General features: G+C 42.9%; 9 protein-coding genes, 2 long non-coding RNA genes and 1 other non-coding gene across 45 annotated transcripts in view; 5 read left to right on the top strand and 7 right to left on the bottom strand.

Moving 5' to 3' along the window:
* Positions 1–83,064, bottom strand: part of SOCS5 (suppressor of cytokine signaling 5) — a 126,788-nt gene extending 43,724 nt beyond the window's left edge. For 2 of the 4 annotated variants that reach the window (XM_074378803.1, XM_074378802.1), the window contains exon 1: positions 12,205–12,450. The gene's annotated coding sequence lies outside the window, so the exon portion shown is untranslated. Of the gene's footprint in view, positions 1–12,204; positions 12,451–12,542; positions 12,727–58,706; positions 58,831–82,206; positions 82,262–82,998 lie in introns of those variants that run through there. The other 2 variants (XM_045504782.2, XM_074378804.1) reach the window with 2 other exon arrangements.
* Positions 73,988–85,174, bottom strand: CRIPT (CXXC repeat containing interactor of PDZ3 domain). The gene is made up of 5 exons (XM_010967737.3): positions 85,028–85,174; positions 82,999–83,064; positions 82,207–82,261; positions 77,207–77,310; positions 73,988–76,939 (listed from the first exon to the last, which is right to left on the bottom strand). Exons 1-5 carry the CDS (start codon positions 85,041–85,043, stop codon positions 76,875–76,877), a joined length of 306 nt encoding a protein of 101 aa, XP_010966039.1. The 5' UTR covers positions 85,044–85,174; the 3' UTR covers positions 73,988–76,874.
* Positions 85,175–85,215: 41 nt separating this feature from the next.
* Positions 85,216–111,400, top strand: PIGF (phosphatidylinositol glycan anchor biosynthesis class F). Its single transcript, XM_010967735.3, has 6 exons — positions 85,216–85,366; positions 87,192–87,440; positions 88,586–88,677; positions 89,935–90,051; positions 99,553–99,661; positions 111,089–111,400. Exons 2-6 carry the CDS (start codon positions 87,213–87,215, stop codon positions 111,200–111,202), a joined length of 660 nt encoding a protein of 219 aa, XP_010966037.1. The 5' UTR covers positions 85,216–85,366; positions 87,192–87,212; the 3' UTR covers positions 111,203–111,400.
* Positions 108,458–143,892, bottom strand: RHOQ (ras homolog family member Q). The gene is made up of 5 exons (XM_074341096.1): positions 143,385–143,892; positions 142,775–142,833; positions 115,609–115,773; positions 115,200–115,295; positions 108,458–111,772 (listed from the first exon to the last, which is right to left on the bottom strand). Exons 1-5 carry the CDS (start codon positions 143,524–143,526, stop codon positions 111,617–111,619), a joined length of 618 nt encoding a protein of 205 aa, XP_074197197.1. The 5' UTR covers positions 143,527–143,892; the 3' UTR covers positions 108,458–111,616.
* Positions 142,762–269,714, top strand: ATP6V1E2 (ATPase H+ transporting V1 subunit E2). Of its 26 annotated transcripts, none has more exons than XR_012498947.1 (6): positions 143,916–144,139; positions 145,003–145,074; positions 156,852–158,124; positions 180,194–180,479; positions 199,832–200,363; positions 268,367–269,714. XR_012498947.1 is itself a non-coding variant. In XM_074378805.1 (4 exons), exon 4 carries the CDS (start codon positions 162,813–162,815, stop codon positions 163,488–163,490), a length of 678 nt encoding a protein of 225 aa, XP_074234906.1. In that variant the 5' UTR covers positions 142,839–142,889; positions 145,003–145,074; positions 156,852–158,124; positions 162,710–162,812; the 3' UTR covers positions 163,491–175,998. The 26 variants fall into 26 exon arrangements, 12 of the variants coding, with proteins under 12 accessions (XP_074234906.1, XP_074197195.1, XP_045360808.1 ...); XR_012498945.1 differs by having other exon boundaries at positions 268,148–269,714; XR_012498953.1 differs by lacking the exons at positions 143,916–144,139; positions 156,852–158,124 and adding an exon at positions 142,762–142,889 and having other exon boundaries at positions 268,148–269,576.
* Positions 186,041–191,703, bottom strand: TMEM247 (transmembrane protein 247). The gene is made up of 3 exons (XM_074341097.1): positions 191,543–191,703; positions 190,512–190,835; positions 186,041–187,776 (listed from the first exon to the last, which is right to left on the bottom strand). Exons 1-3 carry the CDS (start codon positions 191,657–191,659, stop codon positions 187,513–187,515), a joined length of 705 nt encoding a protein of 234 aa, XP_074197198.1. The 5' UTR covers positions 191,660–191,703; the 3' UTR covers positions 186,041–187,512.
* EPAS1 (endothelial PAS domain protein 1) lies at positions 269,714–353,292 on the bottom strand. Its single transcript, XM_010967733.3, has 16 exons — positions 352,719–353,292; positions 306,729–306,919; positions 298,282–298,433; positions 297,779–297,863; positions 294,201–294,319; positions 293,896–294,101; positions 284,740–284,846; positions 280,910–281,057; positions 280,054–280,268; positions 278,830–279,017; positions 278,205–278,315; positions 276,421–276,911; positions 275,340–275,475; positions 275,076–275,193; positions 274,675–274,848; positions 269,714–271,931 (listed from the first exon to the last, which is right to left on the bottom strand). Exons 1-16 carry the CDS (start codon positions 352,742–352,744, stop codon positions 271,780–271,782), a joined length of 2,619 nt encoding a protein of 872 aa, XP_010966035.2. The 5' UTR covers positions 352,745–353,292; the 3' UTR covers positions 269,714–271,779.
* Positions 353,293–430,631: 77,339 nt separating this feature from the next.
* PRKCE (protein kinase C epsilon) lies at positions 430,632–900,735 on the bottom strand. 2 transcript variants are annotated; one of them, XM_010967731.3, is made up of 15 exons: positions 899,990–900,728; positions 725,417–725,480; positions 607,037–607,196; positions 604,893–604,927; positions 603,501–603,586; positions 599,334–599,463; positions 584,623–584,765; positions 582,154–582,250; positions 579,035–579,234; positions 576,254–576,427; positions 509,912–510,066; positions 463,739–463,877; positions 458,871–459,059; positions 454,617–454,763; positions 430,632–433,927 (listed from the first exon to the last, which is right to left on the bottom strand). In XM_010967731.3, exons 1-15 carry the CDS (start codon positions 900,335–900,337, stop codon positions 433,781–433,783), a joined length of 2,214 nt encoding a protein of 737 aa, XP_010966033.2. In that variant the 5' UTR covers positions 900,338–900,728; the 3' UTR covers positions 430,632–433,780. The 2 variants fall into 2 exon arrangements, with proteins under 2 accessions (XP_010966033.2, XP_074234901.1); XM_074378800.1 differs by lacking the exon at positions 430,632–433,927 and adding an exon at positions 435,373–435,802 and having other exon boundaries at positions 899,990–900,735.
* On the top strand, positions 751,164–751,236 carry TRNAA-GGC (transfer RNA alanine (anticodon GGC)). Its single transcript has one exon. It is a non-coding gene; the product is annotated as a tRNA-Ala (tRNA).
* Positions 900,736–902,396: 1,661 nt separating the features above from the next.
* Positions 902,397–930,464, top strand: LOC105079020 (uncharacterized). Of its 3 annotated transcripts, XR_012511945.1 has the most exons (5): positions 902,397–902,532; positions 907,346–907,409; positions 907,817–911,683; positions 913,515–913,600; positions 918,030–930,464. It is a non-coding gene; the product is annotated as an uncharacterized LOC105079020 (long non-coding RNA). The 3 variants fall into 3 exon arrangements; XR_012511944.1 differs by having other exon boundaries at positions 907,817–913,600; XR_836222.3 differs by lacking the exon at positions 918,030–930,464 and having other exon boundaries at positions 907,817–916,899.
* On the bottom strand, positions 917,043–937,278 carry LOC141579864 (uncharacterized). The gene is made up of 2 exons (XR_012511946.1): positions 937,134–937,278; positions 917,043–918,290 (listed from the first exon to the last, which is right to left on the bottom strand). It is a non-coding gene; the product is annotated as an uncharacterized LOC141579864 (long non-coding RNA).
* A 34-nt stretch (positions 937,279–937,312) lies between these two features.
* SRBD1 (S1 RNA binding domain 1) lies at positions 937,313–1,116,293 on the top strand. 3 transcript variants are annotated; one of them, XM_010967730.2, is made up of 21 exons: positions 937,313–937,389; positions 940,227–940,306; positions 941,204–941,381; positions 946,880–947,266; positions 953,062–953,228; positions 955,964–956,081; positions 957,105–957,243; positions 961,348–961,444; positions 962,737–962,872; positions 974,353–974,456; positions 978,530–978,637; positions 982,014–982,171; positions 985,172–985,262; positions 985,971–986,078; positions 1,034,355–1,034,446; positions 1,043,884–1,043,966; positions 1,090,669–1,090,775; positions 1,092,034–1,092,210; positions 1,092,926–1,093,105; positions 1,111,933–1,112,117; positions 1,115,420–1,116,293. In XM_010967730.2, the coding sequence occupies exons 2-21, from the start codon at positions 940,227–940,229 to the stop codon at positions 1,115,707–1,115,709; spliced, it is 2,985 nt and encodes a 994-aa protein (XP_010966032.1). In that variant the 5' UTR covers positions 937,313–937,389; the 3' UTR covers positions 1,115,710–1,116,293. The 3 variants fall into 3 exon arrangements, with proteins under 3 accessions (XP_010966032.1, XP_045360847.1, XP_045360848.1); XM_045504891.1 differs by having other exon boundaries at positions 1,092,923–1,093,105; XM_045504892.2 differs by lacking the exon at positions 1,115,420–1,116,293 and adding an exon at positions 1,102,293–1,102,431 and having other exon boundaries at positions 1,092,923–1,093,105; positions 1,111,933–1,112,069.
* Positions 1,116,294–1,153,433: the final 37,140 nt, after the last annotated feature.

The raw sequence follows: 1,153,433 nt of genomic DNA, 5'->3' as shown, positions 1-1,153,433 counted from the left end.
AAAAAGAAAAATCTTAACAGAGAAGAAGAAATCATTTTTAAATAATCAATGGTAATTCTAGAACTGAAAAAAAGACTATCTGATATAAAAATTTAACTGGATGGGCACAACAGCATATTAGACAAAGGAGAATTTTTATAAATCAGTGTGCTTGAAGACTAGACAACACAAACTTTACTAACTGAAAGAAAAGAAAAAGGGATTGGAAGAAAAATGGAGAGCTTCAATGACCTGTGAATTAATACTAAGTGGCTGAATGAACACATGTAGGTTTGGAGTCTGAGGAGAAACGAAATAACTTGGGAATTAAAAAATCTGAAGTTAGATGGCTAAAAATTTTACAAATATGATGAGAACAATATACCCACTGATACGAGAAGCTCAATAAATCCCAAGAATAAACACAGTAAAACCACACCAAGGAGCATCATAATAAAGTTGCTGAAAACCAGTGAGAAAGAGAAAAATCTCAAAAGCAACCAAAGGGAAAACACATATTACTTATAGGGAAATAAATATAAAAATCACCCGAGTTCTTGTCAGAAATCATGCAAATGAGAAGACAGTGGAATAACATTTTTCAGGTGCTGAAAGGAGGGAAAACTCCGAAAATCTGGAATTCTGTAACAATAATTTTCAAAACTGAAAGCAAAATGAGAGAGAGAGGAAAGAGGGAAAGAGAGGGAATGCTGCACTAAAAGAAATGTAAAATAAAGTTTTTCAAACAAAAGCAATATGATATTAGATACAAACTTGAATGTACACAAAGAAATGAAATTCTAAAGAAATGATTAAAATGAGATAAATATGAAAGACATTCTTCTCATTTTTAATTGTTCTAAAAGGTAACTGACTAACAAAATCAAAAAGATCAGCAACAGGGTTAAAGCACACATAAAATTAAAATGTATGACAAATAATGCACAGAAGATGGGAGGGAGAAATTGGGAGTGTATCATTATGTAAGACTCTTGCATTACTCATAAAGTGGTATAACAGTACGTGATGGCAGACTGTTACTAATTGATTAGAAGGACCACCACAAAAAAAAGTTAAGAGAAATGTTATAAACCAATAGAAGAAATAAAATGGGATCATAAAAAATAACCATCCAAAAGTAGATATAAAACCAAGGAAAAAAGAACAAATAGTAAATAAATACTAAACTGATACATTTTAATCTATCCATATCAATAATTATATTAAGTATGCACGGTCTAAACTAGCGGTTGACAGACTTTTTCTATCAACAACCAGAAAACATTTTAGGCTTTGATTTCTGTTCCAACTACTTAACCTTGCCACCTGTAGCACAAAAGCAACCATAGACAACATGTAAATGATGGACATAACTATGTCCCAACAAAACTTTATTTACATAAACAGGTGGTAGACTGTTTAGTCTGCCAGCCACAGTTTGTCAACCCGTGCCTAAAAACACCAAGTTAGAAGAGATCTTGTCAGACTGGATAAAAAAGTAAGATGCAATTATACAATTTTTACAAGAAACTCACTTTAAATATAATGATATAGATAGATTAAAAGAGAAAGAATGGAAGAAGATACGCCATGCAAATATTAATCAAAAGGATACAGAGACTGCAGAACAAGGGAAATTACTAGAAATAAAAAGAGACATTTCGTTATGACAGAAGGGTCAATTCATCAACAAGACTTAACAATCGTAAATGTGCATGCACCTAACAGCGCTGTCACAGTGCTTGAAACATGAAACAAAATCTGACAGAACTGAAAGGAGAAACAAAGAAATCCGAAATTGTAGGTGGAAACTTCAACCCTGTTCTCTCAGTAATTGGTAGAACAAGTGGACAGAAAATTAGAAAAACTGTAAGAAGATATACAAAAACCAATCTAACTTAATTGACAGTTACAGAACACCACCCAGCAACAGGAGAATATACATTCTTCTCAAGTACACATTGAACATTCAGCGAAGAAATACCATGTGTTGGGCCATAAAACAGTCAAAAAGCTTAAATGGACTGACATTATTAAGACTGTGTTCTCTGACCACAATGGCATTAAATGAAAACACAGTAACAAATACCTGGAAAATCCCTAATATATGGAAATTATTTGGCATACTCTTTGAAACAACCCATGGGTCAAAGAAAAATTGTAAGAGAAACTGGAGACTATTTTGAATGGAATGATAATGAAAATTTATAGCTTTAAATACTGATACTTAAAAAAAAATTTTAAATCAATGATCTAAGCTTTCACCTTAAAAACTAGAAAAAAATAGAGCAAGTTAAAACCAAAGTAAGGAGGAGAGAAGGAATTAGTAAATGATAAGAGCTCAAATCATGAAATAGAAAGATAAACTACAGAGAAAATCAACAAAACCGAAAGCTGATTATTCGAAAGAACTGATAAAATTGATAACCCCTAGTTAGACTAATCAAGGAGAGAAAAGGAGAAAATGAATCCAATATCCAGGAATGAAAGAGGGAAACTCAGTACAGATCCTACCTACATTAAAAGGAAATACTCTTTTATAAAATATATAATTTATTTCCAAGCTAAAAAATTTGACAAGTTAGATGAAATGGACAAATTCCTTGAAAGACACAAATTACCAAAACAAGTACAAAAAGAAATAGAAAATCTGAAGTCTTAGATTCATTCTTTTAAAAACTGAATCCTTAATTAAGAACCTTTCCACAAAGAAAACTCCATGCCCAGATGAGCACATTGGTGAATTCTATCAAACATTTAACAAAGAACACCAGTTGTACCCAAACTCTTCTCTAAAAGAAAGGAAGAGGAAACACTGCTGGTAGGAGTTTAAAATGGTAAACCCACCTTGGATATTGTTCTGCTGGTTTCTCATGTTAAACATACACCTATCCCATGACCCAGCAATCTACTTCTAGGTATTCACCCACAAGTAAAGAGTGCATGTGTCACAAAAAGCTTGTTCAAGAATGTTCATAGCAGCTTTAGTCATAACAGTTGAAAACTAGAAACAACCCTTTCCACAGTAACAATAAAGAAACTACAGTATATCCATACAATGAAACACTACCCAGCAACTGAAAGGACCTAACTACTGTTACAATCAACGGTGGATAAACCTATATTTTAAACAATAGCTTCATGTAATTTTTATGCCAGGAAGGTTTGAGAACTACAGGTAGAAAAATGCGTAATAAAACAAAAAGAGAAAATATAGGGTTTGGGTAGTACATACATTAATATCATAAACTATATATAACAGTTGTCATCTTCCATAATTGCTTAATTGCTACTTAAATAATATGGCAATACTCCTCTGTTCGTGTTCAGTTTTGTACTTATGTGCTTCAAGGGGTACTGACTCCAAGTTTTAGTCTTCATTTAACTACCCTAATTTCTCACTAACCTCAACTCAAACTATGCATTTTAGATAAGGAATCCTGTTCATCCGTTCCTTTGCTTTTTTCTTAATGTTCTACTTCCTTAGTACATACTGTTGCCCCTGCCTCTTTAACAGTGTTATTCTTACTTTTTGCTGCACAGCCTTGTCTTTCTACCGCCTTTAAAACTGAACCCAAAACTCATCTTTTCCACTAAGTGCTAAACCACCTCAGATTCTTTCCAAATTCCCTCAGCACTTGAAGACCTTACTCCCAATAGATATATTTATTTTACTGAATTTGGACAACTCTTCTTAATGACTCATCAACTCCATGCCCTGGCTTAGAGACTAGAACCTTTGGGGGGAGAACTGAAAAGATTACAGTCCTCTTCAAGGTTGTTCTCTTGTACTGTTTCTACTTTTCTTTCTTGGAGTACCATCCTATTTGCCAAAGCCTTGAGCTGAAGGAATAGGAGAGAAAGAGAGGCAAAGAGGTGGTTGACTAGGGCTGCTCTGGCCTAGATTTTAAAGGAGGTGAAAAAGACTTCAGGACTTGTTCAGACTACATGACTAGCCCAAGGATGGAAGCAGGATTCCAAAAGGGGGCTTTAAGTGAGGAATAAGGAAGTGCATCTGACTACGAATTCCCCATATTATGCTGGATGGCCAAAAAGGATGCAGTATATTGTTTCAAGGACAGTAAAATACTTCTGGCTTTCTGGCAACAAATATTTCTATATAATCTTTGTAAGGCGGGGGGGTTGACTGGAGGTGGGTGAAATTTAAAATAAATATTAAAAAATGTCTACATTCTTGAACTTCGTGGCAGTACTAGCAGTTACTTTTTGTTCTGCTTGCATTATTATTTAGGAATTATGGCCATTACTTGTCTAATTTCAAAACTTTCAACTATAAACTTTATGCCTCCCAAATCATATCTATAAACCTGACCATGTTCCTGAGCTAGACCCATATTTCCAACTGATATCTTGTTATTACTCATCTAAAAAGCGTAATTCCTTATCTGAAAGCAAATTCAGTAGTCCCCTTCTCTCAAACTTGTGCATATTACTCTAACCTTAGACTCATCTTCAACTTCTATCACCTCCAAATACCAACCAAGTCTAGAGGACTTAAACTCCTAGATATCTCTGAAATCAGTGTCCTTGTTTCTATCCCTACTCCAAATTCCCTCATTCAGACCATCATAATCTCTTTCCTGAACTAGGGCAGAGCCTTAAATAGCATCCTTGACCATGATCTACCTACCAGAAGCCAGAAAGAATGCCTCACTCACTCACCCTGCCGTATGTAATACTTGGTGAATAAATGTCTCCAGATTGTTCTCTCTACTGTGACTATAATCACTTTCTAAAGCATTAAATTATCTGTATCACTTCCTCACCTATAAAATAAAACTCCAAACTCCTAGTATGGCATTTTGTTCCCATTCTACCTTGATTCTAGTCTGATTTCCTAGTTTTCTTTTGCACTCATTTTGACAGATCAAAACTTAGCCTTCTCCTTAAACACATTATGCCCTTTCATTTTTAATAATCTACAATAAACAATAACTCAGTCCAGCTTATTTTATTTTGATGAGCACCCTTATACAATTTAAAGCCATTAACCAAACCCATACAGAAGTAATGAGTGAGGAAACAATCAGACAATCAGCCAACTCTCACTTAAGCTTATTTTCATAGCCATATTAACATGGTCAGTTAAATGGAAAAGTGAATAAAATGTTTCATCTACCTGCTGAGCTTCTTCCTTACCACAAGTTAATGTTAAAGGTCTTCAGTTACAGACTTATTACCCTCCTTTTGATTGACAGACACAACGAGAACTAGAACTCAGTTCTTCACATCTATTCTCCTTTCTTTCATCAACACCTCCCTTCTCCATTTCTGCTGTTTCTCCCTCTTGTACTTTTCTCCTCCTGCTGCCTAAGCTTTCCCAGCATCCACTTTGTCTACCCTTCACAAGAACATCAGGATTCCTCTATCACTCTTATTGGTAGAACACTTAAAAATTTACAGAACACCTTCACATTTATTTACTCACCTGGTTCTTACAGCCTCATTTTTGGGTATTCCACAATGAACAAATATAAAATACATGTGTAACAGTTTATATACAATAGATGCTACCCTTTTAAGTAAAATATAAGAATTTTCTTATATTTTAACTCAAATTGGAAGAAATTTCAGTTCAAAAAGTTTCAGTGGTTCAATCTTACTGGTATTCCCTCTGCTTACAACTCTACCACCTCTCTTCACCTGCCCCTCTCTTAAGACACAGCTCAAGCCTTCCCCTCCTCCCAGAGAAAGAATGTTATACCTGTTGCAATGCTATCCTAATGTTTTCACACCACTATCTCATACCACTAGAAGGATCCAGGTCTCTGGACTCCTACTCTGGTGTCTTTTCTACCAAAAACTATTTTCTTTGTTAATGTTACCTTTATTAACACCCATTAATGATCTAGCATTTTATAAAGTCAACAGGAGAAACATTCTATTGGCAGCCAGCACTGACGGCAGGACTGTAAAAACATCTCTAGCTTTCCTTAAAAATCAGGAATTTAAGGAATGTTTCTAAATCCTCTAAAAAAATCTAGATACTAGCTTTTGTGGTGATGACATCCAAAGCTGCCACTGCAAAAGAATAAAACAACATTTCATAAATCCTAAATTAAACTATTACAAGTTTTAAGAGATACCTCCTAATATCCTGGGAAGTGTTTAGGGTTAACAATCAAAAGAGCAGGGCCTTCGTTCCAATTCTACCACATACTGGCCAACTTGGGAAAGTCACTTAACCACCCTGAATCAAATTTCCTCTTTGATAAAATTTAATAATGCCACCCACCTTTCAGAACTATTAAGAGAAGTAAATGAAAGAATAAATGCAAATCACTTGGCCTGGAACATAATAGTTAAAAAGTAGTAACCCCTCTTAAAATTATTTTCATCATTTTTGTTTTCAGAACCATGCCCCATAACCTTCAACATGTTCTTCCTTGGACTTTGTGCAAGTAGTAACTACAATAAATGCCTTCAAGGAAGTTATCTTCATGACTTCTGGATCCCCTTCCTGGGTCACAACTCAGCCTATAAATATAATTTGGAATATCTCCTCCTAAATGCATTATCTTGTTCTCTGCCACACAAAAACTCATCAAAGGATGTTCCTGTAGCTTCTCTTTTTTGGCTTGGCTTTTAACTGCCTGGAACAGCACACAAAGTCAGCTGCAAAGCTGGCAACTTTCAATGCCAGTCTTTCTTTAAATCATTTATAAAAATGTTAAATAAAATTAGTCTCAGCACTGATCACCCGAAGGGTAATAAAGATGTTCTGTTGTCTCATGTTAATAACCAAAGACCTAATAATTAGATAAATCAGCTCCCCTTTGGCTACATGCATATTTTAACCCTTAAGAAAGTGCCTGGACTTCTCCCAACAGATTATATTTAATCTTTATTAAGTTTGTTTCTTCGCTTTACAGTATACTTCAGTTTCCCTGCTACAAAGACACACTAATCTTTAGAACTCAGCATCTATGCTAGAGCTAAACACCTACCAAATCCTGGTTTTCCTCAACATTCTTCTCTATCCAACTTCCAGTTCTTTACTCTCTTCCTCTATCAACCACATACGCAGGCCTGAAGTTCAGTTCCCAAATCATTTTCATTCCATCTTTCTCTCACATTCCGTTTTAAGTGGGTGTGGGTGTGTGGATGTGATGTGTAGGTAGGTGGGTGTGTGTATATGTACATATACACACATAAAACTTAAATAAGCTTCTGTCCTTTTCAACTGCTTGAAATACAGCATATGAATACTTGATTACCACCTCTAACTAAAGAATCTTGCTCAGAATAGAAAGACTGGATATGATTCCTGTACAGTAGTCTTCAAATAAAATAAGGAAGTTATAATTTGAAGACAATCCCAGAGCAGAGAAGCCCATTTCAAAAATAATTGTTCCAAAATTATCTTCATCACTGTTTTCTCTTACTAGCTTTGATAAAGACTACTGCATGACATCTCATCAAAGGAAAGGTAAATTTAGTTTTGGTGTTAAAGAGCATACAAGTAAAATGCCTATGGACAATTAGAGAACCTGTGGAAATATATTCTCACTCTACTCTATTTGGCAACACCGTCATTATGATCTCCCTCAAGTCATTCCTCAGAATTTTTCACCTGCATGTAGAGTAAAGGCAAGCAACTAATCATTCTGATTTAAACAATTCAGGTGTAAATTTACCCAACACTAACACGAATCAACTGTCCAGCCCAGCCACTTTGACCCTTCAAGATGACTTCTGCTCTAACCAGATTCAAAAGCCCCTTTCCCCCTTTAAAAGTAGGATAGTTGACTAACTCTGATGAAAAGTTTATTAAGTTGGGCAAGGCAAATGAGTCATATTTTCCCTCTGTCATTCTGTAGCATCCACAATGAAGCTAAGATTTGCATGGTCTGTATCTACTCCATCCATGTACCCATGAATTTTAAATATGAATAACAGGCGATTTGCAATGCCATAATCATTTTTAAATATATAAAGAAAATTCAACTTAATGAAAAATTGAGCAATGGCTGTTTTCATTTTTCATTATAGCATGGTATTTCTGATATCTTCTGGAACCATATTTAGCTAAACATTTAATTCACATAATTAGATTACATAACAGATCTGAAGATCTGCATGTCTAAGTTCTACAAAATTCCTAAAAGCATGTCATGAATCCAAAAGTGGCCAATAAATTGTAATAGTTTCATAATCTTTATCACAATAATTAGCCAGAAGAAGATTAGGAGCTGGTCACTCTCAAACATTAAAATTCTGTATCAAGGAAAGAAAAATATGACCTTGGAAACTTTTGATGGTTCCATGTAACTCTCTTAGCCCTGCTGGCTAGCATTATTTCAGAATAAAGGGATTACCCATGCATGTATTTATCATCTGAAGTACCACCAACAGAATGCCCACCTGAGATCTAAAACAAAATAGCAAAAATCGACCACTAGCATAATAAAAGTGCTTCTGAACTAAAACTTGTTTCTGATTTTAATCTCTAACTGTAAATGGGCTCAATTAAATGAAACTCTAAGAATAAGGGCAATTTAAAAATATTATGTGATATCCATTGAAAAATAATTTAATGTTTAAAAAGAGGTATAAAAAATGTAAGCTCATGTGTGACAGCTATTAAGTAGCTTCATGGAGGTACAGGTGGCAAAGATTTTGTGAGAAGGAAAGATCACAAAGATGCAGGAGAATCAAAGTTAAGGGGACTATAAACGGAAGACGAGATGCTATTAAACAAAAAAACCACAAAAGGTGAAGAACCTGATAAGGAAGAACTCCAGAATATCCAGAAGACATCCACCATCGTCACCATAAAAAACATTTGCTAACACACACACACACACACATTTGCTAAACCACATGTTCATGACACTAATTAGACCTGGGCTATAGTAAATCAAAAAGGACAAAATGTTACAAAATTGGAGTTACACAAATTTTATCAGGAAAACCTAACAGTTTAATGAATGAAGTCAGAAAAATATTCACTTAATAGAAAACAAGGTTCAATGGTTTTTCTCACGGTTCCATTGGCAGAAGTGGGTTACAGTTAATAATACACCTTATAAAGTCCTGGTTTCCTCATCTAAGCTTAACCTGAAGGCCTCAAGAACTCACTGTATTTCCAGCAGAATATCTACAAATCAATCATTAAAAATTTAATTCTAGAATATGAAACTGCAACAAAGGTCTCCCAATGACATTAGGAAAACGAGCCACATTCATCCTCGTTTGATATGCACACCTAATTCAAAGTCCAAGGTGAGCAGAAGAAGGACGGAAAAAATAAATACTAAGGGCATCATTTGCACTAAGTCCCCCTAGGGCAGACTCTTATTTGATCATGTATTTATCTAGGAATTTTCTGTAGCCACAAAGTGACTTCGTTAACAACAAGGAAATAAATGAGCATAAAAGTGCCTCTATATACCTAATGAACCTTGAGAATAATGCCTAATATTTTTGCACCCATATTCTGTGCTAAAGAAACACTTTTAATACTCACTAATACCCTATAAGGTGGGTACTTTTATTGATCTCACTTTACAGATGAGAAAACCTAGGTACATAATGGTTAAATCACTTGCCAGGGATCATAATGCTATTATACAAACCAGTCTTTCTCTTTTACAGCTACAATCAAAATCATGTTTTTAAAATTGTCATGTAATTCTACTACAGCTCTTTTTAAAGGTACTAAAATCCATTTTAACATAACAAAACCCACACACTTACTTAAAATAATTTTCATATAATCTACTTTGAAAATATGAGAGCCTTTTGAATTCTGAGAATTTTTAAGCAATTAACTTTTAGCATGAAAGTTATGGTACACTAGCCTACTCTAAGAAGTTCATGTTGTATTTCATCTAGATGATGGTTTGTCTCTTTCCAATGAAAGGGAAATATCAGCACTTCCGCTAACAATACAGCATATTGTTTCAAACTTTTCAATAAAGACTCATCTAGTTTTATCTTATTTCACATATAAAAGTAGTCAATTCAAACTTCCCATCCTTAGAAAGGAACAACATCACAGATAATCCAAAAACCATTTACAGCTGGCACTAGAATGCTTTAGAAATAAACAATGTGAATGTGATCAAGTAGAAAAACCCCGGCCAAGAGTCCAGAGACCTGCCCACCAATCCTGGCTCAGTGACTAACTAGAATTTTGGTTCCTTCCACTGGTCTGGACCTCAGTCTCCTGATCTGTAAAATAATCATCTCTATGGCCTACTCGTCCGGCTCTAAAAGAAATGTGACTCATACGCATACATCTTTTTTCCAAGCTTCCCATCCTCATTCTGCTTAGTTCTTACCAATACTCTGCAGGTATTGAGAATTATTTTTCCTTAGTTCTACAATAGGAGAAAACAGCCCATTCTAAACAAAGGTGATAGGGGAAGGCCTTCCAGACCACTGGTTTGCCATGGATTACTTTCAAGGTGAATAATGTAGAAGCTATTATAATGTTAAAAGGTGTTGGGTTTCAATATTTTAGGCTACTGTTTTGTGTGCCAGTACATTCTCCGAGGACGAATAGTAAAATTCAAGGACAATGGGGAGAAAAAAAAATGTAATTATCCGTTATTTATTCAAGAACTAAGAAGGTGCCAACTGAAAAGACTAATACCTTTCTGCAGAAATGTTTTCTCTGACTGCTGAATTACATTTTACATTAAAGGGGAAATATGATCTACAAGACTTTCTCAAATATGTTTAAATACCCCCTAAAAAAGAAAAAGCTTTTGTTTTGTAAATTGTGAGTAATTAGTAAGATAACATACATGATTAAGAAAACATTAAAAAGATTAAAGATCTAGCTGTTCAAATTTTAGCTTCCTCTTCTCAGTGATATGAAGAACCTCAGTGGGCAGCCACAGAGGTGGATTCTGTGGACTGCCACTGCTTAACCCTGGTATGCATTTTTTGTGTTCTTAACCTATTCTCAAGAGTGTTATGCAAATACAAGATTATTAAAATTAAACTAAGGATCTGACATTAAGATTCCCAGTTGTTAGAAAACTCAACCTGATTTTCCTATGCTTTCTAGAGCTCCTAGCTTACCAGCATCTTCCCAGTTCAACACTTAAAGGTAAAATATTTTAAACTTCTTCAGAATTTCTGGTTCAATTTTGCATGACCTTGTAAAGAAACAATTAAAAGCAAGGGAAAGTATGGGAATTACTTATTAATCTTGTAGAATAAAAGTCAGTAGCAAACTCTAATAGTACAGTCCAGTCTAAACACTAAATTGGGAGAAGTAAGCCACTGCTATGGATGGAGAGACCCAAAGAAAGGCTCTTCAGGAGATGGAGAAGCTGCTACAAGAATTTCAAGGTGCAGTCTGAAAATTTCCAGCAAAACTAATAATTGGTAAAACACCATCGAACACACACATACATTTTAAAATAAAAGATAATTGCTAAGGTCCACCTTTTGGTTGGAATGCCGAAAAAAAAGTCAAAAATCACCTCGTGACCCCAATCCCCCAGCCTCTCAAAGTTCAGAAGCAAGCCAAGACGTGTACTTAAACTGTTTCTGAGCATCCTTTTTTAAATGCAACTCCCTCTCCAGAAAGTCACTACGCTTCACCTACTTGAATGCCCAAATCCTAGCACCGAAGAATCTTCGGACGCCAAGTAGTTGCAGAGGGGTTTTACAGAGCCGACCTGCGCATCCTTTTCCATCTCGGGTTAAACTCCGGAGGTGCTCCTGTCACTTCCCTATCCAAGCTCTCCAGTTCTTTCTCTCATCTCTCTATGGACCTCTCTTCTCATCGACCTTGAGGGCCCCGGATCGCAGTATTAGAGCCCCAAGTGACTTGGCCGGTGCCCCCTTTCCTGCAGCGCACGCAAACGCCCCACAATCTCCAGTGGCCTCCCTCCGATCCACCACGACCCGGATCATGAACGCCCTCCTGCTAGCCCGGAGCGACCCCCTTCCCCTTAGGCGCCCCACGTTCCTCCAACCAGAAAAGCAATTCCATGAAATGCATCGAGAGCCCACTAAGCGCAAGCACCCACTATGCGCCGCACGGTCTGCACGGTGCTAGCGGCCCGGGCTCGCCACCCCCCGCCCGCCGACCTCTTCCCGGCCAGAGGACCGGAGCTGCCTCCGCCCGGGCGGAGGCGGACTGCGCCGGGCGCAAGCACCGGGGGCCGGAGAGGAGGCAGCTACCGGTGGCGCGGGGACCCGGGAGCGCGCACTGGCCGAGCCGGCCGCGGGGACACTCACCAGTCGGGGCGCGCGGGGCGGCCTCATCCAGGGGCACCTGCGGCCAGGCAGGACGGGCCCGGACGGTGCAGTCACCGAGAGGGCGAGTCCGCCCGCCTGCCCACCGGCCCCGTCCTGTTCCCTCGACTGTCCGAGCGAGCGCAGTCTCGCTTCCTCCGGACGGAGTCCGGGGACCCCCAGCTCCGCCGGATGCCCCCGCCAGGCCCCCACCCCCTTCCCCGGCCGCCTCCCCCTCTTCACCCTTTTCCCCTCCCCCCTCCCCCCAACCCCCACCGGAATGGAAAATACCTCCCGGGGCGGGGGGCGGTGGGGGCACGCCTCTCTGAAGGGCAGCCTACCGTGACCAATAGCAGGCGGGACCCTGGAGGGGCGGGATTCCTAGCGGCCAATCCGGAGGCGTGTAGGTGAAGGCCGAAGGAGGGAGGCAGGGAGCGAGAGGGGGGCGGCCCGGGAGTCAGGGAGGTCCGGCCGCTCGGCTGCGCGCTTTGCGCGGCTGCCATTTTGGAGTCGGGCAGCTGCCGACGGCGGCAGGGTCCGGCCCGGGGGAAAGGGAGGAGCCAGTCAGGTGGTAGAGAGGTGGTCACGTGGGCTTTAGGGGCGGGGTGAAGCGGGCTGCGGCCCGAGGGGAGGGGTCGGCGGTGGCGAGTCACGGGGACTGAGGAGGGTCACGTGGTTGGAGAAGGGGCATCGGTGGGCTTGGGGGCGGGAGGTCAACGTCGAGGTAGGAGAAAGAGGAAAGCTTTGTCCCTGGTTTCAACTCCGTTAGAGAAAAGGAAAGGAAAAATGATGAATGGAGGGCGTGAGTGGCGGGTCGGAAAATGTGAATGAGCCTCCCTGTTAACTAAATTCCAAGATCCACCGGAACCTGGGCACTTCGTTTAGTTCAGGTATTCCCATCCCCACTCCCAGCTGTCACAAACGTGACTCACATGTGGGTCGGATGGAGAGGTGTTTGTTTTCCACTTTTTGCCTGCACTTTATATGGAAGGGCCCCCGCCCTAGATATGGCTGAAAGGGTAAAAGCGTAGATGAGGCACTGTGGCGCCGCCAGGACAGGCCATCTGGCCTTTTAGAAGCCTTGCCGTCATTCACAAACTTACCGGCCACTTCTGTGTTAGACATGCCCATGATCGTATTCCAACGCCCCCAAACTTGAAACAGCAGGCAAACCACACCAAAACAAAACCTTGACTATGAGGTCCTGTCCAGCTCCCATCCTTATTTCAATTCATGCTTCGAGTACAGGCTAAATTATACTCCTTACTAGTCTACTGAAAATGCTCCTCTTAAGGCCCCAGTAACATCCATATGATCAAGCTCAAAGGTCACTTTTTAGTTCTTACATAATCTCTTTTGTGGTAAGTAGATTCTATGGACTACATCCTTCTTGAAGCTTTTTCTTTCCCCTTACACACGCTTCACCCCAGTTACCCTGAAACCATAAACCTCAGGTTGTTTTTCTCTCCAGTTAACTTTTCTAAATCTGTTCTCTATTGGCCGTTTAAGAGAGTCCCAGGATCTGATCCTCAGTCCTCTCCTCAATAGGTACTTAGTCATTCTACTGCCCACCGCACTCTGTACTCCTACCCTAACTAATACATCCTCAGGACACATTGGGGAATGATGTTTATAAACCTGGCAGGTCAAGGATAAAGGTGAAAAGGATTTACATAACTATTTTGATGGCCAAGTGTACCTTTAATGAGGTCCCAGTCTGCAAAAATAAGTGCTTTTAGACATCTCACACTTCCACCTAATCATGACATATCCAAATGAGAACTCAAATGCCCTAAGAAGTCCCCAAAACCTGCTCCTTCCCATCTGCTCTTTATCTTCTTTGATAACATCACCATACATTCACTTAGCCAAAGCAGAACCTGCAAGTAATCCTCCGGGCTGTTCCTCCACTGCTGTAACACTTGCCTACTCCTTGGAAATTTGTCCTGCTGATTATATTTGCTAAATGCCCTTTCGTAGTAGTTTCTATAGCCACTACCTCACCTGGGCCATTTATTCATTAGCCCAGTATTTACTAAGCATTTTACAACAGGCCAGGCATTGTTTGAGGTGCTCAGGATTTAGTGGTGAACAAAACTGACAAGGTTCCCGAATAGGGTGAGACAAAGCGTATATGAGTAAAGTAGCAAATCAGTAAGATAATTCAGCGGCTGATGTGTGCTATGAAGATCTCCTTCCACCAAAAAAAGAGAAACTTGCCTCTGGCAGTTGCCCAGCTCTGCACCTCAGTCTCCACCAACCCCTTCCCGCCCACCTCCCCATGCCCACCCAATACCTTCTCATCCTTTCTTCTTACTCTGAAAGAGAATATGGCCCTGATCCTTTCATCTGGAGTGATTTTATTTCCTTTCACCCGCTAGGACTTTCCTCTATCTTTATGTTACAGCTGCCTCAATACAGATTCCCCCAAGTAGAAGATAAGCTACTTTGAGGGCAGGGATCACATCTCGTACATCATGGCACCTCCATGGTGGCTTGGCTCAGAATAGGTGCTCATAAAATGAGTGTTAAAATGAACTGGTGAATCCCCTGACCCCTAAATCAGGCTGCCACAAAAGCATCTCCAGCCCAAATCAGAATAGAAGGTCAGTGAGCTCATCTATTAGAGTGCAGTCACATTGATGCCGCATGGCAGGGGGGCAGGGTAATAATGAATGAGATTACCTATGTTGGTCCCTTCCAGGTCTGGGATTCCTTGATGCTGTGCCCCATGCGGGGCAGTCGTTGCTTCCCAAACACTACTTTACTTGACAGTGCCAAGTACATGTGGGCAATTGAAAAGTACTCTTTGTTTTTGATGACGAGCTTCAAACCCAGAGCACTCTGGGTGAGTTGCCAGCAGAGGCTCTGCAGGAGAAGGACGCAGTTACCACTTCACCCTGTATTTCCAGGCCCTTGGGTATTGCGTCCTAACAGGGAACAAGATGTTGCCAGTTCCGTCATAGTCATTGTAATTAAACCCGAGTTCTGGCAAAGGGCAGTGCGTAATTATGAGGTATTATTATGGTTTTTATCATTATTAGGCACCCAGCTGCCCAGCCCAGGAAACCACAGTAGTAAAACACCAAGAAGCCAAGCTCCTCTCCCAGCTGGCATGAATCAATACCAGGTGTATTGGCACACGGTCCCACAGCTCCACTCATCAAGATGAAACTTCTGTCCCTTCTTTTTGGCAAGATAAAATTTTAAATTAATGAAAAGAGGGAATGTAATGAAAGACCTTTGCCACCAACTCTAAATGGAGTTCCTTCTCCCCCATCCCTTCGTGTTCCCAGAACAATCTCTTCTCTTCTACATATTTATTGTGTAAATCTTTTTCAGCTTTATCCTTGACCTGCCAGGTTTATAAACATCATTCCCCAATGTGTCCTGAGGATGTATTAGTTAGGGTGGGAGTACACAGTGCAGGAAAGATTGCTTTTACTTTCAAGAATCTTATAATACAAACTAAATAATTCAGAAAGCAATGTCAGGCTTAACAAGGCATCTGCCTTTTATTGAGCACCTACTCAATGCCATACTTGGCATTTTCACGTGTGCTGACTGACTTAATCCCCTCCACCCTGCAAGGTCGTTTTATTATCCTCATTTTCCTCAAGGTCTCAAAGACTTAGTGACAGAACTGAGCTTCCAACATAAATATACAAATCCTGGTGATTGTATACTCATGGTAGGTGTGTCCACACTGGAAGATGAAGTTAGGTATCAGACTCCACCTCCTTCTATCAAATTAAAAATGGTTTTTTGGGGCAAAGTAGATTTTAAGCTGAGCCTTGTCAGGCAATTCAGAAGTGATGCTGAGGGAATGGAGCCAAACAAGGAGGCCAAATTGGCCACAAGCCTGAAATCAATCAATAAGGAAAGATTTCTTGTTCAGCGATGAGTCATATATTCTTCAAGTACCTTTATTATCTCAGCTCTTCCAAATGCAGAAGTCAACCCAGGTGGTACAAGGGTAGGCTGAGGGTAGAGGATGGTGGTTTGGGGAGGGAATATGTTTTTGGATGGAGAACTCCCAAATGGCCCATAAACTGGCACCTTGAGTACTGGCTTCTGGAACAGCTGAAGCTATGGCAGCTGTCCCTGCAGCCTAGCAGTTGTTTTTAACTGATTTGTACAACAATTTCTCATTCTCTTCCTTTTTTCTAAAACAATTGATTAACAATTAAAAAAAAACAATTTGTTTAGCACTATGTCGTACAAGATAGTTGACTTCTAGTATTTTTAGTAGGTTTTTTAAAAGGAATTTAAGATTCAATAAAATGCATTTAAAGTGTACAGTTTGATCTGTTTTGAGACATGTATACCTTGTAACCACTATCATAATCGTGAAATAGAACACTTATATCACCAAAAAATTTCCCTTGTGCCCTTTTTTGCAGTAGGAACTTTAATACGACATGTATTTTGATTACTCCAAAATCTAGATTTCCAGCTTCAGTCTTGCTTTCAAATTCTAGGCCCATATTTTTACTTACCTACTGGACATATCTACCTGAATATTACAAACAGACACCTCAAATCAAACAGGACTGAAAAGTAAAGCAAGCCCTTTCTTTATCTTAGCTACAAGAAAACCCCCCCTCCCACCTCCAATCCCCTCTAAAACCAGTTTTTTGTTCTTCACTTTGATTGATGTAATCATCATCTACCAAGTCACATGAGCTAGAAAAAAATTTTTAATAATCCTTATACCTCCCTCTCTTTGACCTCCCCCAAAAGTGATTCTCCTCACACAAACATTTTGTAATCAGTCCTTTCCATTTCCACTATCCTCATTCAGGCACGTATCTCACTTGCACAATCACAAAAAGCTCCTAGCTTGTTTCTTCATGATCCAATTCATCTACCCATCTGCCAATCTCATTTTCTTTTGAAAATCCAGATCTGGCAGTTTCAAAACCTCTGCATCCAGAGACTGCCCAACTGCATACAAAGTGGCACTGAAAATCTTTCACAGTATGGCCCCAATCGTCTCTCTGGACTCCTCTGCTCCTCACCATGTAAAGCATGCTATACATTTTCATCTTTCTGTGCTTTTCATCAGATCTCTGTCTGAAAATGTGACTCCTCCTCCACCAGGAAACTCCTCTCACCTTTCACAGCCCCATTTATTTGACTTTCCTCGGTAAAGCCTTTTCAGACCTCTCCAGATAAAAATAGTCTCTCTGTTACACTTGACCTCCCGTAGCATGCTGCACATACATTTATCACACTGGACAGAGTGGTGAAACAGAACAGGAGAGCTGAGTCAGAAGATCTGGGTCTAACTTTAAAATCTCATTCATCACTTGCTGTGCCATCCAAGGCAAGTCACATAACCTCTCCGAGCCTCATTTATTTAATCTATAAAATTGTGATGAGAACAGTTACAATAATACTCTATGTCATAGGACCCTTCTTGTGATTAAATGAATTAATTAAAAATGTGAATGTGATTTGCACTCTGCAGATATTTGAGATTATAACTACAAAGCTGTATCTTCTGATAGATTTTGAGCTGCTTGAGTACAAAACCAACACTGGGTCATCTTTATACCTAACATAGTGCCTGGACCTGCCTGTTGCCTAGACTGGTTTATGACATAAAGTTCCCATGTCTTGTAGAATCGTATTTTCTCCATTTACTCTCTTAACCTACTTTCTACAGTGTTTTTTCAAAAGCCAATCATGACATCCTCATGTCTTTTTATAATTGTTTATTGCCTTTATAATTAAATAGTTTCATCCAAAGGGTTCTGAGGAAATGAATGTATAGTCTATCCATGATTGATTTTCAGTGCCTTTATTTTATTCAACAGAAACTTCCTAAAGCCATTAAATGCCCAGCCTTGTTCTAGGTACTGGTCACACAGAGGTGAACAAGAGACTTCATAGAACTTACATGATAGTGGGGACAATAAGCACAAACCAACAAATGAAGATGGCATTCTGTATAGTTAAAGGTGCTACAAAGAGAACAACGTGGAGGGCAGGGCTGATTTAACTGGAGTGGTCAGAGGGAGCCACCCTGAGAAAGTGGCCCTTCCGCATCAATAAGGAGACAACCCTACAAGAAAAGGGGAAATCGTCTTCCAGGCAGAGGGAAGAGCACAGACAGAGGCCCTGTGACAGGAGGAGACAGAGTAGACGTGAGGAACTGAAAGAAGGCCTAGATGGTCTGGAGGGAGTGAGGGGCAGTGGTAGGAGGTGAAATCAAAGAAGCAGACGCGGGCCAGATCACTCGTGGAGCTTGGAAGTTCCAGGTAGAGTTTAAATTGTATTCTAATTGTAAGAGAAACCACTAGAGGATTTTAAGCAGGAGTATGATATGATTTGGTTTGTTTTTAAAAAGATTGCCCTAACTATATGTGGAGAATGCATTCTAGGGGTGGTGGCAGAGAGGATCAGAAGGCAGCCTAGTGGTTTTGGTCCAGACTAGAGATGTCAGTGGTCTGGATTAGCAGGGTAGCATTGAAGAAAGTGAAGAGTGGTGGGTTTGGGGGTATGTTTGGCAGAGAGAACTGATGGATTTAATGACAGTGAGTGAGAGAAAGACATCAAAGATGACTCTTAGGATTATGATCTAAGCAATGAAGTGGGTAAAGGTTCCGTTTACTGAGTTTACAGTGCCTTCCTTGGAGGTGCTGTGCTAGGCTCTGAGAATACAAAGCTCAGTGACCACAGGACTCCTGAATGACTTCTCTCAAGCTTTTCTCTTTCTAGTATTTTCTTAATTATTTACATTTGACCAGCTGATACATTCACATGTTTCGAAAATCAAAACACAATAAAAAGGGGTATCGTGAAAAGTCTCCCTCCCACTCTGGGTCTTCCACCCCGTTCTCCACACCCACCCACCCTCACAGGTAGAAATAACTATTTATATTGGTCTTTCTATGTGTCTTGTAATGTTTCTTCATGCAAATACAAGCATTCTTCTATTTCTTGATCTCTTCCCCTCTTCTTACACAACAGGTGGCATATTATATCTCCTGATTTGCATCTTGCTTTCCCCTCTGACAATATATCTCGGAGGTTTTTTATATCAGTACTAAGAGAGCTTCCTCATTCTTTTAAACAGCTGCATAGCACTACACTGCAGGGTATGCCACAGTTTATTTAACCATTCCCCTATTAATGAACACTTGGACGGTTTCCAGTCTTTGCTACTTACTACAAACAATGCTGTAATGGATAACGTGACACATATGTCTGCAGGTATATCCTTAGGATAAAGCCCCAGAAGTCTCCCAAGCACTTTAATAAAATCTTCCAAAGGAATATTCTAAGATGGTGTGACTGGGTTTCCAAATAGAACCTCAGCTTTCCAAGAATTGACTCTTACATTCCATTAATAATAGTTCCTCATTTTGGGCCTGTAAATTATATCTGTATTTTTTCCAATAAGGAAATTTTAAAATATTTAATCTGCCTCTCCTGCAACCAATAATAGTTGATATAATGTTTTAAAACAGAAGAAAAAAGAGAGTAAAATTCAGTTTGATTATGCCCCGGTTAACAAATTGCAAGCTCTAGACTTGGACTCTATGCTTAGAACATAGCCAGAATTCCTTCTAAATGAGAAAGAATACTTGATAAAATTATTTGTGCATCTGGTCCCTGAGTATTTGTAGAGAACATCAGTTCTACTGACCACACTCTCCTCTCGTTCTGGGTACTCTGGTCCTCCCTTCCTCTCAGGGCTTGAAGAGAAAAGTGATATCTCTACCCCTCTGCCTCAGGGGTGAAACATGTGACCTTGGTCTAGGTCACCTAGAATATCCTATTCCCCTGGCCACAGTGATCTGTTCTATACCTACTAGAAAAGTTGGCTCTAGATTTGAACCAAGGTAAGTGGTTCTTTGAGCAGCTTGCATCTATATTGCCTATTCAAGCAGAGAGCTTGCCCAAGATTGGAGCAGAGATGCTGAATTGAGAAATGGACAGAGAGATACCAAGTCCTAGCTCATACTGTTTGAGCCCTGGATCAAGCTTCACCTGAACCAGATACTCCAAATTTTTCAGTTACATGAGCCAATAAATTTACCTTTTTGATTAAGCTAATTTGGGTTGTGTTTTTCACCTCTGGGGAGCAAAGAATTTTTAGCTGATGCAATATCTTCAAATAAAATTAGGGAAATTAAACTCATGTTGTCCCCATGGTTTGTCTAATTACATGATTTCGCCAGTTAATTCCCAGATTCCTTTCTTCTTGCACTTGGAGTGACTCTCCCCTTGCAGTGTACCTGTCTAAACACCAAGCCAGAGTTCTCTTCCCCTTCCTCCAAAGACTCCTCTAGTTCTATGCTTAAGCCCAGCCCACTGGTGAAGTTAAAGAAGGAAGGGAACAGATGGCAACCTGATTCATATTCTTCTTACAGGGAATTAAGCCAATTTACTTTGGGGGTCAGTTCCAGTTCAGTTTCAGCAGTGAATGAGAGTTGTTTGAATCCATTTCTGGTTCAAGCCTGAACTCATCTGCAGTAATCCAAAGTCCTTCACAGGGGAAAAATATTTGGGGGAGTTAAAGTTTGGTTCTAGTTTGAGAGAACTCTGTAACATGGAATCAAGTTGCACCTGTCTTATTATTAGGCCTTTTATGCCAAAAGAGGTAGCATATGGGCAGGATAGGGGGGTGATTAATGATATACTTAATACTAAAATAATCAGCCTAGACTGCATTCCTAATAAGCAGTGTCATAAAATCTACTCTTTGGATTTGTTTTTTAATATTTCTAATCCACATGAGAGCACACTTTGAAACATCATATCATAGAGTGTTCACTGAATTACTAAAAGATATGATCAAAACATATTTTGAAAATTTTGCCTCTTATAGAGAAAGAAGTGCCTTATATGTGAAACATTTATGGCCTCTGTTTAAAAATTATTTCTAATTAAAGTGATAGTCTGTCAATATCTTAAGGCACTAAGACTTAGCAATTTTAGGACATGATTATTCTCTAAAATAAAAAATAAAAATCTACGTTTGGAATATCAATTGGACCTTTTAAAAATATGTATATCATATTATATATATCATATTATATAAATAATTTCAAGACACAGAATGCTTAGCTTGTTCCAGGATATTTTTTGTTAGTGAGTGGTTACACAAAGAAGAGAGAGAATGACAGATGCCATCTATATATTTTTACAAAAACATCCCTTGCTTGTGCAGGTGTGAGCAGGCAGTCAGATTTGATAAAATGCAGAGATGCCTTACAGATGGCCCACGTGAGCAGGACAAGGTCTTCCCAGACTGATGTGGCTGTAAAAGCAGTTGTCATTTAGTCTGAGCATATTTGTCACACCTGTTCTACAAGGAAACTCCCACTTTTAAATATGAATTTTTAGAATCAGAGCCCAAGGCTAGCTGAGTTTAGCTCCATTTTCTACCAGTTCAAGAGACTATGACCACCAAAATGGATTGCATCTCTTTTTGTGACTCTTCTGAGACTTACATTTCCCCTATCTGTGTGTTATTTGAAGTTAAAGGTTAAAATCCTCTTTCTTGATCCTCAAATAATCACAATTAATCTCATAGCATTACATTCATTGGCGATGTGCTTTGAGGGGAATAAATTACTGCAAAAATAAACTGCGAAAGGACTTGGCTATACAGAATCACAATGCTTCAGATGATGTAATTTTCTATAATATTTTGCCTGCCATTTTTAGTTGGGTATTTGTATAATAGGAGATTTCGAAGAAAAAAACTATAGAGAGGCTAATTTGCTTGGTAGCGCTTCTGTTCTTTTGTTCTTTTAGAGTCTAAAATTAACGAACATCTGCAGTGTCAACAGGGACTCCATATGGCATTCAAGTTCGTACTTTTCCTAAATAATGCATTGGAGGCAATGTAATCCGAGAGGAATTCTGAGATGATAATGAGTAGAATGCCTCATATTGTATAGCACTTCATAGTTTCAGAGTGGTTTAACAACTAGGACCTGATTTGATTCCCACAACAACATTCAGTGGCAACAAGATTAGGTATTTCTTATTCCTACCGAACAGATGAGATGACAGATCTAAAGTATGGAAGAGAGATGACAGCGGTCACCAACCTGGTAAGTAGCAGAGTGAGAATGAAGCCCAGGCCAAATGGTTCCTAATCTAATGCCCTTTCTAACATACTACTAGGATCAAGTTATTGACAATTCAAGTTAAAATAGAATGTTTTCAAAATAATAGATCCCACAAACAACTCTGCAGGGAAATGGAAAGGGCTTAATACCAGAAACTAAATAATTAACATGCATGTTTGGCTTTCCAGAGTTCAGTGGATTTCATTTGTTCAGTTAAGTTCACAGATGATTTCCATGAAGTTTATCTAGTTTCTATTGTGATTTCCCATTATACCTACAAAAAAAGTTATCACTGAAATGCCCTTTCTCCTGTGAAATCACACCTCATGAATCTTTATTTGTCATATCTAGAAAATTCAAAAACTTTCCAGTAAGAGATGTTGCAACTGAGAGTGTTTTCCTTGCAGTAATAAATTATAATTTACATCTACCTGAATTTGGAAACATTTTGTTTCTAGTCAAACTTCTGTAAATTTCTGCATCTCAGCAACCATTTGGGATTTCTGGGGCAAGAAAGAAAGTTTAGAGTCAAAGAATATGTTAGCTTATGACTGATACCTAGGCATAAATTTAGAAGAATCCTGTTTTTGAAAGCATAAGCAACATTATTGCCAATCCACACTTTATAGAAATGTCCAGCCATGTAATATTACCATTTCTACTTTAAAATGCAGAGAAATTCAGTTACTTTCATTTCTTGAAAGTTTGAGGCTTCAAAATTATGAATGCTGGCATTCTTGAAGAGGAACACTGTGGGTTTGTACTATCAAAAAGGTACTGGCGTTTGCAAACATCGACAGGCAGATATATTCCCCAAAAGTGGAAACACAGAACTATACTGGTGAAAGGAACAGCCAGCAAGCATTTTAATCGTAATTTGGCTCAGTCTATTCTGGTTTTGACTTCACAGAAGTGCATCTTTAGGAAGCACCTTCTACCAAGTGGAAAGCTGGCAAGAAGTGACACTTGAGATTGCTGACACCAAAGCAACCAGAGCTTATTTAAAACTGAAAAAACAAAACAAAACAAAACAAAACAAAACCCTCCATTAGTTGTTTGGATATATCTCAAGGAACCCCAAACAGAAAAGCAATATTTAAATTTGATATTGTCCAAAATATTTTTGCAACTCTGATAGCCTACCTAGTCTGTGTCCAGAATTGGTAGAAATACGCTAAGCATTTTTGCAAAGTTCATCTAACCCAAGTAGAGGAATGCTATCTTTCCACAGGAGCATTCTAGGATACAGGAGTGATTAAAAAGAAGAGAGAGAGAGAGAGAAATTAAAAGAGAAAAAGGGAATGGCATAAAATGTACTATGCTAGAAGCAAGTTATTGGGAAACAGTAGGGGGTGTTGGAGAATTTGAGTAGAAAACTTTGAGAGAGAGGAGGTTTAAATCATTTGAGTAGGCAATAACTCCATTTGGCTAGACAAGGGAGTCTGTAAGGAGGGAGCCAAGGGTGAGAGAAGGGAGTGACTACGGTGGTACCATTCAGAGGTAATCTGACTACAGAGATGGTGAATGTGCAGACAGGACAAGGGAAGGTGTGAGGGAGGGAAATGTTCAAGGCATCAAGAGAACCCAGACTGCAGCTGTTTTCTCTTTGCTTATTCAGCCAAATCTAGTTCTTCTCTCCCTCTTCCCACCATCTTTACACCTCTGCACCCCATTGCAAGAAAAATCTGTGTTCACAAGCCCAAGTTTGTTTAACTTAGCCCTTATTCACCCACTGAATGATTTGTGGACCCTGGGACTGGTAATCATTATTTAGCAAGGACTTCAGTATTCATCAATCAGAATTAGAATGATACAACTTTGTTCCTGGTCAACCCATTCACAACCACAGACCTCTTTGAGCTACAGCGCAGTAATGTGTTCTCTTGGCAATTCTGCTGCTGATTAATGGGCTGAAAAGAAAAGTGTTGGAAGGGCCCATGCAATCCCCACAATAGTCCAGTGCTTTTCTGCCAGACTGGCTTAAAGCAGCTGATCGTGTCAAACCATGTTAGCCAATACCTGTATTGTTTGCCTGGATTATAAAGCACAAGTACACCCTGTTCTCTCGCAATTCATTGTTAGAAGAAAGAATATGAAGAAGAATTAGACCATTCCTATAAGATACAAGATAGCCAGACAATCCTGTGCACTCCTATACTGCCCATTGGAATATGTCATTTCCACACTGATACAGTAACGATTACTCTCAAATTTAGCTGCAATATCACTCCCTCTTCCTCTCCCTGCCTAGATGCAGTGGCTCTGAGAGGCAGAGGGAGAAGGACATGGTCTTGTCAGCTGATGCTAAGAAGGACCGAAGACTTAACTATATACATACAGCTCATTAACCTGCCTCTCCCACCCAGTCCACCTACATCATTGCCACAGGAGGAATCCATTCCCCAAGGTCGTCCTAAGGATGATTGTGAAGGGTAACTGGACCCAGGGAACTTGGCCTTCTTTTCTCCACAGACATCCTTAGGATGGCTTTTGGGGGCCTGTGCACCCTCAGGAACCTGATCTCTCCTATGAAATATGGAGAGCCTGGAAGAAGGGAACACATTGTGATTGGTTCCTGAATCCCTCACCCTGCCGGATACGCCCCAGGATGGAGTTATTCTTCCTGTCACGAAGAATTCAGCCCTAAGTGAATCAACGTGTTTAAAAGAAATTTCCAAATGTGTCTAAACCTCTAGGTGCAGAAACTAAAGTGCCAATGAACAAGGGCAATTTAGAATAGGACAGAGTTTGGAAATTAGAAAAGTGAAGAGGCACTGTGATATAGTAAAAAAAAAAAAGCCAGCTCTGACAGTAACTAGTTGTATACCTTTAGTCATTATGTCCGCACCTCAGTTTCCTCAATTCTAAAATGAAAGGAATTTGGTGAGAAAAACTTTTTGAGAAATACTGATTTCTCTTCTCTCTCTGTATTTTCCCCTTGGGTTGAGTTCACCAAAGGTTTTCTTTTGTCAGCTATCCTTGTCAGACTTTTCCCTCACCAGCCCTTTCTGGCCACCAGGTTTTATCATTTGGGATACGTTACTGAGAAAGACTGGTGGCATCTTGCAAAAACATCATATGCTCTTTCCCAAATCACTAAATATTTTCTTTCATGTTGGGAAGGAGTATCTTTCATCTCCAAGTACACACATCTGATGTCTGTGTTGCCTTAAGCACCAATTTAGAGTAATCCCACATAGCTAGGGTATGGGGTCTTTGCTTAGCTTCTCTGGGGTCATGTGCTAATAAAACAAACAAAACAAGATAACACTTAGAAAATCTTTTATGCAATTGTCGTTGTTGTTGTTGCCACTGTGGTTTGATTGGTGTAATTATTTTAGGACTGTGACACTTAGAAAGGGGTAAAATACTTAGTGCAAGTCAAAAACCATCCAGAATAGGATGCCAGCTTTTTTTATTTTGGAAAGCACTTATTTGATAGGATCTCATGTGTGTTTTCATGATAGAAGACATATACTGCCATGCTCTTCTAAGGCCATTTTCCTCATATAGCATACTTCCCTCTAAATATTTTGGAAGGAAAAGTGATGTAATTTTTTGTTTTATTATTATTATTATTATAATTTAGAGGGCCTATAACCTTTCTTTTAAACTTTTTTTATTGCGTTATAGTCATTTTACAATGTTGTGTCAAATTCCAAAGTAAAGCACAATTTTTCAGTTATACATGAACATACATATATTGTCTCATTTTTTCTTGTATATATTTCCTTGTGCTATACAGTATAATCTTGTTTATCTATTCTTTATATGCCTGTCAGTATCTACAAATTTTGAAATCCCAGTCTGTCCCTTCCCACCCCTCACCCCCTTGGCAACCACAAGTTTGTATTCTATGTCTATCAGTCTGTTTCTGTTTTGTATTTATGTTCTATTTTTTTTTATTTCCACATATGAGCGATCTCATATGGTATTTTTCTTTCTCTTTCTGGCCTACTTCACTTAGAATGACATTCTCCAAGAACATCCATGTTGCTGCAAATGGCATTATGTTGTCAGTTTTTATGGCTGAGTAGTATTCCATTGTATAAATATACCATCTCTTCTTTATCCAGTTATCTGTTGATGGACATTTAGGCTGTTTCCATATCTTGGCTATTGTAAATAGTGCTGCTATGAACATTGGGGTGCAGGTGTCTTTCTGAAGTAGGGTTCCTTCTAGATATATGCCCAGGAGCAGGATTACTGGGTCATATGGTAAATCTATTCCTAGTCTTTTGAGGAATCTCTATACTGTTTTCCACAGTGGCTGCACTGAACTGCATTCCCACCAGCAGTGTAGGAGGGTTCCCTTTTGTCCACAGCCTCTCCAGCATTTGTCATTTGTGGACTTCTGAATGATGGCCTTTCTGGCTGGTGTGAGGTGATACCTCATTGTAGTTTTGATTTGCATTTCTCTGATAATTAGTGATATTGAGCATTTTTCCATGTGCCTATTGATCATTTGTATGTCTTCCTTGGAGAATTGCTTGTTTAGGTCTTCTGCCCATTTTTGGATTGGGTTGTTTGTTTCTTTCTTATTAAGTTGTATGAGCTGCTTATATATTCTGGAGATCAAGCCTTTGTCGGTTTCATCATTGGCAAAAATTTTCTCCCATTCTGTAGGTTGTCATTTTGTTTTACTTATGGTTTCCTTTGCTGTGCAGAAGCTTGTAAGTTTAATTAGGTCCCATTTGTTTATTCTTGCTTTTATTTCTATTGCTTGTATAGACTGTCGTAGGAGAATATTTTTGAGATGTATGTGAGATAATGTTTTGCTTATATTTTCCTCTAGGAGGTTTATTGTATCTTGTCTTATGTTTAAGTCTTTGATCCATTTTGAGTTTATTTTTGTGTATGGTGTAAGGGAGTGTTCTAGTTTCATTGATTTACATGCTGCAGTCCAGTTTTTCCAACACCATTTGCTGAAGAGACTGTCTTTATTCCATTGTATATTCTTGCCTCCTTTGTCGAAGATTAGTTGACCAAAAGTTTGTGGGTTCATTTCTGGGCTCTCTATTCTGTTGCATTGGTCTATATGTCTGTTTTTGTACCAATATCATGCTGTCTTGATGACTGTAGCTCTAAAGTATTGGCTGAAGTCTGGGAGAGTTATTCCTCCAGCCTCTTTCTTTTTCTTCAGTAATGCTTTGGCAATTCTAGGTCTTTTGTGGTTCCATATAAATTTTATTCTGATTTGTTCTAGTTCTGTGAAATATGTCCTGGGTAATTTGATAGGGATTGCATTAAATCTGTAGATTTCCTTGGGCAGTATGACCATTTTAACAATATTGATTCTTCCAATCCAGGAGCATGGAATATTTTTCCATTTTTTAAAGTCTTCTTTAATTTCCTTCATCAGTGGTTTATAGTTTTCTGTGTGTAAGTCTTTCACCTCCTTGGTTAGATTTATTCCTAGGTATTTTATTACTTTGGATGCTATTTTAAAGGGGATTGTTTCTTTACTTTCTTTTTCTGTTGATTCATCGTTAGTGTAAAGAAATGCAACTGAGTTTTGAACATTAATCTTGTAACCTGCTACCTTGCTGAATTCTTCGATTAGCTCTAGTAGTTTTTGTGTGGACCTTTTAGGGTTTTCTATATATAGTATCATGTCATTGGCATATAGTGACACTTTTACCTCTTCTTTCCCAGTTTGGATCCCTTTTATTTCTGTCTCTTGCCTGATTGCTGTGGCTAGGACTTCCAAGATTATGTTGAATAGGAGTGGTGACAAGCCTTGTCTTGTCCCAGATTTTAGTGGGAAGCTTTTGAGTTTTTCATCATTGAGTACTATGCTGGCTGTAGGTTTGTCATATATAGCTTTTATTATGTTGAGATATGTTCCCTCTATGTATGTTCCCACTTTGATGAGAGTTTTTATCATAAATGGGTGTTGAATTTTATCAAATGCTTTTTCTGCATCTATTGAGATGATCATGTGGTTTTTGTCCTTTCTTTTGATGTAATGTATTACATTGATTGATTTGCATATGTTGAACCACCCTGTGTCCCTGGGATGAACCCCACTTGATCATGATGTATAATCTTTTTTATGTGCTGTTGGATTCTATTTGCTATTTTGGTGAGGATTTTGACATCTATGTTCATCAGTGATATTGGCCTATAATTTTCTTTTTTGGTAGTGTCTTTGCCTGGTTTTGGTATCAAGGTGATGGTGGCTTCATAGAATGAGTTTGGGGGTATTCCCTCCTTTTCAATCTTCTGGAAGAGTTTGAGAAGGACTGGTATGAGTTCTTTGTATGTTTGGTAGAATTCCCCGGTGAAGCTGTCCAGTCCTGGACTTTTATTTGTAGGGAGATTTTTCATTGCTAATTCAATTTCATTTCTAGTAATTGGTTTGTTTAAGTGATCAGTTTCTTTTTGATTCAGTCTTGGTGTACTGTATGTTTCTAGAAACTTGTCCATCTCCTCTAGGTTATCCATTTTGGTTCCATATAGTTTTTCATAATATTCTCATATGATATTTTGTATTTCTATGTTATTTGTTGTAATTTCTCCATTTTCCTTTCTTATTTTGCTTATTTGTGTTCTCTCTTTTTTCTTCTTTGTGAGTTTGGCCAGAGTTTTTCAATTTTATTTACTTTTTCAAAAAAATAGCTTTGGTTTGATTGATTTTTTCTATTATTTTTTAAATCTCTATTTTATATATTTCCTCCCTGATCTTTATTATTTCCTTCCTTCTGCTGCCTTTTGGGGTTTTTTGCTCTTCTTTTCCTATTGCTTTTAGCTGGTGGGTTAGATTGTTTATTTGAGATTGTTCTACTTTTTTGAGGAAGGCCTGTATTGCTATAAACTTTCCTCTTAGCACTGCCTTTGCTGCATCCCATAAATTTTGTGTAGTTGTGCTTTCATTTGTCTTAAGGTATTTTTTAATTTCAGCTTTGATTTCCTCATTGACCCACTGGTTTTTTTAATAGCATATTGTTTAATCTCCATGCTTTCCTTTTTTTCTCCATTGTTCATGTCTAGTTTCATGGCATTGTTGTTAGTAAAGATGCTTGAGATAATTTCTATCTTCTTAAAATTGTTGAGGCTTCTTTTGTGCCCAAGTACATGATCAATCCTAGAAAATGTTCCATGTGCCCTTGAAAAGAATGTATATCCTATTTTGGGGGGGTGTAATGCTCTGAAAATATCCACCAAATCTAATTTTTCTATTGTATTATTTAATTTCTCTGTAGCCTTATTTATTTTCTGTCTGGAAGATTTGTTAATGCAGTGTTGAAATCTCTGACAATGATTGTATTCCCATCAATATCCCCCTTTATCTCTGTTAGTAATTGTTTTATGTACTTAGGTGCTCCTATATTGGGTGCATATATATTGATGATTGTAATATCCTCATCTTGTATTACTCCTTTAATCATTATAAAATGTCCTTCTTTATCTTTCTTTATGGCCTTTGTTTTAAAGTCTATTTTGTCTGAAATCAGTACTGCTACACCTGCTTTTTTGGCTTTTCCATTTGCATGGAATATCCTTTTCCATCCTTTCACCCTCAATCTATATGTGTCCTCCCTTAAGTGGGTCTCTTGTATGCAGCATATTGAAGATTCTTGCTTTATTATCCAGCCTGTAGAGGGCCTATAATCCTGATTCAATCAAAATAATCCTCGGGTCCCTTCACATTTCACACCGAATAGGCTTTCTCAGAACTTGGTAAACAAAGTAAAATGGTATTCAGAAATCTTCCCTTTCCTCTTATCCTTCTAAATTCTCCCACATCGCTGAGGAATTGCCATTCTGAGAGGAAGGGAGGGAGGGAAAGAGAGGAGCCTCCCTCTAATTTTAAGCCTCCTAAATCTGAGTTACTTACATTGTTCAAAGAACAAAGTATTCTGGAAAATCTTCAAAAAATAATGTAAATATTCTTTTCCTGATAGAAACTACTAAAAGTGGTTATTGGGCTACCTTTAAAGTAGAATTTATTCCTTCCTTCCTAATTAAGGGAGAAATAAAGGGAAGTAATGTACAAGCTTTCAGAGCAATGACTATAATATAAAAAATGTAGTTCCAGCCAAAAAAAAGAAAAGAAAAAAATGTTAAAATGTGGAAACAATATGAGGTCTTATTCAAGTAAATCTTATGCTCCATCCAAGAGCCAAAAGAATTAAGAAAAGCTCTAAAGAAAGGTGGAAGAATGCAGACAATGGAGAAAGACAGTAAAGGACAGAAAACAATTAATAAGTGTATAAAGTAATAAACCAGAGTCTGGGATGATTCTTGACTAAATAACTTTCAAATTGAAGTTTTCAAATAAAAGAGGAGATTGAAAAAACTCATTTCCAGAAAAGAAAACAATATGAATTTGTAAAGAAAGCCCATTTTGGACCTAATTAAACGTATAAGTTTTGCACAGCAAAGGAAACCATAGACAAAATGAAAAGACAACCTAAAAACTGGGAGAAAATATGTGCAAACAATGAGACTTACAAGAGCTTAACTTCTGGAATATACAAACAGCTCATACAACTCAATACCAAAAAAACAAACAACTCAATGAAAAAAATGGGCAGAAGACCTAAACAGACAGACCTTCATTTCTCCAGTGAAGACATGCAGATGGCCAATAGGCACATGAAAAGATGCTCAATATCGCTAATTATCAGAGAAATGCAAATCAAAACTACAGTGAGGTAGTACCTCACACCAGCCAGAATGGCCATCATTAAAAAGTCCACAAATATTAAATGTGGAGAAAAGGGAACCCTCTCACGCTGTTGGTGGGAATGTAATTTGGTGCAGCCACTATGGAAAACAGTATGGAGATTCCTTAAAAAATTAAAAATAAAGTTACCATATGATCCAGCAATCCCACTCCTGGGCATATATCCAGAGAAAACTCTAATTTGAAAAGATATATGCACCCCAATGTTCATAGCAGCACTATTTATAATAGCCAAGACATGGAAGCAACCTAAATATCCATTGACAGATGACTGGATGAAGAAGATGTATACACACACACAGTGGAATACTACTCAGCTATAAACAGAATAAAATAATACTATTTGCAGCGACATGGATGGACCTAGAGATTATCATACTAAGTGAAGTAAGTCAGACAGAGAAAGACAAATATCATATGATATACTTAAATGTGGAATCTTAAAAAATGACACAAATGAACTTATTTACAAAACAGAAAAAGACTCACAGACACAGAAAACAAATTTATGGTTACCAAAGGGGAAAGTGGAGGTGAGGAGGAGGGATAAATTAGGAGTTTGGGATTAGCAGATACAAACTACTATATACAAAATAGATAAACACTTAGGTCCTATTGTATAGTAGAGGGAATTATATTTAATATCTTGTAGTAACCTAAAATGAAAAAGAATATATATGTATAACTGAATCACTATGCTGTACACCAGAAACTAATACAACATTGTAAAGCAACTATACTTCAGTTTTTAAAAAAGCAAGCCTATTTTGAATTAAGCCTTCAGAGATAAGGTCACCTCACTGAAAAGGAGCTGAAATACAACAAAGTGGCGCTGATGAGGACATTTTCTATAAAACAAGCCATCCACCCAAAGTGCCAGATTTACTCTCAAAGGCGTGTGTCTTGCTTTACATGGCCTACTTCCAAAAGGAATGGGATTTAGTTAATTGTTTTAATTCTGTATCGTTGTGTAAAAAATATCCCCAAACTTAGAACTTACAACAGCAACACTTATTATCTTATAGTTTCCTTCTGTCAGGAATCCAGGTACAGCTTAGCTGGTTTCTCATCCCCACACCCCCGCCCAAAGGATCCAAGCACCTCCAGGACCTCTGAACGCAGCTTCTCCGTGGGTGACAAGTGCCATGGGCATCACGCCAGAGTAGCCACAAAGTATGTTACCAACCTAGGTCCTTGGACTCTTTAATCAATAGAAATTGATAAAGAGGCCAGACGAGAAACTCAGGCAAAGCTTTATTGGGACTGTGCCACAGCACAAGGGAGCAAGAACAAGAAACAGGTGCCCTTGCTGGCTCCATTTCTATTTTTTAAAAGTAATTTTTACTCTATCTACACTGTCAGAGTATAGAGCCATTGTATGCAATACATACACCCTTTATCTTCACTTTATCTTGAGTCTACAAGTAGCTATATATTTAATGCTGACAAGTCTTCGCATTGATATGATGCTAGTCACTCTGAAGCTTGTTTTCTAGAGGATACACAGGAAGGGTTCACAGGAACCCTAGTCCCGGAGTTCTCACATGTTGATAACACTCGGTGTCCTTTGTACCTAAAAGTCAGTTTTTCTGAATATAAAATCCTCAGCTCATATTTAATTATGAATCAATTACTCCATTTTCTTCAGACAGAAGTGTTATTGTTGAAACATCTGGTGCTAACCTCATTTCCTTTTCCTTATAGTTACTGTCTTTTTAAAACTACATGCCCAAAGGACTTTTTCTATTTCTTTAAAAATCAGTAATTTATTAGACTATGTCTTGGTTCATCATTCTGAATCAATATTCTCAGGTACGTGGTGTGCTTTTCCTATATGCAGTTCTACATGTATCTTTTCTGTTTTCTAATTTCAGGAAATTGTCTTGATTATTTTAAAAGAAATATTTGTTCTGGTCCTTTGCTTTGGGTTTCCAATACTGGGACTCCCATTACTGTATGTTAGATCTTTCTTGCATGCTATTGATATTGGTCACTGTCTCTTAAATCTTTTAATTTCTTTCTTAATTCAATATAGACTTTTAAGATTTCCTCTCCTTTTAATATTCATTTATTTTAAAGTATTAATTGTTGTATTTATTTGCTTTTGTGGTCCTTGTAATTTAGTTTTTAGTTCTGAAATAAATTTTTCTTTTATTTCTAACTGTTTCTGAGTTCTGTCTCCTCATTTCTGATTTTTTTCCCCCAGTTTTGATGTATGTTATCTTTTCAAGTGTTGTATAACTTTCCTAATGTCTTTCACTTCATTTTGAAAAGGTGAGTTACCATATTGACTCTGTTTAAGGGTTTGCTTTTCTGGAGTGATTTTATTGTCTGTAGGAATGCTATTCTGCTCCTTATTCTTTTTTTCCTAATAATGTTTGTACAGGATTTGACCTGCATCCTTTTCTGTTGTTCATTCTGATGTAAAAGCCATTTTCCTGAACTTTTAGGAGGCATGGTTTAGTTAAAAGGCATGGTTCAGAAGTTAGAAATGCTAACTTCACCGAGGTCCCTCTTGCGCTGTTTTTAGGAAGCGTACAAAAACAAGTGACTGGCTTCCTGGGATTTCCTGGCTCTGTGCTTTCCCCCATTTTTATCTGAAATTCCTCTTCCTTTGACTTTATTGTCCTAGTCCAGCTAGATCTTGGTTCTACTCCCAGAAGTTTCTTTTCTCCTCAGTGTGGACCCTGTCCTGGAAAGAGGCCCTGGCTTGTCTGTCTCAAGCATTCAAAGGCTTTAGACGGCTTCAGCCCCTTCAGTTCTCCTCACTTTGGGCTCCATGCTCTCACCCACTGCAGAGGACAGAATCCCTCCAGATTTAGCTGTTACCAGGAGCCCACTATGCTTTCCAGTGAACACCTGCTGGCTCTAGTTGAGCTTTCCCGTCTCCAGATCGTTGGGACACATTGTTTCTCTTGGATTTTTCTGCTTCCTCCTGCATAGATGCCGATAACATGCCGGTCTTCTGGCTACCCTCTCCTGCTTGTATTTTGATGTTCACGGAGACACTTTGTCACCTAGATTTACTGTAAATATTTTCAAGGGTTTTGAGTTTTGCTGTCTAGTTACTTTGTTCTTGTGAAGGGATCTGGGAAGATTCAACGCTCTGCTACCACCTCCTCCGTCTTCCCAGAGTTCCCTCTTCACTTTAAAATTTGGTAGATATGACCAAAGTACCTGGAGAATGATGTGGTTCCTGTGGATATGCACTTTAGGTTAATAGACTTCCTGTTCCTAAATAGCAAAAGGGAAATAGGGAACATTCTAGGAAGAGGCTGTACATCCTGTGCATTTTCATTCTGAACCAGAAGTCTGTAAATAGGTATCAAAGCACTTTGTAAATAAGAGCTGGTGGGATCTTCAATTCTGTAGAATCCTTACAGAATTTTTATGGACTTCTCTGAGATGACTAATGCAGCTGGAGGACAGGGGAACATATTGCATTTCAGAGGCCCAATCAGGAGGAAGGTGCACATAGATCCTTCCATAAGCCAGAACATCTTTGAAGCAAAAACTGAAGATCTCTGTGGGGTCAAGTTTGAATATAAATACGTTGGAGGAGTTTATTTGGGCATCTCTCAAACCACAGGTCATATGCCTATGTTTCTTCAGCTTTCTTCAAAAATTGAGTCAGTTGGGAAGGACATTTGGTTTTTATATTTTTCTATTTCTACAGGCTTCTCATTAACAACATGTAGCTTCTGACAGGAACTCTATTTATATTCTTTAAAAACTTAGCTTTTTTCAACCTCACATTTAGTTTATGTCTATACTGTAAAAACGAGTCCAAGGCCTCTAAAATTAGCAACTGACATAGTATTATCAAGTCAATTAGTGCAAATACCTAAGGTAGAAAAAGAAAACATTCTGCATGTGACTGTCTTTCCAGACCGATGTGTGGCAGAGTGCCTAGTCATTGACTAATTACATATTTTAGACTATTAAACTCAGTGATCTTCTCCCTTATGCTTGGGTCAATGTTTGTCCCTGTGAACTTTGTGTTCACTCCCAGTTCACTGAAATATGATGCCACCTACTCAGTGGCCTAAAGGTGAAGTTCCCACACACATGTCCATGCAGCCCTGCCGGCACTGAACTTGTCACTAGAAAACGCAGGACAAAAACTCAGTAGAGGTTTCCTTTGAGAAGTTTTGAGGCCAATAATGATTCCTTAGACTAAAAGTTCTTAGACTGGACAGTTCAGTGAAAGGTTGAAGAAACCCTGGCGCACCTATACTACCAATTTTCCAATTTAATCTGCTTAAAAAAGAAAAAAAGCTTTCCTCTAACACCACATACAAAAATAAACTCACAACGGATTAAAGACCTAAATGTAAGACTGGATACTATAAAACTCCTAGAGGAAAACATAGGCAGAACACTCTTCGACATAAATTGCAACAATATTTTTTTCGAACCAGCTCATAGAGTAACGGAAATAAAAGCAAAAATAAACAAATGAAACCTAACTAAACTTAAACGCTTTGCACAGCTAAGAATACCAACAACAGAACGAAAAGAAAACCTACAGAATGGGAGAAAATATTTGCAAATGATGCAAACGACAAGGGACTAATTTCCAAAATGTACAAACAACTCATACAGCTTAGTATCAAAAAACAAACAACACAATCAAAAATGGGCAGAAGACCCAAATAGACATCTCCTCAAAGACATCCAGATGGCCAACAGGCACGTGAAAAGATGCTCATGCAAATCAAAACTTCAGTGAGGTATCACTTCACACCAGTCAGAATTGCCATCATTAAAAAGTCTACAAATAATAAATGCTGGAGAAGGTGTGGAGATAAAGGAACCCTCCTATGTTGTTGGTGGGAATGTAAATTGATGCAGCCACTATGGAGGACAGTATGGAGATTCCTTAAAAAACTAAAAATAGACTTACCATATGATCCAACAATCCCACTCTTGGGCATATATCCAGATAAAAAAGATCATTTGAAAAGACACATGCACCCCAATGTTCACAGTAGCAATATTTACAATAGCCAAGACATGGAAGCAACCTAATGTCCATCGACAGATGACTGGATGAAGAAGTTGTGGTATATTTATGCAATGGAATACTACTCAGTTATAAAAAGAACAAGATCATGCCATTTGCAGCAATATGGATGGACCTGAAGAGCATCATTTCAAGTGAAGTAAGCCAGAAAGAGAAAGAAAAATACCATATGGTATCACTTATATGTGAAATCTTAAAAAAAATGACACAAATGGACTTATTTATGAAATAGAAAGAGACTCACAGACATAGAGAACAAACTTATGGTTATCAGGGGGTAAAAGGGGTGGGAAGGGATAAATTGGGAGTTTGAAATTAGCATATAGTAACTACTGTATATAAAATAGATAAACAACCAGTTTTTACTATATAGCACAGGGAACTATATTCAATATCTTGTAGTAATCTATAATGAAAAAGAATATGAAAAGGAATACATGTATGTATATGTATGACTGAAACATTATAGTGTACACCAGAAACTTACAAGCTTTTCCTGAGGGAACAGGTATAATGCTGACTTTTAAAGATACACAAATGAAACATTAAAAAGCATGAGTTTCTAGAACTAATTAATTTACTTAAATGTATATTGCTGTCATATTTGTGTTAATTCTACCCAGTACTAGCCCACAAAGTATCCAGACGGTCCCAACGGGTATATTACCTCCTAAAAACTTAAAAACCATATACTCCATCCATTCCTCATCAATCCACCACATGATTTCTATCCATCCATCAAAAACACTCATAGAGCTAAGTAAACTGAAACCAGACATCTGCATTAAGAAGTATAACTTCCAGGATAGTGAGGCACTTCTCATGTAGTTATCAGAGTAAAGCCTCATCAATTATTTACCATACAGCTCTTATACACAAGGCGCCATGCTAAATCATCCTCAACATTGCGGAGTATAGTTTTAAAGTTGTTAATTATTACCTAAACACAAGTTTCACAGCTGACATATGTGAAGTATGAAATGTCAAAAGCTGAATTTTTAAGTAGCACGCACAGAAGATACTGTTAATTGCTAAAATTTATTTGGCATAAGAGACCTATTTTCTCCTCGCTGCCTTGGCTACACATTAGCTGGAGAATGAGAAGTCTTTACTTTTTGTAGTGTTTTCAACACAAACTCTGCAGGAAAAAAAAGAAAAAAAAGGTGACAAAGAACCCCTACGGGCCAGAAGAGAAGATGGAGTTTAGTGAGGCAGTAGAAATAGGTTTAAGAGAAAAATGGGGATGTGTAGGGAACAAGAGAGAGTTTGTTGTTTGATGTTTTGCAGGAGGAAATGAGGGCTGTGTTGGATATTTTTGTTGTTTGTTTTGTGTATGTGTTTATTTTAAGCACACAGGTGAGTGTTTAAGTATACACAGGAAACCAAAATCAGGGAAGGGAATGCAGCAGCAGACAAGGAATTTTGAAGGAATATTCTAGACAGGTGCTTGTTGCAGTAGAGCTGTTCTGTTTCTTTTTGTGGTAAGGAAGTTTATACAGCAAGGAAATGTCTGGGTAAGAAACACGGTTTGATGACAAATGGTGTGAAATACTAACCTGTTTACTATTAAAGAACCACGTAGACATCAGCTGGGATATAAGCAAAGTCACAGTAGTCTACACTTCAAGTACTTATTGCCATCTCTCTTGGAAACAATACACATCCGTACACGCATGAAGAACTAGGAAAGTTCCAGAAAGTTCTCAGAAATGACGTGAGGACTGATGACTCACTGAGTGGGGTAAAGCACTTTGGAAAGAAGACCAAACAGGAACATGATTCGATTTTGTGAAAATACAAAGTTTACATACTGTGTAATCAGGAATGATTCACCAGATTTTTCAAAGCTAAAACTCAAAGGAAGAAAGAGACTTTGAATTTTGAAAGAAGTAATTTTAGAACATGTAAGAGGAAATTCTGCTTTTTACTCTTTGAGTTATAAATTTGTCATACCAAGAAGTGGTAACTACATGAACAAAATAAATGGTAAACTGCATGGATGAAGAACTCCTGAGGAGTTTTTAAAGGAAGCCAGAGCTACTTCGGTTATGTCTATAATTTTGTAAATATGGTGTGCTGAAGATTATTTTTATCCTTCCACAAAAGCATCCCTCTGTTTGTCTATCAGAGTAGTTTTCTGAATAAACCATCCTAGATCTCACCTACTGTGAATCCAGTGCCTAGCACAGTGCCTGGTAGGAAGTAGGCTGTTGGTCTTTGCTTGATTCGTTGAACCTCTTCTGTATTTCAGAGAGATGTGGCTTTCAGAAAACTGACGTTGTTGACCTAATATCCTAATATTTAATTTGCATGAGGAAGTCATTTGAGCAATCCAGATCACTGTCATTAATAAATAAACAAATGGAATGAATTACTGTTAGCAACGGGATGTTAATGCAAAGGATGCAAGACTCCTGAGTTCCACTGTGGTTTCTGTGACTATGCAAGGAGTGGTCCACTCCCTCTGATGAGTAAAATGACAGTGATAAACAAGCCTAGACCAAGACAGACAGTTGCCTTCATGGGTCAATTTGGTATTGCTTCTTTAAACATGTATTTAATATTTATTTAAAGACAGCCTGACAGACACAGGGGAAAGAGGATAGAATCAGTCTCTTCTCTATTGGCTTGAACAATTCAGTTCTGACCTAAACTTGTACCCTCTGCTCAGTAGAAGAAGAGCTCTACTTTTAGCCACATCCTACCTCTCTCTGAAGGCAAGTGAGTAAACTTTTGTTGTCACTTGAGGAACTCCTTTGGGAGTTTCCCACCCAAAGCAACTTTCTGAGACATTCCGAGTAAGCATGATGATCTCTCTTTTATTCCATTTCAGTATATAGATTGATTCAGTATACAGACTGAGTATACATTTCACTTCCAGAATGATGGCTGGAGCCCCACCCTTAATTCAACTCTTAAGATAAACAAAAGGAAGAGTATGAAAAATTATCCAGTAAATGTATGATTTTTTTCTTCAACTATTTGTAGTAGCTATAGATGGTCACTAGACTGGCGTTCCATGAGGGATTTTGTATTATTTCTGGGTCCACATTATCTTGTCCACTGTGGGCAGACAGAGCATGCTTAGTCAATACTGATGGAAATAGTGCATGGATGATCAAAAGAAGATAACACTGGGTTACTCTCTCATTCTCCTCTCTGTCTGGCCCATGAAGTCACCTTAATGAGCACAATACTTTCTTCCCACATTGACTCATGGTAAGAATCAATTCGTTTATGAAAGGAAGAGGCATCTTTGGGACAGGACTACTCATTTCATTCTAGCCAACAGTCCAGGAAGTTCAGTTTTTCAAGCCCAATCATTTGAACTCTTCTCTTCTTCCAGAATAGCTCAATATGCATTGCCTTAGGTTGAGCTATATGAAGTAGCCTATTTTCAACCATTCAGACCTGCAAGGAGGCTAATCAGAGTGAAAACTGCATTGTTCTCAGCATGTCTTGGTGGAAAGAACATGGAGATCTGATGCTGGAATTCTAAATTCAAGTCTCAGTATTGTGAAACTTTGGAGGAGGCACTTAACCTCCCCCATGTCTCATTCGCTCATTAGATAAAATATTGAGCTTACAGTCTATGGAAGACTCTATAGGGAACAGTAAGGTGTGTGAAGCACAGTTTCTGCCTTTTTTTGACCTCACAGTTTATTTGGGGAGATAAAATTTGCCTGCAAAACAGCCATACTCCAAGGCAGTATATGATGGTATCAAAGTTGCCCCCTTTTTATTAACTGCATACCAAGGAAGAAAAATTACTTCCTGCTGCTATAATCAGGAGAGAACATAGAAGAGAGGACAGCTGTGCCTGGGCTTAAAGGGTGGCTAGGTTTCATTAAGCAGAGAATTGGGGGAGGACAGTTCGAGCAAATGAAATGCAGGAGCAAAGGTGCAAAGGCTGAAACACAAAGCTGTTTTGGTGCGGTGGACAGATGGTTTATGTGGGAGGGCTGTGGGAGGTAAGACTAGAAACCTGTTTCTTCCATGACATGTAGTAGGGATGTTTTATTTTATTTGCTACATTTAATAAATAAAATAAGGAAGATTGGTAAAAAGAACCCCAGAATGGAAATCAAGAGACCAGGCATCAGTTTTGTCACCAATTCTCTGGACTTCCTCAAACAAGTCACAATAGAGCAGCACTGTCCTCAGCGGTCAAGTGGAAGTAATTTGACTAGTCCCTATATGGTTCTAAGACTTACAAGTATGCCATGAACAATCAGATGGAAAACTCTTGGAAAAGGAAGACTACTGTGCCCTACCTCCAAACATGAATTGCTATGGATGAAAGTAGATTTAGATATTCTTGGTAACAGCAAATATGTGTACCTTCATCCTAGAGTACTTACTGCATGGTAATCTCATCTCTCAGTTACAAGTGGAAGAAACCAGGGGAAGAAAACCCAGGTTGTGATCACCTCAGTCAGCCAAGAATATAACGAAGTCTCTCAGATGGAGACATGGATAGAGGCGGTATGGAAATAGCTGCTCAGTATTAAATGAAAGGCCACTCTATATAAAATAGATAAACAGCAAGGTCCTACTGTCTGGCACAGGGAACTATATTTAATACTTTGTAATAGCCTATGGTGAAAAAGAATATGAAAAGAAATATATATATATATATATATATATATATATATATATATATATATATATATATATATAAAACTGAATCACTATGCTATACACCAGAAATCAACACAACATTGTAAAGAGACTATACTTCAATTAAAAGTCAATCAATAAATGGAAGGTCCATCATGGCACCTGGAGAGAAGGGAGGAGAGGAGCCTTCCTAGAAGTAGGAAGTTGGATGGAAGAATTCACTGAGCCCCAGGAATATCATCAGATTGTAAAAGCTTCCGGGTGTCCTTCCAAATCTCCACTGTGCCCTTGCTCCAGCAGCCTATGATCCATGCACGGGTTGCTGATGCAGAGCAGGAAGAAGTATTTTTTTCTTTGCCCATGACTTACCTGGAGCCAATCTACTTTGGCAGCCAGCCACCAGGGCAGGATGGGTGCAGCTCCATCACTGCTTCTTGGATGATTCTTGCTCTTTTCAGCCAACTTTCCTCAGCCCTTACATTCCAGGATGGACTCTATCAGGTCAGAATCTAAAAACAGCCCCACATTTCCCAAATGAGATTTCGTTTGACAGATCCTCCTCTGCTGACTCAAATCAGGTCAGAGACACACTGAGGCATTCCCCAATGCAGATCCCAGGGAATGTGGCTTCTTTTGGTGTTTACACTCTGTGGGTATGAGAAGGCTACCAGGCAGAAAGACCCATCCATGTGGCACTGCCACTGAAGCCACAGGGAGGAGCAGCAATCTTCTGGGGAGTTTTTCTTGGCACTCTTGACCAAAGTCATTGCCATCTGTCAGGTCACTGACCAGATGAGCTCATTTCCCTCAGTGGGGTGAGTTATCCTAGAAAATCTAGACCAAACTTCTACGGAGCAGAGCCTCAAGGACTCCAGTTTTCATCATGGAGTAGTTCCCTAGGCATCTTCTTTCTTAGCAAGCATTGAAGCATCTATCTCAAGTAGACCTAATGGCAGGTCCAGGAAAAGTAATGAGGACTGGCTGGCTGTGGAATTGGGGCTGGGTAGGGATGCCCTGAACCTAATGCTTCTATTCCCTAGGCAACCACTCATAGGTTTCTCTGATTGGAAGAATCCTGGGCCCATTCATCAACCTATCATGGAGAAGCAGGAGTCACAAGGGGAGAGGTCCAACCATAGTGGGAAAGTACATAACCTCGTGCAGAAGAGCAATGTTGCCGGTTACCAGGTATGAACAAGACAAGAGCTACTGTTGCTCTGTGGAAAGAATTAGAGCAACACTTGTCTGGACCTCTTGAGAAAGTTTCTCTGAAAACTCAAGTGAGCAAGAGACATTCAGTTGAGGGAAGTTCTTCATTGTATAAGTCTCCTGGTCTGGAAAACAATATCAAAACACTCCCATTTAAATCTGGAGGTAAACATACCTATCATTTCCTTCCATGCCTGTCACTTACATCAGTATTATTTCAGAAGGATTGGCTGGTGCCCACGACAATGTTTCAGCTACCACAAAGCAGATGAGTTTCAGAAAATTATTGTTTATGGCATTTTAGAGTCTGTCAATGCTCGAGTATCATAAAAGAAGATAAAGGTTAGTCCTGAGGTATAACTCCTAGAAGACAAACGCAGAGCCTGATGGCGAGCTCTTGACAGCACTGGCATTTCACAGCAGAGCTGCCATGAGCGAGATCAACATTAATTAATAACGCCTTGGCATACAGCAGGGAGTTATTTGGCAGCCTAGAAAAGCCCTGTCAAGACAGGCGAGGGTCTGAGCCTCAGGGCTGAAGATTTGCACGCTGAGGAATCCGGGAGGACCAGAGTCAAGTGAGGTCTTGGAATAATGGGGATGACAATACTTTTGACAAATTCCTAAGGACAAAGTGTGAGTAAGAGTTCGGGGGCATGTGGATACGTCGTGTAGGGGACATCACCACAACTTTGCAGTTTATAGATCTGAGTATTTGATTATTCATGGCTTATTTTTGTATAATGATGTATATTTACAGGAGACATTTATGTATTGAATGTCATTACTTTCTCCAACGTGGACTAGGCTGAAAATTTTAGAAAAACTGTTTTTACCATCAGAGGTAGTTCACAGAGTCGGGAGATATATATATAGAAGACGTTTCCATTCCTCAAACAAGGTGACTTTTGGTGATTAATTGGATGTGTAAGATTGTAATTCTCTGACACCTCCCCTCTGGAAATGTGTCCAAAATAGTTTCACTAAAGCTCAGATGCAAAAGCAACAGAATAGACATTGGGATGGTTGGGAAGGATCAGTCCCTGGGCTTCCTCTGTGTAAGGTTATCAGACTGGAAAGAGTTTTCCTTGTGAGCAACTCTTCTCCTTCTGAACTGTTCTGTTCACCCCTTCCCTGTGTCAATATTTATGGACTCCCTTCCCTTACAACTGTTTATCCCACGCTGCTCTGTGATTACTCTTTTCTAGGAACCCAGAAGCTCCCCAGAGCTGGGACCTGCAGCCTCACTAGCCAGGATGTCCTCAGAGCAGGGACCGGTTCTCTGCCAACCAGCCTGGGAGGCTCCTGGGTAGACGCTTACTCCTCACCTCCTGTCTCTTTCCCAGGACCCTTGGGGAGGGGACTTCTCTTAGCTGCCTGTCCTCAGGTTGCCATCCAACCACGTGGTTGCAACAGAACCACGGGCAAATAGGCCTCCTTTCCTCAGTAAAAAAAACTCAGACACGGCTAGAGCTGATTCACAGACCAGGGAGACCACGGGGAATTTCCGGGTGGTTGCTCGAGTCTGCTCCCTCTCTCCATGCTCTCGCATGCTCGCCCGTCCCTGCCCTTCTACCTGTCTCATCCTTATTCTCAGTAACCTAGTCACGAAGCCTTGAGCATGAAAGAAAATCTTCCACATCTGCCTTGTACATTTTGCACAAGCTAAAATAAAACCCCCAAAGTAAAATATACTGCAAAGGCCTGGCATTGTCCCGAGTCTTGGCAGTTGGTGGTGTCATTGCCCGTGAACTGGTGAAGTTGGGAGGTGGGAGTGGGGGTGGTGGCTGGATGCCTATTAGGGGGTTTTGGAGCCCCTTCTCGGAGCTTCGTCATCTCCCCCCAAATTATTTGGATCCATTTTGGGGCAACTGCCTGGCCTGGAATTGTCCACCAAATGCTTTTTAAAAAAAAAAAGAATTGGCTGCATTTAGCAGAGTAGAGTTAGTGTTTTTAATAGCCTGAAAAATGATATCCAGATGCTCACCATAAAGGAGGGGGCCCTTCCCTCTAATTTCGAACCTGCCACAGTGATTCTGAGCCTGGTCCCTCCCATCTGGACAGTTGCCTTGTGCTCTCTGGGGGTCTACCTTGGGAGACCGCCCGGGAGCTCCAACTGGCCCCAAACCCAAGGAAGGAAGGCAAACCATCTGGAATGCATCGTCCAGATTGGCTCCACACTGCCCAGGCACCCTGACAGCTTTTTGGGACTGTTAGAGGCTTGGATTTAATCCATCAGGCTCTCCAGTCAGAGGCCTCCAGACCTCTCTTTGTCTCCTTCCAGAATTTAGATTCCACAGAGGCACAATTAGACCTGCTAGTCACTTCCAAGTTTGGCTTTCTCAAGAAAATGACCAAGGTGTGCTCTGAGAGACACTTTCCAGCAGCTCTTGGACTAGGAACAGATGAAGGGAAGGGAACGGTTTCAGCAAGAACCTTTTCCTTTCCTTCCTTTTTATTCCCACTGCCACATCCTGACCATCACTCCAGCCCTGATGATTGACACTTACTTGGAGGGGAGAAAGAAAATTTGTCCCATTCCAGGATGCTTCAGGGAGCCTTTAAAAATGGCAACCTGGCTTTTCATAGCATCTTATTACCGTGCAAGGTCTGCTTGGGAGAAATAAAGGAATAAACTCCAGAGGGGAGGGAGTGGCTAGGAACTATCCTCAAATCAATTTGTAAAAAAAGGATTGAGGGTTTTAAAAAATTTTTCCTAAAACCATAAACCCTCATTAACTATCAATGCATTTATTGCAGTTTTTCCCCTAGGGTGATAAACATTTTGCTAGATTGCAAAAATTATTAAATTTACAAAGGCTAAACATATTTCCTACCATCTTGTCTGTAATTCTGATTTGTTTCTTTATAAAGAAGAAAAAGATAAATTTCACCCAAACCCTTGACCATGGGAACACAGATTCCAAGTTAATTGGATCCAAATTAAGAATCTCTAGTGTGTCTCATATCAGGCTAGTTCTCTCAAATGGTTACAGTGTCATGACAATGAATCCCAGAATAACCCAGCACAGTCATCTAAGAGTTGCCTTCAAAGCCTCCAGTATGTTTGGCAAACAGGGGGGAAATTTCACGTCCCTGCCTGAATCCACCTGGCCGTTGTTTCCATGTCAAGGACTCCTCCCTGCTTTTTCCAGCCCCACTTTTAGCTTCTCCTCACCCCTCTGGTGTTGACCACCTGGAACTAGCAGATTCCAGCCTAGAACTGAGATACAATGCTGCTAGCTAACATGAGTCTCAGCTGGGGTGACTGGAACAGGCCACGTTTCTGTATATTATCCTGCTTTCTCACTCCTCCCATGCCTGCCACAAAAGCTGTACAGGTATATCCAGATTTGGAACAGGGAGGAGGTCATACTGTCCCATAGCAGACAAATTAAAATTGAACAGCAAAAGCCGTCTGGCCATGCCAGTAGGGAATCTCTTTTTTTTAACAATGTTAGTTTCAGGTGTACAGCAAAACGATTCAGCTCTACATATACAGACATGTATACGTACATATGTACAGACATGTACATGTACATACGTACATACAAACATACATGTACATATATTTTTAGATTCTTTTCCATTATAGCTTATTACAAGAAATTGAATATATTTCCTTGTGCTATGCGGTAGGTCCTTGTTGTTTATTTTGTATCTGTCAATCCCGAACTCCTAATTTCACATAGGGGATCTTACTGGCTACTTTCCCCCTAGGTCCCAGCATCCTGCTGTATCATTCAAACTAATCCAATCTTCTCCAGGATCCTCCTCTCTTTTGTATTCTCTCCTTCACCTCCAGTATCTACCAATTCCTTATGCAGAATAATCTAGCCTTTGTCTCCTTTCAGACCATGCCTTTGAAGCGTCACTTCCAAATGAAAACAGGCCTCTAAGGTGCCATTGTGGGTGGGTCAGTGTATCCCTTCCCCATGCTGGGGAAACCCACTGGAAGCACTTGCCCTGTTTAGGACCTCTTTGTGCTGTATCTCACTGGGCAAACCAAGGAATGTGTCAAGGGTGAGATGGGGCTGGGGAACTGATCCAACAGAGAAGCTGGCATGTGACAGGTAGACAAACATCCCAAGGCTGGATGAAAACCTCAGCTTTGACTTAAATCACATCAAGCCTGGAGTTTCCAATCTGGCAGGCAGAATGTAGCCCCAGGAAATTCAAGAGACAGTCAGTGCTCAGAAGACCTCTGGGTGGGCAAATACCATGTAGGAGGTTTATTCATGGGCTATAGGACCCAGCTACCAGGTTTTGGTACAGGCCAACACTCCAACCCAGGAAGGGGACCATCAGAAACACAGTCCCCCAACATTGGATGGTCATTCAGAGTGGAGGTCAAGCCTCAGAAGGAGACTTAGTTGCTAAGCATGATAAAGGACTGAAATGTCAGAGACCAAGGTTCAAGCTCTAGTGGATATGGAGGATGTAGGAAGAGCTATAACTCAGGGCCAATATGCATGAATAGTGGCCACTGCAAAGGCCTCAGATCTCCAGCTCATTTACCAGTGAGGACAGGAGGGAAGTGGGCACTGGGCTGTGGGAACAGGACCTGATTCTCAGTCCCACTGGATGGTGGAGTGCGTGGGCTGGGCTGGGCTGGGCTATTTATGTACTGAGCCAGCAGGGCCAGTGACATTGGGCTGGGGAAGGCAGCAGAAGGGGGAAACAACGTGAAGACTGGTAATCTTCAGCCATAAAGGATAACAGGTTTATTGTTAGAATAGCACCTCCCTGACACTCTGGCCAGGCACCAGCCTGAAGCGGTGGGGCAAGCGCCAGATTAGGAGTCAGGAGTCTGTTCTCATCCAGCTTTAGCTAGCAACCAGTTGTGGGCCCTTAAACATGTACTTTTATTAATAGTTGGGCTTTGGCTTCCTCATCTGTAACCAGGAGGTTGGGCTAAATCAGTGATTCTCAAAGTGTGACCCTCAGTCTGGTAGCATCGGCGTCACCTGGTCCTTATGAGAAATGCAAATTATCAGGACCCACCCAGAATTACTGTATCAGAAACCCTGGGGGTGGGACCTAGCAATCTGTGCTTTAACAAACCTCCAGGTGATTGTGACGCACAGCAAAGTTTGAGACGCCTTGGGCTAAATAATTTCTAAGTCCCTGCATGCTCAAATGCTTTCAGATCTGGTAGGAGAGATTAAGTCAATCTCTCTTGTCTGTTTCTCTCTCTCTCTCTCTCTCTCTCACACCACAAACCACATACAACTTGGCCAGTAAAATACCAGTTTTTGGATCTTATAGTTAAAAGCTCCGTGAGCAGGTCTTCACTACATGTCCCAGAAACCCAGCCTACATCCTTTTTCTCCTCAGTCTGTCTCCAAAATCAGAGCCTGCCTCTGAAATGGATACATTCATTTTCTAGTCAGCAGGTAGCAAATTGTACAATAAATTCTTGTCTCCTTCACCTCCTGCCCAATTAGCCAGAGATAAGATAGGAAGATTTACTCTTTTCCACAGGCAGGGTCACAGCCTAGAGTTGTAATAGAAGCCAGTTTCCATCCTGGCTCTGCTGAGGCTGCTGCAGCGGATTGGCTAAGAGGCAGGTGGATCTGCCTGGTAGCAGGGATTTAATAGGCAAAGCGGTGCAGGGAGGAGAACCAGAAGGGAAGAATAGCTGTGCTAAGCCTGTTGCCTTCTAGTTGAAAAAAAAAAAACAATTATAGCTCTATTTATAACCCGTCTTGCTCTACAAAGGATCTGAGGTGCTGCCTTCTTGTTATAAAGCCCTTGACGCCAATACTTGGCATGTGATACCGCGGACTTCCTGGCCCAGAGCACAGGGCCAAGTCTTATTCACACAGCCTCTGCGGAGGGTAATGGCTGCTCCGGTAGTCTGTTCTAAAATCCCCTCTTCCTGCTCATCCCCTTCCTTCTGTCTGCCTCCACAGAGAGAGTGCGGTCGCCGGGATCCTGTTTCTGTTCTGTTTTTTTCTCAACTGCACCACCTGATACCTGGTTTTACATCTTCCCATCTGAGTCAAACAGACAAAATCCACTAGGAAATGTTCAAAAGCCTGGTTTAAGGAGTGGCTGTGGAAGGTCTATACATAGAATTTTTTTACCTTTCTCCTCAGTGACCTATTCCTTGTGGGAACTTACCAACAGATCAGTCATCAGTTGGATTGTACGGTGAGTTGATTTGGGCTGGGGTAGGTGGGATTTAAATAAATTAATACATGGTAGGTACCTGGAAGAGAGCCAGGCCCATAGTAAATGCTCAGTAAGTATTGCCTAAACAAAAAAATACAAACAAAAATACTAGTAAATGGACATGAATTTGTACCAGAACCATCTATATCCTCTTTAGGAGAAAACAGGCTGGTGCTGTGGGCTTAGCTAGGTTTGTCTCCATGTTATTGATTGATTCCTGTGAGTCTGATCCCAACTCTGGCCTCTTTCCCCATTTTCACATTATCTCCTAAGCCTAGAATAGTACTTAACAATTAAGTCGTTCCTAGTTTTTCTCTCTTTTTTTTTAGAATAAATAATTCCAATTTCTTAATAAACCTCTCCAAAGGAGGCTTATGATAGAGGGTCAGTACCTTTATGATGTCCCTGGGCAACTGGGTTAATAAAAATAAGCAAAGAGAGCCTCATAACACCTTTTGGCTGGGCTTACCCATACCAGGTGGTCCTGTTCTGGCCCCCAGAGGCCTTGGCTTCTGGACTTTAGATATGCTCTGGTCACTGTCACCACCTTTCCTCACCTAATCTGCCTCAAGTGGCCCTCTTTGTTCTGCATGTAGATGTTTCTCCCTGCTCCTGCTTTTACCCATGACAAGTCCTTTTAGAAACTTGACAAAGCATTTAAAAATTTTTACAAGAAGAGCCAAGAGCAAACAATAGATAGGACATTTCGAAAAAAGAAAAGAGACTCACCCTACTAGAAATTGACTTATTATTAAGCCTATAGAAATCAGAATGGTGTTATTGTACAGGGAAATATTAATAGACCAATGGAATAGAAGAGTCCAGAAACAAACCCACACACATATAAGTATATGACTGAGAAGGCACTAAAGATAGGCAAGGGAGATGAGGGTCCATTCAATAAGTGGGACTGGAAAATTCGTTTCTATTAATAGAAGGCAAAAAAGAAACTGGATCCCTACTATATACAAAAATCAATTTCTGATAGAATAAAAATTAAATGAAAAATGCACTATTTTAAAAAATCTTAAAAAAAAACTCTAGAATGATTTTAGGAACTCAGGATAGGAAAGAGTATCTCAAATAAGTCACAAAAGGCATAAATCATTAAGGAAATGATAAAGAGATTTTCCTACATTAAAATTTTAAACTTCTATTCGTCAGAATCCATCTTAAAGGGAGCAAGAAGACAAGCCACAGCCTGGGGAAATATTTGCAATATGTGTAACTGGTAATGGATTAGTGTCCAGAATATATGAAGGACGCCAATGAATCAACAAGAAAGAGATACACCCCAATGGAAAAAGGGACAAAAGACATAAACAGGCATTCACAGAAAAGGAAACACAAATGGCTAATGAACAAGTGAAAAGATGCTACAATGAGACACCCATTTCACACCCACCAGATGGGAAAAATTTTGAAGTCTAACAACAAATGCTGGAAAGAATGTGGAGCAACCAGAACTCCTTATTAGTGTGAGTGAACACTGGCACAGGTACAGGAAAACAACCCGGCTTTTCCTGGTCAGGGGCAAGATAGGCACACCCTACCTCTCAGCAGTTCTACACCCAGGAATGAATCCTAGGGACGCTCTCTCTACATTTATATCTATACCTGTACGTATCTCCGTATCCGTATCTAAACCCAGAGGCATGTATAAGAATGTTTCATGCCACATGTTCAGAATAACCAACCCAAATATCCATCAACACTAAATGAACATAAAAATTTTGATGTGTTCCATTCAATGCAATACTATACAGCAGTGAAAATGAACAACACACATCAGTACGGATGAATCAGTATCTCACAAACGATACGGAATGAAAATAGCAAGACTGAGAAAAATACACTGTGTTGTTTCATTTATGTAAAGGTGGAAAACCAGCAAAGCTAAAAATACACTGTTTGGATACCCAGGTATGTATTTGTCAGTGCTCTGGCAAGAAAGAGATGGGACAGACAAACCGGGTGGCTAGGAAAGCTTAGTAATGGGACTCTTTATAAGAAAACATGAGTTGGGTTAGGGAATGCATTCTCAGTGAGGCAATATTACTCCTAAAGGGGTGAGAGTTCATTCTCCAGGGCAAAAAATTATTTTTCTTTTCTTGTATAAAGCACAGAGATATGTACAGTACATAAACAGACACATAGTATGTCTGTGGTATAAAAATTTCATGGTGGGGAAGATGATTAGGAAAAAATCTGAAAAGGCTACTTGTTGGTGGGGGTGATAATGAAAGGGAAAAAAAAAACCCCAATAAGAAACACTAGGTTTGGGTAACTAGCAAAGAAGGGTGTAGTGCCCTAGGGCTAGCAAAGCAGTCAGGAGTTCTCACCGTCCCTTGACCTGGAGGAGCAAGGGGAGGGCAGGGAAGGAATAGTTGAACGGACGGCTGCCTGCCTTTGGTAGGGGAATGCAACTGACTTACTCTGGGTTACAGGGTTGCGGGGGTGGGGGGAGAAGGGGGTGAGGGCAGGGGAGGGAGGGCAGGGGAGCAAACACTTCTACCTCATTCTCCTCATCTCTGATCTCTTGAAAGTGCTTCACTTTGGCCAAACCCATCAGGAAACCAGGGATCAAGGGAGGCTCCTAGTGCAGTCCACACAGGGCAGCCTTGGGGGGGGGGGATAGAGAAGATTGGTCCCTGGATCTGGAGGGGCAAATGGAAACGACACAGCAAATCCATGTGGTAAAATGATAAGGGACAAGGGAATCGCTGGCACGTATTTCAGGATCATGGTTACCTCTGGGGCTGGGAAGGGAGGGGTATATGGAGCTTCGATAATATTGATAATATTCTATGACTTCAGTTGAGTGGTGGGTCCATCAGCACTTATTTTAGTTTTTTTCAACAATACATGTGTATTATTTACATTCATGTGCACATATAATCTATTTCATACAACATTTTTAGAAAATTAACACGGTAGTAACTACGTAAGTGAGGTAAAATGAAAACAAGCAACCATTGGACCTGGAGACAGAAATGGAGGATTAGTAATGGCCTAAAGTGAAAAAGAATTTGAAAAGGAATATATATATATAATATATAATATATTTTATATGTATAAAAATCTCTATGCTGTACACCAGAAATTAACATAACATTGTATATCAACTATATGTCAATTTTTAAAAATTAAAAAAAAAAGAAATGGAGGATTAAAATCTAGGTTTTACCACTAACTAGCTGTTTGAGATTTAGCAAATAAGTTAGTTTCTCTGATGAACCCTGTTAGAGGCTGAGGAACCATCATCCGCAGCCCCACCTACTCCCTCAAATGTTAGGATTAAATGAAATTATATATAGTATGTGAAATCATGCGCTACACTAATTGGTGTATAATAAACATTTTTTCCTCTTCCCGTTCTACCTGTCCAGTTCTATTGTTTCTCTCTTACTAGTTCCTGTGCTCCAGCCAACCCCATTGCCTCTCTGACCCCCAGCACTGGCCTTGCCTCCAGCAAGGTCCATGCCCTGTGTTCTTCCCCAGCCTGGTCCTTCCTCCTGTCAATCAGCCTGACTCAAGCCCCGCCCCTCCAGCCCTTCCTCACAGTCCTTACAAATTGTAGGCGTTAATAAAAAGAAGAATTAAGGTATTATTGCAGATGCTCTCATCAAATGCAATTGAGACTCCTGCTGATCAGTTACTTGAAATAATTGGTTATGGCAAATGAAACCATGGAACGCACTAGCCTTAACCATCTCACTTTAACTTAAAACACAGATGTGGGTTTGTTTGCCAGTCTTTTGATGAGAAGTCTAGGCTTTTCATTTGAGCACGAGTCCCTCATCATCGTTCTTGCATCATGCCAGTTCTCTAAGGTGGAACAAGAACTCAGTCACTTAAAAAGCCCAAGGTCACAGAGCTTGCAACAGACCCGGTACCGGAATGGCTTTGGATTCCTCAGCACAGTGCCAAGTGGAGGAGTGTCCTATAAATTTAGTTGAACTGCACAGAGCAGCTTGGATGGGTGCCTGAGGAGGGCTGTGAGGGGAACAAAGAGGCTAAACTGTGAGATGCAGGCGAGTGCCAATGACAACTCGACTTAAATGATGACACTGCCTCTGGTGGTCATCCCTGGGTCACGTACTGGGCACAGCTACACCCATGCTCACATGCAAAGCTTCAACCAGTGTCTGTCTCTCTTATAATCAGTTGCTGATTCTGGAATTTAATGCTTTTTTGGTGTGTGTGTTGGGGAGTGGGTTTGGGCAGCTGGGGAGGAGAGACGGAAATGGATGGTGAGAAAGGCAGGCTTTGTCTTCCCTCCTGAACTCAGCTTCTCTGGCATCTCTTGGCCCTTCTCTGTCCAGTCTATGCTCTGAGGTCAGGATCTAGTCCACAGCTTTTTAAAAGTCTTGACTTGGCCTCGGAATGCTGGCAAGCTCCAGTGGAATTAGAGTTCATAAATACGATTTCCTGGGGCTGTTGATGCTTCATATGAGAGGCTTAGCAAATCCTAAGGATACAGTCGGTAGGCACACATGCATATATATATGAACACACGTGTGTGTGTGTGACCCTTTCCCCTACCTAGGGCAGACGAGTACACATTACACAGGGGGTCAGGGAGAGCCCTTCCAGTTCATGGCTCCTAGAATTTCAAGGTGCACGTGCTGCTGTAGATTTTATTGTTTCTCATAAATATTATCTTGTTTCCCTTACCTGGGTGGTGCTCTCCCAGGGTGCAGGGGAGGCCACGCAAGTCTGGCCTGTTTGCCTTGGCAGGGCCTGCCCTGGGATAAACCATGGTGGGCACTGGCCCTTCCCATGGTGCAGGTGGCCAGCTATGGGGGAGCCCCCAGGCTGTACAGGGAACAACGGCAGGCTGGAGGCACACTGGCTGCAGTGGCTGTGGCGGGGCGGTGAGGCAGAAACCCAGGTGATGTAGAAACCCTTCAGCATTGTGTTCTTTTCACCCTCCTACCTACTCATAGGTCCTGATTTAGGGGAGTTATGTACAACTGCCATCCAGCCAGAAAGGAGGTGAATTCCTGATGCACTCCTGATGAGTACTAATCTTTATTTCCTGTTAGTGTGATGTAGATTCTTGAGAGATTTGGGCTGGGCAGGAGGAAGTCCTTCTTTGAGAACAAGGGTAATTCAAGACTGGTCAGAAGCTCTTAGATGGTAGATCCCTCTGGGGTAGCCTCCTGGTTTTACAGATATTCAAACCATAGCCCAGAGAGATTCACTGATTTGCCGCAGGTCACACAGCTCATTGGATGCTTCATAAAGCCTTTTTTTTTTAAGGACAGAATTATTCAGAAATATTTCATTAATTTTTACACTAAAAAAAGAGCAAATTAGCAACTGGCTTCTCTGTTTACTAGCTGTGGTACTCTGTGCCACAAAGTACCTTCTGTTTCCTCCTCTGTAAAATAGAATAAATAACACCTCCCAAGATCAGTGTGAGGAAGAATAGGTAATGTGTGCGAGACGTCTATCTCAAGCACTCTATGGGCTCGATAAATGCTAGTTACCTGTTCCTTCTCTTAGTCTTCATTTTCTCCTCCCTGCCTTTCAAAAATCACAAAAAAACAAAAATAAAATAAGTTCCCACTTTATTTCACAGACAGGCTCACCTCAAACCCATATGGTAATGAAATATAAATAGAAATATCCCAGCCAGCCCAGATGAGTCAACGGCATTGTGGAAGGGATGGTGGGAAGGACACTGGGCACAAGGCTGTAGCTGGGGTGGGCTATGGTTTTTGTTTGTTTGTTTGTTTTGATTTATTGAAAAGGCTTCCCTATGTAAGGTCAGAAGAGACTCTCTTCCCAGGTTAAAAAAAAAAAAAAGAAATGTGCTAAAGTGGGAAGGGGAGGTGACAGGGATCCCGAGAGAAGAGCAACGATGCTCCCTTCCCCGTGAGTACTCAGAACGCCATCCGCAGGAGATGGATTAAGCAAGGAGGCCAGTGATGACTAAGCAGCCCACAGATGCCAGGAGGGCAACAGGCAGGGCACTCACCCCAGTCCCCAGGGCAGGAATAGGAGCATCAGAAAGGTGGGGGCTGCCTGGGGATGAGGTCCCAGGAGAGACACACTCCACCTCGACAGCCTTATGAGCAAAGGAACAACATGCTCCACCTGGCTAGTCTTTGGCTGCATGGGCAGAGAGGGTCCTGCCAGCTTCGTAGATCAAGTCAGTAATTCTATAAACTGTTTCCTGTTCATTACACCTCTTCTGACAGCTCCTGGGCCAGAGATGCTTGGCAGTGGATAGCAGACTACTTGATTTGTGTAATAGGTATTTTCACATACAGCAAACTTAAAAAACAGAAACAAAAGTGTCAAAAATTTTGACCTAGTCTTTTTGTAGCGGCAATGAGAAGTGAAAAGGTGTCACTATCAGGCTGTCTCCTATGGGATATGAAGAACAAAACAGAACATCTGTGGGAAAGAGTGTGTTACTGTTACGCAAAATTGGTCTGGGGGACCACTTGGAGCAGAGATGCAGACCTGAATTTGCCATGTGGGTGGACCACCCTGCAAGCCCAGTTGAAGCCCAATTCCAGTCTCTTCTTGGAATCTTTCCTAGAGGAACCCTAGAGGCATGTGATGACTTTAGCTATGTCTCCCCAGGTGACATAAGTTTGTGGAAGATAATTCAATTGCCTTTGACCAACTGGGTTCCCAGGTGCTTCTTTCCTCCTACAAAAAAATCATTGGAAGGGATTCTCTTCATTGCTGTGGTCCCCTCTGCCATGTGGTGGCTCCTCTCTGCAACTTCCTACCCACAACCCAAGGCCACAGAAACCACGGTTGAAGTGCCAGGCACCGAGGTTGCAACAGTCATCACCCAAATCCTCCACACAGACAAGGGGCCTCCAGGCCCTGGCCTTGGGCAGGGCATAGCAACCACACAAGGGGGAGAAAGGAAATTTGCCAATCCTGGATGCCCATGATTTAAGGAGGGCAGCATCCTGGGGAGAAACAGAAATGCAAACTGGGTCTTGTAAAATCTAGCCATCTATACAAAAGGGCTTAGGAGAGATGGAGAATCCCTTTGGAGGCGAAGCAGTACAGCCAGGAAGAATTCTCTGAGCCTGAGAGCACAGCTTCAGCCACTTTTTAAGAGAAGAAGAAAGGGACGGTGGCTTGGCTGGACAAGAAACGTCCATTCAATGCTCGCTGCTGTTGTTACTCACCCCGGAGAAGGGTTCTTGTTCTCTCCCTGCTGCTAATTACAATTCTTACCAGGTTTCCAAAATGAAGTTTAACACCCCCTCTAATGGAGAACTTGGGTGAGTTCCTAGGGCTTTGCCAGGAGCCTAGAGCTATTTGTGAGTCACACTGCCACATCTCTCATCAGAGGTATTCCTCTCGCCTCACTCATCCCTGGCCAGTCCCCTCTGCCTTCAAGTTCCCCCTGCTTGGGGCAGATGGACATGTGTCTTCCCTGGAATCAGGGAGGCAAATCAAAATTAGAGCAGGTAAAGAGGAGAGGGCTGAGTTCCATGAGCCAAAGATGAGAGTCTAAATGGATAAAGCCAGGGAGATAATGCCAAGACAACAGTGGTTTCACACCAGCAAGCAGGTCACAGTAGAAACTTGGAACCATGACCCTGCCCAGGCTTTCCACAGCAGGAGGCAAGAGAAGGCTGCGTGTCCAGGTCTCCTTGGCCATCCCAGTCCCTGGCCCTGGGAGTGGGCCCCTCCGGGTACCTCAGCTCTCCTCTCTTGGGCTTTTGAGGACTTCTTCCCAGGGGTGAGGACTTGTTTATTGTCCCCCTTAGTTCAGGAAAATAAGGCCTGGATTTTGGGGGCCAATTGTCAATCCTTAAAGTCCCCTCTGCCATTTCTCCCCAAAGAAATGGGAGAATTGTCTCTCGTGCAAATAAGATCCTTAGGCCTGGACTCCTGTTCCTAAGTTCAGGGTATATTGTGTACCTGCCCTGTCCCAGACTTTATCTACTTTACTCATCTGGCCATTTTCTCAAACTACCAGTTATATTTTTGATAAATATAGCATATAATATGTGTATTGTCACTCCTCACTCCAGTTAAGTAGTAATGTACTTTAAGTATCAAGAACTTACTATGTTCTAGACTGTTTGCTAAGTACTTTACATAGATTAACTCATCTAATCCGCATAACAACTCAATGATGTAGGTATCATAATTTATGATTCTCCCTTTTCTGGGGGAACTAGGGGAGCAGAGATGTCAACAAACCTGCCCAAGGTTCTGGCTCCTTGTGTGAGTTGAACAAGTTATGACCACTCCATGCCTCAGTCTCCTCATCGGTAAAATGGGATGAATAATGGAACCTACCTGAGAAGATTGCTATGAGAATTAAATGAACTGATAAGTGTAAGGTGCTCAGAACAGTGCCTGGCCCATTCGTGTTTGTGCAATTACAAATGAACGTCTAAGCGGCAGAGCTGGATGTAACCCAGGCAGAGCACACATTCCTAACCACTATTCATTTCCTTGTTGATTGTGGCCTGTTCCATTTCTTCTAAAAGCTTTGGTGGACTTTTGATTTCCACTTTACACAGCTGGGGAAACTGAGCTACAGAAGTGATCAGTGCAGGGTGACACAAAAGTTTCTCTTCCTGAGAATCCCATAGTGATGAGTCATGTATTCTTACGGACCAGGCACTGCCCTGAGCATTTTACACATAGTAACTCACATAGTTCACATCAGTCTTAAGAGGTAGGTACTGCTGTTCCTCTCATTTTACAGATAAGGAAACTAAGGCACAGACTAGCCTGACTCTGCTGTCATATCTGTCCTCTACCTGTGCCCTCCCTCAGGCCTGAGGCCAACCAGTTCTGCTCTCAGGCCCTAAAGGAGGCGCTCAGGGCCAGTAACCCAGGGACTCAGCATGAAGGCATCTTCCTGAGGGATCTGCAGCACCCTTTGTCCCACCTTTTCTGCCTGGTCTATGACCGAGCCCTGCACTGGACCCCAGGTTTCAATAACTGCCCCAATCTAACTTTCATGGGTATATCAGACCCTCCTGGTCTGGTCCATTTCTAGGTTAACCAACCAACAAGGTTTGCCCAGGAATGTCCCAGTTTTAAAGCTGAAAGTCCTGTGTTACAGGAAACCTCTCAGTCTTGGGCAAACCAGAACAGTTGGTCACCCTACACACCGCACAAGCCTGTGGCTATTTTCTGACCCAGTGAAGTTCTGCTTCTTCCTGTAGATCTCCAGAGAGTAACCTCTCCTCTCCAAAGAATCCCGCAAACCATTTAAATTTAGCAGCAGCTGCATCCCATTTTAAGTCACAAGAGCATAAGGAACATTAGTGAGGAGGCTTGCTTTCATGATGGAGGAGACCACTCAGGCTTACTTTTCTAAATCACACTGACTAGCCAGGCCAGCAGTTTCCTCTCTGCTCTTCACACATGACCCACCAAGCAAGTATTTTGTTTCCCCTTCACATTTTCATTCTTCCCAAACACTTCTCCTAGTGGTTCCTTTTAGCCGAAGGCTAAATAAAGAGTAGAAGGAAGAACGTGGACTTTGGCGGCAGACAGACCAGGATGTGAGTCCTGCCTCTGACATGTCATTTTACTTCTTTGTGCAAGTGACTTCACCTCTCTGAATAGTGCCTATAAAAGGATAATATGAAAAGATTAGTGATGATGCATGCAAAGTGGGTTTTGACAGATGATGAATGACTGATGAAAGAGGCCATACTCAAGGTTGGACCTCCCAGTGGACTGGCAGGATGCTGATCCTAAATGGAGTTGAGGTATCCCGAGAGATGCTGCTGGGGAACCAATACATGCCTGATGTGGTCTCTCGGCCAACTTCTCACCTTCACTGTCACTTCCCTGGGGAAGCTTTACTACAAACTCACAGGATCCTGTCCTCTTTCTTCACACTGTTTCACAACTTGAATTCAAAATATCATTGACAATAATTTACTTTCTGTCCTCCACATCTGACCACAAACTCTCTTAAGGCAGGGGCCATGTCCATCTTGTTCACTGTTGTAGATTCAGCAGCCAAATCAATGCCTGACACAATGAATGCTGCTGAATGAGATGAATGAGTGAGGGAAATGACCACCAAAAGTCCTAGGGGAAGACATAGTTCTGTAAGGAAGCTTAGGCGGCAGGGAGCCACTAGATGGAGCTAATACCCTGCACGTAACCACCAGCGGCTTTTCTCAAACTCTAGTATGGATGGCCAAGATTTGATTTCCAGGTTGAATTGGAAGCTATCCTGCCGAGATGATAACATCTTTTATGGAAAGCCACAGCAAGCAATTTATGATGCATTATCTATAGTCCTTACAACAACCACAGGAGAAAGAGATCTATTTTGCCGATGAAGAAGTAAATTCCCAGTAATGTTAGGTAACTTTTCTAAAGACACACAACCCGCAGGTGACATAATGAGGCTCTGAACCCAGCATTGTCGGCCTCTAAACCTATGTTCTTTCCAGTGCTTTTACTTTAGTAGTTTAACGCAACCAATGAACATGCTTCCTGCTGTGACAGTTCCCATCCCCAGCCCTCCCGTCCATCTGTGCCCACCCCCAGCCCCACCTCTTTTTTCCCCTCACAGCTGGTTGCTGTTTTATGACACACCCAACCAGAACTCTTCACACAGCCATTGGTTTCTAAAAAGCCAACTTAGAGGGAGGGGAAACCAGAGGCAGAATAGACTCAGTGTCTCTTAGGCCAGACGTTTAAGTCTTGAACTCACCAATGAGCTGGCTGTAGCATTCTGAGGAAGAAGGAAATGATCTTCGATTTACTAGTCACCAGTAGTTCTTCATTCAGCATCTGTGCTGCACACACAGGGCTGAGCCAACAGATAGGCTTACAGTCTAGTAGGGGATAGAAGACACACATATACAGGACACATCACACTGTAACTGAGCAGGCTCCCATGGGGCCTTCCCAGGACAGACCCCTCCACCCATCTTCTGCTGGAGCTCCTCTCTGAAATACCTAGATAACAGTATCTGATGCACAGTTGTTTGACAGAGTCCAAAACCACCACCAAATGGAAGAAATTAACTACTTGATGACCATGAGCTCCCACATCTATGGGCGTCTAAGGATTGATAATATTAACCGTGCTGTTACCTCACCATCAACCAGTCAGAGAATTGTGCACGAGTTGATCATGTACCCTGTGACCCCTCTCCCTCACCTGGTCTTTAAAAATGCTTTGCTGAAACCCTTAGGGGAGTTTAGGGGTTTAGATCACAAGCCACCTATCTGCCTTCTATTGGCACCTTTACAATAAATGCTGCATTTTCCTTCACCACAACCTGGTGTCAGTGACTGGCTCTACCACACGTGGGCGAGTGGGCCAAGTTTGTTTTGGTAACTCAGTACTGCAGTACCTCGTGGATGGTGTATATAAGAGCCTTAGGATTCAGAGGCCAGAAAGATTCCTGTAACTGAGGTGGTCACAGATCTGAAAGTCAGGGTTGATCTTCATGGAAAATGCATTTAAGGAGATGGGCAACAAGTAAACTCATCCCTTTCTTCTAAAGGTGTGGACCAAGGACCAGCTGGTTTGATACTACCTTAAGCTTGTTAGAAGTGCAGAATCTCAGGTCTCATCTCAGACCTCCTGAACCAGAATCTGCATTTTAACAAGATCTCCAGATGATTCTCACGTTAAAGACTTTTGGGCGCTATTTGTATTGATGTGTCCCTTTAAAATAAAATCATACTCTAACTAAAACCCTTTTAATTTCACTGTTTAGTTTTAACTTTGGATTTTGATTTGCTTCTAGAAGAATGGTACTAAGTACTCCAAACTTCTGCCATTTCTCTCTACAAGAACTTAATGAAAATTCTTAACACCTAAATTTTCCGTGGCCTGGTAATCCATTAACTGGAACAAAAGCTCTTATCCAAAGCACCTTTGCATGTATTTATGCAACGGAAATTGTTATTCAGGAAACGTGGCCTTGAAAAATCCCAAAGGATGTTTTTTGAATCAGTAAAGGGAATTTCCCTTATGTTCAAGATAATTTGTGTACATTCTAATTTTTTGCTAACCTACGTGTGGTATATGATAGAACCATAACACTGAATCAGGTCTCCTCAGGTCACTCTCTACCTCCCAACACTGTCCTTCGTTCCATCATTCTGGCTAAAGGAAAATTGTTGGAAGGTGAAATCTGTGATAACTCTGATGGAGAAAGTTATATACTTAGACACCAGCTATATGCTAGACACCAGCATACTGATAAGACTTGATTTGATATCTCAGTAAGAAGTGATGGTGGCCCTACGTCTAATTGTGGTCCCGTTTCTCTTATCCATTCACAGAAGTTGGGTGAGTGCATTCAGAAAGGCAGCATGGCATAAAGAAACGAGCACTAGAAAATTAACGGAGGAAACATGGGTTCAGGTCTGACACATGTTAGCTGTGTAGAGTCACTTCTCTAAGTATCAGTTCCCTATCTATGGACCTGGGATGTGAACTAGATAATTGCTAAGGTCCCTTCCAGGGGGGCCTAGTTAACTAGGAGTTAGAGCATGGTAGTTATTCATTAAACCTGGATTATACACTCCCAAACAGAAATGGCCCACATTGTCCTTAATTACAGATATAAAAGTTGAGAAGGTTGGTTACCATAGCAATTCACCTTCATGGAGTCATTTGTAAATTTGATTCTGTGAAGTGACAGTATTATGTACTGGCACCCGCACAACTCCCTAATGTTTCCTTTGCTTCCATTCTTGCCCCAGGCTATGGTGCCAAGAGTTGTCCTTATCTGGAGAAGCAATCGGAGTTCTCAAGCTGCCTTTCGGTCTGCTGGAACAGAAGGTGCTGACAGGGGTGGGAGTGAAGGCAGGCTTCCTTTCAGCTTACTAATTCTGTAGCCGCCCTTCACAAATTCCAGCAAATATTTTGCGATGTTGCAAGGTGTTGCGAGAAGTGAAAAGCAAGCTGTGATTCAGCTGGTATGAAGACTTTGCAAACAAAAAAGAGTGATCTGTTTTGCAACAAACTATTATTTCTGCCAGAGTCGACAGACTGGAATACTAAAAGAGATATTTCAGCGAGAAATTGCTATCATACATAGTAGGTTTTTCAAATAAGGTCAATTTCAAATTAGTTGACCTGGCAGGTCCCAACTTGTGGACCTCAGACCCCTGGGAGCAATGGAGTTACCTCCAGTGCTCTGCAAACCCACGTGCATGTTCTGTCTGTAGACTGAATGAAAATGTGCTCATCCATATGGACTACTTCTCAAATATACATAAATGTTTTTACAATGAATGAAAGAAATTATCTTACAATGTTCCTGAATATATCTTAGCTTTTTGTTATTATTTTCTTAATACACTGATACTAAAAGTAGAGTTAATATCATGCTTAAATTTAAGCAAAAAAAATTTTTTTTCAGTACTGAAATGCAGTCTTCACACTCATCAGATCATCTGACTCCATTAGTGGGTCAGAGAATATGGACACCTTACTACTAAAAGAGAACTTTCCCGCAGTTCATGGCATATGTTGGACCTATACTCATCACTGGGTTTCTAGAACCTTAAAACCTGTGAAGAAGACATTTTAGTGGCTAGTTGAGCCCTGCTCCTCTATGAAAAATGTCATCCCTGAAAATAAGATAGGAGCAGTGGGTATGTGTCTTAGTCTAAAAATTTACAGAAGAAATATATCCTAATTTTTATTTCAAGCTTCCATTTCTTTTCATTGTCAGTAACTTAAAATCAGTGGATTTGTAGGTTTCAACCTCCCCTTCCCCCCCAATAGTGTCTGGGAGGAGTTTATGATGTGCAAGGTATGCAGTGGCGGAAGGGGAGTGGAGGGAGTGAGGAATCTGGTCCTCAAGGTCATTCCACCAAATATACTGGTATTTACTGAGACATCCTTTACCCTTTTTGCATGACCCCTTCATGTTCAGGAGCACCCTCCATTTCCCTCGCATCCTCTTGGGCACAAGGCAACATGGAGACATACTTCATGTCTCATCAGGGCATTGAAAATTCTGCAAGCCTGACTAAGACCCCTTCAGCAGGATGCACCATGCACCCATTTCTTCTCTAAGGTCCTACAACCTTCCTGGGGCTGTACTGAGGATGCAAGGAACACATTTTCTCTATTCCTAGACCCCATACAAACTTCTAGGATTGTGCCACCTTCCCAGGGTGAGCCTGGAGAGTAGCACATGGGACCTAGCAATATCTCTGCCCTTGGTATTTTCCTGTGAATTCAGCCCCCCAGGGATAGGGAGCTCTTTTCTACTCTTATTATCTTCTCTCCTTATATTTTGTCTATGCTGCTAGTTTTCTTCTTCTTTCTCCTAACGGCAGCTTCTGAAACCAAAAGCCAAGAAGACATTCATTTCTCTGCCTCGTGCCATCACATCCCTCCTCTGTGATAAGAAGCACAAACCAGGCTAACTGTGAGTGAGGGGAAAAAAAGGAGGGTAAATACAGGGAAAGGGATTGGCTGATAATATTTTGCCACATATACAAATTAATACAGATTTCATGGCTCCAGGGCCTGCAAGAGAGGAAGCCAGCCCCACATGAAATCAGACACTGAGCAAAAAGTGAACTTTCCTAGAATAATTAAAATAAGACCCCCAGCAGTGGTGCAGGTTTTTACAGGCTCTTCCTGTTTTCTGTAGTGTTGGCATCTGGAGCTAAATAACTTTTAGACACAATGCTCAACAAAGGGGTCTTTCCTAGGGGTTGGGTGAAGGATGAAATGTCCCTTTCTGGTACATGGAGGCTCTTCGGCCAGTCAGACTGTGTGTTGGGAGAGGAAGTGGGGATGGGAAGAGAGGGGAGGCCACCGTGCACTGCCAGGGTACCACCTAGAGGTTCTCATTCGCAGGTTCTCTTTGGAACTTCCCTGCCCCTGAGGCTGTTGGAAAGACAACTGCCTCTAACCCTGATGTTTCTGCCCTAGGCAGATCTGAAGTTTCTTTGGGTCATTTTCATTCATTCATTGATAACTACTGAATTCCTATGCTGGGCCCTGTACTGGGGAACAAGCAACATTATTTTGGTCGTGGCGAATTTATTTAAGAGTCTTGTTGAACAGAAAAGACATGGTCTCTGGATTTCAAGATCTTATAATTTAGTTGGGAGAGGGTGGAGCCCATGGAAAGACAGGTGAAGGAGTGATGCCAATATTATGATGGGGAAGATCCAGGTGGCAGTGGAACACTGAGGCAGGACACCTAGCCAAGCCTTGAGGTGTCAGAGGAGGCTTCCTGGGTAGGACAAGACGAACAGGTGGAACTTGAGAGAAGAAGCCCCAGGGCTCTGGGGCCAGGGCAAACTCCGACAGGCCAGGCCACAGGCTGTGGGAGAGGGCTCAGGGATCAGCTGATCTGGCTCTGAAGCAGCCCAAATTTCTGGTAGGCATACATTTCAAACTTGGTGGTATTTTTCTCATTTAAAAGAGCTAACTGCTGCATGCCTGAGCAAGAATGTTCCATTTCCTTGTTTCTCAGCCTAGGGGAGGAACAGGTTGGGGGTTGGGGTAGGCTGGGTGGAGTGGGCTGAGTCTTTCACAGTGGAAAAGCCACAAACTCTCTCCGCCTTGCCTCCTGGAGAGAGAATGGTAGTTGACTTAAAAAGATCCTTATATTTCATGTGAAGAATTTGCTGGTAAAATCATGCTGGAGGCACCAGAGCGCTAAATTAGAGCTTTTGTAAGCAACGTCTTTTTAATCATTCTCTTGGACAAAGCTCATTTGTTCCAAATGGGCTGCCTTAGCTGAGTATGCTCACCTGAGTACAGGGTGAGCTCCTTGAAAATACAGGTTTGTTGCAAATGATCCACAAAGAAACCAAATTAACATTTATTTTATAAAAGAAGGATAGTGTAAGACGGTAGGAGGGTCTATGGCCCACTAAATCATGAAAGAGTAAGATTATGTCTCTCCATCAGTGAAGAAAATGAACATCCTGTTTGGGGAACCTCAACCACATCACCTAAATGCCAACTCCATGTCGTGGACACAAATCAAAGGACTGCCTTTGGAGAGAGGCCCCAACATTCCAGATCACACAGGAAATAATTACATACTATTACCCTTGAGTGAATGTAGCAAGAAAGTAAAATCCTTGGCTAATTAATCAAAACAGAATAAAGATATTTGTGTTAAACTGTAAACAATCATCTAGATCAAATTACTTAATAGTTTAATCCATGAATGTCGAATAACATGAGTTTTAACTTAGGCCAATAAGACAATCCTGAGAGATGTCTGAGTGGCCTCTGGCCCTAAATGTGGTCCACAAAATGACTGAGGAAGTGAGAAACCATAAAAGTAGCCTAGGCAAACACTGTACTACTACTGTGTAGCCACTGATCTTTTACATCTACCCAAGGTTTTTCCAAAAATGCTGATCACTTTTAGAGCTATCTAGAACAGGGGTCAGCAAACTTTTTTTAAAGGGTCAGGCAGTAAATATTTTAGGCTTGCAACTCTGCCATTGCTTATGAAAGCAACCATAGACAATTTATAAATGAGTGGCCACAAACGTATGCCAGTAATACTTTATATACAAAAATAGGCAACTGGCCTGTGGATCTTAGTTTGCTCATCCTTGATCTTGAACAACTGCATAGATGTAGAAAAATTATAAGCTCATGTGGAAAAATCATGAGTTCCTTGGAGCTCCACAGCAGATCAATTTCTGTGGGGCTGTGGTGAGGGTGTACTAGTCCACTGGTCAGGAAAACGTGCCCTTTATCTATTAACATTACATAAAGAAGCCTGGATGAGGGGTGTCTGGTGCTGTCAAAGAGGCCAGATGGCAGCAGGCCTGGTGCTGGATACATAGAGAGTTGTTAGTTTGAGATACAGACTACTTACATGGAAGGAATAAACACACTACGCCAATCCTACAGTCTTTTCACACTTTCATCACTCATAGTGGCTTTGTGAGGTAGCATGGGGATTCTATAGCTGACACCAACTTCAAAGGGTGAGACTGTACACTGAAAAGTCCCAGTTTCCTTTCTAATACTGATTCATCAAAACAGCTCTTTCATTCGGGCAGGTCATTATGTCTGTCATATTCATGGCTGCAGTGGAATGGACATTACCGTGTAAGCACTCCCTCCCCAACCCATCCTCTGCCACAGCTGGCCGCTCAGGTGTGTGTAATGTGTGCCCTGACTTGAAAGATGGAGCTGGGCCCTAATTCTCTTTCAGTAATTTGAACTGAAAGACTAGAGGGAAGAAGCAGTCGGTGGCAGATGTAGCCAGAGATGTCAAGTGGCCTCAGGGATTGGAATAGTGCTTTGTGGGCCTTGTACAAGATGTGCTCACTGAAAAAGCGGAAGTAAAACAGAAGACATTTCTGCTTCTCTCCAGTTCCCGAAGGCTGGTTGTTCTTCAGGAATCTTTACATTCCAATGAGACCACTCTATGGGTTTATAACAGCCTCCCTTCCCCTTTTCTTGAGTTGTCTTGATTGGGCCTTTTCTCAGTAACTAAAGCATGTGGGCTCTACCAGGCATATTTCTTGCCACAACCACCATTTTGGTTAATGCGTTTTAGATCTGAAGTCCATGAATATGATTCTATACATTAACTTCTATACCTGCTGGAGGTAACAAATGCAATCCAATTTTCCTTGTCAATGACTTTTAAATCTGTCCTCTCCATTCCCACCCCTCCCACTATGGCCTAGTTTATCACGTCTATCTGGATTTCAGCCACAGTCTCCTGGAAAGCTCTGCTGCCTCTACTCATTCCCTATACTTGTCTATCTGTTGTTGGAACCGTTAGATTAGTATTCATAAAACCTACTTTCACCACATCACTTCTCAGAGGAAAAGTCCATCATGCTTCCTTACTGCCGCCTAGATCCATTATAATCTCTTCAAATGAGTATTTTAGGCTTCAAAACCTGGTCCCACCTTATCTATTTATTGTATTCATATTTTCCATAACCCTTCAACATGAACTTAAATTTCAACCAGTTAATCTTCCATATCCTTTGCTAACATCTTACTCTTCATTCCCACTTCCATGTCCTTGCTTATTTGTGTCCCCACTTCTCCTATTAATCAGAATAGCTCCTCCCTGAGTCAAAATCTAATTATAATATTATCTATAAGTATAGAAATCTAATATTATCTATAAGAAAGAGAAAGGGTAGGAAGGAAATAAAGGCTGTATCTGTCTCCCTCCACCTGACGGCGCACATTCCAAAGGGTCAATGTCTGGTGACAATTAGAAACAGGACAACTATCAAAAGTATATGAAAGTGAAGCTTCTGGATAAAGACTGTGGAGTGAAACACATATCTAATTTTTATCCTTCTCAACCTCCCCACATAGAAATGCAATAAAGGTATTTATGGGGGTGGCATAAACCTTAAAGGTAAAGAGAGTGAAAGAGGATACCAAAGGAAGCAAATTTTGGAGGGTAGAAAGCAGACAGACAAATGGTAATGGACTCGGCAAACTTGAAAGACCAAATTGTAAACTGACATTAAAAATAAAACCAAATTCAATATGCACTCCAGAATCCTCAAAAGACTCAATGATTACGGTGCCTCTAGAAGTAGGTGAAATAGGGTGTTGAATTAAGGAAGACTGGTTAAATGAAGGCCGTTTGAGGATCAGGTAGATACCTGGATTTCTCCCTTCCCCGCACTCCACATCACTGGTTGACTGCCTTTCCCCCATTCTGGCCAAAGCCTACAAGTTTAGGCTCGAGAAATGAGAAAACAGATGGTTTCCGGATGGAGGAACACCAGGCATGGCAGAGGGTGGGTGTGAAGTACTTAAAATAGGAAAAATAAGAGAATGCATGTATATTGAATACTAAGGCTTCCTGCTTTCTTCCTCCGCTTTATCCTTCATACAAGAGAAATTGGAGGACTATTCTCTGGAGAATATGACCATCTAAAAAGAAATACCTAAAGATACTGACTTCAAACGTCCCTTCACAAACAGCCCAGATAAATCATCCTACATCAGTGATTCTCAACTTAAGGCATATGGACATTTAGGTTGTTTCCATGTCTTAGCTAGTGTAAACAGTGCTGCTATGAACATTGGGGTGCATGTATCTTTTCAAATTAGAGTTTCCTTCAGATATATGCCCAGGAGTGGGATTGGAACCTAAATGTGCATTGACAGATGACTGGATAAAGAAGATGTGGTATATATACACAGTGGAATACTACTCAGCCATAAAAAGAATGAAATTATGCCATTTGTAGCAACATGGATGGACCTAGAGATTATCACAGTAAGTAAAGTAAGTCAGACAGAGAAAGACAAATATCAAATGATATCACTTATATGTGAAATCTAAAAAAAATGACACAAGTGAACTTATTTACAAAACAGAAACAGACTGACAGAAAAAGAAAACAAACGTATGGTTACCAAAGGGGTAAGGTGGGGGGGAGGGATAAATTAGGAGTTTGGGAAGCAGATACAAACTGCTATATATAAAATAGATAAATAACAAGGTCCTACTACATAGCACACAGAACTATATTCACTATCTTGTAACAAACTATAATGAAAAAGAACATGAAAAAGCGTATATATATAAATGCAAAACTGAATCATTATGCTATATACCAGAAACTAACACAACATTATAAATCAACTATACCTTAATTAAAAAAAAAAAGAAGAAGAAAAACTAAAACAAACAAAAAAGAGGCTCATGGGAATGTCTGGAGACATTTCTGATTGTCACAAATCTTCGTGGAGTGGGGGGTTCTGACATCTAGTGGGTAGAGGCTAGAAATGCTCTTAAATATCCTACAATGCACAAGAAAACCCTCCCACAACAAAGGATTATCCAATCCAAAACGTCAGTAGTATCACTGTCGGAAAACTCTGCCTTAAGTGAAACTCATGGTCAACTTGTCCACCAACACAAGCAGCATTTCTAATAGTCTCCCCACATGATTAAGAATAAGTGGGGGGAAAAAAAAAGAAAGAAAGAAAAATGACCAGACATTTGAGGAAAACTAACAAGGTAGACAGAGACCTAAAAAACAGATAAAAGCAACTTGGACGAAACAGAGACTGTGGGAAGAGCAAAACTCTATAAAACTATACTTGACTTCCACTTACTACCATGATGGACTACCAGGAACCAGATTTACCTTACTGTTCTAAACAACTAGGAAACTGAACAAAATCTAGAAAATTGTTGTCTAATATTAAACAGGACTGCCTTTCACATCTAAGTTCTGGATCTGACTTTTGTGCACAGAAATCCAGTTTAAATTTACTGAAGAATTTCCCTACGGACTTACAATGCCACTTTTATCATGTATCACCTTTCCACATATGTATTCATCTACTCCTGGTCTGTTTCTGTCTTTGTGCTGAAACAATACTGTCTTAATACCTCAGTTTTATAATAAACTTTGATACTTGGTACATCAAATCCCTCCAACTTGTTATTCAAGTGTCTTTTGGCCACTTGCTCTTCCATATAAATTTTATGATCAGCTTGTTCAGTTCTATCCTATTCAACAAATTTTACAACTTTCCCCAAAGGGACTTGGACATCTTCTTTTATGTTTATTCTTATATTCTTGGTTTCCCTTATATAAGATATATATTTAAATTACATTTTCTGTTTTTGCTGATATGCTTAAGTGCATTCTAGTTTTGTGTACTGATCACCTTTGCAGTAAATTCTATAAACTGTTTATTCATCCTAATAATTTGCTGTGGATTCTTTTGGAATCCATGAAGTACTGGAATACTGCAAATAATGACACTTTTGTTCCTTCTTTCTGATCTCTATACTTTTTTTCTTGTTTGTCTTGTTCTTGACCATCCTTTCTTATATTTCATTATCTTAATTTTCAAGCTCATTCTTTCTTCCTGAAGTATGTCTTCTGGAATGTCCTCCAAGTGAGGATTGGTTGGTTGTAAACTCACTTACTTGCCTAAAAATGTCTATATTTCTTTTTTTTCTCATTCAATAATTTTTTAATTGAAGTAATAGTTAGTTTACAATGTTGTGTCAATTTCTGTTGTACAGCATGTTTCAGTCATACATATACATATATATTTGTTTTCATACCCTTTTTCATTATAGGTTACTACAAGATATTGAATATGGTTGCCTGTGCTGTACAGTATAAACTTATTGTTTATCTATTTTATATATAGTAGTTTGTATCTGCAAATCTCGAACTTCCCCAAAATGTCTATTTCATTCTTGTTCTTAAAAAACTATTTATTAAGAAAAAAAATTAAATATATCTGTTCTGAAACTTTGGATGTATGTTAGATCTTTTTCCTCTACCTTTCATGTCTCCGTTTCTTTTTTATATTTTCTATCTCTGGATCTTTGTGCTAAAGTCTCTGGAGAGATTGTAACTTTCTCCCCTGGTCCAGATAACATACCTCCAACTGCCTTTTTGTGTATATGTGGGTTATTATAGTAAATCCACTGAAACTGTTGCAGAGCTCCATGCTTTATGTATATGTCTTTGATCTAAACTTCACACCTCGCTCAAGTCCAGGGCTTTGTCTTCCATACACGTGACACCCTTTAAAACGTACGCTTTAGATACTGACGGATTGGAAGTTATAAAGCAAGCACTGGCTTTGGTGCTAGTTTACCTTTCAAGCCTATACTTTCCCTCCCTTTCTGGCCTCTGAGTATCATCATTGCTTTCTTGCCACTTAAATCAAATCTATATTTTAAAATCACATACATACATATAAATTTGATATACTTAATATGTATATGAACTTGTGTAAATGAATACTTTCCAGGATTTTTATTGTATGGTTAAGTTTCTCTATCTTGTTGACAATGCTGTTGGAAACTTAAGTCCATTTATTTGATCTTTAAGTTGCTAAAACTGCAAATCTTTTAGCATGATGGAAAACTGAAAACCAAGAAAGAACACCATTGCCCTCTGGTGGAGAAACCTACTATTACCACATCTAAATGAGACCCACGATGACTCACTTTCTCATTTCCCCATTTAGTCAACAAGTCAAAAGTTTTATCAGGTCTTTCAAATCCGTCGCTTCATTTCCATTCTCCTAGAATAACTTTAGTCTAGTTCTTCTTCTTCTTCTTCCTTTTTTGCTAGAATTGTTGCTTTTGAACCAATCTCTTTCTTTAGTCTCTATTCTTTTAATGTATTTTCTTTGTGTCTATTGTCACCCCTTACTTTTACAATTTTACATTAATTTGATGGGTTATCAAGTTCTTGTTATAAGCAAAAACCTTGGAACCAATAACAGTCGTCTGATTAGGGATGAGAACAAAGTATAGATCCAATAAACGTTAGCCGAATTGAAACAGTTTTAGAGGAGGCACTGGGGATTGAACCCAGGACTTTATGCATGCTAAGCACACACTCTACCACTTGAGCTATACCTTTCCCCTGAAATAGATTTTAGTACCACTTACTAAACGAGTATTTTAGTATCATTTGCCAAACTTATCTTGGAGGCAGCATAAGCACAGAAATTCCCAAGCTTTGTGTGTGTGTGTGTGTGTGTGTGTCTGTGATAACAGACTAATGAAAGATATTCATATGTATAATTCTTCTGTTGGCTTAGTTTTTTTTTAACTTAAAATTATTTTTAATTACAAAACACATGAACACTATTAAAAATTCAGAGTTCTGTAAATGATTATGTTGGGGGCCAGGATTCTCACTGTAGAAAAAACACACAAATACAAATACGGAACAAGGAAGGGTAAAGAACTTTGGGGTTACACTGAAATTGGAGATATTAGTAAAACTTGTGATTTCTTTTTTTATTGAATATAGTCAATTTACAATGTTGTTACTTTCTTGTGTACATCATAGTGATTCAGTTACACATTTCTTTTTGTATTCTTATTCATTATGTTATTACAAGGTATTGAATATAGTTCTATATGCTATAAAATATCTATTATATATATAGTACTTAGTATCTGCAAACCCCTCCCAATTTATCCCTCCGCTACCCCCGCCCTAGTAACCATAGGTATGTTTTCTATATCTGTGAGTCTGTCTCTGTTTTGTAAATAAGTTCATTTGTGTACTTTTTTGTTAGAGTCCACATATAAGTGATATGATATGGTATTTTTCTTTCTCTTTCTGGCTTACTTCACTTAGTATGATGATCTCTAGGTCCATTCACATTGCTGCAAATGCCATTATTTTATTATTTTTTTATGGCTGAGTAGTATCCATTGTATGTATATAAACAACATCTTTATCCAGTCATCTGTTGATAGACATTCATGTTGCTTCCATGTCTTGGCTATTGTAAATAGTGCTATCAACACTGGGGTGCATGTATCTTTTTGAACTAGAGTTTTCTCCAGATATATGCCCAGGAGTGGAATTGCTGGATCATGTAGTAACTTCATTTTCAGTTTTTAAAGGGATCTCCGTACTGTTTTCTATAGCAGCCGCACCAGATTACATTCCCACCAACAGTGTAGGAGAATTCCCTTTTCTCCACACCCTCTCCAGCATTTATTGTGGACTTTTTAATGATGGCAATTCTGACTGGTGTGAGCTGGTACCTCATTGTAGTTTTGATTTGCTTTCCTCTGATAATTAGCAATACTGAGCATCTTTTAATATGCCTATTGGACATCTGTATGTCTTCACTGGAGAAATGTCTGTTTAGGTCTTCTGCCCATTTTTTGGATTGGGTTTTTTGTTGTTGTCGTTGTTATTGTTACTGAGTTGTATGAACTGTTTGTATATTCTGGAAATTAAGCCCTTGTCAGTCGCATTGTTTGCAAATATCTTCTTCCAGTCAGTAATTTGTCTTCCTGTTTTGCTTATGGTTCCCTTTGCTGTGCAAAAGCTTGTAAGTTTAATTCCGTCCCATTTGTTTATTTTTGTTTTTATTTCTATTGCCGTGGTAGACTGACCTAGAACATTGCTGAGATTTATGTCAGAGAAATGTTTTGCCTGTGTTCTCTTCTAGGAGGTTTATGGTGTCTTATCTTGTGCTTAAGTCTTTAAGCCATTTTGAGTTTATTTTTGTGTATGGTGTAAGGGAGTGTTCTAATGTCATTGATTTACATGCAGCTGTCCAGCTTTCCCAACACCACTTATCAAAGACAATGTCTTTTCTCCATGGTATGCTCTTGCTTTCTTTGTCAAAGATTAATTGACTGTAGGTGTGTGGGCTTATTTCTGGTCTCTCTATTCTGTTCCATTGATTCATGTTTGTTTTTGTGTCAATACCATTCTGTTTTGATTATAGCAGCTTTGTAGTATTGTTTGAAGTCTGGGAGGGTTGTGCCTCCAGCTTTGTTTTTCCTTCAGTATTGCTCTGGCAATTCTGGATCTTTTGTGATTCCATATAAATTTTAGGAATTCTAGTTCTGTGAAAAATGTCATGGGTAATTTGGTAGGGATTGCATTAAATCTGTAGATTGCTGTGGGTAGTATGGCCGTTTTAATATCAATTCTTTCAATCCAAGAGCGTGGGATATCTTTCCATTTCTTTAAATCATCTTTTCTTTCCTTAATCAATGCTTTATTGTTCTCTACATATAAGACTTTCATCTCCTTGATCAGGTTTATTCCTAAGTATTTTATTTGATTTTTTGATGTGATTTTAAAAAGGATTTTGTTTTTCACTTTCCTTTTCTGATATTTCATTGTTAGTGTAAAGAAATGCAACAGATTTCTGTATGTTAATCTTGTATCCTGCTAGCTTGCTGAAAATGTTGATCAGCCCTAGTAGTTTTTGTGTGGAGTCTTTAGGGTTTTCTATATATATCATATCATGTCATCTATATATAGTGACAATTTACCTCTTCCCTTCCAATTTGGATCCTTTTTATTTCTTTTCCTTGTCTGACTGGCATGGCTAGGACTGCCAATACTATGTTGAATAGAAGTGGTAAGAGTGGGAAAACTTGTGATTTCTAATATACGTTTCCTAGTTCTTTCTGTTAAAGGGGCCTAGAGGCAATGACAATCTGGCAGGCCCACACTTTAGTTTCTAACTACCATTATCCACTAAAAAAAAACTAAGGATCTTTGGAGAAATGGCTTATTCCAGGAATGGGGTGGAGGTTAAAAAAAAAAAAACCCCACCAAGATAAACTTGGAACATTTTGTGTCGGAAAGTAAGGAATTCCTCAAAGAATGATAAGAACATATCAAAAAGACCCAAGAGCCAGCCTAAAAGGTCTCCCCACTGGCCAAATATGGGACAATTTGACATCAAAACAAATGAGAGTAACAGTCTGAATAAAATAGGTATTCATGAGTTCATACTAATAAAAGTGAGAAAAAGAGAAAGCTTTTCCTTACAGTAGAATGCCTACTAATCAATGTAGAAAGTATGACAGAAGTGGAAAAGCACCATTTGGCAGCCATTAGAGTAACAATTAATCTAGCCAAGAAACATTGCTGAATGCTAGAATTAGTGTGTGAAAGTTTGCTGAGAAAAAGAATATTTAGTCTCAAAGTATCTCCCCCCAAAATGCCTATTAATTTAGAAGGAAAAAGAGAATCTTTACAGTGAGAAATCCAGCAGATACCATCTAAAACCAGTGATCAAAATTAACACCTTGTGATGGGACAACCGACACCTTGATACGGTTCACTGAAAAGGACACAGCATCACTTCTACGACATTCCTGCCAAAATGCATAAGCTCAATCTAATTGTAAAGAAACATCAGAAAATCTCAAATTAAGGGACACTCTATAAAGCAACTGGCCTATGTTTTTCATGACCCTGACATTTTTGAAAGACAGATTGAAGAACTGTTTCAGACAGAAAGAGACTAGAGACTTGACAACTAAATATAATGTGTTATCCTTGATGGGATCCTGGACTAGTTTTTCCCCCTACAAAGGCGATTACTGGAACAACTAGTGAAATATGGAAAACATTAGATAATGTATTATGTTAATGTTAATTTCCTGATTTTGATAACTGTGCTATGGTTATGTAAGAAAATATCCTTGTTCTTAGGAAATGCACACTTAAATATTTGGGGTAGAGAGGAATAATTTGTAATGAACAATTAAGTGGTCAGAAAAAAAAGCATTTATTCTATAATCATGATAAACAGACAGATAAAGGGAAACTTTTTCCTAAGAGTAGAATGACAAACTAAATACAGAAAGAATAATGTAGTTAGAAAATCAAAATTTTGTAAGCATTATAGAAAAAATTTATTCAGATAAGAATTCTCAAAGGATGCTAAATCTAAGAGGGGAAGGCTTGAAGAGGAATAGAATATCAATCAAAATTGTCTCAAGGTTTCTCCTCACAAATTATTTACATATTGCAAAAGGAAAAATAGTAACTATACAGTGGAGAAACCAGACAACATCTTACCCAACTGATCAAATTAATATCACCAACAAGACATTCTGTGAGTCTGGATGTGACACTGGGAGGACAGTATTATAGCCCACACTGTGTAACCTGAATCTATCCTATAAGGAAAAACCAGAAAAACCCAAACTGAAGGATATTCTATACTTTATCTGTCCTGTATTCTTCAAGCAAATCAATACTACAAAGGACAAAGACTGAAGAACTGGTCCAGATTAGAGTCATGATAATCTAACATATGATCCTGGACTAGATCCTGTAGCTGAAAATAAAATTACCAATGGAACAACAAATGAAATTGGAAAAGGGACTACGTATCAGATGAAATTCAGATTCCTGAATTTGATAACTATACTTAGCATGCTTGTTCTTATGAAGCACATATGTCGTATTAAAGGGTATGTCTGCAACGTATTCATCACATCGTAGTCAAGAAAAAAATGTATAACAAGAGATAGAGAGAAAATGGTAAAGCAAATAGGAGAAACATTGAGAAAGAATTGAAGTGCAGAGCAATGTATATATTTCTTCTACCTGAAAGTCTCAAAAATGTATATACATATATGCGCATGTAAATACACATTTCTAAAATTATTAGTACTCTCCTGCTCCCCTAGGTAAGGAAGTAGAAGCTAAAGAGTATTAGGTAGTTGGCATGAGGCTGTAAAGGGTTAAGGCTCTCTTTTCTTAACCCTTAGTTCCACTCCACAGAGAAAAACAGTACTACGAGCTTTCAGAAGTTTTCTATCTGTACACACAAACTTCTGCACAGATATGTAATTCTTGTATCATTCTTATGGTTGCATATTCTAATGAATGAGTGTACTAAAGAAGTGTTCTGTTGGTATTTGTTTGACATTTATTAAATATAATCTGAGATTTAAAAAACCATGTTATTTCAATATTTTTACATTTACTCTGATAAAAGCTATGTTTGGTCTTAATTCTCTCATCTTAATGTTACAGTTTCTGTTTTTATGTCTTCTTTTGAAAAAAATACTTTATGTTCACATTTTGTTTTGGGACTTTCCTTCTCATTTAATAACTTCTGTTCAATTTTGGCAGTCATATTATTTCAACAATATAAAGATTTATAATATTTATACTATTCTGAGGTATAATACTAATAAATATCTTCATAGAATAACCGAGTCTGGCCACTGGATCATTTATGGAAGGCTAGTCAAGGCATGAGTACGAAATATGAGCTGTGGAAGTCCAGATCCCAGCTGATACCTGAGAAAAGTGCTTTTCCCAAAGCTGATCCACCCAACTTTTAATGACTCTGGGCGACTATCTTAACCAGGTCCCATTATGGGTCACTTGTGTTGATTTTAGTTTAAAATGCCAAATTAAAGGATAAGAAGACACTTTTTGCCCTAAAAGCTATTGTTATTTGATATATTTTATGTTATCCTTGTGCTTTTTCTGGGTAAGAATAAGAATGTATCCTATAAATACTTTCCATAGTAATTAAAAAGAATTAAAATGTGATATCTATACCATGTATATCACCACGTTATCTATTCTACACATTTTATAGTGATGTGTATTTATACTGCATGCTGCACTTGGTAGTGGGGAGTACTTTTCTGGTCTCCCACAGTAAGCTGCAGGTTTCAAAAGCAGAAGTCCAATATCTCTGAAGGCAGCGTAAGAAAAATCTTTATTTGAAATCTCAAAGTAGTCTTTCAGCAGTCTATGCTATTAAAAAAAAGTCAAAATGTCTGCTTACTCTATTTATTTTTGGAGAAGGAGGGAGAAGGAAAAGAGGTAAAAAACAGTTTGGTTTCTGCTTCAACGCACTTTCCCAAAGAGTGGTGATTCATTCATTACACATCATCATGGATGCACATGGTTCTCCTGGCTTTCATGATGGCCTGAATTCAAGGTAATGTGTGTAATCTGTGTTTTTCTGAAAGCCAGTGTATTCATTTGGATATATATGGGGTGGCCCTTGTGTTCCAATTTTTGTATGAAAGGTACTGGCACTTTGGTTTCAAGAATAAATAAAAAGTATCACAAATATATCTTGTGTTTGATTTGGGTCTGGGCTAATTACTTAAGGAACTATTTAGCAATAATGGTCTCAGATATTTAAATGCCCTATGAAAATGCAATTAATTAAGGGACTGCTGATTCTAAGAACTATGCAACCAACAGGGAATGAGGGAAGAATTGCATATCTGGATGCCAAGTTCAGAACCAAATATCAGTAATCACTTTCTTACTTTTGTAATATCTATAAATAAAGTAGAGGGAAAGGATAATAAAAATTATACGAGTAATGATAAATAAAAAGTGCATACAGAACTGGGAAGATATTTTTCTGTTAAATTTGTCACTTATTCCAGTTCAATAAGTTGTTTGTAAGGAAAATAAAACTTAAGGCAGAAAACTAGTTACACTGTTGCTGTTCAGAACTTCTTGAGAGCAAAAGAATGAATGCTAATCAACTTCTCTGCTTTAAACTTGTCTCGAGACATGTTATTTTGTAATTTGAACGTCTATGTTATGCCTTGAAAATTCAAAGCAAAAAGTAAAATCATACGGAAAGCCAGAAACTTCAATACACTTAGACAGACGTTTGCTTGTAGTTTTTGGTATCCAAAACCTTTTTTCCACACATAGCACAGATGCCTAAAACAAACAAAAAAAGCATGTAAGCAATCAAATGATAATAACACTAATAATACCAATCAAATATCTAACTAATATCAACAGTTTGGTTTAAGTCGCTCCTGAAGCTTAAAACATAATTTGAAACAACTAAATGTTATTTTGCCTTAGAAATAAGAGCATTTGACTAATAAGATTTATCAAAGGCTATCCCTTTACTATGCTATCCAAATCAGCACCAAAAATAGGTTTGATATGAATACAAAAACAGTATTAAAGAAAACTTACCCTTCTTGTAGGCGCAGCCCTGGCAGTAATGAGAACCCGGTTGGTGCACAGAACTTTTACAAATTCTGCAAGTGGAGAACTTATTCTTTCCATATGGATCAAATCTAGAGTTTTTTTTTTTTTAAAGAAAGAAAAATGTATAATACAATAGAAATACTCTAAAAATAATCTCACTTAAGCAACAAGTGGGATTAATGAATGCTCTCTGTTCCCTCTGTCAAGCTCTACAATTGATAGGCACAACACTCTTCTGGCCAGCTACTCTCTCTTTTTTTTTTGGAGGGGGGAGGTAATTAGGTTTATCCATTTATTTATTTATTTTTATAGGAGGTACTGGGGATTGAACCCAGGACCTTGTTCATGCTAAGCATGCACTCTACTGCATGAGCTACACCCACCCACTCCCGCCCCAGCTACTCTCTTAATATGCCTGCACACCTCTGTCCCTTCCGTGTAAGCTGTATGCTTATAGTCAGTTGTACTTAATTTCAAACCTTTCTGTATCAGTTGTATTTGTTAAACTGTGTGATATAATTAAATATTATGGAAACTGATGAAATGAGGGAACAAAAAGAGTGACTGAGTCTATTAAAAAGTAAGTGAATGCTTTAGGATGACCAGATAAGTGTGAATCATTAAAACTGCTACAGAATTAGGTATAGGCAAGCCAATTTAAAAATTGAGAAAAAATCCTAAGTGGAGAGCCTTGGCATTTTGCAAGTGTCAGTTCTTGTTGTGCTTTAAAGATATGGGAAATATATATTCTGGTTATGATTTATGCAAGGAAAATGATAAAGAACTGTTATTAGTAGATTTCTATTCAAAAAGGCTTGTCTCAATTCCAAATGATTGATGAATGGAGGTACAGTTATGTGCTCTGACTTAAGATATGTATATCTTTTAATGATTGCCCACTTTCACTGACATTTTCAATTAACTGGTGCAATCCCTTTGAATAAGTTTCTACTAAATAAAAATGTCATCTTACAGTGACTGGAATGCAAAATAACTTTAGAGGAAATACTTCCTGTTAAATTGGCAATAATGTTTTGTAACTGCACTCATATACTGAATACCAACAACGTCCTAGACCTGGTTTCTTTTCTTGGGTACAAACCAACAGCTCATTTTCAAAGGTTAATTTTTCCCCACACATCTAGGGTCAATTAATCTTTGACAAAGAAGGCAAGAGCATACAATGGAGAAAAGCCACTCTCTTCGACAAGCGGTATTGGGAAAGCTGGACAGCCGCATGTTAATCAGTAACGTTAGAACACTTTCTCACACCACACACAAAAATAAACTCAACATGGCTTAAAGACTTAAGCACAAGATAAGACACCATAAACCTCCCAGAAGAGAACACAGGCAAAACATCCTCTGACATAAATCAAAGCAATGTTTTCCTAGGTCAGTCTACCACGGCAATAGAAATAAAAGCAAATATAAACAAATGGGACCTAATTAAACTTACAAGCTTTTGCACAGCAAAGGAAACCATAAATAAAATGAAAAGACAACCTATGGAATGCGAGGAAATATTTGCAAATGACGCGACTGACAAGGGCTTAATTTCCAGAATATACAAACAGCTCATACAACTCAATACCAAAAAAACACACAATCCAATCCAAAAATGGGCAGAAGACCTAAACAGACATTTCTCCAAGGAAGACATACAGATGTCCAATAGACACATTAAAAGATGCTCAGAATTGCTAATTATCAGAGAAAAGCAAATCAAAACTACAATGAAGTACCACCTCACACCAGTCAGAATGGCCATCATTAAAAAATCCACAATAAATGCTGGAGAGGGTGTGGAGAAAAGGCAACCTTCCTACACTGTTGGTGGGAATGTAATCTGGTGCAGCCACCAGATTACATTGGAGATTGCTTGAAAATTGAAAATAGACTTACCCTACGATCCAGCAATCCCACTCCTGGGCATATATCTGAGAAAACTCTAATTTGGAAAGATACATTCACCCCAATGTTCATAGCAGCACTATTTACAATAGCCAAGACATGGAAGCAAACTAAATGTCCATTGACAGACAACTGGATAAAGAAGATGTACTATATTTATACAATGTAATACTACTCAGCCATAAAAATGAATGAAATAATGGCATTTACAGCAACATGGATGGACGAAGAGATTATCATACTAAATGAGTAAGTCAGACAGAGAAAACCAAATATTATGGTATCAATTACATGCGGAGCCTAAAAAATGACACAAATGCACTTATTTACAACAGAAAGAGACTCATAGACGTAGAAAACAAACTTACGATTACCAAAGGGGAAAGAGGTGGGGAGGAATAAATTAGGAGTTTGAGATTTGCAGATACTAATTATTATATACAAAATAGATAACTAGTTCCTACTGTATAGCACATGGAACTATATTCAATAGCTTCTAATAACCTAGAATGAAAAACTGTATGAAAAAGAAAATATATATGTATAACTGAATCACTATGATATATACCAGAAATTAATACACTGTAAATCAACTATACTTCAATAAAAACAAAAGAAAACAAGACAAAACAAAAAGGTTAATTTTCTCAAATCCAAAAGAATGCCACTTTACTCTCCACAGAAGAGTGGACACTATGCTTCCTTTTAATAATAAGCTCAATTTGTTTGGGCCTATATGTACAGAGATTACTTTTTCTTAAAAACTAAATTCTAAGATGTACATTTTAGTATCTCAGAAATCACAATTAATTGGCAGGGAGTTTTCTTCTTTAAAGTAATGATGCACCTTGTAAATGTTGGTCTCTTGGACTCAATGCAATACAGTAGTACACTTTCCAAAGTGAGATGTTTAAAATAACCAAAAGTAACAGCTACTTATTAATGATATTGAAGAAAGTTTGGGAGCATAAAGGAACTGAAGGTACCTAAAACTGTATAATCTAAAAAATGACAACTTAGTCAATAATAACTGAATGGTCTTAGAAGACATCAATAAATCAGACAATAATATATAGTATGACACAACACTGAAGATTAAGTCTATTATGCTATTTTATACCTGTTATTTAATAAGCACCTTTAAGTGTTAGGCACTTTATAGTAACAGGTTTATTATTATTATTATTTCTAATCTTTGGGACAATGTCATGAAATAGGTATGTACTCATTCAGCAAATATATACTGAGTGTCTACTCTGTGCCTATTACTGTTCTAAATGTTCTAAATGAATCTACTGTTCAAGGATGAACATGACAAAGCCTCTGCCCTCATCAAGCTGACATTCTAGTGAGAGGAGACACAATAAGTGAATAAGTGAGACACGCTTTTAAGATAGTAATACCCACTATAGAGAAAATTCAAAGAGGATACTGTGGCAGACATGAGGGGAAGAAAGAAAGACATTAGTTTTTATGTTGGTTAGGGACCCTCTCTGAGGAGATGACAATTCAGCTGAACCCAAGTAACAAGGAGGAGCCAGCTATGAGAGCTCTTAGGGATGAGTTCTAGGAAGAGGGACCAGAAAGCACAAACCTCTGCCAATGTGAGTGCGCTTGGCATATCTGACACAGGAGTTTGTGCAACAGTCAGAGAGGCAGAAGGGGCCAGATCACGGAGGACCTTGTAAAGGGGGCCTGGATTTTATTCAATGTAAAAAGAAAACCAATCAAGGGTTTTGAGCAAAGGAGTTACATGCCCTTTAAAGGACCGCTCTGGTTATTATGAGGGTGAAGTACAGGAATCACAAAGGAAGCAGGGACATAAAAAGTTATTACAGTATCCAAGTAAGAAAGAATAGTGGTTTAGAAGAGAGTAATAGCAGTAGATGGACAGAAGCAGATGGATTCAGGTTATATTTTAGTAGCAGAGCCAGAGAACTCACTGATGGATATGGGAAGTGAGGGAAATGAAGAAATCAGTGAGGAATTCCAGTTTTTAGGTTTGTACAGCTAGACTGGACCAGAGAGCAATGATGAGAAAACTATGATTGGACTGAAGGAAAAGGAGATTGCCTGTTAGACATCAAATTGGAAAATTCAAGTAGGCAACTGGATATTTGTTTGGAGTTCAGAAAAGTCGGGACTGAAGCTATACATCTGGAAGTCATTAACATACAGTTTGACTTTAAAGCCTTTGGATTAAGTCACTTGAGGAGAGATTACAGAAAAAAAGTCTAGGATTGAGTCCAGAGGCACTCAATTGAGAAGGAACAGCCAATGGGTTGGGAAGAAAGGAGAGTGAGGGATCTAAAGCCAAGAGAACAAAGGGTTGCAAAAAAGAGAGAGATTGTTGAAAGGTTAAGTTAGGTAAGAACAGAGAAGTTGCCATCAGTTTTTAAGGTCACATGTGATCTTGGCAAGAGCAGGCTTAGGAGTGTGGTAGAGATGAAGGCCTGACTGGAGTGGCTGAAGGAGTGAACGGAACTTAAGGACATGGAGAAATTACTATATAGATAAGGTTTTTGAAAACTTCTGCTGTAAAAGAAAGCAAGGGAATGAGATGGCAGCTGGAAGGGTTCACAAAATTTTTAAGACTGGATATAATAAAGCATGGTGTCAAAAGCTGTTTTTAAGGTGGGAGACATCTTTACCCTCATTCCTCAATGAAAAAGTAATGTTTAGAAAAGTTAAGGAACTGGTTTAACTTGGTTAAGACCACAGAACTAGACAGTAACAAAGTCTAGATTCAAATTTAGGTATGACTCCAGAATTTATGATCTGTCCACATTTCGCTGTTGACTCTGATTGGCAGGAAAATTAAGAACTAGAAAAAAATAAGTCATGTTTTCTGGTGAAACTATAAAAAGTACTAATATCTTCATATACTGATACAGTGAAAAGGAACAGGGTGAAACCAGCAGGTTGTAACAGTTTGGTTATGCATGCTAGGAACTACCTAACTCTATTTTTTTATCACAAGAGAATAATGCAAAACAAGTTCATTCTAATACACTTAATATTAAAAAGAGTGGAAATTTATATGACTGCTCTATAGATGCTCTTACACCTACCTTGCTTTTTTTGAGGTCAAAGCTTTATTTTCATTCAGCTTTCTTCCACCACTTTCTGCATTAAAATATACATTATTTTAGCAAGTTATTTCTACACATTTCATATGTAACATATACATGTAAATTTAATGATTAGTTAGAAAGTTCATTTTTGACCTCCTATCAATACACTAGCCTATATCAAAATTTTAAAAAATCCTTATATAATAGCCATGTTTTAAAGATACTACTTAAAAAGAAAACAATTATTTATTAGGAAAACAATAAAAATCTGGATAAAAGGTAATCATTTTATTTCTCAGACTCAAAGTAGGACTTTAGGAATGGGTCTATACTTAATCTATCTAATGTAAAATCTAGATACTACCACTTTGGTGCCATTGAAAATGCATACATACAGTGAAAATGTTCCTTTTTCTTCCCTTTGCAAACATCTTCACTGTATTTAATGATTATGAAGGTGAAACATTTAAATGATTTGTTCAAGAATATAAAAATCAGGTGAGGAGAGGGGGACTTAAATCCTAACTCTAATTAAGCTGAATCAAATAAATTACTATGAAATACTCATTGCTTAAAAGTCATTTAATTATTTCACTCTCTCCTACCAAATTAGGAACCAGTGAGAAAACTAGAAGATTTTAAATTGTTGGAGGATCTAGTATTCTTCAACGTTTAATAGATGAAATAGGTTGTACACATAACATTTCATTTTACAAATAATATAAAAGCTAAAAACATTATTTACAGGAAGTATCTGATTCAATTTCTATGTTCTAAAAGGAAAAATACCTGTAGTATTCCTTGCACCATCTTTCCATGTATCTGGAGTGATGACAGTACCAAGTTTCTTTTCACCTGTTATAACAAAACAGTAAAGGTAAGGGGGGTTAATGTTTACTATTTAAGAAATACATTGCCTTGTGCCTAAAGTTCACAACGGTCACTACAGTCATATTACTGTTAATGCTGCAGTTGGGGCCAGTGAACTGAGACTTAAGATACTAACTGTGGGCAATGGATAACTGACTCTCAGTAAAATCTGTAGATAATGGTAATGGTTTATAATAGGCTTCCTCTGTACATGTATACTTTAAACAAATCTGATAAATCTGTTTGTTCCATAAATATTTACTAAGCATCCTTGATATATTAGCCATTATACAAAGTACAAAGAAAACAATGAATTAGATAAAGCTCTGGATTTCAAGGATTTTATAGCACTCTGATTTCTCTAACAGTAGTCCTTAACCTGAGTTTCACGGGTGGACCTTAGGAGAAATGTGAACAAGATGAACCCGTACACAAACCTTTTGTATACCCATTTTTTTAAAAAAATAGACTTTGTTAAGTCTACAGCTTTCATCACATTCTCAGAGGGCTCAGAGAACCAAAAAAAAAAAAAAGTTACAAATTATTCAACTAACATATAAGATGGAAAGAAAATAGTATGACAACTGAGAGCTGGAGTACTAGGAGAAATTCCATGGAGGAAGAAATAACCTTGGCTTAGGGAAATCCAGGAAAGCTCTGTGGGGAAGGCAACAGAGAGGGTTTGTGGCAATTGGACTGTGAAGAAAGAGGAGAAAAAAGGATCAAGGTAAACTAGATAAAGGACACATCCTGGGGAAACGCATGGAAACTGAGGATACCCACTGGCAGGCAAAATACTTTGGTTTGGCTGAAGTGTAATGAAGGTAGGGTTAGTGAAAATGAAGTTAAAAAAATAAGCTGAGGCCTCATCGTGGAGGGTAGTCTTGAATGCCAGGTTCCAAATATAGAAATCCCAAATTATTATCTGCATCCTGAGAATTTATTAAAATAACCATCCATGGTCATTCTTTCACTTAATATAAAAACTGTGACTCAAACTCATGAGTGTCTGTGTTCAAAGTTTTATATTACGGGGATATAAACAAAATGGACCATGTTAATTAGACAATAGTCAGGATAAGAGGAATGGAAACTTTGTCACAGAAGGGCCAGACATGTTTAGCATTTGGAAAAGGGATTTGAGGGATATGACAGCGCTTTTAAAACATACAACCAGTGTTGTTAGGTCAAAACAATCATAAGATATTTTCCGGAAATATCAAGGGTTGGCATCAGAATCACTGGATGGCAACCATAAAGAGGAAAGACTTTTCGAAGAGCCAGTGAAATCTACAAAGACAGCTTCTCAGGTGGTGAGATTCTTCTACCCCTCTGCCTCAATACTCTAGGTATTTATGCAAAGAGCTTTTAAGCCATTGGATGGGATACTGACTTAGGTTTGTTGGATAAAATAGGACACTAGACAAATTTAAATTTCATTAAATTTGAATGAATTTTTTTAGTAAAAAATGTCCTAAAAGTGCGTGCTTTGGGACAAAGTACTTACAGTAGTAAGGGGCAGCAAACAGGGTCAAGTCTCAAATACTGGGTGGGACATACTTAAACTAAAAATCACTCGCTGTTTACCTGACATTCAAATTTAACTGGGCGTCCCACTTTTATTTGCTAAATCAAGCAACTCCAGACGCTGTGGAAGTGACTTTCCAACCCTGAGGGTCTGTGACGCGAGGGTGCCAGGCAAGTTGTATGGCACGAGACCCGGGGTTGAGAGGAAGCAACAGAAATAAGCGGTGCAAAACTGAGACCACCCTGAATGCAGTAAAAGGCTATACGGTCGCTGGGGAGAGGCGGGGACGGTCAAAGGGCAGACCGGGTAGAATCAGAGACCTGTGTCGGAAGGAAAAACAAAGAAAGGGCAAAGTTCCAGCAGAACTCCAGTTAGGTTCTCCCAGCCTCCTTCTCCCACAGAAGAGTCTCCTTAACTCACATTTTTCGCACACCATCCTTCCAAGGCGATTCCCTCAGCGGCAGGAGGAGAGGCAGTGGTAAAACATCAACGCCGCAGCCAGGGAAGAACTCCCCTTCCGGGTTAAGAAAAATCCACTTCCGGCCTCTACGCCCCATGCCCCGCCCACCCTACACCTGGTAAGCGGCGGGAGGAATAAACGCGAGCGGGAAGGCGGGGCTGCCTTCTTGGCCCGCCTCACCTTCTGCAATTGGCTATGAGGCCTTGGGTCCTGCGCCTGCGCGAGAGTCAGGGCGGCGAGTAGCACCTGATGGTAGGAGGTGGTAACCGTTCCTTCCCTTCCGCGGGCGGGAGCTTTAGGTAAGCCCAGCCGGACGTTCCCGGCACGCGAGCCTCCCGGGGCTGCAAGCCACCCCCCTCAACTGCCCAACTTGCTGGGAATCTCTGTCCCGGTCCTTCCACTCCCGCCGGCCCCTCGAGCGCCACCCTTCGGGCGAGACCCAGGGACTGCCCTGATACCTGGCACTCTTTTGGATCCGACTTTATGTGTCTGTCCCTCCGTTTCTATTGATCTCCACGCCTGTGCTCTTTGATTATGCTTCTCAACTCGTCCCTCGTTGTTCACATCCCGGCCGACTGAGGCTTGGGAAGAGTCCCTAGCGACCCAGTTTGGGATGCCTCGGCAGATTAAGGTCCCGCGACTCCTGCGAAGGCTCCTCCAGGAGCCGCCCAGAAGGGCCTTCTCTGCCGCTGCAAGTCATGAGGACCCAGGCCAGGTCAGACTGCGGACACCGGGGTCCTGGCCCTCCTCGGGGGCACCTGCCGGGAGTCCTGGGCTCGCCAGGGCCTAACACAGGGCTAATTTCTCAGGAAAGGCAACGCGGGACCCAGTCTTCGTTCGTTTGTTCGTTCATTCATTCATTCAGCAAGCATTTGAGTTTGGGTACCACTCACTGTCTTGGGTCCAAATCTGCTCCTGTCAGTTGGGATTCTGAGGGTGGCCCAGAAAAATATCTAAAGGAGTGTCTATTGAGAGAATGTATTCTGGATTCCCCGCCCCGCCCCTCAGCTGAAGTTGGGACCATTTCCTTTTTCCTTTCTTGCCACTCATTCTCTTCTGGACCCCCTAGTGTGCATCTTTATATCAAAGAGGCTAGACTTTGAAATGGCTTTAGCATTTGGGAGCTTGGGACCTTGAAGTGTTTCCTAATCTGCCCTAGCTTGTTTCCTTATCGGTAAAGTATTTGCCTTTGAAAAGGATAGAGTGAATTAAACGAGAGTGTTAAGATAAGGCTTGGATTCGCCCTTTTGCCCTAGTAGGAGCCCTGTGTGTGGCTATAAAATATTTACCTTTTTTTTCTGGAATATTCACCACAGTATAACATGTGGACTATTACTTTAATAAGGTCCTTACTTAACAGTCAATACTATGTATAAGCTCTCTGTTAGGTAATTTATAAATACATACATACATAAAATACGTGTTTTGGACAGAAAGAGACAGTAAATATTTTTCCTCCTTTTATTCATGCTCTACTTTTGGACTCTAGCTAGCATCTGTAACCTTGTCATTTTGGTGTTTTTTGTGGTTGTTGTTGTTGTTGTTTTAAGCACTGGGCTCCCTTAGTTTAGCATAATGTTCTTTAAATGATCTTGATAACACTGGCCACCATTTGAGTATTCCAGTGTGCGCCTGGCATCACTTGGTGTATGCTAGAAGACGTGAACTACTGTGATGTTAGACAAGGGACCACCATGATAAAAAGTGCCAACAATTCAGCCAAAGTGTATTCATGGGGTTTCTAGAATACATAGCTTATAGTACCAACAGGACAAATCATTAACCCATGTGGTTTTTTTTTTTTTTTCACCTCTGATTTTGGAAAAAAAAGAAAAAAAATGAATTACTTAATTAGACCTAGCACATGACCGTTTTGCAGAAACTAGTCACAAATATTTAAGAAATTAGTAGATTTGTCCTTTTTTTAGGCTCTGAGAGCTGTTTGTACCATGTTAGTCTACATGTGTATTTACACATATGCATCTTCCTGTATTCCAAACTAAGACATTATTGCCCATAGAAAATTGACTTTGGTTCATGGCTTCTTTTTAGACACTGGAGCATTTAGGACAATGGAAAAAGTCATTATTGCCTATCGTCTTTTCTTAATTTGTTTTTCATTAGAAAGCCACTCAAGAAAACACCATGAAAGACACTGACATCAAGAGACTACTGTATGCCCATCTTTTATGCATATTTTCAATTATCCTAAGCATCTTCATTCCATCATTCTTCTTGGAGAACTTCTCAATATTGGAAACACACTTAACATGGTTGTGCATCTGTTCTGTTTTTGTAACTGCCGTCAATTTAGTATTATATTTAGTAGGGAAACCAAACACATCTTCTAAAAGAAGTTCATTATCGTACAAGGTAAGGCTAATTTCTTGATAACTGATTTTTATATGTACGTGATGTTTCTTTTACTGGAAGAATAAAGTCTTAGTCAAGTACTTATTGGGTTATTTACAGTGAATAAAGGACCTGATTTTTTTCCTCCCAAAGCAGTAGCCTATTGCTTGCTGGAAGACTGCCTACAATGTATGATAAAGTCTTGCCATGCGTTAATTGGATGGATATCATAGCATTGTGAAAGTATATAGTCATGTTTTTTGTTATTGTTGAAGATAAATGTAACAATCACATCTTTAAATCTTATTTTATAAGACTTTTCAGTTTATTTTCATTTATCTTTTGCATTTCTGAAAGACACAGTGGGTTTTTCAGAAATTACGAAATAAGCCTCCTTGGTAGCTTTTGTTTCAAACGTGGCCTTCCTTGACTAAGCAGTAAAGTTTTCAGAAATTGGAATCTATTTTCTGGAATATTCACTCCAGGGTAACACTTGACTTTTACTTTAAATTAATAAAGTCCCCACTTAACATTATTCAGTACTCTTGTATTCTATTAGGTAATTTAAAACACTTTTGCTACCCTGTGATTTAAAAAGCTCAACGTGTATTTTATAATTAGATCTTATTGAGCTCCAAATCAAGTCCCACGTAATGATTTGCAGACATGCAGGTCTTTTTTCTTATGGATCATATAGTAACATGAATATGATTTGGGAGATAATTTAACATTGTGCTTTTTTTTTGGTCCAATTTTCCTAGAAGTTTTGTTTTAAAATAAAAAAATTACTATAGTCATTATTTTCTGTAAGTATTTCATGTATTATTACAAAATAAGAACTGTTGGGGTGGGTTTGTAGCCTAGCACTCTGTTATTGGTAAATATTTCATAAATACTGGTTAACAACATAGTTCAGTATATAGTATAGAAACAGAAACGTTTTCTGACTCTACTGTTGGTTGGATGTGTGAGATATGGGGGTTATACTTGTAGGCCTTTTTACAGGGCTGTGCAAAGAATATATGATCTGACTTCAGGAGCAAATCCCAAGAGTATTCATCTATGTTATGCATTATGGGAATAACTTTTATTTGTAGACAAAATCAAAGCATTTGCTGTTCATTAGATATTCTCTTAACTCTTTAAATTATTCATTTCTTTTTTAGGTAACTAGACTTTTGAAATGCTGTATCTACTTTCTTATGTCTTGTTTCTCCTTTCATGTAATTTTTGTTCTATATGGAGCACCACTAACAGAGTAAGTCTGAAACTTTTACCTTAAGGCAATTGTATTTTAAAACAGTCATTTATTAAACCAAATGCTAATTCTGTTGGTGATTAGAGAAAGAAACACTGTGTGTTTAATTAATGGATCATGGAAGGATACTGACATCATTGCCCTTCCTTGGCAGTGTTATTCTTTTAAGAGACAGTGGAATAACTTAATTCATTAAATGCTCCTAATACCTAGCCTTCTATTACTCAATTACATAAAGGAGGGAGGTAGATGAGAAACTACTATGCCAATAAGTGTGTGGCCCTTAGAACCTCTAAGGAAATTTACTATAAATTAGTTATAAGTAGCATATCAGTTCCTAATAAATGAGATTCTGAAGTGCTTGAAAAAAGTATGTTTTCTTAAGGAAAGGGAGTTGATTCTTGTATTTAATTATGTAATGAGCTAATGTTTCTAGTTTAAAGGTAAAATTTAAGTGAACACCTTTTCAAAACTGAACAATTTTAAATCAATGAAAGCTAAATTCATGAATATGTCTTATACGATATTCATTATAGTTTGGGAAACTTTAAGTGGTTAATAATCATGGTAAAATGAGTGATGTGATACACAGCCATGTATATAGTTTTATATATATATATATACACACATATATATATATTTATACATGGTTACATACACACACACTAAATTAACAGGTAATTATTTTCTAGAGAGGGGGAGGACAAGACCTTTGTAATGGGAAGTGGCAGTTTCTGTCCAGTCCATTTTAAAGTAGAATGAATGTCTGGAGCAGTGATTCTCAAAGTGGGTTCTAAAACTGGCAGCATCAGTGTTTTATCAAAGTGCAGATTCTTAGGACTTAGAAACTCCAGGAGTAGGGTTCCTCCAACCTTCAGTTTATCCAGCTCTCCAACTGGTTCTGATGTAACCTAAATTTGAACCACTGGTTGCAGAGAAAGTTCCAGAGAATATTGAGGAAAAAGTTAGTGATCGAGAAATGGCGTTTCTTGCAATGGACAGTCTCAGTGTAAATCATAGGGCAGTTAACACTTTTGAACTCTATTGTTAAAGCCAGATATTTGCTAGGTCATTTTTTATAGCTTGCATTTCAGTAGTAACATTTTTTATAGTTATCATTTCGATAGAACTCATATTACCTTTCAAAGTATAAGAAAATATTTTTATATTAAATCTAGTTAAATAAAAAGGATGATACATGCATGTGTACATGCACCTTTAACACTTAAAAAGTTAATACAGTGTCTTTTTCCCTAGGTTGGTGTTGGAAACATTTTCACTTGCAGTTCTTTTATCTACTTTTACTACTGTACCTTGTTTATGTTTGTTAGGACCAAACTTCAAAGCATGGCTAAGAGTTTTCAGTAGAAATGGGTAAGTTTTAATTTTCTATCCTAGTAATGTTTGAAATTTTTAAAAACTAGTGATGTACTTTTCTACTCATGACAGCTTGCTGATTGTTCCTTGAGTGTTTCTCAGCACTGTATGGTTCTCAGAGATGCCTAAAGGGCCCGCTGCAGCTGGGGACCAGGGCCAGGAAAGGGTGGTATGCACTTGAGGGGACCCAAGCAGGCGGAATATAGGCCCCTCCCTCCACTTCAGCAAGATCAACTTTGCTTTTTTTCTGTATGATAGAATTCCGCTTAGCCTTTTGCTTGAAAAGGGTTTCTGCTACCAAAAGAAAGCTTTGAAAACCACACCTCAGGGATAATTTATCACTGTGATAAAATTGCTACAGATAAAATTGCTCCCATACATCTTAAAATGTAGAATTGGGGTTCACCATCCAAAAATGTTTACTGTAACAACCATAATTTCTTGTTTGGCGTCTTTCATGGAGAGATATCCGAGTACAAATTTTTACAGGATTTTATTCCCTTAGCAGCTGTATATATTTTCAGCGTGGCTAAGTAAAAATTCAGCATCTTGAAAGGCATTGAAATTACTTGTATCAGAAATAGTTGAGGCATAACTCAGAAAACTAGAAAGTTACTTGGTGCACATGATTTTGTCCTATTTATCACCCAGCAGCAGAAACATCTTGAGCCCTTACCTCTGTGCTTTATGTTGTGCAAGCTCCGGGTAGAGTCTGAAGTACTAGCCGTGATTCTCTCCCTGAGGAGCTTGGACATTCAAGGGACAAGGATGAAATGAGCAAACAACCTAAGACTAAAATTGTGTAAATCAGACAGTAAATGTTTCAGGAACTCAGTAGGGTCCACTGAAGAGGAGACCACTGAAGAATGAGCTGAAGGAGGGGATGACCTATGAAGGATCAGGAGTAAGAGATTTGGTGAGACTTAAGGGGAAAGAGGAGACACCTGTTCTAGGGGAATGAATGAAACCTTAGAAACGGAAATGAATGTAGTATTCTTGTGTGATTTGGAAGAGAACGGCCCAAGAGAGCAGAGGATGCTTGCCAGGTAGCTAGGCTCCATAAATTACTGTCTTTTCCCTTTTGAAATGCATACTGTTTGTTCCCCTTCAGAACCATCTTCTGGTGTTCATCAGGTCTCTTGAAAACAAAAGTATCATCGTCACTTTTTCCCACGTTGTTACGATGGCATCCCAAATGGCATTAATTTCTTTTAGAATTTAGTTTGAAAATTTTAAACAGTGAAAATCAGTTGAAACCTTATTGGTTTGGATTGGTGATTTATCCAGCTTTGAATTCTGTTTCTGATGATAGCATTAATGGTGTATTTGGGGGAGATACTGTCATCTGATTCTATTGTCAGTTCTGCTGTAAGATGGTGTGTGCATTCCTAAAAATCCCTGCATTGTGCAAAATCAGGCAATAGAAAACACAGAGCTTATGGGAAAGATGGGATTAGGCCATGACACTCAAAACCTTCATCAGTAACACATTTAAAAAGGTAGGAACTTAATAAAAAATAGTAGGACAGCTTAATACATGTTAAATGGTTAAGAAATACATAAATATTATAATAAATATGATACTTTTCCTTGGAAAAAACCTGAAATTTGCTTTTGGAAGTAGATGTGAGAAGGGTTGCCTCTTGCAAGTTATCATGAAGTGGCAAATGAGAGTTGTTGGAAAGTTAAGACAGAAGTGGAGGGTGTGGCTCATACACACCAAGGAAACTGAGATAGCTGGGAGATGGGTTTTTTAAATAGTCTTGAGATATAATTCAAATACCGTGCACGTCACCTTTGTAACATGCAATTCAGTGTGGATATGTACCACATTTTGTTTATCCATTCATCAGTCGATGGACATCAGGGTTGTTTTCACTTTTTACTGTTTTGAATAAGTTGCCATAAGCATTTGTGTTCGGGTTTTTATGCGGACATATTTTTTTTCTCACTTGAATCTATGCCAGGGAGTGAAATTGTTGGGTCATATGGTAACTCCATGTTTACTCATTTGAAGAACTGCCAAGACTTTTCCAGTGTGACTGCACCATTTTACATGTCCACAGCAGTGTGTGAGGGCTCCAATTCCCCTACATCCTCACCAACAGTTGTTATTATCTGACTATTTGATTATTGCCATCCTAATGGGTGTAAAGTGTTCCCTCTTTGTGTTTTTATTTGCATTTCCCTGCTGACTAATGAGGTCAAGCACTTTTTCATGTTCCTATTGAGCACTGTAATGTATACATACAGATATCAAATTATAATACTGTATACCTGAAACTTAGAACTTTTTCAAGCTAAGCCTGTAGCAGGAAGCTGTTAGATTTCTCTGATGCCACCTAAACTTCAGTAGACTGCAAAAATATCCTTCTCAAATTTCTAATAACAGATTATTCCAGATTTTTTTTTAAAAGAGGGTTATTTTAAAGAAACTTGAAGGTATAAAAGTCATATAGTTTTCTAAAAAATTCTGCCAACTTCTTTTTGGTGTACTTTATTACTGAATATACTCAATTTGTACTAGTTTACTTCAATTTGTTGCTTTGATGTTATAATTATCGTGGGGTTTCTTTCTCCCATTTGTTGACTTTCTTATGAATGCAGATGATAATCTGACTACCTTAGTCCTACAGTTTTCATTGAAGTTTGCTTTTTTATTTATCAGTTATTTTATGCTATTGTTTGATGTTTAAGTGAGAACCTGATCACTTTTAGTGACATGAAAAAAACTGAATTTCTCAATAGTTTTCTGAATCTATAGCTATCTTGCCAAAGTGAAGACAGCCTGTATGACCTATTTGTGTAGCAAAGATAGCAGGCCGCTTTTTGCCATCTTTGTATTGAAATGGATTTTATATTGAAAAAAGCACTGCGGACGTTAAGAGTAGAAGGATGGTGAATGACCAAAAATTTATACGTATAAAAATTAGGTAATTTAGCCTTAATGAGAGCACAAAAATTTAGTGGCCAAGAGGCATTCATTTTAATATTTATTCAGTGGGTAAAGGGAAAAGTTTATATAAGAATTCTGCAAAATATCTTTAGCCACTAGGAGGAGTTATTTGGTGTCTCTTTTTTAGATGAAGAGATCAACAGCTAAAAAGATCAGCTCCATCTAAATAAGCACTGCCTACCTGAGCCATAATGTTTACTGAAAACTGTCTCAGGTACCTGATACAGTGTCTGACACAGAGATAGTAGGCATTCAAAATGGTCTATTTATTTCAATTAAGATTTGACATAATGAATTTCAGTGGAGTCAAATAGTGTAGATAGTTACTTAGAACTCATTGTCATGAAGATTATCTGTAATGTTGCTTTGGTCACTTTTAAGTTTGTTCACAGAATAGTGAACTGTTTACTCTATTTTCAATCCTCTTGATTATGTGTACATTCCTTAACTATGAAGAAATTAGCCATTAACTATAGAATTCAGATGGTTTTACTATGGTAATTTATAAAATGAGAATATGTCAGTCAGTGCTGCTATAAATCAGTGAATAAAAAGGAATTTTTTTGTTTATTCCAAAAGAATATGTATTATAAAACTTCAAGTAATAGAAAAATATTGAAGAGCAGCCATTACCATCAGATTTTATATATTCTAATTTTATCTGTGCAAAAACATATGTAGTTTAAAAACAAAAATGGTTATGCTGGTCACTCCTTTATCACTTGCTTTTTTTTTTCACTTATTGGGAATGTATTTCATTGTATGTGTGTATAATCTACCTTTCCTTGCATAGTATCCTTATTATATCTTCATCTATAAATAATGGAAGACTTCAGCTTATACTGGGTTGAGCAATAAGGAAATTGATGATCTCACACAATAGAGGTTGTGTGGTTCTAGATACAGACAGTCAAGTTGTGGCTGTACTTCTTACTGGTTCTCCTGGTTCTTATCCTCAGGCTGGTACCGAGATGGCAGCAGCTTCTCTTCCTTCAGTCTTCCTAAACTAGTCACTGGGAGAGAGAATGGGATCAGCATGATTTAATTAGTCTAATCATCAGAGATGAGATGAATGTTGGGCAGTTAGCCATCATTATAAGTATTCTGTGTACCATGATTTATTAACTAATTTCCTATTGAGGGTTATTATCAGATCTTCATGATTATAAATAATGTTATGAACATCTTTGTACCTTATAATTTTGTATGCTTGTGCAGGGATTTCTGTATACCAGATTTCTGGAGTAGAATTCCTAAGTCAAAAAAAGTTGATAAACATTGCCAAACTAAAGTTCTAATTTGAAATATATGTATATTGTATGTATATAATATATATATATCACACACACACACACTCAACACAGTGCCAGTTTTCCCAAATCCCCATCAGTGCTGTTTATACTTTTTATCAGCCTACCAGGGCTGCTGCCTACTGGACTCTGCCAAGGAGGCAGACTGTGCTACAGTAGTTTAATCTGATTTCTAATGGGATGCATAAGCTCTAGTCAGAAGTTTTTTTAAAGTTTAATTTATGGAACCACCATTTATTAAATTTCAGCTGAATATTACTGATTAAATCACAAAGATAGCATTTCCCTTACCCTAGCTATCTGCCTCTATTCTCTCCTGCCTCATGTCACAGGAAATTTGATAGAAAATAACATCCAGTCCTCAAAATGCAGCTTCCAGACAGGAAAAATTGGTGTTGGTTAAGATGGGAAGACAGCTCCAAAGGTAATTCACTTATTTTATCTGAGCAAACAGGTAGTTTGGACAGCCTTACCATGTGAAGTGTGGGCAAGATGAAAAGAAATGGCATGGCAACCCCTAAAAACACACTATTGAAGAAGAAAAAGTCATAGAAGATAAGGAATCCAGCCTGAAAGAAAATGCTACCCAAGGAACAAAAACAAACAAAAAAGCTCCATGCAATTTATCACAGAAAAGATGTTATTAAGGAGATGAATTCAATAAGATACAAACTCAAAGATGAGATAATGAAAGAAAATGAGGTGGAGAAGGAAATTGCAGAATTAATGAAATAAATTGAGAATCCAGATCACACTATTACAGATCATAAATTAGAAACATAGATAAATTAGAAAATCAAGTTGTAGCATGGAGAAGAGTTTTCAGCTAATCAAAATGAATGAAGGCTAAGGGGGGTTGGGAAGAGTAAAGCAATTGGAAAAGAAATGATAAATATAGAGAACAGATAAAGGAGATCAACTTAAGACGAGTTAGTACCCCTAAAATACAAAACAAAAAATAATTCAAAGATATGACAGAAGACACTTTCTCCAGATGAAGGAATTATTCAGTTTGTATACAAGGGGGCTCACTGTATCAAAAAATAACTGAATGAATTGGATTCAGAACAGAATATAAATGCTATAAAAATATTATAGTAATGGAAGTTATAGTGGGGGAAGGGAAGATGGAGAAAGGGAAGATGTTCCCCCAACCACTCTGGCTACCCCCAGATCCTGAGCCTATTTGCTACAACCTCTTCAGGAAATAAGGCTTAAATGAAATTCTGCATATTGAACAATGAGTCTTCACCTTGTACCTGGTCCTTTTCACCCACTGGGCCCAGTGCACTGACAGCCAGGCTTATACCATCCAGGCAGAATATTGAAATGATTTCTTTCTGGGGAAAATGGTACAAGAATACCCTCAGATAATGACTTTCGAGATTTCTCTAAAAGGCTGGGTTCCTGCGAAATTCCTGGTACAGTTGAATCATGCTACTTGTGTGCAGTGAACACTAAACAGTCAAAATAAAAAGACCCCAACATATCTTCTATGCAGAAATAAAGTTAGATTAAAAAAAAAAAAAAAAAAAGAACTGGGAGCCAGAATGGCTCTGAACTTCTCAGGTGGGAATCAGAAAACAATAGAGCAATGCCTTCAACATTCTGAGACAAATTGGTTTCCAACAATTATAGTAAAGTCATCTTCACACTTTAAACATCTCTGAAATCTATTTTCCATGTACCCTTTCTCAGGAATCTATTAAAGGAGGTGCTTTAAAAAAAGAAAAAAAAAAAAAAAAAGGAAAGGGAAAACAGAAGGAGGAAGTCTTAGAATTCAGGGAACAGGAGTTCCCAAAGCACTGAGAGAGGCAAAGGGAATTCACAAGATGGTGTAGGGAACTCACAGGACAGCAGCTGTGCCTCAGGCTTAGAGAACAAGCAGTTCAGTTTGGAGCAGGTGAGGTGTCTCCACAAAAGAAAGAGAACAGAGAGAGGCGGGGAGCACAAACAAGTATTTAGAGGTGATGTGTGTTTTCTTTGGAATATTTGAGGATGACTTAGTGACAGGAACGTAAGCAAATGGTGGGTGAAAAAGAGGCATTCTTAACATCCAAAGGAAATTTAAAATTTACTCTAAGAAAGGAATGTAATTATGGTTTGCAGTGTGCTTTCAGCTGTGATGAATATTTCCATAATCATCATAATGTAGACACTGTGCTATTGATCCAGCTGAGAAGAGGAGATATTACCGTCAAAGAGGAAGATGAGTCACAGAGAAATGTGTGTGTGGGGATGGAAGGCTTGTGGGTAAAGAGTTCTAAATCCTCTTCTTCCATGGTAGAAAGCAGAAAGTAACTAAATCTTGAAAATCTATGCATAATGTATGTTCTTTTAAATTTCAAGTACATAGAAGACACAGGAAGAGTTGAAAGTGCCTGCCTCTGGAGCCGATATCAGGAGTAGAGAGGGGTGCAGGGAGGGTTTATTATTATTAGTCTAATCATGATCTTCGACTTTAAAGGCACTTGTATATATTATTTTAATAAATATAAATTTTTAATTTTAAAAAGACAGGCTACAGAATTTTTCTAATTTTAAACTAGATCTTGGCTCCATTTGTTTCTGCACTTATTATATGTAAGATCATAAACGCTCTTAATGTACCAAACAAACAAAATAGAGGACAACCTCTTGGATATTTGCACTTACTTTAACAAATATAAGATGGCCACAAGTGTGGTATAATGATGAAAGATGTGAAGACATGGATCTTGCTCCTTAGCCCAAGGAACTTGGAGCTTAGAACTTAGACAATACATACATAAATCTTATTGAAACTAAGCTCTGATCATATTGCTGCCTTGATTTGAAATCTTCAGGGACTTGTTTAAGTTTGACCTTCAAGGCTTTTCTGAAATCCTAACACTAAATCTGCCACAATGAGATACCACTTCACTACCCACTAAGATGGCTATAATCATTAATAAGTGTTAGCAGGGATGTGGAAATTGGAACCCTCGTATACTGCTGATGGGAAAATAAAATAGCTCAGCTGCCTTGGAGAACAGTGTGGCAGTTACTCAAAACTCAGAAGATTAAGCATAGAATTACTAGCAAGTCCATTCCTTAGTATATCTCCAAGAAAAATGAGAACATATGTTCACACAAAACTTGTACATGGATGTTTATAGTAGCATTATGTGTAATAGCCAAAAAGTCAAAACAAGCCAAGTGTCCATCAACTGATGTTTGGAAAAAATAAAATGTGATATATCCATATAACAAAATATTATTCGGCAATAAAAAAGAATGAAATGTTTTTACATGCTACAAAATGGATGAACCTTGGAAACATGGTAAGTGGAAGAAATGAGTCACAGAAGGCCATACATTGATTCATTTATTTGAAATGTTCAGAATAGGCAAATCCATAGAGACAGAAGGAAGACTGGTGGTTGCCTAGGTCTAGAGGGAAGGGGAAATTGGGAGTGACTACTAATGGGTAAAGGGTTTTATTGTGGGGTGATGGTTGCATAACTGTAAATACACTAAAAACATTGAGTTGTGCACTTTAAGTGAATTGTATGGCTGAAAAGGGTTTTCTGTGGCAAGTTTTTACTGTCTTCGATAAAGTTATTTTTAAAAATTCTAACTCTAGCCTATTTTTCCAGTCTTATTTTCCATTCTTCCACTTGGCCTCAACCAATTTTAATTAAGTTCTTTCTACCAACAATGCAGCTCTTTCTCCAGTTCTTTGAGACCAAATACTACCCATTCTTCCAAATCCAGCTGAACTTCCTCCTCTTTCATAAAATGGAAAAAGTTAACTCTTCCTAGCAGAAAGTAAACTCTGCTCTCAGCTTCTACCAGACCTTATGTCTCCAGGCACATAACTTTATGTATTGCAACATAGACAAGTTGTGTAAGTGAAAGGCAGTCAACATTTGTCAGCCATATAAAGTCAAAAATTACCCTAGAAAATCCTTTAAGTTGCCTGAGCAGTACAGTTCTTTCTTTACATTCAACTCACCAGTTTTTTCCCTCCAAGATTAGAACAGATAAATCTCTGTTCTGTTGAACGCTAGTTGAGAAATTGATTTGCATTTTTAAGTGTTACACAAAATGAAGAACAATAAAGCCCAGCGAATAACACAAATGTGGATGTATGGTGATTGCCTCCAACTTTCTTCCAGTCCCAGTTTTCAACAGAAACAGGCTAAAGCTCTTAACTTGTGTAGGTTGTGGATGAGAAGTAATAAGATGGACAGGTCATTGGGGATTGGTTTGGGCACTGACTTGCCGTTCGGGATTGCTTTAATTCAGTGTACATTTTATGTGATTGACCTATTTCTAATGAAAGAAACTAACAAAGCAAATATTTTCCCCTTTTCCACACCAGCAGGAAGAAACTGCTTTTCATAAACTTTGTAATAACTAAATAACTAACTAAACCACTAAATATTTGGACTCCAGTTATTGCATCGTGGTGGGATTTTACTCTGCTATAACTAGACTCATGGTCCACGCGGTTAAATGATCACACTATTGGGGGCAGGCTGAAACCAAGACTTACTAAGAGACTGGCAGAATTATGTCTTTCCACCCTTATACTATAAAATGTGTACTTAACAAATAAGAATGGTAGGTAGAATCACTAAATATTTTGAAATACTTTGTTCTCATTCTCTGCTCCTTCCCCACCAAATAGAGTTGATTTGCTTAAATGAAGTGTGCCATAAGGGGCTAGTTGAATAAGCGATGCTTCCTTCATACAATGGAATCCTAGTAAAACTGTTAACAAGGGAAAACAGCTAAACTGGGTTTATAAGATGGTGCATTTGAGTTTTGTTTTGAAGAATATATAATATATGTATGCATATATGCAGATGTGTATATATCATTCTAAACAAAATTGTGTTTATTTGTGTATGCATAAAATATTTCTGGAAGGATATGTAATAAGTTGGTAATAGCAGTTGCTTTTGGGGAAAGGAACCAGAGTTGATGATTAAGATGGGAGGAGGACTTAGTTTTCACTGCAAACCCTCTTTCGTATTGTTTGACTTTCACTATGTGCACATACTACCTTTCCAGGTGAAAAACAGTTATATCTTCTTACCAATTAATCGTTGATAATTCATGGCAAATATTGGTATGTCAATTTGAGACACTTATTTTAAATGAACAGAACATATATGTATGAATAGTGTTAATTTGTGCTGTTTGTTTGATTCCCTAGCAGCTAAGATATATACCACCAATGGTTTACATATTTGTGTTTTACAGGGCTACATCCATCTGGGAGAATAGTCTCCAGATCACTACAATTTCTAGTTTTGTAGGAACATGGCTTGGAGCCTTTCCTATTCCACTCGATTGGGGAAGACCATGGCAGGTTGGTTTGAGCTCCTTAAAGCAACAAAATAGATGTTTGTACAATGATGGTTAAACTGATGAAGCTAACTAGTATGTATATATAAATTGTTTTGTTGTTCAGTTTATCAGGGATGCCAATTCCCTCTGTCACTATAATCTGGGTGACTCATTGGGGCCTGTCTAATGCCACAGGTATCAAGATCAGCCTGTTTCTATCTTCCAGCACTATTTTTTCTATATGTATAGGTGAATAAACAAGCTTAGTTTGAGGATATGTATAGAATTTTTTAAAAAATAGGCTAGAAGTTACAGGAATTCCCTATTTTCAACTTTGATATTCATTGCCTTTATGGCCTTAGATTCATATTTTCTTAGCGTGATTGATAGCCAAATTGAATGTTGATATTGAGGGATTTTTTAAAAATCATATAACAAAGTAGGTTTTGAAATAGGGGTTTGTGGTATCAGAGGAAGCTCATAAGCATCAGGTTTTTCATTTCTTGTCACAATAGGATGTAGCTAATAAGCTAAGTGAAGCACTATGAGATAAGTGTTCTTTTTATCCCCATTTTACAGATGAGGAAACATACCTAGAAGATATGTACTGTTTGTAAGGTCACTAAGCTAGTAATGTTTACATCTTTCTCATAATTTTTAATGGCTTTGTAGTAAACCATTATGTAGTTATTCTAAAATTTATTTAACATATTAACTATGGATCATTTAGGTTATTGCTAATATTTTACTGTTTTTACTATTTTACTATTATAAACAGTGCTGTTATAAACATCTTTGAATCTATCTCAATGGATTTTTCCAATGATTTTCTTAAGATAATTTCTCCCAAATGGAACTGTAGTATTAAAAAATATATTTTCTTTTTCCAACATGAAGAGAATTTTCCCTGATTACAAAGACAGTATACATTTATTTAGAAAATTTAGGTAATACTAATAACTATAAAAAGTAAGTAAAAATTATCAAACATCCAGCCCAGAGGCAACTCCCATTTGTATTTTGGTGATAAGTTTTGCAGCTCTCTGTTTATGTATTCATAATATACATGTTTATTTTAAATCTGTGTTTTTTTCCTTCAACAATATATTATGGAGCACACTCTATGTCAGTGAAAATTTACATATGTGTAATACTTTGTTATTTTGGTAAAATCATATGCCAATTTCTTACAAATGGACACTTAGATTATTTACAGTTCTTACCATTGTTAATTAATTATTATGAATTATGGCGATTATCATAAAACATACATCTTTGCAGATTTGTCCAATTTTCTCTTTAGTGTAAATGCCTACATAATGAATGGCTGGGTTAAATCTTTGTTATGTGTCTCAATTTCCAAAGGCTCTTGAGGAATTGCATGCTTTGCACTTAACTTCTTACTTTTTAAGCCCATTCTTTGTGCTTTCTATTAGATGTTATGTCTCCCAGAAAGATGAATTGTTCTTTTACATTCAGTAAGTTTGGTAGATTTGCCCTTCCCTCTGATGAGTCTTCATCTACTATGTGTTATAGAAACCCCTGGAGGTTTGGAGTGTATGGTGTCTCTGATACCCTTCCCGAGGTTATAGTATTAATAAAGGTTTCCTTTATATTTCCTTGGCCATCTCAGTGATCACTGGGAAATAAGGATTCATTTGTACCCAAGTTACCGTCTTACGGAACTTAATTTCGTTCAGTAGTGTCAGTGATTTTTAAATTGGAGGACAATCAAAGTCACTGAAAAGTATACATAGGAAATTGTGTTTTAATTCATTACTTTCAGATATATGCAATTAAATCTAAATACAGAGTATCAATATATGAAGCAGTATGGGCCATCAGCTTCTGAGGTGGTAAGGCAATGTGTAATTAACATGTCAGTTTGCATATAGATGGAATATTTTGGAATGTAAAAGATTGATATCTTACACTTGTATAAGTCTTTTGTTTATAAGACTATGTAGAAGTAGATACTGAATTATGGGGAATAGATGTGCCTTTGTAAAGTCTGGGTTTAGATTTGTGAAGAAAATATACATTTTAGTTATTTATAATCCAGTTACCCATTTTTGATTGTTTAGGCTTTTAGCCACTGACTCTCAGTTTTCTACTTCAGTACTTGTTTATAATAAGGGGTGAACTGGATCCAAACTAATGGTATCAGACTTTTTAAATTAATGTAAAGTTTCTATTTGAATTACTGAGTTTAAAAATATTTTCTATCTAGCTAATTAATAAATAACAAATGTTGGTCTTCATTAAGAATGTTTCACTTGACTGGAATATTACTGGTTGTTTAATAATCTTTACTGTTGGGTTGTTTTTAGAGTGTTCCAAGTTAATGACCCACTTATTCACTATAATCTTTTAAAATTATGATAGATACTGTTGGTGAAATGATAAAATTGACGTATAATTAGTCATCTTTTATTCACATAATAATCACCTGCTCCTGTCCCTTTTAGTAATTGTTTACTGGTGTACTGGAGAAATGATAAGGGTTCTTTTTTTTTCTTTCTTTCACTTTTTATTCTCAGCAAACAAGGTTTTTTGTTCTGTTTTGTTTTTTCCTTCATAAATCTAACTACCCAGAGTAAGTACTTAGTGTGGCTCATGGTGCTGACAGAATCTGCCAGAGGAACAATAAATCAGATACAAGATTGTGGCATTACCTCAGAATGGAGATTTTTCTAGAGTAAAATTTCATGAGAATTCTACACATTATTATCGAAATTGTAACATGTATTAGGAACAGATTTTAGTGCTCTATTCCTTGTGGTCCAGTACAGATTTGACATGTTTGTGGTAAAGCAAGCTTTTCTGGATTGTGATCTGGTTTTACTTGTATTCTAATTAGAAAAACAAGAGTATCTGGTTAAGCAATTATACTTTCTTTAAAAACACACACACACAGACCACCTTACAAAAACTTTAACATGTTTTAACTCCACTTTTAAGACTTTGAACTCAAATCTGACTTTGTATAAAATTTCTAGAGGCCAGACATAAGATTATAATGATGCAAGTTTCTGTATTGAGCAGTTTCAGGAATACTTATATTTTTTAAATTGTTTCATCATTAAATGACTAGAAAGTCCCACTGAAATATATAGCCTCAATGAAAGAAAGTTTTTTCATGTACCAATAGAAATTTTAAATAATTTTACATAATGACAGATGACGAAAGATACCAGACACCTTTTTAGTTGGAGGAAGCCTTCCCTTTGTAGGAGGCAGCAAGAGAATTTGCAGAAAGAGAGTATGGTCGGGTGGCTACCCACTGTGTTGTTGGGCATCTTTGCTGTTTTCTTTCCAAATAACTGAAAGTCATCTTGCTTCTCTTCTGGGCCTTAACTATTGCATTGCAAACATTTGAATTGTCCATAACCCAGACAGACTTCTTCACTCCAAGAGAAAGCTTATAGCTGTGGTTACTGACAAAATGAATATTTTGACAATGGAAAACCTTTGTACATTATAATTTGATGCTTTATCTGCTGTAAAAATAGCTAATCAGTAAATATTTGTTGAGTTCTTACTGTGTACAAAGTATATATTCTATGTAAGTATAACAGATACTCAAATGTTATCAAGACTGGAATTTGTTTGATAACAATAATTTAGATTCATATTGTGATTCAGATTTAATATGGTCTAAATATTTTGTATAATAGGTGATTATGAGCCTTTCATCTAGAAAATGTCTTAATTCTTTATCAAAATGGGCTAGTATTTCATGTTGCTAAGAAAATTAATGGGAGGTTAAGAATTGTTGGTTATTCTGAGCAAAGGAAATTTACCATGAAGTTTTTAAACCCACATGTTTTAGTAATAGGTAGACAGATACCAGGATGGTCAGGGCTCTGGCATCAGATTATTGGGTTCAAATCCTGGCTCTGCCAATTGCTAGTGAAGATTAAATAATATAATCCTTCTAAAGGACTTAGTTCAGAACCTAACATGTAGTTACTGCTTAATTAATGTTACAGGCATTTGTGACCTATAAAAGGAGTAGGTTAATAACTATTTTTTTTAGCATTACCCAATAAACTGCTAATTCCATTATTTGAGTTCTCAGAGTGTTAGAGAGTATGTTAATTGTCTCAGTTTATTTTATTCATTCTGCCCAGCGGTTCTTCAGTTGGCAGAATGGATTGTTAACTCACCCTTTTGTTTCTCTAGTATTTATGTATTCAAGGTATTTGGATTTCACATACTTTTCAATCCCGTCTGACGTTTCAGAATGTGATAGAAAGAAAACGTAATTATCTGTAGATCCCTCTGTGTGTGCATCAGGCATGGGACTTGGCACTGTCACCCAAGGAACTTAATCCTGACAGCCACAGTGCAAGGCAGGTTTCATTCCCATTTCTACACATAAGAAAGCAAAGTGTGGCGAGGGGAGTACACATCTTGCTCAGTATTACTTGGCTGGTAAGAGAAAGACTCAGGATCCAGAGCCCCAGGACACCATGATTCTCTTTGTCCCTGGAGACTCTGAAACATAACTTTTGTTTTTAGAAAATGGCCATAGCTTAGCTCTCTTTGGAAAAGGTTGAGTAGTTGACTATATTGCATTTCTTTCCCCTCATGAGGATTTCATTTAAATGCCATGACTACTCTGGTAATGTATGTATTTTAGACCATAAAATTTAATATATTTGTAGGAGAGTATATAAAACTAGTATGTGAAGCTTTTGTACCTAGAAAACCAACAAATGCCTTTAAACTCTGGACTTTATTGCTACTGTCTCCAAAATGGAATTGAACCAGATTTGAACCAAATCTCTTCTAAGCCCACTTACTTCTTATAAAGTAAAAAGGCAAAATGGATTGAAATTGTCTTTAAAACAATTTAAAATTGTTTAAAAATGTTTGTATTTACTCCTATCAGATACTAGATAAGTGAGACATTGTTATATTTAAAAATCCTTTTTTGTTTTCTCTGGTTTTATCAGGTTAAAAATTTAGTATCTGTGAAACATTTATATAAAGTCACAGATGCCACAGATAATACTTTCATAAATTGAAGCTAGAGAGCATAAGGATAATTAGATGAAATACTACAAATAATGCTAGAGTGAGGGATAAAACTAGGATTATGGATTCAATTATTGAAGGGTTGCATATTTTTAGGTTAATTGGTGTTTCTGTTACTAAAGGTATTATATAGTGTTTTAGACAGGCCAAAATAAAATATTAGTTTATATGAATGTGATTTATATATTTGAAGAATGGAAAAAACCTGTAATATTTAACTGATAGAAAATGGTTCTGGATTTAAAAGGTGGGTTCCTTGTAGGGTAATGATATTGAAAATGATCTGCTAGCAGGACTTTTATGTGAGAGAGAAGAGTGCTGGCTAAAGTAACCCTTTTGCATGGTCCTGGCAAGGACCATTTATTGTCACTTTGACAAGAAGGTCCGGCCCAGCGACTACGCACCTCTCCACAAATAGCTCTTCCTAAATCTGTGTTCTTAGTCATAGGAGAGTGGTACAGTATACGTGAAACAGGACAGATTTACAACTAGAGAAATATATCCAGCTGAACAGATTCATCTACACATGTATTTCTACATCCGACAATAGCATTTGCTTTAAGAACATCTGGAAAAACGTACCACCTAAAGCCAAATTCAGAGGAAAATAGAAATGACCATTTAAAACCACTAGAAAAAGATGAATTCTTTCAATCATGTAAATGTAAATTATTGTAAGCATAATAAACAAAACATATTAAAAAGTAGTTCTTGAGAAATTTAGAACTGCCTGGGTTTTATCTTCTTCTTCTTTTTTTTTTAATCTGAAAGAGCCAGTAATCCTAATGGTTGTGAGTTCTATGTTTCTAGGTTTTCTGATCTTCAGGTAGGTCAGTGTCCCCATGATATCTGTGATAGCACATACCTCTCCAAAAATAATACTGTAGCACATTTTAAAAAAAATTTTGTTGTTAAAATTTATCTAAAATTAAATAATCTTAGTTTGCCCCTTACCTTCTTGGTTTAGGAGTGGCTCTCAGTAGTTTTGAATGAATGGAGCCATTTAAATGGAGACTTAAAAATGACAGAAATGTCTACCAGTGGTTGGTATATAACCAGTTTCTGTGCTTATACTTCTTAAAAGTTATGAAAAACGACAGCTAGGAGCAGGAATTGCCCTTCTATTTCAGAGGTGGGGCTACATATGGTTAACATAATGCCATGTGCTGTATCCCTCTTGAGAGTTCCCTCCTGTAAGCTTTATGCATCCCATACGTATCATGTGAAGAACTGCATATGCTAAAGATGCTTATGTTACAAGGGCAAAGGAATAAATAGTTCCTATAGCACAATATAACATTGCTTATGAACTATTTTATTTGTCCCAAACTGCTGGCTCTAATTATTAACCTACTAGAATACCTAAGAGGTACTTCCACTAGTGATAATGTAAGTTTAATTTTTTCCAAGTTAAAACATGTAATATACAGAATGATACTGATGCACGGTACTTTACAGCTTTCATGATAGTTTTTTAAAATATTACTTCATTTAATACAATAGCCCCATGTTTTAAGTGCAAGAGGTGTTGTTATTCCTGTTTTGCAATTGGGAAACTGAGGCTCAATTGTTAAGTGACCTGGCGAAGGTCGTATGGCCAGTAAGGGGCTGTACACTAAGTAGTGCTGCTCTGAACACTGAGGTGCATTTATCTTTTCAAATTAGAGTTTTCTCCAGATATTTGCCCAGGAGTAGGATTGCTGGATCATATGTTAATTTTATTTTTAATTTTTTAAGGAATCTCCATACTGTTTACCATAATGGCTGCTCCAATTTATATTCTCACCAACAGTGTAGGAGGGTTCCCTTTTCTCTACACCCTCTTCAGCATTTATTTGTAGACTTTTTTGTGATGTGATACCTCATTGTAGTTTTGATTTGCATTTCTCTGATAATTAACGCTATTGAGCATCTTTTCACATACTTGTTGGTCGTCTGTATGTTGTCTTTGGACAAATGTCTGTTTAGGTTTTTTGCCCATTTGTTGACTGGGCTGTTTGGTTTTTTGATATTAAGCTGTATAAGTTCTTTGTATCTTTGGGAAATTAATCCAAGGGTCACATATTTAACAAATGGCAGAGCTGAGACTCAAATCAAGTCAAATACAAAAATCAGTGTTCTTAATCACTATTCTGTACTACTTAGAACATGTTTTGAAACATATCAAACTCTATATACCAGTACATTTTCCTTTCCTAAAATGTAAGCACTGTTTTAGAAAGCACTGATCAGAAAGCAGTGTGGTTTTCAGGTGGAAATAAGCTTGTGTAATTTTGAAATGTCTTTCAACCAGCAATAATATCGATTTTAACAAAAAAACAGTTATATATATATATATATTATTTAAGAATTTTTTTAGCTTATTAGGGTGAAATTGTTTAATTTCTGAGAGAAAAATTACTTATGGTTGGTAGCATGTACCAAGATCCTATAATATCAGGCCTTTGTTAATGCTGATTATTTCAAGAGAATACTGACCTTTTTGGTTTAAGTACTGAAACATACAATAGAAAACAGTCATCTGATTTTGAGGAAGGATAACAGTGGTACTCTCAGCAAGATATTTTTTTCACATGGTGCCGCTACTCATTTTTTAAGCTTTTCTTTTTGACAGTAATCATAATAATTTTACCCACTTGCATTATATTATCTTTTGTTATGCAGCGGAAATTCTTATTTAGTGATTAAAAACACTTAAATTTATTTTAAAAACTGGATAAAACGAAGATAGTCATTTTGGTGGTAAAACACTTGTGACTTCCTTTACACGAGTGAGTTTTCTATTTTCCTTAAACAAAACAATTATATATAGCCATCTCAGATTACTATAATTTGGAGAAATGTTTATAGCAACACAGTTGAAGTGTCTGTTCAATAGATACTACGTGTGTGTGTGTGTGTGTGTGTGTTTTAAATCCTATTGGTGGCATGAGGAACGTTAAATAGAAACATCTTCATAGGCAGTAATTTTAAATGGAAAACTTCAAGATCTAATTAAGAAAATATGTGATTAAGCTAGGGTTATTTGACAAGTCAATATGAATTGTTGCCATAGGATAGTTTTAATTTTTTTTAAAGCAATTATAAGAAGGTTAGTAGGAAATTACTTGAGGAAAGGTTGTATGTCGGCAACCTCCCCCAACTCCCTTCAGCAGCTCCTTTCGCCATTCCCTGTCTGGTCTACCAAGATCAGGAGGGTTGCCCTTATATAAAGAAATTCTCTTAAAAAAAAAAAGTGACTGTTATAATTAATAACTACTTATTTCAGAAAAGTCAAGCAGGAAAGCCTGACCTATCACTAGCATACAGTCTTCAAAGCCATTCCAACATTTTAATTTGCTGATGGCATAGATTTCTTGAGATGTTGAACAGCAAGTGTTCCAAGCTTTAAGCCCTCATTAGACAGAACTTTCTAACTAACATTGACTTCATTTTTGGCATTCCACTAGAGGTGAATGAAGTATGGCAGCTGCTTAAAGAATGTGTGTGTATGTGTATGTATGTGTCTGGAAACAAAGAGCCACACTGAAATTACAAAGTGATTAAAATAGAATTTAGTAACCCAAATTGGAATTTGGCTGGCATTCACGAGGCATGATTATTCTGCCTACACTTTGACGACGTGCTCTTTACCAAAATGCAGTTGCTCACAATAGGCCGATGAAGCACAGATTCACAGCATGAGAAGTAGAGGAAAGAGTATTATCCTGAATGTTTACATAGAGTGTTAAATAAAAACTACTAAGGTAAGAAGTTCAGTACTTTACATAGATAGTAAACTATGCATATTATTTTATTTGTAACCCCAAGTGTTAAGGTGGGACGCTATTAAAGTAACAATCACTTAAAAAGCAACAACACCAACAAACCAGTATTTAATTTGGTACTTAAAATTAATAATTAAAAATCAAATGGAAGCAATGCCTAAAGTAACTATGATAATTCACAATAAAAACCATTAGTTCAGGCTCTACTGATTGGAAATATGATAATTCAACATAGGCTAACCTAGAATGTACCTTTAGAGATAGAGTAAGGATATAAGCAAAGTATTAAGTAAGGTTTCAGGAAGCTCCTAAAATTATTTTTAAGAACTTCAGAATTGATTATCTCTATGCAAAAAATATTAACTGTAAGTTTAAGTTCATTCATATATGACCCTATTTGAAGCAGTGTATTTTCATTCACTAGGAAAATTCATGTCAGTAAGATACTTTGAAGCATTTCATTTTCCAGATGTCACTACTTTGAACCAGGTGTTCCAGTGATTAGCCTGAATTTCTGGTGAAACCTAAGCCTTAAATGAAGACATGCTTTTGAAAATAAGGCAACTTTTCTACAATCTGTTTATGAACAGAAAACAAATCTTTGGTTTTAGATAAAGTGGCAGGAAAGATTCTGCAGAAAAGAAATACTAAAGGACCAAAGCAGTGAAAAGGCTCCTAATAAGCAGTGGGAAACTCCAAACCCTTCAAGGTCAATAGAGCACTTAAGGCACCTCAGGTTCAGATGAGACAATCGTCTTTGCTTAGAGTTCTAACAATCTATGTACAGGATTCTTACCATCTAAGAACATGATGCCGAAAAGTTCATGTCCAACAGTGATTACTGTGAGTGAGGAAGAAGAACATCAGAAGAGTAGACAAATGGGAGAGATTTTAGAGATCATCTCTTCTACCTCCCGTATTTAAAAGATAAGGAAACTGAGGCCCAGTCAAGAAACAGAGGTGACACCAAAGTTTGTGTTTCCAGATTCCTAGTCCATTTCTCTTAGGGCAGGATAAATTCTAGATTTTAACTTTATTGGCTAGGAAACCAAGTGTTTCAGAGATGTGAATTTGAGGAAGAAAAAAAAAAAAATCCCCATCAAATCCTCAAAGGCAAGTTAGAAATAAATGTATAATACTTTACTGTCTTAATTCCTTTATACCATGTGTTGGACAACTTAGCTAATATACTAATTAATGTATACAATTCTTTTCAGTTCTATCTAAAAATAGCAGACCAAAATTAAATGAGAAAGTTACATCAGATTCCATTTGAGCATACATAAGGCCATGGTACTTAACGTGAACCACCACTTCTTGGGAGAAAGAAGACATCCACTGTTCAGTTCAAAGAGAAAGCTCTGGACTAGTTATCCAGTAGATTCTGCTCTTCAATGGGGAAGAAGATGCTTATATTTTTAAAAATCTCTACAAAGCTCACACACACGACAGTACATCCTAGATTTGTGACTGATATGAGCAGTTAAGGCTGTCATTTTCAAGTATAAAAGTTTAGTGTTCCATTACCCAATCTGTGCAATAGATGTAGCTATAAGCTCAAGTCATGGAAGTCAACAGAAGTTCACCAGAGACATAAATCATAATTTAGGCAACAGCAAGTTTAAATGTAGGAAAGGCTGGGGAAAAAATGTATGGATTAGATTATGATTCTCTGAACTGCATTAGTTTGTTCACACTGAAACTTTATCTAACACTCTTGCCTGGTGCATGGCATTTGGAATAAGGTAGACTGACAGCAGACCAAACAAGGACGCTTAATTAGGTAACAGAACTAGTAATTAAGATGGTTCACCTCTGACACAGTTCTACTGCCTGTTTCCCTAGAGAAAGATTAGAAATGGCTCCAGTATACCAAACAAGCTTTACAGATGAACATGAAAAACATTTTTTTAAACTAGGGCCTTTCACCTAGGGACCAACACGCACTGCTCGTGCATGAAATAAATCAACGTTACTTACTTCTGGCTTGATATAATATTGTGAAATGTAATATGGCTGGAGAAAATGGGTATCTGGAAGCCAGGATGTCATTTAACTAACACTCTAAGTGTGTACATAAATTGTACTTCTGTAACGTCTACTATGGTTCCAATATCTGTATCTGGAAGGTGACATCAGTTTTATTATGAAAGCAGTTGCTTTGTTATAAAGTCCATGTAACATGCTTGAATTCTAGGTCTTTTCTCTTTAACACAGTTTAAAGTTTCTTGTGGTTTGGTCAGCATATACACTTTTCTTTTCATTTGATGTACGAGCCAATGTGGAAATTAAAAAACAAAATCACCAACTAGTTCAGAGAGCTAAATTGAGTCCAGGGTTATGGCAAAGTCTGACCCAAAATTTTAATTTGTAATTTTAGCATTTATCTCATGCAGTCTGGGGCACATCGAACTAAATCTGCAGTCACCAGAAGCCTTGTTACAGTTGAAAGCACGTTAACTAAAATGTCTACATTTTTAGTGTTCATGATAAATGCAGTTATGACCTTATTATACTTTTGGCATTCTTTTAAGAAAGCACATTAAGCTTTAATATAGAAATATTTAGGTTACACTTAAGTTGTGCTCAAGTAATAATAAAACATTTGTTCTTTTTGACCTCATACATTCTCTCCTCAGGAATGGCCCATCTCCTGCACGCTTGGAGCGACCTTTGGCTACATGGCTGGCCTTGTCATTTCGCCACTCTGGATATACTGGAATAGAAAGGAACTTACATACAAGAACAATTAATTGGAGCAAAGGGAGAAGATATTTCTTTGTGCAGATTCCATAAAGACTGTGCAGAAATGTACATGGTCTAAGCCAGGCAGTTCCACTTAACAGCACTGTTTTTTTATGTCATTACAACATGATGTGATTGTAGCTTTTGAAACTATGAAACCCCTGAGAGATTGTACCATCTAGTCGAAATAAAGTATTTATAATAGATTGTGGCTTCAGATGCTGTTTGCTGCTTCTTGGACCTTTAAGAAACATTCTTAATGAACTTTATAGAATTCTGAGGACAGGGTTTTTTTGTTTTTTTGTTTTTTCTTTTCAACTTTTAAACTGCTTCATTATTCAGAAGAGGTCTGGGTGTAGCTGTAGCATTTCATATGCTTTCTGAGAGAAGTGGACAGTTTCCTTGGCCACTGAAGATGTTTCTCACGTAATCAAACAACAGTTTATACATCTTGATCCTATTCTTTTTTTTACTGTGTGTTTCTTTGGAGTTAAAATGGCTATGATAGCCTCATCAAAAACAGTCTTCAATCCCTTCTGGGTTAAAGCTGAACATTCCACGTAGCAGCACGCACCTATCTGGGAGGGAGAAAAAAAAATCACAAATATATAAAATCTTTTTTACACAACTGGTGCCACACAAACACACCATTATAAGGAAAATTATAAAATACAGCTATGCAGAAGGAATGAAATCAGCCATATATTCATGATACCCAGAGATAGCTAACTGTTAAAATGTTAGTGTATATCCTTCCAGACTTTCTCTATGAAAAATTCTTTCATTCATCAAATATTTACTAGGTACTTACTATATGCCAGGCACTGTTTTTTGATGCTGGGGATCTTGTCAAAGAACTGAATAAAAGAGCAAAGTCCCTGCTGTGAAATGCTTACATTTGCTTAAGTTCTGCCAGGGAAGGAAGACACAAAGGAAGGAATACAGAGCAGATGGTGGCACATGCTATGGAGAAAAATGCAGAGTGAGGAGGGTGGAGGGTGCAGAGGATAGCGGTGGTGGTGGTCAGGGAAAGCTGCTCAACAAGGTGACGTTACCTAGTGAGGGACACCTAGGGGAAGCGTATCCAGGCAGATGGAGCCACAGATGTAAAGACTCTGATGCAGGAGGATGCGTGGAGCATTCAGGGGCAGGAAAGATGCTAGAGTGGCAGGAGAGAGTGAGCGGAAGGATAGCAAGAGATGAGGTCAGTGAGGTCAGTGACTGGAGTTCACTGTAAGGACTTTGGCTTCTACTCTAAGGGGACGCATCCATCCATCCATCAATTTGATTCATTTGTTCATTGAAAATTTACGGAGCACTCTGATTTGCCAAATGTGAGAATATAGCAAGGGACAAAATTAAGTCCTACCCGACTCTCATGAAGCTTACATTTTAGAGGGAGGGGACTACAGACTAATAAATACAGAGGTAGAATGTCAGAAGTAACATGTGGTCTGGAGGAAAATGGGGAAGGAGATAGGAAGTGGGGACAGGTCAGGCAAGGTCTCATTGAGAGAGTAACATTTCAGCAGGGACCTGAAAGTCAAAGAATGTATAATGTCTCCATAGGGAAGAATATCCCAGGCAGAGGGAGCAGCAAAAGGACAAAGGGCCTGAGGTCAAAGACTGGGGAGACAGCAAGGAGGCCACGCGCCTGGAGCATGAGTGAGGCAGAGGGGTGGCTGGGCCTGCTGGCCATGGAGAGGACCTGGGCCTTTATTCACTCGGAGTCAGCTGGGGAGCCACTGGAGGATTCTGAGCAGAGCAATGAGTTGATGGAGCTTCTATTTTTAAAGACACTCTGGCTGCTGTGTTGAGAACAGGTTAACACGCAGCTCAGACAGTAATTCAGGCCAGAGAGGGAGGGGGCCTGAACCAGGCTGACAGAGGAGGGGACAGTGAGGAGCCTTTGGATTCTGGATATATTCTGAAGATGCAACAATACGTTTTGCTGAAGGGTTGGCTGTATGATATGCGAGAAAGAGCAAGGTCAAGTGTGACATCAATATTTTTGATCTGAGTAGCTGGGAAGACAGGCCTGGAGGATAAAATTAGGAATTCTGTTTCAGATATATTAATTTTGCGATGCTTACTACCCAGATGGACTTGTCACATGAACAGCTGGATAACCGAATCTAGAGTTTAGGGAAGAGGGCCAGGCTGCAGAGAGAAATTTGGGGGTCTCAATAGAAGACCGTTCAAATCACAAGACTGATAGAAGCTCACCAGGCCTAGAGAGTGAGTGTGGGTATAGAACGGAAGACATCCAAGAAGCTGAGTGCTGATCCCTGGGCCCTACAACATTCAGAGCCAGGAGATGAGGAGATGGAGGAGAAGCCAATGAGAGGGTTTCGAGAAAGCCCAAGAGAGGGCATTCAAGGAAGCCAAGTAAAAGTGTTTCAAGAAGGAACCAACTGTGCCAAATGCCGCCGACAGGTCTAGAAATGGGATCATATTGTTTTTTTGCAACCACTTTTTTTCTTACACTACATAATAAACATGAACATCTCAACAGGTATCTTGGTATAAACTTTTAATAGATGCAGAGTTTCTGTTTTCCTATTATAAACAATGCAGCAACTTTCTAGCCTTGTCTTTAAGCACATGTTGTATAAGTTTCTTAGGATAATCTCCTAGCTATGGAATTGTTTGATCAAAAGTGTACATGACTTCAAGGCTTTTGCATATTGTCAAGACTGCTTTTGCTCAACGACCAACAGGACAACAAGTGCCCATTTCCTTGCGCCCTTGGAACAGTGGGTATTATAATTAATGTCTTTTTTTTTTTTTTTTTGCTAATTTTATAGATGGAAATTGAACTTACATTCGACTACGAATGAGTAAGAACATATTTCTTATCTCCAGTGGCAATCTGCAATTTTTGGAGACTCCCATTGATGTTCTTAGCCATTTTCTATTGGAATATATATGTCTTTTTTTGATTTATCCATATGCAAGGGGTTCCTGTACACTAAGGATATTAGCCCATTTTTCTGCCATAAATGTCAAGTTTGTTAAATGAGTTTTAATTTTATTTCTGGCATTTGATGTGGTATTACATTTTTCTGTAGTTAAATCATCACTATTTTCATTTATGACTTTTACCTTTATGACATTTAGAAATTCCTTCTCTCCACAGAATTTAACACCTGGAATTTCTAAAGAGACTTGTTCATGAAGCTATTTATCTTTTGCTTTAGGAAAAACAGTCCTCCAAAAAGTTTTCTTGTTTTCCTCTGCCTCCTGAGAGGATTTTTTAAAAATTTTATTAGATTCCGTTTTCACAAAAGTCCTATTAAAGTCATAACATTGAAAAAAATAGAATCCAATAATGTTAGGGCCAAAAGGAGAAAAAAAGGAAGCCTTGCTTTGGGGAAAGGAAGAATGTAAGTTAAAAGGTATTACGTGCATCATAGTTATATGTATTTTAGAATGCTAATATTTTCTATCTTTCATAAAAAGATTGGAAGAAAATTCAAAACATTTCTTTTCCAACCTAGCCATAATTTTTTGTTTTAAACTGCAGATTTAAATGTCCACCTCTTCCACTCCACTACCTGCTCCATAAGTCCTCACTAAGGACGGGGCCTGATTTGGCACAAATGTTTATACGGTTTAGAAGCTCCTTTTTCTGATGCCTCTTTCTACACATGACTTTGTGGGAAGATGTTAGCAGCGCAGCCAGGGTGCTGGAGTCAACCCTGGACTGAAGCCCGGTTCTGCCACCTATTACCTGAGGGACCTTACAAGTTATCTGACAAGTTACCTGACATTGCCACGCCTCCGTTTTCTCTTCCATAAAACAGCAGAACTAGGCAGACCGACCTCACTGAGTCGATGCAGGGATTATATGATCTAATACATGTAATACATGTAATTACATCTAATACATGTAAAATACTGCACAGTGCCCGGCATACAGTAAATGCACAATAAATGTTAGCTTCTGTTATTATCTTGGCTTCATTCACATTTTTTTTTTTAACTCTGTAAAGGTTGTATTACCTCTTTTGCTAGTTTCTGTCCTTGTTCCACACATATAGGTTTTTCTTTCATGTCATTCAGTCGTGCTAAAGTTTTGGGGTCATCTCGGAGATCAATCTAGTTAAGAAAGGTGAATAATGTCTCATAATATCATTAGTCTTTAAAGGTAAAGCACATAGTCCTATTTAATCCCCACATATTAGAAAAAGATTACAAAAGAACTTACTAATTTTTTAAAACCAGCTAATACAGTAATTGCTTTCTTTTGATATTACTTCTTCCAAAAATGTGACAGAATTTATTATAACTAACAGCTGAGATTGAACATGTATCTCATTTGCTAAACCTTAGGACCATTTGTCTGAGAGCAACACCACAAGGCAGGCCAGAGAGAGTATTTCATAAATGGGTAAAATCAAAGCAGGCATACCTGGGTTCCTATTAATAAAAAGGGTACATTTGGTGCGTATTCCTTAAGTTCTGGTACCCACTCCTCTTTCACATTTTGAAATGAGGCTGGATTTACCACAGAGAAGCATATAAGGAAGACATCAGTCATTGGATAAGATAAAGGCCTCAGACGATCATAGTCTTCCTAAGGGAGAAAGAAAAACTTCATTATTTCCATTTCTATAGTTTACTAATAATACGTACGTTAGCTTAGATGGTCAAAGAAGCAAAGTCAGGACTATCCCACATGTGGAACGCATGGCATTCTGCATAAAACAAGATAATCCCGCCCGTTTTTGTTGCTTTTCCCTTGCAAGTTCTGAACACCAGTGGGGTAAACATATGACAATATCATTAACAGCTACAATGAAACCTTGAGAAAATAGACTGTGATTATGAGCGTTGTCCCTGGAAGCATTTTTAACTGGAAAGTTTAAACACAGAATTGACTGTAGCTAGATGTCTAAGTACTGTCGTTTATAATAAATAATACTGTCTTCCGAATGTTTGCCAGGTTAAATAACCTGTGTGAGGAAGTATATATAGCAAGTCAAGGAGATGGGATACAAACCCGGGCATGGTGCTGCAGAACCTACGCCTTAAACCCCATATGTCTCCACTGAGACCTTAAATTTCTGCTTTCCTTGTTTGTATAGTTGTGTGTATGCGCATGCATATGTGTGAAAACTTAAAGACAGAAACATGAAGTAAATCCACAAAACCCCCCTCCTCCACAATGTCCATTCCTGTCCTGAAATGTAGATTCTTCATATGTGTCTGTCCAGTTACTTTCTGTGCATGTGTATGCCTACAACTGTATATATTTAAACATCTGTACCTAGAAGAGATCATGCACTCCACATTGCTCTGTACCCTTCAGCACATCTTGGAGATGGTTCCAGACCAGAATATGTTAGACTTCCAAGTAATTTTAAACTGCTGCTTCATATTCTGCAGAAGGGCTGTGCTATCGATGGCTGTGTTAGCATCTATCACAAAAGGCAGTGAAGCTCCTGTTTTGCTTAGACTCTTACCTATGACACAAAATTCTGCTTATTTACATTCTAGCGCACGAACAGTCAGGATTCCATTTCTGTCAGGGGTTGCCTCTCATCTGGTTTCAAGGAAACTCTATTTTTGGCCTTAAGCCGCCATCCGCTTCGCTGCTACAACTGCAGGACTGTGGAGCTGAAGGCACATTAAAAACGCCCTGCACCCGGAGTTTCAGCCGTAGTATTTCTCTCCTGGAACGGTCTTCCTTTCATGTCATATTCTGACGTTTTTCTTACTATAAATTCAACTCAAGCATATTATTATCTCAAACCCTTGACTCTGGCATTAACCCTTTGGTTTTTCTGCGATGCTTCCAAAGCGCACACCTACAGTCTGTAGCCAAGGGCACTGAAAGATTTCTCAGGTGTTGGCTTGTACAGGACAAAAAGGGACATGCCATCCCCAATCTTCTGGACCGGTTATTTTTAAAAGGGTAGGCCTCTAAATGGTTTGGAATGAAGAAGTGCTAATGAAGAAATTATTAATGAAGACATCGAGTGGGCAAGAAACATGTTGAAACTCCAGTCAGTTACTACAAGAGGACTACTATCAAAAATATAGCATGTTTCAAAAATCAGTTTATGTGTTAAACAGCACAATTCGGTGCAGTAAGTATATTTTCTGTACGCCACTGCCTGTTTCACAAGCTGCCTGCTGAGAAGGGGAACGAAAAGGACTGCACTTAATCGTGGCCTTCCACTTGGCAACTACCTAGCAGTTTGCTCCTGAGCAAACTTAGGCGCAGCAAGGTTAGGGGATGGGGTGCTCTTGCCACAAATCTCTCCTCATCCACATTTCCAGATCCAATTTTCATAGAATTAGAAATGAGGATACTGTCTCACAGGATTATGAGGAATAAATGGAATAATGCAGCAACTAAGGCACTCAGCACAGTGCCAGGAGGAACTCCTTCAACGCTTTAACATAAATTCCTCATCCGACCGGAAGCTGGTTCTCCCAGTCTCTGCAAATCCACGCAGGGTCCCATCAGTCCCTCCCCAGTCCTGACTTTGCATCTCTCTCCAACCACAGAGGAGAAACTCCTTTAGCAAGAAGTTAAATTTTCTATACTGGCATCAGAACACACAAATCAAACTGGGGTCTCTTGAGGATGGTATAATTTTCAGATTAATAAAAGAGAATGTTATATTATTACTGTACTAATTAGTCATTTGGGGACTCAAGAGCCTTAAGACTATTTAAAATGTAACCAAAAAAAAGAGAATTATATATTTTTTAAGAAAATCAAATTAGATTTTTTAATGAAAATTTTATCTCATCAGGGAAAAAGAACGTGCACTCTTTCTCTAGGAAGGTATTACAAGAAATAAAAAGTATGTAAATGCAAAGTTCTCTAGGAATGCTTAATAATATTAATCCAAATATCCTATAGAACATAAGCCTATTATACGGATTCCTTTCATAACCATAGTGAATACTGACTTCAACCAGAGATGTGGCCACAAAGGAGGGAAACTAATCATTTCTAGATATTTGTTAAATTGTAGGTTTTTGTTGGAATAGTTAAAATGTGAAGAACTAGGGTTTAAAAAAAAATAAAGACAAGTATGTTTAGAACTCCTTGGAAAGAAATGTTACTCCTTAAATCTGAACTATCTAAAATGAACTCCTTCTGCCTGTAATCTCCAGCTAAATAATTGTCAGTTATTATCAGAATGAGATCTCTCTGCTTCCATCCAGCCTGAGTAATTAGAAGTCTAATAATAGATACCAAATTAAAAAAATAAATCATCCCCTGTGCATATGTACCCTGCATCATATAAAATTGTTTATATCTACTATGTAGTATCTTGAGTACATTTAATGTGAAATTTTAGGTTTAGGGATAAATAAACTGAAGCATGCAAATCTTTCATTTCCAGCTATATATTTAAAATTTGACAATACAAAGAAAGGTAAATGTGGAACTGCCCTTACTCTTAAACAGCCACTTACCAAAGTCAGAACTTCTCAAAGCCAATTCTCTACTGTCCTCCTAATTCACAAATCAATTTTATTTTAGCTCAAAAATTTTTTTAAAAGGTAGGTATTTAAACATTTCAGCTTGGTAACTGGAATGCTGCAGTGTATTAGATGCATTAAAGTGTATTAAAGACAACTGTCTTACATCAGAACCAGGAAAAACAATGAGGAATTTGGTCAACAGGACTGTTGAACTGCTTAGTAAAATCTTTAGCTTCTTAGCAACTGGCTAAGGACCAGAGGTATCTTTTTTTTTTTTTTTTTTTTTAACAGTGTGTTCTGGTAGCTTAGTGATGAGGCTCTCTCCATTCTCCTCAAGAGTGCTTAACCTGTGATGATGACAAGCTTCACCCTAAACACTGACAATCAGACAAGAATCCACAGACAATAAGAGACCAACGAAATGTGCTGAGAGGAAACAAAACACCTTCCGGTGTGACAGAGAACTAGAGTAAATGGCCATCAGTCGGGAGACCCCTTTCTATGTCCAGCTTAGCCAGCAGTGCCCAGGGGCGTCCCCACTTCTGCACCACCTTTGTCCCCTTCATGTGAACTTCGGTGCTCTCTCCCACTTAGTGAGTTCTGTTTAACATACATGTTTTTAGCATGTGTATGCCTATTTAAATATGTATTTTCAGTGGAACCACTCACACAGGACAGTGTCGGCCTTGCCATGCTTTCTGTGCTATACTGTCACACACTGGTCACTGAACATCAGTTAGTGAAGTTGTATTGAGATCATACTGCATGAAAGATGTTCTCAGGACAGGTGCACACAAATAAAAGCAATAATCATCCCTCTGGAGCTTAGAGTTCAACTGGGAATTCATGATGTGTACATATCAAAAGTCAAATACGACAACGGGAGAAAGGAAAGTGTAAGCTGGAGCAGGTAAATATATAAGTAATTAATCCAAGAAACATTAATAATCACCTACTATGTGCCCAGAATGTGCAACCATCAGGGAAATGAAGGAAGAGCAAGATACAGATCATTTCTGATGTGTAAAGCACTTCAGAAACATTTGCAAAGCTCTCACAAGATATCTGTAGGTTAGAAATATGGCCACAAACCCGAATGAGCAACAGTACCCACAATGTACCTGGAGGCCTCCCTAGAACTATGCAGACCTCCAAGCCACAGCCTAGAGGAGAAGAAACTGCGGTGCTAACGTTGGAACGTGCTTAAAGTTAGCACCGAGGAGGACAACTTGATAGCTGGGAAGAGACACAAACATTTATAACAGTCTGCTCTTAGGGAGTTCACAGCAAGGGAGACACGTGTATGGAAACACTACATTACAAGTCAGAACGTGGTGCATACCAAGGGCAGTAATTAGGGGATGCTAAGAAAAGACTTCTTAGAAGAGCTGACATTTGAGTTGGGCCTTACAGAATGGAGAGGGTTGGAACATATATGACCTACTAGCATGTGACCTTGGTCAAGTCACTTATTTCTTAGAGCCTTTGTTTATCAGTCTGTAAAATGGGACATTATCAGTGACAAATGCTTTGAAGACTATAAAATGCTATAAGCATGTATTATACTTCTGAATAATCCAGCATGTCATTTTGATTCAGAAAATAGCCATCTATCCATACCTATAAAAGTATGAATCTAGAATGATAAAAAGTGGGACCACAATGGAATAATTCTTTAACAGACAAGCCCAAGACTTCTAAAGTCTAAAACAGCTTCTGATTATTTTAAGAGATACATAAAATGTAAGGCAACAAAGTAAGACTGTCCCTGACAACTGGTGGCTTGTGGTGACTGGAGAAGCAGTAATCTCCATCTGAAACATCTGTTTTTGGTGAGAATCCCAAAATAGGTATCAGGCATGGCTCTTGAATCACTCCAACCCCAAAAGGATGCTATACTAAAGCCAACAGGACACATGGACTGGAGGTAGCTTCTGAAGATGAAAAGTGTTTTGTCATAATCTTATAAATTATCAACATTTCTATAATAATTCTTGGTAACAGTAGTCTATGAAACCTCATTTCCTCTGTGTAGCCCTTTTGTGGCTTTCATGTTCATTTTGTATCTAATTTTGTATAGTGAAAATATAACTTTTCACCCCCTTAAAAATAACTGTTTTTCTAGGAAGCTGGTTTGGATTCTTTTGGAGAGTATTTTGGTAACTTTGGTTCAAAATGCATCAATGATGAGTTTATTGAATTTGCCCACCACCTCCTACTACAGTTGGGCTAAAGAAAATTTGAGGAGAATTTTTTTAAGTGATACAAATTTCTAAGAGGCTACTATTTTTCAAAAACTTAAAAAATGTTTGGCTTTTTTTTTTCTCTTTCTTTCCTTTTTTTTTTTTTAACCTTCTGTTTAGTCGTGAAGTGGTATTTACATATCACTGGTCTGATTAGCTCTTGGTAAAAGAATTTCTGAAATGGAGGTTTTGCTTTTAACTTTCAGCAACTGTCATCTTTATATACTTCGATTATAATGTCTGTCTCCCAATTAATTTACTAATTATTTAGGAGCTAGTGAGCCAGATCTTTGGTTTCTTTTCTATTAGCATCTTCCTTTTGGCTGCCTAACTCCTGTTTAGGTTAGCTGGAGAAAAAAAAAAAAAAAGGAGAAAAATTGAAATTTGTGGGAGCAGAAAGACAGACAGCTGAACAGGCTCTGCCATTAGCTAACTGTGTCGCATGGACCTGCCTGACTTCCTCATCTCTAAAAGGAGGGGACTGAACTAGACTGCCACATCGCATGGTTAAAAATACTCCAAATAACACTTTTTACCCTTGCGAGCGGCCCTAGTAACAGATTTAATGTGGGTGGAAGTTTAAACTACTGCATAAAAATTGAGTTTTAGGATTCTGTTTTATCGAAGCTGACCCCACAAGGCAGAGGATCAAGCCTAGCTAAATATGGCCTTTAGGCAAGCTTCATTTCCCCATTTGCGAGGGGAAGATAAATATAGCATACACATGTGAAGATACAGGAGCGAGCTGGTCAAGTGCTTTTGAGCTCCTCAACAGACAAGCCTGACTTTCCAAAAAAAGACAAACCACAACTTCAAAGCCAATGCAATTTCTTTTGTACACGGTGAGACGACTTCCTTCATTGTAAAGGACTTAGAGCTGAAATTCTACATTGTCTGGAGCTATAATTACAAGTCTCTTTCACTAAAACAGAGGTCAGCATGCAGAAAGAAGGGCAATGTCAGGTCACACGTCTGTGTGGCATATTCCTTTTGTAACTTTTTTGGTATGAGTTTCATGTTGATGGAATAGCGATGCATTCATCTTTTCCAACAAATAGCTGGCCACTGGGTGCTTAACACTGTGTGTGCTCCAGTGAGAAACAGACACGGACCCCACCGCATGGAGTTCACAGTACAGCAGAGGAGAGACCAGAGCCTCTTAACCAGAGCAGGATGACTCTATGTCCTGGGGACACTGTGGAAATGTGGGAGGGGTTTTTGATTGTCCACATGAATGGGGGAACTCTACCAGCATTTAGGGGTGGGAGCCAGGTAAAGAGACACAGTCCCCGGTCCTGCATGACTGATGCGTATACTGCTAGGCACTGATGAATATGAGAAACCCTTTTATAACAACCTGAATCTAGGACCTAACCCTCCTGTATATTAAGAGAAAAGGACATTTACTTTACTTTGTTTAAAACATGACAGGAGTTCCTTACCACTGTAGAAAGCTGCACACCACTGGCAATACTGCTCTCAGTACTCAAGTTACCACAAAAACACAACCACATTAGTTAACTTTTGGAGCTGGGGCATTTGTGGTCATTCTGCCTATAGATGTAGGCATGTGACTACTTCATTATGATTTCTGGAGTACTCAGCCCTGGGAATATAGGAATTTAATACTGAAATAAATATTTTTATTATGAATTACTTTCCTTTTATTTCTCCATATTACTGCTAGGAAGTTATACTGACTTAAAATGACGTGTACAGAGAGGTCCTTCTGTTGCACCTGGGCTTCTCCTGTCATCCCGTTTTTTACATTGTAGTATCACTGCCTCCTTTCTTGTCTGTTTCCTCCACAGGACTCCCTGAGGGCAGAGGCCTATTCTCCAAAGCCTGGCTTATAGTAGCTGGTTATTAAATTCTTGCTGAATGAATGAGGGTAACAGTGGGAGGTGCAGTCAGAAGAATGGTCTGCACCTCCTTCACCAGCTACCAAGCCGGAGACCGCAGATAAAGCGTCTGAATTTTTTTAGGTTGTAAGAGGCAGTAAGAGGCAGATTTTTTTAAGGTTGCTGTCACCACTTTCAGACAAGAATCCAACTGCCTCCTGAGATCAGGGCCATTTTTCTGTAGGGCACCAATGGGTCCAACCCACCTTCCTGAATTGTAACACAAGCCCTAAGGAGCAGAGTCTCAGACTGAGCGATTCTTCCGCAGCATTTTACGTCCTCTACTGTTTTTCACCACTGCCTTTTTTCCATCGTCTTGACCTTTATTTTACCTAGGCAGGCTGTCTGCTCCGCATCCTTCTCCTACTTGCTCCTTCTAACCCAAACTGATTTAGTTCAGGACCCACCTCTCCTCTACCCAGACACATGCCCCCGGGGACTCTGACCCCATATTTAGCTAAAAGAAATCCTGGTTGGATTTAAGCCAATCATGGAGTTTCATTCCCCACCCCCTGGCCGAAGTCACTGGTTCCAGGGTGAGCCTATGGCCCAAGCAGTCCAATCAGAATGAAGCCATCCCTGGGTTATCTAAGGGAATCAATCTCTTCCTCCCCAGACAAAGCAAAGGCAGACCTCATTTTACTGCACTTCACTTTATTGCACTTTGCAGATACTGCATTTTTTATAAATTGAGGGTTTGTGGCAACCCTGCACCCAGCAAGTCTATCAGCACCAGTTTTCCAACAGCACTTGTTCACCTCACGTCTGTGTGCCACCCTTTGGTCATTCTTGTAATATTTCAGACTTTTAAAATCATTATTACATTTGCTACAGTGATCTGTGATTAGTGATCTTTGATGTTAGAACTAAGAATTTGCTGAAGGCTCAGATGACGGTGAGCATTTTTAGTAATTATTTTTTAACTTAAGGTATCTACATTTTTTTAGGCATAATACTATTGCTACTTAATAGAATCTAGTGAAAACATTACTTTTCTGTGTACTGGGAAAGCAAAAAATTCATATGTTCAATTTATTGCGACATTCACTTCAATGCTTGGCCTGGAACCGAACCCACGGTATCTCCCAGGTGTGCCAGGGGTTGCTTCCTGGGTGGGCATGTGACCTAAATAGTCCACCAGAGTGAAGTATTCCCTAGATTACTGAAGATAGCTCCTTTCTCATCCTTTCTCCTTCTGCTGCTCCTCTTCTCTCTCTCCCTCCCTTCCCCCTCCCCCTCCTTCAGTACAGAAGGATTTGCCACTCACTGGCCCTCTTTGCAACTCACAGAGACTGTTCAAGGACCTCCTCTCCCCTGGCCAGAGCTGTGGTCCCTGTATCACAAGGGAGTAGATGCTACCCAGAATTAACTATTTAGAGGGAGGCATGCAGAAGTACCAGGCCTGATATGTCCAGAGGAGCAGCCCTCAAACCCCTTCAACACCTGAGCTACAGAGGACCCTGGGCGCTATGGAGGCAGGTCACCTGGGCTTCCCATGGGGCGAGGGCACCCACAGAACTGGGAGTTAAGGATGGGCCACATCCAGAGGAAATACCATTTTCCTTGACTATAGACTAACACCTACCTCCTTTGCCTTTAATGCCAAGGAAGAGGCTTACAAAGACTGAAGTCTCTCATTGGCAGCCACCGTTACACACGGACTTAAAATATACTAAGAACAAGCAGTCAAGAAGCAAGACAAGACCGGGTAACAAAGACCCTCTGATAAAGCCTGAAACGCTGTTTTTCTTCGTGCTCGTATAAGGCAGCCACGCTGCACGGAGGAGTGAGACCATGACTAACAAGCCCATTTGGAATCTGAGTACTCGCACCACACTCCTTGGGCAAACACATGGTACCAGCAGACGAGGGAGGAAGGCTTTGGGCAGGTAGGCGAAATAGGGATGATCTAACTCAGTTCTCAAATATGCTTTCACAAGAGAGACCTTTTAAAAAGTACACACCATTTCTGCTGGGGGGATGGAAGTCTTCTGGAACTCAAGAGAGATGGAGGGTGTGCAACATCGAGAATGTACTAAATGCCACCAAACTGTACATTTTTAAAATGATTAATTTTATGCTGTGTGAATTTCACCTTAATTCAAGGAAAATACACAGAGGTCCACAAGGGTGCAGAGCTGGGACCTGTGGGTACCCACACACATGCGTATGCACACACAGAGATTTCTTTGAAATTCAGCGAGGTGCTGCACATGGCAGAAATACCCTTCCCCTTCAGGGAGTCCTTGGCAGAAATACCCAAGCCATCAACTCCTCAGGACCTACAGTAATCACTGTGACACGCTTCCGTGTTGTGGAGCACAGCGTACCCTCCTCCGTGCACGTTTCATACCCCTCACTCTGCCTGTTCTGCATCACCCTCTTCATCTCCTCCCCTCCGGCTCCGGCTTGGCTCCGGCATTCTTGTACTACAGCAGGCTCCACAGAGCTCTCTTCCAGGCTTATTATTGAGTCCCCACGTCACGTGACCCTAGCCTTATTTCACTTCGCAGCACAGAGCCTCTTGCTCCTGCTTTCACATCAGCCCAACCATCCCACTGAATCTTCACCTTAGCCCATGAGATAGAGCAGCTCCTGCTGATGAGGAAACAGGCTCAGAGAAACTCATCACTTGTCCAAAGTCATAGGAGAGTCAGGCAGAAAGGCAGTTCTCCTAACATCTAGTTTAGGACCCTCCTGGCCCCTCTGTTTTAAGCAAGCAGTAGATCATAGGTTTTGGACACAGATCTGTTACCTCTTTGAATCACAGGCTTACTGGCTATGTAGCCTCAGACAAGTTTCTGTTCCCTTCATCTATAAAATGGACTAAACTGTTGGAAGATGAACTGAGCTAAGGTATGACAGGCACATAGCAGGTGTGGTGGCTGCGCGCTTATCACCACGCCCAGCAGTGCTCCTTCTCCATTCAGTTTCGGCAGACTCGGCACAGAGGGATAAATCGGTGGAAAATAAGGGTGGAGGGTAAAATCGACTTTGTGAAAAACATGCTGAGACGTTTGGCTGCTTCACTAAGTGCATATATTTTACATGGCAGGCAAGAACTGAAGTCAGAGATTTTATTAAAATAACTGAAAATAGCTAAACCAATATACCTCCAATATATATTTTTACAACAATGGTTAACGAGACCCGAGAAGCGAAAAAGAGTCAGGATGCACATGGACTTTGATGTGGCCACCTAGCCCTCGCCGGCTGCTGCACACATGCAGGCGCTTTTCAGTGGCTGCCTGTAAAATGTTCATTGGACCCACGTTTGCACCAGCATCCTTGTGCTCCCAGAAGCTTAGCCAATCCAGGAGCTGGATGGCCTACTAGAGAGAACCTGGCTAGGAAGACGTGACATTGACCAAAGTGAACCAAGCCAGTGGAACAAAACCAAAGAGAAGCAACACTACAGGCAGACAAGGAAACAAAAACACTTTACAAGAAAAACACCAGTCGTTTCAGTGTTTTGAATGTCCATTCTCTTTTGTGATCCTCATAAAACCCTTGGAGGCCGCGTTGGGACAGGAGCTGTCATCCCCACATCTGGGGTAGAGGGCAGCAGCTGAGCCCTGGGCAGTGGGTGAAGTGCTGGTGAGACTGTGGCTGGAGCAGTTGGGGGGCGGGGGGTGGTGGTTAACAACCCTAGAGGTGTGGACCCTACAGTCTCATCAAACTACACAGGAACCGGCGGGGTTCCTGCTCTTAGCCCTGCCCTGTGTAACCCACTAAGCTGAGTCCTGCCCAGCCTGCAGTCCATCACGTCAGCTCCTTTACAGAGTCTGGGTTGTGTGCTTCCTGGAAAATCAGACAGCATACATCTCCCTTCAGAGAGCCACTAGCTTAGTGAAGCAACCCAGTAAGGGCTGGCAGCAGAGGGAAGTCACTAACTAGAATAATGAATTACAGATCTGGAGCCAGAGGGCCTCGTCTAAGGTCTGGCGTTGCCTCTCGTGGGCCATACCTGTGGCCCATACAAGTCATTTCAGTGTCTCTGTTTTCTGAGCCACTAAAGCAAAGGCAGGGGGAGGGGTAGATAATATCATCTACCTCAGAAGGTTGTTGTTATGATTAAATGGGATAAACAGGTCCAAAGAAAGCCTCCACTGTAGGCACAAGATTAGTGACAAGAGACACACGTGCTAAATGCTGCAGAAATTCACAGGAGGGAGGATGTCCACCCCTGAGGACTGGAAAAGGCTGCACAGAATACGCTGTCCTACCTGTGCCTCTCCCCACCCCAAATCCATACAACACTCAAGCCACTTTCTCACCTAGAAAAACTGTCCCACCACCCCCTCCACAATCTCCAGAGCTGGAAGTGCCCCTTCCTGCCTCCCAATGTCATTAATACCTATAGGTGTAGTTAACAGAGGGGAACTATCGTAGGACACCCTAATAACGTGACATAAGGCTACAGGTTGAGAAGTTAATGAAAATTAAACCATAATCATTATTAGTCATCTGCAATATGGGTCATTACTAAGAGATGACCGAGATGCTTGAAAACACCCAAATCTAATCAAGGTGACTAAAACGTAACCAAAGGATGTTGTAACCTAATAAAGGATGTTTTGGCCTGCCTGAAAAAATGTTAACTGAAAGGTCACTGACTACGCAGACTCTACACAGAGTCTGGCAAAGGAGACACTGCAGAGTTAGAATATTCCTGTCCATCCAGATTTGCCCAATGGTAAGCTGCTGGACATGGTGCACACACAGATCCTGGACACTAGAAAGCCGAGCTCTCTTGTGGAAGGGATAGCTCATCACGTGGTTCCAGGATCCAGAAGAAATTCAAATCTCCTCTAAGACCTTTTGCTCCAAAGCCTGAATCCCAAGAAAGCTTCTTATGAATTCATTTTTCCACATATCTCTGCTGCTAAGGAAAGGTACACGGGATAACAGGCACTGAAAAGATATCTATCACTAGAACTCTGCTCTTCATATTTATGTTTCCTAATTATTAAAAAAAAAAACAAAACTAGAGAAGAATTCAGTTAAATCCCAGCCAATTGAACACATGCATTTATCTCTGATCTCTTCAGAATCCTCTGACATGTATAGCAATTAAAAAAAAGGGGCGGGGGGCACAAAGCCACAGGACAAAGCAAACAGGAAAGGAGACAAGAGCCATACAATTTTAGAAGCTGGAAGGCAAAAGAACAAGTAGGAACTGATTTAGCAAACCCTGGGCGCCAAATTCTGGGCCAGCAGTGAGGGGAAAGTTAAGAAGCACCTCGTTCTGCACAACAGAACCCCCTACAGGTGTGGGAACTGGAGCGGTGCGTTCTGAAAGTGGCTTGAAGGTGGAGCCACAAACAGGGGGGCAGATCGACAGTGGCTTATGAAGCAGTTAAGCCCCAGACCCTGTTCTCTAGCATGATAAACACTCTGCCCAACCCTGACGAAAGGCAGAGGATATTTATTGCTTGGAAAGGGTAGAGCAGAGAGTTCCCTGGGTAGGAGGACACCAGGCTCAGTTTAACACGCTGAACACACAGGCCAGGGTACAACTGAAAACTGAGACCCCTACCCTGCTTCCTCCACTCATCCCCCCAACCCCAGAACCACCAGGCAGCCCAGCAGCAACCACTCAGACAGAAGAGTGGGAGATTCTCTTCTGGGGAATATGACCAGCCCAAGTGGAAGGACCAAAATGTGACATTACTGGTTCTCCAAGGAAAAGGTCCAGACAGATCACCCTATAGCAGCGGTTCTCAAACTGGAGTAAGGGGAACAAGGGGTGATGTTGCCCCAAGGTAACATCTGGAAATGTCTGGGGACATTTTTGATCATCACAACTGGGGTAGGGTGCTACTGGAATCTAATGGGAAGACAATAAGGGTGCTGCTAGGCATCCTACAACACGTAGGACAGCACCCACAACAAATTATCCAGCCCAAAATATCAATGGTGCTGAGGCTAAGAAACCGAGACCATCAGTCAAGGCCAGAGTCATCCAGACCCATGGATACACAGAGCTTCCCACGTTCCCCAGGGCCACTCTCACAAACAGGAGCAGATACCTGAGGAACTGCCACAAAAGACAAAGATCAAAATGAGCCTCTACAGGGAGACAAAAAACTTCAAAAACCTATCATTAATATCCTCAGAGAAATTACAGAAGATATTCAAACCAAAAGCAAGCCAAACCAAACTTAGAAGATGCTAAAGGGAAAAAAAAAAAAAAAAAGAACATCCAAGAACAGGAAAAGATTCTTGAAAATTAAAAACAGAATCACATTTAAAGAAAAAAATAATAGAAGGGGGATGGATGATAAAATTGAAGAGCTTTCCCCAAAATAAAGCAAAAAGACACAGAAAGGGCAAATGTAAGACAATCAGAGAACCACCTCAAGAGCTCCAACAGCCAAATACTGAGAGTTCTAGTGTAACAGAAGAGATTAACTGGAAGTGAAGCAATCAAAGAAATGAGCCAAGAGAAGTTCTCAGAACTGAAGGACCCGAGTTTCCAGAGTGAAAGAGCCTACAATAGCCAGCTAGATTCTACCCCGAAGACCATGAGTGTGCAATTCCAGGGAGGAAGACCAGGTTCCTGACAACATTTCCAGGGTCACACTGGCATCAGACTTTTTAACAGCATAAATTGAAGCTAGATGGCAATGGAGCAATGCCTTCAAAATTCTGAAGGAAAAATGATTTCCAATCTATTTTCAAACTGTCAATCAGGTATGAAGGAAATCCAAACATACAAGGTATCCAAAGTTCTCCCTACAATGCCTTTTCTCAAGAAACTAATAAGATACCTGCTCCACCAAAATGAGCAAATAAACCACGAAGACATGAAAAATAAAAATAGGGATCTAATACAAGAGATAGAGCCAGAGGGAATCCCCAAAATGATGAAGGAAAATCCCAGGATGACAGCTGTGCAGCAGGCTAGAGGCAATTAGCCCAGCCCGGAGCAGGTCAGCATGCTCATAAGGGACATCTCCAAGAAGAAACTGGCAGCATACCTGATTATGTTGGAATGCATGGAAAGGCGAGTTTGGGATAAAACAGACATGCAGTGAAGACTAAGCAAGGGAAGAAACAAGATACTTAGTAACTCCAGCAAAACCAATAGTCACACAAAGGGGTAAAAGTAATTATAGTACACTACATGGGTCAACTGTGCTAACAGCGATAAAAATAAAACCATGAACCAGTAATTAAACAGAAATTACAATATAGCTACTGGGAATGGGTGGATGGGAAGTGGAAGGTATGTCCGAAAGAGAACTAGAGCTTCATCATTCATGATGCAAAGTCAAAAGAGGACTTTTTTTTTTTTTACCGAAATAAACAGCTAAAAATTGAGAGCGGGAAAAGACTTTTCTGTAGGGAAGTGGAAAGGGATCTTTGGTTTCTCCTTAACAGGCTCTTATAGAACTGTTGACTCTTTAAATCATCTGCATATATAATTTTAATAAAAAATAAAGTGACTTTTTTAAAAAATTGGAGTAAAACAGAATAAAGTATAAAGAAGTAAATTTCTAAAAGTATTCAGTATCACTACTAGAGCCAACCACTTTAACATTTTGACAATTTTGTTCTAATTTTTCCTTACACATTATACATATGCATATTTTTCAAAGTTGTAGTCATGCCATATATAGTTTTGATTCCTGTTTTTTCACACTTAACACACCATCAGCCTTTTCATACATCTTTAAATATTTGTTGAAAGCAGTTTTTAATGACTATGATTATTCTAATACATACAATCATTTAACAAATCTCTTTTTACTATGCATTAACATGTTTACAACTTATCACTATTATAAACGTCTCTGGGAAGAATGTCGTTTTAGAAAAATCTTTGTGTACACTGAATGAATGTTTCCTTGGCATAAATTCATAGGAATGGATCATCGAAAATTTAAGTGTCTTTGCCAAATTAATCTCCAAATGGATCATGTCAGTTTTTACTGATCGGCACATGAAGCATTCACTTCCCTGACTCTTGAATATCAATTTTTCCAATGTTGTCCAATTTGATAAGTGAAAAAAAGGTTTTATTCGCATATCTTTGCATATTGTGTGTTCACTGGCTATTAGTTTTTCTTCTTTGTGAGCTCCTGGTTTATGGCTTGTGTCCATTTTTCCACCGAGATCACATGGTAAATTAATCCTTCCACAACCTTACTTATATCTGGATCTCTCACAAGTTAACACAAATCAGACCTGTGAATCTGATGCTGCATGAGTGCCTCCCTAAAATCAAGTTCCTGAGTCATGATGGCCCCACTGAGGCCCTGGCTCTCTGGGAAGCTCCAGGCAAGCAGCCTGGCACCTTTATGACACTCCTCACACTTTACCTGTTCTTTGCATGTCCCATTTCCTGCTTGCATTTTGGTCAACTGTATACATCTCTTGCCAATGGACACTAAGCTCCTACAGAGGAAGAACCCTAAATGATGGATCTTTATGTTCCTCACCTCACTTGGATTTAACACTCATATATATGATGAATAAAAGATACAAGGGTGTGAATGGGGGGGTGCTATGAAGAGAGGCAGAGAGAGAACTAGAACACTGAAAGGGCAGAGAGACCAGAACCCACCCCTACCAGAGGTCGTGGCAAAGACAGCACTAGAAGTGCGTGACCAGCAGAACTTCACTTTCTGCCTCGCAACCCAGACAATGGTTCCCAGGGCCTCAGGCAGGATGTCCATGAAAGGACGACTGACAAAAAGGAAGAAAAAGGACAGACAAGGATTATTCAGCCACAAAAAGAAATGAAGTAGTGGTATCATCTACAACATGGATGAACCTTGAAAACATGATGCTGAATGAAAGAAACCAGACCCAAAGACCATATGTTGTATGATTCCATGCATATGAAATGTCCAGAATAGTCAAATCCAGAGACAGAAAGTAGATTAGTGGTTGCTAAGAGCTGGGGGGAGGGGAGAATGGAGAGTGACTGTTAATGGATGCTGGGTTTCTTTTGGGGATGATGAGAATCTTCTGGAATTAAATAGTGGTGATGATTGCACAACGTTGTGAATGTATAAAATCCACTGAATATGAATTACAGATCAATTATTAAAAAGGAAAGAGGAGTAAATATATCAAGCAGTCTGGCCCACCAGGGATTTCTGAAGAATTGCTGTGTTTGTAACACTAACTTACCTAGACTCCAGTGCTTCCATCGCTGCCCTGTTAGGTCCAGCAGCAGGAGGTCATGGTCCCCCCAGGGCAGCAGGCAGCAGGCAGCAGGCAGCATCCACTCACAATGAGCAAGTCAGCCCATTCACTGCTCCCTCTCAGCCCCTGCTTTTCTTTTTTTTCCTAAACAACTTTATTGTGGTATAATTTCTGTAAACTACACATATTTCAGATGTACAACTTGATTAATTTTGATAGATGTAAACACCTATGAAACCACCTCCAAAATCGAGATACCTAACATTTCCATCGCTCCTCAAGAAGTGCAAATTTCAAACTCCTAATTTATCCTTTCCCATCCCCTTTGTCCCCTGATAACCATAGTTTGTTCTCACCCCCTACTTTTAACAGAGGGTCAGAGGACACTCCAGAGGGACACCTGACATAAAACACACTGAAGGAATCCTATAGATCCAGGCTTGCTGGAGAACCACACACATCCTGGCCAATATTTTATCCAAGTAGACCTGGCAGCCTTCCTGCTAATGGGCTCCATGAGTGAAGACATGAGTTCTACTGTGCTCAGATGGGCAATATATTACAGCGACTACCTATAACCTTAAAGATCTTCAATAATGTCCAGATGGATCAGAACTCCCTTTAAAATGAGCTGATAAGAAAGCCAATATGGCAGTGTTATAAAGTCATGGGAAAGTTTCTTTCCAGGATCATCTTTCTGCCAGATTCCCCTAAATTCAGCACACATGTTGTGTGAGTTGTGTTACGTGCTATGTGCCACATGCAGTCCCCTCTCGGGGAGCTTACAATCTGGGGGCTGAGTAAAGATTTACCCATGAATAAAACAAAATGCTAGCCTGTAGCCTCTAGACAATTTTCTCCGTTGAAATTCAAAGAAGGGGTTCAACCTTAAGAGGGCTGGAGTCACAGAGGAGGCGTTCATGGGATGCCTCAGCCTCAGAAGGACCTTCTCACTTTCTGCAGGCTGAATGAAGACCAGAAGTGCCCTCCTGCTGGACAAAGCCCCTGTCTGAAGAAAGCAGGGACCCCTCTCCCATCCAGCCCCTTCCCTGTCCCTCCAGAGCCCAGGACGCCACGAGAAACACCTTTATTGTGAGCCCTGAACCAGCTCGCTGGGAAGGACAGCCCTTTGAAAATTAAGCTGGGGTAAACAGAATCTTAATTGGTCTGGACAACAAGAATGAAATGTTCTCCCTCAGTGGCAGCTCTTAGAGGGGGTGTGCTTTGAGCCAACTCATTTATAATCCCAACCATTAGGCCATTTGAAAGAGGATGGTTTTTCTCCTCTAGCATAAGTTTTGAAAAAAAAAGAAGAGAGAGAAAGAAAGAAAGAAGGAAGGAAGGAAGGAGGACTTTAAGAGTGAGGGGGAGGGCAGGAGAATGGAGGACAGGACGCGTACAAGGAAAGCTGTGGTCAGCCAGAGAAGTAATCACTGCCCAGAGGGTGTCTGAGTAACAGCCCTTCCTCCAACAGTCCCAGTGACCTGCCTGGGGAGTTTGAATGCAAAAGGATGTCACTGCCCATCTGTTGCTTTGGAATTAATTTAGCACAAACCAAACCAGCATCGTCTTCAGGGGTAGGCCTGTCACCTTTCAGAGTGTTAACCTCAGCTATGGGGAACAGAGCAGCCTGCATCTCAAATCTGTCTGGCTGCTTAATTTATGGGGGAGAGTATGGCTTGGCACTTAGGCCTCATCAAGGAATAAATACCCATGGAACCTACTGTGTGCACAGCCCTGGGCATACCTGTGGAGCCAAGGGCAGATTAAGAAGTTCTGCTTCCATTTTCTCCTGGTAGTGCCTTGGCCCCATGTCCACCAGGCAAGCCAAGAAGGCAGCACCAGTGGCTGAATGATTCAAATCATTCCAGCAACTATGATGTGTTCCAACTGTGTGTAAAGAATTAGAGATAAGGGTATGTGGAGGCATGTTTGATTGGGCGGGAGTTAACAGATGAATAAGTTGCACTCTGGAGACAGTGTATGAGTAGAGCATGTATATATAAGTGTGGGGGGGGGAGTGTGTGTGTGTATACACGTGTGTTGGGGGAGGGGAGGAGGGAAGGTGGCTTGCTAAGAGGAGATACATTAAGTTCACAATTACTCATTAACTTGGTGGCTCTGACATTTAAGCCAGTATCAGAAGCACCTGTAGGGCTTCTGCTTCAGGAGGTCTAGGGTGAAGCCTAAGAGTTAGGATTTCTAACAAGTTCCCAGGAGATGCGTGTTGGTTCGAGGACTACATCTGAGAACCAGTGCAGTAATTCAAACCCTTGCTGAGCATCTAGTACACGTGAGAATCCAATCTGAGCACTTTTTCCACCTAAAATCGACCCAGAGAAACTTAGGCAGCTTAGCTCTTAGGAACAGTTCATCTCCTGGGAAGGACAGAATCCAGTCTCCTCTGAGCTCCCCATGAACAGGCACCCGCTCCCCTCCTCACTTCACCCAATTGTGAGTTCCCTGGGGGCAGGGCCTGTGCCCGACCTGACTTGTAAGCTCTGTCCCTGGCATAGGTCCCAGCCCAGATCTGGTGCTTGGGGAATGTTTGCTGACTGACTGAATGAATGTTTTCATCTAGTCCTGACAGCCAGGGCAGACGCCCGTGCAGAGGTGGTGTCAACGGGATGCTCAGGAAAGCAGACAACACTAGGAGCTGGTGGCAGAGGAAGTCTTTGGGTACATATCCAGGGCATCCAATGGAAGAGGGATAAACAGGTTGAAAATGGCAGTTTTTACTTAAACAAGAAAACTCGTCAAGAGAGAAAAGAAAAGCCTGGAGCAGCCTCTATGGGATGGAAAAGATACCAATCATTTGCAAGCTGCAGCAGCCCTGCCCAGCAGCCCCCCAGCACAACAAGCTCATGTCAAGTCAAGGCTGGCAGCAGGAACAGGGGTGAGAAACTCGAGGGGGTAGAGAGGGAGTCCTGCCTCTGCCTCCTGAGAACAGTCAGCAAACATCCACCGGGCACATCTGGGTCCTCCTTCCCGGGAAGAGGCGACACCTGCATGAGCACCAAGCCCCTTCCGCAGCCTCGCCGGCAGGGCAGCCACCTGTGCCACCCAGGGGAGCCCTCTTTTTCAGCAAGAGTGGAGGTGAATGAACAAGTGGACAAAACACCCTTAACTTCCCAGGGTAGGGGTGGGGTGGCAGGTTATTTTTTAGGAGCCATTTCAGCAGCAGCCCCTAGTGTCCCATTTAGAGACACCATTCCACCAACTCTTCTGTCTAGAAGAGTGATGTGCCCAGAATGCACTTTTTACATGAAATAGGCAACAACAGAAGATATGTGAGGTAAAGGAGACACAACACCGTCAAGCTGATTCACATGAGTAATTTAACATAAAGAACCCAGGCCTTGGGGATGGGTGGTGTGGCCTTCAGTCTTGGTGTTGCCTTTTACCAGCCGTGTGGTCTCACAAGTCGAAGTGATGCAACCACCACCTGCTTCCTTTACTCACGGGGCAGGTGAGAGGCCTCACAGCAACACCAAATGCAACACGATTGGCACCCTGCAATAATGCCACTCAGTGACGAGAGTGTCATGATGAAACCCCAGATTCTACCCTGAGTCTGGGCAGGGCTGGCAAGCTTGGGGATCAGGAGGGGGCGGCTGCTCTACCGCCCCCATCAGTCACTTGAAAAGAAACAGCAACCATAATAAAGGCCCCTTCCCCCACAGTCTGTTCTTTCTATTAAAATCAACAAGCAACACAGCACCAGATTAGTATCTCTCTAATTACTAAGCTGTCAGTTTCTGGGTGAAAAACTCCGTAATGTAGTTATCATCCTCACTCCACATGCTGACACTGAAAGCAGCGATCCAAGGTACCCCAAAGAGACACATTTGGGACAGTCCATACGTGCAAGCCCCATGCTGTTCCTCTCCACCCAGAATATCTGCTCTCCATGACCCTCTGCCTGCGTGACTTCATTTAGTCCAATGCATCCCAAGCTTTCACTTCATGGTTCAGAGAGAAGAGCACAGTGGAAGGGGTAGAAGGGCCACAGGGTAAATGACTGAGGTTAGACTGCTCAAGCTGAAAGGGACAACCTGAGCCCAGGGCTGTCCATCCCAGGCCCCAACCAGCTGCCTGGAGGTCAAGAAAATTCCTTATCTGGGAACTGGGAAGCTCTGACTTGATTTTATAATCCCCATTTTACAGATAAGGAAACAGAGGTTTTGAGAGGTCAAGCTCCTTGCTGGGAAGTGGACCCCAGCAGTCAGTCCAGTGTGGGAGCCCACACTGGTAACTAGTCTACTGTACCACCTCCCATCTCTCCCTGCAAGCCGAAATCTTCCCAAAGCTTGTCCCTACCACCTCCTCTCAACGGGACTCAGTTTCACAGGAGGAGCATTCCCCGCTGCATAGGTGGACTTTTCTGCCATCTGATACCCACATGCTTCCCCCACAGAAGATGGGAACACAGAGCAGACACTGAATCAGCACCAGCTGAACTGAACTGGTGTGGAGCCCCCAAAGACGGCCTGGGCCATACCACCAACCAGGTGCCAGGCCACAGAGGACGACAGCACACATCATCTTTAACGCTCACAGCAACCCTGCCAGGTGGCTGTTATCTCCCCAGTTCACAGGGAGGGAAGAAGCCGGTTGGCTGATGGGCTTAACAGCAGAGAGAAGGAGCTGGGATTCAAAGTTGGTCTGGAGAATCCAAAACCGACACTTTTGCTGCCAAGCTGCCTCCTCCTCAAGGGATCTGAGAGTGAGAGGTCTCAAGAAAGACACAGAGGTCTGCGCCTGAGAGAGTACTGGGGGATGGCCCACTGGTGACCACTAAAAAAGGTTCCGGGTGGGGATAAAACCAGTGGCCTGCTACGTACCCCCATGCCTGTTACTCCTTTGAAACTTGGAGACTTCTACTAAATTAACAAAGCTTTTTTCCGAGAAAGGGTTTGTGCCAGAAGCTATTATTTAACAGCTATAACCTGAGTCTTTGGTTAACCTTTTAGCAGAAATGTGCTGACAGCCAAATGGGAATCAACTCAATTTAAGAAATATTCATTGTAGGCCTACCATGCACCAGGCACTGGGCTACGTGCTGGAAATGTGCTGGAGAAAAAAGACACCGCTCTCTGTGCTCAGAGAGAACAGGGCCAGGCCAGCAGGCAGTGATCTGGAGAACGGTGCTCAGGGAGCCAAAGGGCTCTGACGACCTGCGTGGCCATCCTGCCGCCCCGAGCAGCCTCCCTGGCTGGGTCTCCCCTCGCTTCCTCGTGCAAAGCAGCTGCCTGCCAGAAACTAAAAGAGGAACAGCAAACTGCTGAGGGCAAGGAAAGCTGCTCCTTGACCCAAGCATGCCAAATTAGGGCAAAACCAAGCCCTCTGAGTGAAAGGAAATTCAGCTGAGGCGCACAAATTTTAAAAACATGTGTGGTCTTGGTCTTTGTCTCTTTGTAACGGCTTCTTTCTACTCCTCCTGGCAGTATAGCCATTCTGTATCTGAAGCCTCTCTGTAGTAGCAGCTGCTACCAACACATGTGTCATTGCTAGAAACCGATAGCCCCATGGAGAGCTGCTATGTTTTGTTTTGCTTTAATACCATTATTAAGACTCATCTCCCGAAACCCCAAATTCCACAACAAAACCACAAACACCCAGCTCTCCCTAAGGCCTCTGACCCATGAGCTTTAAAGCGATGCTTCCCACCTTTTCCACATCCCGCCACACATAGAGGTGACAACATATGCCCCCCACCCTGCCCTCAAGCTGAGAGGATGGTATCCGAACACACCTGTGACATGGTTCCTGCTACACCTGCTGGGATATTTTAGTTCCCAGAGTTTAAATGTCACCAAACCTCAGAAGAATCATGACAGAAGTGGAGAAGCCAGATGGATCAGAGGGCCACATCCCAAACCCACATCAGAGTGCTGAGAGTGGGCACACAAGGCACTCGGTCACCACAAAGGCTTTGGAGACAACAAAGGACGGCCACATTCCCCACGCAGAGGAGGAAGCCAGTATTCCGTATGACGTGGTGCAGGCTGGAGATATAAATAGCTTCTAAAAAGGTTAGCAAAATGCACACATGACAAATCTACAGTAGGTTACTAAGGGAAACCAGGATGCTCAGTGCCAGCATTTCACCTGTTACGGCTGACGTCTGGAAGGAACCCTGCGGCTCCTCCCAAACTCTGTTCCCTGGGCCTCTCAGGGATGGGGCAGTAGGGACCTGGAGCCTGGGTCATGTGAGCAGGCACTTCCTAAGCCCTACTGATGTTCCCTGCAGGCCCTTCCAAAGTAAGGAAAACCTTTTTGCCTCATCACATCTAGGTCTGGTTTCCATAAGCCCACTGACTGTCAATTTCCTTATCTGGAAAAAAGTCTACTTTGGAGGGTTTTGTGAGGAGTCTGCCTGAAGGTGGGAGGCATCTGTGAGTGGCCAAACCCTGGGCTTTCCCCTCCCCCTTTCTGTTATCCTGGGCCCTTGGGTGCTGCCCAAGGAAACACTGAAGGCGGGGCATTCCAGAAGCCCGGGCGTTCCCAGACTGCCCCCCGGGGAGATTCCCTTCGGGAGGAGAAGTGCTTGCCTGGGCACCCAAAGGGCTCGCGAGGCAGTCCCAGCTGCTGGGCTGTGTCAAGTAATAGAACAGACCTCACTTGTCACTGAACCAGCCCCAGGGGACACCTGAGTTAAGGATATTTTTAGCTTTCCTGTACGCATCCTTGAACTTGTGTGTGTTTAAGTTAACAGATATAGCAACAGCACACCCAAAAGCACACATATGGACTTCCACACACAGGCAGTGGCTAAATCTGGAACTCTAGGGAACCCAAACTCACCCCCGACACACACCCTCCTGAGTGCGGGCATTACGGGACCTGGGATAAACTGGGCATCAGTCCTTCCCTTTTCAGGGTATCAAGTTCTGCCTTCCTGCCAAGGATGAACAGAGCAGCCTGGAGCCCGTAGCTTGAGAGCAGTTTGCCAGCCAGCTCCCCTTGGCTCATCCGCCAGAGCCAGAGCTCTTCCCACTTCCCCAGAGCTCCATGCAGTGCAGAGGATGGAGGGGAAATCTCACCTCTTCCGCCCCTCTCTTGAGCAGATGACCGCTGCAGAGCCTACCCTGGAGCCCTGAAAGCTGAGCCAAAAAGGAGAAGCGCCAAAAGGCCAGAGAGGCCCTGGGCGGAAGCCAGACCCTCCACCAGGCCTGCGGAGGAGGAAGGCAGCACCCTCAATTTCCACTCTGAAATGCTTGGCAGCAAAATGTAGGGGATGCTCCTGGGCCACCCAGGGGCTTGGCCAGAGAGGGGGCTTCCCTTTGGCCTAATGCTAGTGTGTTGCGGGTGTTGACGGACGTGCCCCAGGCAGAGCACGTGATGGGGACTAACACTGCCCAGCACACTCACATTCATATATCTTCCCCTTGTGTCTCTGCCAATAGCAGCAGAGGTTAAGGGGGAAGTAGCCTGCTCTGGAAGGCAAAATGTCATCTACTACAGTCATCTCTTGAAGTTCCCCAATATGTTCTTTTATCTCTGAGTTTGGCCATTGTTATCTATGGCTTTGAACTTGACTGGAGTCCAAGAGGGGACCCAAGAAAAGAGCACAGGCTAGACGTTCCAATCTGGGGGAGGTAGTGCTGTTGCTGTGAGCACCAAGTGAACGTTTTAAAGAGAAAGCAACCACCCTCCAGTGCTGTGAGCTTCCCCCTCACCCCATTTTACCTCCCAAGGTAGAAGCAGCTGAAAGCTGCATACCCTACATGGTTCTCAAATGGTACACTGAACTCTTTTATTTTTCTAGGAGTTTCTCGTACATCACTGGGGATTCACGTTCTGGTCAAGAAAGGAAACCATCTGACAAAACAGAGCATTTAGAGCAGGAAACACTCGACTGTGTCCATGGGTCCACTGATGGGGACCATAGGAATTAAGAAGTACAAACCTGGCTCCACACCTCCGCTGAAAAGGTTCTAGGATCTGGCATCTTACTGGAATTTTTATCAACTTCAGGTATAATGCACTGTCCTCTTCCACCTGTGACACCTTCCCCCACAAAACTGCCCACAATGGAGCACAATAATTTCTCATAATATTTCTTACACATCTACTGTGAATGAAGAATGGTATCAGCTCCTTTTACATACATTAAACACTTTGAGCCAACCTACAACATCACAGTATAAATTCTAATTATCCACATTTTTACCTGACCACAAAGGTGACTAGCTTAGCTAGAGTCTATGACTGGTACAGCAAAGTGGAGATCCGGGCCCAAGCTTGTTTGGTTTCAAAGCCCAGGCCTTCCTCTGCTGCCCAGCAGGCTTAAAATTTTCTCTCTGATACGGAAATGCATGTGTATGTGTTTCTTTATCATTATTATTACTGTAAGATTAATCTGCTACCATTTAATAGAAGCATGAGGTCTTAATGACCAAGTACAACACAGGAATCTCCTATATAACACACGAGAAGGCATCTAATTCAGCCACTTCCACCTATGCCATCATCAGCTATGGCAGATCCCTACCTTAAATTTATTCTTTTGTCTCCCCCAGGTATTTAACACAGTGCTAGGTACAAAGTGGGTACTCATTTAATCTCATTGGTGATAATGTTGCTAAGATTGCCTGTTAGTAATAAAACTTAAATGCTGAAAGATGTATTATCACTAACTTTGATCCAAAAGTAGAAATCTTAAGACACTGGAGAAACACCAAGGGGACCTAACACATCTCTTAGCCAACAGAGTAGGTGTCTTAAGCATTGGGTTAAAAACAGTAATATTTGAACCTTACTGGTAGGTTGATCCTACTTGGTATATAGCTTACACTCTCCACTGGAAACAGTAGCTGACTCTTTGGACCTGTGTTCTCTCCTTTCTAGGGGTGGCAGGTAACTGCCACTCAGAGAATGGCTGTGAGGATTCCACGTACCATGTCTACAAACAACCCAATCAACCGAGGTAGCATCTCAGCACCTCCTATGACTTCCTGTGTATATAACCACCTCAAACTGAGGGCAGATTCAGACCCATGTCCTAATCCCAGCAACAACCCTCAATAGCTGTGTGACTTTAGATCAGCAACCTAGCTTCTGTGAGTGTCAGTTTCATCATCTGCAAAGATGGAGTATCACCTATCTCACGGGGTTGTTTAGTGAAGAAAATGATATTTGCATGTGGCTACCCCAGGCCTGATATGGATAAGGAACTCAGTAAATATTAGTCAGATGTGAGGATGCACAGAACAGCTCTGACATACACACATCCTGTTGAATAGGGCCCATGGTCAAAAAATGGTCATGGTGACAAGAAAAGGGAAGAGGCAGTAGCAAGAGAAGTTAAAATTAGAGACAACTCTTAAAAAACCTCTCTTCTTTCAACCAGTAATTTCAACCTGGTGTTTATCAACTGTACTGCTTAAAAGTTGGTTTTATTTGATTGAATGAGTTCTGCCTCTTGCCCTCCATACTTTCTGGTAATGACAGAAGGAGGAACAACTACAAGGCAGGCAATGAAAAGGAAAGCTAGGAACTGGATGTACTGACCTGGGTCAGTTTGGTGAAAGGGGGCATCCTCAGGCACCTCGCACGGCTGACAGTTTCTCTACCCTCCAACTCCTCTAATTCACGGTACAGAAACCAGAGGCCACATCAAGGCACCCCCACAACAAGATATATTTCAGACTCTAACTTGGTTCTACAATTCTGAAACCCAAATCTAGAAGAGCTACAAAGAAACCTCCTCTTTAGTGACCTACCTAGTGTGTGCCAGGCTCAGTGCTAAGCATCTAGCATATAATATGTGCACAGGGGAATGGTCTGAATTTTTTCAGCCTCATTTTATAGATAAGGAAACTGAACTACTGGACATCCCCTGAAGACACTCTCTAAGGCCCTGAGCTGCTCCCGTGTCCTCAAGGACTCAAGTCTGGATGACACATGGAAACTTCTGCCCGAATTTTCAGGTCTAATCACAGGGCTGGATTCTGCAAAACTTCATCACACACATCATCTTAGGCCCACCGCAAAAGTGGGTCTGGGAAGAGGGTGCAACTGTGACAGAGACAGAGAGGAGATCTTCATCCTTTAGAAGCCACCTGTAATTTGCAAATAACGGTCAGAGACCGAAAGGACGAGGGTGCATTTTCTTTCTGAACAATAATCTCTACCAAAGAAAACCCAGACAAAGTCACCTGGCCTTCCTAGGGGACAACAACAACAAAAGCTCTTCCTCCAAGATTCACACTGAACTCCTAACCCTTCCTTCCCCTCCCTGCCCCAGGGAGTGGCTGGATGGTTGTTGTTTCTTTTCTCTTTTCCCTGTGGTCCTCTGGTAACACCACAAATTACGTTTTCAGGGACTCAAGTCCCAGAGTGCAATGATGTTGTAATAAACATAACCAGGACCAAATGCCTTCCCATCATATTAGATGATGCCATTTCCCACCAATCAGGCTCCTCGGGCAGGCAGACCACTCACCAATGAGAGACCAGACAAAGGCTGTGAGGGGAGACCTGGTCATCTGCAACTAAAAATAAGGGCGCTTCAGGATTGGCCGCTGCCACTTTGCAACAGGAGTTGGGACCCACACACCAGGCACCAGACCAAAAGCACATACAGGCAAAAACTTTCAGCCCAGGGGTTCACATGCGGTGGGCTGGTCTGGGTTTGTTGCTGAGGTTTTTTCCTCCCTTTCCCTAATTTACTGACTTGAAAAAATAACTACTTGATCCAGAGGGGCCCCTCGCAGACACACCCACCCTCCTAGACACCTCAGTTTTCAAAGGCCCTTCGCAGTCACCCTAAATTGGGGAAAGGAAGGGGGGGGTGTCGGTCAGGGGCCAAGACACTCACCTGTCCGGCTGTGTCATAGAGTCCCAGGAGGTACTGCTTGCCCCCTACGGTGACGCTGACTGCAAGGGCAGAAGTGGGGGCGGGAAAAGAAGCTCACAATTATCCAGGCTCTGAGGTAATTTCAGTCCCCACCAGGACCCTCCTCTCCCAACCCAGCTGGAGGCAGGCGGGCGCTCCCCAGGAGATGCCACCCCTTCTCCCTTGTGCCTGGCTCACTGTGAAGTGGCGTGAGGCCTGGGTGCGACGTGGCCCCCAGCTGCCCATTCCCTTTTCCCAAATCCCGTAGCCACGTCTTACCCCCCGGGGCTTGGGGGAGTAGGGAAGGTGGCTGTAAGAAGGTCAAGGAGGTCGGCCCCGGGCGCCGAGGGGGTTGGGAAGAGCGGGGCGCGGGACCCGGCAGCCGGGTAGGGGCTGGTAAGAGGGGTCGGTGGGGCTGGCGAAGGGGCTGCCAGAGCCGAAGCCTGGGGGTGGGGCCGGGCGCCCGGCGGAGGGCGCGGCGGGGGAGGGGTGGGGAGCGCGCGTAGGGAAGGCGGCGAGGGGGCTCAGCCAAAGTTCCTCCAAAGTTCCCGGCCCGGGGAGCAGCCCCTTAGTCAGCACTTCCGAGGCTTACCTGCGTAGTGGTCGAAGACGGTGGGCACGTACTCCTCCGGGAAGGCGTCGTTGGCATAGCTCATGAGTAGGCACGTCTTGCCCACCGCCCCGTCGCCGACCACCACGCACTTGAGCATCAGCGCGCCGGGCCCGTGAGCCATGCTGCGGCCGGCCGGCCTCCGGGCATGGTCCCCCCGGAGCCCCCGCCCCGGCCCCGGGCTCAGCCCCAGCCCGCCTGGGGGGTCCGACGCCGCCGCCGCTCCGCGCAGCAGGGCCGCCCCCCCGGCCCCATGCAGCGGCTCCCCCCGCCCGAGGGGAGGGGGCGGCGGGCGCGGGGAGCTGCCGCCGCCTCTGTCGCTGCCCGGATCCCCGCCCGGGCCCCGGTCGCCTCGCCTGCCCGCTGCCCCCGCCGCTCGGCGCCCGCGCCCTCTCCCCAGCCGGGCCTCCCCAGGAGGATCCGCTGGATCATAAGACTGGCCGGCCCCGGGGGAGACGGCAACTTTGGGGAGGGCGGCGGAGGGGAGGGGCCAGACGGCTCTCTCCGCCCCGCGCGGGCCCGGGCCCCCTCCCGGCTCGGCCCCGGAGGAGGGCGGGCCGAGGCACCTCCCCCGAATGCGGGCTGCCCGCCCCGCGCCTCCGTTCGTGCGCCGGCTCCCGCGCCCCGCGCCCCGCCCGCGGCCGCCGCTCGGCCCTGCCTGCTCACCCTAGCTTGACTCCCGGCTAGGGCTGCGGGAAGGGGGCGAAGAGGAGGAGTCGAGGAAGAGGGAGGGGGAGGTAGGTGAGTCTGGGGGAGGGGGCCGAGAGCCGAGCGCTCGGCAGGAGCCAAGGGCTCCTCGCGAAAGTACCCGCAGCACCCAGAAACGTCCAAAGGCCCCGATGATGGGAGAAGACGTGGAGGCCTCTTGGGGAACCACGACGACTCCAGCGATGACGCAATAGTCATGCAAAATTATACATATATATTTAAACTCCACCCGGAAGGCAGGATCCATCCTATCGGCCTCTAAGTGCGCAATATAACTAGAGATAGGGAAGGAAGAAAGGCCCAGAGAGTTCAAAAAAAATTTTTTTTGAGGCGCGCCGGGTGATGGGGGAGGAGTGGTGATGGGTCCCTGAGCTGGAAAGTAGGGGCTCCTGGCTTATTGCTTGGTCTCCCCTCCCACCACCACCAACCCATACCGTTCACAGCAGAGCTTGACTCATTTACTGTGAAACTGGTGACTAAGGGAGTTAGTTACAGCTTCATGAACTACTGCCGCACCCCCCAACCAGCCAGAAAAGGGAGACTGTCTCTTCTGGATGCGGCAGGTGTACCTATGCTCCCCCTAGAGGCGACATTCCCTGAGGCCCCCTTGCAGTCCCAGTGTCCCTCGAAGGTGTTAGGTTGTGATCTCTGAGGAGTGACTGGCCTGAAATCCAGGCGACAACCCCTGCCCTCCTGCCTGGGCAAAGCTTGGAAACACCCGTCTGGCCAGGTCCCAATCACTGGCCAACAGTGCTGCTTCTAAGGTTAGGCACTGGGGAAGGGGGCGCGAGGGAGGGGCGTAAGATATCTACGACGCACTCTCCATGTTGACACCACACCTTCCCTCCCCTTGCTGACAGGAGATAAATTGCTTCCTTTCATCGATTCACAGGAGCAGAAGATGCTGTGTTGAGAGGCACCACAGAGGTCAACCGGACCATCTCCCTGAGATATCCCTGAGGTTGTAAGTAAGCAAAATAAGACCCAGAGATGTGAAATGGTTATTTCAAAGGCTTCCAGCAATCCCGGCATTCAAAGACTTGGAACAGACTTTGGAAAATGCTCAGTTATGTCTTCATGCCACACTTTCCAGGCCTCAGCTCTCAACCCCCAAATTTGATTTCTATTGTCCTGGAAGACTTCCTGGATTCTTGGAAGTTCCTTGTACAGTCCCACTGAATGTCTCAGCAGACACGTCCATTTGCATCTGAGCCTGGGTATTTACACTGTTGGCTGCTTTAGATTGGGCAATGAATCGGGAGGGTACTGAATGACAGGTTAAGGAAGGCAGTTCAGTGCCTGAAGTCAGATCTTGGTTCAAGGCCAGTCTCTGCCACTTCCTTCTAGAGAGGAAGAAAGGAGGACTTGCCCCCTTTGCCTACATGAGCACTTCTTCAGGCAGCATTTGTTGGGACTCGAATTCTTGAAGGAGGGCCTGTCAGGAGAGGTTAAGGAGCTTCTGGAGTGCACTCAGCCAGAAGACACTAGTTAGCAGTGTGAACTTGAGCATGCCACCTCTCTTCTCCCGGCCTCAGCTTTCTTATCTATAAAGGTGAATTCATCCACAAGGGTGAGATTAGGGCTCACCCTTGAGAACTCTAGGACCCTTCAGAATGTGTCCTGAGAGATCCTGGTAAAAGCTTTGGAACAGGAGAGAAGCAGTAGCTGGAGATATGGGGAAGGCCTCTATGGGGGATCACAAGGTCTTTCCAGGGACTGGAGGATGGGGGCTTCCCCCATTCAGGACTCTGGCCTCCCCGTTTGTATGCTACTTTTCAGAGGAGCGAACATTTACTAGGGATCCAGGGAAGCTAGAGAATCAGCTCCAGAACCTTGAAATACAGAAGGGACTCCAGATTCTGCATGCTTTGGGAGAAGCTCTGGGAATATCAGAACACTCCAAGTGGGGAACTGATGTCAGATGAATCATGCCATGGTGACTTCACTGGTGATGGTGACCTCATCCTTTTGGCCCACAGAAAAGCCAAAACTGACTGCCTGGAGCGCTTCAAGCTCTGAGCTGATTCAGTCAGTTATATGTGGAGTAGGAGGGAGGAGGGGGGTTATCCTGGATGTCCAGGTTAGCCCACTGATGGGTTAGCCAGAAAGACCAAAGAGATCTCAACAGAAACATAACTTTCCAATGAGCAAAAGAGATAATGCCTCAAGTGGTAAAAAGCAATTCTCAACTTTCAGGGATTTGAAAGACAGAAAGCAACTTTCTTTCTAAGCAAACCATAGGCTCTGGGCTTGCTCTCCTACTTTTGTGTCACCTGCAAATGCCCAAACGCACACAGGTCTGTGGGAGGACAGTGGAGTCTCTACTCAGCCTTCTCCTCTACTTCCTCATCTTCCTTGATTCATCCTGTATTTCATTTAACAAGCATTTATAGAGCTTTATTCCTGGGCAGGGGACCAGGAGCTGGGGAACCACAAACACTGGCAGGACAGACAGAAAGGAACTGACAAGCAAACAGATAATTACCATAGAACGTGATCAGTGGCGTGATAGAGGATAAAGAACAGTCTTCTGGAAGAGCAGGAAGGCTGTAAGTACCGAGCTCTGGGTGTGCCGAGGAAGAAAGGATTTGCAGAAGGGTGTCATTGGTCTGGGGTTTAAGAGGCTAATAGGAGTAAGATAAGACTGCCTGGGAAAGACAGCCCTTGCCCCCCCAGTAAGAAGTAACAGCGCACAATCTCTTGGGAATAATGAGCCATGTAGGGCAGACAGAGTGCAGGATTAGTGGTGCTGGGGAACTAATGCGTATTTAATTGGGAACCATGGAATGCAGCCAGTCCAAGGCCCCTGAAAGCCATGTCAAGGGGCCTGCAGGGCCCCCCGTGGGCTGGGCAATCTGTGTACTGCACAACGGCAAAGGGAGAAATATGGCCCATGTGATACCCATAAAGCCATGACCCTGGCCCAAGGTTGTATTCTTTGAAAGAAGGGGCAATTTTTTCTTATCACAGATTCGATTTCTGCTTGTCAGACCTGTGCCATGGGGCTGCATCTACCCACAGAGGGGCATCTTTTTCTACTTAGCAAAAGACAAAGGCGCTAGCTAGGGAAAGAGTGGCTCTGGGAGTGAGGATGTGATGGAGGGAGGAAAGGAGGATTTGCAGAGCATCTGCTGTGCTTTGCCCGACACTGTCCTGGGTACTTGATGTTCATGTATGTAGATTATCCTATTTCACTCCCAAAACACCAAGCAAGATAAAATTTATAGAGTATTTATAGCCTTGTCTATTCAGAACAGCACCCTTTGCTTCTGCTAAATGTTCTTTCTGATTTAATCTCTGTGATCATCTGATTAAAACGGAAGCTACCTTCTTCTTATGTGTCCTGCCCCTGCCCCCATGGATTAGTCCTGGTGGGGCACCTGATCCCAGATGGGATGATCAGAACCCTTCCTGAGAGGTCTGAATTCTGGATTTGAAACAGGAGTCTCCCCTCTTTTACTAACTAAACTGGAAGATGTGAGCCTGGAGGCTGTGGATCATTCACGTTTCATGTTTCAGACCTTCACAAAATAGCCAATTCCAGGAAATGAAGCAAAAATGCAGAGAGAAACAAAAATGGAGAGGTAACCCCCTTCCCCAGCCCTGCAAAAAAGGCAGAGACCACACAGGGTATTGGTGAGTTCCTGCTTTTGGTTGTCCCTGAGACCCTGTTGTACTGCTCTTCTTCAGTTGGTCAATAAGTCCCCCTCCCTTTTTGCCTAGTGACTATGGGTTGGTTTTCCAGCCCTGGTAACCAAAGGAGTCCTGACTGTGATAGTATCATCACTATAGTTGAGATAGGTGATGTGTGGAGAAATTCAGAAGTTTGCCCAAAGTCACACAGCTGCTAAGCAGCATAGCTAGCTTTCCAGGTGACCTGTCTTTGGAGCTCATGCTGTTTCTTTCCCATGTTCCCCATGAAGGAGGCATCAAAATTTTTTCAGTAGGAAAACGACAAGTTTTGAGGCGCCTTTTGAGAAGATCACTCTGGGAGTGGTGCAGAAAATGGATTTAGAGGGGATGAGAGTGAAGGCAGAGAAAGTGAGAAAGAGAGAGGTCATGAAGTTCTGAACCAGACATGGTAGTAAAAATGAAGAGAAGGCCATGAGTAGCAGGGATGTGTTGATGACAAACTCCATAGGGCTTCGTAACTCAACATGGGGAAGGGCTAGGCTAACCCTGGGCCTCTACATTATGATCCCATTGACATACTCCTTCTCTCTTTTCCTTTTTAATCATCTCTGTTTTTAGCCTCCCTACTTCTTTGGTTTGCTTCCTCACTTTTAAAAACTTTCCCATCTCCTGTTCGTGCTTAACCATATGACCAACTGCCTGAATAACACCAAGAGTAGAACCCCAGAAAGACAGTAGTTTTCTAAAATGTGCTTCCTTTCTGTCATTTTGTTTGTGGCCCCTCATATCTACCCCAGAAATGAAAAAATGTATTCCAATAGATCATTTGATTTCGTGGACGGGATTCTTTGGGTTGCAAGTAATAGGAAATGCAACCCAAACTGGCTTCATTAGCAATGGAAGTATGTAGATTTCTTTAATTGAAACATGCAGTAGTAGCTCAAGCTTTAGGCATGGCCTGATCAAAACTCTGGTTCTATTTCTTCTGTACTTCTCTCAATTTCCCCCTTCTCTTTGGGTCAACTTCCTACATAGATGTCCTTCTCTCCTGAAAGCAAAATGTACCAAGTCCAGGCATTACCACCCCTAACCACACTACCCAGGAGGAGGGAGAGCTTGCACAAAAGTCTTGGCCTTCCTCTGATCAGATCAGCTGAGATCATCCATGAACCAGTGTCAGATGCTTGTTGCCTTAGGCCTGGGCTGCTTGCTGCCCATCCCTGAAACCACTGTGACAAGGGGTTGGGACTGTCCTGATTGGGCCCATCAGGGCCCACCCTGAGGCCAGGATTTTACTCCCACTCAGATTCTATGGTTCCTGCACAGTGGGTGGCAGGGATGGGGAGGAATGTATACTGGGGAGGCAACCAGCAACATCTATTACATCTGGGTTGTTGCTCACCAGTCAAAATTCCTAGGCCTCCCCCAGGCTATCCTAGAAATAAAGAACTTGAGGAAAAGCAACTTTCAAAGGAAGATGGAGGTGAGAAGGATCCAAGTCAAACCTATGATTTGCTCCAAATACCAGTCAACTGGTTTGTCAATACATGAGTCCAGGCTTTCTCTGAATCCCTAATTCTTGACCCGTTGGTAGGTACTCTTCTCACACTCCCAAGTTCCTTCTTGGAGTTACTGGTAAGGAGGCAAGATGGTTACCATCCTTTTACCTTGTCCACTCTGCTTGTCTGTGATGCTTCTTTCCCCCACACATGCCCAGTATCTTCAGGCTACAGCCTCTTCACTCCCCAGGGCTCTCCTGCTTCGCAGACGCCACCTGACCGACCTTCATAGCATCAAGCCTCATGCCCCACCAGTCCCTCTTTTCCTTCCCATCATTAAACTTCCCACCTGTTTTCTTTTCTCTTAGGGCTCAGAGGTAATATACACTACACATTTTTTTTTAACCTAAGATGTTAATGGCTTAAACACTGCAGGAATTTCTTAAAGGTCAATGGTCCTTAATGAGCAGAATGATAAATATATCCAATAAATCTGGCTCACATGCTTTTCATTTCTGGTTATGTTTCTAGACTGCATTTAGATGGCTTTTTCCACTTCATTACATCTCCAAAACTCAGAAGTAAGCCTCAGCCTCTGAGAATTTTGGCTTGAGCACCCTTAATAATGTTTTCCCGTCTTCATTTCTAACTATCTTCTGTCGCCACCTAGGTCAGGAGACCAATCACTATAACTGATGGCTTTACCACCATTGCTGAACCATAGAGCACTTCCTTGGAGGTTGCTGATAAGGAATACTTATGTGATCTAGAGGTGACCCCCTCTCATGAGCTCCAAAGGAGGCTAGATCACACATCCCTCCGCCAGAAGTGAAATTAATGATTTTATTCCCTGCTTCAGTACTAAGAGTGCCAGAAAACCAACCAAGACTCACTTATGATTGTTCTTCCATAGTGGTTGTTTTGGTCACTGAGTGTCACAACCACATTTTGAATTTGGGGAATCTTCCCCTTTGTGAGTCTTGGTGGGAAAAAAAAAAAAGATCATCTCTTGTAGAAGCTGAAAATGACAGATTCTAGCTCTCCTTGTCAGATTCAAGATCTAGAATGACTAGAGTTAAATACAGGGCACACTTTCTCTGGAGGCTGCAGCTTTAGCATTGGGTACACAATTCAGGACTGAACACAGGAAGTGGCACATAAGGATGGGCGGTGGTGTTAGTTGTGGTGTAACTGAGTTCCTGGTGCAGAAGTGACTGCTGTACACACTGATTGTCTAGAGTGTGCTGTCGGCAATGATACCAGCAGTGGTTTTCTCATCAGAGCAGGTCCTGAGGCCTGTATTGGGCATGGTTCTTTTTAAGACAGTCTTGAGCAGCTTCTCTAGCCCACCTGTGATTCTGTGAGCTATGCATGATTCTTGGAGGTTCCGCCTCTGTTCAGTCGGCCGCCGATATCTTCTCCTGCTTGCAGCTTAGCCTTGTGAGAAGAGGTTGGAAGGATGCATTGCTATATTGAATGTGCTGCATGCAGAGGGAATAGTGATTCCCACTGCTGCCGTACCCAAGTAACTGATACTAGACTGGCCTCTAAATTAGTCCATTCAGGCTGCTGTAACAAAATGCCATACACTGGCTGGCTTATAAACACCAGAAATTATTTTTCATAGTTCTGGGTGATGGAAGTCCAGGATCAGGGTACCAGCACGGTTGGGTAAGGGCCCTCTTCTGGGTTGCAGACATCTTGTAGGGATGGGCAGAAGGGATGAAGGGGCTATGTTGGGCCTCTTTTATAAGGGCACTAATCCCACTCTTGAGGGCTCTGCCCTCATGACCTAATCACCTTCCAGACCATCACATGGGGAATTAGGTTTCAACGTAGGAATCTGGGGGGACACATTCAACCTATAAACCTTTCTAATGTAAGCAACTAAAAAAACTGCGCAAAATATAGGAAACCACTGTTTTTAGATATTGAACATAGCAAACGGCTGGGATTCCTGAAAGAAAGGAACAAACGAGTCCAGCTCTACTGTCACTCTAACTTTCTGCTGGAAGTACCTTCTGAATTGCAGAACAGTGTGGGGGAACTGAAGCTGACCACAGTGGTCTTGCCTAGTGAAGAAGGAGATGGTTGAGAAGATTTTTCAAGGTTGAGTACCAGAGAGGAGGAAGTATCACAGTAGAAAAGGCTCCAGCACCATCCTCTTGATTCTATTGCTAATACCAAGTTGCACATGCATAGAGTGAAACTCCACAATGTTAGGCAAAGAACTGCCAAAGAGCAGAGTTGATTGGTTTGGAGGGCTCACACAGGGCTGGGAGAAGTTTGAATTTCAACCAGCCAATGTGAAGAGACCTTGTTGAATTTCCAGAGAAGTCAGTAGAGACTCCAGAAGGGTTTGCATTCATAGAAGGGCTAAATTAGCTCTTGAGTGAAAGCAACTCTAGAACCCCAGCCTCATATAGAACAAGTTCACCCACTATTACAATCACTGGTAGCCAAAACAAATTTCATCATTTTTTTTAAAGGACAATAACAAAATATAGACATGCAGCACTATAAAATTCAGAATGTCAAGAATTACTAGATATGCATAAGAATACGGAAATGTAATCAGGACAAAAATCAGGCAATAGAAACAAACCCAGAAATGAGGGAGATAATGAAATTAGCAGGTGAGGACTTGAAAAGGAATTATAAATATACCCAAGGATTTAAAGGAAAATGTGAACATGGGGAGGAAGGAAATGGAAGATATTTAAAAAAAAAAAAAAAAGAACCAAGTCAAACTTCTCGAGTTTAAGAATACAATACCTGAAATGAAAAACTCAGTGCTAAGCTTAACAGACAATTAAACATTATAGAAGAAAATATCTGTGACAGCGAAGATATAGCAATAGAAACTGTCCAAACTAAAGCAGCATTTGGCATCTGAATGCATCCCCCAAGCTGAGCACTGGTAGCAAACATTACTCCTGGTGTCCCTGAGCAAGCAGAGCATCTGAGATCTCTCGGGGCTGTCCCTGACCATGGCTCTCAGGCTGGTAGCTTGGCCAACTGGCCCCCTGGGGGATTTCTGGGGCTCTGACTCCTGACCTGCTCCTACCTCCCCACAGGCAGCTTGAGGAATGTTGTTCTAGGAAGGGCAGGGTGACTGGCATGGTGTTTTGTAAATGACGACACCTGATGTTCACCTAGCACTTTGCAAAGCCTTTTCACACCTCACGTCATGAGGCTTTGTGTCTTTATCCAGATGGAATTCAGGCAGATTTTGAGCCTTTATCCAGATCACTCAGCCTGTAAGTGAGAGACATCAGGACGGAAACCTTTACCATTGAGGCTCTGTCTCTAGCGCATTTCTCATGACACCGGGCTATGGCTTGTGCAGACATCGGAGGCAGAGATGCCTCCTGGTTCCTACTCTCAGTTACCATCCTGTGACGTTCTGTGACCACCCGGCATGTGGGGCACACTCAATAAATGTTAGCTATGTAAACTGCTCATTCATCATGTAGCCAGAATCTCAAACCACTCCCACCCCCCCCCACCTTAGAAGAGGCCTGTTTGAGGGGTGAATACTTTGATAAATGGATTGAGGAAGACCTTCTGAGGGTCTGCTCAAGTAACAATTGATGGGTGCTTAACTGCTTTCTAAGGTGGGTGGATTCAGTTGGAGGTCAGTGGGGTTGAGCGTTCAGGACCACAATGTGATTAGAACTTCTAAGCTAAACCACAAAAAAAAAACCCTAATTTTAAAAACGGACAAAGGGCCTGAATAGACAGTTATCCAAAGAAGATATGCAAATGACCAGTAGGCACATGAAAAGATGTTCAACGTCCTGATCACTAGGAAAATGCAAATCAAAACTATAATGATATCACCTCACACCCATTAAGGAGGCTATGATTAAAACAAACAAACAAACCCAGAAAATAAAAAATTTTGGTGAGGATGTGGAGAAATTGTAGCCCTTGTTGCGTTCCTGGTGGGATTATAAAATGGTGCAGCCACTGTGGAAAATAGTCTAGCAGTTTCCTCACAAAAGTAAACAGCATTGCCACATTATCCAGGAATTCCACGTCTAGGTATATACCCAGAAGAATTGAAAGCCGGGACTTGAACAGATATTTGTATACCCACATTCATAGCAAAACTGTTCACATTAACCAAAATGTGGAAGCAGTCCAAGTGTCACTTGATAGCGGAACAAAATGTGATATATCCATACAATGGAATGTTATTCAGCCTCAGAAAGGAAGGAAATTCTACTCCATGCTACAACATGGATGAACCTTGAAGACATTCTGCTAAGTGAGACAAGTCAGTCACAAAAGACAAATATTAAATGATCCCTCATACATGAGGTTCCTAGAATAGTCAAATTCATAGGGACACAAAGTAGAATGGTGGTTGCCGGGGACTGCGGGGAAGAGGAAATGGGGAGTTAGTGTTTAATGGGTACAGAGTTCTGGAGATGGATGGCGTGTCCGTTGCACAGTGTGAAGGTATTTAATGCTACTGAGCATTACTTAGTGGTTAAAATGATAAAATTTATGTTATGCATATTTTACCACAATAAAAGAAAAAGGACAAATGGGATTTTACTTTTAAAATGGGATTTCCAGCTTCTCTAAAATATCAGGTCTTACGCTCCCAAGTCCCCATTTCCTAAGGCAGCAGATGCCTGGACCCTTTAAACAGGGATGAAATGGAAGGGCTTTTTTGTGGGGGTAAGGGGAAACCACCACTGAAAACCTTTGGCTATGCAACTTTGTGGCAAATTGCTCTTGGGGAGAACTTGACTTCTTTGAAATAAGTAACCTTGCTGCAGATGTTTGAAAAGGAGAAATTAAGTTGTGAGTTCACATAAATTATTTTGGGAGAAATGTTTCTGACCCTGCCTGGTTCTCTTGTTTATATTACCTGTGGGTATTAGCTTTCTCCAGCCCCTACTAAAGGCCGCTTTGCCACTGGGATGGAGTTCTTAGATTAAAACTGGACGTGGCCCATTAGTCATCACGAATTGAGGCAGAGATACAGCTTTGTGGGCACTTTTGATTTCTGCTCTGGGTGTCTTCTTTTACTTCCAGGCCAGATGAACTCTCTGGCTGTTGCCTTCTCTCCCCACAGCTTGCTCTGTCAGGAGCAGGGTGCACTGGCCTCCTTTCCCACACCTTCACCCTGAGCAGAGCTGCTCCGCCGCCGTATGAGGAGGGCGCTGCAGCAGGGGTGTTGCCAGGTGCCCTGAGTCATCAAACCTGCCGGCTCTTGTACCACATTTCCTTGTACCACATCCCAGGCCTCTGTTCTCGCATTCTTGTCCAAGTCCTCATCCATGCAGCCTGGACCTGGCATTCGCTTATGCCAGACTCTCCTGCCTACACCAGCATCAGGCTAATGTTCCTAAACCCAGGTTTGGCCAAGTTACATCCCTGCTGAGTAGACTTTGACGGATCTCCTTAGCCTAATGCCTCAGCTTTCAGTCTGATATTTCAAACTTTCCCCAGTTGAACTCCAACCGTCTTTCTAGACATCGCTCACTCCCACTGCCCCTGCAGGCCTGTCTGCTGCTGCCAAACCAATCTGTTCTCTGCACTCAGACCTCCTACACATTCCCACAGCATTCTCCCCATCTAGATGGTCTCACTCCTCCTGCTTCTCAGAGTTGTCCATCCCTCAATGCCCGTCTGTACTTCTCCCTCCCAGGGTTGGTTGACACCTTGCCCATAGGACCACTCTTTCAGCTCAAGCTGGCAGCTGCTCAGCCTGTGTCCTCTCCTGGCTCTAATCCTGTCCCATGTTGGGTGCCAGGTACCTTTCCACATTTTTGAACCAAGGAAACCCCAAGGCCTTGCTTCGAGTCAGGTAATCTGTAACAACTTGATCGATTCTTATCTATTTGGATAAATCCTCCTCAGTGAATGCTGCCAACTTGCTACTTGTTGTCGGTGACCTGCCTCCAATGAAAGCATCTATTGTCACTGATGGTGTGTCTCAAACCACCCCCTACAGGCTTTACCTGGCAGCAGAGCAATACATTATGAAAGAGCCTACGGTGAGCTTGGGAGGGGGTTTCAGGGACTGGATTCCTTCATTCACGTAGTTTTCTTGAAATGGCTGATTTCTAACAGACCACACTATGGTGTGATTACCTGTTTACCTGTTCATCTCCCCCTTGACATTGTGGTTGTGGGAGGCAGGGCTGGTATCTGCCTTGTTCTCTGCTCTATCTCCAGTGCCTATGCAGTGCCTGGCGTATAGTAGATGTTCAACAAATATTTGTTGAAGGACAGAAAAGGGGCTGCCCCCTTCCCACGTGTTTAGTATTTAAAATCCCCCAAAGGAGTCATAGTTCTTCTAAACTTCCTCACCCACTTCCTGGGCCCTCCAGGCTCTGGAAAGCCCCTTCCCTCCCTTACCCTGCAACCTCAAAGTGTCCAGTGGCCCAAGTTTGGTGCTGCTTCTCTTTTGGCTACGGGTAGGGAGCCCCCACCCAGACACGCCTGCCCTCAGACTCAGTTACAAATCCCAGCTGGAAGGAAGAACAGTTGTTTCAGGGTCTGGGCAGGGCTCCGGGCTGACAGACACATTTTGCCCACCAAGCACGTCTGCCTCCCCCTCCTCCCTCTCATGGTGATGTGGATCCCCCAGGGTGCACACAGGGTCACATAGGCGAGGACCCTGGAAGAGAGATCTCCAAGCTCACACTTCCTCTAAGGACCCCTCCTATGCCCACGGATATAAAATCATCAGTTTTGAAATTTCTTCTTCCCCAAGATCATAAGCAGGGGCTTCTAGGGATGTTAGCAGTGTCCAGTGTCCTATTGCTTGACCTGGGTGCTGATTACAGGATATTTGCCTCATCATAATCCATTCAGCCATTCACTTTCCTCAATGAGTATTATATTTCACGATAAAAAAAAAAAAAAAGCCCCCTCTGCGGTTCCCACCCTGTACCCAGGACAAGCCCTTAATTCAATCAATTCATGTTTAACTTGCGCCTGTCTGCATCTAACCCCTGCTGAAAAAGGAGATTCTTGTCCTCAAGGAATTTCCTGGAGGGAGCAAAGTAATGGGAGCATCAAAAGACACAGAATCCAGCTCTGAATTATATCTGGAAAATAGGCCACACTGTCATTATGTTGAGGGGAAGTCCAGAGGTCAAGGAGGTGGTTGGGCTCCAAGTGGGCTGAAGACGCAGGTGGGCTTTAGATTGGCAGAGAGACACAGAGGAAGGCATCATAGCGGGGAGAACTGTAGGATCAAGGGCTGTTAGGGGTGCTGAGCCTGATGTGTCAATGTAGGGGGATTGTGTTGCAATGAAGAGACCCTGGTAGTGAATAGTTTATGGGAGTGAGACTGTCTTGGAGAGTTTTAGATACTGCCCCCAGCCCCAAACATTGGCAAGGTGGATGCCACTCCCAGGGCAACCCTGCCTCATTGGAATGGAGGGTCCTGGGCCCTCAGGCAAGAGCAGATGCATGTGTGTTTCACATTTCTTTGTTTTGTTGTTTTGTTCAAGCCACAGGCCCATGTGGGCTCCTAATCCCCATCCCAGACAGACAGGAAGTTACATCTGCCAGACACATTACGTGGGCACCCGCATTCCTACAGGGACAATTGCTTAATCCCTGACTTTTATCCCAGCCCCACCCTGCAGCTGCCTTCCAGCCTCAGCACCGATAAACTGATTGGAAGTGGAAGTGCACCAAAGAAGCAGGAGAACTCAGGACTGCAGATTCGGGGACGGTGTGCCAGGCTGCGAGATGACTCCATCCCACTCCCCAGCTCAAGAGCCCTGGAATCCCCAGACTTCACCCACCATCACCAAGGATGTGGCTGGCCACCTGAGACCATGGGTGAATGCGCCAGGAAGTGTTGGGAGGTTCCCAAACTCCATGCAGGGCCACTAAGTTTAACACGAGGCAGCAAGACTAGGATGTGTTTCTACTTACTTTAGGGAGTGGAAATCAAATCAGTCGAAGTACTCTGTACACACAAAGAGTGACTGTGATGAAGAATGAGGCTTAAAGCGGAGGAGAGGAGCTGTAATAGGAGGAAGAGGAGGAGGAGGAGGAATGCTGCTGCTGCTGATAACTACCAAGCATGAAGACTGACTTTGTGCTTAGCATTATGCTAACCATTCACTTCTGTCATTTAAGCCTCACAATAATCCTATGATGTGGATGCTATTGTTTCCATTATACAGATGAAGAAACTGAGGCCTTGAGGAGTGAACTGCTTTCCTAACATTATACAAATGCTAAGTGCAGAACTGGGATCTGAATTCCAGCAGTCTTACTCTAGAACCGAGACTGTGGAAGCTGGAGAGGCCTACCTAAGCCTTATCTGGGCTTGGAGAGGATGTCCTCCGTCACCGACTGGAGCACGCCAGCCCAGGTGGCCGATGTCACACTCATAAAGACCACCTGGCAAATTTTCCTTGCTCTGGTTTCTCATGAAACAACCTTTGGATTTGGCTTCCCATGTGATTCACATACAAGGAAAGAAGGCCGTGACCTGCCAACATGACAGCTGTATTTTTCATCAGTAAGTTAATAAACTGGCTGCCTGGGTTCACACACGTATTTGTGTCTGATGGCTTGGTTAATGTGAGCCCACCCCAGAGCTGAAGCCCACTGTGTGCCAACTGAATTGAGATTCTGGACATGCAAGAGTAGCCCCCAGCCGAGGCCTGTGTGCCAAGGAAATTCCTCTTGGCCTCCTCTGGGTCAGCTTGGCTTGCCTTCCTCAGTGACAGCCTGGCTCTTTGGATTCAAGCTGCCTGGTCAGACTGCGAGGGTCGTCTGCAGAAAGAAGGAAGCCACAGTGCCAGGTTCCAGTGTGCGTTCCAAGTTCCACATTCTGTGTACAGACGCCTGGCGCCAGAGCAGAGAGGCTGGCTCTTGGCAGGGGACTGGTAAGGATTCGTCTGGTACATTTTTTTCCTCTACACACTTAACCTGGGGCTTCCTGGATCTCCCAGTCTCTCGGCTTTCATTCACAGTGGCTCCCAACTGCTGACCAGCAGGGTTACTCAGGGAGCCCTTTTTTAAAAAAAGATACTTAATGGACTTGTGTTATTTAGGAGCAGAGCATGTTTTGCTCTGTTTACAAAAGTGCAGTTTAAGAAAAACTACATCCTAAAATGATGGGGAAGGGGTGGGCAAAATCATTTTCTTTTTAACTTATGGTGTAAGATTTGTAAGGTTGAACACAAAGTCTTGGTCTTTGTCACAAACACTGAGTTGTTTTTCCGTCAAGCTTGGTGAGTGGTGCATCTTTTGGGGAGAGCATTCTATCTCTGCCCCCTCCCTTAACGAGGTACTGGGGATTGAACCCAGGACCTCATGCACACCAAGCACGTGCTCCAGCACTGAGCTGTACCCCCTACCCTTCCTTTATTCTTTAATTGTAAAAAATATGTAGCATGAAATCTATCCTCTTAAGCTTTTAAGTCTACAGTACAGTATTAGCTCTGTGTACACTGTTGTACAACAAATCTCTAGGACTTTTTCATCTTGCGTGATTGAAACTCTATACCCATTAAGCAGCAACTTCCTAGTTTCCCTCCACCTAGCCCTTGGCAACCATCATTCTACTTTATGCTCCTATGAATTTGACTACTTTAGGTACCTCGTTTAAGTATAATCATGCAATATTTGTGCTGTGACTAGCTTATTTCACGTAGCATAATGTCCTCAGAGTTCATCCAGGATGTAGCACATGACAGAATTTCCATGTTGTATTTAAGGCAAAATATTTCGTTGTATGTATATGCAACACTTTCTTTATCCATTCAATCGTCAGTAGGCCCTTAGATTGTTTACACCTCTTGGCTATTGTGAATAGTGCTGCAATACATATGAGAATGCAAATATACTGAGATCCTGTTTTCAGTTCTTTTGGATAAATATGTAGAAGTGGACTGTTGGATCATATGATAGTGTTTAATCCATTTTGAGTTGATTTCTGTGTACGATGCAAGATAAGGGTCCAATTTTATTTTTTTGCATGTGGATATTTAGTTTTCCTAGTACCATTTGTTGAAGAGACTATCCTTTCTCTATTGTGTAGTCTTGGCACCTTTGTTGAAGATCATTTTACTGCATTTGTGTGGGTTTATTTCTAGGCTCTCTAGTCTGTTACGTTGATTATCTGTCTGCCAGTACCACACTGTTCTGATTTCTGTAGGTTTGTAATATATTTTGAAGGTAGGAGTGTGAGGCCTACAGTTTTTTTTTTTTAACATTTTTTATTGATTTATAATCATTTTACAATGTTGTGTCAAATTCCAATGTAGAGCACAATTTTTCAGTTATGCATGAACATATATATATTCATTGCCACATTTTTCCTCTGTGAGCTACCATAAGATCTTGTGTATATCTCCCTGTGCTGTGAAGTATAATCTTGTTTGTCTGTTCTACAATTCTGAAATCCCATCTATCCCTTCCCACCCTCCGCCCCCTTGGCAACCACAAGTTTGTATTCTCTGTCTATGAGTCTGTTTCTGTTTTGTATTTATGCTTTGTTTGTTTGTTTGTTTGTTTGTTTGTTTGTTTAGATTCCATGTATGAGCGATCTCATATGGTATTTTTCTTTCTCTTTCTGGCTTACTTCACTTAGAATGACATGCTCCAGGAGCATCCATGTTGCTGCAAATGGCATTATTTTGTCGGTTTTTATGGCTGAGTGGTATTCCATTGTATAAATATACCACATCTTCTTTATCCAGTCATCCATTGATGGACATTTAGGCTGTCTCCATGTCTTGGCTATTGTAAATAGTGCTGCTATGAACATTGGGGTGCAGGTGTCATCCTGAAGTAGGGTTCCTTCTTGCTATATGCCCAGGAATGGGATTCCTGGGTCATACAGTAAGTCTATTCCTAGTCTTTTGAGGAATCTCCATACTGTTTTCCACAGTGGCTGCACCAAACTGCATTCCCACCAGCTGTAGAGGAGGGTTCCCCTTTCTCCACAGCCTCTCCAGCATTTGTCATTTGTGGATTTTTGAATAATGGCCATTCTGACTGGTGTGAGGTGAAACTTCATTGTAGTTTTGATTTGCATTTCTCTGATAATTGGTGATATTGAGCATTTTTTCATGTGCCTATTGGTCATTTGTATGTCTTCCTTGGAGAATTGCTTGTTTAGGTCTTTTGCCCATTTTTGGATTGGGTTGTTTGGTTGTTTCTTATTAAGTCGTATGAGCTGCTTATATATTCTGGAGATCAAGCCTTTGTCAGTTTCATTTGCAAAAATTTTCTCCCATTCCGTAGGTTGTCTTTTCATTTTACTTATGGTTTCCTTTGCTGTGTGGAAGCTTGTAAGTTTCATTAGGTCCCATTTGTTTATTCTTGCTTTTATTTCTATTGCTTGGGTAGACCGCCCTAGGAGAGCATTTTTGAGATGTATGTGAGATAATGTTTTGCCTGTATTTTCTTCTAGGAGGTTTATTGTATCTTGTCTTATGTTTACGTCTTTGATCCATTTTGAGTTGATTTTTGTGTATGGTGTAAGGGAGTGTTCTAGCTTCATTGATTTACATGCTGCTGTCCAGTTTTCCCAACACCATTTGCTGAAGAGACTGTCTTGTGAGGCCTCCAGTTTTGTTCTCTCTCAGAATTGTTTTGACTATTCGGGGTCCTTTGTGGTTCTGTATGAATTTTAGGATTGTTTTTTCTGTTTCTTCAAAAATGCCATTGGGACATTGAGAGAGATAGCATTCTATTTGTAGATCACTTTGGGTAGTATGAACAGTATTTATTTTTGTAATCCATGAACACAGGATATCTTTCTATTTGTTTGCATCTTTAATTTCTTTCAGGAGTGATTTGTAGTTTTTAGTGTACAATTGTTTAGCTTCCATGGTTAAATTTATTCCTAGTATTTGTTCTTTTTGATGATATTGTAAATGAATTGTCTTCTTAATTTTCTTTTTGGATTATTTATTTTTTAGTGTATAGAAACACAACTAGTTTACAGAAACCATTGTTAGTTTTGTATCTTGCAACTTTGCTGAATTTAAGTTCTAACATTTTTTTTGTGTGTGTGGAATTGTTAGGGTTTTCTAGATATAAGATCATGTCACTTGGGAATAAGGATAATTTTATTTCTTTCCAATTTTGATATCTTTTATGTTTTTCTCTTGTCTAATTGCTATAGCGAGGACTTCCAATACTCTCTTGAATAGAAGTGGGAGGAGTAAGTATCCTTGCCTTATTCCTGGTGTTAGAAGAAAAACCTTCAGATTTTCACTGTTGACTATGAATGATTTTAGCTGTGGGCTTTTCATATGTGACCTCCATTATATTGAGGTAATTTCCTTCTATTCCTAATTTGTTGAGTGTTTTTATCCTGAAAGGATATTTTGTCAAATGCTTTTTCTGCATTATTGAGATGATCATGTGATCTTATCTTTCATTCTGTTAATGTGGTGTATTGCATTGATTGATTTTTGTATGTTTGACCATCCTTGTATCCCAGGGATAAATCCCACTTGGTCACAGTGTATGATTCTTTTAATGTGCTATTGAGTTCAGTTTGCTAGTATTTTGTTGAGGATTTCTGTATCTATGATCATTAGGGATATTGGCCTCCAGTTTTCTTTTCCCGCAGTGTCTTTTTCTGGCTTTGGTATCTGAATAATGCTGACCTCTTAAGATGAGCTTGGAAGTGTTTTTCTCCTCTTTAATTTTTTGGAAGCATTTGTGAGGAGCTGGCATTAATTTAAGCTTTTTGTTTTTGTTTTTAGAATTGTCCAGTGAAGCTATCTGGTCCTGGGCTTTTTTGTTGTCGTTGTTGGGAGGTTTTGATTACTGATTCAGTCTCCTTGCTAGTTACAGATATGTTCATATTTTCTGTTTCTTTATGAGTTGGTCTTGGTAGGTTGTATGTTTCTAGGAATTTATCCATTTTTTAGGATTTCAAATTTGTCGGTGTCTGATTGTTCATAGCCTTAGAATCCTTTTTATTTCTGTGGCATCAGTAATAATGTCTCCTCTTTCATTTCTGATTTTATCTATTTGAATCTTCTCTTTTTTTCTTAGTTTAGCTAAAAGTTGTCAGTTTTGTTTATCTTTTCAAAAACCAACTCTTAGTTTTATTATTTCTTTGCATTTCTCTATTTCATTTATTTCTCCTCTAGTCTTTATTATTTCCTGCCTTCTCCTAATTTGGGGCCTAGTTCTTCTCTTCCTAGTTCCATTCTCTCAGCGTGCTGTCTGTGTACTGAGCCATCGCTGACTAGATATCTTCTGGAGGTATGCCCTAATTGTCTCATTATTATTGATGACAAAGTGGTGGTGAGTGTAGTAGAGATGGATCTCTGGAAACACAGGTTTGAGTCTCTGTTCTTTTACGGTTGGACCTTGGACAGGTTGCTTTTCCTCTCTGGGCATCAGTTTCCTTTTCTGTGAAATGAGTCATGAATAGATGGTCTCTATAATCCTTCCCTTTGGATTCTGACTGTCTCCTTCCTCCTCTCATGCACGCCACAGCTCAGAAAGTGGAACTGTGGAGACACTCCTGAAACTCTGCCCTAAGTCAAAGGAACCAGAGGGTCCACCAGTTCTCCCCCCGCCTCCCTTTCCAAGGGCAGCCATGGCCCTGAGTGATGTCGATGTGCAGAAGCAGATTAAGCACATGATGGCTTTCATTGAGCAGGAAGCCAATGAGAAGGCAGAAGAAATAGATGCCAAGGCTGAGGAAGAATTCAACATCGAGAAAGGACGCCTTGTGCAAACCCAGCGACTCAAGATTATGGAGTATTATGAGAAGAAAGAGAAGCAGATAGAGCAGCAGAAGAAAATCCAGATGTCTACCATGAGGAACCAGGCAAGGCTGAAAGTCCTAAGAGCCCGAGATGACCTTATCTCAGAGTTGCTGAATGATGCAAAGCTGAGACTCAGCAGGATTGTGGCAGATCCAAAAGTCTACCAGGGGCTGCTGGATAAACTGGTGCTCCAAGGTCTGCTCCGACTGCTGGAGCCCGTGGTGATTGTGCGCTGCAGGCCACAGGACCTCCTCTTGGTGGAGGCTGCAGTGCAAAAAGCCATCCCCCAATACACAGCAGTTTCCCACAAATGTGTGGAAGTCCAAGTTGACCAAGTGCAACTGGCCACAAATGCAGCTGGAGGTGTGGAGATCTACAGTGGCGATCAGAGAATAAAGGTCTCTAATACTCTAGAAAGTCGCCTGGATCTTTTATCCCAACAAAAGATGCCAGAAATACGAAAGGCCTTGTTTGGAGCCAATGCTAACAGGAAGTTTTTTATATAAAGCTCTGAGAAATGACGTTTATGTTGAACTGCTAAACCATAAAAGCATAAGTTATTAAGGCAAAGGAAACTAGTAATATTTCCAACTCTTTTTTGCTCTGGTATTAGTGTGTCCTCATGAAATACCCTTTGACTAGCTAAAGGCACTATACTTTGGAATAAAGCCTGGCTTATTACTTAGAAACCTAATTCCAGTTTATCTATACCTACCAGCACTTCTGGTCAGATCTGCGGTCTGGGTTGAAGGCAGTAGAGACATCAGCTCTTTAGCTCGTCCTCCGGGTGAGATGTGAATGGTATTCTTGACCTGAGTCTGAATGTTCTGAATTTTGTTAATATGTATGTGAAGTGTTTTTTATTCTTTTTTCTCAGCTTCTTGTACTTATGTGATTTAGTGAGGTTTAGCATTCTTCTTTGTGTGTACAGGGCCAACTTCATGGGCATATGATGATCACAGTCATACAGGGCTCCATGATCGGAAGAGCCTGGCACTTGGGATTAACACTCTGTAGCCACTGCCTTAAAGTTCTTAATTTTAGTTTTGAATGTGTGCTCTGTAATTGAAGCTCAGTGGGACTTTGGAGCCTGTGCCAGGGACTTGGGCCTTGGCTCATGTGTAGAACCAACTCCTGAAGCCTACACATCTCCCTGGGATGGGTTCTTGGCCACCCATTTCCCAGCTCCCTGGTGCCCCAAGACCCAGCCTTTCCCTCCCTCACCCAGTGAACATTGCTGCCCTCTGCCCGTGGTGAGGGCCTGATGTGCATGCTGGGAGGGTCAGGGTGGGGCGTGTGTGCTCTGCAGGGTCTTAGGGCTGGGCATGATGGTGGCCGTCTCTGCCTCACATGGGCAGCTCCATGGCACTTTCAGCTGGTTATTCGGTGAGGGCGGGTCTCTCACCCACCAGACACTGAGCACTTCTCTGGAGGTTTAAAGACCCTGCGATTCACCTGTCTTGCTGTGGGTTGGGTCAGCCAGCCTACTGGAGTGGGAGATATCCGGCTTGACTTCCCTGACCCCAGCCTGGGCACGGCATACAGATCTGGGGGCGGGTGGGACAGAAGGCCCAGCAGTAGTCAAGGTTGCTGGGCCTGAGTCTCAGGGCAGGACCTTCAGGAGCTTATGAGGGTCTGCACTTGCCATGTAAAGTATCCCGTGCCCGATGGAGTTCTCCACTAGGCAACTCAGTGCCCGGGTGGGGGGCTCAGGCTCATCTCGTGTGGCCTGCTTGATGCATCTTCCAGGAGAAGCCAAGAAATACAGGCATTTTTACAGTCTCCATGTGGGCAGTGCACAAAAGAGAAATAAATGATAAAATTCATGCTAAGGATTTTAAATTATAATTTTTGTCTACTTAGACATTAAATAGTGAAAAAATACCATGACAAGCCAGAAGAGAGACTGCCAAAGAAAAGAGAAAGCTTTCAAAGTATTTTAGTACCTTTACCTGTACTTTTTGAACAGAAGATTCCACATTTTCATTTTACATTGGGTGCCATAAATTATATAGCTGGTTCTGCGTGTGTATGGTAATTTGAGGTCTAATTTATGTCTGAGTGTGATTTATGTATTAAAATAGAAGTTTTTTTTTTTTTTGAAGAAAAGAGCCCCCAAGCAACTCTCCCAAGGCAGAGGTTGTCTTACGTGCTCAGGACTGTATAAGGAACAGAAATCCCATGAAGATCAAACACAGAGTAGGAGGCAGGTTATAGTAAACAGAAGCTCAGGACCAGAATCTGTCACAGTCTCAGGGATGGGCTGAAACTGGGAATCAGAAAGCTGTCTGAAATCCTCTAGATGGCTACTTCATTTTCTTTTTTAAGAAGTAACTTTCTCTATTGTCCAGTTTAAATGGTGGAGTTTGTATACCCCATAAACTTTACATCCCAGTTTACATGTTGTAGTACCAGAAACAAATTTGCTTTTCTTAGAGTCAATTCCTCTTCTCTGAGAGGGAATCCATGTGGCCCAGCTCAGATCAGATGTCCACCTATAGTCCTGCTGGTGTCTGGGGGCAGTTCAAGGAGCAAAGGGGATCTTTGTCAGTAGGACAGAATCCTCAAAGGGTGTCTTCTATATGGACCCCTTTTGAGTTGTGAATTCAGTCATTCATCGAACATTTTCTGAATGCCAGCAATGAGCTAAGCCCTGTGCTAGCTGCTGGGCTGCAAAGAATACCATTTGATCCTGTCCTTTCACTAAGGTCATGAACAGATGATAGCATGGTGGTGATACAATGTGGAAGTGCCATCCTAGTGCTGGATACAAGTTATGGTGGGAATACAGTGACAGGTAGAGAGAGAGAGAGACACAGAGGCTTCTGGGGGTGTTGGCAATTGAGCTGGGGAAAGAACTTCAGGCAAAGTGTTGTGGGGGGAGCGGAGAGCATATGCAAAGGTCCTGAGGTGTGAACAAGCAAGTTGTGTTAGAGGACCCGTGTGTAGTTCAGTGTGATGGTGTGTGATGGGCGAGGGGAAGTGATGCAGATGGGGCTGGAAAGATAGACAGAACCTGATAACATGGTGCTGTGTGCCCTGCTCAGGAATTAGACTATTTCTGCTGGTGGTGGGAGGAGGGGAGGTGATAAGGGCTCATTGAAAGACTTTAAATACAAGTGAAACCAGAAGAGCAAGGTTTTTAAAACATTATTCTAGTGCCACTGTCTGGAGGACACACTGGAGGCAAGGAGACTGGAGGTAGGAGCCCACTTGGGGAACTGTTCATCAGCCCCAGTGGGAGATGGCAAATAATCTACCCAGCTCTTTGGTGAGGCAGGTCAAATTCATTGATGCACAGGCTGAGATGAGAACCAGTGACCTCTATCCTATCCACTCCTGCCTCCACTCCTTCCACCCCAGTAAATCCTCTCACTCATCCAGGGCTTGAGGCCATCCACTGCAGTTTCACACCATCTTACAAGTCCCCCTGGACTCCCCCTAAGAGCCCCTTGGACTCCCCCTTCTCCCCTAGCCATCATTCTAGGCTCAGCCAAGCATTCCCTGCCCAGCTGCCCAAGCCCCCACCTCCCCCAGCTTCCCCTTCTAGGAACTTGAACCCCACTTCCAGCTGTAACCAGGAGTATCTGTTCACCCTGGATGACCCCCAGCTCTGGCCCTCTGAGCTGGGCTCAATCTGTTATTGGGCCCCCCAACATTAATTCATGCCCCCCAAACTTGACATTAATTCCTCTCCCCCTCAAAGTAGTTTTAGTGAAAGGTTTTGTGGGAGATTGAGGAGAGCTTTGTACAGTACCTGTGGGGCAAAATTTCCCCCAGTCCCACTTAAACATCTGTTTTCCCAACCTTTTCTGTCTCCCAGAGCTGCTGGATACTGTCTCTTTCTCTCCAACCTCCTTCTCCTTGGTCTCTTAACACATGGGTTCCAGTTTCCACCCCCATAATGTCCCCTCAGCAAAACAAAAACTGGTGGCGAACCCAGCCTGCCCTCCCAGCCCTGCTGCCAGGAGCGCAGCCCCATGGGTGAGGATTTGCCATGCGTTGCCTTTATTTCCCATCAGCTGCTTTGCCCATCTTTCAGACACAGCGCCTTGCAGGCAGGGACTGAGTCTTTATCCTCTGCAGTCCCTGCTGCCTTGTTCTTTTAGTACTGACACTGGGTGTGCACGTAATAGGATCTGAATAGACATTTATGTTCGTTATGTTCTTCTTTCCCAGACTGGCTCTGGTTTCTGGACAGGCTTTCAGAGTCTCTCTCCTCTTCGCCCATAGATTGTGCGGTAGGAAGAGGCAGTTATGTGAGCTGGGGCCCCGGGGAAGGGTGTCCGGACTGTAACCCAGGGATGGTGCTTGATGAGAAAATCTTTCTCTACGGTTTCTGGGGAGAGGGTAGGGGGAAGGCCGCAGTGATTGGAGCCTGAACTCAAGCAGGACTCACTTCAGTCAGTGTTTGCTTACCTCCTGGACAAACCTAGGGTGTATTGCATCCCTTCCCTCCCTGGGAAACAAATGGGAAGGGCTCTACTTTGGGCCTGGGTGCAAAGGTAGGAGGCTGTGGACAGGCCAGGTACTCCCTAGGGGCCTCAGCAATGGAGAGGGAAATCTTAGCCCTCACCTTTCTGTAGCCCCCAGTGCTACTCTTGACCTGTCCGGTAGGCTGCTGGTCGCCATCCTCACCCTTCTGACGGCTGCACTCCTGTCGGGATCTTTGCTTTAGAAATGTCTGCACTGGGCACTTGGTGTTAGTTGCCTGGTGCAAACTCGCACACATTCTTTTTATTAGCGTTAACCGTCCTATCCTCAAGAAGGCAGGTTCCTTGTGTAAGCTCCTCAGTCCCCGTGAGCCAAAAGGAGCAAACTGTTACAACCGCAGGCAGGCACAGCCCTTCCCCACCGCTCTCCTCATTAACACTTCCTCCCGAGGTGCAAGGGAAGCTGTTTGCTGCTGACGCAGACTCAGGCTGTGCTGATAGTGAGGCTGCTTCTATAGGCTCACTCCCTGCTCAGGGAGGGCTGGGGGAATTCGAACATGGTGCAGGAATCCTGTTGGCTGGGGTCTCCTGATGGAGGGAGAGTATAGATTTAGTTCTGATCCTGAGCTGCCTAGAGAGCCAGAAATGGAGAAGATGCTTTGAGCATGTCGTAGAATTTCAGAGAAGGCAGGGAATAGACCAGCCGAACAGGAAATCCTGCAGGGCTTCCTCTCTGTCCTGGGGTCCCAACATCCCCGAAAGGGGGTCAACAGATCTACACTGAGCCAACCCCAAACCCCATGCCTCTGGGGAGCTAGTGCGGCCCCTCGCTGAACTCCACCTGGAGATGGCTCAAGTGTCAGCCCCCGTCCTCTGCTTCTGCATCCTTTCCTGCACCCTCCCGGTTTATTACCTCATCTCTGATATCATGCCTGCTTTTGACAACACTGAGGAAAAAATTTAGTCTCTCCTCTCACCCCTGCCTTCCTAAGCGCTCTTCTAAGGCGTGATAAACCCTGGCTCTCTCACAGCACCCAGCTCTCCCACACAGCCTCACAGCTCACCCAAGGCCTCTTCCTGCAGGACAGCATCCCTTCCACCAGGAGGCAGGCTACTTCATTCTCTCGTGCAGATGCAGCAAAAGGTCTCCCCGGCTCTGAGAGACAGTCTTGGCAGACCCTTGGCCCGGCTCACTACCTCCCTCCTGCTTACGCATAGAGTGATGGAGTTGAGCACTTTTTTTCCCTTTTGTCCCTGGGAGATGAGTCCATAGAGGGTAATGTTTGACTCATCCTGGCTGCTACCAAGCCTGAGCGGATTCACATCCTGAAGATCCCACAAGGTTAAGAACTTGAAGGGATCTTGAAAGCCAAATGCTCATTTGAATCTGAGGCTCAGAGGAGGCAAGGAAGCAGTCCTGGGTTATAGTCAGCTACTAAGACACTTGGGACTGCAAACAAAAAAACCTGAAGAGACCAGGTTGTTGTCATTCATTTACGAAAAACTTACTGTATAGAAGCTCCAAAACTTTGGCTCCCGGTGGGACAAATATGTTAGCAAATCCATGGCCGGAGCTGGCTCCTTGGAGAATCCTTCCTTTCTCTTTCCCAGAGTGTTCTGGCCTCAGGCTCAGTCACAATGGAAGTCTACAGAGAAGAGGTACCAGTGGGTGACTGCATAAGGGATGTGACTTGAGGGGGCCCAGGGATAGACTGTGGTCCTGGATGAGGTCAGGGCACAGGGGCATGTTGGGGAGCAGAGAGGGTGCCAAGGTGGCCCATCACACAGCACTGAGCTAGAACACGTGCTCATGGACCTCTGTGAAAGCAAGAAGAGAGTGAGGGAGGGAGGGAGGAGGGGAGGCAAGTCACCCTGGAGCTCAGTTGGAGGAAAGGAAGCAGTAGGGAGTGTGTGAAGATTCTTTTCTTGTTTTGGAATTTGAGCTCTGGGATTTCACTCAGTTACAGTCAAATCAGCAGGCCTCTTATTCATTCATTCATTCATTCATTCATCCCACATATATATTTTTTTTAATTTCAAAAATCTTTTATTAGCATAAAAATGAGAATGTTGTAAATAAATCGGCACCAAATAGTTCATGTAAGTGTATATTGCAGTACTATCCCTCTTTGCTGTTTCTCCCTCTTCTGCCCACTTTCCTGGGTGTTGGGGGAGCTCGCTGACAACAGTCACAAATCCAGCCACCTCATGGAATAGCACCAAGGCCCACACAAAAATTATGATAATCTCTGTCACACACATTACAGAACATCATTTCATCCCACATATATTTCTTGAATGATTACCAAATGTCAGACACTCTGCCAGGCACCCCATCCCTTTCAATTACCAGGACAGTTAAGACCCCAGCTTTCACAAAGGAATCTGCTGATGTGGATGGTGGGGTGCTGGGCAGGGCACAAGTGGGAGGGCTCAGGGCTCAGGAGGGGACACTTGCTACACTAAGCAAGTGGACGACTGGTGACTTGGGTTGATCTATGTGCCATGGAGAAGTAAAGGGTTATGGGCAGTGAGTCGTTTTGTGACCCTTGCTCAGGTGGGGCCCATGCACCTAAAGCCGGAGAAGTAGCCAGCTGTGCAGACAGCAGGGTAGGGGGAGCGGGGCAGATGGGAAGGCTGTTCTGAGCAGAGGGAACCACAGTGTGAGGCACCAGGCAGAGAAAGCTCCACTGGGCTGAAGAGCAGAGAAGTCAGTGGGGCTTGAATAAGTGAGTGAAGGTGAGAGAGAAGGGACTGAGCCAGATCTTGTGAGGCTTGTGGGCAGCATTTAAGGAATCTGAATTTATTCTGCCTACAGTGGGAAGCCATTGAGGGCTTGTTAGCATGGAAGGGATGTGACCTCATTTTACCATGTCCTTACTTCTCTGTTAGGTCCCCAGCACAGCACTTGTCCCTCTCCTTTGCTCAAAAGAAACCACACAGACCCCATGGAAATAGGAAAGCAAACACCCAGCCTTCATTAGCTCAGACCAATGGACAGGTCCCTTTAGAGGCAAGACTCATTTTTTCCTGAAAAGCCCCTTGTAAATAGCATTTGGGGCCACTGGCATCCCCTTTCCTTACAGAAAGTACCATTAACTCCACCTTTGTCTTCAGTATCGGAACTGCTAACATTCAGTTATTCCACTTTCCACCCTAAGCTGGGGACAAACACACACACACTGTTTATGGAAATCACCAGATCTAAGCACTCCCACTGGCCGGTCTCCTTACCAGAGACCCTCCCCTGCCATCAGAATTGGTAAACCTGGGCTTACCTCCCCCTCCCAACTTTTTGTGCCATTACCATATGTACAGAATCTTTTGGTTTTCTCTTAGCTTCTTAGAGCACGCCCATTTTTCTGGACCACTCAAGTCACACCTCTTCCTGACTCCTGCCTTCTGGAAGCTTTCCCTACTGGGCTGTAGAATCCTTGGACTTGTCACACCCCTGGACTCAGCCCATTGGTTTGTTTTCCATGCTTTGGAGTTTGGATTTGCATCTCTGGAGGGGTAGCTGCCCCCTTGCCTGTGACTTCCCAGACTTTTCTCACCTTGCGTCATGGGGGTTACCTGATTCCCAAAGGGCAGAAGGACTGGGGACAGGGTACTGGCTCTGGACCCATAACCCTGGGAAGATCTGGTAAGCAGGAATGGCACTGGGTTTATCTTGAATGAATGAATGAATCCTGGCTCTGTGGAGTTGTGGTCTGGCCTTTGTCTGATTCCTTTGGCTGTTGTGAGACCCTGCAAGTCACCTCTCCTTCTGTTGTATGCCCGGGAGTACCTTGATTTTTCACGTAATGGTATCACTTGGTCTTTGTAACCTTCATTTTTAATGCCTGCAAATTATTGCACCCCATATGTTTTATAATGTATTTAACTATTCAAACAGTAATTAGCAGAACATCTGGTGCATAGTAAGTGTTAAGCAAAATACTCCCCGTGGTCATTTTTTCATACATTTTCCATGTCACAAAAAATTCTTGGAAGTCACCATTTTAAACAACTGGACAGTATGATATTGCTCTTTTATACCCTAATCTATTCAACTTCATTATATATTTCATTAGTTTCAATAACAAGACAGCAAATTGTGTACCTCAACCTTTGCCCAGTTTGGATTACTCCCCTAGGCAAGCATTCTAGAACTGGAATTAATGGGTTAAAGAGTATGTGGATTTTTAAAAGACTCTTTAATACACATGTCAGATTGCTTTGACAGAAAAGATTTAAAGGAAGCTTAAACATAGTTTTCAGACTGCAGTGAGGCTGTGCAATCTTGGACTGTTTTTTCATTCTCCCTTCCTTTCTTTCTTTACCAAGCCCTTAAATTGTAGCATTTGGAGTCATACCCTTTAGGGTTCTAGACTTTTGAGACGGTCCCTTGGTGTGAAAGGGACCAGCTCCGGGAGAAGGAGGAGAGAGAGAGAACTGGTTTGAATGTCGCACGCCCTGACTGTCTTAGTAATTGTACCACGGTTGGCAGATGCGGCAGCGGTCACGTGACCTGAGTATGACCTCATAGCTCCGGGCTCCCACTCCCATCCCCACCCCCTTAGCCTGGGCTCGGGCGCCTGGAGCGGATTTGGCGGCGGTGGCAGGACGGGAAGGGCATTTCCATCACCTCTACTTGACAAGCTACTTAAAGGAGACCTAGGGATTTAGGAAATTTCCTTGGCTCCGTGGGCAAAGAAGGGACACGCTAGGAAGCCCAGACTTCTGTAATCACCGGCCAGCGAGAAAATTTAACTGCGCGACCAGCTAGTATTTGCTGAATGCAGCTGGGTGCCCAGTTCTGGCTGCAGGCCAGGCTCGGTGCCAGACGCTGTACAAATTTAATCTTGCTTAATTCTTTTTACCCATCTCTTACTGCTGAGGAAAGAGATTTGGAGACACAGATGAGAAAACTTATGGCTTCGCTGGGGAGTGAAGACTAGCCCAAAGCAACAGAAAAGTGGAGGAAGCAGTGGGCACCCCGCGTGTACACGGGGTATTAGATCGCGGCCTGCCAGGCTGGGGCTGGGTGGGCAGGGGCACTGCCGGCCTAAAAGCTTCTAGAAAGTAATAGTTGAGGTGGGATGCAAAAAAAAAAAAAAAAAAAGCAGAACATTTCTCATACGGGCCTGACAGGGCATGTGTAGTGGAGAGAATGGGGTTTTGGAGGAAAGCTGAAAATAAGACAAGCAAGAAAAGAAAAAAGATGAGAAAAGTATTGATAGGATGAAGGGGGAGCTCCCTGGCCCAGTTTCCCACCAATCCAGCAGCAGTGAGAGTTAACCGCCCCCACCCTCCTTCCCAGGCTTTGAGGATGCCCTTAGGACCCTCCAGACTTCGGGAATCTTCAAAGCTGCTGATTTTGCATTCATTCTAGGCCTCTCCCCTTGCAGGCAAGAGCCAGTCTCCATGACCCTGGTGCTCTAAATGTTTTTCTTGTAGACTCCAAAAATGTTTTTTGAAAGTCTGTGTACCCCTTTGCACATTTTTAGGAGCAAATATTCAAAAATTTTCCATAGCTTAAATAGTTCCATAGGGTGTACTTTCTGATGTATGCAAATATTGACATTTAAAGATAAAACTGTTAGAACACTCTGAAAAATGTTTCTAAATGAAATACTATAGTGATTGGATACCCACTGTCATCCTTTTTAAAAATACATGGAGTTCTCCCTGAACAGTTGGAAAAATTTTGTTTCTTTTTTTTCTCCTTGAATTTATATTTCCTTCTATTTCCCCTACAGAATTTTATCCTAATACATTATTATGATTGAATATCTTATATGCATTACCCTATCATAATTCCCTCCAACAAAGTTATGTGTATAAAATGAATTTATTTTTAAGATTTCTTGTGACCATAGATTCTAAATGTTAGAGAATATTTTGTCTGGATTTGTACCATGACAACGAATACACAATCAATCAAAACAAATACTGTTAGAAAATTTAATAGCTACTAAGGAAGCATAAAAACTAAAGCTTAATTGGAAATGCATCTCTTAATGAGATAAAGCTTTTTTTCCACTCCAATTAGTTTATATATCCATGGATGAATATTACACATTGCTAGAAGGGGTCAGGGTTCAGAATTAATTCTATCTGTTTTTCTTTTTTTTTTAATAGATGCAAGAGCTGAGCTCAGAAACCTTTTCACATACTTAAGTACAAAGGAATGTAAGGAGTTTTGATAGAGCAATATCACTCAGTTTTATAAACTCCTTTTGAGTTATATGCCAAGGGTCATATGGGTAGATTATTAAAAAATCTATCAGCTGACAACTAGAATAGATTCTCCTTCACTTTGAATGAAAGCGGAGAATTGGAAGTTAGTTGATTTGCCCAGTCATTACTCACTCCTTTTCCCAACATGGATACTGGGATTTAGACTATCCCTTCATTACATCATTCCTTTTCCCCCAAGCCAATGTACCATGGGAAGATTTGGGATGGGTAAGAAGTGTGTTTTTCTTTTGGAAAGTGGGAGATGGGTGATCATGCAAGGGAAGCAGGAGGGAGAACCAGCAACATCCTTTGTCCGTGTGCTCAGATAGGACACCTGTATGACGGAGAGCTTGTGGAAGTCGAGGACTTGCCCTGTGAGGCTCTTAAAATGATGCATGCCAAAATATGTACCCTTTGGAGGGTCTTCTTGTATCGTCACGAGCACCTGTACCTTAGTTTGTGCTGGTCTGTTCCTGGATGGATGAACAAACAATGGGAAGGTGATGGGGCGAGGCAGTCCTGTCCCTGCAGGTTCTGATGTGCTCTTTGTAGGGGGAGAGGTACACTGAGCAGAAGTAACCTCCCCAAGGAGTGACCACCTCTCTGTAGGGTCTTTCCATGGAGTGGGGCGGAAGTAACAGTGACCTGAGTCCCAGCACACTGGCTGCTGCCTGTCTCAGATCCAGACTCTTCTCTCAGAGTTTTCCTTCTCCTTTTGGTTCCACCTACTTTGAGCTCTTGAAAGACCTCCCTTGTCATTCTTCCATGGGGCCCCTGCAGAGCAGGGGGTGCCCCCCACAGACAAGTCAGAGCAGAGAGGAGCAGAGTCTGGCCCGAGAAAGCTGGAGTCCCCATCAGACCCTGATAGAGGGTCAGCTACTTCCCAGGGGTGCTCATTCGTGGGGTCTTGGCTGGCCCAGGTGGCCCCTTTGTCATTAGCAAAAAGCCCCCTTTGGGCAGATACAGCACCATGAGCCCATGAGGCGTGGAGCAGAGGATCCCTTTGTACTTAGAGAAATTCTCCCCTTCCTTCAGGCTGACACAGCATCCCAGAGCTAAGGGGTGTGGCTTGGCCAGGGGAGGGTGGGCTGCATTTCAGCCCCTACTTGTTCCCTGGGCTGGGCACTTTTGGCATTGCACAAGCGCACAACCACGTGGGGCAAGCTGCTTTTTCTAGCCTCTGTCTCTGAGCACACTGTCTCCCCTATCTGGAATGCTGTCCTTCTAGCTAGGTCAGCCAAACCCTACCCATCCTTTGAGGCCCAGTACAGGTGCCACCTTCTCCTCCAGAACTGGGTCCACGATCATCTCCCCCTCATCGGGCTTCCTGCAGTCTATAGATATTAATTACACTGGAAATGATGAGGGAAGGACGTATTTATACTAGAGCAGCGGTTTTCAACTGGGGGCAATTTTGACCCCCACGGGACATTTGGCGATGTTTGGAGATTTTGTTGTTGTTGTCACAAGTGGGACAGGAAGCCTGTTACTGGCATCTAAGTGGGCAGAGGCCAGTGATGCTGTTAAATATCCTACGATGCACAGGACAGTTTCCCCTCCACCCACCCAAGCAAAGAATAATGTGGCCCAAAGTGTCAAGGGTGCCAAGGAGAAACTCCGGACGAGATGATCTCTAGTCTTGAAAATGCTTTGTGTCACACACCAAGTTATATTGTGGAGTTTTTATATTGTGCTTTAATGACTTCAGTGTCAGTGTTATTTTGCAACCAGATGGTGATTTCCTAGAAGACAGAGACCATGTGTCTTGCAGGTCTCTACCCCAAGGGCGCTAGCACAGGACTCCCAGAGTTTTTGGCCATCAGGAATATAACAACGAAGGATGAAGAGATACTCTCTGGCCTGCCCCAGCCCTGCTCACAGACATTTCTCATGAGCTTCTGCTAGAATTCCTTGCCAATTGAACTCTATTACATTATATCCAAAATCAATAATAACAACAAAACTAGAAGACAAGAGAGCCAGACACGGACTTCCTTAGGATGGCTCAGAGAAGCACTCAGTCTCCAGCCTGCACCCCACTGCATGCCTAAGCCGTGGGCTCAGCTGAGATGTTGAGAGAAATCATTAAACTTCAAGGTTGTGGGCAGCCATGTTTCTCTTTAGCCTGGAGCGAGGAATCTAGGAACTGTGTTTTGCAAATCCCCAAATGCAGCCTGGGCAAACGCCACACCAGCACTCATTAGAAAGAAAACCTCTGATTGATTTTTCTCTTAAAAGCATCTCCCAGCAGGTCACATCTTTGTATCTGTGGGGCTCCAGAGCAAGAGGACACATGGAGGTCCACAAACCACATGTTTACATATCTTACAACAATAAAGCAAGCTAACAAATTGTTAAATGTTCTAGCTTCCTATCTTGAAAAAAATATCTTCATGATGACCTAGAAGGTCAAGTTTGAATTGAGAATTCTCAGATTACTTGGGTCACCATGCTGGGACATGGTGGTTGTGGGGAGAGCTGGTCCCAGGCCCCCCTTGACCCTGCACTCACCACCCATGACCTATCCCCTTCTCCATCACTTCTAGCTCTGCCTCACCCTTTGAGGGGCCTGATGTGGGCATCGAGCCAAGTTCCAGTTGCACCTCTGTGTGCTCCCCTCCAATGTAGTCTACTGTGCAGAGGATGGACCTGGGGATGAGGCCTGCAGGCTCTAGAAACAGTTTTGGGACTTTCTGGGCAAGGAGTTCCTGGGCCTGGGTATCCCTGGGGTTATGGTCTGGGAAGGCGGCGTGAGTGTGGTGGGCACGTCCACTTGACCCAAGAGACTTCCTCCTCCTTGTGGGGAGGGGTGAGACCAAATGAGAAAGTAGACCCTCTCAAAGTGCTGGCCCAGAGCGAGGTCCCTCTTGTTGGGTCTAAGGGCGGACTGCCTCCCAGAGTCACAGCAGCTACACCGTGTGCCCTGGGCCTCCTGGTGGTCAGCCCCTGTGCTTGTCTCTGCCATATGCAGTCTAGGCAGGAACCTCAAGAGACATTGTTTTTGGTAACAGCTTTATTGAGATATAATCCATATACCATTACCCATTTACCCAATTAGATGGCTTTTAGTATTTTCAGGTTGTGCAACCATCACCACAGTTAATTTTAGAACATTTCATCACCCGAAAGAAAACTACACCCTTAGCTGTCACCCCCAATCCTTCTGTTCCTCCAGCCCTAAGCAACCACTTATCTACTTTTTGTCTTTATAGATTTGCATATTCTGGGCAGTTCAAACAAATGGAATTATAAAAGATGTTATCCTTTGTGATTGGCTTCTTTCACTGAGCAGGTTTTCGAGGTTCATCCACGTGGTAGCATGTATGAGTACTTCATTTCTTTTTATTGCCAAATAATATTCCATTGTATGGCTATCCTGTGTGGTAGTCATCCACCCACCAGTGGGACACTTGGGTTGCTTCCAGACCTTTCCTGGTCTTTTCATGGAGCCTCTTGTGGGTCCAGCGCTCTGTATGTTGGTGGTGCACAGACCAGGCTTCCCACTGGGCATCCCCTCTCAGCGCAGCCCCGCCACCATTTCCCTTGGCACTGACATCAGTATCGCAACCCCTCACGATACCAGAGCAGGGCTGTTTTCCCTCAGAAAGTGGAGAAATGGCTCCCTTTCCACATGTGTGCCCCTAATAGCGCCACTCGCCCTCATGTCTCCAACCTCCCTTGTCTAGGTTTACCCCCATGGCTTCTCCACAGGACAGGCAGGCAACAGATGCCAAACCTCCTCCATTAGCTATTGTTGAGTCCACGTTCCAATTCATACAGTCCTCTTCTCCTTAGCCAAATGGGAAAGCCCTTGCATGATTCAAAACTCTTGGTTCCAAGTGACAGGAACCCAATTTAAATCAAGGTTAATAGCAGCTAAAAAGCTTAGGGATGTCTCTTATTTCAGGTGGATCCAGAGGCTCCAATCACACCAACAAGGACTCTCTCTCGCCTTCTCCTCCCTCCCTCTCCTTCCCTATTTGTCTCTTCTCATCTTTTCTTGGTTCTGCTTTTCTCCATATCAACTTTATTCTCAGGTTGGCCTTACCCTAGTGAAAAAAGATGGCAACCAGCAGCTCTGGACCCTATTCTGTCTGCTTAGTACCCAGTAGAAAGAGAGTTCATCTTTCCCAGGAGTTCCAGCAGAAGTCCTAGGTCTGAGACACACTGGTCAGGCTTGGGTCATGGGTCCACACAAGAACCAATCACTTTGGCCAGGAGATGGAATGCTCTGATTGGCTAGGTCTGGGTCTTGGGCCCACCCTTGATTGGAAGTCAGCCCTCTTGAACCACCCGGACAAAAACTAATGAAGAGGGACTTCCCCCAAAGAAAACCAAGGGGAAACGAATGCTGGACACACAGAGCAGATGTCCCTGGAATCATCCTATGAACTGGCCTGTTTGGGGTCTGCCCTACACATTCAGTTATGCCTGAATCCTAGTAGTGGACATTCCTGAAGCATAGATCCCTGCTACATGTGATCAATTAATTTCTTATGAGATTCTAGAAGTTCATATCCAAGATATTACTGTTTCTAGGGAGGGTTTATAACTGAACATAAACAAATCCTTAGTCCAAGTAATTTTGCCCTAACAGTAGTAGTATAGGCTTTATAGCAGGACAGTGAAGAAAATATTTTTTGAACTCAGGAGGCCTTTTGGAGAACCAGATGCACAGTAAGCAGGTGCCCATCCAGACCACCCACGTATAGATCCTTGGTGTAATTTCATACTATTTTATCCACACTAGGGATGAGTGGGGACAGGAGGGCAGGTGTCAGAGGGCCCAAGGAGTCATAGACAAAGTGCCTGGGTGGAGAGGAGAGAGCTGGTTGTAGGCAGCAGCACAACACAGCTCTTCTCCGAGATCCCCCCTCACTCTTTCTCCCCCTTTGCTTATTCCTTTGTCGCCATGGCAACTGATGATGCTTCCTCATCCTCTCCCCCTCTCTAGTTGGCTCTGGTCCCTAGGCCCCATCACTCTGTCTGACCAACTTCACAGAGCTATTGTCAGACTCTCTTCTCATCACTCAGTGGGGGCACCCAGCTTTAACCCCACCCTCAACACATTCTCTTGCCTCACTTCCCCTACTTCTAGTCCCCGACCTCGTCCCTTCTTTAGTCCTAATCAAGCTCAAGCCAAATTCCCATCTTCCTTCAAGAAGTTGTATGGAAATTAGATTTTTACCACTCTAACATGATTTGAAATGCATTAAAAGATCTGTCTTGAAACACCTCAAGGTGAGGCAATTTGTGAAGGGAAGAAGCATCCTTTACTGCTGCTTCTGTGCTTAAATGCGGTGCTAGAGTGAATCACCTTCTATTTTTGTAACTAGCAGTGTTTTCTGTTTAAAGATATCCCCCAGCATGTCACTGAGTGAAACGGAGACTTAATCATAAGGGAAAATCACATCTCAAGTTCAAAGATTGTGAGCTAGTAGGTCCACAGACTTTTGTTAGGTCCACAGACCTAACTGTAACCAACAGTCACAGATCAGCAGGTATCACATAAAAAGACTGGACTCCTGGCTGCCCTTGAACAACTAGACATGGGGCCTCACATGGTGAAAATGGGAGGGAGGGAGGGAGTGGGGGCTGCCTCTTTCACACTGGCTCTTCCTTTCCTGTTAGCTACGGTTGACTGAAGAAAAATGCACAACCTAAAAGTTGAGAATTATGTTTTATTGGGTGGATTTTTCTCAGGACTTCAAGCCCAGGAGACAGCCTCTCAGATACCTCTAAGAGACTGCTCCAAAGAGGTAAGGGAGGAGCCAAGATATATAGGAAATTTTGCAAGAAAAACCAGGTAGTCGAAACATCCAAAGATTGCTGTTAATTAAAGTAAACCAGGTATTGCAAGTGAAGGAATTTAGTGCTTTTCTAAGTATCGGAAGATGCAAGAGTCTGGGCTCATTGAAATCATTCCTTTGATGTGCGCCTAGCTATCTAGGGCCGGTATTCTGTTCTGTCCCATCCTGAGTCCCCTCCAGGTGCACTGTTGGGGGTGGCTGCAGCGGCTGAGGGCCTGGCAGCAGCAGCTTTTGTCTTTATCCCGAGTTCCCTTAGGGCTCGTCGTCGTTGGGGTGGGGGCTGTAGCGGTTTGATGGCTGCAACATCCTTTGTTTACTGATACAGCAGGCAACATTTTTCATTCACACTACCCCTAGCCAGCTCTCCTCTTTTACCTGCCCCACCTGGGTCCTCCCAGCATCCCAGTTTTCGACTCCCACCCTAGCTGATCTGTTCCGAGACTCAGGATGGTCCAGTAGTGTGTGGTTTGCTTAGGGAAGCCATCTGGAGTTCCACCGCAGTTAACCTGACATCTGCGAGCACGTAGGTTCTCTACCCTTCTCTGTGCTTCCAGAGCCTTCCACTCAAAACCCATTGTTTTCTAGGATCCCATTCCAGCTTGGATACCAGGGGGGCTTTGTGTATGTGAGGATACAGAAGTTGTCCAGAAGTGAAAGTCAGTGAGAGTGAACTGTAAGATTTCTCCCTGGGTCCCACCACCTCCCTCTTCTTTCATAGACTTGCCATGGTATCCTTTTCTTCAGGGCGAAAGCCAAGCATGGCTGATTCAAGAGGGAAGACTCCCCACCGCAACTCCAGGCAAGTTGCAGACCCACTCACATGACTTGATGGACCCTGTAGAAGATGCTGGGTATGGTCCAGAAGAAGCTCTCCAGGGCTTTGAGTATGGATCTCCCGCTTGCCAAGAAAATGGCCGATGTGTGGATTGTCTGGGCCAGTGAGTGAGGACTTACATCCTTGTCCACCTCAGAGACATTTCTGTCCACAGCCTTTGGTGGGAGGAAATGAGAGAACGTGTGGAATATAAAGGTAGGTTTTTAAATCGAACCCCTTTGAACCTGCTACCCCTAGGTGTACACCTGCAGACACAGCGGGCCACACAGTACTATTTGAAATAGAGTTAACACTTCTCTTCACATTTATCAGAGCAGCTCTGAATCTTCATTCACAAATCCAAATAAATGAGACGTATATTTCTTTGCTTTCCTTAAATCTACTTTCAGCTCCATGCTACAGCTGGTCTCAGCCACCTTCTAGATGAGTAAGCTCAGACAACTCCTGAACCTCTGAGTCTCTTTTTTCTCATCTGCAAAGTGAGGGTGGTTAGAGCAGTCCCCCAGGTGGCCCTGGGACGAGGGGATGACGTGCAGTGTGTTGGACAGGGGCAGAAAGTACCGCAGGTACTGGGTCAGTGTGCACTATCTTCTCCCCTCGCCAGGAAGCCAAGAAGGCTTGAGAGCAGAAACCTTTCTCCAGTCTGTCTGCTGCGTCCTTTTGTTCATTGGCTTGTTCATTCATTTGTTCCTCAAGTACTGATTAAACGCCATTGGTAGGTGGTCCCTGCAGCTGCCCAATAGCTGCTCCGACATCTCGGGGCTAAAGCCAGAGCTGGGTACTGGGAGGAGAGCGGCTCATTGGTAGAGAATGGCTGGCACCAGCCCTGCCTGGGGAGGAGAGAAGCTCCCCCCCTACGTTGGCCCCTAACCAAGGGTTGCCTTGCTCAGCGCTTCCGCCCCCGTGGCTGTCTTCCAAGGCCCACTTTCTGCCCCAGGACCCTACAAAGACTCCTTTGATGAAAAGTTTGAGGCAAAGTGACTGTGTCATTTGATACAAATGAGGCTCATGGGGGTAAAAAGTGTAGCTTTATTCTCCTATTTGGGGATTTTCTGGCACAAAGGAAAATGATCAGCTGAATGGGGCTAGGGGCGGAAGCCAGGAGGGTGGGGAAAGGCCAAGAGTTGGAGAACTTGAGACTTCTGTTAGCTCTGGGATGAGCGGCTGCAAGTCCGGGGCGTGACCCGCACACTAAAAGGTGCTTCCCACCCAGCCCGACTCTGCTCCCAGAGCAGGTGGGTGTGCGAGGGGCCCTGTCCTGCCACGGAGGGGGCCTTCCTTCCTGCCAGACCGCCAGACACATGGTGGGCCTGCTTCCATGGTCCCCACCCCCTTTCAACATGCACAGCACCTGCTCCCCTTCTCCCACTGATGGGGTGCCAAGGACCTCCAGGGAGAGATTTGAGAGGACCCACAAAAGCCCCTCACCCCAGAGGGTCTCCTGAATCCACCTCTAGGGCTGGCTCCATGGGTGCACCGCTGCGGGACTGGCACTGGGCCCCACGCTCCGGGGACCCTGCACTCAGAGGGACCCCGCACTTTGTTTCAGGCTCTGCCATCACCACCTTAAAATTCTCAATAGTTCTTGGGCAAGGGACCCTTGCATTGTCCTTTTGCACTAAGCCCCATGTTCTCCAGCGGACCCTCTCCCCTCCCCCCAGGTTCTTCAGGTCAGGCCTGCGATCTGTGCACATTCTTTGCTCCTCTCTTACTAACACCTCTCATTTGTAGGGCCCTGTGTTTCCCGTGGGCCTGCATATCACACTCACCTGTCTCCACGGGCCCCCAACTCATTGACTTGTGGGGGATTTGTGTGGGGATTTGTCTCATGACCCCAGGTCCTTTGATGCCACCCCTTTGTTCTTTTTAAGAAAATTTTTTGTTTATTTTTTATTGAAGTGTAGTTGATTTACAATGTTAGTTTCAGGTGTACAGCAAAGCAATTCAGTTATACATATACAGACATATGCCACCCTTTGTTCTTAGGAACAAAAATGCCCACCTCCTGACACCACCTGGGATCCCCTCCTTAAGTGTAGGCAATTTGCAAGTCCAAAGCGGATCCTCTGTTTTGCTCTTAAGAGCCGGCCAAGCCCTCTGAGGGTGCTTAATAAATACTGAGTAATGAACCTGCAGCTGCTGCTCCTTTGGCTAATTAAATCTAAATAACTTACAGACTTTAAATTATGCAACAAGGCTTGGCCAAAACGGCTTAAAAATGCGGGATCCCTAGCTTTTCTGCTGTGCCCTGTGGAAAAAAAATCCTATCTTTTAATCATGCTTAACCTTCCTGAAAGAACAGTGGCAACCTTTGAATAATGAATGAATGTATATTAGCAAGATTTTTGCCCCAAGCTACACACATTGGAGCCAGATTATAAAAGGGACAGAGGCAGAGCCTGGCCTGGGGGGATTCCGGAAGTTTCTGGTGAGTCACAGAGCGCTGGGAGAAATCATTTGGTAGCTCAGAAGCCCAGAGCAAGGACTACTGAAGAGCACAGAGGGAGGGGGGCAGCCGGATGCGCTGTCTCCCGGCCACATCAGCTGTGATGGCGGCTCCCACAGCACGGGTAGGGGGCACACGCTCAGTTATCCTTTCTCCGCTCCTTCCTCTCTCCCCTCCAAGTACCCTCCCCCACCTCCACGACTGCCCAGGCCGAGAGCCCTGTCTTCACAGAAGGTAGGTAAGATGGAGTCATGAAGCCTAGAACAGCACTTCGCATACTCACAGGTGCACTCAAGTCACTGGGGTTACTGTCAAAAGTGCATCTAATGGGTGGGTCTTGGGTGGGGCCTGGGATGCTGCGCTTCTAAGATGCCTGGTGCTGCTGGTTTTCAGATCACATGTAGAGAAGCAAGGAGTTAGGTTTTGTATTAAAGCTGAACATTTCAATCAACTGGGACACTTTTCAGGCTCCCAAACTTCCCTGGACACCATCTCAGATCAATTAAATTGAAATTTCTGAAATCAGGCCCTAGTCTTTGGTTTCATTCCCCACTCACTTTTTTTTTTTTTCTCTGTTAGTTTAGATAATTTGCAGGTCACCCAAGCAAAGCTTAGAAAGCTTAACTGACTTGCTTGCAATCACCTGCTAAAGTGGGATTAGAAACACCTGGCAGGGAAGTGGCATTTAGCACCAAGATTGCTCCCTGTCCCTCTTGCAGATTTTAGCATCTCTGGGGCTCTAGCCATGTCCCTGGGCTCAGGGTTGCAACCTATGTGATTCCATTTGAGGAGCAGGAAGGATTCGTCTATCTTTCTCTTCCTAAGTCTGCCTGAAATTTCACTCTTAGTGCATGTTTGGGCTACAGCTGAGTGTAATGTGGAGGCTCTGTTACCCTCCCTGTCTTCAGCATCATGGTGTGAGTGGGCTGACAGGAGAGACTTCCAGGGACACTGGGCTGTGTTCTGTCGGATCTGGGACTCAGGAGGGGAAGGGACTCTCGAGGCAGGCTTGCCTCCTCTCGCAGCTCTGCAGAGGGTGCCCAGCACAGATGGGTGTGCCCTTCTAAGTCCCCAGACAGGGCTGCTGCCCAAGTTGTGCAAGATCTTGGGGCCTCAGGGAGAGGCCAGGAGGAGGAAGGCCGAGCTGTTTCAGTCGTGTGTCCGGAGAAAACCATGCCCTTCCTGCTATGGTACGTGAGTGAGGCCTTCAGGCAGAGGTGCAGCCAGGGGCCAGACCCAGATTGGCCACAGCTGTGCTCCACCCAGTTGTCTCAAGCCGGACCATGATCCTGGCTCAGTGCTGGGGCAGGCTGTGGGAGCTGGGCCTAAGAAAGCAGGGTAGGACAGACACAGTTATTTGCTTATTCAATATCCATCATTCCCTCTCCCCACACCCATATTATCAGAATTTTAATTTTGTTCACCCAGGCAAAAAACTTGCCACACCTCAGATGTCCTGAATCTAGGAGCAGCAACATGACCAATGAGATTTAAGCAGAAATCTTAAAGTGGGTCTTTCTGGAAAGCTTTTTAAAGATGGCCCCTTCCTTTCTCCCCCTCTGCTGACTTGGAGTTGATACCTGGAGCTGCAGCAGCCATCTTGAGATTATGAAGCTAGAAGCCATGGGGTGAGGAGGATAAATGCCATATGCTAAGGATGGTAGAACAGAAAGAAGCCTGGGTCCTCTATGGCTTCCTAGAGAAGTTTCACCAGTCATGGACTGCCTTACCTGGGGCGTCTCAGTATGTGCGAAACAGAAACCCCTGTTTGGTTAAGTCACTGTGGCTACATTTCTTTTATAGCTAAATGCAGTCTTCACACTAGGACCTCAGAGTGTTCCTGAATTGGACATGGGAAGATGAGGTCAAGGCAAGAATATGGTCCCCAGGAGGGGGTTGGGGGAAGGTCACTATCTCATTCTACAGTCTTCAGGGATTCCTTATTTCCCAAGGGTTGAAGTTCATATTCCTCAGACCAACATTCAAGACTATAAAATTTGGTCCCAAATCAGTTTTCCAGGCCTGTTACCATTCACTGGAGCACTGATGAGCCTGCTCCTTCTGAATACAGATTATACACTACCACCTTGAGCTTAACTCAGGTGCATTCTCCCTCCTCCTTTCTACCTGTCCCAGGCTCACCTGCCCTTGTGGACTGCTCTTTGAAAAAGACTTCCTATCATCCTGGGCTCCAAGGACCTCTCCTTCTTTGATCTCAGTCATCACTGAGGTCTGTGTGCCTGATGGCTTCTTTATATTGTAATGCATATTAACCTCATCTCCCTAGCAGGCCTGTGAGAACCTCCAAGGCAGGATTTGGAAGCATAGAGAATTTGGGAGTGTAGAAGAATCGTGTGCTTTGGAGTCAGGCTTGAGATCTCACATGGTCTTGAATACGTCACTTAACCTCTCTGAGCCTCAGTATCCTTGTCTGTGAAATGGGAGTGATGCCCATGTCTACCTCCCGGGCCTCCATAAAGCATGTAGCACAGTGCCTGGCCCACTGGAGGTTCTCTAGAAGCGCTTGCATGTCGCCTTGCTGCCCTCCTGGTAACACTGGACTGTGCCTTTTCACTATCCTTTGCATCTCTATCCACTTTTGTTTCTCCTTTCCATCTGATTTTCTGCTTAGTATTTGAACCAGGAGACCTGTACCAAGTTTGGGGAGTGATCAGGAATCTTTCTCATTTTTGCCAAGGGCAGATCTTAGGCTACTGATTTCAGTCTTCCATCAGAGTAGGTAGGAGGGCTAGAGGGGAGATACCATGTCCACTGCTAAGGAGGCGAGATGAGATGCTAACTTAACTTCTCAAGGGAGTTTACTAGGTGTTTCTCTGAAGACATGTAAGGAAAATGGGTGTATTTAAGTTCAGTTGTACCTGGCAACAGACAATGAAGTAAATGGCCTTATAGTACCTTTTTTTTTTTTTTTTAAACAAACCCACAATTCTGCTTGCTCTAACAAATTAAACGTCTGGGCCTTGATCTTTTTGATATCTTGATTGCCTCCGTCTTTGGCTTCAATCCCCACCTCAGACAGACCCAGATCCAGTAAGATGATTGTGAGAAGTGACCTATAGCAAAAAAAAAAAAAAATTCTACCCTTGAAAGTTTAATGAGAAATGACAGTTTTATTACTTTCAAGTAAATACCTGTCACACAGCTCTAAATGCGGATGGATGCATTGAACTGGGTGGCGAATGAGAAGCCACCATGGACTGAAATGGCATAATAACATGCACTGACGCAGAGTCCCAGGGCGGTCCTTTCATGTGTTCCTCTTAGCATCACTCAGCCGGCCCAACAAGACAGAAACGTACTCTTTTGTCCTTCTTAAAGCAGAGACTTATGTCTGGGAAGAGGAGGGGGCCATAAAGACTTGACTGATTGCACAGCTGTGTCCAGCCTCATTCAGTTTGCTGCTTAATCACTAAAGTCTCCCGCGCCAGCCATCATTCCTGGGCGGGGCTGGCGGGGTCAGGGCAGCCCGCCACCTGCTGGGGGTGGGGGCGCAGTGTGAGAGAAACCGTCAAGGGTAGCTGGCCCTGGGGGAGTTGAACCCCTTTCCCTGGTTACACACACTGGGCAGCTTCATTTTGTGCCTCCTGTGAGCCCTCTAGTGGCCAAAGGCTGTTCCTTTTGGTTGTTGCCTGTTTACCTGGAGGGTTGTGTATATTTCTACTGTAGACAACTGTTTATTTGCCGTGTGTGTGTGTGTGTGTGTGTGTGTGAGTGATCTGAGGGTTGGGCTGTGTGGTCTGTTGGGGTTTTTCTTCCCTCTTCCTACTTTTCCATTAGAACAGCAGGCCCAGATTTTGCCCTGCCCCGCCTCAACCAAGCATGCACTGCTCAGTGTTAAGGCTATCTGACAGGCCTGTCCCAGGCTCCTTGAAACTTCAGCATCTCTCTCCTTGAATTGCTGAGGGCAGGCTCAAAGTCTGCATGGTAGACTGTGTACAGTCCTCAGACCCAGGGCTAAATGGGCCCCTGCCAAGGGCCTGGGGATGCCATCCTGACACGTCTGCAGAGCTGGAAAGAGCTCGAGGAGTCTTGGCTCCTGTATTAATTCCTTGTTACTGTTGCTGCTGTAATAAATTATTACAAACATAGTGGCTTAAAGCAACTCAAATTTATTCTTTTACAGTTCTGGAGGTCAGAAGTTTAAAATGGGTTTGGCAGGGCTGCATTCTTCCTGGTGGCTCTGGAGAAGAACCCCCTTTCTTGGCTTTTCTAGTTTCTACAGGCTGCCTGCCTCCCTTGGCTCATGGCCCTGGACCTCTCCACCCTCTGCTTCCACGGCCGCATATCTCCTCCCCTGCCTCTCACCCTCCTGCCTCCATCTTAGAAGACCCTTGTGATTACACCGTGCTCATCTGGATAAACCAGGATTCTCTCTTCATGTCAAGGCCCTTAGTTTAATCACACCTCAAAGTCTCTTTCACCATGGAAGATAACATATTCACAGGCTCTGGGGACTGGGACGTGGACATCTGTGGGGGGCCTTCCCCCAAGCCTACCACAGCTCCCTACATCTCAGAAAGATCTATGCAAGTGAGTAGATGTGGTGTATCCCAAGCCAGCCCAGTCATGGTGTGACTTCCATGATTCTGGAAGCGCTTTCTAAATCCCTTCTCCCCACAGATACCTCCCTAACTTGCTACCATCTAAAGCCCTCCTCTCGGGGAGTAGAGCATCTTGATCCATAGAAAGAACTCAGGCTCAGTTCAAGGCTTGAACATGTTTCTTCACACTGAGGTGTAAGTGGTTGACATCAAAACTTTCCTAACAGCAAGCCCTGATGGGAAGGATGCACATGTGGGGGGAGGAGGGTCCCAGTGACAGAGAGAGCAGAGGCACTTGGAAGTATGACCATAAAGTTTTAATCAAACAGAGCAAAATGGCCGCGATGCAGAACAGGTAGTGCTTGGAGAAGAGGAAGAAGACCATCTCCTTGGTGACGTAGATGATGTGTATGAAGATGAAGCAGTACAGGAACATGGCGAACTGGTTCTTGGGGAGCAGGAGGTCCTGGAAGCCTCCCGAGAACTGTGGGGGAGAGAAAAGAGTGCAAATGGCGAAACCGGGGCTTGGGTGCTAGGCTGGCCTGGGCTTCCATCCTGCTCCTGTCCCTTCCTGAATGTGACCTTGGACAGGCTGTCTTCCCCACCTAAGGAGAGGGTAATTGTGCCCCCTCACAAGATGACCAGGAGGAAGTGCCAGACAGGAAAGGAAAAATTCCCAAGCAGGGTCACTGGCACATAGCGGGAACTCATGAGTTTCACTTCTTGAGCCAGGTCCCATCCCTCCTGAGTCAGGCTGGCAGCGTCTTCTCTGTACACTCCATGCAGCCTCTGAGTCCCGCATGGGGGCAGCCTCCCTCTGACTCTGAGATCCCCAGATCTGGGTGCCGGCTCTTAGGAGTGTTCTCTGGACAGTCTCCCCTAACACTCGATCTTGTTTTCTGGATGGTGGCACAATGAGTGAGGGCGATTCCTTGGGCATAAATGACTGTGTCTGTCTGTCTCTCTGTGTCCTTCCTGGCACACGTCAAACAGGGTCAGGCTGTGGTCTTTCAGCCCAGGGTTTGGTGTCTCCTGCGGGCAAGTAGTCAGAGACTGGTGATGGGGCCTCCCTAAACCCTCAGGGTCTTGGGCTTGGGGGAAGGCAGTTTGAACTGTCCGGCCAATTCTGTCTGTGTGTGGCTCTTTACCAGAATCTCTATAAAGCAGGTCGAACAGACCTCCATTTTAACTGTAGAAAGCATCATCCCTAAGCCAGGGAAAAGCTGATAGCACTATTCTAACCTGTAGTTAAGAAGGCATTACCCCACGGTTCATTTTTTAAAATATCTTTAAAACTCATGCCACATTTTTGCAAGCAGGCAGATGGCAGGGACTGCGATGCCCTAACCTGGCTAGAAACTCACAGTGGTGTTTTTCAGTACAATGCCAGCTCTCTTCCCACCCGCCCAGAAAACAGAGGGTGGCGGGGAGCTTAAAATTCAAGTCAACTCTCCACTTTTCAGTAAATGCACAGGAAGTAAAACACTTCTGTAAACTATTTTTAAAGGCTGAGATTGGGAAACACTGTTGTTGAACCAAATATATAAAATGTGAGGACAACTAAATAAAGCTGAGTGGGGCAGAAAATGACTCCAGTGATGCCACCTCTGAAATGAAGAGCAAGGAATGTTGAAGACCAGAGGGAAGAAACCCAGTGTCCTGGTCCGAGAGGAGGGCTGGACAGATCTTGTGTTTCTCCGCACACCTGCTCTGGCTCTAGATCCCCTGACTTCCTGCCACCATTTGCGGTCTGCTTGCTAATGGATATTTATGGTTTTGATAACAAAATGTGCATTTGTGAAAACTTTTAGACTTTTCGAAACACTTTCGATGGTCTATTTTTTAACTTAATCAGAAGACAGAGAGCAGATAGGACTATATACCAAGGATTTCCATCTCCTCCAGCAAGGAGAAGGATTTTCAAACTAAAAAGCAGATATTTTGTGAGCAAGAAAAAAAAATTGTTGAGAAGCCAGCTTGTGTTCATTGAGAACATACCATGCAAAACTAACCTGATTTTCTTTAGGAAAAAAAATGGCCCAGTCAGTTGGGGAAATGCTATAGTGCAATATCTTAATTCTGGGAAACCATCTGACAGTGTGTCTCAGGACATTTTTCTGGACAAGGTAGAGAAATGTGAGCTGGAGAAAATGTAACTCAAGGGTGCTGATTAATGGAACATTGCTAACCTGTGGGGAGATCTTTTAGTGGTATTTACTTTAGGTCATATCCTCCTCAACAATTATAGCAATGACTTGGATAAAGACAGAAGGCAAGTTTCTCAGAACTGAGGATGACTCAGAGCTGGGAAGCATAGCTAATACATTACATCCTGATAAAACTGAAAAGTGATGAACGTAAGTTGTTGCATTTGGGTCAAGAAGTGAATTGCATGAGTACATAAAAATGGGAATATTTACTGAGTGCTTACCTAATGTGCCAGGCTCACTGCAAAGTGCCTTACGTGCATTCTTTCATTTAATCCTCACAACAACCCTATGAGGTAGGTACAGCCTTCTAGATGAGCAAACCGAGGCTCAGAGGATCAGTAATTTGCCCAACGTCACACAGTTTATACATGGTAGAGGCAGGATTTCAACCTAGGACTGTCTGATTTTAAAGCCCGGACAGTGCTGCTTTAAACAATAACATCTTTCATTATTTAGTACTTCTGATGGCCCAGCCACAGTGCTAAGCACTTCACATCCCATTTAATCACAAGCAGGCTTTCTTATGTCCATTTAGATCAGGGGAGAGTGGTCCATTTCTTGCCAAAAGAGGTCTGTTTTAGTTGACGGCAAGGCAGTGCGAGCCAACAGAGCAAATGCAGCCCTGATGAGGGGAGGAGGTGATGGGTCTATCAAAATCCCCAGCCAGACTGCCATGGGGGTTCTGGGGCTAGCCCTCAGTGTCCCAGTTTAAGAGATGCAGATGGAGTGTGGTGGAAATCGAGTTAAAGAGGAAACGTTAAAAGAGTTTTCCCTGAGAAGGAAAGTCATGGGCAGGTGAGTGGACAAAGTAGTCTGGGACCCCTCCTGGCGTCAACTCTCCTTAAAGAGTCAGATCTCAGCTTCACATGGAAGCTCTAAAGCAGTGAGCAGACCCTCCCACCGAGTCTCTGGACGTAGGGTGGGATGCAGCCGCGAAGCAGGTAAGGTCGGCTCCCCATGCAGGTCAGGGGTGGGCCCCTTCACCTCCAGGGCGGGACCTGCCACCTACCAGGCGGGGCGCCCCCTGCTGCTGCAGCTGCTCCATCACCTCCTCGTGCTGCCGCTGGCGCTCGTTCTCCTCGTGCACGTACTTGAGCCGCGTGAGCTCGAACTCCATGCGCATCTTCTCCAGCTCCATTTCAGCGTTGCTCTCGGGCCCTGGGGCCGGGAGCAGCTCCGCGAGTTCAGGTCCATCTCCTGCCTGTCCCTTGGTGGTGGCGGGGCCGGCCTTGGAGGACAGTGACTTAGGCGGCCCTGGGCAGCCTCCGTCCTCACAAGTTTCTAGCTCCTCCAGGTAGTCGTAGGAGGAGTCGGGCTTCGGGGACTCTGCCTCCTGAGGGAAGAGGGTGGGAGGATGGGGGAAGTCAGCCATGGGCTGCCTGTACCCCACCCCACCGCGCTCTGGTGGCTCCGGACACCACACATTGGGGTACTTGAAAGAGTGTTGTGAATTGTGAGCATTGGGACTTGAGTTCTTGTTAGAAATGCACTTATGTGGAGTGATCAGGACCTGAGAATTAAGAAGGAGAGGGCGAAGGACACAGAGGAATGGTGCCCTAAAGATGCAGGGGGATGTGTTGGGGAGTTGAGTAGAAGTCATCTTCCTGGTGATTTTCAAATCATCACTGGAGGTAACTTCCTACCCCCCATTCTACTTTGAGACCAGAGACACCTAGTCCTCTGGGGCATACAGAGGGAGGATGAAACCCAGGGTCTGCACTGAGAGGCCTAAATACCTGGGGACCAACATTAGGGCCATGGGGGGGCCCAGGCCCATCTGCAGGAGGAGGAAAGGGCCCCACATGGAGAGGTAGATGGGCGAGACCAAAGCCACCTTTAAGTGACTTTACAATCTTACAGAGGGCTACCTGGTCACTGGTTATAGCTGGGTGCCAGGTTGGGGATGGGGTGCATGTCACCTGCTCTTCTTAGCAGCTCTCTAGAATCTCAGAGCACTCAGCTCCTATCCTGTGTCCCCAGAGTCCTCTTCCTCCCCCTGCTGGGACAGGCTAGGGCAGTGAGATGAGGCATCCTCCTTACCAAAGAGACCCTTGCCTTCCCTTCCGACATGGGATCATCAGGCACCATCTTGGGGAAGTTTGGGCAGCTTTCTCCTGCCCCCCGACCTTCCATCATCTCCCTGTCCTCCGACGCCATCCAGAAAACCACAGTGTTGCCAGTTGGGGCCAAAGGATATCTTTTGAGGCACTAACATTTGGCCTCATCAGATTCCACAGCCCAGCCACCATCACAATCCCCTGTCCTCATAATAACCCACATTCTACCAGTTGCTAGGGCCCCTCTGGCAGAGGGTGTGACACCTCTCAGGTGCCATTATTCAGAACTACAGGATGGGCCTTTGCACCCACCCCTTCCCCACCAAGGACTGCTTTGAAAACTAGAATTCCACCACTTGAAATCTACTCTCTTGGATTCCTCTTTTAAATGCATCCTGGCTTGAGATGAGTCATAATTAGCTCCAAAAACCCTGTTATGGGCTGAATTATGTGCCCCCCAAATTTGTATCTTAGAATGTGACTTTTATTTAGAGATAGGTTCTTACAGAGATGACATGAGGTAGCATAAGATGTTCCCATGGCCAAACTCAAAGCCAAAGTATGGGGAAATGTACTCCATCCCTTTAGTGGGAAGAACTGCAAAGACACAGGGTAAAAAGTGTGGATATGGGGCAATATAAACAGGGCCCATAAAGCAAATCATTGTCAAGAGTGTTGGTGTTGCTGCGGTCGGAGCCACTGGGGAAGGTTCTGTGGAAGAGGTAACATGAAGGGTGGCTGGGATCTGGGCAAGAGGGAAGGATCAGCATAAGCGAAGTCGACTAAAAATTATTGTCCATTTGTCTCTCCATTTGTGCTCTCTGTCCTTCTCCACCCCTGCCCTTTCCCTAGGAGCTGACCACAACAAAGCTGCATTATTTCATTAAGCAAAGCAGTATATTCCAAAGCAAAATATAGTCTAGGACTCTCATTTCCCCTGTCCCAAGGGAAGATCCTCACGCACCTGTCCTGACTCTGCAGGAGGCTGGGGAGATAGCTCTCATGAGCCTGGGGTTGGTTTGGCACTCCTGGCAACACAAAGAGTCACTCCCTCCACTGCTCCACTGAGCCCAGGGAAAGGAGGTTACAGTAAGGCCATCTGAGGGAGCGAGGGTACCAGGATCACGTGGGAGCCCAATGGGGATTTGGGTGACTGGGCCCCGTGGAGACTGTGCTGCGTTCAGACCTGGTGTACCTTCACACGCTTTGCCATTCTTGTAACTTGGCTGGTTCTGGGGTTTCTGCTGCTCTGTGTCCTCTCACTTTTAGCCAACATCCTTTCTCACCTGTGATTTTCCCTATCTCATAGCTTTAGCCTGTGCAAAGTTTCTGCTTCCTCCCAGTTTCAGCTTATTCATGTCTTGAGCTTCTAACAGCCCTTCACAGCCCTGACTGCACTGCCCGTCTGTGTGCATTCAGTCTGTGTTCGTCCTAACTGTCTTAGTCACTCGTGATGTCCTAGTTGACTTTTCCAAGGATGGGAATCAGAATGACCTACTTTGTCTCTATTTGGGCAGAGCTTTTCATTCTAGCCACTGGGCAGCCCATGGACTGGGAAGGTGCCCAGCCCAGCTCAGTCGACAGTGGAGAAATGGAAGGATGGGGAGGTAGGGACATACAGGACAGTGGACAGCAGCCTTGGGCTGTTCCTAGGCAGAAGCTGTTGGGGGAGGGCCGTGGGGGTGGTCAGTTCCCTTTAGAAGGGGCATTGAGCACAAAGGGCACTGTATATTCATAGAGCAACATGTCAAGCGTCAGTTTGGCAAATAACTGGAGACACTTGCGTATTAGTACAGCACTCACAGACTTTCATTTACATGATCTCATTTGATTCTCAGAATACCCTATGAGGCAATTTAAAGCAGGTATAATTGTTGCTTCCTGACAAGCAGGGACCTGAGTCATACAGAGAGATGAAGTGGTTGGTATCTAAGGGCAAAAGACATTAGTGGTTGAGCTAGGACTCCCATCCCATCCTTGAGATTTCCCACCTCCTTCCCTGACATTTCTACATTAGACCATCAAGATGGTCTTTGGGGCTCCAAATCTCAGATGCAAGATGATATTTTTTTAGCTATCTTGTTAGCATTTTCTTAGCTTTTTAAACAATTATTTATTTATTTATTTATTTATTTATTTATTTTTATTGGAGTATAGTCAGTTTACAATGTTGCATCAATTTCTGCTGTACAGCATACTGTTTCGGTCATATATATATATATGACATAAAATGATTTTTCCACCTCAAAAAAAAAAAGAAAGAAGTATGTACTTAGATGTTTATTACAACATTGTTTATAATAGCAAAAGACTGGGAAAAAGTTAAATTTCCACCAGAAGGGAGCTGGATAGTGCCATATTTATGTCAAGAATACTATGCAAATTTTTGAAAGAATAAGAGTAAAGGAAAACCAAGTAAGGTAGATGTGTCAGCACAAGTATGGAATGCCTTCCAAGCTATATTCAGTGGGAAAGCAAAAGCAGTGCTCTCATCTGTATTAAAATATGAAAGTATCTTTATTATCCTGGTGTATGCCTAGAGTTTGCCTGGAAGGACACATAAGAAACTGGTTTGTGATGGTTGCCTTTGAATTGGGAGAGTGGGGGGATTGGGGATTTGGGGGTAGGAGGGAGACATTCTTAACTGTATTGCATTTTTACACTTCGACTTTTCAAAAAACAATGTGCATATATTACATTTTCAATTAAATTTTTGGAAGAGAGGGTTTGCGCTGCATAGCTGAAGGAAGTTTAGGCTGTGTGACTTGTTCTGGTTGAGGACAGGCAGGCATCTTTAAGGCCCTGGGTCATACCCAACCTCCACATCGCCCCCCACCTCTGTGACCCCTCTCCAGTCTGCGGTTGTCTTTACGTCAACTAGGGACGGATATCTTACTGCTGAAATGCCCTCCTACCTTTCTGGCTGCCTCAGTGACAGACTGTTGTGACTCTGAGACACTTCAGCCTAGGTGTGCTGGAGCAGTTAGAGGATTATAATAGTAACAACAATGATAGCTTACAATTATTGGGCGCTAACCATGTACTGGTTATTAGGAATTTTTCAAGCATGATTTTATGTAATTTTTGAGAGCAATCATATGAGTTATTATTATCTTTGTCTTCATAGAAGTGGTAACTGAGTCTCCAAAAGGCTGTCACCTGTCCATAGTGACAAAGTTAGGATCAAGTGAAGCCAGGACTTAAGCACCAAAGCCCCTGTATGAAATCACTTCCTGCTGGGAACATTAAGAGCAGTTTCTGTTTTCCCGATGGAACTCTGGCGGAGATGGGGTATTCAGGAGGAAGAGGTGACACAAATGCTCAGAGGATTTTTCCAGACCAATCTGACTGAGGAGGGAGCAAGGGGCCGCTTGAGGACAGCCCCTCCAGGTCGTATGCAGGTCCGTGAAGGCATGTAAATGAGCCTCGTATCAGTCAGGGCCTAATCAGGAGACAGAAACCACACAGAGATTCCAACAGGGAAGATAGACTATAAAGAATTACTAACTAGTGACAGGGGATTGGCTACTTAGGGATAAAGAGAACTATAAATAATACAGGAATGCATTGGTTTTCTATATATAGCATCTTGTCATCTGCATCACAGTTTTACCTCTTCCCTTCCAATTTGTGTCCCTTTTATTTCTTTTCCTTGTCTCATTGCTGTGGCCAGGACTTCCAATACTATGTTGAACAGAAGTGGTGAGAATAGGCATCCTTGTTCCTAATTTTAGCAGCAAGTACAGTAATGCGTTTGAGAGAGGAGCCCCTTAGAGGCTGAGATTCATATTCCATTGGAGGGGGTGTGGCTGGAGCCACTGAACCATGTAAAAGTTCACTGAAGTCAAGGTCAAGCAGGTCAAGGCTGGCAAGCAGGAAACTGTCTCCTTGAGTGCCAAAAAAACCCACTGGGAAGCTGCCTAGAATTTGATGTTGAACTTGTCAGGAAGTCACTAGAGAAAACCTCAGCTGGAAAATGTGTTGGGACAAGCTGTGCCCCAAAGTGCCCCTGAAACCCTCTGGAGGTGAGGACCACTACATGTGCCAGCCTAGCATTGTGGGTGGAAGGAAAAAGGAAAGTGCACCAGAACCAGGAAGAAAACCCCCTTCTTACCTGGATGTCTCTCTATCATCATGAGCTGGGCAGAGAAATGCTTACAGAGCTTTGCTTCAGCATCAGGAGCCAGGCAGCTAAGGGTGGATTTGCAGCTAAGAGGCAATATACATTGATAACAACACAGAACGTTCGTTCCTACTAGGAATTCAGTTCCCTTTCAACACACCTGCCTCAGTGCCCTGGAGGTAGGTCTTGCCTTTTGAGGAGTTCACCCAAAACAACATTTCACAAGCCCCTTCCAGATTCATGACCATGTGCTGGATACTGAGGGGAATACCAGGGATCATCGTGCAGGTCTCACCTCCACGGAGTATATCGTCGAGCTGGAGAGAGGATGCTTCTTGATGTTCCCTCGGTACATCTGAGCTCTCCTGCCTTCCTGACTTTTTGCTGATAGTTTTCTCAGCCTACAAAACCCTCTCTCCTTTATCTCCACTCCGAAAGCCCCTCCAGCCTTCAGGGCCCATCCCAGCTACTACAATCTGTGAAACTGTGTGCTTTGTGCCTCTCTGGCTGCTTTGTGTTAAATGATCTGGTGCTTACTTCATCCTCCTGGATCAGCAGCTGCACGAGGGCGGGGCACACGGCCTTGCTCACAGCGGGCGCCAGTGAAGGTCAGGTTAGCCGATGGCTCTGGTCAAACTGTGGCTCCCTTCTGGCTAGTGAGTGTGACATAGGCAGGCAGACCAGAGGGTCAAGGAGCTACACCTTCTGCTTTTTGTCCTGACCCCCTCCAAGCAGAAGCAGAGGCCTCACTTCCTAACCACTTTCCTGTTGGATCCTCTACTTTGGTGCAGGTGAATTAGCAGCAAATGAATTCCCACAGAGTTGGGTGTAAATCAAAGTCTTGTAAGTTTAAATCTATTTTAAATGGTTGGGAAGTCAGGTGATGGGTATGGGAACCTTGCTATTGAAAGGAATTTTGTGCATAATTTCATAAAGCTGCTTTCTCCCAATCTGTAAATCCAATGGCCATTCATACACTGGGCTTGTTAAAGCAAAGCCTGCCTGGGATGAAGCCTGAATACTGGTGCTGGTACACCCTAGCCGGTCGGAGCTCCTGATGGGAGGAATACTCCAATGAAGAGCTGGCTTAAGGATGAAATTCTGGACTGTCATCGGTGGGAGCTGGAAGGGGGCGTGGAGACCCTCCCGCCTGGGCCTCAGGGGCTCTCAGTAACAACTTCTGATTAACTCCTTTTGGGCCACCCAGCAGAGTGCAGTGGAAAATGTTCTGCACCAAGTATAGGGGTCCTGGGGTCCTGGCCCAGGCTTTGCCATTAGCTAAGCCAAGACCTTGGCAAGTCATTGGAACCCTTTAGGGGTGCAGACTCTGCATGTAAAAACGGAGGGGGGCAGTGAAGCCCTGCTTCATACAGACGTGTTGCCTTTGCTCCCACCTTACAACAGGTGGGTGTGGAGCCAGGTGGTGCACCTGCTATTAGAGCTGCCTCCAGCTGGCCTTCTAGAATATTCTAAATGAAGTAATGGGACAGTGCTGAAATCGCCCTCAAAAAAGCCTCCTTGAACGTCTCATCCGACGCTTTTTTCATTTCATGTAAGTTAACATAAAAGAAACTTATTCCCATAAAGAACTTTACTCTCCATCGTCCCCTCCACAGATATAAAGGGGAGGGTGAAGCAGTTTTGGTGGACACTGCCCCCTTGTGGTCCAGCTTGTCCTCACCGGGAGGCTGTCAGCCTAGGGATTTTTCCTGAGGTTCCTGCCCCTGATCATTGGCAAAATAATCAAGTCACCCCGGAAAAGCTAAATCCATAAGACCTCTGGGAAGAGTTCCAGCTCCAGAGCATGCCTAGTGGCATCCCAAATCTGCAGAGCTGGCTTTGTGGAGTCTTGTGTGCCAGCAAGAGGTTAAGGTGGGGAGGAATGTCATAAACAGAAATACCCAGCAGCTGAGCCCAGACAGACCCACAGGAATGAGACCAGCAGTGGAAGGAGCGATAAGGGCCCTAGCCTTCGGGACCTCCAGTGGGAAGCCATCCATCGGCAGCCGACCCAGCAGGCAGAGGGAGGGGGGCCCCTGGAGGTTCCTCTGGCAGGAGAACTGTGACAGCAAGCATCTGGCTTTGTCCTGGGCCCTGGGGTACAGCGTCCAGTCCTTGAAGGTGTGAAGGCTACAGGGCTGCGGGCTCCGAAGTGGAATGACAGAATTCTAAGTCGGTAGGAAGGGCATATCCGCCAGGGAATTAACTTTGGGCTTAGAGATTCAGGTGATGGGGAAGGGCTAAGCACTCCGGTCTTGGAACTGGCTTAGTTTCCAGAACGGGGGGCTGGGTTAGAGCAGGCCTGGGCATGAGTCTGACCTGTGCCTGCAAATGCTATGTAATCCCACAGTGATTAGAGGCTGCCAGGTAGATGGAAGTCTCTGGAGGGAGACGAACCAATGGGAAAGCATGAAGGGCATCTAGCTCTCATGAGGGGCTGTTGCTTCAGGCCAATGTTCAGATTTTCACAGGATTCCAGGAAAGACCTGGGCTTGGCAGATTCTGAGTGAGCTGACCTGGTATTTCTTCTCTGTTGGTCCCGACAGGGCCCCTGCCTCCCACGTCAGTCAGCTCATGCACCTGCTCCAAGCCTCAGAGTAACTTCCCAGCCAAGAAAACGAAGGTGCTACCAGAACTGCCACCTGAGAGGGGTCCCATCTACTGACCCCCACAATGTGGTAGTGGCTGACTTTGCATCTAAATATACAGGAGGACCAGCTAAATACGTGTTCAGATAAACAATAAATCATGTTTTAGTATCAGTATGTCTCATGAGGTATGCCAGCCCTCTTGGGAAGATGCCTGAGAGGTGTGGGGTGCCTCTAGGAACAGGCGAACACAGAACTCTACCGAAGAACTACCCTAGGGCCTTGGCATCATGCCCCGAGGCCAACACAGCCAGTTACCTGGGCCAGGGCTCCACCGGCACTGCCCTATTTAACTCCCCTCAGCAGGGATTGTTATTATCATCCCTGTTCATGTGTGAAGAACCTGTGGCTCAGAGAAGTTAAGCCATTTGCCCACGTCACACAGCTGTTAAGTAGCAAAGTTGAGATTCAAACCCAGGTTTCTTTTATTCTGAAATCTGGTGTTTTCCTTCCTTTTGGCCATTCTTACTGTCAGTCCCACACCTGTGGGCTGAACCAATGGCCCTGCAGCACCCTATAAGTCGTCTTCAAAAAGAACCAATAACCCTTCACCCCTCCCCCTTCTCTAGACTCTCCAAGGTTCCCACCAGGTTCAACACCCTCCAAGGTTCCCAGTGACCCGTGTTCTGCTAACAATGTTGCTGGCCACTACGGAAAGGGAAGGAAGTGGTGGGAGTTTTTGATTGGACAAGATTTATCTGACCCTTCCCTGCCTCCCTTTTTGCTGCTCACCAGCAGTCAAATGTCACCTTCTCTGTTCCCCTTGGACCATTTCCCCTTTTTGCCCCAAGCAGAATTCCTCTTTTGGGGCCTTATGACACATGGTATACCCTCTCATGGCACTGTGACATGGAAATGTTACCACTGGCTCACATGTTTCGGGACATCTGGACTTACCAGACTTTTAACTTAATTTTTTAGAGAAATTTTAGATTCATACAAAAAGGCTTTCTTTTAGATCAGGACTGTGTGATTCATCTGTCCCCCAATACCTAGCATGGCATCCAGTTCATATCTGGTGCCCAACTACATACTTGTGGAAGACACACTGGAAATGATTGAGAAACAACAACTACAAAGAAATATATCATTAAATGCATCTTTGCTGTAGAAGATGAAACCAATGACTGGTCTCTTGGCATTCAAGAGCAGTGTTTTTTAGAATATGAAAATAAATATATGTATGTATATGCATGAGTGGGACATTGTGCTGTACAGCAGAAATCGACACATTGTAACTGACTATACTTCAATAAAAAGAGTAGTTTTTTTTTTATGGCTCTCTCCTTGTTGATTTTCTTTTTCTTTCTTTCTTTTTTAACCTTTACTTTTTTTTTAAACTGAAGTTTAGTTGGTTTACAATATTGTATTAATTCCTTGTGTTAAAAAAACATAATGCCATTTTCAGCAACATGGATGAACCTGGAGATTGTCATACTAAGTGAAGTAAGCCAGAAAGAGAAAGAAAAATACCGTATGATATCCCCTGGTTTATTTTCAGGTTTGCCCCAGAATCCTCTGCCCAAGGAGAATCCTCTCCCGGCAGCAGTACCACCTCCGTCCAGAAGATGGCGGGCGAGGCCAGCAGGAGAGCGTCGCGCAGCCGGAGCCAGGCCTGCGCAGGTGACCCCTTGGTGCGAAAGATGAGGGCACCTGAAGCCTATTTGCAGACCCTATAAATGCGCATGGGCGATAAGAACTGGTTTTCCGGTAGGTTCTCGGGTTGATTCCTGTGGAAAGGAGCCTCTTAGAGAGAATGTTTTTGGGGGAGACGTGGCAGCAGGTGGTGCAGGGGCTGCTCCTCAACTCCCCACCTCTTTGAGTAGTGTGTCTAGAAAGCACTGTGGAAAATGAACTTCATATAAAGCAGACACAACCCTCAAACTCTCCATGACTCGGGCCGGCATCCTTTTTGCCTCTTGAAACTCGTTTGCTGTGGAAATCGCCCCCAGCTCCGTGGCCACCGCCCCAGCTGAGTGGAAGCGTCTCTGGGGTCACATCCCCCTTCTCACAGGTCTGCACACTCCGGACAGGTAAGGAAAGAGCTCCTGACTTGAGCTGACTGGAAAGTGGTGAGGGCTGAACAAAACGGCCTGGGGAATTTCCAGCACAATGGGAACTTGCCAGATAGCTCTTTTGCAGGGGTAATGAGAGCTGCCCACATTTTCTCCTCAGAGTCAGCCATGATGGCTAAAGTAAGGCCAGCCACCCCTGGCCCTGGCCCTGCCCCAGGGGGCACAGGTGTGACTGTGGGAAGAAGGGAAACCTCTCCCTAATCGTGGGCTAGAACAGATTTTAAGGCTGCGGTCACCCCCACCCCCATTTTCCTTCTGACCTAAATCTTCCCCGAAGCTGAGCCGGGCTGCGGGCCAGGGTGTCAGCTGTGGACAAAAGCGCCCTGTTCGAAAGGCCTGGCTACTGTGTTTTCCTCCACAGTCCAACAAACCGTGTGTCGAACCCCCACCAAGTCAATGTGATAACACAGAAATATGCCGAAGTGGCAGTTGCCTCAGGCCTGCCTCTCAGGAAACCAGAAACGCTGCCCTCTCGTGTTTTCACCCCAAGGCAGCGGGGTTGTTAATGTGAAGTGTCCGCACCTCTGAGCCCAGGCCTGGCCCATCACGTGTGCTGGAAGCTTCCCCAAGCCAAGCTTGCCCTATTTTTTTCTGGCAAAAAAATAGGGGGGGGGGCGACCATTAGTCCCTGCTTCTCCCCTACCCCCACCCCCTACAACCCTGGCTGTTTCTTCTCCCCTCCCCCACCGCGCCTCCTCCTTCCAGCCCCCTGGCTCCTCTGCCTCTGGGGCTGCAGGGATCAAGGGAGAGGGCTGGGCTGGGCTGGGCTGGAGACCAAGGCGAGCTCTGCTGAAACTCCCCATTGCTGTGCAAGCTGGGGAAAATGGAGATCTGCTCCTGCAAAACAGGGGTAATGCCGCATGCCCTGTCTCCCTTGCCATGGGTCTGCAGGCTGTGTTCACGTAATGGTGCAGATGACCAACTGGATGCTCCGTCAAGCTGGGCAGGGCTCTCAGGGGCCTTGGGAGGTGGAAGGAGGAGAGTTGAAAGGATGAGAGGGATTTAGACGTGTTCACATTATGGGGGAGGGAGTGCCAGGTTGGGGAAGTGCTGGGAACAATGGCACAATGACAGGAACCCATGGAACATTTCCTAGGAACAGGGGGGACGTCATTCTGGCTCAATCAAAAGCCGTGTGTGTGTGTGTATGTGTATGTGTGTGTATGTGTGTGTGTGTGTACACATACATGCGAATGTGCCCACAGTGGGGAAACAATTCTGGAAACTTGGTGTGCAGCCCCATTATGTGCAGCCTTGGAGTCCCCGCTCACTGCTTTGGGGAGCGTTGCAAGTTGATGAGCGAGGATCACGTGCAGAGGAGCCTGAGGAAGGTGCATGCGGTTTGGGTGTGAGAGGGGTTGGAGAGACCAAGGTGGGGGGCCATTTAGGAGAGCCCTGTGAATTCTGGGCCAGAGAGGATGGTATGGGAGATCCAGGTGGCCTCTGGGGAGGTGGGGGAAGATGCAAAAGCCATGATGCAGGAAGGAGCGACAGGGCTTGACCGAGTTCGGGCCTCAGAGATGGGGAGGATGGCGGGACCGTGGGGGAAATGGGCAAGGCCATAGAGGAAAGCCAGGTGATGGGCGAGCACGCAGCTTTGAAGGTGTTCCACCTGATTTCACTTGACTGACTAATTTAGTTTGGCCAAATACCAGCAGTCGCAGCTGAGAAGGAAGGAGACCGCCCACAGTGGACGGGGCTCCTCCTTACTCTGGGTCTTTCAGAATACACTCTCCCCCTGGACCCTGAATCCTGACTCAGCCTCTAGCCCCCGTCAGTGTAAGGAACAGGGCCTGTGGGCCTGGCTCTCTGCCTCCATCAGACCTCAGCCTGGGTAGAAAGACCCCTGGGCTTCACTTCACCAGAGTCCGGTGTCCCTCTCCCTGCAGAACCAGGATTCGGCTGTTTTTGCTGCATAGGTAGACAGCTTTGCCACATTTGGCGGGCTCTCTTTTGGGAGCAGAGACCAGGACTTCTGCTTAAGAAACGGGGAAAGAAACCACAAAAGAGGTCACTCCCTTTCTGGAAGGGCAAAAGGCAGCAGGAGGCATTTTGTTCTCAGCTCAGGCCCTTTCAGACAGCTGCTCGTACGTACGATGGATGGAGACGTTTATTTGCCACAGTTTTCTTGGAATCACTAATCTCTAGTAAGTGCTCAGCACCCTGCGGGAGAACACTGCTAGCATTGTGAGGTGTGCATTTTAATTCTAAGGGAGTTGCAGATGCAGGCAAGACATTGATTGAATATAGACCTGGCAGGAGAAGTCAGGTATAAGAACCCACACGAAGGAGCTGGGTGGGGGAGGGAGGGCCCAGCTCTGCAGCTAATGAGTCCTTTCCTTCCTCCAAACCTCAGTCTTCTCACCTGTCAAGTGAAGGTGCTGGCCTGGAGGACCTCCAAATTCCTTTTGTACCCTGACATTCTGCTATTTATTTTGTGTCATGGTCCCAGCCTGGACCTGGGTTCTGTGGGCAGTGGTGGAGAAAAATGCACAGACTTTGCCATCTGGAAAAGGCCACCTCAAAATTGGCCAGCCCAGGCCTCTCAATAGCTCTTGAATCCGTCTTGATCAGCCAAACACAATTCTGGTCTTGTGGGCCAGTGTCAGACTTCACTTTGTCCACAGTTTGGCTCCTCCCAAAAGCCAGTTATAAGAAGATCTTTTATGACAGATGGTCAAAGACTACTTTTCAAACATTTTTAAAAGAATTAAACCCTCTTCTTCAAAGTGAATTTTATGTGGACTTGAGATAAGACAGATGAAACTCTGGTTGTTCTGGTAGAGGGGACTGAGAGTCCCCAGGCTCCTCCTGGGACCCAAAGGCTCCAAGGAACACAGGTTTTTGTTGTTGTTTTTGTATGTTTGTTTGTTTTTATATATTTTTATTGAAGTATTATTGAAGTCAGTTTACAATGTGCCAATTTCTGGTGTATAGCACAATGCTTTGGTCATATTGGAAGGTGCATATATTTGCTTTCATATTCTTTTTCACCATAAGTTACTACAAGATATTGAATATAGTTCCCTGTGCTATACAGTATAAACTTGTTTATCTATTTTATGTATATTAATATCTGCAAATCTCGAACTCTGAATTTATCCCTTCCCAGCCCCTTCCCCCACACCCTGTAACCATAAGTTTGTTTTCTATGTCTGTGAGTTTATTTCTGTTTTGTAAAAAAGTTCATTTGTCTTTTTTATATTCCACACATAAGTGGTATCATATGGTATTTTTTTCTCTTTCTGGTTTACTTCACTTAGAATGATGATCTCTGGGTCCATCCATGTTGCTGCAAATGACATTATTTTAGTCTTTTTTATGGCGGAGTAGTATTCCATTGTGTAAATATACCACAGCTTCTTTATCCAGTTGTCTGTTGATGGGTGTTTAGGTTGCTTCCATGTCTTGGCTATTGTAAATTGTGCTGCTATGAAGGTGCAGGTATCTTTCTGAATTAACATTCCCTCCAGGTATATGCCCAGGAGTGGGATGGCTGGATCATATGGTGAGTCTATTTTTAGTCTTTTGAGGAATGTCCATACTGTTTTCCATAATGGCTGCACCAAACTACATTCCCACCAGCAGTGTAGGGGGGCTCCCTTTTCTCCACACCCCTTCCAGCATTTATTGTTTGTGGACTTTTGAATGATGGCCATCCTGACCGGTGTTAGGTGATACCTCATTGTAGTTTTGATCTGTATTTCTTTGCTAATTAGTGATACTGAGCATTTTTTCATGTACTTATTGGCCATTTGTATGTCTTCACTGGAGAATTGCTTGTTTAGGTCCTCTGCCCATTTTTGGATTGGGTTGTTTGCTTTTTTCTTATTAAGTTGTATGAGCTGTTTGTATATTCTGGAAAATAAGCCTTTGTCAGTTGCATCATTTGCAAATATTTTCTCCCATTCTGTAGATTGTCTTTTTGTTTTGCTTATGGTTTCCTTTGCTGTGCAAAACCTTGTAAGTTTAATTAGATCCCATTTGTTTATTTTTGCTTTTATTTCTATTGCCTTGGTAGACTGCCCTAGGAGAACATTGCTGAGATTTATGTCAGAGAATGTTTTGCCTATGTTTTCTTCTAGGAGATTTGTAGTGTCTTGTTTTATGTTTAAGTCTTTAAAACATTTTAAGTTTATTTTTGTGTATGGTGTGAAAGAGTATTCCAACTTCATCGATTTACATGCAACTGTCCAGTTTTCCCAACACCATTTGCTGAAAAGACTGTCTTTACTCCATTGTATGTTTTTACCTCCTTTGTCAAAGATTAATTGACCAACAAGGAGCACAGTTTGAAAGTGACCAACCTAAGGGTCAGACAGTCTAATGACAGCTCTGGGGACAAGTGAGTTCCCTGCTTCCATGTCCATATTTTGCCTTTGCGTTTTAGCAAAAGTGACTTAAGAATCAGTGCATGAATGCCTCTTGTGTATCTGCTGTGAAACGTTCGTTAAAGACACTGTACGTCACATCACAGCATCCTCAATGGAATGCCCCCATGTAAGAAATTTATTTCAGCAGTTCATTTTAGGAAAAACTTTCCCTAGGAACCAAGATGTCCTTCAGCTTTTGTTCTAAAACAAGCAACCAACCAACAAGCAAACACTGTGTCTCCCTGAGAGGAACTTTTCCATAATAAGATGTGTGTGTCCCTCAGTGCAACCCCTCCTTGTGTGGGGTGTGGGGTGCCATGGGTTGGCACATGGTATCCGTTTCAGACTCCTATGTGTTTTCCTGTGCCTCACAGTCTGGAAAGCTAAAAGCATCATTTCCCAGAGTCCCTTGTTCCTTGGATTCTGGATTTAAATTAACTTCCACCACTAGATGCACTAACACAGTATCTGGAGGTGGAAGTGAGGGAGATCATCTTCATGCTGTACTAGGTCTTGAGACCAGCACGATTCTGGGTGTGGATGTTTCTGCAGTGTTGACTCCATGTCTAGTTGCTAGCTCCTTGGGTGTCGTGGCACAGCGGTGGGGTGGCAGTGCCTCCCACATTTTGAATCTGGAGTCGTGGCAGTGTGCTCTTGATTTCAGTGATTCTGTGTGTTGAGATTTCTTCTCTGCTGTCCTGATGATGGCAGAAGTGGTAACTCCCCTGGTGAGCAAGTTAGGTGGCAGGTTCTGATTGCCATTTTTGATGGCCCAACCTAGGGCCGCCTTCTCCTACTCTTTCCACAACCCATTCTGTAAGCACTGAATTCCATTTGTTATAGCACTTTTGCTTAATAAGCAACAGTGGATTCTATTTCTCGTACTTGAACCCTGACTAATGCTCCGCAGTTACCAGGATGCTTAGATCCAAGTCATGTTGCTTTTTGTTATAGCATGAAGAATCTTTGAGCCTCAATTTCCATATCTGTAGCTCCCTGGTAGTAGTAATCTCATTATATTGTATTGTAATCATTGCCTTGTATCTCTCACTGTTGGTTCCTGTCTCCCTCTATGGCTAACATCTGTCTGAGGTTTTACAGGGAGGTCAACAGGGAGCATTTAGTATAATTACAAGACCACAGGGTCATTGCTATGGTTGAGGCATGTACAAAATGTGGCCAGAGAATAGGGGGAGTGCTCTGGGTTGCTTGGGGAATTGGACAAGGCTTTAGAAGAATGTGGCACCTAAACTTTGAAGAACAAGATATCTAAAGGGAGAGAGGCAGGGGCAGGACTTCACCAGCAGAGGGAAACACATGTGCAAAGGCTTGGAGGCATGAGCAGGCATGCACGTTCAGGGCAGACTGCAAGTGTGAGTTCAGGACAGAGTGGCCCGTGGGAGGGCAGGGCAGTAGCTGGAGAGGAGGCAGACATGTTAGGACCCAGGATCCCTACCTGTAGGGAGTTGAGATTTTCCCACATAGATGGCTGAGGGGCAGGGAAGCAACCTGAGTAACCACACTGACCACCTGGAGGAAGGGCTGGGGAGACTGGAAGGCGAGATTAGACATAGATGGTGAGCAGCCTGTGATGGCAGTTCAAATAAGATGATTAGAGGTGGGGTTGGAAACAAGGGTACTGGAGATTGAGCAGATGTGGAAGGTGAGAGAGAGTTGGAGTGATTTAGGATGGCCCCCAGGTTTCTGGTTTGGACAATTGGATGAGTGGTATTCACAGAGGAAGGGAACTTGGGAAAAGGTTTGGACACATTGAATTTCATGTTATTTGCTAACCAGCCAATTACACTGGCCAGAAGCATGAGAGAGGTCTGTCTGAAGGTGTATATTTTATATCAGTCAGTGTTCAGGTGGCCATTGAAACCTTGAGTGGATACCTTGCTTAGGGACTACATGAAGACTAGGGAGGAGGGAAGACTGAGGATAGAGCTGGGAGGACCATAGCTATTTAAAGGAAGAGAAACCTGTAAACAGGCTGGTAGGAGCAGCAAGAGATGCAGAAGAAAAATTAGAGGAGAGAGGTTCAAGGGAGAGGCACTGGTCCACGGTGTCAGAATTGCAGGAATGTCCAAAAGGCTGAGGACTGGAAAGTTTCCTTTGGGTCACTGGTGACCTTGGTAATTTGATTCACTTTCAACAAATATATATTTAATGCTACTATATGCCAGGCACTGTAATTAGAATTTGGAATATATCAGTAGATAATTCCATCTTAGTGAGGAGAGACAGCTAATAAAGAACAAACATAACAAGTGTAGTTACAGCATGCTAGAAGGTGCTAAGTGCTATAAATAAAACAGTCAAACGTATTAAGCGGAAAATCAGAAATGCTGGGCAGGGGTTGCAATTTTAAATATGGTGGTCAGAAAGTTACATGTGAGAAGGGACTTGAATGTGGTGAGAAGCTGACCCTGTGACTATCTGGGGAAAAGCATTTCAGGCAAAAGGGATGGCCAGTGAAAGGGCCTCAAGGTGGAATGTGCCAGGCATGTTCCAGGAATAGCAAGGAAGCCAGTGTGGCTAGAGGCAAGGGAGGGAAGGAGAATAGTAGGGGATAACATCAAGGAGGTAAGGAGGGGAGTGGAAGCACTGGAAGGGCTTTAACTTTGGGTAGCAACTCGACTGTTTTGAGCCAAGGAATGGCATGATATAACGTATGCTTTAAAAAGATTATTCTGGCTACTGCATTGGTGGTAGACTGTAGGAGGGGAGGGGAGCAGTAGAGACACCTGCTTAGTAGTAATCCAGGCAAGAGGTGATGATATTTTGAGTCAGGATGGTGGTGCTGGAGGTGGTCAAACAACAGAATTCCTGATGGATTGGGCTATGGAGTATGAGAGAAAGAAAAGGATTGTTTTGAATTTCCATCCATTCCGTGGAATTCATGGATTCCATGAATCTAGTTGCACGAGAAACTGGAAGGATGGCATTACCTTCAACTAAGTTGGTCAGGATTGTGGGTGAAGAAGGTTTGGGTTCAGAGATCAGAAGTTTAGTTTTGGACACACTGAGTTTGAGCTGTCTGTGAGACATCTGAATGTAGAGGTTGATTAGGCATTTTCAGTGGCATGCCAGATTGTCCATTTTGGGGAGTGGACTGGAGGTAGACTAAACTATAGATACATGTCCTAGAAGCTTGGCTTTAGAGGAAAGCTTGTACTATATGGTGGAAGTGAGGGGATGGATGGGTTGAAAGAGAATATTTTTAAAAAGAAGAAGCATAAGCTTGTTTACAGGAAGAAGTAAAGAATCCAGTAGGAATCCTTAGTTGATGATTGACAGAAGAGGAGAAACTGTTACTGATGGAGCTAAGTCCTTTAGGAAGCCAGTGGCAATGGATACAGCTGAACATCCAGAATGTCTTTTCTTCTGAGGAAGGGTAATGCTAAAGGCAGATGTAGGTAGATTTCTAGGTAGTGGCGATGGAGGGGCAGGAAGTTGAGAGATTTTAATTTGCATTTCTCTAAAATAAGAGTTAGGGTCAACTAAGAGAAGAAGGAGTTGCGCTGGGAACTTGAGGAAAAACATGGAAGTTAGAAACTTGAGAGGAGTGGGAGAGCCGTGGAGGACCTACTGAAAGTGATGAGGCTGTAGTGGATGCTGCGAATTTGTGGGGTGCCGTTCTTCATCGTAGTGAGATTTTTTCTCCAGCAGTCCTAAAAGTAACCCTGGTACAGAAGGTGGATATTTCAATTAATCCAGGTTTAGGAGTGTATGGGGGGATGTGATAGAAAGACAAGCAGAGCTGAGGTGGTTGACAAGAGAACAATGGAAGTGAAACTCTGTAGGGTCTTGGCTAGATGGGGAAGGAAGTGACGTTGGGAGATGCTGACAGATACGGAGAACCAGGTAGAGTCAGGATGAGGTCAGAGTAGGTGTACTGGGAGGACTGAGTGAGAGCTGGAGGGATCGGAGGTTGTGATCTGAGAGTGGGGTATTAAGACTGTAAGGATGAAGCGGTTCTGGGTGGTTGTAGTATAGGAGATGGGACCAAGGGGATGTGCAGCTCAATAGGGAAAGGAGGTGAAGGTCCCTGAAGCTCAAAAGGTTAAGGACCTGGAGACTGGGATGTTAGATATCATTTACGTGGATGCGAAATTCCCCTGAGGTGATGCGGGGAGTTGGGGTAAAAAGGAAGTCTGCATCTGGGTGATAAACTCCTCAATCTAAGCTGGGGAGAATTCACGCAGTTTCTAATGAATCATGATAATGAGGAGTCAGGGACAATGTGATGGTTGGTTTAGCCACCAAGGAGGGAGGAGATTTTGCCCAAAAGCTGAAGAGGAATGGCCTGATAAGTTCCTTCCTCATTCTGAGATTCCTCTGCATATTTTTTGCACCTCTGTGACTACCTGTACTTCATTTGGCTTCCTTCTATGACTGACCTTTTTCAGTTTCTTTCTTTTAAAATAGTGTTAGGTTGTTGAGGACAGGGATCATGTATTCTCATATTGGAGGTACTTAGTAAATGTTGATTTAAAAATGGAAAATTGGCCAGATTGTGACTTGGGTGGGGTATGTTACCTGAAACAAAATGTGTGAGAGCTTCATCTTTCCTCCATCAATGTGTGTTTTCAACATGAACATCCCACCCTCTAAATTCAAGGTCAGGGTGGCTGGCCTGAATGAAAGATAAAAGACATGTGAGATTCCCATATGTGTCACCTCCCAGGACCTCAGGTCTGGAAGTGTCTCTGAAACCTGAGTGTGCCCAGGCTCCTGGTGTCCTGACAACTGATGGGGAAACACAAGGAACTGGAAAATATGCCAAGCCCAGAAGTGGCTGCTGGAAACCAAAGACTCTTCCAGAAGATCAGTTGTACAATGAACAGCAAACTGTACTCAAAGGCAAATATTTAATTTGAGGTGGAGTTTTATTTTCCTTATATCAGAATAATACAGACTTTGGATCAAAACCTCTGGGACTAATGACAAAAAAATTAAATTAAGTGTAATTATATGCCACTCAAAGACTCCTGGGAAACCATTCAAATATGCAAGTGTCCTTTGTGAAAGGTGGTGTGAGTTCTTCCTGATTGAGAAAGGCAAGCAGAAGAGGGGGTGGGTTGAGTGGAGGTAATCTCATTTGATAAACTCAATTACCACTTCTCGGCAACTGTAATGGGTTCTGCTCAAACAATGGAAAAATGATTATGTGTTCTTCCCCTTTGATCCAAGTGAATAAAAGAAGAAATAACAAAGTTTTTAGAACCTGGCAACTTCAAGGTAAGACCAGATCCTAAATTATGAAAGATACTTTGAGATGCATTAATACACATGGTACTGACCCATTTAGCTCACTGGTGGTTAGCAGATATTTGAATGCCATGGACAGAGGGAAGTTGGTAGACACCTGAAGGCAGGTACCATGTTTAACACTCTTTAATACTCTTCTGCACACAGCACACAGCACAGGCATTGGCCATAGTCCATTTAGGGAATGCTCTGTCTTGCTGATTTTTTATGATGCAGTTGGCTACCTCGTTTTCTCTTCGGGGTGAATGTAAAAGGTAGCTTTATTTAACACCATGATTCTGTGTTAGCCCTTAGAGACTTTGATCTGTAAGAATTAGCAAACAAAACCATAGTTTTAGCCAAAAACTAGTTGTGAGTTGAATTGGATTAACAATATTCTTCACATAGCACTCTGTCTGCTAACAAATGCTTTGCCTCCCCAGTTTTTCACCCCTATCTTTGTCCTAACCTTCAGACCTACATGGCCAGCAGTTTACTGACTGTTCATTCCACTTCAGGCTCAGTCCTTCCCTTCTCTCCATCTTGGCCCTCTGTCATCCTCCCCAGTTCCCCTGCCCAAATCTTTGCAGTAACCTAGGGTCACCTCTCTTTCTCATCTAGTGCAATGGTTACCTCCCAAGTATCCCTCTCCCAGCTTTCCTCTAAATCTCTCCTCTTTACTCCAACTCCAGCAATACAGTTCTAGCTCATGTACGTGTTACCCATCACTTGGATGGGGGCAGCCATTTCCCCTCTGGTCTGCCTGACTCTGTCTTCTCGCTGACCCATCCTCTGTGTTGTTGCTGGAATACCCTTTGAAACAAAGGCAAACAAAAAACCTAAGGGATCATATTGCACATGGCATAGTGGTTGAAGGCACAGACTCTGGATTAAGGGGCCTGAATTTTAACCCCAGCTCTACTGAATCCTGGCTGTGGACCTTAGTTGCTTCACTGGTGAAATTAGAACTAAAAATAAGCCATGCATCAGAGGGTTATTGTGACAATTCAGTGAGCAAATCAGTAAAGAACAGTGCCTGGTACAAAGTTAGCTTTCGATAAGGGTTAGCTATCTTTAGCCTTATGAAAACCCTTCAGTGACTGCCCACAGCTCACAGCAGTAGTTTTCACATTGTGCTTTAGGAGGGCTAGGGTTTATGGTATCAGTGTGAGTTTTTTGGTATTCTGGGGGAAGAAGGGAGCATTGAAACACACAACATTATTCAGGGTCTACTTTTGTTTTACAATTTATATTTACATTTTAGATAGAAAGCTTTAGTTTTCCTTTGGGCTTTTAAGTTTAAGCTGTAAATTTCATAATTATATTTGTCAGTCTAGTAAATACTTAGAATCATGTAGAAGGGGGCCCATTATAATTTCTTCTAATATATTCAAACTGACTTTAAAATACAAATTCTGTTTTTAAGTGCTACAACTGTCCAATTAATCAACACTATCTTCTGAAGTCATTATGTAATTTTTATTTATTTTTTATGTATATATATTTATTGAAATACAGTCAGTTTACAATGTTGTGTCAATTTCTGGTATACAGCATAATGCTTCAGTCATACATGAACATACATATGAACATACATATATTCATTTTCATATTCTTTTTCACCATAAGTTACTGTAAGATATTGAATATAGTTCCCTGTGCTATACAGTATAAACTCATTGTTTATTTTATATATATTAGTATCTGCAAACCTAGAACTCCCAGTTTATCCCTTCCCAATCCTCCCCTCTGCCCCTATAATCATAAGTTTGTTTTCTATGTCTGTGAGCCTATTTCTGTTATGTAAATTAGTTCATTTGTCTTTTTTTTTTCTTTTTAGATTCCACATATAAGTGATATCACATGGTATTTTTCTTTCTCTTTCTGGCTTCACTTAGAATGACATTCTCCAAGTCCATCCATGTTGCTGCAAATGGCATTATTTTATTCTTTTTTATGGCTGAGTAGTATTCCATTGTATAAATATACCACAGCTTCTTTATCCAGTCATCTGTTGATGGATATTTAGGTTGTTTCCATGTCTTGGCTATTGTAAATAGTGCTGCTGTGAACATTGGGGTGCATGTATCTTTTTGAATTAAGATTCCCTTTGGATATATACCCAGGAGTGGGACTGCTAGATTATATGGTAAATCTATTTTTAGTCTTTTGAGGAATCTCCATACTGTTTTCCATAATGACTGCACCAAACTACATTCCCACCAGCAGTGTAGGAGGGTTCCCTTTTCTCCACACTCTCTCCAGCATTTATCATTTGTGGACTTTTGATAATCCCTGGAATTCTTTATAAACCTAATGCATCTTAGGATTTTCAACTTAAAATCATAAGTCTAAAAGTGATACACATTATCAATTAGAATCATAAGTCTACTTTGTTAGATACTCTAACATGTAAATTCTCTTAAACATCATATGGACTTGAACACTCGACTTACCCAGATTGTTCCTAAATTTAACATCTTTTAGTGTAGAGTTGACCTATCTAATCATTTCTGTACTTAATTTTAAATCTCCTACTCTTAGAAAGTCACTTATCCAGTAGGATAACAACTGTGTTATTTCAGTTTGAGTGACTTGGTGCTGCTGACACAAGTTTCTCATTGATCAGAGAAAGCCCTGGCAAGGCTACAGGGCTTGATTCTTGCTCATGACACTGGACTGGGGCTCCGGTCCCTGACCTTCAAATAGGCACTGCAAGTCCATCGCTCTATATTCAGTATCAAGTTACACGTTGCCTAATTTTTGTGACAGTTTATTACTTTGCCAAGATTACAACTGACTCTGCCACTACTTCAGTTAAAGTTTGCATTTCTTTGAGTTAAGGTGTTTGGATGTATTTTTCTTCTGGCTCTTTACATCCTTACAAAATAATTTTATCATTTCTTTGAATTTTACCATCTGATTTAGGAGCGGATAAACCTCCTTATCCCCTATATTTTTCACTCTGGAGTGTACCGCTGTAGCAGATATTAAAATGGCATCCACAGTCCTGGCTTCCACTTCTGCCCAAAGTAGGAAAACAGGAGCTAGATTGACCCCCTGCCTGAAACACCTGAAACACCTGAAACACACACACACACACACACACACACACACACACACACACACACACACACACCCCTCAAAACCCAGACAAAACACATGAAACTGTAGCTTTCAAAACTTTGGATATCAAGCAACAAAGAACAGTAACTCCTAAAAAGACAAAAAATAAGTGAGCCCTACAATTTCCCCAGCTTACTGCCTGGAGGAAAACATTTCAGGCTGTGCATTAGGGAAGGGGAACCCGGAAACTGTCCACCAGGCTTCTTGAGTTAAGGAAATGGAACTGGAGTCTGGGGGAAACCAAGATGGCTAGACTTCGCAAAGTTAAAAATAGGAGAGGCGATAACTACATACAGAGTGAATTCTGGAGCTCTACAGAGGGCCCTCCTCAAGTGTTCTGTTGAGTACTGATCAGTGCATGCATGTGAGGAAACTACCAGAGGCCTGGGCAAGAAACACCCAGAAGGATTAGAGGGCACAGTCACCAGAGATCACAAGTAGTTGAGAATGGTGCTTAGGCCCACCCAATAGCCAGACGAGAAACCTCACAACTTCCAGTGTAGTGCTTACGGTAATTAAGAAGGGTTTTTCCTTGGTCATAGGGAAAATGAACCCTAGACAAAATGCTGTTCTAGTGCATGAAAGAAAGGCCTGAATGAATCATTGTTTCCAGATAACTGCATCTCAGAACAAAGCTTGAAAATATTCATAGGAATACAAAAGTATTCACCCAACAAGATAAAAATCACAGTATCTGTCATCCAAACAAAAATTCCCCAGCATGGAAAGAAACAAAGATATAACTCAGGAGAAAGAGCAATCAATTGAAACTGACCAAAAAATGACATAGATGATAGAATTAGTAAACAAAAATTAAGACAATTATTGTAACTACATCCCATACATTAAAAAGCTAGAGAAAAGACTGAACATATTAAGTGGAGATATGGAAGATGTATTAAAAAGACATAGAACTACTAGAGGTAAAAACTATGTCTAAGATGAAAAATATACTAGACGGAATTAAAGCAGGTTATAAATTGCAGAAGAAAAGAGTAATGAACTTGAGACAATAATGGAAACTATTCAAAATGAAACAAAGGGTAAGAAGACTGGGGAAAAAAGGGTAGCATCAGTGAACTGTGGGACAACTTCCAAGTTGTCAATTGTACATGCATTTGGTATCCCAAAGGAGAGAAGAAAAAAATCTTTAAAGAAATTATGGCTTAAAAATTTCCTAATTTGATAACTGCATCTACAGAAACCCAATGAACACAAGTGCAAGAAATGTAAAGAAAAAAAAGCTAAACCAATGAACATCATAATCAAATTGCTTAATACCTACGACAAAGAGAAAACCAACTGGGCAACCAGGGGAAAAGGACAAAGGAACAAAGGTAAGAATGAGAATAGAATTTTCATTGGAAACAATGTAAGAAAGAAGACAGTGGAGTAACATTTTTAAAGTACTGAACTTTTTTAAAATGTTGACAGCAAATTCTTTACCCAGTGACAGTACGCTTCACTGTGATATGAGGACTTGATCAGACCTGAAAAAGCTGAAAAAATTCATCACCAGCAGACCTGCACTACAAAAAGTGTTAAAGGAAATTCTTCAAGTAGAATGAAAATGATATCAGATGTAATTCTGGATCAACGCAAGAAATAAAGAACATCAAAAATAGTGACTATCTAGGTAAATGTATATAGGCTTTTTCCCCTTATTATTTAAATATCTTTAAAAGATAGCCGAATTTTAAAGCAAAAATAATAATGTAGGAGTTTTATAACATGTAGAAGTAAAGTGTATGACAACAATAACACAGCAGGAGGGGAGAAATGAAAGTGCAATCGCAGGGCTCTCATACTCTGTGTAAAGGAGTAAATACTCTAAAGGAAAGATGCTTGGTGGAAACTCTAAAGCGACCACTATGAAATCTCGTGAATGAACCATCAAAGGAGATAACATGAATCATAAGGAATACTAAATCCAAAAGTAGGCAGGAAAAAATGAAAGAGAACAAAAACAGATGGGACAAATAGAAAACAAATATCAAGATGGGAAGTTGAAACTCCACTTTATCAGTCATCACATTAAATGGAAGTGGTATAAGCACCCAAATTAAATTGTCAGAGTGGATGAAAAAGCAAGGTCCAATTATGTACTGCCAATAAGAAGCTCATTTTAAATACAATGATTTAACAGGGAGAGGTTGATAAAAAGCTGTAAGATGAATAAGGTCTGAACATCTAATGTAAAACACAGTGACTGTAGTTGACATTATACTATATAATGAAAATTTGCTAGGAGAATGGAACTTGGGTGTTCTCATTAAAAAAAAATTATGTGAGGTGATGGATGTGTTAATTAACTAGATGGTAAGAAACTTTTCACAATAAATAATATAAAGATACAAATAGGTTTATAATAAAAAAAATGAAATAGATATACTAACTATAGTAGCTACATTAATGCCAGAGTTTCAGAACAATAAATATTACCAGGAATTAGAGAGTCATTTCATAATGACTTCAATTCATCAAGAAGACAGCAATCCTAAACATTTATGTATCTGAAAACAGAGCTTCAAAATATATGGAGGGAAAATTGATAGGACTTCAAGGAGCAATAGAAAAATTCACAATTATAGGTGATGACTTCAACACTCACCTCCCTCAACAACTGATAGAACAAAGCAGACAGAAATCAGTTAAGGATATAGAAGACCTGAACAACATTTTCTTTGTGTGTGTGTATATATATATATATATATTTTTTTAAATAGTTCACAATGTGTCAATTTCTGGTGTACAGCATAATGCTCAGTCATACATGAACATACATATATTTATTTTCATATTCCTTTTCACCATAAGTAACTACAAGATATTGAATACAGTTCCCTGTGCTATACAGTATGTATTTGTTGTTTATCTATTTTATATATATATTAATATCTGCAAATTTCAAACTCCCAAATTTAGCCCTTCCCACTTCCTTATACTACAGTAACCATAAAGTTGTTTTCTATGTCCGTTAGTCTGTTTCTGTTTTGTAAATAAGTTTGTTTGCCTTTTTTTTTTTCTTTGAAGATTCCACATATAAGTGATATCATATGGTATGTTTCTTTCTCTTTCTGGCTTACTTAGAATGACATTCTCCAGGCCCATCCAAGTTGCTGCAAATGGCATTATTTATTCTTTTTTATGGGTGAGTAGTATTCCATTGTATAAATATACTACAACTTCTTTTTTTAAATTGAAGTACAGACAATTACAATGTGTCAATTTCTGGTGTACAGCACAATGTTCCAGTCATACATATACATACATATATTTGTTTTCATATTCTTTTTCTTTTTTTTTAAATTATGTTCCGTATACTTTTTATTTTAACATTTTTTATTGATTTATAATCATTTTACAATGTTGTGTCAAATTCTAGTGTTCAGCACAATGTTTCAGGCATTCATGGACATATACACACTCATTGTCACATTTTTTTCTCTGTGAGTTATCATAACATTTTGTGTATATTTCCCTGTGCTATACAGTGTAATCTTGTTTATCTATTCTACAATTTTGAAATCCCAGTATATCCCTTCCCACCCCATATTCTTTTTCATTAAAGGTTATTACAAGATATTGAACATAGTTCCCTGTGCTATATTGAAGAAACTTTTTTTTAAATCTATTTTTACATATAGTGGCTAACATTTGTAAATCTCAAACTCCCAAATTTATCCCTTCCCACCCCTTTTCCCCGTAACCATAAGATTGTTTACTATGTCTGTGAGTCTGTTTCTGTTTTGTAGATGAGCTCATAGTGTCCTTTTTTTTTTTTTTTTTTTTTTTGATTCCACATATGAGTGCTATCATGTGGTATTTTTCTCTTTCTGGCTTACTTCACTTACAATGACAATCTCCACATCCGTCCATGTTGCTGCAAATGGTATTATTTTGTTATTTTTCATGGCTGAGTTGTATTCCACTGTGTGTGTGTGTGTGTGTGTGTGTGTGTGTGTGTGTGTGTGTGTGTGTGTGTGTGTGTATACCACAACTTCTTTATCCAGTCATGTGTCAGTGGACATTTAGGTGTTTCCATGTCTTGGCCATTGCATATAGTGCTGTTACGAACATTGGGGTGCATGTGTCTTTTTGAATTAGAGTTCCCTCTGGATATATACCCAGAAGTGGGATTGCTGCATCATATAGGTCTATTTTCAGTTTTTTGAGGAATCTCCATACTGTTTTCCACAATGGCTGCACCAAACTACATTTCCACCAGCAGTGTAGGAGGGTTCCCTTTTCTCCACACCCTCTGCAGCATTTATTGTTTGTGGACTTTTGAATGATGGCCATTCTGACTGGTGTGAGGTGATACCTCATTGTAGTTTTGATTTGCATTTCTTTGATAATTAGCTATACTTAGCATCTTTTTTAATGTGTCTATTGGCCATTTGTATGTCTTCACTGGAGAATTGTTTGTTTAGGTCCTCTGCTCATTTTTTGACTGGGTTGTTTGCTTTTTTCTTATTAAGTTGTGTGAGCTGTTTATATATTCTGGAAAATAAGCCTTTGTCAGTTGCATAATTTGCAAATATTTTCTCCCATTCCATAGCTTGTCTTTTTGTTTTGCTTATTGTTTCCTTTACTGTGCAAAAGCTTATAAGTTTAATTAGGTCCCACTTGTTTATTTTTGTTTTTATTTCTATTGCTTGGGTGGATTGCCCTGGGAGAACATTGCTGAGACTTATGTCAGAGAATGTTCTGCCTATGTTTACTTCAAGGAGATTTATTGTGTCTTGCCCTATATTCAAGTCTTTAAGCCATTTTGAATTTATTTTTGTATATGGAGTGAGGGAGTGTTCTAACTTCATCGATTCACATGCTGCTATTCAGGTTTCCCAATACCACTTGCTGAAGAGATTGTCTTTTCTCCATTGTATATTCCCATTTTATATTCTTGCCTCCTTTGTCAAGGATTAATTGATCAAAATTTGTGGGTTTATTTTTGGGCTCGCTATTCTTTTCCACTGATCTATATATCTGTTTTTGTACCAGTACCATGCTGTTTCGATTACTGTGGTTCTGTAGTATTGTCTGAAGTCTGGGAGGGTTATTCCTCCAGCTCCATTCTTTTTCTTCATTATAGTTTTGGCAATTCTGAGTCTTTTGTGATTCTATATAATTTTTAGGATTATTTGTTCTAGTTCTATGAAAAATGTCATGGGTAATTTGATATGGATCTCATTAAATCTGTAAATTGCTTTGGGTAGTATGGCCATTTTAACAATAAAAATTCTTCCAATGCTAGAACATGGGATATCTTTCCATGTCTTTAAGTCATCTTTAATTTCCTTAGTCAATGTTTTGTATTTCTTTACGTATAAGTCTTTCACTTCCTTGGTCAGATTTATTCCTAAGTATTTTATTTTTTGGATGCAATTTTAAAAGGGATTGTTTCCTTACTTTCCTTTTCAGATGTTTCATTGTTAATGTAAAGAAATGGCAGCTGATTTCTGTATGTTAATCTTGTATCCTGCTGCCTTGCCAAATTCTTTTATCAGCTCTAGTAGTTTTTGTGTGGAGTCTTTAGGGTTTTCATATATAGTGTCATGTCATACACATATTGTGATAGTTTTCCCTTTTATCTCCCAATTTGGGTCCCTTTTATATCTTTTTCTCATCTGATTGGTATGGCTAAGACTTCCAATACTGTGTTGAATAGAAGTGGTGAGAGTGGGCATCCTTGTCTTGTTCCAGATTTCAGCGGGAAGGCTTTCAACTTTTCACTGTTGAGTGTTATGCTGGATGTAGGTTTGTCATAAATAGCTTTCATTATGTTGAAATATGTTCCCTTCATACTCACTGTGGTTAGAGTTTTTATCATAAATTGATGCTGAATTTTACTGAATGCTTTTTCTGCATCTATTGAGATGATCATGTGATTTTTGTCTTTTCTCTTGTTGATGTGGTGTATCGTGTTGATTGATTTGCATGTGTTGAGCCATCCTTGTCTCCCTGGGATGAACCCAACTTGGTCATGGTGTATAATCTTTTTTATGTGTTGTTGGATTCTGTTCGCTAGTATTTTGTTGAGGATTTTTACATCTATGTTCATCAACGATATTGGCCTATAGTTTTCTTTTTTGGTAGTGTCTTTGTCTGGCTTTGGTATCAGGGTGATAGTGGCTTCATAGAATGAGTTTGGGAGTATTCCCCCCTCTTCAATCTTTTGGAAGAGTTTGAGAAGGATTGGTATGAGCTCTTTTTATGTTTGATAGAATTTCCCAGTGAAGCCATCTGGTCCTGGACTTTTGTTTGCAGGGAGGTTTTTTTATTGCTGATACTATTTCACTTCTAGTGATCGGTTCAGATTACCTCTTTCTTCTTGATTAAGTTTTGGTGGACTATATGTTTCTAGAAACTTGTCGATTTCTTCTAAGTTGTCTGATTTATTGCCATATTATATTGAATGACATTTTCAATCAACACAACCATTGATACTTTATAGAATACCCAGTAACTGCAGAATACACATTTTTGTCAAATGTACACAGAAAATATACCAAGATAGAACAAATTCTGGGCTATAGAGCAAGTCTCAATACATTTAAAAGGAATTAAGTCATATAAAATATGTTCTCTGACCACAGTGGAATTAGACTAGAGATAAATAAATGAATGATACCTGGAAAATTCCCAAATGTTTAGAAACTCTGTAACACACTTCTAAATAACACATGGGTTGAAGAAATAGACATTAGAAAGTATTTTAAACTGAATGAAAATGAAAACACAGAATTTCAAAACTTGTGCAATACAACTGAAGCAGTACCTGTGGGGGAAATCATAGCACTGAAATGCCTACATTAGGGAAGAAGAAGGTCTCCAAATAATGACCTCAGCTTTCACCTTAAGAAAGAATAAGAAGAACAAATAAAACCCAAAATGTAAGCAGAAAAGGGAAATTACAGAGACCAGAGAGGAAATCAGTGAAAAAGTAAGTATATTCAAACATAGAGAAAAATAAAAAGCTGGTTTTGTGAGAAGATCAAGAAAAATGACAAGCCCCCTTGTCAGACTTACCAGGAAAAACAGAAAGCACAGATGACCTGTGTCAGGAAGGAGAAGTCATGTCACTTTGAAGAGGGTAATAAGGAAATATTGTGAACAACTTTGTCAGTAAGTTTGACAACTTAGATGAAATGGAAAAATTCCTTAAAAGACACACACTTTTCTTTTTTCACTCAAAAGAAATGAGTAGTTTGAATGTTAAATAAATTGAATTTGAATGTGCCTGGACTACAGGAGAATTATATTTTTGACAATATGCTGATTTTCACTAATCTGGCTTTCTTTCAAGCAAGAGTGCATACTTCTGTGTTCATGTGCATTCACATGTGCACCTGAGAGATTTTGCACATCTTTTCTGTAATTAAAATAATTTTCAAGTTTTATGAAATGAAAATGAGTGCCAAGTGGTTGAGGGAAAATCTCTGTCCTTCTGAGCTGAGCTGCAGACAGAAAATTTCCAAGGACTGAATACATGGAGATACAAGAAACTCCATGCTTCTCAGCGTTTGCAGGGATTAAGAACGTGTGCTGTCAGGAGCTGTCAGCCGTGGAAAACCACGAGTGCTTATGTTGTGAGGGATCCTCCAAGACATGGGAGAGGGGCAGGGACAGCACTCCAAGTCAGCTCAGTGCCTGGGAGCTGCCGTTTTTCCCGGGCTCTGCTTCTGCTCTGAGAAAGGGCTTTCCAAGCTGAGGATGAGGTGCCAGTGTAAGACACGTGGGGCCGTTTTCCCCAGAATCTTGGACAATCTTGATGTCCTTGAATTTAGGACATCGCCATCTGTCCCACTTTTGTTTGTGGGTACTAAGCTTCTGGCCCTCATCTCTGGAGGGTCACCGGCCGGAAGCTGGGAGACTGGGAAGAATTCTCACCCCTATTCCCTGAGAAATGTGTAAACAGGAAAATAGGGCCATGTTGAAGGGAGACTCAAAAAGGACACTGGCAGTGAGAGAAGCGGGAGAACTGGGGACACTGGAGTGAGATGGGGAGACAGCATGGGCTTCAGGAGGCTGTGCCTCTGGGATTGTGTGCGGTCAGGTGACAGCAGGTGTCTGGGGGCCATGTGCCCAGGAGGCAGGGAGGGAAGAGGCGGGGCCAGCAGTGCTTTAGTGCTTTCAGATACACCTGCTCTATAATGTTCTGTTACTTAAACTTTTAAAATTCCTCTGAGGTTAGAAGGCTTGTTCTGTATTTCAGATATTTGTAGATGATCTGGCGAAGGGGACCGCGGCTGCCAGCCACATTCCAGAAGCTAATACCTGGGAGGATTTGTATGACAGATTACTCGATTCGTGTGTTACAGATAAGCGTATGGATGGCATTCCTGTGGATTATTAAGGGCTACTTAGGGCACTTGGGAATGCCTCTGTTTCGAGTTTAATTCCACAAATCCCTAGTGAGTACACACTCTGGGCCCCCAGCCTGGGCTGGATTTTCTGGGCCTGGGTTCCGGGCACTGCCAGCAGGAGCTTTCAGGCCAGTGAAGGAAATGGGGCAAATTAGACAAGAATCAGAGAGAGATTGACGTTCAGAGTAGGAGGGACAGAGGAGGCACCTGGGCAAGTGCAGAGGCAGGGCCACTGTGGACTAGAGTTTGGGAAAGGACTGGTCTTAAGCTGAGAGGACTTAGGACAGGTATCAGATGGCCAACGTAGGGTGACTTTTCCAACGTTATGAAATGTTCAACAGCTCGAGTACAACGCATCAATCAGGTGACTAAAAATTAGTCTAGAGGTTTAGGATTTAAGGGACTAGCAATGGCTGTGTGGCTCCATCTAGAAAGATCCCTTAGGATCACTGTATGGAGGAGACACCAGGCCCTGGGAAGGATGTGAGCAGCCCAGGGCCCCTGCACATGTTTGTAGGCACCGTTTCCTCCAGGGAGATGGGAGAGAAGGTGCACTGGCTTCAGTCTGCAGCACTGAGGTTATCAGAGTTCTTTAGCTTTCCTCACAGGCGGGAGGGATTCCTCCCGCTGTCCGATTGTGGGGAATGTTGGTGAGGCCATAACCCAGGAGCACTGTGGGGAGAGGGTCCTATGTTGAAGTCCTTGTCTGCCTGTGTCCTCTTTTGTTAGAATCAGGGACACCAGAAGACAGGGATGGGGTCTAGGAATCTTGACTGTCCAGCACACATTGTTTTGTGGATTTTAAGTAATTCTTGTTCAGGACTTTATAATGTTGCACTGCATGAGCAGTTCAAAGTTTAACAAGCTAGTACTCTTTCAGAGGAGAGCCAGGTTGCTTCTGTCTACAAACAAGTATCGCCATGTCAAATTCTATGATTTCTTGAAGAGGAAAGTCTTGGGTGTGAACTAGAAAACAACTGAAGAAAGGAAATCTGAGCCAAGGACTACAAAGTGGGCAAAGAAACTTGAAAGCAGCGTATGAGCGGCCGTAGTCAGTGCTCTTTCTGCCTGATGACACGTGAGGCTGTGTGTTCTCAATACCTGCCACTGCCCTGCATGAGGTCCACTTGGGTGCTGTGTGAAAGTAGCTGAATTTTAATTTTCTCTACACAGCACGGGAAGTGTGGGCCCCTCTCTAGAACAGTCTGAACAGGGAAATTCAAAATTGCAATGACATTTTTCCACTTTGTCAGGGGATAACTGGCTTTACAAAACCTTTAACTGATAATCACTATGCATCTGAAATGTTTTATTCCTGATCCCACTGGTGGGACTTCTGATTGGGAGAGGAGATGGAAATTAGGGGGACTTGAAACCAAAAGGCTGGGAGTCCCTGTCTCCTTGATGGGAAAAACAGTAAGTACAGTCAAAGCACAGGATTCAATTTACAGGAGTTCAGGCAAGTCACAGACAAACAAACAAACAAACAAACCCAGGAAGAAGCGTATAGCTCAGTGGTAGAGCACATGCTTAGCATGCACGAGGTCCTGGGTTCAATCCCTTGTACCTCCATTAAAAAACAAAACAAAACAAAACTACAGCTAGAAAGTAAGGCAAACATTTACTGAGCTTCAGAGTCAGCTCTATGGTCGAGTTGCAGAACCTCAGCATTGGAAAGAACTCTTGACCCTGCCCTGCTGAGTGTATGTGGTCTCCTGGGAGCCTTTGGCACAAGGCATTTCCTGAGGCAGGGAGGTCACTACTGCCATGAGATACCTGTGGATGCTTTTATTGTGGGCAAGCTCCTCCTCCAGTGGCGATGTCATCTGCCTCCCTTGGAGGCCATCAGTTCCACCCTGTGGAGCGACACCAAGCAGGCCTGTCCACCTTCCAGCTGCCTGTGGCCATCATCGTGCTTCTCTCGAGTCTGCTCCTGTCCAGCCTAAGTGCCCTCATTCCTGCTTGTTCCTCATCAGACAAGGTTCCCAGACCCTTGCCATCCTGGTCTGTACCCTTCAGGCAAAGGCCAGTCTGTCAATGTCTAGAAACACTGTGGTACCTGTCATGACGTTTTGGTGACTAGGACTTGATGAGCAATCCTACTGAAAGCCTCGGGGGGTAGAGGAAACCTCCTTGCAGTGGAGGATTTTCTGTTTTGTGGGACAGTGAGAGTAACAAACAGAAAAATCAGACCTACTGATTCCGCCTGACTTTAGTTGTTTATTGGCTCACTAATGATGGGGCTCGTTATTTCTCAGGGTCATCAGGGGGATAAAGGAGCATCAGAAAAGAACAGCTGGGCTTGACCTGCCTCTTCCCAGCACAGAAAATAGGATCTGTTCCATTTTTAGTCCTAGAATGTAAGAGCTGCAAAATTCTTAGAGGTCACTTCCATTAACCTCCTGATGGTCATACGGAAAGACAAACGCCCAGAGAGGTTAAGTGACCTGCCCAGGATTACAGAAAGATTTAATGACAGGCCCTAAGCCAGAGCCCAAATCTCTAGGGTTCTTTCCGTTAATTTCTGCCACCTCTACCTCTCTCCTCTGATGCTCTCAGACTCAACCTCTGTACCTCCCCCAGACCACAAAACTCTTTGTCTCTCTGACCATTATTCTTACCTGAAAGCTTCATTAAAAATACACAAACACCAAAGTCAGAAGATGCCTTGGCACCTATTTTTTTTCTCATGAGAATATTTTGTACTGTGGTTTGTGGAGGAAGCTGACTTTAGCAATCTAGGTGATGTGGTGGTTATCATGAGAGAACAGTGGCCGTTGAGTCATGTGTGTGTCTAAATATGTCAGCAGGTGCAAGAGCTGTCTTGTCCCACTGGGGCTACAGGAGATGTATTCACCCGAATGTGCAAGTCACAGATAGGTCAGAGAGCACAGTACCGGGGGTCAATCTAACTACAGTGTGGTTTCCATAGACATGTGGCTTCTCTGGGGTCAGGGAAACAGAAATGCCCGTGTCTAGAAAATGCCTGAGTGTTCATGTGGACACCTGTAGGGAGAAAACTCATCTAACCAACATTTTTGCAGAGTCAAGGGCCATCTGTCATTTGAGCCTCTGGACTACTCACTGTCTGTAGAATATATCGTGGACATTCCAATTTGTTCTTTTGTTTCTCTATGCTTTCCATTCATCCACTCATTCAGTAACTATTTTTGAGCTCCTCTTTTATGCCAGCAACTCTCCCATCTTCCCTGCCTATCTGAATTCTACTCTGAATCCTTTAGGATTCACTGGACTCCCAGGTCCTTTGGGATGCCTTTGTTGTCCACCGCAGCCCACAGAATTCTCCCTCTGCTCTTCGTACTGCCTTTCTCCCATCTGCTTTGTACACTTAACGCTCTCACGGGTAGGCTTTGTCTTACCAACTGGATAAACTGCACATTCATTTAGCCATTTGCAGTTAATCAAGTTCGTGTGTATTTTCACATTTCATTCTCATAACATTAGGTTGGTATTATCCTCATTACAAAAGTGGGAAAGCTGAGGGCTCAGAGGGTTGAAGAAACTTGCTTGTCACATGGCTGGAGGTAACAGTGCAAAACTCAAAACTCTGGTTTATCCATCTGACTCAATCTACTTTTTCTCTTTCACCACTCTGTACTCATCTTAAATTTCTTTTTACTCTCTATTGAATCTTACACATTGTTGATACTCAACTGCATCCTCCCTGATTGCATTGTTCTGAGGTTTTCTATCTAGTTTAACAGTTACATATTTACTTGGAAACCACCACAGAAAGAAATATGGAAATGTTAGATTGTACTGTTTCTAGTGTTACTCTGACTGCTTGGGTTGACCCTGGCAGAAGATGAAATAAATACATTACCATTATAAGGAAGCTTATTAATACACAGTCATCACATCGCGCCCTACCGGCCAGAACAGAAGTTCATTTCTGGGGAGCGGGAGGAGGGGGAGGAGGAGAGGGAGGGTGCTACCAAGTTGGCCTAAACAGATGACTTGATAACTAACATCTAGTGAAATTCCTCACTTCTCATCTAAGTGCCTTAGCCTCCACATCAATGCAGTTCAAGTTTGCCATTTAAGTAGGGAATTTGGCCTTGTTTGCATGTTTATTTTTTTATGTGGGCTCCGGCAGGTTTCTACTCTAGCATGCTTAAATTATTTCCACTCTCTTGATTCAAAATTATGCCACCAAGTTAGTAAGGTTCCTTCCTTTGCTGAGTACCAGATTGATCTATTTATATAGGTAATCATGTCATCTGTGAGTAAAGAGTTTCATTTCTTCCTTTACATTTTATTTACTTATCTTATTGCAGTAGCTAGGACTTACAGTATGATTGTGAAGAGGAATAGTGAGAGTGGACATTTTGGCCTTGTTCCTGATCATAGGGGAAAAGCCACCTATTTCTTACTGTAGTAAGAATATTGATATTAATATATTAGTGTAGTTATTTGTAGATGTTCTTTATCAAATTGATGAAGTTCCCTTCTTTTCCTAATTTGCTGAGGGGGTTCTTACCATGAATGGGTGTTAGATTTTGTCAAAGGCCTTTTATGAATAAATTAATATAATCATATTTTTTTTTCTTTTTTAGCTTATTGATGTTTTGGGTTACACTGATTTGTTTTTAATACATTAGATTCTATTAACATTTTGTTGAGGATTCAGTTGCTCTATTTAAGCCACAGCTGTTAATAATTACTCCCTTGTTTAAAAGCCCCAGTGACTCTCAAATGCAATCAACAAAAATCCATATTCCTTAGTCATTCAAAGCCCTCCATAATCTGGCCTCGTATTACCCTTCTGTTCTTCTTTCCCACTATTACCTTGATATCCGCTCTGTTTCCCTAAATATGCTCTATACTTTCTTGCTATTCTGTGTTTATTTGAATATTCTGTTCCCTTCATTTGGGACTAGGCATAACATTCAACTTTTTTCTACTCCAATTTTCTGAAATCTTATTTTTCTTCAATACCCAGCTCAATTTATAACCCCTTTTTCATACTGGGAGTTAAGTCTTTTTCATCTTTATCTTCTGAATCAGAGTGTCTCATATGTAAGGTGCTTATGAAAGGACCTGAAATTCAACTTTGGCCTCATTTCGCAGAATCTTTCAGTCTTTGTTTTCTCATTCCGGATGGTTAAATCATCTAGTTCAGCTTTCGAGCAGAGTAGCAATCCCCTATATATTATCTCAGAAAGTTGTTCCCGTGATAAAACATTCACTTTCTCATGGACTATTCTGTTGCTGGACCTTGTAAGTGTTACAAGGTATATGCGATACTGAGCTAAGCTTTGCTCACCTTTGACTTCCATTATTGGTTCAACAGTCAGTGGAGGAGCTTGTGTCTTTCATAATGTGCTTTTAGGCAGACAGCACAGTGGAGTGGGAAGAACTTAGGCTTTAGCACTGAGCAGTCTTGCGATCAAAATCAGCTCTGCTACTTAGTACCTATACTGTCTTGGATGAGTCAGTGGATCTGCCAGAGCCTCTGTTTCCCCATCTGTAAAATAGGGATAATATCTTTCTAGGAGAATTTTTAGAATGAATGACAAAGTATATGCCTGAAATAAATTATGTAAAGTTTCAAGTGCAGCACCTGGAATAAGGTAAGTATTCATCAATAAAGTAAGTAAGTATTCATCAATAAAGCAATTATTGAGCTCCCACAGTGTACACAATACTGGGTGCCATGGGGAATCAAGAATGTATAAACTAATCCCTCCCACTTAAGGCTAATTTGAGTTGTGTCCCAGATTTATTGTTCCAGGTGAAGTGAAGTGAAAATTTTGTCCCTTCACTTGCCGAGGGGATAAGTCTAGCTTGGAAGATGAGAGTTGTGGTTTCTGATGGGGACTGTGTCATAGTTTCTTGGTATCAGAACTCGCCTCCTAGAATTGATATAAGATCAGTTCAGTTGAAGTTGCCAGTGGTGGTTTGAAAAGGCCAGACTGTCAGCATGATGCTTGTGTGGGAAGGAAAAAGTGAAACAGGCCCTCAGTGTGTACTGGGTGAGCAGAACAAGCTGTGGACAGTGGGCAAGAGGGGGAAAAACAAATGAGAATTCCTTAGAACTTTCTTTTCACGTCATCAGAAGACTTTGTGGGGACAAGTATCTATTTTCAAAGGCAATAATTCATAGTGATATCCAAGCGTTTTCTTTTTTAACATCGGTATGTGCTTCCTCCCCCCCTTTCTCATGCTGCTGCTCTCATTTGGTGACTTGTAAAGATGACTCTACATAGCTCATTTTGGTTAGGCCAATGCAGTGGGGTTTTTGTTTGTTTGTTTGTTTTGTTTTGTTTTAATCCATGAACCGGTATTAAGGGTCTAAGTGCCTTGGGCAGTTTATTGAATGTTTTGTGGCATTAAATGTTTTTCTTGGTGGGCAATCAGTGATGGCTGCCTTGAACAGTGGCTAGGCTGACATGCCAGTGGCTGATTTCTATGATGTACAGCTTTTGGGACTTTGCCACAGGTCGGAATACATGCAAACTAATTCCTGTGGGAAACTTTGCTGCTCTTCTTGGCCCCCTTCCGAGTGGAGTTCAGTGGATTTTCGTGCTGGCTCCAATCCTGATTAGGCTCCTGAACTTGGCAAAAGAGGACATTGGCCCCACCTTCCACTTGGCCTATGGCCAAAACATATTCAGTCTTCCTTTAATAGGAACAATAGATTCTCTGAACCTCAGGCTTTTGCCTGATAAGTTCAAACTCTGCAGCTATTCTTATCAGAAGCTCATTTTAAAGAAATAATGTTCAAGGAGGATTACGTGAAGGATAAGCCATCCATCTGTTTCTCGATATTCTAAATATTATTCTTGGGTCAAAGGGTATCATCAGATGGCTGCAGACTTGGACTGCATTGTCTTGGTCTTTCAAATAATCTATTTTGATGAATTGAACTTTGACCTGTGCCATTAGTCTAGATTGAAGAATAGCCCGTTGAAACCTGCTGTTGCAGTCATTGTGGGTCATTATTAAAGGAAGGACTCATTCCAACCCGCTACATAGGAGCAGGGAGAAAATACTCCTTGGTTTCAATACCAGTATGAGCTATGCGTCATGTGGACACTTTTTTTCACCTTTTAGAAACCAGGAGACTTGTCACCAATGTTACCCTCTGTGTATTTGCCTTGGGAAACATACTGTCAAATTTGTGTTCCTTTTTCTACCTTGCATGCTGTCTTACTCCTTGCTTTTGTCTCTCAATCCAGTCTTTTTATCGAAACAAAACTAGTTGTATGGATATCTGTAACTGGCACAAATCCCTTTCTGAGCAGATCAGGACAAGTCTAAATTTGTAAAAGCCTGCTCTCCCTTGATGAAGGTCAGCATGGTATGTGGGAAATTCCAGAGGAAAGAGCGAAGGGGAGGGCATTCTCCTTAGAGAACAAAGATCGGCATCTGTTTGCATCTCAGTTCTGCAGAACTCTCCTCTAACTCTCACTGGTTGCATGCACTCAGGTCGTGGACTTTAGTTTTCTTAGGAAATCATGGGAAATGTTCCAGAAGTGGAAGTCTGGGCCCATTGACCAAAAATGCAGTCATAGTGGGTAGATGATTGGGGTCACAACCAAAACCAAACACATCTTTTGTCAAGACCCCCCAGTCCAGTCTGCCTCACTTCTGGGAGGACCAGTGGATGCTCTGAGTACTCACCTACCCACTGTATTGCAGAGCCTCCAGAGTTCCATGCGTCTCTGGGGCTCTGCTTGTATCTATAGGTCTCTATCTTTACTTCACTGCCAAAGAGACAGGAGGGCCAGGGAGCTCTATACAGCCGCAGAGCCTCCAGAGTTCCATGCGTCTCTGGGGCTCTGCTTGTATCTATAGGTCTCTATCTTTACTTCACTGCCAAAGAGACAGGAGGGCCAGGGAGCTCTATACAGCCCTGAGGATGAAGCAGAGATACTTGGGATGACCCCTAGGAGAAGTCACAGGCTCTTCAAGCTGAGAATGGCCTCTCCCCTTGAAGTGCCCTCACTCCTCATGCTCTGTGCCCTTTTCTCAGCCAATAGCAGTCTCCTGAGTGCCATGCATCCTTCAGGGCTCATTCACATCCTTGGAGTTCTTTCCACACCACTAATAGTTATCCCTTCACACCTGGAATTTGAGCAACCTTAGGTCTAGAGCATGCTTGGCCTCTAAATTCTGCTGTCCCTGTGGCTAGGCCATGTCATTTGTCCATGGCTCTACTCCAACTAGATTGTAACTTCTTGAGGGCAGCATGTATATTCTAACCTTGGTCTTATATCTCTCACAGACATTAATGTGATTCTGAGCACCAGTAGGTACTCAAAAATGTCTCCTCTTCCCCCCCTGTTTTTCTGCACTGTCCTCCTGCTATTCTTCCTCCTCCTCCTTCAGTTTGTGGGACTCTTTATTAATCAGTTTTGCTGCAGTACTGAGTAACCCCCAAACCTCAGTGGCTTAGAAAACAGATTTGTTTCTCTGTCATGAACACTCCGGGTCAGCTGGGGCCCTGCTCCCCGTGTCTTCTCATCTGGGACCCCAGCTGAAGGGGAAGCCCTGATTTGAGATGAGCCATGGCTGAAAGAAAGAGCAAGGGAACTGGGAGAAACTCTCGTTGTCCATGGGGTTTTCTCTCTGTCATTTCCATTCACATCCCCTTGGCTCGAGGAAGTTACATAGCCAACCTGACGTAGGCAAGGATGCGAACCCCACCTGTAGGAATGCTCTTAGGTCACATGGCAATGGTGGGATGTATGATCATCTTTTAAGGAAGGGAGCCAAGAGCTGGGAACAGTGAAATGTTTTACCACCAATTCCCACCAGGTGCCTGGCCCTGCTGGGACCATCACATAAGGCAACGTATGTCCATCTGCAGGTAGAGTAGTTTTATGACATGTAATAATTTTGGCTTTATTTTATAATAAGGAAACAGAAACTCAAATAATTTAAGCAGTTTTCGAGTGAATGAATGCGTCAGACTGCTGGTGTCGAGGCCCCAGAGGCATTCTCCTTCTCCAGGTAGTGCTGCTGGTACCACTCCTACAGCTTCCTATGTGACCTATAGGAGAGCATTCAGTGGGTCTTAAAGGTTATTGTTATCTCTCCGGATTAAGGTATTTACATTTTAAAGGGGACTTCTGGAGATGCCTCAATTCCTAATGGTGAGTCTGACGGTGGAAACTTCAAGCACCATCCACATGTAGGGCTGAGGGAGCCTTGTTAATAATACACGTGCAGGCTCCCTTAGTAAATGTTCCAAATTGCTGATCTCAAACCATTAGTGGGTTTTGACCTGAAATCAACTTAATGGGTCATTAAAATGTTTTTTTTTAATTATATAAAATGGAATGAGGTAAAACGTATCAACCAGTGTCCCGTATATTAGGGATAAGTATTGTTTCCTCAAATTTATGCCTCAGTTATGTGTGTGTATGTGTTATATGTATACAGAATTGTAATGTGAAATGTGTTTTTTATTGAGTTGCCATCAAAAGAGTTTTGAAAGCCCTTGCTTTAAATAATAACTCCTTTAGTTCCTTCACTGGGTCCATTCTTAGATCCAGTTCAATGAATGGCTTTGAAGGTCAAAGTCCATCTTTGTGTCCCCCTTCTGCCTTGGAGGGCTGACCTGCGTGACAAGGATGGGCTCTTCCAGGTATGCAGGACCTAGCTTAGGAGCAGGCATGCTGTAGGCTTCCAAAGTAGATGTGTTTGTTATGTTACCTTAGGTCTGCAAAAACAAGGTGGTTTTCTGAAGACCATGAAAACACTAATTTGAAAAGACATGTGCACCCCTCTGTTCACAGCAGCATTATTTAAAATATCCAAGATATAGAAACAACCTAGGTGTCTGTCAAGGGATAAAGATGTGATACACACACAATGGAATATTACTCAAACATAGAAAAGAATGAAATGCTGACATTTGTGGCAGTAAGAATGGACCTTGAGGATTTTATGCTAAGTGATTTCATTCACATGTGGAATATGACAAAAGCAAAACCAACAAACAAGATAAAATAAAACAAAAACTTACAGATACAGTGAACTTACAGATTGGTGGTTACCAGAGCGGGAGGGCATTGAGGGTTAGGTGAAATGGATAAAAAGGTCGACTGCAAGGTGATGGCTGGTAACCAGTCTTGTGGTGGTGATCATGCTGTAGTATATTCAGATGTTGAGTTGTAATGCTGTGGACTTGAAACTTCTTTTTTAAAAAAAGATAGTTGATCAAGATCTCTTAAATGCCCCTTTCAGCTACATGATTCCATGATCTTACTTCATTTATTGCAGGGAGAAAAAAAAAACAGTCCCCAAAAAATCTTGTTCTTTGATAACATGAAAACCCAAACCTTTTGCATCTTTTGGGTTCTGTTCTCATATCTCACTCCTATATCTGTGTCAGTAGACATTTCAAATGGTCACATTTTCACCCATTCAGGAGGATAGTGGACACTTGCTGTTTTTGTCTCCTCTGCCCTCTTTCCTGCCAGTTCTGCTCCTACTTTCTTTTAACAGCATTCAACCATCTCAGTCAGACCAATGGTAGATGTCGGCCCAAACGTAGCCAATGAGAAAACTTCCTTGAGACTTTTCTCTGAGGAAGCTGAGCTGGAGCTTTCTCCTTCTCTGGACTCACAGCTGAATACTTGAAATGACGTTAAGTCTGGAGCCATTTGTGCCACTTCTGTTGCCCATCTGTGCAAGGAGGCCGTGTGGGGTGAGGAATGAGGCTCACATTCAGAGGATGGGTGTGGTACCAGGTGGAAGGTAGCACTGTTTGAGCTCTTGGATCCATCTGACCTAACGCTTGATCCACCCTTTTGTTTTTTCCCCTCAGTCACATGAACCAATCTATTTGTTTTCTTGTGTGAGCCAGTTTCAGTTTGATTTCTGTCCTTTGCTTCAGAAGAAGTCCTGATTCATACAATGGGTATGACATTTGGATGGTTTTCTAAGAATGCTACTTTGGATCCAGATCTGTTAACAGAACTCTTGTTTAAAAAAAAAAAAAGCAATTGTGTTCCTTTCTTCTTTCCAAAAGTATTTATTGGGCACAAAAAATGTGACATGTACAATGTTAGATCTGGAAATAACAATTGCAACTCATATCTGTAACAAGTTGTCCTTCAAGTTTTTCCAATTTTTGTTTAGTGTAAAAAATAGAACATTGGGTTCCTCTTTGAAAAGTTCTGTTTAACAATGTATTTTTAGGTGGGAGGGTATAGCTCAGTGGCAGAGCACATGCTTAGCATGCATGAGGTCCAGGGTTCAATCCTCAGTACCTCCATTAAAAAATAAAGAAAAACAAAAGTTAAAGAATAAGAGAAATTTTTTTTTAAAAACTATGTAGTTTTTAGTTTTCTATGTTTTCATTTAGTGTTCCTTAATATGCAAGGTAGTAAGGTAGTTTTCCATGGTTATAATCATTGTATACTCCAAATTTAGAATTCCACTTTTTCTCTTAACATGAAATAAGATCTTCATATTAATAACATTTCATTTGTTTCTCAGCACTGTTGACATTTTGGGGCCCGTCTTGTACATCATAGACTGTTTAGCAGGATCTCTGGCCTCTCCTCATTAGACAACAATAGATTTCAGCCTCCAACTTCTAGGGATCACAACTGAAAATGTCTTCACTCACTGCCAAATGTCCTTTGTGGGGACAGAATGGTCCCCAGTAGAGAACCATTGCTGTATAATATTCTTTTGATTTGCCACTGTAATTTTCTTAACCAGTCTCCTATATTTGGACACTTAGATTACTCCCAATTTATTGATGTTACAAATAATGCAGAAATAAATATTTTATTCATATTCTTTTTATATTATAAAATTGGCTTCCTGAGAATAAATCCATCAAGGTCAAGTGGTAGGAACACTTTTAGGGGTTTGATACTTATTGCTAAGTTGCTTTTCAAAAGAACCCCACCAGTCTCCCCAGTAAGTTACAACTGATGAATGTAATCTTTTCCCTGCCATCTTGCTAGTATATGGTCTATCTTGTTGTAATTTCAGTGCAACATCAGCTTCCTGTGGTGAAAGGAATCTAGAATTTGAAGTCAAACTGGTCTGGATCAAAACTCAGCATTAGCACTGATAGCAGGTTGACCTCAGGTAGTTTCTCAATCTCTCAGCCCTGATGTCCTCACTGTAAAATTGGTATAACAATCCCTTCCTTGCAGGGTCGTTACGTTCAAAAACAGCTATTAACTGTCCTTGTCCATTATCGCCTTGGATGCTCAGAATACCTCTGTCCATGAGGTAGGCACTGGAAAATACCATTCTGGTTTTATGAAGGCTGGAGCGGGGAGGAATGTGCTGCAATCACACGAGAGATCTGTACTCCCCACAGAGGCGGAGGCCTGTTGCATCAGAGACGTTGTTGCTTCATTTTGACCATCTGTATGTGCTTACCCAGCGCCTGCACTGCTGGAGGCTGTGGGGGCTGTCAGAGAAAGGGGTGACAGAGATGACTGACACTTGAAATAATAGGAATGGTAGGCAGAAATGACAAAACTGATGGCTGAACTGAGTGGAAACCTGTAATAAAGGCTGTGGGTGTGCCCAGGGGGACGGGAGTCCCAGGGGCCCATAGAATCAGGAGCAGAGGGCTTTATGATGACTTAGGATATGCTGCAGGTAAGCACTATGTGGACAGAGGAGAAGACAAGGAGGTTTGTGGCTAATGAGTGTGTCACTTAATGGGGACAGAGAGCAGCCAAGAGGGATGAGGAGCCCACGCCAGCACTGAGCGGAGCAGGAGGGTGCTTCAGGAGCACAGTGAGGGGCAAAGGAGGGCAGGGAGGGGGGAGCACAGGTAGAGTCAGGACAAGGCGACAGGACTGGCCCTGCATACTGTCCTGCTGCTGCTCTTGCGGTGTTTGGGACCAGGGATTTGTAAACGAACAGATGGGTTGCTGAATGGACCAGAATGCTGATTTGTGCCATAACAGCAATACTCCTCTTGATGAAAATGACAGAAATACAATGTGTACAGATTTAAGCAAAAAGAAAACACTACTATTGGTGGGTCCTCAAAAAGTTGGAAAGAATTACCACGTGACCCAGCAATTCCAATCCCAGGTACACAGCCCCCCAAACTGAAAATGGAGGCTCCAGCAAAATCTTGTGCACGCATGTTCATAGCAACACTACTCAATAGGCACAAGGTGGAAACAACACAAATGGGCATTAATGGAAGAGTAGATAAACCAAATGTGGCATATGCATATAGTGGAATATGATTCAGCCACAAGAGGGAAAGAAATTCTGACACACACTACAACATGAATAAACCTTGAAGACCTTACGTCAAGTGACAGATGCCAGAGACAGAAGGCACATGTTATATAATTCCATTTATATGAAATGTCCAGAATAGGTAATTCCATAGACACAGAAAGTAGATTAGTGGTTAATTACTGCAGGGAGCAGGAGGGGGAGTGCCTGCCTAATGGGTACGGGGTTTTCTTTTGGGACGATGAAAGTGTTCTGGAATTGAAGGTGGTGGCTGCACAACGTTGTGAACGTGCTAAATGCCGTTGAAGCATGCACTTGAAAGTGGTTAATTCTGTGTTGCATGAATCTCACCTTATTGAGGGTCACTCCCACAGTCTCAGGAAGGACAGGCATGCAGCTAGTCCTCTAGGAGGCTTCCCTCTGCTGCTCTCTGTGCATCTGCGTCATGTGTTCTTACTCCTCACGGAGGAAACGTGGCAGCTGACGGTGCCAGGGAGCACTGAGCATGGCGGCCCCCCAGTCTCTCTGTCTCTGTGACAGTGCTCCCTTCTTGGCCCAGCATGGATCAACCACTCACTCCTGGATCATTCAAATGCGGCAGGGAACGGGTCATCAAAGCCTCCAGGGGATGGGGGAACAGATGGGGACAACAGTGCTGGGGTAAGGCCAACTCTGGGGCCCATACACAGATTGGATTTCCAAGAGAGAATAAAAAGATCTTGCCAAAGAAGTCTGCAAATGTAATACGAATGTTCAAAGTAAGGGCCACCTTTCTGAGGAGCACCTCCTCTAGCTCCTGCCTCCCTGCTAAGTTATTATGACAAGTGGTTCTCCTCCAGAGAGTCCACAGCAGATTTGTGGAGATGGCTTTGCTGCTGCTGTGGCCCCATAGGGTCAGCTCTGTGCACAGTAGGTCCTCAGTACGTACCTGGTGCTATTAATGATTCCCAGAACCCAGGGATCCATCTCCGTCCCTCATTCCCAACACCTCCTCGGTCACAAGTCTGGGCAGCCCTGTGCCCTGTATGCATCCTGCCGCCCTGTGCCCTCACTCTCCAGTGGGCTCCCTGTGAGTGCCCTTGCTTCTGCTCTCATCCTTCCACAAAGCTTTGGTCCTAAAAGGCAAATCAGATCACGTCACACCTTATCCTAGACCCTTCAATACCTTCCCCCTGCATTGAAGTAAGTCCCAGCTCTCTACTGGGATCTGCAAGTCAGTACCTTAGTGGCTCTCAACCCTGCCCAAACTTTTGAATCACTTGGATGCTTTTCAAACATACTGATGACTGGGCTTCCCACAGACCAATTGAATCATAGTCTCAGAGTGAGAATGTGTGGGCCTGGGCATGAGCATTTTCTAGGTATTGTAGAGCTGAGTGGTTTTTTGCAGCCAGAATTGAGAGCTACTGCCCTATGTGGTCTGCTAGCCGCCTGCCTTTCTGAATTCTCCTTTGTCACTGTCCCTTCATTCCCACACTTCTACCACATTGGCCTTCTTTCTGCTCTTCAAGCCCAGACAAGCTCATCCTAACCCCAGGGCATTTGCACTGACTCTTCATTTAACCTGGAATGCCTCACCTTTAAGTCTTCTCTTGACTGGCTGCTTCTTGCTTTTCAGCTCACTGCTCAAATTTCACCTTCTCAGAGAGTCCTTCTAACCCTCTGATCACTTTATCTAGAGTTGTTTCCATCACTTTCTCCCTTGTTTTCTATCAAGTTACCATGTTTTCACTTTTTCAGAGCACTTGTCACCATCTGAAACTTAAAAAATCTATTCATGTTCTATGTCTCATAAGAATGTTAAGTCTATGAGAAAAAGGACCTTTCAGAACGATGTCTGGCACTTAAAATACAACTGAACCCTTGGTTCCCAGAGTCCACATCATTTAGACCTGGGCCGTCCATATGGCTATTGAGCACTTGATAAAGGGCTAATCCAAATTGAGATGTGTTGTAAGTGTAAAAATATGTGCTGAATTTTAAAGACTTAGTATAAAAAAATGAATGTAAAATACCTCATTAATAGTTTTAAAATTTTTACTACACGTTGACATGAAAATACTTTTGATATACTGGGTGAATGAAGCATTAAAATTAATTTCACTTCTTTTTTACTTTTTGTAATGTGGTTATTTAGAAAATTTAAAATTGTGTGAGTCATATTCAGCTTCTGTTGGACAGCTGAAGGGCAGTTCACTTTGCAGTGGTGCATCCGTACTCACCCTCACAGTTTCTAGCCCTGCACTCGGAGTGTCAGTTCTAGGGATGTTTGGTGACCCTCGGTGGTTTCCTGTTTCTGCAACATCTCACGGAGTTGCCAGGCTAAGGACCCTCATTACTTTGGTTTGAGTGCTCTCCCTGCTTCTGTTTTTTTCCCTCCTTTCCCCACCCTAAGTTCCTCTTATTTCTCTCCTTGAGTTTTTGCTGTAATCTGCTCCATCAACCATTGAAACTATGCTGTTTGGCAATCATGCTTTCTGTTTTTCATTATGTCTTTTCTAAGAGGCACAGAAATCATTCAAAAAGAACCAGAGAATTGTGAGAGCTAGATAGGGTCTTAGAGAACATTCTATAAATTAGGAGACTTGACCCTCAGTATGTACAATGGATTTGCTCAAGGTCACCCACCAGGGAGATAATTATTGAGTCCAGACTCAAACACAGAGGTTAATAAGATGTGTAAAATACGAAGTGATGCACAAGTCATGACCCCTGTGCTCGGGAGACCTACATTGCAGGTGGGTAGATGAGGCATATGAGCAGATGAGGACATGCCAAGCAATATGTGTGCTCCAGGACATGAGGGGAGGGGCAGACCCCAGGAGCCCAGGGCTGGGGCTGGTGCCCAGAGTGGACTTAGAACTTGTAGACGGCTTGAGCTTAGAAGGCTTGGAGGACATCTACTTAAAGCAACTAATTTGGCATCCTCCCAAGCCCCACTGTGACCCAGGACTACAGGATGGTGGTGTGTCCCGATTTAGACAGGTCTCAGAGTTGGTCATCTTAGCATCCACGGATTCCCCAGGATATGAGCCAAGTCTGGTATTAAAATTCTTACTTTATCAGGCTGATTGGACTTCTAAGTCTATGAAAAACCAAGAAATAAATCCATTCATTCTGCAAGGACACTTGGAGAACTTACTATGTGTCAGGCACTGTAAATATAAAGTTGACCAAGATATATGGTCACTTGGTGTCTCAAGGAGAAATCATCTGAGAATAAAATAGCAGAGAGATGGAAAGGACCTGGGTCCTCAGTGGCACTGCTGGGTCTCTGAATACATCAATCCTGCAGTTCAGTCTATGTTTGGATGTTCTTATTTTAAGGCCTTATTAGTCAAGTTTTCCTGTTGCTTGAAGCTGAAGATATCCTAATGGATAGGACCAGTGTTCTTGAGGTTACGTTTCTACTCCTGGTTGTGTCCCTGGGACAGTTCATCACATCACTTCAAGGTCCCCACTGTCTCTGAGTGAGGCGAGCTAGAGAAAGGTTCAGAGTTAGAGGAGAAAGATGAAGATAAGGTTTTCTTTGGGACATCCACTTTCCATTGATGCCTTTCCTATCTCCCTGCTCATCAGCACCCCCATTTTTCATACCCTTTCTTATCCAGCTTAGATAATGTCTTATCATTAAAGACAAAGGAAAATCCTCTCCAGCATTTATTGTTTGTGGAATTTTGAGTGATGGCCATTCTGACTGGTGTGAGGTGATACCTCATTGTAGTTTTGATCTGCATTTCTCTGATAATTAGCGATATTGAGCATTTTTTTCATGTACCTATTGGCCTTTTGTATGTCTTTGTTGGAGAATTGCTTGTTTAGGTCTTCTGCCCATTTTTGGATTTTTTTTTTAATTAAGTTGTATGAGCTGTTTATATATTCTGGGAATTAATCCCTTGTCAGTCTCATTTTTTGCAAATATTTTCTCCCATATAGGTTGTCTTTTTGTTTTGCTTATAGTTTCCTTTGCTGTACTTATAAGTTTAATTAAGTCCCATTTATTTCTGTCATCTGCATATAGTGACAATTTTACCTCTTTTATTCCAGTTTGGGTCCCTTTTATTTCTTTTTCTCATCTGATTGATATGGCTAAGACTTCCAAGATTATGCTGAAGAGAAGTAGTAAGAGTGGGCATCTTTGTCTTGTTCCAGATTTTAGCGGGAAGGCTTTCAACTTTTCACAATTGAGTATTGTGCTGGCTGTGGGTTTGTCATAAATAGCTTTTATTATGTTGAGATATGTTCCCTCTATGTATGTTCCCACTTTGGTTTGAGTTTTTATTATAAATGGGTACTGAATTTATCAAATGCTTTTTCTGCATCTATTGAGATGATCATGTGATTTTAGTCCTTTCTTTTGTTGATGTGGTGTATCGTGTTGATTGATTTGCCTGTGTTTAACATCCTAGTGTCCCTGGGATGAACCCAACTTGATCATAGTGTATGATCTTTTTTATGTGTTGTTGGATTCTGTTTGCTATTTTTTTGAGGACTTTTGCATCTATGTTAATCAATGATATTGGCCTGTAATTTTCTTTTTTGGTAGTGTCTTTGTCTGGTTTTGGTATCTTCAAATGATGATGGTGGCCTTATAGAATGAATTTGGGAGTAGTCCCTCCTCTTCAATCTTTTGGAAGAGTTTGAGATCAGTATGAGTTCTTCTATGTGTATTTGGTAGAACTTCCCAGTGAAGCCATCTGGTCCTGGACTTTTGTTTGCAGGGAGGTGTTTTTATTTATTTATTTTTTTAATTGTTGATTCTGTTTCACTTCTAGTGATTCATCTGTTCAGATTATCTTTTCTTCTTAATTCAATTTTGGTGGACTATATGTTTCTAGAAACTTGTCCCTTTCTTCTAGGTTGTCCAATTTGTTGCCTAGAAATTTTCTTTAGTTTACTGTTTGTTCAGCTTTTTTTGTCTTTGCAATTACATGTGTGTTTTTTGTGTGCAAATAATGTTTTATTTTCTATTAACCAAGAACCTAAGTCTTCCCAGTCACAGGTACTTTTACAGTCAAGTCTAATCTTGAATATTGATTATAAAACATATATAATGGTAGTTGCATAATTTTTTGTCCACACTTTCTCCGTTTGAAATAATATTGGTGTTAAGTGAAGAGCTGAATCTTCTTTCATGTTTGCCTAATGGAAAACTGTAACATCAGTTAACATCAGACTGGGTTTTGTGAGAAGTATTCTCTTGCTTTGAAAAGGATGAATGCTGTCTCTTACGAGTGTTGTCCAATAAGTACGGTAAAGCTAGGGAGGTTTTCTTCTTTTACAGCTAATATTCCAATTTTATAAGTGCAATTTTCTTTTAATGGAAAGGCCAGAGTTTAATTTATTGCTTCTGAGTTGTGAATTGGATCAGATCTTTTCATTGTCATTGTTTTGAGCAGCAATAAAATCTTTGTTTGCTATGAAGTTGCAAGAGTTTCATCTGATGTTCAGATTGTAGATTTGACAAGGATAATTTTCTTGCTTGTTTTTATTGTTTTGATCAAAAAGTAAGGCTTCATTAAGTAAAGATATTCTGATATCTTTTTCTCAAATTCTGTTTTGGGTCATGCTTGACAGAAATCCGTTTAGTTTCATCGCTTCCACTATTTAGAAACTTAAGCGGACCATCACTTTCAATATTTTTCTATGACTTTTTTCTTTTTAATTTTTTTTCTTTCCTGAGTTCTAGCTTTCTGTTTTTTTAATTTTTAGCATGATCTCCACTTCTACACATGCTTAAAGATTTAAAGTATTAAAAATTTAAATGTAATCAAATGAAATACAAGTGTTCAAATATATAAATATAAAATTTGAATATATTTTAACCAAAAAATTATAGTTAATATTAAAAATTAAAATTATCTTTCATATATATGTTTGAAAAGGTTATTTATTTCTTCTAAACTATGCTAAATTATTTACTAAAAATAAAAGGGAAATACAAACTAATTGAACTGTCAAAATTTTAAATAAAAATTGTTCTATCTGAAACATTTAAATATTTTACTATTTATTTAAAACATTAAATTTATTAAAAATTATTCACAGTTCTAACATTTAATGAGTATCTAGTTGCTCAGATAAAGAATCAGAATTACATTTTGTGCATATTACATCTAGCCCCACATATATACAAATTTAAGAATAGTATGAAGGGCTTAGTATTATAAAAATGTTCCTCAGCCAGCATGGACACTTGCTATAAAATCTGTAGTAATTTGAGAGTACCTCCAGAACCACTAATTAGAATATAAAAGAAGCAAGAAAATGCACACTCAGCACTACTGGAAAATAATAAATTTAATGCAAGAATCCATTGAATTCACTCTGAGAGAGCGCCGAATCCTAACCACTAGACCACCAGGGAGAATTCACTCTGAGTTAGGATTTGACAAGTTAATTAATTAGTGTTTTCTTTTACGTAAGTGCTTTGTTACTTAACTCCTCCCTACACTCTAAAGAAGTGTCCATCTCTGGTGTTGGCAGTGGCAAAACTATAGATCTTCCTGGCCATCTGATGGGTGGAAGAGAGTCTCTGAGATTCTCAGGGAGCCTAAATGGTGTTAGTCATGACAGTAGGTATTTAGATTATGTATTGTTTTGGCACTGATCACCAGATCCTAAGTGACAGAGGTGACCGTGCATTCTTTAATAAATTGTGTGTGTGTGTGTGTGTGTGTGTTGCAGTGTATGGATGGAGATTCACTTTTTCTGCATTTGGATAGCCAATTGTTCCAGCCCCATTTGTTGAAAAGGTTATCCTTTCTCTACTAAATTACGTTGGCATTTTTGTCAAAAATCAACTGACCTTATCTGTATGGATCTATCTATGGACTTTACTTTGTTCCATTGACATATTTTTCTCTCTTTACACTGTCTTTATTATTGGTATTTTTTTCAACTTCTTTATTGCTGTAGCTTAATGATATCTTGAAATCGGGTCATGTATATCTCCCAGATTTCTTCCTAGTTTTCAAGGTCATTTGTGTTACCATTTGAATTTTAGAATCGACATAATTTCTATGAGAAAGCAAGCCGGAATTTTAATTGAAATTTCATTGAATCTATAAATAAATTTGGGAGCATTGACATCTAACCAATATTGAGTCTTTGGTTTATGAAAATGATATATCTCTTTATTTAGGTTTTCTTTAATTTTTTTTTCAGCATGTCAGCACATTATTTCGTCTTCAGGGCATAGGTAATAAACATCTTTTGTCAAATATCTTTCTAGATATTTCAGATTTTTGATGTATTAAAATATTTAAAATTTTTATAATTGTTTTTGGCTAGTACATGAAAGTACAACTGATTGTTTTTAACTGCTATCCTATAATCTTGCTAAGTTCATTTATTAGAAGCTTTCTTTGTTGACTCTGTAGGATTTTCTGTATAGATAATTATGTTATCTGTGAATGAAGATAGTTTTACTTCCTCCTGCAGTCTGGAATTCTTCTGCTTTTTGTTGATGCCTTAGTACAGTGGCTAAAACCTCTACTTCAGTGTTGATTAGAAGCGGTGAGAGCACTCATCTTTGCATTATTTATAATGTTAGAGGGAAAGTATTCAGTCTTTTACCATTAAGTAAGATGTTAGCTGTGGGCCTTTTATAGATGCCCTGATTAAAGAAGGTCTTTTCACTACTGGTTTGCTCAAAGTTTTAAAATCAGGAATGGATATTTAATTTTATCAAATGCTTTTTCTACATCTATTGATGTGGTTTTCTTTTTCAGCGTGTTAAAATAATGAATTACATTGATTGATTTTTCAAATGTTAAACCAGCCTTACATTCTTGGGATAAACATCTTTACTCATCATGTGCTAACCTTTATAGGTACCCTTGGATTCAATTTGCTGAAAATTTTTAAAAGAAAAAAAATGTTTGTACCTATGTTTATCAGGGATACTGATCTATGATTTTGTTTACTTGAGTGTCTGGTTTTGTGTAAGATTAATGCTGGATTCAAATAATGGTTTGGGAAGTAGTCCCTTGTCTGCAGTTTTTGAGAGGAGTCTGTATAGAATTGACATTATTTATTCTTTCAATGTTTGGTTGAATTCATCAATAAAACCATTGGAGCCTGGAGCTCTCTTTGAAAGATAAGAAGCTATTCAGGTTATTCATTTCTTCTTGAGTGAGCTCTAGTATTTTGTGTTTTTCAAGGAATTTGTCCATTTCATCTAAGTTTTTGAACTTATTGACATAAAATTATTCATATATTCTCTTATTTTATCCTCTTGATATCTGTAGAATCTGTAGTGATATCACTTCTCTCGTTCCTGATACTGGCAATCCCATCTTCTCCGTTTTATTCCTGATTCATTTGACTAAGAGTTTATCAATTTTATTGACTTTCTCTAAGAACCTGCTTTTAGTTTCATTATTTTTCTCTATTCTCCTTTTTAAAATTTCGCTGGTTTCTGCTCTTATCTTTCTTATTTATTTTATTCTACTTTCTTTGTTTTACTTTTCCTAATTTTTAAGATGGATGCTGAGATCACTAGATTCAGACATGTCCTCTTTTTTAATAAAAGCATTTCAGTTCTATGAATTTTCCTTAAAATACTACTTTAACTAAATCTCACAAACTTTGGTATATTCCAGTTAGCAGTTTGATATTTTGTGTTTTCATTTCCCATCAGCTAAAAATACTTTCTAATCTCCTTTTTAACTTCTTTGACTTATGTTTCTGAATATTTGGGGATTTTCTAAATATTTTTCTATTACTATTTTCTAACATAATTCCACTGTTGTCAGAGAACATGCTTTACATGGCTTGAAGCCTCTTAATGTTCAGATGGGTCTTATAGCCCAGAATTGTTCTATCTTAGTAAATATTCTATGTGAACATTAGAGTAATGTATATTCTTCCATTGTTGGATGGACTGTCCTATAAATATCAATTATAGTTGATATTTTGTAAAGTTGGTTGAAAGTGTTTTCCAAATATTTTGTTTCCCTGTTCTTTTTATTCTGTCAGTTACTGAGAGAGGCATTTTGACATCTCTGACTATAATTTGGATTTTGCTATTTCTTCTTATGCACTTATAAATTTGCTTTATGTATTTTGAAACTCTGTTATTAGGTCCATATACATTTAGGATTATATCCTTTTGATGAATTGACCCCTTCCTTATTATGAAATGTCCCTGTTTATCTTTGGTAATATTCTTTGCTGTGGTTATTGTTAGCGTGGTGTTCTGTCTTTCTATTTTTAACTGATCTTTGTTGTTATCAATAAAATGGTAGGTAGCATATAGTTAGGTCTTGTTGCTTTATGCAGTCTGACATTTTCTGTCATTTAATTGGAGATATTAGACCATTGACCTTTAATGTTATTAATAATATGGTTTGTCCATCTTATTATTTGTTTTCTGTTTGTTCCATTTGTTATTTGTTCTCCTACTCCTCTTTTTCTACCTTCTTTTGGTTTTATTGCCTATTTGTTGTTATCCTATTTTATTTTCTTTGGATTATAGTTATAATTCTTTTGCTTATTTAGTGGTTGTTTTAAGGTCTACCTTCAGGTTACATTATACTGCTTCATGTATAGTATAAACTTAATAACAATTGGATTTCCCTCCTTCTGACCATTGTGCCATTGTTGTCATACATTTTAATTCTATATATGTTGTAAGCCTCATAACACATTGTGATTACATTTGCTTTAAGTATTTAGTTGTGTTTTAAAGACTCTAAACATAAGAACATAAACTTTTAAATATTTACCCACATATTAATCCTTTCTTTATTTCTTTATGTATTTGGTATCATTTTTCCTCTGCCTAAAAGACTTCTTTTAAGTTTTTTTTACAATGCAGATCTACTGCTGATTAATTTTTTTCAGCTTTTGTATTTGTGAAAAAATATTTATTTTGTACTTGTTTTTGAAAGAGTTTCATTGAATCTAGATTGTTGACAATAATTTTTTCTCTGATATTTTAAAGATTTTATTCCACTGACTTCTAGCTGCCATTGTTTCTGATGAAAATTCTGTGTAATTTTTTTCTTTGTTACTCTTTGTATAGTGTATCTTTTTTTTTTGTATGCCTGACTTTAAGATTTTTATCTTTATTGCTGGTTTTAAGTAATTTAATTGTGGTATTCTTTGGTGTAGTTCTTCATTTTTCTTTTGCTTGGGGTTTGTTAATTTTTCTGTAGCTCTGGACTTATGGTTTGTATCGTTTTGGGAAAGTTTTGTCCATTACTTTTTCAAATAGTGTTTCTGTCCTCCCTCTGCCTCTCCAGTTGCATGTATTTTGATCACTTAGTTCACTGAGGCTCTATTTTTTTTTCCCCCAGGTCTTTTCTTTCTGTTTCATTTTGGGTAGCTTCTATTGCTCTGCCTTCTAGTTCAGAAATCTTTTTTTTTTTTTTTTGCAATATCTAATTTCTTGTTAATCCTATCCAATATTTATTTTATTTCAGATATGAAAGTTTTCATTTTTAGAGTTTGATTTAGGCCTTTTTTTTTTTTTTTTTTAACATTTTCCATGTCTCTACTTAACATATTCAATCTTTCCTCTACCTTCTAATTTTATCATTTGTGATATGTTTTTATTGATTGATTCCCCCCTTCCCCTGCCCATTGTGTGAGTCGTATTTTCCTGTTTCTTTGCATGCCTGGTAATTTTTTTTTTTTATTGGTTGCCGGACATTACAAATTTTACTCTTTTGGGTGCTATATATTCTTGTATTTCCACCAATATTCTTGAATTTTGTTCTGGTTTGCAATTAAGTTATTTGGAAACAGTTTGAAGCCATTGGGGCTTGCTTTGAGGTAGGTGAGAACATTATAGACTTTAGTTTAGGGCTAACTTTCTCCACACTACTGAGCCAATACCCTTCTGGGTCCTCTACCTGATATATTATAACTTCTAAGGTTTTCTATTCTGGCTGATGGGAATACAAACTACTCTCAGCCTTGTGTAAGCTCCAGTGATTTTTTTCCCCTCTTCTATTTTTGAGTGGTCCTTTCCCCAGCCTCAGTATGAATTCAGGGATTCATTCCAGCTGAAGACTCAAGGGGCACCCTGTGCAGGTCTTTGGAGCTCTCCCCCCGCCCTCATGCAGCTCTCCCCTCTGTGATGCTCTGCCCTGTGAACTCTAGCTGCTTTGGGCTCCCCAGACTCCCATCTGTGTCTCCTCAGAGTCTCAGAAAGACTGCCAGACCCTGCCTGGGTTCCCCACCCCTGAAAATGCTCTCTAGGCAGTAAGTCAGGGCAATAAGGGGGCTCAGTTTGTTTCCCATCTCCCTGGGATCCTTGTTCTGCATCATCTGATATCCAGTGTCTGAAAACTGCTGCTGTGGTTATTTTCCCCCAGTGCTTCTACTGTTGAAGCTGGGAGGGTAAATCTAGTTTATATTACTCCATTTTGGCCGGAAACAGAAGCTCAACTAGATGTGAAGGCCTCAGAAACACTAACTCTTTTGAACTCAGTGGATATTGCCTTTCCACTTCCTATAGTGAACTGTCCCAAAATTAGTTCAGTATTCTAAATGACGTAGGGTAATTTGAGCTAAAGCCTGATTTATAATTCTCATTGCTTCTAAAATTATAGGTATAATAAATCCATATTGGGCTTCTTAATATGCCATTAGATTCACTCAATGTCGTTTTATTGCCTGCTGTGAAGTAGGCCCTTTCTAGGTACTGGGAGTACAGCAGTGAATGAATCGTATGAGAATTCTCCCCCTTCTGGAACTTACGTTCTAATGAAAGATCGGTAGATTTTATCAGGTAATAGCTAGCATTAATTGAGTGATTACTACGTGCTAGGGACGATATAGGCTCTTTATACATATACGTTTATCCTATCCTTAAAACAACCCTCTGTGGTAGGTACCATGATTATGCTTATTTTATATAGACAAGGAGAGGTAAATTACATGCCCAGGGTAGTAGAGTTAGTAGGGGGTTAGAGCTCAGATTCAAATTCTGTCTGCCCCAGAGTCTGGTCTAAGCACCATGTTACACTGCTTCTCTACGGATGGTAACTCAGATGGTTTCTGGAGTTGACTTAGCTCAGGTAGGCTTTTTTAGCTCAGGCCTCCATTAACACACAGCTTTACAAATCAAGGTCACAAGACAAATTGCCCCCGAGCCATTTAAGAGCTGCTCAGAATGTGGGGATCCAGTCTGTCCTTGCCTTCGTCATCTCTACAGGCAGTCCTTCCCGGTGCCTCCACGCCCCTTTCTGAAACAGCAACTCTCTCCGTCAGCTCACCTAAGCTCGCTGATCCGAGCACAGCTTCTAAAAAGAATGTCAATTTTTGTGCAATGAATTGTAAACCAGGGCTTCTCTGTCCAATGTTTCATAAGAGGTGCAGGCAGGTTCCAGGCCCAGCTTTTCCACTGTCAACCTCCATTGCCACACCTTGTGGGGGAAATCAGGTCAAGAGTATTAAAAACCAGGCCCTTGGCATTTGATTCTGGACAGAAATCAGTTATGGGGTTGGGCTGAGCTTCTGGCCATGACTGAAGAAAGATACCATCTGAGTTATTTAACTGGCACTTTAAAGCTATCAGTCCTGTGCTATAGTATCTTTTATTTGCTTGGTCTACCTGATTCAGACCAAGTTTCTTGGGAGATGAATACAATCAACATTCAGTTAAGGAGAATTCCAGGAAAGTGCTTTACATGTTGTCTGCCATGTATGTGACTATAACTGGTGCATTCTTGTCCGTTTATACTGGCTGTTTAAAAATCCTAAATATAAAGACATATAAATAAATGTTATTTGTTTATTTATAAATCATGTATCAATTTACAGTTATGAATCAATTAAAATAAAATAATAACTAAATACTAAAGATAGTAAAACTATTTTGGACACTATTGTCAACATAATGTGGTGATGGGTTGGTCCAATGATTTATTTTGTCAAATGTCAAAATAACCTTTGGGCTCTGAAAGTCATTCTAAATTTGTAACTTTTGTTGGAAAATCATAATTTTAATGGCCGTATATGACTTAGAACAGCTTTTGGCCAATAACCACAAGTCTCTCTCCTACCCAAGTTGTGGATATTTGAGCCAAAACCTTGAAGGAAATATCAATATTTGGCTCGAGAGCAGGGGTTGGTCTATTTGTTATTTGCACAGTGGGCATATTTATTTTATTTTTATGTTTTCAATCAGGAGCATGAGAACCCTTGGCTTTTATTTCTTCCTGCCCTCTTTGGGCTTTTCATTTTTGTGTTTGGCAGAAAAAAAAACTTGAAGAAATTAGTTGCTCAAATGTGTGATTTCTTGGTCTGCCATGGCTGGTCATGATGAAGGTGTTCCCGGGACATTCACAGCCATCCGGGTGCTTGTCAGGGGATACGAATGTGCCCCTCTGTATAGACATTGCAGCAGCATCAAGCATCATTTCTTGGTGTCCAGCTGGCTCCAGCACCCTGGGCCAGTCCAGGTTTTTTCTGTTCTCCATGACAGTCATCGGCTGTTGGTGACATGAGGGGCTGACAGTGACCCCTGACATTTGGAGATGAGGGAAACAAGGACATGGGCAGTGCTGTGCGGCTGCGGAGCCCGGAGGAGGAAGGTGTGCGTGGCTCTGGGGCATCTCCAGGAGCTGATGTCGGTGAGGCCAGGGGCATCTTAGCTTCTTCCAGCCCTTCTTGTCTGGAGTCTGTGTGTTGTAGGGACAAGAGCACTGAGAGGGCATGGAAGGCCCTGGATTCTGTCCCTTGCTCACCATGGGACCAATAGTTCCCTACTGTGAAACGAGAGGGTGTAATGAATGAATTATCTGTCAGGTCCCTTTGAGGACACACATTCTGTGTTCTATGATCCCCACTTCTTGTGTTTTTTCTCTTTTCTGTCACCACTTTGGGGGCCAGACATTGGCACTGCATGTGATTGAAATAGGATGCACGGGGGGCAATTTCTCCCCCTTTTGACTTCATTCTTTCTCCTTTTCTCTCTCTTTTTTTTTAAGTTGAAAGATAATTGTTGTGTAATATTATGTTAGTTTCAAGTATACTACATAGTGATTTGATATTTGTAAACATTATGAAATAATCACAATGATAAGTCTCGTAACTGTCTGTCCCCATGCAAAGTTATAACAATATTATTTACCATAGTCCTCATGCTGTGCATTACAGCCTTATGGCTTATTTATTGTATAACTGGAGGTCTGCACCTCTTAGTCCCCTTTACCTATTTCATCCCCCACCGTGCCCTCCCCACCCCCTCCCCACTTTGCAACCACCCATTGTTCTCTGTATCTATGAGTCTGGTTCTGTTTTGATTTGGTTTTTAAATTCCATATATAAGTGAAATTATATAGTATTTGTCTTTCTCTAACTTATTTCACTTAGCATAATACCCTCTAGATCCATCATGTTGTTGCAAATGGCAAAATTTCATGTTTTATGGCTGAGCAATATTCCCTTGTATATATATACCACATCTTTTCTAGCCATTCATCTGGTAATAGATGGACACTTAGGTTGCTTCCATATCTTGGCTATTGTAAATAATGCTGCAGTGAACATTGGTGTGCATGTATCTTTTTGAATTAGCGTTTTTGATTTTTTGGGGGAAATACCCATAAGTGAACTTGCTGGATCATCATATGGGAGTTTTATTTGTAATTCTGAGGGGGAACCGCCGTACTATTTTTCACAGTGGCCGTACCAATTTACATTCCTACCAACAGTGCACAAGGGCCCCCTTTTCTCCACATCCTCACCGACACTTGTTATTTGTCACCTTTTTAATGATGGCCGTTGTGACAGGTGGGAGGCAGTTCGCTCTCCTGCTCCCCAAAGTGAAAGTGCTGTGGAGGGCTCAGAACTTGCAGCGCCCCTCAGTAACTTCACAAGCTCATCATGCAAATTATTGAACCAGGCGAGGCTCTTCTTGACTGACAGTTCTTAGCTAGATAACCTGTTGTGGTGTTGAGGGGAATGCCAGGCGTTTCAAGTGAATTTGGCTGTAATTGAGGTGACTCAGGGAGCTGGCTCCTGGGGAGGGAGTGGGGGGGGTGTGTGCATGTGCGTGTGTGTGCATGTGTGTGTGTGTGTTTGTGTGTGTGTGTGTGTGTATAACCTCACCTGAGCCCATGACTCATCCAGACGGGATCTGGGCCAGCAGCCCTTGGGGCGGAGGTTAGCATCTTGAGACGCCTTTGTCAACAGAGCCTCAGCCTTGTCCGCATGTGGCCTGGGAGACATAACTGGGCCTTGCAATAGCCCAGAGAGGGCTGGCTTGCTTCCACTTAGAGGAGCTGGTTTTGTCTCCCAGAGCTGAGCCAGTCCTTTCAGCCCTCCCCTCCCAATGCCTCTCGGGGAGGGAGGTAGTGCTCTCCTGACCTCACTGGGCTCAGGGCCGTTATGCAACCCACTCCAGGCACCAGGAGAGGGCCAGGCCCGCCTATGTTCTCTGTAGGCTGTGGGAAAGACGGCAGGGCAAGAGGCCCAGTCCTAGGACTGGATTCCCTCCCTGTGAGCAGGAGAGAAGGGAGAGGTAGGTGCCTGCTGGGTCCTCCGGGGGAGCTTCCTGGCTGGACCGCTTCCCCTAGGACCCCCAGCGAGTCAGAGCCCCCTGCCCTCTCCTCCCTCGTCCTCATCCAGTCCAGACAGTCATCCCCCCATGGCTCTCATGACACCCAGCCTCCAGCCCCAGCCTCCCTGCTAAGCAGTGCGCACACAGCCAGCATCTGAAGGTCACCATGGAGCAGAGGGGTTAAGAATGCAGGCTCTGAAAACCACACCACAACTCTGATACAAGTTTTCAATTGCTCTGTGCCTCAGTTTTCTCAGCTGTGAATGGGGATAATACAGCACTTTCTCAAAGGGTCCACCTGAGGTTTAAATGGAATAATTTGTCTAAACCTTCCAGGTTAGTGTCCAGCACCTCTTAATTCTGTTTTTTCTCTTCTTTACCGTCCAACCCCACTCCTGCTCCCATCTTCCTCGTCCTGGTGAATGGCTCTGGGTTACTCAAGGCATCCTGGTCTCTGCCTGTTCCTCCTGCAGTCAGTCACTTCCAGGCCCCAGGAACTCAGCTCCTCTCCATACCTGCTGCCACCATGTTGGTTTTGGACTCTTTCATTTCTCTTTTCTATCACACTAGGCTGCCCATTGGGCCCCTTACCCCCAGTCTCACCTCTTCCAGTCTAGCAAATACAACCACCAAACCTGATCATTACTAAAGGCCACCAGTCGTGCTTTGTCCACCCTCCAGGGTGTGCACGGCCCGGCAACATCCGGCCTTTGCTGACCTTCTGGACTTCGTTCCACGTGCTCGCAGGGAGCAGCCGTGCCAAACCCCAGCCCGAGCTTCCTCCTCCTGCCTCTGGTCCTGCGGGTCTCGCTTCCTGCCACCACCTCCCTGTGCCCTTCCTCACCTGCTGAATGCCTGCTTTTCCTTCAAGACGATTGTCTTAATAACTATGGTTACTGAACCTAGGAGCTGATACTTCTCTTTGTTTAATCTTTTTCATAACCAGACTGTGAAGTCAGCCTGGTTTCCAGAATGAGGAAACCGAGGCATAGAGAGTGAATAAGTTGCCCGAGCTCACAGGACTAGTAACTGGCAGAACCTGGGTGCAGACCCACTCAGCCAGCTCCAGAATGTGCACCTGACCACCTCTCCAGGCTTCAAGGCCCTCATGGCGCTGCCCTCCATGAAGCCCCCTGGCCTCCCCAGGCCCAGCGTGGTGCTTCCTCTCCTGTGCTGGCACCTGCTGTCCCTTTGTCACAGTGCTGGTCACATATTGCTTTCTCCTGGGAGCCTCCGGAGAGCAAGGACCACATTCTGTTCATTTCCACATCTCCACTGCCCGCAGTACTGGGCATGTGGTGGGTGCCTGATACAGATTATTAAGGAAACAACTGAAGAGCCGTGAGTGATGTGTCACCTGTAGGACTGATGGGGTGCCTTCTTGTTTCCGCCAAACCGAAGTTTGGCCCTCCATTTCCAAGACCTCTGTGGGACTTGCCTCTTCTAGGGAGCCTTGCCCATCCTCACTCTCTTCTTTAGCTTGGAGCATTCCTTTCCCTCTCCCAAGGTCCTGGTGTGGATGGCCAGCTCTTGGTTAGGGCTGCTGATGGCTAAGGAGCCAGGAGACTTGGGAGAAGCTCTGGTCCTCTGTGTTGTGGGAGAAGGAGGCTTGGTGGACCTGGATCATGTCATGCCCACCTAGAGGGACAGCAGAATGAAGAAGGTGGTGGGGTGAGGGCAGGGGACAGCCAGACCAGCAACGAGTTTGGTTAGGATATCCCTCTGCCACCACAGCCGCCTTCTCCCCAGTTCAAGTGACAGAGAAACAAGGAATCCGAGTGCACAACAGCCTGCCGCCTCATGACTGTCATCAGGGAATCCATATACATAATAAAGGAAATGTCTTTCTCACAAAGTATTCATCCTGAAACCAAAATGGAGTCAGAGGCCAGGCAGGGCATTTTGAGGCCAATGCAGAGTTCCCACAGCACCTAGAAGCTTCCCTCAGTCTGACAGCCTGTGTTTCAGGGGTGCCAACAGGATGGCAGTGGGGCAGCAGGACCCCACTGCTGGGCACCATTCACACTTAGTCCCACATCGTCCTCACTGGGGCTCTAGGAGCTGGGGGTCATGCCCTGCATGCAGAGGTGGAGACCGAGTCAGGAATTGGTGTGCCCGCCCCCAAGTGTCCGTCCCCTGGGAAGTCTGGTGGCTCTGATGCCAGACACTTAAGATTTGGACTCATCTCTCCCCTTTAGTTTGTCAGTCCCATCAGGTGGGATGCCCACCCTGGCCCCGGCCCGAGCTCCGGAGGAAGTGAGGTCTGTGAGCTTCGGCAGTATGGCCTCTTCCTCCAGGAAGCCTCCCCTCCTTAAGTGTGTGTTATTCCTGGATGCTTCCTGCAGTCTCTACCCCACGGTTCCTGTGGAAGCTGAAGCCCAGAGAGGGCTTGAACAGCCTGTTGGACACCTAGATATAGCTATTTGGGTATGAATGTGTCTGAATGGCCCTGTCCAAGTAACTGATTGTTTTTTGTTGCCAAGTAATATGTCCCACAGGCCTCCCTGAGTTGTCTTCCCCACCTCTTCCCTGCCTCTCCCCCACCTCGGTCCCCACCTCTGACTTCCTCAGCATCCCTCAGCACCTGCTTGTCCCTCAGACCTCAGAGGATATTGGGTGAGGGTCAGGGAGAGAAGAAAGCATTTGCACATTGCTTTTGAAAAACTACAGTGTTTTTCAAAAGCAAAAAGTTTAATGTGTGTGTGCGTGTTGCTGTGTTGGTTTCAGGTGGCATTAAAATGCCCCAACATGGCCCTCTTCCAGAGCGCTGAGGCTTGGGGATTTCCCTGGGAGGTGGCCCTGCAGAGGGTGGGACTCCCTGGCCGCAGTCTCAGCTCAGGCTGGGCCACAGGTTGGCTGGAAGTCAGAGTTCTCGGCCCCTGTGCCCTGCTGGCTCCCTTTTTGACAGTGAGAGGGGTGCTGGGAAACCTGTAGGACACAGAGCAGGGCTGTGCGTGCAGGGGGCAGGCCACCCCCAGGGCCCAGGCGGGTCCTCGGCTAGCCCAGCCAATCCCGGCAGTGGCCACAGGCCCCAAGGGGGAGCGCTTAGTGAGCTCCTGCAGGCTTTGGACCCAGGCCCCTTGAGCTCCAGCTCTGTCACCTACTGCCTGCGTGACCTTGGACTGGCTCCTCAACCACACTGAGGTGCACGTCCTCATTCACAAAAGGAGATAATGACACCTCTCCCTTGAGTTTGCCTCGAGGGTTAAATGCGATACATCGGTCCGCTGTTCTGCCCTTCAGCTCCCACAACTGCCCCGGCCTGCGCTACCTGCACACGTACCCTCGTTTCCTCCCTCACCCCTGCCCTGACAGGACTGGCCTGAGAACATAGCAGAGTAGTAACAGTCTTATTTCTAAAAGGACTGTCTCTAGAACTGCGGTTGTTGCCTGGAGATATGGATGGAAGAAGGGATTGTAAAGGGCACGAGGAAACTTTTGGGGCGATGGAAACCTTCACTGTCTTGATTGTGATGGTCTTGTAGGTGTGTGTCAAAAGCGGTTTAAATACGCGCAGTTCGTTGTGCTTCACTTACATGACAAAGCCTTCGGGGAGATGACTAAGAAGGTATTCCCGATGAGCACAAGGATGAGAATATGCCTTAATGCTACATTCACAATGCATTAAACTACGACAGAACGTTGGGGAAAAGAAGCTTTGTCTGAGGTCATTTCAAGAGACCATCACAGTTTATCTGTGTGCTGAACTCATAAACATTGCAAGGACTGTATTTATGGTCATATTCCTCATGCCTGGCTCAGAGTGTAGTGTCTAGTAGGTTTGGAAAAAGATTGATGACTGACTGAATGAATGAGTGGTTGTGGAAACTAAGATTCAGTTAAGAGGAGTGACTGGATGTGCCACCAGCTCTTCTATATCAAGCCTCCTTTGAAGCAGGAGAACATTGTCAACAGTTCCTTCCCCTGTCCCCACGTCCAGTCTGCCCAGGATGCTGTGCAGGACCCTTGGTGATCACCTCCCCTCTCCCCCTTGTCACCTGCGCCCTCCCCCAGAAAACCTGCTTTTCCAGTACGCATTTCCTGGGGCCTTAGCTGCTGTCGGACAGCCTCCCCTGCACACAGGTGGAAGGGTGCCTCCCAGGTGGTGCATCTTCTGTTCTGGAGGAATGCAGACCATGGGCGTCTCAGCCCCCCTCATCTGCATAATGAGGAACTGGACCCGATGGCCCCTGAACCCTGCCCTTCGGTGGCGTCCTCTGGTGCTGTCACTCCTGGACGCCATTGTCAGGCCAGGACCATGTTCATTTGGATTGAATTTACATTCTAACATGGTACAGAATTCAAAAGGTTACAGTAGGTAACTCTCCTCCCACCCTTACGGTCCTGTCTCGGGGAGCCCGGCCCCAAGGTGACCACCGCCGCTGTCCTTCACCTGTCCTTCAAGGGATACTCCAACATGCGTAAACCTAGAATGAGGCTTGAGGACGTGGGCCAGGTTGGGTTGACACTCATTTGTTTTTAACACTGAAATGCTTTTATCTAAATGCCTCATAATTTAGTCACACATTCTGACAGTGAGGCTTAAAAATAATACCACAATGATCATCCTTGTCTACGTATCTTTGTGCACATGTGGAAGTGTAACTGTAAAAGTCCTAGAAGTAGAGTTGCTGCTTCCAAAGATAATTACGGCATTTCACGGGGTATACATATGACCAAATTTCCTTTCAAAGATATTTACGACATTTCACGGGGTATACATATGACCAAATTTCCTTTCAAAGATATTTACGACATATACTTCCCCTCATGACACATGGTGCCTGCCCATCTCCCCACTGACTTGCATCAATCATATTTACCAAAGTGTTTTTCCAGTTAATGAAATTTTATTGAGGTAGAAAATTAATGTAGAAAAGCACACAAATCATAACTGTATTGTTAGGTTAGCTTTCCCAAAGTGAAACCTTCGAGGTCAGAAATAGAACATCAACAGTATCCCAGAAGCCCCACTCCTGTGCTTTTTTTTTTTTTGTCTTTTCACTACTCACTGTTTTGTTCAAAGGTGATCATTATCTGACTTTTAACACCATGGGTTCATTTTGCCCATATGGAACTTTTGCATAGAATTATAGTTTGTAATCTATTGCCTCTGGCTTCTAACACTCAGCATTGATGAAATTCATCCATGCTCTTGCGTGTTGGCAGTTTATTTCATTGCTGCAGCGTATTCCATTTTATAAATATACCATAACTTATTTGTCCAGTCTACTGGTGACAGACATTTGGGTTATTTTTAGTCTCAGGCCATTGGGAATCATGCTGCTGAATGTACTTCCTTCTGCCCGTCCTGCAGGACAAATGAACTCAGTTCTCTTGGGTGTTTCTGTGAGTAGACTAGTTGGGTGAGAGAAGATGCTTTATGTTCGGCTCCCCTAAGCAGCCGTAGCAGTTTACACCTCCACCAGTGCTGTATGAGAGCCCCAGCTGCTTCACATCCTCTCCGGGGCTTGGTGTTGACAGCTGTTTTCAACGCTGGCCTTTCTGGTGGGTGTCTAAGTGGTTTCTCATTGTGGTTTTAATTTCATTCTGATGGCTACTGAGTTTGGGCTCCATTTTGTTTTCATTGGCCATAAAAACTTTTGTGAAGTGTCTATCCAAGTCTTTTGTTCATTTTCCTATTGCTTTCAAAATTGATTTGAGGAGTTCTTTATATATCCCAGACGTGAGTTTTTTGATCAGAAGTAAATATTGCAGATGTGGTCTCCCATTCTGTAGATTGCCTTTTCATGTCCAAGAAGTCTTGCCTACTTTGAGGTCATGAAGATATTCTTCTGTCTTACCTTCTGGAAACTGTATCTTTCACATTTAGATCTCTATTCTACCTGGACATTCTATTTTTTTAATTAAAAAATTTTTATTGAAATGTAGTCGATTTACAATGTTGTGTTAGTTTCTAGTGTACAGCATAGTGATTCAGTTACACATGCTCCTTTTCATATTTTTCACTATAGACTATTATAAGATATTGAATATAGTGCTATACAGTAGGACCTTTTTGTTTATCTGTTTTTATATATAGTAGTTAGTATCCACCTGGAAATTTTAAATTTGGTGTGAAGTAGCAGCTAAGAATATAATTTTTCCCCCATATGGATATCTCATTGACTTGGTACATTTTTTGAAACGACTGTCCTTTTCTCATTGCTGTGGAGTGCTCCCTTCATCATGGAGTGCGTGTCCATCTATGAGTCAGTCAGTTTCTGGACTGTCTTTTCTATTTTACTGATCTGTTTGTCTTTCCTTATACAACGCCACACTGTCATCATTTTTGCGACTTTAAAATAAGTTTTGATATCCGGTAGTATAAATCGTCCAACTTTATTCCTCAGTTTTGTTTTGGATGCTCTTGGTCTTAGCATTTCCACCTAAATTTCAAAATGTTTTTCAGACTACAAACACACATTTATACATAAACTAAATTCTGTGTTCTGATTGGGACTGTATTTAATTCATAGCTGAATGTGAGACAAAGTGAAATCTTAGATATATTTACCTTTCCAATCCAAGAATGTGAGATAGCCCTTGATTTATTTTAGTATTTTATTTTTCTCAATATTTTTTAAGTGTTATATTTAGCACTTGTGTACATCTTTTAGATCTATTCTTGGATATTTTGTTTTATTGATTTAGTATGTGTCATTTAAAATGTAACTCTTCAGTTATTTGTTGATAAATAAAAATAGTTGATTTTTATATATTGTCTTTGAATTTGGTAATCTTGCTAAATTTGCTAAAAACATAATGATTTATCTTAAGATTCATTTGCATTTGTATGTACATAATCAGGCAGACAGTAAATAATGGCAGGATTTGGGTGTTTTTTTTTCTAATCCTCATACTTTTTATTGACTTGTTTATTGTACTGGGTAGGTCCTCTGGTGTAATGTTGAATAGAAGTGATGGGCAGTTGGCATCTTTATCTTGTTTCTCTCAGGAGGAAAGCTTTTACTGTTAGTGTTGATTGCATAATTGTGAATGATGTTTGTTGTAAGTTTTTAATTAAAACCCTTTATCACACTGAGGAAGTTACTCTCTATTCCTTGTATGCTAAGGGTTCTTTTTTTTCCTTAATAATGCATTTCAAATTTTATCAGCTATCTTTCTGAATCTATTGAGTTTTTTCTTTAGTTAGCACATTAAATTACATTGATCAATAATTCAGTGTTAAATTAGCTTTGTCTTCCTATAAGAAACCCAGCTTGCTCACAATGCATCTTCCTTCCGTATATGGCCGGGTTTGATTGGGTTATATTCTGTTGAAGGTATTTGAATTGATCTTTGTGAAAGAGACTGGCATCCTGCAAGTTTTCTTTCTTGTTAAATGTTTGTCAGGCTTTGATATCAAGGGTGTGTTGTCCTCATAAAGGAGTTTAAAGTCTTTCCTCTGTTCGCTAAATGTGTTTGAGAAAGAGCGATCTTTCTCAAATATCTGGGGGGATTGAATGGTGAAGCCATCTGGAACTGAAGTTTTCTTCGTGGCAAAGTTTTATTTAAGGATTCAGTTTCCTTTAATAAGTATGGAACTATTCATATTTTCTATTCCTTCTTGTGTCAGTAATTTTGAAAGAAGCTAATCTATTTCATCTAGTTTAATGACAAAGTTTTTTCTAATATTCTTTTATAATCTTTAATTTTATTTTCTGATATCAGAGTTAATATCTACTATCCCGTTTTCCTGATACATCTTGCTAGATGTTTATAAATTTTATTAATCTTTTCAAAGATTAATAAAACGTTTGCTCTGTTGATTTTCTCTATTTTACATTTGTTTTCTCTTTATTTCTTTCATGCTTATTATTTCCTTATTTCTTTTTTCTTTTAGGTTTAATTTGCTGTTTGTTTTCTAAATTCTTAACGCAAATACTTATATCATTAGTTTTCATCGCTTCTTTTCTAATATGATCATTTAAGGCTGTACATTTCCCTTTCATCACGACTTTAACTGAATCTCAGAAGCTTTGATATATTACTTTAATTAATACTTTGAATATGTTCTAATTTCCAATGTGATTTTTTTTTTGACCCATGGGTAATTCAGAAGCATACTGCTTAAAATTCAACATGTGATTATTAAACTTGCGCTTGGTTACTGATTTCTAGTTTAATTTCACTGTGGTCAGGAATATACTCTGAGTCATTTTAAAACTTTGAAATGTGTTAAGGCTTGTTTAGCACTAATTCTGTGACCTCTAGCACCTGGCCAATTTTTGTAAATTCCCAGTTGTTGGGCACAGGGTTCTGCATATGTCAATTAGGTCTTATTTCTTAATTGTATACTCCAATCTTTTATATTCTTATATACTTTATTTTTTATTGAGATATAATTTACGTGCCGTAATATTTACCATTTTAAAGTGTACAATTCAGTGGTTTTCAGTATATTAACAAAATTGTGCAACCATCACCACTATCTAATTTCAGAACATTTCATCACCCTAAAAAGAAACTTTCCCCATTCCTCCAGCCCTTGGCAACCACTAATTTACTTTCTGTATCTCCATAGACATTCTAGACATTTCATATAAGTGGGATCATAGAATACGTGGTCTTTTGGGTTTGGCATCTTTTGCTTACCATGGTGTTTTCACGCTGTAGCATATATCAGTACTTCATGACTGTATATGGCTGAAACATAGTCCATTATATAGATATACCACATCTTGTTTATACATTCATCAGCTGATGGGCATTTGGGTTGTTTCCACTTTTTGGCTCTTATGAATAATGCTGCTATAAACATTTGTGTATAAGTTTTTGTGTGAACATACGTTTTCAGTTCTCTTGGGTATATACCTAGGAGTGGAATTGCAGGGTCATATAATAATTCTATATTTTGAGGAACTTCCAGATTGTTTTGCAAAGAGCTGTAAAATTTTACATTCCCACCAGAAATGTATGAAGGGGACAACTTCTCCACATCTTCACCAGCACTTGTTGTTCTGGCTTTTAGATTTTAGCTGTCCTAGTGGTGTGTAAAGTGGCCTCTCATTGTGGTTTTGACTTGCACCTCCCTAATGACTAGAGACCTTGAGCATCTTTTTATACATTTATAGACCATGTGTATATCTTTTTTGGAGAAATGGCTAAAATCTTCTGCCCATTTTTAATTGACTTATTTTCTTTTAATTGTTGAATTGTAAATATCCTTTATATATGCTCAAATTAGTCCCTTATCAAATATATAATTTGCAAGTATTTTCTCCCATTTTGTGGGTCATCTTTCCACTTTCTTGATCCTTTTTTACTTTTTTCCTGTTTGTTATATCAGTCATTGAGAGGTGTGTTAAAATTACCAACTATTATGATAGGTTTTTCTACTTTTTCTTGTAGTGGTATCCATTTCTGAGGCTTAGTAGGTGCATACAAACGTAGAAGTATCTTTCTGTTGCATTGACACTTTTATTATTATGAAATGTCCCTCTTTATTTTAGTAATGCTTCTTCCTTAAAGTCTTCCTAGCTGATATTGATATGGTACACCAGCTTTTTTTGTTTAGTGTTTGTCCTTTTACATCCTCCTATCTATATTCTTTTTTAGAAGTCACATTCCTCTAAGCAGGTGATATTTATTTTTAAAATCCAGTCTGATGTTTTTAATTGAAATACTTAACCTATTTATATTTTATGTAATTACTGATATATTTAGATTGAAATCTAGCATCTTATTTGTTTTCTATCTGTCCCACTTATCCTATGTTCACTTTTCTGTCCTTGTTTTGGTCTTCTTTTGGAATAATCACATTTTTTAAAACAATTCCATTTCCCTGCTCTATCAACCTGTGAGTTACACAATGTTTTATAGTTCTAGTGATTGCCCTCATGATTAAAACATGCATCCTTGATTTATTAAAGTCTAATATAAATTAGTACATTTACCACTCCCTCCTAGACAATGTAGAGACTAAAAGTCATTTAACTCCATTTACCCCTTCCACCTTTTCTACTATTGCTTTCCTGTACATTCATTCCACATTTATTTAAAACCCCACAATATATTATCATTGTTATTATTTAACAGTCAGTATTCACTTAGATTTACTCATTTATCTTTTTCTTTGCTTTTCATTTCCTCCTGCATTTCTTTTTTTTTCTGGCATCATTTTTTTGAATTAAATTTTTAAAAATTGTTTTAGGCTTACAGAAAAATTGCAGCGGCAGTATAGAGGATTACCATTTACCCTGTAGCCACTTTCCCCTATTATTAACATCTTACATTAGTATTATGTATTTCTTACAATTAATGAATTAATACTGATGCATCAGTATTAACTATAAAGTACATAGTTTATTCAAATTCCCTTAGTTTTTACCTAATGGGCTTCTTTCCCATCCAAGAAACCACATTGTATTTAATTGTCTCATCTCTTTAGGCTCCTCTGGGCTGTGACAGTGTCTGAAGTTTACTTGTGTTTGATGACCTTGCCAGTTTTGAGCAATAGTGGTGAGGTATTTTGTAGACCGTCCTTCAGTTGGTATTTGTCTGATGTTTTTATGTGATTAGACTGGTGTTACAGGTTCTTGAGAAGAACCACAGAGGTAAAGTGTTATTTTTATCCTATCATGTCGAGGGCACCTACAATTAACAAGCCCCTCAAAATCTGGATCTGCCCCCAAGGCAGGTAACTATTCCTGCTGATCATTCCAAGAAATGAGCACATGTCCCTGAGACAGGATGAGAAAGGAGTTGTTGCCTGGATGTTTCCTCAAGGAGGCGCAAGGTGTGAGCTTCCTTTAAAGACATGCCTTTTCTTTACAACATAATCCTGAGATGTAAGCCAGCTATTTCGTCTAGGGCTCATCCAGAGAAACCACAGCTGTTCTGACACTGGGGGAAAAACTGGCTGTGCTGGGCGGAGAGATAGGGTGCTGGTTTCCACCACAGTCACACCTTCCATAGGGGTTCTTAAGGGCAATTTTGACACAGGTGGGTTTTGCTTTACTCACTGACTTCAGATGTGGCTCTACAGTATCTCCCAAAGAGAAGCAGTAGTTCTTAGAGACCATGCACTATAAATCCATATTAAGGAAAAATACTTTAAAATTTTAAATTGACATAATTTGCACTTTCTTTTGCCCAGACAGGAGATAACACTCAAGGGGCAAGGTCAGTGTCCCTCTGCCCATCCTGGGTTCCGTTGGGCCATCTGTGCCTGACGGTCAGCCTTTATCTACACAAAGGCCTGAACAAAGTTGTGGAAGTGTAGTTTGTCTTTGCCAGATACCCTTCAATGGCATTATCCTCCACATGGCTTTCTTGGGTGATCGGAGTAAAGATACTATTTCCTGTTGTGCTGAGCAAGCAAACGCCGACATACCAGGGGAGGAGTGAGGTTTGCTTTTGAGTTTACTTACATTGAGCTGAGCTCTGTTTTCTCAACCTCCAGGCCGAGTTCTATCCTGTGGGCCACCCAGAAAAACTCTACACACTGTGCTTCTCCAGATACTTGAAGGTGGCTTTCGAGCTCCCCCAGATATTATTTCCTCCAGGACAAAGTGTCTCGGCCTCTCCAGTCAGTTGTGCTGCGGCTGCGAGTCCCATCACCATGTTAGTCATGCTGTTTTGTACAAATTCCTGTTTAACTGTATCTCTTTCAGAGAACAGTGCCCAGAGTGGGACAGAACATGTTGGGGTTGCTGCCTAGCTCGTGGTAGTGTAGAACTGTCAAGCCCAAGGGCCTCAGCACAGGCCAGCAAGGTTGGTGCCTGCCCTCTGGGTCCCCAGAATGCGGGGTGGTGGGGCATACTCCACCCTCACAGCAGCGGCTGCCTGGGCAGCACAGCGGCGGCCCCACATTGTCAGCAGCAGAGGGAGCAGACGCACATGCCCTGGGCTTCCCACACCCGTCGGGCCAACCTGCCCCCGTCTGAGTCACGTCTCTCATCCAGATTTGAATCTTTAGTTGGAGCCCTGCCTTGGCCTTTAAGCAAGGCCCCCAGAACAATGTCAGTGTTCATGCCCAGCTGCCCTCGCCTCAGCCAGGCTAATGAGGACGAGAAAACATCCCTTTGTTTCAGACCAGTGGGTCCTCCAACCACACTTTCTTCCTTTGTTCCTGCCAGTGCACAGGGTTTAAAACCAAGATCCCAAATGGCTCCCCCTGGCCACCCTCCCACCTGCCCCAGGAAGCTACAAGCCCACCTTACGGTCAATGAGTGCACTCAGACGACAGTGCCCAGGTGCTGCAGGATATGAGGAAGGCCTAGAAAGTTCCATGGACATGGCGGAGGAGCTGTTGTGCCTCCCTGCCGTGCCATGGCCTCCCGCCCCCAGCTTTCTGACTTGAACCTCTAAGAGACCCTCAGGGTGATAGACCACCTTTCGCTCTCTTCTCCTCAGTCACCAGTGGCAGACCAAAGCCTCCAGGCCATCTGTCGCTGCCAGGCCCTTGTCCCTAGACAGTCCTGCACATCCATCGTTCTCTCCCATCTCCCACCCTCCGACCCCTCCATGCAGCCTCTGGAACTCTGACGCCAGCCACTTCCTAGGTACCTGTCTCTTCTCTGAACGTGCCTTCACCTTCCCCTTTAACTGGAGTCGGGCTCTCTCCTACCGGCCCTGCCCGCACAGCCCACAGGAGGAGGCTCGTTTCTCACTCCTACAGGCAGGTATCAGGCAGGGCCTGGAGGTGGCGGGGCTCCTCCTAGCTTCACGATGCTGCTTCCAAACCGCTTCCCCTCCCTTTTCCTTCCCACTCATGTCACTGGACTCTTGCTTCTCGTAACGCTGTCCACCTCGGCCTCTGGTCACTCCTCCTGAGGTGATTTCAGCTGCCCGCTCATGTCTCTCCTTCATTTCTACGCTCTGTGTCACTGTCACACCCACCACGTCAACCCTGACAACACCCCGACTCCCTATTTCCTCAGACCTTCTCTGTTATTCTAGCTTCCTCGGAAATTGCAATTTTTGCTTTTATTTTTAAAAGTTTTAAATTTACATGCAGTGAAATTCTTTAAATTTACATCCAGTGAAAGTCTGGTGTACGGTTCTGTGATTTTTCCACATGCAGAGAGTCTGGAAACCACCACCAGACAGGACGCAGAACAATTCCAGTACTCCCAGGGCGCCCCCGGGCTTTGGATTCAAACTTCCCCCACCTCGACCCCCCACTGGCAACCAATAATCTGTTCTCTGCTCCCTGCTTTTTGCCTTTTCCAGAATGTCACGTACATGGAATTACTTAGAATGAACCTTTTGATACTGGCTTCTTTCACGCAACACAGTACCTTTTGCAGTCCATCCATGTTGCTGCCGTGTGGCACTTTTGATTGCTGAATTGTCTTCCGTTGTATGGATGAATTATATAGTTTTTTATTTTTTTAAATCCATACCTCTGCTGAAGGATATTTGGATTGTTTCCAGTTCTTGGTGATTACAAATAATGCTGCTATAAACATTTGTAGGCAGATTTTGTGTGAACTTAAATGTTTTACATCTTTAAGATAAATATCTAGACGCGGTATTGTTGGGTCATACGTAAGTTTATATGACATCTCTGTTTTAAGTTTCCTCTCCTCCCCATGACTGTCTGCTTGGTTCTCTTTCTCTGTTCCTCACTCTGACACCTCTCTGACCTCATTCAGATCTCTAATTCACTGAGCCTGCCTTTTTACATTGGCCATCAGCCTCTTCATCTTTTTTCTTTCTTTCTCACACGACTTGGTTTTCACAGTCCATCATAATAGGCATTCCCTCAGAAACATGCCTAACTCTCTCTAACATACCATCCCAGCTGAACCCCCCAACCTGGGAAACTGCCACCCATTCTGCCTTCATTAAGCAGAAAAATATGTTTGGAGAAAAACACACAACTGTGCCAATGGGTCAGTTTATGACCAAAATCTCATTTGAGCATCCAGTAACAAACAGTCTGACCTCCTAAAATGACACTTCTCCTTCCTCAAAACTCTGACAGCCTCTCCCTTTCTCTCAGCTGATGGTCTTGCCTGTAATGCCGCTGAGAAAAATAGAAACCATTAGATTAGAGGTTGTTCATCATCTTCCCACTACCAGTTGCACCTGGAAGACTGCATCCTTACTCTAGTGTCTGCCCCCCTCCTATAAAGCGATGGACTTTCCATGCTTTTATCCATGGCCAAGCCCTTCATGGTGTGCAGGACCCCATTCGTGCTCATCCCACCTTCTCAATGACGTTGTCCTCCGATAATCCCTTCTCTTTCCTGCCATCATCAATTTCTCCCTCTGCCATCACCATACAAACATTCCCTAATACAGCTCATCTCCAAAAATAATTTTCCCTAAACAATCAGTAATTTACAGTGGAGAAACCTGACAGATCTTACCTCCACCGAATGATTAAGATGAACATCAACAGCCATAAGTCACACGGATAGTATGTACCCTCGATGTGAAGGGATGGCAGTGACCCTTGACCTCTGTGGTCTTCCTCCCCAAAACCTATAGTCTCTGTCTAACCATGAGAAAAACGTCAGACAAATCCAAATTGAAGGATGCTGTTCTATAAGAATATCTGACCAGCATTCCTCAAAACTGTCAAGGTTGTCAACGGTGTGGAAAGTCTGAATAACTATTATAATGGACCATGAAAACTCTGACCATCTAGGGAACCTAAGGATATATGACAATTCAACATAATGTGGTATCTTGGATGGGATCCTGGAACAGAAAAAAAAATTAGGTGAAAACTAAAGTCTGGCTAAATTACAGACATTAGATAATAAAAACATACCAGTATTGGTTCCTTGGTTATGACATATGTACCAAAGTAAAGTCAGCTATAGAGGGAACTGGGTGCAGAAAGTCTCTATAATATTCTTGAAACTTTTCTGTAAATCTAAAATTATTCTAAAAAAATTCATTAATTTTTTTTCAAACTTCCCTGACCCCTTCCTCCAGCTCCATTCCATTCCTCTGCTTCCCTTCGTAGGGAAAGTTCTTTTTTTTTTTGTATATGTATTTTATTGAAATATAGTCAGTTTACAATGTTGTCAATTTCTGGCATATAGCACAATGTTTCAGTCATACATGAACATACATATATTCCATTTTTGTATTCTTTTTCACCATAAGTTACTACAAGATGTCAACTATAGTTCCTTGTGCTAATAGAGCATGAACTTGTTGTTTATCCCTTCTATACATATTAGTTAGTATCTGCAAATCTCTAACTCCCAATTTATCCCCTCCTATCCCCACCCCCGTAATCGCAAGTTTGTTTTCTATGTCTGAGAGTCTTTTTCTGTTTTGCAAATAAGTTCATTTGTCTTTTTTTTTTTTTTTTTTAGTTTCTCCATATAAGTGATATCATAAGGTTTTTTTTTTTTTCTCTTTCTGGCTTATTTCACTTAGAATGACAGTCTCGAGGTCCATCCATGTTGCTTCAAATGGCATTATTATTTTTTATGGCTGAGTAGTATTTCATTGTATAAATATATCACAACTTTATCCAGTCATCAGTCGATGGACATTCAGGTTGTTTTCATGTCTTGGCTGTTGTAAACAGTGCTACTATGAACATTAGGGTGCAGGCGTCTTTTTGAATTAAGATTCCCTCCGGGTATATGCCCAGGAGTGGGATTGCTGGATCACGTGGTAAGTCTATTTTTAGTCTTTTAAGGAATTTCCGTACTGTTTTCCATAAGGGCTGCACCAAACTACGTTCCTACCAGCAGTGTAGGAGGCTCCATAGGGAAAGTTCTTGAATGAGTTGTGTGTTGCTGTGGTCTCCATGCTTTTGCCCCCGCCAGCTCATTCCTCCGTCCACTCCCTTCAAGCTCCTGTCCTTAGCTCTCCACCAAAATTGCTCTAGTCAAGGTCAATGATGATCTCCATGTTGCTAAACCCCAGAGCCAATTTTTCCTCCTTATTTTACCTGGGCTTTTCAGTCTAGTATTCCTGCTTCCTGAAACACCCTCTGGTCTCAGCTTTTGGGATACTTTTCGGGAAATCCTGGGTTTTTCCTACTGATTGCTGCTCCCACTCGGCCTCTTTGCTGGCTCCTCTCTCTGACGTCTACCAGCACTGGCTCTGGGCTCTATCTCAGGGCTCTACTGTTTTGCTCTTATCTCATAGGTATATTTCATCCAGTCTCGTGGGGTTAATTAAGTAGAGTTTACCTACTCCAGCCTCAACCCTCCGACGTAGGGACTGTTATCACGCTCCCTTCACAGGAAAGCAGGCAGCCTGTCCAGCATGAAGGGGCTGCCCCACGATTACACAGCCAGAAGCAGCAGTGCCAGGATTTGAACCCAGGTCTGTCTGACCCCAGGCCTGTGCTGCAAGGGGCCAAGCTGCTCCCCTGCCCTCTCCCTCCACTCCAGCTCCCTGTCCTGTGCTGCTCATTCTGGCTTCATGCCTTTGTCCCCCTTGTCTATGTCTCCTAGAATGACCTCCCCCACCTGCCCTCTGCAATCCCCTCCTCTCCCAGGTCTGGGTGGGTGGGTGTGGGGGGATTCTCCACTCCTGAGGCTCAGGCTGATCTGTCCTGGCCTTTTCTGGACGCCCCCAGGACCTGCAGTCTGCCCTAGAGTAACTGAGGGCCCATTTGCATCTATAAGGTTCAGGCTTTCTGAACCCAAGATGGGGGTCCTTGGCCAAGTACAAGCACACCCTGGGGGACATTGGAGCACGATATCTGAGACAGGGAGTGGCTGGGAAAACGTGGGCCAGGGCCTCTGTCATCACACACCAGCCCATACGTGGCTCTGAGTTATCCGGGATGGCGTCAATTTTGTTTCCTCTACCAGCTGGTAAACTCTTAGAGAGAGACCATGACTTCACCGAGGAAGTATTGCTAAAAGAAAGAAAAAGAGCGAGAGAAAGTGTGTGTGTGTGAGAAAGAGAGGGGTATGGAGGTAGAGGAGAACTTCAAAACCCTTTTCTCCAGGGGCCCAGGAGGCCAAGGAAACGTCAGTCTAGGAGGGAAGGAGTTGGTGTAGTTTCCATCAAGGTCACAGAGAGGCCAAGCAGTTCCCACAGGAGCCACTGAGTTCAAAGGGGTATTTTGAAGAACTGGGTGATGTGATCATGATCATTTTAGGAGAACTGAGAGTGCCCTGAGGGAGGAGCCCTGTGCGTGGCGGGGGCGGCCTGGGCACGGCCGAGCGAGTGAGAGCTGACATCACGGGCAAAGGACCCCCTGGGCTGGGACACAGCCCCTTTCACGTCCGGCGAGTTCGGCCTCAGTGCCTGTGATGCTGGCCTGGGTTCTGCCCCCAGCCCTGCCTCTCACTCATGGTGCGACTGCTGGCAAGTCCACTTTGTCTCCCTGGGCCTCAGTCTCCTCATCTCTAAAATGAAGATGTTGAGAAAAATAAATGATGGGGTTGGGCTACGTCCTTTCTAGGCCCATTTCAGCACCCCAAGTCAGTCTGGGAAAATGCACTGTCTTAGTGGGGCCACCCCTGCCTCAAGAAAGAGCGAGCAGGGTAACCTGGTCACTCTTAGGTGGCCTTCCGATAAAAGTTCCTTTTCACAAAAAGCAAAGGATGGATAGGGGCCCAGGAGAGCAGGGCTGTGGATAGTTGAATCTTTTGTGTTGTGAAGGAAATAGGCTGGCATTGTATCTCCAGTAAAACCCCCAGTTCATCCCCCAACTCCAATTTGAAATGTGCGTCAGAGAACATGCTTTGGGAGAGGGTACATTTTGCTCTGCATGGATCAGGCGGAGCCAGGGCTGGCCCTTCTCCACCAGCTGGGGCTTCTTCCCTCCTCAGCTCCGGGTCTGAGAGTCCCCACCCCCCCAAAGAGAGTCTCCTCATCTGGAGGCTGCCAACCCAGGTAAGCGCTGGGAAGGTGCCACACCCACTCCTCCGGCGTCTGCCCGCCTGGAGGGGGACACATCTAGAGTCAGGAGGAACTCCAGTGGCTGAATTACTGTTTATTTCTATACAGGGGCCCTACCTCTGCCCCTGCACACCTGGCCATATGGGCACAGACCTACTCCTAAGCCACGTACATTTTGAAAAGTGAAATATGAAATTAGGAGCATTTACTCAGAGCCTTCACTGGATCACTTGAGACAAAACATAAAGGCAGCAGGGATGGCTTGTGTGGGGGCCCATGTCTTGCACTTGAGTGCTTTGGAGAAGCTGAGTTCCTCTAATTCATCAGGGACAATGGCCTTGGTGTGCTGCCCTCCAGTTTGTTGGGCTTGGAAGCAAGAGGAGCTCGGACCGCCCTGTACCCCCAAGGGCTGGAGGACACAGTCACAGCCTTTGAGTGGTTAAGGCACCCTGTAGACCCACAGGGCACTGAAGTCACTGGGGGACCAGGAGAGCGTCCACCCACATCTGAGACCTGAACTTGCCAATGCTCTGAGGCAGCTCTGCTCCTGAAGGATGGGCTGGGGCGTATCGTTCACGGAAGAGCTTCAGGAAAAAACAGGTGACGTTTTCAGGACGCCCAAGATGGCGGGCTGAGCCCAGAAAATCCAATCTGAAGGTCCAGTCACCACGTTTGGGAAGAAAAGAGTTGGGAAGAGATGGCAAAGAACCAGAAGGAGGTCTAAAGGTTACAGTAATAAAGACAGGAATGAAAACAGCCCTACCGTACAGTCCACCTCCCAGCAGGCACCGTCCGTGTGAGAGGAAGCAGCACAGCCCAGGCTGGGGTTACGTTTCTTTCCTCCATTAGCAGGCTGTGACTTCCCTGAGCCCCTTGACATGCTCCTCTGTGCAATGGGCGCTCCTGGGACTGCTCAGCTGAGGACCGATGGAGCTAACAAGGTAACATGTGCGCCCACCCTCTGGGGACTGAACTGTCAGGGGAACCAAGTGCGTGATGCTGGGATGCTGGTCCTAGGACTGACAGCTGTGAGCAGAGGCTGCTGCTGGGTACCCCCCCGGCCCCCCAGATCCCCCCATGCACACAGCGCCTGCTCACAAGCAGGCATGATTTGGAACAGTAGAATCTGAATTAGGAACCCATCATGCCCATGTCTGGTGCGGGTTATCACCGTGCTCTGTTTCTGTCCGGGGTTATCTCTGCCCGTCAAGTGCACATTCTACCCGGGAAGGGCCCGCGTGAGCCCCGCCACCTCCACACTGAAGTCCCCTCGGAGCCCCAGGGCCCAGGCTGCCCCTTTCCCTCAGAACCTTCATCCCGAAGTGCACAGTGCGAGCACACAGAGCTAGCACAGCTCTCAAACCACTTCCCGCAGTTTTCTGAAGGCAGGGACCATGACGTCTTTCCTTGGGTCCCCCGCAGAATTCAGAGAAAGGGCCCTGGGGTAGGCAGAAGAATGCATGCAGAAATATGGCCGATGCAACGTGGCTTCCCAGTCCCCGTGGCCAAGTATTAATATTCATCTTTTCTTCCTTCATCCCGCTTCCTGTCAGCTGGTCTCAGTTGCCTCACAAAGACCAGTGTTTGTTTTCTGTAAACTATTTAATAAGTACTTCGCTTTACATGGCTGTAGCCCATGATAAACCCACAGGAAACAAAAGCCACCAGCAGTGGTAGGATCAGAATACTTTAATAAGATATCAGTGTCAAAATACATTTCCTTATAAAGTTAAGCTCCTGTATAGCAATAATGTTGTCAGTAGGAATTTTGACAATATAATAATATTCATGAAATCATTACATTGATAAAGTTAATATGAAGCTTGGAATATTTTTCAGAGTGTTTTAGTAAAACTGCAAGGGAAAAATGCCCTTAATGCTGAGGCAAACACACACAGGAAATCAAACACCAGCGCTTATGTGTCAGTAACCCTTCAAGTTCTGCCGCTGTGCGTGGGGCAGAGCCGTGGTGCTGAAGTATGATTTGGACAACATAGGGACGAGGTAAACTTTTCCTGTATAGCTTAGATTTCTTTTGAAATTTAAATTTTGTTTTTGGCAGTAAGTTTATCCAGGCTTACCCTGTTTTTGTTTTGTGTGTTTCTAGAAACTTCTGCATTGTACCCATGGCAGAGGAGTTCCACCTGGTTGGCATTTCAAAAGCAAACGGTACCGTCCCTCTTACCGTGAGTTACGAGGTGCTCTGAGAACACTGTTTTCAGTGCCTCCTACTTATACTTATGTTCGGGTGACAGACAGACCTCCAGGGAGGGCCCCTGGCATGATTTGGAGGTCTGCCTGCTGCTGCTCCCTGCACCTCGGCCTCGCAGGGCGATCTGCTGGTCGGTCAGGACCAGCAGCCCCCATTCTGCACCCTCTCTCAGTCCTGCTCCACGCACTCCCAGGTGGCGAGCTGGGAGGATGTGGGCTGGATCGCTGCACCATTTCTGAATGCTCACCACCTTTCATGAATTCCCATCTACCCCGTCACGTGGTAGTTCTGGAAATACCCAAGTGTGCCATGTGAAAGACCATTAGAGTCACATAGCTCAGTGCACCTGAAGGGCTAGCAACACAGCTTTAAGAAAAGTTAAAGCACTTCCCCTCCCTTAGATTTGCACCCCCAACCCCCGACCCCATGACGTGCCATCAGACCCTCTTGGCAGTAATAATAATACATACATACATACACAATACATACAGAACGCGAGGAGAAGCCAGCGCGATGCTCCCACTGAGTGATTCCACTGTTTGGATTGTTTGTCACGCCTGTGGCACATCCCAAAAGCAAAGAGCCAACAGAGAGAGACCTTGCGCAGGGTTAGTGCAGGCCCGTGGGAGTACTGTACAGTTCTGCAGTGTCAGCGACACCAGCACAAAGAGGAGGAACAGCTTTAAAAAGCTCTTAAAGTGATTTTGTGAGGCAGGATCCCATTTCCGTTTCTAAGTTTTTAGATATTACAGAGTACCCATATATATGATAAACACTTAACCCAGATATAAATCTTTTTTTAAAAAAAATTCAGTTATGTTTTTGAATAATTATAATTAAAAAAATCCACTGAATGGGGGGGAAAACACCAAACAGTTTAGGAAAAGCCATACTGTGCAACTTTCACAGATAACCATATACAATGGAGTTCACCCTTCACATTGCTTGTTTCCCCCAAAAGTCATATCAAAATTAGAGCAAAGAGTGGCTTCAAAAAAAAAAAAAAAAGACTGAAATTTACAGTATGATTAGTTTTAAACGAGGAAGGTGAAGGGCTGAGAGAGAGGCCACAAACCAAGCTTGGAAGCAAGGTTATTTTCTCTTTGGCAACAACAGCAAAATCTTTTTAGTTCAATGAAGCCAAAGCTTTCCCTACAGGAGAACAAACATACCCCAAACCTGTTAGTATGACTATTGTGTGTGAGACAGAGAGAAAAAGAGACCCGTGAATAGTATAAATTAGAAGGAACTGAAGTTGGGGAAAGAAAAATCTTATACAATTTAAGAACATTTCCATTGACAGAGCAAAACGTAGCAGGTAAAACAACTGTGGTTTTAAAAATATGGATAATACAGTGAGCATCTTCAGAAAAAAGCCACTACCTGGTGACCTAAGCAAGTCTGCCAGGTAAGTATATCTCGTAAAAAGTATGTTGATGTTAGAAATACCTAGTTGCAAAAGATGGATGCAGACCGTGAAGCTGGTGGGACGGCATGGGAAGGGTGCCTGCGGGTGGGAGGCCCTGGCTCAGGTGGCCTGGTCCAGGGCTCTGAGGAGGTCCCCTCCTTGTAGGAGCGTGGAGCTTCCTGGGACAGGAACGTTCACCTCACAGTCATATCTGGTCAGTTCGGGCAGCAGGTAGGGCTCAAACGAGGGTCTGAGCAGCCGGCTTGCCATGCCTGAAAGAAGAGGTGGGACTATGTTTTAAAAGCCCTAAATCAGACATTCAGAAGGGGGTCTAGTCCCTAAGAGGTTGGCAGGGACGAGACAGGTGCTGGTGGAGAGCAAGTCGCATTTCCAGTTTGGAGGACTCAGGGGCACAGGTGGGGCAGCCTTCACCTCACTCTTTCTTCAACGTTGTCTTTCCCAAGTGACCTACTCTCTGCTCAGGGCGAGGACCCAGCAGACAGCGTGCCTGCCTCTGGAGCATCTCACCAGGTGAGGGGGCTGAGACCCCACAGAGAGGGGACGTGGTACGCGGTGCAGGCAGAGCAGGGGAGGGTTCGGGGGGCAGAAGGAGCCGCCACGAAGGGTTCCCGGGCCGTGAGGTGGAGGCACGAGCCAGCGCCTGGGCAAGGCTGGGCTGGACAGAGAGAGGTCTGCACCAGCAGGTCTCTGCACACATGCACACACATCCACGTGCACTCAGACCACACACACGTGTGAACAAGCACACGCAGCCACATACATGCATGTGCACGCAGGCCTTCAAGGGCCTGACTTCCAGTTGCAGGATCCCCACCCTCCTGGAACCCCTCTCATGCTGGGGAAGGGAACCCCCTCAGGAGAATGAAGATGAGGGGAAATTCCCTGCGCCCAAACTCGGCTTCCAGGAACGAGGCGGCCCCAGCCCAGCCTGGAAGCCCTTCAGCTGGGCTTGTAACAGGAGGTGCCTGCTTGCCCTTCCCTTGGCTTATCTGCAGCACCTCATCCCTGGGGCGCTCTCCCCAGTCCCCCTCCCAGCTGCTGCCTACGGTCCATGCCTTCCTCCCTAACTTGACCTCGCTCGCTCCCTTGTGGACCACACGGGTCTCACACTTCCCTGCAGCCCTCACACTAGCAATGGATGCTCACTCACCATCCCTTTCTAATCCCCCCTTGTTTACTCACTGTCAGAAATGACCTGAGTTGAATATGAATTTCCCCTGAAAAGAATACAGGTCCCCATTCAAGGAAACTTGTGGGTTCAGAGAAGGGATAATCATACTGGCAACCACTTGACGAACATACACATGAACCCTACACTCTGCACGCAAGCCTCTTATTTAAACATGCAACTCACACCATTCTCCAGCTGGTCATGAGCAGGGCTAGAATTTAAGCCCAGGGCTGTCCTGTGACTCTAAAGCCTGGGCTTTTTTTTTTTTTTTTAACTTTTTTTATTGATTCATAATCATTTTACAATGTTGTATCAAATTCCAGTGTAGAGCACAATTTTTCAGCCATACATATATTCAGTGTCACATTTTTTTCTCTGTGAGCTACCATAAGATCTTGTGTATATTTCCCTGTGCTGTACAGTATAATCTTGTTTATCTATTCTACAATTCTGAAATCCCATCTATCCCTTCCCACCCTCTGCCCCCTTGGCAACCACAAGTGTGTATTCTATGTCTATGAGTCTGTTTCTGTTTTGTATTTATGCTTTGTTTCTTTGTTTTTGTTTTTTTTTTTTTTAGATTCCACATGTAAGCGATCTCATATGGTATTTTTCTTTCTCTTTCTGGCTTACTTCACTTAGAATGACATGCTCCAGGAGCATCCATGTTGCTGCAAATGGCGTTATCTTGTCGGTTTTTATGGCTGAGTAGTATTCCATTGTATAAATATGCCACATCTTCTTTATCCAGTCATCCATTGATGGACATTTAGGCTGTTTCCATGACTTGGCTATTGTAAATAGTGCTGCTATGAACATTGGGGTGCAGGTGTCATCCTGAAGTAGGGTTCCTTCTGGATATATGCCCAGGAGCGGAATTCCTGGGTCATACGGTAAGTCTATTCCTAGTCTTTTGAGGAACCTCCATACTGTTTTCCACAGTGGCTGCACCAAACTGCATTCCCACCAGCTGTAGAGGAGGGTTCCCCTTTCTCCACAGCCTCTCCAGCATTTGTCATTTGTGGATTTTTGAATGATGGCCATTCTGACTGGTGTGAGGTGATACCTCATTGTAGTTTTGATTTGCATTTCTCTGATAATTGGTGATACTGGGCATTTTTTCATGTGCCTATTGATCATTTGTATGTCTTCCTTGGAGAATTGCTTGTTTAGGTCTTTTGCCCATTTTTTGATTGGGTTGTTTTTTTCTTATTAAGTTGTATGAGCTGTAAAGCCTGGACTTTGAGGCAAATTGCTGTTTAGTGCCTCAAACTCTATTGCTGAGGAAATCATTCTCTTTCAGGGCAGGGGTCTGGGATGTTTCACCCAAACCACGAATTATGTTTAAATGCTAAAAAGCAACCTGTTCATTACAACACCTGTGTTTCACCAGATTCTAACAGACTCCGGAAGCCCTGGATAGAAGTCAGGAATCAGGGGGCTAGTCCTCTCAGAACTCTCCAGGCCACCCTCCCAGGAGGACGTCCTCTCTGTGCTTCCTCAGCTCGGCACCTGGCAGGTCAGTGCATCAGGCATTGTGATCATGTGAAGAACTGAGTAAAAGACGTCAGCTCAGGGACCATCAGGGTGGAATAGCCCTGGACGTCACCTGGTCATTGGCGGGTTCCTTCTAAAGCCCTGTGCCATGTGACCTTCCAGCCCCTGCTACAGAACATCTGGGAAAGGAGGGCTCGCCCCTCTTAAGACAGCTGCCTTTCACGCAGCAAGTTTATCCTGGCACTGAGCCAAGACCTGCCACCTTGTGATGTCCATCTCCTGGCCCCCCTCCCCCACACCAGCCCCCAGTTCCTGAGTGCACCCACCTGACACCTTGTGAGCTGCTGCTGGGCTGTAGTCCTGGTACTGGGGGGCGTAACAGTGCGAGGAGAACCCACTCTTGGCGTTCTCCCCAGGGCGCACGACAGACGTTGGCTGTGGCGGCGGTAAGTGTCTCAGAGGTTGGTCCAAGCCCCTCATGGGACTTTGGATGAACTCATCTGAAAGGCCAACGTCAGGGAGTGAGGGGAGAGCAGCCCCGTTCACACATGGTGCTCAGAGCCACCAGAACTAGAGCCCGAGACTTCTGAGCCAGAGTAGAAAGGGGAAGCTGGGTGTGGGGAAGGCGGGGCAGAGAGACCACCTGTTCCAATAAGGCTTGGAAGGGCAGGTGAGGCAGGGAGTGAGGAACCAGGATGGGCCCCGGCATCCCAGACCTGCCACTCACCGTTAGGGACGCTTGCACTCAGCTGCTTGTCTGGCATCAAAGGGCAGTTCCCACTGCCCCTGAGACTCTTCATCCTTTTCCACAGCAAATGTGAGGGGCTGCTGCCCGGCGGGTCCCCCTAGGTGTGGGAAGCACGGGTTGAGGGGGAGGCTGGAGCACGAGTCCTCACGCTGTGTAGGGCAGGGGTGGACACAGAGCAGCCCCTCCCTCCTGCCCCAGGGGCCATGGAGGGAACCCATGCAGCGCTGTCCCGAGCTGGCGCACCTCTCTCCCATCCTGGAAGGCTTGCTCCTCATACTCCAGCTGTCGCTTCAGCTTCAGCTTGTTGGAGAGGGCGACCATGGCCGGGCTCATCACGTCTGGGCCCTGCGGCCCAAAGCCCTTTGCAGACCTGCCAAGCCTGAGAGAGAGCAGACGTGAGGGGGCCTGGAGCCCCACACCCAGGGCGCCCCCGAGGGCCCTTCCAGAACAAACACTTATGACAGTGGTGGCTCTAAGACCCCAAGGGCAGAGTCAGAGGAGGGGTGGTGGGCTTGAGGCCCTGAGCTGTGGTGCTGCCTCTTTTCCTCATGATGGTTCAAGTCACCTGTACCTCCCACCCACCCAGTTGTATGTACCCAGGCAGCCTGCAGTCCTAGCCTCTTTTGAGACTGTCCAGCTGGGTTTCAGCATTCTTGCAGCAGGTTTCTTCTGCCCCGTCTCCCCTGGAGTGCCCCCCGCTGAGGAGCAGGGGGCTGCTCCGTAAAAGGCAAGGGCCCCAGAGAAGCATAACTAATAGGCCCTGGGACCTGGAAGTCCCATACCAACCGTGTAACAGCCCAGAAAGCTCCCAGCAGTTAGAACGGGGCTTACTGGGGGAGACTGGGAGGAGCTGGGAGAAGGCAGGATGGGGAGGGCGGTGCTGAGCACGGGGCAGCTGAAGGTGGGGGAAGGCATGGGCACCTTTTCACTGTTCTCAACCAGGGTTCCCTGAGAGAACCGTCACTCCATTTTTTTGTGTGTCCTACAGCTCAGGTAATGAACCCTGGATGAGAAAGGTGCTCTGAGGGGGGGTCAGGAGAGAGGGGCATTGGTGTTCAAGGCCTGAAGAAGCCAATTCTCTCATTTTCCCTATCCTCGGTCCCCTCTTGGTCCCCTCCAACCCTGATAAAACTGTGTCCCACTTGAGTCCTCACACATCTTGGGGCGGTTCCCCCACAGCCCCAGCTCTGGGACTTCAGAGAAGGGCTCGGAGTAGCAGACCCCTGATGGGGCGGGGCCCTGACTTCCCCGCAGCGGGCACCTGTTTGCCCCTCCCTGTTGAGCACAGCCTTTGCTGAAGCAGCCAAGCGTGTCTGCCACTCACTTCTTCTTGAACATGGAGATACGGGGCGCAGTGATGGGGGGCGTCAACGGCGATGCCCCCAGGGGCTCGGCGTGCTGGTCTTCAACAGGCCACTTCGTGGGCCCAAAATGTAACGGTGGATCAGGGGGCCACTGAGTGTTGGATCTGCCCCCCATGGAGGAGAGAGGGGTGCAGGTCTGGCCACAGCAGGGCGGCAGGGCCCCCTTGCTCCCACCGTCAAAGAAGATGAAGGACACGGGCCGCTGCGCGGGCTCTGGCTTCTTGCTTTCCACCTGCTGCAGGTACTTGTCCAGGAGGAAGGGGCTGGGAGATGCCGTGGGGGCCAGTGGCTGAAAGATGTTTGTCATTGCACTGAAGCAGTGCTGCGGGGTGGACTGGGGGTTCTCCGGCAGGAGACTCTCCTCTGGGCAGATGGGACTGAGCTGGAAGTCCTCCCCGTCCATGGGGATGTAGGGGGCTAGTGTCTCTAGGTCCAGCTCATTGAAGTCCGTCTGAGGAGACACACACAGCACAGGCAAGGCACTCAAGTAATTGGAGCTGCTTCAGGGATACTGTTCCACCTTAGCCCCCGTCCCTCCCAGCCCCTGCCAGAGCCATTCCTCCCGCTACAGCCTGGCAGTGCTGCTGCCTTTACTGGTTCCCTAAAGCCCAGCAGCAGACACCTCAGAAGCGTTCCTGCGTGCGCCACCAGCCTGCCGGTGGCTTTCCTCCCTTCCTCAGCCTGTGCCCAAATCTCCACGCTCCACTCGGTCATCTTGTCACCACCACTCCAGCCCAGCCCTCTCTCCTTGTCCAAACCTCACAAACCTCACCTTTGCTCCCACAGCCTGGGCAAGCCTACCTCTTCCAGCAAGCCGTCCCTGCCTACTCTGGCCCCTGGGGAGCCAAGGGCACCTTTGTCCTCCTCTCCAGCACACAGCAGGTGCCCGGGGTGGACCTGTGGACTGCTTCTAGAATAACCATGGCCCCAGTGGTAGAGGGCCCTTCATTCTAATCCACAAGGACTCGGAGAGGCCCCTTAGGTTCCCAGTATCGCGATGGGCACCACGGGAAATACACACAAGCAGACACAGAACGTTTCAACCCTCCCTGGGGGGATGCAGCTCGATCAAGCGCTACATAATGGATCTCGTAGTGCAGAGAAGAGAGTGAGACAGGGAGTGTTGCACAATAACAATCAAACTGAGAGGCAAGGTGGAAATTTGGATGAATAACCCAGATTAAGACAAACGGGGATTAATGATTTTCCTCTGGGCTTTCTGAAACACATACCCGTCCACCCACCCTTAGCCCTCTTTACATAGTTTTTGCAAGAACATTTGGCTTCACGTTAGAAATGTGTTTCTGAAAAATTATGTGTAGACAAAAATTTGTCAATCAGATGTCATTTTGAAATACATTTAAAAGTTATTTCAGAGAAGCCTAAGATGAATATGCTTGTAAAGGGAGTAACTGTTCCTTATGCTTACAGAAGTCTTACACAGTTGGGGTATGCTCCTTAAAAAAAGGCTCAGGTGTGGTTTTTGTGTGCACTAGGGGATCTGCGTTAGTAGGACGTGACTAACTTGAGAGGTAAGAGCAAAAGAGCTGGACTTGATGTGGGTGAAGCAGGTGCTCACAGGCTCCTACTGCCTGTGCCCTCACCTGGCTAAGGACCATGGCCCAGCATTCCCCCCGGTCTTTGCCACGAAGGGCCGAGGCTACAAGAACGGGTGGGAGCCTTCACCACCGCCAGCTGCCAGGCACAGTGCACCCACCCCACTCTTCTCTCCATGGCCACCTACCTGGGTGCTGCACTGGTCCTTTGCCTCTGTATCCATGGCAAAGAGCTTTTCAATCGCTTCAATCTTCAGATCATTATCCAGAGACGTGTAATAGTCTCCAGGGCTGCTGGGCTGGGGGCCAGGGAGGAAGAAGCAAAGTCAAGGCTCTGGCACTCTCTCCCCCGAAGCCCGAGGGGGAAGGAGAAATGCATTTCTGGACCCAGAGCTTCAACTCCGTTCCACCGAACAAGAACACATAGTGCGGCCGTGCTCTACGAGCTGTGTGAATTAGGTCAGTTCATCTACTTCTTTGACCCTCAGTCTCCTCATCATTAAATGAGGCTGTCTTGAGGAGCAAACTCTACGTATCTATGCCCCAAGCAGGATGGTTACTGCCTTGCACCGAGCTGTGTGCGACTCAGTACCCGTCTTCAAGGCCCTTAGCACGTAGGTGGGGTGGGGCTGGGTACCAACAGCAAGCAGCAGCTGGAACACCTGGCAGGTGTCACAGCCATGCTCCGGGGCTCCAGGATGACATGAGTAGGAGGAGGGCGGCAGCTCGGTCTGGGCTGTCTACTCAGCCATCCTGCAGCAGCCAGAGGGAGGGGCCCGCCCTCTCCATGGCCTCAACCCAAGGGGTGCTCACCGTGGAGCAGCTGCTGCTGGTGGCACTGGGGGTGGTACTCCCCGGGGCGGCTGCCTGGGGCACGGTGAAGGCAGGCAGGCTCCTGGCCTCGCTGTGGGCGCCATGGCTCCTCAACCCTCCAGCCCACTGCTGGCCGGGGGGCGGGATGGCCTTGCCGTAGGCTGAGGACTCCTCAAAGTTCGGGCTCCCTGTGGAGACAAGCACCTGGCTCGGTTAACACCCACAGCCACTGGGCTCAGCCCCGGGACAGAGAAAGCCCAACAGATATATAAGAAATCCTGAAAGGGGCTGGAGCAGGCCTGGGGCCCGGTGCTCTGGGCTGAGCTGGACCAGAGGGCCTTCAGCGGGGGTGTGAGTCAGTCTCCAGCTTTGCTTCACAGGGAACAGTACCTGGGCCTTTAGTTTTTAGAGATTAAATACATTAGGATCTGCTCCTCCTTGAAAGGCAGGCTAGAATGTAGGGGAGGCGGTTATGAGAACTGGGCAGTTTGCCTCATTACTGCACAAAACAGGGAAGCTCCCAGGCTCTCTGTCTCTTTGTGATTGATTCTCTGGAGTCACGACTCACCCACCTTCTTAAGAACACACTGAACAGGGCTGAGACACTCCAGAGCCAGCACAGGGAGGTACAGCTATTCCTCACGTGGCCACAGCCGGGCTGGGGGTGATGGTGGGTCGCAGTGTGGGAGAGGGGCTCCCCAGGTATACATCAAGGGTGCTGCTAGCACGGAGGTGGGGCCGAAAGGACTCTCACCTCCAAGGGGCAGGCAAAGCTATAAAGGAGTGCATGTAAGGGCTTACTCCTGGGTCTAAATCTTTCCTCCCAACATATCGACCCAGCCCTCTGCCTAAATAACCAATCTGTCCTTCAAGGCCCAGGTGGAGATCTGTCCTCTCTGTGAAAACGTGCCAGTGGCCTCGGAGCACATCCCTCACTGACCCACTCTCTTGTCTCAGGCTCCCTCTGCCTGCTGTAGAGAACCAGCCCCTCAGGAGGGAGTTCTCTGGAGCTCTACCTGGCTCAGTGCTTTATAAGATCAGAAATAGGACAGTCTTAAACCAGGGTAAGTGCATGTGCCCAGCACAGGGGCTGGTGACTAAGAGATGATAAGCAAGACGCAGGGGCTGCACAGGGTAGCTCTGATTAAGGAAAAGCTGTGTCCAGGGAGGCATCCCCCACCCAAGAGGATCTGAGGGGCCCCGGCTCAGCTAAGAAGCACCCACCGAAATCCAGAGAAATGATGGCATCTCCGGCCATGGGGGCCAGCTGGGCCAGCTCCTCGGGCTCTTCCTTCAGCTTGCTGAACAGGAAGCTGCTCTTCTCAGACACAGGCACCTTGCCACTGTTGTCAAAGATGCTGTCCATGGCCATCAGGTGCGACTTGAACGGGGACTCCGTCTGGTCCATGGAGAACACCACGTCATTCTTCTCAATCTCACTGGTGGAATAAGAGGGTGCTTCAGACCTTCCAGTTTCCAGCAAAATCCTTTTGCTCCCCAGACCCATGGAAGCCCTGAGAGCTAAGCCTCCCAGACAGAAACGTGGGTATGGACACTCTGTCGGCATTTTGTAAAGAGTGCCCTACGAGAACGTCTGTCTTAGATGCTGTTTTAATATTGTACGTGGCTGCATGGGGAGCAAGAGACTTGAAGGCCTTTGTTTTCGTTTGCTTCACCCCACAATGCCTTTCTCTAGCTTTCTTCCCAGGTGCCGTGGAGGGAACGTGTTACACCTTCTCCCAGAAAGCACAAGCGATTCTCTGCCCGTGGTCCCCATTCAGAAAAAAGTAGGTGGTGACTGTGTTCTACCTGCCTCCCCAGGTGGGTCAGAGGCATGACAGAGATGACAGACAATGGGGAAGGGGTAGGAAAAACGTCTAAAGAGGAAATCCCAGTGTTCCACTGTTCCTGGGACATCCATGGGAGTCCCTTGGGTCCCAAGGATTAGCACTGCTGAGAGCTCGCAGCTGTGGTGCCCGGCTTCTAGGCGGTTCAATGCTCCTGGGCCTGCATTCTCAGTCTGGCACCCTCCCCAGCTCAGGCACCCTGCACCCCCAGCCCCTGGCCCTTGCACACTCACCTCAGGACGTAGTTCACGCACATAATGCACTGGGGCTGCAGGTTGCGAGGGTTGTAGATGACCGTCCCCTGTGTCTCCAGCCATACATAGCCCCCATGCTTTGCAAGCATCCGGTACTGGCCACTCACCACCTGACCCTTGGTGCACACTAGGGGAGGAGATGAGAAGCCTGAAGTCCACAGGGGAGGTGGGGGAGCGAGACCCCAGGGGGAAGGCAGTCTGCGAGGAAATGGATGGGACTGGGTGCCCGACATTGAGGCCCAGGGAGAGTGAACTGGAGGGGAGCTTACAGATCATCTCACCCAACTCTTCATGTTAAACATGGGAAAGTGGTCCAGAGGGTTAAATGACTGGCCCTCAGCTGTCAGAGTAAAGGTGCTGTAAATTTTTGTGTACAAATCTTTGTAGGGACATACACTGTGGGGGCCGCTAGGGGTACAATGCCAAGTCATAGGGTAAGTGTATGTTTCCTTTCCAAGAAGCTGCCAAGTTATTTCCAAGTGGTTGTATCATTGCCGTCTCATCTTTTTAACAAAATCCTGTGCTGTACAGTGGATAGATACCATCTTCTGACGTGAGGGAACTAATAAGGCCAGGGGGATTATGGCCTGCTCTGCATCACACGGGACTACAGTCAGGGCCATGTGACAGTCTTGTGGCTCCTGGTTCAGTGCTCTTCTACCACCTTCCCCCTGAGCGACACTTCCCTGGGAAGATATACTGGCTGTTGCTGCCATCCTAAACCATCACGGACCTCTCAGCCTGGAGAAATAACTCTGCTCCTGATCTCCCTTTATCTGCCCCACTGAGGCTCCTTTACTGCAGTGCAGTGATTCTTGCACAATTTCAAGTGCCGTAGTTAACTTATTTAGACTGTTCTTAATGCAGACAAAATTCAAGGCTCTTATTCTTTTTGATTACACTGTGCAATGAGCAAAGATTTTAACTGCATTTCTAGTGACTGCAGGCAAGGGCCTGCTGTCAGTAGAACATAATTACGCCAGCTTTCCAATCATCTGCTTATTAATGCCAGCCTTGGTGCGGGGCCTGCTACTTGGTAGATAGGCTTTTTATGGCCTTTAATCTTGTTTTCCTAAGAGCACATAATGTCCTCACACAACAAAGAGAAACCAACCCCCCTTCCCCCAAACCCTTACCCTCTGAGGGTAACAATGTATAAATTACTAGGCCATTTGGAAATGATGGCTTTCAACTATCTCTAAATCGGGTTTGAGGACTGAGCTTCCCCAGTAATTTCAATGGTAAACCTTCACAGGGTAAGACGCACATACGTGCATAAATTTGGGACACGTGTGTAAACTTGGGCCAGCCTCAAGCCTGGGCCTCCAGTTACTCCAGGGCATGAGTGTGGATCTGTGCTGTAAGTTTACCTCCAGAGACCGAGTGAGAGAGAGGGAGGGAGGGGGGAGAGAAGAGTGGGGGAGAGAAGGGAGGGAGGGGGGAGAGAGACAAAGAGACAGAAAGAGAAAGACTGAGATGGAGAGAAAAAGAGAGACAGAAATAGATGCTTCTGTTTAGCTGGCATTAACCCACTTTCCAGCCCATGCAGATTTCCCGTTGCTGGACTTGGGCTGGCTGGGTACAGACCTCCGAGCTCAGAGCTGCTTAACTTGGCTCCATCGGGGAAGAAGGAAACTTGTGATTTCTGTTTGGTTTGTGAATTACCTTAAAGTGTGCCTAATGCTGAAATATATGGATTCAATAAAAAGCACATTTTCCCTGGATTCAGCAGAAAACTGTGACAATTTTTTAACCCAGCTCTTTTTTTTAAGGATCAAAGATTTTTTAAGAGAAGTAGAAAAAAAAAATCCTTTTCCTGTGCCTAGTGAGACGTCATCATCATTTTTGTTCTCTGACAGTAATTTCTTCCACTTTCCCACCCCAGAAGATAAAGTACAATACTGTCCTGCAAAAATTCCCAGAAATTTTTACTATTCTCCCCTACTTTGACTCACCCTCGGCTGAGAAGGAAGGCTGGGCTTTTCCCCAGTTTTACATCCAGAGGAGGGCAGCCCCAGGAAGCCAGGCACAGAGGAATCAGTGAGCCACCTGGGCCAGAGCCAGGTCCCTGAGTCCCAGTCTCAGGATGACCTTGGGAGCAGGAATGGCCATGGACCAGAAAAGCATGCGGAATCCATCCTACGATTTCAAAACTGGGGCAGCCTAAGGCTGAGTCACAGCCACGGGCACAGGAAAGCACCTCCACCTCCCTCCTCCATTCCTGGGTCCCAGAATGGGGCTCAATCTGGGCTGTTTGTTTTTCTTTTTTGCCAGAGAGAACAGTGGGAAACTTCTCTAAGATATCATAAGGGGCCCTATTGCACTGTCAGGTCAAACCCAAAAGCCATGAGGAAGAAGCAACTGGAAAGGGAAGATCTCACTCCTCAAGAGGTTAACTCTGCTTCTGGACAGTTTATGGACTGCTCATCTGCTAGCTGCTATGACTACAGCTGTCCCAACCCTGAGACAGACGGACGCACTCAGAACAGTGGGCCCGGAGCTGCGCCCCCATCTCCCCACTGCCGCTCCAAGACACAATGTACCCAGGAGCCCAAGACCAGCAAGGCCACCGGGAATCTTCTCAGACTCACCCGTTTTAGACCCTTCTGTAATCCTCTCAGCACCTCCATCTGCACTGAGGGCAGTTATTTTGAAGCATTCTTCCCCAAATATATATATATATTTCCCCTGGAGTCTATCGTTCATTTAGTACCTGTACTGTTCCAAACACTACACTGGAGACTGAAGGTACGAGTCACTTCGGTCCCACAGCCCACTGCACCCCTCTCCCCCCCCAGGAACGAGAACCCTAAGGACAGGGATCAATCCTATCAATTTCTGTTTCCCCCAGAGGGTGAAGCACAGGGTTACAGACCTAGAGTCCCTGCACGTTAATGGGCTGTATGGAATCAGGAAAACCGTCCTGGATCACCTCCAAATGGGACGCCTTAATTGGGAACATGGCCAACCGAATGCATTAGAACTGCCCTGTCCAGTATGGTAGCCACTACCCAAGTGTGGCTACTTAAATATAATTAAAATTAAATTTTAAAAAATTCAGTTTCTCAGTTGCACTAGACATATTTCAGATACAGCAGAGGTCACATATGGAATATGCAGATGTAGAACGTTTCCGTCACAGAAGGTTCTATTGGGCAGCCCTGTTCTAGAATCCCTTCATAATTCAGGTTTTCCTCCAAGCTGCAAGGCACAGCTTCCACATGCCATCACTGGGTTGCCCGGATAGCCTCCTCGAACTGAATTCTCTTGCCCCAGCAAGCAAGCTCTCAGGGAGCCATGGCCGACCTCAGCACCTCCAAGTCGGCACCATACAGCCTTCCCCTCTGGTTAGCCCAATGCTCCTCCATCCTTAACGTGCCCTGTTCTCTGTTTTCCTGACTTCTCCCAGCGCTCTTCTTCTCTGAAGGCTGGGATTACACGCTGTCTTGTATTACACTCTAGGGGGCTATTGCAGAAGGTCGTGCAGACTGCTAACTGCACAAGGGTGCTGAGTGGAGGCGCTAAGTGGAGACTGAGATTCAGCCCACCTTGCACTCTCCAGCTGTACTCCTTGGTGTGCCTGTCCCTCAGAGAGAGGGGCCCTTTTCCTAATCTGCATGAATGTGTCGTACAGGCTGGTGGCAGCCTTGGTTCTCTAACTATCCTGAGGCCATGAGTCTTGGCCACTGCACGAGAGGGTGGCTCTGTGAAGGAAGTGACCCTGTCTTCTCCTTCCCCACCAGTCGACACCACTCAAGGTCAGATTCCACAGACACAAGGAAGCCACCTGGGGCACTCCTGGAACTTACAGTTCTGGTGACTTTTGGTCATGTTCTCTGAGTCCAGTGCATGGTAGAACTCGTAGGCTGAACGGCCGAGCAGCTCTTCGGGGTGGTAACCAACCAGTTCTGTGATTCTAAAAAAAAAGCAAGGGGGAAGAGAGACCATGTGAATGTGAGCAGAGACTCAAGGAGTTAAATCCAGAAGGTAATTCCAATACATACATTCAGAGGAACACACTCCAAATTTCCCAATTGTACCATTCATCCAAGCAAAAAACAAAACTGTGATTCTCAACCTACAACTATGCATCTACTGAACTTCCACTTTTCCTAAAGTTGTGTTTGGGGAGAGAGGAAAAGCACCTAAGCAGGGAGTCCCTACCCTACCCCAACAGACACATGCGCCTACTCTCCAGTGGCCATTGGAAGGGGCGCGCACACACCCCCAACCATGTTTTTTTGCAGGCAAGGGAATAGAGGTGCAGGGAGGGCAGTTTTCTTGATGTCCATACAAGTGTCCAGGGACAGAGCAAGAATGAGAACAGGAACCTCCTAACTACTAGGTCACGCTTATTCTAGTAGAGGGTGAGCGAAAATGATGTGGCCCCAAGTGGGGAAAAGCATGGAGATGGCGTGTGTGTGTGTGTGTGTGTGTGTGTGTGTGTGTGTGTGTGTGTGTGTGTGTGTGTGTGTGTGAGAGAGAGAGAGGGAGAGGGAGAGGGAGAGAATCATGGAGCAAGGAGCAACCCAGGCAGACAGAGCCCCGTCTGTGCTTAAACCTTCACCCCTCAGGTCCTGCCTGGTGACCTCAGATGCCTCTTAGACATCAGGTTTGCCTTGGTGGGTTCTCCTCTTTGTCCCTCCCCATCTCAAGGAAAGGAGGGAGGGCAGGAGGTGCCAAGAAGAACAAAGAATCACAGTCATAGAAAAGTGTGCCTCTTCATTACACTCTGATAAACAGGCAGCTCTGAAATGACAGGCCTTGACTATCCCCTGTGAGGTGTCTGGTTTTGATGGGAAGTGGACCGAGAAAGGCAGGTCTAGTGCAGAATCCCTTCACTGTCTGAGGACCCTCTGCTCTGTGCTGGAGTCATTAAAACAAAGCCCTGCCCCAGAACCACCAGATTAGCCACTTTCCCACATCACACATAAATATCATTTTCTCATCTTTGTTCTCTCATACACTTTTTCTAACGGGCTCATTGTCTTGTTTACTTAGTGGGCCGCAAGTTAGAAGTGATGCTATAGTCTCATCGTTACAAGCTCTATTTTGGAATGCACGACTCTCGGGGCACGGCCGTCATTTATCCACGTTGCAGATAAAGCATGTGGGGAGAAAGGAGAAGCGGTGGCCCCTACTCCCTCTCCCCTCTCCTCCTCCAGACGGGCTCTACACGGGTCAAACTAAATCATCCTAAAACATCACTTCCATTCTGTCACTCCTCTCCGCAAGCACCTACAGCTCACCTATCACCAACTGCATCCAGAATAAGTAAACTCGATATAACCTCCAAGTCCCCCAGAATCTTGTCTCTGTCTTCCAAGCAGTCTGATCTGCGAATGACTGCCAACCAGTCGTGGACCCTCCACCCTGCTGGACCCCTCCTTTTGCGGCTCCCCCCATCACCACCTGCAAATCCACACTTGCCGCAGAGCTCTCTCCAAGTCCCCCTTCTCATCAAGTCCTAACAGGCGAACACAGCGTCTCAAGGAATCACGTATTCGTCTCTCCACATTCTAGGCTGCTGACCCTTGAACTCAGGGCCCCCTTCAGCCTCTGCTACAACAGGTGCTCAGTAAATACTGGAGTAGCTGACCAGTGGGTTGGTTTTCTTTTGTGGCCCCAGGTACAATCAGAGCCCTGTCGACCCCAGCGCTGCTAAGGGACCTGGGCCCTCGTGATCCACTTCTTCTCCTCCACCACGGTCACCTGACTCAGTGCAGGCCGGTGCCCACGCCCAGCCTCCCCTAGCCCCCATGAGGTTCAGGCCATCGTCCCCTCTCCGTTCTGTAAGGCGTGTCTGGTGTTGACATGGGCAGAGGAGAGACAAGTTCGCCTGGGAAGACCTGGGGGTTAAAGCCTTTGTCAAACAAGGGGCAACAGAGCAGAGCTGACAAGCTCAGGTCTCAGCTGGTTCAGCCCCGTGGAGATATTTCTGCACAAGACTCCAGCAGCTCACCTGCGCCAGCCAGCTAGACTCAGATGGGGAGGCCCTGTCCTGTCAGCTGGCCCTGAGCACGGAGGTCTCTGAGCTCGTCAACAACACGTGCTCCTCGGCAGCCCGGCTCCAGGGATGGCACCCGGCTGCCCTCGGCCAGCCTTCCTTTCCACAGGGGTCCGATGCCTCTCAGCTCAGCCCTGAACTCAGAACTGCACCCGTGGGCCCTGCTGACAATGGGCTGGCCATTTACAGACTCACCGATTTACCAGATAACCGACTTCTGTTCCTGGACTAGATCTAGAATTTTCTAGAGACCCTCAAAAATGAAGCTATCCTGGGAAAGATTTGATGCTACTCCCTGAAGAGATTATATTTTCTTTCAAGATTAGAATCTTCAAAATGTTCAAGTAAATGTTTATTATAACCAGCCTCAAATACAGTATTTTTTCATCTAAATAATGTACCATCCATTCAAAGGCACACAATGGGCATGTTTTGGAAGCAGACAAACAAAATCTCAATTTCGGAATTGCCAGCTCTCTTCCCAGTAACAGCCTTCATCTATCTTGTCAACTAAAATAAATATTTAATGTCTCCTCCTTCGTTCCTTTAAACAGACGACTATAAAAACTGGGAAACACGCATACCCCAAACACAATTGAAGAACGTTCAAGCAGTCAGACGTTACAAAACCAGGAAACCCCAGCTCAAAGCTGATGGTCATTCCCCTCCGTCTGCAGGCGCGCCGACGCCACTGGGGAGGGTAACGAACCCGCTTGTTTACCGGGTCACCCAGCACAGCACACGAGGGCCGCCCGCTCGTTTCCCGCGGTCCCAGAGGCCCCGGGGCTGGGCTGTGATAACACGGTTTCATTTGCTCTCTCCACCAGGGCGGGGGAACCATTTTTTTTTTCTTTCTTTCTAATTAAGGGCCCCTGACTCTCTGGAGGAGAAAAAAAATCGGTTTGGGGTCACCCATAAATTTCAAAAGTCAACTCAGTAGGGCTGTTCTGTTTGCAGAGAAGAGGGAAATGTCAAAGGGCTGAACTCACCCAACTTCAGGAATGAGAAGAACAGAGGTCCCTTTTAAATAATAAGAACCAGAGCAAGGATGAGGTGAGGAGAATGATGGAGACACAGACAGGGAAGCCGCAGAAGGCAGAGGAAGAAGGAAAAAAAGAAACTAGGAAACGTAGAGGAGAAAAAAAGGTGGTTAAATTCTGAAGTTAGTGTTGTCCCAAGGAAATACTCCGGCTGAACGGTGAGAGCAGCTTCACTACATAAAATGACAGCTACTCATTGCTCTTCCCCTGCACTTTACCCTTAAAAATGTCCAGAGGCTCTTTTCGACGTGGAGTCCCTGTGGCTGAGCGCTCGGAAGAACGTTACCCTCCCGACGGCAGAGGCAGTGTGGCCTCAAGAGGCAGAAGAAACGCGGGGCAGACCTGAGCTGGCGCCTCCGCGGGGTGACGCAGCAAGCTCCCCGAGCTCGCACACCACTGCCCCCCTCAAACAAGGTCTGGCTGCAGGTTCTCCCCCGTTCCCTGCACGAGTACAGGACTTGCTTGGTAAATTAACTGTGTAAACAAGATGGTTAGAGAGCATTTCAACCATGTGAGAGGATGAAAGTTTTAAGTACTTCATAACCACCTATTCGGTTTCCAAAGAACTCATTTGCTAATAAAACCATCCTTGGGTTAAAGTCTGCTTACTTTCCTCCTGCCCTTCTGGCAACAGCCTCTACGAGGGGACATCTGACTTACCTCATTTGGTTTCTGTATGTGCTTATAAGCTTTGCACTTCCTTACTAACACCCAGACTGTTCACTAGCTCAGATTTCAATGCCTTTTGTTTTAATGTATTTCTATCCAGATTTTGTTTGCTTTAAACAATAATACTTTTGCCTTGTGTTTTCCTCACACAGCACAGGGTTAAGTGAGATCTACACAACCAGCTCTGTAGTTAATGGATAATGAACTTCCCGCCTGTTGGTGCACTGTGTTTCAGGTGGGTGAATTTATACCCAGGAGGGTAGCCCTGGCTTAATCCTGGACCGACCCTCGTGCCACCAAATGCCACAGCTGCCTTTCATCACCTTGAAACCCGCAAGCAGCAAGGGGAAATTCGCTGTGAATTGTAGCAAGAGAGAAGCAGATCATGTAGAAGGATAATTTTTGAAACATGAGGTCTATTAAACTTTGAAATAAATTCCAAAGAGCATTTGTAGAGCTGCCTCTTCCGAGGCGTATTCTGAGCAGATTAGATTAGACCGGCTCACTTATGAGCAGTTCTCATACATATGCCCAAACTTTGTTATGGCTGATTTCAGAACATTATTGTCTGGAGGAGACACAGATGCACCAGGACGGCATCTGAAGTTGCTTCTAACTCTGGGATTTAAAGAAACACACTATACTCTCTTACACAAGATAGGTGGAGAAAGACTACTGTGTTATGTCTGCAGAAATATTTAGAATAGACTAAATATGGAACTAAAAACTATGTATATTAATCTGAAGGATCACCCTGAAGATGCCCCCTATTCTATTCAAAAAGTAAAATACTTTGTTAAATGTATCTCAATATGCAACGAAAGTACATAATCTTTTACTATTTGTCTGAAGTCAACCTATTTTCTTCTCAGAGTTTAACACTGTTGCCTTCCAGGTGTTTTGATGTGTGTGTGTTACAGCCCATGGCTCTTTCTAATTTTGCTGACATTCTCTCTGTGATCCTCAGCTATCCCCCCCTCACTTTTATCATCATTATTATTGCCAACTTTGTATAAAAAGAATTCATCAGAAATTTGATCCACAGAATTTACAATGTAGGCATCTCAACTTATTAAAAACCATAACTCCTGACATTATTACACCCTAAATTGCCTTAATCCAATGACAAATCGGGGCTGCCCTCAGATTCTTTATCTGTAAAAATTACACAATGCTCTTTGTTAATTTGAAATTTTTATTGCAACCTTGATACTTTCCCTCAGTGACACTGCTCTTATCCACAAAACACACTTTCATAATTACTTTCTAAGATAAAAGAGAACTCATAAAACGGACAAACGTGCAGTGGGCTTATGAACATTATAGAGTTTGACCCACTTTTTGATGTCTTGGCTTTTTTCAGTTATCCTCTTTCTCCACTAGGTGGCGCCTCCATGTGAATTTAAGAACCACCGTATTTAAAAGTTCAATGACTTGGGAACAACTTTTGTCTTCCTTCTGGGTGAATGAATGTTCTATTTGTACCATCCACCTTGGTTTTATTAAGTTGCTCATGTCTCAAAATCCAGACCTTTGGAGATCAGGGATCATCTCCTTTACTTCCTTGATATACGCAGTCTCTGGCACCAGGTCAGATACATAGCAGCCGCTCAATAACTAACAGCTCATTAATTTAGGAAACAGAGTATAACGCCTCTGCATGAGTCATCAATGGGCATGAGCTCACCCACTACCCTGAAAATCAGGGTCTTCTTTAACCTTGCTTCTCAACTTTACTCCCCCTAACCAGAGCAGTCGGCTCTATATACACATAAATGGAAATGATGTATAAATTGTTATTGAATTCACTTCGTAAACTATTTACTATGTTTTCAGATAATTAATACAGGGCATGATATGGCCCTCTGGCTAATTATTAAGAGGAGCAGGAAGAACGATTTTGAAGCATCTGCATTCCTCTATTCCATTTCAATGTTCCGGAGTAAGGTGGGTCAGTCGATTGATTCTGGAAACCTGAGAGTTAAACACAAGATTAGAGTTCTCTTTTCTTCCTATTTTATTTCCCTCCCCTATTTCCTCTCTGTTCTCCCTTCTCTTTTTCTCCATGCCTCTTTTCTTTTTTTGCTTGATTGTGTCTGTGGTCTGAATATACCTAAGAAAAAGTACGAAACAGCCTCAAAAGTGATTTTTGTGGATTCTAATTGCCTTACATTTTCATCAGATTCTAATTTTCCCATTGGGAAAATAGTCATCTTTGGGGGAAATCACAGTCCCTCATGTGTGTCAGATGTCATTAAATCTAGTGAACTCCTTGATTAAAGTGAAATGCGCCCCCTCGCGCCAGGCTATGATATGCTAAGTGTTGATTTTTGAAGCACTGATCTTGGAAGAGGTATGTGTTGGAGGTGGGAAGGTGTAGAGGGAGGGCGAGATGGAGGGAGGGAAGGAGGGAGGGAAGGAGGGAGAATGTGTGTTTACCTTTCCCCATCCCAACACAAAGAGTGAATATAAGACAAGCTACCAGAACCAAAAGCTCCTAGTCCTCATCAAATCAATTGAGAAATAACATGTAGGGATTAAGGACTTAAAATAGTCACTTTATAAACTGTCTAAGCCATGTCTGTGCCCTTGTTAACTAATCTGCTAATCCGTTAAACGCAACGTGTGTGGCACAGCATTCTGTGTCTTTAAATGCCTCTGCATCCATCCACCCAGCACCACTGAATGCAGAGTTTGGGCCATGTAATTAGATTTGAAAAGCAAGATTTTGCTGAAAGTGCAAAGTGTCCGGCAGACCTTACAAGCAGCATCACCTTCCACACACTGAGTCACAAAGCCCTAAATCACCGGTTCCTTCAGGCCAGGATCAACTTTGCCTACCAGCCCTGAACCGAACCAAGAAGTCAGCCAGGGCCTCTCCCCTTTCTGGAAAGAGAGTCTCTCCACTCTTAGGCACCCAATTCCTCATATTCTTTTGTCCCCTCTTCATTCACCCACAGGTTAGATGCTTTCAGGTATGACCTGAAATTCATTCAAAATAGACAATGAACGAGCGATAACTTCAAATTACCCTCTCCAGAGGATTTTTTCCTTCACTTTAACAAGGATAAAGTCTTGAGCTTAAAGAAAAAAAACAAAACCCAAAAGACGCTTTTCTGTTATCCAGGGATGAGAAGTGATTTTCTAGGAGAGCAGGGTTTTCCCCATGCTTGTGGGGTCATGTCAGGGCGGTGCTCCACACAGCTTCCACCGTCCCGGGCACCCCAGCCACTTGTGGGCTCTGCAGCAGGATCACCCTGTCACTGTGGAAGATTAGGGAGAGGGGTGCACATCACAGAACTATGTCTTCTCCTCAGAATGTTCGTGTGTGTACAAAGACTGCCTCTGATAAATAACCTTACACACAGCATGGACTTCTCCAGTGCCTGCCTTTGGAATAATCTTTCTAATTATCCTCATCATCACAATAATGACAACACAAAAAACCATCATAAGTGCTGACTGTGTCAAAGTTCCAGGACACAGGTCACACAGGTGACATTTTCTCCCTATGAGGTTGGAGTACTCCTTTCTACATCTAGAACTACCCACTGGCCCCAAGAGCCTTGAGTCTGGGCACTAAACTGTGGTCAGAACTGGGGGACAGGAATGACTTGAGGATACTTCTACAAAAGTTCTTAAATTGTGCCTGGAAAGGATGTCTAAGAAGGGGGAATCAGCCATCACCAGGCCAGTCTCTAGTCAGGGGGGAGAAACTCAGTCGAGCCTGGAAAGTAGGCACTCCCAACAAAGAACCCCAGACACCCCCCAGGGTGTCCAGTGGATGAGAGAAAAGTGGGCGGGCCTGGGGAGGCTGAAGGGCAGCTCTCTCCCAGGGTCTGTGGCTTCCTGCTGGCTGGGAAGGTGAGGCAGTCTCTTGCTGGTAGCCTCATTCTTACAGGCCCCCAGGCTCCCCGTGCCTCCAGAAGTGATCTTGGACCCTTGAGTTTAGTGGGGAGACCAGCTCTGGGGGAGGGCGAGGGCTGGGAGCAGGATCCTGGCAGGAACAGAGAGCCTCCAGTCAGTGGTGGGATTTGTACTTCTCCAAGTGCTTCCACAGCCATCATCTCATCTGACAGTGAGCCCCCGAGACAGGTGGAGAACGTATTCTCCTCGGCATTTGATAGAAGAGGAAGCTGAGATCTCAGGGTTTCTGCAGAAACCCTAGAAGGTGAGAGGGGAGTGGCTGGAGCAGCAAAGAGTTGCCACAAGAACGGTGACTCTGGACAAACACGGTGACTCTGGACGTTGCAGAAAGCTGGGGTCAGGTGGGGAGATCCTGAAGGCCGCGTCGGTCATGCATTAGTCAGCAGGCTGCAGTGGCATTTCCAAGAGCCAGGCCTGCCTGCCCAGCCCCTTCTCCTGGCCTGGCCTGCCTTCTCTGATGGTGGTCACTGCTCCGCCCACACTCCCGATGCCCAGACACAGCGGGGAGGGCAGAGACCAGGCAGTGGGGGAATCAGAGCTGCTCCCTGCCACCCTTCCCATGACAGCCCAAGCCTCTTCCCTCACCTCAAGCTAAAAACTAGAGTGACAGGGACTACATGTGCAGTCTCAGATGTTCTTCCAACTGCTTTAACACAGAAACAGTTTAGGGCAAGAATCACAGCTAACACCGAACACCTCCCATTGGACTTGAACTTAGGCTGTCTTGCCCAGTCAATGCTCTTAATAACCATTACACTCTCCCGTAAGAGAATTTCCAGTCGGGGCTGGTTTGGGGTTTAGAGTCTGGCTTAATTCCCTCTATCAAATAGCTTTCCAATTGGGCTGGACAGTAGCTGGAATGGAGGCGACACAGGAGGAGCAAAAGCTGAGCAAAGAGCTCATTAATGGAAGAGAACTTGCAGGAGCCATGTGGCCTTGGGCAGCTTCCAGGTCAGAAGCCGAAGCTCCCAGCTGGCCTCTGAATTGGGGGTGCTGATGGAGACCTCTAGACGCTCGTCTCCTGGGAGGGAGAGTGGCCTGGAGATCTCCCGGGAGCCTGATACACAGGCGGAGGGATATGTACCCACCACAGCGCTCCACCACTGTGACAGCTGCCCCCCAGGGCAGCCCTGCAGTCAGCCCTGGCCGCTGTGTCAAGGAGAAACCACCGCATACGGTGTGAGGAACCCTTCGGCGGCACTGATAGGATGGAACAGAGACCTCACCCAGCCATACAACACTTCTGCCCAGATGCACACCTGGACCACAGGCACCGGCCACTGACGCACACAGGCACAAGCACGCAGGCCAGACGCACACACCTGTCGTCGCAGTAGGTGAACTTCATGTCCATGCTGTGGCGGCTCAGGAAGGTCTTGCTGTCCAGGGGGATGTCCATGTGGGACGGGTGCTGGATGGGCTCGCACATGATGATGAGGCAGGACAGCAGCGGCTCCTTGCAGCCACACAGACCGCTGTGAGGGGGGCAGCTGTTGTAGACCTTCACCTGGCCCGTGCAGTGCAGGACCTGGAGACCAGCCACGGAGGTCAGCCGTGGGGCCGAGAGCACGGGGGCGGGGTTGGTGGGGCAGGCTGGGGACCCCAACCCGGGCCTGACGTCTCCTACCTTCCAGGTGGCTGACTTGAGGTTGACGGTTCGGCCTCTGTTGGTGACCGTGCACTTCATCCTCATGAAGAAGTCCCGCTCTGTGGAGACGTCTTTGCTTTTCTTCCCAAAACCAGAGCCTGGGTGGGGAAGGGGAGGCGGAACCGGCTGAACTGATATTTGTGTTTATATGCAGAAGGGGGACCCTGCTGTACTTTTTCTGGGGGATGTATTTGTGTTTTTCCCAAGGCGCGGCTCCCTCAGCACGCAGGCCTGCCGTGAACACGCAGCACCACCCTGGCCCAAGGACCAGTGCTGCCTCAGATCCGCGGCAGGTGGGGGCTGTTCCACGGCTTTATTTCCCATGGCACCTCGCACGTGGTCAGTGCTCACTTCAGAGCGGCCAGACAATGAGCGACCATCAGTCGTAACCTCAGCAAACCTCTCCTGGGCAGGCCCAGGCTCCCTAGGAAGTATTCCAAGGAATAGCCTGGCAACAGCACAATGACTCCAACAAGGAGGATAAGCCTCTCAGGTGAGCAACTTCCCTCAGACATCCCTGTCTCTTCTTCATTCCTGCCCCTCAGGAATTTGAACCCGCCAGGGCCCTATTTTCTACCTGCAATGGCTGCATGCAGGATCCTGCACCATTAGCTTTCTCCCTAAAGTGACGTACATCAGGGCGTGAGAGAGGCTGCAGGTACGAATCCCCTGGGATTTGGTGAGCAAGTTCACCTTGACAATTAACTGTACACAGATCCTTTCTCAGCCAGAATGAAATACATCACCAAGACAAACAAGACTGCTTCCTTCCTTACAGTCTCCAAATATCCTGCTCATCCAGAACTTTCCCCACTTTTTGTAAAAACAACAACAAAAAAGTAATGCACGCACTAAGTGCCAGCTGAGCCCCCCTGCCCACGTGTAAATTCTGCCTCCACCACTCCCATCCACCCAGCGCCTTCCAAGGTGCACTCCTGCCCCTGCCCAGCATCTCAGAACAATCTAGAACCTTGTTTCAAATAGCCACACCCCTCCCTCCAGGCATGGCCACCAGCCTCTGCCCTTAACCCCCTCTGGGAGCCATGATTTATTTGAGTGACATGTCCCCAGATTGCTGCACATCTAATGAATTGTGGCATCTTTGAATCTACCTTAAACATCCCTAGGAGAGCCCACTAAATAAACCAAATGGTGAATCCTTTTTTAAAGAGAGAACACTCCTCCATCATGATTATAAAAACGTCTCTCCCATACTGGGAGACCTATGTTTCTTGTAAGTTTAATTTCCATAGGTGGGGTTTGCATATCACGAGATATTCTTGTATCTTGGGGCCTGGACCCGACACAAGGACGAGCTCAGGCGCTGGCGTAAGTGGGCTGGAGGGCCTCATTTGTGGCTGTGGCATGGGCTATGATTGTGGCCTCCTGACCTGTTCCCCTGTGAATTCTCCCCATTCTGCCACTTGGTTAATTTTTCTAAATGTAGCTCCAGTCAGATTAGCCTACCCCTGCTTAAACATTTCCAATAGCTCCCCTCTGTCGAACAGGATGAAGTTCGAGGGCCAGATACCTGGCCTTCAAAGCCTTCCACAATCAGCCTCACAGCCTTATCTTCCTCTGGCCGCTCACACTAACCCTTTGCTTACAGATCATGAGTCCACTCAGGTCGGCACCTTCAAGGAGGCTTTGCTGATTCACTGAGTTTGATCCCAAGTCCTCAATACAGGGACCAAGAGACCTAAAGTTCTACTCAGATCAATAGAGCACAGTTATGCTGAATCATGGCTCTCGAAAGCTGGAAGGTCCTAGACTCAGCCTGGTCCAATACTGTCAATTTGAAATGAAAGACTCCAAGGAGCAGAGAAATGAAGTGACCTGGTTCAGGTCACATGGGCCGACTGAGACTAGGGTCAGAGGTTAAGCTGAGACTGAGAACTTAAGGGCCAAGTGGTTTCCAAAGTAGATAAGAAATAAGACATTTTGATTTTCTCAGGCTTTCAGAACCTGTTTTAGAAAAGGATTTGGAAAGTCTGGTAGCCTCTTCCTCTTGGAACCAAGTAAGACTTTCTCGGTAGCAGAGAAGCTGCCGAGCAGCCCACAGAGGGCTCCTCAGCCCGTGTGCTCCTGGGGCTGGGCTCGCGGGGCCTTCAGGGATGGGGCAGAGGGGCTGGGGAGGAGCTGCTGGCGGGGGTGGGGGAGGCGGCTGTAACCCTGCACTTCGCAGTCTCAGTCTGTACCAAGGGTAGAAGTGGGCTAATGAAGTGTCTGCTTTTGAAGTGTGTGTGGTAATAACAGCAAAACCTTGCAGGCTTAGTAGCACTGCCCGTTATTCAGGTTGGACAAGCACACACTCCACGGCAGTGACAAGTGAGAGGTGGTAAAGGGGTGTCTAGACTTGGGCTGAATCTGCCCAGGACAGAGACTGACTCCCAAGTTCAGAAGGGACCTGGAAAATCACTGAGCCCTGCTTCATTGCAAAGCTTCAGTCTGCGTAATAATATCTCTATTTGTGCCTTTGCTTGAACGTCCCCAGTTACAGGAGATGAAGCAGCAGCTTTGACTGTCATTGCAAAGTGCCTTCTGCGTGTCCCCAACCACTGGCATCTGCTGGGTGCCCCACAGGTAGGGTGCAGTGCATGAGACCTTTTAACTTTCTTCTCTGTCAAAAACTACCTGTTCCTATTTCTTATCACCAAGGACCCAGATTCATTCCTTGGTACTAGGGTAGCTAGTCTCCAAAGGTGGCCCCAGTGAGCCACATCTAGCATTCATGGCTGTGCATAGTTCCCTCCCACACTAAGCGGGGCTGACTTGTAACTCACTTTAACAAGAGAATGGGGCAGAGTGGTGCTGGTGCAGTTTTAGGACTAAGCCTTTGGAAGGCCTGGCAACTTCTACTTCTGTACTTTCTGGGAGACCTGAGCCTCCATGTCAGAAGTCTGGCTCCCACACAGAGAGGGAGAAGCTCTGAGACCCCATGGAACGAGCGAGGGATCCAGCTGTGACAGCATCCCAGCTGAGCCCCAACCTCCAGCTCCTGGCCACTAGGGGTCCCAGAGGTGTGGGGGAGCCATCTAGTCTTCCCACCAAGTCCAACCCCGAGATGATGGCAGCCCAGCTGCCATCACATGGAGCAAAAGAACCATCCACAGAACCCACAGAATCATGAGAGTTAATAAAATGATTGCTTAAGCCACTATGTTTGGGGTGGTCTCTTACACAACTATCACACGGACAACCACAACACTTCCCATGAACACTCTGGCACAGATGAACTGACTGGTTTGGGTTGCATCACCTGGCAGAGATGCAGCACTCAGGTGACGAAACCTCCTGGAGGCAGTGTCCTAACCCAAGGGCGTGTCCTAGGAGTATGCTGTCAGGCACCAGGAAGAGCCAGCATGAGGCAGTCCTGAGTATGGGGCCTTCTGGTGCCCGCAGTCTCATCTCACAGGCTCTGCCGGGTGTTTTAAGGATGTCAGTTTTTCTCAATCATTGTGGCTGTGATCCATCCATCCTAACTTGTAGACAAAGGGGATGCAGATGCCCTCCCAGGTGGCGTAAGAAGGAAGGAAACACAACGAAGAGTACCTTACCATTTTTGAGACTCAGGTTCTCACGGATCTCCTCGTGGTCACAGGGGTGAGTGAAGTCAAAGATGCTGTGTCCTGTGAGCTCCACCTGTTTCAAAAACAAGGTTGGGCTTCATTAGCCCTGACACTGAAGAAGTCTCCAAGAGGAAGCTGGGCCCCTTCCAGATTTGGAGATGGGGAGGAGACTGAATCAGGTCTTGTCATATTCCAGTCTGCAGGTCTGCAGACACACAGGTGTAATAGAGTTCATGACTGACATCATTCACATGGGTGGGCCTGTTCACCTGGTTGGCAGAGCCGTCCACCAGAATAGCCATCAGCAATGCCAACCCCAATGCCAGGGGCTGAAAGTGTGTTCCTGAGGTTTGCACCTTCAGATCAGAGAGGAGCAGGGGGGGCACATGCAGAGAGACAGGTCAGGAGGGATGTGATCAGAACGTTCCACTCATTTCTGCCCCCAAATGGAAACATTTTCCTTTTCTGAAAGAGCCAAAGGAGGGTGTCACCTGTGTGAGTCCCATGAACTTGCTGATGTTTTCTGACAGAAAGATCATGTCGCCATCTTGGGTCACCACGGCGATGAAACCCTCCAAGGCTTTCAGATACAAGTTGTCCATCTGCTGGTCAGCCTCAGCTTCAGACTCATTTTCAGAGCAAACTGAAAAGAGAGGGGGTTTGGGCGGCTTGCATGAATGTGATGGGACCGGTATGGATGGATGTCTGCCAGGGATGGCTCAGAGGCATGACGTGAACTTTCCTGGAAACGCACACTGCCCATAACGTAAGTGTCTCCCACACACTCGAGCAGCAGGCATCTGATGAGCACCAGGGCACAGAGGACACCCTGCCGAGGGCTTTGTGGGCACATGGCTGTGGTGGTGCCAGGGGCGAGGGTGGCGGCAACAGTCACAGACGTAGCAGCAGTTATAGCAGCAGTGGGGACAATGATTTTTGCTAATGTGCACTGAGCAATGACAACATATCAAGTACTGCACTGAGCATGCTGTGTAATCTTCAAAACACCTGCAACATGGGTACTATTCTTTGCCTCATCTGACAGATGAGGCTTAGAGAGGTTAAGTAATTTATCCGTGGTTATAAAGGCTGCAGCTAGTGAACTCGGGCAGCTGAATCCAGAAGCCACACTCCTAACCATTTATAGGCTTTGGAGTCAAGTAAACACAGATTCTATTCCCCCCATTAGGCTATGACTCTGAGGAAGTAACAACCTCTCTGAACATCAGTTTCCCACCAGCTAACTGGAGATAATAATTTCTATCTCTTTGAGTTGTCAGGATTAAGTTACCATGTAAAATGCCTAAAACGTACCAACCATTGTGAATTCTTTCCCCATTCTGCTCCCTCCACGACACTGTCACTGCCGTCCAATCGTTCCAAACCTAGCTGGGGGATGTGTAGCACACAGAGATGCAAATCTAGGTAAAAGCTCCCGGGTGACAGACCTGGGCGCCTAAAAGGAATGTAGACAGTTAAGTGCTGAAGAGTTCCCAGGAAGAGGGTGTCACTTTGGTGTGGTCAGAGACAAGTGCTCAAAGAAGGGCGCTGGAAGAGACTCATGAAACAGGGATTTCACTCTGTTAAATGAAGGAAGGGCTTTCCGGAGACCAGTGGGTTGGGCAGATACCAGGAAACATAGAGGTGGTAGAGCCTGGAGCAAGCGCCCTCTGGGGACTCTAGTTGAAGAGGAGGGTCCGTTTCCCACTCTCATCGATTGGCCTCATGAGGTGGTCCAGGTCCCAGAAAAGGAGCATCTCAGACCCCTGCTTTAGGGAGATTCATCCAGCAATGCATGCAAGACAGTCTGGAGAGAGTGAGGACCAGAGATGTGAAGCCACATGAAGAGGCTACTGTGTTAGAGGCCGGCTGCAGAGGTGGTTGCTAGGGGCAACCTAGGAAAGCACCCGCCTCTCCAATCAACCACTTTGAGTAGCCCTGGCATATCGAGGACACCTCTGCTATCTGCAAAATTTAGACCCAGCTCTTGTCCCAGACAAATAAAGCTCTCAGGTCCCAGGCCCTTGTTTCTTAAGATCAGACCACAGATTTTATTTCAGCCCTGTCTCTCCTAGTGCATTATTTAACTCCAAACATACATTTACTTATAAAAATTTGTATTCATCCAGTACGAACATCAAGCCCAGTATGCCTCCCTATTTTACAGAACAAGGGGATTAGAGAGTAATTTGTCACTTGTAAAAGTTATATTCACTTAACCAAAAGGAGTCTTTCAAATTGAGACTGTTCTAGGAAATGTAAAATGCAGTTGGATTTATGGGCCACTTGGCAAGGGGCACATGGATGTCATGAAACGAGGTTCAAGGCCCCTTCTGCAAGGGCACTGGATTTGTTTAGTTCTCTTTTCTCTTTTCCCTTGAGCCCCTAAATTTAAGCTCTGGGTCATATGCTGTTATTCCTCAGGAAGAACAAATCCAAATTAGGAGATGTTCTTACCAAGGGGCTTCAGTGGCATCACTGGGGACTAGTCACCTTCAGGACACATGACTGGCAAAAATGCCAGAGTCACAAACGCTGCCCAGGGACAGGCCAGCCTTTAGAGCCAAGAGTTGGGCTGTACAGAGTAGTGTCTTTGTGACTTCCCTCTGTTTTGCTAAAATGGTAGAACAAAATGAGGGAAATTCTTTCCTCTTCACACCCTGATTCAGGCGGCAAGCCTACGGGAGGGGAGGCTACCTGGGAATGACCCACACTTGATCCCTGCTAACTGATTGGTTAGCTGAACTGATGATAACGGACCAGAGTTCCTCATGCTCCCGGTTAACGCCTATATTTAAACAGGGGCTTCAGGAGACTTCAAACTGGAACATGCATCAGAGCCACTGAGAAGACCTGCTAAAACAAGGATTTCTGGGCCCAGTGCAAAATAAAAATGTGGGACCTCTTGTTGAAAAATTAAACCATGCCCAGGGCCCTTCTAAGTGCGGAAGTCCCCATGGGACTCCATGGGTCACACACTCGTGAAGCTGGTCCTGGATGGGCCCCGGCCCACAGTTTGATTCAGTAGCTCTCAGGTTGGGAGGGAGCTGAGAAGCTTCTTTTCTAACAAGTTCCCAAGTGATGCGGACTTGATGCCGGTGGCCCTAGGACCCCTTGCAGAGAATCATGGCCTGAACTCAAGTCCTACAAGTGACCCTAATACCAGGAAAATCAACCTATTTTGGCAGGGGCTGAACTATTTGGGGGATGGGTGAGGAGCTGTTATCAATGCTGTTAAAAAATCACACCAGATAGGTGAGCACCTCCTCCAGACAGTAAGGGCCTGCCCTGTGATTTCTGGCCTATTGAGGAGATTTTTTTTTCTCTTCAATTTCTTTGATCTCAGTGGCAACACTGACTTCAAAATCTGGAGACAACCCTATTTGGGTTAACTAGGTCCAGAGGAAACAGTTCTGCTTAAAATTTCCTGTTTTTAACAGTTCCAACACGGCCAAACTGGTTTCCATCCATGCCCAGTACACTCGCTTCCAGGAGGTGGCGAAATTGGCCACAGCAGCTGGCCTCTGGGAGGGAGGGAGAGGGGCGCTTGGGGCCCACGAATGGAAACAGAACGTCTTGGAACTGAAGTCACAATGTCTGGGGGACCAGGAAGTCAGCAGCCGCCCCTGGGGACCCTGGGACAGCAGGACCTCCTTCCTCTGTGGAACTGCTTGCTTCCACAGCACCTACTCATCCTTCTGGGGTTTCAGAAGGAACCTGGCAGCTCACTGTCAGATTGGAGCCGAGGGTTACAACTGCGGGGCCCGAGGCGGCCCCCCACGTGAGGGGCCAGGGCTCAGGCACATCACCCCAGCTGAAAACGGCACTGCTTTTTCAGTCCTGCTGTTCCATGGGAACATCATGTCTTCTGACTGTACCATGAATCTCCGACTCAGTGCGAGGCATGTAGAAAACTCACTCACTACGTAGTTACACTCCTGCTATGTGTCTGCTGGGCACAGGGCCATCTGCCAACAAGTGTCACTTACTAGGTACTCAGGCCTGTCCTAGGGAGACTCAAGTGTAAAAGCAATCCTTTCCCTCCAGGAATCTACGGACTGGTGGGGAAGGTGCAGATAAATCGCAGTCAGGCTGCATAACAATCCAGGAGTCCAGGGTGCCGAATACAGAGGAGCCCGTAGTAGGTGCTGAGTAAGCCCCCAGTGGGGTCTCTAAATTGCCTGGGGTTCCAGGTCTCACCGACCTGCTCCCCAGGACCCTTCAGGGTGTGACCCCAAAGAAGAGGGGCGGGGCATGCAGGTCAGAGGCACGCTGCTGAGATGAAGCGTGCTGGGCCGGGGAGCACAACAAGAGTCTTTAATGCTAAAAATAGCCCTGGTAAACAGGCTTTGATGACTCCCCACAGCCAGGATATGCGCGGGCTGAGGTTTCGGAGCACTTTTTCCGGAGCACCGCTCATTTCCTTCAGGCAGCACCGCCCGTGAGGGGCGGGACCCTGCGGGCAGCAGGAGCTGGGCGTCTGGGGTGAGCAGGCAGGGTGGCGGGGCAGAAGCTCCTGACCAGGCCCGAGACCAGACCAGCACAGGTGCTGCTGGTCAGGGTGCACTTTTATTCCACTGGGGTTACCACTCCTGCTTCCTGCTCTGAGAAGTCCCAAGACTGCTTTGACTCTGAGTGATCTTCCTGGCGCAGCTGGGCTTGGGCAGGCCTTCACCACGTAGTCACCATTGAAGGGGCTTTCCTCTCACACCGGTTCTTCCCCTCCAGCCCTCCCAGGCCCGTAGACCCATGACTGCTCCACCCCACCCCCGGTCCTGGTTGTGCTAATTGCAAAGCAGCCCGTCAAGCCACGAGGAAGCTAATTTTGAATCACTTACTGGATCCATAGCCACACCTTTCAACTCCACCATGACCAGGGAGTAGGCTTAGGCTGCCCTGACATTTTGGCAGAAGGCACTGTTTTATCTGACCCTGCTGGCCTCCCAAAGGGCTTTGAAAGTCCACCATTAGAAATTCATTCCTTTGTTCTATACATGATTTATTATCCTATCTGACCTCTCAGTATTACTCTTCATAAGATGCAGCACAGGGCTGGGGTCAGCACATACCTCCAGACTGACTAGACTGTTTTAGGTTAAAGGGAATGATCTGAACAAGGCCAGTATCTCTAGAAGAGATTGTACGTTAGCTGCTCTCAGCCACTAACATCCCAGCAGGAATCAGCCTATCAGCTCTTCTCCAAATAGGACAGAAAAAGGCCTTGGTTTGGAGGGTAGGTGGGGCACAGTAAAAAAGCAGGGGTGAAAACCTGGGATTAGAATTCTGAAAGTGGGGCATCAGAAGGCACCGGAATAAATCATACCTGCCTCTAGTCCCACTTTTCCTGCATGAAAAGGTCACGGCAAAACATTTTAAAACCACCTGTCCCCTTTTATGTCTTTCCCGTAGTGGTCTAGGGATCAGGAAGTCACACTGTCTTATTAAGATTGCTGTCTTCGCTATGCAAATGTACCAAATCAATAATAAACCTGACATTTCTTTTTAGAAACCTCACTTCACACTGACCTCTAGCTCTTGTGTAAAATGAATCTGATTTCTCCTTGTGCGGCTGTGGGGAAGCCAAAACTCAATTCTACAGTGAAAAGCCAATTTTGCATATTAACTGCGGGTTAACGCCCTCCAAATGCAGGAGTGACCCTCATCTGGTTACAGTTTGTGGGGCTCATCTTGAAAGAGGATTTAAGACAATCAAGCAGTATTTTCAATGATGTTCCCGTCAGAGTGTGTTCTGTTCTCGGCCCAGCGTGGAAGCTAATATCATAAAGCTATTGTTTCAGTTTGCTTCCTGTGATACAAATCTCAATCGGCCGCCCAGACTCCCAGCCTGAATTTCTCAGCGTTGAGGTTTCCTCTCCAACATTCCCACACAGAACAGCCTACTGTGAAAATCAAAGGGAAACGTGTTACTAAGTAAAGAAGAAACTTTTCTAAAGCAAAACCTGGTCTTTTTTAGCCTTTTGAACTCTGAGGTATGCAACCAGCTATTTCCTATCATAAAGTGAGCCAACGTCGGCACTCACCTTTGTTAGAAACGCTTCAATAATGAATCTGTGGTTTGCTTGGACTTGGGAAAGCTAGGCAACTCTGCATTTTGCTAGAAATTGCTAGAAGGTGGGTAAGAGGACGGTAAAGGTCGACTGTGGGTTTTCTTTGACATCATTTCTCCAGAAGCTTATAATTATTATAAATCGATTTTCTTGTTCATAGTTAAGTTTTATTTCTAAGCTGTAACTTATTGAGAGCATAATGTGTGTCAGGCAAGAGGATAAGGGCTTTTATATCCATTATCTCAGTCTTTGAACAGCAATACAAATACTGGTATCCCTTTTTGTGCAGATGAGAAAGTAAAGCTCAAAGGTAGTAAAGAGGTTTTCACAAGGCTGCAAGGAAGGCAGGCAGCCGGACAGAGGACTCCAGGCCGGTCCATCTGCCCACAAACCCTATACTTCTTTTTGTTGCACTGCATGTTTTAAAGAAGCAAACGAGATTTAAAAAGAACAAGATCCTGTCTCACATAGAATTCCTGAAAACAATTTCAACAACGGGTCTAAAGAATGTGTGTCAGGAGCCTGGAAGAGAGGGCACTGAATGCCTCCCCTCTCCGCCTCCCCCAGGCGACGCGGGTTTTACGAGAACTGCTCCTTCAAGGACGCCAGGACCAGATAGCCAAATGCGGACACTTTTCATCCTTTCTGTCATTTCTTTCCTCTGGTCGGTCCAGGGCCAACCCCAGCCAGAGGGCAGGCACTTGGTGTCCACGACTTGCAACAGCCCCTGTGAGGGGATGTATGGTGTCTCACTGTGGCCACTCTGGTCCTATCTCCCTGGGCGTGCCTGGCACATGAGGGTTCACACCAGCATACACGCAGGCAGATGTGCTCAGAGCCTCTGATATGTGCCCTAAGCCAACTCTGAAGCACTGGGGAGGACAGTTAAGTGCAGAAGAGCACAGAAACCAACGCCGTGCACCAACAGCAAGGGGAGAAGCAATCACTGAGCGTGTGAAGCTCTCCCACAAATGCCTCTATTGAAGGCTGGCCCCCATTCCTCTGTTTAACTTTGGTTCCCCTGGCAAGGGAGAACCCTTCTCTTCCCTCCACTCCAGCCCTCATTGACAACTTCACCTGACCAGGGTTACAGAATGCTTCTGCCCTCCATGTCCCTCCTTCCCATGGGTCAGGATTCAAAAGAACTTGAACTCTAGGTGCAGTTCCTTATGTATTAAATGTGTGATGCTGAGCAACCTTAAATTTTCTGTGCCTCACCTCCCATCATCTATGAAGAGAAAAGTCCTACAGGTGCAAATTCAAAGAGGTGTCCCAGCATTAACATATTACTCCTTTTGGGGCTCTCTGTTGGTGGAGGAATAGCGGTAGTGGTGGTAGAAGGAAGCAATGATAAATCCAAAGGAATTAATGTCTAAGTAGAATTTCAAGGGAAGCTGAGGTGTTTCTGAGTGTGGGGAAGGGGTCTCTGTCTAGTCATCAAGTCCTCCAGTGCCTACTCTGCGCACATGTAAAGATGATTCCAACACTACTAAGACACTGCCCACACTTGTCCTGGAAGACAGTCTCTTTAAACGAAAGAGGCACACACATGCCCTGTGATGGCATCTCCAAGCCTTTCTTATACTTCAGCCCACGGTTCCCCCTTTCCGTAGCATCTATGACCACAGGTCGGCCATTGCCTTGCATTGTTTCTTTCAAAGTATTTACAGAGCACGCCTTTGCCCTTGGTTCTGCTCCTTCTGCCTGCTCTTTTCTGAGACTCTTTAGATATGCAGTCCAGGGTTAGCCCTCCAACACTGGGACCCACTGGGCTGTCATCCTATTTTCTGAACGTCTTTCCCCCATATCCTTCCTGTGCTCCAGGGCCCAGAATAGCACATGTCGCTCCGGCCTCCCCGCCTCACACTGGATTCCCTCTGCTCTGGGTTTCTTTCCCAGAATAGCCACTTCATAACAGGATGGCAGAATCAACCCGGCTCCGAGGCACGCGGCACACTCAGGAAAACTGAAAACCCACCACAAAAAACCTTCCCCTGCCTGCCCTTCCCCCTCCGCCCACCACCTCGGACGCTGCCCACCTGCAGCGCCACAGCCAGCGGGGTCGGAGGGGCACTGCCTGTTGCCCAGTTCCCTCGTGGAACCGGCAGACTAGATCTGAAACTGGCAAACTCCCCAGGCCGCCTCTTCCTGGTCAGGACTAACAGGAAATGGTATTTTGAAGAAGGTGAACCCTGAGGGGCAGAAAAAGGGTTTGTGAACTTGAGACTTGCAGAGATAGCAAGGAAGGTGAGAATTAGTTGGTTCTGTGGGGAGATCGTTATCTGCCAAGGGCTCCCCAGTGTGAACAAGTGTGGGGTCTGGGGCGTCACAGACGTTATCTCAGTTAATCCTCAGACACACCCTGTGCAGTAGGTATTTTAGCCTCTTTTTAGGAATGAGGAAATGAAGAGCAGAGACACTGGATAATCTGCCCGGCTGACTGGCTGTAAGAGGGAGAAGTCGCACGAGCACACGGCCCCACTGGAGAAGGTGGCCGGCGGATAAGCACTAAGATGCCCACAAGGATGCACCCTGGACTGGAGTACAGCCTGACAGCCAGGGGCCCAGCCAGTGGGCAGCCAGCAAGAGCGGCCCTCGTTCTCCCCGCCCTCTCCGTCCTCCTCAGCTTCCACGCGCCTCCTTGGCCCTGTCCTTGCTCTTCAGCCTGTGGCTGTATTCCCTGCAGAGGCCACTGCTGGACACATGTTCAACGTGAAGGAAAAAGCACTAATGATGGCGGGCCTGTGGGTGGGAGTTTTGCAGGGGTTTTGGGGGAGAATGACCCTCCTAGTGGCTGTCCAACTTGGCACAACGGAGCTCCTGCATGTGAGGACCCTCCAGGAAGGAGCTCGGGGAGCCCGCAGCCTCACCTGAGGACAGGAGCTTGTGTGTGCGCAGGAAGCTGATGGCCAGACGCATGATGGAGGCCTTGTCCAGGTGGGAGCTCACGCTGTGAGGCAGAGGCAGCTCATGGGCCAGCTCATAGAAGACTTCCGTCTCCTTGCTCCGCCGACATCTGGCAGCATCTCGGGACTTCTCCTTCCTCCTCTCTGAGCTACTCCTACGTGGAGAGAGAGGGGTTAGTCTCTAGAACGTCAAGGCGTCCTATCACACCTCTGGTCAAGACAACCCCAGAGCCCTCTACCCACGACACAGCCAGCCCCTTCCACTGAGCTGACTGGGCCCATGCCAGTCACCTGAGCCACACAGAGTCTGCTTCAAACAGTCAACTCTGCCTTCGTGTGTATTGTGTCTTCTCCCCTTCCTGTACGCCATGGTGTCCCAAGCAGGGCATCACCTGGGTGGAGTGTGCACAAGACTTGCTGAGTAAATTGATCAACTGGCAATGACTTGGACCTGGTCCTGGTTATCTGGGACTGAGGTGAGTGCCCAGGGCTGGAGAGGGAAGGGTTGGGGGCTACGGCCCATGGCCTGGATGGCTGTGCCAAAGCCTCAGGATAACCAGGTGAAGAGCTGCTTCAAGGTTCTCTTTCTGGATAAAATACTCTCAGAAGCAATGAAGCCCAGTACTGGACCCTAGATCCCATTTTGTATCAGAGAGTGATTTCCACAGTAGAAATCGAAAATGCCCCTAGAGCCCAAGAACAGCACTCAGCCAGACACCTGTCAGTCTGGGGTCCCAAGGGCACACCCGCCGAGGGTTAAAAAGGAGTAACATGAGCACACTTCCTCCCTAACCCTGCCAGCACCGGCTGCCGGACTGCCTCATGCTTAGTTTCCTCCTCGTTGCAGGACAGAGGCCTGATCCACTTGTTTATATTATTTTAAATTGCTTAGCCTCGATTTTCTCATCTGTAAAATGGTAACATAGTACTTACCCCACAGAGTTAGTATGACAATTGAACATGATAATTTATGTAAAATCTTTAGCGCCAGGCCTATCCCAATGGTAAGCAATCAATGTTAGCTAATATTAATAACAAATCTGTCCATTAAAGGTGATCATGAGAGTAAAAATGTTACAAAAGAGCTCAGTACAATCCTATTTTCACAGAAATGTATTTTACATAACACCTCTTATACATGATCACAGGAAAAAGTCTAGAAATACAACAGCCTAGTAGTAACTATCATATCTAGTGCCCGCTCTCTTCCAGGGACTGTTTTAAGCACTACGGCACCAGCTTCTTTGATTCTCACAACTGCCCATGGGAGTAGTCGGTATTATCACCCTTAATTTACAGATGAGGAAATGGGTCCACAGAGGCGGAGTACAGCAGCCCCCGCTTATCCACGGGGGATTCACTCCAAGACGCCCAGCAGATGCCTGAGACCGTGGAGAGTATGGAACCCTGCATATACCGTGCTTTTTCCTAGACAAATGGGCAGGCAGCGTACACGGCATGCACACGTGGGACAGAGGGGTGACTCATGTCCTGGGTGGGACAGCAGGAGATTTCATCACGCTGCTCAGAATGGCATGTGACTTAAACCTTGTGAATTGTTTATTTCTAGAAGCTTCCATTAATATTTTCAGACTGGGATTGACTGTGGGTCACAGAAACCACAGAAGGTGAAACTGTGGATAAGGGGGGACTGCTGTAATTCATCTGCAGCCTCTCTACAGGTAGATGGGGAAGCGGGGCTTTGCATCAGGCAGGTGGGCCCCACAATCCAGGCTCTTATCCATCAATGACTGTCCTGCCTCTCTGTCCTCAGAAATGTTAGCAGTTTCAGGTCAGTGAGGTTACGAGGAATTTTGTTTCCTTAGTGCTTATCTATATTTTCTTATGTTTCTATATATAAAAAAAAACCTATATTGCTTGTTTAACAATCAAGTTTGTTTTTCATTTTTTTTTAAAAAAAGTGTCCAATGCAGTTCATGGCTCTCAAGGCCTCACCCAACCAGCTCCAGCTTGCTCTGTCTGTCCTCCCTCCCAAGATTTCCAAAACCAAGGGCTGCTTCTCCTTTTGTTTGGTTTTGCAGCCGGTTATGTGGACATAAAATCAGTATTTTGTGATTCTCAGAATGTTGCCATGCTGCCTCTCAAAATCCTCAAGATTTGGGGCAGAGGCACTATTTTGACTTTACAACATGATTCATTTTTTTAAAAAAGATGAACATCCAGCTCCTTGGATGGATTAAGCATCATACACTCAGGCTGCAGTAAGAATGTCCAGCTGCTGCAGATGGTCAAGAAGAGCTTTCAGAGAAATTGTGAAATGGGTGAGACTGTTTTTCTTGTCCTATCTCCCTCTTCTGTTTCCTTGACCTAACTCCCGTTTCCTCCTCTCCCTGACTTCCAGCTCTCAGAGCTCTCACCCTGCGCCCCACCCATCCCCATGCTCTCAGAACCTGCCCTCAGCATCCTTGTGCTCTTGCACCAGTTTACAGTGGTGGTTTGTGGATTAGTCCCTCCCCTCTACCTCTGAATCCTGACCTCTGATTGTGGCGCAAAAGCAGTTCAAGATTTGCAGGTTTCCTGGTTCGGGAAGGGAGGGTGGGAAGAGGCCAGGATGCTATAACTGTACCCATCAGGCCTGCATGTCATGAGAGCCAGGTAAAGGAGGCCGGGGTCCTTAGGACACTAGGGTCCACTCTCCAGCACTAGCCCTCATGCTCCCCAACAGAAGGATCATCAACACATAACCGGCCGTTCGGGGCATCTAGAGAAGCCATGCTGGAGCACAGGCTGTGACACTGACACCAATGTCTGCAGGCACAGCGCTCCCCTTAACCATCGCCCCTTCCTTTGAGTGGAAGAGCAGACAAGGCAGAGAGGAAGAGCCAGGAAGGGAAAAGGCCATCTGGAGTTGGAACTCTGCCTGGCCTTTGAGATTTGGTTCCCCCGGCCACACAAATGTTTGCTGACACCTATCTTTGTGCCTGCTGCAGCACCAAGACCTCATTACGTATTATAATCATATATACGACCTCATTATAATCCGAACAACACAATATGGCAGGTATTGTGAGCACGATTTACACACACGGAAACAGGCTCAGACACCATATGTAACTTCCCCAAGGTGACAAAGCCAGTGTCTGCGTAAGCCCTTGCAGAGTGTACACTTTGTGAACAGACAACTAAAAAGTCCTTGGACGTGTGGGTGCTCTCTAATTCCATCCTCACAGTCTACACGTGAGAGGGGCAAGACAGGCACTGCTGTAGTCTCCGTGTTATATAACCTGGAAACTGAGGCCCGTTCAGGTGAAGTGGCTTGCCTAGGGCAGTCCAGCTATCAGCGGCACAGCTAGGGCTAGAACCCAGGCCAGCACATACTCTTCCTACTGCTTTACGGTAGGAGACAGTGGCTTTGCGAGAAATAAAGAAACAGCAACATTTTAACATTTAGAAAAAGAAACATGGAGAATCTCACGCAGTTTCTTGGTTTAAAAGTCACGAGCTCCCTTTTAGCTACTTTCACAGTCGCTCTCTGGGACTAGCATGACTTTAACTGGATTATCTAGTTAACCTTGACACAGCCCAGAGAGATCTGTCTAGCGCTGACTCTCAGAAGAGACAAACACGTGTGAAGCCGCCATCATTGAATTAGCAACACGGGAGAATGAGAATAATTAACGCTAAGTGTGAAGGTAAGACCGGCCTCGGCCCAACTAATGCACACAGTCAACCTCCTCACAGCAGTTACCACATCTTGGGCCCCTCAAGTAAACAGATCAGGGGACTGGAAGTTTGGAGGATTGCTGTTTTAATATATTGACCATAAGACTTTCTAGCTATCTGAAGCTGAACAACGAAATGCATTCTCTGTGCCCTGATAGCCCCACCTGTGAAATGGGAGCACTCCCATGTCTTCTTCGTCAGGGTTAAATGAGATGAGTGTAGAAGGGCTGGAAGTCCTAGGAAGGTCTCTCCACAAATGAAACCCTCGCAACAGACAGTCATGATCCCACTGTTGGGCTAAAATGAGCATTAGTAACAGTCACGCTTTGGCCCTACAGTCATTTTTCATTGCCAAGTCACCACTGTCCCAGGACTGCAGGTGCATTTGCTGGTCAGGCTGATCTTACCAGTTCTTTGGGTCACGTGGCTGACCTTCTTAGGCCAATGGGGCTTCATTTCCTCAACTACTTACACTTTATTTTCTCTCCCCAGGTAGGTCCTAGAATTCACTGGAGTAGACCAGATTTTTTTTTTTTTTGACAATTCTAGACATCTCATGTTAGAATTCTGTGGTTGTTCATAAAAAGGTATTTTATCTAGTTTTCCAGATCACCAGAAAAGACTTAGCAATTTATTTCTTACTCCAACTGTTCTTCCTACAAAGTTCCTGCTCCTGTCTTTCTTGGTGGCCTTCCTCAATCACAGGGTGGCCCCACAGAATCCTTAGCATGAACATGGCCCTGGTTGACTGTCCTCACGCAGACCCACAAGTGCTTACTGAGCTCTGATCTGGACCCTGTGGATGAGGTACACATGTGCTGTTTTCAAGAAGCATGCAGTCTAGTTAGGGAGCCAACAATCTGAAATATCCCTATTAACCAGAGAAACACATACAGGCAACAAACACTACAGGTGGTTAATGAGGAACAAACTGATGTCAGCAAACAAGGTCAGGGCAGGCCACCCAGCAAGGCAGGATTCCAGCTGACCCTAGAAAGATAAGTACAAGACCCTCACAGTGTTTGAGCAGGTTCAGAAGGCACCTGTTAGCTTATGTGAGTTTCACAAAACCCTGAAAGACAGAAATTCCTATTCCAATTTAACAGATGAAGAAGGGATATTGAGAGAGATGAAGTAACTCAAAGAGACGAAGTAACTCAAAGAGACAATGTCTCAAACCTAGTTCTTTCCACTGGCAGCAAGGAAACTGCTATTCATTGTCTACCTTCAACATGGACCAGGCTGTTAGATACCACAGGAGGAAGAGAAGGGTGAAGATTTGAAAAAGATACAGTGACATAAAGGTTCTAGGGGGTGAGAGTGAGGAGAGATGCTGCCCTTAGGTGAGCACCCACTCTCCTTGGAAAAAGACCTGGAAACTTAGGAGTAGGATTAAGGATCAACATCTGAGCTCAAAAGGAGTGTGAGTAGGAAGAGAGGGAATCAGTGCTCTGAGCCTTAGCAGGATGCAGCTCCATCATGTGAGGCTGGGGGTGTGGTGGGCGTCATAAGATGTGACTCCACACTGCTCCATAAAGGCTGCAGGTCCAACCCGCATGGACGGATCTCTCCACGCCGCAGGTGGAGAACAAGCAGTCTTGGCCATTCTAGGGGTACATTTTCACATACACAAATTTATACGTACTCTCCCCAAGTTGGAAACTCAAATTCCCTACTCAGTATTGGAACCGTTATCACCTCTTGGTCAAGATGATGCTGGTTTCTGACTTTCAGGTTAACACAGCCTGGCAGGGGCCCTTATGATGTCACCCACTGCACAATGGGGTTGGTTGCTTAATTAGCCTCAGTCTCCTGACCTTTAGCACGATTAGGACTCCCATGCCTAATACCTGTGGGCCATCAGGGCATCAAAACAGTATGCCTGTTCCCTATAAGGTTAGATGGATTGGAAGCAGAATGGATTTCAGCAGGTTAGGGAGAAAGACTGAAGCTAATTAAGCCAGTGGGAATCAGTCTATTGGCTTGAAGTGAAATTCTAAGCTGGTGCCAATTTGCAGGAGGCTATAAGTTGAGGAAATGAAGGTCAAATGCAATTTGTAAGGGGGAGCTCTCATGACCCTTCATCACTGAGGCTGTGCCGCTGCTGCATGAAGGCTGCCCAAAGGGAGGAACATGCCAGCTCCAGGTCCCAGAGATCAGGACGAGGGGTTGGCCCCACACCTAGGGGATGACTGCTTCATAGATTAAATTAGGGCAGAACCAAAGCTGGTGCTTCTTAATCTTGGCTGCTCCCTGCAATCACCAGAGGAGTCTTAAAGAAAATGATACCTGGATCCTACCCCCAGAAAGTCCGATTTAACAGGCCTGGGGTGCAGCCTGGGCATCAGGGATCTTAAAGCTTCCCATGTGATTCTCCTGTGCAGCCAGGGCTGGGCACTACTGCTGCAAAGTAGTCAGCTTTAAAATTAAAAAGGCTGGTTTTTGGTTTTTTTGGTTCTCTTTTTGTTTTTTTTCCGGTGGAAGGAAAAGGAAACTGGTATTTATTGAGCACTGGGGCTAGGCGCATTTTGGAAACAATCTCATCTGATCCTTATTTAAATTATGCAGTCTTATTGGTCCAGATTTTGCAGAGCACCGGATCTCAACTTCAGCCTACAGCAGAATCAGCTGGAGGGCTTATTACAGGTTTCTGAGCCTGTGATCACCTGTCTTTAGAGGACTGAAACCCAGATGTACTTCTTAGACCTAACCACATCTCTCCCTCTACCACGCACTGTGTCTGCATTATGTCCAGCAAATTTGGAGTCACCGTCATAAACCAGTAACTTATTTCGGAGCTCGTGTGGCCATCACTGTCCCTCATCCTATGGCTGACAGAAACAGGAAGGTGAAAATCAGGAGACAGATTTGAATCGAGGCCACAGAAAAGGCAGCTTTCCTCAAAATAGGCACCCCGGGAAAAGGTACAAACTTTATTCTGGTGAAATGGCTCTGGCCCTATGTATTTTGAGAAGTCTTTTAGAATGACCCTCAGAGCCACACAAGAACAACCATAACACTTCATAGAACACACTTTGTTTTAATTCCCAAACAGTATTATCCCGCTTACCCACCCTCTTTAGTCACCAGACTTGGCTGAGGATGGGTCTCAGTTGTTTGAAAGAATAAAATGTGCCCTCAAAGATAAGGCCCTGCCACAATTGAAGGTGCTCAAAAGAATGGTCTTTGGGTCTGAAGGCAATTTCTAACGAGTGGAAAAAATGTTTTAAAAGAAGGTGGTTTTGGTGGTCAATCTGCTGGGTATATCCTTATGTTTGCCCAAAGGCAGCAGTGGTGCATAGGGCTATCTCTTATATAGATTCTGTTACATGGAGGAGGAAGAGGCAACCATGTTCATCAGCCAGAATAGAAGAACCTAAACCAGCAAATTCAGGAGGGACTGGGCAGATCACACAGACCTCCACAGGGAAAGGCCTCAATACACTTCAACTGCATACCTCTGAGAGAGGCCTGTCTCTGCCCTGAAACAGAGCACAGCCCAACTGGGAGATAAGACTAATACTCCAAAAGCCCTAAAAGAAAGGATACAGAGAAAAGAGGAGGGCTGGAGTGGCTAAAGCAGGAACAGATATTTTCACTCACCCCTTCCCTGAAGGAGAAATCCTGGAAAGTGTCTCAACCTCCCAACCTCCTCTCCTCTGGGGCGGAGCCCTCAGCTCCCTGACCCACTCTGTGCCCCTGGAGAGAGGGCCTGGACTGCATTCAGAGCTGACAGTAATGTCTGGGGCCCACCCAACCTGGCCCGCTAATGGTCAGATCTGCTCCGGGCCCACTGGAGATGCTTATCTGGCGGCCTTCTAGGCCCCAGGCAGCCTTGGGGGAGAGAGCAGCAGACCCAATTACCAAGCAGCCCCATAGGCTGAGCCCATCTGGGGCTCCAGATAACCCAGCTCCTTACGTAATCTGAGGACACGTGCAGTCCCCAGCCCGGCTGGGAGAAGCGTGCATGTACAGGAGTAACAGTACGAAGGGGCCCTGTGCTCAGCTGCACTGCGCCCGGCCTTAGCGGGGTTCTCTATTCAACAGGTTAGGCAGTAACGCTGCGCACGTTGGCATCACTCACGACAGCTTATAAAGCAGGTGTTAAGTACCAGTAGGATACAAACAGCAGGTGCCACTACTCCCATTTCAGAATGAGGAAAACAGAGGCTCAGAAGGCAATGGGAACCTGTGGAGCTGGAACAAAACCCCTGAGCTGATATTTTTTCAAGGACATATGAAGAGAGAGTCCACTGCCAATCAGCCTTAGACACATCACACAGTTCATTATGCCTTATGCATTACCATCTCATTACCTAGTTTGTCATAAGAGATCATTTCCTTTTAAAGAATGCTTTGTGGAAGGAAGGGCGATGCATCTCTTCAGGCAACTTTGAAAATACAGAAAGTTATAAATAAAAAATTTGAGATCTCCTTGGATTTATGGCTTGTTACTCAACATTTTATCACATTTTAGAGAATTCTTTAAAAACATTCATAACAGCTGGCTATAGCATATTGTGTGAGTGGATCACAATGCACTTGGTTGTGGTTCAAACATGGTTTCTGATTCCCAGCTGTTACAGATAATACTATGATAACCACCTTTGTAACAGGTGTTGCTTTTTAATTTACTTTTTCTAATGCAAGATGACACACACCAGCTTGCCACCAGCTCCGCACAGCTTCCTCACAGAGATCCCCTGTGAAAGCTGAGGAGACGAGTTTGGTATCAGCATCCTCGGGACCATGGCCACCTTCACCGAATGCGGGGCCCCAGGGCAGGTGCTGCAGAGGGAGGTATGGCTGGGGGTGGGGTGGGGGGGAGGCAGGATGTGCACTGTCTCAGCGACTTTCCCTGCCCAGGGACTGACTCTCTCAGGCTTCCCCCTTCCTTCATGCCATGTCCAGGTTAAAACATCTGAAGACAGATGACCAAGCTACTGAAATTGGAGAATGCAGTTCTGTGAAGATGGCCACTCTTGTCATTCAGCAGGACCTCACGTTCCAATATAAAAATAAAGCATTCTTTCCACCTACCCGGATCCTACCATATCCAGTGCCCTGACACAGGAGACCCCCCATGAAAAGGGGAGGAAAGCAAGCATCCACAGGGAGCATTTCCCTGACCCTCCACTTCTCTCTGGCCTCTGATGCCCACTACTGCCTGACTCCTCCACAGTGCAGACTCCAGTGAGGGACCAGTTAACCTCAGCTAACTGAGAGGCTGTGGCTGCTGCTGCTACAACCGCTGAGAAAGAACCTCATGCAGTACTCCTCGTTTGATACAGAACACTCACCACACTGCCTCTGATGTAATCCTGAAACAATCTGGTGAGGCAGGTACGGTATCATCCTCACTTTACACGTGAGGAAACAGACTCCAAGGATGTTAGTGACACACCCGGTGTCACCCCGTGATGCAGCCAGCACTCAAACCTACCACGTGACCTTAAATCCCACACTTTTGATGGCAACAGGGCAACCTTCCCCAAAATGCCTATAAGCAGATCCCTCTTGCAGGTTTAAAAGGTTTAGCTGAGCTGGGTGGGTGAAGCTCTCTAAGAATACAAGAGCTTGATGAGCTCTTGACCTGGGAGGCAGTAGAGGGGACATCCTGGTCACTCTCTTGCCCTAGGTCCAGCCCCCAGCTGACAAATCAGGCCCATCAGGACACATTTTCTCTGCTTGGAGATGTCTGTCTGAAAAAGGAAAGACGTTCCTGCTCTGCTTTCAGTGTCTGCAGACACCACAGGTGACACGCTTCATTCTCACTAGACTCTTTTCCTTGGTGCCACTTCCCTAGGCTTGAGGGTGTTTCCCCACACCCAAGTGGTTACCAGATCTGATTTAGGCTTTTTCCTTGGGGCTTCTATCCGTCAGCAGCCTACTTCCTCTGGATCCCACAAACTTCCAACAGCACAATCTGTGGTTTGGCTCAAGCCATTCTGCCTGTGCAGCCATCCTGTTCCCACCACACTGCCTTCAGCTAAGGAAACTGACAAAGGAATTGCACAGCAGAAGGAAAGAGAAAAAAATGCCCTGACCTAGACATAAACGGATTCCCCAGCTTGAGGCAAGCACATTCTCTGGAGCGAGTGGGGAGCAGCTTACGGTCCCTGTGCCAGCTAACACCTGGCACCTGCTTGTCCCCTCCCCACATTTTTTCCTAGAGGACACACTCAGCGTCACCGGAGCCTACTCACACTCATCTCCCAGGACCTCCCACAGTCCACCTTCTCCAGGAAGGCCTCACCTATGCTGGCTTCTCTGCACCCCAATTCAGAGATTTCCACACTGCATGATCCAGCCCTGTGTTCTCCTCCATTTACTTCACCTCTGTAGCTTTTGTCTCCTTAACAAGACCACCCATTCTGGAGGGAAAGGACCCCATCATTTATTCTTTTGGCATCCTCTAAAGAATAAATAGCACCAAGTCGTGCAAATTGGAGACAGTAGATAAAAACCACTTAAATGATTTCTGGTCTGTCATTCTTCAGTCATCCACTGTTCTAGATCTTTCACAAAAATTCAAATCTAGTTCTTCATTAGAAAAAAAGGTTTCCATCTGGGAGAGCATAGTGCAGAGACACTCAAAGATGTGTGTATGTGTGTGTGTGTTTTCCCAACTCTTTGAATCAAATCTGGGGTCTGAACTAGTGCTGACAGTTACCAGCACTTCTCAAACTTGACTGCACACGAATCACTGCAGTATCTTGTGATGCGGTTTCTGACTCTGTAGGTCTAGGCTAGGGCCTGAGATTCTGCATTTCTAACAACCTCCCAGATGGTGCTAATTCTACTTACCTGTGCTCATGATTTGAACAGAAAGAGACCAAGGGACACATGAGATCTCGAGACCAAGGACATGATGGAGACACCCAGGTCTGGCAGGGTCAGTGCTACCCAGATGATGTCCTTATCCACAATCCACCCCAAGTCTAACAGGCCAGGTCTCCATCTCTGCCAGGAAGCATCTCACTCCCTCTTTATATTTCTTTATGGATTTTGCTAAGGCCTGCTTCATCTCATCCCTTCTTACTTCTTAAAACTCCATCCCTTGGGGCCAGTTCAAGCCTCACTTTCCCCAGATGCTTCAGGCTTCTCTGCCCACCCCGGCTCCCTTCTCCAAGGCGCTTCCTGCCCACATTACTCACTGGCCCTCATTAAACGCCTCCCTGTCTTGCTGGTTTTACTACGCAAAGCTCCTGCTGCTATAACTGGACTGGAAGTACTTTGGTGCCTCGGTGGGTGGAACCCAGACACAACATCTTCGACTTCCATGCATCCTTCACGGGACCTTGGGCAGACATAAAGAGTAAATATTTGCTACTTGACTGTAAGGACAATTCAAGTGTGCCCTTTATTCTTCTCCTCTCCCTCTTGGGGAGGAAAGAAAAAGAGATCCCAGCTGTCTTGTACTCCATCTCTGACCCTGTGCCTTGCTCCTCTCCTAGGAGCTGCAGCTGGGCCAGCCAGACTGTATTTCGTTCTCTGCAGCTCCTCTTCCCTTCAGGGAAGAGTTAAAGCACTGGGAAGTCTGCTTCCCACTTGGAAATCTCCATTTCCTCATGCAGCGTGAACAAGAGAACATCTATGGACAGAGGCTGAGCGAGCCAACTGCACAGGGAGTGAACTCACTCTGAATGGGGCTGTTCTAACGTCCGCCAAGTCAAGTCATTAAGATGCCATCCCTGAGGTGCAGCCCCCAGTGTCACCTCGAGATAGTCCCTCGAGCCTTGCTGGCAGAAAGGATGAATGGTGAGCCCAGAGCCTGGGGAAAGCAAGCTCTTTCATGCGCTGGAGCAGACTGGACCTCTGCGCTGGCACCAGCATGGGGGCTGGGGGGCTGCAGAGGCAAGCGTCTCCCACTCCCCCTCTTCACCACACTGAACTAAAATCAACCCTGATTTATGCCAAATTGCTGAAACAATTGTTCCACAAAAGGCAACCAAGGGTTGGGGTGGGGTGGGGTGGGGTGGGGGGCGGTTATGACATTAGAGAAAATATGTGCAATGCCAAAAATAATCACTGTGTCATGAGAAAACAGAACGAGGCCGCCTCAGGGGCCAGCACTGGGTATATGCAGGAAGGAGGGGGCAGAAATTCCCCTGGCAGTGTCGTCAGACATTCTGGGTGAAAAAATTTAAAAAGCCATAACTGGAATACACGGTTGTCAGAGAGAACTCTTCGCAAGTACAGAATGCGATTTTAAATGTCAGTTCTCTCTTCTTCATTTCAGACACTTTAATTTCTAAGAAAATAACGTTTGTTTAGTTTTTTTTTTTAATCAGGACTGATGCCTGATCACGTCAATAGTGAAATACCCTAGGATCTGCCTTCCTAATCCCAATTTGATGCCAGAACTTCTGGTGCCTGGTATTTAAAGTATTTCAAAACAGCAAGAGAAGGGCAGGGGGTGGAGGGAACACAGGATTTCTCATTCCTCCCTCCATCCCCTAGCCCATCCTAACCTCCCTCTTAACAAAACAGAGAAAGCAAGCAAAGACAAATGAAAGGAAAGAGAAAGGAACCCAGAGAAAACCTCAGAGACCCTTTCTCTCCTTCAGAACCGTGAACTCCAGCCTGTCTACAAGGTTACATGTCCATGTGGGATCTGATTCATGGCCACAATACAGGCCCCCTGCTTCATTCCACTTCTGCCCCGTTCTATCACGATGCGAAGTGAGATGCTCACACCCATTTAGGAAGCTACACTCCATTTCTTTGCAGAGAAGTCATCAAAAGCCACAGAAAATGCCCCAAAGTCTTCCCCACGTTAGTATCATGCTCTCAAATGATAATATTGAGCAATTTGGGAAACAGGGTTGTGTTTTTTTCCCCCAGCAATAGCTTTTTCTCTCCTCTCACTCAACAAATATTTATGAATCCCTCTTCATGCGCAGGGGCTGCGAGCAACAGAGGGAAACGTGGGACGGCCACTCCTAACCTTGGGGAACTGGCAGAGAAGTGAAGCGCCAAGTCTTGAAGAACTGGCCCGGGGGCCAGGCAGTGCCGTGGGAGTTTGGAAAAGTCTGCAAGGCGGGATGGCCCAGGCAGAGCTCGGAGCTCGAGGTGGGATATGAAGGAGGAGCAGGTACAGGGAGGCAGTCAGGAGGGACGAAGATCCCGCCAGGGAATGAGCAAGGGTCCCGGTGGTCAGGAGAGGGGCTGGAGGGCAGGGTGCAAGGCAGGCGAAGTCAGAGTGGGGAGAATGCCTTCATTCAACACGCACAGCTGAGTGGCCACAAGGTGCCAAGCACAGAGGAAGGACGATGAAAGGACTCATTAAAAAAAAAAAAGCCAAAGGTCAGGTGATGGCCTGCCTCACTGACGAGTCAGCGGCTGAGGTATCAGGAGGTGGGCTGTGCAGAACCCAGCCTGCATCCCTCTTCTGCTGGCTGTGCTTTTGCCACACTGGACAACAAATAAGAGAACCCCTCTCCCTTGGGAGCCAAGCCAGGGGAAACGAGTCCTTTTCTAAAGAGCTCTAAATACGGCAGCAACCCTTGGGCCACCACAAGCTGGAGCCTCAGCTCAGCCCACAGAGACCTCAGCAAGGCATTCCTGCTCAACAGCAATTCAAACACTACCCATGGGACAAAAAACAGACTGGGCCAAGGACGCACGCCTCCTCTGGCTCCAGTGGTGCTTATTTTCAGACTTTAGCCCCCATCTTCTTGCCCCTCGCCTCCTTGACCACTGATCAATAAGAATGCACTTCCAATCAGACCTCAGAGAGAGGACCAGCACACCAGTCTGTCCCGCTTTCCCCCAAAGCATTTCAGCATGTCACTCCCCTATTTAAAAACAGGAGGGGCTCCCTACAGCCCTCTTGATGAAGTCCAAGCTGTAGATGCCCCTCAAGGCCCACCAGCCCCGGCCTTGCTTTCCAACCTTACTTGCTACAAGCCTGCAGCACCCTCCCTGCTCACCACCAGATCACCACCACCCATCACTGTACCCCGTCTGCCACCCAGTTATTTTTTTTTCCATCTGAAATATGAGCCTTCTTTCCTACATTCCAAACCCTGTACTTTCAGAACCAACACCGGCCCACCACCTCCACAGAGGGTCTTCTAATCACTCCACGCAGCTCACAATGACCTCCTGCCCACTCCTGCCCCAAACACCCAGAGAATTAACTGCAAGATATCACCACCTTAGTATTCCTTATCTTAAGGGTCTTCTCTAGGGGCAGAGGCAAAATGTCAGACTGCTTATGTACCACAGAGCCTGGGACTGCATCTCACCCCAGCGGGAACAGTCCTGCCTAGCTCCTTCAGATACAGTACAGCGAGCAGGGCTGAAGGCTAAACCAGCCAGGACCCCCAGCAGTAGGATTAGGGCTGCGGAGCTACACTGCTGTGTGGGCTCCTGGGCAAAAGTGGGTTAATAAAGAGGAGTGACGGTGGCTGCATTCATCACTAGGTCACCTAACATCTGATGGCTCCTCACTGTCCCCGGGAAATAGATCCCCATACCCTAAGGATGTTTTTATATGAAGTTGCTGGCTGTGCCTGCTGTCCACATCACAGGGGGTGTTCAGTGAGCCAGGTGCCAGTCAGCTTTCACTGACACTGGTGAACAGGCCTGGACAGGGGCGGCCCCCTCCCTCCCTGCCTTCCCTCCTCCCACTCCCCTCCAGATGAGACCAGGGAGGTTTCTACCTCTGATCCCACCCCCTTGACACAACAGAACAATCTGCTGCCCAACACCACCCATTGCCCAAAGCCCTCATGTCACATATGCAGATGCTCTTCTTGGAGCCAGATTTCTGGCAGGGAGGATCCCAGGGTTTGGCCAGGGTTCCACCCCTTTGGTGATGTAACATGGAGGTGAGAAAATGGGCCAAGTCAAAAAAAGAAAAAGAAAAAAAAAAAGGTACAAAACACAATAACCCTAAGGAAAAAATAAACAAATTAAAAACCCAATGACAAACCTAAAAGTGGGGTGTGAGAAGGACCACACTTTGGAATAAACACTCTCCATCCGCCAGACTTCAACACTGAGAAGTCTAGTCCCCAGACCTCAACCCCACTCCCCAGCGTGCACACACACCAGGCCGGGAGGGGTTCACGGCCTCCAGCTGCTCCCCTTATCTGCCTAACCTGCTAATGGCCAATCTCTGGTGCTGAGATTCTATCAGTGATTTCTGCAGATCACTTTTATTAGAGATAATGTCATTTTTACTTCATTATCCAGCCTGGAAGTCAAGAGAAAACAAGTCGCTATTATTTCTGTGAAACACCAGTTCTGTTCATTAATGCTGACAGGTGACAGGGAACTGAAACTCTTGCCCACACTTTTCAGGAGACTTTGGTCAAAAGACTGGGCAGTTAACCCTCTGTGTCCTGGGCTGAGCAGAGCACCCCCAGCACCCTCCAGAGACTCTAAAGCAAAGGTTGGTTTCTGTGTTGGGGATGCTGGCTCCTGCCCTGACTGCCCAAGAGGGGACGTGGGCCTCACGGCTGCACAGCACCCAGACAGCCAGGTGAGTGCGGGAGTCGCTGTTAATTCTACTTTGTGGGAAGCACTAATTAACACGTGAGTCAGCAGCAGAGAAAGACTTTAAGCCCAGGGAAAAAACAGCCCCAAAGTCCCTGAAGCCTCCAAGGCCACACTGGGTTCGATCACACGATGGAGAAGATCAGCCCGCGTGTGGGGAGACCTGAGTGGGGGGTGGCTGTGTGACCTTGGTGGCTCTCATGACTTGTCTTTCAGTTGTGCCTGTGACACTCCAAAGCTTTCTACCAGTGTACAGAGGGAAAAGGTTCATTTCTCCAGAATCAACTAAGAAACGCTCTTTTCTGAGTCACTGCTTAGTTGTTTCTCCTAATTACTTTTTAAAATGCCAGAGGTAGCTCTGGTTTCACTGGAGCGACTTTGGATCACCTTTGAGAATGGGACAAACCCATCTGTCCTAAACCCACTGCAGTTAACCAACCACACCCCACAACTCTGTGGCTTGTAGAAGAAAATTCTGAAGCAACCAGGGTTCTGAAAAGCCACCATCACTGAGCTCAAAGAACAAGTACCCCTTTGCATTTTAGTATTTTGGCAAGAAGTGTGGCTCTTTGGAATTTAAATCTCATCTGGTGTTTATGTTTGGGGAGATTCCATTTTCATTAATTCAACATTTACTGACTGTCCCCTTAGTGCCGGGCACTGGGGGATAAAGAAAGGAACATGAGTTCCTGCCCTCAACCAGCTGACAGTCCAGTGAGGGAGACGGACAGGCAGAGCAAGGTATGGGGCCAGGTGGCCTGCCTGGGCTTGGGGGCCCAGGCACTTCTGTGACCCAGAGCAAGCAACTTAGGTGCCTCTAGATCTCAGTGTCCTGTACAATGGTTCCTCTCAAAGTCCCTGCCTCCTGGGCTCTTGGGAGGAATAACTGCTACACACATGTAACATGCTCAGAATCACCACGCCTGACATACACTGTGCACACCTGTGGCTGACGCTGGTGCTGCAGAAGTCAGTAACCAGAGCTCGGGGAGCTCAGACAGTGCCCCGACCACAGCGGGGAGAAAGGCAGCCTTATGGAGACTTTCTCAGGGAGATTTTAAGGTCAAACAGGAGTTAGGACAAAGAGGAAGTGAAGGGGTCCCGAGCAGATGGAGCAGAATCAGGCATGGCGAAGCCCGGGAACGAGGGGCTTAGGGTTAGGAGCACGAGCCTTACCAATCGGGGCTGACCCCAGAACGATGGGTGGGATCGTTTCTCCCCAGGTGTCCCAAGGTGCCCTCAGCCACAAGCAGAAGCCTGGTTAGCTAAACCATGGGGCAACCCCTTTGTGGCATTTCTCCTATTTTTGCATTCCTTGTGCTTTGACAATGAGATGATTGTGTGGATATTACAAGAGGTGATTATCTCCATGGGCACTGAGCCTGCTTCAGCGCAAAGACCTTGTCTTGCCAGAGCCAAGACTTCTGAGGTCACAGCTAAGTTGCTGAGATTCTGGAGAACTTCCGACAAACCCCAAGGCCACCAGGGGAAATTGCTCTTTGCAGGATGGCTTATTTTAAAAGATAAGCTGCACTAAACAGGTGCAGGACAGGGGTAGTTTCAGTTCAGGGGCCGTGTGCTAAACACCCACGTGTGTTGAGCTTTGTACGCAGAGCCTGGGAGGCAGAGAGAGGCAGCGTCTGCCATGAAACTGTAACAGCTCAGAAACAGTGGTCCACATTGCTGGGTTCCGTAAAGCCCTGCATCTCAGATCTCTACGGGACTGGGGGTGCACGGTGCAATTCATGCCATCACAGGGGTCAGGGAGCACTGAGCTTGCTGACCTCGCCACGATTAAAAGCATGGAGATGGAAACTTGGAGGACAAGTTTCACGAAAAGGGAAACAATTAAAATACCACTGATTCTTCTATATGTTACCACAAACCTAGGGCAGTACAAATGTTCTGGGACCTCGAGCAGAGTATGTTCAGAAGATATACATTCTTAGCTGGATGGAAGTCATTCTGTGAGTGATTCATCTTGATGTCTACAGATGAACTTCCTGGCTCTGAGGGAATTAGCTAGGGAAATTAAAATGTGTAACATCCCATGGGAGGCAGGCAGGCAGAGGCTACAGAGATAGCCAGTGGTGTTTTATCTTTAAGAAAGTTTTTTCAAAATAGAAATCTTACTATTCCGTTTTAGAAACAGAAATAGAGATGAGTACAGGCCAATGAACAGGCAAGGTCTCTGGGGAGAAAGCTCGTCTTAGTGGGAGGCCTCCTGGACCCTATTACGTTTTAGCAGCCAGGTTCACTTGAACGTCTTCCTGTTGTGTTCAGGTCTCCCCTTACCATACCCTAGGAGAGCCCACATGCTCCTCTCCTGCCTTGCAAGGACCCAGAGAGGGAAGTAGGAGCATTCTGGAACCCGTGGCCCCCAGCCCCTTGTTGCCTAGCACCCAGATGACAATCCCCAAACTGGCATCAGTGGCCAACCGTAGGTCTCCCCTTCAGACATGCTCTAATCATCCAGGAAGGATTTCTGGAACTGCCCTTATTAAGAAAAAGAAATGTAACATGTAACTTGACTTAAAAAATCCAGGAAGCTCTAACACTCTATCAAGTTCTTAAGACGTTTTCTTCCCTCCATAACCCTTGGCCAAGTTCAAAGGTGAGCACTTTCCCAGAGGCTCACTAGGCATGATGTTTATTTCATACATTTGGAGGTTGCAGAGTTTGATTCCATCTTGCTTATTTGGGAAAAACAACCTTTTTTTATAAAAGGAAAGGAGGGGAGACGAGGGAAGGAGAGAAGGGTACAACTAGGGAGAGAAGAAAGGTGCTGGAATACTGGCCTGGAAGGCGCCCCGAGTTCTGGGCAGCTTTCACCTCCCATGTTCCCTGAAGGGTATACGGCAAGTCGCAGCACCTTTCACCCTTCTGAACCTCCGTGACCCCATCTGTCCTCCCTGCCGTCGTGGTCCCCGTGTGAAGGTGTGTTTTGATGGCAAATATGACAGGTACTTGTGCTTTTGCACATAGATAAAGGAAACGCACTGACACACATCACTGGGATTTCTGGGTGCTTTACTGTGAAGGAAATTCAGCGGGGATCCCTGTGAGGGTTGCGGTCTGCTCACCTGAAGCCAGGATGTCACGACCTGGCCTATCAAGCCAGGCCATCGCTTGGGTGATGAGCAGGAATTCTCAGTGATTGGTTGAGGCCAGGGAGTTCGTGCTTGTGCCTCCTCCGTCCTTTCTATCTCACTTCCTTCCCCCAGATCTAACTGGCTCTGCCACCTCCCATGTTTGGTTAGTGAGAGTAGTTGGGGGGGTGCTGGAGGGGAACGGAAGAACTTGGTATCTCTACGCAGCTCATCTGCCGACCTGACCTGACCTCCACTTATTTTCCAAGGCCCACTCAAGCCCCCGCTCAGCCCTTCCAGGAGGTGTCCCCATTTTCCTGGACGGGGTGATCTTCCTGGCTATACCAGTCTTTTGGCACATATCCAACTGCCAAGTATTGTTAAGCTTCTTGTCACTTGTGTAGGCCAAGGTCACTAATGGTTTAATCTGCACCTTGGGAAACTATGGGATAATTAGGCTACAAGAGGTTGTTGCCAAGTTTCCTCAAAACCTAAGTTCAAAAGCTGTTGGAGAGAGAGGACCTGCAGTCCCTAAGAGGTGGGGTAGGGAACCTCAGGAGCAGAACCCATCTTTGATTAGGAGGTGAGAAGCAATACTAAAGCTCTGAGAGGTGGCTGGAGGGCTTTGCGGGCCATCTCTGTGCGCTGCCCTCCAGAGGAGGTGCTGAGAACACCACCAGAATACCCAGGCTGTTCAAAGCTTGAGGAGGGCAGAGCACTGGGTTTCCCCAGGTCCCTCGACAGATGAACTGACACCATGTTCTACTGGAACTATGTTCTACTGGAACGACCGTCCAAGAATACATGGGAAACCAGCGTGAGCCTCTTTATACTTTCAGACCGTATTATTGCTTTAAGCAAGGAGTTTTATAGATCTTATTCCACCTAAATCCTAAATAAGTAACTCTTGTTTTTCTACTGTTCAACATTAACTTAAATGTTAATGCAGTGTTTCAAGCGTCAGAAGGCTGGGATTTGGTAACCAAGTCTGAGCTCCTGTCTACAGGTTCTATACACTGGATTTACAGTTGCTGTCAAATCTCTTCACTAACTCTAGTCCTCTCTGAACTCTATTCCTATTCTCTTACAGCCATACAACCAAGTTTTTAATTTCTAATGTTCTCTAATTCTCCAATATTATCCTGAATATTAATGTCCTCTTCTCACTTAAATAATAGCTTCTTATAGGCTGGGAGCACATATTCCACTTCTTCTCTTTTCCACTATGTTCAGCACAGTACTGGGTGCACAGTCGGCACTTAATATATACTCAATCACAGAATAATAGAACTTTAGGATAAATAAAATATGAGCATTTATCCAGTCCAGCCCAGTCTCTTTAATGTATAGATGAGGAAACTGAGGGCTGGAGGCTGTCAGTCACTAACTCAAGGTCAGCACAGCCCTTCCTTTCTGGTCTTGGTGCTAAAGTCAACTTTATGAGCATTAAAACCTACCCTCTGACATGGTACTATAATGACTGCCATTTTGAAGTTGAGGAAATAGAGATACAGAGTGTTTAAGTAACTTATCCAAGATGCCTCAGCTAATAAGGATAGAGCCAGGACGTGAATGCAGGCTCTCTGGCTCCAGAGCCTACCCTCCGAACACCACTCTACCCATGTCTCCTATCCCGAACCTCTAGAACCACTTGCCCCACTTCCCTATCACAGCATTCACCATCTCCTGCCGTGGCTGTGATCACCTGTCTTCCCCCTGTCCAGCCCCCATTAGTGGTTCTTATGGGTCGAAACAAAGGTGTCTTATTCTCCTTTAATCTTCTGGGGTTTCCAGCCCAGTGCCCTCCTTACAGTGGGTGTTAGCTGAATAAAACTCCATACAAATAAAGCATGCTAGGCTAGATAAGGCAATTGATTTCTTCCTCCTAAAATGCTGTGCACAACTTTTAATACTTGTTTGCCCCGTGGAAGAGATAGCAATCTATTAGGAGTACAAACGCCTTTGCCAAGGCCTCTCTATCCTGGCCAGATGTTGCCCAACTCTTGCACAACCATGAAGTCACGTGGGAGGTTCGTCCCCCAGGCAGACAACCCAGCCACTCCTTTCTGAAGCCAATTCATGGTGTTTATTCTCTTATTCTTTCACTCTCTACAGAAGACTGCATCCTGGACCACATACTTAAGCCTCTCCAAGAAGTCTTATTTCCCTTGACACTAGGTATCTGAAACTGGAAGCCAATGTTGAAAAGCAGATCTGCTCCTCCCCTCCCCCAGCTTCTCCCAAGAGCTACTGGTGGGAGTCAATCCAGCAATGACTACCGGATTTGAGTGTTTCCCAAACCCACACAGGAGAGGAAACCGGGCTATCCCCAGGGGCAACTGATGCCTGGAGGGAGCGGCCCCAAGCCCAGTGGTGCAGAGTCATTTCCACTTCACATTGAATGTCATTCTTTTCTCAAATATTCAAAATAGCATCCATGCTATTCCAAGGCTGCCCCTTATGAAGACTAACTGGGCCCCGTAATTACAGTTTTCTTTGCTGGAAATAATCACTACAGCTCAGCTATTTTCTCTCTTCAGGATTGAAGTGGGGTGGAGGTGAGGGGCTTTTATTAACCTCGTACATGGCTGTTTTCTGTTTCTTCTATATTTGGTGTCCTTGTTTTAAAATCCAAAGGCCCTAACACAAATTCTGAAAACCACCATGGTCATGGAATTTTAAGTTGTTTACTAAATTTTTCACCCATGCAGCAGCTATGGAAAACTGTAAATAACACCTTCTGGAAGTGAAGGTGCACATCCCGATGGAGGCTTTCTGGAACAGATGGTTATGGAATTCATCCTCCAACACCTGCCTGATACCACTGGCCCATAGGCCAGAATTCTGCTGGGCAATGGAAAGGCGGACCTGTACAATGACCCTCTACTGATCCGATTCACCTGGATTCTTAGCTGAACTGCTGAGAGGTCACCAGCAGAGTGAATCATGTCATCCTTCAGCTGCTTACTGGACACTCTTACACTGAGACTATTAGGGCTTTAACCACAAAGGGAGCACACCCTTGGTGCCTCTCCCAGTCCCTCGCCCCAAGCAACACCCACATCAGTGGAATTTTTCTCTATGCTCTGTTTTACATGCTCCTCTCCCATCTCCAACAGATGAGGCAAAACAGCGCCCCCCCCTTCGTAACTGTCTAAAAATAATCAAAGGACATTAATATTCTAATATAATACAACACTTATTTTAAAAACCCTTTATCATCTAAGGCTCCAATGTAGAACACCCAGAAGCACCATCCACTGGAGAGCAATGGGTCCAACGGGTCCAAAGGAGCCCTCTTCTCTGTGTTTTCAGGTAGGGAAGTAGGTTCTTCCCAGGGGCCTGTCCCTAGGGGATTTCTCTGCAACAACTGGAAAGGTCCACTAGACCCTACGGAATAACTGGATCTTTTGTCTTCTCTCAGTGTTAAAACGAGCTGTAGGACATACCGAAATACTAAACAATCCCTGTGTCGGTGGGGACTTTCCCAATCCAACACTGCAGCTAAAGTCTCTACCCACACTAGGCAGGACAGAAGTACGGTCCATGCAGACTGTGAGATTGGCTCCAGCCAAATCCGTTTTCAGTGCAGAGCAGGAACATTCATGGGTTGTGGATTTCCCTACCCTTAACATTTAACAAAATGGGCTCCAAATGGAGGACTCTGCCTCTCATGCTAAGCCTTTTATAAGGTGCAGTTAGTTTCCCACTTACGTAGCTGGATTTAATACGTGGCTTTAAAACTTACTCACGAAAAATCTTGGCATCCAGAAGCTGCCCAAAGATGACCACTGTTCATTCTAGGTAGCCCTAGTCTTGCCCACCACAAGGGATCATCACAGCCAAAGTGGGCAGAGATGATGCCAGTCCTTTTCTTGAGCACAGTACCTATGTGCTGTTCCCAAACCAAGGTGGGTTTGTCAAGGCATGCACACCCTTCAGCCAGGACAGCAACATCATGAAGGAACCTATTTTTTCCTCTAGAGACCCTATGTTCAAGTTTTAACCATTAAATAACCTGTACTTACTAATGTATCTCATTTAACCTGCATGGCCCTGGTCATGGCTTTCAACGGCAAGTGAGTCGTCCTTGTGTGCCTGCATGAGACTGACTTCCAATCCCATAAATGGTTTTATCAAAAACCCATAGAGCATCTTGGAAAGCTTTCTTGTCTCTGGACGTATTGTTGAATGAAATATTCCTCCCTCCTTTTGCCAGTTGGGCTACATAGGAAGTCTCATGAAGAAAGATGAAAAAAAAGGGTATGACTACAAGCATGCTCATACAGAAACACAGGCATTAGGAATGTGCAGAGAGAGTGGAGTCTTCTATACAAAGGTAGGGATGCTAAAAAGCATAAAGTCTTTCCTCTCAGAACAATCCAGATGGCAAAACCCAGGAAGGCCCTTCAAGGCAGTACATATAAGTGCTCCCTGTCACTGTGTCCTGGTTTGGCCAGAGACAGCCCTGGACCAGTCTGTTCCCAGGGTTATTTTTCCCCACCTCCAACATATACCTCCTCTATCAGTGCAGTTTTCAACCCTGGCACAGATGACCTCATCTCCAGTCTTCTCTCAGCCCCATCATGTGCCCAACTCAGATCTGAAATGCAGTCACCCATCACGTAAGAACTAAACACCCAGAGACATCTGTCCACTCTCATGTCAGATATAAGGGGTAGATGTATACACACAAGCATATCTTACACGTATGGTTATTAACGTCACATTGTTTCTTCTTCCTGAGGTTTAAAAAAAACCTGTAGTTGATGAATATTTAAGCACCTGCCACACAGAGACCTTGCTAAGTACTAAGTCTAAGTACATATAAAAACAGAATTCATCCTGCCCTTGCTTTTAACAGATAGCAAGTGAGACAAGAGATCTCCCTGTACATACAATAGCAACAGACCAAATATTTGTTGTTGGTGGTGAGGAGGGCTACATATGGTGCAGGCTGGCAGAAGCATGACAGAAAGCTAGTGGTGATACTTCAGAAGACAAGAGAATCACACCTGGCACGATCGATCAGTTTCCTTTGATCACTCACATACATAGCTCAGAAGACTCTTGACCTTTATAAAACTCTGCTTTGACTTCCATTAACTCCGTTTGGAAAACATATAAGCAAGTGTCTAAGGCAGTGCCTCATATAGTTCACAATTTGGAGAGAAAAGAATTAGTTATTCCCTTGGTTGATCAGTTTCATCAGTTTTCTACCAATCTCGCATTTCATAAAAATACAAGGATGATATAAATCTGTGGATGACTTTGGGACTCAAGAGGTGCTATGTAAATTCAAGATGTTATCCTGTTCAATCTTACTCTTGCTATCCATTCGTTGAAAGATCTCACTGAGTGTGGACACAGTTGCCTCTGGCACCTACTTGATGCTTATTTTTCTTAACAAGTATTTATTGAGCACTATTTTCTATTCATCACTGAACTTAGTGCCAAATACTGGAATAACTAGTTTTTAGAAATAACATGTAGCAGATATAAATTAGACAAACTATGGCAGCTTAAAAAAAAACTCCTTGTTAACATTATCTAGATTTTAAAACTCTTTAGGGTAATGGCTCCTAGTCCCAGATCCTGCCTTGGCTGAGTGCTGAAAGAAGACTCTAGTTGAGGACCCACGAGGTCCCACACAATGAGGGACAGCTATGCTTCCCCTAGCTCCCAGTCCACCAACCACTTCCTAAGCAGAGCAGATTGGACTCAGGCTAGGGCTCTTTTTAGATGTTAAGGGATTGCTTTTTTGGTAGCGTCTCTATTTTAGGATGCATTCACTGGTACAAAGGTAACTCATTTCAGCCCCGGCCCACCATGGGTAGGCGTGGCTATCAGGTGCAGTGTAGGAAGGATTCTAAGGCTACCTCTGAGTTCAGAGGTGCTGCAGTTGGTTAATACAGCCTGTCCCCAGCAGTGGATGAGATGAGTGACACTCAAGGGACGTGTAACTCCCACTCCTGATGTAACGGAAACAGCAGAGGCTTTGGAGTGAGGGTCTCCAGCTTCAAATCTGGGCTTTGGCACTCTGACTGTAGGACCTGAGGCAAATCCCTTTGCCTCTCTACAGCTTGGCTTAGCTCTTCATCTGTAAATGGGGGTGACATCGACTCCATAGGGTGGACGTAAAGCAGCAGGTCTCAACATGTGGTCCCGGGGCCAGCAGCAGCAGCGGCCCCCGGGGAATGTCTCAGAAAGGCAAAACCATGGGCCCCACCCCAGATGTCCTGAATAAGAAATCCTGGGGGATGAGGTCCAGCAATCTGAATTTTAATGAGCCCTCTGAGTGGTTCTGATGCCTGCTAAAAGTTTGGAACCCCCATGGTGGAATCCCGTATTAAATTCTAAGACCTAGAGTACTTATTTCAAGGACAGAAGTCATGACCTTTCATCTGCTACTCCCTGACTAGCAAAGTGCCAGGCCTGCCACGGGTGCTCAATAAACTCTAACTTCCTTCCCTTCCTTGTCAAAATGTAAGCTGCCAACACAAGAACCTATGGGGTGGGGAACAGCTGGGGTGTGTATGTTGTGTCAGGTGGAGAAATTAGAGAGCGGGGTGGTTCAAAGACCCAAGCAAACCCATGGCAAGATGTCTGGGGGGCTTTCTCCCCAGAGAGAGGAAGGAGGATGGGCTCAGGTCTCTGAAGCCGATGACAACAATGATTATTCTCAGGGACGAGGGCTACTAATGCCGACACAACACACCAGAGCAGGAAGGATCGCACTGGGTCGGTCCAGCCCACAGCAGGCTCGTCTTAGCTAAACCTCATCCAAAGAGCTGCCATTACTTCAGTCTCAAAGCTCTCCAGTTTTTTTTTTTTACTTGAAGTTTAAAGTGACTTACAATTTTATACTAGCTTCAGGTGTCAAAGGCCTCTGTTTTAAAACCACTTCACTTGTTCCACAGCACACACTTTGACAACAGGTCTCCTGGGGTGGCTGCGCTGTATGTAATAACCACACAGTGCTTTCCTCCCTCCCACCCTTCACTCCCAACAAACATCAATGCACCGACAGTCACATTGGCCTCACAGGCATAAACAATGGGGCCATGATTTCCATCCCCACAGGCTATTGTGCATGGGTGGTGATGCATTTATAAAGACAAATAAACTGAAAATGCAAATCAGAAATGCAAATCAGAACCACAGTGAAATACCACTTCTCATCCCCTAGGATGATTTTTATTTAACAACAACAATAACAACAACAACAACAAAAAAACCCAGAAAAGATAAAAAGGAAGGATGTGGAGAAACTAGAATCCTTGTGAACTGCTGGTGGGAACGTAAAACGGTATGGCAGTTCCTTAAAAAATTAAACATAAAATTACCACATGATGCAGTAATTCCACTTTTAGGTGTATATGCCCAAAAGAATTGAAAGCAGGGACTCAAACAGATATGTGTATGCCCATGTTCCTAACAGTGTTATTCACAATAGGTAAAGGTGGAAACAAATCAAATGTCCATTTATGGAAGAATAAACTAAATGTGAAATATGCATACAGTGGAATATTATTCAGCCTTAAAAAGGAATGGAATTCTGACACATGGTACAACATGAATGAACCCTGAAACCACTATGCTAAGTGAAATAAGCCAACACAAACAGACAAATATTGTATGATTCCATTTATATGAGGTACCTGGAATAGTCAACTTCACAGAGAAAATACAATAGTGGTTACTAGGGGCTTGGGGGAGGGAGAAATGGGAGTTACTGTTTAATGGACATAGACTTTTCAATTTGGGATGAGGGAGAAGTTCTTGAGACAAACAGTGGTGATGGCTGCACAACAGTGTGAATGTATTTAGTGCCACTGAACTTAACACTTAAAAATGGTTAAAATGGGAAATTTTATGTTATATATATATTAACACAGTAAAGAAAAAAGTGTAGTTAACCAACCTCACTCCACCACGGTCCAAAGGAAAAAGACACCACAATGCAAACCATCTACATTACTCCTAAACGCTCCCTCACACAAAGCAAATGTCCTGAATAAAAAGGACTCCAAAACCTCTGCACGCTTGAAAATCTAAACTGATTCTGTCAGCGACACCCCTTCAAGTCAAGCAGTATCCCCAGTGTACTTTGGCTTGCCATGCTCCTAGTATATCGGATGTGAAAGAAAGACACTCAGCTGAAAATGGAGATTTGGCTGTGGCTCTCTGATGTGTTCACTTGGTAGCTTCAAAATCCCCATCCTTCTTCCCGTTAATGAAGGTTTGCTTCGACCTTTCCATTAGCCCACAAACTACTATTAAAAAAGCCATTTATCAGATTAGCACTGAGTACTGCAAAAGTCATCTGCAAGCGGCGTGCACTTTTCCACGTAGGGGTTGCCATGCCAACGGCTGCTCCATGTTCACTGTACAGGAGTATCAACTTCAACAAAGTCCTGTTTCATAATTCTGAGGACCAACTCTGTCTTGTTGTCCCTCCCCACTTCCCAAATGTGCACACAGGGCAAAGACCCCACCAAAATAATGTAATGACCAAGAAAGGGAGCAATTACAAAATCAACTCACTAAAATGTCCACACACTGAAAACGGTGCAAAGCAGACAAACACTGTATTATTTCCTCTCTCTAACTCTTATCCCCATCCTAACTCCTCAAGGATTTGATGTAATAACAGTTTGGCCAGTAGTTCTTAAAAAAGGAGTCCTGAGTGAATAAATTGAAGGAGTAACTATAATTATGCAAATTGTTGTAATAGACTGTTTGCCTGGAGAGCATACAACTATAAACAAAATAGGGTAAAATATTTGGATTCTGTTGGTGCCAAATTTTGTTGCAAATTTTTATTTTAAACAATGTCTGAGAGCTTTCATGTAAACGTGCTTAAACTGACTAGCGAATATCAAGATTTTCGATTTAGAAGAAAAGTCTGAAACAGGGAGCTCTAGCAAACAATTTGTCTTGACTCAAAAGTAAACCTAACAAGAAATTTCCAACCTCAAGCAATGAACCCAGCCTCATTAAAAACCCCTGATTAAATCAAAGAAATACCCACTCCAGTTTAAAAATGATTCAAAGGAAACAGGCAAATGCTGTACCGATACCTGATCCCCAAATGAACAGGAGTCACCTTTGTGTTGTAGTTTGCTGTGAAACTAACCACGATCCGCAATGGAGGAGAAAAAGCTTATCATAACCCTTAAAAATATACAGCTTTCAGAGAAGGAACAGAAACACTGTAGAGACAGCATCTGTATCAGCTAAATTTTTGTTTGTTTGTTTTTATCTTCTAACTGTAACAAATCTGAACGATACTGTAGATGCATCAAAGTTTTCAATATCACGAATACAGTACTGCATAAAGAAGGAAGTATGCCTTTTAAAAGATACAGATTGCATCCCCAAATTTCAGGAGGGCAATGATCAATTAAAAATTTTAAATGGAGCTTATTTGAAATCTTGGGTATAGGAATGACACACCACTGAAGAGAAACACGTTTTTCTGGCTAGTGGCTCCTGGCTCAAAGCAGGCACACGGGCCACACTGGGATATGATCTTACCCAAAGTGACACCCAGCCCAGCCCTGACAGCGTGCATCACCGCAGCCCCTTCTCTGTAATCACGTGAATTACGCTAAGCCTACAGAAAGGCCTCCATGAGTACAAAACCTTTTAATTTGTAGTTATTTCTAGGACACCAGAGCTAACACGTTGGACAGGCATACAAGAGATGTTGTCTCCAGGTTTGAGACTATCTCTGGACTGGATAAAGCTTCTTTTCTGAACCTGGGCATGTTGATGAACAGGGGTTGCATTATGATACATCTGTATGTGGAACTTAATACAGCCGTATTAAGTCTCTGTACTGTGATAGCAAGAGAGGATGTTGACATGTTGCTGTATAAAAATTCATTTTCACAACAGCATACAGTATGATTCTGTTCTATAATTCCATGTCCATATTTATTACGTAGAAGAAAATATGTTGGCCAAAGTGTTAACAGTGGTTATCTCTGGATGGTGGAATTTTGATTTTTATTTTTATCTCGATGCCTTCCTGTACTACGACTTTTTACATGAACTTTCTTATAATCAGAAGAAAACAACTACTTTAAAAATAATTTTACAGGAGAGGCAACTTATGGGGACTGTGCGTGTGTGTATGCACACACACTTTCGTGGTCTCCCTAACTACCCTTGTGCTAAAATCTCCCTCCAAGCACTTTGGGGAGCACTGTCCTCCTCCCTCAGGGCCCAGGCACCCCTGGGTGACGTCTGCACATCCCTGTCCTCCCTCCACATCCTGCTCTCCATCCATCAGCGTCAGGGAGCTGCCCCCGTGCTGGGGCAGCCATTCAAGAAGCAAGGAAATATTATGCAAGAGCACAGGAAGTCAGAGGAGACAGGATTCTGGGCAGGCCTGGCAAGGAGTCTGTGTGAACTCCAGTGAACAAGCAGACTTTGCTCAGCGGGGCCGAAGCCAGCAGCAAGCCTTCCCAGGGCGGCAAGGGAGAACCGTCCACCTCAGGTCTCTGGCCAGTGGGCGGCCATCCAGAACTTGATGTACCTGATGTAAGGCAGATAAACCCAAATCCCAATATTTCTACTTTTTTTTGGCCCAAGTTCAAGGTGACTCCCCAGCCCTCATGCACCGTGACTCACCTCTGTCCCACATCGCTCTCCCCCTCCCCCCAAAGACAACATGACTCCATTCAGCAATGTTCAAGCCTGTTCCTCTCAAGGCCACCAGCTTTCTAACTCAGTCTCCTCTCTTGCTGCCTCAGACCAAAGGACTCGGTAATTTCAGCTAGCTTGTGGTGATCACCCCTGAGTACCCAGATACATTCATTCATACACACACACATAAATATACATACATGTATATATGAATCATAGACGTAATAACCCCTTTTTTTTTTGCAGCAATTTATATTTTCCAAGCCCCATTCCAATTAGCAGGGCAGGGATTACGCAGCTTCTGACAGATGTGGAAATGGAGGCTCAGAGGGAGGGTGTGACAGCTGTAGCACGATGGTGTCGGGGTTGGAAGCCAGGTCATGGCGTCATCTTCCAATAAAAAATACCTGATGAGAGAAATAAGAGAGGAAGCGTGCTCCTCTCCTTCTGGGTAATGTATTTCACTCCTGTTATCCGAGCCACCTCCAGCTGGATTACATACATGTCAAAAGAAAACCAAATGTAAATGTGGTAGTGACATTTCAGTCTTATAATGTCTTAGCTTCCTTTGAAACAAGAATTTTTTTAAAAATCCATGTTAAAAAAGAAGAAAAAAGTTAGGACTTGTTACTAACCTTGCGGTTGAATAGTTGAGGATGCCTAATTCTGAAAGTAGCAAGCTAAATTATGCACTGCCAAAAGTGACATGTCTCATAACTACACCATCCCGTCTGTAGTGGCATGGTTTGAGCTTTTTAGCTAAAATATGCTGCCAGAAAACCTAATATAAGGAAGCAAAAATATTTCTGTTTATATCAAGCTGCCATTTGAGAAAAAATATGTTTTACTGTTTTAAAATAAGTTCATTTTAAAATACGTTCTTCCCTATGTGTAAACCTGACAGCTCTCACTCACCCCAGCAGCCCACCTTCTTCTTCCCTGGTGTTAGGAGATGAGGCTCAGCTGTTTCCTTTTGTAGACATCCCTGGGCAGCACACATTCTGTCTCATCTCGACCCGCTTCCTCCTTGGGGTGGGGGTGGGGGGTCACCTGCTGCTGTATAGAAGAGAGTCCGGCCCCTGCTCTCTGGCATCATGCCATGGCCAGCAGTGACTTCCAGATCTCTGCCCCTCTCCACTTCAACAGAACCTCCTCTCAGAGAGGGGACAGTTATAGGGGAATTGGAGATGCTTTCTCCAAACCCCAACCGATCACCTTTAACCTCCTATCGTCCTTCCCTAAGGAAGCACCAGGAAACAGGATTCAGGACCAGGATCCACTTGGAATTCACTTCACAATGGAACTGGAACCCTAGGAGGGATCTTTTGAGTTGATCTTGCCTAGTTCCCACCTACTAGCCCATTTTAAAGATGGAGAAACTGAGGTCCAGAGGTCACCCGGCAGGTTAGCATTCCTCCTTCCTTTCCACCAGCCACAGGAATTCCACTAGACACACAACAGGACATTTCCCAAGAAGAAAGTGTTTAGATGTAGTGGTGGGATAGACAGGACTGGGCAGAAATAGGACTGAGGTCCTAGGACTGCCCCCCGACCTCCTTTGCCTCTGGAAGCAGGCTGTGGTATTCTAACACACAGGACCAGCCACGTAGGGAATCACACCCACCCAGTCACTGCCTCTGGCCCGACAATTGCTAATTGTGGTGAAGACCGACAGTGGTGTTCTCCTGGGACTCTGTTGTATATTTCCAGTCGCCACCAACACACAATGGCCCCTACTTCTCTGGTGTAAACATTGCCAAATAAGATAAACAACATCACCACGACAGAAAAATAAGGTGCCCAGAGAGACAGCATGGGTCAGCAGAGAGAGGCTGGGGCCAGGGGTCTGCTCACATAGACTCTTCAGCTCTCTGGCTGTGTGATCACATTTTTACACCTCAACTGTCTCATCCATACAATGAGAATGGTAAGAACTTTACATCGTGAGCTTTGGGAAAGAAGCAAGCACTGAGCAAATGTAAGAAATGATAATGCAAAGTTAAGGACAAAGACCCAGTAACCCTGGATTAATTATTTCACTTAACAAATATTTAAGGAGCACCTAACAGGTACCCAGCACTGCCGCAAACACTAAGGACACAGCAGCCGGGTCCCTGCCCTCAAGGAGCTTACAAACTAGGAGGGAGCAACAGGTAATAAACAAAGTGAATTACAGCATGTGGGAAACGTCTAAAAAACGGGAGGAGGGATGGAGGGCTAGAGGTTAACTGAGGAAGGACGGGATAAGCTTCTTGAGAAGGTGATATTTAAGCCGAGACCTAAGGCCCCCGTGCGTTGTCCAGCCTGAGGTGAGGCCGAGGCAAGGGCCAGCTCAGGCACAAGAGGTGTCAGGGATGCTGCAGATGACAGACATGAGGCCAGACCTGAGTTATCTGCCAAGTCTTGTGGTCACTGTATAGCAGAACCAGGCTCTTCACACCCAGAGCCTCTTCCACTACCGGTAAGACCAGGAAGCCCAGGTATTTCTAGGCGTCAGAGTGCCCCTCATTTCTGTACCTCCCAGTAAGTTGTCTGACTTTATAAACACCTTGCACCTGGCACTTAGTCCCCTCGCGGGCCCACAATTAGGTCTTGCTTGTAAGATACAGAGCAACAAGTAGCACCTTAGCAGAGGTGGTCTGGCTATAGCACTTTAGGTCTAGAGACCTGATGGTGCTGAATCCAAGGGTTGGCAAATTCCCACTCATAACACGATAGCACCTGGCACGGCCCCTCCGCTCACAGGTGAGGGCAGAACAGGCCAGGCGTGGAAAGGGGCACATTGGAGGTCAGAGCATTTTTCAGGGGCCCTGGAAGTTCCCTTGGTCTCTTGGTGTTATCAGATTTCCCCACATCTCAGAAGAGGGAGAAATAAAACTCATGCCCTAAAATCACTACTAGCAAGAGCCCATAATCCTAAGAAGGCCAGCTTGAAGGCGGGGGGTGGGGGGTGGATTTAAAGTTCTGAGAGCAAAAGGTATCTTCTTCTTTAGATTCTGCTGAGACTCCCTCCCAACTGCAGATTGCTCCAACAGGTAATGATGTGCCAAATGATTACACTGCTGTGCTTGTTAACAATGGTGCCTTAATGGTCTGTACTTTATACTTTTCAAAGGTCTTTCTATTGAGATAATGGTTACAAAAATGATTTTTAAAGTATAACATGCTTTTGAAATGCATGATTTTACTGAAACTCTAGCTCATTTCAAACTTATAATCATGGTACTCTTAGAAAGCGGCTAGTGTGTCTAATCCCCATTTAGGAATGAGAAACATGCAAAGAGGTTAAATTACCTTTCTAGGTCACACAAGTCAGAAAAAGATCTAGAACAGCCTCTCAGAGACCTAGAGATTTTTGAGAGGTTTTCTGAACCTTAGGTGGAGGCTTTGCCAGGGACACAAAAGAAGTCAAAGGTGGCCCTAGGGGCATTTACAATCTGTTTGGCAAGACAAGGGGTAAGAAATATGGAACTCTTGTGGTCATCTCCTGATACTAATTTTGGAGGCAAAGGAATTCAAGTGGGTGAAAGTTTGTCCCTTTCCAAAATAAACATGTACTCTGCCTTGGCTCAGAAGGTCTAACTCAGGAGAATTAAGTTACGTCATCACCCTTGTAGTCTGGAGCCTTACAAGGGGCTACAGGTGGCCCAGGATCACAAGACTTATGTTGATGTGAGTGTGGGAAATGGTTCAAATGTGCTCAAATGAACGGCTTGGGAAAGAAAGAATTGAGGTTCACGGTCGTCCCAGACTCCTTTTGGCCTGGGTTCTCTCCAGTCACCAGGATTTCTCAAGGCCGAAAGCTGGCCAGCAGCTGCCATGACCACACCCCCACCAGGTGTGCCCAGGCTCCATCACACCACTAACCCAGGTTTGCTAGGTGTTCAGTGGAGGCAAAATTATTATTTTTCAAAAGGAAATTTTACATTGGAAAGGAAGAGGAAAGAAAACAAACAAAAAGAAAAACAAAAACAGACAGAGGCATAGACATGTTGAGCTCACAGGTTTCCTACCTTAACGGTGTCGGCACAGACGAGCGTGATTAGATCGTCCTCCTTTCCATTCCGGAGGGAACAGGAAGGTGCAAAAGTGATTTTTAATGGGTAATATGCTTTTGAAATGCATGATTTTACTGAAACTCTAGCTCATTTCAAACTTATAATCATGGTACTCTTAGACAGCGGTTAGATCACCCTCTGTTCCCTTCCAAAGGGATACCTGGAGTTGTGGGCAGGTAGATGCTAGACTCAAACTCTAGCTCTGGCTAGATTCAGGCAAACACCACTTCCTGATTTGTTGGGTTTCTTAGGACATCCTGAGGCATCCCAAGCCCCAGATAGCCCCTATGTCTGGGCTGGCTGCACTGGGCTCTGGAGCTCCTGTCACCTGCGGTCCCGGAGGACGAAGGTTCCATCCCCCTGGCCCTTCCTGGGCTTAGGCCCACGTTCAGCAGCCTTCACAGAGTAAGTATTTAAATGTGAGCACACCACTGAATAAAGCAACCCTCTCTGGGATGGGGAACAATTTCCCAGTTTGACAACAATGTACTGATTACTGAGGGGCTGGAAAAGGAAGAAAAGATGAGACACACATTTGTCCTGATGGGACTAAATTTTAAGCCAAGAGCTTTCAGGAGCAGCAGCCTCCCTTGAAGTACTATGCGACAGGGCATGCTAAAGCAGTTTGCTTGGCCTTTGCTGGTCCCCAACGTGGGAACTTCTCCAGTGATTCCAGACCTCTGGCCAAGGCCCTGATCACAAGTGTCCAGCCATGACCTCAAGTGCTTTTAAATACCTCCAGGGGAAAGGTTATACCTGTTGGGGGAGGGAAGAGCCCCAGCTCCCCTACGCAGGTGACTCCAGAAAGATGGCTCCCATTTACCCTGGCTACATCTGCCCAAGGTCATCAGAGCTCAGGCTTTAGGGAATGGTGTAGCCACACAACAGGAAAGGAGGAAGCCAAGGGCAGCTCACTGGCAGCTTCGCACAGGAATGCAATTACCAGTGATCAGTAGAGACCAACAAAAAGCATGGCTGCCTCTCTCCCTATATACAGTGGAGCATCAAAGGGCCTGTTCTATCTTTCTACAGCGAACAGATTCAAAAACCTAGAATCTCCAATGACAAAGGGGGAAAAAAAAGGATAGAATGAAAGCCCCCATCAAATTATCACGGGGACAAAGGCCTCACCATCAAAATGAGAACATGGAATGAGGGTCACTGCACCCCTCTTCAGAGCATGAGGGGAGCTATTTTACAACACAGTAAGCTGTCCCCTTCCAGCCCCCTACTCTGGACACACTGGTAGGCATTTGTTATCCTGACGTGCAATACAGCCTGAAAAGAAGTATATTCCAGAGCAACGTGGGCACATTTTTAGCCTTTGAGGCCACTCTCATGACAGCCAACCATGGCCCCCTCCAACCATCCCTTGATGCTCACACTAGAGTCAAGCTCCATCTCTTACTGGAAGATAATGGAGGTACCCTGAGCAGCTCCCTTAGGTCCTAATAACTCCCAAGAGAAGCAGACACTGCTCCCATGGCCCCAAGGCAGCCCTAAGATTCCATCATAGCATGACTCAGGGAGGACTGTCCCTAACTTCCCAACACCAGCCTGGGGCTGGTCCTCATTTCCCATCCACTAACACAGCTCCAGATGCAGCTGGGAAAGGAGCTGGCTCACCAGCCCTGGCCTGCATACCCTAATTATCCCCACCTCCTCATTTCACTCCAGCTGTTCACCCCCATGGGAATGCCCCATGCCCATCTGCCTATCCAAATTCTACCTAATCTTCAAGACCTATATCTTAATGCTTCTCCATTAAACCTCCCTCTAATCTATGCTGATCACTTCCTTTTCCAACTATTCACAACACGCAAGATTTAACTTTATTCACACTCAGTTACTATCAATCTTCCACAGTTTGCTCAATGTTTTATCTGAGCTAGTTCTAACTTCCTAACAAGACAGCAGATTGTAAAGATGGGGCTAGGACAACCATTACCATAAACCATCTTGCATCATTTTAAACAAATCCTTTTAGGAATTCTTTGACTCACCAACTAGACTATGAGCCCAGAGTGCAGGGTCCATCTAATACCTCTTTGTAACCTCACTACATGGCATGGCACCTGAATTTGGTAGGTAACCTAGAAATATTTACACCAATGATGATGCTAGCATCCCCACAAACTTCACTACTTGTATGGTAGGTGACCAAGGAGGATGGGTAAGTTGATCTGAGTAAAGGTTTCTGCCTAAGTCTCTAGCCCTCTGCACCGAAGTTTCTGACATAGATTGAAATACTGAGCCTACAATTCCTGGGCACCAGATGTGGTCCTCTGTTCTGGGTGCTGTGGGAAGAATGAACAGAAAAATATACCTGGGTTTTTGCCATTGAAGGGCTTTGCACTAAAGTGATGCTCAGGGAGAGATACACACACACACAGAAAGGCAGATTGTAAAAGCATCATACAAGTAATGAAATACACACTGAAGACCATATAAATACGGGGTAACAACGTGCTGCAAATCAGAAAGGCTCCACAGGGAAGATGACTTCTGAACTGAGAGCGCGCACTCCCTTACACACAATTTCCCATCTTGTTTTTTAAACTTTAACTGAGAATACTCTGTTGTTTGGCTGGCACTTGCCTTGGTGTATTGGGCACCAAGTGAAGCATTGACTCCACTTTACAATACTAGCCTGATGTTTGCATTTGATGTAAAATCATGTATCAACCAGACCTGCCTGTGGTCTTGTGTTTTTTTTTTTTTTTTCCTTTTCCTTTTTTTTTTTAAAGGAAAATGAAAAAAGGGCTCAAGTCTATATGAATGAGAAAAGCAGAGCCCAAGAGGCAGGCTTTCCAAGTGACCCAAGGGAAATCGACAAAGCAATTGTATGACCTGTTTAAATTAAGCACGATTTTAGGGACTCAAAATATGCAAGATGTTACAGGACACATCAGAAAATTAGACATCCTTGCCCTTGAGCAACATGCAGTGTTGTTGGAAAGACAAGAACACATAAAATGTCAGGAGATAACAAGGAAATATAATCAGGCAGGCTGTCTGGCAAACGTAACCAAGAGCCAGAAAGGAGTGGAGGGGGAGGTGCCGGTGTGGGAATTACTGCAGAGGGCTCTGTAGGACTTGGGGGGCCTGGGCTCACACCAGGAAAGTGGGAGATATTTCTTTAGAAAGAGAAGACAGGAGGGCATCCAAGATGGAGGGACAGGGGTGAGGGAGCAGAGGTGGGAGGGAGACCACTAATGTGGGTGAATAAGCCCTTGGGGTGGAGCCAGGAGACTGGCATATTTGGAGCACAGGAGGCACTCTGGGTGACGGTGAGTGCGGTGAGGGGGCTGGAGTAGGGGGTCCCTCATTATCGGTGGGATGAACTCCCACTGTTTTGTAGGCTGCCCTTGGGAAGGAAATTGGACCATGGATCCATGTCTTCATTCATGCTCTGAGTGCATCTAGTTAATCCTCAGAGATCTTTAAGAGGAACACTCAAATCCACAAAAGAAACCCCTTTCCCATCCTGAAGACTCTCTGTGCTCCAAGGACTTGACAACCCTGCCTAAAATAGGGGTAGGATCAGCACCATGCAAACCTGTTCTGAGAGGCTAGGAAGGCTATTTTAGCCACCAGGCTGCTTCCCAGCCAGTCAGATAGCAGGGAAGTGCTCGGGGCACTGCTTTCCACACAACACCAGAGAGCTCTGGAGAGTGGGGTGCCACCCTGTGGACCAGGATTTCCCTGACACAGTGACCATCCCAACGGGCCTCATCAAATGGGAGGGGCGTGTCAGCTGTTCCAGGACCTGCAGAGTGAAGGCAAGGAAGCCAAAAAACTGTGAAGGGGCTGGCTCCTGTGCCCCACCCATCACCAGTTCCCGTAAGCCCTGGCACAGAAGAAAAGACAGACTCCTGCTGCCTGGCGATACGCTCACATTTATAGAAGCTCCCTTGTCACCAGAGAAATGTGACCTTCATACTTTTCTTATCTTAATATCTGGATAAACATGTGTTGTGCAAGCACACAAATAAAGGTTCTAAAGGTGAAATGTGGCGAGTCCGGTAACACCACGCTGCTCCGAACCCCGGCACCAGAAAGCCGTTTGGACTCTGGAGATGAATTCTCTCTCCTTCCCTACCCTGGGCACCAAAATTAGCTGCATCAGCCTCAGCCAGTGCTGGAGTGAAGGCTGCCATTCTAAAATAGATCTGAGAACTCTTGGATACACAGGAGAGAAAGAAACACAAGGGTACAGTGGTTTACAGACACTGGAGAGAGCAGTTTCACTGAAGTGCTTCTTAAACCAAATTGAGAGGAAAGGAGCATTATCAGGGTTTATTCTGGAATCGTTATAAAGTGAGTAATATTCTCCTAGCTCCCCGAACCTCCATATTTTATGTAGCGTGATTTCCTCAATGAAGCACGATTGTTTTCATTCAGAAAAGGTGTAGAGGTCATATGTTCATAAAGAAGTGTTTGTCAAATGACTTGTGCTTTACCTCGAATTTTTATGTCCCTAGCTTGCACAGTCCTATTATTTCTAGAATACTCTGAAAACATCATGTGTCCCATTTCCCCATACACTTGACCATCCAGAATAGATTTAAGATTTGTTTTGAAGTTCCGAAGACCGGGTTCTCAGACAGCCCTTCACATGCATAATTTTCTGTTGTTTCCACATGGAATTCATAGACAGAGCCCAGCAACCAATTTTGCATGTGTGCTTAAAGCCATTCTTTCCTGCAACAGTGTATGACTTTTTTTTCCAGGATAATCTTTCTCAATACTCCAAAGTGCTTCGGCAACAGGAAGTCGTGATGGTAGGAAGGAGGTCTGTAAATATTTGCTATAATTACTCATTAGTAATAAGAATAGTTAGCATTGGAGTTTGCGTCACCCTCTTTGTGCTTCTGCTCCTTCATTACCTCGTAACAGGAGCCCAAAGGCACACCTGGGTCCAGGTCTAGGCTTCACCGTGGGCGGCGTGGTTTACTTCTTTCCACAGCTCCATTTCCCAAATATGAAATTAGGACATTGTGCTGCCCTTCCTTCCCCCTGCACTCTACCCAGAGGTGGTCAGGACAAATCTTACACAAAGGGGGAACAATAGGAAAAATTTTTATCAAGAGTAAAATACATGTTTTTGTAAATAAAAGTACAATATTAAGAGACCAACAGAGAGAACTCTGTCTAGCTAGATACCCAGCACAGTAATTTAAATGAGTACCACCAAAAAAACATCATATACTGTAACTGATGTATTTTTTTAAAGGACTTATAAAATGCTTCTGAACTGTCTCAGACTGAGGCCATGCGTTTGTCCCCTTATTCACAGTCATAGGTCAAGTCATAGGTCAATTCACATTATGAACCGCTGTCTCCTCACAGTCAGAGGTCAAGAGCAGGGAGACTCAGACCGAAAATAAGGCCAAGAGAGTCAGCTAAAGCTGCCACAGAGTTGATGGACTTCTAAGAAGACTATCACATCGGCTGTACCCCCAGCACCTGCGGGCAGCCAACACGGCGTTGGGGGTCAGGTAATCTCCAACATCACGATCGTGAGTGCAGAAGATGGATTCATTCTCCTGCTTATATGTTTTGTTTTACAGCCTCATCTGATAAAGTCACTAATCTGTTTGATTTCTAGCACTAACCTCTCAGGTTTGATTTTTTTATTGGAGAGTGCCATGGAGAGAGGGTGCAGGAAGTCACTGGAGGAATGTAAGAAGAGATTGCTGACAATCTGCTTCCCTGGTTCTGTAGCATTGGGAAAATTCCAGATGGGGGCATGGCAAAGAAAAAAAAGATATATATATATATATATATATATATATATATATATATATATATATATATATATATATATGTATAATTATTTTTTTCTTTTTTAATGGGCTTGTTTCCCTTACTGACAAACTGCCCTTTCTGAAATATCTTTCCACATAAGAAAAGGAACTGTTTCCCAGAGTCATTATCTTGCTCAGAAGTTACATATAACTTTAAAGCTGAAGAATTTTTCCAAGTGAAGAGGGGGAAACGTGCCTCCTGGGAACATATAAAGGTTCTGGTGGTCATGGCACATAATGAGCTTTGCTGATGTACAAGTGGCCCCTGGAAACAGTCTAAGGCAATCAAGCATGATAGTATTTTTTGAGAATTTAGGGGAAAAAAACAAGGCCACTGAGAAGTAGATAATATTCTGGTCCATTCTATGCCTGTTCTGTGGCTCCAGAGATCTCAAAGGGCCTGATCACTCTTCTTGATTTCATACTTACAAATCAGTTCTGTGGCTTTCAACAGCGGAACCAGAACACAGGCAACAAATTACACCCAACCTCTATTTGAAAATCACAGATGGTGTGAGTGGCATGCCATGCATGGCCACCACACATACAGTGAAGTGCAGTTGCCAGCGTGGCTTGCTTCTCTATTATGATATGTTAATGCAACTGTGTTTTACAGCGCTGGAAAACTCAAGAAGCCCTTCTAGGTTTGCAGTGCAGAGGCCAATGGTGTGGTGGCTATGAAAGCTTGGGGCTCATCAGAGAAAGAGCTCCATAAAAATGCAACATATTATTATTGCAATAATCATAGCTGTTTATTCCCCCATCCATCCTTTCCTTCCTGTGCTTGCAATTTCAAAAGATCAAAAGAGCTAGAGGAAGTCTAATGCATCTTGATTTGGAGATGGTTCTTCAGAAGCCACAGAGGAAGAACTTCCAACAGGTTCTTCTGCACACTGGAGTCCGAAGGTTACAGTAATTATTGAAGTCTTGCCACCTGTTAAGAGTGGGCGGTGGAAAACTTTGAACTTCTTGGGGGCAGTAAAGAACTATCTATTGTCAGAGTGGAAGAAAACTCATGAAAAATAAGAATTTTCAGGGCTTCCAAGTCCACCCTTCAGGTCTTCAATCCTTGTCTGTGTGTGAGGTTCAATATATGTGATGAGTCACAAAAGAGGAAAGTAATTATAATAATTACAAGCACAACAACAAAAGCAGTTATCATTTATGGAGTACTTACCACGGGTCGGGCACGGTGTTACATGCCGTGTAGGCATCTTAGGTAAGGCAAGGCGGGATGGATCCCTGGGTAAGAGCACAGGCTCTGGAGACACTTTGCCCCATTTGATCCCAGTCCTGCCCATACTACCTATGTGACCTTTGGCAATTCACCTTTCTATACTTCAGCCTTCCCATCAGTGAAATGGGGATAATAACAGGGCTTATCTCACAGATTGTGATGAGGATCAAAGAGTTCAACCATGAAGGGTTCTGAGGACAGTGCCTACACAAGTAAGACTAAGAGTTTGAGTTTTTTGTTTCGTCCTACTGCATATATGATTTTTATTAAGGACACACACATTCCCAGTACTTAAAAGGACCTCCAATAACCGTGTGAGGATGATGGAAAATGTGAGGCTAAAACTGCATGGTCATTTTAAGAAGCGGTAACAGAGTGAAGCACACCAGAACTAAGCCTGTTCAGGGCACTCAGCTCCCCTTCTTCCCATTACTGTGGACAGACAGGTGGGTACAGGTAAGGCTAAAGTGCACCACAAAATCTCTACTAGATGCACACACCAACATCCTCCCCCATTCCCAAGACAGGGAGAGACACTGGCAATGAAATGTGGGACTTCTCTAAGACCTGAACAGTAAGATCCTGAAAGGTAAGGCAGTCACCAAATCAGACACCTAAGAGCAAGGGCTACCTTTTCCATATCACAGAACTTCCGAAAGTCTACTAAAGCTGAACAGATTCCCCTTGGGGGAAAAATGCTTATGCATCTAATACCAGCAGCCAATTTCAGAGGCTCACAGACCACTCTCAGAGAAGCCCATTCACAAAGACCCACCCAGGTTAAGAAGCTCCCTCTCCTTTCTTGGTCTGCCTGGAATCTTAGCCGTCCCCATCTGGAATCATAGCTGTCCCCACCGTTATCCTCAGTGGGAGCAGATCCTCTATCTCCATCACTCTTGGATCCCTGCTAGACACCTCCCTCCAGGCCCCTCACCCAAAGCAAGTGTGTGATGAACAGCAAACACTCAACTTTGGGGCCTTTCCATCTATGGTGTCAAAGAACACCACAGGGAATGTTCTTGAACCCTTTACTCTGTCTTTAACCTCATTACCCACAACAGTGACAACAGCCATTTGACCTTCCCTCAGAGCCTGTCTCTATGCTGAGGATTAGGGCCTGCCCTGTGTGATTCCAGGGAAAACTGGGAACCCATTCTCCCACTCCCAAACACACACAATACTTTTTAATAATCGTGAGTGCTTGTGTGTGTGGTTACTGCCTGAAATGCTACTAAGAGCTTCTTATCTTTAGCTTCAAAAGATTTGATCTCAACAAAAAAGTCACAGGTAAGCTGCCAGCTAACTGTATCTTTAGTTAAGCCTCCTTGTGTGTCCCCTTTCCCCTCTAATCAGACTAAGCAAGTTGAAGACAAGGACCACATCCCCTATTTCTTTTGTCTCTTCAGCATTTTATCCAGAGAGCATGCAGGTGTTCAATACACATTTGCTGTTTTACTTGTTTATGTCATTATGCAAATAGCAGAGCTGGTTTTCCATCATAAGACCAGACATTGGTACTGGGAAGGGTAGGGATAAAGGATACTGGGGGTCCTGAGAGTGAACATTGCTAACTTTACAATATTGGCAAAAGCCTCACCTGTTATGAACTATCAATGATGGCCAGTACTAAAAGCAAAAGGGAAGATTCATTAGGCCAAAATCAATAGGAAAACTCATGTTGATATGGGATAGAACTGAGAAAAATACAAAAAAAAAAAAAAAAAAAAAAAGCAAATACTACTAGAGACTTCCTGAGATGTAGAAAAGCCTGAATCTTGAGCTACTGAATGACAGCAAATAGTTTCATATATATTGGGCTGAAATCCTGGAGCACTAAGAATTATCTAATTGGCTCCTTCTATTTGTAAACATTTCACACAAGAGAGTCCTAGAAAGTCGAGGATCACCCTACATACATAGGAAGAGACAGGAAGAGACAGAGAGACAGACTGACTGATTTACATTCAAAGTGAATTAAACTGTTTGCATCTCATGGTTTTCACTCCTAGTGAAAATGCCAACTTATTCAGTACAGGAATTAATCTAGTTGCTGCTTGAATGTCTCTGCTGACAGGGAGTTATCTACTTCACAAAGCCATCCACTCAACTGAGGAACAGTTCTTGCTTTGGTTTTGTTTAATGAGGTTCATGTATAAGTAAATGGTTTCTAAGTGAATAAAGGGAGAACACTAAAAACAATGAATTGACACTTCCCAAAGTTTATAGACAGTGAAACCAGTACCAGCTCTTCTTCCTTTATTTGCAAAAAGCAAACAGAATCATGTCTGCTGGAGCCTGAAGTCTTTTATAATAATCTAGAAAAGAAAATCTCCTTTTTATAAGGTTCAGTGGTCTGGAAAGGGTGAGGGGAGGGCATTCTAATCCCTTGGAAATCATCTTCACAGACTAGGGCTGGAGGTACAATTCTGTCAACCACAAGGAAATGTATACTTAATTTAAATGCATACTTAATTCTGCTTCTTACCTTCACTATCTCTTCTTGTGACTGAAGAATCACTTAAACTCCCTGGGCCTCAGTTTTCTTATCCAGGAAAAGAAACATTTAACTAGGTAATTTTCATGGTCCCCTATAAAATATTTCTGAGCTCCCTATTTGCAATACTGAAAAAAAAAAAAAACCTGTAGTCACAGCATTCTTTTGCACTTCACAAAAGCTGTATGAATTAAGTTCTATTTACCTGAACCAATAATGTGTTATATCAATTCCTTATCATACCTGCATTCTGGTAATGCAATTGGAAACAGATATTAAGTGTTGAAGGAATATTTACAGAAAATATACTTAATTTGAGAAAAACTGCCCAGCAATATTTTTGCCTTCAGAATTTAGAAAAGGTGAACTTTAATTTTCTTTTAGCAGAGGAACAACTACATCCAGCTGACGGGGGAAGAGGCACTAGAACACATCTGATCCAGATCTCTCTGATTTTCCTTCCACCAAAGCCCCCACACTAGGTGATAGCCTTCTGGAAAGGGGCTCTGAGCTGGGTCTGGTTTAGGAATGGACTTTGACCCCTGATTATCCTAGGATCTCACTTACATTTACCTAAACCACTCTCCAATTCCCTTGAACCTAAGAACTTCCAGACTCTTCTCTCCCAGGGAAGGGACTCAGAGATTGTTTTATCAGGAAGTGAGTCGCCGAGACACTTTCTAGCTCTTCACAGAATCAAGAACCTTGATTAATGAGGCTTTCACTTCACTCCTGACAGCTGAGTGCAGAAAGGTGCATGCAGCACCCTCAGCAAGCTTCAGTTTCCGGCCATTTCTAACGTCATGAGAAATGCACACCACCACTAAAAGAGCACATTTTGAAACCGTCTATGGAGGCCAGCCAGCCAGCCAACGTTTAGAAATCAAACTCTTTATTATTAAACATTAACATCTCCATCGACGTATGAACGTTCTGGAACAAAATAATTCTGCCCACTTCTTGAAAGGCTGTTGTTAGAAGGTACATTACAACTGTTCTGTGCATCTTGAGTTTTGTGGGAAGAAATGGCTCCCGCTGAACCAGAAGAATCACACCTGAGGAATCTATACACAGAATCATAATCTGAAAGCCCTCCTGGCAGGTGTCACATGGAACTTGGGAGGCACTCTGGCAAAGCCAAGGACAGCCACTTATGCTACAGACACACTGACTTTCAATATATTGTTTCATATATTTTAATTATACTTTGGTCCTGCAAGGAGCCCGCCCCCAGCAAACAGAGCCAGACTAGAAAAGTAAGTATGTCTCAAAACAATCAGACAACACGAACTGGACAACCCCTCACGGGACTCTGGACAGTGAGGGACACACTGTTTACTCCGTCATTCCGGGACATAAAAAAATCAAAGCAAGTCGCAGAAAGCAGACATGTGGGGCCACCAGCTCTGTACTCCGAGCCATCTCACAGGCAATCCCCGCAAAGGTTCTTAAACCTGCCGCTCTCGCGAATAATTCAGAGTCTGATTACCCAACTTCTTCCGGCTCCGATTCTGGCTCCCTCTATCTCTAACGAAAAAGGCACTACAGCCGGGTATGTCGAAATAACTTTTCCCCTGCTCCCAAGTTTCTCGCAAAGATTCATATACATGATAGCACAGGACCCGGCGCTGAGCCGCGCGGGAGAAACCGATACTTCACACATCTGTCAAGATTACCATCAGGCCCCACCTCGGCGATTGCGACATCCACCGATAGGCATCACAGTTGTAAACTGTACAGTAAGTTCCCTCGCTGGCTCCGGAGCCCAGAGCGCGCGCAGAGGAGCTCCCTGTAACTTTGTTTTTCGATTGTTCATTGTTATTGGCAGGCTATATTGGTTTTACAAAATGCTCTGGAACCTTAAAGTCACTTCCTTGCTTCACTGCCCTTCAGAGACACAGGACACCAGGGCAGCTCCGAGGCCCCCAGGGACGCGCACCGGCTGCGCCCTCAGGGCCCAGAGTGGCCAGGCTAAAGCTCCCTCGCCCGTTCCAGGCCTGGGGGCGCCAGTGACGCGGAAGGGGTTGCTGCGCCCGGGAACCAGGAGCCAGGCTCAGTCTCCTCCCACTCAGCGATCCCGGAGCGAAGGGCCCGGGCGCCCGGCCAGAACGGGCGCGATTCGCTCCCGTTTATCAAATCCTTATCGGTGCCCCGAGGTGGGAACCGCCGCTTTCGACCAGAGGATACACGGTTTCTGGCTCCGGTCCCGCAGTGGAAGTCGGAACAAGAGCAAATCAGTCCGGGCACTGAGCTCTTCCTGATCTCCGGCCCGGGGCCAGTCACCCCAAACCTTCGCGGCTAGGTCTCCCATCCCAACATCATTCCACGGCCGCCCAGTAGCTGATCTCCCTTGGCTCAGGCCTTTCAGCAGACCACGCATTGGATTCCAGTTCCCCGCATCTCAGACCTGCCAAGTCGCCGTCGAGCTTGCGGCTGAAAGCTCCGGTCCGCTGGGGCAGCACGAGGGAGAGTGGGTGAAGAGGGGGGGCCAGGCGCTGATCCGCGCACGACTGCGGGAAGCGAGGCCATTCCCACGTCTGCGCGTCACGCCGTGCGCTCTCACCCTCGCCGGGAGAGGGCGGGAGGGCAGTGAGAGTTGGCCGGAGTTGCCTCTCACCCAGTACCGAGAGGCTTTCTAGGGAAGGTGGGCAGATCGATAGCGGCTGCCCTTTTCTGTCCTCTTGGGAGAGAAACACCTGGACCGGCCGCGAGCGCCCGTGTCGCCATTCCCTCCTCGCACACCAAGACACCTGCCTTGGTGAGGCAGCCCGGCCACTACCCACTTTTCCTGCGGAGTCAAAGTTCGGGATCTGGAAAGGGGCTTCACCAAGCTTCCTTGGTATCTGAAGCCCGGAATAGGGCCATTTGCTACGTCCTGGACGCTTCGCTAAGCGCATCCCAGCGCCGCGCTCCGCCTCTGGTTCCTTGCCAGTTTGGGGCGCAGCGTGGACAGAGCACGTTTGGAAGGACCCCAAGAGGTCCCGAGGAAAAAAGAGGAGTGGATGCTGCCCCGCATGCGGGCCGTGAAAAAGTCGAAAGCTGACCTGAGCCGACTCAACCAAGAAACAATTCAACATGCTCGCCACGGCAGTTTGGAGCGGGGGTGGATGTGGGGGGTAGAATTTGGAAAGTACCCCAGGAGCACCTCCGACCTCTAGAGCCACGTCCCTTGGCCTCCTGGCCTCGTTGCACGCGCGGATTCCCGATTCCTTCGGGCCACATAACTCTCCACTGCGAAGCCACAGCCCCGCGTCCCCAGATAGGGCACCTGCTCTCCCCCGCCAAACCTTCCAAATCGATCCTCCGGCCTCAAAGACCCCTCCGTGCTCCTCTCCCAGCCGCTCTCGGTCGCACCAGCCCCGCGTAGCCCAGCCACCCTCTCGGACCAGCTCCCTCGCCGTTTCGGACGCCCGTTTACCTTTTCTTCTCCTTGTCAGCTGTCATTGTCGCTGTAGCCTTTTGAGACGTCGAGCACCTGGACTCCAGGGCCGGTGGGGGCTGCAGCCGCTGCCTTGGCTGTGGCCCTCGCCCCCTCCCCGAGGCCCGCGCTGCGTTAAATGTCCTAAGTGCTCGCAGGTTCCGAGCGCCCCGCAGAGTCAGGTGGGAGTTTACAGACGGCTCTCCAGGTGCGGGGGAGGGGGTGGAGAAAGGTGACAGGGAGGAACCTGCACGGGGAGGCGGGGTCGGGGAAAGGAGTGGGAGGAGGCTGTCAAACGCAAAAGGAGGGCAGCTAAAAGGGAACCGAAGTTCCTTTTTCCCTAGAAAAGGAGTCAGGAGTCACTTTTCTGGGTTTTCAAGGGAAAAAAAAAGTGGCTCGAACGACTGGAGTTGGCAGAGTCCGGGGCCAAGCGGGCGCGGAGGCTGAGATGACCATACAGTCTCAGGACACTGCCGAGGATTGTACGGCCGCCTCAGGAAAGCAGGGGCGGGAGCCTACGGACGCCGAAGCTGTGCGGCGGGCCGCTCCCGAATGTCGCGCCCGCGGGGCTGCCAGCCCACTTTAAAAACTCCGGCGTCCGGCGGGGGGTGGGGAGTGCGCGAGGGGCTCGGGCGCAGCCGGCGGGGGCGGGCGCGCGCCTTCAGGCCCCGCCCCCGCCCGCCCCGCCCGCGCCGCGCGCCCGGGCAGCCCACAGCGTCCTGGCCAATGGGGAGGCGCGGCCGCAGCCTCTGCCCTGACCCCGGCCCGCCCCCTGCCCCCGCGCTCTGCTCGGCTGCGGCCCGCCCGCCCCGCCTCCGCCCTCTGAGGTTCCAGAAGTTGTTTATGAGGTCGGAGGGGTGGCGGGGAGCTAGGTGGGACTCCGCACGGGGAAGCGCGCCTTAAGTGAGGCTAAGCGGCAGCGAGAAGTCGGTCTCCCGGAGTGCTGTGGGGTGCGGGGGTACTCCCCAGCTCCCGTGTTTCCCACCTTCGCGCTGCCCTTGGGACGAGGGCATGACCTCGAGCCCCGAGGGTCCCGCGCCTCCCAAGGCCGCTCGGCCGTGCTGCGCTCCCGAGTCCCTAGCCCCGCGCGTGGGGCCAGGTGGGGGTAATTTCGAGGGCCCCGGCGGCCGCGCTCTCAGTCTAGGCGATGCGTTTTTTTGTTTTTTGTTTTTTGTTTTTCGGCAGAACGGAGCTCGCTTTGCCGTCCAGAAAGAGGGGCAGGGAGATCGATCACCTGCGTCTGTCCCGTTCAGGGGAAACAGTGCAGTGACACTGAGCTAGGGCTGCCTCTGCGCTTTCCTTCCCTCAACTGGCACGTCGGTTGCTTGCGGGGTTATGTTGGGCAGTTTGGCTATGGCGGGGGTGTGGCAAAAGCGGTCCTTCGAGCGGTCTGGCTTGCGGCACCCTACTCCCAACACCTGGCCACCACCGCGCGGGTCCAGGCCAGTTGAGAATTGGAGAAGTCAGCCTGGCTTCCCACTGTGATCTTGGAGTAAGAGTTGACATCGTGTCCTCAAATCACAGGATCTCAGGGCTGCCCTATGTGTCTCCACACGGTCTAACTGAAGCCCTAGGAACGTAAAAGACTGCAGGTGCTGAGTGTGGGGAGATGGGAGATCCAGGTGCAGGCCATTAGAGCTCTGGGATTTTTCAGCTGCTCTTTAAGCGCAGCGTGGACCCGCGCCCGCTGGGGAGCCTCTGCTCCTTACGCCTCTGTCCCGCGCTGAGCTGCCCGCCCAAGAATCCCACCCCATTCTCTACCTACCTACGGTAGTAGCGATCCAGCAGGGATAGTTCTGGAAGGGACCGGGAGGCTTTTAACCTTTGAAGCTTTGAGAAGGGGCCATGGCTTCACAGGTGTGAATTGAGACGAGAAAGCAAGGGCTGGGGAACTGGTCCACTCGGACGGAAGCCTTGCTGTACCTTTCCCCTTTAGCCTCCCCACGTTTTATATAAAAATAGTCTGCATGATAAACCTTCAGGACTATTATGTTAAGTGAAATACGCTGTTCACAAAAAGACAAATACTGTGTGATTCCACTTTTGAAGTTTCTAGTCAGATACATAAGGAAAAAAAGTACAAAGGGGTGGGGGTGTGGGGGATTCGTGTTTAGTGGGTATAGAGTTTGAGCTTTGCAAAGTGAAAAAGTTTTAGACAATGAACAATGAACATATTTAACACCACTGAACTATATGCTTAAAAATGGTCAAGGTAGGAAATTTAATGTTATGCATTTTTACCACAATACAAAAATAAATACCAAGAAAAAATAAAATAATTTACATAAGAATTTTTGGTGTAAGATTGTGTCACCACCCAAATACAAAATAAACGTGTTTTTTTCCCCCTTACATCCTGTAAGAGGGGTGGGGATACTTTTCAGGAGCCTTTGGAAGGCACTGGAAAACAAAATAAGGGATAGGCAAAAACACAAACAAACAAACAAAAAAACAGAAGATAACTGGGGAACCAGGTACATTTTCTCATTTTGCTACAGTGGCTAGCACTTTCCACACAGACTTTGAAATCAAACATCAGGCCTGACAATCAAGGGATTCAAACAAAAATGGCAAATCCCTCTAAGGAGCCATTTCTTGGTGCTGGTGGGTTTCAGGAAGGGGTTGATCTCATACTGGGCTTTCTAGCCAGCCAATCCTAATGGACACATTTATTTGTCTTAACGCAAGATTCAAATTGGTGAGACACGGTTCTCCATTAATTAGCAATAAGCCTTCTCACCTCACTTGGGACTGGAGTGGGAGAAGCAGCAAGTGCTTTGGTGGCTTCCAGATGCCCAAGGCCATTCACTACCAGAGTAAGGAGAAACCTCTAAGTTCTTGGCTGTGCTTGCAAGTCTCAAAGCAACGCTTCCAACCCAGAGAAAATTCCAGTAGGGTTGAGCCTATGAATTTAGCTTCTTAGATGTTAAAAAAAAAAAAAAAAGAAGAAGAAGAAGAAAGAGGAAAGGTAAGATGTCAGCCAAGAACATATCAACTATATTAATATTAGCTCCTCTGATGGCCAGCCTACCCATCTTTCTAATAGGGATTTTGCCCTCTAAGTGAAAGGTCCCCAGCTAAGATAAACAACTACACAGATTTTGTGGAAATCCCAGTGAGTAACTTTGAAGAATCTCGGATTTTGGCAGTTTGAGAGATTCGCAAAAAGCCTATATAATTCCCCGAAGGATTAGACCCAGCCTTGCTTTGAGCAGAGTTGAAGGGCCCAATGACCTCTTAAGATTTCTTCCAGGATTCAGTTCAACAACCTTTGCAGGAAGGAGCTAAGCGTATAAACCAGATGCAGGCTTGTGCCTAAAGTGTTACATTTTATGTTTTAAAGCCCACGGAGAACTGAAGGAGAAAAGCTTTAAAGAGGATGCCAAGGAGAGAGGGATCCCAGGATTTCGTGTCTCTAGAGACCTTGAAATTCTGGCCACAGAGGGCAGCAGAGGGCTCTGCTAAGCGAAGCTCCCAAGCTTTTTAAAATGGGAGCACACTGCCCACCTCCCAGCAAATCTCCCCACCTGCCTCCCAACTCTAGATCAGACTGCTTGGTGACAAAGGCTGTGGCAGCAGGGAAACACCCATCTTGGTTTAATCAGGGACAAGACTGGGTCTCTAGCTTCCTCTCCACTACCGAGCACACACTTAGAGATAAGGAGTTAACTTCCAAACTTGGTAGAGAGCAGACACCTGGGATACGGTGGGCAGGTGGAAGAAAGAGGATCTTAGTAATCTATTAAAGTAACAGACAGTATAGTACAGGATGTGCTTGGAAATTATGTTAGATTGGTGAGATCAGCCAGGAGAAGAGATCTTGGAAGGTTGAGCTATTTCCTTAATATTTTACAACTTTCAATGCATTATCACAGGCCAGGGCTGAGACGGGTGAGGCAAGACAGGCCCCTCAGGTGCAAAATTTAAGGAGGCATTCACTCTCAGAGTCATGCAAGTCTTTTCACTAGTCCTGGTCGTACAAGGTATGTTATCTCAAGGATTACCCATCTGGCCCTAGTCTGGCCATTTAGTTGGTTTTGGGGTGGGAAAGCCTGCAGGCTTGGGAGCAGAGATCAGAGGAAGGATGATCACAGAAGTCATGGCTCCTTCTCTATTGAAATAACACTTGCATGTTACTTCCCCCAAACAAAACCAGCTCTTAGATTGTGACTTTACAAAATCTATCCTCACACTCCCCATCACTGAACTCCAGCACCAGAAAACCATACCCTACTCTGCCGCAATGTCTGGTTTCAGGCCAAAGCTGTAGGACATTTCACACAGATGTAGGCTGTATTGACCATGAAATGTTGCGACTTTTGATGCCACAAATCCAGACTTTGTCATCTTTCAAAAAGACCTGTGGGTTTTTACTGAAGAAAAGATTAAGCTTTTCTTTTGTACTTAAATTCCTCAGTGCTTATTGATTGGAAAGATCCACTTTTAAAAACCACATCTTACTCCACCCCTCACGTTAGGATAAAGAATGACTTAGAAATGAATGTCTTCCATTTCTAGGTCTAGGGATGAGATTTTTGCCCATAAAAGGTCTTGTCTATCACGCTGTCATTCAACTAACAGTGAAGGAGTCATTGGTCCATGGTAACTATGTATCCTGTTTCAAGACATCAATCTGGTGGAAGAGAAAGAGCCAGTGGTTCCCTTCCCTCAGGAGGAGACAATCCATTTGTGCCCACCCTACATTTCCCAGATGATGAGACACTCATCTGCTCACCTTTCAAGGCTTCTGAATCAATAAGCATCTTTTAACGTAAAAATGATTCCTTTTTTTCTTCCCAAAACCATTTTAAAATGGATATATATATAACATATTATTTTAAAAATTTTAATATAAGAGTTGAGAGAAAAATCATAGACTCTAAACAATAAGGGTTGTAAGAATTTGGTGCTGGAGGAGGGTGGAAGAGTGGAGAGAATGAGTGACAAAGCAGAAAAAGCTAGATTCCCAGCCATGTAAACTGCTAGGGCCCAAAGCAGCCCACCTAGACTAGCCCCTCTGCCAGGCTGGTGGGTGCAATCTCCAGGGTGGTAAGATCACACACACGGGAGGAACGGCCCATAGGAAGGACATGCCAGCCCCACCTCAGAGAGAAAAAGGCACTAGCAGAAATGAAGGCGTTCTACCTTAGCATATTTCTGTGTTGGGGAGTTCCTCACTCACCTTGTGAAGCAAGGCCTGCCTTTCACCACAGAAAGTAAATATGCCAGATGCCTTCAGCCTCCCTGTACTCTGGATGTGGACATGTGACTCAGGTGCTTTGAATCAGACACATCTGCCCCGACTTTGAATCTAGTGAATGAGGGAAGCAGGCAGCTTGCAAAGTGGGTGCCACTTTGGTGACAGCATCTTAATGCCAGCAGTCCCAGCATCAGCATCCAGACTCATGAGTTGGTACAAACTACCGTCATCTGCCATGGCAACTGTGGCTCCAGGTTGAGGCTTTATTCCTGGTTGCTGAATCTCTGAACCTGGCTCTCCAACCCGCCCAGAAATTTTGTGAGGTACCCAGAACCTTTTCAGTGAATCATTTCTTCTCAAATCAGCCATCATTTCTGTTACTTTCAGTTAAAAAATCTTGGCTGATGGATTCATTCATTCATTCATTCCCTCACTTACTCATTCATAGGCAGTATTTACTTGATCAGCATCTGTTGAATGCTCACTGTTTGCCAGGCACTCTGCTAGGCACTGGTGATACCAAGGCCAAAGAGACATCTTCCATTCCTCAAGGAATTGATTGTCAGGTAATAGTCCCTTGAACAACTAATTTTCTACCTCTGGGCCTCAGTTTCCGTTTCTTTCAAGCAAGAGGGCAGGATCTTTAGAGTTCCTTTAGGGTGTTTGATGTTTGAATAGTCCGTGCATCATTGAATTATGTGGTGGTCTCTGCCCTATTAGCCTACACTGGCAGAGATGGGAGGCTATCTCTGGGCCACTTAGGCTCAGGCCATAAACTATGTCTTCAGGGCCTCCATTTCCTACATGGGAAACTAACCACTCTGATCACCTTGTCTAGGCGGATGCTCTGCTAAAGTGTGACTTGGCAGGAGTTGGTCTCTAGCATCTCCTTGCCCTCCTGCCATCCTCAAAGCACTCCTGTGGCTGACAACAGAGCACCCAGCAGTGGCTACAAGGGAGCTTAGATATGGAGAGAAGATCGCAGTCACGTCGGCCCACTCTCCAGATGTAAGGCTCAGATTTAAACTATTAGAAGTGAAAAGGGAAATGGGAGGAAAGGGCCTCACAATGCCGGAAGTGGCTTTCTTTCCAAGTTATCATCATGTGTCCCCAGCAAGGCCCCTGCAGATGCCAGAGAGATTCAGAGATAGCAAGAGACAACTCAGGCTTGGACCTAAGCTAAGTGAGGATAGTTATATGGCATTTCAGGGATCTGGATGCTGCAGGAGTTTGATTTTGAAACATACCGATATACCAGAAATAAGGGAAATGTTTGCCCATTTATGATTTCCAGTGGCTGTGTAAAGGCCTTTTCTATCTGCATGATTCTGGGGCCTGGAGGTGGGTCCTTCTGCAGTGTTGGCGTTAGAGGAGAGAGCTTCAGGAGCACCTTCTAAAACACCCATTAACATGCCCCCAAAGGCACGTGCAAGTACACACAAATATATGCACGTGTACGGCCCCACGTGCCAAGCCAAGAAATCAGTTCCCACCCAAACCTCATTTTAAACTTCTCATTTCTCTCTAGTGCATACCTCTGTCTTCACCCTTTGAAGAAAACCAGGGATGCGATGCTGAGAATGTGCCTGTAAATACTTAATATTTTAAACTCCGAGGATTTTCTTTTGGTCCCGCAAGGAGGGTTGCAGTCTCTGGTATGTAAATGCTGGGGTCAAGAGCCCAGCTGAGACCAACATGCTCAATGATCTACCCCAGTGGAAGGAAGAGGAAGCACAGACTCTTCAAAGCCTTTAGACAGTGGGGGTTGGCATGCCCCATCTTAATCGTTAATGTCATAATATAGCAGATTATCCCTCCTAATTACTCTATCTTAGGCTAAATTAAAGAGTCTCCTGATCAGATAGCAGTTTATGGTAGAGAGATGCCTTTTGACCTAGAAATATGCCGGTGGTAAAGCTCTAAGTAAATGACTCCAAGGCAGAAAGCCCAGAGTTCATTGTGTAGAGAGCATTACAAAGAGAAGCTCATATGCCTGAGGTTTAATAATTAAGGCCAGAATTCAAAGAGAACTGGAAACACCCATAGACAATTCCTCACTCTCTACACCTGTTAAGAGTAGGAGAAACATTTTTAAAGTTTTAAAACATAATAAAATGATAGTGTTCCACAAAATGCAACTTTTCAAATTTCCTCTTTAAATTCCATTGTACTTTGAAAGGGTGGGGGAAGGATAATTAGCAGTTTGGGATTAATCAGATACACATTACTATAAATAAAACAGATAAATGACAAGGACCTACTGTATACCACAGGGAACTATATTTAATTTCTTGTAATAACATATAATGGAAAAGAATCTGAAAGAAAAGTACGCATGCATATGTATGACTGAATTGCTTTTCTGTACACCTGAAACTAACATGGTAAGTCAACTACACTTCAATACAAAAAAAATTAAATAAATTAATTAATTCCATTTCACTTGAGGCAACATCCCCTTTGACCACGGATAGTCTAATCTTTGTTTCATTAATTCACTTCATTCATTCATTCTTCCATTCTTCAGCATTTACTGAGCATCCAGCTCATATTCATCGATGTGGCTGAAACTCAGCTTAGAAAGATGAATAAAATGCAGCCCTCCCCTCTAAAGCTCACTGTCCACTGCTGGAGACCAACTTGTAAACAGATAAAATGCCACACCTAAGAAGTTAAAACCCTGTTTTTTTGGGAGTTCAGAATGGGGACTGATCCTGTCTGCCTGGCTGGGGGTAGGAGATGTTAGGGAAAGCTTCCAGAGAAGGTGACATTTTGGCCAGATCTTGAAGGGTGACCAGGAGTTTGCTAGAAAGAGAAGTGGCAGAAAAGCATTCAGGGTCAAGGGCAGGAACAGAGTCCTCTCCTACAAGTCTCAAAGCAAAGGGGCAGGGCACACAGAAGCAACACAAAAGACACTTCAAGGAGGTTTAGCCTTTCTTTCTTGTCCATCAGAGATTATCAGCTGTTAGTGGTTTTGTATAGCACTTAGCACACATGAATTCATGCCTGATGGGGCCTTTTGAGGAAGACAGTGACACCTGTGCTCATCTTTTAGTCATAACATGCCAGTTTTCCCACAGTGCATTTGTTTCCAATAATCAGATAGCCGCCATGGCAGTAATGACACCAACCTACAGCGTGAATATTTCTCTGTGAATTCTAGGAGCATGTGCGGAACAGAGCATGGATGCCTTGACCTGAGCAGCCCTTGGCTCCGGTTACCAGGTACTTTCTTCCACCGCTTCACAAAAACAGTTTATCTTTCTTATTCAGCCCAGTTTCTACATAATCTTCATGCTTGCTCTCTCTCTCTCTTTTTTTTTTTTTTAATGGAGGTACCAGGGATAGAACTCAGGACCTCATGCGTGCTAAGCATGAGCTCTGCCACTGAGCTCTACCCATTCCTCCATGCTCTCTTTATACTGAAATTTTGCACAATAGGTATTAGCATCAGAACAAAATTCCTGTGGATTCTAGAATCTCCTGAATATGCCCCCATCTAAGCAAGAAGCCAATCATTACAGCCCTGACTTTCGGGGGGACCCTAGTCCATGTGTGTCTCTGGAATTATGGATGGGTGGCTGTGGAGGCCACAGCATCTTGGGGATATTAAACAGGGTCAAAGGCAAATCAAGCTCTTCCCCATAGTCCAGCTCGAGTTATTTAGGTGTAAGTAGCATGAGGAGATCCCTGGAGCTGGGAAGAGTGGACCTAAAGGGGGTCCCTGGGCCCTGCAAGTTTCCATTAGATATCTTGCCCTGGGCAATCCTGTCCCCCACCTGCCTTCTATGCTAGCTCCTTTTCTTCTTTTTCCCTCTCCACTCCTTCCTTCCCTTTCCCCATTTGTCTTTTCCAATGAATCTATCTTTTTTCTCCAGTAGTTTCTACTGAGTTTGAGAGAGACGAACAAATAGATCCCATTCCCCATCTGTTCCTACATTTATTTTTCTTCCAAATTAAAGGAAACCTACTTCCTCACAAGGTGAAGAAGTAAATGAGATGTGGGATGGGAAAAGTCTTAACACCCTGTATAACTATAAGGGCTTGATTCCACTGAACCAGGTCCATGTGAGCTAAGGTTCTCCACATGAGAGTGGAGCTGGAAGAGGGGGCAGTTGAAACGTTGCCCGTTTCTCTTTTGGGACCAGAAGTCTGTATAGAGGATGGTGCTGCAGAGCCCACTGGGTACGGCTTGGAGTTCTGGTCTCCACTTCTAAGGTGACCACCCACCCGTTCAACATCTCTGAGTCCCAGCTTCCTCGTCTGTAAGATGGCAATGCTACTGATTCCTACCTCACAGACCTAGGGACAGGGTCAGATGCCATACTGTGCTCAAAGCACCTTGTAAACTCGAATACAAATGTGGTTATTAATATCCTATCACAAATTTTATTTACAAACCCCAAGAACAGACCCACGGACACTGAAAACAAACCATGGCTACCAAAGGGGAAAGGGTGGGAAAGTGATAAACTAGGAGTTTGGGATTAACAGATACACATTACTATATATAAAATAGATAAACAACAGGGCCTACTGTATAGCACAGGGAACTATATTTAATTTCTTGTAATATTTAACAGAAAAGAATCTGAAAAAGATACATATCTGTATGTATATGTATAACAGAATTTCTTTGCTGAACACCTGAAAACTGAAAATAAACATGTCAATTTAAAAAAAGTTTTTTTAATCCCAAAAAAGGATCATCATTAAAAAAAAATCTTATCAATATCATAATGTTTCTTATACCATGATGGACTTCCAGGAGAGCATTATCAAGGTAGAATAGTCTCAGAATGGATTAAAAAACCTAAATCTTCCACACTAAGATAATACAAATTCCATACATTTAAAATCTTAGTTTTTACTTGAGATCATTTAAAATCAGTTTCTATTAAAATGAAGAGGCATTTTTGAAGAGTCAGGACTGACCCCTCTCCTCTGTTCTCGGCCATTACTACACTCACCTACTTCAAGAGGGGAGGGCCTACTTTCCCCCTCCCCACCCAATAGAATAGGGCTGTTTAGAGGAACTCCCTCCCCTCCTCCTAAGCAGATGGGTGGGGACAAGGTAAGCCTCTGGTTACATTTTTAAAATAGTGTTGAGACAGAGGGAGGGAAGCAGGCAGAGAGGCTCACCGGACAGGAAGGGCAGGTTTTTCGGCCTCTCTCCCTGCCTTACGTCTCAGCTGAGCCCCACACCCTGTCCTCCCATCAACCCAGAGGAGCTGTCAGCCCAGACCCACACATTAGAGGGCACTATGCTGGCCCCACATGGCCTTCCCATGAGAATCTGTCCTTCCCACAGAGTTTCCCTTTTCCTCAGGGACCATTCTCCACAGAGAGAAATCCCTTCTCAGAGTTCAGTTCCTGCATCCTGGGCAGCTCAGTCACTCAGCCGGTGTCCATGGCACCACCCTCTCCCACCCACCCAAATGTGTCTCACCCTTAGTTCCCGGTCAGCTCCTTCCTCGGTGGCCGGCAATGCCCCGCCATTGGGCATAGACATGGCTCTGTCTTGCTCTTGAATTCTTCTCAGGTTTGCCACCTTCTGCCTCCTCTGCCAGGCCTCTCACCCAAGCCCTCAATTAACATTGGCTGGCTGATTGATTATTGGTCTTTTGATGGACTGAATGACAAACCAGTCCCAAGAGGCCTGAGCCTGTCCTCAGTCATCTCTGGCCTGAGGGGTTCCCAGGATGTCTGGAGTGCTGGCCTTCAGGGAAAGAATGATGGAGAGGTTCACTGAATAAGCCTGAGACCCAGGCACACAAGGCCTTGGAATCAGGCTGACCTGGGCCGACTCCCAGCCCTGCAACTCACTGATAGCCTTGGACAGATTCATTCCCTTCTCTGAATATCAGTTTCCTCACTGGTAAAATGGGAATGATGACACCCACGTGGAGGGATGCTGTGAGGATTAAGTGACCTTTAATGCATATACAATGCTTCAGCACAAACATCAGCTCAACTGTGTGTGAGGTTTCTTGTGTTGTTTGTTTGTTTGTTTGTTTGCACATGTGTGTTTTTTTCAATGCCCTCCCACTGGAATTTGGCCTGCAGGGCTGTGGCCGGGCGGAGGGTGACGTGCTGGAGGAGCTCCGAGGCCTTTCTTGACGTGTCACCAATTCTTTCCCGATTCACCGACACTAGGAGTAGTTCCCTCAGCAGCAGCAACACCACAGCTAACACTCAAACATTTCTCCAGGGTTTTCTGTTGAGCCTACTTCCCCTGCGAGGTAGCCAGGACCAGATTCTTATCCTTCTTCTCCTTAAGGGGAAATCGCCTTGGAGGAAAAATGAAGCAGCTCAGCAGTGGGGCAGGTTGAAGCTGGTCTTCAGTCCCTGACGCCTCCCTGCACAGGGGGCTGCCTCAGCGGCGGGGGACGGCCACTTACTCAGTGGGGCCTGTCGGGACCAGGGACTTCCAATTAAGAGCTGTCTGATCAGGTCGTGGCCAGGGAGTGGAGGGAAAGGATCTGGCTGGCACTGGGGTTACTCAGTTGACACGGGCCCCCTGAACCAAATTAACTAACCAGTGCTTGTGCCAGTGAAGTATCAGAAGCCACAGTGTTCATGGAGGAAACTAAGTCGTTACTATTACACAGACCCCACTCAATCAGTGGACTTGGTGAGTGTCTGATGCAGGGAAGGGGCAGGAAGATACCACAGCCTTCGCTTTTGTGGAAACTTTTGTTCTTTTTGTTGTTGTTTGTGTAAGCATAGTCAGTTTACAATGTGGTGTTCATTTCTGGTGTACAATATTGTGATTCAGTCAGACATACATATATATATATATTTCTTTTCATATTCTTTTTCATTATAGGCTATTATATGATATTGAATATAGTTCCCCATGCTATACCGTAGGACCTTGCTGTTTATCTATTTCAATATATAGTAGTTAGTATCTATAAATCCCGAACTCCCAATTTCTCTCTCCACTCTCCCTCAACCCCCACCACCCCTTACCCCCTTAACCACAAGTTTGTTTTCTACCTCTGTGAGTCTGTTGTTTTGTAAATCAGTTCATTTGTCTCATTTTTTTAAGATTCCGCATATAAGTAATATCATATGGTACTAGAAGCCTTTTGTTCTTTAAAGGTAACTTTTTAAACGATCTAGCACTGACTCTATGACATGAACAGCATAGATATGACTATTGGCATTTCACAGACAGACAGCAGGAAGAGAGACCAAGTGAAGGAGCCCCGATCACACACAGCATGTTGAGAATCCAGGGCTCCTATCTCCAGGCCCATTGTTTCACTTTGTTTGGTTTTCTCCTGTCACTGCTCCAGGCTACTCTTCACACAGCAGCCAGAGTCACCTTTGAGATCTCAAACAAGACCATGTCACTCCCGTGCTTCCACCCGCAAAGGCCTCTGTTAGACGTAGACACAATCCAGGGGCCTTACACCTGGCACAGCTGCTGCTCCTTCTCCAAGCTCCTTTCCTGCCTACCTCGCATGCTGCCTTCACTCTGCCGCACCCCCAGACCTCTGCCCCTTCAGCCCCTTCTCCCGGCCTGGTTTTTCACTGCCTGCCTGCCCCCTCCCCCTAGTCCTAGGCTCCTCCCAGACTTCCAGACCACTCTGACCTCCTGGCCTGATTCTGCTCTCTGGAATCATGTTTGTAACTGGCCTCCCACTGTCAGAACACTGGCTTGGTGGGGTCAGCGACTCTGTCTTGTTCATCCCCAGTACCTAGAATGGTGCCTGATACCCAACAGAAAATCAATAAAGGTTTTTTGAATCAATCACTGTTACACTGCACTGATAAAAGAAAGAGAGAAGTCCTGGGAGAAAGAGGGTATTGACTATGGGAAGGAAAATGCTTAATATACATGAATAACTGCCGTGAGAGATTGCAGAAGCCCTGCCGGATCAGCCCATCCCCACCCAACCTAATGTTCCTGAACCCCAGTCCTCTCTCACCCTACGGATCTAACCAGCGAACCAAATCCAGCAGGAACTGCAAGCAGACTCCAACTCTAAATCAGCCTTAACCCCAGGCCTACTTAGCAGAAGTAACATCTCTACCTTTAACCCTGCCCCTAATCAGCACCTGAACTTGCTACTCTAATTGCAATGCGGACCCATAACCACAGTCTCCTCTACTCAATGGGCTCATCACAGCCCCAGAAACTAGCTGGCCCCACTCTCGTCCCAGTACCGCTGTTAAGTAACCTTAACTAACTATGCCTTAGTTCCAATGCTGGACGCTGACATGGAGGTGTGGACTAAAATCAGAGACACCAAAAGCTGGGAAAGACCTTAGAGAGCATCTATTTTCTTTACTCTGTGGATAATATTACAATTAATAAGTGCTATCATTTATTTTCTCTTTGTCCCCTTGGTTCCTTGTTCCTTTTTCTTACCCTCTTTTGGATCAATCACTTATTACTTTCATTTTACTTCCTTTCCTGGCTTTTTAGCTCAACCTCTTTACTTTTATTCTTGAAGTAGTTGTTCCAGGAATCACAGTATGCATCCTTCACTTATCACATACAAGAACTTAAACCAGTATAATGTCCCCTTTAGCGTCCCCCATCCTTTGTTCTACTGTTCTCATATATTTTACTCCTTGAGGATGTTAGGAGCCTTACATGATTGTTGTTGCTTTATCCAATTGTCTTTTAAAGAAATTGAGAGCTGAAAGATTGTTCTTTTAAAGTTATCCATATAATTATCATCTGCAGTGCTCTACATCCTTTTCTAGAGATCCTGCAGAACTCAACAGTTCCCTCTCCACGTCCATGGATCCTGGAGGTGGATACTGTGGATACTATGGCCTCTCTACCCTTCCATCCCTGCTTTTACAAAGGTTTCCAAATCTTCAAGTTTCCATACATTTCCCACAGTGCAGCTGACTGCCAAGATAAAATTGTAAGCATTTCCAAACTCCCTAAGGACGGGTCCAGATGGAGCCATGAGAGAGGAGAGGGCAAGTAACAAGGGGCCTCTCCTCTTCTTCCCTCTACACCATCTCCCCCTTCGCTACTTCTAACCTCACTCTAAAGGGCATCTGTCTGATCCCAGAAAGCAAGATGAAACTATGTTTATTTATTGTTTCTACATCTGTTCCTTCCCCCGGGTGGGGTGTGGGGACGAGAGCAGAAACCCTTTCGGCAGAGTCTAGATCCTCATCAATCACCCACGGGCTCTCATTGAGCCCCATCTCCATGCAGCCTCTGTGCCAGGTGAAGAGAAAGACAGAGGAAAAGAGAGCTGCACGGAGGTCACAGAGCTTATGTACCAGCTGGGAGAACATGTGCACCCATTCTAAAGAAACCAACAATCCAGTCTTCTCTCTTTTTCCCTTCCTCTCCCTCCTCTTCCCCTTTCTTTCCCTGAGAATCAGCAAGGATCGGTAGAAATGTGGGCTGGAATAAATATAATTGGATAAGAAAAGATGATCAAAGGAGTCCTCAGATTCTGGACTCTGCTGAGGGTGTTGCCTCCAAGGCCCCTCCCACCTCTAAATATCAGTGCAAGAGATGACAAGGGGCCCCTCAAAGCCTTGGGAACCTACAGGTGAGGACAAACCAAAGGTTGTGCTGCTGCACACGGATTTGGAGAGGATACAGTTAGATGCTGGAGGGAGTCTTCTGAAGGGTTAGGAAGGGATAAAGGATGCTGGGAGCATGTCCCTAAACTTGGAGGCTATGAATGGAAAGATTGCACAGCTGGCACCAGGCCAGCCCCTTCCTGGCTTCCCAGTCCCCCAGCACCTTGTTCCTTTCCTCCTCCATGTGTCCCCAACCCCCACAACAGCTGACTTCTACTCAACCCACAGAGCATACTCAAGTTCCACTAAGACTTCCATAGTTATTGTTACCATTTCCTCTCCTCTTCTTATTTCTTTTCTGATCAAGAGTTCTGGAGCCAGTAATACCTAAGTTCAAATCCCAACGACACCAGTTGCCAGCTGGGTGACCTTGGATAATTTACTTTCCTCACTGAGTTTTAATTTACTCGTCTATAAAAATGGACATATGCTTTTCTTTTTTTAGAGAATTCTTTATGAATGAATATGCTAGGCATACTGTTAATATCCTTAAAATATAAAGAGTTCATCTAAAACAACAAAAAATACACTAAGACAAAAACAATAGGTGGATCAGGTCATGAACAGATAACCCCCAAAAATGAATTACAAGCAGCTAATAAACATTTCAAAACATGTTTACTATCAATAATAAAAATGAAAATTAAAGACGTGAAGCACATTTTGCTTATGAAAAGCTACTGCAGTTTGATAATAATTAGTATTACAAGGACATGGGGAGATGGACAATCTCTGCTAGGTTGTTAGGAACACAACTGCTTGCTTTTTGGAACACAGCTGGCAATATGTACCAACAGCTTTAACAAGGCTGGTACACTTTGAGCTAGTAATTTCACTTCTAGGAATCTGTTTGAAGGATATAATCAGAGATGAGGTCAAAGATTAATATTCACAGATGTTCAGATATTCATAACAGAGTTATTAATAGGAAGCTTTTGGAAACTGAGATCTAAATGGCCACAAGTAAAAGAACGCTTAAATTTGTATGGTGCATCCTTCAAGTGAAAATGTGCAGCTATTAAAAATAATATTTTCAAAGATAATTAATAATAGAATGATTATAACACAATGCTTGCTGGTAAGTAAGATACAGCATTGTATAAACTATGTAATACCAACTTTATGCAGCTATATTTATTTACACTTAAGTATGTATGTCATTAGAAAAAAGAGTGAGAAAAAAAATCACATCAAAGTGTTAAAATAGTAATTTGAAGGTTATGGATGATGTTATTTTTTTGTGGGTGTTCTAAATTTTTCACAATAAACAACTGTTACTTTTAAAATAAAAAAAAAAAATGAGGCTCACACAAGCACCTGTTATCTGTGTGGCCCACTGTTGTCTATGGCAGCATAACCTAATAAACTCCTTTTCTAGTCTCAACAAGATAAAATAAAATAAAGTAAAACTACCATTTAAAATTACAATTATGCTATCTGACCCAGTAACTCCTCTTCTTCGAATCTATCTTTAAAAAAATCAGAAATTCAGAGAAAGATGTTGGTACAAAGATGTTATTGAACCATTATCTATAATTTCAAAAGATAGAAAAACAGATGCCCAGCAGTTGGGGAAAAGTTAAAAAACTAGTTGTACATCCACATAATAGGGTACAGTGAAGGCACTACAGAGGCTTTTGTAGAATTTTAATGACATGAACATTTTTTTTATACAAGTCATTAAAAAAAGAAAATTGTATATACAATTTAATATCACATATGTTTAAAATAAATTTTAGAAACTGGAATATACACACATATAAGTGTTAATTAATGGTTATATCTTTGTCATTAGATTATAGATGATTTTTTCTCCCTTGTACTTTTTTATTATTTTCATATACCATGTCTATAATGAACACTAATTACTTAATGACCAAAAAAGAAAAAAGAAAAAAAAAAAACAGGAAAAAGAACAAGGGAGAAAAGGTGTGAGAGGAAATCAACTCCTAGGTTGGGGAATGCAGCTAATGACATTATCTCACAAGATCCTTGAGAAGAGAAAGCGAGCTCACAGATGTGAGTGTGACCAGCACAGTGCCTGGCACACAGCAGGTGCTCAGTAAATGCAAGTTCATCCCTGCCTCTCCCTCTACCCCTACACCCATCTTTCCCATTCTATGCCCTCTATGTGCCATTGGCAGCCTGTCCCACTCTCCTTCACTTGAATAACAGTCATCTCCCCAGTGGTCTGTCGACCCAAGAGGACTGAGTTAGTTCTGGGTAAGGAGCTCTAGGAAGTCTTGCTGACCAGGGACAGAGGAACAGGGATGACACCTGCTTCCCTTTGCCCCCACAACCCATGCATGAGGTCTCTTCTCAGACATCTACAGAGGTTGGGTTTGCATGGAGTGAAGGACTGAGAGGTACATTTCCTTGTAAATGGGTAGTTCCTTTCTTCTCTTTCTATGGCCCAGTCTAGAGTTGGCAGAACACCCAGGCAAAGAAAGTAAGGAAAAAGGGTATGATTGGCTCCAAGAAAGGTGCCTAGGCCAACAACTCCTCCCTTGTTGATAACGGTGTTCCACCATTAAAGCTAAATGATGGTTCAGGAATGATGATCAGATTCCTTCTGCAGGCAAACATATTCAGTCTCTGGTCCCTCTATATGCACATATTTATCAGTGGAAGTGGGAGTCGTGAGAAGACAGGGACTTTCGAGGGAAGACTAGGCAGGCCTTGGGGGTAAAGGGGTGGCTGACCAGCCAGCCCACTGCAGTCTTTGTAAGTGCCACCACCCCAGGAGGGCTCAGAGTCCCCAGGGGAGGGGGAGGAAGCACATTTCCAGGAGTTGTGTGGCCAGCCATAGATTGGCACCCAGGGCAGGGGTGGAGTCAGGGAGAAGGGCGGCCTCTCCTATTTTCTCTGACAACAATGCCCCTTGATCTAGCCATTTTCTGTGGTTGAAATGAGGACTTTTCTCCCTGCCAGTTCCTCACCCACAGGAAATCTGTGTCCTGGGAGCCCACAGCTGTGAATACAGTCTGTTAAATATCCAAGGGCAGGCAAGGGGCTGCCTGACTCAGGCCCCCGGAGCCCTCTCAGGGGCCCAAGGCAGCCAAGCACTGCTCACTCAGATGGTCAACATGGCTTTATGAGCATCTACTCCATGCCAGGCAGGTGCTGAATGCTGAGGACACAGAGGTAAGGGAGACAGAGCCATGGCCCAGGGGGACCTCAGACAAGTCAACACAGAACTACAATACAGCCAGACACCTGCCAGTCAAGATCTGTGCCAGGGGTCATATAAGCAGAGGATGTGGCTGGAACATTCAGGGGGAAGTGGAAAAAAGCTCCACGGAGGAGGTGATGCCGAATAGCATCCTGAAGGAAGAGTAAGGGCTTCTGAGGTGGACACAGGTAGGAGAGTAGGTCACACTCCAGGAGATGCCGTGTGCCAAGGCCTGAAACAGCACAGTGCCCCTGGGGAACTGCCAGTCCTGGGTCAAGCTGCAGGATCTGGTGCAAGCAGAGAAGGGCGGAAATGGGATTGATGAGAGGGACAGGGTCCAGATAAGGATGATACCTGCGGGCATCCCAAGGTGTGTAAGTGTTATTTTGCAGACCATGGGAGCCGTTGGAGCACAGACATGGCCTCTCACTCACGGACCTGCCTCTGGGAGATTGTTTTTCCTCCAGCTGAGCGCTGGGAGTCCAGGTGAGGCACAGGTGGCTGAGTGAGAATATAACTCGCATTCTGCCAGGCAGACTCCCACTTCGGGGCTATGCACTGCCTGTTTCCTCCACCTAGAATGCTCTTTCTCCAGAGAACACCCCACCCCATTACTGATTTCCCCACCCCCTCTACTCTTTGTTTCTTTCCATAACGCTTATCATCTGCTGCATAATATACTTACTTATCACCTCTATTATCCATTGTCTGTCTCTCTGCAAGAATGGAAGCTCTAGGGGGCAAGGATCGTTACTTATTTTGTTCCTAGGCTGCATCCCCAGCATCTAAAACGATGCAGCCACTCAGTAACTATTTGCGGAACCAGTGAATGAGTGAGTGAATGAATGAAGGTAGAAACTGTCTTTGTAATTCCAACGCCCAGCACAGAGCTGGGAGGTAAGAAGCGCTGTGAAGATTAGGGAAAGGAAGAAGCCAAGAAGTGAGTGCACCCGGGTTTCCACGGCAAACCCCAAAGCTTGGTTTGCACCCAGCGTGGCGCCGCCCCCCACCTCCGCCCAGCGGGGCACTTGGCATGGCCCGAGGGGAACGTGCCACTCGGAGAATCAAGGCTTCCTCGGCGGGGCCGTCCTGCCAGGCTGCCCAGTCTTGCGTCCCGGAAAAGCCTCCCCCACCCCGCAAATGCTGGCCCGGCGCAGGGCCCCAGCGCGGGGCACAATGACTCGGAGGAAGGCCGAGCGGCCGCGGAAGCCTGGGCGGGGTTTTCGAGGAAGCGGTCCTGCGTCGGGCCTCCACCCCATCCCCGCCGGAGAAGGAGAAAGAACAGAACGTGGGGTACATCGGTGCTCGCTGGCCACCCCGCCACTGCTCGACAGCTGTCTCCCGAACCCCCTAAAGGGGGCCCCAGGAACTGGAAATATCATGGTGTCCTGGTTCCCTTTTGTAATTTTAGAATTACCTTATTTTTTATTTAGATAAACAGAAAGCTACATAAACTAAACAGAACTGTAAGAACAGGCTTGGGACGTGAATACAAGGGCACTCAGCTCTACCTGAAATGTGTATTCCTTACAAAATAAAATGACTGGAGGCAAAGGTGAAAAAAATAGCTTAAATTTTAAGTGATGAAACTAGGGGCGCTGGTTATGTTACTCGTTTCACTTTTCTGTAACTTTGAAACATCGCGTGATTAAAACTAAAATTTAAAAACACAAAGAAGAGCGACAAGATTCGTATTTTCTTTCCCATGATGACTCCTTGGAGGTCTGCTGAATTAATGAATGTCCTGTTTAAGCAGTTGGGAGATCAAGGCACTGAGACAGTTTTGTAGGCGGATGAGATTTGTGGGGGGTTGGGGGTTGGTGGGGTGGAGGGTGGGGGTGGGAGGCCAAGGCGCTGTCTCAGGGCCTCTCCAGGCTCGCCATGCAGGGAACCACCTGCTCTTCCCACACAAAGGGCAGGCCTACTTCCTTGGCTTCCTGCATGTTTTATTTTCCGCTTCTGACCTAGAAGTCAGTTGTTGCCCCATGAATTAGAGGGTGGGGGAGATGGCTGAACAGAAAATGACACCTCAGAGGTGGACTCTGGCCGGAGGGGTCGAGCCAATGTCCTCTGGTAACTCTGGTCTCTGTCACTGCAGTCTTGGGGTGAGCGGGGGATTTATGAGGAAGCTCGTGGACTCACAGGATACCGTGAAACCCAGCACATCGAAATAACACCCTCCAGATCCCAGGAGAATACACACACAAAATCTGCAGATTCCTGTCTATCCACAATCCAATGAAAGCACAAAGCATAGAAGGGTTTTCCTGCTTCTGTGTGGAGATAAGGGAGGACTCTTTTCTTTCTTTTTTATAATGTTCTGGACATCTCATTCGTTCTCATGAAGTTGGTGTAGACTCAACCCCATCTCCTGCACCTCCATGAGATCAATGACTCTCTGGTGGTGTTTAGTCAGTTTGGGCTACTATAACAAAATACCATCGAGTGCGTGGCTTAAACAACAGAAATTTCTCTCTCATAGTTCTGGAGGACGGGCAGTCCAAGATCAAGATGCCGACTGATTCAGTTCTTGGTGAGGACCTGCCTCGTGGCTTGTGAACGGCGACCTTCTCACTTCATGGCAGAGAGAGGAAGCTCTGATGTCTCTTCCTCTTCTTATAAGGGCACTGATCCTGTCATGGGGGCTCCACGCTCATGACTTCTCTAAACCTAATCACTTCCTAAAGGCCTCACCTCCTAATATCATTATATTGGAAGTTAGGGCTTCAACATATGGGAATTTGTGGGGGGGGGGGACAAACATTCAGTCCATAACAAGTGGGAAGTGACTTGGTAGCCAACCCTCATGTGTACATAAACACCCCTGCTGATTGATACACATGCAGTCTCCCTTTGAACTTCCCCAGTGACGGGAAGCTCACTACCTCCGTCCAGCGGACACGGTTCTGCTCTCCGGGGGGTACTAAATTTGGCCCTTCCCATATTTACAGATTGAGCCCTTTTTCTCTAGGCTAAATGCTCTGGCTCCTCCCCTAGGTCTCACACCCTCTGATCGAACAGGTCTGGGTAATGTGAATGATGTTTCCAGAGTACTCTGAAATTCCAAAAGATTATTCAGTGACCAACCCATTAGCCAAGGAAATGATGGCTTGAGGTTAACAGACTTATAAAATCACCCAGAGCTGTTTACTTTTTGGTCAACTGGGTCATAGAATTGGTTGCAAATAGAGCGATCTCCTAGAATTATTTAATTTGGGGTCCACATTGGGCTCAGAAATTTCAGGACTTCTTTACAGGAATGTTCATCCAATTACTGCTCCATGAAAGTTGTCAGGTGTCAACTCCTTAAGGCCACAGAAGGCTAAGGAATCCTCCACAATTAATTCAGAAAATGAACAGTTTAATCTGACCTAAATCCTGAAAATACATGCTTTATTTAGGTTCAGATGGCCCTCCCATATGTCCCCACTTTAGGGGTTGGTCACAGAATTCAGCTAAAGCAAATGTTTGCTGTGAACTGGAAGAGTTGGCCAGTACTCCTGACCTCCAGGGAACTGGGACAGAGCGGAAAGCTGCATGAGGTGGCAGGGGGAGACTCCAATTACAAAGGAAGAATGGGTGCTGGGGGTGTCCTGACTTTCTTCCTGACACACCTCATCATCCTTCCTGCCTCACCTACAATCCAGTCCAGCTCCCCAGGTGGCTCCTCACTGTTTCTCCCCTCACCCCCCATCCTGCCCACCCCCTTCTAGAGATTTCTGTCAGGAGACTGTGGGCACAATAAGTAAGGGCATGAGTCAGGAGCCATCTTTTTAAATCTGGGTTGCCCTCTGACTCAGTTTGAAGCTGGCTAATTACACTGGGCTGGGCACAGTGTCTAATTCAACACTCTGCAGCTCCTGGGACCCAGCCAGGCATCCACACATGTCAGGAGGCCCTAGGGACACAGAACAACAGGGAAGGGATTTAAAGACCGAAACAGCTCCTCGGTAAAATGGGGCGCCAGGCCCTGGGCACCCTCAGCTTACTGTATGCCTCTAGGTCACAAGGCAGTGCTTAAAAAGGCCTCAGTCGTTTCTTTCTGGGCCGCATGGGGCTTGAGGCGGTCCACATAGAACACCTGTGTTTTCCCCACCCAAGTTGTGAAATACAGACTCAGCAGACAGAGGAGGAAATGTCAGCTCAGTTACCTGTCCCCCTCCCAGACTTGTCTCTCAGTTCACATGGTTCCCCTCTGTGGGGAGGGTGATGGGTGGGGAGCCAGCAGCCAGGAGGGCACAGAGAACTCTTCCTCATGGAAACAGAAGCATGGGGAAGAAGCTGTCTCCCATCTGGTAACAGATTTCTAAAGAAAGAGGGTTGAGATCGGGGTAAAGCATTTTGATTGGGAATTGACTGGGGAGGTCGGAAAGGAGTCACTGAAAGAGGCTATTAATTTTCCTGGGTGGGAAGGGACAGAGCATTCAATTTAATTCCACCATGTTTTGTGAGCGTTCACTCATAACAGGCACCATGCTTGGGTCTGAGACAGGTGAGAAGTTCAAGGCCCTGCCTTCTACGCTCCCCTCTGTCATACTGTGCTGTCTGGGATGGAGGCATGAACAAAGTGCAGAAGCAGAGGAGGGAGCAACATTTCTGCAGGGGACATTCTGAAGAAGGTGAGCAGATAAAGCATGGCCCTGATGAGAGGAAAGGAATGGAAGCATTAAAAAAAAAAAAAAGGCAACCACACAGCGTAAATGACATCCCATCCAGAGGCAGGGGAGCATGCTAATTAGAGCACCCCTTAAAATCCCAAATGAACCACAATGGTGTTTATGTTTAGAGGAATAATCCCCCAGGGAAAGGGACAACAATCCCACGAAAGTCCCAAGTCGGCCAGTTTGCCTGCCCTGCACCTCTGCACGGGCCACAGCTGCTTTCTGCAGGGCTAGACCCTGCTGCTGTGCAGGCTGTCACCGGCGTTCTACGACGATCTCCCCGAGTGTCCTGCAGAAGTTTGGGGGCCTTAGACCAGCCTCTAGGAACCAAGGTTGTCTTTCCTTTGTAAAACTCTTTCACACACCAGACCTTGAAACCAAACGGCGGGTCAGGTTTAGGAAAGTTTCTCAACATAGTAGTGTTCCACCTCATCCCTGCTCCCTGTGAGTATTAGAATTGTCTGCCCTGTGGGGCAACAAGTATTTTCACCCTTGACAAGGGACCAACCTTTTCCAGCAGGCTTTCTCCATCACAGCAGTCCCACCTGCCCAACATGTGACTGACCCAGGTCCTGACAGCTGCTATAAGCTACCCCTGCTGCCACCGTGCCCAGGAAATCCAAGGTACTGGCTTCTGTACTCAGAACATGACTCTGCCTGGCAAGGCCATGACCCTTACCAGCACTCACAGGCCAATTACGGTCCACCCTGATTTACTAAGACATTAATGCCAAACAGTAACAAAAGATTAACTTAAGCAAATAGAGATGCTCCCGAGCTTGAATGGTCTGTGTGCCAGGACTGTTTTGCCTCCTGTGGGGCCAGGGATGGGTCCTGGAGGCCACAGGGTTGGTGGAGGGAATTTGATCTGCCAAGGATGACTTCTGAGAGGGGAGATACACCAGTGAGGAAAGAGTAGGGATTGTTCACAGGGTTGGGGTGGCATCTGCAGCCTTCATCCACGGAGGGGTTTGTCTGGTAGAATAAGTCTGAAGCCAGACCTGAGGCTGTTTCAGCCAGAGGTGTGTGGGACAGAGCCAGAGGCTGGACCTCTCTGGGTCTCAGTTTCCCCATCTGGTCTTTGGGCAGAAAGATACCTCCAGAGAATGTCATGCAAATAAATATGATCGAACAGCCACACTGTAAACTCCTAGCAGGGAAAAATGGGTGCTAATCTTTCCTTGCATCTATCTACACTACTTATCAGAGTATTCAGCTCTTAGAAGCCACTCAACAAAACAAATATTTGTTAAACAAATGAATGGATCTATTTCCTCCCTGCTAGAAATCCCCCATCCCAAAAGGGAAGCAAATGTTGGGTGAGTCACAGATATTCCAATTGTTGTCTCCAAGATCCTCCATTTCCATATTGTCCCTAGTTCTAGGAATTTGCTGAGAAATAACAGTCCAGTAAGGCTTTGCTTTAGAAAGGAACAATGCTCCCGAAAAGTTGGGTGTAAATCAGATTTTTGGAAAACAATTTAGTATTTTAAATGCACAATGGGAATTGGCTATTTTGAGAATGCAGTGAATTTGTATAGAAAGTGAGTAATCTGTTGAACTTGTGTAAGGTGAAATCCAGCAAAGTCACTGAAATTAGGGACACACGCTCACCGCACCCTCCCACATCTTTATCTGTTGCTAAGGGACGAAGCTTAAATAAAGATTGTTACACTATTCAAAAAGAAAAAAAAAAGAAAGAAAAGAAAAACTCAGTGGTACTGTTGCCCTTAAAAATGCAAACAAGTGATAGGGATTCTCCTAATCTTCCAGGATTACAGCCACTGATTCCCAGTAGGGGCAGCGGGGAAACTAGCCTGGTGCACCACCAATCACCAGTTGGCTGATTAGCTTCTGGGAAGGCAGTGAGTCACACAGTGGCCCCTGTGAGCAACCCATACGTGCTCCTCATCAATGACTGAGAGTCTGCTCTGAGAAGGAGCAGCGTGGAACCCTCACAGCCCCCTGGGCAGACCCAGCCTGGAGCGTGGGAATGGAATAAATAAGGAACAGGCATGGAAGGGACCAACTCAAAACCCCAAGCAAACTCCCCTATTTGGGCTTTGTGGCCTCAACTGCAGGAGGTAGAAGCACTGAGGCTTTTTTCAGTAGGGCAGAGTATGTGGGTGTGGATGGAGGGGAATGGAGTCCTCTCCAGCCCCCAGGTTTCTTTCTCTAGGGATAAGGATCTGTTGAGGGGCTGGGTGACTGCAGTAGACTAAATCATTCTCCCCCAGTCATCAGTGTTCTCCCTGCAGGAGGATTTTAAGTCATGCTGGACCATCCCACATACTTTAGACAATGAAATGTAAGCAGAAGGGACCTGGGTCATTTGCAGGCAAAGGCTATAAGAGCCAGCACCCACAGTCACCACAGTCTTCCCAATAGCAGCTGTGACATCATCCTGGATCCCAGAGGGACCATGACACAGAGAAGGGCCCCAGCCAACCTGTGGTAGATATGCGGAATGAGCAAGAAATAAATGTCTGATGTCTTAAACCACCAAGATCTGGGGATTGTTTATTACCACAGCATAACCTTGCTGATACAGATGGGTGCATGTGTAGATACAGATGGAGCCAGACTAAAGCCGGTAGGTAGGTCCCACAGAACTAAGGAGCACACGTAACTAGGCCTCAGGGAAATGAAGGAGGAAGATGGAAGGCGAGCTTGTCTCCCAGGTTCCCCCTGAACCCTGAGGAACCAGGCCTCAGAGATCTGAGGACAGGCTTGTCTTGTCTCTAGGAGATTAAGATAACCTTCAGTGAAACCTTGTTAACAGTTCTCCCCAAGGGAACAGAATTTTCCTCTCTGCCCTCTGACCTTTCCCATCTCTCCATCTCTATCTGTGGATTAAGCATGAACTAATACCCAGCCCTGTGGCTCTGCCTCTCAAAACAAGCTGTGTTCCAGACCCAGATCACATGAAGCTTTGTTGGGAAGAGAAGCTTAACTTACAAGAAATATGCAGAAGTGAGAGAATGCAGAAGGGAATGATAAACTCTGCAGTCCTGGTTTTATTTTGGTTTTAATTGTAGTAAGACACACATAAAATGAACCATCTTAACCATTTTTAAGGTACAGTTCAGTGGCATTAAGTACAGTCAGGTTTTTATGCAACCCTCACCATCATCACCACCATCACCACCATCATCTCCAGAACTCTCTTCATTTTGTATAACTGAAGCTCTGAGCCCATTAAACACTAATTCTCCATTCTCCCTCCTTCCAGCCCCCGGTAACCACCAGTCAACTTTCTGTCTCTCTGAGTTTGACCACTCTAGGTATCTGCCGCCCTTTCTGCTCAAGTTGAAAGACATTGTCTCCAAATCTTTTAAATCATGAACTCCTACCAGTTAAATAAGTTTGCACACACATCACCAATGTATCTATAATCATTAATTTATAAAGAAATACATGTATATCACTAATGCATTAGGTGTATTTTTAAACATACAGAGAGCAGCAGAGTTTTTATTCCTTCTTTTTAAATTATTTATTTATTTGACTTTTTTTTATTGAGTTATAGTCATTTTACAATGACTATATGTGTCAAATTCCAGTGTAGAGCACAATTTTTCAGTTATACAGGAACAAACATATATTCATTGTCACATTTTTTTTTCTCTGTGAGCTACCACAAGATCTTGTGCATATTTCCCTGTGCTATACAGTATAATCTTGTTTATCTATTCTACATTTTGAATATTCCTTCTTTTTTAAAAAAAATTTCATTTTGAAAAAACTTTTTCACTTACAGAAAAGTTGTAAAAATAGCAAGGAGAGTTCCCATACCGGCTTCTGCCAGTTTCTCCTAACTTTAATCTCTTACATAATCACAGGACAGCTATCAAAACTAAGATAGCAACATAGTTACAATACCATTAGCCAAACTACAGGCTTTATTTGGATTTTCATTAGGTTTTCCACTAGTATGCTTTTCCTGTTCTGGGATCTAGTCCAGGGTCCCATACCACATTTAGTTGCCATGTGTGCGTCATCTTCTGGTCCAATTTATGATCGTTTCTGTCTTTCCCTGTCTTCCCTGATGGTGACCTTTTGTAGAATTTCCCTCAATTTGGATTGGCAACATCTTTGGCAGAAACACCAATGTTCTCATCTCTGTGTATCCTATCAGGGGCTCTGATGTCCAGATGTCATACTATTGGTGATATTCACTTGACCACTTAGTTAAGGGGGTACCAGCTGGGTTGCCCCACTGTCAAGCTATGATTTTTCCCTTTGTAAATGATAAATATTGTGGGAGAGATGCTTTGAGATTATGCAAATACCCACTTTCTCCTAGAAATTTTTCCACTAATTTTAGCATCTGTTTGATCCTGACTGCAACACTACTGTAGCTTCTAATTTTCTTTTTTTTTTAATGTTTATCTTTAAAATTTTTTTTATTTTTTTAATTGAAGTATAGTCAATTTACAATGTGTTAATTTCTGGTGTACAGCATAGTGATTCATTTTTATATATATATATATAAATATATTTCCTTCATTCTTTCTACATTTATTAGTTGGAATTCTTCTGAAGGGAGAGGCTATTCTTTCACTTCCATTTATATATTTATTTGATTATTTATCTATATCAGAGTGAGTTCATGCATGGTTATGTGGCCATAATCTAAGATTATTATTATTACTACTATTATTTATTTTCTTTCTCAAATTGTTCAGCTTTGGCTACTGGGAGCTCCTGTATCTTTTTTTTTTTTTTTTTTTAAACATGCTCCCAAACCTTTTAAAAGCATTTCCTTACTCTCTGGCTCCTCAAGATGCTTCAGGCTCATCTTGCATTTTCCCTGCCCCAGGCCTGGAATCAACTACTTCAAAGAGCCCCAGTTCCTTTGATTGGAGAAAGGTATTTATCACCTGGGCTCTGGGCTTCATTCACTGATGGTATAGTCATTGCTGCGGGAGCACCACTGCTTCTAGGCCCTCTCAGCCTAGACAGGAAATACATGTGTGTGTAGTAACCTAGGATACACATGTCTCTCTGTTTATTTCTGTAGTTATATGTACATACATTTAAAAAAAAGAAGGAGTGTCCATCAATGAATGAATGGATCAACACGTGACGTAGAGATACACTGGAACATGATTCAGCCTTGAAAAGGAATGAAATTCTCATATAGGCTACAACATGGATAAACCTAGAAAGCATTATGCTAAGTGAAATAAACCAGACCCAGAAGGACAAAGATTGTATGATTCCACTTGTGTGAGGTACCTAGAATAGTCATCTCTGTGGAGATGGTATAATGGAGGTTAACAGGGACTGGAGGCAGGTAGGGGGAATGGAGAATTGTTTCATGGTTGCAGGGTTCCTGTTTGGGATGAAGAAGAAGTTCTGTAAATGGATAGTGGTTATAGTTGCAAAACATTTTAAATTTAGTTACTGTCACTAAATTTTACACTTAAAAATGGTTAAAATGGTAAATGTTATGTTATGTATATTATACCACAAAAACAAACAAACTTGAGTTTGTGCTGAATCCAATCCAACACCACAGAGTTCATTCAGCCTTCCGCCTGCCTTGTTAGTAACTTCTTCCTCTGACAGTGAGAACGCAGGCTCTCCAGATCTACAATGCATTTACCTATTTGTTCCACCCAAGTACATCCATTTTCAGAATTGCTAAATGCATACCCCTGTGAGAAACAAATTTACTAACCACACTGTTTGTGGACAGTTTATTTTGTCTTTAGCCTCACAATATCCAAAGTACCATTTTCCAAAATTACATGGGTTAATTCTTTGATTCTCCACCTCATTCGGGATAGGGGTGTTAATCATTTGTAATACAGGTAAGTTCCTTTGTTACAATTTGTATTTTAGTTTGAGCTCACCCTACATCCTGGTTGTTTTTTTCTTAATTTACATACTCTAAAATTCACTTTTTATGACCTTCACTGCTATGGGTTTTGAAAATGCGGAGAGTAGTGTATCCAGCATCGCAAACACATAATGCAGAATGTCCCATCATCTCCAAATCCCCTCACACTGACTTGTCATCAACTCCTCCCAAACTCTAGCAACCACAGATATGTTCTCTGCCCCTACTGTTCTGCCTTTTCTGAAATGTCACAAACAGAATCAAACAATATGGAGCCTCTTGGCTCTGGCTTCTTTCACTTATAAAATAAATTTAAGATTCATCTATGTCATTGTCTGAATCAATACTTTGTTCCTTTTTGTTGCTGAGTAGTATTCCATCCATATTTTCAATATACCATAGTTTGTTCATTCCGTAGGATATCTGGGTTGTTCCAGCTTGGGGCAATTATTAATAAAGCTGCTACTAGCATCTACATACAGGTTATTATGCGAACATACATTTTTGTTTATCTTGAGTGAATACCTAGGAGAAGGGTTGCTGGATCATCTAAGTGTACATTTGACTATGAGACTGCCAAATTGTTTCCCAAAGTGGTTGTGCCATTTGCATTCCTACCAGAAATACGTGAGGGTTCCAGTTGCTCCAAATGCTCACCCGCACTTAGTATTAGCAGGGTTAGCGTACTTACATTTTGTTTTTGTCTTGTTTTTATTCTAATGTGTGGTGATAAATCATATGGTTTTAATTTGCATGTGCCTGATGACTGATGTTAAGAATAATTTATCTATTCATTCTTTAAGATAAAAAAAAAATAGGTGTAAATGCTCCAGTATTTTCTAAGTTTACCCTAGTAGTAGATAAACAATGGGCACTTTGGAGGCCATTGCTGTAAGAGGTGAGGAGGGAGAGCTCAGCTTGGGCTGAGATGGTCCCGAAAAGTGCCTGGGCAGTGAGTGAGTATCGGTGGGGGAGGTGGGAGGTGATGGTATTGAACTGAATTTTAGCAATGAAGCATATGGGGCCAGACAGAGACCAGCCCATTGCATTCTGAACCCCAGCTTCTGGGCCCCTTCTCAACGTCCTTGGGGGTGAACACTAAGACAGCAACAAGCCTGAGAAGCAGAATTGTGTCTTTACCAATCCTTGCCCAGTTCTCACAACTAACTCCCATCTATACGGTGTTTGTACATTTCACATTCTTGATCTCCTTTAATCTTCATAACCACCCTCTGAGGTAACTAACCATTAAGACTGCTCCCACTTTCCAAATGAGAAACTGACTCAGGGAGGTGAAGTAACTTGGCCAAGATCACCCAGTTATAAGCAGCAGAATCAGGGCTCATGTCTGGATCGGCTCATTCCAGGTCTTGGGCTTTTGCCATTATCTGTGCAGAGGGGCAGGTGGGTGCCATTGTTTTCACAACTCAATGAATCCTGACTTTATTTTCACAGACAAGTATATCCACATATTCTCTAAATGTTTACTGAGTCTCTATATGTGTAGGCAAGCCACTCCTGGATACCTAGATGGGGGTTCAAAGATTAATAAAACATAGTTTTTGCCCTGATGGACCTACGGAAACATATATAAAATAAATTTGATGACTCTCAAGTTTAAGTCTTCATCCTGGACCACTTCCCAAAACTGCACTCATGTATCCAACTGCCCTCCTGACATCCCCACCTGGGTGTCTAATAGATATCTCAGACTCAGAATGTCGAAGGCCAGACTCCTCCTCTTCCCCAACTCTCACCAGCCCATCTGATCTTCCCCCTCACTTCATGGTGAGCTCATCCTTGCAGTTGCCCAGTCCTAAAGGCTTAGAGTCATCCTTGACTTCATTCTTTTTTTATATCCACTTTCAGTTCATCAGCAAGACCTGTGGGCTTTGCTTTGGGACACATCCAGAGCTGAGCTTGTCTCACCAGCTACAACACAACGACTTTGGTCCAAACTGCTGTCATCTCTCCCCTTTCCTTCTGAGCACAAGTGATTCTGTTAAAATGGAGTCAGATCATGCCACTCCCCCACTAAAAAATAAAAGCCTGTGTTCCTACAGTGGACTCTGGGGTCCTGCATGATGTGGTTTCCTGCAGCCACTCTGACCTCATCTCCCACTCAGCCACCCCACTCCATCCACTCCAGCCACACTGGCCCCCACTGCTCCTGCTGGCACTTCTTGCTTTGGGGGCTTTGTACTTAACAGTTACCTTTGCCTCAACCACTCTTTCTCCTGATGGCCACATGGTCACTCTGAAACCTCCTCAGGGCATTCCCAAACCCATCCTCAGTGAGATGCCCCTGCCTGACCCAGCCCCCATCCTCCACACACACACACATTCCTTGTCACCTTTCCTGCTTTGTTTCTCCGCATTGACTATCATCTTCCAACATGTGTTATAAATATAGGATGTTTTCTTCCTTTATTCATGTGACTTCCTGCTAGAATATAAGCCCTATAGACTTATATTCTGTATCTGTTTTGTTTATGATGTATCCTTAGCCCCCAGAACAGTGCTTGGCACATAGCAGGTCCTCAGTCAACACACACAGTCTAATGAAGGAAATAACTAATAAAAGAGGAAAGGGATTGTGTCACAAGTGAGGAGGAGAACAGCCACTGTAAGATTGCCTAAGAGAAGTGGCCACGTCAGAAGGGTCACGTGGAGGAGGGGGAATGGTAATTATTTGAGGAAAAAAGAATTTATTTTGTAATTCTACATGCATACCGGCAGGCTTCCTTTTTTCTTTCTTTTTTAAAACTACATCTTCCCAACTCTTTGCTTGATTTGAGGCATTTAAGATCAGGATTTAGAAGTAATGACTTAAGAGGAAACTCACTCTCATCACAAAGAATGGTTCTTTAAAAAGCTGATCCTGTTGGAGTCCTGCTCCTGTGGGAGCCCTGAGGCTCAGGTGTCCTGGCCTCGTCTGTACATGTTTTGGGGCTAGAATCTTCAAGGAGAGCCATTCCTGAAAGTTTTAGAAACTCCAGAATGGGATGAGGGAAAGTTTGGAATAAGGAAGATAATGGGGAAAAAAAAAGGCCTAGATGATCTTGGAGTGGGGACGATGACCCTCAGGGAAAAAAACTACAATATATTCCCCCAACAGTAAATCAATACATTTCAGCAGTCCTCAGTATTGTTCAAAACCTTCTACATATTCTTATTCTCTCATCACAACATCCTGTGAAGTAGGCAAGGCAGAAACAATTATCTCCAATTGATCAATGAGGCATCTGAGGGCTCAGCTGGGTTAAGTACCTTTCCCAGCCTTGCAGAGTGAGTCAGTGGTGAAGCTGAGACCAGCACTGGGATTTTCTTTCTCTTCCACCAGTATCAAGGGCGTTATCCTATTATGATGCTGTCATATTAGGCAAGTAGCTGTGTCTCCTAATTAGATTCATCTTAGCCAATTAAGTGTCATAATCTTCTGTGAGGAGGTGAGGTGTTGCTCTTGTCCCAGCCGGCTTTGATCTGTGATTGGTTGGCCAAGATGCTGGACATCAGGGTGATAGGTTGGTTCCCAATAGCCCACAGGCTTCTGAGCAAAATATATTGTTACAGGTAGTCATTAGGGATGTTGGTGTGGCTGAGATTCCTAAAATGTAAGTTGAGTGCCTGTTGTCAAGGCCATGTGCCCTTATTTCTTTGGAAATAACATAAAGGTAGATGACCACGGTCTGTGTTCTTGTGAAAGCCCCTCATTTGGTGAGGACAAGGCCCAGAGAGGGAGCCTAGTCTGAAGGAGGAGGCTCAGCCCCCATCTTTAGTGAGCCATCCGTCTGGGAGGAGGCCAAGGTTATGCTGTTAGGGGCTTCCTGGCTTAGCTGGCTGTGTTAGCAACCCCACCTGCTCTGAAGGTTTCCGGGGGCTTCTGGTCCAGAACCCTCTCCTTCCCTATATATAGCTTGGTGTGCAAATTCTCCATCATCAAGGCTTTCCTGGTCAATGCCGGTAAGGATAGCAACTGGGGCACGCATCCTTGGTGTGGGGAGACCCGTTAAAGCAGAAGGAAACCACTCAGCAGCACCAACTGCTGCTGTGTTGAAAATATGGGCTTAGTGAGACCAGACTTGATCAAATTTTCTAAAAGAAGCTGGGAATAAAATTTTAAGTGAAATTCCTCAGTATTTAGGGACTGGCTCGAAAATTTTTAAACACTGTAAAATTCACACAGTACATTTCTATGGGCTAGTTTCAATGATTTCTTCCCTAACTTTATTACATTGAGACATTTTAAATCCAGGAAAGTTGAAAGAAGAGTAAGATGAACACCCAAATTTCAACTTCACCTAGACCCACCTGTTAGCATTTTACCACATTTACTTTTTTTCTCTCTCTCATTTGCAACATGGATGGACCTGGAGATTGTCATTCTAAGTGAAGTAAGCCAGAAAGAGAAAGAAAAATACCATATGATAATTACTTACATGTGGAATCTAAAAAAGAAAAAAAAAAAGACAAACTTATTTACAAAACAGAGACAGACTCACAGACAGAAAACAAACTTAAGGTTACTAAAGAGGGCAGCAGGGGAAGTGATAAATTGGGAGTTTGAGATTTGCAGATATTAACTAATATATATATATATATATATAACATAGACAAACAATAACAGTTCATACTGTATAGCATAGAGAACTATATTCAATATCTTGTAGTGACTTACGGTGAAAAAGAATATGAAAACAAATATATGTATATTCATGTAAGACTGAAGCATTTCTCTTTCTCCACACACACACTTTCTTTTTCACTAAATATTTGAGAGTAAGTTGCAAATATATGATCCTACATCCCTAAAAACTTCAGCATATATCTCCTGAGAACAGGATAGATGCCTTACATAACCATATTTTCATCACATTCAAGGAATTACACATGAAAGAGTATTATCTAACATACGGTCCATATTCAAACTTCCTCAAGTGTCAGAATTTCCTTTGTGGCTTTTTCTTTCTTTAATCCATGATCTAATCCACACTCACACACATCTTTAGTATCCTTTTTTAATATGTTTTTCTTTTAGATATATACTTTTAATGGAGGTACTGGGGAATAAACCCAGGACCTTGTGCATGCTAAGCACGTGCTCTACCATTGAACTCTACCCTCCCCCTCTTAAGTATCCTTTATTCAACAGGTCCCCTGTCTTTGTCCATGACTTGAGAGTGCAGAGGAGCCCCAGGCCAATTGTTTGGAGACTGTCTCTGAGGGTGTCTGATTACGTACTCTCATGAAGGTCAAGTATTTGGGGCAAGAATACTACATCAATGACACTGTGTCCTTCCCAGTAGGTCACATCAGGAAGTACAGGATGTGAATATGTCCTATTCTTGGCGATGCCAAGCTTGACCATGTAGTTAAGGTGGTTTCAACAAGGTTTCTCCATTGTAAGGTTACTGTTTTCCCCTCGTAACTAATAAGTAATCTGTGGAGTGATATTTTGAGGCTGCCATCTTTGGGTTATTTAGCACCTTTGCAGGTATTTGGGGGAACACAAAAACAGACAATGGTATAGCAGTAACCAGATGCCTGGGTTCTCAAACATTAATCTGAGGCCAGCTGCACTGGAACTTCCGGGGGCCTCTGCAAGCTGCTGGCCTCTGGACCAGAGGGCTGTGTGTCACCACTGGAACCGGGGGCTGTGTTTTTTCACAGAAAGCAGAGCACTGTCAGTCCAAAGCTTGTATGCAAACTAGCACAGACATAAACCTGAACACAGCTACTTCGGGAAGACCCCAGCTACTTCCTCCCATTTGGCCTCCGTTTCCTCATCTGTACAGTAGCTTGTATTACAGTATTTCCCAAAGTCCATCTCAGCTGTGATATTTTTACTTTTTTAATTATTGAGCGTTCTCTGAGTGCCATGTGTTTTCCCATATTGTATCTCATTTAAGTTGCCGAGAGCTCAGTTTTCATGTGTGAGGATTCGGAGGTTGAAGAAGGCTAAGTAAGCTCCCTACACAAGCCCAGTCAGTAGGGGAGTCGGGGTTTGAACCATGGTATTCCTGAGTACAAGGAGAGTGTGCTTTAATCCACACAGGCAGGAAGCAGATCAGTGGCTGTTGGGGCTGACAGGAGGGGGCGATGGGGAGTGACTGCACCATGGGGATAGGGTGATGAGAATATTCTGTAATTAGATAGTGGTGATGGCTGCCCAACTTTGTGCATGTACTAAAAGCCGCTGAATTCCATACTCTAAACTGATTAAAATGGTGACTTTTTATGTGATAAAAGTCTTCAAAAATTGAAGGAAAAAAAGGAAAAGAAAAAAAAAGTATGCTTTTTCTCTATACCACGTCGACTTTCTAGTCAAAAATAAAACTGAAAATTAATCAGAAATGTGGGCAGACTTGTGGACGGATGCTAGTCTCATTATTCTTCATTAAAATGAAAACTTGGAAATAACCTAAATTTCCAACAATAGGAAATTAGTTAAATAAATTGTGAGATAGCCAATGAGGAAATGTTATGGAGCCATTCCAAATTATGCCTTAAAAGAACTTTCGGTGACACAGAAATATGCTCATGATATAATGTTAAAGGAAAGAGAACAGGATGCAACATTACATATAATTATATACAGGGCACGTGTGTGTGCTTAAAAAAGAGGTCTACATGGAAATATGCCAAATTCTTAACATTGGCTATCTCTGGGTTCTGGAATTATGGGTGTTTGTTTTCTTTCTGTACTTTACGGCACAGTGCAAGTTTTCTCTAGTAAGCATTTGTTACTTTTATAATTAAAAAGAAGTACAGTCAAAGTTATTATAACAAATTTAGCCAAGTTTTCCCTGTACTCTCTCTGGCTCTGGGCATAGTTCCCAGGACCTCTCCTCTCCCCTCACCCTGCCCAGATAAATAACAAGCAGATAAATATTTCAAAAGGTCCTGATCTCAGATGCTGCCCAATTCCAGCAGCAAATTAAAGGGACACTGCCCCGCTCCCAGGCCCAGAGCTAGTTAGGGCCCTGGAATGCCCTACTTTTCTGGTTGGAAGGCCTGGAGTGCCTCTCAGGAATCTAGACGGGCGTTCTGGGAGGCAGCCATTATCCCAAGCAGTAGAAAGAGGCGTGGATGCAGAAGGCCCCCACGCCCCTCCTCACGTTCAAGGCAAGGGATGTCCTGTCTGAAGGCTGACACATGACTGTTATCAGTCATTGACACTTCAGTGTGACTTAGCTTGTCCGTTTCCTGAGACTGGGTGGATAAGAAGACATACCCCCAAGAAAAATGACAAAATCCAAGTTAAATTTCTTTAGCTCCTTGGACACTGACTCTGAGAAGAGACTTTTATAAATACACAAATTTAGCAAAGATTGAGGTCATCTCAGGGGTAGAGATGCTCAGCCCTTGCTGCACACAGAAACAGCTGGGAAGCTTTTAAAAAAGACCAACGCCCAGTACTGCCCCCAGAGATTCTGATATGATTGGTCTCAGGTGGGACTGGATGGTCGAGATTTTCTTAAACTCCCCTAAGGCTCCAGCCACGCTTGAGAAGCACTGGATATTTTCTTTCAATCGCTCTTTTCTGTTAAAAATAAAGTAATTCAGAGTGCTGCTAGTAAAAGCATGCATAAGCGCCTGACAATAAATGATTCCTTTTCTCTTTTTTTTCTTTTTTGTGCTTATTTATTTATTTACTTATTTTTTGATGGAGGTACTGGGCATTGAACCCAGAACCTCATGCATGCTGAGCACATGCTCTACCACTGAGCAATACATTCCCCATGAATTCCTTCTTTTCTGAGGAATAACTCAAGATGGGGGGGAAAAAACCTATCTCACACTTGGGCGTGATTAGGATTCAGAGGCTGAGACCCAGTCATCCTGCTGTTAGGAAGAAAGCCAAAGGACGTGATCAGAGATGCAAAGAAAGATCCATTCGAAAAGATGTTATCTATAACAGAAACATTTGAGACAACACTATCATTTGTTGGTTCTGATTCCCTGAAACCTGGTACATGTTGAGGCTGGTCAAGAAATCAAGCAGGCAAATAATTTTAAACAGAATACTGAATTTTTATACTTGGCATGAGGATGGGTCTGTTGTCTATATGTTAGGGCCTTGGGTATGCAGACAGAGACATGTTTAGGCTTTTCAAACAACCTAACAGGAAACTACCTCAAATGGACTGCACAGCCAAGTCTCAGGGAGCCTGAACCATCCACTGGAAAATATTTTATTGTTTAGGATACAACACAGCTGGAGTGACATGGTCATTTAGCTATCTCCTTAGCAAGGATGCTGACGCTCCTTCTGTCAAAGTCCATCATCAAGGTGACTGGGCCACTCTCTGTCCTCTGGCTATACTGACTTTGTGAGGCTTTCCAGGGCAGATTCCCAGGAAGGAATCTAATTGGTTCTAATCCTTTTCTAACTCATTAATTCAACAAATATTTATTAAACACCTACTATGTATCAGGCTCATTCTATGCACCAGAGATACAGCAGTAGGCAAAATACACAAAGTCCCTGTATTCACGATGCTTACATATTAATGGAGAAAGACATAAAAAATACACACACATGTGTCTATGTATCAAACGTCAGGTAGTGCTACACGCAGAGAAGAGTAAAGCACCATGAAGGGAGAGAGAGTGAGAGGAAGTGCCATGTCTAATGGAGTGCTAAGGGAGGACTTCTCTGACAAGGTGAAATTCAAGGTGAGATCTGGAGACAGCAAGGGAGTGAACCATGAAGACAGCTGGGGAAGAGCTTTCTGGGCAGCGGGAAGGGTAGGTATAATACAAAGTCCCGGGGCTGGGGAGGCAGGGAAGTGTGCTTGCTGTATCGAAGGAAGAGCAAAGAGGCCACTGAGGCTGGAGCACAGTGAGGGGGCAAAGGAGAGGCTGAGGGATGAAGCTGGACCATCCTGGGTGGCCTTGTGGGCCATTGCAGGGGCTTTGCCCATGCCACATGCCCCACCCCCCAAGGTGAGGTGGAAACCCCTGGACATTTTACAGAACAGATGTGATTTACTTTTCTCCTCAGATTAAGAGACTATTTTTTAGAGCGGTTTTAGGTTTATAGGAAAATAGATGGCTAGTTACAGAGTGACTATATACGCCCTCCCCAAGTTTCCTTATTGTTTACAGCTTATATTAGTGTGACACTTTTGTGACAATCGATATACCAATATTGATACATTATTGTTAACTCCAGTCCAGAAAAGACAGCCTCTTCAGCAAGTGGCATTGGGAAAGCTGGACGGCTACATGTAAATCAATGAAGTTAAACACTCCCTTACAGCATACACAAAAATAAACTCAGAATGGCTTAAAGTCATAAACATAAGACAAGACACTATAAACCTCCTAGAAGAAAACATAGGCAAAACATTCTCCAAAATAAATCTCAGCAATGTTCTCCTAGGGCAGTCTAACCAGGCAATAGAAATAAAGGCAAAAATAAATAAATAAATGGGACCTAGTTAAACTTGTAAGTTTTCACACAGTAAAGGAAACTATAAATGAAATGAAAAAACAACCTATGGAGTGGGAGAAAATATTTGCAAATGACTTGACTGACAAGGGCTTAATTTCCAGAATATACAAACAGCTCACACAACTTAATAACAAAAAAATGAACAACCCAACCCAAAAATGGGCAGAAGACCTAAACAAGCAATTCTCCAATGAAGACATACAAATGGCCAATAGGCACATGAAAAATGCTCAGTATTGCTAACTATTAGAGAAATGCAAATCAAAACTACAATGAGGTATCACCTCATACCAGTCAGAATGTCCATCATTCAAAAGTCCACAAATGATAAATGCTTAAGAGGTTGTGGAGAAAAGGGAACCCTCCGACACTGCTGGTGAAAATGTAGTTTGGTGCAGCCACTATGGAAAACGGTATGGAGATTCCTTAAAAAACTAAAAACAGACTAAGCCTATGATCCAACAATCCCACTCCTGGGCATATATCTGGAGGAAACTGTAGTTTGAAAAAATATATGCACCTCAGTGTTCATAGCAGCACTATTTACAATAACCAAGACTTGGAAGCAAAACCTAAATGTCCATCAACAGATGACTGTATAAGGAACCTGTGGTATATATACACAATGGAATACTACTCAGCCATAAAAAGAATACAATAATGCCATTTGCAGCAGCAACATGGATGGACCTGCTGGAGATCATCATTCTAAGTGAAGCCAGAAAGAAAAAGAAAAATACCATATGATGCACTTATATGTGGAATCTAAGGGAAAATGAGACAGATGAACTTATTTACAAAACAGAAACAGACTCACAGAAAACAAACTTGTGGTTACCAGAAGGGAAAGAAGAGGGCAGAGGGATAAATTGGGAGGTCAGGATTTGCAGATACTAACTACTATATATAAAATAGATAAACAGCAAAGTCTTACTGTATAGCACAGGGAACTATATTCAATACTTTGTAATAGCCTATATGAAAAAAATATGAAAAGGAATATATATATATATAAAAAACTGAATCAATATGCTGTCCACCAGAAATTAATACAACATTGTAAATCAACTATACTTCAATACATAAAAAAAAAACCAAAACTCCCATCCACAATTTATAGTAGGGCTCCACTATTCCCATTTTGACAAATGTAAAACATGATCTACTTTTATGATCTGAAAGGATCTCTCTGGCTGCTGTGAGTGGAGGATGGGGACAGGGACAGGGACAGGGCTGGGGCAAGGCGAGCAGTGGGGAGGCTGCTGCAGGTCCCTGAGGGACTTGGGCCGGGATGGTGGCCGGAGAGGAGGTACAAAGTGGTCAGGTGGAGCTGCTGAGAGTTGCTGACGGAGTACAGGCACAGGAGGAGAGGGAGAGAAGAATCAGAGATGACTGCCTGGTTTTACCTTGAGTAATTGGAGAACAAGGATGCTAAGACAGAGAAATACTCGGGAAGGAGGTGGGGAATGTTAGGAATTCAGTTTGGAACATATTTAGTTTGAGATGCCCTCCTGTATTTGATCCACATACAGTGGTGTGACAGGCATCACTGGGGCTCAAGGCAGTCATCATCCATCGTCAGGAAGCTTCAACCCAGGCAGAAGGGCCGACCCAGGGCTAGAAAAGCCTGAGAGAGCCATCAGATTAACACCCCACTTGACACACAGGAGCTCTGAGGCCAGACAGAGAGTAGAATGGCAGCCTGCCCCGCACTTTGGTTCCCACTGGCCTCTCTCCTACACAATTCTCCTCGCTTTGACTGTGGAGTTTCCCAGAGCTGTGACAGCAGTGGTGGTGAGACCTTGGCCATTTTTTGGTCCCTTGGGCCCTGTCACTATCTCAGGCCTTGAGTCCCACTCTAGGGAGATTCTCTCCCTCACAGGGACCCAGCCTCCTTGGCGCTCTGCCCTGGCTGCAGTCTGGCCCCCGGTGTTACTTCCATCCACCCTCTCCTTTCTAGCCCTTCCAGCTTGCTTCCCAGGACTCTGGGAACACAGGACCTGCCTTGTGCCCTGAGGCTCTCCTGTCCCAGCAAAAAGCAGCTTCTTTTTCTCTTGGGGGAAATCAGCGCTCAAAAGGGAATAGCTCAGAAAGGGCATCCTTTCTAACAAGGGCATTTTTGGAGAGCTCCCAGGGCTCTTGGGGCCAGAGGGCCTTCCCCGTAGGCTTGGGTACTCTCGCCAGCCACACACCTGGCACACCCAGCCCTCCTTTCCAGCTACCCGGCCATCCTTTCTCAGCTCCGTCTCTCTCCCCCTCTCAGTCTTTCCCTGGCACACCACCCATCAAACTAACTGAGTCACTCGGAAAATGTGAGAAATCACTTAATAAAGAACTGCCCTGGGGAAAGGGACAGGTAAAAGGCTTTAAACAAATGATTTCATCTTACGCTTAATTTAATAAGAACTATGACCACAGTATCTCCGCAAGTAAGGAAGACAGATGGCAGATAAGTGGACGGGCTGAGCAAGCTGTCAGCACCGGGGCATGCGATCTTCATGAGCCCAAGTTTCCCTCTCCAGATGCAAACGAGGCCGGGCCAGGGAAAGCGGGTCTCTGCCTTGCCCTGCTGAGAGAAGGAGGGGCTGGGAATCAGGCCAACCTGATGCCAGTCTCAGATCTGTGACTTTGGGTAAATCACTTAGCCTCTCTGAGTTACATCTGGGAAATGGGGGCAACCATACATGTTTAACTCAATCCATTCCACATATGTAAATACATACATTCCCAGTGACAGGCCCCATGTTAAATCTGGGGGCAACCCAATGAGGACTGGTATTACATCAGGAACAGCACAGGCTGAGGTGGAGTGGCTAGACCACCGTGGTAGGGCAGGGGTCAGTCCACAGAGGGGCCGATCATCCTTCACCATCAAGAGCAAAGGGGTGCTGGGGAGGAGGGTACAGTTCAGCCGTAGAGTGCCTGCTTAGCATGAAGTCCTGGGTTCAATCCCCAGTACCTCCACTAAGAAATAAATGAATAAAATAAATAAACCTAATTACCTACCCAAACTCAAATTTTTTTTTTAATAAAGAGCAAAGGGGTGCCTTTGGCCTTTGATGACATTGTGGTCAGGAATCCCAGAAAGTCAGAAACCTTCTCTGTTTATTATTTCTTCACTTTTCTTCTCAGCCCCAGGAAGTTCCCACTGGAAGGAAGAGGAGCCAAACAGGAATCAAAATGACAATTATTAGCTGCACCAGAGCACATCTGGAACAAAAGCTGGGTTGAAGCCTGAAGCTTAGATTCTAAACTGAAAAAGACTTCTTGCTTCCCCCAAGGCCCAAATCCAAAGTGAGTAAGCTCACCAACTTCTGTCTTCTAGGGCTGCATGAAGGAAGTCAAGGACAGAGAGGAGTACATGGGCCAGGCTTGTGGAGTGAGACATGGCCTAGTCCACTAAGTCAACCTGCCTGCCCCACAGGACGGTGAGAGACAAGCCGGTGCAACGACCCACGACTGCACACACCTCCGCCCACTCCTCCACGCGGCCAAACCAGCAGTTCTCTATTTTAGGCACTCAGGTTAGCAACTCTCCCCAGAAGAGAGCTAGGAAGAGGGTAGGAGCAGAGGTTGTAATAAATTCTCCTTTCTCAATGAGTCAAGTTAGGAGTCCAGAAGCCCAATGGGAAACAACTGACTGCTCTTCAGGCCGTGAAGGGACAAAGCCAGATGTGCATCCCTGAGGAGCACCACTGCTGGCTTTCTTCCTTCAAGATCCACCCAGAAGGAACTGTGAGATAGAAAACTGGGAGAACCCCCTGGGATGGTAGGAGCTATTTTCATTTGTTGTGTCTGGTGGTGACTTTGGCCTGAGGCTACAAGCACTCGGCTTCTAGCACTCCCTGGGAGGATCAAACAGAAGGGGACTGTTGACAGTCTGCTCTTGCGTCTCTACCACTGTTTCCTTGGGTCAGACGGGGCCTGTCCCTGTCCTGGTGCCTCAGAGGTGAAATCAGGGCAGGGCAGGAGCCATGTGCTTGAGAGGAGCTGACAAAACCAGGTGGGGACCAGCTGGCCTCCTTTCTTGTCCCCTCTCCTCTTCCAATCCCCAGAGCTGGTGAATTACTTTCCAAGCAGTGTCTCCTCCTAATGCACTTTTCTCTCTGGGGCTGGATGGGAGGGTAAAGAGCAGACCTGGCCTGAGAGTTGTTTTGTAAAGTGAGCAGTGATCGACTGTGTTTGATGGGATGGGGATGGACCTGGATTATGACTTTAGTGGGTCCTGGGCACCCTTCCTTCATCAAATATAATAAAAATGACTTGATGACCACCTTAATATAAAGATCAATATAATCCAGGCTAGATTCATTATTACATATTCATTATTATTATATTCATTTTTTCTTATATTAAGGTAAACTAGAAATCACACATTTTTATGTAGGCCCTTAAAAGTATCACGGATCCTCGGCACTAGGCCTGCTTTGGCTAATGGATAGGGAACTGCGGCTTCCTGGTGCCCAAGGTCCTCTCCACCTTAAGGTTTATTCACTGGCCATCCCTTTAGCCTTTTGGAATCTTCCTGGACTAGGGTCTGGCCCATCCTTGTAAGTATTGCCTGACATAATAGCCAATACCCCTAGGAGAAAATGAATCCCAGCCAAAATAGCTGGCATTCGAATCTCATAAAAAAAGGGCCAAGTAGAAATATTAGTCATGAACCTACAACATTTAAAATAAAGAAAACAATAGGCAGATCAGTAGCAGCATGGTTACAACTGAGAAATGAATTCAAAAACTAGAAAATAAAATTGAAAAAAAATACACCCGAATAGAAAAAGGAAAGAAATAGAAAATATGCAAAGAATGTTAGCAGATATGGATTTTAGAAGTGGAAATGCTAATATCTGAATAACAGAAGTTATCACAAAGAGAGAGAAATACAAAGGGATAGAGAAAACATTTTATAAAATAATATGTAGCCTGAAGTCAAAAGAAAAAAAAAAAAAGAACTGAGAAACCTGAGATTAAAAGGACCTAGAGAGTGTCACGCAGGAGAAAAATGGAAAGACTCAAACATATCTAAGTGCAGCAAGATTTGAGACTATTAAGACCAAAATTCTAAAAGCCTAGAAAGTTGACCAAGGTGCCTGGATATAAAATCAATACTCAAAAGTCAGTTGCATTTCAACATACAGCCACAGATAACTTGAAAATGCAACTGAAGGGAAGGAATCATTTACAATAGCATAAAAGAATATAAAATACCCAGGAATAAATCCAACAAAAGATACTGTGCACTTATTTGTCAAAATAAAGATTCTCACACAATGTTGGTTAAAAAAAAGACAATGAAGACCAGGAGAATAATAAGAGATAGAGATACTTTGAAAGATATTAATAATAAGAGATATTTAAAAAGCATAAATAAATGGGAAAATATTATGTTTATTGACAAGAAAGGTGATTATCATAAAGATATCAATTCTTCCCAAGTTAATCTATAGATTAAATATAATTTCATTGAAAATCCACTAGGAGATTTTTATGGAACTTGAGAAAATAATCCTGTTTGGAATTTATGTGGAAAACTATAGGGCCAAGAACTGGCAGGGCACTTTTAAAGAAGATAATCAGGGAGGAAATTACCTTACTGGGTATCAGGACTTTGAAGCTACCGTGGTTAAGTCAGTGCGGTTCGCCTGTGGTTCAGGGTTAGAGTGACTGACCAGTGTGACAGAACAGAGAGCTCAGAAACAGCCCCGGGCAGCACGGGACCCTGGTGTATCATACATTTAACCAACAGGGAAAGAGGGCTAGTCAATATATGACACTGGGAAAAAAAAGTGTTAAATCGGATCCCTTCTTTACAACTACATGTGGATTGAAGACTTAAGTCTCAAAAACAAAACTTTACTATGCTTAGTAGAAGATATATGTGAGTATTTTTTACACCTTGGGGTAGGGAAGGAGTCTTAAAACGTAGAAAGCATTGGCTAAAATATGAAAGATGAATAAATTTGATTACATTAAAATTCAGAATTTCTGTTTTTCAGGAGACAACCTACAGAGAGTAAAAAGACAAGTTATACACTGGGGTAAGATATTTGCAATACACACAAATGACAAGAATTAGCATCAAGAACATGTTCATATATGAAGCACAACATTGAAAATAAGATGGACCCAGTTAACCCAATGGAAAGGTGGACAAGAGACCTGAATAGGGATTGTCACAAAAAAGGAAGCACAGATGGCCAATAAACAAAAGAAATGTTCAGCACCACCAGGGATTGGGAAAACGCAAATCAAGACCATAATGAAGGACCATTTTGCACTTAACTATTTCTTAAAAGTCGGACAGTGCCACATGTTGGGGTACATGCACCCTCAGCTGCATGATCGCTTGTACACTGCTGGTGGCCGTATATACTGGGGAAACCATTTTGAAAAAGCAGTATTGCGTTATTTCCTCAAGTTGAAAATGAACATAACCTATGCCCTAGATTTTCACTCACTCACATGTACTCAGGAAACATGTGCGAGAGTATTCATAGCAGCCCTATTCACAATAGCAACAACTTGGAAACAACCCAAATGTCCGTCTACAGAGAGTGGAAGGTTATGTTGTGGTACAGTCTCACCTAGGGGTTAAAACAAACTGCAGTGATAGACAACAATATGAACAAAAGTCAGCAATGTGATATCAAGTGAAAGAAGTCGCCCCAAATCACATGCAGCATGACATCATTTTTATAAAGTTACCAATAGGTGAAAAAAATTGTTAAATAGCATTTTAGGGATTATATAGATACAGTGAAACTCTTATAAAGGAGTACAAAGAAATGAAGAATGCAGGATTCAGGATTACTACCTAATGTGTGGGGAAGGAGAGAAAGGTTATTTGTGGGAAGCAACCATATCCTTAGATGTAAATTCACAGAGACAGAAGTAGATCAGTGCTCGCCAGGGACCTGGGGGGAAGGGGAGGGCTGAGGTGTGACTGCTAAAGCACACAGGATTTCTTCGGGGTGAGGAAATGTTCTGGAATTAGACAGTGGTGATAGCTGCACAAATTTGTGAATATGTAAAATCCATTGAATTGAAGACTTTAAATGGTGACTATTACGTGAATTATATGTCAATTAAAAAAACAGGAAAAAATCTTATTAAACTATAGTATGTATTGATTTAAAGACAGAAAAATCAATGAATAGTATAAAGTCCAGAAATAAAAAAAAATCCAGAGATATGTGGCCAGTTGATTTTTGACAAAGGTGGAGGTAGGATAGTATCTTCAACATATGGTGCTAGAAAAAATGGATATACGTCTACAAAACAAAACTTTGACCCATACCTTGAACCATATACAAAAGTTAACGCCAAATGGTTATGTAAAATGTAAAATCTGAAATTATTATCAAAGTTTTAGAAGAAAACATAGAAGAATATCTTTATGACCTGGGGTCAGGCAAAGATTTCCTAGATATAATACCAAAAATATGATCCCTTCATTTAAAAATTTTTTTCTTTTAGAGGGGTAGGAGGATAAATTGGGCTGTATCAAAATTAAGAGCTTCTCTTTGAAAGACACTTAAGTGTATGAAAAGATAAGCCACAGACTGAGAGAAGCAATTGGAAATCACATTTCTGAGACAGGACTTTTACCCAGAATATATGTGGAATTCTCAACCCTCTGTAAGAAGTAAACAAACCCAATGAAAAATGGGCAAGAAATTTCAACACTCTACCAAAGACAATATACAGATGGCAAATAAGTGCATGAAAAGATGTTAGACTTCATTAATCATGAGATAAATGCAAATTAAAACCACAAGGAAATGACACTACTAATTTCAGTGTGCCTAAAATGAAAAAGACTGACCATATCAAGTGTTGGTGATGATGTTGAACCGTCAAACCACTAACTCTCATAAACTGCTGGTGGGAATGTAAAATAGGACAACCACTTTGCAAAAGAGTTTGGCAGTTTTCTAAAATGTTAAACATACCCTACCGTATAACTCAGTCATTCCACTGCTAGATACTTGCCCGAGAGAAATGAAATCAGATATACACAAACACTGGTACACGAATGCTCATAGCAGCCTTGTTTGTAATAGCCCCAAACTGGAAACAATGCAAATGTCCCTCAACAGGTGGATGGATAAACAAATTATAATGTATCCCTACCTACAATGGAATACTAATCGGCAATAAAAAGAATAAACTATTGATACACACAACATAGATGAATTTGAAAATAATTAGGCTGAGTGAAAGAATCCAACAAAATAGAGTACATACTTTATGGTTCCATTTACGTAGCACTCTAGGAAATGTAAACTATTTTACAATAACAGGAAGCGGATCAGCAGTTGCCTTGGGGTGGGGGTGAGGTGGGGTGAGAGGTACGGAATAGGTTACAAAGGGGCACAAGGAAACTTCTGGTCATGATGGTATGCTCATTAGCTTGACTGTAGTGATGGTCCCATGGGTGTAAACATGTCAAAACTTACTGAATTGTGCACTTTAAATATGTACAGTTTATCATATGTCATTTATGCCTCAATATACCTGATAAAGATGTTGGCCTGGTTTCATAATTGTTCACAATTAGCAACTGGATGATGGGTATATGAGAGTTGATTATATCGTTCTCTTTGCTTTTGCAAATGTTTTACATTTTCCTCATTACAAAGAAAAAATGTCCATAATTGTGATGGCTTTAAAATATTTTCAAAAATTCTTTGATACTCCTCCCTTCCATAGGTGAAGTCTAACTCCCCTCCCCTTAAGTGTGGATTGTACCTAGTGACTGGCTTCTAATGAACAGAAACAGTGGAAGTGATGGTGCGTAACATCAGGGACTAGGTCATTCAAGACGCTGCAGCTTCCTCCTTGCTCTCTCCTTCTTGGATCACTCACACTACGGGAAGCCACACACCACGTTGTGAGGACACTCAAAGGTACACATGGTCAGGGCCTCAGGCCTCAGGCTAATAGCCAGTGCAGAACTGAGTCCTCCTGCCAATAGTCATGGTAGCGAACTTAGAAGAGAATCCTCCAGCCCAATCAAGCCTTCAGATTACAGTGCAGCCTCTGCCAGCTTCCTGAGAACTCAGAACTGGAACCACCCAGCTGAGCCACCCCAGAATTCCTGACCCATAGTAACTGGGAGATAATAAATGTCTATTATTTTAAGCCACTGTGTTTTGGCATTGTTTGTTACACTGCAATAGACAACTAATACACTAACAAAAAAAATCAGAAGATAAGCAGAAAAATCACCTGTATGAAACATGGTTGGCCATCTTAACCAATCAAAAGTTCCACTCAAGTGCCACCTTCTACAGCAAGGGTCTCCTGGCTAATCCAGACCTCGCTGGTGCCCCCTGTACGAGTTCCCACAGCCCCTGCCGCCTGGCCCACGCAGTTAGTCCACACTACCCTGCACTGGGCAGAGGCACAATCTTGTCTCCCCAGAGCCAATCTTTGTGTCTCCTGGGACGCCTCACAATTCCCAAGGCCTTGCTTCCCTTGTGCCACACAGCTCTGGGCGGAGCTCATGGAGAGACAGAAGTCAGGACAGTTTTGGATAGATAGAAGTCAGGAATCCAAACAGTACCGTTCTCCAACTTATTCCAATTAGGGAAAGAATAGACATTCCCCCTGAGAATACTATCTCGCTCCAAAGAACGACGAAACAAAAAGTAAACAACCTTCAGAAGTAAGAGTTTTCATCACTGTTTTACAGATGAGGTAACGGAGCCGCAGAGAAGTGAAGTAACTACCCCAAGTTTGCACACCTAGAAAATGGTGGTATCAGTGCTGGACGTCAGGTCTGGGCGCTGGTGTGCTTCTCTGCACTGTCGGGGAGGCACACCCGCCAGCCGTGGAACAGTGTGCAGAGTGTCATCCCTGACCGAGTTGTTTCCTCCCGCCAAGGCCAACCTGCCCCATCCTCTGAGCCTCTCCCTGCTGAACTGCCAGCCCCATTTCCTCTCATGGCCTCGCCTTCCCAGACCGACCCCTCTGCCCCACCCCTGCCCTTCCCTCCTGAACATAATTAGAGCACCGCTGGTATCCGGCACTGCTTTCTGAATTTATACCCTTTTCCTTGTGTGAACACACTGGGTGTATGTAGCCCCTCTATTCACAGAGCAGGACATGCATCTCACAGATTCCCCCTCACCCCAGTGTGAAGTGCCTGCCGTGCCCCTGGTTATTTGATGAAGCTGCGGAGATCACGGCCCCACAGCCTCCACCTCTGGCCAGACCCTGTGGCTGCTGTCAGGCACCTCAAAGGCAGCTCCCAGGTCCAGACCATCCGGCTGGGCTGCCCTGAGGGGCTCAGCTCCACCCGGTCCCTGCCACTGTAGGAATGGGATTTCTGAACATACTGGAAGGACCACATAGTTTTGCACCAGAGCTGCAGAGGCAGGGTAGGAGGCCGTTCTCCTTTCCACTTCCTCCCACCCAGGCCTGCAGAGCCCAGGGCCTTGGGGGCTCCACAGTGGGTGTTTGGCTGGAATTCAGGCTCCTTGGAGAGGGAGGGAGCTGCTGTCTCTGCCCCTGTTCTTAAGCCAGAGGCACAGGCTGCCCAGGGCTACTGCCAAACCAAGAAACTCTCCTATGAGGGACACTGCTCCTCCAGATCACACAAAGCCACCACTGTGATCCTGTGGCGCAGGACACAGGCTGGGAGGCAGCTGCAGGCAGGAGGGTCACTCAGCCCATCACCTCCACTATCACCATCATCACCACCATCATCACCACCATCATCACCATCATTATCACCATCATCATCACCATCATTAACAGCTTATTGGCATGAGGTGCTGGGGAGACAAAGTGATAAAAGGACACAGTCCCTACCCTCAGAAACACATTGGATGATTAGATTTAATCAGGGAGGTGCAATGTTAAAAGAAACTGTGTATTTTTAAGACAGCGGTTAAGGGCACATGTTTGGATGGCCACCGCACCCACTAGGACACCAGGAGCTCAGAGCAGAGAGAGTAACCGTGGGCGGCAGACGTCAGCGGCTGACCTGAGGTTATGAGTACAGGAGTCTGAGTGGCAGGCAAAGCTGAGTCCACTCCTGATGGTCTCAGTCAGCTTGGGAGGCAGTGTGACCTTGGGCAATTTCCTGGACATTTCAGAAACTTGGTCTCCTTGTCTCAAAAACTGAGCTGTGAATAATGCCTACTTCACTACACCCTTGTGAGATGTCAGAGAGATCATGTCATGATAAGCATCTAAACACCAAGGTCCACGATGTGTGCAGTGCACGCTCCCACCATGCTGGTGCCCGTGGTCTTGAAGGATGGGAGGGCAGGCGACAAGAGTAGCTTGAGCAAAGGTGCAAAAGCCCAGGAAGGACTTAGCCAGCAAAGAACAAACAAGTCCATCATGTTCATGGGTACGCCTTCAGGAGGAAGTAGGGATCTGGTTAGAGTGTCCCAGAGATTCCCAGGCAGAGGGAGCCTAGGTCCTCCGTGGAACAGCTGTGCCCTGGCCCATGCTGGTGCCAGAGGGGCCCAGCCCTTCCTTCCAGAGAAGGGAAAAGCAGAAGCAGATTAGGAGGTGGGCTGGGGGCCACATTGATCTGCTCACTCCACCCTGCTCTGCTGAGGGAAAGGCTTCAAGAGCGTGGGGTCCAGCTGGGGAAGCTGAACAATGAGGGCAGCGGGGAAAGCCCTCCCAGAAGAGACATGCAGGGTGGTGAGGAAATGGCCATCAGTGCTGCTGACGCCCACACATACGTATCTGTCCCCATCCCAGACATGGGTACAGAGAGGTCCAGCAGAGGCAGGGACACACCAACGTCGCACGCGCAGGCAGGCCGTAGGAGGCGCGCAGACACACCTGGAACTCTAGTGCCACCTCCAACTGTAGGTAGGAGCCTTCCTGGGCAGTTGCCTTAAGATGTGTGTTTTGTTCAGTGCATTGGGGTGCCTGGCTTAGACAAGGGAGGTGGGTGGGGCTGAAGTCCAGCCCCCATCCCTCTTACCAAGCTGTGGACTTTAATGTGGGGGCCTGTGTCTACCAGGAAAAAAAGGCTCCTTTTTCTTTGTGTAAAAGCATCATTTAGTCACCAAGCCATGCACCTGTGGGATGACATCTACTGAGAGGGGTAGCTTTTTCTTATTTGACAGATGCCCAATGGGCTAGTGATGGTCCTGCATCTGCCTCGTTCATGGTTGAACCCTCATCACCCAGTGTGATGCCTGGCATGTGGCAGGTGTTCAATAAATACTTGTTGAATGAATTAAAGGTGTGTTAGGAGGGCAGACGCAAGTGCATACCCAGGGGTGCACACACATAGACTTGCAAACAGGGATCCGCACAGAAGCAGGAACAGAGAAGGAGAATTGCAGGCAGAGGGGTGCTGAGTGGGGAAGCAAGGGCAGAACTTGGCTATTCAGGGAAGGAGGGGAGAGCAGTCAGGGGGTGGGGATGCTGTGACAGCAAGAGGAAAGGCACAGAGGGGGCTCTGCACCCCAAATCCAGGAGCCACAGGAAAAATCCCTTGTTTGCATGTCATGCTGTACAGTTTGCTAATGACTTTCCCAGCTCACTCTACATTTGAGAGAATGAGGCCCAGAGGAGAAGGGACAAGCCCAAAGTCACAGTCTCTCCCAGTAAGAGTGGACGATTGTGCCAGGAAGGCTCCTGTGTGCCAGACCTTGAATACCAGACTGACACTAGCAGTGAGGAATAGGGAGCCACGGATGGTTTTGGAGGCCCATGGACACCACACCCACACTTCACAAAACAATTCTCATGCCTCCGGATACCTAGAAACTCAGGTACCCTGTTTCCATGTAACAGACACAATAAATCCTAGACAGCTTTTTTTTAAAAAAAACAGATGCTTCATGACATGGACATAAAGAGATCCACACGAGCCCACACAGAGGGACACACGTGCAGAGACTCCCAGAAAACTGTGCTGTCGAACAGAACCCTTCCTGCCATCATAGAGAGGCCTCTGCCTATACACGGCAGTGTAGACACACTCGTGTGCAAACAAGAGGCCCACAGCAGACCACATACAGCGTAGCCAGGAGCCTTTTGGTTTGGATGGGTGGGGACATTGGGACACGTTGACTGTCCTTCTGTCTCAGAGGGGTCCACAGGAAACTTACAAGGCGGTCAGCAAGCCAGGCCCTTGGTTACACCACAGTGCACCTCAGACAATCCCTGGGGCTGAACTTCACCTTCTGCTTTGCCAAATCCTTTCCCTACCTTGGTATCATCCGAGCCTCTGAGTAGCCCTGGGAGGCAGTAACATTATCTCTGCTGGCAGGGGAGAAGACAAGCCTCGGCCCAATCAAGGTCAAGTGGTGAACTTGCCGGCCTGTATCCCTGAGCTAAACTCCCAAAGGCAAGGCTTTTCTCCCTAAGGACTCTGCCAGACCCTCTGCTCTCCTATCTCCCAAACCCCTCCCTTGACAAGACTTGCAGAAATGCCACAAGGATATGGGGTGAAGCCTGTGGTGGGTGGAGGATTCCTAGGAAAAGGAGCCAGACATGGAACCTCTGCTCTGAGGGAGCTGAGAAGAGTAGAGGAGGAGGACACCCTCTCTGGGCCCCTCTCATCCCTGCTTTCTACTCCTCCATCCCCAGAGAAACCCTAGGACTTAACATGCTTAGGATGGGGAGGGGACTGTGGTGACCAGCTCCCCTCAGGCCTCAGCACTTTGAGGTGTGCTGCAGGGCAGAAGACTGATTAGCACCTTTATGCACATCATGGTTTGTATAAGGCCCATGGTGAACTTGATGTTGTCTGTACTACAGCAGGCAAGATTGAAGTTAGATGTGAAGAAGGACTTTCTGTCTCTGAAGTGGAAATGCAACAGTCTGTGGGTCCAAGGAGAAGAGAAAGGAGTTATGATTCTGAAATTAATTATGACAGATCAACTGGAGTGGGGTAGGGGGCAAGGCCGGTGGAATGTCATCTAATTCTCTGGCTCCCATAATCTGTCAAAAGGAATGATAACAAGCAGCATTTGCATTGCACATCTTTGCTTTCAAACTACTATCAGCCAAGGCTCATTTTTGTCAATTAATGGATTCATCTGGGAGGAAGAATGGTATTATGTCAAAGGTGTAAGCTGCTTACAGGCAAATACTAACTCCATCATCTTCTCAATGTTTGGCTTGGGGCTAGTCTTTTAACTCCTCTGAGCCTCAGTGTTCCCATCTGTAGAATGGGGATGAATAACAGCACCACGGCCGGACTTGAGGGTTAAAGGAAGTTGTTAGCAGGATGCCCAGCCCCCAAGAGAGTTCAGTAAATGTTAGCTATTGGGTCAATTAATCAGTTGACTGATGCCCTGCCTCTGTCTATAAACTTGCTGCAAAATTGGCTTCAGTACTCCCAGAGGCCTTGGGGATGTTGGGGTGGGAGGGTGACCATTACCGTCCTCAGTGTACAGCTAAAGAAACCGAGACCCGGAAAGAACGAGTGCCCTACCCCAATCACATCGCATACACCCAAAACCCTCACTTAGATCCTCTGGCTCCAAGACCTGTGTTCTTTCCCTGCATTGTTTGTTGATCTTGCTGTCCTGCCATGCAGCACCTAGGGCAGGTGTGCAGTGAGGATGCCCGGAAGGAGCGGGGAGGAGGCCAGGGCCCCTGAGCTTCAGAACTAGGTGCTGCTGGTGGTCTCTATACTCACACGACACGGAGTGTTGTCTCCTGGTGTTGTCTCCTTGATGCAGATTTAAAAGGTATTAAAACTAAAAGCTGATCGACAGTGATGTAAATCAGAAAGTGGTTGAAAGGGGACTTTCCAGGGATGTGGGAATATTGTATAATTTGGGTGGTAGTTGCACCCAAATTATCAAAAATGGTCAAACTGATCCGTGCATTCTATTGCATGTTAACTTACCAAATGAAATCAAGTTTTGATAGGGGGGCTCTTTGAGTTCAGTAAGGGCCTCCCCTCCTTTGGCATTGCCGCGTAGAGCTGGGCACTGTTCAGGCACCAGAAGAGTATGGGGTGGGAGTCGGAGCAGAGAAGAACGTGCCCCGAGCTGCAGCTGGAGTGAACTGGCTGTCACTACAACTTCACTGCCCCCCGGCCATTTTCCGGGGCCTCCCCCTCCTGAGAGCCCTCCAGAAACCCTGCTGGGCTGAATCGGCTCTCTGTCTAGGACCAGGGCATTCATCCACGAATTGAGATGCTGGAGCTGAGTCAGAGGACAGGGGAAGCTTCAAGGACGTGAGGGAGAGCACGCTGGTGCTGCCCACGCCTCCCATCTCGCCCGGGGCCCCAGCAGCGGTCCAGCCACATCCTGGGCTGCCCTGGCAGGCTCTCCATGCAGAGCCCATGACCACACAGGCTCCTGGGTGGCCACACCGCCCTGGCCACAGCCTGCCCACTGGGACAGAGGGCAGGACCTTGGGTCTAGCTGAGAAGGAGCCGGTGCAGGGGAGATGCGGCGTCGGGAGAGTAGGTGTTGAGCTCTCAGGGTTTTAAAATCTGTTCTTGGTGTTTCAAAACTTTATAAGATGCATCATGGAGAAAAAAAACTGGGGGATCATCTGCTATGCTGGTTTATCCAGATCGTTTATTCATTTATTTTTCCAACAAAGTATTTAACTGGAAGCTTATTTAATGCTATGTTCTGTACTAAGCACTTGGACTATATAAAAAGAGGGATAACAAAGTCTTCATTTTCATGACGTTAACAACCCAGTTAGGGAGACAGAAAGGTAACAACTCATAATAATAAAAGAAAGAAGGAAAGTAGGGCTACCAAGATGTAATAAGCAACTAGACACAGGGGCCCAGAATGAGGTGCTCGTTGGAGCTGGAGGGGGTTGAGAGAGGACTGAGAGGGGAAGGGCGGGATGGGTAGCATGGATCAGAGCCAGGAAAGCTGAGTGAACCTGGTGAGGGGACCAGCATAAGCAAAGATGGGGAAGGCTGGAAGGGCACTGTGGGTTCTCAAATAGCTGAACCTCTGGAGATGGTGGGTTGGGGTTGGGGTCTGACTGATGAATGGGGCAGGCCAGGCCTCAGGAGGCCCACCAGTCCACCCCAAGATGAGGACACCGGCTCCCTTTGGACCCCTGTCTCCCTGCTCTCAGTTGACTGGATGAGGCTCGGTACCTGCTCCAAGTCCTGTCCATGATGTAGTCTGGCAAGAACTCTCTGCTCAAGGAATATTGAAACCAATTGGGTCAATAGATCCTTTCCTGGGCGGAGGAGGGGGTTGGTATTATAGCAGAGGTAGAAAAAGAAAGGTTACTGGTTTGTGGTGAGAGTAAAAGGAAAAAGGTGGAGAGGAAAGACAAAGAGGACATGTCCTTCTGTGAGAAGCAGAACTCAAGAGCTCAGGAGGCAATGAGGTGGCCCAGGCCCTGAGCCCCTAAACTGTACTCCATCCTCAGGAGCCCTGACTCTACTGTACACCCAAGTCCTCCTCGATGGCTTGTCCTGGCTTTTGCCATGTCTAGTCACGAGGTTGGGGTTTGCATTGCCTGATTTCACAGTGCTCCTCACCTGGCCTCCCCACCCCTGTTGCAGGAGGTAATCTGATCCTTACAGCAAACACCCCAGTGAAATGAGCATACTGAGGGGCAGGCTGAAAAGATGAAGGTCTAGTTTATGGGCAGCGGGGCACTTGGAATTTGTTTCGAGCTGTTTAGGAAGACCCTCTGGCAGCAGTACAGAGAAGACCTAAAGGGGAACTGGATGGTGGCCGTGGGGTAGAGACCCACAGATGGATGTCAGCGACCTTATGGAGGTAAGATAGATCAGACTCGGAAATCGGTAGATGGGGTTTGGGAGTGAAAGTGGAACAGTCAAAGCTTCCTGGGTATGGAAACCATGAGGAGGAATGGGTTTGGGAGAGATACTGGGTTGAGCTGAAGGACCTTATAAGACATTCACGTGGAGCTCAGGTGGGAGATCTGGGTCAGGAAATGGAAAAATGCCAGATATGACAACATTTTCCACCACAAAGCATGACCACCTCTCGAGTGGGATGAGCTGAGGGCTTCAGCTGAGTGACACTGTCTGGAATTCTGCCCCTGTTCTTGGGTCCAGATAAGCATGTTCCAATGGGTAGAGGCACAAAGACATACAAATGTGATCGAGATGACTCAGTAAAAAAGTGGGAAAGAGATTCGAACCAGAACTTCACAAAACAGGACATCCCAGCTACCAAGAAACACGTGAAAAGGTGCTCACCAGGCCTGCCTCTAACATGTATGGGGCCCAGAGCTTCTAAGTCTAGTGACAGCCCAGTGAACATAAATCTCAATATTTCAGTTATAAATTGAGTCAACAAACTATTATGTAGAATATATTTTATCCTTCTAACTCCACCAATGCACATTCACAGTGACCTGGAAGGCCAGGTTCAGACTGAGACCTTTTGGATTCCTGGGAATTCCAGGCCTGAATATGGTGGTTCAGGCAGACGGGGCCCCAGTCCCAGGCCCCCAGTTCACTCTCCTCTTCTTCCTACTCCCAGTGACTTCTTGCATTGCAGAGGACCTCACACTCATGTGGGGACACTCCAGCCCACATGCCCAAGGTCTACCCACACCCAGTAAACTTCTGCCCCGTGACCACCCTTGGGACTAGAGATGCCTGCTATAGTTCACCGTAGGAAAGCGAGCCTGGGGAGGACCGGGCAGGCTCTGGAGCCTGGTCTGGGGACGTTTGGGCAAGAAATTCCAGAGCCCTAGTACCAGCTTCACCCCAACTGGACAACTTAACCTCGAGGAGCCTCAGTTTGGTCATAATAGTCAATAAAACCTCTACTAGGTTGCTATGAGGTAAGAACATTATGTAACTCTAAATCCTCATTCAAATGTTAGGCCAATAAATTTAACAGTGCGAGACTGGGCACTAACCTGACAGCTTGGCCCGGGCTGCAGTGTGTCACCCGGCATAGTGACAAGCTGGGAGGGGGCTGGGCTCCAGCTGAACCCCTCCTGCAGCCCCACTGGGGAAGGAAGGAGGCTGCTAACCAGCACCAGCCACAGCCCCAGGGCCAGGTGGGCAGGAGCCTTGGTGCCCCCGGCCCCACTCAGGCCTCAGGCTGATGCACGGCCTTGGCTAGGAGGCCTGACTGGGCTTGGAGCTCTGGCACCGGCCCTGAGTTGGGTAACAGGATTCTGGCCCCCGCAGCATATCTGCCAACTGGGCTGGCTTACAGCTTGGGCAGGGCTGTGTGTGTGCCAGAAGCGGGGAGACCTATTTTTGCTCCAGCCACAGGCCAATGGGCCGAAAAAAAGGTTAAATTAAGATGACTGGTTTTTTTCCCCTTGGTGTCTGAAGCGTGCAACGCGCCTACTTTTTAACAGAAGCGATTAAAGAATCTCTTCAGGAAGAATGAGGAATCCTAAATGTGTGTAGGTCTGCATGAGGCCGGCAAAGTGGGGGACAAGGTGAGAATGGAGAATGAAAAGAGAAGCCAGGGGAAGATGGGAAGGAGGAAAGAGAGAAATGAGAGGAGGTGGGGAAGGAGAAAGGCAGCAGGAGAGAGAGGGAAACAGGGAAGAGGGAAGAGGAAGCGGGTACAGATACACAGAGAGACACAGAGATAGAGGGACAGAGGCAGAGACCGGGAGAGACAGATGGACAGAAAAAGGAAAGATTTGATGGGTCTGAGGAGCACATCGCAGGAGGTACTGAGGTGATGTGTACATGGACGCGGCCTCACCCTTGTTCAAGCTCTTGTCCTTCCTCTCTGCGACCCCACAGAGGTCCACTCTTAGGGAAGGAGCCCGAGCAGTCCCTAAGGCAGGAAGTTACTCTTTATTGCCCGCAACCCGTGTCAGGCCAAGGGGGTGCGTCCTCCTGCAGTGTCCCTGTCATTTCCTTGAACAAGGATAGGAAGACGGTGAATCTGGAGAAGACCTGGCCAGACAGCGCCCAGCCCACCTCACCTGAGTGGTGAGGACACTCAGACAAGGAGACGTATCTCCTTCCAAAGAGCATTCCCGAATAGCAGGGTCCCAGGCCCAGCCAGGGTAGGTCTGCCCCAGGGGCCCAGTGAGCAGCTGCTTCCCAAGATGAGGTTTGAAAAGCTCCACAGGGACAGCCCCATGCCCCAAAATGTCCCCTCCCCCAAACTGCCTGTGATGGCTTTGACCTTCACCTCAAGGTGACAGCCACCAGTGGAGCCAGAGTCAGAAAGCCTAGCCGGGGGTCTCCAGCAAAGCTTTCCAAGTCCCAATTTCCCATCCTAAATGGGGGTAATATTCGTTTCTTGCCCATTTCCCTGCATTGCTGTGAGAACCAAGCTGCCCATGGATGTGCAAGATCACAGCCCGGAGTTTGCATTTGACTCTGCCACTGACGAGCCAGGAGATTCTGCTCCCTCACCTACAATATGAGAGGAAACAGGGTTGTTGTGACAATGGAGAAAAGTAATGCCTGTAATGATCTGGCACCAACTGGTGGCCAGTAGAAAGTACACAGGTACTTCCCCTAACGTAAGCTGTAAAACTAAAATGGTATTATGATTCCTTTGTGTGTAGGGACTCATATCACCCTCTGGAACCCAATACATATGTTCCTAGGAGGGAAACACACCTAACCTGTGGTTAACATCTTTTCGCAAACATTTTCCAGTGGCATGGGCAGTTGAGAGCAAATTTCTGTTTTCTGGGTTTTTTTTTTTCCAGGAAATGAAAATAATTTAATTATGAAATATCAGGTTGATAATGATTATTGATATTGATATTGGTAATGATATCAACTGGTAAATTAACTGTGTTATTCCAAAAGGCCAACAAATCCTAACTAGTATGAAGAGGATATTGAATTCATTAATGACATATATAGTATTTTGAGCATACAGATAATCTCTTTTTATATCCACTACATTTCAGAAATCTGTAAACTGTGAGGCATTTACTGTGCTTAATGTGGCAGAAATGTGTACTACAACACAACCCAGGGAAGGTTTGATAAAAATTGGTGAGAAATTGGTCTCAGGTTGGGCACTGCCTGGGTTCAACCTGGCAAGTAGTCAATTCTTCACCTGGCAAACTCTAGGGTGTTCTTTAAGACTCAACCCAAATGTCACCTTTTCAGGGATGCCGTCCCAATCAGAGATAGCTGTCCCACCACTCTTGGTCTACAACCATCCTATTGCATTTCTCACATTTGATTGCAATTATTAGTTGCATCCTCTACCAAAACATGAATTCTTTGAGAGCAAAACTGCATCCCATTCAACTCTAATAGATCACCAGCCCTTGGCACTGTGCACAGCCTGGTGCAGAAAGGCACTCAAGGTTTGTTGACTAAACACCCAGGCTTGCCTCTCCTCTGGGGAAACCAGAAAAAAGAACTATTTAACCTCAGAGAGGATCCTCCTCAATTATCAAAATAAAAGCCCTTTCATTTTCGTAGCCTTTACAGATCACAAGTTTATATGCCTGTTACTTCATTGGCTCCTCAAAGTAATCCCAAGGGTAGATAGGAAAGGTACTGCGCCCCATGTGACAGCTGAGGAAAAGAACTAAGAAAGGCTAAAGGATTTCTTCAAGGTCATCCAGCTAGTAAAGAGCTGAGCCAGGACTGGCGCCCAGGTCTCCTGAATTCTAGTCCAGGATAAATCTGCTGAGGTCTTACTGGGTCAGGGAAATCCAGGCCAGCTAGGGAAAGAAATGGGGGGATACTATTTTCCACTTTTTTTTTTACTTAAAGAATTACATACTTTTTAAAGAAAGCTTGTTTTTAAAAATGCCCAATAGGTAAAACATACAAAATATCCAAAAGCGTATGAGAATGTTACAGAAATTTAGTTTATAGGTTCAAATATATTCTATTTAATCATTAGCAAGCAGATGAATGAGAACAACAAAGTTGTTGTAAATCACACAAAAAGGGAGTCAAGATTATAGATGATCTCTGGAGCCCAGGAGCCTCGTTATCAAATGAATTTTGGATTCTATTTTGAATCACAGTCATTGCTTTACAGCTTACATTAGAGAAGGTACTTTCTAATGACCATCAAGTAGGTGCTAGATCGTTACAAACGTTACTTCTCTCCATTTGTCACGCAATGGACTCGTACTACAAATACTGCTAGAAACTTTTTTTGTTAGCATAAGGTATCTTGTCCTCTTTGATATGAACCTGCACAAAGCAACCTCTCCGTGGTACAAAGTCCTGCATGTGCTCATAGACTGAATGTTTGTGTCCCTCTAAAATTCATACGTTGAAGCTTAATCCCCAGTGTGATGGTACTTGGATGTGGGGCCACTGTGAGGGGATTAGGTCATGAGGATGAAACTGTGATGAAGCAGACAAGTGTCCTTATAAAAGAGACCCCAGAGAGCTCCCTCACTTCTGCTATGTAAGGACCCAAAGTGAAGACAGCTGTCTATGAACCAGGACGCAGCCTCTCAGAAGACAATGAACCCGCCAGTGCCTTCACCTGGGACTTCTCTGCCTTCAGATACGTGAAAATAAATTCCTGTTGTTTGTAAGCCACCAGGCCTACGGTACTCTGTTACGGCTTCGACACCACGAGAAGGATGTATGTTTTTTGTTTAGCTAGTCCTGTACTGAGAGACATTTTGTGTTATTTCCAATGAACACCTTTGAGTATAGGATATACACTTGCAGAGTATGTATGCAGGACAGAATTCCAGAAGAAGGAATAATCACAGAAGTAGATCTGCCTTCAGGTCCTTTTCAGGGACTGTTTCTGTTGATTTAATAGGCCATTGTTTGAATAGGCCATATTTTCTGTTCCTTGTGATTTTTTAATTGATAATTCGACATTTGAATCTAATAATGTGGTAACTTTGGCAATCAGATTCTACCCCCCTCCAGAGTTTTTTAGTTTTTTATGGTGACTTTGCTTATTATTATTAACTATTGCAGGCGGTCTCTGCGGCATGGATCTGCCTGAGGTATAAACTTAATGTCCTCTCAGGACTTTTCTGAGACTTTAGCTTCCCCTGGGCATGTGTGCTCACTTTATAACTTTCCCCATTTACTAAGTAGCTTTTTTTCTCCCTGGGTACTTTTTCCTTAATTGAAGTATAGTTGATTTAAAGTGTTTCAGGTGTACCGAAGTTGCTTTTTAATATCATAGTCTTCAACCTCTCAGGCTCCCAGGAGGGGAAAAAAAATGGAAGAGGGGAAAAACAAGACGTCAGCCCTTTAAAGCCCCTGGAAGTCATGTCAGTTGGAGAGGGGGGCTTGCAACAACGGGAGGAGACGCATCAGCAGTGGCTGGCTGCCTCCTCGTCTGCACCTCTGTGATGGGAAGCAGTAGTTAGCCACGGGGCACAGAACCCTCATATTTGGAGAACAGGTTCTTTTTTTTTTAACCCTGGTTCCTACAAGCTGCATGCAGGCTTCTCTTGGAATATGTGCTCTGCTGACTGTCGTGGGGCAGGGGGTGGGGGATGGGTCACTGCAACAGCCCTGACAGTTGAACTTGACTGATTAACATGAATTTACTGTTCAACCTTTTCTTGACATTGCAAGCCTTCAATAGACTCCAAAGTTCCAAAATAGTTACATCAGACATTTTCTGCCCATGCAGTTTTCTAGGTGGGAAGACAGATTTCCTGGTGCTGCCTATCCTGCCATCCTCTCAGACTCCTTTCTATTTAGATTTATTTGGATTAAATGTACATGAACATAGTCAGAAGATAACACTAGTTATATGAAGCTTATTATGAAAATTAGCACCCTTACCCCCATACCCCCCACTAATTGCTGCTCCTCAGAGGCAACTAGTTTCAACAACTTTAGTTGATTCATTTGGTATTTACTTCCACATCTCTAAGTAACATTCTCACACTGCTATTCATTGATTTTTCCATTCTAGATATTATCTATTGATTTCTCACTACGGAAAATGAGGATTTAGGTTTCTGTTTCTGTTTCTTTTTCTTTTTTAAACTCCGGCCTGCCCCATCACATCCATGCATACTTTTCATTCTTCTGTTCTCCCAACATAGTTATATCATACTCTGGCTAGATCACTATTTTGTGTTTACATTTTTTGTGGCTTTGTAAATGCTAGTTCCGGCTGAGACATACAGTAAACTTTACCTTTTCCTACATACAAGGAGTTCATACTGGTTTTATTTTCCCATTATCTTACTTTTTGACAAACTCAACTCCAGACTCTCTCCCAGCTGTGTAAATCTATTATTGTGTTCAAACACACATTATGTTCTATAGATTTAATGTTCTCATGGGACAATCTCCTGAGCTTTCTGATCTCTTCAAGTCAGTTCTCCTTGTCCTCTGCACTTGGCTCATAGCTGTTGTTCTTGGAATCTTTCTCCACCATTTTAGGGATTTCCTTCTCCTCTTCCTTGTATTGAGCCCCTTGTTTCCTGGACCTTCTGTTTTCCCAAAGTTTCTGAGAAATGGTGTGGGAGACAATTTTTTAAACTTGAATATCTAAAAATGTCTCTATTTGAAAGACTTATACACGGAAAACTATAAGACACTGGTTAAGGAAATTAAAGAAGACTTTAAAAAGTGGAAAGATATCCCATGCTCCTGGATTAGAAGAATCAATATTGTTAAAATGGTCACACTGCCCAAGGCAATCTACAGATTTAATGCAATCCCTATCAAATTACCCAGGATGTACTTCACAGAACTAGAACAAATAAGAATAAAATTTATATGGAACCATCAAAGACCTAGAATTGCCAAAACATTACTGGAGAAAAAGAAAGAGGCTGGAGGAATAACTCTCCCAGAATTCAGACAATACTATAGAGCTACAGTAATCAAAACAGCATGGTATTGGTACAAAAACAGACATATGGACCAATGGAACAGAATAGAGAGCCCAGAAATGAATACACAAACTTTTGGTCAACTAATCTTCAACAAAGAAAAGCAAGAATATACAATGGAATAAAGACAGTCTCTTTAGCAAATGGTGTTGGGAAAACTGGACAGCAGCATGTAAATCAGTGAAGCTAGAACACTCCCTTACACCATACACAGAAATAAACTCAAAATGGATCAAAGACTTAAACATCAGACAAGATACAATAAACCTCCTAGAAGAAAATACAGGCAAAACATTATCTGACATACATCTCAAAAATGCTCTCCTAGGGCAGTCTACTCAAGCAATAGAAATAAAAGCAAGAATAAACAAATGGGACCTGATTAAACTCACAAGCTTCTGCACAGCAAAGGAAACCATAAGGAAAACAAAACGACAACCTACGGAATGGGAGAGAATTTTTGCAAATGAAACCAACAAAGGCTTGATCTCCAGAATATATAAGCAGCTCATATAACTTAATAAGAAAAAAACAAACAACCCAATCCAAAAATGGGCAGAAGACCTAAACAAGCAATTGTCTAAGGAAGAAATACAAATGATCAATAGGCACATGAAAAAATGCTCAATATCACTAATTATCAGAGAAATGCAAATCAAAACTACGATGAGGTATCACCTCATACCAGTCAGAATGTCCATCATTCAAAAGTCCACAAATGACAGATGCTGGAGAGGCTGTGGAGAAAAGGGAACCCTCCTACACTGCTGGTGGGAATGCAGTTTGGTGCAGCCACTGTGGAAAACAATATGGAGATTCCTCAAAAAACTAGAAATAGACTTACCATATGACCCAGGAATCCCGCTCCTGGGCATATATCCAGAAAGAACCCTACTTCAAAATGACACCTGCAACCCAATGTTCATAGCAGCACTATTTACAATAGCCAAGTCATGGAAACAGCCTAAATGTCCATCAACAGATGACTGGATAAAGAAAAAGTGGTATATTTATACAATGGAATACTACTCAGCCACAAAAACCGACAACATAATGCCATTTGCAGCAACATGGATGCTCCTGGAGAATGTCATTCTAAGTGAAGTAAGCCAGAAAGAGAAAGAAAAATACCATATGAGATCGCTCATATATGGAATCTAAAAAACAAAAACAAAAACAAACAAACAAACAAAAACAAAGCGTAAATAAAGGACAGAAATAGACTCAGAGACAGAATACAGACTTGTGGTTACCAGCGGGGTGGAGGGTGGGAAGGGATAGACTGGGATTTCAAAATTGTAGAATAGACTACACTGTATAGCACAGGGAAATATACACAAAATGTTATGATAACTCACAGAGAAAAAAATGTGACAATGAGTGTGTATATGTCCATGAATAACTGAAAAATTGTGCTGAACACTGGAATTTGACACAACATTGTAAAATGATTATAAATCAATAAAAAATGTTAAAAAAAATAAAAGAACAAAACAAAACAAAACATAAATACAAAATAGAAATATACTCATAGACATAAAATACAAACTTGTGGTTGCCAAGGGGGTGGGGGGTGGGATGGGACAGACTGGGATTTCAAAATGTAGAACAGATAAACAAGATCATACTCTATAGCACAGGGAAATATATACAAGATTTTTGTGGTAGCTCACAGCGAAAAAAAAATGTGACAATGAATATATGTAAGTTCATCTATAACTGAAAAAATTGTGCTCTACACTGGAATTTGACACAACATTGTAAAAAGACTATAACTCAATAAAAAAAAAGTTTAAAAAAAGATAAGATGCACTCAAGCAATACAGAAGGATGTAAAGAAGAAATAAAATATAAACCCAAATCCTCAAAAAAAAAAAAAAAGGATCACAGATGCATAACAAGGGAAAATAATATTTTTTCATATAAAAGAACTTGGAAATTGGGTCTTCATAAATATGAACAAAAAGGATAATGCTAATGTTCTATATTCTGTATAATTCAGTTTTTAAATCCTTTTCATTTAAATAAAAACTGTAAAACTGTAAAAAAAATTTCTGTAAAAACTGTAAAAAAATTTCTCTATTCTACACTAACACTTGATTGATGGTTTGTCTTGGGTATAAAATTCTATGTTTAAATATTTTTAATAGAATCTTAAAAACACAACTTCATTATACTTTATCTTACAAACTTGACTTCGAGGATTATGAGGTCAGTCTGGTTCTAAATGTTTATATGTGACATATTTTTTCTTCTTTTCCAGAATCTTGTGAGATTTTCTCTTTGATGTTCAGTCTTCTGAAATTTCATGATATGCATTGGAGAGGGTCTATTTTAATACATTGCGCTACAAACTTGAAAAGCCCTGTCATCTAGAATCTCATGAGTTTCCCATCTAGAGAATTTTCTTCTATTATTTATTTGATTTTTTCTGCCCCTTCGCATTGATCATCATCTCTTAGTATTCATGCTCTTGTGCAGTCCCTCCAAAATTGAAAGGTGTGACCTGTGTGACCTGCTGGATATTGTAGAAGCGATGATGGACGATAATCAAAGCCAGTCCTAAAAGACATTTCAGCCTTTTCCTTGGTCTCTTGCATCACTTGCTTGGGGAAAACCAGCTGTCATCTCAAGAAGACACTCAAGCTACCCTTTGGAGAGGTTCATATGGTGAGGACCTGAAATATTCCACCAACAAAGACCAAAAACTTGCTTAGCCTATCAGTGATCTACCTTGGAAGCAGATGCTCCAGTTATAGTCAAATCTTAAGAAAACTGCAGCCCTGGCCAACATTCCTCTGAATCTCATGAGAAACCCAGAGCCAGAACCATCCAGCTCCTGAACTCATGGCCACATAGACTACATAGTCTTCATTAATGGGATAAAGTTTGAAAAGTCTCTGTATTAGACATCTATTGTTTTGCTTGTTCAGCATTTTTTCTTCTGGTGAAAGAATATCTCTTCTCCTCTGGGGAATTATCTGTATGGGCTGCAGGGCCTTCCCTCTCCCCTGACCACAGCTCAAAAGATGAGCCAGATCTGATCAATGAGACTCATCACCAGGGTTTTGCTAGAACTAACGCATAGTGAATGATTCCTCAACCCACAGAATGTAAAAGCTTGGAGCTGCTGGTATCCATCCCAAACTGTGTGGAGACAGCCTGCTTGAAAATGAAGTCAATAGAACAAAGCAGAGCCAGCAGAGAGACAATGTTTTGCTGAACTGCTGGAGGTGTGGAATCTAGCCATGAACTAATGTTGTATCATCCCTCAAACCTCCCAGTTACCTGAACCAATACATTTCCTCTTGTTTAAAAAAAAATAGAAGACGGTGCGTGTCTTTGCAGTGCTGTAGCTGCCTCTTTCCTGCCTCACTTGTTAAGTAGTTTTCTTTGGAATCATAACTGGATGTTTATTTTTAACAAATATTTCTCTGCATCTATTGAAATTTTTTATGAGTTTGGCTTGTCATTATTAATATGATTAATTATACTGATTGATTTTGTAATGTTAGTTAGTGGTTTTTAACCATGGACAGTTCTGTAGAAACATTTGGCAATGTCTTGGGACATTTTTGCTTGTCAGAAATGGGGGTGGTGCTGCTGCTAGAATCTAGTGACTACAGGCCAGTGATACTGCTAAATATTCTGCAGTGAACAGAATAGTTCCCCACAATGAAGAATCACCCAGCCCCAAACGTCAGTAGTGCCCAGGCTGAGAAACTCTGTGTTAAATCCACCTCATATTATGAGTATAAACCAAACTGTTTGATGTATTTATTTGATATATGATATATATCATATACATACACACACACACACACACACACACATATATATATATGTTTGCTTTTGTTATTTTGTGCAGGACTTTTGCATCTGTATTTCTTGAGTGAGATGGGCCTGTATTATTTTTTTTCCAACTCTGTTTATTCTGATATCAAGATTTTGTTAGTCTCACAAAATAAGACAGGGAGTATATATATCCTTCCTGTTTTTTTGAAGTTTGTATAAGATTGCAATTATTTGTTCCTTAGACATTAGGTAGAACTCACTGGTAACACCCTCAGTTTGGAGTCCTCTCTGTGGAAAGATTTTAAACTGCTCATTCAGTTTATTTGATAGCTATATGATTGTTCAGGATTTCCATTTTTCTTATGACAGTTTAATAAAGCTGTTTTTCTCTAGGTATTTATTTCATATAATTTTCAAATGTAGTGAAAAAAATTTCAAAATATAACTTTATTACCTCTATAATTTCTACAGAATATGTAATGTGCCTTTTAAAATTCATAATATTTGTTATGTATGCTTTTTTTCCTTTATTCTTGATTGGTCTAGCTAGAGGTTTATCAAATTTATTAGTCTTTCCAAAGAACCACTTTCAAGTTTTTAATTCTTCTCTTTTGCATGTTTGTTTTTTATTTCATTCATTCCTGCTCTGATCCTTATTCTTTTTCCCTTCTACTTTTATTGTCTTATTTTGTTATTCTTTTCCTGACTTCTTGAGATGAGCAGCCTATTTCTGTTGTCTGTTGTTGCTGTAAATTTTCACTTTCTTGTTTCCTTGTACAGCTGATTTTTTATTAAAAACTGGTAGGCTGGATCTAAAATTTTTTTGAGGAATAGTTTTACACCCAGAATGATGCTAGCTTCCTCTGCAGTGGATCTTTGCTTGCTTCTGCCAGGTTCCTACATGTTCCTCCTGTCTAGGACCACCTTAATCCAAGTTAAAGACTTTAAGATATGCTAACCTCCAGATGATGGGAAGGAGGGCTGCAAGTTGGTGCCAGAGCTGGTTTATTTCTGGTTTATTTCACCCTGAAGATACAGTGAGGAGTGATTTCACCAGAGTTCCTGATAACTTCTGATAAGCTCTTGGCTCTGACTTTTGTTCCCTTCACGAGTCAACTAGGAGTTCAGTTTGTCTTTATAGCTGTTTACCCAGGTATATTATCTCAAGGCAAACAGGGCTTCAAGTGGCTTGTCTTAACTCTCTGGGTTGTCCTTGTCTCCCAACAATTCAGTATTTGTCAAGTTCTTTGATGTTTCTAAGATGATATTTAAAAAAAAATTATCTTGTTTCTTCAGCTATTCTCAGCAGGAGGGTAGGCTGGAGATACTTGCTCCAGCATGATCAGAGGGGAACTCTTATACTTTGTGATTTGTAAGCTTCATGAATGCCTCATCTATTAAAAAAGAAAACTTTAAAAAATAGAGATTCCACTTCTGGTTTCCCATTCTGCATGTAAGGAGTTTGGAAATTGCCACTCAATTCTAACAACAAGTAAACAGCAGAACAAACTGAAAAATCAATTCTTCTTGGATTCACAAGATAGGTGAGGACACAGGGCTGCCCAATGCCCACAGATTAGAGTGACAGACAGGTAAATACAGGGAATCTCTTCTTCCCAGAGTAGAGAGTCATGGATGGAAACCATAATGAGAACCAATGCTGGGGTGGAAAAGCCTGAACTGTAATTGAGAAATTACTGGAGGCTCAGTGCAGACAACTTTGAGGGTTAAAAAATCCAAGGGGACTCAGCCATGAAGTAATCTCAGACTTTTGTAAATTTTACCTCCAGGAACTTGACCAGGTTTTCATAGTAAATATCAGAGAAAAATAATATAGATTAGAATTTCTTATCTATATAAAGAAAGTAGAATACTGAAGAAGGAATAAGTGAAAGTAATATAAAAATTTTTATCTTTCTTATTCTTAATAGAACTAACAGATAAAACTGTTCAAAATCAAATCAAATACATATATATATATACATATGTATATTCATTATACTTACATATAAGTGAAATGAATAACAGCAATGATATAAGGGATGAGAAGGAGAAAACAGGACATTTTTGTTATAGTCTGGTTCTCATACTACCTGTGAAGCGGTAGTGTTATTTAGAAGTGGACTTAGATTAGCTGTAAATGTATATTGCAAACTCTAGGGCAACCACTAAAAAAAATCACACACACACACACACACACACACACACACACACACACACACACAAGGTTATGCTAAAAAAGGAAATAAAATAAAATAAAATAATATAAAATGCTCAATTACAAGCACAAAAAACAGAAAATGAATAGAAGGCAAAGACAGGGACAAAGAACAAAGGAAACAAATAGAAAACAGTAGCAAATATGGTAGCTATTAATCCTACTATATCAACAGTCACTAGGAACATTAATGATCTAAATGCACCAGTTAAAAGACAGAGATTGTCAGAGTGGATCAAAAAAAACAAGACTCAACTATATTTTTGTTTAAAAGAAAGCCTTGTAAAATGAAAAGACATAAATAGATTAATAATAAATGAATGGAGAAAAGTATACCATGCTAACACTAATCAAAAGCAAGCAGGAATAGTTACATTAAGTTAGACAGAGCGTACTTCAAAGCAGGGAAAGTTATCAGGGATAAAGAGGTACATTACATAATGATAAAGGGGTCACTCTCCAAGAAAATATAACAATCCTTAATGTGCATGCACCTAAAAACAGAGCAACAAACTATGTAAGGCAAAAATTAATAGAACTGCAAAGAGAAATGGGAGAATCCTCTACACTAGTTGAAGATTTTGACACCTGTCTATCAGAAATGGACATACCCAGCAGGCAGAAAATCAGTAAGAATGTAGGTGAATTCAACAACACTACCACTCAACTGGATATAATGGCCATCTATAGACTACTTTATCCAACAACAGAACACATTCTTCTCAAGCCCACATGGAACATCTGCCAAGACAGACCAGATTCTGCACCATGAAGCACAACTTGACAAGTTTAAAAGAACAGAAATCATACAATGAATGCTCTCAAACTACAATGGAATTAAACTATAAATCGATTATAGAAAGATAACTGGAAAATCTCCAAATATGTAGAGATTAAATAACACATTTTTGAATAACACGAGTCAAAGAAAAAATCTTGAGAGAAATTTTAAAATATTTTTAACTAAATAAAAATGAAAACCCAGATATCAAATTTGTGGGATGCAGTGAAAGTATCGCATTCAGGGCAATTTATTGAATGCATATATTAGAAAGACTAGGGAATGCTAAGAACGTTGAACACTTTGAATAAACTCGTAGAATAATATAAATGGCAATAACTGATTCCTGAAGAAAAATTTTAAATAAATAAATAAACCAATGAAACTAAAAGAAGGTGAACCAGTAACCAAAGCCTCCTTCTCTCAAAAGACACCAGGCCCAGATAGCTTTATAAGGACCAATGCATAGAAAAACATACAATTTGTTTCAGATACAGAAAGAGAAAAAAAGCTATCCAATTTATTTTACCAAGTACATTAGTCAGATATTGCTGATAGTGCCATGAAACAAATAACACCTCAAATCTCAGTGATTTGCAATTATTTCTTACTTTTTTGTCTATGGTCACCATACACCATATAGTTATATCAGTCAATATAGAAAACATATTAATGAAATCCAACACTCACTACTGACAAAACAAACAAACCAGGCCTCATAGCAAACTGATAGTAGAAAGTAACATGAAAAGAGACAGCTTTCAAAAACCTATAGCAATCATTATACTTAATGTGGACGCTATAGATTTCTAGTTAAACCAGGAGCAAATCAAGAGTGTCCCTTCTACTCTTTCAGGTTCTGGGGCTTGTCTAAGAATGACACTGACATAAGACACATTAACTGGAGGAAAAAAACACAATTTTAATTATACTAGTACCTAAAACAGGAGCCCCACAAAAACATAGGACTCAAAAGGCACAGGCAATTGTAGATCATCCTGAGCCAAGGAAAGGGACAGGGGCCTGGGGCTTCTGGGGGGAGGAGGCAGACCGGGAAGGTGAGAGGGGGAAATGTTAAGGAATGCTGAGTTTGCCCTGCTCTGCAGTCTTTTAGGTAGAAAAATTTACCTCTGGTAGAATCTCTCCTCTGAATACTGAGAGGGGACACCCCCACAAATGGAGATTTCCTTTACAAATGTAAACTTCCCTATAACAGGGCAACTTCTGATTTTAGAGCTTCTCCTGTGTCTACAATTTCTCAAAATAATCAGCCCCCAAAGATCTTCGTGCCCAAGAGGTATATTTGGGGTGGCCGATTCTGCCCCCCGTCATGCCTCCTCCCCTCCACTCCCCCTCGCTCTGAACGTCTACAAATAAACTGGGGGTTTAGAAGGATTAGTTTATCTTGATATGAAGAGGAGCTGATTCCCCAGGCCCAATTTTCCTGGGAGGGTTTAACTCCAGCCAAGCACCTAGCCCTGGCAGGATATTTTCTCCACCTCTCAGAGATGGCTGGGGACTGCATTGCCTCTCTGGGCAAAATAAAAAGGCAGAATAAAGAATTAAAATATTTTAAAAAAAAAACTAACTTAAAAAGAGAAGTCCAAGAACAACAGGAAGCTGATCAGGAAGTTCCCACAGAAGATGAAAATATTTGAGAGTTGTGCTGAGAGCAGAGGCTGAGGGCAGAGGGCATTTCAGGGATACACAGCCATGGTGGTGGTGGTGGTGCCACCCAACCCTCTATCACTCCTTCTCCTTTTGCAACGTGGCCCTGCCCACTCCCAGGAGCCCCAGGCACACCTGCACTTAAACAGGCACATGAGCATTATTCTATTTCCATGACCTATCATTTAGGTTAACACACAGCCAGCCAGAATCTGACTTTGTCTTCCCAACCAGTGAAAAGTCTTCTATCTGAATTACCACATGTTCATACAGGCCCATCTGTTTGTTCCAAAGTTCCCGGACTGCTGGTGTCACAGCTCGTTTTACAGATGGAAAAGCCGGAGCAGGAAGAAGAATCAATGGTATCCAATCAGGGCCCCACTGTCTCTGGTCTGTGGTGGAACCAGGAAACCAATGTTCAAACAGAGGAGGGATTCCCTGTACCCTCATCTACCACACAGAAGTAAAAGTGCTCCATCTCTTACACCCTCCTGAATCTGCCTTTCCCATTCCCAAGAGTAACATCAACCCAGCAACGATGTCTCACATCCCAGACACTTAGGGTGGCCCAGACCTCCACTGCCAACATGCACCATTGAGGGTGGAACCTTAGACACCATCTAGGCACATCAGCCTGCAACAGAGGAATGCGGAAGACCCTGGCCTGGTGATGTGACCAACCCAAGGTCACCCAGCAAGGTGGAGACAGCACTAGGGCTTCAGACAAGGCTTCTCCTTTCCTTCCCCTGCCACTCACAGTCTGGTTAGAGCAGCACGCCTGGGGCCTGCCCCCTCCCGCAGGCCGTGGGGTCTGTGAGGACTGAGCTGGGCTCAGAGCACCTGGTCCTCCGGAGAAGCCTGGAGGTGGCAATTATGAATGGATGAGGAGGCAGGCAAGCATTTGAGTTTGGTCTGTGGCCAGGCTTAGAAAGCTTGTGTTAAAGGTTAGTTTCTGAGAAGATCAAGGTTAAAGGGTGAGCCTGGAGCCAGGATGGGGAAGTCAACCATAGGAAAGGGCTAGCGAGTCGGGCTTTGTTGGGGGTCAGCCAAGGTCTGACGGGGTTTAGAGGTCAATCCGGCCCAGATGAGACGTCAGCCTTTGGATAGGGTGAGGTCTCCATCTATGGTCAGTATTTGCTCCTTGCAAAGCTAGTCAGCCTCTGTGGGGCTTCATGGTCCATCCCTGGAACCCTGAGCTCTCTCGCCAAGTCCGGAATGTTCAGTGTCCTGAGGAGGGGATGAAGTCAGCTCTGGCTCCAGGAGCACAGAGGCTCATGAGTGGCACCAAGGATTGCACTCTTGGGGCTGGGGGTTGGGGTGACCTTGCTTCTAGGGCGTCATCCTCAGCAGCTGGCCTGGGACACAGACCCTGCATGAAGACACAGGGACTAAAAAGACTTCAGACCCTTGGAGGCATTTCCTGTTTTCCAGTGAACTGAAAACCCGGCTTCCTGCTTAGAACAGTCCATAGGGATGGTTTCTTTTTTTGGTGGTGGGAGGGGTGTCTGAGGGTGGAGGATGCAGGGTTTGCTGGGCTTAAGGACCAGCTCTCAGGGCCCTGCTGGGAGATGGCACAGGGAGAAGGGTGGGAAAGGAGACTAAGAGTCCTGGGATGCCTCTGCCCTGTTTCCTGGCTGTGCCTTCCTGAACACTCCCATTTAAAGCCTTTACAGAGAGCAACACAGTCTAATTCCATCCAACAATCATATCATTTCACATGGAGGTGAAATTTCTCTGGAAAGAGAAAGCAAAATAGCATGCAGGACCTGTGTTTGGACAATGACTAGAAGCCTGGTGGGAAAACTTGGGTCTCTGGTCCTAACTGGATGCAGATATAAATCACAAGCATGCATCTGCCAGGGGTTGCCTGCGTGGCTTAGAGAATTTCCTGACCTCAAAGCCCTCATTTCTCAAACAGGGCACTTGATAACCACCTCTCCGGTGGAATAGTTTCTGGCCAGCCCGTGTCAGGCTCATCGGAGGTCAATCTCCTTCCCCTCAACTGAGCACAGAGGGCAAGGGGTACCTGGGTAAGAGAACAGAGGAGGCACATCTGTCCCCAAGACAGCCTAATCAGCTCCCCTTCTGCCAAGAAAATGCTCCCAGTTGCTACTGCACCTAGGACTCCTCCCCAGACCCTTCCCTCCACCCCCTCCCGCCCCCTCCAGGCACATCCCAGTCTCCCTAGCAACTCACCCAGCTCTCTTACCTCCTTGGTAGTGATCTGGGGATTTGAGAGAACAGACTCTCCTGCTCAGCCCCGCCCACCTTGCCTGCGGCCTGCTGGTATTTATCCTCACTAGGCTAGATTCTATTTGTTCTTCTTCCCCTGCCTGGGATCACCCCAGAGCCCCCTATCCCATCCCAACAGCCACATGAGATACACAATAAACACCCCCTTGCACAGCTGCCATGGGTGGAGTGGAAAGACGGAGCCATTTAAGGAAGGATATTAGCAGGAACCACGATTTTTAAGGAGGTACTGACCAGGTTGTGGCACTCTTGATCCCAACCCCAGCTCTGGAGGGGGAACTGCTAAGTGGGAGGGCTAGGAGGGAGGATGGGGAGGGGCCGCCAGGTCCAGCTCTTGCTCTGACTTCATCAAGTGTGTTTTATGACACTACTCTTCGCCTCTTAGAACAGTGCCTACCAGGATAGGCCCTCAGGAGGGGGACCTCCTTAGAGCAGCTGAAGTGCATGGAGGCAGAGTCATTGGCTCACGTCACCAGGCAGGACAGGGACCTCGCTGAGGCCCACAGCTCACGTGAGCGGCACACAACCTCCCACTGGCCACGGTCCCTCCTCCCTCCTAGTCCTTCTCTTTTAGGGGTCTCTCTCCTCCCATTCTCCCTCCTGCTCTCTAAGTCCAAACCTGGACTTCAGGTTGCTACAATGGTGTCTTGTCAAGGGACCAGGCTAGATCATATTTTATTTAACAATAGCTTGATTTATTTTCATTCTTAAAATTTTTTTTGATGGGGGGAGGTAATTAAGTTTATTTATTAATTTATTTCAAATGGAGATTCTGGGGATTGAATCCATGACCTTGTGCATGCGAAGCATGTGCTCTATCACTGAGCTATACCCTACCCCCCAACAATAGCCTGATTTATAACAAAAACTATTTAGTCCTCTGGTCTGTTCTGGACTTCCATCTGTATCCTTGCTTCAAATCTTAGGGGTGGCCTGGATCTTCTAACACGTTCTATAATTCACTTAATGGTCATGTTTATCACTTATCGTCTGTCAATATCCTACCCCCACGTAAGTTCTATAAGGGTACAGATTTTTGTCTGTTTTGCTTACTGATGTCTATAGATGAGCGGCTGGCAGGCAGTTGGAACTCTGTAAACATTTGTGGAATACATTTATAGAATAAATGAGTGAATGAATGGTTCTGTCATCTGTCCTGTGTGTAAAAAACTCTCTGTCCTGCCTGAAGAGCATCTACTGGGTCTGAGAGTTGGGGCAACTTACTTTATTTGTAGAATGGGCATAAGAATAAAACAGTTCTATGGGGTTATAAAGACTAAATGAGTTAGGTAATTTCTGAGCCTCAGTTTCCTCATCTATAAAATGGGGATAACCGGAGTATTTATTCCATGAGATTTTTGTGAGGTTTTAAATAGATGACTTACGTGAAGTACTTAGCAGCATGTCTGGTGTAACAAAGAAGAGAATAACTTGAATGCCTAATAACTGAAAGGAGGATGCACGAAGGGGAAGATTCTACAATCGGTGCCCAGAAAGGGACTTTTCAGAGCCTCTCACAATAACCAAAGGCAGCCACCCACTCCACAGTGCACAAGGCCTGAGAAGCAGTGATGTTTGCAATAGTTTACTTGGTATTTGGGTCCTAGGACTGAGGCTGGTCTGATCTCCACGTTTAGGTAGCATCTACCTGATGGGGAGAGAGCAGGCAGTGAAAGCTGAACCCCACATCCTACACAAAGACAAGGGTGCCTTTACTGAAGGGGACAGCTGGGCTCTCTCAGTGACTGTACATCCTGTGGAGACCATCACACTGCTTTAAAGGACTCCCAGTCTCCTGCTGAGAAATGGAGAGAGGGCTCCTGCAGCACTGCCCAGAAACTCAGCCCTTCCATGCCTCCCACAGCTGAGTGGCCGTCCAGAAGGCTCTTCTGTGTCCTTTGCCTACCCACGTCCTCCTCCTTCAATGCCTTCTCACTACTGCCTCCTCCAGGAAGCCTACCTGGATAACTCAAACCTAACCCCTTTCTCTGGTCTTCCTGGGCCTCATCTGCAGGGCTTTGTCCCTCCTGTCTGCCTTACGCTGCTCTTCTGCATCAGACCTGTTCTCTTTTCCTGCTGGTTGTTAGTTTGAGGGAAGGGACCTTGCCTTTGCAGCTTGTGTGCCCTTCTTGCCCTAGAGAGAATCCTTCATGGGTGGGGTGTGTCAGGTGCCTCAGGAGTGCCGAGGGGCAGGACACTGGGAGGATGAGGGCAAACAAATCAGAGAGAGAAAAGAGGGGTGGCCCTTGTTTATACCAAGTCACTTTTCCCCAGGATACAGGCTGCACTCTGACCTAGGGGAGGGTGCCTTAGGGAGGAGGAAGAGTAGCAACAGTACCAAACACTGTGCTTTGGAAACTTTTATCTCACTGACATTTCAAAACAAGTCTTTGAAGAGTAAGTCTTATCGTTACCATTCTGTAAATGTGGAAACAGGTTTAGGAAGTTACAGTTATCTGCCCAAGGTGAAAGGGCTGAAGCCAACCCTTGCTTGGTGCAGACTCCCTAAGCCAATTTTGTGATGCCAACCCCTGGGTTCTTTCGGGTGGGTCTCAGTAGCTGACAAAGTGGGAAGCTCAACTGTTCCCTAACAACCTCACGGACCACATTCAGAGACATATACAGACATTTTATTAGCAATCAGGCACAGAAGAGTCTTGTGGCCATTCTCAAAGCTCCATGAAGTTCCAGCCATGTCTGTTTGGATGTTTCTGACAGTGTCTCGCAGGAAAGGTCCACCCAAGGCAAATGCCACTCTACTCCAGCCACAAGACCAGGCTGTCTATGAGAGTAACACAGCCAGGATGCCTCCCACACAGCAGGGAGACACAGGCAGTTTACAGATCCAGCCAGGGTGCCATCCCTAAGGTTGAAAGACAAAGGCCATCCTAGATTGCAGGGATAATTTTTTACTGCCGTATAATACATATACAGAGACGTGCACAGATCATGAGGGGACGGCTCAATGACATCACAAAGTGAACGCACCTGCTTGCCAGTTCAGAAAACTAAACCAACCCCTTGAAAGCCCTTCCATGCTCCCTCCTAGTCACTGCCTCTCCTCCTAAGGCAACCACTAGCCTGATTTCTAACAGCACAGATCATCTATTTTGCATTTTATATAAGTAGAATCAAAGTCTGTACTCCTTTGTGCCTGGCTTCTTAAACTCAACGCGCAAAAACTCAAAGCGCCTTGTGAGGTTCATCTACATTGTGTGCAGTTGTAAATCACTCATTCTCAGGTCTACCTAGTGTTCCCTTGTGCAAATATCTCACAATTCATTTATCCAGTTGATACATTTTATGTTGGGTCAAGGTTATATATATTTGGCTTCAGAAGGTACTGTCAGAGTTTTTCAAAGTAGTTGTACGACTTTATATGCAAATCTGAAACACTGAAAATTCTGATTGCTCCACTTCCTTTTAGTAAAACTTGATAGGTTTGTCTTTTTGATTTAGTCATTTTGGTGGGTGTGAAGGGGTATCGCAGTTTAATTTAAATTTGTGTTTCTCTGATTACTAGGGAAATTAAAGGCTCTCCAGTTTCCGTATATCCTATTGTGTTTTGTTTTTCTTTTTAATGTGGAGATTTGTCTTAAAATATCTTTGCCAATCTACTTATCTCAAACACCACGACTGTTAGCTTTCTGACATCCTTTATGCTAATGAACAAGCTACTGGTTTCCTTGAGAATCCTTTTGTAACATTCTTTATGCTAATAACAAAACCTCCAGGAGCTGATGGGAGATAAAAGAGAGCTGAAGCACTTGCAGTACCTTCTGAATAAACACTATTTATTCAATCAGCTGTCCATCCCTGGACGGTGTATTCCTGATTAGGACAGTGGATCATCCTTCAGGTCTAGCTTACAACCGACTGCACATGGTGTATCACTGTCTAGGCTAAAGAACTTTAAAGTGAAAAACAAACCTCGTGATGAGACTTCTGGCACCTTCTTTCCACTCCCTCTCTCTGCCACTGTAAATACAATGACAACACATGCCTTGTGGTTCAGTAATTTTATTGCATGGAGATCTTCAGGCTGCTGTTAACCCAAACACAGGACTGCACTCAGGTACAAGGAAATAGAGAAGGGCCAATCTTATCATAGATTCCCTCTGCAAGAAATCTGTTAGACCTGCCGTTTCTCAGTTCAGGGGCACAGCCACACAGACAGGCTTTCCTGAGCAGCTCTGGAGTCATCTCACCCTTGTGAGACCGGCGGCCACAACTTTCCTGGACTAGGCCTGGCAGTGCCTGGCTTTCTCTCCCAGAACATGACTGGGAGTTGGGGAAGAGCATCCAAACCACGGACTCTGATCAGCAACTGACCTTTCTTACAGCTTCAGTGTAATTCGTGGAGCACATAGATTTGAGAGGATGAATTTCCTCGTCTCCAGGACTTTAGAGCTGTCTCTTCTGGACCACTAGGCAAGGGAGGTGTAGACTGGTCATACTCATTCAGTGCAATGGTTGGAGATGTCTTCTGACCTTCCAAGAACGGTATCTTTTAATTCTGTTCTCTTGATTTTTATTTCAACTCATGATAAGACAGACATGCTGGTGGGAAGCTTGCTTCTCCCAGGGTGGTCACTTGCCTAGAAACAGCTGCCTGAATCAGAGAGGAAAATACGCGATAAATACAGCCATCTTCTAGGAGTGGGTCTGGAGTTCCACGCTCACATCTCCAGGTAGGCAGATGATGTTGCTGGCAGGGTAGGGGATTACTGAGGACCTTCAGGATGATACACCAAAGTCATCAGAGAGCTTATGAAGTGACATGAGGGATAAATGGGTGGCAAGTTAGGCCATCCCCTCACCTTCGGATGACAAATAGTAAAATCGCAACCATGTCCATAACTCTTAAGGAACAGGGAGTTCTAGTGAGTTGATTTCTGGTGTACTCAAGAGCCTACTTGTGAATTTCAAACATTCTTGAAAATTCTATGTTGGAGAAAGAAGAGCAGAAGCTGAGCAGGACCAGTGCAACACGAGTGGAGTGCCAGAGAGGAGCCTGGAGTCACCCTGATGAGCACGGACACTGGCTGAGCAAGGGGCCAGGGCACCAGCCAAGCATGGAGCCCCACTGGCCAGTCTGTGACCCACATCCAGTCTGCAAGTGGCTCCCAGCCTCACAGGAGCTTCTTGGGCTACAAAGTCCTGAAGTTCTGAGCAGTTGGTCAGAAACCGAGTCCTGAAGAGGCTTGAATGGGTTGCAGGGAGATTCAGCATTTACTTCTCCAGGAAGATGAAAGTGAAGAGCTCCCTGGGTTGCTTGTCCATCTCCCAGCACTCCAAGGCAGCCCCACGCCCAGGCAGCCCAGAGCTGTATCCAGTCTGCTCAGGCCCCCTCTTCACGCTCTGTGTGGCAGTCCTGAAGCACAGAGGCTGGGATGGGCAAGAGGATTATGCAAATATGGTCATTTGCACCCTTTGTGAATCTTCAAAGGAATGCTGAAATCATGTTTAGGTTTTGGAATTTGAACTCCCTAATGTACAAAAGGCAATATGCCTCATTAGTGCCACCTTGCCACTCAGTGAGGAGATAAAAATGCTCATTGGGACTGAGAAATATGATTTAACATCATTCTATTTATTAGGTTCTGAAACAATACACATTCACATCCTTTTGAATACAGTACATTTGGCACAATAATGTTTACAATGAAATAACACTAATGAATGGCAAGAGATTAAAATTACATCCAGAAAGGAAAAAAATGTACAAATAAAGCATCACAATACCCAAAAAAAAAATCCCTAAAAGTGAATACCTTTTATATTTAGCCAGAATTATTTTGCACATAATTTAAAAAGAGGTAATGTTTTTAGCCTTCTTTTTTTTTTTTTTTTTTAAAGCAAGAATGCATTGTTTTTTCACCTTTGGAGGAAAAATTGTTTCCACTTCACAAAGTCCATACTGAGAGAACACAGGAGAACAGCTATCCTTCATATATTTTTTGGCATTTTGTTTTGCACTCTTCCCTGCTTTTTTTTTTTTTTTCAAAGAGAGAAAGAGCTGGAAAGATTAGAAAGAATTGGCAAAAACGTAAGTGTGTCTGCTTCCAAACTCTTGTGAAAACTAAAAGGAAACAATGACTACTCAAGGAACACACAAGCTTTATTCTATAGACTACATGGGATTTGAATCTGCCTGTGTGAGAACTTGAGCTCCAGCTTCAAGCAGGAGGCATCCTAGCCAGCCCAGCTCTGGGGGCTGAAAGGGGGCTCTCTGGGCCAGGCAAACCGCTGAGTGACTGCCTGGAGCTGCCAGGTGGAATGTATTATTATTTAACTTCCCAGCAAAAATGCCAGTTGTCCTGTAGGAAGGGCTCAACCCCTGCTGACATGGGAATACCACCCAGGCCTTGGGCAAGGCCATTTGGCATTGCAGTTAGAGCTTGCTTGGTTGTTCAAAGTTCAGCGTGGTGAAGGAAGCAGAGGAAAAACAGAGAGCAGCAGTGATGCACGAGTAAGATGGGCAGGATTTTCATGTCTTCCTAAAAAAATGAGATGATGCCATCATGAAGATGTTTCTGTGCTTGTACTCAACTCCAGAAGATAGTCTCTCCCCAGTCCATCAAGTTACCGAAGATAAATTAAATTAATCTACTGTTCTTCATCGCATCACTGGTGTGTCAAACACACAAATTGATACAGCATAACATTGGAAATTATCGTCAAAATGGATAATAATTACACCTGAGTCTTTAAAAAATAAAAACAAAAGAGAACTGCATGTCATCTTTAGTAACCAAGGCGATGACCAACCAGATGCGAATATGGACACCAACTCCCTATGGGCTCAAGCTAGTCACTGTCCAAACTTTGAAACCAACATCAAGAACATTCCTTTCTCTTCCTCATCTCTATCAGGGCACAACAGAACACAGGAGAACTATATGTGAGATTTAACATAGCTTAATATAGGTTTACATCTTTTAAAATAAACCAAAATGAAATCAACAAGAAATGCATCCCCCTCCTGCCCCCCCTAAAAAAGAGAGAAAGAAGGACGGAAACACACCTTATCTCTCGGTAACTTGAACCAATACACTATACAGAGTATTGCACCTGGACGTTATTATAATTATTCTTTCATAGACTAAAGGTTTATAATATGCCTGAACATGCAGCAGTTGATACCTCTAAATTCAATGAATTAATTCCACAGGCCTGGCAGCAAACACTATATACAAAAATCTCACATGTACAAAAGGCAAGAAGCTCCATCAGTGCCACTTTGCCACTCACAAGTATATGTATTTAGGGGCAGCTGGGGAATCCACGTGCAACAGTTGGAATGGATTCCATTCCCTGCTAAATCAGTTCAGTGAAATAGGTAACTGAATGACCTCCGGGAAACATACACACAAAGCCACAGAGAACCCTTGGAAATCAAAGAATGAATGTAACACTGTTAGCCTGCCTACAGGAGGTAACGTCACATCCATTAAATAGTGTCCACATGAGTTGCCACTGCATGTCACACAGAAACAAAACTCCCAGGGCATCTTGCCACACTGTCAGTTTTCTAATCACTTCCTCTTCGATTTCTCGACGCCCTCTGCATCACCCATGTTTAGCCTCATTCTGCTTGTTCCCAAAGCCGATGTTTCATATTTAACTGTACACGTTTCACGTTTAAAAACCACAACACAGTAGTACTAACATTTTGTACAAGTGCGCAAAAATCACACACTGCTGCAGGAAATAGAGTTTATGCTGGGAACTTAGGACTGAACTGGAAAGAGAATTTGCAAGCCACGTTTTGTGAGAACCCCAGGTCTGGGCCACCAAAGCAGTGGCCTTGGAGTTCAGGCAGAACTTGAATAACCAAGAGCACTGCTTGTTTCCTTTTCTCTCAGTTCACATAGCCCCCGTGTGCCACTAAAGCATTAATAGCATAAACCTTAGACAATTGGTTTCTCATTGTATATTAGCCCTTTGAGATCTACTTGTATTAACACTGGAATTTATATCTTTTGGCCAATTCGAAAGGAATTCTGATGATATACTTTTCAAATGTTAACAGAGTTCAAAATCAAATTTCTTTTTCTACAGAGAGCGATTTCTTCCACGAGATACATGCTCATACAACTTTGGCATGCCCCAAAGCTAAAACCAAAGAAAGCAAGACTTAGCCATTCCAGAGCAAACCAACACAGGTAGCCAACTTGTGTGTCTCCCAGCCTCTCTCCTTCAGAGGCACGCCTTGAGGGCACCCACCCTTGCACTGAAGAAGCACCAGTCTCTTCTCCTGGATAGAAGGGCAGAGAGGTGGCAGGCAGGGGTCCGGGAGGGATGAGAAGTAAGAGTTGTTAGGACTCTTATGTTCAATAGCAGAGCCAGAGTCTTCCTGTTTGCTTTCTCTCTCTCTCTCTCTCTTCTTTGTAGTAAAAGAACTGAAGTTGCTTCACTGCCAGCAGCCCCGAGGAGTGAAGCCCGGCTTGCCAAAAAACCAGACTCAGCAGTGGGTCCAGCTAACTGCTGACCTCGTGCGATTCTGTGTTACTGGTGAAATGAGAACCAAGAGTGCGTTCTGGTCACCAGTGGGAGGAGGGAGGAGCTGGCCTGGGGTGAGGGAATGCAATAAATAGAGGTGGACAAGGGACTGGGGCTCCGGGGAGGAGAAGTAGTTCAAGACCTCTGAGCCTCGGGAAAATAGGAATCTTCCTGGTACTCCTTGCAGCATCACTAAACTCCCTCTGGAGTGGCTTCTCAGGGCATCAGGTCTTCACCAAAGTAGGAGAAGCCTTTGAATTCCTCCTGGTTGATCTGCTTCACAATCGCTTCATCCACGAGCGTGAGTACCGGCTCTTCCCGGGTAAAGTCTTGGTCAAAATTATTGACGTCTCTTTTGGTTTTCTGTGGGAAGACAAGAGAAAGCACTGACTCCAGACCGACCTTCCTCCCCAGAGCCCCCCACAGGGAGTGGGCATCGCGCTGACCAGCCTTTCGCCAAAGCAGACCTCTAGCTACTGAGAGCAGACATAGAGCTGTTCCAATGAAGTAACGATGAATGGCCCCAGGACCAGGAGGTGACAGAGGACTTGGAGAGGAAGAATGAGTCCAGGTGAGAAGGAAAAGGGGTGAGAGGTATGACGGAAAAGCAGGGAAGTGGGATTCCCATAGACTGTGTGTGTGTGCGTGTGTGTGTACAGTGGGATGCAAAGCTCCTATATCATACTCCCCCTTCCAGCATCTGCTCTAGCCCTCTGGCTCCACTGAGACCACCCTCCTTGTGATCCAGAGAATGAACTTGAATCCCTCTCCCACCAAGTCTCCAGTGATCTTTCTTCACTACACGTGGACCCCTATAACCTTGCCACGCCTGCTCCAGACAACATCTTCTCTATAAGTTGGAGGATGCACAGGGGGGTGGAAAGCTGTTCTGGGGAGCCTGCCTTGGTCCCCACCTATCACCATGAACCCTATTTAATGCTCTCACATTATGTCTATTATTATTATACTCAACACGCTGACTTGCAGTGAATTGTTATGCTTTTGTCTCAACCATGAGCTCCTTAAAGGCAGGTGCCTTTTCTGACTCAGCCCTGGGCTCCCAGCAGTCCCCTGCAATAAGTGTCTTCTGAATGAATGAACACATCAGTAAGCCCACTGCTGACCCCTCGGCTCAGAAGGACCCATGCCCAGTTGGAGGTTCAAGTAGCCAAAATCGGGCTTATGGTCTGTGGTAGGGTGGACGGCAGCAAGCAAACAAATCCTGGATTTTGGAGAAAAGCAGGAAATGTGAATAATGCGCTCTGCCTTTAGGGGCTCACTGCTGTATTCCTGTCTAGAACACACTGCAATGGATAGAAAAACTTCCAGGGAGAAGTTGAGGCCTGGCTGAGACTTGAAGAGTGAGTTACATTCATGTTGGCAGAGGAAGGTATCCCTGCAGAGAAAGATGGGACAGAGGCAGAGGGGCAGGAACACAAAAGATGTATACACAGGACAATGAGTTGGCCAAGCTGCCTGGGACAGAGTCCAGTGTGAGGATGCAGGAGATAACGGGGGGAGCCCGACAGAGAGGCCTTCAGGCCCAGGCCCCCTCTCCCCCACAGTCCACAGCACAATGCAGAGAAGATGGAAGACACTCTGGCAATACCTTTTCAGACACTGATTCATTGGTGTTATCCAGGGTCAGCACCCTGGAGGACGGAATAACTCTCGTGGAAAGATCAGCATTGTTATTTGTATGAGAACTATTATTAATATATGCTTTGTCCTACGGAAATCAGTAACTTAAAGATGTTAACAAGCAGTCTGTGCAAAAAGTGGTTCTGAGACAAAGCTATGTTTTATACCCTGTTCTTGGAGCTTTGTCATGTGCTTGGCAAATTAAAGGCTCCGAGACGTCCTAGAGTCCAGAAACCTGGTTCACGTTGTTAAAGCCAGCCTTCCTCAAACTTGACATAAAACTTTTTTTTTCCTTTTTTCCTTTTTTTTTTTTTTTCCTGAATAGCCTTTTAATATCCCTCCTGGGAGCAAAGTTCTGTAGAACATGGTTTGGGATGTGCTGCTTCGTAAGTCACAAAACATCTTCACGTTCATTTGTTTATTGATTCTTGGAACAGGCAGGTGTTATTATCCTGATTTTACAGATGTGGAAACTGTGGTTCAAAGAGGTTTGGCGACTTGCCCAGAGTCACCCAGTGAGTTCAGAGCAGAGCCGGACTCAACTCCAGCTCCCAGCATGATGCCTCCCGCGCAGTAGGACGTCTGGAAAGCTGGACACTGGAGAAGTGGGAAGACATGCAAGGGTCAAATTCAACCAGGAGACATTTAGGTCAAGCCGTTAGGCTAAAACAAAGCCAGAAGGGCTTGCCAGTAGGCCAGCATGGAGGGAGAGAGCTGTGGGTCGGGGAGAGTGGTAACATGGACGGGTGAGCTCGGCAGGAGAGTCTGTTTTCAAATTGCCCCAGACTGAGATCAGAACCAGACGAAAAGCACGGAGCGGAAATGAGCTAATCTTTCCCATCTTTCAGCACCCATTGGTCCTGCTTGGCGTCTTCTCTCTGGCTTTGAGTTGCATAGTTTGGTAGGTCTCAGAGACCTTGGATGGAAGACAGAAGGGAGACACAGAAAAGCCTGAGGGATGGAAACAGGACTTGCAGCAGAAGGATGTGAGTTTTGCCCCTTCAGATGGGAAAGCTAAGGAGCGGCTTAGTCATTTCTACAGGAGGGCTGGCCCCAGGCGAGAGGATGATCTGATCTCTGTCTCCAGTGTGTACAGAGCACGAGGGAAAGGGGGGTCCTGTGTGGAGAGGGACTGCAGAGAGGAACAACAAAGCCCATCCCCCCAGTGATGCGGGCTGGACCTGGGAGGGCGGTAGCCTGGGGAAAGGTTGTGGGCACGCCTCCAGTGAAGATCTCTATTGAAGGAGGGATGGGTTTGCCTTGATTAAGGGTGGGTTACAGAGTATAGGCTCGTGGTACTGGGGGAGGAGCAGGATGGGGAGAAGGCAGACGTGGCTTGGGGAGCACCGAGTATCATCCCAGAAGGTGACCAAAGGGCATCCCGGGTGTGGATGGGAGAAGTAGGGGACCAGGGGCAGAAGGGGTGGGAGGTGGTGACGAAGATTGGCAAGGAATGGAGCAGGAAGGAAACTCAACTTGCAACATCACCAATGGTGGGCCGTGCCCAGGCACTTTCAGGGGCAGGACCACCTCCTTCTGGGCTCCCTCTCACTGGTCACTAATGAGTGGGGCCCTGTGTATGGAGAACCTCAGGAAATTCGTAAAGCTCTGGCATCGGCTCCCCTGTTTACCTACTTGTGCTTCACCTTTAGGTCATTAGTGTTCATTAGTCATGGAAACTGGTTTCATTTCCTGAGGTCAACTGAGCATAGTGACCGAGCGAGATTCCACAGGATGTCTGAATGTCACAACTTACTATGTACCAGGGAACCAGGCTCAGTCAACACAGCTAGGGGCGTCATTCCCAGAGGGCCTCCAGCTCCACAGCGGGCTGGCTTGGGGAGCAATCTAGCTCAGCTCTGGGCTGTCCAGGCGTCCCAAAATCATCTATGGCATTGGAGCAAGTGCATCATTCTTCAAGAACGCTACAGGAGGACATACTTGGTTCCCCCCACCCATTATGCAACCTGGCCCTATTTTCCTTGGAGACATCTTAGATGTATGTCAGTTACTCATTTCCAATTCAAATAACTAACATCCCACTATGTGCAATTCCTGGCTATTAATTAACTGTAGAGTCTTGGGAAGTTGTCCAAGGCAAGTATAGCTAAGAGACCCCATCCTCTATTAATGCATGGAGGCAGCACAGCATCCCAGCATCTTCAAATTCAGAGAAGACTAGGGGTTATATCCTCTACTCCCCGATTTTATTCTTTGGAAAGCTTCTACCTCCCTTACAGAGCAGGTACAAGACTTGACTCCAAGGTTCTGACAGGCAAACTTCCAGAGACACTCCCTATTTACCTGGATCTTTGGTCATCCCATATGCCCCCTACCTAATGTCTAAATGCCAGATTCTTAGCCCACATGGCACCATCCAACAGGTGACACTGGGACATGGGGAACAGGCTTCTAACCCTTCACACCTTATCTCCTCCAGGAAGCCCATCCCACGTTCTCTGATCCACACTGAGGGAAGGCCACATGGAGTAGGAGAAAGAGCAGTAGCTGACCTCCCACCTGCTACTGTCCCCCTTCCTGTTGGATGACACTGTGAAGAGAACCTCTTTGAGCCTTGGCCTTTTCATCTGCAAAATGGGGGTGGTAAGAGGTGCCCTACAGATGGCCTTGAGGACTAAATGAGCGGGGGGTTGTTAGGGGCCTCAGTGCAGACCCCAACACACAATGGGCACCCAATAAATGTGAGTTCCTGCCCTGCCTCTGAATTTTAGCACAATATGCCATGGGCACACCGGATGCTCAGCTTGGCTGTGTTACCAACATCTCTCTCTGTATACAAACGTGCTTCAAAAAATCAGAGCAGCAGACATAAACTGTTAATGTGGGACTTACAATAATGCTTAAAACATGTTATATGAGGTTCTGTTTTCTGCTCATACTGACATTTACAGATTCAACAGTTACTCCAAAGGCTGAGCAGCAATGCGGTCCTGGTGATCTGCCCACAGGTGCCATGAGCTTCATGAAGGCAGGGACCAAGTCTCACATTTCTCTGTGTCCCTACCTCCTTGTCCAGCTTTATCTCCTGGATCCAGTGGAACCACGAAGTTCTCTGGACTCACTGGCTTCCTTCTGCATCCACGCCTTTGCCCAGCTAATCTTCTGCCCAGAGCACCCTCTCCCCTCCTTTGCCTTCCGCCCTGTGTCCTCATCACTGAATTGACTTCCACTCACCTTTCCCATCTTGGCTTAGATGCTCTGCCTTCAGGAATACTTCCTCGTTCCTCCAGGTCTCTTATGGGGTCCCATCATCTCTCCTAACTCTTATCATAGCCCTTCCCACACTGGGCTTCCGCCTCCTCTTTCAACTCATCTGTGAGCTCTTGGGGGCGGGGCCTGGGTTGACCTCACCAGCCCATCCCCAGGCTACGCAATGCCTGGCACACAGTACTCAATAACTATCTGATGGAAACAATAACTGGATGCACCTCTCTTGCTGCTACTTTAACTTGAGCCAGTGAAGTGATCTGGGTTCAGGATCTGAGGCACTCTTGTGCCAAAGGGTGTCTTTATTTATTTTTGTTTGGAGAAGGCTGAGGTCTGACTCACGAAGGGTCTGGAGTGGGACAACCCAGCCCATCACGGCCCCACAAGGTCCTGGAAAACAGGCAGACTGAGGTCTGGTTAATGGGGTTTCCTCTCCCAGCAGCGGTCAGCCTGGGGCACCAGAGTTCCCTGATTGCTGGTAGGAGATAGAACCAGAAATAGCATGAACCAGGGTTTGGGAAAATTCCATCAAGATGGATGGGCTAAGAGAAGTTTAGGGACTTGGTGGGTATGTTCCCAACCCTTGTGGTTGGTGTTAGGGGAAAGCCACATTCCTATCCCCTTTGGCATTTCTTCAGAAGTAAGGTCTTAGATTTAAGAGGTCTGGGGCTGATCCAGGGGGAAGGACACACTTTTAGTGGCTGCAGTGGGGGAGTGAGGCAACACTTCTGGAAACTGAGTTATAAGTCACTCCAGATCCTTCTGAGAAATTGCATCTGAGAAGCAAAGCTAGTGGACCTGCCTTTTAAATCACCCCAAGGCTACGGAGGGCTAGAGGCCCGGTGGGCTGTGGCAGTGTCTGGACCCCATCCTGGACATGGGCAGGCTGCCTGAATGCTTGCTTCCTGTCTGGTTGGCGCAATTCTTTCAGAGCCCTTACTGAGCTGAAGTCATAAACACAAGCTTTCCGAGGAGCCAGCAATCTCTGTTTCTGTCTTCATCTGATGACCAGGAAATCAACAGATGACTTTATTCTAAAGCACTGAGGAAACTCCCTGATCTTCAAGGAAGGCTGTGGCATGGGGCTGTAGTGCCCAGGCTGGTCCCAGACCCCGCCTTCATCTCTGCCCGGCCTGACAGCAAGGGTGTAGGTAGCAGACTGACCACAAGCCAGAGTCCCCTGCCCCATGCATGTGACCAGAACTGGGGAGACATGCTATTTCTCGGGAGACGTGCTACCTCCATATGGTCTCCAAAATGCCAGCTTTCAGGTTCCAACTCCCTCTTGAGTCTTCTCCGACATCAGAGAAGACCCACTCCATCCACCTTCCCCTCCCTGTCCCCATGGCACTTTCTGGAACAGGCATGTGCTCCCTCCTCCTAACATTTTTCTGTGTGTTACATTTTCCTCTCCTATCCCTCAAGGTACCCACTGCAAAGCAGGGCACACAGCCGTCCCTTAATATTCATTTGCCCAGAATCATTTTATTCACTGCAACAGTCAAACTCAAAATTTCTCTTTGCTTTAAAATGTCAATATTATCTAAGTTCTACTTTCTTCTTTTAAGTATCCTAAAAACAAAAGGGAGAATTTAAATAGACCGCTGGCTCAACCTCAGTCAACTGGATTTTTACATATACGCATGTATTCATTATACCCATATACAGACAGAGGATGTGTGTTTATGTTTATACACACATGCTCACCTTTGAAATTCAGTGAAATAAGGAATGTGTAACTGCCAGTGTCTTGCCTGACAAAAATGAGGGTTGGAACAGAAATTCAAGTTAGCTACCATTTGCCTAGAAGTTTCTCTAGCATATTCTTCTAGCGCATCCCTCCTTTTCAATTTTGTGAACCAAGAATTGATTGTACTTTCGGATTTTCCTTACAGGAAACAGAGCCAGACACACAGAGCATTCATCTGGCACTGGGCTGCCAGCAGAGACTTTTACAGCATCTTACCTTGCCATGGTGATGCCCCACCATTTTTTAATCCATTTCCTTCTTAGAATGTGGTGGCCAGAACAGATGGTTTGATTCCTGACTCTGTGGTCTGAGCAATGTTAAGGGCGGTGGCATGAGACTTTCTCCTTGGTAGAAACTCTCAAATTAAACCAATGCCTAAGATAGAACCCATGTTTTATCATTTCTTAAGCAACTGTGATAAAACACTGATGCTCTTAGTTTTATCGATCCAATTTAACCTTGTTATAGATGGAACTGTGTCTCCCCCAAAAGCTGTGTTGAAATCCTAACCACCAGGACCTCAGTACATGATCTTATTTGGAAATAAGGTCTTTGCAGATGGAATCAAATTAAAATGAAGTCATCAGGGTGGGGCCTAATCCAGTATGACTGGTGTCCTTATAAGAAGGGGAAATTTGGACACAGAGACAGACATGCACTGAGGGAGGACCAGATGAAGAGACACATGGGGAATGCCTCGTCAAGAGGGGAGGGATGCGGCCACAAGCCAAGAAACACCTGGCACTACCAGGAGCTGAAAGAGGCGAGGAAGGATTTCTTCCCCTACAGGTTTCAGAGGGACGCTGGCTCTGCAGATGCCTTGGTCAAAGATGTCTAGCATCCAGAACTGTGAGACAATAAATTTCGTTCTTGTAAGCCACCTGGTTTGTGGTACTTTGTTATGGTAGCCCTGGAAAACATACAAACCCCAATCTTCTGAAATGATTTTCTGTATCCAAATGTAATCTTTACATTTATAACCTTGGCTTCTTTTTCTAGTGGTACTTACTTCTAGCCTGTCAAGATTACAATGGTTTGCTAACACATCTCTCTGAATCTTGAATTATTTGCCAAGGAAGTGGGGAAAATAAATATACCTAGCTTGCTGAGGATTGTATGAGAGCATATAAGGAAACCTCATGTAAACTCTAAAGCACAATGTGAATGTCATTTTAATTCTATCATCCATCTTATCTGCCATCTTCTTCAGCTTTTTGTCATCCTAAAATTTGATTGGCATACCTCCCATCTATCAAGATGTATAAAAAAATATTGGATAAGACAGAGTCAGGCCGGGTCAGGCTCAGAGCCCTTTAACCTGCCTCTACAAACTGACAGTCCTACCAGCACCTTTGGGGGACAGTTGTTAAAAATTCACTGTGAATCAACCAGCCATGGTCACTTTCTCCATCTTGTTCAGGAGGATGATATCAAAGACTTCCAATTGTTTTGCTAGAACAAAGACACACAATTCCTGTAGCCCCTAGGTTCCTGGCCATTCCCTGCTCCACAGGAGAGGGTCACGGCAGCGTGGTGGCCTCTGCTGCTGGTACACAGAGATGGAGAGCCACCCAGGGCTCAGGTGGTGACCTCGAATGCCCCTTGCTCCATAATCTGGTCCATTGCCTCTGTCTAAACCACGACTGAGGGAGAGCTGCTTCACTCCTGAGGCACTGCGTGTGTGTGTGTACATATATATGTACATCTGTATTTAAAAATGAACCAAATCTCTCAGACCAACAGGCATTCTGAACAACCCATCACAGCTGAATTCCGTCAAATCGGTGGTTTGCCGGAATTCAGCTATTTCCCCTTTCTCCTTGTCCCTCTGTTATTGTTTTCTAGACTATAAAAAATATACACTTTTACAAATTCAACTTGAAGAGTTGTTTTGGAAACTCTTATTAGCTCACATTAACCTCTTCCTGCACACCCTCAAATACTTTGGTGATCAAAGGAGTTTCGCCAGCTATAATCTGTCTATAGGTGAGTGGTCTCTAGGGGGCTACAGACCCAGCCCTCTGGAATCTCCATTACAGGGGAAGGGAGGTATCCCCGTTATAAAGAAATTATCAAACTTGGAACACTTTTTATGATGCTTTTTAAACAACATTTTGGGGCATCTACCTGAAGGTTTGTAGGGAAGGCTGTGCCAGTTTAGAAACTTAACAGACGCTTGGAAGGAAAACCCAAGACACAACTCCCTGTATCCCCGGCTCCCACAGGAGAAGGGGATGTGGCCCTTATGTGCCCTTGGTAAAGTGGGGGGCTTGTTAAGGTGATTCCAAAGCTGTTTCTACCTGCAAATTCTATGGCTCAATCATTTTAAGTAAAATAAAGTATTTCAAGCAAGCTTCTTGACCTAGGTTCTCAGTTCTAGAGCAAGACTGGCAAAGGATCTGGCCCTCTGACTGGCCAGTTGGCAAATGTTTTAGGCTTTGTGGGCCATGGGATCTCCAACACGACCACTCCACTCTGCCTTGTGGCTCCAGAGCAGTCCTAGACAAGACGTCAGTGACTGAACATGGCTGCATCCCAGTAACACTTTATTTATGGGCACGAACATTCCAATGTCTTTTAATGGTCAAGTGTCACCAAACACTCTTCTCTGACCATTTAAGAAAAATGTAAACAAATATACGTATATATAAGCATGACTGGGACATTGTGCTGTACACCAGAGAATGACACATTGTAACTGACGATACTCCACTATTAAAAAAAAAAAAAAAAGAAAGAAAAGAAAAATGTAAAACCCATTCTCATTCTGAGGGCTTCACAAAACAAAGCAGTGGACAAGATTAGGCCTTTGGGCCAGAGTTTGCCAAACCGTGCATCAGAGAAGGAACTTCAGGGCTTCTGTGAACCTCGTAAAATACAGTCCTGTGTGCAGTCTGTATGGGCACACTTGGTTTTTCCTGGAGAGAGTACACCATCAGATTTTGGAAGGGGTGCTGACTTCATGGCTAAGTTATGGACCACAGACATAAAGGCTTCCCCTCATACCAGGCCTGAATTTCACTGAGGTACAATCACTCTCTCAGAGGAGTCCACAAAGAGAAGAAAACCCTGACAGTCTCAGGACCTGAAATGACACCCTTTGCTCAAGTCCCTCGTATCATGGGGCCTCAGCCTGGGGCGTTCCCTTTGGCCTGTGTGGTGCTATATGGGAAGGCTGACGTGTCCCTAGGAAAATGGTTGAGAAAAGTCTCCAGGATGCAGGCTGTGTGTCTGAGGCTCTTTCAAAACCAAGAGAAGCTATCTGTCTCAGACACAGTATTTCTTCATTCCTTTTAGGGAAGGAGACATTTCTGGATGGGTCTGAAGGGCGGTGCTGATACCTGCCTCCCCAAACCCTCCCAACCCTGCCCAGCTCCACACGTAGGCACACCTTCAGCTGTGACTATTTGACTTTAAAACTTGGTAACAAAAGTATAAAGCATACGTTTCAGCCAAGATTCATTTTGGGCCATGTGGTTGTGGACATATTCTCATTGCCTGTACAGTGCTTACTGGCCCTTGGCGACCTTCAGTTTGAAATTTGTAAATGGCCTAGAGGCAGCTCCAGGTGCTCTAAGAATCTTGGCTCCCCAGTGAGGCAGGCAGCATTTTGGGGCAAGTCGGGCCACCTGCATCTTCTGGCACCAGTGGTACCCAGCTCACAGCTGGGCCCTAACTAAGTGGACCCTGCTGAGTCCCCAGACAGTGGCCCAGAGCAGAAGCTTTTCTCACAGAGGGGAGCCTGCCACCCTCCAAGACCACTCAAGAGAGGAAAGGAGTGCCCCTTTCCCACTCAAATGCTGCAAAGGAGCTTTGAAACAGCTCCTGCGGCCACGAGGCCTCCAATCTGCTGCCAACAAGAAGGGTCTGGAGCTGCCATGTGGGAAAGAAATGCCCCTTCCTGGGGAACCATCCTCAACCCAGGCTGGACCCCCTCACACACCTCGATCGCCCTGTGCCTCTCTTTCCTGAGTCCTTCTTGTCACTGGGGCTATAAAATGATTTAATTTGTAACTGTCTCCTCCACAGGCTGGAGGCATCACTTGGGTGTCTGTTGTGTATTTCCAGTACCAGCACCGTGCTTGACACGGCTCAGTTCCTCTGAGTGGGCAGCATAATAAAGCTTGTGGATGGAGACCTTCCCAGGTGCCAGGCGCTACATCATGAAGCTCACCTGCCTGATTTATTTAAACTCATGCCCACCTCACTGGGAGGCTGTGCTGCTACTACCCCCACCAGAAAGACTAGCAAACAGCTTGCCTGAGGTGCACCAGCCAGAGGTGGAGCCAGGATGGAATTCATTCCGTCCCCAGGGCCGTGTCCCTGGCATCCTGCCTCCTGCCAAGAGGCGTCAACGGGGTCCTCTGTGCAGAGGGCTAGAGCGCTGAGCCCAGCAGAGGCAGCCAGTTCAGTGGCTTCCGCCGATAGTGTTATTGCTAAACACAAACAAGCAAGCAAACAACTGCCTTCTGCCCTGTGTCCCTCACAGTGAGGCCACCATCCCCACCAGGCCATTTGGGGTCATTTCTTAGACATCAGAGGTAAAGAAGAGCACAGCCCTTCTAAATTCTTTATTATGACCGAGAGTAAGAAATACGTCTTATGTGTGATCCAGTGCACATAACCTCATCCCACCACCCCAAGGAAAGACACATCAAGCTACACTTCACTTTTACAATATGTGATGCGCTCTGTGTTTTAGTCTAATACTCTCCTTTGTTCCTTTCTATTCTATTCTTCATTAAAAATGCTTTCTGCACCTAACCCACTAAATTAATTTTACAACCCACTGATGGGTAGACCAGAAGTAGGGGAAAGAGGCACCCAGCAGGGATGTCTGGAACTGAAAGCATGCCGAAAACACAGTATTGACATCCACGAATAAAGAGCCTTAGGAGGAAACAGCGTATCACCTGCCCTGGCTTGCCCAAGGCCTGAGCGCCCATGCCAGGCTCTGCAGCGAGCTGGCCCCATGCAGCGGGACGTGCAGTGGCAGGACCCATGCCTGCTCCTGCTGGAAGTGGGCACACAGTGGCAAAGCCGGCCCCGCTCTGTGTCTAACTGTGGGGCCCTTTCCCGTTTACCATTGGCTTTTCAAAGCAGTGTCACTATTGACAGCTGGTGGGTTTAACTACTCTAGGGAAGCTTTTTTGATGCCCATAGAAGAAACTTTCCAATCTGGTCATGGCAAAAGCCCTGATCCTCCATTCACCAATCTTCCCACCCCTCCGACCCCATATTTATGAAGATGTCCTGGATGGGGATCAAGCTCTCTTGGCCCGGGATTTATTACTGCTCTGCCTGCTGGCTTTGAAACGGGAATTGTAAACATTCTAATAGATGCTTCTCAAGTCAAGATGAGGTCACCCACCTTCTCTTACCATTCAACAATTTCAGATTTCCTAACACAGGATCTCATCACCCCAAATTCCCAGGCATACACTGGAATAGATCTTGAGCCATAAAAGGAGAGATGAGAATTTAGAGATGGAACTGAGACAGAAAGATTCTCTGGAAAACACTGTAGATTTACACAGTTCATTCATTCATTCCGCACATATACATTGAATCCCTACTATGTCCTAGGAGTTGTTGCTGAGGATGCCAACTGTGAACAAAACAGATGAAAATCCGTCCCCTAACACATTAACAAGGGCTTACTTATCGTTGGTGTTGGGTGATGGACCACTGACGAGTCCACTTTTCTCTCTGCTTTAGTACATGCTTGAATTTTTCCATGTTAAAAAGGTAAAAAGATAATTCTCGAATCTCAAACACATGATGCGGAGTAAAAGAAGCCAGACACAAGAAACATACAACATAGCTCCATCTCCATGAAACCCTAGAGAAGAGGAATCTCTTCTCCAGTGACAGAAAGCAGATTAGAGATTGCCTGGGGCAAAGGCACCTGGGACCTTTCTGGATATTCATGTGCTGGTGGTTACAGGGGTGCATCCATTTGTTAAAACACATCCAAATATACACTTTAAACAGGTAAGTTTGAGTGTCTGTAAATTTTATTATAATAAAGTTGACTTAAAAACCACACACATCCCTGCTCTCCTGGAGCATGTTTATGTGGAGCAGCTGGAGGTGGGAGAAATCTTAGGGACCACATGAGCCCCACACTTTACAGGAAGGATGCAGAGACATTCAGGGCCTTGTTCAGGGTCTCACAGACTCCAACAGCAGGGACCTGGACCCAGCCCCGCCCAGCGTCATCCTAGTAGCTCACTGCCCTACAGGCTGGGGGCTAAATTCTTGGAATCCCATGTTCTGGGGTGATGGTTTTCTGACTCATTCGGTGGAATGCCCACATCCCAGGTACCTGGGTACCTGTAGCCAGAATCTGCCACACCTCCCCAGGAAGACCACCAATCCAATCCTGTGCTTTCCAAACACTAGCTGAGGGGCCAGCTGCTTGTGGGGAGGAGGATGGAATGGCTGGAGCCCCAAGTCAAGGTCTGGTTTATTTCCTAAGTCATCGCAGTTGACAAACCCCACTCCAGGCTTATCTTCCCATCTCTTTACTTAAGGCAATCTTCATATTTCGCTGTTCCAGTCATTCTGGACCCTGCCTCATACCTAGCTGGGCTCACACACCTGAAATACTCCACTGACAGCCAAGTTCTGTGGTCGGAGAAAATCCCCTCGGGGTTGGACGAAGTCCCAGAAAGGAGAAGCCCGAATGACATGGAGGGTGGGCAGACTGAGGGCCCATGGGCCAGGCCTTCTCACTTTGAAGAGACTGAGGCTGATGTGGAACCTTAACAAAACTTCACAAACTGAGCCCTCCCCTCCCCCGAGGCCGCCTTCTTCACGCCACCTCTCCCACTCTGCTCTGTCCTCCAACCTCGACAGGCAAACCTCAAGACTCCCCTCCCAATGTCAAATCCTAGAATTTATCCCATTGCCTGGTATTCCTCAAGTATTTCAAGTTCAGTATCTCCTCCTGCCATCTAAACTCCTCACAGTGGTGATGACGTGGATGTGATTGTAGGGGATTCTTTTCTTCTGGGTCATCCTCCCCCTCCAAGGCTTCCCAGAGGACACAAAGCACGTGCTCAGTAAATACCCATTAAAAAGAGTGGATCTGAATCCAGCCTTTCCCTTTTCCTTCCATGCCTCTTCCCATGTAGTTCTCTCCTCCTCACCCTTCCTGGCTTTCTCTGTCAGAGTCTAGCAACTCTCTAGAATCTTCCCTGATGGCACCTGCTCTCCCCACCTTCAGTCAGACACAACCTAGTAGGTTCCATGCTCCCAGGTAGGATGTGTGTGTTACCTCCAGTGCTCATGGGGCGGGAAGGAGATTATATTTAATATACACTAGTCTGGTGAATCCAGGAAGGCGAATCCCAACCTAACAGCTATTAAGTCATAGATAAAAACTTTGGAGGTTATAGAAATGCCCAGCCCAGGCCTCAAATTCCTCCCCGGGGTTGGGGGGCCAGGAGGACCAAGGTGATGCACAGATCGGCCCTCCATCCCCAGGCCACAGGGATGCTCCTGCAGTCAGAATTCCCTCATGGAGGAATCTCCTGCGCAGAGCCAAAGATGCTCCACTGACGCTGTTTAGCTCAGAAATCGTTGGGAAGCTGTGATGGCTACCATCTCAGGGTGGGGACACAGAGCCATGCAGCTGGGCTCGGCAAAAACACTGCTGAGACCAAAGGCAGTGATGGTGAAGGTCGTAAGCTCACAGCATAAAAGGAGGGCGAATAATGGGAGGACCTTTGGGGGTATTCCAAGGGGCAAAAGGGCTGGGAATACTGGCATCTGGGGTGAGTCACTGTCTTGCAGCACCTCCTTTCTAGTCTCCTCCAGCTCAGACCAGCAGCTGTGCTAGAATTAGACTCAGGAGGCTCTCTGGCAGAGTCTGAATTGTGTTCTTTGCCAGTCTACCGATGCCCTTCTGCCCTGTCATGGATGGCTGCTTCCCTGACTGCAGGGTGTCATCTCTCTTCTGAACTCCTGGCCCCTCTCCTTTGGAACAGGAGTATTGCCCAGTCCAGCCTCCCTCAGCTTAGACCCCCACTGTCTCCATCACTATTAGCATCAGTACCATGCCCAACACTCACTGTGTATCCAGGACGGTCCTAATCCTTTTGTATCATTAGTTTTTTTCCCTCCTCACAGCAATCCACTGTGGTAGATATTATTGTCCCCATTCCATGGATCAGCAGATTGAGGCTCAGAGAGATGAGATGACTTTCCCAAGATCCTATTTTCCCAGTTGGAACCTGGCTGTAACTGATTCCACCTCCCAGCCTCCAAACATCACACCACCTCCTGCAATCCTTAACTCTTAACTCTTGGAGTCTTGGGATAAGTGGAAGAGGGGCTTAGCAGGTTAGGTTGGGGGCGGTGAACGGAGAGAAAGAAACTAAAATTTATTGAGAATCTAGAGCGCACAAAGCATCTTAGGTTTGTTATTTAATCCTGCAGTAATTCTATGGGCCAATATTCTCATTCCCATTTTACAGATAAGAAGGTTGGGGCTCAAGGAAGCCAGAAGTAAATTCCCAAGTTCACATGCCTATCCTGTGATAGCAATTTTATTCCCACCCAAGTCTCTGGGGTGAAAGCCAATGCCCTGTCCACTGGGCCAACTACCAAAAACATGTTCCTGGACTTTTCCCATGCCCTCCAGCCCGGGGCCAGTATTCTGGCTCTTGGAGGAATGCTGCAGGCTCTTGGAGGTTAAGGGCTCTTGCTCTGGCATGGATACAGGCCAGCTCCTCACTGACATCTGCCAGGACTGATTGGGCCCTGTTCCCGCTCTATCAGGTGGAAGATGAGGACAGCCTCTCAGGGTTCCTGGGACTCTGTCTTCATGGTCCATGCTGTCAGGGTCCCCAGGCCGGTGGGCTGGCTTTAGGGGAAGGGGCTGCCTGTTGAGCAGGGCTCTTCCTCCGGCTGCTGAGGTGTTGAGAGTGTGAGGGTCTTAGGCCCACTTCCCAGTTTTCTCTCAGCACAGCCCAGTCATGCAGGAGCATGCAGGAGAGGCCTCCCTCAGGGTCCCACCATGCAGTGTGGATGGCTGGATGGAACAGATTATGAGGTTGAAAGGGGCCTCCATGTCACCAGGCCTGAGGGCTCACCTACCTGGAGAGACTCCCCACTCTGGAGGCCTTACCTTAAAGAGGGACATTCACACTGAAGCAAACTTGAAAAGAGAGAACACGTACACAAAGAGAAGTTTACTTGGCCAGCATTTCCCTCATTGTCTTTGGCTTTCACTGAGGACAGCTAGGCTTCTGGGGAGGCAGACCTCTCCCTCCTGCGGGCTTCCCCCCATTCTAGCGCTGAAGCCCTGGGCGCCGTAATCTCAGAGCCTGATGCTTTTGAGGTGGTGGGGGAAGGGAGGAGTGCACAGGAGGGAAGCTGGGAGTGAGCAAAATACCTCCCAGATCCACAATGTCAGATACTGCCCTTTGACCACACCAAACACATCACGTCTGCCCCCTCTGGTCCCTAAGGCAGGCCAGCCTACCCATAACACAAAAGCTAAATGGGCAGCTTTGAATGACAGCAAATGATGCCACCATTTTGGAACCAAATCCCCAGTGGGATAGACCAGTGAATTCTAAGCTTGGAGACTTTTTCCAGCATCAAAGGTCTTAGCTCCAGCCTTGCGGGCTTTTCTCTTCCCCTGCCCGTCCTCTGCTAGGGGTGCTTCACCTTGAAGCAAGCCAGAAAACTGATTTGAGTGCATGGTGGCACCAAGTCTTTAGTTTGGTGTTGAGGGCACATCACTTGTGCAAAATCAGTTGAGCATGTGGGTGGATAGAAGGCAGACAGGAGGAGCACAAAAGGGAAAGTAGAGGAGGGAGAATAGACAAGATAAGAGAGCGGGAGGGAAGATGAGAAGGAAATCTCCACGCAGAAGCAGAGGCTACTGAAAAATGTCCTGGGGTTGGGTTAGTGTGAAGGGGTGAAAACGCAGTCGGACTACTGACAGCTGGTGAGTCAGAGCAGGGGTTAGACAAGGAGGCTTAGGCGCCAGGGAGCAGAAATCTCAGCTTAGCAAACATCTCAAAAAGGCAAAGGCCCGGAGGGGACAGCGGCCAACCTACATGTGTGATAGAACCTGTCCAGAGGCCAAATTCCAGCTACAAATCTGGACAATCTCCTTGGTGGTAACTTTAGAGGGGTGAGGCTTCCCACAGAGGGGACAGAAACCAGGCCTGGGAGCTGTTCTCCTGCCAGAGTCAGCCCCTGTTGGGGTGGATCCAGGGAGCCTGGTCTCCAGCTGAGCCAGCCTGGGCAGAGTGCAAGCTCACCGCACCCACCAGCCACAGAAGGGCTCCTCTGTGCCAGGGGAGTGGGGGTGTCCTGGAAAACGTGTCACTGTGTTTTGGTTCTTCTTAATGCCTAGACTGGACGACATGAGCTCACTCAGCCTCACCTCCAGCACCCACCACCAGACAAAACCAATTTCTCCCTGAATCAGACAGGCAGGATGTACCCCCAGGGTGCTCAGATTCATCAGGGCCATCTGAGGGGTGGAGCAGGAGTTCCTCAGCAGGATTCCAGGGATGGGTGGCATTTTGGTCTACAGGGAATGGGAAGGGGGTAAGTAGAGTCAGCCCAAGACAGAGGAGACCCAGAGTCCCCTCCTGAATGCCCTGGGGACCTTCAGCCTGATGAGATTAGGGGAGTCTGCATTTGCTTTCTCTGCTGCTGAAACACATGCCAACTGTCTCCTTGAGGCCATCACCAAGGTGTCAGGCTGGAGATGTTTGCTCACGGACCTGTCCCCTCCCTTCTCACAGTATCTTTGACCCAGAGTCTGTCCCTAAGATCATAAGAAACTCACACTGTCACCTGTGGCCCAGCATTCTGGGAAGTTGTTACCAATGTCAGTCTTCAAACCAGTTTTCCTTCCTCCCTCTGTCAAAACCTTTCTTTCCCTGCTTTCCTGAGAAGGCATCTGATGTGTCCGCAAGTCACAGGACACCTTAGGCCCAAAGAGAGCCTATCCAGTGTTGGAACTCCCTGTCCTGTGAATAGAAGATGGCTTCCATGGGGGCCCACCTCAATTTCCTAGTGTCTCTTCAGTGACCTCTTGTGTGGGGCTATCTATTCTGTCTGTGGGGGAGACTGGCCCTGGAGCGGGGAGACTGGCCCTGGAGCCCAGAGCCGTCCTCACTGCTGGCATCTGAGCCAGCCAGGCAGGACCATACACCTCCGGGGTGAATCCTGAGTTGGTTAGAGCAGGTGATGGCTTATAAACACCTGTGTGAGTTTTCACACTGGTCCTGAAGGGCTTTCAGAGATGAGAAATACAGTCTATGTCCATCACTGCAGTGGGCTTTAATTCAACTTAAAATCTGTTACACACAAGCCCACAGATGACTCAGGTGGTGCCATTAACATTTTTCAGGAAAGAGTCTTCAGTTAAGGGATAGCTTCAGGACACCTTTCAAATTGCTAACTAGTTGAAGACCATTCTTTTCTTTTCCAAGTTGGTTATATCTCCGGAGAGAAATCTCTAGTTCTAAGGATATAATGTGATCAGAGATCTCAATAACCTGACTAAATCTTTACCGCCATATAGCTGAGACTCAGTAGAATCAGTATCACTCAGCTCCAAATGTGACCAGAAACACCTCTTGCACAATGTAAGTTTCCCTTTTTATCCTTCCTTTAGATGTTCTAATTCTCTTCTCTGAACCGATTTCAAACCAACCAAATAAGCGCCCTTTCCTCTGACCCCCAGCAGTGCCAAGGATGACTCTGGAGGTCTGCAGGGGTGAGCGGGAACATGCACAGAGGGTGATTTCCAAGGCAACGATGAACTCACTCTTTAGGAACGCTAAGACAGTTTGGAACTTGGTGGGAGCTCCTGGATGGCCCCTAGAAACCTACTTGAGGCCCTAAGCAGAGGACGCAAGCATAGTCCTGCCCTTGGGTTGGGGGTCCTCGAGAGACCCAAGAAAGAGAAACACATGTTCCTGGTGTTTTGGGTGGAGAGGGAGTCCCACCTAACCTCCTGACCCAGGATATACTGCTACTGCTGGTTCCTGGGGGTCCCTTATCCCCCTGCCCACAGGAGCACCTATACTCCTGGCCAAGGGACAGCTCTGCGGTGATCCCTGCCTGCCTGGGCCAGATGAGGCCTGCCCACAGTGAACCGGGTCACAAGCTCGGCCTCTGAGTCCCACTTCACTTTTCCCCCAAACTGTGTCTGGTTCCTTACTTGTCCCACAGGCCCACAGAAACCTCACACCTGTCCTTTCCACCCCTCCCTCACTCTGGGGAAGCCAGGTACTGTTCAAAGGGTCACCTCTCTCAGGTCTGCACCTTCACTGGGCTCTGAATTCAGACTTGAGGGTGGGGGCCCTAGCGAGGAAGCCCTAGCAGTGTTCAGGCTTTGGGAAGAGCTTTTGGAGACCAGAGCTTCTCGGGACTTCTGCCACCTCAGAGCTATCGCCTCCACTGGATCTGAGCAATGTCCTGCCGCTGATCTACTCCAGTGAGAGACTCTTCCCTATGAACCCATCCTTTAAAACTTCCTCATGCCTTTTATTGTAAAGATCTTCTCGAATTCCTTGCTCCCACATGGCCTCTCAGTAAAGACTTCCCGCCTGCCTCTGCCCCACCAAGCCCTCTCTCCCCTTTACACCTCTTGTTGATGGTCCCCGGGGTTTACCTGTCACCTGCAACCTGCACCCCAGGAGGGGCTGCTCCTCTAGCCCTGCCCAAGCCCTCTGCAAGGCCAGCATCAAGTCCTTTTGTTGACCTGGAGTCTGGACTGGAGTTGACAGCATTTTGCAGACCTGCATTGGCTGATGGGTCCCTGCTTTCATCTTGGGTTCCTTTTTGTTGGGCTTGGATTCCTTACATGGCTCTACTTCCCAATTTTCTTTGGGTTGGTTAACTTAGATTAAACCCACAACAACATTTCCCCCAGAGATGTGAGTCTTTAGTTTCTCCTCCTCTGTCTGGCTTCTAGTTTCCTGCCTCCCCTGGCTTTGTTGGGGGAATCTCAGCAGTTCATCTTGTCCTTAAAGACCACCTGCAGAGACCCTGAGGCTGGGGAGGGCAGCCTTCAGGCAAGCTGGTAAGTGCGGTGAGCCCTGCTCCAAACCCCCGGCATGGCGGCGGCACAGTAGGCCCCAGAGCCTGGGGAGAGGGGCAGGAGTGGGGGTAATGTTGACAAGGAAGGGAAGGTGAACCTGAGTCTAGCCTGTTCTGAGCTGTGTGCCAGCCAGCAAAAATCATAAAAACCCAAGGAGGAAGCAAACAAGAAATGGTGACAGGACTGAGTGTCCAGGGAACTCCATCTACAATGGTCTTGTCTGGCCAAGGCCCAGACCACACCCTTCAGCTGAGAGTTACCCCCAACACAGAACATTTCAGAGAATCACGGCACTCTTAATCATCATTCCTCAGAAAACCTTCCAGAACATAATGGAATGCCTCTCTCATGATTCCCCAAGCACAGGAGGGTCTTTCCTGTACTTGGAAGTGAGGGAGAAGGGGGTCTTCCGAAAGAATGTGCGGTGACTGCAGGTGGACCAGATGATTCCAGGTCTTCCCTGCCCGAGACCCCAGCCCCACTGCTCTGGGGCTCTGCCCAGTAGCTTCCTATGCTACATGCCTCCCTTCACTCCCAGGATGCTAGCCAGCTGGCTATCCAAATTTTCAGTCTGAATGATTTGCCTCATTGGGCTAGAATCCAACAGAATTAAGAATTTCCCTCTATACACACACACACACACACACACACACACACACACACTCCTTACAGCAGCAGATCACTGCCACGACACGGTCTTTGCTCTCAGAGTCAAGTCCGGGATCGGATCGCCAGTCCTATTCCTCTTTCCAACCGCTTTATTGCACCCTCCCCCAAATGGCATCATCACAACAGTCCCAAGAACCTGGAAGGAAATGTGTGCTGAGGCCAGAGAGAGGTCAGAAGGGAGAGCAGGCCAGGGAAGGCAGAGACATGGCCTAAAGAAACGGCCTCTTACAGAGCTGGCCCCATGCGCCGCCCCAGGGACAGTCCTCCCCAGATGCCAGTCTCTGAGTCTCAGCTTCCTGCTCTGTGCTCACTCCACATAATTACTGCGATGGTTATCTAGTTAATATTTTTCTTTAAACTGACTTGTTAAAAAAATTACCTATAAAGAAACAATATCTCTACCACATATGGAAAGCTAGTATCATTTATAATTTTTGATCAAATAACTCTGTATTAAAATCAAAATGTTCTTCTGTGTCCCAAATAAGGTATCATCTTGGTGACAGCTCCCAGTTATGTATTGTCAACAGTCAACTCCCAAGGCCATCGAGACTCTCTCCTAGGGCCCCTCGGTGACCACCTTCCCTGGTCAGCTTGGTTGTCAGAAGTGCCCAGACCCTCCCTCTGTGCTCAGGGAGCAGGCTGCCCCTCAGCGGGGAGCGGGCTCGGGGCCTACTTACAATTCGAGGTTTGAAGGGTGGTTTGATCTTCTTCTGCTCCAGAAGCACCCAGTCGATCTCCTTGAAGAATGGGTGCTGTTTGATGGCATCCTCGCCATTCTGCGCTGCCACACAGCCCAGGCGCTTGTTGGGGTTCTTGGTCATGAACTGTGGGGATGGGGACAGAGACAGGATCAGGGACAAAGGTCCAGCAGGCAGGCACAGGCTGCGAGGGAAAGATGGAAGGCAGCCAAGGCAGCGTCTTCAGTATCCCCTCCCAAGCCTGTTTTCTGCACTTTCAGGGGCTTTGCCCCTCAGGGTGCTCTTTCTTTTTTTTAATTGAAGTATACTTGATTTACAATGTTGTGTTAGGTTCTGGTGTACAGCATTGTGATTCAGTTATAGACACATATATTCTTTTTCATATTCTTTTTCATTATAGATTATTATAAGATACTGAGTATAGTTCCTTGTGCTAAACAGTAGGACCTTGTTTACAATTCTTATAGAATTATAAGAATTTGCACCAGCCACCATTTGACACCAGTATATATATGCATTGACTCATTTCATCCAAATGCAAAGCTCTAAGATACTATTATTATCCCTATTTTATAAGTAGGTAGTTGAGGCACAGAGAGGTTAATTAACTTTATAATCTCTCTTTGGCCAAGGACAAACAGCCAACAAGGTATCAAACCAGGAATAGGAACTCAGACTCCTTCCAACTCCCTGATTCTCCTCAGATTCTCAAGGCTTCTCATCAGGGCAACTAAAGTCTGATAAACTCACACTGAGAGCTCAACAGTCCTTCTGGAGGTAAGGAAAGAAAACAGTTAAGGTAAATTATCAAAGGCACCTCCTCCCCTTTCCTCTTCTTCCTCCTACTTTAAAAAAAATTGAATTTGTAATCTCTCACACAAAATACCCACATAGATTAACAGATAAAAAACAAGAAAAAGAAAGGCTTATTATTTCTCAATGCTTGTCTATAAAAACCACATGGATGTGTTTTATACTTTTTGGTTGGTGTCTTGTGATCCTCACACATCCAGGTGAAATTATTCTTCCTATTCAATGAGTCAGCCCTGATGGAAAATATTAATTTACCCGAGCAGGTGTATATCGGAAAAAAAACCCAGTGCTGGTAGGTGAAAGTGTTTCTGATAGCTGCCCAAATACAGGCAGGGCTGTACCTGTGCCTGTGTGTCAGAGACTGAGTGTTATATTTCATGGGGTGAAGGCTGAGTCTGGATTTAAACAAAGGAATGTAAGAGGACAAACTATAATCCAAATGAATAAATCTATAATGATAGCATTTCAGGCTTTATCAGCAAGGGAGATTTTCTTGGGCAGGGAGAGCCTCTCACTGACTCCTGCCTGGTACCTGGAAACCAAAGCATCTGAGCCCGGACTAAATGCTACTGGAGAAGGGAGAGCCACAGATAAGACAGTGAAGGCATGCTTGGTGAACGTGAGTTGGGAATGGTGCCAATGCACATCATCCTTCTAACCGAGTGGTTGGCAGAGGTCACCCCTGCTTAAACAACCCGATTACTATCACCCACAGGATAAAGTCTACACCCCTAAGTTTGGCACACAGAAACTACTCAGTCTGAATCTGGTCTCTCTTGCTGACCTTTTGCATCCTTTATTCCCCAGGTCGAAGGCCTCTCTCCAATCCCCAAGTATCCTCTAGGAACCAGTCAAAATGCTGCCTCCTCTGTGAAACCTGTCCAGATTCACCCCTCTGTGGATATCTGAGACCCCATGCTTCTTGTTTATTTGAATTATAATTTGCTTAGACATCTCCTTTCCTTGGTGAGCTTTATGATCTAGGAATCAGTCCCGTATTCCCAGCACCTGGCTCAGTGCCTGGCTCCCCTTGTGCGCTCAGAACACTGAGACGACTGAAAAGGGGGTTGAAGGCTGGGCCTCAGGGCACGGTGCTGAGGAGGGGAGGCAGCAGGACCGCCACTTACTGTTGCACAGGTTGTGCACTGCGTAATTCTATGATGCATATAGCCTTCTTGAGAGTTCTGCACATAGGCAGCAGCCTTCAGAGACATGGTTCAGTGACCAGAGTCATGGAAAATCCAGTCTGGCCCTAGAATCAAGTGACAATGTGAGGAAGTGAAGTGTTCCAAGGCCACAGGAATAGAAGACTTCTCCTTACTTCCTCAGCTTTTTCTGTCCTCCCACTTCTGGAAGGGGAAGTATCAGGGTGATGGATAAACATACAGGTTCTAACGTCTCAGGAAGCCGACCCCAGGCCAGAGGCTCTTTCCTTTTCCCGGAGACTTTACCCTTACCAACCAACTGACACAGGCATGATCTCCTGCTTCTGAATCTCTGTAGGTCAAAGTTTCTCAGCCTCTGTGCTAAAGATATTGTGGACTAGATACTTTGTTTGGGGGTCTCCTGTGCAGTGCAGGATGTTCAGTGGCAGCTTTGGGCTTTATCCACTAGATGCTAGCTAGCACCATCCCCCCCAAGTTGTGACAACTAAAAACATCTCCAGATGTTGCCAAATGTCTCCAGGGCGGGGTGTGTGTGTGTGTGTGTGTGTGTGTGTGTGTGTGTCTGTGTGTCTGTGTGTCTGTATGTGTGTGTGTGTGTGTGTGTGTGTGTGTCTGTGCGTGTGTGTGTGCGTGTGTGTGTGTTGGGATGGCAAATCACCCCCACGTGGGGTGCAGGGGACTCAAGCTGGTGTTCAGTGCTCAGGGTGAGTGACCAGCTCTGCTGGGGGAGTTCTGGCTGCCTCCGAGTCTACAGGTTTTTCTTAGCCAGCACCTGGCACAGTGCCTGGCACATACGAAATGCTCAGTAAGTATGTGTTGAATAAATAAACGCATGAGTGAACACACTCTATTGCTTCCTTCACTGCTCTAATCCCAACTGTGACCACGCACGGATGTGTTTTGTATTTACTGCCCCATCTTCTCCCGCCAGATCGCAAGCTCCACAAGGCAGGGCTGATGGCTGTTATGTTCACCAATGCTTACTTAGCATCTGGCACGAGGCCCGATACACAGGAAACACTCAACACATAGTAGTTCATTCAATCAATGAATGGGTGGGAGAGAAGGTAGAGAAAGAAGCAGATGAGGAAGAGAGGGAAGGAATGAGGTGAGGGAAAGCAGGGAGGAGGAGGGACAAAATGAACTACAGAAAGAGCAGCCTGTTCTGAGGTGGCACTTCCCAAAATATCGTACGTGTCCCCCGAGACACCTGCAAAATGATTTTAGGTCTTTTTACCATTTTGATATGATGATGTATGTTAATTAATTATGGCAAGTGATACTATTTTCCAATAATTTAATTTCCCATTAATGAGAATAATACAACATTTCTTTGTAAAATACACATAATTAGGTAACTATTGGAAATTGATGAAAAAACAAGAAAAATAAAGTGGATATTTGGATACGGCAGATTCTGTGACTGTGGCATCTCTTTCTCTTCCTCTCTCCCCCTCTGAACGTTGGGGCATTCTGATGGGCAAAAAGGAGCCTGGACTGGAAGTCAATGTTCCTGGGCTGTCACCCTGGTCCTGCCTCAAACCAGTAGGGCGACCTTTCCCAGGTAAACTGGTCTGCTTACCTTTCCTACACCTCAGCTTCCCCGGCCTCCTCCTAAGGGGGGCAGGTAACCACTTACTTGTCTTATTGCAGCAACGGCTGCGTTGAGCAAGTACTAAGCATCATCACCTGTGAGGGACTATTTGCAGGGATGGGGACAGTCCCTATTATGTGTCTGAATTCAGCATGGCTGCAGAGAGCTTGAGTGGACACTTCTGATCAGCGATGCTGCTGTGGACACAGGGGCACAATGCCTCTCCCCCTCTCTCCTCCACTCACCTCCCACCCCAGCTGTCACGGGCCCCAGAGCAAAACAGGCCATGAGTGGCAGGTAAAGAAGGAGGGTCCAGCCCCCAGAGTATCAGCAGCAGGGGGGATCCGAGCATAGCAGGGGTTGGTTCTGTCCCCACTGAAGTACTGGAGGACACGCACATGCATAGAACTTTCCCCAGGAAACACAGACATGGTGTCCCTTTCTCACAAGAAGAGCAATTTGTCCCAGGCCCCATTTCTCCCTATAGTAGGCCTGGGCTCTCAGGGGGTGGCCACCCCCTACCCCTGGCATTCAGCAGTCAGCAGAGCTGGGACAAAGAGAAAGAGAGAGAAAGGAGGAGTGGGTTGCAGGAGAGAGAGACAGACAGGCAGAGGTGGGAAGGCCAAGGGAGCAGAAAGCAGGTGAGGGCTGACAACTCACAGCTTTTAGGATGCTGACGGCCTCCTTGCTGAGCCAGACTGGGTAGAGCACGTCGTCATGGAGGATGGACTCAAACAGATCGTCCTCATTGTCTGCCTCGAAGGGGGGCTGCCCAGCCATCATCTCATACATCAGCACCCCCAGGGCCCACCAGTCCACTGAGGGGCCGTACTCCAACTCCTGCAGGATCTGTTCAGGAAATGGCAGCGTCAGGGCACCAAAGGCTGCCCCCCAGGACCATGCCTGTACCACCGCACCTTCCTGTGGGGAGGCCCGCATCTTCAATTCCAGCTCGCTCCTTCATAGCGGAGCTGTGTTACAAAAAATCAGGTTCTAAGCCAGCAAATTAGTGACAACTGAATTTGGGAGGCACTCTGTTGGTGGCCATCTTTCCCTAGTTGACACCCAAAGCCTGTCCTCCGGGGGAACAAATTGCTCTTTCTTTGCTTGAGCATTGGTTGAAGTTCCTGACTTGCATTTTGAAAACCAAGTAACTGCCCTATCCCAATTTTATCTGCAGTGCTGGCCGTGTGCCGGAAGGAGGCGGAAGACCAACCAGGAAGTACCCATTTTCACCCCACATTTGGCATTACATTTTCTGGGTGATCTCAAGCCAGTCACTTGACTTCCTCATTTCTCAGATGAAACTCAGACTGTCAGCTTAACCTCACAAGTTTAATTAAGGTGGATGATTTTGAAAGCCTATTGCAAAATATAGAGCTCTATATAATTGGAAGGTGCCACTAAATCCAATTTTTCTTCTATGAGGTTTGGTCTCAGTGTGTATATTGGATGCAGCAGGCCAATGAGGTGTGTGTGGCTCAGAGCAGAAATAATGCTGAGCTGTTCCCACCACTAAGGAAGGGATTGTGAAGTGATGTTTCTATCCTGCAATGATGTTTTCCTTTTATCAGTCAGGGCAGGACTGGGCATGGTGCTGCCCAGAAACAGGAGGGTGGGTAAGAGGACATCTCTGGCTGCTCTCAGTGCTACAATTCTACAAAGAACTCCAAAAAAAAGTGAGGATGTAGGAGAGAATCACGATCAGAGTGCATGTCCTCAAAGAGGGTATATTTTGAGGACTCCCCCCAAAATGGCAAAGGCTATTCCAGCTTGCAGGACACCTCAGGCAGGTAACCTCTCAGGTAGCTTGTTTCAGAACAAGGCTCAGTTCTCCGGTTCTCAGATTCCAAGATGGAAGAGGAGGCTGAGCCTGAGTATCTGGGCTTTCCTTGGGTTACTCAAAACACCCTTCTAGAGATTGTAGATTGCAGATTGTTTGGGATTAAATAAAAAGATGGGCAGAAACATTTTGAAAATGGTAAATAAAAAGATGGGCAGAAACATTTTGAAAAAAAGCACATTTTAGGAATCTTCTGAATTTAGAGTGAAGAGGAATGTCAGAAAATGCAGCCAACTTCAAATTATTTGGGCTCGTAACCTGTTTGGCTAGTACCTTTGGTCTCTTAGCCCGGTGGTCAGCACATGGTGTCTGGAAGGTCAGAGTCACAAGCTCCGCTGAGAAGCCAGTCATGCTGCTATGTTCCAAAGCTAAAACTAGCGCCTCCTTCAATCTTGAAAGACCTAGTGCCCCAACCTGGGCCACCATGGTACCACCTTCAAGGTCATGGTTATCACTCATCTCCTCCAGAAAGCTTTCCTGGATTTCTCCAAACTTTCTCCAATCCTCTGATACCCTAAGACCTTTGCCTATCCCTAAGATTTGGCAGACACTTTCCATATACTACTGTGATTTTAGTTATGTTTTTCAAGTGTCTCCCCAGGGCATCCATAAGCCACCAGAGGGCAGGGGCTCTAGCATTTTTCTGAATCTACCCCGTGACCAGCCCAGTTCCAGCACTCAGGAGACTGGCTGCCATGTGTGCCCACTGAGGGCATCTTCCTGGGTGTGCTTCTTTCTTCCCTGGGCTCCGGGGGCCCTGGTGCTAAGGTAGCCACCCCTCGGCCTCAGGGAGGTGGCACAGCTGAGTTTTGTGCCTCGCCAGTGTGGTGGGGAGGTGGCCTCCAGGTGGCCCTGTGTGGGCTCAGACAGGATGGCGCTTGGGAAACCACAGAGCAGCCCTGCCCACCCTTCCCCAGGCCCCTCCAGAGCCTTACTGTTTTAGGTGGCTTTTTTTTTTTAATAAAATTCCTTTGGGGCTTGGCCCTAATTATCTGCTTCCTAAACGCCTTGTCATGGATGGAGCTGGTGAGAGCAGCAAGGCTCCACACACCATGGGAGGGCACCTGGTGTGGCAGCCAACCCCTTGACAGGTCAGAGCAGGGGTCAAAGAGCCAGCACTGGGCTTGATGATGTCAAGCATCACTCAGGGCTGGCTGCCATTTGCTGGGAAACTGGGGCCTGGTGTGGAGAAAGGAGAGGGGGTGCCATGGGAGTCAGCCAAGGGCATGTGGTGGGAAGAGAAGCCCTGAGGAAGGGCTAATACCTCAGAAGGTGTCTCTGGTTTCGGGGTTAGCCAGGCGCCTCACAACCCTTCCTGTTTGAATACAGGCTTATACTTTCTGAAGCATTTCCATTCTCTTATCTTGTTAGATTCTCCAAACAGCTTGATGAGGTGGGTGGGGCAGGAACTGTTAGTCCCATTTGGGTCAAAAACATTTTGTGACTTGATAGAGGTCACATGGGGGCATTAGAGATCAGGTCTGGCCTGGAATCCCTACTCTCAGGGCTGTGCTTTTCCCACCCCATTGCCTAACTGGACAGCAACAGGTGGCTGTGATGGAGCCACCAGTGACCCCATACTTACTATGGGCCAGGTGCTGTGCTAAATGCCTTAGACGCATGATGTCATTCAGTCCTCCCAATGGCCCTTGGTAAAGGGAGCAAGACCCTTATCAGTGGAATCTGCCTACAGTAAGACCAGGGATTGTTTGCCATTTCACGTGGAGTGGTGATGCTGGTACACGTGCAGATGGGAAGGAAGAGTGTCTGGGCCCCACTGTAAACAGAGATCTGAGTTGTTTATTGTAAGTTTCACCAAGAGATTGCCTTTCATGAAAGCTGTGTGGGTGTTTTGTTCATCATAAAGTGAGTGTTTGTCTTGGGCTGGGCCCTCGACTACTACACTGGGCCATCAACCCTTTGACTCTGGCATCAGTTCAGAGGGCCTGGAACCAAGCATTCTGATTTTAAAGAGGAAATGAGGAGGGTGGTGAAAAAGCAGGTCCGATCAAAAGCCCTTGCTTTCAGTGATTTCCTAGGGGAACATACTAGCAGAGAGAGACTGAAATCACTACTCTTCAGATGTTTTAGAAGATAAAGGTTCCAGTGAGAATTTACCTATTACCACCCTCCCTCTACGATTCTCCTCAGGCCTCCTCATGTCTTGTCTGGGTTATGAAAAGACTCAATCGTCCTTCCTTGACTCTCTGCCTTCTGATCTGCACTGTGATTGCCCGTCTTCTTCCTGAGACAAGTCTGATGATGTCTCTCCCTCCACAGGGAAACCCTTAATCATTCCACAGATCCCACACGATACAGGCCACTTTCCTCAGTCCTTTTTCTCAATCTCACTCATTACTAAGAGTGCTAAGAAATCCTCTGTTCTAGCCACACTATATTCCTTTCCTAAAAAAAGGCCCAGGATGTTCTCATCTCCTGTTCTTTGCTCATGTTGGATGACAAGTTCTTATTCATTTAGTCATTCAACAAACCATTACTAAAAGCCTGATTTGCGTTCTGGAGTCTGGGTGTACCCAGATTATAAACACAGCCCCTGCCTTAAAGAACTCAGAGCCCAGGGATTGTTAAACCCCACCTCACCCCACCCCTACTCTGACCCTTCCTGTTGTTTTCGGGAGTGCTCCCCACCCCGTACCACCAAAGGAAATCCTGCTGATTCTCTACAACTCAACTCAACCACACTTCCATCATCTCTGAGGTTACCATCTTGTGTTGTGTACCTCTTGATTCTGCTTACTTGTTTACTTATCTGTCACCTTCTCTAGACATAAAGTTCTTTTAGGAGAGCCATGAATATCTTAGTCTATTCTTTATCCTCACATTGCTTTGTGTCTAGCAGGTGCTCAAACAGTGCTCCCTGGAAAGAAATGACACTTGAATGTGCTAACCCCTACCCACCATGGACAATGCCTGAAGGGGGCTGGTACTTCCTTCTTATCTCACATGTGTCAGAACCCTCCAGACCATTTTATTAAGCTTCTATGACAGACTATGTCTTAAATCTGAATCACATCACACTAAGTATGTCTCAGTCTAGGCAAGACTGACCTGGAGAAATTTGAGGCAAACACTTTAGGATGAATAAAACATCCAAACAACGTTCATGAAAGGCAACCCATTGGCGAGGCTCATAATGAACGTCTCTGATCTCCACTTAAAATGAGGCTCAGTCATTGTCCTCGTCCTGCTGATCTAGTGTGCCGGCTACACAGCATCAGCGCTATACTAGAAATGCAACTAATTCTTGGCTTTACTGTACGCAAATAACTGTAGATAAAGCTAATTGCTGCCTTTATCAATAGCACTCCTTTGTTCTGGTTATTAACAAGTGAAAATAATGATACAACTCAACAGCATCTCTTGGTCTTAGGTTCGTTGGTAGTTTTGGACTGGGCTGAGGGAGGATGTTCAGGGAGGACTTGCCCAGATTTGGGGAATGGCCTGTTACTCTCAGTTCACCGTTGTCTCCTCATCACCACCACTTCTTATGCAGAAATCAGTAAGCCTTTTACTTTTCCTTTTCTCCCTCCTCCCTGGAATCCATCCTTGTTTTCCAGAGCCTCCCCCTAGTACTGCTAGATGACCTCGGCATATGGGGATGGACTCAGGCCTCAGGCCTCAGTCCTGACAGTAGGAGGAGGTGGCCCTTTACCCACAGTCTTACCTCGGGAGCGATGTAGTCAGGGGTCCCGCAGAATGTGGTGGTCGTCACGCCGTTCAGAATCCCCTCCTTGCACATCCCAAAGTCGGCCAGCTTGCAATGACCTTCTGCATCGAGAAGGATGTTGTCCAGTTTCAAATCCCTACAAGACGGGCCAGAACCACATGGTTAATGCTTCACTCATCCCAGGATGGTCTTTTTGAGTTGGACAGATGTGCAAACCTCAGGGAAATCTGCTACAGGAAAGAAAATCTTTGAAGAAGCTTGAACTGCTGACAATCAACCTCAGACCAGGGCTCTCACCCAAGGGGTCAACCCTCAAAGGTGCCTCCATGAGGGAGGAGCTTCTGGAACCTCAGGAATATCTCAACACAGCTGAGGTTTAAAAGAGGCAGCAGCTATTTACTGAAGCCCTACTAAATGCTGAAATTCATATAACTTTTATCTTGATAGGAGAGAAAGAAGCAACTTACGCCCTTCCCTTCATGAGTTTATGGAGATCAGCTGGAGGGACAAAACTGATACCTATTAGCATCAGTGAATCAGATAAAAACCACGCAAGAATCCAGTGTGACTTTATAGGGCGCTGACTATGTGTACTGCTATGTTTCAGTGGGGGAGACCATTGATGGCTGATGCAGGCAGGGAGGACTTCGAGGAAACAGTGCTCTCAAGAGAAGCTTGGCTAGGTGGTAAGGTTTGGATAGACCATGAAGAGAAAGGGGGAGGGGGAGGGGAAGGCCAACACAGTCAATGCAAAAGGCAGAGAACTGGGTCCCAATAAATGGTGAGGCAAGACAGGCATGTTGAAACCAACCACAAAGAGCCTAAAACACCGGGAAGATGGGTTTGAAATTCAGGCTGAGGGGCTGCAGGCAATGGAAGCCTGGCCTACACCAGCACAAAGTATTTGCAAGATCATTCTCCTAGGGGCAAGCAGGCTGGGTGGGGGAAGGCCCTGGTGGCAGGAAGAGAGAGACACTGGTTGCAATAACCAGGCTCTACAGAGTTGGGTGCTTCTGTGCAGGGAGTGGGGGCCACAGGGGCATGCCGGCCTCAGCCAGTGAAGCTCTTACATGGCCTGTTTGGCAGTTTGGGGTTCCACGTAAGATTGTGTATAAAATCTAAGGCTCGGGATAAGAATTTCCTTACCAAGTATGCACATACCAGACCTGTCCCACAGAAAGACCCAGACTGTTGGATGGAGGTCCTCACCCTGGATCTCTCTCAGTAGCCACTCTGGCGTGAGGGTGGGGGTCTTGCAAAGAAGGCCGACTCTCCCTGCACCCAGAGCAGTAGTGGCCTTTCTCACAAGCCTGCTGACATCTGGACTTGAACTCCAGCCACCATCAGGAATCCAGGCCTGAGTGCAAAGGTGGGGCCGGAAGCACTCTAGGGCTGGCCTGTCTTGCACCCATGGCCCCATTTCCGTGTACAGCTGGGACTTCTTGACAAAAGAGAAAGCACATAAAATGTGCTGCTCTAAGCAAATACTCAGGAACTACAGAAAGAAGAGTGCGCCTGACCAGCCAAGCCTCTGGGACCAGGGCTCCCCAAGTCCCCTCCCTGGCCACCGTGTATGGTCAACATTTGGCTCTGGCTAGGGGAGCAGTGAGATGAATACAACTTGTGGGCAGGCGGTCTGGGTTATAATCATGATTGGGGTGTGATCCTGGTGCAGTCACCTTGCTGGTCTGTAACCTTATCTGTCGGGTTGGGATGGTACAATCCTGATGCTGTGAAGAATTACTGTAATAAGGTGTGTGAGAGCAGCAGGCCTTTAATACCCTTACATCCCCCTCCTTCAAGGGGAAACTGAGAGGGAGCTGGGTGTCTTTGCAGATGTTTGAGCAGGTGAGAGGCTGACCCCTGGGCCCCACTGAGTTACACACTCTCTAGTCTAGAGTTGCCTTTCTAAGACTTACATCCATGCACCACGATCACCATTGCAACATTCACACTACTAGTAACAATAACACGTGGAAAGCGCCTGATGGTCTATAAACCACATCCATGTTCTGAGCAACACTGAGAGTTAGGAAGACTGCCACTGCAGGACAGTGGCAGAAATAAGCACATGGAAGCCGGAAGAAGGTAAGTGACTTCTGCAAGGTGACAGGGGGCTGGTGGGACTGGGACCTGAACCCCACCTTGATCAAGATCCTGCATGCCATTGGTCAAAGCACTCTCTTTTGGAGCCTTGGTTATGTCACAGGAAGGACTTGCTCTCTTGTGTATGAATGGAAGAGACACAGAAGGTTCTAGGCCAGCCTGAATCTTGCCCTTGTTCTGAAAGTTACGACTCAGCATTTCTGGCCCAGCAGGCTCAGCTTCTCCCTCTGCTCGGGGCCCCTACTCAGGGTACAAGAAGGTGGAATGTCTTCTTTCTCCTCACCTCCTGCTTTTCTGCCTGTGCCCCAGCCCAGATGCACACCAGCCCTTGGCTTCCTGGTCCTCCGCTCCCTGGGGAAAGCAGCTGCCCCTGTTGAAGGCCCACGGGGACTACCAGGGCCTAGCACGGACAGCGGCCCCTCTGCTATGGTGAGGGAAGGCACCAGGCCAAAGCCTTCCTTCCTTTCTTCCCTTCTTCCCACCGTCCTGTCACTGAGGCTTGGAATCTTCCTCAGATTCCCCCTCCACTGTCTGGGTGTCTCTAAACTCCAACTCCCCATATGAAACCAAGTCCCAAGGAAGAGTTATTGACTTACATTCCTGTCCTTTGGAACAGAAAAGATTAGCACAGCTTGAATGGCCCCTGAAGGTCAGAAAGGCCACTACTTAAACTTGCCAAGTCTGATAGGTAGAAATTCTCTCTCAGTATATTCCTAAATTTTTCTGTAAGTTTGAGCATTTTTCATATTTTTTTTCTGTATTTTTTTCCTGCAAATTGTTGCCCATTTTCCTTTTGTGGTATTTGTTTTTAAATTGATTTTTAGGAGTTCTTTCTATATTAGGAAATAAACTTTGTGGGGGCTAAGAATTGCAAATATTTGTCCCAGTTTACTCTTTGATTTCTGACATTGTTTATGGTGGTTTTTGCCAGGCCAATCTTATTTACGTTTTATATAATTGATTTGCTGTGTAATTTTATGGTTTTTGTTGTTTAGGTTTTAATTTGAAAGGCTTTATTTGACCCATTTCAAAGTTATAAAAGCATTCTCCCAAGGTTTCTCCCTAATACTTCTGTTTCCCTTTTATAAACATAAGTCTTTGATGTAACTGGAGTCCGTCCTGATAAAAGGTGTGAAGTGTAGATCCAACTTTGTATCCAGATATCTAATAAGTTGCCTCAATCCCATATGTTGACTAGTTTCATCTTTTCCTCATTGATTGAAATGTCACCCTTATCAAATAATGGTATTAAATGTTCATTATATTTGCATTCATTTCTGTACTCTTCACCCTATAACATTGATCTGTACCACATTTTTAAACTATCATAGGTTTATAATACGTTTTAACAGCCAGTAGATTTGGTGCCCTTTCTTCTTTTTCAAAATTTCCTGGCTACTCTTGCTTGTTTATTTTTCCATATGAACTTTAGAATCATCTGCCTAGTTAAAAAAAAATTCCTAGTGATGTTTTTTATGGGGAACATGTTTCAAGTTATAAATTAACTCAGGGGGAATTGATCCTTTTATGATGTTGAGTCTCTCTATTCAACCACATTGTTTGTCTTTCCATTTGTTCAAGTCTTGTCTGAGTCCTTTAGGAAGATTTTAAAGTTCTTCCCTATAGATCTTGTACATTCTTGTTACATTTCATGGTAGACTGCTGGTTGTCCTGATATTCATTCTCCCTTTCTGCCTTAGTGAGAGAATGTTTTCGTTCAAGTCACGCACACAGTGATGCTGTTTAAAACGAGACTTCAAAGCGTTCCTTAGATAGAGCTGGGTGTGGTTCTGTGACTAAGTTCTGGCCAATCAGCTGCATGGAAGTCTCCTTAAAAGGGAGAGTCTTACCCTTCCTTTTCTTTCCTTCCTCCATCCTGTTGCCTGAATGAGGATGTCTGGAGTCTTAGCCGCCACCTTCGACCACAAAGACAAGGACCACGCCCCTGCAATGCTGCCCACCTCCAGAAGATATTCATAAGAAAAAGAAATAAACTTGGATTTTATTTAAAGCACTGTTATTTGGGGTTAAATGTTAACTGCCACTGAATCCACTTCTAAATAAGCCAAGTTATTATTTTATATTTCAAATTCCTATTGGAAACAGGGTCTTTTCTTCTATTATATCTCCTGTCAGGTTGCATATGGATATATGAGCCATTGATTTCTACCATTATGAGCCCTGCCACTATACTGAGTGACTTTCATTTTTGTAAAGGAGTTTTGCAGTTGACTCCTCATGATTTTCTAAATCATCTAGAGTTAGTGATCCTTTTTACCTTTTCCTTTTCAGTGATTATATTTGTAACTGATGTCTTCTATCTGATTGTGTTGACCAGAACCTTGAGAACAATGGTAAGAGGTGAGCACCTCTGGTAGTCCCTGATTTTAAGGGTGGTCCCCCTCCCAGCATTTCCTCCTCAGGCAGAATACCTTTAACACAGCCCTTGTCTCTTGGCACCTGGATCAAAGGCTACCTTATTGTATTTCTCCACTAGACTGGGGACTTGGGAGAAATTCCACGGAAAGTCTCTTCCTCTACCAGCTGCTGGAAGTCCAAAGGGGCTGTTTGTGGCCTGGAGGGAAGAGGGCAAGGAGCAGGCCATGCGTTCTCCCTCTGGTCCAGAGTTTCTCACCTCTGGCACACTGGAGCTGGACAGACATTTGGGGCTGGATAATTCTTTGTTGTGTTGGGGCTGTGCTGTGCCTCACAGAATATTCAGTAGTATCCCTGGCCTCTGTACGTTAGATACTGTTAGCAAACCCCACCCACCAAGTTCTGACAAGCAAAAATGGCTCTAGATGTTGCCAAACATCTCCTTGCAGGGCCTCTGGTGGACAACTACTTCTCTAAATCTTAAACAGTGATCAAGGTTCCAAGATGGTCTGACCCCGATCATGAAGCTAGAGAGGGATTTGGGAACCATGCTTTGGCTATCAGGGAAGGAAGCATCTGCCTGGGGTGTCCTCTGCCATTTTATCCTGAGAGACAAGAACCCTGCCCATGCCAACCCTGCTGACATCTGATACCATCAACCCACTTTTCTAAATGTATGAGGAAATGGAGGCTCAAAAAAGGTGAGTCCCTTGCCCAGGGTCTCAGGGCTGGTAAGAAGCAGTGCTGAGTTGACTTCACATGGCTGCCCATGACTACCTTATGCCAAATGTAAGACCTATGAGCTGGAAATCTCCATCTGCTGACTGGACCCAAATTCCTCTGGGCTGGGAAAGGAAGGCTTCATGGTGAGAAGGGGAACACAGGGGCAGAGAGGTCATAGTGGCTGACAGGGAAAGATTGATTTAGAGGCAGGATGGTATGACCAAGGCTCCCTTGGGGTAGGAGCACAGATCTCTTCCAGAAACTCAAAAGACACCAAGAAAGGAAATGCCCTAAAAACATACCTTTTTTTTTTCTCTTTCTCAATTCTATAAAACCTATCTGAGGGGAGGGGAGTCAAGGGAAAGACCTAGCTGTTAGTTTTAGGAAGAAAAAAAAATCTCCTATGACCAACTGCACTACTTTGTTGGGTTGAAGAAAGGGAAAGGGGTCTGTAAGTAAAAGCAGATCTCTAAAGTGAGTTTGCTGTGAGCTGGGGAAGAAGATATAAAGAAGGTCTTTGTATCAGGGACATCCACTGGAGATGGGGTGAGAGCAGCAGAAGGTCAAATTATACTTTTAACAAAAGTATAGTTTTAACATGACAAGGAATCAACTGTTGGTATCTCTAGAAATATGTCCACAACAATTTGATATACAGATTTGGGCTTCTAAGAATTGAAGGCTTCCACCCCGCAAGGTTATCTATGCAGCTAATGGCTTATATAGAAGAAGTTGTAGGTGCCTCTGTGTTGTGATTTGAGATGCTGGGTGGGTCTCTCAATTTCTCTTTTCCTGATAGGCAGTGAGGCCATTCTGAATCTGAATCCTAACTCTGCAACTTTCTAGCTGGATGATATTGGGCTGGTATAAAATATCTTTGGGACTCAGTTTCCTTATCTGTAAAATGGGGATAATACTGCCATGATTGAATGATGTAACCACTGGGAAAGCTCTTGCATGGTGCCAGATACACAGTAGTTACCCCAAGAACTCTGTCCTCTCCATGCATCTCCAATAGTCATTTCTCAAAATACACATGCCCTGTGAGGGCAAGTCACTAGATCCTTTGAATAGTATACTTACTTTGTGAAGTATACTTATTACCTCCTACTGTGTATAAGTCACCGAGACACTGTGGGATGAAAAACAGGAAACACGTGCAACTGGAACATATGAGAGAAAATGACAACTGATGCTTAAATGAGAGAGACAGACAGAGATTGAAACTTTCAGTCTAGCCCAGTGAGAAAAATCAGATTCTGTTCCCCTGGGCCTGGGGAATGGCACCTGATGGGAACACCAAGGGCCCCAGGGGAGGAAAAAAAGGGTGGAGGGTAGAGAGATAGGGAGGAAGGGTTGGGGCTGCACAGGTGTTTCTAATCAGGATTGATGTGACAGCTTCCAGACCCTCAACAAACTTCTCAGCCCTGGGATCACCAGGCTGGGAGTGGACCCGCAGGGTTGCTGTGGTTCGCAGTGGTAACCTGTCCCTAGCTCTGTGGCTATCACACACCTTATCTCTCTCACTCACCACAACAGCCCTGCGCCATGGGTATCATCATCCCAGTTTATAGATAAAGAACTTGGGTGGGCAACAAAGCCAAGCAAGGAGAGTGGGGCCCGCACTTCAGAAGGTGGGTGGAGTCCTGTATTCCGCACACAGGACCCTAGCCGTCTCAGCTTAAAATTCATTCTTTCCCATTTGTAAAATTATAGTTTCCCAATTTGACGCTAGATCGTCCAACTATAAGGGTCAGGAAACTCTTCTTCTCTAAACCACAGAGCATTCAGCCCAGGGTTGGCACCTGTGAGACCCTTCACATGCAAGAAAAAAAGATTTTTTTTTTTTTTTTTTTTTTTGCCTGACTTGAAAACTCACCTTGAAGAAGGAGACCCATATGCTCCTGTCTCCTTCACCCTGGCTCCATATATATATATATTTTTTTTTTGGATGCCCTAACTTCACTAGTATGCTCACCCTACTGGCATGCTAATTTCACAAAGCTCAGGCCTGAGTGCCACAGAAACGAAGGTGAATTCTTCCATTTACTTGAAGATAAGAGATTAGAGGGATTACTTCTCGGGATGCCAAGTATTTGGATTACCAGAGAGCAGGCCCTCGAGGAGAGGTTATGAAAAAACTCTGCTTGTTTTTGGAGAAATAGTGACGACTTGCAAATGACTATGGTTGATCAGATGGGAATACAGGCTCCTCTGTTAGACCCTGCCAAACACCTTCAAAAATCTGACAATCTGTTTAAGAGAAAGACAGTTTGCCCCTTTAGCTGGTGACTGGCTGTTATCCTTCCTCCCAGCTTTCTCTGTGGCAGCCACCCCTTAACCCCCCAGGAAGGCCACATCACTCAAGTCCCATCCTAGGCCAGATGGGACGGCAAGTAAGAAGCCTAGGAAAGTGTACCTTGTGCCTCTCCATCAAATAGAAAAGCATAATTTGCTCCAGAGCCAAGGTAAACGATTAAAGAATTCTCTACTGTGACACTGATACCTGAGAGTCAATATTTCACTCTGAGCCAGTCTGCAGAGAAATCTTTCTCTAAGTTTTTCATAGGAAAAGCTCAATCATTTAGAACACAATCATAGCCACCATTTTTTTTTCCCAAATGCTTTTGCATGCCAGGCTCAGGGGTAAATCTTTTATATGCATTATGTAATTGCACAAATAGCCTATGAATCTGGTAAGACAACTATTATCTTCCTTGTAAAGATGAGGAAGAAGGGTCTTAGGGGTCATTTTTTCTGGTCTGGAACACACAGGTGGCGAGTGTCTGACACTAACTCCCATGTCCAGAATCACTATGCCATGTTGCTTGTGGAGTTAAAAAAAAAATCCTGTATCCACACTCCTGCTCTTTTGTGGGATTGAGAACACACTTGTTTTTCTTGGGGTGGTGGTTGCTTTTGACTTATGGCAACATGGTTATGAGATGTAACTGATAAGCTAGACACTGCTGTTTTAACCAAACAGATGACCCCTTGTCTGAAGAGAGCAGACTTTCAGCTATCACAATGACAGCTGGAAACCTGAGGTGTGAAACAACATCCCTGTTCATAGCCAAAATAAATAGCTTGGGGCTGCACCTGGGCATTAAGACTTGGATTCACGGCAGAATAACTTATCTGATTGCATGACTCTCCATGACTCTCCAATTACTTTTCTTCTTTAACCCCCAGTGATGAAAGCAAATTCTTATCCTTAAGAGTCATGGATAATATCCTGACATCACTGATGGGAAATAGGCCTTGACTTGTGCCCCCAGTAAGTGGGATGGGCTGCCCTGACCACCATGACATTTATACCTAGTTGCCCCAATTCCTCTCCAGGCCACCAATCAACTTGTGCTTCAAATGCTTATCTGGGGTTTGGTGTATAGACCAGGGCCAAAAACACTGGTTACCTCAAGCAATCTGCTTCCCTGAGCTTTACGGTCCTCAAATATGAGAACCCTTCTTGTCTAAGACCCTGGGAAGCTAAGGCTGCTGAAGCCCAGGAAACTTGAACTTGCACTCCAGGCTGCTGCATACCAAATGCTTCCCTTTCCAGTTTGCAGCAAGCCTTTGCTAGCGGGCATTTTTATACAAAATGTAAATCAAACGGCACTATCCTCCCACTTGCGTTCTTCAGTGGCGCCCCATGCACTTGCTTCCTATCATGGTGCGAGAGACCCTTTGTGGTCTCCACCAGCCTGGCCTTTTTGCCTCCTCCCTCAGCACACCTCCTGACAATCCAAACCTGGGGCCTGTGGGCGGTTCCCAGATGGGTGAGGCTGTCTCCTGACTGCGCATCTTGGCCCCACTGGGAGTGCCTGTCTTCCGCAGTGACCCACGCCATGAGGGCAGGGCCTAGGAATCCCCCCAGTGCCTGAAGCATCCTAGCTTCTCAATACTTGTTGGTCAAATGGATGAAGGAATGAGTGAGTAGAGGCGTGAATTTGTGGATGGTGGCCCCCAGCAGCCAGATGACCTTATTTTCAGATGGAACTACTAAAACATAGTATTAAAAACTAAGGCCAAAACCATCAGAGGCAGCTGAATCTCATGTTGTCTTGCACCTTCCCATCCAATCCCCTGTAATGCTCAGGAAGGACCCTTTGCTGACCCCAGCAGCTTCCGTGGCAGTCAGAGTGGCATCTGAGTGCCCCACTCTGGTCCCAGGATGGCCCTCCTGTCTCATTTGGTGCCACCTTCCCCTCCGTCCAGCCACAGGGGTTTCCGATAGTTCCTCAAGCTCACTGGGCAGTTTCCTGCTTGAGACCTTTGCCACATCACCGTTCCTTCTCCCTGGAAAACAGACTCTGTGTCACTTGGATCTCTGCCTTCAACCCCTTTCCTCAAAGATGCCTCCCTTGGCCACCCTGTCTGAAACATCCCATCACCACCCACCCTGGACCCTTCCTTTATTCGCGGTCACTTTGGTCGTTTCCTTCCCAGCAATGATCACCATTTGTAATTACTTGGCTTGTTTATTTCCTTAAATTTACGGTTTCCCTCACATGAGCTCCATGAGAACAGGGGCTGCATCTTTGTGTTCCCAGTTTGGTCCCCAGAGCCCTGCAAAGTGCCTGGACCTCAATGTTTGTTGAGTGTCTGGATGAGATAATGAGCAAGATCTGTATTAAGCCCATTTCAGTGAGTCTAGTTAATGGCATGACTACAACTACTAATACAACTGCTGCCAACTTGACCCTACTATGGAAGGTTCCACAGTATTTACTGAATCACCACTAAGGGTCTGCTTTGGTGCTAGGCTTTGAGGATACTGAGAGAAGACACAGTCTCTGTACTGAAGGAGGAGTCTGGAGGGAGAGGTGGACCCGAGTCCAGATGGACACCTAGAATGGTAAGTTCTATACCAGAGGGACAAACAGGACACCACCCCTTGTCCTTAGAAGGCAAGGTCTGCCGGTCTTGCCTTTTTTGGGTTCAGCAATTTGCAGCTGGAAATCCAGCCAGCATTCTGTCATCACAGAAAGGGCCACTCCAGCTAAAGGACCAAGAGTAACCCTCTGGAGGTATGCCTGGAGCCTGGTAGAAGTGGACAATGGAACCCTAGGCAGGGTCCAGAATTCCAGGACAGGAAGGCCAGAAAACCACTCCTCAAGCTCCTTTGTCAGGACGACAAGTTGCCAAAATAAGTGAGTGTAGGGCTTCCATGTCCAGCCACGTAAGGGGCCATGTGCTGACGAGTGGTCAGCCCCTTGCAGGTCAGCCCAGCCAGATAAAGAGCTGAGGAAACACAAATGTAACTCCAACAAGTTGAGGGGGATGTAGGGGAAGCACGTCTTCCTGCAAAGTGGGGGTCACCCAAGTTACTTGGAGGATATCAGAAGCCTCATTAGAGGCCAGGGAGTTGAAAATGGACTGACCTCTGAAGAGACAGAAAACAGATTTTGTTATTCTTTAAAAAAAAAAAAGGCTTACATTTGTATTTGTTTAATTTGGCCATGGAAGGTATTTGCTTTGAGACCATGTGGCGCTTTTCAGCCGATTGGATATGTGAAGGCACGTGTGTGTGCGCATCTGTGAGTCTGGGGGAGGGGAGGGTGTGTTCATGGACTTGGGTCTAGGGGGACATTTGGGTCCATGAGCATGAGGTGGGTCAAGAAGATTCCTCTCGTTCACCAGTGAGGACACAATCTGATGGCATTTACGAAACAGAATTAAAGCTAAAGACAACCTCCATGGTGGCACCTGATGCATATTTACGGGGAGGTCCAGGGTTTGGAGTGAGGGCAGGGGTCGACCTGTAGTTCAACTCACACCTGCTGAGTCTGAGATGCCTCACAGACAGCTAACTGGACAGACAGACCAGGTGGTGGCCTATGAAGATCTGGGCTGGAGAAATACTGAATGTGGGTGGATTTTACGAGAAGATAGTATAGTGGTAAAACTGTACCGTGAGCAAGTCCAATGACTAATGGGTAGGACTTGCCATGGAATAACCAGAGAGGAGACCCAGGAGCCTGGGTGTCCAGGAAGCCCAAAGAGGAGAGAGAATCTCAACCAAAGAGCCTGGCCAATCACTGCCATGTTGCCAAGGGGTCTCAAGTTCAGTGACTGATCCCATGGAGATAGAGTCACTTGCCTTTGCTTATATTTAATGATATTTTCTCTTTCTGCTTTATGATTCTAATTTTAGAAACTATATTTTTTGAGAAAAGATTTTCCAGATCAATAGAGGTATCAGGTGCCAAGGTTGGCCTGATGAACGGCTTTAGTAAAGAAATGAAAACTTCAGAACTATCAATCAGAAAAAGAGGAGGGATTTCCAGAATTCCACTCAGGGGAAAAAATAAAGCCACAAACTGTGCAGGTGACACCGGAGACATGTCTTTTCATAAGACAGTCTAGTCTCCATGCAGGAAGAACCCCCTATTCAGAGAAAACCCCCTGGAGTCCTATGTTCTCCAGGAGGCTTCCAGTCTCTAACCAAGAAGGGTCTAGCAGGCCCCCCTCCTCCTCCAGGTGAGTGGGTGTACTGGCGTCTCAGCCCAACACCAGTCCAGTTTCCTGGGCGCCATCTCTACTCCACCAGGCCCACTGCCTCCTGGCTGCCTTCCCTGGCGACTCCCTACCTACTGCTCCATCTGAGGGGCAACCATACTCTGGGTATTTCTTTATTTCCTTCCCATTAAAAATCACTCTCCACCAAACTACAAGCCCTTCTGAATTATGTGCAAATCTGCTCAATGTCATTAAACTAAGGTGGGCATTTATCACAATATGCAACTTCCCCTAGAATCCTGTACAGACTGGTCAGAAGACTCTGGAGAGTTAGTGGAGGAGACAGGGCATTGTGCACAGCTTCAGTACCACTTCTCAAATCCTGCCTGGAGGGCGCCTTAGATCCCCTCCAGGGGCCTACTAATGGCCACTGACCCATCCTCATCTCTGAGTCCGGCCTAAGTCAGCTACTTCCTTTTTTTTTCCTTCTTTTTTTAAACCCTAGGACTATTCTTGGAGCAGGATTTGGGTTTTCTAGATGTCATTCAGCTAACATTCAGAGTGCTGTACATCCCCTGACTCTGCTGGCATTCATCAGCTGAATGCATCCTCATAGTAGAGCAGGTTGTTTGGCCATCAGTGTGGATGAAATAGCAATAAGTTACATTCAATGGAGGGAGGTACTTATAAAAAGGTTGGCCCATCTCTGTCTTAGGAAAAAGTGAAACCCAACTTTTGAACAAAGGCTCCTTCAATCATAGTCAAGCTCCCAGAAGTGTACTAAGGGCACGAGGGTACACACACAGAGCAGAGCGGACCCTCAGATTTAGGACTTACAGCTTTACTGTTCTTGAGCTAAACTGACCATCTATGACAAGCAGCAATTTCTACCTGTATAGGGCACATATTTTAATTGTTTTTTTTTTTTTTTAACAAAGCCAGTGGGTAAGCCAGCTGGCCAATGAATGAGCCCAACCAAGTGGAGACAGTGATGAGGTCTGGGAGGATACTTCTCAGCCAGAAGGCAAGTGGTTTGACCAAATTAAACACAGGAATGTGCAATTTGTTGGTGATTCAGCTCTATAACTAACTAGTCCTCCAAATATTCTATTCTTAAACAAAGAAATTATGATCTGTGATTTTTTTTAGCAAGTACTGTGGCAAAAAAGAAAACTTCAGTGAAAACTAAAAAGGTGGTTAACATGTGCTGTAGGATATGCCCAGGCAATAGGTAACTCTCAGTGTCTCTATATATGTGCATTTCTATATCACATAAATCATGCTATATACTTTATTGCATGCATACATCAGTATGTAATTATATACGTACTTTATATATATGTAATAAAGTATATAGTATGATTGATATAGAGATAAACATCAAATGACTATATAGAGAGGTTCAGGTAGAGAGATGTTGAGAGTTATGTATTACCTGCATATACATATACAGTGAGTTATACAGGCAATAAAGTAGTTAACATGTAATATAAGAATGGACTCAGGCAATGTATAACTCTTAATCTCTACTAATCATACTAGATACTTTATTGTGTGTATAATAAAGTATACATAATAAAGAACATGTATATTATATAGTAGAGTTGACCCTTGAACAACGTTGGAAGTGCACAGGTCCACTTATACACAAAGGTCTTTCAATACATATGTAGTACAACACTGCATATTCTGTAGCTGGTTGAATCTGTGGATGCAGAACTACAAATACAGAGGGTTGACTGTAAACTATACACAGATTCTCCACTGCACAGAGGGTTGATGCCCCTAACCCCTGCCTTGCTCAAGGGCTAACTGTACACATATGTAATAAATAAACAGTATGATTAATATATATGATATAGATACATGTTGAGTTATGAACTGATTATATACATGCAATAAAGTATATATGTAATGAGCTATCTAGATGATTAATACATGTAAATGTTTTTAGTATAATTATTTGTACATGTGTATTCATATTATATAATTAAAATATGTATATATAGTATAATACATGTATATACAACATGTTTTACATAAAATCAATAGAAGTTTAAGTAACTTAGACTATATTTGGTGTTACTGGTCTCTTCTTAATTTTGCAATTTATTTTTACCTACTGCTTTATGCTAACAGAGATGGAAACAACAATTACTCCTGAAGCCTTCAGAGTACACAAATACAAACTCTGTCTCTTATCAGGCTAAAGAAAAAAATCACTATTTTCATGCCTTAACAGCTTCAAATAGAAGTTAAGTAAACAAATGTTAATTTCCTATCTGTTGATAACTGTCAGTTTTTATTGCCAGAGATTCACTGTTAAGATACATCTATATATACTCATAACCATACCTGCTCTTTTTTGAAACATAAATGTTCTAATTTACTGGAAAATCACTACAGGGCACAAGTATAAACTATAAAACAATTAAAATCATAAATCCAAATGGCAGCAATTCTCAGTGAGTCTTACAACATCAAACTAAGCAGTTGCCAATCTGAAAAGCTCTGCCCTGGGCCCTGCAGGTGAGCTGGCTGGAGCTAAGGCGAGAGACAGGCAGAGGCAGCTTCAGATGAGTGGCCTCCAGCAAGAACCCAAGGCTGGCTGGAGTCCCCGTGGGACATTGGGACAGTCAGCCCAGGGGTCAGGAGGTTCCTGAGGCTGCCCACAGGTTTCTAGCCACCTCGTTTCTCTTTCATAGAAAAGACCAATTTATTCATGCATTCAAATATTTGGTGAACAACTAATGTGTGACATGTCCTGTTCTTGGCATGGAGGAAACAAATTCCCTGTCTTTGTGGACCTTACATTCTAACATGGAAAGAGACAATCAGTTATTAGAATAATAAACAATATATTCAGAAGTAAAAGTGCTATGAACATTTAAGCTGGTATGAACTCTGGTCCATGTTGTTTCTTTTTCATTAAGTGACAAGTATGTACTGAGCAACTTCTAAGAGCCCTGGCCTCTGTGAGATGATTTGCAGGAGACAGAATTTGAAGCCTTGGCTTCTGCCATATGCAAGCGGAACCAGGAGAAAACCTAAGACCACCAAACGCCACCTAAAGTGTTTGGTGCGTACTTACTAGTGCAACTCACGTGGATGATCTATTTCCCACCCAAATTCTCTGTAATGGGACTGCCATCACTCTCATTTTATAGATGTCAAAATGGAGACTTCGAGAGGGTAAATACCTTGCCTAGATGCCCACAGCTAGCGTAGGGGTGGGAACCAAGGCTTTTACCTTGCAGTGTGGGCTCCTGACCACATCTGGCATGTGTGTCTAAACTGGGTGGTGGAGGCCACAGGCACTGAAGGAGCTCCTGAGAAGCTGTGAGCTCCTGACAGGACGCACAGCTGCTGCACCGTCTGGACTCTCCCCAGGCTCCCGGGCCAGTGCAGGTGCCGGGGGCGGGGGTCAGAAAATCCGGATGGTCTGGTTGTTCTCTGGCCTCACTTAAGGATCACCCACCCAAATTTCCAGGCCAGAAGGCCTTTGGGCATGTGGTCATCCAGCCCTGACTTCTCAATAATGACATTTCATTGGCTTGTCAAACTTATTTTTAATGGTCAACTAGTGATCTAGATTTGGGGCCTTTAGAAAAATGGTTACAGATCAGCAACAAAAGGATTAGGGGACATTCACCAAAACAGGGACTGTCTGTGATGTCACATAAGGATTGGTAAGGGCAGAGGCCCGGCCACCTAGCAGGAGATACTCTGCCTCTGACTTATTAACCATATGTGAACACACTGATTGAACCTCACTGAGCCTCAGGCTCCTTATCTGTAAAACGGGGACAACAACACTCATTTCAAAGGCTTACTGTGGTGCTTAAATCAGATAACATGTAAAGAATTCATTATGGTTCCTGGCACAGAATGCTTGGCAAATATTAATCCCAATTTTCCTTCATGACCAATTTCCAAATCTGATCGTTCAAACCACTAGTTTCTTACTCCTCCCTCACCTACCAGGGGAAAAAAAAAGGCTGTCTGCTATGTAAACAGATTTCAATGTCCGCAGGTTTTTGTAGACTGACTACATTATAAGTGACACTGTGAGGGAGCAACACAATGGCAAACCACCACCACCACCACCAGAAGGGGAAATCAGAATGAGGAAATGCAAATAGGAATTGCACAACGCTGGCTGCACCCTTGTTGCTTAGATGTTATCTTTATTTCCCATTGTAGCTGACTTTGTTATGGGTGGATGGGGTGGGTACCTTGGTTGTGAGCTGTAGGACATGGGACACCCAGGCACGGCCACCTTGATACTCCTGTGACTTCTGAGGCCAGGGCACAAAGGTGACGGGCCTGCAAGCCGCCCAAGCCATGGTGTGCTATTGTCATGTCTAAGAGGCAAGCTGTGTCCAGCCTCGCCCATTTTCCCCTTGGTTTTCCAGCTTACCTGCTGTATCTGTGACCTACCTCCATCTCTGCCCAGCAAATTCCTTTTCTGTGCAAGTTAGTCAGAGTTATGCTTACTACTAAGACCCCTGAATAACCACCACGCCGCCAACAATCCCAGGCCGGTCTAAAAACCCCTCACTCATGAAGGCGGCCTGTGACGACAGCTGTTTGTTGTCAAAGGCTTACAAACTTGGAACTACCTCAGGAGCCAGGCCAGTGTACTTTGAGAGTGGAGAGGCCCTGCTGACCACCATACATTTCATAAGTGCCTGTTGATGACCTATTATGTGCACAGCACTAGCTGGGAACAGAGACCAATACTGAGAAGAGCAGTGAGGACCAGCGATACCTAATGCATTTGCCTCCAGGCTGTCAGACAAGGCCCAGGCAAATAACAGCTACTCAGTGTATGTTGGCATGACCCAGAGCTGAGAGGTGAGGATCAGATGCTGGTTTAGGGCTCTCTCTCTTAAAAAAAAAAAAAGAAAAGAAAAACCTATATAGCTGTTTCTACTCCAGCTTCAAATTAAAACATCAAGTGAATCATAAAACCTGGAGGAGTCATCACGCAGGACACTGTATTAAAAGCAGTCTGAGAATCCAAGGTTTCAGCAACACGGCAAGAAAATATCAGTGACGAATTGTCTCAGGGCAAGGATCAACGAGTTTGAACTGAACAAACCTGAAAGCTAAATAAAGAATTGAAACTGAAGCAGCAGAGCTACTGGGAAGCCCCAGATCTGTAGGCTTTCCGGCCCTGAAGCCTTTTTTTCTCCCTACTTTGCCCTTCAACTCCTAGGCTAAGGGTCAGGAGGCTCAAAATGGCATGAATAGACTCTGGTTTTTAAAGTTCACCACCACCACCCATATTTCAAAGGAGCTAGTCTAGGAGAAGTCCATTAATGCTGGGCCTTAAGAAAACTGTCAATTAGTGAGGAGTGTCTTCACCTCCAGGGCCTTTCCTCACCTCAGCTCTTCTATCCGCAGGGGTGCCCTCGCCCTGGTCCAGGGCCTTTCGGCCTCTGTGCTCCTCCCGGCCTCTGTGCTCCTGCCGCTCTGCCCCCAGCAGCTCCCGCGAGAGCCCGCGAGAGCCCGGGGCAGCAGTGTTCACACCTCCCGCGAGAACTCCAGGGAAGAGGCACGGGAACTCACGTGCGTCAGACTCTCACTGAACACCAGCTTCTGTGGGCAAGACCCAAGGATGCTAAAGAAACAGTTTCCACTGGGGAAAAAGCTTTTAATCTGATATGAAATGGGAAATACAGATTTAAGTCCCAATAAACATCAAATAAAAAGTATAAATATCGAGTGTTCACTTCCAGGCTTTTGCAGAAACTGTCCTTTCTGCCTGTAACACTCTCCCCCACGCCCGTTTCACTGGTCACCTCTCACCACTTCCTGCAAGGAGCTTTCATAAGCTCCCCCAGTTAGGTTCAGTGTTCCTCCTAAGAGGTGCCAAGGCACCTGGATGGACCTCCTCTCTCACAGTACCTGTGACAATGAAATGCGAATGCCTGTTTATTTGCCTGTCTCTCCCACTAGGCACAAACGGAACCAAGAGAACGAGTTCACCACTTTATCCCCACAGGACCCCACACTGTGCCTGGCATGTAGTAGGCACTTAATAAATATCTGACAGCTGACTTCTTAAGAATCAACAGAGGTGCCAAGAGGAGACCCAGAGAGATCTCTGTGGCTGAAGAGGGTCAGCTTCCAGGACAGCAGGCTCTTTGGAACACTTAACTAAAGAAAGATCTATTAAGTCATTTTCTTCTGGAAACTTAAGTGTTGCCTGCACCACAGCTTGGATGCCAGGCTGATAAAATAACACTGCCTGAACCCACTCTACAAGAACCAACCTGTTGGGCTATTAGTGCCCTGGCTTGGCAGCCCCAAATGTAACCATGTTGCTTACATTTGCCCTGCTGTTTGCACAGATTAACTTGCCTTAAACAATTTTTAATCATTTTAAACAGGCACTTCACTTAGATACAATGGAGACACATACAACGTGATTTTGATTCACACTGCATTTTGCTATGGCAGTAATCATATATGGAATTGACTTTGATTTTTACGCTTCTCTAATCCTAATGTGAATTAGGAATGGCTCACTGTCATAGGCTGAAGCATTTGCTTTTCTCAGAGGGTCGTTACTCATGTACCTACTAAGTATCTTTGCACTGTTCTTTTTTTTTTTTTAATGTATATATTTATTGGCATGTGTGAACCTAGGAGAAGGGAATTATTCAAAGACACTAAAAAGTGGAAAAATTCCATCAGTCAATTATATTTGGCTACATGAAGTCAATGACTAATTCATTTCCCTTCTGATGATGCAAAGTAAAACCATATCCAGGCAATTGACACTCCTTCCCCCCACCCCCAGCCCTGCACAGTAAGAGCCAACCTCTGGTCCAATATGCCAACTTCAGAAAAGATTCCTCTGTTCTAGGTAAATTAATTCTCATAAACACAGAACGTTTATTTTTAAATCCAGTCATTGTGACCTAAAATGTTCCCCCAAAGTCACTGTTCTATTCACTTACTGGCTGATTCCAAAAAACTTTCTAGAGGAGCACAGTATATCAGAAACCAAACAATCCTCTTCGTCAACCCTATGATGAGGACTGTGCCAATTTTTCCTTTCTATCAGGGTTTGGATTACTGAATTCTACAGAATGCAGGAACTGTGGTACAGGCGATCAATTCATCTTCCCAAATGCTCTTTCCACAGACATTTTTACTAATATTTAGATAAGTGTATATGCAAATCAATTAAACTCCAATTTTCTAAAGTTTATGTGTGTAAATATGACTAGAGCATGGTGGTGAACAAGAATTTGAGAAATTGCTACAGAGAGAAAGTATTAGGCAATCAGTAGCTAAAGTAGGCAAGCCAAATAATTACCAAAGTGTCTCATTCATGCTCCAGTCAGATAGTCCAAGTGAGACATCCTTTTTTCCAGAAAAGATTTAACTGTGTCTAAGAGGTTCTTTTCAAACTTCACCATATTTACCAATTAAGTGGAGGCTGCTAATGAAGAAATATTTTTAACTACTCAGGACCGCCTGACATTATATAAACATGTAACACAACCATCCTTATCATTCACCACATAGACTATGGAAAGCTCTTCGTCAGACAGAATGGAAGATCAGAGATAGAAGACTTGCTCCTGGTCCTTAAAGAGTTTGTAGTGTGTTAAAGTTAGATCAATGAGTGAGGCGTTGGGCACCAAGAATATGATCTATTTCTTCTATCCAGAAGCCCTAACGTAAATGGAGAACCATGGATCTACAGTCATTTTCTAAGACAAGTAGGGATTTCCAGTTGGGAAATGAACATAGAATTATTGAGCAGTATCAAGGGTACTGATCAAATAAGGTTTCACTTGATTCTATTAATGTTAGTGGGTTACAGCGAACTATTCTTTGAGGAAATTCCTTCTAGCTGGTTGTCTATTCATATTCCTTATGATGTCTCAGAAGGCAGTAACACCACTCTAAGTAGAAGTAAGAACACTGTCCACTGCTTGATGCTAACATCTGTTCATTTACAAGCAAACATTTAGAAATCACTTTTTTAACTGGGAAGACTTGGTGAAATGGCTTGACCACTGTCAGGTGTTTGCACTCAGCCATGCTTTGAGTTTGCTTCCCCTTCAATCAGTATGTGTTTCATACACATTTGTTTCTTCATTCATTGCTGGCAACTTGATTTCTTTGTGCTTGGAAAGGCTTACCTTACTACCAAACACCTAAGAGGATAGAAGGGGACCAAGATACAATATAACGTAAAACCAATACATTTGATCTATGTGATAACAGCAGAACTCTTCAGGGTTCTAGACAGTGAGGAGAGAAATTATTCATTCTCCTAACAGAAGTAATTCCTTGCTTTTTGTGCTTTTGACTTCCCCCCAATTCTTTTATCCTCATTATCTCACTGAACCTTATTCTAGCCTCACTACCTCCCAGTAACTGTTCCACAATTGGAGGTAATAGTTTAAGACATTAAAGTGTGTGACTTGCTTATCTTTTTACTCTGAGTTTCCTCTGAGTAGTGTGTAGACAAAAAGGAGGGGGGCCTCAAGTGTTTTCCTTTGTGAAGCTTTTCCTTTCCTTGTATTTGCACGTTTTTGCTAGTGAACTTGAGTAAACTTATTTCTTAAAGTTTAAACATACATTCCAGAGAGAGGTTGCAGAATCTGACCATTGGGCAATAAATACTGCCCCACTGACAAATGGCAAGGTAGTCCGGCAAAGTTTTCTAGAATCTGAACTCAATTTTAGAGGAAAAATGATTTGGCTTCACTAGCTCTTCTCAGTATAACGGAGACAAACGCTCGTTGGCCCAGTGCTAAAGAAAACAGATTATGTTGCCAGACATAGCCAGGTTCCAATTCTGCTCCCTTACTTCCCGGGTCTCGAAACTTCTAGCTTCCGGTTACAATGTGAAGACTCAGTTTCTTCATCTGTAAAATAGGTACATTACTATCTACCTCATAGGCTGTGTTCCTGAGGGTTAGATGAGAGAACAGATGGAAAACACTTATTGTCAGGCACAATTTAACCCTTCAATAATTATTCCTAATGATTTTCAAAGTGAGGAGCTTCATGTATCACCTCAGACTTGGGCAAGATGAGAGGGGTGCAACCAGGGCTACTTAGGGAATTTCACCACTAACGGGCAGTGTCAAACTTATGGTCAGAATGGTGATTACCCCTGGGGTGGGGATGGTGCTGACTGAAGGGGCACTAGCCTGCTGAGGTGCTAGAAATAGTCTATATCTTGATCTGGGTTACATGGGTGCATATTTGTGTACAAATTTGTTAATATCTAAGAACTGTGTGCTTTACTGCAGGCCTATTATATCTCAATAAGAAAAAGAAAGAAGGGAGGGAGGGAGGAAGATAGGGAGGAAAAGATGGAGGGAGGGAAGAAAGAAGGGGGAAGAAAGAAAAATGGGGGACAGGCATAAATGATGCTTCCCGCCTGTGGTCTACTTTGCTCTTTTTAAGCTATTCACAAACCCAATTCAGGAGAGGCCTGGTCATCAAGTGAACTGCCTGGCCAAAAATAATACTACTATATTTTCTCCATGTTTCCAAGGTATCCATGAGCATCATTTTTGGTATATGTTTAGGTCTAGGAGGCCACGGTTTTCAGTCCGAATGTGTCTACTGTGCTAAATGCCCAGTGCCATACAATCCTAGTACTGAAATTGGTGAGCCTGATCATCACTCCAGAATTTCCCATCGACAAATCAGTCAACATTTTTCTATCCATCCCCTACAAGCCCAGCACCCTTCCAGGTGCTATAAATTTCCCGTGAGAACCTACAGCATCTCAGAGCCCACTATGTCGTGCAGTACAGACTGGGCAGGTATCTGCAGGCACCCACCCATGGGTGTCAAAGACATGGCGTGCATGCACTGGGCACTCTGGTGTCAGAGAGAACAGACCCAGGAGACATCTCTTAAAGTGCAGGGTCAGGCCTGTCTCAGGGCATGGGGAGGGTGTCTTGTCCCACTGATCTCATGCCATAAAATGTTCAAGACAGCCTGGTCTCGAGAGGCCATAAACGATGCAATGTCTACTTTATGACGGGTGCATCGAGGTGGAAATGAGAATTGTCTGCCTGTGTATTCTTAATCCTTTTAATCCCAAGAACACCAAACCATTACTGGCATAAACCTCTCCATAAGAGACACTGAAAGGGTGGGGTAACATTAAGGTGCTCTGGTTAGATCGAGTCGTGATGGTAAAATGAGTTCTTTTAATATGCTTTGTTTGCAACAAAATTTATCTGGAGAGGAGTGGTTTTAGTTTGGAAAGGGATCCAAGCAGTTCAAAAGGATCAGGCCACACGCTCTTGTGACATATCCAGAAGGATCCCAGAGGTGGGAAATTGATCTTAATACATTCATAGGACAAGAGGATCATATTTAGACTATTCTAGTTTTTACAGTATGGACAGATTAAATATCTTTCTTGATTTAATATTTACCAAAAACAAAAGAAAATAAACCAACAACTTTTGGTTTTTCAAACATGGGTGGTACCCTTTGAAAGAAAATTCAATATGATCTAAGAAGTTAAACTGTAGAATCTTGTCAAGTGGAGAAAAGGAAAGGAAATGCCTTCCTCTGTCTTCAAAAGGGTTCAAAAAACCTGATCTGATTTCTTCTGGGTCTGAAAAGCCTGCAATTCTGGCTGTGCTCCACCTAAGATACATAAACCTTACTAGCCAAAACAAGGGTCCAGTTAACTCATGACCTCTCCAAGCCTTTAGAGCTGCAGTTACAAAACGTCAGAGCTCAGGCAGGGTTTTTCAATCCTGACACTTCTGACATCTCAGCTTGGACAACTTGTTGTGCAGGCGGTCCTGTGCACTGTAGGATATTAGCAGCACCCTCGGCCCCCACCCACTGGATGCCAGCAGTAGGGCCCCCTCTCCAGATGCAATAACCAAAAATGTCTCCGGACACTGCCAAGTGTCCCCTGTGGGGCAGAATCACCAGCTGAGAACCACTTGCCAGAGGAACACTGAAGATCGCCTGGTCTAATCTCATCAGAGGTGACAAAACTATGTCCGATGACAGTGTTCAGAACCTGAGTTCAGTGCTTTTCTCCCTAAATGGTGCTGCCACTTAAGAATCCAATTATCTTTTTTGCGTGAACTCCATGCTAAGGAACTGAGATTCCTAAGTCTATTGTCTAGAATGACAACATCTCTTGGAGCCTCCGGAACAAAGGCGCCTCATGGCTCTACCCGTAGATCACAGCATCTCCTGGGTGGCACCCCATGGTCTCCCATCCACAAACTCCCATGGGACCCCTGACTGAAAGCCAGAGGAACCCACAAATTCCCTGGTGGCATTTTAAAACACACTGTAACAGACTTCACCTGTTCGATCCAAATTCCAGCAACAGACATTGAGAATCTTAAAGCCAAAATTAAGATACGTTCAATGAATTCCACTAATAGACTGGGAGGGGGTGTTTTTTATTAGCTCCAAGTTGGTGAGAATTTAGCTCTCTTTATCTGCTGCTGGAACACTGTGTCTCTTAGTCCTCTGGTTCAGAAGGTCTCATTACAGAAGTCTCCAACTTGCTAAAAGGTGATGGTTTCTGGGAAGAGAAATAGCTGGAAACAGTGCTACCTCTCCTAGCACAAATGTAAACCACACTGCAAAACCAGGCACTATGCTAAAAACTAAACTCATCCTGTTCAGGCTAGAGAGATTAGAAATTGGAGGAAATTCAGAAAACATGAGCCCTCAGGGCTGATAAGCCATATTTAGGACCATCTGAATATATTTTGTACTTACAGGAGTTTTATTTATGATAAGAATTTGAATGTCTTCTTTGCCACCCCACCACCCTTCACTTATAAACATTAAGTGACATCATTTAGCTAGAGTAAAGAAAGCCCTGAAAAGAACTAATAGGCCAAGTTATTTCTACCATTTAGGAAAGGGGAAAAAAAGAGGCAAAACAAAACCAAACCTAACAAACCCTGTTTTTTTTCTCCTTCACAAAAATAACAGAAGGAAAGCTGCTACTGTAATCAGCAGTGATTGCAGGCATTTCCTGTATTTTTATATCAAGCTGGCTGTTTTTTTTCCATTACATACCCAGTGAACTCCAGTTAGGTCAAGATGAGGGAAAAACAGGACTAATTATGCCTCTAAACCCGCAAATCTGCCTACTTAGCCCTGCTAATTTTATTGTGTCGACTCTGAGGAACGAGTGAAAGGAAAACTTCCATTCACTCTCTTCCTCCAGTCCTGTCCCGTGTCGTTTCCAGCACCCCAAGAAGGAACTCTTGCTCCATTTGTCCCAGGCTGAGATTCAATCAGGTTGTTGGAATGAGACGGTCAACAATCTGCTTTCTCAGGAGTTCCCAGGCCCCCAGGGGGTCAATGCTCCAGGTCTACATTTGGACAGGTTACTGCCTGAACTTCCAGGTCCCACAGTTACTCTTGCCCATCACTAGGGATCTTCATTCTTTTGTTTTATCCCCAACAAGAGCAAGAAGGTCTTCTTCCCTATGCCTCGCCTTCCATTTCTTTGGCTTTAAGTCAGTTTCTTCTTGCTTTGTCTTCTGTGGTTATAAGACTGCATTAGGAGCTTCCTTAGTGAAGTCAGCTACCATGCAGTTATAGTCAAACAGCCCTACCTCCATTTTTCTTTCCTGTTACTTCAAGGCTTTCATTGAACGAAGGTGGACTCTACTGTGTCTCTGCCATGTTTCCCCCCTAACTTTAAATAGCTTATAATATGATATCACACTGGTTTTTGCAGTTAACACAGCTTTTTCACAGCTGCCATTCTCTCTTGCAAACCTTCTGAAGAGCTGCAAAAACCTTTACCAACCTGAGATCATTCCAAAAAGTGAGAAGATCCTTGGTCAGCCTGGGGCACTATCTCTTTCCCCAACCCTGTCCCACAACTCCCCACGTGCCCACTCTCCTTTGTTGGTGGAATTTCAGGTAGGTTTTCTTCTTGGCGATGCTTCTCTTCCCCAAGTTAAACAAATTACTTCATCGCCTTAAGCAACGAGACCACAGAGGAGTCTCTCCCGTTGACAATTCCACAAAAGGGTCCAAGGTGATTATTCAGGACACTTTCCTCTAAGCTGTACATATAAAGTTACTTGACTCTCTGACAGTTTATCCTTCAATTATCCATGCTACTTAACACTTTTTCTTATTGTTCATATTAATTCCATTATCTGATGTAATAGTCAGTTTCACAGACTATTAGGGCTGGGGTGGAACTTTGAGGTAAATAAATGCCCTGCTGGAACAGTTTTTACAGGATTAAGGATTAGAAATGTTTTCCTAGCTTTTCTGCAGTTACCTCAGATGACCCTACTCTTCAAATGTAAGAGTACATCCAAGTCAAAACCTGACATATTTAGAATCAACCCTGCAACCAAGCGGCTAATACTGATAACTTACCACATAACCTGGCTCCACATTAGGGTGTTATTATTGAATAATAACAACGATAAACAATCACTAAGTCCTTCCTATATATTTTTCAAGCATTACTTCATTTAATACTCACAATAATCATACGCTATCCCAAGATTTAAATGAGGAAAATGAAGGTCAGAAGGAAAGAAAAACTGGCCAGCATGCAGAGCCCAGATCCCACTATCCCAGGTGTGTCTGGCTCACAGGTGTGTAAACACCCAGCCGGGCTGCTGCTCGCCGGGTTCCCTGGAAGTTACTGACGAGTCCAGAGGCTGCTGCTTCTGCCCACTCGCCTTCTGGACCTCAGGGAGAATGTCTTTCAGAACCCATCATTTCACAGCCACTCAGAAAAGTCAGGGGTTTGCCTTCATGGGCATATACTATTTTTGCTACAAAAATGATTTTCAGAAACCAGATTTACCTCCCAAGGAGGACTATTAGACACAATAGAGACTATTCAAAGTAAAACCTAGAGAGGAGTATAAAAATATTCAAAGTCAAAGCTGTATTTTTGCCCTGAGAAGAAAGTCTCCCAGGAGGGCTCTCTGAAAGGATCATTTGGATGTGTCAACTCTGCTATGTTTGCTTTAAAAAAAAAAAAGAAAGAAAGGAAAAAAGTCAGTCTATTTCCTTATGGCAGAATTGAGAAACTCCCAGTCCCTGTGCCTTCACATGCTTTCTGGAAGAGCTAATCTGGCAGGATTCTATAGTCCTTTTTGATAGTTCATTGGGTTTCTTTTTTTTTTTTAACTTTCCTTCAAACATTAAATTGAGTTCTTAGCTAATAAAGATAAAATCCTTTGTTTCATGTTCCTTCTTCTATGAAATTTGACCCATAATTTTCTTTACTGCTGGCTTCCTTTTAAGCAATAGCAAGAAAAACCACCATAGAATTCTTTAGATTCTCCAAGTGAAAGGTCTTTCTGTTACCCACAGTTTTATCCATCCCTCACTCCAAACCTAGCTACTGAAGTACATCCTCATTTGCTATTCTTTCTCCTTCCTCTGATTTTAGTATAGGATATTTGTGTTTACTAAATTAGTTTTTGTGATGATTCAATTATTGTCACTGGCCAACCACAGGGCAGAGTGGGGATAGCATATGGGCCATACACTTGGCTAGCAGACATGTGAAGATGGTGGGGTTGGTATCATTATTAGCACAGGTATCATTATTATCCCATCAATTAAATGGCTCACTTGGTTTCTTTTTTTGTTGGTTATATTCATTTGCTTGCTTTATTTGTTAGATTCCACATATAAGTGATAACATACAGTATCTGTCTTTCTCTTTCTCTATCTAACTTATTTCGCTAAGTATAATACTGTCCAGGTCTATCCATGTTGTTGTCAATGGCAAAATTTCATTTTTTATGGCTGAGTAGTATTCCTGTGTGTGTGTGTGTGTGTGTGTGTGTGTGTGTGTGTGTGTGTGTGTATAGCACATCTTCTTTATCTATCCATTCATCTGTTGATGGACACTTAGGCTGCTTCCATATCTTGGCTACTGTAAATAACACTGCTATGAACACTGGGGGTGCATGTATTTTTTCATATTAGTGTTTTCGTTTTCTTCCGCTTGGATTCTGTTAAGAGCAGACTGGGATGGGGGCTGGGAGAACACCATCAGAATATCCCAGCCTTCTTATTTCGTAATTGTTCCAAAGTGTCAACAGCACCAGTTCACCAGCAGCCTGCCAATCCCCATTCACATTTTTCACCATCATCCTATTTTATTTGAAACTAGGATGAAAACATCCAGGCCACAGTTACTAAGCTGCGTATTACTCTGGATGTTTTAGATTAGAATCCTGAGACTTCTCCTATGGGTTGTAGTTGTCAAGCTGCTCATATACACGTGTGCTCACTGTTCTCTAAGAAGTTCTAAGAAGTAAGTCTCATTTGATCTTCTCTATCTGCAGGAATGTACCCACCTGCCAAAAAGGGAAATCCTCCTTGAAGCAGGCTTACTTCATACACAGCCCTGTGTTGGGCACCTTGGAGGACCCAAGAGGAGAAGAGCTCATGCTCCCTAACAAGACTAACAAAAGCAAAACATTTTGAGAATGAGCAAGCACTACAACCCTACCCACATTCTGAAATCCCATAAGCTACTAGGCAAAGAAATTCTCATTCACCTCTTGAGGGAATCTCACCCCAATCCTCCTGCCCCTAATATGATAAAGCAAGCTGTTTCTCTCTGTAACTTTAGGCTTTTGGTTCCTAATAATAAGGAATTTTGTTTATCTTACACTGAAGAGAAAAACAAAGATAAAGACTTCTATACAAAGATAAAAGAAAAGAAGGTAAATGATGGGAAAACTCTCTGAGCTGCATTCCCCAGGGTACCCTCTGTGATGGGGTGCTCATTACAGAGAGGCAAAGGAGCCTGTGTCTGATTCCAAGCAGGTTCTAAATATAGTTCTGTATCTTGCTTCCATCAAAAACACGGATTTATAATTCAGAAAAATACACAAATAGAATTCGGTAGCTTTGAAGCAAGCACTGATATACACATAGATAGCTCCCAAGTCTGGCCTCATGCACACAAAGATATGTCTCTTATCAATGGCCAGTATCATGTTGTACACAAACAAATGTGCCTTTGACAATAATGGGCCCCCATTGGAGAATTCCATGGCACCTGCAGGGAAGTAGGCTTCTGGACTCCTTATACCCCTCAGCTTATTCTTCCAGCTATGTGCTCAGCAGCTGAAGTCTCTGGACAAGACACACCAGGTGGACAATTTTCACTGGGATTTGGGGCCTAATGAGATGTGCATTTCTTTGTGCAAAAAATAAGTTAGGTTTTGAAGCTCTCACCAGTAGCAATCACCTCCACTACCTCACAGGAACCTGGAAAGGATGGGAAGTAGTGTCTGGGAAAAGGCCCTGTCTGGGGAAGCTTACAAGGTTGGGGGGCAAAAGTCCAAAGTAACTGGCTGAGCTTGAAAACTTTGTTCTGCTTTGGGTAGTTGATAACTTATGAAATAATACTCCTCTAACCTCTTATCCTAGTATAACCTTCCAGTCCTTAGGACTGAGGCTTGAGTTCCACTGTGGTCCAGGAGGGACATAGGATGGAGAAATTCTCCAGGAGTGTAATTCAGGACAGGCTGGAAGCCCTTGTGGAAATGTCCCTGCCTTTCCTCAGCAGCCCAGGCCAATGGGACAGGATTTCCAGGATCTTCTAGAACACATAATGTTGGGAAATGGAATTCCTAAGTATATGTTATTAAGGCCTGAAATCCTTTTCCTCCAAATCCTGCCCTTTTCTTAGTTTAAGTAATCCAGATAATTGCTCTAATTCATCCTGTTTTTTCAAACTCACATCAGTATATCACAAAATTCTCTCTGAATCATAAAGGGTCTCTCCTGAGGTTAAGAGTTTTAGATTCTTCTAGAAGCTTTGGAATCCAGAAATGTGATATTGTTTCCAGCCATGTTAGCCAGGCAATGCCCAACCTCTGGAAGGTTGCAGCCTCGACTCAGAAGAATCATGAACAAAGTCCCCTGACCACAGAAAACTAAGACAAACACAAAAATCTCCTATAGGTGGCCTAGCTCTGCCCATGTTTAGTTCAATGCTGCCTGACATACCCGCCACCTCCGTGAAACGGAGACAAGTGCTATAGGATTCTTCTGTGAATGTAGTTCTCCCACTCAGCTGGGTCTAAAGGCCCAGGCTTGTAGTTGTTCAGACATTGAAAATATGTCCTGGGAGTGAAGAGAGAGTCAGTGATTCATTACCATTAAACCAAAACTAGACTCAGGAGACAAAAATATAAAAGAAAAATAAATAAGGAAGCAAAGGAAAATGAGTAACTAGTAGTATTTAGAATTCTTGAGGAGAAAATTGCAGAGATGAAGCACAATCATCCACCTGGGGTCTCCACAACAGACAGGGTCAATGAATTCGTAGCTGATGTTCCATCAGGATTCACTGCTTTCTGACGGATGTGAGGAGGCTGGCTACGGTCATGTTGCCTCTGCTGCTTGCATCAGTTGGGAGTCTCTTTTTATCCTCGAGCTGATCCTCTCCAGGGCTGAGAGGGAGCCCCCATGTGAGGCTAGGAAGAAGCCCTGCCCCCTTTCCCCACTGCCAAATTCACCTGGAGAGATTTGTCCCTACGGTTCAAGGCATTTCTCCTGCTAATGTTTAAATCCTTCTATGCACCCATCAGGTCCTGCCTAGAGTTTCCCAGCTCAAAAAGGGATACTGAGGCAAGTAAGTATCTTATTTAGAGGAGATAGGATGACAACAGAAAATAATAATACCTGTGATTTGAGCATCTGCTAGGTCATGACCATATTCTGCAAAGGAGGTATTAATATAAACATTTTACAAGTGAGGAAACTGAGACTTAGGTTAAGAAAGTCCTTGAGGTCACACATCTGTAAGTGATGAGTATGGAATTCAAATATGGGGTTGTCCGACTGCAGAGTTCTGTGTTTAACTGTAGACTATAGAACAAACAGATCAAGAGAACATATTTGCAGTAAGTGACCACAAAAAAACCCTAGTTCAGAACCATATGCCTATGTATTTAGGGTAATTAATCTCAACTGTGATGTAGGAACTGCAGTGTCTAAGTCAGCTGTGAGATCATAAAGTAATTGGGTAGGACTAATACAGTAATTAGGGTAATGGTTAATATCTAGTGCTCACTGTAATACCAAATACTGTGCTAAGTACTTTGATGCATAGCCCTATTTAAGCCCTACAACCTTCTTGTGTGGGGGTACTATGACCATGGTTCATAGATTCTAGAACACACTTTATTTTTTAAATTTTAACAATTTTGAAGTTAAAATGCATCTTACAATTACAATCGGTAATTTTTCTTTTTAGTAAAAAAAAGCAGCAGAAAAAAAGTAGGGGAAGGGAATAAAGAATAAATGTAATGAATGAAAACAGTTACAAAAATGGTAGATATAATCTAATTATATAATCACTTTGCATGTGAATGGTCTAAATACATCAATTAAAAGACAGATTGTCAGAGTGGATTAAGAAACAACAAACAAGATTCAACTATATGTTGTCTACTAGAAACACACTTTAAATATTAAAGATTCAGGCAGATTAAAAGCAAAAGGATAGAAAAAGAAATACCATGCTGACACTAATCAAAAGAAAGCTACCTACATTACTTTCAGACAAAACAGACTTCACAATAAGGAAAGTTATCAGGAATAAAGTGGTACATTACATAATGATAAAATGGTCAATTCTTCAAGATGACCTAAAAAATCCTAAGCAGGTATGTGGCTAACAACAGAGAATCAAAACGTATAGAGGCCAAAACTGCTAGAACTCAAAAAACAACTGAATATACACCACATCCACTTGGATATATAATCAAAAAAGACAGACAATAACAAGTGTTGATGAGGATGTGGAGAAACTGGAACCTTCATATGTTGCTAATGTAAAATGGTGCAGCCACTCTGGAAAACAGCTTGAGAGTTCTAAAATGTTTAACCACTAGACCTAGCAATTCTTCTCCTAGCTAGATAAATGAAAACATGTCCACAGTTTATTACAGTACAGTAATATTAACAGCAGCAGGTGGACAGTCCAAGGGTCCATCAACTGATGAATAAACAAAATGTGGTATATCCATACAACAAAACGTTATTCAGCTATCAAAAGGAATGAAGTATTGATACATGCTACAATGTGGATGAACCTTGGAGACATGCTAAGTTTCTTTTACTTAGCTAGTCACAAAAGATCACATGTTGTATGGTTCCATTTATATGAAATATCCAGAATAGGCAAATCTATAGAGAAAGAAAGCAGATAGGTGGTTGCCTAGGGTGGGGGCGGGGGAGGACTGGGGAATGATGATTAAAAGGAATGGAGTTTCTTTTCGGGGTGATGAAAATATTCTAAAGTTGACTGTGATGATAGCTGCATAACCGTGCAAATATACTAAAAATCATTGATTTGCACACTTTCAGTGGGTGAACTGAATGGTATGTGAATTATATCTCAAGAAAGCTGTTAGAGATAAGACTATTGAACTGAAAGAAAAAATACACAAATGCCCTCTTTCAGTGATAGATCAAGCAGGCAGAAAACTAATAAGGATACAGTTGAACTGAACAGCACTGCCCAACTTAATCCAGAGATTTCAATTCAAATGGTGAGCTGGTAAATATTTAACAACAGCTCTCCAGGGGAAACAAACCTTGATCTGGAGCATCTGCCCATTTCCATGGTATAACTACTCCTACTATGGCTGATTTCAAACTACTAACAAAATGTCGCTGATTATGGAGCTGGGAAGAGATGTGCACAGCTTTCCCTTTGGTGCCAGCTCACAAGTCAGACTGCTAAATTTTCAGGAACTTTGTGAACTGACTGTTAAACAACAGGTAGCTTGAAATTGCCTCTGGGGGGCAGTGGGGGCGTGGCAACAATTTACACAAATAGCTACAAATCAGGTGTTTCTGTTTGTTTATTTGGAGTCAGTTTATCAGCCCATGCCATCAAAAAACACCAGAGCCCCTATTCATGGTTCTGCCAGGGTCACCAAGAGACTGAATGACCTTGGACAAGTCACACTACCTCCCTGACTTATAGTTTATTTATCTATAAAAGAAGGATCTGAAGTAGCTGACCCCCAAGTTTTCTTCCACCTCTGAAATTCGACAAATAGTTGGCCTCTCTTCCACAATTCCCACATAGAATACAGTCTAACATCACATCAGGGTACACTCACATGACTTTTGACAGTTGTTCTGCGGCCCCTCAGGATGGGGTCTGAGGCTTCCCCTCAAGCCTCATTGTTCACCAGGCCTCCCTCTGTGCGTTGAGATTCAGGCATGTAGAAATTCTTTAGACCTGGAGACCCATCTGGCATCTCGCCTAACCAAGCCTTCACACATCCTGTTCCCACTTCTTGGTAGACTCTCCCATGTCCTCTTACCCTGGCCAACTCCTCCTTACCCAAGTGGTCCTCTCTGGGAGAGGCCAATTCTTCCAGAAAGCCTTCCTTGATTTTCTCCAACTAGCTGAGGTATCTCTGCTATGCAGTTCCTTGGCACCCTACCTTTTCCCTGTCATCACTCTTATCAGTTTTTATTGTTATTGCTTATTGTTTTATTGTCTGGCGTCCCCACCCAAACTTAAGTGCCAAGAGGGCAGAGAATATGTCTCTTCCTTTTCATGGCATCTCCAATGCCTACACCAAATACTCTAAGGAGGCTTAAAAATCACTGTTCACTGAATAGATGAGCATCTGCTTAAACACACAGCTCTATGAACAAATGAGCAGTGCTCTTCAAGAAAAGATACAAACCCAAACAGAAATCCCTTTTGGATGAATGCTTTTGCATTAGTAGATTTCTAATAATGGAGGGAATTTCACCTGGGAGATGCCCCACTTCAGAGAGGGTTTTGACCCATGGGGTGTAAGATTAGCAATCTCAACAGGACCATGACTTTCTAACAAACAGCCCCATTCCTCAGACAGAAATTCATACCCATGTGGTGGGTTACGGCCCCTGGAAGGAGCTCTGCTCACCAAAAGGATAAATATCTAACTTGGCAACATCAGAGCCTTGAGAAACTATTCGTTTTGATTAAGAGGGAGGACTCTGGATACACTGGAGAGGGGGAATCCACAATGATTTAACGCTCAGAGAGCAGAGCATGGGACTGCCTGCCAATGACGTATCACGTTCCAGGACCTCTAAACTCTCCAGCAGGTACCAGGCACTCTTGGTACTTAAATTCATTTACCTCTGGAGCCTCACTGAGCTCATTTGTAGATGCCATATTTAGATATTCATTTTCAGAGTCTATTCAAGGCATCCCCAGACCAACAACCTTCGGCTCACAAAGCTAGATCTTCCAATGCAGCTGTCGCATAGGGGACAGGGGTGCACAGAGGAGAAGTAATTTGCCTGAGGTCACCCAACTGAGGCAAAGCTTTTTTAGAGTTCTGGCCTGATTCCTAGCCCCGTGTTTTTTCTCCTGCAGCACTTCATCAACCAGACATTGTGAAGAATAAAAAGCCCCATGGACTGGGGTAGTGCACACAGAAAGGAAGCCTAGAGAAATGTGGGACCAGCAAGAAGTCCATTAGAAAATGCAGCTATGTGGCCAAATATGTTTAGAAAGCACAGCCCCCCTCCCATGTTTTCTTGATACATTTGAATAGGCTGGCTATGAACTCAAGGGTGACTGGATTAAACCGTAAGTTCAGCATAACCCACGGAAACTCTACAAAACCATTCAGTGGAGAAATAGTTAACAGTACAATGTGAGAAATGCTGTAATAAAATGGAGCAGATGCAATGTGAACAGGAGAAAGAAAGAATGAACTTTGCTTGAAAAGGCCAGGGGAAAATGAAATGAAGCTGAATCTTAGAGGATGGGAAAGAGAAAAAAGAAAAAGTGAAAAAGAAGATACAGTATTTCAGGAAAGGCAGGATATCCCTTGGCAAAGAGAGGACTCATGGAGCGCCTGTCGATGTCTGGAATCTGGGTAATAAATGTACAGTGTGTGTGGCTGTGTCGATGAGGATGCCTGCTAGGTTCAAGCAGAGCTTCCTAGAGGAGCCTGGTGGGAGAAGCGCTTGGGAAGACAGGGTGGGTAGGAAGAGGCCTGTGTGCAAACCCTAGAGAAGCAGCTGGTGAGAGGGTCAGCTTGGGGATGGCTTCAGGTAATAGGTGGAAGAGTCTGGACATTATCCTGAGATAACACAGAGTCACCGCAGACTTCTGAGCAAGAAAGTGCCCCAATTCCTTGTTTTAGGACAATTAACCTGCAGGAATGGTGGGAGAAGAGATCTAGAAGCAAGGGAAGAGAAGGTGGCAACAACCACCAGGGTGAATCCTATACCTGTTACCTACCACATGACCAAAGAGAAGCAAAGCTAATTAAGTGTGGTCCCTACTGCATCTGTGGGCTGAGGTACCCCTTCAACCCACTGCCCCTCACAGGCTTGAGTCATCTTGGACTCAGCCAGGACTCCTGAGACCTTGGGACCTGCTCAGATGTTCCCAGAGATTCCACTTACCATGTGGCAAAGCTGCCCATTGTTTGCTAAAATAATCCCCATTTTTTGCAGTTCAATCATTGGCCAAGGGCATTGAAGAAACAAAATCATTACAACTAAACCTAGGAGAATTCAGGCTCTCCTGTTGAATCCAGTGCAGTAATATGTGTTCCAAGATTTCTACTTTCTGTAGAATACATGGTCGTAAAATAAAAGCTAATATACAGATACTGAATTCCCCTTCATAAGACAGGTCCCAACTCCTCAAACCAGACTTTGTTTAGAAGACTCTAACCTGACAAGGTTTTTTCATCAGTTTGCCAACTGGCAAGACACATTCATGGTGAAAATTTCAAGACAGACAAAGTGAATCTTATCAACTGTCCACTCAACCACTGCTGGAACAGAATAATGATGACAATAACAGCAGCTAGTGAGGGCTTACTCTGTACCAGACAAAATTGTAATCGGTTTACATGTACTAACGTGTTTGAGTCACACAATATCTCTTTGAGGGAGATAATATTCCCATTTGACAGATGAAGAAACTGAGGGTTAGAGATGTCCCTTGCCTAAGATCATCTATCTAATAAGTGGAGACAGAGTTTGAACCCAGAAGTCCTTAAGCACTGTACTGGGTCCTCGGTTCTATGGCAGGGATCATGAAAGACACACAAGGAGATAACACAGTCTGTCCATGATCATTTTCTCTGTGAACACACACTACTAGCTAAAACACCCAGACAAATTTAATCAGGAATTTCACTCTGGTTCCAAACTTCCTGTTTGCTCTGAACCTCCAATGTCAATGGGAGTCAGAATTCGACTTCCGATCTGGTCAGCAATAATGTGGCTTCCTCAGAAGAATGTAAACTTGGCTTTCATCCCAACCAGCTCAGTCTCTGCTTTTCTCTTCCCCACCCTTCACTTCATTATGTCCCTATGACTTCATCCCACAGTTATTGGCAGGTAACACCTCACAAAAGCAGTTTGGGGTGAAGATGGTCTCACCCCTAAGTAAACCCAGACCCACGACAAAAGTGACTACTTCTGAAAACCCCATGATAATATGTAGCATTCTTTTATCAGGAGGACAAGCCTTTCAGTTATTCAATACAGTAGACAGATACAATGACTCTCATTATCAAAATGCACATTTCTGGAGTCAGCTTTTTTGCTAAAGCAGGTCATATAAGGAGCAGGGATGGGGGTGTGGGCCGAGTGGGAGCTCATGGAGACGAGTGGATGCCAAGGGAGCCCAACAGGAAGGCCAAGGTAAGAAAGTCAGACTCTGCAGCCTTCCGACGCAAGCATACCTGTTGGCTATTCCAACACTGACACGTGTGTTTCTCAGCACTTGCTTCTCCTGCCCCAGGGTCCCCAAGTGCTCACAGTAATGGAGTAATGCCAACAAGAGGCTCCTTTCTGTGGAATACTACCTGGCCCTGAGATCCAGGCCCTGCCCTAGATGGGCCCTTACCCTGCATGGGGCAGAGTCCTCTCTATGTCCATTAGCTTATTTAAATCTTTCAATTAATGCCAAGACCGCAGGCTAGGCCACCTTACTTAAATATTTGTTATCAGCTTCATTTTACAGATGAGGAAACTGTGGCTCAGAGAGATTAGGTCATTTGCCCAGGGCTGCACAGCTAGTAAGTGGCAATGCTGGGACTGGAACCAGGGTTCTCTGTATGAATTTGCTCGGGCTGCCATAACCAAGTGCCATACACAGGGTTACTTACACAACAGAAATGTATTTCTCACAGCTCTGGAGGCTGGAAGTCCCAGATCAAGACTGGTTTCTTCTGAGATCTCTCTTTGACCTGTAAATGGGTCTTCTCCTGGCGTCTTCATGGTCTCCCCTCTGTGCATTTCTGTGTCCTAATCTCCTCCTCTTATAAGGACACTGGTCATATTGGTTAAGGGATCACCTATATGACCTTATTTTACCTTTTACTTCTTTACTTCTTTAAAGGCCCTATCTCCAGATACTGCCCCATTTGGAGGTACTAGGAATTAGGACTTCAACATACGAATCTGGAGGGGACACAATTCAGCCCATAACATTGACTCCGTAACCATACGCTCCCTCATTCATCCAACTAATATTTACAGAGCCTTCTAGATGCCAAAGATAGCACTTGGCAATTCTGCAAATGTTTTCTCATGTAAGTCTCGAAACACTCCAGGGAAGTTTGCATTCTAATTCCCATGGTACAGCAAGGAAACTACATTTCAAAGAGTTTAAGTATTCTGCCCAGGAAAACACAACAAAGATGAGGCAGCCCCAGGATTCAGCCCCAGTTCTCTGACTCCAAACTCAGCACTGTCTCCAACATACAACTTTGTTTCCCACGCAAAACCACAGCTGGCAGCAATGGGACAGGGTGACCCGACAGTGGCAGCAGCGTGGTGGGATCTGGCAGGAGCTCCTTCTTTGGAAATATCGCCAGTCCCACGGGTAATAGCTGTATCTACTGCATAGGGTTTTTGCGTGATGATTAAATGAGTTAATGGATGCAAAGTGCTCAGAATAGCGTCTGGCTGGTAACAAAGGCTAAATGACTGTCTTGCTATCACTGTTGCTGTTGTCCTTGCTCCTAATGCTGCAGTGATTGTTATTTTTGTTGTTATTACTATTATTGATTTCTAGATAAAAAGGGTAGCTTGAATACCCACAATTTCTCTCCTTCCTGAAATTAGATACAAAGGCTTAAACACAAGAAGATGGGGCAAATAAGAGAAGAAAGAACAGCAACACAGTTTTGGAAGCTGGAAAGCAAACAAGTAAGTGGGAGATGACGTAGTAAACCTGAGAAAGAGCTGAATCCTGAACCAAGGGGGAAAGTCAAGAACAATCAAATTTATGCTATAGAATCTCCCACTTCCTGTTCTAACCAAGCTCAGGAATTTGCAGTTAGAAGTTACCTTTGGAGATGAGGGTGAGGTAGAGAGAGAGAAAATGAAGATACCTGGTTGAAAAGCAATTAAAAACTCAGGTTCTCTTCTTATTCTGCAAGCCCCTTCCCTGCCTCAGATGTTTATTCTCTGGAGAAGACAGAGTAGAGGGTTTCCAGACCCAAAGTGGAGTAGGGGGAGAGGGCAGGCACCAGGTAAAGAACTAAGTAAGAGTGGGGGACTTGAATGGATTTATGTTTTCTGGGAGCTGGGCCTTCCAACCCTCTTCTCTCCTTTGGCTCCTCTCTCTCCAGGCAGGACTCTGGAAGAGTCTTCCCAGGGTAATCAGAGGACTCTGAGAGGAAAACTCTAAAAATACTGACAGAAGTTCCCCAATGAAGTGGCCAGTCAGATTATTCACTATAATAAATCCCAAGTTGACTAATCCAATATCTGAATGACAGTTTCAGAAAGAGAAAACAGAAGAGATCATTAAAGAAATAAGGTATTTTCCAGAACTGAAGGGCATAACTTTCTAAATTAAAAAGGTTTATCCAGGGCCCAATGCAACGTATGAAAGTGGGCCTCCTCCACATCTTAAGTAATTAACAGGCTTCCAGAAAAAAGGAAGCAGGTCTATACAAAGGATCAAAAGCAACGTAGTTTTGACTTCTTAACAGCAACACTGGGAGTTAGAAGGCAATAGAACAATACCTTGAAATTTTGAGTGAAAATGGTTTTCAATCTAGAATTCTATATCTAGCCAAACTCTTTATTGAATTTGAGAATACAATAAAGATGATTTTAGATATAAAAGGAAGGTCTCAAAAATTTACTTCCCACACTCTCAGAAAACTGTTGGAGGTATATCAGTTGCCATATCAAGAAAGAGGAGATGTGGGATACGAGAGAGAGGAGCTCTCATGTAGGAGAGGCAAAGATGCCAGTACAACACTGGTGGGAGGTCCTGGGGTGACAGCTCTGCAGCAGGCTCTGAGGGCAGCCGCTGAGACTGTGGAGCAGCTTAGAAGGCTCTGGGAGAAATTTACCTAGGAATACTGACAGAATGCCTACAGTACCTAGCCATCCCAAAGGGAGATGTGGACAACCTATAGAGCATTTGTGTTGATTGATAATAACTACACAGACCACAAAGAGAAAGTTATTATCTCCAGGGAAAACAAAGAAAAAGTATAGGAAAGGAAATGTAATTACAGTTATCACATGGCTTAGTTCCAAATAGTATTTCACAGTCATAATAATGTATTCAATGTATATTTATTTAGCTAAAATTATAATAAACTCTACTGAGAGGATGGGCGGTTTAGAAGGGTATGTGGATGTGGGGGGTAGGCAGTGAATAGGTTGAGGGTGGGGCAGAGAACTAAATTCTCACTTTCATGGTGGAAAATCAGAGGATACTGTATAAAAAAATTTAAAATAAAACTGTTACTTAGAAATACAAGAGATCCATACTAGCAGTGTCGCCTAAAAGAGTAATAAGTGGTTGTCTCTGTGGAAGGAGAAATTAGGGGGAAGGAAGGCTAGAAAATGGCTTTTCATGTCTTTAAACACCTTGTAGAACTGTTTGAATCTTTATCTACATGTATATCTTTGATTAAAATAACATCTAAGCTTTAAAAACACTTCTCTGTGTAAACTTGGGTGAGTTACTGCCTGGTTTTGGTTTCCAAGTTCCGCGTCTATAAAATGGAGTTGGATTAGATGGCCTCGGAGGCACTCCTTGATCTAACACTCACCCTGTGATTCCTGCCATGGGAGCGATATCCTCCCATTGTACACTCAATCCTTAGATCTTTGGGAGTTTTACATTAAAGTATCATTTTCTACACTGGGTGGGGAAGCGCTGACAGCTGAGAACAACGCTCTGTGGGGACAGAGATCCCCACGTGACTATCTAAGGGCCAGGTTCTAGAAGACTGAGGAGGAAAGAGGAAAGGATCATCCCGATTCTTCCTCCTCCTCTGCTTTGTATGAGCATTAGCTACATTGCAAATAATGAGACTCTAAATATCAGACCTTCCCGTTACTAACATAGCCTTTTAACCAGAGATCTTCATCAAGTCAGAAAATGCCTAACTGTGCTCATGGCAGGAAAGGTTTCCAGGGACCAAGGCGGGCTATCAGGCCCCAAACTAGGCACACAACCTCCCTTTGGACCACCAGGAAGGAAAGACTACAGCGTCCATCACAACTCTGCATGTATTTTGCAGGGAGATCTGGCTTAGAGGGCACAGATAGAGACCCCTGTATGTCTCCAGCTCTTTCTAGGGAAATTGTCCCAAGTTCCTCCTTTTGGACTTTGTCCCCCAGCCCTGGAGAGGACCAGACATTTCATACTCAGGTTTATCTGAGTCTAAACTAAATCAGAACTAAATCTATGTTCTCTGCTCTTAATTCTTTTTTTTTTTTAAGGAATGCATTTTTATATTTTTTTAATTGAAGTATAGTCAGTTACAATGTGTCAATTTCTGGTGTACAGCACAATGTCTCAGTCATGTATATACATATATATGTTTGTTTTCATATTCTTTTTTATTAAAGGTTATTACAAAATATTGAATATAGTTCCCTGTGCTATACAGAAGAAATTTGTTTTTTTAATCTATTTTTATATATAGTGGCTAACATTTGTAAGTCTCAAACTCCCAAATTTATCCCTTCCCATCCCTTTCCCCCTGGTAACCATAAGATTGTTCACTCTTAATTGACTTGTTATAAACATAATTATTAACAAGGAAAGCCTTTTCTAAGCACCTTGAGTACAGAGTGATCTAGACAGGGCCAAAGCAAAGATGCCCTTCTCTCTCCTCTGGTCTCCTTACTGCCCCTCAATTCCAGGACCAGGCACACAACAGGCGCACAGGGGAGACTGACTCTTGGGGAGTGATGACAATGGCTCATTAAAGATTGAAAGTCTCTGAGAAATAAAGGAGCAGGAGAGCTTTAAAACTTACAACTTCCGCTCCTGCTAGGTAAAGACCAAATTCTAGTGCTCGAAGTGACAAGTGTAAATCATCAATGACTCTTGACATAAACAAAACACCTTGTCATTGCCCACTTGTTTTCATATCTTTCACTTCCACCTGTACAGCCTGACTTGCCACGCTCACTCTCCAACACCTTATGAAGGTGACAAGGCAGGCATTATCCGAAACTCACAAATGGAAGGCAGTCATAAAGAGGGTCAGTAACTTGCTCAAGATTTCTTGAAGGATTCTCGAGAAGCTATTCAACTGTTTTATCTTGGGTAGCTATGAGGTTGTGAAAAGAAAATTGACTTTATCCCTTTCTTTGCTGTTTTATTATTTTTCCTATGGCTACTACTTCTGTAATTAAAGAAAAGGAATTCAATCTTATAAAAAGGAAGGAAGGAATTCATTCTTCTAATGTGACTCCCTTTTGGAGCCTGGGCTGGAGAAAAAAAAATCTCCAATGTTCTTTTAATACATCTTAATAACAATCAATTCAAAACTTATTTATGAAACAGACTCAGAGACATAGAAAACAAACTTATGGTTACCAAAGTGGAAAGACGGGGGAGGGATAAATTAAGAGTGTGGGATTAACAAATATGCACTACTATATATAAAATAGATAAACAACAAGGTCCTACTATACGGCATAGGGAGCTATATCCAATATGTTATAATAATCTGTAATGGAAAGGAATCTGAAAAAGAATATATACGTATAAGTGAATTACTCTGCTGTACATCAGAAACTAACACAACATTGTAAATCAACTACACTTCAATTAAAAATCAATTCAAGATATAATAAGATTAATCTTTATTGAGGATTCACCTTGGGGCAGGCAGGCACTATTCAAAATCGTTTATGCCTATTAAATCACGAAATCCGAACAACCTCATGAGATGGGTACAACTCTGATTCCTACTTTATAGATGGGGACACTGATACATCAAATGTTGACACTTGGCCGGAGTAGAAGAAGCCATATTCTTTACCATCCTGTGCCGCCATGCTCGTGACTGTGGAAGAAGAAGATGCATTCCTGTCTGCCAAGCCTCCGGTTCTCTTTGCAGGGCCCTACTGCCCTCTGTGTCCAAGGCGGATCCCAGTCCCTCTTCAGTGTTGCATGGACAGAGGAGTGCCCTCTGAGAGTCAGTTGCTGTACTGAGCAGCTCAGAGCAAAATGGATAAGCACCGAGCATGATGGAGAGGAGGAGAAAGTTTCCTGGATTGACTTTCGGAAGAAGGCCCACACTGTAAAACCTCCATCTGTCACAGCGTGTGCCAGTTCAGAAGGGAGGGGACCCAGCTAGGAAGCATGGCCACGTAGTGAGCTACTGCCTTCTCCCACACAGGGGCTTCTCTGTGCCCAGGAATGCTGGGCAGGGGACACAGAGACAGTGCTCTGTGCCGCCCGGTGCGGGAGACCTGACCGGGGAGGGCCCAGAGTAAAAGGGGCCATGCCGGTCAGCCTGGGCTCTCCTTCAAGTGTGAGCCTACAGCTAGAGAAATGACTTCTTCCTTTAGTTCTTGAACCCTGGCCAAGAAGCCATTAATTAGTTTGTGTATAAATTCCAGCAGGAAGGCTGGAAAATTCTATCTCAGCTTCAGCAATGTGGTTCCTCCTGCAAAATTTGGTCTTGCCAATCTCCCAGATAAACCCGTGCATCACCCGAAATATGGTCTCCATGTGGGCTTCAGGAACAGCCAGAGGCAAACAGGCAAAGACACACTGCCTTTGTGCCAGTAGCTGAAAACAAAGCAACATGGGAGAGAGAGATCATATGGTCCTCATTCAACTATAAAATGTGAAAGATGAAGGAATGGGAGCCTTTCAGGGTCAAGGAAAAAAAAACTGCATATTGTATGTTACAGATGCTTCCAACACAGACTGTGAAAAGTACACACGTATGAGGTAGCAATTCACTGGACTAGAGTGCTCTGGAGCTTGAGAGACTGGACCAAATACTTTGTGAATACCTACTACAAGCTGGGTACTATCCTAAGCCAGCCAGGTAAGCACACTCCACTTACGTGGAGTTCTCAATCACAGAATAGGTATCCTAAGTAAAAACAGAAGATTGGCAAAGGGAGGGAACCAGCCTGAGCAGAGAGATGCCACGTCACTCAGGGAAGGCACGACCCCCATGACAGGCTGGGTGGCCAGGGAAGGCCTCACAGAACAGGGGCATGTGACTCAGTCCTGAGGGCAGAATGGAATTTTTCTAGACCCGTGGTCCCCAAATCACCTGAGGAACAATGTTTTTAAAAAGTACAGATTCCTGAACCCTGATTCTAGACCTCCTGAATCAAAAGCTCTAGGAAGATTACCCTGGAATTGCTGGAGTTTCTTTAAATTAAAACTATGGCAGATTTAAAACATACACAAAAGTAGACAGAATAGCGAACCCCCATGTACCCATCACCTAGCTTCAGCAATCATCAACTCACAGCCACTCTTTCCTCACCTGTATCCTTATCTATCCCCCTCCTCTAGTATTCTGGAATCTGCCTATTTTTTAAACCAGGGACTCTGAAGCAGTCAAGACTGTGGATGTGACCTAGGAACCACTCACTAATCAAGACACAGATTAGGAGAAAGGGGATTCCAGGGACAGTGGAGACAAGACACAGAGAAATGAAGGAGAATGGTATTTGGGGGAGAATGGCCTAATTTGGAGTGCCTGGGGGTGGGATACACAGTTGGGGGCCACTAGGGCCCTGTTAGCACCCATGGTGTCTTGGTGAAAAACACAAAAAGACATCTCCTCTGAGTAGAAAGCGCTCCCCTTTCTCAGGCTGAAGCCAGCCACACAAACAGAGAAGGCCTGGATGCCACCTCCTGCTCACTGTCTAGGTCCCTTACTCCTGGGCTGTGCCCAAACCACACAACTGTGCACAGCAGCCCCAGGGCCACGGCTGAGGGAGTCTGGAGGCCAGCAAGAGGAACTGCGCTTTATCTGATAAGGGTGGAAGGATGCTAAGAAGGGGACCATGTAATAGTCAGCCTGTGCTGACTGGGCAGCAATGGAGAGGGAGGGAGACAGATGGGAGGGCAGAAAATTGAGAGGCGGTGAGTGAGTCAAGTCAGGAAACTATTGCAAACTAGCCAGGGGAGAAGGAAGAAGGACTTGGAGGTCATCTTGAGAGAGAGCTCTTGTGTGGGGTTCCAGAGAGAACTTGGGGGCTGGATATGGTGATATGGAAGTCGTGGGCACCCAGGGGTCATTTGAAGGCAAGCAAAGGTTGAAATTGCTCAGGGAGAGTATTTGGGGAGGAAGGCCCTGGGAAAAACCAGCATTTAGAGAATGGGGTTTGGAGAGGGGAAGGACCAGGTCAGGTGACACAGAGATTGGGAATAAATGGTCAGAGAGGTGGGAAGGAGAGAAAGACAGGCGGAAAGCATGGCTCATAGAAGTCAAAGAACAAAAGCATTCACAGGTGTGGTGGGAGGGAAGCAGAAAGGAGAAGAAACTAGAAATGCAAAGAAGTCAAGTTTGGGAGTGTTGGCATGACTAATAAAGAGTGTGAACTTGGACTTGAAGAGCCCCGTGACAAGTTCATGATGGACAGCACAAACTTGTTGATCTGCCACTCATACTTCCTGAGTCTGTCACCTATCAAGTACAGCTGTGGGCAAATTATTAAAGTAAGTCTCTGAATTCCTGCTGGTAAACTGTGGATGATTATACCCATTCCAACAGGGAGGGGTGGGGATGATACCTTAGAGAATGGCAGTTCTTCTTGTCACTGGCACCTAACAATGCACTGCCCTGTAGTACGAATGATCTTTCCACATACCCAACCCCAGTAACTCTAACCAGCCTGCAAGCTGCTTTTGGGGCAGAGATTAGGGTTTTAAACTAATTAAAACTAATGGTCATTTGGTGATGATTTTCTATGTGCAAGATAAGAAGAGGACGTCAAATAAGATTGAAGGGTTAAAAAGAAGCCATGGCCCTTCAGGGGAGGGTGTTACTTAGTGAAGGATCCACCTGGATGCCTGACCCCAGCACAAGGTGAAGAGTGGCAGGTGCAGCAATGAGTCTTAACTTGTAGTTCATTCCCAAACTGCAAATGAAGCGTGGTGGATGGAGAGACTCACTCAGGCTGGTAAGAATCAGGTTTCGAGCAGGCAGACAGTATTGCATGAAGCTTCTGGGTTGGAGAGAGGAGGTGGAGAGGAGGGCAGAAGCACAGGGAAGTTGGGAATTGGCAGGTAAGTTTGAGGAAAGCTAAGAACCTTGGTAGGTTCAAAACAAGATTTCATGGATTACTATATATAAAATAGATAAACAACAAGGATCTATTGTATAGCACAGGGAACTATATTCAATTTCTTATAATCAGCTGTAACAAAAAAGAAACTGAAAAAATACATATACACATATGTATATGTGTAACTGAACACTTGAAATTAACAATATAAATTGACTACATGTCCATGAAAAATAAGAATAACAAAACAAAACAAGGTATCATAGGAAGTGAGGGGTGAAATGTGTACTGGGCTGTAGGAGATATAACCTAAGGTGACCCCCAATGAGTCACACTCTGATATAATCCCAGAACCTCCTCCCCTTGAATATGACGGAGAAACTGTGATTTACCCCCAACCAAAACTATGTGAAAAAGGTGATGTAATATCACTAGTGCGATTACGTGACATTACAGGGCAAGGGCAAAGGGATTTTTGCAGATATAATTAAGGTCCCTAAATCATCTGACTTTGAGTTAAACAAAAGGGAGATTATCCTGGTTAGGCCTGATCTAATCAAGCAATCTCTTTCAAAGAGGGTCCGGGCCTCCCTGAAGTTAAGGACTCCAAGCAGGAAAGACTTTCTCTTCTGCTGGCCTTGAAGAAGCCACATGAATTCTACCGCTGCAAGGAAATGAATTCTGCACACAACCATGTAAGCCTGGAAGAGGACCCCCAAGTTTAGATAGAATGCAGCCTGCCTGACACCTTGATCACAGCAGAGAAACTCAAGTACATCATGCCTGGACTCCTGCCCCATGGAAACTGTGAGGTAATAAATGGGTATTGTTTTAAGGCACTGAGTTTGTGGTAATTTGTTACACAGTAACAGGAAACAAATATGTGGACTTGCAATGTGGAGGGCCATGAAAGCAGGCTAAAAAGTATGAGCTTTATTATGTGGGCCATTGGGAGCCACTGGCTATTTTTTAGTAGAAAGACTTTTAGGAAGCTAAGAGATGTCAGTAGGAAGGGAAGGCCGGGTGGGGGGTTGGTCAGAGACCCTTGAAGAACATTTAGTTTAGGGCATGGCTCCCAGGAAGGGGCCAGTGAAGTTCTGGTGAGTGATTAGTTCTGGGTTGTACCAAGCCAGCTACTCTTCTACCCAATTAAAAAAAAGGAGGAAGCAAAACCCAAGTAAAGAAATTGACAGTCATTGAAAAAAAACTTATGGAACTTTAGTGTCCTTGTTGCTAATTATAAATATTTACTCCTCCCAGAATTCCTGACCTCACAGAAGAGCCTGCGTAAACAGTCCCGCTCTCTTACTGGAAAATTTGTGTTTGTGTGTGTGTGTGTGTGTGTGTGTGTGTGTGTGTGTGTATGCGTGTGCATGTGTTCTACATTTTCTTGGAAGGAGGACAAGGCAGTAATAAGGGACTGGATGATATGCAAAGAGTCACTTCCTGTTGGATATTGTCTAGTTCCCCCCCTCCTCCCCCCCAGATCGTAAATCCAGAGACCCCCAAGGAACTCCTCCTTCTCCAATTCTATCTGCTGGAGACAACTAAACCAAACAAACTCAGGAAGTGGCAAGAGGTTGGGAAGGGGAGGAAGTTCATGGCACAGAAGGAAAAAGTCAAGAGAATGCCCTGATGTTCAAGGAAGAGGGTGGGGGAGACAGAGAAACGAAGGTCACCCCAAGGTTGCCCGGCGCCGAGCCTTTAAAATGTCGTGCTTAAGCTTTCAATCAAAACTGGTAAAAACAGTGGGTCAGATCTCCCGGGGCTCTTCAAATATTAACATTCATAGTGATAAACAGCCCCCCAAAAGAGTCCTCTGTAAGCAAACTGGAACAAACAACTAATCTAAACCAGGTTGCTAAGAGACCCATTGGGCAGGAGCCAAAGTCAGTTCAAGCTTACGGAGAATTCTCTTTTTTTTTTTTGCTTTTGGAAAAGAGAGGAGGAGGGAAGAGCTACCTGTAGATGACTCCATGTTGGTGGAGGAACATGAGGGCTGACGTAACCTCAGCAGCGTAGAACCGGGATCGAGGCTCATCGAATTTTCGAGAGCGCTGAATCTGGAACATGAGGTCTCCACCATTTACATACTCCATGACAAAAAAGAGGCGGTCCTGAAAGGAGAGGAGAAAATGCCATTTAGTGAATTCCACAGCAGCTGCTCACACAGGCCAGCAAGTATACCATGAGCCCAAAGTATCAGAACCTGGATCTGAGGGGGACAGTTGCACAGGTGGGTGAATCCTGGTAGCATGTGTTCCGGAGACAAGATGAAGGAATACAGCACATGAATTAGAGTACAAAGTATTCTTTAAAAATTTTTCCCTGTCTTACTTTTATAGGCATCAGCTCCGTCTAGTGGGAGAAGCCCAAAACTGACAGAAAGGAGACCTAGGTCTTTGTCTAATTTCTGTTACAACCTTGAAGTGTGACCTGTGGAGGCTCCAGTTACCTGTATACGTGTGGTAGGTTGAATCATGGCTCCTCCAAAGACAGCCACATCCTAATCCCTTAACATACGAATGTTACCTTAAATAGCAAAAAAAAAAAACCCCAAAAACCAAAAAAACCCCCAAACCAAACTCCGCTCCCCCCCCCCGAAGACTTTACAGATGTGATTAGGCTAAGGATCTTGAGATAGGGGGATTACTGTGGGTCACCAGGGTGGGCCTTCAATGCAGTCACAGATGTCCTTATAAGACAGAGGCAGAGGAGATTTGAGAACGGAGAAGGCAATGTGACCAAGGAGGTGGAGACTGAGGGTTGTGGCCACAAGCCAAGGAAGGTGGCCGCCACCAGAAGCTGGAAGGGACAGGGAAGGACACTTTCCCAAAGCCTCTGGAGGGAGCACAGCCTGGTTGACATTTTGATATTGGGCCATTGATGCTGGTTTCAGACTTCTGGCCTCCAGAACTGTGAGAGAATAGATTCCTCTTATTTTAAGCCACTCGGTTTATGGTCATTTGCTAAGGCAGTCCTAGAAAACTAATACAAACAATACGGACTAATGAGCTGGTGAGAGCCCCCTCCCGTGAGGGCCACTTCTCACTTCGGAGGCTGCTCCTTCTGGGATTCCCACCTGGGTTTGCCTCTTCTGATTTCTGCCCTCAAGAACAGCCAAACCCCAGTTCCAGCTCATTGGGGGTGGTGTATCTTATCCCCATGATAATATGGGAAGATGATGAACTGAAATTTATTTTTGCACAGTTTCTTGACTATTATTTCTGAGCCCGTAGAGTGTGGGTTGCTGTGCTAGGCAGGAGGCAAAGAATGTTAAGCCATCACTGTCCTGGAGGCGGGGGAGATTATGATCCAGGGGCAGAGATGGAAAGCGGTCAGAATGATGGAAACAAAATAGAAGCAGAGTGCCTTAAAGGCACTGGGGGCTGAAAGGACCAGGAGAAAGAGGAGCTCTCTGAACTAGGGGGCCATGGAGGATTGTAGAAGGAGCTAGGTGCTGAGAGGAGAAGGAGGAGGTGGAGGGAGGTATGAACAAATACCAGGACATGGGAACAGAGTGAGATCGCTTGGGGACTGGTAAACTGACCAGGTCAGATGGGGAGGAAGGTTCAGGTAGCCCAGGGGAAACGAGGTTTGAGAGGCCAGAGGGCCAGAGTAGATTCTTAACATATAGGCACAGTCTAAATGGAGCTCCTACGAGGATGTCAGAATATTATTTTCAATCAAAAGTAGTAGAATCATTCCCATGAAGAGTAAAATATCACAGGCAGGGGGTAGAGTTCAGTAGCTGAGTGTGTGCTTGGTGTGCACAAGGTTACGAGTTCAATCTCCACTGCCCTGTCAAGGGGAAAAAAGAAAATAAATACAACTAAAAAAAATTAATTAAAAAAAGAGTAAAAAATCACAGTGATACTTAATTCATGAAGCAGTCTTGACAGTATATCTCCTTGTAATTGGCATCTCTTTGAAAATAAGTCCATCACTAAGAATTGTTATGAATCCAGGCTATCTTCTGCCCCACCACCATCTCCAGATTTATTCAAGCTTTACTGGCAGTCACAGAGGACCTAAGGTCTAGCTTCTCTGTCATTTGACTTGCTCTTTCCCTTCAAGGCCTGCCTCGTTCTCTCCCTCAAGTACGATCTTGTACTCGGAAGTATTCAGAGGCCAAAAGCTCATTCAATCATTTATTCCCCATTCAAATTTTTATTTCAAAAATCGAATGATCAGGCCAGATCCAGACCCATGAAACCAGAACTTCTGAGGGTGATACTCAGACATCAGTCCTTTTCAAAACTCCCCGTGGGATCCCAATAGGGAGCCAGGGTTGACAACCACTCCCCCATCTGGTTTCTGCCAAGCTGTTTTGCACCTGTGAGGTATAGAGCTTACACGTTATTGGAGTTTTCCTCTTTTTCTTTTCAAAGATCTTCCAAGAACACAGGTTCTCAAACTTGTACATCAGAATCACACAGAGGCTTGTTAGAACATGGACTCCTCCCCTGCTCCCCCCAACCCTGCCCCAAACAGTTTCTGATTCAGAAGATCTGGGTTGGAGCCTGAGAATCTGCATCTCCTAGCTCCCAGGTGATGTGATGCTGCCAGTCTGGGGACTCCACTTTGAGAACCACTGCCTTAGAGCACTTGGGGCAAGTCTTTCCCATGGCAAGTACAGTTGCATCAGGCACTCAACACTGTCCTAATCTGACTGAACCAAGCCAACAGAAACAGCTGCTGGGATGCCATTCCACGGTCCCCAACTTGAACCTGGGCTTTAGCAACAACGGAGTATTTCCTTGCCTATGTTTGAAGGAATCCAAATCTCTAAAGAGGAAAGATCTCCCCTCCCCACCCCACCTCCCCGGCGGCTTTTTATCCTCCAGAATTGGACCCATGGCATTTAAGGATGGGGATCATGGAGTAAGAAAGAAGAACTCCCACCCCCATTTCATCACTTACTGGCTGTGTGACCTCAGGCAAATGACTTCATCTCTCTGTGGTCAGCTTTCTCGTCTGTGAAAACGAGGGCGATAATGGGGCCTGCCTTGCAGAATTCTTATGAGGATTAAATTACATGTTAAAGTGCCTGGCTCATCGTCAGTGCTCCATAAAGGCTGTCTAGTACTATTGTTCCTGACAGTATTATAGCTGTAGGCATGATAGTTATGGTTGTCATTACTGAGTCTAGGTTTTTCCTGCCCTTTCAGCAGCATTTTTTCCCGATCACCTCCTCTTCCAACAAATGTTTGTGTCCCTTGGCTTTCAGCTGGTTTTCTCCCTGTTTCTGGCATGCTTCATTCTGCCTCCTCTTGTAGGCTTCTCTTCTCTCCAGTCATGAGGTGTTGGAATCTCACAAGGCGGGGTTCTAGGTCCACCCCTCTCCTCCCCTTTCTATACTCCCTGAGCGATCTCATCCACACCCAAGGTGTCTAATGCGCCTTGACAGCAATGACTCACAAACATCTCCCTCTATCCTAAACCTCTCCTCCGAGCTGCAGACCCATTTACCCAGCTGTGTTTCTGACATCTCCCTCTGATGTCTCAGAGGCACTCAAACCCAACATGTTCAAAACTGCTTCATAATCTTCCCCCAGCCAACTGGTCTTTGTCCAGGGTGCCTGTCTCAGGGCAGGGCTTTGCCATCCAGCCAAGTGTACAAGTCAGAAACCTGACAGTCATTCTTGACACCCCCCCCTTTCCTTCATCCCTCATATCCATCACCAAGTCCTGTTGCTTTTACCTTTTGTACCTTTGTACTCAGTACATTTGCCTACTTCTTTCTGTTTCCACCACCATCATGGCCACCATTCTGGCCCAAGCAGTTATCATCTCCTCTAGAGATTTTTGCAAGTACCTTCTTACTAATGCTTCCTCCATTGACTCCAGTCCCCCTACCAAAAGCTGATCACACTATGGGCAGAGTTACCCTGCTAAAATGAAAATCTGATTGTAACCCATGCCCTATCCTTCCCCTATCCTCCTAATTCTTTCAAAGTCTTCCTGTTACTCTTGGAATAGGTAGAAAACTCCCCAACATGCCTCGCGGCCTGTATGATCTGGCCGCATCTACTTCTTCTCAGTCGTCTCACTTCTAGCTGTCCCTTGTTTCCTCCGCCCTGACAGCAAACTCTCCTGCTACAAGGCCTTTGCTCACGCTGGCTCCCTCTGCTTGGAATGTTTTCCCCTCTCCTTTCACCTAATCCCTCCTCATCCTTCAGATTTCTCTGCAGCCATTTTTCTTCTAGGAAGCTGTCCCTGACTTTTCTGACAAGGTCAAAGCCCCCATCACACACTACACTCTCCAGTGGGGGTTTGATTTGTGTAACTGATTTATGTCTTTCTCTCCCCATAGTTTGTATATTTCATGAGGGCAAGAACGACTGGTAATTCTGCCCTGTTGGTTTTTAAGGGAAGTGGCCTAACCTCAAAGAAAAGCCACCATAATTCCCTTTAAAAACAAGAATTATGGGGGTAGAAGAATTTAAAAAGTTTAGGGGGCTATAAGTGAGAAATGAAACCACAGGGTGCTCTGATACTTATATCTACAACTTCTTACTACTTAGGGAGTTAAAGTCTTCAAGATGCATCATCAAGTGCAGTGAGCCTCCTGTCTGCAGAATCTGCCAGGCAGTGTCCATTCTGACCACGTCACCCTCAAGGGGTCTGTCTGTATCAGCATCCAGTATCTGGTTACAGCTTTGAACAGTTCTTTTGTTCCATGGACAGTTGTCTTTAACTCCCAGTGAGATGGTCAATTCCCCGAGGAACATACCTTATTGTTCCCAGCAACCCCTAACACCACTACTAGCTCAGAACTCTGTACCTAACGAGGCACTCAATAAAAATCTGCTCATCCAACATTCACCCCATGTAAGCATCTTGAGGGAGGGATTCTTCTCGTTGGTTTAGTTTCTTGCTGTATCCCCAGCAACTAGAACTGAGCCTGGGTTCCTAGTATGTCTTTGTCAAATGCATGAGGTCTTGAATCTCCACCATGGATGAGGCTCTGGTTGCTGGAAATGAAATAGTAAATCAGAGTTGGTTTCCCCGTGTTATGTCTCTTGTTAACCTCATTTCGAGTTACGCTAATTTCAGCCCATTTGAACTTCAGTTTTAACTTGCTTTTCTACTCAACACAGCTCAGTATGCATGGCTCCAAAGCACAGTCAACCCTTCTGACATAGGAGGGACTGTTTTTAAAGCAAGATCCATTTTTCACTTCCCCTCCCTCCATTCAGTGTGTTTGGATTGTTTCTGACCTCCACACCTAACACATTTGAGAAGCATGTTTTGATGCAGAGTGAGAACTTCAAGTCATTCTGGGAACCGCTTAATTACATAAACTCAAATCAAAAGAAAGCTGGCAGAGCCAGCAGCTACTCATTAATCCCCTCTTGGCATCGGCAGGAAACAAAACAAAACAAAAACCCAACTTCCTGGTAAAGTAAGCAAATATGTTTTCTGAGGTAATCAAAGATTTTAAAAGCCTTATTCTGCCTCCTCCTCCCTTAATCTCACCTGAATGTCTAAAAAGTTACGGTCTTGTGATAGCAAGGAAAATAATAAAATTAGGAAAGAGATTATATGTCACGGCCATTTAGGGTAAGAATAGTTAATAATGACCTACAAGCTGGAAGGGCCACACCATGTGTTTGAAATTCCCATTGGGCTCCATTTCCCCAGACTGCTAACCCTGCCTGACTTTGAGGAGAAAATTAGGCCCACCCCATCCATCTTGTAAGGTGTGATGGATAGCCAGAGGCTTCCTCTCAGCAGCACTGCGTGTCCTGCCAATCCAGTTTGTTTGGACACATGTTCTCCATCGTTTGTTAGCTGTTTATATGTGCAAAGATTCTATTGCTTTTGAATCAATTTCACATGTGCACTCAACAACAGAGTGGACTTGGAACAGTCTGCCTCTGATGCACCAGTGACAGGATGAGCGATTTTTCCAACGTACCATCTAAGGGAATCATGGGCCTTACACTCTGTAACATCCTTTCCTTTTCACATCTACATCATTTAACCTCTCAACTCAACAGGTCTTTCATGGGTGCCCAGCCCTGGAGTAGGTGACTGGCAGATATGGAAGATGATATAAGCCATGGCTTTGGTTCCCGGGAGCTAGGAACTGAATACAGGAGAAAGCAGCACAAAATGCTCTCTCATTATGTGTTAAACACTCCTGGATCAAATTAGATCGCAAAACCTATGTATCGGGGCCCTTAACCTCTTGGGCCCTTAGAGAAGAATTGTCTGTCATCCAGGTCTTAGCACTTACAGGAGATTATTATAAGCAACAGTCATAAGAAAACCCTTTCTAGATTTTATTTTCCATAATACAACTGATTTTGATGGAACTGGTCATTGCTGTAAGAATGTGGTTGAGATAAATCTGAATTAGGGGAAAGACCACAATAAAGGTCTTGAACAATGGAATGTGGGAGGATTAGACGGTCTATCAAGTTAGAAGCACAGGCCTGAAGGTCAGAGGTAAGCAAAAATGACCATTGCATGTGGGATGAAGAGAGGAGGAGTGAGCCAGGGGAAAAAGCTTAGAAACAGGGAGAAAGGAGAAAGACTAGGTGGTAGTAGGGTGGAGGTTGGGAGGCTGGTTCTGAAAACACAGGTGGGAAATAAAGAACTCTAGAAACATTTTGAGCTGTAAAATAGCATGATTAAAGCTGATTTTAAGAAAAGCTATTCTAGAAGCAGAATTCAAGATGGACTGAAAGAAGGTGGCCTCAAATTATTCAATCTCTCCCCCATCTCCACTGTGCTAAATGTTTTATCATCTTTGAAAAAGACCAACATGCAACCCTCCCTCCTCTCTATTATGCTTCCTTGGTCAAACCAAACTAAAGCAATTCCAAACTGACTTGCCCAATAAAGATCAAATAAAGATTTCCTGCCCCTGGTTAGAGCTGCACTTCGCCCAGGGAACAACTTGAAGTTACTGCTAACTTGCCCCATGCACTTTCATTCACGTGTGAAAGCCAGGGGAAAGTGGAAGGGTTTTGGTTCAGGACATCAGAGAACACTTTTCCTTTTACAGAGGTATTCAACATCTTATGAGAAAGAAGTTTCTATCACCTGATAAAACAGTACTTATGGAATAGCCCCCAAGTAGGCTACAGCTCAACAACGCTGACCCTATGTGATCTCATGCTGTGAATAAGAGCAACATCTGAAGGTAAGCAGGCATAATGGCTTGTTGTAAGTTTCCTCTTTCAAAATGACAAAGAGGGTTTAGATGGAGGACGTGGCAATGAAATATACAACGGTGTGGTTTTGCTGAGGCTCTTTCTTTTATTCTATTGCATCACCAGAACATCAACGTCTGGTACCTCTGCATCACCTCCTAGTACCCGGCTTCCTCCTGTTTTTCACCCATTGGCTACTTTCTCCATCAAGGGCCACTCTTGAGTGTAGCATCTGGCTACCACCCCCTGTCCCTGGCTGTTGACCCAGACTCCAGGAGAGCAGCAAGGCATCCTCTCACTCATCTGCCCAACTTAGCACCTCGTCATCTTGGAGAGGATTCCTGCTCTGTGGTGTACCTGGTGCCCATCTAGAATCTGGTCTGCCCATTCTGGGCAAGATGGTGACATAGACCAAATCTGTCTTTGATGATACCAAGAGTTAATTTAAACAGAGAGAAAACACTGATTGCTCATTAGAGCCCACTGTCACCAGTAGTCAGCTGTCTGAAGCCAAAGTTAAGGACTGACAGAATGTTCCTTGTAAGTGTTTTTAAGCATAGGCATGCACAGAAATATTCTTGTTCTAATCCTAGTTCCCCACGCAGCCAAGGCCACAGGATACTCTTGTCCTTTACCAACAACTTTTTCATGAGCTCAGCTGGATTCTCCCAATCCAGTGTGTGATTGCATCAAGCTCTCACTGTTCCACAAATACACCTTCCTGTGTCCCCAGTAGGATGTAAGCACCAACAGCTAGGGCTTGGGGTTCCCTTTTCTTTCACATCCCCATCTGGTCAAGGCTCAGTGCAGGTCCAGCTCAGTAAAGAACTAAATGGGTGTCTCTGATCTCCAGCTCAGAACTGAACCTCACACAGAACTGAAGCAGCCCATGTAGCTGCTACTCTGATTCCAGAAACTTCAGATGTCACTTTATCATTTCCTTTGCCCAACACAAAACAAAGCACCTGCAGAGGTCACACTTGAGGTCTGACTTCCAGGAGGTTCATGCACCTACGACTGTCGTAAATAAAGCCTGCCGTCCTGGGTAGGCCAAGCCTTCCGCCGTGTTAGTGCTGCCACTGTCGCTGCTGTTTTTTCTATTTTTTGTTTCTTTGCCTGCTTGCATAGTTCTATGTAGACTGAAATCCTGCTTACCAATCAGGGGATTAGAATGTACCTACATCGATGGTAAAATGGCCAGTCTTTTCAGTGAAAGGTAATCAAGGAAACGTTTTCCAATTTTGTGCGTAAGAAACAACCGACCAGTTAAGGTTCCAACCAGCTGTCAGTGCCACAGTAGTTCCTCTTTCCTTACCTTTTCTTTTCTTCCCAAAGAACATGCAAAGTTCTTGGGATGGTTTTAAACATAAGCAAATACCAGGTAGCTGACTCTAAATAGAGACGGTACATCAACATTTCTTTTCAGTTGTGGGAAGGAAACATAACCTTCTTAGATGGACATATTTAGGTTGGGCCCACCGTACAGAGAAGAAAAAAAAGCTGTCTTCACATCCCCTGACTCGGGGCAGCAGTCAGAGCTGATCCTCCGTGTAGGGGCAATGATGTGGTGAGAGCCTCTGTTTAACCTGCAGACCAGATAGCACGCACACACTGTGGTCCATGTAGCAATTACCTGAGTTTCCAATAAAACTATTTCTCCACTAGGAATACTGGAGGGAAGGCACTCTCTTCCATTCCAAAGCTTACCTATTCACTAGGACTGGCTCATGCCTGATAAGTTCAACCAACGCTGACCTTTTCCCTTCCTGATCTGCTATGGAGTTTTCTGTCCACACCAGTTTGGGCTCTTGGTTATTCTTACAACACTCTCTAGTAGAAGCAGGACATAGGTAGCAACTGTTCCTATAGCTCCTGTTGGACTCCACTGGTCAGACTACATGGGCAGTGTGGTGTCCGATTCTAGGCACCATATTTGACACCGACAAACTAGAGTTCATCCAGAGGATGGCAAACAGGAGGGTGTGGAGAAGCTGAGATGTACATGAAGCAGCTGAAGGAAGTGGCAATGGTCAGTCTCAATAAATCCACTCTTAGAGGATGCTGACAGTCCAAATTGAATGAATGAGTGAACAAATGAATAAGCTATCAAACAAAGGAACAAATTGAAGAGGAACTCTTCAAACACTGAAGGACTGCCATTTCGGTAATCAATTGCTGGACTGCCATGTTGGTAAATTCAATCCATGTTACTGCAGACTAACTAAGACTGATGGGCAGAAGAAGATAAAGCGAGGCCCCTTTTGTTGTAGTCAAGGAAGGACTTGTAAGAACTCCAACCTTCTGTCCAACATTGGATCCTGCTGCTTTGTTCTGCAGTGAGTTCCTTCCAACCTGAGGATGCCAGCCTTGGATACTGAATTGATCACTTCATTTGGTTGTTAATAAAAACCCTCTTTGTTCATCAAGGGGATGGACCAGATGAGCTGGCAGAGCCACAGAATCCCTTAGTAGCATTTTAAAACATACAGATTTCTAGGCCCCTCTATCAGAGCTTCTAACTCTGGACAGCCCTGGGAACGTTCACTTAAATCCCCAGGTAGCTCCTAATGATCAGTGACGTTTGGGAAGCACTGGGTTGGACAATTGCTAAGGTGCCTTCTAACATTAAGATATGATAATTCTACTGCATTTGGCTCTGCATCTTTTTATGCGAATTTCATGTGCTGGTAAATCCAACTCAAGTGTAAATTCTTGGACCAGTGGCTTCTAGTCTTCCTTCATCCCAGGACTCAGACAGACAAAGTGTACTCTCAGGAAAACCACGGCTTTCCACAATAGGAATAGTTACCAGTGCCATGTCTCCTGCATCTAGCTGCATCCCTACAGTGCTTCACATCATGCTCAGCACATTCAAGCCATTCCACTCATGCCATAATAAAGCACTGACTGTGTGGCTAATACCATCATTTTGCAACTGTAGGGCCATATGAAATCCAATCAAGGGCCTGGAATTCCCACCCATGGCTAGAGAGCTGTGGTTTCACAACATAATTGTATTTCTCATCTTTTCCTTTTTCCAGTCCCACTTGGCTTAACTTTCAGTCCTATAGACACACTGATGGATTCATGTGCATGGCTGCCCCAAACCAAATAAACCACTCTGTGATGGCAAGAAAGCTCGGTTGACATCTCCACAGTGCTAAATCCTCTTTCATGTTCTGACTCCTTTAATAAAGCCGAAATGAAAATGTGCTAATCTGGGGGAAATTGGCAACTTGGAAATAATACACTTATGTATGCATACAGCTCAATCCTGTGGATTGTGAACACTGGATCACATTGTTTTAAATCTTAAGTGGCATGGCTGGTGGTTGCAGGCAAGCTAAAGAGGATTTCCATACCACTTCACTAATACTTTCATTTGATGACAGACAGAGTGTGAACAAAGGTTTTTGATTACTAAATTCTTTGATCTCCGTACTTCCGCCCAGGTTTACGCTGAGCCCCGGACAGTGTGGTGAGATAAACTTTTAAGTATCTGGTGAAATAGCACAAGGTCCTCTCCAAGGACCTGTTTAACTTTGGCTGTGATATTGTAGGAAGGTGCTGGATTCCGACATGTGTTGTTTCTTAAAAATTTATGAGCTCGAATCAACACCGTGCAGTATGCATTCCGCAGGCGCAGGTGCTTGTGGAAGCAGAACAAAAACAGCCTGTGTTTAATTTGTTCACAAACCTTTTGTTCTTAACGACTTGGGAAGGTGGTGATAATATAGACAAAGCAAGTGAGAGTTTCAGGACTGAGTCGCAACTCTGATACAATGACAGAGGGCTGACAATCCAAATAAGAGGCTCGTTTCTCTAAATGTAGAAATCTATTATCTAAATAGACTTGTTAATGACATGAATGGAAAAAAAAGACTTGGAGAACCTCAACTGAAACAATTCATGACTTGACTGCAGTCAATCCCTGTTTATGGAACTCTGTCCATGGGTGTTTTTGAAAGTTCTGATAGCTTTCTCCATCCACATCCTCACTGACATGGTGTAGTGGTCCAAACTCGCCTCTTGACCCAGACTGCCTGCATTCAAGTCCTAGCTCAGCTACTCACTGGCTGTGTGCACTTGGACAATCAGGGATGTTGGTATCCACACCTGTAAAATCAAGATTCAATAGTAGCTACTTCTTGGAAAATTATAGTAGATTATCCTTATCGTAGATGCCTGGCCCAAAAAAGCTGCTCAGGAATATATTAGTTTCAATTTTTCATTCACAAGCCTCCATTCAGTGGCTGCATATGGCTCGGTAATGAACATACTTCAAATCAGTTCATTAGATTGCATTTATAGAGGACTTTCAAAAAGGCTACAATCTAGTTGGAGGAACGAGAAACTCCAACGAAATAAAGAGTTAACACCACAGGAGGGTATTTTATTGTCTGCAGATTTGTGATGAAGAAATAACGAAGGAAGTCTCCATGGAAGAACTGGGACTTAAAGGGGGAAGGGAATCAAAACAAGCAGAATTGGGGTTTCCCAGGTACAGGAAAACCATGAAGACATAAAAATGGGATGCATTTGGTAGACTTAAGGAACGGTGAGGAGATCTTGCTGTTTGAAGCAAACCACCTCTATTTCGGCCTCAGATTATAATCTAAGGTTAATGTGAGGACACAACTAACAAGCAGAAACTGACAACTGGTAAAATTTACTGAGCACATACTACATGGGAAGTACGAGCTACTTTTCCACTGATGCAAGAATCCTGAGTGCAGGTATTACTGTCTGCATTTTCCACAAAAAAAAAAACCAAACCAAAAAAAACCAAAAAAAAAAAAAAACAGAGGCTCAGAGGGGTTACTGACTTGCCTGAGGCCACAGGGCTGGTAAGTAGTACAGTTAGAATCTGAACCCAAGTCTCTCTTTCTGTTACACCAGGAGTCACCTTCAGTATCATTCAAGAAAGCTGACAATAGAGCTCACATTTTATACATCAAAAATAATGGGGCCTTAGCTTCAAGACTGTGTGTTCACATCTGCACATTAAGCCTGTGTTTAAAGAACTGGTCTTTAATCTCTAGGACACAAACTCTGCTGCTTTTTTTAGGCACATGCCAGGGGTTTGTTCCTTTCTCTGGGACCCATGGCCCTCTCTAGAGTCAGTGTGGAATATAGGTGAATACAATGTCAGGTCTTTTATACAGTGGTCTCCTTCCTGGCAAACCCCACCATCTGGACCACAACTGTGAAACTATAAGGGTGAAAAATGTCCTCTGAATAGGCGAGGGAAATACTGGTGCCAAGACCCACACCATCCGTAACAACAGACACTAACACCACTCTCAAGCCCATGGGCCAAGGGCTACTACGTGATACTGTAGACAAAGCTAAGGTTAGGATTTTAACCTTAAGGAAATTCCATTCTTTCCAGCTTATTGGAGCAGTAAGGTAGGAAATAAAGATATAAGAGACTAGCTAGAATTGATCCCCAAAATTGCCAATCTGGGGCTATTTAAAGTGAGAACAGCAATCCTAACTTCTGACAGCCTTCAATACATTATTATATCAAAGTCACCAATTAAAATTAAAATAATATTTAACACTCTTTCTATCAAGTCTTAAAAATACGTGCTAGTTCTATTATTTTAACAGTAATTATATTGATACTAATAATAATGCTACAATAATATAGTTTGGAAAAATTTTTCCATCAAAAAAGTTTATTGGTTTTCAAGAGCTCACATTAACTTTGTAATGTGGAAATCTCAATTTCCTAATAAACAGTGGGAACTGATTTCTTTTCTTTTTAGTTATTTTTTAGGTTTTTTGGGGGGAGGTGGCAAGGAGGTAACTAGGTTTTTAAAAATTAATTAATTAATTAATTAATTAATTAATTTATCTATCTATCTATCTGGAGGGAGCTAATTAGGTTTATTTATTTTTTTAACGGAGGTACTGGGGATTGAACCCAGGACCTCGTGCATGCTAAGCATGTACTTTTCCCACTGAGTTATACCCTCCCCTGGAAACTAATTTCTTAAACGGTCAGAAAATAAGTGAATGAGTATTATGTTTTAAACTATAAAGCACTATACAGGTGTTTGTTCTTGTTGCTCATTTATAGAGTTCTTGCAAAGCACACACTTTAAAAAAAAATCCCTACCAATAAAAATATACCATAGATGACTATCACATCACTGCCCAGACAAGACCTGCCCTCAACCTTCAGAAACCACTTCAGATGACAGTTATAGGACTTTAACTTCACCAGTTAGGTAACTGACAGCTTGGAGAGACTGCACCTTGCAGGTGGTGAGAATTGTCAGTGAGGATGCTGAAGACATTTCCATGTAGAAGACAGTATCCCTAGTGTCCTGGTTTGTTGGCTCACTGAAGAACTTGCTACTTTCCCACTCAAGAGCCTTCACTCATTTGAACAAAACCCACATTATCAGTAGGCGTGCTTTCATGCATGAGAATCAACTGGATGCTTTTTAAAAAACACAGATTCTTGGATCCCACACCCTGAAATACTGAGTCTGCAGGTCTAGGTTGGGACCTGAGATTCTGCATTTCTAACAAGCTCCCAGGTGATGCAATGCTGCTAATCTAGGGATCCCACTTTGAGGTGTTCAGGTTAGAACCTCCCCCAGTCTGGTGGTAACCTAAATTTCAGCCTACCTCACAACATCCTACTTGAGCTGATTTTTTTTTCCTGTGGCAACCACTCCTTGCTCTTGGTCACTTCTAAACCATCCAGGCAGCTCTGCTCCAGGTCCCCCTTCTCTAGCTATCAACCATTTCCTATTCTCTTCCCCTTTGGTGATGTCTTTTCCAATGAAGACAGTTTTTAGAAAACTCTTCTTCTTGTGAGTTCATGGAACTACCTAAACCACCCATGTGATGATTAATCATATCCTATACATTATAACCTTATACCACTAGCTTACATTGTTAAGGCAGAGAGGGTTATTTAACTCAGGGTTCTTTATGTACCCTAATTCTTCAATTAGACTTTCTCAATCCTTGAGAGCAGAAATTATATCTTGCATAGAACAGTCAATCAATTGATAATGACCAATTAACCAGATTAATCAATCTACATAGTTACTATAATTTTGGTTGTGTTCAGCTAAGATTGTCTGAATTACCAAGATGGGTGAGTGTCATTACTCCAGACAAGCCAATTCAACACTGTTTAATGGTCTCGGGTCTCAGAGCAGTCCCTGAGGTCTCTTTCTGAATCTAACAGAGCAGGCATGCTCAGAAATTAGATGGCTTAGATTATTTAAGCAGCTCACCCAATTAGATTACTTCTCCTCATCCTGAATACAAACCAGTTAAGGCATACACATGTTCATGACCTTACTTTCAAGAATTCCACAGGGGGAATCTACCTACCAATGATGTCAAGTAGAGGCAAACCACCAGAGTCTCACATGAACAATGAAAACAAAAGATTTTTCAGTTGCCTTCTGATTAATTCCTTACTTAGTGAAATAATCAGTGAGCTGGTGAGGAAACTCTGCTTTCAACCACAGTATTATGTAAAAAATATGCATTCTCTTGCAATACTGACCTATCAACAATCCAATGCCAGGAAACTCTAAACAAATGCCTGGAAAAGGGGTATATTTCCAGATTCACATGACTTTTACTGTTCCTCGGTGTTGCATCAGATTCTGGGTTTGCAAAGAAGGAAGACTGCCAAGAAACTATTATGAAGGGAACTGGCTCTATCAGGATGGGCAAGCCCACAACTCTGGGCTTCCAGGCTCTGCTAAACTAACTGGAAGTTTGGTGCTTTCACTTCATCAAAGTCAATCAATCTCTGGCAGATATTTTTTGAGCATCAATATTAGATGCTAGATGGTGTGCCTTCAACATGTAAACGGCTTATTCTCTATCGTCCACTCAGAACTCTGAGATGTGTCTATCCTTGAAATTATATGTGAAGCTGCACCACGTAGGCTGGACCTAAATCTGAGCATGCTCTGAACATGCAGATGAGAGGAGCAAGACCTTTTAAGAGAGCACACAGCCCACTGCCTTGGGTCAGGAGATACCCTCTCACCTCTACCTCCCAGGCATGGCCGAAACTACTTCTTGGGGCTCTAAAACACTACTTTCATTCCATTCTTTTCCCATGAAACCACTCTTTGAACCAAATTATTTTGATGGACAAGGACTCACTATCTAGTACACTTCATCCATCTGGCATTTGTTCAAATATGAGATTGTGATATCTTGAACAGGAGAAAACTGGAACTGTATCTCTGTAAAGAAATGCATTGCTTAGCCAAGTAATAGCCAATTGAAATGCACAAACATTTGTAATTAATTTAAGAACACACCTTTTTAAGCACAGGGACAGCACCCATTTATTTGGCAAATGTGCTAATTAAAATTGCCCTTATCTTTTTCATCACTGACGGTTTGGAGGAACTTGTACCTGGCAACAATCTATAAGCAGTAACTCCTATCATCTTTCTGAAGACTTTCAGTATAATTCAGATTTACCACCAATTCTAATTGTCCACATTAGTTTTCTTTTGCTGTGGATCTGTTTGGATAAGATAAAACTCTGCCAACTTAGTTCAAACAGAAGCACTGACAAAAGCATCATTAGCAAGAGCTCTCTCCAACCCAAAGGCAGACCTCACCACAGAACTCTCTCTCTCCTCTCTGCGATGCCCTTGACAAAGTTCCCACGTACTTACAACCCAGGGTCAGCCAGTGACAACAGTTGCCTGTAGCCTAACAGCCCAGCGAGAAACTTCTGCCCTGCTCTGACCATCCGAATGGAAAATTTATGAGAGACAGACAGATCCATTCGCAGACTATGCCCTGAGCACTGGAAATAACTTATTTTCACAATTTATTTGAACACAATGTACTGGGTAACCTAAAGTTGTTAAATGAATAGAAGCCTAGGGTTTCCAGTTGGAGGAGATGGTTCCCTGCCCTCCTCCCCAGAGACCAGAAAATCAAGATGCAACCTACAGCCCTGGCCAATTCAATCTCTCCTTCTTCCATTCATAAATTTGGGGTGAGGGGAGAAAGGAAGGGCAGGAAAGCAAGACCTAAATAAAGGGGGGTGACTCTTCAATATTTCCATTGGAGTGACTTAAGCCAAGCTGGCCCTCAGATGGGTATGCTGGGAGAAACAGAGGGGAAACAACAAAACACAGGAAAAGGAAATTTATAAATGCTTCCCTCTCATCTGATACTGTACTAGGCTATCTCAACTCCTCGAAGACCCCTGGAGCCCCTTACCACTTCCATATTCTTCCTCTGGGTCACAGTTACTCCTGCTGTTTTCTTAAGGGAAATGCCAAGGTTAAAATGGCTGAGCTAGCAGTATCCAGCCCTTTGGAATGTCTGTGAAATAGTAATCTCTGGAGGGCTGCGGCATCTTTGCAAACGGTTTTGCGGGGCGGGAGCAATACGGTCTCAAAAGAGAGAGTTAAGACAAATTAAATGGCAGCATTCCACCACCCCATAGGCATAAGGCGAGGGGTGCCCTAGCCTCCCAGGAGACAACGCCATCAGCTAAAGCATGAATCAACTGGTCCATTCTATTTTCTAAACTTACGCAAACACTTTCCTGGAATCAGCAACATGACTCAAAGCACCTTGGAAATACAACATAAATAATTCAGGATAATTTTCCAGTTGGAAAATATTTAAATTTTCTCCTCAGTATATGTTTCAGATCTCTAATGACTTCAGATCTTGATCATTAAGATAAAGCAAAGGTCTATCAGAAGCATCGAATTCTAGAAGAAGGTAAATTTCTGCTAAAATCTGAAAGGCACTTTCTCCAAATTAACAACAGCTACACCAGATCTTATCTGAACTGTGGTCCTCACACACAAATAAGAGTTGGCTAATCCAATGGGAAGAGTAACAAATCATTCACCAAAACGGCTGTGTTCTTTTTCTGACTGTGAAGCTTAACTGAACAGACGGTAAGATGGAAGGTCTGTTGGGGGCATTAGAGAAAGTCTGTGCATGAAGTGACGTCTGCTTTTGCTTGTTGGGAAATAGACTATTTCAAGAGTATGTGAGAAACTGTGACAAACCTCAAATGCTGTTTCTCATTGAGATTCCTGGAGTAGCTTAGTTCACTCATACACACATTCCCTGCCCTGTGGATACAGCATTCTTTCAAGGTATAGCTCTTAAACAGCTGCCTCCCCCCTTTCTCTTCCTCTCTTAATAGCAGGCTTTTAGGTTTAAATAAACCAAGAATTATATCAATCCTGGCCTCCTTTACCTGTCTGAAAAAAAGAAACTTGGAGAATTATTACCATACACTCTAGGATCCTAGCGCTGAAGTGTGGAAGAATTTTTTTTGAGAGGGGAGGGTAGACCTGGTTTACAATAGTGTGTTAGTTTCAGGTGTACAGCAAAGTGATTCAGTTTTTTACACACACACACACACATATATGTATATACATTTTTCCCCAATTCTTTTCCATTATAGTTTATTACAAGATATTAAATATAGTTCCCTGTGCTATACAGTAAATCCTCATTGTTTGTCTATTTTATATATGGTAGTGTGCATCTGTTAATCCCATACTCCCAATTTATCCCTCCTCCACCTTCCCCTTTGGTAACTATAAATTTGTCTTCTATGTCTCTGAATCTATTTCTGTTTTGTAAATAAGTTCATCTGTACTATATAAGTGATATCATATATTATTTGTCTTTCTCTGTCTGACTTACTTCACTTAGTCCGATAATCTCTAGGTCCATCCATGTGGCTGCAAATGGCATTCTTCTTTATGGCTGAGTAAGACTCCATTGCATAAATAAAATATCATGAAGGGTCAAGAACATGCAAGGGTGAAATAAGAGTATGGCCTTGCAAGTGAGAAAGTCAACATTTTCTCCTGTATACTCTGGGTAAAAACGAAGAGCAACATCAGCAGAAAGCATCAACTCGCTGTCCTCAACATTAGCTCCACCCCACCCACCCCCAATGTCTGTAATACTAAGGAGCCCAAACAAAGAGCCCAAGAGAATTAAAAAAAACTAATTCTGCCTCCTACCAGTTTAGCAGCTACCAGTTTCTGACCAACAAGGCACTTTGCAATTTCCAGTTTGTACTGTCACCCAAACCAGAGTATAACCAGCCTTAGAAAATGTTTCCTTGTTATCTCCCTAATTCTTCTTTCTATCTAATCTAGAAAAGAGATAACATTCAGTAAGACTTTGCTTCTGCTGCAGGCTGCTGCTGATGATAATCTAAAGCCCTTGGGCTACGGTTTAAGCATTTGTTGCCAAGACTGTCCTTTCCATTATCATCTAATACCATGTTTTAAAGAAACCATCAGGGCAAGGAAATCTAATTAACTTGGGGTTACCTATCAGTCAGTATTAAGAAACACATCATTAATAGAAACTCATGTGAAGTTCATTTATAAATATACATCGATGATTTGGGGATGTCAGTAGAATAACACTCTGTTAAAGGCTGTTAACCATTCTTACATACATCAAGAATTAGCAAATTTGAGGACTAAAACCTCATTATAGTCAACAACTCTTGGGGTTGAGATAGAATCTAGGAGGAACTAGGAGTCTGTAAAATCATCAGAAATGAATCCTCTATTCTCTTCCAGGGTTACTGAATAACTTCCCTCTTGAATGAGTTTGATGGGAAAATGCTGCTCCAATTTAGAATTCGTGAGTAAGGAGGATTACAGCATGAAGAATGGAGATTGTTACTGCTGTCTGGCAAAACTGTGCAAATCCTTTCCTGCTCCTTTCAAGATGGTCAGTGGCAGGATCCTCAGTCCTGGGAGCAGGCTTGACTTCTATTTTCAAATGCAGGGGGAAACAAACAGACCTAGGCTGCTTCATGGAGCCTCAAATAGCTTTTTCCAGAGATGGGCTTCATCTCTCATCAGGTGGGTTTCTGAGGGCTCAGACCACAGAAACTGTCTGGGAGTCTGTGCTCAAAAGTCCAGAACAATTCAGAAATTATTTCAGCTGTTCTCAATTTAGAAGTAAAACAAAAACACCAAGTAGGAACAAACAAACATATGCTTCTCTGTATCTATTTTAAAAGAAAAACATGGCTCTGCCCCTGACTTTCTGTCCATTTTTTTTCTGCTTAACTTCAGGGTCTTGCTCATAAAACAAGTATTTGGCAGTTCCAACATTTATCCTCCCGGAAATATCACAAATTTAATCACTAGCTAAGCCTAAAGCATTTTAGGTCTTCAGTTTGCTCTTTTTGGTCCTAGATCAATCAAACATAATAACCAGTTGCTATTTCATCAATATCCCCTGATTCAATCCTGACTCTCTCAGCTCTACTTTTCAACTATGATCACCCCCTAGTGGCAAAACTGATTAACCGCAAGCTACACAGCAACTGGATAGTATAGGGGGAAAAAATGATCAGCTTTCCCCACCTCTGCTGCATTCTGATGCGATTTCCAAGAATACGCTTAGTAAAATGAGAGACATATTTGAAGGCTTGTGTGCTATTGTTTTAAATGTAGGAAAACCTACATTAATAAGCTGAATTTTTACCCTTCCACTCCTAGTTAGAATGAGTGGTGAAGTGAGGGAAGGAGGCAGTCAATCCAAATAAAGAAAACATGTTAATACACTACAGAGAACCTCAGCCCTCATTCTGTCCAACTCTTCTATTTACCTTTTAGTCCCCATAGTTTGTGTCTAGTCCCTGCTTCCCTGGGATCATTTTAGAATCGCAGCAGGACTTTCTTGGCATGCTGGGCTTCTCGTGGCTTCCTAAGGGGACCACTTTGCATGAAGAGGTTAACTAGATTGTGCCAGACACATCTGCTCAGGAAGCACCCATAGGGACAATATGTCATCAGGACATACCAACTAGCCCATGCACGGGGACAGATTCTGCTTGTGAAAGTCTAAAACCCTGCCCTCCGCAGGAGGGTAGGGACCACGTCTATCTCGCTCATTTCCATGTCACCAGCATCTGACGCCGTGCTTTACACCTAGTAGGAGAGTGAGAAGTATTCTGTCGATGCACGAATGAGAGGAAGATGCCGAAAGGGTACTTGGGAAAGCAAGTTTGATGCTAATCTCCAGCAAACTCTGCCTGCCAGTCCTGATTTCCCCCAACAGCTAAAGCAGGGGATTTAAAACTCTATTCCAGGAATCACAGTTGCCAAGGAGGTGCCCTGGGGGTCAGCCAACAGGCAACGGAACCCCATAGCTCCTTTGAATAAAAGGGGGTCCCCCGTTTATAATTTTATAGAGTGAACTATTCTGCAGGTTTCATTTTAAGGAAGGAGTCCATTACCATAAACAGCCTGAAACCACTGCTCTAGGACACTGACATCAACAGAACAATGAACCAGAGAATAATGTGAAAAAAAAATTAATAGGAAAAAAAAAAGAGTGAATAGGATAGAATAAGAAAAAGAAATAAAATCTGACCATAAGATTGAAGAACTAAACAATGTACTCTTTTGGTCACTGAGATGGACACACAGATGCAGATAGTTTTGATGCAAACAGGGTTGAGCATCTTATATAAAATTTTGCAGTGGCCCTGTTCCCACTGGCCTACTGTAGCTGAGAAGTACTGAAGGGAAAGACTGCTCTGTGCAGCTGAGTAGGTTCTGTCTGCCTTCTCTGGTCTTGACCACTTCCCTCTGGATGCCGGCTCTGTGTTGGTTTGTCTGTGGCCTGCCTAGGGGCAGCAGAGCTCTGAGACTTTACCCTCTACTGCTTTGCCCACCCCAAATATCATTTACAGCATCAAGAAACTTTGGACAGAGTCATGCAGGTTCTTGGACTGTCCGTGGAAGTCCAAGTCCACGCTCATGTAAAGGAAGGGCTGTCTGACCTTACGTGTAGTGATTATACATGAATTTGCTTCCTCAGTCATTCATTTTGCTAACCTCAGGTCTAGGGGGCTGAAGATGCATTTCTAAATTGAAATATGTAGTATGTTCTTTAGAGAAAAGATACACAGCAACACAGCTCTTCTCCCAGCATTTAACAGCACATAATTCAAAGCCAAAAATCTAGCTGAGGTTAATAAAATACACAATAATTCATGTTCAGGTAATTCAATGCCTATTTTTCTTAGTCCTTTAAAGTTTTAAATTTTGTTTGGTTTTCACTTTTAGCATATCTATGGTAACAGTGCAAACATATAACCTTAGCATAAAGCCATAAGGAAATGTCAAATTAGCAGTAAGGAACACTCTTGCTGGTTAATTTCTAAAAGTCCCAACAGCTCTTGAATTTTAGCTCATTTAAAAAATAATTCAGATTGTGTCTTAAAGGATCACATTACATGTGGTGAGCAGACGGCTTAGACCAGACACTGGGTTTAGAGACTGTTGAGACACCCAGGCAGACAGTGGGGAATAACCAAAATGATGAAATGCCTCTCACATTGCCTTAAAAACACTAGCAAAAATCACTAATCTCTGCAAAAGCAAGATGGATCCCAATGGTCTGGAAGAAGAATTTTTTTATGCTGGGTCAGCCGCTCTGTCAGAACTAACCAATCACTTCCAGCCACGCTTACTTGAAGGAGCTGAGTGACAAGGATCACCCTGATTGACAAGGATCACCCTGATTGATGGTATGATGGATGGAAGGAGGCCACTGCAACCAGGAAGTTGCAGGAGAGAACTTTACTGGTCAAAGGGAAACAACTGAAGCACAGGAAAACAGGCATTGATACTATTTTATTTCATTTTAAAGTATCATTTTAAGTAGTAGAATAAAGGATCATTCCATGTGACTGAACCCAGAGTATGTGGGGAGGCCTTTAGATCATCTAGAAAACCAGAAGCACCTCTGCCCTGCTTCAGTAGGAGCCCAAGTCCCCTCTCACCAGGTGGCATGCAGTGTCCCGCATTGACGTATTTCCCACTATTTTCCGACTGGAAGAAACTCTCACCTTCTCTTCCCTGCAGCCTGTCCCCTCCAAGCCCAGGCATGTGGGACTTAAAATTCAGACCCTTTGGCTTCTTGAGCTAAGGTTTGGTTTGATCAAATAAATATTTAGCATCCTAAATAATGAGCCAGTTCCTTTGGAAATATTTCATTTCATCCCTACACAATGAGCATCTGGACCCCAGCCAGTCCTGTTCCAGCTTTCCAGAAGCTCGATGGATGGCTTGGCTAGCTGACCAGCTCTTGTCCTGACCCACTCTAGGCCACTTAGCCCAGGATGTTTGTGTCCTGTCAGAAGAGAAAGCTGAAGTCCCCTGTTCCCTGCAGAAGCTGCAAGCCCTGGTACACCCTCCAGCCACATCCACCATCTGGGATGGCAGCTGGAGAAGGCCACTTCACCTCACAGGACTTGAACAACGTGGTCTCTGAGGTTCCTTCTAGCTTGATCTTCATAGCTCTGAGAAAGGCATGAACTCACTCAGCATTTTGCTGGTGCAAGCCGAAAAGTGAGGCCAAAGAGGGAGAAGAGGAAAGAGAACTGGGTTAGATGGTAACTTTAGAGGTATGAATCAAACTTTTTGCATTTCATCCGTCACTTGGTGGGTGAAGGGCCTTTTGCTTCTCCTGTGTTTTGGCTAGCGTGAGAGAAGCACTGTGAATACTCCTAACAGAGACATTTATGCTCAGATCTTTTCACAAGCGGTTGCTCTTCTGATCATTACAACAGCTTGGCCAGGGAGACCAGGTAGTTATATCCAAATTCCCATTTTTGTGGAGGAACAAACTGAACTCATGAATTGTTTGAGTAAAAAACCCAAACAAAACACAACAAAAACAACATAAAGTCGTAGCATTGAGTCATTCAGCAAATTAAAAGTAAGGAGAAGAAAAGAAAGTCTTTTCAAATTCAAGTCTTACTCTCTTTCCAATACTTTATACCAGTAACTTTATAAACTAGGTTTTAGAGTCCTATGTCCGAACTGGTGAGAAGATTTGCATTTTCCAGATAACTGTAACAGTATTTCTCATTCCACATGCCCCTTGAAACGGGTGAGCTTTTAGCTGAAGTGATACAACGTAACCTTCAAAGTTAAGTCATAAGACACAAAGCAGTGTCCACACTGTTCACTGGAATATTCTCTCTTGAAGTCTTCAGCCACCACATAAGCAATCTGATGCCCAGAGGCCACCATGCTGTGAGGAAGCCCAAGTCAGCCCATGCAGAGAGACCACGTGGAGAAGCTCTGAGGCTCCACGGAGAGAGAGAGAGAGATGCCTAGGAGGCCCCTAGGCACTTCGGGTCCCCTACCTGCACTGTTCAAACCACCATCTGACTGCCCCAAACCACAACCAACCAGCTAAGCCTCCGAGTTTTAAGGTGATCTCTTTTGCAGCAATAGTAATCAAAACAGCTCCAAGTCTCAACTTCTAGTCAGAAAAGTGCTTTCATGTGTTTTACATGCTTGGGTTTTCTCATTATTATTAGAACTATGAATTGCACCATTAAAAATGAAAAGTCTCCAAGCTATCTTTAAGAATGGGGGAAGGTGACTTCAGCCCTGCCACTGCCCACTAGAAGGCTGGTATGATGAGGACAAAATATAACTCCAGGCTTGACTAGTATCCAGTATTTATTTTTAGATAAAGAGAGAATTACTCGTAATTCACAGTAAAGTCCCTAATGAATAGCGACTCAAGAGGAAAAGATCTAAAATCTGGAAACACCTAAATTCACTAATTGCTGCCAATTTCATTCTTAACACAATACCTTTGGAGAAAGTAAAGAAAGGGTTTGGGGAAGGTAGAACACAGTCCCTCCAGGGAACACATATGAAATGAACAGCTTTATCAGGAGGCTTCATGAGGACAAACTAACCCCATCTAAAAGTTATTGTGGGCTCTGCTCACAGGTGGGCATGATCAGACAAGTCAGGGGTTACTGAGCTCAGTTCTGCCTTCTGTCTTTTGGGACAGATATTTAAAGATAAGTATACCCAGAAGAGTGAGACCTAAAAGCGAGAGGCCTGAAAGTTGAGAGATGCAGTGAAAGAATAGATTAAAGAACTAGGATACTAATAGTGAAGAAGATTAAGATAGAATATAATTCATGCATCCCCAGTGTTCATAGCAGCACCATGTACAATAACCAAGACATGGAAGCAATCTAAATGTCCATTGACAGATGACTGGATAAAGATGCAGCGTGTATACACACACACACATACACACACACACACACACAATGGAATATTACTCAGCCATTAAAAGAATGACATAATGCCATCTGCAGCAACATGGATGGACCTAGAGATTATCATACTTAGTGAAGTCAGTCAGATAAAGACAAATACCATATGATATCACTTATATGTGGAATCTAAAATAAATGACACAAATGAACTTATTTACAAAACAGAAACAGACTCATAAAGATAGAAAACAAACTTGTAGTTACCAAAGGGGAAGTGGGGGGGTAAATTAGGTTTGAAATTAGCAGATACAAGCTACTATATATAAACAAGGGCCTACTGTATACTACAGGGAACTAACTATACTCAATGACTTATAATAACTTAAAATGAAAAAGAATATGAAAAAGAATATACATATATGAATGTGTAACTGAATCACTATGCTGTACACCAGAAACTAGCATATTGTAAATCAACTATACTTCAATTAAAAAAAAAGATAGCATGTAATTATTGTTTCCAAATACAGCAACAGTGATCTCCTCCTACGATGTGGTTTATCTGATGCAGCTCCTCTAAACAGCTTGTTTCCATTTTACTGATGAGGAAACTAAAGCCTCAAGTTACAGAGCATGCTTGCAGCAGAGCCAGCAGTCAAACTCAGGAAGTCAGACTCCTGAATCCTGCTTTTAACTACAAATGACTAACATGTAAAAATTAAACATACTAAGCATTGTTCCAGAGGGCAGAACAAGGCTGAGAAAACAAGTCACAGAAAGGCCAATACTGATCGGGGCTCAAAAAGGAGAATTTTCTATCTAGCACGTGCATCAAATAAATGATGGTTAGTTACAAGGCAGTAAGCTTCCTACTGCAGAAAATGCCCAAGCAGAAGCTACAAAAGAGCTTTTGATGAATTTTTAGCTCTGATGGAGAGACTGAACTAGAAGGATTTCTAAGGGAAGTCTTTGAACCACAGGATCCTGTGCATGGCTGAAATCACAGAGATTCTAAACTGGTAAAGGAGCTGCCCAAAGGGCTGACGATTTTTCCTTCTCCTGTAATTCTTCTCTACCTAACACCTTACCTATGTGGAATATGCGCTCTCAGTGGGGGGCTGGGTGAGCATGTGATGCAGTAGAGAAACACCAAAGTGACACAGAACTCGCTGTTCAGCTTTCAACAATCACTTAATGTCCCTGCACTGCAATTTCCTCAATTATCAAATGCAAGTGATAAGAGGTGGTACTGGGTGTGGAAGAGTCAGTCCCATAGTCACACTCCCGGAATTTGTATCCCGGCTCTGCATCTTACTAGCTGCAAGTCACAAAACCACTCTGGCTTCAATTTCCTCATCTGTAAAATAGGAGTGATAACAGTATCCACCTCCTAGGGCGTTGTGAGAATTCAGTGACTTAGTAAGTTGTAAAGTGCTGGGAGCAGAGCTTGGCACATGCCAAGCATGAAAGCAGTGTTAGCTAAAATGAAGATGATGGTAATTCCCCACTTCACCAGAAGGTTGTGAGAAGGGGGGGGGGGCAGCATATATAGGAAATAAAAAGTAGCTGTTTTATATTAAAAAGTAAGCTCCCTTAATAACATAGTAAGGCCCTTTATTAAGTCTAAATTTCTTAGGCTGCAAATGACTAGAGGACTCCAAACAACGAGAGAAGGCTGATTCCCCCCCAGAGCAGGGCTTCTCCCCATGTTTTCACTGTTTGTTCCCTCATGTGAAGTAATTTCTCTGAAATCAATGAAGTTCTTGACAAAAAGATAATCTTACATTCCTACTGATATCCTCTCTGTTGGCATTCCCAGTCTTCTACATTCTCATCCTTGTAACTTCACAGGAAGTTGTAGGACAAGTTCTTGTTTTTAGGTTTATAATCCACTTTGAGTTCATTTTAGTGTATGGTGTGGGAGAAGAATCTAAATGGTCATCACCTGTTGCAAAGACTATCCTTTCTCCATTTAATGGTCTTGTTACTACTGTCAAAAATCAACTGGCCATAAATCTAACGGTTTATTTCTGGACTCTCAAATCTTTTCCATTGATCTATTTGTCCACCCTTATGCTAATACCACATTGTTTTGATTACTGCAGCTTTAGAGGAAGTTTTTGAAATCAGGAAGTATGTATCCTCCAACTTTGTTGTTTTTTTCAAGATTCCTTTGACTATTCTGAGCCCGTTGAATTTCCATATGAATTTTAAGATCAGATTGTCAACATCTCCAAAGAAGCCTGCTGGGATTTTGGTAGGAATTGCATTGAATCTGTTGACCAATTTGGAGATAAATACATTTATCTTAAATACATTTTAATAATGCTGAGTCTGTTAATCCATAAACATGGACTATTTCTCCATTTATTTAGCTCTTCCTTAATTTCTCTTAACAATGTTTTGTATTTTTTTTTAGTATATAAATTTCTAGCTCCTCTGATTAAATTTATTCCTGAGCATTTAATTCATTCTGATGCCATTGTAAATGTAACTGTTTTCTTAATTTCAATTTCAGATTGTTCATTGCTAGTAATATAGAATTGCAACTGATATTTGTATCTTGATCTTGTATGCTGTGGCTTTCCTATACTCATTTATTAGTTCAAGTAGGTTCTTCTTGTGTGTGTGTGTTCATTAACATTTTCTCCATACAGGGTCATGTTGTCTGCACACACTGCTTTTTGAAAAGAGGCTCAAATCTCAGATAAACTTAACAACCAACAGGAAGAGGGGATCATGTTGACACAACCTTAGATTATATAGCTTTTCTGCTCTATCTCTATGCACTGGAAATCATCCTTGAGTATATGTGTATCACTTTACTTCAGTGAAGTCTTAAAAAGAGAGAGAGAGGAAACAAGGAAACAATACCTGCAAATGATAAAGCACCAAAGAGACAGAACAGCCCTTAAGAAGCTGATATGCAGCATGATTTCCAAGCAGGTGCTAGAACCAGGAAGCAGCTTCCAGTTTCCCCAAAGAGATCAGAGCCACCTTAAAAGCCATGGCTGTCTGTGACATGGGCTACATAACTTCTCTGAACCTCAGTTTCCTCATCTATAAAAGGGAAATAAATACTCCTGCCCTGCCCATGGCTTCCCAACTTTATGGTCATCATGTCTCAGAAAGAAAGTGACAGCATGTGTCTAGTACACTGAGGAACATGGACAGTGCCCGGCCTCCAGGAACCACCAGCCTGGTGTCCCACCACCCTGAGCTATCCTGAGGATGTCCCCAGAGCTGACAGGAGGAGCCACATCACAGCCCACCTATAACTCACTCCTGGTACCCTGAGCATCAAATGACATGAGCTCAAAGTGTTTTAAGAACTGCAGTAGCAAAGAGAAGTGGTCACCAGTGTAGTTCTCGTGGGAGGATCTGAAATCATCTCTGCACTTACTCATGGGCTTGCCTAAGATGGCACATCCCACCCTGCATGACACACAAGTTGTCCTCTCCCTTCCTCTCCTATTGGCCATAGGATAGAAGTGCGGGGAGGAGGGGAGAAGATCATTAAGAATCAGGGTCTTCGTGGGACCTCACAGATAACAGTATGGAAGATGCTTCTGCCCATGGTGGGCATTGAGAAAAACCACTGTGGTTTTTTGTTTTTTGTTTTTCCTGGAAAAGAGGCTTTGACAAAAAGGAAGAATGGGAGAAGACACTTTCAAAATGTGCCAGTGTGCCCCAAATTACTCCCAGGACATGGCTGAAAAAAAAAATCAAAGATCTACCAAGTCATGTTCTTTCCTGGTCTGGGTGGCAGTGTCCTGAAATTGCCCCGTTACCTTTGGAACCTCATCAAGGGGCCTGCGATGGGTGAGCAGGAGGGAGGGGGAAACCGAAACCTTTGTTCCTTCCCAACCTCCAAGGTCACACCTAACATTTTATAATCCATCAGCTCACAAGGGAGGAGCAAAAAGAGAGAGAGGAGGTGGAGAAGGCAGGGAAACTGAATGACTAGAAATACTGTTTTCTCTCCACTGCAACCCACATGGTTGAAACCATTAAACTTGGTGATGATTACAGAAATTAGATACCTTTTGACGGGTGTGCCCCAGGACAGGTATGCAGGGACGGCTCGGCAAATAAACGCTCAGACAGCTTCTCACGGCTTGGGGATTAGCAAGAAGACTGTCGAATTGAATTTCATAGACTCTCCAATCACAAAGGCCTCATAAGAAACTACCAATGCTAGGGTCTTGGCAGCGGTGCTTCTGTTAAGCTTCAACACTTTTCTGGTGAAAGGTAAACATGAGCGAAGGGAAGTAACTTTGTAGATTTGGGGACATGCATCCTGGCCCATAAGCTCATCTAAGCCACCTCAGGAACAGGGCACCGGAGGGAGCAACAGAAGGCCAATGGAGGAAATGCCAAGCCCCCAAAAGCCCCTGCAAAGGCTGAGAGTTTCCCTATCAGTCAGGGGTGGGGGCTTGGTTTTTACAAACCTCCAGCCTCTGGCACTGGCTGTGAGGAATGCTTTAGGCCCTCTCCCTGGAAACAGCACTGTGCTGGACTCAGCAGGCAAAAGGGTCTTTGCCCCAAGGGTCTTCCAGCCATGGCGGAGAAACAGAAATCACAGAACATTAAGTGCTGTGTTCCCAAGAGCTAAGCTGACTCCAGACATGAGGAACTGGCAGAGGGAAGCCATCGAGGGGAGATCAAGATAGACTTTCCAGAGCAGAAGGGACTTAGGAGAGTGCAGAGCAGAAAAGGGGAGGCAAGGCCCCTCCACCTTTGGTGACCTACATGGAATCAAGCAAGAGCACGTTCCTACAGCTACAAGGAAACCAGAAGGTATTTTCTGTAGCAGGTTTAAAACTCGCAGATGTCTCCCCTGCCCAGAGTGCTTCTCACGGACCATTCATGCTTAAACCAGCCTGGCTCCTCAAGGCCTGGACTCTGGTCTGGGCTCACAGTTAACTGCAAAATGTGTGTGTCAAGGGCTTTGCGCCACTGGTGCATGCTCTCCCATCTCACCCATTCTCAGACCACTTGAGTCAACAGAGGCTTAAAGGATCTGCAGTCCTGAGAGAGGGCTGGGCTGTATGCACTGTCTGGACTGGAAAGAAACCAGGACAGCTTGATTCAGGGCAGGGGCTGCCATCAGCCTCCAAGCCCATGGGTAACTAGTGACTGCTTGGGAAGCTTCCAAGCAGAATTCTGAAGGTCCCTGGAGATCACTAAATGGGGAAAGGGATGCAGTAAGTAAAAATCCAGGAAGGATGGTCTTGGACAGACAACCCAAGCTCAGGCCCGAGGGAGAAAGGGCCTTGTCTTGTTCTTCTGCCCATCCAAATCTGACTATAAAGGTCAAGCCACCTCCATTAGGGGACTTCAAGGAAGGCCTGAGGACTGTAGACTGCAGAGAGGAGCCAACCCAATTGCTTTTAGAAGTTCTGGTGAGTTCCTTCTGCCAAGGACAGGTATCAGGTATCATTGGAGAGTCAGGTGACCCAGGATCAACTATGACGCCCTGGTCTTCCATGTGGAGGAGTGAAAAGGTAGGGGCATGCTCTCTGGGAAGGAGGAGGAAGAGGGCAAGAATACACTGAACTGGGCCTTGCAGATCAGCAGACTCTTCCCTGAGTGGAGTAGACTCTGAGTTCACCGATCAGGGTGGGACTTTTATATTTTACTAAGAGCCTTAGGAGTTTTCCAAACAAATGAGTTAATTAAGGAAGTAAGTAAATGAGAGGAGGAGGGAAAGGTAACTGCTTTGATTTGAAGCTTTAAATAAGTGAAACAACAGACACTGTTGAGACTGTCCTGAGCCACTTCAGTGTTTCGAGATGTGCAGCTTCTCCAACATTTAACATCCAAAATGGGATGAGTGGCCTGAGCTTGACAGTAATCTCCAACTCAGCAAGTAATCCAGGATGCAGCCAGCAAAAGCCCTCCTTGCCCTGGCCACACAGCACTGCAAGCTCAGCAGCCTGCAGAGGATGACATGACCTCCCAGGACCGTATCTTCCATGACATGTGTTTTGCCACCTTCTGGCTCCAGCCATGAGTCTTCATCGCTCTATAAAAGGGTGCTGCATCATCAGGCACTGCTTGTATGTATCAGCCCCTGATGAGATCCTGTCAAGTTCAAGTGCCAGGGGTTCCCTTGGCCAACTGGAGATGAGATTTCTATTCTCTTTCTCCAGTAACTTTTTAGAAAACAGTTCAGCAAAGAATTATCAGACATGGCACAGCTCAGGGAGAGCCCTTGGCTCCCCTGGCCCAGGCTCCTCTTAACCCTGTGCCTTTAAACATCTATAACCAGTAATAAATATGGCCAGGAAGGCTGGGTCTCTGGGCAAAAAAAAAAAAAAAGCTGTAGGATCTCTTCCTCAGATAGTTCTTGGTTATCAGACATACCTCTCCTGACCTAAGAAGAATTCACTTTAGGAGAAGAGACAGAGAATAAGGCTGAGAATGGCCTTTACATGCTGAGTTAAGGGAAGAGGCAGAAAGCTCACTGTCAGGCCCAGGACAAGCTTTTAAGAGCTGCTTGTTACCTGGTATGTAACAATGGAAATAGGGCCCTTCCAACAATGTTCACTCATTATCAGAAATAGATAGAGAATGTAGAATACCTCTTGAATCCCATCCAAGTCCTTGTTTATCAAAGAGTATTTTCAAGAGGATGCCTGAAAGGGTCTTGCCCAAGATGTAGGCCATTAGGGCAGTGCTATCCTGCTGCAGGTAGATAAACAGTTGACTTTCTGCCCCCTCTTTTAAGTTTTCCACCAGCTATGTGAAAACCCTGACTAAGAATAAGAACCCCAAATTAAGCCATCTAAAAATTGTTTAGTTATAAATAATATACCCTGCATGCTTAAGTTTTTCCATCTTTCAATGTAAAGTGTATATCAAAGAAACTCTAAAACTGAGATTCTCAAACTTTAATGTGCAGAAGAATCCCCTGGATGGCCTGTTAAAATCAGCTGGGTCTCAGCTCAGAGACTCTGCTTTAGCAGGTGACACTGATGTGAAGCCAAAGTTCTCTGGGCCATTCTTTGAGAAACACTGCCCTGTGGAGTTAAGTGTCACCCCACATTGCTGGGAAAAGTCATGTCTAGCCCTAGAGGTGGGATCAGCCTGGAGCCCCTACCAGAGTGTGGGAGAATGTCAAGGCAGGCTGGAGACAGGAGTCTGGCTGACTGGACAGCCTTTGAGCAGACGGTTTGCTTGGAACACAGGAAGGCCCCTGAGCCTTTAGGAATAGGGCCTGCCCCGTGACCCTCACCCTAGAACTTCCACCAGGAAGGAATCCCAGCCATCGCTTGCTGGAGGGGTAGGGGGAGATTGATCTCTTTGGGAGAAGAGGAGGCGTTTCATTTACCAGCAGACACCATCTTCCCATGACAGTAGGGGATGTCCTCTGTGATTCAGGCCTCCTTCCAGGCATCATCTTTGCCCTCTGAGGATGCTATTTTGGTCTCTCACCTGCTGACTCAGCTCCCCCTGCCAGGGCCCCACACTGTAGGTCAAATCCCTTGTATATACACAAACAAGTAACTGAAATTAAGTTTCCCAATATGACTGTTATCTTCACTGCAGGTAGAAAATATGGGTGCACTCTCATAATTTCTATCCTATTCTATTTCATTAAAGAAAAAGATGTTCACGGAGACACACTAAAGGAATTTGATGACTCACCAGTCAAACATGACCTGAAGTTTGAAAAACACTGCTTTAACACACTTGCAGAGCATAGGATACATGGTTTTGTGTATACTGCTCTGTAAATAAAACATGGGTACAAACATACAACATATACAATAAAGAACACTAGAGGGTAATATGATACAAACGCATGATCTAACGTACACTAGACTCACTTAGCGCAGAGCAAAGCCCTCCTCTTGAGGAGATTCCTCTGCTGGAGAAGCAGGGAGGAGCTGAAAAACCCAAGTGTGAGCAGGTCCACAGCTCCCCTGTTTTATTTGCCAACCATCTATAATTAAATTAGCATAAACCAAAGCTTTCTGTGTAGTGACTTTCTGGCATTCCTATTGCTGTCAGGAGTTGTTGGGCCTTCCAGGTTCCTACAGGACTTTGCATTGAAAATGTTGAATGAGACACAAATGAACTTAGTTACAAAACAGAAACAGACTCACAGACGTAGAAAACAAATTCCTGGTTAACAGGGGGAAAGGGGGTGGGAAGGGATAAATTGGGAGTTCAAGATCTATAGGTATTAACTACTATGTATGAAACAGGTAAACAGGTTTATACTGTATAGCACAGGGAACTATATTCAATATCTTATAATAACCTATAATGAAAAAGAATATGAAAAGGAATATTTGTATGTATATGTATGACTAAAACATTGTTATACACCAGAAATTGACATAACATTGTAAACTGACTATAGTTAAATTAAAAAAAAAAAAAAAGAAAATGTTGAATGATAACCCTAAGTTAAATAACCATGTGTTAAACCAGCAATCTCTCAACTCAAGAGCATGAACATGAAGAGAAAATTCTGAGCACTGGCACAAAAATGGGACCACGACACAGCTAAATCCAACAGTATTTATTATACAGAATGGCTCCCATCAAAAGTTAAGCTGTCACCCTGGGATCAAAGTCCCCAGAGCACCATGTGAGATCAACCACGGCCATGGTGGGCCTTCTCAGAGACATAACAACATTCTAGGGAACAGTGGGTGCTGGGGACGGAGCCTGGCCTGAGTGTGTTGTAAGGAAACATGCTGGAACCAGTGCATGAGAATGACACAACCATCACATGCTGCCACACGCCCACAAAGATACACAGCTTTGGGGCCACCGCTCAGTCAGAGATGGAGTTCTAGACCTGCTGATGGATTCCTACTTGCTCTTCTGGTCAGGGAATGTGGGTGAACCAAATACATTCCTGCTTTGCCCCGTGTCATCTAACGAGGCAGCCTCTTCTCACAGTGGGATCTATGGTCCTCATTGTCTGGTCCCAGACTCTTCTTCCTTCCCTCTTCTCTGGACAGGTGACTGTCCTCACTGTTCTCTCTAACCCCAAAGCTCCCCTACCATTCTCCTTCTCTCTGCTTACACCTGCCTTCAAGACTTTATTTCTGCTGTTTCCTGGCCTGTTGTGTACCCCCACAACTGCTCATCTCTGAGAATTCAAACATTGCCATTCTGCCTCCTTGACCAATGCCTTCCCTGATTATCCTAGATTCATTAATATCTCCTTTCTCCAACAAATTACGTTATATATTTAAGACTTAGAGCCCTTTAATTATTTTATGGAGCTAAATAAGAATATAAGTGCCTTAAGGACCAAACCGAGACTTTCTCATTGATTCACCAAGTATGTACCGAATATCTGTCCCACCAAGCACCCAGTTACCCTTCTCTTATATTCCCAGTGTCTAGACCAGGGTTGTGAGAATCTCCCGTCTATACTTATTGCACAGAATTGAATTTAATGTGCATGGTTGGTGGCCAGGATTAGAACTGTTCTTTGGCCTCAGACCCAAGGTGGCTGGCACAAAATCCTCATAAGGACAGAGCCCATGATGTCACCCATCACTGCTGTTGTGTTTAGGACACCTAAGCCAATGGGCCGAGATGATTCTACCCACACAGGAAGGTCTTCCTTCTGTGGAATTCTGCATCTGCTTGGAGATGGTTGCCACACAAATAAATGAGAGTTGCCGACATAAAAAAACACTGCTTCACTCACAAAATACACCCACATCTTCAGACAAATTGATAAGAGTGATCAGGACTGAGACATAGAAACTGAAGTCCCTTTCTGATTCTTTCCATCTGGAGTTCCATGATGGAGATGCAGAGGAACAATGAGAAGTAACAGAATCCCCCTCTCACCTTACTCTCTCTGAGAGACCATGTCAGTTGCCTAAAACCCTGCCCCATGCCCGCTACCCTCCACCACATTCCCAGCCCTCACTCACAACGAGGCACTCCTGGTGCTTTACTGATAACGAAGAAGTCTGGGGGATGTTTCCATGACTTACCAAAACACCTTAGAGGCAACAATTGCCTTCAGACCCACATATCTCTAGGAGTGTACTACTGTCCACTGAATTAAAAAACTTTAATGTAATACAGTAAAAAAAAAAAAAAGATGTCAATTGGGCATTTGTTTTCTTTTTTTTTTTTAATGAAGGTGCTGGGGATTGAACCCACAACCTAGTGCCTGCTAGGCATGCCCTCTACCACTGAGCTATACCCACTCTTCCAGGGCATTTCTAATATTACTTAAAAAAAAAAAAACAAATTGGAAAAATTACCACATGAATGACTTCCCCTCCACTGTTGGACTAAGAGCTGGTTTTTTTTTTTTTTTTTTTTTTTTTTGCCTTACAAGCATGTCTATAAGAAGTCCAAACAAGCTCCGAGTTATATAACATATTTCACATTTTTGGGGGCTATAATTAGAGCGATAAGATTATGGCAGTGATCCTAGAACAGATTAAGGACATCATTGTGATGAAAGAGGGCTTTGGGTCAAAGTAAAGATCTGAAACTGTTTTATTTAACATGATTTTGGCACAAGGAGAAGTAATAATCCCATATTTACAGAACACCTTTTCTGAAGGCCCCACCAAGCTTTCCCACTTCAAGTGTTTAATTTGGATAGGGAGTTGCTTTGCGAGTTGAAAATGAAATTATAAAACAAAGAGAGTCTCTCAGGAAACCACCACAATTTTAAGAGGCTTGAAAAGGCAGGAGCTACAGAGAGGTCAATCTAGGTTTTGAAACTTTACTAGGTTTTCCTTCTATTAAAAATCCTACACACAGAACAACAGTGTCGGTAGAGTGAAGTCGGAAAATCTCAATGCTGACCAGGGCAGTGCCCGTGAATAATCCACAAAAAGGCTCATCTCAGGCTGGAGTAACCGGTCTGGGTAACCTGGGAGAACTGGGACAGAGGCTCGACAGCTGGGCTCTGGGAGTGAGCTCCTACCCCTTGCCTCTGGGATTTTATAAGATGGATAAAGACCCCCACCAAGAAGGCCTGGGGGAGATTTCTTCTCCCACTGGGTACTTAACAGTATAGTGTTCAGGGCTCAGGCCACTGGCTGAAATTAAATAGAAGGACCAAGAGGGGGATATACCATGGGCTTTAAAGGGAGGTGAGGTGGGGGCTGGCCCAGGTTCCCCAGAGGCAAAGGTTAAAGAACCACAGGCTGGCATATGCACCTCTTAAGCCCGGACCGCTGTTCTACGCTGTAGCTAGACCTTATTTAAATCTGGAACAGAATCTTAGACTCTCACCTCTCCTGTTTACTTTTGTTTGTTTTCCCTTCTTACCAGTGTTCCTTCTCAAAAACTCCAACCAATCTAGGTAGTCCACAAATGGGAAAAACCTTTTTCCCTCACCTCAATAAGAATAAAAGGAGGTGATGTTACTTGGAGGGAAGTAAGACTTCGGAGTGAAAAAGTGAACAGGAACGGGGAACTCAAAGAGACAGAATGTAGGTCAGCTGTGGAAGCTGCAGTCCAAATCAATGAGGTCCACACACTGTAAAGACCAGCAGGAAGAGGCCCTTGATAAAAGCAAATTTACCAATTTTGATTTCTACCTTTCACATTAACCTATTATTTTCAATAATGTTAATACTAACTGGCTGATGTTCCGAGCAGTCAGCTTCTGGAGTTTAGCTATAACTCACATATTAAAAAATACAACAGAAAATAAAAATGGGGTGCCTGGAAAGGGGACTGTCACATCAAATTATATTACAACCTATGATACAGAAGTCATACACTTGGATAACTAAAAATCAACCACAGAAAAGAAAAGCCCAATGTCCTACAATGCTTTTAGTATAGAAAATAAGAGTATTCAAGCTAAAATGTTAAAAATGGAGGCTGGCTTTTCCAACAGCAAACTGTCAGCAAAGCAGTGCAGTATCAGGGGAAATTCCTTCAGTTCAAAGAATTTTGAATTTAAGTAAACCATGTAATATAAACTGGTCTCTACTTTGCTATGAGGCTTATGGACAGGTTTCACAAGCAAACACTCTGGTACTATGTTGTGCATTCCTCATTAAGCAAAAAAAACTCTTATTTGTGACTTGGCAGCCAGCTTAGTAACCAAACCCAAAGTCACTGCCATCATGGTTACTCAGGCCAATATTTGCTTGTCCAAGATTATGAGCTGAGATTCCCATGATTTCTACAAATGCTGCCAACTTTCTGCACTGTAAAGTTTTCTGCCTTCCTTCTAGAAGCCAGCATAGATGCGCCCTGAGTTCAGACAGGTGTAGGGAGAAATATGCATATGTGATTTTCTCCTTTTAAAGCCCAATGTGTTCCCAAAGGGTTATTTGTGCTGTATGATGTGTGTGACTTAATGAAAACCCAAGCGTCAGGTAATGACTTATGGAAGGAAAGACAGACGAATGGATCACTCTATCAGAAGCATTTTGTCTTAAAACTGCTTTTAAATTCTTAGGATGTGGGCGTACCCTGAACTCCACAGTCAAGGGTAATTATTTGTTAGTTTAAGTCCTATGGCTTAATGACTGGTACCAACAGAAAGCACCCTTGAGACTATGTCCTTTTCGTGAACTTGAAGACCTGTGGAACACAGACCTACTTATGAAATGAATACCCGTGTTACCTACTCAGGAACAGAAATGATTTTCAAAAAGTCAGGATATGACTGTTAAATTGAATGGCTTATTCTGAATACTGGAAATATAAACAGTACCCTGGTTCACTTGCAAACTTCTCATTTCTGGTACATACAGTGACTTTTGCTGTGACCTAGATATTAGGGTGAAATCTGAACTACATTTAAAATTGAGATTTGTCAGTTTGCAAATGTTCAGGAAATCAGCAATTTTCTGAGTGCAAGAGTTACAATGAAGAGAAAGCAGGGGCAGCGAAGTCCGTGGCACTGCCCGCTCCAGTTTTTACTGGTCCTTATTGTTCATTCTGCTGTGTCATAGATTCCTTTCATTGATTTTTTTTTTTTTACCCAATTCTTTCTAGGTTCAATCTAGAATTCTAATCTGCAGCTTAGAAGATTTAGAGGCAGATTCTGCCATTTCCCCAAGATTGTTAGCAATTTATAGTAAAAGGGGCCTCCTGGTGTGGGACTCTCACCACAGTCTGTAAAGTGTCCCTAGAAGTCCTTAGTCAGTGGTTCTTAACCTCCCCAGGCCCCATCCACAGGGAACCAGTTTTAACTAAACTAGGTTGAGGCCAGGAGTGGGGATGTTTTAAAAGTAGTCCATATGATTCTAACCTGAAGCCAGAACAGACAACACCATTATAAGGTACTCAAAGCACACTGCCATCTGTCTGCCCTTCAATTACTGTTGTATGTAACTAGCTGCAGTTCATCCCTAGGAATTCCTGCTTCACAACTGTCTTCTCTTCCATGTGGAAACCTCTCCCTGGAATGCCCCTGGGTCTCCAGTCCTTCCAGCTAAACCCTATTCATCCTTCAAGGCCTGGTTCGGTTCAATTAAGTTAACGTTCCTTGGGCATCTGCTGGGAGCCAGGCACTGCATAGGGCTCAGATGCCCAAGACGTAGGACCTGCCTTAGGGGAGCTTCCAGCCATGGCTGAGAAGTTAAACTTTTCTAAGATATCAGCCCAGATTAGGTTAAAAAATGGCAATTTTAGAAACAGCACAGCACTGTAAGCACAACAGCCCAGAAGCACAACCAATTCAAGTGGAGGATGAATAAATCTAGGATGCCATGGAGACTCACAAAGAATCCCAATGAGAGGAGATGGTGGTGGGCCCCCAAACATCCTCCTCCTGTACCACCTCCAGTGATGAACATGAGTTACAGAGGGAAAAGACCAGCTGAGACTTGGGGTCTAATCAAGGCGGCCTTGTCCCAAATGTCAATACTGTCATTCTTAACTATTTCTTGAATAAACAACAAATAAGAAAAGAGATACTTTAAAGAATATTCGCCAGAGCAGGCTTCTGGAAGAGGAAGGCTGAGCTGATTCAGAGATCCAATTTAGACCCTGGGAGTAAAGTTCGTTTTATTGTTTATTTTTTGTTAATAACATGAACCCATCACACAGCCAGAGAAACATGGTCAGTAGAAATAAAAGGGACAGCCTAGGTGGAGTTTTCTTTAGCAACAGTGTTTTGGAACATCAGTGTGGGGAACCTGAGGCTCTGATGAGGCAAGTGTAACTGTGAAAAGAAAATGGTGGCAAAAGTGACAACCGGTTTCCAAGCTCCCTGGTACTACTCTCACACAGTTTCTCTGAGAGGTACAAAGAAACTGGGAGAAGGCAGGAGAGCAAGAAACCATAGACTTGAAGAGAAGAGTAATAAATATCATAACAAATCATATGTGTCATCTAGTTTACCAAAGACTTCACATTATTCACTCCTTGAATGCTCAAAATTAGCCTGACTAGTTATTGTTATCTTTGTGTTGCAGATGAAGAAACTGAAGCCCAGAGAAGTTAAGCCAATCAACCAAAATCACACATCCAGTTAAACCTAGAGGTGGGATTTAAATCAAGGCCATGATCTTCCTACCTCTAAACCACATGTTAAGAGTAGACATGGTGCCTAGGGAACTCAATAAATTGCACTTGAAAGACACTGAATCTGTACTACAAGCCAGGAACCGAGCTGGCACTTCAATGTTGATTAGTAAGATCTAGGTCCCAGCTTGAAGACATTCACCGTTGCTACAGCAAAAAGTATGACAATTCAAAAAGGACACCAGCATTTAAAAAACAAGTCAAAATAAATCTATTTTTGTCATTCACTGTTTAGAGCTGGTAAAGAGCTTTGTTTATCAGTATAAAGCCTGGCTAAGCCTGGAAGCTTGATGTAATTGAACAGGAACGTTCCTCACAAAGAAATATCTGGGAAAAGTGATGACAGTGAGAGGATACATATTCTGGAAGGAGAGCATTTCATCTTTCCAGAAATTTAACACCCCATCACCAAGGACTATGGCAACTACTGGGGAACATTTGGGAGGCAGGAGCATCTGTGGGTCAAAGCATTTTTCGAGCCACTTCTGAAGCTGGTTCATTTCAAGTTCATGCAACACTTGGGAGTGAACAGTAGTTTGAACTTTTGGCCTGCAAGATATCCTGCCCATTGGTAAGTAAACATGCGGTGGGGACAAATGGTTTTTATACAACTCTTCATTGTATGATGATAAGATCTGGGGAAACTTCCCCCTCCTAGTTTAGATTTCTTTATTCAAATATCACTCTCAGAAATTCCCCATCCCGCTTTGCCAAGACCCGACATTTGCTCCCTCGTCTGGGAACTTCAGTAATTTGGCAATTGTAGCCAGTATGCTTTTCTAAAAAGAATTTTAAATGCTATGTAGACTCTTAATTTTTTTCCTCAAAATTATACCGAGAGTATAATTGGCTTATAAAGAAGATAAATATAGAGGAAGGGCCTCCAGCCAGTCACTACCACACTCAACTGCCCTCCTCTGATTCTCCAGCTGATACTTGACAGAAAAGAAGGAAACTGGTATTATTCAGTCACTGTGTTGGGCACATTCACACCCATCAATACATCCAAACCCTAAAACAACTCTAGGAGATGGTCATTATCACCCTATTCCCATTTTTTTAATCCCAGCTTTATTGAGATACAACTGACCTTGAGTATAATCTGTCGATCTGATACACTTATATCCTGCAGAATGATGACCACCATAGCGTAAGCTAAACACCTGCTCACTTACTCTGTTTAAGATGAGAAAACTAAGGTCGAAGGAGTTTCAACAATTTGCTCAGAGTCAAGCAGCACCAAAAGGAGAGGTCACACGTGTCTGGTTAGGAAGTCGGTGATCATTTCTGCTTTGCTGGAGCTAGGCTGCCATCTTTAAGACGTTCTCTCCAACTCCCAAAGGCCTCTTAATGCTCCCTGTCCTCTGACCGTGACCCAGACTAGTTTCTGTGTGAAGGAACAATAGCCCCACAACATCCTGCCCACAGAAGTAAGGTTTGGGAGTTGTGGTTGTTTCCTTCAAAAGTATTATTACTAGGCTGAATAACGGCTTAGGTTTCTTTCTCCCTCTTTTGAAAAAATGGCAAGTAAAACAATACTCAGCTATAGTGTTACTAACCTGGGGGTGTAAGCATTAGCCCAGGGAACGTTCGAACTCCTCCAGAGTATTTTATGTAACAGTGCCTCTCTAAAACCAAATGCCATTAGCAGGTAATCTGTTTTGGCCATGTCAGACGGCAACAACGCCTCCTGCTTTTCTCTCACACGGGTCATTACTGATGGAAGGGAAGAGGTGAGTAAGTCTCAGGGTTTGCTTTGTAGATAAGCCTGACTTGGAGTTGGGGATCCTTATCCTCAGCTCTCACATGCCTTTTTAGTCCAGAAACTGAGCAATACTTTTCATAAGAACAGCTGCCCACCCCCTGCCTGTGGGATTCCAGTGGTTCCAGAGAGACAGAAAGAAAATTCCTACAGACCTCAGAGGTTTGTGTCTGGGGAGAGTGTCTGGTCCTGGGAGGGGACCTAGTTTGTGCCCCTGGCAGAGCCACAGTCATCACTGGAAGGGATACAGGAAAGTCTGAGTCAGCATGGAGGGGACGAACCCGAGGCTGGGCGACGGGACTGGGCCCGGGCAGGGTTGGGGAAGCTTTCAAGAGCCGGCATCTCCACAGGCCTGGGCCAAGCTGCCTGCTTGGTGGCACGGAACATGGGACAGGCAGGCTTCCATTGATTTTATACAACTTTCCCGTCTGCCATCCAAGGCCCTCTGAATATAGCCTCCACCTCTGTGTTCAGCTTTATCTTCCCGAGGCCCCTACATCAACTCTCCTGGGGTGTCCTTCACGTTTCTCCTGCCAGAAACATCCTCAGCGCCTACCTGGTTGCACTGTTCTTCCTCTCCTCATTTCAAGTCCTAGCTCTCACAGAAGGCCTTCCTTGACCACCTCCAGCCCAGACAGGATGCTCTCTCCTGTTTTAAAACCAACTTGATTCCTCAGTACATGCTTAACCACATCCTGCCTTATCCCGTTACCTAAGTTTTTATGAGACTATGTTCTCCCTTTTCTAGGATAAGTGCTTGCCTTCCCTCTGACCCACCTCCTCCCACTCTGCCCTTAGCTCACTCTGCTCCAGCCACGCTGGCCTCCGCAATGTTCTTTGGAATGCCAGGCATACTCCTGTGCCAGGGTCTTTGCACTGGCTGCTCCCCTCTGTTTGGAACAGTCCTCCCCTAGGTAAATGGCTCACTCTTTCATTCCCTTAATGGCCCTGCTCAAATGTTACTGTGATTTATCAGATGGGCTTCTGTAAATACCCTAGATTATAACAAATGAACAAAACACCCTTTCCTGAACTCCACATCCACCTTCCCTTGCCTTGTTCATTTCTTTTTTTATCACCACCTGACATCATGGATTTTTAAAAACTATTTATTGCCCTTTCCCTGATACTTGAATGTAAGTTCTATGATAGCATGGATTTCCAGCTGTTTTGTTCACTGCTGGATCCTCAACACTTAGAACAATGTCTTGCATGTAGCAGACACATGAGGAACAGGTGTTGAATAAATGAATCTCTCTGTATTATTATAGCCCTTTGGCTTAGCATAGTGCTAGGCCATATGCTGTGTGTGTATTTATCATACACATACAGTATATACCATAGATAGACATACCACATAAATGTAATTTATATTTACCATTTATCCTTTATATATACACATGAGCATATATATTCAACAGATATTTGTTATAAATGACAGTATTCCTCTGTCCGTGGGCTCAGACCCCTGTTGGTCTATTCATTTCACAGGCTCCTTCCCCAAGGCTGGGAGGGTGCCCCTTGATTTGAAGAGCAGAGGTTTGGATTGGGGAGTAAGGCAGGCAGGGACTGGGAAGGACCAAGTGTCCTGCTGCAACACTCTCTCCAACACTATAATCTCACAGCCAGATTGGGCTTGTGCTCACAAAAGAACTGTAGAGTCACCCATTTGACACCTGGTTCAAAGATGAATTCCTGGATGGCAGCCCTGAGAGGTCAAGGGGGGGATTCTTCAAGTTAGTCTGCATCTTTCTGAAGGGCGCCTCAACGACAGGTATGGCCCAGGCGAACCAAACCCTGGCCCCCATGCTTCCTGCCACCCAGGCGATCTGGACCATGTTCGTTCTCTGTGAGGAAGGGGCTTGGGTCCTAACGACCACAGGGAAGTCTCTAGGCTTTCAACTCAGCTTCAATCCTGATGTTTCCACAGAAGAAGCAAACAAGCCCTGAAGTATGGTCTCAGGAGCTGACACATGGGCAGGCCCGCTGGTGTGCGGGGACTGGAAACAGCTGGCCGATGGAAGCTGGGAGCATTTTCTGCTCATGAGCTCTGAGATCAGGGATCATACTAATTTTGTTGAGTCAGAGGAAAGGAAACCTTGTTTGAGGCAAGAGGACAGGTGAGAGCTTCAGCTCCAGAAGGACAACTCACATGATCACCGGCTGCTTCTGAGAATGGATTCTTTGGGTAAAAATCCAGATTCACGGTCCCATTCCCAGAACCAAGACTGGCAGAGACGACATGTAGTGGGGCCATTGTGTGGTCACTCCAGTGTACAGGAAGGAAGCAAGTGCCAATGAGCAGGCAGTCCCCAGAGTCGCCAATCTCAGAACTTTCCATGAGGAATGAATCAGTTATTTGTCCCTGATACGTGTCTGGCACTATGTTGCAACAACATCTCTAATCTTCCGGACAGCCCCCCAGGTAGGTCGGAGCAGTTAACTTGCCAAAGGACCCCATTGGTTAGGCAGCTGAGCCTAGACAGAAATCCTGGTCTGGGTTCTGCCCAGGCTGACTCTCACAGTCTATGGCCTGAGGGTGCTCCCAAGGCTGTGGGGGGTGAAGGTTAAAAGACTGAGCTATTGGGGAGCCCTCCAGATGCAAGTCTGTTATTTTTTGACTTTTGATGGATTGGTTCCATCGATAATGCATAGAAATCTATAGATAATGTTTTCAAAATTAAGACCTATAATGGAAGATACTCTGATCAAGGAAGAATATAATACCAGATCCACAAACACAGACACACAGGTCCCTCCTTGAAAGAGTAGCAGGAAAAGCCCCAGTAATTGCCATGATTTACTGAATGCTTACCGGGGCCCCGCGCCGTTCTCAGTGCTTGACCCACTTTACTTCACCTCATCCTCACGACATCTCTGTGGGGTTACGTATTAATATTGCTACTTTTTAAATGAAGAAACTGCAGCACAGAGAGGTGAAGAAACTTGCCCAAGGTGATTTAGCTCATAAGGAACAGAGCAGTCTGACTCCAGAGTCCAAACTCTTAACCACCATCTAGGCTGCTGAACACCCTAGAATTCAGAGGAGTTCTGCTGTGGTCTTAGCTCTGCCATGGTGGGGCAAATCTGAGCCTGACTTTCTCCATCTTTGAAAGTGGAAGTTGGATAGATGACCTCTGAGGTCACTCTTTTGATGTACATTTACTGAGTGTAATTCTTTGCCTGGCACTGGGCTCCTCTAGAGTAAAGCAGAAATGGACAAGTCACAGTCCTGGCTGTCAAGAAACTCACAGTCTGGAGGGATCCTCTCCAGTCATAAAATCTGAGCATCCATCTCAAGAGGACCCTTCCAGGCTGCCTCAGGAGGTCTGAACTCCTTGGTTGGCTCTACCAGTTCTCTGGAGTCAGGACCCAGCCTATTCTCCCTCTGGGAGCACCAGCCTCCTCTGGCCTCCCTACTGAGGCTCTTACTATTTCCTAGTCCCACCCAACATTCCCAAAGACCAGCAGCTCATCCAAAGGATCAGTGTCCCTACCTCCATCAAGACATCTGTATTTCCTCTTTTTCCAAATGCCTCCATCATTTACTGCCTGGTCCTCCGTTTAACACATTACTATTTTGAAGTATGTGTATCCATTTATTTTGTATGTTTCAGCCTTGTTTTCCAGACGTGGTTTATACTTTTTGACTCCCCACAGAAAAGCCACACACATAAAAGAATTCTGAGCTTGTCTACAAGTTCCATCTAGGTTATCTCTTTGCCAAGAAGGGGTTCTAAAGTAGACTAACTTATCTCAAGTCCACTACTCTCAGAGAAGAGCTGTGTAGCTTTGGGAAAGTTACTTAATTTTTCCAAGCCTCAGCTTCTTCTTATATAAAAAGGTAACGGTAATAGCACCTTCCTCATAGAACTGTGTGAGGGTTAAATAATAAAATGCGTAGAAACACTTAGCACAGTGCCCAACAACACTGGAAGCTCAGTACTAGTTGCTTTCATGACTGTGGGGGATGGTCTCGAGAGATGGCCCCATCGGTTCTCCCCTTCCCTGATGGGCACACTTCTCCCATCAAAAGGTGGAGTCTGTTCCCTTCCCTTGAACCTGGGCTGGACTTGTGGCCGACTCTGGGTAACTGAATGCACAGAAGTGATGTTAACTATGCCAGTTCAGGGCCTAACTTTTAAGAGGTCCGGCAGCCTCTGCTTTTGTACTGTCTGGGGCAGGTGCGCCTTGTTGGAAAGAAGCTTGGGCTCAGCCACCGAAGGATGAGACCCCATGTGGAGAGCACCAGATATAGGGGGTAAGGCTCCTGGCACATTCCAGCCAAGCCCAGCCACAAGCAGACGCCACATAGAGCAGAAAACCCACCTAGTCTAGTTTCCCGAGTGCCTGGCCCACAGAATAAAGAGAAGTAATTAATTGTTAAGCCACTAAGTTTTGAGGTTGTTTCTTGTGTAGCCACAGATAACTGAAATAATTAACAGTACTATTGCAATTCTTATGATGAGGTTGACTGAAATCAATCAGTGAGTTCACACTAAGGGGCTACTAAATGCAAGACAGGTATTTTTTATCCACTCTAATCCTAAGAGCCAAAGCAGATGAAAAAGAAAAAAGTGTGATTATATCTAATTTCTCACCTCAAGGTTTTTATAGTCTAGTGTGGTGGGAAATACTATTACAGACATAATTATCATTTAAAGCAGCAGAGAGGGCACAGAACCACAGAGTAACAGAGTCTTAGGAAGACAAAAGGAAGAAGAAATTAGACTTGTTTAGAAGGAAAGCTTAGGGGGGAGTATACAGATCAAGGAGCTATTTGCAAAGAAAGACATTTAAGATGAATCTTGAAAGCCAATAAAAGGACAAATAGAATTTTTTTTTTTAAAGAGACAGAGCCTCAAAAATGACCAAGCTCTCTGGTCCTCTCATGCAACTTTTCTCAGTATGGGGCAGTAGGATAATCTCAGCTGGTGGTCATAGGGCCTGTACAAGAGACTCAGCTCCACCCCAAATCTCCGAGAATTTCAAGAACACCCCTCCTATCTTCTTACCCATTAAAGGAAGTGTCAGCTCCCTAAGTCCCACCTCAGGATCACACAGAAGTGAGTGCTCTGAAATCTGGAACATACTTTACAAGCAGTATCAAGGTGTAAATACTGAGGTTCTGAACTCTCACAGACCACAGTCTATGGTGCCCCAAGATATTCTATTTCTGAGCCAAATGTGTCAAAGCCTAGACTGTTGCCTGCCATTTCCAGTGTGGTCTGGGCTAAGTCCTCACCTGCTGATGGTGGGCTGGCCTGTTGCCCAGACTTGGTCCCTGTTCCAGGTTCATTAACGCCAGACTTCAGGGAGCCTTGGCCGATGCCCGCTGAGCCTATGACTTTCTCAGAATTGAGACATGGGCTTTCAGGCTGGTGAAGTATCAGGCTCAAGGCTGCCTGCACACTGGTGACCCCTCAGCAGACATGCCCTGCTCCCTTCTGAGTCATTAGTGTAAATCCTACAGTCCACCAGGCTCAGTGGAGCCCACCTCCCCTGCTCAGTGGGCCTTGACTCTCCAGCCTTCTTGAAATTCCAACAGCAGCCCAGCATCTGATTCTGGCCAATCCCATACTGCCCATGCCATTCATATATACTCTCCTTAAGGATAAGGTTCATAGCATATAAATCTTTTGCAAATCCCAGTGAGCCTAGGATAGTGCAGTTACTTGGTGATTGATTTTAAAACCAGCTCTCTCCAAAAGTAGGTAGCTACACCACTATCAGACAGTGTTCCTCAAAGTGCTGTCAGCAACCACCTTGCATTAAAAAAATGCTAATGGAGGGGGAGGGTATAGCTCAAGCGATAGAGCACATGCTTAGCATGCAAAGGTCCTAGGTTCAATCCCCAGTACCTCCTCTAAAAGTAAATAAACTTAATTACCCCCTTAATTACCCCTCCACCAAAATAAAATAATTCACTAATAAATAAATAAAATCTTTTAAAAATAAAATTTAAAAAGTGCTAATCCAAGCCCCACTGAATGTGAATCTAAGCCCCACTGAATCTGAACCTCCAGGGGTGGGATCTATCATCTGCCTCTTAACTAGCTCCTTGGGAGTTGCAACGCACATCAGCATTTGAGAATCCTGCCATAAGGAATTATGCAATAATCCACTTAGTCAGATCTTCGTCCAACAGCAATTCTACGACAGCACATGGCGTTCTGCCTTGGCGACCAAAGAAACCTCCTCCATTGGTAGGACACCTCAACACCGTGCCTAGTGAAAAAGATGAGAAGCACTGGCTACCTGACCGCTCCTCTTGCCTCCAAACGCTGACATGGTGATGTGTTGTCACTCCTGCCAGTGAAAATGATAAATGATATGCCTAAGTCCGTAACTCATGTTTGGCTCACCTTTTCTCCTCTAATCCTCCTAGAAACGACTGATCTTTGTAAATACTACACGTTGATTTCTCGTCATTGCATCATGAGTGGAGGCCATCCTATCCACGCTTTGCCACTTTTCCCACCGCTCGCTGACGAACATGGCTTTTTTCTCCCAGCTGGATGGCTCCAGTTCTATAAATGAAACCATGACCTTTAGTGGTAGCACTGATAACTGCTTCATTTTTCCATACTTTACTGTTTCCAGGACATGATGAATTCTTGGCAAAGAGTTCCTTTCCTGTAGTCAAAAACACTGGCAGGCTGCAGATGTGGAAGTCTCAGCTGCGAAACCTGAAATTTCATGAATGTCTCCCCAAAGCCCACACCTTGGGAGAGAAACTTTACCCATGACTAATGAGAGCCACTTTTAATGAGGACACTATGGGGAGGATTAAAACACTTCATCCCTGTCTCTCAGCCTCCTGAGTAGGAACTTCTAGGGTTATAGAACTTGTTGTAAATCACCCCTTGCTTAGCCAATCTGCCTCCAAGCATCAGCACACCATCCCTGCCTGGGTAGTTTTCAGGCGAGCCCGTAAAAACTCCCAAGTCATCCTGGAGCTTTCTGGGATAACTGGGATACAGGAAAAGTACACAGTATTTGAACCTTTCACAAATCCTACTACTGGCCACAGAGGACAACGTTTCAGAAGGCTGGGGGCAGGGAGGTAGCCTGTCTGAAACGAGGGCAGGTCGTGCTGACACAGTTATGCCCACTTTAAGAGAGGGATGGTGATTTTCTCAGCAGAAGCCAGGTGCTGGGGTTCATTCCATGGGCAAAAGCTGACCTCTCTCCCGCCACCCCTGAAATAGATGCTGCCCAGAGGAGCAGCACCAGAGTGGGCAAGGGCAGCTCTCAGCCCCAGTTCTTCACGAATCAGGGCCCCTGAGCAAGTTCTCACGCTCGTCTGTGCCTGTTTCCTAATCTCTCAAAGGAAGATACACTGCCACCCTGCCTATCCCATGGGTTCTGTGAAGGTAAAGTGAGGTGATGACCTACAAAGGACTCTGAAAAGCAGTTCAAGAGTTTCACGTGCGTCACCTGCCAGTTGCTGTGCTAAGGCCCATACATGTGATCGCTTTATTCTCAAGGCAGCCCTGTGAGGGGAGCACCACTAGAGGTGCCCCTCAGCATCCCAAGGGGATTGGTTCCAGGCCCCCCAAAGGATACCAAAATCTGTGGATGCTCAAGTCCTTTATATAATGCAGTCAAGTATTGTATATAATCTAGCACTTCCTCCTGCATACTCTAAATCATGTCTAGATTGCTTATAAGCACCTAATACAATGTAAAGGCTATGTAAATAGTTGCTGGAATAACTAATTCAATTTTTGCTTTTTGGAACTTTTTTCTGAATGTTTTGCATCCGTGGTTGGTAGAATCCATGAATGTGGAGCCCGCGGAGGCAGAGGATCAACCGCACTTCTGCTCTGGGGAGGAGGAAACCAAGATTCATGGGCATCCTTAATATTTACTGTAAGCTTTTAAAAAATAGACAAAATAATAGGTCTCTGAAAACTAACTGCCTGTTCAAAATGAGATGCCCTGGCTCTAAGGGGCTGTGAGATGAGTGTGTCAGAGGTGAGAGGAGATTATAAAAAAAGTTTGGATTCTCTCCCATGCTAATTGCAATCAATTAGTAGGAGCTGTGAGGAGCAATGCGACTGGAATAGAACAGGATCCTATTCAGGATTCAACAGCCATATGCTGAAGAGGGAGAATTATGGATTAACTGCAAGACAGTCGCTGTTAAATCAGCTGATTTTAATTCCTGAAACACACACACACGAAGGGTACAAAGCAGTAGAAAAGTTTGTGTCAGCCTCTGGATGTTTACAGTTGGTTTGGGGAGACAGGTGGTTTGTGCAGATGAATCTAATGGCTGGTCATGCTGGATATTCCCATTGCCAAGTGAGAAGAGTCACTAATAAACAGCAAAGGAGTCTGGCTGAACTGAGGGGTTCACGGAAGGGGTGGAATGTTTGAGACGAGCAGAGGGAGATCGGATCATCAGAGAAGCGGGGCTGCATCATCTCAGGCGATGGGAACAGACAGGAAGGCAGGAATTTGCATGGCAGTGTCCAGAAGGTGGGCAATGAAACTGAAGAGGGCAGGCTGAGATCTGACAAAGGATTTTTTATTTTACAGGTTATGCGCAGGGTCCAAAGTCTCAGAAGAGGGTGGCAAAAGTGGGCAAGCTCTTTTGGTCTACTTGCAAAACTCCATCCAGGAGCAGCTCATTTGAAATAAAAAGGAAAACGGCCATCCCACTATAATCTGTTGCTCCTGTTAAATAGCATTTAAGGGAAATCCATTTAAATAGTCATCCCTACTCACAAGGAGCTTGCTACATCATGTATAAGAAAGCTGTATAAAAATAGGATGCCCTACAGGTCATGAATAAGTACAAGTCACGCACCCCAGAGAAGTTCCCATTTAGCAAAAAGGAAAAATAAAATGAAAACTTTCAGGGAAAAGACACTTATTCTGTGGATGACAAAGATGGCAAGGACCAGAGAGTGCATGGAGCAGGAAGACAGGGACTATCCCACATCATGCAGGACCAGGAGAAACATGTGATGGACTGGGAGGGGGGAAGGGGCAAATTCATTTCAGTGGGTAATTCCTTTTTGCTGGGGTACAGTTACAGTTTGCTACAGGGATGCGTTACTATAGCAGCAACCCTAGACAATGATTCCCATAATCCTGAAGGCTGCAGCTTTTCACTTCTCCATCCCCTAATCACTTCTGGAAGATGCAACTACTTTTCAGAAGTGACACTGATGGAAGAGAAGGGATAGCACTTCAGAACCCTCAGGGTGGGCACGGCTGGAAAAGCCCACAGGTGATTTTGATAATTGTATCTTCTGCCCTTTGAGTCACCCTCACTGCCCAGTACCACGGTCCTGAGGGATTATAAGAGGACATGAAAAGTTTAAGTCAGACAGGCCACTAGGAAGGCCCTCCAAAGAGACCTTGCGTGGGTTTAAAGGATGTGGGCATTAGACAAGGAGGTTTATGGCTGTGGGGCACTGGTGTTTCCTCAGCAAGTCTGCTGTGTTTCTGAGTGTATCCTTTTCTGAAAGGTTCTCCGGTGCTGTATTGTCAGTGCAAGGGGGATGCCTAGAATACTGTTCGTGTTCTAAGACAATGGAGACAGAGGTAAACATACACATTCCACCCCCCAGGAATCGAGGACCACAAAGAGGTGTCAGCTCCATCACCCCGCTCAGCCACCCAGCAGTTTTGCAAGTGAGGACTTTTCACCACTCCCTGATGGGAGGTAGCTTCACTTTCTGATGGGTTTATAGTCTTTCAGCCCTGCTGTCTGGGTGGACTTTCTTCCTTACATCACAGTGAAGGCGTTGAGAAGAAAGCACAGTACAAGAAACATTACTCAAATACGCGGCTTGGGAAGGGGGCCATTATTCACGGAGCCTTCTGTTATAAGGACCCCAGCAAATCATCCTAAACGTCACTTCCTCTACTTATATTTAAACAGAGAGAGCGAGCGAGCTGGAGGAGTTTGATATTTTCTTACAGTTTCCTTTTTCCTGACTCTCTCTGTACAGGGTGATGTAGTTGTTTACTTTAAGGCTTAGGAGTCAGCCAGCATTGTATGAAAAGCTTTCCCACCAAAAAAACCCATAATGAGACAAACTCCTTTCCATGATGTTTAAGCAATTAGCAACACATGAACGGGCTTGCTCGTGCTCTCACTCCAGGAACTGCTCCTTCCTCCTATTGCAGGAAGCCACTCACCCTGGGATTGGTGTTAAGGGAAGGCTTTCCATTTCATGGGGAGGTGGGTAGTGGGTGGGGGTTGGAGTGGGGGTGGGGTGAAGGAGATCTTCACTGATCCCATCTCCAACCCTCAGTGAAATGAAATTCCAAACCTCAGTATGGCATGCTTATCCATAAAATGGAGGAATAATAAAATTGCAAGAGATGTAAAAGTAAATCACACCTGCCCAGTTAGTGTGTTAGTTATGTTATCTGAGGCAGCACATAAGGTTGAGCACTAGGACAATGCCACGGACACTGCCCGAGTTCAAATCCCAGTTCTACTAGTTAGCTGTGTGATTTTGGAGAAGGCATTCTACCTCTCTGTGTCTCAGGATACACCTATCTCATAAAGCCCTTGCAAGGATTATACTATTATGTGCCAAGAGCTTTAAAAATGACTGGTATACAGTAATTGCTGTAAAAACGTCACCTGCTCTTATTTGGGGCTTACAGAAAACATCCTATAAATGTTCGCTGCTGGTGACAGCCAGGAAAGCTATTTTCAACCAGTGGCAGGTATGGAGAAGGAAGGCACAGGACGGGGCATGTCCCCCACAGAGGATATGCCAGAATCTAGAAAGAACATGCATGCATACAGCTTAAAAGCAGTTAATTTATAAGATAATTTTGTAGATGGAAAATGAAGAGAAGTCTATGGCTTTCAGAGTATGTTACCAAATGAAATGTTTGACAACGTCTCTTAGCTATGAAACAGGATTTTAAACCAAAGTAGTGGAAACTAGGAGAGATTTCTCCCCTAATCAGAGCTGCCTGCTCAGAGAGTGAAGTTGAGCAGGGTTCCTCCTTGAGAATTCTTAACCTCTGAATGGGAGGCCGCAGGCTGGGCTGAAGTGGGGGCCAGTGTTTCTGTGGGTGACCCCGAGACTTCAGCCCCCACTTGGTCTCGGGGAGGAGGCAGGGCCTACTCATGATCCTTCCAGCTAAACAGACCATGGGACCAGTTGCCACACTTCCTGTCCTTGAGACCAGATCTCACTGCCAAAGACAACAGGAAAATCAAGACTTTAGTGGCAAAATAATAATATGCGGACACTGTCCTCAAGCTCAGTTTTTATGCCCGTGAGAATTGCTTTTTAAGAGGACACCATCATTTCAAATGTTAACATCTATGGTAGTTTGGGTACTTTCATGATCTCCTTTCATGGTCTCCTCTCCCCACTTTTATTATAGAATATACCTACAGAAGAATATATATAGATTTTCAAGAATAATCAAAACAAACTTCCTGATAACCATGATGCATCTTGACAAACAGAAGATGGCTACTGGTCCCCAGAAGCTCCCTGATTGCCTCCCCTCCCCCAGTCCCCACCCAAGGGTAAGTGTAATCATTGGTTGGCAATCCCTAGTAATCACTGCCTTGCTTTTCTTTGTAGTTTCATTACCTCTGTGTTTCTCTCTAAACAGTGCGTTGCTTAGTTTCTCCTTTCTGGGGACTTTATAAATGTGATGCTGCAAGTATCTTTCTGGGACCTGTGCCTTTTGGTTTTACCCTCCTTTTTCATCACCACTCTTATGGTTGATGTCTTGGTTCTAAAGGGGTCTTTCTCTTGCCCTTTTAAAAATGCCCTTAAAAACATCGCTCAAACATTCTCCCTGAAATATCATGACACAGCAATTGAATCGATTCATTCTGTTCCGTGGCACGGGAATTCCCTGCATGTTTTGGTAAACTGTGGCCAGTTCCTCACCTTTTTAATTCAAATATTATTTCCTTACATCAAAGCGACATTTTGGGGAGATTTAAAGATCAAAGAAATGCATTCAAAGCTTCCAAATGATAACCATCTTCCAGAAGGAGACACTTTTCCCCCAAGAACCATATTCATATTTAATATTTTTTGCACTATGTTTTTCTTCTGTGTTTCTTTCCAGTTTTGTCCAAACACTCAGACTCCTCTGTATACGTGCCCTTCCTTATCTCTTAAGTCGAAATGTTCCTTTTTATGGTATTGGGATTTGAAGTTTCATATCTTTACCTTAACCTTTGACCAATTTGTATAGATCTGCACAAAGCCCTCTAACTTTGTATTTTTCCCTCCAACACAAATGCCTATTTGGATCGCATGAGATGTTTACTCTGCAAACTGTTAGTACCATTTCCTATGGGGGAGGAAGCAGCATCTGAATGCCTGTGCTTTGTGCTGAACTTCATGTACTCAAGATTCTGGAATTAACAAGTAGCTCAAAGAGATCAACAGAATCTACCCTTCAGGGTATGTAGCTGCCCAGGAGTCACAGGGTTTCTGAGCTGGAAGCATCCATCTATCATTTTAAGCTTTTGGAAGGACCCCGTTTGTTCCCGCCTGTGGCATCCAGTAGATACTGACTTCCTGTGTTTACTCAGTGCCTAGGACACTGGGCTGTCTTCAGTTCCCACGGTGATGGGCTGATCCCCCTACCCCCACTCCACGCTAATGTGGGTTAGAGCTGCAGAGATCAGCATTGGGGCAGGCAGCTGGACGGAAGGATCTGAACTACATAAATATCCAGATCTCTCTCAGACAGGCTTTGCCCTTTGTCACACAATGATGTGACCGCACAGAGCCAATCCCACTGCCTCTAATGGGCTCTCACCACTGTGCTCCCAAAGGATGGATGAGACTCATGGTTCTTACTCCTGTGACAAAGTCCTTCATGTGTGAGAGGGGAGCCTCCTTCCGAGTTGGAGTACGCCTGCTACTCCAGCCCACTCATGGTGCTTCTTCCAACATTCTAAGATGATTTTTGCACCATTCATTTCTTACACAGAATCATATTTCATTATCTGGCTCACTTGTGCTAGTCTTACCTCCATAGAGAGACAAGAAATTCTCTGGATAACGGCTATGTCTTTTTCTATCCCTGAAGACCTGGTATTAAGCTGAAGACACACCAGGTTTTGGGAAAACGGTGGCTGTCTAAAGTTTACTAAAGCAGAACACTTCCTCCCTGACTGATGGATGCAGTCCCTGTGTCTTCCCTTCCCTGCTCCTCCTGGGCTGCTGTTTTTAATGCTCTGGTTTTAGTTACTCTGCTTGATACCTCTACCCCTCAGCCATTCCATCTAGCCATCCAAGTGCGTCTAGCCAACCCAAGGTGTTTCCTAGCTGATTCTTTTAGAAACATTTTAAAAAAGGAGGTGGCTTTTGTAAGGTGAACAATCACACCTCCATTTATTATTTTCTAAAGTCAGAGTTGATTTTCAAGTTTTCTTTTAGTGGACCTACTCATACTTCTTCGTTAAGTTCTCTTTCAATTTATATACATCAGCAGATACTTCCTATCTCTCTAATAAACTCACCCTCAAAGAACAAAACTCTGGGTGGATTAGACCACAGAAGTACTTCAATATTGATGGCAATGTATTTCATTTGGTTGCACTTGTGTGTTTTTCATGTTAACTTTGGTGAATCTAGAAAGACTTGACAGGGCTTGATGAATCAGGGCTTGATAAAGGAGACTGAATTTAAGTTATTACTTGACAAACAAAACCAGCGTAAGTTGGGTAAAGGCTGGAAGAAACTTTGAGAACAAAGACATCATTTTCCCCAGCGACTGCCATCCTCGGACTCTTACTGTCTGCACCTTCCATGAATCTTTCAGAGGACGAGGGAAGGCTATCATCCCCATCACCACCCGCATCACTCTCAATGGGTCAGACCCATACCGAGCCACTGAGCCAGAAGGCATCAGCTGGAGGATCCAGGGCCGGGTAATGAGCTTAGCTCCCTAGCAACCTGCACACAACTGTTCCAGATAAAATGGATTACATACTGCTGATGAATTCCAAGTGAATATCCTATTGACTCAACAAAGGAGTTAATCTGTACCTCTTGCCACACCACAGGGGTCAAGAGAATTCTTTTTGTCTATGATCCCTCCTGGCATTCTCCCTGGAATGTTATGGTAAAATAAAATGCTCTGATGTGGTCAAAAGTGGGTATTTCAACTTCCTATTGCCTCTGGGGGCGGGGGGAGTCCTTATAACGGGAAGAAGAGGGTCTGTTTTTCCTCCTATTTCTTTCCCAATACAATTCAGATTGCCTAAAATACTACCCACAATGAGTCATTCCCGGATGCGCTGGGTAACAGGCATAAGCAGCCTGGTCACCTCACTATAGACTGGTAGGCTGCCATTTTATTTACATCTTGGTCTCCTGAGACTGTGGTTTGTGTTCATGAATCCTCAGGAGCCTAGTCTCCTCTGGGCATTCACACAAAAGGAAGTTTCTGGAAGCCAACTACCTGGGTTTGAATCCGGGATCTGCCACTTCCAGTTGTGGGACCTCTCCGGGGTCCTACCTGGGAAGGTTGATGTGAAGATTAAACGAGCTAATACATGTAAAATGCTTGACATTAAACCTGGCATGGAGCCAGGACTACACAAATTTTTGCTGTTACTGTTATTATTGAGCCAAGGATGACCCTGAAATGGAAGGGTGATGACTAGACCACCTGGGTGACCCATCTCCCCCTCCTCTCTTAGATTAGGACAGCAGCCTCCAAAGACAAACCACCAGGAAGGCAGTTCTGTCTAGGATGTTCCTTACTGGAACCAGGAAACTTTTCTTCTTATACTGGGGAGTTAGCTTTAATACGTGACTCCCTTCACCCTTAGTGATAAGGAGACAAAAGGGCCAGCAAGAATTCACTGGAACCTTGCAGACTGAAAAAAAGCATTTCGAGGAACGATGCAGAAGCCAATGTACTGGCCCCAGTTTAAGCTATGGGGCAGGCAGGCAGGCAGAAGGACAAACCACCTGGCTCTCGGGGACACACAATCAAAGATGTGCTCTTTACATTAACTGGTCACACTTCTAAATGTGTCTGACTTTATCAGTAAGATTTAAGAGTAGATTTTATAATTAAGAAACAAAAATGATAACAGAGCATTCATCCTCTGGTTGGGCATGGACTCCTTCTGGGAGAAAGGACAGCTCTCGGTCATCTTTGCTTGATGCCCTCCTGGTACACTTGTGAGATGACTAGACGGGTTAAGAGGTTGGCCCTTAGCTGTAGTTAAGGACAGTCTGGGCTCCGGTTAGGCGAAGGTGCTATATATTTTCTCTTTTTGAAGGTAGTGTGCCTGGGGGATCAAATCTACCAACAATGGTTTCTCAGCCCTGTTTTATGAACATGTGGCCAGCTGGTCAGAAAAGGTCATCCTCATAGACTAACAGAAGCACAGCAAAGCTCTCAGTCCAGCTTGTTGGGGGGCTCTATATAAAGTATATTGAACCCATTAGCTGGATAAGACAGAAGCTAAAATGTACTGCACCTGCTATGAGCTAGAAATTGTGCTGTGCTTTACTAAGGCCAACTATAATACCCCTGGTAGTCCTCCTGCTGTAGGACCATTAGTCACTTCAAGTGTGTTTGAATTTAGAGCCATGACGTAGAATGCCTGCCTTGTGAACATAAAGGCATTGATCAGGGCAGGAACATTTAATGAACTGAGCTTCGAAAAATGAACGCTAGATAGAAGCATTTTTCATTTGATTTTATCATTGTGCTTTGCTTACTCATGCATTAGCAACAAGTCAGTCTGTAATGGCCCCATGAATGGTCCCCAATGAGCTGCATTTTCACAGATCTTTAGAATCAGATTTAGGAAATCTTACAGACCATGTCATCTAACTCCCCTCTCTGTGCCCTCCCCTATGTTTAATAATAAGTGAGCAAGTCAATGCCCAGAGAAATGTCTCAGCCAAGCCATCAGTGGCAGAAGTCAGAGTCAGGACCAAAGTTTCCTGATTCACCGTGTCCTCTTTCCTGTATCCTGTGCTCCTTATAAATGGATAGGGCACACACATGACCACAAACAGCCAAATGGGATATACACACCACCTGGCAAAATCTTCAAAGTCAAAGAATCAAGGGCCAGCAGAATTATCTGAAGTATCTGAGATCACAGAAAGAAAAAGTTCAGGTTACATGAGGAAAGCCCATTGCTGAAGCTAAATCATCTCAACAGACCAAGTAGAAGCTTCTCTCCAAAATGCCCCATGTAGAAAAAATACTGGCCCACTATCGAAATTCAGTGTGGATCTAAAAATAGACATACTTTAAAAATAAAAAGGTAAGTCCTGAAATCCAATAGATGGCACTGTGGGGAGATGGAAGGTCTGACGTCAACCAATGAGGAAACTGGCTTCGTTTGGTGAATGGGTTAGGTAACTTGGACCTCTGGTTTTAGATTTCTAGATGAAACTTTTAATATAAATTCAATCATTATGTACCCATTGAACTGTGGGGCAGATGATACCTTAGAGGTGTGTAGGTCACTTAATCCAACTGGCCGCAATCTAACCTCTGGTTTCCAGTCAATCTGGGGTTACACAACTGGTATTTTCTAGGGTATTAAGTGGAATACTCTACTTTCTTCATCGGTGGGCTGGCCTTCCCGGATGCAGAGGGAAAATGAATGGCCTCCAGCAATCCTTTCTTCAGAAGTTCTTCCCCACCATCTTGCAGCTATTGAAATAGCCTCCTCACCAGTATCCCTGCTTTTTATTTTCCTCTTCAAGCCATATCACACAGAGATGCCAAGCTGTGCTTCCTAAGTCATCACTTCCCATAACACCTTCAAAGAATCCTTCACTTCCAGAGTAAGTCTAAACTCCTTGTCTGGCATTGTAAGAACTCCATGGTTTTGCCAGAATCTCCTTAGGAAGTTGTCTCTTATGCTCTCCTGATAGGAGCCTGCTGCCCCAGCACAATGTGGCATCACTCTCCCTAAATCTGGGGTCAAAAAGTCAAAATCCTCTCTCCCTGAAACTTGCTGTGCCCTGCTCCTCACCCTCCCCGCCATGACCATTGCCCCCAGCCCCCCGACAGAGCACATACCTCATCCATGGTGGTCCTTCTCTCCCACAGGAGGCAAGGGTAGGGATTGTTGGTCTGAATCCCAGCTCCATCACTAAACTATCTGTGTGACCCTGGCCAAGCTGCTAGGCCTCCCCAAGTCTCAGCTTCTTCCCTGGCTCAAAGAAAGGACAACACCTATGTCCCACTGGACTTGGATGAGCTTAATGAAATTGACTCTTCCACAAGGCTTGCCCCTTAATTGGTGCTCAATAAGTCTCTCCTTCCTCTTTATCTCATACTACCTTTATTCTAAGTTACCATTTGATGCATATAATATCATCTGTCCTTGAACACACAAGTCTCAGTCCCTGTTATCTCCCAATGGCATCTAATAAGGTTCTGGTACCGAGCAGATTCTCACCTTCAAGTTGCTTGTCACTGGAGTAATGTCATACCTCAGTCACATTCTCTCTATTTCACTCTTTCTATGGTGGAAAACTTCTCTCGGTGAGCCAAAGTGGTTTCCATTAATGATCCAAACAAACTAGAGGCAGCACTCCCAGAGAACATGAGAAATCTAAGTTTTGAATCTGCTTCCAAAATTCCAACTCTACTTAAGTCTCAGGAATGTGCTCACTTTAATAAAGGAAAGATATTTATAATGAAAGAAACCTTCAAGAAATGACATGTGCATATATATATCAGATTATATATAGAGAGAGTAAAAATCATAGATTTACTCCAAACTGTCAGCAAAGATGCAGTGCTCTTAAACTTTTTTTTTCCCCAAAGTGAAATTCTTCCTTGGAAGATTGGTGTCTTACTTGGAATATTAACACATGAAGCAGCTGAATGTGTGACTGTTCTGGATGGAGTGGAAGGAGGAGCTTGAAGGTCTTTTCACCACAGCACACACAGGGTCTGAGTGTCCAGATGTGTGTGTGCACATACACAGCCCCCCAAACACACACGGTAACTCCTGAGGCACCTGCAAGGAACCTAACTCAGAAACTACAGCTTAGAACAATCAGCAGATCATTTAGGAGGATAGGTAAATATATCCCACATTGGTGGGAAAAAAAAAATCTACTAAACAAACATGTATACTTACGTATACGATGTCAAAGGAATTTAGATCTTGTTCTACAAGATGCCAATGTCAGAGTATTTACAAGTTGTACTCAAATTTATGTTACAGAAAGAGAGAAATATAAACACGAGGAGGAGGTTCTGCCGCACAGAGGCAAGTGCTATCTGGGCATCACTGGGCTGTGCTTTCTGGTTCACTTACTGCTAACACTAGCTCCATGAGAAGCCAAGCATTTACTGGTGACCTACAACCCTCAAACTCAGGATTTCTCTACAAGAGGCCCTTGGAGACTGTGGAACCTTAGAAATCATTTGGTTAAATATTTAGTGACAATAGAAATAGTTACAATGTACCACTTGGTGAAACAGTTTAAAGTAAGATACCACTTTTATAAATACTTATGTATAAACAGATATGTGTTTTTAAACTGGAAACAGACACATCAGTATGTCAGGAATAGTCATTAGACTAATTCCTTTTTTTTGGTCTTTGTCTGAATTTTCAAAATTTTCAAAATTTTCTACAACTAACAAATATTCTTTGTGATAAAAAATTAATGATTATTTTTTAAAAACCAAGGCCAATAGCTTCTTAAGGAGAACAAAGCAATGGGTTTACCGCTAAATCTCTCACAGGTGGTGTCCCCATGATGCCTGGGGCACAGTACGCAGTAGATGCTCAAGAAACCATGGCTGAATGGACAGGTGTGAGGGCCTCAGCCCACTCCAGCCCATTTTGGATATAATCTCTGTGACCATGCCCTCTTTCTCCTCTCTTTTCTCTGGCACTTTTAGAAAACAGAAACATTTCCAAAAGTAGGCTGTAAGATCCTGCTACTCTTACCAGCTTCAGCAGTATTTTTTTTTTTAAATTCCAACCTCATTGAGTCCAAGAACACAGAGCTGTCAACCTTAGACCCTTTCTCATGTGTGTGACAGCAAATGGGGACCAGGGAGAAGGGGTTCAGAGGTGAGGATATCTGAAGTCTAGAATTTGGACAGAAGGGAGGAGGTGGAGACAATAACAACATGTGAACCACAAGGGCTGTTGGGACACCTTGATTTCAATCCAGATTCTAGTACGGAGAAGTTGTAAGGCCTCTCTGGGCATCGGTTTTCTCATCCATAAAAGAGAGTGACTTTACTTGTCTCAGAGACATCCTTAGGAATGTGTAGGATGGCTGATTTAAGTGAAGGCATTTGTCAAAGTAACTGTCCTATTCAAATGCAAGGTTTCCTTGGAGGTAAAGAATTTACCTGAGGCAGCAGCATCTTGGATTAAGAGCCAACACACACGCACGCAGGCAGTCGCAGGCAGTCACAGGCAGTCACAAACGCACTCACATACCTCTCTGTCCCAGGGGCATGGGAACAGTAGTTAGTTCTGCAACCTTTCCTTTCATCATGCAGAATGCACCCTGTTATGCTTCAAGACCTGGTCCTCCACCTCGGTGAAGCCTTGCGTGGTTGTGAAAACCATGATCTCCTCTTTCTGGCTTGGGTTGGGCAGCCCTGGTCTGTCTGCACAGAGACATACCCTACCTCACCACACAGACTCATTCTTTCTCTCTCTCCCTCCTTCCCTCTTTCTCTGAATCCCCATCTCTCCACAGGCCTCAGACCATCTCTCCTCAAGTGAACAGTGATGATAACCCCACTACCTTGACAGAGGCCCTATCATAAAAGCCTTGTAATGTCCCGCAGTGATCTCCATACCGCAGGTCCTCACTGAAGACATCTTCGTTAGCTGATTAAAAGAAATGGCACTGCTGCCCAGCCTGCTCTAGGGCAGGATGGTCTTCAGAAGTAAGGAGACAGGGTTTATTGGAGTCTGATCACTTTGATAATTGATTCTGCCAGCGCTAAGTCTGTACCCTCAACCATGGACCTCCTTTCACTGAAATCTATTAAAATTGACTGAGGCTATCACAGTTTGAAATCTTTTACTGGCAAGCATATTGACTTAAAAGTGGCTGTCCGATCCACAGACAATCTCACAGTGTTTAACTTCTCAATCTACTCTTGTGGGACATGCAACAAATCCAGTCAAAGTCCCTCTGACATTCAGCTGCCTCAGATGGTGTGTTCTAGTAGAAAAGAGACCTATACTCCATCCTCAGCTCATTTACATTTAATCCGACATAGTCATCTCTTTCTTTAAGTAAAATTTACAAACGACCTAATTTTTATTTTATTTTGTTTTGCTTTCACGTTTGCTGTGCTTCAGAAGTGACTGTCAAAAGAAACTGAGCTTGAAACTACAATTATCCCCCTGCATCGTCAACACTCCCTCCCAGCAGTTCTCACCCCATGCTCACACAGCTTATTAAAACTCATCTGAAAAATGTCTCTAGTGGCTTTTTAAGGATTTTTCCATCCCGCATTTCCCCCAGGGCAGTGAAGGGGGTCAGTGGAAGGAGATTCTCTAGCTCACCCTCTGTTTCCTTCTTAGCAACTCACACAGGCAAAGCCCTCCAGGAGCTGGCTTCCCAGGCCTGGCAGGAAATGCCACAGGGTGGGGGATGGGGACAATTAGGTAGAGACTCCTATTTTAAAAGAGGAAAAATCATGGATGAAATTATTTAAGTCAGGTTTTGCAGGACCCAGCTGGAAGGGATGATTTCACAATGGGGATCATACCCGGCAGCTAAAAATGCCAGAGAATTTTATTTCCTATAACTGCAAAAACAAAAGCAAAAACAAACCTACTACTCAGTGGCTCTCCCATCCCCAGCCTTCCATGGATGAATGGGAAACCAGAAGAGGCAATTCCTGAATCACTCCTCCCCCTAAGCCCTGACCTTGACCATAACTTTCAGAGCTTAACTGAGTGCCTAGCTCAAAGAAGCAGGCTCACAGTATTACCCTCCTCTCCCTACCAAACAACATCTGATCTCAGATTTCCCTCTTTACTTTCTACATACCCTCCCTTTCTTCCTCTCCTTCCCTGCTGTTTTTCAGCCATTGACATTTCCTTGGAAGAAGCAGGACACAGACTGAGGTGGGAGTTCTAGTGTTGGAAAACTAGCAATGAAAATGAGATCTGGGGATACCGTCTAGGCTTCATCAGCACCTCTCTGCGTTTATGCTCTTCCAAATGCTACCGAGGCTTCAAGATCCAGGTTAGGTGCCACCTCTTCCAGGAAGCCTTCCCCTCTGCCTTCTGCAGAGCTTCAAATGAATCACTTACAGGGCTCCATTAGAAGAGTCATCATGCTGTAGAATATCGCTCTTTGCCTGTCTCTCTCCCCACTAAACAGCAGTCTACACATGTTCAGAGTTGGTATGTTTTAAGCTTTGTAGCCCCAGAATTGAGCAGTGTCTAGCATAGAACAGATGCCCAATACATACTTGTATATTCATTGAATTAATTGCAGGCCATACCTTTCTTTTAACCAAGAAAAAATTATTGTGTTTATATGTGTATGAAAATATTAAATGCTGCTAATTCAACATCATCCATTTAAAAATCATCTGGCAGTTTAAAATACAGAATTTTTAGTTTTTATCCCTATCAACAGATGGTACAACGTCTATAATTCTTTATGGGTATGTCAGTCTAGATGAGCATGATGTCTTTATAAAATAAGAATTATGCCCATGGCTTTTTAGGTATAAGAAGGAAGACCTGAGAATGAGGCTATTCCATCTTGGCTGGAGTCAGAAGTTCCTTACTCCCTTTCATACTGTATGTTTGTCTTTTAATTAAATATAGTTTTGTAGGTTTCTCTAGCTGTTTCAGATGATTCTAGCATCCCAAAGAGCATACAATATTGTGGGAACTCAAGTCAAACACATTGCTGTGAATTTGATTGAAACTGCAGTGACTGGCTTCATTTGGGGGGCTTCCTGACTTTTCTTGCAAGCACTGGAAAGCTAGAGCCATTTCATTTGCTTTTTTCCCTTCTAGATCCCATGGGGATTGATCAGAATACAGAAGCCAATAGAGGGTGGGCTTGGCACAGAAAAGGCCAAATCTTTAACTGTAACTTGGTCATTCAATGGGCTGTGGTAACCAGACTTAACTCAACCTGACGTCATGACTGGCGCCAATGGGTTTACACAATCATCGCCATTGGTCACCATACCAGACATGGTACCTCACACACTTCTAAGCCCTGTCAGGCAATCTGTGTAGTTAATGGTCTGAAGTCTGTGTAATCTACCAGGAACTTCTTAAAGGAATCCTTCCTTAGCGGCTATTTCTTCCTACATTTGAAACAATAAAGGCTCACCTGAAAATAATTAAACTGGGCTTAACATTATTTCTGCTCTGTGTCACAATTAAACAAGGATAAGAGAAATCTTAATAGGATTGCAAGCAAGTCTTGTGTTTCTTAATCACGTATTAGTCTTTGTTGAAACCAGATTTATGGTGGCTCAGAAAAACTGTCCTTTCTTTTCAGGAAAAATGAAACTAAAGCAGGACTGAACTATGGCTACTGAACTCAGCTCCCAATCCTGTCCCAATCCTCTTCACTCTTCAAAACCTGACTGAGTTCTTCCTCCACCTCCAAATTCTAAAGAGCATCCCCTCCTCTGAGTCCTCCTTGTTGAAACGTCTCCCCCTAGAATGTAGTTACTCAATGCTGTTTGCCATGGAAGTTAGTACAACCTCCATCCCTTACTGAGTAAACTCCTCCACTTGAGAATCACCTTCCTTTTTGCTAATAACTCCACACCCAGCACCTACTTGAGTCAGGTGAGTAACAGCTACTCTTTAACACACTGACCTACTGTTTGTCATAGGAAAAGTCACATTTTCTAACAGTTAAGTTGGGGGTTTATGATTCCTCATAAGATTCCTTTCATTAGTAAGCTAAGGTCATTGAGTGAGGTAAAAATGTGGTTTACTTTAGAAAAATCATATGAACACACATTTGTCATGTAAAGCAAGGCATGCCATGTTCTGCTGTAATGGTGGCTTGGGAATTGCTCCCATAACTGTGGCTACCTGACATCGGCCTAAGAATTAGGAAACCTCTGAACTACAGAGGAAAGTCTCTTCTCTCCCCAACCTCATCCCCTAGCCACCCAGCCACCAATCTCCATGTCAGCTTGGTCACTGTTCTGCCATGAAGGAAATGCATGGTGTCACTGGATGTCATTTTGTGCTCCAAGACATCACATAACAAGGACCCTCAGCCTTGATATTCTACAATATACAGCAAATACTGCTCACGCTGAAGACATCATTCCCACTCCCCCACTCAGTCACCAAGAGTGTGGGGAAGCTGATCCTCCACTTTGGCTCCCCAAAGTCCACTGTGACAGGGGATTCACAGGGTCCCTACAACTAGACTGGACCTTTCCTGGGATGTTGCTCTTGGCAATGTGTTCCAAGGAAGAAAGCCAGTGTGGATCCCTGCCTAGGAAACCACCTCAGACAGTGAAAGAGATGGCTCACCTGCCAGAGGTAGGGGAAGAGGGGAGTCTCCCCACAGAGGGGACACTATGCTGAGTCAGACTCAAAAGAGTAGCAACATGATATCAGAGTAAGTCCCCACTGGATGGAGAGTCCCAGAGATGAGAATGGTAAGTTCGACTCAGCCAATACAAAGTGTTTATAGGCAAAAGACACTGACTTCTCTGAAATCTGGTTTTCTCATTGGTGCAAAAAGAAGAGTAGAAGAGAATTAAAAAAAAAAAAAATCTTCCAGCCCTCCAACTCTGATAGTGACCAGCTACTGGGTGTTGAGGCCTTTGATGGGCACTATGGACAATAAAGAGATATGGGACACATTTCTCATTAATCCAGAATTATGCTCAAGTGGAGTAAAGAGGAAAATTGACCTCGTTATTGATCCTCTTTTATCTCATTGGGCTCTGTGTGTGTATACATGCACAAACATGCAGGGACCCCCAAGTCCAAACATTACATAACACACATCCAAAAAGAGGATAGCTAATAAGACCTTCACTAGTTCAGAAAAGGAATTTCCAGATTTTCAAAAGATATTTTGAATTCTCCTGAGAGATCAGAGGGTTCAGAAAAGTTCCATTAGATCAGTGTTTCTCAGTGTGGAATAGGTAGTGATGGTGAGGTGAAGCTTGGGATCAAAGAATTGAGAAACAAACAACAAATGACTAAAAAACTAAAGATTCAACGATGAAATCAAAAAAGAAATTAAAAAATACCTTGAGACAAATGACAATGAAAACACAACCACACAAAATTTATGGGATGCAGCAAAAGCAGTCCTAAGAGGGAAGTTCATAGAGATACAGGCCTTCCTCAAAAGAGAACAATCTCAAATAAACAACTTAACCTACCATGTAAAAGAATTAGAAAAAGAAGAACAAACAAAACCTAAAGTCAGCAGAAGGAAAGAAAGAATAAAGATCAGGGAGGAAATAAATAAAATAGAGATTAAAACAACAACTGGAAAAAATCAATCAAACCAAGAATTGACAAACCTCTGGCCAGACTCACCAAGAAGAAAACAGAGAGGACACAAAGAATTGGGAAACAGTAGATTAAATAAAAGTTATATGCCATATATATATATATCCCCCAATTGCAGGTCTCCTTAGGGATTTTGCTAAGCAAAAGCATGTTGAGATACTCTAAGAGAGGCCAAGATCGCAGTATCTCAAACTATGGGCCACAGAATCTTTTATTCTTGACAGTTTCTCAAGTGAGGAGGGTTCTAAGAAATACCCTTTGGGAAACAGTGTACCAAAGAGACTGTAAATTCCCTGAGGTCAGGGACTGCTGTATCTCTGGCACCTGGCACAACAATGGACACATGGAAAGGATTCAATAAAATATAATAAAAATTTGCCAAATGACCAAATGAGAAATTGTTGAATTCTAAATGGAAAGACTGGCATTCCCAATGACACGGTGGGAACAGTATGCCAAAGAGCAAGGAGCCATCTCTCCACGATGGCACACTTCCCTGTCTGGGCTCCAGAAGAGGACAGGTAAGAGTTTCAGGTGAGGTTGCCTTTGTCTTCTTAAGAAGCCAAGGGCCACAAATCCATAAGGCATCCTAAAAGACCTTCACTTATTTTTTTTTCCCCCAGGAAGAGGTAATAAACGAAGAGCTTAATGAAGAATGTTGGCATTTCTTTTCTCTACTAACAATAAGTAACAAATCAGTTAATGACACTCATAGGTCAGACTCCATAACGCACTTACAGATTATCTTCGTTTCTTTACTGCCATCTTCTGGTCCCCAGACTCCTCCTTGGTAATTTAAAAATGCTATCTTCTATTTGTGTTTCATGATGACATTTAAAGCACCTGTTCGCATCCTTTGCCTTATACGGCACTACACAATTTAGATGTGGTCTGGGTGGCCTTTAGTCTTTTTTCATTTGATCTGAAGGCAGCAAAGAACTTAAGTGATTTGCCTAGTGACAAAAAGTCAGGAGCAGAACTAACCACGCCTATTGTTTTCTCCAAGGAGCAAACACCGGGGTTAGTCATTTGGCTTTGTCTAGCTACATCTGCCAAGACTTCTATTGCCCTCTCATCCCTTCACAACCACAACCTTGGATGGAAAATCCCTTGCCCTAAAAAAAGAGAATGCTGTTCAAATATACCCTGATCTTCTCAAGGGTAAAATCCATTCTACTTTACAAAATCTTTTGAGAAAAGAATGAAGAGGATCTATGATTGATCTTTTTCTTTAATTTGAGAATCAAAATACCATAGTGTCCTACAGCACTGCCAAGATGGCGGTCCACCAGCTTCTCCCGAAACATACCTTGGTCTGGAAGCAGCAATAGAGTTGGGTTAGGTACGGGTGTTTCCGTGCCAGAGCCAAAATCCTCTTCTCTGTCATAGTGCAGTCCACATCATCATCCTGAAGGATGACATCCTTCTTTAGGACCTTCACAGCATATACTTCATCTTTGCCTTTGAGCTCCGCCAACATGACCTGTAATCAACCAAAACCACGCTTGTAAGTCTCTATACATTAAGAGAATCAAAAAAAGAAACCCAACTCAATACCAAATGCTTTAAAAACTAACTCTTTTTTTCCTTTAATTTTTTCCGTTAATTTAAAATAGTATAACACTATTAAAGAAACAGTTAAGAAAAATTACTCATTCTAATACAGCTAACTACACTTCTTTTTAATCTCTAACAGTTTCTAGGCAAAGAAAAGTTCAGTGCACATCTGTTCAATAATTATGCATATGTTTATAGAACTTGTACTTGCAGTTATAGTACAGCATATATAGCACAGCTTTTTTATTAACTGAACATTATTTTATAAGCATTTCTCTACACGGTCTCCACCATTACCATGGTTGCTGATTCTCAGTTCTAGTAAATCAATAACAATTTATTTAACCATTTACCTCATATTACACACCTGAATTTCATCTCATTATTAAGTATTATATAAATAAATTTCATGAAGTGTTTTTGTACATATAATTTTTTTCTTTACTTTAGATTATATCCTTAAGATGGAAAGTCTTAGAAGTGGATTACAGAGTTAACTATTTTGCACATTTCCTGACTTTCAAAAAGAATGTACAACATAACCTGCCACCAGCAATGGAGAAATGCTTTAGTTTCATGGCGATTTACCAACGTTGGGTTCTTTCACTTAAAAAGCTTTTTTGCTCATGTAATGGGTTTTACCTCAATGCTGTTTTACCTTGTAATGAAACTTTAAAAATCTTTGTTTTCTAATTATAGTTCTTCTTTGAGTGAATTACTTGTCAGTTTCCTCTGTCTAGTTATCCACTGTTTCATACTATTTTCTTACGCACTGTATGAGCTTGGCATACAAAGATACTACCACTTTTCTTTCTGCAAAGGTTTTCCAAGCCTGTTTTATGCTTTTCTGATAGTTTTTTTCCCTATTGAACAGGATCCTTTATCTTTATGTAATTGAATCTGCCTTCGTTTACCTTTATGGCTTCCTCTATAGCTTTAAAGCTGGGAATGTGATTCCTTTTCTAGAGAGCAAATTAACAGTTCTATTTTCTTAAAGTTTTCTGATCATTTGATATTTTTGCACTCATTTCCCTACAAATGTGACAAGACTTTTTCCCATTAAACAACTCCTAAGCACAGTATTCCAGTCATCAGAGTTGAAGAGCAGTAACTCAGAGGCTTAATGAAGGCGTTCAGGATGTTAACCTGAAGACCTAAGTGCTCCAGAGTCATCAAAGTTCCCATCCTGCTTGTACCATATGGAAACCTCCAAACTCTGAGCCTGCTTCTTTCCCCTTGCATCTTGCTCAAAATTAAACTAAGTCCTGCTTACATCCCAGAGTTATGCCTCGCCAGAGGATGGGGGTCTGCTTCTTATTTAACCAGTCTGCAAAGAATGTGACTGCTTCGGCTTTTGCCATTTAAGTAAACCCTGGTTCCTTTCCTGCCACAGTGATCTCAGGATGAGATGGGGCAGGTGAGATGGCCTGGGAACAGGCTCTCATACCCTGGGGGCTTCACAGAGCCACTCCTTTCAGAGACTAGTGGAGCGGGTCTGCAGCTCAGCCTTCAAGAGTCCAGGACCTGTCAGGGCAAGTGACCCCTGGGAGCTTCCAGAGGAGGCACCTGGGCCCCAGAGCACAGCCACTCTGCTCTGGGAGGTCCTAGAAAGACAACTCCCACTGACCCCTTGGCATGGCTTTGAGAAGAGCCAGGAAGTAATCAGGGATCTGAGATGAAATGTTAACCACCTTCCTAGGCTCTCTGCCCTTCCATCTTCTTTCTAAACTGAACCAGGATTATTTTTCCATTCACCCCACCTTCAGAATGGTTGCTGATCACCCTGCTTGAGAGTACACACCCTGCACCCATATGCCACTCTCACTCCACTATGTCGGTCTCGGAGGGAACAGGATAGGGAGAAAGCCACCGAGGGCAGCAGACCCTGATCCAAGACATGTGGTGATTATTCTCACTCTCTTGGCACATGCAGAGGACAAACAAGATGTTTAGTCAGTGCCAGAGAAGTCAGTTAAATAACATTTAATTTCCAAAGTAGTATGTGCTAAAATCTGCTTTGAGTCCCAAGTTCACTGAGGGCAGAGATTCGAGAGTTCATTTCCAACGTCTTCATCATGAATTAAAGCTAGAATTTCAGGGGAGGGTAACAGATCAGTGGTAGAGCATGTGCTTAGCACACATGAAGTCCTGGATTCAATCCCTAGTACCTCTATTAAAAAAACAAAACAGAATTTCAGGTGGATCTCTGAAGGGAAGAAAGCTATCGCTACTATTACTGATAATGGGATCCCAAGCACATGGAAAGCAAATGCATCTGTTCAAAGTGCTTTCTCATCTGCTCTCTCACTTGACTCCTGTCCCCATTTGACGAACGAGAAAAACTGAATCCCGAAGAGGTTGACCGACTACACTAACGGCCCACAGCTCATTAGCAGCAGAACCCTCGCTCCCATCTGCTTGGCCTCAGGCCATTTACCTTCAGACAAGGAAGGAAAGTAGAACTAGACCAGGCTGAAAGGCTCATCGCTTAGTCTTAGATCAAACCAGCAGTCCCATCCCCGATCACACAGACCTTGCCAAAGCTGCCTTTGCCCAAGACCTTGATGAAGTTGAACTCATCCAGGCCCAAGCGCTTCGCTTGGCCCTGCCGGACTTCACCGTTCTCGCCCGGGCTTGCCAGCTGGCCGTCGGTGGATGATGTGGCCCTGTGCTCCTCCCCTCGGTTGTCAAACGACAAGGCCTTCCGGATGTTGTTTTCAAGTTCTTTTATTTCTAGGGCCAAGGGGAACAAGACATGCATTAGTGCAGACCTCATGAGCCCTTCCCACTAGGATTCAATACTCAGAATTTCCCCACCACGAGCTCTCAACCCTCTTCCTGGTTCTTCATAGCAACAGACCCAGTGTGATGTCCCTTTATGGTCCTTCATTTGCTCTGCATACTTTCACTGGCACCTAACGTACAGCAAGGCTTGGGTGCAAAGAAGCAGAGGACACGGTCCCTACCAACCGCTTCCTTTAGATCTTCCTTTTATGCTGGGGCCAGGCCACCTCTCTGAAAGCCCATTCCATTATCCTATATGTTGTGCAGGAATCCTGGTCTTCTCTGGAAACTTGCAAGGTCCCAAAGGCAATACGGACCCTTCAAGTTTCCTTTGAAAATTAGAACAAGGACTAATGGAGAACCGTCGTCCCAGTCATTATCAGTGACGTAATTACCTCAATAGCTGGAACTAAGAAGCCTTTACTTCCTACGGACTTTATTTGTCCTTGGTGCTGAGTTCATTCTAAATACCCATCTTACACAAGGTTATTTAACCAAATGAGCAACGGGCTTATCATTAACCAAAGAATTGCTTCCCAAGAGTGACATGTTGCAAACTTCTCTCGGATGGGGAAGGGATTCCTCAGCGCAATTTCACAACTCTGACACAGTCCTGCACCCAGCCAGAGTATGTGACCTGAATTACCAGGGGTTGATAACACTGGGTGATCCTTTGACCTTAACTATTTGAGGAAGCTTCATTGTGAGCTATACATTCACCCAGACATACACTCCTCTGTAGGGAAATGGGCATCTCAAGCATAATCCATTTTTTTTTTAATTTTGGGGGGAGGTAATTAGGATTATTATTTTTTTAATGGAGGTACTGCAGATTGAACTCAGTACCTCATGCAGGCTAAGCACGCGCTCTACCGCTGAGCTATACCCTCCCCCAAGTGTAATCCACTTTTAAAAGACGCTCATGAATAACTGGGTTCACAGAAGGGCAACACAAACTATTAAGCCTTGAAATCAGAACCAGGCATAAGTGACCAGGTGCTGCTTAACATTAAAAGAACTTTGGCTTTTTTTCAGGAGGACAGAGGCCCATGAGAGCTCACCCCAGGAATCTGGAGATCTTTCTTAGATCAGGAGCTCAGCTCCTCTGAGATGTGTCAGGGCAGGGGAAGAGGAGGGGTGAGGATAGCTTCTGAGTCCACAGATATGCCCGCACCAATTCCACTGTTCTCGATCACTTCTTCTTAACTAAGCATAACTTCTAGTCTCAGCAGAGCTGAAAGTCTCAGTTCCTAAGGCAAGTTATTACACAGATTTTGAAAGACAGAACTTGGGTGCTTGAGGATGCCAAAGCTTAAAGAAAATGTCTTCCCATGTGTTCTTATAACAGAAGAAAGAGAAACTGTGTCTGATTTCTGTTCTGTTCAATAATGCCATGTCTTGCTAAGAGGATTTTCAAATCCATCTGTGCTCATAACACTGCTGGGAAAGACTGGTACCTGGACTGACTATGGACAAAGAGAGGCCCTGGAGGCACGATGTCCTGCTTGGGCTGGACAGCATGCAGGGCAGGAGCCAGGCCTAGAAACTGGTCACCTCACTCTTACCTGGGGTCTCTTTACCATGTAACTCTGTCTCCTTGAAGCTCAAAGGATGTCTCAGCATTAAAAAAAGAAACATGAAAACAGGCACACTGGCCCGGGATAATACCTTTTCATTTGGAGGCTGCAAGCATACTGTCAGATGACTTAAGAATGGGTCAAATCTCTTTTGAAATGAAGCAGAGTACAAAGACACAGAAAATAAATCAGAGCCACATGAAGAGGGACTCAGACCAATTATTTTGCAGCCTCAGGACTGGCACATACCCCTTCAGCCGTTTTAGCTACTGCTGGGTAAGAAGAGCTGGGTCACAGTCATGACCTCCAGGGAGGGTTCAGATCCTGAGAGGGGTCCCTCAGCTGGGGGCATATGGTCTCACCCTCACCGCTGACTTAGCTCCTGACCTTTGGACAAACCTTTTCATCTCTCTGACCTTCCACTCCCTGCTCTATAATCTGGGTAAGGCAGCATGAACAGAGAGTTGCTATGAGCAGAAAAAGAGGATAAAGAAGACCAAAGTGGCTACAGAAAATCGAGGCTCTCCTGCTATGATTCAATGATGATTAATCCTGTTCTGCAGATGCAAACATCCCTTCCCAGTGAGGTCTGGTTCTGGTCACCAGAGGGGAAAGTCTTAAGTTTGTAAGTCCCTCCTTAGCCTCGGCATTCTGGGATGCCTGCAGAATTCAGAAACCTTTGATTACTTTAACACATTCTCATAGGGAAGGAGATATGCTAAGCTCAGCTTCAGAGGGGAGTCAGGCCTAGGGCTGGCTTCCTCCCCACTCCTTCCGGCAGTTTCTTCACCAGCCTCATCTTCCTATCCCCTCCCATACACCCACGCCAGGATGGGAGACGTCTTCCCCACCCATCCCGACTCCTGCCCTGATCTCAGGCTTTGGGTACAATGATTAGACTCAGGAAGGAAGGAAGTCAGAGTCAACTGACAGGCCTGGGTGCAGACACTGAGCAGAGCGGTGAGAGAAGGCTCTACCCTTCCTCTCCTACACGTGGAGCCAGGGAAAGAGGCAAGAGGAAAGAACCAACCACAACATCCCACGTTCTCTGGCTCTCACCCTGCCTGGGAGGGGTTTAAGGCAGGCACAGCCATGTCGTGCCTCACCCTCCAGAGAGTCTTGGAGAGTGAAAGCACAGCTCATGAGTCAGCGGGGAAAGGCTATCTGAAGGCCTTCCAGGGCTGCTGGCTGTTTCAGCTCACAAGGCTGTTCCTGGGTGGAGAGGCCTCAGGCTCCTTGGTGTTCCCAAGGACAGAGCTCAGAGGTAAAGAAGCCAGTCTGAGGGTCTCACCCTGATCACAAGGGGAGGTAGGTGCTGACTTGGATCGGTCTTCCTCAGATGGTGAGCTTCCAGAAGCAGGCTGCGGGGACTCAGCACCGGCAATGAGCTAGAGAGGGCGAGAAGGAGGGGGGAGAGGCATCAGAAGGCAGCGTGGTGAGTTTCCCTGAGGTCAAAAGCATCAGGATACAACACCAGGGGCCAGAGGGGCCGCTGGCGCAAGGTGGCGCTTGCTGAAATGATATTCTGAAGGCAGAGACTCAAGGTTTCATTTGCCAACAAAAAGGAAGGAAACAAGAGACATCAGTATGTTCAACTTTATTCTACCCAAACACAACTGACCTTTCTAAGCAAAGCTCAACTGTACCCCTTCCATGAAACCTCCCTTACCTACCCAAGCAATGCAAGTTACTTCATCCACAGCAATTTGGCACTTGCTGTCTCTAACACTGACTTGGTATTTATTCATCATCTTGTTCAGCTTTATTTAGTTTGGGGCTCTCTACTCAGGTAGACTGTAGGTTCTTTGAAAGAAGGCCCCTATCTAGTATTTGCATTGCCCCTGGTGACTTGCACAAAGTGATAAACCCAAAAGACCTCAATAAATATTTTCAGATATATTGTTATTTGTCAGCAAATCTTAATAAGACACCCCCAGTGAAGTCTATTTCCTGGCATAGATGCTGGCATATCCACTTTAAGTTCCGTTAAAGTTAGAGGTTGGGACTCAGAGACCACAAGCACTTCTGCTCCCTTTTCCTCCTGATCTGTTAGATCTGCTAGCTCTGCACACGTTTTTTTCTGGATGCTGGACTCCTTGCGAGGGGCAATGTGAAGGGAACCAAAGTTCCAGCAAACCTGACCTCCTGCAAAGGAGCCCTCCTCGCTTCTGACCAAGGGCACTTGTCTCTCATCCTCTTGTACTAACCTGAGCTCCCCTACTTGGTTCACTTGGCTTTTTCCCACTTTGGCAACAGATGCATCACAGTAATAAAAATAATAGGACTGAAGTCCCTTGGCCCTTTACTCTGCTCCTTCCTGAATTTTTCCATGCTCTCCCAAATCTAAGATAGACAGATGATGTCTGGCTACTGGATTATGGTCCATGTAAATATGGGGGAGAGGGCAGGTACTGAGTTTTCTTTGAAGTGTTTCAATTAATAAAGATTCTGTCTCAGCTTACTTCTAGCAAGGAACAAAACCACATCTCCTGAACAGGGCTGTCTGAAGAACTCACAAACGTGCATGTTCAACATTGTCATCAAACGGTATTTGTCTACCCTACCTCCTTGGTGGGGCCCCAGACTACTGGGAGCTGACATTCTGCTTCAAGTCCAATTCTTTGGATCAATAACTGAAACCCATTTCCACCAGAGGGATTCACAGAGCTGAGAAGAGTCACAGTTAACCAGGAGAAGAGAGTCTTTTTTTCGCCAACCCTCACAAACAGCTTAATGGAAAGGCAAAGAGGAAGTTTAAGAAGATGGAAACAACACAAACCTTCCTGTTCAAGGGAAAAGGCTCCTCTGAGGGGCAGCAGAGAAAAGGCGTGGGCCGCTTCTAAAATGAGAAGGGCAACACAGAGGCCTTTAGGAGGTATTTCAGGGCAAATTTTAGGGAGAACGTTTAGAAGTCCAGATTGCAGAGGCACCCAGAGTCAGACTTGCTTTTCTAGTAAAAAAATGTCTGACACTGGGCCACGGTGCCAGTGCCCACCCCACCAGAATTTCCTGCCCAGTTAGCAGGGTTCTGCTTTTCTCAGAAGTCACTCTTTCAGGAACCTCTTACATTTTCTAGGCTAGGCGCCAAGGCTAAGAAAGGCCTTCAAACAAAATGCTACGGATGCCTTTAGCTCTATTTACATCTGCGGGCCCTGACTTACCAAAATAGCATTTTAGCAAATGGATCTCTTCCTACTGACATTCAGAGTGTCACTTGGATAGAGACAGGGCTTTGGTCTCCAAAGACAGGCCCAGATGTCTCATGTCGTGGGGCATTAACAATACTCCTCGGGCAGCGAGTGCCAGCACTATCACAAATCTCCTTGGCTTGCTCCCTAGGAAAGAATGTGGTTCCAGCTCTCCATCCATTTATCCTGATTACAGTGATACCAGAGGCAAAGGTCAAACCCTGACATTGCTTTTATGCCAGTCCCAGAGGCAGATCAGTCTATGGCCCTATCTAGAGAGGAGCTTTTCCCAAAGGGAATTTCGAAGTCCTCATCTCGAAGTTAATGTTCCCCTAAGAAACACAACACTGAGGTCTGCTTGGCTTTTCTCCACTTCTGGAACCAAAGAAGACTTTAATGTTACCTACCTGACCTTCTCTTTTGCTTTCTTTTTTCTTTAAGCACATGCTGCTTTGAGTATAGTGTCTCAAACCCAGCAGTCTTATCACTTCACTCCAAGGGACTCTCAGGAAGTCAGCACAGAGATGTAGTCTCACAAAATGCTCCAGAAACACCACCAAATAGCCAGTTACCTTTTTCCTCCTCTGGCCACTGTTGGTGATTTTGTCTGGAGTGACACCTAGGTCAGCCAGCACTTTGGCAATTCCCCTGGCATCCACGCCACAGATGGGAGCCACATTGGTCTCGCAGCGCCGGTGAACGTTCATCTTGCAGACTGTAAGGAGACATGGAGAAGAGACTTCCAAATGGTCATGGCCTAAAACGGTACCTTATTTTGTTCTACTCGTAAAAGGAAAGCATGTTCGTTTGCTAGAATTTGGAAAATGCAGAAAAGCCCAAAAGAGAAAAATTTAAAAATCACCCATCACCCCATCACATGGAACTAAAATCATCCATCAAACCACCATACAGAGATACCCACTGTTTATAGATAAATAAAAATTACATTGAGATTTCCTTTCAGGGAGCAGAACACTGACCATTAGTTTATCTGAAGAAAGTTCATTTGATGGTGAACCCAAATGTGTCCCCTGTGCATAATGCACTCTATTACTCTGCTGAAATGTGGGGGTATTACCGAGAGAGGAACGCCCAGAGTAGAGCCTATCAGGATGCTCATCTGAAAATAAGGAGACTGAATGAGATGACCTTCCAAATCCAAAGTCCAGCTTCAAAGGAACAAAGGCCATACTTGAGTATCTCTGTTTTGTCCACATCACTTAGTTGTCCTTGGTGCAGGACATCAAAGTTGAAAATACAAACGGTTTTGGTTTCCAGTCCAACATGTCAGGAGCTTGGAAGTTGTTGCTCTGTCCTAATGAATAAAAAGCTGAACAAACTGACAGATCAACAACTCTTCTTAAAAATTATTGGAGTATTAATGTCACAGGGCAAACCACTGCACCCAGTGGGAGACACAGGTAGGTAACTACAATGAATCACAACTCAGTGGTGCAGAAACTCTCAAGCAGCCACTCCCACGGAAACCAGCACAGGGTAGGGAAGCCGGCACTGAAACTGGCAAATTGCTGGGGTCCCAGAGTGGACAAGTCTGAGAGTCAAAGACTTGGGGCTTACCCCATCATAGAGACCCCCACACTTTTGTTTTACCTCTAGCTGTCTGACCAGGTTCTCACAGTGAATACTGGAGAAAAATTCCCTTATGCTTCTGACAGGGGGAGAGGGAAAGTATTTTGAAATACACCAGAGTACTCTGTTCTTAACAAGGCCTGCTCTCAGGAGAAACTATTTTAACAGAGGCTGAACTATTGTAGCTTTATCAGATCATAACCGACCTAGGTGAAGGGAAATACCTAACTCTAGCCTACTCTAGCTATCCTGTTCCATTAGGGGGAGGGCAGGGAACCCTTAGAAACACGTATGAGGGTCATAGGTCAGAGGCACAAGCTCACCAAAAGACTGAAATCTAATCATGAGACTGTAGAATGCTTCCCTTCCCCCACACTCTAGCACCATATTTCTAAAGGCTGTTTGCCGTGGTTCCTTTTACCCCATATATCATGTCTGATTATCAAGAAAAAAATTACAAGGCATACTAAAAGGCAAAAACACAGCTGGAAGAGAGCAAGCAGCAGAACCAGACCCAGACCAGACATGGCAGGGATGTTGGAATGATACCAGGAGTTTAAAACAACTATGATTAATATGCTAAGGGCTCTAATCAACAAACTAAACAGTATGTAAGGACAGATAGGCAAGCAGAGAGAGAGAGAGAAATTCTAAGAAAGAATCAAAAGGATATGCTAGAGATCAAAATCACTGTCACAGAAATGTAAAGAGCCACTGATGGGCCAATCAGTAAAATGAACATAACTGAGGAAAGAATCTCTGAGCTTGAGAACATGTCAATAGAAACTTCCAAAACAGAAAAGCAAAGGGAAAAAAAGAAGAAGAAAAGGAACAGGATATCTAAGAACCATGAGACAATTTCAAAAGATATAACATATGTATTATGAGAATACCAGAAGGACAAGAAAGAGAAAAATGAACAAAAGAAATATTTGAAGCAAAAATGAACTACGAATGTCCTCAAATTAAAGCCAGACACCAAGCCACAGACACAAGAAGCTTAGAGAACACCAAGAAAGATAAACAAGAACAACAACAACAACAATAACACCCCAAAACAATAAAACTCATATACAAGCTGCAGAAAATAAAAGAAATAGTCTTGAAAGAAGCCGGAGGAACATAACACTTTACCTTTTCTATAGAAGAGCAAAGATAAGAATTATATCTGACTTCTCAGAAACCACATAAGAAGAGAGTGTAGTGAAATATTTAAAGTATTGAGAGGAAAAAAAAAACCCATTGAATTCTGTACCCTGTGACATTACCCTTCTAAAGTGAAGGAGAAATAAAAACTTTCTCAGACAAATCACTTTAAATGTCAGTGGTCTAAACCCACTGATTAGAGATTGTTAGAGTGGATCAAAAAATAAGACTTAACTATATATCATCTACAAGAAACACACTTTAAATGTAAGATGCTTATAGATTAAAGTTAAAAGTATGGAGAAAGATATACCATGCTTACACTAATCAAAAGAAAGCAGGAGTAGCTATAATCATTTTTGACAGAGCAGACTTTAGAATGAAGAAAGTTATCAAGGATATCAAAGGGCATAATGATAAAGGGCTCAATCCTCCAAGAAGATATTAAAATCCTTAATCTGTATGCACCTAACAACAAAGCATCGAAATACATAAGGCAAAAACACTGAACTCCAAGGAGAAATAGATGAACCTACTATTATAGTTGGAGACTTTAACACCCCTCTATCAGAAATGGACAGATCCAGAAGGCAGAAAAATCAGTAAGGATATACTTGAAGTCAACAGCCCCATCAATCAACTGGATATAACTGACTACTATATCTACTGACTACAACATCCAACAACAGCAGAACACACATTCTTCTCAAGCTCACATGGAACATTTACCAAGACAGATCACTCTGTGAACCATAAAACACACCTTAGCAATTTTAAAAGAACAGAAAGCATACAATGTCTACTCTCAGACCACAGTGGCAATGAATTAGAAATCAGTAACAAAAATAGTTGAAAAATCCCCAAATACATGAAAATTAAACAACATACTGATAAATAGCACAAATCAAAGAAGAAATCTCAAGAGAAATCTTTAAATCTTTTGAACTGATTGAAAATGAAAATACAACTTATAATAATTATCAGGATGCAGCAAAAGCATCCTTTGAAGACACAATCTGCCCAAACTCACACATGAAATAGACAATTTAAGAGGTCTATATCTATTAAAGAAATAAAATCAATAATTAACAACCTTCCAAAACACATAGTACCAGGTTCAGATGGGATCTGTAGTAAATTCTACCACACATTAAGAAATTATACCAATCCTCTACAATATCTTCTAGAAGATGAAAGCAAAGGAAATTTCCTAACTCATTTTATGAAGCCCACATTGCCCTAACATCAAAACTAACAAAGACATTACAAGAAAAGACAACTGCAGATAATTATCTCTCACAAATATAGACATAAAAATCCTCAACAAAATACTAGCAAGTTGAATCCAACAATGTATAAAAAGAAATATAAACCATGACAAAATGAGATTTATCTCAGGTATGCAAAGCTATATCAACATTTGAAAATCAATTAATGTACTCCATCATATCACCAGGCTAAAAAGATAAACCACAAATCCTATCAATTGTTGCAGAAAAAACATCTGACAAACATCCATTCATAATAAGAACCAAGAAATAGAGGGGAACTTCAACTTGATAAAGAACACCTACAAAAACCTACAACTAACATCATACTTAATGGTGAGAAAATAGAAGTGCTTTAGTTTCAGAAACAAGGCAAAGATACCCCCTTCACCACTCCTTTTCACTATTGTATTGGAAGTACTAGCTAATACAATAAGACAAGACAAGGAGATATGAGGTATAGTGATTGAAAAGAAGAAATAAAACTATATTTGCCGATGACATGATCATCTATGTAGAAAATCTGAAAAAAAAAAATGACAAAAAACCTCCTGGAACTAATACAAGTGATTGTAGCAGGGTTGCAGGACACAAGGCTACTAAAAGGCTAGTATACAAAGATAGATCGCTTTCCTATGTATCAACAACGATTAATGGAATTCAAAATTAAAAACATGATACCATTTGCATTAGCACCTAAAAAATGAAATACTTAGGTACAAATCTAAGGAAATATGTACAAGATCTATGAAGAAAACTATGAAAATCTGATGAAAGAAATGAACAAATACCCTAAATAAGTGGAGAGATATTCTGTTCATGGAAATATCTCTCATGAGGTATTCATGAGAAGTCTCAGTGTTGTCAGGATGTCAGTTCTTCCCAATGTGATCTATAGATTCAATTAAATCTCAATCAAAATCGCAGAAGATTATTTTGTGGATATAAACAGATTCTAAACTTTATATGAAGATGCAAAAGACCCAGAATAGCCAACACAATGTTAAAGAATAAAGTTGGCGGACTGAGAACCTGATTTCAAGACTTATTGTCAACCTACAATAATCAAGACAGTTGTATATTGGTGAAAGAATAGATAAAAACAGATTAACGGAACAGAACAGAGAAGAAATAACCTCCATAAATATACAACTAATTTTTGGCAAAGGAGCAAAAGCAATATAGTGTGCCAAAGATAGTCTTTTCATCAAATGGTACTAGAACAACTGGACATCCAATGCAAAAAAAAAAAAAAAAGTGAACATAGACATGTTTTCACAAAAAGCAGCTCTAAATGGATCACAAACCTAAATATAAAACTCAAAACTATGAAACTCCTAGAAGATAATATAGGAGGAAATCTAGGTAACCTTGGCGATGGCAATGATTTTTTAAATACAACATCCAAGGCATGATTAATGAAAGAAATAATAAGCTGGACTTCATTAAAATTAGAAATTTCTGCTTTGCAAGAGAATGAGAAGATAAGTCACAGACTGAGAGAAAAATACTTGCAAAACACATATCTGATAAAAGCTTATCCAAAATATGCAAAGAACTCTTAACTCTCAACAATAAGAAAATGGATAACCCAATTAAAAAAAATGGGCAAAAGACCCAAGCAGAACTCTTACTGAAGAAGGTACACAGATCACACAAGCATATGAGAAGTTGCTCCATATCAAATGTCATTAGGGAATCACAAATTAAAACAACAAGGAGATACTGCTACACACCGATTAGAATGGCCAAAATCTAAAACACTGACAACAGCAAATGTTGATGAGGATACAGAGCAACAGGAATTCCCATTCATTGCTGGTGGGAATGGAAAATGGTACATTCACTTTGGAAGACAGTTTGGAGGCTTCTCACAAAACTAAACAGACTCTTAGGCTACAAACCAGCAATCATACAGCTGGTATTTACCCAAATAAATTGAGAATGTATGTCCACAAAAAAATCTAGGTATCTACAGCAGTTTTAATCATAATTATGAAAACTTGGAAGCAACTAAGACATCTTCTAGTAAGTGAATGGCTAAATATATTGTGGTACACTCATACCAAATTATGGAATATTATTCAGTACTAAAAATATATTAGCTATTAAACCATGAAAAGACATGGAGGAAATGTAACTGCGTATTACTAAGTGAAAGAAGTCAATATGAAAAGACTGTATGTTGTGATTCCAACCATTTCTGGAAAAGCAAACTACGGAGACAGTAAAAGAATCAGTGGTTGCCAGGTTGCCAGGGTTGGGGAGAGGCAGGGATGAACAGCCAAAGCACAAAGAATTTTTAGGGCAGTGAAACTATTCTGTATGATACTATAATGGTGGATACAGCACATTGTACATTTGTCCAAACCCATAGAATGTTCAACACCAAGAGTGATCACTAATGTTAACTGAGACACAATGATGTGTCAATGTAGGTTCATGGATTGTAACAAATGTATCACTCTGGTGGGGCGATGTTGATAGTAGAGGAGGCTGTCCATGTAGGAGGGTAGGAGGGTATACTGGAAATCCCTGTACCTGCCCCTCAGTTTTGCTGTGAACCTAAAACTGCTCTAAAAGTCTAAAACACACACACACACACACACACACACAGAGTTTCTGGAATGAAACCAGGCAGGATGGTGGCCAGACCTCCTACTGCTCCTGCATGCCCTGGTCACTGACTTGGAGGGAGGGACAATACAAGCCCCACCCACATTCCTCCCCAACTGACGTCTGAAGACCTGAACTGAATACAGAGCTGAAGATGACCACAGAACCAAAGGTGTAGAGGGTCGGGGGAGCGTGTATGCTGGTGGGAATAGAACTTTCTCAGACAATATAAACAAACGAGGAAGCTCCACCACCACCTGGCCATGGTGCCGCTTCCACTGAGTTATTACTAACAATGTCTGAAAATCCTCAGGCCTATCACAGATTCCAGGCACTTTGCTCTGAATTCTCTGTCCCATTCCCCTTAGCAAAAGATACCCTTTGACACTCAGTTCACCTTCCCTGTACCTGCCCACCAACCCCATGAAAGTCCTCTTCTGTCTCTTTTTGAGGTGACAGAAAGGACAAGGATGAAGCAACCAAACTAAGAATTTCTTAGCAAGGGCAGCTTATCTGCGTGATTTAGCCACTGGCACCCTCTGGTGGTGTAATGCCAGACCTGTCCATCCTAATGAAACAATTAGCTCAGGTTGGCTGGTCAGCAAAATAGAAACAAACTTTGGGGACTTAATTATTCATTTTTTAAAAAAATTTTGTTATTTCCCTAGAAGAACTGTGTAGTTGTCTTAACATGTTAATAAAAAATGCCAATCATATGTCAGTTAAAATGGACCACATGAAAGAATGACTTTGAAAAGTCTAGAAACACGAGGGCAAAGCTGGCTGAGAGATGGGAACTTGACATGATTTAGGCAGCCACAGTGAGGCTCCTGGAAGCTGCAGATCAGTGACAGAAAACAGAAGGAAGCAAAAGAAACCTTAAGTTCATTTACAGTAATGTGGGTCAGACAAACCAAGTCACATCTCCCCTGTCCCCACTCCACTGCCCCATCCTGACCAGTGAGCACCCAGGCCCAGAGCCGTAAGCTGCCAGTACCCCCCCACCCCCAGCCCCAGGCTGCCCTGAAGGCTTCCTTTTCCAGGCTGCCTCTCATTGTTAATTTTCAGCAGTTCCACCTGGATAAACTGTGCTGGGAAGAAACAGAGCAGGCTTGCTGGGGCTCTTCTAAAAGGAGGATCATGACTGTGCCGCTACCCAGTTTTCATCATGAATTTGTTGAGCTCCCACAATGTGCTGGGTGCTGCATTGCGGTGGCAGCAGTGTCATCCTCAGGACAGACAGGGGCTTGGGCACACTGACCTTCATTTTGGTTTCCATGTTTCCACCCTTTTCACAGCTGAGATTAAAGCTAGGGTTGCAATGAGGCAGGTCAGGCTGCCAGGAATTCTTCCAAAGCAAGCGGACCACCTTGCAAGAACAATGACAAAGCCAGGCCTGGGGAGACAGGCAGGCCTATTGTCCTGCAGAAATCTCTTTACAATAGGGTGATGAGTGTGATTTGGCCCCAGAGGGTAAGCCAGGGCAGTGGTTTGATTTCATAATAGGTTACAGTCAGCTCTGTCATGTTTGGAAGCAGAGCACAATTACGAGTAGTAAGTGGTGTGCTTGTGCAGTGGAGGGGTGTAAGAGTGACAGATGTAGAGTCCCGGGTAGAAGAGAATGGGAGGTCCTTGGGGGGTCACACTGGGCACCAACTGTCCCCAGGTAGAGACTTAGGGAGTCCTGATCACACTGGAATCATCATTCAAAGTTTTCCAGAAGTGAAGGCTGGCTACCTGTCTGTCACCCAGCATTCCCCGGACAAAAACTCTTGAGTCTTCCACTGACCTTCCGTGCACAATGGGGGGCATTTGTCATAGTCCTCAGGCACCGCCAGCTGCTACTGCAAAGGATTCAGAATCCACCAAGAAGACTCTTGCAGCACTGCAGCTCTGAGCAGAGAACTGCTTCCTTCCTTCTCTGCCCTCTAGTTCTATCTGGTTACCTACCTAGAATATCTTCCTTCCCCAGGTCCTTCTCCTCCCTCAAAGTATAGCTCAAGCCCCATCTCCCCCAGAAAGTCTGTTCTGACCGCCCAAGTCCTGCTGGCCTCTCTTGTCCTTGAATTGCTCACATGTATTTCTGACCCACTGCTTGAACTATTATCTGTTATTTAACTTGTTTTGTTTAATGCCCAAGTAGAGGGCAAGTTTCTAGAAAGCTAAAGTAATGCTGTATCTCCAAGTTCTCACTGATGCCTTGCACAAACCAGGATGCCACGCTTTTCAGTGTATTCTAACTCTGTGGAAATTAGTAATACACAGGCAACATCAATGAGCAGACTCCAACAGATAACAGGGAACTGAAATCCTAAAGTCACTACATAGGTATTTCTGAGCATGCAAAATTAAATGTCAAGGCAAAAGAAGGTAAAGCAGTTAGTGAACGACTTATTTAAAAACAAACAAAAAGCATCCTATGTAACTCCCTCCTTATGCGGTTCAACCACAAAAGGGCTTGAAGTTACTGCAGGACTTCTAGGGGCCTTTCTTCCATAACTACTCATACATATGCATAAACATGTATGTATGAGAAGGTAATGTTTAAATGATGTATGGAATAGCCATAATGTGGAATATTAAGCTGCCAGTAAAAAGAAAGAAGTAAACTTATATGCACTGACTTAGAAATACTCCAAACCACATTGTAGGAAAATCAAATTACAGACCAATGCACATAGAGGTTTAATTAACAAATATTTGTTGAATGCTAATGTCTCAGGCACCGTTCTAGATGTTGAAGAAACAGCAGAGAACAAAAATAGACCAAAAAAACCTCTGCCCTCATGGACCCTATATTCTGATGATAGAGAAATAAATACAAAATATAGGTAATTTAGAGTATTAGAAGGTAACAAGTGTCACAGAGAAAAAAAAAAAAAGCAGAGGAGGGTGAAGGAAGAGATGGGAGCTTTAATTTTTAAAAGGGTGGTCAGAGTAGACCTCCCAGAGAAGGTGATCGAATTGGTGTGGGGGTGTGTGTATGGTGCGAAGAGGGGTGGGCAGCTTCTAACTTGGCTTATAATGATCTCCACCTTCTAGTATCTGAGCCTTTACATCATTCCCTCCCATTAAATGGGGGCTAGGCAGAATGCTTCTCTTCTAAGGAACAGAAGATGTCAAAAGCGACAGAATGAAACTGTAAGTTTAAGTTACAAGAGGGTGGCTTCTGTTTCAGACATCCTCTCTCCCTTTCTCGTTTGTTTGCTCTGAAAGAAACTAGCTTCCATGTTGTGAGTTATCCCATGGAGAGGCTGATGTCTCCTGCCAACAGTCACATGGGTGAGCTGGGAGGGGATTCTTTGCAAGCCCTCAGATGAGACCAAAGCTCCAGCTGTCAGCTTGACTGTGAATTCATGAGACACCCTAAGTCAGAAGCATTCAACTAACGTGCATCTAGATTTATAACTTGGAGAAACTCTTGATATAATAAATACTGGTTGTGTTAAGCCACTAGGCTTTGGGACAATTTGTTATGTAGCAATAGATACCTAATACGGTGCTTATGTGTGTGTGCAAGTATCTGTGCAGCAGACATACACAAAAAGGCCTTAAAGGACCCACAGCAAATTGTTAGTAATATTTAAGTCTGGGGACAGACGTGGAAAGAGAACATAAAGGGGTTTAATGTTTTATACATATACTTAAGTCTTGCTTAAATCGTTTATGGTAAGAATTATTTATGTATTACTTGTGTTCTTTTTTTTTAATTCTAAAAATACAAATAAAAGTTGAAGATATGACAAGAAACCTAGTTGTTAAAAAAAAAAAAGTAACAGTAAAGGACTGACATTTTCAGAAATTGAGAGAATAAAAATCTTTTTCCATGTCTTCAGTGTATTTTTAAAAAATCCAAACACTTTTTTAAAAATGGGAAGGAGGGAGGGAGAAAGAGAAGGAGAGAAGGAGGGAGAAGACCTTTCCTTTCTCTTATCTTTAAGGCTACCACAGCCATTCCATGAAATGCAGCTAAGATTACTCTGGTTTCATTATAACTCTCAGAAGATAGCAGGCAGTGGGGTTAAAAGGAAGCCCAGGGTCACCTGGCCAGGGGGCTCCGCCTGCAGTTTCTTTGCCAGGCAGTAAGGGAACCAGGACAGACCAGTTCCCTGGACTCCTAATCTGGGATCTTTACAGGCCACAACTCCATCCTTAAGGGGTTTGCCCCCAAACAAGATGGCCTGTTCGTTGTTACCGCTTGGAAAGTAAGTGATATTCTGCTCCTTAGCCCACAAAAGCAGCCTCGGATCATAGCTGTTATTAGGATAGGATCTCAGAGGGAGGCAGGGAACCAGGAAGGAAATTCTTTAGGAATCTCCAGGCCAGACCTTTCCCAAGTGTACCTGGTTCCCCACTTGGCCTGGAGCTGCAGTCAGAGCAGACAGGCAGGAGCAGGGGGCCCACCCCAGATAGGGGTAGGAAAACCAGGGCTGTGCAGGGCCCTTCGGGACAGACTGTAAATTGTGGAAAGAGGTCTGGCTTTCTGTTAAATTGTCTCCCAGTGCCTGATGATGTCAGGGTGGCTGTGCTGGAGACGTGAGTGTGAGATCATGGGTGGAAGAGAATTGCGGGGTGGCCCACAGGGCAGGTGCAAGCGCCATGTCTTCTTGAGAGAAGGCAACAAAAATCATAATGTATTGGGAGTCTTTACCTCCAGGGGAAACTGACTCCAGGGGTCAATGGAAAAATAAAACACAGGTGCAAAAGGATGCTCGAGGGGTTCACTGTGTAGGTGAAGGTCAGGTTGGGGAAGCAGTACAGTTAAAATATAGTGAAGAACAAAAAGGATTTAAATGCTTCAGCGACCTAGTGACGCTAATATCCGAATGTCTGAAGCTAATTTCTGTACCATCTAACAGTGGCTGAGGCTCTCAGACAGACCCTCAGTGAGTCTGGAGAGAGACTTAGAGACTATGAGGACACTTGCATCATAAGACAAAAGACAGGAATAAGGTATTTTGCCTTTTCCCTTACTGACGGTGTTTTTCTGCCTTTGATTAAGGAGCTCAGTTACCCAACAACTGCCCATCAGCATCCTCCCAGCATCTGACCCCTCTGGGCCGTAGGCAGGGAAGCAGCAGCCCAGAAGACAGAGGTGGGTCCCCACAGGTCCCTGCTTGTGTCCTTTTGTGCACACTGTTCTCCATTTCTCCATTCCCCACCAGTAAAACAGGGGTAACTATGTTCCCTCTACCTGGCTGATGAAGGGGCGGTCCCTGGAAGAGTACATACACAACACTCGAACCTATGTGGCTCAGGTAATTTTAGGCTGACTAGGACAATCTCGTGGGTCCTTCCCTATAGACCCAAGCTCTTGAGAAACCGGTTTCATTAGAAACACCTAAACCTATTATCCCCAGGAGTGGAAATGGCAACAAAGCTGAAGCCATAGATCAGCAGGCCAAATGGCTGGTATCCCACCATGGCCCAGGGACAGGACTCTAGCCCAAGAGGCCAAACCAGCCTGATCAAGCCAAAGAGAAGATCTGAAGGGGTCTTCAGAGCAGGAGAGGGCGTGGAGCATGGACCGGAGCCAGGCTGTCTGGGTTAACTCCAGCTCCATGGGGACTTGCTCCGGGAACCCAGGCGGGTCATTAAGTCTTGATTTCTTTTACTTAGCAATCATAGGCTGAGAGCAGAACCAGGCTTAGTTCTGGAGAAGGGCCCCTGCTCTGGCCCATCCTGGCCTCTTGTGGCCAGCATCCTCTCCACAGGGTAAGGGGCCTGCAGGGACAAAAAGACTTGAAGTTGAGAAAGGATCAAAAGAGAGAAAAAATCACAGGCAATCTAGGGGGCAGTGAAACCATTCTGTGATACTTTAGGGGTAGACATATGTCATTATACATTTATTAAAACCCATAGAATGTCCAACACCAAGAGTGAAATGAATGTAAATTATAGACTTTGGGTGATTATAATGTGTCAGTGTAAGTTCAGTGATTGTAACACATGTACCACTCTCGTGGGAGATGCTGACCGTGGGGGAGGCTCGATGTATGTGGGGGCAGGGAGTATATGGGAAAATGCTCAGTTTTGTTGTGAAACCAAAACTGCTTTAAAAAAATAATGTCTATGAATTAAAGAGAGATACAAAGAGAAAAAAGAGCAGCAGAAGAAAAAAGGGAGAAATGGCCAAGTAACAGTCACAGAGGAACAGGAGAGGGCAGATCCGTGACTCTTTGCTTGGGGCCCTAAATTCTGACCAGTCTGTCTCTGTGTGGCCTGACTCCCCCCACCCCCTGGGCTCCAGTGCACAGGAATCCTTGCTCTAGGCAGCCTCATTCTCCCCATCCTTTACTTGAGCAGGCTTGCCAGTGTTTCCTGCCAAAATAGAGCTCTATACACTGTCCCTGGGCCCAGCCTTCTTCCAGGGTCATCTAGGGACCCAAAGCCCTAGCAGCCACGTCTGGGTGTCTGGGCAGCCTTCTTAAAATATCAATATTTATGAGATGACAGTATCTTCATTTAGATTCCCTAGATAGATCAATAATTAATATATTTACTAAAAACCAGACATGGCCTCATCAGAGTCCCATCCAAAGTGGGCTCTGTGCTTCCCAGCAACCCCACTCAACTTTCCAAAAATGCATCACTCCTCTGCTGAAAACATTCGAGATTCCTGCTGCTATCTTTTCCTTTCTCTTCCTTTGTTTTAGTGTCACTTAATGGTAAGGACTTCGGGCAGGCCCTGCTTCATTCAGATTGTGTGCTAGAATTCTAGGAAGGGAAACCGGAATGTCTGGGAAGCTCCCCCAGGACACCAGATGTGTCAGCAGTCAGCAGTTCCTCCTGTGCTGGGTCAGGTCGTCCTCACTTCCCACAACAGCTATTTCTAATCCCTCTCATGCCTTCCACACCACCCCCATCTCTCACCTCAACTTTGACAGGATCTCCTATTTCAGAATTAAGGGAACTCTGGTTGCAATGCCCTCAGCAGACTCAGAACTAAGATGATCACTCTGCCCAATCACCTCTTCCTGGAACCCCTTCCCTGTCACAGGACATGTATCTGCATCCAGAGCTGGCTTTGAGGCATTCCCTCCTGCTTGGGAGGAAGGGTATCCATCTCTCCACTCATCTGCTCTTTTGATTCCATGGTGTCATCCCTTGCTACTTTTCCTCCTATCTGTGAGGTCCTTCCCTCCAGGTACCTTGACACACTCATCCTAGGATGGTACTCTGTACCATGGTTCCCAAGGTATTTTCTCCTCTCTTCACACTCAAGGTACTTCTCCTGGGGATGACACCTACTTTACAGCTTTAACTACTACTTAGGCATTAACAAATCCCCAATCAGATGTTCAGTCTGGACCTCTCTCCTGAATTTTTATGACAATGTCCAAAGGCTGGACAGCTCCATGTAAATTTCTCACAGGCATCTCAGAGTCAACATGTCCCCAACTCAATCCTACCATCACTGCCTCCAGCCCTGCCCTCCCTCATGTATTCCCTGTCTCAGAGAGTAGTGTCTATCCTCCCAGCTGGACCTGGTCACTACAGCCAATACATTACTGCTAATACCTCTGAAGTTACTCTCCCCTCTTTTATTCCCACTACAGCCAAGACTTCATTTCCAACCCTCACAATTTCTCACTGGGAGCCCTTTATTCAATGACCAACTGGTTCACAGCCTCAGCTTTCCTTCTTATCCTTTACCTCTTTTTCTAATTTTTCAACAATGGGAACTTATTAATAATGCACTCAGTAATGATAAAATACTGTCTTTTATAACAAAATAATTTAACAAAATGTAATATATTTTACTTTTATAAATTAAATTTAAAATTAAATTTTAACTTATTTAAATAATAAAATTCGAAATTTTACTGTTTAATGAAATAAAACACTGTTTTCAAATAATGTCCACACAACATTCCTGCCCAGTGGTTCACGGTAGTCCAACTTTGTGAGCAGGCTGGACGAGCTGATGGAACTGGACTCTCTACCCAGGCCCCTGGGGTACATTCCCACCTCCCCATAATACTTGTCATTATCTGTGTCACTTAGCACACTCGTTTGAGCAGAAGGCAATTTATGAGCAGGACAGCTAGAAATAGAGGAAGAAACTCTAGACTCAGAAGTCAAGGTTCAAACCCTACTTCTGCTCACAAGCTATGTGACACGGTCAAATTACTTAGTCTCTGAGCCTCAGTTTCCTTGTGGGGGACGTGGGGGTGATAGCACATCCGTCACAAGCCCACAAAGAATCAAGAAGATGTGTTACATGACAGCATTCTAGCCCGGCTCTCTCCAAGAGTAAGTTCTGAACCACAGAGGTGACAGGAGAGTATCTGTGACTTACTTCGGGGCCTAACTGCAAAAGCCATTTCTTCCCTTCTACTCTAATGTATCTTTTCCTTAAAATATTTCTGTACTTTTGGGGACCCATCTTGTCTCCCTAGCTTGTTAACCATCTTAAAAGGTGCAGTCACACCTTCTTCCCTCTGGCTCCCTCTACAGAGCCCCCCTGGATGGTCTCTGCACAGATACTGCTTAACAAATGCTTGGAGTAACTAAAGATGGCTTAGCAAGGGCTTGTGCTCAGTTCTCTGGCCAGACTTGGAGCGAACTCTCGAGGCTACGAGAAGAAAGATTCTTTAAGAGGAGGCAACATCAGGGGTGCAGGTGCAGGGCTAGGGGAGCAGGGCAGGACCAGCACTTACCTTTGCACTGCAGACCCTGCCGCAAGAGGCCCCAGAGCAAGGAGCCACAGTGGTCGCAGAAGGTGGGGACCTTGTAGTTGTGGATCCCAAACTTGTGGGGCATGTTGACGCTGAACCGCTGGGAGCCCACCTGTAGGGATGGCAAAACACATGGTCACCGCCAAGCTCCTTGCTCTGAACGCCGCCCAGGGAAACGAGGGGAAGAAAGCCTCCTTCCCAGGGGCCTTACCCCACTCTCTGCTGCTCTGCTGGACTCTGCTCCCCCATCAGTCCCCTCCGGGACTCCAGGCCTCCAATTCCCAGGGCACACCGCACTCAATCTGCACCTCACACTTTGGCCATTAATAAGAGGTCACCATGTGCTTCCAATGTTGCTTATGCCTAGAAGCCTTACCTAGGGAGTCTGTCATCAGCTCCATGGCGGATGCAGGATTCTGTGAATGACCAAGAACCCAGCATAGACATGGAAAATGTAGGTCATCAGTTGGGACCAACGGTCACCATGATGAAGATGGCTAATACACAGTGGTGACCACTAAGGGTGCGAAGGTATCAGTACTGACCACAGGCCAGGCACTATCAGCTCAGTTAAACCTCACCACCACCCTGCGGAGGAGGCACAAGTGTACAGGTGAGGGAATTAAGGCACAGTGAGATTAAGAGATGTGCCTGCAGGCTGGTGTGCCAGGGTCAGGAATTGACGCTATGGGTCTGAATTCAGAGTCCAGGCTTTTTAATCACTATGCTGCCACTTACTGTTTAAAAGGACTGAAGAGAAAGTAGCAAGTTGGAAGGGGAGGGGGTGGGGCAGAGGAGTCCAGGGATCTGATCTGTAGGCCTAGATCTGCCACCAACCCCATGAGTTTGGGCAAGTCTCCTAACTTCTTGGGGGTTTGGATTCCTTATCTGGCAAAGAAAGATGGCATCCCCACCGCACCTAACATCACAGGACCGTGGGGTCCATGAGACACCGCAAATGGAAGAGGCAGGAAATATTAAGTGTCCCGTAGAAGCAAGGGTCCTCAGGGTCTTCAGTGCCCTTCACAGAGATCCTCTCCACCTGCGTCTCTAGTGAAGCAGCCACGCAAAATCCACCCCTCTCAGAACAGAAGGACACCATCACCTGAGACCCCTTGGGCTGGAGAGTGTCACCCTGGCTACTCTGGGCATTGGGGAGCAGACAGCATGCAGCAGAGAAGCTGCCCTTGGCTCAGTGTTGCCTGGTGAGCGAGAAGCACATCTAGGCGACTAAGAAGGGTGAGAGCTGGGGATGGACACGGATGTGAACACAGACACCGAGGCATGGCTGTGTGCACACATACTGTCAGGGTCACTTAACGTCATAGAGAGCTCCCTCTCACCCAGCAACAAGGAATGGTCCATTCTCTTGCTGGACCAGAGTTTTCCTGAGCCCTGTTTGAGATGTCTACTGTGCACTTGTCCCAGGACAAGAGTCCCCAGATTTACTAAAAACAATCCTGCACACCACTCCTTAGATTCACAGCACAGGGGTGCCTGCCTGTGAATCTAGTCATGTCAACTCCATGTCTGTCTGCTCACTCCAAGGGACGCAGGAGGTCGCTGTGCCCGCCCTGTTCCTACGAGGGCTGAAGACTGCTGGACCTATGCTGAGAAGAGAGTCATGGTCTCCCAGAACCAGCCCCACAGGGATGTGGCAACAACCAAGATGAAGAGGTGGGGAAGTGTGCCTGGTGATTAGGAGGTTCATGTGGGGGCAGGAGAGTCACATGACCCTCAGCTGCAACCACTAAAAACTGTGAAGTATTGGAGAATGGGAAGTGAGGATGATGGCACACGTGCAAGACGTGCTGCAAAGTCAGAGAGACTGGGAGTCCCCCAAGGGTGGCACTCATGCAGGGGCATAGGGCTCAGGTGCACACACCACTCTGAGGAATACGCAGCAGCAGAGGGAAGAGTGAGACCAATCAGAGGACACAGGGAGAGAGAAAAGGGCAGAGAGACAGAAGATGAAAAGCCACAGAGGAAGAGAAGGAAGGAAGGTGACACAAAGAGAGGGCATTCCTTAGTGACCACACCAGGAAGTGTGTGGAGAGACATGAGTTCTAAGTGCCAACACACAGACACAGGACAGGGCGAGGGCATCGGCCAAGTGCTTATGCTGCAAAAGTTCCAGGGAGCCCGTTGGCAGAGCACCTTTTAACCGGAGGAAATTAGACACTTGGTGTTCAGAGCCATGTGGGTTTGGGTGTATATATATATATATGATGGATGTGTGCACATGCCTCACACTGCAGGTGCTTCACAAAGTAATGAACAGAAAGGTTGGTCCCCGGCAGTCCTGCGCTCAGCAGAGGGCACATCTATTGCCCTAATGGGTCAGGGATAGAGCAACTAAAAGAGACTGGCCCCAGGGAGCACCAGGATGGGCATTCAATTCCACCAAGGTAGGAAACCTGAAGATCCCTTTGTCAGCCCCTGGCAGTTTCTCTCTCTGGGGAAAAATACCAAGTTTGGGAACACATCTCACTGACAACTTCTTTTCACACTCAGTATGACAGGAATACAGTGCAAAAAACTAGGTCACAAGATTAAACTGGGTTATGTGCATGTCAAATCTCAACCCTCCAGCCTGCATGGCATGAAGTCATAGGGACTCCTTTAAAGGAGATGTGAAAGAGCCTTAGAAACCTGTAGAGGTTCACAGTTGAATAGACTTATGAGATCCTTGAGAGCAGGAATCATGTATTCCTCTGTTTCCATGGGAACAATATTTGGCATACAGGAGGTACTCAATAAATGCTTAATAAAATGTCCCTAGGAAGGCAGGCAGACAGCAAGCAAACCATCTCTTTCTTTCATTTACTTGTGAAAGTTATGAGGATAAGAACATACTTTGGGTTATGATCCTAGACCAGGAGTCAGGAGACCCAGGCGGTGGCGACTTGGAATTTCAACCCTTAACAGCAGAAGCCTTTCAAAGCACTTTAGTGCTTCGGGCTATCTGCCCTTCAGGGACACGGGATTTTCAAATCAAAGCCTTGTCCCTTCCTGCTTTTCAGAGGTGGTGTGAAATCAAAAGGAGATAAAAGATGGAAAAAGCTTCAGATGCCGAGATATCATTTGGATGAATTATTTTTAAGAAGTATATATCATAAGTTGGTCCTTTTGGAAGCCAAATTATAAATCCATCCTATGATAAACCCACCCAGGGCCTCCCTCCCTGACTCCCAATTCTAATGGCTTATGATTATACAGTATTTATTTATTTTACCAAGACTTAAAAGCATGTCTTTGAAATCAGCTGTTGTGGACACAGATAACTTGTCATCTTTCCCGAAAGATTTTTTACATCTATTAGTAGTACCACTCTTCTCCCAATCACTCAGTTGGGAGAAACCTGGCTTAACTGTCGAATTTTCTTGCTTCCTTACCCCAGCAACTTCCCTAACAGTCAATCTGACACGAGTTTCTAAGATTAAGAGAACACTGTTACAGTGGTCCAGGGCTCAGACTCTGAACAGACTAGCTGGATTTGAACATGGTTTTTTTTTTTTCACATACTTGGCTGTGTGGTTTCGGGCAAGTTATGCTTCTTGTCTCTTTGTTGGAAAACGAAGGTAATAACAACAGGGATCTTGTTAAGGTGGTTACGGCATTAAACGATACATGGTAAAGTGCTTAAATTAGGGCACAGTAAGGACCCAATGAATGTCAGCTATTACCGTTATGACTGTGGTTCTTTCAGCCTCCTAAGTATTTCTTGGATTTGCTAATCCCACTCCACTCCCCCATCACCTCATAAAGATAAGGTTCCTGCTTGTGTGTTATGTCTCTTATGGTTTATGAGCTGTGTAGGGCCCCTAACACGTCAGTGAGCCCCTTCACTGGTCCGATGAGATAATGACAACAAATAACTCACATTTTCCTCGTGGGCTTCGCTTGGGGAGCACCCAGCTCTTGGCATGTTATCCACACACATAAACCCACCTTTGAGCTGCGCTCATCCTGCAGACTGTACCTCACAGCGGAAGGCAGTGGACCACTCCCTTAATTTTTGATCAAGACAATGAAGAAAGCAACGGGACCTCAGCGAGATAAGGTTTTCCTTGGGGACCACAGAGGAGGCAGCGGAGGGCAGGGAGGGCAGTGAAGAAAGACCAGAATTTCAATGCTGTAAATATTTACCTCATCAGGAGTTTCCTGTTTCTTTAATCCCGTGCACTTCGTAATTATGAGCTCGTGGCATCGCTTGTGGACCACGCAAGTGCAAACTGCAAACAGCAAAACACGAGAGGACTGAGCAACAAGGAGGGGAAGAAAGGTTCCATCCCAAGATTCCAGCAAGTCTCAGCGGCGGTGGAGGGGAAAAGGGAGGCACGCCCCTTCCGTCGCCGAGTCTTAATGTAAAGCCCTAACCAAAGCTCTTTATGCAGTCATTTCAAAGCACTGTGCCATCAGAGACATTAGGGTTTCCTAAATGCTCTGGAGAAGAATGGGCCATTTACATTCAAAGGGCGTCAGCAATTTTCTCTAATCCCGGAGGTACAGATCAAATTTCTTGCTTCTTTATGCCAAGGTCAGGGAATAACTGTCCAGGCAAGAAGCACTGTCTACCCAGGGCGCTGCTGCTGCCTGTGCTCCACTAGGGGTCCTGTCAGTGTTGGCTGGGGTGAGAGGGAGGCTGGTGGCAGGAGAATGGATGTTTTGTGGCACAGAAGTTCTTAAGCTTTTTGATTGGGCTGTGCCCTTTTGTGCCAAAGTTTAAAATTTCTGTTTAATTGAACACTTCCCCAAGAAGTGGCCTATAGCTAGCTGTCTTTAGTGCCACGGGCCAGCGTGGGCAGAGGGTGGCTGAAAGTAACCTAAAAACTGTTACCTGTGTAACTGTTTTGGGAAGACACGCAGGACACAGCCATATCCAACAGAGGCTACCCAAGTCCCCCAGGGTGAGACCCAAGTTAACCAGCCGCTGGGTGAGGAGATGGGATGGTCTCCCAGTCATAACCACAGAGAAACCTCCTCATGACCTCATCACATACCCACCCTCCAATTCTGGATAACTTGACCTTGCACTGTAGTCCTACTCGGGGTGGGGTGGGGATGGGGGGACCTTCCATACTTTCAACTGAGTGTTAAATGTTTAAGAACTAATGATCGCACAGAAGAGACAAAAAAAGAGAACCAGCAAGGACCATTTAGCGATACTGAGGACACACAGAACCCAGCTCAGTACTCAGGGGGGCCTTCATGGACCTCGTACTGAAGGGTTATGCTTCACGGGGAAAGAAGGTAGTGCTCCCCACTCCAGCTGCACAAAAAGGCTGAGACCCCTGGGACACCTGGAGATGGTGGTCCCCACAGGTACTCCCACACATGTATGGAGTGGGGGTGGTGGCCAGGCAAGGACAAGGACAAAGGGAAAAGCAGGGACTTGCTTCATGGAGAGGGAGCATAAGTATGCAGAGCATGCAGAGCCTCCAAAAGTTATCAAACCCAGCCCTCGCCTCCTTCAAGCAGTAGCGATCTTGATCAGACCTGTGGCCCTCCAAGGATTTACTTCATACAATACCCTCTTACCTTGACATTGGTATCCCTGCTTTCCTATGACACCCCTGAAAAGAAGAATATAACCCTTTAAGAAAGTGAATTTCAGTAGGTCAAAAGCCACCCCCATCCTGGCCATTCTGGCCATTGCCCCCAGTACACCAATTATGCTGGACTCCACCCAGCAGTGGGATGGTGATTTCACTCCCAATTGCAAGATGCCTTAAAATGACTCCATCCGAAGTCCACTGCCGGCAGCCCTTGCACTTGGAATGAGTGCAAGGTTTGGTCAGTGTCACTGCTTGGTTTCTTGCACAAACAGCCATTCCAGGCAATCAGCCATGTTCCAGAAAACCATGGAGACTTTGCTCCCCACAGGCCTGGAATTGTCGAACATGCCCTTCCTCCTGGATAACCATGGAGGAGGACTACTGCTGGTAGGCACCGTCTATGAGCATTCCAGAAGCAGTCAAGGGTTCTATGGGGCAGTCTGTGGCCAGGACTGGGAGTTCAATCTACCATTTTGGTGAAGACCAACGTCAGAGATTCTTTCCATGGCCAGAGTAGGGTCCCCCAGAGCAGGTTCAGGGTCAGCCTGGACATAGAACACTCCAACCAGCCCAACTGAAGCCCTGTCCGCAGGGTACCACCACCAGCTGCACAGCTTCCTGCAATGCCCAGCCCAGCGAGAGGAGCCAGAAGTCACTGGGGCTATACCTAAAGATACCTAGAGGTCAGCAGTGCAGCCACGGGCTTAGAGGAGAATGGAGTCTCTAAGACTAAGCTCTCAGAACCCATTTCCCTCAAGTATGCAATTCATAACCAGAATACAGAAGATGGAGGTTAGAGGGTTGAGTCAGCCCCAGAAACGAAACGTGTCTGTGGGTGGAGTGGGGTGTTATTCCTGCTTCAGTCAGGCTGAGTTGGCTCTAAGCTGCATCACCTCAGGTGTCCATTCTGACCTCCGTGACTAGTTCTGGAACACCACCAGGATGAGACGAGGCATTCCCAGACACTGTGGGAGTCCAGGGGTTCCTCAGAGTACAATTTGAAAGTCCCCCACTTGGGTTCGTGCTACAATTTGGCCTCTCTCCACTGTAGGATCCCAATATGCTGGCAAACTCCACGTCAGCTTCAAAGAGCTCAGGGAGGACGCCAGAAAGGCTGAGTGTGAGCTTTTAGTCGTGCTCCCCAGTGGTGGAATCAGGCCTCTGATACTTTTGAGCTGGAGGACCTTAGGCTAGTCTCATTTCAGAGCTTCAGTATTGTCGTTAGTGGAATGGGGTCCATATACATAGCTCATAGTACACTGGGAAGAATTAATGAGAGATTTCCAGTGCCGAAAAGAGAACCTGGTACATGGCAGATATTCATTAAAAGTTACCCTCTAATCCTAAGGCCATGCTCCTTAGCCTTTTCCACCACCCCAAAAGTCCTACTACTTACCTATCTCTGCCTACTGAAATCTTAGTCATCCTGAAAGGAGAAATGCCACGTCCCTCCAGGAAGCCTTCCCAGAGCACTCCAGCCAAGGCTGCTCTCTCCTTGCTCTGAAATCTCAGATCCTAGCTAGCAGCACCAATGCTATAACAGTTACTGAGAAGCACTTTATAAATTATAAATTTAATATAATTATATTATAAATTATGAATTATAAATATTGGCAACTGAGCATTTTAAGCTTATTATGGAAAAAGTCAAACGTATACAAAAGTAGATCATGTACCCATTACCCAGCTCCAACAGTGATCAATACATGGCCAGTCCTGTTTCATCTCTACACCAGCCCCTCTCCTCTCCTTCCAATTTTTTTTGTTCCAAAACAAATCTGGGACATCATATCATTTCATGTGTAAATAATTCAACTTGTCTCTCTAAAATATAAGGTTTTGTTTTAAAAACAACCACGATACCACTATTGGTTATAAAATCTTAACTCTTTAAATATGACATGGTCCTAAGTATAAAGTCATCAGGAACTATAGTTTCTTCCTTCCATTGATTTCTCCCCCAAGCACCACTCAGTTACCCTTCTAGAAAAGTCTTCTGCAGTCAAATAAGGAAATAAAGCACACCAGCATTTTTTTATATAAAGTTGCTCATCTTCCGACCCATTCCCTCACCCTTTTCACCACCAAGAAGGCATAACTAGAGGTTCCCAGGAAAAAGGGTCTTACCAGATAAAATCTCTGCAGTGGGAGCAGTAGGTGGGCTGCCGAAGGTAGGTGGCCATGAACTTGTGGCCATTGACCTGGTGGACCCTGCGCCTGACGGCCCCCTGCCGCTTCCTGGGCCGCATGCGCTCCCGGAACACACGTTCTTCATTGTCTTTGGGGGCTGGGAAAGGACAAGAGCAGAAAAGAAAACACCATCTGGGTTAGCTTACCTTGAAAAGAACCTCTTTTGGGGGACCTACTCCAGCCTCGGGGACCTGGAGGTGGGAGGGGACATTGCAGAGTAGCTTCCGCTGGTGGAGGGATTCAGGAGTCCAGGGAGCCTCACTGCTCAGCTCCAGGGAGTGAGCACCATGTGTTCGGAAGGCCCGGTTTCTGCACTTTCCTGCAACAGCTGCACTCAGCATCCATCCCGACCCCATTCCTGCTCCAGGTGTGGCCACACCACTCCTTCCCACACCAGCTGCATGTTGCAAGGTCACAGGGTCAAAAGGCTCAAGGTTCACATCTTATTAAAACTTCTGAGCAGTGTGACCTTGGATCACTCGTGTTCCTCGCCCTGAGCCTCTGCCAGCATTGTCCTCTGTAAGTGGGAATAACGGTGTCGGTCCCAAGGAGCGTTGCCTGGAGTCCATGGTGTGACCCCCTCAGCACCCAGCTCTCAGACGCAAGAAGTAGCTGCCTCATAAACCTGACATTTCTTCCTTCTCCCTCTTACCGACACTAGGACAACCAAGAGTCTTTCCCCAAAGGTTAAAAGGAGAGGGAGATAAATACTGTGAAAGCACAGTTTTCAGAAGGCTTAAGACCTGCTACCATGGGTTTTAAGACCCCACTGGAGACAAAAAAAAAAAGCTTCCTCATTTCTTTCTTCCCTCCCCCTCAAAGATATTCCTAAACCTAAGAACACCATGCAAAGGGACTAAGAGATGACAACAAAAATAATGATGATTGTTATGAACTGAATATTTTCGCCCACCACAAATTCATACATTAAAGCCCTAACGCCCAGTGTGACAGTATTCAGAGGTGGAGCCTTTGGGAGGCCATTAGGTTTAGATGCAGGCATGAGGGTGGGGCCCCCATGATGGGATTAGTGTGATTATAAGAGGAAAAGACCTGCACTGGCTGGCTCTCTGCCATGGGAGGACACAGCAAGAGAGTGGCTGTCAACCAGCCAGGAAGAGTTTCCTCACCAGAACCCAACCATGCTGGCATCTTGATCTCAGCCTTCTAGCCTCCAGAACTGTGGGAAATAAATTTATGCTGTTCAAGCCCCTCAGTCTTGGAATTTTGTGATGGCGGCCTGAGAAGACTAACATGGTGATGATAATGGCTAACGTTGATTGAGGGCTTACACTGTGGCAGGTGCAATGCTAAATGCATTACATCGGTTAACTCGCTGAATCCTCACAACAACCTTCCCTGAAGAGTACCTCTGGAGAGAGGTCAAGTTTCCACTGGCCACACCCTGCTCTCAGGGACAGCCACCTCTCCCTACAGCAAGTCCCCGAAGCTCTCACCTGAGTGGCTCTCATTAAAGAAAAGCTATGCTGCCAGTGGCTCCTTTGAAGGCAGAGGAGGCAGACTGTGGGTCTCCTGCCAGGCTCCTGACCCTCTCAGGCAGACTGCCAACATGGCTCAACTGAAAATACACTGGGAAGGCTCCACACTCCCAAATTCACCCTGCACCAACCAGTGCCAAACACCCCAGCGTAGCAGTGTCAGTCCTCAGGGGAAGAAGCTCTGCTCCTCTTGACCTCTTTGAAAATAAGGCTCCCTGCAGTAGAGGTCATATGTGTGAGTCAAATATCTGTTTACTCCAAGGGCATCTTTTCAGTTCAGAGAGGGGAGGGGTGGAGAGAAAGTCAAACTGATGGAGAAAAAGGGCAAGGACAACTGGGAACAAATGCCCAGCATGTGATTTTTGAGGGAAGCAGCCTCCAAGCAAATAAGCAAGGATGTTGACTGGTAGGCTGCCCCCGGTTCCCCCAGTCTGTATCCTCAGCACAGCTCCCCATGACCCAGATGGAGGTTTGCTCATGGGCCCCTTGTTTCCCAGCCCCCCACCTCCTTCAGTTTCCTTTATAACTGGTGCTTACTGTTTCTAAAAGTCCCTGACACTGACTACCTTCTGGGTATAGGAAGCCCATCACCTCCTCCTTGGCCACAACTGAGGCTGAGACCCAGCCGAGCAAATTCTCATGGGAGGATCCCAGTCTGTTTTAACACAGAGACATCTACACAGACGCACACACATGCATGATTATGACAATCATCACTCAATTGTGCAATTAGAAGTGATTTTAATTTCTGCTTCATACTTTTGACTATATTTAGAATATTCAACTATTTTCATAAGCTGGAAAAAAGTGGTATTTTTAAAAAATAAATCTTTTCAGTAGCCCTTACTGACTACAAACCTGATTTACAAAAATCCAAACCCCAAAACCCAGCCCTACATGGCTCAGGCCAGAGGATGGGAACTCTCTTTGTAAAATGTAGCCTCCAAATTCTTTCACAGAAGGAGTCACCATGGAACATATGTCAACAGTAAGCCCAAATGCATTTAAGATGAAATTTGATTTACAAGTCCCTCAGATTTAATAGTCATTTTGATCCTGGAAAATTGTGTTTTCAGTTAAAATGAATCCAATCTAGTTTTCTCAAGGGAGTACTGCCATAATGGGGGTTATAGTGGTCCCCGAGGGCCTTATTTCTCAACTTTTTACAGAAATGATCAGAGCATCCAAACTGAACATTCTAAACTGCATTTACACTGATTTAATAGATAAATGCAGCAACCCTTTAATTTAACTCCATTTACTTTTAAAGACCTCTTACTGGGGTGCAGACACCTAAGAGAAGCTGCTTAAAGTCCGAAGAGGGTGCGGGTGGGGTGGGGTGATGGGAGGGTCTCAGGTGCAGGTTAGACAGAGAGGCAAGGATAACTCCTGCTAAGGCAGGGTCTATCTGATCGAATTTCCCCAAAGGGTTCCATTATTCCTGCCCCAGAGCATGTGCACACTGCCTTTTAAAAGTCAGATTCTATGTCAAATATGTGGGGAAACAAAAGGCTACAGGAGAGGAAGACCACAGGTAAACTTCACGCTCCAAGGAGGCCTGCACACAGAGCTGCAGGAGAAAGGGGGCGGGGCTCCTGGCTGGTGAAAACACCCCCATTCCACATTCCTCTGGAGCAGGGAGCTAGAGGTTCCTCAGTCCCAGAGAACCTCCTTGCTGGACCCAGAGTCACTGCTAGAAATGGGTCCCTTCAGCATTCCCCACTGCTGTGAAGGGTCTCTATTAAAATACAGCCCCCATTAATGCATTGTGTGTGTGTGTGTGTGTGTGTGTGTGTGTGTGTGTGTGTGTGTGTGTTTAAGAAGAATGCATGGTGTAGGTGTAAAATAATAGATTTATAAATGTGTATATATATGTGTGTATAATATATCAAATTGTACATATTAAATATATCATGCATATTTTATGTATTATATACTTATTTATAATATAGTATATATTAATGTATGCATGTCATTAACAATATAATTAATATAACTATAATATATAACAGGTTATAACTATATGAATAATATGTAATATGCAATATGATATACATATATATACTTTTGCTGAACCATTTGAAGTGACACTTCACCCCTAAGTATTTCAGCCTTTATCTCCTAAGAAAGACATTCTCCTACATAACTATAATATCAAAGTCAAGAAATTTAACAGTGATACAGCATTATCCAGTATACAGTCCATATTCAAATCTCTCTGTCCCCCAAGTGGCCTTTATCATTGTTTTTTAAAAGTTTAATCCAGGAGCTAATGAGAGTTCATGCATGTCATTTGGTTGCCATGTCTCTTTAGCCTCTTAATCTAGAACAATTTTCGTGACTTTTTTTTTTCCTTTTCATGATACATCTATGGAAAATACAAGATGCTGTCTTATGGAATGTTCTATAATCTGCATTTGTTTATTCCCTTTTGATTAGTTTCCAATTCAATGACAAGAATACCACAGTGGTCTATGCATCAACAAATCCAAATATATTTACCAAGATCTTTATCTAGAAATAACTGTGTAAATGACATGAACATAAAATTTATAGGAGGAAAAAGATAAAATATTCACTCTTACTAGGAATTCTTACCATGTAAAGCAGAGCAGTCTTGATATACCACTGACATATTGTTTAATGCCTAATAAAGAAACGAATTTGTTTTAAAATGGCATTATCAGCGATCAGGAAGGCTGCTATAAAACTGATTTATTCATTGATTGCTAGAGGCAGTGTCACATTATATTTTCAGAAGCAATAATACAGTACATAGCAAACATCACAGAGAGATTCATATCCTTTGATTAGGTTATTCCTTGGGAATTAACTCTAAGTCAATAATTAAACAGAAACTAAAAGCTATACACTTAAAACTTACAGATGTTCCCCACTGCATGTCCATGCCCTCCCACCAAGGTCATGGACACCCTTAACCTCAGTGCTCTCAGAATGCCTTTCAGTTAAAGAATATCAAGCTGGGAATTTCTAATAGGTTCACACTTATGAATTTCCAGATGCCAGCATTTCCTTTCAGGGTATGTGTAGCAAAGACTGCCAAACCCAAGGGTCAACCTTGCCCAAGATCTTTGACCTGGGAACCTGGACTAGAAGGACCAATATGCATGACAGGCCACCTCTGGGCACCACTGTCATTCCTCACTGCAGGACAGTCACCTACTCGTGATGTCCAGGGGGTCCTTCCCACAAGCAGGGATGCCATGGGTGGTCTTATTTTTTCTGACCTCCCTCTTTCGACCTTCTCTTTTCACCTGAACTAAGTGCTGGGAGAACTGGACAAATTCTGCCTTTGCCTCAAACCTGATTTATGTCCTAGTCATTTAATCTCTTTGGGCCTTGGTTTGCTTATCCACCAAGAGGAAGTAGTGCCATGGCTCTGCCTGAACCCCAAGCCAGTGTGTCCGCTCCCCCAGGTGCCAAAGCGACACCTCCTGACTGAGGGAGACAGAAACAGCCGCATATCCCACCCTGCAAAACCTATCCCCTGCTGGGGTCCAGCTACCTCCACCGGGTCCACACCTGCCACTGTGAGTGAAAGAGTTGACTCTGTCCTCTCCCCCCACTGCCACCCTGCCTGGCAGAGGCTCCGGAGAAGCAGACCCTATCTTCGGGCTTAGAAAGCTCTCGGAAAGACTGGGCTGGGCAAGAAGCATGGACGCAGCTCTGTGAGAAATAACATGGCTAGTTTGAGAAAAGGCTGGGAGCCTCCTCAGAAGGCTTTTCTTGGAACCCAAGCCAGGAGTGAATCCAGTCCTCGAGGCAAGGGATTTCACAACACAAACAAAATAATTCCAACAGCCCGGTATTTTTGACTAAATAACTGTCAAACTTTGGCTAATTCAGAAGCTGAAAAATAACAGCTACCATTTGTGGGGCCCCTGCCATGTGCTGAGCCCCATTTTAAGCATCCATGAGGTACTGCTACCTACACACAAGGTCCTGTTCCATATCCACGAGGTTATTAGTACATATCAACGAGGTTTAATCACATGTTCATGAGGTACTATTACATATCTATGATGGACTATTACAAATACACGAGGTACTATTACATATACACAAGATAACGTCAGCAACTTACACACCTCACACATATCAGGAGGTGGCATCATTCTTGACTTACAGATGAAGAAACCAAAGGCCCAAGAGGTTAGGTAACTAATTTGTTGAAGGTCACACAGCGAACAGTGAATGTCAGTTCCAGAATTCCCACCCTTACCCATCCATCCACATCTCCCAAGGATGTTAGAGTAGCCTGGGCCCCACAGTACCCAGCTGAGTGTATGGAAGTCTCTTGCCAGCTGCTGCCCACCCACCTCTCCACGCATCTGACCCTGCTCTCATCTAGAGACTCAGAAAAGAAAGTGAAAGGGGACTGATTAATTCATAACGCACCCGCATCATGGAACTTAACACAGTGGTTTAAAAAAGCAGATATGCTAAGCCCACCAAGAACAACAAGTAGAAAAAGAAAACTAAGAAACATGTGTATAGTATTTGCATAAAATGAGAAAGAGAAAAGGATAAGTATACTCAAATACAAGCAGAAATACACACAGAGACTTCCCGAAGGGTAAAATCTGTTCATCCTAAAAATGTTTATTATGTGGATACTGGATGCCAGGCACTGTTCTAGACCCAGACTCTGGGCCACAATGGATGGACCATAGCCATTCTCTAGTTCTCAGATATTTTGGATTTGGTCCTTGATAGATAGGTCTCCACTAACAAAGCAAGGAATTACCATGATACTAAAGACAACAGTGGTTATGACTGAGGGTGCTCCTGACAGAGACTGGATGGAACTTTTCCCACTCAATCTCTGAGGAGTTTACTTAATTTTCCTTCTCAGTAAATCCCTGGTTTGACTGTAGGGACTCACTGTGAAAAATGCAAGATCAACGGAAACAAAACACAACCAAAAACAACCAAAAAACAAAAAACTAGGTACTGAAAATCAAAGGAGCGGTGCTTTTTCATTTGTTTTCCATGAGGAAAATAATTATAATATTTTCAAGTGAAATAAATGCTACATGACAGTGAGTTTAACTATTAAGTAAATATTTATGTGATGCCAAAGAGTATGTTCTACATGCTGTACTGACACAATACATTAAAGCAGATTTCTGCTCAAAACAGGAAGGAGGAAACAGCAATTAATTCCCTGGAAGAGATCAGGCTACTTTATCTCTGTCTTCCCAGAGAGCCACACAACGTGAATCAGACATGGCTGAGGGGAGAGGCTTGGAATTGTCTGCATGTTTGATTCTGTGTGTAACCTAATCAGAAGAGAGCTAGTGGCATTTCAAGATTAGCATCTCAAGCTTAAGATAAATCATTTTCTTCTTTCTCATCTTTGCTTTCTGAATGATCTGTTCTGTGTTCACGGCAGGGCATATGCTCTGTGTACTTATTAAAACTTAAGCTAGATTGTTCTTTGTAGGGGGAAAAAAAACCAACCATGGAAAACTTGGACCCTTGACAGGGGAGGGAGAGCAGCACTAGTGTAAACTGAATGAAAACACAGTGATGGCAGGACAGTGGGATGGTCACTGAGGGAGAGGGCCCGAGGGAGAATGGGGGAGGGCAGCCCTCCAATCCCATCACCCAGGCTCTGATACAAAGCACATGGGAACATGGGGAACCACTGAAGAACAGTGATTATACTGAAGCAGGAAGTCTCCCTGCCTCTTGCCTGTCTATACATTCATTCATTCCCTCCCTCCTCCATCCATTCAAAATTACATACTGGAGTCACACTGGACCTACTGCACGCTTCTGGTAGTCACTACTTGCCAGGAGAAAAACCACAGAGCAAAAACTCTCCAGGCAGATCTGCTAAAAGCTCTAAGAGACTTCTCATCCCGGGAAATCAGCCAAGTAGGGCATTAGCCAAGGGTGGGGCCAGAGTTGTCACCGGTGCTAGTGATGGTCCTATGATTCACATCACAGGAGATCGAGCTGTTGCTGAATTCCTGGTCACCTAAGCCCGGTGGAGCTCATGTCCATTAGGTCACATTCATGGTTTGTGTTTCTAAAATGCCCTATTAAAAAAATGCCTGTGGGAGAACAGTGGGAGAGCAGTGGTAGATGTCTCGGCAGGGCATCTGTCCATTCCCTGGTACTGCCTGGTGGTCTTGGGGAGGGGGTAGTATCAAGGTCAAATGAAGGTTGGCATCTCCCAGCTTCAAATATATAAAAAGCCTTTGAATGGCACAGGCACCCCAGCCAAAAAGGTTATGGGATTATTTAGTAAAAACCCATCACCATCCAGTGCTGTTGATATCAGCCATTCCACATCACCCAGTCAGTGGCAGGCAGGATCCAGAAAAGCTCAAGCAGAGTGAGCTAAAAATCACACCTTCTAAAGCCTAAATTGGCCCTTGCTCACCCCGAGCTCCATGGAGCTTCTCAAAATTAAGTGCCTGCACAGTTTCCCAGGATACCACAGTGAGCTCACTTGCTGTTTTCCCTAAGCACCTCTGTTTGCTAAGGAAGTTTTATCTTGTCTAATATTGTAATAATTAAATATTTTAAAGTTAAAACTCTAAAGTTTTAATTAAACTAAAGTTTTAAATTTTAGTATTTTATTTTAAAGTTAAAATTAAAAAACAAAACACACACACAGCCTTTCCCAGAGAGATATGGGGTCCTGAGCAAGGTTGCCAGGAAGTTGGTCAGGTGGGTATTTCTTATCAGACTACCTGGGAAAGAAGAATGGTTTCAGGGAGTCAGAAGATAAAAACAAGAAAATAATAGGCAATGAAAGACTCATGAGACAAAGGAGATGATGGAAAAAGAAGATAAAGAAGTAAAGATGATGAAGTCACAAAGTCCAGGCTGGTAACAGGCCAAGTGAACCCCACACCTTCTCAGAGAGCAGATGGGTATGTCTTAAGTTACACAATCTTTTCTCCCCATCTCCTGGTCCATACTGACCAAGAAGAGAGCTCATCATCCTTCTACCTCCCCTGCTAGTAACCCAAGCCCAGCCCATTTCCAGGGCAGGGTGTTGGGGGGCTGGACCTTCCTTAGGAACAAGCCCCAGGTCCTTCTACAGCCACCAAGGCCATAGTGCTTGAGGAACTCAGATCTTTTCCCATGACTCCAGAAACATGCTTCAACTTTTTCTGACAAGTTTTATGTTCCACTGAGACTGTGACCAACTGTGTGTGTGGAGAGAGGGATAAGGAGATCAAAAACAATGCTTTTAATACCAGAAAGCAAAGCATCCCATAGTCCAACCCATGCTCCTCCAAGGCTCACAGGCTCTGACTACACACACACACACACACACAAACACAAACACAAACACACATTCACATACAGTGTCTCTCACCCTGTGTTGTTGGCACCTCTTTCCAGCCTGGGAACACTGCAGTCCAGAAAAACTAATGAATTCCCAGTATTGCTTCCTACGGCCTCAGAAATTCCTATCTTGCCATGAGCTGTCTTCCAAAGTGATATGAGGATGTCGGGGAAAGAACAGTCACTGTGTGAGGAGAGAACTACTTCTCATAGTTCTGCAAAACAACAGAGACAACTACTATATTATGGGTCTCATATCTACAAACTCCCATACAAAGAAAACAAAAACCATCAAGAACAAAATATGGGGGTGGGGAGTGGAAATTTTTTTTAAATTTATTGAACCTAAGAAAATAATCTGAAGCCACAGATGCTTAAGGGAAATCCAGTTAGCTTAGGTCTTAGGGCTAATGAAGTACAAGTGGAGATCAAATTCTCCCAATGAGTACATTATCTTTGTCTAGAGGGAAAATGCTACCATCCACAGGCCCTGTCTTGAATCTCAACACACTTCTTACAGATAAACATTCTTGGTTACCAGGACCCTGGGGAAGATGTAGATATGGCCAAATAGTACCCAACTTCTCTCCTGAAAACTCAACTCCCACCCTATACCTCACTACCTCAGGGCAGCCCAAGAGATGTGTCTTTAATTACAGGAGATGGTACTTTCCTCACTTAGAAATCTGGGCCCTGAATACAGGCAGTCTCCGGCCTGCCCTTTCAGCAGGTCTTGGCTTAAGCATTAACTGGGACTAGACAACTAAGGTTAAGCTGACGTTAAGGTCTACCATCAGTCTCAAGAGTCTCCAGAATCCCCAGTGATGGATTAGCACTGCCTCTGGCCTCATCTCTGCCTCATCCCTGAAGTGCCAGTGAGTCTGGCTATCCCTAACAGGTTGGGAGATGCTGAAGAGGAGAGAACAGAAATCCATCCAGAGAAAAGACTTAGGAAAAAAACTTCATTTTCTGGGAGAGAAAAAAAGGGCCAAATGAGAAGTATGGTAGCCAATCTGCCAGGTGATCCCAGGGATCTCTACATCCTGGTGTTTCCACCTGTGTGCAGGTTCCTCCCACAATGACTAGGGATGACCTGCTGACTTGTGTAACCAGACTTTGCAGAAATGACAGAATGTGGCTTCTGAGGCTAGGTCATAAAAGACATTGCAGCTTCCACCTTGCTCTCTCTCAGATCTCCCTTGGAAAGCCAGCTGCTATGCCATGAGGACATGCAAGCAGCCTGATGGAGAGGTCCATTTGGTGGGAAACTGAGATCTCCTGCCAGTCAACAAGGACTCATAAGCCGTAAGTGTAGGCCATCTTGGGATCGGGTCCTCCAGCTCCTGTTGAGCCTTGGGTCGACCACAACCCTTGCCAATGTCTTGACTGCAACCTCACAAGAGATCACAGGCCAGAACCATCCTGCTTAAGCTGCTTCTGAATTCCTTACCCACAGAAACCTTATGAGATAATACATATTTATTACTGTCTTAAGTGGTTAAATTTGGGATAACTTGTTACTTAGCAATAGGTGTCTAATTCAGGAGGGAATAGATAAACCAAGCAGGAGAGACTCAGGGTAAACACTGGAAGGAAAATATTGTAACTGTGAGAACTGTTCATTCACTCAACCAATACTGACTGAGTGCCTCCGGGGTGCTAGGTACCTACCCGGCCTTTCGGTTACACATTCATCCTGCCTATGGAGAGAGACAAAGGGAAAGAAATAGTGGTAGGACAGACAGTATTAGAAACACTATCACATGGATCCCAGTGTCTATGTAAAAGTGAATTGGGCCGACCTGGCTCCTGAGAGCTGGGAATTCAGAGATACTGGTGTCCTAAAAACCAAATCATCCCCGTTACTTTCAGCTCCACTATGTCAGCTTATCCTTTAAGCTCAAGGCTTTAAACCTTGTTAAAACACAGATCCCCTGGGAGGGCCATTATGAGTTAAGTACGGATGAATGTCATATCTTTTTGGAGGAGCTGTACTGAGAAGGTAGAAAAATTATGTAGAACCTGCAAGGGAGAGTGCTGTTTGGAGATAAATTTTAGAAATTTTACAGTCAAAGGCTGATGGGTGCTTAACATATCTGAAGCAAAAGACAAAATCCATTTTTAAACAATCTAATAATAGAAATAATAGGTACCATTTACCATATTGTGTGTGATTAAAACGTATTTTCTCTACTTCTTGAAAGGCTCCCAAAAGATTGGTATTATTATCTCCACTATACAAATGAGAAAACTGGGCTAAGAAATTCTAGGTGATTCACCCAAGGGTGCATAGTTATTAAGTGGTGGAGCCTGATTTTGTACCAAGGACTGTTTAGTTTCAAAGTTCATGGTGTCCCCACCATGCTACACATAGTAAAGAATATAAAATGGACAATTGCTCCCCTTTCATCTCATATAGAAACTGGAAAAAACATTCAAGAAAATTCAAGCATGCTGTTCCTATTATACCATCAGGTAGTTTAAGGATTTTTTTTTTTTTTAATGAACTTTCCTTCTCCAAGGCTGTAAATGAAAAAGCTATGTGAAAAATTATTAGCAGATTGGAATGGGAAAGGCCCATTGATTTTAATTGAGTATAGCGTTTGATGAGAAGTTCTGAAAGTTGTTTTGGAAACTAGATTGCTGGAGAAGCAACGGAAAATGAAAACTCACAGAGACAGCTCACTCTAGTAACACAACACACATGCCAGGGAGCACAGGGGAGTGACGAGTATACGACCAGAGCCCCTCCTTTCAGCCGATTTGTACCATTTCTGGGCATTTCATACAGAATTCTGAAAGGCAGGAGACGTGAGGTACGATGCAGGAGCAAATATACTCATCACATCGGCAACACCTCCTGGAACAGAGTGTGGACCTGCTTGAGCCAAGCAAGGAACAACGTTTTACATCAAGGTGTTCCCAAAATCTGCCCTAAGCCATCTTGTGCTCGGCAGGAATACCTGCCATGATGGAAAAGTCTATTCTCCTCTCCAGGTCAGCCCCCTTTTCATTCCTGAGGCTACCAAGGTGAATGTTAATGTTGCTGGGTTTTGTTTTTTTAATAACATTATCCTTTTTCTCCAAAGACAGTGAAACAGAGCAGGACCCTGTCAGGTTCTCCCTGGAACAAAAAGGCAATATCATAGACACTGAAAAGGGACCAGTGGTTGCCAGGGACTGGGGGTGAGCAAAGGATCTGACTATGAAAGGGAAAGATAATGGGAGAATTTTGGAAGGTGGTGAAACCATTCTATATTTTGACTGCAGTAGTGGTTATATGACTGTATGTATTTGTCAAAATTCACAAAACTGTACACTAAAACGAGTGAATTTTATTGTATCTAATGGTATCTTTTTTTTTTTAAGGGGGGAGTTAAGGGGGAGGGTATAGCTCAAATGGTAGAGCACATGCTCAGTATGCATGAGGTCCTGGGTTCAATTCCCAGTACCTTCTCTAAAAAATAAATAAACCTAATTACCTCCCCCCTCCAAAAAATAAATTTAAAAAATTTAAAAACTAAATTAAAAAAAGAGGGGGGCGAGGGAGTAATGAAGGAAGACCTATGTAGCCTCAGCCCTGTGTCAAGAGCCCTGAAGAAAAGAACCACCCCGAGGAAAATTTAAAATGAAAATCTGCTCTAAGCATTTAAACAGCCTTTACAACCAAGAACTCAAGCGAGCAGAATAGACTGTAAACATGAGCCCAGAGAGAGCTGGGGTATCTGGTATAAACCCAGGTCCCTCCACTGTCTGCTTCTGCCTTTAGTCCATGGACTTTCCATTCTGTCTTCCCTGATCTCACCACCTTACCCAGGTAGACCTCCTGACTGCCCCTCACATAAGTCACATCTATTCCTCCAAGCTTCTGATTACATCAGTCCTCTTGCCTAGGACACAGCTCTTTCTCCCCTCTCCTAATCTCAATCTTTCCCATCTTTTAAGATCTAAAGCTTCCATGAAACTTTCCCTACCAGAGCAGTCCACAAGGATCTCCTCTTCTTTGAACTATCTGAGGACTCGGAGTCTTTCCTATTCAATTTGATACTCATCCATTAAACATTTAATTATACACTTTGAGTGACTGATGGAATGTTCATAATGTTTCCTCAACTACACTGCTATTTACTTTAGAATAAGAAGCCCTTAAAATTTCTATTGTGTCCATCTCCCCAACCTCACCCCCCAGTACTTTCCGTGCCTAGTTCTAACTATCAATAATCGAATGAAATACCAAAATATCAACCACAGTAGGTAAGAGAAGCAATGTATTAAACACATTGCAATTTATCTGCTCATAGCTCAAAATCTTTGTAAATTTTTTTCCTTGCATACAAAGTGATTAAAATGTCTTTTCACAAAATAAAACCCACCCGTGGTTCTAAACAATTTAACCATCCCTAAAGGACCCACAATAACAGTAAGTACATACATTTCTTGATGTGTGATTGTTTCCACTGTATTAGATTCCTTTCATGGTAGCACATTAAAATGAGAGTTGGGTTATTTCTCCTTTTTTAAAAAAAAAAACCAATAATCAAACAAAGTCTATACATTCATTTATTTTCTTCTAGAGGTCTTAGGCCAAGTATCTTGAGCTAATAGACACCCTCTACAGATGTTTCCAATTTTCATGCATGCTTATGTTTAAATTAGGTAGGCCAATTTAATTAGCCTTTTAATCTTGCAGGACAGCGATGCAAAAAGATCATGCTGAGTTACTGCCATCATATTCCGAGTCTCAAGTTACATTTCATCCCTTGCCCTTTGCTTATTTTATGGTAAAGTATAAATGGAAAATGCAATACTGATAAGGAATTATGTGAGTGCAAGCAAATCATTTTTTTCTTCAGAAAATTTCCAACTGGCATTTAAACTCTTTAGACTCTGTATTGATTTTTGAACCAGAAAGAAGCCATCAGTCTTCATTTCAGTTGGATTTACAGACCGCCTTTAATAACATCATAGAGTCTATGTGTATGGATGAATTTGAGGACTGTTTTCTTCCCTGCCAGGAATCATGGGGCTGCACGAAGACCTTTGGCCCCTCTAGGGTCCCCTTCAAAGTGGAAGGGAGTGTTGAAAAGGCTCAGAAAGTTGAAGAGCTCATTGTCCATCCAGGCTGATAATTTTGTCCAAGACCAGCCCTTTCTAGTTATAGCTTCCAGGTGTGAGTTTAGGTATCATTCCCTGGGAGACAAAATAAAATAGAGGTGCAACTGCTACTATACCAGTTGAGTAAAAAGCAAAACCACTAGGCCAGTGGTTCTCAAACTTCAACCTGCATCAGAATCCCCCGGAAGCTTGTTGAAGCACAGGTTGGTGGAACTTTAACCTACATCAGAATCCCCTAGAAGCTTGTTGAAGCACAGGTTGCTGGGCCTCACCTGGCTTTCTAGTCAGGAGCTCTGGGTTGGGGCCTGAGAATGTGCATCCTTCCCTCAAGACAGCCACTGCAGCCCCAGGGAGTGAGACTTCCAAGGCATTTCCTTCCTTTTCCCCTTTTTATTGACGTATAGTTGATTTACAATACTGTGTTAATTTCAGGCATTTGGCACAGTGTGTGTTTGGGTTTTTTTGGTAGATTATATTCCTTCAATGATTATTAGAAGATACTGGGCATAATTCCCTGTACTATACAGTAAATCCTTGTTGCTTATCTACTTTATGTAGAGTAGTTTGTACTTGTTAATCCCATACTCTTGATTTGTCCCTCTCTCCCTCCGTCCCTCACCCCTTTGGTTACCATAAGTCTGTTTTCTACATCTGTGAGCCTGTTTTGTATATGGATTCATTTGTATTATTTTTTAGATTCCACATATAAGTAATATCTCAGAGTGGCTATCATCAAAAAGTCTACAAATAACCAATGCCGAGGCATTCTCATAAGCATTCTTTAGAGAGTTCCCAGGGAGTCTGCTGCCCCTACATCTTGTGAATGCTTCTAGGAGCAGAACTACTGAGTCAGCTGGGAAGCATCTCTTGCTAGCAGGTGACTAAGCCTCCGGATGAAGTGGGCAGTGGAGTGGAGCAAATGGAAGGCAAATGGTTGTGTGAAGGACATGTAGGTACAAAGGGAGAACAGCGCCACGAGCAGGAGAACCCTGGAATTCCACGTCCACCAGAGAGCACCTGCAGTGTCAAGAACTGAGCCCAGCTCCACCAGGGGCTGAAGGAGCGACTGTAGGGGTGTACTTCACCCCCCAGGAGAGAGCGCTAAAGCCTGCACACCCCCCACTCCCTTCTCCTGGGCTCATTTAGGGTTTCCACCACTTTGGAAGCTAAGGAGAAGCCGTCATTCGTGACTAGCTTCTCTGTTCTCCCAGAGAGAGATCCTAGGTTTTTAAGCTTTAAAACACATGGAGGGCTTGGCCCCGCCCTCAGAGACTCCCATTTAAATGGTCTGGGGATCAGCCCTCCATGGGTTTTTGTTTGTTTGTTTGTTTGTTTGTTTGTTTTAAAGATTCCCAGGTGACCTTAACCTGGAGTAAAAATTGAGAACCACTGGCAAACCAGCTCTGGGCTTCTTGGCCCAAAGGAAGCCTGTGTGCTTCCTTTCCCTGCCCTTCTGGTTCTGAGATTCTCCAGGTGTGTTCCACTAACATCACCTTAATGTTCAGCAGACATTAGACTGGACCCCATGACAAAGGAGAAGAGGAGGCTTCAGAGCTGAGTATCTTCCAGATAATTGAATGCAAACAGTAAAGTCGGAGGGAAACAGGTGGAGGGTTATTTCGGAGCTCTCAGTTTTTTGAGAATTTCATATCTCAAACATCACTCAGTAATGTAAAAAAAAAAAAAGGCAGCTGGCTTGAACTTCCTGTCCAGGAAATTAGCTTTCAGGGAGAACTCACACTTACCAAATGAAACAGATTCTCATACTGTAGTCTACAGTTTCATTTGGCTACTTAAAAAAAAATTTTTTTTTAAATGGAGGTACTGGGGATTGAACCCAGGACCTCATCCATACTAAACACGGGCTCTACCAGTGAGCCACACACCCTCTCCTCTACTGTTTTGTCCTGTTTATAAGTGCCTTGAAAGCAGGAACTTTCTGCCAACAGAACCTTTGTGTTATGGGGCACGGCTTAAAAAAAGCACTTTCAGTATTCTTACTTTTTCTACACAAGTTGCATTCCTAGAAAGCAGCATGTCAATGGAATTGCCATCCCTCAAACCCAGTTTTAAAGGTACATTAAGTGCTCTATAAGGGAGCTTTTGAAGAGTGACTTAATTTGGGAGGTAATGCTAATAAGTACACTTTAATTCAACTGTTTGGTAAAGCTAAATTTTAACAGAGCGATTTCAGTGTAAAATAGAGGTTGTCTTCTGTTCCCCTAATTTGAACCTTTAAGGGGCTTGGGGTATGTTATAATAAATTCTGCTGTAGTTCATGCTCCTTCAGAATATTTGCAGCAAAGGAGGGGTGTTTTATTGGTTTAAACTTCACCGCACTTCTATATGTTGAGTCACACACACAGAACAATGATGACTCGCCTGTGCTTACAAGATCCAGGAGCCGCATGGTGTAATGAAATGAGTAGAATCATTTTGAGTTGGGGACTGAGGACCTTTCGCTCACCATCAGCTAGTTGTGTGCCATTGAGGGAGTCCATTTCCTTTTCTGGCTTTGGTTTATCTGTGTGACGGAAATATTGGACTAGGTGATTTCTAAAGGCTTTTTCGGCTCTGGCATTTTAAGATTTCAGGCTTCTTTGAAGAGTCTGGATCGTCTGAGGTTGTCAAATTCTACTGTCCTAGAACCACCTCTATTAGCATTTGGCACAAACTCAGAAGAGGAGGTGTGGGAGAACCAAGCTCACTGTGTGCGACTGTGCAGGTTGTGCACTGCACGAAAGTCCTCAGTGGCTACATCTGCCCCCAGCAGAGGGCTGTATTAGCAGAGGGCTCCCCAATGTGTTAGGTGCTACATGGTCTCACCTGGCCCTGGTGGAAGCAGGACCTTTAAACCTAAGGGCAGCAAAGCACAAATCTTGTGGTTAACATCAAAATGGGGTCCCATGACAAAAGGCTACCCTTCTGGGCCCAGGAGAGGCTTGGCTCAAGTGTGGAGACCATGTACACTTAACTGTTACCTAGTTTCAGTGAAGAAGTCGGGGTTAAGGGGGATTTATGGAAGTCCAAAGACTTGCAAGGCAGAGGGACACATCTAAGGAGATGACTGTGACTGGAAACATTAGTTACTGAAGAGCATTTATGAAAACCAGATGACCGGTTCCTCCTTTGAGTCCGAGGGTAAAGTTGTGTAGAACAGTTGTTCCCAAAACCTGGTTGCTTATCAGAGTGACCTGGGAAGCCAGTGCAGCCACAGACTCCTGAACCACTCCCCAATCCTACCGAGTGAGGATTAAACATCTATAATTTCCATCAGCTCCCCAGGGAGTCTGGCACAGCCAACACAGCAGCAGACAACATTACAGTGTTTGATTAGGCCCTGGGTGTTAAGCTGTGGGAAGGACTGGAGAATAATTCACACTCATGACCAGGGATGAAGGGCAAGGACACCGTTTGGGGCTTTCTGTCTGGTGGCCAAGTGAGCACAGTCCCAGGCAGACAATTTGGGGCCACCCAGGGGGCATTTAACTAAGATGAGCTGAGTTCCCAGAAGGTACTCAGGGAACACAAGTCCTCCTACTCGTCCTCTAGCTGCTACTCATCCCCGAACACCTGTCACCTTGAGCCAACAGGTGTTCAAACCACAGAGACAGTGCACATATCGTGCTCATCAACATCCCACCCCCTCAGCATCCATCCCTCTTTCTGCCGTCCATGCGCTTGCAGTAATCATTTTTACTCCAGTGCTTATTAGACAGTTGGCCTAGGGCATCATCAAACCAGGCATCCGGTAGTCCCTGGGGAAACTGGGGCAGAGTCAAGAATAAAGCCCAGTGATGACCTTGAAAGCTATTTTTCCCTCACCCAGCCAGAGTTACCCATGCAAATGCACTGTGACATCTTTATCAGCTACCCTCAAAATTAGAAAGTGAGAAGCAGAAATAAATGAACTCTCAGGGAGTGTAACTGAAATTCTGCCAGCAAGTTTCAAGATAAAGCTTTTCATAATAAAACATGAAAATCATCTAAAGATCAGAGGTTGGCTAATGTCCATTATCTGATTATAAAGCAGTGATCTGTTTTAATGACTATGGTTAAAACTAGGCATTCATTTTTGGTAAATATATTGCTTGTATTAAAGGCAAAACCCAGTTTAGCTGAATATAGCTTCAGTCTTTGATCAAAATTTCATTCACAGAAAGCCATTTTTGTTATGTTCCCAGGATACTATTTAGGGAAATATTTTCTAAGAATTTATTTAAGGCAAGTGTTTTGCTTCATAAAGCTAACACAAGAAGAAATTAAAACCATGAATAGATCGATAATCATTTTTTAAATCAATAATTCAAAAATATATGCATTTCTAATTTAAATCCCAATAGGTTTCTCACAGAATTTGAGAAGTTGATCTTAAAATTCACAGAAGAAAATTGGCCCAAAGTTGCACACACACAGAAGTGTTGACAAAGAAGAATAAAGAATGGAACCATGTTCTACAGATATCAAGGTTGGTTTCACAGCTAGAGCAATTAAGACAATGTGTATTGGTTCAGGGATAGATAGACCAAAAGAACAGAACAGAGACCTGAAGTAGGAGACTCAGTGGGGAAACTATGGGACTGATCACAACATGAACCTAGGCGCTCCCAGGTTGTCAAAATAGAAAAAAAAGAAAAAAGGAAGAAAAAGAATTAGACCCAAGTGTAAAAAGCAAAACACTAAAACTTTCAATTAAAAAAAATTTCTGTCATTTAGAGGATTTATTCATCAGAATGCAAAGAGCACAAACCAAGTATAATCATATTAAAATGTAAAACTGCACCGCAGAAGACACCAGAAATAAATTATACTGGCAAGCCAGAGACACTGTGAGAAGGTATTTGCAGCACATAATAGATTCAGATTTGGTAGTTCAGTATATATCAAAAATCCCTACCATCAGCAAGAGAAAGACCAGAAAAACAAAAAGAAAAATTAGCAAAGGATAGGAACAGTTTCTTCTCAGGGGACATACAGCTGGCCAATAATCCTAATAGGATCCTCAGCCTTACAAGTGATCAGGGAAATGCAGACTAAAACAATAATGAGGTGCCATATTACACTTACCGGTTGGCAAAAATTTTAAATCTCACAATATTAAGTACTGGTGAGGAAGTAAAGAAGCAAACTCTGACATATTGCCCATGGGGATGCAAACTAATATAACCAAGTTGAAGAACAATCTGGCAATAATGAGCTAAGCTGATAATGTGCATAACCTACAACCTAGCAGTTTCTTCCTAAGTGCATACCCGAGGAAAATTTGCACACATATACCCAAAGAGACACAAAGATGTTCAGTGGAACACTGTTTGTGGTAGTAAAAAACTGAAAACGATTTAAATGTCCACCAACAAGTGAAAATGGATAAAAAGTGACTCTGCCAAACAAGGAATATCATCTAGTAGTTAAAATGAATGAACTAGATGTAATACGTCAACGTAGACAAATCTTTGAAACATGTCTCCTTAAAAAAAGCAAGTTACAAAAGAAAAGATACACAATGATACCATTCATATAAAATCAAATTCACAAAACATTTATGGACAAACACACACACACACACACACACACACACACACACACACACGTGCGCGCATATGAATGGGCTGAACGCCAACTTCAGCCCAGTGGTTACCTCTGGGGAAAGAGGAGCAGAAATCTCTTCTTGAGGGCATTCCAACTATATGTCATGTCTTATTTCTTTAACAAAGAAAGACAATGAGAAAGATCTGAGGCAAATATTACATTTTTATATTCACTAACCAGGGGTAATGAGATTGCCACTAAATTAGCCCTGCTTTTTCATCTATATTTGAAATATTTCCAACATTTTTAAAGGTTCTGTGTGTCCATATGCCAATGAGCATTTGTTTTGAATGTGGCACACTATCATGTGGCAACGACTTGCCCTCAGTCCACTGAATTTGGAGATGTGACGCTGGAACACTCACAAATAAAGTAACAGCGCAACTTTAAAATAGATACAATTTATAGATTATTTGCCCCCCACCGCTGAAGTTATTAGCCTGTGTCTTAACATGTAGACAATAGACATTTATATGTAAGCAGTGCCTACACACAGTCTAGGGTGAGTTGGGGAGAGGGAGTTTTACTACTGTTCAGAGAACGCTGCTAACCTCACATGTTCATTGTTGTCTGACTTCCTCCTACTTCTCAGCCATTTTTACATCTCCAAACTTTACTGGGTAAAACAGGCTAGAAAAGGAATACAAATTTCATTGCAAGAAATGTTGACTGAATAGTCCTTCTCCAAAGAAATAATCCTTGAGACTGTGTATTGTAATCACCACTACCACAACAAATCTGGAAACCCGAATGTCTACCAACCAGAAAATAATTAAGTGAAATACCAAACTGCTAGAATACAAATGATAATTATAAAGACTATGTAACAAAATGGATAAATGTTTGCTTAAAAAGAACACTGAGACTATAACCACATAAAAAGATGTTTTTAAGTAGTTGAAAGATCAGAAGATCAGTTCTTCAAGTTCTGAAGATAAGAAGACATGTAAAAATGAAAATAATTGTTATCACTGTATGATTATAAGCATTATTTCAATCTGTTAACATTTTGATGCATTTATTCCTTAAGTATCTTTTTTTTGGTAACAGATTTATTGATATATAATGTCCTAATATAACAGGTCACTGTACCATTGATCCATTTAGAGCATATTATCACTGGTTTTTAGTAGATCACAGATGTGCAACCATCTCCAGAGACAATTTAAGACCATTTTCATCACATCAAAAAGAAACCCTCATACCCTTTAGCAGATACTCTCCATTTCCCAGCCTCTGCCCCTGGCAGTCACTGATGTCCTTCTGTCTCTGGGGATTTGCCTATTCTGGACATTTCATATAAATGGAATCATACAACATATGACTTCTGTGTCTAGCCACTACCACTGAGCATATTTTCAAGGTTCATCCATACTGTAGTGTGTATCAGTACTTCATTTCTTTTTATTGCCAAATAGTATTCCATTGAGTGGACATACTTCCCTTCATTTATGTGGCACTATTTTTTACACTACCAATAAATACACTATGTGATGAAGAGAGGTTCAGAGAGTTTTCCATCTACCCTATTCTCACATGAATTACTTCTGGTGGCTGAATGATGACCTCAGGGTAGTGAATGCCTCAGAGTTTAGGTCTACTGGGTCATAATTGGGATTTGGCTGTTGGGTAGGACAGGCAGACTGGACAGGGACCAGAAATCTCTAGGGGGTAGAGTTGACAATTGGTGCAGTCTGGTAGAGAGAAGAGGAAGCAACGGAGGGTTTTAGCACAAGCAGGAGGAGGCTGGAAAGGTAGAAGTTGGGAAGGAGAATGCAGGGCAGAAAAGAGGCAGAGGTGCCTACAGGTGATCAGCTGCCCAGGGAGATCCAGCCACAGGAGGATCCAAAGCAGAGGACTGGGCTCAAAAGTGAGCTTGAATGCATGGAAAGCCCTGGGACACTGAACAGAAGACCAGAGCATGGACTTGGCTGTGGGGTTAGAGCAGCTCACAGCTACCAAAAGCCTGGTCAGGGCAGAGCTGGGGCTACTCAACCAGGGGTTTGAGGCCAGAGAAGGACCAAGGGAGGGCAGAGCTGAGAGGATGCTGTCCTCTGGGGCCTATAGACTGAAACCGAGTTAAGGATTACAGAAGCCATGGGATCAGGGAAAAAGCAATTTCATCACTGTCATAACAGCAGGCACCACTGATTATCTGCTATGCACCAAGCATGGTGACAGGTGGTTCCATGTATATCATCATTAATCTTCAGAACCACTTACAAGGAAGGTACCATCACTACCTTAATTTTAGAGATGAGAAGACCGAGCCTTACAGAAGTACAACAATGATGCAACAGAAAGTGACAAAGCAAGCTATGAACCTGAGTCTGACTCCAAAGCCTACATCTGCAGTTCTGAGAATGGTGGTGACAGTTGGTTGCATTCACATCAGACAGCAGTTCCTGAAGCTCTTGGCCCTCACAAGCCAAGGTGACTTTACACCCCATGGTGTGTAGGAGTTGCCACCCTTGGAAGGTGGTGAGAGCCAAGGTTTGCCCTGGGGCAGCCTTCTGAACTGCTCAAGAGTATGATCACACCCACTTCATCCCGACTTTCTTTCCTCAGAAACTCCACAAGGCAGGCAAGGGAGGATTAACCCCACAAATCATGTCAGTATCTTTATCCCAATCTGGCTCTGCTGACCTTTAATTCATCCCCTCCTCCAGGGCACTCCATCAAGAACCTGTCACAACTACAACTGGCTATTTCCCAGGGCACCTGCATGGATCTTGAAAAGATTAAGGGGCACGGAGCTGGCAGGAGGATGTTCCCGTCTCTCACCACTTCTGATCTTCTTTGAACAAGAGCTCAAGGCTGATGTCTTAGGGATTAGACAGCTCTGTTCTCCAGGCCCTCGCCTTCTCTCTCCTCCAGTGGACAGAGATTTCAGCTGTACATGCTTTCCCTGCAAACCCTGGGAAGAGCTGAGCCAGCATGTCCCAAGGTTCTGACTTGGGTCACTTATAACCCACTGCATTTCTATAAAACTTAAATGGAAAGTAAACTTTCACTTCAGGTGAAGTGAGCCGGAAAACAAATGGGAAGACAATAGGCCAGGTGGCCTTCCTGCATGGTCAGTCCCAGAGTGACCTGGCATGCATGACTCACAGCCACGGACGATCTGATCAAGGGTCCCGAGGGCCTGGAGCCCTGTGGTGGGCAGGGATTTGAGAGACATAGGGCTCCTCGTGGCTCCTTTGTAGAATGATTCTGCAAACTCTGGTCACATTGCTTGATATTCAGCCAATGTCCTATACCTTGGGAGGGCCACTGTCAAGTTCACAGTCAGGGCTGCCCTTGCAGATGGAGGGTTAATGGCAGCCTTAATTGTTTTATGTTTATTAATGACTGGAACATGCAGAGCACTGAATCCAGTCCATTTCAGGATTTATCATCACTGCTATCCAGGGTTAGCCACACACATAGGTATCAGTGGCCATTCATGTGGTCTCACTGAAGGAGGTGGAAAAGCCCTTCACCAAATGGTCTTCCCCACCGGTGCCCAATGTTCTGCTGTGGGAAAGTCATTCTTTCCTCTCGAGAGGCTATATAAAATAGACACGGAGCCTGCTTTGGGGTCACATGCCTGGATTCTAATTCTGGCATTTACCAGCAGGGCACAGGTAAGCAGACCCTCTTGAAGAGATCTGTAAGTATAACAATATTAATAACAGTATTTACCTTATGCTAACCAAGCTCAGGGCCTGGCATATGGTACGTGCTCGACCAGCGATAGCTGTGCAGTGTGGCCCTCCGAGGCCCTCCTCTGAGACTCAAGTTCTCCCAGAATACGCCCTACTTTTAGTGCTCTGGTGTGCCCATCATTTCCCTACCTGATGGGAGCAGCCTGGAGGCCCATGGAAGGGAGTGAGGGGTTGGAAGAGGAGCCAGAAATGAAAGAACCACACTGGTGAAGAGAAGGGCAGTGAAAGGGAGGCCTGGGGAGGAGACAAGCATCCCCACTTTACTGAGCGCCACCACCTCTGTATCCAGCCCACAATGGCTTTGAGGGTCGGTGGAATTCACCCACCTAAATATCCAAGGATTTACAAGTGAAGTTACTTGAGAGTGTTGTTTTTTTTTTAAGTGGAGGATCTATTTACATAAAGTAGAATGGACAGATCTTAAGTGTCAGGTCAATGAGTTCTGACATACACACCAGTGCAGCCATCAACCAGCCCAAGCTGAGTTGTTTTTTATGTACTGGCCCAAAAGCATTCCACACATAGCTTGGGAACACCCACTGTGGACACACGGACCTTTCCCTACAGCCTGGGGTGCCTGAGGCAATCCACAAGGTGCAGAACAAAAGTGGCTCCCTGCAGTCTAAAGGGAGTAAATGGAACTAGAGCAGTGAAGCAGAATGGAGGGGAACACTGAGTCACCACCTCAGTGATTCAATCCTAAAGGCTGTGATGTCAATGAATCTGGGCAAGAATCTACAAGCAATGACCCGGGTTTGCCAGGGGGTGTGGAGGGAGCGGGGCATGATGGCCGATCACTGCAACTGACTCATAACACCCAGATTCTTCGCACCTCTGACTCAGCCATCCCCCACCATCAAACTGATCTGGAGTAAATCACATCACAGCTCCATGCCTCAGACTCCAAACCTGTCAAACAATGCCTTTGTGGACCGAATGCTTCTGTGTCTTTTTGGGCTCCAGCAACTTAAACAATCCTGTGTTGATGACCTAGACAGGGCAGTTTTAGTGTTTAGGGACTTGAAATTCTCCCTTGTTTCCTTAAGACAGACACAGCCTCCCCACAGCTGTCTGGTGCGCTCTGCAAACAGGCACTTTTCATAAAGAAGACCCAGGAAAGCAGGAGTGGAGGCTAGGTTTGCACCAAGATGGGGTAACTCAGCTGACACATTTTTCTATCCTGGTTTCGTCTGGTAAGAACTTGATATTCCTGTGTCCTCCTCAAAGGCATTTAGGACAGTGGAACTTGAAAACATTTAAAAAGAAGAAAAGGAATCTGGAAAGAGGAAAAATTCTGGTCTGGGTAATCTCAAAGACTTCAAGCTTTTCTCTGGGGAGGGGGAGTAAGAGCTAGTTCTCATCTTGTATGTCTCAATTTTAACTGACCTGCAAGACCCAGGTCAAATGGTACATCCTCCCGGGAAGCTCCTCACTAGAGGGATCCATGGAGGATTCCTGTGGCCCTCAACCCGCACCCTTCTTTACGCACACGTACCCTGTACTATATATAGTTACCTGTGTGCAGCTCCTATCTCCTGGCTGACGCAGTTATGATTCTTTTAATTCTTCACAGGCTAAGTGCTTTGGACATGGCAAGTGCAAAAATTCCTTTTTTTAAAAGGAGGAATAAATGAATGAGTGTGAGGTTTAAGGAATTCCGAATTACATCCCCCTAATAAAAGTAGAAAATTACCTAAAACGAGCTCTTAAGTCCTCCTGAATCTTCATTGCTGTGTCCTAGCTGACAAGATGTAATCACTCTGGCTAAAATGATTTGTCACTTTACATAATACTATAAAAGTTGAAAGATTATCTGAACTAAATCATAATGAAAATAATCACATGTATTCGTGTAGCACTGCACAGTATATAAAAGAAAGGAACAGCGGCTAAACTTCAGGGGAGGGGGAGTGAGAGGTCAGGCTACTTTTATTTTCCTCCTTAAAGCACTCGTCTGCATTATTTAATGTTTTCTTTAAGAATATATGGGAATTATTCAAATGATGTTTAATTAAAGCTGAAGTTTATAGTTTTGACACAGATACACTCATTTAATTTCATGTGTATTATAATACATACCATGCATTTTACTGTGGAAAAACTGAATCTCAAGGAGATGAAAAGACTCACCCAAGAATTAACTGCAGAATTGGAAAACTGTATGCTTATGTAACAAAGCACAGGGAAGAAGGGAATTCGTAGTCCATTCATGTTCCAAGCCTTGCTACGAGGACCTTATCATCGGGCCAAGATAACACTAAGTGCACGGCCTGTGCCAGTCCCTGCTGTTCCCCTCCTGAGAGCTATGGGGACACCTTTCACATCACAAGGGTGGCATGTTCCTTCCTACGTGACACATACATGAAATGTACACATGACTTGCTGATTATCACCTAAATGGATTCGAAGATGGAAATGCTGCCTATATTGTTAGCTCTATTCTCACCTGTACAATTTGGAAGTCATCAACCAAATGATGTTATCGTGGTTATTATCCTATCTCACATGTCAATCTTTTCCAGACATCTCAGGGTGCACCCAGATAAGCACTGTCCTTGGCCAAAATATTTCTTTAATTGGTTTGGAACTTAACTAGCACAGTGATTCACTTTGTCAATATTTAATAGGTAGAAATAGGATCCTTACTGGATCTGCCTCAGATGAACATGAGAAATAAAAAATATTTGTTTTTAATGCCCTGATTCCTATGCTTCTCTAAGCAAGAGTGCTCACATGCCATGAACCATGCTAGGGGTGTCATGCCCCAAGAAGAAGCAACAAATTCAGAACAGCAATTAGGTTTGGTTTCTAAGAGTTTGCTCTGATAGCTATTTGGACTCAGATAAAACTTCCAGCTAACTGCAGCGGCCCCTCTCCTGGGCTTCCTATTTCAATCAGTGTATAAGAGATAAACCTCTCCAGCAAGAGGCCTTTTATCCCAAAGAACCACCTCCCCATAATCAGTGAATTTATCATCTTGGGCCAGAGCCAGCCAGGAAAGGCTGACATGTCATCATAAAATCCCAGAACTCAAGTGAACCTTCAAGGTTGTCTAGGTCAGTAACTTTCCATCACTTGAAATCCGTCTAGGTGCCTCCAGTGTACACCTGAACTGCCCAATGACCAGGGGGCTACTCACTTCAAAGTAAGTTAGTTTAGCTCCCCTGGTCCTCAGCCCCTCAACAGATAGAATTGTGCTGGTTGAATCTTCCTTCCTTCTTCCTTTTTTTTGGGGGGGAGGGGTTAATTAGGTATTTATTTATTTATTTACTTATTTACTTATTTATTTATTGGAGGTACTGGGGATTGAACCCAGTACCTCATGTAGGCTAAGTAAGCACTCTACCACTGAGCTATACCCTACCTTCTCCCCTTCCCTTTTTAATTCAACCATCAATCCTTCAAGTTTCTGCAGAAGTCCTGCTTCTTCCTCAAATCCCTCCCACTGACCTCCTGTCCCACTTACCTCTTGACTGCTGCTCAGTCTATATACCTGTCAGTGTGTAGTTTGACGTAGGTCTATATTATTTCCCAGTCCTAAGACTGGAGACTACGTCGTTTGCTCTCACCCATCCTCCTGTCACCTAATCCGTAGCTGACTGCACTGACGGTGTCGAATGTGCAGATGATGTCTTGGCCACTAAGCTTCAGCCTGTGCATGCCAAATGCTGACTTCTTGAGGCTCAGGTCTGATACCAGCCATCAGAATGGATTATGTCTGACAGCAAGTGGCCACTAGTGTTCCTCCAAAGGATTAACAGTGCTACTGCTTCCCCTGGGAATAGGTGTCTGTGGTGTTTTCAATCATTGTAGGTTATTAAGCAAAAGGCGCACTATGTGTGTGAGAGTGTGAGGGGGGATGTGTGTATGTGAGTGTGATAGCTGGGAGGGAGTGAAGACGGATCTGTATTTGTGAATGAATATAAGCGGGAGTGTGTGTGTGTGGGAGCGAGGGTGTGAGCGAAGGTAGGTGTGTATGTGGTCCGTGGGTGGGGTGAGTGTGAGTGATGCATCAGTACAGGCATGTGAGTGTGAGCGCATGCATGAGTGCAAATGCATGCTGTGCGCACAGCACTGTGAGTGCACGAGTGTGTATACACAAGGGTATATACATGGCCTTGGACACAAGTAATCACCTTCACTCTTGCTCTGATAAACATGCTCTCTGCTTCTTCCATTCCCTGGACCTAGTTGGATCGACTAAGGCAAAGGTCTTCAAATATCTTTGACTGCAAATATCAGAAAAAGCTTTTTGATGTACAGGTTTATTTTCTAATGATAAACATGTAGTACTAGTAATCCATATATTAAATATGAAATGAAATCATTTTCCTGTTTCTTAGGTAAGAAAACAGGATACAAAAGGAAGGTCTATGATTTGTTTCCCATTTCCCAGGGGCTCATCCTGCCTAGCCCACACTGTATGCAAATTCTTCTTTGGACGGCACACTGCTGAACCACCATGGCCCCTAATCCGGCTTCTCACCCCTTTCCTAGACACACAACCCAAGGGTCAGCAATGGATTACTCAAAGCAAATGCCAGGCAATGGGCTGGAAATGGGTTCTGTGTTCTTTGCACATAAGGACAAGCTTCAATTTGCATGGCCAATGCCAATTTCTAGGAACCAATAAATAAGGGACAAATGGAAACCACCAGGAAGATGCAGAGATGAGTTCTAAAACATGAAGTCAGCTAAGCGAGGAGACTCTGAAGTTACCTGGGGGCGAAGGGGCGTGTGTGCATATGTTTGTTTGTTTTTTTAATGTACTTGCTGGCTGTTCACCACCAGCCCAGCAAAGCGAGGGGATGGGTTACACTCGCGTCTCAGAAATGACAGCAGATTCCCGCAACAATTTACAGCAATCATGACTTAAAAGTGCATTAGCTAACGGCCACTGGAATCACTTAAGAAAAACACTTAAAAAAAAAGTTATTGCATTTTCTCTTAATGACATGGAGTTGGAAGCGTCTCCTTGAAAGCCTTAGTAATCTAGTGAAAGAGAGTGCCCAGATTCTACTCTCCAGGACAGTGCGGTATAAAATGATGAAAGAGGCCGCAAAAAGGTCAGCTCCAAGGCCTGACCACGGACAGCAAGGCTGCTCAATAAGGGAATGTAAATTGTGAAACCAGAGGAAGGTGGGGGGCCGGTTTTCCACAACCCCATCTCTTATCCGTCATCACTGGGGCGCTACCAAGAAAAACTTGTAAGATGTTTAATAATAACGTTTCACACTTCTATCCAATTTCTCTTTCTCCAAACACATGGATATCCATTATTTCACTAAGGACCCGTGCTGACCGTATGAAGGAGGCTTGGAGGAGTCTAATGTCTAGAGGTCTTTTTTTTTTTTCTTTTTCTTTTCACATTTTCCAGAAGAAACAACTTGAAGAGTGACAGTCCAGCACCTCCTCCACCCTGGCAGGGTGCTCTAGGCTGGATTTCACTGGGGCTGGCTGAGGTTGAGGCCAGTGGGGAATTAGCCTACCGCGCTGGATTCCTGCATGCTGACTCAGCCATGGGACTCCACGCGGACAGACAGCTGTAAGTGATGGAGTGGCCTGTAGATGTGGTGCCCACCATGCCTGACTGGGTGAGAGGACCAGCCTCTGCCCTTGGAGTTCACAACATCACAGATTATGACTTGAGAGATGTTCTTGAGACTATAATAGAGTGAGGAAGAAAACAGGCATGGTTTTGTAAATATACGCTTACTCAGTTTAAGCAGATTTGTACGTCTGTTCCTCCTGTTCCAGAAGTTGCTGAATAAGGAACAATACAATGAATTTACGGTTAAATAATCAGGAGAAGGCAAGGCTGAGGCAAAAGACAAGTCCGTAAGTTAGAAAAGAATGAAAACTGGAGGCCAGAAAAAGTTGGCTCCCTGAATAAACAGCTGCTGTAAAAAACTGATAGGGGTGGGAAGGATGGGTACCACAATGTTAAAAGGGACCCAGCAGCCATCAAGGATGCCACGTGGAAAATTCAGGACAGGTGTAGAGTAGGAAGGGAGAATGGAGGTTCTGGTTCACCCAGGAGAGTCCTGTAACTCTCCCGTTTTCCCAGAGTCATTATGAAGAGCACCACCTTTCACAACTGTGCCCTTTCCTGGAGGATAAACTACTTATCCTTCTTAAAAGCCCACAAGATGCATTGAATTGCCAAACAGCATCTCCTTCAGCTGAGCCATCCACATTGGATTTTGCATTTGTTACAACCTCTTCAAAGGACTGAAAATTGCCCTCTCAGCCTGCCCTGAGGTGGGGAGAGCTCCGGTTTTCTCCTGAGCAGATGCTTACAGTGTGAGGTTACAGTTTTTGCTTCTGGGGCTACACTGGCTCTGAGGATACATGAGGATTGGGGCAGGGGACTAGGGGAGGAGAGAGAGTGGATTTGGGGGTTGGAGGACATTAATGGAGCTCACTCTCACCATAGAGAAGCCAACAATGGGGAGAGGGAACTGGGGCCCAGTGAGACCTGTGTTCTGTGCTGAGATCCTGCAGCCATTCACTGAGCCTCAGTTTCCTCATCTCTAAATAAGTGTTAAAAAATCTGCTTCCAAAGTTAGTGTAACCTTGAGAATGGAATCGTTACAAAGTATCAGGCACATAGTAGGCCCTCAAGAATGGTAGCTACTGTTGGAATAATGATGGACACCTACAAGGAATTTTCCTAAAAATCAAATCACCTAAAATGGGGGCCCATCAGGTTTTTGCCCCTACCCCATAACATAGTGGCTTAGGTCAGCTCAGGCAAAGAAACACGGGAAGTCACAGTAGGTATCCTACCAATGACCTTGGTGGTGCATCAAGGAATTCAGTATCTGCCCCACACCGAGGTATTTTTATTGAAGTACCATTATAAAACTACAAACGGAAAAATTTTAAAGGAGTAGATAAAAAATATATAGATGGAGTTGAATCTTTTCCACCCAAAGAGGATCATGTTGCTCAATCTCTTGGAGAGCACATTTCTCTCTCATGATCACTGCCTGCAGGACCAGTAAAAGAAGATCCAGCAAGATTCAGACACTGGTCTTGATGCTGGAAATTTGATAGCTCAGCCCTAGCAGGTGTTTGGCTAATGCCTGCTAATTGATTATAGTCTGAAAGTGTAAAAGGGACAGGCAAAGCTGTAGCTTTTGTCTCTGTCCCTTTTAATAAAAACACACACCAGTCAGAGGCTGTGGGCTGGGGGACGTCTTCCAGAACTGGGCATTCCTGACACCTTCAGAAAATCCATGAGATCCAAAAATCATGCCTCACCACTCGAGTTGAACAAGACCTTAGGATGCTTCAATTTTATGAGATAATAGCAAAATAAAATTTAAAAATAATAGCAATAAACAATCAAAGATCATGCAAAATGTCTGCTTTTAAGGTGGGTGCAGGGGCTGTGGACTACATTCTCTGGCGTGGGCCGCATTTCCCATACCTGCCCACCATGGCCACATGGGGGCGCATGAGTCAATGCCTTAATCTGGGCTTCCTGCGGGCTTCCTCTCTGTAAAGAAACAACGATGGAGGAGAAGGACGTGTAGGTGAGCAGAGAAGCACTACTGGATGAGTCCTTGCTTGGCCCACTGCCACCAAGGCAGTGACTCAGGCTGATTGCCCTGGGTGTTTCAGAACTGTGTGGGTGCTCGCTAAAGAGGTTTCCCCCTCACTTCCTAAGCACTTTCCCAGCATCGTGGCCTGGGGCACTGGTTACTGTCATTACACGCAGGGAGGCGGGCGGGATGGGATGGAGAATTGAATTAATACACAAAAGGTACTAGTAAAATAACCACCTAACCTGCTATGGGGGAAGCAAATGAACACCCCCCTCCAAAGGAGAGCCTTGGAGGACGGGGGTAGGACGAGGGTGTCAAGCAACAGCCTGTTCTTCAGTGCATCACCATGGTGTCCTTGGCATGAAAGGCATGCTTGCCCTTAGTGCCTGCCAGCTCTGCTCAGGAGGGAGAGAACCCAGCCTGAGATGCTGACTGACTCCCAAACAGGGCAGTGCCAAGCTTCTGGAACGGAGGTTCTCCACACCCACAAGCCGCGGCATCTTCACCACCACATATACACATGTCCACATCCAGGAGAGAAACCAGCAGCCCTAACATCCAGCATTACCAGACACCGCAAGGTGAGGGCAATCCTGCACTCCAGGGCTCCAGGTCACAGGCACAGTGATGTTAAAGATCACTGTGGACTCCAACAGCACTGATCCAGCAGATACATTAGGAGAAGGTGATCTCAATCCCCAAACTCCTACCACAGAAGAATTCAGCTGAGCTGTGGTTTTCTTTGAAGATTTTGAATTTCTTTGTATTCTATTTTTAAACATGGTGTAAAATGCAAATTTTGAAGCCTTCGTACTGTTATTATGATTTTTTTAAGACAGAAACGGTACGCTACAGAAGCTCCTAGTTTGAGGACGGCCGCAGGAGAGAAGGGATTCATTCCTTTCTACCCTTTTATCGCTCATAAATAGAATAATGCTTAGTTAATAAAGAGTCAATTAAAGCAGAGACTCATGTCAAAATCACACATACACTTAAAGTATTTTAACTGACATTATACCTCCAAACTTCAAACATTTATCTGAAAATATGTACACCCATTGGCCAGTAACAAAGCCAAAATCTTGTCTTAAGAGCATGCTTCTTGTTTCCCGTTCTGCATTCTCTCCCTCCTGGATAATGGATTATCTACGGCTTCTAATTTCTTTATAGTGGAGCAAAAACAAAGATATCTGTAAACAATATGACGTGAGAATCTTTTTAGAACCTTATTATCTACCCCTCTTCCCCCTCCAGGAATCTATTTTCTCTCTCACACATAATTCAACAGCGATTTTATTAGCAATTCATCCCCAGTGACTCTTTCTAACACTTTCAACTTAGTTTTCAGAGAAACGTTTTCCTTTCATGCTATTTCATTAGGTTAAATGAGATTGGATCAAAATCATGTAATTATATGAAGAACAACAAACATAAGTGACTTTTGATAGCTATGAAACTACAATGATGGAGACAGAAGTGCAGGGAGTTCTAGAGAGCAGGCTGCTATGCTATAGATGAGAGTTTTCAAGTGTGCTCTTGGGTGTCAGAAGGAATGGGAAGCAGGGTGAATTCACTAAGTCTGTAAAGCAGAAGTAGGTTAAGAGAATTCCTCCTAAACTTTGGTGGAAATGCCTGAAAAGCAGCAGACTCAGCATTTATAATATGGGCAAATTTGCTAGATAGAATTTATATGCAACCCTTCAAAAAACCAAATCTGATGCCCAAGCACGGAACACCTGCTGGCCCCTAAGCTACCACCAATCACCTGAGCCGGTTACCACCTGCCCAAGTTAATGTGGCTTCACTACAGTGTTGCCCAAACCCTAGGTTTGCACGGCAAACCCCAGTTTCCCTAGGATTGAAAACTTCTCCTAATTGAAAAGGCAGACATATTAGGTGAAAGGTAGAACAATAAAGCTTTTGGAAGAAAACAAAGGTAGATACACCACAACCTTCGAGTAGGTAGCACTTTCTTAAGCATAACACACAAAAAAGCACTAACTATAAAGGGAAAAAAAATGGGTAAGTTGGACTACAGTCATTGAGGACTTCTATTCATCAAAATATATTCTTAAAGAGTGAAAAGGCAAGCCACAGATTTGAATAAGGGACGTGCAATTCATATATTCAACAAAGACTCAGATCTGGAATATATGAAGATCTCTTACAAATTAGTAAGAAAAAGGCAGACAATAGGAAAATGGGCAAAAGACATGAGCAAGCACTTCTAAAGGGGGATAGCCAAACAGCTACTAATCATATATAAAGTGCTCAAGAGGAATGGAAAGTTAGCAGACAAATGCAAATTAAAATCAGAATGAAACTGAAAGGTAAATGTTTCAACAGACTGTGGTACATACATACAATGGAATGTCATTCAGCCTTAAAAAGAATTTCTGACCTATAACAGGGATGAGTCTTGAATACATTATGCAAGTGAAAAAAGCTAGTCACAAAAGGATAAATACAACACAATTCTACTTACATGAAGCACTTAGAATAGTCAAATTCATAGAGAGAAAGCACAATGGTGGTTGTCAGGGGTGAAATGCGGAGTTAGTGTTTAACAGGTACCAAGTGTCAATTTGGAAAAACAAAAAAGTTCTGGAGATGGATGGTAGTGATGGTTGCATAAAAACATGAATGTACTTAATGCTACTGACCTGTATACTTAAGAATGGTAAAAGATGGTAAATTTGAATGTTACATATATTTTACCACAATAAAAAAAGGTAGAAAAATTACAATGAAACACAACCATTAAAACAGCTGGAAATGGAGAAAAGGTGAACAATACCAAAGTTTGGCAGAGTCGTGGAGCAGCAACTCTTCAGACTCTGTTGGTGGGAGAGTAAACCAGTACAGCCATTTTGGAACACTGACAGTATCTACTAAAGCTGGGCAGTAGCCACCTCATGACTCAGCAATCCCATTCCTAGGTATGCATGCAGCACCAATGAGTACATTTGTAGACCGAAAGATGCAAGCTAGAATGTTCATGGCAATGTTATTTGTACTACCTCTAAACTGGAAACAACTACATGCCCATCAATAGTAGAATGGATAGACATTCCCATAATTCTACAGCAATGAAAATCAATAAACTACACACAGCAGCATGGAGGAATCTGATAAACATAATGTTGCATGAAAGAAACCAGGTACAAAAGAGTGTGCCGTCATCCCTCAATATCTGCATGAGGGATTGGCTCCAGGAGCCCAAGTGGATACCAAAGTCCATGGATGCTTAAAATCTGTAGTCGGCCCTCCTTATCCGTGGTTCTGTATCCACAAATTCAACCAACCACAGATCATGTAGTACTGTAGTATTTGTTGAAAAAAAATCCATGTATAAGTGGACCTGTGAAGTTCAAATCCATGTTGTTCAAGAGTTAACTGTGTTATCTATTTAAAGTTCAAAACCAAGTAAAACTATTCTATGCCCTTGGAAGTCAAGATGGTGGGAGAAAGGGGATAGTGACAGGAAGGGGGCATGGAGAAGGTTGGGCATGTTCTGCTTCTTCATCTGGATGCTGGTCACGTGGTATATTCACTTTGTGAAAATTCAGTGAGCTGCGCAGTTATGAGCTATGCATTTTTCTGTGTGTATATGTCACTTCAATAAAAAAGCTGACATAAAATAACAAAATCAGTCATATGCAACACTGCATAGAGTAAAGCACTCAATGATGGGAACACTTAGGACACAAGAGCATGGGGAAGTCAAGCCATAATGGAACACTGGTGGAGCGAAATAATGCACCTGGCTTCAACTAGAATAAAATTCACCATCAGGGAGTCATTCAGGAGTGGGCAAAATGTAGGTCAACAAGCTGACAGCACCAGAAGATGCTGTTAAGTATTACCACCTGTGTCATTCATCTTGGCACCTAATGACATGGTGCCTTGTTTTGTTATTTAGAAGTCTGATGAGTGTTCATCTTGACTATAAGCTCCCTGAAAGCAGGGACTCTGGTGATATTTCTCTAGTATAAACCAGAACTAGCCCAGGGCCAGCCACAGCATAACAATCAAAACCACTTGTTCAGTAACCACATACCATAAAACTAGAATTATATGTCAACGATACAATAAATTAAATGTGTTGTCAGCTAACCCAGGGACTCAGAAATATTAGATTCTCTATCCAGGCACAACTTTATAAGAAACAAAGAGCTTTGGCTTTGAAGCATAACAGATCCTGGGCAGGTTATATAATGTCCCTGGCCTCTGCTTTGCAGACTTCAAGTGAGGAGAGCAGTGACCTCATAGGGTTGCTGTAAGGGTGAAATAAATTCTGAGATAAAGCTGAGGAACATAGCAGCACACAGGCAAGGACAGTAGCTGTCTTCTCCTACAGCCCGTGTAGACTTCTGATCCTAAGCAGAAAGGAAGGTGGGAGGAGGGATCTGGGTACTTCTCCATGCTTCATTTCCTCAATCTTCCAGAAGCCAGCTCCCGGAGGGAATGCATCACACCTTTCCAACCTATCACTGAGAACACTTTTTGCAGCCTCACATTTTTTCCATGAGCCAGATGCTTCTTCTTGATTAATTTCACAGTTGTAGTCTTGATTAAGTTCCATTAACTCCTGAATATTTTGATACCCTAGTTGGGGCAGGGACTGGTTATAAAAAGCACAACAAAAGTCTAAGTACAAATGTGTACTCGATGCCACATCTTAGTGTTACAAGTCTCTTCCCCAGGTCTCCCTCCATCCAGTCCCTTTCCTTTCCCTGACCCAGTGCCTGCTGAGACCCTCCTACTGTTGGAGGAGGCAGGCATTGGGATCCTCCAGCTCTGTTGTGATTCTCAGAAGGGATACCGTGGACATTCGATGGGGAGTCCTGGGACTGAGATCCTGTCCCCTCTCCACCATCCTCTGCCTGTGAGACACTGGGCCACTGAACTCCCCTCCAGGCTTCGGTTCTTCTACCAGATAAATGAGGAATTGGATGCCCTGCTTCTTCTTAAGCCCAATGTCAGATCAGTTCAGTTTCTTTCATTTGCAAATGACGAGAGACCGAAAGAAGCTGCTTCAGCACCAAGGGGAATTCACTGGGAAGACCCTGGACATTCTCATGGACTCCAAGGAGGACCTCAACCCCAAGCCATGGGAAGAGCAAAGCAGAGCAGCCCAGGACACCCCAGCCACAGGAGGTTGTGGAGTGGCCCTCTCATCAATGGGACTCAGCTCTAGGCAGTCACAGGGCTTAGAGTCAGCCAAAGATGCGTGCGGTAGATTCTAGGTAGAGTAAATCATGTGAATGATCGTGATGGTGCTACATTCCTAATCACAAGGCAGGGAGTTCATTACAGAGGAACTGCCCACTCTCCGCAGAGCAAATGCAGGCATTCAAGTTGGAAGGTGGGCAGTGGGAGCTTTCCCTGGAGCCACCTGTGTGTGGGAGGGCTGCCCTGCCTCAGGGATCAACGGGTGTTCCTGTTCTCTCCAGTGAGGGGCACAGTTGTGTCCAGGGAAGGCTCTACACTTGGGTTCCAGAGACTGAGCGTACGCTTGTTTGTAAGATTTATTGAACATCTAACATGAGCCAGCAGGCACCGGCCTGGACCTGCTGCTCACCAACCATATCATTTGGGTCAAATTTTCTGAACACTCTAGGCCTCCACTGCCTCATTTTAAAACTGATCAGTAGCACCAGGTCACCTCCAAATCTCTTCTCAATCCCTGTGCTCTCCAAACACTACATCTTGTCCAGCTATCTTTAGAGTCCTCCTGCCCTCACTGTGGGGCGACACACAGAACAGTCATCAAGTGACTGATGAGGGGGATGGGAGTGTCATCTGACTGCCAGAGGAGACCAGCATCAGACCCGAAGAGCAAGAGCATGGGTCATAGCTTTCACACTGTATTTTTCAGATACCATAACATGTCCCCTTTGGTGCATCCATTCACTGGACACTGAGTGATTTATTTATTCAACAAGCAAGTATTTGATGCTCACTTTGGACCAGGCATTCTGCTGGGTACTGAGTAAGACCAAGGCCCCACCCTCAGGGTGCTCATGCTCTACAGGAAACGCAGACCCTCCCAGTATGGCACAGTAAGGGAGGAAGGAGCATGCTGCAGGCAGAGGGGAAGGAGCCAGGAGAAAAGGCAGTGAAAGATATAAGAGCAGGAGAAGAGATAATTGACAGAGGGGGATGGAGCCGGAAGGAAACAGTATTCCCTTCAGTTTTAGGGATGTTAAACAATTTCCAGGGCAGAAAGGACCCTTTGATAATTTGAGTCTTCTGTGTTTGGTTTCCAAAGAAGTCAGAAGTAGGAGCTCTATTTGCCATCCTAACATCTGGCCACACCTTTAGACACCGCCTCCTGCTCTGAAGGGGCAGAAGTTCTCTGCATCTTTTCTCTGATGCTCCCTTAGTCTTGGTTTCTGCTCCCTATTGGTGGGGGCGGGGGGATGAATGGGAATTAAACATGGTTAAAAAGCCACAAAAAGAAAGTGCACACAGAGAAAAATGATTTATATATGGGCATCTTCCGCTGGGAGAAACTGTTTCCCCATCACTCTCTGGTGTCTCAGGCTAAGGCTTAAGCACAATTCGTTTTTCACTTTTCCATTCCGATTAGCTGCATATTTTTAGCACGTGTTATATAAGGCTCATCTGCCCAAATTCGTTGGCTCGGGGCCTCTCCTTCCTTTCATTTCACTGGTGGATTGACCCGCGTGGTGGGATGACAAGTCTGTAAATAGCTTGCCGAAGGAGGGGTGGACGGAAAGAGCTCTCGAGATGAAGTGAGTGTTTGTATTTGGCAGGCCAGGGCTAAATCCAGCCCTTCTAAAAGGGGAAAGCAGAAGAACGCACAATTCCAAATCAAACTGCAACACATTAGAAAGGACTGCTCTGCCTCCAACAAGCACGAAGACGAGAGGCCCAGCTCAGACAGGTGGGGCTTGGGCTCCCAGAGAGAGGCCCTGACTGCCCCTGACCTTGACTGAGGCTTAGAGGAGGCTGGCCACAGGTATACAATGCACCAAGGAACTCCATCAACTGCAGAATCATCGTCTAATGCTGGTTGTGCATGCAACTCTACGTATGAGCTGCCGGCCTTTCTAGGAAAAATAAAAGCTCATCAGCGCTATCGGTGGGAGGCAGGAAAGAGCATGGAAGTGGGACTGAAAAAACTCTGCCCTTGCCCCACCTCTGCTGCCTACTTTTGTTGTTCTAGGGAAGGCACTTCACTTCTCCCGGGGTCAGCACCCTCGTGTTAAAAATATTCACATCACTTCCAGACACAGAGTTGTGGAAGGACTAAAATGGAACAAAGACTGTGTCCAGAAAAGTAAAAGGTTATATTCAAACATAAAGCATCATTGTGACAAGTCTGACCTGTAATCCATGATTATACACCCCAAGTAAAATTTGCGGAGGGCACAGGGGCTAAGCCACCTTCTCCTCCCAGAGGTCACAGTGCGGGACCAGTTCCTCCAGAATCCAGAGCCTAGAGAGGCTTGGAGGGAAGAGAGAGGGAACCCTAGAAGTCAAAGAGCATAGGGCTGGGGTACAAATTTAGTGCCTCCGAAGAACATACAAAAGCCAGACAGCCCTCCTCAAGTCCTGGGCTCATCAGAGAACTTTCAGGTCCGCTGGGACCTTTCAGGGTGTCCATCCTCTTCCTCCTTCCAAGACATGCACCAGGCAACAGTTACTGCGGAAGGCACACATCTGGATGAAGCCTTGGATAGCTCAAAGACTATCTGAAGTCACCACGGGAAGTCTTTCCAGAGCTAAAGAAAAATCAAGCTGTATTCTTCCTCAGCCTACATCAGCAGTCAACAGTTATATGTTTACCTATTTAAGGGGAAGGCAAATATTCAGATCCACCGCAGGAGAGAGTACCAGCCTCTCTGAGATAGAGGTGACCTGCTGCTAATCTGCAGTTCTGGAGACGAACCCCCCACCCAATATCCCTTAGCTGGAACTGCAGAATCAGTAACACCCCGCAAGCTGCGTATCTCCAGGCCGGCAGCTACACACTGGCACTTAGCACACCGGGTAGAAAGCTGTGGCCTTTGGGTCAGGCAGGCCTGGATGCATGAGGCTTTCCAAGGACATTCTGAGGAAGGTATTTATTTTGTTTATGCGTCAGTTTTCAACTGTGTAAAATGGAGACAATATTATCTGCTGCACAGGGAGGCTGTGAGGATTCAATCAGATAGGGCACATAAAAGGACATGTTTTTAAAGGTATCTAAAAAGCACGGGGCCTAGCACATGAAGCAGTGGTCAGGGAATATTAATTTCCTTCTCTTCTCTAGGTTCCAATCCAAGGGAAATCCAACAAGATTTGCTAGTTCACAAATTACAGCTTTATCTTACATCCTTTTTCTCTGGCAACACCCCTCCCCACAACACACACACTCACTCACGCAGGTATATACATTTTAGCACCTCTGACTACCCCGTGTCCTACCTTTCCGCCTAAACTTCTAAGCTCAAATTCTATTTCCAGAAACCCTTTCCGGTGGCTCTGGCCACCAGGCGCCCTTCTCTGTCTGAGCACTTCTGTGACTGTCAGCGCTTTACACTGGACGCTCATTGGTAAGAGACACAGTGGTATAAAACAAACAAAACAACCCAGTCAAACAAAACAAAATAAACCCTGGCTTACAAATCTGAATCCCAGCATCCATCTTTCAGCTGGTGATAACAACCCCTGCTCTGCCCACCTCACGGTTTTGCTTTAGGCTCAAGTAAGGTTACTTGTATAGAAGAGCTACCTAACCTGCCAGTACTGTGTAAGTACAAGGTCTCTGCCTCTTCATTCTCATCGTTCTCGCCACTACAACCACAACTACCATCATCACCAACACCATCATCAGCATTACTACATCACATCACCACCACCTCCATAACCATCACCTTTAACATCATTACTATTATCATCACCATCTCCATTATCATAACTGCCACCACCATCATCACCACCACCATTACCATCCCTACTATCATTACTCCTACCACCATCACCACTACCACTATCATCACTACCATCACCACCACAATCACTGCTGCCACCATCATCATCCCAGTTACCACCACCACTATCACCATCTTCACACCACACACAGGATCCTTAGGATGTGGGTACTCACTGAATTCACTAGTTCCTTCCTGACCTGCTGTGTAATGGAAATGTATTTGTGTCAGACTTATCTCTAAAGGTGGTGGTTATATACGGCGGTTGCTCTGAAATGAAGAGGATAACCCCTCTGCCCCATACATCCTTGGCCAGGGCTCCAGAGAAAGAATTCAAAATTAGCCAACCAAGTTCCCATGCATATGACTGCCAGCCCCAGCAAACTCAGTCAGCTGCTGAGCAGCAGACTGAGAATTCATGCCTGCCAACCTTGTCATTTCTCACAATTTCTGAGTTATTTATACTGTACAGTCTGTGCGATTCAAGTCCCATGTTTCCTGGGATGCAAGAGAAACTGGCAAAATGCTCTTCTAGAAATTCCCAACCCAAAGTGGATGGCACGGAGACTTCTAACATTCTGCCTACGGAATTCTCCTAATCTGATTCCACCCACTTAACTTTGCCTTGACCACCCCCTCGACTGAACCCTACCCTCAGGGAAGCCCTGCCTGGGGGCCCAGAATGTCTACCCCATCATTCTGTCTGCTTATGGAAAACCTTGATGTCCGTGCCCAAATCCTGCCTTTGCTGGAGGTTAGCCCAGGCTTTCCCAGCCCTCAGTGATTGACAGCAACTTTCTCTCATCAACATCACAGACCTGAGCTCTTGAGAAAAGTAAGCTCTGTCTAAGTGATCCTTGACCAGCCCATGAGCTCCCTGAGCCTGTGCTTCAGAGTTCTTCCTTAGGTTCATTGCTGAGCTGGGTATCTCTTAGGTACACAGTAAATACCTGCTGATAATAACTGATGATAAAAAGGCAGGATGCTTAGCAAGGTCAGGTGAAATAAGCTATCAGGACAATTTGCTCGCTTATAGGGTAGGTTAGAAAGGAAAGGGGGAAAACTTCATTCTTCAGTCCAAGTCATATGTTTCAATGAGAAACTGAATATCTTAAAGAACATTTAAGTCCTCAATTCTGGTTGCCCGATATCAGGCTCCCGACATTTCTCTCCACTCAAAGAATTTAGCGAATTTACCCTTGAGGCAGGATTGGATACCTAAGACACTCAGCCAAACATCATCTGCCCTGATGCTCTTCCATGTTCCCCAGTTTCCATTCACTGAGCAACCCAAGAATTCTGGCTGCTCAGCCCTGACTTCCATGGGCCCTCAGGCTGGCCCCTTGTCTTCTCTGCTCAGAGCTGTCCACATCTCAGCTGGCTGGGGCATCCAGAGCTCTGCTGGTTTTTGCACAGCCCAGGCCTGGCTTTGGTAACTGGCCTATGCCCTTCACCATATCTGCCCTCAATCCATGTTCTGCATTCAGCCTTTCTTCCCCCATCAATCAGTTTCTGGGGAACTCTTTGCTGCAACGAATATAGCATGAAAACATCCCCTTTATTCTTAGGCCAGTAAAAAAAAAAAAATGGCGTCTCTAACATTTCCTTGAGCATGTACTATTTGCCAAGTACTCTTCTAAACATTTTCTGTGTATTCAACCCTGTAAGAATTACAACAACTCCATGAAGCAGGGGGGTGGATAACAGAATTTTCCCTAGTGCCTTAAATAACCAGCCCAAGGGCCCCCACTGCTGAGAAGTGGCAGAGCCCTGGTCCAGTCTGGGTAGGAGGCTGCATTTCCAAGCTCTTTGCCATGCTGTCTCCATAGAACACCCACCACCGTTACGAATGCTTCCTTTCAACTGACCCCAGCAATCACAGTTTTCTTAACATGTCCTCTGCCCTCAGTCCTTCACCTCCCTATGCAAAAACAACTGGTCTGGTAATCTCACACTGAGCATGAGGACTGCTTTCTTCTGGCAGTGGACATACTTGTTTTACCTCTTTCCAAGAAGAAGTATACTTGTTTCCCTTTGTTCCAATGATCAAGAAACCAATTACTTAGCAACTAAGATGGTCAGGCGTGAAGAGTCAATTCCACTGCCTGTTCCCCACCCACAAGGAGAGGCTCCCGTCGAAGTTCCTGCAGACTTAAGTCACAGGAAGGAAGGGAGAATGTGGCCCAGTTGGTTGGGTCCATTTGTTTATTGGGAATCCAGGCCTACAGAGGGAGTGTTCACACCCTCCTCAACATCTCCAAAGAGCCTAGACATAGCAAACTCATGTATAAATGTTGATTTATTCACACCACTCTTCTTGACGCTTCTCCTAACCCCCTCTCTCCACACTGCCTGCTGCACCTAGGAATATTCTGCTCTGGTGGGCGTGGTTCCCCTCCATTCCTATTACTTTCCAAGCTCATACCAATCTCTCATCTTTGCTTACCTGGCTCCTCCTGCCTGGAATTTCCTCCCTCCTTCCCCTCTGCTCATAGAAATCCATCCTCCAAGGGTAGCTCCAGCCCCACCTCCCATGGCATCTTCTCAACCCCTTGAATCCTAAGCGAGCTCTTTGCTCTGTGTTCCTAACTTGCAAAGTCTGTGCTGCAAAAGTCAGTGCTTAACTATACACCATTATACATTGTTTAATGTGTGTCTTCTCAACTAGTCTGGGGGCAGAAACCACGTGTCTTATGTTCCTATATCCGCCATGTCTGAACCAGGGCTGGGAACACAGGAGAGGCCATAAGCACACTTGGCTGGCTGATAGAAACCGGAGGAGCCCCTGGGCTTTGTCTGCCCTACCTCCAAGGCCAGTGTCAAAATGACAATCTGCAGGCCAGAGTCACAGAGCCTACTGACCACTGATCCCACATGGAATCTCCTCCCTAGACCTCCAGACCCTACTCTGTGAGTCTTGGGGAGGGGGGTTCTCAGCTCTCCTCCTGGACACTGTTCTGGGCACACACGCACATTTGGGGAGGAAGGACTGTTTAAATCCTCCCGAATTATCCAGCACCCCTATCTCCAGATCTGAAAGCTGTAAAAACCACAAGAAGAGGTAAATGTGTCACAACATCAGCCCAGGGGTCCAGGGACCTATAATTTTTGCATTTTCTGAAAGACTTTTAGTGCCAAAGTCTCACCCATATGAACTTACTGAAATGCTCTCCACCCAGGCCTACTCCTTTAATTATTTCTCTCGATACATGTAAATAGTCACTCTGAGGAAAATTCAAAAGCATTTTTCCTCCCCTCCATTGTAAGCACCAAGGCTCAATTTCTGCTCCTTCCCTTTATTCTGCTTTACAGGAGGTGTGTGGTATTTTCTCCCCTCTTATATCCTGAAGAACTGCCAATCCCAATAAACCCAGGGATGTCAGAACATGATCTTTTGTGCACTTATTATTTCCAATGACTAATATGTGAAGGCTGTATCCTCAAGTTTCAGGGATTTAACATAAAATCAGAGCTTCAGGAAAAAGGTTTGATGGTTCTTGGGCGCTCGAGCACATCCCAGCGCAGGATGAGACGCTTGCTTCCACTGTACGGTCTCAACTCCATGATAATCTCCAGGCAACCAAAAGCCAGCTGCTTAGCAACACGCACTGGAGGATCAGCCTGCGTGTCTCTATTAAAGAGCGGCTCTGGCCTGGTGGGAAGCTCAGGGTCTGAGCTGGAGGCACCCTGGGCAGCCAGCTGCCAAGCAGAGGCCGGCCAGATGGGCTTGGGATGAGGGCAGCCCAGGAGGAAGGGTTTCATGCAGACAATCAGTGGGAGGGGAGTGGGCAGCAGGCTGTCCAAAGTTAAAGGAGGAATTCAAAATGAGGCACAGGTTACAGCTCCAGGGAGTGCTGAAGCACCTCCTTGCACTTAACTTCTTCCTCTCTGTCTTCCTCTCTAGATGCTATGCCCCTTGAGGGTGCCATGGGGATTGCTTTCAGAAAGGCTCATGGTCAGTTGGTGGCTCACCCAATACAAAAAATTAGGCGCCTCTAGCCCAGCTCTTTCTTATTGAATCACCCTAAATATAAAGAGAGAGCTAACGGGGATTCCTGAAATCATGATTTGACAGATTTCTCTGCAGCTCGAGCTTTCCCAGATGCTGTAACGGATAGAAACAAGAATATAGGATGAGAGGGCACGTTCTGATTGTGGACAGTGGAGACCTCTACCACTAACCAGCTCTGGAACTTGAGAAAAGGACTTCCCTAGCTTCATGCATAAAAGAGGGACAAGAGTGCTTGTCCTGCTCAACTCGGGGTTATTGTGAAGGTCAGATGAGAAAACATGTGTCTGGAGGAAGTTTTGCCTTTCTGTGGAGCTGGTGTGTTAATACTGTGGTAAATCAAGACAGCTGCCCTAGAAAGAGACTAAAATGCATGGAGAGAGAGGCCAATGCATCAAACAACGTGAAACAGTCAACACGTGCAGGGCAGAGCTGCAGGACAAGGGAAGCAAGAGAGAAGACTCTTATTTTCTTATTGCCCAGTTTACTCACCTCTTGCCTGAAAGCTGGGCAATGGGAAGTATAGGAAAAGCAATTCACACTAATCCAGAGTGTCCCTCAGAGACAGAACCTTTGTAGTAGGTCTTAACTAGTCTGTGTCCTGAACCAATTCTATGGATTTTAATGATCCAGGCCACAGCAATCCCCTAGGATCAGAGAAAAACTCAAATTGATGTCAACACTCATGCCATCTCCACCCCAGATCTTTCCACTCGACCTCCCAGAGGAACATCAGATCATTAGCAACCACATTCACAACACTGGGTTTCCTTAAGAAAAACAAGTCTCAATGAGGAAGACACCCTCTATGCAGTTTATTTTTGAGATCTCAGAACACCTGCCCACCTGTAATCTCTTTTGAACCTGAGTCATTTTCTCCATATAAGGGCACATACGAATAGAATTTTTTCTTTTTCCATCAAAGTATAGTTGATTTACAATGTTGTGTTAGTTTCAGGTGGACAGCAAACTGATTCAGTTATACATATATATTCTTTTACAGTTTCTTTTTCATCACAGGTTATTACAAGATAATGAATATAGTTCCCTTATGTGGATAAATATTTTTTATAATTATAATTCTATGCTCAATTCTAAACCAAATATTAAAAACCATCTGCCTCCTTTACTATACAACCAAACTAACTCAGTCCAATGCAATAAATATGTATTGAGCCCTTTCCATAAGCCAGCAGGCATCACACCAGGAGACACCAAAATGAAGACAACCTTAGTTCTCCCCTCAGAGGTCTCACAGAAGGACCATGACCTGATGGCATTTGTAACTTCATCTTTGTAATAAAATGGGGTGTGTGCAAAGCCATGACGTTTGATCAGCACACAGAGGTAACTGAACAAAGTTGCTCATGGCCAGAAACAATGGGTCCAGGGGCTCCGGCCACTAGGACCACCTTGTCAATTTCTTCCAGCTCTACCACTTACCAGCCATATGACCTTGGGCAAATGACCCAATCACTTGTGCCTGAGTTTCCTAATGGCGAAAATGGGAATAGTAATAGCAAATAACTCGTTGGCTTGTTGTGAGGAACAAAAATGCTAATACGTACAAAACTTACAAAACAGTGCCTGACCTGGAATAAGTGCTCAATTAAAGTCAAACAATCACCATTTCCTCATCTTTTCTTTTAAGAGGACCCTGCCAACCCTTTTTATGACACTGTACCTTATTTTTATTTTCTATAATCCTTGGCCACAGTATCTCTCAGAAGCTGTAAGAATTTCAGCAACTCCCACTCTGCATACATTGCCCCCTGGGCACCAAGTCTATGCTTTGCAAGAACTTCAGGAATTCTTCTTGGGGCTTTGCCATGTAAAATACCCGCTGCTGCCTCCAATCCCAACACCTTTCTCTGGCCCATATTCTTCAGCCTCCTTTGGTTCACTAAAGACCTCTGCCTAATCCAGCTATTGTATGACAATATTTTTAAGTAAACTTTTTAGGGTAGGGCCATTTGTAGACTTCCTTGCATCTCACTTATGTCCTACAGTGTGTGAGCCTCCCCTCAGCTCAGCAGAGAAGAGCTGAGAGCCTGGCTGGTGGTTGGGAATGCCTAACTACAGGCCTGTGCTTGGGGTAGGGGAGGGGGAGAAGAGGCAGGACAGAAGGGGTAGGAGGGAGGCAGGGACATTGGGTTGGTTTTTTAAAAAAACAACTTTATTGAGGTGTACACTTGGCCCTCGGTATTCATGGGGGATTGATACCAGGACCCATCACAGATACCAAAATCCTTGGATACCCGAGTTCCTTATGCAATATGGCATGGTACAGTTGGCCCTCTGTATCCAGAGAGTTCCTGCTTCCATCAATTTAACCAACTGAGGATAGAATTTCTGATTGCTTAGTTGAATTTGAGGATATGGAGCCCTATCCCCTCCACCCGATCATATGAAAGGCCAACTGTAATTCACATACCATGAGTTCACTCATTTTATCTGTAAAATGCAATGGGTTTTGTTTTAGTATATTTACAGATACATGCAATCATAACCACAGTCCATTTTAGAACACTTTCATCACCTCAAAAAGATCCTATCTTTTAACTATCACCCCAACCCTCCAATTCCCACATCCAGTTCAGGCAACCACTTTACCTGTTTTTCTGTCTCTACAGACCTCCCTATTCTGGACATTTCATATGAGCAAAATCATGCAACACAAGGTCTTTTGTGTCTGACTTCTATTTATTTACACACAACATTCAAGGCTCATCCACGATGTCGTGTGTATCAGTACTTCATTCCCTTTTATGGCTCTATAATATTTCCTTGTACAAATATTCCACATTTTATTCATCCACTCAACAGTTGGTGGACATTTGGGTCGTTTCTGCTTTTTGGCTATTATGAAGAATGCTGTTGGAAACAAATTTTGTGTGAACATATGTTCTCATTTCTCTCAGGAACATACCTAGGAGTGGAACCACCGGGTCAGATGGTAACTCTGTGTATAATCATTTGAGGGACTGCCAGACTATTTTTCAAAACAGCTGCATCATTTTACATTCCCCTAGTTGGTTAATCATTGGACAGTTGGAAAGTCTCAAGCTGAGGCCTCCGCATACACTCATCTTCTGAATTTTTAGCCTCAAGCTGATGACACTTGACTTTCTTCCATTAGACCATGGGAGCAAAGTTTCTCTCTTGTCAAAGAGAAACTTGATTGTGAGATTGCTTAGCTCTGCTTGAATGTCAAAGAGCAAAGCTGTGCACTTACCTTCCTTGGTTGGGGGCTGCTAGTTCTTGTCCCACCCACCTTGGGCTGCAGGACATGAAGAGGGTGGGGCTGCAGCTGCCTGAACTGGGCCCCATCCCATGCCTGCATGTGGAAACAAAGCCACAGGAGAGCCACTGGCCAGTGCAGGGTCACTGGGCACCGAGCAGGGTCAGGACAAGAGGGCCCTCCCTCCATCCACCGCCTCCTTTCCCACCTAATGGACACACAAGCACTTGCCTAAATGGGGAGGACTTTGCACATGGGTTTGTTTACCTCTTTGGGGAGGTTCTCACATTTATTGCCTCTGCTTTCATTTGTCAGAATAGATCCCATGCACACTGTGACAAATGTCTGCAGGCTGTTCACCGTGTGCTTTTCTCCAGCCCCCAGCCTACAGCCACAGAAAGCCTGGATTTAAAAAAAGAAAGGCAGCTCCCAACAACAGTCTGTGTTCTCCTGGGCCATCTCCTTACTTTTCCAGGGATTTTTTTCTCCTTGTAGCCCTCCCCACACTCGATTTTCTCAGTATTCTCCAAAGCGTGAACCGACATCACTGGGCACCCCACGGATGCTGGCTCACCTCAGGAAAGAGGGGCAGGAGGAGGGGCGTGGGCTCTCTCCCAGAGGAGAAGCCCTCAATTCAAGCCAAAAAACGAGGCATTAACAAGGAAAGGCAGCAGATCAAGCGAGACTGAGGGAGGAAGTCAAACACCTTCATAGACACAGGCTTTCCTGTGCTTTGTGTGACCAGGTAATTTGGAGATCTCATGCTCTGGGAAGGAAGAGGACCACTGAGGCCAAGCCTGTGCTGCAGGACCCCACCCAGCCTGCCCATACCCGGTCTTCTCAGCTGAACCAATGCTGACTGTCCATCCGCCTGCTTTCCCTTCCCGGATAGGTTGTCTGGACCACCTCATCCCATAAGCCCGAGGCGTCATCTTGCTCCCCTCCATCCACCCACCTCCCCTCTTTTCTCCCCACCTGATGTTCTTTTGTTTTCAATTAAACTAAAGTGAAACCAGCTGTTTCCGTATAACAACGTTGATTTACATAAACCCCCTTATCAAGCCAAAACAGCCTGGCTCCAAGCCTAACTGTTCTGACATGCTCTCTGAGCGGCTGTTCGGCCCAGCTGTGACACTCTGGCCACTGCCACATCCTGCCAGCTCTCCCTGGTGACGCCTCTATGCCCCTGAAGCAGTGTATGCCCTCCACACACTTTAACCAGCTCCAACCCCTCCTCCCCAGCCCAGCCCGTGTTTCTAACCCACAGACACCTTCCCTGTGGCTTTGACCCACAATGACCCCACACACTGTCCATGCCACCCCCTCTGGCATTCGTTTTCATCTGCCTGTGACATCTCTCAAACAGCTACCTTCTTTTCATCATAAACACTATACAAGATCCTTAAAGAAAATTGGACAAATTGAACAGGTATGGAAGAAGAATCATTCAAAACTCCACCATCCAAACAACACTCTTCGTATCCTGAAGTTTTTCCTTCCGGGGCGCATGTGCATGTTCAAAATCATAGATCACAGATGGACTCTCTGAGGACCTGGCGTCTCCCTTCCCTCTCCACTGCCCCCTGCCAACCTCAGCCCCCTACCAGGCTCTAAGGTGCCTCAACTCTCCCCTCAGCCTTCACCTGCCCACCACGGAGGACTCCAGCTGGCAATAAACCTGGCCCACAGGAAATAATTCCTATGAGTGTCTTGACTTTCCAGCTGGTGGACAGATTGGTTTACTACACACAACCATGAAAGCTTCAGGGATCTGAGATGAATTTGAATCATCTGGTTTTAAAGGAATGATAGAAACCTAAAAATGATTTATAGAGTGATTTTCTCTCTTCCAGTTGCACTTTATGGTCTGAACCCTCATTTGGTCCTTAATCCTATGTGGTCTTTTATGGTTGTCATCTAAGTCTGCATGTTTGCACACACCAGTCTTAATAACAACAGCAGAAGCTACTTCTGTCTTGACCATTTAATATGAGTACAAGTGCTTCTTGATTCTGGTCCTGTCATCCTCCACTGTCCTTGCAAAATGTTAGCTGAATAATAGAGGCTTAATGGTCAAATGCGTGTTGTTGATAAACTTTGATCATTGTACCAGTGTTTAACTAAAAATGAGTTACAATTTTGAAAAAGAGAGTAAAGCCCTGTTAGAAACTAGACATTAAGAGAGAAAGCTAAAGCTGTCCTTACAAACTTTCCACTCATGGTAGGGAAGGAAAGGTACCAACCCTCCCTTCCCACAGCTAGCATATGAAGTTTTATCTGCAGTAGTAAGTAGATTTGTGAATAACACACTCTGTAATGGGCTTTATTATGTTTTGATATTATCTTCTTTTAAAAGTATAGAGCAGCTAAGATTCTCTATTTGGCTAAAGAAATCCTCAATGTGAGAGGATGTAAAAATTGCCGAAATAAAACATTATTATTGCAGACTTCCCTTTCTCAAGTAAGAAATCTCCTCAATACAAATAGAAGTAAACTATTGCTCTCTTGCCCCAAGAACACCACATCCTAGATACCTTTAAAGAAAAAATAAGTAGCGATAGACAAGACCAACACAAAATCCACCAAATACCAGATCGGTCCTCTCTGTCTATTTGTCCTTCTCAACAAAAACATCTCTTCTCACATGAGCCCCAGAACCATTCCAGGCCCTCCAAGTTCTACCTTCTTTTCACAGTAAGTAGTGAGCTCCCTCAGACAAACTCAGAGATTGTCCCTACTTTTCCTGGCTGATGACAATTCTGTTCCCAGAGGGTACACACGCTACAGAAGTCACTACCATGGGGGTGGGGTGGACATCCCCTTCTGAGTTTTCTCACATTCTTGAGTTCACACACAGTTCTTGCCATTTCCTTCTTGAGACCAACCAAGGTCACACATAATTGAGTCACACCAAAACAAGGCCATGCCTTGGCCCCACCAGCACCACCCTCTACTGAGCTCACAGGGAAACGTGGAAGAGATTGTGTGGGTTTGGTAGAACTTAGGGGAGGTTTGAAATCTACATCCACCCCCTAGGAGGTTCAAATACCTTTCATTTGTCCTTTGTTCACTCTTCAGGTAGAAAGTACTTGTGCCTAGAAAGGCCCCCAGGGAATCTCACTCTCTGATGATGAGGGGCCAAGTTCTCCAAGGTTCGCTGGGGCTTTAGTGAATTCTAAAATGCTCCCATGAAAGAGCCAGTTCCCCATCTTATTAATATTTAAAATCTTCCTTCTTGCAAATTCATGCCATGGATCTTAAAGATGTGCTTAGAGGCCAACAACAGATGCGCTGGCTGAACCCTTTTTGAAAAATCTAATTATTCTTAAAACAAAATAAAACCAAAAAATGAAGACTCATGTCCTACTCCTCCAAGACTTTCAATTATTTTGTACAAAACTTCAAGGGTAAGGAAAGAACTACAGTCTCTTCAGTCTAAAACACACTATGGTAAATCCTAGCAAAAGGATACTTTTTTCCTGGGGCTGATAATAAGGGAAAATAGAAGTCTGAGGAGGGAAACCCAAGAAAGGGTTCTCTATTGGGTTTGCATGTGTGAGCCCCAAGAGTTGGGTGCTTCTGGAAAGCTATGCATAGTATTCATTCCTTCCTATGTATGCCAAGCCAATAAAAGCAACACTTGATTAATTTGCCATCAATGAAACACCCGGTGGACTCTTAAAAAAATTCCTAATCTGATTATGGCTCATTGACTTTAACATGCAATGTTTGCTGCTGAGAGTCATATACCCTCCTCCTGGTTACTGCTAAAACCAGAACTTTGTAAAGTGGGTCACTCAGCCAAGTAGCCTCACTTACAAAGGAGGAAGCCCAGGACCAGAGAGACGAGGTGGCTTAGTCCAGGGTCACATCACCGGTTCTAACAGAAGCAGAACTCCTTGCTCACGGTACTGTTTATACTGTATTCAGTGAACTGTGTTTCTTCCTTTGACAAGAGTAGTTCAGAGATGCTGAAGTAGGATGAGGAGGAGGGTTGCTACCATTACCGATGAGGGATGATTTAAGACCCTGGAATTGCTCCGCTAGAGAAAAAGAAAGGTTTAAGAGAAAAAAGCCTCTCTAGTCTCTGGAGGGCTGTCAGTGTGGAAGGCATGACAGATGTGCTCTGTAGAGCTCCAGAGGATTGACCAAAACCTGCAAGAGTGAAAGCTACAGGCAAGCCAGGGTTTGGATCAGCCCCCAGGAGAAATTTCTAATGAGAAAGCGCATCCCACAAGGCCTGGGCTGCGTGCTGTTTTGTGCAGAATCATGCTAACAAATTAGGCTCCTCGTACATGTGCCTGGTGCGAATAGTGAGAGAATGCTGGCACCCAGAGACTTGATTGTCACCTGCTAGAAATAATTTTAAAAGGAATTCTCTTTGGGGTGGGCATTTGAACCAGACCAGCAGACCTTAAACATGGCTGATGGCTGGAATCTTTGGGAATACTTTTAAATACAAATTACTGAAACTGATGGGAAATTGGCCTGGAAATAGGTAATTTAAAAAATTCTATGATTTCAATGATTCTATACATAGGGAACCATTGAAATGGATCAGTGGCTCTCATACTTTTTGACAGTGACTCATGGCATGGAAATCATCTTTGCATAGAAATTCAAGATACACATATGTACATAACTGAAACTGAAGTTTTACACAATTGTCACCCCTACTGCATGTAATGCACTTTGGTATCTTCTATTTCTTTCTGCATATTTTTTTAAAATGTTGGTTGAGGCCCACTGAATTCATTTCACCACCAACTCATGGAAACACTGCACTACATAACCGCCAAGAAACAGAAAGTAAAGGTGAGAAAAAGAGAGTGGGTTTAGATTCCACAGCCATGGGTTTAGATTCTCTTGGCATTTGGCATGTGGTCTGGTTGTTTTAGGTACAGGTGAGAAGGGAGCAAACAGAAGCTTGAGGGAGTGCTTTTCAAAACACAAGTATTCGAAGAGGTGGTTGTTGTAATTTAAAAACATCACAGGTAGGCAGTTACTGAATCCTTCAGAAGCAAAACATCTGAGCAAATCTCCATGCACATGAGTTATCTTCCCTTGGAGGGCTTTGGAGAGGTAGCAAAGATCAGACTAATCTATGCAGCTTAATTATGCTAGCAATTGAAAGGGTGTTTTCTTTTGTATCTGCATTATTATTTGAAGAAAATGGCCATTAATTAAAAATGTAGCAAAGCTTGCCCAGAGCCCAGCGTGCACCATCATCCTATGGTGAAGGAGGCCACTGTGGCCCAGGCTAGGTGGAAGGGCTTAGGTGGAAGGTGAGCTCTTCAAGGTCAGCAGAGGATACACAGATGCCTTGCACCACTCAGAGAAAGGGGGAAGTTGCATGCCTCTCCTACCCATTTCTCTCCTTTTAAGTCAACCTCATAATTCAGGTCCTCCTTACCTGATACTCAAGAGTACTAAGATCTGGTGTAGGGGAAAGCCCAGAGCAGCACATGGAATCTCACACTTCAATGTGCACGTGCATCACTTGGATCTGGTTAAGATGAAGATTCTGGGTGGGATCTGAGAATCTGCATTTCTAACCAGGCCCCAGGTGATGCCCATGTTACCAGCCCCTGGACCACACTTTGAGTAGCAAAGATCTATATTTTGGAGCCAAAATTCCTGGAATGTGAATTCCCACTCTGCCACTTTCTTTTTTGCAACACCTTTGGAAATATTTTCAATAATAACCTTTATTGGGGTGGAGTGGGGGTCTCTGTTTATTATAGTAATGTAGAAAAGGGCAAATTATTTCATCTCTCTGAACTCGTCTCCTCTGTAAACATAAAATAACAATCGCCACCTTCATAGTGGAGATACTAAAGATCTCACCCATGCGCTCTCCTCCCTGACAGTCCTGACAGTGGGGTCTCCCTGCACTTTCCACTCTTTCACTGCCCCTCTTTTCTAGGGCACTCTGGCCTCTGCCTTTGACTTTCCCTTGCAACTGCTCTCCCCAAGGACACCAGGATCCCATCTGGCTGCTGTTCCATTTTCATGGTCATCACTCTTAAATATGTGAAACTGTTAACTACCTCCTTCGTTCTTAAAATGCTCTTTGGTCTAGGGACCAGCACCCACCCAACTCTACCATCTCACACCGGCTCCTCTGGTCAATCTTTGCCCACGCCGTGCACTTGGGGCTTCCTCAGGCTCTGTCCTTGGCCGAGCTTCCTGTCTAATTCTTTCTATACACACTTCCCAGACCACCATGGCATCCAGTCCTCCAAATATTAATCCCCAAGTGGAGAAACTACAGCACAGAGCTCTCTTCCCAGCTCTAGACCCAGAGATCCACCTGCCCTCTGGTTATGATGTCTCTAAGACATAGCCAACTCTATATATGTTCAAACAGAGCTTGTCACTTTCTCTTGTGTTCCCAGAGGTAGCCCCTACCATCCACCCATCTATTAGCTATTCCAGGCCTTCTGGCATTTATCATCCATCTGGCTTGCAGCATTATTTTTGAACACACATTTGGATTTATTATCTCCTAAATCATTACGCAGTAAATGCCTTAGTACCCTCATAGCACCTAGCACGATACTGTACGCATATTTATAATTTAAGTCACCAAGTTATTTCAGAAACCAGAACGTGAATTACACTTTGCTCCACATGCAGACAAAACTGCATTCATTAACAGCTCTTGGCACTGTTAATGGTTTCTACCCAGGAAGAAAAGTACCAGGCTCCATTAAGTTTGTAGGCCACAAATTCTGCATCAGAAAAAAGATAGGGGAGGGATCCTTGTTTTTCTAGGACTTGAGGAAGAGACACTCAAGTTTCTCTGGCTGGCATTATCACAAGAGTCCTAGAACCATCAGGGATGAGAGATACACACTGTATTGCACTATAACACATCTATTTATACATCTGGCTCCTCTCTCTGACTACACAAAACACCTGGATGGCAGGGGCAATGTCTGCAGGCTACATTCCCCGAAAGCCTAGGACTGTGCTCAATGTATCAGAGCTGTCTGAGTGACTGAGTGAGGAGATGGATAGGTAGATGGATAAACTGGTCTACTGATGCTGAAGTGGGTCTTTGAGCCACAAGTCCTGAAAACTGGGGCTAGAGAGATTAGGCTGGGCCTCAAAGACTTCAGATGATTCCCATCTGAGAGCTGCTTAATCTAAGGAACACCAGGATCCCAGTGTTCCACTGAGCAGAGTCTGGACCAGGGGCCAAACCTCTTGCCTCACTGAATGAAAGGAACCACTTCTCAGCAGCACCTCCTTAGTGTCTGACTGTGCCTTCTCCTCACACACAGTGCTCACAGGCTCTGTCCTCCTATTCCTTGAACCCAGGGGTCAGGGAAGACCTGTCCAGCTCCCTCATTAAGCGAAGTGGCTCCTGAGTGCCAATTCCATGCATTTCAACAATGCCACCATCTCACTGCTGTGTCCCCAGAGTGGCCCAGTGAGGTGTGGGCTTGACACTCATTCCAGGCTCTGGCATGGGTTTGTTGGTGGCCCTCAGGAGGCCTCCAAGGAAGTAAACATCCACATGGCCCCTTTCCAGATTCCTGAGCTAAATAAGCCTATTTTGTCATTTCCAAAGCCTTCAAGCTCACAGACTCTTCTTGTCAAAGCTCTTCCTTTGAAATCTACTCTGTGTTGGAAGCCTTCAAGTTCCATCTGGCTGAAGCCAGAGGCCAATAAGGTGTCCTGGTGCTCCAGTGGTGGTTTCTAGCAAGAGATGCTTCTAAGGTGCATTTCTGAGACCACTCAGTGCCAGCTGCAAAGCCTGTCTCTCACCGTCCCCCAGGAAGCTCCTTCCAGCCTCCTGAATTATTCCCACTGCCAGGAGCTGTCAGACACCTCCCTGACAAAGACTGAGACTCACTCTCTGCAATCAGGGTCACCACCCACCAGGCAGGAGGGTACAAGGCAGAGCCCCATCCGCCATGCAACTGAAGCAGAGCAGGCCCACGGTGATGGCCATACTTGATGTCCCTTCTTTCCATGTCTTCCCTTATCCTGCTCACACCTGGAGTGCACTCAGAGGGCAGTGCCGCTGCCCTGCCGCTGGGAGGCTCGGATTATGTGGCCCCCATCTGTCACTAGCTAGCCGTGTGGTTCCAGGCAGGACACTTACCTCTCACCTCATCTGACTTGGGATAACACCCTCCCTGCCTATCAGAGTATTGTAAAGATCCAACAGGACTATGAAAGTACTTTAGAAAATTTTTGTTTTATTACCAGTATCATTCTTAATACTTCGACCAACATGTCCCCCTGATAAGAAGCCTCTCTGGTGGAGAGAGAAAGCCCCAAAATGCTACCTTAAACTCAGCTGCCAAAAGGTTTGGGCAGGATTCTCCTGGATCCCAGGCAACCCCAAAATTCTCTATTTTTCTCTAGTTTGTCAATGCCCCTGTCTGTAACCACTGTACCACACTGTCTCTAGTCCAGGAAACCAGAGACATGAGCTGTCCAGTGATCCTTTGGCCTGGAGGATTCCTGGAGTCTCAGAAAATGGGACTGACAAGAGATTCCAAGTGGCCATCTAATTAATCTATCCTCTGCCTCCAGGCAAGGCTTACAAAGAACACTTCTGCAAAGTAATTTCTTATTTGGTCTCCAGGGTTTAGGGGAAACGAGACCACATGCAGCCCAGGGGTTTGGCCTCCTGGAATTGGAGAGTCACAGCCGCTCAGGCACATTTGGGATTCATTGACCCATTATCCTGAGAGACGGTCACGCTGTGTGTGCATAATGCAGTGCCTCTGGACAGGCAGAGCATCATCCAGCACCGTGCAGGTGCTGTTCACACCACAGCCCACTTCCTCAGTGATTAGCTTCTTCAGTACTGGTAGGGAGAGCTGTGTAGTGGTGGGGCTGGGGAAGGCATTTAGAGGAAAAGACAGCTTTTTCTTGTTTGTTTTAAATGACCCAGATCTTAATGTTGACTGATAAGCATTTTCCTTGGATTCTAGTCAGAGGCAATTTGAAACACCAGTGATCAGCATCTCTTGGGACAGTAAGACTGGAATGCCCAAGCCTTAAGTTTGAACCACGGTGCACAGATGTGAGCTGCCAACAGCCCAGCTCTCCAACGTGGAAAATATCCCCCCTGGGAAAGAGCCGTTCCAGTTTTTCATTTTGTGATCAGCATCACTTCTTACTCTAGTTCCCATTTCCCGTCTCCCACTCCTCTTCCACATGGATGTGACCCTCAACAACTGCCCTCAGCACACACTCTCCACAGGCCCTCGCACCACGTGGTTGGCCACTGGGCCAGGGGTTCAAAATGGGTCTCTGTCCAGCACCTCTCTGGGACTGCCCACAGCTCCATCCTGCCTGCAGTTTCAACCCCAAGCCTCGGCTGTGTTCTTGCCCAGCCTCAGAACCTTCCTTCTGTCCCCTCCACCCTCCTCTAATAGGTGGGAAGGAGAGGAAGGAACTCAGGTCCCCTGAGCACCTGTTTTGTGCTTCTTCAACACACACCATGTCGTGTAATGCTCATAACCACCTTCCTGAGGAAGAAGAAAGCAGCTAAGCTCTGAGATACTAAGAAACTCACCCAAAGACCCTGAGCTGGTAAGTGGAAAAGTTAGGACCTGACCGCCACCTGCCCAGGTGCACCAGGTACCCTCAGTTCCCCTCCCCATCACACGGCTGAGCCCCCAGGCAGCACTAGAATTGAGAGAGCCTACTTGGCCCCAGTTTCAGGGCTCTCTAGACCCCTCACCACTGTCTCCTCCCACTTCCCAGTTGCTTCCAGCCTGGGACTATGCACACAGCTGGTGGTCAGGATTCCAGAACAACCAGTCTACAGTGACAATGGCCTTCAGAGACCAATCTGTGGGGAGGCTCCCATTGTGCGTGGTGACTTTTTTTTTTAAAAAAAAAACCCAGCAACTTAGCAGTGGCATTCCTAGAATCATTAACTACAAATGGGACTTAGAAGTGATTTTACTTATTAGATGTTTTGTTTTGTTTTTTTAAGTACCCTGCAGCGTGAGTTCAGGTGCCCTGCTCACACATTCCTGGGCACTCGGCTGGCAGGCAGGGTTGGGGGGCAGGTTACTGGAAAGGGCCCTTTACAGAAGTGCCACTGTCACTTCTATCTTGCACATATGCAGAAGTGAGATTCCAGTTCTATTTGAGGGAGGAGGCATTAGACTGTCTCCATGGCAATTCCGAGTAGCATGTGGAATAAGTGCCTAAAAGTTTGGGGAAAATTAAGTTGTGGTTGTCCAAGTGTTTGTCCTACCTTGTCATGGGCAGTGGCTTGGAATGCCTACCCAAAGGCACAGGTATGGTGACCCAGAGGGGACGTTCCAGGAATGACTCCAACAAGCAGTGCATGACTGACCCTGGCCTGGATGACTTTTATAAATCCTTCCCTGTAGGTTAACCTTGCCAGGAAAACACACTAAGCACAGTGTGCGTGTGTGAGCCGGGGGTGGGGGGGGAGGGGGACGACAGGCTGAATAATTTAAAACACATTTTCTAGCTTATTTCCCTATGGCTTTATTTGCTTTTGCTGATTTTGTTTGCTTTAGTTACTATTTTAACACTTTTTAAACTTCACAGCATTCTCAGCTATGTACTCTAAGAACAATATAACCAGTATCATTTCAGGAACAGTCCTAATACCCAGCTACAGGCTGGCCACACCTTAACAGTCTTCCTTGGTATGGAATCATAATGTCTGGGATGGGGCCGATTATGACCCACAGCATCAGCAAGTCTACAGAATTATCAGCATCACTATAATAAGATGTGCACGCATCCCAGTTCTGTTACCCACTGCTCTGTGATCTTCAGCAAGCTCCTAAACCAATGTGAGCCCCAGTTTCCTGGGGACGAAGATCTTCTTTCATCTCATAATGGCAGTTTGAGTATCAAATGAGATAATGACTGTGAAACTGTTTTGTAAAACATAATATAATCCACAAATGGAAGGGAGTGGTATTATCATATTAACAATTACAGGATTTAATGCAAAGAGTTTGCCTTACTAATGACAACAATAATTTTGGCAATATAGTTTGCTGTTTTTCTTCCCCAACCTTTTTCTAAGTTCAAAGACAGAAGCCTGCATGGCTGGCTGGCTTCAAGGTCAAAACTCAGTCATGCATTTTTGCGTGGCACAAAGAGCGGCCAATCGATTGGACACAGAAATCAGAGTGCTAAGTAGAAAGCTGCCTGAACAGATGACTGCAGGGCTCAGAGGAAGGGGGCGGGAGGCACAAGCTTGCCAGTTGCCCTGATGGCCTGCCTGCTCCCCTCTCTCCAGAGTTTTGCCACCCTGAAGGTCAGTCCTTTCCAGGCAAGCAGAGTAACGCTCGCTCAGAAAGGTCCTCCACTTTGCCCCAGTGGGACCTCATAAGCTTTATTCAGTCTTGCTCCCATCTGGCTGGTGTTGAGAAACCTGTGAGTGTGAGAAGGAACACAGAACCAGCACAGAGGAGGGGGGGCTCTTGAAAGTAAAGACATCCAGACCAGGCCATGCACCCTCTAGACCCGCACATCTCAGACAAGGTCCGTGAACAGCAGCCTCAGCAAGACTGGGAGCTGGGCAGACACACACACAGAGCTGGCAGCCAGACCCTGGGTCAGAGTCTGCCTCGTAATGCGATGCCCTGATTACTCCAGCACAATTAATGTTTGAGAAGGCCCTGCTCTGGTACCCAAGAGCTAGGGAGTAGGGCAGTGATGAGACTCTTTGGTGGAGTGTTTGGTGAACTTCTCCCTTCTGCCTTAATCCTGATCAGCCGATCAGGAGCAGGAGCCCCACGCAGGCCAGGCCGGTTTTCAGCAAGAAGCTGATGGGCTAGATTGGCCCCTTCAAAGGACAGCTTTCTCCTCCTCTCCACCCAGGACAACCTGTGGGTCGGCCCTTTTGTGGAAATGCACCTTTCCAGTTCACTAGGCCTTGTCCAAAGGGCACAAGAGGCTGAAGCCATCACTTCCAGTCACACTCCCACAGCACTCAGAGCAGGCTGCACTCTGTGCCTCCAATCTGAGACCCTGGAGGCCTTCCCCTCCCTCCCTCCAGGCTGAGCAACTTCTGGGCCTGCATTGCCATCCTCCTCCCACCACCAGGGGCCTGGCTGCCTCTTCAGCACTTATTTCTACCCAATGCCTCTGAGTTGCTTTATAATCTATTCCCTTGTCTTCATCCTGTGCCTGAAGAGGGGCCCCTGCAGCCAATACCAAGACTGGGACACTGAGGGGAAATTGAGAGACATCAGGGCCACTGCAATTCCCTCCCCTTCTGAAGGCTGTGTGGTCTAGTGCTCCCGTTCTTGGCTTCCCTCCCTGCCCATCAGACCTGCACTCTGGAAAACACATCCAAAACTCTCCATGTGCTTTTCTTCTATTCAAAATCAAGTGATGACCACCAACCCCCACCTTAGAGGTTTGGCAGGATAAAATGAAACAGAATTAAAGGAAATGAAACCTGGGAGGGACATTAGAAATCATTTTGAACAAGGTTTTATTTATTACTATAGATGTCAGGCACTGTTCTCAGCACTTTATAAATACTAACCTATCTAATCAGCACAAGGCTATGAAGCAAACACTACTGGTGTGCCCAGTTTATTAGGATGAGACCCCGGGACCCAGAGAGGCAAGGAGTTTGCTCATGGTCACCCAGGTGGGAAAGGGCCAGAGGGACACTGGGACGCCAGGTAGGCTCCAGGTCTGCTCTGCTCGGCCCTGGAGAGGAAGCCCAGAGCAGATCCTGGCCTGGGAGCCAAGCCTCCCACTGCTCTAGGCTGCTGCTCCTAATCCGAGGATAAAACAGTCTGCAGAACAATCAAAGCCATGTAGACTGGCTTTGGGGGAAAACACAGGTGTGTGCAAGACAAGAGTCAGCCACACCCTCGCCAGCCACCTCTACCCCAGGGAAAGTCTTGCAAGACTTGTGGGGAAGCCCTCAGGGAAATGTATTCCACCAAGGTTACCTTCCCACCAGGGATAAATCCAGTGGAGTCCAATTTTTTCCTAATTCTGTGGGGAAATGCACTCCAGAAGCTCTTCAGAAAACATAGCAGGGCCTCAAAGACGTTTCTTCACCTCTGAACCCAAACATAATCAGTACATTCAAATGTTTCCTCAATATCCAATTGGCCTGCCTTAATTCCTGAAAGTTGTTCAATAGGGGGCCGATTTATTTCTCCCTTGGCCAACTGCCAGTCCACTTAAAACCCTTTCACTCCCAGTCAGATGCTCCGTTATATTTAAGACTCAATTTTCCTCTCTCTTGCTGGCTTCCTCCTCCATTGCTGATCCAATCACTTCAAGGATTTTAACCTTTGCTCTTTAGCAGTTAAATGCATTTGGGTCCCTCTGACTGCCTTTCTTCCCTCTTCCTCAAGTTTACCCCTCCCCTACCTTGTTCTGGAGTAGCCCGGGGGCACCGCCCAGCATAGTGCCTGGAGGGGGCAAGGGGAGGGAGGTCATCTGCGCCCCCTCATGCACCCAGGGCCTCCACCAGGTCTTCTGAGCCTGTACTGATGAGGGGAAGCCCAGTGTTGTCCCTCTGGGCAGACACCCGGCCAAACACTGGTCCAGCCGAGTGGTGGGTGGGAGCAATCTCCAACAGGGGTTCCAGTTAGGGATGCCTGGGCCTCTGCAGGCCTTGCTAACCCAGCCAGGCATCTCAGAAGCTGCTGGAACACTGATGCCCAGAGCTCTTGCCTGACAGAGGGTGGTGGGCCAGCAGCAACAGAGCGTGGCCTCTGCTCCTGCTGCCCCTTAGCCAGGGGCCACATGGAGGAACACAGCACTCTGGTGAGGCAGAAGCAGCTGCCCCCCACTTAGCCCAGCAGAGGGTAAGACTAAGGAATGACGCAGGGTCACACCAGCCAGGCCTGAGTTCAGAATCAGGAAGATTTTCAGAGAGAACATGGGAAACCTTAACCCTCCTCCACCCAAATTACACTGAGCTCAGCCAAGCACAGCGCCATAAGGAGAAAGGGCTCACCTCAGTTTAATTGTGGGCGTTGAGCTTTGTTTTAGTAAACGCACGATTTTAAATCTCCAGAGTATCTGAGCCATTCTCCAGCTGGAGAGCTGTAAGGGTTTAATTAACCTAATTACCTGCAACTTCCTGCCTCCAGAAACCGGTTCTCTGTAACTTGGCAGTGCCCTGGCCCAGGCAAAGCCGTCTCTGCCCAGTGAGCAGCACTAGACCCCCGGATGCAGCTTCTCTCTGCCCAGCAGCCGCCCAAACGAGGAGATATCCAAGAGGCATCAAGACTCTTCCACTTGGCCTTCGTGACTGGCTGACCAGCTCTGGCCCAGCTAATTAGGAGGGTTTATACTAGATTCCAGTGTGTTCTGGGAAACCATGTCATGCTCCACACCTGGGACGTGTGGGTGGGGGAGGAAGGTTGAAGTGCTTCATTGAAAGCAGCCCTCCCCCTGCACACGTGTACACATACACACACACTTGAACATCATGCTGTGTACAAACACAGACTTCCTCCCACTTAGCCTCTTGGACAAAAAGACCTTAAAGGGAACGCTTTGCCATTATGGGAACCACATCTCACTCAGTTTCTGACTCTGCGTGTCCTGAAAAGAGCTCTGGGTCAGCAGTTCAGATAAGGATGTGCGCACAGACCACGAGGGCCAAGAGCCAGTCCTCACACACGCTTTAGCACATACCACAGCTGGAAGGTTTATCCCCTCGTCTCCACCCTCCCAGCCTGTCTCTGTTCATCTCAGCACCAGCAGAGGCTTCAGCGGGGCCCTGGTCAGCCCACCTGTCCCTTAGGAAGAGCCTGCAGGGCCAAGATGCAGGGCCCAGCGAAAGCCCTGCTCCACCTGGCTTTCACGAAAGCACACGAGGGCTCCCATGTGCTGAAGCTGTGTTTTACTGGACTGCAGGATGCTTTTGGCTGATTATTAAAGTCACAGTCTACTATAGCCCATCAACAACCAATTTGGCCCCAGTAAAATGGATTCCAATTCCCTCAGCACTTGTCTCCTAGCAATCAGCTCATCAATATACATAATGTTTAGAAGCTGGATATTGATCGTGGAGTCTAATGGACTCATTATTCAGGATTCTGCTTGACCTCTGGAATAACATTTTACTGGAGCTTCCCTCTCCTTCCACTACCAAATACCAAATCTGGGGGTGGTGGGGAGGGGGACTGGGGATGTTGGAGAGGAAACAAAGAGGTTCCTGGGGCTTGGCTATAAATCAAGGATGCCAGTGACCTGGGGTTTTCCCCAGCCAATATGAAGTAGCCCATAATACTGCCTGCCCCCTGCACCACTGAATTAACAAGGAGCTACTGTTGCCACAGGATACAGCAAGCACCAGTGGTGTGATTAACACTGGTGGCAGCCAATGATCCTGTGTCACAATGCCCACAGAAGAGCCTTGGAGTCCCTGCCAGTGTCTGTACAATAGTCAGCAGAAGCACCATGCCCTGGCCCTCAAACATGGCCCCCATAATCCAGCTCCCCAGCATGTTCAACTCCCCACCCAGGGCCGGGTGACACACATTCACAGCACAGGGACTGCCCCCGAGCTCCCCTCAAGTCCCTGCTCTCAGGAGCATGTCCTACACAGGGCTGGGGAGGAAGTGAGCTTCTGGGGCAGAGGGGAGAGGGAGTGAGTTGTTAAGAAGAGGAATGCACATGGGGCAGGTGGTCCAGCCATCCGGCAAGTCACAGGGAGACTTCTTCCACAAAGATTAGCTTGATTCTTTTTCCTCCTGATGAGCCCACTGGTGAGCTCTGGCCATTTAGTAATCATCACTGAGCGTGGAGCTAAGACGTTTGCTTCTTGGCGGCGAAAGGCATACCCAGAACCTCCCAGACCCCGGCCAAGCCCACATCTTTCCTTCACAAAACTCTCACTTCATCTACAGTCAATACAAAGACACACTTTTAAACTATTGCTTCATTTTCACCTGTGAGACAGTTTGGTGTCCTCAGCTACATTTTAAATTCCAAAACTGGAGGGTAGGGTGTTCAGAAAACTTATCTTCTCACCTTCTCCCACACCCTGAGGTTTGCCCTGGACTGTGCTGGGCCCACCCCTATTGTGCGCACTGCAGGCAGGGAATTTGTAGTCCTTCTGATCTTCTGACTTCAAGACTTCAGTTCAGATACAACTGGCTTCTTTCTATGAAACTATAAACTTTTCACTTTTCAAAAAAAACTGAAAATCTGTGTTTTTTGTTTTTTTTTTTTTACCCAAAGGTAAAGCTCTGGGACCTTACATTTGTTTGCTTCTAAAAGCATGAGAGCCAAATAAAATACCTTCTAGGCTACAATCTCTCATATATAAACCCTCCCAAACTGAGGGAGATGTAATAAAAGCCAACAGAAGTGCGGAGGGAGCCTGAGGATGCAGTAACTCATCTTCCAGGAGGAGGGCCCAGGCTCTTGAGAGAACCTGCGATAAATCCATGCTACCTTGCCCATACGTTCCAAAGTCACTTTGTGGTCCACATGTCTAGGTTTCCCAAGCATCCTGTGTGAGGGTGCCAGATTTAGAAAATAAAAACACAGGATGTCCAGTTACATTTCAATTTCAGATAAACAATACTTTTTTTCTTGTATCAGTATGTCCAGTGCAATATTTGGGACAGAGTTATATCGAAAATTACGCAGAGTTGATGTGAAGTTCAAGGTGGCAGGGCAGCCTGTATTTTATCTGCAACCCCGATCCTGCCAGCTCTTTGAGTTTCACCTTCATTCACAGCCCTACCTGGTGCCACCCAGGGTTCTGTCCTAGCAGTGGGGCTGTACTGCTGATGCAAAATCCTCTCCCATATTTCAATAGAAGAAAAGGGATGACACTAACAGAAACAGTATTTTTTAAAGCCTGTGTTAAGCGTCTCAAAATATTGGGAATAACTTCTGAATCAAGATGGCCCAAGGATATTTTACTCCAGGATGGGCGCTCTTGGAGGACAACTCACTCAATGGTTTCATCACATGAAGTCCCTCTAACTTCCTTCCTATCAATCCTCTTGGGATTTCAGACCACTGAAAACATGACTCTATTACTAGTGACTTGCACTAAAAAACACACTGAAATAAAATCATTTAGGCTAGCATTTGCCCAACTCAATTATACTCTTTGGAACTCTATTCCTGCCAAGATCCTCCTGGAAAAAAACATGGTTCTGTGGTTCAAGCAGCAGGAAACTGCCCGCTGTACATGCCCATCTGGGAAAGTCGCTGTGAACATCAGCATGTGAAAGGCCTGAGGAGTCTTGCAGGGAAATTCTGAGTTACTTATTCCAGCAACTTATCCAAACTTACTTGACCACAGAGCACACCGGTCTCCACCTCCCCCATCTAATATCTATTAACCCTGTAGATAACTTGAGATATTAGATGAATGCTTCCTAAACATAACTAACACTTTAGATAATCTTTCTTTCTATGCCCTAGGGAAGGTCTGGGGCTCTGAGTTCTTCAGAAGTGTTCCTTGTCCTGCTCCCAGACCTGTTCAGTCAGTCATGGTCTTCCTTCAAGGCCTACCCAAGCTCCACCTTCTCCACGAAGCCTCCCTGACCTCCAGCCACACTGATCACTTCTTTGTTTCTTTGATCTTTCATTTAGCAATGACTCTCAGCACACCTATTCCTACATCCTGTGCCTACAGGACAGTAATCCAAATATGCCGATTTGATGATTTTGCTGTTGTTTTCTGATTCTTTTATTTCTTTATATGTTGGCTCCTCAACCAGACCTGAAGCTACTTGGGGTGAGACTCTTCACCTGCTTAACCGCAGCCCATTATTGCAAGATGGGCTGGGCATCCAGTAGGTCTTTGGTAAATCCTTATTGACAGAAGTAAGTCTACTAATGCTTCTGGGTTCTAATCATTGCAGGTTTCAGAAACAAGAGATGGTTTTTCTAAAAGAGTCAAGAGCTAACTTCTCTAGTGTACCATGAAAGATGAAAGCTTAATCCCAGAGTTGCCTTCTGAGCCACATATTGTGTGCCCCTCCCATCAGTCACCACCCACCTGGCAGACACCCAATTCCAACCAAACCAGTAGAGGAGGGAAAGACCTAAGAAGACCAGAGATTTTCATGAGGCAGAAATAATTTCCCAGTTAGCTTACGGGGCAAAATTCCCAAGGATGATGGGATCTACAGCCTTGAAAGTCAAATGACTTCAATTCTTCTGTCCTGGGAAATACCATTTCACTATCCTAAGGCAAAGATGGCCACACACTCTGTAAAAAAGAACAGATTGCAAAGTGACCTACTCTCCAACTCTGAAGTCACAGGACTCTTATTTAATGTTTCCGGCGGGGCTTCAGGGTTTTACAGATATCAAGGCCCATGCACTGCAGACATCTAACAATTCCACTGCATTACCATAGTCTTCAGGGAGCTCTCATCTTCTACCCTAAGACTGATTTAAAAAGAAAAATCTGGGCAACAACAGGGGAGTCTCTAAAATACACAATGGGAAATCTAAACACATCGTACAAATCAACCGTGCACACACTTCATTGTCCCAGAAGCATATTTTTTTCCATCTCAAGTCAATTATTAAGAAAAAAAAATCTTCAAATTCCACATTCAAAGCTTTAAATAAATGGCCCTGGTTTCTAAGGTGAAACAGACTGATCTCCTTTTGAATGATACCAAGTGATAAAAAAATCAGTAATAATCTGATTTTTGTAAATCAATTATTTTCTAAAATGCATAGAAGTTTTGAAGGCCCGTGGCAAACTTCATTGGATTCAGTTCCTAAAAAAATTAAATGAAAATGATGTGAACCAGCTAACACATTTCCTGAGTGAAAACACTGCCAGGTCTAGGCATTTGGTATTCAGTAAGAAACATTTTAGCATCCTAGACTGCTAATGCCTTGCTTGTCCCCATCTCAATCCTCAATCCTAATCAGTTAAAAATATGCAACACAGACACCCATGCTTTGCGAGCACAATTCATAAGTCTTGGATTTTGTAGTAATTTCTGTATCTGAGCAATCTCAGTGAGATTTCAGGTAAAAAGGGGTCCAAATATATTCAATAAGATTTAGTGGATCAAATCAATTCTCAGCATTCAGGACTTAGCCCAAATGTCAACTCTCCAGAGTCCCTCTCCAGCCACCACAGGTTAAGCACGCCCCACTCCATGCACACACATGACATGGTTCTCTACCATATTAATTTCACATTTTAACATTCTCAAAGCCCTTATAGAACCTATATTGCCTTCTTCACATGTTAAATATTTATTGTCCATCCCCCATCAGTAGAAAATAAGCCAGAAGATCTCCTTGCTGTCAGGGCGGCTGTCTGGTTCAATGCTGTATCCCCAGGGCCTAGTTCAGGGGTGGTGATGGTTTTGCAACTATCACCACCATCCATTTCCAGAACGTTCATATTCCCAGACTGAAACTCTGTACCCCTCAGTCCCTCCTCCCCCTACCAACCATTCTTCTACTTTCTGTCTCTATGAATTTGACTACTCTAGGACCTCCCATAAGCAGAATCATACAAGATTTGACCATCTTGTAGCATGTGACAGAATGCCATTGTATAGATACACCACATTTTGTTAATACATTTATCTATGAATGGACATTTGCATTGTTTCCACCTTTTCGCTATTCTGAATAATACTGCACTGAACATTGGTATGCAAATATTTGTTTGAGTCTCTGCTTTCAGATATTGAGGAGTATACACCCAATAGCAGAATTTCTGAATCATGGTAATTCTATGTTTAATTTTTTGAGGAACTGCCATGCTGTTTTCCATAATGGCTGCACCGTTTTACATTCCTGCCAACAGCACACAGGGTTCCAATTTCTCCACATTTTCATCAACGTTTGTTATTTTCTGGGTTATTTTTTGTTTGGGGGCTTTTTTTTCCCTAATTGCATTTTATCTGAAGCAACAGTTTCCACTTAATGTCTGTTGTAGATTAATGGATCTAATGAGAACAAACTTTGACCTGGTTTACTGCCTAATGCACAGAGGTCACAAACAGCCAAATAAAAATAATTTTCCTTTCACAGCTCGGCATGAGCTAACAGCACAAGGATTATTTCTGAATATTTAGAGTCACCTCCCACTAGAAATATAAGGAAATATAAGAAATAGAGAACCAACTGCTGGGCAACTTTCTCCCCAGACCAGCGTCAACCTTCTCTGCAAACAGCACCAGCCGACAGCAAGTGGAACATCAGGCAGGAGCTGCTCTGTGCAGCCCTAACTACAGGCCCTGCCAATTCTGGAAGAGCATGAAAGGGCCTTTGGAAACTGTGTGGTGTTGGCCATTAAGACTTGGAAGGAAGGAGGAGTGGAAATTACAGCCATCTGAATGCAATTGCCTGGCTTTATCTTTGCCCAACACTCCAAGAGCCTATAAACATCAGTGGAGGGAAAAGGGTTTAATCTCCAAAGACATAAAATTTTCAGAGCTATGTGACCTCTGAAAGAATAAGGCCATCTGAGAAAACTATTTCCTGAAACTCAAATCCAGGCTTGGGGAATGAGGCCACCAGCCAAGGCTCAGTCTTCTACTTTTCAAAATGTTTGCACATCAGCCTTTCCCACTGGATTTGGATGCTGGGGAGAAAAGGCTGTGGCCTATTTAACTGTCTCCCCAGCTCTTAGCACAGGGCTTGGCACCCAGCTGGGAATGAATACACAGTTCCTAAAACAATAAATGGATAGACGACACCAATCTAAGAAGAGTGAGGGCTTTCGGATTCCAGAGGTGGGAGAAGGTTGCCTTCTTGATACATTCTACCCTGACAGTTGCCTTGCTCATAGACTAGGCCTTGGTGTTCTATGAAGACCCAGGACAGCACATCTTCACAGAAATTCCTGTAACTGTCATGGCCTCATGGGAGTTCATGGTTGAGAAAGGCCTTCTCCATCCTGGCCTTGGAGCCAGCCCTAGGAAACACTTGTCTGGCTAGAATGGTTTTCAATTCCCTCTCTCTACTCCCCAATCCATTCTATGTCCCACTATACTCCGACTGTCACAAGGTACCCCTTTCCAACAATAACAACAGTGTGGGTGATAATGATAGTAACAGCCAGCTTCCTGTATTGTTCTATAGTTTCCATAGGGCTCTCAACTGCATTAGTTTATTTGACCCCCAGCATGGCCTAATAGGAAAACCAAGGAGACACCTGACTTACTGAAGGTATGTGGGCAATATGTGGTAGAATCAAGTCTCCAGACTCCAAAAACCCAATCCTCTTTCTGTTAGCAGCTTTCTGTTCCTTAAACATTACCAAGCACATCTTACTCTCAAAACCAAAACTCACATCCTTTAGGACTGTTCTCAATTACCCACTGACAGGAAAGATGGCTCCTAGTGGATAGAACCTAATCACGCTGATGTGTTAATGATTGCAAATGATTTCATGTGTTCGTAATTCTTTTAAAAGATGTCCACAAATTCTTTCATATTCCTCTCTTCAAGAAGTGGAGCTTAATTCCCCTCCCTTCCAGCATGGGCTGGACTTAGTGACTTGCCTCCAAGGAATAAAAAAGGTGAAGTGATGTGTGATTTCAGAGACTAGGTCTAAGAGCCACTATGGCTCTACCTTTGCTCCCTCTTGGACCACTCTCTGTGGGGGAAGCCAGCTGCCATGTTGTGAGGACACTCTAGTAGTTTTATGGACAGACTTACACAGCAAGACCGAGGCCTCCTGCCAACAGCCATGGGAAAGAGTCATTTTGGAAGTGGATCAAGCTTTCAGATGACTGCAGTACCAGCCAGAAAATTGACTGCAGCCTTATGAGAGCCCCTGAGCCATAACCAACAAAACGAAGCTTCTCCCTGAATTCCTGACCCACAGAAACTACAAGTTAGTAAATGTTTATCATTATCAAGCAGCTAAATTTGGGGGTAATTTGTTACACATTAACAGGTACCTAACACAGGTATCTAAGACAGTTTTCTATCACTTAGGAAATAGACATACTTTAAGAAAGGTTATCTTTTTAAAAAAACCCTTATTTTTATACCATTAATGCATACTTATTTTAATAAGATTTTAAATCTAGATAGGAACAAAGATAAATTCTTAAAAATTACTCATTCTCATCAAGAAATAACTAATTTTATCATTTTAATGTATAACTTTTCCTGTTTTATTCTTGTGTGTATGCATTTATTCTTCCCACTAAAAGAGCTCATATTCCTTAGAATCTGCTTTTTGTCATTCAACAATACTGAATACTATTTCCAGTCATTAAAGTTAAAATTACAATATTTGGAATAGTCGCATGGTACTTTATTGTGTAATATACCAAAATATACTTCACCGATCTTTTTTTTTAAGGGGTTCAGGATATTACCAGTTGTCTTAATCATTAACAAGCCCGCAGTGGGAAAATGTCCACGTGCCTTTTATGTGCTTGCCAGCTATGTCCTTGGCATAAGTTGATAAAAGTGGAACAGCTGGATAAGAAAAGGTATATACTTATTAAATGAGTGCCATGCATAATGGCAAATTTATATTCCCCCAGAGTGTCCCTCTCACCACACTCTGACCAGCCATGGTTATTATTAAAATTCAACTCAAAGAACTGAATCTCTAGTGAAGGAGTTTCTGGCAGCAGGCAGACCAATGAAAAGCCACTTAGGTGGCTGAGGAAGTGTTTCTCTCAAACCATACACCATCTTGCAAGTCCCTCCATCCAAGTTGCCACAAAACTGACCTTGACTCCTCTTTCTTCAGCCAGACAGACCAGGGGAAAAGAAGACAGAGATCATCTCTTCCGTGAAGGGCACCATCTCCTTGTACACCTCTCAACATCTAGCAGTCATCTTGGGCAACATGCCTTCCATCCTCTAAGGATCCTCAATTGCATTGTGTTCTGTAACACTAGCTATGTATTTATTCCTTTGACCTAGATAAACTTTCCTCAGGTTTTTACAATAAAAATGTAAAATAAAAACCATCAAATGGTTATTTCTGTTACTGACTTGTCTCTGTCAGCATGGACCAAGATGGGCAGCCTGATTAAAAAGAGGAGACTTGATTCATCAGAACTACTGACACACTGCCTTGCACAGCAATTACCAAGCTGTGTTCTGAGGAAAGCCAATATCCTACAAGTGCTCTAAAGGTATCATCTTCCGTGCAATACAGGCTGGGGGATGCTGGCCAAGGTTACATGGATGGGTGCATGCACAGAGAGATGGATGGGCAAATGGATAAACCAGGTATTAATGCCTATACTTCTTACTGAAATAAAGAGTGGACAGTTCTCTAAATTATTTAAGTGTTGGTTTCATATAATTTTAGCTATTTCAAAGGACATATTATATTTAATAATACCACCAATCTAGTTATTAATGGTCATCATTTTTTCTCCTACATCCCTGCTTTTAAAGGCTAGACATGAAGCTCCAGACTACAAGCAAGTCACCTCTGGTTATTTAGGAACATGTATATATTTAGGATTATTTACCAACTGCATTTATTTTCTCCATAATCTATTAAAATAAAAGTATTTGTGTACATCACTACACTGATAAGGGTATACTGACTCAAAATTATTCTGTCTTCTAAGGAAAATATTTACATTATGGTGTTTACCAAAAATAATGTCAATTACTTGATTCAAATATGTAAATCCAATATACAAAAAGCCAGAGAAGGGAAATGCCAAAAAAAGGCTGAAGAGGAAAACCAGGCATTTAGGTGGTCATATCATCCTTGTAGGATGCCTGGGAGATGAGACTTCCAGGAGACAGGAGGGAGCAAAGAGCCCTTTCTCCACTATGGCTACTTAAAGCCCAGGACTTCGAATTTCTTCCCCTGGACCCTGTGCAGACCACCTATAGGCAGGGTGGGGATGCCTACGACCATTTAACCAGCCTACAAAGAGCAATGTGCCCCTGAAAGAGGTTCAGTGACTTGAACAAGGTAACAGAGCCAGGCTGAAGATGAGAACCAGAACCCAGATCCTCCCATGCCCACTGGGTAGGAGCAACATCAAGGTAACAGATGCCCCTTCACGGATAACCGCCTTGGCGTAGGCACATCCAGGACAGGAATAGCAAAGTGCTGGGACTCTACCTGAAATGTCCTCCTCCACCTTTCTCAGTGAGCCTCAGTCGCAGTCCAAACACCAGCATCTCTGGAACTCCTGGTCCATGCCCCCCACCTTTCTATATTAGTGTCTCCGCCCTGGAGGGCCCACGCACTGCCTCTATACCTGAGCAGATCTCACCTTGCAGAGATGACTCTTGCTTTCCTAACGCACTGGGATGGGCGCCATGCCCTCTTCTGCTTGGCTTCCCCAGCCAACTAACAGAGCATACATAAGGGCTCAGTACAATTTGACTCAGCTGAGATGGAAAAGCTGACATCACCTACACTGCATGCCTTCAGAGTGACATCTACCAGATGATGAATAAAACATAATCACTTTGCATAAACTCAGAAAAGCATTTTTTCCCTAGCCAAATTAGAGAAGTAAAGAATGAATTAGACTTTTCCCAGTGTCCTGTCATTACTTTTAAAATCATCACATGGCTATCTTGCTTCAGTCGGCTATACTTTATCCCCAAGGTCCAGGGTCCAGCCAAATGACATCAGGGTGCAAAGAGACAGCCAGACCTACCCTGCCTGCAAAGCAGACACTTTTTTTTTTTTTTTTAAAGAAAAAGTCCTCTTTTACACCTTGAAATCCTCCAAAGTTAGTATTACCAGTGTCAGGCTCACCACTGCTGGGAGTTATTGTTACTACAGCTGTCTGTGTTTCAAGGGAGCACACCTGGTGACCATAAGTAAAAACAGAACAGAAATCAATTTGTGAAAATGTACCTAATCAACATCATTTATCGCCCCTTAAATTTATTCCATTCCTCAGTAGACATTCTCCTCCACATGAGGTCAAACCCTTAAAACTAACGTCCTCAACAAGCACCTCTGTCTGCCCTAGTTCCTCATTTACCCAGGTAGAGAATGAAGCATGGATGACACTGATGAACTCACTTTTTAAATGAAAATTTTTTCCCCTACTTAGGGGGAAATGGGAGGGAACTACTACGTGCCAGGCACCACAGACAGGTTGTCACACACTCTGTCAAATACCATCTTCATCAAATGGAGTTGACTATGTGCAACAAGAGTGACTCTTAAAACAACTCGCAAGTAAAGGACACCAGCAACGATAGAACATATTCTCCTCGATGCCATTTTTATGAAATCCAAGAAAATGTACAGCTTTAGATTCATAAAGCAGATAAGTGATTGCCAATGGCCAGAGATGAAATGAGGGAGCTGACTACCAAGAGGCATAGGAACTTTGAGGATGGTGGCAATGTTCATATTGTGATTGTGCTGGTGTTAGGAGATTGTATACACTTGTCAAAACTCATCAGATTTATACTTAAAATAGGTAAAAAAAAAATTGTATTATATGTAGCTTGTATTTCTATAAAGCTGATTATAAAAAATTTTTTTTATCCCATATTCACATCAACTCTGTGAAATGGCATTATTACCCCCATTCCAGGGTTAAAGAAACCTCAGCTCAGACACTGAGTAACTCGCAGACATCTGTCCTCTTCGACACACTGCCTCCCCTTAGGAGATCCCCAAGTTTTACTATGTCACACCGTCTAATGCCCAGGCATTCAGTCTATATTTCCCCTACTCATTTCTATTGTTCCCTTTATTGGATGCTTAACTTCCTCTCTCTTAAGATGTCTCTACCTGGCATTAGCCAGCTATTCATTGTTCAGCAAAGTAATCACTTGCCTTAATCTCCTTTTATCAAACAAACTGTTTCCTTAATCACTGAGTAAGACAAGTTCCAGGCCTTCCCTGAACGGTTCTAGTTCTGAATGCTCACAGGCTAAAATGAGAGCTCTAAAGAGACCTTCCAAAACCGATATCATGACAACCCTCACTGCCTTTAACCAACAGACATGTATTTATAGAACAACTGTTACAGACTGATCCTGGGTGATGACATACACGGGCTGCAGGGGAGGAGAGGGTGGTCACCCTGACAGTGTTTGCTGGAGGCTGAATGCCTGCTCCGTCCAGGGACATCTCACGTGTTTCTCCTGTAAACTGAGATACATCTGCATCCATTTTACAAATGAGCAGGCTTAAAGGGGTTGGAAGTCCTTCATCCGGAAGCAGGGAGGCAGAATTACGGCCCTAGAGCCCCAGCCCCTCCAGCAGTCTCCCACTGCTGCTCGGGGCAGGGCTAAGAGCCCTAGAGCATCCAAAGAACAAACCAGCACCTACTCAGAGAACCAGCCCAGCTGGGAAGCCTGGCTGGTCAAGAGAAAAACAACCTACAGTTCAAGTGAAGCTCTGCAGCAGGATCCACGTGTCCGGACATGAATGGCCCCTGCAGTGGGAGAAGGTGGCCCTTGGGGAAGCCCCGAGCAGGATGTGGGCCAGGGTGCGATGAGGGGGAGAGGTTGGTCCTGACTGGCAGCCTCCGCTGTAAGTCCCCAGCACATTGACCCCGTTGGACAGCAGTCATTTTCATGGGGCATACCCTTCTACTGCCAACTCCCCACTAGTTCTCTCAAGGCACAGGCCATTTCTCTTTTGCTTCCACCAACCTGTCCAGCTGAACACTCTCTAGGCGCCTGACTCTTTCCAACTCTTCCTTCTCACTCTTCCATACTTGAACGCTGCTGTGGACATGGACTTCAGGGTTCTGTGAGGTAGACAACAACCCAAATCAGGGGCCCCTTTCAACACTTCTCTGAACAGTTGAACAAGGCTGATGGGATAATGGGCAGGAGGTCCCAGCTGACTTTCACAGTGATGCCCTGAACCACACGGGGATGCTGTCCTGGAGAAGATGTCAGTCAAGAGCAACCCCAGGGGGCACATCACTGACTGTTAGGCATTTCTGCTTGCTCTTTCTGCAAAGAACATGAGGACACATATCAAAGAGCCATGAGGCACAAGCTGTGAGGACAATCCATTTGCCACCAGTGTGGCCCAGGAAATCCATATCCCATCAGCAGCCAATGTTGCTCCAGCACCTGCCACGCTTACCTTCTATTTATACAGACACACACTTGAGTCTCTGGAAAACCTTGCTGCCCGACTCTCAGCCACCTCCAGAGCATCCTTTGAAACCAGGTGTGCACTCACACACCTGGGAGTGTGTAACCAAAGTGTTTCCATTTGGTTTATATCACAAACCGAGCAAACACCCCATCTTCCCAAACTCACCTCCCACTCCATTTGCCTCGGTCCTCAAGTCCTCAGTCTGCCTGCTTTCAACTTACAATTTGAGCATTTCTACCTCTGTATTTTGCATTTAGCCTTCCCTATCCCTCACTTCCCCTGTCCTCTTCTCTCCTGTGAAAAAAGGAAGACTCAAATATCCAGGGAGCTCCCATATGCCCAGCCCTGTGCTGGCACAGGAGAAATACACAGACCTGCAGCATGCAGCACAGCTAGCTCACTGGTCTACACGAACAAGACATGAGAGCTGAAAGGGGCTCAAAGCAAGGCACACAAGGGCCACAGGAGTGAAGGAGCGCTGTCACCCCTCTCTGGGAAGGTCGGCTAAACAGTGGAAGAACTCTGGACAACAGAACTATCAATGGGCAAGGCATGGGGTGTGTTTGGGGACCTGCTTAGCCAGAAAGGAGGGTTTCTGGAATGACAGATAAGGCTGAAAATGGAGACCAGATGTCAACTTATGGAAGGCAGGGCCAAGGTAAAAAGTTAGCCTTTATTTTCCAGGCAACAGGAGGGTATCAACAATTTTTTGAGCTGCCGTGCTGTTTTGGTGGAGATGAAAGTAGCTGCAACAGTGCTGGGTAGGAAGGACCAGGGGAGGGAACGACTTGAAGCAGGAAACCTGTATAGGAGATGCTCTGGGGCACCTGGGCTCTCAGCAGTTGCCATGGGAATGGAAACACAGGAGACACAGATGCCAACAGCATTTTTAAGGAAAATGAAGACCCTGTGACTGTGCTGAGAACAATGAAGAGGAAACAGTCCAAGGTGACAGTAATGTTCGGAGTGAATCCTTATCTTTTTGGGTGCTTAGCATTTAAAACCCCCTTCTAGCTGGTTAGAACCTCTGTTGCATGCTTCTGGCTAGAAGGCAGAGCCCCATGTCTTCTAGAGAAGCTAAAGGAGCCAGACCACTCTCCTCATTCGCCTCCCCCTGGCAGCCACCCTTCTGGTGTGTGACCTACTCCACTAATCAGACAGTCCTACCTGAGACTTTGAATCTTTGAGGGGTGACAAGGACACAGGGACAGTCTAGGATACCATCCAAGAGGTGGCATCCAACAGTGATGATCAGCCTTGGGGGTGGTGATAGAGCCACAGAGCTCTTGTAGTAGGACTCGGGCTGAGCTTCCTGTGGTCTGGCTGCCACGCTCCAGCTTGGCAATTCCTTATTTAGTCACTCAATGGGCTCCCAACAAATTCCTGCAGTCAGAATCATGCTGATAACAATATCCAATCCAATCCATTGTACCCCTCCCAAAGCCTTCATCTCCAAACCCCCATACCACATAGCCTTTTGCTCTGAACCTCTCTAGCCTGTCTAAACAGAGACCCTTACTGAGCACCTAAGCTGTGCTCACTGTTAGCCTGTACGGGTTATCAGAACAGAGCCCACACCTACTCCTGAGTGCGGGCACATCTGATGCCTCAATCCCCTCTATCCTACAAAACCAGTGCCATTCCCGCAGCTAGTGTAGCATCTTGGGCTGGGGAGACACTGTATATGCCTGCACAGCCATCTGAATTGCATTTATGTGTTCAGGGCATTCACATGAGAAAAGCCCTGCACATGACTTACAAGTCCTTATTGCTGCAATGTTTAGAAAATTGTGTAAAAAGATTGAGACATAGAGTCGAGAAATAATAGAAGTAGAAAAACGTAAAAATATTTTTATGATTTTTTTTTGTTTCAAAATAACAGGGAAGAGGAAACAAGGCTGGCCAGACATAAGCACATAACTCTTAAGCTAGGAATAGGCACAGGGGGATTTATTATACTAGTCTCTCTACTTTTGATATCAAGATTTTCCATAATAAAGACTTTAAAAGATTAAATAATAACTATCAAAATTAAATGACTATCCTTGAAAGCCTAAGAACAAACGGAGAGAGGATTGAAATATCTCCAGTGACTGTGATAATTGCTTAAGACAGATAGTAAGCACTAAACTCCATTCTTAAAGGGAAAGCTAGGATTTACTAATAACTCGAAACCTCCACTTATTAAAGTGCTTACAGAGAAAAACAAAAGGTGCTTCAGTAAGGGAATCAGTAGATTTAAGTTCAAAGCACAGCAGGGGAAAGGGGTGGTGATACCTTTCACTGCACAGCACACGCAGTTCCCACCCCATCCTACTCTGGACGGGAAGTGGAGGAGGAGTGGTGGACCCCATGAGATGCGTCTGTATACACAGGACCCTGGTACCGAGCCACTAACTACAGGTTCACTCAATCAGAACACTCAGGGAGTCAAAAACACGCTCATGACTGTGTGGACATAACTTCCACCTTTCAGCAAACTAATCCAATCATCTAACTCCCATTTCCCAGTTCCTGGGAAGGCTCCACATAAATCCACTTAACGTATGTCTGACTGACCTCCTAGTGTTGAGCAGCAGAGATGTACACTCAGATTTGAGTGCTTTTTCTAACAACCAGTGTCTTGTTTCAATGCTTAAACTCAAATCTCAAAAAGATTTGCTTGAGAATGGTGCACACATGCCGCAAACTTTTTGTTTAGATGGGTATGGAAGAAAATTAGAATCAATGAAGTATGCACTATAAGATGTAAGTTCATCTCTGAAGGTGTCTTATCTTGCCTTCTGTATCATCTGATTTTTGAGAGGCGCTTACTGATTCTTGGTCCAATTCTCATCACTACGTCTGGGGCTTTACTGTCATGGCTGCAAATCCTCCTAAGCAGGGGTCTGCCTCCTGTCCTCATGCATTTCGTGCACTGCTCTGCTGCAGCTGTCACTCACACAGGGGTCTCTCTGCACTCACACCCGCACTGTCCCCTGCTCCACTCAGAACACTCTTACCAGAGACTTTGAGTTCCCTATCCTGCTGCCCTAATTTTCCTTGCACTAAATGCAGTTCCTTTTCTGCAACACTGTCTGCCTCTATAACAGATCAACACACATGAGGTATAGTCTGCAACTGATTAACACTTTGTTATTTTAACTTCTACTAGTGATTGCAAGACTACCTCCTTGAAGGCCCCTGTGGATAACTCTCAGGCCATCTGGATTCCTAAGAGAACCCTCTCTGTCCATACAGGCTTATCTCACTGGGCAGGGTCTCCTCTTTTTTGATCCTCCTTGAAGGGCAGAGTGCCATGCTCACTGTAGGAAATCCTGTCATCTCAATGGTAAATGTTCCTAACTCAGGTCATTCGAAAGGCCCTCAGGAATAAACGAAACCTTTTCTCCAACATACTCCTTGGCTTCCTCTTTGAAATAGCATTTCTCACGTATATTGGGACACGGTACTTCTGCATCTTTTAAAAGTGGGGCTTCCCTGTGGCCAAATAGGTCTGGGGAACACTTGCATGCTGTATCCCCATCTGGAGAGTCACACGCACATTAGCAGAGTAAAGACTGCAACGAAGACAACTTTTTATCATACCCCCTAATAATATCCAGTGAGAGTCGAGTTCTCTAGAATTCCCCCTTGGGATGCTGCAACTAGAGCTTAAGAGTCTCAAAGAAGCTAAGCAGAAGCTAGAGGGAAAATCCACAGACTTTTTGCTATTTTTAACTCTTTGCTATCTATTATTTGGGGTCATCAACACATAACCCCCAAAAGACTTTTGACCATTCTGTGCTCTAGCTGTACTCTCAGTACTGCACTCTTCAGCTGACTCTGGAAATCAAGGTCCTTTACTACTAACCATTGGGCACAGAGGATTGGTTTTCAAGAATTTCTAGTGTGTCTACCTACCCTCAGTGGTTGGAGAGCTAAAACGAGATACCCAATTTCTTATAGCTAAAGCTCCAGGTGTGAATTAGGTTTGGTCAATCAGATACACTTTTGTGAAATCTGGAAAGTGAACGTGAGGCAGAGACTATACTTCTGCAGTTGCTGTTACTTCACCAAGCAAAGTCCAAGAGGCACCTGGTCCTTCTGTGACAGCTTTATCCAAAGTGCCAGCATCCAGGTACCAGTCTCACAGGCGTAAGGAGGCAGGACTAGAACCTTGGTTTGCAGGTCCGGATCATAGCAGTGTGGCATGGCTCTGATCATGGGAGCCTCTCAGTCATGGCCATCCCAATGTGGTTGTGGAGAATCTGCTGGGTGATGGTGGAAGAGGCAGCGGCTTCCTTGGTGCTCCATTTCCCTAGTGTGGCTTTGAGACACTCATTCCTGAAATTGCCACTAGAGAGTTGTGCATTCAGAACTGTCAATAAGCCTTCAAAGAATTTCATTCCCTACAGTGAATCCTGAAGTTTGCTAGAGTGGATTCTGCTTCTGCAACTGAATCTTGACCAATACTCCAACTCAAGCAGTGTTCCAGCAAGGATGATCTTACCTATCCATCTCACCTGGATGGCCGTGGCATTCCAAACTGAGTCACTGTCTATATTCCATCCAGGTGGGGAGCCTCTCGTATGGCAGACTGTAAAGCTGGAAACCTACAAAGGTGGCTTTCTGCAGCCAAGCATGCATCTCAGGTCAGGTCACCATAGGTGTCCACCTTCTAAGCAGTAATGATGCCAAAACTCCTTCTGGAGCAGCAACTATACACAAAAACCATGAAAAACCCAGACAGAAGAGTTTTTAGGAAAGAGCTGGGTTCTAATTCCAATCCATGTCACTTAAACTCCCTGAGTTGCAGACCTCTGTCTGCCAAGTGGGGACAGTGATACCATCTACCTCTTAGGAAGATAGGAAGCAAACCCGAAAGATCTTTGGGGGAAAAAAAGAGTATTCTGTTAAATGATAGCATTTACTATGATATTAATACTATCATTAGCATCCAGAACCAAGAAAAGAAGGCCCTTCTTTCCAAACACTTGCTAAATGTTTAATACTCATAACTTTTCAGCACACTGCATTTAGAAACAAAGTTTTATGAGCTTCATAAAAAATCAGAGCCTTGAAAGTGCAATGCCTCCTTTAGATTATAGCCAAGCACTGGAAAGGTTTCTAAACAACAACAACAAACCCCTTCATTTCAACAGTATTGTCAAGACTCATTGCAAGGTTACTGTTTTCATGTCAGTTGTCCTTTGTGCTGGCCTACAAAGTGGCTGGAAGGTTTCCTGTACCCCCAGAGTTCTGAGTTTCTGTTGTTGCTGTTCTTGTTTGTTTTTGTTTTTAGGTAAGCATCATTCCTGTTTCTTCAGCTTTTGACACAACAGGAAATCAATATGGCAGGTCTGTTTCACTGTTAGCCTTAAATGCCATGTCCCCTGGAAGCAAATCCTCTTCGACAAAATCTCAAAACACTGCTCTAAGCTAACAGACAGCCACAGGGCAGGGGTCCTTGGGAAGGAACAGTCTAAGTAGGCAGGAAAGCAAGCCAGACCAAAGGGAGGAACTCAGAGCTCTCAGTGTGTGGAGGGGTAATAGATTAGGAATTTGGACAAGTGATAAGAGGGAAATGAAAGTCACCAACAGCCAGAGCTCCCAGGGCTGAGGACAGCTCTGTGATCAACTCACCATGCATTCCAGGGCCAAAAGCAGAAGGTGGCCAGCATGTGGGGCCCAGAGCCCATGGGTCAGGCAATGGAAGGGTTACACCTGTCAGCAGGAGCCAGGTCAGTGGCAAGAGGCCCAAGCAGGCCTGCTGATGAGAAGGAGGAGTGAGAGGCCACTGATTCAGGAGTCCTGAGGGAAGGATTCAGGCCCTGAAGAGGGCCAGGCCCAACGTTCCTTCCACACCTGATTCTCAAATTTATAGGACCAAAAAGCCCTCATTAGAACAAACCAAAACATTCAACTCCACGGGATTCATTTAAGGCTCCCTAGGTGCATTTAAAATATAAAATTTAGCTTTCTAAATTGTCTTTTACACATAACATTTTGGGAAAATATCAACAACAACAAAAACACCCCAAACCCACAAATCTGTGGAATTTTTTTTTAAACCAGAAAAAAAAACCCTTATTATACTGCAACATGAAATCACAGGAGTTGCTCTAGCCCCAAAATATTCACTTGAGGATGTCTGAAGTGTTTGCTTTAACTAGGGAACTAAATCCCATTTGTCATCAATGACAGGCAACTGCCCAAATAGCCAGCCAGGCCAAATGCAATCAAAGGGATGTATGAATTCATGTAGATTAATTGCTTTTTAAAAATAAAGTTGGCTGGACTTCGTGTGTAGGAAGACATTTTAAAATACACATAGCCATCCCCCTGCAACCCAATTAATGGCAACAGCTTCCTCTAAGGACAGTAAAGAGTGAGCTACAAATAAAAATGTCCCAGGCTGGAAGGTTCTGAGAGCAGGGCCTTCGGAAGAGAGCTTTGCTGTATTCTCTGGGATAGAAAAAATGGGAAGCTTTGTCAGGTCCCTTCCCTCCAGATGCACACATCATTTTTTTGGAAGTCACATGGTGTGATTAAATTTAACTGGGTGGAGTAGTGGAAAACCACAGTATTAACAATATAATTCTCTTTGAGGAGAGATTCTGCCAAGTGCAAAAGAGATAATTCTGAAGGCTTTGAGCCACTGGGCACTGTTTTTGACATTTGTTTTAAATCCAGGGGTACCAAGATGGAAGTACATCTCTGCTCACTATGCGTCTAATAACCAAAATACGGGAAACTACCTGGATCTCTGACATTTGGGCTACTTGTGAAAAAAAATTATGACCCATATAATAATCGATTCTGCACAGTGTATATGCTTATATAAGTACACCTCTGTGTGTGTCCATATGTTCAGGCAATTACTGGAAGGTTACACAAGAAGTAAACAGAAGTCATCTCTGGGGAGCAGAAATGATGGGGGAGGGAGGTCTTTCACTGTATACTCTACACCCTTCTGTCCTTGAAGAATTTCTGCTTTTTTAATTAGAAAAACTAGCCACAAATACTTCACTTCCAGAGCCCAAAGGCCAGGAACTCTGAAAAGCACAGTGTCGGACCTGCTTATCGCCAAAAAGCTATAAAGGTGGAAATACTTTGCAGCTATAAAGTTCCTTACAGTTTACAAGGCACATACAGCCTCCCTTTATTCCTGTAACACTGTCATAGACATTAAGTTAAGACACTCCCGTGATGGTGACTGCTCCCATTTTGCCTATACAGAACAGAGGTTCTGAAGGCTAAAATGTGCACCCTGGGGCCACAGGAGCTGTAGCTGGGGGGACCTGGCTTGATCCCAGGCCTCCTTCCTCACCACCGCCCTGTCTTCACACTGTAAACCCCTGCCAGGTCACTCCTGGGTCCTAGTTCACCCACCAATAAAATGGAGACACTATCACAGGCAACCTTTCAACAACATTCTTTCAGTAAATAGTATTCTATTTTACCAAAGCAGAGACTGAACTCAGAGGTCAAGTAACCTGCCCAGTGACACACAGGACTTAAATCTAGAAACTCTCTACTTTCACTTCCTGGCTGCTGTTCCAGGTCACCCTCTCCACCTAAAACAGTGCTGCTTTTGGGCCCCAATGTTCACAACAGCCTTTGTGACAATTTGCAAAAATAGGTGTACTAGAAACCATGGGGCAGGAATAAGGGCCGATGGCCAGTCCCCAAAGCCACTTACTCTCAAGGCATTTGCCAAAGCATGGCTCCCATGCCCCAGAAGGCTTGGAGCAGCCTCTCAGATTCCAAGCTGCTCTGCAGAAAAGATTAAACACACATACACAAACACACACACAAACTCTCTGATCTGCAGAACGCTGACAATTAGGGAAGCAACTTCCAAGCAAAGATTCCCAGGCCCTTTCCCCAAAGCTTGATCCTGGGCACCTCTGGGCTGGGGAGAAGGGACAGTCTCCTGCCCACCCTCTGTCTGTGCTGTGACCCCACCCTCATTCCCACACTGGTTGTGCAGAAAAGCACTCGCCCAGCCCAGCCTGCCCTTCCTTCCAGCGTGACAGGGAAAGAGAGCAACTCCTTCCTTAGAAGCTGACTGACGCCATCCGTGCAGGGGTGGTGGAGGGCTCACTTTCAGCACTTGCATGAGAATAACCATAAATGCATGAAAAATACAGTATAAATTTAACACCTCCCACCCTAAAAAAGCAACACCCCACAGGGCTGAGTAGGGAGGAGGAGTCAGTCTGAATGGCAAAGGCAGAGAAAGGTCTGCTCACCCAGGAACCTTCCATGACAGCATGGCTCCCGCGGGGCCTTAGGCTCTGGCCACAGGTTGGAGGGACGGGCCTCAGGCGCTCACCCACATCACGTAGGAGGCCAGCCAAGAGTCATCCCTGCAGGGCCCTCAGAGTCCTCTCTGGAATGCTCTGCAGCGCTCAGTCAATGCAAACTCAATGACCAGTTAATCTCTACAAAATCAAAATCCATACTTGGCTCTCTTCACAGCAATCTGTTGGGGTAGCCCCCACCTGGCAGGGCTGAAAGGCAATGGACACACTTGATGGACACACACGACGAATGGCTGGAGAGTGAAAAACAGTACTAAAACATGAACCTGAATATGTGAGGACTTTTTTTTTTTAACCCCACTAAGATTTAAGGACTAGAAAGCCCAATACTTCAGCAGGGACTGGTCATCACCACGCACTGCTGTAGAGTGTGGTTTCAGACCAGCTTTGCCAGATGAACAAGGCAAACCTTTACAGCTTTCGAGCAGTGACTGGCTCTATTAATGACTTCCAAGTCCTTCTGGATGAAGCCTGCCAGCATCCACACAGGGTCATGCCAGCAGCACTGACAGACGCCAGAGCTGCCCTGGAATCAGCAGACTCCGAGGGATCACATGAAGATTTCAAAAGAAAAGCTGAGTGCAGACCCAAATGGGCAGGCTCTTTTTATTCACTTTTCTTCTTCATCCTGCCCCTCCACTAGTGGACAGGTCCCCAGGGTTAGGGAGTTATTGAGAATTTAGTCAATTTTCTGAGTAATTCAGTAAAGAAAAATGCCCACCAAATGTCAAGGAAAGAGCATCTGGGAGGAGGCCAGTCAACACCTTATTCTGCAATGATAACTTTTCAAACACCCTTTTGCCCAGAGTCACTGAAGGCAAGTCCAGTCCCTAAGACCTCTTTGTATTTAATCCCAGCGGCTGTGCCAACACCACAGGATAACTGACCACTGAAGCATCCTCCAAGAGGTCACAGCCTCAGACACTGTGATTGAAATCATCGGGCAAGGGTGTCGCATTAACCCATAGGTGTCCCTTCACAGGTTCTCCAAGGAGGTGCACCAACAGGACAGCCTCTCCCCAAAATCCAGACCTTGTTCTCCATATACTATTAATTACGTCACCATGAAATAGGAAGGACACAGGTGAGACGAGTCACTGAAGAGGAGAAACAGCTATCATAGAGCAATTTCATCTCTAAACTGTAAAAAAAAAAAAAAAAAAAAAAAGGTCCTTATGTTTGTTTTCTTTTTTTTTTGTCTTTCCCCAGAAACACCTTTCCCCTTAGCCAGTCAGACTGGCTAACACAGGAGCTTTCTAGAAGTAATTCATAAACCCACTGCAAGGCAGGGAATGGTCTCTACGGAGGCTCATAGCTCCCTACACCCAGAGGTCTGCAAGCTACCATGAGCTTCTGGTCGCTAGTCAGTCAACCTGCACAGCTGCACGTAGCCCTGCGTAGCCTGGAAAAGCCACTTATCACTCAGTCTTGCTCCTTGCAACAGCAGAGCATAAGATTAAGAACACAGACATCAGAACCAGGTCTGTGTTGAAATCTTGGCTCTGCCTCTTACTGTGTGACCTAGTTACTCCACCACACTGGGCCTCAGTGTCCTCATCTGTACAAATGGGGATGAGAATAGCACCTACCACATAGTGCTGTTGAGATAATTAGAGGAATCACTATACATTCCAAGGTTAAAATAATTATAGGGATGCAGTAAGTGCTATATATGAATTGGCTTTTATTATTAATTATAATTACTTACTGCACAATGTATTGAGGACCTACTAAGCACTATGAGTACAATGACTTAAATTGCAATAGTAACTACATTCATAAGTTTCTGACTTGGGTACTTAACAATTATATGTGATATATATTATCAAAAAATAGTAAGGAGGCCTGGAAATTCTGTCAATTTAAAACATGCACATCTAGATCTTTTTCAAGGTGCACACCTAGATTACAACACTGGCCTCATCCTTTGTTTCTCAGTATGTACAGGACAAAGTTAAAACATAGTCTATTCTATATATGGATTGCTTTAATTCCAACATGCACTTCTTCTGACAGATAACAGCAGAGAGCAAGGGAAGGTGGGTGCATTAAGATGCCAGCTGCAGTCCCTGCAGGCAAATGCACTCTGAAATGTTAAAGAAGCGGTTGTGAGCCCTTAATATCTAGTTCTTCTTGATCCATGAAAATGGGACAATTTGTGCTTCTTTGCAGAACTGCATTCAAACCACCTTAGTCCTCTGCATCGAGCCAGTATCTACCTATCAACAAATCCTTTGCTGCATTTATTTTTCTAGGGACCGGGTATTGATTGTGTCCCTCCTGTGAAGTAGGCACTGTGCTAGGTCACTGGTCCACATATACTCCCTAACCTCACATAGACATCTAGGCAATAAACAGTCTTTGATCATAAAAATAACGTTACAAATTGAAATCAATGTCATAAGGGAAAAAAACAGGGTTATGAAAATGTATAACTAAGCGTCCTAATTAAGACTGGGCTCAGCCAAGTCTCGACTGAAGAAGTGGCATTCAAAGTGAGACCTCTAGTTTCTGGCAATCAAACTATGTGATTTGAGCCAACAGTACCACTAAAAATAACAACCAAAAAAATTGCTGGATAAAATTGTTAAAATTCTTCTCTGAAGTATCAAAGTTGGACAAGCTAGTAAAGAAGGACTAGGGAAATGGAAGAAAAACAGGAACCCAGGGAGCCACTTTTGCCCTCGGGGCATTTGCCAATCCTGGAAAATTAAAATCTAGAAGATTTTTCAAAATAAGGAAGATAAAAATAAAAGATTAGGGCGTGCTCAAAGAAGAGGTCCAAATGAGAGACTCTCCCCTCAATATGCTAGGACCCAAAAAAGCCCAGGCTTTAGTGTAAGGGTGGACTGGTAATAAACCCTTGTATAGACCTGTGATTTGGGAGACTGTTACAGACCACATGTTTGTGTTCCCACCCCACAACCTCCAAATCCATAGGTTAAATCCTAACGCCAGTGTGATGGTATTTGGAGGTGAGGACTTTAGGAGGTGATTCAGTCATGGTGGTACAACTGTCATAAATGGGGTTAGTGCCCTAATCAAAGAGACCTCAGAAAGATCCCTTGCCCTTTCTACCATGTGAGAACACAGTAAGAGAACCAAGAACCAGTACCAGAGAACCAGCACCAGACTCTCAATCTGCCAGCACCTTGATCTTGGATTTCTCAGCCTCCAGAACTGTGAGAAAGCAAATTTCTGTTTTATAAGCCACCCAGTCTATGGTGTTTTGTTCTACCAGCCCAAACAGACTAAGACAGAAACAGCAGCCTGGACAAACTAAAGAGACTCAAGCCCTAAACTTGGCTAAAGTTGGCTCTGGATACTAGGCATCTAGCAGAAGCAAACACTGGAGGAAGGTACCTTCATAACAGGTCACAAATAAAAATTTCAGCACAATAAGCCCAAGATAACTAAGTCTAAAAGGAAACAAGGCACCATGAGCAAGAACTAGCTGGAAAAATATAAGAACAGAACTACAGAAACTTCAAGTACTGAAATTATCAGACTATAGATGAAGTTTATAATGTTAAGTGATTAAAAAAAGAAAAATTTTTGAATATCTGCTAGGAACAGAAAATATAGTGACCTAGGAGATTTCTTTGAAAAACCAAACAAATTCTGAAAGTTAAAAAATGTAATACCAAAATTTGAAAACTCAAGATGAGGTTAATATTCACTTAGATGTAGCTAGAGAGAGACTTGAAAGGTCAGAAACTATCCAGAGTCTACCATGGAAAGACAAAAAGATAGAGAACACAGAGAGAGGAGAAAAGATATAGAAAACAGAGAATCAGGGTCCCAGAAAGGGGAAAAAAGGATGGGGCAGATGTAATACCTAAAAAGATAATGGCTGACAATTTTCCAGAATTTTGAAAAATACCAATACGTAAATTTAAAAGCCCACTGGATTCTGAGAAGGAAAAAAAAAGCCAAACCTAGACACATTACTATGAAAATGTACACCATCATAGGAGAAAAATCTTAAAGGGGTCCTGAAAAAAAAAATACCTTCAAAAAAGCAACAGGTGAGTTCTCAATGACAACAATCCAAGATAGTGAAATACCTTTAATGCACTGAAAGAAAAAAACTCCCTACCTAGAATTCTATACAGCAACAACAAAGTCATTCAAGAATAAAGGTGACTGAAAATATTTTCAAACAAATGAAACTAAGAGTTTGCCAACAGCACATTGAAATGTGAGATCCAAGGAAATTTACAAAGGATGTACTTTAGGCAGAAGAAAAGTATCCCAAATGATAGGTCTGAAGTATGGGAAAGAATGAAGGGTGAAGAAAGTGATAAATATATGGATATACCATATAAACACTGGCTATATAAATCAATACTTATAATGTTTTGAATTGAATTTCCTTCAATACAGTTAAAATTTTCATCAACACTAGCATGTAAGATGAGCATGGGGAAAGTAAATATAACTAATTATTCTAAGGTCCTCATGTTATCCAGAAAGAGGATATGTTTAATTAACTTTAAAATTTGATAAGTTGGAACAAATGTATTTAAGTGGTAGTTTCCAAAGTAATCACTAAAAGAATAAAAAAAAAAAGAATACACATTTTCCAAACTAGTAAATGGGGAAAACAATTTTCTTTAGTTCAGTCCAAAAAAATCAAGGAGAGAAAAAGAAATGCAGGTCAGGGCACATGCAGAAAGACCAAAATAAGATGTCAAATTTAAACCTAAATATATCAGTAATTATTGCATCAAATGTAAGTAGACTAGTTATCTCGCTAAAAGACAAAGCTTGCCAGACTGGACTGTTGAGAATCCAGCGGTATGCTGTGTACAAGAGACAAGGGAAATTGTAAGGAATGAGAAGCTGTCAACCTGGCCAAAAATAGCTTCCCAGGGAGAAGTAACAGCATCTGCAAAGGCCCAGCAGCAGGAGAGCAGAACAGATACAAGGTCAGTATGGTAAAGTGTAGAGATTAAAGGAAATACGGCCTGAATCAAGCCTGGAGGGCTAGTTGTGGCCAATCCACACAGGGGCAGGCCAAAAGGAAATCATAGAATGTATCCCCAAATGGTTGAAAAGTATTGGAAGAGGTACAGGAACACCATCTATGACCTCAAGTTGCAATAGAATAGACTTAGGCACAAATAATAAAGAGCAACTTGGTGCATTTGGGAAATGATGTGGCTGGAGTGTGAATCTGCAGATGAGCATAAGCTGAAGATGACTTGGAAAGAACCACAGGAGGGTTTGTATTCTGAAAAGGAATTTTGATTTATTTTTGCAGATGATAGGAAACTGCTGAAGGATTTTAAACCAGAGAGTAATTTGATGAATTGTGTATTTAAAATCACATAGGCAAGACTGTGGAAGATGAAATAAGAGGGAGACTGGAAGAAGGGAGACCAATTAGACCATTGTTGATTTCAGAGCCACAATCAACATACTCAGTGATGTACAAAGAAACTTGGATTTGTATTCCCTACTGCCCAGATGGAGACACCCAAATCTGGGAAGCAGAGATGGATTTTCAGAACCTGTAGATGGTTATTCCCATGACTGTTACCAAATGCTTCAAAAAATCAGCTTAATTTTGAAATCCCAAAATCTGCCCTGTACTATTAACTAGCAAACAGTTATTCATTAAGTATGTTCTAAAGACTGGGTATCTGCCTAGCGCTAGGGGAAATATAAAAAAACTCAGCACCTTTAACTTGGAAAAGGTATTGTATCACTCATTTTCTAAAATATCTATGATGAGTTTGCAAACTCATAAATGAATCCAACCTTCCAGGCACTGCTGGAATCACTTTTAGGCAGAAGGAAAGCTGCCATCTGTATGAACACTTAGGGCAATGGGAGCTCCTTCACAATGTAGCCAGTTTAAACACGGGAAATCTGTATTTTGACCTTACATTTTATGCCACTGCTCTTTACTCTCTTTACCTGATCAATGCAGAATACAACGAACCCATACCTATATAACTACCCTTTCCATGGAGATGACTGACTTAAGGGTTTGATACATGCAAGGTGTCTCTTCGATCTACCCTCCTCCATCAGAGCCTCTGGACCTCATCCTGGCTCCTCAAGAGCTGGGCACTGGTGTGCCAACAACCTCCTTAGCAGGTGACATCGTAACTGATCCCCAGCCTGAAGACTCAATACAGTTGTGAATGTTGAATCAGCAAGCTTTAAATCACAACAACATGAGGCCATGGATGAAAATGCCAAGGCATGAATTAGATATGCTGAATTTTACCACAAATATTGCTGGTTGAACCTTGGGCTCAAATGTATGACTTTCTCTTTAATGGACAAGGAAATCTCCACTTGCTTATTCTTTACTCTCAGACTCTGCTGCACTATTTCTGCTCTAGGTCTCACCTGGAGGAGCTAGCTGAGGGTTTGTGCACTCCAGTCTCTCATGCCCATATTACCCATATGTTCAATCCTGCAGCATCTAAGAGGATCATGGAGACCAGGTATTTGAAGCATGTTCTTTCTCTCTCTCTCTGTATGTATGTATATATACGTGTGTGTGTGCGCACGCATATACACACACATATATATACATATATTTTATAATTAATTCATATATCTATATATATTTCCTCTCACTGAAATAAGAAAAACAGGATACTCTAACCTGCTTGAAATACAGGTCAAACAGATTTAAATTAAAATAGGCCAGAACCAGACAAATAGAATGAGGCATTTAATTCCCAAATATCCTCAGTTGCCATCTGTTCAGTGGCATATTCTGAAATAGCTGGGATCCAGGGCCAGGAGTGAGCAGGAAGCAGGAATCCTTCCTCTCTGTAAACAGTGGAATGCAGCTTTGGGAACAATATGCCACTAGCTGCATATTAATCACTGGGAATGTAGAACCTGGAGGTAAGGGTTACCTAAATGGCTCTTTAATAAAATAGTGAAGTGCCCAGGCTTGATATTTGACACATCCCATAGCCATGCCCTGCCAAACCTGATTCTTCCAAAGACCCAAATCACAGAGTTAGAAGGAGGCAGGGAGCCTGAAAAAGTGGTGACTGGCAACCGGGTCAGAGGCAAGTGGCCAGTGGGAAAGGACAGCTCTGGGAAGCCTTGTCCAATTGGAGGAAGGACCTGTTTGATCACTGGCAGCCCATTTTAGGCTGAGAAGCCTCCTCCCTCATTAGCCTTAAAGATATCAGGGTGGGAAACAAGAGGACAGGTACAAGTTCAGGACAAGTCAAGGCAACTGTGGAAGCTCCTAAGCCTCTCTCTTTGGTCACCAGCAGAATGGAGCCCTCTGGAGTTGTGGGTGAAAATCCTACATGGAAGCCTGTCCAGCAACTTGGGATCCAGCACCTTGACCATAAAATCTTACAGGCAGACAAGACAGGGAAGTGGGAGATAGGGAAAGGAGGGTCCCAGAGTGAGGAGTTTGAGATGGAAGATTGAGCAAGTCTGGATCTTAAGGAGGAAGTTATCCACATGGTGTTATTTGAGAGAACTTTCATTGACAATCTCTTTAGCACCAGTTCCTTTATCAGGCACCTTACCCCACTATTTCATCTAACCTCCCAACATTGCTAGGAGGTAGAAATTAATGCCCATTTATAGAGAGGGAAGAGTTAAGACATGGAAAGGTTAACAATGGCATCTGTCCAAGATCTATCTCCCTACAAAACTCTTATTCTTTCTACAATAGCTCAGTGCCTTCCTCTAGACTGAAGCCAAAATATATCTCCCCCGTTAAGTGCCAAGATAAGAGACGGTTCTTGTGGGTTATAGGTGTCCCTTAGTGCAAAATGCTGGGGTCAGCCTAAGATAGTGAGGTGTCCTTGGGAGAACTGCTCTCAGGAAAGACTGACATGGAGCTGAGAGACATGTAGTCTCCAGGGAGACAGTACAGTGGAGCCACAGGCCCTCTCGGAGGAGACAGGAGGGAGCTGAGATGCCTCAAGGGCAAAGGTAAACCGCTGACTTCACCATTCAGTGAAAGGCACAGCCTGAGTCTCAGACAACAGGAAAAGGAGCACAAGATTCTGAACTTCCATCTAACAAGCATTTACTGCTTTCCTCAGCAGGTATCATGCTGGGACCGAGCTTCTCAAACTAGCCACAAAGGACCTGTGTCTTATTTATTTGTATGCAATTGAACACACGGTCCTACAATGCACAACTAATAGGCAGCTTGTAACACACAAAAGTTACCACCTGAGACCAGCAATACCCAGACTTGTCCCCACCCTGTTCAACAAGCTGAGTCCACTGGTGTTGCCTTTGGATGTTGTGGCGATGTTGAATGGTTATGAGTTTCTAAATGCTTTTTGTCAATTTCTGGTCCTATCTTTTCACCAGGTAGCCGCAGTCAGCTCATGGACAGCACCAATCTCCCAACCTAAACCCAGCACACTAGGGGTTCAGTTGGGAGACTGGGGTGTGGCCGTCCGAAATTAAGACAGTTCAGTAGGTATGTGGGAGAGCTTCCTCCAGCTGTCCAAACTCCCAGCAACCACCACCAGTTCTATAGCTCCAGTCAGAAACCCCATAAAGAGATATATCTGGGTGGGCCTTAGCAGACCTGGGTTCTAATTCAGATTTTCCAACTGACTCAAGGTATAACCCTAGGTATATAACCCTTTACTTCCAAGTGATTGAGTTTCCCTTTAGAAGATAAGTTTGAACCAGGTAGGCACTAAGGACTCTCCCAGCTCCCTGGTGCCATGTTCTCCTCCAGGTTTACAGCTCCGTAGACCACCTCCATTTATGTCTCCAGACTGGACCTCTCCCCTGCACACCAGAGTCGTACGTTCTGCTGCCTTCCTGACACCTGTCCTCAACACCTCCCAGACATCTCATTTAACATGACGAAGACAGAGCTCCAAAACAGGCCCCCACCCTTACTGTCTCTCCCATCAGTTCACAGCAACTCCATCCTTCCAATAGCTCAGACGAAAGATCATTGAAGTCATCCTTGACTTCTCCCTTTATCTCACAATTCACTTCCAACATATCAATAAAAATTTCAACTTACCTGCTCAAATATATCCAAATCCAACTTCTTATCATCTCACTACCCTGAGCCAGGACACCACTACCTCATTGCAGTCCTGGCTTCATGGCAATGGCTCCTAAGAGGTCCCTCTGCCATCCACTTATGCAGTAGCCTGAAAGGTCCTGTTAAACCCAGATCAGGCCACTCTGCTGCTCAGAATACTCCAAGGGCCTCGCCTTCCTTGAGAGCAAAGGCCAGGGTCCTGACTGTGATCTGGGAAGTCAAGCTAGCATAAGCCGGCTCTCTGCTGCCTCTCTGACCTGCTTCCTGCCTTTTGTCTCCTGGTCTTCTTGGCTCCAGTCACATGCGCTTCTTTGCCTGCAGCGCCATTACACTTGCTGTTTTCTCTGCCCAGAATGTTCCTCTTTCATTCCTGCAGGGCTCACTCCCTCATTTCCTTCAGGACTTCAACCACAGGTCTCCCTGGTCCCTTAACCTCTCGGGGTCCTCACCTCCTACAGTTCACACCCACCTCTCCTGCCTCATTTTTTCTCCTCAGCAGTTACAACGATGTAGCAATTACTTGTCTGTAGTCTCTCTCTCCCCGCCAGAAGGTAAGGGTCATGAGGGCAGAGATTTTTGGGTTTTGTCCACGTGGCAGCCCCAGTGCCTGCCCCCATGCCTGGCACACAGTAGGTGTTTAATACATTTGTGGAACAAGGAAGGAGTTCTGTGGGTCACTGTCTGGCTGGCCCAAGGCCCTCCAGTTGCACTTTCTCCACTTGGTCACTAGACACAGACAGCAAACACCTCAGCATCTAAGGGGATGATTCCGGCAGGTGTAAAAGAGGCCTGCGTCCCATCTCTGGGCACTGTCTCTGGAGGGGACTGGGGAGAAAGTACATTCTCCACCACTAACCTGCCTTCCAAAGCTACTACTTTGCACCCTCATCTCTGCAAAGGAAAATACCCCCTAGGATGGCTTTTTAAAAAACGTAATCCCATGTAAATCCTTCAGCTGTTTACCTGAATTCCATTTAATCTCCTGCGGAGATGCCTCTAAATCATCTGCTCTCAAGGAGTCAGGAAAAAACCAACTCCTATGAAGATGTTTTTATCACCCTTGCTGCTGAGAAAACATGCTTTAATTTCTATCAAGAGAAGAAGCACAGAGCAACAGAACAATTATTTATAAATTTTTCCCCTTCTCAGTGTTGGATTATCTAACCACAGGTCTCACAGAGTGTTTAATCTCCAACAGGTAAAGGGTTTTATCCATTTAAATGCACCTTCGCACAAAGGTCCTGGGTCCCAGCTGCAGGTGCATGGGTCAACCTGCTCTCAAAGCCAGAGTCGCACACAAATGAGATTTTCCCCTCCAGGGATGGGAGGTGGGGCCAATAGACCAGGCCAGTCACTTGGGGGTAGGGTCCCATCTCAGTGGTTAACTGAGGTGCCTGCTTGATAGTTCCACATCCAACTACAGTCCCTCGGAACAGGACATCATGGAATCTTTGAAGACAAGAAGCATTTGGAGGTTCCTGGCACATGCCACTCTGTGTGAAGTCCCTTTCACAATATCCCTCACAACCGAGCCCCACTGTTTGCCCAAATGCTTCTGGAGGTGGAGCATTCACTCACCATCTTCTGGGAAGCCTGTTCCTTTTAAGTGCCATTGGTCCCCCACGTTTATTCTCTCCAAAGATCTAGGATCTTTGTTATCACTGAGTCTCACGATGCACCCAGCACTTAACATGCCTTTTCTCATTTAATCACCACAGCCCTAGAAAGAGCGAGAACTATGGTCCCCATCTCCCAGAAGAGGAAATGAAAGTTTCCACTCCTTCTGAGCCACTCTCTTTGTGACATGGATGGGAATATGGGATTTTATTTTATGAATACTGTACCCGTCACCTGAATCTATTTCTTATTCTAGAAAAAGGCTAGCACCTTATGGAAGCACAGATCCATTCAAGGTCCCAAAGACATGGAGAAAAACAAAAAAACAGCATGTTTAGACTAAACATCAAGAAAGAAACTAAGTGACACCCAGGTTCATCACATGATCAAATAATCATGCAGGTCATTCTCTCAGCTGAGGGAAGATTCAAAATATGCCAAACAATCCTGGGCATCTTCATTTCACCAAGGTCCTGTATCAATTTTTTTTTTTAATTAGAGACTTTATTTTAGAGCAATTTTAGGTTTGTGGAAAAACTGATCAGGAAGTACAAAGTTCCCAGAGGAGAGAAGCAGGATGGTGGAGTAGAAGGACGCTCGTAGCTCACCCTCTCCCACAAATACACCTAAACTCACATCTACGGACCTACTCAGCCAACCAGAGCACCTGCCGAACTCCGACAGAACATCGCCCTCTTCAAAAGACAAAGACGCCAAAAATCTGGTAGGAGAAAAGGAAAAAAGAAAGAAGAAAAAGCAAAACAGTGCGGGAGCGGTCCCGCCGGGAGGGAGCGGCAAAGGAGGACTGGCACTCATTTGCTGGGTCTCCCCTCTCCAACGGAGAGGCCAGCAGGATGGAGGGGGAGCCTCCGAGGCTCAGATCTGCCCCAAGCACCCCTTGACTGACAGAACTGAGTTAAACGGACACAAAGGGTCCCCGCAACACCCAGCGCGAGACGCAAGCCAGCAGCAGAGGCCGGGACAGGCCGCCTGAGCTGGGTGGAGGACTGGGGCGGCTGCACTGAGGCAGCCCCAGGGGACTGCAGGGGGCTGCACGCCGTGGCTAGGAGGGGATACAGAGCAGAACCACCTCAGTCCCCCATAAATTGCAAAACAAGCAAAGCAACATGGCTGGTGTGCCCTGGGGGGAGAGACGCCGTAGCCTTTGTCTCCTCAGACCTGCGCTGCCATTACTGGCTCATCTCGTGAGAAGAGAGGCGAGGCGCAGCCACAGCCGCCATCTCCTCCTGTGCACAGCCCCTGGGCAGGGGCACGGCCGGGACCTGAATCCATACCCAGGGGCTCTGCTACCTCCGAGGCAGGACTGAGACCTGTTTACAGCCTGAGGCAGATAGGATCTTTCTACCCTGGCACCTCAGAGAACTTGTGCCGCCAAGACAAACAAGGAGCTGAGATTTGGCCCAGAGCAGGGGTGGGGCCGTTCTGCAGTCTTCCCCGAGCCTGCCTTCGTAGCGCCAACCTGAAGTGGAGCGGGCAGCTGCACAGAGCAGCAGAGCGAACGGCGCTGGGAGAGGGCGGGTGACCAACCACCCTCCTGGCAGGAACGCAGCACCTGACCACAGTGCTGGGAGGGGGAGTGGCCCGCCCACCGGTTAAGAGCTCAGCACCTGACCCAGTGTTGGGAGGGGGCATGATCTGTTAGCCAACAGCCACTGGGAGCAGCACAGACAAGGGCGCCAACAGAGGGCCTCTGGAAACAACAAGCTGAGTTCACGAACCAGGGTGAAGACACAAAGACCTTTCGATAAAATCATTAAGAGCACACCATCTCCTGGAGAACTAGATAACTGATACTCCTTAAGCCACAGTGCCAGAGAGATATGAGCAATATGAAGAAGCAGAGGAACCACTCCCAATTAAAAGATCAAAAGAAATCCCCTGAAAGCACGATCAAGGAAGTAAGACATTGATGGCCTACTAGATCAAGATTTCAAGAAAGGAGTGATCATAGTACTGAAGGAACTAAAAGAAATAGTGCTTAGAGATATAAAATATGTCAAAGATGAAATAGAAGCTACAAAGAACCAAGTAGAATTAATAAACTCATGTGCTGAGATAAGAGCTGACCTAAAGGCTGTACAAAGCAGGCTAGATAATACAGAGGAACAAATAAGTGACCTAGAAGACAGGACAACAGAAAGCACCCAATCAGAACAGCTGAGAGAAAAACAAACAAAAAACAATGAAAACAATATAAGGGACCTATGGGATAATATAAAGCATGCCAATCTATGCTAATAGGGGTTCCAGAAGGGGAAGAAAGAACAAAGGGGATTGAAAAGGCATTTGAAGAAATCATGACTGAAAACTTCCCAAACCTACAGGAATCAGATATCCAAGTACAGGAGGCTCAGAGGGTCCCAAACAGGAAGAACCCAAACAGATCCACACCAAGACATATCATAATCAAGATGGCCAGAGTCAAGGATAAAGAAATGATCCTAAAGGCAAGAGAAAAACAAAGAATGAGTTACAAGGGAACCCCCTTAAGGCTCTCAGCTGATTTCTCTACACAAACAGTACAGGCCAGAAGGGAGTGGCAAGATATATTCAAAGTCCTGAATGAAAAAAAGATGCAGCCTAGGATACTCTATCCAGCAAGGCTATCCTTTAGAATAGAAGGAGAGAGAAAGAATTTTACAGACAAGCAAAAACTAGGAGAGTTTAGCAACACTAAATCCATGCTAAAAGAAATATTCACAGGTCTACTCTAAATAGAAAAGAAGCAGGATGCTACAAAAATGAGAAACTCATAACTGGAAAGGAGATAACTGCCATGAATTACAAATAGAATAAACACAAAATTGTAAAAGACGACATCTAAATCATTAAGAGTGGGAGAGGGAAGCAAGGAAAGCCACTGTGGAAAACAGTATGGAGATTCCTCAAAAGACTAGGAATAGACTTACCATATGACCCAGGAATCCAACTCCTGGGCATATATCCAGAAGGAACCCTACTTCAAAATGACACCTGCACCCCAATAGCAGCATTATTTACAATAGCCAAGACATGGAAGCAGCCTAGATGTCCATCAATAGATGACTGAATAAAGAAGATGTGGTATATTTATACAATGGAATACTATTCAGTTACCAAAACCGACAACATAATGCCATTTGCAGCAACATGGATGTTCCTGGAGAATGTCATTCTAAGTGAAGTAAGCCAGAAAGAAAGAAAAATACCATATGAGATCGCTTATATGAGGAATCTAGGAAAAAAAAAAAAAGCATAAATACAAAACAGAAACAGACTCACAGACATAGAATACAAACTTGTGGTTGCCAAGGGGGCTGGGGGTGGGAAGGGACAAACTGGGATTTTAAAATGTAGAATAGATAAACAAGATTATACTTATAGTACAGGGAAGAACATACAAGATCTTGTGGTAGCTCATAGCAAAAAAAAAAAAATGTGACAATGAATATATGTATGTTCATGTATGACTGAAAAACTGTGCTCTACACTGAAATTTGACACAACATTGTAAAATGACTATAACTCAATAAAAAATGTTTAAAAAAGTACAAAGTTCCCAAATACCCTCTGCCCCCCACAAAGTTTCCTGTATTATTATCTATCTTGTATTAATGCAATACATTTGTTACAACTGATGAATCAATACTGATACATTAACATCCCTAGTTTACATCCAGATTCACTCTATTGTAGGTTCTATGGATTTTGACAAATATATGACACATGCCCATCATTACTATATACAGAATAGTTTCACTGCCCTAAAAATTCCCTCTGCTCTACCTATTTATTCATTTCTCCCTCCCTCCCCTCTCTCAACCCCACCCTCTGGCAACTACCGATCCCAAATAATAGACCAAAAAATCCTGGAATTAATAAACAATTGGAGCAAGGTTGCAAAATACAAGGTTAATATAAAAAAGTCAACTGTTTACCTATTTGCTAGCCATGAACAATCTGAACTTGAAATTAAAAACACAGTAGCACCAAATTAAAAAAATCCCACACACAGAGGTATACATCTAACAAAATATATACATGATCTACATGAGGAAAACTACAAAACTCTGGTGAAAGAAGTCAAACAAGATCTAAATGAATGGGCATTTCTCCTCTGAATTTTAGAAACAAACTCTCCAACTCAGTTAACCTGATCTCAAATCAGAGGTTTAGAAATGCTGTCCTTCATGATGATGGTTAACAGAAAAATCCCCTACACAAAGCCAGTAGCCCCAGGGACATGCAGCAACAACGAGAAGCTCAGAACCTCTACCTGCTGTGGGCTGGGAAAGAGGTGCCAAGATAGGGTTTCCAGATAAAATACAAATAACTGTTTAGTATATGTATGTCCCAAATACTGCATGGAACATATTAATACTAAAAAAATTTTTTTAGGTTTTTGCAGATTAGCTAAAATTGAAATTGAATTGAGTCTCCCAAATTTTTCTTTGTGTTATCCAGCAACCCCGCTCCAAGTTGGAGTATGACTTGGAACAAGGAAAAGAAACAAACCTCTTAGGTGTCTTCAGTGCTTGATGTTTTCCAAAGCCTTTTCAATTCTTTTTTCTCTGGATTTTACTATATCTGAGAGGAAAGCAGGACAAGTACCTCCACCCTCATTAACCAGATGAGAGAAAAAGCACAGGTACCAAACAATGGAGTCAAGGTGAGGCAGGCCAGGAACACAGCTGGCTCTAATCATTCTTAAGATCACCTATTCAATTAGCCCAGGGTGTTTCAACCCTGGCTGAACCTTGGAATCACCTGGGGAGCTGCCAAAACCCCACTGATGCCTGGGCCCTTACTCTTAATGCCTGGGCATCTTTTAAAAAACATTTTACAAAAGAAAAGAAAAAAGATGACACTAATGAACTTATCTACAAAACAGAAACAGACTCACAGACATAGTAAACAAACTTATGGTTACCAGGGGGAAAGGCCGTGGGAAGGCAAACATTGGGAGTTTGTGTGCAAACACTAATTACTACATACAAAATAGAATTTCTTCTTGTAACCTATGATGAAAAAGAATATGAAAACAAATATATGTATTGTACATGTATGACTGAAACATGCTGTACACCAGAAATTGACACATTGTAATGGATAAGGAACTCCTCAGGTTCAACAATTATCAACGCATGGCCAATCTCATTTCAGACCAGCACTGACCAATAGAATTTTTTGCAGTGACAGAAACGTTCCATATCTGCACTGTCCATTATGGTAGCAGCTAGCCACATGTGACTAACGAGCACTTGAAATGTACCTGGTGTCATGCAGGAACTGCATTTTCAGGGTTTTTTAAATTTAATTAATTTCGATTTAAATAGCCACAGGTGGCTGGTGGTTACATACTGGATAGCACAAATCGATACTCACCCATTTCTCTTCCCACTATGTTATTTTGAAGCAAATCCCAGACATCATATTATTTCACTCATGTATCAATATCTTTTAAAGGTTTCCAGATGATTCAAATGTGTAACCACTGTTGGAGGCCAAACACTAGTCAATCAAATATTCAATACTGTAACAAGCCATTTCCTTAGAGGACAGACTTTCAGCAACTCAACAATCTTGAGAACAAGGTTCTCAACCTTGAGTGCACATCCAATCACCTGGGGAGCTGGACCCATGCCCTGGCTCCACCTCTAGAAATACAGGTTTCTCTGTTTGGAGATACAACTTTTTCCTTTCCCTCCTCCACCCTCAATTTTCCACGAGCTCCTCATGTGATTCGAATGTGTGGTCAGCACTGAGAACCCCCACTTTAAAGTCTTTCTACAGAAAGCATGTTCCACAGACCAGGAGTATCAGCATCACCTGGGAGCTCATCAGAAAAGCAGACTCAGGGCCACCCAAGACCTTCTGAATCAGATTTACATTTCAATCAGGTTCCCCAGGTGGCTTGTATGCACATTAAATTGGAGAAGTACTATTTTAAAACAGTGGTTCTCAAAGTGTAGCACTGGTTAGGAATGAAAATTTTGGGGCCTCACCCAGACCTACAGAATCAGAACCTCTAGGAGTAGGGCCCAGCAAGCTGTATGTTAACCTGCCCTCCTGGGGATGCTGATACATGCCCAAGTTCAAGACCCACTATCATGGCATCTAGAACATAACTCCACATTGCCCGAGCAGTGATTATAAAAAGAGCACTTCAAAAGAGAAGCTGAAGCCATCCTCGGGCTCCCACACAGACAATTATACATCAATTAAGATATCTCTTTATAATCCGTGACATAGAACAAGTAAGTAGGAGTGGTGGGGAGGAATTAAAAACAAAGCAACCAGGGGCCTTTAGAAAAATTCAGGCTGATAATTGATGTTCGTAAAAATGTCCAAAATACTAAACACGTCAGTTGTGTTCAGTATGTTCTCCTTAAGGAGGCAACCAAGTTTACATTTTAGAAATATTTTAATTATAACGTTTTACATTTCTTTCAAGTGAAAAATAATTGCTAAGAACAGTCTATTGTGTTAAGTGTTTCATTCCTAAATATTTGGCGGAGGAGGGGCAAGAAAAAAGATTATACCAGGGTGGCATGGTAGGGCCCAAGACCATTCTCCAAAGCAATTATTATGCTTTTTGAGGTTCTGAATTCTTCTGATACTGGAGCAAAGCTCTGAATCTTCTGCTCTTAGAATGTGTGTCCAGAATATACAGAAAACTCTGCACCCAATGTCAGAGGAGTGAAAGCCCCCAGGTCAAGGGGTCTGATGCTGAGGACGCTTATCTGGCGTGGAAAGCAAGTTGGAGAACAGAATGCAGCTGTTCCAGGGACAGAAGCATTCAGACCCCATGCTAACTCCTGGCTTACTCTCTAACCAGTTAAATGGCAAAGACAGACTCATTCCTCCTCTAAATAATGTGGCAGTTTCACTGTTGCCATTCTATAGGTCAGGACACTGAAATCTGGAAAAATGAAGAGCTAGTCTAGATGGGCTATGGATAGAGTCAATCCTTCAATCTCCATGGCCTTTCAACTGGCCCAGGAGGATGCGTGCTGCCCTCCACACATCTCTAGGTCAGCCAGGCACATGGTCCCATCCTTACTGCCCACCTTGTAGAGTCCTTCTCCTACACGTTCAGAAGAAGCCTGCCACCTGTGACCTTGCCACCAGGAAAGACCCATCTCTGCTTGCAAGCCTCTTCCAAGCCAGGTAGAGTTGATTAGCCTATGCTTTTAGCCTCAATAAACCCTGAACAGAAAAAGCTCCGAACCCTTTGACGCTGTATTGCACTTACTCTGTTGTATTTCTAAAGAGTGAACTCCTTGGGAGTAAAGATGGTATATGGCTCGTCTTTGTATCCCCAGAGCTGACCCGTGAGCACGCAGCAGAGGAGGAAGGGTGGGCAAGCACCCCTGCAGCTCTCAGAGATTCACAATGGGGCAGCCTTTAGGTCTCTCCAAGTGTTATTTTACCCCAGTGCTGCGTTTGCGGACAAGCCTGTGTCTAAGACAAAACTCTAAGCCCTCTCAGGACCCGGACGAGTGATTTTATCTTTAGGCAGAAGTAACAAGAGCCACATTATATAGGCAACACAGTGGGTGGCCCTGAGACCCTCCAACCTCCTAAAGAGTCAAGTCTTCCAAACAAAGTAGCCAGTAAGCTCTAGGCCGAATGCTAATAAGATGTCAGGAAATGGGGAGGCTAATTCGGCATACCCTCCTTCCCCAGGTCCCAAACCCACATTATTAGGACAAACTGTGAGTCCGGCTGCCCTTTCCCACAACCCCGCAGCCCCTCAAACACCACATACTACCCCCAACTCCTCCCTTCTCCTCCAGCAGGGCCCCAGCACATCGGCGAGAGGAGGCTGTGGAGCCTCTGGCACCAGGGAGTAGAACAGAGAACCAGTAAAGCTGTTTTTCTAAATGTTTCTCAGCCAGAACACTCAAATCTGAGGCGGGAGGGTACCTGAGCTTCCAGCACTGACGGAGAATCTGTGGAGCTAGGAGCCGAGGCGCACGCTGCGCGGCACGGCGGATTGTGAGCGCCGCGCCCGCGTGAGCATGCGCGGACGTGCGTGCCTGCGTGTGCGTGCAGCGGGCGCACGCACAGCTGTGTGGGCGGAGCAGGGTTGATTTGGTAACAAGCTGCTTGCGGTTGAGTCCTAGCAGTACCCAAAGTCCTGGGCCTCGCTCCTTTATTCACGTCACCTGCAGGATGACGGGGAAATAGGTTTCCCAGCACTGCAGCCCTTGGGAATAGGCCACAGAGTCAGAGTCCGGCTGCAGGGACACAGGAAACCAAAAGAGCTGGGCAAAGAGACCCCTGCCGCTCAGACTGCACAGGTGGGAAGCACCTGCTGCCTTCTTGTGCACAGTGCCATATTCCCTCATGATGGTCTGGTTGGAGAGTAGTTGACACCACAAAACAAGGCAGAGAACAATCTAAGAGAGGCCTAATGCATCACCAGGGAGTTCTGCAGGGCTTCAAAAAGGACACCAAGCCACACCACGGCGGGGTCTAGGAGATGCTATGCAGGTGCTGAGACCTGGAAGGGCGAAGGAGGAGGTAACATGTATGCTGGGTGGCAATACAATGGGGAATTGAGATGAACTGATCTTAAATATTTATAAGCTCAAGGCAAAATGTCAGTGAGTTTAAAGGATATGAAGCGGGGAGCAAAAGCCCTTTGGGCCCCCTTCCTACTTCTCAGAGGTAAAAATTTTTTGTGTACACAAACCTACTGTGTGTGTATGTACGTGCGTTTCTTTTTGCATGAATAACATCATACTATACATATTATTCCAACTTACTTTATTAATCTAACCATTTATTTTGACCATAGTTCCCCATGAATTTATAAAAATCAGTCATGGCTGCTTATTCTATTATAGGGAGGTACAAAATGCCCCTTAGCTATAGACATTTACCCTGTTTCCAATATTTTTCTGTTTCAAATCTAGTGATGTGTCTTTACCAACCTGAGCAGGTTTGCCCTTGGGATAAACCTGCAGCAGAAATTTCTGGGTCAAGAGAAACTCCAATTACCTTTCCATCAATAGTTCAAATGACACTTACTGAGTGCCTACTATGTGTAAAACAAAGGTAAGAATAAAAGAGCTCTTACTTTAATGACACTGAAGGTAAACTGACCTTGGGCACCTGACCTCAAGTAGGAAGAGGCCATTTATTGAAGGATGGATTAAGGGCATTCTACTCTTTATATTTTTTCTTTTTTATGTATATATATTTTTATGATAAATATTAAATGTGCAGCCTAACATTTGGGTTACAAAACATTACTGCAGAAAAGGTAATTACGTGGCATATTTATACCAATCTATTATACATCATAAATTCTTTTCACTGTCTTCAGCACAACCCAGTGTGTGATAAATTATGTGCAAAAAAAAAAAAACCACTCTGTACTTTTTCAGAATTATCTCCTAGGGGTTGCAAGGATTGCCTGTGGGGGTCAGAACCAAATTAGTCTCTAGCCTCAAGCCCACCCTCACCCTTAAAATCAGCCCCAGCAGGAAGGAGCATTGACATCAGGCAATAGCTCAGCTTGCTGTTTTCTCAGCCAGAAAACCAGTGAGTAGGAAGCAGGGTTCCCCACTTGGGCTGTGATTTCCTGAAAAGCCAAATTCTCATTGCTTTCCTACCCAGACCCTTTCTCTGCCCCCCACCCTTTTAGCCAAAGTGAAAGTCTTCTTAAAACAGCACACAAGCCTTGGCATCAAAGATCTGTGTTACTCACTGGTTCCCCCAAAAATGCTTGTCTGGGACACGGGTTAAGGAGCCACCAAGAAGAGGTCATTGATCTCTGTCTCCAGGGCTCAGTGGCTTTGGCACCAGGAGGGGCCAAGGCTTTCCAGATGTTCCATTGAAGGGCTGGACTGCAGCCAGAGGAGCCCTGCAGATCTACAAAGAAATGCCTGTTCCCCAAGTGTGCACCAGGAGAAATCAAAAGCTCTCTGAAGAGAGTGACTGCCCAAGTAGGCTGGGCCCTCACAGAGACTTCTGTCTCTTCCTCCTGTCCTCACTCACTGTCCACAACCACCACCCAGCTCTGGTTCTCCACCACTTCCCAACACCCCCTCCCCCAGCACTCAAATGCACACTCATTTCCCCCAAACTACCAGCTCTGGTTTCCATAGCAACAGAGCAAAAGCCAACTGGGTTTGAAAAAGCAGCAAATTTGACAGCGACCATGCAGAAGGAGAAAAAAAAAAAATAGCCTAGGAAATTCTGGGCTCACCCTAGAAATCTGTCCTCAGAGGAGTGCCAGCCCATCAGGGGGCCCCAGCTACAAGTCTAAAAACTGAGCTCTCAGCTCCCCAGGGCACAATTCCCTACCTCTGACTCCATCCACCCTCTCTGGAAAGGAAAAGACCAGAGATACATCAAGTAATACACTACATAAGTTTGAAAGTTATTTGAATAAGGAGCAAATCCTAAATACAGCATTTGGATGATTATATCACAAAGCTATCATGACTACTACTAATACCACTGGTTCAGTCATTCATTGAATAAACAGTATTGAGCACCTACTGTGTGCTGGGCACTATCCAGGTTGCTAGGGATGCAATGATAAACAAGTATGACAAAATTCTTGCCCTCTGGAGCTTACATTCTAGAGGGACAGACAGATAAGTGAACAAACAATAATTTAAAAAGACAGCCAGTGCAGTTTAAAAAAGCAGCTGAACACCAAAAATTACTCCCAGAGAGTATGTTTTGGTGTACAAATGGAGGCAGTATGATAATACAGAGGGAAAACTAGTTTTCTATCTATGTATCTGGTGCTTTACTTTCAAAATGTGCCTTTGTGCATCTCAGCCCATTCTGCCATCACTCCCTGTTGAGTTAGGGGGTGGGAGGCATCAGGTGCTCATTTACCCAAGCAGAAACAGAAGCCCAGACATGAAAAATGACTTGTTAAAGGTCCACCCACCGAGTTTCATTCTGTGAATGTCTATTTATCAGAAAACCACACAGAGAACGAAAAGATTAGCCACAAATTAGGGGGAGATATTTGCAACAAATATAACTGCATCTGAAGTAATAAGACATAGACCAAAAAAAGCATAATAGAAAAATGCACAAAAGGAATGAACAGATATTTTTCAGGAAGACCAAAAACCTGTGGATACATGAAAAGATTCTCAATTTCATTAATAATCAGAGAAATACAAAACTGTAATAATATATCACCCACCACAATGGCAGAAGTTTTAAAGTCTGATAACACTGAGTATTTTGACGGTGTAAAGTAACTGGAAACTGCAAACATGTCAGGAGGTAGCATCCCTTGGTACAGTCACTTTGGAAAACGATTTATCATTACCTAATAAACAATGTATCATTACCTAGTGAATAATTTATCATTACCTGGTAAAGTTGAACTACACAGACCTACTGAACCATCAGTTCCACACCTAAGTAAATAACATAAAGAAACTATAGATGCAAGTGTGCCCCAGAATGCAGTATTGTCCCTAATAACAAAAACTTGAAAATAAGCCAGATATCCATGAATAGGAGAATGGATAAATGAATTCTGAGATATTAATAAATGGAATAATATGACTACAGTCACACATCAATACGGATGAATCATAAATAATTTATGTAGGGTGGTACTATTGAAATGAAGCTAAAAAGGAGGTTAAACAAAACAATATATTATTTAAGAAAACATACATATAGGTGGTAAAATCATAAAGAAATGCAAGAAAAAAAATTAAGACAAAATTCAGAATAGTAGTTACCTTTGGGGAAGAAAAGGTAAAGACAAGGTCAGTGAAGGGTCCGAAGGCTGTAAAGGCAACAGAAATGTTTTTTCTCAATCTGGCTCATAGGTACATATAGCAGGAGGGAGGGAGGATAAGCCTGGTTTAAATTAATTCCCAAAGGACAGATTGATATGAGGGAAACAAATCACAGTGGGTATTTTTTTCCCTAAGTCAAACAAAAGAATTATCATTTGTTGGTTTTCTAAGGCAAGGAAGCCTGGTGACGGCTTCATGCCGTACAGGCAGTGAGTGTTGAGTCCAAAGGACACTGGTTTGATTTCTGTTTTAAAAAATTAAAAATAAAAGCAAAGTAGGTCCCTCTACAGGCAGAGCTAGGTGTTTCTAGTTGGCCTGGCAGTCTAGTGGCTTCAAGGGCCATAATTACAGCCAGGGAGAGGTTGAGTAGCTAGATGGACATCTGTAATTAAGCAGGTGAAGTCTGTCTTCCAGGCTCCAGGCGCACTGCCGATGGCCCTCGTGACCCCAAACCCACCTATTACAGGCAGTTCTTGACTTACGTACATTTTGACTTCAAACAGCACAGAGGCCAAACATGGACACGCACCATCAGCCAGCAGTGAAATCTCACAGCAGTGCTCTCTGCTGACCGAGCCACACTGCCGCCTCCACACATTCGCCATACTTACCTGGACAGCGGTCACTCATTAATTCACAGAACACACATTTCCTAAGCACCGTGGTACGCTGGCACTGTCTAGGGCCATGAAAGTACAGCAGAGACCAAAATAGACACAGGCCTGGCCTTCTTGGGGTCTAGAGTCTAAAGAAAGCACTTGTGCCTTTATTGAATAGTTTATTACCTCCTGTTCTTTTTTGTTAAATAAGAATGATGGTTAAGGAAAAAAGTGAAAATATTGACCTTATGATAAGGTGCATCTTTTCTCCCTTAGAGAAGAGAGTCTAGTACAGCAAATCAGCAAAGGGTCCTCAGGGGGCAGCAAAGGCCCCTGTTTAGCCTCAGTTAGATCCTCCTGGCACTTAAGCAGGTTGACATGCTGCCCGGATGACCAAATGAGATAAAAAGATGGTGGCAATATTACTAAAAATTGTGTCTACACAATGAGACATGAGAGAATTTCACAGTATATTTTAATTTTCTGGGAAGGGAATCTCCCATTATAACATTTAACTCAGTTATTCAAGCTTTCACTCCTTTGCCCTTCAGACATGCTTTTTTTAGAAAGCATCATGCACAAAATGAGGGGACTGCAAACTTGGCTGCTGGTCCTCAATGCACAAGGAGGTTAAAGGACTTCGAGGGCTTAGGGTTTCATCTTTCTACAAGGGTTGGTCTTTTTTTTTTTTTTTTGAGGGAAGGAAGAGTTAGCTATCTAATGGCATCAAAACACACTATTAATGTGAAAGCTCTGAAGGTAATTTCAAGCATTAGACAAAGTAGGTCAATGGTGGGTGGGAGGAGGGGGCCAACCACCTTCCTGGTGTCCCCACCTCACACAGGCATTAAATTGTTTGGCTTGTTCATGGCAATCATCACTCACCACAGTGAGAATCTATCGACCCCAAACCGAACCCTTTCTCAGGGCAAGAGGTTGAGTAAACCCTTCTCAAAGAAACCTTAGTTCCTTCCCCTTCTGTAGCGTCCACGCAATACCCTTATCAATTTGGGGAGAAAATCCTTACCTCCCAGCAGACATGAAAAAGCATGACGAAATGATGTTTTCCCTCAAGTCAGGGGCCTCTATGGCCCTTTTCCTTCCCCGAGATGGACTTGTTCACAGACGCACACCAATGGACCACTCTAAGTGAACTCCACATCCATCCACGTGTGAGAGAGAATTAAGGGGTGAATACTGATGTTACAAGAGATTTTTCTACTTAACGTCTTCACACAATTTGAGGTCCATTCAAATAGAATCCTTCCCTAGATCTCTGGAAACAAGATTCAAGTTTTAACATTTCCATTTTTGCCTAAATTTTCAAGAAGGAGAACTATTCTGTAAATAGATGCTGAGATCCAACTGATCCCCTTTTCCCATTTCATACACTCTTTTTCTCTGCCTTTTTTCCATGCAGACCTTGGATTTTTTTCAAATAAAATAAACATTTGCCTTATTATTTGCCATTTGTAGATACTTACGGAAGTTATGTTACAGATACTCAGATCTTACAAAACACCATTAGAAGAAGAATCTTTTCTACAATATTTTAAAATGTTCATTCAGCCTGCAGAGATGGAGAGCTCCCTACTGACTGCTCAAATGTACTTAACTGCTAATAAGTAGTTACTAAACTAAGCTGAAAGTTGCCTCCCTGGAACTTCTACCCCTCTGGTCCCCAAGCTGCCCTAAGGAGCCACAGGATAAGTTCTCCTTCTTTTCTTGTCCACATTTTAAATTCTTTAGACACCTACTATGTCTCACCCACTACTCAGGATTCTGTGCTTCGGCGAGGAATAACTGAGTCTGGCTCCGTGGTGATAAATATAAAGAGAGATCAGGAAACCTTCTCACTGGCTCACACTTGTATTCAGAAAGTCTTCACTCAGAGAATCCAAAATCCTAAGCATTCACTGGATCATAGTATCTTAATGCCGTCAGTGCAGTCCAACTGAGGGCCAGAAACACTCAATGATTTGTTCACCTTCAACTGGCTGATTAGAAGCAAGGCCAAGAACAGAATCCAAGCTTCCGATTTCACTAAAAGGGGTTGCTCCCACTACATTTCATCATAAAGCTGCTTATGCTGAATTCAGTGTAACTAACTGGGGGCCTTGTGCTCAGCCCTTTGAGGCCCCACGATAATCCAGGCTTCCGTGGATTTTGTCCAGGCCTCCATGGTAGCTAGTTTCATGGTGGCTTTGGTTGGTCTGGGTCCCCAGTGGACAAAGAGGCGCCAAGTACAGAGATGACCCCTGTTCCCAGTCTGGCTTTGTGTAGTCCAAATGGCAGGACAGCCTTCTAGGCTCAGTGCTATATTATGGGGCCAGCTCTCAGCTCTAAGCCCATTTTCCAGAGGTCTTTGCCCTTGAATAACTTGTGGCTTACTGGGGTAGGCAGGGTAAAACCAGGACTCTAGTTATAGATACAATATAAATATATGAGTACATAGTTGTACAGAAAGACACAGAGGAGTGTGGGAGGGGATACAGTGTGTGAACCAGTGGGTGGGGTGGGTCGGCCAGCGTAGGAAGGCCCCCAGGAGGAGGGAACCTTGAAATCAAATTTTGAAAGAATAGAGAAGTAGTCGAATTAACAGGGAGGTGACAGGGTATTATAATTGGGGACTTGGTGTGTGTGGAGGCTCTGAGGTGGCCTCAGAACACTCCTAATAAGTACCAGGCACAGAAAGCTTAACCGTGCAGGCCCGTGCCCACCAGTGAAATTGGCTGTACAACGAAATGTGAAACAACAGATTATTCAAAGCAACGTCAGTCCAAACACCTTGTTTATCTCCATAGTTTCCTTTCAAAGCAACACTTTCTCCTGTTATTTCACTTCATCATGCATTCATTTATTCGACAAGTAAAAAATTATGTCCCTACTGTGTACCCAGCACCTAATCCAGAACTCCCTCTGTGTTTCTCCATCCATTAAACGCAGGTGCAACTTGCCTACCTTGGAGGACGAGCGCGCAGAGGTAAGTTCTAGCAAGGTCCCTGGGTGAGTTATTTTAATTAAAGCCCCAGGATCCAGGAGAAAATTAGCACAGTGGGATCAAATTCAAGCACCACTCAATACTTGAGGGTATTTATAGAAAAGCAAACACAAAACAAAAAATCCAATATCCTGACTGGTTGCTTTTTGTTTTCCTGGTATAAATTGGTGCTTGTTCTCCTAGCTGAAGAACACCGACGTTATACGTTTTGACCTTCTACAGATGATTAAAGCCAGGACTGGAACACCAGGACCCAGGCACTGGCTACCTCATTAGGAATATACCAAGTGCCTTCTCAGCTCTTTCCCAGAAGAAAGGAGAATGGAGAGAGAAAGGATACTAAACAAAAAAGGATCCAAAGGTATTGATTTTGAGAAGGAAGAAATGGTTGGAAGTTGGGGAAGAGAGAAAGTAGACTTCCCTCTTAATTTTCAATCCCACAGAAATGGGTTCAGAGGGGAAATTATACATCTTATAACTTCTCACTACTCAAAGTGCTGTCTGAGGACCAGCATCAGGGGCACCTCCTAGGAGCTGGTGAGAAATGCTTATCTCAGGTCCCACCCCAGGCCCGCTGAGTCAGAAGCTGCATTTTCAAAGGTTCTGGGTGATTCCCAGTCTTAAAACTCTTTAAGCCTCAGTTTTCCCATCTGTAAAATAGGGATGATAAAATGGCAGCTTGATTTTGGTTTAAATAAAATAATCTCTGGACAGAGATTTGGCTTCAAATTTTTGTTCTCTTTCCCTTCCTCCTTCCAGGTGTTCTGCTCTGTACAAATTCCTCTTGGTTTTAACTCAGAACTGCAGAGGGACAAGGGGCTGTTAGTCCCACGCCTTCTCTGTGTACCATGGAGGCCACTGAGGTCCAAGTAGAACAGATGACTAGTTGCTGGACATGTGCTAGCTTGGGAGCAACTTGAAGGCCTATGTCTTTTCCATCTTTGTTTCTCCAGCTCTTGGCATGGTGCCTGGCAGGCAACAGACTCTCCATATACCTCTGTTGAATCAATTGGTACATCCAGTAATTGACTAATTGTGGTACACAAGCTAAAATGCAGGTGTCTCTGAAACTGACTGTGCTTCAATAAAAATATATTTTTAAAAATGCAGGTGTCTCTGAAATCCTAGTCCCAATAACACAGATATACACCTGAAAGCAAACTTGCCCTGAGTTCACTCTTTCTGACATTTCCCAAAGAATTCACACCTGGCTAATAGTTGAGGCCATGGGTTCCTGCTGCAGAGAACAGCTCTCCGAATGAAACATCACCATTATTCTCAGTATCAGGAAACAGACAGACTTGAGTGCCTGGAGAGGAGGAATGACCCAGTGGCAGCCAGTGTGCCCTACTTAGCTGGGCAGAAGGCACCCCAGCTAGTGCAGCCTCTCAGTTTGTGGAGATGACCAAGCTTGGGATAAGCAGCAGGTGGCCCTAAATGCTAGAGAGCAGGGGCCCGTGCTAGTCAAAACGCTCCCATGGGATTGTCCACCCAGAGGAGTGTGAGCCTCTCTACATCAAGGCTGGGCACGCAGAGGCCAGCGGTTCCCTGGAATTAATGCTCTGTGTGCATAATTCATCCATCACTCACTCCATGAGAGTCTGGCTACCAGGTCCACCTGCCTCCCCATGTCGGGGGTGCTCAGTCCTTGGCAACAGGCACAATCTGAGGGAATCCTTGATTTTGGTATATCCCACTGCAAAGCAGAGAGGTCTGTTGAGCTCTAGAGAACATGAAGTGGGCATCGTGGATGCCTGGAGCATCTTGTCCTTAGATGTTCACGCCGTGGATCCTGCAGGTCATTCCTCTCTACCTAGGTCTTCTGGAATCTGTCAGAGCCTCTGGCCATGGGTAAGTCACAGTCTCTGTGTGTAATGGAATGGTCACATTTCCATTTAATTGATTTTTTTTCAAATTTTCTAACTGTTTTAACAGCTCATACACATAAATGGGAAAGAAAACCAAGATGATAGGCATTGACAAGAAAGGTTCCTTCCTTTCTAAATTCACCCTTTCCCTTCCCCAGAGACGACTGCTATTCCCAGCGTGTGATATATCTTGCAAAGACAGCTCCCACCCCACAAGCATGTCCACTAGATTGGAAGGCCTCTAAAAGCAAGGATTTCAGTTTTCGCTGTTCCCTTAGGTGCCCCCAACACCAGAAAGAGTGACTGGCATAGGTTGAATGAATGTATAAATCAAATGTATTTCCTGAGTTCACATTTTGGTAAATCAAGTCTCAGTTGTTTGCCTTTATTTTATCTTCTGGCCAGATGTACCTTCAGTGGACAGTGGCTCTGTTTCCTCAACCCAGAAAGGAGGATAACCATTATTACCTGCCTTTCTGGGTTGCCATGGAGCTGATGAGAGCATATGGAAGTGTTGGTGGTTGTCATGTACTGACTGCCTACTCCAGAAAGAGCAGTCTCCACGGTGGTCCCACTGCACCCTGTTCTCCCAACAGCTACCCAACTGGTGAAACACATTACTGTGCTTACTGGTCTACTGTTTGCCTCCCTCTTTAAGAGAACAGATAGCCCAGAGCAGGGACCATCTTCATTAGCTCTACAGTCCCAGGACCTAGTATTCTCTAGATAAGTAAATACATAATGCTTCCAATGAGGGAAACCAAGGACCAAGGGGAGATGGAAGAGAAGATTCAGAGACATTCATTCTCAGTTGTGCATGTGCGGGTAAACTCACACCAAAGGTTTACAATAAAAGAGAAAGATAAAAGCCCCAGGGTTAGCAACTCGAATAAGACGGTGAGTGCACTTGATTGTGAAAATGTGAGTGTTTCAACGAAGCTAGGTAATAAGGAAAATCAATAAAACTGTCAGCACTGGCCAATTTCAACTAGATAAAAGAATAAAGTAATTGGTCCTGAAAGACAACTCTCTAAATTAGGTTAGATGAATGGAAATACCCTTTTGTTTTAAGCCAAATCACAAGGACATCAACAACAGTAAATGATTAAATTATAAGCCACTTTGACCCAGTATGATCTGAGCTGCAAACATGAATTTCCCGAAACAATCTTCTTATAAAGAAGGCACAGAGATGATGTATAGCAAGACAACAGAGGCAGAATCAGAGACCATGCCAGGAAACATGGGGCTCACTTCTTTACCAAGGATCTATTATAAACCCACCCTTTCTATAAGCTTATTTCTTCAACATGACTCCTCCTCCTTCAATTAGTTCATTAGTAAAACAGGCACACAAGTCAATAGAAAATGCACATCTCTGCTCCCTTAATGGCAGAGAGGAAGGAGGCTTTGGGAGTGATCCTAAAGAGCCCTGCTCTCCAAACACTCAGGATTCAATTCTGTTTTTCATCTGCTAATGGTTGGCAGTTGGTGTTGTTAACCGTGGATGATTCATTTCAGAGGAACTGCTGTGCATCTCGAGCCTATTTGGAAGGAAATGAGGGTTTCTTGGCTTATTTCTCATCAAACACTTTAGCATTGTCTCTCTGTGACATTATAAACCCCTTAATGGGGGTTTGGTACTCACTGCTTTCAAGCTGACTCCCCCTGTCTCATCTGGTGCATATGGCCACTTCTAGGAACAGGCATGTATTCCATCAGGACAAAGAATGGAGCCAAAAATCTGGAGACTGAGTATCAATGGCAAGTAGTTATGCAGGGTGGGGTACACATTGCAAAATCGATGTTTTTGAACATCTGGCTTTTGTTAATTTCACTCTTATCAAATGCCGTGGCTGTTTCTGTTCTCCACACGCTACTGGCAAATCTAACTTGTCCATGAATGTCTGGGGACCCTGTGGGGTGAGAAGGACCATGACTTTATTGCCTGAGCAACTCAGAGAAGGGAGAACAATCAGCTCCTTAGAGTGGGTGCCTGGCTTTGACGTCCCCTATTTGGGAGGGTAAGGGCTCTCTTTAACCTCTCAAGCAATGTTTCTCATTAGAGACTGAACAGAACTTGAAAAGAGCTTTTAGAGTGGGAATGTCAGGGCTTGATGCTGGGACACTGGCTAGACAGGCTGGAGAGGAGGAGAATGCTGAGGGTGGTAGAGTGCTTACCATGGGCCGCCACGAGACTGCTGAGGGAGGTCCAAGAGAACATGCAGAACAGACCACAAAGGGATGCCTGTACCTGGGCTTGGCCTTCTAATCACCTAATAAGTCCTGTGCTTATTAAATGGGCTTTACTCCATGTCCCAGACTTGACCAAACTTGATCTGCAGCATCTCTCCTCCCTGGGGGCCAAGGTGAGTGAGAGGCCTCGACCATGAAGACACATGCTTTACCCTTTAAACACAGCTCAGTCATTTAAGGTATTTCATTTTCTTGTTTGCATAGCATGAAAGTCTCTATCTACAATACTGATGACTGTTTCTTTGAAAGCTCCTTGAGAACACAAATTGCACCTATTTAATTTACGGTGTCAATACCAGCCTTACCTAAAAATAAGAAAGCTGTCTTTGATAATGATGACATGATCCCCTCTACTCAGAACGGCCTCCTCGCGTCTTCTCCGTCAATCCAGTCTACCCGTTTTTTCCTTTCAGCCCAAGCCCTACCTCTTCCTTGAAATTCCCTGCATTATTCCAGCTTCAATTTATTCCCATTTGGAGAACTCCAGGTGACACCCAATTAGTCACTCAATGTAATATTGACTTGCATTGTTTCCTAACGCTTTTGTCCTGTAACTATCTTCAAATATATGAAGGGCTTTTACCCAGGGCCAGTGACAGTATGGGAACCACATGTTCATATCCAAGGTAAGTCTGGGGTTCCTAATTGAATTTCAAGCTCCTTGAAGTCAAGGGCCATGTGTTCTTGTAAACACCATCTCTCACTTTCCACTTCCCAGTCCCCAAACTCAGCACGGGCACCAAATTAAACACATTTGTTAAAGTGAATTGGTGAGTACTGTTCACTTGAATGAATGGTTCTTCTTAATTACCTGACAATCAGAAGGCATCAGATTAAATACTACAGAAATTCTAAGGAAAAAGGTAGAATTCTTGTGAACCGAAGCTTCAGTGGGACTCTGGGGTCTGAAAGATGTTATCTAGATAGAAGCCTCCCACTGGTTGAGGCAGAGTTTCAAGAGGAAGTCCCACCCCTCCATTTCGACCCTGAAGGCACTGCTCTAATGCTTACCATAGACACAGGTAAGACAGATTACAAACCTGCTGAGGTTTGAGTCCAGTCTCGTTGCAGAACCAAGACTTAGTTATGGATTCTTTCTGTAGAGAGAGCCTGAGTTCCTGAACTGCGACCATGGAAGTTTTCATTTCTGAGAGTGGAGAACAGATCTGCTTATTTATAAAAGGGACTCTCTAGGTCATCTCTGGATTCAAAAATAAAAACTTTACCTTCCTATTTCTGTAAAAAGCATTCTGAAGAAAAGAACTAAAATCTTAAAAGCAGCAAGGAGGTCTCTGTCATGTTGGCAAACTCATTATTGGGGCCATGATTGGGGCCATGGTCCAGGTCAGGACCCAACAGGGCCTTGTAATCAACTGTTTGGCCTTGGGCACGTCACTTGACCATCTCTCCAAACACGGAGGTAATACTTGCTCTGCACATGTTACAATTTTAGAATGAAGCAAATCAGGTTCGATCGTATCTGTCTGTCTGCGCAACTTGAAAAAAGTCCAGAAGAGAGCTGCAAAGGTGAGGTAAGATTTCTAAACTATCTCTTCAAAAACGTTAAGGGATTTGATTGATTCAGCCTGAAGAAGAGAGATTTAATAACTGTCTTCAAATATATGAAGGGCTTTTACCCAGATCCAGTTAGAGTGTGGGGACCACATGTTCTCAGCCTGCATTGAGCAGAGAGGGCACAAGCCCAGGCTCTGACAAGGAGACATTTCTAACACTAAGGGCCACAGGACACAGACAAGCTAGACAGTGTCCTTTTGGGAAATACTTCATGAGGGGAAAGACAGGGAAGAACGAGAAAGACAGAAAATGGGGCAAAACTATGGCAAATGTCTGAACTCTGTAAAAAGCAATCTCCTAGCCCCTGCTAGATGTAGATATTATTCTATAAATTGCCTCTTTGTCACTTTGCTCTTTTGAATATGCCATGTCCTGGATTGAGAAACCTGCTCTCAAATTCTTTCCCTGGATACCCTGCCTGCTGCTCCTTCTTGGGCACTGGGTTAGTGCTTTCCCCACCTCCTGGCCCTCAGGTCTCCAGGGCCCTGAGGATATGTATATGCCAGGGCACTGTCCTTAAAGCAATCCCATCGTGGTACCTACCATAGATCTGATTATCCCTAGTGATGGGTGAGAAATCTGAAACTCTCAACTAGTAAAAAGGAGAGCCAGGATTTATATTCACGATTGATGGACTCCTAAGGCTGCGCTCTTTCTATCTCTCTGCTGCTGGTCCCAGAGAGGAGGCAGAATGCTTTCTGCAGCCTGTGGCCTCAGGAAGAAGGGGGGGGGGGTGGCCCCTGCGCCCTGCTCTCCATCTTCCGCTTCCACAATCTGCACTCACTCCTGAACCTGATCAAACTGCATCATTTGTTGACAGGTGTGCTGCAAAAATCACTCTAATTATTTGGTATCTTCGGCATTTTATTGGGGAAACAGTTTGGTGATCCCAACATACCACTAAGGCCCACTTCTTGTTCTGTCTATTGTGGTCTACACTCTGAAGAACTCTCCTGGGTGAACACACCTGGAAGGAATGCGGGGGAAGAAGAGCCTAGAAATCCCCAGGTCAGGCTCTGATTGCCCCTCCCTGGGAGCCTGCAAATAATGGCTTATTATCTTGTTTTAAACAATAGAAATAATATACAAATTACATCACAACAAAGGAAGAAATACTAACTAATACGCACAACAGGAAATAACAATTTGCACAATTGAGGATTACATACATTGTTGTTTATGCATCTTTTACCTGGGCTAATTATGCTCTGATTTAAGTATCTGGTGAGCCTGTAATGCCATGTTTACCAGGAAGCCACATGCTCATTAGTTATGATCAAAGCAAACACTAAGAGGCATCTGAGCCTCAAGGGTTGTACAAAACATTCCAAGGCGGTTTGCTACAAGGGATAATATACATAAAGTGCCTGACACAATACCTGTCAACAGCTTCTTCCGGCTACAGATATTAGCCAGCCCTCAGCCTGGAACTCTGATAGATGTCTATTCGAATTACACCGAAGATCAAAATTTCACTACCAGAAATGACCTGAACTGTCATCCAGCCTGACCCCTTACGTCGGGGGTTAGGTTGCCTGGTTTAGCTAAAGTGCACACCGTCAAATCCCATTATGATGAACCACACAGGACATGCAAGCAATGGAATTTTATTAGACAGTCAGAAATCACATTAGCTCCAGCTCCAGCAGACGTAAAAGTCCAGGCCCTCTACAGTGTGTTAGCAAGAAAAAGAATCCTTTGGCACATCCCAGAAGAAGTGGGTGTATTCACACAGTCTCACCCCCACACCTCTCTCTGAGCTCCCTGGTATTTGCATGTGTTGTAAAGTTTGTGCAAATATTCTATGATTTTTTTTTCCATTGATGGGACTGGAGCACTTGAAACAGGCGCTCTGAGGGGATGCGTGATGGCAGAAAAATAGAGTCGTGAAAATGTCAGCTATGCCTCATTTCAACTCTCTTTCTCACCCTTTCTTAGAATACAGAGTTAGGACTTTTCACTAAAGGAAGAGACTTAAATAAGAACCAATGAATGTCCACAGTCTGGGTGTAACAACCATGTTTCACACTGGACCCTTCTCATACAATCTAGGTAACAAACGTTGTGGCTTCTCATTCTCTGTTCCCTTCCTCATCCTCCCAACCCTTCCAAAAACAAAACCACCTCTGGACTAGGAGCCCTCAAAGTCCCAGCTGCAGGACTGGGGGAACAGATGTGTAGAATACAAACAGAACACACCAAGATCAGCTTCTTCAAAGAGATTGCTGGAAGCCCTTCCCACCATCTAGAAAAAGAATTCCAAATTCAGGAACAGCAAGAGAAAAAGAGCAGAAAAACTTCTCCTTTTCTTCAGAGCAACACATGCTAGTACTTTCAGAGTCTGGCATGTGTCAGCATTTCTAAAGTAAACTCTATTTTCTTTAGATGAAAGAGATTAAAAAAATAGCCTAAGAATTCAGCCCAGTGAAAACTGCTTTGGCCATTCACATGCAAGAAGCCATAGAAGCAAGAAGAGAAAAAATCAACTGCTTCTGATTTATTTATTCATTCATTTGCCCATATCCTTTTCCTCCAATGTAAAAAAGGACACCTTCTACCATTTTACAAGTCATTAATCTCTTCAAACAAAAAAATAATCCAAGCCTTCCATTGGTTGCCCAGTATCTTGGCACAGGAAAAAATATTTAATTAATTATCCTGTTGCATGTAGGCTATGTAAGGAAAAAGGGGGACTGCTTTTGCTCATTAAATGTTTTGCCAGTCAGGAGACCGCTGTAATACCTTTAATTCTGGTAAATTTGGGATCACACGCTATGTTAAGTAATGCAAGGCTTTAACCCCTGGGGCTTTACTTCTTAATCTGGGTTGTGGATACACTGGTACCCATTTTATTATTCTTTAGGCTCTTTTGTACATCTTAAATATTTCATACGAAATAGTGTTAAATCTCCACATCTTCTACAACAGTTTCTATTCTTGGCTGTTCAGAGCTCAGAGCCGAGAGGGAAAGTTGGAAACGCCCAAATGTAATTGCAGTAAAGAGCGAAAATGTAAGAGACCAATTTTGGAAGGATGTTTAAAGTTTTAAACCTATGCCAAATAATTGAGATCTATTAAGAGAGGACTGAATTCTATTATGAATTCCATGTACACACAATTATTAAATTATTCTGAACACCTGTTGAAAGTGGGTGATAAATTAGCCAAATGAAAATCATCAGGCTCCGCTGTCAAGCACATCACCTGACCAGCTCCTTCAAATTTGCTTGTGTGGTCCCTCTTCCCATGACTGAACCTTAAACTGGAGCTTCATCCCTCAAGTAGGCGTGTGGGGCTGTGACTTTGCGTTTTTAATCCCCCGTGTTCTGGGGAGGTGCTGTAAGAGTCCCAGGTCTTCCAGCCAGGAGCTGAGGGACCCGAGTGTCTGCCATTCCCTTCAGGCCACAACCTCTAAATGTCATTTTTTTCTCATCGCCAAGAGGAACCCACCTTGCTCTACCCCATCTTTCTGCCATAATATTAAGCCAACTGTTTTGTCCCCTGTCCACAGAGAGGATAGGAAAGATGGTCCCAACAACTAAATTTCAGTCCTAACTCCCAGCCTCCCTCAAGCCCAAGTCTGCCACCATCTCCCTGTTCCCACGTGGACAAATTTTTACCATCCAGTCTTCCCTCCTACCCCGACTGCTCTGCCCTCACCACACAGCCTTGAAAGGTAGTAAGTGAGCAAAGACAAGATGGAGAGAAGAAGAAAGAAGGAAAACCCAACTCTCAGAGAACATCTATACCCTGTCTAATCAGCCAGTGGGGAGCAGATGTCCTCACCCCATTATTTCTCTTTAAGGGCAGAGCTTTTCGCTTGCGTAAGGAACTGGTAAAATAAAAAGGAACACTTCTATAAAGGCTCTAATAAATAAGATTCTGAAATTTGACAACTTATTTGTTTCCTTTCTGAATACTGTTAGACCAACTGGTTTTACTTCCTTCCACTGCACACACACGCAACACCCCCCCAGCCCCCACAAGCCTTCTGGGAGAGGCAGCCACTCCACTGAAGCCTGCCTGAGCATCACCCATGTGCAGAACGCCTGCTTTACTGGCCTCACTCCGTTAAATGGAAAATCTTCCCTCTGCTCCACCAAAGTTAACAGATGGCTGGTCCCTTTTGGTACACAGACGAAAGCATCTTCGAAATAACCTTTTCCTTTAAAGATTGCCAACTAATTAAATGTCACTGTAATATGTCCCAGCCAAAGAGGGAAGGGAGAGACCAAAAGACAGAGGGTCAATGGACGAGAGGTCACACTCTCCTACCTTCACCCGACGACCCCGAGAGATCAATGATCACATACACTCTTCCTTCCGGCTCCAGATCAATCTGCAATCAAGAAAATGACAGTGACTCTGTTAGTGCATGGTGGGGGCAACCCGAGAGTTCCAAGACCTTTCCAGCCCACACTGCTAAAACCTAGGGTCACAGCCCCATTCATGCCATCAGCCTACAACATGCCAAGTGCTGAGTGAAGTAGGGATGAAAGAGAAGCAGCATCTATGGAGCATCTACTATGTTAGGGAAAGCAGTAACGAGGAGGTCTGATGCACACCCAAAAGGTAGTGTCAACACAGTGGTTCCCAGCTGGAAGCAATTTTGCTGCATAAGGGAGAGTTGGCACAGGAGACACATGACACAAAAAACATTTTGGGGACACAGAAATATCTGGAGACATTTTTGACTGTCATGCCTGGAGAGGAGGTGATGCTACCGGCATCTAATGGGTGGAGAACAGGGGTACTGCTAAACACCCTACAGAGAGTCGCCACAACAAAGAATTATCCAGTTCCAAATGCCAGTAGTGTTGAGGTTGATGTTCAAACTCATGAAACCCTGTGTTATCCCATTTCACAGATAAGGGATCTCAGAGTTCCCCGGTAAGTGGCAATGCTGAGATTCAATGCCAAGACTATCTATAGGCGCCCCTGTTCTTTATACTCCACAAATTGCTCACAGGGAGATAAAAGCATAAGACACTATTCCTGCTCTCAAAGTGTTTACCATCTCATTGGGGTGTTAAAAGAAACCAGAGAACAATGCTGAACACAGCTTAATGATGAGAGATAGAGAATAACTGATACACAGTATCTGGTGAGCCTGAAACTGTAAAAGAGCAGCCTGGGATGACTTCATGAAGGCAAGAAAGGGAAGGCATTCCAGGTGGAAGAAGCAGCATCAGCACAGGCTGGGCATGCAGTGCTGACTGTGGGAGACTGAGGGGCCCCCGTGCTCAGGGGATGTGCTGGTGAGTGTGTTTTGCAAACCCCAGACTCTACCAGGGTTGTAAAGAGACAGCCAATAGTGCTAAATTCTCACCATCAACCTTCTTCACCAACCCTCACTCCCTCCCTCCCCACCACCCAATCCACAGTTTACTTCCATACAGAACCAAGCTAGTGGGAAAAGTCAGAGGGACTGGGCCTCTTGCAATCTATATCTTTCCAAGGTCTGAACTGCCCTTACAGAAACTGTTCTCCACGAGAGAGAGTCGCAACTCCAGAAATCCCGGACCGCCGAGTACCCCTGGTACCCACCCCAGCCTCCGCAATCCCATCTGTCTCTGCAGCGCTCCAGTTGGCTCAGATGTGCCTGGCTGGTCTCCTCAACAAGCTGCGACTTTCTTGAGGGCAGAAACCACTTGTCTCTCCTTTTCTTTTGAGTAGGCACACATTTAGCAAGTACTACTTAGGAAGGGTCAGCCCTGGTGAACATCTCCACCTCCTCCAAGGTCAAGGGCAGTTATTGCCTCCTCTCTGAAGCCTTTCCAGATATTCCCAGTCAGAAGTAATTACCCCCTCATTCTTGTTCCCACAGTACACATACATATCTCAACCACAGCTCCCATTAAGCTGTGATATGTGGTCTGTAGGTCTCTCTCCTCGGCTGTGACAATCCTATTTGCACCTCTAGTGCTTAGCTTACTATCTGATGCTCGGGAAACACCCAATAAACCTTTGTGGAGGTGGGAAAAGGCTCAGAATTCCCAGAGCCTATTCTGGGATCATTTGACCCTCCAAGCCCGTTCCCCAGGAAGGCAGGCAGGCAGGTCACCTGCACCAAGGTGATATTCCAAGAAGGCAGGAAGGGAAGAAGAGGCAGCTGTATCAGGAGCACCATATACTCCCTATAAGGTAAAAGCTCACCTTGAACTGATGCTCGCTGGGTCTGTCCTCTTGACATCTCACTCCACTCCTAATACAGGTTCCCTGAGCCATTCGGGAACCCCACTTTATTTCCAGACTCAGCCATTAGTGGCTGAAAGGGCTTAATGTTTCCCTCAAAATTTTAGTTCCATCAACAAGGGTCTTCAATGCCCCCCAGGTGAGGCCCCTGTGACATTTCAGGTGCTCTGACAGGGCAGGGAGGGAGGGAGGGAGAGCAGGGAACTGTCGAGTGGCCTCACAGGGGCCTCTCACCTGGGTTGAGGATCTTGAACATAGAATACAGATGAGAACCAAATAACACACTAGTGATGCCAGGAGATCACTCTCCCTATCCCTTCTGCCCCAAAAGTCCGTGATTTTAGCTTTCTGGGTAAAGAAAATGTCCTCCAGCACCCTCACCCCTAATAATGCCCCCTACCACAGCATAAGTTGGCCACTGCCCTGAATTACAAACAGGAAAACCAACAGTCAGCTCTACTGAAGAGAGCCCAACCAGAATCCTGTCCCCGCCACAGTTCAAAAGTATCAGGGGCCCCCTTGTCCAAAAGCATGGAATTTAAATAATGTATGCCTTTTAGAGATTAGATCATTCCTATTAAACCCCGCCGGCAAAAAGAAACACTTTCTCATATCCTCCAAGTCAAAGATTTCCCACGGCTGTGGATTTCACTGGCAAAGTACAATGGTATCTGAGAAAAGCAGGGAGGGAGACTGAAGGAATGAGATGGGCTATGAGGCATATCGGCAGGCAGGCGGCGTGCCTATCTTTGCAAAAGGGGAGTGAGAACTCATGGCAGGGGGGACAGGTCATGGATGATAAAATGAATTAGGATATTAACATTCAAGATAGCAATCAGAAACCATTTTAGCACCCACTGCTGCCTCAATGCCGATGAACGGCATTTCCAAACAGAAAAATAGAAATTAAGCTATTAAACATGCCAAAAGCAACAAAGAGCTTTGCAGCCTGGGCAGATGGCCGCAGAGCGCTGGCTGAGCCCCAGCCAGCTGAGTGAGGAACCTCTGAGAATCCATCCAGGGTGGTGGGACTTCAATGTGGATGGCTGGAGGGGTTATCAGGTACAAAAGAGGGTGGCAGGCATTGCAACTTCATGGCCAAATTAGTTTAATCACAAATCCTGCTCACAATTATGTGGTCCGGATGATGAAGCAATGTAGGTGCCCAGCCCTGCACAACCCCGGCAAGCTGAGAGTCGGCATCGCCACCAGGCAGCTGGCACTACATAAAAGCAGAAACCCTCCCTCCTCCCAACCACTCCTGGGGTTAGTTTCAGCCCCTTCTCCCAGGCCCCAGGTTCCTCCCAATTATCCCAGATGCAAGCCAATTTATCAACTCTCCTTGAACCTCATACCTATACTTGATGTGCTTTCTCAGATACTGCCTTTGTTTTCTTTGACTATGATTCTTTTTCAACCTCCAGCACCTTTGGCTATCCCTCCAGCTGAGGCCAGAAGCAAGGCAGCAGAACCATGGGGGAGCCAAACACAGCCTTTGAAATCAGACCAGGGCTGAATCCCAGGCTTGTCACTTACAGGCCAGGTGATTATTTATTCTCTCTGAACCTCAGCCTCTGTCTCTTCATCTGTGAAACAAGTTGTTGTAGAAATTCCACAAGACACACATGCAAAGCACCTGGCACTCAGGAGTTGCTCAGCACATGGTGTTTAAGACTGAATTGACTGGTTTTCTGGCCTGAAGCAAGCAACTCTCTTCTCTAAGCCTCAGAATGCTTCTCCGTGAAATGGAGCTAATAACAGGTCCTGTGACATTTGGGCTGTCCTGATGTTAAATGCGAAAATCTATGTACAGTGCTTAGTATAGTGCCTGACCCAGAATATGCAGTAATTGTACTATTATTAAAAAGCCAAGTCTTTTAATCACTATTTAGTCCAATGTTCTTTCTACTCTATCAAGCTCCCCCCAACCTCTCCCAAAAGGCGTTTTCTTACCCAAAGTTGATGTTATTACCTGTTATTCCAGGACCATCTGATGACTTTACAGTGTTGTGAATATCAGATGTAGAACTAAGGTGAGAGGTTCACATCCAGCAGCAAAAAAGGCTATAGCCCTGGTCATCAGAGGGTCTTGAAGTGATTATAAGAGGAAGAGGAGAGGAGGGTGACCACGTGTTGTCTGAGCACCTACTAGGTCTGGGACACAGCTGGATGTTTTACCTGCATTAGTTCATCTAATCTCCTGTGAGGCCAGCAATACATATTCTCTACTTTTCAGACTGAAAAACTGGGCTTCAGAGAGCTTTCAGCCAGATTCCCACCGAGGGCTGCCTGGAGCACACATGAGAAATGACTGAGGTAGGTCCCGTCTCAAGCCCCAGGAAGCCTTCCCTGACAACCCAGACCCAGGGTTCTCTTAACTGCAAGCCTCCAGCTGTCCTCTGGTGCAACTGACTGGCTCCCCAGGCAGGTTGGTGTAAGGCAGAGCGATGCGTTGAAGACCTCACCTGTCCCCCAGAGCCCTTGGGGAAGGTCTGGGCATAAACAGGAGCTCCAATCTAGTGAGTCAGAAACAAAGCAAAGGGGAAAGAGCCCAAACCATAGAAACCATGAAAAGCAATTTTGAAAAGCGAAAAGAAACACAGGCTCTTTTTTGGGTGGTGCCTGACAATTCACAAAGCCTTTTACATCTGTTATTTCATTGATTCCTCACAATTAACTTGCAAGGTAACAAGGATTATTAGCCCAATTGAACATATGAGAAAACTGAGATTAAGGAAGATAAACACAGCTAGTGAGAGCACACACACACTGCACAACTGCAGGGGGCACCATTCACATGGTAGTCTCTGCGGATGAGTCCCCTGGAGCTGGACAGCCAGAGGTAAGTGACAGAGTTAGAACGCAGACCCTCAGCTCCTGACTCTCAGAGTCCGATATTCCGCCCACCACACCACACCTGACCTGCAAGGAGCTCTGACCATTGGGCTTGCACCCGACCCATGCAACTGGCTTGGGTGTTGCTGCTGTGTGTCACTGTGACCCACAGGTGTCTGCGTGCCTGTGTTTTGGGGTGACCGAGTTTGAGGCAAACGAGGTAAGAAATTCGCAGTCAAAGTTCCTCCTAACCATAGCCTCAACTTTCACTGGAAACCTCTAGGCAAACCTCTCCTCAGAACAGCCCACAAAGGTCACACATGCCCAATTCGAGTTTCGTTTCCCTTTCCACCTGTTGTCAGGCACTGAGGCCTAGAAAGAAGCAAAAAGTAAAGGGCGGGTCAGAAAAGGATGACTCCAGAAAGGAAAAGGAGAGGCTGGCACTGCCTATGTTGCACCAATCAAGTTCTAGGTAACAGACTTTCTTTTTCACTTGGAGGAGGGTGGGGAGGAAGGGAGGAGGAAGTAGGAGGGAGAAGAATGGAGAAGACTCAGGGGTTCTCACCCAAAGCAGAGGATCCAGTACCCAAGGCCTGTGCCCCTTTAGTGCTGGCTAGTGTCTCCTGGAGGCCCTTGGGCACACTCCTGTCCCCCGAGGTGCCTGCCACAGAAGAGGCAAGCCAGACAGAGCAGAAGCCCTTCCTGCAGCAGGCATCCTCCTCGCTGCTGCTTTTTGGAAAGCACAAAATATGGAGGCACTACAATGGGCAAGTCTTGAGCAGCTGCTGGGTGCTGATTTTAGAGTTAGCCATCAATTAAATAAAGACTCTTCATTTGAGGGGCTTGCTCCTATTGGTAAAGTGCACTGGCTGATTAAAAAGCAGAGGAAGCACATGCAATTAAATATTTTTAAGGGTTCCACTTGATTCACAGGCTTCCAAGAGCACTTACTTTCATGCACTAAGAGGAGAGGAGGATTGCTTCTTTCTCTAACACCTTCCATGGTAATGCAAAGATATTACGTAGGCTTTAGTGTACATCCCTGCAGGGCACAGGGGAGGGATTTAATACACATTTGTACATATGGGCTCAGTGGATGAATGGCCTGACTTTAAACTAGATCTGCACAACTGAATCATGGAGATGATTTCCTTGGGAAGCCATCAACATGTATACAAATGTTCCTAGCAGCTTCATTCATAACATCCAAATACTGAAAACAACCTTAATGTCCAAGAACAGATAAATGAATAAGCAAACCATACTGCACCCATATGATAGACGTTTACTCAGCAATAAAGAATTAACTACTAGTAGATGCAACACAACGAACACTAGGGGAAAGCAGCCAAAAGAGTATTTACTGTACTATTTTACTTACATGATATTCTTTTAGAACAGACAAAACTAATCTACAGTGACAAAAAGCCTACTGGTGATCTTCTGGAGGTGGAGGCACAGAGAATCATTCAATCATTTTCTGAATACTGTGTTTTACAATATTAAAGTATATATTCAATTAAAAACAAAACCAAAAACAAAAACAAAAAGCCAAAGAGCCACAGAAGAACTTTGGGTGAAGATGAAAATTTTCTATATGTTAATTGGGTGGTGGTTACATGAATGTATATGTTTATCAAATCATATCAAGCCACACATTTAAAATAGATGCATTTTTTTGCGTGTAAATGATACCTCAATGAAGTCATTTTTGAAAAAAGGAAAAAAAAAGAAGCCATCATTTCACATAAGGATTGCTCTACAATTTTCCTTTAAATAACAAATCATCTTCCCACCCTCAGGGCATTTAAAATTTCATATTCCATTTTTAAAAATAAAAGGGTTCATTCAGAGTTTTTCAAGAACACATCTGTCACACAACATGATGTACACCTACCTGTGTAGGCACAGATTCACACACCCACCCACATGTGCAAAACACAGTCACAGGCACAGCCACCTTCTCTGTCTTCTGTGATCAAAATACAGCAATGGCAAGAAACACACATCCAAAATGTAGGCTTAAGAGCTTACTGAAATATCTAAATCTGTCTTTCTGTGTGAGGATCTCAATTTCCTCATATGCAAAACAAAAGAATTAGACCAAATGCTCGAGAATGGTTTTTAATGACCTTAAGGACTGAAATTATCTATGAATAGGAGACGGCTTAAATAAATTATGGGACATCATTTGGTAGATCACTATCCAAGTCCTAAAAAAAAAGTAGAAAGATCTAAATGTACTGACCTATATGAAACTCTCTCTGGGATACATTAACTGGGGGAAAAAAGCAAGGTGTAATGTGTGTATTATGCTAGGCTACCTTGTGAATAAAATGGGTGTATATGTGGGTATGCACACACACACCCACACACTCACACTTGTTCTGCATAGATTATCACTAAAAGGAGCCTTAATCAACAGAAATCAGGGGTTGCCTCAAGGACTGAGGATTGAGGGGTCAGAAATCAGGAAAGGGGCATGATTCTTCAGGCTACGCTATTTTGGACCATTTGATTTTTAAAAATCGTGTCCTTGAGTTAACTTGTTACAAAATTTAAGTCAATACCTTTTTTCACTACCCATTACTAGCCTCCAATTCCCTCAGAGAGCTTCATCAATAAACGCCCCTCAAAACTGGCCGACATGTTGCTTTCCCACCCCCAGTAACCAGGTCCCAGGAACCAACCAGGCAGCAGCTATTGCCTCCGTGTGAAAGTCCAGTTGGCTGGACCAGAGGTCTACGTTACAGATCCCAGCTCTCCACAGGTTGCAAATGGAGTCAGCTCAAGTTTGCACCTGCTTCCTCTTTTCAACAGGCTCAGAAATAGACCCAGAGAGCTGGCCCCCTCTGATGACAGAGGTGGGTAAAAACAAATAAGTCTGTGTATGCAAATGCTTTCTCGAGCTGAGAAAACATCCAAAGGTGCCAATCCTAATGTCAAGAGTGTGATGGCTCACAAAGCATCGCTCAGTCATGGTGTAGTTTTACTCTCTTCTTTCATGGAAATGGCAGGACATGACTGTGTATCTTTCTAGAAGATGGTGATTGCAAACAGCAGGAAATGTAACCACTTAACCCCAGTGTTTGGAAGTAAAAAATACTCCACTACCCATCTGCATGTTGCATTTTGCTTTGCAGTGCTCTCTCTTGCTGGGTGTAATTGTACCTGTGTGTTTTATCCCTGTTTTTTACACTAAGCCAATTGCAATGATTGAGAGTGAAGGCTCTGGAGCTAGCCTAACTGGGTCCAAATCCCGGCTCTGCCTGTTACAAGCTGTGTGGCGTTGGCCCCGATTTCCTCACCTACATGTTGAGAACGCCAGTGGCACCTGCTTCATAGTGCTGGGAGGATGAACTGAGAGGGTGAAGCACTTGGAGCGGTGCCTGGCTTACGGCTAGCATCCTCTAAATATCAGCTGTCAAGTCATTGTGCTTATTTACCGTCTAGACTGTAAGCCCCTCTCAGGCAGAGCCATGTATTCCCTTTGTGGGGGGTTCCACAGGTCTTGAGCCAGGGCTGGGCTCAAGGCAGGGGAATCGGTAGAGGTGCCAAGTGGAACTGAATGGATCCACATGGAACAGAGCCAGCTTAGTCGGGAGCACAGGAATGTGCAACCAGAAAAATTACCTCCAGACCAGGAACTTTTCTGTCTCTGTAATATCACAACCTAGCAGGACCTTTCACCAGCAGCGGCTCACAAAGATGTTGAGTTCCTGACTCCTGTAAGACATTATAACTGTTATTCAACACTTTGAGCTCTTCATGAAGAGAGACTCTTTTATTCACAATAATAATCACAACTCTAATAAACACCCTTTACGGAGCACTTTATGTGTGTTATCTGGGTGAGGGAGGCGATATCCTTATCTTTGGGAATCAGAAAATGGAGGCTCAGGGATTTAAGTGTCTTGCTCACATTCTCACAGTGTGAAGAAGAGGAGTCTGGATTAAGGCGGACTCTCCAACTCCCGACCCAATGCTCCCGTTACCTTGGGCCAGACAACGGCAGGGACTCAAGGAGATCCTGGAGCAAGAACACATCATGAGCTGTTCAAGGAGCCTAAGCTGTGTGCACAACGGGAGAACTGTTTCCTGGGCACAAGAACAATGAAAGCAAAGTTTTTCCATTGTCCTCCTGGAACTCATAGTTGAAGGAAACACCAACCCCACAGCAAAACAGCTGGGAGGCTCAGACTATGAGACAGAAACACAGGGCAGGATGCTCAGCTTCTAAGAATAAATGTCCTCCTGGAAATACTGCTGTATGGTGATTTTCTACATATCAAGTCCTGTTTGCCACTGCTTTGCATCATATAGCTGGAACCATATCCTACGAGTAAAAGAAGGATCTTACAAAAATCACAGCAACACAAACCAAAAAACACACAAACAAACAAAAAAAACCCAGAAATTTTTAAAAATCACACAAGCATGGAATCTAAGAGTCATAAGCAACTTCAAAATCACTTGGTTCAATTAAGCAAAGAAATACAAATTTAAACAAGGGTAAGGTTTTCTTTTTCTTTTGCCTATCAAAGTAGCCCAAGTTTCTTTTGGGCTGTGTGTTCTTGTGTTATTTGTTTATTAAAATATAAACAAAAGTAAGTTCCATGATGTGTTCAGGTTTTAAAAATCAAAACTACGTGTGAACTTACGATGAGAAACAGCAGTCCCTTGCCCCGTACTCCCCAGAGGGAACCAATTTTAAAAATTTCTATTTGGGTTTTTCTGGTCACCGCTGCCATGTCCCTAAATAAAACGTTTGTACCTCAATTTCCTGATTTCTTATTTTAGACACTCGTTCTTGCCATGCTGCTGTGCTAGATGAGGATTAGTTCACTCACCACCTCACTCCACAAAGTAATTACACATCACAATTCTCAGTCCCTTCTCTCTTCTCTACAACTCGAAGAAGCAATCTGAAATGTCAGTTTCTTGTTTCATGAACTATAGACAGTATCCCTGGACCCTCCACATTCTAACTAGAGGACATGCGTGCTTCCAGCCCTCCCCAGGCTCTGCCCACCTCTGTCTTTCCTGTTAGACTCACAACGTTGACAACACTGATATCCTCTTCTAATCGTAGTTCAGTTCCATGTTTTGTGTAATTGGTTCGGAAATCTGAAAACGAATTAAGTGTTTACTCAGTATTATAACTTTGTAAATGATATCACATACACTTTCTTTTCCACGGGCTCAATGTGACAACCCATGTGCCACTCAATGGAGAATATATTGAGCATCATTTTAAATGGATTCCTTTTTTTTTTTTTTTTTTTTTTCCCCACTCTACCAGTTGCCTTTCTCGGATTCTCAAGTGTTCCCTGGGTCCATTTCTCTCAGGGTCTGCCCTTTTGGAGACCCTCTCCCTAATCTAGAGTGACTGCTCTCTGGTCCCCTGCTAAGCCATAGTACTGAGATTTATTTTCACTGATCTGCTGGGTGCAGTCCTGTTGATGGAATCCATCATCTTATCTGTTCTAGGCGATCCCCTTGTCTTTGCCAATTAACTACATTCTGATTGAAATATTGTTTAAGAGTACATAGAAAGCCAGCTTTCTAAGACCTTGCATGCCTGTCCTCACACATGATTGATATTTTGGCTGGATATAGAATTCTAGGTCAAAAAAAATCATTATCTATCAGAATTTTCTTCAAACATAAATATTGCCAATGGACTGTGATGTCAGCCTGGTTACTGTGGTTTAGTAGGTGACTTCATTTTATTTTCACTTTCTGGAGGTTTTAGGATCTTCTTTTAATCTCAGTATTCTGAAATTTCACAATGATGTCTTAGGGTGTCCTTTTTTGAATCATTGTACTTGTTCTTTTGATTTATTGGATTTGTGGGAGATATTCTTCTATTTGTTCTTTGCTATTGGCCTCTTCATTTTCTCTATGACACTCCTATTATTTGGATCAGTAGGATTAATCCCTATGTCTCTTTACCTTTCATTACATACATTTCCATCTCTTTTCTCCTTTTAGTCCATATTCTAGATTTCTTTGACTTTATTTTATAATCCTTCCACTGAACTTTTAAATTTCTAATGATAATATGCTGAGTTTCCAGATGTGCCTTCCTATTTTCTCTGGCTCCTTTCTCATAGCATCCTTTTCTTTCTTTTCTTTTTTTTTTTTTTTTTTTTTTTGGTTTATGGACACAAGATATTTCTGTGAACACAGGGTTAGAGACTGGGAGCCGGCCATGATAGCAGGGGGTTCTCACGCCAGCTTTGCTAGTTCTCCCCCAAACCATTATACCATTTCTTTTTAAAAGAACCTTCTAATTTCTGACCCTGGGAGTCAAGGTCTGGGTCCAGGTCCTTCAGTAATGAGAGTAATGAGTATACCCACTACACATACCACATACAGACCTTCAAATAGTCATTTGTTTTCAGCTGCACATCTCACTCCTGCCTCTGGGGTAACTACAGTCTCCATGCCTGGAGCTCCTTAAGGGTTCTGGGGCTCTCGGCTAGGCTCCAGGACCTTCCACACACGTCCTGGGCTATGCTGTCCTTGTACTTCTATTCTGTTCCATCACTGCCTCCCTGCCCTCCCCTTTCATCTCCTAGAAATTCACTGAAATAGTTTGGATGGTGGCATCTTTCTGCTCACTTGTTATAAAATTTTACCCCCTCCGCAACTTTTTTCCTTTTCTATTATTTAAGTGAGGTCTTGAGTAGACAGAGAAACACATTTTCTCCAAGACCACCTTGAATAGAAATTCCAAAAACGTATCATCTTAAATGATATTATGCAGGGCTGTGAGAGTGGAGGAGAAATAGGCACCTTTACACACTGCTAATGAAGTATAAATTGGCACAAAATCTGTAGGGTGCTTTGGTATTATATAACAAAAATCCTTTGACTTAGCAATTCTGTTTCTGGGAATTTATCCCAAATCACACACGTGCAAAAAGATTTAAATACAAGGATGATTATTACAGCATTTCCAAGGGTGTAAAATTAGAAACGAATTGTCCAATAATAGCAAACTATTTAAATAAATTGTGGCATATTTGAATCATTAGATACCATGCCATCATGAAAAAGATCTTATAGAATCATATTTAATGACATGGAAAGATGTTCAAAATATGGTATTAAAAGTGGAGTAAAAAGAGATTATAAAGGACTATGTATACTATGATCCGACTTTTTAAAAATAAAATGTGTATGAGTAGGTACATACACAAAGGAAAACCAATTATCTACAGGGGGATGGAACGATGTGTGATTTTTCTTTTGTATATTGCCATAGTTTTTCTAAATTTTGTCTTTGCTCTACTTTCTTCTGTAACTATAATTAAAAAATCAACCAATAAACTCGTTGTTGCTTGAAGAACATTATGTAATTCAATACATATCAATCCCCTCATTTACAAGTAAGGAAACAGGCCCAGTGAGATTAAACAACCCACTCAGGGATCTCAGTAAATTACCCATAGTTGGAAAAAAAAAAAAGATATTCTGTTGTCCTGATTTTCACGGCAGAATTCTTTAAGGTGCAAGTTAAAAATGAGACAAATTATGTTAAATTTACCTTTTTCTTTAAACGTGTAATTTTCTGGTCAAATGGTAACAGCACTGCTCGGTCCTAATCACCAGTTATGAGTGGTTAGTGGCCAGGCATATTCCTTAGTTGGATACAGTTAGAAACTTTTAAGAGAAGCTTTACTAGCTCAACCGAATAGAATCCACCAGACTAAAAATCCTTTGCTTTGATCAAATCTCCTTCTCTATACGATGGTGTTCCTCCATTTTTGTGGGGTGGTGTGGCCCACATTTTTATACTTTATACTGTTAACCTTTAAACTACCTTTCACGTAACAAACTTTCATAACCACATAGCCTTTGTCAATCACTCATGAGCAAACATTTCCACTATGACATGACCACACAGGGCTGTCACCTAGCCATGCATGTCACCAGCTTTGTTTCTACAGGAATCTTTTGGAATATATTCTCCCACTTGTCCTCAATGTTCTCTAAAACATATAACTTTTTCAAAAATTTATAAAAAATAAAAAAATGGTTCTTGGTTCTATGAAAACCAAGCATAGGTCTCAAACTCATGTAATAGAGAGAAAAATGGAATTTACTAGGCATGTCAAAATTAGTAAACTCTTACTCTCAATTGGACGTTCATCAGTTGACTGTTGAATTTTAAAGGAAATATTTTTTTTTAACTTTTAGACTTTGTGTCAAAATGGTGAAAAAGATGTATATAAGAAGTCTGGCATAACTTGCAGTTTTCTGGAAAAAAAAATCTACCTTAACAGGTAACCTAATGAGCAAGTGGGAATGTTCAAGTGGGTTTTTTCAGTAAATAAATAAATATACAAGTTCCTAGGTACAAATAATAGATGAAAGCAGTGACTATCTATTCTCTGAAAATGGGCAACTCTCATTACAATTCTCTGCTTGTTTTCTACATCTTTATGAAACCCCGGGCCTTATAAAATGAATAGGCTAATGCAGCTGAACTCACAAATTAGACTTACGTGTGCTGAAGCTCCCACCAATATCTAAAATAGAAGGGAGGATGTTTCCTGAATCACACAGCAAAGGGAACAGAAAATTGTCTGTTCAAGTCCGAATGTCAGAATAGTTCTGAACTCAGGGCCTTCTGTTGTGGACATTAGACTCCCATATGATATTCTGGACGAGCACAGAAAAGCCTTTCATCACACGTATGTTGTGCTATAGACCATACGGGAGGGGTTCTTACTTGCATCTCTTTTTTTACCATTTTGATACAGTCATTAATTAAGGGAGGCAGGGGTTGGTATAAATAGGAGAATAAGCCACTAGCCAAGCACAAAAAGAGTCCTCAGACGTTCAAAGGCATCAAAGGAGAATAAAGTTTAAAACTTTCAAGTCTATCCTTAGAAGAGTCAATGCTTTGTTTATGGCCCAGAATAGATGTAACAGGAATCAAGTTTTACTTTATAGATCTTTTCTAATGTGTTGGACCTTTTGTTGGTTTCCCTTTAGAGCATTTCACGTCTCTTTTGTAAAAAAGCAGGCTTCAAAGTTTGGGTTTGGTGACAGTGTTAATTTATCTGAGGTCATCAAGGAAAGCCTTCTGATACTCAAGGAGCCAGGCCTGCGGATTTCGGGGAAATAACAGGTGCATAACAGGCAGAGTGACGAGCAAGCACAGAGGCTCAGAGGTGGGAGAGGACTTGGACTTTGCCAGGATAGATGAGGTCACAGGGTGTGGTAAATCCTGGGCTTTGGCACCAGGCAAGTTGAGGAGCCAGAGGGGAGCCTGAGCAGAGCAGTGACAGGCTGTGGCTGGCACTTTGACAGGATCACTCTGGCTACTGTGTGGAGAATAAACCTTAGGTCCGAACAGGGAAGCAGGAAGGCCACGTAGGAGGCTGTGGCGATAACCCAGGTGAGAGATGGAGGCTCTCATAATTCAGGTGGGATGAGGCTGGCTAGGAAGGAGTGGTAGTAGTGGAAGTGATGGGAAGCAGTCGGATTCTGACTATATGTTGAAAGTGGAGCCAAAAGGATTGTCGATGGATTGGACACAGTGTGGGAGATAAAGAGAGGGCTCGAGGCTAGCATGAAGATTAAGGGCCTGAGCAAAACATAAAGCTGTCCCTGGCCGAGCAATAGAAAATTGCGAGTAGGGCACCCAGAGCTGGGTTTGGACAGGCTGGGTTTGGACAGGCTGGGTTGGAAACACCTCCAAGAGAGCCGAGGGCAGGGGAAATGTCCCAGCTTAAGATCTTGATCCAAAACCCCTGACCCACAATCCTGACATTCAAAACGCTCTAAAAACTGGACTTTTTTCGAATTGTGGGTCAAAATCTTTTGACAACAAACCCCGACCCAAGTGACACATGGCTATTTATTGTGTCTATTTATTCCAATTAGTGTGAATAGTTATACAATTGTACTGGAGAAATATTAATTTGTTTGATCATGAAGGGCTGTCCCTGAATCTGCTGGGGCTCTTATGTAATACACAGAATAACCTTCTAGAATACAAAAAGTCTGAATTTCTAAACAAATCTGGCCTCGGGGGTTTTGGATAATGAAATGGATCTGTAGTTTGAGCCATGAGAACAGACAGAGAAGGGGAAGAGGAAAGGGACCTGCCCAGATGTCTGAAAAGACCTCGATACAGAGGCCCAGCCTCCACCGCCCTGGGTAGGGTCTGCTCTGACTTGCCTCCTTCCTCCCCTCCAAAGCGCCACCACCAAATGCACACACTCATCGCAGACCCGCGGCTGATGAAAGCCTTGGTGTTTTCAGCGTTCTCCATGTCTCCAAAAGCGACAGCAAAACACTTCTCTATCACACACTCTCTCACACGTACACACACGCAGAGTAGTTTTTATTAAACCTGATGCGCTGCTGACGTCATGCACCGCTGAACTAACTTGCTGTATCTGTCAAAAGGTGGGGTTCGTGTGATGAGAAAAAAAAAGTAAAAAAAAACTGAGCTAATGTTTGAAGCTAGCATAAAGGCATTTCCTGTTTCTGGGAAGCCTGCCTGCCTGCTGCTGTTGCTCTTAACAGATTCTCTCTCCCCACCATTAAACACCCCAGATCTACAATCAGGACAGACGCCATGGCAAGAGGGTGGCGGTAGGGCACCCCAGGTCCCAGACCTGTTGCAAGAAAACAATGGAGCAAGAGGCTGGGTGCCTGAGACCCCTGCCCAAGGTGCCCTCTTAGATCGCAGAGGCACAAGGTCCCCACAGGGGCAGCCTTGTGTGTTGTGTTCTAAGGAAAGACACAGGAAAGGGGCAAGAGGATTCAGAACCACGGCCAGGGGAGGATAAGCCTGCCATAGCCGCTATTATGGAAGCTATTCCCATGTTCATTCTTGTGGGTAAACATGCTCCAGAGTGGGTGGCTTTGCTGAAGGTAAGTAGTCTTGTCACCAATTAAAAATAAAAATGAAAAAGTAGTCCCATCCACCGATCCATCTAGCCCACCAAATGGACTGCCTTTCCAGGCCCCACTATCCAACCTCCCTCAGCCACTCCCCTTGCCCTGGATGCGGCTTCCTAGGATCATAAAATCTCCGTATTCACCTAAATCGTTGGCACATTCAACTTCTAAGGAAGAAAAGACAAGAAAGCTCTACCAGAAGTTCTGGGAGCCCCATCATTAATAAACAGATGAGCAGCATACAATGGGTAAGAAAATCCCCACAGAGGCAGGGGACGGTGATAACTAAATACCAACTGGAAAATCAGTCACTGGTCCTGGTGACTGTTGAAAAGGGATGGTAGATACATGGGAGTCCATTATTCTACTCTGGCTACTTCTGCATGTGTTGGAAAGTTTCCACAATAAGACGTAAAGATGAAGAAGGGAAGAAAAGAAGAAAAGAGGAAGTGGACAACTCCAATATCCCAGCGCTAATCCTAGCCTTTCCTAAAGGCCTTAACTGGGGAGCGGGGTGCCTTATTTAACCCCAAACCTTCCCACCTCCAGTCGCAACCAATCTAACCCAATGCCCCACTGGGGACAAGGGACAAATAAATCTAAGCCACAGCTGCCCATTCTGGCCCTCCTCTGAAGAGACTCCCGCGGCCTTTCCCTGTCCTCTCCTGCACATGCAGGAGGTGTGGGTTGTTTTTAATGTTTGTTCGGGATTCACAAATGATAAGTGCTTTGAAGAAAAAAGGAGTTGATCACTTCATCCTTCCCTGTCTTCACAGAGATGTTTTCCCTTGCTTCAAAGGCCGTCTGCTTACCTTAGATGATTAGGGAGGATTAATAGAACTAATTGTGTTAACAATATGACTGTCCTGCTGAAGCCTGCAAATTATCCCTGATTCCCTTTGATTGCCTTGAGATTACCTCACCACCACCAAACCCAGTAAGCTTCCATATGACCACGCTAGGCTGTGCCCCAGGAGCAAGCCAGATGTGTAAAGTCAGCACTCTGCAGGCACGGAGGCTGTGGCAGCCTCCAGAGTGCAAAGTAAGCCTGTCCACCCCCGGGCAGTACCAAGGAAAAGCCAGCAATCCAATGGGCATACGCTGGAAATGCAAAGCGTGGTCTGTGTCAGCTGAGCCCGACGCCCTGCCCTCCCACATCCCGGGGGCTGTGACCTTCTGGCTGGCATCGGTTGTACAAAAACTCCACTGGCCCAAGACCGGATCCAGCTGCCTAGAGCACACACATCTCAGATGACTCTGTGGCTGCCAGAGGCAGAGCTGGGCGAGCCCTCAGAGGTGGACCTGGGCTCAGGGCACAACCTGGGAAATAAACAAAATGCAGCCAGGGGAAGGTATGGAAAACCTCAAGTTCTTTGTCACAGACAGATGGAAGATGCCCTCTTCAGAAGCCTGCAGGGAGCACCAAACCAAACAACTGGGGGAGGAAGGGGACATAGGGAGGTGCCACCAGGGCCCACTCATGGCTGTCTTTCTGCCCTGACCCCTGCCACCACTCCCATCATGATTTTACCACTGGATGAATATCCTAGAGAGTGTCACAAACCCTACTACCCAATTACTCAAATACGAGAAAATCCACCATTTGCTTCTCACAAGTCAGGTTACTCTCTGATTCTTTAATTCACAAACCTATGCGTGAATCACAGGTTTCCTAACTCAAGGAGACCCAAAGCTTGCAAGAGCCTTTCTGAGAAAGTGAATTCAATAGCTCAGCCACTTGGTATGAAATATTTTCCAACAATTCCAACTTCTTTTCATCCTTAAAGAGCAGAGGATCAAAGTTCTCGCTGATAAACCTGGCAGCCCCAGGTGTATGATTTGGGGCCGTGGGAAGGATGTGGTTGTTGGGCCAACTTCTCAAACCTCAAGAATCGCAGTCCTGGGAATTCACTCCAACACTCAGAGCCCTGGCTGAGCTCACTTCACTCTTTGCCAGGTCACCTGGGGCACAAGGCCTGACGGTGGGGAGTCACCTCAGTGGGAGCTTGGGCTCTTGCGGGACAGTTTCCCATTGGTCTTTGTCTCCCCAGGCCTAACATGGCGCCTGGGCAAGTGGGGAGGGGTCGGGGGAACAGGAGTTACTTACAGAGAAGGGACCACCAGGACCCAGTCAGAAGACTCAAGAGAAACTTCACTTATCTGGTGTTATATTTCATTTGGGCTGTTATATATTGATCGTAGGACCTCTTAAAGGGGATAAGGATAATTATTCACATGAGCCTATGTTTTGCACGAGGGAATCATTGCCAAAATTCAAAGTAAAGGATCAACTCTCTTTACAGAGAGAGAAGGTTAAAAAGCAAACACTCCTAACCAGGAGAGAAAAGAGGAGTTGGTCTTCTGAGAAATATTTAACCCTGATTATGCAACTCATTCAGCAAATGACACAGATTCATACCTGCAACCCCACGGCCTCCCCAACTGCACCCCTACCACCACCTCAATGGCCAAACCATCTTAGTTAACCCAGTTGAAAGTGCAAAGCCCGGAGAGCACAAAGCTCTCTGCTGCCTGGAGTCCTTACAGGGCATCCAACCCAGGAAGAAGGAACCGAGTAGCCATGCGGAGTTGGGGACCCTTGGCAGTTACCCTTCACTTCCACTCTCAACAAGAAACATCCACAGACAACCCCAACAGTGCAGGCAGGATGTGGGGAGCTCCAGTGGGCTTACACCTCTGACCTTATCTAATGGGGCCACCAGTGGGTGCATGATTTGGGCTGGCTTCTCATTTTACCCAAGAGCTATAGCACTTCTCTCCTGAGTTGGCTCAAATTTCACTCTTGGGAAACCAGCTGATCTCAAAATGCCGTGGGCCATCCCCAAACTACAAAATTACTCTTCTCCCTTCTGGAGATGACAGGAACACTCGCTTTCCTGTCTCCCTGTGCCTTTGTACACACACATACTTGATACACACAATAACTGATCTATGCTGACATTACACAATAACTTCTGAAAAGACACAAAGAACTTGGAAAAAGAGCACTCTGGACTAGTGCCAGAACATTCTGCAGCCTGTTCTCCCAGGCCCTTCACCTGGAGCCATCTCTGGGTCCTCCCGCACTTGACCCCTCAGATCTCATCAGTCACTGAGCCCTGAAATCCTTCTTCATCAGCTCCTGTGTCTTCCCTTTGGTTCCATTCCCACCCCTGGTGCTAGTCCTCATAGAATCCACCTGATAGCCCCTACATTTTTCCTTATTCTCAGCGCTAGTCCACCCCACTGGAAGCCCAACCAATTGATGTACAATAAAGTCATCATCATGACACCTTTCACCAAAACTTCCCTCTGTCCACAGGATGACATTCGGTTCCTCAACATGGCAGCCTGCTTCCTCTGCACTGTCCCCTGTGTTCCTCTTATTCCTTATTTGCCACTGCAAATGCCCAGCACTCCAGCCAGGCTCACTGAGCCACCATCTTGCCCAAGCACCCCAACTTGTGCCTTCCACCGGGCTCCAACACATTCCTTCCTGGGACCCAGCCTGACACCTCCTGTCTCCTTCAGCGTTCTCCATCTGAGCCACTCCTCTGGCACTGAGCATCATTTAGGCTGTCAGGAACTCGCTTCTCCCCGGTATTACTGATCTTTTCAAGCTTTTCAAGGGCATCATCTACTCTATATTCCGTCTTCCCCACCCCACCCCCATCTCCATCCCTCAGCTTCTAGGGCCTAGCAAAGCACCCCACAAAGGAGCTCTTCAATAAGCATTTATTTTTTGCTTGCTTCTACTCCAGGCTGTGATTCTCTATCTTTTCCTTTAGCATCTGTAACTTAGGAGAGAGAATTACTTCAACTTCTAGGTGTTCAATGTTAAGTAAAGTGACTCTGGACATAAACAATAATTTTAAAATGCTACACCTCCTTTCCATCAATCAATTTCAAATATTACAAGAAAGTAGTGTGCCTCCAGCCTATGAAATTATTTCAGGGCATGGGGGTGGGGAGGGAGGGGAGCTCGAAGGGGTGAATTATCCCAGACTAGCCTTAAAAGTTCTGAACATAGAGGCTTCCCCACCTCCCTACCCTGAGCTTGGACCCCTCAACCCTCGAGGCTCTGTGCAGTCTTGTGTAAGATGATCTGTCACTGGACCTAAACAAGCTCTCTGGAGGTGATGGAGCTGGAGCTAGGACCTCAGAGGACCGCAACTTGTTGTCATTGAGGGAGAAGAGCCCAAAGACCAGGTTTCTCACCCTGGCCTCTGCCACTCAGGTCCACGTGACCCAGGACAATCTCTCTGAGCCTTAATTGCCTCAACTGTAAACTCCCACAAGGACAGGGAAGAGATGTGCAACAATTATGCATCAACCAGGATGTTAAGAATAATTCTGAACTCCACAAATGAAAACAACAAAGAGGTCAGTTGGAAAACTTCAACGGCCTTTGGGTGCTAAATCGAGACTCAATGACCAAAGGTCCCCTAGGCACCTCACTTCCAAATAACAAAATTAAAATCTCCAACTCTGTAATTCCTACTGCCACAAGTCACAACTTCCCTTGCTGGCATGTAATATTCTTTAAACTCAGCCCCTGCTGGAATTTCCAGCTCTTTCTCCCACCCCCTTATGCTTCAGCCGTAATGCCCTCTGACTATTTCCGGCTTTTCACGTCCCGCCCTCCCTTCCTCAGCACAGTTTGTTCCTTCCAAACCACCCCCCACCTAAAAAACCCAAACGAAATCTACCTAAACTTTCAGGCTTTCCTCCACCTGAATCTGCTCCCCTTCTCAATACTAGGGTCCCTTCTCAATGCTGGAGTCCGTCCTCACCTATTTCCTTCTCACTCATCCCTGGGGAGTCCCCTCTCTCCACCAAGAGCACATGGAACACTGCCGGGCACTTGAAAAGGGATCAACAAACTCTTGTGTGTTAAATGATGCAATACCGAGAAGAATGGAAACTCCATGATGTTTCCATTACATTCAGCTGGAAAATCCCATTGAAGATTCACTCCTTCAGTCCAACCCCCTTAAAACAGCCTCCTTTATTTTGCTGCTGAGCTCATCTCAGTCCTGTAAAAGTGCTGCATGCAAGTTCCATCTGCATTCCCCAGACCAGTGATCACTTCCAACCCCCATGAAACTCCCTATTACTTTTCAGAGAAGCAGCCACCCCAGTTCCATACATTATGAAGGCAGCGGGCTAGGCAATGACATGGTCCCTCCCCGTCTTGATGCAATTATTTCCTTGTGTTGTTGCTTCCCTGCAGTCTTACCATTGTTCTTCATTTACCCAGAGAGCTAGGTCTGAGGCTTTAGAGGAAAAATGAATTATGACTTGCTTTACATTCCATGCCCAGCTCACCAACAAGGGTTTCAAAGCATAAGGCTCTCAAGGCTCTGAGATGAACAGTTTCACAAACCAGCTTGTCATCCGGAACTAACCTCCGTCCTCCAACCTCCCACATCCTATTTGTACTATGCATGCGCTGGACTCCCATCCCCAGCCTGGAACATGAAAAACCACATACTAACAACGAGCCAGCCTGGCAGAGAGTGAGCCAGAAGAAGAAAATCATCACTGACACTGCAGGCTTGCGGAAGCAGAACGGCCACCCAGCTCCGTGGCTGTAACAGCTCAAAACGTGAATCCACACAAGAGCTGGACTCCTCCCTGACTGTCCCAGAAGAAAGTCAGTGTTCTGAGCCGCATGAGTTCTTAAGACAAGACGAAAAGTCATACTATGTTAGCGCAGGTAGTGGACTTGGGAGCCAGCCTTCCCAGGAACCAGCTCCACTTAGTAGCAGTGTGACCTCGGGCAAGTCAATCATTCCTCATTCTCAGTCTGCAAACTGGGGGTAACAACAGTACCTACCTCACAGCATTGTTGTTAATTTGTATAAAATGCATAGAAACTATGCCTGCCAGAGTAAATATTTATTATTAGTATCAACATCATCAGCTGCATCATTATGGTTATTATTATCACTTCCTCTCCTTTGCTTTATTTAGGCAGGAGAGCAAATGCCTCACCCCCAACACAGATCTTCCTGTCACTGGAGACTACACTCCAAATCCCTTTTCCTCCCTGCCTCCTTTTCTATCCTCTCACATCTCAGACGTTAAATATCCATTCAAGCATTTAAACCATCACAGTGAACTGTTCTCACTTGCTTCTCTCCTCAGCCAACGCCCCAGATTCTCACGAGCTACTAGATACACTTGGTGGCAAATTCAAGAATGTTTATACAGGTTTTTATCATTATATGTGTTTTGGAAACATGAGTGGTGAGTGCTGAAGCAGGACAAAAGAGAAAGCAAGGCATTAAAAAGATCAAAAATAGGTCTCTGCCTCCTAGTTTTAAAACTGCCGTGGTCCAGGAAGTATATTCAATAACTTGTAATAATCTATAATGAAAAAGAGTATGAAAAAGAATACATTAATGTGTATAACCGAATTGCTATGCTGTACACCAGAAACTAACACAACATTGTAAATCAACTATACTTCTATTAAAAAAAAATCCAAAAAACCTGCAGTGGTCAGTCTCCACCAAAGCCAGAGGGTCATTGAGTCTTCTGTTCTGAATTCAAACGGTCAGCTCAAAGAGCTGGCCGGGGAAGGAGATAAGGCAGATGGGAAAAACTGAGGATGAAAGTGGGGTAAACAGTTGAATCACAAAGCGTAAGATGAGCCCTTTAGATGTCCTCATTTAATAACATAGTTTCTGAGACTCGCTCATCAGAATTCTATCCTTTCTAAGCAAACATCTGTTATGGTGACTGAGACCCAGGGCAGTTTATTCTTTCTTTGCTAAAACTTCCATTGGAGTATTGATCTTGTAAATGTTATCCTTATGGCTCAGATGAAAGTCAACGCTCAAATCCAGAAGTGGGTGTGGGGCAGCCAGACCATCCATCCTCTGAAGCCAAAGAGAAATCTACAAGTTGCAGGATTGATTTCTGTTTACGCCTTCAATCCCAAATATTTGGAAGGAACACTTTGATGTAACAAACCCATGTCCTACAAATGCCAAAAAATAAAAACAGAACCTCAATTTCCATGTAATAGACAATAAAGTGTTACCTTAAGGACTGCTTGGTTATGCAAAGTGACTGTGAAATCCCTACTGAACCCAGGGAGAAAATCCCGGAATCATCAATGTCTGACCTTTCCTCCTGTCATACTCTGAAGACCAAACTCTGCATGGCTCCAGGGCTAACAAGGGGAAATTCCAGGGAGGCTGAACCCCTCCTGAGTCCTACACAGCTGGATGAAACCCTGCCTCTTGCTTGCCCAGAACCCTGCGTGCAGCCGGTGAGCTGGCCCCCTCCTCCCAGCTCTGCAGGCAGGTAGACCTAGCATTGTCTTTGCCTGAAAACGCAGGGCTCCATTCCTGGCTTCTTCCTTGTGAACGAGGTGGTGTCAGACAGGCCACTATATCCAGTCGAGTCTCAAGATCAGTGGAGTTTGAGGGTTATTTGAGGAATTTAAAAGATAACATATTTGAAAGTTGGTACTCGGCAAACTGTAAAGCCCTATTACGTGTAACCTACAACACCCAAGTAAGAAGTTAGCTACTGCACTATTATTCAAAAGGACAGGGCGCAGCAGGCCAGACATAGAGGGCACGTTCCCACCCAAGACACACACACACACACACACACACACACACACACACACACACACACATTCCCTGCAGACATTCTGTCATTTGAGTGATTCCCTTACAGAACAATCTCCCCCCACCCCCACTTTCTATGTCCCTGTGGACTTTTAGTAATACTATTACTAAAGTTCACAACAGTAACTGTAACAAAGAGAAACAAAACAGAACAAAAATGACCATAATCTCACTATCCGTAGGTAATCTGCAATGTATATTTTCCAGCCTTTCATAGCTGTCTGTGTGTGTATGAATATGTATGTACGAGCGATTTTTAATAGTAGTCACTAACGTGTATTGAATACTTTTTCTGTACCAGGTACTCGACTAACCACTTCACGTTTTCAGTCGTTTAATCCTCTCAGCAACCTCTAAGTGGACACTCCTCATCGTTCATTTTACAGAAGAGGAAACTGAAACTCAGAGAAGTTAAGAAACAGGTCCAAGGTCACACAGCTTGTAAATGGCAGAGCCTGGGTTCAAACCCAGGCAGACTCCACTCAGTCACTAAACCAAACGTAAATTATGACCTGCAAATTTTGCTGATTAATATATTTTGAAAATCTTTGCATTTTATTCACTATGTTTTCTATTATCATAAATACATAGTCTTCCATAATATTGCTGAGCCAAGTTTTAATCCATTGTTTAACGTGACTCTTTTGGGAGTATCTATAACATACTCCTATTTGGGCTATTTATTTTCTAGTTTTTCAATACTTCAAATAACAGTAAAAAGAACATCCTTTATATACATTTTGGTCATTCTTACCTAGAAGTGGAATTGCTGGGTCAAGAGAAATGCATATTTTTAAAGTCCTTGCTATTTTTTGCCAAATTTCCCTCCTGAAAGGCTTCATCAATTATACTCCCACTTGCAGCATATAAATACAATCTTACATCTTCATCACCACTAGGTAGTAGTATTATTTCGTGCTCTAAAACAGTCTCTTTTCAAGTGCAACACCTCAGAAAGGAATTAAACCCACCCCCTTATTCATACCCTGGGCCAGTTCATCCTCTGACACTTGGGAAAAGGGAGATGGAGGGCCCACAGGAAGATCAAGGAGGTCAGGAGCAATCAGTGGGCAGGGAGGGGGCATCTGATGGATGGGGTGGGGCGCAGTACGGCATGGGGAGGGGCAGGGGACAGGAGCAGGGTTGCAGATGATGGGACAGAAGAGGAAGCAAGAACATTCCAAAAACAAAGTCCTGGCACTTGAAAAATAATTATAATAATAAAATGGCAGGAACCAAATGATAAGGAAAGGAAGATTAATTGAAAACATAACAAACAAAAGCCAGGAGTTTCACAAGAAGTTTGGATTCTGGCCAGCGCTGGATCACTTCTGTCTAGTTGACACAGAACGGCCGGTACACCTCTAGGTGTAAGCGAGCATGAGGTGCTGAGTTATCCACCTGTGTGCTACAGCCTGGAGGAAGGGCCCCTAGTCTCATCCCCAAGAAAAATCATTAAATGATTTCCTAGTTCCAGAGGGTGCCCCTAAAACACTAAACCTCACAGTAGTCCAGGAGATAGAGAGCAAATTCCATTCAGCCTGGTCATTTGGGACAAACTGTCCTTCCCCATTCACAAGTCGGTCTGGGACTCAAGGAAGAGGTAAGTGGGGCCTTTAAAGCAGAATCCTGAGATTAGACACTCAAGGAGAGGAAAGCCTCATATCAAACCTCCGTATTACTCAGTGCCAGGCAATAACAGTGGTAGGAATTTCAGCAGTGGTGATAATTAGCAAATAGATGAATAAATACAAATATAAATAAAGATGTGTCTTTTCAGTACTCTTCACGGACCAAGAGAAAATGGTTACATGGGAGACCCTTCTTCACCTAGGATGTGTCTTGCCTTAATTGGCAGATTCATGGAGGTGCCCTCATCTCACTTGGATGCCTAGTGTTCACATCTGTCATCCCAGCGCAGGCAATGGACTGGAAGGACGTGTACCATCGCTCCTGCTCTTCAGATGAGAAATCGAAACTTGAGGATGATTTACCCAAGATTATCTAACTGGAAAGTGGCAGAGGCACTAGCTCTAACACCAGGAACTGCCAGCAGTGGTGATTTTCCACTCCTCCTCCATGTCATTCCTCAACAATGTCCCCTAGTTCCTCCTTATAAATAAAGTAGTATCTTTGCTGGAATATTCTATCAGTAAGATGCACTCCCTGCATGGCGGCTGAAGACTCTGGCTGAAAACTTCACGTTATTGACAATTGCCTGAAAGATTTTCACTTAGGCTGTCTCCCTCATGAAGTGACTCAACAGGCAGTGCTTTTTGGCACTAACTAACTGAGGACAGGCCCTTTACTGAGGGCCAGTGGAAGGACCCTAGGAAGAAAAGGACAAAGCACCCAAGGATGGAAAGCTGAAAGGAAGCAATGAAATGCGAAGTAAGAACAGAAGCCTGAGAGGTGGAGGGTACAGCTCAGTGGTAGAGCGTGTGCCTGGCATGCACAAGGTCCTGGGTTCAATCCCCAGTGCCTCTGTTAATGCAAAATAAAATAAAATAAAGGAAGAAGGCAACATAAACTTAATGGGTCAGTCCCCTATGCCTCTGTTAAGGGAAAAACAAAAACAAAGGAAGAAAGTGACCTAAACTTTATTTTTTTTTAACATTTTTTATTGATTTATAATCATTTTACAATGTTGTGTCAAATTCCAGTGTTCAGCACAATTTTTCAGTCATTCATAAACTTTAAAAAAAATGTTTCAAATAGAAGCCTGAAAGACTCAGTCAAGGGAGAGGATGGACTTGTTGGGGAGTCTGGGAAGGTACCACCTGAGCTCTGGAGCACAGAGGATTCAAAACCCCTGGAATCACCGCCGGACTGCTATGCGCACATTTCGAAGAAGACATGGTCTTGTTTTGGCTCTAGTACTAGCACTTTACCAAATGCATTTTTTGCTAAAAACTGTTAAAAAAAAAAAATAGTCTTGACCCTGAGCCGTCAAAGAACGAGCAGAGAGGGGTGGGGGGAAACTGCTGTATCAAATTTCCTGCATAATCCTCTTATGAGATTAGTGCCCTCTTAAATGGTAATGAGGTTCTGGCTCAGGAATCAAATTATACCACTGGGTAATTCTCCCACGGGGGAGAGGGGGATGCTTAATTATATGAAGTAGGGTGGAAACACAGACCTGTGATCCCCTGCTCTAAATGGCTACAGATGGAGCCATTTCAAACCAGGGGCATGGAGCTTTAGAGATGAAAGGAACTTAGAACCTAACCCAATGCCCTTGTAGGTTCGTTTCTGGAGAAGTCATATTGTCACAGCCTCCAAGCCTGAGACATGGGGTGGCGTCCAAAATCCCTTCTTGGGTCTACTCTGCTCTTCAGGGACCATCCGGACAAGTGCAGCCTGTGGCTGAGGTGCTATGAAAGCCCGCCTCCCTTCCCCCACTTTCCTCCCCCTCGCCTCTCCTCTCCTCTCCCTCCCCTCTCCAGAGAGTATAAAGTGCCCTGCAAGACATTGTCCAGGGCTAGGACATTTCAGCAACTCTGTTGCACCAAATATTCTTGGCGCCTAAGCACCTCCAGAATGTGCCTGAGGCCTGAAAGAATCAAGATGCCTGGCTCACACCCTCCAGCAACCAGGACCCCAGGAGAATTGGGGCTGCACATTTCCTTTCAAACTGGCAGGGATGTGGGATTATCTATCCCTCTTTTTGCACATACAACTACATATTTTGTCCATGAGTTTTATTTGCCTTCCCAGTTTTCAGCATGAAAGATTCCTAAAATCCCACTGGAGGAGGAATGAGCTTGGACCCCAGCAGTCGTGCCAGGAATGGAAGCGGAGATCTGAACAGAGGCAGGGCTCTGACCTTCCCAGCTGCTGCCTGGAAAGGCTGCCATCCTCGTCCTCGAAGGGAGCACTTCTGCGGAGTCACCTGACAGCCCTTGGCTCCAGGGCAGGGGGACAGGAGCCACCTGGTTACTCAGGTTTGCTGGCTTCGCATCCTTCCTGGTGGGCTGAATTTGATCAAACCCAACCAGTTTGCCATTGCCAGTCTCCAGCTCTGCTTCAAGATTCTTCTCAACCTGGCAGCAAAGTCATGCTAGGGTTCCCAGCCACCACGAGCCTCATCACCACGGTGAGGGGAATGCTACCCTCTACACCACCCCAACTTGCAATCAACTCACATCTCATTTTTTTCCTCAAATCAATCTCCTGGGGCATCTAATTATTCTGCTTACCCTAGGGGCTCTGTTCCCTGATAAGGGTCAGTTTTATACAGTTCATGTTGGATTCACAGAGACGATATTCATTGTCTGAGTTACTGTACCTGCTCTTGGAGGTTGAGAGTTCACAGATACGAAGCTAAACCCAGCTGTATTTATGCCCTAACAGTAGAGAACCAGTGCAGACATTCTGGGCCACATGGTCCGTGGGCCATATTAGGTACTTTACATCAGCTCAGTGATTTCCAACACATAAGCTACAGGGTTATTTCCATTTACAGAGGAAAACTCCTAACAGCCCACAACTGGACCATGCCTGCTCCCCACCCCCCACCCCCCGCCCCTTGCTGTGCTGTGTGGCCTCTGGGACTGGATCTTGGAGGGCTTGAGTGCTGGGTCTGGCTTGGCCCAAGTCTCCGGATGATTTCCTGGTACCTCCCTGGGCCCCAGTTTTCTGTGAAAGGGAAGGGGTGGCTCTTGAGACCCCCTTCACGTCCCCACACATGTTTAGCAGGGGGCTGGGCACACAGATAGAAGGAAAGGGGAGAACAAAACTGTCCCTCCCCCTCCTCTCTGCTCAGGGACAAACCCTATCGTCATCAGCACCTGCATCTGCTTTGTGCCCAAGAGTCGCCATCTGCCCCCAGTCATTAACCCCGAGAGCCCCTTCCTGCTCATGCAGCCAGGGAATGACTTCTAGGCCCTTTTGAAAAAATGACCTGTGGCTGGCCAGCCCTAAGGCTCTGGCGGAGAGAAGCCTGTAAGTCCATCCCAGGACCTCAGAGAAATGCCTCAGGAAGGTGTAATGGCTTCCTGGCTGGTGATTAGCGTGCTGGATGAGATAATGCCACATTCCCTGAAGTTTTGCAGCCTGGAACTAGATGCCAAAAGCTTATGAACTCCATCTCCAACAAGGCTCATTCCTGGGCTACTCATGGGGCCAGGAAACCCCAGAAATGGAATTTCCAACAGCCATTTTCTGCTAACTGCCCTTCGTGGTTTTTTGCAACCAAGCTAAACACTCTGCTTCAGATATTTGTTAACCTGCCAAAGCTTAATGACTTTAATATGTCCACTTGATATTTATTCACCTGGTACACCATATTATTTTGCTAGTGTGCAAATGGGTCTTTCCACCACCAGATTGTAAGTCACACAAGAGCAGAGAAAGGAGGGAGGGTAATAGCTCAGTAGTAGAGCGTGTGCCCAGCAAGAACAAGGTCCTGGGTTCAATCCCCAGTACTGCCATTAAAAAAAAAAATGTTAAAACAAAAAGCAGAGAACAATGCTATTAACACTTCTGTGTCTCCATCCCATCGCCACCCCATCGGCTCCAGGCCCTGCCCTGGACACTTTATAAATCAATAGCACATTTAATTACCAGCACCCGCTGAGGTAGGTGCTATTACTTTCATTTTAGAGCATTTACCACGTGCCAGGTGTCATTATTATAACTGTTAACTCAATCCTTAAAACAAGCCTGAGTACTAATATCATGCCCATTGTACAGAAGAGGACACTGAGACACGGGGCAGATAAGTCACTAGCCTGAGATCCCCAGCAGGTGGGAGGGAAGCCAGCAGTCATGAAGTTGTGATAGTCTTCACCATCACACTCCACTGCCCCATCCCCTGCCTTCCTGGGCACAGGGCTGGGCACATGCTGGGCTCCACACATACTGGTTTTACTGGTAGACAGTTCCTCAGTTGACTCTTAGGCTTCACGTTTCAGACAGCCTCTCAGCTGCCTACAGTTGAATTTCCAATATGAGGTCTAAGATCCGTGGCTGCTTCTGTCTCAGTGGGTAATAATAATCTTTTGCATTTGAACAAGGCTTTACCTTTTTTACAAGCACTGACAGATCATCTGTCGCCTGTACATCCTGCCTCCATCCCTCCTTCTCAGGATAACATCCCTGATTTTTGGACGGACCCAGGCTCAGCCAGTTAGTCCACTCCTGTCCAGCCTGTGTTTCTATAAGGTAAGTAGAACAAGGGTGTATAAGCCTCTTTTTCAGAGGCAGAATCTCTACCCAGAGAGGTTGAGTGACTCATTCAAAGTCACACAGATTGTCTGAGTTGAGGCTGAGGCTAAGGCTAAAATCCAGGCTTCCTAGCTCTTGGTTCACTCTTCTTCCCACCTTAAGAGATGACAGGGGTGGGGAGTATAGCTCAGTAGTAGAACACGTGCTTGGCGTGCACAAGGTCCTGGGTTCAATCCCCAGTGCCTCCATTTAGGGACAAAAAAAGGAGAGAGATGACAACAAACACTCCCAGGAGATTTCCCCTGGAATGGAATCCCCTGGACAGGAATATATGGATATGCATACAGATGGGGATGGAGACAGGGAGAGAGAAGAGACAAACAGGAGAAGGTGTGCAGAGGTGTGAAGATATCTGTAATAATTACCATTATTTAAAGTTTTCATCTAAATTAGCACAGATGAGCATCAAAAGATTTAAATTTTTTCAATATTTCTAAATAATATTAACATTTTTAAGACAACATTAAATCCAAGTGGTTCAAAATTCAAGAATCACAAAAGGATATGCAGTAAAAAGATTCCCTGTCATGGACTTTCATTCTAGGGTCCATCTTTCTTCTTTTCCAGGCCTCCCCCTTCTTTCCATACTTCGGGAACCTGCTGTAACAATTTAGAAACCTTATCCCCTCCCCGAGCTGAGACCAACACCAATTTTTCTTCAAGTTCTACATGATGGTGACTGTTATTTTATTTTATGGGCAATAGATAATACAGGAACACAATACAGATTCAGAAAGTACCAGAAAACAAACAATTATAATGAAAAGTCAGCCTCTGTTTTTTCTTTGACCCCCAGACCCCAGAAACTGTTACTTCTTTTTCTTGTTCCTTTCAACAAGAATCTCTATAATTACAAGCATACCCATACGTTTTTTCCAACTCAAACAGTAGTCTGTTATGCACACTTTTCTGTGTGTTTTTTCACTGAACACTCTCTCGGAGATCTTCACACCTGTCCTTACAGAGCTGTCTCCTTTTAATGGCTACATAATATTCCACTGTGTGGATGTACCACAAATTATCTGATGGACCTTTTGTTTGCTACCAAGAACAATGCTGCAAGAACCATAGACGATAGCTGAGGGAGAGGCTGCTGGTTCTCCTCAGTATCTGTGCTCTCCTTCTTCCATAAAGAGAATTTTATAAAGGGCATGTTTCCCACCCTCCCTTGCAACTAGGTGTGGCCATGCGACTAAGTTCTGGCCATTGGATGTAAGCAGATGCATAGGTGGCAATTTTTAGGAACTTTCCTTAAGGGAAAGCAGATGTACTCCCTTTGCTTGCCTCATCTTTATCTTGTCAGGAGAAGTTGTGAAATGGACAAAACTAATTGCTGGTGTCCTGTCTAGGGCATACTTCTGTATTACATCAGATTTTGGTTGTCTTTGAGCTAGTTTACAACTCTGTGAGTGGTAGAATATTGTCAATAATGCGAATGAGCCACATTCATAAAACTGCAAATTATGTCAATGGAGATGAAGTTGATATTGTTATGAATATTGATCTATTTTGTGTCTAATTGTAGGTTCATTTCAGCATTCTTGGTGGCTTGTGTGTGTGTTCAGCTCTCCTTTGAACCAGCTATATCATACTAGTTCCCTCATTAATCAAGTTAAATAAAAATCTTCACATTGTGTTTATTTTACATTTGTATGACAGACATGATTTTACCTTTTCAAAAGTGTATCCTTTTATAATCCTCCTGCTTGGAACACAGATGGCGCCGTCTTGGATAAGAAGTTCAAGACCACCACAGACAGAAGGAGCCAGCGCCCCTGAGATCTGGGAGCATCCCACGCACCTTGGACTTCACTCAGATTTTTATGTGCAAGAAAGACACATGTCTATCTTGCTTAAGTCACTGTTAACTCAGAGTTTTCTGTTATAGTAAAAACTAACAATGAAATAACTTTCAAGAGAAATTTTTACTAATAGAATACATAGTGATTTTATCTTTGCGCAGCTGCAAATTCTCCTCTAGACTGTTCTTGGCAGACATCATTAATCAGTCTGGTGCTTCTTTCCCTCCCCACCCCCAGAGCCCTCACTCAAAATGCTTCTTGAGGTCACATTCTAAACGGTCATTAGTATCAAAAAGAGTTATGAATGATATTTAATTACCATTTCTGCTACAGGATAACAAATCAGCACAAGTTCCTCAACTATCCAGGTTCTAGCACCAATGTATTGATTTGACCCTATCAAATTTAGAAGATTTAGATCAGCCAACTATAGGGACCTATGTGAAGGCCTGTAGAGTTTCAGGATGAGGGAGGGTCTCAGCCCTTCCCATCAGTCCAGGATGCCTCCAGCCCAAGGTCCTTGCCTGCAGCGAGTTCACTCACAGTCTTAGACCCACATAAGTCACAGAAGGAACAAGATACCTGTTGAGTTTTTGTTTTTTTTCAGGGCAGGTAGATAATTAGGTTTATTTATTTATATACTTATTTTAATGGAGGGACTGCGGATTGAACCCAGGACCTCGTGCATGCTAAGCACACACTCTACCACTGAGCTATACCCTCCCTCCAAGACACCTGGATAGATGAGTACCACCAGGCGCTAGATTCTGGGCAGACTGGCGCAGTGTATGGTAGTCATTTAGAAAGACTGGCCTGGCGGTGGGTAGGAGGCAGGATACGTAAAGAGACTGTAAACTATCATTCTACACATGCCCATCCCGAGTACAGCTGGAGAAGAAGCACTAGGCTAGAATCAGGGAAGAGTCGTCCCTTTCTGCTCTGCTCCTTATTAGCTCTCCTTTACTGAGTCTGAGACTGGACTAGATGATTCCCAGCCTTAAAAGTGTATGTTTCTTTCTACCTAGAACAAAACACCATCTTTGTAGCCTTAAGAGTATCTTCAGCTCAGCAGGACCAGGCACAGAGACAGCCCTCCCCCCACCCCCACTCCAGGCTGTGGGGGGCCTCCCATCCTGGCAGCTCCCTGGCAGCAAGCTCAGTGGCAAAGGAAGGGCAGGCAGAATTGGTGACTTCAGCGTTCTCTAGACGGTACACAAACAGGAAACCAGGGGAAGGGTGATAATTGTTTAATCAGCTCTCCAGCAACACCTGTTGAGTTCCCGCTAATGATGTGAAAAGCCCAGCGTACAGGGAATAACAGTTTTTTGCAGTGATTAGCGTTGATCGCCATGTACCATCAAAGGTGACAGGAACAGTATTCCCCTGACAATATTCTACAGTGCCTTTTCTCAAACTTCCAAGCCTACAAATATCAACTGATCCAGAAGGTATACTTTGAGTGTCTACCATTGGTGCTCATCAGGGTAAAAACATACATTGAATGCTGAAGGGGAAAGAAAGAACTGGAAGGCTCACTCCTTGCCAGCCAGGCACCTACAACTCTAACTTGGGAGAAGACCAAACTCCAGAGAAGTTAACTGGCGATAAAAGCAGCAGTGAGTGGGTTGGATCCTAAGGGTTACAGATGATCAGAGAGGCAGTGACCAGTAAGGGCTGGCGTGCCCTGGACTAGTCTGAGTGGGCTGAGTTCTGAGCGCAGCCTTGCAAGACGGATAAGATACCAGTTAGGAAATGGAAAGAACATTCCAGGTACAGGGAGTAGCCCAGCAAGAGAGTAGAAATGTCCTTTGTATTTTCAAAAGGGAGACCAGTTTGGCTATTTAACACAAACTAGAGAGAGTCTGTGTTAAAGAGGGAAAGAAAGCAGAAATGGCGATGGGGTTCTGGAGCAGTGATCCTCAAACCTGTATGTGCACCAGAGGCTTGCTAAAGCACAGCTCGCTGGGCTCCACCCCCAGGGTGTCTGATTTGGGATGTCTGGGGTGGAGCCTCAGAATTTGTATTTCTAACAGGTTCCCAGGTGATGCCGATGCCGCTGGTCCGGGGACCACACTTTGAGAACCACTGAACCAGACTGTAGAGGGCCATGAATGTCTAACGGCTGGGAGCTCTGGGAGGTCTCTCCCCAGGGAGAGATGGAATGGGAGTGGTGCTTTGTTTAATTTGCACCCTGCTCTTTTCGGATTCTATGAATAGCTTTCTGCCCTTTGCTATTTTCTGTTTTTGTAGAGCTGGGATCAGGAGATATCAGCCACTACCTACCACCTCTACCCCACTCCCACTTCTCATTTCTAAGTGAAACATGTTGCTTTCAAGAGAAATTAGTGGTCTTGATTCTGGGCCATTAGCAGAGAACAGAAACTACTGTCCAGTTGGAGATTCCCCTTTCTTTAAAAATTGCCACGTGAGTTTGAGAAGGCCATCTTGGATCATTCCACTGTTACTATCTGTGAGCTTCTGTGTGATAGACACAGTGCTTCCCCCAATGTGTACATTACATTTTTAGAACAACATTGTAAGGTAGGGATTATCATCCCCATTTTACAGATGAAAAAAACTGAGGCTGAGACCAGTTAAGTGGCTTGCTCAAGATCACATCTGCTAAAAGGCAGAGCCAGTATGCAAAACCAGGGTCTACCTGCTCCCCAGCCTGTCCGTAGCAGGCCTGCACCCTGTGGCCTGTCCTGCTCCATCCACCCAGACCCACAGAGAGCTCATGGATGCTGCTTCAGTCCAGTCTTGTCAGCCTCAGTGAGGACTGTCTACAGTGGCTCTTTAGGCAAAACGTCCTCAGGGACTCAACTTCTAAACCGGCCTCTCAGGAGTTCTGAGTGTCAAGCCCCCACCCCTCTGGCAGAGGCCCCAAGGGTTTCAGAGCTTCCTCAGCCCCTGCCCTCAGGCCCCGGCACACTCTCCTTTCCACCCTACCCCCTACCCAGGACCGCCCTCATCTGCACTCAATCTGAGAACAAGTGAGGGGAAAGAATCAAGAGATATGAGTGAAATAAGCCAGTCACAGAAAGACAAATACAGTATGACGCCAAATGGATGAGTTACCGAGGGTAGTCAAATTCATGGAGTCGGAGAGCAGCGTGGGTGGCCAGGGGCTGAGGGAAGGGGAATGGGAGTCTGTTTAATGGGCACAGAGTTTTAGCTGGGAGAAAGAAAAGCGCTCTGGAGATAGATGGTGGTGATGCCTGCACAACAATGTTGAATGTACTTAACGCCACGAACTGTACACTCGAAAATGGTTAAGATGTGAATTTTATGTTATGTATATTTGACCATAATTTAATAAATGAATGAGTCCAGGGACAGAAGCAAACTGGACCTCTTGAGTCCTGTTCCAGCCAGTCTCCTCATCCACTGCTCACAGATGTGCAGCAGGAAGTGAAAGTGGACCTGAGCTGAGGGAGGGATGGACATGCTTGAGTGGGCGCAGGGCGGTGCCGCTGACAAGCAAATCGTGGCATAATAACGCTGTGTACGTGTAGGGTCCTCCTCAGTCCGCAAGCTTTCTCACACACGTGGGCTCGTTCAGTTGATGAACTGGCCGAGATTCCCAGAGCAAAACTCTTCTAGAATCCACCTTCTCAATGCTATGCCTGTGAATTAAGAACTTTCCCCTTGAAGCTTGGCAAGAGGGCCCCAGTGTCACCTCCTCCAATCCCCTGGGGCTGCTGAAAGCTCTTGAGCTCAATTCAGCAAACACTGACTGAGTGGGACATGGAAGCCCAAGGGCATGGACACAGACACACTGGATGGCTGTGTGACCTTGGGCAAGTTCCTTGGCCACTCGGAAGGTCATTTCTTTCTGTGTGAAACAGGAGGGCAGTGATAGGAGCAATGACATAGTGCCAATGCTCAGCACAAGCTCTCGATAAATGAAGATTCTTTCAAGCTCTTTAATTGCCTTAATCTGATCTTGTAAAACCCCCTCTATCCCTCAGAAGTCACGGCCCAGGGGACAGACAAGAAAGCCCAAACACAGGTAAACAGCATCACAGTGGGCTGTGTGAGTGGGCATGGGTGCTGAACTCAGCTGGGAAAGGGGGATTCACCTCTAATCATGTGCCTTCTCCTCACCAAGCTATAAATTCCTTAAGAGACCCTACGTGTAGTGGTTAAGTCTATACAACTATGTGTCCAGACTAGGTTTGAGTCAAGCTGTGTGATCTTGGGAAAGTTACTTAACCTCCCTGGGCCTCTATTGTCTCATCTATAAAACAGCGATCATAAAGATAGTGTCTAACTCATAGGGTTCCTATAAAGATTGGATAAATTAATGCTAGAACAGTACCTGAAAAGGAGAAGAAGATACTTATAGCTTAGCTAGTCTAATTACCAAGTCTTCAACTTGTCTTTTGTATTCCCTTCTCTTCTGCTTCCACAAATCTAACCTCATTCTAGAAAGGATTTAGGCAGCAGAAGTGGGAACAGACACGAAGTGCTCAAAAAATAGTTGATTAAAATCAACTGAACAGAGAATTTAAAAGGCTTAAAACAAAACCTCCCACCTCCCAAAGAAGCAAACAAATAGAGACGCCTTTTGAAACAATCAAATTTGATTCCTGGTCAGCCTTCATGTGCTCACTTGCTCTAATCTCTGATTTCCAACATCCAGACAGCAACACAGTGGAGCCTCCTGCCAGAGACTTAAGTCTCTCAGTCTCTATATTCACTGGTTGGGGCGGGGGGAGCAGAAGAGCCATCTTTCCTCACTCAGCCTGAGAGCTGAATTGCCTTCCAAGTGACGCCATATTCCTTCCCCATAGTGTTGGCCTCTGTGAGGAGCTGGCCAACTCCAAAGCACATGGAGCTTTCTGGAACAGCTTGCAGAGGTTTTCCCAGGGCTTGGTCCTTCTACTACCCACAGTCTTCAGCAACTCAGTGTAGGCGAAGTTATTCCTAATCAGGACAAAGCCTTTCCTGATTTGCTTTGCCCAACCCAGGCCAGGATCTCTCAGCCCTGGAAGACCATTAGAATAACCTGCAGTTACCAGATGCGGCGTGCTCAGGTTCTCTCCTCCAGATTCTGGTCAGGAGGTCTGGGGTGGGGCCGGGGCATTTGTATGTTTCAGTGCTGCTCCAGGTAATGCTGATGCTTAGCCAGGCTTGAGAGCCACTCCACTATCTTTCCTGACAGCTCTTGGCTTTGGCTACACAGCATTAAGCTTGCTGTCCTGGCTGTAGCATCTTTATAAAGCTCTCGTGTGGGCCATACACTGAGCACTCACGGCAGGAAAGACACGGAACAAAGACAAATCAGCCACAGACAGCCTGGACACCCCAGGAGCCCCATCCAGTAAGGGAGAAACGGGCTCCTGCAAGACAGCAAATCTGAGGCTGGGCTCAAACTTGTGACCAAAGATCCCTCTCCCAGGATGGGAATCCTGACTTCTGGCTTTACCCATTTAAACAGCATCCTAGCATCCTCTCCGCAGAATCTCTGAAAGTTCAGACAGACTACCTTATGGGACTACCCCCCCCCCAAAAAAGCATATGTTGTTTAAAATTAACTAAACTGACAGTGTATACAATATTTTGGGGGCAAGCACTCATTACTAAAACATTTCAGAAATGGTTTACTAAACATTTATTCCACTGGCCTAAATAGAGTGCAGCCCATAGTGGCCGAGCCAGCACTCATCACCGCTAAGGACGTAACAAATTTAGGACCATCTAAATCCAAGCCATCAACAGATATTAAAGGCCAGCTTACAGCTGGGACCAGAGAGGGATTAAAATTAAAAGCCTTCCAATGACCACTCTCTTAAGTCATACATGACAAGCAGGGCCAAAGGGATTCTAGCTAACCCTCTCTATCTCTGATGATACCAGAGGGAAAAGTGTAGTCACAGGCCACCCTCCAATGGCAATTCATGGCCAAAGGCAGCTGATACTGCCCATGTGGCAAGATCCCAGTGGGGAACACATAATGGAAACTTGACGATTCAGGGTTAGTAGCAGCTCCTATAAACCCACACAGACCCCAAAGCACTGTCCAATAGTCTTGTACCAAGATTTCATTTCAAGTGCCTTATTTTGCAGGGCAAAATGGTCACAACTATGAGGCCACATCATCTGGAACAATTCCAACAACTGGGCATGGACCAAATCTTGTTCTCTCGCATCTAAACATCTCCCCTTTCCTCGAGGACTGGTAGTCGTTATTAATATGATTTCTCTGACAGCCACCACTGTCTGAGACATTTCAAATTTTGAATTTTTCATCAAAATAGCTTGAGCATATTGTTTAGAAATCAGGTTCCAACTTTCAAGCCATCTTTTACTTTTGCTTTAAAAAATATGCATGTCTGTCCACCAATCTACGTTTTGTAATATTTCTCATAAAATGAGTCCACTTCCACTCAAGTTTGGTTATAGTTCACAACACTTGAGCCTTCCTCAGTAAACAGGTGATGATAGTGAAACTGCATCGTAGACAGGTGCTAGCTGTGTTCTCGAGTCAGGGACTAAAAAAGCTGAATGGTCAAAAAATAGCCTAGAAAATCTGAAATCATCCATTCCATAGAGTGTGTCTATTGTGTATGCTTATGTTTCTACGTCCAATGATTTTAATTCACACTGAAGTCTGAAAACCACTGAACTGGATCTTTATGGAAGGAACAAAAGGAAAGCCCAAAGGTATTCATAAGACTCTCTGCTTTTAGAGATCTCTCAAAGCCGCTGCCATGAAAGGGGGCTGAGAGGAGTGGTCTGAAATCTTTTGGCTTCCCTGGAGAGTTTACTCCATTTGTTTAGAATTGTGCCTTAATAGATTTTAATTTGTTTGTCATTGTGAAGATTAAGCCAGAAGACAGCCTCGTCTTCAGTGGGAGGTCGGCTGTTAAGGGCCTTATAACAGCCTGACTCTGTTGAGATTTTCAAAACACACTCACGTTGATGACAGCAGTTCATCTGATCTCAGACATCATCACTTTTAAGATGAACCATTATTTAGCTAGCATTAAGGGAAAAAATGCTGCCAATTAACGTATAACAAACATTTGTAAGACTTATCTGGAATTCACGTATGCTAAAAGGCACAAAACTGTGCATCTTAGACTCAAAGGAACACCATATTGCTTTTAAAACTCAACCTAGATGGTAGGTTGTATTACCCATGTTTTGCAAAAAAGGAAAGGAGGAGAGATACAGGATGGGTCCCAGGCCCAGGGCGAGTTCACGCAGCAAAGCTGGAACCCTGACTCAATTTCCCAACCAGTTCCAGTCACCACCGTTGGACCCACAGTGCTCTCACTCCCTCGGGCAAGGCAACCTGCCTGGTGACTGACAGGAGACACAGGGAAGGACATCCTCTCTGGGACCTCACCTCCAGTCCCACAGAACCTCCACTCTCATTGTGTCCCCCAGGCATTCTGCAGACCCTTCTTCACCAGCTCCCAAATTGTACCCCTCATGCCCCCACCCACCCCACTCATCACTAAGTCCTATGGATTCTGCCTTCCGAATATTTCTCCAGTCCTCCCCTTCCATTCTGATTAACACACCCCAGTGTTTCTCACCTTTGGCCTGGATTCTAGAACAGCCCTCAAATTGGTTCTCTCCTCTGGTCTTCTCTGCAAATGCATCACTTACAAAATCATTTCAAAATCCAGTCTCTAACAAGGCACTAAAAATGTCCACTCTTCAGCTTCAAATCCTTCCATCATGGCCTATGAGGCCAAGGAGGGGGCACCCGAGCCTAGCAAGTCAGGCCCCAGGTGGGGCTGACCTTCTCCAGCCTCATCTCCCATCACCCTCCATCAGACCTCATACACCCTGCCGCTTAGACTTCCCAGAACCCTCCAACGCTGTCACTTGCCTCTGCTTTTGCTTGCACTGTTCCCCCTTCCTGGAATCTCTTTACCAGCTAATTCTTACCCATCTTCTGAGACTTGCTGACAAATCTTTTCTGACACAGGTCAGCAATCCATTTCTTTGTGGGGCCCTGGGGTCAGCGTACTGTCATGATCTTCTCTCTCTCTACCTCATAGGGTGGATCTGAATCACCTGGTGGGGAGGCGCCGGGACCACGGCTCATTCGCACTAGTGTGTGAGTGCCTAGACCAGTGCATGGTGCACAGGAGACAAATCATGACTAGTTTGGAAGGAAGGAGGGAAACCAACTTGACTAGTTCTGCTCCAACCTCCTTGTCCAGTTTTAATGATGAGAGTTTTACGTTATTCTTCTGCCTTGAACTCCATAGGTGGAAACTCCCCATGAGGCTTACACCATGGACTTGACCCCCCTGCCCAACAGCCAGTTCAGCCAAATTATGACTCTTTCTTGTCCTTCTCTCTGGTCCTTAGTCCTTCTGGGGGATGGAGGCTGCCCTTGAACTTGAGTCCAACACTGGGTTCTCAGTGCCTGTTACCAGAGCCTGTATCCAACTTCCTATTAAAACCTCCTTTGGTACCTGCCGTGTGGTGCGGGTCTGCTGGGGCTGTGGCCCTCCAGGCCCGGCCTGGGACAACGGCCAAAGACACAGGTGACCCGACTGCTCTCTGGAATGGCCGGCCTATTGTGGGCCTTCAGAGAAGTGCTCTTGCCTGGGTGATTCAGGCCAGGGTTCCCCACGTTCTCAGAGTTGACATCCCATACTGCTTATCTTTGCCTGTTCTGTTACTTCCTGTCTCTTGAAAACACCCAACCCCCAGCCAGTGGCTGGACCGACAGCGTTTACAACATTGCTTCATGAATTTGTTGTAACCCATCACCCAGTATGGGGCAATGACCTCTCCTGCACCACTCCCACCCTACTCCCAGCAGCTGTATTTTCTTCTACTCAATGTCAGACAACCGAGAGAACTAGGTAGGAAGTCCCTGCGAACCTGGAGGAGACTACCCACATACCCATCCTCCCCATCCCCAGGGCTGCCAAGGGGGCAGTACCGCACCGTGGCTCTCCTCGCCTTGTGGATGGCAAGTCCGGATATCCAGAAGCTAAGGCTTACCTCACTCAGCTGCAGCCTGGAGATGAGACTCCAGCCCCTGATCCTGCCTGCGCTGGGCAGCCCTGGCCCGGCCCTGGGCCCCGATTCTGATAACAACTCCCTCCACCATCTCAGCGAGAAGAAACCCAGTCTGTCCTGTGGACATACCGCAGATCTAGGCATGAGAGGCCTTGCCCTGGACCCCAGGCTTGGAGAGCCACGTGTATCACAACATACAAAAAAGTTTAATTTATTAAAAAAAAAACACATGGTACTTTTGTGGCTAAGGAGCCAACACACAGTACAGACCCAGGGTGACGCGTTACCCTAAATGTCCACTCTTGGACCAACATAATTCAGGCCCCAGGGACCCACATCTCCTGTCCTAGGTCCTCAAAACCAAAGACGACTAGGTCCACAGGCCAGGAGGATGTGGGGGCTGTGCTGCTTTGAACGGTGGGGTCAGACCCTGCTCTGGAGTGTGGGGAGATGTGAGTGATCTAGTGCTTAGGTAAGAGAGGCAACACACTAATTAATGTGAACAATTCTTCCTTTCGTATCACATGAATGAATACAATGGACTCTTTCATAACCAAGTATATTTCTCAGCACCGCCAAGCCATCACGTTCTTGCCTCACTTTGCATCCCAATTCCTGGTTCCAGAAACACTCCTGAATTCGTGTGGCATTGGTGGCTGCACCTGGCAGCTGAGGAACATTCTGCAATACGGATTCATATGACTCTTAAATGTGTGTAGACTTAGGTCTAGACATAGCAAGAGAAAGATGATATTGACTCTGCATATTGGCAACTAGATGGACTGGAATCCTAAAACTGTGAATAGTTTTCCCTTTATAAAAACATTTTAAAAGATTTAATTAATTTTTCAAAAGTTAACATTTTATCTTCATGTAAATAATTTTTATTTAAAATTTAATCTTCATTAATTATATTAACATGTTGCCTTTTAATTTCATGAGATAATTTTGAATATTCTGGAAGAAAAATAATTTTTTGAAAACATCAATTTAATTTTTTAATTTTTATATTTACTCTAATTTATGTATTTGATTAAAGATATATTCAATTTTTATATACCTTGAAAATAATATAACTATTTATTGTGTAATTCTTTAACTCACTGAGAATATGGAACCACAGTAGAAACAGAAAAGAAAGTGGAGCTCAGGGAAAAGAAAAAAAATTTAAAAGAAAAAAAGAACAGAAAATCAGTAATGAAGGAAAATTTTTTAAATTAAAAATTTTTTAGAAACCAAAAACATTGAAAGAAAAGAGATTTGCATAGAGCTTGGCCTACATACAATTTGAAACAGAATTTTCTTGATTTAATAAAGATTCAAGACTTAATTATTGATCAAAACAATGCAAATAGCAAGAAAAATATTTCCATCCAATGTGCAAACTGAACTTGACATTTTGCTAGCTTTCAATCGTAAAAACTCTGGGTTTATACATCTTTGAATTTTGTTATTCTGAAGGTATATTTGTCAAGCTAGGAAGCTAGGACATATTTTACTTAACAGTAAACAGTCAATTTGTTTGACTTCGATATTTAGGTACATGGAACGCAGACTGATGTTGGCACCTACACCAGGTCCCACGAATGCTGGAGGCAGGCATGTACACGAGCCTAAGCAGGAAGCAGTGGGCCTCAGTGGTAAGAATGTGGACTTTCAAGTCACACCTCTGCTACTTGCTAGCTAGAGGGCTTCTGGGAGCCTCAGTTTCCACATCTGTAAAATGGACATGGTAAACCCTAGCTTGTATTATAATCTTCATAATGTAAACTCCCCTTTTGTATTCTTTAATTCTTTATTCTTGTTTCCCACCTGCCTTTTACAATCTCATTTAGCCTAATCCAAAGGAACAGTGGTTTCAGCCCTGCACTTCATTTTCACAAATGACTCTGCTGCTCCTTGAGATCCAGCTGGGACAAAGTACATCAAGAGGTGACCCTGGAAACCTCATTACACTTGACCTCAACAAGGATACCAAGGAGCTGGCTCCCGGGTTTATCACACTATGTATCCCCTAGAATTCTTCACGGGAAAATTAAATGAGGGAATGGGAACAAGACCACTTTCCCGGTTTTTGGCAAGTCCAGGGGCTCAGTAAGCCCAGCACATGGTTTTGCTGTATTGGTAATTTGCATTCTCCTCCTAGCTAAAATTCAGCTCAATACCAGGGCCCTATGAGAAGGCCTAGATCCCCACAGCCTTTACTGAGGCAGAGCACAGCAGCATTTTTGTTAAAAGCACAATAGCAAAGGTGCCAAGGCAGTCCAGGCTCAAAAGGAAGGGACTTAGTACAAAACAAAACGATGAAGTGCAAGGCAGCCCTTCCTGAGCGTGTGGAGTCCCAGCCGTCCGTTCCATCAGGCTGCTGCCCCAGCAGGTGAGACCCTCTGAAGGGACCTGGCGCAGGGCCTGTTTACATGCTCAGTCTTTCTGAGGGGGCCTGCCACCTTCCACAGCATCAGTGGGCTCGACTGCTTGGCCCAGGGAATAAATTGAGGGGAACAGTGATTTCAGCTCCGTGTCCAGAAGCAGCCTGCTGGAAGGTTACAAAATAAGCCATAAGATGTGGCTCTCAAGCTCTGGAAAGGACACTAGTGAGAGTGAACAGGTGTGCTAGGCACCATCTTACTGGGTCCACAGGTGTAAACTGAGACTGTCCGGGGCAAGCTGGGACGTGCTGTCACCCCAGTCATGGAGAGCTGAGTCATTCCAGTAAGGACGCAGGGATTCGGGGCTCCCTCTCCACCACCTGCCCGCCCAGCTGTCATTGGTCTGGGTTTGGCTCAAAGAAGACCGAGCAATGTGGTACAGTGACCTGGGTCTTGAACTCCACAAGTGGCCAGCTGTGTAATGTCCACTAATGTGGGAGGCTAAGAATAGACACCTGAGGGGGTAACAGGCAGTGTATGAAATAGCACACACTCCTCAGAAAGCATGATTCTTCCTCTTCTCAAGTCTGTGTTGTCTGAAACACGTTGGACCCTCCCAGGCACACACTCTCCTGCATTGTCATATCTCAAATAAATAGCAAATAGAGCTAAGTGACCTTGAATGATTTTTTTAGCTACTTTGTTATCTTTATCTGTAAAGTGAAAAAAACCTCGTGATCTCTGAAGTCCTTTCCAGCTTGACAAAACTTGACTAGAGCCCTGGGAGAAATGAACGCTAGCTAACAACCAAGGTTCACCCTACTGACCGTGACGTACCAGACACTGTTCTCAGCACTTTACCTCTATTTACTGATTCCATCTCCCCAGCCACCCCAGGAAGTAGATATTGTAGTGACCCCACTGAGCACATGGAGAAGCCAAGGCCAGAAAGGTAAAGTTGACTTGCCTGGAATAAGATCGCCCAAGTCCAGATAAGGCAGCGCCTCCTCTCAAGTTCAAGGTTAGTGATAACTCCGTTTGGGAAATACTAAATGCTGTCACAAGGAATCAGTAATAGCCGACCCTTACAATGTGGCACTTACTATGTGCCAGACATTGTTCTCTGTGCATAACCTATATTAACTCATTTAATGCTTATTATATCCCTAAGAAATAGAACTTATTGCTATCACCTTGTTTACACATGAAGACACTGAGGCATAGAGAGTGAAGAAACTGCCCAAGGTTCCAGCTAGGAAGTAAGAGCTAGGATTTGAATCCAGGCAGCCTGGCTCCAGAGTCCATGCCACTGACCACGTTACACTAACCACACCTGGATATTTTGTGAACACAGAAGAGGGACAACTAACCCAGGGTAGGGATTGGGGTGGGGATTCTGGGGAAGATATCAAAGAATTAGCTGGAGTTAGGCAAGGAGAGCAGGGAAGGGCATTCTATCCTGAAGGAACCGCACAGGCAAAAGCACAGAGGTGTGAAGAATAATGGCATTCAAAGAAACGCAAGTCAGGTGAGAGTGAAGGGAGACGGAGGATGGAGAATTCCTTAGAGAAAATGAGCTGTGTTCCCTCTTCTCTTCTTTTCAGCTTTTCTGAATGCCTGAAATTATTTGTAATAAGAAAAAATTTTTAAAGCACTACCATGCCTCAGTGGTTGGGGGTGGGAAGTCATGCTAAAAAAAGACGAAACAGCATAAATCTGCAGCAGACAGATACATGGGGTCCGATGGCACTGACCAGCTCTGCTCTGCTCCTGTACCCTGGGTGGGGTTGGCAGATGATAAAGTAAGAAAGGGCATGGAGCATAGGGGTCAATCACCAGGAGGTCCCCCACCCCTGGCAGGGTAGGCAGGAGGGGGAATTAGAGCCCAGGGAGCCAGTGTCTGTGGTTTTGCAGTAGCTGACTATGATCTTCAGGCCAGGGAGGGAATCTGGGGTGGTCAAACAGCAGAAAATAGGCTGGGGAAGTTGAAACTGTTCAAGTATTCAAGGCTTGAGGGAGCAGAGCATGGGTGTGCAGAAGAAGAGGTCAAAGGCAGGAGACAAGAAGCCTGAGGTCAGAAAGGGCCGATGCCAAGATGTCTGAAGAGCAGGAGCTGCAGGTGCAAGCTCTGGTCCCTGCAGCAGGCACACCCATGCAGAACAGGACGGGGCACTCTGAGGCCGGGCCGGCCAGCTCCTCAGCATGAGTGCTGCAGCCTCTGGAAACTTCACTGGGGTAAGGATCCAGGGGAGAGGAAGAGGTGCTGGCCTGGCCTCTTGGGAAGGTGGAACTTGCCACCCCCACCACCGACCCCTGACCTGGCAGCAATGAGGGAACGGTGGGTGGCATTACAAAGAGTCTGGAAAGCAATGACAACAAACCAACAACAAAAACGGGATCTGAATCACTCTGTTCTCATTACTTCTGTGATCTGGAAATTTCTACCTCTGTGAGGTTCAGTTTCTTCCTCTGCTAAACAAGAAATGGGGCAATAAACAGCCCCTCCCCCATCCAGTTCCCTGAGAGTTGGCTGACACTGTACCACCCAGCACGGTGACCAAGCACATAGCCTGAATGATGGCTCTAGTGATGATTACTATTACTCATAATTAAAAATGGAGAAGGATGGCTCTTCAACCTCCCAAAACTGGCACTGCATGAGGAAGACAGGAAGTCAAAGACCTTAAGAAGGCAAAGAACAAAGCTGTGAAAGATAAGAGACCAGTCACACATCTCCCTCCAAGGACCATGTTGTTGGGCAGTCCTCAAGCTCTTCCCGAGATTTCTAGCAACAGCAATGCCCCATTTCTTCCCCAGGCACCTCGAACTACAGAAAAGGTTTGCACCAGGACTGTGCCAGAGTTAGGCAGGAGCCGGGGAGACTAGCTTCTCTCTTCATTCAGGCTGATTAACCATTCCCTAAAAGATAAGAAGAAACCCAACCTGGAGCGTAATTCCTTCCTGTCTGTCCTGGCAATGCATCTGCCATTTTCAAAAACAAAAATCTCTCCCTGAATAATTCATTATTCAAAGGAAACATCAGCCCAGAGCGCTCCACTCCGTTTATTCTGGCATCTGCTCTCATCTTGGGCCCTGTGTGTGTTTCTGAAAAGGATCCGCATGAGAAATCGCTTTTTAAAACGTCGATATCTGAGAAGGCAAGCAGAGAGTTTAAAAGGGCCATAATTCATAAATCAATGACGCCACACTCCCGAGGAAGCGTTCTGCATTGAGTGGTCAACAATTCCATTTGCAGCAAGCTGAAACATCTGCGGCTCCCCAGGTCTCCTGCCGGGGTCCCAGGGCTGCTGCCCCACGATAATGAGGCAATGTTTCAGCGACGATCAGAATTTTAGGTTCTTTGGGATTCAGGCACTGGGGTGTGGGATTACTGTGGGTTTTATCTAAATTTATTAGCTTCTGTTAATGCACCAATAAACACAACCAATCTGAAGCAAGCAAGAAAAACCCAACCATTTGCACAGTCATGACTCAGCACCCTTTTTTGCTTGGCTGTTTAGCAAGACTGTTCACAGGTCGGTGTGAGATCCTGTCCTTGTGCTTCACAGGCACCTGCACAAACTGAACCCAGATCCTGGACCCAAACCTACAGCTGTCCCTCGGTATTCCCGGGGGATTGGTTCCAGGGCCCCGCCCCCTTCTCCAGCGGGTATCAAATTCCCCGGATGTTCAAGTCCCATAATCCGCCCTCTGTCTCCGCAGGTTGTGTACACGGGTTTTGCAACGGCAGATTCAACCCACGTGGGTCGTGCGCTGCGTTTTCCATCCACAGTGGGTTGAATCTGCCCATGTGGAACCCGCGGATACCGGGGGCCGCATGTATCTGTGCGGAAATTTAAACAACGCTTGCTGTTACTGATGGTTCCTGATGCCCTCAACCAGAGCATAGTGGTCGGCGTTGATCAGGGCTGCGGAAACAGAACCCCACAACTGGCACCAGCTATCTCGGCATATGCTTTATTCAGAAGGAAACGCTAGAGCCTCCAAGAGACAATCAGTAAGTCAAGGCCACCTTTTAGCGTTGGCTTTTGTCACAAACCTCACCGCTGCTGGAGGAAAACAGCCTGAAGCTTGGATTGCTTGGGAATTCTCCTTGCAGAGAAACAAGAGAACACCTGTGAGCTCTCAGGATTTCTAAAGAGCAAGGTTTGGGGAAGTTTAGGTACAATTTCTTCTTCCTTCTTCCTCTCTCAGCTTGATTCCCTCCCCCTGAACCGTCTCACCAAACACGAACAGGCTAGCAGCAGAAGAAAGAAAAAAAGCGAGAAAGAAGAGAAGCCCAGGAAACAGACCAAGAACCAGTGGGTTACAGAGCTGCACATCTTCACTGTTCACCCAAATACAACAAATACGAAGGATCCTTCCCAGCTCTCTCACAGTCATCAGAGAGCTTTCCAGCACATTTTGTATATTGCATGCCTCTTCTGGGCCCTGTTTAAGTGTATTCTGGAACAAGGAAAGGTAAATGAATAACATCTACCATTTATCAGTTCTTAGGATGAATGGATGGATATATTAATAAACATTATCTCCTTCAATCCTAGAAACCATATTGGAGGATAAAACTATTTTTAACCCCATTTTACAGGCGAAGAAGCCTAGACACAGAGAGGTTAAGTAAATTGCCCCAGGTCAGTGAGTGATAGAACTGGGACGTGAACATGGGCAGTCTGGCGCCAGAAGCCACACTCAGCCGCCATGCTCTCTGGTGTCTTAAGAGCAGGTGGAATAGGCTGAATAAAGGTGAAAAGGTGGGAGGGGCTGTTTCTCTGGCTTTGTGTTTAGGATAGTGGTGGGAAGTGCTAGCGACAATAACACTTAACATTTATTGAGCCCTTACTGTGTGTCCACTGAGAACCTACAGGCATGTGGTCATTTACAACACTCTATGGGATAGGCACCATTATCTTCATTTTATGGATTAAAAAAACAGAGACCCAGAGAGGTCTTGCAGTGGGTTTGTACTAGAGCCAGGATTCCCATCCACACAGCTGGTGTCGGAGTCTATGCTTTTAACCACGATGCTCTACTGTAGTTAGCGCCGATGGTGAGTGTCTGAGCATCATTAGTGCTTTATTATCAGCCAGGCAGATCTGAGCACAGTAACCCCACCGAGCTGTCTTTAAGGAAAGTACAACCACTTTGTGAAGCTACCCGTAAAGACGGGAGGTCAAATAAGCTGTCAGGATTTAATTCAGCAGTTATTTAGTTGGGTTCCTATCTGGTTACTCAACTGACTCCATTCTTCAAGAAAGAAATTAAAGAAAGAAAGGATATGGAAAGCAATTAGGATGTTATAAAAATACAGTGTATGTGGATCCTGTTGGCCCAAAAGGGTGCCTGAAAGAAGGGAGTAAGACTTCATGGGCACAGGACTGGGCCAAAGGGCTGCTATATGGGGTCCCCCAGGCAGAGTTCAGTCCTGTACCTCAACCTGCTCGACTGCGGCCTTTCCCCAGTGAAAGCCTGAGAGGTGGACTTACAGCTCCTGGGGTCTTCTCCATCTCTAAGGTACTGTTAGTCCAAGCAGTCTTTTAGTAAACGGATCCTTTTATCAGAAAGCCCAGTATCTAAAATGGACAGAGGAAACAAGGTCCTACTGTATAGTACAGGGAACGGTATCCAATAGCTTGTGATAACCTATAATGAAAAAGAATATGAAAAGGAATATATTTATGTATATGCATAACTGAAACACTAAGCTATACACCAGAAATTAACACAACATTGTAAACCAACTATATTTCAATTTTAGAAATAAATAAAATAAAAAAAAGTGGACAGAGGGAGCTGATCCAGTGGGAATAGGGGTAGGGGCTAGCAGAGTGTAGGCCACCATGACGTATCCCCACCAATCTCCTGATAGGTCACAGGCCCCTCTTTAAGGCAATTTATAAACCTCCCTTTACCGAAGTGAGCTGGCTGTAGACTGCAAAATGGGAGGGAGGTTGCCCTGGCCTCCTCAGAAGGCCAGGATGCTTTTATAGCGGTCTTGAATGAAATACAGGCCTCAGGTCTCCTGGAGCTGTGCCCCAAACCCCACCTCCCCCCAGCCACCACCATCACCACCACCACCACCACCACCATCTGGACCACAACGTTATACTGTCAGCTGCTTGGTTAGGAAATCAACAACCTTGGAAACTTCCAAGGGAGGCACAGAAAGAGATACAAAGTGTGTTCACAAATCAATTTTCCCAATGACCAGAGCATAGTACATCCCTCCTCAAGCCTGATATCCCTTCAAAGTCTGCAGAAGATTAAAAAGGAGCAGAAAAAAGTAGAGGGTTACACAAGGTTGAGAGCACAATGGCCAGAATGTGTGTAAATACGGAGTGGCCCTGTGCGCTTTGGATCCCCTGATAGAACGGCCGTTTCCTGGAGCCCTGTTTCCTCTCATTGTGTTGTAGTGGAACAACAATGTTATAGTGAGAAGCTACTCAGTCACATAGGTTATTTTAATAGATACATCCTACAAGCCTTGAAAACCTGCTCCAGGCTCTGATAACAAGGCTAAATATATCACAGGCCCTAATAGTGAATCTGAGAATCAAAAACAGTGAGATTGGGACACACACGTGTGTGTTTTTCTCAGCGCATCCTGCAAGTTTTCTTGCACTCTGGCCCCCTCGACACATAGTCACGTGATCCTTCCCCCTGAAGCCCCGTTTCAGCCACTGCTTGCAGGCAACCCTGGAGGATTTCATTGCATTGATTTATCTCTTCGGCAGCCCTCATTCAGCCGCACATTTAATCTGAAAGCTGAAGGATGAGGCTTTCATTCACGGATATGTGCATTTGTGCAAATATAAACATGTACAACAGAAAATACTAAAGGGCTAGTTACACAGAGCCCTCTGCTCAGGTAGCCAACACAAAAAGCTGATCCTTCCACAAATCATTTGAGAGCCCTATCCAGTCCTTAATCCATGGCTGCTCTTGGGATTTCCACTCTCAAGATCAGAGACAAATTTGTGGCATCCCAGGTGTTCGATCAAAGTTCCTTTCCTTCCTATCGCTCCAACATGAGCGAATGCTACCATTTTGATGTTCGATTGGCAAAGCTAATCTAGAGGCAAAGGTTGTTATTCTCTCCAGAAAGACACTGATACATTAAAAGAGAAAAAAAGATTTCTAAGCCTCTCAGAAAATGCTGATTTATAAACAGCAATATTGCAGGCAATGTATCTTAAAGCAGTGGCTCTCAACCCTGACTGCTCCTTAGAAATACCTGACAGCAGGGGTACCATCAAACCGTTTCTACCTCCTCCAGGTGCTTCTCCTGGGCAGCCTTGTCTTAAAAGAACACAGGTCTTCAGCATGATGTTTTTGCCAGGATTTAATCAGTGGTTCTCAATCTTGGCTGCGTATTAGAATCCCAAGAACATTTTTAAAACCATCAATGCCTGGGACTCATCCTGCAATGATTCAGACTTAATCAGTCTGGGATGGGGCTGAGCCCTGGTATTTGAAAATTATTTGGAAATTCAGCCAGGATTGAGGACCACTATTCTGTCACTGCACTTCTCTGATTGACTTATCTTTAAACACACGAAGATGGAGAACTGGGGAAATTTATCTTCATACGTTTCTTCAGATCTTAAAGTCCACAGAACAGTACTACTTTGTCTACCTTAGGTAGGAAGTCAGGGATAAAGGCATGTAAATGAACAACTGAATTTGATGTCGTGATCCCCACGGACATCCCTTTCAGGCTGAGTGTCCCTCGGGTCCTCACGAGGCGCTTGTTTCATTTCATACACTAATGAAACAAGATCATTTGAAACAAGATCATTCATCTGGTTTCTAAACCAACAGCAGATTAGAATCAAGCAAGTTAGAAATAATAGAGGAGGCAGGTAGAAAAGAGGACAGACTGTTAGAAGCAGGTCCCCTGAATTTAATGAAAGAACCCTGTGGACATCAAGGTGCCACATCACCGATAATCCTAAGACTAGCCAAGTCCCTTAGAACAAGTTAAATTATATTCGTTGGAACCTGGTTATGGAAGCTGAAATATACGTGATGACTCCCATCAAAAATAGTAATAATAAACAGCTAGTGCGATTAAAGGGCTGAATCTTGAGCCGTTTGGAAACTGGTGCCGCCCAGAATGGCTTACTTCCTGAGGCTCCCAGGTAGCCACAAACTACTGTAGGAGACATTTTAGCAGGAAAAGCTTCTCCCTCCCTATCAGGGTCAGGAGACAGTGAGGCCTGAGAGGGGAAACGGTAATAGATGCTCTTGACCCTCAGGGTTTCTAGGCACCGGGGCACAGACACAGTCCTCTGAGCTTTCACTGAAAACCTATGATCCGGCACAAAGTCCTGGGGGATCTGATTGCTCGGGGGTGGGGGGCTCCCATTAAATGTATCTCCACGGCACAGGGTCTCCAAAGATAAAATGGGATGCCCCAGGTTGAAGGGCTCTCGGTAGCTCAAGTCTTGTTACTCCTCCCTCCCATAAAAATTCCATGAAACACTTGGTTAGGAAACCATTTGGAAAGGACCTGCCAGGCCCCCTGACCCCACACCCACCTGCAGAAGAGCACCCCCTCCTTACATTTTATTCTACTAGCCTTTCTATTTGTTCCCCAAATCCATCCCCAGAGCTATTTAGCTAATTGAGCTCTTGTACCTGGACCCCCATTTTGATCAAGCTCCCAAGTCTAGGCACTGTTCCAGCGAACACAAACCAACGTCCGGAAGCCCCCTACCTGCAACTTTGCCCCCAGAAAAACCTACAACCACAGCCGGCCTCCTCCTAGCGGCGGGGACAGCACCTCACTTCCAAATGGCCTGGTGCAGAATTTCCTAAACCTGCCAGCGGGTAAGAGTCTCTGATACACAGGTTCCTAAACCCATGGGATCCTAGTTTCTGATGGAATCACCTGGGTTCCATCATGTGAACCAAAGCCTCAAGTGATTCCTGTAATCGGGTAAGTTTGAGAAACTTAACTAAGAGGCTTTGGAACCAACTGCCTGGGTTTGAATCTCACTCTACTGATAACATGTGATTTTGTGCAAGTGACTTAAGCTGTTGAGCCCTCGGTTTCCGTATCTGTAAAGCAAGGATAATGACAGTGGCCGTTTTGCTGGGTTCTTGGAGGATGAAGTGGCCTAGAGGGTGCACAAAGCACTTAGAGCCACCTGGCACGTGGTAGCCCCCTAGGAAGGTTTGCTGCTGTTGACCATAAGTTAGACACTTGCCACCTCACTCCCACCTCTGATTTCTCACAGAAAATATTCTGCCTTCCCCATAGAACCACCAGTGCAAAATCACCCTGTTTGTGCCGCAAAGGCCTGTCCCATCCCTGGGAGCGGCCCCTTCAGGCATCCCTGGTCTTATTGCAGTGAAGTAGGTTGTGTGCAGATGGAATCCAAAGATACAATGGCTGAAAGGAGATACGGGGAGCAGCCAGGAAGAGACGGAGTCGGGGGAGATGGCGGTGTGCAGATACAAAAATGGGGTAGGCACAGATGGCGGTGTGCAGATATGAAGATAGGGTTGGGACACAGACTTCGCCGTGTCACAGTTTTCTAGACACCCCGTGGAAGGTGGTTAAATAGCACCTGTCACTTGAGCTGTCTCTTCACTGTAACCCCCCTCCCACCCCCAGGGATTCGGGCTGAATTCTACCTTATGGCCAGACCAGGGATGCACAAAGACACTGGACAGGAGACCTGGAGAACCTGGGCTCCCTAGAAACCAGAGAGCAAGGAGCAGCACTGGAGGACTGTATCCGATGTTCCCTGTACATTATTTATTTCAAACAAAGATGCCAGCATGTGTCAATGGAAGGCCTGGCTCCCTGGAGAGAAGAGAAGGGGTATCTATTTGGCCCCACGATGACCCAGCAGGCCCGTGAGACTCTCAGCCCTCTGGCAGCATGAAGGCAGCTTGGCTGTCCCTACATCAGAGCCTAGCAGGTACCAGGTCCCAGCCACACGTGAGCAGGGAGAGGGTTCAAGGACACTTCATGACCCTGCCTCTATCCCACTCCAGCAGACAAGCACAGCCAGGCCTCCCAGCCACCAGGTGCTGCCTGTGAGGTGAAGGTCAGGGCTGTGCTTCTAGATGAACCCCAGACACCAGCTCTCTTTCCTCCAGCTCCTCACAGATGCCCTCACCCCCACGGCCATCTACCCATACCGCTGGCTCTGCGGGGAACTGTCTCAGTGGGTTCAGAAAACAAAACCAAACTCAACGAGTCATGTCTGAGTGACACTGAATAAGAACAGATCACTTTTCAGTAAGATCCTTCTCATCTGCCCCTCTGGGGCACCCTGAAGTCATAACTCCTCATTCCACCAACCTCCTCAGATGTTCCCCAGTCAGTTTTCAGTCTACATGCTTACCACTGATCTCTCTTCTTAAATAATCCCATTCTTGAAGAACAAACTTCCCAATACTATTTCGGAAAGCTAGTATCAATGGTCATGAGTAATTCATTTTTAATGCAATAAAAACAAAAATTATATTCTTCTGAGGCCTCCTGCTCTTATTTTAAAATGGAGATAAATAGAAGAGAGAGCTGTTACTGACATTCTGGCCCCAACGTGAGAGATTCTCCTTGATATGGTCAGAAGGATTGAAAGAAAAGTAGGAGAAAAGGAAAAAAAAATTTTTTTGGAGGTAGAATTGTAGGCATTGCAGTGCCCAGATCTTAAGGGTACAGTACGCTGAGTATCACAAATGCATACATCTAGGTCACCAATGCCCTAATTAAGACAAAGAACGTTATCCCAGAAAGTTCTCTCATGCCTCTTCCCCCCAACCTCTCCTGACGCCCAGAGGCAACCACCATTTTCATTCCTATCCTCATAGGTTATTATTTTCTTTTCTTGAACTTCAAGTTATTGGCTCATGGGGATAGCTTTTTCATCATTAAATAAAAGTTACAATAATGTTAAACTTTTTATATGTTTGAAATTTTTCATAATAAGAAGTTTTTTGGTTTTTTTTTTTTAAATTGTGGAACACCCTGTCCTTACTTTACCTACAGTCTTCTCCAGAGCCTCCAATGGAATGAGACCTATAGTTCGGGGCGCCCTGAACTAATGAAAGGGGAAGATGCCAAATTAGGAAATTGGATTCTGACTTTGCAAATCCCAACATAATGCTGATTATAGCGTTGATTTGCCAAATTTTCTCCCCTAAATCCCAACTAATCTGATTATCTTTTAAGCTCCCCATAAAAAGTCTTCCCCTCAACCCGTATTCCTTCACAGCCAGCCCAATTCTTCCTCCTTCTTTGGTCAGGTTCGGCTCCCCTCCCCACCCTCACGCACCCCTCACCCCCACCGTGGGCTGCTTTCCTGCCTGCCTCTCACCCCACACTGTTCTTCCTCAGTAACCCGCATAAGATCAGCCCCTCTCCTCCACTTTAAAGTCAAGTTTATCCTACACATTTGCACTTGGCCTGCCTTGCTTTATGTTGTTACCTATCTTTTAATATGAACACACCTTATCTCTTCAACTAGACTCTGAGCTCCTTGAGAGCAAGCACCAAACTCTCTTGGCATCAATGAAAAAATATTAGAGGGAGAGGAGTACACTTGAATGAATGCATGTGACAGCCTGCAGGTTGGGCTCTTGCAAGGTTCAAAGTCATCACCCTGAAGAGAAAGAAACAGATAGAGGCGGCCCCAATATCTTTGGTGATGGCATTTTCTATACAGACAAACAGTGTATCTGTGAATTTCCTATCGCAGATCCCTGGGCCCTGCTACTAGAAATTCAGACTTAACAATTCTGGAATAAGGCTCAAGAATATGTATCTGCCCCAGCTCCTGGAAGATTCTAATGCCAGGGTTCTGGACCAAACCAAGAAAGATACCACTTGTGAACAGAGAACAGGATGGGATACTGAACGTCTCTGCATCTAGAAGACCAAGGAAATGGTGTTCCCAACTGGCTTATGGAGCCTAACTTGAGTTCTAGTTAATTCTACCTCTGTCCCTGGAGGTGGAATTAAACACTAAGAAAACTGCTTCAATACAATCAAAGGTGACATGGAGTTAAAAAAAAAAAAAAGCGGATAAAAGTAGATTCCCAATGAGGGCAAAGCTGAACCCCAGCGAAGGAAACCACATCTCCTGACCTGGGACCTTGCCCTATTTCCCCTACAACGTTACACAGTGGTGTTTTTCTGTTCCTAGAAGGAAAATCTGTAAGGTAAACTTCAGAATGCAGCCTTGGGTGAGTGGGGGTGTATGTGTGCACAAATCCATGTAATGATTTAGAAAATGTTTTAAATCAAAAGGCAAACCCTGGGACAGCAAGCAGCAGGATGATGCTGAGGGAATAGGCATTCTTAGCACAACTAATGAAAACCCTGAGTATTTGTCCTCTGCAACCAGGGAAGAAAGAGGGTTTTGAGATGGCTGTGTGTGAAGGAGGTGGAAGTCATTCCAGCACTTAGAGCTTCGATTGAAAATAAACAAACAGCCCAAGCCTGCCGGAGGACCCACGCTGCCCAGCCCCAGCCGGGGAACACACGCTGGCCTCTGGGGCCAGCACACGGCTATTTATATTTGTAATCCAATTTGGATGGGGAAGGCGCATGAAAATAAATTGATTATCTTGAAACTGTAAGAGCAAAATTCGCTGGGACAAAAAGTAATGAAATAATAAAGAGGAAGGACCTGAATAGGTCAACTGAGGGGATGTTTCTTATGAACTGTGTCCGACCCAGTCTGCTATCTGGATTCGGACGTGAAGAAACCATAGCTAACGACTTGCCAGAAATCATATGCTGACCTGCGGGTGGAGGTTCGCTGAGATTATCCCCCTTGCTCTGTGTTGTGTGTATGTATATATGTATATATGTATATATAATGAATCAAACAAACAAAAAAAAACCTCAAGAGGTTATATGACAGAGAGCTGATTATCACAATTCAGTTTTTAACTTGTGAGGAAGAAAAGTGGGTAGTTCATTTAAAAAAACAAACTTCTTTCCCAAATCTGAGGGTCAAACAAAAGCATACATTATCGTGAAAACACTGGCCTTCTATCTTGTATCTCTCTCATCCCCTCTTCCCGGAAGGCTGGATTCAACTCTGCCTCTCCACAGTTACAAGGGCCACTATTTATTAAACATGTGGTCTATGCCAAGGGCTGGAGATGTGCAGTCTGGAACAGCCAAGCCAGTCCTGGGATTGGGGTTGTCAGCCCATTTTAGGGAGAAAAACTGAGGATTATAACCTAGGTGACGTGCTCAAACACCACACTGCTATCAAGTCGGGACTTGGAATTTGAACCTAAGTGTGTCTTGAGTTTGTTTCATGAGCCCACACTGGCCTCTAGGAAAGGACATACAGTCCCCAGGATTCCTAGTAAGTGGGCAGCTGAGCCCGTGAGTACTTGGGCCAGAGTCAGGAGAAGGATGTGGACAAAAGGACAATAATAAAAGGCATATTATATGGCACATTTAAGGAGGAATAATCCCTAATTCACAGGCTACATATATGAAAGATACCCTTTACCTTTACCTTGTGGGTAAATCATAAAAAATGTAAGGATTTTGATAAAGCTCAAACAGACATAACCAAAGACTAGGCTCAAACCTCACCTCCACTTATTATCTATTGATTCTGAGAGATGATGTAACCCATCTAGGATTCAGATAATAATTTTTTTTCAAGTGAGGGGATTGGGGAGGGACTAGATCAGGCAGAACCCCGGACCAGGTTCCATCCTGTGGTCCTCTCCAGCAAGGAAGCTGATGAATCCAGTCACTAAGGAGAGAATCCCCACCTTCTGGAACCTCAGGCTCCTTGGAGCTCAGGGAAGTGATGATGAAGAGCTATTTTAAAATATTTCAGAAGGCCTAAAGCATTCATTTTACTGAGAGAAGACTACACAGAAAATTCAGTTATCAGGTTTAGTTGCTTTAACGTCACATCAGCATGGAAGCCCTGTATTAACTGTTGGCGATGAGCTGCTCCCAGCTCTTTGATGAACAGACAATAGCAAAGTGTCTTTAAGAAATGCAGTTTATTTCCATGGTGGGGGGAGGGGAAGCTAAGCCAAAGTATTGGAAAGCTGGGAGCAATCATTCAAGAAATGTGTGGCTAAAGATGGGTTTCTGGGGATGAGGTGGGAAGGAGACTTGAGGGAGAGACATTTAATTTCTAAATTAAGGGAGTCTTCTGCAGGAGTTTGTGATAAGATGTGCCAAGCATTTCAAGAGCCCAGGCAATGTCTGCAAACACCGCTGAGAATTTTCCTAGCTCTGAGCTCAGACAGTTAAGCCATCCTCAGTGTCCCAGCAGTGTGAACTGGATGAACTGGTGAAAGAAAAGGGTTTCTATGGTGGGTATTTTTGTTTAGTTTTTTAAGTGGAGATCTACCACTTATGGGAAGGGAAGAAAGCCAGGGCAAAACTATGAGAAGAGAAAGCCGTAGGCTTCCAGTTGTCATGAGAGCCAGTTGCTGGTCAGATGGTGGGATCTGATGGCCCAGATGCTACCTGTGGAAGTGCTGATTTAGTGCAAAACCCCGCCAGCAAATGAGCATCCCAGAAGCCAACCCTACAGAGGTTTGGGGGCACCCCACCCACCTTGCCTCCCACCTGCACCTAGGGAGGCCAAATCAAGGGGTTGATTTTGGGAGGCTGGTGAAGGGTCCCCTTCTTTCCTAAAGCCACCCCTCTTGCTCTTGGTCACCTCATTCTCCTGCCTAAGAAACTCCAGCCTTTTTGCCAAGAAGTTGGATCTGATCCTGCTCCAGCCCCCAGAATGAACCACCTGTTTATAAGAAATCCAGGGACAGAGGAACAGGTTAAAAGACACCACAGGGACACAATCAGCAAAATCCAGAATGTGGGAAGCTTTACAGGGCAAATGACTTCATTTCTTCAACAAATATATGGCAAAAACCCAAAAATGGGGAAAGGAGAGAGTAGAAATTTATCAATGAAAAGAGATTTAAAAAGTGTTAACCGAATGCAATATATGGACCTTATTTGAATGATTCAAATACATCAGCTACTAAAAAAAAAGTTTATAAGACAATTGGGAAAATTTGAGCAGTACTAGATATTTGATGATATGAAGGAATTCATATTAAATGTGATGATGGCATATTGGTTATACTTTTTAAAATGTTCTTGTCTTTTGAGATAGATACAGACATATTTATAGATGAAACTTATACTGTCTGGAACATTCTTTAAAATAATCCAGTCGGGGGAACCTATGGAGAGGGGTAGGGGTAAAACAAGATTGGCCATATTTTGACAAATAGTGAAGCTGGCAGAGTAGATTTATCATATTGTTTTATTTTTATATACGTTTAAAATCATCCATAGTAAAAATTTTTTAAAAAGCTAGAAGATGATCATAATACAGAGATTTTTTATGATAAGAAATTTTTAATTTGCAGTTAAAAATAATCCTATTTAAAATAAATCATACTATGCATGCATATATTAATTTATGTATATATGAATGAGCATATTTATCTATTTAAGTTTATGGACATTGGAAATCTTCTGGAATCATATATGTCAATTTTTTAACTATTACTTCTGTTTTCAGAGGGAAGATTGAACTGGAGGGAGGTATTCATTTTTTAAATTTTATGTACTTCTGCATTGTTTTCTATTTCTTCCATCAAGCATGTCTTGCTCCTCAATTTACAAACACAGCAGGAGAGTAGACATAGTGATTCCTTGAAGTCTCAGCCTAGCTCTCATGTGCTCTGTGCCTGGACCTCCACTCAGGACACGAGGCTTGGCTCTAGGCTGCCAGCCGTTCCTTTTCTACAGACATCCTCACTCCTGTTCTGCTCCTGTGCCCTCATTCACCAAACGCTCTCCTCCCGTACAGGCTTCCAAATCCCAGCTCCAGACCCACCTCCTCTACCCAGACAGTCCTGCTAAACCACCTCAAGGCACAGGGGTCTCTCCCTCTGCAAGATGGTCAGGACCTGACAACACTTTGCCACTGTGTCTGGATAGGACACTTTTAGAGGAAGACAGTCCACATATCACCTACTGCATGGTTGGGTACATGTTAGGTGCTCAATGAAGTTCCAAGATACTTAACCTTTCTATGCCTTGATTTCCCTGTTTGCAAGCGGGGATATAGGAGCCTACCTCGTTGGACTGCTGGAAGGATTAGTCACAGGAAAGTACATCGAGCTCCCTGCACCTGTTTCAAAGACTGTCTGAAGTACAGAAAACACCCTCCTAAGACTTGCAACTGCAAGTTTTAAGACAATGGGAAGGGGACCCGAATATCCACTTGGAGCCCAACACTGGGAAGAACACCATACTCAGAACTGCTCATTAGTTTACATTTGAATAATAGCAATAATGTCCTGGGTCAGGAGGAGGAGCTCTGAAGGTCACACTCTGAACTCCCACTAGGTGGCAGTAGTGTTTTCTTGCCATTATGCAAATAGGAGGGCCATCAGAAGGGGAAAACATTCTTCTGAGAGGGGTACAGAGGAGAAGACATTTCTCTGTTACTTTCTCCATATTACTGAAATGGAGATTAGCAAGAGAAAATGCACCGACTTAGAAGAGCATCCAGCAGTACCAGCGATGAGATTGCATTAAGGATCCCTCGGTCTCTCTGTAGGGGTGGGCAGGAATGTTGGGGATAAAGGGGCGGGGGGAGGGAGGAGGGCCACTGGAGGGGATGCTGAGCAGAACTGGAGGTACCATCACAAAGAGAGAACTCCAGCCAGGAGTGAGAACTTGCTAGAAGTCCAAACCATGACTCAACCTTCCTCATCTGAAGAGGAACATGAATGCAGCCAACGGCAACGAGTCCCCATGTCAGGGACTCCTGAGAGCACAGACTCTGTGGACCTAAGCAGCCAGGCATGTCCTCCTGGGAGGTCAGTCTCTAGAGAAACAGAGGTGGAAGAGAAAAGCCTCTTGGTTTTTCCTTCTTCATGTACCACTGCCCAGAGCCTCACACCGGCTCCCCTCTGCCTCAAGACCAAGTCTGAACTCCTCTGCCAGGTGACAATCATCAGCCACTGACCTGACCTCCACCTACCAGCCAGTGGACTTCAGAGAACATTTTATCACCCACCCTCACTCTGCCTCAATATTGCCAGTGAAGGAAATGGAGCCCAAGTGGTAAATTGACAGGCTGCTCCCAAAGCCCACCCTCCTCTCAGCCAGGTTTGCTCATCCGTGTTGTACTGAAGCCATCTTTTCTTTCCCAAAAGACTGTAGCCCCATGAGGGCAGGGAAAATGTCATAGATTAGCAGAAATACTACAAACTGAGGTTCTGGTAGGAGGAAGTGCAGGGTAGTCATTAGAAATGAGGGAGTCTCTGCAGTCAGACTGGGTTCACATCCTGACTCTCTCCTGAGCTGTGTGACCTTGAGGGGGTGCCTAACCTCTCTGGGCATCAGTTTCCTCATCTGTAAACAAGAAATCATGATATCCTTGACTTAGTGCATTGTTACTGAAGATTAAATGTCAAGCATGGAAAGCACTGGAACTGTATCTGGCACATAACAGGAGCATAAGTGGCATTCCAGCCCCAGCTCTGCTGCTCATCACCCGAGGGGCCTGGGCAAGTCACGTTATCTCTGGGGCTTCATTTTCTTCATTGGCAAAATGAAGGGAGGGTAAGGGTGGGAGAAGGTGGGTTATGAAATGTTCTCTTAACTCCACTGTGGCTCAGAAATTCTGTGCTTGCCTGGAACACTTATCTCACACTCCCTTCAGGACCTGGCCAGTGCATGGGCACGAGGGGACAGGAATTCAGGTACTGACTCCGCGTACTTCAAACTAGCCCTCTAGCAAGACGTAGCTCAAACATTACCTTCTGATGGAAATTTTCCCTGACAATCCCACTCCCACCCGTCCCCTTTGACTGGGTTAGGTCCCACTGTTTGATGCTTTTGCAACACCATATCCTTTGCTTTGTAATACGCACCCCCAAATGTCTAATCGTCACCTGGAGTATTAGCTGGGAGTTGCAATCCTCATTTTGCACATGAGCAAACTTAGACTATGGGGGCCTTTGCTATTCCTCCAAGACCCCCCAAGGCCAGTAAGTGGCAAGACAAAACTCAAAGCCAGTCTGTTTGACCACAGAACCTGCAGGATCCTTTTTCTATACCCCCATGTCACTTATCATTTAATACTTGATCTCTATAAAAGGCTATTTCTAGGTGTGAGTTACGAAGAAGAATCCTCATGAACCTAATATTCACTCCACACATGGGGATGGCAGCTTGCAGCTGCCCTCATACGTCTCTCCAGTCCCACCCCCCTGCTCCCCTACCCCAAGAAGGCACCACCCTAAATTGGTGTTTGGTATTCTCTTATTTTCTCTTCTTAACTTTGGACTGAAGTGGAATATATTTACAGAAGAGTGGTGGCACCTGTGTGACCAGTGCCCCACTCAAGAAACAGAGTGAGTCTATAGCACCGAGGCTGCCGGTGCCCCCTCAGCTCACAAGACCTGCGCTCCTCACCCTAGGCCACGCTGCTCCTCGGGGTTCCTTATACAATAAAATAATAACATGAAATTGTAATTTCTAATTTCTACATTTTAATTTTGAATACATTGTTCACAAAATGAAAGATCTCATATTGAGGCTGGGGTCTTTCTCATAGACAAGATAATCAACCAGCAGAAAGAGCTGGCATTCTGGGCTCTTGGGAGGAGTTTGCTTGGAGGGTTCTAGTCCAGAAAAGAACCAGAATCAGTCATCTATGAAAAAAGGCCAGTGGAGATGTTCAGCCGCGTGAGGCTGGCCTCCTCCCGCAGTTTTCTCCAAGGCACTGGAACCATACTTGGGGTTCTTTAAACAAAATCAGAGTTTCATGGCGGGGGAGAATGAGGAACAGTGGACGGAGGAGCATCATTAAGGCCTCATGTGTGGTTTTGATTAGCTCATCAGAATTAATAGTTCTCACAGGCAGGGCTTGAGTCAAAGCAAATAAGTTTGCAAGCAGACCACCTACTGGAAAATACCAAGCTCAGGGCTGGAGTTAAGATTTAAGTCCCCTGAGGAAACTCCAGCCAAATTATGTGGCTGAGAATCTAGGCTTGGTCAGCTTATTAGGATACCCAGAGAAAAGTCGCCCTTTGTCCTCGAATCTGCAGGTTCCTGGTTATTCATTCTCCTCTGTGGGCAATGGCATTTTCTGTCCCTCTCAAGTCGGTCGGCATTTATGGAGGGAGCAGCTTGGGTCCCTTGGTACCTGAGAGCAGGCAGGGATGAAATGCCCTTAAATTACCATACAAAGCCTAAGTGAAGCCTTCCTGTCTCTATGGAAATTTCCAAAGCCCTCCCTGAATTGGAACCCAATGTTCTAAAAGGTGTGCTCAATGGTCCTAATTATTGCCCTCTTAGTATACAACGGGAGGGTTTTTTCCTGGCCATTCTGGGCAAAATGGATATCTACATCCAATGACCGTGAGCTACTATAACCGAAGGCCTAGCTTGAGGTATCCTGGCCCTTCAAGTTCAAAGATGATGCAGTCTCTATCACAAAAACCTACAGTTACATGTGTGCCCCACTGCGTGGGGACTGACTCTCTGTTGGCCATATTTCCATACTTCCCTCTTTTCATTGGTAAGAACACAGTAGAGTCACAGGTTATACAGTGTTTTTCGCATCCAAACCCATTGAAGAAGCTCCCACAGCACACAGCTCATGGATTACGTTTATGTTTCTGATTTGTAATGTTTGTTATTTTATATAGTACATATGTCTCATCTCTTCAAGTGAGAGGCATGAAATGACCTCTCACTGTATCTTCCTCAGCCCCCAACATGATCTGGACGGTGAGCCCTAAAATGGACAGGTGTGTGCTCATCCAGGGAGACGTTCAAACCTGTTCCATGTTGGTTCTCAGAAGCTCGGAACCCCAGCGTGGAGGGTATGTTGGGGAGGAGCCTGCAAAGGGGACAAGACCAGCAAGTCTGTCTTGATCACACTTCCCTGCAGGCTCCCTTTGCGGAACCTACAGCTAAGCTTGGCTGGAGAGGGGAGGACCACAGTGGTGCCCGGGACCTAGAAAACAGTAGCCCAGGTGCCCATCAGTGAGTAGCCAGACTCTGCAATTGCTTTTTTCTGCAACCTCCTCGGCCTATTTTACGTGGCACAGGGCCAAGCACCAGGACCTGATGACTGAGTGTCCCTATGGATGCAGTCCTGGCCGCCCAAGACCTCCCAGGAAAGGAAGAGCAAGGCAGAGGCCAGCGCACAGGATACTGGGGGAGGGAGCAGGAGCCAGACAGGTGGGCTCAGCATCAAGTCTGGCTCTCCGCGCAGCTGGCAGGAACGTGAGGGCCAAACAGCTAAGCTGTCAGTGCCGTTTTCTCCAGGGAGGAGTAGGAAAGAGGCTGAGGCCAGACAGACCTGAGGTTAAACCCAGCTCCATCTCCGAGTAGCTGGGGTCATGGGCACATCATTTATCTTCCTTGAGTGTCACCTTCCTCCCAGGAAAGGTGTGCAGGCGTGTGAGATAAAAAACTCATCGTACCTGGCTCACAGTACACGTGGGTGCTCTTTTGCTTCCTCTGCCCGTGTCAAGTTTTGCTTTATCGCAAAAAAATCTAATTGTTTTCTTCTGACACAAAATGCTTGGGGGGAGTCCTTGTCTTGGGAGTAAAACTCCACGTTTTAGCCCTGAGTCCCTCATTAACTTCATTCATTCATCTGATATGTCCACTGTGTGCGGGGCACTGGTCTAGATGCTTGGGGTATCAGTGAACAAAAGAGGGAGAGAGATCGCTGTCCTTGGAGAGTCTCCATGCTAACAGTAAAGAAAGTAAGATATCTGAGAATGTGATAAGTACTCTGGGCAAAAAAAGAGGCAGAGCAGGGAAAGGAGGATCAGGATGGGGAAGAGGGTGGCAGTTTTACATAGGGTGGTTTTATTCAGGGCTGCCTCATTTCAGGGTCATTGGAGCAAAGGCTTGAAGGGACAGGTTCCGATATCAGAAGTGATTCAGGCAGAGAGAATGGCCGCTGCAGACAGGAAAGTGCCTGGTATGTTCCAGGAACAGCACAAAGGCCAGTGGAATGAGCTGGGAGAGAAAAATACAAAATGAAATTAGAGAGGTGGGAGTTAGGGAACAGACTATGCAAGGCCTTGTAGGCTGTTAGAAGGATTTTGGTTTTCACCTATGATGAAAACCCATTGTAGGACTCCAAGCACACAATAACACAATCTGAAGACCATGTTGGTTGTAGCGGTGAGGAGAGGGCAGGGGTGGAAGCAGTGACTGCAATGATCCTGGGGTGAGATGGGGGAGGCTCAGAACATGGTGGTGGAGATGCAAACGGGGATCAATCAGATTCTGAATTCATTTCCTTCTTTGACCTTCAATTTCCCAATCTGTAACAGTCTCAGCACCTCCTTTTCCATATTCCACGGATGTATAAAAATAAGTGGAAAACAACAACTATATGGAAATGTTTAGGGCATCTTAGATTTAAAGTGCCCCTGGAATTTGGTGCAGCCATTATAGAAAACAGTATGGAGATTCCTTAAAAAACTGAAAATAGATTTATCCTATGATCTAGGAATCCCACTCCCAGGCATATATCCAGAGGAAACTCTAATTAGAAAAGATACCTGCACCACAATGTTCATAGCAGCATTATTTACAATAGCCAAGACATGGAAGCAACTTAAATGTCCATCGACAGATAAATGGATAAAGAAGTTGTGATATATTTACATGATGGAATACTACTCAGCCATAAAAAAGAATAAAATAATGCCATTTGCAGCAACACAGATGGACCTGGAGATCGTCATTTTAGGCGAAGTAAGCCAGAAAGAGAAATAAAAATATGATATGATATCACTTATATGTGGAATCAAAAAAAAAAAAGGGACACAAATGACTTTATTTACAAAACAGAAACAGACTCATAGACATAGAAAACAAACTTCTGGTTACCAGAGGGGAAAGAGGGTAGGGAGGGATAAATTAGGAGTTCAGGATTTGCCAATACTAACTACTATACATAAAATAGATAAACAACAAGGTCTTCCCATATAGCATAGGGAACTATATTCAATACCTTGTAATAGCCTATCATGACAAAGAATATGAAAAGGAATATATATATGTATAAATGAATCACTATGCTCTACACCAGAAATTAACACAACATTGTAAATAGACTCTCAAATCAATTAAAAAAATCAGAAATAAATAAAATAAAATGCCCCAGGAAACTCATGATGGTATGAATAAATTATTGCTGGTAGGGGGAATTTCATGAGCCTCAGAGGTACTACATGAAGCCTTAGAATGAGGATGGGGGGGTCCTCAGGGAGTCCATCTTTCCAAGTACCTGCCCTCACATACACACACGTGCACACAGAGTAGGAAGACACAACCCCTGGAGCGAGGCAAACCTGTCAGGGGCCTGCTCGAGATGCTTTTTAGCCATGTGACCATGACTGACTTTTTCAAAGTCCATGAGGCTTAGTTCCTCGTGAGCAAACAGGCTCAACCACAGACAAATGAGGTTTGGGAGACATTGGCAAGAACAAATGTGGGTAAAGTGCCTGGCACACAGTATAGTCTCAATAAACCTTAGTTCCTTCCCTACTGCTAATCCCCCTTGGGAACCAACCCCACCGTGGCAGGAGAAGGCTGTGGATTATCCAGAATGCACATGAACCCACTTGTGAAACACTGAGAAGTGTCTGCACTGCTATTGTTGTTTTACTATCCTGTTTACCATTAATAAAAACAACTTCCTCCACCACACCCTGCTGGGAACAGGTCACTGTGCTTCCTCGGGTCAGCGTGATACCCTGGACTCGGAGACAGCCTCAGGAATGGGAGGAGCAGGGCTGGCGCTCAGAGGCGCATGGGAAAGGGTGCACTGGCTCCCGGCGCGGGGTGGCGGGGGCAGGCTGGGCAGGCCCCACCAGGAGGGAGTCAGAGTCCGCGTGACCAGGCCTCCCGGCTTGAATTATCTGTCAGGAGGCAGAGATGGAGGGAGGGAAGATGGTCCCAGAGGCCAAGGCCTGTCTGTCTCTCAGGGCCTGTGGCTTCAGAACACCACCTCAGGAGAGCGCCACCCCTCCCCTCGCCCTGCTCTGTAGGGTCACAAAATAATCCACGCAGGTCTCCTAACATTCGGCCCTCCCCGAGGCAGATAACCACATTGGGGGCGAAGGGAGCACAGAGTGCTATGACACAATGGAAAGCAGACAGCAGAGATGGGGAGGAAAGGGATTCAATGAAAACAAAGAAAACGTGGCACTCAGTCTCTGAAGCTGCACTGAGGCTGCCTTCGCACGTTCTGCTGCGATTCCTCTGGGTCCTGTGTTCGTAACTCAGTATTGAGGAAGGCTCTCCCCAGCGGCAGACTGGAAGGTCCAGGTGGCAGAATGAGCCACCCTGTCAGGCCAGTGTCAAATCACCATCCCAGAGCTTGAGATGCAGCTGCTGAGAGAGGGGCGGCTTGTAAGCTGTGAGCCTAACCACAGGGATGGTCACCCCAACGCACCCCAGCCGGGGCCGGCCCTGGAGTGCACTGGCTCACACATCCCTGGCTTTCTCCAGCCCCCTGCTCCTCCAAGAGAGGCCCCACCAACTAAGGCAGCCCAGGAGGGTCCCCCAGAGGAGCAGCAGCAGCAGGAGGGGAGGCTGGGGGCCCAGCAGGGAGTTTCTATTTCCAACCTGCTGTGGCAGCTGCAGGGTGACAGCCGCAGACAGCTCTGACTTGTGAGCAGCGCACGCAGCGGGGATGGTGCTAAGGATCCAGCCCGCAACGGCGGGGAGCCTCAGGCATTAAGCACCAGTGCACCTTCTCCGGGGATTGGTGGCTCTGGGTATAACAGCCCCAAGATTCAAGTGCTCCCAGCAGGGCGGGTGTGCTCTGGGTGGCCAGGGGAGAAAGAACGGAGAAATCGGCCCTCAGCTGCTGTGGGGCAAACAGGGGCTCAGCAACCTGGGTCTCCTCCCATCGCTTTGGAAGCATCACCAATTCCAAGGCTAATGCCTTTGCCCCCTTGGGGACATCCTTTCCCTAAAATTCTAAAATGATGGCACCCAGAGGGGCCTGAACAGTCAATTCATTCAAGTCCTCATCTTCCAGGTGAGAAAAGAGAGGTCTGGGATAATAACTGGGGAGGCAGTGTGCCCTAGTCGTCGGGGCAACATCTCAGGAGTCAGGAAGAGAGGGATTGAATCCCAACTCTGACGCCCAGTGCCCATGAGTTCCGTAACTTCCATTTCTTCATCTGCAGGAGGAGGGCAAGGACAGCCCCCCCTTCACACAGCCACTGGAAAGATCAGGCGAGCTGTGTCTGTAATGTTCTACCCAGTCTGGGCACAGTGAGTGGTGACCACTGTCCCGTGTATTGTCGTCCTCTTCACCCAAGCCACACAGCTGGCCAGGAGCAAGCCTGGACCTGGTCTCCTCTGCCCGCCACCCCCACCTGGCCCCACCTTCCTGCAGCCTGGGCGCCCTTTTCCTGGGGTGAACCTGGGGGCAGTGACAGCCTCTCTGGCTGGCTCAACCAACAAAGGGCAGCGTTGAAGGGCTGGGAGTCACAGGAGCTAAGATAGTTTCTTGGACCATAGCCTGGAAAGAAAACCCCTCCCAGGGGCCATGCAGCCAGTGCCTGAGGAAGCCAAAGGGGAAGGGACAGACAAGCCAGGAGGAGACCACTGGGCAGGGCTCTTGCCTTCCCGGGAATGACAAAGCCCCCTGCTCTCATAAAGCCTTTACATCCAGCCCAGACATCTCACCGGCCACGTGCCATCACCACCCCCATTCAAGCAAGCTGGATTCTGAACACTTGGCAAACAGGCCACTCAACAGGAGGTCACAGGCGCAGAGCACCGGCTCGGGTGTGGCGGCAGCACTGCCCTCTTCATGTTTCCCCAGGGCCTTTCCCCCTGAGGATAGGAGGAGCCACGTTCTGCAGTTTAAGCTCCTCTTGCCTCAGACGCCCTGCCTGACTGCCTTCCCTGCTCAGAGTCTGTTCCTCAGAACCCATGGCTGGGTTCTGAATGGTGCCAGGCACACAGCAGAGCTCAATCCACGATTCTTAATCAACGACCTTTTGCTATGTTACTTAGCTCCTCCAAGCATGTTGGTCCGGCACAGGCTGCATGCTTACTAAGGGAAGAACCAGTCTCTCCTCAATCTCAAGTGTCCCTGGAGGGCCCAGGGCCAGGCAGGGTAACCAGACGATGACCAACAAGCTTTTCTTTAAAAAAAAAAAAAACCACCGAGTGAAAGTGATCAGGAAATAACAGGGCAAGTGAACAAAATCTGCGTTTCCTGGGAGATGTGTCTCCTGCATTTCCTCCTCACTGTTACCCTCGGAGGTAGATAAGTCCTAACACTCTCCTGCTTCCACCGCCTCCCTTTCCTCTGTCCCAAACTCTCTCTGCTTCCCTTTCTCCTTCAGTTACTCGTACTGCCCTGGCTTTTCCTCTGCTCTCCAGCTTTAGGAAGAAGCACTAAATCAGGCACCAGCATGTCTGGGTGCTAATTCTGACTCTTCTATCCAAACGACCTGCTTAACCTGGTTGAAGAAGCCACTCAATCTCTCTGGGCCTCAGTTTCTCCTTCTGTCAAATGGAGACACAGTTCCAAGACCTGCTGGGAGAATGAAATGACACGAGGAGGAGCTGCCGTCCCTTCCTGTCCCTTCCACCCATCTGCAGTGTGCTTCTGGCAGAGTTGGGGGGCTCTGGTTGTACTCTCCTGGAAATGACAGAGCATCCCAGCCAGGAAGCTGTAGTTACACATGTGGTTCTAGCTCCGCTGTCTTCCTCCCCACCCCCAGCAGTCTGTGCAAGATTTGGGACCCTAGGAAAAGGTTTCCAGCAGGGGCATAAATGGGCTGGGGGCCTCTGGAGAGGAAGGGGCGCAGCCCGCCTGCCTCTAGGGGTGGGCAGCTCACTACACACACCTACTTTCAGAATCACCCCAACAGAACCACCCCACTTCCCTTGTGTCTTGAGCAAGTGCAAAACCGGAACAGAAGTTCTGAGAAAAGACAAAGGAGGAGGAAGGGGAAGATGGCCAGGATTCAGTCCACGTCACAAAGGGCGGCTCTCAGAAGGAGGAAAAACCTGGACGGCAGAGCACACGCAGCATCGCGCCTGTGCCTCAGAGGAGCCGGTGGCCGCGGGGAGAGGTCAGCCTGGGGCCACCAGGTTCCCCATCTCCGCCCGCTCACTGGGCAGGCAGGCGGCAGCATCAGGGAGCAGGAACCTCTCATTTGCTGTCTGTGAGGCTCTTCCCCAGCCCACTGCGAGCAGCAGCATCTGCCAGGAAAAGGATCTGCTTAATGCAAGCCCTATATAAACAGATCCTGCTTGTCCCTTTTTGCTTTGCTTTCTTCCTGAGTCCTTTCCTTTGTTTTCCCTTTAGCTTCCAAATCTTCTAGGTCATCTCCATCTTGGCCAACACAGGACCAGAAAGAATGCAGGCCCGGAGAAACCTGAAAACGACCAACTTCTGCCACTCCCACGCTCCCTATTCACCAACGGGCCCCTCTCAACACCGCGGCAGCCCCTGGTCATCACTGAACTTCAGGGTGGCCTGATCAGTCCCAGAGTACTCCTGAGCTAAGAGGACACTTGGAGAGAACAGTACAGAGGTTTCTGAAAGTCAGTTCCTAATGCAACCAAACTGGGCCAGCCTAAACAAATGACCAAACTTAAATATTTTCCACCCACATTAATCAGCTCAATAATTCCTTAATGACTTCCTAAGAAAAGTGTAAAAAAAAAAAAAAAAAGCCCTTGTTTGTTTTGATTCGGTTGGTCCTTTTCACCCGTGGTTAAGGATTTCATTGTCTCCACATCGCAAGAAGCTGCCTGGATTTTAAGGAAGGAAGAAATAATCCTCTGTGGATGGGGCCGGTCCTGGTGACCCACAGGTCAAGAGAGAAGGTGCGGTTAGAGGGCTGGCATCTTGGCCCCTGGCTTCTCATTGTCTCAGTTTCATCATCCACCTATGAAGTAAAGATAACCATAACTGCCGCCTGCCGAAATCACAGGGTGTTTTTGTGGGTTTGGGGGTGGGACCGTGGCTGTGCCAGCCTGGTCCTCCCATGAAGGTAGACAGCTACAGAAATGTTCAGGCTGCGGAGAAAGAAATCCACACTCCTGCCAGCCCCAGCAGCACTGCAGACACATACCTGACATCTCAGACTCTGTCTCAAATGCTACGATCTATGTGACTGTGAAGAGAACTCAATCACTACAACCTTTCTGTGTGTAAAAAGCTTGGGCGACACTCATAATTTGGAAACAGAAGAGCAACATCATGTCCCCAAAATAAAAAAGCCACAACCCGTGTTGTGTTTTCCAGACAGAGGAAGCAGGATTTCCACCTTCTTGATGCATCTGGATGGTAATTCTAGCTCATGCCTGACTGCATGGCGGCGCTTGACCCCAGGGAAGAGAAGCACCTCCAAGGAGAGGAAGCAGCAGATCATCGCCCACGGGACAGCAGCCCCTGAGGGCAGGTCAGAGCTCACCCCCAAGCCAACGCCCTGTGCAGGAACCACCAAGAAGAGGGGATAGGAGACCTGCGAGCAGAAGAGAAGGAGAGTGGTTCACAGCTCCTACCTCTTGCAAAATTGCAGATCCTCTGTGTGTGCATGTTCACCTGCAACCAGGAACGAGGATGTGCCTGGGTGACTGAGTACGGGGTAGGCGTGTGCCTGCTGCACCCGAGCAGAACAAGGGGGCATGGAGATTGAGGCTGTGTACCTGCTTCTGTCCATCTGTCCCTCCTCCTCCTACAGGCCCAGGGTACTGGAATTTGAGGGTTTGGGGGCAAGTATGCACTTAGCATCCACAGGTTAACTTATATCTGACTGATCCTAGATCCTAGGTATGACCCCAACTAGCAAAGCGCACCAAAACATGTGAGCCCAGAATACAAATTCCATGCTAAAGGCAAACTGGCTTAAGCCCAGAGGAGAAAATAATGTACAAACTCAGGAAATAGAATCCGTCCACAATTCTGCACCACAGGTTAAACAAACTGCATGTCAGTAAGAATAAACTACATACTCTGGAGGGGAAAAAAAGTGATCGTGTTCACTTTGTTGGGGCCCGAGGTCCTACTCAGATGCCACGTCACTCAGGTAGGGGCTACTCTCCAGCAAATGTGCATGAGTGTGTGTGTGTGTGTGTGTACATGACACTTCGATACACACACTGAGACCCACACAGGTGTGTGCAGATACACACACACATATGCATATATCCGTGTGCATCAGTACGCACACAAGGCCACACAGACATATACACAAGAGCAGCCGGGGACACACACACACACACTCCTTCTAGTCATGCCAAAGGGAAGGCAGCTTGACTGTGAAGCCAGAAAACCTAACAAAAGGGGTGGAAGAGAAAATGGCAGCTAAAAAGTACCCGCGAGGAGGAAGGAGAAAAAAGCTCCCTGAAACGCAGCTTGACTCATAGTTTCGCAGGCGCGAGGTGGGCGAGGATGAAAAGACCTCCGTCAGGAGCGACAGGGGAAGCCAGAGCAGCAGTTGGGCCTTGCTGGCTCCCACACAGAACAAACCCAGCCAGACTCCAGATGATTAAAAATGAGCTAATCTGATTCAGGAATTGTAAATTTGGATGGAGTGCCCAGTTCACTGATACATGGGAACAAAGAACTTAAATCTCTCCCCATAGCTCTGCTGCCAAAATTGCCCACCATCTGCTAAACACGGAAACCAGGGTTGGACAAGATGAACGTGTCCTCAGGAGAACGCTCAGATGATGATGGATCAATATCAGTGGCTAAGCCCTGTCCTGGCAACGTGGACATAAGAAGATGGCCCATCAGTCCCAGGCCCCCAATAACCTACTGCTAAACGGACACACACCATTTGGATATAAGAAACAGGTGTTAAATGTGTTAAACTCCATGGTAAAGACCACAATTGCTGCGCATATTCAGAGAAAGGACAGATAACTAGAGGTAGGGGTGGGTTTTCCTTCATCCGGCATGTGACGGACAAAGAGGATTTGGATAAACAGAGTGAAGAAAGCATAACTGCTCAGCATCCCTTTTCCTGCCCATCTGTTTGGACCACTATTCAGGTGGGTGTCCAGGTAAGAAGGAGAAGAACCATCTCCTGTTATCTCCCAATCCTGACTGTCCCCTTCAAACTCTCCGCTTTCCTCCTGAACCTCTGGCCAGCTCTCAGTGGCTTCAGGCTTTGCGGAAGGAAAAGAGGGAAATGCTAAGATGTCTTTCATTTCCCAACTAAATGGGATAGCGCCATGAAAGAAGGGACCCAGCTCATGAAATGCGACATGGTTCCTTCCAAAACCTGTCCCAAATGGGACTCACACATAGGCCATGTCATTTGGGGTTAATCAGATGTCTCTGCAGGTAATTAGAGCCAGATCAGTCCAGGATCAAGGGGAAAAGCACCCACAATGTACATTTAATGATGTAATGATTTTTGGAGGTCCTGTCCTTGTTTTGACTTTTCTCCACTAACAAAATTGTCCGATGTCTTCACAGGTGGTTTCCACCCATTAGAACATTGGAGTGAAGGTGTGGAAATCTCAGCTCCCTGACTTCCCTCTCCGTGATCTCTTGGGTAACCACCCACTAGGCCTGGCCAGCGTTTTTGCTTCTCACCAGAGCACTGGTGCTGCTGCCAAGGAACAGGCCCTCTCCAGAAAAGCTTCTAGAGACTCGGCTCTCAGAGTTTTAACTCCTCTGCTTGATAGCTGGCTAAATTTTGCTCTTTGGGTTATTTCTGCATGAATCCACCATTCTCACAAACATTTCCTATTTCCTATTCCTCAGTATTTCTAGTTTACTAGGCTTTGGGAGGCAAACACCTGTGACAGCTTGAATGTTAGGATAAAGGACATTCTTAACTCCTATAATAAAGCCCTAAGTCGACCTCCACTAAAACCATCCAATAAGGAACCTAACGCATGGATCCTTCCCAGTGGACACGCAACCCAGGGCAGTCAGCAAGTTGATAGAAGTTCTGCTGAGAGTGAAGGCTCATTCTCTCTAAGGCTGTTTCTTTGATCCTTAATATAACCTGAGGGCAATGACTAGAGAAAAAGTACTAGTGTGAGTGTGCTGGATCATAAAACTCTTCTGTACGTACAGCCTTCAGTATTACAAAGGCTACACCACGGTCCTCTTGGATAAACTCGCTCTGTAATACAAACTTGGTTGATAATATACTCTCTCTCTACATAAATGCTTTCAGAATGACAAGTGACTGGACGATCAAGACTTTTGGATAAGCACAACAAGGATGCTAAGATGATACATATTCCCAACATCAACATTCTTCCCAGTTCTGAAGAAGTGCTTGACATTGCCTGTTAAGACGCTGATTAAAAGGAGACAATGTTGTGCAGGCGTTTTACTTTCTTGTTTCTTCTTTTTAAACAATTACAAAGAACATCAATGTATTGAGTTAGGAGGGCTGATTCCTCTCCACCCTCCTTCCAGAAGGAGAGTATTTGAGAAAACTGTTGCCTCCATCTCATTGTTATTATTATTTGTGCAGATCCGTTTCAAGTAAAAAGTACTTCTTCATGGGAGGCAAATATAAAGACCAAAGTAGGATGGGACCATGTCGTTTTCACAAATTTACTCACAGGTAGTCGGACTCTTTTTTGTCCCATCACTAGGAACTTGAATGTAGGTGAAGAGGCAACTATGTGAAAACTGCCTTCAGCGGCTCAGGATATGCTGTTCACCCTACCCAAAAACTAATCCCACCACTAGCCCATCCTAGGGTCTAAAATTCCACCATTAAGATCCATTATTGAGGGGGCTAAACAATTACACCCCAGGCTCTTTTTTTTTTTAATGTGATTTGTTTATCAAGCTTCTCTCATTACCTCTTTTCTGCCTCTCTCTGTATCTCCATTAATGCTCTAGGAATTTCTCTGATTTTATTCTGGAGAAAAAGAAGAAAGTGGACTTGCAAGTGACCACAGGACTTTCACTCTTACTCAAAGGAGAAAGAGTGAGGGAGGCCTCTCAATTCTTCTTTCAGAATTGACAGAGATCTACACAGAGATCCACCCAGCACACTGTACCAAAGAGGTAACAGAACATTGGTGTAGGTCCTTCAGATTCACAAACAACCTCCTCTTTTCCTTCCCCAGTTGATGATCTGGAAGTTTTTGGATGAGCAGGAAATGTAATTGACTATGGAGCCTGCAGAACCACATACTTCTAACCAGCGCAACTCAGCACTGCAAAGCCCCAGAAACACAGAGAGACTTGGGTATCCGCCAGCAACACAAGGGAACCGCTGTGCTTTCCAGAATCTAGAAAGAATCTCTCCCATCTCCAGTCTCTCTCTTAGGTTTCCTAGTTGCCCCCTGGAGGTAGCTGTTGGGGGGAAGGGAGAGGGCATATCAGATTGGAACCAACCTCCGGACTTGAAAGTTCATTGCAAGAAGGTTCTTGGTTATTTCTGCTACCCACATTTATCCAATATAATTCCCTTTTCCTAAACTTGGTCAAGACTGACTCTTCTGGCTGGAAGTGGGAGGGGGGTGCTGGGGGGGGCAGGGAAAAGGGGAAGTCCCCTTCCGTCCAGTAATGCTCCGTGTCCTAAAAGGCAAACTCTGCCAAGAGCCCAGTTCTGGGAAGCAGCTCTGGGGGCAGCCCAGGATCCCGCTGGGTGGTCTCAAGTTTGGGCCTGGGTGTGGGGGGTCAATGGTCCAGAGTTCTATTTCCAGCACCATCAAAACTTCAGCCAAGATACTTGATGTCTTTTCATAAACCCTTTCCCCCAGATGAAAGGGTGAAGGAGGAAGAGGGAGAAAGTAGAAGGGGACGACCACACCGGGGAGAGGTATACACTAGGCAGTGAAGGCAGGTTTTGGCAGCAAACCACAAAAAGCACTGCTGCACAGTATGCGCCCTGTAGGGAAGGAGTAGAGTTTGAGAATGAGACCAGTTTGGAGCTGGTGACCTTATGACTTTGATGCAAACGAAACATCTCAGAATGCCATCTACAGGTCACATCTGAGAACCCAACCTGCCAATTAGGCCTTGGCCATTGGTTGCACCTTTCTATAAACAGACTGTTTTTGTTGTCAATAAGACCTCTTTCAGAAAGCTTAATCTCCAGGCTTACTCTTCATGTAATTTCTTCTTTTCAAAAAATAAAGGGGGAAAAAAACTCACTGAAGAATTAAGTACAAATTAATTTGAAGCACATGGCTAAATTTCTCTGAAAGTTATCCATGGCTTAAGAACTTCTTAAGGGTAAAGCATTTCCTCCATCTGGGCTTGAAGATGGCTGAGAACAAGGTCCACATCAGTGGGTGGGTTTTCAGGGTCTGGCATCTAGCCCTGCCCCAGGCCACGGCCATAGTGGGGGAAGGCTGATGGCTCAAGTGGGGTCTAGGTTCTTTAGCAAGTCTCCTCCTGATGGCAAGACAGCCAGGAGATGCCAGAGGTCCATTTGTCTCTACAGGGTTCAAATCAACCCATTCTGCAAGATATATGGACAAGATCACAAAGTATAAAGGGAGGAATTATAGATATTTTTGATAGATGATTTTAACTTTTTTTTAAAAATGTAGTCAAATTTGTCTCCAACAGAACAGATGGCCATTTCTTTCCACTTCAAAAATAACAGTAACCCCTTCCTTTAGCCTGGGGCATGGACATAATAATTTGGATTTATGTCTAGGTGGCCTTACTAAATGAGCAATTGAGTTTTTCTCAACTTTTATAGGATACAGGAAATGGATAAAGGAAAAACCTGCTGTCACCCACCTCTTTCATTCAGCCTCAGATATGAATTTCCCTGTTGGGTTTAAGGGCCTTGACCATCACACTACGCACACTGAGCTGCAGACATTAACTTCCATGCACACGTGTACACACAGGTTGAGCCTAAAGAGTGAACCCTGGTGGCAACAGAAACCAGTTAGCAGATTAATTATCTAATCATTTAATTATTCCTCAAATAAGGTCCTATTTAGCCTATGATTGTCAACTAGAATCATTTATTTCTTTGAACTAAAATCTTTTACCTCCATTTAGAAGCCCAAGTAGATTAGAATTTCATCCATCTGGTGTTGCACAAGTGTAACTTAAGTGAGTCAAGTTTCATCTATTGTCATGCAGACAGGTGGGCTTTAAGAAACTCAAAATAAGAAAATCAGCACTTTAAAAAAAAAAGGATAAAGATGACTGTTCTTGGTGTGGAAGGCCTCTTGGTTCCCCTCAAGAGTCACCTATAACAAGAACTCCTAGGATATTATCACGGAAGCACTGACCTCAGCTCAGTGGTGGTGCCCACAAGCCTTTCTTGAGAATGATGAGAATGCTGTAAACGATCATCTAAAGCATTTGCTCTGAAGGGATTACACTTTATGACCTCAAAGATTCCTTCTAGCTCTGAGAGCCTGTGATTTGATTCTAAGAATCAGAACCATCCTAGTACATAAGCAAGATGGAGGGGTCAGGGGAGGATGGGTTTAATTCGGTAAAAGGATTTCAGACCTAAGCGGAGAAATCCCAGGTGTGCAGGAAAGCATCCACCAAAACAAACAACAGACAAACCTCCCAAACTGTTCACTTCAGTTTGGGATTCTTTCAACAAGGGAGTATAACTCTTCCCTCTGCCGCAAAAGAGACACTACAGCTGGCCTTTCTTCTCACTGATGAAATGAGTAGATTAAACTCCATGATCCTTAGGTCTTTCCTGACTCTAGGGCTCACTGAGTCTGGGCAGGAAGATGGCAAAAGAAACCGGGGGCGGGGGTCCTGACCCCTGAAGCAGCAGGAGGGAATGCTACCAAGGGAGACTGGGGAAATCAAGTCCTGGATTGGATATTATGGAACCCAAATGCTAGGACTTTCTGAGAAGAGGGCAGGTCCATGAGGGCTGAGGTCACCTCCAGAGGGCATCAGGGGAGAGAGATGGCACCTGGCTGTGTAGCACTAGGTCTGGGTTCAGATGATGGGGATGAAGGATGATACGAAATCATTTCAGCCCCTGCCCTCTGGCATAAGCTTAACCTCAATCTTCCACCAGACAAGTCTGTGCCGTTTTGTGCTGCTAGGTTTCTTCAACTGAAGAGGAAACACCTCTCCAGTCCACAGCCCCAAGATCTCCAGGGGCCAAAGAGGGGACCACCTCAAAGGGCTCTTGGACCACTCTGGGCCTTACAGAGGGTCTCCTATAGTACAGGGGCTTCCCATTCTAGTCCTGCCACTTTCTCATCTGTAAAATGGGCTAACAGGTATCTGTTAGGTTGCTGTGTAGATTAAATAAGTAATACACTTAAAGCATGTTTTGAGCATTCAATAAATGGTAGATACTATGTTGATGGAGAAATGATGCTATCAGTGCACTGTCAGGTGTACAGGCCCAGGTGAGAGCTGCTTATATTGTATATTTTATTTATTTATTTTTCATGGAAGCACAACTTTATTGAAAGAATGACCCATCTACAGCTGATGGTTATTTAGACTTGGATATGTAACTGATATTTTCTCCAAATTTAAGGAAGTGACTCTATCATACAATGTATCTTTCAGACATTCACCTTCTTTGCCTGCCCACGCTAACTCTTCCAGAGAGCCAAACACAAGAGGCCAAGTTGGTCCCATTCAAAATAGTGTCCTTTGAAAGCTTCAAAGAGTAAAAAGTAGCTCTGGTGATCTGAAGGGGGCTTCCCTCTGAGCCTCTGAAGACGTGCCTCTGAGGCCACCCAGTTCATCTCATCCTGTTCCCAGCAACAGAGGTCAGATGGAAGCCCAAGAGAGCCTGAGCAGGGACAAAGGCAGGAATTTCAGCCTAAATTGGAGAGTTACTCAATGGGCCACCAGCTTTCCTAACCCAGGGGGACCAATTTGGCAACATCCCCAGATACACAATCTCCTCCCACAGAAATAAACACACACTGGTCCTGGGGTCCAAAGGTAGCAAGAATCCCAAATCTTTCAGAAGTAAGAGCTGAACAAAATGCCTTCACTGATGGGAGGGAAAATCTTAGTTTTTAAGTACTTTTGATATGATAAAATAGCAATGGTACATGGCAGCTAGGGGAACCCAGGTGAGCGGGTGGCATGGAAACAGGAGCCTGGTTTGACCCTCCCTCAGTCTCTGATATGCAGTGTCCCCCATGAGTAGTGGGAACTCGCTGGGAGGTCCTAAACAGAACACACGCTTTAAAAACAAGGAGACCTGGACACTTCCTTCATCATTCCTGGATGGGACTGACAGGATGCAGACAGAACTGACTCAAGCAGAAAGGGTGAGAAAGGGTATGACTCTGGGGACAGACATGGCAGCATGAGGCCCAGAGGAAGAACTTTTGAGATTGGATGGGGAAGTGCCCATATCATATGAAAGGCCAGGGACTAGCAGGAGGCCCAGGACAAGCTTCGAACAGAAGATCCCGGCCAGGGAGAGGGGCACAAGATGACAGAGGGAGAGATCTACGGCCAAGGATTGGACAGGGAGCCAAGACTCAATCCACCAGACCCAAAAGTGAGGCCAGCTGGAATCTTCCCCAAACTGGAGGCTTAAGTGTGTATTGAAATCTCCATGAGCCCCAGTCTCTCCAGTAAAATGGAGATAATAATAGCACACACATCTGGAAGCTGCTGTCAGGATGACATAAATATAAGGTAGGTAAAGGGCTTGGGACAGAGTAAACACTCAACAATTGGCAATGGCAATTACTGATAGTACAAACAGTTGCAAAGCCAGCCTACTAGCATGTAATCCCTTCTGTACTTGAGCCTAGCTTGGATTTTTTTTTTTTTTAAAGTAAAACTACCCTTTCTAGACTTCAAACTGCTTGACAAATTGTCAGAGACGAGAGCAGGTGCTTTAAGGCCTCAATTAACATAAACTAAGGGATTGTGTACTAAGGGGTGTTGGGGCAGAGACAAGACCTGCTCTGGACTCCGGAATCAGACATGTGTTTTTTTTTGTGCCCCTGGCCGCCAGGATACTCAGCACCAAATCTGACCCCCAGACAGGGTAATTATATGCTGGACAGTGGGAACCCGGGGAGACAGCCTCCGCATCCTTTCCCCGGGTATAATCTCACCAGGGCCAAGGAGGTTTCCTCTCTCAGTTCCCATTAGAAAGGGTCCAGCAGGATTACTCCTCTGTCTACTATGCCAGAGAATGATTCCAAGTTCACTCTGCATCAAGTCAGAGCCTCCAGAGCCACATAACTGGGTCTTGCCAGCTTAGCCACTGGCCTGATTACCTTCATCACATCACACCTTGGCATTCAATCCTCCACATTTATAAAGGCTTTTGTTACTGATGGATCAATCAATGTTCATTATGCCCCTGTGTCTTTTGTATAAGGTCTTACATGAGAATATGATTTGGGAAAAACGTGCCAGGAAGAATTTTGCCTACCCTCAGGAGCTGGTAGATTTTCTCCTTTCTGATCAAAAGAGCTATGTAATTAACCTGGTTTTCATTACCACCTGGCGGCCAAGAAGCTCAAATCCAAATACAGTGCTCAATCTGAGCAACTACCTTAGCCCTTTCTTTCTATTTTGTGGCCTCGATTTTCTATTTATGTGTGTTAACTTTCTTGTGTAAGGGGCTTCCACCCTTAGTAGACAAAGGCAGGTCAAGAATTAAGTAAAAGCAAAACATTCTCCCTCTAGTATTTTTACCTTCTCATAGGCTGCCTCCTCCAGGAAACCTTCCCAGCCCACAGAGATCACTCCCTGCCCTAATGCTTGCAGCCCCTTGCATGCGGCACTTTCAAATGCATCCTCTTAACCTGTGCACAGTTGCTGCTGCTTTTAACTAGCACGTGACCTAGGACCCAAGGGCTGCGTCTTGCACTTTTTTAGTACTTCCCATAAAATCCAACCACAGTCACATTGGGACTAAATGAGTATCAAGTGTTTGGTGGATCACTCAGTAATGGAACTCTGACAGATTTAAGTCAGGATTCCCCTAAAATCTTCTGCCTCCCCTCCCCCAACTCTAAATGCTGGACACCTGACATTCACTCAAACTTGGAAAAGTGCATAATGCCATGGCAAGGATGATCTCTGTGAATGCTTTTAGAAGATTACTCACCCACACTGACTAGCTATTTCTGTCTTACTCCTGAGAGCATCACTGAGGTGCTTCTATATTTAAATCAAAATGAGCGTAATTAACTGACATTTCAGATTAGAGCTAAGAGATCTGCCCTGAAAGAGAGGGCACTAATTGCTGAACTTGAGGAACAACAGGCATCTCCCAGCCGCTGCCGCCCCTGCTTCCCCCAGGAGCTCAGGTGCGAGGGTAGAGGCCTAGCCTTCTGAGGGCTGAGCAGCATGGAAGCCTCCAGGCAGTGCCCGGCCAGCCTGGGCTCCTTCCCAGCCTGCCCCTGACACGGATAAATCAGAGCCATCTGGCTGGCCCCTCTCCTGACACATGTGTCAGCTCCCCTCCCAGCCTCCGCCACCCCTCAGCCTAATGCTCTCCTCCTGCACAGAACCTGCAGTCTGTTTCCTTTCCAACCAGAACAGCTGATGACATAGAAAAACGATGACCCCGCATACCTCTCATCTGGCATCTACTGATGCTGCCTTGTTCTGGCACATTCACTTCCTGTACGTGTCTCCAGCTGGGATTCTCACTGCAGGGCATGAGCTGGAGACGGCACCGTGCCCAATGGGGAGAGGAGCGAGTTTGGGAAGTCACAAAACCGTAAAAGAATACTGTGAACAACTATATGGCAACAAACTGGACAACCTAGAAGAAATGGACAAGTTTCTAGACACATACGTTCCACCAAAACTGAATCAAGAAGAAATAGATCATCACTAGAAGTGATATAGAATCAGCAATAAAAAACCTCCCTGCAAACAAAAGTCCAGGACCAGGTGGCTTCACTGGGGAATTCTACCAAACATACAAAGAAGAACTTACACCGATCCTTCTCAAACTCTTCCAAAGTTACCTTTAAATGAGAGAATTCATTTCATCATTTCAAACAACATGTGGGGGGCAGAACATGCTTAAATCTCAAAAAATTTGAGCTTTAAAGAAAAGGAGGGGGACAAAAACTTCTATATCAATGTTCACAGAAGCATTATTCACCACAGCCCAAAGATGGAAATGACTCACATGTCCATTATCTGGTGAAATGGAGAACAAAATGCATTATACCCAAATCAACACAGTAACATCCAGCCATAAAAAGGAGCGAGGCTCTCCTGAACACGTCACAACATAAATGAACCTCAAAAATAATATACCATGTGAAAGAATCCAGCTGCAGAAAGTTAGCATTCAAAGTCCTGCCCAATAGTAGATAATAATAATACAATAACAGCAGCAGCAGTAACATTTATTGAGCACTTAATATATGCCAGGCATGGTTCAAAATACTTTTTGTACATTATCAACTCATGTGATGGTTACTGTAGTCCTCTGAGATCTGGACTGTTTCCACTCCCATTCTACAGATGAGGAAACTGAGGCACAGAGAAATTAGGTAATTTGCCTCAAGGTGGCCCAAGTGTGTGCAGCCAGGACACACAGCCAGGCAGTCTAGATCCATCCCCCATGCCCTTGGCCACCAGCCCATCTAGCCTGACTTGGTGACAGGAACTCTTCTCACATAAATTGAACACCTTTAAAGAGTAAACCTTGATAAGTTTTGACATACAGATACACCTGTAAAACCATCACTATAACCAAGACAATGAACATCTCTTTCAGCCCCAAAAGATTCCTCACATGCCTTTGTGATCTCCCTGACCCCGTCCTGAAACAACCACTTTTTTACTTTCTGTCACCATAGATTAGTTTGCATTTTCAAGAATTTTATATGAATAGAATCACATAGTATGCATTTTTTAATCTGGCTTTTTCCATTGAGTATAATTATTTCGAGATTCATCCATTTCTTCCTCTTTATTGCTAACTAGTATTCTATTGTATGGATATGCCACAATTTGTCTATCCATGCATCTCTTGATGGACACTTGAGTTGTTTCCAGCTTGGGTCTATTATAAATAAAGCTGCTATGAACATTCCTGTACAAAACGCTGTATAGACATATGCTTTCATTTCTCTTGGGTGGAATACCTAGGAGTGGAATGGCTGGATCACCTGGTAGGTTTATATTTAACTTTTTAAGAAACTACAGAACTACTTTCCAAAGCAATTGTACAATCACTACTTTTCTAAGCCTGAAACTCGGCACCTTTCCATCTTCTCCAATCCACTGCAGTATTTCTTTTCCAACTAAACCACCAGAGCCTGGGGGCAGTGGGGGCAGGGGGGAGGGCAGGAGCCCCTTAACCCTCTTCTTCCATCCTGCTCCATTATCTGGTATTTGGGGACATGCTTTTTCAAAGTCCCAGAAGCTAGATAATAGGGTGGATCTCCATCTGATAAGTAAATGTTTATCTCTTCTGTAACCTGACTCATCCCCATCAGTCCCACCAGGAAGTTGAAGTGCGCATCATGTTTTAAGAATTTTGTAGCCACCCTTCCCTGTGGTCAGTCTATATAGTTCTTGGCAGGTCACTGTGTGTCTAGTTTTAAACACCCAGAAGCTGGCAGTTCCAAACTAATGAGCCACACCTTTTTATTACACCCTGCAGTGGAGATTCAAAGTCTCCCTTGGTCTTCCCAACACCAAACCTTCTCTCACTCCTCCTCCTGCTCCTCCTCCCCCTTCCCTAGTTCTCCACGTGCCAGTTTGAGCCTCCTATAGGAAGGTTCTCCTGATGACTCCAGCACCTGGGGAGCTGTTCCTCCCCTAACTCAAAAGAACCTGTCTGAGATATTTCTTTAGCACTCACAAAACACAGCAGCCTTGCATTTCATGGGGCAACTAGATTTGAGTCCCTGTTAGTACGCATAAACCATGGAGCCAGGGCTAAGGAGGAGGCAAAGAGAAACCAAGTTTAAATGCTGCCCTCACGCACCATAAAGTTCAGATCAGGAATCAGACAGAGTTACAACTGAAATATTTCTAAGTGGTTTGGTAACTGCCACAAGACATTTGAGGCATGTATCGTGGGAGTTTGCCAGGCAGGAATAGGTGAGGGACAGAACGCAGATAAAGCTTTCTCAGCAAGACAGCTGTCAGGAGCAGCCCCGTTAGAACGAAGGCCCATATCTTGAGCACGTTAGATGTACTATGACACTCAGGCATCACCGATCTGCTTTTGTACTGTATACTTAACCTAAGTTAAGACACTTCCCTTCTCTGCACTTCCTGGGGTGCAGTCATGTATTTGCTGTACACTTACTGAGTGCCACTGCATGCCAAACAGCGAACTGGTCAACATCACTGCCCCTGAGGATCTTCCAGTCCAGAGGAGTATAAGGACACAGCAATAGCTCTTTATAATCCACTGTGCTCGGTGCCCTGATGGAGCATGCCAGGGACCACAACAGACTCACAAGGGGACTGTCAGGGGGTCGGGAAGGCAGCACGGGGACTGTGCTAAGCTGAAATGAGGCCATCAGCCAAGCGCTCTCCCCTCTCCTCCTGGCCCTCCTTGTGGGTCACTGAGGACATCTCCAGGAATAATGTCACCGCCTGTTCCAGTGGTCCCAACCCCCGAAGCCCCTGACAATCAGGTCCCCGTCAAGAAGAACCCTCCCCTCCCACAGCCTCCTGATTCCATCCTGAGCCCAGCTTGAAGTTGGCAACCCCTCTTAGCACTGAGTTGTGGGCCATATGGTGGTACAGCTGATGCTGTGTGACGCAGAACAGCTCTCCTTTCCAATCCACGTCAGCCCCAGCCACGGGTACACAGTGGCATTTAAATTGTAGCGAGGAACCTTCGATTTTGATGGGGAAGCTAAATTAGAAGCCTGTAACATGTTTGAAACACCTACGTGAAGAATGAGCATGGAGGCAGTGCTGTGAGGGGGCCAGGCACAGCACATCAATATTTATTCATCATACCTCTGGCAAGAAACCAGGCCACCCAAGGGGACTAGGTGTGTGTGCGCGAGTTCCCAGAGCCTGGAGCCCTGAGGAATACTTACCCCTGCAAAGCCTGGATGGAAGCCGGATTATTAACAGAGGGAGAAAGGAAAGCCTGTGGAGAATAAAACGCACATCCCAGACACTCTAGAACACCCACAGCCAAGAGCCCTTGGGGGCCAAGGACTCCCTTGCCGACCTTGGGCACCTTAGCTGCTTTATAAACATCTTCTGACAGAGACATACTCCCACATGAAAGCAACCCACTGATCTGGAAGTCACACGCCTGGCTTCCTTGCCTCTGCAGATCAAAGGAAAGAGAAGAAAGTAAAAGAGCATCTGTCTCTAAGACGGAGCCGGCTCTGAGCCCCTGCAGAACAGACCTCTTCTCACAAACGCTCACACAAAACCCGCTTTCCCTACTTTAGATGGACTTCATCTGCTTCCAGTAACTAGAAACAATTATCCCCAACTCCCTGCAGACCCCCTGACCCCCAAATAGCAAATTCAAAGGGAAAGGTACCTAACACTCAAAGGCAATGCAGACATAGAATCTTTTTGCATCCAGATTCAACTGGAAAAACTTCTTTGAACAATCAGAGAAATCTGAATTTGGTTTGAGTATCAGATGATACTGAGGAGTTACTGCTGGGTTTGTGAGTTGTGATAATGGTTATGCAAGAAATGTCTTTATTTTTCAGAGATGCAGCCAGAAATATTTGGGAGGAGAATGTTATCTGGGATTGGCTTTAATACTTCCACAAGAAAGAGGAAGCAAAAATGTTAAAATTCTAAATGATGAGTATATGGGAGTCCATTGTTCCACTCTCCTGACTTTTAAAGATGCAGACATTTTAATAAGAAAGTTTAAAAAAAAAAAAAAAAAGCTCCAGGCAGAGAAAAATGCTACAGGCACAACAGCCAGCGTGAGGCTGAAAAATGTGAAATGCAAACCAACAACTCAGATAGCCTGGGTCAACGTCCAGAGGATCTTGGAGATCCCAAGTGTCAGCCAGCCATAGTTACGAATAGTCATAATTATGACTATCGATGTCAAGAAGATATCCAGTTATTTTTTCAGTATACTGGAATACAATGAGGAATGTTTACCTAAAAAACATGCACAGAAATGTTTTCGTTTCAGCTGAGTACTTAAAGAAATGGAAAGTTTCGATTCTCTGGTACAGTTGGTGGTTAAAGCGTGGTCCCAGGACCAGTGGCTTCAAGATCACCTGGGAACTTGTGAGAAACGCAAACTGTCAAGCCCCACCCTAGACTTTCTGAATCAGAACCTCCGGGGTACAGACCACCAACCTGCACTTTAACAAGCCTTCAGGAGGCTGATGCTCTGTAACCCGTGGTGCTAGGGAACCAGATGTTACTCTGAGCCTGTTGTATACACAGCAGAGTGTAAACACGCACGCTCATTCTCTGACAAATGCTGCTCCACTGCCACTGCCCTGGCCAGAAAGCTGGTAGCAGGGCAGAAACAAAATGACACAGCCCCCATTAAATGTCTGTGCCCTGGGATGCCCCATAAACCCAGAAGACCTTCCCCCTAAGTCCATGCCCATAAACAGCAGGCGCCCCATCTGCAGTTCAAAGGATGCACACTCTATTAAAATGGATCGTAAATGGCTTACATAACCCACTAAATCCCAACCGCGGGGCAAACCCCACTGACAGCGGTGGGGCTGGCCAATGGCTTCTCCAGGCACACTGAAGCAGGGGGAGGTACGTGGGTCAGGGTGACCCGACTGCCTGCCTGCATGGCCATGGATGGAAGATAATATGCCTGCAGGTGCGGAGATGAGGCGGGGAAGGACACACACAAAAGCAAGTCCCTGCTTCAGCGTTTAATTCATAAAATTACAGAACGTTCCAACTGAAAAACAGAGATGGCTGAGACCATGTCGCAGATTTATAGGGGAGGAAACTGAGGCCCAGAGAGGTGAAGGGAATGCACAGGGGAAAGAAAACCCAGCTTCCCTGAGTCCCAGTGCTGATCGTCTCCATTAAACATGGGGGAGAGGAGGAGGAAGGATGTCTCAAAGGGTGTGAGGAGGACAGAAGGCAGTTTTGTACGGAATTGAGTACAGATCCTAAAGCCAAACTGCTTGTGCTGAAAACTCAACTTTACTTCCACATCTTGTGAACTTGGATAAGTTCACTTCTTTGTGCCTTGTTTCCTAGTCTATAAAATAGGGATAATAATAACACCTGCCTCAGGGAGTAAATGAGTTAAATCAGATGGACACTTAGCAAAGGGCTTAGCACAGAACAAGCACTCATTTATCACGTTAGTTATTACATCTGATATTGACTTGCTTTAATGTTCATAGTGGTAACATTAAAGGCGGGATTACAGGAAATTTTTTTCTTTTTTGTATTTTCAAAAACTTATATATTGCTTCAGTAATTTTTAAGTTAATTGCATTCATCAGGTACGTATTAATCCTATTCTGTCAACACAACCTGGTGCTAAATGCCGTGGAGGATCAGAGACTAGAAGAAGCCGAAGCCTGTCCTTCAGAGACCTGACTTCTTTCATCTGGTTAGAGAAACGAGGTACTGTTTAAGAACCAAATCAGTACCTGATGTCAAGTGAAGATTTTATATACATATTCGTCCTTTGATGCCCACAGAGGTTTTGTTTTCAGGACCCTGGTGGATGTCAGAACTGCAGATGCTCAAGCCCCTTATATAAAATGGCCTGGTGCAGTTAGTCCTCCGTGGACTTGGATTCAGCGTCCACAGGTTCCACCTCCGGGGGTTCAACCAATCGTGGGTTCTAAACATGGTAGACGATCTGTGGTTGCTTGAACACGTGGTTACAGAACCTGCAGACAATAAGAGCCAACTGTATACGTGTGCGTGTGTGTGTGTGTGTGACACACACAAGGAGTCATGAAGAAGAGAGAACCAGAGGCAGTGGTAACAAACCAGAAGGCTCCCTGCATGAAGTGTGCCACGCAGGGAAGATGGTAAACATGAGCACATTCAGGGGTACAGGGAGGGTACAGGAGTCGGCAAGGAGGCCAGGAAGGGGCAGGACCACTCCAGGAAGAGCACCTGAAAGCAGTCAAAATGATGGAGGGATTTGCTAACGGTCACACAGTCAGTTTGCAGCCCAGTTGGCCCCTCTTCAGCAAACTGGCATTAATCAGCATCAGACTAATTAGGCATTGACCTACCATAGACCTGGACAAATGATGGGACACAGAGTGGGTATGTTCTGAAGTGTGAGAGGAAGGAGGGAAAGGCCTAAAGCAGGAAAAGGGGGGCCTGGCTAAGGCAGCCCTGTGAGAGGGTCACTGGGAGCCCTGTGGGGTAGTAACATGGAGACACTGGGTGCCAAGGGGGTGGTTTGGGACCCTGAAAAGGTCAAGGCAAGTCAACTCAGCTTATTTTCACCAACCAGGTCTGACTTCATTAACAACCGACTTCTCCCTCTAAAGAAAACAGAGGCTGGGAATAAAATATTTCTCATTTTAATTCAATTTAGTAAATGATTACAGAAACTCTCTATATGAATGGTTCCATCTAGGCACCCATGGAGACAGAAACAGAAGCTGTGGCCCTATTCTCAAGGAAGGTGCAGTCTAGCTGAGAAAGCAGGTGTGTACACAGTCTCCATAGAACAATACAATGACGTGCTGTGAAGATAACTAACACATCCTGAACAATTACCAGGTGTCTCCCACACATGCGTGCTTTTTACCTCAGTTGACAGTTTTACTGTGTATTATCTCGGTCATGGATTAGGTCAGATAATCTCAAAACAACCCTGTGATGCCCCTACAAGTACGGTGGATGAAAGAACTGAGGGGGATAAATGAGCATAGTTTTGCTGGGTGATGATGAGTAGAAGGACATGCCCAGCAGAGGGACAAGCAGGAGCAAAGGTACAGAGGCTGGAAAGCCCAGGAGGGACTTGTGAACCGAGGGTGGTCCAGCGTGGTGGTAGGGGGAAAGGTTCACAGGGAATAGGATGGGAAGAGAAACCAGAAAGGAAAGCAAGACGCAGAGGGCCTTAAAAACAGAGCCAAGGAAGCTGAACTCTCCAGATGGTAGAGAGTCTCAGAGGCTTCCTGGAAGGAAAAGTGAGTGAGTGGGCAGCTCTGGTGACAACGTTCAGGCTGGGTCTGCAGGCAGACAGGCCACTGAGGGGCCTCCATTATTACTCCAGGGGATGATGTGAGGCAGGGTCCAACTCATACCAAGCATGTGAGGCTAACACACACTAAGTAATTTCCATGTGCATGCATCACTCTACGTACTTCATTTAATCCTCAGAATGGCCCCATGATGTAGGTACTATTATATCCCCATCTTATAGGAAAGGAAAACTGAGACAAAGAACTATGAAATAAGTTTGTCTGTCTTTTTTTTTTAGATTCCACATATAAGTGATAGCATATGGCATTTTTATTTCTCTTTCTGGCTTACTTCACTTAGAATGACAAACTCTAGGTCCATACATGTTGCTGCAAATGGCATTATTTAATTATTTTTTATAGCTGAGTAGTATTCCATTGTATAAATACACCACAACTTCTTTATCCAGTCATCTGTCAAGACAAATGAACTTATGGTTACCAGAAAGCAGAAAGAGACTCACAGACATAGAAAACAAACTTATGGTTACCAAGGTGGGGTGGGTAGGAAAGGATAAACCGGGAGGTCAAGATTTACAGATACTAACTAATATATATACAATAGATAAACAGCAAGTTCATACTGTACAGCACAGGGAACTATATTCAATAGCTTGTAGTAACTTATGGTGAAAAAGAATATGAAAATGAATATATGTATGTTCATGTATGACTGAAGCATTATGTTGTACACCAGAAATGTATACACACACACATATATATATAGTTGAAATATAGTCAGTTTATAAAGTGACTATACACTTTATAAGGAGCTTTACATCATTTCACTTAATCCTCCGACAACCTTGACCGGATCAGAGAAGTCATGTAACTTACCCAACTTGGTGGCCCCGATCCCAAAGCTCCCCAATAGGGCAGTGGGGCTACAAGTGTCAGTGTGGAAAGGAGGAATCATGAGTGGTGAAACTGATAGGACACACACAAGGTCACATATTGTATGTTTCCATTTATATGAAATATCTGGAATCAGCCTATCTATAGAGACAGAAACCAGACGAGTGTTTGCCAGGAGCTGGAAGAGGGAGGAATGGGAAGTGACTGCTTAGTGGGACAGGGCTTCCTTTTGAGGTGATGAAAATGTTCTGGAACTAGGCAGTGGTAATGGTTGCACAGAACTGTGAATTTACTAAGTGTCACTAGTGGCATATTTTATCACAGCTTTTTAAAAAATTCCTAACAGGAAAGAAAAACTTCGGGTGTGGGAACAAGGGAATGGTTGAAGGTGATACATTATTCAGTACTTAAGAGCCAAAAAAAAATCAGGCTGCAGACAAGTAGGGTTTCCTTTAATACAGAATAGATGTTCTCCCCCCAAAAGTCCTCATTCTTCTCCGTGTTTTTAAATTGAAGTATAGTCAGTTTACAATGTTGGGTCAATTTCTATGCACAGCATAATGTTTCAGTCATACACATGCATACATATATTCATTTTCATATTCTTTTTCATTATAGGTTACTACATGATACTGAATATAGTTCCCTGTGCTATACAGAAGGAACTTGTTTATTTATTTTATATATAGTAGTTAGTATTTGCAAATCTCGAACTCCCTATTTATCCCTTCCCACCCCCTTTACTCCTTTACATGGTTTTTAACGCCTACAAAGATCTCCAGAAAAATGCTAAGTGTGGGCAAAGGTAAGAGGCATTTCTATTGACTTCCTTTTTTCCACCCATGTCCTGTCTTCTAGTAGCACAAGTGATGGAGAGGTGGTTCAGTGCAGCATTTGCAAGCAAAGATTTTAGAAATGAAGCAAAATCCTGTTCAAGTCTGAGTTCCATCACCTACCAGCTGTGAGACTCTGGAGAATTCATTTTGCCTCACTAACAATAACACCTGTACTTCACAGGATTTTTACAAAAAATAAGCAAGATGGCATTCATAAAGTACTAAAGTGCTCATTATGTGGGTTATAATTTTATAAGCATTAAAATATGCAATTCACGTCTTATGAACGCCATTCCACATCTGGAACTGTGGAATCCCTCCTTGAGGCTAGTGAACGACTTCCCAACATGTCAGGTGTTTATCTGAGTGACTGGTCTGTGTCCTGCACCAGAACTGCATCCCATGAGCTTCGAGCTACATGCCAATGACACCCCAGAGAAAACATTCAATCCCAACTAAACCAAGGCTCAGGCAGCAAGAAAGATGGCATCTCTGAGCTTTGGACCACACTGTATAATTTGTTTGTAGCATATTTTCTTCCTGAATATATTTTGTTCAGCCTGACACTGAACAGGTTGGCTTTTCTGAGCACACACCCACAGTGGGTCAGGGAAGATGATCCAGGAACACATTAAAATCCTGTTTTCCTCTCTGTCTTTGGAGCTCCAACCATCAGCACTTCACCAGCTTTCAAAGGCACAAAGAACATCTCTCTTTGCTCTGGAGTTGTGTTTGCTGCCCAGTCCAGCCTCTGGAGTGTCTACTCCTTAGAGGCTGGACTGCCTTCCCTCCCCTCCAATTCCAGCACAAAATCTCGCCTGCCCAGAGCTAACTTCCTGTTGAATCCAATTGATGAATGCATGTGAGAAGCTCTGAGAGGTCCTAAGCTGGACACAGAACAGTGGAGATAACAGACTGGAAAAGCCAGAGCATCTGCTCTCCCGATGGAGGCTGAGTAAAGAGCACCAGGTATTTGAGTCACACCGAGATCCTAATGTAGGGAAGGATCACATTTTGCAGAGCCAGGGGTGCTGGCAGTGGCTTGCTTGCCAGGCACAGGGGTTTCTTTAATGAAATTCAGAGAATGAAAAAGAGTGATGAGCACCACATGTGTGGAGCTTGCTCGCATGCTCTCACACGCAGCCCAAAGGCGCAGGAGGCAAGGGGAGGCCGGCAGGTGTGGCTTCATATCCCAGTTATGCCCTTTACAAGGCTGGAAGACCTTGAGTAAATTACTTGACTTCTCGGAGCCTCAATCTCTTCTTCTGTAAAATGAAAGTGATCTTGCGTAGCTTACAGGATTGTTGTGAGTTCTGCCTGAGATGGAGTATGGAAAATGGCTAGCATGTATCCACAGATCAAAAAAGTTCTTTCAAAAATACCTGCTAGCTGGCATTTCAGGGCCTATAAATGCAGACTCCTAAAATACTGGGTGAATGGTTAGCAGTGAGTTCCCAGTCAAACCCTACATCTGATAAGGAGTTAATATCCAGAATATATAAAGAACTCTTACAACTCAGAAATAACAACAAGAAACCAGCAAAGTACGTGAACAGACATTTCTCCAAAGAAGATACACAAATGGCCAACAAGCACACGAAGAGATGCTCTGTATCACTAATCATTAGGGAAATGTAAATGGTGGCTACTAGGGAAAAAAAAAGTATGAGCAAGGATGTGGAGAAATTGGAACACTTGTGCACCTCTGGTAGGAATGTAAAATGGTGCAGCCACTATGGAAAACAGTATGGCGGTTCCTCAAAAAGTTAAACATAGAACTGCCGTATGATCCAGCAGTTCAGCTTCTGGGTATACATGCAAAAGAACTGAATGCAGGGTCTCTAAGAGGTATTTGTACACCTGTGCTCATAGCAGCATTACTCAGAAGAACCAAAAGGTGGGAGCAGCCCAAGTACCCTCAGTGGATGAATGGATAAGCTCAACATAGTACATACATATAATGAAATATTACTCAGTCTTTAAAAGGAAGGAAAATTCTGACACATGCTACAACATAGATAAAACCTGCAGACATTATGCTAAGTGAAATAAGCCAGTCACAAAGATACAAATATTATATCAGTCCACTCATACAATAAGGTAGTCAAAAATCATAAAGATGGAAATCATGACGGTGGTTGTCAAGGGATAAGGATAGGGGAGAATGGGAAGTTATTGTTTAATAGGTAGAGTTTCAGTTTTACAAGATGAAAAGAATTATGGGGATGGATGGTGGTGATGGTCGCACAGGCATGTGAATGTACTTGATACGACTGAACTGTACACCTAAAAATGGCTAAGATGGTAAATTTTATATTTTGTGTATTTTACTCCATTTTTTAAAATATCCCAAAAGTAAAAAATGAAACTATACAGTTGTTTCATGCTATGTACTATAGGGATGAAACAATGAGAAACAAATTGTCGTGGCCTCAAGGGGTTCCAATCTCTGAGGAAATGAGATGAATATATGCAGAACAAGGCAGGGAACTATCCAATGTGGGTCAGCACCGGAGAAATCAGAGAAGCAAGCAATCCGGGCAGCTGCAGTCAGGGGGACTCAGGCGATGGGAACTGAAGCCCAGAAAGGTCAGAAGAGTCTAGAAGGGCTTGGGGCATAGAGAGGGCACAGGATTGGGAGAGGAGGCTTAAGAGCAGGAATATGATGATAATGTTCCTGAGGCCACGAAGCAGTCTGTCTCCTTAGAGAGAAGGAGCATGTTGAGAGATCATGTGGGTAGACAGGTTCCAACAGAGATGTATAAAGCAGTCTTGAATAAAAGTTGGGTTCAATGTCCATGTGATGCTATAAAAAAGGGGGGAGCATTGAATGCTGTGGGGAAGGCGTGTGATACAACGTCTTGCCTTTACATAGCAGCCTCTCCCATTATGCCCCGGTGCCGTCCACCACAGACAGTAACGTCATCATGGGACAGAAACTGCGGTAGGGAGCTGAGCAGCTCCTCTTAGTGACACACATCTCATTAGCTTCACAGTTTGAAATGGATCCCTCCAACATAAAGGTACGGACTCTTCATTTTCTTATTCTTTGTTCTATAAATATTTATTGAGTGCTGATTGCATGCCAGGCACTCACTCTTCTTGACACGGAGGATGGAAAAGGCTGCAGAAGGAGCAGGCTGGGGGAGGAATGCCAGGAGCTCAGGTTTGGACATCTGAAGTGTGAGAAGCCTATTCAGTTGCCCAGGCAGGTGAATGCAAGTCTCAGAGGGGAGGTTCGAACAGAAGTCAAAACTGAAGAACCGTCAGTATATACGAGGTATTTGAAACCAAGGAACTAGATAGAGCTGATAGCTTTTCCTACAAATATAAATAAAAGATGAAAGAAAGAAAGAGTGGACGGAAGGGAAAAGAAATTCTCAGAAATGAGAGGTGGGTATACTTGGGATTGATGCTGAATTTCCTTCAGTTCTGCTGCCTGATTTCTCTTAACTATCGCATGTGGGCACTTGATAATAGATATATTAATTTATAAAAGAGAAAAAGACATCTTACTATGGTAAAAGTCCACAGGCTTGTGGCCTGATGTATAATGATCTCTTAGACCATCCATTTAAATTAGCCCAGTGACTCAGGGCTAGAGAGAATTGAGACAAGATGGGGAAAAAAATTACATGCTGAACAAACCGAATGAAACACAGAAACTTGAACACGGATTCTTAGAAAGAACACTGATACTGTTCTGGTTTCCACATCTCACTGCTCTTCAGACACTGGGGATGCTCCAAGGGGCTGGTGCACATCCATGGTCTCCGTGGGAGACACACTGGTCAGAGCCAACTCTCCTCCCCCCAGCACTCCCTTCACCACCAGAAACAAAACTGACTGGGATCCTAAGTGAGATTAGACTTTCCTTAATGCCATACCCACTTCTATTAGAGGGCAGTTATCTGTACAAATAATAAACACAGAAAAGCAAAACCTCCACGTCTTTCAGTTTAAATGAGAAAGCTTCCTTGAATTACAACAAGATCTGGAGGTCAGGTACCCACGGGACAGAGTGAGTGATGTGGACAGGGCGGAGGGGAAGAAAAGTTGTTTAGAACAGGAATGAAGAAAGGTAAACACACCAGAGCAGAGGGAGCAAGGAAGCCTCAAGGGCTGTGACTCGAGGCACAAGTTCTGAGGCCACTGCAGGGAGAGGTGCGGCAGGCCTGTCAGAGCACAGACACGGGCATCTGGATACCAGGGATCCCCTGTCCCAGCCCCACCATTCCCACCACCATCTGCCTCCATCGCTGCAGGAAGGGGGAGGATATGCAGAATGGAGTGGTTTCTAGGACTCCCAAGAACACACAAGCACAAGTAAGAAGTGACTGATCTCAGAATTCCCAGAAAGTGGCCATCCTTGCCCGCAAACCTCCCCTCTTGACCCCCCTAACGACAATGCGCCCCACAGCAATGTGTCCAATTCTACTCAAGGCAATTCATTCCTTTCGGTTCAACCAGAAGGCACATCACAATCACCTGGAGAACTTTGAAAAACAGTTTCTAGGGCACTCCACAAGACTCAAAAATCATACTGTCTCGATTATTTCTCACAGCAAACAACACAGTGAGTATCATTATCCCCATTTTACAGATGAGGAAGCCAAGCTCAGAATCATTAAGCAAGTTACCCAAGGTTATCCAGCTTGCAATGGTTCAGGATTTAAACCCAGGGCTGCCTGCCTCTTTCCCATATGTCATTTATTAGATTCACTATCTGAAAAAAACAACAGCCAAATCCACAATCAACTTAGCTCCCAGGAGTCAAACTCCTTCCTGTACACTCAGGTCTCTGCCCCCTTCGCCAGGGCCCAGCGATGAGGTCATTCTGGCACTCGGGCTGTTTCTGGCCAGGCTGGCTTCCTATTCTGATGGCCCAGGAGCTGAGAGAACATCTGTGGAGACTGGGGCCGGAATCAGGCTCTCCGTTGAGTCTGCTAATGTGGGTGTGTTGGCTTAAGCTATTCGGACTAAACAGAATCTAAGACCTCATGCTTGAGGCAAGGTTTTGAAAAGAAGTGGTGGGGGGCGGGAGGGGGAATACCCACGCCCACAATGCGGATGTGAGGAATCAGTAAATGTACACAGATGTAGCCAGGCAGGGCGGGATCTGAAAGATAAACCAGAGTTGGCTCAGTAGGAAGGGATGAGCTAACTTCCGACATCAGCTTCTCCTGGTTCCTTTATCGAAAGCAACTTCAAAGTCAGAAAAGCATCAGCCTAGCCTGGAAGGTTCCTGGACCAGTCTGTGAGGGGTAAGAAATCTCATGAGAGGAGAAAGACTTCCATTAAGTTGTCCTTGGCCGATTCTTTATCCCTGATTCTTAGAATTTTAACCTGGCCAGTGTTAATAAGGAGTTTAAAAAAAAAAAAAAAAGGATGTTCAGGCAGCTGGAACTCTGCCTCCCTTTCATGGCTAATTCTAAGGCTGCCTCTTTGAGACCAGGAGAGTCTTGGCTATGTCCCCAGGTACCAGCTGTCTGTCTCTCAGGCCCCATCTCGCACCTGAGCCCATACCTCCTTCAAGAGGCAGATCCAGAGGCTAGCCCAAGTCTATCAGTGCTGTATCTCCAATACGCGTCTCAGAGCACCTGTTTCCATCCCTGAGAGGAGGTGGAGAGCACCGGGAAGCAGGAATGCACAAGCCCTCCGCACTCTGAGCAGAGCCTGTCTTCCCGACTTCGCTACAGCACAGCGCACACCCCAGTGCTGTCAGAGGCTGAGCAGGTAACATGCATCACGGGGGATTAACTGGGAGCCCCTGGCGCCTCAAGGCCTCGAGGACCCTGCTGCAGGCGCGGAGCCCTGTTGCACTCTCTGGCAGCGGTGGCGGTCGCGCTGGCAGCCTTCCCGGCTAATCCAGCACAGGCTGTATTAGCATCGAGCTCCCTCCTGAACCTGCCCTTTGAGACCACAGCCCACAGCCTGTCAGCAACGCTGCCAGCCCGGGCTCAGGCCCAAACCGTGCACATGCCCATCTGCTGGGCTGGGCTGGCAATATCTCCGACCTGATTGGTGGACCCTGGCTGGGGACCCACCGTGTCAGAGCAGGAGAAGCAGGGCAGCGCCGGCTTCCCCCAGAGGGGCCCCTGCTCTCTTTCTGCCAAAGCCAGGCCCCATTCCTGGGGCTCTGTCTGCTCCAGGAAGACCCTAACGTTTGTCCCCACTGGGCTCAAGACCCTGTCCCACTCCCTATAACTGACTGGGTGTCTTTGTGCAACTTAAAGCTGAAAAGTGTCAGACCTGTGCAGCTGAAACCAAACTGCAAACGACCTCCAGAGTCTCGGCTCCAACCTTGTTTCCAGGGTATGTTTTTCAATTTGATTTTGCAACTCATCAAAAATATCCTCTAGTGTTTTTAACACACAAAGGTCTACTCCAACCCCTGGTCCTATCTGCAGCTTAGCACAAACCTGCTTCCATAATCAATGACTCCTTTACAGACACAGATAGAAGGTGTTCCATTTGGGGTTGCTGAGTCCAGCTTCCTAATGCCTCAATTCCCCCACCGGAGCTTTTCCTATTTTAGTTTTAGGACTTGGTGAGCAACATTTTTTTTTTTTGCAAGAGAGTTATTTCAGAAAAAATAAAAATGTTTGCAGTGTATATATATATATATACATATATATATGTATATATATATATTTTTTTAATGAGATGTTTTAAATCAGAAAATGTGATAGATTTCTACAACTGACAATTTTTCTAGTTTCCCCGTCAGTAGAAACTTCCATGGAGCAGAAGGCTACTAAAAACTTTGGAAACCACTAGGTAATTAGTATATTCTATAGTATGTCCTGGTAATGCCGCACCTTTGAACAATTGTGGTCTGAGTTGAGACCACGTAGAGCTGGGGTGGGGCAGGGAGAAATCAAAACATTTGGGGGTGCATAAGTGAATAATCAGACAGGAATGAAAAAGCAAAATGCCCTGACTGTAATGAGATGAGCTAGAAGTGACTGGGAGGAGTTTGGGAGAATAAGGAAGACAGAAACTGGCATGAAAAAGACCACAAAGACATTCCCCTGGGGAGGTTCCTGGAGCCAAGGACGGGAAGGCTACATGGGAGGACTCACAATGGGGAGGGAGGGAGGAGGCATCTGAGTGGCTTCTAAGAAATGAATAGGGTGGTCGGGGTAGGGGCGTGAGTGGATGGATACTGAACACTCTAGATGATCCTACTTTCCACTCTCTTCCCAACCTGTCAGCCTCTGTCACCCATGCTGTGCCCTAAGCCCTCTGCACCAATCCCAGATTCCCCCCATTCCCTTGAAAGCCTCCACCCCTGACTCAGCCCAAGGGAGGGGACCCAGCCTCTCTGCTCCAGTCAGATGGCGGTGGCAGCAGAAGAGCCACTGATTCACTCAGCTCAGGGGAATGCGTCCACTTCTCAGGGAATGAGAGTAATTACTCTTGAATGACTCTAATACTTTGTGGCTTTTCATTCTTGCTACTACATTGGGGTAGTATCTCAAAGCTACTTAGTCCATTGCAACCTAAAGTTCTGATGCTCATTAAGACACAAATCTCATTGTCACTCAGGCTCGAACAGGATCTAAGGTCACGCTTTCTTGTTGCTTTTCTTAAGGTATCATTGACATGCTGTAAAATTCACCCTTTTTAGTGTAGGTTCTGTGAATTTTGAAAATATTTACAGTCTTGTAAACACCACTACAATCAACATATAAGGGGTGGGTATAGCTCAGTGGTAGAGCACCTGTTTAGCATGCATGAGGTCCTAGGTTCAATCCCCAGCACCTCCATTTAAAACAAAAAAATATATAAAATAGTCTATTACCTAAAAAAATTCCCCCATCCCCCTTTGTAGTCAAACCACCACCTCTACCCCACTCTCCACTCCTGGAATATGTTTTCCAAACCTGCAGTTTTGCCTTTTCTAGAATGTTATATACATGGGATCATACAGTATTTTTTTGAGTCTGGTTTCTTTCACTTGGCATAATCCTTTTGAATGCAATATCAAGGTTTTAAAGAGGATAGGGAGAAAAAGAATTAGAAGGAATTGGACATTAGCTGAGTCCTCAGATAGGCCCAGGAGGGTCCAGAAAAAGGAGAGTAGGAACCCCAAAGATACAATCTGCCACCTTTGCAGCTAGGGGCTGCCCCTAAATAAAAAGAGCTCACACACAGACATAAAGACATTGGCTGTCCAGGAACAACTTAGGGAAATTCAAAGAACATGAACTGTGATCAGAAGACACATACTTCAGTTCACTGTGTTATCTTGGGTCAGTCACTTAGCCCTTCTGAGAGTCACAATTTCATTCTATGTCTAATGAAGCCCAGACCCAGCCAATCCGAGCACCAGATCTCCTTGGCCGTAGTGATGAACTCAAGGAAAGACCCTTCCAGTGACTTCTGCTGAAGCTATCTGGAAAGATACTTCCTCTTATCATCCTGTGGGTTCCAAATTCATCTATTTCAGACTCTAGAAACATGACTCCTAATCCTGTACTTTTAAGAGGCAGCACGTCTTAATTCCCAATTAAGGCCAAAGGTAAAGCATTTATGAGTTCAATATTAATAGTCAAACTTAAGCCTGGAAGAACTTGAGCTGGCCATTTCTGCCACCACACGGGAAGAACTTGTCTGCAAAGAGCCAACCAGAAGACAGCAACCTAGAAGGACAAAGACAGCAACGTGATGACATCATCATGTGAGCACCCTGATCCAACTGTTTCCATCTATCCCTGGACCAGTACTGAACCAATACAGAGCCTTTATTTGCTTGATAAGAGTAATACAAAGCAACCTCACTTCTCAGAGGTGTTGGAAGGATCAGAAAATAACACCTATGACAGGGCCATGTAAACGACACAGATACATGATGTTAAAATTCACCTATTTCCAACTCTACGAACATGATTCCCAATCCTGCACCTTTAAGAGCTACCACATCTAAGGCCAAAGGCAAAGCATTTGTTAGATCACACATGACAACCAAACACCCAAGACTTCTCAGCATCAGTTAGACCTTCTTAGAGACAGGCTAGTTCTTCCCAAGGTGCCCAAATCCAGTACCGTTCAGCCAATATTTGCTGAGAACAAGGTACAAGGCTGGGATCCGTGGTTATACAGGGGTTAATAAGACATCATCTTTATCATGAAGGCAATTCAAAGGAAAGAGAAAACACACTCTGGTTGGGAAAATCAGGATGAGATCCTTGAAGACACGTTATTTGAGTGGAGGGGATTTCAAACAGTGGAGACGAGAAGGAAGGGCAGAAGCAAAGGAAGGCACAGAAGAAGGAAATACTCAGCTAACTCAGAAAACAGCAAATGAGCCCTTGGGTTGAGAAGGAGTTATCTACAGGTATAAAGGAATTAAGTCAAAAAGACTGAGTAAATACTACAGAAGATTCTAGTTGCTAGGCAAAAAGTCATTATTTAATCCTAAAGCAAAGATAAAACCCTGCAAGATTTGAGCAGGAAAATAACCTAATTAAACTTGTGCTAATGAATGACTTTAATTAACATAATTAAAACTATAAATCTGGTCCTGGTGTGTAGGCTGAGCCTGGAGATGAGAGAGATTGGCAGTGGGGAGGCCAGTTAGGAGGAAACCGCAGGAGTCCAGGTGAAAAGTTACAGGCGCCCACACCTGCGGACGGCAGGATTCTGGAACAAGAGGCTGTCAGAACCAACAGATAGGACTTACAAGGAGGCACTGAGGGAGAACAACGGGGAAAAGGAATGATATAAAGGGTGCAAGCCAAGGAGACCGGAAGAATGGAGGTGCAGTCATCACCAGGAAGGGAAGCTAAGGTTAGGTAAGGGTATTACGTGCATTCCTGGGTTGGTTGAAATGGGGATGCTGGGGTCATGTCCAAGTTGAGATGTCCAAGAAGCATTTAGAAATACAAACAAGGTGGCAGAATGGGAAAACCTCAGGACCCAGAGGGAGGAGAGGAAGAGCTGTGGGACAGATAGGGCCCCTATCCAAGCAAGACGCGGAGAACCTTCAAGAGAGGATGGTGGGAACAATCAACAGAGGGTGCCTCGCTGGACTGGACTCTGCCAACCCTGACTTTCTACATCTTGTGGCTCCAGGGGAGAAGGGGACCAGGAGCGGCAGATGGTGGGGAACATCTCCATATCCGGATGGAAGGAGAGGTGTCTGTGAACAAGGCAGAAAGTGTGGCTGAGAAATCAAAGGACGACCAGTATGACTCTGCTGGGCAGCTCAGAGGAGAAACCACGAGCCTTGGACAAACAGGCCTCCACTTTGGGTCTCAGTCTCCAGCCAGGCGGAAGGACACACTGCTTCCTGCCCTGCCTCTTGGCCCTCCCTTGTGAAGGATGGACAGGTAACATCTATTGAGTGTCCTGAGGAAGAGCACCGAGTATCCCATGACTGGCCAAGGCCTCAATTCTGCCAGGCTCAAGGCAGGCCAAGGAGGGGAGCGGGAATGACTCCATGAGGAGTGTTTGGGGATTTCTGATTTATCTCAAAGATGAGAGAGAGCGCAAGTAAGCAGGCAGCCTGTAAGCGAGCCAGGGCGTGGGCCAGGGGTAATTCATGTTCACTTGCTCACCCACCTCCCATCAGGATTTCATTTTGAAGACAGCTGCGTAGGAGGAACATTTGGTCTCAAGTTGGCAAGGCTGGTGTATCCACACTCCCCTGGGGGAACCGTCCAGCCCCCTGTGCTGCGGGAGCCATGCTGGTAACCAGGTTTGGTCCTGGTGGCACACGGGAGGAGAGGTACACCCAGCTGACAACTGCCCGTCCCTCTTCAGAATGATCATGCCCCTCTGCCCTCTGCCCTACCCAACCCTTCATTGTTCCCATTCTCCAAGATCTGGGTTTGGGCCTCACCTCCTCAGTGAAGTCTTCCCTGACTACCCAACTCCAAAATGATCCTTATTTCCATTAGATTTCTAAAACACATGAGGCTGCAGGACCCAGTCACTTATCATCCCTGTCTAGTGTTCTTACTCATTCCTTCTTTCCAGGAAACTTCCCGCACATGACTGGAGGATGTGAGGGGAAAGGCAATGTGCAGAGCAATGGAAGGAAAGAGGTTTAGCCTCCTATGTTCTTTAGAAACTAGACAGTGTAACAGGATGGCCCCTCTGGTAACCACAACACCTGGTAGGAAGAGAGAGGTGCTTGAACGCTGATGGAGATGCCTGTAGCATCAGAGAAGTCAACTCCAGCACAAGAGAACTCTGGGGAGGCTTCCTGGAGGAGGTGGCTTCTCTGTCTGATTTTCCTAACATATTGATTTATCTGTAAGCAATTGATTTCTTCCCGTGTCCCTCTGGCCCTGACACATGACAGCACTGAAGCAAAATGCTTTAGGCAGTGGGACCTGGTCACAAGAATACGGGCCCTGTTGTCACACAGACCTGCCTTCCAACCCTGCATATCACGAAATAGCTCTCTGACTGGGGCAGGCGACAATCTCTCACAACCTGTTTCCCATCTATGAAACAGGAATGAAAGTGTGTATGTCAAATGATACAGTAAAGACTAAACAGGACACATATGGAAGAGCTTAGCACAGTGCCTACCACACAGTAGGTACCCAATTAGTGTTAATGTCCTTCCCCAAACCCCCACCCCCAACTCCAGAATCCAAGCCCTGGCCCTTACGAGCAACAGTTCCCTGGTCTAGCCTGCCTTCCTCATTCATTTCCACGTGCATCTTTGGAAAAAAGGCACAAAATGGTCCTGTTCGAAGAGTCATCTTCTGTTTGGTCCCCCCTGCCCCCACCACCGCCTGCAACACTTTACTTTTCTGCCACCTCCCATCTCCCCTGAGCTCCTTTCCCTTCCTATTAATCTTCTAAGAGCCACAGGCATGTGCCAGGCACCTCCGTAATTGCTTTAGAGGCACTGCTTCACTTAATCTCCAAAACAAACCTATGAGGTGGGCCCCATCATTAACCCTGTTTCACAGATGATGAAGCTGGGTACAGTGAGGTTACAGGACGGGCCTGTGGTCACCGAGGCCAATACGTGACAGGGCTGAAATGCAAACCCAGGCGACCCCCAGCCAAAGTCTGCATCCTTAGCCCCAAACTATATTGCCTCGGTCTCTTACAGCTTCATTAGATTGTTCTTTGTAGAGCTAAATTGGTTACTAAATCAGAGGACTAAATTGCTCTGAGTTATTTGTTCATATTGAGGTGACAGTTTCTGAGGAATGCATAGAGCCAAAGGACAGCCTGCAACAAAGAGGACATTTAACTCAAAGATAAAAGCCTCTAGGGAGGAGAGAGATGGCAGACAGTCTTGCCATAAACCCCAAACCATCCTACAGGGTGATGGACCACAGAGTGTTGGAGTCACAGCTGCCCCTATGGCTCCAGAGATCTGCCCACATCACTGGCTATTGCTTCCACCAGAGGCTGGCCTGGCCTAGTGTCACAGGTTGGGTCCCCAGGAAGCCATCTATGAGATGGAGACTTGTATGCAGGAGGTTGACTGGGGACTGCTCTCAGCATCACCCCCTGTGGAAGGAGTGATGGAAGTGGGATGGGGCCCATTTGACTGTGATGCAGCCGTAAAGGTCTTAAGCAGTCCTCAGGGGAGCTCCGCAGCCAGGATAGCCTTACAGGCTTGTCCCACATTGGGGTAAGGGGGCTAGGCCTTTTAACACCCCAGAAGCTGGTCATTCCATAGGGGCTGCCCCCAGGGAGGGATGGACCTTGGGCAAGAAGGCGCTCCTTCTCTGAAGGCAACAGCCTTGGGGAGAGGGGACTGTGGTGACTTGAGAGGTCAACAGTCCCCAGCAGTTGAGGAATGAATGCTTCAGTCCTGTAGGAGGTCTGTGCACCATGCCATCCACTGCTATGCTCAGGCTCACAGTTATCTTGACACTAGAGGCTCCAGCCAAAGTCCTGCCGCTCCCAGGAACGGGAGCACACAGACCAGGGCCCTTCACCTCCTCTTCCATGTGCCTGACTCCCAGGATGCATCACTGAGACTTCCTCAGACACTCTGTCACTTCCACCGCACAAGAAACTCAACACGGGGACCACACACTTGCTCGGAGGAACCTGATGCTTCTCGGGATCGCGCTCATTCAGTAAGATAAGGGTCAACTGTCACATGGGACTGAACTTCAGTTTGGGCTGCACTTCCAACCCAGAGAACCCAAACTGGGCACTGTTTAACCAGTTCCCCATCACCGGGCCCCGATGGCACGTCCCTCATAATGCCATGTGTTACATGGTACACGGCTGTAAACAGTAGAGGATGGCTCTGCCGTTACGGAGATTTTCTTGAGAAGCTGAGACCACCCCTTGAAACTGTTGCACACTGGATCCCACAAGACACAGGCTCGACTTGAAATCAGAGTACTGAGTTCTGGGTTCAGGAGGCCAGGCCGGCTCGTGACTCAGCAGATGGAAAGAGACCTCAGGGTGACTGGCAAAGTCGTGCTGAAATCCACATCTCCCTCAGCCCTGAGCTCTACCTACCAGCCGCCCCGGGGACGAGAGAAGGATGGCAAGTGGGGATGTGGGAGGGAGGAGAAATGGCATTTCAGGCAGCTACCTGGCGACTCCATGACCTGCTTCAACCCTTGGCTCAAACCCCACCCTCTCAATGAGGCCAATGTGACCGTATGTACTACTGACTAATCCTGCTGCAACCTGCCCAGCCCCTCACCAGCGGGGCTTTCCAGGGTCCCTTACCCTGCTTGGTATTTTTTTCCCATAGTCTTTACGATCTTACTGCATACTGTATCATTTACTATTTACTCTGTTTAGTGTTTATTGTCTGCCTTCCATTGTAAGCATCTTTGTTTTCTGTAGTGATGTATCCAAAGCTCCTTGAATGGTGCCTGGAATATCGTAGACACTTTATAAATACTTGTTCAGTAAGGACCTACTGTGTAGCACAGGGAACTATTTCTTGTAATGAGATGTAATGGAAAAGAATCTGAAGAAAAAAATATATATATATATCTGAATCACTTTACTGTACACCTAAAACTAACATTGTAAATCAACTACACTTCAATAAAAAAGTAAGAATTAAAAAATAAATATATAAATAAACACTTGTTCAATGAATGAATAAGAGCTAATATCTGTTGAGTGTTTACTACGTACTGAGTCAGGCCAGCCAACCCAGAAATGGTAGTGAGTGACCAGAATCCCTGCTCTCACTGAGCTCAGAGTCAGTCAAGTACTTCCTTAAACAGACTCTGAGAGAGGAATAAATTCTAATGCCCCAAGCCATGGGGGCAGCAAACTATGACTCCTGGGGCCAAATCTCAGCCACTGCCTGTTAATGTACATAAAATATTATTGGAACTCAGCCATTCATGTATTTATCTACTCATTTATTTGCATTGTCTATAGTTGTTTTTGTGCCACAACAGCATAGTTGAATTGCTTTTACCCAGACTGTATAGCGCACAAAGCGGAAAAAATTTCCTATCTGGCTCTTTGGAGCAAAAATGGGCCAATTCCTGATCTAGGGCATCCATTCATTATAATGAATTAGTGTTTCTTCTGTTCGTATAAAATTATGCTAGTTACTTACCACCCTTAGGAGAACTGAGAAAATAGTCATTCATGTCATTTTTTTGTTCTGTGGTTCAGGAAGGAATTCTATTTGAGAAAGAGAGTGAAAGACAAATAAACAGTAAAATATCAAATAATGTGTTAAGTACTGACAGGGGAAAGCAGGGCAAGATACCATAGAGGCACATAGAAAAAAGCTGCACGTAGCCTGACTTAGAGGTTCCAGGAAGGCTTCCTGGAGGAAGAGACATCCAAAGTGTTGTTGTTGTTGTTGTTGTTGTTGTTGTTGTTGTTACCAGCACTACTACTGCTCAAAATAAGCTATTTGCAAAACACATAACAAAATAGACTGTGATAAACCTAAAATAACATGGTCAATGAGCAATTATATTATATTTGATTATTTAGTATGTAATCTTCTGATTGTATGACAGGTACTCTAAAGCATAAAGCTGTCTTGTGAGTTGATACTAGCACACAGAGTCTCAAAATAGCCAAGACTTTTAACATTATCAGTCTTGGTAGAATGTACTCACATTGGCATTCAGGGTTCATCTACAGAAAAGCCCAGATTCCTGAAACATGACTGTCCTCAACCTCCACATATGGGGCCTCTTGTCTGTCATGAGGTGACCAGGGCCCCCTATATTTTCTCCTCCCCTCCAGTAACAGTTTGTCTCAGGTAAAGCTCTTATAAATTTTATTTATACTGATGTTCAAATGACTGGTAAGATGGTATGGTCTTTTTCTATGACATCTGTACTTTAACCAAGTCATAAAAAGGTTTAAGTTACAGGAAAGCCTTTCTAAGGGTAGAATTTCAAGGGCAGTGGTGGAAGGCAGGACAGGCCTCTGTGGAGTGGGAAGCTATCCCTCATGCTCAATTTGCATCACAGATGGCAGTCTGCTATAGGAGGAAAATCCAGGAGTTCTGAGGGCCATCTCTCCAGGCCCTACATTTATACATCAGACCCATACAAGCCATACTACTGATAGTCCTAAAAGATTGATCAGAAAACCACAGGGGATGAGGCTGCTCTTTCAAAGAAAACATTCTGGGCCCAAGAGGCTGAGATGTGAGAAGTAGGTAATCACTTCAGCAAGGGGCCTCCATCTATAAACCACAGGAAAATACCACATGACAATCAAAGACAAAGACTGTGTGTCTCTCAGTTAAGTCATACCTCGCACCCCTGACATTAGTTGTAATATCCATCCTCTGCTCTAAAAGCGAGAGTGCTAACTGATCGCTGTAATCAACAGGCCCCAAAACTCACCAGCTTACTGGTCCCTAGGCTAACCCCAGGGGCCACCTCCTTCCTGCGAGTTCTTCCTGGTTCCAAATCGCCCAAGCGTCCACTATTTTCCACATTCCTATTTCCTTCACCTCAGAATTTTCATTAACAGCCTCCACGTGTTGTTTTACACCAGTGGGATTTGGTTTCCTTTCAGGTAAATCCAGCCAATATCATTTTCATGGCCCAGGAATGTAAAAATTTATTTGTAAAACATTTTACAAATAATAGCTCTCTGTCTCCCATGATCTGTTGGGCTGACACACAAAGTTGATTTCTTTTTGTTGAGAGAAGTGTCTCTTAAGAGGCAGAAAAGAAACTGGTAGTGATGAAAGCTCTTGACAGTTAAAAATGTTGTGCTCTGTTAAGCCCCAAATAGCAATTTAGGCTCAGTGTCCTTGGTAACGCAACTGTGCCCCGAGTGTTGTTCTTCTGTTGTGTGGTTTCCATTCTTCTTCCTCTTTTCTAATACAAGGTTAACAAAGGGACTGAAAAGCATCCACCCTTGCCAGTGTCGTTGAACTATAAAATTGTGACCCTATATCCTTTAAAAAACGTAAACTCTTCCCGTGACCCCAGGATCTCCTCCGTAGTGATCTGTTTCTCTCATAAGAACCTAGATGGGTCTAGAACCCTGCCTCCAGTCTGGTGGGCTCCTAAGCCATTGCTAAGCCTACCCACTTTGGGGTGAGGTGAAAGTCTTAGCCCTGTGAAGGATGACCAGAGCGTCCCTCAGCCTCCACTCTGGCCTGTATCGTCGTCAGTACAGGCTGGTCCATCGGACTGCCAACGCCCCTTGCACTATTTTCTGCCCAAACTTGAAAAATAAGCCCCCATGGAGGGTGAAGACTCTGGAGCAGCCCAGAATCTTCAGTATAAATTCAAAAATAGCATTCTTGAGAATACAGATCCCTTCAATACTGTGCAAAAATTCACACAAGGCAGAGGTCAGTGATCATAGCTTTATGGGGTCTGAGTAATATCCTTCAGGCAACTGAAATAGGAAGGGGAGAAGGAAAATAGAAAAGAGAACGAAAGGGAGAGACACAGATGCATATTGTGAAGGATGCAGGCAAGAGCCCCTCAGCTAGCTTGGCACCACATCTGCACTGGCATATATATCCTAGGCTGTCCATGTTGGGAACATGCTCTTCGACAATAAAGATGATGCAACTGACTCCTGCCAAGAGGACATGTGCTTGAGTTGGGGACAGGTTTCATGGAGCCTTCCATTCACTTTCTCTCTACTCTGTCTTGCTTAGTCTCTCATGAGCCAATGCATTGTGTCCTCCACTGCCCTAACTGCCTCACTTAACCAGCCCAGGATTCCCGGTACCAGTGATGTTCTATCAGCCATCTTATGTGCCCAGGATGAGGATTCTGAACCACTGAAAAGGTTCCAAAGGAAGGAGTCCAAACTCCTGAGCCATCATGGCGGCCACATACCTTTGTACCATAGTAGAGAGGGAGGTCCCCAGTGGGAGAGGGAAGTGGGGGAAGAAGTGGGAACGTGGGAAACAGTGCAGCACAGCCTAACTGTTAAGAGCTACTGCTCTAGGGTCACCGTGTTCTGAGTTCAAATCTCTGCACCATTACCTGTTAACATCTGACTCCAACCACTTACTCAACCTCTCTAACCTAACTTTAAAGGAGGGATGACAATAACACCCCCCTCATCCAGTTGTTACAAGAAATAAATAACGTGAGGCATGAAAAGCACTTAGCACGGGGCCCCCAATAGGCGGGAGTTATACTTTTCTCAGACACTGAAAAAAACATGAACTGGTAAAGAGGGACTTGGACTTGAATTGGACAGTCTGGGTTTTTAGTTCCCTGTTTGTCAAATGAGGGGCTTATAATTAAGTGTTCTTTTCAGCTATTCCAGAAGTCTGTGATGAACAGGTAAAGACTAAAACATAAGCATTACAGCTGTAAAATAAAATGACACCCGCTAGTAGCACATTAGCCACCTTCAAAGGAAGCTACATGCACAACAGGGTCGTGTGAAGACTGAGTGTGTGCATCTGATGCGGGAGGGTGGGGGAGGGGTGCTGGTGAGGGTGGGGTGCTGCTGGTCAACCACAACTGGCACTGCTTGCATTGTTATTCTTGGGTTTGTTAGACCAGCATTCAGAGAAGTTTCTGGCCATCGAGGTACCCAGCAGGCAATTAGGGTCTTGTTAAAACAGTTTCCCCTGAGACCAGGAGGGAGAGATGTCTCTTTACTCTAACCTTGATTCTCTGCCCTTTGAAGCCAAAACCCACAATGCCTTTAATTTAGACAGAACGGCTTCTCACCCATCATCTTACTCCTTTAATGGACTACAAAGGGCTTTCAGAAAGTCACACTTTAAAAAACACACTTAAACAGAGTGCCAGGCATGGTATTTACATGATACACCCCCTCCCTAAGCCTAGTTTAAACCAGTGACGGTTTTAGTGTCAATGGTGTCCTTCTTGGTCCAGAGTTCTGTCTGATACAGTGTGAAAATACATGCCCAAATGTGGAGCCAAGAAGCAGAGACCACTGCAATGGCAAGAAACCAGTGCCATCAGGGCTCAAATGACAGCCAGCACATCTGGGCGGAATCACAGATGTTGCACAAAAGCTTGGCCAAATCCTCTAAGCTACTAGGAGTGCCCTCCCTCCCAGTCCAAATCCTCTTATCCTTTCAGGCAGAGTTCAAGCCCTCCCTCTCCTAGCAGCCTCCGCTGATAGCAGTGCGTCCAGTGATCTCCCCCGTTAGGGACACTGCTCACATTCACTGCCGTGCACTCACTGGACACATAGAACATTCTGCCATCACTTGTCTTCTGTCCTCAACACACATCTCCTTCTCCCGAAAAGATTTCCAAAGGGTTTTATTGTATCTCCCATATCACCTTGAACTTGGCTCACATTGAATAAATAACAGTGGCCTACATGGAGAAGTAAACCATTCTTAACATACACATCATTTTCTTCTCAAGAGAAGATAGCACCACTGGCCTAATATAGATTAACTGTGCCCAGTCAGAGAAAATTCATTTCACTTTGGGCAGATAAGGAACTGTACTATGACACACATCGGGGCATGCACCTTCACCTAGAAAATTTTCTCAGTGAATGGCAGGTCGATTAATAAGAACTCTAAGGCCAAAGCTTAAAGTGAATAGAGCTTGACAATATGAAGCCTTCACATACATTCTTATTCCTGTTTCCCATCAGGAAAATGAGGCTCAGGAAGGTTAAGTGGCTTGCCTGAAGTCACTCAGCTAACAAACAGCCAAGTCTGCGCTAGAATCCAGTTCCAATTCCCTTTGCACTGCCCTACAGCCATGCTACAAACACGCCCCACCCTCCACCGTGCCACCTGGGAAAACAGGAGACCTGAAGCACAGCTGTCAGTAGCCAAAGGCTCCCAGGACATATCTGATTCCTTAAACCAGCCATATTTTTGTAAGCAAAATAGATCCTGAGAAGCAAAACTATGCAGTGGAGACCCCAGCACACCATCCAGGATCTGAAGCCAGGCAGTGGTAACTGGAGATTCTAGTCCATTTAAACTGCTCACAAAACAAGAACTAAAATCAGGATCTCCTAAAAGAATGTTGAGAACAGCCCATGTTATCACAGCATGAAGAAATTAAATGAACATGCGTTGGAATGTTAAACTCAAAACCAGTAAGCTGTCCTGAGCAGCAGCAAATCCACAGTGCGAAGAAGTCAATGGTGAATCATGACCGTCCGCAAGGCAAACTGGTTAGGAAAAAGGACAGTCCCTTCCCCGTGACCAGCACCAAGCAGCACACACTTAACCTAGAGCTCAGAAGCCAGGAGCACATCTGTGATGAAAATCAACACTCAAACCTCAGGCCCTGAAAGATCCCTGGACACATGCAGGCATCCTCTAATTACTACTGTAAAAACACTTACGAACAGGGGCCTGGGCTCACGGGGCCTCTTTTCCCCTAGTGCATATTTTAACAGGGAGGATTCACAGCATTTTCTCCCAGGAATCTCTAGGGGTGGGAAACCACATGTGTAAACCATGTGGACTGAAAGCTCCAAGAGGGTAAAAGTCGCCTCTCAGACTCTCCCTGTCTCCCACTGTCAGGAAACAGAGAATAAATGCTGTTAACTTAGCTGCTAACCGATGACAATGCATTCCTGAGTTTCTATGAAGAGAGCCACAAGGTGCCTTTGTTATACACAAAAGGTGAGATTAGAACTCCAAATGGAAACAGGCCAGATCTGTCACCAGCACTGAATCACACCGGTTAGTACACTCAGACTCAAGAGTTGGACCACGCGATCATTCCAGGAAGTGAAAGGATGGGGTCCCATCTGCTTTCTTTCTTCTTCCCGTTTTCCCAGGGAGACCCACCAAGACCATCAGCCTGAGTTCAGCACTCTCTTCTGCCTACATGTAAGTTTTATAGGTCCTAGCAGTGGTTCCCAAACTGTGGTCCGTGGGCCCCTGGGGGGTCCCTGAGACCTTTTCAGTTGGTCTGCAAGGTTGAAATTATTTTCAGAATAATACAAACACATTCTTTTTGGTCTCTTTCACTCTCATACTCTCCAGAGTGTCCAGTGGAGTTTCGAGGGGCTACACAACGTGCAATACGGCAACAATGCAGAAGCCGACAGAAGAATCCAGCTGACGTCTATTAAGCCAGACATTGAAAGAGATCTGCAAAACTTTAAAACAATGCCATGCTTCTAAGATTTTTATTTTGGAAAATGTAGTTAAATTTCATAAAAATACTCTCTTGACAGTGGGGAGGGTATAGCTCAAGTGGAGCACATGCTTAGCATGCATGAGGTTTTGGGTTCAATCCCCAGTACCTCCTCTAACAAATAAAGAAATAAACCTAATTACCTCCCCCTCTAAAAAAAAATCACTCTTAGATTAACATGTAATGGGTTTATTTTTAATTATTAAAATGTATTGGTTTTCATTTTAATGAGGTAAATATCAACAGATAAAACCCACATAAACAAAAAACCCTCTGGAGTTCTCAATAACTTTTAAAATATTTAAATTGAAATAATTTAAATTTTGCTCTTGAGAACCAAAAGTTTGAGAACTACCAGTTCCTAAGAAAGATGCTCGCATCCCATCTGTTTCTTAAGAAACTAAATCTGAATAACCCTGCTGCTTTCTGCTCATCAGACCCTGCTCATCCTTCAGGTCTAGTTCAAGCTCCACATTCTCCTCCAAATCTTCCAGATGACCCAGCCTTCCAAGAATTCCACCCTCTGATCACCCCTGGCAACTAGTTTTTCCATGCCACCTAGCATTTCATCATACACTGCTCCGTGACATCCCCTGCATTATTGTCCTGGGTTATGTAACTCCTGTTGTTATTTAACTTTCCCCGAGGGTGTGTCTTGCTTCCTGAGACAACGTGAAACTGTGAAAATGGGTCCAATTCCCAGCTCTGCGGCTTAACTAGCAGCTGACCTTGGGCAACTTACAAAGCCTCAGTTTCCTCAGTTCTAAAATGCCAAGTAGGCAGACTTCCTGTGAATCACGGGCAATTACCTGCTTCTCCAACACCGCTTAACTCAGGATTTTCCTGAGAACGAACAACTGTACCAATCTTGAGCACCAAGCGAGGTGCTGGCGTGCAGGAAGCTGATCAGCCTTCCCCAACTACGCTGCCATGACAGACAGAAACGGCCTTAACTATCACCCACACTTACTAGGTGAATGAATGAATGATGCATGAATTAATGCACAAAGTTTGGGTCTCACCAGAGTACAGTATGCCCTCCTAGAGGGACACTTGGAAACAAGTGCCGGCAAAGAGGGCTACTGGCTTTTAGTGAGCACGAATTATTGGTGTTTAGTGGACAAGGACCCACCTAAGAGTCGCTCCACCCAAATGTCACAGATTTCTATCTCATAAGTGAACTTCATCATCTCAGTGTTCTGCTTCTCACTCACTCAGAGAAGAAGAGGGTCCTCAGAGTTTCTCCCCAAGCCATTCCTAGGGGGTCTCCAGGGTATCCTCAAATTCCCTAGGAGGAATTTCAGCTCCTCCAGTCTCCCAGGTAGTTAGTTCTGTTACCAACCAGTAGGCTGAAATGATGGTGCTCACTTACTTTAACCGCCCAGAGGGGTGGGGAGGCTTCCAGCTTTGGGGCATGTCTCCTTCACCTAGAGCAGCTCACCAGCTCTCAGCCCTCCAGCTCCATCCCTCCCTCCCTCGCTGGCAGGCAGCCCACAGCGCCATCAGAGAGGCAGGAAGCAGCCAAGGAATGCTGTTACTGTGTGAATTCAGATTCCGATGCCTTGGACTGTGATCCCTGGGAAGGGACTTTAGCAAGCAAGCCCTGTGTGAAGGCAGGACAGGCAATCTGAGTACCTTAATTGTTTTCTGGGGAGCCATGATTTGTTTGATCTAGACTGCAAAGGAGGGAGAGAAAATTTCCTCTAAGCCATAGCCTCATGCTATGGGTGTTTAATGACTATATATGATATATTGTGCACATATGTTTGAGACGTATCGAACCTTGAAATATTTGTTAGATAAAACCCTGACCCTGGCTTTCAAATGCAACCCACCATCAGTTCATCCATCCATCCACTCAGTACACATTTCCCAAGTGCCTACTGCCCACCATTGCTTTCCCAAGAGTGGAAAAGAGCTGGATGAAAGAAAGACGGGCAGATGCCCAAACAGCTCTTCCTGTGGCCGCAGGACACCCTGCGGGTATGGGCTAAAGGGCTGTCATGTCAGCACTCCAACCTCCATTGATATCCTCCTTAAGAAAAAACTTTAAAATATGAAACATAGTTGGGGGTGGAGGGGTATAGCTCAGTGGTATGGTGCATGCTTAGCATGCATGAGGTCCTGGGTTCAATCCCCTGTACCTCCATTTAAAAAAAAAAAGAAAGGAGGGGAAAGAAAAAAGAGAGAGAGAGAGAAAAAAAAAAGAAACATAGTTTGCCTTCTAACAATTAAACTGTAAGATCAACATACTAATGAATCAGTGCAAAAATAAGCAGAGTGTCTCAAAAAAGTCAGAGGCTGGGAATGAGGGCTGGGGGTCGGGGAGGACCAGCAAAGGGAATGAAGGAAGAGGGAGATCCCAAAGCATCCAATGACAGTGCCCAGCCCAGCATGGACCGCAGAGATCCTGTGGCGGGAAAGGATGCTGCAGGCCTTCTCCACCTATTGCTAATAAACCATTTCTTTCAAACTTTAGACTAACATTGAATTCTCCCTGATGAACTGGCACTCTGACTTAAGACATCAATTGCAAGCACTTGGTTACCATTAGCTGCTCCCAAACAGCTGGATCCTTTCTCATGTTCTAACCTAGTGGTTCCCAGTGAGGGGCATTTCACCCTGTATGGGGGCATGTGGGAACATCTGGAGACATTTTTAATTGTTACAACTGGCAAGGAGATGTGATTAACATCTAGTGGGTAGAGACTAGGGATGTCGCTAAACATCCCACAATGTACAGACAGCTCCCACAATAAAGAGCTGTCTGCTCTAAAATGCCAATAGTGCTGAGGTTGGGAAATCTGTAAATCCATGGTCTCCATCTGCAAGGGGGAGATCTTGATAAACTGACCAAAACAACAAATGCCACCCTAAGAGGTCATCAGCCTTTGAAGGGGCATCTCTGTTCACAGGTACAAAATAAGTCTTTCCTTTAATGTCCAAAAATAGACAACCTGGGGCTGGGCACAAAGGCTGGTCACCCACAGAATGACCCCGTGTTAACAGGCATCCTTGGCCCCGTCCTCCACCTACTTAGTTCACAGATACGTGAAGCCATGTACACAGACTGTCATTTGAGGAATTATGACCAGCTTGTGAAAGCAGCCAGGCTAGTGGGTACTGAGCCCCTCAGTTGCCTCCTAACCCTCAGGGGCTCCCACCACAGGAGAAGCAGCAGAAGATGTGAATGTTGGCCACAGACAACTTCAGTGGACTAAACACTGTCATCGCAACTATGAAGTCTCAGTATCCTCTTCCTGAAGTCAAGACATATTAAAGACCTCAGACGGAAGGGATACCTTGTTCTCCGTGGGCCCAGCAGATATGCACAAAGACGAGTTGTGCCTTAGGGGGAAGCCAATACTGGTTTCTTATGCAAGCAAAATGTTCCTGTGTATGTATCTATGTTGACACACAAGTGCCCATGTGTAGATAAAGAGATAGAAAAAGATGGATGATGAATAAGTAGACAGATGGTTGACTGATGGATTGAGAGAGATTCCAAAGTAGCTGGTATTTTAGTGGGGCTTCCTAACTCAAGGTCCAGCTCTCCTTCCCATCCAATGACACCGACACAACAACAGCTCGGAGGCCAGAGAAGCTGCACTCGGGGTGGCGAATGAGAGGATTAAGCCCTTCCTCCCTCAAGCAGTGATGTCATCCTCAACCAGGCGCAGCCTATGCTGGGAGGTGGAGGACACAGTGGGAGCCCTGTCGGTCTCCTCAAGGACCTTGAACAGGTTGGGGCAGCTATCACCATGGCACTGGCCTTGACCTTTGAAAGCTGGAGAAACGACCATTCCCAAGGATTCTAATTCTGCCTGAGCCCCTCTGAAGGTGGATAAAAGACAAGTAAAGAGAGGGAGGAAGGGAAAGGAAGGGTTTGCAGGCTTCCAAAGGCACTTCCCAGGTTAAAAATGGAAAACCTGATTTGGACAAGAGGAACTCGGCTGAGAGTGTGGGGCATAGCCCTGGGAAGAGAGGCCTGTGTGCCTCTCCCCAGGAGGGAGGGTTCAGGAGTGCTGTGAGGTGAGAGGCTCCAGGGACAAAGTGCAGAAAGGGAGGACGAGCAATAACGACAGGGTTTGTGGGCTTCAGTTTGCCTTCAGCTAACACTGCTCACCTTGTCCCAAACATCAGACCCCATCCTGACCCAAAAATAGGAGCAAGAGGAAATCACTGAGTCACCGGAGAGAGGCAGGTTATTTGGTGAGGGAAGATGGCAAGAAGGAAGGAAAAAATGAACTAGCAGGCAAGAGGTAGGAGAAGCAAGATGGCTTGGGCCATGCTGATAAAAAGTGAGCAACCCCCACCCCCGCTGCCGCCACCCTGCCACACACACACACACACAGACACACACACCACACGTACACATGCCACTATTCCCTGGGAGCCAGTGAGAGCTCTCAGGACAGGAAGGAGACGTGGTGGTACGGGCTCTGGAGCCCAACAGACCTGGGCTTAAAGCGTGGTTCCATCAGAGAAACCAAGTGCTCCTGGGAGAGGTGGTTTGCTTCCTGGGACAGGTACCTGCTCTGCAAGGTGGCGACAAGGCCCTCCTCCCGGGGCTGTGAGGCCGGTGGTGGTGCAAGTGAAACAAGGGCTCTCAGAATCCATCCATCTATAGTCCTCCCCTTCCCCACTCACCCCACCTTCACCCCCTCACCATACAGACTTCATTTCCGAAAGACATCCAACTTCTTAGAATATACTAGTCTGCTTCTATGGAGACAGTAGACTGACACTCCTAGACAATTCCAGAAGCCAAGTCTTTGGGAGAGATGGCAGGAGTCCCCTGTTCCTCAGAAGCACCATGACAATGAGGGACAACAGATGGATGAAAACAGGAGGTGAGGGTTTTCCTCCAGGAGAAAGGGCTGGAATTGGCCAGAGAGAAAACCAACCATGTCCTTAAGGACACTGGTTTCCCCAGGGGTCTGAAAGTGGGCGATACAATTTAAGCTTCATTAGCTCCTCCTGGGGCTGCCAAGGGGCACCAGGTGCCGAAGGACAAGAGAAGCTCCCCCCCCGACAGAGCTTAAGTCTGGCAGGAGTGACAAGACCATGGGGACAGTTCATAGCAAAAGACAACAAAGTACGGACCAAAGATGCCCAACGAAGCCACATACACAGCTGCATACCCTCGGCACTCAAAAAATATTTGCTGAGTAAATGAGTTATTCACTCAATTCACAGCTTTGAGTCGCCTGCCTCTGGAAAACCTCTGTGAAGCCTAGTCCCATTTTCTGCCACGGAACAATTCCAGCCTGTTTCAAGGTAAACAACAAAGCCTGGGGAGGACCCTGTAAAGGCTCGAAGCCCTGAGGCCGAGAGCTGAGCTGCCTTGTGGTTGTCAGCCCAGCCCAAGCACGCAGACCGTGAGGCTGCAACTGACTGGCTTACTCACAGACGTGACAGATATTAGCACTCAGGCCACGGGCAATGCCTCAGGTCTGCCTTGGTTCTGAGGGGCACAAAAATTAGACTCCAAGAAAGCCAAGAGTTTCCAGGACAGGCTCAGCGGCCTCAAAGCCCATCCCCTGAGTCAGGGAGGTCAGGGAAGACTAACCATCATCCCCCAGGCTCCTCCTCATACGTTCTGTACTGTCCACAGGGAAAGGCCATCACCTCTTTAACAGGCTTAACGGTGGTGAGCCAAGAAAACCTCTTACTAGACCGCAGCAAAACGAGGCAGGAAGGGAGGTAGGAAGGAAAGAAGGAAGACAGAAAGACAGATATTGTTTTGAGTTTTTCATAAAATTGAATATATTTGAAGAGCCATCCTTTATTCTAGATATGTCTGTCTTACTTTTTCAATTTTCTATCTTGAACACACCAAGTCCTTTCCACCTCAGGGCCTTTGCACATGCAGTTTCCTCGGGAACTGGAACACTTAACACCATTTCCACATCCAGCTCCCTCTCTTCCTCTATGTCTCAGTTTGTCCCTTCCACAGGGAGGCCTTCCCTAAACAAGCCGCTGGAAGGCAACCTCGTCTCCTCACCTTGATCTTGACCCCTTGTTTTTCTTCAAATTCTTTCTTAGAACGTGCATTTATTTATTGGCTTGTTTCATGTCAATCCCCACCCAACTCGAAGTCCCATTAGAGCAGGGGCCATACCTGTCTTGTTTGCCATTAAACAGTCACTACTCAGCACAGCATTTGGAGCATACCAGCTCTCAATAAATGCTATCCAATTACTGAAATAAAATGCTCTGTTTGTTTATGAACTGATTACAATGGCAAATTTATTTTTTAAATTCTTCCTTGTTAAAATTAAAAGAGCATAACTCTAGGTTGGTGCCCTTCCCTTTTTCAAGGGGAAGGTGAAGGGAAAGGAGGCATTTTACTGTTTCAAAAGATGCAAGAGTTTGCAGACCAATGCTTTATAGAATAAGCCCTTTTGCGTCGATAAATACAATACAGGCTCCCTCTGTTAAAACCACAGACCTACTTCTGAAACAGGTCCCTATCAACGGAATGTTTGCAAATCCAGATCTACTTCCAAAGAGACTTATTTTCCGGAAGTGTTAAATCTTAATTTCTCATTCACCAACAGTAGACACTAATATCACATTTTGGGGGCCTTCTGCCTTCCCCTTTTCTTGCCAAGCTTTCTATTACGTAGGTTTTAACTCTACATCCCATAAACATTCATGGGTTCTTACTTAAAAAGATGCCGGTAGACCCTTTCTTCAAATGAAGCACCATTTTGATTGCGTTAATGATCCCCCACTGCTGCGTTGATTTGGATGTTCAGACACTGAGTTCTTACAGCAGGGTTCACCTGTGCACTAGCCGGCTCCCTGGGGGCCCAGTCATCCGGTCAGTAATGCAAGAAGAGGACACACATATCCCTGCAGCTACATGGGACATAATGGGTCTTTACAGCTCTCCATTTCCACCAGGCGTTGCACAACCATATAGTGCACAGAAATATGCGCATTATCAACCACCCTCAGGCTTGTGCTCTCCTGTTCCCATCTGGCAAGGTGATTGGCTGAGGAGTCCAAGGGCAAGATGTACAAAACAATGATGCCCTCTGTATGTCTGGAGCTCCATTCCAAACAAATTCTTCAATAAGCATCCGCTTCACTCGACAAGATCCTAGGGATGAGGGCAACTGCAGGTCATTTACAGGTGGAGAAACTGAGGCCGGGGAGATGAGCTAGCTGACTGAAGACAGCACTGCAAGTCAGCAAGCAGCCCAGAGTGAGGATGAAGATGCAAAGGTGTGAGAGCTCTGAAATCGTGACGTGCGTTGGAGACGCAAGGCGACGGTGCTGCAGTTTTCAACATTATTCATCCACTCAAGATCTCTGAGTGCTTACCATGTGCCAGGAACACTCCAGGCTCAAGGAGGTAGGTGTATGGATGTGTATGTGTGGACAGGGAGGGGAGGGAATACAAAGATAGATGCTGCATGGTCCCTCCCATCAAAGAAAGGGAAGTGAACTGGAGGTGACTGTCTTGTCAACAAACCTGTACCGCACGATGGAATCCTAGAGCCTCGTAGTGGGAGCCCAAGGAGAGCAGCCCAACTCTGTCTGGAGGAGGAAGGAGGAGGTGGGTATTTGAGCTGCAACTTGAAAGAGGCCTTCGCTGGGTGGAGAAGAATTGAAGAGCCATTCCAGCCTGATTGACCAGTGTGCCCAGACCCTGGAGCTGTGACGACTCATGAAGGGACTGCAGATGTTGGGTGGGATCAGCTGGGGCCAACTAGCCAAGAGCCTCACAGGCCTCACTAAGGAGGGGAGACTTTTCTGGAGGTCACCAACAGGACCTGCCTCCATCAGAGGCATTAAACAGAACAGCATGAACAGATTTGAGTGTCGGGTTGGTGAGAGGTTAACAGGAGCCCCTGGGGACACAGAGATCAGTGAGAAAATGTAATTGTTCAGGCAAGTGACAGTTGGGCAAACAGGAGATCTGCCCTTGTCACTTAACCTTTCACCTGGAAAGTGAAATAGCAGCATTTGTCCTGCCTCCTTTACAAAAGCTTGGATAAAGTTATCAATAATAATGAAAAGATAATAAAAATAATAGCCAACATGTATTGGGCACTTAAGTATTTTATTTAGCAAATACTTAAATAGCATTTGATAGGTATTAGAAATTTGTTCTAAGTGCTTTCCAAATGCTACTCTATTTAATCCTTGTAACAATCCTGTAAAATAAGGACTTTAATTATCCCCATTTTACAGATGAGGAAGTTGAGGCACAGAGAGGTTAAGTAACTTACACCAGGTCACACAGACAGTAAGTAACGGAATTGTGATTGGCATCCTGGCAGTCTGACCCCAGTCCCTTGTCTCTTGGTCACATACATGATTTCATGCTTTCATGCCCCAGCACTGTGGTAAGTGCCTGACAGCCAGGGTTTATTACTTTGGCCCTCACAATAATTCCCTGAAGTAGGCACTCCTTTTGTGCCTGTTTTGCAGATAAAGAAACAGAGAGACCCAGCACTTTGCCCAAAGTTACACATCTAGAGTAAGTGATGGAGTTGCAAACTGCCCCCTGGTCCGCGCGACTGCTTTTAACTGCTCTCCCCTCACCCTTCATTCTAAAAGGATAAAAAACAGAGGGAGGGGACAGAGAGGGAGCAGCACTCTGGACGAAGGCTGAGTGCTGAGAGGAGTGGGCCAGCAGCTGGAATAGGCTTTCCCACCCTATGTTAAGCAGAGAGGAGAGAAGGCAAGTTCCCCTCCACCCCAGCACTCCTGCTCAGCCTAGCAGACCAGTCAGGCCCTGTCAGCTGGGCAATAAAACACGCGATCCCTTGAGGATAAGAGTGCACGCCTCGGTGCTGGGAACAGAGGGGTGGCAAACAATGATATCTCAGTCAGGCCCAGGCTTTACTGATAGGTCTTGGCAAAAACAAGATGTCAGTTAGTAACAGCTGTAAACCTCAGTGACAGCAGCTCCCCAGGCCCTGGGCACACTCTGGGCCATGCTGGAGCCACACTGTCCGGAGCCTTCTCCTGCCACTTCTTGGGACTGGGAGACCTGGCCTGGGGCCTGGTCATGGAATCATTAATCTATGCACAGGCTTCCTGAGGAGGAAAACACACAGGAAATTTTACAGAAGAAAACAGAGCTAAAAAATAAATTCAGCAGGGTTCAGTGGAGGCCAGACCATTTAGGGCAGTGATTCTAAAGCCAGAGGTCAAAGCCACCAGGAGGACACGTTAGAGGTTCTGAGGGACTTTGAAGGGGCACTTCTGAGGGGCTAGGTATCCTAGCAGTCAAGGGTATGGACTCTGAAGCCAGACTCCCTGGGTTCAAATCCCAGCTTGATCACTTACTAGTTGAGAGACTTGGGGCATGTTCCTCCATCTCTCTGAGCCTCGGTTTTCTCACCCGTTACATGAGGATACTGACAGTACCTGCCTCATCAGGTTGTGGGGATTCGGTGAGTTACCACAGAGGACGCCCTGAGAGCAGTGCCTGACACCCAGGCAGTGTCATATATATATACATACACACACACACACATATATACACACATTTGTTAACTAATATAAACGGACTGGGGGACACATGAGACCCCGCACATCTCAAGGTGGAGGACACCGTCATGTCCAAGTGCACGGAAGTGCAGGCTGGGGATGAGATGTTTCTACTGCACTGAAAAGAGTTTAGGTTTTTTCAAAGTTGAAGTTACTGATTTAGGGTCACAGGGAAAGTTGCTGAGCTGCCCCAGAACATGCCACAGCAGCTACCCCAAGGCAGAGCCAGGGCCTTGGAATCCAGGATGGGGTGGGGTCACCCGGGAACTCTAGAAATTCCTGGGGTGTAGTTTATACAACAGAGTTCAAAATTCCCACTCAGAAATATCCAAAATCATCTAGTGCACGCCTGGCCCACCAAGCAGCAAAGGAATCATGCTGAGGCCTAGAGAAGGGCTTTGTCCAAGGTCACGGTAGCCGGCTGGTGTGGGAAACGAGCAAGAAAGCCAAGGGCTGCCAGAGCTGGGGCAGCTTCCACCACATCAGCCTGCTGGCCTGGCCCCAGGGAGGCCGGAAACCCAGCACCTAGGTCTCGGCCTGGCAGGGCCCGCCAGTGCACTGGCCTCAGCCCAGGGTGCTCTGGACAGCACCTGCCACCAAGTCCTGACAGTGCCTAGAGGCCTCAGGCTCAGTTTCCTCGTCGGAACTGGGGATAGCGGGTCCTCACCTCCTACGTGTTCACACCTGGAAGTGGCTCCAGGCCTGGGCACTAGTTCAGAAGACGCAGCCCAAGAAGTTCCACAATCTCACTTGTCTCGTCCAGACTATTTCTGTCTTCCTGACTCAAGCCAGAATCTCTGTTCATAAAACTGGCCTATTTGGGAAACAAATAAATCCCCAAATCTTCAGGGGCTCCATGCAACTGAAGTCCAACTGTGAGCTGCCATCTGCATGGCAACGGCTCATCCTCAGGGATGTGGAGACCAAGCAGCCTTCCTCCTTATGACTCTGCCACCTTCCACCCGGGGCCCCCACGATGACCACAACTGGCTGATTCCAGCCAACAGAGGGGAAGGCGCATGGGGCATAGCCCTGGAGGTTTTCCTTGGCTAGCCTAGAAGAGGCACTAATCCCTTTCATCCATTTTCCACTGGCCAGAATTTAGCCACCTGGCCACACAGGCTCACAAGGGGAGCTGAGAGATGTAGTCTGTTTGCCCAGGGAATAGAAGCATTAGGCTCTGGTGGACACAAAGGCCATCTGCTACCATGGACCTCACAGCTTGGCTCTGTGGTACTTGATGGTCCTGGTCTGGAGCCCCAGCTGGAGTCAGCGACTTGCTCTGCCCAGGAGACTTTCAAGGGAACCTGACGGCCCTCAGTGTCCAGGCTATGACACACAGGGAGGAGCGGCAGGGGCGGGTCACACCAGACCAGGAACTCATTGAGGGCAAGCCCTGTGCAGCGGCTCGTGCAGCAGCCCCAGCAGCCTGTGGCGCGTCCCAGAGCAAGGTCCCCATGCGAGTCCGTTGAGTGGGGGAGGGGGAGGAGGGGGGACCTGCAGGAGTGCCAGGCATGAGTCGTCTTGCAGGAACACCACGGTCTGACTCACGGGAGCTTCACGCCTGGGATTCCCTGGTCCACTTTGCAAGGGGGGAAGCGAGGAGAAGGGGACAGTCAGGGCCATCTCCCCCTACCCCGCCACCCCCATGCCCAGCTTTCACGTCAGAGGCAGACTCTCGGCTCATCTGTGTGGGCAGGAAGCAGGAGCTGTTTCCATTTTACTTCACAGTCGTCACGAACTGTGTCCCACAGACATGAGAAGCCACAGAAGCAGCGTTCTCCCTCCCCCACGGCAGCGTCTCAAAAGCAGGGCACCAGGAAAAATGTTGTTGAGAACACCCTTGACTTCAAGAAACAGACAAAGCACCCCCCACCACCACCACCACCAGCGGGGCCAGCAGAGGGGGAGAAACAAGAAGCAAGCACAGCTATTCTTTTGCTTTGTGACCTTGGGCAAGTGACAATTTCTTTGTGTCTCCATTTCTTCTCCATCTGTCAAATGGAGATAATAAAAGCTGTTCTGAAGTTAGAATGAGATAATCAATGTTTAAATGGCTCTGGAAAGTATAACGCTTTATATGGGAATATAAGGTGTTATTATCCACTCACCCTTCCTGACTCTCCAGCAAACATTCAGATGTTTAATAACAATTACGAACTTGGCTAAGGCTCCGTCTTGATGAGACGAAGCAATGCAACAGTGAACTTAAGAAATGGCTACCGAGGCAGAAGTCTGTGCCAGACATAGGCCTGGTATGCTCTGGGACACACACTCTCATCAGGGAATATTTGCATGTGAAACAGTGAATTGTGACCCATGAGGGACTTCCAGTGCATTCATAGAAGCCAGCTCTTGCAGGCTCAGATGTGGTTATCTGTTGAGCTGTGAGGAATGCAGATTTCTACAGTTGGCCCGGACCCCAGTCCTTGGGGGAAATGAGCTCGTTCCCAAATAAAAGTGAAAAACCAACTCAATTTCCCACTGACCTGTGAAGGCAAAACAGGTTTCTGTCTGTCATCACTTATTGGGTTTGGGATCTTCTGCAAATTATTTCATCACCCCAATGTCCCAGTTTCTTCCTCACAAGAGTACAGCATGGGAGGCACTATAACTGAAAGACAGTTCAAATGGAAGGTATTTCTTGCCCTTGATGATCAGATTTCTTCCCTATGAATCACCTTCTCCGATCCCCTCACACACAGAAGACAGGGGTCCCCACTTTCCTGCTGCTGAAATTTAATTCACCGTGGTGCCCACCTCCCCATCCTGCAGCCAACACAGAATGCTATCTCGGGATGAATGAGAGAGCAGACCCTGCTGAGATGAGACACAGAGACTGTGACACCTGCAAACCATTCATTCAAAGCAGAAGCAAGAGCAAAGATCTCTCTGGATTCCAGTCTGACTCCTGCCAGGGCTGAGCCTAGGTTTCCAGGTCCCTTTCCAGACTGGGTGACAGACTGGATGAGGCCTGAAACAAGGGCAGGGAGGATTCAGGGAAAAGACAAAGATGAGAATGAAGGAAAACAGGACACTTTCAGAGACTTATTTTCTCATTAGCTTTACTGTGCACTTATTTCCTCTGTTGGAAAGGGAAAAAAGTTTTCCACTGAGAGTCTAGGGCAAATTTGTGTAATATTTCACTTCATAGCCTACTTCTCTTGCCAACTATGACAGCAGCTGTTAAGCACCATCCTCTCCGCTAGCCGTGTGCATTTCTACCCCAGCATTGACTCTTGAAACCTCCCCTCCCCGCCAAACCCCTGGGCTTCCAATTCTTCTCTTCCTACCCCACCCCTGAAGCTTTCATCCAGACATGTTTCTGTTCAAGTGAAATCCCTGGTAGAAACAGTTTCCAATCCTCAAACAATGGAAAATTCAAGGAGGACCAGAAATCCCTTTATCTGCAAAATGACCTGTGGGACAGAATGAACAAAGGCTATCAAGCCAGGCACAGAACTCCAAAGCATACATCTAACTTGACATGTCTGATGTATGCCAGCCCGGCTCAGCACCCAGCCTCAGAACCATCTTCAAAAAGCCCCTGGGTCCTACCAGCCAGCGCGCTGGACACACTGATTATCCTCTGTTCCAAGGCAAGACAGGAGACTTAATCAGGTCAGCGGCATTTGATCTGAAAATAAATACCTTCTTTTGACACTCTGTGGATTATAGGAATTATGCCTGGTAAAGCCACCTATACCGCCATCATGTCAAAGGATACTCAGGGATATTCAGCTGAGAGGAATAATTACATAGTCAAATACTATCAACCCCACAAAATGAAAGCAAGCCCACCCATCACTCCAGAAGCCAAAGGCTTGAGGTTGATCTGACAGTGGAAAAAAACTGACAATTCTTAAGGTTTTTCCTGCCTCCCTCCTTCTGTTGAGCCTATAACCTACACTCAGGGGAAGGCAGCGGATGATATGGTTGGGATGACACCCAGCCTCCGCCAGTGGGTACGTATGCCCCAGTTCGTAGTCACTCCTGTGTTTTCTGACAAGCCATTGTTTCCAGCTAAAATTTTCCACTCCTGGACTCAATTCAAAGGTGAATTTATTTTGGAAAGTCTGAGCCAAATTCTTCTGCAACTAGAGTTTTAAGCAGGTGAAAGAAAGGCTGCTGCTTCCACCCCTGCCCCCAATAAAATTATGTCCTATGAGTACAATAATAGTTCAGGCCCCTAGGGTTACATGAGGCCAGTCTCCACAGATTCAGGGACAAAGTATGCATCAAATGAGGTGTGAAAAGATCCGCCTCCAAAAATGATAGTGAATGAGGGACTCAAATATAATTTTGACCTATCTGAATAGTGATGACAGTGCATTGCAGGCATTTGTACGCTTCAGACATCTAAAGATACTTGACCCCATTATCTCATCCCTGCCACATGGCTGTCCTGGGACTAAGAGGGAACCCTCCAGGCTCCCAGCTGACAGATGGTAAAACAGGAGCAAAAGAGGAGGCTGAGAATGACTTAAGGTCACATTATACCATAGTTGGTAAGGTCAAAACTACCCTCCTGACCCCTGGTCCTCCCAGGCCAAGTTTTATAACCTTTAATGGTTAAGTACAGGAATTTTAGCAGAATCTTAAAATATGGCAGAGTTATGTTATCCAATTTTCTTAAAACTTTGCTATCGTGTTGTCTTTACAAATTAGGAGGAAGAGACTGACATTTATTGAGCATTCACACTTGCCAGACATCATACCAGGCATCTCACTCCCAAAAACCTTGAACAGGACTGGTACCATGATGCCCATTCTTCAGAGAAGGTGATGAGATACGCAGACAGTACAGGCAGACCTGAGAGATACTGCAGCTTTGGTTCCCGATCGTCACAATAAAGCAAATATTGCAATAAAGCAAGTCACATGAATTTTTTGGTTTCCCAGTACCTTTGAAAGTTATGTATACACTATACTGTAGTCTATTTAGTGTGCAAAGCATTGTGTCTAAAATAATAATAGACATAGCTTAATTAAAAAGTATCACTAAAAAATGCTAAATATCATCTGAGTCTTCAGTGAGTCATAACCATTTTGCTGGTGGAGGGTCTTGCCTATATGTGGTTGGCTGCCAACTGATCAGGGTGATGGTTGCTGAAGGCTGGGGTGGCTGTGGCAATTTCTTAAATTAAGACAATAATGAAGTTTGCCACAGTGATTAACACTTCCTTTGACTTGAACACTTAGAGGCCATTGTAGGGTCATTAATCGGTCTAAAGTCAATAGTGTTGTGTCTTAGAGAATACGGAGGCTTGAGGAGAGGGAGCGAGGCAGGGGAACAGTCAGTAGGTAGAGCAAGTCAGAACACACACAACATTTATGTACAAAGTTCGCCATCTTATTACGGCCATGGTTCTTGGCACCCCAAAACAATTACAATAGTAACAGGAAAGATCACGGATCACAGATCGCCATAACAAATAAAATAATAATGAAAAAGTTTGAAATATTGCGAGAATTACCAAAATGTGTCTCAGTGACACTAAGTGAGCAAATGCTTTTGGAAAAATGGTGCCCATCTACCTACAACATGCAGGGTTGCCACAAACTTCTAGTTTATAAAACAAAAACAAAACAAAACAAAACAGAAAAACAAACAAACAAAAACCCATGACCTGGGAAAGCGCAACAAAGCAAAGAGCAATAAAATGAGGTGTGCCTGTAATTGGCAGAATTAGTGCTTCCCAGTATGTACTTCCAGTGGGTCTGCTGGCACAGGCCATGTCACCATATCACACTGCCAGGCTCGGGAAAACTCAAAGATCCCAAGTCACATATTATACTGGAAAGTCATAAAAGACCTCGCCCTCCTTTCCTGTCCTTCTCCAACTGCCCAGTCTCTGAAGAGGGAGATCACAGTCCAAAGGTACAGAATGTTCAAGGGCTGGGGGAAGAATGAAGTGGAACAGTCTACAAACCAGAAAACCACCCTGATGTGGTAATCCAGACGTGTCCTTCAGATATACTACACTGAAGAGGCACACATATATATATATTTTTTTTCTCTATTTAATCCTAAAGACAATGAAAGAAATTAAATTGAAGTAAAATGGTAATAATCTCAAATATACGCTGCTGTCATGACTTTCTTGGCCTCCTTCTATGCAGGAATGTATCACCCTTGTGTCTCTAGACCTGCAACCAGTAAATACTCTATGAATGTTGGATGGATGGAGGGAGGGAGGGAGGGATGGATGGAGAGCTGAGTGGATGGAATCATAACATTGTCAGTAATAATGCCTCCCAATCTAGGTGGAATTTAAATCTGTACTATTCCAGTCATTTAATATTTGGAGACATATTTGTCATTTTAATACTTGCAATATAACACAAGCTATTTTAGCTTTATCTCCTGTGAGCATATGGAAGGAAGAATATGAATGTTTTGTTGCAAGCGAGCAGGCTGCATAGTTAAAGATAGTTTCCCAAAGATTGTGACAGAAGCCCAATTATTGTCTTTTAAAAAACAAAACAAAATAAATGTTCTAGGAAAGAGTCTTTGCAAGCACAAGTGGAGCTTTCTCTTTAGGACAATGAAAGGAAATCCAAAGGAGAAGCAGTTCCATGAACGGAGGACCTCTGTGTGTCCTTTGGAAGGGCGGTGCTCTAGAGATTCCAAATGAGCCCTGCCCTCCAGGGGCTTCTCATCGAGTCGCTTGTTTATGGGCTGGAGAATAAAACGTAGGAGGAAAGGAAATGGCACAGTGTAACAGTAGGCACCAGGGGTGCAAAAAATCATGACACAGCAGCTGAAGCCCAGCACAGCCCACCCTTACTACGGGCAGCTAGATTTTAAGATTTTTAGTTAGGAATAAGGATTGACTTCCTAAATCCTTTGCAGTTCCAGTAGAGTTCTCAGTCCCACTGTCCATGTAAGGTTTTCTAATGGCCCCTTCTAGAGTGTTGTCCAAGGGAGGACGAAGGAGGGGGAATGGGGACAAGAGAGATAGCCTTTGCCCTACTTTCAATAAGAGAAGCTCCTCTTGGGTTTACTTTGTGTGCTGGCATTCCCCTAGAGCTTTATTTAGGAAAAAAGAAAGGGGAGGAGGATTCCTACTAGGTAAAAAAAACATTAGATACCACTACTGTAGAACATTGGCTAAATCTCATTCATCAGCCATTCAATAAGTGGGGAGGGGCAATATAGGGGTAGGGGATTAAGAGGTACAAACTATTATGTATAAGATAAGCTACACAGCTAACTATAAATGAAGAATAATCTTTACATTTTTATCATTATATTCTACACCTATAACTTATATAATATTGTGCATCAACTATACTTCAATAAAAAAAAAGAAAAAAATGTGATTATATACAGTAGTCCCCCCTTAGCCTCAGTTTCACTTTCCACAGTTTCAGTTACCCATAGTCAACTATGGTCCAAAAATATTAAACGGAAATTTCTAGAAATAATTTATAAGTTTTAAATTGCACACCATTCTGAACAGCATGATGAAATCTCTCGCTGCCCAGCTCCATCCTGCCTATTTGTCCAGCCCCTAGTCATTTAGTAGCATCTTGGTTATCAGATCAACTGTTGTAATATCTCAGTGCTTATGTTCAAGTCACCCTTATCTTACTTACTAATGGCCCCAAAGCCAGCAAGAGTAGTGATGCTGGCAAGTCAGATATGCCAAAGAGAAGCCGTAAACCACTTCCTCTAAGTGAAAAGGTGAAAGTTCTCAACTTAATAAGGAAAAAAAAAATCGCATGCTGAGGTTGCTAAGATCTATGATAAGAATGAATCTTCCGTCCGTGAAATTGTGAAGAAGGAAAAAAATGTGTGCTAGTTTTGCTGTCACACCTCAAACTGCGAAAGTTACAGTTCTAGTGTGTGTAAAGTGTTAAGATGGAAACACATTTAATTTGTACAATAAGATATTTTGAGAAAGAGATCACATTCACATAACTTTTATCACAGTGTATTGTTATAATTATTTTATTTTATTATTAGTTACTGTTGTTAATCTCTTATGGTGCCTAATGTATAAATTAAACTTTATCATAGGTGTGTATGTATAGGAAAAAAATATAATATATAGGGTTTGGTACTCTCCACAGTTTCAGGCATCCCCTGGGGTTCTTGGAACATATCCCCTGTGGATAAGAAAGATATATATATAAATATTATTCAGACCTAAAAAAGAAGGAAATTCTGCCATTTGTGATAACATGGTTGAAAATGGGGGATATTATGCTACGTGAAATAAGCCAGACCCAGAAAGACAAGTACTGTATGACCTCACTCATATGTGGAATCTAAAAAATGTCAAACTCATAGAACCAGAGAGTAGAACCATGGTTGCCAGGGACTGGGGGTGGGGGAAGGGATGGGGAGATGTTGATCAAAGGGTATAAACTTCCAGTTATAAGATGAATAAATTCTGGGGATCTAATGCACAACATGGTGATTATAGTCAATAACACTATTGTATACTTGATATTTGCTAAGAGAGTAGATCTTAAGAGTTCTCATCATTAAAAAAAAAGGTAACTATGTGAGGTGATGGATATGTTAATTCACTTGATTCTGGTAACCATTTCACAATCATTTCACAATTATCACAACGTACATATATATTAAATCATCACTTTATACACTGTAGAAAAATCACATTGCACGACCTAAATACAGATGATCCCGACTTACGATGGTTCAACTTAATGATTTTATGGTGGCGTGAAATCAACTGGCATTCAGTAGAAGCTGTAATTTGACTTTTGATCTTTTCCCAGGCTACTGATATGCAGTGTATACTCTCCCGTGATGCTGAGCAGGGCAGCAAGCCGTGGCTCCTGGTCAGCCACGGGGCCATGAGGGTAAAGGACCAATACGCTTACAACCATTCTGTACTCAGACAACCATTCTGCTCTTCACTCTCCATACAATTTCAATAGATGACATGAGATATTCAGCCCTATTATAAAGTAGGCTTCGTCTGTTTTGTCTATCTAATGATGGTTGTGCCCAGCTGGAGGCTAATGTAAGTGTTCTAGCACCTCTAAGGAAGGCGAGACTGCTGTTCGGTGGGCTAGGTGTACTGAAAGTGTCTTCGACTTGATATTTTCAACTTAACGACGGGGTTACCTGATGTAATCGCATCATAAGTCAAGGAATATCTGTATATACAACTTTTGTCAACAATGCCTCAACAAAACTGGAAAGAAAGAAGAAAGACGAGAGCCCTGAGATCAGCCCTCAGGAGGCGTAAATCCCACAGCTCAGGATAAGCACAGCAGCCACTGACTAGGAACGCCAGATGCTCTCATCTGATCGTCAGCACAAGGACTGCATGGAGGGTAGGTGCTCTCACCCTTACCTCACAGATGAGGACACTGACACTGACGAAAGGCAAATAACTTGCCTAAGTGCTGAGACTAGAACCCCAGACCACCTGACACCGAAGCCTCCTTGCCAGCTACTAAAGCCAGGCTGATTTCATGCTTCAGTGGGTAACTCCCCATTTCAGCTTTATTCATCTTTGTATTTGCTTTGTGACTTTGTACTGCTGGGTGATGCCTAAATTTCAGATACTAAGAGAGAAAGGAAATAATCCAGACTCATCAGATGTCGCTAAGAATCCAGGTGTTCTGTAAAACACCAATGTGAAACAGGGACCATTACCAGCCTGGAATTTAAGTGGGAATGGGACCCTCCTAGACCAATAGGAAGAATTCTGCCTTCACATGGGGCCAAGCCTGGGTTAACCTATGATGAGGTGGGCAAACCTTGCTCTCTTCACTGTTACATCTTCTGGAATGGCCTCTTCTGTAGTTCAGGCCTTTACTGCCCTAGAAGGCTCCGCGCTCTTCCCTCCTATCAAAACTGTCCCCAAAAGATTTGAGGAATCAGTCATTTACCCATGAGTGTATCTGCAGGTCACTGTGACCCCAGGACACCTACATTTTAAAACTCCATCCTCTGATAAAGGGCCGGAGATCTTACCACAGGTGGACTGACAGGGGCATATTTTTGAGCATAAGGAAGTAAAAGATTCTCTAGAGTGGCTACCAATGTTCTATCCAATAAAGCAGATCAATTCAACATTTGAGTTCCTCCAGTTTTTACAAAAAGAAACACAAACTGCGTGCGCATGTGTGGATGCACACACACTCACTCAAACACAAAATGGAATCTACCCAATAAGGTAGCAATAGTTACTGGAACATAATTTATTATATAATATTACATTATATATATAACATATTATATTTCAGGTCTTGTTCTAGGTGTGAATATAGCATCCTTAATCTTCAAACCTCATTTTCCCTTCTTCCTCACTGTAAGTATCCTACGGCCGCCACAATAAAGCACCACAAACTGGGTGGTTTAAAACAATGGAAATATATTTCCTTGCAGTTCTAGAGGCTAGAAGTCTGAAATCAACGCACTAGAAGGGCGATGGTCCCTCCAAAGCCTATAAAAGAGATCCCTTCCTTGCCTCCTCCAGCCTCTGGGAGCCCCAAGTGTTCCTTGGCTTGTGACAGCATGATACCCATCCCTGCCTCCATCCTCATGTAGCCACCTTCTCCCTGTGTCTGTTGTTGGATCCAAATTTCTTCTTTTTATAAGCACCAACCATACTGGGTTGGAGCCCACTCCAATGACCTCACCAATTGATTACATCTGCAAAGACTCCACTTCCAAATAAGGTCATATTCTGAGATACTAGGGGTTAGGAATTCAATATATCTTTTGGGAGACACAATTCAACTCATCACACCCCACCTATGAGCCAGTGGTGACCTCAAGGTCCTACACGGTCCCAGTCAAAGCAAAGTTCATTTCATTCCCTAGATTATCCTCAGCCAAGCGGAACACAGACTCAAATACCTTGCAAAAATCTATCACATCAAAGATGGATGGTGCTGTGCTTCTCCCTGCTGCTCCCTCTGCTTCAAATCTCTTCTCTCCCATCCACGGAGTTCAAGCATCTGACCCCGAGGAGCCTTCCTGACCTCCCAGCCTGGGTGGGAACTCCCTCCTTCAGGATCTCCGCACACCATCTCTCTCTCCCTCATCACCCTCATCACTGTTGCAATTTTCCATTTGCTCTGGGATTATTTGATAGATGTCTTGCACCTCCCAGCTTTGCTCACGGCAGTATTCCTGACTCTTAGCCCAGCCCCTGGCTCTCATTAGGGGCTCAGAGTCCACTGTCCTTGGAAAGACAACTCAGATAACCATTTCATCCTTAGTTCCAAGTAGCCTGGTTAGTTAAGTGCAGTCATTGGCCTTGCGACCCAAGCCTTTCTCCTTCATGCGCTGGGCCCAGCCTGCCTTCCCTCTACAGCCCAGCTTACAGCTGGCAGTCACTGAGAACCCGGGAGCTACCACCCAGTGCTACCCCCTCACCTCCACAGTTCCCCTCACCCTGCCTCCAGCCCTCATCAGTGTGAGAAACAGTGTCTTCACTCCCACCAGACACAAGAGGTGGCAGAGTTTTCCAGGGTCCTAAGAAGTGTTTCCACTTCACATCGTCCTCATCAGCCTGCAGTCACAGTTTCCAGGAAGCCACTACCTTCTGAGGATTCAATTTCGAACTTTCAACACCCTACTCAACCCTGTACCCCACACACACCAATCTGCTTCTGAAATCCTTCGGGTCCATAAAAAAACATGGCAGGCTTCCTTGGGGTCAGCTTTAAACAGTCACCATGGCTAAAGCAAGTTGGGCTGTGTATGGATAAAGACGGCAAAGCTGCGGGTGACCCAGCCTGGAGACGGGTCCTCCCCCCCTCCCACAGCAGCCCCTCACCTGTGGGGCTCTGTGTGGTACCACCGAGGAGGGACATCTGGCCAGTCCCTCACTCCTTCACTCACTGTGTAATTCATTATAACTCACTCACCCCCTCACTCAGCCAACCTTCATTAAATTCTTCTAGTGTCAGCAGAACAATTTAACACTTGGGGATTGATAGAGGGGGAAAAAAAGAGGCCCATCTTGTTCCTATATTCCAGCATCTTAACTCTGGAGAGACACAGACAAGGAATCAAATAATGAGAAGGCAGTGGGGTCAATGCCACAACAGAGGTAAGAGAAAAAGGGCTACAGAAGGTTGCATCTCTGGGGCTTGGGAGGAGCCCCTCCTCTGCCAGAAAAGGACAGTCAGACAGGGAGGAGGGTGGGGGTGGGGGGCGTAAGGCAGGGCTTCCAAGTAGAGGGAAAGACCAATACGTTAGGAGAACAGCAAACCACACCACTTGCCTGTGGTGTAGGGTGTCCAGTAAAAATAGAAATAGATGAAGCTAAAAAGATAAAACTGGGGGCAAGTTTATAAAGGGTCTCATATTAGCTGACAAGGCATAATTTGTTGTCACTCCCTTGACAATACATAAATCTTAGCCTAAGACTAATGGTGAATTTTGAAGGTCACGGATGTTAATTCTCTCAAAAGGGGTACAAGCACATATGCATCTATATATCATGCCTGTTCTGTTCACCTCTACGCGCACAATCAGATCCCCAGAAACCCAGAGGACTCCCGACCACATGGCTGTCCTTGGTCACCCTCAGGGCTTTCTCAGATTGGCTGTTCCTCCAGATGGATTCCAAGGATACGTGCATTTGCAGTCATGCCCAGATACAAGAATTTGGATTTGAAAGGCTGAATCTCATCCTTGTTGTTTCCTGCTCACATTGCCGGCTTCCCTCCCCTTCTCTTCCCCTCTTTCCTCTTCCTTTCTCTCTTCCTTTATAATATATTTTTTTTCTGGGCTCACTGCTGTTTGCAACAGCTGCTGAATTTCACGTATCTGGGAAGTCCATTAATGTGATGTTTACTTGAGCACCACATCGTTAGCAGAGATGTTGGGCAAAGTCAAGCCTGTCACGCCCCCACCCCCACCCCCAGGGAGCCATATCCCCGGCCCGACTGGAGGGGGGAGGGGTGGGGAGGGGTGTAGGGGAGGGGGGCCGGAAACACTCCCTCCAAACAACCCCTTCCCTTCACTCCCAGTCCCGACTGGAGACATATGCTTGAAAGCAAACTAGATCACATCAACTTTACTAAAATAAGATTGGATATAACAATTTGGGATTCGGGTAGAAAAAGATTCCATCAAATTCACCTACTCGTAATCTGGGTACTTTAATGTCCATCTATAAAGTAGATAATCACACACAAAATCCTATTTTAACCACTAGTCCAGAAGCTTGCCCACAAAATGAGCATGGGCTGCCGACATGCAGCCAAATGTTCCATTTGCACGTGGCACCCGATGGCGCATTTGTGGAAAAAAAGCCCGCACAGACTCATGTCCACTCTAATCACAGCTGCCTGGAAATTGAAAATAAGTCTACAGGGAGATGACACACTCACAGCACTTTGGAAACTGGTTTCTTTCGTCTGTCAAAAGGCTGCACTCCATTCACTCTGGCTGAGAATGAAGTGCTCGGGAGTTTTAATGGTCTCAGTTTCTTTCAATGTAGGAAACAAATACACACACACAATTAAAGAAACTGGGGACAAATTACACCTACCTGTAGGAATATCTGAGTGCTGGTTCAGGCAAAAAAAAAAAAAAAAAGTCCTTTGGAACTGGGGTAGTCAGCTGGGCTGCTCTGGAAATTCATTCAGTCTGGAAATGGGACCCTCACAGGAAGGGCGGGGCTTAGAAACAGGAAGCTCCTTCCGGTCAGTTCCTGGGAAGGGAGGCAGGTGAGTCCTTGGACCTCCAGGTGAAGCTGGCACCTGCAGGAAGCTGCCTAAAGTGTGAGGGAACCAGGGCTAGAGTGAAGAAAAAAAAAAAAAAAGGAGGCTGGAGATGCCCCACACATGTGCCAAGCAGTCCCCACGCGGTGAAGAGCAGAAGCCTGTTCTACGCTGGCCCCCAACCTCTTCGCTTTCGTTGGGAGGTTCTGGTTGCCATTTCCAGTCTAGTTTTGTTTTGTCTGTTTGTTTTTGGTATTTTATTTTGTTTTGTTTTTTGACAGTAGAAGACTTTATCTGTCCTGGTTAAATGAAAAAGAAAATGGATTTACACCTATATTTTGGCAAAGACCAATAGAGAATCAGAACACCATTAGGAGGCAGAAGGAGCAACAGTGAGAGCCAGACCAGAGGTCTCCGAAAGTCCAGAAAAAAACCCCTCAGGATCAGAGCCAAGCAGAATGTGGGCAGCCAGGAGGACCTGGCAAAGCTAAGGTGACACCCCCCTCCCCACCATCCCAGGCTCTTCCAGGCAGAGCACTGGCTTTGAAAGGAGAAAGTAATCACTTGTCGGCTACATTTTATATGGAGACATCCTCCTAAGTATTAGAGCAAAATCCACCTTTGATATCAGGGGATAAACTCAGTCTCAACCACGGGCAGGAATGGAAGAGCAGTCAGAAAAGGATGTGTCTCCAGCTCCGTACTAAACATGGCCCTTTGGGGCAGGTACAGAAGCCAAGCGGGAAAGGAGGTTCAGAATAAAAAGGAAGTGGGGTTCAGCGTTCCAGGGGGAGAGCAGATCTGAGACTAGGAGGCTGTGGTCACATGACAAGTCACATGACCAACGTCCTGTGTAATCGCTTCCTGGCCGTTGCCTGCATAGTCAGGGTATTAGAGCTCTTTGGGTTCTGTGAAGAGTCTAGAAATGTAATGAAGGGCCCAATGCTGGAACAAGAGGCCACAGAGTGGCCAGATTTCACTGTGTGGAACCATATGACAACCAGCATTCTCAACTTCCTGTGAGAAAATTCCAGCTGGGTGGGAAAGCCGAGCTCCAGGTTCCCAGGTCTGCACTAACCCCCACTGACTCGGCAGCTCTGTGTCGTGCCTTTTGCTTATTTCAGAAAAGACCTAAATTTTTCAAAGGAAATGAAACGAGGAGGCCAAGTGGCCCTTTCCTCTGCCCTGTGGTCCTGTGGCTTCTCTCCTGAGAGCTCTGAGAAAATGGAGTGTGGCGGGTGGGGGGGATGGAGCAAAGCCATGGCAGGAATTAGGGACATCGGAGAAGCCATCAGGAGAGCAAAGACACACAAAGCATCTCAACCAAAATCCAAAATGTGAGGGCGAGAAGAGAGTGGGTGTGCTTCGCTGCCTCCTGCCAAAATCCCCCCAAGGACCTGGAAAAGCACGGTGTCTCTTTTGTGGCCCCAGCCAATCTACGGTGAGGAACTGCCACTGATATTTAACAAGGCCCCCAGAAAGCCTTTTTCATAATTTAAAAAAAGTAATTATTTTAACCACTGATGTGTATAATAAACTCTTGTCAGCCTGACATTAAAATCTGTTTCTTTTCTCTGCTCCCCACCCTCTTCCCCACAAAGTGCTCGCTTCCCACAAGCACTGCACATGTTCTATTATTGTTATTTTAGAATTTCTTCAGGGAGCTCTGTGATGGGCAGTTATTTTGTTAAGTGGCGGTGCGTTATCTAACACACACGCCATCTCCTTGCAGGAAAGGAGAGAAAGATTGGAATACAATCAGTCTCTCCACCTCCAGCCTGGGACTGGGTTCTCTTCGGAGTGGTGATGGTTTCAGAAAATTCTTTGTGGGAATAGGGGAAATTCAAAGAGGAATGTTATCAACATCCTTAGATGTTAAGGGCAAAAGATTAATGTTGAGAGTAGGGGGAAGGAGAGAAAACCTGAAAATTGGGGTCTTCCCCTCCAGCTTTACAGTAACCTACATTCTGCAGTTTGGAGGAATGAACCCAAGCTCCTGGGGGAGGTCTCCTAACAGAGAGGGGAGAAACAGGGAGGAAGAAGTGCCCTTCTGGTAGGTGAGTTCCACAAGGGCAGGGAACACAGTCAATGCACCTTGCATGAGGTAGCAGACAGGAAAGGCAATTTGCTTCCCAAAACAGGGACTTGCCCCTGTGACCCCTAGTCAGTAACTTCCTGTAGCTCCCACTCACTCACAGGAACAAGTCCACACTCTTCAGCCTTATACTCAAAGCCCTCCACAGTCCAGACTCCTCCTACCTGATCACAATTCATTGCCAGATACAATCCACTCTAGCCTGGCCAGCCTTCTCTTTGCCTCATGGACATGCCATGTTGTTTCCAACATGTTGGCCATCAACCTGGGATGCAACTGCATTTCATATGGTTTACATATGCAAACCACCATCATTCAAAGTCCCATTCTTGTCTTCCATGAAGCCTTTCTCAACCACTCAAGCCAACACTGACCTTGCCTCTCTCCTTTCTGAACTACAAAACTAGCACAGGGAACCCGCCTCAGGAGTCTCCTCTCCTAGGGTAGGACAGGCTCTAAGTCCCATATAAGTCCCATGAAATCAGGAAACCCATTTCTCTTTTATCTGTGAGCACTGAGTACAGGGCTGGATTGACTGATGCCTTTGGTACCAGTAAGCATAGCAAGCAGTTGAGGTCACACACTCCAGGCTTCCTAACCCCATCCTCACTCTCCTGCCCCACTCTCTACTCTGGATGGTGACAGAGAGAGAATGGTTATTTCCAGGTCAGGATCCTATAGCAGTTTTGCTTTGCCAGATGACAGATTAGTTCTTGGGTCAGAAAAAGCCCATCTGGGATGTCAGAGCTATCCCTTAGTTTTGGAAACAGCCATAAAATGCAAAAGCTAGACACTCTATGAGGAAGCTTCTGGAGCTGGGTGTGAGCCTTCAGTTCTCATGGCAGTGGGGGACAGCAGAAGCCGATAATCATAAAATTCTCCACCCACAGGTCAACTGGTCCATTCTCCAATATTCAGGGTAGCTGTGATTCCACTGCAAGAATGATCCTTGTGGATTAAAAATCTGCACAAGATTCACACTGCATTCACACAATGATTCCTTATATTGTTGCCAAGATTCCCTCGAGAGTCTGAGTTAAACTTTTCCTTCTCTCCCGGCACCCCATCCCCATAGCCTGCCATCTTTTCTAGAACTCAGTTCATTGAATAATTCTCCTCTTTGGTCTCTTCCTGACTGTGCCTTCTCTTTCCTCTGCTTCCTCGGGTGACCTGACTTCTCTCTTCTCCCTGCCAGAAAGTGACAGTCTAGCCTTCCCTCCTTTGCAAGAGTGACAGTCGGTCCTCAGCACCTCACTTCCACATCTCCCGCTCATCTCCTTGGCCTCCTGCAATTTGGATTCTTCCCTGGTTGCTTCACCAAGAGGGTTTTCTCCCATCAGCCTCCAGACAGTACATCAGCTGTCAGCTCTGACAGTCTCCTTCCTTTTCATTTTTCTCAGCTAACTCGAGGCTGATGCAGCCCTGCTGGGGGCCCTGTCTTCTCTCTCCTCTCCCTTCCCTGCCTTTCCTACCCCTGTCCATCCCCTAGGCATTCTCCAAGGCCTGAGTCTTACCCCACTGCCCTTCTGCCTCCATCCCCTCTCTCTCCAGGTCACTTCATCCATTCCCGTGGCTTCAACCAGCACCTTGGCATTCCTGCCTCCAAACCAGACCTCTTCCACCAGAATGGCAATCTCAAGTTTCAAAATGTGTGCTGGGCACCTACACCAGGGGGTTATAGTGACCCCAAACTCAACATATTTGCAAACAAATTCATAATCTTCCCTTTCAAGTTTGCTTTCTTCCTCCTGTTGAAAGGCATCACCCTCCTAGTCGACCCCACCAGAAGCCTGAGGGGCAGCTCTCCCAGAACTAAAACCCATCATTCAATGCCACATGCCCAGGAAAATGCCTCCCCAGAGCCTTCATAACTTATCCATTCTGCATCACATTACAGATGTATGTTTGGTGTTGATTGGAGTGAGTGTGTGTGTGTGTGTGTGTGTCCCCTATCTTGGACTCTTACAACACAGAGCTTGGGCCCCTTTAGCACTAATTTCACCATCCTTTTCCATCAGTTTCCCCCACTGAACTGGAAGCTACCTAAGGACAGGTGGGGCTATGGGTTGAATTGTGTCCCCCAAGAAGATAAGCCCTGACACCTGTGAATGTGACCTTATTTGGAAATAGAGCCTTTGTAGATGTAATCAAGTGAAGATGAGGTCATTAGGGTGGGTCCTCTATCCAATGACAGGTTGTCCTTATAAGAAGAGAAGACAGAGGCAGGGAAGGAGAAAGACAGCCATGTAAAGGCAGAGCCAGCACCTGGAGTTCTGCTGACAAAAGCTGAGGAATGTCTGGGGCTACCAGAAGCTGAAAGGGACAAGGGAGGATTCCTTGACAGGTTTCAGAGGAAGGATGACCTTGCCAGCACCTTGTAGCTTCCAGAACCATGAGAGAATAAATTTCTGTTGTTGTAAGCCATCCAGTTTGTGATACTTTGTTATGGCCACCCTGTGAGACTAACACAGGTGGGAATTGTGTCTTAATTCCTCTTTGTGGGTTGTCAGTATCCACGGAGTCCTTGAAACTCATCAACTTCTTGGGGAACTTGTGAACAAAAAATGAACTATGCACACCAAGGAATTTCTGCCATGAAGGTAGTTTTTTTTTTTTTTTTTTTAATTAATTCCTTAGACTTGGATGTATGTTCATACCTAACCATCATTTCCTAAGACAGAATTACTGGCCCACAAATCCTAGAACCTCAGATCTGTGTCTTGTGTCCAGAAAGAGAAAGAGAAAGAGATGGGCTGAGTCTAAGCCACCTGTGCCCTCCTCATCTGGCCTCATGGAAACACTGGCAAAGCAGCTGGTGAGCCCTGCAGGTGTCCTCCACAGGGGAGTGAGGTTTTCCTCCGTGCAGAGAGGTGACCTTGGACTCACTAGCACAGGGCCCTGTGCCACTAAGCCAATGACCTCAAATACCAGCCAGCAGAAATGAGAGTCACTAAAAGGGGCGTGGGGAGAGAAAGACAGCATCTCTCTTCACACGCAAAGGAAAGCAGAGCATAATTATCAAGATGTCAGCACCCAGCGAAATACTTTCAATTCAACCAAGTGGACACTTGAACCAAATGCTGTTTAGGGACAAACAGGGTAGGGAGAAGCTGTCTGAATTCACCCCCTGAGAGTGAGTTTTTCTCTTTTCCTTGAACCAACATGTTGGGGGCGTTCCAGAAAAACCTCTGAATGAAAAGAGGGGAAACACTCTCTGAGCCGGTGTCCCTCCGTCTGTCTGTCTCCACCAGCGTGGTGGCCATAAATAACACTCATGAGTCACAGTGAAAACCCACGGCCTCTCTGGAGACACAGCAGAGCAGCAGCAGGTGCACCCAGGCCTGTTCCTGGGAGGAAATCAAGTCTAGGGTCGGGGTAGGGAGGGAGCCGGGAGGGGGGTTTCACCATCCCCGCTGCACAAATGCAAATGGTCCCTTCTTCCCCGCCCGCATGCTTATAAGGGAGAACTGCCCAGCCTTCACGGAGGGACACGGCTCACTGGCTCCCAGAGGCCCCCTCTCGGGCCTGGTTACAGCCTTTCGTTCCTGAATCCTAGAAACTTGATGCTCCCCTTGTGTGTGATTTTAAATAAAACGAATACTGAGCTGTAAGAAGAGGAAGTCCAACAAAGTTCAGGCTTTTCCCAGGGTGACTACTTTGAAGCTTTCTGGTAAATACTAAACAGAAAATTCTTTCCAAAATAAATGTGCCTCGTCCCTCCTCTTCTGGCACTTCATCTGCCTCGGGGTAGTCTGCCGAGCAGGGCCCGCGCGGCTACGGTTGTGCCACAGCTTGCGGAGCACGCGGGCAGGCCGCGGTCGCCTTCCCACTGTCCCCTCCAGCCCTGAGAGTGCCATAGTCTCTCACTCAATCATCCGACACAGGGGGGAAACCACCCGGGCCCTCCCTCCGCCTCCCTAAGCCTATGACCTTCCTTACTTCCGGCTCCCACTCTCTTTGAGACGTTCTCCGGAATCCCCGAAATTATTTTTTTAACTTTCTGAAATGAAAGATCTCTAACAAGTATACATCATTTTAAATGGCGGTGACGTTTCGGTCTCAAATCTTTTTCCCTTTTACCAGTGACCCAGCCATCAACAGGAATGGCAGTTCTCATGCAGGTAAAAATGACACTGCAGGAGGCTCACCCAGCGGAAATAAACACGCCTGCTCCATCTCCTGCCTCTGCCGACATAAGGATTTGCGCTTCCTCCGACTCCTCACTCCATACAGGACTGATGGGGGGCGGGAGAGGGGTGCTTTTATCTCCTAAGAGGAGGAGCAGCACCTGTGATTCGTTACAACTAATTTTTTTTCTTACTCAGACATCATTTTCACAAACAGGTGAAAGTCACAGAAACTTCAAGGTAGGGAGAACTGAAGGAAAGATCTATGACTATAAACTGACTCTTCATGGACAAGACATTAGTTAAACTAATCATTGAATTATGGATGATCATACTGCAGACCCTGAATTATGGATGATCATACTGTAGACCCTTTAAGAGGGAGAAAGCAGACAGATGCGAGCCTGTAATTACAATTTCCAAAATTATAAAGTAAAAAGTTTCCAAAATTAAGTTTAAAAAAAAAAGCAAGAAGCAGGGCAATTACCCCATGTGTTTTCAAAAGATATATATACACAATATTCTGATAGAATACTTCTAGACAGATGTACAAGGAGCTAGTATAATATTTGCCTCTGGAGAGGGAACTGGGAGTCTGGGATAAGAGAAAGGTAATTTTTCACCATCTGCCTTTTTTACCGTTTGAATTCTTTACAAAGAATATCTATGAAATCTTTTTTTTAATATTATAAATATATAAAGACAAATAAAGCATAAATCACACATTTTTGGTTCTTAACGAGGAGAGAGAACTTGAAACTAATACCTTCATTTCACGAATGAGGAAACCAAGGTCCAGGGAATGCCCTGAGGGTGGCTGGAGGCTGGACCTCCTAACCTTCAGTTCAGTTCTCTCTGCCTTTCACAGTACTTCCTTATTCATGGTCACATTCTGGTTGCCCAAGGTTACCTGAATCTACTCCCCAGGTAAATGAGGCGTCACTGTTCTTTATTTCAATTATGCAACATGCTTAAAACAGGGAATACAAGATCTAGATTTTTTTTATAATCAAATTCTATTCCCAAGGGGCTACAAGAGTGGTGCTTAAATCTCTCCCTCCATGAAAAGAAAAGAAATGATTCCGAACTTACTAGGTTTCTTGAACCCTGTTTTTCTTTTATGAGGTTTGCTTTAAACAGAGCACGCAGATGGCTCCTCCGTGCCTGTAACATTTGGTTCATTTTCCTTGTGTTCTTACGTTCTGGCCACATCAGTGCTATCTGCTTTGAAACATGAGCTCCCAAAAGGTCGGCACCAATTCGCTTCTGCTGTTGATGCTCAACTAATGAATTATGCCTCATACAGGCATTTCAGAAACTTTCTAATATGACAGTCTCTTTTGCTAATGCACTTAACCCCAGGCCCAAGGTGCTTTTGCTGTAGGTGCGATTTATAAAATGATCATAACAAATCATTAGAGTGTATTCTTCCAACCCAGACAGGAAGCTCTACTTGAAATCCTGTTCTCCGTGCCTTATTTTTCTTGACTTAACCAATACAATAGCTGAAGTGTTACGTAAGTCAGAGATTCTAAATGCTTGGTCTCTTTCAAGAAACCCACAAAATCAACACAATCATTTGGTGGTTTAGGCATTTGCCATTAACAAAGCCTAGACTGATGACCTATTTCTTATGCATAATGTATTCATCCAAGTTAAATTCTCTTCATTTGCTAAGTTCTACCCTCTGCTGTTTATAAACTCCTGGAATGGTTATTTTATTAGGCCTTATTTTGGGGTTAAGGGAGGAAAAAAAAAGGCAATCTGACATGGTACTTTTAAAATGATACTTTAAGGAACAAAAGAGATTAAAACCAAAGTTTGAGCATCCATGAATTTCAACTTATCTTCTTCTGGTATATACCCTTTTCTGGACAGATATGAGCTCTAACATCTTATTCTAGGACTTCCCTATTTTTTTAATAATAAAAAATTTTTTACCTACCCACCCATTAATTACTTGAAAATATTCCCTTCTGGCCTCCAACTGCTCAGAGACCTCCCTTAGCAATTTCCTTACCTGTAATTAAGCTGATGCTCTCTGTAACAGGTTGCATCATTATCTGAGTCAAATTAATGTTGGTGTGAAAGTAATGTCAAGTCTGAGGGTTCCCCATACGCTGGATCCAAGAAGATGGTCCTAGGGGAGCTTCCATCTTGAGGCATACCAGGAGGCCAGAACGGATGTCCCCAAGTAGTGAGGGGTACACTGACCAGTTACTCTAGCTCTCGGGGCCCAGTGTCAAAAGGCTACCAGGAACCCCCCATCACACCGGCCTCCAAAGTCCTACCAGGTGCTTCCAAACAGAGCTCTTGATGCCAGAGAAGCAGGTGGAAACCTAGCCCAAAAGGGCTAGCTTTGCTCTGGTAATTCAAAGCACAGGGCAATTAATGGAAATGTTTATGCCAGCTATAAAATTCTGGCTTTTGAAGTGAAATAAAAGTGACTGAAGGGCCACAAATGGCAAAATATCCTTCTTTCTTATGGGTGAGTTGTATTCCATTACATATATATGCTGCATCTTCTTTATCCATTCATCTATTGATGTGTACTTAGGATGCTTCCGTATCTTGGCAATTGAAAAGAATGTTGCTGTTAATAGTGGAGTGTACCTATCTTTATAAATTAATTCTTATTTTGTGCTTGGCTTTACTCCTTTGATAATTACGTAAGTTTAAAAAGCTAAAAAAGCTCTAAAAATTTTTAGAAACAATGAAGAGTACATATATGTAAATTTTTAAAATATGTTCAGTGTAGTGTGTGTATGTATTTACATGCAATATATTGTATTTGTGCAAATTGTTATAATTCTACCTAATAAAACTGAAAAATAGGGGGAAAAAACCACAGGGCAATTATTTTATAATTAGGATTCCTTTTCTGAAACACCAGAATAATGTCCTAAATTTAAAGAACACCTTTCTTCTTCTTTTCAGGCAGCCTTGCTTGTTTCTGAGATGCTCTTATACCAGCCATCTCAAGTGTCAGGAAACTAGAATCATTATTCCCACCTCACAGATGAGCAAAATGCAACACACAGTAATGATGACATTGAGATGCTGCAATGAATACTCTCACACACATGACTATTTCTAAAGGATAACGTTTCTGGAGGTGGAATTACTGAGTTAATGGGTATGCACATTTTTCATTTCCATAAAGGGTATCAAAACACCCACCATGAAGTCATTCTAGTCTATGCCTGCATTATGCATGAGTGTCTGGTCCCCTCCACCTTCAATGATAAATTTCTTTTATATTTACCATTCTGATAGTTTTTAAAAAAAAAAAAAAAAAAACCTTATTGTAGGTTAAATATCTTTTTTATATATTTGTGTCATTTGTGTTTCTTTTTCCTGTCAATTATCTGTTCTTGTCTTTCCCCATTTTTCCACTATGTTGTTGATCCTTTATTAATTTATTAGAGCTCTTTATAAATTAATGATATTAGTCCTTTGGTTTGTCAGGGATCTATCCTCCATGAGGCCTGTTTTTTTTAGTTTTTTGAAATTTCGTATATCAACTTTTTTATTTATGATTTCCAGGGTCTGTTATACCTAGGAAGAACATGCCAACACAAATTTTTTAAAACTTCTCTCTTCTTCCACTACTTTTAATATTTAACTTTTTTATCCATCTGGCATTTATGTTGGCATAAGAAGGGAGGTGATGATCCAATTTTTGTTTTTCCAGATGGCTACCCAGTTGTCCCAAACTGTTTATTGAATAATCTATCATTTTCCTTACTGATATAAAATGCCACCTTTATCTAAAGACAAAGTTTCTATATCTATCAGTGTCTAGTTCGGGATTCTATTCTATACTATTGATCTTTCTGTCTATTTAAGTGTCAGTATTATATTACTTAAATATATAGAATATCATGTAAAACATATATATTACAAAACTAGTTCATCTGAATTATTCTTACTTATCCTTGCTATAAATGGAGTCTTTGCTTTCATTCTATTTTCCACCTGGTTGTTTTTCTCTAAAGCTATTTTTGTATATTAATTTCATGTCAAACCTCCTAACTGTATTCTCTTGTTGTTTATAATAGTATATCATTTAGTATATAAGCATATCATATGCACATAAATGATAATTCCACCTCTTGCTTTCCACATGTTTCCTTTCTTTTTCTTCCTTCCTTCCTTCCTTCCTTCCTTTCTCTCTCGCTCTCTCTCTCTCATCCAAGTGCATCAGCTAGTACCCAAGAACAATGTTTCATAAAGGCAGTGGTAGCGGACATCCTTATTTTGTTGGCAGCATGACCTCTAACAAACTGCGTAATCCTGTCAGCTCTGTATTCTGCAAAATCTTACAGAAGAAAAAGGGGGGAAATCAAACTGCCAATTTCTACCCTGGGATCTGGGTGAAACAGAAGCAAGGGAATTATAAGAAGGAAATGCTTTTCCCTAGGACAGTGCAACTACACTCCCCCTGCTGGGTCTCTCTGGATTTCTGCTTGCCTTCCCCTCCCCTGAATTTGCCATGCTTTATAGGGCCAGGTGTATGTTTTGTGGATAACAAAAAACAAGGGACTAGGATCCCATGCTAAGAATTTCCATGTGTGATTCCCTACATTATACCTATAAAATCTCCTGTAATTAAATTTTTAAATAATAATAATCATCAAATCCTGCTAAGCTACAACTTAATTCTTGGAACTACTGGATGGTCAGGAGCCTATCAATGGACAGGTAGCATCCAAGCTGCCAGAGCAGGGTCTTCTCTCTTATAGGCATACCTGCCACAGCAGAGGGGCCAAGTCCACAGTGAACAGGGTGTCAGCCGGTCTCATCCAAATACTACCCGGTCCATGAAAGCCTGAGTCACATCCCACCTCCTTTACAAAGCTTTCCCACACCACTGCCCCCGAGGCTTGGGGAGAGGCTGCTAGTTGCCTACCTCAATATCAAGTCTCCCCTTCTTCCTTAGTAATAAACCTCCTGAATTCTAGCTGTGCACATGACCACCTAGAATAAAGATTGTATTTCCCAACCTTCCTTAAAAGGAAGAAAGTTATTCCTTCTTCTCTTTCTCCTGGAATGTGGTAGCTGAAGCTCTGGCAGCCATATTGGACCATGCAAATAAGTGCCACATTCTTGGGATGATGGAGTGGGACGCTAAACGAAGCCTGGGTCCCTGAAAGCATCATGGAATGTCATTAACAGCCCTGATCAAGACTTCTTACCCTTGAGAAAATAAAAATTTGTGTCTTCAAGTCACTGCTAATTTAGGTTTTCTATCACATGCAGACACACTTAATTTTAAGTGGTACACACTGAGTAGGACCCTTACTGATCACCATATAAGGAGGTGTCAGGGCCTGTTCTTGCTCATGAGTAAGCCTTACCTTCCCCTCAACCCTGCTCCCTGAGGGCAGAAACTTCTTAGTCCTGCTCCATGCCTGGTGCCTAATCAGTGTCTGGGGACATAGTTGATATTCAATAAATATTTCCTGAATGACAAACTCTGAGTGACACAAAAGAATGCCAGTCAGTCTTCTATGCTTTAAACAGTGTTATCAAGAGCGCAGGGGAAAAGAAAACTTTGTCTTACCCTAGGAAACCTGGCAATGGTTTTGTTAACTTTAATTAACTCCCTGACACTCCCTCCTGGCACAATGGTCATTATTTGAATAACAGCAGTCGAGTCTCTTCCATTTTCAGGAAATGTATGCTTAGTGACTAGCTAGAAGTGAAGAAAAATCACAGAATTCAAATGAGGGCATTCATGCAGATGGGTAAATCTGATCTTTTTTTCAAAAGAATTTATTGTAATCCACAGTGACTATAAGAAGCTGTTTAAACAATGTAGTATCTGATTTGGTCTTCTGGTACAGACAAGGCTTTCAACAAACATTTGTTGAATTTATTATTTATTTTCATATTTTTATTCCATTTATCTTTTCCTTATGGCTCTTTCCTAATGTTCCCTTCACAGACAGAAATTCAGCTCTTCCCTTCAGAGGAATCTAAGAGGCAGAGGCCAGTGTTAAAGTTACATGGACCCTTTTCTCCTGTCTCAGCTCAGCACCTTCCTGATCTTTTGACCACAAAGCGAAGGGGACATGAGGAAGAATATATGTATGTTCATGTATGATTGAAACATTATGCTGTGCACCAGAAATTGACACAACATTGTAAACTGACTTCAATTAAAAAAATTTTTTTTAAAGAAGCCTGGAACAGATACAGTCAGAACCTCCATATCCATGAATTTCACATCCAAGGATTCAACCAACTACAGGTGTAAAATTTTGGAAAAAAAAATTCCAGAAAGTTCCAAAAAGCAAAATGTGAATTTGCTGCACACCGGCAACTATTTATATCGTATTAACAATTATTTACATATCATTCACATCATATTCAGTATTATAAGTAGTCTAGAGAGATTTAAAGTATGCAAGAGGATGTGGGCAGATTATGTGCAAATACTTTTTAAAGTATTTTATATGAGACTTGAGCATCCACCGATTTTAGTATCTGCAGGGGTCCTGGAACCAATCCCCCTTGACTGTACTGTAACCAGTGCCAAAACTATGGCAGGCATTCCTTCTCACTGTGGATCTAGCCTCCCCTGACCTGCAACTTTCTCCCCTCTCTTTCTCCTGCACAGTGTCTACTGACAGGACACTACCAGCCACACAGACCCCATTTGTAAATTACAAATGGTTGGGTGGGGCACAAAAGTCCCACGCATACATGTCTTGGGCACGTGGACCACTCCGAGTGCACGTTATAAAAGGTACCCCTTCTTCTGGAAGAGCCAGCCCCAAGTCTGGGAACCCACTTAGCAAGAGAAATGAGAATTGAAATTCAACCCCCACTTGCCCCAGCCAGGCACCCTGGTACAAGAAACCCAAAACTTCAGCTCAGCCTGGCCCTCTGACTCACACACTACTTGTGGGTTGTGAAATCAGTTTAGTAGGTCCAATCAACTATTTAAATTAAACAGTAGGTTATTAAACTGGATGGGTGCCTCTTATGTAGGGAGAGTAAGCATTATTCCATTACTCTCGTGTGTGCACCTGTGTCACAAGGCAGAATGAACTTCCTACTCTGAGCCCAGCTCAGATCTCTGAGAATCCAGGCAGGAGTTTGCCTGTGGTCCTCTCCTGAGCACATGTGAGGCAGGCCTTACCCTCGCTAGTGTAATCTCAGAATCATGCCTGCCCCATTCCTCAACAACTTGTGATTCCTTCACCAGAAGCCCAGGCCTTTCAATTCATCAAGAAGAGCCAGATTCAAAAGGCAGACTTTTCTGAAAATGGGAACCCATGGACTTAGAGTCACATTGGAGTCTAAATGGCTAATGGCAGATGTTTCTAAGAGCAAGAAAAGCCTATGGCATTGCTGAATGGAGAGAGTGGGAGTGAGGATGCTCCTACCTTATTCACCATTTCATCCCACTGTGGCTTAACCTCTCTCTCCCTCCCACCCCTCAAGCCTCCCGACACCAGGCCAGCCATACTCCAAAGTTGTTTATGGTGTCCGACAGCAAGGAAGATTGAAACTTCTGACTAATGAGCCCTTGGGCTGACTTGTGGATCTAGCATCCCCCATTATTTCTGTCCCCATGACCACAAATGATGGAAAATGGGCTGCAAGTTTAGCTGCCCATCAATGGAAAACATATGTCTGTCTGGCCAAGGGATGGGGAAACAGGAGCAGCCACCACTACAGGCAGGCACTGGATGCCAGCGGAGTGTGGCCAAGCGGGGGGAACACCCAGCACTGTCTGGGGTCTGTTTGCTTTCTCTGACTTTATTCTTTCGGTAGCAGCATCCAGTTCAGCTCTAATGACTCTTTCAAGCTAAGAGAATGCCTTCTGAAATGTGCATAAATACGGCTCCCGAGAAACATTTCCCCAGCTCCCATGAAACATCAAGGCTTGATTACATCCCATCTCTCATTCTTTCCAACTAGGCTGGAAGGTACTTGAGCGCAAAGACCTTAAGCATCTTCATCCTGCTGTCCTAAGCCCACAGCTGGCACCTTGCTCCTCAGGCATTTCTCTTCCTGATCTCACTTTCTCCCTCTCCCTGAGAAAGGCAGGACTTGCAGCGACTGAGCCAGAAAATAGTTTTGCTTCTTTGATGATTCCAAAGAAAGATGTCTCACCTTTCCTAATGCTACTTGGCTGACTGCTTGGAGAAAAAAAAAAAATTGTTGTAGTCTATGGGGGTGCTAATTAGAATCAATTAAAACTCAGCTGCCTGCCCTGGCACTCCATTCCCTCGCAGGATTTCTCAGCCCTTGTGAAAATCAAGAGGGATCCAGAGAGAAAGAGATTCTGCAGCGAAAAGAATGTCCACCCCCTTTCCTGACTCAGTCTCCCAACCCAGCCTTGGCCAGACAGCGTCCCTTCGCTCAGGAAGTAAAATCACGGCTGGATTTGTCAGGGGAATAAAATGCCCTAAGTTGCTGAGGGCATTATAAACTAGCCTCCATTAAAAAAAAAAAAAAAAAGTAACTATGTGAGGTGGCAAATATGTTAATTAGCTTAATTGTGGTAATCATTTCACGATAGTATAAGTATATCAAATCATCATGTTGTATGCTTTAAATACATAAACTTTTTTTGTCAATGACACTTCAATATAGCTGGGAAAAAATAAATTTTTAAAAACTGTCCTCTGTTAAAAAATAAACAAAAGATGTAAAATATTGCTTTTTTAAAGGGCACAGAGATGAAGACTTTATAACTGTGCACAGATGACCTTCAGTGACCAGGGTTTATCACATATCCTCTGCATGCCAGGAGCACCTGCAATCACCAAGGCAGAAAACTACAACTGGAAAGTCATCTGGGAGCCAAATTACCCCCTCAAGACCACACAAACGTCACTCTACAAGTTCCTACCTCACACTCTCACACAGGCAACTTATGCAAAATTGGTGTTCACTGAATGTCTTTTTTGAAAAACAAAAATCAAGTTTGAGTCCAAACTCATCAAATTGTACATGGATCCACTGTACCCGTCAACAATGCCTCAGTAATTCTGTTTTTTGAAAGTAAGTTCAATTAGTCAATTTACAATTGCTTGAAAAAACAGTATTTATGCTTTAATAAATCAAACATCCCTATCTCATAAGAAAAACAGCAATCAAGTTTGCTTCTCATAAAGAGCACTGGTAAAGAATTTGAATGGGGAGGAATGCCTGGATCCACACCGATGGGGCAGGGTAGCTGGGGAGGAAAAACAAATGCATGCAAATGTTACTAATAACCCAAGACAGGATGTAATAAGTGCCAACTGAGTGACCCAGACAGTACACATTACGGGAGTAGTGACTGCTGACTGTCTTTGCTTAGGGAAAACCCAGCCATTCTGCTGCTTTAAACACAGGCCTCAGTGTTTGGATTCCCACAGGCATTGCCCATTCCTGTCCACTCATGTGAGCATGGCATTGTGTCACCAAGACATAACCCTAGCTTCTGGTATCCCAGGCCAAGGAAGGGATAACCAACACAACTAGATCAATTTTGGAATAGAATAACACAGACAAAATTGCCCAAGAGTCAAACGGGGCATTAAGCACAGGTATAAACCCGAAAACCAAAACAGATCTGACTGGCCTCCAGCTAGGTGTATCAATTCCTACCTGGACACTCTGAATACTTCATGACTTGGTTTGTAGATAAAATGCAATAAGACCAATTTCTAAATGACAATTTGAAAAACCACCTGACTAAAGTTTAGAATAACTACATCACCCTAGATACTCAATCACAATGACTTCCCATCATGAGACAAATGAAGAGTGGTTATAGTAAGTACAGGAAGAAAACAATGTCTTCAAATGACATTTTACAGTTTGTAATGCCTAAGTTCCTAAAGGTTTAAAATCTCTAACCTCCAACACAGCGCTTGGAACACAGTAGGCAGTCGACAAGCATCTGTTGAGTGAAGAATAAATATGATGGATAAGAACTTTAGAGTGTCTAAGACAATGCTGTTTTATGTGTATTAGTCTGACTTTTGTTATAAGCACTTTAAGACAACCATATCTTCTCATTTGTTTTCAAAGGTTGAAATGTACAAGGCTATTGAAAAGTCTCTATAATATGCATATTTGTTCAAGGGTTTTTCAACTCTCCTGAAAATCATTCCACAGAAGGTGGCTGGGCTAGGTATGTATGTATGTATCTGAGAGTGCGTGAGTTCTGGTCTAACGGCAGAAGAGGGCTGTGCTTTATCAGCCTGTCTTTATTTTACTTTCTCAGTTTGGCTCTCCACATCCTGAGCCTATAAACAGCCCAACTTTAATGTTTAACCCTGGGCATCATAAAACCATCAGTCAAAAGAACAGGTCTGAGTCTCAAGGGCTGGGGTGGGCATCCCTACCATAGATGAGCTCATATTTGGGATATGAGGAGCATGATCCTCTTTTTCCATTCCCCCTCCAAGTGCAGGGAGAGGGGCACACAGACCCCATTCTATCAGCTTGAACACATCAGAATCTCCTAACTTGGAAAGAACAAATCTCACAACGAAGCCTCCTGCAATGGCGAACACTCACCATCAAACTCAACAAAGTTGGCAGCCCCTGGAGATTTACAGCCCCAATACCAATCCACCCCCTTATGGTTTGTCTAATGTCTTTGGCTGTTTCTAGAAGACCAGGCGCCAAATCCGTGAACACTAGTTTCAAGCCCACACCCTCCCCCTTCATCCCAACATACACCTATTAATCTCTGATTCTGTCTCCTTACCTCTCTCTCATTATTATGTTATTATTATGATCTCTCTCAAAATCCTGTATTAACAAGGAGAGATGCTAAACATCTTCCCAGATCTAACAGCACGGAATAAAAGTGCAGGAAATAGGCAGAGCCTGGATTTAGAAAATAGACTTCTCATGACCTTTGCCCTGTGAAGACTTCACCTTCATGGTGCAGAGTCCTTGGGTCAGACCAGGAAGAGCCAAGCTGCACCAGCCTCTCTGTCCCTGATGAAGAATGGGCAGAGTGCCTGGAGAAGTCAATCAACAAACCCATAGCTGGGTCCCACGTACACCTGTAGGCTCCCGGCTCTCTGGTCTTGGTGGTCACCTGCTCCCCACACCCCTCCTTCGTGTAAGTATTCCACATGTGCCCCAATCTGCCCTATCTTTCAATCCATCACTTAAGTTCCCCTTCTGCCAGGAGGACTTTCCTAACTATTACATACACTCAAGAGCCTGACTTTCTTAGATCTACAGTGTTTCCTGTCTGTATCACATCCTTGACACCTATTACAAACAGACTCTGATTTTAATATACGGGCACTTTGTTTTCCCAACTGGATTGCAAATGCTGAGGGCAGGGTTTCCCCTGGCATAGTAGACATGCTGTAAAAAACATGTATGAATTAACGTGGGATGAAGATGAAGCTGGAGCCTGTGCTTACCCCAGTGTAGGTCCTAGAGGGAGAAGTCTCATTCCCAATGTAAATGCATAATTAGGCTTCCAATACTGTGCTTTTCTTTTGGACTTAATATGTGTGCCTGTAGTTCAGTGTTTACAGCAAGAGATTGTCTATAGAAGTCCAGGGGCAGTTTCTATTGTCACATTGCCATTTGTTGCTTGCATATTTATGAAAAATTATCCTTTTGGGATGAAATTTTCCATGACTGGCTTTTGACCCAAAATAAGGGTGTTTCTCTCTCTCTTTTTTTTTTTCTTTTGGAAAATTTGAACAATATCCAGTCAGCCATGTAGAAGTTGGGCATTTGTGGAAAAAACAATGACATGTTTTGTCTTTCAAAATCAATGTAAGCCTTTCTTTTGCGTGACCAATTAAAAAAACGACTAAACTTCAAAATGAGAAACTTTCCACTTGTCTAAGCTTCATCAAGGAGGAACCTGGTTGATAATGAGATAATAGAATGAGAATAAAGCAGAAACAATTAGAAGACGCATCTCTTCATTCCACTTGCACTAAATTTCACAGATGCCCACAGATGCAGTCCTCTTCCCAAGACTTGTGAACTTCAAAATTTCATAGCATTTGGGAAATCTGAGTCCACTGAGGCTGAGCTTACGCTCCGAGAAATGAAAAAAGTTTCCAGACAACTCCAGGATAAATTTCTGGAAGGTAAATATTTTAGTTATCTTAGAAGAAGAGTTCCCTCCAGATTTCCCTTCATACAAACTTTTTGGCCTTCTAACCTCTCGTCTATAACATTTCCTCACCTGATACCTGTTTTAACAGGCTCATTTAGTGAAGTTCATTCTGTGCCCTTAAAATTAAAAAGAAGTTTAGAAACGACTGGTCCCCTTAACTAGCACATGCATTCTTTAAAATTTGGCAATAGCTGTTGCAAAATATTTGCAATCTGCAGAAAAATAACAACATGGGAGAGATTTTTAAAATCTGATCCCTCAACTAATGCTACCAAAATTATACATCACACTAGGAACAAATACCAAAATAAAATGAAAAATCTTAACTTTGGTTTCTTTCATTTTTTTTAATTTAAAAAAAAGACATTTTAAGAATATTTTGATTATATAATTCAAAAGAACTACAGTATTCTGAATGCATCTGAATATAGGTAGAGTATTAAATGTTTAAGCCAAAAAGCCCCAAATTTCAATATGAAGTATTTAACACATACACACATACCCCCAAGAAAACCAACAAGAAGTAGATGAGGAAGGCAGAAAAACCAGGTGAGTGGAAATTCCCTTGTTACAACTAAGAAACAAAGCTTTTCCCCTGTATGAACCACCAACCTGGTTGACTTGGTTCTAAAAGATTTTTCAGACTCATAAAGTAAGTTTGCTATTTACATTGTAAGGGCAAAGAAGAGGGAAGAAGAGGGCAGGAAAAGCTAGTGATGGGCTCATCTCTGTTCCCACTATCTTTCCATCACTGAATTCACCTTTCAATTGTCCTCATGTTTACTACCTTAAACAGTCCTATCTATTCCAAAATCAAATTCCCCATAGCAGATCTAAAGCAGCCATCAAGGCCCTGGCACTCACAACACCCGTTCCTCCGAATTACCCATCTCAGTAACAAGCACCTAGAGCCATTCCCTTGCTCAAGCCAGAAACGTAGGGTTCATCCTAGATCCCAGCCACCCTCACTCCCCACATCCAATCCACTGCCAAATCTGCCTTCTCCGATCACTAGCAGCCCTGCCAATTCCCACTCTAATCGGCTAACTGACTAGAATAGTTCCCTAATTTTTTAATCGAGCTCTGGTCCATTCTCTAGTGTGATACATTTCAAATCTGGTCAGGCTAAGTCTCAGCTTAAAAATCTTCCCCTGGCTCCCTGTTAGCCTCAGAACAGAGCCCAAACTCACCAACTGCTATGCACCCAAAGGAACTTCTCAGGATTCCAAGATTAACTCTTAAGGAAGGGAGGGAGAGAAGGATGGAGAAAGGGAGGGAGATGGGAGGTGGGGAGAGGAACACTGCGGGAGGGAGGAAGGAAGAAAGGAAGGAAAGAAAGGAGGAGCCAGCTGACAAAAAAATCTTACCCTTCTCCACATCTCCAACTCCTTCCCACCCACCACTGCACTTCACAGTGCAGTCCCAGCCCTCAGTTTCTCATTTCAGGTCTCTGCTTAAATGTCACCTTCTCCCCAAAGCCTCCGCCTACCCCAAACATCAAGTTTGGTGGCCCCTTTTTAAAAAATGACACCATGGCATATGTCACAGTACTTTTCCCCTTATGTACTTGCCCATTTGTTTATCTGCCCCCCAATTTGAGTGTAAGCCCTCTGAGGTCAGGGTGCAGGTATCTACCAGGACCCTAGTTATATCCCCAGGGCCTAGCTTGAGGCCTGACACAGGGCAGGGGCTCCCTAATGATTTGTTGAATGAATGATCTAGAAATTAGGAAGAAAAAAGGAAAGAGGAGATGCTTGATACTCCCCACTTCAACAACCAGGAGTGACTGACCCCAGAAGGATGAGCATGTGCTGCCTTTACTCCAGCCTCCTTAGAACCTGGACCAAGCTCTTCATTACCCTCTTCATGACAACAAACTTCTCATCACAATGGAACAATGCCTGTGTCTGGCAGAGAATGCAAAAAGTGGTGCCCTATGGGCGCCAAGTCCCAGCTTTCCTTTGGTGGGTGGGTCAGAATTTATTTCAAGCAGCATCATCCTTCTCTCCACATACCAGGCTTAAACGGAGGTTTCCTCTTAATGTAAAAACAGAGTTCTCATTAATGTTGTTCTAAACTGCATGTGTTAAGTGAGGAAAGGGCTCTGTATCCTTGAAGAAATGATTAAAATGTTTTCAATAGTTTTGTTGCGCTTGTTTGGGTTTTTCAAAATCTCCTTCACAGAGCAACACTCCAATCACCACTGGCTTTATGAGCAAACAATGATCAAAACACAGGTGAGCCAGGAACCATATCAGCAGGGCTGAACGTCCAGCAGAGAAACAAGGGGAGGGGGCGGACATCCTGAGACTGGGGATGATTCAGGTGATGAGCCCCTCCAGCGAAGCTGTCTTGGGGCGCCCTGAACTTCCCATGGCCCAGAAGATCTCCCCACTCGGGCAGTAAATAACTTTTCCAAAAAAGAAATCAACAAGTGGCATCCATTAACTACCATGATTGCAGATCCAAGGCAGAAAATCAATGCGAAGAGGCTAAAGCTTCTCACGTCAGAGCCTGGAGTGGCGGCAGCCACTTTGAGGAAAAGAAGCAAAATGCTGAGATACTTGCATTTGCGTGACCAGGGTTGGCATCCTCCTCCCCACCCACTGCCTGCCAGCTGTAAGCTTCCTGGTGGATACCAGTCTCCCACTTGGGGCCTTCTGGGAGCCAAAGACCAGCTCCCCAAGACCCCTGGGAACTCTGAGTGGTGCCTAACAAGCAGACGCCTGAATGCTTCTTGCATGACCTTCAGCCCAGCCCCTCTCCCTCCTTCCCTCCTCCCAACCTCAGATGATGAAAGATAACCATGCCAAGTAGACCAGCATGCTGAAAAGGAACAAGGTTGGAGGGAAGTAAGGGGTGACCGAACGAGGAAATGCACCACTGAATTTCCCCAAACCACATGGACCAAAAAACTCGTCAGACTGGTTTAAAATTAGCCAATACCCAGGAGAATTTATTAAATGCAACTGTTATGATTCATTTAGATTCACTCCGATGATGAAACAAATGAGAGCGAGATGACTGTATTTCCCCCGTAGGGGGTCACAATCCCCCCACTGCTCCTGAGTAGAAGATGGAAGAAAAGCATGAAAGCAAAGACTTAAAAACGGCATCATGTTTATCCACTGCCAAAAAAGGGGAGCTGAGGAGGGTTGAAGGCTTAGGTGAAGACAACAGGGGACTTGCTGGATTTCCCTGGTTTGAGGAAACATTTTCTGGAAAGGAGACGGCTTCACGTATGTCTACAGAGTGCTTTCTCATGCTGCTCCTATTTTGTTTTGCAACATACAGTGTTCGCAACTGTTCTGTCAGTCTGTCATTTACGATGAAGTCTGGTTCCCCTGGATCTGTCCACTTTCTCCTTGGGTCAGCCAGCCTCAGAAACTTCCACACCATCCCTTCCTTAATTTCTCCAACATTCAGTGAGCCTCAAGTTGGAATCAGGTATATGGATGGACCCCGGGGGATTCTCTGCCTTGCTGAGGCAACTGTAAATTAAGAGACTGGATCTGTAATGGGCATAATCCAAACACAAAAATATTGGTACCAAAAATAATCACTTCTGTCACCTATGTCCCAAACAGTTCAACCACCTGCTTTTCCTCTGCCTTCAAGTTCATCAGGATGAGGCCAGAATCCTTACAAACTCCTCAGGGGCACCGGAAGAGGAGTTTCTACAGACTAAGTTCAAATCTCCTAGCGCTCCACTCCCCTAGGCGGTGCCTCCCTCTTTTCAGGAAGCAATGTCTCTTTTCCACTGGACTTTCCATAAAGAAGCTAGGTTTCTTTTTCCTTGGCTTCCAACCTGTGCTCTGGACAGTGCCATAAAATTCCTCCATAATTTATGGCTGTTTTCCCTTTAAAGTGGAAAAGCACAAATCCCTCACAGACAGGGGGAGACAAGCGTTTCAATGAGAGGTAATCTAGAAATATGTCCATTCAGCGAGGGTAAGTTGGGTCCCTGACTCACTGTTGAAGGTTTACATGAAGACCCCAGCCCTTGACATGGTCTCAGCCAGAGCCAGGTCACAAGTGAGTATCTGGTTTGAAAGATTCCTCTTGGCCAAAAAGCTCTTCTTCACCTGTCACTGACATCTGAAAATTCCAGAGTTAGAGATGTCGCCCTCTGGGTGAAGGATTGCTTCCTCTTCAGCACTCTCCAAAAATGCCAGGCTGGAAAACTCATTATGTGTGGACACCCCAGTGAAAACGAGTTTATCAGCTAAGAGGAGCCCAGGAAGCCTGACTGGGTCCAGGCAAGGAGGGGCCCTCAAGGACACGAAAACCTGAAACCAATCTTCGCCTCCATCACGTTTTTTTACAGCAAGTCAGCCTCCACGATCACACTCAGACCTCTCTGCATGTAGCTTTTCCCCAATCGTTTCTAATAAACACAAGGAAATGAAATATGAAAATCTGCCTTCACAATACAGTTGATTGGGTGCAATGATCCGGTAATAAATGATTTCTGAAGAGAAAGAGCAAGAGTTGAATTGCAGTTGAATAATACTCAGACTGACCTGATTCAGGAAGGAGGAGGAACCGTGGGCTTCTGACCTCAGCCCGTGTGGTTCTATATGAACGATCTCAGGAACCATAATATCAGCTTGGCAACTGCTTTATGAATGTCACTGGCTAAAGACAGAACAAGGCTGAACCAGCAGAATGTCACTCAGAAAGCCCTGCTAATGACAGCCCTATCCATACTCCTTTTCTCACATAAAAACTATTGTCCAGCCTCAACTCTCCCTTCTGTAGGGTCAGATGCCTATAAACAGCACTTGGGATCCTACTTTTAAAAACAGAGATTTAGACTTAATGATAAAAAGAATGACCAAAACTAGTAATGATCCCTTCTTGCTCACTGCATTCGTCTCCTTTGGTCTACAGCCACAGATAGGTAGCATTTGCTTTAAATAGTAGAGGCCAGATTCTCAGACAGTCCTTCCTACATGAGTTCAAGAGATATAAGGACTCTCCCCAAAGCAGTGTTGCATGAACAAATGAGTTTGGGAACACTATTCACTCAACTGCCATCCTGGAAGCTAATGGAAATTAGCATATTAAAGGCTCTGAAACGTCCTGCAGTAAATGCTTCATTTTATTTAATCCACTGTTTCCAAAATCTACTTGACTATGGCATTCCTCTTTTGAGTGTGTATGACCTATTAACTTCTTTTATTCAGCAGAACACATTTTGGGAAACCCTACTCCAACTTGAAAGGAAGGATCTTGTCAGTATGGGAGACTGAATTACAAAGTAAATGCATCCTGACACGCTAGGCAATTCTGTAACTGGGGGGAACAAAACAGGAACTCATTTTTTAAATCACCCTTCACCATGGTTTTCACCATTCCCTTGACACATAAAGACCAACCCTGGAGAGACAGGCAAATGGTTATCTCACTCAAATAGACAAGTTTCAGTTTTTGTCAGCCCAAAGGGTGGTCTGATCATCTGCCCCAACCTCAGTCAACAGCTAAAGAGCAAACTGAAAACATAAATAAACCAGTCTCCCTTACTAAAAGTTCAAGACACATGGTATTGGCATTAACTTATGACCAACAAACTGGATGGATGGTTAATGGATGCTGGAAGCCTGGTGGGTGATGATGGTTGAATTCAATGTGGCACAGCTATGCAAGCACCTGAATAGGATTCAGGAAACCTGTTTTCTCATATTTTCTGCCTCTACTAGAGTTTTTACTTTCATCAAACCACTTAAGTTCTGAGCACTCAGTTTCCATCTATGCATGAGGATTAAGTGAGTATCTGTTACTAAATAGCAGTTTTTACACTCTTTCGGTTGGGGGGGGGAATGTTCCATGGACCTTTCCCTGATCTGACCATTCCTAAGAAAAAAAGAGAAGAGAGAAAAGCAAGAGGAGGTAAAGGGTAAGTTAGGAAGGAATTCTGATGCATTTGAATACCTTTGAAATAGAGCTTAAATGTACAAATATATAATGATATTAAATGTATAATGGTATTGATATTAACACCTTCTGCTCACATCCTCAGCCCCTTGGCCTCAGTGTGTTTGGGAGATTAGAGACCTGTGCATATAAATAGCCCTGTCCCAAAACCCAAGAGACTAGGTGCTCATCCATCTGCCCCAGCCTCCAATTCCTCATTTAACTTCCCTGGGTCTTGTCCTCAAATATCAAATTAAGAGGAGGAATGTGTTTTTACTACCATACAAGTTTTGCGGAAGAATCAAGAGAAAAAGTATAGACTTTTGAATAAATGTATTAACCTTTGGCAGTCTCCTGAGAGGTGAGGTCAAAACACATTATTTTTTGAAGACCCCACGTTCCTGATCAAAAAGTGCAAAACTGTCTGGTGTTGGCTGAAGTGTATGTAGCCAGTGCTGGAGAAACCCACCATGCATCACCAGGCACGAATTGAGCTCTCTGACCTTGAACTTCAGGTGGTTCAACCTAGGAACCCTGATGCACCATTATCTGATATTGAATGCCATTTGAAGGGGTGTCAGGAGATGGGGGTTCTCGGAGAACATAAGGCATTTCAGTTCACCAGGTCACTTCTGCATCCCACGTAAGTTGCTGTGGACTTATTGACTGAGGATCTGTCAGGCAGGTTTTTCAGAACCAGTCTACCCCACCCATTCTTCAAAGGCCACCTCCTCCACAAAGCCTTTATCAATCTTTCCCCAGGGCAAGCTTAACACATCTTCCTTTATAGAATTGTTTGGGTGAGAAAATTGGTAGCTTCTTGAGTGCAGGGAACCCTAGTCTTTCCTTCCTTATCTCTGTCTTACACCCTTCTCAAGTCTGTTGAATCAGAAATTGTGTTCCAGGCCAATGTTTCTCAAATTTTTAAATTTTTACTGGGACCACAGTAAGAATTAAGATCATCATATAAATAATACATAAAACGGAAGCAGAAGTCTTCTAAAATAATATTTACCCTTAGTGCATGCGATGCATCCTGATCATTTTGGTATTGTTCTATTCTGTTTCCAGATATAAAATTGCTATCGGAGATCCAGCTAATTGATCTCATGACCTCAACGGATGGGTCTTGACCCAGAATTTGAAAAACTTGAGAAGACGTGCCCTTATCCTCTTTTCTCTCATCCTTCCCCCTCAAAAAGAAAAACAGATCCTCCTACAAAAAGTAGATAAAAATTCTGAAAGTTCTCAATCAATTTACATTTGGAAAGGGTCAAAAGACGCTCGCATACCTAAAATCCAAACCCCACCAGAGAAGCCTTTTCGAGGTCTGGGACCCACAGGGCCACCTCTTCAGCCATCAGAGACAAGTTATCTTAAATAGTATTAGTGTAATGTAGACATATGATTGCTAACTATCATGGAGTTGATTATACACATCATCTGGATTAGATCTTGATTACATACACTGTGGTTTTTACAGATACTACCTGCCAGGTTGCTCTTCAAAAAAAAAGGCTTCACTAATTCACACATCCACCAATAAATAGGTTAGGACAAGACCCAGTTTCCTCTCACTCTGAAACTGATGTGATCAGGTTTCTCAAGTGGACCTTTCTCTCTTTCCTGTTCCTGGGGGCAGGTGCCCCTCCTTTGGTGCCCCAGGCACAGAGCAGGGCAGGGGGGCACTTGTGAACCATAGGCTCCATCTGGGCTCTGAATCTGTCCTAGCATAAGGAAGGGCTTTAAAACTCTTTCACGATAGGCCTAATTCACTTTCCGGGCCCTTGGGAGGCTTTCTCAGTCTAAAAAACTGCTGCACATGCCACCCACAAGGGGACAACCACGTGCCTCCATTTTCCTGCTCGTTTCTGAATCACTGTCTTATCTGTCTTCCTCCCTCTTTCCCCTTAAAATAGCTGGCTTTACGGTCGTCTGTGCGCAGTCATATGATAAGCAGTGATAAAGACAAAAATTTTAAGAGCCAAGAAGGGATAAGGAAGCAAAGAAAGAGATGTGTTCTCTTACTCGTGGGGGTGGGCTTCTAAGACTCCAGTTTCCTGGAAACAAAGCCCACAGATCAATTTTAAATCTTCAGCCCCAACAATGAGAGGGTGAGGCAGACTATTTGGCTCAGAAACCCAAATGCTGCTCTCCGCTCGGTGTTATCAGGGACTTAGGGAGATAGGAGCCCCTCTAGTCCCCTCCAAGGGACAATCTCTAGCCTCAATTTTCCCATCTGTAAACTTTAGATGAAAACGCCATCCCTCTCCCCAAATTCCAAAGTGGTTCATCGTTGCCGCTTAATACGAGTGTGCGTGTGACATGTTTCACTTTTCAGAGGTATATAAAATGAGTCTTTCAACACAAGGAGGTAGGCAGAGCCAACATGACCATTCTCATTTGATAGCTGAGGAAACTGAAGTTCAGAGAGGTTACATTTCTTCCCCAAGGTCACACAGCACATGAGTTGATAAAGAATAAACAAGCTACTGTGAATGCAGCACTTTGTGAATGTATGCTGGCCTTTAAATGCTTGAAAGCAGCCAGTAAATACAAGCTTGGCAAACCACGGCCCTTCCCTAGGTCACTCGTTACAATGAGAACTACCATCTATCGAAGGCATGCCCCTCAGATAAAAAGCCACCCCAAGACTGAGCGACCCTCCAACACACAGAATCAAATCAAATGGACATTGACAACATCATAAATCCCACACCACATATTCTACAATTTATTTTCACCAGAGAATTATAATAGTAATAATAGCTAACATTGTTAAGTGCTTATCATGTGACAAGCACTTTCCGTGCATTGTATTATTTATCCCAAACAACACAATTAGATGGATGTTTTACAGATGAAGAAATGAAAGCTCAGAGAGGCTACACAGCTTGTCAAAAGGTCACACAGCTGGTTTAGTGGTACAACCAGGATTAGAACCCGCCTCCCTCTAATGCAAAGCCTCTGCATTTAACCATGACACCACCTGCTTCAACACAAAGTGGCTGGGCTGCAACTTTTCCCCCTTACTTTTAAAGTAAAAAAAAAAAAAAAAAAAAAAAAAAATATATATATATATATATATATATATATATATATATGGTAATAGGGGAAATTGTGTGTGGGGATAAGAGGGTATATGGGACTGTCTATATGGCCTGCTCAACTTTTCTGCAAAACTGCTCTAGAATTCATTATTTTTTAAATGCTGAAGTAAAAGATAAAAACCCTCCCCAAGTATCAGTACCCCCTCTTGCTTTTTTTCTTTTTTAAAGCACATACAGATGTGTATGAGTATAATTTTTTAAATATTGCATTCTGTTCTGTCATGGAAGGAAGGAGAACACCCCCAAACAAATATCTAAAGAACATCTATTTTTTTTCGGTAAAACTTATTGTAATTTAATGTTAAAATTTATTTTAACTCATCAAGCATCTATTATGCTCAAGGCAACATGCCAAGAGTTAGCACAAAATGGCACTAGTTTTTCCTCTCAGGACATTTTCTATGGTGTGGATCATCCACACTCAACATCAGTATGTGTAAAAGGAGGGCACAGATGACAAATGCCACCAGGATTCCCAAGGCCAAAAGAGCCATAGCCTTGAGAGTTCTAGGAATGATGATGGCTCCAAAGGGAGAGACTTGGTTGGATGGCTAGAGTACCCCAGGAACATGGACATGGTGGGGACCGGAGCACAACGAAACCCTGGGCACGGAGGACAGAAACAAGTCCTCACGGAGCAGATTCTCAGCACAGATGATGTGGGGTTCACTTGGCAGAAAACGGGGGAGGGATGGGTGCAAGCCACGCAGGGTCCAGAAGTGCCTGGCAGGACGACGGGGCTGGACTCTATCCTATAAACACCTGGGGATGGAGGGACACTGTCATTGGCTCTGAGCACCTAGAAAGGATATTTAGTGCCATCGCACAACTTTTTCACAAATCCTCTGGATTCCAGAGAACCAAACTACTAACGATATGAAAATCAAGCCTACTGCTGTCACCATGAATTAATACTCAGGCACCTGGAACTTAAATGAGATATTCTTAGATAAACAACAGGGTCCTACTGTAAAGCACAGGAAACTATTTCAATAGCTTGTAATAATCTATGATGAAAAAGAATATATATATGCTGTACCCCAGAAAATAATACAACATTATAAATCAACTATACTTTAATACGAAGAAATGACATATTCTTTTCTAAAATGAAAACTATTATCTATTTCTAAACCAGCTCAGTGGTCATGGTTAGGGACTGTGCCCTTTCTGTGAAGAGAGCCCTGATATTCACCATGGGAATAAGGAGACACTGCGGGGTCCCGCTGCTCATAACAGGCCAATGAGGAGGACTCAGCTTCAAACGTGAAGGCAGGAAGGAGGCCATCTCCGTGATTCTAGGGGTTCTTGAAAGCAAACCCCAACTGAAAAACACGTTCCCTACTTTTGGTTAATGCTGGAATTATTTTAACAGGAGGCTAAGCCTTCCATTTTAAAGTGACTGTAAATTCCCTTCCTCTGCCCTAGGGGGACAAAGAGATGTCTGGGCATGTTTCATTATTGGGCTTGGGGGACACAGAGGCCCAGGTTGCCAGGTTTAACAAATAAGAAGACAGGACTCTCAGTTAAGTTCAAACTTTAGATAAACACTAATGAACACTTTATTAGTATAAGTAGGTCCCATGCTATACTTAGGACATATCTATAGTAAAAAAAAAAAGTTTTTGTTGTTTATCTGAAATTCGAATTTAACTGCACATTTATCTGGCAACTCTGGGCTCAGAGCTATGAAAGAAATAGGATGGTGTCAAGGAGGAGGAGCAAAGGATACAGACAAAGGGGCTTGGGTGCCAAAGACAAACTTTTTTACCTACTTCAAGATAGGGTGACTTTGCAAAGCACGCAGCTGCTCATCATAGGACATGGTTAAATGCCCAAGCCCTTTCACCCACACTTATCTCATTTACTCCTCCCATCAAACCCTACAACCTTAAAAGGATGACTAGTACTAATGCTTTTCATGACCTAGGAAGCAAAAGTTGCAGGATGGTAAGTGAATTTTCATAAACTCACAAAGTTATTAAAAAAAAAAAAAAAAGACCTCTTGCTCCTGGGCGAATTCTGAAGGATTTGAAGGAAGAAGATGACTTATTTGACTGAAGAGAAGAAAAGGCAGTTTCTGAGAAATGATCCAATAAAGAAGGGCAGATGAGCTATTTGCCACATTTATTTTTGTTATTTCAATGTAAATTATCTAAAATGAAATCTGAGCTTAAAGACCAAGGGTCTTAACAGAAAATTAACAAGTAAATGTATAGTCCTTACGAGCATACAGTAATCCTCTCAAAAGACTGACTATTCTTCAACTCTTGGTACTCTAGCAATTCCAATGTCTAGGGCAAAAGCAAGGTCCTACTCTCTAAATGGAGTGGCTTTGGGTGCTGCCTACATTTGGGCTGGGCCAATAGAGCAGTCAGTGTGCACTGCATGGGAGGGTGGGCTTACAGAAGACACATGGTGGTGAAATAAAGTCAGATGCACTTTGGCCCAGAGAAATGGCCTGTACACCTGGACCACAGCAAAATGGGCTGTTAAAAAACCCTTAACCTCAGTTACCACATTGGGCCCACAAGCTAATGCAGGTGTGATGTTCAGGTCAAAACGCAACACGGTCTCTGCTTTTTAAAAAGGCAAGAGGGAACAAAGTGTCGGGAAGGTCCCTTCAATAGGACCGCAAAGAAAGCCCAAGGGTGGGTCATCTATGTTCCCTGCACCTCCCACCACAAGGGGTCACTTAAGAAGGGCTAAGAGTGGGAGTCCAGTTCTGCACACTTGGAATGCAGCAAATGTTGCTGGCTCATTTCAGAGAGGGAGGGGAGTAGAGACTCTAAAAGGTTTTGCTTGAGACTCTTCATTGGGAATTACTGAACATAATCCTCAGACAGAAGCACAGTTTTACCTGTACCTAATAATAAATATTAATTGCAGGTATTTACAAATAATAATTAATTACTATTTTTTTAAAATCTGCTAGAAGCTGGACACTTTTAAGTGTCTCCTCTAATATTAAAGTAACTCCACAAGACAGCTATTATTGTCTTCTATAGATAAGGAGACTGGTACAGATAGGTTAAATAATTTGCCCAATATTGTGCAGCCAAAACTAATCAAACTAGAATTCAACCTAGGAGGGACTGACTCCAAAGCCCACACTATTTTTTTTTTATATTCATGAATTTAAACAAGCCACCACTCAATTACATGAAAGATGCTACAAAGCTATTTTCCATCTTTGTCAGGCCTATCAAGAAATAAACAAAAGAAAATTAACTGGAAATACAGCATGCAAGATTGAGGTTAGCCCTCAGGATAGATTTCCTTGATAACAAAGAGTTCAATATATCATGAGTGATTTTGTTCAACATTTTGCTCTGAGCAAAATTCCTAGAACATAGAAAGTATTCAATATATATTTGCTGAATGGCTGGCTGGCTGGCTAGTTGGCTGGCTGGCTAGATGGATGGATAGATTAATGAATGAATAACCTATTCTATCCACTGTTTCTTTTCTTCAGATATCTTACTGTTTTGTTTTTTGTGTGTGGTTTTTTCTTAATAAAGCAATTATTTTTGGATTGTACTCCTACTTAAATCTCACTAGTTTCCTAACTACCCTCATAACCCAAAATTCTAAAAACTGCCTGTTCAACATTCTTTATGCTCGTCTTCCAACTCACAGGGGCTCCCTCCCCTGTCTACTCAGATTCTATTTTCTACAAGGACTGGCTCCAAATCACACCCAAGAAGCCTCTGCCAACTACTAGAACCCACATTAATCCCCCTCTCCCGTGAATTCCCACAGTTCTTTGACTTCACTGTTTCATAAAAGGGTGTTAACCCTGAATCTCCAAATGGCCCATTGGAGAAAGGTCCACTCATTTTTTCTGATTACGTTTTTCAAAATATGTCCACAAAACACTAGTTCTATGGTGCCAATCATTCTTTTTTTTTTTTTTTTTACAAATAAGAATATTCTATGATGAAATAAGTTTTAGAAATAGGTGGTTACATACAGAGGCATGGAAGTCCCTTTGCTATATAGGTTATCTTGTAATCCTTAATATGCTAATGTACATTTGACTCTGTAACATTTCCCAACCTCTTTGATTGCAGACACCTGAAAATATTACCAAAGACTCCTATGCTTTGAAAGATATTCTGGCAAATACTAGTCGATCACCTGCTCCGTCCTTGCTGGCTGATTGATGAGTCTGTCAGCTGCCCCAAATGGTTTAGATAATCATCAGTCTAGAAGGTAGGAGAAATGGATTCATAGACCCTGCAATCTAGAAATTCCGCTTGCTTGTGTGTTTGTTTTTTAGAATATCCTCTGAATGGCTCAGTGGTACAGATAGAGGGCTCCATTTTTAAAATACACGTATTTTTGTGGGCCTTGAACACTAGGTAAAGAAGTGAGCTTTCAGAAATAGCTTTGTGAGTTTGATCACAACAATAAAGAAGGATGAGGAGGGGGAAAGGCAGAAATGGGCAATTTTTCAGGGGAGATAAGACTGAGCTTCATGGAGAACAATAAAGATACAATGCCATCAGGCACAGTCAAGGCCGAAAATGCAGAAAGCCAAGTCAGGACCACTGTTCACAGAGGCCTTACGGAGTATCTAGACCATGCTAACTCCTGCTTTCACAAATGTGGAATCTAAGGTCCAATGCCACCATGTAATGAAAGTCACCTCACTCACCATTCAATAAATTTCTCAAGGAAAGAAAAAGGTATTAGCCAATCCAGCTCTGGAGAGGCGAGGTCCAGATGTCCCCAGGCTCTGAAAGCCTTCTGATGAGCTCTCATGCTTAGTTGTAATTTTACATACCAGTATATTTATATTACTCCTTGATTAATACTGTGTCTCCTACTGGACTATATGCTCATGAGAGCAGGGACCAGGTTCCTAGCATGGTGCCTGGCATAGCAGATATTCAAAAAATATTCGCTAAGTGGCTGAAAGGATGGCTGGAACAATGAATGAAGACTCCTCTTTGTCCACTGGGTAGAATCTCTTGTGGGTTCTACCATCTTTCTTTTCAGCACTGCACTAGATGATGAAATTTGAAGAAGAGCAGAATCTAGGTCACTCTGGTTAAAGAGTGCTGCCTATTTGAGCTTCTACAAGACAAACCCCAAACAGGCAGCCTTTTACAACCAACGGACGAGGTTACGTGCACTTTCTGCGTGGCTCATGCTCTGGTCGACGAGCCTCTGTTGGGTAGAAGACATGTCTGCTCGCAAGATGCCTACATCTGGCTGTGGAAAGACAACTGGCATCAAGAGATGCTATAGTCTGAAAAAACAAACAAATCTATTCAAGAAGGACATAAGCAAAATCAACGTCTATTTTTAACCCTCAATCATTAATCACAGATGCGCCTACCGTGATTCTTCTAAACCATTCTTGAACCTGATTACATCTTGAACCTGGGTTAGTAGCTCAGTGAATTTACTCCTTGCAGGTAAGTGAAAGTGACTTTGCACAAGCTTAAAAACCACCACTCTGAGACTTCAAGGTGAGGTAGAGGGGACAGGGGTTGGGGGAGGGGGACAGGGTTAAGGACGGGAAGGTCCTTATTCCTGCACTGAGATCTGGCGACAGGCTTGCACTCCTTCCTCCCAGGCAACAGATACTACAGAGCTCAGTCGTATTCCCTGCGACGTCTCCATTCATTTAGAGGTCGGTAAGGTACGATGACAACAGTCTGTTCCTGTCCTCTCAGTGCTCCCAGTGCAGTGCAGACTTTTGCCCACTTCACATGGCTTCTGCCAGAAAACTGGATTTCAAACAGGTGCAGCCTACTGATTAGCATTATAATAGATTGTAATTGCTTAACAAGCCCATACATACCCGGAGGAACTTGGAGAGAAATATAGTGTTTTGCCAAGTGTAGCTTTTATTTATGTAAAATACTGCAGGCCTGCTCCCGAGTTCTTTGAGTCTAAGTGAAACCCCTGGAAGCTTTGTCTGCGTGTGCTTCAATGAGCTCTGTGAGTTCAGGCGCTGGAATTTAAAATTTCACTTCTTGTTGCTGCCAATTACAAAGGGTTTTGTATCTAAAGCCGTTATGAGCATTTAAACTTGATTTTAAACTCGGCAAAGGGTGGACAAGTGGGCTTTTTCCTCTTCTCGGTATCATGGAACCCTGCGCCGGCTCCGAACACCCAGAGGGTATACAATTCCTACTTTTAGAAACCTCAGACCATCATCCTGTTCTGTAATGGTTATACAGCATTTGGAACCTTTATTTTGTGTGACAGTTTCCATTCTTAAAAAAATGGTCTAATTGGGAGTTTGAAATTTGCAGATACTACTATATATAAAACAGATAGGGGGGAGGGTATAGCTCAGTGGTAGAACGTGTGCTTAGCATGCACGAGGCCCTGGGTTCAATCCCCAGCATCTCCATTAAAAATATAATTAAATGAATAAACTTAATTACCTCCCCCTGAGAAACAAATAAAAATAAAAACAGATAAACAAGTTTCTACTGTATAGCACATGGAACTATATTCAATATCTTGTAGTAACCTATAGTGAAAAAGAAGATGAAAACGAATATATGTATATGTATGACTGAAGCATTATGCTTTACACCAGGAATTGACACAGCATTGTAAACTGAAAATAAAAAAGAATGCAAAAAAACATGGCTTGACTTCTTATAATGTATATGTATACTAAACCATCACAATGTACATCTTAAATGTATACAATTTTTACTTGTCAGTTATCCCTCAGTAGGCTGGAAAACATAAAACAGTAAAAAATAAAGACACCTCAGATTTGATGGAGATGCTTCAGGTTGGTGCAAACTGCCACGTTCTCTCATAAGAACATCTTCAAGGATCCCACAGATTTTTATACAATAAAATACCCTTTTCTTCTGCCTTCTCCTCACTTTTTTCAACTGTATAGAAAGACTGTTTAATGAATTCACTCAACTGCTTACCCTACGGGTCTTCCCAAGTAGATTTCCTACTCCTCAGAGGCAGAAATGATTCCAGACACCATTTTTATTTAACCAAGCCCCCAATATCTACCATAGTGCTAGACCATAGGCAGGTACACCCTTGTTGGATTTAATTCATTCTCTCGTTCAACAGTGTGTCAGGAATTGTTTTGAGTACCAAGAACAGAGCAGTGAACAAAAACCTCCACTTTTATAGAACCTCTATTCTGGCGCTAGAGATGGGCAATAAAGATAAATGAGGAAAATATATAATACATAAGGAAGAGATAAGAGCTAAAAAGCAAAAATAAAGCAGGAAAGGAACATATAAAGTGTCAAGGAGAAGGGTAAAATTTTACACCGGGTTGCCAGAAAAGGCCTTACTGAGAATGTAACATTTGGCCAAAGGCTTGATCCAGGAGGGTATCTGAGGAAGGAACATTCTAGAAGGATGGAACAGCAGGTGCAAAGACTGAGGCAGGAACACGGTGAATAAGTTTAAGGGTGTCAAGTGGGTCAGTATGACCAGGAGAGAACTGAACAGGTGAGGATGGTAAGCAGTGGGGTCAGAGAGGTCATAACAGGAGGCCGACCATGTTGGCCTTATAGACAGTGAAAAGGACTTGAGTTTTCACCCTGATAGATTTGCGAGCAGAGTGACAGGATCTGATGAAGTTGGGGCAGCAGGGTACCAGTTAGGAAGCTGTTGAAATAATGGAAAAATGATCAGATTTGGGACATATTTTGAAGGCAGAGGCAACAGATGTTGCTGAGGGACTGGATATGGGATGTGTGAGAATGAGGCACATCCACAATGGTCTGGGAAGTTGGAAGGATGGAACTGACATTTCTTGAGATGGGGAAAACCATGAGAGGCTTAAACTGGAAAGGGGGGATATCAGATATACACTTCTGGACATGACTGAATTTGAGATGCCCTTTCCACAATCAAATGGTGATGATGAGAAGGCAGTCCTGAATCTCAAGGACAGGCAGGGGCTAGAATTAGGAATTCAGAGTCAACAGCATTGAGAATGTATTTAAATCCATGAAACTGGATGAAATTGGTACAGCAAAACCAAAACAGCAGCTCCCAAATATCCCTATTTCCAATTACTCATATGCTTCAATAAATAATTAACCTTTGACTCTAGTGGCCACAGTTCCAGACTTTCCAAAACAATCTCATTTCACATAATTCTCATATTTTCAAAAAGGCAATTGTTCAGTGTAACTAAATTATTTTTAGATGATGTGAGACTTACATAAATACATTCACAAATCAAAGAGAAAATTATCTTTCACTGGACCATATGTTCTGATTAAAGATTCTAAAACTACAAATACACACACACGTAACTCTTCAATTATTAATAAAATGGTTAGATCGTCCTGGAGCCAGGCCCCTTACTAAGAACTTTACAGAGATTCCCTTATTTCTCACAACAACCCTAAAAGTGAAAACTATTATATTCCATTTTACAAAGAAACAGACGTGAAAAGCCTAAGTCACATGCCCAAAGACACACAACCAGTGAGCAGTTGAGGCATCTCTGTATTTAGCGCTCAGAGATTCTGGGCGAGGGGCCCACTGAGGAGCTAGTGAGCTGAGGGCCTCAAACAGTCACTAAAGACACAGAGAAGGAGAAACAGGACAGACAGACAAGGCCTGACAGTCCTCGAGGCCCGAGGCCCTTTAACTTCAGGGACCCAAAGTCAAGCTGCTCTCTGATAGCACTGGGGCAAGAACTAACCCTTTCTTTGGGTAGTTGTTAAATAAGCTCTTATTACCAAGGGAGCAATAATTAATTAGATAGTAAGTATTATAGGAGTCAGGAGGGAGCAAAGCAGGGAGAATCTGGAACGTCAGCTGCTAGGGGATGAATTCAAGACGCAGGTGCACACAAAGCAGGTGTAGACCATTCCCAGGACTCCCACTCCCTTTCCAGACCATCCCCACCTCGCTCTGCTTAAATGATAACAGAGGTTTTCAGGAGATCCTCTGAGACAGACTGCCTTACAAATGTCCTGAAGATAGATATTAACTACTATATATAAAATAGATAAACAGATTTCTTCTGTTTAGCACAGGGAACTATGTTCAACACCTTGTAGTAACCTACAATGAAAAAGAATATGAAGACAAATATATATATGACTGAAATATTATGCTGTACACCAGAAATTGACACATTATAAACTGACTATACTTCAAGAAATAAAGAATTAAAAAAAAAAAAAAGAGTCCTGAAGATAGAGATGGGCCACCAGCAGTAGAAAACTCACTGGGGCAGTTTCACCACTGTGGGTGCTCACACTCTGCCCAGGGCATCAGCATCTGAACCACTAGGCGCCTCTCCTTGCCTTTTGCATTGGAAGAATCTCCCCAAAGTCTTTGGGGCCAAGGCCCTAGAGCTAACCTCTCCAAGAGGGGTGAGGTCATATCTGCCAGGGTCAGTAGGGTGGGATAATTTTGAGAAGCTCTGTCAATGGGCTATTTTGGAAATATGAAACAGAAACACTAGCATTCCATTCCTTGACAAATGAGACTCCTCGGATGAAAAACATTTTGGAGGCTATGAAAAACTGGCTTCTTTAGGTCCTGTATAATAATCAACTCAGTAAAGAACTCCCTCTGGAGACAGCCCCACGGTCGGTTTAGGGGACATAATAACGAAAGCTACAATCGTTAAACATTCACTGAGCCCTTACTGACAGCCAGGCACATTGCTTTATGCACTTTGCATGTATCCGTTCCTTCCATCCCCACGGCAACCCCATTTCATTACAGGTGGGTACTTGTACTACCTCCCACTTTTTACAGAGGAACAAACAGAAACACAGGTTTGACGGTTCCCTAAAGGTCTCCAAAGGGGTTGGTGGTAGAGATGAGATTCTAACCCCAGCAGCCAGACTGCAGAGCTCCCCCCTTAGGTGCTCGGCCACCCCAGCTCTCAGAAAGCAACTCTGGGTCATTACCACTGTACTATGAGCACCTCTTCTACAGGAGGGAGTGACACAAACCAAAGACATCTTCAGAGGCTGGGAGGGTAGAATGGGGGAAAACTGAGCTCAGGATATAGACTGCGGGTGACAACAGAGCAAACTCCACACTGACAGGACCATCCAGCTGTAGCCTGTGTGCTGCAGCCACCCTCCCTGCCCCCTTCCCCACCCCCATCAGCCCTAAATTTTCAAGTATGGCTCCAACCAGCAGCCATTCAGCCTCCGGTTCTCACATGAATCCCGATCCTTCTAGTTTACACAATCACGCTTATAAATCTTGCTTTAGAAATGATAGTCTCCTCTAAAATCTCAGGACATTTCTCATGTACAGAATCTTGGCATATGAATTATCTGAAGCCCTTGCCTGCCCACAATTTCTCTTCTAGCTCCATGTTTCTCCAGGTATGCTCTAGCCAGAATCTCGAGGACAGCTTGTTAAAACTGAATATTCCAACCCTCATCCTAAACCACAGAATGAAAAGCTCTGAAGATGGGGCAGGAGAAGCTACACTTTGAACACGCCCACCCCCACCCAGTGATTCTTAGGGACACCAGAGTCTGAGTAGCGTTAGTATTTAGTTCTCGGGAAACGAGCTACAGCAATAGGGTTTAATGAGATTCTGCTTCAAGTCCGAGTGAAATCTTCTCGTCTCTCTGTAATGAGCTTTCTCTAAAGCAACCCCTTTTGTCATCACAACTGATATGTCTCTTATTGTCTGGAGAATAATGATCTCAGCCTGGCTTTTAAACATTCTAGAATCCACCTCAGTTTTCTAAACTTTCTCACTCTCCAGGGTTTCTGAACTGTAGCCCTCATATCACTACTGATTTTAAGAGACACCTGAGATGAACTTTTTATTTTAGAGGCCAAGTGTTTATCTTAGTGTAAATGAAGAAAAACTGTAACTACAGTATCCAAACCTGTGATTTCATGCATACTGGGGTTTAAGAGGGAAATAAAAGAATCAGAGTTTCAAAATTTTACGTAAGTACATAATAGCACAGGCAGTACTCAGATAAAAGTCTTAAATTTGGGGAAACTCCCTCTGCCTGCTTCTTTCTGAACAGGCACCCTCAATTTCAGCCATGTGTCCTTGATCACAGGCATTCTCTGCCTTTTCCCCAGCAGGTCTGTGCCCACGGAACACTGTTTCCTCTTGTAAATCTCTCTTTATATATCACCCGTCATTTCACACCCAGTTCATTCCTCCTTCCAGGAACCCCCAGATTCTTCCAGCCATCCCAGTGCACTTCCTTCTTGAACTCCTTTAACATACTTAAGGTACCACTCATTTATAACCTACTTGCTACTGCAGTGTCTAGATGTATCGATTCAGTGTCATTTCCCTAGTGAAACGAAGCCTCCTGAGAATAACCCTTAGTCTCTTTACTTCTGGATCACGCAGAGTGCTAAATGGTCCTGGTGGATCTCACCACAAAACAAGAGCTCGGTGAGTGAGTGTGAATTCATCATGCAACTGAATGAAATGTTCCACAGCAATGAGAGAAGTGGCTGTTGCATGCCCTTTATATCTCTGTACTCCAGGCCAGATTTTTCAGCCACATCTCTTCATCACTGCCAGGTGAAGAGCATAGAAGCCAGAGCCCAGGAAATTCTATCCAAAGGTGTGATTCTGTGGGTGTCCCCTGGCCAACGAGGGTGAGAAAGGTGACCTTAGCCATCCCGGGTGCAACTTATCTCTTTACAAGGGCCAATCACCTCTGCCGCTGTGTCCTCACTCTGGAGGAACCAGAGTGGTCACAGCATCCTGTAGTGAAAACAATGCTAGATGGGCAAACAGAATCAGCTCCACTACTTGATTCATCCTGTGGCTTTGGCCTTTTTGTGTCTCAAGTTTCTGAATCTGTCCAGTACCTGTCATGACTAATTCACACTTGCTATAAGGCAAAAGACACTGATTTTGAAAGCACTTTAAATTCTCATGTACAATAAAAACATCAGGGACACAGCATATGAATCTGCAGGGAGAATTAGATGGGGAGGCCAAAGGGCCCAGTTCTCCACTGGGCAAGTCGTGGGCAATAGAAGGTGTGGTCCCTACTTCCAACCCTCCCCCATTTGCTTCTCATGTGACCTCAGGTACCCACTTAGCTTCTTTGGGATTCAACATCCTTATCTGTGAAATTTGCCTGTGCACTAGATGATCTGATCTAGGGCCAAGTCCAATGTGAATTTGAGAACGTGAGAATGATAGTCAAACAAGACTAGTGCCCACTGCACACTTCACTGGAAGTGCTCAGTAGTGGGGCTGGGGCCCCTTGTGCCCAAGATTTGGGTGGGCCCTGGCAAAGTATCACCAGAGACACTCAGATACCCTTCCCTCCAACCAGCACCTGTTTTGTGGATAAAAGTAGACCTGTTGTTCATCCTACCCTCTCTCCACCTGACTGTCCAACTCCCTCATCTGCAACATACATGACAAAAGGCCCCACTTTCTCACTGCCGTAGGCATGGTTTTTTTCTTCCCCTTCCTTTTCTAAAACAACTTCAAAATCACAGGTTTTTAGTGTTAAGATCTGGCTCTGAAATTAGTTATCCCTTCAGCTCCCCCTCAGACACGCACTGCTTTCATGAGTGAAAGGGCTAAAGGCCACATGTGGAGGGGAAATGGGGGAATAAATGGGAATTCTCGTGGTGGGAGGGAGGCAGCGGCAAAGGCCATTGGTGAACTGGTAGGGAATGGAATGGCCCTGTGTTCTTTGGGATTCCATAAAGGTCTGCCTGCTTCCCAAAGTGTAAGCCACAAATCTCCTAGGGTTGTAGTTGCTGTGGTTTTTTGGAGCTTCCCTGTAAGCCCTGTAACCATGGTTTCGGGCAGACTGCATCACAGCCGTGAGCATAAAGGAAAGAGGCTTTTTCCTATTTTCCCCTAAAATTCTGTCTTCTTAAATATGTACACACACACACACACACACACACACACACACACAGAGTGATATGCCAAGATCACTCGTGTGCAGCCTTTGACCCTAGGACAAAGTTATTCATTTTTAATAACTGAACATCTCTCCATGAGAGTCAGATATCTTTTTGTATAGACCAAAAACCCCTGAAAAAAAATCCACCCCAAACCACACCTGCTCTGGGTGCAAACAAGTAAGAAATCTGAAAATAAAGAAATCCATTTCCTAATTTAACAGCTTCCCTCCAAAAAAGAGCTAAAAACAAGGTTGCTTTTCTGAGTGCCAAGGTTGAATGCATTTGGCTTATTGCATGTGGACAGGGCCTATTTCCAAGTCCATAATATTTTGACAATGCAATCAATTAACTCAGCTTCAGACTTAGAAATAGTATCGCATCAAACAGTGTCTTGAAAGTCAAAACAGGGAAACAATATAACTTTAAGTAGGATTCAAAGCACTGACTTTCAACTACTTACAAAAGCAGAACCATTTTTATAATACAACACTCGCTCTGGATGGATGGGCAATGCGTCGGGCGCAATAAGCTCGGCTGATGTCTCTGGGACCCCGGAGGGGGCTAGAGAAGAAGGCATTTTTCTCCCTGTATGTCAGAAGATGAGCTAACCACCTCGCAACAGAACAGAAATGGAGCTAGCTTCCTCCCGGAGGTAAAAAATAAAACAGCTCCTCACTCGGCTACGCAGGACAAAGCCAGGACGTGAAAGAAGCCTTCAGCCTAGGGTTCCACGTGCCTCTCCAAGGACGGAGGCGCCCACCCACACACAATCACACACGGCCGGCCCACCATGCGCCTGGGGGAGGCGCCGGGTTCTCCGCCAACCTTCAGCACCCGCGGCTCCGGGCGCCCAGCTAGCGAGCTCCTCGTAGCACCCCCTGTCTGGAGGGGGCAGAGGGCCGTACTGTCTTTTCAAGTCTCATCTTCCTTGCCCCAATGCCTACTTCTCCACAACTACTAAGTGGAGAGTGCTTCCCCAAGGGAACTGAGGCATACACACACACCTCCCAGAGGGCAGTAAGCCCCCGCGCTCCACGACCAAAGCCAAGGCCGCGAGTCTTCCCCTGAGACCCCACAGCCAGGCTCCTGGACCGGGAGGCGCTCGACTCACCCAATCCTCAAAGTGGCGGCTCCCGTTCTGCAGCAGCTCCTCAAACTGGATGGTGCAGTTGGCCACGAAGTCGTCGTAGCCGATGGGGGCATCGTGGAAGACGGCCAGCTCGATCTTGCGCCCGTTGCACACATCGGTGACGAACTCGTCGTGCCAGGCCGGGCTGTTGGTCTTCTGCTTGGTGGCTGTTTGGCCGATGCGCGAGTCGTCCACATTGAGGGCGATGTAGGGGTCGAGAAGGAAAGTCTGCGGCCGGGGTCCCACCGCATGGCGCAGCGACCAGGCTGTGGGCTTCAAGCTCACGGCCTCGCAGATTTTGATCTTAAGAAGGCCATTGAACACTACCATGGTCGGGGAGGGGAGTGGGGGCCGGGGTCACTCCGTCCGCCCCGAGGGCAGGAACGAAGATCCGACGCCGCGGCGCTCCGAGCCACGGGGACTCGTGGGTCCCCTCTAGCCCCACCCCACACTCTCCCTACACCTTGTAGCGCTGCGCCCTGGCGCGGGCGATTCTCAGCCAGTGCATGTATTTCCTCGCCGGGTTCCTAACGGAAAACAGGGAGGGGGGGAGAGCTGGGGGACGTCCGTGTTTGGAGCAAGTCTCTCCCCCCCTACCACGAGCGGCACATCCAGAAGAGGAGACGAGCTGTCGGCTCCGCTGCAAGTCGCGGGGGCTGTCTCGCTAGCTCTCCCGGTCCCGGCTGCGGGGAAGGGGGCGCCGCGCCCGGCGCTTACCTACCTTTCGGAAACATAATCCCCGGGAAATTTCGACTCCGGGAGGGGGAGGGGGAGGGGGCGGTGGGACGGGGCGGGGACGAGAACCCAGGGCGCAGATTTCAACCCGGATCCTCTTCGCACACCCAGCGCCTGCCTCTGACCGCGCGGGGCGGGGGATGGACCGAGGGATGTGCAGTCTATCCGGAGGGATGCATGTCGAGAGGAAATGGTCCTCCTCGGAGCCAAATTTTTAAAAATCCTCAAGCCACACGGCCAGCCTGGTCGCTCCTCTTGGGCGAAGCCGCGCCGCGCGGCAGTTGGCGACCGGGAGGCGCCAGGAGCCCGGAATCTCACACCCGCGCGGGCTCGGGAGTCGGGGTGGCCGCCGCTCCGGCTCGGGGCGCAGGCCGGCACTGAGCAGTGCGCAGCGCGGCGGAGGGGCCGGGACTGCGACTCGGCGCGGCCCCACCTCCCGGGCGCCGGCGCCCGCCTGCGGCGCTCCCCGCGTCCGGGCTCTCGGCTGAGGCTCGCTCTCTGCCCGCCAGCCCGCCCGCTCTCCCCTTCGGTGTCTTCTCCCTCCGTCGGTGTGCGAGCGAGTCTCCCTCCCTCTAATGCAGGAAATGCGCAAAAGACGTCAGTGTGTGTGTATGTGTGTGTGTGTGTGTGTGTGTGTGTGTGTGTGTGTGTGTGTATACGCGCGCGCGCGTGCGCGCGCTCCTGTGTTTGGGGAAATAGAAAGTTTTGCCAGTTGGGGGAGCAATACGGGAAAAGTGAACCGAGGAGAGGACGATCGAGAGCTGGCCAGCCTGCCCCGGTCGAGGCGCCGGGCGGGGGAGCGGGGGCGGGGACCCCACGCAGGACCCCGGGGAGTGGCGGCCTTGGGGGCGGGGATGCAAGCCCGCCGGCTGATACCTGGTCTGTGGTCTCCGTGGGGAGTCCAAAGGGCCGCGCATCTCTCTGGGCTCTGCGGCCAACATTGCCTTTTCGAGCCAGGGGTCGGGGAGTGGCTGGGGTCGTGCAGCCGGAGGGGACTCAGGACCCTCCCCTGGGCCCACCCCTACTCGGACCGCGGCAGGCCAGGGCAGCCTGCGGAGTATTGGCCAGTCTGTCTGTCATTCTGTCCGGAGACGCTTTGCTCCGTGGTGATGGGGGAAGGGGGGAAGGGGGAAAGGGAGGGGTGTGCAAGGCTCGGTGTGAGCTTTAAAACATTTATTCTCTCTTCCCTTTCTTTGGTGGCATTCTCCCTTTTGGGGTCTTACTGAACTTATCGGGCTGCAGGAACTTGTTGACAAGTGAAGGCTTAGTAGCACCCTGGCTCGGTTTGTGTGTTTATTTCTTACAAAGTGACTTCATACTTAGTCTGGATCTTGCCTGTGCCCTTTTGGGGGACAGGGTTCTAATCATTGCGCTGACAGCGGCCCTCCGAGCTGCGCGAAAACGGGGCGCGTCTTCGGGGGCAGGGGGGCGAGCGGCGGTGTCCGTGCTAATTTCCTCCGTAACCTTTAAACTCTCGCTGGAAGCCGCGGCGGCGGCTGATCACGTGAGGAGAGCCCTGGGCTGCTGGGGAAGAATTTCCTCCGCCGGGAGCCGCGGCCGGGGAGGGCGGCCGGGCGAGGGACGGCCCCGCGCCTGGGGACGCGAACCTGGGAGGGCGGGCCGGAGAGCGCGGAGGTCCAAGGCGCGGCCCTAGCTGGAACAGCAGCAGGGCAGCGCTGGGAAGGGGTCATCTCCGCAACCTGTGAGCCGGAGAGTTGTGCAAATGGAAAAAGAAAACCTCGGCCTTCACCCCTGTGCCAAGTCTGGTCACGGAGTTTGTAGGAATCGTGGTAAGCTGAGTGTTCATCTTTCGAGTCTGGTTAGTGTCGGCCAAAATTTAAAACCCACCTCTCGAGCACTTTTTCTCAGTGGAAAAAGGTTATCATTGCCTGTGGCTTAAAGGTTTAAAAAAGCTTAAAGGCCAGGAAGGAGGCAGTCCCCCGGAACAACAGGATACCAAGCGCAGAACACAGGTTGCAAAAATGATCAGAAAAGTCTCCAGGTGACTATGACAGATCCTCCCCTAAGGCCTGCAGCCACTGCTCTCTCCCCTAGCTTACAAGTTCTCCAAGCCCGCCCTGTTGGATGAAGCAGCAGGGTAGAGAGAATGCAGACATGCTGTCTTAGGGACATTTGGGACTGTTCACATATAAAAAGTCAGGATATAAAATATAAGATAGTTTAAGAAATAAAGATAGATAGATATATGATATAAAAGTTATGTCTTCCAGGGCCACTCCTACCAGCTGGAGGCATATTTATACTCTGTCAGTTTGACAAAGCACATGCGGGATATCTCGTTGCTGTTTAATTTTTACTTTGATGATCAGGACTTTTTCCTCTTTGCTCCTTACTTCCACCATTCTATTCCTATTAAACATGTTTCTATGTTTGTGATGGGAGACAATGGTATGTAGGGCTGGATCTTCTGAAAATACATTTGGAAGCAGAAGCAGAGCTACAGAGATATGAGTGAGATGCTTGACAGATGCAAAATTGATGGGCTACCAACAAACTCAGCCACCAGGAGAATTAATATTTTAATGCAATATTTTTTAAAAAATCAAAATGAATGTAGACTTCCAGGATGGACATACTATTCAAATTTTGCATTAAAAATTTTTTTGCATTACAATATTATTTGTATTGCTGAGTGTATTGGCATCCCTGAAATTTTGTACCTAGGCTGTGTGCTTCACTTGCCTCACCCCAGCCCTGTGGGGAAGTTGAGAAAGGCAACGATTTCATGAAGTCAGGGATTCTTGAGGGTTTCATACCATCTCTCTATTCTTTATCTGGGTAAGTCCTGTGAACAAAGGACAAGGATCGAAAGCCATTGGTCAACATCCCTCCTCTTTCTTGTGTTCAACAGGAAATATTTAGAACTAATGACACACTAAACTTGAACTTTTTTGCATATTATATTCCCCCCAGCTCCCTAGGCTGGTACCCCAAATATATTAGATAGGGTCTGTTGCCATCTCAGTGACTAGGCATTCTTAAAAGCAATAACCTACAAATTTCCAACTAGGCATTCTTAAAAGCAATAACCTACAAATTTCCAACAGACCTGGACAAGTTTACAGGAAGGCAGCATCTGCCTCTTAGCAGACTGTTACACCATGTGAATAATCAGACTGCAATCCTCAGGTGTGACCAATTCCAGTATGACCTCTCCTTTCAATTACAAGTCTTTCTGTCTGGGGGTGGAGAAAGATGGGGTAACTAAAGACTTGGCCAAACAAACTTTGTTTTGCATTCTAAGAATACTTAAATAAAAAAGGAGAATGTCAGTAGTCAACCTACCAAACATTGCTAATTCCCTGCCCTTATTACCTCCTTATTTCTAAATAAATCTCTCACCATCCTGATCTCAAATTTTGCTGAATAAAAATCTGTATCCACCAGGGGTACCATGGAGATGCCAGTTGTGAGCCTGTTTAGAGGAAAAACCCTTAAATTTACCTGGGGGGACCATGGGGCTAAACGAACTCTCTGGTCCAGATTTCAGGTGAAAGGGAAAACAAGCCCTTGCAGGAATTATAAAATGTGAGACTAAAATTCCAATCAATAATTATTGTGGACTTCATCCATCTCTTGGCCCCCTGTATGGTCCTGAAAGACAGGACTGTGTAAAACACGCTTAGGACCCCAGCTATGGCCTAGTTATCTTGTGATCTTTGGGAGAGGGAAGAGGAATGGGAGAAAAATTATAGAAGAATTTAACAAGATGATCACGATGGTGACCCTCTCCTTTTAAAATGAAGGCTCATGGGGGGGGAAAGACTGATAGACAAAGAGGCGCCAGGGCAGTATGATAAGCAGCAGAGGGAGGGCTGCACCAGCCTCTCCCAGTGCACAGGGGCATCAGCCCTTTGCCTGGAGTTGCCTAAGAAGGCATCACCCAGCAGGCCTAGGCTGTTTCGTAGGAATTCCTTCAGAGGCCAGGAGGAGAGGAAAGGGCATTGGAGGCAATGGGGACAGAGTGTGCAGAGCACAGGAAGGGGAGAGCATGGCTGGTTGGGATGAATTAGGGCCCAGGTGTACCTGGCATGTGGCAGGCAGGAAGAGGAGGTGAGGTAGGTTGCACTGGGTAACTAAGGCCTCAAAGAGCCTGACAATGAAGCCTGAACTTCTTCCTCAAGAGACCCTGATCCTTCTAACGTGGAAAAGCAGCAAAGCAGTAGTTAAAACTTTAAAAAAAGCAATCTTTCAGGGATGGATATTTTTCTCTCCAATTTCTCTGTAAAAGACACACCCCAAAACAGGATGTCAGAGAGACAGAAGATCCAGATCTGAAGATGATTTACATTCCACCTGATCAGAAATGCTACAGTCTGTGGATATTGTTCAGCTCAGTAAGAGGAAGGAGGGAGGACACCAGAACCTTAGACTAGCACATTAATATTCATGGCCTTGGTGCTCTGCTAACTGTTGCCATTTACAGAATGTTAATGACTTCTGCAAAGGTCTGCCTGGTCAGGGTCTGTTATACATTCCACACATGCTCCGTGGGACAGAATTCAACCACCTGAGCCCAAGGAGGGAATATGCAGCAACATGACAACACAAAAACCTTGCAGGGTTCTGTTGGCCCTGCCCTGGCTTAGCTGCCCCACCTCCCCTGAGTTTCAGCCCTGCTTCTGCCCCAACCCTGGGCCCACTCTCTTGTTACTGGCTTAGTCTGGCCTGCCATGTCTGCTTATTTGGATCCTATCTCTGCTCTGAACTCTGTTGCAGTGACGCAGAGACCTGCAAGGAGATAGAGGGATCAGTGGTAAGCCTATAGAGCCTAAAGATAGAAGTGGGCAGGAGATGGCCTGGTGCCCCTCCCTCCTCAGTTCCCTTGACCCTGAGCCCCACTCTCTCAGGCGCCATATGGAAAATAATACCATATACCACATCTTCTTTGGCTCTGATGTTGGGCTGTTATCTTGGGACTTTTAAGTCCCTAAATTAATCCATCGATCTTTACTGAGTACCTGCTACATTCAGGGGTAGGTGCTCTTAGGAGGGCAAATAGATACATGGATGAGTCCTACACCAGTGGAGGAGACAGGAAGATGAATTCAGGCAGTCATTCATTTATTTAGCAGTTGAAATTGAGTGCCATGTCCTCTGGGGCACTGGGGAAACAAAAATGATGACACATAATGACCCTTTGTTAGTTGGGATGGGCCAGTTCATGCTGCTGTAATAAACAGTCCCCAAATCCCAAGGTATAACAATAACAGAATCTCTTCTCACACTGCTGAAAGTCCATGGCAGGATGGACTGGGAGCTCTGCTTCCACGTTAGCATCATTCTCACTCCTGCATGTAGGCCAACAGAAAAGCCACTACCTGGAACATATCTGGTCACAGGAAGAGAGCAAAGGAAACTCTAGAAGGTCTTACTCAGGCAATTAAATAGCCCACCAGAAGTGCTAACCATCACTGCCACTCACTAGTTGTTGGCTAGAACTGGTCACCGTAGCCTCCATCCCCCAAACAGGTGGGGGCTGGGAAGTTCTTCCATCCTCAGAGGTGTGGAGCCTGGAATATCTGGCAAATAGCACTGAAGACTGCCCTAGACCCTGTCTTAAGAAAATTGGTGCATAGAGACAGCTCAAGGTATAAACACATAGTAAATGGAAGCTAAATGGCACCGTCAGAAAGTGCTATAGTAATTTAGGGAGAGCAAGGATCACAATACAGAGTGGGATAGTTGGACCCCCAGTGGCCCTGGGCCACTGCATACAGAAGACTTCCAATGGCTGGAGAATCCTGCCGACATCAGAGTAGCAACTACCCAAGCTCCTTTTCCCCTTCCCTCAATACGTCTCACCTCACAGGCCCTGCACATCCTTCCAGGGACTTCAGAACCAAATCAGCACTAAGGAGGCATTTGGACCCAGCAGAACGAAGACTTGTGTGTTACACTCTGTAGGATGTGAGAGACCACCTGATCTATAGTCTTTATTCTTAGTAAATTCCTTTAGTAAATGAGGAAACTCAGTCCTAGAGAAGTTAACTGACTTGCCACACAAGAAACTTTTTTAAAAAAATAAATAACCAAAGCACTGTTTAGAGGTCAAAAACCAGTGCTTGGACTTCCTAGTTTAAATTCACTGTTTTTTCTACAATGTCATGCTTGAGCCAACACAATGCCATGTAATGATAGTAACTCCAATTCCATTTTAATTCCTCAGAAACAAAATATCTGTAAATCAAAAGTCCAAGTTTGTTTTAAGATATTGGTTCCAAATTTAACTGGCCTTGGTCAAATAAATTACTATAGAATTACAATAATTCTTGAGGGACTATGATTTGGTAGAGTTCTTCCTGAAGTTGTTTTGGTAACACTTACCATGAAAACAAAAGGACTTTATTGTTCCTCACTTTCTCTATTTTTAACATCTTCTCTCCTAATGCCAATCAGATGTATTCTCAGCGTATGGTTTTATGACACCTGCACCTAGTGTAACAGCTGTTCCCCAAAGCTCCCTGTGGAATTTTTATCAGTTAGCAGAATGACTGATCTGACTGCTCAGATTAGGTTATAGATCTCTAACACGTTCTGGACATTTGGCTAATCCATTTCTACTTCTCATTTACTTTTCAGGATCAAGGAACTCGTGTTCCAGGGCAGGGAACATTGCCTTTCGTCACCAGTAACGATCATTCAGGTATAACAAATGTAAAATCAGAGCTGGTTAAACGCACTGGTTCTGTTGCAACCAGTATGTGATGCAGGGTGGCAAATCCTTCTCTCATTTAAGGCCCCAGTGCTCCACGGGCCGGTCCTCATTCTCCCGGCTGAAGCTATGCGTCCTCCTCCCTGAATTCTCCCCCCTCCGTCTCCTCCTCCCTTCTCCTTACAGCCTGTACCTCGTTGTTGGTACCTGGCTTAACTCTGCCACTTCTCTGAAAGGTCTTTAAATTTGGAGACGCAGTAATACCCATCTCCATACTTGCTCTCTAGTATCGTGGAGTCATAGGTACAACTTTGTGCTCTAAATGTTTGTCACAAGGATGGCACTTTGAAATAAGAAGAGTGTCACAAATCTTGTTAACCTCTCCCTTCCTTGCATAGATGAGAGCCTTGGCGAAGGGTGGCTCGCTCCATGGTAACCAGGGATTGTAGTGATGAAGTTACCGGGCGTCTGGGCGGCGTCGCGGTGGCACCTCGGGGCCTGCAGACATCGTGCCCGGCTCCGCGAACCGACAGCGCCCTCTGGCGGACGCGAGCGTGCCCAGCCCAGTTCCTCCGGCGCCCTGACCGCCTCTACTTCCTCTGAGTCCACGGACTGGGGCTCCCAACGCTAGGAGCAGTAGGATTACTGAACAAGCTGAGGGGATAGGTTAAGGAGCAGACCACATGGCAAGGGGCCATTGGCTTTATCCATATGCCCATCAGAAGCAGGGGACAGATGTAGTCAGCGAGCACCTGCTCTATCAAAATACTATGCTCTTTTTTTTTTTTTTTAATTAACTACGGGGGTTGTAGCCAACGAACACATCGAGAAAGAGAAAAGATCATGAAGGATCTTGGAGCCTGAAAGGTATTTATGGGCCAGGTTACCCACATCCCAGTAGCTATGACTTAGTTACATGGCCACATGTAACTGCAAGGGAGGCTGGGAAACAGTCTAGTCAAGTGCCAGGAAGAAGAGAAGAGCACAGCTTTTTGGTGAGCAGAGAGCTATGTCTCCCACTTGGTCCTTTCCCCCAGTGCTGGAGATTAGGACGATCCATTTGGGTTAGCTAACCCTCAGTGCAAACTTGATCCATTCTTCTTTTGCCTCATTCTTTCCCTATCTTATGTGTTAAAAAGAGCCAGAAAGACTCTACAGTTGTGGAAAGAGATGCAGGTGCAGGTGTGGGCAAACATAAAGGTGATGAAACAGGAGAAAGAGCAGTGTGCTAGGCTACAGTCGTCTTCCAGCTCCTCCCTCTCCTTGCCCATTAACCGGCCAAGGTGCTCTCACCTTTGGTGCCAGTTGTGGTGTGGTGGGAGACATCGCCTATTGTTTCCTGGGGGGAGGATCCACTCTCAATCCCTGCAAGTGAACTTGATCAAGGTCTTCCTTTCCTCCAGGTGAACTCGGAGATGCTGCAGTGCAGCGTCGGGTGGAAGTGTCAGATGGAGAGTGACTTACTAGGCACCAACTTCAGATGTAATACTATTCTGTACTTTGAAATTTCAAGGAAGCTTTTATATCTATCCCTCTTTGATTACTCCCTTCTCAACCACAAGTTCAGGGCAAATATCATTATCTCCATTTTACAGATGAGGGTCACTGGGATTCAGAGAAGGTAAGGGACTCAAGTGCACAGGATGAGAGCCCAGAGCAGCACCTGGTTCCCTAGACAGGGCCTCCCTCCCATGCTCACCCTTCCCCCTTTTATCTGTGTCTGATCAGGGCACTAGTGGGTGGCTGTTCTACAATTTCCCTGGAAACTAAGTCTCCAGGGAGGCCTCATTGCCCTGCAAGGCAAAGGCTGCTGCTCCAGTGGGCGGGTTGCGTGGAGACACTGGCCCAGACGGGAGAGCAGGCCGTCCCACCCCTCCTCAGCTGCTGCCGCCCACCTGGCCTGGGCGGTGAGGACGTTAATGAAGGAGGGCTGGCTGGGGCACGCTGCATCTGGTCCAGCAGGCACTGCACTGGGCCGCACCAAGCGGCAAAACAGATGCTCAGAACACAACCTTTGCCGTCTGAGGAACATAGAGCTCCTGGCACCCTGCTCATTGCTTTTCTTGGGGGTGGGGTGGGCACTCACTTACCCCCCTCTGCGTGAGGGTAGCTGCCGGTCAAGTTCTTATCTCACTGAAGGATTTTCTTTTAAAAGTCAACCTTTGTCCACTTCTCTCCTTTCCCCTCCCCTGTCTTTTCTTTCTCTGAACCTGTTGCACTTCTGTTGTTAACTTCTAACAAAGGGAGCTTTTCTGGATTGTTTTATTCTTGCAGATGCAAACAAGCTAACCAGGAGAGCCAAGCCAGGTCCAGCTGATGCCGGCCTGTGTAGGTGGGGTGCAGGAACCAACCATTGGAAGCCCTATTCTGGGACTTGACATTTCCCAGAGAGCTTGGAAAAATCAGGGAAGCCCTGCCCAGGACTAGGTCCCGTTAACCTCGAGTGTGTGGTCACTCAGGGCCCTGCATGGTGGGAGGGTCCCGGTGCCTGGAGTCTAGTGAAGGAAGGAGAAAGGGTATTTTCCTCCTCACTCCCTGAAAACCATGCCAGCTCCTTTTCCTGACCTGAGCCCTGCACCCCTTATCCTGTTTGGCTCAGCTTAGATGGCATTTCTTCCAAGAGAAATGCTCCCCCATCAGCCCTGAGTACTAGTCTACCTGTTGGTTTCCTCCAAAGGCAGAACTACAGCAAAGCTAATATGGCCTAAATTTTAGGGCCCCTCCCTTGCTCCTTCCAAGGCCCTGTTCCTAATTTTATATTTCTAATTTTGTATTCTTTTTCCTAAAGAGGGCTTTTCACATTGTTTAAGCTTCAGGCCACATGAAACCCGGGTCTACCTGTGGTCTTTCCCATTACTCTGCAAACCCCCTGATTCAGGGACTGTGTCAGATTCCCTGGGGTATTCCTAGGTCCAGGGCAAGGCAAGGCTCTCAATCGAGGTTTGTTAAATGAAAAGAACGAAAGGAAGAAAATATCCTTAGCTAGTGCTTAGCTGACCAGTGGTTCTCATTGGAACCCTCAGCACTGTCACCTGGGTGCTCTGGACAGGCTGACCTGGGACTTCAGGACAGTGCAGTGCAGGGTGGAGGCCAGGTGGGAAGCTCAGGGACTTAGTTCTAGGATCTTGGGCAAACTCCTACCTCTCAGTGGGCCCTGGTTAATTCAAATGCAGGGGGTTTGTAACAACTGCCTTACAGGATAACAATGGGCCTTGTGTTACAGATGGTGCAGTACCTGACACTGAGTAGGTCTCAGGAAGTTCCTTTCTATACTCACTCCCTGAGGAACGCTTTGTTTGTAATCCTTTTTATCTCTAGCGCTGAAGGCACCCTCAAGATTACCCTTAGGGCATTTTAACCAGGTGGCTCCTGGATAGTGGGGTTTAGGTCCAGGCACACAAAGGGATTGGCTCTGGACCCAGTACCCCACTGAGGATGGCCCTGAGACCAAGTCTGGGGTCCCCCCCCCATACCCAGTTCCTTCCTACATTAAGATAGAGGGCTTCAAGAAAAATTCAGGGAACTCGAATACAAATATAAATAATAAGGGAACAAATCATGTGGCTTACCAGCTTCCGCTTGCAGCTGTGGTTGGCTTTTCCAGCTATTTGACCGAACTGGAGCCCTCAATGGCTGTAAAGTAGTCATTTACCTCTGTCTCTCAGAGAAGAAACTGAGACTGATGTGGTGTCAAACCACCTGCCTCACTAAGCCCCAGGGTTGGCGGGCGGCAGACCCGGAACCGCAGGCCAGGTCCAGGCCCTTGCCACCCTGGCTGGACACGGCCTCCTGCCCCCTGTCCCTCAGCGCAGGATTGACACACACACCGCTCAATTCTTTCAAGTTTCCACATGGACACCCTCATCTCGTGGGAACCAGGGCACCTGCCAGTGTAAGAACCGACCTTGCCAGCCCAGCACAGAGCTTGTCTTTGTGGTTTTTTCTCTAACAAGAATGGAGAAGTGGTCAATGTTTCTCACGTTTTCCTCTGGTGACGTCCACACAGTCTGTGTTTGCATGTGCCAGAGCTTGAAAATTCAACAGCTCGGTGGGGAGGGTGGCAGAAGGCAGAGCTGGGGGGATGGGAATTTACCATTTACTGCAACATGAGTTCTGCTATTCACTTTTTACGTAGGAACAGTAGTAGCAGTAACAATAACAATCAATAAAAGGACAAAATACATGAAGCAGTGATTTTTTTTTTCAAGATGCTGGGTGTCAGGCAACAATGAACAGTGATCCCTCTGAACTGGGAAACAAACCAGGTAAGCCCTGTGACTGACCCAGCCTAAAGCCTTGAGAGAATTTCCAGGCTATAGTGCAATGAGGGGAATGCAGACAGAGCCTGGTGGACTGCTGAGCTGAGGAGGTGGGGCTAACCGTCTGGGGAGACCACAGTGGCTAGAGCTGGTATGAATGACAGTACTGGAGAGGTGAGAACTACACAGAGGGGCTGCTCAGGATTCGGGCCCTGATTAGTGTGCAGATTAGTGTACGTGGGGAAACCACTCGCCTGGGAAAGAACCCCCTGAAAGGATTAGAGGGAGTAGTGCCTGGTGCTAGGAAAGCTGCCTCTTCCCACCAGCCAGAGTGAGAAAGCTCATCATGCACAGTGCCTCAGATCGAGTGCTTAGAAAGGCCTCGCCCTATTAGTCAGGAATGGTTAGCCCTAGACTCAGCGCTGCACCGTCTCTGCCTAACAATTAAAAAATAAGACTCAAAGGAATCGAGCTATTTCCAAATAACAGCTATGCCCCAGAGCAAAGCTTAAGAATATTTAAGGGAAAACACAAATACCCATTGTACAACAACTTAAAATTCACAGTGTCTGGCATCCAATCAAAAATGACCAGGTATGCAAAGAAGCAAGAAAATACGTCCTATGGTAAGGAGAAAAATGAATCAATTGAAACTGGCAGAGATGTCAGAATTAGCAAAGACGTTAAAATCGTTATTATAAATGAATACCATATGTTCAAAAGGTTAAATAGAGAGAGACTATTAAAAAGACCCCAGTCAAACATCTAGAGACACAAATCTGAGAAGAATACATCAGATGCAGTTAATGGCAAATCAGACATTGCAGAAGGAAAGGTTGAGTGAATCTGAAGACGTATCAATAGAAATGATCCAAAATGTAACAGAGAGAGAGAAAAAAATCCTTTTTAATGAAAAGGTAGTCAACTAAGGTGTGGAACAACTTTAAGCAGTCTGGTATATATGTAACTAGAGTCCTGGAAGGAGAGGAAAGGTTAGGAAGGACAGAATAAATATTCAGATCCAACACACTACCTTCTTTTATTTTTGACATTTTCAATGTAGGCAACTAACTTGAAAATTGAAAACTTCTTGTAGGACAGACATGCTGGTAGGCTGTCAGTTTGAGGTCACTGGCATAATGGCATGAGGAAGAGGGGATACCTTGCATGGCAGTACAACTGCATACTGGGGGCAATAGCTTTTCTCCCAGCGTACCACTGCCCAAACTGAGGCTGTCATCAGAACTGCTTAGTAAGATGCTGAGTCTACTTTGTGCTTTGATGGATCTTAAGTTAGCCTTGAAAGGCAAGAACGCTAACAAGAACAATCCAAGGCAGTATCTCATAGGGTGTAACTGGTATAGTATTAAATATAAATGTAAGCCCCACTGGTGTAGAGCTAGTGAGAGGTGGGGTCCTGGCTAACTCAAGGGCAGGGACTGCTCCGTGAAGACTGCCATTTTGACTTTTCCTCTGAAGGGAGAAGGTGTACCCTTTACCTGCAGGTCACAGGCTCAAAATCAGGCTGAATTTAGATATGGCTGAGTTCCCTGCAGTCTCCAGGCTGATTTAAATGCAGATATCTTGCTCTTTCTTCCTCTAAATTCTTGCCAACCTGTTTTCAACCCATATCTGAATAGCCAATCATTTTTCTAAGGAGATATTCTGAGTTCTGAAAAGAGCTTTTTTTCCTGTTCCTTTGAAAACCTCCATCTTTTAAAAAATACTGAGTGGACATGCTTGATTATTTGCCTGATGACAAGGTAAGTCTGTTTTGAAAGAATATTCGGGAAAAAAAAAAGCCAGTTGAAATTCATTCAAATGCCTTCTCCCATAGCCTCCTGCACTTCAGAAGTTTCAGGACATCACATGCAGAAGTGCCAAATGCTTTTTTGAGTCTTCCAGCCAAGTGCCCCCAACTAGGTATGTTCCATGTGGTAGAGCATTGTGCAGGGCCAGCTCTACAGCTTGTCAGAAGAGGGTCAGCTCACAGGGAGTGTGGACGTTGGTGGTTACCTTCCAGTTGCGAACCAGCAACCCTACTTCCTCGTTGAGGTTGTTTTGTTCTGCTATTGATGCAAGGTTATGTTTTTCTCAGAGGCTGGGTCCTCCCCACTTCTCCAGCCCCAGGGGTGAGTTCCTGATCAGTCTAAGGCTCTAAGCCAATCCCAGGAAGTATTAGGCATGCCCCTTGCCTGTGATTAGTTTAGGAATGAGTGTATGATAGAAAACTATACAGTGAGAAGTGGGAGTGAGGAGTCTTCTGGGGCACTTTCTGAGGAGAAATTGATGAAAAGAAACAGTTCCTTATAGTGCCTGAAATATCACTATTAGTGATTATTTTTCCTTTTGAATTAATTATTGTCCTTTTCTTTTAGATTAATATATTTATAACACAAATAGCTCTGGAAGGAGTAATACTTGGACTCACATGGTTGTAAATTAGTTGGTCAGCTCTCTAAAAGGATTTAGGTGGTATAGTGGGTTGCATGGTGGTCCCCCAAAGATAAGTCTACACCCTAATCTCTGGAACCTAATTCTTGGAACTGTGATAGTTATCTTATTTGGGAGACATGGTCTTTGCAGATGTAATTAAGTTAAAGATCTGGAGATAAGGAGATATCCTGGATTATCTGGGTAGACTCTAAAGCCAATGACAAGGTATCCTTATATGAGGGAAGCAGAGGAGATTCACAGACACAGAGGAGAAGGCGATGTGAAGACAGAGGCAAAGACTGGAGTGATGAAGCCACAAGCCAAGGAGACCAAAGAACGCTGACAGCCCCCAGAAGCTGGAAGAGGTAGGGGAGGATTCTCTCTTACAGCCTCCAGATGGAATAAGGCTGTATGGACACCTTGATCTCAGACTTCTAGCCTCCAGACTGTGAGAGAATACAATTTCTGATGCTTGAAACTTCCTAGTTTATGGTAATTTGTTGCAGTCGCCACAGGAAACTAAGCCAGGTGGCATGGAATTGCTGAGTGTTTAAATGAAATCAAGACCCAGAAGGGGAAGCCTGCTGGTCACGACTCTATAGGGTCAGCCTTTCTTCAGAGTCTCAGCCTTGACCCCAAATGGGCCAATTAGCCTATGCCTTGTCCATCCTCAAAGACGAATTCATAAGCCCTCTGGTCACACATTTCATCCCGACCATGCCTGTAGATGTTACTCCTCACCTTGGTCATATGTCTCTCAGATGCACACCCCCGGGCACAAGGAAGTGAGATAAAACAGTATGGAAGATTGTTCAGTACAAACTTTTCTCATTTCTGGGGGTACAACTCATAGGGCCCCGTCTCTCTAAGAGCCTTCCTGTTTCTATAAGAAAAAGAACACGTTTGGAGGATTCACTCCTCTAGGTGAATCTGCCCAGGTAACTGACATGGTTGGAGACTCATGCAGCTGGAAGTATAAGTTGGGAGCAAAGGAACTAATGCTTGCTGTGCAGGTACCGTGAGCCTGGCCTGGTGCTGGGTGCTTTACCTACCCAATCTCATTCAATTCTCACAAGAATCACATGAGGTGGGTAGTAGTAGTATTCCCATTTTCATGGGACCACGGGTCACTCGGAAAGGAAATGATAAGGTAGTTGCCTACCTTGGGCTTTGCAGCTTGTTTCAACCCAGGTCTGGTGAGCAGGGCAGGTGTGAGCCACAAGTCTGTTTGAAAAGGGAGGCAGTTCTGTTGACTTCCATTCCGCTTTCCCTGAGCTCCAATCCACCCTCCCTCAGCCTACGGAACACACTGTCCTGGGACAGGTCTATTCACCCTGTTTAAACAGGGCCATTAGCTTTCAGGGTGGTGTCACTGGGAACAGTGCCAGACTCTCCCACCAATCCTTGTAAGAAATTTTCCAGTGAGCATCAGCTAAATTTTTAAGAGAAAAAGGTTCAGCATACCATGAAGAATATACGTTTTTAACCCCCAATTTCCTGGTCAGTATCACCAATTTCTCTCTTGTACCCCAAAGTTTGGGAAAATGATGCTTCCTTTTCATGGCCTATCTCCTTTGGGAGGTAACTGTCCTTTTCCAGGAAACTGTTCAACTGTCTGATTTTCAAATCAAGCAGCCACACACTTGTTCCTTCAGTTAATACGCTTGGTTCAGAAAAAGCAGGTGGAAGGTATCTCTGGAAAACTGTTCTGGGAATATGCATTAAGACTGGTCTCTCCTTCACAGGTCTGTTTGCTCTATTTAGCTGCAGAGTTTACCAAAAACTCTTCTGGTCACTGCCCAGCAGGATCTGCAGTTCAGGTTTCCTTAGAACTTGGACTGGATCCAGGTTCTAAGTCTCTGCCTGACCAGTTACCAGCTTTGTGATTCCCAGTGAATCACTTACTGGCTCTGAGCCTCAGTGTCCTCATCTACACAGAAGAGGCGAGTCATCCCTGCCACCTACTCACAGTGCTGACTTCAAACAATGAGACAGCACACTGAAAACTCTAGAAGCCTGTGCAGAAGTTAATAATATCTTTGTGAAAAGCCTTGTCCCACTAGGATATTAGCTGTCACCTCTTTGCTCAGCGTTCAGCACTGGTCAGAGAGCCTCAACTCCAATAGCTTATAGTACAATATAGAGAGGACAACTCTTCACATCCATTTACACTAATGGCTCAGCTGTGGTCCACTCTGAGTTGCAGCTGAATAGCCTAAAACAGGATACTATACCATGGGGTGGGGGTTGGGGGAGATGTCTTTGGATGTCCCTAAGGAGACACCCTTTGTCACCATATAGGAACCCATACAGCACCATTTCTGATAGTGGCATGAAGTGTCAGCTGGACCCCTTCTGTTAACTCTCTTTAAGGGTCACTGTCTCATGTGGGTCAGTTATGACTGTTAGCAAATGCTCTGTAAGTGAGAATCCAAACCTATGTCTACTTTTTTTTTTTTTTTTTTTTTGCTTGCTGGAGTCACATAGAGAAGGTCTGCCTCCTTTTTTAAGGATACTTTCTTTTTCAGATATTTCATTGTTAGTATATAGAAATGCAGCTGATTTCTGTATGTTGGTTTTATATTCTGCAACTTTACTGAATTCATTGATTAGTTCTAACAGTTTTTTGATGGTGTGTTTATGATTTTCTACATATAAGATCATAGTATCTGCAAACAGACATAATTTTACTTCCTTTTCAATTTGGATGCTTTTTATTTCTTTTTCTTGCCTAACTGTTCTGGCTAAGACTTCCAGGGCCATGTTGAATAGGAGTAGTGAGAAAGGGCACCCTTGTTTTGTTCCTAATCCTAGAAGAAAAGCTTTCAACCCTTTACCTTGAGTATGATGTTAGCAGTGGGGTTGTCATACATGGCCTTTCTTATGTTGAGGTACATTCCTTCCATACTCATTCTTCCTTCTAAACTCAATTTATTAAGACTTTTTTTTTTTTTTATCATGAAAGGAGGTTGTATTTCATCAAATGTTTTTTCTGCATCTATTCAGATGATCATATAATTTTTATCTTTTATTCTATTAATGTGGTGTATCACATTTATTGATTTGCATATGTTGAACCATTCTTAAATCTCAGGGATAAATCCCATTTGATCATGATGTTATTGAATTTGATTTGCTAATATTTTGTTGAAAATGTATGCATGTATAGTCATCAGTGACATTAGTCTATAGTTTTCTTTTAGTGTCCTTATCTGGCTTTGGCATCAGGGTAATGGTGGCCTTGTAAAATGAGTTTGGAAGTGTTCCTTCCTCTTCAATCTTTTGGAAGAGTTTGACAAGGATTGGTGTTAATTCTTCTTTAAATATTTGGTAGAATTTACTAGGGATACCATCTGGTCCTTGGTTTTTCTTTGTTGGGAGGTTTTGGATTACTGATTCAATTTCCTTACTCATTATTGGTTTGTTCAGATTTTCTGTTTCCTCATGATTCAGTCTTGATAGGTTGTATGTTTCTAGAAATTTATCCATTTCTTCGAGATTGTCCAACTTGTTGGTGTATAATTATTCATAGTAGTCTTTTATGATTCTTTTTGTTTCTATAGTATCATTGTAATGTTTCTCCTATTTCTGATTTTATTTATTTGAATCTGCTTTTTTCTTAGTTTAGTTAAAGGTTTGTCAATTCTGTTTATCTTTTCAGAAAAACAGCTTAGTATTGTTGAGTTTTCTTAAAATAGCTATTTTGAATTCTTTTTTGGGTAAATAGTAGATCTCCATGGTATTGGGGTCATTTGCTAGAAAATTTTCACAGTCCTTTGTTTCACATCATTTTTCCTTGATTTTTCATGTTCCTTTAAGTTTTGCATTGCTGTTTTTGCATTTGAAGTAGCAATCACTTCCTCTGGTCTTTATTAACCTTTCCAATGAGTCCAAACATGTGTTTTCTTTGCTCCAGCAAAGAACACTGGAACATCTCCCCTGGAAATCTGGACTCCACAAAGACTCTCTCATCCATGGGTGATTGTCTAAGACAGTGTTTTCCAGGAGCTCTCCATCTACGGTCAAGAAGAGTTGGAGCCCATTCATGGCTTTGAGGTCTGGATGCTTATTACTTGACACACAGGTGGGCAAGATTCCTCCCAGGCTCCTTGGCATGACGCTGAATCCCACAGCTCCCACACGGCACTTCTGTCTATGGATGGATGCCAGATCATTGCTGTTGAGGGGTGGGATATGACAAGGGACATCTTATTCAGACTTGATGCTGACGTCATCCTGTTAGAAGATATTTGCACACAGAAGCCAGGTCCTTCCCTAGTCCAGACAAAAACACCTCAAGTGCATTCCACACATGACAGGGCTTCAAACCACCCTAGGGACCTCCCGGTCATCCTTCTTGGGACACACTTAGGTTTGTCAGTACCCCTTAAAGTTGTATGTTAGTCATTTATTGCTGTGAAACAAATTACCCTAAAACTAATTTGTTTAAAGCCTTAAGTATATATTGTTTTACACCATTTCTGAGTGTACTATTCAGTGATTTTTAGTATATTCACAAGGTTTTCAGACTATCACTACTGTGTAATTCCAGAACATTTTCATCGTTCCAAAAAGAAAGAGTCAGGAATCCATGAATGACTTAGGTGAATGGTTCTGGCTGTGGGTCTCTCATGAGGTCTCAATCAAGAGTCACTCATTTGAAGGCTTGACTGGAATAGGAGGATCTGCTTCTAAGAAGGCTTATTCACATGCCTGGCAAGTTATTGCTTGGTTTTGGCAGGAGGCCTGAGTTTCTGGAGGCCTTAGTTCCTCACCGTGGGGACTTCTCCATAGGGCTGCTTGAGCATCCTCAAAATATGGCAGTTTGCTTCCTCCAGAGGTAGTGATCCAAAAGAGACAGCAAGAGGGAAGCTATAATATAGTTTATGTCCTAATATCACAATTACAACACTATTACTTCTACTTTATTCTGTTCTACAGAAGTCAGTTACTAAGCACAGCCCATACTCAAGGAGGGAAATGTGACTTCACTTTTTGAAGGGAGCAGCATCAAAGAGCTTATGGACATAATCTAAAACCAGCAGTGTGCTTTTCAAAACTGGCCACTGTGGTCAAGATGAAGTATGATGAGTTTAGTCTGCTGTCAGGCTATCCCCTCCCTTGATCTGTACTTTCATCTTTTCTTAATACAAGTGTGGTACAGTGGTCAGGTACACAGGACCTGCAGTCAGAGAACTGGGTTCAAAGCCTGGCTCTCCCCTTTCTAGCTGGGTGCCCTCAGGCAAGTCACTTAATCTCAGGTTCCTTTTTTGTACCATGAGGATAGTAACAGCCACTTACAGAGTTGTTCTGACGATCCTGGAAATGCTTGGCTTAATTCTCAATATGTTCTCAGTAAGTGCTAATGAAACTCAAGATGGAGTGCTTCATAAAGCAGCCATTTCAGTCTGGTGATTCATTTAAGAGCTCATAGCCAACTCAAAAATTACAGTTTTCACCTTATTAAACCATGAAGTCTGGTCTCTCAGCCTGAATTTCTGTAAATATCTTTAAAATTACTCTTTTTAGATTAAGAGTTAAATTTTTTAGATTCACATGCCATCAAATTCACAGTTTCCAATATACAACTCAATGGTATGTAGTTTATTCACAAGACTGCATAACCATCACCAGTATCTAATTCAAGAACATGTTCGTTGTCTCCAAAAGAAACCCCCATACCTATGAGCTATCATTCCCCATTACCCCTATCTCTACCCCCTGCCAACCACGAATCTACCTTTTATCTCTATGGATTTGCCTAGTCTGGCAGTTCATTTAAGTGGAATCATACAATATGTGGCCTTTTGTGTTTTTGTCTTCTTTCACTGAAGACAATGTTTTTAAGGTTTATCCACACAGCAGCATGTATCAGAACTTTATTCCTTTCAGGGGCTGAATAATATTCCATTGGACTGCATTTTATTTACTTATTCATCAGTTGATGGACAGTTGGATTGTTTCTCCTTTTCTGCTGTTACAAATGCTGCTATGAGCTTTCATGTACAAGTTTTTGTATGAACATATGTTTTCATTTCTCATGGGTATATACCCAGGGGTGGAATTGCTGGGGCATATGGCAACTCTATGTTCAACTTTTTGAGGAACCGCCAAACTGTCTTCCATAGTGTCTGCGCCATTTTTTACATTCCGCTAGCACTTTATGAGGGTTCTAATTTCTCCATGTTGTAAATCACTTTTTAAAAAAACAATAAAAATAGAGGAGTTCAAGGTCAATTTTATTAAATTTCCTTTTATTGATATCAGGCAACTTTTCAGTAATTTGAGGTGATTTTGAACCCTGGTTTTCCCAATCTTATGTTTTTATTTGATTTATCAATCAACTTGTTGTATAGAAATGTCATCCTGATTGGGGAACGAGATGGGAACCTAATCCATGTTTCCTCATCATTTCCACAAAGATATCATGAAAGACATCAGACATTTTGCTTACATCAATAAACTCCAGATCTTCCAAATTTTCTGGATTATAGTAATAATATCTATAGTTATAACCAGATTATGGTTAAAATGTAATTCTCAAAAAGGAGTTTAGGAATCAATAAATACATTCTCCTTACTTTAGATAAGGAGAAACAAAATGAGTGACCTTCCCAAGGTTACTAGGTAGTGTCAGAGACAGAACTTGAGTCCAGTTCCATTTTTTACCCTGTTGTTCTTCGTAGCATGTCACTTAGAGCACAGGTGAAGGGAATAGTCCCCTGACGGTTGGCAGGGCACATTCATTTAGTTTGCTGGCAAAACAGGCATCTCTTTAACTAAAAGCATCTCTTTTCCCCGAGCCAGAGCCACAACCCTAGCTATGGCATAACATCTCTAGTAAACCCATTCTGGTTCCTTTAATCACCTCTTTTTCTTTAAATCTAAAAAAGAAGCATGACATTTTCACTTTTTAAATGCTAATAAATCATCTTTTTGATAATGTAGTTTAAAAGCTGTGAGTGGGAAAGTTTACTAGTCTGTATTTCCTATAACCTACATTTTCTGCTTTGGTAAAAATCTTTTACCCCATCTTCAGTCACCTCTTCTTTTTCTTCATTATTTCACACAAATTCCCAAGAATGATTTTGTCATATCCATGTTTCACTGCTGTGGTTTGTATTTGTTCAGACTCAGAGACTTTAACTCATGTAAACTATCTAGACAGCATCTCATTTTTTTTCTTTTTCCTTTTTTTTAATGTTTTAAATAGCTTTATTGAGATATAATTTACATACATAAAATTCACCAATTTAAAGTATTCAACTCAGTGGTTTTTGGTACATTCACAGGGCTGTGCAACCCGAAAACCTAATCTTCGAGCATTTTCATCACTCCAAAAAGAAAACCCATAACCATTAGCGGCCACTCCTCTCCCAACTCCTCCAGAATATTCATTTTTTCTTTTATGGCAAACCTGAGTCTTTTTTCATGATATTTATCCTACACTTTCCAATCTGAGTATCATTATCCTTGGCGAAGAAACAAGCAAAGTAAGTGTTACTATTTTTTTCTTTCAGTCACCTGGAGTTAACTCACTATCTTTTTCAAAGAGTATCCTATTCCTTGGTTTTTTTCACTTCCTGTCTTAGAACATACTCATTGCAAGTCCTCTTTTCACAGTTCTCCCACATAAAAAAGGAGGAGGAAATGCCTTACATACTGTATGAAATACGCTCCAAGATGTATTGTTGATTGAAACAAGCACAGGACAGAATCATAAACACACATTACTATGTTTTGTGTAAAATCTGAAAAGAAAGAATATAGATCATATCTCATTGATTCTAAAAGCACGTATTTTCACTTTTGACGTCTCTGAAATTAGAACTCACTGTACAATAGATGGCAAATCGTAGTTTAATTGGCAGTGCTTTAAAAATTTTTTTAAGTTGTAGAACATACAATAATTACAGTGTATGTATAATATATACCATATAATGCAGCATACCATATAATATATAGGATATATATTAATAACATATAACCATAATAATGGTGCATCTTGCAATCCATAGGATCCTAGGTTTGATAAGTATATTATTTCATTTGATTGCATATGCAAATAATTTTCTCTGGGAGAATTTGCAAGAAACTGGTAAAAAAGATTGCTTATAGGGAGGGGAACTAAGTGGCTGAGGGGCAGAGGCGACGAGATTTCTGTTGTACTCCCTTTTGTATCCCTTCACGTTTTGAATCACATAACTATGTTAATAAATGAAACACTTGAACAATAATTCAGATTTAAAAAGTGCAAGTGGACACGAGTCCTCCTGACACCACTACTTTGTTCAGATTCATACAGTTTTGTTCTTGTTCCCAGTAATGGCTGTGCCATCATGTCCACCATTCTTAATCCAAGTCCAGCATTGTGCCTGGCCAGGCACTAACTCTAACTGACATCATCCCTTTCTCCCAAGTATTTCTGGTCACTTGTCAGTCATCAACCAGATCTTTATTGGTTAAAATTAAGTTCACTACAGCTGTTCCCCCTCATTGCTTCCTTTATATTTCTAATGAAACCATTCCAGTATTTCTGGTCAAGATGGTAGAGTAGCAGGACCATGAACTCACCTCCTCTCATGACTACAACAAAACCACAACTGACTGCTAAACAACCATTGAAAAAAAGACTGGAATCTAGCAAAACAGATCTTCAACTGGAAACATAAGGCGGGAACCACAGTTGTATGGTAGGAGGGGCATGCTCGCTATATAATCAGGCCCCGTACCCGCTGAGTGCACAACCCACAAGCTGAAGAAAAACTGAACTGCAAAGGCCCTCCCATGGGGTAACAGTTCTGAGCCCCGCGTCAGGCTCCCCAGCCTGGGGTTCTGGCATTTGGAGGAGAAGACTCCAGAACATCTGGTTTTGAAGGCCAGTGGGGCTTAATTGCAGGGGCTCCAAGGGGTTTGGGGAGAAAAAGTCTTCATTCTCTTGGGAAGCATACACAGAATCTTGTGTTTCCCAGGAACAAGAGCAGAGGCAGTGATTTCATAGGAACTGGGCCAGACTTGTCTGCTGGTTTTGGAAGGTCTCCTGTGGAGGTGGAGGATGGCTGTGGCTCACCCTGGGGACATAAAAGCTGGTGGTGGACATTTGGGGAGTGTTCATCTACATGAGCTTTCCTGGAGGCTGACATCTGCCAAGCACCAAGACCTAGTCCCACCCAACAGCCTGTAGGTTTAAGTGCTGGGAAGCCTCAGTCCAAACAACATATTGGGTAGGAATTCAGCTCCACTCATCAGCAGACTTCCTAAGCCCACAGCCACCTCTAGACATGCCCCTACACACAGTCCTGCCCACCAGAGGTCCAGGACCAAGCTCCACCCAGCAATGGACAGGCACCAACTCCTCCTGCCAGGGAACCTGCACAAGCCTCTAGTCCAGCCTCACCCACCGGGGGCAGACAGCCGAAGTAAAAAAACAACAATCCCAAAGCCTGTGGAAGGAACCCGCAAAGGTGGGCTGGACTCCATGCTGGGACCAGCTGGACCCTGGTCCTTGGATGACAAGAGAGGAGTGCACTGCTGGGACAGTGCTAGGATGTCTCCTACAGAGGGCCACTTCTCCAAGGTCAAGAAACATAACTAACCTACCTAAAAATACAAATAGAAAGACAGACAATATGAGGTGGCAGAGGAATATCTCACAGGCCAAGGCACAAGATAAAATCCCAGAAGAAGAAATAAGTAATGAGGAGATAGGCAATCCAAGAAAGAGTTTAAAGTAATGATTGTGAAGATGATCAGAGAACTCAGAAGGAGAATAAATGTACAGAGTGAAGTTTTTAGCAAAGAGTTAGAAAATATAAAGAATACCCAAACAGAGTTGACGAATACAATTACTGAAATGAATACTACACTAGAAGGAACCAAGAATAGACTAAATGAGGCAGAAGAATGGATCAGTGAGCTACAAAATAGTGGAAATCACTACCACAGAACAGAAAAAAAGGATGAAAAGAAATTGGGATAGTTTAAGAGACCTCTGGGACAGTAAGAAGCATACTAATATTCACATTATAGGGGTCCCAGAAAGAGAAGAGAGAAAGGACCTGAAAAAACATTTGAAGAGATAATAGTTGAAAACGTCCCTAACTTGGGAAAGGAAACAGTCACCCAAGTCCAGGAAGTACAGAGAGTTCCACGTAGAATTAACCCAGAGAGGAACACATTGAGGCACACAGTAATCAAATTGATAAAAATTAAAGATAAGGATAAAATATTAAAATCAGCAAGAGAAAAGCAACAAATAACATACACGGGAACTCCCATAAGATTATCAGCTGATTTTTCAGCAGAAACTCTACAGGCCAGAGGGAGTGGCACAATATATTTAAAGTGATGAAAGGGAAAAAGCTGCAACCAAGAATACTCTACCTAGCAAGGCTCCTGTACAGACTTGAGGGAGAAATCAAAAGCTTCACAGATAAGCAAAAGCTGAAAGAATTCAGCACCACCAAATCAGCTTTACAACAAATGTTAAAGGAACTTCTCTAGGAAAAAAAAGAAAGGGCCACAACTAGAAACAAGAAAAGTAATCATGAGGAGAGGAGGGTATGAATGCAGGGTATCTAAAATGCATTTGAAATTAAAAGATCAGCAACTTAAAACAGTCATGTGTGTGTGTGTGTGTGTGTGTGTGTGTGTATTTCTATACCAAAACCTCATGGTACCTGCAAACCAGTGTAACTCTACAGTCATCAAACCGCAGAGAAGAAAACAAAAAGAAAGAGAAAAAAAGACCTACAAAAACAAATCCAAAACAATTAACGAAATGGCAATAAAAACATACATATTGATAATTATCTTAAATGTAAATGGATTAAATACTCCAACCAAAAGATATAGACTGGATGAATGGATACAAAAATAAGACCTGTATATATGATGTCTACAAGAGACCCATTTCAGAGCTAGAGGCACATACAGGCTGAAAGTGAAGGGATGGAAAACGATACTCGATGCCAATGGTAACCAAAAGAAAGCTGGAGTAGCAATACGCATATCAGACAAAATAAATTTTAAAATAAAGACTGTTACTGAAAACAAAGAAGGACACTACATAAAGCTCAAGGAACCAATCCATGAAGAAGATATAACAATTGTAAATATATATGCACTCGACATAGGAGCACCTCAATATATAAGGCAACTGTTAACAGACATAAAAGGAGAAACCTACAATAACAATAATAGTGGGGGACCTTAACACCCCACTTACATCATCCAGACAGAAAATCAATATGGAAATACAGACCTTATAGCCTTAATTGGTATTTATAGAGCATTCCATCCCAAAGCAGCAGAATACACATTCTTTTCAAGTGCACACAGAACATTCTCCAGAATCAACCACAGGCTGGCCCTCAAAGCAAGACTTGGTATATTTAAGAAAACTGAAATCATATCAAGCATCTTTCCCAACCACAATGCTGTAAGATTAGAAATCAGCTACAAGAAAAGAACTGCAAAAACCACAAACACATGGAGGCTAAATAATATGTTACTAAAAAAACCAGTGGATCACTGAGGAAATCAAAGAGAAAATAAAAAAAATACTTTGAGACAAATGAAAATGAAAACACAACAACCCAAAACCTCTGGAACACAGCAAAACAGTTATAAGAGGGAAGCTTATAGTGATACAAGCTTATCTCAGGAAACAAGAGAAATCTCAAACAACCTAACCTTACATCTAAAGCAACTAGAGAAAGAAAAACAAACAAAACCCAAAGTTAGCAGAAGGAAAGAAATCATAAAGATTAGAGCAGAAATAAATGAAATAGAGACTAAAAAGAAAAAAGATGAATGAAACTAAAAGCTGGTTCTTTGAAAAGATAAACAAAATTAATAAACCTTTAGTGAGATTCATCAAGAAAAAAAGGGAGAGGGCCCAAATTAATAACATCAGAAATGAATAAGGAGAAGTTACAACTGACACCACAGAAATACAAGGGATCATAAGAGGCTACTTTGAGCAACTATATGCCAACAAAAAGCACAACCTAGAAGAAATGGACAATTTCTTAGAAAGGTACAATTTTCCAAGACTGAACCAGGAAGAAATAGAACATATGAATAGACCAATTACCAGTACTGAAATTGAATCAGTAATGAAAAAACTCCAAACAAACAAAAGTCCAGGACAAGATGGCTTCACAGGTGAATTCTACCAAACATTTAGAGAAGAGTTAACACCTATCCTCTGAAACTATTCCAAAAAATTGCAGAGGAAAGAATACTTCTGAACTCATTCTGTGAGGTCATCATCACCCTGATACCAAAACCAAAGATATCACAGAAAAAGAAAACTACAGGCCAATATCATTTATGAATATAGATGCAAAAATCCTCAGCAAAATACTAGCAAATTGACTCCAACAATGCATTAAAAGGATCATACACCATGAACAGGTGGGATTTATTATTGCACGGATGCAAGGATTTTTCAGTATCTGTACATCAGTCAATGTGATACACCACATTAACAAATGGAAGAATAAAACCATATGATCATCTCAATAGACACAGAAAAAGCTTTTGATAAAATTCAACATCCATTTATGATAAAAACTCTCCAGAAAGTGGGCATAAAGGGATCATACCTCAACATAATAAAGGCCATATATGACAAGCCCACAGTTAACATCATACTTAATGGTGAAAACCTGAAAGCATTTCCTCTAAGATCAGGAACAAGACAAGGATGTCCACTCTCACCACTTTCATTCAACATAATTTTGGAAGTCCTAGCCATAGCAATCAGAGGGAAAAAAAAAAAAGAAATAAAAGGAATCCAAATTGGAAAAGAAGAAGTAAAACTGTCACTGTTTGCATATGACATGATACTATACATAGAATATCCTAAAGAGGCTACCAGAAAACTACTAGAGCTCATCGGTGAATTTGGTAAAGTTGCAGGATATAAATTTAATATACAGAAACCAGTTGCATTTCTATACACTAACAATGAAACAGCAGAAAAAGAAATTAAGGAAACAATACCATTTACCATTGCACCAAAGAGAATAAAATACCTAGTATTTACCTACCCAAGTAGGCAAAGGACCTGTACTCAGAAAACTATAAGACACTGATAAAAGAAATTGAAGATGACACAAACAAATGGAAAGATATACCATGTTGTTAGATTGGAAGAATCAATATTGTTAAAATGATCATAATAACCAAGGCAATATACAGATTCAGTGAGATCCCTATCAAATTACCAATGACTTTTTTCAGAGTTGGAACAAAAAATGTTAAAATTTATATGGAGACACAAAAGACCCCAAATAGCCAAAACAATCTTGAAAAAGGAGAACGGAGCTGGGAGAATCACATTCCCTAACTTCAGACTATATTACAAAGCTACAGTAATCAAAACAGTGTGGTACTGGCACAAAAACAGACACATAGACCAATGGAACAGGATAGAAAGTCCAGAAATAAGTCTATGCACTTATGGTCAATTAATCTATGACAAAGGAGGCAAGAATATACAATGGAGAAAAGACAGTATCTTCAATAAGTGGTGGTGGGAAAACTGGACAGCTACCTGTAAAAGACTGAAATTAGAACATTCTCTAATACTATATACAAAAATAAACTGGATTAAAGACCTAAATGTAAGAATGGTTACTATAAAACTCCTGGAGGAAAACATAGGCAGAACACTATTTGACACAAATCACAGCAATATATTTTTTTGGACCAGCTCCTAGAGTAATGGAAATAAAAGCAAAAATAAATAATTGGGGCCAAATTAAACTTAAAAGCTTTTTCACAGCTAAAGATACCATCAACAAAATGAAAATACAACTTACAGACTGGGAGAAAATATTTGCAAATGATGCAAATGACAAGGGACTAATTTCCAAAATACACAAACAGCTCATACACCTATATATATTTTAAAAAAATCAACCCAATCAAAAAATTGGCAGAAGATTTTAATAGATCTCTCTACAAAGAAGACATCTAGATGGCCAGCAGGCACATGAAAGGAAGTTCAACATCGCTAATTGTTGGAGAAATGCAAATCAAAACTACAATGAGGTATCACCTCACACCAGTCAGAATGTCATCATTAAAAAGTCCATAAATGATAAATTCTGGGGAGGGTGTGGAGAAAAAGGAACCCTCCTACACTGTTGGTGGGAATGTAAGTTGTTTCAGCCCTATGTAGGACAGTATGCAGGTTCCTTAAAAAACTAAAAATAAACTTAGCATATGATGCAGCAATCTGACTCCTGGACATATATTGGGAGAAAAATATAATTCAAAAAGACGCATGAACCCCAATGTTCCCAGTAGCACTACTTACATTAGCCAAGACATGGAAACAACCTAAATGTCTATCGGCAGATGACTGGATAAAGAAGTTGTGGTGTATACACACACATAAATACAATGGACTACTACTCAGCTATACAAAAGAATAAAATAATGCCATTTGCAGCAACATAGATGGACCTGGAGATCATCATTCTAAGTGAAGTAAGCCAGAAAGAGAAAGAAAAATACCATATGATATCACTCATATATGGAATCTAAAAAATAAGAAAAAAGAATACACTAGTGAACTCATCTACAAAACTTAAACAGAATCATAGACATAGTAAACAATCTTATGGTTAATGAGGGAAAGGAGGTGGAAAGGGATAAACTTGGGAGTTTGAGATTTCAAATATTAATACTATATATAAAAATAGATTTTAAAAATAATTTCTGTATAGCACAGGAAAGTGTATTCAATATCTTGTAATAACCTTTGATGAAAAAGAAATATGAAAACAAATGAATGTATATATATGTATGACTGGGACATTATGCTGTACACTAGAAAATGACATACTGTTACTGACTATACTTCAATAAACCAAAAAAAACTATTTAAAGTAAAATCAAAGTTGGTATCATTGTAACAGAAAAAAGAAATGCCATATGATATCGCTTACATGTGGAATCTAAATAAGACACAAATGAACTTATTTACAAAACAGAAACAGACTCACAGACAGAGAACAAACTTATGGTTACCAGGGGGTAAAAGGAGTGGGAAGGGATGAATTGGGAGTTTAAAATTTGTACCTCTTGGGGAATGATGGAAATATTAGGTATCTTGATTATGGTGGTAGTTTCATAGGTGTATACATCTATCAAAATCCATCAAATTATACAACTGAAATATGTGTAGTTTACTGTACAGAAATTATACCACAATAAAGTTGTTTAAAAATTTAAAAAAAGAAAATTTCCCATAAGGCAAAGCATAAATATATCAGACTTTGCTGATAAATATATCAGACGCCTGCTTTTATCAGACATTGACTTTCAACAGGAAACATCTAGCAGCATTTAGGGAGGGGAGGGGAGAAACATCTTGAAAAGAAAACAGTTTAATTGGCACCAAAGCACTTGGCAATGATTGGGTTACCAGGATAGCTCATACATGGTGTTTGCTAAATAAACCAAGGAGGCAACTGCAATGAACAACTCTAAGATGCTGGCAGCTACGCTTGTCACTAAAACAGTGTTGCTGATTCATTACTGTTGATATTTAGAGATGCAGAGAGCCACTTCCCAGACTACTCTGAATGTTTTATACACACAAAAAGTAGTACTAACTCTCAAATAAGTAAAATCAATCCTAGCAATCTTAGATGGCATAAAGTAACTGATAACCAGGGCCAAGCTGAGATCTCTGGCCCTTCCCAAAGAGAACTCAAGAAGTTCAACACAGAATAGAGGCAGAATTTTTAGGACTAGAGGTTTCAAGCTTGACAGAGGTGGGATCCAACCACTGCTGCCTGGGTGTAGGTTACAGCAGGTTTCAAGATGATTACCATCAAGTTCCATTGGTATTGTCATTCCCTCTTACCAGCAGGCTGGTCCAAAGTGAAGCAAGTTTAAAGGCCCAGCGGTAAAATGAACAACTTTCAGTGGTTTATGTGCTGGGGTACAGACATAATGCTTCCTAGAATCAGGTCAGATCTACTTTTATATAAATTTACTTTTAAATGAGATTATTTAATGTGCAACAGACATTAAACATTTCTCTGTGATGAGAACTTTTACATTCTACTCTTTCAGTAACTTTCAAAGATATAATATATTACATCCCTAGAACTCATTTGTCTTGTTACTGGAAGTTTCTGCTATATTATGAAATATTCTGGGGATGTTATTTTTAAAGTATCTTTGAATATACATTCTTACTTATCCAGACTCTGTCTCTTTGAACTCTAGTTTATCCAGTTTATTTACCAGGAGGTTATTTAAAATACCTACAGCATTAAAAAAATACCTTGGGGAAGTCTGTTAAACAACAATAGATAATATTTTATATATATATATATATATATATATATATGTTTAGTTAGGGCAGATATATAACTCTTTGGTGTATAACCAGTTTTTTTAAGTTCTTGAGGTTTGTGATACATTTATTTAATAGTGCTCTGTAATTTTGGGTGAATTACTTAAACTCTCTGAGCTTTAGTTTCATCCTCTTAAAATAGGGATAAATATATCATCTATCTACCTAAAAATTATTTTAAAAGCAAAACAAAAAAGTATATAAAGTACTCAGCACAGTGTCACAAATGTTAAGTAATCTGTTAATATAAGCTATTTTCAATCAACAAACTAAACCGTAGTAGTCAGTATAGCTAGCAGGCACTATCTGTTCCACCTTTGGAAGGGCATGTTTAAAGTTAAGCACCGTAAAACACTGTATTAGAAACCATACTTCTACAGTTCGGTCCTCTGAGTGTTCTAAATCAAGTGCACAGTAAGAATTAGACCAGTTTTTCCTATAATGTACAAACACCTCATCAAAATCACATAGTGTACTTATACACATGTAGATGTGTATAAACTCATTCAGTTGTGATCCTGGGTTCTAGGGGCTGGGAATCAGCATTTAAAAGTTCTGTTAGTGATTCTTACGCATTAAAATTTGAGAAATACCAACTAAAGGTTTCTAAAACAGGCCTGAAAGCTATAAGAATTATAGACCTGGGTCTCCTAAATGACCAAAGCTCACGGCAGAAAGTTATGAAAGGCCCTTATATATGCAGCATCTACTTCTGCTAAACTCTCTAGCTTGCAGAATCCAATAGTTTTCTTGGTAACCTATCTGGATTTTCTTATATTCATGTTATGGTCCAGTATAAACAAAATATCCACTTATGTTATACGAACATTATGGCTAAGTTAACTCCACATTATTTGCTAAAGCTTGTAGGTACCACTTTATCAATTTTAAAACATTCCTTTAGGGTGATAAATGCACATATTTTAAGCTCATATTTCTATCCTCTTTCACTGTGAAGTTAGACCATTTTTCTTTAAAGAATGTTTTCTGTTGGGGTAATGTTGGTGTCAGGAAAATTCATGTATGTAAAAATGTTGGTGGTTTTGATATCATCTGTTAGCTAGCCTCTTGAAGGACGCTTGGCTGTGGTGGAGTTTTCTTCATGGTCAGAGAAGGAATCATTTCTCTCCAGCTATGATGATGGCAGTTGCCTATAATAACAACTCTTAAAACCAAGTGTCATATTTAATAAATGGCTAGTATCCACAATATATAAAGAACTCTCATAATTCATCAAAAAAAATGCAACTAAAAAACTGTCCTATTTGGATAGTTCATCTAAGAGGACATATGGGTAGCAAATAAACACTTTACTAATAAATGTTATTAGTCATTAAGGAAATGCAAGTTAAAATTCTAATCAGGAACTTCATATACCTATTAAATGGCAACAAACAAACAAACAAACAAACCTGACAATATCAAGTCCTGGTGAGGATGTGGAGCATCTGGAACTCTCACACATTGCTGGTGGGAATGCAAAATGGTACAGCCACTTTGGAAAACAATTTAGTTGTTTCTTATAAAACTAAACACTCACCATATGACTCAGCAATCCTGTTCCTAGGTATTTATTTACCAAGAGAAATGAAAACGTATGTCCACATGAAACTTGTATGTGAATGTTCATAGCAGCATTGTTAACGAGAGACAAAAAGGGGAAAAACACCTAAATGCCCATCAACTGCTGAACAGCTAAACAAACATCTACATAATGGAATGCTAACTGGCAATAAGAAGAAACAAACCACTGAAACGCACAACAACATGGATTAATTTAAAATGCTTTATACCAAGTGAAAAAAAAATCCTAGACTCAAATGGCTACATGGTATGTGATTTTGTTTACATGACAATCTGGAAAAGGTGAAATTATTGGGACAGGGAACAATGAGTGGTTGCCAAGGGGCTGGCATGGGGGAGGAGGTTGACTGCAAAGGGACATTTTTAAAAATTTAAGTATAGTTGATTTACAATGTTGTGCTAGTTTCAGGTGTAGAGCAAAGAGTGTGTATGTGTATGTATGTGTATGTGTATGTGTGTGTGTGTGTGTGTATATATATATATCTCCTTTTTTCAGGTTCTTTTCCATTATAGGTATTACAAGATATTTAATCTAATTACCTGTGTTATACAGTAGGACCTAGTTTTTTTAAAGAATTCTGTTTTACATATAGTAGTATGTATTTGTTAATCCAAAACTCCTGATTTTTTTTATGTGATAGAAATGTTTTATATCCTGATTGTGGAGGTGATTATATGACTGTATGTGTTTGTCAGAATAAAAAAAGTTTAATTTTACTCTACATAAATTATATTCAATAAACCTGAGTTAAAAACGAAAGCACACACTTGGACCTAGACTGATCTGACACACCATGCTTTTCTAAATTTGAATTCCAGTTAGTGTGTGAAGCTTCTAGTATTAAAACTCTGACTACAGGGTTCTGGATGAGTGTTTCAAAGAACACTTTGCAGGATAGTTCCAGTTTATTAAGCTGGAAGATGGACTAAAAGTACTACAAACAAAGTACTAGTTCTGATGTATAGAGTCTCCAGATGTGGCTCCCTGTGGGGATGAACAAAATAAATCTGGCCCCACTATGCTGCCTTTCATCCCTTCCCTGCAACCCAACCAGCCATGCCATCATTAGGAGCCTAATGAGCTCTCTGGGGTGTCTATGCTTGGATCTCAGGCTATTCCACAGATATTTCAGGCATTTGAGGTGGTCCCTGGACACTACTCGAGGATGAGAAACTCACTAGAAAACAATTTGGCAATATGTCTGCTCATGACTGAGCCAGTGAATTTGCCAGGCAGGTGGTAAGTGGAACAGTGGGTCATGCAATAGACACAGTATTTTATCTATGATTCAGAATTTCCCCCCTTAATCTTTTAATTACATTCATTACAAAATATTTTGAGGATTTGTAAAATATTTAGTGGACAAAACACTGCAAATTTCAATTTTCAGCTAAAGATTAAAATTAAATTCCAGTTCAACATGTAAGTCCCACAATTGTACTTCATGTAAGATAAATTTAAATGTATGTAATCCCTTGAATGATGTCCGAATATTCATTTCCTTGAAAAATCTGTACAATTAATTTGTTCAGCCTTAACTGATGCTTTCTCAAGATCCATTTAATATTTTTTCAAAACTCAGGATTTTAATCCCTTGAATCTTTTTCTCTTTTACACGAAAGACTGACAAACTCACTCTGGGCTAGAAATACTGTCCTCAGTGCTAGACTAGCACTCTGGAATTATGCTGCTGTTTTTAGCCAGAATGAAAGAGTACCAGGACAGGCTAAGTTTGGGAACTCATCTACCAGCCTGGTCCACCTCACTCGACAAGAAACCCCTTTTTCATTTGGGAAACAGCGGCACTTCCTTCTCTGCTTCCCAATCTCTTAGATTATGCAGGAAATCTCTAAGTTCCTGGCTGAGTTATTGAGAGAAGCTCATTGAAGCCAATGTGTTTAGGAATGAGCGCTTCTCACATTGGTAAGTGGATGGGCAGGAGGTAGCATACAAATTTATGAAATAGGGCTCTGTTTCAGTTTGTACATTCTCTAATCTGAAACAAACTCTTCCGCCTTTGCTAAGTGATTGGCTCTAGGTGACAAGATGTTTGAATTTCCAAAAGTACACTTGATTTTTAAAATGGTAACCCACCCTCTGAGTGGCAGGAGTTTTAGACTACTTTTTTAGCACAGGGAACGCTCTTTCTTTACTCCAGGCACATTCTTGGGTCCAGGAGTTAGTCTACTATTTTACTGAATACCTATTATTTGTCAAGTATTATTAGACACTATGTGGGTGGAGGGAGAAATTGGAGAAGGGGAGACCAAAATGATTAAGACTTAGTTCCAGGACTCAGATCCAAGTATCTTACCATTCAATGGGTGAAACAGGTGGATCTCTATTAATAATTTTTGTTGTCATAGAATTTAAATTAGTTTGAACTTAATAGGGAGAATGGTCTTGTTAAGTTTTCTGTGGATAGATAGCACTTTATTCAGTGTATTTAGAGATTCAGTAGTTCTTGAGTATCTAAAGGATTCAGTCTTATACTGGCCACCATTATGGGTAAAGAAGAGATCTTTGCTTCAAGTTAGTGGTAGTACGTGAATGTCTTTGAGAGTACTGGATTTGGAGTCTGGCAGATCACTGGGTTTGAATCCCAGATCTGCAATTTAATAGTTTATATGATTTTGGATGGGCTATTTAACTTCTCTATACCTTGGCCTTCTCATTTTATAAAAAAAGGATAATAGTAACATCTCACTGAGCTGATATGTGAGTTAAATACACAAATACATGTAAATGCATTAACTTAGTGTCTGGCACATGATAGATGAAGAATAAATATAAGTTGTTACTATTACTATTACAGTAATACATACCAATGAATTTCACAAAGAGCTGTATGCTTTGGAGCAATAAAACAAATAACCTCCTAGAAAATCCAAAATGTGTTTTCATTACTTCCAAACTCAACTGGGTTAGTCTCAGGTGGGTGTTCAGATTATTCCAGGCTGTGAGTCTAAACCCACAAATTTCTTAGAATTTAGCACTTAAGATCCAAAGGTAAACAACAGACTGGACAAGGTCCTAGAGAGAAAAGGCAGTTTTTGCAATGGGGTCTGGTTTATACTTAGTGATTACAGATTTCCCTTGACAGCTTTTAGTCGGAGTGGCTTACTTGCAAAATTCCAAGGGAAATGTGTTCTGGACAATCTTACTTGCCTTTGGAGTAGGTCACCACCTACATTAATTTTGGAGGATCCTGCCCTAGCTTTTATTTTTCCCAGATGTTTGATGTCTAAAATCTTACCAGGTTATTACTTTAGCTTAGTAATTTTTTTTTCTTTCCCAGTTGAAAGGCAGATATCCCTAGTGGGAGAGAGGGGACTCAACGCCCAGCACTAGGCTGGCCTACTTCTACTCTTGTTCCTGGTACTGTGGCTACTACCATGCACAACCTAACCTTGAATCTACACTGTCTTGTCTGGGTCTCTATCTTTTTTAGCTGTATCTAGTCCTCAGTCTTGTTTGAAAATTCCTCCAGAGCAAGGATTATGTCAAAAGATTTTGGAGAATCTTGGTTCACCTTGACCCACTGCTACCTTAAACCTGTACAGTACAATTGGACATAAAAAGTAGGTGAAGGGTAAAGAGTAAATTATTGTTGTTGATTATTATGACCTGGTTTCCCTTCCCAAAATCCTGAACTGTAACATCTTCTCTAGTATTCTTTCAGAATTAGAAATTGTGGAGCAGACTGACTGTAGCAGAGAGTTCCAGATCTTCTGGAACCACTGCAAAAGGCAATATAAGGCTGCAAATTAAGAGAGAAAGAAAAAAAGTCCCTAAACAATCTCATAAATGGATCCTTACTGACTAAGGATCTTAGATATGGAAGAATAGACTTATTAAGTTTACAGTGTCTTGTTTTCCACTCCATTGCAAAAATTAGCTAATAAAATTTATGTTCACTTTGTGTAGCAAGGCCCACTCATAGGTCATTTCAATAGCTTGCTCAGCTTTTCAGCACTTAAGAGTCCCTAGAAGTGAGTCAGTAGCACGGAAAGCTGCTCTTTAGAGTCTTCTAAAACAAATCCATGGGGTTTTGATTTGCTAAATTCTAATTTAGAGTAACAGCAGCTTTATTTCCTTAATTTTACAATCTAATTTCTTTGGCTCTTTCGGTGAGCTTAGAGTTTAATGTACTTGGTAAAAAACACAATACCAAAAAAAGTCATTTTTCATTTCTAATGAGAACTAATTTTGAGACAATATAGTTAAGACACAAGGAATGAATTGCTGGGGAGACCTTTATAGCTTTTAAGTTGGGTTGGTGAAAAAAATGGGGTTTAGGGGATGGAAGTGGAGTTAAGATACTTGGCCACATCAATATCAAAAGCAGGAGCAATTTCTGTGTATTGTGGTAAGGGAAACGGAAATGCTGGATCTGGAAGACAGCTCATATAGGATGCTAGATTATCAGGACTTAAGACAGCAATTTCCAAGAATCTAAAAATGAAATGGATTTTTCCATTCTTGCCCAAGGTTAGGTAACTGGTACTTGCACTTATCTCAAGAAAATTAATTCAGTGAGTATTCACCCCTATTATGTCCAGAGCATCTTATCAAGTAAAAAGTGAGATGGAGAGGTTGGCAGTGGAAATAAGTCCAAAGACATAAAGCATTTGCCCAAGTGCCCTAGGAAGTTCGTTAGAAAACCGGGTTTCCAAACTGGTGTGCTTGGCACTGCAAAGCAAGATAGTGATGACTCTAGGGCTACACTCTCCCAAAACCTCAGAGGCCGCGTAAAAGCTTATCAGAAAAGGCAAAATTTGGGTATTTCCATAAGACTGGAGCGAAACCCTCATCTTAGGGCTTAGAAACACCTTTAGGGAAGTTAATTCACGACATTTTTAATTGACTTTAGAAAAAATATTGTTTTCCACTTTTCCACTGCAAATTACAAATAATTCAATAAACAGAAACATTCTGGATTAAACTTAAAAGAAGGGAGAAGAAAATAAAAGCAAAGTGGACTAAGAGAAAGGAAAAAAAGAAAAACAGGGAGCCGGGTCAGCCTTTGCAAGCACCTCTAGCCCTACCTCCGCTAGGATCCGGGTAGACGGAGCTCGGCCCCCAGCCCTGGAACGGGGCCCCACCCCAGCGCTCCACGGTATCCTCTCTCTAGCTCCTCCTCCGTTCAGCTCGGCTCCTCCCCGCTACGGCAGCTCCGCACCTTGGCGACGAGTAAGGGAGAAGACAGGCGGGACTTCCGGCGTTTGAAAAACTTCCGGCGGGAACCGGAAGACGTGAGCGTACACACAGAATCCCGGGCCTTCCGACACGCGGGGCGGGAAGGTGAGCTGAGCGTCCGCCTTGGCGGTCTTCCTAGGGGCTCCCGCGAGCCCGGCGTCCGGGCTCCGGTGTTTTCGGGGCCATTTAAAAAGTTCTGAGTGCTCATTTGGGAAATAACATCCCTTTTTAAAGTGAGAAGTTTCTACATTTTACTGTCTGCTGTCTGCATCTTACGCCCTACCCTCGGAAATCCCCCCCTAGCTGCCGCGTGTCACCTGGCGCGTCTTCTCAGTCAAATTGCAGCATTTAGCACACAGGGACTGACGTGGGAAAGCCCGGGCGAATCTAGATTGTTTTCATACCTCAAATTATCGGAGGCGGGGGAGGAAGCGCCCTTTTCACTACCAGATCATGGCCCAGGCAGAATCAGCTGCATCCTTAGCAGTGTGCCTGGCGTGTAGGAGGCACTGAATAACTGCTGAGGAAAGAGAACTCTCTAGGCAACTTTCCTCGAACCTCCCACACGACAGCATGTCATTAATATAATGTATGTGCAATGGGAAACAAGCCTAGGCTTGGTGTTTGAGGCTCGGGGTTCTAGTACTTCTGCCACCGTAGCCCTTCCCTTTGAGTAAACTGTTTCACCTCACTGGATCTGAGGCTTCATATTCATAAAAGAAAGTAGGACTGTCTGATTTCTGAGCCTCTTTTCCAGCTCTAGTGTTTTGTTTGTATTACTTAGTTAAGGATCTCTGCTGACCTTCCAAGCACTTCTGTCGTTACTCTCGGGGAAACTTTAGGTGCCTTTTAAAAAATTGTTCCCCTCTATGCTTCTTTAAATTATCTAATTGTTGTTTTTCCAATTTTAATGTAATATTTGTGTGCGTGCAAGTTTTTCTACCCCCTTCCCCCGATTTTCACTCTCCCTGGTTTAGTGCCTCCCCCCTTAGTAACATCATAGCAACCTCCAAGTTACTGATTTTGAATATGCTTATGTGCCCACAGAAATAAGAGAGCTTTTTAGGAGGGAAAATATCTAGCCAGTAAGAATAGGAATGTTTTTTTGTACCATTTCTTACTCAAGAAAGCAATGAGTGCCATGTGTGATGTTGCTTTATAGTGATGGAGAGAAAATGTATATTTCTCTGTAGAAACCATTTTTGTATATATTTTTATGTTCATTTAAATAGTTATAAAGCAGCTATTAAGTGCCAGGGTCTGTGTGATACAGAAGTGAGTAAGACAAATGTGGTTTCTTCATGGTGTTTATTTTGCTGCAATAAAGTGAACATGGGGGAAGCAGACAATAAACAAGGATAATTACAGATTATATTATATAGTACTTTATAAAGGAAATAAATAGGGTCCTATAAAAATATTATATCTGAGAAACCCATTTTAGGCCTAAAATGTTGAGATCTAAGAGATGAGAAAAGTTGGGGGCTAAAGCCTCACTGGAGATCACAGAGATTTAACATATATTTTAGAGGAAAAACTTATGTGACACTAATAGACTGGATGTGGGAGATGAAAGAAGATTTGCAAGGTTTTGGCTTAGCAAATGGAACTTTAGAGGATGATGGTTGTGTTCAGCAACTTGATTGTGGAGATGAGTATACATATGTCAAAACTTACCCAATTTTAACCCTTTAAACATGAATCGTTTATTGCATGTCAATTAAAGCTTTATGAAGCTGTTAAAAGTTTTCCCAAGGTTCTGGCTTATAGCAAAGAACCATTTATTTTAGGTGAGTGGTTGTGCCATTTACAAAGATAGGAAGGACTGAGGGAGGAATGGGTTTTAGAATAAGGAATGGTTATCAAGAGTTCCATTGTGGATATGTCAAATTTTGGATAACTATGAAGCATCTAAATAGTTTCATAGGCCAGCAGTTTATTAGGTAAATCTGAATCTCAAAAGTAAGATTTGGGGTGGGGGTATTAGGTTTGTTAGTAAGTGACTGATACAGGTATTTAAAACCATGGAAATGGATGAAATTTTGATTAATCTGGCATTTTATGTTTATGCAGTTCATCATTCCTCAAATAAGTACTACTAAATATCCATCATAAAGGAAAAAATAACGTGATTTCTGTGTTACACATATCTTACCACAGTAAAACAAAAACAGAGAAAGTTAGTGTTTGATGGGGTGGTATTTCAAACTAGGACAGAAAAGGATTATTCAATAAGTGGTATTAAGACAATCAGCTATCTCTCTGGAGGAAAACAGGTGTTTAATTCTTGCCACCACACCATGAACTAAAATACATTCCATATTGACTAATGACTTAAATGTACCAAATAAACTGCAGAGTACTACAAAAAATAAAGAAGACTGTTTTCATAATTTTGAGTGGAGGTGGAGGAATAAAGGCTTTCCTAGGCATGACTCAAAACTCCAAAACCAAGAAGATTAGCAGATTTTACTACGTAAAAATTAAAACCCCAAGTTAGCCATGGGAGCATTTCAGAACCAAACCAATTTACTCTGCAGTATCCTCCAAAAAAAAAAAATCACAGTACCTGATACCTTGGAACTAAGGGTAAAGGGAGTAAGGGCTGAGTGTAAGCTGTCTGAGGCAAAGGAATATCTCCGGATACCCTACTCCATGCTATTATCAACTGCCCCAGGGAAGTCTGGAGGTATATTTTTCCCAAGATGGCCCACACTCATCAGGCTTTTGAAACCATCGGAAGGCTATAATTGGCAGCCACATAGGAAGGGAAACCAGTGTTTAGGCTTGTGAATGATTGTCTTTTTTTAGATTGGCCTTTTCTAGCAGCAGAGCTATTGGAGTGTTGTTTTGAATGGCACATCATTTTGTAGATAAAATAAGTGATCAGTCATTCAAGTGATTCAAATCATGCTGATTTCATGTTGTATTTCTCCTTCCAGATGTCATCATTGCCAAGAAGAGCAAAAGTAAAGGTCCAGACTGTGGTATCCAAAGATGAATTCTCTTCTTTCTCTGAGTTGTAAGCGCATAAGTTTTATATGAGATGGGAGAATGATGTATATTTTAAGGAGTAATACATTCTGTCACTGACTTTTTTTTTAATTGAAATATAGTTGATGAACAGTGTTGTGTTAGTCTCTGGTGTATAGCAAGGTGATTCAGTTGTACACACACATATGTATAACTAATTTCTTAAGTCATTTGGGTTGAAGAAGGCTGTGTCTTTTTCATTTATTTATGCAACAGATATTTATCAAACTCTTCCTGCTGTGTCCCAGGCTCTGTTGAGGTGTTGGTGATAAATTGTTGAACAAGAAGTTAACCAACTAAAATATGATATAATATTTACACTAGAATATAAGGTCTGTGAGAGCAGGGGAGATTTTCCTGTTGCTTTAGAGCATGGTTTCTCAATTTCAGCACTATTGACCAGATAATTCTTTGCTATGGGGACTGTCCTTTGTATTGTAGGATGTGTAGCAGCTTCCCAGGTCTCTACTCACTAGATGCCAATAGCATCCCTCTCCCATCCCAGTTGTGACAATCAAAAATATCTTTAGACATTACTTAAAATGGAAAACTGCACAGTGACTATGGTGTGACATGACCCAGTAAATTACAGGTAATAAATGATTTCCTATGTCTTGAGTGTATGTGTGTGTGGATTAGTTAGGTGAGAGGAGAATGGAGAGAGACCTGTGATTTATAATGTATCAGGAGTATTTCTGCATTGGTCCCTGGTCAGCTCTCTTGTTTCAGTTCTTAGCAGTATCTGTTCATAGCCTTTGCTCCCATCACTTCGTTTTGTATTAAACACTTCCTACCTAATTCTTTTTTCAAGAAGCGTATGTCTCTTTTTCACCTTTAACATTTGGCCTCATTTTTCCTGGAAATTTTTCTGTCAATTTACTCCTAGATCGTCTGCCTCTGAAGATGACAAGGAGGATAGTGCCTGGGAGCCCCAAAAGAAAGTCCCCAGGAGCCGTAAGCTGCCTGTTTCCAAGGAATCTAAACCAAAGAGGGTGCCACGGGTGAAAAAGAACACCCTACAGATGAGTGATGGCTTGGCAGGCGTGGCTGTTAAGGAGGAGCTGGTAGGTGCTTAACTCGCTGGACAAAAGGAGCACTTCTGGTGCCCTCCTAATTGGAGATGCTGCTTTCCCCTTACACGGAAGTATTTCTTAGCTTTTTGATCCTTTGTATTGGGGTCACAAACCCTTTGAGAATCTGATTATAGTTATGAATCCTCTCTTCCATAGAATGAGTGAAATGTACACATGCCTATCTTCTGAATTTTAAAGTATAGTTCAAGAGAGTACAGCTTAAGAACCTTTGTCATAGTTTCTTCTTGATCCTTCCTGTGATGCTTGGTATATGTATAATTTTTAAAAGAGAAAAAGAGAATTCAAATAGAAAGTCTGTCACTTAAGAGACACTCAGAGCTGGGGAAGTGTTTAGAATCTCTTTTAGAATTGCCACAATTCACACATTTTCTAGCTCAATGAAAGCACGTGGAGCATGTTAGATTTCATTTCATTCATTTGACATCTTCCTCTGGTGTAACCATTACCAAACAAAATAATTGAAAACCCTATTTTGGGTAGAGATAGAATTGGTAACATCCTAATAATTTTAAAGTCTGTTTTTAGCAAACATTGCAGACCAAATTCAACAGTATTCAGTCTCCTCCTCTCCACGTTGCTGTAATTTGCCAACCCACTGGCCACTCCTCTTCTTTCATTGATACGAAGCTTCTGCCATCTTCTGTCATTATTCTCAGTGACTTCCTCCTCCACTTGGATGAACCATCTTGTACCCTGTGTTCCTTGTTCTTTGACCTCCTCACCTCCAGTGACTTTTTCTTCTTTGCCTTCACCACCCATCTTGTGATCTCAACCTGAATCTTGTCATGACCAGAATCTGTTGCTACCGCTGACATTTCTTTTTCACCCATCTCACTTTTGTACTGTCATCTCACCATTTCCTATTCTTCTAGCCCACTTGTTCAGGTGCCCTTACTGCCACAATTTTGCAGGCTTGTCACGACCTCTCATCAGTAGCTCTCAGCCTGGAGAATTTGAAAAAAAATGCCAGTGCCTAGGCTCCTTTTCCAAACCAGTTAAATCTGGAAAGAATTCTGGGGGTGGGCCTTGGCACCAGTGGTATTATTGTCTTAAAGCTCCTCAGGTGATTTTTTTATACGGCCGGGGTTGAGACCCACTACCTAATCCTTGGACTCTAGTGCTGTCATTATCCATCAGCCCTTTTATTTTCCTGCCTCATCTAGCCTAGATTACACAATCACTTTTTCTTAAATAGTCTCACCATTTTGCCCTTCTTTCCTTCAGTCCTACGTGGCTGATTAAACCCCAGTGCTGGGTGAGCCATAACCTCTCTTGTTTACACTGAGCAGCTGACGTTGCAGGGAACAGTCTCACCAAGGGCCTAATTTGTTTTCATTTAGATTAATAATCTCAGACCTCAAAATTGTGTCAGAAGTACCTGGTGGACTCATTATTTTTCTCCAGCAGGTTTGTTTCTCACTTTTTTCTCATTTCTTAAACTTCCTAAATCCCTTTCTCTTCTCTAACTTAGATGATGGCGTTGCCTTTTATTTATTTGAGAGTATATGAAGTTTCTCATTTTCTCATGACCACGCTATGTATTCTTGCATTCACCTTCTGTCTTGCTGCAATGGTGGCATTCCTTGTACCAAGGACTAGTTCACCACTTGGGCTTAAGATCTCATCCATTCTTGCTCAAGGTCTCTGTTCCTTTAGTCATCTCCTTATTTTTCTTTTTTTTGTCTTGTTATCTTTTCTTCCTCAATTGCTGCAGAGTATAAAAGTTTTCTTTTACATTTAATATTTAAGAAGCCTTCTCTTGACTCCATATCCCTCTCCAGTTATCTTTTGAGCTTACATGGTACAATACAAGGCAAGGTCAAGGCCAAGGCCTGATGACTAATTTGACTGGTAAAGATACAATGAACCACTTTTTTGACTTAGTTTACAACTTTTAGAGAAAGCAAAAAGAATAGTCAGATTCTTCTTGGAGTCTTGGGTTTACTTATAGGCTTATAAAAACCATTTGGAGTGTTACGGGTGATTGAAAAACCTTTGAAGGTGAAAGAAAATGAACTGTGATTATTCAGTCTGTCAGATTCAGGTTAAATATAAGGAGGAAAAATATTGTCATGGCTTACAAATGAGTATGTCACTGAGGAAGGCAGCAGAATCTTAGAAGCTTTAAGAGATATTTCCATGTTTTTGATCTGTGTTTTGATCTAAACATGTTTAAATTTACTTTTCTAAAAATTTTTGGTCTTTGGACTCCTTTACACTCTTACAACTTATTGAGGACCCCAAGGAACTTTTCTTATGTGGCTTATATCTGTAAATATTTACTATGTTAGAAATTAAAAATGAGAAAATACTGGTCAATATTAAAATAATAATAAACATATTATATGTTAATGTAAATAACAAATAATTTTAAGTAAGAATAAGTATATATTTCCCTAACGGCAACAAAAAAGTTAGTGAGAAGAATAACATTAACATTTTTGCAAATGTCTTTAATGTCTGACTAGAAGATAACTGAAATAAAAAAATCCTAACCTCCACACAGATATGTATTTGGAAAAGGGAGGAATGTTTTAATAGCCTTTTCAGATAATTGTGGATATTATTTGATACTATACCAAAGCTCAGTAAGTGGTAATTTCTAAAAGGTGTGTTTCATTGTGGAATCTGTACCCATACTGTACTATATTAAAATCCATTGATCTGTGTTATTTGAATGGATCTTTTACCCATGCGTGATCTTGTAACATTATGTGTTGGTCGTTTGGAAAATCCTGGTTCATAGGTGTCCCGTGAGACAACCACTGCACGTCAGTACACATTGGCCTGCAGCAGAAGGGCTTTATGTATATTTCAGTACAGAATATGAAAAAGATGTGTTTTCAAGGATTGAAATTTTAAAAATGAATAACTTTTCTGCTTCATTCTTAAGTGAGACTGACATTGTTTTATTGCAGGTGTGTGGTGGCAGTGAGGGGAACAGTGATTGTGAGTACAGCTTGGTGCCACTGCCTTGGGTTTTGCTACCATTGCTCTTGCACCATCACTGAAATGTCAGATAGTGCCTCAGCATTATTATGAACGTGGTTATGACCTTGCAGCCCCCCTGAAAGGGTCTCGGTGGTCTATGAACAACACTGAGAAACACTAGATAAATTTTGCCTGAAGACTCCAGAGAAGATACGTTTAAATGTCCAATTTATGATTGTTGGCTTTCCTTTTTCCCTCTTACTTTAAGCCTCCCATTTTTAGCCATTTTACTTTTTCTTTATTTCTTCATCTAATTCTTTATCCTTGTCCTAGGAGGTGGTCCAGGTGTGGTAGCCATGGTAAGGTAATGATGGTGGTATTAGCAGATATTTGATTGCTTACCATTAGCTAGGCAACATGCTCAACACTTACTTGATCTTAATCATCACAACAACCCACTGAGGCAGGTGCTGTAATTGTCTTGATTTTATAGACCAGAAAGCCAAGGCGAGAGATGTTAAGTGACTTGCTTGTGGATCACAGATAGTAAGTAATGGAACTGGGTTTCTAAGTCAGGAGCATGATTTAGTCAGCATTTCAGGAACTGATATATTTCTCTTGGGTGTTTTTACATCAGCCATGCTCCTAAGAGTGATGTATAAAACCACAGTGCTGGTTTAATAATTAATAGTGTGATAAAACTATCAGAAGGAGTTAAACTCTTACGACTAGCACTATCTCTCATCAGAGACTGAAGTAAGTCGAGAATTAAATGATAATCAGAAATTTACTTGATGAGCATGGGCTGAGAACAGGAGAATTAGATACATCTGTTCGTTTGGGTTCATTCAGTGCCTACTGTGGTTGAGGCACTATCCTTGTCACAATGAAAACAAATGTTTTAACTGCATGAATCTAAGGTAGTCTGATGTATCCATCTCACAGGAGGTCTGTCTTACCTTTGGGACCAAATTACTCAGATTCTATTTGCTAAGCTTTCCTCTTCTTTGTTGGTTACTTAGATGCTGATCATATTTGCTTTTACAGTTTTCATTTTTCTGCCCCATTATTGCTGACAACTCTATATGTGATTGACATATTCTTTCTTTAGCTATGTCAATTAATTTGATCAGGTTATTATCAACTGTATGGATTTGGGGGACAGTCTGTTTTTATATCTCTGTTCTCCATTGTGTTCCAGCTAAAAATGTAATACTCAGGGGGCTACTTAAGGTATATCATGTCCAGGTTAGGTGGTGATGGGTGGACATTAGGATGGAGAGGTGCTCTTTATTGTAGTTCCCAGTATTTTCAGTAGTCAGTAATCCTGGGAAAAAATCTGATAGGAGAAAAAAATTGAATATTGACTGAAATTTAGTTTGGGAGCAGTTCTTTTCTTCAAGTTTATGCCATCTGCATCTCTTAGGTAACTGAAGACAGACTAGCTGGTGAAATTGTAAAGTCCAGGGGCAGGATCTGTATCTTATTTACCACTCTAGTGTCAAAATGAGTGCCAGATGTGGTTTCACACCTGAGTGTCACCTGGGGAAGGGCAGGTAGTGTAGAGAGTAGCGCCTGTATACCTACCCGTGTGTATTGCTAGGCAGACTCCTACCAGTACTATCCTGCTGTCCTGCCATGTTTTCTGCTCTCTAGCCATGTGTAACCTGGTAGCAGGTGTAGCCTGTTGAGTTTTATGAGCACGTGAGTGTTACTCTTCTCCTCCTAAAGGGTTGACTTTTGATTGCAAGTTTTAAATCTTGGTTTTTCTGCTATCCTTTACTCATTTTTAAAAATTAAGCCTTTTATTTCTAGATAATTGTAGATTCACATGCAGTTGTAAAAAATAATACAGAGAGATATGTACCCTTTTTCCAATTTCCCCCATGGTAACAACTTGCAAAACTGTAGTTAAATATCATAACCAGGATATTAGTCTTGATAAAGTCCATTGATCTTACTTAGTTTTCTCCAGTTTTATTTGTATTCATTTGTGTGTGTGTGTGTATAGTTCTATGCAGTTTTACCATATTTTTAGGTATGTATATCCACCACACAGAACACAGTTCTATCACCACAAGGATCACTAGTATTGCCCTTTTATAGCCAAACCCACCTTCCTCCCAACCCCCACCCCCATCTCTGACCCCCAGTAACCATTAATTTTTTGAGGAATGTTATATAAATATAATCATATAGTATGTAACTTTTTGAAATTGCCTTTTTTCCTCTACTCAACATAATTTCCTTGAGATTCTTCCAAATTATTGTGTGTGTCAATAATTTGTGCTTTTTCATTGCTGAATAATATTTCAGGGCGACTGGTTTTTTTGTTCGTTTGTTTTTTTAATTGGATTTTATTGTGTGAATACAGTTTTTTAATTTGTTTTTAACTAAAGTTTGGACTTATTTCCGTATCAATAAATACATTTTATACCATTATTTATAGTAACTGCATTTTTTTTTAAATTGAGTTATAGAAGGGAAATTGGTTTTTAATCTTCTATTTCTCATGTGTTCTCTTTGTGGTTTGATAGAATAGCTCTGTGGCTATTGCTGATGCTGATTTGGAAGACAGAAAAAATAAATTGGATACCATGCAGACTCTGAAAACAGCAGAGACGAAACGGAAGAATTCAGCTCAGTCACCTTCAGCTCGGAGGACCAAAAAGCTGAAAGTTGATGAAGAAACCAGCAAAGCCAGCAGCTTAGAGAGCGGGAGTAACAGCACAGAGACACCGTCCACAAGTGCTATGTGGGAAGGGGAGTGCAAGAAGGAGGAGAACGAAGATGACTTTCCATGCAGTCAGTCTCCTTTGAAGAAAGTGAAGACAGAAGTGTGTCCTCAGGGGCAGCCTGTCAGGTTTCCGGCAAATGCCGACAATATTAAGGAAGAGGTCGAAATGAACTGGGACATAGTACAGGTATGCGTAGCCTCTTTCTGTCACTTCAGTTAGTTCGATTCCTTTTTTTGTTCACAAGGATGGCGGTGGCACTGGCTAGTGAAGGGCTGGGAGTTTTCAGTTCTCTTTTCACTTTTGTCAGTAGTTCTGGAGGCTTTGGCCACTGATTCCTTTCCTGGGTATGCTGTTTGGTATTCTAGCTTATTGTCATCAGTTCTTCAGCTCAAAGCTGCGACCTCAAGGTGGCTTCCCGCCGTGGTGTTCTAGTGAACATGCACCGTATTGACAGATTGTGCCAACAGATTAGGTCCTCATAAGTTCATTGTTAAGTTTTTGCTTTGACCTTGGACTGTATTTCACCATAAAAGCAATGCAAATGATTAGGTGATTGGCTCTTGGTACTTCTATTTAACTCTTAGCGTAATATTATAATATACCATGAACAAAGCCGAGTAATTTCCTAAAATTCTATCCCAATTCCAATCTGAGCTATCATAATTATATCTCTCGCTGCAGGAGAAATTGAATTTCTCCCAGTTTTTTGGCTGGCTTTGGGGATGGTAAAGAAGACCTGAAGAGTGACTCTTAACTAGTGGTTCTCAGCTTTTTGTCTGTTCCAACACACTCTGGGAACATTTTGCAGTCATGGGAGTGCCCCTCAGTGTAGATACAGTAATCTCCCTCCTTATTATCTGTCCTGTGGTGATTCTGAAGTGTACTCCTTCCTCTGCTGTGAATTACTGCTCTAGAGCCCAGTGCCTCTGCTGGACCCTAAAACCACTTCTCAGTCTGGGATTGTGTGAGTGTGTGTCTGTGTTACCTTTTTCTTCAGAGAAACTTTTTTTTTTTTTTAACCCATGCTGTGTTTTCTATTTCCTGTTAGTCAAACATCTCCAGTAATTTTTGCTTGTGATTTTTCTTCTCTGTGGTTCACTAAGGAATAGAATGTTGCTTCATAGCTTTCTTCTCATTTTTGTTCCTGAACTAAACAGTCCAAAGTTTCTTGGAGAGTTAGAATGTAATAAGGCTCCTTTCTATGCTTTCTTTTTCTTTTTTCATTTAAGCCTACAAGGAAATGTTTTTAAAGGGTGGTTCAGGGACAGCCTGCATCAGGTTCACCCTGAAGTGTTTCTTAAAGTGCACACTCCTTGATCCCAGTCCAGACCTAGGGTGACATGTCCCACTTCCCTTCTCTTCTCCTTTACTTTAAAAATTTTTTTTATTGAAGTTTTGCTGATTTACAACATTGTGTTAGTTTCGGGTGTTTAGCAAAGTACAGTTATATATACATACATTTTTTCAGGTTAGTTTCTATTATAGGGTATTACAAGATACTGAATATAGTTCCCTGTTGAGCATCTTTTCATGTACTTGTTGGCCACCTGTATATCTTCTTTGGAGAAATGTCTGTTTAGGACTTCTGCCCAGTTTTTGATTGGGTTGTTTGTTTTTTTTCATTATTGAGTTGTATGAGCTATTTGTATCTTCTCCTTTACTTTTAAGCTTATTTCTGCTATTGGCATGGATCCACCTCTAGTGTTGATAGTGAGCAAGAGGGAGGGAGGAAGGTTTCAAAGACCACTAAGTCTCTTGAACTGTGGTAATAAGTTATTTGAAGTAAAGTCCAGGGCTTATTCTATGAACTTGGCTTCACACCCCTGTCTCCTAATCTGTATAACAGAGAAAGAGATGAAAATGACCCTGCCTTTGCCAGTTGTCTCTTGGTTGCAAGTAATGAAAACCTACTTTTAATTCTTTATTTCTTTGTTGTTTGCCTTACTTTTCTAAAACACAGATAGCTGGGCCCCACCCCAGAGTTTCTGATTTAGTTGATCTCAGGTAGGGCTCAAGAATTTGCATTTCTAACAAGTTCTCTGATGATATTCCTGCTGCTGATTTGGGAACCACGTGTTAGGAACCATTGCTCCAGCCTCCAGGTCTCATTGGCTCGCAGAATGTCAAAGGAGTTTACAAGGGGGTTGACTCAACAGCTGAAATCAAGTAATGAGCAGGTCAGCTTGAGTGGCTTGATACTGAGTATAGGATAAAGTTCAAACTCTTTAGAATTCACCGTCTAGCTCCATCCACTTTTCCATTTCTCACTCACTGCAATACCCATTGTACGTTTTAGCATTGCTAAACATATAGATATAGAAAAAAAATGTGCAGTGGTTTCTCATCAGTGCTAGTCTCTTCCTAGAGTTCCTGCCACCATTTGGCTGCCTGGAGATACCTTCATTCTCTTGTTGCTTTTCTATTCCTGCAAGGGTAGATGTTTCTTCCTCCCAAGTCCTCTCAAAGTAGTTTGTATATGCCTCTGTCACAGTATAGATCACACTATATTTTATGTCTACTTGTCTGTCTGTCTTCTTTCTAGTTTATAAGCTCCTTGCCAAGAGGGACTTGGTTTTTTACATTTTATCACTGACTTGATATGGTTATTGGCATATAATATGAGCTAAAATAAATGTTTGAATAAATTAAGACAGAAGAAATTGGATGATTTGGAGGCTCAAAAGTTGTGACTGCTTATATGTAGTTTTGTTATCCTTAATTTGAAGAATAAATTTGCATAAGCAGCAGCACACAGTCCCTTACGGATTTGATGCTTCTGGATTTGTTAAGACCTCATCCTATCTAGATGCAGGTCTGGAGCCTTAGCTGTCTTGGGCCCCCTTCAGCTAATAGTAGCAGCTAATTTAGGATAGTGGGGGCCCATGGGTTCTAACAATCACCCAGTTCTAAAATAATGAGAATTTTTGTCATTTTCATCTCTTGTGTCCATCTTTCCGAGTCTGGCTTATCTTTCAAGGGCCAGATGAAACGCAAGCAAGCCTTTATTGATTGCACCGGGGAGAGCTTTCTCTCTTCTGAAAACATTATACCACTCATTCCCTGGCATGTTCTGTATTACTTGTACTTATTTACATAACATTTTATCTTCTCTTTTAGATTGTTTATTCCTTGAAGACAGTGAAATTTGGGACCAAGCTTGGGAAGGAGTTTAAAATTATGTGGCAGGCAGCTGGGTATAGCTCAGTGGTAGAGCATATGCTTAGCATGCATGAGGTCTTGGGTTCAATCCCCAGTACCTCCACTTAAAAAATATTAATAAATAAATAAAACTATGCTACAATGGTTGAACTTTTACTAGTAATTAGGTAAGAATCATTAGAGCTTATGTTCAAAAGAAGAAAAAGGGAAAAATAAGGGACTTATATATGTATATGTGTTTTAGAAATATAATCAGTAATGCAGAGAGGTTGGGTGGAAAAAAAACTGCTTTGTGGTTCAGATAAAAGAAGATAATAGCAGAAAGGGAGCTTGAGGGGAAAGAACAGACATTTTAGAAGTTCAGTTTGCTTCCTTGATGACAGATTATATGAGCCTGATAGGGAACACACAGTGATACTGAAGACATTGATTAAAATGCTTTTGGTTGCAATAAGAGAAAACCCATTTCAAACTAGCTTAAGCAATAAAGGAGATTTATTGACCGATGTAACAGGGAAGTTTAGTCAGTGCACTACAACAGTCTCTCCACAATCTCTTAGCACTACTGTCCGCAGCTTCAAGATTCTACTTGTACAAACTGTCTTTCTCCGGAGTGAGAAACTACTGGGTCCAGAGTTCTAGCCCAAATTTTGAGCTACAAGCAGACTAGATTAATCTCTCTGGCCACTCCCTGGCTGTTGTTAATTTTAAAACAACTGGTTACTGAACAAAATGCTGTGGAGGTGGGGATGAGATCGAGTGTTCTCCAGCCACAACGCTGCTGCATAATGGGGAGGTATTGTTGGAGGAGATAACCACGATATCCCTGAAGGTTTCTGTGGTAGGAGATGATGTTGACTGGAATAGGAAACAGGAAGAGGTGCAGATTTGAGAGAAAAACACTAATGGGTTTGATTTTATAGGGGTCAGGGATGATATCAAGCAAGAGGAGCATTTCTGAATGGGGGAGCAGCCTCATGAAGGCTTCTGAAGAGGAAAGCTACTGGGCTTGTTGTAGGAACTGAACATTGTTCTGAGAACAGCCCACTGGGGCTGGCTTCTAATAAGGGGAAGCCTGGATAAGATGAGGTTGGAGAGGGAGGCCCATGTTTTTTGGGTCGTGGCAAGGACTTTGGATTCTAAATGCTGTGGTAGATCATTGAAAAGTTTTGACTGGTCAGGTGACATGATTCAGTATATATTTTGAAAAGATAATTCTTGTTGTTTCATGGAGATTGACATAGAAGGGGTTGGAGTGGATGCAAGGAGAATGGTTAAAGGCTATTGCAGTAACCCTGGCTTGAACTAGACTGAGGTGTCGGGAGAAATGAAGAGCAGTCATAGACTAAAGAGATACTTTGCAATTAGAGTTGCTTGATTTTGATGATGAAGTGGATTTAAGAGTTGAAGGAGTCAAAAGAGTTGAAGACTCTTAGATTTCTGTCCTGAATTGTTGTTCGAATGGACTTAATAAGGGGAAAACCAGAAGAGGAATAAGTTTGAGAGGGAGATCCCTTCTGCGAATGCAAAGTTTGTGATGCCTAATAGGTTTTCAAGAGAATATGTCAGGTAGCTGGCTAAATGAGTCAAGCTCATGTGGAAGAGAGCTGGGGCTGAAGATGTGACGTTGGCATTCTCAGCAGAGTTGGTACTAATCCATCAGAATGAGTGATATGATGTAGGCCTCAGGATTTAAGGTGCACAGAGGAGTGGGAGTATCCTTGATAGTCTCTGGAATTCAGCCATTTATTTCATTTGTAGTTTTGAAATTCAGTCTATTTTATGTATTGTCTTGATTTTGTTAAGCAGTTGATCATGATAATTCTTTAATAATTTGGGTTTTTTTCCTTCTATTTCTGACAGATCTTGGGCATCAAGATCAAAATAATAATAAAATAATAAAATAATAAAATAAAATAATAATAAAAGCCTTTCATGCTTTTCGTAAAAAAAAAATCTGCTTAGGTTTTTGAGGACAGTTACTGAAATTGCATTTGATTCTTTCTCTTCTCCAGGCTGACTTCCGTAAGCTCTTCTGCTTGCATGTACATTTTGCTGAAACTTAGACTTGTTTTTTAAAAATAATTGTTTTGAATATGTAGTATATGGGAATGATACAGAATTCCAGAGACACAGAAGAATCTTTCTACCCTAAATCTAAGCCATCCAATTACCTTTCCCCCAAATGAGCCATGTTCCAAGTTCTTGTGATTTATTCCGTATCAGTAAGTTGTGTGGTGTTCTACTCCATGGGCATATCATAATTCCCCATTGTAGACTTAGGTTTTTGCTAATTTCTGCTACACTGGAAAAAGTTGTTCAAAAAATATCACTATAAATAATATCACTTTTTAGAGGTATGAATATATCAAAATAAATTCCCAGGAGTGTAATTGCTGTGCCATAGAGTTTATGTATTACAAATTTTGATAGATATTGTCAAATTGTTCTTCCTACAGAGGTTATACTGTTGTACTTTCTCACTAGGAATAATTGAAAGTGTCTTTTCTCATTGCTTATGCCAACACAATGGTTACCAGCTCCTTGATCTTTGGTGCCAGTTGAGAGATGAAAAATGAATATTTCATTGAGCCCTGTAGAGTTTGGATGTTTCAATTGGATTTAATTGAATTAGTGAAATGACTGTTTCATGATTATCAATTTATACATGTATTTCATATAATTTTCTCTTTTTTTAAACCACAGCAGTTAGTTTCTAAGTGACTGGAGAACATTATTTAATGCTGTATTTTAAACTGTTCATGATAATATAGATGTTTAATGTTCAGTATTTTTAATCATTAAATATCCTTAATTTGCAGGTTTTATCTGAGAGAGCTAGTATTGAACTTTGGGTTTGTGCCAACATTATTCGTCTCTTTAATGATGATAACACAATTCCCTTCATTATACGTTATCGAAAAGAGCTTATCAATAACCTTGATGCTGATTCCTTGAGAGAAGTTCGACAAACCCTAGAGGAGCTACGGTAAGAAACCTGGGAAAGGAAGAGCCTCTTTTAAGTGGAGAGAGAGGAAGTGTGAGCCAATGAGGTGAAACAGTGAGGAAGTGAATGATAGTATATTTCAATAGTTCCAATAGTTTTTCTTAATATATTGTAATCTGGATATAGTTCCCTTCTGACAGAGGAAGCCAGCTCCATTTTACTTATTTAGGGATGTGCAGAGTCCCTCTGCTGGTGTGTTTATGCATAGCTTGGGCATGTAGCCACAAAAGGTGGTTTGCATTATTGAGAGTGTGTGCCTGAGAGTTTGAATGTCATCTTCTCTCACAGAAATGATTTTGCATAATGGAAAAATTAGAACTACCAGCAGGAAACTCAGAAAAATAGATTTTAGCCTAAATCTTCACTAGCTCACATAAAACTGTCCTTTTAATATTATAAAATCTGTAAATGGAGAGTTCTTTGGCAGTATTGAGTTTGGTAGGGAATATGTATATTATCTTTTTCTGTTCTTTTAAAGGACATGGTAATTTAGTATTAGTGGATTGTAAGTTTTGTATGGTTATAGAATGGAAAGCACCCTTTAAGAAAATTATTCCTCTGAACTTACTGTAAAAACTCAGACATAAGTATACAAAGACTGTAAGACTCTAACTGTATTACTCAGTAGAGTTTATTAAAACACTCTTCACATTCATGCATTTATTGCATGTCTCCAATATGTCAGGTCCTGTGTTGTTGATATGTCTGTTCTCCAAAAAGGATATGATTTAAATTGGATATAATCTTACCATGAAGCCATCCTAAAAGCACTACTGGTTAGTATTAGAACAAGCCTAGTAAGCCTCCGTGATTTTGGAGGAACTTGCATCTCATCTCATTCCTACCCCTTTTGCTGAAGTTTTGTTAGTGCCAGGAAGATTAAATTGCTGATATGTGGAGAGTTATATTTTATTGAGAGGCAAAATCAGTTAGCCAACCCAGAAATGACTAGACTAGTTAATCAAGTGGTTTCAGATTCATATCTTCCAGGGCCAGGCTAGTGTAATCAGGTGCAAAGAGATACAAACTGGAGATCAGAAGTCCTGTCTAAGAGGGGCAGCCACTACTCATCTCCAGTATATTATAGCATGCAGGAGCTGTCTACCCAGACTGCTGGATCTTCCTGTTTTTGAAAAACTGGTAATCTGAATTTTTATGTGAAAAAAATTTCTGGGCCAAACAAAACCATCTACAGGCTACGTTGAGAAGTCCAGCAGTTTGCAAATTCTGAAGTAAGCTCTCTGTTTGGCTGAAGGCAGTCTAAGAGTTTTGAAGACTATCTAAGGGTTTTGGGATCTGAAATTGGGGAAAGTATCACAAACAAGCAAGAATAGTTTGCTTAAAAAAAATTAAACGTATTTACCAATTTGGGGTTGGGTGGGGACATTTATGTTAAGATTACTATTACTATTTTCTTTTTCTCTTAAAAAAAAATTTCAGCTGCAACAGAATTCATTCTCTAGTTATCTATTAATAGAGGAATATATTAAATATTAGTAAAGGAATATTTCTTCAAGTAAATGGTGGCATTGATTGGGACTTAGAAGATCTTTTAATATCATACAGAGATTTCTTTTTGGTAATGAGGTATGGTCTGTATTTCTTCTTAAGCTCAGCTTTTTCTATAACTAGAGCATTGGTTTTCAGTCTGTTAATTGCTACTCATAAGTGAGTAGTGAAACTAATTTAGTAGATTGTTACTACTTTAACAAAAATGAAATAGAGAATAGGAAGTATGAGTGCAGTTTCTGTGGTAAAGGTAAATATTGTTTCATGAAACTGTCATATGTTTATTTAACTATTGAATATGAAATTATATATGTGTATATGTATACTGAGTTGCAAGGTAAAATATATTTCCTCCTGAGGGTCACTATTAAAAAAGTGAATTAAAAAATGATTGTGATTATGGATAGTAGGAAACTTTCTGTATTTTCTCTAAAAATGCCTCTCCTCTCCCTTATATGCAGGCCAGTAGGGCTTGGCCTTTTGTCAAAGTGACCCTGGTAGGCTTCAGCCTCTGAAAATAGTCTTGGGTTGCCAGGAATGTAAAAGACACAGGTGTGGTTAAGGACTGCATATTCTGTCTCTTTAATTTACAATCTTCTGCCTTGGGTTTTTTTTGTTTGTTTGTTTGTTTCATAAGTAGATTTAGTTTTCTTTTCCACCAATTATTTTTAATAATTTATATTATCATCTCTCTAACTTTTGCCCATCATTTTAGCAATACCGTTGTAGGCAGAAATTATAAATGTAACAGGTAGTGAAATAGGATGAGAGGTTGTAATAATACATTCTACATTATCAAGGTTTTGGAAATCAAGGAGAGACTGAAATACCGTTTCATCTTGAAGGATACTGTAGACACACAGCAAGTACATAAAACCCATTCTTGGCTGAATTCACCATCAAAGACATTATAGGAACAATGGTGAAACTTAAATGAGGTCTGAGGGTTAGAATGTCATATATCAATATTATATAATGTTACTATATCAATATTAATTGCCTGCTTTTGATGGTTATAGGAAAAGATTCTTGTTTATAGAAAATACACAATAAAATATTTGAGGATGATGGTAACTTACTCTCAAATGGTTCAGAGGGGGAAAAAGTTCTTTTACCTTACTGACAACTTTTCTGTAAGTTTGAGATAGTTTCACAAAGAAAGTTTTAACATATAGGTCTTGTATATTACAAAAAATTTTTATTTTCAGGGCTGTTGCAAAGAAGGCTCATAGTACAATCCAAAAAATTAAGAAGGAAGGGAAGATGTCTGAGTGCTTGTTAAAAGCCTTGCTGAACTGTAAAACTTTTGAAGAACTAGAACATGTGGTAAGGAACCCTTTTTATCTTTTAATGTAAATACCTTCCTGAGTATATTATGATTTGGATCTTTTTATAGTTAAAGAGCTGGAAATAAAAAGCTGAAGTCATCAGCCACCATCATTATTTAATTCAACAAAATGTTCTTTATTCAATAAATATCAAATGCTTTTTTGTGTGAGGCACTAGGATTTACAAAGATGAATAATATATAGTCCTTGTCTTCAAGGAATTCCCAGTCGAGTAGGGGAAAAGGAGAGTAGGTTACAAAAGTGGGAAGCTTAAGGGAGAATGCTGAGCTGGAGACATAGATGTAAGTGTCTTCAGCATGTGGTTGGTATTTGAAACCATGAAAATGGAAGATTGCAGTCAAGAAGAGTTCAGGTCAGCGTAGACCATTGAAAATCACTAACTTCTGAGGCATGAGTAGAGGAAGGGAGAGCCTAAGAAGAAGATAGGATGGAAAAGAACAGAAGTATTGAAAGAATAGAGAAGTATGAAGAGAATCAGGAAATAATGACCCATAGAAGATTAAGGAAGAGAGGTAATGATCAATAGTTAAGAAATTAAATACAGCAGGGAGTTTTGGCAAGGTAAGGACTGAAAAATGCATATTTGGTGATTAGGGGATCATTGTGGATCTTTGTGATACCGGTTTCAGCAAGATGTGTGTAAAGGGAAGCCAGATGGTGGCAGGTTGAGGAGTGAATGTGGACTAAGAAGTAGCAGTATTATGTGTTGTCATCTTTTAGAGGAGCTTGCTTGAGTTGAGGACTTTCAGTCCTGGCAGTTTTTAGACTGACTGAATCCAAACAAATAACTAACTGTAAGCATATAGAAAAGTATAAAGAACAACGTCTTCATACAGCTTGTATTCTCTAGTTAGTAATAATTCATCTCTGAAGGAAGAGGCAAGGGTTGAGAAGAGAATGTTTTTAGAATTTTCACGTCTTCTAATTGTGTCCTAATTTTAACTTTTGCTTTGTAAAATTGAATGATTTGGTATCTTTTCTAACTTTTTTTCCCCCCTAGTCAGCACCATATAAAACTGGGAGCAAAGGCACCAAAGCCCAGAGAGCAAAGCAGTTGGGATTAGAAGGAGCAGCCAGGACACTGCTTGAGAATCCAGGGGAGCTCAATCTGCTCTCTTATATTAGACCCAATGTGAAAGGTACTGGCTTTACTTAGAGAGGTCACTCCTGTTTCTTTCTTTCTTTCTTTTTTTAATTTGAAAACCACTGTTAAGAAAAGTTATTTCCTTAAGTAATGATGATACACAAGAATATCATAGCATATAAAGAATATAATATGCTAATTCTAATAAAACAAATAATTCTAAAAAAAGAATCTCAATACACCTCCTACTTAGGCATTCAGCTTTCCTCTTTTGATGAAGTGCCCATTCTAGTCTTTTGCTCATTATTCTATTGTGTTGTTTCTCTTTTTCCTTATTAACTTATAAGTACTTTTTAGATATCATTTCTTAGCTATATGTGTTACAAATCTTTTCTCCCTGTTTGTAACTTCTCTTTTCACTTTCTTTATGCTGTCTTTTGCTAAATGGGGCGGGGAGGGTCTTAGTTTTACTATGGTTAATTTATTAATCTTTTCAATTTTGTTCATCTTGTCTACTAAGATAATTGGTTTTTTTCTTTTTAAAGAAATCTCTTTACATCTAAGGTTGTAAAGATCCTTTCATACTGTCTTTTAAAACTTTTACTCTATTTCTAAAAATTTATTTAATGATCAAAGTCATATCTACTCTAAAAAGAATAACAACAATTTGGACAGACATGAATTGTAAAGTGAAATCCTACTCCCACACTTCTACTCTCCAGGACCAAAGTGTTTGTCTTAGGAAGTACCTTCCTACACTTTGTGTGTGTGCACAGGAAAGAATGAATGAGAGAGGAAGAGGGTAAGGGAGAGAGAGTTCTAAGAAAAATCCAAGGAAAGTGACAACTAATACATGTCAAGGTTTATTAGTTTTATTGTCAAACTGAGCCTCGAGTGAGAGCTTTTTGAGTAAGAGTGGCTTTTTTCAAGGAGTGCTCCAATAGGACTGAATGGGAAGAGGGATGCTCTGGTGATTCCTCCCGTCACTCAAGTTCCTTTTGCCCTCTGTTCTTTAGACTGGGAAACGTAAATGTCTGCAGGGGGCAGTCTCTCATAACAAAATCCACAGGATGTACTATAGAGAACCAGCATACCAAAACCTGTATTTGTTTTAAATAATCCAGCAATGTGAATTTGCAATTAAAAAAATTGAGTATGTATGTCTTAAAAATATGAATATCTACTTGTACATAAATACATCTTAATATCCATTTTGAAAAGGGCAGTAGTAAAAAGAAAAAGCAAATTAGTATTATTTGAATTTAGAATGGGTTGAAATGAGTAAAATTCAAGTTTGTTTAATTTTTTAATGTGTATTTTTAGTTGTATTTTCAAATGATTGCAACTTTAATATTTTAATATTAGCTGAGACTACATAGCCAAGCACTAAGGTTAGCCACGGTGGGAACTCTCTGTGCCCAGTGATTGTATGTTTTATTAGAATTAAATGTTAGAGATTTCAGAATGTTAGGTGCATAATGATTTATGATCTGCTTTTATTTTTCTCTTCTGGTCTGTGTCCTTTCCTTCTACTCTTCACCTCCTCTGGTACAAAGTTTTCCTTGGTTCGCTCACATACTTAGTTCCTACTAAGTAGGTTTCATAACCTTATCTCTTTCAATGGTCGTAATATGGTGATGCTCTTGGACAACCTGATGCTGGGCACTAGGTGTACTTCTGATAATGGGGTAGGTTAGGGCCCAGCACAGTTAGAGTAGTATTAGCACACATGTCAGGACTTTCTGTTTGCTTTTCTTCCTCTTCCTTTCACTCTGATCATAAATGTAGGAAAATTATAATCAATTCCAAACGAACTAGATACTGCTTTTCACTTGGAATGTTTTTCCTTTCTCTCTGTTCCCTCGTTCTTTATACTGCATACATACTCATGATCCCCCTCTGTCCTATTACTGTTTTTCTAAAGAAATATTTTCATCGTTCCCATCACTCATCAAAGAAATATTTAAGGAACCAGATATTTTAGTGTTTTTTTCCCTCATTAGAAGAAACTTTACTTACCACAGACCAACAAGAACTTGGTCTGAATCAAAAAGATATACTGTGCCACAAATAGACTACATCCTAGAAGATCCAGAATGTCCCTACGTTGTGTACAAGGAGGAGTAGTTGTTTGCTCTGCTGTATGAAAAGGGCATGGCCTTAGTACAGAAAAAGTAAAGAGAAATGTTGACCCTTCCATTTTTGTTAGGTTGTGGAAGTTTGAAGGGTGTGTAGCTGTAAAGCTTTCACTTCAGGGCAAGGGATATGACTTTCTGGCTCTCTGGACATTATTTTCTCTTGACTTTACTGAAGTGCTAAACTTTTTGAACTCTTGTTATCCTTAGCCATACTAAACCCCAGTGATTACTTCTCTGATGGGAAAAAGTGCATTTTCAAAACACGTAAGACTCTTTCCCAATCCTCTCTCTCTCTCTAGTTGGCCTGAGAGAGGGGATTTGTAATTTGGACGAGCTTTCCAAATGACTGATCATTTCTACCTCCTGTTGAGAACCATTGCTCAAGGTAGCTCAAGGCACCTCCCTAGTAGTGGTTTTTTAAACTTTAAAAAGTACCAGAATCATCTAGGATGCTTTGTAAAACAATAAAATACCACAGTCTAGAATTTATATTTTTAGCAAGTACCTGTGTGTTTTTATGTTTGGGTACTTACATGATACTTTACAGAACATTGTTCTACAACTCTGGCATAACTTGAATTACATACGGTTCATTGATTACATAAGGTTTACAATTGTATCCCCTTTAATGATGTGGCCTTTCCAAAGGCCCTCTGTTATAACAGCAAAATCTTTAATTTCCGCTTTCTATTCTCTCTCATTAATTGATCTCATTGTAGGTTCCATCTTAACTACTGACTTCTTGCCTTGGTATTCTCGTTAAACTTTGGGTAATGATTCTGGGAGGTCCTTTCGGACTCCAGGAATTAGTGCATAGTGAGCGGTTTTCTAGGATAAAGACTGATCTAGCAAGAAAGCTAACACAAGAACAGACGTTTGTTGACTGCTTGCTATGTGCCATGGCTGTCCTAACTCCTTTACACACATAGTCTTCCACCTCTCAAAGGTAATTTGTTCCTGAAAATTCCCTCATAGGGAATCTCTCTTAAAATGTAAACAGAATTCCTATTAATTTCAGTGGCCAAATTCCTTTCTTTAAATATTCTTTGAAATAAATGCAGGTACATCACAGTTTAGTTATCACAACACAACCCAAGAAGACATTTTCTCTTTGCTAATTACTCCATAATCTGTCCCTCTGTTCCATTTGTCTTTTGTACCTGTTACTTGTTAAAACCATACTCTCAGAAAGACATTCTTACTATACTCAGTGCTTGTGTAATTCAAGCTTTAATGCAAGGAAAAAAAGAAGCTTTAATGGAAACAGAATCATAGAGACAAAGGAAATGAAAGAATACATTGCAAATGATCTCTCTCAGTGTATAATTTGATATTACAGGGGCTCTAAGGTACAAGACACACTGCTGTAAATTAACAAACTGAAAGCGCTTGGAGAGAACTTAACCTACCATCAGTAGACAGTTCAGCTGTGAAGATGAACAACCACATAATGGCTCTTGTTTTCTGCTTATATTGTAGATGTGAGAGATTCAGATGGGTCGTTGAAAATGAGAATAAGTGCCTCATAAGCCAAAATAGGTATATTAGTAAAATTACTTGCAAAGGAGAATTTTTGTAACTGGAATGAAATGGTATACCTTGGGATATGATTCTATTAATATATATTTCCTATGGCCATGCTTAATCTTTCTAAACACTTCATGAACTAGGTACTATTATTATTCCCTTTTTATAAGAAACTGAGGCACAGAGAGGTCAAGTGACTTGCCCAGGGGCACACATTTGGTAGGTGGTAGAACCAGGATTAGACCATCTGGCAGCTGGCTTCAGAGCTGCATTTTTCACCACTGGGTTACATGGTATGTTAAGGTCCTGTATTATTGGTTTTGGAGACTTGTTTTTGTTGCAGTGGAAAACTAGGCACTGCTATGATACTTTTCTGTCTTAAGGTTGTCAATTTAAGGTTTTATTTTGACTGGAATACACTTATATGTGATTATAGACTTAAAAACCGATCTGTAGATCTTGCTTTTGTTTTTCCTCTTACCCTTCTCCTAAAGGGCTTTCAACACTCCAGGATATTGAAACAGGAGTGCAGCATATTTTAGCAGACATGGTTGCTAAAGACAAAGACACACTTGACTTCATTCGGAAATTGTGAGTAACTCTTAAGAGAGTTTTCTGCTTTCTGGATTCATGCTGTTAAGGGTTGCATGGTTAATGCTAACTCCAGTGTTCATTAAAAACTTTATTTTCAAACTTTTTTTTTTTTTAAATAGCAGAACTCTTTGTTTAAACAACAGAACCAGAATATGTAAAACAGATTAAACTTGCTTTAATTGAATTCTGGGCAGGGAGCCTGGAACTCTGCCTGTTCACCCTCCTTACCCTGAAGCACCTCAGTGGAGGCCTGAGAAACAGAGTTTAAAAACCACTGCATTATGCAATACATGCTAGAGAGAGATTCCTAACCATTTAGAGTGGATGGTTTTGCTTTTTAAACATGCTGTGATGTATGTACTTAATTTTATAATATCTCATTTCTGGTGTTTACCAGTGGTTAGGTTAACTTGAGAATGTTTAATATCAAGTACAGATAAAAATGCTGACCTCAAAATGAATTTTAGCTGATGGAGAGGGCAGCTTACCCACGGTATCACAGTCCCAATTTATAAGAGTAAAACCCTTTGACCTAGACCCTACTTGGGCTTATGCCTCCTTAAAAAAAAGATACTATTTTATTAAAAACCCTGTTTTTAGGTACTCTGTCTTTCCTTTTCTTTGTGTAATAGAAGACAGGGTTTTGCCAAAGATCTGCTCTTCCCCTCTCTCCACATCTCTAGCTGTATGAGCTGTGCAGAAGCGAGGAAAGGTGGAGATGAACCAGTTGACTACTGTTGCTTCTCAGGGTTTTTGTTAAATATAAAGGAGAGAATTTTTCTATTTTCTCAATGGCATTAGCAGGAATGAGCTGAAGCAGGAGAATTGCCCAGGTTTTTAAATATGTTTTTATAATTAATTTTACTGCTGAAATTTGGTTCAATTTCATAAATTGTCATTGGAAGCCATCCTGACACATCATCTTGTTTCCCTTTCTTTTAGCTTTTAATTGGTTCTGACTCCCTAACTCAGTGGTTAGAAAAGGAAGATATCTAGGCTAGAGTTATTGATCTCTTGCTTAACTACGGATGGTATCTGAACTCATTTAGGCATTTTATGGGAGGACTGGGATGAAATATAAATAGATCTGGAGCACCTAAGCTAACATGAAAAGGCTAGGAGTCCTCTTTTGATGGGTTAATAATGTTTTTATAGTCGGATATCATTTAAAAAAAATCTAATTTGGTGAATCTCACTTTTTTTTTTTGGCTAATCTTGTTTTCATGAAAGATTTCTTTACTAACGCATGTTTTCACAACTACTTGTTTAATATTTGTGTATCTGAATAGGTGCCAAAATAGATATATTTGTATCCAGTCATCTCTGGCAAAGGTGTCCTCAAAAAAAGTAAATGAAAAAGATGTTGATAAGTTTCAGCTCTACCAGAATTTTTCATGCAACATAAGAAACATCCAGCATCATCAGGTAAATAAGGAAGCTGCTTGTGCTTGTTGATGGTAGTAATAGTAATACTTTGTATTTGCTTATTCCTTTGCTTACTAAGAAATTAAAGAATCTTCAATCAACTATTTTTTCTTTATATAAATCTTTATTATATTGTTATGTCCTCCCCATTTTATAAATGGGGAACTCAAGACCCACAGAAGTTAGTAAATGACACTGAGAATTATTAGCAGAACTAACAATATAATACCTCAGGTATCTTGACTTTCTTATTAGACTTTTCTTCCCAGTATGCTTGGATTTGAACTCAAATTGGATCTTTTTCCATATGAAATATAAATTAGGGATATCTGATTTAGAATAAAGTATGAGAGGTCTCACTTAGTTGTATAAATCATAGTCATGATACCTCAGTCTTTTAATTTCATTTTTCAGTTTACTAATTATCCTAATTATAGTTAGGATTCTCAAGAATTTATCTTTGGTTCTTTTTTATAATTCTCAACTCTTTACTGATATTCTGTATTTGTTGAGACAACATTCTCCTGGTTTCCTTTAGGTCTCTGTCTATGATTTCCTTTAACTTGCAGCATATTTGTAAGTTGGCAGTACTGAAAATCAGATTCTATCCCCTCCCCAGCATTTGTTATTGCTGCTGTTGTGGGTTTTTGTATTTTGCTTGGGTAGCATCTAAACTATTTCTGTAGTCTGTATTCTTTCTTGTGTGTGGCCACTGAAGTCTTTGTTTCATTAGCTTAGTGGAGAACTAGTTACTTGACAGAGATTTCCTTAATTCCTTGAGCCAAAAAACCCCCAAACTCTCCTAGTCTTGTATATTTACTCTGTTGCGGCACTCCTTCAGCAGTTAGGGAGGCTGTTTACAACTCTGCCTTAGCCTTCACTTCCTCTTTGGGTGGAGCTCAAAAGTCAGTTAGAGGTGAAAGCTTAACGTCTTCTCAGGTCTTTGCAGAGTGTGTATTTGTCTGGTCCTGAGTGTGTACATGATCTCTTAGATTTCCTAAAATATGCAGGAACTTTAAAAAGCCCCTCTCCCCTCAGTTGTCTCATTTCCTAGCTTCTTCTTTGGGTCTGATTGATGGTTGCCATAATTGTAATCTCTTATCCCCAACTGTTATCCCTTACCCCTTTGAGACTGCAGCTAACACATTGTCTTTAAATACTTAAATGCCACCCAGGAAATGGCTTCTGTCTAGGAGAAGCTCTGAGACAGGCAAAACAAAGGCAAGCCCTTGAGCCAGTCCCTCAGGGAGCCACGAGACAGATCACAGATTTTTGAGAATAAGGTGCATATGGCTCCCTTTGGTACTAGCAGCCTGCACCAGGAATGTTGCCCGTAATCCTCACTGCCACTGCTGAACCGCAGAGTGGGTGATGATAAGTGGGTAAGTTTTAAAAAGTGCTCTTTTACTAAAATTCTGAAGTTTCTTTCTTCTTTTAAGTGTTCCTCTGATTGTTGTAAGTTTTTGATAGATTCCAGAGTTCTGAAAAAGTTGATTCTGACAGTTTTTGCCAGTTTGTCCTGTTTGTAACTTTTGTAGACAGTTGGAGTTTTGAAATTCCATACTCCACCATTTTGGTGATGTCACACCTAATAGCATCTTTAAAGTGTGGTATGTATTCCCCTGTTCAATTCTGAAACCAGCATGTGGCTTTAACCTTATAAAGCATCCTTCTTTATCTTGTTTAATGCTTTTTAGCTTGAAGTCTACTTTGGTATCAGGATTACAACTTGATTTTCTTAATGGAAATTGATTCCACCCTTGTTTTAATCTTAGCCCTATAATTATATGAAGTGCTTGCCCTTAGACCTTTAGCCAAAACTTTGCAGTCTTCTTTTAGGTGATTGAAATTTCTTTTCTAGTCTAGTATGGAATTGGCAAAGTTTTTCTGTAAAGGACCAGGGAGAAAATATTTTAGACTTTGTGAGCTAGGCGGTTCTTCCAACTACACAACTGCCATTGTAACATGAAAGCAGTTATAGATAAGACATAAATGAATGAACATGGTTGTGTTTTAGTAAAATTTTATTAATGAAAACACATGTTAGACTGGATTTGTTCCATGGGCCATAGTTTGCTAACCTCTGTTCTTGTACACTTAGAAGATTTTACGTGTATAGTATAGGCATGCATTATTCCATTGCACTTTGCTTTATTGTGCCTTGCAGATACTGTGTGTTTTACAAATTGAAGGTTTGTGGCAACCCTCATCATGCGAGTCTCCTGGTGCCATTTTCTAACAGCACTTGCTCACTTTGTGTATTTGTGTCACATTTTGGTAATTCTCACAATATTTCAAAATTTTCCACTATTATAATATTTGTAACGGTGATCTGTGATCAGTGATCTTTGACATTACTATTGTAATTGTTTTGGGATGCCATGACTGTACCCATGTATGATAGCAAACTTAACTGATAAGTGTTATTTGTGTTCTGACTGCTGCACCGACCAGCTGTTCCCCACTCTTGCTCCTTTTTGGGCCTTCCTGTTCCCTGAGACACAATCATATTGACATTAGGCCAGTTAATAACCCTACAGTGGCCCCTTAGTGTTCAGGTGAAAGGAAGAGTCATGTATCTCTTGCTTTAAATCAAAAACTAGAAATGAGTATGCTTAGTGAGGAAGGCATGTCAAAAGCCAGGACAGGCCACAAGCTAGGCCTCTTAATGCCAAACAGGTAGCCACGTTATGAATGCAAAGGATACGTTCTTGATGGAAATTAAAAGCACTACTCTGGTGAAGACACGAATGATAGAAAAGTGAAATAGCCTTACTGCTGAATAAGGAAAAAGTTTCAGTGGTCTGGATAAAAGATCAAATCGGCCACAGCATTCCCTTAAACCAAAGCCTAATCCAGAGCATGGCCCAAACTTTCTTCAATTTTATGATGGCTGAGAGGTGAGGAAGCAGCAGAAGAAAAGTTTGAAGCTAGCAAAGGTTGGTTTGTGAGGTTTAAGGGAAGAAGCAATCTCTGTAACATAAAGTACAAGGTGAAGCAGCAAGTGCTGATGTAGAAGCTGCAGCAGGTTATCCAGAAGATCTAAGGTAATTAATGAAGATGGCTACAATGAACAATAGATTTTCATTATAGACAAAAGAGCCTTGTACTTGAAGAAGATGCCATCTAGGACTTTCATAGCTAGAGAAGAGAAAATGCCAGGCTTCAAAGCTTCAAAGGACAGGGTCTCTCTTGTTAGGGACTAATGCAGCTGGTGACTTGAAATTGAAGCCAGTGCTCATTTACCACTGCTCTATAAATGGGACAACAAAGCCTGGATAACAGCACATCTGTTTACAACATGGTTTGCTGAATATTTTAAACCCACAGTTGAGACCTACTGCTCAGGAAAAAAGATTACTACTCATTCACAATGCCCCTGCTTACCCAAGAGCTCTGATGGAGATGTACAATGAGATTAATGTTGCTTTCCTGCCTGCTAACATAACATCCATTCTGCAGCCCATGGATCTAGAAGTAACTTCAACTTTCAAGTCTTATTATTTAAGAAATGCATTTCAGAAGGCTATAGCTGTCATAGATAATGATTCCTCTGATGGATTTGGGCAAAGTAAGTTGAAAACTTCTGGAAAGGATTCACCATTCTAGATGCCGTTAAGATAATTTGTGATTCATAGGAAGAGGTCAAAATATTAACATTAATAGAAGTTTGGAAGAAGTTGATTCCAGCCCTCAGATGACTTTGAGGGGTTCAGGACTTCAGTGGATGAAGGAACATCACATGTGGTGGAAATAGCAAGAGAACTAGAATTAGAAGTGGAGCCTGAAAATGTGAAAGAATTGCTGCAATCTCATGATAAAACTTTAATGGATAAAGAGTTACTTCTTGTGGATGAGCAAAGAAAGTGGTTTCGTGAGATAGAATCTGCTCCTGGTGAAGATGTTGGGAAGATTGTTTAAATGACCACAAATGATTTAGAATATTACATAAACTTAATTAATAAAGCAGCAGCAGGGTTTGAGAGGATTGACTCCAATTTTTCAAAGACATTCTACTGTGGATAAAATGCTGTCAAACAGCATTGCCTGTTATAGAGAAATCATCCATGAAAGGAAAAGTCAATCAATGTGGCAAACTTCATTGTTGTCTTATTTTAAGAAATTGCCACAGCCACCCCAATCTTCAGCAGCCACCACCCTGATCAGTCAGCAGTCATTAACACCAAGGCAGGAACCTCCACTAACAAAAAGATTATGACTTGCTGAAGGTTCAGATGATGACTGACATTTTTTAGCAATAAAGTATTTTTTATTTTTATTTTTTTAATTTTCAAAATTTATTTTTAATTACATATTGAAGTATAGTTGATATACAGTATTATATAAGTCACAGGTATACAATATAGTGATTCACAATGTTTAAAGGTTATACTTTATTTATAGTAATTATAAAATATTTGCTGCCCTGATTTGTACAATATACCTTTGTAGCTTATTTTATACATAATAGTTTGTACCTTTTAATCTGCTACCCATATGCTGCCCCTCTCCCCATCCTTCTCCCTTCTCTATCCCTGTGAGTCTGTTTCTTTTTTTTTATATTCAGTAGTTTGTTGTATTTTTTAGATTACACATAAAAGTCATATCATACAGTATTTGACTTATTTCACTTAGCAAAATATGCTCCAAGTCCATCCATGTTGTTGGAAATGGCACAATTTCATTCTTTTTAATGGCTGAATAGTATTCCATTGTATATGTATACCACATTGTCTTTATCCATTCATCTGTTGATGGACACTTAAGTTGCTTCCATATTTCGGCAATTGTAAATAATGCTGCTGTGAACATTGGGGTGCATGCATCTTTTCAAGTTAGTATTTTTATTTTTTTTTGGATATATACCAAGGAGTGGAATTGCTGGGTCATATGGTAGTTATATGTTTTAGTTTTTCAAGGAACTTCCATACTGTTTTCTACAGTGGCTGCACTAATTTACATTCCCACCAGCAGTATATAGGGTTTCCTTTTCTCCACATCCTCACAAACATTTATTTGTGTTATTTTTGATGATAGCCACTTTTAAATTAAGGTATGTACTTTTTTTTTTACATATAATGCTATTGCACACTTAGACTACAGTATAGTGTAAATATAACTTTTATATGCACTGGTAAACCAAAAAATTTGTGTGACTTGCTTTATTGTGATGTTTGCTTTATTGTAGTAGCCTGGAACTGAACCTGCAATATCTCCAACATGTGCTTGTGTTCTCTGAGTTTTGACACATTCACAATTTTTTCCTGTGTCCTTTATACTTGAATGACATTTTGGCTCAGTATAATATTTTGTATTAGCACTTCCATTCCTTAAGTTTGTCATATATGTTGCTCTGCTGTTGCCTTGCTCTGTATGCTTTTTTGGGGAATTCAGTTGCTAATCTAATTCTCTGTTTCCTAGAAATGCTGAAGGTGTGGGTCCTGTGTTGATTTATTTATTAACTTTATTGGTTTCATAGGAGGATAGGGGGAGATTTGGAATCAGGACACTGCCAGTGTTCTTTAAGTCTGGAATTCCTCAATAAATCATTTTTTAAATTTATTTTTCCTCTTTTCTGAATTTTACTGTTATAAAGAGAGGATAATGAAAAAGACTAGAATGCATTACTTTTCAAGTGATATTTAATTATCATTATTAAAAATGTAATTAAAAAAACTTTTGGTTGTAGAGATGTTAAAGGTTTGTATGTATGTGTGTGTGTGTTTGTGTGTGTGTGCGTGTGTGAGATACATAACATGAAGAGTATTCCATTAAACCACAAATATTTCAACACTAATTATATATTGGTTCCTACTTGGGGTGTGGAGTTGACATGGTCCCTGCTGTTGAAATTTTGAAGTGTTTCACTATTATATCTAAGTTGTCAGTTTTACTTTTGTGTGCACTCTGTCATACCAGGTGAAGTGAATACTATTGATAATTGGAAAAATTGATAGAAGAGTGAAATTTTACTTGCCTGGCCATAGTCTACTGATAGAGCCTAATGAAAAAGAGTTTTTAACAAACCAGTGACTCTACACTAAAATTCCTTTTGCAGAAGTGATTTTGCTGTTGGATGTGGTCTCCCTTTATTTGATTTAATTTTATTGCCACTTTAGAAAAATCTATTAAAACCTAGTTTTCTTAATATATTATTGGAAACATTTTGGTCTTTGCATTTTAACTAGTGTGCTTATTAATTAGCCCATGTGGCATTCTGAGTTAGTTTGTGGTTTAATTTAAGTTTTTGATTGACACAGGCTTCTAAGTGTGACAATATTAAGATCTAAGAAGGTAGAGCATTTTGGGAATGTCAGTTTTGAAAAAGAGCCCTGTGTTTTGAGAAGAACTTTTTAGTTATCTTGGAGGCTAGAGTGATAAGATGCTAGCTCATGGAGATGGCTTTTCATTTCCTATAGTGTCAAGGTCTCATGTCCCCAACTCCAAACCCTGTTTTTCAGATAGCTCAGCATACAGTATCCCAGTGTACAGAAGCGAGGGAAAATGATGGCAGACAGTGGTAAAGGAAGAACAGTACCTGGAACTCCTGCAAATACTGTGGGAAGAGCTGTGATAGCTGTTCACTAAATTCATTCTTCCAGCTACATCCTTTCTCTTTTTTCTCCACAATGGTCCTTAGTATGCTCCTTTCCACCATATAAATTTGTAACTCAGCCTTCACAATCTTTTTTGTAGCTTCTTTCACTGGTATCTCACTTTCTTTTTTTTTTTTTTAACATTTTTTATTGATTTATAATCATTTTACAATGTTGTGTCAAATTCCAGTGTTCAGCACAATTTTTCAGTTATTCATGGACATATATACACTCATTGTCACATTTTTTTCTCTGTGAGTTATCATAACATTTTGTGTATATTTCCCTGTGCTATACAGTGTAGTCTATTCTACAATTTTGAAATCCCAGTCTATCCCTTCCCACCCTCCAACCCCCTGGTAACCGGTATCTCACTTTCTGTGTCTTTTACAACACCTGCTTCATATTCAGTGCTGCCATCTGCAGTAATTCTGCTTTATCTCTCTACTGTTAATCTCCATTTTGCCCCAAACTCTGTTTCTGTTACTCTATTCCTTTTTCTACCATGGATCCTTTGGTGTCAGGATATTTTAAAGTTTGACCTATGACTTTACTTGCTGTGGTGGGAAAAAAAAAAGCACCCCCTCACTACCATTATTTTTATATAATAGTGTATTTATGTAAATCAGAATTAAATAACTTTTCCCCTTATATTATTATCCTCCACATGAATGCATTTATTACAGATAAGTTCTTGCATAAAAAACTTTTATTTACTGTTCAGTGTTCCTTTCAGTATGTTAAAGAGGTAGCAGACATTGAAGATTTTATCCAGCCCAAACTAAAGTTTATTTTGTACTAAAATTTAGTTTTCAGTGATTATTTTATTTTTGCCAACGTTCACCTTAGAAATTTCTCAAATATGTTAAAAAAAAGAAAAAAATATCCATTAATTTTAAAACTTTGATGATTTATTCTATATTTAACATTTTACTTTAAAATAGCTTTAAAATTTATATGAGTTAAAGTTACAAAAAGATACATACTTTTCATTTTTTACTTTCTTTTTGATGTGAGAAACAACTTTTTAGTGTAGAATTATTTTCTGGTATTAAATTATTTTAAGCTTGTTTCACCACAGATAAGTTTAATTTTGTTAGGTATTGTCATGAAAATGTGCTAAAATTGTTAAAATATCAATTTGTGTCCTGTAAGGGAGAATCTAATTTATTAAAACCTCATTCATTAAGATGTATTAGGGGGAGGCCATGATGAATTATTGAAAAATCTGAGTGTATACTAAAGTGATGCTGTTTCTTTAACTTCGCTGTCTTTTAACTTATTATATTATATATATGTGTGTATATTTTATAAACTGGACTAGGAGATACTATTTAACAGAAGCTGTTGGTGAAATTGATTACATTATTTAATTAATTTGTGATTATACTCCAAAATCTCAGTATTTGGTATAGAGTATTTTAGCAAAGGAGTGTTTTTACTTATAACAGCTTTATTGAAATATAATTCATTTCACATATAATTCACTCATTTGTACTGTACAGTTCCATGGTTTTTAATATGTTCACAGAGTTGTACAATTGTATAATCCTTTTTAGAATATTTTCATCACTCCAAAAATAAACCATGTACCCATTTGCAGCCACTTCCACTTCCCTCCAATTACCTTGTTGCCCCAACCTCTAGGCAATGGACTTCCCATCTGTATAGAGTTGTCTGTTAAGGACATTTTATATAAAGAAATTGTGGTCTTTTGCATCTGACTTCTTTCACTTAGCATAATGTTTTCAAGGTTCATCCTTGTCTATCTGTCTTTTTGATTATGGCCATCTTAGTATGAAATGGTTTCTCTCTGTGGTTTTGATTTGTATTTTTCTAGTAGCAATGATGTTGAACATCTTTTCATGTCCTTATTGAACATTTCTATATCATCTTTGAAAAAAATGTCTCTTTGGATCTTTTGCACATATTTAGGTTGTATCTTTATTGTTGAATTGTAAGAGTTGTTTGTATATTATAGGTATAAATCCTTTATGTGATATATGATTTATAAAACTTTTCTCCTGTGCTAAGTGCTTTCTTTTCACTTTCTCAGTGGTATCCTTTGAGGTACAAAAATTATAATTTTGTTGAAGTCCGGTCTATTTTTTTTTGTGCATTGAATATACTTATAGTATTTTATCTAAGGCCTTACGTAATTCACAGTCATGAAGATTCTGCCTTGTATTTTCTTCTAAGGGTTTTATAAGTTTGGTTTTTATATTAGGTCTGTAATTAATTTTGAGCCAATTTTTGTGTATGGTGTGAGGAAGCAGTACAGTTTCATACTTTTGCATGTGGCTATCCATTGTCTTGGCATCACTTATTGAAAAGACTGTATTTTCCATGTTGAATTGTCTTAACACCCTTGTTGACAATCACTTGATGGTTGATGTATAGATTCATTTCTGGACTCTCTATTCCATTGGTCTGTATGTTTATCCTTAATGCCAGTACCACACTGTCTTGATTACTGTAGTTTTGTAGTAAGTTTTGAAATTGAGAAGTGAGAGTCCTCATGGTTTGTTCTTTTTTTTTTTTTTTTATAAGATTGATTTGGTTATTCTGGGTTCCTTGAATTTCTATGTATATCTTAGAATTAGTTTGTCAATTTCTGCAAAGATGCTACCTGGTATTTGATAGGGATTGCATCAAATCTATAAATTATTTTGAAAATTATTGCCATCTTAGCAATATTAAACCTTTTGGTCCATGAACCTGGGAGGTCTTTCCACTTACTGAGGTCTTCTACAGTTTTTTTAAACAATGTTTTATAGTTTTCAGAGTATAAGTTTTGAACTTCTTTTGTCTAATTTATTCCTAGTATTTTATTCATTCTGGTGCTATGGTAAATGGAATTAAAAATCTTTTCAGAATGTTTATTGCTAGTTCGTTTGTAGAAACTGATTATCTTGCAACCTTGCTGAGCTCTATTAGTTCTAATAGTTTTATAGTGGATTAGTTAGGATTTTCTGTATACAAGATTATAGTATCTGCAAATAGAGATAGTTTTACTTCTTTCTTTTCAATTCAGATGCCTTTTATTTCTTTTTCTTGCCTAAATTTCCTGTCTAGAACCTCCAGTACAATGTTGAATAGAAGTGCAAGAGGAGGCACCCTTGTAATCTTAAGAAGGAAAGCTTCCAGTCTTTTATCACTAAATATTATCAATATTTTATATTAATAATTATTGAATATTATTGATATCTATTAAACATTATGAATATTTAGTATTAATTATTATCTTTGGCATTTTTGTGTGTGCCCTTTATCACATTGAAAAATTTGCTTTCTGTTCCTGGTTTGTTGAATGTTTTTATTATGAACAACTGCTAGAATTTTCGTATTCTTTCTGCATCTATTGAAATGGTCATGTAATTATTGTTTTTTATGCTCTTGTTATAATGTATTATGTTAATTGCTTTTTGGATGTTAAACCAACCTTGCATCCCTGAAATAAATCCTTCTTTGTTTTCATGGGGGAGATAACTAGGTTTATTTATGTATTTTTTTTTTAACGGTGGTACTGGGGATTGAACCCAGAACCTCATGCATGGTAGGCGCACACTCTGTCACTGAGCTATACCCTCCTCCCTGAAATAAATCCCTCTTGATTCTCATGTTCAATCCTTTTTATATGTTTCTGGGTTTGGTTTACTAGTATTTTATTGACAATTTTTATATCTGTATGCATATGCATTTGGTCTTTATTTATTTTGCATTGTTCTTGTCTGGTTTTTGTATCAGGGTAAATGGAATTGGGAAGTTTTTTTCTTCTAATGTATTTTTGGAGAAGTTTGTGAAGAGTTGCTATTAATTCTTTTTTAAATGTTTGGTAGAATTCAGTAGTGAAGCCATATTGAATTTTCTACTTTTAAAATTCTATTTTGGCAGTATGTGTCTTTTTAGGAGTTTACTCATTTTATTTAAGTGATCTAATTTGACATACAGTTGTTCATAGTATTCTCTTATTATCCTTTTTATTTCTATAACATTCGTATTAATGGCTCTTCTTTCATTCTTGACTTTGGTAATTGGAATATCTCCTTTTTTCCCTTGGTCAGTCTAGTGGAAGGTTTGTCAGTTTTGTTGATACTTTCCAAGAATCAACTTTTGGTTTTGTTGATATTTTTCTATTCGCAATTTTATTAATTTTCCCTCTATTCTTTATTATTTCCTTCCTTCTGCTTGCTTTAGGCTTGTTTGTTCTACTTTTTTTGTTTGCTCTTCTTTAAAGAGTGTTTTTAATGTGTTTTAAAAAACAATTGCTCTTTTGATATGTTAATTAAGAGCAGGGACAGGTTGGTCTGAATTTAAATTTCTCTTTTGCTGCTTGCTAGCTTTGTAATTTGGGACAAGTTAGTCTTAGAAAAATTATCATATAAAAGTAAGATGATAATACATGCATCACTGGTGGCTTTGAAGATAAGTGTGGTAATATATTTAAAGTGTTTAGATGGGTCTGACAGTTGGTAAGTGCTCAATAAATGGTAATAATTAGTAGTTATGAAATATCTCACTTAGGAATTTGCATGTTTGTATTTATCTTAGCAATATCTTGTCACAAATCTAAAATGTATATCCTTCTAACTCCAGATGATCAAAAACTTTCAATTAGTAGAATCTGAAATGAGATTTTAGATCACCAGTGTCTCATCCTGTGAATATCATAGGCTTTGTGCCTGTGTTTTACTTTGAAAAAACTTGAAAAAAGTATAAAGAAATGATTATTTTTAATACATTCTTGGTAAATGAATGAATACAAAATTGATATAGTTCTAGGCTGGATAACCACCCAGTTTGTTTCACGAATGTTGACTAGTTCAATTGATCATTTATATATTTTGTGGATCATCAGTCTTTGCCATATATGTTTGCACTCAGATTCTGGCAATTAACCGTGGAGAAAATTTGAAGATACTAACGGTCAAAGTTAACATTTCTGATGGAGTGAAGAATGAGTTCTGTAGGTGGTGCATTCAAAACAGGTCTGTTTATAGAATTTTCTTTCTTTCATGTTTAAAATACCATATTGAGATCTATACGTACTGATAATGTGTAAAAAAAGAAAAAGAAAAAATTCCTTAAGAATGGTTCTTTAGTTCCCAGAGAATTATTTTATTTAGCTGGCTCTTGTTTAAGTTCTTTATTTTCCATAGGAGCATTTCTTCAGTTATCTTTATAAAGAGAAATTTCTAGAACATGACTGAAAATTATACTGCTCTACCACAGTAATGTAAAGTATTATAGTATAGGTCAAATAATATTACCATTTATTCAACTGGAGTAGAACTGAATAAAATAAAATATAGATGAGCCAAGGAACATCAACTAAATCACTGCAAGGAAACTCATTCCTTGATACTTACTAGTATAAAGATAACAGATTAAAAATATAAGTAATACTTCCTTGACTACTGAGGACAGACTCTGATACTGAGTATTATGAATATTCATAGGAAAATAAGCTAGAAAATGTCCCTAATTTACTGTGATCTATTTATAAAAAACATTTCTTAAAAGGAAATTAGCACAGTCCCACCACTTTATAGTGATAGATATCATCAGTCTGCACAATTACATGAAATATCAGTTAATTCTCTCAAATTTGTAGGAAAGGTATTATTCACCATTTTAAGGATAATGAAACCAAGAAAGAAATTAAGTAGCATGCTCATGCTCATAAGCGTAGGAAGTAGTATAACTAATTCAAACTCAAATATGTATATCTGTCTTAGGATTTTGCTCTATGAAACTATCTTAGAATATCATCATGTTTTAAATTAAAATTATCTAATTTCTTAATAGAATTTTTTAAATCTATGATTTCTCTTAGGTATTTACAACTCTTTCCCTGTCCTACATGTCTTCTGCTGTGATCTGAATAGTCCTATAGGCACTATTTATTTCCTAATTAATTATTGTTCTCTCCTTGCGTGTTGACATAAATTGGACAGAATCCTATCACTTATGTATAAAGAAACAGAATGAAATATTAAACTAATTAGGCCAATATTTGAATAAAATACTTGCATGGAACTGCAGTGGAAGGTAAGTAGGTTTATTGAGTAAAAATAGTAGTCATTCAATTGATTCTGATAAACGTCCTTTGATATTTGTCCCATTCATTATCCTTTATATGCATGTGTTCTCTCTTGTATTTTTTAGATGAATAAACTTGGCTTTATTGTTTCCTAAAAGTTTTATAGTTTTGCATTTTATATGTATGTAAGTCCATGATCCATTTTTTGTATAAGGTTTGTGGGTTAGCTTGAGTTTTATTTTTTTGTACATGGATGTTCATTTGCTCCAGTGCCATTTGTTGAAAAGGCTATCCTTCCTCCATTGAACTGATTTTACCCTTTGTAAAAAATCAGTTGGATATATCTCTGTGCATCTATCTCTGGTTCTCTGTTTTATTCCACTGATATGTGTCTGTCCTGCCACCAATCCCACACTGTCTTGGTTACTGTAGCTGTATAGTAGGCCTTAATATTAGGTAGAGTGATTCCTCCTACTGCAGTCTTCTTTTTCACGATGGTTTTAGCTATCCTAGGGCTTAAGCCTTTCCATGTAAATTTTAGAATAAGCCTTATTAACAAAAAACTTGCTAGGATTTTGATAGGAATTGCATTAAACTTGTAGATCTTTTTGGAGAGAATTGACCTATTTACTATGTTGAGCTTTCCAATCCATGAGTATGGTTTGTCTCTTCTTTTACTTAGGACATCTTTGATTTTTTCCATTAGCATACAGGTCCTGTGCATGTTTTGTTAAATTTATATCTAAGCATTTTTTTGATTTTTTTCATCAGCATGGAAATCCTGTATATATATATTTAAATTTATCCCTAAACACTTCATTTTCTTTGGAGTGATTATAAATGGTATTGTGTTCTAATTTTTGTTATGGTAGAATTCTCCATCGAAACCATCTGGGCCTGGAGATTTCTGTTTTGAAAGCTTGTAAATTATGAATTCAGTTTCTTTGTTGAGTTTTAGTAATTGTGACTTTTTAGAAATTGAGTCCCTTTTTCTTTTACGTTGAATTTATGAGCATAAATTTGTTTATAGTATTCCCTTATTATCCTTGTAATAGCTATAGGTTATGAAGTGATATCCTTTGTATTATTCCTGATCTTAATAATTTGTGTCTTTATTTTTTATTTTTGGCAGTCTTGCTAGAGATTTTTGAATTTTATTTATTTTTGAAGAACCATATTTTCATATCATTGATTTTTTTTTTTAAATTGTTTTCCTGTTTTCAATTTCATTTATTTCTGCACTTGTATTTGTTACTTTTCCCCTTTGTTTGCTTTGGGTTTAGTTTGCTTTTCTTTTCCCATTTTTTGAGGTAGAACTTTATATTATTGATTTGAGATCTTTTTTCTTTTTTTTTGCTTGTGTGTGTGTGTGTGTGTGTGTGTGTGTGTGTGTGTTTTGTTTGTTTGTTTTTTTATGGGAGGAGGTAATTAGGTTTATTTGTTTATTGGAGGTACTGGGGATCGAACCCAGGACCTCATACATGCTGAGCATGCCCTCTACCACTGAGCTATGCCCTCCCCCGAGATTTTTTTCTTTTAAATGTAAACATTTTAGTGCTATTAATTTCCCTCTCGGCACTGATTTATCTGTGTCCACATATTTTGATATGTTGCATTTTCATCTTTTATTCAGATTTATCTAATTAAAAAATCTCCTTCGAAGCTTTTTCTTGACCCCTGGGTTATTTAGAAGTATGTTGTTTAATTTCTAAGTGTTTAGAGATTTTCTTGTTTTCTTTCTGTTATTGATTTCTGGTTTCATCCCATTATGGTCAGAGAACATACACTTGTATGATTTAAATTCTTTTACATTTGTTGAGGTTTGTATTTTGGCCCAGGAAATATGATCTTTCTTGGTAAATGTTCCATGGGCACTTGAAAAAAAATCAAATGAATTCTGCTGTTGTTGGGTTTAGTGTTCTGTATATGTCAGTGAGATCCTATTGATTGATTTTGTTGTTCATATCTTTGATATCCTTGCTCAGCCTTGTTTTACATTGTTTTGATCCACTGTAAATACTTAAAATTACTAATAGATGTTTATGGGTTCTAACAAGATGGTCATGAGTGGAGGGTATTATTCTCAAGGATTTGGGAATTGAAGAGAATGTCTCTGAGAAGGGGATTTTAGTACTTTAAGATCTTGGCTGCTGGAAGGACAAATCCTGTCTATTCACATATTTTTGTTTGGATTTTTATATAATCTTGGCGAACAAATCTTGGTCATTTTAGATAATTTTGAATAAGTAGCCAATATTTGAAAGTTTTAGGATTTTCATATAAATGCATGTTTCTGAGTTTTTCTGAAAAAAACAAAACAAAACAAAACAAAACAAAACATAATCTGGCACAACTGGCCATGCATTCTGGTGAGAAATTTATTTTCTCCCAGTTGTGGAGGCTGGAAATCCAAGATCAAGGTCAGACTGATTTGGTTCCTGGTGAGAACCCTCCTTTTGGCTTATAGACAACTGCCTTCTTACCTGCCAGGAGGAAAGATAGAGGAGGGTATCTGATATTTCTCCTTATAAGGATGCGAATCCCATCATGGGGGCCCTGTCCTCATGACCGCATCTAAACCTGATTATCTCGCAAAGACCTCATCTCCAAATATCATCCCATTTGGGAGTTAGGGCTTCAGCATACTAATTTTAGGGGACATAATTCAGTCTATAGCAGTGGGTTTTTGGTGACTGTCTTAAATCTTAACATTTTTGACCATTATTAATAATACTTTGGAGACTCTCCTCAGATTGAGAAAGGTTTTTTTTTGTGTTGTTTTGACACCTTAAATTTTATGTGTGACCATGGTTACCAAGTTTTTAAAAATAAGAACTCCAGATGTCATAGTAATAATTTTCAGACATCACAGTCTCTCCTCACAGATTATGTTACTTTGGCTTTAATAAGGTTTTTTCCCCCCATTTTCTCTTCCACTTCCTCTATCCTCTTCCAGAAGCCCTTTTACAGTCTTCTTATTGTTACATCAGTTTTACTATAGGCTGTTCTCTTTTGCAGGTGGAGACCACGTGGCTTTGCAAGGCCAGAGTTAATGAAGATCTTGTACAACTCTCTGGATGATTCCTTTAAACGCCTTATTTATCCTCTTCTTTGTAGAGAGTTCAGGTATGCATCTTGTCTTATTTAACTTTGTGTACTGTTTATTTTTATGTGTGGTAATAGGCCCATTAAAGCATGTAGTAAATATTTGTTGATCCATTAACCAATTCAAAGGACTGAGTCAGAATCACAAAGTCTTAAATTTAAGCCTAGATTTCAGTCTGTAGAGGCATTCACATGCATGGATCACAAAACTTAGCTCTTAATTATGGTATACTTTTCAAATCTTGACCACTTAATGTGTACCCCTTCCAGTTCAGCAATACCAGTCTTGTAATTTGACGACCAAGCCAAACAAATGGTTTTATTGATGAGAGATTTGGCTTGGGAGAAACAGACTAAGAAGTTAATGGAGAAGTTAGTTGGCAGCAGCTTTAGAGGCAAGAGAGCCAAAAAAAGCATAAGACAATCAGTGGAGCATATGATGAATGTATTACTATGAGAGAAAGCTAATGTGTATGTTTTAACTCCAAATGGGAGCTGGTTGAATGCATAATTATCAGCAATGATGAGCAAATTTTAGGAGATTATTAAAGTGACCAGCTAAATGGACTAGCAGAAGAACTAAGGGTTACAAAGAACTGCAAAAGAGGTGAGACACAGGAACGTTTTTAGGGGAGGAGATGGACAGAAATGTTGGGAGGCAAAAACCCTCTTTCTTGCTTCTGTCTAGCCTTTTTCTTGGTAGTCACTCTTTAGAAGACAGCCATGCCTTCATATTTTCTTCCTATGTGCTATAGATTTCCTTCATTCTCACATATTTGTAAGTTTCAGCAAGGGTCATCTGGGAGCTGTAGATTTCTAGCCATGTCTTCAGCCTCACTAGAATTTATAGCAGCCTTTATAATGTTTGTTTTTTTCTTACTGGACTTGGTCATTGACTTTGGAGGTGTTTAGAGTAGGGAGTGAGGAGATACTATTAAAAAGGACATATAATGCCTTTGTCCAACTTCTTTTTATCAGAGCCATTCAGTCTCTTAATTCATCCTTTTTAGTCCAGGTATCCCTTAAAAATATTGTTTCTTTTGAAATCCTGTCTCATTTCAAGTCTGTGTGAAGAAACATTGCTTGCTTTGAGGACATAAAATTTTTAAAAAGAAATTCTGTTCTTAATGAAGGAAAAAAAAAGAAAATTATCTTACTTAAATTTTTATATTCTTTTCTTTTTTTCTCATGTCACATATAATGTCCAGTGGTGCTTTTGACATTTTTGCATATATTTGATTTGAGTAGCCTGTGGAATAATTTCACTGAGATCTGATGTATGCAGTTTGGTGTGGGATTGTTGAATGTATAATTTTTCTCTGACTTCCCTTAGCAGTGGCAAGCAAGAGCACTTTCCTTTTCTTTTTCTAAAATGCCTGTGGTTAAAAAATATATATCTTATTTCAGTCAATAAGTTGGTTTGCAGATATTGTCTACAGATGTGTTTCTTAATAGAAATTCTTATAATTACCTGAACAGCAGTTGAAAGGGAAAACCCCCAATTGATTTTTTTTTAAAGCAAATTAATTCTCGAATTAAAAAACAAATTTGTCCTAATGTAGAAAAATTGGAAGAATCAGTAAAACACAAAGGAAAAAAACATTTCACTGCTTAGAGATAACCATTGTTAACCACTTTTCTCCATTCATGTGTGTATATTAAAAGACGTCATAGAGATGACATTTTTTGCAGCTGTTTTATTCAGTTGACTATATAAGATGCATAGTCTACTGCATTTCTTATTTTCATGACTATCGTGATCATTCACCCATGTTTGGCACACATACCTCTTTCACCAAGACGACATTATCAGTTTCCAACTGCTGTCTTTTATACTATCTTTTATTATATCTTGAATGTTGCCTCCTCTTTATCTCTGTCATTACTTGGAGAAAGTATATCCATGGTTAGTTCAGGGCATCATCATTTCTTGTCTGAATTACTGTACTTGGGTCATATATAATTTCTGTCTTGTATTTTCTAATACATATTCCACATTGTCATGCTAAAATTCCCATCTGTTTATTTCAACTCTTCTACTTAAAATCTTCGAGTGGATCTTCTTTGTCTCCAGCTCTTTAGAAGAACGTGCATGACCATTTGTGGTCTGGTTTTTTCTTTCTCTGCAGTCCTTTGTCTTGGTATTTCTTTTCACTTTATCATATGAAATTACTTACTTTTTCTGTAATGAACCCTGAGCTTTTACATATGCTGCTTCCATTGCTCAGAGTATTTTCTTTATGCCTTCCAGCTACTCTCCCTGCCTTTGTTTGCTTAACTATTGCTTATCCTTGATTCACCCGAGAAGACATTTCTTTTAGAGAGTTCTCTTGATTTAGCTATACTTTCTATGTGTTCCCATTAGCATAACACTTATTGTTCTTTTAGAAATGCTTGTAATGATATTTTCATGTTGCTTGGCTGAATGCAGGGAGAATGACAGTGAAATGTTAGCGAAAAGCCTTAAGAAACTGAATTAAGCCAGAAAAACAAATGCTAGTTAGGTGTATGTGCCTTCACATAAGTAGATAATTCTTCCTCAATGAAGTGTGCTTTTAATTACTTTTGTTCTCTCAATTTTCTTGTGGCTAATGGCATGCATTTTTTTTAACCTGGTCTAATAGAAAAGACATATTTTTATAAATTCTTTTGAATTTCAGGAAATAATATGTTAAGAACTTTTGTTAAATAGATGAATGGTGTAAAACTTAGTTTCCAAATACCTTTAAGTCCAATATAGACATGTATTCTTTTATCCTAGAATAAGTTTTTAAAATTAGACTTTTAATAGCTTCTCTGGATAAAATTAGGAAATTGTTTATATGAGGCATAGTTCTGGACTGGTATTAGCATCTGTGTTCCTGCACATCATTGAGGAATGACAAGGAGGGTAGATGTGGAAAATGGAATAGAGTGAGAAGATGACATTGAGATATATGTAGGTGAAGGTATAAAACTAAGTATTGATAGAGGAGCCTCCTTATGATTCAATAATTTATCACTAATTATGTATTTATATTTTTAATCAGCTAATAAACTTCAATTTGACATCCCATGTAATGTCCCAATCTTTATACACTGTCTCCCTTGTATACACATATTTTTTAATGTAGATTTTTTAATATGAAGAAGAGCAGTTAGAGAAGAAGTGTAGGTATGACAAACTCAGCAAGTTTGTTGCCAGAGGATTGTTTATGGTATCATGTATTACTGAGATTAGCAAACATAGACTCAATATAATTTTGTATATGATTTTTTTAAGTTATTTTGTTATGAATAATGCTTTTGGGAGGAATAATTGTATAAAATGAATTGTGTTCTTTTTCTGGAAGAAAATTTGAATGAATGAAAAACAGAATACTTTATCTTTTTTCTTCTCTTTTTTCTATTTCTAAAGAGCCAAACTGACATCAGACGCAGAGAAAGAATCAGTAATGATGTTTGGACGGAACCTTCGTCAGCTCCTTTTAACAAGCCCTGTTCCAGGGCGCACTTTGATGGGAGTGGATCCAGGTTACAAGCATGGTTGCAAATTAGCTATAATTTCTCCTACCAGTAAGTATATCTTTCAGCTTTTTGTATAGAAGTTGGTTGGTTGTCCTTAAATTTTGCTTTCTATATTTCACAAGGATTTGTAAATAATGTTAATTTTCAAGGAATAGAAGGTAGTTTTCTCACAAAAAGTGATACGGGAATCAGAATCAAACTTCCTATTTGTCTTCTTTGTTGACCCAAACACTCACCATATTGCTATCATTTATGCCCTTCCCTATGTCACAGTGGAGACACTGAGGATTAACTAGGCTCAGACTTTATCCCCTATCAACTTCTGTTTGTTGCAATGCATTTATATATGATGCATTTTAATCCTGTATATATTTTAAATACCAGGAGATATTTTTATTGTTTTGTCCAGTCAGTATTTTTTTTTTTTTTGCCTGTTTACTCATATATGTAACCTTTCTGTTTTCTTTATTTCTTTCTGCATTTCTGTGTTTCTATTTGAGATCATTTTCTTTCTGCCTGAAATTCTAGGCTATTACTTTTCAATATGGAATCAGCTGGTGACAACTTGTCTAGGTTTTTTGGTCTGAAAGTTTCTGATTTGCCTTTGATTTTGAAAAATATTTTTGCTGGGTGTAGAATTCAAGATTGACAGTTATTTTTAGTACTTTAAAGATGTCATTCCCTTTTTTTTTTTTTTTTTTCCTGGCTACTACAGTTTCTGTTGAGAAGTAAGCTAAAATTCTTATTATTGCTACCTTGAAGGTAATAATTTTTTCTCCTCTGGCTGCTAAGATTTACTCTTTGTGATTTTCAGAAGTTTTCTTATGTGTTTAGCTGTGTATGTATGTGTGTGTATGTTTTGTCTTTTTTTGGCAGGGTGGAGGGACATGAATTCTGGAAGGTTGTAAAGCTTCTTGCAGCTATTTCTGGAATTCCAGTTACGTGTATATTAGACCAATCAATTTCCTCTTCTATTTTCCATTCTTTTATTTTCTATTGATTATCTTTAATTAATCCTCTGTTCTGGTATTAAATCTATCCATTGAGTTATTTAATTTATTATGTTTTTAAGTTTTTGAATTTCCACTTGATACTTTAAAAAATAGGTTACAGTTTTATGGTGAACTTCACCTTTTAATTTTTTTTATCTTTTAAATTTTTCTTATGTTTCTTTTGGTTTAGGTTTTCATTTCTGGAATAACTTTTTCTTTCATAATTAATACCTGAGTTCTCTTATTTCTGAGATTTTAAAATTCTGATTTATTTTATTCTCATTTTCCTTTTTTTTTTTTAGGTTACAGTTTTTCTCTGTTTTGGGGCACATCTTCTATAAGGGCATTATGCTAGTCTTTTTTATTTCCAGTTTTGAAAAATAATCAATCTATATCTAATTTGACCATGATACTTTTCTGTTGCTTAGTTTTAATAAAATTAGTTTTCCTCAACTTTTAGAATGGAAGGCTGGGCAGGGAAATTCTTTTCTAGCTGTATATGAATAGAGATCGTTTCTGTTTTTTCCAAATTATTAGGAAGGAAAACTTCTATATCTCTTTGGACAGAGAGATAACCTTATAATTTCTGAAATTTGCATTCTTTTTGCTTTCCTCCCTTTTATCTAGACTTTTTTTTTCCCCTTTGCCTATACTGTCCTTACCTTGCTCAATGTGGATATGATTCTCAGTTTTTTTCTCACTGTGGGGTTTTGTCTTTAAAAGGATATTCTACTTCTTAGTTTCAAGAGTTCAAAGATCAGATTTTTCTAATCTTTTTTGAACTTAACTATGCAACCTTTGTATTGACCTATAAATTAGAGTATGTGAAAGTCTTTTCCAGTTTCACTACCTGTTCTCAAACAGACTTGTGATTTCCAGGGAAAATCTGAGGTCCATGAGATAAGTATTGTTTCTCTGTGGTTTGTTGTTTCTCTCTGCCTCCTCCCACAGAAATGCCGTGCATGACAGTCTCAGTAGTTGTTGGTGCATTGTTCCCACCTGCTCATCTTTTGGGTTTTGTGGGGATACTTTTTTATAGATAAAGTCACAGGTTTTTTATTTTGCTTTCCTAGTTGCTCTGTCTCTTTTTATGCTATAGATTTTTATAATACATGGGAAATATATTTTGTCATTGTTTTTTCCTGCATCTTTTGAGCTATCATATGGCTTTTATCCTTTGCTGTGTTTATATTGCTTATAGGATGGTTCTTTTTAAAATTTTGCACACACATATGTACATATACATGCATGTATTTTTGGTCTGTTTTGTTAAGACTTCTCCAAGAATTTATCCATTTCATCATTTAATCCAAATTAACAAAGTTTTTTATAATAATCTCTGTGTTTTTTAAATCTACCCTTTCTTTTTCCTGATTGGATTGCTAAAAGTATGTATTTTTCTTAACAAGTGATTTTTAATTTTAAACTTTATTGATCCTGTTATATGTTTTTTTCTATTTCATTAATTTCTGCTTTTAACTTTATCATTTCTGTCCTTCCACTTTCTTTGAGATAATTCTGTTGTTCTTTGACTGACTTCCCAAGTTGGTCACTTAGCTAATTATTTCTATTCTTTAAGTAGTTACCCTCAAATTTTAAAATATATCTCTAGCTGAAATATAATATAATACACTAAAACTCACAATTCATAAACAGCTGAAAGAATTATGTATGGTAAAGAAATTTACATATCTACAACCCCCCAAAAGAAATAGAATAGTATTACAATACTGTCTGACATACAGTAAATATTTAGGAGGTGTTAGCTTTTACTCTTGCTGATGTTCAGTGTAATTAAAAATCATTTCTCTTTTAGGTATAGTGTAGTATGTAGTTAATAATGATTTTGTGTAGTGAAACAGAGTCCTGGTAACTTAGGAAATAAAATTTCAGAGTGCTTAGGGAGAATCCGATTAAGGAATATGAATGATTCAGACTACATTTTAAAAGATGAACAGTTCCCTTTTCAGGTTCAGCTTGCTTAATCAAATCAGTGGTGTGTTACGCTTTGTAGTTTCTTAACAAAATGGCTTATTGTTTTCATTTTTTTTCTAAGGTCAGATACTTCATACTGACGTGGTTTACTTGCATTGTGGACAAGGCTTCCGAGAGGCAGAGAAAATAAAGAGGCTTTTGCTGAATTTCAAGTATGAAAATAAGTAACCTTTTGAGTACTTCAGTGGCACAGCCAGTAAGAGATAACTTTGAAGTCCCTAATTTGGAGGGAGGGATTAAGGGAAGTCCTTGGTGAGAGAGAAGGAACTGTGTAAAACAGTACTGGGGCAAGCTGCTGGAGAACTCTACATTTGGAGGCCCTGGAGGAATGCTGCTCCCTTCCTCTGCCACCTTCACTAAACAAAGGTGGTAATATGAGCAAAAGTGAGCATTTAATTCTACTATTTGGGCCTTCTCTTTCTTTCTTTCCTCCTTTCCTTCCTTCCTCTGTCCCTCCCTCCCTCCCTCCCTTCCTTCATTTTTCATGGATCTTAGGAATGGAGCAGTTAGAAGCTTCAGAAATTATTTGAATATATATATCACATAACTCAGTCACAATTCTTTATTATGTTTTAGAATGCTCCAGCGTTTACTCATTCATGTCTAAATTTGGTTCCTTCTAGACAGGAAGAAGGCTGACTGTTCTGGAGATGGTGTGACTGTAAAACATTTCTCCACTGCCTCCTATAATACCAAGTGCAGGGGCAGTGTCTTTTATTCTACATAGGCCTGTGTTGCCCTGTGAGATAGTAGAGAGGTTGCTTGGATAATACTGTCTGTACATTCTGTACATTGTCTCCTGATTGGCTTAGAAGCATGCCTTGATCTCGTCCAGTTTCTCATTTTGTTTCTCCTTGAAGCTGCAGCACAGTGGTGATTGGAAATGGAACTGCCTGCCGGGAAACAGAAGCTTACTTTGCTGACCTGATAATGAAAAATTACTTTGCACCACTGGATGTTGTTTACTGGTAAGGATGTCAGGAATGCTTGTTTCCTTTGAGAGGCAAGGAACTTCTGAAGTTCCTTCTGTGATGAATTCTCCTTTCTCTCTTTAAGATGTACATCTTGTTTGCCCCCGTATCAGCTCTTACTATTCGTAAGAGCTTTGCAGGACAATGTAAAGTGTCTTTCTCTTGGAGAAATTTGAGTTTCGGTATCCTGAAACCTCTCACAGATGCAGCAAGTTAGGGCTTTCTTGGATTCATAGGATTTTCCAGGCTGTACATTGTGTGAGGGCTCTAGCTAACCAGTGACTATTAAGTAGGGTAGTGTACAAGGCTAGCTACTATACACTGAATAGCTGAACCTTCTTCTCCCAAAGTTTTGATGCCTATGAATCATTGGCCTTCAGAACTGAGAGCCAAGGTAAGTACTACAAATTAAAAGCATTTCTGATGTTCCTTTCACATACTTTCATTTTGTACAGGCATACAGTTGACTTCTAAATAACTTTGGAATAGCATGACCTATTCCTCTAGTCCTGCTGCTAGGTCTGTAGTTGTTCTTTCATTCACCACTGTTCCTTTACTTTTCCTTTGAACCTCAAAAAGCCACACTCCCCTTTTCCAGACTACAGTAGAATTCTAAATCCTAAAGGGTTTAATTCTAGAACATAGTTATAATGGATAATATCTAGGAGAGAGCATGTGCCATCTCCCACTGCTTTTTGAGGAATGTAATAACTAAGTATAGGTAACTCATAAGTATATGACTGACAGGTCACCAAAACAAAAACAAAACCAAACCCAACACAGGAAGAAGAAATCTAGGATCCACTGGAATAGGCCAAAAGAGAGGGTCCTTGTATTTAGTGTAGTATTCTGTAAGCCAAGAGTATAATCAAGACATTAGGAAAACAAACTCAGGGTAACCTAAGGGAAATAGAAGATCAGGGACAAACTGTAGATGCCATAGAGTAATGGTTCAAGGAAGGATCAGATTGAATAGTCTAAATTTTGTTTCCTAATAAACTTGTTCATTAAGATAGTGAAAGAATTAGAAAATGGAATGAACTGACGAGGTGTGTGTGATGAAAGAGTGAGAAAAGGGAGGGGGAGCTGTGGTGGAAGATAGGAGGTGTAGTTTTTGAGGTTAGATGTATACCAAGGGGCCTGGTCATTCAAGGATAAGCAGATGGCCAGATCCTGTTAGGAAATAAAGAGTTGGTTTTGGACATCTGCGGAATACACATTTTACCTCTTTCTTCTCCTTTTATTTCAGTAGGGTGCCAATCATTTAATAGAAGGAATATATAGTTCAAGGAGTCAAAGTTTTGTTGCTTGAGATAAGTTGACCTACCTTGAGTCTAACTTAATTGCAGGGAATAGCTTGAGCCCCGAAGGGTTAACTCACCTGTGAAAATAATAGTGAAGCTAATGAAAATCTTCTGCTTAAAATTAAAAAACAAACACTTCTTTAAAGATATTAATAATATTTACTATTACAAATTGATTGGAAAAGATACATAAGTGACAGGATTTTCTATTAGCTAAACTGTTATTTTTATTTTTTAGATTTCTAGCATATTTCTGGATTATTACGTATGCATATATTTGTGCGTTATAAAAAGGAACTCACACTCTACATGTTTTATAACCTTTCCCCCACTTAATATGTTACCGTCTTCTCATGCTAATAAATGGGCTTGAGAAGTAATTGACATAAAATGAACTGTACATATTTAAAGTTTTCAGTTTTATAAGTTTTGACATTTGCATTCTCCCATGAATCTATCACCACAATTAAGATAATGAACAGACCCACTGCCCCCCACATTTCCTCATGTTCCTTTGTAATCCACCCTGACCTCTCTGACCTTTCCCTCCCCCAGGCAACCTTTGATTTGCTTTACGTAGCTGTAGATTAGTTTACATTGTCTAGACTTGTATGTAATTGGAATCATACAGTGTATATTCATAATTATTTTGAGATTCATTCATGATATTGTATGTCAGTAGTTTGTTCTTGTGACTGCATAGTATTCTGTTTCATGATTGAATCATAGTTTGTTCATTTACCTATTGATGGACATTTGGATTGTTGCCAGTTTTGGCTATTACAAATAAAGCTGTATGAACATTCTTGTTAAATCTTTTCATTGACATATGCTTTCATTTATCTTGAGTGCATAAGTAGGAGTGGAATGACTATGTTGTATGGTAGGTATAAGTTTAACTTAAGAAACTGCCGAACTGTTTTCCAAGGTGGTTTTACCATTTTACATTCCCACCAGCAGTGTATCAGAGTTCCAGTTTCTCCATATCATTATCAGTCTGCTTGGTATGCTCAGTCTTTTAAATTTAGCTATCCTAGTGCATGTGTAGTGATTGCTCATTGTGGTTTTATCTACATTCCTTAGCAATTCATGATGTTGAGAAGCTTCATTTGCTTTCTTGTCATCCATGTATTTTCTTTGATGAAATATCTGTCCAGATCTTCTTGCCATTAAAAAAAATTGTTTTTCTTCCTATTATTGAATAAGAGTATTTTGAATTTATGCTGAATACAAGTCCTTTGTTAAATACATGTTTTGTAAACATTTTCTCCCAGTTTTTAGCTAGCTTTTTCATTTTTCAACATGGTCTCTTGGAAAGCAAACATTTTAAATTACGATGAAGAATAATTTTTTTGTACAGTACTTGCTGTGTCTTATGTAAATAATGTTTGGAAAAACTAAGGTCACTATGATTTTCCACTGTATTTTTTTAGAAGTTTTTAGCTGTAATTCTTTTATTTAGGTCCATAACCCATTTAAAGTTAATTTTTATATATGGTACAAAGTTCTTTTTTTCTATATGGCTGTGGATTATTCCAGTACCATTTGTTGAAAAATTGTCCTTTCCTCATTGAATTGCTTTGACATCTTTGTTGAAAAGCAACTGCTCATATACATGTGGATCTACTTCTGTAGTCTGTTCTGTTTAATTGATCTACATGTCTTTACATTAATCTTCATATCTTTAACTAATTCTACTTGGTGCTGATTTGTGTAGCTTAATAAGTGATGGAGTTAGATAGTGTATCCTTTCAGTTTTGCTTTTTCAAAATTGTTTTGGCTATTCTATGTCCATAGTGCTTCTGCATAAATCATAGAATCAGCTTTTCAGTTTCTACAAATGGGCCTGCTGGGATTTTGATTGGAATTAAGTTGGCTCTACAATTTAATTTGTGGAGAATTGACATCCATCTATTTAATTTTTAATTTCAGTTAATACTTTTTATATCTAGAACTTTATGTTCTTTCAAACCTGCTTAATCGTTCTTACAGTTTTTAAATTGTGTATTTTTTAAACCTAATCATACTAAACATTATTTTGTAGTCCATGGTAATTCTAATATCTATAATCCTTGCAAATCTATTTCTGCTGTCTGTTTTTTACTGCTAGTTCTCCTTTGTTTCCTTTTCTGTTCAGTTAATTTTTTTTGAAAACTCCTTATTTTCATGAAACTGTGTCTGTGGGAATTCATTGAGGCCCAGATTGATTGTGAGTTGCTTCAAAGATGATTTGCATTTGCTTCTGCCAGGCTCCTGTGAACACTACCAGTTTGGGATCACGTAAATTAAATTCTCGGCTTGAATTTTTTTCTGGCCACCCAGGTAGTGTGAATTTAGGCTGCAAACAAGAGAGATAGCTTGTGGTTCCATATTCTCATCAGAGATTGTTCCTGTGACAACGTTTGAGATAGACCATTTTCATTGCAGTATCCTGGGGGTAGGGTACAGGGTACAACTTTGACCCTTATGCTGGGGGTTTAACCCTTTGGGATATCAGCTTTATACGTGGGAGGGTAGTTGGGGGAATCGTTTGTTAACACCATCTTAGGTGGACTCTGAGTTTTGTCCTCTAGTTCTGTGAAGCTCTTTGAGGCCACGAAGATAGAAAGTAAAATTCACCTGGTTCGGCAGTGCCCTCAGGTGAAAGTCAGCTTCAGAAATCAAGGCTCCCATGCTTACTTTATTATATTTAGATTGAATATTTCTTCCTTGCCAACACACTGATGCATTTGAGATGTATTTTATCTAGGATTTTTAGTTATTTTCAGTAAATTGTTGATCTAGGTAGCTAATCTTCCATATTACTGGCAACAAGATCACTACTTGATTTTCTATTTTTAGTCTACTTTAAATTTAAAATTTGGTGTTTTCTGACATCAAAGACATAAATCATAAGGGAAAACTAGAAGATGATCATTTTTAATCATCTCTGTTTACACTTTTGAATTAAGAGTTATTTGTTTCTTGTACTTGTTTCCTCTTGGTATGAGTGCCTGTAAAACTTGTGCATGACATTGTTCTCTGGTCATTTACTAGTCTTTTTTTCTTCCTTTCTTTTAAGCATGCTCAAAAGAGAGATTTTGAAAAATCCAGGAAAATACAAAAAGGAAAAAAGTAAACATAATTTGTAATTCACTACTCACAGAATGGTATTACTTTATTGTATTTTATTCTAGTTATATTACTTATGTATTCATTCAACAAATATTTGTCACTTGTAAATGTTTAATTGACTGAAATAGACTCAATAGGTGCAAGAAGAAAACAACTTTTAATTTACTAATCCCACTCCTTATTCATGTTTGCAGTAGTTCTTTCTGTCCTTGGCTGAAATAATGGACACAGTCTCAGCTTCTTCATTCGGTTTTAGTCATTAGGAATGTCTTATTTTAGCAATTGAAATATCTTCCCTAGTGTAATAATTGAAGCTCCAAACTTGATATGAATTAAATTCCGTATCTGGGCTTGCAGGGGGCATCGTTAGCTTCCTCTGTCTTCCCCTTTTGTTATTCTTCTCTTCATCCCCAATCCACTAGCTGAATTTTCTGATCCCTGCAAGTTTAGTCCTCAGAGTTGACAACAGGGAGAAGGAACGTAGTCTTACAACGTGGGGACAGTTGCAGTCTGAGGATAGAGTCTTCTCGATGGCCCATTTACCATTGCTGATTCATTCGTCCATGGGGTATTTTTGAAAAACTTTGGATTTTGTTTTGTAAGATTTTTACCAACATGACCCTTGAACTGCCATCCGTGTGACTTGGCAGGTATCTCTGGCTGACTAGTTATGACTCTCCTCCAGACTCAGGCTTCAGGCTAGCTGCTCTTCTCTGGGTCCCTTTGCTATTCAGTTCTCTTGGACAGAATCTCTTGAAAGCTACCTCCCACTTCCTCTTGCAGGCCCATCTTGGTTCATGCTTCCTTGCCTACTTTCAGAGGGGATCAGTAACTTTTCCTTAGCGCAGCTCTCTCCCCTTTGTTCTCTTTCTCTCCTATGCTTGTGTTTGCATCTGTTCTTTCTTATGTTCACATATTGGTCCCAGTAAAACCCCTCTCACTTGGCATGGGGTGAGTGGGACACTTTCACATGAGATGTTGGGGCAGCAGGAGAAGTGCCACAGCAATCCAACAATCTTCTTAAAGAAATTTCCTCTTTCAACTCTAACCCCGTCCCGTCCCTCTTCTCAAACAGAAGGATTGCTAACATTGGTGAAACAGGCTTTTGGGACTTTAACCAGAATAAAAGCATCCCGTGTACTCTCATACAATCAGCACAGTGTTGTTAGTACCCAAACTATATGGCAGATACAGTACTATGTGCTGGGAGTAAGAGTGGCGAGCAAGACAGAGTTACCTGTCTTGAAGCTTTTATTCTAGTGGGGAAAACAGATGAAAAGAAACGTGTGTGTGTGTGTGTTTATATATACTATATTAATTAGTGATAAATTCTATATGGAGAATTGAAAGCAAGGTATGGGGATAGAGAGTGACAAAAAGTGAAAGTTTTGGTAGATATAGACATAACAAGTCTTCTTATCTTTTACTAATAGGAATTCTATTCGTGTAGTATGGTATATGAGATATATTTTAAGGAAACTACCCAGGCTGAAGTAAAGTGTGATGGATTTATGTCCTCATTATCTGTATCATCCAGATTCATGTCCTTATTATCCTCATCTTTTTCATGACATATGAGCTCTCTAGGGCCATATTTTTCAAATCATAGGTTACAACCGACTGGTGGAAGGTGAAGTCAATATATTTGTTTCCAACCAGCATTTAAGAAAAAATTAAATAGAAAAGAATAGAAAATAGAGTTCATTTTATGTAGTGAAGCTACATGTTTTATGAATATTTGTTTTGGTTACATACATGTATTGTGTACTGGGTTGAGATGTAGAGCGTATTTCTTATAATTTTTCTTTTTTGAGGGGGAGGTAATTAGGTTTCTATTTTGTTTTATTTTTATTTAATGGAAGTACTAGGAGTTGAAGGACCTTGTACATGCTAGGCACACACTCTACCACTGAGCTGTACCCTTCCCTGAGTGCATTTCTTATTGTCAGTTCTTTTGCATTCCTGAACCTAATTTCAAAGCGTGTGTGTCGGGGGGAACCCCCACATATAACAAGCAGTGCTCTGATACCAGCTGGGTGTCTGCCATTCAGTTCAATTCTGATATTGTCTACCCAGAGATGGCATCAGATTCCCCAGGTTAAAGGCTCAGTCCCACAACACTGTAAACTATCCCCCAACTCCTTCCCTGCACTTCAGATGCCAGTCACTAGTCCAGGTTGTCACCTGGACTTCTGACCAACTGGCTGTAGTTTGGAGTTCCCAACCTCTGGTACCTGTCTGCAGATTTGATTAATTTGCTAGAACTCAGGAAAAGCAGTTCATTTACATTTACTGGTTTATTATAAAAGGATACAGATGAACACTTAGATGGAAGAGGAAAAGATGCTTGCGGTGCTCTTATCACTTAGGAAATTACAGGGATTTCAGGAGCTCTGTGGCTAGGAACCTGGGGTTGAAACCAATACATATATTTTCTGTTATCTCACACAATGATGATCAGAAAAATTTGAAAAACATTGCTGTATGTAATTTCATATTTGAACCTTTAAAAATGCAAAGTTAAGAGATAAGATTGTGGGATTCCCTAATGAGAAGTTGGGAAGCTCTTAGAAATATAATTTAGATTATCTGATAAAATTGCAAAAGGTCCTCCTAAGGAAAGAAAATAAGGCAACAGTTCTCAGAACACATTGGGATATGTGAGCTGGACTAATGTGATCTACCAGTGAAATTACAAACCACAATCCTTTCCAAATTCTCTGGAAAGAGTTAAAATGGAGAGAATTTTCTCAATTAAAATTCCTCATGTCAAAGAAAGCTTTTCATATACTTTATTAACACATGTACTCTTGGTAACAAAATTCTACAGAAAAAGAGGATATAAGACAATTACATTAGAAAAAAGAAAACGAAATTTAGATGACTGGTTTGCTATGTCTTACACTCATTAAAATGTATCAGAAAATTGCTTAAGTATTCTATCAGGGATGCTTTTTTTTTTTTTTAAGAAGGCTATGAATTACATTACACAAGAATTGTCCTTTACTAAACCAAGTTTGGATCTGTTTTTATTTTACATTCATTTTTCTTAATTTTTGGATGTCTGCTATTATCTAGTATTTGATTTGGCCTTTCTATATTTAATCATATTATTTAAAATGCACATATTCCATCATATTCTGAATAGAGTGCATTGACTTCCATGGTCTTTGCCACAAGAAGAAGACTGGCAACTGAAAGTAAATCAGTATGGTATGTACTGGCTGTGAACTTTTGGCCAAGTGTGGATTTTAAAAGGGCATATACAATGCTGGAAAAAGTGCAAGTAACCAGGCATGTGTGTGAGAGTCACTGATCTTCTAAACAGCACTGGAAGACTAAAGCTTATGGCCTGAATCACTTTGTTAACTGCCTCCCATCTAATGCTAAGTATAGTATGAAAGGTTTATAATGATTATCTTAGGAAAGAGAGAAGAGATCTCAACTGCTTGTAGGTAATGTCGTCATCCTAATCAGTGGCCAAGAGGAAGTGGAATTGTTCAACTCCTCTTTTGGTTTGTGAGACAGAATGATTTGGGGGCTGAAAAGATAGAGTAAACATCATTAAAGAAAACTGGAATGTAACTAAAATAAGGTAATAGTAAGAGAGTTTCTGTTTCTCATTTTATCTTCTGGCCCAGAAGAAACATTTTCTGGAGTTCTGAGTAGACTTGCGAATAAAAATTTGGTACCACTGTTGGTAATTTTTGAGAAATTGTGGAAGCTTGGAATTGGGCAGATGTATTATTTTGATGTCCCAAAGGGGGAAGTTCATACAAATGACTATTGAGTGTGATCTTGATCAGGCAAGATTATTATTAAATGATAAAAGGATGGATTATAAGCAATTAGGAAGGGGCACTAGACATAACCACTGGAAGCCAGCATGTGTTTTCTATAAATAAAACATGTTGGTTTTATTTCATTTTCTGTTAGGAAAACTAGACTGGTAGGCACATCTGGATCTCAGCGCAGCTTTTGATAGTCTCTTGATGCCCTTATGGAGAAATTACAGAAATAGAGATTAGGTTTTGTGGCTCCCAAGATGATGTTGATTAGCAATGGGATTGATGTCCAGTGTGAGGTCTCTAGTGGTGTGCCAGAGACACTGTATTAGTTAGCATTTCAATCAATAATTTATAGTCAAGATCTGGAGGCTTGCTTTTCAAGTTTGTGGACATTGATGTGTGTTAGAGTCAGGATCAGAAAAGTTTTTCAACTACTTGAGTTGTTGGACCTCATCTAACAAAATAAACTGTAATAGGGACTTTTGTGATGGTGGAAGGAATTTTTGACAGAGATTTTGATGGGATGATTTCTAAATTTTCCTTTGAAATCTGACCATTGAAGATTCTATTGGAATAACGTGGAGCAGATCTCCCATGTTCTGAACCACCTGGGCCTGTTTCTTTTGTTTTGGTTTAAAGAAGTTTACTTTCCAACAAATCAACAAGCTTAGTTATGTACAACTTAAGATGTGTCTAGCTATGTGAAACTCATAATGCTGTGAAGTTAAAATTCTTCTGTATGGAGGAAGATTTGTGGTTGCTGTTATTTATTTCTACTACAATAATTTCTGTATTTATTTTGTATTTAAACAACTGTCTCCTCCATTTGCAGTTTCTAGTAGTGATGAAGGCCATGAATTAGCTTTGGAGCTGGGGCAGCCTAAATTTTTTTTTTTTTTGGATGTTAGTTTTATTATTATACTTAATGACAAGTTAAGATGATACAGTATTTGTCTCACTTCTTTCTACGGTGACGGCTTGAGAAAAGGTGCTGTCATATTCTAGGACTTTGTTGTCTTTCACCTATTGATATTCCTCTCTCCATTTCTGTGACTGTTGTAAACATTAGACTCTTGTTTGTAAGGCTTGCTTTCTGGGATGTTTGTGACATTAAGTAAATTTAAAAATAAAATTGTCATATAACCAATATAATATATGCTCATTTTATTGAAATGGCCAGAATATTTTAAAAAATATACCTGTATATTTAAATAAACCATTTCAGTGAGATATGTTGGAAGGGAGGCATGAGGAATGAATAATTATGGGGGGTGTGTGTGTGTGTGTGTGTGTGTGTGTGATTTTAAAATACTGTTTGGATTCAGATTCAGTTTGACAGTTTTTGATCAAAATAAAATGTGTTATAGCAGTTTGTAACCCATGTGTTTCTGCATCCCCAAGTCCAACTTAAGTATCTGCAGGAATTACCCCAGCCTCCCTCTACCCCCTTAACTCTTGCAGATCTTTGTTTATTGACTTAGATTAGAACTGGCCTAGAGCCCAGTGATGGTCATTTCACGTCTGTAGGTTTTTGGTTACAAATCTGCTTTTGTTGCCAGATCCAATAAAGATTCTTGATTGTTTTTGTTAGTTTTATTATAAGTTCTTGCCAAAGATACAATGTATTATAACCAAAACAGATGTTCTGTTTAGACAAGTGTATTTGCTGTAACAGAACCAAAAAATAAACTAAACATGTTCAGCATTAATGTAAGAATTGATGATATTTGGAATGTTATGAGTGTTTTTGATAACCTTTAGAAAGGAAGGAACAATGCTTTATTTTGAGCAATTGTTCTACTCTTTTTCTCTGTCCATATCAGTTTGTGTATGTACAGTTTATATTCTTAGATACTCCTCTAAACTAATATTTTACTGTGGTCTTAGAAGTAGAATGGAATTCACCAATTTCATGTATACAGAGTTCTGTTATTTCTTAAAGTACATACATCAGATAAACAGTATTTTGTCATAGAGACATCATTGAGTAGAAAAAATAGTTTTTAAGATTCTAATGCTTCTAAATAGGTAGGGGAAATAATTATACATAGATCTTTCAAAAAATGGTGTATTTGGTGAAATTAGCAACCTTATTATAGGGTTATAGCATAGATCTTTTGGGACCGTAAATAACCATTGGGCCCAGTGTAATTTTATTTATGCTGAATTCTGTGTTGTAGTGAACACAGATGCATAGTGAATACAAGATACATGTATTTGTATTATGTAATTTTATCTCTTTTTTTAAAATCATAGTTCCTAGAATAAATATGATGTGTGAGGGATAAGACTGCATTATCAACAAGTACTAAGGGAATGATTGAGATTGTCAACTCGTTGGCCTATTCTGATTGATATTTTCCTCTTTTCTTTGGCATTAAACAACTTGCTGTTCCCCCTCAACTTTGGCCAACTTAAAAATATACATATAATTGATTTTCCAAAAAAAATCAACGTTTTGATTTATTTGAACCAATTTTCAAAAACACATTATTTGGGAACACCTTTTTTTTATTAGAACCATTTGGATTGTGCAGAATCACAATGGTTCTATTTCTTGTTTCAGTTGCATTAGAAAAATGCAAAACCGCTAGAATTCTTTGTTGTTGAGATGCTTTTCATTTGGTTTTAGAGGAGCTGAAAATTTTGGAGCCAGAAATTAATATTTGTAAATAGTAGTTTTTGAATCCACCTTACTTGTGTTTTATATGGGGTTTATTTATTTTTTTTTTGGAGGGGGTCACCTTTTGATTCTAATGTGTTTTGTGTGGCTAAATCTTTGTGTTATGCTCTCCTAACTTATTGAAATACCACTTTTAAGTTCCCCACATTCGTACATTTCTAAGGTTACACCCAGCTTAATTCCCATTACTTTTCCGCTTCACAGCACTTGCATTTTGAAGGGACCCTAACATTTGGGTTCACATTATGATAATTAGGTTTCAGGGGCATGGGGGATTAAAGATGTCTCAGGTCTAGTTGCAGAATAAAGTTCAGAAGCACTTGTAAAACTTGCCTGATTGGTGGGTAGAAGAGCTTTTATTTATTCACTACTCATGCAGCATTAATCCGTATTTCATCAGGTACCTACAGTGCTGTAATTCTAGATGTGACCTTGGGACTTGATTTACTTCAGCTCTGTTTTCTTTATTAATGTGCCATGAAAGAGGTACATGAAAGATAGCCAACATCAAAGTACCTTTTAAAGTAAAATGGTTGATAGGAATTCCCTGATATTTAACACTGTCTGTCAAATGTTTCAGCTGGTTTGCATCCTTTTACAAGCTATTGCTTGCTGCACTAAAAGAAATTTAAAGCAGTTGTTTCAAGTCTTGGTGGGGGGTGGGGTGGGTTATGGTGGCAGTGGTGGTGTTTGGATGGCAATCGTTCGCTAGAGAAGAGAGTAAATGAGAAGTTAAGGACATGTTCTTTTTTAACTGTGCTTCTCCCGAGATTGATTGTTTTTATGTTTTCCTTTGGGTCGGGGAGTGTTTAGTCCAGTGTGGTGCTTATGATGAGAGTGATGAGACACTTATCTGGGTTATAAGAAGACTGAAGAGGGTGACTAAAAAGAATTCATCAAACCTCTGTGAAAGCAGGAATAAAAGGCAATGTCAGCATCTTATTCATAGATTGTTTAACAAGTTTAACTTCACAGCCTGTTTATTCTTTACTGAGCCATCTGAGAGAAAGCTTTTAAACATAGTTAAGTGGGAAACTGAGTCTTAAGAAGAACAAAGGAAACAGGACTTGGGGAAGGTTTTCCATATGTATTGTGGAATATTTATTTTCCTGTAAATGCATGCTTTACAGTCTGTAGTCTCTGTTCTAGGCTGAATATATGGGGTAGAAGTTCTTGTAGCTCAGTTTTGAAACTGATTCCTTCTTTGTTTCACAAATATTTGTTGGATGTTTCTCCTACTTAAGAAAAAATATTTGAAACCATTTTGCTTTTTAGATAATCACAGGGATTGTCTGTGGATCTATTCCTGTCATCTTTACCATAGAACTATCTTAATCTGAATAGTGAAGAACAGAAATTACAGAATGCTTTAGAAAATGAAAATTACTTGCTTTCAAATTATACTTTATTTTCAACTTTCTAACATAACCTTGACTTGTAGAAGTCTTTTAAAGTCTATTGTAATTAAAACTTTTTTGTAATTAATATTCATTAAAATGTATTTTTGTAGTAGTAAAATGCTTTAAAAATAGCATATTCTTTTGATACTCTGTAATTTTGTTTGTACCTGTGTGCTTAACTACCTTTTTACTCATATGTGGTGGGAAAATAAATTTCATCCCAGACCTGGTCTTGGTGATTTATTGAACTAAAATGTTTGGCCTGTAAAGTATCAGAAACCAACACTACATTGGACACAGAGGAGGTTGGTAATGGCCTTTTCTTTTCAAGGAAAGCAGATATTTGAGACAGACTGTCAACATCAAATGAGCCACAGAGGTAACTTACTTAGTACATGTAGGGAGTGAGCACTGTATGTAGTTTGTTTGACATTTGAGTCTATGATTAAGGAAGGGGGTGGGAGAGGTACATCTTGCCCATTTATTGGTGTAGAAACTGCAGAACTTCTTGCTGCCATTGCCGTAAAGCAGAGATGGCTCACCCCCGGCATTAAGAAGAGTGACCTCAGGGGTTGAGAGACGGATATTAGAAGATAGTAGAATGAAAACTGGAAGATGTATACCTTTCTATTCATGCCACAATTTTTTTCAACCCCTTAGCCCTTCCCCCTTCACTGTTAACAGCATCTTCTTTTGCGTTTAAGATATGTTCCTTTAATAATTTGATATGACTCATCATAGTCATAGGGAATTAGGAGCAGTGAAGCATGATAGTGCTTAAAAAGTCATTAAGATCTTTTTTTTTTTTTTTTGCAAGCATTTTAGCTTTCCTAGGGCAGAGCTGTGGAGTCCTTTGGTTGACATGGTGACTCATGTTTTGATATTTTTTCCTTTTTTTTTTGAAGTTTTGTATATCCTATCTAATTTAGGACCAGTATAGTTAAAGTACATGATTTGGTCCTAACAACCAGCTTAGCAGTTGATTGGTGTATTTTTGACTGATTCTTAGGTTTACTTAGTTACCTCATTTACCCAAAATTCCTACTATTCTTCAAAGCATTTTTATTTTTCCTTTCACATAGTTTTCATGAACCACAGAAGGGACTACAAAAAGTTTGATAGACTATCCTCCCAACTCCCAACAGGTTTAAATTCAGATAGTTCCATGATTTAAATCATGATGCTACCATCGTTGCCATTGTCATATTCTACTTGTTTTGACTTATGATATTCTAGTGAGTATGAAGTGGTATTTCCTTGTGGATTCAGTTTGCATTTCTTTGATGACTAATGGCATCCAGCATCTTTTCATATACATATTGGCCATTTGTATAAATTCCTTGGATACATGTCTATTCAGGTCCCTTGCTCATTTTTATTTAGATTATTTGTAGATTGTCTTTTTATTATTGAGTTTTAAGAGTTCTTTATAAATTCTGGGTACAAGTCCCTTATTGGATGATTTGGAAATACTTTCTTCCATTATGTGGGTTGTCTTTTTACTTTCATGATGATCACATTTAAAGCACCAAAGTTTTAAATCTTGTTGAAATTCAATCTATCTTTTTTTTTTTTTGTTACCCATGCTTTTGAGGTCATATGTAAGAATCCTTTGCCAAATCCAAAGTCATGAAGATTTACTTATATATTTTTTCCCAAGAGTTTTATAGTTTCAGCTTTACATTCAGGTCTTTGATATATTTTGAGTTAATTCTTGTATATGGTGTAAGGTAAAAGTTGAATTTCAGTTTTTTGCATGTGGCTATCCAGTTGTGCCTGCAACGTTTTGAAAAGATGATTCTTTCCTTCCCTATTGGATGATCTTGGCACCTTTATTGAAATCACTTTACCAAAGTATATAGGTTTATCTGTGGATTCTAAGTTTTATTTCATTGATCTATTTGTCTCTCTATCCTAGTGCCACTTACCACGCTTTCTTGGTTATCATTGCTTTATAATAAGTTTTGAAATCAGAAAGTATGATTCTTCCACTTCGTTCTTCTTTTTCAAAGTTATTTTGGTGATGCAGGATCCCTTGCAATTCCATATGAATTTTAGAATCAGCTTGTTAATTTCTTCAAAGATGTCAGCTGAGATTCTGATATTAATTGCATTGAATGGGTAGATCAGTTTGGAAATTATTGCATTTTAACAATAAATCTTTCAATCCATCAACATGTAGTGTATTTCCATTAGTTTAGATCTTTAATTTCTTTCAACAATGTTCTGTATTTTTCAGAGTAACAGCTTTATATTTCTTTTGTTAAATTTATTGCTAGTTATTTTATTCTTCTTGATGCTATTGTAAATGGAATTTTTTAAATTTTGGATTGTTAATTTCAAGTGTATAGAAATACAGTTGATTTTTGTAATCTTGTATCTTGCCGAACATGTTAATTCTGACAGTTTTTTTTTAGTATATTCCTTATGATTTTCTGTGTATAAGATCATGTCATCTATGAATAGAGATAATTTTTCTTTTTCCTTTCCAATCTGGATGAATTTTATTTTATTTTTGCTTTATTACCCTGGCTAGAACCTCCAGTAGAGTATTGAATAGAAGTGGCCAGAATAGAATCCTTATCTTTTTCCTATTCTTAGGGAAAAGCATCCAGTCTCACCATTAACTGTGATATTAGCTGTTTTTTTTACATGCCCTTTATCTGGTTGAGGAAGTTCCAGTCTAATCCTCATTTTTTAGTGTTTTTTTTTTTTAATCTTGAAAGGGTGTTGGATTTTGTCAAATGCCTTTTCTGTGTTTATTAAGGTGATCATATGAATTTTGTTTTTTATTCTGTTGATATGATATATTACATTAATTGATTTTTGGATGTTGAACCAATCTTGCATTTGGGGGTAAATCTCCTTGGTCTTGGTGTATAATTCTTTTTATATGTTGCTAGGGTTGGTTTGCTAGTATTTTGTTGAGAATTTTACATTCATATTCATAAGAGATATCAATCTCTAGTTTTCTTGTGCTATCTTAGTCTGGTTTTAGTATCACGGTAATGCTGGCCCCATAGAATGAGTTGAGAAGTGTTCCTCCTTCTACATGGAAGAGTTTGTGAGGAATTAGTCTAAATTTTTTCAGTCTTAAAGCTATCTGGGCCTGGCTTTTCTCTGTAGGCAGTTTTTGACTACTAACTCACTCTTTATTTGTTATAGGCGTAGTCAGATAGTCTTGAGTCATTTTCAGTAGTTTGTGTGTTTTCAGGATCCATTTCATCCAATTTATCTAACTTATTGGTATTTTTCTTACTGTTCTCTTAAAATCATTTTTATTTTTTTAAAGTTGGTGATAATGACTCCCTCCATTTCTGATTTTAGTAATTTAAGTCATCTCTTTTTTTCTCTTGGTCACTCTTGCTCATGGTTTGTCAATTTTTTTGATGTTTTCTAAGAACCAACTTTTTTTCTGCTTTTTTTCAGGGGGAGAGTTAATTAGGCTTATTTATTTGTTTTAATGGAGGATTGAATCCAGGACCTCGTGGATGCTAAGCAGGCACTCTACCACTGAGCTATACCCTGCCCCCAGAATCAACTTTTTATTTCATTGAATTTCTCTATTGTTTTTCTCTTCTCTATTTCATCAGTTTATGTTCTAATCCTTATTATGGTCTTCCTTCTCCTTGTTTTAGGTTTAGTTTGCTCTTCTTTTTCTAGTGTCTTAGGTGGACAGTTAAGTTTTTAACTTGAGACCATTCTTCTTTTTTTAATATAGACATTTACAGCTATAATTTTTTTCTCTAAGCCATCTTTCAGCTATATTCCATAAAGTTTGATATGTTTTGTCTTTATTTTCATTCAGAATACTTTGTAATTTCCTTTTTGATTTTTTTCTTTGACCTATTAGAGAGTATTATTTAATTTCCATATATTTGTGAATTTCCCAGATTTCTTTCTCACTTCTAATTTCTTTCCATTGTGGTTGTAGAACATACTTTGTGTTGTTTCTGTCCTTTTAGTTTTTACTTGCTTGTTTATCACCAGCACAGCTTTAAAAAAATTTTTTTTTTACTGTACTAAAGTATATATAACATATTATTTATCATTTTAATCACTTGTAAGTGTACAATTCAGTAGTATTAAATATAGTCACAATGTTGTGTAACAATTGGTCTGTATCCAAAACTTTTTCATTGTTCTCAACTAAAACTTTGTATCCATTGAATAGTAATTTGCCCAACCACCTTTCTGCCTACCCCTGGTAACCTCTTTCTCCTTTTGTCTCTATGAATTTGCCTATTCTAGGTATCTTAAATAAGTGGAATCATATAATATTGGTCCTCTGTCTGGCTTCTTTCGTGAGCATAATATTTTCAAGATTCATCCATGTTGTATCATAGATCAAAATTTCATTCCTTTTTATGGCTGAATACTTTTTTCTTTTATGTATATACCACATTTTGTTTGTTCTTCCAACTGTTGATGGACATTTGGGTTGTTTCTACCTTTTGGCTATTGTGTATAATGCTGCCTGTGAACACTCTGTAGAAATATCTGTTCAAGTCCCTGCTTTCAATTCTATTGGATCATATGGTAGTTTTATGTTTAAACCTTTGAGAAACTTCCTAAATGGTTTCCACAGTGACTGTACCATTTTATATTCCTACCAGCAATGCACAAGTGTTCCAGTTTCTCTACATTCTTGCTAACATTTATTATTTTCTTTCTTTTTTTTGATAATTGGTATCTTATTGTGGTTTTGACTTGCATTTTTGTAATGACTAATGTTGAGCATCTTTTCATGTGTTTATTGTCTATTTGTACCTCCGCTTTCGAGAAATGTCTATTCAAGTCCTTTACTCATTTTTCAATTGGCTCATCTGTTTTTTATTATTGAGTTGTAGCAGTTCTTTGTATATCCTGGAACTGGTGCCCTGTTCCACTGCTTCTCAAGCTCTTTGTAGCTTTTTGGCTGCATCCTGGTGGTGAATATGGAGATCTTGTAGCTGTCATCAAAGATGCCAAAAGCAAACTGCTCTTTGGCAGTGTGGAAGGTGTGAATCTACTTTCTCATAAGATATCCTGGGCATCAGGGGTTTCTCTTACAGACACTCTTCAGTAAAACCAGATTCATAGCTTGAGCAGATATACTTCTGCAGGCATGGCCCTGACTGAACTCAGCAACGGCACGGAAGTACCACTGGGACCACAGAACCTGCTGCTGATTCTCCACTACCCATGGCTGACTGCTTTTGCTTCTTGACTGATATCTGCAAAAGCTTTGCTTTGACTAATAATTGTCTGGGATGTGATTTTCCACTCTTTTACTTTTGTTCTTTCTGTGGATCTTTTTAAAACATGAAGAACAATTTTATAAGGTTGTTGCAAGGATTAAATGATTAAGTATCTGGAAGAATGCTCCACTGCTACATAGCAAAGGCAAATTCCGTCCTCTCTGAAGGGAAAATGCATTAAACCCAGGCATCAGAGATTTTCTAGAGTTAAAATTCCAGAGAAATTAATACACAATTTAGAAAAAAAAAAAAACAACACATAATGTATGTGCCTGACTTAACAGAAGTAACAGATTTGCTTGTGAACCAACAAACATGCAGTTGTTGAGATTATCACATGAAGAATATAGTGTACATATGTTGAATGTATTTAAGGAAATAAAAGAGGGTGTGATGGGAGGGAAAGCACAATGAAAATCAAGCTTAATCAGAGAGAACCTTGTACATGCAAACGGCCATCTGGGCCCTTGGAAGCACAACAGGTCAGATGAATTTATGGTTTCTTTTTTACTTTGGAGAAGGCATTCCTTTCCCTGGGTCAGTGGAGACCATGGTTTAGTTTGAAAGAGGTGGGGTATAAAGGGAGCTGGTGGTGAGGGCAGAGGGGTACCATGTTGTACAGCTGAGCACCCTGGTGTGTGGGAGTTTTGTAAGGACTATAAAGTTGTTCCCTTTGTCTTTCCAGGAATTACTGGTACTTTTACTTATCCCTATTTGAGAAAATGAAACATATTGTTTCCTTTTCAATGCCCTTCTTTAACTAGGAATCCGCCTATTTCTTACCTCTTTTTTTTTTCAGCCTTTGTTCATTTTTAGGAGCTCAGATTGAGAAAGCCCGTCTGTCATTTCACTCTGAGCAAAGTGAAATTGAAATAAATTTTTTTAGTTGCACTAACAACAACAACAAAAAACCCCACATGCTTTGACAGTTTGTAAGTTGGCTCATTAATGTAAACAAAATAATCAAATCAGATATTTGTATTTAAAGTGATTTAGTTGCTTGCATACAGCTATGTCCTTTATATAGAAAAATTGGTCATTATTCTGTGATCTGTCCTTTTCCAAGCTGTTCCTTTATAGTGTGTCAAAAACATAAAGGAGATGTTTCCTTGGTTGATTCTTAAGAAAGCCCCAGGCACATTGTAAAAAACGTGAAGTGGAAGATTACTACCTACCTCATCCTTAGCTGTGGTTTTCTAAACAAGGTGCTATGGATTAAGGTAATGAGAGGCATGACCTGGGGCTTTGAGGCCTCTGCCAGCCCCTCAGTTCTTTCTTCCCTCTCCCACTCTGCTCACAAACACCTGTGTTGACAAGTGCTTTCAGCCTTGCTCGGAAATTACTATACAGTACTGTTCTGCCATTCATTTTGCTCAAAATATCTCAAATAGCAGGACTCAAATAATTTGGGAGGTGTTGTGGATAATTATTTAAATATTCAGTAGATTCTCTGAAGAATCAGTATAGCATAGAAGAGTCAGATTTGTGGATTACAAGTTAACTTTGATATTATATTAGTTTTATGTACTTGGGTGAGTTATTTCACCTTTCAGTTTTCCTGCCTGTAGAGAAGGTCATGATAATAAAACTTAACTCATAGGGTTATTGTGGGGCATAAACATAATGAATCTAAGATTTTATCAATTTTAAGACATCATTTTTTATGTACCTTTAAGAAAAAATAATGACTATTAAATTATGACATCATGCTTTCTCATCACATAGAAAAAGAGCTTTTAAATTACCTAGATAGACTTTTTTTTTTACCATAAATTACTCTTGTATGAACATGAAGAATAAAATACCAAATTAATCAAGTTATTTCTGAAACTTTATATTTGATGATTTGATTGAGAGTTAACAGAAAATTTCTGGCAAATTAATGCTCAGTGACTTCACTAGACCTAGTCAAAGCTTGCCACACAAGTCTCTCCTTGCTCTGAAACGGCTGTCATTTATCCCGTGGGATTTAATAGTTTTCCTGCTTTTGTTGCCCTGCTGTAACCTGCGTATTTTTTAGGCTTGCTTGTTATCACAATATGTTAAAATGAAAACTCTCACTAATATAATAGTTGAGTCCTACACTGAAATTCCTACCTTGAAGTTAAACATATTACAAAGCACTGTGATACTCGCAAACATAGGAATAGAGATCACTAAATAAATACAATAGAAAATGCCAAAACAGGGCTATTTGAAAGATACAATGAGAGTGGAAAAACAATGCGAAGAATATGTTTTAGTAATTTTAGAATTGATTTTTAAAAATTTAATATTTAATGCTGATGAGTATATAGTGAGATAGATGTCTTCAGATACTGTGTATGAATTAGTGTGTGTGAATTAGTATAACTCTTTTGGAGAGGTATTTTTTGTGAAAATTTGTATTTTTTTATTGCTATATATACCATGACTCAATGTCAGTAAATGTTTTTAGCTGTTAGTTTGAACTTTTTTCAATTTAAGAATTAGTAAATGTTTACTAATATATCAGTTCTGTGGTTACAGGGAAGTTTGGCTGTTTGCTGATATTTCCGCTGGATATAGAGCAGTGCCTAGCACGTGGTGCTCACTTGTGTATTCTTGACTGAATGGATGGGTTCTGTATAACCAGAACTTACAGGTTCTAGCATATCTTATTTTGCATTTATATTAACAAATGCCTTCCCTTACAGAATGATTTTAAAATTCGTTACAGCATGTATATATAGTGAAAATACTTAGGTGTTTTTTTAAATTAAGACTTTATTTTTTTAATAGCAATTTTAGATTCACACCAAAATTAAGAGGAAAGTACAGAGATTTCTCATTTTCTCTCTGTCCCCACATACCACACAGACTCCCCCAGTTATTAACATCACCACCAGAGTGGTATAGTTGTTATAATTGCTGAACAAATTGATACATCATAATCACCTGAAAGTTCCTAATATTATAGTTCATTCTTGGTGTTGTATTTTCTTTGGGTTTGGACAAATATATGATGACATGGTATCCATCATCGTGGTATCATACAGAGTAGTTTCACTGCCTTAAAAATCCTCTGTGCTCTGCCTGTTCCTCTCCTCCCCCAGCCCCTAGCCCCCAGCCCCTGGCAACCATTGATCTTTTTATTGTTTCTATAATTTTGCCTTTTTCAGAATGTCATTTAATTGTAATCACATAGTATTGTAGCCTTTTCACTTTGACTTCTTTCACTTAGTAATATGCATTTAATTTTCTCCCATGTCTTTTTATGGCTTGATAGAGCATTTCTTTTTAACATTGAACTTTTTAACTCCATTGTCTGGATGTACCACAGTTTTTCTATTTACCTGTTGAAGGATGTCTTGGTTGCTTCCAAGTTTCTGGCAATTATGATATAAAGTTGCTATAAATATCTGTAGCTTTTTATGTGGATGTAGGTTTTCAACTCTTTTGAGTAAACACCAAGAAGCATGATTGCTGGATCGTATGATAATAGAATATTTAGTTCTGTAAGAAACCATCAAACTGTCTTCTAGAATGCTGTATAATTTTGCATTCTCACCAATAATGAATGAGTTTCTGTTTCTCCATATTCTTGTCAGCATTTGATGTTGTTGGTATTTTAGACTTTGGCCACTTCTAATAGTTGTGTAGGGTATCTCATTATTTTAATTTGCATTTACCTGATACCATATCATGTGGAGCATTTTTTAGTATGCTTAGTTGCCATCTACTTATCTTCTTTGGTGCCGTGTCTGTAAGGTCTTTGGCCCATTTTTAAATAGAGCTGTTTGTTTTCTTATTGTTGAGTTTTAAGAGTTCTTTGCATATTTCAGATAATGTCCTTTATCAGACAATTTTTGCAGGTATTTTCTCTCTCTCTGTAGCTTGTTTTCTCATTCTCTTGGCATTGTCTTTCACATAGCAGAAGCTTTTAATTTTAATGAAATCCAGCTTATCAATTAATTCTTCAAGGACCATACCTTTGGTGTTATATCTAAATGTCATCTCCAAACCCAAGCTTATCTAGGTTTCTTCTGTGTTATCTTGTAGGAGTTTTATAGTTTCCCATTTTACATCTAGATCTGTGATCCATTTCAAGTTAATGTTTGTAAGGGTGTGTGGTCTGTGTCCAGATTCATTTTTTGTGTGTGGAAGTCCAGTTGCTCTAGCATCATTTGTTGAAAAGATTATCTTTGTTCCATTGTATTGCCTCTGTTCCTTTGTCAGAGATCAGTTAACTATATTTTTGTGGGTCTATTTCTGAGCTCTCTGTTCTGTTCCATTGATCTGTTTGTTTGTTCTTTCACTAATACCTCACTGTCTTGATTCCTGTAAGTCTCGAAGTCAAGTGGTATCAGTGCTCCAGCTTTGTTCTTCTCTTTCAGTGTTGTGTTGGCTGTTTGGGTCTTTGCCTTTCCATATACACTGGACCCTTGAACAACATAGGGGTTAGGGAAACTGACCCCACCCCCATGCAGCTGAAAATCTGCATATAACTTTTGGCTCCCCCAGAACTTAACTAATGTAACCTACTGTTGACCAGAAGCCTTAATATAAACCGTCAGTTGACACATATTTTGTGTTATATGTGTTATATACTGAATACTTACAATAAAGTAGCTAGAGAAAAGAAAATGTTACTAAGAAAATCATAATCATAAGAAAGAGAAGGTACGTTTATAGTGCTGTACTGTATTTATTGATACAGTAAGTTTACGTCATCTCTTTCCAAGGTGAATCATCTGTCAGTACTTGTATCAGCATTGTCTTACATGATGTAAAATACTGTAGCTGTTACATAGTATTACTAACACTGGATATCAAAACTGAAAAGGTAATGTGAAAAAGAAATTCAGATTTATAGGTATAATGATTCAAGCATTGATAATGAAGAAGTGGCAATGATTGCTTTATGGTAGCCAACTGTAATGCATACAATTGCTTCACAGTAGCTAGCCTATATACTAATGAAATGAATCGTAAAATTTTTGTGGCATGTGGATTCTCTTATGATTATTTGTATTTCTATGATATTGCTGGTAACTTCTCTTTTATTTCTAATTTTGTTTATTTGGGTCCTCTTTTTTTTTTAATGAGCTTGGCTAAAGGCTTATCAAATTTTTTATCTTTAAAGAAAAACAGTTCCTGGTTTTATTAATCTTTTCTATTGTCTTTTGCTGTCTATTTTATTTATTTCCACCCTGATCTTTGTTATTTCCTTCCTTCTGCTGACTTTGGGATTTGTTTGTTCTTCTTTTTCTCATTCCTTTAAGTGGTAGGTTAGGTTGTCTCCTTTGAGATTTTTCTTTCTTGAGGCAGGCTTGTATCATTATAAACTTCCCTCTTAGAACTGCTTTAGCTATGTCCATGGATTTTGGTAAGTTGTGTTTTTATTTCATTTGCCTCAAGGTATTGTGTGATTTCCTCTTTGATTTTTTCATTGACCTATTGATTTTTTTAGTAGCATGTTTTTTGGTCTCCACTTGTTTGTGTTTTTTTCCATTTTTCTTTCTATAATTGATTTCTAGTTTCATACCATTGTGGTCAGAAAAGATGCTTCATATAATCTCATCTTCTTTAATTTACTGAGATTTGATTTGTGGCCTAGCATGTGACCTGTCCTGTAGAACGTTCCATGTGCACTTGAAAAGAATGTGTATTCTGCTATTTTCAGATAGAATGTCCTGTAGATATCTATTAAGTCCAAGAAGTGTAATGTGTCTTTTAAAGCTACTGTTTTCTTATTGATTATCTGGATGATCTGTCCATTGATGTAAGTGGGGTGTTAAAGTCTCCTAATGTTATTGTATTATTGTCAATTTCTCCCTTTATATCTGTTAATGTTTGCTTTATATATTTAGTTTCTTCTGTATTAGGCACATACATGTTTCTGAATGTTCTCTCTTCTTGTGTAGATTCCTTTAATGCCCTTCTTTTTCTTTTATTATAGACTTTGTTTTAAAGTCTACTTTGTATGATGTGAGTATTGCTACAACTTTGTTTTTGTTTCCATTTGCATGGAATGCCATTTTCCATCTCCTTACTTTCAATCTGTGTGTGTCTTTTGCTCTGAAGGGAGTCTCTTGCAGGCTTCATGTTGATGAGTCTTTTTTAATCCAGTCAGCCCCCTGTGTCTTTTGATTGAATCATTTAGTGCATTTACATATCAAGTGATTATTGATAGATAGGTACTTATTGCCATTTTTTTTTTTTTTACTTGTTTTCTGGTTTTTGTAGTTCTTCTCTGTTCTTTTCTTCTTTTAGTCTCTTGTCATATGGTTTGATGATTTTCTTTAGTGTTTGTGTTCCTTTCTCTCTAGTTTTTATGTATCTGTTACAGGTTTTTGATTTGTGGTTACTATGGATTCATCTGTGTTGACCTATAGCTAAATCTACTTGTTTTAAACTGACAGTCATTTAAGTTCAAACACATTCTAAAAGTTGAACATATCCCTCCCCCCATGTTTTGTGTTTTTGATGTTATATTTTACATCTTTGGGCCTGTTCCTTAACTGTTTATTGTAGTTATAGTTGACTTTGCAATATTTGCCTTTTATCCTTTATACTAGCTTATTTAAGTGGTTGATCCACAGCCATTACCGTATATTTGCCTTTACCAGTAGGATTTTCCCCTTCCGATATTTTCCTATTTCTTGTTGTAGCCTTTTCTTTTTCACTTAAAGAAGACCCTTAATTTTTCTTGAAGAAGATTGGTTTAGCATTGATGAACTCTTAGTTTTTGCTTGTCTGAGAAACTGTTTATCTCTCCTTCAGTTCTGAATGATAACCTTACTGCTTAGACTATCCTAGATTGTCAAATTTTTTTCTTTTTACAACTTTAAATATATCATGCCACTCTCTTCTGGTCTGCAAAGTTTTTGCTGAAAATCAGCTGATAGCTTTATGTGGATTCCCTTGTATGTGACTCCTTTTTTTCTTGCTGTTTTAGAATTCTCTCTTCAACTTCTGACGTTTTAGTTATCATATGTCTTGGTGTGAGTCTCTTAAGATTTGTCTTGTTGTGGACTCTCTGGGCTTCCTGTTCCTGATTATATTTCCTTCTTCAGGTTCAGAAAGTTTTCAGCCATAATTTCATGAAATAACACTTTCTACTTTTTCTCTCTTCTCCTGGAACCTCTATGATGCTTATGTTAGTATGCTTAATGTTGTCCCAGAAGTTTCTTAAACTATTCTCATTTTTTAAAATTTGATTTTCTTTTTGCTGTTCTAATTGGGTGATTTCCGTTATTCTATCTTTCAGATTGCTTATGTGTTCTTCTGTATCATCTAATCTGCTATTAATTTCTTTTAGTGTATTTTTCATTTCCTTTATTGTATTCTTCAGCTCTGTGTGGTTCTTTTTTATATTTTCCAGTTCTTTGTTAAAATTCTCACTGTGTCCATCCATTCTTTTCTCCAGTTCAGTTAGTATTCTTATTATTGTTACTTTGAACTTATGAGGTAAATTATTTATCTCTGTTTCATTAGGGTTTTTTTCCTTGTTCTTCCATTTGAAACATATTTCTCTCTCTTCTCACTTTATTTATCTTTCTCCATCTCTTTGAAATTAGGTGAGATAGTTACCTGTCCAGGTCTTGAAGGTGTATCCTTGTGTAGGAGTGTTTCTCTGCAGGCTACGTGTGCCCAGTGGCTTTGGTGGGAGCTGGATCTGAAGTGAGCGTAAGCTGTATCTTCCCCCAGAGTATGCTTGCAGCCACCACCATAGTGGGAGGTAGGGCTGGAGTTGGAGGTGCTAGAGCCAGAGCCAGGTTCAAGGTAGGGCTTCTATGCTCAGTGGCCATCACTGCCCATTTGGGAGTGGATTCAGGCCCAAGAGGCTGGAGCAGAAACCCTGAGGGGATTGGGTTTCTCCTAGGTGTGAAGCTATCTCAGCTGGGGGTGTCTGAGGCCCGAGGGTTTGGGGCTTCACTTCTGAGCTGGTTCAACTTTTTCCTTGTGTGCATTCCTTGGTTAGAGACTGGGTTGGGCTGGTGGGGTTGGAGCTGTACTACTGAGCTGGTTCCACTTCTTTCCAAGTGTGTGTATAGATGTCATGTCTGAAAGGCAGTCTTCAGCTTGAAGCTGGTTTCTCTCCCCAACAAGTGTGTGCACGGACACGGGCAGGCACACCAGCAGTGGCTGCCTCTGCCCTGGTCATATGGCAGGGCTGCGGCCCAAGTCAGCTCTGTTCCTTCCAAATATGTGCAGTCTTGTCAGCAGTGGCAGCTTCTGCCTTAGCAGGGAGCAGCAGAGGAACGGGAGGGTCTAGAGCAGGAGCCCCATGCAGACCCTGGGGCACTGGCAAACTGGCCAGAACACCAGGCAGTTTTCAGTCTGCTGCCTTTGTGCTGGCACTGGGAGCAAACAAATCTGTGCGAGTGCTCTTTAAGAGCAGAGGCTCAGTTTCTTGTAGCTCTCTGGTAAGCTCTGCTGGTTTTCAAATCAGTTAAGGGGATTTGTCCTCCTGGTGTAGGACCCCAGGGCTGGGATGCCTAATATGTGACTTGAACCCTTTACCCCTGAGGGAGGATCTCTGAGCTTCTGATATACCCACCTCTTCTGGATCACTTGCTAGGGATGCAGGTCCTGCCTAGATCACTTCTCCTCCCTTCTTACCAGACTGTATGGTTCTTTCTTTACAGCCTTGTAAAAGAGCTGTTCTGCTAGTCTCCAGTCTTCTTGAGTTGAGAGTTGCTTTACATGTAGTTGTAGTTTTGATGTGTTCTTGAGGGGAGATGAGTTCAGTGTCCTCCCACTCTGCCATCTTGATCCCACCTCCCTGCCATGGTATTATTGTATTTTTAATTTCAAATTTAACTTGTTCTTTGCTAGTTTATAAGAAAGTGATTACCTTTTGTATATTAACCTTGTATCCTGCAACCTTGTTATAATTGCTTACAATGATGTGACTTTTATAGCCTGTTGATGTGATGGATTATATTGGTTGATTTTTGGATGTTTAACTAGCCTTGCATTCCTAGGATAAATTCTACTTATGGTGTATAATTCTTTTTATACATTGTTGGATTTGATTTGCTAATATTTTGTTCAGGATCTTTATATTTGTGTACATGAGAGATACTGGTCTGTTGGTTTCCTTTGTTTGTTTGGTTTCAGTATTAGGGTAATGCCAGCCTCACAGAGTGAGTTAGGGAGTATTCCCTCTTCTGTTCTCTGTGTGGTATGATTTCTTCCTTAAATGTTTGGTTTTAGTTGTTTTCTTTTAACCATTTATTTTTTGAAATTGTAATGTGTCTTGTATACTTGTACACTAAATACTGACACATTAATTATGCTTTTATTATTTATATATATATATATGTACTCCTGTAAGCAGATCAAACAGTATAGAATAATCTAAAGAGCAATGTAGAAAATTATCTGTATTCCAGTATCCAAAGGACATATTGTTATTTTAACATGATTTCATATTTATCTATGATGTGTATGTATATAGGTGTGATATACAATTTAACATTAATGAATACTTATCTTTTCCCCCACTCTTTTGATGTGTTATAGATAAATATAATTTTTAAAGGATTCTTTATCATTTTTAAGGACTGCTGAATGGTATTTTATTGCATGTGCATATATTATGGTACTTTTATAGAATATGGATTTTTCTTTCCAGGGGTATTATTAAGCACATGTGAAAACAACTCTAACTACTAGTTATCTGTAGTATTTGTTTTTTGAAAAGAATAGTATACTGTCTTATAGTTTTGTTTATGTATTTTGGTGTCTACCTTGCTCCCTTCCTAAGTGTAAAAGATTCGCATTTTAACTCCTGGTACAATCTGTATATTTAGTAGTCTATTGCAAATCCTCTTTTCGAATTGAACACACTAAGTTCTGGCACTTTCAAATGAGCTTGTTAGATCTCTCCCTTTCCTTTTCCCTGTGTTTAGAGTCAAGGCTGAGTACTTGATTAGGAGTGTTTTTTGAATGGAGGAAAAGATAGGCAACAAAGAGGACGAGACGAGGTTTGCTAAAGAACATCACAGTCACACCCATGTATTTCCTGTAGAGTGTGTCTCTGGGGCTTGTCATGGGGCGAATCGACCAGCACGCACAGTGATTGTGAAAAGGTGATTTTATGGTTTGCCTCTTGATGATATATTTTAAAAAATTGGTGATGACGGTTTTTCTGAATATAGAGATGACTTAGAAATATCACACTACTTAAGTGATGTTTCAGGTCTTTCTCGGCTGCTGATTTTCCTTCTTCACATAATTTATTGGTTTTCGTACCTACCCTTTTATGGCAATAATTGGATTGGCTATAGGAGAAGTAAGTATCACAATGATTGTGAGGGGTTGTGCTAGGAGTGGAGTTACTGCCTCATTAGTAGGTGGTATATATAGTGCTAAGTATAGGAGCACAGACTTCACAATCATATAGTTCTGAGTTCAAACCTCAGCTCTGCCCCTTGCTATCTGTCTGACTTTGGACAAGTTTCTTAATCTTTCCAAGCTTCAGTTTTCTACTTAGTAAAATGGGAATAATAATACCTGCTTCTCAGGAATATGAAGACTGATGAGATAGCTGTACTGTGCTAAGTATAATACATAGCTGAAATAGTGGTTAAGAATATGGGTTCTTGAGTCAGACTATCTGTGATTATATTGTAACTCTGCCCTTACTAGTTGCATAACCATCAGCAAATTAGCTAACCACTTTGTACCTAGGTTTTCTCAGTTGTTATGTGGGATAACAGGGTAGTTGTGAAGATTAAAGAAATTAATACAGATGTAGCAGAACAGTGTCTCACCCCGTAAATGCTAACACTTGGTAGCTAATAAGCAGTCTTCTTTCATTCTGAAGGGGCTTTACACTTTATGTCCAATAGGATATAATTTCATCTACTGTCTTGCTTCCAGATTCTCACTGAATTTACTATTCCTGAGCTTGAGGCACTATTAGTTTCCAAGTGTCTGAGTCATATTGCTTTTAGAGGTATGTTTTCTCATGAGATTCAGAAATTCCTTTTAAAATTAAAGCATGACATCCAGTGATTAAAGTACTGAATAAGAATATTCAGAATAAGATAAAAAATATGGTTTGTCATAGCTGTTCATAATCTAAGACAGACTTTGAATTTTGGTTGAAGATGTTTTGGAAATTGTACTATAGAATTTGAAGATGTAAGGAAGTTGTCAATAATTTTTAAAGTGGTTAAAATGAGAATTTGAACACTTTAAAAAGCATTTGTTCCACAGAGACTGTGATGAAAATAGATATTTCCTCTGGAAACCCTCAGTCAGACTCTTCATTGATTTCCATAATGATGGGACCAGATGGTTCCAGTACCCCTCGCCCCATTCCATTTTATTCTTGCTGAGAATGGTCTAGAAGTGTGACATGTATGTTTTCATTTCAATCATGGATTATGTAGGCATGTAAGAAAATTATTTTTCTGCCTGATTTTATCTTGAAAGTTAGCTAAACTAAGTCATAGTTAAATTATCTGTGTTGGGATTTGGTTTTGAACGGTGTTTTTGCACTTTTAGAAATAATGTGTGGCAGTAATCTTTGCTTCTTTTCTTTCATAGGTGAGTTGCCAGATAACTGTTACTTCTCGTATCTGTTTTTTGTTGCGCTTCATACCCATTTGCTGGTGAAGTTGTGTTTGTATTACTTAGTACTGCTGGGTTACCTAGGATGCTGCCTTTCCGCAGTAAATTAGCCCTGCTTGTGCATTTTATCAGTAGGCCACTGCTTCATGGAATGTGATTTCATAATCTGGCAGTTTGTGAAAAATGAAGTTTCAGGAGTTAATACTCTTAGTAAGAATTTGAAATAGATTGTTTTTTGTTAAAAAAAAAAAAAAGTGTGGGGTGGTCACTCCGCTCAAAAATCGGGAACCTTGCCTTCAAATATTGACTTTAGGAGTTTTACTTGGGAAATATTTTTACTTTATAGTAAATCACTTTTTGTTGTAGTATGTCTTTCTAACTTAAATCATGATATATTTTTCATAGAGGTGAATAAAACTAGATTTTAATAAGTTCTTTGATTCAAAATGTTTTGTAATAATATCTTACGTGTTTACTACTGCTTATCAAGTGCCTTTACACCTCTTCTTACCTCTCTTCGCAGTAACCACCTGGTTGTATTACTCACATTTTACAGGTTCGGAAACTGAACTGCAGTTTCATGGATTAAAGCATCAGTGAGATGGGGACCCAACTCCAGCTTATCTAAGCTTAAATCTCTTGCTATTCCAGCACAGATGCCTGGAAAAAACTATTGTTTAAATTATAGTAGATGTTCCCAGAAAGTTTGACTTAAGGAAAAAAACTTGCCTATTGTTTAACACTCTTAATTTTACCCTTACTTTTAATTGTTCATTGGAAGGTGATGGAGACAATAGCAAAAAAACTTCTTAACAAGACTGATTTATACTCAGATTAATCCGCTTTCATCTGTTTTTTAGCATTAAGGAATTTCCCTAAGTCATACATGATACAGTGTAGGTGTCAGAACACCCTTAAAAGGTCTAGCCTAACCCCTAACTTTTCAGAAGGGACCTGAGGCTCAGTGCTCAAGCCAGCCAGATTCTGTCCTTTGTGGGCCCTAAAACTCTTTCAGATAATTTTTTTTTTGTTAAGGTATTGAAATGCAACACCTCTTTTGAATTTTCCACCTTCTTCAACTTTTAAATGTTTTTAAATTTATCATAAACTAAATTTGTCTCAATGCTAAGTTGAAACTAATTAACTGTCTCATTAACTGGTCAGGTTTTTTTTTTTTTTTTTTAAGGGAGCATTCTGGAGGAGTAGAACTTCCAGAGGGTAAACCAGCCTTCTCATGTAACTAGACTACAGACTAATTCTCATCAGTACTCTGTTTTTGAGCCTGAAATCTCAGCAGATGACAGGAAGTAGTCACTGAGGGATCACCTTTGGCCTAACATAGTTTTACATGAAGAAAGTAGAGGAAGAAAGAGAAGATCTCACTGCCACTCCTGTGGTTGTGACCTTGCTGGAGCAATGGGTTAAATGTTGTAGAAAGAACAGTGGCATGACCAGGAAGGAAAGAGCTTGAAGGTGGAGCTTGATTTCTTGCTTTTGTAGGGGAGGAAAAACTTTTCCTTGACTCTCTTAAGGTCCTTGACTGGGCCTGAAAATGAAACCGACAAAGACAGATTAACAGAGAAAAGCATAGAAGTTTATTTAATTATGTTTTACATGACAAAAGAGCCCTCATAAGGAAATGAAGATCCAAAGAAATGGTTAAGCCTGAACATTTTTATAGTAGGGTTGATGAAGAGTAGAAAGTGTGGAAAAACATGGTAGAGGACATAAAGGACATGAGCTACAGGTAGTAAGCTGGGGGAAACTAGCAAGGCCTGTGCTTTCGGATTTTTCTCAGCATTGCTCTGTCTTTGGAGGTAAGGATGCTCCTTTACTTCCAAGTGTAAGGAGGGCATTTCTCATATGAGAGTCTTATGAAGGAGGAGGTCAGAGAGTCCTTCCTGTACCTGTCATTTCTCAGATTCCTGTAGCTTAAAATAATCATTCTGTCAAAGTGGCATATTTTTGGGTGACATACCCTGATTCCCTTTTTTTCTGATTTTGCTTCCCGTTAGCTGAGGGACTGTACTCCAAGAGTAATTTGTGAGTAGTTACTGTATTCTTGCTTGGTCCTTCTCAGGGTGAGGTTTTTTACCTTTTCCCACTTCCCTTGGGAACATAAACCAAATGTAGATTAAAGGGGATGGACCTATCTTTCCTCTAACAGTAGAACAGAGAGGTCCATGTTTTCTAATTAACATAGGTATGAAACAAGCTTAAAATGCATTTAAAATGGAATTTGACTTATGAAAATTCAGGTTAAGAACATTTTAATCCACCTACACATAAAGCAGAATTGTTTTTGTTTGTTTGTTTGTTTGTTATTGTTGTTCAAAGCCTCAGCTTGTTGTCACTGGAAATAGTAGAAACTTAGATTTATGCTCTTGGTATAAATGCCTGAATTTGGTGTGCCAGAAAATTGTATTAGTCTTTAAAATTTAAAAAAAAAACACCTCTCCTCAACAGATAAGTATAATTAAGTTTGTTGATGGTATTATTCTTTATAGATTTAGGTTTTCTTTACATTGGGTTAAGTGGTGGATATTTTTCCTGAATAGGCAAGACTAAAAGTTTCGAAGTCCATAATTGTGGTTAGTAAATAGGGCTCAGGAAATTAAATATACTCAGATCATGCAAATGTATGTAAACTAAGGAAGTATAGTCTATAGAGAACTTGGGGAAATGAGAGTCAATTACATGAAAATTTTCTTTTCCTTGCTTTAAACAGCCTTCAGGTTTAGAGGCATACTTAGAAAAACAATGTTTTAACCACGAAAACCCCTTTTTCAAGACTCAGGTCTTGACAGAAGCATGTGGGTCTGTGCACCACTTTGTATAAGAGATGGATGATAGTGACAGGGGAGGAGAGAAAGGATTCAAATGTATTTCAGCTGCTTTGCAGGGTAAGAGCAAAGCAAAGCAAATAGCCATGCTGTGTGTCTCAGAGGGCCCTTGTGTAGGTATTTTAACTTGAAAGGGGATTAGCATTGGAAGTCTGTGATCATGTCAAACATCTGTAATTGAAGGTGGCTGTTGAAAATAATTCTTAACATAACTGGATTCTAGCAGTCTTGTTGATGAGGTAAGGGAAGTGAATAGGAAATTATCTCTTTGTCATCGCTTGAGCCACAAAGCCAAGAAATTTAGTGTCTGGGAATGGAGACTTAAAAAAGTTGGAAAATGTTTGATAATTCAAATCACAGAGGCTTTTTGTGGAAAGCGCAGATGGACTGTATACATGGAAATATATATATCGTTGAATTTTTGCTTTTAATTTTGTCCCTTGCCACAGCTAAAGTTGAATCTTTTGATTACTTTAGTAGCCACAGGTCATATGACTTTTGCCAAACTGTAAGCCTAGGTAACTTAAATACATGCTTCATGTAAACAGTCTTATTCTGTGAGCTTGTTTGTCTTGTTGCTTGTAATTCTGTCCTTTGAAACCAAGTTTTAGAACTTTGTGGGGGAAGTTCGTGGACAACCAATAGGTCTTTCTAGTAGATGAACATGACTCACTTCTGTGGGTAAATTACAAATGTACTATATTTAAAAAAATGTACTATATAAATTCATCGGGATTATCAGGTGAAAAAGATACAGTATGATTTGGCTGCCAGAGAACATCTATTACCGGTGCACACTTCATGCTGTTAATGAATGAAGACTTCAGCAAGGCAGTCTCTGAGTGATATGCAGCTTTTGGGGAAAAAAACAAGTGAACAGGAAGTTTTTCTTAGACAATTTTAATAGAGAAACATTAAATGATTTGTGGTGGATTTTATTTTCCTGAAGCACCTTCTGCAACCTGAAATTCAAACGTATATTGTGCTAAGGGATGGGTGCACTGACCTTGTTAGAAGAGTGAGCAAGGATTTCATTTGACTTTGATTTGTTAGTTCCCAATACTCATGTTTATCTGGATCCCTAACCTTGGCTTTTTATAACTCTGTAATCCTAGGCAGTCATTCACTATGAAAACACTTGTGTTTCTCTTTTTTCTTTGTATTTGTTCATTTAAAAAGCCTTTCAAAAGGAATTGCAGCCTGCACGTGATTATAGCTATCAGTAGCACTTAAACTAACTGCTGAGATGAAACTTTTCTTTTTGGGCCCTGCTAATTTCAGATATCAATAGAAAAAGAAAATTTTTCCCCATTGAAAGACCCGACTTTACTAATTGGCAGTTGCTTTTTGGGTTGAGCTTGATTCCTGAGGGACAGCATTTGATAGACTAATTTTTGACGTTTTAATTTGACAAGAAACAATTCCGGAAAACGACTTGGGCATGTGCCCGAAGTGACATCTTCTTTTGCTGGGATTGTGATGCTCAGTGCAGGGAGTGCCTTTGAATGTCTGCAGCACTTTGTAAGCCCTGTGATCCATTTAATATGATAGTTCAAGATCCTTGGCTGGTGTTTTCATAGGAGCTTCACCTAAAATACTCTTACATGGCTGAAAGGCCTTTGTCCTAAAGATATTAGGATGTGAGGTTAATGCAGTAAATACTGATCTTTGTGACACAAAGTGTTCCATAAGGACAGTAAATTTAAGTATAAAATGTGTAAGTTTTTCTTGCCTCTGTTCTTTGGTTATGTTATAGTCTGCATCTTTCTAACTCAGAAGTATTATTTGCTTTAAACATTTTTCCCTTGGCATTTGAAAATGGTGGAGTAGACTAATTTTAGAAACAGGTCATTTTTTGTGCTGTTGTGTATCTCTATATAATGGAAAATGTACATTTTTCAGTGATGAAGTTAAGGCTTGAAACAAGAATGGCGTTTACACACCATACATAAGCATGCGTGCTAGTTTCTTTCTGAAAAATTATCGTGGAAACCTGCGTTTCTGCAACTATATTGGATACTGTTTAAAGGGCCAAACTGAAACTGAAGTGTATGTTTGAAAAGTATCCGCTGACAGAAGCCTGGTTTCTAAGCCTGGGAAATAGGTGAAAGAACAGGAAAGAGTGCTTTTTAGTTTCTTCTTTGTGTGTGTGTGTGTTTCTAATATGTGAGACTTTGTTTTTTAACCCGTAGATAAGGTTGGAAATGGATACTCTCAAACTTGCTCATGATGGTAGTGATTTATTCCAGGTGAGGGAAATGCATTCATTTTACTACAAATCTATCCCCCTGAGATTAGGGTGGGTAGATGATTTGGAGTAGACTGCTTATTGATCAATTGATTACTTTCTGTTACTTCTTTACAAGTCATTATTATTTGTATTCTACATAATTTAGTGAAAAATATTTTAGTGAGAAGAAAATGTTTTAATAGATTTGCCAGTCATATATGTGTATGTGTGTGCTTGCCCACTCTCTCCTGGAAACATTTATCGTCTGTTTTCTTTACCTACCCTTCCTCCCTTCTTTCTTTCTCTTTTTTCCTCCTATTTAAATAAGGAAAAAAGAAGAAAAATATCTTTCATATTGTTGTGTAAGAATGCCTATAACTATAAATAATTTGTTTTGTTTCATGAAGACTTATGATTTAAATCATTTTTATGTCTATTTTTGGTGAAATCATTTGTTTATGATATCTAGCAATGCACTGTCTATAATTGCTCATAAAGAAGAAACAGCACTATTCAGTTTCTCTCTAAGAATAAAAAAGTCAAAGTTACAGTAACATGTGTACACTTGAGTTTGTATGCTAAAATCTTTTTGGTTTTGTTTTTTTTTAAGTTTCAAGTGAAAATGATGTTGGGATATGACTCCAGGTGTGTGATGTGCAACATTAATTACTTTAGAGATTGTAATTTTACTTGTAAGTGTTGTAAGTTTGAGTTGTTAAACTAAAAATTAACAGGAAAAAGTCACTGGAGCCCTTTGTTATAAAATATATTTTCAGAACAACATGAAGTCATTTAAAATTTATTTTGGAATGGAGACATCATACTTAAAACAAACTTAGGGGGAATAAAATAATTTTAAAAGTTCTTTCAGCCATTGTGCACAGTTACAGTTGGATGCGATTGCCAGCACTGAGGAATCAGGAAGTCTGTAGTTTAAATTCTTCAGGATCAGATTATATCGCACATTTTCTTTACACATGGTGTTAAGTACATATTAAGTGACCGCTATAACTTTCTTTTCCTTTCTTACCTTTGGGAATCTCAAGAACACAGCTTTAACTTTCTTCTCATTTGTGTTATTTTTATGTTTGTTTTTAATCTTCAAGACTTTATACCTTTAAGTTATAGTGTGACTAAGTATCTGAAGAACCTTCTAACTTTCTTTAGTATATTGTGTTTTAAAAATTGTATAAATATCTACTGGCCAGGTTTTAAGAATTTGGAGCAGGAAACTTTATGAAGGAATAGGGGAGATGTCATTACTTTCAGGTAAGATTAGACCAGGAGGTTATGTTTTTTCACTTGTTAGTTTTAGGATCCTTTTCCCTCTGCTTATGATTTTATCTTCACATTGAGCATTGTTGAGATAAAGTATACTTGCCAAAAATAAGTCCCAACAATTAAGATTTAAAATTACCAGGTATACTAAAAGAGATATTAGAAGATTTTCATGATCTGAAGGGAGAATTGATTATGTTTTAGGGAATGTTTAGTGACTTTAATAAGCATGGGCTTAATTAAGAGGTTGCACTGTTATTAGCTAACTAACCCTTAAGCACCCCGGTTTGTGCTCTTGCTTTTTTGTGGAGTGAAAAAACTAATGACTTAGGAGGACTGTTTATAGTGACATTGAAAATTATGAGATACCTGTTTCTGGTTTGTCCTAGTTCTGCTTTTATTTCAGTTGAAGTATATACTAAATCTGATTCCAGTGCAAAGTTTATCCATTTCATGTGTCTGTTTATCATTTGCATGATTTTGAGCAATAAACATTCCTTGACAACAGCATCACACTTTGTTTTTACCAACACTCATCTTTACTCCAAACATGAACGCAAATTGGTTTTTATCCATGTTAATGAGAAAAACAAATCCTTCTATTTCAATGGGTAAAGCAGAAAAATGAGATGCTGGAAAGTTTGGAATCAATTAAGTTAGCAAAGTGTGTAGGAAAAAGACAGCAGACATGGAAAATGATCATATCAAAATGACTTATTTTATAGGAATAGAAACCTGCAGATTAAATGGTGAATAAGAAATCAATTTCTTTGTAATTATTTAAAAACTTTATTTTTATTTATTTAATACATTTGATTTTTCAAACTATAGAATATATATGTGAGGGTACTCTTAGTCCTTTATGTGAATGTGGGTCTGTGTTAATTGGTATGTACTTTTATCCTTTCTGGGCTGTATATGTTAATCGACCTTAGAGTAAGTTCTCATACTATGAAGATGAGAAATTACTTGAGCCAACGGCACAGAGTTGAAGAATAGTACCTGCTAGTTGCTTAGAATGCAAGACAAGATAATGTAGACACCAGCAAATTGTTTTAATTTGAAAATAAGCACAAATGTGTGGCAAATAAATACATTTCAGTGGTGGAGCTGCAGGAAGTAAAAATGGTGAGGAAGAAACCAATTTCTTTGTGCAAGAATTAGAAGATCATGCTTGTTCTTTATGCTTCCACAGGTCCTCGCTTTGACACTATCTTATTTTGAAATACTATTAACTTGAATCCAAGTGAAGTCCTAGATCTTGTTTGTACTTTGTCTTTTGAAATATGGAAGGAAATCGAGTGTTTTGAATTATCACTCCTTGGCCCTGTGTTCCCTTTGCATATTCCAACAGAGTATAAAAACCTAAATGATACTGAATTTTCTTTTCCATGAATGGTTGTATCATTAACTGTGTACTGCTCATCTGAGTGAGTCCTAGTTTGTTTAGTTTCTGATGTGCCTGACCAGGTGACTTGACAGTGGCTGCTTCTCCCTGAACAAATAACTTGTTTTTATGCTTCTCCAGCATCTCCTGCTTTGAGTTTTCATCAGAAATCATTACTATTTCTTAGACTCAGATAAAGTAGACCATCGTGCCAATTATATTAACCTCTGGGGGCAAAAATGCTTATTGACTGACTTTTATAAACAACTTTCAAAAGGCTCCAAAGCTTTTTAAATTACTGGGAAAACCTGTGAAAAGATGATTGGGAGGCAAGACATGGGCAGAGGGTAGATATCTGGCCAAATAGTCCAGAGACCAGTTTTTCCTTTTTTAAGTCTTAGTTTCAGATGATCTTGATAGAGTTTTGTTTAATTCTTTTTTCTTTCTTACCCCACTGGTAAAATGAAAAGGGTACTTCCCTGACTTCCTTGTAGGAGTTAGTAGCTCTTAAAGCACTTTCAGAAAGCTATAAATATTATGTAAATGCAGGAGATTCATATTATTGACTTCAGATTAACTGAAAATGACCTTGAGGAAATAATACTCACTTGTAGACCAAGCAAAGAATTCTATGGCCATTTTTTTTTATCTCTGCAATGAAGGATCTAGTTTGACCAAATTGTCAGGTAGGGTATGGACAGGTGCCACTGTACTCAGCTCTTTTCCCTTTTGTGAGAGCCTTGAGTTGAATGTTTCTCTGGGCAGCTGATCTTTGGCACCACAGCTTTGTTCTGAGAGTGGCATCTGGCACTAGATTGATTTAACCGAGTCTGAGGTTTGCTCTTTTCACAGTGTGCTCTCTAGGCAGCTTCTGTGTGGCTCTGACATGACCACATGCTGCTGGTGCTTTTCCTGCCTTCTAGCACCACACATGAGACTAAGGCATTCTGACACCTGCCATTTGGAACCTTTACTTGCTGAAAAATGTCAAGATTTTCAGACAAGATGAAGACAGATATAACTGATCATTGTTCCCTTTCTCAGGTATAGACTGAAGGCATTTGTTCATAGATGGATGAATTGCTGAAGTGGTGTGGTTCTGTTAGTTTGGAGAGAGGCATGCAGATTTTGTACAGAAGAGTCAAATGTGTTTGTTTATGTGTTGATTCTCCTTTGTACCTATTTGGTGTGATACTGATTTACTGTTTGTATAAGCAAAGGTTTTAGTGATTATTTTTTGGATTTCACTGGATAAATGGTGAGAGTTGGGGGCAGGGAGCAGTTCTCCTTGCTCCTTAATTGTTATTAAGAACTTCATAGGAAACTGCAGATTTTTGAGGATGGGATTCTTGTTATGATCATATTGTCATACAGATGCACACACTGATGGCTGTTGAATTTTAAAGGGCCAGGAGTAAGGCCTCCTGTTTGAGGTCTTTGCTGCTGCTGCTTCCCTTTCTTTTTTTTTTTTTTTTTTTTTTTTTTTTTTTTCCATTTAACCTTAGTGTTCTGAGACCAGAGGACTGATTGATAAATAAGAATAGGAAAAGTAGTATAACCTGATGAGTTTGTTCCTCCTAATAACTGGTGTCTAACTGATTAAGGAAGGGACTTGAACTCTGGTATAAAATGAAGGCTTAAAAAACTATTATTATCTTGCTTATTCTTACCTTTCAATCTTATGGATAAATTATAATTGGTTATATGCTCTTGACTAAATTCTTTATTTCTTGTATCTTGATCTTCATCTTGGATCTCAAGTCCAGTAATATCACAGAGATGGGGATAGGTTAATTTGGTATAATATGGGAATAATGTTCCAATGACTGTAGTTATTTTGAATTGTATAAAATTTTAAAAGTTTGGATGAGATGTCCTGTAAGTTTTTATCTAGGAGCCAGACCATGTTGAGAGACTGTGGATCGCTTGTGAAACTATATTCTCTGACACCTCTTTGGACAACGTGTTTTTAAGTGGCTTTGGGTGGCTCAGTGAAAAAGAAGAATAAGTATTGGCCAACAGACTTGTCCCTTGTATTGTAGTTTATGAAGACTAGTAAAGTAATAAAATCCATCTCCAGCAATTGAAAGGCAATGAGGACTATGGCTTTTAGGAAAGGAGTGGCTTTTATGTTATGAATAGGGTCCATGAATTAGAACATAAATATTTGAAAACGTTTTACAGTGAAAGCCTGGCAGTGCTTCAGTAAACAGAGCTTCTTGCTTTGTGTCCTAGGTTGACTTGAATTATATAAAGAAGGATTCTTGTTGCAAATTTAAATGGATTTTTTAAAACTTTTAACTGGATCCTTCCTATTATTATAGTTTTTCCATAAAATCACAGAATCTGTGTCTTAGGTCATGGTTATAGAAATAGTGTTCACATAAGCTTCTTTATCTTATGATTTGCTTTTTGGACATGGATAATCATCAAAGAGTCAGCATGTAGTGATTTGGAATGAATCACCCTAATATTTCTTCTACCTGAATTAAACATATTTTATACATTCCTGAAGTATGTTGTATACATTTGCAAGTTATAGTCTTAGATAAGATTTGAATTTTAGCTGCCATCTTTGGCTCCTCTGAATTCAAGGTACAAAGACAGGGCTGTACTGGTATATGTATTATATTATGATGCCTTGACATCAAGACTAATAAAAATAGACAAAAATATCAAAATAAATCAAATGTGTCTTTCAGGTAATATGCTCTTTTTCTATAATGTCTACCATGGTACACTATTTATCTTTATTCCCATTAATTTGTAAAATGGACATATTTCTTATATCCTTAAGCATGGTGTCAAAAGCCATAGGACTGACCAGTGATTGTGAAAGCAGTGACTCAGAGTTCCATGTTCTTTAGTGCCAGCATGCCATCCAGTGTTCCCAGGCGATAGCTCAGACTCATCTGCAGCTGAATTTAATCATTCCATAATGTAGTAAAGCCAGTTAGTTGCAAGTTCTCTTTTCCTTTTCTCCTAAAGAGAGTAAATATGTTTAGGATGTTAGTTATGATAGGCTTTGCTAAAACAAAACAAAAAAGCAGATACTACAAGTGACATTTACATATTGGTTATGTGAGTGGAAACCATTAAGTTTTTACATTTTTCAAAGGTGTCGTATTTCTTTTGATTTTTTGAGGTTTTAGAACAGTGGTTCTCAGAGTGTAGTTTTAGACTTCATCAGAATTTAAAACTTTTCTATTTCAAAAGACTATTAGAAAAATGAAAGGACAAGCCAAAAATTAGGAGAAAGTATTTGCAAATATGTATGTATCTGGTGTATCTGGTGAAGGACTTGTAACTAGCATGCATAAAGAACACTTAGAACTCAATAATAAGAAGACAAGCCAGTTAAAAATGGGCAAAGATTTGAATAGATATTGAATAGAGAAGATTTGGAAAGGTCAACAAAGACACTGAATAAATGTTCAGCATCATTATTGATTGAAAAGTGTAAGATAAGCTACAGGTAGATACCACTAGAATAGTTGTAAAGACAGACAACAAGTATTATCAAGGAAATCAACAAACTGGAGCCCTTTTCATTGTACCTAGGCAGTTTCTTAAAAAATTAAACATAAATGTACAACCCAGCATTTTCACTCTTGGGACTCTATCCAGGAAAAATGAAACATATACTTAAGGTGGATGAATTTTATGAAACGTAAATTATACCTCAATAAGACTTTAAAATCTGTGCTCTCAGCAGCATCAGCATCACCAGTAAACTTGTTAGAAATGCAAATTCTCAGCTCCAGTGAAACAGAAACTCTGGGGCTGGAGCCCAGCAATCTGTTTTAACAACCTCCAGCAGATTCTGATGCAGGATTAAGTTTGATAATCACTTGAGTATCAAGAAAGGTTAAATGGAAATGTGGGTAGTTTGGGTACAGCTTATGTACATTCAATCTGCCCTGTTACTGTAACTGTAGGAAAGGTTTTAATTAAGGACTGTTGTAGTAGAGTTAAAGAAAATTACAGGGCAGTGGGAGTAAAAATAAACTGGCCTTTCATGTCCTTGATATGTCTCTATGAGAAGCTTTATGATTGTGATGTTTGTGTACCACATATATTAGTAAATTCCTGTGTTCTTTTAGGCTTGCTGTTACTTAACAAACATAGCATAAACAGGTTCATTTGCCATAACAACAGTGGAAGTTTAGATCCTTGAAAGGAATTATTTCTCCTAAATATTTACACAGTGTAATATAGCAGAGCCAGAAATGTGCAGTGATCCCAAAAAAGTAAAGATCTGGCCGTAGATAAAGAAATAAATGAAGCAGCCAGCTGAACTGAACAAAACTCATTCTCTCCCTCCATCTGCTGAGTGTACTTTTAAAAACCACTCTTATGGTTGATCTAGAGTAGTCATCTTATGTATGGCATGTGCTTTCAGGGTTTGTTTGGGTTTTCTTTCCCAAGAGCGTTATCTGGGTGGCCAAAAGAAATTCTGAAGTTTGAGGCTGCCTCAGAAAAGGGCCTGGTGATTCAAACCGGAGGCTGCTGATTGGTGAGTATGTTAGGTGACACATTATGTAGAGAGGGTCTCCCTTAAATGGGGGGTGATGTGCTGACTTCTGCAGGGGTATAAGTTCACTTCAGAGGACAGTAGAGGTTGGCAGGGTGGGGGTTGGAGCTAAAAACAAAAGGAAGTCAAGGGAGAAAAAGAGGAGTGGGTAACGGTGTGAAAACTGATAAAATGTGTGTCATTTGTAGTGGAGTTCACTGAGATTGTCAGCAAGTATTCAGAAGAACATTAGGGAATATAGCACAAATCATTGTTATTTCCAAAACTTTATTCAACTGTAGGTAAAAAGAACTAGGCTATTAGTTACTGGCAAAGTATATCTCAGCTTCTGTCTCTCTTATTATTTTGCTTCTCATTATCTCTTTCCCTTTGCTTCTTTCCTTTTTTGTTGCTATCTCTTAAAGCTTTTAATAATTCATATTATTGAGCACTTATTATTAGCAAATTATTAGAATATTATATTCCTAAATTGGTAATTCTGATTCTGACTTCTGTTATTGGATGAATAATAAAGGAATAAAATATTTTGTAATAAGTTTCATTCTGAAAAGTCTATGCCATAGCAATCTGAATATTTATTAATGGATAAATTCTCATTGATGTGTTTAAGCTGGAAAAAAAAAGGGCTAGAAAAGAATAAATGAAGCAAACTTTCCCCTTCGTAAGAAAACTCTACAATTCTCTGTGTAACTGTCAGATTTATATCTAAATAGAATTGCATTTGAACAACACTAAACACAGGTAATCTGTTATTATATGAGTAAGCGCAAATTGAGTACCAAAAAATTGCCAATTTTAGAGTTAACTGCAAGAATGAGGAGAGACATACTTTTTGGTGTGCTGGGGGGGGTGCAGGGGTGGCAGGTGGCTTGACATCATGTTCTTTAAATCAGTACATTTCGGAATGTTGACAGAGGACAGTTTGATTGTAAAGTTAGATCGGTTATTTCTTCCTTGCCCTCTGAGTTTTTGTGACTTGTTAGTAGCGAACGTGGTGTGTTTACCACCACAAACAATGTCTTCTTCCACAGTTAGTTCACTCTCCCTGCTCGCTTTGCTTGTTCTGGATCCACGGGGCCCTGTCCTTGTGCCTAGTCTAACACCACTTCAGCACCCGGCCCCGTGGTTGCTCCCGTGGCTGCTTTTCCTTGAGCTGCCTTTAGTGGTATTGCGCAGTACTGGTAACAACTTCATGTTGGTCTCAAACGTAGATGGGGAAGGAAAAATAAAGGAGGGTTTTTTTTTTTTTTTAAAGGAAAGCAGAAGACAGTGAAAGAAAATAAAAGGAATACTTTCCTTAGAGGATGGTAGAGACTGACAGTTTCTGCTGGTTCCATTTGTCAGAAACTGCTTTTACCTCAGTGGAGGGACTCAACCTACAAATAGAGACAAGCTGTCCATCTTCTTTGTCCTTCAGTTTGTTGATTTGCTTTCCCCTGTGACACCATTTGAAGGTACCGGTGATTTTGTCATCTCTGTCATTGAATGGCCCACTGACAGCAGTAAAAGTCATTTAAGTGGAATGTTTTGACACACTGGTACACTGGAGCAGCTCAGCATCATTGTGAATATAAACCTGAGAGTGCTAAATAGCAGAACCAGATTCTCATATTGAATGAATACTCTTGTTGTGTTTATGGCCCAGAGGAATAGGTAGCTGGTACTTTGAAGAACCCCAAATTCCAAATTATAGTTCTGTTTGGTAGTTGCTAATTTGAGTTTGTCCATTTTAGGTCTCTTTTGTGTCTAGAAAGTATTAGTCAGATACAGTGTGAGGCACTGAAGGACAAGTAGGCAAGGGAACTCTATACTGTTTAACTACTGCTCTGTGGATGTGATAGGATGTCATTTTGAGTTCTTCCAGGCTTGTTATGGGTCCCCTGTGTGATAACTGTACTGTTGCTAGACTCGTTCTTTTTGGAAAATGCTCATTCTTTGAAAGATAGATTATAATTTTTTTTTTAAAACTGTGGTGATTGGAGAATTGCTTCTAACTGGTCTTCCACCAGATGGTGCTAGTGTTACATCCCTGCAGGTAAACTCCATGGTGCCATTGAACTCTTGATACTGTGTATTTTTGCTTTTTTCTGTTTTACCAAATTTTGCCTTTTTTTTTTCCCCACACACACTACTTTCCTGGTATACTACTACATCAACTCACATCTTTTATGTTGTGGATAGTGAAATGCTTGTGCCTGATGATCATGAAGGATAACTTGGGGGATGAATTCAGAAGCCAAATATCGTGTACTTTCTTGTAAAATCTTTCATCATGTATTTGCTTCTTATATGACTTGTATGTACACATCAAGAGCTTACTCTTGACTTTTCTCCTTAGCCACTTAACTTTCATGTTATAAAACAATATCATAAAATATTATTTGAGATCTCCTAGAATCCATGTTTGGAAGTTATTACTAACAAATGATGTGTTTATTCACACTTAAGTTCAAAATAACTTTAATAACTTTAAAAGAAAGTTGGTTTAAAAAAAATCAATAATATGTGATGTCAAATCTCCTGGCTAATTAAACTGGTCATTTGAAACTTAAATTTTAAGTTTTTTCTGTTTACAAATAAATATATAGTTACTGCAGAAAAATTTAAAGAAGTAATAATGCAATTATAGGAATAACTCATATTTAAGTACTATTAATAATACATAGACTGTTTTCTTTTGCATATACCTGTGTTAAAAATCATCAACATTGGTTTCATGTCAGTTTCATGACCAACTTTACCACTTAATATTTTCCAACAGTAATTTTTAATGACAGTATAGTTTTCCACTAATGAACTCTTTAGTGATAGACATTTTGGTTTCAGTTTCTTTCAGTTGGAGCTGTGCTATGATGAATACAGCTTTTGTGTGTGTGTGTGTAAATTAAAATTTCTTTCATATAAATTCTTAAAAATATAATAGCCAGTTCAGAAAGAATGTATATTTTTGTGAATATTGGTCTGTATTTTTAAATTACCATCCAAAAGAGTTTTACAGTTTAAACAACTTCAACAGTATAGTATTTTGCTTGTTTCCCTGCATCCTTATCATCACCAGAATACCTTAGTTTTTTAAATGACTAGAGATTGCTCATTTGAGAGTCCCTAAGATGACAATTCATTACTAAACAAAGGAATTTAAAACTGCTTTCTTTTTCTTTTTCTTTCTTTTTTTTTTTTTTTTTTTAGAAATAAGTATTCCTTTAAACATTAAATCCTAGGGTCCCTTTTATTTATGGTGGTTTGATTTTTGACCTTGTCTCCCATCCCGAAAATATAAACAGCTATCCTTTCATACTTCAGAACACATTATCTCATAGGCAGAGCAAAGAATTGAGATTTGTGTTGATTAACTTTTTTAGCACTTTGTATTACTTGTTGAGAAACTGAGGTCAAGTCATTTACTCTCTCTTCATATAAATGTTTCTCAGTCTGAAAATTTGGAAAAACTGTTTCTAGAGAAATTATTTTTAAAACTTTAGTGAAATGAGCTTTGAATTAGTACATATTTTTTTGGTATGCAGAAAGAAGGAAGAAAAGGAAGCTGCTAGGTATCGATAAAGCTTAAGAAATTCTAGTATACTTTTGCAAAGAATTAAGAACGATCAGTTTTTATTAGTTTAAGCCAATATATTATAGCTGATTCTTGATATCTTACTAAATACTAACTGCATTTTCCTTTAACTAGGTTAACTTTGAATTAAATTCTTCTGTTAACATAGGAAGCATGCAGTTTATTTTTAAATAAGAAAAAAATGCTATTTTTATATTTAGGAAATGAGAGGGGAGGAGACTCATACAGAGGCTTCAAGTAGCCTTGTAAATGAATGTGAAAACTATTAGCCCAATAACTTAAAAAAAACAAATAGCTAGTTTTCCTCTCTCATGAGAAAAATCAACCCCCGCTGCCCCAGTCTCATCTTGGTAAAAGAAATTGCCATTCCTTCACTGTCAGAATGAACAGTCACTGCAAGAAAAGTGCTTGCAAACCTGGTTTTAAGATTCATCAACATACAATTTATCTTGGTAGAAGAGACTTATAAACTGTGGATATATAAATTCTGTGGTTTAAACACATGTATTTTTTTAAAATAAAATAAATTATACTAATAAATGATCAGATTTATGTAACATCACTGAATTTTAATTGAGATAACAAAAGTTAGCATTTTTAACTTACAGAGTCTTTGTTAAAAAGTTTTAAATGAATTTAAAAGTAAATGCATCTGTATTGTGGGCCTTTCACTTGTTTTTTAGGTTATGAGTGTGTGGTTTATATATATATTTTTAATAAAAAGACCTAGAAAGATCCTAGCATAGTGCTGAATTAGATAAAGTGTTTTAAAAATTATCAGTTTGAAAGTAGAGAATGAGCACATTAATGTATAGATCTGGTAAAACCTAAGTCCAGTGGTAGCTTCTGAAGTATACTTTCATATATTTAAAGCCTGAGATACCATATGTGTATATTTAGGCGTTTGTCTACAAGCAATTTGAAAAGGATTCAGAGTACTGTAATAATCTTGAAATCTTAGTTCAGTTAGAACTGTGTCAGTTAGATTCCCCCCAAATTATAAATTTTGCTCAGAGTCTTGCCTGCTTTATGGCAAAATAAATAATCAAGTTGCTAAGATTATGAGCCTAATTAGTTTACACCTGAGAGAAATTTGTTTTGTGAACTATAATACTTCCTAGATATCTGAATCTTGTGCAAAGTTTATTTTGGCTTTCCTCAAGATATGCTAGAGATAATTGGAATAATTTTCTAATAGTTTATTGGGAAACTTCCTAATAAACAGAAAGTGGCTTATAAAATGTGGCATACTTTCTACTGAATGTCTATCCTTGAACTCTCAATAGGAAAGAAAGAAAGGAGTGGGGGGGGGACGTTATAACTTTTGTTTTTAGCAGCTCCTCCTGGAAAAAATCATCACCACTCCCAGCTTTATGTTTCATTTAATTCTTGCCACGTACACTTCTTAGATCCTTATATGTTTTATATTGAAGTAATCAGTGTTGAGGTTTCTCTGTTCATTTAGATTATTTAAGCATTCTGATCTACGCTTAGTACTGAACTGTTTATTGGACCCGTGCTATCTAATAACTGTAGCATATGAAATTTACTACATTTTGTATTGATTTAATATTAATGTTAATCTAAAATCTTTGGGTGCAGCGTGTCACATCTGTTTTGTATTCCTCTGTTTAAAAGAAGTGGCAGTATGGTATTTGGAGGAATATTTATTATCTGAGTGTTTTTCTTTGCAACAGTTTCCCTCAGTCTTTTGAGAATTATAACTTCTAAGAGACAGTGAATCACCCAGCAAATTCTCAGGTACCCAACTGCTAAAGGCCACAGTTAATTGGAATTTTTATTTACCATTTAAATTCCCTTTGCTCAAGTAGTGGTAAGTTTAGAGGCTTCTGGCAATGACAGAAAATAAATTTGTGGTAAGATTTTTAAAAATATTCTTTTCTCTTAATAATAGGTCCAGCCTGCACTTTATGGATACTCTGGTTTTTTAGAAAAACTTTGTTAGAATGAGTGTTCATTTGTATTTGAAACCAAATTTTCCATGGCTGGTGACGAAATACTCGTTTATGCTAAATTTCGTCAAGTGCTTGGTTTTGTGCTTTGTGTATTTAAGATGTACCCTGTTACCTCTTATTATATCACGATGATGGTGTGGATGAGGAACGGGATGAGCAGCCATGCTTTGCAGTTGCAGAGTGTTCGTTTTCCCTATTATGAAATTTAGGATAGTAGATCTTGGTTGCAAAAAAATGTAAGTCTTCTCGTTGCACAAAATAATCTTCTCAAGTCTCAGTGGCTTATCATTGTTGTCAACGTTCAACCAAGAGTTCTCCAAAGAACTCTTTGGGATAGCTAACTAACTTTTTCACATTTTGCATATCAGTGTTACAATAGGGCAATATGTTAAAAGAAATCTGCTCAACTTGTCTCATAATTGAGGAGCAGAGAAAGGGAGAGGCTTCTAAGAGTGGATTAAAAATTAAGCACCAACATGTGCCTGCTTTTGGATCTTGATACCTAGATCATCATGTGGTACAGAAACATAGGTATTATAAATACTTAAGGTAGATGATGCTTCCTTTGCAAATTGTGTTACAAAGAAAGCCTCTAATTTTAAAATGTTTGATAAACTGTACAAATGTCAACCAGTATACAACTGTCATCTGTAAGAGTGCTCCCATTGTGGTTTGTAAAGTATATGGAGCCAAAGAAGAAAGGAAGAGGATGATATGTGTGATGCTTTGATTAAATAAATGATGAAATGAAGCGGCTTAACACCTTAACACCTGCCTGAAGTGATATGTTTCCAGTTCACTAAAAGAATTTCAGATTCTCCTGAAAAAAAGTAGAGTAATGTCATATCTGTTCCCTTTCCTTTCCATATGGTAGTTGTTAATTATAACCAGTTAATAATAATGGCAATGTTTATGGCAATGGTTTTTGTGTATATCCACATATGCCCATATCCACACACATGTCTATTTTCCTGTATGCTTTAGAAAGATTAATTCAGATGGGAGTCATAAATTTCAGTCAGTGATAGATTATAAACAGAAGAGAAGCTAAGTATTTGAAAATTTTGAGATTGGCACCACGGAGGAGTATCCATTATGTTCATCTGTAAACTGTCTGTTATGGCTACTGACAGAAAATGATTGAATGAATTCTTTATGGATTTAAGCCTATGTATTTCCTATGCAAAGAACACAAACACTGCTTAATCACTTTATGTTAATGAAAAATTAAATACTATAGGTATCATTGAAATATAAAGAGAGCACTTTGTCTTGCAGTTTTCTTTCTGTATAAAACCTAGTCTCACCCATGTGTTTTCTTTGAGCAGACAGAAAGTTTGAGAAATGATATTCTCCTTTTCTTTCTTCTCAGCATCGTCAGTGAAGCCGGAGCATCAATCTACAGTGTCAGCCCTGAAGCTAACAAAGAGATGCCAGGACTGGACCCTAATTTGAGAAGTGCAGGTAAGAAACTATGGGTCATCACAAAAGCATGTGATTTTGATATTTTGGACGTGTATTTGTAGCAGGCAAAGTATTTAACCATCCAAGAAATTTTAGAAAATGTATTACAGGCATGTTATAAAGAAAGTGGTTGATTGGAATAATACTGGGAATTTCGGAAAAGAAGCAGAAGAATACTGTTTTTAAAGAACACTATACATTGTGTTCTAGAGTATGGTGAAAAATTAGCCCAAAACATCTTTAGTAAAATTAAATACTAGAGAGTTAATGATAAAGATAATAAAATACTCTAAACTCTATTATTATTATTATTATTATTATTATTATTATTATTATTATTATTATTATTATTATTATTACAAATATTACTTGTAGCTTTTTGTTGGAGAAAAGTAATATATTAGAAAAAAATATTTAAAGTGCAAAGACTTTCAGCTTATTGTTAAATATTTCTCAAATGACCAGTTTCTTGTCTTGCTAATAAGAATTATCATTAGTGTATTGTTTAAAGCAGTCTGATTTGATTTTAGTTGTATTAAGTTGCTGTGGTGTGGAATAGTTTAAATCTTGTGTGTGAAGAAATTAAAAAATTTTGATAACAACTAATGAAAGTAATTGGTATCACAAGCAAAATATAGATCTGGTCAGCATTCTTCTGTGTAACAGGTGGTATTACTGCTTTGTTAGAAATGGACTTTTCTTTGTATGTTTACTGATTTATTATTTTTTAAATTGAAATATAGTTGATTTATAGTATTATGTAAGTTTCAGGTGTACAGCATTGTGATTCAGTATTTTTAAAGATTATACTCATTTCAAAGTTATTGCAAGATAGTGGCTATAATTCCCATTGCTATACAGTATGTCCTTGTTGTCTATCTATTTTATATAAAGTAATTTGTATCTGTTAATTCCCTAATTTGGGATTTCCTCAAATTAGGGGAAATGGAATTTTTATTTAATTTTTTCCTTAAATATTCTCATCAAATTTCTTTGGCTGTTCTTGAAATATCTATCTGGAGATATATATTTGGAAATTTTTGCATTAATCTAAGGTTAAAAACTTTTCTTAATCCAAAAAAGCTATAGTTTCCCTTCAGTTGTTCATTCCATGACACAATTCCCTGTCTAAAAGGATCATCTTTTTTCTTAAATTTTACTTTTTACTGAAGTGTGTTGACCTACAATGTTAGTTTCAGGTGTATAGCAAAGCAATTCAATTATACATATATATACATATATACACACACACACACATATATGTATATATATGCATATATATTTTCAGATTCTTTTCCATTATAGTTTGTTACAAGAAATTGAATATAGATCCCTGTGCTATCCAATAGGTCCTTGTTGTTTATCCATTTTATATGTAGTAGTAACTGTTAATCCAAACTCCAAATTTATCCCTCCACCCTTTTCCCCTTTGGTAACCATAGTTTATGTGCTATGTCTGTGAGTCTATTTCTGATTTGTAAATAAAATTTGTATCTTTTTTTAGGTTCCACATATAAGTGATATCATATGATATTTGTCTTTCTCTGTCTGACTTACTTCACTTAATATGATAATCTCTAGGTCCATCCATTTGCTGCATATGGCATTATTTCACTCTTTTTTATGGCTGAGTAATATTCCATTGTATATATACACCACATCTTCTTTATTCTAAAAAAAAATGATCATTTTTTCAAACTCAGATCACAGCTCAAGATCTTGCTTCTTCGGTGAAGTCTTTTTCTGTCACACCAACTCTGTGTGGTCTCTGCCTCCTTGCCGTGTTCTCTTTTGGTCCTTGCCTTGTAATAACAATAGTAATAATAATAATAGGAGTAGCTGTAGTAATCACAGTGGGAGCTGCTAATACTAATCTTTTAAAGCACTTAATATATGTGAAATAATGTGGTAAATGGATTACCAGGATTATCTAATCCTCACAATTGCCCTGTGAGACACTTATTATTTCTATATACAGATGAGGAAACCCAGACTTAAATAGGCTGCATAGCGAAGTAAGTGTGTCCATTATGTTTGTGTACTTAATTTCTGTAATAAAAGGATACCTTTCTTCACAAAAAATAAAATTCAGAGCCTCCCAAGTTGGCACTGAAAGGTAATCTACCAACAGGGCATTTGAAAAAAAAATACCACATAGGATGTGACAGTCCCTCAGGCTTCCCATTGCTAATGGGGCTGCTGTTTCCTCTTTACCACTGGCCCGTGTGGGTTCATGACTGGCACAGTATTATTGGTGGGACACAACTACAACATTCTAACAGGACTATGACAATAGGAAATAATAAAGAGGGGAATTGGCATATAGTTCTAATTACTCTGATTTCAAAATCTAGCTGTGTCTTCAGCTTGTGATTCACTGCAGGTGTGCCTTCCTTCTTTGTCTCAGCTTGCTTCCACATAGCAATGACTGTGTTTGATCCCTGTCAACTCAAAACATCTACCTAGACATTTTGAGTCTTCAAAGTCTGGTCCTGGAAGCAAATATTGAAAGAAGCTGAGGGTTTCTACTCTTGGCTTTCTGGGGCCCACTTCCTTTTCAATTCCTGCTTTCTGACTGGGAGGGAGTCTTTATCTTTTCTAGTGATTGATGCCAGGGATGACTTTATACTTCATTTGAGACCTGACCTACCTATGGGTGTGGGTTTTACCTTTCAACCCTCTATAAGTTTACTGTATCAAGTATAACAGAACCTCAACATTCATACAAGTGTTAAACATATGTAAGAAAATGACCTTTCTCTTACTGTATCTTCTTGACCTGTTTATCAGCTTATTGAAAACAGAGGTTATTCTTATATGTGCTTACATTCCCCCTGTTATAAATTCATTGTACTGAGAGGATTTAAGTTGGATGGATAGAATAGTAGATAGTTGACATTTAAATGTTTATTATGGATTTCTGGTCTAAAATGGAAAATTAAATATGCCTGTCATTCCTTCACTCCCTTGTGAAATCTCACTAAAATGACAGTAACTTGGTAGAATGAAGGCATAAACTCACTAGGACAAAAAGAATGGGAGTGGGGATAAGAGCAACAATAGTTTTGAAGCTGGAAAGCAGATGGCTGAGTAATAAGTGATCTAGCCAACTCAAGAAAGTTGAATACTGGGACAACATTATAGAAAACAGAGAACTAACCTGAAATAGATCGTGGAAGCCCTAAAGGGTCAGGAAATGTACTAAGCACCTTTAGAAGTATCTTGGGAGGGCTGAGAGTAGGTCTAAAGTAAGAGGATTGAGTTAAAATCTGTTTAAAAAGCAATTAGACAGAGTTAAACATAGAATACCATATAACCCAGCAATCCTACTCCTTGGTATATACTCAAAAGAATTGAAAATAGGTACTCAGCAAATACTTGTACACAGATACTCATTGCAGCACTATTCACAATAGCCAAAAACTGGAAACAACCCAAATGTCCATCAGCAGGTGAACAGATAAACAAAAAAATGCAGTCTTTCCATACAATGGAATATTATTTTCAGCCATAAAAAAGAATGAAGTAGTGATATGTACTATGACATGGATGAACCTTCAAAACATGCCAAGTGAAAGAAGCCAAACAAAAGGTCACATATTATATGATTACATTTATATGAAATGTCCAGAAAAGACAAATTTATAGACACAGAGAGCCTATTGGTGGTTGCCAGGGACTGGGGAGAGGGGAAAATGAAAAGGGACTGCTTAATGGGTACAAGGTTTCCTCTGGGGGTGATGGAAATGTTTTGGAATTTGGTAGAGAGGGTGGTTTACATGATGTATTGTAACTATATTAAATACCACTAAATGGTACACCTTAAAATGGTGATTTTATGTTATGTGAATTTCACATCGATTAAAAAAAAAGAGACCATTTAGACCTCCCATTCTACACAGTGAGTAGCTGCCCTTTTCCCACCTTTGTGGAAGACTGGGGAATTGTTCTCTAGGAGAGGGTTAAAATGTCCTCTCTGGAGGACATGTGTTACAAGTGAGAGTGGGGATACCTACTGAAAAAAGAGGGATTAAATAATTTTTTGCATACTGTTGTAGATCCTTAGAGAATACTAAATCTTCCATGCAGAAGATTAGGGGATTCTGACCAACACAAGAGAAGATACCTAAATAAACTGAGATCAGAAATTCACAAAAGAAATGGCCAAATTACCCTGTAGTGAAGCCCACAAATTCACCTTTCAGCAAAGCCCCTACAGTCAGCTTTTTAGGACCCTGTGCCTGGTGGAAAGTTAAGGGTCACTTAACATGCAAGGAAAATTTATACCAAGACAGATGCCAAAATATGGGGCAGGGAGTGAGGTATGCTACGTGGAAGAAAAAGAGACTATAGAAAGAAGAATAAAGAAAAAGCTTGATATCCTTAGAGAAAAGATATTTCATTCATTTAAGGGTATATTTACATAAAGTGAAATTCATCCTGTTTAGGTACATCATCTATGAATTTTAAAAAGCTTGTACTAGTCAGGTAATCACAACCCTCACCACCACAGTCAAGATTAGAATATTTACATCAGATCATCTGATTTGTCAGCTTCTTACTAAAAATTGTAAATACTGATTAGAGGAGCAAGATTATAATAGATATGCATTACCACCATTAAAATACATTTTAATAAGCTTTTTAGTGGAAAAATTCTAATTTGGAGTTGAATGAAATGAGAAAGAATGGAGGTTTTACTTATCTTCCTCTTTTGCTGTCTGGTGGCAAAGGGAAGTATAAAATGATGTGAGTATTGGACTTTAAAAATAAAAATTTCTACTTTGATATTCTTAGATAATAGAATAAGGCAGATTTTAAAGAGAACATAGTTAAGATTCTACGTATTTCGTGGAACTACTAAGCCCCACAGAACCCCTTTATATGAGACACATTGTGAATGAGGGGGAAATGTTGCTTCAGTGCTGCTACATATGGCTGTGTACCCTGTACAACTTGCCTAACCATATGAGGTAGCTTTGGGCGCTTACCTTTTAGGATGATAACCTTCACTCAGTCTGCGTTCCCTTCTCCTGCTTTTAGTGTAACTTACAGTTTTTTTCCTCTCATGCTTAACTTTTGTCTCAGTATTACTTACTGTCTTCCTTTTCCCATTGTGTTTCACTACCTCTTAACGAATTACCATGTATTAAAAACTAAATTCCTATATGTATATTTTTACCTTATTTCTTGGTCTGTGTAGTCTGCCACAATGCAAGACTCTCTCAATTATTGTGGCTTATAATATGACTTGCTTTAGTCTTTTTTTAAAATTTCATTTTTCCTTATGCATTTCTTCCTTTGTATATACATTTTAGAGCCATTTAATTAATATTTTTAAAACTCTATAAAAATACAGTGAAATTCTGTAAAATTTATACCTTCATCCTTGTTCTGCACATTTTTTTTTCTTACTTACAGGCAGTACACACACAGACAGTAAATGGATTCTCCATGATATTTTCTAATAAGAAATAGGTTGTTAATGGGCATATGGGAGCATCAATTTTTGTCTGGGTGTCTTGAAATCAGCCAGCTGATTGAAATCTTACTAGCTCTGATGTTTTTTCAGTTGACTTGCTTGGATTTTCTAGATAGACAGACATCATCTGCCAATAATAATAAATAATCTAGTTTCTGTCTTTTCAGTAATTATACCTTATTTCTTTTCTCTTCCAATTATATTAACTAGAATTTCCTGAATGGTGGCAAATAGTAGCAATGATACAGAGAAATATTGACATCATATGTGGGCAAAATAGTCAATATTTGCCATACATTGCGACATACTGCATTTAAAAATATGTAACAGCTTCATTGAGATATAATTTACATAGCATACAATTTACCTTTTTGAAGTGTATGTTAGCATTTTTTAACATAGTCAGAGTTGTAAAACTATTGCCGCTATCTAATTTTAAAACCAGTTTCATCTCAAATAGAAATCCCAAACCCATTAACCATCAGTCCTCCTTCCCCTCTTCTTCCTAATCCCTGGAAAACACTAATCTAGTTTCTGTTTATATGGACTTGCCTATTGTGGATATTTCATATAAGTGGAATCATTACTATATGGTCTTTTGTGACTGACTGGCTTCTTTCACTTAGCGTAGTGTTTTCAAAGTTCACTCATGTTGCATAGCACGTATGAGCACCTCATTTCTTTTTATTGCCAAATACTTTACCATTGTATGGGTATGTCATGTTTTGTTTATCCATTTATCAGTTGTTGGATATTTTGGTTGCTTTCACATTTTTGGCTATTATGAATAATGCCACTGTGAACATTCATGTACAAGATTTTATGTGGACATATGTTTTCATTTCTTTTGAGTATGTACCTAGGAGTAAAGACTTGGGGACATATGGTGACTGTGTTTAACATGTTCCAGGAGTCTTTTTGACTTCTTTTACTATATTTTCCTCACCATTCATTCTCTGCCTCTTTCATCATTTCCTCCTTCTCTTTTCTATCTCAAGATGTAAATGTACCCCACGTTTTAGGCCATGCCTCTCATTCTGTCTTCATTTTCTTTATCAGCAATCTGTTCAACTCCTTTTGCCTACTTATCTGTTTCTTACTTTCAGAAACCTGATCGTTCTCAACCTACAAGTTTGCATTATTACTGTTTATTGCACGACCCTTTTCTTGGCTATCCTGCCAGGAGGAAAACAGCACCACCTCTCAAAAACCTGAGCATACTACTTTTCGAATTCTGCTTTAAACATTGTTCATCTCTCTCCCTCCTCCTGCCCCCCAGCTCTTCCATGCTTGAGTTTTTATGCTACATAGAATGAACAGCATCTGGAAAGGAAATGCCAATTCTAGAAATATTAGGATCTATGTCGAGGGTTGTTTATTGGGGACATTGTAACTCCAGAAGCCCTTGGGACATTGTAGAATTAATATGTCATTTAGAAGCCATCATTTTCAATCCATTGTTGCTAATATTTAGCAATATAAGGATGAATAAAGGATACGCTAGTAGTGAACTATTAGAAAGGAATCCAGTAGAAAATAGTTTAAAATCCTTTTGTGTATTTCAGAAATTTAAAAATATGGGATCTACTCACATTTATCAAATTATACAGTTGTGCTAACCAGTTTCTAAGTTAAGATTTTCATAATGTTGGTTTTCCTGAAGGTTTAGATTTGAGATATTTACCTATTATTGATATACTTTTATTGAATTTCTAATACTGCCTTCCTACACAGTAAATGTTCTGATACCTCTTACCTTAACTTGGTTTACTGCTGTGGGTTGTTGTTCTTTTGAATCTGAAGGTATTTTGGCAATGTATGTATTTGTTTGAAAATCATTCTTATTGTATTAAATATATAAAGGCTAGAATAAAGAAATAATATAGTTGTCTTTTGACATGGACAGGAGATTGGTTCTAGGACCACTCACAGATACCAAAAATCCAAGGGTGCTCAAATCCCTTTTATAAAATGGTGTAATATTTGCATATAAACCTGTGCACACTCTCCAATATACTTTAAATCATCTCTAAATTACTTATAATACCTAATACAATGTAAATTTTATGTAAACAGTTGTAAGTGAAATGTAAATAGTTGCCTAGAGCAGCAAATTCATGTTTTGCTTTTTGGAACTTTCTGGGACTTTTTTCCCAATTTTTTTTCTTTTAATTGAGGTACAGTCAGCTACAATGTGTCAGGTTCTGGAGTACAGCGTTCTTTCCTTGTCATACATATTTGTTTTCATATTCTTTTTCATTAAAGGTTATTACAAAATAGTGAATATAGTTCCCTGTGCTATACAGAAATTTGTTTTTTATCTATTTTTATATATAGTGGTTATCATTTACAAATCTCAGACTCCTAAATTTATCCCTTCCCACCTCCTTTCTCCCCTGGTAACCATAAAATTGTTTACTCTGAGAGTCTGTTTCTGTTTTGTAGATGAGTTCATTAGTGTCCTCTTTTTTCCCAATATTTTTAATCCATGGTTGGTTGAATCTGTGGATGTGAAGCCCACAGATGCGGGGGACTGACTCTGTTTGCTTTTAGAGGATATCATGTATTTCTCTGGTGGCATAAATTTTCAACGTGTGACTATAAATGTGGTTCTTAGAGGAAACCAATTCTCCTATAACTTGCAGTGCTTACACTAGTTAACCTTTTGTGAGATTTGGTAAGAAAAGTATATATGAAGGCCTTGGAATCCCCATCACTGCTGTGGGAGAAATAGGCAGATTGTAAGACACCAGCTTGTTTTTCTCTAAGCTTGCTTTGCAAACTACCATTGTCACTATATGTCTGAAATTATAGAAGATATGAAAAAGACTTGAGTGACCGTGCAGTGAACTTGATGTTCACAGTAGATCTTATCTCCGGTGAGAGGTGGTACAAATCAGTGACTGGAGAATCTGATAGTCACTTCTAAGAGGTGGCTGCTTTTGCTAGACCTTGAACTGTGTAACATGAAAACAGGCATGGGATTTCCTTTGATGGCCTTAGTGCTTTCACTTAATGAATTTATATTTCATCCAACCTTTTATATAAGTGGGTGACACTGACTAGCTTTCATGGATTTAGAAAATGAAAGCTGTTCAGATGTAAACACTCAGTGTCACTGTGCTACTGGGGAAAAAGAAGAGCTGCCTTTAGAAGTATCCTTAAGATCATATTAAATTTATTTTCTCTAACTGAATCTATTTTATGAGCTAAATTAGTTATGAGATTTTGTTAATAACATTTGGTAAAAAAATGACAAAATCATGATACAAATAAAGGAATGTTTGAAGTTAACTCTCAAGTCTCTTAAATACAGAATGTGATGGTTGAGGAAAGGATGTAATTAGGACTATGTGTGTGTGTGTTAGGAACAAGCAGTTGGGACACAGATCACTTTACAAACTAACCTAATATTTAAGGCGATACAAGTGTATTCATTAGCCAGCTGACTTGATCCCTGGTTGCAATAAGATATGATTCTGTCATTTACTCATGATGATCAGAATCTAGTCCTAATGAGCATATTTGACATACAGATAGATGTGTATCATGTTTATAATAATGCAGGATTATTTAAAAGTAAAACAAATGTCTACTTGTTCTTTAAAGGGTGAGGTGCCCTGCTATGCTGTATTTAAAGAATAAACTGGTAATTGTGTAAATATAGCAACTAAGTGGGGGTTTTTGTTTGTTTGTTTTTCCAAATATATAACCCTTCCAATGTGTTCATGCTCAGGAATGCCTAGTAGAGTTCTGGTGACATAATTAATCCTGAAATTTTGTATTTAGTTTTTGTGTGAAAGAAAAGGGAACTTTGAAACTTGGTGAAATCTTGGTCTTCTGGTGGGAGGAATGAAGAGGGTAACTATTTGCGTTATGAAGAACTAACATAGTAATTATCTGGATACTGCTTTTCACATTAAGCCACACTTGTTTTCTGATTCTGTTTTTTCAGTTTCCATAGCAAGGCGTGTACAAGACCCATTAGCTGAGCTGGTGAAAATTGAGCCGAAGCACATTGGAGTTGGAATGTATCAGGTAAAGCAATGTGGATCATTTAATTTATGAAATCCATCAATACAGAGAGCAGTACTCAAAACTTGGCTTCGTAATTAAGTGTCAGTGGGAATAAGTTCCCGTTTTCAAAGGTTATACAGTTTGTGGGAAGGCAGTTAGGTGTCACAGGTTATTTGGGAAGAAGGGAATTTTTTTTTCCTGGTGTTTAGGATTTTGATAAGACTTAGAATTGACTGTAATCAGTTTAGACTATTAAAACATTAGATATGGCTAGTAACTTAATCTGGAGAGTCTTTTAACATTATTTATAAGAATGTAAGAGAGGCTATGGAGAAAGGGGGGTATGTTGGCTCTTTGTGTAAACCAGTTTGAACTATTGGTCTTTACTGATCTTTCAGAAGGAAGCCTTTCGTACCTATGGTGACTTTTTTCCCCCCTGTTTTTCATTCTTATTTGATTATTATAGTTAGTTTTTGGTCAGTACCCAGTATGAGCTAAAACCTTTCATTTTTGTTACTGTGTAATAGTAATAGTGCTTATTATTGTTGTTACTGTATTTTCAGTTTTTGAGGTTGTGTTCATTGGGCAATTGAGGACAGCACTAAATCTTGTCAAAATGAATCTATATTAGCTTAAGTAATCTCCAGAAACCTCAAGGTGAATTATTTTCTCTTTGATGAAAGTTCTTCTTAAGCCTGAAATAGAATATTACCCTCTGAATAATTTTCATGAGATTTGAGTGATAGGTACTGTAGTTTCTCTAAGGAGATATTATATTAGGTCATGGAATCTGTGGCCACTAGAAATGGAAGAGATCTTTGAGATCATACAACCCTAGCCTCCTCATTTGGTAGAAAAAGAGGACTACTCTGTGTCCTAGAGTTGTTAGCATTTTTACCCAGGATCCCACTGGCAAAGCCTAGACTAACATGACATATACTGGGACATAACTGGGAATATTCCCGCTTTATAGCAAGTTAGACTAAGAGATGTCCAGACCTTCAGTTCAACTTGTTCATTTGGCCGGGGTGATTGCTGAAGGGTGTAATCTATCTAGATAGATAAAATCCCTGCTATCTAAAGAGTACACCTGTTGCAGTTTTATGATATAGGCCTTATAGTTAAGAGAAATTATAGCTATATTAATTCAAGAAGAAGTTATGTAATGCGTCAGCAAAGTAGTGGAATGAAGGAAAGGGAAAGTCAAACTTTTACAGAACTCAGGAGGCTAATAACCTATTGGCATCAAAGAGGCCTTTGAGTAAATAGCAGGGACCTAGTTTCCAGATTTGGACTGAGAGATAGCGTTTAATGTGAAAAAGTTTGGAATTCATTCCAACAGCAGTGAGAAGTAATATAAGAGTTTTAAGCAGGGGAATGACGTGATCTGATTTGTATTTTTAAACATCAACTCTGACTCCAGGTGAAAAATGATGGTGGTTTGGAAAAAGTTAATGGCAGTAGAAATGGAAAGTTAAACCTATTTTGTAGGGACTACTTGATGAAAAGTGAGGGAAAAGGGGTTGTGAAGAATTTACTCCAAGGGTCCTGGTATATGGAAGATGCCTGAGCAGAGCAGATTTGGTGAGGGATATCCAAAACTCCAAATTCCATAAGAGGACAGAAAAGCTGTGTGTGTATATCTGTACCTATATAAACACTCCCTTATATGAGTAAATTGATAATAGTCTAGGAAAACAAGAAAGGATCCCATCAGTGGATAGAAATTTCAGGAATTATTGAAAGATATTAAGCATGAGGAATCACATGCACAGAAAAATGAAATTTGGTGGAGCCACACCCAGCAATATGTAGATCAACAGTGTCCTGAAGCCAGAGTCATATTCAGGTAGTGGCAAGGGGGCCTGGAATATTAGATAAGGAGGTATATGTAGAGTGGCTAGGCCCATGGTGACCCCCTCTCCCTCAATATTCTGCGAATCCAAACTAAAGCACTGAGTATAACACAGAGGCTGGAGAGGATGGGAGATCCCTCAGGTAGCCTTTGATTGTCAGAAAGCCGAAGGAGTTTCTTCCTAGCAAGACCAACTCCTGACATATACATGACAGCTGGTGTCATATCCCACATTTCGCACATTATCACTTGAGACTCACGATGGTAAACAGAAACAGCATACACAGACAGACAAATAGGGACTCTGAAATGACCTTGCTACCAAGAATCAACGTTTGAGGAGAATCTGTGATAGAAAAATGAGGCACCAAATTAAAAAAAAAAATTAACATGCAGTGAAACAGTGAAAAGGCAACATACTCTGAAATGAGTAAAATTAACATTCACAGATAAGAGAGGTCATTAGATTTCTGAAACAAATATGGGATAGAATGAAATTAAACCAATCTAAGAATTTTAAAATATGATTGTTAAAATTAAAAAAAAAACACATAAACAGGGGAAATAGAGTGGACACAGCTAAAAGCAAATTAATGAATTGGAAGGTGGAGCTAAGAGACTCTTTAGAATGCAGTCAAATTGGAAAAGGTGGAAAGGATGAACAAAAAAATCATGTGATGTAGAGCACCTTCTAGATCTTCAACATTCATCTAATAGAAGATTCAAATAAATAACAGGAGAGGAGGGGAGGAGTTATAATCACAGAAACAATAGGATGAAATTTCTCCAAACTGAAGATAGACAAGTTTCTTGAAAAGGCCTAATGAATACTGAATAAAAGAGTAACAAAAGACCTACACTCAGATGCCTTCCTGTGAAATTTCAGAATGCTAGTAATAAGGAGGGAACTGACTAAAAGCTTCCGGAGAGCAAACATAGTTTATCTACAGAGGAGTCAGGTTGACATCAGTCCTATTATTGGTAAAAACAAGTGCTAGAAGACAGAAATGCAGTAGTTTTGAAGTTGTGGGAAAATTTTATTTTGAACTCATAATTCTATATTGAGGCAAACCAGCAATTCATTGTGAGAGGACAATAAAAACATTTCTGGATCTGTAATGATCCAGAATTGTTACAGACAATTCTGATTGTTACAGACCTTCTTTAAAAGAATATTTATGGATGTACTCCTGCCTAAAGCAGGGGGGTGGAGGGGGTGGAGGTCCGAAGGAGGGAAAGGCATGTGGCAAGGAAACAGTATCAAGGTAAGGGAACAGCGGGGAGCTTTACAAGTGCACACATGCCCAGTAAAATGTATCTGAATCACTGAGTCTCAGTTTTTAAACTATAATGTTTATCTTTATATTAACCTAGATCAGATCAACTCAACATAAGATGGTCGAATAAAAAGAAGTGACAAAGTAGTAGGATTCTTTTTCAGGAAAGAAGAGATAGAGATTAACTCTATAACTTTTTAGAAAAAGACAATCTGAAATATATGACTGATAATCACAAATAGGACATTCAGTGTAAATCATGAGTGAAAAATTGAAAGTTTACCATTGCAACCAAAGGCAGAGAAAAGAAAATAAGAAAGTATAATAGATAAATAAAATGTACAGTGACAAGAATAAGTATAGGTAATAGGTAAAGGTGAAAGGGTTAAATTCCCTTATGAATAGAATCTCAGACTTTTAAAAATAAAATACAGTGCTAAGCTTTATATATGTAAGAGGTACTCGTAAGGAAAAAGCAGCCATAACATTTGAAATTTGGAGAAAAATATTCCACATGTATGAAAAAGTCAGCAATGTTAACATGAGATGAAGTAGAATTTAAGGCAAAATGCATAAAAAAGGTCAAAGAGGGTATTTCATATTAATTATAGATACCGTTTCCCAAGAAGGTATAATTGCCCTGAGCATTCTCCGTTATCTAACAACATAATTTCAAAAAATATACACTATTAAAACCTTCTAAAAACAAGAAACAGGTTTACTTTTTTTTGGAGAAGTTTTAATAGACCACAGTATAACAACACATTTTTTAAAAACCTTTATTGAGATATAATCACATACCATACATACATACATAAATTCACCCACTTAAAGTATACAAAGTCAGTGATTTCTAGTATATTCATAGGGTTGTGAAGCTTTACCACTAATTTTTGAACATTTTCATCACTCCAAAAAGAAACCATTAGCAGTCACTCTCCAGTGCTCCCTCCTTCCCTAGTCCTATTTTCTGTTTCTGTAGATTTGTCTGTTCTGGATATTTCATATAAATGGAATTATACAATATGTGTCCTTTGGTGACTGGCTTCTTTCCTTTAGCATAATGTTATTTCTAGCAAATAGTTAATACCTATCAAGATGCACTTTTAAAAAAAAGCATCCTTTTGACCTGGTAAAACTGCTTAGTAGTCTCTTCTAAGCCAATGAGAAGAACTACTTCTAAGATTCACTTGAACTGCAGTAAAGTTGTTGATACAGAATAAAAACCAGTTTGTGTTTTAAAACTAGAGATACGCATTTACACTGAAGAAAAAAATACCTGGCTGGAGACTGATATTTATATCTTTGGTGTGATGTAGGGATTTTTATCTTCTTCTCTTCTACTTTTTTTCAAACTTTCTCTAGTGATTATATATTAGGAAAATTTGTTGTGAAATAAATATCCTTTTCTATTTCCCAGCCAATGGGCCACTTAATTTTAAGCTTTGATATAATTGACTTTCAGTACAACTAGAGTGGGACTGGCTTTCTTTTTAGCTGGGACCTTTAATGCTTTTAGTATATATTTAATACTTATATTTATGCTAATTTAAATTATGAATAGCTGGACAAACATTGCTGATTTTTAAAATGAATACTGTTCAAAGAAAGAATATTAGTTAGATGAAATAATAGTAGCTATAATATTATTTCAATAGAATCTAAAATACTTTTGTTTTAATAACAGCTAAAATGCTAAAGGCAGTACTCCAAACCTTGTCTTAGAAAATGGGGAGAGCTGATTTTAAAAACACATGCCTGTCATTATTTCTGGAGAGAGAGGCAGCCAGTGTGGTCGAATGACAACATATCCCTAACTGACCCCTCAAGACTTTGCTGGAAAGTGGCTTGGTGTTACTCCCAAGAAAACACTCCAGAGTGAGAGCAGGATAATGCAGGGTTGGCTCTGCTGAGTTCTGTGGGACATGGGGCATGGTGGTTTAGCTTGGCCTTGTCATATCCTGAGAACACAACTTGAGTAAGTTGGATTTACTTGCTATTTATTTCATCTTTGGACTATGTTTTAGATACATTCATGCTCATTAGCACCTCTGTTTGTTAATGAGCCTGCGCGGGAAAGTAGGAAAGACAGAACAATCCCCTTTCCTCCTTTGTACCTCTCTGTTAGATCATTTGATGATATTAGACAGTGAAGTGGTTTTCCAAAATGAGTTTCTGGAACCCTTAGTGGATTTTCTATATCCAGGCCATCTTTATTCCTCATTATTATGGATAATGAGGAGTCACTGTAAAAGGAGAATCATCTTCCCAGATGAAATTTTTCATGGTAAAACTTCAGAGGTGGGAATTTGTACTTTATTTCCACGCCCCCTCTGTGGGATCAGTTCTGGATTAAAAACAAAACAAAACAAAAAACCCAACTCTTCAGTGGTAATATTACTCTGTTAAAGACTATTTTATGGTTAATATTGTAGAGATTATGAAATATTTTAATGTAGGTTTGTAAAAGGTAATAAGGTTCCTCATTTGTCCTATATTGTTTTTCCAAATCTTTTAAAACATTTTGATCCCTTAGTTATGTTACTGTGGAGTGGGATATAGAAAAGAGTCTGCCCCATGGATTTTCACTTAGATGACTTCTACCTGGATTTTGCCCCCTGTACTAAAGCATTATTTTGAAATAGATAAAACACAAAGGTGAAAGAGACATGGAGGAAATTGTTTTAAAAATGTGGCATTATTCACATAGATGAATTCCTTGCCAAAATGTTTTTGCAATCTTGTCCCTTAACTCTTAATTCCCAGGATATGGGCTGTACTTCAATCTCTGATTTACTAGGTGTTATGAATGAAATTCAAACTTAGCCTTGCAATTCAGGAATTTCATTTACTATTGACCATAACTGAGCTGTTTCTATAATTGAACAAAAACAAGTAATTGTCCTTGACTGGGAGTATGAACTCATGTATTAGAATTTGCTAATTATTCCTTAATTTAGAATTTTAAAATTTCTGTTCTGGGTTTTTTTTTTTGTTTTTGTTTTTGTTTTTTTTCACTGCTGGATGAATTTTGCTTCTTATGTTGAAGTATATTGACTTTAGTTTTCTCAGGTTCTTAGAAATCACTGACAGTGTAATAAGCCATGTACATATACACATACCCTGGTAGAACACCATTACTTATCTTTAAAAGAAATGTGAAATTTTAGTGTGATTTGAAAAACCTTTTACCAACAATACCTTAAATTATTAACAATGAAATACCTAATTTCCTATATCTTTTGTTTGCTTACTCTTTGTATGACATTGACCTTGGACAATGAAACTAGATCAATTTCAGTTTCTACTTAAGTTCACCTTCTGGTTTTCATACACCAGCACAAAAGTCACTGTTAGGATTTCTAAAACTTTAAGGTATTTTCATGGTGTTTAAAACTAGGATTATCGTGTATGATTGAAAAAAATTGGTAACATTAAAGGTACTACCATAAAGGAAAAGATTATTAAGTTCTACTGCATTAGAATCTAAAACATCTCTGAATAATACATAGAAAATCCACAGACAAGGAGAAGTTATTTGCATCACATACAACCTATAAAGGATCTATGTAAGGTCTCCTACAAATTAAGAGAAAAATAGGCAGGGGATATGAACAAGCAATTGACAGAAGAGGAGACATAAAAAAAACAATAAAGGTATGAAAAAATTATCACTCTGACTAGTAATTGGGGAAATGCAAACTAAAGCCAGAATGGAAAACCTTTCAGGTTGTCAAAATTTAGTCTGACAATTTAGATGTTAGCAAACATGTGCAACATTGAAAATCTTATACATTACTTGTAGAAGTAAAAACTGGTACAACCTCTTTGGAGAGCAGTTGGAAAGTAGTAAAGTGGGAGATGGGGATTCTCTTCAACTTAACAATTTTATTGCTAGATATACATAGCCTTGAAAAAATATCACACATGTGCACAGGAAGATGTGTAAGAAATTCACTGAAGCTGTATTTATAGAAGTAAAAATTTGGAAACAGTATGTCCATCATCTGGAAAACAGGAAAATAAACTGTAGTATACTCAGATGGTGGAACATTATATAGGAGTGAAGTTGACCCCATAGAGATACCTATATTAATATGGATAAGCCTCATAAGCTATAATATTAAGAGAGAAAGCAAGTTGCAGAATATGTATTTTATGACTGGTATAGAATTTTAAAATATGAAAAATAATACTGCATACTATTTATGAATACATATTATATATATAGTAAGGATATAGAAATAAGTACTGGAATTTAAGATAGTGGCTACTTTGGTTGGAGCATGAGATGGGAGGAGGATGGGAACTGGGAGGGTACATTATTTTGTATTTCTTAAGTTGTTTGGTGGGTACATGCTATCTCCTATGTTATAGTCTATAACTTTTTGTTAAACAAGTTAAACTTTATAAAAAGATACAGGAAAGCTTGGTCAAATGATCAAGGTGTTTTATCTCAGAAACCTTGGCTCTCAGTTGGTTTTAATTTCTTCCTTATGTATGTGTTTGTGTGTTTATGTATTTTACATTGAGGATTTATATAATCAGAAAAAATAAAGCTATTTTCATTTTTCAGTGAAAATGAAACAATACATTTAATATTAGGTTACATTTCTCTTCATAATATTATTTTAAATCTTCATCTTTTGAGACCCTAACTTTGCACCAAATCAAATACTCTTTAATGCAAAGTTTTAACACTAACCTTAAATTCTTTTTTCATTACACAAATACTGGATTTTTCTTCTTTGAATCTTAAGAATTAAATAATATTTGTTTTGCTCCACTATTTGAAATGGTCATTTCAGAGACATGGCCTAGGAAGAACCTGTAGACTATTATAACTTTCAGTGCTTATTTACAGGGCAGAGTTGGTTAGAACAGATGTTTAAGGAATTATAGAATAATGTGTTACAATAATGTTACCACAATATGACTAGCATTCATCCTATACTATTTTCTTTTCACCACTATCCCTCCAACACACTTCTAAATTACCTAAATTAGAAACCTTAAGATTAAACAGGGGAGCTTTTAAAAATCCTAGCCTAGGCCACATCCCCAGAGAATGTAGTTTAATTGGCCTGGGGTGGGCCCTAGATGTCAACAAACATTTAAAAAATTTCACAGGTGATTCTAATGTACAGGCAGGGCTGTGCCCCAGTGATTTCTGAAAGTACAGTCCCTGGACCAGCAACATCAACATCATCTGAGAACTTGTTAGAAATGCAAATTCTTGCATCCCCTTCCTAGACCCATAGGATCGCAAATTCTATAGATGAGGCATTGTAATCTGTGTTTTAATGGCTAAGGTTTGACAACCACTGGTCTCTAATGCTTCTCAAGCTTGAATGTACATATAAAACTTTTTGAGGTCTTGTTAAAATGCAGGTTCTGATTCACTTGGTCTAAGGTGGGGCTTGAGATTCTGCTTTTCTAATAAAACTCCCAGGTGATACCAATGCTGTTGGTCTGAGGATTACACTTTGAGTAGCAGGAGACCCTACTGAAAGCCTCTTCTGCCCTACCCTAGACCTGTGGGATGAGAATCTGATTTTAGCAAGATTTCCAGGTATTTTGAATGTACATCACAGTATTTGTAATGTAGAAGGAAAGTCAGAACATGCCATTATCTAAAGGAGACGAGAGCTGGAGAAGCAAAAATCAATATTGTAAACACTGAAAAAAAAAATAAAGATAGGATAAGAATTGAAAATGTATCTTTCATGTTTAATTTTTTTAAATGTTGACAGGGACTATACAAGAATAATTTCATTGGACTAGTAGAGGCAGAAGTGTATACAGATCTTTAAAGAAGAGAATTTTTAAAGGAAGTCAGGATTTAAACGTGTTTAAATGTTGCTAGGAAGAAGGGAGACGTTGAAGATGCTGGAGAGAGAGGAAGCTAGATGCCTGAGGAGATGACACCCACAGCTCACCTAAGAAGTAACCTAAGGAAGCAGATGGAAGCCTTCAGAAGAGGGAAGCTCCTGGGGGTTGGGGGTGGGGCTGGGAAGAAGTAGAAGAGAGCAGGACTGGGAGGGGTCGCCCCTCTACTCCCCACACCTGGAGATTTTTATTTTGTCTATGAAGTAGGAGCTTACATTTCACACTCCTCACTGCCCCGACCCCCGGAAAAAAAAAAAACTGCTAGTTTTAAAATTTCTGAAATCAGAATATTCTGTTTACTGTCTCTCGCCTAATGGAATGTAAATTGTCACATGAAGGCAAGGTGTTTCCACCTCTATCCACAGCTCCCAGGCCTGGCCCGCAATAGATATTCAACAAGTATTTGCTGAAATGAGTGAATGAATGAATGGTAGATTATCAGTATAGTTGCTTATTTATTGTATTTTTTAACTCTGTTGTGAACACACTATAAAAGTTTATAGCCTCTTAAAATTTTTGTTGAGTAAACCTGAAATGTTGGTTATTAGTTTTTTTTTTTTTTTTTTTTTTTTTTTAATGAATCTCTTTTTGGAAAAAGCGTTTGAGAATTTAGGAGCAGAGAGCATTAGTATAGCATGTGGTTGGAGTGAGAATGACTGCGGAAAGTAAAGAAGGATTACAACTGATGAAAGAATAGAGTTTTTTATAGCACATATCTCTTCATTCCTTTCTCCCCTTCGACAACACGTATCTTATCCTCTGGAAATAATTCTCACTGGACAGGTCAGAGGGAGCACTTATATAGGAATGTTCTTTGATTGTGACTAAATCAGTATTTCTAAGGATCTATGATTAATATAGTGTAATATCTTTATCAAAGAAAAAATCTTTGTTACCATGGAATTCATTGGATAGAATCTTTCCTTTAAAGTGAAGTTATCTGTTAAAGTGTAAGTTTATGGAAATTCTTAAAAATTTTATCTTTGTTTGCCGCACAGCCCTAAAGAGCTTTTTAGTATACTGGTTAGTTCTAATATTGGTTTTATGTGGATGGGTAGTCTATAGACTAAAAATAGTGGAATACAATTATTGCAAAAATGTTTAACTCTGGCATTCATATAGATATTACTTTCTGTTTTGCTGAATAGCTGTCTATAATTATGTGTGGATAATTGTTTGGCATACTAAAGAGAGAATCTGGGATGTAATTCTTTATTCAGTACAAACAGTACAAAAAACTACTGTCTGTGTAATATAATAATGTTCATATTAGAAAGAAGTGTTGAAAACTCAAATATAAGATGGTGCTAGACAATTATAGCAACTAGAAAGAGAAATAAAATGTGTAAATTTGGGGGGGGCACTTCTGAGCATTTAAAAACTGTTCTGAATATCTGATACTGTCTAGAAATGTTGATCAACTCATTCCTCTACATATGTATATTGTGGGTGCGTGTTGAGCATGAGCTTGAAAAATACCACAGGTAAATGTAATTACTAGTAAGTTTATGTTCTATTTTAAATTCAAGGGGAAGGCATCATTATTATCATAGCAACAATATGCATTAAATGCATGATCCTGTAGAAAGGACTGTGAGTTTAATAGAATTTAGGTCAGAAATGAACTGCCTGCAAAATGCTTATAACTTGGTACAGAGACAGGAAAACTGGCCTTGCCAGTTTGAGTATGAGTATGATATGAGTTCACTGATGGCACATTTCTCCACCAAATCTCTTATGCTACGGACAGTTGGGTTACAATGGCTTTCTTTCTGGTGATCATGGGAAGGAATTCTAAGGGGAAAACCCTGTATTGAGGAAAAATTAGATTGAGAAGTTTTTTAATGGGTTATTCTCAATAATTTAAAATATCATTACAGGTAAGAAAAATTAATTTGCCTGGATTTGTGTAGAATGAAGATTGTTTCTCAATTTTGCAGAAACGTGTGTTGTTTCTTTTTGAACAACTCACTTTAGAAGATACCTTTTGTTTGGGGTGAGATAGGCTAGTTGGCTGCCTTCTTTGTGCACTGTTAAACTCTGGTGATATATTTTCTTTAATAATCTAGATCAGGCTACCCAAGCTGTTTATTGTCCAGTATTATTAAAAAAAGATGTATTTTATTTTGAAATGTATAATTGAAAGGGAGAATTTTCTCCTGACATATACGAGGCTTTTGTTTCATTATTTATTTGGAATAAATGGGGCCAGAGAGTTTAAGTGCAGTTAGGTTTTGTTGGAGGTGGGGCTCTCAAAGACTTTTTGAGGCATGATGTGCACGTGAGTGTTTTTAAATCTCAGAGGTGTGATTATGTCATAACAGCCATAACCTCTGGGCTTGCTTTATTACTTTTATTAAAACAAATCTGTATGGGGGTGCTATGTATATTTTGGTGATGAAGGAAATGAGGTGGTTAATTTATTATGTGAACAGCACTTTCAACTAACCACAGCGTGATTCACTGAGAGAGCAGTGGAAAAGCCTAGCTCTGTAGAAATGACTGCTTTTTGATTTGTGGACCTTAACTTTCAACACCAGAGCATGAAGTTTATCTACAAAATGGTTCCTTCATTTTTTTTTTTTCCCCTCCTGTAATGTTTTTGTCCGATTTTAAACTTGAAAAATTTTCCTTGATTTTATTTTGGGTATTTACTGAATGTGAATGATCTAAACAGTTCTGCAAGTTAAGGGGTTGGTGGGGGAAGAAGGGGACCCATGTGTTAGGGCATTAGGGAAGTGGGTAACATGTTTGCAGTTTCCAGGTAGCCCACACATACCTCAGAGGAGGACTCCATAAAATCAATCAATCTGCTAAGCCCTCCACCAATGAGGATAACTATCTGGTATCAGATATGAGTTAAGGAAAAGTGAGGCACCTGTTTTTCTTCTCTTTTATAGGATGCATTCATAAACAGATACTATAGTGGAAAAGAAAATTAATCTCATGTGAATTAGTCTCTGACAAATGTTTGTTTGGAAGTAGGGGTTGATTATGAGGGAAGAGGAGGATGTCATGCCACCTAGAAGTACACGGTACAGGATGAAATCAAAAGAAGAGTCATCCATCTAATGAGCTTGCAGGGTATAAAGCACTGGTGTATACCCATAAACAGGCATTGAAAGACCAAGAAAAGATTGTTTTCTCTGGAGTTGTGCCATATCCAGCATCATCTGGTGATGTGAACCTGCCTAGAGAGGGAGTGGAAAATAGGTCATCTTCCTGGCAATTTTTTTGAAAGATCCCTTTGTTTTCCAGATCTGCCAAATACCAACCATTTATAGACAGAAAGATTTGGAAATCAGTAAGGCCTTTAATCGATAAGAATTCATTAAAGCACTTTATACCTGGAGTATTACAAGGAGCCATGAAAGTAAGGATGACTATCTTTTTTTTTTTTAATGACTGAAGTATAGTTGATTTACAATGTTGTATTAATCAGTTTTATACTTTATCTCTGCTTCTTTGGAGTGACACACCACATATCTCTTTAGAGCCCTAAATTTGCTCTAAAAATTATGTCATTCCCTCATAGTGCTTCCCCAGAGAGTTTGCAAAGGCCAGGAGAAACATTATTTGTATAGTATAAAGATAGTGTAGAGGAGGGGGGTCCAAGCCTGTGGTTTATGTAAACAGGGTGGACTGGGAGGGAGCACTGGCACCCCGGGTTATGTTGTTACTCAGTCATCATGAGCTGTCAGTCCTGGTGAGAATGTGTCCACTTTGAGACAGATTCAGTCACAGTGATTAGTAATGACCATCCAGACTATGGGAGAAATTTAATTTTAAAAGAAGTTGGAATGTAGGCAAGACTTCATGTTAATGATTTGTTGAGCCTTACAAACTTTGAGTTATCCTCACCAGTAGATGAAACCATATTTTGGACATTCCAAGAGACATTATGTTTGACATCATGTAAACTAGCATTTAATTTGTTCAAAGTGGATTTGTCTTCATAACAGTTTGGTTACTTTTTAAAAGATTGAGATTTTAAAATTATTCTTGGAGATTGTCTTTTAAAAGTCTGTAACTCCTCCTTCCCCTCCTAAACGTCCATTGAAAAGCAATGCAGAACATGACAGTGATTTTTAAAATCCTGGATAATGGGGAAATCTTAATTCCAAATGTGCCCTTCTCTGCCTCCTTCAGCAGTGTCTCCTGCTGTGTGTCCTCCTTCCTTGTCTGCCTTCCACTCTACTGTGAACTGCTTTTTGAAGAGGTCATCTGTTCCCTAGTCCCTTACTCAGGGCTCCTGTCTTCATATGGTGTGAAACACAACCAGACTTTTTAAAAAAAAGTGATTCTACCCCTGTTTATGATTTGAAACCTACCCAGATATGTGTGGATGAATTTAAGCAACTCTATGAGTTTTTCAAAAAGCAAATTTACGGGCATGCTGCCAGAGTAGTAGTAACTGAACATAGACCCAGTGATGACAGCAGAACACAGAAGACATCCAACCCAATCTGCTAGGATGCGGGTGTGGTTTTAAATAAAATAGAATTATAGTTGAGAGTGAGACAAGAGATATCTTCTTGTAGAGGAATTCTGGGTTTATCATTAAGTTTGCAAAGGAAATTTGGATTCTAGATTAAAATACTTGGTTAGTCATACCTGGGGTAGGTAACTATGCTCATTGACATATGCCCCTCCTTGCAGTTGGGTAGTCATAAGTCAGAGTGTGTCTAAAGGGAACCTGCCTTAAACTGAGATTGCATAAATGTTCTCACTGGTCCTTTCCTCACTTACTGTGGTTCAGTGAAGTGGAACACAAAGCCCCAGGGCACCAAAGGAAGCTGTGGTCTTATTTTGGTTTAGCTATATTTGCTTTGTGACCTTGGGAAAGTAGTTTTACTTCTTCATGCCCTGTTGGAAAATAAAATAAGTTTGTCTAAATTGTTTCCGAAAGACTATTAAAAGGAAATTTTATACACACATACATGAAAATGCCTGGAGGTGCAAAGGTAGAAGTGATTTTGCTTCATATGATGGGATCGTCACGTAAACAGATTCCGTTTATGTGGGTGGGTTTTTAAAAAAAACCTTTTATATTAAGGTTCTGTTTATTCCTATTATTTATTCATATGCTAAGCTTCTCAAGTATTCCTAGAGTCATTTAATTTCAAGTTACAAGGGACCATAGAGGTCATTTAGTTCACACTGGCATGTACAAGCATGTTCATTGCCTTCTGCTAAAAGGGAGGGTGGAAGAATCTGTGAGGAAGGCTTCCAGAACAAAGGATCAGAGTGGCGGCATTGCTGTGGTCATAATCCAGGAATGAGGAAACAGGCCCATTGCCTGAGCTGCCTCATATAAATAGTAATGACAGGACGTGTTGCACAGGGAAAGATAGGCATTTGAAGTTGAATTGGAAAGTACACTTTAAACTTCTGTTAGTTATTACCTACAGAATGTTTTATAAATCTGTAGTGCTTTACTTGTTATCCTTGCGTATCTGATTCTTCTGTTGTGGTTCACATGTAATGTTTAAATTGACTCAGTATTTTGGAGGTGGGAGGGGAAGAGGGTAGAGTAGTCAAAAACAAACACAACAGCAACAGCAGAAACAAACTCAGTTTGTTGGGATGCACGATCTGGTTATGGGTTGTCAATAAGAAACAGCTGTTTGTTTGTTGACAGCCTGCCTTCCCTCTCCCATAATCAAGCTGTTTCTCATCATATAATTACCAAGTCTTTAGTATTTGAGGCTTGTTGTAGATTTATAGTTGGTTATATAGCATTTGCCAAAACGTCATAGTTTAGATAAAAAATTAGTGATTCCCCTGTAGTGATTCTACTGAAATATGAATGTGGGTTGTAATAAAAGAAAGATGCCTGAAGAGATTTCTGAAATTCATTTCAGCCTTAAGGGAATGTAGAGGGTGTTTGTTTTCTAACGAGGGAGTTTCAGTGTAACTCCTCTGTCTTGTAGACTCTATTGCCAGTCAGAAAAGGGTCCTTCCTTCCTTCTTTCTTCCCTACTTCCCTTCTTCCTTTCTCTCTCCCTTCCTCATTCACTCCCTCTCTCTTTTTCTCCTTCCCTCCCTTCATTTCCCCTCCTTTCCTTCTTTCCCTTCCTTACTCTTTCTGCATTCCTTTTCTTCCTTCCTTTTCGTTCTCTTTCTTCTCTTTTCATGAATGTAGTTAGGCAGCACTGATATGGGCAGCAGAATAGATTTTCTTCTGCTCCATAAGGACATGGTTTTATTCTTTTGTTCTTTCTTTTTCTGTCTTCTTAATACCCTGTTCTGGTGTCAAAGCCAAGAAGGAAAGGAAAGTTAAGTTCTCTGAGAGTCCAAGGTGATGTTTCAGCCTCCTGTGTAGCTTTACTAGCTGAAAAAAATAAAGCCTAAATGTGCCTCCTACCCTAAAGAGAACCTATCGAGGACATTTTATAAACAGACCCATTTCAATCTGTATTATGCTGAGCAAGGTCCATTTTGAAATAAGAGTAACCCTGTGTTTTAGGAAAACAAGCCAGAAAGGTGAGGTTTCTATTGCTTCATTTAGTTTTACTCTTCAAAATACAGCAAAAACATTTTCTAATCACACTTAAATCGCAGCTTCTCTAGGAATGGAAAAGTTTCTCTCCTTAACGAATCTTTTTGCAGTGCAGTTACTTCAAAAAAAAAAAAAATTCCCTTTAAAGTCTACAGTACCATGAATTTTTATTTTCATAAACTCCAAAATAATGTCATAATTTCTTCTTCCTTTGATGTGTTTAAGATTTAAATGGAGTTTAGAATATTTTTTAGTAATGTCTTCTCTTTGATCTCAAAGGCATCACATAATTTTTCTCTAAATATATATTTTAAAGGATAAAGTAATACGGGAATAATGCTTTTTTGTGATAGAGAATGCTTTAGTTTAAAATTTGTAAAAGGTAAAATTGTGAGGACAGAAGTATATTTTGCAAATATATAGTTTTTATTTCTATTGTTTGCATGTGTTCATACTATATTCTTCATCAGAAGTCCATTATACTGTTTTCTAAAAGCATAAATCATGGAAATAGTTTGCTTTAAAAGAATGTGTCACAGTGCTTGCTCTCTCATAGCCAACTGATCCCAAATGTCAGTGGGAATGTGACTAACAGTGATTTTACCATGTGGCAGGTAGTCAGTACTTAGGATCATTACCAGAATATGAAATGTTCTGATTTCGTGTGTTTTTATGTGTTTTTAGAAAATGTGCCATGAGAATGACATTTCATTCTTTAATAGCTACTTTAAACTATTTAATTATAATTAGTATCAGGGCAAGACTTAATTCTTTATCTTTAACACATGAGCTGTATATACCACGAAGTTGGAGTCCAAAATTAAAAGGTTATATCTGACTTAACTGGAACAGGTAGGAAGTGATAGAGTATAAAGATGAAGATTTTTATATGTGCAGCTGTACATGTATTCTTAGGGCCCTATTAGCCCAGATCTGTTGTCTTAGTAGTACTCAGGTGCATAATTCAGTCAAATGAATCACAGATGATCCATTTTGAAAGCACTTTACTGTCTGGGTGTCAGGGGAAGAGAATTCAGTTGTAAGTTTAAGAACTTTATCCCCAGATCATTTAATGGTATATTTAATTTTAGCTGCCCCAAATCTATGTGGTCAAAAATTATTATTATAAATAAAAGATGTGCAAATCCTTATTCCAGCTCCCTTTTATCAGGGGAAGGGAAAGATTCAGGAGATGTTACAGGATGCTGTTATACAGTTTTTTATTTTGTTTCTCTGTTGGACTTTTATTTGGTGAAGCTTTCTCAAAAACTATGCTAAAAATCCATTACTATAGAACTATTAAAAATACTGTTTTATTATCCAGTGATTAATATCCATGACCTTTATTTTTGGATAAGCTTCATAGATATATACATTTTCCTGTGTCAGTCATTGTCTAGAATTTCATTTTTGTTCTGCTTTCCATTACATACCATGAATTATATGAAATTAATTTAATCATTACTACAAACAGAAATTAAATGTGCCCTAATCCAGAGTTACGTTGTTTGCTTTTACAACTGTAAGTCATAAGTAATTAATTTTCCTTGGAAAATTAATTCACTTACCATTCCCAGTAGCATCATATGTTGACACAGGGTTATAGATAGTTTAATATTTTTCTTCAGCATGCTGGCCTCAACTTTAGAAGACCTTAAATGAAAACAAATTAAAATTTACTCAACTGTGTATAATTTTGGAGTTATTTAAAATAAGTGTTGTTGTTATTGCTATTATCCAGGCGATGACTTGAAAATTACATTCAAACTTCACAAAATCTCCATTAGTATACTAATGTCTGAAACAGCATTTTTAAAGTTGTTTATATGACAGTAGCCATTAAATTTTTTATTCCTCAGTTCTGAATTAAACAGTTGACACGACACCCATCTGACAGCAGTAGCATGAAAAGTTTTACCATCGCTTAATTAATGGGAAAGCAAAGTGAGTTAACTTACTTGCTGGCCATTTTGACCACCTAGGATAGCAAGCCATCCTGTCTGATTCTTATAGAGCTTATTTTCAGTATCTAACCTCAGTCAAAATGTTTTCATCAAGGTATCTTAAAACCTAGAATATGAAAGATGCCTAGTTTTAAACCCCCAAATATTTTTTATTACATTGATTGCCCTTCTCTACTTGTTTTATCCTTTCCTGTTTAATATTTTCCCCCTTACTTTCCAGAAGGGCTAATGTGGAAAGTGAAATAAGCAAAAGTCTTTCAGTTAAATAAGTTAGGTTTCCCTTAGCTGCTTCTTATATTCTGAGAACTCAGAAAATATGGGCAAACCAAATTTAGCTTTTCTTTTGCATTTGCCAAGAGGTTATTTTGTAAGGTGATTTTTTTTTCTGGTTCATAGAACTCTATAAAACATATAGTGTTTATTACTTTATTTATATTTATTTAAGTCACTAAGGTGAAACTCTAGTGATGGTGGCAATGTTACAGTTTTAACAAGTGGGGGCTTATTTTATAAATGTGCCTTTGTGGCCATAGCTTTCAAAAATGTGGGGGGTTAGCAGTGAAATGCTCTTTATGCCTTTTGGAAGGAAAATTTGCTGTTTAAGTCCAGTGTAAAAGTACTACCAGAATACAGAATCACCACTGTTACTTTGTGTTACTATTCATTGTTATACTCAGGTTTTGGATCTCTACTCTCAGGAATGAACTACATATATTCCAAAGTTGCATCAGGAAGCAAGTGTTTTACTTGATACTTCTGTCATAAGGAGGATCACAGAGGAGTCTCCTTCCCTGTGCTTCAGAGGGGTTCTCTGTCTGAGTGGCCTTCAGAATTGTGAAAATGACTTTCTTTATCTTCATCAGGCAAAATGAAAAAACTACAAGTGTCATGTCATGTACATTTATGTTTATACTCTGACCCAAATACAGATTGTTACACAGTCAGGTTTAAAGGAAAGCAGGCTTTCAAAAATAATTTATGTAGGCATCCCAGGCAATAATTATTCTAAGCACTTTATCCCTAAGTCTGCCACCGTGTACCTGCCATATGATTATGAATAAATATGTGTGATACTTCTGCATCGTTATTACAGTTTTAAAAAAATGTCTCTTCCCTTTCTGAAATGAACACTACAGGTTTAGTTTATCCTCATTTCGAGTGGAAAAGTAAATGTATGTTTATAGAAATTTGCTAATATCAATCTACATTTTATTCACAGAATTAATAAGTGAGAAGTTTGTCACATTGTACTTTAGTAACTTTTGTCTCCTGGCAAAAAGACTAACTTAGAGAAACATTTCAGTTTCTAGTAAGCTAAGAAATTTAGAGGGGTTCTGTGTATGGTGCGTGTACAAAAGGAGATTGCAAGAATGTGGAGAAGTGCTGAATTTAAGTGACCTGGTATTTTACTCGAAGCTGACAAATGAACATTTTATGTTAAAATATATAAAAATTATAGATTCGAAAAACAGTTTGGAGAAGTAGAAGTGTTTATTTTCCACAGTTATTTTGTTGATTTTGGTCATAATAGAAATGACAAGACTTTGTGGTAGAAATATTAATTTTTTAAAATTGTATAATGTGCAGATAGTACAGAATTTATGATTTGCTGAAGAATAGTTGTGACATACATTAAAAACTGTGCTATTTGTGACTAGACAAGCAAGTGCATGTGTGTTCTGAGGAGTTCGGGCAGACTCTGGTTTGCATTTGCTCAAAAAGATTTTACTTTTAATCTGTGAGCAGGGTATAAATAATCAGTTATTCCTGAATAGCTCCCTGAAGTATGGTAAAGGTGGGGTTTGCAGACTACAGATATGTGCTGAAGAAAGATGTATTGACATTTCATAACATGTTTCTGTTCAGTAGAGTCCTTAGCAATGTCGCCGGGCAGAAAAGTAAATTTGTACGTAAAGAAATATACAACTGTTAATTTGCATTCTATTTCACACTGTTCTCTCAAAAGACTAAATTTAAATTTGTTTGCACTTCTATTCACAAAGGTAATAATTAAATTAAGGGGATATATAGAAAGGTAAATGGCAATTTACCACCATCTGAGAATGAAAAAACTCTCGTAGATCCATCAAAGTTGAAATCATGTCCAAATTATTATCCCACAAGACCTTAATCTTACACATTGTCAGTGGGATAAATTGGGTTATATTTTTGCTTTTACTGGAAACTCAAATCACATCACAGTCAAGGTAGGGAGTACTGTATTGGGGTATCTTGTTTTTATGCTTCTGTTAGGTCCTAACATTAACCTTTGACTATTAAAAACAGCTCACCCAGATACCACCCTTTTCTTTTGTAGCACCATTCATAGTTTTGGGCCATTTTCAGCTTGATATCAAAGAACCCTTCTTCACAAGGCAATGTGTCTGTATAAGTATGTGAAACAATTTAATGGCCCTCTTCTGACGAGTTTAAATGACTGTTAATTGCACTGGATGGATTTGTCTTACTAAACTTGCTCATCAGAATATAAAAAATCGGCAGGAGAACCTTTAAGTAATGCCCTATCTCCAAATTGTTGTTTCATTTTTGAGTATTAATCCATAGCATTTTTTTCCTCTAGTATATATGTTAGAAGAATCTTTTTTGAATTGTGGCTTTTATTAAATTTGCAAAAACCTGAAGAACCTCTTCTCAGTAAACATTGCTACTATATCTAAGTTTATCATTTTAGAAGAAAGGAACACTGGTTAGAAGCTGTTTTATTATTTTGAGTTTTGATATTTACCAAATTTATGGGAACCCTCAAAACATTACTGTTTTATCCTTCTCCCTGTAAATGTAAACAGAATGAAGTCAGAATTAACCAGCGATTCCTCCTCTGGAGTAATTAAAAGAAAAGTAATGTATTGCTGTGTTTGCTAATAACAAACCTGGACTTATTTTGAATTAATTGTACATTTTGTATGCTATAATGTGGAAAGAAAATACTCAAGGAATATGGAAAGAAAGACTGTACTAGCTAATAAGAGAGCTTAATTCTAGAGAGGCCACCAAGGAGTCTGTTGTGATTGACAAGCATTCTAGTAGATTCTTTTCTTTTTTCTCTCTCTCTCTCTCTTTTTTTTTTTTTTTTTCCCTATAGCAGTGTTGAAGTCAGTCAAAGTACATATACAAAGCTGAGTGAATACCAGTTTCCCCAGTACAGGGGCTATTTTTTCAGGAAGTCTAACTCAAACCAGATGTTTTGCCTACACCCAGAGTTTGTTGCTGCCAAGCATCTCATCAGAGGTCAGAGTTCTGGGCTCAGGGCCCTGCTAGAATTCTTTCACAAATTGCTATTCGGTGAGGTTTTAATCCTAATGGAAAGAATAATGTGCTTGTAAAATCTGCAGTTATTACAAACACAGTATACATATTGTGGACTTCAAATGACTACATATTTCATTCCCATAAACAGGGAGCGCAGATGAATGCCTTGTGTGATAGCTTTAGTCATTCTAACTAAAATCTAGTATACAGTTTATACCACATTAACCATTTGCATTTGTAATACCCCAATAAAAGTAACTGTTATCTTTGGGTGATAACTGGTAACCAACTCATGCCCACCCCCCCGCCCAACAGTTTTTTTTTTTAACAAGCACTACGAGTTCATACAGCTGTGTGAACGCAAGAATTAAAAGCATTCGGAACTAAATATTGGATGTTCTCTTTGGAAGACCTATGAAGGTTACAGTACTAAGTGAAAAGTTTTAAAAGTAAGACAAAAGGCACACTATTTTGCCAAGGCTTAACTATTGCACATTTGGAAACATATTAAAACTGAATTCATTTACTCAAATTAGGATGAAGAGTGTGTATGTTCTCTTAAAATGGAGAATGTGGTTAGTATATAGCTGAACACGAGTGTGGTTCTTTGGGAAAGATTAAGAGCGATTAGTGAGATTTATTATAGTTCTGCTTAATTTTGTATACAAATGTCATTAGATGCTTATTTGGAGGCTTTGCTGTTGTTGATCATGAGCCCAAGAGAAATTCCCAGGTAGACAAAGGTAAAACTGGAGAATCACAATTTGGGCTAGAGAGTAAGTGTGTTAATTAAACCATACCTACTAAAATTAAATCTGCATTTTGGATAGATGTGTGTTAATTTTTGTGTCAACAAAACACAGGAAGTCCAAATTTCTGAAATGAGAGAAATTGAACTTTTTTATGAAGGAAAAGAAGATGGATTCTAGTGTCCCTGAATTAATCCCATATGAAAGCACTTTTTGGTTTGAACAGTTTGTAGCATTTCTTTGGGGTAGGAAGTCTAATTTCTAAATACTACTTTTTTGTTTTTACACTGAAGTGACAATAATATGAGGTACAATAAATAAACAGGGCTCAAACATGTTCTCTAATCTTACAAGTAAATAAAAATCGGTCAACTGTGGGAGCCTCCAGAATTCTAATGGAACCTTATGGTTAGTTTTGATTTTACCTTTCATTTCTACAAAAAGAGATCTACATTAGTATCATCTGTACTGCGCAGACAGACAACTGCACTGGTCTTGAGAGGAGTCATTTCTGTGAACTTAAATTCTCCTCTTAGCTGCCAACAAGTGGGGAAAAAAAAAAGATTTGTTGAAGTGTGTGATGTTAAAAAGAAAATGGAGGGTATTTGTGTTGTATCACTTTCTTCAGGTTGTGGAACAACTGAAGATTAATCTGATTAATCTTTATGCTATCTTGTGCCTCAGGAGATCTAGCCTGGTGGCAGATCTTCTGTAAAGTCTTGTTTCCTGATGTGCATCTCCCTGAGTAAGGCCTGTCTCCTTTCCATATACACTCTCATAGTATATCGTATTTACTACTCTGTTATTTAGTTTCACTTTATTGTATCATTGCTAACAAGGGAATTTTTCTTGTAAGAAAGGTCCAATATTAACACCTGGTATTTTTTTGTTATCTTTGACGTTCTAAAAAGTAAAATGTTTCTTTTTTATTTGTTGATAAACTCTAATTGGTGGGGCTTTTCCCCCCAAAAGTCGGATGATCCCCTCATCAATTTCTGTAAAGAAGTTGAAAATAAACGTCAGAATTTGAGGCTACATTTCATTCTGTATAGCATAATCATTCAAGTGCAATTAAAATAGTCTGAGACTGTGATCTGTTAATGAGAAACAAACAATTTCATATTAATGAGTTCCCATTTGCCAATAATTCTGTCATTTGTAACTTGAATCAGTCATCACCCCTGCAAATAGCCCTTTCAAGACATTATTTGCAATTTTGTCCTCTGTTTTCTGTCCTTGATGTTGTGAAAATGGCCGTCTACTGTTACAGGAATGAAAAGAGATCCCATTCAAACATCTTTTGTGTTTCCACTTTCAGTGAAAAATGTTTTTCAAACCTGCAGCTGGTTATTTCTGCAGGAGTTCCCACTTATGTTCAGATTTGATTGACATTTTGAAATGGCAGCTTTTCATGAAAAGCTGTTAACTTGTAGAATTCAGTTATGGTACTAAGACAGACTGACTTTGTTCTGTGGCTGGGACCTGTCCAAACTAAATAGAACCCTGCATCTGAATTTAATAGTGCTACTCAGCCAAGATAGGGCACTTTTGCCTTTTTTCCTCCCTCCACAACTCTGATGCTTCTTATGTGTTCTGAAACTAACTTGATGGATATTCATCCCAACATCTTTCTGCTCTATAATTGCTTTAATTGACATATATAGTCATTCCCTTGTTCCCTCCCTGAAACAACTAATGGACTAGGACAGTGCTCTGTTTTATGATGCTGACTGAGAAGTTATTTGGCAATTAATGTTACAGAGCACAAAAATTTAGAAATATTATAATTGTTTTTTTCTAGTATCGAGAACCTAAAATGTTTGTAAACATGTTGCTATTAGGACTTTTTGATTCATTTATTATGTGATAATATTTTGAAAAACACTTTGCACATGATATTATACAAATATAGTTCACATTATTTATTTGGTTAGTTAACACTTCAATTTCAAGGGCAATATGCTGTAAACCGTAAGAGTCACAAAATACATGATCCCTACCCTAAAGGAACTTTGGATTCAGTATCTTCTTTTTATAGTTAACTGATAATTAGTGCTTCAAAATGTACCAATTTATTAATATTATCTAATGATAGTGATTTTTAGCTTTTCAAATGCCCAGCTGTTCTTGTATTTGATTTCCATGTTACAGTTCATGAGATGAATAAGAAAATTTAGTATCCTTGGCCTGTGGGTTTTTATGGTCCCAAGCTATCTGTTGGGAAATGTAGAACGCTGGTTTCGGTTCTGGATTTGTGGGCACTACCTGTTGTGCTGTGTGAAGCTATTAACCCTGAACATCTATATGTGATACCTGGCTTCACCTGTCTTAAGACAGAGAGCTGAGACAGTCACTATGGATCCTGGTCACCTTTATGAAGCCCTGCCTGATCTTCGCTGTCTCCACTCATACCCAGCTCACACCTCTGCACCTTTAATTTAAATAGCTGACTCAGGATGATTATACAGTTTATATTAACTGTAGCTGGCAAGTTGCTGCTGCTTTAATTTTGGGTAGAAAGACTTTACATTCTGTAGCATATACACCAGTATGTGAGCTAGTGCTGGACCGTATGCCCTCTGAGAATGTTATGAGACACAGTGTTTAATTTTTATTCTTACAGTTCTGAAACAGAGAAATTCACGGTTGATATTGGTTGAAAATATTGGCTAGAATAATTTTGATATTATCCCTGAATTTCAAATCTCATCCTAGTTTTGCTCTCCATAACTTAGATAACTGAAATGAAATCATACATATTCAGTTTTATTAATAGAGAGGCTTTAAGAGGGTCAATATGTTATAGCCCATTATCAGTAAAAATAATATCTTTGAAGTCATAGTGGCTTTAATTTCAGAATAACTTTTTAAATAAGAATAGAAGTTCATTTTCCCTGTTTTGATGATGTGAAAGGAACAATTCTGGAATCTTCATTTGACATAAGTGTTAAGAATACCCATAGACCCATAGTTGGTGAACAGGTAGCCAAAACTGCATTCCTCTGTTCTTCTGGGGGAACATCAACCTTTGTAACTATTTCAGTGTGCAGGTTGACACTATATATAGAGCATCTTAAAATGTTATTTTTTGTTTTGACCAATTCTTTTTTTGAGGATTGTGTCCAAGGAAGCAAGTTCATTTTTAAATTTTATGCATAAACGTAATCTTACAGTGTTATCTATAATAATTGAAAACTGAAAAGGCAAAAGAAAATTTTTGTTCAGTGTAAAAGAAAAGGCTGGATTAACTAAAGTGTGTCCATATAATTGAATAATCTATAATCATTTAATGTTTAATTTCCAAATAATCGTAAATAAAATGTTCAAATACTCAGTCAAAAAGCTGGATTCATACTTGTACTACAGAAGAAAAATATGCCTAGGATAAATTGAAGGAAAAATCCCTAAAAGTTGAGTTGCCTCTGAATGATAAGGTTATGATATTGTCTTCTTCTTTATATACCTGTGCACTTCCCTAGTTTGCTATAATTAAAATGTGTAACTTTTATCCTTTAGGAGAATGATAGATTTATTAAATGAGAAACTTAGAAGAAAATAGCAGTGACAAATTAGAATCTAGGAACCTTGTTTTCTAATTTCTTTCAGGGCAGCCTGAAAACTTGAATAATGGTCCTGGTTCAGGAGGGAAAAACAGACACCTACAGGCCATATTCCGCCAGCAGAGACTTTTGCTTGGCAAGTGCTGGAATTTTTAAATAATTTAAGTGTGGATGCCTTTAGGCAAGGGCACAAGCCTCTCCAGTATACACTAGCCCCTACCCGTCTCTCTCTCATTCCTGGCCTGACTCACACATTTCTGTAACCTCCTTGGCCTCTGAGATGCAGGTGTTTTCTTTGTACAGCTCCATGCCTAACGCTGAATACGCCTGTCAATAGTAGAATGGTCCACTCCAGTTTTTGGCTTTTGTTTTAGGTTTTGCTTACCCAACAGATGATGACGGTGGTAGTGGTGATGATGTTGATCATAAGAGTTAGCATGTGTTGCGCCCTAATTATGTGCCAGGCTTATAATAAAACTTATATTAATCATATCTAATATTTACTGTTCTATAAGGCTAGGTGCTGTTTTCCCCCCATCTTACTGATAAGATAACTGAAGCTTGAAGAGATTAAGAATCTGTTAGTAGTAGAGCCAAGGTGTGAAGCTAAGCCTACTTGGATCCAAAGTCTGTGCTCTTAATAGTTAAGTTGTATGCAAAATTATTATACTTCAGCGTCGCTACAGATGTTTAACTGTGCTGCCTACATTATTGAGGAGAGGATTCTACAGTAACAGTTGCCATTCTTGTTTAAGCATGTCACAAACAAAAGGAGAAAGGGTTTTTAGTATTATTCTTGATACTTGTATTAAACAGTAAACCAAGTTAATTCATTTTTAGTTTATAATTGTACATTGTAATTATATGTTAAGATACAGAGAGGAAATCCTGGTGCATACCATGGAAACTTGGTATAAATGTTATTCTTTGTACTAAAAAATAGTATACTTGTTTCTTATATAAAATTATGTTGACTTCAAATATGTAATTCTGATATACTCAGTTGCTGTTATATAACATGTTAAGGACCATAGCATAACCATAACTATATATATTACAATATATACTACAATAATAACTACAATAACTATATAGGTGTATAAAGACAAAGTTCTCTGGTAAATACTTTGAAAGTTAGGGGGATTCTTTTTTTTTTTTTAACTTTTGTGTGTGGGTTTTTTTTGCGGGGGTGGGGGGTGGTAATTAGGTTTGTTTATTTATTTATTTTAATGGAGGTACTGGAGATTGAACCCAGGACTTCATGCAAGCTCTCTACCACTAAGCTATACCCTCCTCCCCAGGGGGATTCTGATTAGAGTAGAAATTGATTTCTGTATGGAACAACAACAACAAAAATGTATAATAATCTCATGAGGGTTAAGTCACTTAACTCTCATATCTGAATCCCATTTAGGAAATGTGACATGCCATTTTAAAATTATTTACAAGTGATGGGTAAAGGAAGAAAATCACATGGAAAGTCAGAGAAGAAGAAAAAGCAACAGGTAAAATCCTAGCACTGATGGATGACTGTTTAGAGATGTGTAAGGAGTAAATGTTCTCAGTTTGTGCATGTCAAAAAGATACTTTATTCTCACACTTGTATTTCACTGAGTGTAGACTTTTAGGTTGAAAATAATTTTTTCTCAGATTTTATTATATCCATTCTATTGTCTTGTATCATCTGGTGGTATTGGTAGGAGGTCTGAGTCTCATTCTGTTCAGAATAACCTGTTTTTCACATCTCTGGAAGGTTTTTTTGCATCTTCTTTTGTATGTGTAGGTGCTTGTCTTTTCCCATGCATTGGGCTGGATGCTTCTTGTACCTTTATAATCTGAAGATGACCCTCAGCTCTGGGAAAACATCTTGTGCTACGTATTTGATTTCTTGTCCTTTGTTTTCTCTAATTCCATTAAGGCAGGTATGGGACCTCTTAGGTGGAACCTGTCTGTCTCTCTTTTCTAAAATTTTCAGCTCTCGATTTGTATCTTGTTGCTCTGGTAGAGCCCTCAATTTTATCTTCTAGTCATTTTATTTTGAATATTTCATTTTGGTAATCAGTTTTAATTTCTAAAAAATACTTTCTTGACCTCTAATTCCCTTTTTATGGTATTATGTTCTTATTTTTTGTTCATTTTTTTAAGCTACAGTATTTTCTTTAATTTTCTTAAGAATACTGACCAAAGGGGATATTCCCTCTGTCTCTGTTTTCCTGCTTTTTTTTTTGATCGTTTGTTTTGATCGTTGTTTTTCTGTTTGTTACCTTGATATCTCTCGGGCCAGAGACTTTTTCAGTTTCTTGAGAGACTTTGGTGATTATTACCTATGTAAGAATACAAAGCTGAGTGGAGCTCTGCTGTAGGCAGGTAGAGTTTGTTTTATTAGCGGGTTTTACTTTATCATGATCTCTTGAGGGGAAGTAGCTACTCTTAAGCTGGAGAATGTATACAAGCCACATTTCAGAAGTCTTTTTCCTTGGGGCCTTTTTTGTTTCTTTAGTGAAGAGCCTTACAATTTTTTTTCTCTTTTGGTTAGAGAAGGTAGAGTAAATATTTGGCTGGAAAGGTGGAATAAATATTTTGGATACTGCTAGTGGTGAATTTGGAGGTGTACTGTGTTGAGTACTCCTCAAAGTTAATGTCTACCCATGACTTCAGAATGTGGCCATATTTGGAAAGAGTCCTTGTAGGTATTAGTTAAGATAGACCATACTTTATTACGGTGGGCCCTCATCCAATGATTGGTGCTTTTGTTAAGAAGAGAAAACACACACACACAGAACACCCTGTGAAGGTAGAGACAGGAAGCGGAGTGATGCAGCTGCAAGCCAAGGAATGCCAGAGATTGCCAGCAACCCAGGAGCTGGAAGAGGCCTGGAGCATGTTGTCCCTCAGAGTCTCTAGAGGGAACCAACTGCCAATGTCTTGATTTTGGACTTCTCTGCTCCACAACTGTGAGAAAACAAACTTCTGTTCTTTTGAACCACCCAGTTTGTGGTCATTTTTTCCCGGTAAAACAGGTGTGCTGCAAGCAAGCCTTAATGACCTGCCCAGAGTGCTCACCTGCCTTCCGGCAGCATCTGTTGCCTTTCAGCCTCTTGCATTCGAACACCGCACACAAGAATTTCAATGGGCCAGACCACACACTTGAAAACTCAAACTTGAGAAAAGATTCCAGTCTCTAGACCATGCCATGAGATTTTAGGTATAAAGAGTAGGGGAAGTTTAGGTGTACAGAGAGGGCTTGGAGGGCTCAGCATGGCAGGGGGTGGCAGAGCTTTTGTCTCCACTCTTGTTATGCTACCTAGTGTTTCTGGTTGAGGAACCAGCAGCCCATCTCCAGTATGATAAAGAGGATGGGGGCCCAGGACTTGCATTCCCAGCCATGGGGATGTTTTAAAGTAGTGACCTAACTCGCCACCTCGGCTTTCTATCAGGGTTGCCTTAAGCACTGGGCTACTTTTTCCATGGCACGGCACAGCATGGTATGGCAGGCTATGCTACGCTATGCTGGGAGCCAACTCCTTTTGTGCAGAGTGAGCCTGCTGGGAATCAGTCTGTGGCATGTTCACTCTTAACTCTCTCAGAAGGCCACTGTTTTATAGGCTAACTTTGAATTAATGCCCCAGGTTTCATACAATACGATCTCTGATGTATCCCAGGACAGAGCCTCTCCTAGAGGGTTTGCCTGACTTACCACGACTCCTAAGTTCCCCTTAACTGTGTCCCTGTGTGAATGCCCCAGCTTACACCTTCCTTCTTCTGCCTTTCCTTCCTCAAAACACCTTGAGGAAAGCGTTCTCCTTACCATTGAACTTTCTCTAATTCTAATAGCAGGTACATCACAGAGACTTAGGAAAGAAAAAAAACCCTGCCCTTGTTTCTTTTAAAACTACCTTTCCATTTTTGTTACACTTTCTTGGGGGAAAGTTATAGAACTCAAGCCTTTAAGTTCAATCCCTCTTGAGATTGGAAAAGTTTTCTAGACAAGTTATCAGCAATTGAAAATTATGGCTGACTTTTAGTAATAGTCATTATTAAAATTAGCATGGACCTGGGCATGGATTTAAGTCACTGACAACATGAGATTTTCTGTACTGCCTATGCTTTGGTTTCTGTAGTGTTTCTAACTTCATGCCATCGCTTGACTAACACTAATTCCTTTTCTGCTTTTCCTTTACTTCTGGGAAGGTACTGCTTCTGTAGATTTCACATTGTAAAGAGAAATTCACCTCATTGTGACCCCTAACCTATGCAGTAAATCCTCTAAAATTAATTTTGGTTCTTTCTGATCTGTTCCCTCACATGACTCCCCCCAAGATTTCATTATTAGATTTTGACAGCCTTTTAAATTTGTAAGTGCCACAAATTTGTCACTAGAGATGAATGAGTAAAAAGAAAATTCCTTGCAGTGGAGGATATGGGTAAAATATTTCAAGCGACAGATCTGCATCAATAATGTTAATGTTTATAGGGTGATGAAAACCATATAAGTCTTAAGCCAGAATCTTGTTTCAGCTGAGTCCCAGAAATTTTGACCACAGAAGCCAAGGCACATTCCATTTATTCCAACAAATGTTTTTTTTCAAGTTCTTTCCAACTGTCTGAGAGACAGTTGTCACTCTCAAATGCCTGAAATTTTAAATGCTTTTTCCTACTGTCTTAGTTAAAAGCAGCAGAAACATTGTCTACTATTTCCACAATGCCTTTTGTCTTCCTTGAGTCCCTAAAATGGAGAGCAAACTTGACGACATTATATTTTGCCCTCTATTTTTCATGTTCGTCCTCTGGCAAGGTCTTTGAGAAATTCTGCTTAATTCTTTCCGACTGACTTCTGGCCTTGCTTTCGTGCCAGAAGGTTGCCTCTACTATGCACAGAACAGTCACAGAGTCACGGATGTTCCTTGTTTCTTACTGATACCAAAGGAGTTCCCCCAGGGGCTTCTGGTTCTAGTGCAAAAGAGCATTAGTATTTGGGAAACTAAGGACAATCAGAAGAAATCTAGAAAAAACATAACTGAAATTATTCTGAATATGCCAGTTAGCATATGTATATTATTATTGTTTTTTTAACTAATGGAGAAGGATAAAGAACGTTAAACCATTATAGTGTGGCCTTTAGTCCATTTATTTACATAGTATTTGATATTTTTCTCAAAAAATATATTGACCAAAAAGAATTTATTGAAAACTAAGCTATTATAAAGTTTCTCTGGGAAATTAAAAGCAGTTCTTAGGCTAGGAAAAAGAAGAAAGAAAAATATAGGAAAGAAAAATACCAAGATTAAAAATGATCACTACCCTACCTCCATTCTAAGGCTGCACTGATGGTTTCCCTGACTGTCAGTGTTCTTTACCAAAATCATCTGGAAGTGATACCATAACAATACAGTAAGCATGATGATTTTACAATGGAAATCTCACATGACAAGAAGCATTATTGTATGATAAGTTGATATGAAGACAGGTTTCTTAGAGTAGGCCGTTACATTACATTATCAGAAGCAATAATAATAAAACAGTTAATTAGTGTTTATGAAGTACTTAATAGGGAGGGTGGGACATTATTCTCTCCTTTTTACAGTTGATGAGAGGAGGGCAGCAGGGTGTGGTTTGACTTGCTTATTCCTCCTCACTACCTTTAGTTCTCATTTATTTCCTAGAGTAAGATAGCGTAGGCTCTGCAGCCCAGCTGCGTGAGCTCAGATTTTGGCTTCACCATTTACTGCCTGCTGACCTCGGGCAGGGTGTCAGGTGTGCTGTTGTCGTCATTGTCATCGTCGTCATCATCATCATTCCTAGTATGGAACTGCAGTGTGCTAGCACTGAAAGGTATCTAAGAGACTAGCAGATCCAACCCCCTCATTGTCTAGGGAAGCTGAAGCCTAGAAAATTAGCTGGCTTCTCCATCCCCAGTTAATGTTTTAGTTACAGCTAGAACAGTGATCTCTTAACTTTTATGTCCCTTCTACTACAGACAGTTTCCATACTTTTGACTTCAGGCACTAGTAAAATAATTTTTCAAAACATTTGTGGTTCTGATAGCCAGTTTCCAAGATGGTCTTCAGGAATACTGCCTCTTGGTACTAACACTCTGGTGTGGTCTCCTCCCACGTTGTACTGGTCTTTGTGGCAGTAGAATATGGCAGAAGTAATGGTATCTCACTTCTGAGATGAAGTTATACGAGAACCATGGTTCTGTCTTGGATGCTTTCGTTCTCTTGGATCTCTCACTGTGGGGGAAGCCAACTTCCACATCATGAACAGCCCTGGTAGATACTCACATGGAGAGGAATTGAGGCCTCTGGCCAACAGGAATGAGGAACTCAGGCCTTCTGCCAACAGTGATGTGAGTGAGCCATCTTGGAAACAGATCCTCAACCCACTCAGGTCTTCAGATGATTTCAGCCCCAGCTGATGTTTTGACTGCAACCTTATGAGAGACTCTCATTGAGAGTCAGAACTACCCAGCTAAGCTGCTTCTCAATTTCTGAGGAGAAACTGTGTGAGATAGTAAGTTTGTTGCTTTAAGCTGCTAGGTTTTAGGGTAATTTGTTACACAGCAGTAGATAACTAATACAGTAGGATTGTGGGGAATTGACATACTTCCAAGTTTTTCTTATCACAGACAAGGAAAAGGAAAAGGAGTATTTTAGCACCAAAATAGTAGGAATGTCATAATTATAAAGGACAGTTGTTCACATTGAATAATTGTTGAAAAACATTCTCATTGCTCTTTTTCCCCTTTTGTTATTAACCACTGAAAAATTTGTCATGAACTGACATTTGGAAACCATTTTACTTCATCATACCGTATTTCAATTAGTAGTTTTCAACTTTGCCTTCTTTTGTGTCCTTAGGTGTTTGCTGAGTATAGGAAAGTGTGTTGTCTTCTGAAATGTGGCTACAGAAAAACCAAACTGAGGAAACTCAGGTTGTTATTTTTTTTCATGGTAGAAGGTACAATAACAGATACAGCTTATCTGTGTTTAGATTTTCTCATCTGTGAATTGATGAGTTATACTATATAAGATCTCTCGTAAACTTTTCCGGTCCTAAAATTTTTGAGATTCCCATGGAAGACCTTTATGCGTTACTCTTTTCTCCTGCACTGTTTGCCAGCTAAAGGAAGGTGATAATCATAAAATCTTTGCTTTTTTCCCTTTTTAAAAGTACATTTGTTTACAGTCAAAATTGGAACCTGATCAGGACTAATAGAATTTCCCAGGAGAAAGAGGGAAGAACACCAGTGGAACGGACAGATGCTTTTACCTCTGTCTCTGACTTGTGCACTCTTATGTCCTAACCTCTGTACTTAACTGTGCTGCTGCTGTGAAGGAACCAGCCTGGGTGGAAATGTCTCAAAGTTTCCTTTGAGAAAGAAGTGCATCTGTCATTCATAGCCAAGCTGGTGTGGTGGCAAATCATAATTATTTTCAGTGTGTCAGATGAAATGCTGCAAGGGATCATTCTGAGTGACAGAAGGATAGAAAAATTAGAGGGAAAGGGAACAGGAGAAAGTAAATTATAGTTTCATAATAGAAGAGACTAGTGTTCTGTCAAAGCACGTTGCCATGTAGTTTCTTCAGAAATCTTTTTTTTTTCTGTTCATGTATAGACACCATTTACATAAGATTTGTATTAAGAACACTGTGATACAGAATTTTAAAAGCACATCTATTTTGTCAGAACATCTTTAGTCATGGTAAACCTTAATGAATGAACAGAAAACATTGTCTTATAAACAAAAAAAAACGTGTTCTTGATTGTTACAAAACTCACCCTTTAAAAAAATAACTAAGTTGCTGGGCTCTCTTTGCAACTCAAGCAAGAGAGCTGGAATTTGCATTGCTAAGTCAAGTGATACTGCTGACTTACGAAACAGAGGGGACATAGTGTCTAGAACTTCAGTACAAGAGATAGACCCTTTGCATTTCAGCTATGCCTGAGCAGTGTGACACTGGGCAACTTACTTAACTCTCTATGCCTGTTTCCTATTCTGTAAAATGGAAATACTAGTAATGTGACAGTAATAACAACCATGGGATTGGGAAGATAAATTTAAGTTAGCATTGTGAAATTCCTGATACCTATTAGTACCTGTATAAATATTTTCTGGTGTTATTACTGTAAAATGGGTTTTCTTATACAGGGATTTTGAAGAACTTTGACAGCTTAGTATAGCTTCTCTGTAACACGTTGTATTTTGCCCCTTCATGGTAAAAACAACTGCACCAAATTATAAATTCTTGCTTGAAAATTCAATCCTGTCACAGACATTTCCTTATAGAGTACCTGTCATTAAAGATTAATTTAAGCACCTCATCCAATGAAAATTACTAGATGTACATAAAAAGGATTCTGGAGGCAATACTCCTTATAAAACAAGTAGGTAATTACCACCTCCTCCATTTTTCACATGCTGAATTTCAAAATTATGTGCATATAGAAACTGCAAAAGAATAGTATTCAGGTTTTTGTTTACTTAGCTGTTTACAATATGCACATTTCCACTTATGTTCCTTCATGTTGCCAGATTCTCTCCTACACTCGGCCTCCCTTCCAAAGTTTTAAATGTTTATCATTTCCTCCCTTTTGCATGCTAGACAGTGTATACTTAGATTGCTTCACCGCAGATCTCTCCCCTGACCTCCAAGCTCCATATATCCACCTACCAGCCTGAACTTTCAATTTGGAAGTCCAGTAGACTTCTCAAACTTAACATGTCTAGGAAAGAACTTCTGACCTCCCTCTACTAACCCCTCTGCCTCCCCCAAATTTGAAATGAAAACCGCTCACCTGTTTTTCTTTCACCCTACCCGACTTCTATTAATGGCATCATCATCCACCCAATTAGTCAAGCTACAAACCTATTCTCATTACAACATCACTTTTATTAAAATCCTTAATTCTTTTTTGCTTTATCATTCCCCAGTATTAACTCCGTCTACCTCTTTCCACCCCAACCACCTGATGCCAGACAGTCATCATCTCCCTCTTGATGTGCTGAAAAAGTCTCTTACCAGGACTCCCTATTTCCTGTTTAAAATGTGTGTCAGATCCTTTCTCTCTCCTCATTATACTTAGAATAAAATTCTTACTCCTTTCTCTGGGACCTATAAGATCCTTGTCTGCTTCTCTAGCCTTATTTCTGACTATTTTTCCCCATCCCCGTTGTGTTCTGGCCACACTGCTGTCCTTTTAGTTTCATGAGCAGTGTAGCTTTTTCCCACCTCAGGGCCTTTGCACTTTTTTTTTTTTTTTTTGCCTAGAATATTCTTTCTGGCTCTCTGCATGGCTGGCTCTTTCTCATTCCTCAAGTGTTAGATTTAATATATTTCTTCAAAGAGTCAATTCCCAGTCACCCAAGTAGCCACCTTTAACTCCTTGAACTATGATGTTACTCTCTTTATTTCCTTTATAGCATTTATCCCAAGTTATAATTTTTATTTGTTTATTTAATCATGTGTGCCATCTATCTGTTTTCTGCTATACTTCCATTAATTTTACTTCCATTACTTAGAATAAGGCCAGGTACAAAGCAGACACTCAGCAAATATTTATAATGTTTATTGAATGAATGAATGCTTATAAGCATTAGAAAGTTTATTTTTTATTTGCTAGCTTTTGAGTCTATTCAAGCCACTTTCAAGCTCATTCAGGTCGTTGGCAGAATTCATTTCCTGGCTGAGTGACCAAGAGCCCCAGCTTTTTACCAGCTGCTGGTTGTAGACCACCTTCGGGTCCTAGAGGTCACTCACAGTTCCTTGCCACATGGGCTTCTTCAGCATGACTGCTTATTTCATCAAGACATCAGAACAGCCACCTTTCCCATTCAGTGTGATCTAATCACTGGAGTGACAGCCAATCACTGCTGTATTCCATAGCTTAGAAGCAAGTCACGGGTCTTGCTCACCCTCAAGGTGCAGGGATTACACAAGGAGTGAACACCAGGAAGTGGGTGATCACAGGGTCACCTCAGAGTCTGTCTGCTACAGTGATTAATGATAAAGTGTTAGTTTTCTTAAGTGTAACCTGGGTCAGTGTGACTTTTAAAGGGAGTGAAGCTTACCACTTCTTCCCATTGGAATGAGGGACTTTGGGTGCCTCTGAAATTTTCCATTCAAAACAACGGATACTTATTACAAGCCTACTCTTCTGAACGAAAGAAACTCCTGTCTCAGAGAGAAGGAAAGAAGTTCTGTTAGAACATTATAAAAGGGGGGCACATAAAGAAGGTGGTGGCTAGACCAGCTTTTCCTCCCATTTCTTCTCAATATCAGAGAAAAAAATACTTTCTAATAAAATGGAAATAAGTTGCTAATTCACTTTAAAACCCAAATTTATTTAAAATAAACTGTCAGTTCTAAACTGAGATTTGCTCTAACAGAACATTCCCCTTAGTGGTTTGAGGAATAAATAAGACAAATTATTTGCACTCTGGTCTTGCTTGCATAGCTGATCCTGTAATGACCAGTGTTTAATTCTTATGCCCTAGAATTCTTTCCTTGGTAAAGAGGAGTTGGGAACATTTGTATCCCTCTTCTGAACTTCAGAATTCTCTCATTTATATTTTCTTTAACTTTATGACCCAACCCTTGTCCATGGCCTAGTTACTCTATGAGTCAAATGGGTTTGATTTTGCCCAATTCTACAATAACCCATAGAGATATTTGGGGAAAATGAGTTATACTACATTGAACCTTAAAGAAAAGATTATTTCTGAATGTAACATTTTCATATCAAAAAGTATTTTCTTCCTCAAACCTGTTTGTTGTATCAAGATACGTAGCAAAATACACTCTTCGACCTTTCTGCTAGAGACGCCTCATCAGCTTCTAATCATGTGGACTGTGAGACTGTCTGTGGTAAATGGTGGCCCATGAATGAATCTCACAAGTCTTGACCTGGGAGCTGGCAAGTCAGGACTTTCTTCCTAATGATTTCTCTGCTTTCTGGGTCCAAATATCTCAGCTTTGGTCTTCTTTTATTGTATGACAGGGTGCTTGTACTTTGACTCATGTTTAAAATGACAGAAGCTTAAATTTAATTCAATTCCCAGGAAAATAAATACGTAAGCTTTTCTAATCAAAAGCATCAGAGATTAGTCTATGAGTAAGGTCTGAGTTAACAGGAACTCTTTATTGACCTAGAAACCTACCAGAAACTATTTGCCAGAGGATTTGGTGGCTTGGAGTGAGAGAGCCTGTGGCCATGGTTAGTATTAATATGTTATGTTAGGGCATCTTAGATTTCATTTTAAAATATCATCTTCTGAGCTGGCTGTTGATTGATGCCTCCTTAAAAAGTTTCTCTGTAATCTGAATTTAAATTTTAACTGCTGTAATGCCCTTAAGTATCTCCTTTTATTTTAAGGCTACTCTTTTTCGTACACCAAATCCCCAACTTCAGCAAGAAGAATCCAAAAGCAAAACTGCTAGAAACTTGCCCCTGGTGTTCTTTCCTTTATCCAATTAAGTTGTAATTTATTGAGCACCTCCCATGTGCTAAGGAGCTTGATGTTAGGAGGTGGGAATGCAGAGAAAAGTCTAAATGGCCAGCAGACACACACAGAGGTCCTCAACTAAACCAGTTTTCAAGGAAATACACATTAAAGCAATAGTAGGATTGAGCCCCTACTGTGTGCTGGGATACAGCAATGAACAAAACATAAATGTTTATTAACTTACACACACAACAAACCTGTGTGAAGCAGATGCTAATAAATGCTGTGGATAAAATTAGGGAATGGGGATAAGAGTGGTGTGAGGGCAGAGTTTTGGATCCGTGTCTTCACTCCCACCAGTGCAGGAGGCTAGGTATGGAGGGAATATTTCAGATCCTGTGGCACTCCTGGGCTCTCTGCTGCCACAGTCATGTAGAGGTGGGGGACTTGCAAACAAAAGGGAACCTTCATTACCATATTAACATTCGAGTCCCACGGAAACACGTTGATGTGACTCCTGTGCTGGTGGTGTCAAGCTCAAGTGTAATTGGGAAAATTTACTGTCTATAATATTAATGGACTGGGAGCCAATTCATATCTAGCTGCGTGTGTGGCCTCATATGACTTTATGTATGTGTATTTGGGGAAAGAAAATATATCTTTAGAACTTACTGTTGGAAATATTAACAAGGAACCTAATTTCTACAATCTTGGGTGGAAAAAACTTTTTATTATTTTGCTTAGTACCCTTTTTTATCCCTAACCCCTAACCCCTAAACATTAAACATTTAAACATTAGGCTGTCAAAATTTCTGTGCGCAAGGATCTCTCTCCCTCTCGTGTATACACACCACACAAACAATAGTTTCAGATCAGATTTTCTACACACTATATTTTAATTTATTAGAAAGGAAACTTCTCTCTTGTGGCTAATCTTTGCACCCTAAATTTTTCTGAAGTCCATGTTTATGGCTAAACTATAAATCTCAAAATAGAGTTTTACAGTGGAAATGCTGACTCCTTTGTATTATGTCAGGTCACAATGTCTAGCTAATTGGTATGCATTGGTTCATGCATATGTCATAAGCCAGGATTATGTTTTAGTGCAGGCCCTGTACTTGACCACACATGGGACAGATAGGTGTGGTCTAGGTTAGATGTGTTAATGTTTTTCTTTGTCTACAGTAAATTAGATGGTGTGAGGCATTGGTTTGGAAAGGTTATGTGGGCAGTGCAGACATTGAGGATTTATGGACCTTCACTTAGCCAGTATTGCCCCTGTCTTTCTTCCGTGTCAACCTGTATCCACTAGGGGACATAGGAGCACCTACTAGAAGACAGAGTGAAAGCCTGAGTAGATTAGAATTTAAACACTGGGCTATTATGATAGCATATGAAAGGCTCACTTTTTAGCTTTGTGATTCATAAAGAAGTTACACATTTCATTTAAATTTTAATCATCATGGAAAACTTTTTAAAGGCAGAATCAGTATCTTATGTTAATAATTACGGAATGAGAATGAAACAGGCAGCTTAACTAGCACAGTTTTTTTCACTTAGTTCCCATGTGGCCTACTGAAGCTATTCGGAGAAGGATTCTGGCTTTGAAAATGACTGTATATAGAAAAGAATTACCTTTTGGGTTCAGGAGGTGAGACATCTGGGGAGGATATCTACTATCAGATTCTAAAGAACAAAAATCAGGAGTGGTCATAGTTTGTACCCCAGATACCTGCTCTAGAGTTATGAATTCTGAAAGAAGTCCATAGTTTGTAAAATGATTATCAATCATCTGACTGATCCCTCCTAAAATGATTATGTGGTCTAACAGTTCAGGAACTTAGGTTGGATTTTTGTTTATTTACAGTTGTTTTAAGGTATAATTTACATACTGGAAAGGGCAAACTGGTACACTGCAATGAGTTTTGACAAATGCATAACCCACGTCTATGAAGATGTAGAACATTTCTATCATCCCAGAAAGTTCACTCCTGTCTCTTGACACATAGAGCACTCTTATGTTTTTTTCACCATACATTAGTTTTGTCTGTTCTAGAATTTTACATAGAAGACAGCGTACAATTTGTATTCCATTGCACTCAAGTTCTTTCAGTTCATCCGTGTTTTTACATGTATCAGCATTTGTTCTTTTTTGTTGCAGAATAGTATTCCATTGTATGAGCATAATACATTTTCAATACATGATACATTTCATAATACATAATCCATTCTCCTATTGATGGACACCTAAGCTGTTCCTAGTTTTTGACTATTAATGAATAAAAATTCTAGAGACATTCTTATACAAGGTTTGGGGGGCCATATTATCAAATTTTCCCTTAAATAAACATTTAGTATTTGAATTGCTGCAAGTGTTTTAAAGCTTTGTAATTAGGTAAATTACATTTCTCTGGTAATTACCCCTTATGTTGAAGTCTTTTTGTCTGATATTAGTATAGCTATGTTAGTCTTTGTAGTCTTAATGTTTGCATTAATCTCTTCTGTAAGAGATTGTAGAGAATTGGTATGATTTCTTCTTAAGTGTTTGGTAGAACACACCACTGAACCAGTCTGGAAAGGATTATTTTATAAAGTTTATTAGGATGGGTGTAGACTAGCCCTTTCTCTAGGACTAGAATAGCCCCACTTCTAAGACCTGGCCATTTATCTGGGTGTTGTGTGAGGTCTCCCCAGTGTGACTGGTAGGACATCTTGTATCTCCCAGCTCTGCAATCACAGGAATCTCTGTATAGCCCCAAACTCCCAGGCAGCTGATTTTTGCCTGGTCTGTAGAGTCTTATCCTGGCATCCTGGGTATATGCAGTTTAATATTTTGCTAAATACTTTAGGGGTCTCATACAATTTTCTGGAGTTCTGCTCTTCAAAGCTTCATTCTCTCTGGTATCCTACTCTTAAAAGTCCAATCATTTCAGCAGTCTCGAGCTCTAGCCTCTCCTCTGCCACCCCCCTGTGCCGCAGTCTGGAAAGTCTCCTCAGACAGAGATTGTGGGCAATTGTGGGGCTGAACCTACGTAGTTCCCGGTCTGCAGATTCATAGTCCTGCTCTACCTGTTGTCTAACATCTAAAATTAGTTGCCAAATACGTTTCACTCAGTTTTATCGTTGTTCGTGGTGGGAAAAGTACTCTGGTGTATAAGTTCTTCTAAACTGGAAGCCTAAAAACTGAGTTAGCAGTAAAAGAATTTTCAGCATAACTTTCATATGCTTTATCAGAGGAGGAGGATTTACAAAGAAAATCTCTTCTTGTGTTGTTTTTTTCCCCCTGTTATGAACACTGGCCATACTTTAGTCTGTTTCCAGATCTGGAAAATCACCTCTAGGCCTGAAACGCCCTTTGCCATCTTAATCCCAGAGCCCCATAGGCACAGTGAGTTGTTCATTGTACCTATAGTTTATTCATCTAAAAAACAAAAATGTTCTGCTAGTGTTAAAAGTATTTGTTTTTAAAAAAATATGGTTAATGAAGAAATATTTTTAAAGTCTATTTCAAGAATACTTGTCCATTACATGTAAATATCTATGATCCAGTAGAGCTAGAATACATAGGTTTTTAAAACGTTAAATGCAATATTTCTATGGTGCCAAATGTTGTTTTAGTCTTTAAAGGGAGTGTATGAAGACCTCTTGTATACTGATTTGAAGAATTGGAGGAGGAGCTACTCTTAAGCACACATATTCTGTTTTCTCAAATGTTTTCCATTCTCCTGTCATTTCTGTCTTTTCATGGGTCATTCAACCCACACATCCCTGGATGAGTCTTTTAAACTGTCACATGTCAGTCAAAGAAAAGTAGATGTGAGATGAGGAAATAAACTTCCCTTATTTGAAATAGACTAGATTTTCCCTGTAAAGCTTTTTTGCATCTTTAGTTTCTAACTACAATTTATATTTTGGGCAACAGTAGGAGACAAGAAGGGACATTAGTGAGTGATAATTGCAAAAGAAAATACTCAAGAATGTTGCATCAGAAAACCACTTGGGAATAAACTTAAAGTTTATATGGAATATGCAAAGTGAAATTTCATTGCTGTAATCCACAGCCAATGTTTCATCTAGAAGGATTTTTTAAAATAATTGTAAGATAATTTTATTGCTTAGGACCAAAAAAAGGAGCAGTTTGGATCAGCAGTTCTTTAGAAATTTGTGGTAGAGCAATAATAAAAATGTGGATTCTGACCTCAAAAAAGCTGACTAGCATAAATGACTGCTTATATTCCTTTTTAAAGTTTTCATAAATTTTAAGTAAAAATCCAATGCCCAAACAATATTTTCTTGACTTTGAAAGACTATTGATAAAACTCAAATTACTTGCCCTAAAATTCAGAGTTTAGTTAACTTTTAAAAAATAGAATAATTCATCCTTTCTGGCATCAAGTCCTTGACCAGCCCTGGGGTCCTCTTGCCTCTTATTCTCATGACTGCCAGTAGACTGGTGTTTCACGTCTCAGCTTTCCGCTAATATAAACTGAACTTCTGGAAGACATGGAATTCATACGCTTTTTCCTGGACTTTAAACACCTAGCACAATTAGCGCAGTGTCTGGTACATAGTAGTTGCTTAGAAAATGTTTTTAGAATGACAAAATCAATGCTGCTTTAGTGTCAAAGACATTATTATGAGGACAATATGGAACTTTATTCAATATTCCCTCCCCTTAACATACATGATTTTTACTTTTAGAAAATAATGTTACTCTTTAAGCAAATAGAGTACTTTCCTAAGCAAAAAGCTGGGGAAGAACATAGGCAAAATCCAGGATTATGGATGACAGCAGTCCCTGCAGAAATTTTTCTTACATGAATCTAGCTGCTAGAGGAATTAAAAAGTATTTCAATTCAATATGTTGTTATCTTGGACCTTTTTTCTTATAGACCATTTTGGTAAAATAGCTGTTCTGCCTTATGCTTTTTAATGACTTCATAATAGTTCATGCTGTGGCTGTTCCATAATTTGTTTGTATCAGTACCCTCTGGGGGAATTTTTAGATTTTACACACGCGCGCACACGCAGGCACATACCTTTGCACGTCTTGCTATTTCCTGAGTAAATTCTTATGTATAAAGATGCATGAAATCATATGCACATTTCATATAATTGTTGTGAGGATTAAACTAGATCATACTATAAAAAGCCTACAGCAATGCCTGACAGTAAAATCTCAAGGTTTTCTGTAGTACGGTTATTATTAGCTGTTTGGTTGCTTAGTCTTCCCCCTAGACTTGAAGCGCCTAAATAAAATGACTGCTTCAGTTAGAAAAACTGAGATCTCAACTCCAAGTGGCTTGAACAACAAGCGAATTAATTATTCTTTATTAAACAATAAGGAAATTTCATAACAAGAGGGTCAGAGGAGGGGTGAGTCTGGAACTGGTTAATACAGGATTTCAGGAGTATCAGGAAGAACCAGTCTTCCCAAGTATGCCACCTGCCATACTCAGTGAGTCAGCTTCGTCCCCAAGCTGATCCCGGTCACGGGATACAACACTTGCTCCGGGTGCAGGAGTCATACTTGAATGAAAAGACCAACTCTTCATGAGAGTCATTGTTTAAGAGTGGTGAAGTCTCTTTCTGAAGGTCCCATCAGATTTACCTTTACATTAAATTTCCCACAATTAAATGAATGGAATGGGTCCACTATGATTGGCTTAGACCATTGTTTTTCATACCTTTTGATTATAACACATAGTAGGAAGTACATTTTATACCACAACCAAGATACTCATCATACATGTATTTGTGTATGTCTCTCTCTATACAGTTAAACATAATTCAAAATAAAATCTTTTCAATATAATACTTACCTTACTACCCTATGATAAAGTTTTATCTACATTTAAACATAAGGATTTTTAACCCTCAAATACAGAAATTCAGAAAGATTTAATTTAATATATAGTATAAGCTGTTACTGAATTCGTCCCAGTCCAGAACACCTGAGGACAGTGAGTTTATATTGTACACTATGGAGCCTCTTTTAAATTTTGATTGAGATGAAATTGAAAATGCTTTTTCACACAAATAGGTTATTGTGATTATAAAATAATTATAGTAATAATTGATACAGACAAGAAATAGCAATGAATTCTGGACTCAAGGAGACAGAATACACAAGTAAATGAATACCAAGAGTTGGGGATAATTGGGAATCATCTTGGAAGCTGCCTAGCACAGAGTATAAAAAAAGTAAGACAAGTAAATGCAGTATATGACCCTGGATTGAATTCTGGACTGGGGAGAAAATGCTGTAAAGTAGAATTGGGACAATTGATGAAATTTGAGTCCAGCCTATGCATTAGATAATATTATACCGATGATAACTTGCCTGATTTTATTTGTCATACAGTGGTATGTAATACAATGTCCTTGTTATTTGGAAAAACACACCGAGGTATTTATTTGAAGGAAGGTTATAAGGAAATTCTTTATGTTACTCCTACAAGGTTTTTCTAAATTTGAGGTTATTTCAAAATTAAAAGTTTTAAAATACCAAGAGAAATTGTTTTTCAACTGAAAAAATATGCATCTAGTTCTTGAGTTCACATCCACTGAATGTATGATATGAATGTCATGGCGTTTAATCCTTTTAATATGTTGTTGGATTTGGTTTGTTAGTGTGTTGTTCAGGATTTTTGCATGTATATTCATAAGGAATATTGGTCTGTAGCTTTCGGTTGGTGTCTTTGTTTGGCTTTGATATCAGGGTAATACTGAGCTCATGGAAAGAGTTAAGAAGTGTTCCCTTGTATTTTCTGGAAGAGTTAGAGAAGAATTAGTATTAATTATTTAACTGTTTGGTAGAATTCATTAATGAAAATATTCAGTCCTAGACTTTTCTTTGTTGGGAGAGTTTTGATTACTGATTGAATCTCTTTGCTGGTTATAGGTCTGTTCAGATTTTCTTAGTTCTTCTTGAGTCAGTTTTGGCAATTTCTGTGTTTCTAGGAATTTTCATTTCTTATTCCTGTGCAGTTTATCTAGATTAATTTATATTGAACAATAATGCATTTTTATATTGTGTGCATATCTGATTCAGTTTTTGTGAAGTTATACTTAGACCATACAAAATAAATCCCCCATAAAACTGCCTTGCCTTACATATCTGACCTAACATGCATTTATCATGATGATATTTTGAGCATTCCAGTTGCTTCACATCCTTATCAATACTTGGTATTTTTCATCTTTTTTTATTTTAGCCATTCTAATAGGGATATTCCAAATGTTTTGTTTAGTTTTTTGTTTTGAAGGTTTTAAACTGTCATTTATAAAAACATTATTAACAGCAGTACATCTGGAGTCTATCATTTTTATTGCTTTGTGTATTTGTAAAATCATTTTTTAAATCAAGTTTGTTTTTATCCTATTTAAAATGTGGTTCAAATCAAGTCAAAGATTGCTGTGACTGGATCAACACTTTCTCTCAATTTTGTCACTATTAACACTTCCAAATCTGGGAGTTGAGCTTGCTTCATTATTCTTTTTTTTTCTTCAATGTTTAAAAGATTCACTTTAAAGACAACTTGTACTAACTCAGTTTAAATATTACAATTGCTGATAATTCAAAAAAAGTTATACTCAATAACATCCTTTCTGAAAAAATACACTGAAGGTTTGTAACTAAACCTTGAAAGGCTGAAAGAATGAGCACTTTGCCAATAGATGATAAACTTCTCAAACTTTTTAAAATACTTTGCTTCATAACTCTGTGAAGTTACTCTTTAACCTCTCCATCAATCAGTGGTCAAAGTGACCATCATTTATCAAAAGATCAAATGAGACAGCAGTGAACAAAACATAGGTTCTGGCCAATTTATGTATTCTTCTCACATGATAGTCTCAACTGGCTGAATTATTTATTACACTGTTTAGTCCATAAGAGTATGTGCAATATGCTTGATGTGGTTTATTCTATTCCTTTTTAAAATTTTTTTATGCTGGGTGGCAAGCCACTAAATTAACTTTGTGACCCACTAATTGGTCACAACCCTCAGTTTGAAAGCCACGAGTTTTAACCAGTCATTATCATCTGCTGGAGACGAGGCCAGATTCCCCAAAGCATATGGCCCTATAGGGGTGGGGTAGATGCATGATACACACTCAGACTTCTGTTTGGAAGGAGGAAAAGGAAGTTGGAGACTAGAGGTAGGACAGGCAACCAAGAGTGTCTGCTACAGGGACTGCTACTCATTTAGATATCCTAGCATCTGGTATGTTTTGAAGTATGTGGAGTTGTTTACATTTTTTTCTAGCAACTCCCAACTATTACTCTTAGTTTTTCATGTTTGTTTAAAGTTTTGTCTCTTTCTTCAAATATTTTTTTCCTGCTGCTTTCATTGTGCTTGCCTCTATATTGTCATCCATCTCCTACCCTCTCATTTTTTAAAGTCCTCTTTTCATTCTGCTGATGCTCATCTACTCAAAGAAAAGCCCTGTCCAGCTCCTCAAAAGCTGTGGCTCACGAGTATTCAAGTTCTCAGCGAGGTCTTAGGTTTTCCTTTATGATCTTTCTCATGATTATGTTTACGTATTAGATTTTTATAATTATGTCTGTATTTTTAAGCTGTGGCCTGAGTAGTTACCAACTAAGTTATCTCTGAAAAACATAAATATTCCTACACCCTTCAGTCTTCCAGAGCAAAAACGTCTGCCATTATTAAATGATAATAATGTAATCACAATACCTGAGGACTCTGTTTACTGTATTGTCTTCCTAAGAGTTTTAAGGTTATCAAACCTATCCTTGTTTCCTTGAGAAATATGGAGAGGAGAGGAATGCTGACCCGCAGCTTCATATCTGGGAACAACAACTATAGGATCCTTAATTTTAGAATTATGAGTAACATCAAGTGTTTTGAACTATTCATTGTGGTAGTCTGGCTTCAGTTAGCCAACAAATATTTACTTTCAGATAATGTGTTTCATCAGTTCTGAGACGCACATTTTGTCACGTTTTAACACCTCTGCTATCAGGATGCATCCTACAGTTAATGGTGTCCTATAGTAGCTGTTGGCCCTATGGCAAGTCATGGTGTATCGTCTGTATGAATTTGATTGTTACTCCTGGAGACATGACTGAACTGCAAACTCTTCTGTTTTAGTCAGTAAGGGACCTTTAAGGAAAGATAGTTCTGTTGCTGTCCAAAATCTCTTGTACTGAGATTAAGATAGGACTTCAGAATAAACATCTGAAGCTTGAAAGAAAATCTCAGAAACTATAGAGTATTACTATTTTAAGAAATGCCACATTACCTAGGCTCCTGGTAACATAAAAGACAAAATGGGTGGAAATGCTTGGACTTCTATGGCTCTGACTTTAAAAAATGATTCAGGAAAGTTGAATGCTTAGCGTGAAGAAATTTTAGGAATACCTTAACCAGTTTAGATTGCTTATATTTCCTTTTTATCTATTCATGACACATGATTTTGAAGCTTTCTTAATTAGTCTAAAATAGCTCTTTTAATATTTAAAAAATCCTAGGTAATAAGAAATCACTGTGTTACGGTTTAATTGTAGTACCTATCTTCTTTCTTAGTGGTATATAAAATAATGTTGCGTTTTATAAGCAATAGTATCTTCGATTTGATGAAATATGAGAGTCTGATTTACTGTCAAACTTACCGAGTATTAACGTACTGCTTCCTATAATAATTCGCTTTCTTCTCTTAAGGACAACTAAGAGACACAATACATATGCAAGTGAAGAAAAATAAGACTTCAAGGCAGTGCATGAATAATAGTGACCTGTATGGCTCAAAGTGTACTCCCAGAAGCAGCAGCAGCAGCGTACGTGACCTGGGAGCTTGTTAGAATGCAAATTTTCAGACCCTGCCCCAGACCTACTGAATTAAAGACTGGATGTGGGGCCCAGCATCGTGTGTTTTAACAAACCCTGTAGGTGATTTTGATGGCAGGCTAAAGTTTGAGAACCATTACTCTGGCAGAATTTCAGAAAAGGGAAAAGTACTGGTGCTGTTATATTCAGGTCAGGTGTGTGAGTAATTTGGAGAGTAAGGAAACAGATTCTTTAAGTTCAGCTCAATTACATCAGCTAACAAACTGTTTAAGAGAAATGAAGAAATTTCCTTTGCTGTGTCTCAGCCGGCTGCCAGTAACGTAGGCAAAGTAATGGAACAGTCCAAGAACTGCTTGTTCTTTACTGTTGATTGATGCTTGATCTTGGTCTTTTCAGCACGATGTATCTCAGACTCTACTCAAGGCAACATTGGACAGTGTTGTAGAAGAATGTGTCAGCTTTGTGGGAGTGGATATTAACATCTGTTCAGAAGTTTTGTTAAGGTGAGACAAGAAGTCTGTGGCTGAAGATCACAGAATCTTGAGTTTTACTAGCTGTCCAGTTCAAACTCAGCCAGAACAAGGGGACACATGTATAAAGTTGTCAGGTGTAGAAAATCTGTGAGTTCGTACATTGCTTTAGGTAATCAGTCAGAGGGGAAGACATCATTTAAGAAAAGAATTGTAACAATTCACATTATCATTTTTAATACTGGAAATCTAAAGTGAAGAGCATATGGTAACTATTGAGTGCATTAGTGTCACTAATAGAATTTAAATAAGGTTAACATGGAAAAGAGCTGTTTCCCACCACATGAGAGTAGATATTTTTCACTGGTTCAGTCTGTTACTTACATCTTTCAAAGCTGACAATCTCCAAAAGATAAATTCTGAGGGTTCAAGGTATGGTTACCATATTTTTACCTTGATTCCACAAGTCACATATCAAAATCTTCATTGTAGTATAATCACATCTTATATACTCTGTCTTTTTTTCCTGTGGTTATAGAAGAGCTGCTTTTTTGATCCTAGTCTTGCATTTATTATACAAGTCTGCTGACGCAGCATGAAATTCTGGACCTCTGGAAAAAATCTGGGTCTTTTTGCTTTGAAATTGGAATAGCAGGAAATACCCCTTACATTTTAAAGTGTTGCTTTTCTACCATAGCTACAAACATTCCATAATTCCATATATGGAGTTCTATAATAGAATTAAGATTCTCTGACACCAAGCCAACTACCTAATAATATAGTTTTACATCATCATGGATAAGTACCTGTCTGTAGTTCAAGCCTTTACTAATGAGAACAGGCTGATCAAAAAAAACCAGGGTAGTACACTGCAGCTGCAGCTGTTGTAACTTCTGCTGCTAACTCACTTTGTGAGCTAACCAGGAATAGGCAGAATTAATACTTGATTCAGAAATACAAGGAATGTGGATAATGTAGAAATACTATGAAGAATAGTGTTTTTTGGGTTTTTTTCTCACACCCGTGTTAACCAGCTTACCAGCATCTTTGTGACAGCTACTGGTTTTGTCACTATTTTGCTTTCTGTTGTCCTTCTCTCCTCTTGGACAACTCTTTCCTCTTTGTCTTTTTTATTTAACCCCCTTTGATTAACTTAGAGCCATATGAAATGTGTAATTGGAATTGTTTTTATGATGCAAGTGTTTTATATCATTCTCTTTTCAGATGAGATCTTTCAGTACTCTTAGAACAATCACATTGGCCACATTACTCATTTTGTTTATTTTTTTAGGCATATTGCTGGACTCAATGCCAACCGAGCCAAAAGTATTATTGAATGGCGAGAGAAAAACGGTCCCTTCATCAACCGAGAACAGCTGAAGAAAGTAAAAGGGCTGGGTCCAAAATCTTTCCAGCAGTGTGCTGGTTTCATCAGAGTCAACCAGGATTATATTCGAACATTTTGCAGGTCGTTATTCAAGTGTACATCTTTTGTTCTATTATCAACCACCTACCTCTCTTACTGTTACCTGTCCCACTCACTGGCTTAAATCCTAGCTCTCTATTTGATCGTTCCTTTGTTCAATACGAGATGAGTCTAGATTCAAAATCGTTTTCTCTCAGATTTTTAAAATACTGTTCCACTGTGTTCTGGCCTCTGATGTTTGTCAGTGAGAAACTGATGCCAGTCTGATTCTAGTTCCTTTCAAAGTAATCTGCTTTATTTTCCTCTCTTGATTTTTAAAATTGTATTCTAAAGTTTCCCCAGGATATATCAAATATGAGTCTTTTTCCAGTCATTCTTTTCCCATCCATTCTATTTTATACTCAGTAGGTTCTTCTGAGAACTTGTGTTTTACTTCAGCTCTGATAAATTGCCTTCTTCTCCTTATTTAATTTATATCCCTCCATCTTTCTCTGTTCTCTCCTAGAATGCCAATTATACAGGCAGAATCAGTTGAGAGTGGTTTTGGCTCTCAATAGAAAACCCTGTTAACAATGTTTAAACAAATAAACCCTATTAAAGTGTTTAAACAAATAAGTGGTAATTTCTGTGATGTGAATGGTCAGAATCTGGTTGCTGTTTGTGTATATTTGTATGGCAGAGAAATAAGCACATTTTTAACTAAAGATTGTTTTCTGCCTACTCCCAACTCCCTCTGCTGTTTTGAATTTGACAGTAGTCAGCAAACTGAATCTGCAGGCGAAATTCAGGGAGTTGCTGTGACATCTTCAGCAGGTGTTGAGGTCACAACTGAGAAGCAAGGCAAGAAGAGGAGCAGAACTGCAGTGAGTGTTGTACTGAAGCCAAATCCTTTGGACCAAACTTGTATTCACCCGGAATCCTATGACATAGCGATGAGGTAAGTCTGAGGCCCAAGGGAGAATTCTCTGCGCCCAGAGTGAGTTTTTTACAGCAAATGGCCTTTGTTTTGGCATAAGGAAGACTTTAAAAATATGAGCATGTTTAACATGACAACATTTTTCGGAAGTTCCGCATTGCTGAATTATGTGGCACATTATTTTATTTCAGTGAGGAATGAAACCATTATTCCTGGAATAGTGTCAAGCTAATAAACCGTGGTCCTAATGGTGAAGTGTGTGTAATGGAAATTGCATGGCACTCTCCTCTGTTTGTTTTGGAAATTAATAAGACACAAATGACTAGCACCTGGCTTAAAGCTTGTGCTTATCTAAAGATAAAGCCCTTTAGTAAACAGCCAACTCTCAGATTTCTTAAGAAATATTGCTCTGCTTTATTATTACAGAGTCTAAGGAATGATGTACTTTTAATGAACATACATTAACACAGAATGATATAGGGGGAGGGGTTTTGAGTACAAGGGAAAGTTTAATGCAAGACATTAAAAGAAAAAACTTTAATACCACATTTGATTAGTTCAAAAATGTTTAGTTCAAAAGCTTTCTACATAACTAATTATTTTAAAGCATTCAGTGAATTAAATGACAATAGGTTTAAAAATCATGACTTAATTTTCATTGAATCTCAAGTGAGATTTTTTGTTTTAAAATAATTTGTATTTGATAATTTAATAAATGTAATTTATTTTTAAATGTTTGAGATTATAAAGACTATAGCACAGTATAGAGAACTTAGAAAATAGAAAAAAAAAATACTCTGTCAGCATCAAAACAGTGATATCTGTTTTTCTCCCAACATTTTATTATGAACATAGAGAAAAGTTGAAAAGGAAGTTTTACAATGAATTCCTATATACCTACACCTAGATTTTATCATTAACATTTTGCATTGCCTGTTTTTCCATTTGTCTATCCATCTATTTGTCCATTAGTCCATTTCTTTTTTATATAGATTTCAAAGAAAATTGCAGGTAGCAATACACTTTCAGCTAATATTTCAGCATGTGTATCATTAACTAGAACTGAGTAATTCTTAATTTTTTTTCTCTTGAGGTAAAATTCAGACATTTAAATTTTAAGTGTACATTAGCAGAATTTTGGCAAGTAAGGACCTACATCTGTGTAACCCAAACCCCAGTCAAGACAAAAACATTGCCAGCATCCTAAAATGTTCCTGTGTACCCCTTCCCAGACAATCCCTGCCCCAGCCTCCCAGAGCTAACCACATGTTCTGATTTTTTCAACCAAAGATTAGTTTGCCTCTTCTTGAACTTCATGTAAATGATACCATATGGTTGTACTGTTTTGCATAAAGCTTCTTTCAACGTGTTTAGAGATTTTTAATCCATGTTGTAACATAGATAAGTAGCTGGTTCCTTTTTATTGCTGACTAATACTCTATTGTATGACTATACCACAGTTTATTGAAGGAAATTTGCCTATTTCTAGGGGGTTTTTTGGCTATTCCAGTTTTGGGCTATTGTGAGTAAAGCTGCTGTGAACACTCTTGTATAACTTTTTGTTTTTGCTGGCATTTGTTTTCATTCTTCTTGGGAAAATACTTAAGTCATAAGGCAGGTGAATGTTTAGTTTTCTTGGAAACTTCTAGACTACACTCCAGTGTAGTTGTATCATTTTATACTTCCACCAACAATGCACATGTTCTTTGCCATCATTTGATGTTAGTCTTTTTAATTTTAGCCATTAGAATGTGTGTGTGGTAGTATCTCTTTGAGGTTTTAATCTCCCTGATGACGTCGAGCATTTTCTCACATGCTTATTAGCCTTTTTGTATCTTCTTTTGTGGACTCTCTGTTCATATCATTTAGCCATTTTCTAATTGAGTTATTTGCCTTTCTGTTATTGAGTTGTGAGAGTTTTAAAAACATACTCTGCATACTAGTCCTTTGTTGAATTATGTTTCACAAATGTTTTGTCCCAGTTTGTGGCTTACCTCTTTATTTTCTTAATAATGTCTTATGATGTGCAGGAGTTTTTAATTTTGATGATGTCTCATTTATCAATTTTTTTCTTTTATATAAAGTTACTGCTTTCTGTGTCCTGAGAAACCTTTTCCTACCTCAAGTCATGAATCTGTTCTTTGAAATTTTCTTCTTAAAGTTTGATGGTTTTAGCTTTAACATTTAGGCCAGTGATACATCCTGAGTTACATTTTATGTGTGATTTGAGGTAGGGAGCAGTTAAGGCTCATTTTCTTTCTTCATTATGAACATTTAGTTATTCCAGCACCATGTTTGCAAAACAACAACAACACAACTTTCTGTTACCCATTGCTTTGTGCCTTTGTTGAAAATCAGATGTCTATATAAGTGTGGGTCTATTTCTGGCTCTCTGTTCTGTTTCATCGATCTGTTTGTCAGTATTACACTATCTTGAATAAGGTAGCCTTATGCTTAGAATGAGCTTGTTAATTTACATTACAAAACAATACCTGGTAGGATTATGATTGGGATTACATTGAGTCTGTAGGTGAAGTTAGGGACAGTTGATGTCTTCATATTTATTGAGTCTTTTGATCATGAGCTTATTTTATCTTTTCATTTATGTAGGTCTTCTTTCATTGCTCAGCAATGTTTTTTAGTTTCTAGGGTAGAGGTCTTACATGTGTTTTATTAAATTTATTTTATGCTTTTCAACACTATTGTAAATAGAATTTCTTTGACTTGTTGCTAATTGTTTGCTGCTAATATATACAAATACAGTTGGTTTTTTATAGTAACCATATATCCTGTGGCCTTGCTAATTTCACTTAGTAGGTGTTTATAGATTCTTTAAATTTTCCTATGTAAACAATTATGTTATCAGCAAATAGATGAAAGCTTTACTACATTTTGAATCATTATGCTTTTTATTTCTTTTTCTTACCTTACATGCGGTGGCCAGGACTTTCAGTACTCTGTTGAATAGGTGTGGTGAGAGTGGGCGTCCTTGTCCTGTTCTTCATCCCAGCACGTGCTTCTCATTTCTTTAATATAAAAAAAATTGTGGTCTCATATTATAGTGAATGTGTTTTTAGTGTTTGTTGTTAAAGAAGATGCATATGTGCAAAAGGATTTATAGATTTCCTGCAACAATTGACACCTCCATGGGTACTAAATTAGCATTTTTCTACGTGCAAACCAGTGTCTTTTTTACATGTACATTTTTGTTTGTTTCTATGATGTAGCTCTAATGTGGTTTGCAAGATTTTCAATTTGCCTCAGTATAAGCCCAAATTTGTTGTTTTTGCATATCCCGTTTTAAAAGGCTAGATAATATTCCATCAAATGACTGAGCTGTAGTTTAGTAATAGTAGTCCTAGTGGTTGTTCCTTACGATGGATTCCTAGAAGTGGAATTACTCTGCCAAAGGGTTTGAAAGTTTATGTGGCTCTTAATGTACATTGCCAAGAAGCATACTGATTTATGATGCTACCAGCAGCGTTCAAGTCAGAAATCTTGAATTTCTCCTGTCAGACAGGACTTTTCTGCCAGTTTTCACATGGGCTAGTTTCTGCATGTGGAGCGTAAAAGCCCCACCAGTGACTTCACCTTCTCTGTGCTTCCTTTGGGAATAACCTTGTCTCTCAGAAGCAGGGTACTTGAGGACTCTTTCATGGGAAATTTCTCTACGTGAAGTTCAACTCCTGACCTTGAAAATCTGGAGACAAAGCTGGTAATTTATCTAATTACACTTACCATCCCCATTATCCACTTTGGAACTATGATAGGCATTTCTGGCTTTCCAGTATGCTTAGTATAGACATCATTCAACATAGGTAGTTCATACTTTCATATAGTGTTACAATAGTGTCTTCCCAGGGAAGAAAAAGCCCGTTAAGGATGTGATTAGGTCATCACTGGTTTGACTTCAATTCTGGAAAAGTAAGTTCCATTGCAGTACATTTCATTTTTAGTTATATTAGAAAACCAGTAGGAATATAAATGGCTTTCATGCTACTCTACCATGATGTCACTCCCAGAAATACACCCAAATATGAAACCATTAAGTCTTTTTACTTTTGTATTTATGGTATTCTCTCTTACAGTCATATTTCAGAAAATTGAGATCATGATATTTGTAACCTAAGTTAGTCATTTAGTCGTTTTAAAAAAAAAGTCTACTTCTGTTTTTTTAACTTTTTTTATTCTTTATATCACTTTTTAAAAGTTTTATCTACATGTAGGGATTCTCTATTAAATTTTAAAGTGTTTTGTTGTATGGGCTGAAATTTTTTTCCTAGTTTGTTTAACTTTTATATCTGCTTATACTGCTATCATGTTTTTGAAATAAAATTTTTTAATTTTTATGAAGTAAACCTACTTTTTCTTGCTTTTATGCAAATTGGTCTTTTCTTGAGATACCTGATTTCTAAGATCTACTCAGTGTTCCCCATATTTTTTTCATGTTCTTAATGGTTTCATTTTTTACTATGAATTTTATTGTTGATGACTTCATTCAGCACTTCGAAAGTACAAAGCACTGTGACAGGGTCTGAAGAATATAAAAGTGAAGAGAGGTGATTTATGCTCCCAAGGAGCCTACCAGAATAGGGAGGATGACACTCACAAATGACCATAATAGAGGTCAACAATTAGTAAGTGCCCTTGTGAAGCACGAAAGTTGTTCACAGAAGAAAGATCTTATTTACAGTTAGGGGTCCTTCATAAGGTTTCATGCAGGGGTGATGTTTCCTAGGTCTTTAAGGATTTCAGCCGGTAAAAAGAGGAAGAGAGATGTTTAAAGGGTTGGAGACAGGAAAATACAGTTCAGGTCAGGTTTGGGGAGTAGTTAACAGTCCAGTAAAAACAAACATTCATTGACTGTTTCATCATTACCAGGCACTTTAGAAGCATCATCTTATTTAAACCCCACAGCAATCTTATGAGGTTAATACTATTAATATTCCACCTCTTTCGGTATACAAAAATCTCAGATGGGTGAAGTAAATTGCCTAAGATAATTCAGCTGGTGGAACTAGGATTTGAACCAGATCTCTGACACTCCAAAGCCTGAGCTCACAGTTAAAAAGCAAGTTTGGAGCCAGATTTAAATGTAATCATAATGGTCTTTCAGATTAAGGGTATTATACCCTTAAAAACAGTCTGTATTCAGTACAAAGATGTAACAAGACTTGGGTTATGTATGCTTTGTTTGTAGGGGAGAAAAAAGAAGAGTCTCTGGAATATGCTAGCTTTCAGTGTTATTCTCTGTCATCACATGGCTGAAATTAGACTCTGTCTTTCCTCTGGAGAAAACATTACCTCCTCCAATAAAGGAAAGTTTGCCTATTTATTTTATTAAGGAATCTGTAGGAAATGGATTCTTCACATAGAGTGTGTAGAATTTTATGCTGTTCAGCTGCAGATATGCTGTTTCCTGAATATTGCACTGAAAAGAAGTCCTGTCCATTATGTTTTTTAGAATGAGACATGTACATTTCAAAATAAGCAGCCTGATGGTGACCACATTTGGTATCTTCTCATTTCAAGAGATGAGTAGGGTAAAAAGCAGGCATGGCATATTCATCCTAGAAATGTACCCAACTCTGCCAGAAGAGGTTTTTAAGTAAGAGAGAGAGAGAAGGAAAGAATGCAAAGTCTTTAAGAAATGTCAGTTTTAAAACATAGTAAGAAAATCCATATTATAGAAGATATAAGGAGAACATGGGATTAAGAAACGCTACTATTGCTACAGATAGATTTTATTTCAATAGTCCTTTGAACGCATTCTGTTCTCAACCTCTTTTACTTGTTTCAGGGTCTTCTCACATTTATCTGATTATTTCATGTCCTACTTCACTGAAGAAAAATTAAAGCTACCTTCCTCAGATTGTCTCCATATCTTTACTCATTCTCTCCTATCCTGCCCTGAGCTACCCTTCCATCTCTGGATTCTGTTTCTCTTCCCACTCTCACTTCTCACTGATTGCTGCTAAGGACACCCGACCATTCTCTTGGTCTCTCTGAGTCCTAATTGCCTTACCTCTAAAATTTGGGGTTGGGGAGTAGCAGCCAAATGAATAAAGTCTTTTTGTTTTTATAAATGTTAAGACTGTCTCTTATCTTTAATGTCTCCATAATTTATTTCTCTTGTTTTGCCCCACAGACAAATTACTGCTGTGGTCTTGGTTCTTCATTCCCTAAAAGCTGAAAGCAGCAACCACCTTTTATCTTACTTCCTCCTAGAACTTCTGTCTCCATGCTCCTTCTTTTCATTGCCAAACTTCTCAGAAGAATTATCTGCCTCTCATTTTTACTGCTTGCTCTCTCTCAGCCTTTATGGATTGGCTTCTGTACTCACCACACTTCTGGAATTACTCTCTCCTGATGGTCAGAACCAGTGACCTCTTTCTGTCCTCAAACCACTTTACTCATTCTGCTACATCTGACACCATCAACTTGCTGACCTTATTTCATGACTTTAATTTTTAAATTCTGTCTTGTCTGACTTCTTCCTCTGGCCCTCAAAATGTAGATATTTTTCTTGGTTTTACCTTAGCCACCTTCTCCTGGATTGGTCACATCCACTCCCATGGCTGTCTTTCCCTCCCTTCCACTGCTAATTCCAGTCCTACATTTCAACACCCCTAGTCCAGGCTCTAGCTCTCCCTTTCCATTTGTCTGCAAGAGATTTTCTCATGAAATCTTAGCTACTCAGACTCAATATATCTAAAAGTAAAACTTGTATCCTCCTTTCTCCCTCCCTTTATGACTTTATAACTCCGTCTTCTCCTCACCAGCCCCATATAAACACAAGACAGACAAATAAACAAAAAGGCTTGGTCTTGCTCTCTTGTCCCGTAAGGAATGGTTAATGGCACTACTGTCTTTCCATTAACCAAGGCTAGAATTGACAGAATTACTCATTCATTTGTTAAACATATACCTTCTGAGAACTGCTGTAGTCTAGGTACTGTTCTGCAGTCTTGGAATACATTCAAAGATCCTTGCTCTCAAGGAGACAGACAGTATACAACTAGCATAATAAATAAATTGTATAGTACAATAAAGGCGATAAGAGCTGTGAGAAAAGAGAAAGAGGAGAGTAATGGGGGTCAGGATTCCCAGGGTTATGGTTAAGGGCTTGCAAATTTGAGTAGCATAGTCAGGGTGGGTCTAATTGACAAGGTAACATGTGAGCAAAGTCTTGGTGGAAGGAAAGGAATTAGTTGTGCAGATACCTGGGGGAAGGGTGATCCAGGAGAAGGACCAGACAGTGTAAATGCCCTAATGTGGGAGCCATCCTGGCATGATCAAGAAATAGCAAGGAGGCCAGTGCATCTAAAGCAGAGTGAGCAAGGGAGCGAAAAACAAGAGATCAGGTCAAAAGGGCATTGGGAGGCTACTGTAGGGACTTGACCTTAATTCTAAGAGAAACCCAGAACCACAGCAGGGTTTTTTTGGCTGAAGAGTGACATGCTCTGATTTACATGTTAAAAAGATCCCTTTGTTTGCTATATTAAGGGGACTGTAGGGGGGTCAGTGGTAGAAACAGGGAAACCAGTTAGACTAATTGCAGTGATCCAGGTGAAAGATGGTGATGACTGAGACTACGGTGACAGAAAAGTTGGTGAGAAGTTGTTAGATTCTAGGTATATTTTAAAAGTAGAGTCAATATGATTTGCTGACAGATTGAATGAAGATCATGAAAGACAGTAACTGGATGTGAATGACAAAAATAATACGAATACCAGAGACACTGGAGATTGAAGTGGAAACTCGTATTGGAGGGGAATGGAGAAGTTTAAGAACTAAACTTTGATCCCTCCCTTAGTGATTTCTTCCATCTCATGGCTTTAAGAACTTTGCTAAACACATGACTTAAATTTATATCCTCAGCGCAATCTACTCCTTCAAACTCCAGACTCATATATCCAACGGTCTGCTTGATGTCTCAAACCTAACATGCTTTAAATTGAACTCTAGTTCTTTCCCCTAAATCTTACTCCAACCATGGTCTTCCTCATCTCAGATGATGCATCCTTTTGGCTTCTCAGTCCAAAAGCCTTCAAGTCATCCTTGGCCTTATGAGATACGCCTATCTGGAAATGACCTTTCTCCTATGAACAACTTTGTGCTTCACAAGGGGCCCTTACTAATTATTGACCTCTTTTATGGTCATTTGTGGGTAAGTTTTATCCTCCCTGTTTTGGTAGGCTCCTTGAGAGCATAAATCACCTCTATTCATTTTTATATCCTTCAGGCCGCACCTCAGTGCTTTGTGTATTCTAAGTGATAAATAAAATTATCAACAGTAAAATTCATAGGCTAAAAAATGAAACCAGAAAGAGTATAAGAAAATGCGGGAACCACTGAACTGATCTTAGAGATTGGTGATCTTTAGAGATGACCTATCATTTAAAAGCAAGTAAAAGAATAACAGATTTTAAAATTTTTAATTAAAAAGCTTCTTTTGGTGTGAGCCTCAGTATTCCACTTTACCTCAGTTATTCATAATAGACTTGGGTGGTCAAAAAGAAGTATGACACAGTAGAATATTGTTGTTAAAGTGAAGCTGTGAGCCTCTCTAGTTGTCCTTGTCCCTGCAAAATAAATAATGAAGCTGAAAATTTCATACCAGATTTGCTAGGCTAGTGGCAGTTCAATTTAAGGTAGGCTGTAGCTCCCATAAGACAGGAATCATATGAATCTGGTTTACCACTCTGTCTCCAGCACCTAACACAGACTGATAATGGCAGTATTTGTTTAATGAAAGAATAAATGATAGAAATAGAGAATGAAGGATGACTACGCAGAAGAACACTGAGGAAACGGAACTACTTAGAAATGACGATTTTAATAGAGCAAAAAGAAGTATCTAGCTTTACTTCAATTACTTCAATTTAAATATTTTTTCTGTTGTCTAAACTGGCTGAGATCAATGCAGTTGTGTAAGCAAAACTGTTTGTGGAGCATCTCATTCATCCTTTCTGCCATTTTCTGTCCCACGTGTTGAGTAAGTACTTCTTTCAGAATCCTCTGTGGGTTGAAGGGATTTCAGAACCTCCCCAAGTTGAGTCCCACGCCTGCAGAGTATTGGGTGCAGAGCCCAGGCCATCCTGGTTTTTACAGATTAGAAAACAGAGACAGACCATGAAAGGATTATCAACCATTTTCTGCCATCATCCAGAAATTGTCACAGTGTCTCCATGTGTGATTTCACTAGGTTGGCTGTTGCAAGCCATGTGAATAAAATGGCTGCTGTGAGTAGAATGAAGTCCAGAAACAGCCCGGTTAGGGGTTGCCACTCCCCCGTGCCTCCTCTGTTTTTGTCCTACCATCCTGGTTGATCCGGAGAGCCAAAGGCAAGTATCTGATTTCCCTCTTTTCTTGAATAAGGTGCCGGGAGGTAGTGCTTTGTGCTGCAAATTACGCTGATTTGTACATGTCACAGTGAGGCCTGGCACTCTCCCAAAGAATCTGCTGCATAAAGAATTTGATTCACTCCAGATAGTTAAGCTTGAAAGTTGTTATGTTCTTGATTTAACTTGAAAAATGCCAGGAAATTTAATGTCAAGATTGTCACTCGGCACTCATTTTGGTAAAACATTAGTTAGTATTTAATTGTTATTTCTATTTTAGCCATCAGGGAAAATTTTGAAAAGATTAGTTTCTAGAAGTGGTTAACAGCCTGTGTAGCAGGTACATGACATGCAGCACCAAAATAATGGACTGGGTAAGTGTATATCAAGGAATGATTTATCTCAGTGTCTGCACTAGAATATTAGTACTGTGGTATTCCCTTTATTACTGCCGATGTACCTATTTCTGACCCCTTAGAATCAGTGTTGAAAAGTATGTTTTCAGAGAGTAAACAACCATCAATTTAAAATTCAGGTCTGAAACAGGAGTAATCACATAACCTAACAAAATATTTACTTGGGGACAGGAGATCTGCTGTACGAAAGCCAACCAATGTTTATTCTTAATTTACGAAAAACTTATGTCAGGTTTTTAAGACCTCAAGTTGATCAGAGGGTACAAGCTTCCAAATATAAGTTAAGTTCCAGGGACCTAATGTATAGCATGGTGATTGTTGTTAATACTGTTCAGTTATATACTTGAAAGTTGCTAAGAAAATAGATCTTAAACATTTCACCCCCAAAAAAGAAATGGTAATTATGTGACCAGAAAGAAGTGTTACGATAATGCTGTGGTGTTAATCATTTTGCAGTTATGAGTGTATCACAACAGATTATGTACCTTAAACTTACACAATGTTATATGTCAATTATATCTCAATAAAGTTGTGGAGGAAAAAACCCGCAAAAGTAGAATTAACCCAGCAAGGACTCTGTGATTAGATAAATGAATGCGAGGATCCCAACTGGTGTCCTTGGGCAAAAAGCAGTTGGGGCCTGGGGTGGGGGATTGAGGGGATGGAGGTGGGCTTGGTGGGGAGACCCTTTAGAAGTCCTGCCTTGCTCTCTGCCGTGGAGCTGACATAAATCAAACCAGACACTGGCTAGTGGCCCATACTGAAGCCCTTTAATGATGGAGCACATCTCAGTCTCTGTTTCTTTCCCATTCCTGTTCAAGGGTTGAGCTTCTCTGAACTCTTCTTTCAGCATTGCTTTCAGAGGTTTCACCACATTCTTCCCAACTTTAGTTTTCTGCCCTGTGAGAAGAGAAGCCTTCTGGCTAATAAGCAGCTATAATGCAGGGAGTTCAGACTGTTTTTGTTTAGAAGACAAAACAAAATGGCAGCAGGAGAGCTTTGATATTCATAGTTTTGACGGTGAGCAACCCAGAAGGCCCATGACTTGTGGTGATTTGTAATTTTTCTGAGGGGTAAGTCACTTAGTCTAATGAGTATGTCTGGTGCACCTCCCCACATCTAAGATTCACCACAATGTTATTCTGCATTCGTGTGCCAACTAACTTCTGCAATGATAAAAACATGCTTCTTTGTGGGAAGCTTGCCTGAAAAGAAACCCAGCTACAAATGCTGTAAAATAAATGAAGATTAAGTAAACAGACCTAAAAAGTTATTTGCAGATTTGAAAGATCTTAAATTTTTCTGGACTTGCCTCACAAGAGTTGGCAACATTCAGACATGAAAATTAAGGCAGAATCTTTGTTGGTTTTGATAAGTAATGTCTTAGGACATGTATCAATTAGTTACTCCATGTTAACTTCTTCTGTGGAGCTATAATTAGACAATATTAGATTGTCTTTTCATAAAGAAATGTAGAATCATAAAAGAGAGGCCAAACCTAAAATATAAAGATGACAAAAGGGCAGATTACTAAAAGTGATTTGGGGTGTTTTTTTTTTCTTGTTAGTACTGTAGTTAAAAACCCAAACATCTTATTATAATTCCCAGGAAGTAACATTCATCATATTTTCAAAAGTGCTTTCACAAAAGAGAAAAATGATGAAAGAGAGTCTACCCACTTGAGAATCAGGTGACCAGGATGTGGGATTCTTAGGAATTGATTGTCATATCTAATGTCTTACACTCTGTTCCAACACACACCGCGCAGTGTTGGGCAAGACTGTTACAGATAAATTGGAAGTTTAAGAATCTGAGATGGTACCTGACTTTCCCTTTGGAGGCGCACGGTGCCAGGTTGCCTGGGTTCAAATCATGCCTATTTGATCTGGGAAAGTTATTTAACCTCCCTGTACCTCATTTGCTTTACCTGTTAAATGAGGATAATAACAGTACCTATCTCATAGGATTACATGAGTTACTGTCTATAGAATTCTGAGCACCTGGGAGAGAGTAAGCTATTGTTACTGGTATAGCCATCATTGCTGTTATTTTTGTTATGATTGATTGAGAATGGACTGTCAAGCTGAGTCATAAAAGTAAAGGAGGGGGTGGATTTATAACCGTAAGTTTCCCAGGAAAATGTTTTACCATGTGATCCAAATATAATTAAACTATAATATAATTTGACATTGTTAATATTACACTGGGTCCTGGAACTGGAGAAGTCACTGGTTTCTCTCCCACATATCTGGAGCTCCTTTGAGTACCCCATGGATGAGGAGTGAGAGGGAGTTACTCGCCATGAAGTTGTGCTTCTTCTGTCTTTTCCATCTCCAAAGTATTTGCCCTTCTCCTTCTCTCCTCTTCCTCTTCGTCCCTCTGTCTGGAGCCTGAAACTCAGTAGGGTATTGATTTAGTCTCCCATTATCTCCCTCCTCCCCTTCCTGTCCCCAGTCTAGCTATGGATTTTAATCTTAGCCTGTCTTCTAACTCTCTGTGTGCCCATAAGCAAATTACTTTGACCTCAATCTCCTGCTCTTTCAATGAAATAAAAATGGCTCTGCCCATTCAGAGGACAACCAGGGGATTTATGGAAATGGCAGATGTTAAGCATTTTCAAATTCCTTGAAAATAAGATTCCTTGACAGGATGGAATTCATAGTAAAAAGATATTTCCCATGGAGGAAAGTCCTTTATTCTAATACACGGGCTTTATCACCTAGTAGTGCCAGAGCTGTTTAATTTCAACTCTACTATCACTACCCAGTGTGTTTTTGAATACTACTTTTTTATTTGCTCCTCTCTTTCAAATATTCACAGGCAGTAATCCACATTATGGCTTTATAGACAGTAAATTAAATTATATGAATTCTAAACACAGTGTTTTTGAGCTGTACAGAGTCTGCAGCCTTTGAAACCACTAACTTAATTTTGTACAACTCTTATTTGGTAACTTAAAAAGAACCAAACTCTTTCCTTTTGAATTTGGTTTAAAAAATAATAAATTGCTCCCAGGCAGTAGTCTTGGGTGCCAGATTTTATCTGGGATCTAAATCATCTATGTTGAAAATCCCCCAAAGTTAAGGGGTAAAGCGTGTTAATGAAATTGTGATAATGATGGACCTTTACCGTAGCTACTACCTTGTGGTCTCAGATTTGTGACTTTGAGCAGGTCACTTAATCTATCTGAGTTTTGATTTCCTTATCTGCAAATCCACATCCACAATAAGTTTTTGAGATAATTAAGTGAAATCATCTTTATTAAGTACTTTCAAAGTATCTATTTATCTAAATGTAAAATCCTACCTCTATAAGAGCAGATATTAAGTGAAAGATTATTTATTTCAATGTACTGTCATCACTTAAGTTAGAGTAAGCTTATTCAAGTCAAAGGCTCTGCTACCATCTTTCATAGTCTTCTTCCACAGTAAATAAAAACTTACTGAAGAAAGCTGAGTGCCTTTCTAAATTATTATTTTTGTTTTTTAATTTTTTTTATTGAGGTAACATTGATATATAATTCTAAATTATTTTTTTAACATTTTTTATTGATTTATAATCATTTTACAATGTTGTGTCAAATTCCAGTGTTCAGCACAATTTTTCAGTCATTCATGGACATATACACACTCATTGTCACATTTTTTTCTCTGTGAGTTATCATGACATTTTGTGTATATTTCCCTGTGCTATACAAAATTGTAGAATAGATAAACAAGATTACACTGTAAATTATTTTTAATTCACTGAAGCATTTTGTCACATTCCTTTGAAGAGCCTTGATTTTAGCAAATCTTTATTATTTGAGGGTGTAGTGGGGGGAGGGCGGGTGGCATATGAGTATGTTTAAAATAACCCAGACTCAATGGAAAGAGGATGATCAAACTGAATAGTATTGGGTTGTTGGGGTTTTTTCTGTGCGTGTGTTTGTGGGGTTTCATTAATGGGGAGTTATTTCTTGAAGTGTAAGAAAACTAATTTTCCTTTGTCACTTATAAGTTTATTTCTGAGGCAATTTCTAAGACAGGATTTTAGAAACCTTTAGAGCAATAATCACAACATTTCAACATATGATGTCTTCCCATTTTTATATACTCATACTCATTTGGATGTATATACATTTGTTTTTTCATTATAGCTTTAATTAGATCATAATCACAGTATATTATAGCCAGCAAGTGGTTCTGAAATACGAAAAGCTACATACAAATTAATGCTGCTTATTCTTTGTGGCATTGGTTATTTCACTGGTCTTAGATATTTTGTTTGATGTGCTATATGAGCAATATCTTCTTCAACTATTTCTAAAGAGATCATCCTAAACCTCAGACTTTTAGAGGATGTCTTTGTAAGCACATTTTCACTGGCTGGTTTTTTTGTTTGTTTGTTTGTTTTTACAAAGTTAATTCCCCATACTAAATTGCTAAAGTAAAATAAAACAGTTTTCTAAGGATATTTTCTCCCACTTACAATTAATGCAGTGTGCATCGAGTATCCGGTTTCAGTGCATGTACAACAGACCTTTTAAAAAAGGAGGAAACATTTACTAAGTTCTTAAGACATTGGAAGCAGGTAACAGTCTGATGCTTATAAACCAAATCTTTTGAAAGACAAACTACATTCCTTAATCTATGGCAGCTTCTCCTTTTCACTTCTCGTTTTTATCTGCTGCCCATAAGTCAGAGAGTGTGTTTAGATGCAGGAGGTGCTCCAAGGATGCTCCAAATGGAGCAATGACACTAAAAGTGCCCCCACTGCCACCCAGATAGCTGCACACCATTTAAAACTATACTCTCAGATCAAAGTCTATAAGGGCTTTCAGAACAACCTGGTTACCCTTTCTGAAAGGGTCACATTTTTTAAAAGTTTATCTGCAGTATGTAAGTTTTCAAAAGCTGTTAAGTTCTTACAAAAAATTACTTGCTCTTTCTGTGGCTGATTATATGCTAACAAAGGCCATTTCAGTCTTACCTTCGCTAGATACCTACTAGCTTCTACAATACAGTAGGTTGCTCTAGGAAACTAAAGTGTGCTACTGCACACGCACCTGGGTGAATTCAGCTCCCGGGAGATAGGGTAAAGGGGGTAGCAGGTTTTCCTTCTTTGCCACCTTGTAATTTATATTTAGTCTTTAATATTCAGAGTGGTAAATTTAAAAATGTATATAGATAGAATCTGTGGTTTTTAGTGAAACAAATTATTACTGAACTTTCATTTGTGTCTTACCGCTTGCTCTATGGTCACAGTTAAGAAGGCCAGGTTACCTCTTAGAGTATATGTTCTCTTTTTAAGTCATTGAGTGTCTGCCTTTATTGCAAATGATGAGCTGCTTTATCTGACATTTCTAAAATGACTGTGCTCTTGCATTTATTGGTTTATTGATGTGATTACTTTAAAGCTGAGTAAAACTAATGGATAAAAATAAGTAAGTACGAAAGTCTCTTTTAAAAGTGTCCAGAGTGGAGAGACAACTAGAAGTACTTTGATCCTCTGTGGAGTCTTAAATCCTTTGTGTGTGGCCCACAAAGCACATGCTAATATTAAGTTGTTTTTAAAGTGATGGTGTTGGCATCATCATGGTTCTTCTGTGCTCTGCGGGGTATCATGTTGCTTTACTAGAATGAATCCTGGGCTCCTCAATTTTTTTCTCCATGCTGGAAATGATTACATAAAACTGAATGGCTATATCTGAAGCCTTATGAATCTTGGGAGATTCTTAGTCTTCAGGAAAAATATTACAAAATTCTTTGAGGGGAAAAACCTTGCATTTGTAACAAGTTTCTGTTGAAAGTATCAGCGATTTTAGGTTATATAGCATTCTGTTTGAAAACAAGCAGTCTCTCTGCTGCAAGATCTGTGTTTTAACTTTGTGCAGATGTGTGCTGAAAGAACATGATGTGCTTATTTGTTGCATTTATGCTACTTTCTTACTTTAAGTAAGATGGATGAAATTACATATTAAATAAAAACAGCAGCTCAGACAGCAGTCCTTAGCGAACTGAAAAAGCCTTTCAGAAACAGTAGAGAAAAAGAAACTATGATTTTAATAACACATTGACTTTTGAGAGAATTGTCTACTTAAATACATTTATATAATAATTTCTCTGTGGAATGTATCAGTGTTAACTGTCTAATGTTTAAAACTAATCTACCATTAAATTGTGTGGGTAGAATGTTACCCAAAGTATTGTGTTTTATATCTTAACCAAATATAGCACTTTAATTTTGACGTAACTGCAGTTATAAACATACATGCACTGATATGTATAACATGAAACTCCAGTTAGTGAAAATAGCTGTGTGGCCTTGGGCAAGTTATTTAACCTCCCTGAACCTCAATTTTCCCTTTCTGTATGATGTGATACCTACCTTTTAGGATTATTGTCAGGGTTAAATGAGAACATCTATCAAGCACTAGCATAATGCCTGGCACATACTTTTCAGAACATGTTCACTTACGTTCTAGTTCTAAGCTTTATAAAGTACATTGTGTTTTCATGTGGTACTTTTGAGCCAAAAAGTAACTTTGTATTGAGTTTTACTTATCATACTCAATTCTAAAGTGAAACCATGTATTGGATATTACTTACCACACTCAATTCTAGAGTGAAAATTTGGAATAATATAGAATAAATTATTCTTAGGGTATTTAAAAGAACACATGTTTGTTGAGTGGCTACTGAGCATAAAACATTGTTTCCTATCACTTACAGTGGAATATATTTGAAATCCAGTAAGGGAGAGGTCAATCCATATGCTATTCTGAATTCATTTTATAATCCCTCTCCCCTTTTGTTTGCTATTTTTTCTTTTTCTGCAACCCTGTTGTAACTTTTAAGACAGTTTTCAAAATATAAAAGCATCTGACTTTGTCCCTTAGTCATTTAAAAATAGGATTGATCAATACTGACGCATTTGCTAGGAGCACAATTTGGTGCTTTTTTATTGATTTCAGTTACCAGAGCCCTCAGGCTTATGTATGTGAGGATGAAAATGATATATGAAATATGGACCCAGGTTAAACAGACCAATATTCTTCTTAGATCTGCAACCACTATAAACAGAATCCTTTAAATGGAGGTCACTTTAGTAGTAGTTAGTTATACACACAGACACACACACACACACACACGCAACTCTAAGACACTAAGTGGCCTCCTGAGCCAGTGTTTTTGTTTTCGAGGCCAAGGCTTGTACAGTGCTTTGGGAAGTTTCTGCCTTTTAGTTACTTTTATTCATTATAAAATGCTATTCAAGGTTATAGATTTTCAGCCCATGAATATACTTTTTTGGCACTTTAACAGTTGATTGTAAGCCAGAATCATGGGGATTTGAAGGATGTTCTGCTAAATAGCCAGTTGCAGACCAGTCAAGCCAAAAGGGTAAATACCAGTGGAGTCTGCTCAGCAGGGCATGTATTATTTAGAAAGTTGTGCAAGGAAGTTGGCTGTGGCAGAGGTTGTCATGTGTCATCTGCCCCATCATTCAGAGCTTTAGCAGCTGTTCCCTGTCACCAGGGCCCTTATGTGCTACTGCTCATCCATCAGCACTGACAGATGCCGCTGCCTCTCCTGTGGGCTGGGGAGGCTGTGGACACACAGACGTGCAGTGTATATCTCAGTGGCTTCCAGTTGGGATGGAAGCTCATAACCGAAAAGAGAGCCCAAGCACCAACTCCTGCATCTTTTACTAGACTGTTAACCAAAATACATTGTTAAGAAAATAAGCTGAATTTTGGTGAATGTTTTTGACTAAAAATGCAGCTTTGGAAATATATGAGGATTATTCATTTGAACCAAAGAGTTGCCTTGATTAAATGAGAAATGAAAGAGCTTTCTCCACCAGGTAACAGATTATCACTACCAGTTATCACTGAAGAGACCTTTTCTAGTTGAACACAACAATGCAAAAAAGACTGGGAATTAGAAGCATTCCCTTTGTGATCATGCAGCAACCTGCCAAGTGGGATACATCCCAATTCTGGTCATAGACAAGCCTCTAGCAGTTTCCTTTCCCTGCTTGTGTTCCAGAGACATCCTTAGAGGAAAGGATTTGAGGGCATTAGTATCACTATCTGTCTGATTACTGTGTTGACATTTTTAAAGAGCCATTAATCATAGGAAATGGAACTTAATGATGTAGAAAAATATCCAGCCGAGGAATATCAGGAAAGTAAGCTACAGCCCAATATTCAGATGAAATCGAAGGGAAATTCATCTTAACCTTTTTATTTTCCTTAATTAACTTATTACTAAACTCCAAAGCTAAATGATTGAGAGGAGTTGTACAAGCAAGGGAAATGGTAAACGGAGTAAAGGGAAATTGAGAAGGGCAAGTATTTTTATTTTGTAAATATCAAGGCTATGTAATGTGTGAAATAGATAAACTCTTTTCAGATTCTGTAACTGAGGTCCTACTTGCTTGCAGTGCTTCCATTTTGGAAGGAAGTTACTTTTTCTTTTTGATAATCCCCACCCTAATTTTTTCTGTTGACTCTGAGTACTTAGTGTCCTTGATATCCTGTGGTCCATGTGTGGCTTGACTGCTGATGGAATTTGAGAATGATTAGGTTGATGGTACGCCTGCACAGGTGACACTGATATTGTGGGCACACGGAGGTGAAGAGCAACGGTATGGCACAGGAGTAGGGTGATTTATTTGCCAAAAGCTGGCAATGCATGCTGGATATTTTGCTGGATTTTGATGTCATCAATTCATGGTTTGCCTAATAGCTAACTTAAATAAGTTTTCCTAGCTGAAATTTGGGGAAACATGAAGCAAATATAGGTATCCTTATTTAGAAAATATATATGACACCAAACTCTAATGAACATTGCACTGTAAAATGTGTCTGATGCTGGTTCTGAACAGGTGCTTCATTGGAAAGTAGCACAAAAACTAAAGTCATCCCCTCCCTTTTTTTCCCCCCATCTATTATGTCATGGGACCATAGTAGATTTTCAGTAAAGACCTACTGATTGATTGATATATGGATCTGAGATGAATGGATTTTAGGGTGACCTACATGAGGAGATTGTAAAATAAGTAATATTATTAATGTGTGGTGGGTTTTTTTTTTCCTCTGCAGGTTTTTGTCATTCATTGGAGGGACATTGTGTGAGATTGGAAAGCCTGAAATGCAACAGAAAATAAATTCATTTCTTGAAAAAGAAGGAATAGAGAAGATTGCAGAAAGGTTACAAACAACAGTGCACACCTTACAGGTCATCATAGATGGCCTCAGCCAGCCTGAGAGCTTTGACTTTCGAACAGGTAAATCATTGAACTTGAATAGCTCACGTCATCAACTGTGGCCCTCACAACAACCCTAAACCATAGGATGCCCTCTTCTCCCATGCTGTGCATGAGAAGACTAAAGCATAGTGACCTTCCTTCAAAGTCATTGCCGTTAGTTAGTATCCAGAGCCAAAGCTCTGTCTCCAGACTCCTGGTCCCGTGCTTGTTTCTATTATACTGAATGAATGCATCGTGCACGTGCTCCTGTACATGGAGGCACACATTTTTCATAACCTTTTTGTAAACTATTTTTACCTCATAAGAGCCAGAAGTCCCAAGGTAAAGCACTGAGTTCACAAACTAAAGTGAATCTTCTCCCTAAATTGCAGACTTTTAAGTTCCTGGATACTGCACACACTGTCAATGCACACACTGAATAAATACTATCTCCCTGTTGATTTTCCTTCTAATTAAAAGTGCTCTCAGCTTTCAGCACAGGTAGATGGTGAAGGCAGTACAACAGCCATAGTTGTTCAGAGCAGTGACCTGGTAAGAAGGAATTAAGGTATCAAATGACCTACTTCCCAAGGAAATTTGAATAGGAAGCCCTGAGATTTAAATGAATCGGCACCAGTGTCACATCAGTTGTATGGCACCATGTTTAGGGCTTGGCTTTTTTCATTCTGGGTTAGGCTGTGTTGAGGTGGTTTCTTTGAAAAGGTTTAAGAGAATTTACAAACACACCCAGCAAGCTCGATGTACCATTCTCTCGACTTTTATGGAAGTTTGAAATTAATTTTTTAAGAAGTTGAAGAAAACTAAAATGAAACATACAGTAAGACCTATGCCAAAAATGTAGGAAGTAGAAGCCTCTGGGTGGTCCATCCAAAGTATATATTTCAGTAGACAAATCCTTCCCCATTTGGACGTGTTCTTGTATGTGAATTCCGTACGTGTCTAGCAGGAATACTACATAAGCAGTGGTTTTCAAACTGGCGTCTGGGGTGGTATGCCTAGAACCACTGCACTAAAGGGTTGGCAAATATGCTCCGTACTGGCTTTTCTGGTCCATCTTTCTTTTTCTGTCTTGGTGTTGATTGCTTCATTATCCCAGTTACACTGTAGATTCAGAGCAGAGATCGACACTCAGGTTATATGGTTCAGTTAAACATCCAACAGCTATGTTGGTTCTTACCTGGTGATGCCCCCGGTTGAGCAAAAACAGAGATGCACCTGGGCTCTGAACTGAGCGTACCAGTTACTGCGGTGTTTATCACTGTGACAAGTGAAATTTCAAATAAATCTCTTTGGAATTGACTTTTGCCCTAGTGTGTGTAAGTCACAGTTTTCTAGATGTCTGAGAACTTTTGTTTTAATACTAAAACCATCCCCAAGAAGGAAGGCAGACAGTTGTACTTTTGAAGGGGCAGATAGTATTTTGGATGTTTTGGCATTACAGTATTTATGTTACATTTCTTTTCTTTTCTCCATTTTCTCAAAATTATTTCCTTTCTTGCCTCATTCTTTTCTCTTACTCATCCTGTCTTCTGTTTTCCCACTGACATAATCAATTCTGTTTTATTAACACTCTGGTTGCTAGTTAGTTTCCAAAACTGAATTCATCAGAAGCAGCCTGCTGACAAGGGACTGAATATGTAGCCCTTGCAGTCAGAGTGGTAAAGTTTGCCTGGCACTTGGAGGATTTTCTGATTTCTCAATGGCCAGGGCTGTCTTCAGAAACATTTTCGAGTAGTTCTTGACTCTGATTTTCCATGCAAAATTAAACTAAGCAGCTGATCAGGAACCCTTTAGGAACCTCTGCAAGAAAGAAGGGGGAAGAAGTTTCTAAGCATTAAAAGCAATGCCTGTGGGGCCTCAGAGGCCATCCTACCTCTGACTCTGATCAACGACTTAGTTTCACTTTGCTTTGACACAGTCCTTGCGCAGTGTAATAGTGCATTCAGTTGGTTTCTTGTTTTGGAATTCACTGCTGCAGCATCAGGTGGAATTCTACACAATCAATTCCAATTTAGCATATTCCTTTTTTTGTGAGGAAAATGAGATTTGAAGTTTAAAGTGGGTTTTTGTTTTGTTTTAAAGGCAAAAGGTGAATTAAAAAAAAAAGAACTTGATTTCAGTATAGTTGGACTGTGGGAGGGGAACAAAGAGGTGACCAGTTGTTAATACAAATGTAAAGGATCGCTTTAACAAGTAATCAGGATAAGGCCAACAGCTGTGGAGGAAAAGGAAATGGAATGGGTGGAGGGGAAAATGAGGTCTTAGTAAAAGGAGATCCAAGCGTAGAATGTGTTCTTTGTTATTAGAATCAACATTCAGTAATCCTAGGAAAGGGGGCCAAAAAGAGCAGGGGTAAATGGAATCCACAGATAATCCAAACGCCCCGTTTAAATTGTTAGTTGTAACCTTCTCCCTCATGAAGCATTTGTTGTTGTTTTTGTTTTGTTTTAACTAGAGCCATAATGATTCCTTGACATGCTTTATGCCTACTTTTGGGGGGATAGTGTTAATGACGGAGAAATGTACACCGGGGTGAGCAAGAAAAGAGGACTGTACAGAACATGAGAACAGAGATCTGCGCTTCATCTTTGTCTCCCGAGCACCCAGCAGAGCGCCTGGCTGGGAGATAATGATAGTAGTTAGTCAATGTTTTATGAATTGAATTGAAAGAGGAGAAAGGGGATTAGGTACTAGCTGATATAGGTTTCTCAGCAGTAGATAATCAAGAATCTATAAATTTTGACTGGACAAACATATTAGAAGTGGATAGGAGTTGATTCTTGAGTTCCAGATTTGTTGGGGGGAAGTGAGAAAGGAGAACATTTAAAATTTCATCCACATGTGACTAAACATTTGTGTGCTTTCTACTCCCTTTAAACAGTGTGAGAATTCAAGCACTGGAGGTGGGTGGGGGGAAATCCCAGTCTTCTGTCTCCAAAGTTCTTCTTTTCTCAGTGTTTGTGGCTTAGCCTTGCATATTCATTGAGCAAATATATTTTCTTATCACCTCCTCATAAAGAAGAAAATAAGACTCTCTACTCTTCTCAGTCCTTATATATAGGGCTAATGTTCCCATGTCAGCAAGACTGAGTAAATTTTCTTGAATTGTTTCTGCTTTATGCATGCTGTTTCTCCAGCTAGGATGCATTTTCTCTGAAGGCAGCCCTGTGTCTTCAGCTCTTTGTTATACCCACCTCATTGCTTAATACTGGTCTGGGCACACAAGTGATACTTGTAATACTTATTCACTAATTTATGTTGTGTCTAGGAAGTACAGTATCTTATTTACATTGTCTTTTTCCCCCCTCCTTTCCTTGTAGATTTTGATAAACCTGATTTCAAGAGAAGCATAGTCTGCTTAGAAGACCTGCAGGTTGGGACAGTTCTTACAGGCAAAGTAGAGAATGCCACCCTGTTTGGAATTTTTGTGGATATAGGAGTGGGGAGATCAGGGCTGATTCCTATACGAAATGTAACAGAAGCAAAACTTTCTAAGACGAAGAAGAGAAGGAGTCTTGGACTGGGCCCTGGAGAAAGAGTGGAAGTCCGAGTGCTCAACATTGACATTCCCCGATCTAGGATTACCCTGGACCTCATTCGAGTGTTGTGAGTGTGCCGCTGAAGGCCAAACCCTGATTTTATTTCCTTAGTTCTACAGATTAGCAAGAGTCAGTTAGATGTCTGTGAGGTAGATAGCAGGCGAGAAAGAATTCACTTAGTATCAGAAGTATTTTCCAAACATGTTCCTTATTTTTCCTTCTAACGGTTTGATTTATTTTCCTCTTAAAAGAAGCGACTAATAGATACCTTTATGTGGCTTCATGTAGTAACGATTTTCTGACCAAAATTTTATTTTTTATAACTCATGTTTGTCTCCTTTTGCATTTTGTATAATAGATTGTTTCACGTCTTCTTGCCAACATGCCTTGCTGGACTTATATGGAATTATCTTGATTTGAATTGTACAATGTTTCTTGACAAAGTAAGGCTGACAATATTTAATCCTCTCTTTTTATAGATTTTTTTTTAAATCAGGCCTTTTGGACTTGACTCATGATTTTCCCTTGCCAAGCAAACCAAAATATACCAGTAAAACAGATCCTGATGTGTGCATAACCATCAAATGAATGGCTCAAAATATTTCTCAGAAGGATATATGTATTGATCCTCACAATAAAATTTTGTGGCTGACGATCTTGTTTTTGCCATGTTGCTTCAGTGAATGATCTAAGAGTCTGTCTTGATTAAAGAAGATGTGGCACACATGCATACAAACTTCAGGTGAGCCAACTGTGCCTTTGGGGACTAGGGAAGCCTCTAGAAACTTAAAGAATAGCTATCTGTTTGACTTAGCACAGAAAGACATATTCTTTCTTAAGCATCAGGATTAAACTTCAAGTGGGGATAGAAATGGCCTTCCTAAAGGTTGAATGTAGATCAGGTGTGAAGGGGCAAGAAGAACTAGTAGATAAAGCAAGTGACTCCTAACTCTGTTTTTATTCAGTGCAATGGTAAGTGTTAACAAGACTGTACAGGGTGAAAATGATTATAACAGAGCCCACACTGGACTGTTATCTTGTCCGTTCTGGTTGGTTGATTTCCCTAATGGGGTTATTTGCATGATTGAATGAGGAGCTGGTTTTCTTGATGTATAATGAATGAATGGATGGTTACCGAAGAAGGTGACAAATCCTGCTGGTTTGCCTGGTAAACACTCATTGACCTGCCAGAATTTTTTTTAATTGAAGTACAGTTGGTTTACACTGGCATAATATCTAGTAGTGCCTCTTTTTATTCCCAAAGTGTGCCACTTTGGATAATGAATCATATGATCACCTTAATAGTAACAGTCCCTTACAAGTGCTAAATCAGACTGCGTTTATTGACAGTTCTGCCTGGTGGTTTGTTTTTCTTGAAATATGCAGCTTTCCAACTGTTGTACATAGATCTTCTTAATGCAGTAAGTTCCTTAAAAGTTGTGTAACTCAACTTCTGTTTGCCTGATGATTTCCTTTATGAAATGCTTTTTCTCTCTTTCTTACTGGCCTTTAGCTGACAATGCATCTTAATGTTGTAACTTCAAGTTGATCTTCCTACTCTCTCCTCCCAGTGTTCTTCCTGGTGCATAATCTGTAGATTAGTGATGAGTCTTATTCTGAAACCTGCAATGTAATTCCAAACAAATGCTTTTTTAAAAATTTGAGGTATAATTGGCATATAACATTATATTAGTTTCAGGTATGCAACATAATGATCTGATATTTATATATATTACAAACTGATCACCACAATTAGTCTGCTTAATATCCATCACCATACACAGTCAAACAATGCTTTTGGGGCAAAGGCCTTCTCCCTGGGCACTTTGAATACAGGGACCAAAGCAGTTGACAATGAAGCAGCTCTGTTAACTGGATAGCTAAGCCCTCATGGACACAAGGAGGACTTGATATTGTACCAGGTTGAGTGATTTGTCCTGTTCAGCCCAAATATGATGGAGCTCTATAAGGCGTAGGCTGAGGGGAGAGAAGCATACCTCATTTATCTTGTAACCCCAGAGTGTAGCATAGTGCTTGATGTCAGTATGTTCAGCTAATTCTAGTCCTTATTCTACCAATAATCTGCAGTGTGCCTTTGAGCTGGTACCTTTACTTCTCTGGGCCTCCTTTTCCCAGGTTTAAAATGGGGGTGATGATAATAAAGCATTCATTTTCCCAAGTTGTATTGGTGGCCTCCTGTGTGCCAGACATTGTGCTAGACACTGACCATACAATTAAGAAAAATAGAGATTATACCTGCCCTTATGGTGCTTGAATTTTATTGAAAAAGAAAGAATCATTAGTCAAAGAATCACATAAAAATATAAAATTACAACCATAATAAGCCATATAATGGTGACAGCATACAATATCTGGATTGACCTTTTCAGAGAAGTCAGAAAATGTTTCAGTGGGGTTTAACTGAGATGTGAAAATGACCAGAATTTAACTGGAACAAGTGTTTCATTGACCTTTACAAGAGTTGTGTCTCATAAATGGTGGAGATGAGAGCCTTATTGGGGTGGGTTTGAGAGAGAGGAGGAGGAGTTAGATTGGAGATAGTGAATATAGGTAATTTTTTCAGGAGATTTGGCTGTAAAGGAAAAAGAGAAATAGCAGAGTGGCTGGATGAGGAAAATGGAGTCCAGAGAGAGTTTCTGTAACTTTTTTAAAACAGAAGAAATAATATATACAAATGGAAATGATAATCCAGGAAAATCTGATACAGGAAACAAAGAGGAGAATTTGATATCCTTGAATGGATGAGATTGGATGGACTCTAGTGCACAAGTCCGGTCTAAGATAGGGATACAAAGAGTTCATCCATATTCACAAGAGAGAAGGTTGAACATGTGGGCACAGATGTAGGTAGGACCGTATGGTGATGGGAGCTCACGGAAGGTCTCTTAGTATCGCTTCCGTTTTTCTCATTGAAATATAAAGGAAGGTTATGATATGAGACTGAAGATCGCAGGGAAAAGGAGTTAGAAGTTTGAGAAGAAAGGAGTGAAAACCTAGGGAAATAGAGTGTAATTTCCAGGCAGTGTTAAATGTTCTACCATATTAGTGATCAATTGAGTGTAGGATCAGTCAGCTTGGTTATATTTTTCATTCAGCCACATCAGCTGCATGGGTATAGGTGCAGATTAGGTAGAGAGGTGGATCTGATCAGGTTTGGGAGTTTGCCAAGTGAATACCATAGAGAGAAGGGCACATGGACAGAGAAATTATTGACCATAGAGTTTAAGCTCTGTAAGAAGACAAAAGGTAAGACTACGAGGGGAGAGTGAGGGGCAGTGAAAAAGTAAAGGACTGATGGATTGTAGGCCCTGATGGAGCAGTGTTAGAGTGGGAATCACAGAGGGCATAATGGATGGGGGAGAGTGGCAATCAAAAGTGGGATTCTTAACTCTGAAATTACAGTTCTGGGGATTGCAATTTTGTAACAGTGGGCAGGGAATGATCATGGAAATAAGTAGCAGAAGTAGGGGACAAGGATACGCTCATTACAGAAGAGGAAGTGAAAGAACTGAGAATTCAGGAAGGATTATCTCTGTGGACAGTGATTTTAGGAGGCTGTCGCAGTAATGCAGGCCTAAAATAATGGTGGCTTGGCGCAGAATGTTAGTGTTAGAAAAGGGGAGAAGTGGTGGGATTCCAGATAGAGTTAGAAGGTGAACAGGGTAGAGTCAAACAGGGATTCCTGGTGTGTTGGATATAAGATGTGAGACAGACAGGAGTCTTGGATGGTTTTTGGCCCAAGGAACCAGAAGGATGAAAGTGTTACTTATCTACTAAGATGGGAAGAGGGTTTTGGTGAAGAAGTTCATTTTGGACAGGTTAAATTTGAGATATTCTTTAGGCACATCAGAGTAGAGATGCCAAGTAGGCAGTTGGCTGTTTCAGTCTGAAGTTCAGGGGAGAAGGCTGGGCTGGAGATGAATTTGGTAGTCCCCAGCATATGACTGTACTCATGGTCACGAAAGTGAATAAGATCACCAATGGAATGAGAAGAGAGAAACCCAAGGGCCGAGTTGTTAGAAATCTAAGACACTCAACTCTATAAATTCTTTGAACATCTCTCTGTAAGGGCAGGAATTTTGTCTTGTGGCAGAGCCTACTAGATGCATATTCAGAATTCTCCCTTTCTTCCTTGCTAGGGGAATTCTCATTTGAGGGGATCAGCAATGTGATTAATGGATGTGGATGTGGCCATGTGTGAGGGAATGTGGTAACCACTACACTGCGGAAACCGGCCTGTGGCCATGTGCCACAGTTCCGGCTAGTGAATGTAGGCCAAAGCCCCAGGGTGGGATTCTAGGAAAGCTAGAAAGGGTGGGGAAGTCATGCCCAGCTATCATGCTTTCCTCATGCTTCATCTCTGCCCTCCTTCCTGCTTGGATTGCACGTGGACTGTGAAAGTGCTGGAAGGCAAATAGTACCAGCACTCAGAAGTGCTCAACACAAATTTAGGAAGTTGGTGAATCCATCTTGGCGTTGTGGAGGCACCAGAGCAGCCTTGAACTGCCGACTCTGGACTTCATATTATGTGAGAAAAACAAAAGCGTCATACATTCATTTGAGCAGTTGAGGGGCAGAGGGAGGTTTACAGCAAAGTGTGTACATTTGTGCTATAACCTACCCTTTCTCCATAGAAAAATGCCTAGCGTGTATTAGGTAATCAGCAAATGTTGATTGGATGAATAAATAACTAATAAAAGATTTCAATACAATGGTTAAAAAGGAAATAAGTGTTCAGAAAAATCCAGTTTTCCTTAATCATGTTAGACAGTATGATGGAATAAGTGGTTCCTATTTATTATAACACACTGTAAAATATCTAAAAATAATCCTATAAGCAATGTACAAAATCAATACAAAGAAAAATTATAGAACTTTACTATTGAATATAAAATAAAGGTCAAATGCATTTAAAGTATACCACATTCCTAGATTGGAAGACATGATATTGTAGAAAGATCAGTCCTCCAAAAATTAACGTTATCTATATAGATAGAGAAAAAGGGAGAGATCTGCTTTTGTCACGGTTCCAATCATCATTCCAGTTGATTTTGTTTCTGTTTGTATGTTTGTTTGTTTATTTAAACTTAAATTAAAAATTAAAATTACTTGGAAGAGAGTGAAAAAAGTCAAATCAACGTCTTAAAAGAATAATTGGGTTGGATGATATGGAAGAATTTGTCCTATCAGATACTGAAGTATACTCAAAACCTTACATCATTTAAACAGTGTGGTACTGGCACAGGAATAGATAAACAGAAGTGTGGAATAAGCAGAGAATTTAAAATCTATGAGAATTTAATATATGCTAAAAGTGACATTTCCGATTGGTGCAAAATCATATTGCCACACTAACACAAAGATTAGTTCCAGATGGATTAAACATAAATAAAATCTTAAAAGAACTACAAGCAAACGTAGAAGTCTTAGAGAAGTGATTAAATAGCCATGTTTGTGGAATGCGAGAAAAAATAGAGGAAACGTGAGCCTATAGACCTAAAAGTTGCATTTGTTGAACACCTCGGTTGAGACCCTGTGCCAGGTACTGGGGACAAAAGATGAATATGGTATCTTGAGGACATCTGGCACCTAGAGGAGTTGGAATTTAAGCTGCAACAAAGAGCATTTTGAGTTAAATATCATGGGCATTTTGGAGTCAAACCCGGCTGCTATCTACTTCAGGATAGAGTGTCATCCCATTTCATTTGAAGCCACAAGACTCTTTTGGAGTACTTGGTTTGGGATTAATGGAGTGCTCATGTGGAGGTGTCTGTGCATCTAACCCTGACCTCAGAGTTAGCACTGGTGTTAAAATTGGAGATGGAAAGAAGGAACAGGATGGAAAAACCAAAAATATATTTAGTCGATCTTTTTATTTTGGCTTCCTGCCTAAAATCAGTCATAATGAGTTGGATTTAAATAACAGATCATGGAGAACTGAATGACTGGGCTCATTGCCAAAGCAGTTCGTTCCACAGGAAGAAAGATATAGATTTCTTCCCACTCACTCATTTTATATGGTGAGGATGATTCTGTGCATGAAGGCTGGGTTTATTATTTAGGGGGAGAGTGGGACAAGCAGACTCGGGTCCTGTCAGCACTAAAAATTACTGTTTTAGAAATTAATTTAAAAACCACCCCCAGAAAAGATTTGCTTTTCTCTTACCTTACCTCATATCAAGAATTTAAATATGGTTGTAGTATTCCTCCATTAAATATTTTTGAAAGTCTAACCCTGAAGAAAGGAAGTAAATTATTAACTAAATACTACAGGGAAACCTCTCAGATACCAGAGAATTTGTCATGACTGTCTAGCTCATCTAAAGTGACAGGTCTGAAATGTTATGTAGCTCAACCCTACAGAAAAATCTAAAGTTCAAGCTACAAAGGTGAAAGGAGAGATGAGGTGAGGGAGGGAGAGAAAGCAATGGAATAGCCCAGCTTTGTTTTGTCTCAAGTTTTGAGAGTCTTGTCTTAGCCAAGCAATTAGGCCAAGTAAGTCTCCAGATTTGTTGCAGTGTTTTGCAAAAGTAGTCAGGGGACAGATGAATGAAAGCTCGCCTCTGACAACAACCCACATGAGATGAACTATCCGCCTCCTTCTGGCCAGGTCCACTAACTCGAGAAATCCCCCCAAGGGGGCAAGCTTTCGGATGCCTTTCTCCAGTCCCAGTGGCTGGTTCTCTGATCACCTGACATTGGCCCACCTGCTTCCCAGGTTTAAGTCTCCTGGCAATGAAGGACAAGGTGGCACCAGTGACAGCCAAACCAAAGGTTTGTTCAAATTCTTTGCCTCACAGGATTAAAATGATTCCATGAAGGTAAAACTCAGAAGGCCAGTGGAGTCCAATTTGGTAATAATTTATTACTTCAGTAACGAAAACAACTAAATTTCTAGCTAGTAAGACATACTGTCACTTTACCTGCAGTAACACCCACAAGAAACATCTGAAGTTATTTTTGGTCATTTTGTTATAACTTTATTTTGATTTTTTCCTGATTCGAAAAAGTAATAAATACAGATAATGAAATATGAAAGTTGAAAAACAAAAATCCCTTGTAATTTGAGAAGTAATCCGCTTTTATAGTGTATGTGTATCTTCAGCCTTTTTCTATACGTATACGCCTTCATACCTAAAGATATTTTAAAAATCAGGATCAGATTATATAGTGTTCTATTTTTACAATATAGCATGCACGTCTTTCCATTATCAATAGCCACATATCTACCTTAATGTGTGTCATCATAAGTGTATGAACCACTGCAAACAGTGCTTCAGTGAATGCGATGGTGCATTGTTTTAGTGGTTTTGCTCTGTCAAAGCACATGCACATTTAAATATTACTAGCTATTGTGAAAATCCCTATATAGTAAGGATGAATAGTGTGTTGTTAAACTTTTGTTTCAATTGTGTGTCCATGTATTTGTGTTGACACTGCATTAAAGATATGAAATACATTCTTTATTGTGCATTGAGGTTTTTTTTTTAAGTATGAAAGCAGACTTTCTCTATGGAGTAATCATGTCTGTTCCCCAAATTCGTCATGTTCCCTCTCACTACAGAGCCTTTGAAAGTGTCACGTCATTCCTTTTGCCTGGAACAGCCTCCCCTTGCTCTCATTTCTATCCCTTTGTCAAGTCTCAGTGATTGGGTCACACCTCAGGTGGCATTTTCTGAGACGTCTCGTTAAACTCCCTGTCTGAATCAAGTTCTGTTTTAAAGTCTCTCTTTGCAGCGTGTAATGTTCCTTCACTTCCTGCACGCAGCTGATGGCTGTACATTTATGTGTATAATATCAGCACTTAATGTCTTCATCTGCAGGTTGGAAACTCCACGAGGACAGCAGCCTTGAATACCCACCGTTACTTGTGGTAACTTGGAACTTCACCCCCTTTTATTCATTCCTTACCTCCTCTGATTTTGACCCCATTTTTACCACCTGAGTCTTCCATTGTTTTACCTTGATTCCTCCACATACGGTGTTGGCCTTGGTCTCTGTTTAGCTCAGGATCTCTAGAAAACAGACCATGAGAAGAAGGCTTATGTACTTATGCTTTATTGAGGTTTACAATCCCAGGGCAGGAAGAGCAATAGGAAAAGGAGGTGAGTCCAGGAAGTAGAGAAAGCAAGACGAAGTGCTGCTACAGACGCATCAGAAAATGCTGGCATCTTCTTGGTCACCAGGTTGTCTTTGAGGAGGCCCCGTGAAATGCTGGAGACTCAGACAGTGGAAGGATGGAAGGAAGGGAGGAAAGAGAAGGAGTTAATCTGCTGTCTCCTTCCTGCCTCCTGTCTCTCACTGGTCAGAGTTCACCCTACTAGGCAGGCACTGACTCCCTCGTACTTCCAGGTTTTATTACTTGGCTTCTGTGGGCAGTTGCGAAGAAAGTGGGTCAGCTGGGTCAGACCCTAGTGCTGATGCTACTTTGGATCCCACGGCAACAGGTGGGATAGCAGCCATGCTGAATTCCAGACCTCTCCCTGGCCCCCCCAGCTAGCAGTGGTGACTGCAGTTGCAGCTAGGCTTCCTGGGGGGCCTCTGGCTGAGAAAGAGACTGGGTAAATCTGGGATCCTCACAGACAGGTCCAGTACAGCCTCTGGAGCATTAGGACTGGGGTCCTTCCAAACTAGCTTAGCTTCCATGACCTACTAGCTCATGAGCCCACCGCCCCGCTCTGCCCCCTCGGTATCCCTTGCCTCTACTCTGTACTTGTGGAACTCAGCTCTAACCCAGATGACCCAACCAGCTATCAAACAAGCCAGCCCCAGAGCCTCCCCAGCCCTGCCTCACCACTTAGAGCAGCGCCGGGTCACCTAGGTGCTATAAAACCTCTATTTCATCATTGTTTACAAGGTTCCCTTAGATTACTTCCCTCCCACTGAGATCTCTGAGAACTTTGACCAGAGGCTGCAGATCCATTAAAGAAGGAAAGTTAGAAATTCAGAGCAGTGGGAAGGTCTCTCTGCCTCATGGAGAGTTTGGCTCCTGTGTGATTGATACTGGAAGCCGTTGGAGCTGAGAATGGACATGAGTCAGGGGCCAAGAAAACTAAAACTGACCATTAATTGTCCCTTAACCCCTCATGTCTTTCCAAAAGGAAAACATACGCTTGATGCCACACCCCATCCCCAAGATAAAAACATCAAAAACCATAGGAGAGGATATGCAAAACCAGACTGTGTATGTCTAATTTGACAAGGGGTTATTTAAAAATAAATTGCTCAAGGCAAAGCACAGATGAAGAGAGTTACTTTGGGTTTTGGCCAACTCTTCACTAATAATCTGTGCTGGCCCCAGTGAATAGAGCCACGACCAAAGAAAATAGTCTGCAAACAAAAATTTGTCTCCAGAAACTTTATCTTGCTCTTGTTTGGGTTTTGGTTTTGGTTATGGCTTAATTGAGCTATAATTCACCATTTAAAGGGGTACAAATCAGTGATTTTGAGTATGTTCACAGAGTTCTGCAACCATCATCACAATAAATTTTAGAATTTTTTTTCATTACCCCAACAAGAAACCTTGTACCCATTGGCAGTTGCTCGCTCCACACCCTCAGCCCTAGGCAACCTCTAATCCACCTTCTGTCTGTATGGATTTGCCTTTTCATTTCATGTAATTGGAATAATATACTATGTGGTCTTTTGTGACTGGCATCTTTCACTTAGCATACTGTTTTCAAAGTTCATCCATGTTGTAACATGTATCAGTACTTCATTTCTTTTTATTGCTGAGTGATATTCTACTGTATGGATATACCACATTTTCTTTATCTGTTCATCAGTTGAAGGACATTTGGATTGTCTTCCACTTTTTGGCTACTATGAATTATTCTGCCATGTACATGACCATACAAGTTTTTGTGTAGACATATGTCATTATTACTCTTGGGTATATACCCAGGAATAGAATCGCTGGGTCAAATGGTAACTCTGTGTTTAACATTTTGGGGAACTGCCAGACTGTTTTCCAAAGTGGCTGCACCATTTTGCATCCTCTCTTTTGATGTATAGGGGTAACAGTTTTTCTGCATCCTCATCAGTACTTGTTATTTATCTGGATTTTTGATTATAGTTATCCTACGGGGTATAAAGTGGTTTTACAATGTAGTCTTAATTTGTATTTCCTCATGGGTAATAATACTGAGCATCTCTTTGTGTGTTTATTAGCCATTCATGTATCTTCTTCAAAGAAATGTCTATTCAGTCTTTTGACAGCTTTTTAATTAATTTCCTAATAATTTTTCTATATTGTAGGACTTTTTTATATATTCTCAATGTAAGCTCTTTATCAGATATATAATTTATAAAAGCTTTATCCTATTCTGTGGGCTTTTTTTCTTTTCTTGATAGCGGAGAACAAAATTTTTAATTGTTGTGAGGTCCAATTTATTCTTTTTCTTTTGTTGCTTGTGCTTTTGGCATCATATTTAAGAAACCATTGCCTAACCAACGGTCATGAAAATTTACACCGATGTTTTCTAAGAGTTTAATAATTTTGGCTTTTACATTTAGGTCTTTGATCCATTTTGTGTTAATTTGTATATGGGCTGAGATAGAGGTCCAGTTGGCTCTTTTAAATATGGATATTGAATTATCAGAGCACTATTTGTTATAAAGACAGTTCTTTCCTCATTTAATTATCTTGGCATTGTTATCAATAAGCAATTGACAATAGACACATGGGTTCTGTATTGTAGACATATAGGTAAATTCTATTTCATTGATCTTTGTGTCTATGCTTTTGCCAAGTACCGTACAGTCTTGAATACTGTATATTTGTAGCAATTTTGAAATTGTGTCATGTGAGTCTTCCAGCTCTGTTCTTTTTCAAGGTTACTTTGGCTATTCTGGATTTGCATAAGGATTTTAGGATCAGCTTGTCAATTCTGTAAAGAAGCCAGCTGAGATTTTGATAGGGATTTCATCGAATCTGTAGATCAGTTTGGGAAGTATTGCTATCTTAGTAATATTGAGTCTTCCAATCCATGAACAAGGGCTAGATATTGTTCCATTTATTTCAGTCTTCTTTAATTTCTTTCAACAGTGTTTTATTGTTTTCAGAGCTTATGTTTTGTACTTTTGTTAAATTTATTTCTAAGCATTTTATTATTTTTGATGCAAATGTAAATGGAATCTTTTTATTATATTCATTTTCTGACTGCTGTAAGTGTATAGGAATACAGTTGATTTTGTATATTGATTTGTATTTTGCAGACTTGCTGAACTCGTGTATTACGTTTGAGGTTTTTAGTGGATTCCTTGGGGCTTTCTATATATAAGATTATGCCATCTGTGGATGGGTATTGTTTTACTTTTTTCTTTCTAATCTAAATTCCTTTTATCTAATTTCCTTGCCTAATTGTTCTGATTAGAACCTCCAGTACAATGTTGGATAGAAATGGTGAGCGTGGACATTCTTGTCTTGTCCCTGATCTAAGGAGAAAGAAAGTATTCAGTCTTTTATCATTAAGTATGATTTAGTTATGGGGTTTTTATACTTGTTCTTTATCAGGCTGAGGAAATTCCCTCCTATTCCTATTTTTTTATTGTTTTAATCGTAAAGGGTATTGAATTCTATTAATATGTTATATTATAGCAATTGATTTTCAAATGTTAAGTCAATCTTGCACTTCCAGGATAAATTCCACTTGGTCATGGTATATATGACTGGTTGAATTGTGTCCCTGGAAAAATGCACATGCTGAAGTCCTAACTCCCAGCACCACAGAATATGACCTGGTTTGCATGTAGGATGCCTAAAGACGTAATTAAAGACGAGGTGAATTACAGTAGACCCTAATCTAACGTGACTGATGTCCTTATAAAAAGGAGAAATTTGGACCCAGACATGCACACAGGGAGCACGTCATGTGGAAATTAGAGTTACGCTGCCTCACACCAAGGAACTATGGGAAGGTAGGGAAGGGGCCTGGGACAGGTTCCTCAGAAGGAACCAACCTGCCAGCACATTGATCTCAGACTTCCAGCCTCCACAACTGGAGACAATGAATTTTTGTTGCTAAGCCACCCAGTTTGTGGTACTTCGTTACAGCAGCCCTAGCAAACTTAATACAGTATATTCTCCTTTTTATATATTCTTGGATTTGGTTTGCTAGGATTTTGTTGAGGATTTTTGCATCTGTATTTATAACAGATGTTGGTAGTTTTCTTTACTTGTAATATCTTTTGGAGCTATTTCCTTAGTGTTTCTCTAGGCTTACCAGATACATCTAATCAGAACCTACTTCAGATTTATAGAAACTTGTTCCCAGTAAGATGTAGACATGTTACTCCCATATAACTCTTCTCTCTCCCCCTTTTTGTACTCATTACTGTTATGCTATATCATATTATATTATTGTTACATCTATACATGTTACAAACCCAACAATACATTAGTATGTTATTACTTTATATAATTTTATGGCTATTAAACTAATAAAAGGGACAGCAAGAGGAAAGCAAGACACACTATTTATAGAGCTTGTTATATTAACCTTTTAATCCATCCTTCCTGGTTCTCTTCATTTGTACCTTATTTCCTAAGCAAAGAGAATCCATGGAAGATTTTTGGTGAGGGAAAAGGGATGGTGGGCATTTGAATATGTACAGTTAAATTTGAGGACAGTTGCTCTGGCAGGCACATGTAAATGCACTGGGGTGATTCGAGGGATAGAAGGCAGAGGGGTAAGTTAGGAGGCAGTTGCAGCAGTCAAGGTACATATTTCTGGGAGCCTGGCTTTGGCTTGATTTGGGCTCTGTTGCCTTGTATTTTTCCTTCTGGAGCTGAGAATGTCTTAAGACAGGTGAATATGCACTGACTCAGTCAGGCATCAGTAGGTATACTTACCAAGACTTGTTGATGAACTGAGGTCAATCCAAGGATGAACCCAAGATGGGAAAAATGTCTAGTCTGGTGATTTGAGGGGCCTCAGAAAGAGACTTTCCCATGGGAAGCCTCTGTGGAGAACATGATGCCTAGCAAGCAAAGCCCATCCCAGGCCATGGTGATAAAAGAAATTTGCCACATAATTATGTGTGAATGCAAAGGAGGAGAGGGAAGGAGGAGGAGGAGAGATTCTTCCCCGTGCAAGTGTCCCTGCAGCTGTCAGGGATGAGGTTACAGACCATGGAAGAGAATGCAGAATTCCCCTTCCCTTTCCCAGGGCAGATGACCTTTCAGAAATTAAACAAATCAGTTCAGTGTCCTCAGAGGAAGCATGTTTGACTGCCCTGGTTCAATGGGCTCCATTGTTTCAGGTGAAGCCAGGTGATTCAGTTCATCACTGATATCCTTCTTAGGAGGTTTTCTCTGTGAATTTTCATCTGGAATAATTTTGTAAGATCTGGATTAGACATGCTGCCACATACAATTTAAAACATACACACGAATGGACCTGGAGATTGTCATACTAAGTGAAATAAGCCAGAAAGAGAAAGAAAAATACCATATGATATCACTTATATGTGGAATCTAAAAAAATGACACTTATTTACAAAACAGAAAAAAAACTCACAGACATAGAAAACACACTTATGGTTACCAGTGGGGAAAGGGGAGGGGGGAGGGCGTTTGGGGAGATCGGCATTTGCAGATACTAACTAACTACTATCTGTGAAATAGATAAACAACAAGGTCCTACTGTATAGCACAGGGAACTATATTCAATATCTTATAATAGCCTATAATAAAAACATGAAAAGGAATATGTGTATGTATAACTGAATCACTATGCTGTACAACAGAAATTAACACAACATTGTAAACCAACTATACTTCAGTTTAAAAAAAAAGAATAGAGTGTTCTCCCCTAAGTGCAGAGACAGCGTTGGTGCTATAGATCATGCATAGTGGTTATTCTAGTACAAGCAAGGGGTAACCGAGGCCTGAATGAGGTTGTAGTGATAAAGGTTCACTTCTAGAATGTTCATGGAGGTAATCAAAGGTAGAAAAAACAATAATAACAAATGTTTGGAAGTTTAAAAATAACCCATCAATCAAGGAAGCAATCAAAGTGAAAATTAGAAAAAAAATGATGCTTTGCTCTGCTGATTGCATACTACCAAGTGGTCTCAAAATCATTAATATTGTTTAAAATGACTGTGCCCCTTGGCATCTTTGGAAGTGAATACAAGTCTTCTCTAAAGGAGAATTCTCTCAGAAAAGTTCAAGTAATATGATATCGCAGTCAAAAATTTTAAAGCAAACAAAACAAAACAAAAGCAAGAAACAAGCCACTGTGATAAGAGACAGCAAGGAAATAGCTGAGTAAGACCCTCTGAGCCTCCATGTGTTGGGATTATTAGACACAGACTATAAAATAAATATACTGAATGTATTTAAATGAAATAAGAGGTTAAACCATTTGAATAAGGAGAAAGACAATATTTTTAAAATGTACTAGTAGGTCTGATAAAAGAACTAAATGTTTGGAAATGAAAAATATAATTGGAATTTTTTGCCATAAAGAAAACCAAAAATTTTACAAAGTCAAATATATCATTTCTTTTACCTTTATGTTAATTTTTTTCTTTTAAATATTTTATTTAGAATGTATTTGGTGTAAGTGAAAGAGAGAATCCAATTTCATGTTTTCCAGATGGCTATCCTCTTATCCTAATACTATTTATTAAATATATCATTTTACCCCACTGATTTGAAATGCCAACTTTATCAGAAACTAATCCGAATATTTGTTTGTATCTCTTTCTGTGATATCTGTTCTGTTCCATAGATCTTTCTGTGCTGGTACCAAACTGTTTTCATTACTATGATGTATATAATACTTTCTGATAGCGGATAGGACTTGTCCTCCTTTATTTGTCATTTCTTGCTTTATTCTCCAAATAACAGTGTTAGTATTTTTCTTGAGAAAGTTTGACTTATATATTTAGTTAGAGAGGATTGCCATCATACTCATCATCTCTTTATCTAAGAATATGTCTTACTATTTATTCAGGTCTTTTTTTAATGACCTTTCATAGTGCTTCCAAGTTTTCCTCATGTTAATCTTGCATATTTCTTAGATTTATTCCTAGATATTCTATTATGTTTCTTACTTTTGTAAAATAGCTATTTTGTACATGATTGTTATTTGAATATCAGAGAACTATTGATTGTGTGAATGTGTGTTTTTAAGTTGAAGTATAGTTGATTTACAATGTTGTATTAGTTTCTGGTGTACAGCAAAGTGATTAAGTTATACATATATGTATATATTATTTTTCATTATAGGTTATTACAAGATACTGGATGTAGCTCCCAAAATATTGAATATATACAGTGGAACCTTGTTGTTTATCTATTTTATATGTAGTAGTTTGTATCTGCTAATCCCAAGCTCTTAATTTATCCCTCCCCCACAACTTCCCCCTTTGGTAACTTTAAGTTTGTTTTCTATGTCTGTGGATCTTTCTAGTTTGTAAATAAGTTCATTTGTATCTTGTTTTAGATTCAACATATAAGTGATATATTTGTCTTTCTCTTTCTCTCTCTCTTCACTTAGTATGATAATTTCTAAATCCACCATGTTGCTGCAAATGGCATTATTTTATTCTTTTTTATGGCTGAGTAGTATTCCAGTGTGTGTGTGTGTGTCTGTACCACAAATTTTTTATCCAGTCATCTGTGGATGGACATTTAGGTTGCTTCCATGTCTTGGCTATTGTAAATAGTGCTGTTATGAACATTGGGGTGCATGTATCTTTTTGAATTAGAGATTTCTCAGAATATATGCCCAAGAATGGGATTGCTGGATTACATGGTAACTATTTTTAGTTTTTTTAAGGAAACTGCATCTGTTCTCTATAGTGTTGTAATCTCTAGGGTAACCATGAAAAGAGTAGTAAAATAATGTATAATTGAGAAGCTAATCAAAAGGGAATTGGAATGATAAAAAGTATTTGACTAATTTAAAAAAAATACAAGAAAGAAGAGTGAAAGAGCATGAAACAGATGGGACAAATAGAAAACAATAAGATGGCAGATGTAAACATCAATGATTACTTTAAATATAAGTCCTTTGTTTAAAATGCAAAGATTATTCAGTCTGGCTGAAACAAAAACAAAAACAAAAGCTGTAGAGCCCGAGCAGGAGAGCATGCAGAGAAACAGAGATGATTCAGGCCTGCAGGTTTCAGAGCAGACTACCGAGTGTGTTTCTCCGAGTTGAGGGACACATCCGGAAGTGTTAAGACCAAAATCCCTTGGTGCACAATGGCAAGGGGACAACGGGTAGGCTGGTGGGAGAAGTTTCCCCAAGGTTGATTTGGTCTTGAGAAACAAAAGGAGATGGAGTAAACAAGGAATCAGATATTTAGGTCCAGTAGTTTGTGCTGCTGCTAAATGTTTAACAACTGTCTCTCCAAGTGTAGTTCCAGCATGAATGTGGAATAGTATTTTTATGCTAACAAGTCAGGTGAAAGTGAAACAATGAAGGCAGGTGTTGACATTTCACTCATCAGTTGCCTGGCATGTGTGACATTTTTACTGAGTTGGATAATCGTTTTTGAATATTGGAAAAATAGTTTTTGCTTGTTTGTTTTTTTGTATTTTTGCTACTCACAATGTAATGGCTACAGACGTGATATATTTGTCATCTCATCCACATCATTTCCATTTTCTCTATCACGTTCTTCTGTCCAGACCAAGATTCAGCAAACTACGACTTAGGAGTTGCATACATAACTCTTAAATTATCCGCTCAGGTCAAATGTCACCTTGCTTTGATGTTCACCAAAATACATGGATAAGTTCTTTTCAGTAGTCAAATATTGTACATCATTTCTTTTTAACTTGAACGTCTATTTCCTTTCCATATTTTTCCATATAACTTTATCCCAGTGCAATATCATTATGTTTAAAAATTTTTATTGATTATCCTATCATATTTCTCTGCAACAAAAATCATATATGTTAATGACTTATATGGTGGTCATTTTGCAATATATACAAATATTGAATTATGTTGTACACCTGAAACTAATATATGTCAATTATACCTCAATTTAAAAATGTTTTTAATTTGTTTTAATTTCTTACATCCATAAGTCTCCTAAAGGTTAATAAAAAGTTATTAGAAAGATATCACTTAGTGATATTGGGTGAGGCATTTTTCAATGAGTTTGTGTTACCATAGGTAAATATTCAACGATGACATTTCCAGAATAAGACAGGCTTAGCATCAATTCTGCTCTTCACTTTAGCTTTTTAGATCACAGAGCTGAGAACCCATGTTTACATAAATAACTAGATGGAAGTAAAAGTAGTTTTATTTTTTAAAATATCACTCAAGGCTCGGAAATTCCTTCAAGTTATATGCCAAAATCAAGTCAGAAGCGATCATCAGCAGTTCTCTTTAATATCCATCACAACTTGATTAGATCCTCCCTCAATTTTGTTGAAACCCAGGAATTAGAAACCACCCAATTTGCAAAAAATTTTGTTTCCTAGTCTTTAAAGCCATTCGTTTTCTCAATTTCTCATAATTTTGACCCCAATAAAAGCCTTTCTAGGACTTATGAAACCACTGTTAATTATTCTTGTTATTTTGAGATAAATCTCATTTTCATACCTTAAGTTTGTTAAACTGAGATTTAAAAAAAAGAACATAAAATTGGAAATTGTAAATCCTTTGTGAACAAAATATAAAAATGCTGAATTTCAGTTTTCTAGGACACCCTGAAGTGTCTTAAAATGGCAAGACAGGTGGACAGAGTAGGATATTTGACAGTTGTTATGTAGAGATAAGTTAGTAATTTACTTAATGACTGAAAAGGAGCATGTTTATAATTGTATGTTTGGTATTATTAGAAAATCACATCAAAATCTGAGGAGGAATTATCTGTAATTAAATAATGTTGGTTTTGTAAAGTTCAGGATATTATGTTCTAGTTTATGTTTTGGGAACATTTTATCCGACACCCATACAGGGGTAGATGTTCTTTTTTTTTTATTTTTTTTTTTAGTAGACTTTATTACTTAAGTTTTAGGTTCACAGCATAATTGAGCAGAAGGTACAGGGAGTTTCCATGTAACTCCTGCTCTCACACATAACCTCCCCTATTATCAACATCCCGCACAGAGTGGTACATTTGTTAACAGTTGTTGAACCTACATTGACACGTCATTATCACCTGAAGTCCATAGTTAATATCAAGGTTCACTCTTGATGTTACACATTCTGTGGGTATCCACCATTGTAGTATCACACAGAGTGGTTTCACTGCCCTAAAAATCCTCTGTGCCATGTGATCAGCAGGTGGCTGACTAGCAACAATGATATCAGACCGGCTCTTTTTCTTCCTCCTGTTATTTCTGGGAGTAAGAAGGCAGAGCTGACCTCTCTGTAACTGGCCTCTTAGAACAAGATGTTAATTAGCAATGCTGTATGTAATTCGGAGTGAGGAGAGGGTAAAAATGAAAGTATCTACACCTTCCATTTGGAATTCCTGCAGCAGTTTTACCACGTCTAGATCGTGTCACTTGCCACTGTATTATAAACCATTTTGCTTTGTTGTCTGCTTCGTGCTTATGGCTCTGTAATTCACGGTGTGTTCTGTGTCTTTTTCATTAATTCATATCAACAAATATTCGTTAAGTCCCTACTGTGTGCAGAATTTTCTGGCCATGCTGGACAAAGGAACAAGAAAAATGAAGAACACATTTTCCTATTTGACGGAGCGTAAAGCCTAGTTGCAGGCCTAGGAATTTACCTTGTAGTTAGACTTGCCAAAGTTCAAGTTGTGCTACAAGGATATTCATTGCAGCATTATTTGTAATAGGAAAAAAAAAAAAAGTAGGGTGAAGGGACAAGCTAAGTGTCAGTACAGGACTAGTTAAATTATAGCTCACCTTACAGTGTGACACTCTCTCAGCCTTTCTTAACCTCATCCTCATCCAAACCCCAGAAGTTAATTCATGACCTACCTTGTGCCCTGAGAGCTAAAGTGAGAAAAGCAAAATGGACAGCAAAGTGCGTAGTTAATCCCTTTTGTGTAAACAAACAAACAAAGATCTCTGTCTGGTTGCTTATGTGTGCAGAATGCTAGGTGAACAAAGTCTGGGGCTCTGAGACGCCTAACAGGAAGGGCCCCGGTTGCTGGCGTCCAGCTCATGCAGATAGAGGCCAGAGAAGCAGGTCCTCTGTCCTTGCTGCAAGCCAGGCTGGGCCTGTCTTTCTTGCCTCAGGCCCTTTCCCATCTCTTAGGTGGGGCCCCGCTAATTGGTCAGGTCGAGGATGTGATTTAGCGTATGTTCCACAGGAATGAAATCAGTAGGAAAATAAACCTCAAGGAACTTCCCACTCGTCCTGACTCCTACTCCACATGGCCGCTGCCCCACCAGCCTTGCTCTGGGATTGTTTCAGGCCTTCCCTGTGCATTTCCAAATAAAACCGGGCTGCTCTGGGCACGCTTCCGAGGTGATGCCTGGAGCCTCGCACGCTCGGGCCAGAGATTGATACGGTGTGTGCACGCCGGGGCCGATGCAGCTCTTTTGATCTATTTCCGAAGGCAGCTCTTGGTCTCAAGTGGCTTCAAGTGATTGATTAAGTTAGGCTCTCTTCTAGGAGTGCTCTCCACTCATGCCTCCTCGCCAGCTCACGGTGAGCCCTGCCAAATTTTACTCTCCTTTTATGCTGCAAGTTGGTCTGTTCCAAGTGGCTAAATGGAAACTGTGTTCTTAATATGCAGCCTGTTACCTAGTCCTTTATGTGCAGTCAGTTACCTTGGAATTCCTGTTTTGCATTTAGTCTGGTAGGGCACCCTCTTATCACATCATCAGTCATATTTCTAGCAAGGTTTCGGCCTATTGTTAGGGAGTAACTTTGCTTCAGAGCTTTCCTTCCCCTGTGCATCCTTCCCCCTTCTCCCTTCCCCCTTTCCCCTCCCACCCCCTGTCCATTTCGGTATGAGAATCAATGGGGAATCAGGGTGATAACATTTGTTTTAAAACAAGCCAGTGCATGTGTTTGTGGACTTTTAAAGACTGTGGTGTGGAAGTGGACTCATGCGATATTCTTTTGGCTCCAGTTGGAGAAGGACCTTGGTTCAGCGGGTCCTGATGGAATGGCTGTCCAAGGAGTTTCAAAAAGCTTTCTGGTCATGCAGACCTGATTTCTACTCCTGCCTTCAAGCACACTGTTTGCCTGTAAAAAAAAAAAATTGGGATTATATCTTCCATCTTGCGTGCACGGTGAGGGAGACTGCAGTGAACAGAAATATCGGCCCATTCCCACGTCCGTTTCTACCACCCGGTCCTTACATGGTCTTTTCCAAAGTGGCCCATCCTGTAATGTAAGTGAGCCCAGCCCTCTGGGAGATGTACCTGGAGTTCTTTCCGCCTGTGCTGTGGTCCTCACAACTCCTGGTGCCCCCCTCACTGCATACCAAGCCTTTCTTTCAGTCTCCCTGGGCTTTTAGTGATGTCTGCTTCAGATGTTCCAGCCTGGTCTTAGCTCTACTTTGAGAAATGAAAGCTGAGATGAAAGCAGTAATGGTTCAGAGCTCTTAAGAGGAGAGGAAGGGGTCCGGCCACACCTGCCCATGACATCCTTTTCCAAACTTGTGCCATCTGGGTTTTGCTTTAAGGGAGCTAGAGGTTTGCTTTCTGATCTGTGCTGTCCTATCATCAACCCCAGTGTTTTTCCTTCTTTTGGGGACCATTCTCCCTCAAAGAAACCCAGTTTTTAAAAAATTATTCCTTGAGAATTACTGTGTATATGCTAATGAACATAATAATTTTGTATTAGCTAATTGCTTATTTATTTATCCACTCACTAATTTACTCACCCAGCAAATGTTCATTGAGTGCCTTTAACATGCCAAGCACAATTCAGGCACAGGGGATATAACAGTGAACAAGAAAGACAAAATCCCTACCCTCACGGATCTTGTGTGGGGGCGATGTCAAGAATAACAATAAAATACATAGTGACAAGGATGTGGGGGTAAGGGACTGTAGACAGGATAGATGTTCTTTGGAAGGTGACATTTGAGTGGAAGCTAGAGTGAATCAGAGCAGGGAACCATACAAAGATCCAGGGAAAGAACACCAAGGAGGTGGAAAGGTCCTGGGGCAGGAAACAGGATGATGGGTTCAAGGAAGAAGCCCACATGTCTGGAGCCCAGTGTGCAAGGAGGGCTGGGTGGGGAATGAGGCCGCATCAGGTAGGGTGTTATAGACTGGTAGGGAGTTTAGATCTTATTTTAGGCATAAAGGAAAGCAAGGAGAGAGTTTGGGGTAGTGGACCGGCATGGTCTGATTTATAATTTTAAAACATCATGATGACTGCTGTGTGGAGAACAGAGAATGGGGAACAAGATGGAAGCAAAGAGACCAGCTAGATGGCTGCAGCAATCCAGCAAGAAACCTTGGCTGCCTTGGCTGGCTTTGTGTACTGTTCAAGTGGTCGAGGTGGTAAGAAGTCGTCAAACCCAGAATCTCTTTTGAAGATAAAGCCAACAGACCTTGCTGAGGGACTGTGGGTTAGGTGTGAGGGAAGATAAGGACTCAAAAATGACCCCTAGGTTTTGGGCCTGAGCATCTGGGTGAATGGTCATGCTATTTACTGAGAGTGAGAGAGGTAGGGGCAGAACTGGTTTGAGATGGGAAGTGTGTTTTGGATGTGGGAACTTCAGGGTGCTTATCAGACATCCAGTTATCTGGAGCTCAGGAAGAGGCTGAGTCTGGAGATAAGAGTATCAACATCTTTGACACATTGATAAGATCAAGGCTGTGGGACTGGATGGAGTCACTCAGCGAGTGTGCAGGGAGAGGAGAGGTCCCAGGACTGAGCACGGAGCACACAGGCACATAACTTGGAAAGAGGAGGAAGAGCTGAGCTCACCTGAGCTCACCCCACTGGTCCAGCAGTTTTGTGGAAGTCCCTTCTGGTCTCCTGGGTCTCCCAGTCCAAAACTAAGCCTTATATGTTGGTGACTAAGGCTCCTGTCCCACAGTGACCTTGAGTATCTCATGGATTTAGTTCTGACCCAGGTCCTGGTGGACTTTTCCTTTCACAGGAGCCCTAGGTCCCAAGGAGCTGTTTGGTCTCCTTTGCAAACAGAGAACCTGCCTCTGGACCTAGAACCAGGAAACCAGTGGCTTCAGCCCACTTACAAGACTGTCTTTCCGTTTGGCCACTGAACCACAGGGTTGATTATTTTGTTTTAGAGAGAGGACATGAATATGTTGTGACTTCCTAATTTTATCTGCCATGCTATGTGTTTGGGGACTGTGGGCAAGACCATCTACAAGGCAAGGGACATTGCCATTTTGACTGGGGCATCAACATTTTGATTTTTAAGAACTTGTTATCTCTATGGTTCAACCTCACCCCTTGAATTTCTCCAGCAGCTGGTTATCCCTGAGTCACTCACTTACTTAATGTTTACTGACAAGTAACTATGAACATTCGCTAAATACAGAGTAAGATACGATTCCTGCTCTCCCAGAGCTGAAAATCAAGCCAGGCAGTTCGAACTACAAGCATCACATGAGAAACGACATCAGAGTGGACCTGCTCCGGCCCAGTGCTGAGCACAGAGGAGATTCTCAAGGATGTGAAAGGAACAAGCCCACCAGGTGGATCGTTGTCCAGTGGCGCCTACCAGTCCCGCTGCTGCAAGATTCAGGGAGGAGGAAATGGCAAGGGCTGGAGTGGTTGGAGAGGGTGGAGGGAGATGATGTTGGAAACCATGAGGGGAGGGATGGGCTTGAAAGAGGGGCAGGTTTGGTCCAGTGGAGGACAGAAGGTACTGCAGGCAAAGAAAGACGGTGAACAAGTGGAAGATTGAGCCCCACTCAGAGTGGCGATGAGATCAACCTGGGAGGAAAGGTGGGTGCGTTTGGGGAGTAGCAGGTACACACTGTGGTGGTCCTTAAAGCCAGCTTAGGGCCCGGAGGGAGGGCTTTGCCTGCCACTGCTTTGCTCTAGTGAGAGTTGTAATTTATAAGGAAAAGAAATTGTGATTTCCTTCAAGTTGGAGTGAGAAGAGGTCCAGTGCCTCAGGGGCCTTGGAGGGGCAGCAAATTGGAAGACACTGCTATCCTGGGGCCACATCCCGCACCCGGGAAGCTGGCTGGCATGAGCTGAGCCCTGTGCCCTTGTGGCCCAAGCTGATGGCTGCTCCAAAGCAAAGCAAGCAGCCAGGCGCCTGCCTGGATACCGCCGTACGAGCAGTCATTGAAGGTTCGCTAGTGTTGTTAATGCAGAATAGCCCCTGACTTCGGTAAATGCTCTAGACTGCAGCTTAAAAAGTGCTTCCACTCACACCTTATCGCTTAATTTTCACAGCTCTGCTGTAAGCACTGGCAGTCCCACCTAACAGAAGGAAGGGGACATTTTCAGAGTGGCCCCTGGCCCACTCATTTGTAAGGCGGTGTGTACCCGGGATCCTGAAGCGTTACCTGGGGTGATTTTGGCCATTCAGGCGGCAACACAGTGAGCCCTGCTTTTATTAGTCCTTCAGGGTGGGAGACACAACAGTGAGGGAGGGAAGTGTGACCAACTCCAGGACTGGGACCCAAGTGGAAAGAAGAGGGAAAGGGAATGAATGGGGAATTGATGGAGGCGCTCAGTGTACCGGGCCTGTGTCCCTGTCACACAAGGCTGGAGGGGGTCCAACCCTGTCCTTCAGACCTTGGCCCCTAAGCCTAGCAGGCTGCTGATGCTGCTGAGGGGCAGACACAGATGTCCATGGGCCGGTGGGGGGCTACATGAGGCTAGTCTTGCCCACAGGGCAGAGTGGGGACCTGGCTGTTGAGAGGAAGTTGCACTTCAATAGCCATCCGGGTGCTATAGCAGTCTTGGCTCCAGATCATTTTATTTCCTGCCTCACAAGAACAAAGTCCCAATTTAAAACAAATGCTCAGTTTACCAAACAGAAAAGGAAAACAGTAGATCATAAGGAAAAACAAAAAACAAAAAAGAGCATGCTCTGAGCCATCTTTGTTCTATTATCATCATATTTTGTCTTCCAAACGAAGCATCTTTACATGCAAATCCATTTTTGTATATTTTGACTGATTGCTGGCAAGATAGAGAGACATAAATATTTCTGGAAATGGACATGACATAAACATCATCAGCCGGGCTGCAACTGTGTGTGTGTGTGTGGTTTGAAAAAATGTTTATGGCGAGTTCAGTCAACAGACCCTCATCTCTCTCTGATCAAGAGCCTTTGTAAGGACTTGGGGACATCGGGCCTGGAGAGGATAGACAGGAGAGGTTCTGGGAGTCTGAGGAACATTCCAGATTTTAAGCATTAATTAAGTTAGAAAGCCACCATCTGCACAATTGCTCGTAACCCTTCTGATTATCTTTCATAATTTTTAAATGTATGAAGCATGTTTAGTTGGCCCCCGTGACGCCAACATTGCTTTAGAAATTCCAGCTGTCGCAAAGCTCTTTTTAACGACATTACTGGGCAGCTCAGCCACCGTGAGGGAGGAGGCGCTCGTGACCTCGAATGCTAGCAGAGCCCAGGCCTGTAACATACCTATCAAGAAACGATGGCAACTTTTTTTTTCCTTTTTAAAAATCAGACCCAGTCACGGTGAGCCCCTTCTCCACCGCGCGGGAGGATGGAGCGTGAAGACGTTCGCAGTCGAGCTGAGACGGCCATGCTCTCCCGTCTGGGATACATTGCTTTGTCTAACAAGGCGCCCCAGCAGGCTTCCAATTGTGGTCTCTCTGCAGACCCTCCCAGCTGCACGGGCTGATTGACAGACTGTGGGCAGATGCGGTGCCAGACTCTAATAAAGAGAGGGCCTTGGGAAAATATAAGGCAATTATCGATGGGCAGCAACCCACTAATCAGACAATTTCAAAATTAATCCCATATTCCCTTACTGTATTAGCTTTCTTTCTTGTTTGTATTTATATAGCAAATTCATGACTTCAGTGAAAATTCTTCCCTCCAGCCCAATTATATCTCTCTGAGGGCATTAAATTAAAAAACAGGAGATATTGAAAGTGGCTTGCAATTAGTTTCCTTAGTTAAAGGTGCTGCGTGCACTTAGCCACAGTGGGGTTCATAACAGGATGCATAATAGTCAAAGTCAACACTCGTTTTTTTTCCCTCATCTTGACAGGGTGAGGACTGGTAAGAATAATGTGTCTAGCATTACTCTGGACCAGTGATAATGGGTTAAATAATAGTGATTTGACTTGGAAGCTGATTGGATTTGCATAAAATCCTACTCAGATGTCTTGACAGACTCCAAACATCTCAGGATACTCCACCCTCCTCTGGCATGATCCATCCTGGTGGCCTTTTCTGACTTTCCTGGGCCTCATTAAGAATATGGATTTTTTGCAGTCAAGTCATTCAGAGAAAACCCAGCCAGTTTCTATTACAGGTTTCACATGCAGGATAATCTTCCAAGTAGTGATATGAAACTTTTAAATATACATAAAGAAGTTTCAAGTATTTTGCCAGTGACGATTACAGAAGTCAGTTTCTCTGTTTCTATCTCCACCCTCGTTTTATCTCTGTTCTCCAGCCCACACCCCTTTTTTTGACCTGAAACAGATGGAAATCTTTTGTTCACTGTAAAAATTGCTTCTGCAGAATGCCTTCTGATTGCCTAACTTTACCACATAAACTGAGAAAAGTCGAGTATCGGCACAATTTGGGGGGTTCATACGGCCAGAGCCTCATGTTGGGGGCCTGAATGTTATGACTGTCAGGCCTGCCTGCTCGCCCAGCCTTGGCAGACTCGCCCTCCCCACACCCATACAAGCTCAGCTGTGCCGCAGTCTGCTCTGGGGATCCTGTCCTGCAGCAGGAGGGACTGAAGCAGCTCTGGTCCAACAGCATTAAGTACCATTTGATGCTCTTCCCTTTCTACCCTGGCCCCAGATCTAGCGACCAACCTTCTGGCTTGTTTGGAAATGCCACCATCCTTCCCTCCTGTGCCTGGAGTGACAGTGGCGAACAATCATGCAATTCTTTTTCAGACGCAGTCTTAGAATCTTGTCTTAGAATCTAGTTGATCAAGTATCAGGGCAACCAATCATCCAGGTCCAGAAGAAAAGGCTGTATGTGAGGCTGAGAAGAGTGAGTGAGGAGGGCTTTCCATCCCAAGTCGTTGGGGTGGGGAGTGGGCAAAAGGGAGGAGGGAGAAAGCCACGGAATAGAGTAGAAACCAAGGAATAATGTGCAGAGTGTGTGGAGGGACTCCTGAGGATCCCGCCCTGCCTGGAGCTAAAAGGGCAGAGACAAGGCCGGGCAGAGGGGAACCGGAATCTCGTTCAACATGGTGCCCCAGGACTCACTGCCAGTGAGTCAGAGCTGGCATGCCCCTTGGTCTCAAAGGAAGTGCAAAATATGAATTTTTCCTTCCCTAAAAAGTGAACTGTAAGAAAAGAAAAAAAGAGCAAACTTTTTTTCACTTGAACTGCAGCTCAGAGCTTCAGGTCAGTGTCATATAAGAAACACAAAGACGAGGCGACTCATCGAGTGGGTGCTGAAGGTCTAATAGCTTAAAACATCAAAGGGCCGTCGCGTGGGAGGATGAGCAACGTATTTCTGAACGGCCCTCAGAGGTGGCAGGAGGTCCATGAGGGGCGCCCACAGGAAGTCAGGTGTTGATTTTATCTAAGGAAATCGTTTCTAAAAGCCAGACATTTCTAAAGCTAGAGAGGGTTACCTAACAGGCAGTGACAGCCCTGTCACTGTGGGTGTTCAGGCAGAGCCTGGACAACAGTTTAGCACGGATACAACTTCGGGAACTTCGGAGTCACAAGGAAGAGTCAGCGATTTCAAGGTCACTTTCAGCCTTAAGAAGAAATGATGTGTTGTGACTACGGGGAAAAAAGTGATAAGGCCATTCTCTTCGCACCTATTGAATCTGGCCAGTTCTGAAGGGAGTCGCCTCCGTTCCGAGGAGGCACGGGGCGGGGGAGGGAGGTGGATGGAGAGCGGGCACTGGGATTTCATGACCTCTCCCCAGCATCTCATAGCTAGAAGTTCAGTTCAAAGATGTTCTCCCTCGTTAGTTCCATTCCTCCTGAAGCAGCCTTCACCTTGATTATTAAAGCCTTTCTTGCCACCCACAGAAACTCCAGCTGAGGCCCACGAGCAGGTGTTTTTCTTTTTAATGGCTTTTCCAAATGGGCAATTTATACCCCTGGAGACTTACAAACTCTGGTGTTGGGCCCTACTCAAGAAGTTGCAGGGGCTTCCCACTGCCCACTGGAGTGGCCCCCTCCTTAGCCTGGAAGCCACGGCCCTTTAAGTCCAGCTCCTTTCTGCTTGTCCAGCCTCATCTCTGCCCTTTCAGCTCAGGAGTTCCTCCACACATGCTGCACATTCTACACTCTATTCCTTGGTTTCCCCTTCCTCCCTTTGGCTCACTCCCATCCCAAAAGTGTGGAAATGGAAGCCTTCCTCACTTGTTGCAGTTTCTTCCCATCTGTCCTTTTCTTCTTGACCCAAGGATTGAATGCTCCCAACATCCAATTCACCTCTGTACCTAAAAGCCTCTGAACTTCGAGAGAAGCCTTCCTCCCAGTGCAGTGGGACTTCTATGGGGCAGGGAGGAGACAGGAATAATCGAAAACGGGGTCTTCCTTATCGCCCCTTCCTTATCGCCCCTTCCTTATCGCCCTTGCTGGCTTGAGGTGCTTAGTGTCAAAAGCAGTGGGACATTTGGGGGAGCACCTGGCAGCTGGATAAGTGATTTGTGCTGCAGGCAAACTCTTTACCTAGGTGGAACGGACACTGGGTGACCCGTTTTGCGGGTCCTATGTGTGAGGCTCTGTCTCTGACCTATGGAGTTTGCACCGTGGAGGCCCCGAACAGTGAGGGGCAGGGATGCTGCCCCCATAGATGCGACTGTAGGTAATCCAGACTCTGCTGGGAAGTGGCTCACCGCCGTGAGAATCTGAGAGCACTGTTGGTCAAACTGTGTTTCCTCGGTGGGGAAAATAGAGGGTGCTGGAGTTTGAAGGCTTGCATTCCAGTTCCAACATTTCTACTTATTATTCATCTTTGCCAGGTTGCTTCGTGTTTCTGAGTTTCCGTTTCCACGGTTGTATAACAATGATAACAATACCTGTTTTCATGGCTGGTTTAAGTATCAGATTGGAAGGTGATTCGCAAATTGTCAAGTGTTAGTAAAATTTTCTACTGTAGAGGCTTCGCCTTGAAAACAGTTGTTGCTTCTGGTCTCAGACAAGGTGAGGAAGGAGGCTGCCTGCAGGGCACCTACACGCGGAGGCAGTGGGTGTGAGCGCTGGGTATCGACCACTGGGAGCCCTTTGATGTTTCTTTGATGTTATTTTTTTATTCAGATATAGTTCACATCATATAAAATTCACTACTTTAAACTGTACAGTTCATGATCCTTAGTATATCTGTGATGTGCAACTTACCAGCACTAATTCCAGAGCATTTCCCTCACCCCCAAAGAAGCCCCGTACCCATCAGCAGTCTCTCCCTGTACCCCACGGCTGTGTGTGGGGAGGTGGAGGTGGGAAGCATAGCAACCACTCGTCCACATTCTGTCCCTATAGAGTTTCCTATTCTGGGTATTTCACATAATGGAATCAGACAATATATGGCCTTTTCTTTCACTTAACATACTGTTTTTAAGGTTCATGTCGTGGCATATATTACATTTCGTTCTTTTTATGGCTAAATAATATTCTATTGTATGGCTAGATCTCCCTTTGTTCCCCCACTCATCAGATGATAGATATTTGGGTGGTTTTCCCTTTGGGGCTATTGTGAATAAGGAGGCTGTGAACACTGGTAGACATGTATCTGTTTGAATCTCTGTTTTCAGTTCTTTGGGGTATATATCCAGGAGTGAAATTGCTGGATCATGTGGTAGCTGCATGTGGAACTTTTTGAGGGATGCCAAACTGTTTTCCACAGCAGCTGCACCATGAACACACTCACCAGCAATGTATGGGGGGCCCAATTTCTCTCCGTCTTAGCCCACACTTCTTATTTGCTATTTTTTTATTACAACCACCCTCGTGGGTATGAAGCGGTATCTCATTGTGGTTCTTATTTCCATTTCCCTCAGGAGGGAGCCTAATACATTCTTAACAGAACTGAGAAGTCTGTGAAATGAGATCGCTTAAAAGGTGCCCAGGAGACCCTTCCTATGGAAGCAGAGGCTCTGAGGTTTAATTGTCAGCTCCGCCTTTATTGCCCCCGTCTCTGCTCCTAGTAGCCAGCACTAAGGTGCTTCTGTGTGCCCAAGACTGTGCGACAGGCTCTCAGAGGAACAACCCTATAAACTCGGTATTGTTATTGTCCCATTTAACAGCTGTGGAAGCTGAGACTTAGAGATGGTAAATAACTTGCTCAAGGTCATCCAGCTGAGCGGCGAGGCTGCTTACTCCCTAGCCAAGCTCTTAGCCTCGATGCCATAGTGATTCCTGCCAGAGAAGAAGACCATCCAGCAGGTTCTCCACTCTCAAAATTCAACACACGCTTCCTGCGTGCCCACTGTGTGCCGGAGTCTGTGATGGGCTCTCCGGCCACAAATGAAGCTTTTCCATGGGCAGCTCACGGTCTGGAGAGATCTGTGACTTTGCCAGTGCTTTTTGTAGAGTGGAGAAATGAGTTTTATAATTTTTATTTGATTTAGCCCTCAAGTTGTTAACACCTCCAGTGCAGGGGCCGGGGAGAGGCTTGTCTATAAATATTAGCTCTCCAAGTAAAAATGACCCTTTCATCTCGGCAGACCTAATTAAGCTGTTGATTAGAGAAGGATCAACACCTCCGTCTGTAACAAAAGACACTGTCTGTCAGCAGGAGGTTCTGTCAGGGCAATTTCGCATGCAATTTAGAACTTTTAGGAGGACAGAACCCAGGCAGCCCAGGGTGTCAAAAGGGACAGGTCTTACTCCACGTAGTACCCCACCACACACACACACACACACACACACACACACACACACACACACACCCAGAGAGGCTGGAAACCCTGCAGCCCTGCCACCTGGGAGGAATTATTTAATGTCTTTCTAATAGAAATAGAAGCTTCAAGCAATGGAGAAATTTACTGGCAGAATCAGTATAGTTTATGGGGCACAAATGGAGCCTGGCAGTTCTGGAACATCTGTGTGTGTTTGGAGGACTCAGGCTGCCCAGGAGGGGAGTGGCAGGCCAGGCTCTGATCTTCCTTGTAGGGGGGACAAGAGAAACCAGCCCCAGGCTTCCTGTCCCCATCTCTCCGGCGGCACCAGTTGCCCGATGGGGCCTGCCGATGTGACAACCCTTTCACGGGAGTACTTCTGAGAAACTGACTTCCTTTGAGTTTCCATCACAAAGAATAGGCTTCTTCTTTGCGGATCCAGGAATTCTTTTTGTGGTAGACTAGACTTAGAAGCATCTTCTTGCAAGAAAGCCTGTCTCCCCAGGCGTGAGGTCTGCTTGGTCAGCCAGCGACAAGGATTCACCAGCCTCCTCCTTCTTCCGCATCCCCAGGCCCTTCACAAGAACCGCACAAAAGTCAGGGAGTTATGGCTTCACTGAATGGACCTCCATGGGCTCAAGAGTGAATGACAACCAGCCATGCAAGAGAGCGGGTTAGTGTGGGTGTGCAGGGAGGAGGGCAACTTTCTCTGTAGGAAACACAAAGGCCACTGTAAACGTGTGATAATAGTGGTTGGCGTGTGCGGAGTGCTCACCGTGCGCCAGGCACTGTCCTAAGGACTGCACGTGCACGATGACTCCTGAGAGTGGCCCTACAAAGTATCACTAACCCTAAGTTACCAATGAGCAGACCGAGCACAGAAAGATTAAGGAACTTGCCTGAAGGCACACAGCTGACAAGTGGACACCGGCTGCCTCCAGAGCCCGCGTCCCTCCCCACCGTGACGCTGTCTGTGGACTGTGGGCGTTCATCTGAGCATCTTCCAGCAACAGAAACCGCTCGGACAAATCTGATCCCCTTTACCTACTTTCCTGTATCTCAAGATTGATGAGAGAGGGACGGCCCTAAGGGTGAGGGACTCTCAGGAAGGCAAGGGAAGAATTTTTATTGAGCAGTGACTCTGTACTGGTTACAGTCTCTGAGTTTGGGGAGCAAAACAAATCAGCAAAGACATTAAAAAAATTGCACAGTATGATGAGTCCCATGGAGGTAGCCAAGGGGACCAAGAGAGCGGATAACGGGCTGGGAGGAGAAACTGGTGTTAGAAAGGGCATCAGGGCAAGTCTTTCTTAGGTTGAAGACTGGATTTGATTCTGAGAGCAGTAGGAATCCACGAGGGGTTTTAATCAGGAGAGTGACACAAAAGGACTGTGGCCTCCGTGAGGAGAATGGGCTGGAGAGACTGGGTGTGGGGGTGGGGCAGCAGGTGAGATGAGTTGGAGGCTGCACAACACTAGCCCTGTGGGCACAGGGGCTGAAGAGGGACCAGGAGACCCGGCAGCAAAAAAAGGACTTAGCACTGGAGCCAAGAGTCCTGAGGACGGGCGGTCACGAGGGGAGGTGGGATTTTCTCTGGAAGGGTAGCATCTCCAGGGTTTGTTACCAAGTTGAACAATTCACAACACTCCTGGTATTGCCCTGCAGTTATGAGCAACAGCAAACACCTTGGAGACCAGAAGGCAGTTTGCAAACTTTTTTCTCAGTGAAATGTGGAAGAGTCCCAGAAATGCCAGGCTCCTCCAGGAAGCCAGGAGAGTACTGGTGGCTTCAGGGAAGGCCAGAACTCTGGTACCCGAGGGAGAAGAGGAGATGGGTCTGCAGGAAGTGACCATAAGGGCCAGAAGGGTACCATTCCCTCATAGACACGTTCTGAGCAGCCCCCTCGCTGCAGGCTCTTAGGAAGCCGGCAGGCTTCATGGAAGAGGTGACCTTGGATGTGAGCCTGAAAGGCACTGTAGAGGTTCCACAGGTGGAGGACAGAGCAGAGACTTTCCAGACTGGGTCCTGTGGACAAGAATGCTGCCTTCTGGGGCCCAGGGGATAGGTCCCTATGGCTGGAGCCTAGGAGAGGGGAGGAAGGAGGTGAAACTGGGGGCCGATGTCAAGGGCTGGCGCAGTTTCCCACGGACAGAGCCCTTCCTAACCCACCCACCATGCACAAGTCATATAACTGGGGAGGGCTTCTCAGCCCATTGATGTATTGGTTTCTGCCTCCCCTGACCACACGCCCAGGGTAGAGATCTGTGTGGCCCGCTCCCCACAGCCTGCCCGCGCGGCCACCTCATGCGCCATGCATCCAGCAGTCACGTCGGAGCTAAACGTTAATAAAAACGAAATCCCCAAGCAGTCACTGAAATTAGCCCGGGTATGATTGAAATGCCAAGGCAGGTCTTGTTATTTTTATGAAGCCGTGAATAATATAAGTATCCAATTGATAAAATGTTATTAAAGCTGACAGCCCTTAAGTGATCTAAGTGGTAAATATTGAAATGAGGTCTCTGGCACACTGTGCCCGGGGGCCCGCGGTGGCAATAAGCATTGAACAATGGTTCCTCAGGCTCCGGGGAGCCGACGAGCTGGGAGCAGGGGAGCAAATGCGCTCTTCCTAAATAATTAAGCCAGGATTCCAGGGATGGATCGTACATCCTTGTAGTGGTTTGTTAATGTCCAGAAGAGCTGGCTTCAGGCAAGGCCTCTGTTGGGCCATCCCTCCCCCAACCAGGGCAGGAGGGAGCAGGAAGGGGCTGGCTCGACTCCCCCTCCAGCCCTCAAGGAGCCTGCACTGAGCAAGCAGCATATTTCAGCCTTTATTTATAATATAAACAGACTGGTGCAGCCTGAGGGCAGCTAATAGTTGATGAGCAGTGGGGCTGCCACGTGGGTTAGAGATTTTATTAGCACTGCTTATAAAAAATAAAAATAAAACCCACCACGGAACCATGGAGAGAAATTTAAAATGCAGTGCTTTCTTGATAATCGGGTTGTTAAAGATGTGGCAGGGAGCAGCTTTTTTCCCTGCTCTTGGAAAAAGGAATCGGAGGGGCTCTACAAGCAGTTCTCTGTTCCATCATTAACTAAAAAGGCCAGCTGCGCTCGGGAGGCCTGGGCCTCCCTGAGTTTGGCCAAGTGAGGAGTGAGACTGTTTCAGCCCCTTCTAGGGCTTTGGGGGTAAGATGTTGCTTTGGTGGCCCGTGGGGCTTCCAGTACCATCCATCTACCCCAATCCCTGGGCAGGGAGGCCTGGCTGCAGACCCCGGAAGCCGGGCTGAGCCTCTCCCTCTCCGGAGTTACTTCCAATCGAGTGTGACAGTGAAGGGGAAGCTTCGTCCTGCTTGCTCTGTGCTGGGAGCCAGACCATGAGGGCTGCAGGGACACAGGTGGAGGAAAGCTCTCTGGAGAGCACGGAGGTTGAGAAGCTGTTTGGAGGAGGTGCGCTTTCAACCGATCTGCGAAGGACAGGGAGGGCGAAGGGAGGGAGGTGGGACTGGATGTGGATGGAGTCCATGTGACCCCTCCTGCGACAGAAGGTGGTGAGTCACAGGCTTCGTTCTGGCTGGGCTGTGTCAGCACTTGTCTGGAAGTCAACAGGACTGGGAGGGAAGCGGTGGGAAGGGGTCTGGAGAAAGGGCATGAGGCCCCTTGGCCCCAGGAGCCCTGCTAGATGTGGGGATAGCGCCTGGGTGCCAGGATTTGGAGGCAGACGGGGAGAATCTCATCCCTTATAAGTCTAGGACACTCACATCATGGGCCTGGGGCCTTTAAACTGAAAAATGTGCCCACTTGGCCCAGTGACCTTGGGGTGAGGAGCCTGACCCAGGTGCAGCCTGTCTCTGGGGCGGCTCCAGGCTGCCCTTTCTTTCACATCTCTCCTAAGGCTGGAGTGAGGACACTTGCCACCATTTCACTCATTAAAGTCCTCCTGGATCCCAGGTAAATGGGTGCAGAAACCATAAAGGTGCAGTAATGGTTCCCATAATAATTTTCATTTTAGCAAGTCATTTACTTGTTCAGAATCTCTTTTATAGATAAGGAAGCCAACCGAGGCTCAGAGAAGTTAAGTAACATGTCCTAGTGACATAGCGACATAGGGTTCAACCCTGCAAACCAGACTGTTGGCTTTGGGCCTGAAGGAGAAAAGCTTTTTGAAAACAGAAAGTTTGGGAGGTGGGGGAGAGGGTATAGAGCTCAGTGGTAGAGCGTGTGCTTAGCATGCATGAGGTCGTGGGTTCAATTCCCAGTACTGCCATTTAAAAAGTTAAATAAATAAACCTAAATACCTCCCCCCTCAAAATAAAAGCTCCCCAAAATAAAAGTAGGAACCTGGCTCTCCAGTCCTAACTTTGCCCTTTATTTCCAACCAGCTGCTGCTTTGTTGCCTCTTCGGAGTCTCCGCTGAAGCGCAGGGGTGGGCTGACTGCTTCCGCAGGGCCTCGGAGGAGAGTCCTGGCGGCGCGGAGAGCCGGCGGTCTCCCGCCCGGTGCCCACCATGGGCTCTGCTCCGTGCTTGTCCAGCCCCGTCCCTTCCCTCCATTCGCAGGTATGCTGCTCACAGCCTCCATTTCCAACTTCCATGAAGAAGGATGGCTCCTCCCCCGCCCTCTGGCCCTCCATCTCCAGGCGGTGATTAATAGCCACATCAATCAGCAGTCATTAACGTGTCCTTAGGTTGGCCCGGTGCTTCATACCCATCATCACACTTAGACTTGCTCCAGCCCTGGGAGGAGATGGGGTGGTTTCCCCCATGTTCCACTTGGGAAAACTGAGGTTTAGAGCAATGGACGTGAACTTAGCCTAGCTCACCAAAGTCTCCTGGTGCCAAATTTTCTTTTTGACTCAATGGATGGCCAATGCTGGTGGGGATAAAAGACAGCCTGGAGGTCTTGATGAATAGGCAGTGGACCCCAGAAAAGAAGCTCCTCATGGGGAGAAATGAGCCTTCTGGTGTGGATAAGATAATGAGGCGGGGCTTGCCTTACCAGCCATTTTGAACATCTGAAAAGAAAGATTACAGGACATTTTTAAGGAGCAGACTCAAGAGCTCTTGGGAGAGAGCAGTGGTTTTGAGTCTAGCCGAGGAAGAGGGAACGGCGGACAGATGCATTAAAGAGTATTTCAGCTTCCAAAAGCTTCAAGCAGCCCACTTGGACGTTTTGGCTCCTCTCTGGGCTTCTGTAAACAGCAAATCGATTGAGCATCAGGCTTTTTCGTAGCTGTCCTGCACGCTGGGAGTATTAGATGAAGCTAACCTTTTATTTAGTTCCTGACAGGTAATTAAATTTGCCTCTGCATTGGTTTGTGATGCTGTGAAGGAGCCAGGAGGAGCATTCAGAGTGGCTATGGCTATTTGCTGGAACGGTACAACTTAATTTCACCTCTCAAGTTGCAAGTAGAGATCTTGATTCCGTGGAAAGTTTGACTCAGGCTTAAGGGGAGCTCCAGGTTGGAGATTTTTTTTTTCCAACAAGAGTTTGCTCTCTCTCAGACGTGTGAAAGCCCTATTTCCACATTTTTTCCAGAGTGACATACTGTGGGAAAAACTGAAAGTTACAAAGTAAAGAAAACCAGCAAGTGGCAAAAGCCAGGGAAGAATCCAGTGTTCCAAAAGGCTCATTTCTTTGGGAACCAGGAAAGAAACATTATTGCAGCGACAGAGAGAAGTTTTGGATTCCATGTTCACTGCAAATGCCAGAAAGCGCTATGACTCTGAGAGTTTTTATACAGAGCTTGTTGGGAAGTGCAGGAGAGACCCGACAGACTCCATTTCCCCACTGCCTTCTCTTTTCATGGAGCTTCTATTAAATAGGTTTGAGCCTCTCCACCTATCCCCCATGTCTCTTAAATAGCATATATGTATGTATGCATTATGTTTATATAACACATATGTAAAATTTCTTTTTCTCTCTGTGCTGCATCCTGACCAAATACCTTGTTACTCTCTTCTACTTTATTAGTTCTCTCTTTAACTGTATCCCATGTACAATTTACATTTTTATTTCATCAACTATATTTTTATTTCTAAGATGTTAGCTTTGTTTTTTTCTTTCTCCCTTCTTAATTTATTTCTTCTGTGTCTCACAATTTAAAAAATATAATTGCTTTTTCTTCCTTTACGTCTTTAACCTCCTTTCCCTTATTCTAAATTTGTTTTCAGATGTCTCTGTCATTTTCACTTCTTTTGGAGTAAATTCATTTCCTGAATGTTGACCTTGCAGGCTCTTTTTCTGAGGTTTTGGGAGTTTTTGTTCCCAAGCTCATTTGAAATCCAGTTTTGTTCTTTATCTCTCTTTCTTTGCACTTACTCCTCTGCTTAGAAGTTTTGCAGGGTCCCGACACAGGAATCCTGTTTAGACCCAGGCCTGGTGTCTGTGGCTCAGCTCTGCTGTCCTGAGCCAGGGGGCAGCTGGGCCCCTGCCTGGCTGTGAAGCTGCGCTGGGTCCCCTGCCCCTCCTGGTAAAGCAGAGCCTTGTGTGGCGCTTAGAGCTGTCTGCTGCCTCTTCATCACCCCCACCCATGGTTTCAGACCCTGAGTCTGAATCCAACTCTGCCTTCTTGGAGCACTTATGCCCCCACTGGCTGGTCATTCTGTCTGGTTTCAGATCCTCAGACGTGTCTATCTGGTTCGAGCTACTGGGACTAGGTCTTTGTAACTTTCCCATCTCCTATTTTATCAAACATTGCTGTGATCTGGGGTACAGGGAGGCCGCCACACATGCACTAGTTGATGCCATGTTGATGGGAGGCTATGGGGCGTGGTCTTGAACCTTTGTGGGGAGACACAGAGGACAGGAGGCCTCGTGTCCTCGCCCCTCTGGGAGCTTCTGGAGCATGGCATTTGCCCAGAAGAGCTGGAAAACATCAGCAAGTGCTTGGTTTGAAGGATGGAAGAGAGGAGGCATGTGGCTGAAACACGGAGGCAGAATCAAAGAAACCTCATCATTGGAAGGGACATTAAAATCTTTGCATCTTACCCTGAGCTCCCCTGTTCCATGGTTCCATCTCTAACATCACAGCAAGGGATTGTCCACACTATGTTTGAACAACACCCGTGACGAGAAGCCACAACCCAGCAAGGCAGATTTTTGAGTCTCTGCTGGGCCGTTTTCTCCCCTTTACAACCTGAAACCTGTCTCCCTTTGGCTCCTTCCCAGTGGGCCTCATGCCTCCCTCGGGAACCATACAGAAAAGTTCAATCGCTCCTCCACCTGGCATGCGTAAACGCTCCATAGCTGCTCGCTACGGTGATTGTGTCTGAGCACCATTAACCCAGCCGGGCTCCCCGCGCTGCGTGCACCGCCAGTGCAGAGCTCGCCCCCAGGCGCGATGTGGTTTGGCAGTCTGGTTCTGCTGCCTGGAGTTTCCTGACACCGTAGTAATGCCACTGTTACGTGTCTCGGAAGAGGAATGGGGCCCCCGAAGCATTCCCTCCTGCCTACGCAATGGCTTGTGCTCTGGGCTCACAGAGAGAAAGAAAGGCCTCCAAAGCCACGGGCAAAGGCAGCTCAGCCTTTCTTTCCCCAAAACCAGTGCAGGTAGGGGGCTCCTGGGGCTTCAGGAAGCATCCTCTTGGGAGCAGTTAGAGCCTGCAGTTCTCGGGTCAGAGGAGGGACCGAGAGGAGATGGCCTGATGCTGCATGGGCAAGTCATGGTGTCCACAGAACCCTGAGTTCCAGCCCCAGGGCTGAGTTGGGCTAGGCCATGGGGAACCATCCTCAGGGTGAGATTAGACTCCAGGCTGGGCCATTCTGCGGTTTTCCTGGTCCAGCCCTCTGCTCCTAAAAAGAATTCCTGAGCTCCAGGCCATCAATCAGCCAGGAAAGCTCATATGACTTAAAGAACTATGCCCCTACCATACTTTAGTTCACAAAACTG

The sequence above is a fragment of the Camelus bactrianus genome, chromosome 15 (assembly GCF_048773025.1).
Source record: "Camelus bactrianus isolate YW-2024 breed Bactrian camel chromosome 15, ASM4877302v1, whole genome shotgun sequence".
NCBI lineage: Eukaryota > Metazoa > Chordata > Mammalia > Artiodactyla > Camelidae > Camelus > Camelus bactrianus.
The sequence above is the reverse complement of the archived record's forward strand: the minus strand, read 5'-3'. Positions and strand labels throughout refer to the sequence as shown.

Coding starts and splice junctions, on each gene's coding strand:
- CRIPT (XM_010967737.3), bottom strand. Junction 82,262..82,998: donor TGGTGCAAGGAATACTACAG/GTATTTTTCCTT, acceptor ATTTTAATGCAG/AAAGTGGTGGAAGAAAGCTG. Junction 76,940..77,206: donor GGGCTGCGCCTACAAGAAGG/GTAAGTTTTCTT, acceptor TGTTTGTTTTAG/GCATCTGTGCTATGTGTGGA.
- PIGF (XM_010967735.3), top strand. CDS start 87,213: ATGAAAGACACTGACATCAAGAGACTACTGTATGCCCATCTTTTATGC. Junction 87,441..88,585: donor GAAGTTCATTATCGTACAAG/GTAAGGCTAATT, acceptor TTTCTTTTTTAG/GTAACTAGACTTTTGAAATG. Junction 88,678..89,934: donor TATGGAGCACCACTAACAGA/GTAAGTCTGAAA, acceptor CTTTTTCCCTAG/GTTGGTGTTGGAAACATTTT.
- RHOQ (XM_074341096.1), bottom strand. CDS start 143,526: ATGGCTCACGGGCCCGGCGCGCTGATGCTCAAGTGCGTGGTGGTCGGC. Junction 142,834..143,384: donor CGTCTTCGACCACTACGCAG/GTAAGCCTCGGA, acceptor CTGCCCTTGCAG/TCAGCGTCACCGTAGGGGGC. Junction 111,773..115,199: donor GACAGAAACTAGCAAAAGAG/GTAATACAACCT, acceptor TCTCCCTCCCAG/ATAGGTGCGTGCTGCTACGT.
- ATP6V1E2 (XM_074378805.1), top strand. CDS start 162,813: ATGGCCCTGAGTGATGTCGATGTGCAGAAGCAGATTAAGCACATGATG.
- TMEM247 (XM_074341097.1), bottom strand. CDS start 191,659: ATGGCGTCGGAGGACAGGGAGATGATGGAAGGTCGGGGGGCAGGAGAA. Junction 190,836..191,542: donor GGAAGGCAAGGGTCTCTTTG/GTAAGGAGGATG, acceptor CTCTTCCCTCAG/GAGGCAGAGTCCCCGAAGCC. Junction 187,777..190,511: donor AGCAGGGGGCGCCCCGCCTG/GTAGGTGGCAGG, acceptor TCTCCCCCACAG/TTCTCGGGAGGCTTCCAGGA.
- EPAS1 (XM_010967733.3), bottom strand. CDS start 352,744: ATGACAGCTGACAAGGAGAAGAAAAG. Junction 306,920..352,718: donor GCTGACAAGGAGAAGAAAAG/GTAAACGGGCGT, acceptor CTCTCCACGTAG/GAGTAGCTCAGAGAGGAGGA. Junction 271,932..274,674: donor AGCAGCTCACAAGGTGTCAG/GTGGGTGCACTC, acceptor CTCTTCTTTCAG/GCATGGCAAGCCGGCTGCTC.
- PRKCE (XM_010967731.3), bottom strand. CDS start 900,337: ATGGTAGTGTTCAATGGCCTTCTTAAGATCAAAATCTGCGAGGCCGTG. Junction 576,428..579,034: donor GCAAAGGCAGCTTTGGCAAG/GTCTGTGTGATC, acceptor GGTTGATTACAG/GTCATGTTGGCGGAGCTCAA. Junction 433,928..454,616: donor CACCCTTCAAACCTCGAATT/GTAAGTAGGCCC, acceptor GTCTTCCCACAG/AAAACCAAAAGAGACGTCAA.
- SRBD1 (XM_045504891.1), top strand. CDS start 940,227: ATGTCATCATTGCCAAGAAGAGCAAAAGTAAAGGTCCAGACTGTGGTA. Junction 940,307..941,203: donor TTCTCTTCTTTCTCTGAGTT/GTAAGCGCATAA, acceptor ATTTACTCCTAG/ATCGTCTGCCTCTGAAGATG. Junction 1,034,447..1,043,883: donor CCCTAATTTGAGAAGTGCAG/GTAAGAAACTAT, acceptor CTGTTTTTTCAG/TTTCCATAGCAAGGCGTGTA.